General features: G+C 47.0%; 1 protein-coding gene and 1 non-coding gene across 2 annotated transcripts; one reads left to right on the forward strand and one right to left on the reverse strand.

The window, feature by feature from the left end:
* Positions 1-299525: 299525 nt before the first annotated feature.
* On the reverse strand, positions 299526-826124 carry POLD3 (DNA polymerase delta 3, accessory subunit). Its single transcript, XM_069640165.1, has 12 exons — positions 825843-826124; positions 797312-797367; positions 729734-729836; positions 678628-678667; positions 610840-610972; positions 513866-514118; positions 485150-485222; positions 456298-456505; positions 419350-419453; positions 346057-346148; positions 323980-324052; positions 299526-300344 (listed from the first exon to the last, which is right to left on the reverse strand). Exons 1-12 carry the CDS (start codon positions 825897-825899, stop codon positions 300151-300153), a joined length of 1386 nt encoding a protein of 461 aa, XP_069496266.1. The 5' UTR covers positions 825900-826124; the 3' UTR covers positions 299526-300150.
* Positions 826125-826587: 463 nt separating this feature from the next.
* LOC138529027 (small Cajal body-specific RNA 2) lies at positions 826588-826972 on the forward strand. Its single transcript, XR_011284388.1, has one exon. It is a non-coding gene; the product is annotated as a small Cajal body-specific RNA 2 (non-coding RNA).
* The last annotated feature ends 326461 nt before the right edge of the window (positions 826973-1153433 follow it).

Below are 1153433 nucleotides of genomic sequence, written 5' to 3' on the forward strand. Positions count from 1 at the left end.
CACAACCTTAACAATTATAAACTATATTAGTGTGGCTGCTCCTCCCCCCGTTCAGCTGTGCCCCCAGCACACGCTATCCAGCTTTTCAATATGTACACGTTAGTTTGCCTACGGCCCTTCCGCCTTGCCCACAGCTACAAATAAACTGAACGGTATGCGACCTGCGCTTTGCTCCAACAAACTACTTGATGTTTTAAACAAGACATCCTGGCATATGCCTTTTTTACAATTCTTCACTATTCATAATTTCATTGTGCAAAATAATGAATTATGCAACTATACCAATTGCCTGCACTATGCGCAACTCTCATCTAACAAGGTCCACCACCTTACTACACAACCCTCTGCTCTAATGCAGATGTGCCACCGCCCACTCGCTTCCTATCAGGTGAGGCGACCTAAGATCTAACACTACTACGGCCAGTCGCCCTCCACCTCTTGAGGTTGCACCCTATACACCATAAAAAATAATCCCTCCCTCTGCCTGCGCGTTCATGCATGGGTAATCTCACATATCCTTTTTTGGAGATTTTCAAGTTTTCTCGACCCGGGAGTCTCCCTTAAAGGCCAGAACCCTCTTCCAGGAGCAGGGGTTGTTCAGACCAGGCAGACCTTTACGAACTCAACATCTGCTGGGCCTCCTCGGTGTTGAGCTCTTGAGACCGGTCGGCACGTTGTCCCACACCCCTCCCCACACTCCTCCGCAAGTACGGCTGGAATCCCCACGTCTGGTTGGGAAGGCTGAACTCTCCCCACCAAACATGTTCTGTGTGTTGCCTCGAAACACACCAATAAAAATTACAAAAGAAATAAAAAAAGGAGTGTATTACAGGCAAAAAGTAACACACTTTATACTGGGCTCAGTTACAGCTGGGAAAGAGAAATTCAATCAGAATGCAGAACAGATCTGCATGAAATGCGCTGTCAAAGTTGTGCTCTAAGGTGAAAACTTTTATAATGGAACAAACTAATTAGCATCAAAACACATTGCAACAATAGGTCAACCCCCCCAAGTGAAGGTATTGCCGAAGCTATGTTATTCCCCTAAACTTTTGTCCATCCCAGGCCACTATACCAAAATCGTTAATGATCCTTCTAAATTAATTAAGGCAAAGATTTTGGCTCTTACTGATGAAGGTAACCATGCAGGGTTCCTTTCGACAAAAGAAACTGAATATATCAATTTCTCAGAAGAACGGATGCCCCTTTTTTATATTATGCCAAAAATACACAAAAAATATGAAAAACCCCCCTGGACGGCCAATAGTTTCAGGCTGTGGTTCGCTATTGGAGCCCATATCTAAATATATTGACTTCTTTATAAAACCTTTGGCCATGGCAACTCCCACATTCTTATTGGACTCACAGGATGTAATCAACCTTGTTGAACTAAGACCCTTTGATTCATCCGCACAAATATTGGTCTCCTTGGATATAGAGGCTCTATATACCAATATACCTCAAGATAGGGCCATTTTGAGTCTAAGGACAACTCTAGATAGGCGACTACCTCCACACTCTGTCCCAACAGAATTTTTGTGTGAAGCAGCCCAATTGGTTTAGAACAACAGTTTCTTTAAATTCAAGGAAGACTTCTTCCTGCAAAGCATGGGTAATGCCATGGGCTGTACCTTTGCTCCCAACTTGGCAATAATTTTTATGGTCCTACTCGAGGAAGAGAAAATCCTGCACATTTCCAATCCATAAAGGGCACAAGTCATAATATATTAATGATATATCGACGATATATTTATGATTTGGGAGGGATCGTTGGAATCACTGCCGTCATTTGTAGAATGGCTAAATGAAGTAGATGTGGACATTCACTTCACTTTTGAATATTCCACCTCGAGAATTGCCTTCTTGGATTTGTCTGTTTTCTCCGAAGGGGGTTGCCTCCATACGGAACTACACATAAAGGTAACAGAAAAAAAATACCACTCTAAAATATGAGAGCCAACATCCAGCCAGTCTCCTGCGGAATTTACCGTATGGCATGTTTTTGTGGCTTTGCCGCAACTGTACAGACATCAATAACTTTACTAAACATGCCTTGATCTTGGAGAAAAGACTTTTGGAGCGGGATACCCAACAAGGCTTATAAACCAATCCAGAAAAAGAGCTTGTTTTGCAAATCGAGAGGCATTATTGTTACCCAAAGCCCAGGCAAAGAAAAAAGAGGAATTAGTTTGCGTGTCAACCTTTTGCCAAGACAGTGAAGCCATTAAGGGCATTATATTAAAAAACTGGCGCATTTTAAATGCATCAGGAACTATGCTGCAAAAACCTCTTTTTGCATTCAAAAAGAGTAAGAATCTAAAACAACAAATTACTCGTGCCAGCAGAAGTTACCTGAAACCATCTAGTGTTCGGGATTTTCATCAAAATCCAGTTATCAGACATTTCCCATGGACCACTTGTGTAGCTTGCAAATTCTCAAATAAGACCACCTCTTTTTCATGCAAAATAAAAACTGGGACCTTTGTACTTTTACCACCTGCAAGAGCAAAAACGTAATTTATGCAATTGTGTGTCCTTGTAAAAAGATGTAGATAGGGAAAACCACTCGGAAGTAAGTACCCGTATCAATGAGCATCGCTCAAAGATAAAAACTCGTAACTTAAATGCCCCGATGGTGATCCATTATGTGGAGATGGGCCACAAAGCAGAACAAATGGAATGGTTTTGTGTGGAAAAGGTATTTGGCCAAAATTCGACACAGCTTCTAAAAAAATCTAGCTTACAAAGAAGAATTATGGATCTTTAATTTAAAGACATTGACTGAGGGGCTTAATACTTTGGAACCCTGGCATCCAGGTACCTAATACGGATAATACATTCTTGGGAGGCCCCATCATGGATAAATGTGGTAGACCATCATCATACATGATTGGGGTCCCCTCTTGCCAATGCACAAAAAAAGTTTTGTGGTTGAAAAAGTTGTTTGGCTGAGACATCTTGAACCTCCGCAAATGGGTTCTTGCCTATGCAATTCGTAAACTTAGTTAGGCTATACTAAACATGCTAGCAATGGTCAATTTTGAATACATCTCATATACCTCTTCCAAAAATCACAGGGGTACAAGCATGAATACATGCAGTCCTGCACCATCCACAACACAATTCATTTGTCTCAAACATGGGGGCTAATGAGCCCTCGCATACCGTTTTAGACTGTGCCCAGACGTTGGCTGCACCTTTCTCTTGGGCGGTTCATTTCCTGACCTGGTGCCTAGTGGTTTTGGCATGGTGCTGAGTCTTTTTCGCGGCTTGTTGTGGCCGTGCCGTTTTCTGTGGCCGTGCTGCTGGGGTTAGTTTAGACAATGCCGTGGAGTCCGTGCACGTGATTACGGTTAAGGCATAAGTTTCTCGTTCTAATCGAGTCGCAGATGGGTGGTGAATATACATCTGGGGTTTACGTGTTCCCCTAGACACGTTTTGGAATGTTTGGGAACTCCAGTGTTTCCCTATATTAGCACGGTATATATGCCGCACAGTCCTTTCACACTGTTTGTTACATGTTTAGGTCACGCATTCGCACAATCAGCTGCTTAACAGCTTGAGGACGTCCACGTGTTGGATATTTAAACGCTCCAACAGATCTGTCTGGGAAAGCTTGAGTGCGTGATTTGACCCGTGGATAGTTCCATCACATCGGCGGCCATAAGCTACAGGTAAGTTGGGTACACATTCATGCCTGAACACCGTGATTACCTCTATTTAGTTAGCCCAACTTTATTGGATGCATTTTTGTTGCCCATTTGGCACATGCAGCTATTTAGCAGATATGCTTCAAACACTGATTGTTCAGCTTTGATAAGTTCAACTGAGCATTATATTATTGTAATTCCCATTAGACTTTCCTTAGAGAAGAAACAACCTGACCCTAAGTAATGACACTTTAATTATGTCATGACTTTCTTTCTGTTAAACTTTTTTCTTTAAAACTTTGTTTCTTAAATTTGTTGTTCAACTCTTTCCGGCAGAGAGTACAATCATTTACTAGTTTCCTTTCTTTCTCCTCTCTGCCGAAATATGCCACATCCAGGCTCCATTCTTCCTGTAACTGCAGCATCTCCCTTTAATAACATCATGTGAGGTGTGTCACCAGCACCACCCACAGTACCATCGTGACCCGGTTTTCTGGGGTAAGATCATTGTTGGCCCTTGACATTCTTGATATTTTTGCTGATTTTCTGACTCTGATTTTGCAATCTCATATGCAAAATATCGGCTTTGACTCCTTGACAGAGGGTCTCTGATTCCCTCGTTCCATTTTATAACCTCTACAGATTGGAGCATCAAGAGCAGTTATCTGCCAAGCAGGATCTCTGATCTGAATGCTGCCAATCTTTATGACAGCTGTCTCAGTTCCTTACAAACACACACCACGGATTGACTCTAGTTGGTGGTACCAAGGTCAGTGTATGGGATTGTCTAAAAATTGTGTAGACTTCACATCTTGGGTTGCCACTCCGTGCATGGGTTGAGTTCATCTTTGTATCACAATTGGTCTGTTTCGAGTCTTGATCTATTCCCGCCTTGTCCAGGGACACTGATTTCCTTTTGTAGCACTCCCTACTTGACGCCTCTGTTTACCCCAGATATATATATTTGGGAGCAGGACAGTAGTAGACTTCTCTACTCCAAACTTTAGCACAGTGAAGTTATGCATTTGCTCTTTTCTTATTTTCTTCCTCTCCACTGTTCCTATATTTCTTTAGGGAAACATGTTTTTATACTTGTTTTGTTTTTAGAAAATATATTGTTATCTCCTGATGAAGACGTAACACAAACAACGTTAATACGTCGAAACCGGTAGAGAAATCCAGGATAAGGTCATTTGTGAAGATCTTCCATTCTTTGCCTATCCTAACTGCTGACCACCTACAAAAACCACTGTGGCCATGCTCTTTGTTTTACACAAAATATTTCTTGTATAATAATTGAATTGTTAATGAATTGTGATATTTGTTATGTGTTTTTATCTTGTACTTATTGATGTTGTGTACGAATGAATTGATGTATGCTGTATGGTTGTGGATAAATGTGTGAATTATTTAATAGTATGAATTTTATGGAACTATGATGTGTTTTTTAAAAATAAATCTCCTGCTATGTTAAATAATTGCTTGAGTGCAAATTAATTTGTGATTAAACTCACACAATAATAAATGTATTAGGTTTAATAAAACCCTTAATACGAGACTTTCAAATTGTATCCTCTGGATCTTCTTTCTGAGACTAGTTTTGATGCTAATACCCTCTTCCAGAGAGCGGGGTTTCCTGCGCCTTTCAGATATACATTCCCCTATGGCGGGATATACATTGTCCAGAAATGATTGGGTCCCGCAAGTCTTACCATACCACACTCGACCCCCGCTGTGACAGGACTATCCAACCCACAGTTCCCACATTATAGTGCCAAAGCATTGAGACATTAGAGACGACCAGCAGAACTTTATTCTTCTGCTGCCGGACATCTTCACAAGTTTTCCATGAGAGCGCAAACGATTATGACACCACATGAGCCTTGAACTGTTATCAAGTTATAGACTTAATGTGGAAGCCTAGGAACTCTTTGAGCCTCATCCGAGGCTGAGATGTGCTGAGGGGAGATTTGAAACCGCCATGGGGTATTTTGAAATTCACAGTAGATCAGTTTCAAGAACGAATATGTTGAATTATAAAATGGTTGCATAATTGTTTCCTTCCCTTGGCACCCATGAGCTTTGTTTCCTGACTTTGAATGTATCAAGAGCTGTTTATTTCTTTCCACACTAGCATGGGACTGTGTAGTTTGCAATGTGCTGTCAAATTAATAAAAGAGTGAAGTTATTTTCTAGTCAACATGCGCACCCAGGCCTGTTAGCACATACTTATCTGCAGCTTAAATGTTATTGTTTGGAAATTATTTAGTTATAACACAATCAAAAAGGGGCATTTTCCAGCTTGATGCATAACGCTATGCAGCCATCACTGCAGCCCCCTCCCCTTTAGTGAGCTATTCCTGCAGCTGATATGTTTGCGCATTTTCTCCGCACAGAACTTGCATCCCTAATACAGATCTGTGTTTGACAGGGAGAGCCTCCAGGTGGAGGTGGTGGTGGTGTAATTGGGGAAAGTGTCATAGGGTGGTTAACACCCAGGGGTGAATAGGTTATGTTCATTAATGGTATTTTGCAGTGGTACCTTTGCCTACACAGAAATATGACAGTTTTTTGCATGAGTCAGTGATGAATAGCAATGCAAGGGGGGCCTGGACCCCGAGAAACCCAGCGGATGTGCCTTTACCTCATTGGTAGGGCATGTATGTACCAGCTAACTTAGTTGATGTCAGCCATGAAACGTCAGGTGGGGTTGGAGGGGTGGATGCCTCAGAGATGGGTGCACTGACACAGGGAGTGCCAAAGTGGTATGATGTCCCAGAAGAGGAGGGTGCTGACACATCAATAGAGGGGAAGGTAATGGGAGTTGGTGGAGCAGGATGGATTTGACATGGATATTGGTGCTGGTGAGGGTCGTTATAGGGGACTGGGGTCCTGGCAGAGGTTGTGGGTCCTGTGTTTATGGGACATGGGGCAGGTGGACACACCGGGAGAAGTAGGGGATGAGTTTGGCAGAGGTGCTGCAGGGGTGGTGGTTTATGAAGCACATGGTAAGGGGTTGTAGACATGTGCCAAAATAGTTCATGTATGGAGTAGTAGGGTGCACTCTGGGGAGCAGGAGGGAGAGTGGGTGGATGGGCAGGGCTCCAACAAAGGTGGCCACAGATGACAGGCAAAGTGGCCCGGTCCGGCCCGGGGTGGTGGCAGGGCAGCAGAGACGGAGTGGGACACCATCATGGTTGGAGACAGAGGCGGGGCTATCATGTGGTATGGCCACACACACCATGTGTATCAGGTAGGAGCAGAGATGTATGTGGATTTCAGTGGGGGGGTGCAGTGGTAGAGGGTGCTAAAGGAGTCAGAAGGGGCATTGATTTTATGTATAGGAAGGGCATGATCTCTAGAGGGAGGAGCATAGCATTGAAAAGAGTTGCATGGTGGGGATGCAAAGTAGATGTAAGTGGCAGAGGTAGGGATGGTATTGGGGGAAGTGGGGAGAGGGAAATTAAGGTAAACAGGTACGGTGGCTGGGTAGCTGTTGATTTTTCCCACTGCAGCAGCACGTACATGGCAGTGGTGTGTAGAGTTGAGCAGGACCAGCAGCAATGGTGCAGAGAGACCCAGCATCAAGATGGCAGTCAGGTGAGACATTTTCATTACACATGATGCATGCGACTCAGGGGAACACATGCAATGGAGACATTATGCCAGGGGGAGCTTTTCAATATTAGGAATTCTGGCCATGTGACATGGACACATTTCATCCGACTTGACATGAGTCTGGATGCGTTTTGTGCACTTTATGTCAAGGAAGTGAATGAGGTGGCAGTGTACTTTTAATGTTATGGGGTAGTGTTTGTCAATACAAAAGATGCATTCTCAGGGTGTTGTCATGGGCAAACTGCATTAGCCCAATTGCACCACTGAAGACCATCAGGGATGTGGCTTTACTGTGTGTTCTCCACAGGGGTTGTAATTCATGTGAAGTAGGTTAGTACTACCTGGTTGTGTGTCCGGTCCCTGTGCATTTTTACCTGCTACGGGAATGGGTGGTGCCTGTGGATGAGGGCATAAGGCATCCTGTATCTCTACTGCTATGCAATTATGTATGGCAATATTATGCAGGACACAACATGCCACAATGATTTTACATACTACAGGGGATGCATATAGCAAACGCCACCTGAGTGATCATGGGAGCCGAGGCGTGACTTCAGCACTCTGATTGTGTGATAAAAAAAGTTACTGGTGGCTATGTGTGCTGCAATGTAGCATGCCTCGCCTGGGGTGGGTGGATTCCTGATCGGTGTTAACAGGAACTGGTGACAGCAGGTAGGCACTGTCCCCTGCAAAGGAGTAAATGATTATTGATAGAATTATTATTGAATATGCGTTTCACACGTCTCTCCCAACAGCCCATCGCTACCATCACCATTCATCGCCAACCACGCTGCTCACCAGCAACATCATGGATACCACATCACAGCAGCCTTAATGTACACCATATCACCACCGCAGCATCTATCACTACACGAAAACTGATGCTCGCCAATGTCCACTCATCAATCAACCATGCAGATGACATCGTTGATCTCATCAACACACGTGACTTTGGTGACATCTTCATTACTGAGACATGAATGACATCCACCTCCACCAATATACTAGATGTTCTCAATCACAACGGCTAAAGGTTTGTACGACAAGAACTTTTAAAGAAGGTCGGCGGAAGCATCACCATCATTCACAAGTCATCATGACCATGCCCCCAACTGGACGTCGCCACCATTGGCTCTTTCAAAGACCTATCTGCTCTCTCCAGCCGACACAGTCATTTTCACCCAATTTACATACCACTCAAGCCCCTCGCCTCCTTCATCAAAGAGTTCACAGACTTGGTCACCATCATATCAATCACGCATGCAAACATTATCATCCTTGGCAACTTCAACATCCCTGGCAATCCAGCAACCAATTCGATGGAGGAAGATCTCCCCTGCCTACTCAACACACTGAACCTCACATAGATTACAGAAGCCCAAACTCACTGGCAAGGTAATATTCTCAGCTTGATCATTACCGCCCTACCCACCCTGCATCACAGCTCTCCTATTCCACTCGACTGTCTGGACCATTGGGCAATCGTTTTGAGATTAGTCACACCACACCTCTCAAGAAAACCCATTGGAAACCAAGAAACCAAGCCTTCTGATCCTTCAGGAACTTCCCAGTGCAGACTCTCATGGAAGACCTCACCAACCTCCACCTCACATGGGCTGATCTACCTCTGATGAACCAGGACTGCAGCTCGCTTCTCCACAAACTCAACACCACCCTCACAAACCACATCAACCACCATGTCCCAGGGAAACGATGCACCCACAAGCCTAAACCTTCTGCACCCTGGTACACTCTAGAACTCAACAAAATGGCTGATTGAGCCAGCTTACATTTGGATGCATTGGCAGTTATGCTGGCTTTTCGGAGGGCTATCATAATAGTAAAGAGATAGAAAAGATAGTTTTAGCAAGTCTTACTATATATGACTATGTTGTCAATATAAGCCCCACAGAAATGTTACGCTCATCTGACTCCCACGGAGGCGCTGGCCTGGTTCGCGCTGCTGTGACCTCTTCTAAGGTGATGCGCAGGGTTCGGAAGACGGACTGGACCGGGCCCCCAAATCTGGCTTGTCTGGCTCGCAGAAGTATCCTTCTGTAGGCGAAAATAGGGGATTAACTGTCTGCGGGGTAATGCAATCGGCCTCCCACTTTCCCCTCTCACCCTCCTCGAAACCCTTCTGTGATTCCTCGTAGCGTCTCACCTTAGGGTCTGGAAGGACAAGCTCTCCATCCTGCTTCTGATGCAGGGGCGCGTTGGTATCCAGTTACTTCACTGGATTTTCGGATTGGTGAGAACCAAACTTGCTTGGCTTCCAGGTAAGTTTTTTGATAAGAGGTTCCCCTTGTGTCCATGCATTAATGTACTAATGCTAGTGTCTTTTTCCCCATAGGGGCCGAGGTACGGAATGCCGGGGAACAGGCACCGACCCGAGATGAGAGGTGAAATCCTTGTAGAAATCAGGTAAATCTTTAATGAGCGTCTTTTGGTAATGTCTTTTCATTTGCTCATTAACGCTGATGTCTCTTTTTCCCCTTAGGGGCCGGGGTCTGGAAATGCCAGGATGCGGCGCGGACCCAAAATGAAGAGGGAATGAATCAACAGGTAAGTCTTAACATGGAGATTTAGCTTTCCTTATTCCCTTCTCTCTCTCACCTTTTGTTCTGGTCTTTTTCTCCCTAGGCGCTGGGGCGTGACTGCGAATCCGGATGATCGCTGCTGAACATGGAGGCGCCCTGTAAAGGTGAGTGGAATGCGGCGCTGCAGCGATCGACGCGATGAGCTTTTAAAAAAAAGTTTTCCTTTTCAGAATTGTTGGCGAGATGTCTCCGGGATGCAGATTTAGCAGGTAAGGACTTTTCCTTCTTCTGTTCTCTTCTTCTCTTCCTTTGCAGGTGATCCAGGATGCTGGCAGGCGTGGCAGAAGTCAGGATGCAGGAGCAGACACGGTGAGCGTCCAGCTGCTAGATGCAGAACAACGCGAAGCACGTGTGGCTGTTCCGGTGGGGTTTAAATAGCCTTGGAAGAAGTTCCAGGTATGTATCCTTCCTCCAATTAGGTATGTATCCTTCCCCGACCATGCCCGGATGGTAAATTAGTCCCACAGGTAAAGTAGTTCCTTTCAGGCCTCAGGGAGGCCAGGATCCTGCAGCATGGTCTGCATCAGGTAAGTGCACCCAAGCACTCCCATAATGAGCTGGCGCCTATGGCGCCAGGACTGATGTCTTTTATGAGCCTGGCGCCATAGGCGCCAGGTCACTGTCCAAAGGGCCCCTATGTGGGGTTGCTGGGTCCTTCCTTGGGGACTGGATGTTCACTTTCGGGGACGCAGGGCTTGAACCGGCTCCCCGGGAGCGGGCATCATGACAGCACTCCCCCCCCCAAGGCCCCTCCCAAGGTTGTTCCCTCCGGGGGTTTTGGTTTGTCTGGGAAGAGTCAGTGAAATTTCCTGACTAATCGAGGTGCATGCACATGGTTGCTGGGTTCCCACGACCTCTCCTGAGGTCCGTACCCCTTCCAATCAATTAGGTAGAACAGTTTTGACCTAAACATTTTTGAGTCTAAAATGTTCTTCACTTCGAATTCGGGCTCCCCATCTATTAGAATAGGTTCTGAAGGTTTGAGTAGTCGGGTACCGGGTACCACTGGTTTCAGAAGTGACACATGAAAAACAGGGTGAATTCGCATACTAGCTGGTAAATCAAGTTTAACAGCCACTGGGTTAATTATTGCCGTAATAGAATAAGGTCCCAGATATTTTGGGTTAAAAGTTCGAGGCCCTTTGAGTGGTAAATGTCTGGTAGCTAACCACACTTGATCCCCAATCTGATACGGAGGTGCTTCACTCCGATGTAGATCAGCATTCTCCTTGTATTTTCTCTTGGCTTGTTGTAAATGCGTAGTTGCCTCTTTGAAGGCTTGGGTAATTGTAGAATGCAGATGTTCTACTGCAGGCATTCGGAGGTTCTGAGGTGAGTCAAGGTTTGAGGTTCGAGGATGATGCCCAAACAAAGTATAAAAAGGACTATGGCCAGTTCCAGAGTGTACCGAATTATTATATGCGTATTCGGCTATCCAAAGAATGTCTTTCCAGTTGCTTTCAGATTGCTGTAACATACACCGTAAGTACTGCTCAAGGGTCTGATTTGTCCTCTCGGTCTGACCATTGGTCTGAGGGTGGTGACTGGTTGATAATCTTACGTCGATCTGCGCCATTTGACAACATTTGCGCCAGAAGTGGGAAATGAATTGGCTTCCCCGGTCAGAGATTAGTATAAATGGGAATCCATGTAGCCGAACAATATTTTCGAGGAATTCTTTGGCTAGGACAGATGCTGAAGGTAAACCTTTCAAAGGAATAAAGTGGGCCAATTTGGAAAACAAATCCACAATTACCAGAATAGTATTGTACCCCGAACAAGGAGGCAGGTCCGTGATAAAATCCATTGATAGGGTGTGCCAGGGTGCTGGCGGTATGTCTAGAGGTTGAAGGAGACCGGCTGGTCTTTTCTTTTGACTTTTATTTCGGGCGCAAACACCACAGGACATCACAAAAGATTTAACATCTTTTCGCAAAGAGGGCCACCAAAATTGTCGTTTCACCTTTTCCTCTGTCTTGGCAATACCGGGGTGTCCCTCTATTAATGTATCATGATAACCGGAAATAACTAGTTTGTGTAATTCCTTATGTGGCAGGAATAAGCGTCCTTGGAAATAAGGTAAACCATTATCTATGGTAAAGTCTGATCCCTTTTGTATCCATTCCTGTAAGGTTGTAGGGTCCAGGAGTTGTTTCACTCTGGCTTGAATGTCTTCAAGCGTCTGTAACGAAATCATGGCTAGAATCCTCTGTTCGGGAATTATTGGTACTGGTTCTGAGTTTGTATCAGATTCTCCCATTCCAATTCGGGATAAGGCGTCTGCTTTGCCATTCTTGCAGCCAGGTCGATAGGTAATCACGAAATCAAATTCAGCGAAAAACAAAGCCCATCGGAGCTGGCGTGATGACTGAGCCTTGGCGGTTTTCAAATACTGTAAATTCCGGTGATCAGTGATCACTGTGATGGTATGTCGAGCGCCAAGCAGATAATGCCGCCAGGCTTTAAAAGCAGACTTAATGGCTAACAGTTCTTTGTCCGTGATTGCATAATTAACCTCGGGTGCCGAGAATTTTCTGGACCAAAATGCTACGGGATGCAGTTGGTTGGTTTCGGGATCTCTTTGGGACAGGACAGCTCCCATGGCTAGGCTGGATGCGTCAGTCTCGACGACATAAGGAAGATCTGGACGCGGGTGTTTCAATATAGGTGCGGAGGTAAACTTAGCTTTTAAATCCTGAAAGGCCTGCTCGGCTTCTTCAGACCATTCAAAACGTTTATTTTTCCTCAAGAGTGCAGTAATGGGTTGTACCACGCGTGAAAATTCCGGGATAAACCTGCGATAGAAATTGGCAAAGCCGAGCATGCTTTGAACCCCTTTTACAGAGCTAGGTGATGGCCATTTGAGGATGGCATCCACTTTTCTTGAGTCCATTCGGACTCCTTTGGGTGTCAGGATGAAACCTAGAAACTCGACTTCTGTGGTATGGAAAACACATTTCTCCAATTTAGCAAATAGTTTGTGTTGTCGCAGTTTTTCAAGTACTGCCCTGACGTGTTTTCTGTGATCAGATTCCGAAGAGGAGTACACCAGAATGTCATCGATATATACGACAACACAAACATCGATGAGTTCCCGAAGGACATCATTCATGAAGTATTGGAAGGCAGCCGCGCGTTACACAATCCGAAAGGCATCACCTGGTACTCGAATAATCCGTATTTAGTACGGAAGGCAGTTTTCCATTCATCGCCTTCTTTAACTCGTACCAGATAAGCCCCCCCGGAGATCTAACTTGGTGTATTTGCAAGCGTCCTTAACCTGGTCAAGGAGTTCAGGGATCAGAGGCAGAGGATAACGGTTTTTAACCGTTATCTGGTTCAATGCGCGGTAATCGATACACAAGTTCTAAGGTCGCCTTCTTTTTTGGGCACGAAGAACAAAGCCGAGGATGCCGGGGACTTTGACGGGCGAATAAAACCATTAGCTAGGTATTGATCCAAATATTGTCTCAAATGCAGATTCTCAGGTTGGGTAAGGGCATAAATCCTGCTACAAGGGGGTTGTGCTCCGGGCACCAGATCGATTTGGCAATCGTACGATCTGTGAGGAGGTAACGTGTTGGCCTGTTCCTTTTGGAAGACGTCCTGAAAGTCTTGGTATTCCAGAGGTAGTTGCATGGAGGCAGAGGTTACAGATGCTAGATTAATCTTCAGGTTTTCTGGGTAGCAGGTTTGTGTCCAATCCGGGAAGGTTATTCTCTTAGCTCGCCAATCAATTCGAGGATTATGTGTCTCTAACCAAGGGATTCCAAGAATAACCTGAAACTGTGGAGCCTTGATTACATCAAACACAACACCCTCCCGATGGCCGTCGGGACCAATAAGAGTCACCTCACTAGTGGAATGTGTTACCGGTCCAGAGGCAATTTCAGTTTCATCGACTGTGGTGATGACATCTTTGCTGGTTTTAGGACGGAGAGAGAGGTTAATCCTAGAGACCAATTCACGATCCACATAGTTTCCAATATCCCCACTATCGATGTATGCCTTTATTGCATGCAACCGCTTAGGCTGTCCTGGATCTACGAGAACCATTGGCACAATGAAATGCGAGGTCTGAGAGTTAGTTTTCAAGCTCGGCAAGCGGACCCCTACACTTGTCGGGCGGAGTCGTTTCCCGAAACAGAGTCTTCATGGTTTTTATCAGCGGCTCCTACCGCCTTTCGGGGCGGTTTTGCCGGGCAATCTCGTAGAAAGTGTCCAGAATTCCCACAATAAAAACATAATTTTAACTGCCGCCTCCTTTCACGTTCCTTTCGAGTTAAGGGTCCTTTAACCCCTCCAATTTGCATAGGCTCAGAGAAATCAACTCCCTTGGGATTAGCATGGGTCTTGACCAACACCCGGGTCTCAAACCTGGACCGATCTTCTTTTCTGTTTTGAAGTCTGTGATCCAATTGGACCACTAAGTCTATATACTCTGTGCATTCTTGGGGCGGATTTACAACTTGGGCCAACACATCTTTAAGTTCTCCGCGTAGGCCTCGATAAAACAACGTGACTCTTTTATCCTCTGGCCATCCCGTTTCCACAATTAGTCTATTAAAGGTTGCAATATAGGATAGGAGGTCCTGATTGCCCTGTCGCAGGGATAGAAGTTCGTCATCCAGAGCCTGCCCCTGAGAGTGTCGAGCAAATAAGCTTTCCATGCTTGCTTGAAACCTTTGAAAATCACAGAGAATCGGGTCATCTTGAGTAACCAGTGGAACTGACCAATCGGCAGCGCAGCCGCTGAGATATGACAATACAAAGGCTACCTTGGTCTGATCATTAGGGAAGGCCCCAGGTCTGCATAGGAAGTGCAAACGACACTGATTCATGAATACAGTGAATCGTTTGGGGTCCCCAGCAAAGCGTTCGGGTGCGGCCAGCGGCATGTTTCCAGGTAGATTAATCTGCACAGGGTTACTGGAAACCACAGGAGGGGGGTTCCCTCCGGGTAGAGGAGTTTGCCCAGCTTGCCCTTGCAAAAGCTGTCTGGCCAGGTCATCAGTTCTTTCCTTTGATATTATTAATTCCCTCCTGAGGGCATTAGTCTCTTGACGAGCGGAATGTACTTCGGCCCGTAATTCCCCCAGTAATTGGGCCAACTGAACAGTCTCAGAACTTTCCATAGCGCCTGGGTGGGAATTTGTAGGAAGGCTTTGCGTTCTGTTACGCTCACCTGACTCCCACGGAGGCGCTGGCCTGGTTCGCGCTGCTGTGACCTCTTCTAAGGTGATGCGCAGGGTTCGGAAGACGGACTGGACCGGGCCCCCAAATCTGGCTTGTCTGGCTCGCAGAAGTATCCTTCTGTAGGCGAAAATAGGGGATTAACTGTCTGCGGGGTAATGCAATCGGCCTCCCACTTTCCCCTCTCACCCTCCTCGAAACCCTTCTGTGATTCCTCGTAGCGTCTCACCTTAGGGTCTGGAAGGACGAGCTCTCCATCCTGCTTCTGATGCAGGGGCGCGTTAGTATCCAGTTACTTCACTGGATTTTCGGATTAGTGAGAACCAAACTTGCTTGGCTTCCAGGTAAGTTTTTTGATAAGAGGTTCCCCTTGTGTCCATGCATTAATGTACTAATGCTGCTGTCTTTTTCCCCATAGGGGCAGGGGTACGGAATGCCAGGGAACAGGCACCGACCCGAGATGAGAGGTGAAATCCTTGTAGAAATCAGGTAAGTCTTTAATGAGCGTCTTTTGGTAATGTCTTTTCATTCGCTCATTAACGCGGATGTCTCTTTTTCCCCTTAGGGGCCGGGGTCCGGAAATGCCAGGATGCGGCGCGGACCCGAAATGAAGAGGGAATGAATCAACAGGTAAGTCTTAACATGGAGATTTAGCTTTCCTTATTCCCTTCTCTCTCACCTTTTGTTCTGGTCTTTTTCTCCCTAGGCGCTGGGGCGTGACTGCGAATCCGGATGATCGCTGCTGAACATGGAGGCGCCCTGTAAAGGTGAGTGGAATGCGGCGCTGCAGCGATCGACGCGATGAGCTTTTAAAAAAAAGTTTTCCTTTTCAGAATTGTTGGCGAGATGTCTCCGGGATGCAGATTTAGCAGGTAAGGACTTTTCCTTCTTCTGTTCTCTTCTTCTCTTCCTTTGCAGGTGATCCAGGATGCTGGCAGGCGTGGCAGAAGTCAGGATGCAGGAGCAGACACGGTGAGCGTCCAGCTGCTAGATGCAGAACAACGCGAAGCACGTGTGGCTGTTCGGGTGGGGTTTAAATAGCCTTGGAAGAAGTTCCAGGTATGTATCCTTCTTCCAATTAGGTATGTATCCTTCCCCGACCACGCCCGGATGGTAAATTAGTCCCACAGGTAAAGTAGTTCCTTTCAGGCCTCAAGGAGGCCGGGATCCTGCAGCATGGTCTGCATCAGGTAAGTGCACCCAAGCACTCCCATAATGAGCCTGGCGCCTGATGTCTTTTATGAGCCTGGCGCCATAGGCTCCAGGACCCTGTCCAAAGGGCCCCTATATGGGGTTGCTGGGTCCTTCCTTGGGGACTGGATGTCCGCTTTTGGGGACGCAGGGCTTGAACCGGCTCCCCGGGAGCGGGCATCATGACAAGAAATCAGAGTAGGGCTGTAATATCCTGTCCATAAGCCATTTGAAAGTGTTGGGGCCCCATGTAAGCCAAAAGGGAAGAATTTGAACTGGAATAGTCCCAGGGGCATCAAGATAGTTGTCTTTTCCTTATCAGGTCCTTGTACTGGGACCTGCCAGTACCCCTTGGTTAAGTCTAGGGTTGATAGGAAGGTGGCATTTCCGAGTTTGTCAATCAATTCGTCAATGCGCTGCATGGGAGATGGCATTGACCTGTCGGAAGTCTATGCAAAATCTCCAGGAATTATCAGGTTTTGTGACCAATACTATAGGGGAGGACTAAAGGCTTGAAGAAGGTTTGATAATATTTGCCCATAGCATTTTGTTCACTTCCTCAACCACTATCGGTCTACGGGCTTCCAGGAGTCTATATGGTTTCAAATGGACCACTTTTCCCTTTGGAGTTCTGATATAATGATAAGTGCCTTGCACTCTGCCTGAATTCTCACAGAATACATCAGGCAATGTCATGACTAAATCTTAAGTCTTCTTGTTGTTGACTAGATAGCTCTTGGGGAATTATTTCAAAATTATCTATTTCCTCTGGTACCAAACAAGACAGTATTGTGGCTGTGGATGCATTTTCCTTCCATTCTTTTAAAAGATGTACATGATAGGGGTAGGTCTTTTGTTTCCTCTCAGGTTGGGCTATTTTATCGGTATATGTCCCTGTCCGCTCTGATATTTCATATGTCCAATGCCACTTTGAGACAAGTTTATTTTCAGAGGTAGGTAAGAGGACTAATACCTTTTGTCCTCTTGAAAAAGATCTTAAGTTTACCTTTTTGTCGTAGGTGGACTTTTGTTGTGCTTGGGCTTTTTCCATATTTATTTATTTTTTATTTATTACATTTGTTATACGCCCAGACCCGGGGGTATCACGGCGTAGTTACAGACAATGGAAAATGCAATCTTAGAATGAACATAGTGGTGTACAGGTATAACAATCAAAAAATGTACCATAATAGGAATCAAATATACAGTAATATACAAAGCAATCAAGTAAAATAGTTGATTGGAGAGGATTAGTGCACTGGTTCAGTTAGAACTTATTGAAGAGCCAGGTCTTCAAGAGGCTTTTGAATTTGGGGAATGAGGTTTCATTCATAATGTGGGTAGGTAGCGCATTCCAATGTCTGGGGGCCAATGTTTTGAAGCTGCTGCCCCCTGCTTTCTCTCTTTTATATCTGGGGGTTTCAAGGAGTGCGTTTTTGTTGGACCTGAGGAGTCTGGTGTGGGGCTTCATCATGACTGTGTTGTTGAGGTATTTGGGCGCTTTGTTAGCCCTGCATTTGTGGGTGATGCTCAGGGTTTTAAATAGAATTCTGGCTTGTATGGGGAGCCAGTGGTGGTCTCTTCTGGTGTTGGATATATGTTCAGATTTTTTGATGCCTAGAGCTGCTCTGAGGGCTTTGTTTTGCATAAGTTGAAGTTTAGCTATGTTGGCTTTGGAAGTGCCAAGGAATAGGATATTACAATAGTCTAGCTTAGACAGTATGAGTGCTCTGGCTAGAGTGACACAGTTGTTGGTGGAGAGGAATTTACGGCTGAGGGAGATGAGTTTAGAGGTGTAGGAAGTGGATGAGGCTAATGTGTTTACTTGTTTAGACATGGATAGTGTGGCATCTAGGTATACTCCGAGGGTCTTGACTTGTTTAAGAACGGGGATTATGGTTCCATCGATGGTGAATGATTTGAAGGCGGGCTCAAGGGTGTTGATTTTGCTGGAGGAGCCTAGTATGAGGAGTTCGGTTTTGTCGTCGTTGAGACAAAGGCTGTTGTTAGCCATCCAGTTTTGGATGAGTGAGTAGATTTGGTTGACCAGGAGGGAGTCTTGTTCATGGTTACCTGTGAGAGGAATGAGGATTTGGGTGTCATCGGCGAAGTTAGTATAGATGACACCCAGGGCATCCAGGGCTGCAAATAATAGCTTGGTGTAGGCGTTATACAGAGTGGGGGATAGGCAGGAGCCTTGTGGCACACCTGCAGGGACGGGCATTGGGTCTGCTGATTCTTTGCCGATGGATACTCTGGAAGTCCTGTCAGCCAAGAAGGATTTAATCCAATTGGTAGCGTTCTGAGCTAGGTTGAAGTTGTTTGCTAGAGTGTTACAGAGTTTGTCGTGGTCGACCAGATCGAAAGCCGCTGAGAGGTCCAAGAGCATCAGGAGGCAGAGTTTACCTGCTTCTCTGGTGGCATCCATTTGGATCTTTAGGTCAAGGAGGGCTGTCTCTGTGCTATGGTTGGGACGGAAGCCTGACTGTCGGTCTCCTAGTAGGTGATGTTGTTCCAAGTGGTTCTGAATTTGGCAGTAGGCTATTTTGTCGATTATTTTTAGGAGAAATGGGACCGTTGTAATAGGTCGGTAGTTAGTGGGTATTGTTGGGTCCAGGGTAGGTTTTTTTAGAAGTGGTGTCACCCAAGCTTTTTTGATGCTGGTGGGGACTGTGTTTGTGAGGAAGGAGGCGTTAATGAATTCAGTGATGATAGGTGTGAGCGTGGGGGCGCATAGTTTCACTAGATGGGATGGGAATTGGTCTTCCTTGCAGTTGGAGGCTTTGAGTTTCATTATAGTGTTGAGAACTTCTTTGTTGGTCACTGGTGAGAATTGGAATGGGGGACCAGTAGTGGCGTTAGAGATGGTCGTTGATATGGTGGGTGGGGTTTTATCAGCTAGGAGTGTTTTTTTACTATCGATTTTGTTTTGTAGTAAGAGGATTTTGGATGAGAGTGCGTTTTGAATGGTGGTGCACCAGTCTTTGCTAGCGTTTGAAGGTGCTAAGATTTGACAGGGGTTTTCGAGCTCTCTAAGAATGGTAAAGAGTTCTTTGCTATCTGAGGACGCGTTAGCAATGCGGAGGTTGAGGGCATTGGCTTTTTGAGTGATTATTGCTAATTTGTATGTTTTGTTGGCTTCAGCGAAGGCTGATGCGGAATCTGGGGTGTTGTTTTTCTTATGGAGGTGTTCAAGTGATCTTTTGGTGCGTCTTAAGGCTATAAGTTCTTCATTAAACCAAAAGCAGGAGCGTTTATCAGGTCTACGGGTTTTGGTGGTGATGGGTGCAAGTAGGTCGATAGTTTGGGTGAGGCATTGTTGGTATTGTTCTGCTAGATAGGAGGGGTTGTTGGTGCCTAGGACCATGTGGGCAAAGGAGGCACTCAGGGCTGGTATAAGTTTGTCGGAAGAGAGCTTTTTGATGTTTCTAGTCTCAAATGTTTCTGGTTTTTTAGGGGTGATGTGTTCGGTACTGGCATTGTCTATGGTGAAGTTAATTGCGTGGTGGTCTGACCAGTTGACTGGTAGGATGGAGTCAATGGTGACTAGAGAGTTGAGAGTGAGAAGCCAGTCTAAGGTTCTTCCTTTTGAGTGGGTGGGTTTATCTACCAATTGTATGAAGTTCATCTCTGACATGGCTGTATAAAATGTAGATGCTTCTGCGTCGAGGGGGTCATTGTAACCTAGGTTAAAGTCACCGAGGACTATGCATTTGGTTTTAGGCTTGATGAGGGGTGTGAGGAGTAGTGGGATGTCCAAGTCAGGGTGTGTGTTTTTGTTAGGGGATCTGTACACCACTAGTAGGTTGGTGGTGCTTTTGGGGTTGGAGGTATACTTGACTAGTAGGAGTTCATAACCTTGTATCTGTTCTATTGGGCATGCTCTGATATCCAGGGTGGTTTTGGCTATTATAGCAACTCCGCCTCCTTGGGTATTTGTCCTGTCTGTTCTCAGGATGCTGAATCCTGGGGGAATAGCAAGGGCTAGAAGTGGTCCTGCTGCTGGGTGAAGCCAGGTTTCAGTGACTACCAGCATATCAAGGTGTTGGTCTACAATGAGGTCGTGGATATCTATGGCATGGGCACCTAGTGAACGGGCATTGATGAGTGTGGTTTTGAGGGTGGAGGTAGGGGCAGGGGGTGGTGTGTTACCTTTGAGGGGGGGAGAGTCAGTGATTTTGTTGTTGGTTAGGTATTTGAGTGGTGCGTTGTGGAGTCTTTTGTGTTGGAAGTTAGTGGGCGTGGTGTTTTGTTTAGTCCGTGTATTGGGTGAGATGGTGAGTGAGTTAGCTCGTGGGGACATTTTGGTTCTAGACATGAGTCTATTGAGCCTTTCAGTGCCCAGGATGGGTGTGGTTGTGTCATTGATGCAGATGGGTATGGTGTGCATGTATGTAGGCGGGTTGGGACTAGGGCACGGGATGTCTGAGGTTGCTGTCTTCTTGATGGTGAAGGGCGTAGTGTGGGACTGAGGCGATGGTAAGGGGAAAGGGGGGAGTGTGGGGAGGAATGGGGTGGGGCAGGGGATGGGGAAGTGGCGTGGACAACCTGGTCTAACTAATCCATCGCCAACCTTGATGAAGTGTCCTCTGGTGCATGGTGTGACATTAGGGACTATACAAAAAGGGAACATGATGATGGTGAGGAGTGCTAGCATTATATTAGTGGGTGCTGGGTGGGTGGGGCTAGAGTTCAGTGAACTGTCTGGGCACCTGGATTGGGAGCAATAATCCAGCACAGGCAGGCAGTGCTCTAATGCAGGCACAGCGTCAGCATGGGTAGCTGTAGGGTGCAATTCTACCGAACGGGCAGTGGGTCGGCTAGATTTGATTATAGTAATCAGGGCGCAAGAGTAAGGGTCGCTAGCGGGGTGCAGAGGCAGTGGGTGACCTAAAATTGATGTTGGCAATCAGGCAGAGAAACATGGGTCACTGGCAGTATGCACAAGCAATGGGTCACACAGGTTCAATATTGGCAATCAGAACAGGGGAGCATAAGTTGCTCACAGGGTGCACAGTCAGTGGGGCACCTAGATTGGAGATTGGAGATTCAAGGCACAAGAAATAGCAGGGTGCACAGGCAGAAGGCAGCCTAGATTTGATTTTAGAAATTCAGGGCACAAAACATAGCAGGGTGCACAGGCAGAAAGGCAACCTAGATTCGATTTTAGTAATTCAGGGCACAAAACATAGCAGGGTGCACAGGCAGTTGCTAGCAGAATGCACGGGGGGGTGGATGAGTAGCCTACAAACGAATTTAGTTAGTATGGTGATGAGTTGCTTTGTATATGGTTGCAATGGTTCCATTCGGGGCCTTTGTGCGATTGGTGGGAAGTAAGCAGGGAATGTCACCTTAGAGAAACCGGGCTTTGGAGGTCCAGGGGGTCTGGCAGTCGGCAGTTCTGGCAGAAAACAGGCTGAGAACAGGTATCAGCCTTGTTCTCGTGGGCCTTTTTCGAGGAGGGCCGGCTGTGCCTGCCGGCAGCCAATCCGGCTGAAGAAGGGCAGGACAGCCAATGGGTAGCAGGCAGCAGCTAATGTGGGCCTGGCTAGGCTCTGAGGACTGCCGTGATCATGCAGGTGGCCATCTTGGAGTGTGAAGGTACCTCGTGTACCTTGATGGCCTCTGCAGTGATCGGGGCTTTCACTGAAGGGAAAAGCGGCCGTCGACGAAGGATTTACATCCACTGTTATCAGGGATGCATTAACAGAGCTGGATGGCGCTTCAGGGTGCCGGTGCAGGGGCTGGAGTAGCGCTTACCGCACTTCGTGGAAATTCCGCGGGAGTCAGCTGGGCTCCGTGTCGGCTGCTGAACTGCTCCTGCAGTGGCAGAGCCCGACGGAGGAGCTCCTGCTCCTGGGTGGCTTGTGGTCGGAAGGATCACGGGCTGAGAACAGGTATCAGCCTTGTTCTCGTGGGCCTTTTTCGAGGAGCCCCTCGAAAGGAGGAGGAGTCTATATGAGTATAGACTAGATTTCGAACAAGTTTCATATGCTCTCGCAATCTGGTAGCTGTTTGTGAGAGGGGAATAGGTGCCTCTTCTCATTCCTCGCAGGTCTCCCGGAAGCACACATTAAATTGGAGTGGAAAAGTAATTCTGTCCCCTCTTTTAGGCTTGTCTCATCATTATGCTGTGAAAGTGTGGGATTTTTATTCTGTTGTTAAATTGCTGCAGTTCCGTGGAATCGTGTGCTCTCGCAGATTTTGAGAGGAAATACACTTTTGCTAATCACTCAGTCAACCACACTAGAATCTCAGACACATGGGGGCTCATTATAAGGTTGCGGGGCCGTAACCTGCCGGTAATTCCAGTGGAATACTGGCAACCCTGCCTTACCGTCTCTACCGGGAGATATCAAAGTGATGGTAAGTACAATCGGGCTCCACGGGATGGATTTACTGAATCAGTGGCACTGTTAGTAACGGTGCCGGTGAGTCAGGCATCTGTTTGCTTGTAGGGGCCTCACCTACCGGCAGATCAGGCCTGCCGTGAGATCCGTGACCCCCACCAGCAAACTTGAAGTGTGCCGGTGCTGTAAAAATGCTGGAGCCGGAATTACTGGCATTTTTACCAGACTGACACACTTGTAATGAGGCCCATTGTGTTGAATTTGCACATGAGCAAAACCTGATTGAGCTGTAACATCACACCAAGGCCTCAAAATATATTATTGGACATTTACACATCTTTCATAACTCATCTGTAATAACAAATGACATCATTACAGAACCTTAATAACGCAAGAGAGATCAGAACCCGACAAGGGACAATGAGCTTGTAACAAGCGAGCTCATTGGCACTCACCAGGTCATTACCAACCCGACAAAGCCTTTGTCGGGCTGGTCGCAGCCGTGTCCTGGCCTCCATGGAAAGGGAGAAGGGACTACGTATAGTCCTTGCTCCCCATTATCTGGCTGCCATCATTTTTGTTATGGCTACCATGGAAAGGAAGACGGGACTACATAAAGTCCCTTTTCCCCGTCCCGTGGTGGCCACAGACAATAATATCAATTAGCCTCTTGCTTCGCTCAGGCCTGTAACTATAGGCCCTGAGGCATTACCTGAAGCAGTAATGCCACCTAGCTCGGGACTTATGGTTTGAGTAATTTATTACAGCTGAGTTGTGACATCACAATGCCTGCTGGTTGAACAAGCACAGAGCAGAATTCCAGCTGCCATTAGTTACTAGCTTTTTCAGATTCCTTCATGAAATACATTCCTTTGATAAGTTACCACTATTATTTGATAAGATTCTGTTTATAGTGGTATTTCTCTGGGCACTGCTGGAGTTTAGCATGGATGAGCAACAATCTATGTGCATGTTATCACTTATTTTAAAACCATAAAAAGGCTTATTAAAGCACTTGAATTTATTTTGCAACAACTTCCTGGATGCCTATTACTGTTTTCTTTTCATCAGAACAGATTCTGCATTGATTTGTGGATCACTATCAACTACTAGACGCTCTCATGCATTACGGTAAGCAAGAGATAAGTGGGGATGTCGGTGCAGCCATGTATTAAATTGAATAAATTACCCCCTACTGTACATAAAAAGGATGTTGCAAGTCACCTCGGAATTCATTTGACCTTATTAAGGAACTCTGCCTTTGACCTCATTCCTCCATTTGGTCACAGAACTCCTCTGTGACTTACAATATCCCTAGAACATGTCAGTGAGTGGGTCCGTTATCCTTTCTATAATATAGGCGCAGGTTATTTCAGGCCGAACTATAACGCACACTTTTTCATGCAGGGGCTGTGTTATCCCTGGGGTCAGGCCCACTCCCATTCTGGTGCTTGAGGGGTATCTATATATCATAATCGCAGTAATAGGTGGGGGTTCACAAGCTGTGCAGTGAAAGACTGACCTTTATTGAAGCAATTCAACAGTTTGGTAGGGTTGAGACTGAGTAGACTACACTGCATAGTTGGCCAATTAATGATTTTACCACATACACATCCTCTCCTCACAGCCTCAAATTGCTTCCATGATTTGGGCTACCTTCCCCCACCCAACTCAAACATGTGCCTTTGTTTTTTATAAAATCAAATTGTGGCTGTCACAGTGAGGCATACTAACAGAGTATACCTCTCATAAACACATATTAAGTGCAGTAACCTTAGGAAATCCATGCTGGTCATCAGTACTGCAAGGGATGAAGAGAAAGACAGTGGCATGTTAAGAGCTGATTATAGATTTTTATTTCCAGAAGAAACTAAGGGTTGGGGAAATCCTATCTGTCCATAATCCTAAGAGGGGGTTCCCTGCATCAACAAAAGTAAGGAACGTCTGTGTCAGGATGTTAAACAAAAGAGTGTCCTACGTCCTGTGTCCAGAAATCCTAAACTGACCCTTACACTCTAAAATCAATATAATGTGCACAAGGGGATTCTGGTAAGCTATGTATTTGTAGCTTTCTTCCAAAGTTTTCAACATAAGGTTTTGAGGTGTAGACCAGAAAAGAATATAAAAGTTCTGACATAGAAAGGGATCCTTCCTTTCCCTATGTTTTTTCTGTTAATTTCAATGTTTATTCAGCACCTCTGGATAAAGGTCAACAATTTTCCATACAAACAGGGGTCGGGGGTTTCTCCCCTGCATTTCGCTCTTGTCACAATATTTCACTTCTCAGTTTTAAGGGGGACAATGTTCCCCTTGAAGTTCTCCATTTCTTACACCTCTTGAGTTTTGGGCAAAATATTCATTTTCCATGGCTAAGTTTGCTTTTAGCAATCAGATCTTTACAGCAGGGGACTGAATCCTCTCTTCCAGTTCCTCCACTTGTTATGAGTCTTCCTTTGAGTTTCTTTTAAGCATGTAGCTCTTTGGTATGCTCACACTGTATCCTCTTTCTACCCGTGGTGTACTCTCCTGCCAGGGTATTTGTGACTTTTCTCTCTGGTCCTTAAAATGGGTATGAATCTTCCCTTTTATATTCACAATTTCTGGTTTTACATGTCTTCTCACTCATGGTTTACTCTCCTGCCAGGATATTACTGATAACCGGAGGGAATCCAAATTCTTCCCACGAGGGATCTGGTTCGTCTCTTGTAGATGATGATAGTTTAGTGCATATTACTTTGCTTCTCCTCCTACTTTGATTGTTGCTTGCTTACCTAGGTAATAAATAGCTTGGTTAGGGTGTCTTTCCCAGGGCGGAAACCATGTTTCCCCTCTTTCCCAGATGTAATGGGATTATTATCCTGCATGGGGGGGATAAGACACCTGGGGTCTTGGAAGTCTCCTATTCTTCTGTTTTTCATGGATAGGCAACTTCCCAAGAAGGTGGAAACCAGGAAGGGGTGGTTATCCAACCTGACAGGGGTTGGGTGAACGCATTCTAAGTAAGGGGCAGGGGTTGTTTGTGACACCATTTGCGGTTTCTCAGGTATTCTATTATTCCATTACTCCCAAGCTCTATAGGAACATCAGAGCTATAAGTGGACCTTGAGTCTTTATGCTCCAGGATTTCTATTTCCAATGGGGTGAAACCTTTCAGAGGTAATAGGGTATTGGAAGGTTCAGCATTTTTCCACAAGACCTTACCCGTGGTCTGATCATGCTCCACCTCCCCTTCTAAGAGATATCAAAAATGCTCTTGGGTTCCACACCCTTCATGTTGGATTCTTAAGGCAATCTCTCTTGTTTACCCCATGGGTTTTATTAGCGAGAGACTCTCATAAGGGCTCAAACATTAGGTATCCCACAACCTCGCCCCTTCTGACTTTAATTGAGGTTGGTAAAAACTTAAAAAGAGCAAATCTTAGTTTGCCACAACAAAAAAGGAGGGGTAATTATCTCTTTTCCTCCACGAGGCATAATGTAGATGGCCCAGCCGGTGGGGAAACACATCTGTAACCCTAACGATATTATGATCTTGTCTCTTTTCAGCACCAGATAAACTTGGGGACTAAAGAGAAGATAGGTATTTCCTTCCACTCTTTCTCTCACTGGATGAATGTCCTGGTAGTTTAATGGCTGAGTGAGGGGCTCATGGTTTCTCACCCAAATGGATTTTGCGGTCTTGACCCAATGAAGTGTGATTGATTTTAGTCATCTGCATTGCTCCATTCCTCTTCCTAGTCTCAGTGCTAAAACTGGGAAGGGAGGTAAATAGGGTGATCGGTTGGGAGAACCTGGAACTTTTTTCTCAACATCACAGTAAAGGTACATGGGTGTCATCTGAAATTATGGCTGCCAGGTTATTTTGGTGTAGTGTTTATCTACCTCTCTGGAGTTTGTCTTCCCCTATGTGGTCCGCCCGCAGATAGCCACCCCCAGGGTCAGAGTCAGGTACCTGCTGCCTTTCCCTGGCCATGTAAGGGAAGCTTCCCTACAGAGAATCGGTGAAGAGATTGCTAGACTTGTCACAGTACCCACTACAGAGAAAGCACAGGCTGACTATAAATGTTGATTTTAATTGATCATACACTCAGCTATTCATTTAGGGCATTTTTTTATTTTATTGGAAAGGACCTGTAACTCAGAGCATAATAGCTTTTTAAGTGGTCATTTTGGGTTCCAGTTCAAAGTGCAGTGTGCCTTTCTTTGTTCTGTTGTGCAGATGCAATAACCCTGTGCCATTAAACCATCTCCACTTTGCTTTATATATGATTTTGTCACAGACTGAAGCCACAAGTTGTGGCTGACCTTTATTCCCACAAGTATCAGTTTCACAAACTAAAGGAGGTGTCTGTCATGGTGGGCATCCACGTCCTTATGTTTAAGGCGGGGTTAGGGTGGGGGCAAGGAAAAGAAAGTGATGTGGGCCTCCTCTTTTGTTAGCGCGAGCTGTGCAGTTTTTTTGGTGACGTCAGATCAAGCCCGGCGGGCTCCATCTGTTGTGGGCATTGTTTGTGACATCTGCTGCAGGAAACGTCTACCTTCCAATTATCCGCCTGGGGGGTGGCAGCGAGAGGAAGTGCCTCCGTCAAGCACGTCACATCCCGCTTCATCCCGGACTGCGGCGGTGAATGCTGCAGCTGCACATGACATCTCTTGACTACCCGGAGCACAGTGAGTGCGCTTAAGGCATGTCAGTGTCAAGGAGAGCTAGGCCTGGTTTCCTTTCCGTTTTGCAATGTGCAACCCCAGGCCCGGGTGTTCATGGTTGGGCTGCCAGCAGTCCAGTTTGGGCTAGGATGCTGCTGCTGAAGGTGCTGTTTCCCTTGGGATTGTTTACATTCCTCTCGAATGGAAAAAAGAAAAGAAATCACTACACGCCAACGCCTGGTTCACTGAAGAACTGCACTCAATGCAATCCCACAAAAGAGCAGCTCTAAAAAGCTGGCAATCCAACCCATGCAACAGCACCAAAAATGAGTTCAATTTAATCTCCAAGCAATACAAAACAGCCATCACTGATGCTAAAGCCAAAGCATTCAACGCACGAATCTCTAATGCCAAATCGCACACTAAAGAGATTTTCACCATCTTCAACAAGCTCATCTCCCCTCCCAATACCCCAGATGAAATAATCAAAGATGAAGCGTGGTGCACCAGCATTCAATCGGCCATGCTACATAAAATTGACCTTCTCCATAAAAAAATCAAAGACCATTGCGAAGCACTACCTAAACAGACAGGTACCAAGCTTTCTAACACCTCACCCTCCTCATCGAAACCCACCATACCGGACTTCTCCTTCAGGGATGTCACTGAAACGGAGGTTATCAATCTACTAAAAAATCCCAAACCATCCCCCTGCAAAGGCGACATCTGCCCACCTAAACTAGTCAAAGACTGCGCAGATTGCTTTGCGCCGCTCTTTACAGCTTTCATCAATGCGTCTTTTAAAACAGGCATTATCCCTGCTAGCCTCAAAGAGGCATGGGTCCGGCCCCTCCTAAAAAGAAACACCCTCGACCCCCTACAACCCAACAACTACAGTTCAATAACCACAATGCCATTTCTCCTGGAATTACTGGACAAAGCCGCACACTGCCAAATCCAACACTTTCTGGAAACCCACTCCATCCTTGGAACAAGGCAATCAGGCTTCCGGAAAGGACACGGCACAGAAACAGCCCTGGTGGACCTAAAAAATCAGATCACCCAAATCATGGACAAGGGCAAGCCAGCTCTCTTGCTCCTCCTAGATCTCTCGGCCGCTTTCGATCTAGTTGATCACAAGACCCTCACCTCACACCTCACACACTCTGCCAACTTCTCCAAAGAATCAGCTCTATGGGTCACCCTCCTTCCTAAAGGGTGGAGCCATGAACGTCTTCTCGGACATCGCCAACGCCACTCTCACGACAATCCACTGCGGGGTCCCTCAAGGTTCATGCACTGCTCCCACTCTCTACAACCTGTTCACTAAAGCTCTTTTTGACAAACTCGACTCCTGCGGCATCACATACACGAACTACGCGGACGACACACAAGTACTTCTACCCCTCTCAGGCTCATACCACGACGACGCAAAGGCACTCCACTCGATCTACGCCATCATCCAGGCCTGGATGGCAGTAAACGGCCTCTGCCTAAATGGAAACAAGACAGAAATCATGATACTGGGTCAACAGAGCACCCTAGACAAACTGGACACACTGTACGCTAACTTTCGCCATTGACAACTCCATCATCCCCGTCTCCACAGCGGTAAAGACACTGGGGGTATAGATAGACTCCTCTCTATCTATGAACAGACAAGTCGGCGCCATCACCTCCTCATCTGCCCATACCACTAAACTCATAAACGCCATTAAGCCTTACCTCTCCAAACCCAACTGTCGCTCCTTAGCCACAGCAACCATTGGAGCCAAACTGGACTATTGCAATGCCCTCCTAGCGGGCACATCAACTAAAAACCCGAACAGACTCCAAGTCACACAGAACAATGCGCTCCGGGCCGCTCTCAGCATCCCAAGAAGAGAGCACATCTCCCATGCCAGACTGTCAGCCCAATGGCTCCCGGTTAAAGAACGTATCACACTCAAACTCCTCACCCTCACCCACAAATGCCTCTCTCTCTCCGCCCCGTCCTATCTATCTGAGACCATCTCCAAACCCTCCTCTGCCCGTCCCACCAGAACGCAATACACCAACCTACTCTGCATCCCACGCATCAAAAAAGCCAAAGCTGGTGGCTTAAGCTTCCCCTACATTGCCGCCAAGACCTGGAACGCTCTCCCTGCAGACATCAGGGCGGAAAACTCGCTCCCGATTTTCCATAGGAAATTGAAGACCTCTTTCCTAGCACAATAAGTGGACCCTGCGATTCCATGTAAATATTCTGCATTGCTACTGTACAAATACCATATTTCCCACTGTAAATATTTGTTATTCCTTGTTAACATTGCTTTATCTGTATTGTATTATCTGTAACCAAGACATGTCTGTAACAAGCGCCACGATGCCCCCGGGCTGGCGTGCGCTCTACAAATCCAAATAAATAATAAATACATAAGGTGACTAAGGGTGTCCTGCACCTGCTCACTAGGATTCAAGGCCTCCATAGTTACAAAGTGCCTTTTGGACAGTTTATGTGCAGACCAGCCCTCACAATATGCCCCACGAGGGCACGTGTCCTGCTCTGGCCCAAAAATGCACTGCCTGCAAAGGTGATGACCAGTTATGGGCAGTATGCAGAAACACCCCCACGACAGCAACCCAGGGGACGTCACTGAGGAGCAGCAGGCGGCACCCAAAACACTGCCCTGATGCAGGAAGCCCAGTGGTGAATACCGGAGATATTGCCTACTGGATGGCAAAGGTGGCAGGCAACAGTCTTGATGGTCATACACGTCCCCAGACAGAAGAGGACCCTACAGGCCAAGATGGAATGTACGGTATGTGGAAGTAAGATCTCATTCAGGGAGTGAATCCTCCTCCTCCTCCTCCTGCTCCTCTTCTTCCCCAGAGTATCAGCAGAAGAGAAGCTATGTATGAACTCGGGGCAACGAGATTGATTGATTTGTTTATTTATAGAGCGCTTTATGCCAAGGCGCTGTACAATGGAACAACTCATACAGTGAACAACAATAAACAAACAATGTGAGCAAAATTACATGATGAATCATTCGACAGTAAAACAGTGCAAAAAGCAGTTAACTGTGGAGAAGGGGAGGTAGAGAGGAAGTAGGATTGGCGAGGGGGAATAGAAAAGAAAAGAACAAGTGAGGATTAGGAAGGTGGGAGAATGGAGGGAGAGGGGATTAAGGAGTCAGAAGAGGGAGAGGGGGGATGAAGAGAGAATGGGAAGATCTTCAAGGAGGAGAGTGGAGGAGAAGGGATTTAAGGGATGTGCGAAATCAGGGGAAGGGTAGTGGAAGAGCGGATTGAGAGAGGGAGTGCGTTCCAGTGAAGAGGAGCAAGAAGTTGGAAGGAACGGAACCTGGAAGAAGCACAATGGGAAGGAGGTACAGTAAGGAGGAAACGGTCAGCAGAACGAAGAGGGCGTGAGGGGGAGTCGGAGGTGAGAAGTGAGGAGAGATAAGGAGGAGCGAGACCATATAAGGATTTAAAAACAAGGCAGAGAAAGCACAATTTTAACTGAGAGTGGAAAGGTAGCCAACGAAGGAGAGAGCGAGGAGGAGATGGAATCACGGGAGGTAAGGAGACAAAGGGTACGAACAGCAGAGTGGTAAATGGATTTGAGGGGGGTAAGCTGGGAGGCAGGAAGTCCAAAGAATAAAGGGGAGCAGTAAAATAGCCGGGAAAAGATGAGAGAGGAGATGAGGAGTTTGGTTGCATGGAAAGTGAGGGAGGGACGGATTTTGCAAATGTTGTATAGATGGAAGCGGCAGGAGTGAGAGGTAAGTGAAATGTGTTGTGAGAAGGAGAGAGAGGAGTCAAAAATAACACCCAGATTGATCACCAAGGAACACAGCCCCACACTGGTCCCTCAAGTAAATGACACCCCGACCGAATTCCTGGTTGACACCAGCACAACAGTGAACATCATGAGTGAGGAAGCATATAACCAGCTTCCACATCCACAAGGCAGAAACCATACATGGTGGACATATTCCCTTATGGATCCAACACACCATTGCCGAGCAAAGGAATGTTCATGACAGTCTGTGCCCACAAGTCACACACAGCCTGCATCCAGCTACATGTACTCTCCACTGAATCCAACAGGTGGTGCATCCTAAGTTTCTGTATAGGCATCGACATGGGCCTTTGTCCATATTTTGTACCACATGATGGCCCACAAATATCTGGCTCCGGATGGTGATGTTGTACAGGCATTCCACAACCTCTTCAAAGGACTTGGAAAACTACAGAATTGCAAAGTACGACTCCACATTGACCAAACGGTCAAGCCTGTGGCACAGCACTATCGTGGCATCCCCATTAATATCCAGAAGCAGGTGGAAGAGGAAATCAGGCGCCTACTGCATCTCAACATCAGTGAACCACCAGTTGGACCCACTCCTTGGGTCTCACTGATTGTACCCGTCCCGAAGAAAATGGGCTGAAGGGTCCATTTGCTTGTGTGTGTGGACAAGCACCATCCAAGTGTAGCCACACAGCGGGAACAACACCAGACCCATGGGCATAATCTACCTGCTCAATGGGGCAATCGTGTTCTCCAAGCTGGACCTCAAAAAGGACTACCACCAACTGGAGCTTGCCCCTGAGTAACGCTACATCACCACTTTTGTGACTCACATGGGACTACATCGCTACAAATGGCTAAACTTCAGAATATCATCTGCCGGAGAAATTATCCAGGAAGAGACCCACCAAGCAATCAAACATATCCGGAACTGTTTTAATTACAGCAATGACATTTTGGTATTTGGCAAAACCCCCCCAGGGACATGATGACACGCTTTACCAAGTATGTGTGGTGCTGGAAGCAGCTCAAGTGGCCATCAACAAGGACAAGTGTGAGTTCCGGAAATTTACACTGAAATTCTTCAAACACATTTTCTGAACAGGGCATGAGACCTGACCTGGACAAAGTTGTGGCCCTAAAAGGGAACCCACGTTCAATGAATGTGTCGGACCCGAGATCATTCTTGGGTCTCGCAAGCTTCTGCTCCTGATATCTAGAGTATTATAGCGCAGCGAGTGCCCCACTCCACAAGCTGACGAAAAACAACCAGGTGTTCATCTGGACCCCACAGTGCAAAAAACAGTTTTGAGACCATCCAAGCAAATATTGCATCTGCCACAGATATGGCATATTTCAGTGCATCCAAAGAAACTGAAGTCACTGTCGACACCAGCCCGGTGGCCCGTGGCACAGTGTTAGCCCAATATGACCCTGCACATGAAGCGGGTCGGGTCTTATGCCAGACGCAGCCCGACAACCACAGAACAGAAATACTCACAGGCTGAGAAGGAGAGTCAGGTGGTCCTCTGGGCCTGCAAGCATTTTCATCTTTTCCTATTTGGGAAGGCCTTCACCTTTGCCGTGGACCACCAGGCCCTCCTTACCATTTATGGGAACCCAAAATCCTGAATGCTACTGCGCATTACAAGATGAGGCCTCTGGCACCAAGACTATAAATTCACCTTGTGCCACAGACTGGGGAAGGATAAAACCCCAGCTATCTTTAGCGTAATCGAGCAGAGGTTCAACACCCTAAGCATTCCATTGCAGACACTTATCTGCACTACGTCATCCACCAGATGAAGCCATTTTCTGTGGCGTGGAAAACAGTCCAATAGGTATCAACGGCTGACGCCGTCCTTGCAACTATTGTACAGTGCATCGGCGTAGGAAGAATGACGTGTGCCAAGGACATGGCCAAATATGTTGACGCTGCATCTCAATACTACGTCAGAAACATGACGCTGGTAAAGGATGAGTTCACCGTCACTGAAGATCATGTCATGAAAGTGTGCAAGATTGTTCTACCCAAGTCGCTGCGCCAACTGGTCGTGGATCTGGCGCATGAGGGGCATCGTGGGGTAGTGTCTTCAAATAAGCTACTCCGCCAGAAGATATGGTCCCCCGGTCTAGATAAACTGGTTGAAGGAACTCTAAACAACTGTGTCATCTGCTCTGTAGCCAAACCCTCTACAGACGTCTCCATGGCCAGAGGGAATCTGGCAAGAGATGGTCGATTGATTTCTTTGGCCCACTCCTAGATGGTATGTATGCCCTGGCCGTGATGGATGAATGTTCGAAATTCCCAGAGGTGCAGATTGGATCATCTACAGCGGTGTAGGCCGTTATACCAGCCCTAGGCCGCATACTGATGGCAGACGGCATTCCGAAAGTCATTAAGTCTGACAACGGACCACCATTTGCCAGCCTGGACTTTGCCAATTCCGAACAAGATATGGGTTTCAACATCGAAAGATCACACCTCTCCTCTCTGGCCCCAAGCTAATGGCATGTTCAAGCGGTTCATGGGCAACATCAGGAGGGCCTTGCAAGTTGCCCATGTGTTCCATAAGCCTCATTAACAAGCAGTGCACCAACTCCTCAGCGACTACCGACATACACGTCACAGCACCACGGGCAAATGCCCTGCAGAGCTTATGTTTGGCCAGAGATTGAGGACTCGGCTGCCTCAAGGCCCGCTCGCTGGTGGGTCTGCATTTTCCGACCAAGAGATCAGGGAGAAGGACTTGAGAGAGAAAACGAAGATGAAAGCGGCAGCCGATACGAAAAGGGGTGCTGGAAAGAGTGTTTTGGAAGCAGGAGACAGAGTGGTGTTCATTTGGAAAATGTTCATTTTTTTCGTCCTCAAAAAATGGATGGGTAGTGCTTAGTAAATGCTTCAATAAGGCATTTTGAGATAGTTTGCCCGCCAATGCTTGAGAAATGCCTTTCATTTTGACTTCAAAAATAATATTCCTAGTAGCACAGCAACTTCAACGTCCTCTGAAATGCGGGAAAACGTAGCAACTTTACAGCAGGCAGGCTTGAAGACCAGTCATGTAAATATGAGTGGATATGCGGCTGAAACACCGCTGGGAAGCACACTTTACATTTGATGTTTACATTACCCCTGGATACAATTTAGCAAAAGGGCGATAACGTGATGTGCCCAGAAACGCACCATTATTGGCCAAGTGCCTTGGATTCGAACCCCGATCTCCAACATCTGAGGCATAGTGGGGGTGGGGATGTCTGTAAACTTTGGCTATCTAGATCTTTTGGACTGTAGCTTCATAGCCCTAGCCACTATAGCCAATGGCGAGGCATCATGGGAGTCGTAGTCCAAATCATGTGCAGATATGTATGTAGTTTGCAGACCCCTAATTCTAAGTGTATCAATTTCGTCATTATACCGCGTAACCCCACCTTCCCCTCCTCGTGCAGCTTTGCCTCTTGGTTTATCTGAAACTCGAACATAAAAAAAAAATCGTCAGCCACACATTTTGTTTGGGGGGGGGGGTACCAAAGTTTCTGAAGACCTCTTGTATTTGTGTGTAACCCCTCAACCCTGTATACATTTATATTCGGAGCTCTACGGTATTTTGCGCTGTATTGTGAGTAGTATATTTGTATATCTGCCCTCTTATCTACTAAGTAGGTTTAATGAAGGATCTTGTATACCTCACTTTGTGGCAGGCTCAATTCAACGTCTAAGCATTATTTAAGCATGTCCTCATCCCCCTCAAAGTCTGCTTTCCAGACACGTTTTTCAAAAAGCTCGGTGCTGCCATCTACTGACCTATTGATGAACCGTAAGAATTTCTGTTCATCTGCAGAAAAAATAGTCAGGTTTATAAGGCTAGAAACATAATCTGTCTCCAATACTCATTATTCCAGGAGCGAGAGTTGAGAAACTACAAAATTAATTTCGGAAATGTCTGTTTTTTCTTAGCTCATTAGAAAATTGATTTTTGTCACCATTATCACATGGAAAACGTTGCACAAAAATCCTTTTTCTCCACGCTGAAAGTGATGTAAATTTAATGTCATTTGCTTGTGCCCATTGCAAAGTGTTTTATAATGTGGATTAGGGCACATAGTAGACATATTAAATAGTATTCCTGGAAGATCCAGGCTTCTTCTGTAAATGTTCCTATAAAACTCGAATGCTCAAATAGTCTTGCTCGAACACCTCCAAAATCGTTGCATGATCCCCTCGTCCTTTTTTAAGGGGAGCCCGAGCAGACCAGTGGGTCCACTTGCAGGTTGTTTTGCGGTTCGAACACCTCTTCTCATCTAAAATTCGAGTTCAAGACTCGCATTCATTCTGCGTGGTTAGAGGAAGCTGGGCAGTGTGTTTTCAGCCTCGTCTCAAGCAAGTCACTGTGATTGGTCTTCTCCTCACAAAACACAATGTGGTTCACTGCCAATGCAGTTGTATGCCCCCTTTCCAAGCAAATTGGCGTCACTCTGTGTCAGAATGGCATCTGCACAGGTAGTCAATCTCAAGCATTATAGCTATTTGTAATTTTTTAAAATGTTTTTTATTGACATTCCTTTTATAAATGAAAACAAACTTTTTTGTCATTCTTTCCATGATTTACATATTGAGGTCCTCTTCGACGAGACAAAAGGTTCAAAATGAAATGAATTAAACAGTGGAAACAAGCGAAAATACAGAAACAGGTGGAAATATGCTAGGTCCGTCAACTACTTGTCTCACTTTATGTTGATGTTTGGTAAAATCGAATCCATGAAGTTAATGGTTGCACAAGTTAGTTGGGTGTTTATCCCTGAAATTAGGTAGCTCCACCAATCCTGCATATTTCCGTCTTTTGGCGTCAATCGTGCCAGATGCAAAGAGCGTTGGGCAACGATCTCTGGGCACTCCGTTATCAAATGTTTACTCGTTTCCACGTCTTTTGTGCAAAACCGGCAGATGTTACTCAATGTCGTTGGATCTTTTCTTTGCGTCAGAACCTCACGAGTTTTGTAGAGGTTTAGACGTAATCTTAGAAATTGATTTCTGTGGTGTCGAGATGAAAATTCCGCAAGGTATCTTGGCAGGTCTCAGAGCCTGTTTGATGACAATCCCAGGTCTATTGACGAAGTTAAAGCATTTAGTTTGTTCGTATTTGTTATCCAGTTCCATTGGTGGAACATTTCTTTCGCTACCTGCAGAGTCAACAGTAGCAGGCTCATGTTGATGTTGGCGTCAAGTAAAATTGCCTTCAGTTTTACTTCTCATTGATTTAATAAGCCTGCTGATGGGTCATTGCTTTTTTCGTCTAGGATCTAATAGGCTTTTTCTGATGGTAATAGACGCATTTTTCGAAGCGCAGAGAGTGACTTCCAAACCACTAGATTGTGTAGCGAATCTAGGCCCAATTCATATCTGATTGCGACCATTGATAGACACCGAGGTAATTTCAAGACTTTCCGGCAGAAAAACCCCTCGATTTGAGTCCAAAAGTCTGCATTTATATTCCACCCTGCCTCACTTCCAAATGTAACTGCAGGAGACACTTTTTGCATGTAAAATATTAATATAGGTTGCAGAGTGAATTTACCATATTTAGCATGCAGTTTCGCTCCTTGTTGTGCGAAAATCTTCATGCGGGATAGGGCGTCATTGGTCCAACTCCATTCTCTGATTGAGGTGTTGAACAACACTCCAAGGTAGCGAATTGCTTCGGTTTTCGTTAGAGCTTCATTATTGACTTTCCAATTGAACACTGACTTCTTTGCCTGCGTCTTTTGGCCAAAGGCAATGACTTTTGATTTCTTGACATTTATTGTCAGGTGGTTTTGAGTTAAGTAGACTTGTAAGGCTCTCAGGAGTCTTTGAAGGCCAATTTCGGTGGAATCAAGTAAGACTATGTCGTCAGCGTAGATTAACCAGCTTAGCTGTTTGCCATTCGCCTTCGGTGGAAATGACCTTGTTTGTGACAAACCTGCAGTAAGGTCTGAGATGAACAGTTTAAATAGTAATGCGGCTAACGGGCAGCCCTGTTTCACACCTTTTGTTGTTTCAATTTCATCTGTTAAATCTCCTTCCACGTTCGTGCGAACACGGATGGTGGTGTTCGAATGGAGTGCCATTAGGGGCAACAGTAATTGCGGTGGGCAACCCCAGGCCTTGAGTTTTTTCCATAACATTTGTCGGTTGACGGTGTCAAAGGCTTGTTTAAGGTCGACAAACACAAGAAACAACCTTTTCTTGTGATTCAGGGCGTCCAGCTTTACCAGGTTAAGGAGCAATAGGTTTAATTCCACTCCCACTCCTTTTGTGAAGCCAGTTTGCCTTTCGTCGATCAGTTTTGCTTCTTCGGCCCATCTTGCGAGCTTTTTTTGTAAAAATGTGGCAAATATTTTGCCCATTGTATCGAGCAACGCAATAGGACGGTAATTTACCGGGTCTTCGCGGTTTCCTTTTTTAAACACTGCAGATGTCCACGAAGCCGTAAGAATTGGTGTCGCTGCTATTTGATCAAATAGGGCTTTGATGAAATTTGCGCAATTTTTGCTTTGTGCTTTTAGCATTACATTTGATATGCCATCCGGGCCCGCCGCCCTTGAGTTCTTCAGTTTTCTAATCGCATTTTCGATGTCTTCGGCAGTTTCGGTAATGTTCCATTTGCTGCTTTCCAGCAGCGTTGGTCCAATAATGTCAGCATCCAGAGATGCTAATACAGACGTGTAATGTTTTACCCAACATGCTGCAGATACTCCGTTTGATAATGCGAACAGTTGTTTTAAATGGCCGTTGTTAATTAGTTCCCAGATGCTTTTGCTGTCTTTTTGTGTTATTAAACGCAGCATTTGTTCCGCTTGGTCTGGGTCTCGGATACAGTTAAATGATTTTAGCCAGTTTCGGTAACGTAATCGTCTCTTCACAATTAGTACGCTTGTGTTTGCATCAGCTAGTTTCTTTAACCGTCGAATGTCCTTTTTTAGTGACTTCTTGGCTTCAGATAGTTCCACACTGAAAGAAGGTTTGTTTTTTATCACTTTGATGTTGTGCCTGTTTGAACATGAGGAAAATTGCAGCAGCAGTGGCGCATAATTACTCTCATTGCCCAACTTGTTTTCACGAATAAAGTCAGCGGTCAGGATGTCAATCTGACGGCTGTTTATCTTTAGACGGTTTTGCGCACTGTTTATTGTTAAAGGTGTTTTGTATCTTGATTGGATGATTTCATTTTTATGCTCCCAGAATACCGTCAAGGCGTCGTGATCGCTCTTGGGCGATTTTGTTGTAGTCATCTTCGAGATGTAACCGTGTAGACTTTCAGACACCCAAATGTAATCTAAGGTTTTTCTTAGATGACCTCTATGCCAGGTGTCGGCAGCGGGGATATCACCCTTAGTGCAGCCCTTCAACATCGTGCAGTGGCGCAAACTTAGTTCGTTCTCCCATTTGTGACCACGATCTTCTGATTCAGAGAGGTTTTTGGACTGGTTCCCTGAAGTGCGTGTATTGTCTTGGTTGAACCAAGAATAATTCAGGTCCTCGCATATCAGGACGAAAGGGTCGTCAAACTGCAAAAAACTAGTATCAATTAGCGCCGTGATTGATGATAGGTACTCAGATTCTGAAATCATTGCTGGGTTCCAGTAAGTGTTTATTATCAGAAAGTGTATTTTCTTTTTAAATTGCACTTCACATGTGGATTCTAAAGTTATGGCTTGCATGAACAAGTTGGGGTTTGAAATGTTTATCACGGCCCATTCGAATGTGTTTTTTATTAACATAAGTAGCCCTGAAAAAGGTCGACCAAATAGATTTTTCCCAGCAGCATTTAGAACCGCGGAATATCCGTCACAGACAGGTAAATCACGGAGCCATGTTTCTTGCAGGCAAATTATTGGGCTTCTTAGATCCGCCGCTGATCCTGGTTGAAACAGATGTGTAAATACTCTTGTGTTCCATGAGGTTAACAGTTGGGTCACGCAATTTGACCCTTCGTTGTCCTAATCTCTCTTGTTCAGGTTGTTTGAGTTAAATGAAAACGATAGTTGCTCTCTGAGCTTGTTCTGCAGTTCGTCTTTTTTCGATTTGTTGGGGCCGGTGGTTTTGGAAGCGTTTGAGTTAATGTTTGGTGATAACTGATCTTCGCACGACGTTAAGTCAAAGCCAAAAAACAACAGGTCATCTTTGGCATCGAGCAGTGGTTTTGCTACAGGTCTTGATTTCATGTGAAGAGTGACCCAGTCGGTTCTACGTTCTGATTTATACTCTACGATTGCTATGTCGTCAGACGATATGTTTCGTAGTGCTGGGGCATAATGTAGTAGCTTCATTATGTTGGCGCGATTCAAATTTACATCATTTTTTTCCTCAAGGATATTTTCCAATTCCAATTTCCACCATCGTGATTTTAGAGGGCCAGTTCATTTGCTTTTTGGGTTAGACTTTTGCCGAGCATATTTCGTCAAGTGAGCTGAAGTTTGTTTCGGATTAAGCTTCAATGCAGGAGACTCTGCTGCTTTTGATATATTTTTTTTGTGGTTTTTGAATACTGGGCATTATTGGTCACCGACGACTGTCTTTCTTTTTGTTTATCCTTGGGTCTTGTGGATACCTGAGGCTTGAAAAGATGTTCTATTGGCTTCCGCATCGCATGGTCGGCTTTGAGATCTGGCCGGGACCGGGGACGTTTGTCGCCCAGACTGACGAAAGTCGCTGAGGAGTCATCGTGATCAATTGAGTAGGTGGAAAGGTCACACAGGTCGATTGAAGCACTTGAAGAGGGTACCTCTGAGACAATAGACTCTACTCGTTTGCGCTTAGCAGTTGAAATTGGTAAGCGGTCTAGTTCTTTAGTTGAAATGCATTTTTCTTTCGGTTTTTCCTGTCTGGGTTTCATGTCGCTTGTTTTGGCAACGTCAGGGCGTGGAGGGGTTGTCCGATTTCTTATACATTTTTTTGCGCCATTGGAACGTGACCTTTTCAATAGAGGTTCGTTTGTGCAAGTATTCGCCTTTTTGTTAACATTTTGTGTTCCTTTTTGGATTGATTTCTTTGCTTTTGCGACTTGTATTGATTTGGCAGGGCCAGAAAAGATGCCAAACGAGACATTTTGAATTGCTACTGCTCCTTTTGCAATTGTAGGTCGCAGCGGTGTCAGATCTTTCGCCTGATCGGCAACTGGTTTTTGAGTGTTATCTGAGATTTCTGTGTTGGAAGTGTCGGTTGCGCATCTCCGTTTGTAGATTGTGGTGACACCACTACTGTTGTGTTTGCCACAACTGATTGCATGATTGTTGATTTCAATTTTTTGTTCATTTTGTTGTTCAATTCCGTGGATTGCATTAGCGAGTCCTTTTTCACAGTGGCAGCCACTGATGAGGGGCCAGAATGTAACTGTTGGGACTCTGGACAGCAGTATGGGGCCGCAGTTTTTGAAGCTTTAGCGTTAACCGAAGTGTGCCTCATCCATTTTACTGCATCTAGAAGCCCATCCATTAAAGAGTCATTTTGACAGTGGTGACGTGCGGCGAGATCATTCAGCCGCTCTTGCCATCTTAATGTTTGTTCAGCCTCATGTATCAGTTGTGTCTGTAAGGACTCATTGACTACTTTGAATTTTTCCATCTTTGTTTTTATACATATGATGAGTGCCGTCTGATCTTTAAAGGACTCATGAAGAGATTCGTACATCTTTAGGAATGGAAGGAGAGCTGTCGAAGAGGCAGCTAAAACGTTATTATAAATTTGCATTGCAGCCGCAGAGGAGAGACTGGGTTTGGATTTTTTTCCTGAGCTTTCTTCCATGGATGAACGTGTGTTATTTAAAGTCTCCGACTGTAGGTCACTACAGGTGGATGAATTTTCTGTTGCGGCACAGATGGTCTCTTTTTGTAATTGTGCTAAGTTTGCGCGTGCATCCAGAGCTTTTGGCGTGCTAGCTTGTTTCTTTCTGGTTTGAGATAGATATAACTTCGAACTGGATGTTTGCAGTGAAGGAACTGCAGGATCGCACCCTGCTCTTCCAATATTGGGCATTGTACACAGATTGGATCTATTTTTTGGCGAGGTAAAAAGGCTGTCGTCTAGTCGCATCACGTTTCATGGTGTGTCATTTTTTTTGCTTGTATTTTGCTGTTTTTTGAGTTTTCGCAGAAAGGCTATGGGCTCCAGGTCACCAGTTGATGTGCTCGAAAGCCGGTGGGCTTCCGCAATCGGCTGGAGCAATAGGCACCTTTCCTCAGAGTTAATTTGAGGTTGCATAGATTCAGGGCTTGTAAGCGTCGGAGGAAGTGTGAGTTCAACTGTCTTGGTCGCCTGCCGCTTATCAACATCACCATCAGCTTCCAGTTTGTTATCAGTCTCAACTCTGGTGTTGAAAGGTATGTTTTGCAGTTCAGTTTCCTCGTCGCATTGAGAAGCTTCTATTAATTCTGCGTCGGTGAATTCAAATGGAGAGAAAAACTCATCGACGGTCTCAGTTGTTAATGACTGCTCAGTAAGTGTTTTTGCCAGAGGTGGAGATGCGGACAAAGGTGATCGGGAAATCAGGAGTAAGTCCTTTAAAGTTAGTAGACGCATTTGGAGGAAGAGTTTGGGGGAATGAGTGGCTTCTAGGCGGGCTGAGAGTATGGAAGCTTCCACAGGTTCCACTTGATGGTCGACCAGCCCATTTTCTGTCGAGGTTACCACAGTGGCGTCTGGCTTGTGAGCTTCATTAACGGGTTGCTCAGATGATAAGTCCAGTGTGGTAAGCAACGAGCTGGACATTTCCACCATTCCGGTCGATGCCGTAATCACGGCTATTTGCTCTCCTGCTGCTGCTAATGGTGGAGTTGTCTCGGTGACAGAGATTATGATTTCGGCAGTGTTATGCAATGCGAGGTTTGCCGTGACAGGTAGACGTGCAACTTGGGGGTCACAAGAAACAGTAGACAAGAGCATACTGCTCGGCCTGCTTACCTTTGGTTTCTTGAGTGTTGAAGGTGAGCCATCAGGCTTGAGGGCAGTCCAAGGGTTTTGCATCCTGCGCTGCTGAATAGTTTTGCGCCTTCGAACAGGGCCGCCATGGCTGAATTGAGCAGTCATTGTCTGCACAGTAGCAGTCAGCCTGACGGCCAATCGCGGACTGACTCTACTCACGACTCTGCGCGCGCTCTCCGCATGTTGCTGTGAACTTTTAAAGGGACGCCCACCACTTCAGTTCACTCTCTTAAAGCAGCAGTGCGAGAAAAGCGCAAGGCAATAAATAATACCTACAAATCCTTTGGAGACAAAGACGTTAGTGGACTGCCACTGACTGACTCCGCTTACGACTCACTGGTGTTAAATTCGAAAGTGATGTGTGGAGCGATTTGATGTGTGTGAACGTCCGGGATCAAAGGGACTAACCCTGCAGTCTCCCGCCGCTCAATGTTTGCATACACACAAAAAGACTGGATAGTACTGTGCTTTTCAAATACCGTCTTCTATGTCGACTCTGATGGATCGGGTGAAGCCTCAGCAGCCTCAGCTCACGAAGATCACCGTAGATCACTTCTCCTCACTTTTCGCTCCGCATTCGCCAGCCACAGAGCTTTTAGCTGGGGCACAGCCTTCTGGGAAATCTGCTTAAAGGGCCAGCAGATACCAGCGCTATTTCGCCGTAGATCACTTCTCCTCACTTTTCGCTATTTGTAATACCAATTTATACTGGTAACAAACTCAGACTCTGAAAGTGACCTCTGCTAATCAGGCCTCACTTTCTTGATATTCCATGGATGTGGTGTTCATGTCTTGAAATTATGGTCAGTAAAGTGGGCAGCTCGTAAGCCTGCTCTGTACATGTGCGCCAACAAGGGCCCTTGATTAAAAAAAAATAAAGCAAAAGTATAAAAATTGGGCAAGAGGACGTAAGGTAAAAGTGATCCAGCGTGATAGGGAGGCAATGCTCCGAGCAATAAACTCTAAATCGAGTGCCCAAATCTGGTCTTTTTTTAATATGGCCTCCAATTATTTGCCCCAACCATAAATGATAAATTCGATACAGGATGAAGATTGGAAATCTTATTTTGGTAAATTATTTGCTAGGCCACATGGTCAAGGCCCGGTGATGCAGACTCCCACCCAAGAATACAGAGGATTAGTATTTTATGAGGAGGATATATTGTATGAGATTAAGCACATCACTGGCCCCGGGACCAGATGGCCTGATTAACCTTATGTTGCAAACCCATCCTGAGTGATGGACGTCTATATCATTTCTAATCTTCTCACAGGTATTACATGGAAAAAAGATACCTTTATCATAGAAATACTCTGCAATAATTCCTAGCTTTAAAAAAGGGAGCTAGAAATAACCCGGCAAACTATCGCCCCATAGCTCTTTTGGAGCTCCTAAAAGATCTAATGAATTGGGCAATAAGGAATCTCCATTTTGATATATGTCAATCGTCAGGAATTGGGACAACATTACACTTATTAATATTGACATGTATAAAAAAATAAAAGTGGCACTATAAGGTCAACCCGCATATTTAGCCTTCATTGATTTTAAAATGACGTTCAATTCAATCCCTAGAGACTTTATTGTGGACCAAGATGAGAGAGGCGGATTGCCCAACTTATATCTTGAATTGAATTATTAAATTATACTCAGATAGCTTCATAAAAGTAAAGTTGACTGATGAAGGTTTATTTTCAGGGCCAATTCCCACCTATTGAGGCCTCAAACAAGGCTGCATCCTAGCAACAGCACATTTTATTTATTTTATGAAGGATTTGGGAGATTACTTAAGGAAAGTCTGCTTGTTTCCTCCTAAACTGTGAGCTGTACCAATATCTTCGCTATTATACGCTGAAGATCCAGTGCTTCTAAATAAAACTCGGATAGGAAACTTCGGGCTCTAGAGCACTATGCAGCGGAACATTGATTGGTTATTAATGTGCAAAAGTTGAAAATTGTAATGCTTGTACAAAAAAGAAACTTTTGGGAAACCTATATTTCGAGTGCAAGTAGGTAATCAGCATCTTCAAATAGAATATCGCTGCTTGGGTTTGAATATGAATACAAATAGTCATGAGACTCTTTATAAATTAGAACTCAGACGTAAGATGGAAACAATGGCAGCTGAAGCAAATATTATTCATAATAAATATGGGGCATTTTCATAGTTGTAATTCACTATCTGTAGGGAAAGTCTCACTCATATGGGTTTATAATCTACATTGTTGCTCCATAAATGAGAATAGTTGTAACTATGTATATAACGTGAACTTGGGGGGAGGTAAGTTGCCAAATGAGGATCTTAGGTGTATGAGTTGGGAGGGTAGACAGAGTGCCAGGTATGGGTTTTGTGTTGTGGGCTGGCGAGGCGGGAAGCCAGGTATGGGTCTTTTTCTGGGCCAACTCATGTTCAGCTCCGAGAGAGAAGCCAGACCCCTGGTTCAGCTATAGCTTGGCTCTACCAATGAATTCTCTAGCTTCGCCACCTCTTTTCATTGGTCCAAAACTAAACATGGGATTGGATTGGATGGGAGGAGATGTAGCCTGCTGTTAAATTGCAACTGGCACACAAGGACATCTGGGCACATATCAGCAGCTTCCCTATTTCACCAATTATATTACCCTGGTGAAATCAATTTCCTATGTTGGGTATGTGGGAGAGTTCCCTGGGGTCAGGGTCTCTGTGAAACCACAAACATAACACATAGAAGTTGCATAAAAGGGAAGTAATGCCAATAATGTATACTATATATGCTTGAGAATGTGTTTGGGGGGCGAGAAGTTGGTATGGAGTTAACCTGTTCTGGAATTTGGGGCTGCTGCATTGCAGGCTTGGACCACTGCACTATGCCATAGGCCAAAGAATTATACTTGCCTCCAAGCCAAAAGTTTCCAGTCCTCCCTAAAATCACAAAGCAATTCAGTCGGGGCTGCTAGACCACATTGCATTTTGGGGGTGCCCCTGCCTTGCACGTAGGGAGAAGGCTGCAAACTAGGAGCTCAATAAAGTCCCTTATCTTGCAAAGCTATTTAATTATTTAATGTGTAATACTCGTTCATGAAGATTGTGAACTTCTTTGAAATAAATATTTTTCTGATTTTGATTCTGACTCCCTTAGTTGTTTTGGAACGTCTGTTGGTGTGTCAACTCCATGTACAACACACATTGCACTAGCCATCAATTACACCCTACATTCCGACCACTACTCAGCCCTTAGCCGGTCTATTCCTCGCTCATGGCCAGCATGTGCATCTGTCAGACTCAACTAGGAGCCTTTAATTTGTTAGACAGGTTATGGATGAATTTCTGTGTCCAAATCTACTTTGGCTGCCATCTACCTCAGAAAGCAACGATGGGAATATCATAACTGACTCTTCACTCAGCGCCTGGTTCACATAGATATAGAAAATCAGGAGATGGCCCATGAGCATCTAAGATTGTACCCCTAATACCTGATAGACAAAGCACAAAACTGGTGATACCAGGAACATCCCAGAGATGGCCATTTGCCAATGTGATTTGCTCAAGGGAAACCTCTGAGAAGCTTCAGGCATCTCCCAGTGGCAGTGGATCTAGGAGCAGATCCATCAAGTAGTGACGCAGTCAGCAGTAGTGGCAGATATGTTTTTTATACTAGACTACCCAGTTCTAAAATGTACTATGTCCAATATATGTTCGAATAAAGTCTGTTCATACAAAATGTGAAAGTGTCCTCGCAGGCCATCCCCACCCCTCTGGTCCCACTGTGATGTTCCCTTTTGCCCCCCCCCCTCCCTTCTCGCACACTGGTGTTGCCCGTTTTTCTTGATTCTTCTACCCTGCTCTCCCTCCAGCCTACTTCTGCAAGAGTCTGTCTTGGTACATTCTGGTTTCACCATCACCGTCTTGTGGCCAATGCTGGATTTTACTTTTATGGACTTCATTGATTCACGGTGAGTCACCCTTTCGCAACTCTCATGCTGGACTTCCTTTGCACCTTGTACTCATGGTGGCCCTGAATCATGCTTTTCCCATCTTCATCTTGTATCCTGGCTTGCAACATTATTGTCATGATGCCTACCCCCGGGCATCAGAACCAAGGCCCCCAGCTCCGGGAGCAGGCATCCAGACATTTGTTTAAACCTCAGCAGCCCCGGCTAGGGGCTGTCTGGGTTAAGTCCTGGCGCCTCAGGCGCCAGGCTCATCATAGAAATCAGTCCTGGCGCCAGGCTCATCGACTTTACTTAACTGATGCAGACCATGCTGCAAAAGAGTCCAAGCCTACATGAGGCTTGGATGGGAACATTTTGTTACAGGGACTATTTTTTACTCGGGCGTGGCTCTAGGGAACTTCTTACTTGGAACTACTTTGGAGGCTATTTAAACCACACCCGAACAGCAGCACATGCTTCGCGTTATTCTGCATCCAGCAGCGTGACGCTCACCGTGCCTGCAGCCAGCATCCAGTCTTCTGCCACGTATGCGTGCCTGCAGCCAGCATCCAGTCTTCTGCCACGCCCGCCTCGAATCCGGAGCTCCTAGTATAAAGAAGAAGAAAAGGACAAGGTTAGAAAACAAACTTATTTCAAATTCCTCACCTAATTCCAGAACTGTTTCATCTCCGGACCTGGAAAGTACATTAGTCCTGCACGCGTCGCTTCGCCAGCCCAAGCACGGCGCCATACTCACCAGTTCTCACAGCATCTTTCGATCTGGCATTGTCTCCATCATTTCTTCGCCATACTCCGGCACCTAGGGGACACAAGAAAAAACAAGGTGAGCCAAGGGAATCAACAAATACAACCTCATACCACCATAGACTTACTACCGGCGGTATTATTCCATAACTCTCCACATTTTCATATGCCGCATCTGTAAAGATTGAGAAAAACAACACGTTAACGCATGCAATAGTTACCGGACAGAGTTGGGTAACACAGACTCTTACCTGAACGCCAGCAGCAGCTACGAGACCTTCTTCTCACAAACTCAGTTGCAATTTAAGGAGGGAAGGGGACAAGAGTGAACATCGGGCACATTGAACTCTTTGAACTTGATACTTACCAATCCCGCCAGGGGCTCCAGAGTCAATACTTACTGGAACTCTCCCAACGCCTTCAAACCAGTGAAGTAACTGGTATCTACGTGCCCCTGCAAGACACGCAGGATGGAGAGCTCATCTTTTACGAACATAAGGTGAGGTTACTAAGGGGATATCGGAGGTGATTAGTGGGGGAGAGCGAGAACAGTTGGGAGGCCATCACTAAAACCCACAGGTGGTTAACCCCTGTCTCCACTTGGAGGAAAATACTTCTTCGGGTCCAGCAGACAAGACTATGCGGGCCAGTCCAGACAGTCATATCTGCACTACGCATCACGTTGAAGGAGACCGCAGCTGTCCGGGTCCGATCGACACCCCTGTGGGGTCCAGGTGAGCGTAACAATTATGTGTTACGACTGACTTCTGCAATTGTATTCGCTCTCTTGCTTCTCCACTCTTTTTGACTGCTTACTCTGTTCTCTCCTCCTCTCCCTTTTCCTATCTCCTCCCCTTACTTTCTTCTGTGCACTTACTCTATCAGAATTGTCCCTGGACCTAGTATGATAGCAACCTCGTCTGTCTTCTCCCCCACTTCCCTTACTTATTTACACCCTCCCTCCAGCACTATCTGAAATGTTGTCAGGCCTAGTACGATAGTCGCTTGTTTTTTTCCTCCTCTCCCTTTCTGCACCCCTCTCCCTCACCTTTTGTTTTTCTCCGGCTCTACCAGAAATGTCGTCTGGCCTAGTACGGTAGTCACATGTCTGTTTCCATTTCCACCCCCACTCTCACCCTCCCTTCCTTATCTATGTCTTAGCTCTTGCACTATCTGAAATGTCGTCAGGCCGAGTACGATAGTTAATTTCACATCCTTACTGTTCATGGCCTGTAAGAATGTCATTGTATTTTCCCTTGTTCCCCCCCTTGCCTTGTAGCGCTTTGAAACACATTGTGTATAGGCGCTATATAAATAGACTGTGATATTAAATCTCCAGCTTTGCTACAGCTCTTGGCATTCAGAATCAGGTATCCAGGAGCAGGTGCAAATGTTTTAAGCAAAAATGCCCCATCCCAAGTTAATAGGCATAACCGAAGAGGGAGCCTTTCTTTAATACAGGCCAAGGCACTTAAAGACCCTGAATGGCCCAGGGCGATGGTAGGAATTTTTGCTAGGAGACCCCCTAACAAAGCCTCGAGTCTCTAAGGGCATGTGTCAATTTAAATAAAAAATGGGCAGTGACGAGATTGCGCCTCATGAAGTTAATATTTGCTGGCAGAAAAAAAGGATGGTGTCTATGAATGTGGGGATCTAAGTGGACCCCTTTTTCCATTTCCATGGCCTGTTGTGGGCGTGTTAATGGCTGGATGGGTGAGGTTGTGCTGTGCCGGAGTGCCCCGGGATAGCAGTATTGAGGACTTTGCTGAGTGGAGCAAAAGAGTAGAGGTATAGACCAAGATGTAGGCCTGCGGAGTAGTCCAGTTTGCGAAGCATAAAAGTAGAGGAAAGGTTTTAGTTTAGTGGTGTATTAGATGTGGAAATATTTTTCTAATGCTTTGGAGGTTGAGTCTGGCTGCAGTGGCTATGATGAACTGGTAGAGTTTCAGGTCACTGTCAAATAGATCCCTGAGTTTGCCAGCGATGGGTGAGAGGGTGAGGAGAGACATTGGAGAGGGGAGAGTGGGGTTGACATTGAGGTAGCAAAGGGGAAAGATAAATTCCATCACTGACCTTTTTAGCATGAGGCACCATAGAGCCATTGGAGGTGGATAAAAGGCAGTTGATGCATTCAAAGATTGTAGGGGAAGGAGAGGAAACGGAGGACCTCTCTAGGGTGAACAGAAGTGGGTATAGGTCTGATCCTTGAGAGATACCGACAAGAAGAGGTGCTGGAGTCCCAAGAGATGGAGAAGGAGCTGTCAGAGAGAAAGGAGGACACTCAGTCAAGTATGTTGTCCTTCAAGCCAAAGAGAACAAGAGTTTCAAGGAGGGAGGGATGGGTACACAGTGTGAAAATCAGCTGGAAGTTCTAATGGAATGAAAATAGAGATTTACCTCAAATATACCAACACTCCTTTTTTTTATAATTATTTATTCATATTTGTGAGATAGAAATTTCCATCTAAATGCTGGGAAGCAATAGTTGAGAGTTTGCAGGAGCCTTAAATAAGATGATTTTCAATATTTTTCAAAATGCCAGGTACTGGTCAATGCCACAAACATCCCGTTTGTGGGAATTCCAGGAACTGGCCTTCAGACGCGTGTCCCGCGGCTGTGGTCCATATGAAGTAAGTGATGTTCACCCTGGAAATGAAGCATGGAGCCAGGGTCTCTTCCTAGCTGTTACCATTTGGTTTACATTTTGCATGCACAATTCGCACAATTTGCTGGCTTCATGCACAATGCTACTTAGCCAACGCACTAATTGAAAAATGTCATGTACAGAATGTTGCACATTAGAAATGATGTGATTTTGATGGACAGATTGTACTAGATGTAACCTTATGACAGATTTACAGTGTTACGAAATTCATGTTCGTGCCATAAAGTTAAGTCATTTGCAACAGTGTCATGTTTATCTGTGAAATACATGGCCTTGGACATTTTCTTTCTTACATACGTTAGGAAACTAACTTCTATGCTGTTGAGTTGAATTGTAAGCATGGCATGAGCATCATGTTAATAAATATCATTATTTCTAGAGCCACGCCATTTTTACCTGACAGTTGTGCCACGGGGAGCAAAAACGTATTTTTCCTGGTGGAGGGGCTGTGATTTTTGCAAAAGCAGCTAAATAAAAAGGGACATTATATAATTGTATCAACATTGTAAACTCGCTCGTTTTTCACATGTTACAATGTTTATTTCTAATGATCATTTACAGTATATTTTGTAGTCACAAAGTATAGTATAAAGTAGCCCCCACTAGAAGTTATAAGGATTTGGCAAGTCACGAAGGAGCTCTGTGACCAAATAGTGGAAGGAGGCCCAAGGAACAGCAGGAGATATTCCATTCCTTAGAACACATGGCCATACACTCGTCCCTTCTAATACCTGGCCTCTTACTTAAAGTATGAAATCTTCCTGTTGCTGATAAAAATAATCAATGTAGAATCTGGTTAAAAAAAAAAAATATGCATCTTCTAATGTGTTGCAGAAAGGTAATTTCAACAGTTTAATAAAATGCATTTAAAAAAAAAGTTTCATGTGTGCTTTAACATAAAAGCCTTGTAGCGCCAGGCTGCCTTTTGGTGTTAGTTGCGTTGTCGCTCTGGATACGAAATGGATAACATAAGAATGTTACAGTTGTCTTACTGAGCAAAGCACTTTATCAAAAGCTAGTATAGCCATGTCACTAATTTTCTGATAGTTTATCAAGCTTTTAGTCAGGAACGTAGAACCAAAATTTGCAAAACCAAATTTCCCGACGACTGTCCGTACCAACCGTCCATGTTTATGGAAAAAATGATGAAAAAAGTTAAAAATGATATTTAAAAAAGGAGAAATTAAATGCAGAGGGCATGGATGGTGTTCGGGGGAAAAGATGGGAATGTGGCTGTGCCCCAGTAAGAAAAAAAATGAGAAAAGTACAAAAAAAGGAAAGCCAAACATTTTGCTAATTTTTCAGGGAGTTGGGGGGGAAAATGTGGGATTTGCACTTCTGACATCCAGGTTATCATTTCGAGATGGCCAATGTGATAAATTAGTATTGTACACTTTAGAAATACCCGTATGAGAAAGCAAAATGTGACAAACAGCATCTGTAATAGGAGCCTGTGGGTGTGGTCGCGCTATGCACACATGGCCCGCCCTGTGCGCTCTATAAAATATAAAGGGGAAGCGCACTGTGCTTGCAAAGGCTTTGTCCCTGCTCAACGAGAACTCCCACAAGTATGGAGGAAAGGGGGCAGGACGTAGGATTATAAGAGCCACTGCTACCAAAGGACCAATTTGTCAAACAAATATAATTGCAATACATTTCACGTTTGCTATAAACCTATAATAGTACACCTCTTTACCAAAATATGCCAAATATTCAGAACCAGAAATGAGAACAAGCCACTGATGCCACTTCAAGATCAGCAATGCCTTTCTTCCACAGATAGTCATTTAAATAATGCAAATAGCAGAAACTGCACCACATTACTCCATTTTCTTCTCCACAATCACAGCCCAATTTATTGGCCATGAACCGATGGTGAGGGCCTCTACGAAACACAGAAGTCACCTAAGACATAATAACGCCCAATTTTCAAAACTATAACAATATTGAATGGGCTAAAAACAAACATCAAATGAGATTTGCTGAAAATGGCATACCTGTCGCTCCATGCCCACTGTTAGTGTCTATATAGCAAAAGAAGGGAGCTTGCGGATACAAGGGCAATTCCAAATAAAAAATTGGATTTTGGCGCCATCTTCCATCATAGGTCTTTTTGGATAATTCAATTTTTTTGCGTGGTTTATTTGGCTTTTTCAACCACATCTCTGATAAGACGCGACACTTTACTATATTTAGTTCAATATACGTATACTTGCTACTTACATATGTCACCTTGACAGATTGGGCCTACCAAGCCATACCTTAATACAAATAGTCTCTACAGTAGTTGTTTGCACTATTCAAGCTGGTTCATGTGCTACAGAAATGTAAACCGTGATACAAAGTAAGCTGAAGGGTAGAATACAACATTGTATAGATGGTTAGAGCCTCGACTATACACTTTCTAATGTTAATTGAGAAAAGAGCATGCGTTTCTTTCTTTAGACAAAAAGTATCGAATAGAAGATATAATCAAAATTAGCACAATGGGTCATTGTCACCTCTTTCTCTTCCAATCAAGGTGCTTATTACACAATGTATAGCTCATGATATAAAGTATTTGGCAAACATGCTGACCCCTCCTCACAAACAGTTCACTGCCGTTAAAAGCATTTTGAACAATCTCCAGATACAGATTCTTGATTTAAAAATCATTCTTAAATTTTCCCACAAACAGCATGCTGCGTCTAGAAGCTGGCAATTGGCACGAGGGCTGCACCTAGGAAGCAGGAAGCCCAACCTCATTGGTCCATTTGAGCGTTATATCTGAATCAAGAAGCGGCTGATATTAGTTTAAATGCCTCACGTTTTTATATACTTTACTGCAGGAATAGGTTTGCAAAAATAAAATGAACACCAAATAAGTCTCAGGTGCATACTAATTCAAGAATACAGCACTTTCAAAGACAAATGTGTTAAATGTGATGATCTGTATTCATTGGTATGTCTCCACAATACTCACATTTTACACAACGCAGCCAGAAACCCAATTGGTGCTATTTGGTGCCCCCCCCTTCTCATGATGGGGGTACTATGAAACTGTACAAAAGCAGTGTAGTAGAGTAGGATGATACCCTATCTCATTAATTAACTTTCACCAGTCATTTTTGCCTATTGTTTTCTTTTTGTCTACACGTGATAATACATGTGCTAATAAACGTATATGATTTCTAAGGGATTGGGTAAATGACACTTTCCCAACCTTTCGTTTGGCTTCATCTTGGGTAATAACCTGGAAGCAGGTCAGTATGTAATCTGAAGTTTAAATAGAAGTTCTAACTCACTATTAAAGTATACAGGTTGTATGTGGTTTCACCTACGTATTTTCTATGGTATACAGGCCCTCATTACGACCCTGGCGGAAATCGAAAAACGATGGCGGAAATGCAATACCGCCATCGAATAGCGCTCGGTGCGATTATGACCCGTCACCGTAAAGTACGATGCCATTAGCGACACCGTAGTGAACGCCAACGCTAACTGCACCAAGTACGCTCACGCGCGCCATGCCAAACCGTAATTACCACCATGGCGCAACGGTACGCGAATTCTGACCCTAGCGGACATATACCTAACGCCATCAAGCATGGCGGAAAGTACCATTCCGCCATGGTGAGAAGTACGGCATCGCGAACCAACCGTAAAAGGCCCTACTGAGTGCCTGTACACCACTCCCTGGCCACATTGCACAACTCCTCGTAGGTGCAATGAAGTCACAATGCAACCAGTGAAATGTACAAGTCACCCATGCATGCCAACGAACAAATGAATCTAGGGGCTCCAAGTGCCTTGTGAGTGGCCATCCATATTTGCCATGGCACCATTGCCGTACTGATGCAGCACAGGCATGTGAAGGTTCAAGTCCAGCAACATGAACTGAAATATGAGAAACAAAAACAGGCCCCCCATCGCTTGACACCAGTGTAAGGCAACATTCAAAGCAGTATCCTGAGGGAGACTGCACCAGCCCTGTACTCCTGCCAGTAAACAAACCAACCATCAGCATAAGCATGTACCACACAAGTTGGCAGAGTGACTGAGCAGCCAGGCACATCTCAAGAGGGGCCAATGGGAGCTGCAGGGCACAGATGGCACGAATACAGAAGCCATTCCAATGGACATGACCTCAGTCTCCCTCCAAGAAACGCACGCAAACACAGGCACCTGTGACCAGCCATATTCTGATAATCACATCATTCCACCAATCCACCTGGCTGACCGGCATCTGTTACACAAAAGCTAATCCCCCGCCCCCGAGCATGACATCATTAAAACAGTCATAATGGCAGCCCCTATCCCTGACCTCACTGGGCTTCGTAGGCAAACGCGCCCAGTACAGTACCACGCAACTATACTCAGAAGCCGGAACCCAATGCAGATCTTCTCACAATACATCGCTCCACAAATAGGAATATGCTACATTACTTGCAAAGAATAACGCTACACGGTCAATATCAGAATCAAAATGTAATGCACAACAAAATCACCAAGCCCATACAGCTATTAGGTCATGAACTCCAAAATATATTTCATTATTGTGGGCTGCATCCGCAATAAATGACCAGCTTCTTCTTGTGTGACGCCCTGTTCCTTCATGGTACACAGGGGCTACATTCACGTTCAAAAAGGCAACATGGAAGCGCCTAGAACCGCAGGGCCGTCCCATTAGGTAGGCACTAGTCCAGCTGAAAGGTCGATATGTTGCTCCTAGCCACTAGTACTGCGTAAGGGCATGTGGCCCATTGGCGATCGTCCCATAAGATCGTAATGGTGCTCCACTGATTAATACGAAGCAGCAGGTGTCGGGAGTAAAAGCCATCTGCAGGAGTGGCATACAGATGGCAGCGGCAAAAGGGGAGGAGATACCTGTCACCCAAATGAAATGAAAAAGAATAGTATGGGCATCAGAACTTCATTTGAATTACTCACTTCAATGATCACACTAAATCCACAGCCATATGCATGCTAGCCCACTCAAAAGGATTATTCCCACCCAAAAATCACTTGCGAATCATAACTATGAAAATCGAGGTGAAAACACTATTACAAACGAGTGTTTGTGTGCATGCGTCTGTCAAAACAGAATCCATTAGATGGGATTAGTAACGTGCATAGACACAAGTGTTTGAAGGCGCGTCGAGACAGGGAGGGTTCAACAAGGGCAGATAGACGATGGTCCCACTATGGCAGCCCTGCATCACATAGCGCAGGGGAGGTGGATAGATTCCAAAAAGCCCTGTACATGGCAAACTCTCCATTAAATCATCTGTCCATGCATCCATACATCATTCCCTCATCCCGGAATGAAAACGCCTGATTATTTACTCACATAACATGTGAAATTTCCATTGAGTCTGTGCGTAATGCACTCTGCAAAATCCGCTGTGCTCCAGGCCGGAATTGCAGTGTTGTGAAGTAACATGTATTTGGGAACGTCCTGCCTTATCGTCCACTACGCTATTGCGCATCCCATACTATTCATATCAATCATTGCATTCTCGCCATGGCCCCTGTCCCAAGGACATTAAACAATAGAACGTTATATTTGCAGTCAGACCTGTGGGCGTCTCCTCGCCGCTAGCTGAAAACCGAAAGCGCTGTCCTTCGAATTCCTCATTTGCAACATCACGTCGAAAAGGCATCTGTGACCGCTTGAAATCACAAATTCATCCATGTAGTGCGGCAGTGTGTGAAAATGGCAACTGGCTTCACTCACAAATGGGACGCCCCGCCCGTCGGTGAACCTCGGTACAGTGCTCGCCCAAAGGGGATTGCAGCTGGCACAGGTGGAATGAATCACCACAGGTGGAGGCTATACAGCCTGAAAACACATAAATTGCACACCCAACCCCCTCCCACAACCACACCCACTCCAAAATGCTACCGGCAGGACTAGCGATGTTGGCCCTGGGGGACCTGATAGCACTGCAAGTACTCCAACTTCAAGAAGAAGACGAACACCAACTACTACAACAACCGGCCGCACAGAGGAGACGCAGGAGGGCAAGGCAGGGCCAGCAAGGCCCACCAGCACAGCCACTACCACCACGCAGGCAGCCCGCAATCCCACGCCTCCAAGCTCATCCGTTCAACCTCACTGCTGAGCAGATCCACACCCTCTACCGTTTGGACCGGGACACCATAACCGCCATTGTGGACATGACACAGGCTGACCTTGTCAGCATGATAGATAGCCCAACCGCCATCCCACCCCTACTGAAGGTGGTGTCTGTACTCCACTTCCTGGCCACAGGCACCTACCAGCACACAGTCAGACAGTTGCATGGCATTTCACAGCCACTGTTCTCACGGACACTATTGCAAGTGCTCGATGCCCTCCTGAAGCACGCAGACGACTACATCTCTCTACCACGCTCGGAGCAGGAAATTACGAACACAAAAGTGGGATTCCATGCACTTGGCGGCATACCAGGTTGCATTGGTGCCATCGACTGCACCCATGTGGAATTGGTCGTCCCACATGCCATGGAGGCCCAGTACCGCAACCGAAAACAATTTCATTCTCTTAATGTACAAATGGTGTGTGACTCCAACAGGATCATTACACATTGTTGTGCCCGATTTCCTGGATCAACCCATGATTCTATGGTCTTGAGGAACTCTACAATACCACGCTACATGGAGCGACACGCAGGGAACAGATCCTGGCTACTCGGTGAGTCTCATTTCATGCATGATAATGTGGGGTATGTGATGCGGCAATGACCTGGCAGGAAGGGGGGGGGGGTGCGTACGTAGCAATGTCATTCCACAAACATCTTTTATTGTCCACATACAGGTGATGCCGGGTATCCACTGAAGAGATGGCTCCTTACAACACTCCGGAACCCACAGAACCAGCATGAGGAGGACTACAACCATGCCCACTCACGTACCCGTGTAGTCATAGAACAGGCATTCGGCCTACTGAAGACTCGTTTCCGCTGCCTCAGCAGGTCTGGCGGGGCACTCCTGTACCGCCATGAGAAGGTTGCAAAGATGGTCATGGCATGTGTCATGCTACACAACATGTACGTACGTAGAAATGTGCCCATGCCCCCTGACGCAGAACTGCAAGCACCTGAAGATGGTCATGATGAGGGTGGGGATGTGGCAGCACCTCAAGGAGTCCGCGAGGCACAGGAGGGCCGTGACATTCGTCAGATTCTCATAGATTCATGCTTCTAGCACTCACGCCTGGTGGCTGATACATGGACACGGGACTTGTGGCACTGTGTGTGTCTGGAACATGCACAATATGGACTGTACGCCTATAAAGGCCTCGTACACAAAGATCAATGTCCACACATCTCATTGGATGATTGTGCAATGTTTATAGCATATGTGAAATTATGTTACACACCCCATCGACCCGCCACCCAAGTGAGCCCAACACCCCCCCTCCACCCTCCTACCTCCCCCCGAACACCAGTGTCCAATGATGCTCATTGTCAGTGGGCAGACGCTATTGCAAGCCCCCTCTCCGGGTATCAGGGGCACCCCTGCCTGTGGAGCGCAGGTTCCTCCCAGATCTACGTTGGGGGCTGCCCTGGACGGAACTTGCAACGGATGATGTCTCTGCCTGCTCACGTCCATGCATGTCCCTAAGGGTTTGTGAGAGCTCAGTGAGCACACGGCGCACAGCGGCAAGTTCAGCACATACGTCTTTGGACGTCGCATGCAGTTCCCCCCTCAGGCTCTCGGTGCTTCTCTCCATTTGGACTCTCAGGCTCTCTGTGCTTCTCTCCATTTGTGCCCTTAGTGTCTCTGTACTTCTCTCCATTTTTGCCCTAAGTGTCTCAGTTGATGTTTCTATGGCTGCCTTAGTACCCCCACATTCATCAGCATTGTCCTTGAGGAGCGTGGCCAGTTGCTGCTGTTGCACGATCACCTGGTCGAGGGACTGTTGCCTCTGCTGTGCCATGGCCATTTGCGGTGGTGTCACAGAGGGGCTGATCACCTCATGTTGCCTTGCCACAGGGCTTGTGGGGGATGGCCAGTCGTCGTCTTGTGGGTGCCCCTGCGTGGTATCCTCATGGTGTACGGGATGAAACAAACAGGGGGATTGAGACAGGTCATGGATGGATCCTACATCGACATCACCGTTTTCTGTGTCGGAGCATGCTGCCATTAATGCAGTGTCACCTATGGTGCTGCTGCCACCAGAAGCAGTGCCTTCTGTGGCATCCATTGGGGGGACCTGTGGTGGTGCTGTTGTGGGCATGCTGGCTGCTGGGGTGCCTGTTGAAGTCCCCTCCTGTGTGCTGCCACTTGATTTGTGCTGCTGCCATGTCTTGATCCGTGCAGCTGAGGTGGAGGGTCTTTGGCCGTTGGTCTTGGCCCTCTTTGCAGGTGTGCTGGTAGGGGTGTCCTGGAGCTCGTCGTTTGAATCGGACCCTGTGGTGGAGTAAAGGAGGGCGAGCGTTATTAATGGGTCTGTGGAAATTGGAATGGCAATGTATCACATGCATTGGGGTGGTACCCGAGGGTGATTTGGGTCAGGGCCTTGGAGGTGGTTTCATTTTTGTGTGGAATGAGGATGCAGTTGTTTTGCAGCCTGCAGTTAGGGTGTGCCTGCTGCACGTGTAGAGGGTGTTTTTAGGATTTTTAATTATTTATGTATTTAATGTGACTTTTAAAGTGCGCTATCAGGCCAATGTATGTGGACGTTCTCCTGGCCATGTGTTTCTGTTGCACTATGTGGACACATGGTACTTCACATGATTGGACATTGTGGATTTAGCATTGTTTTATTTGGGCCACCTACCTGATTCTTCGGATGTCTGCACTCCTTTCTCCATCCCTCCGACTCCCTCTATACTCTCCATTCCAATGGTGGAGGCACAGATTTCTTCCCAGGGGGTCAACTTGATGGGTGATTCCGATCCTCCCCCGGTAGCTGTGGCAATGTTACGGTTGGCGGATAGTATGCTCCGTACGCGTATCCGCAAGTCGTCCCATCGCTTTCTGCATTGCTGTGGGTTGCGGGGTGCGGTCCCCACCGCACTTACCCGCTGTGCCACCAGGGCCCATATGGCCTTCTTGTTCGCAAGTGCCGTCCTGGTCATTTGCGTCGAGAAGACGACGGCAGCATTCTCCTGGAGGGTCTCTGTGAGCACGGTGAGTTCCTCACGGGAGAAGTGGACCTGCCGCTTGCGGTCGCACGCTTTTTTCGCTACTTTTCCCATTTTTATTGCTTTCACTAGGGTGGATGACGGGTTGGGATGTGTCTCAGGGTAGTATTTTTAATGGTTGTGTGGGAATTCTGATTTTATAGGTGTACGGCGTGCTGTTTCCCGTTCCGGGCCCATGTTTTTACTTCCGTTTCCGTATATTTACGGTCACCGTACTTTCCGATTGCCGCTCATTATGGTGACCGCTATGATGGGTGGCGGAATTGCACCTAGGGCGCCGTACGACAGCGGTGAGGGGCGTTTTGGGGACATTTCCGCCATCGCGGACTTTGCACTTACGCCATGGCGTAGTGCTCGTGCCCGATGGGTCGGAATTAGCCGCACTTTACTCCGTCGTGCAATGGCGGAAACGCTATTTACGCTATGGCGGTCAGGTCAGTTACTTTCCGCCAGGGTCGTAATGAGGGCCACAGTTTGATAGAGTAAAATTGATTGTTAGGCGTGTATATATGTAGTCCTTTCTTAAAATGGGTGTTTCTCTATCCTCTACAATCACCTTCCTCACCACCCTGCCAACCCCCTTCCTCTTGTCTTGCCTCTGCATACCCCGTCCACTATCCTCTCCATATCTATATATCTACATACAAAATTTCGATAATTTTTACTCAACCAAATCTCTTATTATTAAAATGATGTAGGTGAAGCCACTAGAGTACATTCTATGTTACTCTTTGTAAAGTATAGTAAGAACAACCATTACAGGTAGAGTCAAAATGAAACATCTCTTGGGACGATCTCTTGTCACAAATGTGCTCCTTTCAACGCTGTGCCTATAGAAATTGGCATGGGTCTCCAAGAAGAGAACGACGGCGGGAACGGTATGAACAATATATATAGGCTATATAAAATAACTGGTGTATTTGTAAAGCGCATGTTCACCCCCAAAAAGGCATCTTGGTGCTAATAACAGATGTTTATTGTTACCCAAGGTAAAGGTACTCATTTGATCGAATGGAAGGCTGAGGGGACCTGCCAGGATTTTAACCTGTGACCATGAGGTCAAACATAGGCCTCTGTAGTGGATGCTTTAGTCCACTGAGCCACAGACCTTGTTATTTACAGGCCCAATATATGTCACTCCCAGTATGCACCCAGAAGGACACAAGAAAATAGATCGGAATGCACATATATCCTCGAAACTGCAAATTGTACATAATGCACAGATGTTCCAACACAACCTTTTAACAAGTGTCCTATGATATGATATATGATAGGTTATTCATAACGCGCTTAATACCCAGCGGGTTCTAAGCGCGGACCCGGGGATCGAACCTGTGGTGCTCCCTGTCGTCTTGCTTCCCAGGCGAGCACGTTGCCCGTGAGCAATCCTCCCGAGATACTATGGCCCTATTCAGAGGTGGAGGACGGGACTGCCTATCGTGAAAATGGAACTTGAAAATGAAAGTGACAGACATTTGTATATTTACTAGATTTACCCAAAAATTACTGTATTATGTTTTCTGTTCAGTTCTATTTTATCTTTTTGTTCGGGGAGGAGGGAAGGTATCTTTGAGGGGTTTAGTCTGTTGAAGATTATGCATGCTAGGGTCCGCGAGAGAAGCTTTCGATTTTCAATTAAAAGTTGAAAACAAAAAACATTAAACATCTCTGCACAAAAGGAAAATCATTTTCCTTTGTTTTGGATTTCAGTTTGCTCTATTAAATTGTTAACTGTTCCATTCAAAATATTATTATTGAAACAAACCTTCATAGAACATGACAGACTTTGATAGTTAGTGACAAAAGATTCTCCACCTCTGTTTCTAAAATTCATATCAAAAGGCTCTAAAAAAAAAAACGTGCTTGCCGATTACATTCCAAAAGCTGTAGCTACCATACATTATTTATCATATCCCATAGCATTCACATATAGTTTGCTGTGCTCACACTTTACAATTCCTTTCTTTCAAATGATACACAACCTTATCCCAAAGAAAGTAACAGAAATAAACAACGTAGTGGTATAAATAATGCAGTACCATACACTCACCCTCCTTTAGAGACATATATTGAAAATGTACAGTCAAAAGAACAAATGGAGGTCTCCTAGCAAAGTACAAATACCCCAACCACCAAAATAATTCCCACCTCTCCACCCACACCAAAAGCCAAATCCACACTTGGCCTCTGAAACAGTTGTATCGTGGGAGGGGGGCAACAAGCAATGCACACCACAAGTGAAGGCGGCATATCTACCAATGGCATTGTGGTACCAAAACGGCATTCCAAGAAACAACTGATCTGATTACAAATATCTTACAAGCCAAGGAACTCATTTATAGAATATAAATGAAGCTGCTTTTAGAAGCTATATCTGACAGCAAACTCAAATTAAAAAGAAAACTGCTCGTTCTCATCTTGTACAGAATGAAATCCTTAACAAAAAAAACTAGAATAAAATGTAGAAACATGCTCAATATCAATATTGGATCATGTCTGCAACTTTGTGAGTGTAATTGGTTTTATACTGACAATACCAAACATTTTTTCATCAAGAACCCTACTATCGGGAACAGAACATTCCAATTGCAATGGTTATTTATGGCCGAGGCTATGAAATAGTCAATGGAGCAATTATACACAAGAAGACGTTTTAATTCCAAGAACGTTTCCAACAGACATTCGCCACAATGCTCCCGTTCAGGGGAGTTGCTAGGTCTGGAAAAGACCCGGGGCTAAGCTGATGTCGGAACTGTTGGGACTGGGGGCTAGCTAATCTTTGGCTGTAGCTCCTGAGATTCTATCCGGGGCTACAACCAAAAGATCAGGGGCTATAGCCCCCTGAGCCCCCCCCTAGCAACGCCCCTGCTCCCGTTTAAGCGCCACATCTAGTGTACATGCAGTTCAGAGTCTACAGTCATTCAAATCATTGTCACTATTTTGGGACTATCTACAAAGGGACAAGACAAAAGTAAAATCAAAGCACTACAGAACATGTACCCTTGTCCAGTTTGCATCCACACTGGCTTAATTCACACTGTTAGGGCTGCATTTCCAAAGCAGTTTGAGAAAGAATTTCACCATATAAAGATGCTGGCAACGCACCACTCAAGGTACATTCTTGTTCACAAACTATTCAGTGTTTATATTCCACTCTAGAATTACTAAAATTAAACCAAAACGTGCTGATAGGCACAGCAGAATAAGTCCTTAGATAAATCAATGATACTCAAAACATGTACTTTGCTTCTGAAGACAAGTAAATCTTCCACTGCAAGGCAGGAGTTTCTAAGCAGTAACTTCCTTTGCAGTCAGTCAGTCAAAAGCCTTTATTCAACATTAATTCACTAGGGTGCCGCAACATAAATGCATCAATGATATTACATTAAAAACATAGAAATAATAATACAATGCAATTGGAGACAATAATAGCAGGCAATTATTCAAGCAAATAATCAACACACACTTAAAATCAGCATAATTACATGCCCTTTTCCTTTAAAACCAAACTCTACACACACATTACAACGCTGACAACAAACATTACAACGCCGACAACAATCCTCTTATCGCTAGTTGATTTTCAAAACAGAATGGCAAATGATGTATTGTGAATGCCATGCTAACAAAACATTGTTTCAAATACAGTTCCCCAAGTCGTTTTCACTCTGGGCAGATAAACATACATGTACTTCAGTTTCTAGCAAATTGGAACAATGCGGGCGTGTTCCTGGGTGTGAGGCTTCCCAGGAGTGTCTTCCATACTTTAATGGCAAAATACCAAACCTGAATTTCATGAAAAGTGATCGTGCATATTATGGTTGGATAAAATCTAGGTCTTCTTTGTACTGAAGCATATTCTTACAATCCCTGCATCTAAGCAACAGTGCAGATCGACCACGTTTGCTAAAAGTGCCAGTTTCTTCTTTGATGTGAAAGGCCTGCTTGGTTAACAACTTGAAATCAACATCTGTTGGAGCCAGAGCTAGCCAAAGCTCAGGGAAACCGATTACAATTAGCCAGCTCTTTAATATGTCTTCACCACAGCACCGAGGATGCACCATCTTGCGAGAGTTCATCCTTAATGAGTTCCGGGTATTTGGCTAAATAAAGGCTACTCTAGGAATGTATCCAGTGTAAAAGTGGATTAAGAGTAATCACCCAGTCGATCTGACATATCAATTTCCAGATGAAGTCGTAGGGAGGCACAGGACTTCTTCAGAAAAATGTTCTCCAAAGGTCACTGCCCCCGCAATTCTGAAGCATTGTACTCTACCAGCCTAGAATGGAGTTGATATACTTTCAGGGTAGGTGACACGGCCCCGTTTCCATGCTCTCTCTCAAGAACCTGGTAATTACTTTAGTGTATTTTCCCAAGTCTGAAAAAGGATTCCTCCAATTGCCAGAATCCATAAACGTAACCCCTAAATAGGCATATGTTTTCACTTGCTCAATAACCACTTCACCTATGGTTCCACAGAGTTTAGGCTGCTTTTTCCTAGTGGGTATGAAATCCATTTATTTCTTTTCGACTGGATTAATCTCCAACCCTTTATCTTTGCAAAATTCACAAAACAATGTCAGTTGCTTTTTCAGACCTACCAGAGTCACTCATAATAAAACAACATAATCTGAAAAACGCAGTAACGGTATTTTTCCAGCACCGAACATTGGAGCAACAGTTAGGCAATTAATAAAAAGGCAAAAGAGCATAGGTGCCAATAAACATCCTTAGCGTATACCTTTTTGTACCGGGAACAAACTAGTGACCTCAGCACCCAGGCACCATCTAATTGTGGCCAAATGTTTGTCATAAAGTGCGTAAAGTGCAGTGGCACAGGAATATTAATATGCTTCCAAGTTTCCCAGAGAACATCATAGTTCTTTGGACATAATAGTCTACTCATGAAAATTCAAACTGTTAATTTTTTTTTAATTTAATTTTTTTTTATTTGGTTAGTTCATTTCATTGAACCTTTCAAATTTTTACAACATAATCAAACATAATAACTTTTACATTTTACATTCTAATATTAAAATGTGTAATTTCGTCAATACAGTATATTGGCAATACCATAATAATAAATTTCATTTATACATTGCCTTTTCGGGAGCAATTACCAAACATTTACTTATCACAACATATCTACCTCCTATGTATAATATAGATTTCCATCTAGTTTAGATCTTTATATTTTTTTAGTGTACTTCTTAATTCGCAACTTCTTCTGTTTTAAACAATTCATTCAGGTATTGTACAATGGCAAATTGAACCATTAGCTTATTGGTCGAAAATAACCATTTCCATGCATCAGAATAGTTCATAGGCAATAATTCATGGGTGATTTTGAAAAAATGTTTTTTTTTTTCGTATATCATCAAGATTAGGACATTCAATTAGACAATGCTTTAGGGTTTCTTCTTGTGTTGGTACTTTGCACCATCTACAAAAATTTTCATTCTCTGGAATTTGCTTTCAAACTGTTAGCCGCAGAAGCCGAAAGGCCAGAGAGTGCTCAGATGACTCTTTAGACGTGGTTTGAACGAAGTCCTGAAAGACGAGCTAGCTAGAATACCCCGTCCTGCATCCTTTGCTACACTGGTAACTCTTGTCCTCCAAATAGACTATTGTTTACGAGAAAGGCATCAAGAATGCCACAGAATGCTTACTTCGAGGCCTGTTCCGTTGACTTCAATTTCTCCTCGAACCCCTCAGTAAATGGAAGCAGAAACTATTCAAATAGGAGCCGCCAGAGGCCATCTTTCAGAAGAAGAAAGAAAGAGACAACATTCCTCAGGACTTAGTATGTGGCGCAGTTAGAAAGACAATTTAGTTCGATCTGGTCGTCATGCTCCCCCATTCCGGTCGGGAAACACATTCTCCCAATCTAAAAAGAGAAACACGATTGAGGGGAAGTTACTTGTCCCATTGAAAGAAACAGACATCCTACCTTACACAATGGCCAAATATTGTTGATTTTGCTCCTCACCATTCATACCACCACCGGGGGGGTTCCTAGGGCACCTGCCCTAGTCAATTGTGGTTCTGTAGGACTGTTAATGGACAGTGGTGGGGGCCTACAAAACAGTAAACCCCCGGACACTAAAAGAAGTCATTCAAGCCATAGAGTGAATTGATGGTCGTCCTTTGTCTTCTGGGTCAGTTACTGAACCAACCCTGCCTAGAAAGATGTTCATTTGGAAACGCCACAAACAAGCTGTATTAAATCTCATTAAAGCGGCACATTGGGAATGCCCTGGCTTATATTACATAACCCATGTATCAGTTGGTCTGCGAGGACATTTTTTTTGGCAAACGGTACTGCGAGGACCACTATCTTAGTAAGCATGTCAGACCTGAAACGGTGCCTGCTCAGCATTCGATGGAAGAAAGTACTGTGCCCTTTTGGCTGATATCAACTGTGTACATACACAATACCCTGAATTTGTGAAAATCTTCACTGATTTGGGGGACTTTTTTTACTAGCCGAGCGTGCCCATTAATTTGATACTGGGGTCCATGGTACCTGTGACAAATCTCAAGGTGTTGTCACTTCGTTAGATGGGGGAGCCCCTTACCATGAGGCCAGGGAGGTGAGGCGAGGCTGCTACCTGATATAGCCCGTGGGGGTGTAGCTGAGCGGGAAGATCTCATGGGGAGGAAGGACCCCATTGAGAGTAGGGACCAGCTTTGGAGAACACAACATCCCTTTACCGTTCCCACCTTCCCTCAAAACCCATCCTTCTCCACATTACCTGAAACCCCCATGTATTGTTGTAATACATCCCAGATGATAACTACTTGGACGAGGAAGTGGCTGCGAGTAATTATGATTACCAACACGAACGACAGTACGTGCTTTAGCTTTTGCAAAGACCCGATTGGCCGGCTGTCCTTCAAGGCACAGAGGAAACTGCAGGATGCTGTCTTACTACTTGGTCTGGCGCGGAACAAGAGAGGCTTCAGGTATACAGAGGTCGGCCAGAGGGAGAAGAACATTGTGTCCCGGAGAGAACTGCACTTGCAGAAGGTTCACAGCACGGGAAGCAGACCAGTAACCGGAGATGTGAGAGTGCAGTGAGACGGATGCCAAACAGCAGAAGAAGCACACAGGTCGGCGAGCACGCCGGAAAGCCCAGGAAGCCACTAAAGCCCCTTAGAGACCTGCAAACAATCTGAGAGCGACGGCACAGACCCTACAGGAAGCAGGGTGGCTGATCCCAAGGTAGGGGAGATCCACAGGGGGCAGGAGGCTAGAGGCAAGATGTATGAGAAACCAAAGAGGCAGAATCATTACAGAGGAGGTTTGGGACGCATGGTAGGAAGATAAACACTGAACAGTGAGAAATACAAACTTTGCATATTTAATCGGCACCCAAAGACCTTGCCAGTAGAGTAAACCAAGACTGTGTTAAAAAAATGAAGAGAGCAGAGAGAACATACAGGTGAAGGGCGTCTGGGACCCACGCTAAGGAAAATAACCCCCAGCCAATAACAAAGAGGAATATAAACCTTAAACATGCAAGAGAGATTCAAAGACCTTGGCAGGAGAATGAACCAAGGCTGTGGCTTGAAGAGAGAGAGCTGGGAAGCTAACCAAGTGAAGAGGGTCTGAGACCCATGCGGGGACAAATACCACAAACCATAATACCAATGAATATGAAGCTTGCATATTCAAGGAACACAGAGATCTTGGCAGAAGAGTAAACCAAGGTTGTGGGTAACTGAGAAGGATGTGTACCCTTCTTGGCAGGAGAGTAGACCAAGGAGTGGGAACTGAGAAAAGGAGCCAAGCCCTTGAGTTTTGTGGAACTTCCACTTGTTTTCATATGCTGGAAAGACTCTTGGGAAAGAGAATCAACCCCTCGAGTCTTGTGGAACGTTTGCTGTATTTTCCTACACTTTTTGGAACTGTTTATGTTTGAGCTACAAGGTCGGGCTGCAGGTCGGCAGTCAAAAGACATTTACACCCTTGCACATTATATTGAGTTTAGCTTGTGAAGGATAGGTTAGGATTCAGACACAGGACGGCAAATTTTACTTTGGACATTATGATACAGAATATTTCATTAGCTAGTTTTGTTGAGGCTGGGAATCCCCTCTTAAAGATGGGCCTAGTTAGTTCCAATTTCCCCCATTTTTGCCAATCAACATGCCACCTTTGTGTCCGTCTCTTACACCTAGACAGTGATATACCATTTGGTAAGATGTTTTTATTACTGAGCTGGAAAAAAAGCTTTACGAGATTATTTGACCATCAACTTAAACCATGGCCTAATAACGGAATCTCAGTCACCTGGAGGAGCTTCCCTCTTATTTGTGCCAAAAAAAGGATACAATAGAGTTACGCCACAGCCTGGATTTCCATGGTTTAAATCAGATGACCATAAAGAACAAGTACCCTTTACTCCTTACACCAAATATATTGTAAGTGGCACTGGGGTTTCCATTGTCCCGTAATTAATTCTGCGTGGGGTTTATCATCTGATCAGAATGTGGAACACGTGAAAGAGATGCAACCTCGATTAATGAAGAACAAGCTATGCGTGAAGCTGGAGAAGTCGCTGTTGGATGTCTCCTCTGTTTACTACCTATGCTATACATTAACCAAATCTGGAATTAAGATGGAGATTGAAAGGTTAGTGCTATATTCGACTGGCCAACCCCTAAATAAATGAGACATTCAGCGCTTCCTGGGATTATCACATTTTTAATCGCAAGTTACTTTCTCATTATTCCAACAAGATACTACCCATGACAACTTTTGAGCAAGGGCGTGCCTTTCCAATGGTCTCATGAGGTCCATTCATCCTTTGAGTCCCTTCAGTGTGCCTTTATCTCTGTGCCTGTTCTTTATCAACCTGATACCCAAAAGCTCTTCATCAATGAAGCAGATGCATCTGAATGAGCCTTGAGAGCTGTCCATAAACAGATGTCTGGAGATGGTGACGAGCATCCTATCAGCTATTTTTCTTAAATATTCACAAACAGTGAGAGAAATTACTATGTATTATAAAAAGAACTATCCATCTATCAAGGCAGCTTGTTCTGAATGACAACATCTCCTGTTAGGAGCCAAGAACCTTTTGACAGTACAGATCATAGGAATCTGCAACATATACACATCTTTGAATGCAGGCACAACTGAGCATATTTCTTTGCTCCTTATGATATAATCATCACCTAAATTCCAGGGCCACAGAAGGTCATAGCCAATTCGTTTTCCAGAAAAACCGAGAGACCACTCCACGGATCGTCACTGCAAAATAAGGTGTTGCAAGGGAAAGAATTTCTATGTACTGTTACCACTTTTCTGTAAGAGGCTCAATCACATTCTACCGTGTTCTCAACAGACCCACAGTATATGATGCAAAAAGGCACTGTAAGAAAACACGATCACTTGATATTCAAGGGCAAGCAACGGGTTGTTCCCACAAAACCATTACAGCAGCACATTATGTTCTTGGGGCATGACAGTCTTCCTGCAGTTCATTGAAGAAAGGCAGCAACCTATGACCTAATACACAAAACATTTTTGTGGCAGACTATGCAGAAGGATATACAGACCTACGTCACCTCATGTACAGTTTGTACTCAAGCCAAGAGTCCCACGTCTTGTCCTTTGGGAATACTTTAACAACTACCTATACCATCTGCTCTGTGGCAGATCATCTCAACTTACTTTGTGGTTGATTTACCTCCCTCTAACGGATTTACAGTGATTATGTTCACCATTGACACCTTAACTAAGATGCCATATTTTTTATCATTGCATATGGTGCCCACTGCTCCAGAGATGACCCTTATATTCCTCTGTGATATCTTCCATCTTCACGGCATACCTTAAACTGTGATATCCGATCAGGGGTCTAAATATAATCCATATTTTGGGCGGCACTGTGTAGCACCTTATGTATAGATCATGCCATGCATCTGGATTTCATCCCCAGACGAATGGCCAGACAGAAGGCCTAAATCAAACTATGGAACAGTACTATGTTGTTTTTCTATGGCTTCAACTATGACCGGTCCATGTATTTGGCTATGGCGGAATTTGTATACAACTATTGGTCTGTGATTTGCAACTTAGATTGTCCCTTCAACTCCAGCATCCACAGAGGACAATATGATTTCCACCAGACAACATGAGCACAAGAATGCACTGCTTCCTCTGCAGGGTTCCCATACGACCACCAAAAAAATACACTGACCATCATCGGTCTGCCTCGGAGACTTTGTGTCATTATCCACAAAGTATCTTCCACATCATCTGGCCCCATCTAAATGGTCACCGCAATCTGTTGGGACTTTCTGGAATCTACATGCGATTAAACCTGCTGCCTTTCAGTACGTCTTCCTCCCACATGGCATCATATTCATCTGGTATTCCATGTTTCCCTGCTCATGAAGTATATTGATAGCCCATTCCCCAATCTGAGTCCACCTCCCTTGCTACCAAGAATCGTTGATGGATCCCTGAATATGAAGTTGCTTACATCTGTGACTCCAGCTATCATCATGATATGCTACAATATTTAGTACATTGGAAGGGACACAGAACAAGCAAGAGTACTTGGGAACACTTCTCCAACACTCATGCTCCAGAAATGCTCTGACACTTTAATCCGCTCCAAACCAGGAAGCCCAGTCCTGGAAAGGGGCATACCATCACTGATCACTCCTTGTGGCATCATTGGAAAGTCCTTTAATTACGGACACAGGCGTGTCTGATCTGAGAGGCTCCACCTCACAACGCTGAGTCCTTTTGCCAGCTTAATGTTTGTTTTTCCTTGTTCTGTGCTGGTCCTGTTTTCTTCCTTCCTCCTGACTGTTGTTCCTGCTCCTACCTCTTTTCTGCATTCACGCTCCCATTCCACCCTGGCCTTTCTGCAGGTTCGATCCATCCTCTGTCTCATTCTGTCATCCTGCACCACCTTCATCGTCTCAAATCATTCTCTGCTGGCTGTCTTCAACATTTGCTGCACTCTTACCAGGTCTTATCTCAGGTTTTGTCCGTCGTCTCAGGTTTTTGTTTCCCTGCTTTGGGACAATTCCTAAGTGGTTACCTGCATTCTCCTTGATACTGCTTGAGGGGAGACATGGTGGCTACTGACAGGGGTTGGCTGTACTTCTACAGTTCTCAAAGAGCACAATGAATACTGTAAGGACATAAATGTTGGCAATGATATAACAAAACACACAAATATATGAAGTGATACCACAAACTAGTCAACTTGAAAGTGCTGATCCTAAAAGTATGCATGACATACAAACTAATCAGCTCTCATACTACTGGACATATCAGCCGCCTCTGACACAGTTGGACACACAATGCTAACAAAGAAACTGGAGGAATGCAGCATTAAAAGCTCTTCAATGGAATGGCTGAAATCTTTCCTCACCAACCAAAACACCACACCTACCACCAGCGTGAATTAAACACTAAACATAACATCTGCAGTGTACCACAATGATTAAACCCCTCCCCACTTCTCTTCAACATCTACATGAACCCATAATGAAACTCATTCAAACCCATGTACTGATAGCCTACAACTATGCAGACAACACCCAACTCATCTTCAAGATAACATCCGACCAAGACCCTGACAACACCCTCAACAAATCCCTCACTGACAAACACTTGGATGACAAACAACAACCTCAAGCTAAATCCAACCAAAAGAGAAATAATGATCTCCCCTCTGGAAGACAAAACAACACAGGTACACCTTATCTGGCTACCGAGCATGGGAACCCAACCAACTGGAGAAATTGACAGTGCTAAAAAATCTGGGAATTCTCATGGACCAGACCCTCTCTTTGGAACCACAAATCAACGCTATTGCAGCAAAATGTTTCTACCTCCTGTGATTAGTACGAGGGATACTCTCTTACCGCAATTTCGCATGCAGAGTCCTTGTGAGCATCTGCTTGGTATTATAAAAAAAATAGACTACATAAATAGTTTCTATCTTGGAATGGCAGAACACTTCACAAAAAAACTACAATGCATCCAAAATAACGCAGGAAGACTACTCCTGAGACTAAATAGAAGATATCGCATCACACCGGCCCTGAGAAGTTTACATTGGCTGTCAGTAAAGAAACACATTAACTTCAAAGCCCTCTGCATTACCCATAAAACACTATACAGACAAGGAGCTGAATTCCTCCAAGCTAAAATCACCTGTTACCAACCGCAAGAGACTTACGATCAAGTGATGATCTACAAATAGAAACAAGACACTACAAGAAAAGGACATTCGGAGGAAATATCTTTTCCTATCGGATACCCAACCTGTGGAACTCGATACAAATGTAAATAAGAATAACGTAAAACCACTGACCATTCAGAAAATGACTAAATACATGGCTATACAACTCACTGAGATAAACAGACACACCCCCTAAAAAACACACTCCTGGACCAAAGCAAACATGGGACAATACAGTTTGGAAAACTGACAATAAAACTACTCAATGCCCAGAGATCACCAGAAGCCAACAAACCAGGCCCATCTTCTCTGTTCCACCCCCAACCCCAAAATCTCTCACGTAATACAGACGCCCAGAGGGCTAGTGGAACAACCCATCAAAATACTCAAACAACACACCCTTCTCTAACCTGCTACAAGCCCAATATCTGCAGACAAAAACTCCAGACACAAGACACCACCCTTCAAGACAAAAGCCCAGTTCACAAAGCACACTGAAAAAGCTCACACACACAGACGCCAGTTTCTCCTGGTTCTGCATGAATCGACAGATTAGCACAACCGCTGTCATATCCCTCTCTCTCTTACTAACCAGCCCTACCCACTTTTCTTACAGAGTCATGTCACCATGAAAATGGCAGCAGTGCATGCTCTAAATCAACATAACATGTATCACCACTTAATTAACTGCCAATTACATTCACAAGACATGGGAATACTTCCGAAATATACTAAATCCATCTAGAGGTTTCATGAGCAAAGGGGAAAATGGTAAAAGAGCAGTGTTTTACACTACTTTTTCCCCACAGGAAGCAGAGAAAGACACAATGAGGGACTTTTGCAAATAAGTGCATCATGGTATAGTTCTCTCAGAAGGTACTCTGAAGATTCAAGATCCATCAAAACATGGAGTTCATTTGCTAAGATCTGGCCCATAGATTCAAAACTGGCACTCATTTTGCCAACACTTGAGTAAATTATGTACTTTTAGTATTTCCAATATTTTGGTAAAATATGCTTCGCACAAAAGAAAACTGGTTTCCGGCGTCATGCTGAATTAGAAGGAACCCAGGTCCTCGGTCGAATGGGACGATTAACATGGCTTTGTATGGGATGCAAACCGAAATAAAGAAGTAATAGGACTGAACATTACAGGCAAGCTCACTCAATTCAGTGAATGTTTTCCATTACTTTCACCACCGCTTTATTGCCATGTTACACTTTATCTACAACAAAGAGTGCCCTCTGCTTGGAGAGTGTAACAATTCTGGGGATTACATCACTTCTCCCCAAGGGGGGGCCTTCCCTGTGAAACGAGGGAAGAGAGGCCGCTACCCAATATTCCCCCTATGGGTGGTAAAATGTGGGACGACCTCACAAGAAGAGACTCCACTTACGGGGATTATGACTCCTGTTCCATGGGGGAACTCCCTATTCCTCTTTCCCCTAAAACTAAAAGGCCCTTTAAACTTGTGGAGCTTAAAGCTGACAGCACTACTGTGTGCTATTGTGTTAGTCCTTCTCTTGGTTCTGTAAGGTCAGACACCCTTAAAATGGGCATTCAGTATAAACAGGATCTATACCAGGAAAGTATTGAGACGAAGAAGAACATGCAAGGAGTTATGCAGAATGCTCAGGTGAAAGATTGGGACGAGGCGTCTTTGAAGAGGAAAAAATGAGTACATCAGCAAGCTCGGTGACAGGCTATAGCACTTCGTTGGGGAGGTCCCAGCCTAACCAGATAAAAAGCAAATGAGGGGCGTGGCTTGGAGCGCCATCGATGTGGTCGCTCCTCTGAGGCCGCCCGTGGGATGTCCGCCGCCGCCGTCGAATTCGGGTGGTTCTAGGCGGGGTTTCGTGTCGCTAATGCCATCTACAGCGACCGGAACCGACATGGCATAACCTGGCTGAACATCGTCTTCGACCGTGGCGGCGTTCTACTAGAAATTTGAAGCTGAACTTCTCTCCCGTACCCGACGGACGAAACTAAGATGGCCGCCATACCGGGGCTCAGCAGCACGCTCCGCACCTGCCGGTAGCGGGACCTTGGGAGCCAGAAGAACCGGAGAGGGGGAGCGGTACCTAATATAGGAATCCCTGATTTCGGTTGGGCGGCCTGGATTCCTCCTGGGTTGCTACCGAGAGCAGGCCTCCACTCCTCCCCCCGCTTTGCAGATCAAGTCGGGACCACTGCGGCCATCTTGGATCAGCCCTGCCGAAGTCCTTCTCTCAGTTCCACCCTTCCTGGGGCGCCCCTGCCCACCCACTTATACCTGACCCGGAGCGGGAGCGGAGGCCTCCCGATTAGAACTGTTTGGCGTGAGCAACATGTCGAGACAAACGAAAGTGAGCAAAGGCACGGATATCTCCGCCATGTTTACGGCTACAGAGAAACCCAAGAAACAGGAACCTCCCAAATTGACCCCACAGAAGCAGCAAGAGGACAGGGGCGAGCTTGCCACTAAAGGAGACCTGATAGCCTTCATGGCGGACATCAAATCTGAGTTCCGCGCTTGCCTCTCGGAACTCGCCACCAAAGTTGACCAAACAGATCAGAGAGTCACAGAACTCGAGCAGAGGCTTGGAGAGATCGAAGATCATACCCAGGAGCACACCACCGCTATGGGGGAAATGCAAAAATCGATTGATTCCCTACATCACAAATGCGAGATTATGGAATTTAAACAGGAAGATCTCGAAAATAGGGCCCGGCGCAATAATCTCCGCATCCGGGGCATTCCATCCTCCGTCCCCGATAACAAGCTAGCGGACTACGTGGCAAATTTCCTCGAGGCTCTACTTCCAGATCTGGACAAATCCCAGCTCATATTGGACCGCACCCACAGGCTTCGCCAGCGCCGCGGGACAGATTCGGATCCCCTTCCAGACGTGATCACCAGGGTCCACTTCTTTACAACGAAAGAAGCGATATCAGCGATCAGCCGCCAAGATGAAGAGATCACTTTCCAGGGCACCCCTCTTCAAATTTACCAGGACCTTTCGCCACTTACGCTCCAGAAAAGAAGAGCACTTCGGCCTCTGACATTATTCCTCCAGGAGCAACAGATCCGTTACAGATGGCTGTTCCCGACAGCTCTTCAATTCACATATAAGGGCACCCTACGCCGAATCAGCCACCTGGAAGATGCGGAGAAAATCTTGCATCCGACCGCCCCACGGGACCTTTCAACGCCACTCTTAGAGGGGACTGAGAATCCTGGTCCGCCTCCCTCCCCAAAAGCTAAACGCACCCCTTGGTCGTCGATACAACGAAACAACAAGAAGTGATGAACGCGGATGCCTCCAAGGTCCCAGGCGCCGTCAACGAGCTAGCCGGGACACAGATATGCTTGTTTGAATTAGAACCCGCTACCTACTTGCCAACCTCTTTTAAGTACACGGCGGCGGCGGGGCACTCCCATGGCTCATACCCACCCCAAGGATACTTTCCATCTCCTGTTCCTTGGGAACCCACAGTATGGGACAATTGGCCCTGTTGGCCTTAGGTACGACCGTACTGACAAAGTCGGTCTGCCGCCCTGTTAAAGTTGCGATCCCCCGTTGGGATTTCGCGTTAAAACCTCAAGTGCAGAATGATTTTGTGAATGCTTCCATCAGTCATGGCAGTTGAACCTCCACCCCAGGACCACCCCCCCTAACGCAGGGAACGGAGAGTGAGCCTTCAGAGGACCTTCAGTCGCTTCGGATCCTCTCCCTGAATGTTAATGGCTTGAATTCCCCCAACAAGCGAAAGGCAATTCTATTAAAACTCCGCGACGAGGAGGCCGCGATTGCTATGCTGCAAGAGACCCATCTGTTGCCCGCTGATGTATCCCGCCTTCGGTCTCGGCTATTTCCGCTTCAATTCTTTGCCTCCGGCACAAACAAAAAAGGAGGCACGGCGATTCTCTTCAGGAAAGACTTGAACCCACAGATTCTGGAAACAAAGACATGCCCAGAAGGCCGGTTTATAGCGATCAAATGTCTCCTGAGGGGAGACTTGTACACCCTCGTTTCAGTATACGCTCCCAATTCTGGACAATCACATTTTTAGGACGCCTTGGGCACATCGCTCGCCAACTTCGTGGAGGGCCAAACGATCATCGGTGGGGACTTCAACGGGGTCCCTGACCCCACTAAAGACCGATCACACCCCCCGACCCCAGGCGACTTCGCACAAGCACTTAGCCTCCTCCGTCTCTTTAGGACCCTGGAGATAATAGACTCATGGCGGGTGTTTCACCCTGATGAAAAGGACTTCTCCTTTTATTCGTATGTCCACCGCACCTTCTCAAGGATTGACCTATTCCTGATTTCACCTCACACGTTCCCCTCAGTTAAGAAAGTCACTATCGGCACAAGAGCGATCTCCGATCACGCCCCAGTGCTCCTGGAACTTCGGGTTCAGAACCCTGACCCCACCACCCCGCGCAAATGGATGCTATACGACCCAATCCTCAACGACATGGCCACCAGAGACAAGATTGCAACGGAAATAAAGAACTTCTTTGCGGAAAACCCGGCCTCAGACACCTCATTAGCAAACAACTGGGACGCCATGAAGGCAGTAATCAGGGGCTCCTTGATAGCCCAGGGTGCGGCCTACCATCGAGATAGACGACGAATCCGGACGGCCCTGGAGCTTGAATTGAGAGAGGCCGAGGCGCTCCACAATGAGAAAGGCTGGTCCCCCAGAACACAACGGGCCATTTGCACGGCACGGAAAAGACTGGAAGCCCATTATGCGGAACAAACCGCCCAACTAATGGCGAAGGTCAAACAGTCATACTATGCGAAGGGCAACAAAGCAAACAGGTTCCTGGTGGCCAAGCTAGCCAAGCAGAGACGCAGCATTGCGATTATGGGCCTGCGAGACACCAACGGGGTCATACTATACTCAGAACCCGAGAAGCAACGCCTCGCGATTGAGCACATGGCCCAAATCATGAAGGCAACCCCACGAAACCCGGCACAACAGAAGGAATACCTTCGGCAGGCAGAGGTGCCCCAGCTTTCCGACGCAATGAGAGGTGATCTGGAGGAGCCCATCACGGGGGAGGAAACTGAGGATGCCATCAAATCTCTCAAAACACGGGCCCCTGGCCCGGATGGCTTCTCAACCAGGTTCTACAAGCTATTCAGGCCGCAACTGATCCCCCATCTCACCACCCTGTTCAACTCCTTCAGGGAAAGGGGGGCGGTGACCCCATCGATGCAGGAATCGACCACCATCCTCTTGCCCAAACCTGGAAAAGACCCAAGAAGCATAACCTCTTATAGACCCATCGCACTCTTGAACATAGATGCGAACATTTACTCGAAAATTTTGGCGACCCGCTTGAATCGCATCCTGCCGAACATCATTCATCCAGACCAGGCTGGGTTTATTCGGCACCGGACCGCAGGCGATAATATCCGGAGAACCCTGAATCTGGTGGACCTCGCCTCCCGGAACTCCCAAAAATTAATCCTGGTGGCCCTCGATGCAGCTAAGGCGTTTGACAGGGTGGACTGGACGTTTATGGAACACACTTTAGGGGCCTTCGGCTTCGGCCCGGCGTTCCGGAAGATGGTGCTGGCCAACTATGATCGACCTACAACAAGCCTGAGGATCAACGGCCACTTCTCGGCCCCAATCCCCTTGTCACGCGGGACTCGGCAGGGCTGTCCGTTGTCGCCCTTACTTTTTGCACTCACCATGGAGCCCTTCGCACAAAAAATTAGGCGGAATGACCAAATCAAGGGCATTTACTTACGATCTCAGAGGCCCCCTCATCGCTTGAACATGCGATTCGCGAAATCACCAGCTATGGCGAAGTTTCAGGCCTCACCATAAACTTTGATAAATCTTCCGCCTTGGGCATTGGCCTCACCCCAGCAGAGCGAGAACCGCTGACTAAGATGTGCCCGATAGTATGGGAAAGGAGCGCCATCCCCTATTTGGGGGTTTACATTCCGGCTGATCCAAAAGAGACGTACAAGTCCAATTTTCCCCGACTTTTCAAGGAACTGGAGGGCGACTTGAAGCGATGGGGGACCCAGGAGATTTCGCTGCTTGGACGCATCACGGCATGCAAGATGAACCTTCTCCCGAGATTTTTATATATATGCGCCTCACTGCCAGTGGCAATCCCCACGCCGATTCTCCGAGGGATCCAGAGAAAAATGCTGAACTTTATCTGGAGAGGTAAGAAAGCGAGAATCCCTCTCAGAACCATGTTGGGGAGTCCCAAACTGGGGGGACTAGGGGTTCCAGACCTTCAGGCCTACAGAGTGGCAGCCCAACTGGCCCGGGGTCCAGGCCTGGCAAAATACGACAGACCGCCCAAGATGGGTGGAGCTGGAACAGTCGCGGACCCCCCTGCCTCTGCGATTTCTGCCACACATCCCGCCCCCCCTCAGGGCCCATGGGGGAGAGCTTCTGCTTTCGACCAAACATACCCTTAGCACTTGGGACTGGGCGCTGAAACGGAAGGGAGTGCCAAGAGGATTGAGCCCACACTCCCCGGTCTTTCTCAACCCAATGTTCGCACCGGGCATGCATCCCCGCAATTCCCAAAATTGGACCAAAGGTGGGCTAGAAACCATAGACCAGCTGTATACAGGGGAGAAACCGCTCACTTTCGCCCAATGTAAGGAGAAGTTCCAACTTCGGGAACGTGACAGATTTACTTACATCCAACTACGCCACTGGTGCTCACACCCCCAAACCTTGCAAGCAGCGACCCGTCCTCCCACTGCCCTGGAACTTACCCTAGGAGACCTTCCGACTCGCGGCAGCGTATCCACCCTCTACAGACGCTTCTTAAGCAACTTCCTAACCACAAGAACCCGATGTATGGCCCAATGGGAAGCGGACCTGGGACACCCGATAGAGGATCAAACCTGGGTGGACATATGGACCCGAACACATACCGCTTCCACCTGCATCACCAACAGAGAATGCGCATACAAAATCATGCTGCGGTGGTATTATTCGCCCCTCAGACTCCACCATATGAACCCCCAGATAGACCACGCTTGCTGGAGAGGATGCGGCCTCCCTGGCTCTTTCTTCCATATGTGGTGGGACTGCCCGAAGATCCGATCATTCTGGAAAGCTTGTCTAGAGTCTATTTCGCTAATTACCGGAACAATGATTCCCTTGAAACCAGAACCGATCCTGTTAGGAGCTCCAATTCCCGGGATCTACCCGCGCTCCGGACTCAGAGCGAAACTATTGACTCACTGCCTACTGGCAGGAAAAACGGTGGTGGCCCGAACCTGGAAATCCCCGGAAGGCCCCCACATTGCCCAATGGTGGACCAAAGTATGGGACATTCTGATAGCGGAGAAGGTAACGGCAGCACGAGCGGGGATGCTACATCGCTTTCGGAACATCTGGGCCCCAGTCCTGGAATTCGACCAGCGCTTCCCCGCCCTGACCTATAAGCCCACCAGAGCCCTTTGGATCTTGACGAACCAGGAGAGCCCGGAGGAAGACTCATGACCGCTGAGGCTCCAGCCGGACCGCCCGGGCGGGAGGAGCCCGCTCGCAGAGCCTGTGGGACCTATAACCCAGGGAGGAGGATAGAGAGAGAAGACACAGGGGGGGTCTAAAGACTGGGGGTCAACTTGCTGAGATAACCTTTGCATATAATGTCTGTATGTATCATTCTGCCTTGATTTAAAATAAACAAAGTTAAAAAAAAAAAAAGCAAATGAGGACCGAGTAAAGAGAGTCACATGTGTGAAGCCTAGCTAACCCGGGAGGTTCAAACCGGGAGAGAAGTTGAGCCACTTCAGGAGCAACCCAGATGCTGGGCGGTCACCAGATGCAGACTACAAGAGTCCTTCAACGTTGCAGGGAGAGGAAACAGAGTTGGAAACTGGAATCCGTGAGTTCGTAGCATGATCTCAAGCAGTCCGTCAACTACGCTGACGCCGCTTGTCCAGAACGCCTGCAGACATACAGCAGGACCGAGGAGAGAGAAGAACAAAGCCGAAACAATCGTCCACTGTAACCACAGAAGCCCAACACCCTAGGAAGAACCGGTGACATGCTCCAACCAAGCTAAAGGTAACAAGAACTACAGGAGACCCAGTAGGTGAGTGGGGGCATATAAAGCAAGTCTCAGGAGTAATCTCCCTTGTCTCAGTGATGACACCGAAAGCAAGAGTTGTGAATCAGACCTCAGGAGTAATCTCCCTCATCTCAGTGACTGCATTAAGAGCCAGAATTGTAAAGCAAGCCTCAGGAGTGATCGCCCTTGTCTCGGTAAATGGCCTGAGAATAAGAACTGTGAATAAAGTCTTGAGAATCATCTCCCTTGTTGGAGTAAACCCACTGAGAATAAAAGTGGTGAAGAAAGCCTCGGGAGTGATCTCCCTTGTTCCCGTAATTGCATCAAGGATAAGAGCAGTGGGGAAGAAAGTCTTGGAAGGAATCCCTTTCATTTCAACAATTATAACAGTAACCAAAGTGAATATTATCTGGAGGATGTTAACCTTAATCTCAGAGAGGGTGGACAAGATTATGACAACCAAAGATAAAGAGTGTTATATAGTCAAGAGAGCCCTCAAAGTAGCCTGTATCGAACTGGAAGGGCTCATAAGAACTATTGTGAGAACCATATGAAACCAGGAGAAGGGAAACATTCTCCTGGAGTATATTTGTTGAATCAGAAGCTAAAGCTAACGGTTGCAAAGAACTGTCAAAAGAAGGGTAAACTTGTGGAGCTACGAGAAGGGAGTCATTCTCCTGGCATTTTCTCTTCAAGAAGAACAGAAAGAAAGACATTTGAACATTGACCCAGGGCTTATCCCTGAAGAACCAGGAGAAGGGAGTCATTCTCCTGGTACTCTTTTGTTTTCTTGTTGGGTTTAGTGGTAGGGCTAGAGTAGAGGAGAATTTTGGACAGAGGACGGACATTCATTTGGACTTTCACCCCGACTATGATCGCCTTATCTTTCCTTGGTTAGATAGGGACCTTCCTGTAGAAAAAGGGAAAGATAGGGGTGGTCTTCTTTAATTTTGAGAAATAAAATATTGAAATGCCACCTTTGTCTCAGACTGATCACTCCAGCATGCCACAGCATTTATTTCCTTGTTCGATTTTGTCTCCCTATTTTCCCCTTGAGCCTAGGAGTGTGGTCTTCAAACTGTGGGGCTGGACTTCTGCAACAGCCTCTTTCTAAATCGTCCTGCCTCTACTCTCCGTCCTCTACAACTTATCCAGAACAGGACTCAGACATGTCCTTGGCCTCAAGCCCAGGGATCATATCTCTCCAGCTCTGAAATCTCTCCATTAGCTCCCAGTGGCCGCAAGGATCAAGACCCTCTGCATTGTCCACAAGGCTTTCTAGGGCCTGGGATCGCACTACCTCCAACTCTCTCTTCCTAAACATCTCCTTTTTAGAGCTCTGTGCTTATCCACCTCCAACTCTCTGAGGGTCAAACGCTTTTCCAAGAAGAGTGTTGGGGGCAAATCTCTTTCTTCGACTGGGGCCTCCCTATGGAACAGCCCCCCTCCCGCTCTCAAACTTGAGCAGAACCATCTGCAGTTCCGGAAGCAACTCAAGAACTTCCTCTTTGTTTCCGCTTTCTCTCTTCCTTTTCCCTAGTGAGGTCCCGACTGCTGCATGCACTGGTCACTTGGCCACCTTCTAAACTTGGGCCCAGGCTCCTGCATGTCCAGTTGCACCTCGCACTGCCTCTTGGCTACCCCAGCACTTGTGGACTATATCTGCAACCCTACAGTCCCTTCTCTCTACACTTATGAGCCACCCGTTGGCTACACTTTTGAGTTACCTGCACTTCTCCCTCCCCCTCAGGACTTTGCCCCTTCCACTTCCCTGCACTTCCGCGTTCTGAATGACACACGGCCTAATAAGATCTTTGTTTTGTTCTCCATCTGTTTCCCCCTCCTTGTCTTATCGCGCCAAGAAACACGTGTGCAGGTGCATTATAAATGCCATAGTATCTTCATATGGTGATTTGGACTGACTGCCATTCTCTTTAACAAAGGGGCTGATTCAGAGGGGACTGGGTTGGTCTAGCTTCTACACAATGTACCTCCAGGAGGCTAGTTGGTTAAGGCAGGCTACCTTAGGCTCTGGGACACATCCTAGATGCAGTAATACTTTCCCTACGGAACAGTAAGACATGGGTGAACAGCCTTCGAGGGTCACAAACTGAACTTTTTTCGCACAGTGTGAACTCCATACTCAACACCACAGAATTCATCGAACACAAAACGTTCATGAACCTGCCTCATACACAGCAGAGAAATGATAGATGAACAGGAAGTATTCCTCGACATAGGGAGAACTGGGCATACGCGTGAAGATGGATTAAAGTGCAAGAACCCCTACCTTCAGGTAAATGCAATGCAGGAGACAAAGTAATGCCAAGGAGCCTCAGCAAATGAAGAGATTTCTAAGATGGAACCAATAATGGTGCAAATGTTTGAACAAATGTTCAAGACCCTTCTTGACATGGCTGATCACTGATGTATAAGAAAGTCTGGGTAAGTTCAGTTAGCCTCTCAGACTGGAGAAATCGTATGCCAGTGTTAAGACTCCCTTTACACAGAGGAGATTCCAGAGGATTGTAATACTGTACCAGGTCAGATGTACGTAGATATGCTGGACAATGCTCCCTTTTCCAAAAGGGAGACCGTTCCATGAACAAGGATATCCAGGATGCTAAATAACCTAAGGCAAACACTCAGCATTTCTAAATCGACGTGAGTTAAATCAGAGACGTCTTTTCTCTGCACACGTCCCAGCTAGGTGGAAACTACAGTCCCCAGCAGGATTGTAGTTGCCAGTCCCCTCTTCTATTGAAACCGGGTGCACACGCGCTGGCGCGCACAGTCTGCTGCAGTCTGTGTAAGGTGGTGATAGGAGTGTCCCGAGGTAAGCTAACCAGTATTGTTTCTGTCCTTCTCCTCCTTTCCACATGCCCAGGAGCATTTTGTGATTAACTGAAATACATCACAGCTCGCCTTCACTCCAGAACTACTCACTACCCATAAGACACGCAGAGATGGAGCCTTCGCATGAGGAAATGAGTTTTCAGGAAGGGTGAAGCCATTCGCAGCGGCCAAACAGCCTCCAAGCACAATCATATGTAAAAGAAAGTAAGGCCATAGAGGAGAGGCTCACACAACAATCAAACAGGGAGCCATGTCAGATAAAAGCCCGCAAACATGATACAGTAACCCTGAAAGTGGGCTTGCTGAACACACGTTCATTAAATAAACACGCACACAGCATTCATGATCTCATTACAGACAGGGACCTAGATCTCATGTGCATTACCAAAACATGGCTGAAGGACCCCATCGGCCCAGTAGCTATAAATGCAGTCCCCGAAGGATACACACTATACAATAAAAATAGAGAAAATGGACAGGGTGGAGGAGTAGCTGTAATAGCCAAGGAAGCTTTACATTTCTTCAAAGCCAACTTCGAATGCACAGGATGCAAGACCATCCAACTAAAGCTGACCCATACACCCAACGATTATCTAAACATCATTGTGGTATTTAGACCTCTTTCTTTAACTTCCGATTTGATAATGAAGTATCCTCGCAAATAGGCAAACTGGTTTCAGACAACTCATCCACCCATTAGTGGGGGACATGAACTGGTGGAGGGGGAACCCAGAAGACAAAGATGCCTTGGCCTTGGAAAGCACCATGAACAACATGGGCTTCCAAATAATAAATAATGAACCCACCACCCCGCAGGGAAAACAGCTGGACTGGATCTGCACAAATAACTTACAATCAGCACAGGTGAAAACAGAGCCTTGTATCTGGCCAGACCATTGTCTGGTTATTTTTGAGATACTACTAACCCCATCATATAAACAGCAAGAGAACCCGCATGAGAAAGTTTGGAGCAGAAACTTTAAGGATATTGGGTCAGAGCAATTGAAACCATGCTTACAGCAGATCCTTGAGTCCTTCACAGACAACGATGACTGCGAAAACATGTTACAGAAATACTCTATAAATATGCAGGCGATGGTAGATAAGTATGCCCCTTTGAAAAGTAAGTTAGTTAGAAAAAACAACAACAAATGCAAATGGTATAATGAGGATACCAACAAACTCAAACAAGTAAAACGCGCCAAGGAACGAACATGGAACCACGGAACCAAACTCAGGAAAACAGGGAGGACTGGAAACGCTCAGACCAAGCATATAGAAAGGCAGTTGAAGCAAAAACGAACTATTACAACAAAGAAATAGAGGCAGCTCCCAACTCGTCCAGTAAACTCTTCGAAATCCTCAAGGATATCGAAAAACCTAAGGTGCTCTTACCCCCATATAATCCATCCAAGGAAGATTGCGATAGGGTACAAGAAGCTTTTGCTGCTAAAATCTTAAAAGCTGGGAACAACATCATATTAGCCAGAGCTGCTATAAGTACTGAAACCCCCCCTAGAAGAAAACCTCACATTTAAATAGAGAGAGAGATTTGGTTTCTCAGTGGTCACAGAGGAGGAACTATGCCTAGTGATGTCCAAAATGAAGCCAACATCTTGCGCAGAAAATATCCTTCCCACCAAGATCATACTGGACCATAAAGAACTTTTTGCTCCCACTCTGACCAGGATAGTTAATGCATCCTTTACCGAGGGATCAGTCCCTAATGCTATAAAGAATGTTATGATAACCCCTCTAGTTAAGAAGGCAGGTCTGGATCCTCAGGACCCTAACAATTTACACCCCATCACTAATTCGAACTTTATTCTGAAAATCTTAGATAAAATAGCCACAAACCAGCTAAAAAAACACGTGGAAGTATCTGATATACTCCATGAACAGCAATCAGGCTTTCGGGCAGCACACAGCACAGAGTCAGCCATGTTGGATTTACAGACTCATATGCTGGAGCTGATAGAAAAAGGCAAACCCGAGTTACTTATGCTGCTGGATCTCAGCGCAGCATTCGACATGGTAGATCACCAGTTACTTCAATCTGGGTTTACCTACAGTATTTCGAATGACATTTTTTCTAATGCCATAAAGTCGAAAACATTTGGCCAAAAAAAAAAAATTGAATGTCTTTTTTTGTTTATTTTTTGTTCGAAATGGGGGGGGTTCCCCCCCAAAAGCACCCCTCTCAAAACCAAAAAAAACATGTAAATTAAATAAATAACACATTTTTAAAAAAAAATGTTCGCCCGAATGTTTGACATGGTCATTTTAAAAAATGCATTCGACATATTAACTGGATACCTTCAATCTGCACTGGACAAAATCGCTGGGTGTTCTCGAACAGCACTGACATGGCTAGCTTCCTTCATGAAGCACAGGAAGGCGAGAATACATTGGGGCGACAAATTCTCAGAGGCAGCCTCAATCATGTTCGGAGTCCCCCAGGGAGCCAGCCTGTCCCCAATACGTGTAACCTATACATGAGAAGCCTCTGTGACCTGCTGGAAAACATTTTTCACTAACTACGCCAATGACACGCAACTTATTTTTGAACTGACAGGAGACTATGTCACTGACAGCGCTAAAATAGAGGAGGTCTACAACATCATTGACATTTGGATGCAAAGACACTGGATGTGTATGCGGGTATTCGGATCCCGACAAGCTAGATCCAAATTTGAAACTCAATACAAAGCCTTCTGTATCAAAGAAGCCATCATACCAGTAACACCCCAAGTTAAATCATTGGGGATGATGGTTGAAGCGTCAGTAGGCCCCGAAGCACAGGTTAACTACCTGTATAAAAATAATGTGTACTATTTGTGCCTTCTAAGAGCCATCAGACCATTTATAAATGAGGCCAATACTACCACGATTGCGAGAGCAATTTTGTTGTGTCGGTTAGATTATGGAAATGCCTTGTTGCTGGGAGCCTCCAAGAGAGTTACAAAGGTGCCAAGTGATGCAAAATGATTCGGTCGGCATCATTAAGAAAATGAAATATAGAGACCACATAACAGCAGGAAGAAAGGAATTGCACTGGCTCAGAATAGAGGACAGAGTCAAGTTTAAAGCCTTGACAATAGTGCATAGATGCCTCTTTGGGGAGGAGCTGATCTATTTAAAAAAACAATTTTCACTGTACGTGCCTCAGAGATGTATAAGATCAGCAGACGTAGGTCTCCATAAATATACCGGATGCTAAACGGGCATCTGTACGTGGTAGATCTTTCCCGCTCAAGGCCGCAAACTATTGGAACAGGTTACCCGCTGCCCTGAGACAGGAAGAAAACTATCCTAGTTTCAGGAAAGCACTGAAAACGCTTTTATTCCAATAGTTCAAAGTATTCATGATCACTCTCAGGTTGGTCAGGACACTAAGAACTCGGAAAGGCATAAATCCGTGAATTTTGCACCATCGGTTTCTCCGCGGCCTGATGCCTGCGGGCTTACGGGGCGTTACAAGCCAACAGACACACATAGACAAAGACAGCTATATTCCTCAAGTGGTTACCCCAACAAAGAGCTGAAGGAAAGCATCCACTTGCAAAGAGTACTGATCAGAATAGGGGACAGACATGATACAGACCCCTTCCAATGTAGCCTTCACCATCCTTTAATGAGGAGATCCCTGGCAGGAGAGGCCCAGAATATGGACGGCCTGAACAGGATCCTGAATATAGAGGAGGGCAGGGGGGAGTAATACACATTCTGAAAAACATGAAGTGAGATATTGGCCTACACAAAACCACAAAAGAGCCAAGTGCATGGTCTACAGAGAATCACTACATGGTCTATAGAATTACCTCCAAAAACTAAGAGCAAGGTATGTGGAGAGATCTTCACAGCATCTCGGAATGATCTACCTACAGAAATACCTCTTTAGAGTCCAGGTCTGCAGAGAGACTTCCAGAAAATCATTAAATGACTTATGGAAAGACCTAGAGAGAGCATTTTTCAAATTTAGAATTATATTCCTTTGACGTATATACGAGTACATATATTTGTTGTCAGAGAAAGGGAAACAAAATATCTCAGTTTAACACTATCCCAAAAGGCTAGCCCTACATGCGGCTAGCTGTCCAAACATCTTGCTGATGGGGAAAACCGGAGAAAGTTGGACAGGGAGATGGAGAAAACCTAAATTGATTATAACAGTGTAACTTCACCCAGTAAATGCTTGATATAATCTACCATGTTCACTTCACCTCCCCATCTTCAAATAATAATTGCATTATTCCGGTTAGGGAGAAAGCAAAGTAAACTGCAAAACATCATACCAAATGCATGGCAATATTACATGCACTTAAAAACACCCCAATCTATGGCTCGTAAACATCAAAAACGTTATTCCAGATAGAGTGAATGACATGTTCTCTATTCAGAGATCTGACGTTCACTCTTTCCATGATTGCAAAGTTGCCCATCTCCAGCAGCCAGTCTTCTACTTGGAGACAACTTACCTGACTTCATTTGGGGCAGTATGACTTTCTTACTAGGGACCAAGCCCTTCTGCATCCGCAGTCTCCTACCTAAAGGCAATAACGTCAGGGAATCGGCTGTATCTGAGCATGTGCACATGCAGTATAAGTTCAGACTCAAATACCAAATTCATTATTTTGCAGCTGTCAGGCAATCCAGTATGTCTCTTGCTTCAGGGGAATTGGCCCCACCACCCCCAATTGCCCAAATTTCCAATGTGGAGACTCACTGACATTGATGCATGCTAGACATGTGGGGATGTGTATTTTCATTAATCAGACCATGAATATTCTCACCACGTGTGCTTTGGAAGGATAGGTTTGTTGTGAAAGTGTTCTGTGAGGGGTCAGAAATGGGAGGCGGACACAAAGTGATAGGGTTTTCAACATCAGACATCTTTATAAAAAGGAAAGTGTTGGATAAAGGCCTTTCTGTCCCTATCCTAAAGAGAGTTTCCCTACCTAGGAAACTAAAACTAAAGATCAGTCTGTGTCTCATCATCAAAATGATATACACTGTCCTTGTGTCCCAAACATACTAATCTGATCCTCACGCTAGAAATGAACAACTAAAGGTGAAAGGAAAGTGTCTCTGATGTAGGTTTGGTAAAAACCTTTCGAAAACAAGTAAATAAATCTAACAAAAACAATCCTTGGATTCAGAGGGTGGTTCCTTTCCCCTGGATATCTCAAGTAGGATGGCAAAAGTGTCTTTCCACATATTAGTTCCTGTAGGCTGGTGAAAGTGTCTCTTTCAAACAACAACTTCATAAGGATGGCAAAAATGTATTTTCCAAACAATTATTCTTTTAGGTTGGCAAAAATGTCTTTTAAAAAAAAGGCTTCCTACAGTGAACCTCCTAGTATACTCCCCTGCCAGGAAGCCTTTCGTAGGTTCATCAGATTGTAAATAAATAAATAATAAATATTTTAAAAAAAAAAAAAAAACGAGGTGTGAATAGTATTCTGCTCAGAATGACACTAGGCTTCAAGTTCAAGAGTAGACCAATTCTTCTCCCGGGGAAATAGCTTCCTGCTTATATAGAGGACAGGATGTTCTATACCATCATGACTCTGTAAAAGAACTGCGCCTAAGCCTGAATGCAAGGCATCTGTCTGCAGGATGAATTTCTAATTGAAGTCTGCAAGCTTCAACACAGGCTCACTGCACAAAATATGTTTTAATTTGTCAAAACATAATTGATCTTAAGGCGGCCATTTAGCTTTCTGAGGATCTGCATTTCTGAGTTTATCTGTGAGAGGAAAGATTATAGACGAGAAATTAGGAATAAACAGTCTATAATATCCAACTAACCCCAAAAAGGCTTTCAACTCTTTTTTTGTGTTTGGAGGAGGGGTTTCTTTCCCTGCTTGGACCATTTCAGTTTGGGGATGAACTAATCCATTGCCTAAAAAAATAAAAAAAGATATCTTACTGCAGATCTAGCAAGATGAAAATGAGGTGGACACAAAGTGGTATTGTTTTAAAATAAAGTTATAAAAAAGAAAAGGTTGGGTAATGGCCTCTCACTGTCCTTGTGTCTCAAACATACTAATCTGACCCTCACACTAGAAATGAACAACTAAAGGTGAAAGGAAAGTGTCTCTGGTGTAGGTTTGGTAAAAAGTGTTAAAAAAACAAGTAAATACATCTAACAAAAACAATCCTTGGATCACAGGGTGGTTCCCGTTCCCCTGGATATCTTAAGTAGGATGGCAAAAGTGTCTTTCCAAACAATTCCTTATGGGTGGCAAACATTTCTCTTTCAAACAACAACTTATTACGGAGAGCCTCCTGGTATACTCCCGTGCAAGGACGCCTTCAGTATATTCATCAGATCCCCTAGTATACTCTCCTGCCAGGTAACTGCCCAAATGTCTAATTCCTTTGTGTACTTCTAATGGATTACCTGTTGTACACCCCTGCCAGGAATCCCTTTCTGGGGCATACAGATCCCCTGGTATGCTTTTCTGCCAGGTATCTTCCTCCCCAAAGGATCACTGCCTCATGTGCTTCTTTCACCAGGGCTTTTTTTTAATGTTCTCACTTTCTTCCAGTATAGCACAGTTGTATTACTTTACTGTCTATACTTTCTTGGCTTGGGGTACTACATGTCCCATTTTCCCCACATTAATATCTCATATATGGAACTTGTTCAAGGTCTGGCTTTTAATTTCATCATTAGTATTCATTGGCTTGTGGCAATACTTGCTCCAACCTTCCCCATTTTGACATCTCATACACAAGGATTTCGGGAAATTGTGTCTTTGTATTCTACTTGGTCAGCATTCAAAATAAGTTCTTAATGGCTCTAATGCCTGTTGGTACGCCCCGGGGTCCCCAAACATCTCTGGGCAGACATATCAGTGTCTGGTAGCGTTCCGAACCTGTGACATGCCGCTGCAATTAAGATTTCACTCTGGGATAGCGCTTCCCGCTTTGCAGACCTTCTCTCAGCTCTCCTGCCAGCTCTGCATGCACCTGCCCGTGAGCATACTGCTTCTGGACACGACCGCGCTCTCTGTAGCTTTGCTGTTGCTGCCGGCTCCCCAGCAGTGCTCTCACAGTGCCTGCTGTGCCTTCTGTGACCTCACACTTCTGCTTGTGAGTGGCAGTCTGAAATCGCCTGCCTTGTACAGCACGGTCCATTCCTGTGCTGCTGCCTTCTCCCTCGGTTCTTCTTCCATCTTCTTGTGTTCTGCTTCTCGCCTTTCCTCCATTGCAGACACCATTTTTAAATGTCCCGCACACTTGGGTCTCATTACAACTAGGCTGCATGTCCAGCTTAGTGTTTCCTTTGGTCCACATTAACTCCTTCTTCCTCTTCCTTGTCTCGGTACTTGAGGCTTTATGGGAGTTGGAGTCCATAGGATCTATAAGACTTCCAAGATGATTTTCTTTAGGGTTTTTGGTTAGCAAAAAAACAGAAACATGAGAGGTTATGTATATACGAGGTGTGAATAGTATTCTGCTCAGAATGACAGTATGCAATCAGAATTCAAGGTGTCATAGGGTATTCTTCATAAGGGGAGAGAATACTGTCTCTCTCCTTAAGGGGTCATCACCTCCTCCACGCAGTTGTCCTCTCCCACATGGTCCCTCTCATAGTTTAGTTTAGTTTATTATTTATAGGGCGCGCCATACCCTGGGGCATCAGGGTGCACAAACAGGAATATGCTCAACTTAGTTACAGGTACATGGTAAGTAGGAACAGTACAGGGTCATCATACAATTTACAGTAGGCAGATATACACAAGGCCGGATCTAGGTCCAGAAACAAAGTTTTGCAGGTGCAGGTATTCTTGAGAGCAATATAAAAAAATAATATATACAGTAGTAATATACAGGCACCAGGAGCATTCCAGTGCAGGAAGAAAGAGGCGGATTTAAATAGCCCGGTATTGGGGTGCAAGTAGAACTTCAGGTTAGTTCGCCAGTGGATACAAGCAAGTCAAGCAAGTCAGGTAGTTAGGTGTCATTAGCTCTCAACCAATTGGTCAAGTTCTGGCTGAATTTCGCAAAGGGCTGGGGTTCTCTAATGCCATGGGGTAGTGAGTTCCACAGCTGCGCAGCCTTGACTGGGAAGCTGTGTCCTCCTATAGTAGTGAGTTTAAACTGCGGGACTTGTAGGCAGTTAGCGTTTGCTGCTCTTGTGGGTCTGGTCAAGGTTCTTAGATGTAGCCTGTCCTTGAGGTAGGGTGGTTCTTTGTTGTTGAGGCACTTGTGGGTAAGGGAGGCAATTTTTAGTTGAATTTTATCAGAAGTGGATAGCCATTTATATTCTCTTCTTACCGAAGATATATGCTCCTTTCTGTTAATCTTGAGAGCTGCTCTCAGGGCATTGTTCTGGAGGACCTGTTTTTTATGGATAGTCTGTTTATTAGCCCCAATGTATAGTCCATTACAATAATCCAATTTGGACAGTATAAGGGCTCTGGCCAGCGTGATGCAACTGTCTGTAGAAAGGAATTGTTTGCTGGCTCTGATGAGTTTGCATGTGTATGCAGTGGCTGAGGCTAGAGAGTTAACTTGTTTAGCAAAGTTCAAGGTGGCATCTAGGTAAGAACCTAGGGTGTTCACTTCTTTAGCTACTTTTATGTTATTCCCATGATGAAATTGGCGTAGTCAGGGCTAAGTTTGGATATGTATGTCGGGGTGCCTAGGATGATGAGCTCAGTTTTGTCATCGTTCAGGCATAAGCCGTGTGTGGCCATCCATGCCTGAACGATGCTGTAGATTTTATTCACTAAGGCCAGATCCTTGACGTAGTCGCCTGAAAGCAGAAGGAGGATCTGGGTATCGTCTGCGTAGTTTGTGTAGGCGATACCCAGATGATCCATTTCATCAAAGAGGGGCTTTGTGAATACATTGTAGAGGGTGGGTGACACACAAGATCCTTGAGGTACACCACATGTTATGGGAATCGGGTCTGCTGAGGCTGATCGAGAGAAGACTCTCATAGTTCGGTTACTCAAAAATGACTTGATCCATATTATGGCCTCTTTTGAGAAGTGGGCTGCAGAGTCTAGGTGGCTACATAAGACTGTATGGTCGACTAAATCAAATGCCACTGAGAGGTCTAACAGGAGGAGTAGGGCTGCTTGGCCATTGTCTCTGCATTGATCTATTTGGGCCTTAAGATCGATTAGGGCTGTCTCAGTCCCCTGCTGTGGGCGGAATCCGGATTGGCGGGTTCCGAGTAGGTGGTTAGATTCAAGGAAGTTTTGTATTTGCATGTATGCCACTTTGTCTAGAATTTTTAGAAGAAAGGGCACGGTCGTGATGGGCCTGAAGTTAGTGGGAATGGCCGGGTGAAGAGTTTGCTTTTTTAAAAGTGGCAGTACCCAAGACTCTTAAGTTATTCGGTACAGTGCCTGTGGTGAAGGATGAGTTGATGAGTTTAGTTATGAATGGCGATAGTTCTCTTGCAGCATCCTTAATCAGTTGGGCAGGCCATTGATCGCCTTTACAGTTGGACGGTTTAAATCCCAGGATAACTTTTTCTACCTCAATGGTCGATACCTTGGAGAAGCAGAAACGCGTTTGTTTGGGTTTTGGTGGTGGTGCTATAGTCTGCGGGATAGGAGGCGTTAGAGATGCTTTTTTGAGGGCAATTTTAGTTTGTAGGTTGGCTACTTTGTTGGTTAGGGCAGACTGTATGCTAGATCACCATTTTTCGTCCTTGGTACAGTTTTCTTGGGGAGCAATCAGTGTTTCCAGTTCTTTCAGAATGCTGAACAATTCTCTGACACTAGATTTAGATTGAGATATTCTGGTATTATACATTTCCTGTTTGGCTAGTAGGATGTCTTTCTTGTATTGGGATGATGCCTTGGCGAGGTTACGTTTATTTTCGGCTGAAGGAGAGAGTCTCCAAATAGTTTCAAGTTTTCTTTTAATTAGCCTGAGATTTTTTAGATGAGGAGTGAACCATGAGTTAAGATGTTTTTCGGTTTACTGTTTCGTAATTTGAGCGGAGCTATGTGGTCGAGGGCTGTATTAATAATTTCATTAAATTGTTCGACTAACACATTGGGATCCAGATTGACTGGGAACAAGTTCAGTTGCGGTAGTATAATGGGCAACAGTTTTTCCGCTCTCATAAGTTTTTTGTTCCTTGTGGGTATAGGAGGGGCAAGTGAGGACTGGGCTGTGGCCGAGTTCGTTGCTACTGTAAGTAATAGTAGATGGTGGTGAGTCCAGATCTGGGGTACAGTATCTGTGATGGTTACTTCACAGTTGTGTTCCGCTATCCAGTCAAGGATTCGACCTTTGTTATGAGTGGGAAGGTTAACTTTCTGGGAGAATCCCAGTTCTTTTAGGATCAGGGCAGTAGCTGTTGACTGGATATCCTTAATGTCATTGTAGCCTAGGTTGAAGTCCCCTAGCAATATTGTTTGGGAGGTGTTTTTTAAGTTGTTGGACAAGGTTGTGGAGAGATCCTCAGCGAAGGTTCCAATAGGACCTGGAGGTCTATAGATAAGGAAGAGGTTTAATGTTTGGGAGCTAGCAGTGGCAATTTTGACCGTGAGGCATTCACAGGATTTCACGGTGGGGGTTGTGGTAATTCTCATGTCTAGACTGATCCTAGCTATGATAGCTAGACCCCCACCTCGAGAGGTGTGTCTGTCTGCTCGTAAGATGGTATAATTGTCGGGAACTGCTAATGATAGGGCAGGGCCTGCCGCATCATGAAGCCATGATTCTGAGATAGCCAGGAAATCGAGGTTGTCTGCGAGAATGATATCTGAGATCTCTGTTGCATGTGCGACTAGAGACCTAGCGTTTATAAGCGCACCTTTGAGATGATGTTTGTGGCTTTCTGAGTTGGGGTGCGTGGTACTGAGTCTATCTATAGCGGTAGGTTTAGTGCGGTTTTGTGTGGGTCTTTTGGGATTGCATAATACCACCCCCAGGATCAGAATCAGGTAGCGGCTGCTGTCCACTGGCCATGTGGGAGGAGATCATCACTGGGACATCAGTGAAGCCTCCGCAGGATTCAACGCAGTTCATTGTTCCATATAGAGCTCATACAGATTAAAATTAATTTGTGAATGCTTTCATGCTCCAACTCTTGCCATCTTCTGTCTAAGTATGCATCCTATAATACGTCTACAATCTTTTCCTTGATTGTTGGATGGATGGGTTGGGAGTGGAGGTGTACTTCGAAGCCAAATAGTAAACTTTGCTCTGCCTCCAACACCCTGAGACAAGTAAAGTAAAAATGTCTCAGAACTGTGATCACACTTTCCGATTACACTTCTAAGCAAACTAACACAAACAATTCTACCTTAAAAGTGCCAAAGTCAATGTGATGGCATGCGTGCCTGGATAACAGTATGGAAGGCAACTTCATGAATATGTGTTTTCCCGTTACCTGGGGTAAAATAAATTAACATGTTCGCTAACTTCATTGTGTTGTTATATTGATGTTTACACGGGTAGGAATCCCATTGGAGCCTCCCCTATTGACTTCTTGGATTTGACTAGGTCTGATGTCACCCCACTTCACCCGAATGGCCGAAAAGCTTGTATTGTCCAGCCACAAACAATCTGTTTAGCATAAATAAAGATGTGGCACCACAACGTGATGACAGTAAGGGGGTGTTCCCCCTTCCATATATCTAAAGGATATTCTGGCATGAGCAGCACACTTTTGTTTTATGTGTGATCCAATACACATCAGCATTTCATTGAGACCCATCCTGGCCTCCTGCTCTGTGAGTGAAGCAGTAGAATAAACTGTACAGGGCAGAAAATGTACAGGGCAAGAACCATGGATCCACGATAGCTTGTGGCTGGAGTGAAGAGTCTCAGCAAGTTAAGCAAATGAACACTGAAAATCCTGTTGCATTGTTTACTCTTCTAATAACTGTCCTACATGAGAATTAAATGCAGATAAATATATTTTAAGGCACTAGAAAGCAAAACCTATTTCCAACTCTATAATGGGCCCCAACCAGCATGTTCTGGACATCTATTTTATTCCATTTCAGACCTAGTCTCTTTAGGGTTTAGTTGAAATTAGAATAAGCTGAAAACAACTTCCTGTTATGGAAGCCAATTGGAATTGGGCAGCACGTGTCTGCACAGACATGAGGTTGTAGTTATCTTAAAAGGTTGCTCTAAAGGACTATAGTCCAGACAAGGATACTAGATTTATTACAACACATTGACCAGGCCTTCTCTAGTGCCTGTCCTAAAAGTGTGGTTGGCTAAATTAGAGAAAGCATACATTGTCTACTCTTTTTAGGATACCCTAGCAGGGATAACCTCAATCTCTCCCCACAAGCTTTAACTTTTTTGCTTTAAGACCCCTTTTTACAAAGTAAATATTAAAACATCTCACAAGGAGAAAGATGGTACCATCCCGGTGGGAAATTGTTCCCAGTAGAATTATAAGGTGACATTTAGGATCCGACCATGGGATCCCCGTTTGCCTCAAACCCACTAAGACACATGCTGCCAAACTGCCTTCTCCATTAAAACACAGATGAAGAATATTTCTAGTGTTTGTGAACAGTCTTAATTTATGGCTTCAGGGCAACAGAATCTCAATGTATTAGCCACCTAGGGCCCTATCACGGACATGTTGTATTACCCAAGTGCAATTTTGCTACCGGTGCAAAAGGTATTGAAACAATACATTTTTGCTCTGGCTAAAATGACTCTGAACTGGTCCATGCTTTTTGTAATATTGGCTCTAGAAGGGTGCCTCTTTTGTTTCCTGTTTAGTTCTGACTTTTAAAGGCCATGTAGTCTTCCTTCTAGATAGTGTTGGGTGGAGGAGGATCATGTAAACATATCTGAATACAAATGGATTTTGTTTAGATTTTATTTTTTTACATTTTCAAATATCTAGGAACCTACATTTTGATTTTGCCATTGTCTTATTTTAAAATTCAAATTTTAATTTCTTAAAAATCGAAGGAAGAACAATCCTTCTCCATGTACATACCCAGGCATCTACATACGGCATGAACTGCTCCCGTTTACTGTGCTCTCCAATCCCATCACTCCAACTGTGCCTCGAGTAAGGCTTCAACCCCTTCCATTCACAGCACGCCACATATTCAGTCATTTGCATGGTGGAGATGAGGGGCGGAACGAAAGTTGCATTTCTGCCGCCTTCCTTCCTCTCGACCATACAAATGCTCCAGCATTTGCTCTGGCATCCATTTTTATGCCGGTGCAAATGCTGGAGATTCCTATGGTGCACACCTTCTTTATGCATCAACATAAAGCAGGCATACCCCCTATGGATCCATTGTACATGCTGCCATCCATGCTCGCATGGCATGGAGCGTGTACAATTACAATTAAACGCTGCCTAACATACTCGCATATCAGAAGGGGTTCATTTGTGATTGTCAAGACTGCTTAACATGCGGCCATGGTAAGCATTGTTCAAAATTAAAATGAAATGCTGAACGACATACAATCCTGTCGGGTAGCGTTTAATTGTAATTGTGAGCACCGCTTGCCATGCTAGCATGTCAAGCGGTGCTCACAAATAAAAGTAAACTATGCCTAGTAGGGAGCCGTCTGCATGTATGTCAACACATACCAGCTCCCCAATGCCATATTTCTAATTTGAACAAAATGAGCTCCTTGGAGTTCAGCTCCAAAAGCATGAAAACTGATTTTTCTTGTGCCAAAATCTGCATATTTTTGCACAACCTTTTTCATGGTAAAAATATCAACTGGGTGCAACTGAGTCGATGTTTCTTACTCTCAATTTGTGTGTAAAATAAATAAAATTGTGACCCACACACAAAGTGCATTTTCACGAATGTGTGTACCCCTATTTTTCCCTGATGGGCCCTTTCCTTTATTGGGAGGTGGGGGATGTTGTGGAGTCTCACGAAGCCCCTCTTTTCCCCCTTAACGCCCCGTTTTTTCGTGTTTTCATTGAAGTTATTGAATAGCATTTTGGACAATATGTAGCAAAGTATTCTTCATGGAACTAAGACACTCTCTTGCAACAGCGCCTCGATGCCCATAGGCTGCCAGTGCACTTTACAAATCCCAAAAATAAATAAATAAATAAATGTATCCTAAATCCCTATTCGTTATTGATGTATGCAATGCACAGCATCTCTAAATAAACAAGTCAGTTAAGGAAGTCACAAATGACAGGCAATCTTTCCCCCACTCCACCCCCCACCAACACTCCAACTGAGCTACAAAGGCCTTTAAAGCAATCAAACACAGCAACTAGCTCAGCATCCGGTTCCTGCCTTCCCCCTTGCACCCGCCGCTCCTCCATCTCCGATGGGTGTGCCACTGGAGGGCAAACAGATCAGCGTTGTACTGATGTGTACGTCCTAGCCTTCCGAATGTCCTACTCTGGCTAGGAACTGTGTGACTGTGAAAGTGCGAGTACACATCTCCATCAAGGCTGCTGAAGATTGGCGGGATGGGGGTGATGATATGGTACGACTTGGTCTTTGTACTGAGCCTTACATCGCGCACAAGCACATCTATAGACTGGGAGGAAGCAGCAGAATGCCTATCCCAGAGTGAGGGCAGTGAAGACCCTTTTCCACTATCGGGAATTCATCTCAAATCACTTAGCTGGGACTTAAAGGGTCGCCTGCAGCCACCAGCCTAGTTTGGTCACAACAAATCGTACATCACTGATCGCCTTGCTCAGTTCTTCATGTGATGCGTTGCCGCGTTTATTTGTTTATTCATTCGGCAATTAAAGCGTCTAGCCCTATTACGCCACAAGCATGGCTCTAAACGTCCTTTAAAGTCATTAAATCCCCTTAACTCATAACATCACCAACTTCAGCCAGCCTGTCACATTTTCCCCCAGAATATGTGGGAATCATTTGATATCAATGCATGAATTAATAGTCTTACAAACAGGCTCAGCGGAGGCCAAATATTAGGTATCCCAAGTCTGGGAGGTAATGGAAAATGCAGCCTGCCTTCAGTCAACCCATGAACGAATTCACTGAAAACTCTTGACATCAGACTCCTCGAAATAGCACACTATGTTAAAAGTTGTTTACTTCCAATCAAGCAATGAAAATGGACAGGCTTCTGCGTTTAGCATTTACATCCCATAAATCATATTAAATGGATCAAGCTCCCTGTATGGCACTTTCTGTAAGTATTTGCTAACTGCAAACTAATTGGAACCCCTTTACTTCTAAGGGTCTCATTAGGACCTCATAAGGGCGCACTTCAGACACAACGCACTTTCCCCCCAAGTTTTCATCCTGTACATTTATAACAAGGGTATGTGTAGGGTTAAACCTGGAATAAAAGCAACCCTGTAAAATGATATCAAACCATTAATATAGTATGCCAAGCGCATTGACCACACGGCCAGAGTTGAAATCCTTCCTCACTGACAGAACGGAAAGCACCTTCCTGCCTTTGGCTGTGCCCACAGTATAGTTTAACACATTAAGGGGCCACTAGCCATGGCCTTCATCCATGGTCAGTGGCCCCTCAATATGTTAAAATATACAGTGGGCCCTGCATATTATAACACATTAAGGGACAGAAGCCACAGCCATGTTCACTGTATATTTTCAAACACTAACAGACTCCCTAGCCATGGCACACTGTATATTTTACAACACTCATCAGCCAGTAGCCATGGCAATTCGGCCGCGACCACTGTATATTGTAACTCATTAAGGGGCCACCATCTTTGGCCTTCGGCGTGCCCACGGTATATTGTGCAACACTAACCAGACAATAGCCATGGCCTTAGGCCATAAACAGTGTCCACAGCATTGGCCATGGCCTAAACTATTTCGTTAATCAAAGCTTTTATTAGCTAAATCATAAATTATATTGTGTCTGATGCCATAACAGATGTAATCAATGCTGTCATATATCATGTAAACAGTGATGTCATTAGTGATGCAATAAATCATGTAATTAGTAATGTCACCAGTGATGTCATCATTGTGGTCATAGGCTGCGCAAAGTTAAGGTGGTTTTAGCTGAATTTCAGGGGTTTTGGTGTGTTAAGTTCTCAAGTGCTAGTTTATGACCTGTACTTTTTCACATTTACATCAAGCCACTTTGTGACATCTTGACAGACAACGGCATGAAGTCGACAAATTACGCAGATGCAGCCAAGTGCTACTGGAGATAGGAGGGACTTACAAGGCAGATTTAAACAACCTTTAGTCGATATACGGTATCATCAAGCAATGGATGTCAGGCAACTGGATGTACCTTAATAATAACAAGACAGAGGTGTTGATATTTGGTTCTCACCAATCTAGAACCAAGATCTCGCCGGAATATTCCACCTATCTGATAGAGGACTGTCTGATGCCAGCTCTTAAAAACGTAAAAACCCTGGTAATTATCCTGGAAGCATCACTGGGAGCAGAGAGTCAGGTTAATTACACCATTAAAAAAAATCCCATTACTACCTAAAATTATTGAGGCAAATAAGAACATTTCTCTCGGGAAGAAATTGCATCCCTCTTGCGTGAGCGACCATTAGCCACTCAGAACACTAGCCATTACACATAAATGCCTCTCACTAAACGCTCCCCCCTACCTAACCGAAAGAATCACCCTCTGCAAATCTTCTAGTCTTATTAGGTCCCACCTCTCCAACCAGATCTTCGTCCCATCATTCAAAAGATCCAAAGCGGGTGGCGCCAGCTTCCAATATCTAGCCCCTAAAAATTGGAACGCACTCCCCACAGCGCTAAGAAAAAAATCCCATTACTACCTAAAATTATTGAGGCAAATAAGAACATTTCTCTCGGGAAGAAATTGCATCCCTCTTGCGTGAGCGACCATTAGCCACTCAGAACACTAGCCATTACACATAAATGCCTCTCACTAAACGCTCCCCCCTACCTAACCGAAAGAATCACCCTCTGCAAATCTTCTAGTCTTATTAGGTCCCACCTCTCCAACCAGATCTTCGTCCCATCATTCAAAAGATCCAAAGCGGGTGGCGCCAGCTTCCAATATCTAGCCCCTAAAAATTGGAACGCACTCCCCACAGCGCTAAGAAATGGAAAATCTTATACTGTGTTCAGAAAAATGCTCAAAACTAAACTGTTGAACTAACTACACTGCACTTGCATTTGTACTTAAGCTGAACTCAGACCATGATCAACTAACTTTGCAAATACCCTGTAACATGCCTTTCACGTCTGCACCACCATGTAAGCAGACCTAGCACACTGCATATCCTGTATGTAACTAATCTCTGTAATCAACAAGCATTCTGTAATAAGCGCTATGATGCCTAGGGCCGTTCGGCGCTATACAAAATCAAATAATAAAATAAAATTCTTCCAAGAATCGTCTATTGTAATGCCTTGTTGGGAGGTGCCAACAAAAGTAGCATTCATAAACTACAAGTTCTTCAAAATGATTCAATTAGGGTTGTGAAAAATCTGCAACCTGAATTGCGGAAAGAGTTGTACTGGCTGCCTGTTGCAATTCAAATACAGTTTAAGTTACTCACTTTGGTACACAAGTGTGTACGTGGTTCTGGACCTCGCTATCTCTGAGAGACTGACAAAATATGAATTTAGCAGAATGTTAAGGTCTTCTACTCGGGTGCACTTTAACCAGATGAATCTTAGGAAACAGAAGATCTTTTACAACACTTCCCTAAACAGGTGAAGACACTTCTGTTTACATGAATATCTGCAGCCTATGTCTTTGCCGTCCTTTCTAAACCTGTCTTATGCTTCGTGTTTTGTCTTCTTGTGCGTCATGATGCCTGCGGGCTGCAGCGCAATATCAATAAATACATTATTGAGAATTGGTTAATGTGTTACACCTGCATCGATCTTCCTTAGTGGCATGTGCTGCTGTGAGCATAGATGCAGAGACCGCTTTTGACAGGGTCAGTTGGCCTTACTTACAGATAATTCTTTGTAGAATTGGTTGTGGAACTAATTTCCGGAGTCTTGTTGATGCATTCTAAGTGCAGAAGCTTGGGTGTCTATTGTGAGGAACAAGAAGGTGTCTCAACCGCTAGTTTCCGGGGGATCTCTCTCTCAGGTGGCCAGGGAACAGCAATCACCTTTGGATCCACACCCTGGGGGTGGGCCAGTGTGGGAGGATCACCTGGGTGAGGGGTCTTCAGGGATTGGGACACTGCATGGTGAGATGCAGTATCCCTCCCTCTGAAACACTTTCACTCCATCCTACCAGGTAGGATACGTGGGAACTTTACCCCCGCTCCTTGATATAATATGAAAGTCTATTTATATAGCGCCTATACACAATGTGTTTCAAAGCACTTCAAAGCAAGGGAGGGAACAAGGGAAAATACAATGGCATTCTTACAGGCCATGGACAGTAAGGATGTGAAATTATCTATCGTACTCGGCCTGACGACATTTCAGAGAGTGCAAGAGCTAAAACAGAGAAGGAAAGGAGGGGGAGAGTGGGAAGGAAATGGAAACAGACGGGCAACTACCGTACTAGGCCTGACGACATTTCTGGTAGAGCCGGAGAAAAACAAAAGGTGAGGGAGAGGGGTGCAGAAAGGGATGGGAGGAACAAACAAGCGACTATCATACTAAGCCTGATGACATTTCAGATAGTGCTGGAGGGGGGGATGGAAATAAGTAAGGGGAGGGGGGAGGTGAAAGACGAGGTTGCTATCATACTAGGTCCAAGGACAATTCTAATAGAGTAAGTGCATAGAAGAAAGGAGATAGGGAAAGGAGAGGAGGAGAGAACAGAGAGTAAGCACTCAAAAAGAGTGGAGGAGCAAGAGGGGAGAGCGAATACAATTGCAGAAGTCAGTAGTAACACAATGTTGCAAGCCAGGATACAAGATGAAGATGGGAACAGCATGATTCAGGGCCACCATGAGTACAAAATGCAAAGGAAGTACAGCATGCGAGTTGAGAAAGGGTAACGGACTGGGAATCAATGAAGTCCATAAAAGTCAAATCCAGCATTGGCCACAAGACGTTGATGGTGAAACCAGGATGTATCAGGACAGACTCCTGCAGAAGAAGGCTGGAGGGGGGTGGAGGGGCAACAGGGTAGAGGAATCAAGCAAAACAGGCAACACCTGTGTGCGAGAAGGGAGGGGGGCACAAGGAATTATCACAGAAGGACAAGAGGAGGTGGGGATGGCCTGTGGGGACAGAGGGCGTAAACACATGTTGGTGCATGCTTACCTACTGTCCGAGCAAGGGGGGGGGGTCGAGCCTTGGGTCTGAACAGGTCCAAACAGGAATTGCCTTTTTCTTCATCAGCCATTCGCTTCGGATGCCCGGGCGAGAGACACCCTTGATCTAAGAGTTTAGAGCAGGAAGGAAGAGGCAGGGCTAAGAAGGTGGATGATGCTTGCTAAGTGGGGAAAAGAGGTGGCAACCTGGAAGGTGCCAGGTGGGCGGGGCTTAGGCCAGGTGACCTAGATCCACTTGCACCTGCTCCCCATCGGCCTTTTTTGCAACGCTTCCCTTCACAAACACTTCCACGCAGACAGCCTGCCTCTGCGAGAAAACAGACTTACATGCGAGCAGTGTACCTGACATGTCCCACTACTATTGTCAGGCGAATTCAGGCAATTGCTGACAATCACTCACACCTGACTTCCATTAAACTTCCCCACACGGATAAAAGGTGGAGCACGAGAACACACTGACTGAGAGAAAGCTGTCACGACCCGTGACCCAGAACCACCCAGAACCACACTGGCAGGACTCAGGGTTCATTTGGGGCCCAAAGGGCCTTGCATCATCATCATAGACTCTCCTGGAGTCAGTCCTGGCGCCTTTGGCACCAGGCCCATGTTCAGATTGAGACTTTACCTTGAAGGGACTACTTTTCCTGTGAAGGCCTGCAGCCAACATGGAGGCACCCATACAGTCTAGTTCCTAGGAACCAGATTGTGCGGTGCAGTGTTTTAGGGTGTGGTAGCCTGGACTACTTTACAGAGGGCTACATAAACGGCACCCAAGCTACAGAACGTGCTTCACGTTATTCTGCAGCCAGCAGCGTGACGCTCATCGTGTTCAGAGACCAGCGGACCTGCAGAGGAGACAAAAGAACATCATTAGCAGTCTCTGCTTACCTGCAACTTTCCATCCGTCGTTTCCTGCTGCTCGCGGTCTTCCATCCAGTTGGCAGCATCATCAGGACACCACGCTCGCACCGGAACGAAGCACCTGGAGGGAGAGAGAAAGAAGGACAATGTTAAACAGGTTACTCACGGCATTCACGGCAGTAATCACAAAATCCTCACCTGGCTGGGCATTTCTTTGACTGGTTCCGCTCCGGAAATCTTCACACGCCCAGAAAGACCATCGCGACCTGAAAAGGAATAAAGAATACAAGTTAGCAAGAAAAGACATTACGGCGCCGCACTTCATGCTTACCCTACCATCCATCATACGCTCCTGCATCCATCATCCTGGCAGGAGCCTGATCCATGTAGCGCACCCACTGAACCTCTGTGCGCCTAAGGGGAAACAAACAAGAAAAGACATTATTAGCAAGAAAGGAAAGCAAGGACATTTAAAGACTGCTATAACCAGACTTACCTCCTTAAAGACACTTGAATGGGTTAGCACCAGTGAAGTTAACTCGGTCGCTTCAACCCGCAGAAGACTACGCGGCCCTGCACAGAAGGCAGGACGGAGAGCATGCCTGACATCATAACAAGGTGAGGAGTGGGCAATCAGGTCGAGTCCAGGGGGCTGGTGGGTGGAATCGAAGTCTGTTCCTAAGCCCAGTCCTCCTGTGTTTTCAGGCCCGACCGCCACAGAAGGCATCGTCCAGAATTGGGAATGTCCAGGGTGAATCCGGCAACCAGGGCATAAGGGCGTCCCCGTAGATACCAGGTGAGCGACACAAAAGCACATGAAGGAACAGCGGTTTTGAGTTGGCAGCTGAACGAGCGGTGAAAGACAGGGAACCAAGAAGGGATAGCAAGGAGGGAAATACCCCTGACCTTGCTAAGTGGGGAAAAAGAGCGGCAGCCTGGAAGGTGCCAGGTGGGCGGGGCTTAGGCCAGGTGACCTAGATCCACTTGCACCCGCTCCCCATCGCCCTTTTTTGCAGCCCTTCCCTTCCCAAACACTGCCACGCGGACAGCCTGCCTCTGCGAGAAAACAGACTTGCACCCGAGCAGTGTACCTGACATGCACCGCTACTATGGTCAGGCGAAGTCAGGCAATTGCTGACAATCACTCACACCTGACTTCCATTAAACTTCCCCACACGGATAAAAGGTGGAGCACGAGAACACACTCTGAGTGAGAGAAAGCACATGAAGGAACATCGGTTTCGAGTTGGCAGCTGAACAAGGGGTGAAAGATGGGGAACCAAGAAGGGATTGCAAGGAGGGAAATACCCCTAACCTTTTCAGCAAGAAACCGTTACTTTCCAGAAACATTCGAAGCAGAATGCATAAGGCCAGGAAACCAGACTGAAGAGTCCTGCGTTGTGTGTCGGAGATACCAAAGGCCCTCCCGCTTAACCAACCAAGGTGGGGATGAGCAGAAGCTGCTGGGGTATCATCCTTGACTCCAAGAACAAAGAAGCATTAGAGAGATCAACACAGCCGGTGAGTTGGGGAGACCGATGCAAAACCGGTCTGTCTTGAAGTCAAGGTTGCAAGCAGTAATATTGTTTAACGAGCGCTGGAACGAACATTGTTAAATACGTGTGATGCAAGACACGAGTAAAGCTAAACTGCTGATGAATATTTGAACTTAAGAAGGAAAGATACGATAACGGTAACAGAGTGGTCCGGCACAGCGAGTGTGCTCAATCGAAGGTCTCTGTAAGGTATCCCGCCAAGAGAAACTAAAGCCAAAAGACTGATGAAAATATTGTATGAAGTGAATAGAAGTGGTCCTGCAACAGTTTAAGCAAAACCTGTCGCAAAGTCAAAAGTCTTCGATTTTGATATCAAGAGGATCCCAGCCCGAATGAGGGAGATCCATGGTCTGGGCCCGAACGAGGGAGACCAAGAGTAAACATTGTGGTACAAAGAGGTCCAAGCATGAAGGAAGGAGGCCCGCGATAAATACTGGAAGCGAGAACTTGTGGATGTGCAGTTCCTAATAGAAATGGAACTTTAATATTTGTTTGTTATGACAGTAAGAGACTGTTTTTGGAAAAGAGAATTTGGCAGAAGGCCCTGATGTCTATGCTTTGAACTGTGTCCTTGTGGCAAAGAAGCCAGAGTGTGTGTGAAGCTCGAACATGCCGCCTTGCCCGTGCGGAAAATGTAGAGAAGGGAAGACAACGGTGTGAAGACGCTGTCTCCAGACTGATCAGGATTACTTCAAGCAGGTTTATTACAGCTTCTTTTGTTACAGTTACAGTTCCTCACATAAGACAAACTGGATAGTTACAAGGACATCAGCTAAGACAAACACCGGCTCCCATCACCCATGCAGGCCAAGCTGTAACTGCCTTCACCTAGAACTCTCACACCACAACACTCCACCACTCAATCATCAACATTCCACGTGACATCACTAGCTGCACATCATCAGACAGGCACAACACAACACATCTCCCTCCTTTATCCAAACACACCACACAGAGCATATTACATACAAGCACAACAAAACACACCTCACTCCTTTACCGAACAACAGTATACACACAGACACACACCACACACACAGACACCACCTCCACGAGGGCTAACCACCTTCAAAACAGCCAACCAAACAACCTACAGTCCGACGCCACCAAAACACATCTGCATCACCTTCCACCCGCCCCCGCCTCCAACAACTGCGGGGTCCAGGCTGCCCCCCTGGAATTCCAACGGGCCTCTAGACTGCCACTCTAGAGCACAATGGGCCTCAAATCCCTCCAAATGCCAACCACATCTTAACACCCTAAGATCACACAAGGCGAACAAAAACATCACTGCCACTCACAGATAATGGAACCTTGACTCATCACTGAGCACCCACAACCAGACACCGCTGTGAAAACCTACCGAACCTACCGGGAAAGCTGACCACACCCTCCCGGTCCTATCAACTAAAACTGGCAGACCAAACACGCCAGTAGCTCTGGTGACCACCTCACGGGAGTCAACATTGAACCCATAGTAACCAAAACGTAAACTATATACGGGTCCACAAACAACACCACAAGAAACATAGAAAACAATTTTCTCATCATCTCAGGACACAGCACCTCCATTCCAAAAGTTCATAACCAGGCGTCCCCAGCTACCCCTTTGCCACCAGCTACCCACTGTCCTCCATGATGATAAGGCTAACAAGCCTTAGAGAAGGTGCTACCCCCCCTTAAATCAACAACAGCGTTGTTCAACCTTTACCCAAAATGAGGTAAACTCCATAAACCAAACCTATCTCCAAACTTAAAAGAAAAACAATCTCCCGTACTGAAAGAGCATGGGCGCTACCCCGGTCTAGAACTACTTCATGCCAGTTTTAACAAATAAGGTGGATTCCATACCAGACCAATTACCTAACATGAGTACACAACTTCATCCCACATACAACATTGTCCAAACCACACCAAGCACGCATTACCCATGGATTAACTCACATGTCTAAAAAAAAAAAAACAACACGCATAATCCATGCTAACTGAGTTCAATCCGTTACCAGGCTCTCACTGACTCTCTCCCCATCCAGATACATAAATTGCATATTATATACAATATTATCCGAGTCAGATTGATAACATGCATTCCAAAACAATGAAATGCATTAACCATATTTTGCTTTAAATAAAGCAAACCACCAAAACCAAAACTTGAATGAACCTGAGGGTCCATAGCCATTACTAGGCTCCATCACAACCTAAATGTCCATAGCCATTTGGGCTCAAAAGAAACCCCTACCAGTCCATGTTGCTTCAAGCAACTCTGCTGCAAATCCTGAAAGAAAACGTTAGTTTTAGACATCGCATACAAACACATTCATATGTGCATGCTTTGCGCCAACACAGCAACACATTGTGCAAGCGGAAGTCCATGTGCCATGAGCAAGACACTCCAAACCTGAAAATCCTCAAAACAAATTATTTTTCTTTTCTTTGGACTCTAAAATATGCAAAGTGACATGCTGTAAAATCCTTCAATGCAATTAATTCTATCAGAAGCATACATGTAAGAGGATTCAATTCAACACTACAGCTAAGTCAATGCCTAGTCTGGGATACTGAATGGAAACCCTTATTGATATATCTTTATGTCCAGTTCATGCGTTCTGGATGACTACCCCTATATAACACCCCTCTCTTGGAATCCCCCTGACCCCACTGAGCCAAGAAGTAGTTCTGTTTTGCAAGTTAAAAGGTTTATTTGATAATTTAAACAAGAGATGTATATATCACACCTTATAATAAATTAATAATTGAATAGCACACTTAATCTGATATGATAAAGATTAACAACAGAGAATCTGGCACTAACACGCTTCTCTATAATCAATAAGGAGTTGACATGAAATGGATAAGGTAGCACACAGGTGAATAGGAACGAAAGTATAATGGGGTAGAGGATGATTTATGTAAGCTCAGATGGATGCAATATTCAATGAATGCAGTACAGAAAATACTCAATATGATTTCAACCAAACGATGTAATCACTTTTCTCTGGCAATCCCCTCCCCCCCCTTGATGCAAGGCAAGGAAATGGAAGGAAAACACACAGTTCTCAGAAATGCAATCAATGTAAATCAGTTCACCCCAGCAAGCTTACACTACAGAAGTTTGAAAACACAGGCCCAAATTGCTTTGATATGTGCTGGCAATGAATTGAAAAATATGCTAAAATACTTTTAATTCCCTTTCAGAGGTTCAGGGTGAGTGGTATCTAGTTAATATTAGTCCAGGCTCACACTAGCAATGAGGCCGGGATAGTTAACAGGTTAAACGAATTTCTGGCAAATGGAAGGCAAGCAGCAGCTGATTTTACATGTGGAGAAATTTGCAAATCGCGGCAAAATTCGCGGATGCGCCGAGCGCTATTACAGAGGAACCACAAGGACTATCTCTATCGTTTTGGGGTCCTAGGAAAGCCTAGGATCTCAGCTGCTTCAAAATGAAAGTTACTGCAAGTCTCTAGCACAAACGGTTGCGGAGATATGAACGATTGAATAAAGGTCGTTTTTCAGATTTGAAATTTTAAACGCACAATTTTTCAGCTTTAAAAATGATGGCAGGATAACACAATTGCTAAGCTGCAGTTCTACTTAGGTTAAAAATGGATTGAATTATATTATTTTAACTAAGAGATTGGATCTGCACAGTTTTACTATGTACTCACACTATATTCTTGAATTAAATGGGCCTCGTCACGGATCTGGTCAGGGTTTTAAACTGGACTCTGGTCTGGTCTGGTCTGGCCTCTGCACTTCACAGTGATCTGGGTCAGCTCTCTCTGCTGGTCTGGGTCTCTCTGGTCTGGATAGATTGAAGTCTCTAGTTTGGCTCTCTGGAGGTTTGATGGAGGTAAAGTATGGATTTTTCCGGCAGAGCGTCCCGCTGCAGATGGAATTGAAGGTCCCTATCTGTCCTGTCTGTCTGCTTTTATGTGTTTAGAATGTGGGTGTGTTCTAGCATCACTGACCCTACCTCTCTCTCAGCTTCTAATTGGTCAAACTTCCATTTATCATTTGATTGGGGAATGAACTGTGAGTCAGAGGGATGTCATTTTACAGCCTTGCAGATAGGACACTCCTCTGTCAGATTGCACACATTCTATATTTGATAATAAAAGACATATTTCACAGTTACACAGTTGCTTGAAATTACATATACATGGTGTGGCTGAATTTAGCCATGTCTCTGTCCAAATCTGCTGTTTCTAAGAGCTTGCATTCAGAAATGGCACATATTTCACTTTTTAACTGATTTTGCAATTTCTGACATTGACCCAACTTTACATACATGTGCGCAGGGAGTACGGACATTCACTGATGAAGTTTCAGATTTTTAACATGCATACATTTAGAGTTATCCCCACTTTTCCGCTAAAACCCCCCTGAACACGCCACCGGGTCGAAAAACCTCTTAGAATGTGGGCAGAAAAATCACAAGAATTATGGTATCATTTATAACATTTTCACATGTCCGCTCTATGAGTTATTCATCTTTTTAAAGTTATGTTCTGGCTCCAAAGGGGTGTGGTTTACCCTCAGCACAAGGTTGCATTTCTGGTTTTTCCAGTTCTGCCAAGCCAGCTTGCTCTCACAGGCAGTGCTCCTCCCCTTTCCTCAGGAGGAAGCCACTTTTTACGACCATTTACGACTCCTGCCAATAAAACATTTGCCTGAGCCAGGACAGGGCTTTGTTCACTTTCCTGCAGAGCACAGGTAATTCAATTATCAGATAGATGGCATATCCTTAGTGTGAGCAGCAAAAGGGCAGCTAGGCCTGGGAACACAGCTGTGACTCAAGTTTCACTCCTGATGGGGGTAGTTGCCAGGCAAATTGGAATCTCTTTAAGCTGTCATTTCTGTTCCCCAGTTTCTGCATTCAAATAAAACTAAACATTTTCACATATGCAGCTAGAAGGCTGATTCTAAGTTTAAAACTATGACATTTAAACAATTGCAACCTATGTGACACTCAAAAGTAGGTCACTCAGTCAATTTAAACATTTAGATTTTTTTTAGTGTCTTTCAGTCCAAATTTACGTAAACTGCTGCAATCCACAGCTCAGCCAGTCTTGTTATAAACCTTCAAGTCACTTCAGAATATCACTTTACATTGTATCCACCTCTCAGTAAGTCTTTCTTTAGCCTGCTTTGGGTTCATTCAGTTTTACACAAAAAGGTAAAATCTGGTGTGGTTTTAAAATGCCGGCTTTTGGATAGTGGTGAGTACTGGTACTGCACCCATTTTTGGGATTTAAGAAAATGGATTCCCAACAATTCTTCAGCATTGCCATTCCCAATGGTTTCAGACTACTGTGCGGGTAGTTCAATGGTGGTTTTAAAGCGTTTTGAAGCTAACCGGCGCTACTGTTTTTCCTTTGGCAACCAATTTCCCTCATGGCAACCCGGCCTTTCATTCTCGCACTGGTGGGTGGCAAGTGAGGCAACCATTTCGGTGTGCGCACAAACTGCGCAGCTTTCCTGGATTTCGGCGCACATGTGGGTTTTCCGCCATCTTGAATTTTCTAAGCCCACAGCACCAAATGTTGTGGCATGATAGCTTAAACGTGGGTCAGGACACCCAACAAGCCCCCCCACGCGACTGCACTTTGAATTTGAGTCGATGGGGAGTCGCGTGCCCAAGGGTTTTGACCCACGCACCGGTCTGTCCGCATAATCTTCTTCCTCTTCTGTAGATGGCATAGTTCAGCATCTTCTTCTCCATCCGGTACTGATCGATCGGTTCTCCTCGCCGGTCCTGATGGGAATATTGGGCGGTCCACTGGGCCCATTGGATCTTCGTTCCCGGTCTCCGTATCATCCTCCTTGGCCCGTCTTCAGGTTTTCTTTCTCCTAGGACGACAAAGGAAGAGCGGCAATACCTATCCATAGACATTTTTCCACCACTGTTGAGATAGTGGGGCAGCATATGCATTTCATCATAACAAAACATTACATTCTTATTTTGAAAAAAAAAAAAACAATATAACTAAGAGACAGTTTCATGCAAATCACAGTATTTTAGAGACTAGATGTGGTATGTTTTATGATTGGAACTGAATTAGTCTGAGACAGTACCCGCTAGGATTCCAGAGGATTCCTCCAGTTGTTGCAGAGTGTGCCTGGGATGGCAACACTTCAACTGGTTTAGGTGTACCCACTTGTCTTCCCCCGCTGCCAAAGGACCTTTGGGGATGTGGATTTTGTAGGCCACAGGGGAGATTTTCTCGATGATCTCAAAGGGTCCCTTCCATGTAGGCAAAAATTTGCGCTGCTTGGCCTGGTTCCTTTGGAAGTTGTATAGATAGACCCGGTCCCCCACCTGATATTCCTTCCTGGAAGTTTTCAGGTCATAGTGGGTCTTCATGCTATCAGCTGATCTTTCTAGATTCCGCTGAGCATAAGCAAAAGCATGTTGGAGGTGTTTCCTTAAATTCTCTACATACTCATGAGTAGTGGAGGCATTTATCAGTGTCTGCTCTTGGGTCCTATAGAGCAAATGCTGAGGAAGCACCATCTTGCGCCCAGTCATCAACTCAAATGGTGACATTTTGGTTGCAGATGAAGGGGTAGATCTGATAGCCATTAGGACCAGAGGTAATCGGATATCCCAACTTGGCCCAGAATCTGCCACAAACTTCTTTAATATGCTCACAATTGTCCGGTTATATCTCTCTACTGCCCCGGAAGAAGCTGGTCTATAAGCAATATGCAGCTTTCTCTTGACCCCCAGTATCTCCCACATCTTTGTCATTACTTCACTGGTGAAGTGGCTACCTCTGTCTGACTCAATCCTTTGAGGTAGACCAAAACGGGAAAAGATGTGGTTAATCATCAAGGCAGCTGCCGTTTCTGCCTTGCAGTTTGGGGCTGGGAGACATTCCACCCACTTGGTAAACAAGCATGTCACAGTCAACATGTACTTATTCCCCCTAGCCGAGCAAATCACAGGGCCTACAAAGTCGATTTGTAAATCTGACCATGGCAGTGTCATCCCCCTCTTTTGGAGAAGCGCACGGTGCGTGAGGGATGATGGCTGAAACTGTGCACACACAAGACACCCCTTCAAGTATTGGTCGAGGTCCTGCCCCATGTGTGGCCAGTATGCAACCTCTCTTAAGATTTCCAATGTTGTGTGAAACCCCCTATGACCGGCGGTGGCCGCATCATGGGCGTGACTTAACATCAGGCTTCGGAATGAGGTAGGAACCACCCACTGATCGTGGCCAGCTTTGGATTTCCTTACCAACAAACCGTCTTGGATCCGGAACATTTTTGGACATTTCATCAACACTCTTAGGTCCTCTTTCCCAATGTAATCGGTATCCGTCAGGGGAAAGTTCTCAGGGTCCTCAAGGTGCTGGTAAAATTTACCAATTATTGGATCCCCCTTCTGAGCAGTGATCAAATCAGCATCAGGGGTCTCCTTGCTCCATTGTGCAATTGAAAGGTCGTTGTGAGCATTTGTCTGGGACCTAGTGATGGCAGTGACCTGGATTTCCCCCAACAGGGACTCAATCTCAATTAGATCCCCTTGGATGGCCCCGGTTTTGGCCAGCTGATCAGCTAAGTCATTTCCAGTTTTGTCTGGTCCCTCTACTTTGGAATGACCCTTGATCTTTTTCCAATAGATGGTCATCCCCTTCGAGGTGACCAGATCATCAATGTTTTGGATCAACTTCCCATGTTTCAAGGGTTTGTTGTTAGCACATAACATGCCTCTGGTTTTCCAATTAACCAGGTGCTCCACGAACCCGTTCCGTACATAATCCGAATCTGTGATTATGACCAGTTCGTGGAGTTGATGCTGGACAGCAGTGAGGATGGCCTGATGCACAGCCATCAATTCTGCCACCTGACTACTTCGGGGACCAATTTTGTATCCAGCGGAGGGTTCTGGGGACTCATTCACCCATGCATTCCCTACGCCGGCCACCAGTTCTTTCTCCCCGTTGTTGTCAACATGGTAAGAGCATCCATCCACATAGACAGTGGGCATTCCCTCACACTTGTCCTCTTCAAAGACTTTGTGTGGGGAATTAAGGTATGCCTCCGTGTTGTCCTTTATTTTTAGACTTTCGTCCTCGAGACAGTTTTCTCTGGCACAATCATGCAAGTCAGCCAGACCTTGCGCGAGGGGACTCTTCTTGTTTTGGCCATATCTGACCTCCACAGGAAAGCCTTGCATTGACAGAATCCAGGAAGTAATTCGGGAATTACTCACATTTCCGGCCCGGATTCTGTCACTTTGGAGATATTGCAGAGGCTGGTGTGGAGTCTCCACTATGATGTGTTCCCCCTGGATAAACGGGCGGTAATTCTTCAATGCCCACACCGTTGCCAGGAGTGCCTTCTCACAATCGTTGAATTTTTCCTCCACAGGGGATAAAGTTTTGCTCGCATAGGAGATTACTTTATTGACCTTGTCATGCTTGTAATTAGTCAGTCCAAGGAGGCTCCTTAGTTCCCGCAGCGTTGTGGGGTCTTTCAGTTTCTGAAGTGCTTCCACTTTCTTTTCCTGGGGACAAAGACCCTGAGGAGTAATCTCATGCCCCAAGAAGTTAACACGGGTTTTACACCACTGTGCTTTCTGAAAGGAAAGTTTTGCTCCGGCGGCCCTCAACTGTGTCAGAACATAACGGATCTCCGCTATGTGTTCCTCAACAGTTGAGCTTTTGATGAGGACATCATCTACATAAGCCAGGTTACCCCTTGCACCCAAGTCGGGCATGGCCTTGTGTAGAAAAATGTTGAATTCATTGCCGGAGTTGAGGTATCCGAAGGGAGTCCGGGTCCATGTGTACTGCTGGCCCCCAAAGGTAAAAGCCAGCTTGTATTGGTCCTCCCTACTGACAGGCACAGTCCAGTATCCATTGGTCAGGTCTATTGCAGTGAATACCTGTGACCCCTGGATCTGGGCCAGCCCTTGGTCAATGTAGGGCAGAGGCCATCGGGAAGTATGGACCCGTTTGTTGAGCTCCCTAAGGTCGGCGCAGAGTCTCCACTGGCCGTTTGGCTTTAATATTCCCAGCACCGGATTATTGAAGGTGCTGTGGATGGGACGGATTATTCCCCGGGACTCAAGGTTCTTAATTATTTCGGTAAGGGACTCCATTGATGCGAGAGGCAAACGATATTGCTTCACAAACACAGGAGTCATGCCAGGGTCCGTGGGGATTGTTGTTGTGTGGATGTCAGTGCGACCACAGTCATATGAGTCTACCGCAAAGAGATCTTGGAAATCCAAGAAAACTTGTTTCAACTTTTGCTTTTGTTCCAGAGTCACACAGGCATCAGCTAGGTTGACTCTCTCTTCCACCATCTGCCTGAAGCCTGGAAAGACTTCTGGTTTGGCTATCTCCGCGGCCTCCTCCAGCTGGGTGGAGAAGTCCCTGGTCAGAGTGCTGATTTGGACCGGAGGCTTCAGGTGGGCAAGGCAGCCTTCATGAACCTGGAAAATCACCTCATCCCTCCTGAATTCACAAGTCACATCTTCCTTACCATAAGGGCAGGAAGTGTACACCAGGAAGTTCCCCCCATGCCGGGTAAAAATCCTGTCTGGTGTTGTATTGTCCTCACTGTCACTGTCAAAACAGTCCTTGGGGATGGGTCCTAACAGTTCATTTCTAAGATCAATGGAGAAATGTCGGTCATCAACCGCCATTCCAATAATGGTGCCTGCGGCTAGAGTAATACTCTTTAAGTCGCTGTTATCCACCTCTATTGGAATGGTGTCATGTTCTATGTTGACTAATGGTGTTGGGTTTACCCCCAACCCTTGCTGTTGGAGAGAAGCATTTAGATGTATGTAAGCATCAGGGTTTTTCAACTCTTGTCCTCTTTTAACTTTCACTTCCAGGGAGAATTGTCGGGTCCTTTCTGGGATGGTGACTTCCTCTTTAGTCTGAATTTCAACTGCATAAGGTAGCAATTGAGCTGACCTAAATGCTTTTTCTGGATCATCAAAGCCCATGGGATTATCTGCTAATCGGGACCAAGCTTTGAAGTTTATTAGGTCCAAACTAATGGCAAAGCGATTGAGAATGTCACTGCCTAAGTAAAAGGCGGCAGGGACGTCTCGCACGACCCAACAATTGTGGACTATGCTCTTGTTGCCAATGGAGATTTTGAGCATACACCTGCTTGGCAGGAGATGTTTGGAATTAGGTGCTTCCAGGTCCATTTCCCATTTGTCTGTCAGTTTGAAGGTGGGAATGGCTGGATCTTTTGGGAGTTGGCGAAACATGGCTTCGCTGATGAAGCTCTTACCGTTGTTCACACACACTCGAGCGAGAACAGAGTCCTTCCCATCATTTAACTGAACAGGGATGAACAACTGCTCTCCAATTTGCTGAATATCAGCCAGGCTCTGAGCTGATTTCACATCTTTCTGGACTATAGGAGTGGGAGTTTCTGATTGTGGATTAGTATAGAATTTCAGAGTGTTTCCTTCCAGCGTGGAATACCACTTTAGACTGGAAGGAAGGTTGATTTTCAGAAATAGAGAGGACCCCCCATCACCAGTCTGTTGTCCTACTGCTATTACTGTCACGTCTGGAATTTGGTTATTCTGGAAGTGAAATTCTACTTGGTCAGATTTTTGTTCAACCATGTGGCAGGTGCCGTTTAAACTAACATGGTTGACACTCTGTTTTAATTTTATGGGTCGGCTAGTCTGGGTCCAGAGGACCTTGTTTACGCAATCAATTAGGGGTGACAACCTTCTCAGGAGGTCATTCCCTAGTAAACAAGGGGTGCCCTCCGGGGTCACAACTATGACCGGGTGTCTCAACTTATGTCGCCCAATTTTAATGTCCAAGTCTGCAGTCCCCTCAACGGGAATTTCCTTCCCGTCAAAGTTCTGTAGTTGTCCAGGAAGAGAGGTGAGAGGAATTTAGTAATCCTCTCCCCTTCCTGCATTCAGTTCATCAAAGGCCCTTCTGGACAGAAGGGTAGCTTGAGATCCTGTGTCCACCAGTGCCGAGATTGTACCCTGCCCCTGTACTTGTACCGGGGCATAATATCTTCCCTCCTTCTCCTCAAGGGGGCACAGATAGTGTACATTTTTGGACAACTGGTGGGCTAACTTTCTGGTTTTGGACATTGCTAGCGAAGAGATTTGGGCAGAATTCTGTGGAGAGCCTTGGGAATCTGAAAGAAAAATTGGGCAACTGGAGATCAGAGCCATTGTGGGTTCCCCTGGTTCCGGTTCTGGGCCGCCCCCCCCTTTTTGGAGGCAGTCCCCAGGATGGGTTTGAACCAGGGGATTTTCTTGCGGTTGGTTCTGGGATGAGATGGTGGGCGGCGGTAGCTCAGTCTCCACATCTCCCCAGTCTGGATTTGCAACCCTAGGGACCCATTTTTCTTTGGGAGGAGTTCCCCCCTCTCTGAAGGAGAAGATCCTTTTCCCAGGATCCTCTGAGGATCCCTCTCCCTCAAATTGGAAGATCTGTACCTCCTCCTCAAATTGAGTCTGTTTGGGTCTTTTGTTTCTCCTACCCCCCCTCTGCTCCTTAGGAGGCAGACTTTCAGGGGCAAGAGATTTTGTTTCCGGTTCCTGGGTTTCCAGGGGCTGTTTACAAGTGAGGAAGGAAGCTTCCTCCAAGGCTTTACACCCCCCTTCCCTTTGTGCCTCCTCCCTGGGAACCGGTGAGTTATTGGGGTGCTGCCCCCGTCATTGTTCTGGAGCACCAGGTCCAGAGTTGGGTGCGTTCTGCGCCGGCAAGCCCATCTGAGGGTTCTGCTGAGCCCTCAGTATGTGACCCAGATCCCGCGCCATGTTTTGAACCTGGCGCTCTAACTGGGAAACCCGCTCAGGCTGATACGGGGCCCTGTTTTCTCCCCTGGGCTGATCCCGGGAAGGGTAGCTGTCCCTCCTCTGGTAATACCCCGGGTTGGGAAGATTTGGGTACCCCTCCACCCTTGGCCTCCCCTCTCCCGGATTCAGTGGTCTGGGCTCAGGGAATTGGGGAAAGAAGGATGGATGATTTTGGGGCTGAAAGTCGGGTGGATATCTGGGGAAAAAGTTCTGCCCAGGGTTTGGTAAATTTCTGCCCTCCTGTGGGAAGTTTGGAGGGAAGTTCCCTGGGTTAGGTGCTTGGCTGGATCCCCCCCCTTGGGCTGGAGGAGTCCACACATAACCCAGGATGGGTCGATTTCCCTTGTAACGGGGACTTACATAATCAGGAGAGCGAGGGACCTCATTTGTGGGGCTGCCTCCCTGGCTCCCTGTCTGTGACTGGCCCGAGGACCTTCTGGGCCTAGCATTATTAGGTGCAGGTAGGTTTTTAGGCCCCCCCATCTCCAAATCCAAAACGGGGGTGACCTTTACCTCTGCCACCTTGGCAGCAGCAGGGGTGCTGTTGGCTTTGGGGTTTTTCTGGGCATTACTTTTGCTATCTATCGGTTTCTGCACCTCATAGATCCGGGTAGCCTGTTCAATGACCCAGTCTAAAGATCTTTTCTCGTGAAAATCCCTCACGAGCTGGGTCATGATATATTTGGGCAAGGCATGGAAAAACGTATTTATAAATTCCCTGCTATCCGTGCGCACCCTTCTTGTGGTCTGTGCAAAAGCACGCTTTAACTCCTGCACAAATTCTTGTGGGGCCTGATCCTCCCCACATTGCAAATTGTTGGCTGCCTTGCGAGCCTCTTGAGGATTTCTGTGAACAGAAAAATGTTTCAAGATGGCCGCCTTATAGGTGGACCATCTTAAATGATTTTGGTCCTCCAGCCCCGCAAAGAAACTGGAGTATTCCGGGGAGAAGGTCCACTTTACATATTGAATACAGCTTTGGCTGTCCTTCAAATGGAAAGTCTCCATCATTTGTTCAAACAACTCTAAGTGCTCCCAAACAGAATACTTAGCGTTCTTATGGTAAGGCGTGATGACGCTCCTGATCGCCTTAATCTGCTTTAAAGGGTCCTTAAGCAAGGCCCTTTTTGGCCCTTTTGGTCCGGGTAACCCTAGTCCAATCGTCCTCGGACTCGGAGGCATTGCTCCCAGAGGTTCCCGTCTGTTCTTCCAGGTTTTCCCGGATTCTGCGAGCCTGGGAATGGCTGGCAGAATGTGGGGACCTGGTCTCCTGTGTCCTGCGCAGTTCAGAGGAGTCTTCAGATTCCTCCTTGCTGCCAGGATTTGATGGGTACCCCCTCCACTGACCTAACTGGGCAGAGGTTTTCAGGATGCCCTTAATGGGCTTACTCTCCTGGGGTTCCCCATTGAACTTTACTGTACTTGGGTGCCCATACCCGGATGCCCACCCCTCCATTCCTGAGTGGTACTGGCCTATGAGCCCCATACTCTTAGCTGGATAGTAATCTGCCATCCCTGTGGCCCTGTGCTCATGTGCGCCATGGGACATGGGGGTGGCAGAGTCCAGGGACTGAGAGGTATGAGGGCCTCTGGTACTAGGGCTCCTGAGGTTATGCTCCGGAGTTTCCCTTTCCCAGCGAACCTCATCTCTATCCGCCCCTGCTCCCTGTTGCAATGCAAGAGCCTGCATTTGTGCTTTCAGTTCCTCTGTTAAGGCCTTACTCGACTCTATCAGTCTCTCCTGCATCGCTACCTGTTGTTGGAGCCTATCATTGTGTTGGCAGAGAGCCTCATTCTCTCTCTGTGCTTCCTGATTGGTCCTGGAGTACTGGGCCAGTCTTTGCTGCAGGAGGGTTACCTCCTGGGCAATGTCCATATTGGCCTGCTCCTTTCTTGCTAGAGCATCCTCCACCCTCCTGGTGTGCTCTAACAAGTTCTGGTGTTCTTTTTGGAGGTCACCCAGTCCCTGGTGGGCCAGGTGATTTTCTTCCATTTTTCTTTTTAAATGGCAGACTTCCTGGCCTAAGGTATCCCTTTCCTGACTAAGAGCCTGCATCTGTGCCGCCAGGTCATCCCTTTGCCTTTGGAAGGCACCAGCATTCTGGCGCTCCTGATCAAACTCTGCCTGGGTATCCAGGTCTTTCAGAATTAGTTTGTTGCTCTCTGCCTTCACTCTCTCTAGGTGGCCTTGCAGGGTGACTACCTGCTCAGCACATACCCTGTTGAAGTCCAGTTGTTGCTCCAGCTTTTTCTGGCTTTGCAGTAGGGAGTCCAAACCTTCTTGGTGTTCCTTCTGCAAGGCCAGAAATCTGGTATCCTGTTCTGACTTTTCCTTTTGCAGCACATCCATATCCTCCTTTATTTTAGTGATGTACTGTCTGCTGTCATTTTCTGACTCCTGGCTCCTCTGCAGCCTCTGCTCAGAAGAGACCAGGTCAGATTGGACCTTCTCTAGCACCATCTGTTGCCTATTTGCCAGATTTTGGCTTTCAGCACATCTATCCTGCATGTCTCCCATATATAGGTACAGGTATGCTGCTATCCTGGCAATCTTATTGTGTTCCTCTTTGGCTTTAGGAGCCATATATAGTTCACTCAGGGCCACATGTAAGGGACCCTGATCTCTATATATATCTGACCCTGTTTCAGTGACCTGTTGTGTGATGGCCTGCAACCACACATCCTGGCCCTGTTCGGTCCATTCACCTCTCACAAATAGCTTATGCAAGAGGTGCTCTCTGGCTATTTTCATGTCTACTAAGGTCGTCATTCTAGAGATTGGTCTCTGTCCTGACTTACAGAAGTTTGTATTTTATTTTTGCAGAACAGAACTTTTCTTGGAGTGTCCCTTTTGAGGAATGCTTCACAGCGTAATGCAGCGTGGTGATCCGACCGGATGTATGTATCCCGTCAGTTAGCACACTGTATTAAGCTGCACAAGTGGTAAATCTAACCCAAACGTCCGGCTCGAGCCCCCAATTTGTAAGAGGATTCAATTCAACACTACAGCTAAGTCAATGCCTAGTCTGGGATACTGAATGGAAACCCTTATTGATATATCTTTATGTCCAGTTCATGCGTTCTGGATGACTACCCCTATATAACACCCCTCTCTTGGAATCCCCCTGACCCCACTGAGCCAAGAAGTAGTTCTGTTTTGCAAGTTAAAAGGTTTATTTGATAATTTAAACAAGAGATGTATATATCACACCTTATAATAAATTAATAATTGAATAGCACACTTAATCTGATATGATAAAGATTAACAACGGAGAATCTGGCACTAACACGCTTCTCTATAATCAATAAGGAGTTGACATGAAATGGATAAGGTAGCACACAGGTGAATAGGAACGAAAGTATAATGGGGTAGAGGATGATTTATGTAAGCTCAGATGGATGCAATATTCAATGAATGCAGTACAGAAAATACTCAATATGATTTCAACCAAACAATGTAATCACTTTTCTCTGGCAATCCCCTCCCCCCCTTGATGCAAGGCAAGGAAATGGAAGGAAAACATACAGTTCTCAGAAATGCAATCAATGTAAATCAGTTCACCCCAGCAAGCTTACACTACAGAAGTTTGAAAACACAGGCCCAAATTGCTTTGATATGTGCTGGCAATGAATTGAAAAATATGCTAAAATACTTTTAATTCCCTTTCAGAGGTTCAGGGTGAGTGGTATCTAGTTAATATTAGTCCAGGCTCACACTAGCAATGAGGCCGGGATAGTTAACAGGTTAAACGAATTTCTGGCAAATGGAAGGCAAGCAGCAGCTGATTTTACATGTGGAGAAATTTGCAAATCGCGGCAAGATTCGCGGATGCGCCGAGCGCTATTACAGAGGAACCACAAGGACTATCTCTATCGTTTTGGGGTCCTAGGAAAGCCTAGGATCTCAGCTTCAAAATGAAAGTTACTGCAAGTCTCTAGCACAAACGGTTGCGGAGATATGAACGATTGAATAAAGGTCGTTTTTCAGATTTGAAATTTTAAACGCACACTTTTTCAGCTTTAAAAATGATGGCAGGATAACACAATTGCTAAGCTGCAGTTCTACTTAGGTTAAAAATGGATTGAATTATATTATTTTAACTAAGAGATTGGATCTGCACAGTTTTACTATGTAATCACACTATATTCTTGAATTAAATGGGCCTCGTCACGGATCTGGTCAGGGTTTTAAACTGGACTCTGGTCTGGTCTGGTCTGGCCTCTGCACTTCACAGTGATCTGGGTCAGCTCTCTCTGCTGGTCTGGGTCTCTCTGGTCTGGATAGATTGAAGTCTCTAGTTTGGCTCTCTGGAGGTTTGATGGAGGTAAAGTATGGATTTTTCCGGCAGAGCGTCCCGCTGCAGATGGAATTGAAGGTCCCTATCTGTCCTGTCTGTCTGCTTTTATGTGTTTAGAATGTGGGTGTGTTCTAGCATCACTGACCCTACCTCTCTCTCAGCTTCTAATTGGTCAAACTTCCATTTATCATTTGATTGGGGAATGAACTGTGAGTCAGAGGGATGTCATTTTACAGCCTTGCAGATAAGACACTCCTCTGTCAGATTGCACACATTCTATATTTGATAATAAAAGACATATTTCACAGTTACACAGTTGCTTGAAATTACATATACATGGTGTGGCTGAATTTAGCCATGTCTCTGTCCAAATCAGCTGTTTCTAAGAGCTTGCATTCAGAAATGGCACATATTTCACTTTTTAACTGATTTTGCAATTTCTGACATTGACCCAACTTTACATACATGTGCGCAGGGAGTACGGACATTCACTGATGAAGTTTCAGATTTTTAACATGCATACATTTAGAGTTATCCCCACTTTTCCGCTAAAACCCCCCTGAACACGCCACCGGGTCGAAAAACCTCTTAGAATGTGGGCAGAAAAATCACAAGAATTATGGTATCATTTATAACATTTTCACATGTCCGCTCTATGAGTTATTCATCTTTTTAAAGTTATGTTCTGGCTCCAAAGGGGTGTGGTTTACCCTCAGCACAAGGTTGCATTTCTGGTTTTTCCAGTTCTGCCAAGCCAGCTTGCTCTCACAGGCAGTGCTCCTCCCCTTTCCTCAGGAGGAAGCCACTTTTTACGACCATTTACGACTCCTGCCAATAAAACATTTGCCTGAGCCAGGACAGGGCTTTGTTCACTTTCCTGCAGAGCACAGGTAATTCAATTATCAGATAGATGGCATATCCTTAGTGTGAGCAGCAAAAGGGCAGCTAGGCCTGGGAACACAGCTGTGACTCAAGTTTCACTCCTGATGGGGGTAGTTGCCAGGCAAATTGGAATCTCTTTAAGCTGTCATTTCTGTTCCCCAGTTTCTGCATTCAAATAAAACTAAACATTTTCACATATGCAGCTAGAAGGCTGATTCTAAGTTTAAAACTATGACATTTAAACAATTGCAACCTATGTGACACTCAAAAGTAGGTCACTCAGTCAATTTAAACATTTAGATTTTTTTTAGTGTCTTTCAGTCCAAATTTACTTAAACTGCTGCAATCCACAGCTCAGCCAGTCTTGTTATAAACCTTCAAGTCACTTCAGAATATCACTTTACATTGTATCCACCTCTCAGTAAGTCTTTCTTTAGCCTGCTTTGGGTTCATTCAGTTTTACACAAAAAGGTAAAATCTGGTGTGGTTTTAAAATGCCGGCTTTTGGGTAGTGGTGAGTACTGGTACTGCACCCATTTTTGGGATTTAAGAAAATGGATTCCCAACAATTCTAGGTTGCATTTGGCAATCAGCATTGCCATTCCCAATGGTTTCAGACTACTGTGCGGGTAGTCCAATGGTGGTTTTAAAGCGCTTTGAAGCTAACCGGCGCTACTGTTTTTCCTTTGGCAACCCATTTCCCTCATGGCAACCCGGCCTTTCATTCTCGCACTGGTGGGTGGCAAGTGAGGCAACCATTTCGGTGTGCGCACAAACTGCGCAGCTTTCCTGGATTTCGGCGCACATGTGGGTTTTCCGCCATCTTGAATTTTCTAAGCCCACAGCACCAAATGTTGTGGCATGATAGCTTAAACGTGGGTCAGGACACCCAACATACACTAATGCAATACTGTTAAATGTCCCATTATCCACGTGCTAGGGTGCTTGGCACTCCAAACCTACAATTCCTCAAAAGGTTAATTCTATCAAATGCATACACAAACGCACACCCCAAAAATGCACTGGTATCCACGTGCCAGGGGTGCCTGGCACTTCAAACCTGCAATTACTGAAGAGGTTATCCTAAGTACCACATATTATGCAAAACAAACCACGTAAACCGCAGTACACCCATACCTATACCTTTAGCCTAGGTCCTCAAATAGCACTGTTACTAAATAACAAATACCCTTGCTTAGACCATTGTAGGTCACACACTCAGTCTTGCAAAGTGCCTACGGGTTACAACACAAAAAGATAGTGTGGAACAGCACAGGAAAAATAAATATTCTATTTCCAATCCATGGTCCACTAAAGACAATAGTGTCCTATAAAAGTCACCTCCAACGTTGGCCGCTTGCAAAACGCCTCACTATTTGAAGCTGAGCGGCATCACCATATGCATGATCCTCCACATGTTGCCTTCTGCCTTGGCATAGCTTCAAACCCTGGCCGCTTACCAGACGCCTCACTATTAAAAGCGGAACAGCTTTTAATACCAGCCCCAGGCCACACTCCGCTGGGGCGAGCATACTGAAATTGCCAAGCCATGCGATCTGCGGCTTCCTGTGTCAGTCAAACCCACAGTGCATTTTGCCACCATAACATGAAAAACAAACATTACAGAGACGGCGGCGCTCTTAGTCAGACATATCACATTATCTAGCATTGATGCCAACTCTGACTTCACCGTCACTCTTTACCGCTTCACTTCAGAACCTCTTTAGAAACTGATTTCCTTCACCTCAGAACGTCTTTGTAACTTCCTGCATACGCTATCCCACGTTATGTGGTCCTTTTCTCAAATTTTCCTTCCATCCTTTATATCAGGATGCAATGTTTATATCGGACGAATTCCACTTGGCCATAGAATATTCCAGTAAGGTTTCGTCCTTGGCATTCCATACAACGCCAACTCCCACTTCAGGAAACTGACGTCACCATTCTTACGGCAGCAGCTGAGCACTTCAGAGCTCCAGCCTACCAACTGCCGTTGAATGGCCCATAATGAAACACCGGCAGCATAACATCCATTGCAGACCATACGTCTGCATCTCACATGTAAATTCCATCTGATATGTTACACTTTCCAACACACTCGTCGCTAGGTCTCCCTAGGGTCTCTTGTTATAGACACATCTTTCCATAATAGTTTATGAAAATCCCTTCCCTCTCCATCTTACGGCCTGCTTCGTACGACCAGTTTCTCCCTGTGGCTGCTGGGCACAACTTCTCTCTCCAGGCACCTTTCCCTTGCTTTGCCTAGCCGTTCATAGGTATAGCTTCCTCCTGCGTAGGGACAGGTTGGGTCCGACTTCCCATCAATATGCCTGGAACACTACCCTCTTCCCAGCAGCTAGTGGTGATCCCTCTGCCATGGGATAGCTGTTCCTGCCCCTGCGCCCTGGGTGATGGGACTTACTGTCTTTGGGGGCGGTGTTGTCCTTCTTGCTGACTATTTCCTCCTGCACCCCCCGCAGCAGTTGCTTTCCAGGTTAGTTTTGCTTTTCCAGTAGTTTCACCTTCTAAAGATCGCCTCGTCGCCAATGTAAAGACGCTGTCTCCAGACTGATCAGGATTACTTCAAGCAGGTTTATTACAGCTTCTTTTGTTACAGTTACAGTTCCTCACATAAGACAAACTGGATAGTTACAAGGACATCAGCTAAGACAAACACCGGCTCCCATCACCCAGGCAGGCCAAGCTGTAACTACCTTCACCTAGAACTCTCACACCACAACACTCCACCACTCAATCATCAACATTCCACGTGACATCACTAGCGGCACATCATCAGACAGGAACAACAACACACTGCTCAATCGTCCTGACATATTTCTTGAACACATTGCTTGGTTGCATACTTTATTGTCCCACACCCTTTTTGTATTTAGAAGTAATGATTGGCAATAGGTTTATTAGTTTAGGCCAGGGGTGCACAAATGATTTTGCTAGCGGGCCGAATGCACCTTACATGCTGCCTATAGTGGGCCGAAAAGTAAATGTGGGAGGGGCGGTAGGCGGTGTAGCAGGCGGGCGTGGCAGGAGGCTTGCTCAACCCCCATTTTGTATTAAACACATGGAAAAATAATACCTTTTTGCAGTGTACCGGTCTTTATTTGTATTTCAAACTTTAATATTGTACTATATTGGCAGTAGTAGACAAAGTAGGCAAATCATTCAGGAGGAAAACACTGTGCTCAAACATTTCACACATTCGGTGAGAAACATTGCAGCATTTCTCAGATGTCATTTTCTGGATCCCCGGTTCCAATGAAGAATGACTTTCCCACTTTTAGATAGCAAGCGAGCTGTCCCCTGGTTGAACTGGAGCTATAGATAGCAGGCCCGAAGACAGAAGGGGGCACAGGGGCTATCAAGATGTGCAACACACTTCCGACCCTACTGTGCAACATGATCACAGCAACCACGCACGTTTCACTGAGACGGTCCGTTAACGGGCACGTCTCGGTAAAATGACTGAAGAAAACAGCATTCCCAGCCCTGCTGAGGGGAGGAGGGTCCATTTCGGGGCCTGGGGACTGGCTAGGCCACAGTAACCACATTAACGCCTTTTTTGCAACTCAGGAACATATCCTTTTTGAACATTGGGGTTTTATTGCCTTTTCTCCCCCTGCCTCGTGTTGCTACCCTTCCTATTCTGTGTTCTTTCTAAAGGGGTGGGTCTTTGTAGTTTTTTTCTATTTAGTTATTACATATGGTCTGTTTAATTAAAGTATATATCTGCATGGACCCTAAATTGAACATTCCATTATTTTGGACTGCTATACTTTGCTGTTTAGGTTGGCTATGCTTCTGGGAGTATGGACTTCGTTAGGTCAGGTTTACACAAAAGGTAAAGGAGGTACATCTTTTAACTTTGCTTGTTTTAGCTTTAGGATTGGGTTTACGCTTGATGTGCGAGGGCTGAGTAGGTGCTTTAGCCCCCAAGCAGAAATGATGCCCCACAACCCCACCTCCACATCAAACACTATGCCGCTTGACCCCCACAGCAAATAATATGCACCCTGAACCCCACAGCAAATAATATGCTTCATGACCCGCACAGAAAACACTACGCAAAGCATACTGAAAACAAACAATATCAGCGGAAGATTTTAAGATAGAAATATGCCCCCAAACAAAATGCCATCTTCATGGCCCCCCACCCCCCAACTCAGCAGCCCCCAACCACTCTCACAAGATTGTGGTGCTCATTTGTTCATAATGTTATGATTTTCAAACTAATGCATGTTTGCTCATGGTCTTCTACTATAGGACTGGCATAGCAGAGTTACAGAGTACATCCATTGAGAAAGAATGGTCAGGCCACACTACTACTGTACAGCCACAAGTTTAAAATAATGGAGTCTAGTGTGTGTGTGAGAAAGAGAGAGAAAGAGAGAGTGCGTGTGTTCCCCTCTTTGACTCAGACTGGATTAATATGCATTATTTCACATGTGAAAAATCTCCCACCTCAGAATGTATAAACATATCTTACTGTTTCAAGCCAGTGTATGTAAATACATAGGGCCTCATTACACGGTAGGCGGCAAGGGTTTACCGGTACCAGTATTTTACCGGTGCCGGTAAATCCTTACCGCCTTACTACGAGGTCCCTTTGCGGGTTGGGGAATTTAACGCCTCCTTTTTGCAGGCGTTAAAAACCAACCCGCAAAGGGACCCAGGGAGCCAATTACGGTACCACAATTTGCAGTGCCGTAATTAGCGCCTTCCCCATTCCCATTATGCCCAATGGGGCAAAAATGGGAATGGGGAAGGGCAATGGTAGAAGGGGGAATTACCGCCCCGCCAACCTTGGAATGGGGCGGTAATTCCCCTTTCCACCAAGGTGGTGTCAGTATTTTACCGGCATGAACCATAGCGCCATGGTTCTCCGCCTACCGTGTAATGAGGCCCATAGGCTGCTCTGGGAGGCAGGTGCTACAGCCGGCTGCTGTTGGTTATCACAATGGCAAACAGTAACAGTTTCTCCTTTTATGCTTTGTTGATTCTATAAGAATGTACGTTATCACCGAGATATTAGCATTTTCAGATGGTAAATCAACCGGGTAAAAGCATTTGTGGTTACTCATAAAACCTTTGATAAAGAAGCAATCTTTTTTTGTTTTTACGGGGAGCATTAATCAACACCCAGAAACCAAATATTCAGTATCCCAGGGCTTGTTTAATGGCTGGAAAGAAAGACAGAAAAGAAAGGTGGACTTTTTGCTTCGCAAAATGTAAATCCTACCACGTCTAACAATATCATGGAACCCTGTGCACATGTTTTTGTTTAATTTTACTTCTTCGTTTCTAGGTTTCAAAATGAAAAAAGTATTGTTTCCTATGGCAGACCAGCCACAAAAGCAAAGAGCGACCTTTGGCAAAGTTTTGTTCTTCATATTGTTCGACACGAGTTTAATGAGAATAAAAACAACAACTAACCCTGCTTTCGCCCCGCCCCCTCACCGCCACACCCTGCTGCGCTGCCTGAACCGGTCCGTTCTTCCCCTTGGTTTGAAATATGCATTGGGTACACCCCGGGCACATTAGAAATAAATGAAGGAGGCGGCAGGTATACAGTGAAGGCAGCTCCTTGGACAACAGAAGGCCCCGAGATGCGCGAGCTCTGTCGCATGTGTGGACACCACGCGGCACTCGCAGATAAAGAAACCCTCTTGCAGGCCTTTTTCTTTGGAATAATTAGTGCGTAATCAAAGTGCACACAGTTCCTCACTGCGACCAGCACTCCGCCTCTGAGAGCGGACAGCAGTTGAGGCAGCTGTCCGATTCCTATTCAGCTTGCAAGAGCTGTACAGAAATCCACAGGCATAGCATGAGGGGTTGTGGTGAAAAGCAGTACAACGGTGCGTAATTAGACAACACTGGAAACACCCACGAAACAGACCTATCACTCCCTTGCCCAAGCAGGGACGAACTGCACAGCAGGCTGCCTGGCTGGCTGGAAGACGTGATCTTGAGGTGGCGTGCTGACGAGCTGACCTCTGCCACTGCGGCTGGCGTGTCAGGGCTGAAATGCCTTCTGGCAACAAGCCGTATTGGCCACGCCAGCCGTAGTTCTGGCCCCCTATTTGTGCAGCACACAAGTACTGCGTGACTCGTAAGAGCTACGTAGTGCATGTGCACTGAACCAATGCCAGCCTGGCAAGGGGCAATAAAGACTTTCCTAATGGAAGGCAGCCGTTGCTGCTTGCGGGCTGCCTTCCATTAGTAAAGTATTTCACCCTACCGGGCCGTATGATGTTCACACATGTTATCGGCCCTTTTATTTTGACAGAGACTCAACTAGGACTGTGTTATTTGATGGTCCTAGCTTGCTCCCATCCTTAGATTTAGGTTAGATAGGCGTTCAACCAACCCATTGAAGTTCAATAAACACCCTTGAACAGAGATCAATTGTGTCTGTCTTCACTGTTTGATACCATGCCTTCCTTACACTATAAATGGCTTCACAACCATTGTTTTTCCTATTCACAGGGGTAACAGACAGGGTTGCCCATTATCTCCACTAATATTTGATTTCGTTATCGAACCTCTGGCAATTTTGATTCAAAATAGTTTGAAGGAATAGTCTGTGGTGGTATTACCTCTAAAATTTTACTTTATGCAGATTTACTAATTTTGATATCTAATACTGAAAGGTCTTTTAAAATATTGGTGGATATAACTGGTAAATTTGAGCTGGTTTCTGAGTTTCGTGCTAATACTTCCAAAACAGAAGTCTTCCTTGTTAATCCTTGTTAATAGACATATGTTTGGGTCTTCAAAAATAAACGTGGTTTTGTGTATTTGAGAATCCGGATTAGTAGCAATGTTAAGATTCTAACACATAATGTTCATTATAAATTGACTGAAATTCGATCTATGTGTAAGAAGCGGGATAGAGTCAAGTTAACCATTTGGAGAAAAATAATGTGTGATAAAAACGACTTTCTTTCCAAAACGGTTATATGTTTTTAGTATGATGCCTGTTCCGATTTCTAACTGTGTATTTTCATAAATGTATAAAGTGTTTAATAGTTTTCTGTGGGGTGAAGGGAAAAAAACAGACATTATCTTGGATGTGTTGTAAAGTCCTTTAGAAAAAGGAGACTTTGGTTATCCTAAGACAAAATCATATCAGCAGGCATTTTCTCCCTCAAACATTTCCGCTTCGGTAAAACAACCCCAAATCTTGCTTGGTTTCGGCCAAAAAGACTGAATCCAAAAGACCTAACCAACCAAAAGTCCGAAAGAAGGCACCACCAAATGTTCGACCTTCAAAAAGGTTGACATTTGGTTGGGTAGGTCATTTGGATTCAGTCTAGGGCTGAGGGGGTGTCCCCCATGACTCCTGCTCACTATACTGCGAGTTAGGATTGCAAGGGTAACCCCTGCGGCTGTCCCAAAAAAATAAAAAACACAAAAACAAAAAAAAGGGCTGCCAGGGCTGCGCGGGTGTCCCTCGCAATCTCCTGCTCACTATACTGTAAGTGGCGGTTGCGGGGGTGTTCACCGCAGCTATCCCGCAGTCCCAAAAAAACAAAAAACACAAAAAAGGCTGCAGGGTTGTCCCCCGCAACTCCTGTTCACTAGTGAGCAGGGCCTGCGGGGACAACCCCACAGCTGACCCGGATAAAAAAGGAAAGGACCCTGCAGCGCCCGTTTCCGATCACAAACATTTCCGCTCCGGTAAAACAACCGCAAATCTATTTGCTTAGCTCACTTCATCTTTGGTTAAATGCGGATGCACATGAGACTCCAAAACTGTGTAAAAATAGAACAAGCATGTATTTTGCGGGTCATTTTGTCTTTCGCTCTATATATGGATAATAATTATGAAGTCGTAAAAACGGTGCCTGCAATTTCTCACATTATAAAGGAACAGAAGGTCAGCAATCCTTGTACGGGTACAACATACCTCTTATCGAATGAGTCATGCCTCTGGAAAAACCCAGCCTCAACCATAAACAATCGCACACTTTCTTGGCAAGGCTGGCAAAAGGTTGAAATCTGGTCCTGGAATCAAGTCCTGGATGGGACGAAATTGAGACACTTTGGTTTTAAATACAAGCTGAAAGACAAAGACCTCCGTCATTACAGGCAACACCAAGAAATGCTTGAGAATGCATTTACTACTTTAGGTGCGTGCCTTCACAATGTTCCAGACTGGTATAGATTATCCAAATGTACATATTTGTCTGCATCACTTATATACCAGTTTATTAATGTCATTGATATAAATGTGTTTTTTAAGGGGAAAACTATATGGGAATTGAATTTAGGCCTTGATATTTCTTATGATGATTGGTCTTGCATATGTGCTGGGCATTCTAGGTGAAAAATTGATTTGGATTTAAGAGATACGCAACAGAAGATAATTCATTCTTTGTACTGGTCATAATGAAAACGGTGGCATTGTAAACTGTTAGCAATGGATCTGTTTTGCTCATGTAAATCTGCGAGTGGTAAAACCAGTCATATGTTCTGGCATTGTCAGATGGTGCAGACTTATTGGGATGAGGTGTTGAAAACGATAGATGTGGTTTGGGGACTCCTTTCCAACATCTCCGATTTCTTGTCTTTTAGTGCTGATCCCTAGAACCCAGGGTTAACTACTCCTAAAAACAAGCCTTGGCAAAGCCAACAGTTTGGGCTTTTGTTTGTAGGCATGGGATAGGCATTTGCAAGGCACTACCATAATCTTATTACCTGGCAATAAGATGGCAACTGCTAGAACATTGTGTGATTACCTGGGCATAGGAGAGCAGTACCTATACAGAAACGAAAACTGTGGGCTTTGTCAATGCTTGTTTTGACCAGTACTCCAGTTCAACCAATAGATATAAATTAAGTGGCAGAAGGTACACTTGGTAATGACATATTTTACACCAGTGGCGCATTTAGAACTTTGCATTACACCAGTTGCACACATTTACAACTAAAATTAAACCATAATCTCTCAACAGACTGCTTAGAAATGCACAGGACGGGTAAGGTGTTCTGTTACATTTTAATAAAGCTAACAGTGATCTGTGTTTTGGGCGGGGAGGTAGAGGCTGGGAATGGTCACAGGTATTAGCAGCTTTATAGGCAGTCAAGGGGTTAGTAAATAACCAAAAAAACACAAGATGTGACCCTCCTCAAATGTTCTCCCTTCTACCTGTTCAGGGCCATCTTAAGCACTTTTGGGGCCCTGGGCACGGACATCTTTGGGGCCCCCCTCCACCAAACCAAAGGAATTAAGTGATCAAGAATATCTGCCCGCCCGCCTGCCGCAATCACAACCCATAGGTTGATCTGCTGCCTCACAGCATTAAAAATAAGGATGTTTACTCCCTTTAAGTCCCCTTACACTCTTAATTCTTGCTCTAATTAGACTGATAAACAAGTGCCATTTGAAGACCAACATTATCAGTCTACGAAGAGGTTACTTCTGTTCTAGCATAGATACAGGAGACTTTTTCTCAATAGAATCCAGGCAGGTATGCAGCCTGTAGTATTAATGCATGACTGTATGTAAAAGGTACATGTAACCCATAATAGGCAGATAACTCACATTTGCTGTCTCACAGAATGCAAACGTGCTCAAGCATGGATAGAGCAGACCAATTGGTAGAAAGGAGAAAGCTACACATACCATAGCATGGATAGTGGATGCAGATTAGAAGCTACCAGGATGGTGTCTGTATCCAGAAAGAGTGAGATTATAAGTGCAACATGGTTTTCAAATAGTGTTGCCGTTAGAGATCAAAAGAATAAAGTGCCTGTGGTGTGCAATATATCAATGCTCACTATTATAGTGGAAGCAACACTACAGCTAGTGAAACCATGAGAGAGGCTGTTTTGAAGATCATACCCTGAGAAGGAAATCTCTCTGAAGGGCTGACAATTTTGAAAGGTTTAGGGACTGGCAATTTCAAGAGGCTAGGCAATACACAAATAAATTAGATGCACAGCATGACACACACTGGTTAAGGGGTGAATCTCGGATGTGTGCCAACTCTGCAATTTCTGCATTTGAACACTTTCATTACCAGTTCTTACCATGAGCTAAAATAATCTAATTTTATAAAACTGACTTGGAAAGTGCACACAGCACATTACCAAACATGACCATTTTTTAAAACAAAATATTATAGAAGGGTGTAACACAGAATGATTCTAGCTTTGTTCTCTCCATCATCAAGAGACGTATATAAGTACCAGCATACCAATCAGCCTGATTTAACAGATTTAATCTGGGTTGGTCGTTTGGATTTTAAAGCTTTACATACTTCCAAAACAACGGCTTGTCAAATTGTCATTTATAAACGTGCAGAAAAACCTTAGGCTTTTAGAAAAATGCAACAGTTTTTTTGTGTCAAATGAGCAGAATTTAAAATATGCCTACCCGAGTCCTTCACCATCTGGTCCGCTCCCTTCTGTCTACCACCCCTTCCACTCAAATGGCCTACATAAGAAGAAAGATCAAGTAATGGGCTAAACAATGCAACCAGCCTGCAAGGAGGCAAACTTCACAGAAGACAGTACAGTAATGCACGAGATATAAGATGATTGATCAGGATCAGTGTATTGTCTGCTGGCAAAGCCAGGATACAAGCATGAATGCTTTGGTTCCAAATTCTGATACTTATTCATCTTTTGGACGAACACTTTATGCTAATCATTGCAGGTGATTGCCTAGGTTTTACAACACCCCCCATCTGAACAACCCAACTTCTAGACCTTCACCATAAGCTGTGCTGCAAGATCAAGTACATATGCAGGCAGGTTTATAAACTTCAAACATAGGAAAGGCTCAGCCAGCCTTACAGGAATGTGCTATTCTAATCTTGCATAGGAACACATATCACTGCATATCACACACTGAGCTCTGAGCTAACTTCTGAACCATTGTGGCACTCAATTTACCAGTATACATTTCAGATTTGGCTATTGCACATGATCAACATAATTCCCACAGGAAGGAAAGAATGCTACAGGAGTTGTGCCACAAGGAACACATGAACTATATATACCACAGTGAACACAGAAAGCATTACATGATTAATTGATCGAGCTAGAATGTACTTGCCAAAACAGACAGGCAATAGGTTTAGAGCCTCAGCACCATGCAATATAATATATTCTGATGTGTGCTATTTAAGTCTGGTGAACAAAGGAATCTTACTTCTTTAGATCAGGCAGCCTTGTGGGTCCCCCTCCAAGGTGGTGGCTCTGGGCAAGTGCCCCTTTTGCCCTCCCATAAAAACGTCTCTGTACCTGTACTCTTAATGCAATAGATGTAGCTTATAGGTGGTGCTTGGGAGCCACTAATAGCCAAAAATAAACGGGGGCTATTTTTAACCCAGCTAAGAAAAACTACTAATTGATAGATATCTGTAAGCAACGGATGAGGGTTGCAAAGTCCTAAAATTACACAATACCTTTATATGTTGCTCATTAGCCACGCTTACTTATCTTGAATATGTGTTCCACACCTGCCTCACAAGAGGACGGTATACTGACCAGTGTCATTTCATTATTGCACGCGGAAAATGCATAGGCGGTCTGGAAAGCTAGCAGGCAATCTGCAAATGAGACGGCCCTTTTCATAATTAAGCTCCATGCAAAAAGCAGTGTGCATCCATACACCTTTACTGCACCAGTTTCCTGAAATCTGCAGCCCATACTCTGCACTGCAACAGGACAAATTCAAAGGTCACATGCACATCCCTGAAACCTGTGGTGAACCAAAGTCATTGATGCCAGAGGTAGAATTTGAATATCTGTACCTCAGAATTAATATGCAATAATTAGTGCCTAATCAGTCTGATGGCAGGGTAATTTCGAAGAATAAGCCATACCCAACTGTGGCCGGCGACTGATGAGATCAAACAATTAATAAAGCCACACCAATTCGATATCATACCAATGTCAACTATGTGAGCCCAAATCTGTGATGACAAGGCAATGTACATTCATGGCTAACTTGGCCGTCTACATTGCTCCGAGTGAAACAGACAGGATACACCTTTGTTTGATTCTCTGGGGGGCGTTTAACAGCTTAATTCAGAATAAAAGCACTCTTACCAGACCAGGCATCCCTTGGAAATCCTGCTTCACAGGGACACTCGCATACGATGGTCAGCCTCATACGAGGGTACTGCACTACAGAAGTCAGCAGGCATGGGAAAGGAGCCAGAAAGGGAAAGGCAGACCTGAGAAGGGGTTACACCATCTTGTTTTTCTGTAGGGGCTCTTTCTCTTCCTACCCCCTCCATCTCTTGCAGGACAGTCATTCTGGCTAAGATGTATTAAGGCATGGGGGCACTTGTTATACAGCAGGCTTTCTTTTGTTCAATTCCAGTAACAATTTGCATTTATAATAAAAGGGGTCTTCCACAATTAATTTTGGACTTTGAAGAAGACAAGAAGAATTCATTGGACCTCTATCGGACTTCAATTCATTCCAAAGTCCTCCAACATCAAGGTGAAGATGGAAGGCATCCAAGGCAGAGGAGAGATCTGCCCTCCAAACCATCTCCTGGGTGCACAGCAGTTCACCCCTACTTCTCAAATGCCTGCCACTCCACCAGCTGCACTGGAACCAGGCTCACTGGAGGCGAAGGCACCCTGGCAGGTGTCAGGGAGATCAGAGCAAGGATGACCATCTTGTCCTGGAGCCCCTGGATTGGGACTCCCAGCATCCAAAATTTGAGAGCAGCTAGAATTCCGTTTGCACTGATATGAACAACATTTGAATCATGTGACCCGATTTTGATCGAAAAGGACCAGCAGTGCTGCCTTTGGCACGCGTACCTTCAAGCTGCATGCCTGCATTGTTAAACCAGCTCGACGTTGCTTCACCAACAGTAGTGCCGATTGGTGCATCGACTTGAACACTGGCTCAACCGTGGCGATGCCTTTAACTCTCCGCATCTTCGAGCACTGCATCAAAAAAACAAGACTCGACAAAACCAGAGTAACATTGACTCAAACGACTGGAATCCATTGCGCCAAACACCAACTCAACCCAGTGGTAACCCTCTGAAACCCATGCCAACCCTGAACCTGTTGGTCCCATCGAACCACATTGCCTTGAATAAGAACTCATATTGGTTAGAGCCTCATCTTGCAAACCAACTCACTGCATCTCAACTTAGGGGGTAATTACGAGTCCGGTGGTAGGGGGTTAATGGGGATGGCCCCGTTAACCCCCTACTGTCGGATTATGAGGTCTCCTCATGGGACCCGCTAAGGACGCCTGGTTCCCATTCGAGCCCTTGGCGGCTCGAATGGGGATGGGTTCCTGGAATGGGGAAATACCGGGCCCTCCAAGGTCGGAATGGCCCAGTATTTCCCCATTCCAGGAACCTGGACCTGGTACCCGGAATGGGGGTAGCCATGCTGCAAATAGCGGCATGGCTACCTCCAAGGTCGTAATGACCTCCTTAATCTGACCAAAAGGAAAGCACAAAGGAGAACAAATTACTTACCTCTCGGTAATGTTCTTTCTGATGGATTCTCCTCCCACGGATTCCTCGTCTATGATATCCCTATCCCAGCACACCTGTTCTCTTGAAACTTTTCAGCCACCAGGGGGTGTACCATCCCTCCGCGTTGATTCTGTCTGACGCCTCTATGCACCCCACGGCGGATTTGACATTGGGCCAGTATATATAGCGCAGCAGCTCCCCAGGACCTCAGTTCCACTTTTTCCCTAGCACCGAGAAACTGAGGGACCGTAGAACCGATGATGTACTAGCTTCCTGCAAGAGGGGCAGGTAGGGAGGCCGATGAGGAAGGCTGTGGAAGGATCATCCATCAGAAAGAACATAACTGAGAGGCATGGATTCCTCATCTGTGATAGACTCCCTAAGCAGTACGCAAATCTAGATGAGGGAGGAAGCAAGGACACCACCTAACCCAGAAATATCTAGCGGTCTGCCCTACCAAAACAGACATCCTGGCCTGCAAGGGAATCCAAGCAGTAATGCTTAGCGAACATGTGCAGAGATACCCACGTTGCCGCCTGGCAAATGTCTACGACAGGCACTCCTTTGGTCATATTAGCTCTGAGACCCTCTGGCACATTCTTCCCAGCCAGATTGTAGCATTCCGAGATGCAGAGAATGATCCACCTGGACAGGGTCTGTTGTTCACAGCCGTGCCAGCACGAGCACCAGAGTAATCAACGAAAATCTGGTCATCCTTTCTAGCCTCTCTAGTATGAGAGACATAGAACTTAAGTGCCTGTACCGGGCGCAGCCAATGGAATCATTCCTCTTCCTTCGAAGGTTGAGGCAGAAGAAAAAACAAAGGAAGATGGATCTTCTGTGAGAGATGGAAATCTGAGACCATCTTCACAAGAAAGGAGGATCTCACTCTCAATGTCACCTTCTCTTTGGGAAAAAACAGAGGTAAAACAGACAATGCCTGGAGAACCAGGAAAATCACTAATGATGCGAAATCTAATAAAACAGGAATGAAGGGGTACAACGGAAAGCCCATAAGAAATGTTAAAACTAAATTCAAATCCCAAGCCAGAACCACAAACTGGAGGGGAAGAAACAGATTAGACAAACCCCTCAAGGATTGCACGGCAGTGGGGATTGTGAAAAACAAGCCCTGTTCTGGGGACCTCTTGAACACAGAACCTGCGGAAAGGTAACCCTTCACAATGCCAATCTGCAGGCCTGCTTCTACCAAGCAAAGTAGAAGATCCAGCACAGAGGTCAGGATAAAGCGTCCAGATTCTTTTCCCAGCACCAAACAGAAAATGTACACCACCTGCAGGCATCAATGGATTTTGTAGCAGGCCTTCGAGGTGAAAGGAGCACATCCAAGACATTATCAGACAAATCCCATCCTTGTATCACAGCCTCTCAGTAGCTAGGCATGAAGGTTCATGTGGCTGAGGTTCAGTGGATGGAGGACCCACCCCTCTGATTGAGAGCAAATTCATGCTCCTCGGAAGGCACCAGGGAGGGCAGATGGACATGTCCAGCAACTCCATAGAACATGTTCTCTGGGCCCAGTCTGGGGAAATCGGGCTCATCGTGGTTTTGAACAGGCACAATCTCCTGAGGACCAGCGGAATGACACGGATTGGCAGGAGAGCAGAAAAGAGGTCGAAAGTCCACTCAACCATCATTGCATCCCCCTAAGCTCCCTGATGAGGTATTTCCCTGGAGCAGAAAAACTTGCACTTTCTGTTGGCACTGAAGTCCACTTGAGGAGTTCCCCAAAAAGAGATCTGTAGAACTTCCTAAAATAGCTCCCACTCATAGGAGGCCGAGGTCTGTCTGCTTAAGGCATCCACTGTGGCATTCTATCATCCAGCTCTTTACCGCCGCAGTTCGGCCAAGTACAAGTTTGCCGGAACACAGTTGCCAGAATTACCAGCACCGGTATCACCTCATCCGGAAATATCGCCAACAAAAACACTGTATGGCCCGGAAACCTGCGCTTGTAATATCGGAACAATGGTATCAATGGCACATTACAAGGTTGGATTTGCAGCTAATACTGTTTGATATTTGCCAGTAATACCGGCAAATTCAAGGCACAGAGAACACCTCAGAGCAGCTGCTAAATGGACACAGGTGAGGGAAATAAGGTCAGAGGTGCACCCAATGCACATAGGAAGAGTACAAAAGGGCCACACCTTCGACAAAAACACTTCTCACAACAACCATGCTGCCAGTCATTGACTCAAACATGGATTTGGAGGCGCTGCATGACAATCCACAGCTGCAGGGGCTGGAGTACCAGCAGAGTTAACAGGAGGCCGGGGAGAGAAGGAGGATGATGGGGTGCAAGTGGTGAGGCAGAGGTCGGGCAGTGAACCCTCAGCACAAGGGCCACACCATGGGCCCTCATTGACAGGCAGATACGAACATCACTCGGCCGGGACTACACACAGCATCACAGAGGACAAATAACCTGAATGTTGGGTGAGTACATGTAAAGTCCCATCTACCTTGTAGCATGAGTGACAGGAAAGGGAGTGGGCAAAAAGTATAACATGATTGGGGATGTATCAGTCACTGGAAGGGCCTATCCAACCCCAACAGGACAACCTCCTAAAATGGCAGTGAATGGCTTGACAAGGAAAACTAGGGGAATCAAAGGTACGTTCAGGGGTACCCCAAGAGCCTGGTGTCAAGCATGGAGATGACTGAAAGCAACAACTAAGAGCAAGCTCTACATACAGTCACAGGGAACAACACAACTACTGAGGGTCACTAGCCTGCCATCAGACCTGCCATGCACTGTGTTCACAAGTAATAACACACCAATATGGATGCCACACGGACCACCCTCACATGTGACCCAGACTCCCATCAGGTACCAATGGAAAGGCCCAGCCGACAACCCCAGGACATGGTACCCTCACAGTCAGATACCAAAATGCAATGTGTGCTGGCCATGCGCTGTGTGCAAGTACTACCATGTCAGACTGGACAACCCCTTGGTATTTCAATATGCATTCAAGGACTGACAATGTGAATTGGGAAATGCCTGCAAAGATTGACCATTGAGATGACCCGTGACAGGCAATACCACTGCTGGACATCATAAGTCACACTTACTCACTTGTAGGTGACTCTGGATACCAACTGCTTCTGTGGCTGATGATCCCTCTGAGGAATCCTGAGATGCTCCCAAAAGGGCCTGTGCATAGACCAGGGTGGCCATTGAGCAGACCTTCGGCCTCTTAAAGGCCCAAATCTGATGGCTACACTGGTCTGGGTGCACTGATTTACAGACAAGGTTGGACAGATAGTCCTGGCCTGTGTAATGTTGCGTTACATCTGCGTCAGGCTCAAGTCGGTAAAGCTCTAAACAGAGGATGGATTTGCCAACAGGAGCATGAGTTCCTAATTACTAGCAAACCTACTGTACCCAATTCTACATTTTACCTAAGATTCACAAGGCGTTAGTCAATCCTCCAGGCCGCCCGATTGTCTCGGGCATAGGTTCTATATTGGAGCCATTATCAAAACTGGCAGATCATTATTTGAAGCCCTTTGTCACGGGGATGTTTTCCTTTGTGCAGGACACAACTGAAGTCATCAATATTATTGAAGAAGTAAAACCCAACTTTTGATCAGCTTGGATATTGTTTCCCTCCACACCTGCATTGCACAGGAGGCTTCATTGACCATCTTAGAGGAAGTTCTGTTGTCCAAGAGAACTGAAGGTCTCACACCAAATAGCTTTGTTCTGTGGTGTGCTGAATTAGCTTTAACAGAGAACTATTTTGGTTTTAATGGGAAGCTTTTTCACCAAACACATGGGACAGCAATGGGGTCATAAATTGCACCATCGACCGCCAATCTCTATGTGGAAGCGTTTGAATTGCAAACCATATATAGCGCCTCCAATCCATTCTTTGCCAACATTAATTTATGGAGGTGCTATATAGATGACATACTGATCATTTGGGACAGTGATGAAATGTCTTTTCTATCATTCATGGAATGGATAAACCAACAGAATAGGTTCCTGAAGTTCACCTCGGTCCATAGTCTGTCAGAGGTGAACTTTTTAGACCATACAATTTGGGTAGACACTAGTAGGAACATCCTGCAGGTTAGACCCTTCCACAAGCCCACAGATCGTAATTCATTATTACTATTTGATAGTTGTCATCTGCGCCACAGTAGAGAGAACCTCGCATTTGGGCAATTTTTGCGCTTAAAACGTAATAGATCCCAGCGGCATACTTTTTGTACGGAAGCTGCAATTCTCAGTCAAAAGTTGAGAAACAGGAAATACACCAAAGTGATTGTCAAAAAAGTGCTGAAAAGATTGTTAAATAAAGGTATAGTGTTTGTAAGCACGTTCAACTCGCTTTCAGATTATCAAGAGGAACTGACACATTTTAATGGGAAGAGATTTCTGTCATGATCACTGCTTCCAAGGAGTCAGGAACAGCCCAACATCCTTGGAAGCAGGCCCCTAACCGTTATCTTAGGCACCAGCCGGTCCCCACTGGGACCTTTTGGACCTTGTCCTGGCGCCGGTGGCACCAGGCTCATCAAAGCCATCGGTCCCGGCACTGGAAGTGCCGGGCTCATAATATGTATGAAGATGCTTGGGTGGACTTACCTGCAGCAGACCATGCTGCTTACTTACCAGCCACATAGGAATCCTCTGTGAACAGGAACTACTTTCTTACCTGGGTGGGGCAAGCTCCACTCCCTGGATACAACACGGGAACTCTTCTGGAACTGGAACTCTTTTCTTACCTAGGCGGGGCCGTGGAGGAAGACGCCTCATCACTCCAAGGCTATTTAAACCACACCCGATTGAACAAACGTGCTTCGCGTTATTCTGCATCTGCGGCAGAACGCTCACCGAGTCTTTTCCAGCCTTTCTTCCTTCCGATCCTGAACCTGCAAGAACAATACTTACCACTCCTGTATCCAGTATTCAGCAGCACCTGCAAAGACAAGAAACAACAGGTTAGCACGGCAACCTTTACACGCAGGCTTTCCTCACCTGATCCATCGGCAGCGAACATTTCTTCACGCTGCACCTCCGCCTGTGAAGACAAAAGCATTGTTATTACTTACCGGCACTCCGCGAATTCCGGATTTCTTCAACGCTGCAACCCCAGCATCTGAAAGACAAACGAAGAGACATTAGACAGGTATTTACTCACTTCCATCACGCTCGCCACAATTGAACGCCTGCAAATACTCCGGCGTTTTCCAGCATCTCTTCAGCACGAACTCACAGCTGCAAGGGAAAAGAGACAGTTAGAGCGCTTGCATTTACTTACGCATTTCCAAGCGCTTCATTCCAAGGCTCTGGCTCCAACTTCGGCTCTCTTCACACCATCTCCTATCTCAAGAGCCCTGCAAGACAAATAGGAAAAAGCATTATACAGAGTCCTGTTCTATATTAACGTGCCCACGCACCTAAAGACTATAAGGACTAAAAAGGTGTCCGGAAACTCACCGCTCGTGCAGTTAACGACGGTAGCGATCCTCTGATGTCAAGAGGCCTATGTTTCACCAGTGAAGGAACTGGCAACGGCACCCTGCACCAGACGCAGATGGAGAGTCCAGCATTCACCTATCTAAGGTGAGCACGTTGACCTGGGGGCTCTACGGAGAAGCTAGGGAGAGAGAGAGAGAGAGAGGAACATTCAACAACCCAGATCATTAACCCCCATATTCTTTCACCTGCAGAAATCTCACTCTTCGAGTTCGACACACAGTGCGAAGAGGTTCGGCCCCAGAAGCAAATCGAGTCCTGCACATCACTTTTCGGGTCACAGACACCTTCCTGCCAAGACCAGCGCCTCCGTGGGAATCAGGTGAGCGTTACAATTTCCCCCAGAAACCTCCAATGTGTGCTTTCAAAAGTGGGGCTAACCTGAAAGACTTGCTATTTCAAAATGGCATCTTTAAAACAAAAAAGACAGAAAAGAGCATTACAGAAATGTGGGGGCTCCCAAAAGTTACCCTTGTGGCACGTGTGTGAACTCTTCCTTTACAAAAACATCTAAACAGATAGACTTGGGATTAAATAAACCATGGGTGCAGAAACAATTCACAAACTGCAATTCTAGCATGCAATATGGCGTCCCTGTAAGAAACTGTATTTAAGTATGACAGAAAGGAAGATGAGCATAGGAGTTGTCTATGTATATAGAACAAGGCTATCACAGCTCCTTTAGTGAATCATTTTATTTCCATGGACCACTCAAATGACTATTATGGGCACTTCTACTTCAGATCTCATTAACTCAGAATCCAGCAATGGATAAAAAAAGGTTGTTTGCTAAAGATCAATGGCTCATCTTTTTGTGCAATTCATTTGAAGTGGTTTTAAACGAAATGGTAGACTGGCGAAACTGCTGATCAGTGGTCTGAGTAATGACTGCCATTATACTATATTTTATAGTGTGAGTATATAAGCGCACTGTTGAGAAACAAACCTAACATATGGTTTATAATCGGACGCTGTGCACCGTCTGCATTTGATCATTACCAAATATGGTATAAATGGTAATTCCTTAATTTGGAGGAACACCTGTACAATTGGGTTTTCCTTACGTATCGGGCAGAAGTTGCTGTGGGCAGAATGTCGATTCATCCAAACTGAAGATGATCGCCAGCAACGGAGCATTATTTCAGTTAGAATACTAGCTTATCCCAATTCAAGATGGCCAGCAGGAGAACCACACTACTTGCGTGTAACCGAAAGAGGCAAAGGACTGAGCCTTTTTCTTTTTATAAATTGGAGTCCTAAATTGGCCGATGTTGCTGCCAAACAGACGTGATGCGAGGACTGGGGAATCTACGCTGTAATTTGAGACGACTGGCACAACAGTCGTGTTTGATGCCTAAAGGATATGGTATAAGAAACTGGATGCAAACCAGTTTTAATTTCATAACCGTGTGGAATAGTGCAGCGTGCAGCATCATGATACGTTAAGTTGAGCGAGTACTGTATGGTCTGCTTCGTCTTTCCAACACGCTAACAGTCAGTGAATTACGTTTTGTGTATGTAAAGCTGTATCCTAGTGATATTTACACCAAGCTGCCTGTTCTATTTGCTGTATTGCAGACACGACAGATCGAATCACAACACAGATACCGTTCGGGTAAGCGCACAACAGCTTGGCAGTAATAATATTAAGCAAACGGAATTAAGACAAACTATGCAAGTTGTCTTAAATAATATGGTGCGACCACAAGTAGAGTTTGCAACACCCATTGTGAGAGGGTATGTATAACTTGAGTAATATCCCTAACAGAGGTAAATAAGGATATAGACCTGAATACCTTACCGCTCCGATTTGTTAAGAAAGGCGTCTGTTTATACGACTTGGCGAAAGCCAAGTGTAGCGTTCTGCAGTGTATTGAGTAATTCGATGTTTTCCAGGCAGTTTGACTTAGTATTAACTAATGTCTTAATCTCTGAAATAGAAGGATATAGGGTACAACCTTCGCTTGATGTGACCTTGTGTGTTGGTTTTTCCACAGATCGCTGTCTACTATAGAGCCTCTTTAACCATACCGTGCACGATAGAATAAAATGTTTGCAACAGTAAGTCCCCTTTATGTTACGCTAGGTCCTTATAGAGTAATAATCACAGCATTAATAAAAGCTGCTTGTATGGTCTCTTCTTGTAGCTCTGAACAAAATAGCTGTAACCAAGAACTAAATTGGCATCCTGCTGTTCATGGAAGGAATTAAGCATGGAAGATTGTGCATACTTGTTCTAGAACGGTGGAACCACTGAAGAAGTTGTAGAAAATATGATACGAAAATATTAGAACGAAACATGTTAGGCTAGTATAATCACTGTAGTTTTCAAGAGTGTGAGAAAATCTATTTGATAGATTTAGGACCACCCAAGTGGGATGCCGTAAACACATACTAAGATATTGAGTAGCGAATAGCTTTATACTAATATCGCATTTCTCCCTGAACCAACAAGAGATAAGTACACTACAAGCCATAGGTTTATCTAGTATTTTTAGCTAGTTTTTGCTTTGTTTGCTTGTTTTATGTTATGTATCACTAAGACTCTGGGCCTCATTACGACCCAGGCGGTAATCTTCCGTCATTACCGCCATGGCGTAATGAGCGTTCACGCCGTGGGCCGATGGCGTAAAGAGCGCCACATTACGACCCATCGCGCACGAGCATTACGCCATGGCGGTAATGCAATTAACGCCATGGCGGAAAAGGCCCCTACCGGCATCGTAAAGCGAGCAATGCGCACTTCCGCCACCGTAAGTAGCAGCCACCGTAATTAGTGGCCACCGTAATTAGCGGTGGCCGTAAAAAGCAGGACCGGAAATAGCGTCATCGCGCCGGAACGGGAAACAGCACGTCGGCCATCTTTAAAAACACAATCCATTGCCATCCTACCGAACAACACCAGATCCAACCCTGACACCTGTCCCAACCAATCACCCACCCATCCAACTACCCAAAAATGCCTAAAGCTGTTAAGAAGGCATGTGACCGCCAGCGCCAGGAAAGATTCAGCCGGGAGGAACTCTGCATGCTTGCGGAGACCCTGCAAGACAACGCAGCTGTCGTTTTCTCCCCTGAAATGACCAGGACAGCGATAGGGAAAAAGAAGGCCATCTGGGCCCTGGTGGCCGAGCGCGTCAGCGCGGTGGGGACCGTACCCCGCACCCCACAGCAGTGCAGGAAACGCTGGGACGACCTCCGCATACGGGTCAGAGTGGTCATCTCTGCGAACCGCAACCTTGCAATGGGTACCGGTGGAGGGTCGGAATCCCCACTAAAACTCCAACCGTGGGAGGAGATTTGTGCAACCACAATTGGCATGGAAGCCATTGAAGGCGTCGGAGGGATGGATAGGGGAGCTCCGACATCAGGCGATGAAGGTAGGTGCCTCAAACAAGACATGCCATAGTCACTGCAGTCCATTCATGTGTAGCACAAGGTTGCCCTAGAGTGTAAATGCAACACATTTCCACACTGCCCATAGCCACATGCGAGCACCACCTTGTAAACACTGCTGGCACCCGCATACCTGCATCCACATTCCACACTAAAAGGAGACAACCTGCATGGCCCTGCCTGAAATCTGCCTCATCTACTGACCAGAATAATGTCTATCATTGTCATTCCAAAGTCCGCAGAACCATCAATAACGCCCTCCCTCCTTTGCTCCACCACAGGCACAGATTCACACCCCGAGGACCAGGACACCCCTGCGACGAAGAGAGCCAAGAAGGCCAATTATACCGTCCCCGCACCCTCGACCTCAGCTGCAGTGAGGCAGACCCCACAACAAGCAGGACCCACTGCAAGCATACCGGACGTCCCACCGGCAAGCACCCCTGTAGTCAGCAGGCCAGCAGCAGCTGCTCCACCTCTACCAAAATTGTCTGCCACAGAAGGCACCGGGTCAGCGGCCAGCAGCAACATGGGTGAGACAGCTGCAATAGCTGCATGTTCAGACTCAGACATTGAGCACGAAGTCAGAAGCCCCACTGACCTACTACATTCCCCCTGTTTGTCAGATGCCAGCCCCCATGAGGATCAGACACAGGGGCACACAGAGGTAGAGGAGTGGCCTTCTACCCCATGCCCAGTCCTCAGTCCACAGGAGGGGAGCAGCCCCTCCATCACACCACCAGCACTGGCCATGGGCCAGCAGGGGCAGCAGTCCCTCGAGGACATCACAGAACGGCAGCAACAACTGTCCACGATGCTGGCTGAGCATGCCGCCGAATGTGTGGGGGCTAGGGCAACCATTGAAAAGGCCACGGAGACCCTAAGGGCCGAAGTTGCGCAGAGCACTGCCACCCTGAGGGATGCCATGCAGGCCATGTCCAGGGACATCTGTGCTGAACTTGCCGGCTTGTGTCGTGCGCTCACTGAGCTCACCCACACCCTACAGGACGTGCATGCACGGGGGCAGGCAGGGACATCCTCCACTGCCAGTTCTGCACAGAGCAGCCCCGTCCGACGTTCCGGACGTAACCTGCGCTCCACAGCCAGGGGTGCCCCGGGGGCCGGGAGAGGGGGCTTGTAACAGCCTGTGCCCACTGTCACAGGCATCTGTTGACACCTACATGGGGTGTGTTGGGGTGTGCAGGGGGGAGGGGGTGTGTTGGGGTGTGCAGGGGGGAGGGGGGCCAGGGTGTGTTGGGGTGTGCAGGGGGGAGGGGGTGTGTTGGGGTGTGCAGGGGGGAGGGGGGAGGGGTTGTGTTGGGGTGTGCAGGGGGGAGGGGGGAAGGGGTGTGTTGGGGTGTGCAGGGGGGAGGAGGGAGGGGGTGTGTCACGACGTTTCATAGTTTAAATACACTTTTTTCTTTCCCAAAATGAAATGTGTGGACATTTTCATTGCGTATGTGTGCTTTATTGGTGTACAGTCCACAGTGTGCATGTCCCAGAGACACACAGTGCCCCAAGTGCAGTCTCCATGTGATTCACACCAGCCATGTGTGCTAGAAGCAGTGGTCGATGATACTTTGGCCTATTGCACGCCCCTCCTGTGCGTCGCCTCCTCCATGGGGTGCCGCCCCATCTGCACCCTCCTCATCCTCATCGTCAGGTGGTTGCAGTTCTGCGTCAGGGGGCAGGGGCACATTCCGTCTGACGCACATATTGTGTAGCATGACATGCCATGACGATCTTTGCCACCTTCTCATGGTGGTACAGGAGTGCCCCACCAGACCTGCTGAGGCTTCGGAACCGTGCCTTCAATAGGCCGAATGTCTGCTCTATGACCACACGAGTACGCGTATGTGCACGGTTGAAGTCCTCCTCGTGCTGGTTCTGCGGGTTACGGACTGGTGTAAGGAGCCACCTCTTCAGGGGATAGCCTGCATCACCTGTATGTAGGCGAGAATGTATGTGTCAGTCATGTCGTCTGATCAAGAACATGATGTGCCAACATGGCTTGCATCCAACTGTTACTTCGGCTCACTTCTACATGCACTAATTGATTCACACAATGCAACCAGTATATGCTCATGGCTCCCATGGCCTGTTTTGCATGCCATCACCCAATGTATGCAGAGGGGTTGAGTGCATTGTGAGTGCCCATCCTCTGTCTCCGTTCTCTGTGTTACTCACAGCCAGGTGGAGTATGCATCATTCCCCCCCTTTCAGCCAGGTGGAGTATGCATCATTCCCCCCCCCTATCAGCCAGGTGGAGTATGCATCATTCCCCCCCCCCCTATCAGCCAGGTGGAGTATGCATCATCCCCCACCCCTTTCAGCCAGGTGGAGTATGCATCGGTACGTCATTCACCTGCCCACTTCCATGACATTGGACTCACCGAGTAGCCAGGATCTTGGGCCTGCATGTCGCTCCATGTAGCGTGGTATTGTGGAGTTCCTCAGGACCATAGAATCATGCGTTGATCCGGGGAATCGGGCACAACAATGTGTGATGATCTTGTTGGAGTCACAGACCATTTGCACGTTGATTGAGTGGAACTGTTTCCGGTTGCGGTACGGTACCTCCATGGCACGTGGAACCACCAATTCCACATGGGTGCAGTCGATGGCACCAATGCAACCGGGTATGCTGGCTAGTGCATGGAAACCCACTTTGGTGTTTGCAATGTCCTGGGCAGTCCGTGGTAATGAGATGTGGTCGTCTGTGTGCTTGAGGAGGGCATCGAGCACTTGGATGAGTGTTCGTGAGAATAATGGTTGTGAAATGCCATGCAAGTGCCCCACTGTGTGCTGGTAGGTGCCTGTGGCCAGGAAGTGGAGTACAGACACTACCTTCAGTAGGGGGGGATGGCGGTTGGAGTTTCTATCATGTCTACGATGGCGGTGATGGTGTCCCGGTCCAAACGGTACAGGGTGTGGATCTGCTCAGCAGTGAGGTTGAATGGATTGGCTCTGATGCGTGGGATTGGGGGCTGCCTGCGTGGTGGCACTGGCTGTGCTGGTGGGGCTTGCTGGGCCTGCCTTGCCCTCCTTCTCCTCCTGCGTCTCCTCTGTGCTGCCTGTTGTTGTTGTTGCTGTTGTAGCACATGCATTGCTATCAGGTCCTCCAGCCCCAACATTACTAGTCGTATTGGTATCATTGTGGAGTGTGACTGGGTGTGGGAAGGGGTGGGGTGTGCTCTTTTTGTACTTCCTGAGTCTGTATTGCCTTTACCTGTGCTGTTTCTGTGCACCTGTGGCAGCTGCATTCACTTTACATGGCCCTTTATGGTTGGTTCGCGATGGCGTAATTAGCACCATGGCGGTAAGGTACTTAACGGGCTGGGTGATGGTGTTAGGTGCATGTCCGCTTGGGTCGGCATTTGCGTACCTTTCCGCCATGGCGCTAAGTACGGTGTGGCCGGTCGCGTGCACGCACCCTTAGCGCAGTTAGCGGCAGCGTTAACTACGATGCCGCTAATGGCATCGTAGTTAACGGTCACGGGTCATGATCGGACCTGGCGGAAAACGATGGCGGTAACGATGGCGGTAACAGGGTCGTAATGAGGCCCTCTATCTTTATATTGCACAGCACTTGACACTTTTTTCTTGAATATTTATAAAACGTATGATATTTGTATGTGTTTTATGTGTTTTTATGAATTATTGAAGAATACGAATAAAAATTAAAAACTTTAACATTAATGAATTTACAGGCACAGTTCTTTATTTGTTTGATGAACTGTGTATGATGTTCAAAGCTTATAAAGAGAAAACACATGGTGGTTGAGTTCTTTAGTCTTTGAATTGGTAACATTCTAATGGGGAATGAACTCAACAGCCTGTTACAAAATATTGGTTCCCCTTGTCTTTTCTTGGTTGAAGAGGTCAGGCTCAACATACTCCTGCCCCCAGATCTGGACATGTCTCCCCCAGAGGATGATGCAGATGCAGCACTGACTGGTTCCATGCCTGTGCACACAGAGTGTATGGAGGCTAGGGATGGGCACATGACCGGGAAGAACAGTTTGAGAACCTTTCTGAAGTTAACCATCCACTCTGCACAAACCTTGCGCCTTTGTTAATATCATGCACCATCACAGTACACACTCGCTTGAAAAAAAGACTGTCCAGTCATCACTTTAAGGGAAATGTTTTGTATTGAAACGTGAATAGTGGCAAACCCAAACAGCTGTAAGCGGATTCAATTCAACACTACAGCTAAGTCAATGCCTAGTCTAGGATGCTGAGGGAAACCCTTATTGATATATTTTTATGTCCAGTTTGTTTACTCTGGATGACAACCCTTATATAACACCCCTCTTAGAATCCCCCTGACCCCACTGAGCCAAGAAGTAGGTTTGTTTTGCAAATTAAAAGGTTTATTTGAAAATTAAACAATATATATCTATCACACTTTTATACTAAATTAATATTTGATAGCACACTTGTGAGGATGATAGTGATCAACAATGGATAATGTTACAGTGGTACACTCTTTTTGATGGCTTAGAAGTGATACAGAGAGGATAAAGTAGCTGCGAATGCTTTTATGGCTTCAAGGACAATGATGAATGAAAATGCAGTACAGGAAATAAACTTGATATGACTTCAACAAAAGACAATGTAATCATTTTCTTTGACAATTCACCCCCACTCCCCCTTTATGCAAGGTAAAGAGATGGAAGGAAAGCACACAGTTCTCAGGAATGCAATCAAATATAATTCAGTTCCCCCTAGCAAGCTTAGAGGAAAACAGCTAGGAGTTTTAAACACAGGCAATATACTTTGAGGTGGTATGCAAAGAAGTGAGAAATATGCTAAAATGATTTTAATTCTCTCTAGAGGTTCAGGGTGGGTGACAGCTACTTTGTATTAGTTCAGGATCAATTTAGCAATGCTCTATGAATGATTGTCAGGTTGCAAATGAATTTCAGCAAAGGAAAGCAAGGACCAATCTTTTTACACGTGGCTGAAATTAAGCAAAATGTCAAAATGCGGCAATTTAGTCGCGTGCGTCAAGCGCAATTACGGAGGCACTATAAGGAGTAGGAAGTCGGTTCTAGGTTCGGTTCTAGGTTCGTTGGAAAAACTACAATCTTAGCTTTAAGATTTAAATCTCGTTCATAGCACAAACGGTTCCGGAGATACGGCCGATTTAGTAAAGGTAGTTTTTCGGATTTGAAATTTTAAAGCTCAGAATGACAGATGACAGTTTTCAGTTTTAAAGATGACAGAATGACACGATTCTAGGAGGCAGTTCTAATAGGCTAAAATAGTTTGGATTACATTATTTTAAACTAAGATGATTGGTTTTGGCACAGTGCTAGCTGGGTACTCACACTAGATTTTGGACAGGAATGCGACTTCGTCACCGATCTGGTCAGGATTGGCTGGACTTCTGCTAGCGGTTCTTCACAGCGATCTGGTCTCTAGTTCTGTTATCGGTTCTGCTAGCGGTTCCGGATAGAGCGGTCTCTGGTTCTGTGGGTCTGGATCAAGTGGATTCTTAGCAAGCAGCAAACCGCACAGCCCGGCGGTTGAATAGTTTGCAAATGATTTTTGAGGCCTGCTGAAGAGAACTCAGCTTGTGGGTTAGCCTCTCTGCTACAAGTTCTGAAGTAAAGTTCTGGATCCCTGGAGTTCTGGATTTGAAGTCTGGAGTCTCCCGGCAAAGCGTCCCGCAAGAAAGTGGAAAGTGCATGTCTCTACCTGGGTTTCAATGTTCCTTTTATGTGTTTTGAAAATGGGTGTGTGCCTGGGCCTAGCTAAGCCTGCCCCTCTCAATTATCATTGGCCAAGCTTTCCTCTCTCCCTTGATTGGGGGAAGGATATGGAGTGTCAGAGTGATGCTGTAGGTTTTATGGTCAGAGGAACCTCCCCTTGTCAAATTGCACACAAATCTATTTCTGACCCAAATACATATTTATCTATGTACCATTTTTCTAATATTATAGGTCTAGTTAACATATTTTCTGTAGCACCAAACCATCCGATCCCTATCTTTGTACGATGTTGTGTCCACTTATGACAGAATTCTCCCCTTTTCATTCAGATAACGACCTCTAAACCTTTCCAGATTTTACACAAATGTGCACCAGGGATATGGGTTTCAGATGATAAAGTGTCAGATTTTTACCATGCATACATTTGGAGTAAACCTTTTTTTCCGCTACTACCCCCAAGAACATACCACAGGGTCCTAACACCTCTTAAAATGTGCACAGAAAAATCACAAGAATGATGATGTATTTATATAATTTTTACAAGTCCGCACTATGAATTATCCATCTTTTTAAAATCATGCTCTGGCCCCAAAGGGGTGTGGTTTTCCAAAGCATATGGTGGAATTTCTGGTTTATCCACTTCCCCCCAAGCTCAGCTTGCTCACAGATGCAGTGCCCCTCCCAGTTTCTCCCAAGAGGAAGCCATTTTACGACCCCCCCCAATATAACATTTGCCTGAGTCCAGGACAGGGCTTTGTTTAGTTTCCTGTAGTCCCCAGGTGCCACTCCCCTAATTCAATCAGAGAGGTGTCATCTCCTTTTGGCAGGGGTAGCAGGATGCAGCCAGGCCTGGGAACACAGCTGCTGAATTCCCTCTCCTGTCGGGGGTAGTTGTCAGGCTGAATCCAGTTTCATTAAGCCAGGCTTCGGCTAAATGTCAATTTTGTTCCCAGTTTTTATTCATTCAAATCAAACTTACAATTTTTGCACATGCAGCTAGAATGCTGATTCTAAGTTCAAAACTATGACATTTAACAGTTGCAACCTATGTTACACTCAAAAGTAGGTCACTCATTTATTTTAAACATTTCGATTTTAGTGGCTTTCTGTCCATTTAACGTAAGCTGCTGACATCCACAGCTCAGCCAGTTTTGTTATAAACATTGTTTTTGCACTCTTCATCTTTCCAGATTTTGTATGCACACAAGAATACATTCTGCCAAATGTCTGCTGGTGTTCATTGAGATTTTTGAATATCTTTTAATGTTTAAAATAGGCATTTTGAGCTTGCATTCAGGGAACCAAAGGTGATTTTAAAGCCAACCGGCACTGCTGTTTTTCCTTTGGCACACATTTCTCTCATGGCACTCCTGGCCCATCATGCTTGCACTGGTGGGTGGCAGGTCAGGGGACCACTTTGCTGTGTGCAAAACTGCACGGTTCTCTAGGATTCTGGCGCAAATGTGGGCTTTTCCGCCCTCTTGGATTTCCTGAGCCCATAGCACCAAATGTTGTAGCATAATAGTCCAAACGTGGGTCAGGAAACCCAACAAACCCCCCCCGCCCGACTGCCTTTGATTTCGAGTCGAGATGGAGTCGGGTGCAAAGGATGTTTTGATCCACGCGCTGGTATGTCCGCATCATCTTCTTCCAATTCCATAGATGGCACAATTCAGCATCTTTTCCTCCATCCGGTTGGATCAATCGGTTCTCCTCGCCTGTCCTGATGGGAATATTGGGCGGTACCCCGGGCCCCTCGGATCTTTGCTCCCGGTCTGCGGGTCGTTGTCCTTGGTCAGTCTCCGTGGTTTCATCTCTCCTAGGATGATAAAGCAAAAGCGGCAATACCTATTTGTAGACATTTCTCCACCCCTATTAATGGTGTGGCGAACAAATACATTTTATACATCCGGTTACATTTTTCAGTCTTGTTTTAAAAACAAGATAACAGGAAACATTTTCCTACCAGAATCATGATATTTTAGAGACTATCTGTGGGATATTTTAGGGTTGGAACTGAATTACTCTGGGGCGGCCCCCTCTGGGATTCCAGAGGATTCCTCCAGTTGTTGCAGAGTGTGACTGGGATGGCAACACTTTAGCTGATTAATATGGACCCATTTGTCTTCCCCTTCTGCCAGACTACCTTTGGGGATGCGGATCTTATACGCTACTGGGGAGACCTTGTCTATAATTTCAAACGGTCCCTTCCATGTAGGCAAACATTTTCGCTGTTTGGCCTGGTTCCTTTGGAAATTGTATAGATAGACCCGGTCTCCCACAGTATATTCCTTCCTGGTGGTCTTCAGGTCGTAGTGGGTTTTCATGCTATCAGCTGATCTTTCTAGATTCCGCTGAGCATAGGCAAAAGCATGCTGAAGGTGTTTCTTTAAATTCGCCACATACTCATGAGTTGTGGAGGCATTTATCAGTGTCTGCTCTTGGGTCCTGTAGAGCAAATGCTGGGGAAGCACCATCTTGCGTCCGGTCATCAACTCAAATGGTGACATTTTAGTTGCAGATGAAGGGGTAGATCTGATGGCCATTAGGACCAGAGGTAATCGGATATCCCAACTTGGCCCAGAATCTGCCACAAACATTTTTAATATGCTCACAATGGTTCGGTTGTATCTCTCTACTGCTCCAGAAGAAGCTGGCCGGTAAGCAATATGTAGCTTCCTTTTGACCCCCAGTATCGCTGGTGAAATGGCTACCTCTGTCTGACTCAATCCTTTGAGGTAGACCAAAACGGGAAAAGTTGTGGTTAATCATCAGGGCAGCTGCTGTTTCTGTCTTGCAGTTTGGGGCCGGGAGACATTCCACCCACTTGGTAAACAAGCATGTGACGGTCAACATGTACTTGTTTCCTCTAGACGAGCTAATTACAGGGCCTACGAAGTCGATTTCCAAATCTGACCATGACAGTGTCATTCCCCTCTTTTGGAGAGGCACCCAGTGTGTGAGGGATGTTGGCTGAAATTGTGCACACACCAGACACCCCTTCAAGTATTGGTTGAGATCCTGGCCCATATGTGGCCAGTATGCAATCTCTCTTAAGATTTCAAGTGTTGTATGAAACCCCCTATGACCGGCGGTGGCCGCATCATGGGCGTGACTTAACATCAGGCTTCTGAATGAGGTAGGAACCACCCACTGATCATGGCCAGCTTGGGATTTCCTTACCAACAAACCGTCTTGGATTCAGAACCTTTTTGGACATTTCATCAACACTCTTAGGTCCTCTTTCCCAATGTAATTGGTATCCATCAGGGGAAAGTTCTCAGGGTCCTCAATGTGTTGGTAAACCTTACCAATTATTGGGTCCCCCTTCTGAGCTGTAATCAAATCAGCATCGGGGGACTCCTTACTCCATTGTGCAGTTGAAAGATCATTGTGAGCATTTGTCTGGGACCTAGTGATAGCAGTGACCTGGATTTCCCCCAACAGGGACTCTATTTCTATTAGATCCCCTTGGATGGCACCGGTTTTGGCCAGCTGATCAGCTAAGTCATTTCCAGTTTTGTCTGGTCCCTCTACTTTGGAATGACCCTTGATCTTTTTCCAGTAGATGGTCATCCCATTCCAGGTGACCAGATCATCAATGTTTTGGATTAACTTCCCATGTTTCAAGGGTTTGTTATTAGCACATAACATGCCTCTGGTTTTCCAATTAACCAGGTGCTCCACGAACCCGTTCCGTACATAATCCGAATCTGTGATTATGACCAGTTTGTTGAGTTGATGTTGGACAGCAGTGAGGATGGCTTGATGCACAGCCATCAATTCTGCCACCTGACTACTTCGGGGACCGATTTTGTATCCAGCGGAGGGTTCTGGGGACTCATTCACCCATGCATTCCCTACGCCGGCCACGAGTTCTTTTTCCCCGTTGTTGTCAACATGGTAAGAGCATCCAGCCACAGACAGTGGGCATTCCCTCACACTTGTCTTCTTCAAAGACTTTGTGTGGGGAATTAAGGTATGCCTCCATGTGGTCCTTGATTTTTAGACTTTCGTCCTCGAGACAGTTTTCTCTGGCACAATCATGCAAGTCAGCCAGACCTTGCGCGAGGGGACTCTTCTTGTTTTGGCCATTTCTGACCTCCACAGGAAAGCCTTGCATCGACAGAATCCAGGAAGTAATTTCGGGAATTACTCACATTTCCGGCCCGGATTCTGTCACTTTGGAGATATTGCAGAGGCTGGTGTGGAGTCTCCACTATCATGTGTTCCCCCTGGATAAACCGGCGGTAATTCTTCAATGCCCACACCGTTGCCAGGAGTGCCTTCTCACAATCGTTGAATTTTTCCTCCACAGAGGATAAAGTTTTGCTCGCATAGGAGATTACTTTATTGACCATGTCATGCTTTTAGTATAACACTGCCATCAAGCACGTATTAGAGAACCCTGTCTCCAGGAAGAACTCCTTGTTTCTGACAGGGTAAGCTAGGCAGGGCGCTTGTGAGAGGCTTCTCTTGAGTTGTCTTACTGCCTCGGATTGTTCTGAACCCCATTCCCACTTGACCCCCCCTTCAATTGATGAATCAGGGGTCTAGTGATCTCTGCGTAGCCCTCAATTGAACTGTAATTAGACAGTCCAAGGAGGCTCCCTAGTTCCCGTAGAGTTGTGGGATCCTTAAGTTTCTGAAGTGCTTCCACTTTCTTTTCTTGGGGACAGAGACCCTGAGGAGTAATCTCATGCCCCAAGAAATTAACACGGGTTATACACCATTGTGCTTTCTGAAAGGAAAGTTTTGCTCCGGGGGCCCTCAACTGTGTCAGAACATAACGGATCTCCGCTATGTGTTCTTCCGCAGATGAACTTTTGATGAGGACATCATCTACATAAGCCAGGTTACCCCTCGCACCTAGGTCGGGCATGGCCTTATGTAGGAAAATGTTGAATTGCCGGAGTTGAGGTATCCGAAGGGAGTCCGGGTCCATGTGTACTGCTGGCCCCCAAAGGTAAAAGCCAGTTTGTATTGGTCCTCCCTACTGACAGGCACGGTCCAGTATCCATTGGTCAGGTCTATTGCAGTGAATACCTGTGACCCCTGGATCTGGGCCAGCCCTTGGTCAATGTAGGGCAGAGGCCATCGGGAAGTATGGACCCGTTTGTTGAGCACCCTAAGGTCAGCACATAGTCTCCACTGGCCGTTTGGCTTCAATATTCCCAGCACCGGATTATTGAAGGTGCTGTGTACTGGACGGATTATTCCCCGGGACTCAAGGTTCTTAATTATTTCAATAAGGCACTTCATGGATCCGAGAGGCAAACAATATTGCTTCACAAACACTGGAGTTATTCCAGAGTCTGTGGGAATTGTTGTTGTGTGGAGGTCGGTGCGACCACAGTCATATGAGTCTACCGCAAAGAGATCTTGGAAATCCAAGAAAACTTGTTTCAACTTTTGCTTCTGTTCCAGATTCACGCAGGCACCAGCTAGGTTGACTCTCTCTTCCACCATCTGCCTGAAGCCTGGAAAGACTTCTGGTTTAGCTATCTCAGCGGCCTCCTCCAGCTGGGTGGAGAAGTCCCTGGTCAGAGTGCTGATTTGGACTGGAGGCTTCAGGTGGGAAAGGCAGCCCTCATGGACCTGGAAAATCACCTCATCCCTCCTGAAGTCACAAGTCACATCTTCCTTACCATAAGGGCAAGAAGTGTACACACCAGGAAGTTCCCCCCATGGCGGGTGAAAATCCTGTCTGGTTTTGTATTGTCATCACTGTCACTGTCAAAACAGTCCTTGGGGATTTGTCCTAACAGTTGATTTCCTAAATCAACGGAGAAATGTCGGTCATCAACCGCCATTCTATTAATGGTAATACTCTAAGTCGCTGTTATCCACCTCTATTGGAATGGTGTCATGTTCTATGTTGACTAATGGTGTTGGGTTTACCCCTAACCCTTGCTGTTGGAGAGAAGCATTTAGATGAATATAAGCATCAGGGTTTTTCAATTTTTTGTCCTCTTTTAACTTTCACTTCCAGAACGAATTGTCGGGTCCTTTCTGGGATGGTGACCCTCTTTAACCTGAATTTCAACTGCATAAGGTAGCAATTGAGCTGATCTAAATGCTTTCTCTTGATCATCAAAGCCCATGGGATTTTGGTATTGTTGGTTCTGGGATAGAATGATGGGCGGCGACAGCTCAATCCCCACATCTACCCAGTCTGGATTGGAATCTCCTGGGACCCATTTTTCCTTGGGAGGAGTTCCCCCATCTCTGAAAGAGAAGATCCTTTCCCCAGGATCCTCTTGGGATCCCTCTCCCTCAAATTGGAAGACCTTTACCTCCTCCACAAAGTGGGTCTGTTTGGGTACTTTGTTTCTCCTACCCCCCCCCTCTGCTCCTTGGGAGGCAGACTTTCAGGGGCAGGAGATTTTGTTTCCGGTTCCTGGTTTTCCAGGGGCTGTTTACAAGTTGGGAAGGAAGCTTCCTCCAAGGCTTTACACCCCTCTTCCCCTTGTGCCTCCTCCCTGGGAACCGGTGGGTTATCGGGGTGCTGCCCCCGTCATTGTTCTGGAGCACCAGGTCCAGAGTTTGGGGCATTCTGCGGTGGCATGCTCATCTGACGGTTCTGTTGAGCCCTCAGTATGTGACCCAGATCCCGTGCCATATTTTGGACCTGGCGCTCAAGTTGGGAAACCCGCTCAGGTTGATACGGGGTTCTGTTTTCTCCCCTGGGCTGATCCCGGGAAGGGTAGCTATCCCTTCTCTGGTAATACCTCAGGTTGGGAAGATTTGGGTACCCCTCCACCCTTGGCCTCCCCTCTCCCGGATTAGGTTGTCTGGGCTCAGGGAATTGTGGAAAGAAGGATGGATGAGTTTGGGCTGGAAACTTTGTGGATACCTGGGGAAAAAGTTCGGCCCATGGTTTGTTGAATTTCTGCCCTCCTGTGGGAAGTTTGGAGGGAAGTTCTCTGGGTTAGGTGCTTGACTGGATCCCCTCGCCCCTTGGGCTGGAGGAGTCCACACATAACCCAGGATGGGTCGGTTTCCCTTGTAGCAGGGACTTACATAATCAGGGGAGCGAGGGACCCCATTTGTGGGACTACCTCCTCGACTTCCTGTCTGTGACAGGCCCGAGGGCCTTCTGGGCTGTGAATTATTTGGCGCAGGCAGGTTTTTAGGCCCCCCCCATCTCCAAATCTAAAACAGGGGCAACCTTTACCTCTGCCACCTTGGCAGCAGCAAGGGTGCTGTTGGTTTTGGGGTTTTTCTGCGCATTACTTTTATTTTCTATGGGCTTCTGCACCTCATAGATCCGGGTGGCTTGCTCAATGACCCAGTCTAAAGATCTTTCTCGTGAAAATCTCTCACGAGCTGGGTCATTATGTACTTGGGAAGGGCATGGAAAAATGTGTTGATGAATTCTCTGCTGTCCGTGAGCACCCCTTCTGGTGGTCTGCGCAAAGGCACGCTTCAATTCTTGCACAAATTCTTGTGGGGCCTGATCCGCCCCACATTGCAAATTGTAGGCTGCCTTGCGAGCCTCTTGGGGATTTCTATATACAGAAAAATGTTTCAAGATGGCCGCCCTATATGTGGACCATTTTGAATGGTTTTGGTCCTCCAGCCCCGCAAAGAAACTGGAGTATTCAGGGGAGAATGTCCATTTGACGTACTGGATGCAGCTACTGCTGTCCTTCAAATGGAAAGTCTCCATCATTTGCTCATAGAGCTCCAAGTTTTCCCAAACAGAATACTTGGCGTTCTTATGATAAGGCGTGATTACACTCCTGATTGCCTTAATCTGTTTTAAGGGGTCCTTAAGCAAGGCCCTTCTCACCTTGTTGGCCTTTTTGGTTCAGGTAACCCTGGTCAATTCATCCTCCGATTCAGAAGCACTGCTCCCAGAGGTGCCCGTCTGATTTTCTAGGTTTTCCCAGATTCTGCGAGCCTGGGAATAGCAGGCAGAATGTGGGGACCTGGTCTCCTGTGACGCTCAGAGGAGTCTTCAGATCCCTCCTTGCTACCAGGATTTCCTGGGTACCCCGCCACTGACCTAACTGGGCAGAGGTTTTTAGGATGCCCTTAGGGGGCCTAATTTCTTGGGGTTCCCCACTAAAGTGCACTGTACTTAGGTGCCCATACCCGGGTGCCCGCCCATCCATTCCTGGGTGATACTGGCCTACGAGCCCCATACTTTTGGCTGGATAGTAATCTGCCATTCCTGTGGCCCTGTGCTCATGGGCGCCAGGGGACATGGGGGTGGCAGAGTCCAGGGACTGAGAGAGATGAAGGCCTCTGGTACTAGGGCTTCTGATGTTATGCTCAGGTGTTTCCCTTTCCCAGCGAACTTCATCTCTGTCACCCCCTGCTCCCTGTTGCAATGCAAGAGCATGCGCTTTCAGTTCCTCAATTAAGGCCTTACTAGACTATCAGTCTCTCCTGCATGGCTACCTGTTGCTGGAGCCTATCATTGTGCTGACAGAGAGCCTCATCTTCTCTCTGTGCCTCCCGATTGGTCCTGGAGTACTGGGCCAGGCTCTGCTGCAGGAGGGTTACCTCCTGAGTCCCATCCCTACTGGCATGCTCCTTTCTTGCCAGAGCCTCCTCCACCCTCCTGGTGTGATCTAGCAAGCCCTGATGCTCTTTTTGGAGGTCACCCAGCCCCTGGAGGGCCAAGTGATTTTCTTCAATTTTTCTTTTTAAATGGCAGACTTCTTGACCAAGAGCCTGCATTTGTGACGCCAGGTCGTCCCTCTGCCTTTGAAAGGCACCAGCTTTCTGGCGTTCTTCATCTAACTCTGCCTGGGTATCCAGGTCTTTCAAAATCAATGTATTGCTTTCCTCTTTCTCTCTGTCTAGTTGGATTTGCAGGGTGGCTACCTGCTCTGTGCATGCCCTGTTGAAATTGATCTGTTGCTCCAGCTGTTTCTGGCTCTGCAGTAAGGAGTCCAAACTGTCTTGGTGCTCCTTCTGCAAAGCCAGAATTCTGGTATCCTGATCTGTCTTTTCCTGTTGCAGTATATCCATGTCCTCTTTTATTTTAATGATATACTGCCTACTATCATTTTTGGACTCCTGGTTCCTCTGCACAGAAGAGAACAGGTCAGATTGGGCCTTCTCTAATGCCAACAGTTGCCTACTTGCCAGATCTTGGCCTTCAGCACATTTGTCCTGCATGGCTCCCATGTATAGAAACAAATATGCCGCTATTCTAACCATCTTGTCGTGTTCATTTTTAGCTTTAGGAGCCATGTATAGTTCGCTCAGGGCCACATGTAAGGGACCCTGATCTCTCCAGATATCTAACCCACTTGCAGTGACCTGTTGTGTGATTACCTGCAACCACGCATCCTGGCCATGCTCAGTCCATTCACCTCTCACAAATAGCTTACGTAAGAAGTGCTCTCTGGCTATTTTGATGTCTACCAGTGTCGTCATTCTGGAATTTGAGTTACTTCCTGACTTACAGAAGTTTGCATTTTATTTTGCAAAACAGACCGTTTCCTTAGAGCGTTCCTTTGAGGAGTGCTTTCACAGTGTAAAACAGCGTGGTGATCTAACCGGATATGTGTATCCGCCAGTTGGCACACTGTATTAAGCTGCACAAGTGGTAAATCTAATCCAGAATCTCCGGCTACGAGCCCCCACTTTGTAAGCGGATTCAATTCAACACTACAGTCTGGGATGCTGAGGGGAAACCCTTATTGATATATTTTTATGTCGAGTTCGTTTACTCTGGATGACAACCCTTATATAACACCACTCTCTTAGAATCCCCCTGACCCCACTGAGCCAAGAAGTAGGTTTGTTTTGAAAATTAAAAGGTTTATTTGAAAATTAAACAATATATAACTATCACACTTTTATAGTAAATTAATATTTGATAGCACACTTGTGAGGATGATAGTGATCAACAATGGATAATGTTACAGTGGTACACTCTTTTTGATGGCTTAGAAGTGATAAAGAGAGGATAAAGTAGCTGAGAATGCTTTTATGGCTTCAAGGACAATGCAATGATGAATGAAAATGCAGTACAGGAAATAAACTTGATATGAGTTCAACAAAGACAATGTAATCACTTTTCTTTGACAATTCACCCTCCCCCCTTTATGCAAGGTAAAGAGATGGAAGGAAAGCACACAGTTCTCAGGAATGCAATCAAATATAATTCAGTTCCCCTGTAGCAAGCTTATAGGAAAACAGGTAGGAGTTTTAAACACAGGCAATATACTTTGATGTGGTATGCAAAGAAGTGAGAAATATGCTAAAATGATTTTAATTCCCTCTAGAGGTTTAGGGTGGGTGACAGCTGCGTTGTATTAGTTCAGGATCACTTTAGCAATGCTCTATGACAAATTTTGGCACTAGGAGTAGCAGGAAGTCGGTTCTAGGTTCGTTGGAAAGCCTAGAATCTTAGCTTTGAGATGAACGTTAAATCTCGTTCATAGCAAAAACGGTTCCGGAGATACGGCCGATTTAGTAAAGGTAGTTTTTCGGATTTGAAATTTTAAAGCTCAGAATGACAGATAACAGTTTTCAGTTTTAAAGATGACAGAATGACAATTCTAGGAGGCAGTTCTAATAGGCTAAAATAGTTTGGATTATATTATTTTAACCTAAGAGATTGGTTTTGGCAGAGTGCTAGCTGGGTACTCACACTAGATTTTGGACAGGAATGCGACATTGTCACCGATCGGGTCAGGATTGGCTGGACTTCTGCTAGCGGTTCTTCACAGCGATCTGGTCTCTGGTTCTGCTAGCGGTTCCGGATACAGCAGTCTCTGGTTCTGTGGGTCTGGATCAAGTGGATTCTTAGCAAGCAGCAAACCGCACAGCCCGGCGGTTGAATAGTTTGCAAATGATTTTTGAGGCCTGCTGAAGAGAACTCAGCTTGTGGGTTAGCCTCTCTGCTACAAGTTCTGAAGTAAAGTTCTGGATCCCTGGAGTTCTGGATTTGAAGTCTGGAGTCTCCCGGCAAAGCGTACCGCAAGAAAGTGGAAAGTGAATGTCTCTACCTGGGTTTCAATGTTCCTTTTATGTGTTTTGAAAATGGGTGTGTGTCTGGGCCTAGCTAAGCCTGCCCCTCTCACTTATCATTGGTCAAGCTTTCCTCTCACCCTTGATTGGGGGAAGGAAATGGAGTGTCAGAGTGCTGTTGTAGGTTTTATGGTCAGAGGAACCTTCCCTTGTCAAATTGCACACAAATCTATTTATGACCCAAATACATATTTATCTATGTACCATTTTACTAATATTATAGGTCCAGTTAACATATTTTCTGTAGCACCAAACCATCCGATCCCTGTCTTTGTACGATGTTGTGTCCACTTATGACAGAATTCTCCCCTTTTCATCCAGATAACGACCTCTAAAGCTTTCCAGATTTTACACAAATGTGCACCAGGGATATGGGTTTCAGATGATAAAGTGTCAGATTTTTAACATGCATACATTTGGAGTAACAACCTTTTTTTCCGCTACTATCCTCACGAACATTCCACAGGGTCCTAACACCTCTTAAAATGTGCACAGAAAAATCACAAGAATGATGATGTTATTTATATAATTTTTACAAGTCCGCACTATGAATTATCCATCTTTTTAAAATCATGCTCTGGCCCCAAAGGGGTGTGGTTTTCCAAAGCACATGGTGGAATTTCTGGTTTATCCACTTCCCCCAAGCTCAGCTTGCTCACAGATGCAGTGCCCCTCCCAGTTTCTCCCAAGAGGAAGCCATTTTACGACTGCCCCCCCCAATATAACATTTGCCTGAGTCCAGGACAGGGCTTTGTTTAGTTTCCTGTAGCCCCCAGGTGCCACTCCCCTAATTCAATCAGAGAGGTGTCATCTCCTTTTGGCAGGGGCAGCAGGATGCAGCCAGGCCTGGGAACACAGCTGCTGAATTCCCTCTCCTGTCGGGGGTAGTTGTCAGGCAGAATCGAGTTTCATTAAGCCCGGCTTCAGCTAAATGTCACTTTTGTTCTCAGTTTTTCTTCATTCAAATCAAACTCACAATTTTTGCACATGCAGCTAGAATGCTGATTCCAAGTTCAAAACTATGACATTTAACAGTTGCAACCTATGTTACACTCAAAAGTAGGTCACTCATTTATTTTAAACATTTCGATTTTAGTGGCTTTCTGTCCATTTAACTTAAGCTGCTGACATCCACAGCTCAGCCAGTTTTGTTATAAACATTGTTTTGGGCTCTTCATCTTTCCAGATTTTGTATGCACACAAGAATACATTCTGCCAAATGTCTGCTGGTGTTCATTGAGATTTTTGAATATCTTGTGATGTTTAAAATAGGCATTTTGAGCTTGCATTCAGGGAAACAAAAATGATTTTAAAGCCAACCGGCACTGCTGTTTTTCCTTTGGCACACATTTCACTCATGGCACTCCTGGCCCATCATGCTTGCACTGGTGGGTGGCAGGTCAGGGGACCACTTTGCTGTGCGCAAAACTGCACGGTTCTCTAGGATTCTGGTGCAAATGTGGGCTTTTCCGCCCTCTTGGATTTCCTGAGCCCACAGCACCAAATGTTGCAGCATAATAGTCCAAACGTGGGTCAGGACACCCAACACAGCCCCCTGCACTCCCCAAACACCCCCCTCTTCCCAAACATCCACCTCCCCTCCCTCTGCCCTCCCAAATCACCCAGTGATGCACCCTGCCAGTGTTCTATAGTTACATGTGGTACCTCTCGGCCATGGGGCTCTTTGCCCGCTCCTAAAATGACTGGAGTCGCTGGGAGCGGCGCTGTCTGGTTCCAGGTTGGGAACCGTCAGTGGTGACAGAGGATGGTGGGTCAGATCCCTGGCCCTGCATGTGCTGCAGGGTCAAGTGTATGGTATGGCTGATAGCCTCAGCTGTGGCGGAGGCCAACTCATTGTCCTCACACACCCTTTTGGCAAGGCAGATGAGGGCGGAAGTAGCAAGTCACTAGGGAGCTGGCAGTCCTGTGGCTCAACGCCTGCATGCACTCCGCAATTAGGCGCATCTCATTGAGCTAGTGGCGTACGATGACAGAGTTCAGACTGCCTGTCCTCAATGGCACGCATGCATGTCTCGGGAGGACAGCTTAGCGGCAACATGCTTGCCTTGGAAGCAAGACGACACAGAGCAACACAGGTTTGATCCCTGTGTCTATGACTAGAAACCTCTGGGTATTAAGCACGTTATAAATAACCTATCATATCATGTGTCTAGTGAATGTATTCTTGGCAGTGGCGGATGGCATTGTGGTGGGCCAGGGCTGTAATAGGTGGAGGGGTAGGACGTATCATAGTCATGCTCCTCGCCAGTGGTGTTGTCCCTGCCACCATGGACTGGCTGCTGTAGTGCCGGTGGTGATGTTGAGGGCACAGGGGGCACAGCAGCATGGGGTGCCGCCCAGACTGTGGCATTATCTGGCCTGCCATAGGTGGCTCTTGCCGCGGATATGTCTCCCTGCACTGACCACTGGTGTGGTGAGGGCAGCAGACACAGGCACCGCTGATGTGCCACTTACAGCTGATGGTGGGCCAAGTGTGTGCTCAAACATCTAGGCAGTGGGTATGCGGATTGCCTGTTTACATGGCAATGCGCCTTTTTTGTTTGTGAGCGCGGTGGGACAATTCATGTCATGGACTTCCTCGCCACCCATGGGTGCTTCTCATGTGTCAATGTGTGTGGCTGTACATTTTTGCTATGGTGCGTGTGTGTGTGTGTGTGCATTTGCTGTGACTGACATGTGTTGGGTCAGTTTATTAGCACATTAGGCGTTTCAGTGTTTGGGGATGCATGTATTTGGACACTTGGAGCGGGAGTTTGTTAAACGTACCACCTTTTCCTTGGGTCCTAGCCGTCCCAACCCCCTCAATGCCCACCATGTGCAGGTTGGAGTTGCAAGTCTCCTCCCAGGGCATGAGGTGGAGGAGTGACATCTTCTCTCCTCCTGTGGCAGCTGTCTTCCCTCCTGCGCTGGGAGATGAGGTTCCAGACCCTGAGGTGCAAATCCTCCCAGCATTTCCTGCAGTTCCTCTTTGTGCGGTGGACAGTCCCCATTGCCATCACCCTGTCCGCCACCTTTCTCTGCTGGCTGGTCTTCCATTGGGCAGCCCCAAAGAGTGCCTCCGAGTGCTGCACCACAGTGTCTGCAAGCACAGTCAGCTCCGCTGCCAAGACTTAAGGCTTTTTGGCACATTTCTGCTGATAATAGCAGCAGATTGATGCAGATACCAGTAATCATTTCGTTGCGCCGGTATTACAGTTTCTGGCAGGTGTGTGTGCACGTACCCAATGACTTGCAATTCACTGGTATTACCAGCAGTCACCCTGCCAGAGACGGTAATAACGGCACAACAGAATTACTGGCGTTAGACCAGCACAATCATAATGAGCCCCATTGTTCTTCAGAGCCCAGAACCAGAGTCTCATTGCTATTCTGCACAGAGGCAAGGCCCCCATGCAAATTTGCCTGTTGCGGTGGTGCATGGCCAATGTGTTGTCTGTCAGAAATGACACAGTCTTGCATTTTACAGAGGGAAGGAAAGCGACATAACCCTCCACTCCAGCAAGATGTGTTCCCGAAACTATGCGGGAGACCACAGTCTGTTAGGTGAGTGCCCCAACCAGTCAGAGATATGTCCGTGACCACCGTCACTTGGGACCAATAGTAAGGAACAAAATGCCTTTCAGCAAGGTGTCCCGGACGGCCCCCCATGCGAGAACCTGGGCCACCTGGTTTGAGACATGTAGAAGGTCCGACATGTGGCCCTCTAACTGCGACCATTGGCAATGGAGAAGCCACTGAAGCAATCTCATGTACAGCCTCGCCTCCGGCACCACTAGGATGCAGGAGGCCATGAGGCCCAGAAGGCGCAGGAAAGCTGAGGCATCAACTTGTTCCTGTGAGTAGAGGACATGGCCCATCTGAAAGATGTTCGCCACTCGATCCTTGGGCAGGAAAGCCCTGCCCAGGTGAGTATCCAAGACTGCCCTGATAAATCAGTGAGCCTGGGACAGCAGAACCAGATACCTTTTGAAGTTCAGGGAAAAGCGCAAACTGTGCATGTGCTGAGCAGATGCTCTGACACTAGCTCCGGTGAGTGAGCTCGGATGAGGCAGTCATCCATATAGGGGAGGACTTGGATGCCTTTCTTCCTGAGGCGAGCCGCTAACACCTTCAGTAGTTTGGTAAAATTAATGGGGTCCTACGAAAGACCGAACGGTAGGACCTTGAACTGGTAATGCTGGTGGCTTACTACGAACCTCATGTACTTCCAGTGCTTTAGATGAATCAGGGGTTCTGAAGATCCAGGGAAATCAACCAGTCCTGTAGATCGAGGGTTTGGAGGATCTGGGATAGAGTCAACATTTAGTATTTGTCCTTGAAATGTACAGATTCAAGAGCCTCGGATCTAAATAGGACACATGCCCCCGTCCTTCTTTGGAATTGGCAACCACTGCCTCATTCGAAACACAGCACTGGATATATTGCACATTTTGACTGAAGCTGGAATATCTCTAACAGGAGTCTATCCAGAGGCAAAGAGGCAATAGGAAGAGGATGGACCAGTGGGTGTTGGGCAAAGATGAGATAACCCTGGTGAAGACTTGTAAGGCCCAAGAGCAAGACATGAAGTGCCACCACTCCAAGCTGAACAGGGAAATGTATCCCCTCCACGTCCTGACTCGGGAGTGGCAATGGAAGTCTTCACAGAGTCTTTGCCCCTGTGGCAGACAAGAGCAAAAATGAGACAGGCACATGGCACAACTGCTGCTTGACTAAGGGCACCTTATATATCCCCATTATAAAATTCAAAACTCCCACTACCTCATCTCCTTCCAAAATACAAAGCTGGTGAGCTAACCATAACTCCTCTAACACCTATCCACCTGTCATGCCCACCAACCTGTACACTGTTTTGCCCCCAGAAGTCAGGCTTCCCTCTCGTTTACACACAAGGGACATTCTAAGAGCAAGGAGAATGGGTGTGGGGGCCGGTTGGATGCATGCATGGCGCACCTGGCATTTAGCGCAAGTTAGGGGCAGGGTTTGCAGCCAACTTCCCGATTCCAAAAAGATGCCCGACCATCGGGCCAAGGACATTACCAAAGGCTACCCATCTAGTTAATGGGAGTGGTTTCCTATATATACCACATCCGAAGTGGCAACAGACCACTATCAATCTGAACTATCTGTATACTTACTCCATCACACAGCTCCTCACGGCTCTCCCAGCAGTTCTGGTTCCTTTCTTCACTCAGCGCCAGCTTCATCCCTCACTGTAGCGCCAGCAGCTTCATCCCTCAGTTAGCTCGAAAAGACAAAACAATCAGTGCAGGAAAGCACACAACTCTTATAAAAACAACAAACAGCTGATACAATATACTTACCATGGAAAGCACATCGCGTGTATCACAGCAACGCGGCTCATCGTGCTCAACAAACAGCTGTGCAAGACATTCCACAGAGGCTCTACAGAGGCTCTACAACCACTCATCTTCCCGGTCAATTTCTAGGACTCTGTGTAACTCAACCACAGGACACAAGGCAGGTCCCTGAAGAACCCCCCCACGCCCGGGTCACCCTGTACAGAAACTGACCTTTCTGCCAAGGTCCCAGAACATTACCGAAGGAATCACGTGCAGCACACAGACCACAGCCATTCTGGGCCTGGAACCAGTGAGGTAACTGGGTTGCATGCGGAAGAATAGCGCCCCCACGACAGACGGCAGGACGGAGAACCCAGCATCACTTGTATAGAGGTGAGCCCAGCACCTATAGAGACTATGCTGAAGGGAGGTGGGTGGCTAAGGGGGATTTGGGGCCTGCAGAGAACTCAGTTGTTTCACTTCTACTCCCTTTTAGGAGCAGCCCTAGCGCCCCACGCCAGTAGTCCACAGCAGAGTTGGCCTTCCCCGAGGATCCAGACGCTCTGGCAGAAAACCAAGGTACACAGTAAGCGTTACACCACTTCACCTCTCGTCCTCCAAGACTCGACTTCTATACTCTTCCTTACCTCATCAACTGAACATTGCTCTCTGGAATACTCAGTGAGAAAGGACGTTAGTTGCATACAGACTGACTACTTTCACTCCAGCTCTCCTCCCCTAGACCTTCTTGCTATCACTGAAACCTGGATTTCTCCATCTGACACTGCCACTCGTGTCCATACGTGACTCCAAACTATCCTTCCTTCACTCTCGACGACTGACTGGCAGAGGTCGCAGCGTCAACACCTACTCTCTTCCCACCTCAATGCCTCACAAATCTCCAATGCCACATCTTCTGCTAACTTTTTTTGAATTGAACATCTGTACTATTGCTATGCCTCACATGGTTCACATCATCAAGACATCTATCGCCCTCCTGGTCCCACTGGACCATTCTTTGATGACCTTGGGCCACTCCTTGATTCTCTTTCCACTAAACATCACCTCATTCGCTTAGGTGACTTAAAGCTTTCCTCTCTAACCACTCCTCAGAAATCTGAACTTCAGTCTTTTCCTAGTGAGCACAATCTCCACTCTATCCATAACCTACATATGAAAACAAGTTACTCTTTGGATCTCATATTCATCTCCACCTCTCTCCGCCACTAATACTAGTGTCACACCATCCATATCTGATCACTGAATTGTTTCCAACACCATCTCCTTTCCACCTCCTGACTTTTCCTCATCACTTGCTTCATCCATTACTAAAAGGAAATGTAAACCTTCTGCCATCCTCCCCTTTCTCTATTACCTACAGATCTCATTATCTTTCACTCCCCATGCCTCTTCTACCAAGACTGCCTTCTCCAGCTTCCAATCCTTATTATATGACTCATTCTCCTCTCACTTTCCACTGCTTACTTTCACCCCCAAGTCTCAATATCCTCAGCCATGGGTAACCCCATTCATAAGCTCTCTCCACTCAGACATGCATTGGCTGCTGTGCAAATGGAGGTGCACCCGCTCGCATGAGGACCTGCAACGCTACCTTTCTGCCATGAACCCTCTTAGGTCGAATCTTGATAGACTGAAAATGTAATTATATCTAACCCTCATTGACTCACTCCACCATCCTGTCCAGCTACAGAGCACCCTAAACTCACTCCTCACTCGTACTAAGTCTATGACTATCAACTCCACTCCCACATCTTAATAGTTTGCTGCAAAACTTTCCAAAATTAGAGACTCTCTCCTGACCTTCCTCACACTCCATCCTCCTATTCGACCATCATCCTCTATCTCCTATTTTAGCCACACTAATACTGACAAAGTACTATCTCGAGTAATTTAGAGTAACTCCTCTTGTGCCTCATCAGCCCCTCTTGCTCCTCAGCTAGTAAATCCTATTGCCCCCTTAGTTACCTCTCACCATCTTGAACTCTTCAACCGGTCCTCAGACTCTGCTTGCTCTCCCTGTTTTCAAAACAGCCACAGTCATCCCTCTCCTAAAACAGAAAGGGGCAGAGCCAAACCTACCGGCTAAAATTTGCCCTGTGTGTCTCCTTCCGCACTACTCCAAAGCGCTTGAAAGGGTTGTGTTCAACCGTCTTACCAATTTCCTAGACATCCACAAGCTTCGAGACACCTAACTAGGAGGTTTCCGTACCCGTCAGTCCACGGAAACTGTTCGTATGAATGTATGCCTCTTCATCAGCTCTGCTAAGCACTCCAACATATTCTCTATCCTAATTCTCCTTGACTTGTCTGTGCCTTCGACATGGTCGATCACTTAGATATCCTTAATACTCTTTCTTTTTGGAATTCACGATCAAGACCTTGCCTGGATTGAATCCTACATTGCACCTTGTCAATTCACTCCTTTAACTATTGGTGTTCCACAAGGCTCTGTCTTGGAGCCACTCCTCTTTACACTCTACACCTCTGTGGGCAGTAATCTCCTTGTTTGGGTTCTTGTACCATCTCTTCATAGACAATACCCAAATCTTCTCTTTTCTGGACAGCTCCTCTGATCTCTATCAACATTTCCAACTGTCCCTTTGCCATTAAATATTGGATGGCTTCTCGCTCTCTGATGTTAAACTGCACCAAAACAGAGGTGCTCTTGTTCCCTGCCAAAAGCTCTCATCTCTTCCTCTGCTTATCCAATTCCCACCCGACACTCTCCCCTACTCTTCTTCAGCTAGAAACCTCGCCATCATCTACGACCCTTCTCGCACCTTTTCTACTTCCGTCTCCAAAACTGGAACATTAGCTCACCTCAACCTCCCAAATATTCAAAAAATCACGCACCTCCTTCCTTTCAACACAGCCAAGCATCTCTTAACCACTGTTGTCTTCTCTAAACTGGACTACTCTGCCAGCATCCTCTTTGGTCTCCCCAACTATACTTATCATCTTGATAAGATCATTAACTTCACTATCAGGACTCAGTTTGAACTCCCTCACTTCAAACCTACTTCCTCATACAATCACCAGGCTGAATGGCTGACTATACAAAACAGGGCCAGATTTAAATTTCGTCTCCTGGTTCACAAATCTATCCATGGTAAGGAACCACTGTATTTATCCTCCTCTATCCAACTCTATAAGCCTTCTTGTAATCTCTGCTCTGCCTCCTTGACTACCCTTGTGGCTCGTCGTCTTCCCTGTGCTTCCTCTCGCTTCGACTCTCACACTCTCTTCATGCACCACTTGCATACAATTCTGTGGAAATCCGAGAAACAGTCCACACGGATTTGTTCAAAACCAAACTAAAAGCCTACCTCCTCGCCTCCGCATTACCCTCTTAACCTACCTCTAATCTGCCTGCTAGCTAACATTTTTCCCTTGCCTCTAACCTGCCTCTGTCTCATTTCCTCAGTCTCCACACTAGCACTTCACCCATCATGGCCACATCCCAAACACAGCTGGCCGTACCACCATCCCAGACTTAAAAAGGTCCTATGTTCACTGTCCTTAATCTATGTATGTCCACTTACGTATTGTTCCTGGTGACTGTTCCATTTATACCCCTCCACAACCTGGTCAGAAGGTCCCTCAAACCCGCACCATTGTAAGTAGCTCACCATTCAAATCTGATTTCTTATCTATTGTACATTCTTCTGTGATCATTGTTCCTACTGTGCGTGTATATATCATGCAATACAGTCAGCTGTCAAGGTCAGACTGCAGCATCTGCCCTGCCACCCTGAATAAGGACACCAAAAAAGCTCTCTCACATCCCCTGCCATCAGACTCTCAGCAGCCCCTGACACCACCAACTAGAGAACAAAAAGTAAAATTGCCCAGGGAACAGGATGTGTTTACTGCCTTCAGGCCAAAACTACCATAGGCGAAAGCCTTCCTCCCCCCAGCATCCAACCTCAGGCTATCACAGTCAGGGGGTAAAGAGGGAAGGTTGGCAGTCGCAGCCTGAACCACAAAGCTCACAGGAGCGACATGACTGGCCAGGAAAGCTGTGTCAGAAAACAGCATACAGTGCTTCTTAGCCAGGTCCCGGTTAATGTAGGGACAGAAGCAGGCTTCTCTTAAATCTCCAACACTGGGGCCTCCACTGCCAGATTAAAGAGCAGCAAAGTCCCTCTTTGGGGCCCGACATTGCAAAGATTAGTTCAAATAAAACTTTCGGTTGGGAAGGGGCTGATAAGCAGTGTCTCAATAACCTTAGATATAACCTGATGGAAAGGAGCCAGAGGCTTCCACAAAATCGGCATGAGCTAAATGTCCGCCTCTGGAGAAGTGTCAAAACCGCTGTGCTTTATACACTGGAAACCAACTTGAATGGCTCCTCCCCCTCACCATAAAAATCCCTTACTTCCCTTGGACATAAGGGTTCCAGTGGCAAAGGGGTAGGATCTCCCTCCTCTGACAAGATTTCTCCCATCTTTGACATGTATACACCCGTAGGAAGTGGAGGTCACTCCTGAGGAGTTTTTGCGTCAATGGTACCAGTCTGGATCAGCCGCTTGACGCTAGAGGACAGAAGTCTGATGTACAGATGAGGCTCACGATCCCGAAGGGAAACCCGGTTACCTTATCCAAGGGTGGTGGGTGCCACCGAAGATGCTGGCGGTGGGTCCTTAGCAACAATGTCTAGCATCCACAGCCAAAAAGACTCCCATCCCTCCAGACTGATGTATTGAACGGGAAACCGTATATGTGCAGAGCTTTCTCAACAGAGTCGGCCCTGGAGTGGCAACCCTTTTATGAAGAAGAGTTGTGTCAAGAGAAACTGCTGGATGAGCAGGACCCCTACTGTCTTTCCTCTTCTTTTCAGGCCTCAAACTGGTCTTCCAACGTAAGTACCACGCACATGGACCTCGAACAAAGTCCTCTCATCATCCTTTCCCTTATGATAAAAGGTGAAGAGCTTTGCAACATGCTGCCAGAGAGCCTTAAGATGCATGGACTTCACAAACAGAGTTCTTGGGGTCATAGTTCTCCCCAAAACAATGTAAGCAAATCCTGTGGGGTTTGGAGACAGACATGTTGTCCGCACTCCATGCAGAGCGTTAAACTTGATGCCTTCATGAGGTTCAACATGATGCAGTAAATCCGAGTAGCAGTGTTCCTGAAGCAAACAGTGCACAGAAAAAAGGAAGGAACAAGTTGCTTGCCTGTAACTCTTGTTCTCCATAATTGGTATCTTTCATGGATCCACATGCTCACTGAATATTCCCTGTCGCCAGGCTGGGAATCCTCTGTAATATTAAAGCAGTTTTGCATTAAAGCTTAAAACTGCTTGTCACTGTTGTAGTCCATCAGTGTCACTTTGTGTAATACTGCACCACAGCCAATGACATAAGTGCTCCTTAGCTCCACCCCCCTCGTGGCCATCTTCAAATTTGGCAGCACACGTAATGTAGCAATAGGAACCAAGAAGAGCCAGAGAGGGGCAGGTCGGAGGGTCACATGTGGATCCATGAATGATACCAATGCTGGAGAACAGTAGTTACAGGTAAGTAACTTGTTCCTTTTCCAGCATTAGATCTTTCATGGATTTATATGTTCATTAAATACGAATATACAGCAGTACATATTCTCACCTGTTGGTTCTGAGTCTGTCAGGGAGCTCGCCTCAGTGCACTCTGGATCCGAGAAAGTGAAAGTAGTGTGTTTCTTTTCAGGCTTCTCTTGTCTTTTCTTTGAATTTGTAAGGAAGATCCCTACCCACCGCCACTCTTCCTTCTTAGATATATCAGATAGGATAGAAGTGGCGGCAAGGGAGGTGATTGATCCCGTGAAGGGAAAAGCCAACTAGGGCTAAAAAAAAACCCTTGGAAGATCTTGTATTAGAAAGATGGTGTCTGAAACACGGCGGATTCCGGAAGACTGGAAATGATGTAAGTCGACAGAATAACTATCTGTGGGACCAAGTTGTTTGTGTATGGAAGCAGGGGAAAGCTGAAGGACTTCATGGAAAATATTGCAAAAGGCAGGCGAGTAAGCATGGCTGGACGGAAATGTAAAAAAGGCAGAAACTGACAAACAGAAGGGGATTCGGAAGCATGAGGGAAGACAGAGCGAGGAACAGAAACTAGCTTCTTATCCAAAGAATCCAAAAAGCAAGAAAGCGGGTTGGAACGCAAGTTGCTGTGGCTTCAGTCAGTACACATACTGCTGATCGTGCCACCATCTTGGGAGAAAGCTAGAACGCTACTGTTGCATTTCTAAATAGCATGGTGGAGCATGCGGCTGCCATGTTTCCATCCCTTCCACAGTGACCATTCATGAGTTGTGACACATTCACAAGAAATGGGAGGCGGTACAGCTCTACAGAAGAAATTGAACTCACCTGTGGAACACTCGCCTCATGCAGATAGAGCACTGCCTGGCCGACCCGGACTCGACCGTGGAATCTCCGTTGAATATTACCATGTGAAGGTATGGATAGACCTCTATGTGGCTGCCCTGCAGATTTCCTGCAGGGGGCACCGGACAGGAAGGCCCTAGTAGAAGCCATGGCTCTTGTTGAATGTGCTCTTGGTCATCCTGGCAGGGGCATGTTGGCAAGTTGATGACAATGTGAGATGCACTCAGATAGCCATCTGGAAATGAAAGACTATGCTAGGGTTTTGCCTTTGCCCACAGGTCGAACGCCATAAATAGTTGTGATGACTGGCGAAATTCTCTGCGAGCTACATACAACTTGAGGGCATGTGCAACAGATTGTGCTAGGCTCGCTCCGCTGTAGGAGGAACACAGGTAGTAGTAGTGGTTCATTTAGGTGAAGGGCGGAGACAACCTTGGACTGGTGGAAAGTCAAGTATGGTGGTTTGCAGGATAATGCTTGCAATTCCCCTACTCATCTTGCTGAAGTAATAGCGACTAGAAATTATGTTTTCACCAGGAGTGGAATTTTAGCGTCGCACGATGTAGAGGCTCAAATAGAGGGCCCATTAATTTGGATTAATTGGAGCCGCTACGGGGGGTAGGTGAGGCCCAGAATAGTCTCTTGAGGAACTCCTTTATTAGCCTTTGTGATTGCAGAGAAGGTTGATCTGCGTTGCGTGTGTAGCAGGAAATGGCAGCGAGATGCACAAGTGCATCAGGCCCGCTTTAGCCAGAAATAGGAGGTATGGCAAGATTTGAGCGGGTGTAGCTGCTGGGATGGTTCCATCTGTGCTTATAACTTGACAGCATAGAGGATGCTCTAGCCTTCGCAAGAATTTGTTTGCATTCTGGAGGCAATGGTATATGCTGGAATTCTAGGGCTGCAGGAGCCAAGCCGTCAAGTTGAGGGCCGCTGGCTCGTGGTGCAGCACTGACCAAACGTCTCTGGAGAGTAGGTTGGGAAGAGGAGTCAGTTTGATGTACGGGTCCACCGACAAGTGGAGTAGGTCGGAGTGCCAAATTTGGCATGGCAATGCCAGAGCAACCAGAATCATTTTCCAGCTCTGAGTGTATTTAGAACTTGACAGATAGCAGAATTGGTGGAATGCCATAAAGGAACAGTCCATTCCATGGGAATGATAAGGCGAAAGGGAGCACCTTGTACGAGGTTGTTGCAGTGATTCCACCATTGAAGCACTTTGGAGAAAGATGGTGAGAGGAGAAGCCCATCGTACTAGGATCGCAACACTTGTTGCCAGCGGGCGTTGAAGAAGTCCTGAAGAGGCCCAATGTCTATCCTGCAGTTCGGGACCAAAGAAATGCATGAGGACATCATCCCTAGTAGAATGGAGTTGACCTTCTCCGAGGGATGGCAAGACATACTAAGGTGTTGAGGTCTGAACCTAGGAACAGTGAGCTCTGAGCAGGCTATATGCAAGATTTCGGAAAAATTGATGGGGAATCCCAGAGATGTTGGACACCAGATGATGTCCTCAGTGTGCTGTTTTGCTAGCTGTAAGGATGGAGCACACACCAGTAAATCCTCCAGGTAAGGGTAGACTTATAAGCCTGAGCACCTGAGGTGGGCTGCCACTGGAGCTAGGCATGACTTTAGCCCAAAGGGAAGCGCCTTGAATTGATAGTGCTTGCCGCGCATTATGAAGCTGTGGTGTATGCATCCTCCAAGTCCAGAGAGGAGAGGAAGTCGCCTTGTTCCAGCTGGTCTAGAATGTGTTGTAATGTGACCATGCAAATGGTATGGGCCATTAGGAACTTGTTGAGCTTCTCCGAGGTCAAATATGGGTCTCCATCCTCTGAACTTTCTCACTAGGAAGTATCTGTAGTACATGCCGGAGCCCTGTATGTGCACTGGGACGATTTCTATTGTCCGCTTTTTAGAAGGGCGTGAACCTCTTGCAAAAGGATCAGTGTTGTTCCTTTTTCCGTATGGGAGGAAAGGAAGAGCATTTTCCCCATGAATTTTAGGGTGTGACCCTGACAAATGAGGTTGAGCTCCCATTTGTTGGTGGTGATGTCTTCCCAAGGTGCGACAAAGTTGAACAACCAAACCCCTACTGAGGTGTGGAAACTGGGGTTCAGGTACTGGGGCGGCTCATGGTTGTTCAGTGGCAGCGTAGTGCATCTTCAAGAGCCCTAACCAATAGTTTCCCCTGTATGCCAGGGATCTTCCCTTTTTAACACTCCTGTGGGCCTGTGCGGGATGTTTGCAGGCGATAGGAGGAACTGGACTCCTTTAACATCCTTGGTGTCCCAGTACAAAAGAACTGGCAGTGCTGTTGCAGGGTTCCAAGAGAACAAACCGTGTCCGTCGTTATGGCATGCAGGGTTTCATCCACTTTCTTCCTAAAAAGGGTGACCCCATCAAAGGGTATATCGACGACCTTTGTTTGAACTTCTGGCAAGTTGATGGCCTTGAGCCATCCGTGTAGCTGTAGAACAGCTCTATTCCCCATCTGCCGAAAATCTGTATCTACGATGTCTAATGACACAGTGATGGCATGGTCTGAAGCAGCCTTACCTTCAATAACGTGAGAGGATCAACAATGAGTTTTCCACCTTGATGTTAGCTGTGGCCTTTTATATCACCCTCTTCCCTAAAGCATTGAGCTGCATCCCTTCCTTGTCAGGGGGCACTATGCAAGAAGAGGAAGGATTGGCAGACCGTTTCTGTGCTGCCAGTGAAACTGCAGAGTCTGGGCAGGGTTGAGTGCGCAGGCACTTTAGAGCTGAATCTGATACATTGAACTTTTTCTCAAGGCGGTCTCTCTTAAAAAGTGTTGAAAAGGGGTTCTTCATAACGAGAAGGCCATCTACCCAACTATCTTCCAACATGGGAATGGACACTACTGATTTTCTGGAGGCTTCCCTTCTCTGGAAAAGAAAAACTTCTTTCATTTGTTCCTCCGGTACAAGGTCGTTCTGGCTCCAAGTGTCATGAGGGCAGGAAACGAGCCAATTTCATCTGGAGGTGAATCTGTCCGCATTAGATCCGCTGGTTGAGCATGGACGGGGCCAAGGTCATCAAACCCATTGCTGGTATGAGTGTCTGGCAACTTATCAGTGAGATCGTCAGCTTTAGTGTCAGTATGGGTGCTGACCGGTGGAGGGAATTTTGGCTGAGGCCTAGATGGCCGAGGTGGGGCCAAACCCTCTCTTGAAGGGGATGTTGGGATGCATGTTCAGATCCCAGCCCCTCCTAAACGATTTTGATTTCACAAAGTGTACTAATACGTGAGAAATATACATAAGCGGGTACAGGGGAGAAGGGGGAGTCATGCAGGTATAGGTGAAAGGCACAGGGCATGCTTATTATAAGACCTTATACGACAAACAACTAACAAACTTCCTAGCATTGCATGCACACAACATACACAGAATGGATCTCACACATTATATTCAGAGGTAGGCCTGAATCCTCACAGGATGTGTTGGGCGCACAAAACGAGGCCTCGCGGTTGAATATTTCTCCCCCACCCCTGGCAAGGTAAAGAACACAAACACACATATAGATGCATCTTGTTAGAGCAACAGCAGGGGTCTTGAGCTGCCAAAACACAAGCAGAGATTTAGGACACTAGCGCTCCCCAGGAGAATGGCCATCCCATTTGAACTACCGTATGCCCGTGAGCAAAACTCCTAAATCCTTCCCTATTGAGACTGATCAATGGGACCTGCAGGAAACCCGGGCCTGCTACTTGGAAGGGGTAGCAGATAAGGGGGGGGGGGGGCGGGGAAGACAACAAAGTCTGTGATTTGTACCGGGGAGAGCAAAGGATGATGCCAACTCTTGGAAGATCTCGACAGTGAAGCATGATGGGGTTGCCTGCGTGTCTGGGATGAGAAAAGGGATGCTTTATCCACAAGGATTAGACTGACCTCCATGTTATCCGCTGAGCTCATGTTGCAGGCCAGGTGCACATCACGTGATTAGGTCTCAGGCCAGGTCAGTGTTTTCAGAAACATAACCAATCATTTTACAGTGACCCAAGGTGAAGAGATTGTTACCCACATGTGAAGACATTGGAGTCAGAGAAGACACGACCAATGAACCAGGTGTCTATACGTGATTATTAGCATGTAAATAAGTAGTAGCTAATGAGGGTGGGGGATGAACACTGTATACTGAACACGTCAGGAATGACGATTTTTGCAGTTATAACGTACTGTTTGCTTTGGAGAAGACAGAGAGCTCTGCGGCAGTGGACTTATCCATAGTTGTCCCTTTTCCTTTTTGTATACAAAATAAAGCTCTTGGTTTTCTCACAAAAGGGTGCACTGAGCCTTTTTCCCCTAGAGAGTGGTTCTTTTTTGGTCCGGTTGTCGAGAGGTTACTCTACAAATTGGTGATACCAGACTCCCATGCAAGGACAGAGGATTCTTGGCTGCACATCCGGAGGGGCCACAGCCACCTGCAGCTACCAGTCCCCTTGCACACACCTTGGAGAGATTTACAGGAGCTGTGTTACCAGAATTCCTATCTGTTCTTTCGAGCGGGGCACTGCCCCTGGATTGTGTAGGGCGTTGATTGGACCCCGTGGCAGAGGATTTTGGGTGAGCATGTGAATGTAAGTGCACCTTTTGCAGAGAAAAACAAGTGCGTTAAGGGAGGGGAGTGCGAGTGTTTGATGGTATGAGGAATGTTGTGATCACAGTGAGTTGGGAGCGAGTGGAAGGTGTCGAAGACCACATTGCATTGTATATAGGTTGGTTTGAGTATAATAGAGGATTGTGGTGTAACATGACGCTTTCCTATTTTACACAGTGCTGTATAATGAGGAAACAAGGACACAGAGACCCCGTAGATCTAGTGGGCCTGGGATCCCTCTGCCCAGTGTAAGGGGGCATGAGGACGAGAAGCAGTTGTGGTAGAGGCCCTTTGTGTACCTGAGATCTCCTCAGCCGATATATAGGGGGTGTTGGAACAAAAAAGTTGTTTATTTTATTGTGGTCAGTTTAATTGTGATGAGGAGAGGCGGAGGGAGGGCCCGATTTTGCAGTGTGGGAGAAGATTAGTAGGTGGTGTGAGGACGTGTGTAAGAGGAGTGCAAGTGGACAGGGGTGGCGCATTGGTTGAGGGGAATTGTAAGAAGAGGGAGGGGGCAATAGGGGAGAAGAGCTCTGCAGGTTCGGGCGTGGCCAACAGAAGCATTGTATAACGGTGACAGAGTTGCGGTTACAATTGAGCTGGTAACCCCGTTAGAGTATATGTGCAAAGCTCTTCCTTTGTATTGAGAAAAAATCCTTAAGTACTATAAAGAATGGCAAGTAGACGAAAGAAGGGATGTATAAATCATGGCCAGATCAGGGAACAAGTAATAAGGATATTTTGAGTCACATGTATACCTTTTTGGCAGCTAGGTACAGAGGGAAAAAGTTGAACAGGATGAAAGAATTGGAATTGTGGAAAATGCTGCAAGATTTGGAAGATGTCCCGGTCGATCCCCTTAAACTGGTTAATGAGCTGCCCAACACTTGTGTCCCGATCGTAACCATGCCTAGCGCCCAAATCCTGCAGCACTCCCTGCCCCAATATTCCCTGCAGCAACAGACCAGCCTCTTTCCCCGCTAAGGTGTTACCCCATCTGCGCTGCGTCAGGATACACAAATCCTACTAACGTCCATTTGCCTGCTACTGCAACCCCACCGGCCCAGTATCATAACCTCATCAACCCTATAGCAACTGCGAGAGCTGGAGCGCAAGAAGCAATAGATAGGAAATCACAGAAGGAGTTGGAAGAACTAGCCAGGTTGAGGTTAGATAGGAGAGTCGGGCAATGAGCACTTGTTGGCGCCGATAAATGGAGGGCGGGAGACATTTTGTTTCAAATAGACAGTACTGCTATTCAAGGATGTGCATATCGAACAGGAGAAGGATGACGGAAGGAGAAGGCAGGCAGATAGTTTGGTTTAGGTTAATGTTAAAGGATATTTGTACCGTGCACGATCACCACCAGAGTGGTCCCCTGGCGCTCTGGCAGATCTGAAACAAAGGGGGGTAGGTTAGGATTATGCGTGTTAGTAGGACAACGTTTGGAGAAGAGCAAGGGAGCTGAGAAGTACTGTTGGCAGCTTCAGTTCGGTTAACACCGTTCGCTGAGCATATTGGTGTGGTATTTGGTTCCGAGTGCACCGTGTGCTGTTGTGGATGGGTATCGACATGTTCGATGTCCCATGTTATTGGTAGGGAGTGCCCTTTCATTTGCCAAAGAAGATTTATCCCAGTTACCTGACAAATTGTGGATTAGTAACCCTCATGATGCAGGACTCCTGCAGACTGTTGCACCAATTTGTATACCATTGAAGCCAGGCACAGTGTTATCCAGAGTCAAACAGTACCCTCAGTACAGCTTAAGAGGAACATTATGACACCATTTGGGCCCTTTTACAGCGAGGCATCATAGTTCCATCCAATTCTCTATGCAATATGGCTATCCTGTGAAGAAATCAAAGGGGGCATGTTGGAGAATGATTCAAGATCACCACCAGAGTGGTCCCCTGGCGCTCTGGCAGATCTGAAACAAAGGGGGGTAGGTTAGGATTATGCGTGTTAGTAGGACAACGTTTGGAGAAGAGCAAGGGAGCTGAGAAGTACTGTTGGCAGCTTCAGTTCGGTTAACACCGTTCGCTGAGCATATTGGTGTGGTATTTGGTTCCGAGTGCGCCGTGTGCTGTTGTGTATGGGTAGTGACATGTTCGATGTCCCATGTTATTGGTAGGGAGTGCCCTTTCATTTGCCAAAGAAGATTTATCCCAGTTACCTGACAAATTGTGGATTAGTAAACCTCATGATGCAGGACTCCTGCAGACTGTTGCACCAATTTGTATACCATTGAAGCCAGGCACAGTGTTATCCAGAGTCAAACAGTACCCTCAGTACAGCTTAAGAGGAACATTATGACACCATTTGGGCCCTTTTACAGCGAGGCATCATAGTTCCATCCAATTCTCTATGCAATATGGCTATCCTGTGAAGAAATCAAAGGGGGCATGTTGGAGAATGATTCAAGATTTGCGCCCCCCTTAACAATGAAGTACAGGCAGAGTTTCCTGTGGTTCCCAATCCTGCCACGATATTGTGTAACATACCCACGACGGCCAAACACTTCACTGTTGTGGACATGAACGCTTTCTTCTGGGTTCCATTACATCTTGATTCTAAATATCTCACCTGGTTTACATTTGCCGGGCGGCGATTCCAACATACTAGGCTTCCATAAGGGTACTGTGAATCCCCCAGTATTTTTTAACAGGGTTCTGCACAAAGATGTGGGTAACATTCAAGTACCATCACTCATGACTTGTTGGTGTCTAGTGACACTTAGCAACAGTGTAGGGAAGATACCATTATATTATTGCAGTTGTTGGCCGACAAAGGCTACAAGGTGAACAGAGCGAAGTTGCAGTATTGCCATCAGGAGGTGTACTTAAGAAAATTGATTTCAGTCAAAGGGAAGAGAGTGACTCTAGAACACGCAGCAGCGGTGCGCTGCACGTTGCAGACAGTTACTGATAAGGACATGTACGCATTCCTTGGGTTGTGCAACTATTGCACGGCATGATATGACAGGTATGTTATGATAGGTTATTTATAACACGCTCAAGACCCAGAGGTTTCTAAGCGTAGACCCGGGGATCGAATCTGTGTTGCTCTGTGTCAATCTACTTCCAAGGCGAGCATGCTGGCCCTGAGCTAACCTCCTTAGACGAGGATTTGTGACTATTCATCATACAGTCAACCACTACTGCAGGCCCTTAAAGAAGCCCAACAAACAAAGAATACCCTTATTTGGACTGATGAGATGCATACCAATTTTCAGGAATTGAAAAATGTCATTTCTACTGCCCCGGTTTTAGCAACCCCTGATTATACTAAAGAGTTCTTCCTTTTCTCACATTCTGACGGCCAAATGATGGCAGTACTGACAAAACACAGCTCTATGTGCCACATACCTTGGCGTACTATAGTGATATGTTCGATTCTGTCATGCAAGAACAGTTCCCTTGTGAACAAGTGATAGCTGCAGCTACTTTTGCTATTGAGAAGTCAGCCACAATTGTCATGGGATGCTCAGTGATTCTATACATAGAACAAGCAGTGTTTGCGATTCTTGAAAGTTCTAAATCCACATTAACTACATAGAGGGCCTCGGGATATGAAGCTATTCAGTCCAGCCATCTATTCACATTGTTCGCTGTAAGACCGTGAACCCTTGCACCTTTTTGACAGAACCCATTACTGAAGATGACGTTCATGACTATCACATGTGAAGGTCCGGACAATGACATTTCCAAAGCACAAGCCTATACCCTAGATGACAAATAGGTGTTCTTTGTTGACGAGTCATCGACTATTGAACAGGAGACTGGCCAGTGACATACTGTGGCAGCAGTGATGCAATTGGTTGATGGAGAGTATGAGGTCTTTGCCCAAAGAAGGCTACCGGGACATTACTCTGCCCAGGCGGCAGAACCGATTGCTCTCATTTAAGCACCAGAGGAAGCACAGGGACGCCGAGTAACAATTTTTTCAGACTCTGCATATGCAATAACAACCGTACATTCAGGATTGTCGAGATGGATGAGAAGGGAGTTTTGGAGAGCTGATGGGTCCCCAGTACAGCATGCATCCTTCTTAGCCAGATTGATTCACGGTCCCTCGCAGGCAACACTAGCCGCAATCAAGTGTGCCACCCATACTAATGGCTGGGACTTAGTTTCTCTTGGCAACGAAGCAGCAGACAGCTGTAAAACTGGCTGTGTATTTACCAGTGCCAGATATCCCTGAACACCCAGCACTTGTTGGAATGCAATTGTAAACACAGGTTCCATATACTGTTTAATCCATTACTGAAGTTATTGAATTACAGGCTCAAGCACCCGAGTGAAAAGTTACTGTGGGAAAGGAGAGGGTGTGCATAGTGTCCTACAGACCTAGTATGGAGACAGGTTAGTACATGGAAAGTGGTTATGCCCCAATTATTGGCATTTGATCATTTGTACTACCCCTCACATGTGTCTAAGCAGCATATTGCTGCCGATACACAGAACTGCTATGGGCCAAACATTCAGGAGCGTCTAAATGTGTTTACATCTAACTGTATGGTTTGCCAGACATACACACTGAGCACACCCTAACAATATTGAGGGGTATACTGCCGCATTTAATTAGCCAGTTCTGAGATCTCCATATTGACTTTGCAGATATGGGAGAGCGTGCCACACCTTTCGCTATCTCAAAGTCATGGTATGTCCTTTCTCCCGTTGGATTGAGGCTGGTCCATGCACACTTCCTGATGCCAAGTCAGCAGCCACATTTGTAGTTGAGCACACTCTAGCACTCAAGGTAGAGGACTTCACCTTCTCTAAGACATCAGCATCCTATTGCTCATATGCAGAATTAACCTAAGAATTTTTGGAATTCTCCCTGAACAACACAGTCTTCCTATTTGATGAGATTCTACCGCCAAACCGAAGGAATTGTGATGGGGCTAACCTATGCACCATCACTAGCCAACCTCTTTATGAACAACTTTGAACAGGTTCATGCATTCACCAACAAAACCTTCAAGACATCTATACACAAGTGGTACAGATACATAGATGACGTTCTAATGATCTGGTCTGGAACAGAACAACAAATCATGGATTTCAAAGGATTCCTGAACACCAACAACTTCGGCATCAAGTTCACCGGAACACACAACGCACAAAAAATAGATTTTCTCGATCTCACCATCTCGATCAACCAAGGAAGAATCCAAACCAGCACCTACAGAAAACCAACGGAGGTTAACTCTGTACTCCACGCATCAAGCTGGCATTTGCAAAACAGTAATTGACAACATCCCGAAGGGCGAATTCATTAGAGCATGCAGGAACTACAACAACAACGTAGCTTTCACATCCGAATGCAAACTGCTACAGAATTGCTTCACACAAAGAGGATACAGCATGACTGCAATTACAACGGCAGTCAACAAAGCCAAACACATATTTTGGGAAACACTTCTAACCCCAAAAAAAGAGAGGATACTGTCAACAACAAAATAAGATATGTAACGGAATATCAACAGGATAGCCACAAAATCCAGAAAATCCTAGCAAAACATTGGCACCTCCTCAAGATTGATGAAGACATCAAACATGGATAGTGGAAAGACCCCTGATGAATTGTACTTTACTGAAACGTTAACATTGCATAAACTGTGCATCTGTCACATACACCCACACTCAGGACCGTGTCAGTCCTAAGTACATGAAAACAGAGGGAACCAGGAAAGACAATTGGCTAACAGTGGCCAAACCAACAGTTTTTTTCAAATGTGGAAATTGTTCCATGTGCAAGCATGCTCTAGACACAAAGACAATCACCTTTAGAGACAACCATCACCACAAGATCCTCGACTTTATCAATTGTAAATCTAAATATGTGATCTATGTAATTATCTGCACATGGAAGTTATTGTAGATTGGTAGCACCATCTGAGAATTGAGAACCAGGATACGGGAACATCTCGGATCGCTTAAATCACAGGACGCCAAATTCCCACTCGCACAACACTGGCAAGAGAAACATCAATGGGAACAAAAAGAGGACATCAGATTTGTAGGACTGAAAGTCATCAGAAAAGAACCAAGAGGAGGAGACAGAGAACTAAGAACGCGCCAGAGGGAGGCCAAGCTTATTTGTAAATACAGGAATGTACTGTTGGGACTTAACTCTGACTATGAACTTAATGTATTTCTATAAATGTTTGTAACAATACATTACTTGGCAAACGGGTCTCCTTGTCCGTACCCATCAGTGATAAAACCCAAACATTCAGACACCGGTTGGCCCAGCCCTCCACACGCCACACCGGCACACCCCAAGTGCATCTCTAGGACCTGCCACCTCCCCACCCTTAGACCCCAGGGCCTTTGAACCAGTCCCATGCAGCACCAACTGGACCCCACCCCAAAGGGGATGGGACTCACAGACCAACATATAGGCCTAACTGGTCTAAAGTTCCAAATACACTAACATGGGGTATCTGTCCCGTCTGCATCAGTAAGCTGCACACCATAACAGGCATTGGATTGGCTGAACACCCGTCTCACCAGGTCCTCAAACCCTACACCCCATCAGGGCACAGCAATGGCAGTATGATCATTGATCCGGCTACTTTTAACAACCCTCCACCCAAATGGCCTCCATCTTCTCCGACTTGCATAGAACATTGAGCCCATCAGCCCAAAGGAAGACACCACTTTCAAGGGTTCTGTCATGCTAATTGCCTCCTAAAAGCAACGCTGCTATGACCAACTGGTTCCGACAGGGCTGGCCCATCCGCTGTATCCCATGCAACAACAGATTACCATCTGTGTGTACACATGTCACCCGCCCACCTTGCTAGCAACCAATAGGCTGCCCTCGCCCATCAGCCAATCGGCAGCGTCCTCTCTTACATATTACTGAGAGACACTTACACACATGATCGCTAAACCTAGCAGATCACTGCGAGACCCTCAGAGTGCACAGAACCCAACCGGGCATGGGTAGGTCAACCAACCTTAGAGAGCTCCACCCGGTTACCCCTCTTAACTGCTAACCGCCTTTGGGACAACACACCAATACACGCTTCCACAAGCACTTGTACTTCCTCGCCCAAACACCTCGGGCACATTCCCTGCAAATCACTGCAACCCTTAGGCGCTCGCCACCCTAACCCTCACGGGCTAACCTGCCCCCACCCACGCCCTGACCGCCTGACCAAAAGGGCAACCCCACACACTATAAATGCAGCCCAGACAGCTGTATTAACCGAGTGTCACACTCGGCCGCACGTGAATCACACGTGCGGCCATTCTGGAGGAACAGAATGAGAACTCTCCACATTCTCTTCTATCCAGTACGGCACACATCCAAAGCGCTATGCTGGGAATTAATCTCGGCAACCCCGATTTTATCAGCCAAGGAGTATCACCATTGATATAAACGAATCATAGAACAATTAGGAGTTCCTACTGAAATAGCACACCAAGCCCAATGGGGAAGCACACACCTGACATGTTCACAGAGGAGGGCACGGACCTCATGATCCAAGGTTCAAACCATTAAATCTCCATCTCCTAGCAATACACCCTGGCCTCAACCATAAATAAACACTTAAACCATCAATCGTACACGTCATGACAAGCACACACACTTTCAATTTACATCGGTAGTAGAGACATAGATAGGACCCCAACAGAGTACACCGATCCCTCAAAGGCAATCAAATCCTTGGTAGCCCTCAACCCACTACCAGGTGCCAACTGCCATAGACACACCCACCCATCCGTGCATCACAGGTAACTGCGCACAGGGCCTGCCATGATAGGGAAGCCACCACACCAACAACCGAAGGGGACCCAACATCACGATAGCTGGACTCAGCTTCTTATGCATTCGCCACCACCAGTGTACTAGGATTCATGGGTACTTTGTGCATGTTCTGACCCAGCCACCCTCATGGGGGATATAAGCAATAATAAGCACGGCAATGAACTAGCGCCCCATCCCACTCAATCGCTCAACCTCGATTCTCATCCTCAGATGCTATCCAGCCGACCACCTGCAAAAACACCTAAACACAGACTCGCATGGCATATCCCAAAACATTCAACTGGTAAGCCTTTTCCATACCTACCAACTCCAGTTCTAACAGCCACAATATACAATCCACCAGATACTCATGGCAATTCTCTCCCTTCCTCCCCCTTCTTTTCCCAACACAAATTCCGGCTTGCCGTCTATGTTAAATGTATCGATCTGACTTTGATAAATGTAATCTCCAAATGACTTTCAGAACTACCATGACATTATACATGCAAATGAAAAACATGTAATGTAAACAACCTTGTCTCTTCAAACTATACGTCACTCATATGCATTAATCATGAAATTTGGCAATGAATTGTACTTTACTGAAATGTGAACATTGCATATACTGTGCATCTGTCACATACCCAATGTAAACTATTTTTCTACTGGTCTCGCCACTTGTATTACAACATGAAAACTAATGTCACTACATGTCACTATCACTCTGCACCACAACACCCACCTCACTTAAATGCACAGTCTTGAGAAAAACCATTGGTTGAAACACATGTTGGCACTTAAAAATCCTAAGCATGTAGCTTCATGACTTGCATTGTGAACAACGTTTGTGACCAAATGACAATAAAATTCAATATCTTCACAAAGCCTAAAAGGTGTCCAATATTACTGAAGAAGAAACAAATTGACAACGGGTCATCACCCGACCCAGCACCAAAATACAAAAGGGTTCCAATCTCAGCAACAAACATATACTCAGAACCTGGACGACAGGAACTCTGTCCTTTTGGTAACCCAAATACAGACAGCTGGAGATAACCAGTCCACCATAAATCAAGCATTAACACTGAGTCACAACCTAGCGCAGAGATCCACAGATCCTGCAAGCTCCAACCTCATTTCTTGAACATTTGTAGTTAGTTGTGTTTACCCGATGGGGAGTGTGCGAAACTGTTAAAAGTGATAATGGCATCCACGTCTTTAATGAGTTGTTTAAAGAAATTGCGGCTCTTTCAGTGATTAAACATAAGATGTGCTCCATTTACCATCCCCAGGTGAACAGAATTGTTGAAAGGATGAATGGCCTCTTAAAGGCTACACTATCTAAGCTGTGTGTTACATTTAAATAAAACTGGGTCCAATGCTTACCTTTGGCCTTTTTCAGTTTAAGAACTCAGCCCTGTAAGGACCACTGCCTCTCCCATCACAAGATTGTGATGGGAAGACATACGCACACCCCACTCTCCCCTGGTCGTAGCACATCTGATGCTTACAGGGTTGCATCAATTCTAGGGAATGAGTTAAAATGTTATTTGACAGAGTTAAAGTGTATAAAATGTTTTTCTTGGCAGATTGCACCACCACGAACGGAAGAGGACAACAGCGCTGCACCAGATTCTGCGAGCTCGGCACCACTCACGTTGCTTCCAGGAGAAAAGGTATATGTGAAAAACGTTGTCCGTAGGTGGAGTAAGCTGCACCATAACCGACCTTACATAGTAAGGTAAGCCACACCACCTGCGGTCAAGGTGAAGGCACTGTGGTATTGGGTACATCTTTCTGATGCCCGGAAGGTTCCCCATACATCACTTCCTATGAGTATATTTTCGGAGTGTTTTTCGTGAATACTGATACAAAGACTGAAACAAGATCTATGACCACGTCTTCATTGTTCTAGTTGGGTTTCTACACTTCTATTACTGAGCTGTTGATTCAATATATATATATATATATATATATAATATATTTATAGTATGGTATTAAAACCTTGTTCTTTTCTGTAACACCTTTTCAGTAATTGTGTTTTATTTAATGCAAAAATGACTTTTTGCATTGATAGTACATAATTTAATTGTTCTGCTCTCAGCACACAAGTTGTTTTTTCGGTCTCGGTATGCTACAGTTCTTATCTTGGATGTGGATTTATTTAGCATATTTTTGTATTTGTCATGCAAGTTTATATGGTTAGGCCATATAAAGGGGGTCGAGGGGCAGTGCAGGGCGGTGTGGAAATAGAGTTTTTCCGATGTCACAACACCTACTGATGATTTTATGACCACTGTAGTGAATGTTAAAAGAACACACAAGATACAGTATTATGACAATTGAAATTGCGGTTTAGAAGGAGATCTGATGATGAAAATGCGTATAAGCAGTACAAAGGTCTAGTTCTTGATACAATGTCTGATGTGCACCATCCAGAATTCAGCAACATGTGGTACAGCCACATGTGCTTGGTGGTGAAACAGAAGTATAACAGAAGCTATGTCTGCTCCCTCGTTCCAACGCGTCGGGGCACCCAAAAGGCTAGTACCCCAGGAAATGTCATACTTGGAAGCCCAGTGTTTGGTTCATCTGGCACTGTTTCGGTTTCACAGTCTGTTCCAGTGGCACAATGTACCAGTTGCACTAATGGACAAGGATGAAGAAAAAAAGAAGCAAAAGATGATATTACCCCTGGTTAGGGAGAATTCTCAGAAATGTGCTAATTCCCTTCTACCTAAGAGACCCCCAGCTCTTTTTGCTGGATTTTAGGACTTTAATTTCTAACCTGGAGGGAGTGAGACCTTTATTCCACTCTCTCATGTATTTTGCTGTGACTTGGACTCTGTTTCTTTTGACTTTGGAGTCTGGCAAACTCCATAGGCATCATCTTTAGATAGTGACACACAGCACCTTCAGTGCATTGACACAGGGAAGTCTCTTAGATTTCCCAAAGGTTTAAATACCTTCTCTTGGTGAAACTACTGTTTCCAAGAGCAGTGAAGTGAAATTCACTTTACTTACATTTTGTAACTTTCTAAACCCAGCCCACACTATCTTACAATAGAGTGCCGGAGGGGTTACTTTGTCTAGTTTCTCATGTATTTTGATGTTACTCTTTCCACAATTAATGGCTGGTGACAGTGATTTACTTTTTCTTACCATTGTAGGTTTTTACCGTGGGTTGCAGTTGCAGCTGCAGTAAGACACCCATGGGTGCCCATCTTGTCAAAATGGCCCTGCCATTTCTTGTTGCAAAGGTCCTTTCTTGAGATTTACTCTGCCAATCTCCAAAATCACAGAAAAATACATGAGAGTCAGAAAAAGGTCTCAATCCCTCCATGTTAGAAATGAAAAGTTCTAAAGTTCAGCAAAAACAGCTGGGGTCTCTAAGGTAGAAGGGAATTAGCACATTTCTGAGAATTCTCCCTAATACTTGCCCTCCCCAGAATAAGGGACTGGAGGATTTAATCCACTTCTGGATGAATCGCCTTACTCCAGTCGGTCATACTTTCTGGCGAGACCATCAGCATTTTGGTGATTACATCCTGACCTGTGTTCTTTGGTTAAATCAAACACCTGAAGGCTGATTGACCATCTTAACAATTTAGGATTCTCCCCCTTCATCTGCATTAACCATCTTGAGGGTTGGTGGTCCGTTTTAATTACAAAAGTAGATCCATACAAGTATGGTCTAAACTCTTCAAAGAGCACACAATGGAAAAAACATTCACGCTCGATGGTTGCCCACCGTGTTTCACGGTCATTCAGTTTCCTACTGATAAAGCAGATAGGGTGTTCCCTGCCTTTCTCATCCAGCTGACTGAGAACTGCACATATTCTGGTATTTGGAGCATCTGTTTGTAAAATAAAAGATTTGTTGTAGTCGGGAGCTCTCAAGATTGGAGCTTGACAAAGGGCTTTCTTAAGTCTTTCAAATGCTTTAGTGCACTCCTCATTCCACCTGACCTTTTTGGGGAATTTGGGCGAGGAGATCACATTCAAGGAAGAAGCTATGGTCCCATAGTTCTCAATGGAGTTCCTATAGTAACTTGTGAGACCTAAAAAGGCTCTCACTTGCGTTTGAGCAGTAGGGGTGGCCCAGTTTTGTACTTTGCGAGGCAATTGCATCATTTCCCCTCCTCCTACCTCATGTGCAAGGTAGACCACTTTACTCTGACCAATTTGACACTTGCTTGCCTTTATAGTCAGATGGGCCTGCTCAAGATCCTGCAATACATATCCTAGGTGGTCAAGATGCTCTTCCCAAGTGGGGCTGAACACTGCAATGTCATCCAAGTATGCTATGCAGAAGTCCCCCACCCCATTCAGAAAATTATTCATCATCCTTTGGAATGTAGCAGGTGCATTTATTTAGTCCAAAAGACATAACTTTAAACTGGTAGAGGCCTCCTTGGGTGGAAAATGCAGTTTTCTCCTTGGCATGGTCTGTCAGAGCCATTTGCCAATAGCCTGATGAAGGTCAAAAGGACTGAGGAACTTGGCTGAACCAAGTTTGTCCACCAAAGGTTCATCTGTCATAGGTAAAGGGAGGGCATTAGTCGTGGTGAGTGCATTAAGACCTCTATAGTCCACACATATCTCAACTCCTTGGATCCTGTCTTTGGTACTAGTAGGTACTGAAGGTGGCTCTATTACCCAGAGATCAAGCATCTTCTTTACCTCCTCCTATATGTGGGTTCTTACATAGTCGGACATTCTGTAACCCCTGCTTTTGACAGGGAGACAGTCGCCAGTGAGAATATCATGCTGGCTCCAAGGGGTGAAGCCTGGTGTCAGTGAAAACAGGGAGGCAAACTGATTCAACAGAACTTTGCACTCCTCCTGTTGTTGCAGATTCAGAACAGAGATTAACTCCTATTTTTCCATCTAAAGGCTGTCTCCTGAGAATGCCATGTAGAGGTTCACTCTCCTCCTCTTGATCAGAGGCTAAGAGCAAACCTCCCAGTTCTGGTCTGGCTACATATGTCTTTAGGCGGTTAGTGTGAAAGACCCTAGGGGCCTCCTTGGGATTGCCCAAGTACATTAAATAATTGACCTCTCCAAGTCTGCCCACAACCTTGAAGGGTCCAATCCATTTGTCCTGTAAGGCCATCTGCCTTGTAGGCACTAGAACTAGCTGGTCTTGAGTAAACACAACCGTTGGCCTTCTGGTCATGCAATGTTTAACCAGAGCCTGACCTGCTTTCAAGTTATCAGAAGCTTCTGTCATCATTTGTGTCATTCTCCTTTGGAGACCTAACACATAGTCAGTGACTCTCACTGGCTTGAGGGAAGGAGCACTCTCCATTCCTTCCTTGATTAGTGCCAATGGACCTCTAACCGGAAGACCATTAAGGGGCTGAAACCAACCCCTTCCTGAGGAACTTCTCTATAAGCACCTATCATGCTCTTCATAGTTCTATTAAACTTCTCCACCAATCCATTGGTTTGGGGGTGGTAGGCTGTTAACGTGTAGGTTACTCCACAGTTTTTCCACATGACGTAGGTAGTGGGACATAAAACTGGCCCCCCTGTGTGAGATAACCTCCTTAGGAAAACCTACCGTGTTAAAAATACCAAGGAGGGCCTTAGCCACTGCCTGGGCAGTAACAGTCCTCATAGATATGGCTTCAGGATACCTGGTAGCATGGTCTACCACAACCAATATAAATCGGTTGCCTGAAGATGTGGGAGGGTCTAGGGGACCAACAATGTCAATTCCTACCCTCTCAAAAGTAACTCCCACCACTGGGAGGGGCACCAAGTGCCACGTTATGATATATATGATATGGCATTCATAACACGCCTATACACAAATGTTTCAAAGCGCGACAAGGCAAGGGAGGGGGAGAACGCAGGGAAGACATACAACGATCTTACTAGGCCAGGTGACATTGAGATTGCGCAATTGCAGGGGGGGGGGAAGTGCAGGGTAGGGAGAGGGACAGTGCAATACATAAGATCAACAGTAAAAAATAAATAAAAACAGTCCCAGGAGGATAGCTCAGCGGCAGCGTGCTCGACTTGGAAACAAGACGACACAGAGCAACACAGGTTCGATCCCTGGGTCCGTGCTTAGAAACCTCTGGGTGTTAAGCGTGTTATAAATAACATATATCAGGTAAAAGTGTGTTACGCTCACCTGGCTCCTACAGGGGCGTCGATCTGAACTGGACAGCTGCGGTCTCCACCAATGTGACGCGTAGTGCCGAGATGACGGACTGGACTGGTCCACCTAGCTTCGTTTGATTGGCCCGTAGGAATATTCTTCTCCAAATGGAGAAAGGGAATTAACCACCCGTGTAGTTGAGTGTTAACCCCTCCTCCCACCCCCGCTGTTCTCCCCACTGGTCACCTTTGATGTCCTCTCTTATAGTCTCACCTGATGGTTTGGAAAGATGAGCTCTCCATCCTGCATTGAACGCAGGGGCGCTTAGATAACCAGTTGCTTCACTGGCTCGAAGGAATTGGTGAGTTCCAGAACAATATTGACTCTGAGATTTCCGGCAAGACGCCGTAAGTATGTAGTTCGTAAGAGTTCAAATGTCTGACTTTCACTCTTGTCCGATTCCTTGCAGGTTGCAGCTTGACCCTAGCGAAGAGTTCCTTGCGGCAACCGGTCATATTCAGGTAAGGATTTGTATTATCCAACACAGTTCGATAAAATAATGTCAGTATGTAACCTGTTGCTTTCTCCCTTATTTAGGCGCTGAGAGAAAGTATGAAGACTCGGGGAAGAATGCCTCCGGCGGTAAAATCAGATAAGTCTATTGTGGTGATGAGGTTTCCCCTTGTTTGTCCCTTTGTTTCACCTTGCTGTCCTTTTGTTTCCCCTTAGGGGCTGGGGTACGGCAAGGATGCAGTGGAAGCTGCGCCGACCCGTGAAGAGGAATAGTACCCCCGGTGGTAAATCAGGTAAGTCTATGGGGGGTAACTAATATTGCCTCTGTTTATTCCCTTGGCTCACCTTGCTGTTCTTGTGTTCCCCTTAGGTGCCGGAGTGCGGCGGGAACATGCAGAAGGATGCGGTGGAATGTGAAGATGCTGCGAAGGCCGGTGAGTTCAGCACGGCGCTGCAGCAGGCGAGGCGACGCGCATAAAATAACTTCTTTCTTCCAGCTCGAAGGCGCGGTGGATCAGGAATTCAGGTAAGGATCAAAGGTATTGCTCTTGTTCTAACCTTTTCTCCTTCTTTCTCCCTTTTTCTAGGCGCTCCAGACTCGAGGCGGGCGTGGCAGAAAACTGGATGCAGACTTGCAGGCACGGTGAGCGTTACGCTGCTGGATGCAGAATAACGCGAAGCGCGTGCTGCTCTTCGGGCGTGGTTTAAATAGCCTCCAAAGTAGTCCCAGGTAAATATTCCTCCCCAGCCCCACCCGAATAAAAAATAGTCCCTAGGTAAAGTAGTCCCTTTCAAGCCTCTGGTCTGCATCAGGTACGTTTGCAGCATGGTCTGCATCAGGTAAGTTTTAATCTATGAGCCTGGCACCTATGACGCCAGGACTGACTCTCCATATGAGTCTGGCGCCATAGACGCCAGGACTGTACCCAAATAGCCCCTAGTAGGGGTTGTTGGGCTTGCTTGGAATAACTTGATGCCTGCTTCCGGGGTTGCTGGACTTGGTCTGGGTACCCGGGGGTAGGCATCATGACCAGTGCGGCCAGCTAGTGGCAAGTGCAGGGGTAAGTGCAGATATCAAGTGTCAAGAGCTGGTGGGGACTGTGGGGATACAGAAACAGCCCCCAAGTGCAGGGGTTGCCTGGGAGGAAGTGCAGGTGTGCAACTGATGGGGGAGGGGATGTGGCCCCAAGAACAGAGGGTAGCCAGGTGACCAGTGCAGTTTCAGTCAGGAGTTCAGCAGGGGGGAGGAGAGAAAGCAGAAGCAAAGAGGAAGGTCTTCAGGTGCTTCTGGATCCGGAGATGGTTCTCCTCAAGTTTCAGGAAGGCAAGGAGGCTGTTCCAGAGGGAGGCCCCAGCAGAAGAAAGATCTACCACCAATTTGTTGCTTGGAGAAGTGACTGACCCTGAGAGAGTTGGAGGCGGATGAGCGAAGAGCTCGAGAAGGAAGGTATTTAGGAAGAGAGAGTTGGAGGTATTGAGGTCCCAGGCCCCAGAAGGCCTTGTGGACAATGCATAGGGTTTGGAACTTAATCCTCGCAGCCACTGGGAGCCAGTGCAGAAATTTCAGTCCTGGAGAGATACGATCCCTGGGCTTGAGGCCAAGGACAAGTCTCGCAGTCCTGTTCTGGATGAGTTACAGAGAGCAGAGGGTAGAAGCAGGCAGATTTTGAAAGAGGTTGTTGAAGTAGTCCAGCCTAGAGAGAACCAGAGCTATGGAGACGGTGAACTTCTGGGGGAAGGAGAGGAAAGGAAGAATACCTCTGAGGCAATGCAGCTGGTAGTGTGACTTCTTAGAGACGTCAGAGATGTAAGCAGAGAAGGAGAGAGTGGAGTCGAAGATGACCCAGCGGTTTTTAGCCCCACAGGTGGTAGAAGGAAGAGGGCCAAGAGAGACCAGCCAGAGAGCGACAGGAAAGGAGGGAGCAGGTGTGCCGATGAGGAGAATCTCATATTGGAGGCACACCACTCCTGGATAGCGAACAGTCAGAGATGAGAGAAGGAGAAGAGGTGGCAGAAGGGAGCCTGAAAATGAGCTAAGTGTCATCCGCATAGCACTGAAAGTTGGGGCAGAGAGCAGCAATGCGGTGGGCAAGAAGTGCCTGGTATTGGTTGAACAGCCAGGGGGAGAGGTTAGAATCCTGGGGAACACCACAAGTAGAGATAGAGGAGAGGAAGGACCCAAGTTGGACCTTGGAGGGTCGATAGGAGAGGAACGAAGTCAGCCAATCCAGGTCCCGATCAGTGATACCCAGGTTATCACGGACAGAGATGAGAGAAGGAGAAGAGGTGGCAGAAGGGCCTCCACTCTTGCTAGAAGTCTGACAAGTGTGTCAGCTTCTACAGAATTTATATATATCAGGCCACATCTTGGGCCAGTCGAAATACATAGAAATCCTTTCCTTGGTCTTCTTAAAGCTCAAGTGACCAGCAAAAGGGATCTCATGGGCTAACAAAGAAACTGAGCTCTCACCTCCTGAGACACTAAAAGTCTTCTGTAGTCCCCTCGGGTAGACTGAATAGGCTCAATATAAAGGTGGCCATCCTCCCCGTACAGCCTGTGCTTCCCTGGCTCTTGCCCATCCAGCTGGGAAGCTGCCTGTTGGCGAAGTCCTTCAAGAGTAGGGCACTTTCTTTGACCTCTGCTGAAATCTGCCTTAGAGGGTCCACCTTCTGCAAGCAAAGTCTGCAGCTCAGGATTGTCTTTAGGATCCAGATCTCCAACATAGGGAAGGGTTTCTTCCAGTTCTGTTTCACCAACAGCTGTATCACCATTCTCTGGCTGTTCCTCATCCTCAGCTGGGGGAGGGGCCACAGGTGTGGCCTTGGACTGTCCTCTCAGGGATGTCCTTTGAACAGGGGTGATACCTTTCTTACTTCCTGAGACCTTAGGTTTCCCCTTTGTCTCCTTCTTTGTCCTAGAAGTTGAAGGGTGTCCTTCTTGTGGACTAGAAGTTATAGGTTCTTCTGTAACTTCCTCTTGAGAGTCACCTAAGGTTGCCTCTCTGGCCAAAAACGTCTGCGTCTGCTTCCTTTTACTCGGAGGCCTGGGGGTGCTTGCCTGGGGGTGCTCCAAGAGTCTTTAAGTCATTACCCAACAGGACTCTCCCAGGCACCTCACTTTGTACACTGACAGGATCCTCACAGTCATATTGTTGCACGGGAGGCAAGCTGGTAGTCTAGGAATCATCTGGAGTTGGTCTTCTGAAAGTTTAGTGGGAGCCTTAGGTGCCTTAGCAAAATCCTCTGGCTTGAAAAAAGTTTCATCCTCTACAGTAAGGCTGGACTCAGTGTCTCTAATGGCAGGGTTCTCCCGGCCATTCACAAGTACACTGTCCTTGCAATATTTTTTGGTATTATCCGGAATAGAGTTATACACATCTACATTCTGCTGTTCCCACAGACCCAGGCATACTAAAGAACTGGCTGAGACTCCAATGGGGCCCCCAGCCAATACCTGAAAATTACCACCAGACATACATCCTCAGGGATAAAGGCTAAGGAGACAGTGTGGACCCCTCAAGGTTTACCCTTGTATCTGGGATCCCCTTTCACATGGTCAGTTGACCCACAAGCATAACAGTTACCAAATGTTTTCTGGAATGGAGGCTTCAGCTGACCTCCCTCTGGTTTAGCACCAGAGGTTTCAATAGACTGACCCTTCTTATGTTTGGGGCCTTCTTTTGGGTGGTTGGAATTTGAATTCTATTTCCATCTTTCTTGTGCTGCTTCCCCTCATCCTTTTTTGAATGGCCCTGTTGGCAACCCACAGTTAGCAGCCTTTGCTAACCTCTTGGGATCAATCTCCTTTGAATCAGCCAAGTGCTGTCTCAGCTCAGGAGAGCAGGCATCAAAAATAGATTCCAACAAAAACAGATTTCTCATTCCTTCAAAGGAGTTCACTCTGCAACCCTTAACCCAACCATCTAAGTTTTTCAAACATGCACACACCCAGGTAGCCCAAGGGGTACCATCTGTCTTTCAAAGGGTCCTAAACCTCTTAAAGTACTGGGAGGTTTTCCAATATCTGGCTATCAAAGCCAGCTTCACATTCTCATACTCCTGTCTTTCAAGTTCACCCACCTCCAGTACCGCATCAGTTGAAACCTGGGGAAGCCTCGAAAAAAGCCAAGGAATCAACGGATTTCCTGCGAGACCCTGAATCCCATGATTGTATTCAAAGGCACTCAACCAATCCAAAATATCAAGTTTCACATCATACATACTCACTGCTTCTTTAGGCAGGCGAAGCCTCTTGGGACTGGAAGGGAAACATTTTCAAAAGAATCTTTTCATTTCAAGAGCATGTTGCATTTCCAATTCCCTGAGTTTGATGTCCTGATGCTTGGCTTCAGCTTGCAACCTGTTAAATTTAAATTCCAGTCTCATTTTCTCATGAGACACATATTCTGGACTCAGTGGTGGACATTGTGGGGTCCCAGTGGACATAGGTTGAGGCAAAAGGGCCTGCCGAGGCAAAGAGGGTTTCTTTTCTGGGACTCCTCTCCCTCCTCTGACTCTTCTAAGACATTAGAGTTAGACTCTGAATTTTCATCCTCATTATCAATTTCCACATTTCCTTGGTTAGTAGGTGTGACAGGCCTACTACCCAAGCTTTGGTGATTCAACAACCTTGCAATCAATTCATTTAACAAGGAGATTCCTGATATTACACATTTCTTTCAGTTCTACTGTTAAAATGATCAGGGGTTCCTGACTGAAGTTATCCATATTAGGCATGTTAAAATTGCTGTTCTAGTGGAGCTTAGCCTTGTGAAGGTTTTTAGTTGAACAAAAGCAAATACTCAATGTAACAACTCTACAATAGATCCCGACCGCCTGCCACCAGTGATAGGCACGATTGTGTACAATACCTTGTGGGAGGCTGCACCAGCCTTGTCCTCTTGGCAATAGTTAACCATACTTGTGTAGTACATGGTTATACCAAAGGTTGGGTTAACTACTGCCAAGAGGACAAGGCTGGTGCAGTCTCACCCAGGGTATTGCACACAATCTTACCTAACACCCCTCAATGTAAGCCACGACCCATTCGAAAATCGGATGGAGTGTTTGTGTTAAACAAATGGGAAAAGACAGTGATGAGCTGTGCAGCAGGGGGGTTGGCAGGGTTAGGAGAAGAAGTGATATAGAATATCAATAAGAACTGTTTCACAATATGGGCCATATATGTTTCGAAATTGACATGGATTGAGACAAGTTCCAGTGAAGGTCCAAGCCGCGGAAGAATGCCTTTCGTTTTCAAAGGCATGGAACAATTCCTGTTGGCACAAATATCTAATGCAACAAAACACTTTTCATTCTAGATCTCGAAAGGGGAACAGCAGCCTGTTAGGAGTGTATTTCATGTAAATAGGTTTTGTTCACGTAGGTTTCATTGTATGTACTCACTATGTAAATAGTTACTGTGAAGGTATGTCCCAGCACATAGAACCTGGAACCTCTGAGTGGTTTAGAGTGGAGCAGAGGTTCCAGACAAGGTATTTAGCTGGATGGGTGAACCGGGAGATCGCTTCCAAGAACCCTTTTACTTTACAAATAAAGGTTTGGACTGTTATACCCTTTACGTGCCTCCATGGTTTATGTCCTTACGCCCCCTAATAACTGATGACGAGTTGCTCAAAGTGGCAGAGACCTCCAGTGATTTTGGATGCCTGGGAGACAATGCTGTGCTACTGAGACCCCGATTCTGAGCTTGTGAGGTAACATCGCCTTGTGTTGGTGGCCTGCTGATCGTTTCAGAGTGTGGCTCGTTGAGATCAGAGTTCTTTAAAGGCAAAGACTCTGGTGTAAGGTCAGAAGGGCAACAGAGGTGTGCTTGGCGCGAGGGCAGATACTGGCATTTCATAAATGCGCACAGGGCGTCCCCGGCATCCACCTTTATCGCATCCAGGCAACGCTGAACAGCATTTCATAATACTCTGAGCGCGTGCCCTGTGCTCTCCATTACCACATCCAGGCAACGCTGAATGTGACATTCTCTTGGTGCTAGAGATAGCACCCAGGAGCGTCGAAGAGCAAGCAGCCATTTTGGGTGGTTGTTTACATCCGTGGATTATTATTGACATTACCCTGCCACAAGCAGACTGCAATACGTTCCTAATAATACTTAGGGCTACTATAGCGCTCTCTCCTGAAGGCGATCAACATCAGTGCAACAGTGTCACAGATATTGGAGCAAGAGTGTTCAAGAAACATTGCTGTAGCTCAGAGCTGTACAGCACAGTCAAGAGAAATGAAAAGAAAAATAGAGTAATAAAGTGCTGAGAGAGAAGCAAGTTTACAGTTACTTGATGAATAATAATGATGAATCACTTGTGATATCAGCACACAAACCTCCACAGGTTTGCATCACATTGAGGGTGCCCATAATAATTATTCAGGACTTGACATAAATTGAGACCTGGTTATTTGTCGAGACAGGGGGCCAACATTACTTATTCTTCTGCTCAATTAACAGATCACCTTGCAATGGCAAATTTACCTGGGCGTGTATTTTTTCTACCATCTCCTGGTAAACACAAAGTGTGATGGGCAGATTGGAGAGATGGCTTCACCAAATATGTGTTGGCAGTGTTTGGCACCAATTATTCTAATGACAGGAAGGAGACATTACTATTCCATTGCCTTGGGTCGCCTGGCCAGGAGATCCTCAAGAAATTGTCTAAACCCGATTGCCTTGGAGAGGTGGGGCTCCATGAGAGGATTATAGCCAAGCTTTGCAAACATTATGAAGCGCAGGAAAATATTATACTTGCACGTGGTACCACTTTGCCACCAGGGAATAGAAAATGGGTGAATCCATTGAAGAATTTGTCACATTATTGTGTGGTTTAGCTGTAAACTGTCCGTTTACTCACTGCCAAGAAGAGCTTATCAGAGACAAATTAATGATCAAAAATCCATCAAGGACAAATTCAGAGAAGAAATGTGGAGAGAGCGCAACCCAACTCTGGGACGAGCAATTGAAATCGCAAAAAACATACAACCTACTGAGCTTTGCATTAAAGCACTACATTCAGAGAAGACGGGTGACAATCACAAAGCAAGCATGGATGAGGGCTAGATAAACAAAACGTCAAAGGCAGCTCAGACGCAATGGTCTGCAGCTGGAAAGAGAAATGACAAAAGTGAAGGAAGCATTTAGTGATGCAGTACCTCACAGCCATACAAATCCAGGACGTCATGGGGTCTAAGTTAAGTTCACACAGAGTAGGAAATGTTACAGAAGTGGCACCCATCTGGCTAATGACAAGGAGTGCATGGCACTGCATATAATTTGCCGAGTGTGTGGACATAAAAGGCATCTGGCCCGATGCTGCAAGAACTTTAGATCATTTGGACAAGTGAGGGAGGTTTACAAAGATGACTGATGAGTATGAGAGCATGGGAAGAGAAGTGATCTGTTCTGTACAAGCAGTTTCAGGGAAAGTGAAAAGGAGCAAGCCCTATGACATGGTTTCTATAAACTGAGTGCAGATATCCATGCCGATAGTCAGTGGTGCCGACTACACACTTGTGAGTTACAGGTGTGGAGGAATGAATTTAACTATTGCACGCTAGAAGAACCAGAGATTATGGCAAATGCGTATGGGGGTATCCCCATTGATACTGTGGGGCAGTTCACATTAACATTAAATGGGAGGAGAGCAATGAGAATGGTGTATGTAGCAAGAAAAGGAGGAGAATTATTGTCTTGGGATGACCAGGCGGAGCTGGCCATTAGCTTGGATCCGCGCCATCCAGAACAAGTGCTGACTGTTAAAAAATACAAGTGTGCAACAATGAAGTAGAGGTGTCAAAGTGGTTTCCTGAAGCGTTTGAGAAAAGACTAGGATGTCTCAAGGGCTTTGTACAATGCATAAGACTCAAGCAAGCGGCAATTCCAATTTGTTCAAAGTAAGTATGGTGCCTCTAGCCTTTCACAAAGAAGTAGAAGCAGAAATTTCAAGGGTGGCAAGGGAAGGAATTGTGGAGAAAGTGGAGGCCTCTGAATGGGTTAGCCTGATAGTTGTGGTAAGGAAGCCCAATGGATCAGTAAGACTGTGGTGACTTGAGGAACCTGAACAGTAACGTGGTGGCGGAAAAATACAAATTATCAAGGATAGATCTGTTGGCAGGTGTCACTCGAGCTCAGATATTTTCAATCCTGGATCTAAGAGCGACATAACACCAGATTGAACTTCATGAAGACTCCATGGATTTAACAGTCTTCATAACTTCCATTAGGCTGTTCAGGTGCAGAAAGAAGGATGCCATTTGGACTTGTCTCAGCGGAAAGCGTTTTCTAAATGTTATGCATAGGTTGTTGAGAAATGAAATGGGGGTATTACTCTATCAGGATGATGTGTTGAGACCTTGGAAAAACATAAGTGGCTGAGAACAGTGCTTGAAATTTTGAAAGAGGCAGACTTAACAATTGCAAGGGAGAAATGTACTTTCAGAGCAGACAAGGTGAATTACTTGGGCCATGAAATTTCAGTGCAAGGCATAAAACCCAAATAATATAGTGGAGGCAATCAAAGGAATGTCATGGCCAAGGAACAAGAATGATGTAGCATCCTTTTTAGGCCTAGTAGAGTTCTATAGTAACTTTATGGAACGGTTGGCAGATAAGACGAAATCATGAGAAGATTCACAAAAAAGGGGGTAGTTTTCATTTGGGATGAAAAGTGCATCAAAGATTTTGAAAAGGCCAAGCAATATATTGTTGATGTACCCATTTTATCTTGATTTGCAAAGGTATGGAAAACACTAATTTATGCAGATGCCAGTGATAGTGGCCTTAGGGCCGTTTTGATGCAAGAGTTGGAGGGTGTACTATTGACCATAGCATTAGCCTCTCGGATGCTGACGGAGGCAGAAAAATATTCTGCAGTGGAGAAAAGGTGTTGGCATGCTCAACAAGTTCAAAATATATGTGTGGGGCCAAGAATGTATAGTGAGACCAGATCACAAACCCCTCATTAGCACCTTCAACAAAGGTGGATTGAAGGTGTGTCGAGAAGAATTGGGTGAGCAGTCTACAGGGCTTACAATTTCAGATGGAGCATGTTCAAGGAAGGGAAAATGATATTGCTGATGCATTGGCCAAGTCTGCGGTGAGTCACTCTTTAGCAAGGGAGTGTGTTGATGAAGGTGGGGGAGGTTGCTGAGATTGTTCAGGTGCCGCAGAGCATCAAGCAAAAGGATAGGGATGCAGCATGTGCCAATGACAGTATTTAGCAGGCAGTTTTGGAATTGGTGCAGGCAAATTCACATGGTAGTGGTGATGAAAGAGTGAGTACAGGAGGATGAGAGATGAGTTATATGTGAGAGATTCATATTTGTGCAGAGGACATACTGGTTGTTCCTGAAGACATGAGGAAGGCAGTCATGGAGTTGGGCCACAGTGTCGTCCAGGCTTGGCGAGAACCAAGGCTTTGATAAGAGCAGACTTTTGGTGGCCGGGTGTACATAAGGAAGTGGAACGGATGGTAAAAGATTGTTCAGATTGTGTGGATGGTGACAAAGGGCTCAGGGTGTGCAAGCCACCCATGAAAGTGTGGGATTGTCCAAAAGGGCCAAAGGATGAGCTTGCCTTGGATTTGTTGGGTCCATTTAATATCAGGGGGGCCAAGGATACATATCTACTGGTTGTAATGGATTTGCTATTGAAATGGCCAGAAATGTGTGTTAAAAGAGGTGAATTCTAGCAGTATAATCAGGTTTCCGGAACCACTGTTTTGGTCAGAGGGTTTTCCTTGCTGATGGTTGTTGGACAATAGTCCTCAGTTAGCGAAGGAATTCAGAGAATTTTTGGAGAAATATGGTATTGAGCAGGGGACGATGGCTCTTTATCATCCCCAGGGAAATTGATGGGTACAAAGGTTTAATCACACTTTGATGGATGCCATTAGGATTGAAGTGGTAACTGGTGGGGATTGGATAAGAACTGTCATGGAAAGAACCTTTCAATATAAGCTGCCGCTACATGTGGTGACAGGACTGGCACATTTTGAGATTTTGCGAAGCAGGAAGCCCAATACATACTTGTTCCCGGGTTGGATGGGCAGGTCAAGGTGTGGGAATGTGGAGGTAGATATTGCGAGATTGTTGTTGAGTGGGAAGAATTGTTGCAAGAATGTGATAGAAGATCAGGTGATACAATCAAAGTGAAGTTTGTATTTGTATTTATTTTATTTGTATAGCGCACCGGGGGCATCTGGGTGCATTTCTTGAAAGATTACAGTTGCATATATTTACACAATGTTACAAATGCATTACATATACAGTTAAATATTTACAGACGCATTCCAAAGGTGCACAGCAAAGGTTCGTTAGGCATGAGCGAGGTTCTGGAACTAGGGCTAATGGTCCTGCGCTACAAGCCAGGTTTTGGCTTTGTTTCTGAAGGAATGGAAGGAGGATTACATTCTAAGTGTGCTAGGTAGAGAGCTCCAGAGCCTCGCGGCACGCACTGGGAAACTGCTGCCCCCAAGCCTTCTGAAGCTTGAACCTCGGTAACAAGAGGCAACGTGCTTGGTCCGCTCTGTGGGGGCGATCAGAAGTGTTGCGCATGAATAGATTAGACAGATAGTTTGGTGCCTGATTGGCAAGGAATTTATGCGTGAATAACAGTGATTTGAAGGAAGTTCTTTGGGTGACAGATAGCCAGTGCAAGCTGCATCTGGTATCCGAGATATGAGTTCTCGGAATATTCAGTGCTGCCCTAATGGCATTATTTTATGTTATTAGTAATTTGTTTATATTCCGTTGGCTAGTCGCTAGATAGAGCGCGCTGCAATAGTCGAGTTTCAAAAGGACAAGGGTTCTAGCCAAGGTAGTGCAATTGGCGGTGGTAAGAAAAGGTCGACAGGCGGTGATGAGTTTGCATGTGTATGCCGTAGAGGAGATTATGGCGTTAGTTTGTCTTGTTAAGGATAGGGTAGAATCTAGGAATATACCGAGAATTTTGGTATCATTGGATACCTTAATGGTGTTACCATCGATAATGAATGAGTCAAAGTCTGAATTTAATTTATTGATTCTTGGTTGAGACCCAAGGAGGAGTAGCTCTATCTTATCTTTAAGACAGATCCTGTGTTGTGTCAACCAGGCCTGAATGACCACATATATGTCGTTTAGTGCTTTGGGCGTCATCTACATAATTTGTGTAGATGACACCCAAATAGTCAAGAATGTCAAAGAGGGGCTTCGTAAACACATTGTAAAGTGTTGGTGATACGCAAGACCCTTGGGGGACCCCATACAGAACTGGTGATGGTTCAGCATAGGCCAACGGGGAAAAGACCCTCATTGATCTGTTCTCCAGGAAGGATCTAATCCAGGTGGTGGCTCGTCTGAGAAATGAGCTGCGGATTTAAGATGGTTGCAAAGTATTTGGTGATTGACCAAATCAAATGCCGTCGAGCAGGAGTAGGAGGAGGAGGAGGGCCAACTTGCCATTATCTTTTTAGACTTCAATTTGGGTTTTCAAATCAATCAAGGCCTAGGTACCATGGCTCGGTCTGAAGTCTGATTGTCTAAGGCAAAGGAGGTTGCCGGTCAAAGTGAGAAAAGGTAACTCCAGATTCCCAGAGCCCATGGAGGTGGTCAAAGAGATGGGCGTGTCAGTGTTGGTGGAGGAGTGTGGAGTAAGGAGAGTGGCTGTCATTCGCAGAGGGAGCAAAACTATTGTTTAGTGGAAAGAAGGGCGGTGTTAGGAATGCATGTCAAGTATTTCATGTATAGATTCTGTTAAGATATTTTATTGTATGCAATCAGTGTGTACATATTTACTGTGAATGTGTGTTCCAGCACATAGAACCTGGAACCTCTGAGCAGTCTGGAATGGAGCAGAGGTTCCAGGCAAGGCAGTTAGCTGGGAGGTTGCTGCCTGCTGCCAAGAACCCTATTTCTTTACAAATGAAGGTTTGGACTGTTATACCCTTTATGTGCCCCCGTTGTGTATGAACTTAACCTCCTAACGGAGCCCTACTGGATCTATACTGGTTGTGCGGCCAGCAGGCATTTCTGCACCTCCCACCATCCTGGCAAGGCACCTGTGCACTAACATCGCCACACTCAGCTATCCTTGTGATGCCTGAAGCTCATCTAACAACTGCATCCAAGCCTGGTATGCAGCAACAGAATCAAGTTCTGATCCAACCCCTGCAGACGAAGAGAAGGAAACGCTCACTGAACATCTGGAAGAAGAGGTCCAATTACTGGTCAGAAAATGAGTTCAAACTGCTCAAAGCAATTCCAGACGAATATTGCTTGTACACCAAGACACAAGTGTTCTTCACCTCCCTTCTGATGCTAGGAGTCCAGGCTGCAGCCAATGTCACATGGTTTCAAATAGTGCAGTGGGTGATGATCCAGGTGGCCAATGATACTGAACAAGGGCTGAACGCTATCAAGAACCAGCTGAGGGCAATCCAGTTAATGACGCTCCATACGTCCTGGAACTTCGGATGGCAATGGAGAGGGGCCTATGTAAAAAAATAGAACCGTCTTGCTGCACATACGTCCGCTCGAAAATGGGCCCCTGACACATATCATAGGGGCCCTGCATAAGTTGGAAGACCAGCATAGAAAGCGAGGCAAGGGTCCAGACTCAATATTGGTTCGCTACACTATTCTCATGGGTACAGACATGGCTTGAGCGGTGGCGAAAATATTGGTCCCGATAGTGGTGCTCCTGTTTGTGTTGGTTTTGTACGTGCCAAATGATGCTTTGATGCTGTGCTAAGACTATCCAAATCAGTGCAATGATGGTTATTGCCACATAAATGTTTATGGCGGCACCACCTGTCTACACATTGAATAATTATCAATTCTTATCATATGTATTTGTCACATATAAATCAGCAACAGTTCATAGAAAATGTTAATAGTCCAAGCCTGTTAGGTACATGAAAACTCATATCACTGTTTCACACACTACATGTTGGTATCATGACATATGAATGTATTATTCCATACATACATGCCAATGTGTGTGTCAATATACATCTGTTGCCCATGTGCCAACACGTGTTTCGACCTTGCAATAAGTCTTTATCAAGGCTGGGCCAATATATATATACATCTTAAGATTCACAATTGCCTATTTAAGGGTAGCATGGTATCACAAGTGAAGACAGACATACGAGCTATACTGTTCAAGGGTATTTATTGAGCGAAAGGGTCAGATAAACTCCTGACTGGTCCGATCTCTAAAAATGCAACCATGCTCTACCATCAAATAATAAATAAAACAGTCCTAGTTCTGTCAGTCAAAACAAAATGGCCCATACTAAATAAAGCTATTGACTGCCCTTATACTATTACAATAAATGGGTGCATGGGAAAAGGCGTCTGTAAAGGAATAACAGTGTTATGATATAAAAGATCAAGATCGCTGAGTCAGCTCTCCTCCCCACGTTGGAAAGCACAGGTTAAGGTGGTCCCCGTAGACATGGTGACAATCTGGCTAAGGTTCTCAAAACAAAGGCAGTTCAAAACGCGGATCGAGGCTTGCCTGGATTTCCAAGTCAAAGTCTTTTTCCAGCTCTCAAAACACAGTTCACCAAAAAGTTCAAGCTGGTCTCCCTCAATCGGGCTCGGACCTTTTGACGCAAAAGTTGCAGGAGCTCTGTTCCACAAGCTTAATTCAAGTCCGTTAGAGGTTCCCTTCCCCTAACTTATTCTACTTACGGTCTCAGACCTTTTCCTGATGTTTCAAATGTGTGTGGCTTTTACTAAAGACCTCTGCAGGACCACTTTGACTTCCCTTTCAATTCACACTCTCGTGTTATTTGCTCCAGTGTCTCTTGGTCTGGATAGTTCGATGTCATAAGCACAAGTTATCACTTCACTTTTATAGTTCATTCACTTTATCGACAAAAACATTTCACCTTTCAATGAGACTTTTGAATGGGCTACTTGCTTTCACCAGCCCACTCTGCTACTCAGTAGCGCTGGTTTCACAACTATTGGTTATTCAAAGTTCACCACGGGTCTGTCTTCCTGCGCGTCTCATCCACATGCGTACAGCCTTCAATTGTGCGATGTTTGCCACTTCATTCTTTGCTTAACACACACCAATCTTCCATATAGATCGGCAACTCACCGGCTCAGTTCATTCCTTTCTTGTCCTGTCCAGGGTCTCCCTCAGCCAGGCTTGGAACCCTCCCAAAGGTGAATTCATCCCTATGGGTAATCTTCATGGCTCTTGTTCTCCTCTGCATCATCCCAGTGGTTTCTGGAAAATATACTGGGAAGGAATTATAGGAGTCACAGTCTTTTCTAGGGATGGTGGAAGAAATTGTTAATTTGCTGTCAGAAAAAGAGGGACAATCACCTTGTTGTAAAAGACTGGGTAATATGTGTAATTCCCTTCTCCTTGTATAGCTCCCTCATGTCTTGGTACCGGTTGGAATTGGGGAGGAGGATAACAGGACAGGACTTACAACAACCTATCAAGATGGAGGAAGTGTCGGGTAGGGGTGCGTCATAAAGGGGGGATACCGCATCTCTCCCGAGGGCATTCCTTCAGCAGTCCCCAACGGACCCCCTGCCCAGGTCTATCCCAAAGATCTGGTTCAAAAGGCGATGGCCGTGCCCTGGCTACCTGAACAAAGAATCCCTGGGGTCTATACGTTTCTCACACCTATATATCAAAGACATTAAGATGGAAGAAACACTTCTGTAGAGAAATAGAAATTGACAAAACACAGGTCTGACGTCATCCTATAAGTACACACGTCATCCAATATGGCGGCCGCAAAATGTGAAGCAGCTGGCAGCGGCTCTCTGAAAGGAGCATCTAAAATGCAGCCTGACCCATGATCCCAACAAGAAAGGTAAGTATCTTTTAAAACAAACATCAGGAGTCCATAAGTATATGAGGCCAGTAGACTGTATCTTTGCATTGTGGGTTCCTATTCGTTTATCATTGAGGTTCCATACATGTACTACATATGTAATCAAAGGAAGACTGGTGAGCAGAGATTGTAACATAGCCAACATACAGGGTAACCAGCTCACTTCACCGGCACTACATATAAAATATACTTATCCACAGGATAAATACCACAATTCTCAATTCGAACCAAAAATAAAACGAGGGAAGATCTCAATCCTCCAAAGGTGGCCATTATCTTCACCAAGCCAGGAAGTGCACAGTTGCCATTTTTTAATAAGAGGACGATTATGGACACAAGAATAAATGAGCTTATTTTCCCAATCTTGCAGAGGTAAACAACCAGTAAATACTGGGCAATGAAAAATATCTCAACTATAAATAAAATGGAAACTGACTTACCTTAAAAAAGTTGAGAGCATTTTAAGATAGTTGCCGTTAGGAGAGCACTGTAATCAAGGTTCTCCTGCCCCCGGGAACAGCTTAAAAGTTTTTGCGACACTACATCCTCCCCAAGCGAGTGGAAACTGCAAAACACAGACCCTGATTAGTGGGTATTACAGCTGTAATTTTTCCAGGCGAGAGTGACTGCAGGATTCGTAAGAAAAAACCCAAGATGGACAATTCAGCTCCTGCGCACCATAACTCAGTGTGATTGGAACCGTGTGGAAGTGCAAAGGGTTGGAGCGGCGAAGGTGGCATACCGGTGGGGGAGGGGCGCCAAAGCAGCCCAGAGCTTACCACAGGCAGCGGGCGGGGCTCAAACTAAATGCTGTTGAGCTCCCGACCCAATTGTGGTGATCTTTTCGGCAGCCCGCAAGACGAGAGGGGAACGCTGAAGAAGTGAGGGGGCAGCCCTGCTTCGTCTCGGGGTGAAGGAGAGCAACAAAGGGATTCCCTCCAAGAAAGTGCATCCAAGACACAGCACTACACTGGGAAGACACCATACGTTGTGGTAAGTGGGGAAGCAAACAGGATACTCCCGAACGTGGGCTAGGTGTATGTAGAGAAAAAGAGGGGGCGGGGTGTGCTTCATGTCGGAGGGACTTGTCTCCTCAGCCCGAGGTTTGAACGGAGGGGCTCAAGGCTCAGCCCCGGGTGCTTGGAGTCCCTGGGAGTGGACCGGGGGTGTTTGCCAGCAAGGAAGTAACGTGGATGGAGAAAAGCAGCTTGGAGTTGTCAGGGCTCGATATTAAACAACGCTGAGGAGAACTGGACATTCCTTAAAACACATGGAGGTATGAGAGGGGGATCCATCCTACCCACAATTTCTGATATACTAGGGGTATGGAGCACTAAAGTTTGCAAGGGGACAAAGGGAGAAAATCCCCGGAAATCTTTCAGCTGTAACTGATTTGCAGACAGTGTAAATAAAAACAGGGTGACCCCAAGACTGGCATTTAAAAATCAAAATTTAGCACCCGCAACTACAAGGGGCAAAGAAGTTGAAGGAAAGTAATATCCCAAAGATGTGGAGGCAGGACGCGGGTACCCCTCCATGGGAAGAGCAAAGCCTGGAACAAACAGATTAGGAGGGACCCCAAAATACCTCTGGGCATGATCAAGCAGTAACCCAGGAAGTGTTTGAGCAATACTTTCATCAGTTTGGCGACAAGATGGCAGGGACGGTCCAGAGGAAAATGGACAAAGTGAGTGAAGACCTGGCATCAGCTCTACAAGATATAAAAAGAGACATGAACATGGAGGAAAGGGCAAATACAAATGAGAGCGCACTCCAAGAATTGGCTGAGGATGCAAGGAAAACATGACCTGGTTGAAAAAATGGCGAGTGCAACCTACAACTTGGAGCTACAGGTCGAGGCCCTGGAAAATGGGTCCCGGGATCTAACATTAGAATAAAGCAGCTGCCTGATGAAGTGCATGACAAAGAGCTTGAGATGATGGTGATTAAACAAATATTTGCAGACCTACTGGAAATGGTCTTGGCTGCTCTACATGACTACACTCAAAAAGAAAGAATGTCAGCAATATTAAGGAAAATGAAGCAGATATCTTACAACAGCGCATACATACAACTCTTTTAAGACCTGTCCCAAACAACTGTGGTCAAAAGAAAGAAAATGAGCCCAGTCCCAAGTGCTCTCTGGGAAAAAGATATCTGTCACCGATGGACATTGTATGGGAGGAAAGGTCTTTTAGGCCCCCTCCTCTCCATTTCTTACACGTCCATAGGTCCTCATCTAGAATTGACTTTATATGGTCACTGCGGTCCTTGTTGGGGCTGGTCTCTGATAAAGAGGTGGGGGCAACGGCATTGTCCGATCATGCGCCCATAACCCTGAGTCTCAAAAGGAAAGTCGGCCCCCTTGGGCTGTGGGAATGGAGATATCCCACATATATATTTAAAGATGAAAACCTGAGGGAGGAGATACGAGCCGAGATAGAGGACTTCTTTTGGGATAATAATCTTGGGGACACAAGCCAACAGATGAGGTGGGATGCATTTAAAGCGTCAGTTCGAGGGAAGATCATTGCTACTAAGGCCCACAGAGAGAGAGAGCAGACTCCTAGAAAAAGAATTGGAGGAGAAACTGAAACAAGTGATGGGCGGCACAGGAAAAAGCAGTGAAGTAAGGAAGGAATATAGGGCCATAAGGGGTCAACTGGAAATACTGCAAACTAAGGCAGCAGAGCGATCACTGCTCTACCTCAAGCAGAAATATTACATAAAAGCAGACAAAGCAGACCATCCCTTGGCCAGATTACTGAGAAAGGAAGAAAAATCTAGAACCATATTAAAAATCAAAATGGAAGGGGGGTCGGGGGAGATATATCCTGGGAATTTTCCAGTCACTATACTGAGATATACACATCTGGAAACCCCTCCTAACAGTCTCAACAAGATTACTTGGATAGGGGTGAGATGCACGTAATCACAGAACAGGAGAGACGGGCATTGGAACAAGACATTACAAAGGATGAGGTGCGTAGGGCCATAGCATAACTAACACTTAACAAATCCCCGGGACCAGATCGGTTAACCTCAGACTTTTACAAGACGTTCAGGTAAACTTTAATCTCTTATCTGGTTCCACTGTTGAACGACTTGGGGAGTGTGCGTGTTCACGACTATGGAAGAGGCAAAAGCAGTTTCACTGCCAAAACCACACAAAGAGTCGACCATATGCAGATCATATAGACCGATCGCATTAATATATATAGATGCGAAGATATACACAAAGATACTGGTGACCTGTCTAGACCAACTCCTCCCAAAACGCATTAGCACAGACCCTTCTGGGTAAGTGACAACACTTGAAGAATAACACACTTGATAGACAAAGTCAACAAGAAGAAAATTCCATCCCTTATTATTGCACTGGACGCTGAAAAAACATTTGACAGGGTTGACGGGCAGTTTTTGTTTCACACTATGGAGAAAATGGGCTTTCGGATGAAGTTTTTATCTATGATTAAAGCAAACTATCACAACCCATCGCTGCATCTGGAAATCAATGGCCACCAGTCAGGATCAATCCAGGTAACTGGGGGTACAAAGCAAGGCAGCCCTTTATCATCATTACTATATGCAATCCATCTGAAGCCACTATTGGCCTCTGTTAAAGCGACTGGGGATATAGCGGGAATTCCCTTTGGAGGAAGGGAACATAAGGAGGCCGGATTCGAGGATGACATGTTACTGGCACTCACAGAGCTGGGAAATTGCCTCAAAACAATTAACAGAGAGATGATGCATTTTGGCTCAGTGGCAGCTCTAAAAATAAATACACCTAAATCAGAGGTGCTGAACCTGACAATACCATTAGACAGGGTACCTGATATTAGGAATGCTCTTCCGTACAGGTGGGCGGGTAACTCCATAAAATATGTAGGAGTCAATATTACAAAAACGATCCAGATGTTCTTTTCAGCTAATTACCACCCTCCTCCCCCCACACTGCTAGAGGCCATCTAGACAAGGCTGAGTGACTGGGGGCCGTTAGCAATATCCTGGATAGGAAGGATTAATGTTCTGAAGATGGTTATTCTCGCACAGCTTCTATATTACTTCACAATGCTCCCTGCAAACGTGCCCAAATCCGTTTTTCGAGCTATCTAGAGACACACTGGGAGATTCGTATTGAAACATAAAAGACCCGGAATATCGAGGAGGATGATGACAATACCAAGGAACAGGGGTGGACTCGGAGGACCAGACTTTAGGGCTTACTTTCTGGCAGCACAAACCAGAGCGATCAAGTATGGGCTGAGGGATGACCAGGACAAGATTTGGAGAGTATGGATAAGGTGGTGGTAGGGGAACCCCTAGAAGAGGTGCTCTGGGAACCAAAGAGGGACAGGTCTTGCAACAGGTACTGTAGCAAAATATTGTCTCTGTTGGGATGCGGGGGGATTCATGGGATGACATGATAAAACAAGCAGGATTAACTACTTTCCCATCTCCGTTCACCCCAATATTTTATCATTTGCAATTTTACCCAGGGGAGAGTGAGACGGGGTTTGGCAAATGGCAAGAAGGCGGATGCCACAGGATAAAGGACATGTTCATGGGTGGCGAAATAAAATCCTCTAATCAGTGTAAAGCAGACTGGTGTGGGGGAGAGGTTTCGATACACCCAACTAAGACACTGGTTACTGAACCCGCCATTAAAGAAAGCAGCGACAAGAGATCTAACGCCCTTTGAGAAATGTCTTGCATCAGACCCAGGGGACAAGCATATAGTGGGGGCGATATATGCTCACACTAAGCAAGGTGAGGCTCTGGGGAATAGTCACTATATGGCAAACTGGAAAGACTCAGTAGGTCATCCGATCGAGGAGGCAATGTGGGTATAACTATGGGTGAATATTCCTAAGCTCATCAGGTCGGACCAAGTACAGGAGACATGGGTAAAGCAGATGCTTCAATGGCATCTTACACTGGTGAAGCTCCACACATTTTCCACTCAGTCCCTAAGACATGTTGGAGAGAATGTGGAATGGAGGGCACACAGAGCCAAGTCTGGTGGGAATGCCACATATTCAACCGTTCTGGGGGAAAATTCTGGAAACTATAGATTAAACCCTTGGGGTGAAGGAAAAGGGCAACAGAGGTCTCGCGATTCTGGGCCTTTGGAGGAACATTGTAAGAGTTGCCTTCTAAAGCACAAAGCTAAGTATATGGGATTCTAATGATGGCAGGAGCATTGGTGTTGGCACTAAAGTGGAAATCAAGATAACTGCCCACAAAACATAAATGGGTGGGAAAGGTGTGGTACTTTACGGCGCTAGAAGAACAAGTTACTTCTTACCTTGGAACGTTCTTTCGATGGGATGTTCCTCCGACATATTCCTCATCTTTGATAATTCGTCTCCAGCTTGCTGGCCTCGGAAATCTTTTCTCTGTAGAGGGCGCTGCGCGTCGACATCCGCCGAGTCGATGTCCCTCGACAGCCACCGTATCGGCGCCGACATCACCATGCCCATAAATAGCCACGCGCGGCGTCTATTGCTCAGTTCCGTTTTGTAGCATAAGTCATGCCTGAATTGGTTATTGACGTTGAAGGAGCGTAAGCTGCAACCACAAGGGAAGTATTACTGCGGGGATGGATGGGAGGGGCGATAAGGAATACGTCGGAGGAACATCCCACCGAAAGAACATTACAGGGTTAGAAGTAACTTGTTCTTCGAAGGGATTGTGTCCTCCGACGTATTCCTTATCTTTGATAGACTCCCATAGCAGTGGCATATAATTGGAGGTGGGAGTAATAATGTCATGTATCCCCTTTAGGAATGAACCGCATGTAATACGGCTTTTCCAAATCTGGTCTCTTGACTAGAGGAGGAATCCAGGTTGTAAAATTTTGTGAACGTATGTGCGGACGACCATGTGGCAGCCGCACATATGTCTCGGACCGGTAACCCTCTTTGGAGCGCCGAAGAGGCTGCGATACCCCTAGTTGAATGAGCCCTAAGATTTTGGGGTGGCTCTTTCCCTGCCAGTTTGTAACATTCCAGAATGGCCAAAATAATCCACCTGGAAATGGTCTGTTTTGTTATGGGTAGTCCCAACTTGTGACCTGAGTATCCTACAAACAGTTGGTCTGCTTGCCTAATCCTAGCAAGTCTGCTGATGTAAAAGCTCAGAACTCGCCTTGGGTCCGGCCTATGTAGCCTTTCTTCCTCTTTCCCCAAATGGGGAGGAGGGTAGAACGAAGCTAAGGTCATTGTCTGAGTAATATGAAATTCAGAAACCACCTTTGGGAGGAAATTAGGCTTCACCTGTAGGACAACTTTGTCCTTATGGAAAATTGTATGGGGGGAGTTTACAAGAGAGAGCTTGTAGCTCGCTCACCCTCCTAGCAGATGTTAGTGCTACCAATAAGACAGTTTTAAGCATGAGAAATCTCAGCGAACAAGAGTGGAGTGGTTCGAATGGAGTACCCATTAGGAAGTTTAAGACTAAATTTATGTCCCATAAGGGAACTTGGGATGGTCTTGGAGGATAAACATTAGTTAATTCCTTGAGAAATTTTATTACTAGAGGTAGTTTGAAATAAAAGTGCAGCGAGATAGCCTTTTACAGTGCCAACTTGAAGGCCTGAGTTTGCCAAGTAGAGTAGAAACGATAACACCGTTGGTGTACCACATGAAAAAGGGTCGATATTCCCTTCTCTACACCAGCTGCAAAATTTGTTCCAATGGCAGCGGTATAAAGACTTTGTTGCTGGCCTTCTGGCCGAAAGCAACACCTCCATGACGTCATCAGGGAAGTCCCAATCCTTGTACCTCACCCTTTCAGAAGCCAAGCGTGAAGGTTGAGGGTTCTGATGTCTGGATGGAGAACCTGACCTCCCTTCTGTGAGAGAAGATTCTCTTTGAGTGGAAGACGGATTGGAGGGCAGATGGACATATCTAGAAGGTCCGGGAACCACGTTCTCCTGGCCCAGTCCGGGGCAATTAGGATCATGGTTTTCAGGAATCTTCTCAACCTCCTGATCATTTGAGGAATAACAGGGACTAGTGGAAACGCGTAAAGGAGTGGGAACTCCCAGTCCACTACGAACGCGTCTCCTAGAGCTCCTCTCGGGGGAAATTCCCTTGAACAGAACAGATGGTGCTTCTGGCGAACAGATCCACCTGAGGGGTTCCCCAAAGGGCGAAGATCTCTTGAAGGACTTCCTGAGCTAGCTCCCACTCGCGTCCGCTGTCAAGTTCTTCTCTCCAACTAGGTGGACTGCCGATCGAGAGATTCCTTCCTGAATTGCCCAAAACCAGAGCTGCATTGCCTCTCTGCACAGTGGCAGTGACCCTACGCCTCCTCTTTTGTTGAGGTAGTGCATGGCCACCGTGTTGTCTGCCATTATCAGGACATTTCTCCCTTGTACTGATGGCAGGAAAGCTTTCAGCGCTAGTCTGATCGCTCTCAGCTCAATAGGTTGATGTGTAGTCTGGACTCCGATGGAGACCAACGACCGCTGATGGTCAAGTCGTTGGCATGGGCTCCCCACCCCGTGAGTGAGGCGTCTGTGACTACTGTTATCTCCGGCCATGGTTGCCAAAACAGTTCTCCTTTCAAGATGTTCTCTGGATAGGCCCACCATTGAAGGTCGCGGGCTACCTTGTCCGTAATCCGGAGGAGATCTGTCATTCTCCCTGAGAATTGCGACCACTGAGTTCTCAGTGCCCACTGAAGGGATCTCATTCTCAGGCGAGCCTCGGGAACAAGGAAGATGCAGGATGCCATGAGGCCTAGCAACCTCAAAAAGTCGAAGGCTGGGAGACGTTGGGCATTTTGGAACTTGTTGACCATCTGCAAAATATCTTGAGCCCTCACCTCTGGTGGCGAGGCTTTTCCCAGGGAAGTGTCCAGGACCGCTCCAATGAACTGAACTGGAGTGTCTGTGATGGTATCATCTGTGACTTCTTTAAATTGAGGGAGAAGCCCAGTTTGTGAAGGAAGTGGCAGACATAATCTAGCTGGATCTGAGCTTGTTCCGAAAATACAGCCCTGATCAGCCAATCGTCCAGGTAGGGGTAGACGTGGATCCCTTCCCTCCTTAGACTCGCAGCCACTACCGACATTAGCTTGGTGAAGACCCTTGGGGCGGAAGTCAGCCCAAATGGCAGAACTCGAAATTGATAATGAGAGTCGCCAATTGCGAACCTCAGGTATTTTCTGTGTTTGAGATGGATTGGCACATGGAAATAAGCATCCTGAAGGTCCAGAGATACCAGCCAGGCCTGGAGCTGGAGGGCCTGAAGGATCTGAGAGAGAGTTACCATCTTGAACTTGTCCTTCCTGAGGAACTTGTTCAATTCTTGTAAGTCCAGGATGGGTCTCAGTCCTCCGTCCTTCTTTGGTATGAGAAAGTAGGGGGGAGTACCAGCCCTTGTTCCTGTCCGCTACAGGTACCGGTTCTATGGCACCTTTCTCTAGCAGGTCTATAATTTCCTGCAAGAGGAGCGGATCTGGAACTTTTAGAGAGCTGTGCCCCGGTGGATGACTCTGAGGGATGTGTATAAAGGGTAGGCAGTAACCCTGGGCAACTGTCTCCAATGCCCAGGCATCTGACGTTCTAGCCTGCCATTCCGTCAAATGGTGAGTTAACCTGCCCCCTACAGGTGTTTTGTGTGGAAAGACCTCAGAGTGGTTTGGGGGCGGCTGATGCAGATGCCGAGGGTAAAGAGGCACCTGCTGCTGCTGCGGCTTTAGTACTTTTGACCCGTCCACCTCGGGTGGATCTCCTTTGGCCTCTTTGAGCCGGCTGTCCTCTGCCTTTCCCAAATGCGGAATAATAGCGAAAGGACTTTCCTCTTCCAAAGGTTCCTGAGGGGTGAAAAGGAGTTTGGCGGATTGCAGCTCCTAACGATTTTGCCGCTGCTTTAGATGTCTGCAACTTTTCCAGACTGTCATCAGCCTTTTTACCGAATAAAGAAGAACCGTCAAAGGGCATATTCAAAAGTCTGGCCTGTACATCTGGAGCAAAGCCAGACTTTCACAACCACGCATGCCTGCAGATTGTCGTACTTGCCACCATGGCCCTGCTGATACTGTCAGCGGAATCGATGCCAGTTTGAAGTGACTCGAACATGGCTTCTTTGCCATCTTTAATAATGTTAAGGAAGGCTTCCCTTTCCTCTCCTTCATGTATGCAGTCAGCCGCTGATGAAGCACACTCCCACAGTGTGTGACTGAACCTGGCGAGCGTACAGGTGGCGTTGATGGACTTCAACGCCGTACTACAAGCAGAAAATACTTTTTTTGCCATAGAATCGTACCTCTTGTCATCTCTATCCTGTGGGACAGTAGGGTAAGCGGACCTGCTGCTTGATGAAGTTGCCGCTTGGACCACCAGGCTCCCTGGTGTCGGGTGTTTTGATAAGTATTCAGGGTCAGCCGCAGCTACCTTATACTTGTCTGACAATCTTTTATTGACTGCAGGGATAACTTCAGGAGTTTCCCAATTAGATGAAATCTTTCTTTGTAAGGCTGCATGGAAGGGGACCACAGGATCCTCCTGTGGACCTTTGTCTAATATGTCTGTCAGGTGATCCTGTTGAAAACAGGCAAAGGTGCAGACCAACCCATAAATTCAATAATCCTTGCCATCAGGGTTCTATAGGGTGTTTCGGCATGTTCCCCTGGGTCTGGTTTAACAAATTCCACTTCTGGGGAAGTGTCCAGCCCACTTGCCTCATGTGATGACTCCTGTGGGTCTTTCAACCTTCTTTCCTCAGAGGTAAAATCCTCTGAAACAGGTAGTGTGGTCCTCTGCAACTCGAAGGATTCCTGGTCAGAATCCTCCCCTTCTTCATAAATTGAAGATTATCCGGGGTACTCTGACCTTGGACATGGTGTAAAACCCATTTCTAAAGCAGAAGGAGCCAAACTCGTCATTATTGGGCGAGAAAACGTTGATGTCTTCGACGCCGATGTAACAGGCTTCGAAGGCACCGAGAACGGCGTCGAGAAAACTGGAAGAGGCCTCGAAGAACTCGAGAGGATCGGGATCCTACTCGAGGATGTCGACGACGGTCTAGGCGTCGTGCCGGAGGCTCTTGGTATCACCGTTGGCTGTGAAGTAGCCGTGGTTTTCTCTTTCATCGGCGTCGATGTCGGCGTCGACGATGGCGTCGAGTCGATCGACCGGTGCGAAGAACCCTTCGACAACGGCGTTGATGGCGCCGATCCATGAGTCGAAGGGATCTTCGACGACGACGTCGAAGACGGTGCCTTCTTACCCGATGGCCTGTGACGCTCTCGGGTGGAATCTTTCGGGTGCAGCGACTTGCGGCGTTTCGTTTTGTTGGGTTTTTCACCCGGGGTATCACCCTCAGCTGTCTTCGAGGGGGTCAAGGCCGCTTTCTCGAAGACGCTTAGCATTTTCTTCATGAGTTCCTCCTCTCAGCCTGAGAGCTGTGTTTTGTGGGGCAGGAGACCCTTTCCGGGGAAACAGAAGATGGCGAGGAAGGGGATCTTCGACGTCTCTTCTTTGAGTGTCTTGATCTCGACGAATGGTGGGAGCTACTTCAAGATCTAGAATGGGAATGTTTGACGGCGAGGAGATGAATGCCTCGACTCAGCCGAAGAAACTTTTGAGGAGGTTTTGACTGACTTACCACTCTCGAGTTTCCCCTTGCACTCCTTCAAGGCTTTCGCCGTCATGGACATGCAGTCCTCACACTCCGAACAATGGTGCTCGGCTCCCAAGCACCACAAGCAGATCCTGTGTGGATCCATTATCGACATTTTTTTACTGCAGTCTCGACATTTTTTTAAGCCGGATCGCGGCGTTGTCGGTTCCGATGAAGAGGCCATCGAGAACGAGTTGGTATATTCGAGTAAATGTAGAAGGTTTATCTGACTGAACTGAGCAACGATATTCCGAGGCCCCATGAAGCGCGGAAAAACGGAACTGAGCAACGGACGCCGCACGTGGCTATTTATGGGCATGGTGACGTCGGCCCCGATACGGTGGCTGACGAGGGACATCGATTCGGCAGACGTCGACGCGCAGCGCCCTCTACAGAGAAAACATTTCCGAGGCCAGCAAGCTGGAGACGAATTATCAAAGATAAGGAATACGTCGGAGGACACAATCCCTTCGAATGTGTTTCCTACTATATACAAGGGGATCACCAAGGATTCCTGCAGACTGGGATCTAGTACTGAAGTTCCTACAGAAAGATGCTAGACAAGCTTGGTGCCCGAGGAGAATTAGTCTTTTGGGGCCGATTCAAACCTAATCAGGCATATAATTCTCTTGGGTTTATGACCATTGGGCCAAGAACGAAGGGGTCCCAGCGAGGGTACTAGGACGGAGTCTTCGAGGGAAATGTGGCAGTTCAACGGGTCAGGGGAAGGGTGAAATGATGGATCTCGGTTGGACAAGTGGGAGGGGGGAGAGGGGATGCAGGGAGGGGGGTAAAAAATGAAGTTATATGAAAACGGCAATAAAAAGTTACATAAAAAAACAAATAAAACAAGGTGAGAGCACAATTGCAAAGGGACAGTTCTAATTAGAGAAGGTGCTTTTATTAGGCACTAATGAACAATTCGGGTCACATATTTGCATGATGTGGCTGCACAGTGCTCACCCAGTGATTCGACACTCCCCTCTAATTTTAGCAATTCAACAGAATGCAAGGTAAAGAAAGGGGTACAAATATCAAGGTGTACCACATTCACCCCTACTTGCAGCAGCGCTATGGCATGTGTTTATGCCATCATGTTTACAGATATTAAATTAAGTTGGTGAAAGGGCAGAAACACCAGGAATACTTGTTATTATATAAATGTGTTATCTGGCCAGCTGGATTCCCCCCGCCCCCCACCTTAACCTGCGTTTGTCAATTTAGATTTCTCTACAGGAGTGTTTGTTCAATCTTGATGTGTTTGATATATAGGGAATTGTGAATCTTAAGATACATATGAATAGTGGCACAGCCTGGATAAAGACATATAGCACTGTCGCAACAAGTGTTAGCACATTGGCAACACAGGTAAATTGATATCAACATTTGCATGTATGTATGGAATACTACATTGATATATCATGATACCAACATGTATTGTGTAAAAAAGTGATACGAGTTTGCATGTACCTAACAGGCTTGGAATATTCCAATTTTCTATTAACTGTTTCGGATTTAAATGTGGCAAACGGCTGTTTAAATTTGAATACATATGATAAGAGTTTATAATTATTTAATGTGTGAAAGGCGGAGCTGCCGTAAACATTCATGTGGCAACAGCCTATTTTATGATTTCGACTCTTAGGGAATGTGTATGTATACTTGTATATCACACATATTATCAGTGATGCCCACCATATGAGATCATATTATAATAAAAGCTACACAATAAAGCTCATAATGATCTTGTCATATCAGACTATTCCTTGAAAAATAACAGACATGATTGATGATTATAACTTTTATTTGCGCTTGGGGCTAGGTGTATTAACACTTTATATCCCTACTGGCTTGAGGCTGACCAGGATACATCATCCCAAGAAGCAGATACACATAATTATGCCCATATCTGAGTGCAGGATCACGGACTGTAGCCTTAAAACCTTAATCAATGATGATGGTTACTATCGGGCGGAAAGAGCTCTCCCAGGTACAAAGATGGACAAGTTCATACGGAGGACCCAAATAAACAATGTTCGGTGAGACCTGAACCACCAATACATCCCCTGGGGACCGTGACTTCACCGCCACCAGACTCTGAGAACTACACAGAGCATTGAGTTGACTTAACAGGTGACGGAGGTTGCATTTATTTCAAGTTTGCTCTAGAAAAATATGCCTACGGTGGGGAAAGTTTATGCTATGTAGGGTCCCTAAGGATGAAGCGCAAAGGGAGAGAAGGAGAGGTTAGTTAATGGAGGATTAACTAAAGAGGGGGAATGTTGGATTGCATTTTCAGATCCCAGCCCCTCCCCCCCAAACTATTTTGATTGCGGAAAGTGTACTAATATGCTGGAAATATACATAAGCGGGTGCAGTGGGTAGGGGAAGACATGCAGGTATAGGTGAATGCACAGTGCATGCTTATTATAGGACTTTTATTATAAGAAGCAATAAACTGAATGCTAGGTGGATACATTGCATGCGCACAATATACATACAGAATGGAAAAAACTACAAATGGGTATTGCTGCTCACTCTGTGCCAAAACACGGTTGTCGTAGTAGTGTGCTAAGCTATCAGTAGTCTATGGGCTTTAGCCGCCCCAGGTACCATAAAGGTTACCCAAACCTTGACACGTTAAACATATATTAAATTGGGTACACTGGATCTGGCACTAGTCCTTTGACAAATAATATTTAGGCAGCTTGCCAAATTTCCTTTTGAAGAAAACAGTGATAAGCTGTGGTAATGCACGAATGCCTTTATTGTTGGTGGTGCCCCTTAAAGTTGACATGTTTCAACCTCATCTCAGGTCTTTTTCAAAACTGGGCACAAGAAGTACATCATATGAATCAAAACACATTTTTGCATCATGTGTTTCAAAAACACATTAAAGTCAAACGTAACAGAATTATTATGGACAAAGCTATCAAATTAAACATGCAATGAAAATTAGCATAAGCAGAAACCAACATAAAATGTAGCCAAGTAAACATGTGGGATTACCAAGGGTTGGATAAGGGAGGGATTTGCACGTGAAAGAAAAATATTTAAAAAAGAGGAGAGGGGGGAAAGAAACAGGGGGAAAGGGGAGAAAAAGAAACAGGTCAGTGAATTCAGCAGTAATTGTAAGGTTTGTCTGATACACCTAGCTAAATAATAGAGGGGCCCTTCGTTACAGGCCGTTTATTACATTAATGGTAAACTCACCAATGGGATCTCAAATGATTCCAATCAAAGCGTGTGCGTGCGAGTTAAATTACGTGGGGCGGAATCCCCAGGTTCTTGAAAGGTAAGTCCAACTTGATATGTAGTGAACCGAAATTGTACCGCCTCAGACGAGCAGATCTATGCTAGTATGTTTGTCAGGAGAGTTCTGGGTAATAAACAACACAGTGCAGAAATGTTGGCATGTTTATATATGAAACCAGTGATATTATGCAAATATTCTTGATTGCAGACTGCCGCAAACAACAAAAGTGAGACTTCATCGAACGTTGTTGTGCGCGTACCATTAGTGAAAATTGCTTTATGCGAAGCAACAAAGAATACACAGATCTCAAAGAAAAATACATCGGCATGTTGGAAATTAGTACTAAACAGTGCAAACTCTATTCGCAGAGGAGTCATTGTGTGCAAGCTGCCCTTAACTACTCACCAACTCGGCACTGCGAGCTGCTGTAGGCTCTTGCCGCAACGCGACACGAACGCGCTTCCTGGAGGAGGCGCGGCATCACCAGCACGTGACTTAATCACGTGACCTCAGGATCCTTCAAAGGCCAGACGCTACCGCCCTTGCAGCGTTAAGCCCTAGGGAGTAAAGCCCATCGGCTGTTGTGCGGCTGTTTGGCGCTGGGGGAGCTGCAACTGCCGCGAGGACAGACAATATCTTTCCATCTAAAGCGGAGACGGAAGTCTGCCTGAACTCACTGCCTCCGACAAACAAGTAAGACTTTCATCATATGATATGGCGGAGTTCGGCCTGCCGCAGTTCCCCGCACGTAGCTGTCATCCACTTGGCTACTGTTCCCTTGTTCTCTGACGCTCTCCGTGAAGTGCCGGGAGCGCTGGAAACCGTGATCAATACGATGACGGAGGGCCCACAGACTCGCCATAAATCATTGCTCTGTAGATGAAAAGCGTTGTTAAGTTTCCCAAAGGAGGTAAGCCCTACTCCCCCGGTGGAGTCAAAAGCACATAAAGATCTAATTGAGTTTGCCATTGAAAACGGCTTGGAGGTGGATACTTGTTTGGGCAAAGGCTTGGTGCCGTCACTAGCCGCTCTAGCCCAAACATCGTTGGGCCCACCCAGAATGATGAGAGACTGTTCTAGCAATACATGTAATCAAAGGGCAAGCCCCGACATCAGCACTGTGGAATTGGCTCGGGATTTTTCTCCTTCAGTGTATGTTGATGCGTGTGAAGTCGTGCAGACATCGCGATTCGAATTAACCGACTCTGATCTGATGGGAACCATCCTACCAATTGTCCTAACGCAGGAAATGGGGCGGTTCGAATCCCAGCTGTGTAACATTTACTCTGCTGAAAAGCCTGGAAAGGCCGACACCTCCCCGCTTCTTTTATCGCCAGTTGGAGGCGCGATTATTCGAGACGCTCCTGGCTCCACAAACGACAAACGAAAGGAACCAAATTGGAACATGGAACCTGGCGAGTGGGCGCTTCCAGATTTGCTTCAAGTATCAGTGCCAGTAATAGAGCAAAACTCTACTGATCTTTCTGTTCGTGAAGCTCGACTGACTGCTCGTTTGAAAGCAGACTTTTTAGCCACCTATGAACGTCTGAACGCCAGTTTTCTGAAAAATCACTCCACAAAGAAAAATAAGTCTCAAAACCAGAAAAAACGACGTTCTGCGAGCGAAAAAAACATCTTTACTGAAAGACCCGAAACTTTGTTGCTGTCCAGTTCAAACGATTCCGTCCATCAATCGTCATGTGAGAATTTTGAGCTATCTGGTACAGACGAAGTAGAAAAGAGCTGTAACGTGTATTCCACCTGCAGACGACTTGCTTAGAAAGAAAAACGCATCTTCCAGGATGGCAAAAACTGCCCAGGAGGCGACAAAAACTGATCAACCATCTAAAAGCTCTATGTCTACCGCGGCAGGAATCCAAATACACAACAACGTATTGGCCGCAACATCAATTGCATTACTTCCATTCATGAAGTTGTATGAATCTATACATGATGCAGTAACCTATCAAATGACCTTGCTGGCAGACATAAATGCAAAAATGAGAAGTCTAGAAAGTTTCTCGAAGGCAATTGATGCTAGATTGGATATTGAAGCTGAAAACCCCTCAAAATGGCAATCCAGACTAAGTGACTTAGCTCACCAGTCAAATAGTGACTATTCCGCACTAATGGACTCTGTAATTGAGTGTACAAAGTGGATGCGTCACAACACATCCACATTTATGAGCCCAGTTTGTGAGTATGTTCATGCTCCGCACTGTCAAATTAAATTGTCTAAGGATCAACCCTCGGAGGCCGGCCAGGTATTCCAGAAGCACCTGATGACCCTGGGTGGCCGTGCATGCAGTACCTCGGTGGGATGCTCAAATGTTAAAAAAGGAGCCCCTCTTGTGCAGGCTAAGCATGCAGTGGCGAGCTCTAAGAATGACTGTTTGCTGCCTGTTGGGGTCAACACTCACACTCTGCAGCAAGCACCTCCAGTGATTGTTGGAGATGGCGCTGCCCCGTCTGCCACGCTTGATGTGGTTATCCAAGCAGATAAAGTTGCAGAGGTACAAGAACAAATAAACTTAACGGAAAAACTTTCCTTTGGGATTTTCAAAACACCTACAGGGCTGGCGAAAGAGTGAAAAACAAACCCAGCAACAAAAGTCTTGTGGCACAAAAGGTACTCCAAATCTCATAACTCAGAAACAAGTAGCCAAACGTGCCCGTACATCTTGTAAGAAAAAATTCATTCGAAACTTATCAACTCCGCCGTCCCTTTCCCCATTTAAGCGGCCGGAGAAAGGATTGGACGGACAATTAAAACCTAAATCGGCTCTGGTGAAAAAGTTACCATCCCAGCCCAATGCCAAAAGAGCTAGAAAAGCTTCTAGTAGCGAGAATGAATCAAGTTCTGATGCATCATTGAAGTTATGTGAGTATTCAACATACTCTATAGACGACGATGACATCGTCGACAGTGTTGGCACTGTAGCAGTACCAAAGTCAATTGGCGAAAGACCTGGTAAAGAACTCATGAAGCGGCCGACCGAGTCAAATATGAATTCAACCAGCCCTGGCGTGCAAGTAACCACGAAAGTCGTAAGGGCTCCTTCCATATCGATTGCCACCAAAGAGAGCTTAGGGGTAAACGCGATTAAAGGAAGGACGGAAGCTCTCCCATTTCCCCTGTGGGGTAAATTAAATCCAAAACTAACAAGTGCACAAATTGAAAAACTTGATAACAAAGTAAACATGTCCAGCAAAAATCGATCTGACAATACACATAAAGGCATATGGAAATTCCAAATCAAAAATGCCCTGCCAGAACAGAAAGAGGTAAATTTAAATCGAAAGAACATTCTGAATCTGCTACAGTGTATCTCAACGCTGCGTGCAATAAAATCGGAAGACATAGCAGTTGTTGAATACATGTCTGAGGATTTTTCGGACTGGGTAAATTTACATCTACACTCTCGTGCCCTCAAGACGGCCATACTAGATGCCGCGGATGACCTCTTGTTCTTCGGCTTCGAAGTAATAGGTGTTGATGCTTGTGATGAGGTTAGTCCACATTTATCACCAGTGGAACAAACCGAAAAAGAAAAAAGAAGGAAAGTGGTGTGGGACCACATGAGCATTAAACACACACCCTGTACAAAAACTGCAAAACAACAGGACTATTAGCAAAGAGCGGACAGCAGAGAAGAAAATAACCAGCTGCTATCCTGGAACACTCGCGGCTTTAAACATCTGTTTGATGGAAAGTGGCAATTCCCGTTGGACTTGTCAATTATATGTTTACAGGAAACATGGCTGCGCGAGTGCCCTGGTTGTGATGGGTACACAGTCCTTCTGAATCCTGCTGGAAAAAACCTTTTCGGTCATCCCTTCGCTGGCCTGGTTACAATGATCAAGAATAATAATGATTGGACGATCATATCCTCGGTAAATCTGAACATGTTCGTACAAGTAACAAAGATTCAGATTAAACGATCTTCTCCATTCAGGAATCAAGTGTTATTGATTGTCAACATCTACTGGAATACTGCAATGATCTCGCAATCAAAGTTCATTGGAGCCGTACTGTCGGAGGTTGATAAGTGTCTTCTAGCAGATGAGGATCCGGAAATTATAATATGTGGTGATTTCAACTATGCCTGGTTAAATATGCCAACAACTAAATGCAATGAAGTTGGTATAATGATTAATGGTAAATTGCAGGATCGAGGTGTCAGATGGATAAAAGAAATGGCATTGAGAGAGTGCTCAATGCTGAACGGAGCAACCCGTGGTGATATTCCTCCTGGCTTTACTTGGAAACGTGGCGTGAGCAAAAAGACCCTTGATTACATTTGGGTGTCCAAAAATCTGTTAGCAACAGTCTCTTCATTTGAAACAAAACAGACTGACAAGAGTGACCATGATGCAATGTTGTTAAGCTGGGAAAAAGCAACAAAATCAGCCTCATTCAAGTATCTTGAGAGCGTAACAATAAATAACAGAGCGAACAGATTGCGCATGAGTGCACCTCAGTTGCTAATGTTGACAAACAACCTTGAGAAAGCGCCCTCAATAACTTCAAGGATTAATTATCCCTTGTTAATACACTACTTTAAAGGGAGGAATACAATCCATAAAGGGTTTGCAACTGAAGTAAAACATCCTTTCAATGCAACCATAAGTCAGGAAAAGAAAAAGCTACGGGATGATATAAGGCTCCTGAAAAAAGTCGATCCTGGAAGTGCTCCCACCAAAATAAAATCTAGACGCCAGAAATATCGTAACTGGATTAAATCCTTTAATTTTTTGCGAATACAGTCTCAAGCTGAACAGATGTTAAAACTGATTATTTTGAAGGACAGCAGACACATTTGGGAGATAATCAACACTGGTAGCTTGAATCACACCTATTCAATGGCGAATGGTGTGAACGGGGCCAGCTGGGTCGCTCACTTTTCCGCTGTCTTTGATGACTTCAATTGCATTGTGGTACCCTCGACATTAATAACCACTGCAAGATGGAATGTAGAAGATTCTGCAGAAGACATCGAATTGGCAATCACGAAGTTAAAGGCTTCTAGGGCTGCAGGCCCCGATGGTATCTCAAATGTGATGCTAAAATCCCATAAGACTATGGGCCAATATGATGAGATCTCTGTTTGAATGAATTTCGCATGAAAAAATCCTGCCGGTTTCATGGTTAAGAGCAGTGGTGGTTCCAATATTCAAAAGGGGCAATCGGGACGATCCTAACAACTATCGCCCGATTGCCCTTTTGGACACAATCGGTAAGGTCTTTGGTGCCTTTCTGCAAAAGCGGCTGTCTAATTGGGCAACTGAGATTGCCGTGAGCAATCCCAGGCAAACAGGATTTACCAAAGGAGTTGGAGTTGAATTAAATCTGGTCCTCCTAAACTGTTTAAAACTCGATGCCCTGAAGAGAAAGAAAATGCTGTACCTTGCATTTATAGACCTGAGCCAGGCATTTGACAGCATAAATCGTAACCTCCTATGGAAAAAACTAAATGACTGGAATTGCCCAAGTGACTTGCTGGAGCCCTTGATTGCCCTCCACTCAAATACGTCCTTTAGAGTAAGGTTAAATCAGCAGGGTGATTTGTCAGATGAAATAGCCACAAAAAGGGGTGTGAAGCAAGGTTGCCCGCTTGCTGCCCTACTTTTCAAACTCTTTATTTCAGACTTATCTCTGGCATTTAAAGATCAAAGGATTTTTCCGCCGTTAGAATATGGGCAACAAATAAGCTGGGTCATCTACGCTGACATCGTGCTCATGGACTCTACTCCAGTTGGACTTCAGAGACTGCTGAATGCGTTTCAAAACTATTGCCTGCAAAACGACTTACAAATCAACTCCAAAAAGTCGAAGTTAATAGTGATTGGACGTGGTTCTCAAGCACTTTCTCGTAAATTTTGCTGGCAAATAATGGATAAACGACTAGAGATATCGAATAGCATCAGATATCTAGGAGTGCAATTTAATAACTCTATTCGTGAGTGGGACTGGACACAAGACTTGGTGGCCCGTATGCAAATGTTTGCATTGCAAGGTGCCAAACTGCAAGCAGCATATGGCAAATTCTCTTTTAAGCCAATTATAATATTCTACCTGCAAAAAGTGACGCCTGCAATAACATTTGGGAGTGAATCTGGCTGGAATATCCCTCAGGTTTTGTGGAACAAACTGGAGGGAAATATCTGGCGAAAAGTTCTAAGGCTGCCAAAAACTTCTGCAATGGCAGCGATACGTTACGAGTTATGCATTGATTCACTCTACGGTACTGTCCTGTGGAAATCCATCTCCACCATGAGAAAAATGATGCTGGAACACACTTCTACACCATATGAAATTTTGCATACAGTTTCAGAGCATCGGACTGCTGGTTTGGTAAACAAGTGGAAAGCTAAGCTGGTGTGCATATTACACAATGCCGATGTTTCTCTCGAGACAGTAATCTTGCGACCGCAAGTGGCAAAAAAGAAATTGCGCCAACAAAATTGGATAGTAAATGAGGAGGCTAGAAACAAATTGGCTTCTTCCTTAGACCTTGGAAGCGCCTTGAATAGATTGGACATTTTGCCGAAGTACCTAGATAGATTCCCATCAAGCTATCACAGGAACATGTTCCTACGATTACGCCTCAATCTCTATAAAACCAAGGAGATCCTTGTACTGAGGCGTGAGATATCTGAACAGGACGCTCGATGTCGGTTCTGCAACCAAGCGACAGAATCATTACGGCACTTAATCACTGCCTGTGAGGCAATTGCTGTTCAGCGCAACCAGCATTTAGCCCACTTTGCTCCCTTATCTGGAAACATGGATGCTTGGTGGTGTTATTTGATTGGTGGCATCAACACTCAGTTAATTTGTGCAATCATAAACTTTTTGGACGCCTTGGACTTATCCAATTTGGAGGGCCTGGTCTGAGGGACGAGGATCCTTTTGGTTCTGTGATTGAGGTTGTTCTAGATACTAGGAGATTTGTAACCTGTAATTTAAAGTTGTCTTTCTTTTGTACAAACTGATGTTACATTAAAAATAAAAAATAAAAAAATAAAAATTAGTATACGGATGTTAATTTTATCCTTCTGTGAATGGCACCCAATATATACTACGCAGGCACAATTTAGTAGTTGTATCTAACGTTACTGTACACATATATTTTGTGGAAGTTCCCGTTCCTTAGCAACATAGCAAACAGTGCATGGAAAGCACGGGCCGGTTGCATCGGCGTGATCACAAGTTAATAAAGATACATGTAAGCACTCATTCTATGACAAGACAGGAGGCTCGCATTATGCTTTATCTTTCTCTAATTCTGCCAACTCAGCATTTAAAATGTCAACTTTAAACTTTAACTTTTCTGATTTAGTTTTCTTATACATGCTTAGGAAACAAATGTAAAAGTTACAAGTTTCTTTTTTTTTTCGAACCAAATCAACCAAGTCTCTGAACTACTAGTCCCATGATCCCGAGGTCCTTTGTAGTCCTGACCTCCTCTTCCCTACCAATCCGGGCATAGGTCATGGTATAAACTCTCTCCCCCTTCAGGTCCCTTCCTCTTTCTTTTTGCAGACTCACTAATATAAGTGTTTTCCTCAATACTATTCTTAGCTAGTTGTATAGTTTCGCTAATGTTTAGAGCATTATACTAGTGATGTCATTTTATATGAGAACATCCTGATTTAAATAAATCAAGGGTTGTGTTTTTACCAGTACTTTGATGCGTGCATAGTTTTCAGTCAGAGCGCGCGTTCTCTTCCGAGCTTCGGGTGATTGCCCGACACTCGGGAGGAGAGGCGGGGTGGAGCTGCGAGCAAAGCCGCTCGTCGCAGGCAGCCACCCCGCTCCCTGGTGGAAAACGGCCGTGTCGCCGAACGAACAGGGCACTAGGACCCGACAGGCGCGGACACCATAGGCGCGTAGTTAGCAGCCGGCTCGAGCCACGGCATTGGAGGGTTTTAAGACCCAGCAGCGATCTTCCCGGCATTCCCAGCGGCTCCCTCACGTTCGTTTTCGCAGCGCAATACCGCGAAACAGATTAGCGAGTGGTGCTGTTCACATTTCAGTAGATTTTGCCTTAAAAAAAAAAAAAAAAAAACAATCATTTGATAGTGGACATCTCAGGATCCACACGAGCACGCAGCTAGAGAAAGCTCAGAGTGTACTAAAACAAACTCTGATTAAGAGCCTCATTATAAGCTGACTCCCAAGCAGTTAGCTCTGCTAACACAGTGCTATGGCTCATTCATCTCACCCAGCGAACTCTCATTCCACCACACCCGAATGGAGTGAGCAGGAATGTGAAGAGGACCAAGCATGGCAAGAAGACGATTTGTCTCTGAGTTTTAAGAAGGTACTGGGTGATTCCCTCATACAAGCAGTCTCCCAAGGGGTGCAACCTTTGGCGCAAAGGTTGGAGATGCTTGAAGCAAGCATGGCTGAGCAACGAGAGCAGTTAGCAGCCAGGCAAAGACGGGCAGATAGCCCTGGGGAGGGAACGTTAGCTGGACACCCTCGTAAAAGGGTTGACAAGAAGGGGTGTAAAAAAGCCCGAGAGAGCCTAGACTCTTTGACCCCCGCGGGCGTGGATGGAAGGGACAACGCTGTTCCTCACAGTCAGAGCGACCCTGTCGCCAGATTAAAGGAAGCTTTCCTAGCTAAAATGGCCGAGGGCCATGATAGACCCCCTGCCTTAGGGGTGGACAATTCAAGGGATTACGAAGAAGGCTATGCCCCCGATGATGAAGGTGGCGAGGAGAAAGAAATGGTTGAACCCGTAGCACTAAGTGCCCACGAAGATGAAGACAATATCATCGACATGTTCGACCCGGAGGCTATTAGGCACCCTAAGTCATCCGAATGGGTGCCCTCGCCCAGAGTGGCGTTGTATATGTCCCAGCACATCAGAAAACCGCTGACAGAGAGGTCCGATCCCGTATGCGATCGGAGTGCCCGAGACCGGAGCTGCCAGGAAGATTAGCGGAGACACCCGATTTAGACCCAAAAATGGTCACCTTTGTTACAAAATCCGCTCAGGACATTAGGAAAGGCGTGGATTGTGCTTGGAAAGGTTGCCAAGGCAAGCTCTGGGATCTGGCAGGACCGCTTGCAAAAATTATGGATTTGGTAGAGAAAGCGAAGGACACGGGTTCTCCGGTGGATGTCCAAGCGCTAGGCAACTGGGCACAGAGAGCGGTATGCCTTCTAGGCAACGCCAACTGCGCGCTATCTTCGGAAAGGAGAAGAGGAGTTCTCTTGAAAATCGATAAGAAACTTAGCGACCTGGCCACATACGAAGCCGGCGAAGGCGCTAAAGGCCTTCTCTTTGGAGAAGCCTTCGCAAAGGAAATGTCCCAGTTTGTGGGTACATACACGGCCCTCGAACGAGCGCAGAGCTCCATAAGGAAAATGTTCCTGGGGCGTGTTTTGGCCGGGACGAGACGTTTTAGAGGTCGCTCGTCCGGTCGTTTCAACTATCAGAGAAGGCCTCAAGGCCCACGTGCCCAATATTGGGAGGGGCGTCAGCAAGACACCTTCTTCCCGGCAAGAGGAAGACATCCGAGAGGGCGCAGAGGAAGAGGCTCCTTCCGTCAACCCGGTGCCGCAGGCGGTGAGTACACTAAATATTCCTATCGGGGGGGGGGGGGGACTCTCCTCTTTCTAAAGCAATGGCAAGCTTTATCAAGCGATGCTTGGGTCTTACAAGCAGTAGCGGGGCTACATCTAGACTTCACAGATACCCCAGTGCAAGACAGGGAACCCTTTCCCATTCATATGGCGTCCGTCCCGTCATAAACCTGAAAGATCTGAACAGCTGGTTAGAGTACAAGCACTTCAAGATGGAGGGCATTCACCTCCTTCGAGATCTATTGCGTTCAGGGGATTGGTTAGCGCGCCTGGACCTCAAGGACGCGTATCTGACGATTCCGATAGCAACGGCCTTTCGGAAATATCTGAGATTCCGATGGGGAGAAGAGGTCTGGCGCTTCACATGTCTTCCATTCGAACTAGCGTCAGCTCCATGGGCCTTCACGAAAGTGATGAGGCCGGTAGCCGCTGCTATCAGAGAAAGAGGGGTACGGATGATCATCTACTTGGACGATATCCTAGTGATGGGATGCAACAAGGAGACTCTCACGAGAGACGTACGATGGATTTTCAATTTCCTATCCTCTCTAGGGTTCTTCGTGAATTTAGAGAAATCGCAATTGGCGCCGGTCCAAAGGCTGGAGTTTTTAGGCTTCACCGTAGATACAGCGAGGGCGATCTTAGAGCTCCCGAGCCGCAAAGTGAGGGCGATAAAGAAGGAGCTCTCAGTAGTGATAGCGAAGCAATCTATTTCTCTCCAAAATCTGGCCAGATTAGTGGGGCTGCTTGCAGCATCCATTCAAGCTATTTTCCCAGGTCCTCTGCATTATCGAGCTTTGCAGAGATTGAAGATAAAGCACCTCCACGGAGGCTTGAAGTACCATCAGATAGTGGATCTACATCAGGAGGCCATAGCGGAATTGCAATGGTGGCTGGAGAATATGGAAGCCTGGAACGGAAGGGCGATTTTCGGAGACGTGCCAGAGTTGACGATAGAGTCCGATACGAGCAGAGCAGGCTGGGGAGCCAGGTGCGCACAAGTTCAGACAGGGGGAAAATGGTCAGAGGAGGAATTGAATCTCCACATAAATTGTCTCGAGCTCCTAGCAGGCTCATTTTATTATTTTTATTATTATTCGCAGTTCAAGCATTTACGAAGGACAGAGTCAGATGTTGCGTACTGCTCAAGATGGACAACATCTCAGCAGTCCGTTACATCAACAAGATCCAAAAATGCTAGCGGAGTTAGCGAAGGATTTTTGGCATTATTGCCTGCAGCACAACGTTGCAGTCACAGCGGACTATCTTCCAGGGAGTCAGAACAGTATAGCAGACTGGAATTATCGATATCTTGTAGACTCCAGCGATTGGAGACTACACCCCCCCATTTTCAGTCGCCTACAAGAGATATGGGGACCCCTAGAAATAGACCTATTTGCCTCCAGGCTGAATTCGCAGACTCCACTACACTACGGTACTACAGCTGGAGGATAGACCCGGGTGCAGCGGGTACAGACGCCTTCCTGCAGCCATGGAGCTCTAGCCAAAGTCCGCAGAGACAAAGCAGAGCTGGTGATAGTGTTGCCTTGCTGGAGGACTCAAGCCTGGTTTCCAGTGGCGATGGAACTTTCTACAGATTTTCCAAGGATAGTTCCGAGCATGCGGCACCTGCTGCTCGATCCGACTGGTCAGACCCACCCACTGATAGAGGCGGGCTCTTTACAGCTCATGGCATGCAGGGTTTCAGGGAACGATGGAACTTGCCAGGCATTTCGGAACTCGCTGCAGACTGTATCCGAGATTCCTGGGCACCTTCCACCATTAGGAGCTATAACACAGCTTGGAACGGTTGGGCACGATGGTGTTCCCAGCACGGTTTGGATCCGATTTTTACAGCCCCTTTAGTGCACATCCTAAATTTCTTAGCTTCTAAGTTTCATGATAATTGCGCCTATAGAACTATAGGGGTGTACAGATCAGCAATTTCAGTGGGTCATGACAAGGTGGAGAGTAGGCCAGCAGGAGAACATCCAGCAGTACTGCGCCTCCTCAAAGGCATGAAATTACAAAGACCACCAGAACGCAAATATGCGGTTCTTTGGGACGTTAGAGATGTATTTCAGTTATTTCTGAGATGGCCTGAGAATGACGCCTTGTCCCGGTCACAATTGTCAGGCAAATTAGCCATGCTGTTGTGCCTGGTCGCTTGCCGGAGAATGTCAGATGCTAAAGCATTGGAGATTGATAGAAAGATATTTTACCCAGAAGGAGTAGCTTTTACTATAGTTAAAAGGACGAAGACTGACTCCAGAGTAATTTCCTATCCGTATTTTACAGGGAATAAAAAATTATGTGTAGCGCAAGGCATCAAAGATTACAAAGCAGTAACCGCACAGATTAGAGCATGCGGCGTAACACAATTGCTCATAGCGCGTAGAAAGCCCCATCATGCGGTAGCCACAGCGACCATTGCAAGGTGGGTGCGAGAAGTAATGCACTGGGCAGGAATAGATTTATCCTTATTTGGTGCACATTCAGCGAGAGGGGCGATGGCTTCTAGGGCATTCACAACAGGAGTGTCATTGCAAGATATTATGAAGTCTGCCGATTGGTCTTCCGAATCTACCTTTAAGACTTTCTATTTTAAGCCAGTATCTGATATTCCGAATAGAGTGATAAGCTTTGAACAAGCATAATGCAAGCCTCCTGTCTGGTCATAGAATAAAGATTGCCCACGCTAATAGCTCAGGAAAGTCTTCATTCTATTAAAGACAAGGAGGCGAGCATTATATCCCACCCAGACAGACGAGAGGAATGTTTAAAATTGATGATAAAATTTACATCTGAATGTTTCAAGATGATAATATGTGTAACATTTGAATGCATTCCCACCCTCATATGAATATTCTCTACTCTCGTAGGAGACGACCAGAAGACTTCGTGAGCTCGTGGATCGATGAGCGGCTCTCATACTATCAAGTTGTCCCCGTTGGACCGTTTGGAGGCGCCAGCCTCAGAGCAGGACAGTTCTGAGGATGCCAGTTGGACAGTTCAAGTGTTATGGAATAGTCTCTAAAGGCAAAGAAAGAGGAAGGGACCTGAAGGGGGAGAGAGTTTATACCATGACCTATGCCCGGATTGGTAGGGAAGAGGAGGTCAGGACTACAAAGGACCTCGGGATCATGGGAGTAGTAGTTCACAGAGACTTGGTTGATTTGGTTCGAAAAAATAAAAAAATTAAAAAAAAGAAACTTGTAACTTTTACATTTGTTTCCTAAGCATGTATAAGAAAACGAAATCAGAAAAGTTAAAGTTTAAAGTTGACCTTTTAAATGCTGAGTTGGCAGAATTGAAGAAAGATAAAGCATAATGCTCGCCTCCTTGTCTTTAATAGAATGAAGACTTTCCTGAGCTATTAGCGTGGGCAATCTTTATCAAGATGCCGGACACACTTACTGATGATGTGGTCCCTGTGCAACTGCGCGATCACTAGGCCTGATGGCATCCCGCGATCAACTTAGATAGCGGCCACTATTACGTTGGTCCTTAAAACAGTTCAGATTGATGTCTCCCCGCACATGCGTGGGCCGGCAGTGATCGTACCTCGTCATTTTAGGGAAGCCATATTGGCGGGAACCAAAAATAAATGCCCCACATGTCGCTATAAACCCTGACTGTGCGTAATTGGATAAAAAGTATGGTCAGAAAAAACAACACTTAAATACATAGATCAAGCGATGTTATCAACAGGTTAAATGCTAGCGTGTGCCCGATACTCATGTTTGAGTTTCAAAGAAGCACATGGTTGCTATAGAATTGGCCATTAGTGTAGCTGAAAGACACATTTGTTATGCGCTTCGACAGCAGTCATACAAGTCTATTTAAACGTCCAGTGAGGTGCTTGTTGTTAGCAGCTGTGCTTGATAGGTCATTGTTAAATCCTCAAAATATTTGAAAGGATATGGTTATAATCCGGGTTGCCTCTTGGGGTTCCATTCCTGTAGAAACACATGCTTGTCCAACAATGGGCTCACTCCTCTCTTTGGTTCCTGGAGTGATCTGTTAATATATTTGAGTGCAACAGGCAAGAAGTAATACACAGATATGAGTAACGCACGTCAGACAAATAAAATCATCACAAAAGAAGGAGTCACAAAAAGTATCCCATTTCAGGGTCCATATTCAGACCATTTAGGGTAGTTCGTATTTGGCAAATCATCCTCGACTCAGTCTGTCGTAGTTTTCTCTCCTTGTCCCCTCCTCGTTTGCCCAAGGACATTTTCCTGACACCAATAAATCTCAAGTTTTTCTTATTATCCAGTTGATGTGAGGTCTGCCAGTGTACCGCAAGAGGGAATTTGGAGTCCTGGCTGCCAATTGTCGATAAATGCTCCGGTATACAGAAACGTAGTGCACATTAGTGCTTCCAATATATATTTTGTGGCATATACATATGATGCCATAGATCACATATTTAGACCGACAGTTGATGTTATCCATGATCTTGGTGGTTATACCCTGTGGATCAATACATTGCTGAGTGGCAGTATATGCATATTTGCACATCGTGCATGTGCCACACTTGGAGAACCCCTGCCGGTGTGGTTGCAAACATGTCACGGGTTGGTCGTGTGAGCACTTGGTAAGAAAGTTGGACAGAGTTATTAAAGTGGGAGCTTGTGTATATATGACTTTGGAATATTATCTAGGTAGCTGGAGAAGTCCTTATCCAATAGCAATAAATGTCAATGCTTTCTAAGAATCTTGTACAGCAAATGGCTGTCCTTTGAATACTGTGTCAGAAAACAGGTATGATTGTGTAATGTGTTTGTAGTGGAGCATGATTTAGCAATCAACGTATTGGTTCTGTCTCTCCTAGAGGATATGTTTTGTGCTTGGTCTATGCACAGAGTTGTGTAGCCCCTTTCTTGAAATCTATTTGAGGAGTTCACATTCCTGTTGGTGCACAGCTGAAACTGAGCAATTTTGGCAGACTCTGATGAATTCACCCGTAGGGATGGTTTTGATAAAGGATTTGCGGTGACAGCTCGTTGCAAATAGTGTTGAGTTAACTTCTGTGGATTTTCTAAAAGGTGCGTGTCTTGAGGTCTGAGCCATCAATGTATATTGTTAGATCTAAGAAGTCAATTTTACTTGTGTTACTATTAGGTTGATACCATATTAATTACTGTTGAGATTGTCGAAGAAAGGTCATGAGGTCTTGGTCGGTTCCCTTCCATATCAAAGACATCATTAATATACCTCTACCATGTAATGGCATGGGAGATCGGGTCTGAATATGACAATGCATTACTTACCGTAAAAGCATTTCTGATGGTTGTATCTGCTTAGATTCACATGCTGTGCATAGTGCGACATCCAGTGGTCACTGCAGAGTATTGCATTTTGTTTTTCATAGTCGAAAAGGGGACGTCAACAAGGCGTGTCTGTAACACTATCCCTATAGTGAGGTGCAGTGTACCCACAATCCCTCATGCGTCGAGGTCCCTCTGTTTGTATTTTTTCTGCCCTGAGGGAGCCTTATAGATGTGAGTGAGTACAGAAATGAGAGCGATAAAAAGATGTCTATGTTCCTTACATCCGAGCGGGGAGGAAGGGTGGGGCATGTGAATCTTAGCAGATACAACCATCAGAAATGCTTTTACGGTAAGTAATGCATTGTCTTCTGATGTTTGTTAATCTGCTTAGAATCACATGCTGTGCATAGACTAGCGAGCAGCACCCGGAGTTGGAGGTGGGTTGTGAGAAGGAACAGTAGAGAAAAGGTGTCTTAATACTCTTTGTCCCACCTGTGAATCAGATCTAGAGTGGGCATCTAGACAGTAGTGTTTTGTAAAGGTGTGTACAGACCTCCAGGTTGCCGCTTTGCAAATGGACTCAAAAGGGACATTTGCAATGAATGCTATGGAAGCCCCAGTGCCTCGAGTAGAGTGTGCTCTTGGCTTGAAGGGTAGTCCTCTCTTAGCTAGAGTGTAACAGAGGTTGATGCATTGTACGATCCATCTAGATATAGTGGATTTTGAAACTGCATCTCCTTCTCTTCCTGCTGCCCCTGAGACAAAGAACTGATTAGTCTTTCTCAGTGGTCTAGGTCTTTCCATATAAAACATAACAGCCCTGCGCACATCCAGTGTATGCAGGCTTTTTTCTCCCAAGTTTGAAGGGTTTTGAAAAAACGTTGGTAGTTCTATAGATTGGTTCCCATGGAACTTAGAAATGAATTTAGGTGCAAACCTAGGGTGTGTGCATAGAACCACCTTATCTTTGTGAACTGTTACAAAGGGGTCTAGAATAGATAGCGCTTGTAGTTCACTTACTCTCCTGATGGAGGTGATAGCAATTAGAAAAGCAGTTTTAAGGGTGAGGTCCTTAAGAGTTGCTTTGTGCATGGGTTCGAAGGGTGAGCCCATAAGCCTGGTTAGTACCACATTTAGGTCCCATATGGGAGCCGGGTTAGCTATGGGAGGGAGTATTCTTTTAACTCCTTCCATGAAGGCCTTAATAACTGGGACTTTCCACCACAACACTTTAAGTTGAGAAGTGGTGTATGTGGAACGTGCAGCCAAATGAACCTTAATAGAATTAAACACTAATCCTGAGTCTAGTAGGTGAGTGAGGTAGAGAATAATTTGTGTGGGAGATCAGTCAACCGTGATGATGCTCTTATTTCTACACCATATGACGAATCTTTTCCACTTGCTAGAGTAACAGTGATGAGTGTTAGGCTTTCTAGCTTCCTTGAGAATGTCCATGCATCTCTGCGGGAGTTGTAAATGACCAAATTCTATGATCTCAGGAGCCATGCTGCTAAATTCATGGTCTGGGCATGGGTGTAGTGTCTTGCCCTTGTCCTGTGACAGCATGTTGTACGGGCAGGGTAGTTTCACCGGTGGAGACAGACAGCTCCATCAGGTGAGCGAACCATGGTTGCCGGGCCCACATAGGGGGCACTAGTATCATGGTGACTGGTTCCTGGTGCATCTTTTGCACTATCTTGTTGAGAAGGGGAGTCGGGGGGGGGGAAAGCGTAAACAAATTTCCCTGACCATGGTATCGCTAGACCATTCCCCATGGATTGGTTCTGGGGGTACCTGGAGGCGTAATCTTGGCATTGGGAGTTCTCCAGAGTTGCGAACAGATCTATTTCTGGGAATCCCCATTGTATGAAGACGTCAAAGACGATGTCTTCTTGTAACCGCCATTCGTACTCTGCGGGTAGAGGGAAGTCTCTGCTGAGTTCGTCTGCTAGCAGACTGAGTTCCCCTGGTACATGTTGTGACAACAGGAACATGTGTTTGAGAGCCCACTTCCAGATGTTATGGGACAGCTTGGACAGTCCTGGAGAGTGAGTGCCCCTTGCTTGTTCAGATAGTACATAGCTGTGGTGCTGTCTGTGAGGACCATCACTGTCTTCCCTTGCAAGTGTGCCTGAAAAGCCTTCAGTGCTTTGAAGACCGCTAACAGTTCCAGCAAGTTTATATGTTTGGATGCTACGCTCGGAGTCCAAACTCCGCGGGCAGTCTGATGGGATAGGTGAGCCCCCCATCCTGTGAGGGATGCGTCTGTTGTTAGAGTGGCCTCCACTGCGGGGGTGGCGATTGGTTTCCCTATGACAAGGTTTTCCTTCAACCACCACCGTAGCGAGAGAACCAAGGCCTGCGAGACCACCACTAGATCATCCCATTGTCCGCTGGCCTGACACCACTGGCTGTTGAGCCACTCTTGCATTGGACACATGCGCAGTTGCACGTGAGGTACCAAATATATACATGACAGCATCATTCCCAGCAAACGCATTGCTTTGCGCACTGTCACCTCTCGATCGGCCACATATTGAGGGATCTGAAACAGCATATTTTGGACCCTCTCGTTGGAGGGGAAGACGAGGCCGTCCTTTGTTCGAATTAGAGCCCCTAGGAATTGTTTGATTTGGCTGGGCTTTAGGCTGGACTTCTTCTCGTTGATGGAGAAGCCCAGTTGGAACAAAAGGTCTACCGTCTTTTGGGTATTTGAGAAGCAGGTCTCGTAAGAATCCCCTGTTATGAGCCAATCGTCGAGGTAAGGGTATACTGGGATGGACAACCTGCGCAGGTGGGCCGCTGCCACTGCCAGTACTTTCGTGAATACCCTCGGCGCTGATGCTATGCCGAAGGGGAGCACTCTGAACTGGTAGTGTTTGCCCTCCATCATGAACCTGAGGTATTTTCTGTGCGCTGGCAACATTAAAATATGAAAGTATGCATCTTTCATGTCCAGTGTTGTCATGTAATCCCCTTGCAATAACGGGGATTACTTCCTGTAATGTCACCATACGAAATTTGAGGTCTTACAAATTTGTTCGCTGGGCGCAGATCTAGTACAGGGCGTATAGTTAAATCCTTTTTGGGTACAAGGAAGTACACTGAATAAATACCTTCCGTTACCTATGATAGAGGCACGAACTCTATAGCTCCTTTTTCTAGTAGCTGGTCCACTTCTTGAAGAAGGATGGCGAGGTGTTCTGGTGACAGGCGTCGTCCCCTTGGGGGTCTGTACGTCGGGGAGCGGTTGAATTCTATACAGTAGCCGCAGGCTATGGTTGATAGTACCCATCGGTCTGATGTTATTCCCTCCCATGCTGGAAGAAAGGATGTTAGGCGGCCCCCGACCGGCAATGCATGGGAGGGGACCCAAATCTATGGGTCATTTGGTGTTGGTGGCTTGGGAACCTCTAGGGGTGGAACCCCAACCCCTTCCCTTGCCACAACGCTGTCCTCTCTGGGTGTATTGTCCACTGGTTCCTTGATTTGAGGACCAGTTGCCTGCAGAGTATTGCTGCTGCTGTTGATTTTGTTGCTGGCGTGGCCTCGAAAAAAGCGTCCGTTTCCATAACCTCGCTTGTTGGGAGGCCTTGAAATTTGATCTAGGGTCTTAATGGTGTCAAAATCCTTTTTTGCAGTCTCTAGTGCATCATCCACCGCCTTCCCAAAGAGGTTGGCATCCTCTATTGGTTTGTTAATGAGAGATGCTTGTGTTTCGGGTTTAAACCCTGAATTACATAGCCAGACATGACGTTTGAGGAGGATACCTTGGACTAGGGAACGGCCAGCCGTTTCTGCAGCATCTAGAGTATTCTTGATGCTGCTCTGGTTGACTAAGGTTCCCTCAGTAACCGTGGCCAGAAGCCGAGTTTTTAGGGGTTCAGGTACCTCCTCAATGTCCTTGCGTAGTTTGCTCCATTGGGATGATGTCGCCATGTAAGTAATGCGTCTTTGATAACCAACAACTCTGTCTTTGTTACTGTGTAGTTCCGCTCGTAGGGCGCCAGTTTACGAGAGAAAAACGCCACAGGATGTTCCACTCCAGTGTCAATGCATTCCTGAGAAAGGATGGCACCGATGGCTAAACTAGAAGCGTCCACTTCTACAATGTATGGCATGTCCGGATCAGGATGTTGTAGGACCGTAGCCGTGGTGAATGCCTCTAAGCAGATCGAATGCCTTCTGTGCCTCTTTTGTCCAATAAAATGCTTTCTTTGGACTTGTTAATGCCGTAAGGGGTGCCACCACTTTAGAGAAGGAGTGGATAAACAGTCTATAAAAGTTGGCAAAACAGGAATGATTGTGGGGATTTGATGGAATCGGGCACGGGCCAATCTAGTATGGCCTTAACTTTACAACGGCTCATTCTCACTCCCTGACTGGTAAAGTCATAACCCAGAAATTCCAGATCTTGGATGTGGAATACACACTTTTCAGCCTTCACAAAAAGATGGTTCTCTCTCAACCTCTGAAGGACTTTGTAGACATGTGTAATATGGTCTTCAATAGATGCTGAATAAATCAGTATGTCGTCTAGATAGAGGACTACGAAGTGATCCATGTAGTCACTAAAGATGTCGTTAATAAAATACTGGAAAGTCGAGGGGGCGTTGCACAGGCCAAAAGGCATGACGAGGTATTCGAAAAGACCATAACGGGTCTTAAAGGCGGACCTCCACTCGTCTTCCGTAATATGCACAAAGTGTATGCACCCCGTAAATCCAGTTTTGTGAAAACGACTGAAGCTGCCAGCTGATCCAATAGGACATTGATTAAGGGCAAAGGGTACTGATTCTTTACTGTTATTGCATTGAGGGCTCTGTAATCAATGCAGGGCCTCAAGTCCCCTTCTTTTTTGGGAACGAAAAATAAAGGAGAAGCCGCCGGAGATTCTGATGGACGTATAAAGTCAATTCGGAGGGCTTTGTCAATATACTCCTTCAGGACTGCATCCTCCCGTTGAGTGAGTGAATACATACGACCTGTTGGCGTCTTAGCACCAGCTACCAGTTCGATTGGACAATCATATTGTCTATGTGGTGGTAACAGTTCTGCTTTGCCTTTATCAAATACATTAGCAAAGCCGATATATATTCCTTTGGCACCGAAACACTGTTCGGAACAAGAGTTCCTATCCGAGGAACCCCGTCAAGAAAAGCCAAGACTGGTATGTGAACCACCTCTGATTCCTGGAAACATTTTTCGTTACAATTATCAGAAGGGTATTGGATGTGACCGGTGACCCAATCTATGACTGGATTGTGTAACTTAAGCCAAGATAGACCCAGTATCAATGGATACTGTGGTGCAGCGATCGCATCAAAAACCATGTTTTCAGTATGACCATCAGGTAGGGATACTTTGATGGGTATGGTTTCTTCCGTGACTAAACCGGGAGATAAAGCGGAACCATCCACAGTATTGACTAATTAAGGAACTGGTTTGGTTACCAGGGGTATACCAGATCGATTGGAAAAAGTAACATCAATGTAACGGTTAGATGCGCCAGAGTCTACCATAGCCCTGGTGTGCACAGTGTTGCCGTTGAAACTTAAAGACACTGTTACAGCTATGGAGGAGGTCAAATACAAGGTGGAGTCCGGTTTGGCACTCGACAGAGGGACCCCCACTATTGCCGAGCTTTGGCATTTCCCGTCTTTTTCACTGGCTTTTTGGGGCATGAAACCAGTAAATGTTCAGCAGAACCGCATTACACGCACAGATTGTTTTTGCGACGGTTTTCACGCTCAGCAACAGATAGACGACCACGTATAGCCCCAATTTGCATTGGTTCGGGTTCGCTAGCAGAGGCCTGCGATGTATCGGGACGACCAGGTGTTGTCAAGAAAGGTTTATTTTCCCCTCTTCTGGCCGATCTCCATGCATCAATTTGTAGAACAAGGTCTACCAATTCTCCGAACCCTGCAGGAACTACAAGAACTGTTGACAAGGCGTCTTAACTCCTCCGACAAGCCTTTGTAGAAAACTGCAGTTCTCTTGTCTTCTGGCCATTGCGTTTCTGCCGTCAGCTGATTGAATCGTGCGAGATACAAAAGCAAGGACTGATTACCTTGTTGCAAATTCAATAGTTCCAGATCTGTTGCCGGGGTTTACATATCGCATATCAAAGACTTTACTCATTGCTGATAACAGCTCATCACAATCGTATAACAAGGGGCTGTTGGACTCAAGTAAAGGGTTGGCCCAGGCTGCAGCAGTGCCCCCTAGATGTGAGAGAACAAAGGCTGCCTTTGTAGTCAAGTCTGGGAAGGAACCGGGTCTACACAGGAAGTGGAGGCTGTTATGTATGCGCACTCATTCCTCGCTAAACCACGGGCTCCTTTCCCTTTAAGGAAGGCGAAACCTGGTACCTGGAAATTGGCATGGCAACGCTGGCGTCCACTCTACTCCTCCCTCGGACCACGTCGAGTAGTGCGCCGGATTGTCACGTGAATTGCTTCCTTATTAGCACCTCCTCCTACTGGTTCGGTGCTTCTGATCACAGATTAGTGGCGTTTGGAATTCTGTTTACCCATATCTGGTTCTTGTTCTCCCCGTTCCTGTCCTTGTTACCCTGTTCTTTCCTCCACAGTGATTGATCACCTTGGCTCCTCGACGAGGACTGTTTATTGGATTGCCTTTTTCTTGTCTCCTTGCCTGGAATTGCCTCGTCTGGTTTCTTGATCTCGGATTGCTATTGGACCTCTCTTGCCTGCTCCATTGGATACCTCGTTTTCTTCAGGTCAGACCTCATCCTCTTCAGTATTTTGTTCTTGGGATTTCTGGAACTTTGAACTGTAGTAGTGGTACACGGACTAGAGACTTCCTGTGTGTACTAGCGTCCTTGTGCCGTCGGGTCAGGGTGTTATTAGGCGTCCTCGTGCCGTCGGGATAGTCTTGGACTGCTTCTGTGGATTGCTTGGATTCCGCCTGCGAATACTATCCTTCTCCTAGGACACAAACACCGGTAAGCGGTTAACCTTTTTCTGATAAGACTGGGTAGAAGGAGGGGGGTGGTCTATGTCTTATTGTTACTGGCAGTTGTTATTACAAAACCTTCCTTTTTGCATTGCATGGTATATCTTCGGTGTCACATTTTACAAATCTTGTGGTTGTGGTGTGTTGTTATCTCACCTATGCAGGTTTGGTCCCGAATTGCTGCTTGATACCCTTATCCAAGTCTCCTCGACATCCCGCATTTCAACCCGAGTTAAACCACGGAGACTCCAGGATTTCCATCGGCATCCATTCTTTTCTCCAATAGATCGCTCTGGTTCTTTCTAGTCAAAACCAGAGGGGTACATTGGGAAGAAGAATTCATCGGCTACACTACGAGGGCAAATCTGGTATCTGACAGAATCAGAAGCCTTAATGGATGCCAATGAAACATTGGCCACCATCTTGCAATTGGTGGCCGATCTCCGCAATGATATGACCGCTGCCCATACTGCTACGCAGCGGCGCATAGATGATTTGCAAGCAGGGTTGTCGCCTCGGGGGGCCGAGGCGGCTCCTTTTGCGGGTATTCCTGACGCAGCTCCTCTCCCATCTCAACAGGGCACGGGTCCTGTATATATGACGGCACAGTTCCCCTTGGCTCCTCCTGAACAGTTCCTTGGACTCCGGATTTATACGCCCTTCACGTTCACCTGCTGCCTCCCCATTATTTTTCGTTCCGAAGAAGGAGGGAGACCTTCGTCCTTGCATCGACTATCGGGCATTGAATGCAGTCACAATCAAGAACCAATATCCGATCCCTCTGATTTCGGTTTTACTGGATCAATTGGGCTCGGCCAAGGTGTTTACTAAACTGGACTTAAGGGGTGCATACAATCTTGTACGGATCCGCGAAGGCGACGAATGGAAAACTGCTTTCAAAACCAAGTATGGTCTCTTCGAGTATTGTGTTATGCCTTTTGGCCTGTGTAACGCTCCAGCTACCTTTCAGTTTTTCATCAATGAGGTATTCCATGACATGTTAGACCATTACGTTGTCATATACTTGGATGACATCTTGATCTATTCTCCTTCGATTGCCTCTCATGTCATTCATGTTTCCAACGTATTGCAACGATTGAGGGAAAATCGTCTATACGCCAAACTGGAGAAGTGCATGTTTCATGTCACTGAGGTGGAGTTTCTGGGCTATAGCATTACTAATCAGGGTGTGCAAATGAGCCGTTCCAAGGTCGCTGCTATTTTGGACTGGCCGCGTCCCAACACATTGAAAGCCTTGCAGTCTTTCCTTGGTTTCGCTAATTTTTATCGGCGATTTATTCAAGATTATTCTGCCCTAGCTTCTCCACTAACGGCTCTCACCAGCACGAAACATCCGTTTAAGTGGAATGCACAGGCACAAACCGCATTTGAAGCCCTGAAATCCGCTTTCACTTCCGCTCCTGTTCTTCAGCATCCAGATATGAACACACCATATGTTGTTGAAGCCGATGCCTCGGATATAGCCTTGGGCGCTGTTTTATCCCAACATTGTCCAGATACCAAGACTCTCCATCCAGTGGCTTATCACTCCAGAAAACTTACGCCCTATGAAAGAAATTACACTATCACGGAGCGTGAGTTATTGGCTGTCAGAGACGCATTCTTGGTATGGAGGCACCATCTGTTGGGTTCTCCCGAACCGGTACAAGTCTTTACGGATCACAGGAATCTCTTAGCCCTGCAGTCGGTGAAATGCACCACGGCTCGCCATGCTAGGTGGCATGAATTCTTTTCTATGTTCAATTTCACCATCACCTACCGTCCCGGTTCCTTGAATACTAAAGCAGATGCCCTTTCGCGGCTTCATGGACCTCCGACTCCCTCTAACCTTCACGGTTCTATGTTACTGCCTACTCAAGTAGTGTGTGGTTGCACGTTACGTCCTCCATTAAACTTGGCAATCAAGGACTGGGTGAATAACCATCCCTCCGAGTTGGCAAGCCTTGGTCTGGAGCTGGTTCATTCACTACCCTATAAACAGGGTAAGATATTTCTGCCAGATGTTGATACTCGGCGTACCGCCATGCAATGGTGTCATGATGCTGCTATAGCGGCCCATCCGGGGGTTGGTAAGACCTTGGACCTCTTGGGAAGGTGGTGCTGGTGGCCTTCTATGAACAAGGATGTGAGGGAATACATAGCTGTTTGTGCCGTTTGCGCCCAGTGCAAACATCAACGTGGTAAACCTGTGGGTCTACTACAACCCATGCCTATACCTGAAGCCCCGTGGAAGATGCTTTCCATGGATTTTGTCGTGGAGCTTCCTTTGGTGGAAGGTTACAACACTATCTGGGTAGTGATTGACTACTTTACCAAGATGGCTATGTTTGTACCGTGCCATGGTGTCCCTACTGCTCCGGTACTGGCGGATCTATTTCTGAAAAATGTGTATAAAAGGTTCGGCCTACCCACTATGATCATTACGGATCGGGGACCGCAGTTTACTTCTCGCTTTTGGAGGTCTTTGACCACAACCTTAGGTATCGATGGCAGATACTCCAGCGCCTATCACCCTCAAACAGATGGCCAAACAGAGAGGCTTAATGCCACCATGGAGCAGTACCTCCGTTGCCTCACTCTTCAACGTCAAGGTACCTGGGTCTCCGTATTGCAGTTAGTGGAATTTGCCTACAATAATTCCCTCCACTCCGCGACCCACATGTCCCCATTTTACGCTATGTATGGTCGACATCCACGGTCCTTGCCTCTTGATGCTGAGCCACCTTTGCACAATCCCGCTGCCTTAAATTGTTTTAAGAGACTCTCAGACACTCATGCCTTAGTAAAGAATCAACTGGTTCTGGCCCAGAAGCGTTCAAAGAAATATGCGGATGCACGACGCTCCTCGGCTCCTTTGTATACTCCTGGCATGAAGGTCTGGTTGTCTACGAAGAACCTACGATTGTCAGGTCGACGGACCTTGTTACCACGCTTTGTGGGTCCCTATAAGGTTCTGCAAGTCATAAATCCTGCAGTGCTCCGTCTAGCTCTCCCTCCTACCTGGAGGATACATCCGGTGTTTCATGTATCCTTGGTAAAACCTTGTCACCCATTGACCAAACTGCCTTTACACCCGTCTCCTGTCAGAGTACAGGGGTTCGACGAATACGAGGTGGCTGCTATCCTGGATACCAAAGTGTGCAGGGGACGGCGTTTGTACTTGGTCGATTGGAAGGGCTATGGTCCAGAGGACCGCACATGGGAACCAACTGAAAACATTCATGCCCCTGTCCTTATGGCCCGTTTCTGGTCCTCTCGGGGGGTGAGGTCCCCTTTGCGGGAGGATACTGTTATGTATGCGCACTCGTTCGTTTCCCTTTAAGGAAGGCGAAACCTGGTACCTGGAAATTGGCATGGCAACGCTGGCGTCCACTCTACTCCTCCCTCGGACCACATCGAGTAGTGCGCCGGATTGTCACGTGAATTGCTTCCTTATTAGCACCTCCTCCTACTGGTTCGGTGCTTCTGATCACAGATTAGTGGCGTTTGGAATTCTGTTTACCCATATCTGGTTCTTGTTCTCCCCGTTCCTGTCCTTGTTACCCTGTTCTTTCCTCCACAGTGATTGATTACCTTGGCTCCTCGACGCGGACTGTTTATTGGATTGCCTTTTTCTTGTCTCCTTGCCTGGAATTGCCTCGTTTGGTTTCTTGATCTCGGATTGCTATTGGACCTCTCTTGCCTGCTCCATTGGATACCTCGTTTTCTTCAGGTCAGACCTCATCCTCTTCAGTATTTTGTTCTTGGGATTTCTGGAACTTTGAACTGTAGTAGTGGTACACGGACTAGAGACTTCCTGTGTGTACTAGCGTCCTCGTGCCGTCGGGTCAGGGTGTTATTAGGCGTCCTCGTGCCGTCGGGATAGTCTTGGACTGCTTCTGTGGATTGCTTGGATTCCGCCTGCGAATACTATCCTTCTCCTAGGACACAAACACCGGTAAGCGGTTAACCTTTTTCTGATAAGACTGGGTAGAAGGAGGGGGGTGGTCTTTGTCTTATTGTTACTGGCAGTTGTTATTACAAAACCTTCCTTTTTGCATTGCATGGTATATCTTCGGTGTCACATTTTACAAATCTTGTGGTTGTGGTGTGTTGTTATCTCACCTATGCAGGTTTGGTCCCGAATTGCTGCTTGATACCCTTATCCAAGTCTCCTTGACATCCCGCATTTCAACCCGAGTTAAACCACGGAGACTCCAGGATTTCCATCGGCATCCATTCTTTTCTCCAATAGATCGCTCTGGTTCTTTCTAGTCAAAACCAGAGGGGTACATTGGGAAGAAGAATTCATCGGCTACACTACGAGGGCAAATCTGGTATCTGACAGAGGCGACACTGATTCACAAAAGTGCGGTAAGTTTTGGGGTCTCCCATGAACCTCTCTGGGGGAGCCAAAGGAAACTGAGTCGGCATCATTACCTGTGCTGATTCCCTTTGAGGCGCAATGAGACCGGAACCAGAGGCATCATGTTCTTGGTTTACCATCCCTTGAGGGGGAGTATGCATGGCGTCTTGTAATACGTCCATGCGATGACGCAACGTATCCTAGGCCGTAATCATTTCCTGTCTTAAATCCGCCACTAGCTGAGTGAGGACAGCCAAGGGGTCGGGACCCTCCATTTTATGGCTTCTGATTCTGTTATAATCAGACAATACCACTAGACCAATCAAAGGATACAGATAGCCATTTCAAAGGATACACTTGGAGTCGTCTCTGGAATTGGGATAGAGCGACGTCCGTCAATGTTAGAGCTTCCAACTAATGTCACTCTCTGACTGTTTGTAAATGACAGCCAAAGAGAGTAATCATTGGAAAGGGCGTGTAAAGAACAAACAACCAAACTGTGAAAAAGAAATAGGAATGACTTTAGAAACTAAACCACAATTAAGCAATTAGCTATTAGTCTTTCCAAGATACACTAACCTGTGATTAGGACAGTCACTGCTAGATTCCAAGATGATAATGGTATCCCAAGGAGCCACGACGGGGAAGGAAGTTAGTAAGGAAAAAAACCCAAACGGAACGAGGGCCACACTAGAGTCGGATTGGTGCACTCAGGGTAGTGTCCATAGAGTCGAGTGCACTTAGTTCTGTGTGGAAAACCAAGGTGTAGTGGGAAAATGGCGGTAAAGTTCCAGGTATTAGAATAGTAATGCCTTTGTAGGATTCGTGAGGAGAGGAGTCTGGGATGGCTGAATATCCTTAGTGGAATCCGAGTAGAAAGGAAAGCCCAGATTGGAAAGTCTAAACTAGGATTGCAGCAGACAATGGAACTTCCAACTTCTAAACTAGGTTTGTAGCAAACAATGGAACTTCCATTAATGAAAAAGAGCGCTCATAGCAAAAGGAATGGGAATGGCGGGAAGCCAAAGTCCACAAGGCTCAGGGTAGCTGATAATTAGCCCAGCAGGCTGCTCCGAGCGGAATGCGAACACCTGAACAATGAAAAAGAAGCACTGCAGGGGAAGGCGGTGTAGCGCGGGAGTATTGCAAGAAACAGAACTCCGAGCTCCGGAACGCAGGAACAAGAAACAATCAGAAGCAGCGCTCCTATGCACGCACCGGGTTAAATACACGTCACGTGACTACTCGCATAGTACGTGTAAACAGCATGGACACGGTATCACGTGTCAAGACGTCACATGACCAGCCAAGTGTAATGATGAAGGTAAGCTATTCGGTATTATGTAATACGCAAGCAGGCAGAAACGAACGCTGTTCCTTAATAAAAGCGTTTCCCAGGAAGCTTGCTAAATAGCATCCAGCCAGTGAAAAACGGCGTGGCAGTTCTCTGGGCCGTGTGGGCACGTTGTCTGCGTATATTCTGTGTGACAGTTGACGTGCTGGGTGTGACTGGACGGACTGGACAGACAGGCATGACACTGCCCCTCCGCCTCTTCCCTGAATTGTAATATTTGCAATAGGGGAAGCTGGAAACGAACATGCTTGGCAATGGCTCCTCTGTTGCCTTTCTTGTACCGCTTGATTTTATATATATTTTTTAGTCTTTTTTAGCTTGGGGAGCAGTACCAGATCGATTGTTACTAATAGTGGTAAGAGTGTCAGGTTCTGACTCGATATCGAAACTACCTGGGGATGAGGCTGGTGTACTTTCTCTGGATTAGTTTTCAATTGCTCTTTGTATTTATCTTGGGAGGCATATACACAATCCTCCCTGTAATACTAATCATTCCCCAAAAAAATGCTTGATTTCCTGAGTTTCACATCATTAAAGTCCTTGAGTATCTCATACATAGTATGGTAGTTCTTCTGTTTAGTGGTTTCCAAAACTTTCCTTTCTGAGATTTCTTTGACAATTTCAATATGGTCCTGTACTCTTAAGTGTTGTCTTGAAGCATGTTCTACTAGTAACCCCATAACTTTCGAGCTGGTATTGAGGTTATCCTCCCATTTCTCTGCTAAATCACTGTCATCAATGTTCTTGAAGTCTGGAAAGATTAGGAATGTTTTCATTCTGTAAACAGTTTTGCATTGTCACTTTTCCCCAGTATTTTTTCACTTCTTTTTTTTAGATTGTCTTTCAAGTTTGAGAAAGTGTTGTCCTTGACCAGTTTGAATGCTTGGTAGTTGGTTTAGCCTCATCACTGTACTCCTGCAGAGCATTGTCATTTCTTCACCCTTCATCCTTGTCCCAGCTGCTCATCCCCATCCTTACTATCAAAGTCTTCCCTGCCTTCATCTTCTACCTCCACTTCTTCTCAGTCCATTCTGTTCATTTCAGCCCTTCATCCTCCTCCTAATCATCCCATTCCCTCGGCCCAGTCATTTCATCCGTCTCCATGGCCCGGTCATTTCATCCTCCCAACTCTCATGGTCCATCCTCATCATGGTCCCTCAACCTCTTCCTGGATTATCCTCCATTGCTCATCCCAGTTCCCCATCCTTCCTCTTCCAAGTTCCTCATCCCAGCCTCAGGCCATTATGTTCCTCAACCAGTCAAAGTCCCTCCTCCCCTTCCTTTTCTCCCCATCTCTACTCTTCTTCTCCACCTCCCCTTCCTCGTCGCACACATTCACTCATCCTCTCTTTTCTCAACCCAGCCCCTCATCCTCCTCTACCTGGTCTCAGTCCTTCATGCCCAGTCAGTTGTCCTTTTCCCCCCTCTGACTAGTTCCTCCTCTCGGTCATCTGGTTGCCTGCTGAATTTAGTTTTCCTTCCCCTCTAGCCTAACTGCAACCTGCAACTTCCTACCCCTCGATATGCCCAACCGCCTTACATTCTCATCTTACTCACTCTCCTGCTTCCAATGCCTAACTTATAATAATTGTGCCTTTAAATCTTTGGCAAAATCAAATTTAGGTGCGTTTTCATACATTTGCATCCTTCATTTTGTACTGTATATGTGCTTTTTGCCAAGTTCGAATTTAGGTGTTTTCATACCTTTGCACCCTCCATTTCTGTACTGTATTAGCACTGTTTGGCAAAATCAAATCCAGGTGCGCTTTTTAAATAACTTCCTCCTCCATTTTGTGCTGCATTTGTACCTTTTGGGGATCTTAGAATCTAGGAGGGCTTTTTAATCTGTGCACTGTCTTCCTTTGGACACCACCTCACTTGGTGAGTTCCCATGAACTGTGTAGCTTCCCTGCATATGTCTCTCTCCCCCTCTACACCTATGGCACTCTCCATCTCTAACACCCTTGACATCCTTGCCCCTGCCATGATGATCCGCCTACAACCTGCCACCAAGATGAACAGCTGGTACGACTCTGATCTAGCATCTCTGAAACTCAAGTGCAGAGTTGCTGATTCTAAGTGGCAGACCATGGGCTCATCCTCTGACAAACTGCTGCCTGCTCCAAAGACAATATCACTTCTCTATCCGCTCCAATAAGCAGGCCAACATCCAAGCCTGCATCTCTGGAGCCACTAACGTGGCCAAACTGTTCAAAATCTTCAAGGAACTCGCCAATCCACTTGCAGTCTCCACCTCTCTTCCTCCATCCCAGGCTCTCTGTACTGCCTTGGCCGCCAACTTCACATCCAAAACTCAGCACATCCTGTCCTCACTCTCCTCCACTCCCACCTCTCCCAGGCCTGGTACTCCTGCCGCCCCACTCACTCTCCTCCCTCCTGCCCATAGCACCGGATCAGGTCTCTAAAGTGGACCGCTCTATGAAGGCTTCCTACAAACAGGTGCTCCCCAGCACCTCCAGAGCCATTAAGGATAACATCTGCTTTCTGGGCCCAGCTCTTGCTGACTTCTGTAACCACTCCATCGCCACTGGCTCTATCCCTCAAGCACTCCCTTGTGTAGCCGCTCTTAAAAAAGAAGTCTGCTGACCCCTACTGTCCAGCTAACGATCGCCCTATCTCTACTACCCCCTTTCTGGGTAAACTCTTGGAGAAATTGGCCCTCCCCCAACTGACCCTCCAGACTGATCTTGTGTGCTGCCTTCATGACCATCTATCTGGATTGCGGGCATCCAGAGGCACGGAAACTGTTCTCCTGATCACCAGTGAAACCATGCTTGCAAATCTCAGTGCCAACTCTCCTGCTGTTCTTATTATCCTCAATCACTCCTCTGCCTTTGACACTGTCAACTATTCCATCCTCATAATTAGCATGACTGACCAGGCACTGGACTGGCTGACATCTTTCCTCCCTAACCTTCCTTCCCAGCTGCATTTGGGCCCTTTCTCCTCCACCACCACCTGTGGTATCCCCCAGGGCTCTATCCTATCGCCATGGCTCTTCAATATCTATCTTGCCCCTCTTGCTCACCTGATCTCCTCCTCCTCTCCTCATTTCATGACAGACAGCTTTCCTTCAAACTTCCCTCTACCTCCCGTTCTACCTCCTCTCATCCCAGACTGTCTGTCCACCATTCAGGCATGGTGTGCAGCAAACAATCTATATCAATGCCAGTAAGAGAGATCCTCCTCACTGGGACACCTCTACCCATTTTTCCTCCTACCCTCTGCCCACCCTCTTTGGGCTCTCTACCCCCACCATCTTGAGGCCAAAACACTCAGGGTCATAATCGACTCCGCTCTATCCTTCACTCATCATATCATGGACCTCATCAAAAAGTCTCACTTTCACCTCCTTGGAGGCATTCTTCCTTTTCTCACCTTCCCCCAGAAGCTCAATGTCTCCACAGCTCTGGTTCTCTCCAGGCTGGGCTACTACAAAAGCCTCTTTCTCAATCTTCCTCTCTCCTTCCTTCGCCCCCTCTAGCTAATCCAAAATAGGGCTGCAAGACTTATCCTTGACCTCAAGCCCAGGGACCATATCTCTCCAGCCCTAGAATCTCTCCACTGGCACCCAGTGGCTGCAAGGATCAAATTAAAGACCCTCTGCATCATCCACAAGGCCTTCTGGGGCCTGGGACCACGCTACCTTCAATTTACTGTCCCTAAATAGTCCTCGATAGAGCCCAACTCTCCACTTATTCCAACTCTGACTGTCAAACGCTTCTCCAAACAGAGAGTGGTGGTAAGTCTCTCTCCTCGGCAGGTGCCTCCCTTTGGAACAGCCTCACTGCCCCTCTCAGACTTGAGCCGGTCCTACTGAAGTTCTGGAAACTGCTCCAAACTGCTCTTCTCTACCTCTTTGCATTTTATTTCCAATCACCCCACTGCCGCTGTGAACGCTGGCCCGATCCTCATGAACCTCACAGGATCTCGGGCCCTTCCTCCCAGTCAAGACCAGCACCCATCCCCCCCCCGCCCCATTGCACTACCCTGCGGGCCCCTGCCAGGTGGCTCCACATAACACCCTTGAGAGTCACCTTTAATAGCACTTCCCCTCCTGGGCCCTTCCATCCCCCTCCCCTGCACTTCTCTTCAATGCACTTGCACGGCCGAATGCTACAAGGCCTAGTAGTACGACGACTGTATAACTGTTGTTTTTTTGCAACTGTTATTATTTCCCCTGTTCCCTTCTCATTTAGACTTGTGGCACGTTGAAACCATTCTGTTGTATAAAGCCCCTTACAAATGCTAAATAAAATAAATATATCTCAGCCCCCCCCCCTTTGTGTCCCAGTCCTGCATTCTCTTCATTTCTTGCACGTTCTCAATGTCGCTGGGCCAAGTAAGATTGTTGTTTTTGTTCTCCCTTGTTCCCCTCCCTTGCCTCGTCGCGCTCTGAAACACTTGTGTATGAGCGCAATACAAATAAAATATCAATATTCCAGTTCTTTATCCTCCTTTTTTTCATCTAAGTAGTTAATCCGCCTTACTCTCCCCAATTCTTTATCCTTGTTGTAGTTCCGCATCCAAGTTCTTTATTTTCATTTTAGTTCCTCATCCCAAACCTAAATCTGCCTTGCCCTCAGCTTCCACCACCCAGTCATTCATCCTCCTATTGCCCCAGTCAGTAGCCTTCTTTCTTCCTCCTCCACTGTCATTTCAGACCCAACACCTCCTTGTCCTGGCCCCTCCTCCTCCTCTCCCTCGGTCAGTCCCCACTCCGCCTCCTGGGTCACAGTCCCACATCCTCCTCCTCCTCCTGCCTCCCAGTCCCACATCCTCCTCCTCCCGGGTCCCAGTGCTGGCACCTCCTCCACCTCCCGTGTCCCAGTGCCGCCTCCTCCACTTCCCGGGTCCCAGTCCCACATCCTCCTCCCGGGTCCCAGTCCCACATCCTCCTCCCGGGTCCCAGTCCAACCTCCTCCTCATCATCCACCTCCCGTGTGCCAGTCCAACCTCCTCCTCCACCTCCTGGGTCCCAGTCTCACATCCACCTCCCAGGTCCCAATTCAACATCCTCCTCCTCCCGGGGTCCCAGTCCCACCATCCTCCTCCTCCTCCTCCTCCCCCCCCCAGGTCCACCATCCACCATCCTCCACCTCCTCCTCGGTCTTGGTCACACCTCTGCCTCCTCCTCCTCCCGGGTCGCAGTCCCACCTCCTCCTCCTCCTCCTCCTCCTCCGCCTCCTCCTCCTCCTCGCAGTGTTACACTCACCTGATCACTGTGGGGGCGTTGGGGCACGGTTGGGGGTGTTGGGGCACGGTTGTAGCCCCCCCTGGACTGGACTCCCCTGGCTCGAGCTCCTCCCTCGACTGCGGTGGCGTGGGCTGCTCGGGTTGCTAGCTATACCCCCTGAGAGAAGGTAGAAGGCAATGAGAATGCTGCGGTGGAACTGCGATCCCCCTTGAACACTTCGTGCCAGAATGAGACGAGCATGCGTTTTCCCATATGACCTCACCTGTGGTTATGTAAGGATGAGCTCTCCGTCCTGCTTTCTCTCAGCAGGGGATCCGTAAGTAGACCAAGTTGCGTCACTGGTCCTTGTGCGTGGTGGTCCAGACCGGCGGCGACCAATCCTGCCTTGGAGGCAAGTTTTTGTAGCAATGATTATTGTTTGTATCCTTTTGTGGTGGTTTTTCCCAATGATTATTGTCCGTAACGTTGTAATGTCCTTTCTATTCCCCTTTATGTATGAAGATGGCCCGCAGAGACGCAGTGATGGAAGAGAGTTCAAAACGGAGCCAACAGGGATTTAGAAGACCCCACTAGAAAGGCGAGTTGGGTGTCCGGATGATGCGCAAGGTTAGTAGGTTGCGCGGCTAAGCATTAAAAGTTTATGCAGTTGCTAACCTAGTGTTTTCCATCTCCCTTGCAGGTTCGACCCGACGGTGCTTTACGGCGGAATCCATGAGGATGCTGAGCCAGAGGATGTCTCCGGTGAAGTTGGGTGTCCGGAACATGTAAGAATGCAAGGCGCTGCAAGATTTGGATCAGCAGAGACAGGTAAGGTGCGCGCGCTAGCCGTAGAGTTGTAATCGAGTAAGCAGTGCTTCGAGCGATGGCGTGGTTGGTCTCAGGTAAGATGCGCGCCGTTAGGGAGAATTCTCTGTATAGGCTAATTTCCCAAACCTAGTGAGTCCCCCAGCAGCTTTGCTGGATTTTTGGGGTTTATTTTTTCTCCTGCTAAGAGTGAGACTCTTTTTCTCCCACTCTTAGACATGATTTGAGATATCCTTTGACTTTGTAATGTGTTTTATGGGCTATGGGGTCTTTTACTCCATAGGGTTTCATGTGTTTTTGGTAAGTTTGTTACACAGCACCCTCAGTGCAGTAACAGGGGTGTCATAGTGACCCCCAAACATAGACTCCATACCCTGGGACTGACTACTGTCTCCCAGGGCATGTAAAGTCACCATTGACTTTACTAGTCTTAAATTGTGAACAGAACCAGTACAAACCATCATATTGTGGAAGTACTGGTAGGGGTAATTAGATTGCCCCTGGGTCTGTTTTTTGAGGGGGCACTGTGCAGTCCCCCCTCGTCGAGTTTCTGGCTGGTGGCAGTGGTTACCACACAAAATATTCCACCGGAATATTTCCTATGGGATTTTCCCATTCATTTTAAACGCACCACTTTTTTGGTGCAATGTTAAAGATACCGCCGGGTTATTTATTTAATATTTATTCTCCGGTTGGGTCTTTTTGCCAGGACTCGGTTTTAAAATGGCGTTTGTGTTCGCCTCTGTAACTCCAACCCAAGTCGAGCCCTTTGTTCCACTTTTGGCGGGCTTCTGCACAGAAGCCTCCAAAAGTGGTGCCACTCTGTCTGGGTCTACAGGATGTGTGGGGGGGGGGGGGGTTTAGGCACCCTGGACTGAGTTGCCTCGGCAACTCAAGTCGCACTCTTGTGTGATTGGCCCAGTGGTGAGCCGCCTGGCTCACCACTTAGCATGTTTGAGTGACAGCTAGGACTGATGAATGGGGGTTTTCTGCATAAAAGCAGGGCTTTGGGGACTGGAACTTCAGAAGTCGCCACAGGACCTAAAGAAATCAAAGAGGGAGAAGCTGAACCAACCTGCAACGACGACACCACCGGTGGAGCCCTGCTAAACCGCCTCACCACTTCCCGACGACAGAGAAGATCTTCATCCTGGAGAGTCTTCTTCCTTTTCGCCTTCCTGGATCGTCTCGTGGTCGAATCGCCCGTGCCAAGCACCCCGGCGGCCGGATAGTCACGCTTCACCACTAACGCAAATAAAAGGGTACTACCTTTTAACCAGGAAACTCTGCGGCTGGTTTCTTCCCTGGCAGTGCAACGACCTCCAGCTTTCCTCCACGTCGAGATCTTCTCTTCCCCTGGACGAAGCACCGACTTGCACTCGCTGCCAGGAACAACTGCCCCCGCTGGAGCTTTCGCACCATTTCAGGTACTGTGTCCCGCCTGGTCTCCCTTGCAACAGACTGTTCAAGGTGTCCAGTAAATCCTTGACTCTCTATCCTGGGGTGACCTGGGACCTGTTAACTAACTTTTTCTGAACTGATCCAACTCTTTTTGAACTATCTGCAAAGACTTTTAAAGTATAATTCAACTGTGTGATCTTGGACACATTCCGTCTTGCTCTCTCCAAGAGTGGGCCTGGCCTATGAACTTTCTTGCTCTACAGTAGACTCTGCCTTTCTTGACTTGCTGTGGTTCTTTTAAAAGTGTTGGCATTGTGTGCTTTTCTAATTCTGCCTTTTCCCTCCCTTTTTAACTAACTTATTGGAGTGCCATCTTAGGTTAAGCGCTCACCTCTGTCTGCAAATAAGTGGTGTTTTAACTAAGACTTGTTCAATAAGTAATCAGGGATGTATGTATATTGATAGTGACTGTGTTTTGAAATTGCTTGCCATATTAGTGTTAGTGTATTTTTATAAGTGTGTTTTTAAATAAATAATTATATACTTTTATACCAAAGCTCTGGTCAGTGTTTGCTTGTGCTACTGTATTTTGGTACCTAATGTGTATACTCTATATACTGCCCAACTTGAGAGAGGTCTGACTGCTCAGCCACAGCTACCAGGTAAATCTGGGTGGTACAGACTGCTACCAATTGGGTTTACTGCCAACACCTGTAGTCCTAAGCCTTTTGCAGAGCACACTTTCAGATGAGCCTGGCGCCAACGGCGCCAGGACTGGATCCATTGGGATCCTTTCAAATATAATGGCCCTTGACCAGTGGCCATGACACCCGGGTCCCAGTCCCACCTCCTCCTCCTAGGTCCCAGTCCCACCACCTACTCCTCCCGGGTCCCAGTCCCACATCCTCCTCCTCCCGGGTCCCAGTCCCACATCCTCCTCCTCCCAGGTCCCAGTCCCACATCCTCCTCCTCCCAGGTCCCAACACCACCACCTCCTCCTCCTCCTCCTCCTCCTCCTCATCCTAGGTCCCCAGTCCCACATTCTCCTCCTCCCGTGCCCCAGTCCCACATCCTCCTCCTTTCCGGGTCCCAGTCCCACATCCTAATCCTCCTCCTTTCCGGGTCCCAGTCCCACATCCTAATCCTCCTCCTTTCAGGTTCCCAGTCCCACATCCTCCTTTCCGGGTCCCAGTCCCACACCCTCCTTTCCAGGTCCCAGTCCCACACCCTCCTTTCCAGGTCCCAGTCCCACACCCTCCTTTCCAGGTCCCAGTCTCAGTCCCACGCCCTCCATTCCGGGTCCCAGCCCCACACCTTCCTTTCCGGGTCCCAGTCCCACATCCTCTTTTACAGGTCCCAATCCATCAAGCTCTTACTGGGTAGTAATCCCACTCCTTTCACTGGTTCCAGTCCCACATCCTCTTACCAGTCCCAGTCCCACATTAGGCAGCAAACCTGGGTTTGGCCATGTTGTGAGCAAAGCGGCCACTAATGGTCCACTGACCCACAATGGGTAAAACCTTATGGCGTGTAGCTTAAGGATATACCCAAAACATTGCATATGACTTCCGTTATAAAACTTTAGCATTAGAGATGGTGTAAGATATAGCACAACAACAAAAAAATGTCACTGAATTTCTGTTGGAAATGTATGGTGCCGGTTTAATGCACCAAAAAGCCAACGTACCTCTGAGCTACCTGTGTGCAGCCCACGAGCACACGGATGCTTTCACTGATGCCATCAGCTACAACTTCACTGAAGACATTTTGTTATTCATTAAATTAATTGGGTAGGAATACATGTGGTAAAACTGAGTTTTCAGTGGGCATAAAGGGTGCATTTTCATTTGCATTTGTTATTTTGGTGTAAAGACTTAAAGTAAGATAAGAAGTTGAAGAATGCACACACAAAGAAAGGACTGTGTTTTGTGTTACCATGGAGTGTGGGCATTCACAGAATCGTCCACCCACCCAACAGAACAAGCCTTGCAACACCACAGCGTCACCAAACTTGAACATATGGTGCTCCCCCCCGACCCCCATAACACTTTGGATGCAAATATTTGTTAGCGTCATTAAACCAATACTCGGTTTGGGGGGCTGAAGGGGGTCTAACCCTCACTGAAGATTACAGCAGGGAAACTATCCCTAGGAATGTCCCTATCCCCCCTGCCACCTCCCCCCACGCCCACAACAACCATCTAGCAGAACTACGGCAACACTCAGAGCTCAGTATACAAAATCAAATTACATTTCAAGATTAACACTCAAGGCAACAATCTTTCCAACGGAAAACAATGCATACCTAGCATTAACTACCCTACTGTAGTAACTCAAGGCTTCTGTCAGAAGTGGAGACAAACACCTTCCAGAGAACAGAAGAACCCCAGAAAGGCACTCGGTACATCTGCATCAGATAAGGCAATGCCATTATATTTAACCACTGGGAAACAGACACAAGCACAAAGTAAATGTCACCGACTGCTCAACAGAACCACAGACCAATTATGACAAAATACAGGTTCAGCGATCACAAGCTAGAGATCAAAAAAGGAAAACCGACAGATGTGGATAACAGAGGCTGAACCTAGGACCCAACCTGATATAACCTTGGCCTTCAAGAAGGAAATAAAGACATCCTTCTACACGCGAAGATGGATTTCCAAAATCCACAATGTGTATGTAAAGTTCTGGTAAGTAAAATCACTCAATCCCCCCCAACCAACCTAAGCCCCCTCCCCCCACCCCTGAGGTTCTAGATTCCGTTGGGCGTGTCACACAGTCTTCTGTGCTTGGTTCCATCAAGAGAGTCCCAGGCGTTACGGTACGGAGGTCACTTTTGGCACAGGGATTTAGCTTTGGTCTAGACTCCTTCCAGCAGCACACGCAAATGATTGATGAAAAGATAAAGACTTCTGCTAAGCAGGCCACTTTGTGACACCTCGGAGTGAAAAAGAAAGTTGACGCCATGATCAGGTGGCAACAGGCGATGTTCAAGGGATGAACAGAGGGACAGGCACAGCACAGCTGTTGATGTAAGAAGGCTGAAAATGCAGGAGCAGACGTCTTGTAGCACAAGTTGAAGATCCTCCAAGTTAAAGAATGCACTTGAACGGTGACTGCTTCAGCAAGGTAGCCCAAGGGTCAGTCCACTGGTTGTCCAGGGACACATCCGAAGCCTTAGAAGACCTAGTTCCTAAAAAGGGGTGGAGGATGGTTGTTCCTAACGGTCCAGGGGGGGTCAAAGCACTGACGAAGACCTTAATGAGATCAAGACAGAGAAACAGGGCTTCATCGGGACAGCACTGGAGTCCAAGCTATGTCAGCTGCAAGAATAGTCCACTGGTAGTCAGCAAGTCACTCTTCTTCATACGGTCTTGGCTCCAACAATGATCTGCTGAATGGCTGCAGCAGCCCTCCTTTTATCCAAGATTTCGGCTAGGAGCTCACCTATGCCCACCAATGGCAAGGATATGCACCATTCAAACTGGGCAAAGCTATTCTATCATGGATAGCCACTACCCACAACATCTGCCCAGCAACAGGCATTCAAGCACTGGGATGTGAACTCGGACCAGACAGTCCCAGGCCCCACATCCGGGCTCAAACACAAATCACCTTTTAGCCCTGGAAAGTAGCAGCTTCCCAGGGAAAGGACTTCCCATGTATGAAATTCCAGACCATAGTGGGCATGAAGAAGGGCAAAGAACAAGAAAAAAAACTTGCAGCACAGCCTTTTAGGGTGCTTGCCCTTCACAGTAAATGCAAAAGTGCACGAGTAAAAAGTATAAAACAAAGTACAAAAATATTTGCTGTCACAAGCGCATCCTAAGCATATTGTAAAGTAACCAAAAAGCCATTCTAGAACCAAATGATACAGTTTATCCTAACCGCACTTCACTTTAGGGTGATGTGTGCAACTGTAACAGTCTCAGAGTACTGATAGTCTTATGGACTGATCAGTTTCCCCATAAGAATGAGCAAAAGGCAAAGGAAGTAAACCAGAAAGCTTTACTTACCTCCAAAAAGACAGGTCAGAAGTCTGAACAAAGAAAAAAGAAAAGGTGTCCCCATAGAATTCAGTCTTATGGACTGATCAGTTTCCCCATAAGAATGAGCAAAAGGCAAAGGAAGTAAACCAGAAAGCTTTACTTACCTCCAAAAAGACAGGTCAGAAGTCTGAACAAAGAAAAAAGAAAAGGTGTCCCCATAGAATTCTATCAGAGAAAAGCAGCAAAAAGAAAATCTTTCCTAACACTATTTACCCAACAGTAGGAAATAGTAGGAAATCATGGCCCATGACCATAGATGGTTCTCCCACCAATCACCAACTTAAACTTGCAGAATATGGTACTTTTGTTAGTATTTAAGCTTTGTGGCTTGGCATTCTGTTGCCCGTTGTGTTATGAAAGCTCTTCAATAAATTAACTTACCTCTGATTCGCAACAGTGCCTTTACTTACTGGGATGCTTTTACACTGTGGCAGACAGCACACTGATAAACGGATGTAGTGCCTATGTAGCAAAGGGTGTAGAGTTATAAAACATTACCTTACATAAGAAACATGAAGAGTCGTTCCACTGGTGACCTACTACACGATTGCAGGGGAGTCCGGGTGTACTGGCGATGAATGTCCGGGCCTCTGGTCAGAGTGAGTGAAAGTGATCATGAAAAAGGTACCACAAACCAAATAAATTACAAACTTGTCAATTTTATTTCTGGAATTAAGAATGTTTATTTATAGCTTGCTTTAGATATGTCCAAGTAGTTGTCTCCTTAAAACAATCTAACACCTGTAATGAAAAAATAGGTTGCTATAGCTTAGTTTTAAGTGGGTGAACACACTGCATCCCATACGGTAGAGTCAAGGTCATGTGTGGCATAAGGGACCCTCAGCATTGGCATATGATTGGTTATTTCTTTAGAACGGACACTTTGTCGAAGTATGGGCTGGTTAGGGTGCTTAAACAAAAATACAAATACAACGGCAATTGATGAATATCTTTGTGAGAAGTTGTCTCTTGGGTCAGGTCAATGGGAGCTTCATCAGAGAAATCACTACAATGATGGCCCTTTCAGCTAGTAGCAGTAAGCGACACATGAAACCCATGATGACCTTTCTACAACGTAAAGCAAGTAGACTACAAATGAGAAATTCTGAAGAATAAAAACGTTGCTAAATTGAAAAGGTCTAGAAATGAGCTCACTTGCTTACACGGTAAGCAGACAACACGCTTTACGTTGCTCTCTTTCCGCGACTCGCACGCTCTTGTACTGGTGAAAGAGGAGAATCATTCCTGTGGAAGAGCACAGTAATCATTTCTTCTGGAAGAAGCCCATGATGGAGGCCTGCTTCACTCCCTTGCTGGGAGCGGCTGCTGCCTTCTTGGAAGCTTTCGATTCATGCTTCACAGCAGGCGCTGACTTTTTGGGTGCAGTGGGTAGTTTGGCCTTTGAAGATTCACTTTCGCTGTCCGTGCAGGACTCCGATTCGTACTTCTTCTCAGTCACTGAAAGCATAAAACAGATGTGGTCAATCGCTTCCCATCCACCATCAATACCAGATTTTAAAGAAGATGCTTGCCCGGCGTAACTGCTATCGAGCCTAGTTTACTGTGTACTGGATATTGGTGTGCGTCAAACTTCAGTAGTACCATCATTAAAACAACCGAAGATTTATGCACCATTCAATTAAAAACAAGTAAAGCAGATCATGATATGCATTACTATTGACAGAGAAACAAACCAATGCAGTTTTTATGCACTGTACATGAGTAATTAATTTTTAAAGTTGGTTCCAGAAGTTAGGGAATTACCGCTAGATATGGGACCATGGTGCCCATAGCACAAACTACAGGCTAGGAAGTCACCCAACTTGTCGGGGAATCGTGAATCCAAACTGTAACGTCAGATGCTTTCCCTAGCAAAATCATAACGCAACATAGCAATGGCGGTTCCGTCATCCCATTTAATGGTACAGATCATTTGTGAAGATGGGCCTAGTTTCTCATTCGTTAACGCAAGCCTATTTTTGATGAGGATGTGGCTGTACCAAGGACGACGTAGGGTATCCCACTCATTTTCCTCACCCTTCAATGGCCTTTCAGATTTTCTAGTTGAATTGAAAATATGCATTAACCTTTTGATGCTGTATCCTTTCAAAGCGACTTGCCTACAATTTGGATGGCTGGTATCAGTCATCCACATGGAGATCTAATCTACGCACTAGGGTAGGGAGGGGTCTGCTACCTTTGGCTCTCCAGATGTTTTGTACTACAACGCCCATCATCCCTACCCAACATAGTTAATGGCAAGGGATCGTGGGCCTTGTAGTACCAAACACTTAGAGAGCCAAAGGCAGCAGAACCCTGTGCTAAGGTGTCAAAGGGCCGAGGTCTCCTTTTTGAAACAAGCATTGCAAAAACAAATAAGGTAAAGGAGGCGGGAGACATTGAGAATAAAACACATGCACACCACTCAAAGCAAACTCATGTCTAGTGGTAGAGAGGAAATCAAACTTCCACACAGTGAAGGGCGTGCGTGCACCGGGGTGGAACTACAGGAATTTTGTGGCATGGACTGAGGGCAGTATGTTTGATGGTGGATGTGAGAGCAGAGTTTGGGGGCACAGGCAAGAAAAAGGAGGGATCCAGAGGGCGTGGGTGAGAGTGGAGGCGGGATGGGATGTGGGTGCCCCGAGATGCTGGATAAAAGACAGAATGCCAGGAAACAGTTGGGCAGTAGAAACAGATTCACATTTCGAAGCCATCATCCCCGAGTACTTTGAAAAGAGTTTGAAGAAAATAGGCCCTCCTGTTGCGCTTTTCAAAATGAGAGGTTTACACAAATGAAAGGTTTCAGAGAATAGTTGATTTTTTATTTGAAATTGCAGAGATTGACACTTCTAAATCAAAAAATTGAAAACATCAAAATTAAGAGTATTTATGTCAAGGTGAAATATAAGTCCTTAGTTGCTTTCACTAAGTTTTGATCCTTATGGGTTGAAAAAGTCCTTAGTTGGATTCACTAGGTCTTTTTGTAGGTTGAAATGGATCTTTATTAGTTGAAAGTTCTTAGTTAGATTTACTAGGTCTTTTCGGTTAAGAAAAAAAAATTCTATTGATGATTTATAATTCCAATTTAGGATTACGAATACAATTAGTTCTTAGATTGAAATATTTCCTTGAGATCTGGTGGTGTAGCGAACAAGTTTCTCACCTTGGAGGTGTATAAAGCAGCAGTTTCTCGTTGTAAAGTCCTTGGTTGGATTCACTAGCTCTTTTTGTAGGTTGAAATTGATCCTTATTAGTTAAAAGTCCTTAGATTCACTAGGTCTTTTGGGTTAAGAGAAAAAAGTTTTTTCTGTTGATTTATAATTCCAATTTCGGATTACGAATACAATTAGGTCTTCAATTGAAATATTTTCTTGAGATCTGGTGGTGTAGCAAACACGTTCCTCAACTTGGAGGTGTATAAAGCAGCAGTTCCTCATGATGTGCGTAGGGTAGCAGCAAAGATGATATGGGTGTTGATTGGGTAAAAAAAGAGGGGCACTAATGATAACAGAAAGATGGATATTACTTGAAGTAATAGTAGTTGGATGATGAGTATTGAGTGAATGGAGTTGTAGGTGAATTTTAACAGTGGTGGACTTTACAGGAAGTGACATAGCTCCTGGTCTGTGTTCAGACCGGTGTAGCAGGTGTCCATTAGACAGATCCAGCGCGCTTCCTGTTGTCTTCGTTTTTGATCCATATTGCCTCCTCTCGGGGCGGGTTTGAGTTTGTCTATGCCATAGAATTTAATTTGGTTGATCCGAGTTGGTAGATGTGATTCCAGGAAGTGGATGGCTATCGGCGATCTTGTGTCTTGATGGTGATTGCCCGGATATGTTCGCTGATTCTGATCTTAAGTTTTCCGATGGTACTTCCGATGTATAGTTTATTGCAAAGACAACTAATGAAGTATATGACGAATTTGCTGTTGCAATTGATAAACTGTTTGATAGTATAGATGGTGCCATTTGGTTTGATGATAGTTGTTCTTGCGTTGTCTGCATATTTGCACATGGAACATTGGCCGCATTTGTAACTTCCTTTGAGTGGTTTTTCTAGCCACATGGTCTGTGGATTAGGAATTCCAGTGGAGGTGTTAAGCTCAAAGTGCGATGGGCTTAATTCGTCTTTGAGGTTTTTGGCTTTGTTGAAAGTGATAGTAGGTTTCGCTTCCAATGCGGTCGTGAGATCGGAGTCTGATTTGAGAATGTTCCAATATTTGGTGAGGGTTTTCCGAATGATTGAGTTATTCGAACTATAGTTTGTGATTAAATTGATTTTCCGGATGGAGTTTGTTGTGGTGGAATTAGTTTTGGACTTTACTTGTAGCAGTGATTGTCTGGTCCTGGTTAAAGATTTCCGACAGCTGTTTTTAACAAGTTTGGTAGGATATCCTCTTGTGATAAATTTGTTCACTGTTGTTGCTTTTTGTGTGAAATCATCGATTTTAGTACAGTTCCTTTTAACTCTCAGAATTTTGCGAATAATTTGTTTGGGATGGCTGCATGAGGTATGAAGTATACTGTTGACAGCTGTTGGTTTGGTGTAGAGTGTTGTGCAGATGGTGTCGTTTTCAATGTCGAAGGTAATGTCCAGAAAATTGATGGTTGTTTGGCTGTGTTCCGTAGTTAGTTTGAGGTTGAGATAGTTGAAGTATTCCTTAAATGCTGATAGTCACCCGTTCCAAATCAGAAAGATATCATCGATGTATCTAGCCCAAAAAATGATATTGTTGAGGTGAGTAAATGATGGGTGTTGCCATGCGAATTCTATTTCAAAGTGGCCCATGTACAGATTTGCGTAGGGCGGGGCATATTTCGCACTCATGGCTGTGCCTTGTATCTGCCGGTAAAGAGTTTTATTGAAAATTGAGATATTGTTCTGTAATGTGAATTGTAATCATGTTGTTGTGATCATTGAAGGAAATGGAGCAGGTTTTCAGAAAGTACTCTGTGGTTGCGAGTCCTTTGTTATGCAAAATGCTGGTGTATAGTGATGTTACGTCCATGGTTATCAGCCAGTAGTCTTTGTTCCAGGGTATGTTGTCGTGAGTTGAATGATGTGGGTGGTGTCTCTGATGTATGATGCCAGTGAATTTGCCAATGGTTGAAGTTGATGGTCTATGAACTCTGAGATGTGTTCTTTGATGGATCCGTTGCCATTGATGATTGGCCTGCTTGGTGGTAAGTTGGTGAATTTTTTATGGATTTTGGGTAGAAAGTAGATGGTCGGGTTATAGGATGTGTTGTGATCATATACTGGTATTCTTCATTTAGTAGTTCTAGGTCTTTCCAGTGACTGCTCATGATTTGCCATCTTTCCCTTATTTTGGTGAACGGGTTGTCATTGATTATTTCATAGCAATTGCGGTCTCTTAAATGTGTTAAAGCCATATGTATGTAGTCATCAGTATTAAGTAGCACTATATTCCCACCTTTGTCTGATGATTTGATGGTAATATATTGATTGTTTTTGAGATTTTTTAGGGCTTGGGTTTGACAAGATGTGAGGTTGTTCCGGTGTTTAGATTCGCCATGTCTGGTGTCTTTGTTGTTGATATAGCTGTCTCTAAGTTCCTTTTGGACTACTTTACAGAAAGTATCGATGGCATTTTCTGGAGGTAAGATGGGTGTGAACTTGGATTTCTCTTTGAGTTTGGTCTCAGTTGCTAAGCCTGAAGAGATGTTTTGTCCATTGTATATTGTCATTATCCTCTGTGATGTTAATAAGATCCACTGTGTGTTCAATGTGTTTAACAGACAAGTCTGATGGTTCCAGTATTGTTTTAGAGGTACGTTTTCTAGTTTCCATGTTGGCAAAGAATTTTTTCAATTTTAATTTTCTGCAAAAGGTGTGAAGGTGGACTATTGTGCTGAAATAGTCGTAATTGTGATCTGTACAAAAGTTCAGTCCCTTGTTTAGTGCTTGGGTTAATGGTATTGATAGTTCTGCTCTTGAGAGATTGATGACTAGATCTTGCGTTGGCAAGAGCACGTTGTAATGCACATTTCACAAAGGGAAAATTGTGAGATAAGCAGATCGGGCTTCTGTCAACTGTCGAGGCAGTAGACCAGGGTTTTTTTCTCTAGCTTCACCATATTGCGTGATTCTGGGAAAAAACTCTGGGTCTTTGTGCCATCAACTGGGGTTGGTTAAGCACAATGCCCCAGTATTGAGCACTAAATTGAAGAACATCTATAATTAGACAACTAACCTACTAAATTATTTAAAACATTAAAATGAAGGATTAGGCTACAAAATGAAAAGCATTTTACATAGTGCGTCATGCCGGATTCCTCCCGCTTTTAAGCCTGTAATTTTACAGCTCAATCGGCCCGGTTCAGGATTAAAACCTGTAACCGCAGGTTGAGCACTGACATCTAAAGCAAGTGCTTAACTTACTAAACTATGTGATCGCCTGCAAAAGCAGATTTTACCACCCTACAAAGAGGGTGCAGTGGCAAGTGACTGTATAAATCGGAGGCATTGTAAGCACATATGGGTTCAAGCGTGCAGTCAGCAGGACTAAGTCTTCAAACATGGGACTTCAAATTACAGAAGCTTGATAAGGATTTCATAACTATAAAAGTATTTAATTTGATTTACTTATTTACCCATTGTGAGGGAGTTAAAACCGTTTAAAGTCCACCTATTTAGGACGTTATAAAACTATCACTTGGCCACTACAGAGCTCCAACATCTACTATAGGCCTGTACCACTAAAGGAAAGTAGCCAGGGGAGAGGGCTGTAGGAAGGCACATAGAACTTGTAACATACATATGGTCCAAAGAGACACGTATACACTCTAGGAGCTATGTAAACCTAATTGTTTATGTTATATATACACACAGGCAAAGAAGTCTTTAGAAAGGTAAGTACCATCACACAAACAGTATACAAACCCATACAATACTTCTGGTAGGTAAACCATAGTATAAAAGACTTAGAATAGCAGTAGGCAATTCAAGGTAATGTGACAAATCTAGCAACATGGTCACTGATTCTCCTACGTGACCAGAGAAAGGCAGAAGTTACCCGACACCGACGTAGGGGAGGGCAAAGTCCAGGGAGGCTAGAGTATTAGATGTGAATAACCTTTTAGTGGCAAATCCTAGCAAACACCCAAGTACTTAAACCACATTCCTTTATAGCTCACTGTGAACTAGATGTTTGATTCCCAGGCTTTTCTAACCAACAACATTATGCACCTCCTCCCCACTTTTCTAGTACTGAGACGAGAAAGAAGGATGGAGTAATGAGGATGACTAAACACGGCAAACTAACGCTGCATTCTAGTCGTTTGAAACTACTAAGTGAGACAGGGATATTTAAAATGCACACAGATAAGTGAGTATCTAGAGAGACAGAGCCCACTACTGCAGCTGACTTTCTGACGCTCTTTGGCACACCAGAGGCCGAGCGGAGTGCTGAACACAGCTTGGAAGCTGACAGACACGACGTGCAGTGAGGAGAAGACAGAAGTTTGCTGCATCCCGGTCATGGACAGCCAGAGCTGTCAGACACAGAGGGGAACCCAGTGTGAATGAAGCGGCTTAAGGAAAGCATTGGAGGTCAGCGGGCAAGATGCAGAAAGGATGGAGAATAGCAACGAACGCCAGAGACGCTGAAGGGGGATGGTGTTGGACGAGTGGCCATTTTGTCTGCTGCAGCGGCCATTTGGTAGGGCTGCATGCCATGTGCCTGTGTTGTGACGCTTGCCGTGCTGGGCCCAGCCTCTTCCTGGACTCTTGGCGGTGGAGGTTGAGGCCTATCCTGCACCTCAGGCCGGGGCCTGGCAGGCTGTATGCCCTCTACTGTGTCGCCGGTAGTGCTGCGTACAGGTGCCCCCTCAGACATTTGTCCGGTAGTAGGGAATAGCCCCTCAGGTGAAGACCCGGTAATAGACCCTTGCGGTCCCTCATCCACATCACTGGTAGGATCTCGCGACCCCTCGGCCTGGCGAGCCGTAGCTGAATCAGTCTCGGTACCTGTGCTGGTACTTGTGCCTGACCGGTCCCTCCCGCTTGGACGTTTCCTGAGGAATGAGTCACCCTCATGAAAACAGTGTCCCTACCTTGGGCCTTGACTTTTGTCTGACAAAGTCCTTCAAGTCCTCTGGAGGCGAACTTTCCAAGAGCTCTCTCCACCTAGCTAAGCTGTTCTTCAGAGCGCGCATTGTAAGCGCGTCACACGCAGAACATCCCTCCCAGCCGTGATCGGAGCCAAGGCAGCGGAGGCATAAGCGTGGGGGTTGGACGTAGGGAAGTAGCACTCGCAGGCTGTACACCTGCTGAAGCCCGATGACGTCGACATGCGCCAGGGAGGAGCGGTGTGCCAGAGGACAGAGTATCTGAATAAAAGACAAAAAGACAAAGATACTTTCCTGGGAAGAGCGTGTGGAATTACTCGGCCGAAGCCTAACCCAGGAGCGCTGGTGAAAGCGGTCCGTTCCAGTCGACGCGGAAAAGGACTGGCGCCAGTGGGTGGAGTCAGGGGAGCGCATGCTCCCAGGACCGCGCCCCTGCACGCCTCTAAATTTGAAAGGGTAAGAAGATTTCTTCTGGTGAAAAAGGTTCTCACGTCCCTAGTGAGGGACGCCCATAAAGTATGGAGGAAAGGGGTTGGGACATAGGAGTAAATTAAAATACATTAAAAACACAATATATAAGAGCAGTGGGGGAAGAGGAAAACAGGACGAACCGACTATGGCTTGTGTGTATACATAACGTGCAACTGAAGCAAGGTAGGGGGCAAGGGGACAGTGCTGTGGAGTCTGAGCTCATAGGTGAGCCTCAGATGAAGTGCGAGGAATGTTGAGTGCTACACGGCCTGGAGCCGCAAAGGGTTTAAGTGCGAGCCACCAGGGCGGTGGGTGTAAGTGAAAGTGCAGATAGACGGGAGCCGATTGGGTGCGGGAGGTCAGGGCCCCAAGGATGCATAAGGGCCCATGACACCAATCGCAACAACTGTGGGATAAGCAGGGGAGAGAAGAAGCAAAGGAGTAGGTAAAGTGTAGAGTCTTAAGGAGCTTCTGGAATTTAAGAAGATCCTGCTCAAGGCACAGAGGGAGGGGAAGGCTGTTCCATAGGAGGGAGCCAGCTGTGAAAAGTGAACGACCACATGTCCTCTGTTTAGCAAAACGCTTTACACACAGAATTCGAGCCAGAGGAGTGTAGTGGTCCAGAGGGGGAGTATTTAGTAAGATACAAAAAAGCAAAAACCTTAAAAATGAGCGTCAGTCCTTCCCTATTACCAGACCACGATGAAAATACCAAAACAAATTGGCTCAACCAACCAGCATCTGGCTTCAGAAAATGTGGATTTTGCACTATGTGCAAGCATGCTTTCACGGAAAGTACCATATTCATAGACAAAAATGGGATCAAAACATCAATCAAACAACAAATCAATTGTCGCTCTGAATATGTGGTTTATGCAATTCAACGCACATGCAAACTCATCTACATTGGAAGTACTATACGCGAATTAAGAACACGTATAAGAGAACATATTTCAGCAATAGGCAGTCAAGACAGCAACCTGCCCCTCTCTCAACACTGGCAAATGGCTCACCAAGTGGACAATAAAAAAGATATCAAATTCATAGGCCTGCAAAAAATTCAGAGGAACAAAAGAGGGGGCAATAAAGAACTACTCAGAAGAGCTGAAGCAAGATTAATCTGCCATTATCGATCAGTAGAATAGGGTTTGAATTCTGACAATGAAATGGCACATTTCCTCTAATGTACCGTCTGCCGTATACCATTTGTTTTTTGGGTTGCACTCCCATCTGTATTTTGCATTCTCATTCTGTGCTTTTCATACCATGTTAAACACAAATGCACATACACATTTTTTATCCAAATAGCGGGCTCTCAGAGCTATGTATCATTTTGGGATCATTTAACCATCGTGTACTTCCCCCATTCTCATTGAAACCTACACATTTTGGCCTACTCTCTCTTTCCTTCCCTGTTCATAGGCTCAATCTAAACTACACTAACCACAAAGCAATGCATGTGGTGGTACCAATTTCTATCAAGAATAAGTCAGAGAGCCACACTAAACACAATGGATCCATGTGGACTTCATGTGAAATATCAATTTTCAAAAAAGTATCATGGACATGACAAGCTCGAATACTTTTTGATTAGGTAAACGAGTATCGCTTTCTGTACTAACCCCCACCCCACATCTTCGATTGGGCACCTTTCCATTGAATATTACTGGCCGCACGCCTTTCACTTCCCAAAACATGGCCGCCACTAATAACACTAAGGAAGAACTTCTTATTTATACACACGGGCCCACGAAACAGAAGCGGACCACCCGATACACAGAGGACACTTTCTAATGAAGTAGGACATCAGTCTTTACCCACCCATATAGGGGGGAGGAGGGGGATTTCATAGACTCGTTTTCTCCGACCTTTCATACACGTGCTGCATAACGCTGCGCACTTGTTATTTCCTCTCTATATTTCGTATTACATACTGTGCTCGCATTTTATGAATCTGTGCCATCAGAACTAATGTAAATACAAGCCGCCAGCAGGAAACACTAATTATGCTCCTAACTACACCGCGGTTTACCTTGTTATCAAATCTAAGGTTTTTAAATTTAACCACGCTTTATGTGCGTGCGGCACTATATATATTTTTTGCAAGCGTACTAAATCAATATCAATTTAATAATTCGCTCAGCCACAGATTTTGCACACAGAATTAGTATGACTTAAAGGTCATGCCGCTAAGTGACCATACTTAAAGCATGGTTTAACTAATCACGGGGCTCCAGCCCAAGTCACTTTTTCTTCAAAGATTAGAGCACTTTATTTGCACCAGTGATGATATGTTAACTGAATGTTTTTGTTTTCATATTTTCAAGATTGACCAAATATGGGATTTTATTCATTTGCTTTAAATCTGTTTTGCTTTATTCATTCATGTAACATGTATATTTAGCCTGGATTTGAAAAAGGCAATGTAAATCCTGCCGAAACACGGGTCATCCACAAAGGCTACAACTCTAAAACATCCAATTAAAAGGAATCCAAAACAACTACCTCAAGATGTTTTAATCTCTTTATTTTACGGCGCATTGACATTTGTAAGCTCACCCAACCAATACTAAAGTTGAAGATAGTGTGGTACCCGGGTCCAGACCGCCTTATGGATGATGCAGAGGGATTTGAATTTAATCCGTGCAGCATCCTGGAGCCAGTGAAGACTCTTTAGTGCAGGAGAAATGCGGCCCCTGGGTTTAAGGCCAAGGATAAGTCTTGCTGCCCTATTCTGGATTAGGTAGAGGGGTCGCAGAGTGGAAGATGGTAGATACAGGAGGAGGCGATTGCAATAGGCAAGCCTAGAGACAACCAGGCCTCTGGGGGAAAGTGAGAAAAGGGAGAATTTCTTTGAGAAGGAAGAAATGAAAGTGGGACTTCTTGGCAATGTCCTGAGTGTGAAGGAGGAAGGAGAGAGGAGTCAAATATGATTCCAAAGTTTCTGGCTTCAGAAGAGGGCACAGGGGGAGAGCCCAAAGAGGAAGGCCAGAGTGAAGGGAAGGAGGAGGGAGCAGGGGTCCCAATGGGAAGGATCTCAGTTTTATAAGAGTTGAGGCCGTGATCATTGGCGGTCCACCAGGACTGGATGGCAGATAGGCAGTGAGGGCTGATGAAGGGTGCAAGAGGGTCGGAAGGGAGTTTGAAAAAGAGCTGTGTGTTGTCTGCATAACATTGGAAATTGGAAGAGAAGGAGATGAGGCGTGCAAGCAGAGCAAGGTAGATGTTGAAGAGCCAGGGGGAGAGGATAGAAACCTGGGGGACACCACAGGTCGAGAGGGAAGTAGGAGAGGAGAAAGTGCCCAGGACGACGAAGAGCGGTCAGTAAGGAAGGATGTCAGCCAGTCCAGTGCCCGTTCCGAGACACCAAGGGTATTGTGGAGCCTCTGTATTAGGATGGATTGGTTGACTGTGTCAAAGGCAGAGGAGAGATTGAGAAGGATAAGGACAGCTGGAGAGTTGGAGTCCAGAGATGCGAGCAGTTCTTCACGTGTGTTCAGAAGAGCAGTTTCTGTGCCTCTGGATGCTCGGAATCCAGATTGATGGTCGTGGACACCACCAACAAGTTCAGTGTGTGAGTTGAGTTGGGGCAAAACCAACTTCTCCAACAGTTTCGCCAGAAAGGGGGTATGGAAATAGGGCGGTAGTTGGCAGGGCAGGTGGGATCTGATGAAGGTTTTTCCAGGAGTGGGCGCACAAGGGAGTGCTTAAGGGAGGAGGGGAAAGATCCTGTGACGAAAGTGCAGAAATCAATGAGAGCAGGGGCAACTGCGCCAAGGTTATCCTTGATGGTCCTGGATGACCTGCTTAGAAGAGGCCTTCATGGAGCAGACAACTCTGGTAACTTCTTCAGGTGTGACAGGGGTGAAAGAGGAGAAGGAGGGGTACGGGGGATGGAAGTGAGGGGGTGTGGGACGGGTTGTGAGGGAGAGTGGCAAGGTTGGCGATGATGTCCTGGGTTTTGGAGGCAAAGTGTGAGGCCAGTGCATTGCAGAGGGTTTGGGTGGGAGAAGGGGAGGAGGAGACTGAGGAGGGATTGGCTAGTTCCCTGCAGATCTTGAAAAGTTCAGCCTTGTTATTGAATGTACCCGAAACCCATGTCTGAATGTGGGATATTTTCTTGGAATCGATGGAGTGTCTGTATTACCTTTGGATCAGGCGGCAGGCCAGTTTGTCAGAGGATGAGCCTGAGGTTCGCCACTTCCGTTCTGCTGCCCTGCACTTATGTTTCAGGGTCGCAAGTTTGGCATTGTACCAAGTGTTACGCTTAGAGATAGGTTTCAGGCAGATCCTCATGACTAGGGCAAGAATGTAAATCGTACTGCAGATGGAAAGGTGGAGGTTGCTGAGGGCAGACTCGGAGGTAGAGTCAGAGGTGGGAGGCTAATGGTTGGATGAAGGTGGAAGCAAAGGCAGCCACAGACACTCGTTTCATAGGGTGGATGTTAGCAAACGAGGTTGGTAGGACTTTTGGGGGTGGTCAGGGGGCCAAGGGGACTCAAGTGAGAGGAGGAGAGAATGGTCAGACCAGGAGAGAGGGGTGGCTAGTAGAGGGTTGGGGGGAGAGAGAGGTCAGAGTGTATGAAGGCATAGAGAGTGTGTCCAGCTGAGTGGGTTGGCCCAGAAGGGAGAATGCAGAGGGAAAGCGAGGTGCAGAGGTCAGTAAAGAGCATGGATGCAGAGCCCGGGGAGTCTAATTGGATGTTGAAGTCACCCAGTAGGAGGTGGTTGGATGTGGATAAGAGTAAGGAAGAGCAGAAGTCAGCCCATTCAGAGAGGAACAAGGTGGTGGTGCCTGGAGGCTGGTAAATGGTGGCAATGGTCAGGGTGGAAATGGGAGAGATGACCAACTTGAGAACCAGGCTATCAAAGGAAGATTAGAGCTGGGTAGGTAAGATGGAAGCAGGAACCCACTCAGGGAAGATTAAGGCAACCCCCCCCCCCCCGATCCCCTGACAGTGCAGTGAGGCCAAGGCTTGGAGATCATCTTGAAGCCTTCAGGGAGGAGGGATTCAAAAGTAGTGACTGACCTGGCATTGAACCATGTCTCGGTAAGAGCGAGAATGTCAAGGACAATGTCTTCAAGAAGGAGACAGATGTCAGCATAGTGTTTGTGGCTGAGCGGGCGTTAGTTGCCAGGTGGAGAAGGTCTGTTCCTTTGAAGGTTTTCTGAGGTGGTGTACAGGGGCATGGTACATCAGTCAGAGAGTAGAAGGCGGTGATGCAGGAGAAGGAAGGAAGGTAATGAGAGAAGGCAGGATCAGATCAAAGAGGAGGAGGTTGGGCTGTGGACCCTGAACCAGGATAGTGCCAGTGTGATAGACATTAATGAAGCTGCGAGAGGATGAGAAGCCGGCCAAGAGGACATCCCACTTGGTGCCACCGTTAATGGTAGAGCATGTGGAGGGAGAGAGAGTAGAGATGAGATGGGGGGGAAATCAGTGACGTCTCTAGAGGAAGTGCTGACATCGATGTCTGCGATGGGAAGTCCAGAGTTTGCACTCAAGATGTCTTTTTTGTGCTTTTTTCTACTGGACTTGGTGAGAGAGTGTCCTCCACTGTCCGATTACAAGGCACCTAAAATTGATAACACCAAAAGCAAACACCACACAGAAGGGCAGAGACAAAAGACGACAATACAGATTATGGCTTGTTAAAAAGCGCCTCTAAGCGCACAGATCGGCGGAGCTCCCACAAAAATCCTCATTCCCACAACTTTTCCCAACAAGTTTAAATGGTCTTAGCTGACAGCCCAATCTTCCACTCTGAGATCTGTCGTCTTCTATAGTTTTAGCATCATCTTCTTTGCACAAGTCAGAGCCCTATTGACCTATCACCAAACATACGTAGGCAGGGATACATAGCTGGGATTGAAGGTCGGAATTACACTAACCGGCAATGGAGGGTGAGCCATCACATTTAGTACCAGTGCTGTACACTCAAAGGTCTCCCTTACAGAATTCCACCAACCCAGGGTATTACCAGAACACATGACCTGTGATGCTGCCCATTCACAATATTAGCAAGCATCAGCCGCACAGTGACCAGCATTACAGGAAATCAATGCTGCCTTAATAAAACATTTTGCACGACTTGGTTTACGTCGTGGTCACACTTGCTTTTCCCCAGGCCACCACAGAAACTCCCACGCATTCTCTGGCATCACAGTCACAAAGTGTCCCTCACCCAAGTCACCCTCAGTGTTGCTTGGGCAGTTAGGTCCTTAGAATTGAGACTAGTTAATGTTTCCTAAGCATGTATAAGAAAACGAAATCAGAAAAGTTAAAGTTTAAAGTTGACCTTTTAAATGCTGAGTTGGCAGAATTGAAGAAAGATAAAGCATAATGCTCGCCTCCTTGTCTTTAATAGAATGAAGACTTTCCTGAGCTATTAGCGTGGGCAATCTTTATCAAGATGCCGGACACACTTACTGATGATGTGGTCCCTGTGCAACTGCGCGATCACTAGGCCTGATGGCATCCCGCGATCAACTTAGATAGCGGCCACTATTACGTTGGTCCTTAAAACAGTTCAGATTGATGTCTCCCCGCACATGCGTGGGCCGGCAGTGATCGTACCTCGTCATTTTAGGGAAGCCATATTGGCGGGAACCAAAAATAAATGCCCCACATGTCGCTATAAACCCTGACTGTGCGTAATTGGATAAAAAGTATGGTCAGAAAAAACAACACTTAAATACATAGATCAAGCGATGTTATCAACAGGTTAAATGCTAGCGTGTGCCCGATACTCATGTTTGAGTTTCAAAGAAGCACATGGTTGCTATAGAATTGGCCATTAGTGTAGCTGAAAGACACATTTGTTATGCGCTTCGACAGCAGTCATACAAGTCTATTTAAACGTCCAGTGAGGTGCTTGTTGTTAGCAGCTGTGCTTGATAGGTCATTGTTAAATCCTCAAAATATTTGAAAGGATATGGTTATAATCCGGGTTGCCTCTTGGGGTTCCATTCCTGTAGAAACACATGCTTGTCCAACAATGGGCTCACTCCTCTCTTTGGTTCCTGGAGTGATCTGTTAATATATTTGAGTGCAACAGGCAAGAAGTAATACACAGATATGAGTAACGCACGTCAGACAAATAAAATCATCACAAAAGAAGGAGTCACAAAAAGTATCCCATTTCAGGGTCCATATTCAGACCATTTAGGGTAGTTCGTATTTGGCAAATCATCCTCGACTCAGTCTGTCGTAGTTTTCTCTCCTTGTCCCCTCCTCGTTTGCCCAAGGACATTTTCCTGACACCAATAAATCTCAAGTTTTTCTTATTATCCAGTTGATGTGAGGTCTGCCAGTGTACCGCAAGAGGGAATTTGGAGTCCTGGCTGCCAATTGTCGATAAATGCTCCGGTATACAGAAACGTAGTGCACATTAGTGCTTCCAATATATATTTTGTGGCATATACATATGATGCCATAGATCACATATTTAGACCGACAGTTGATGTTATCCATGATCTTGGTGGTTATACCCTGTGGATCAATACATTGCTGAGTGGCAGTATATGCATATTTGCACATCGTGCATGTGCCACACTTGGAGAACCCCTGCCGGTGTGGTTGCAAACATGTCACGGGTTGGTCGTGTGAGCACTTGGTAAGAAAGTTGGACAGAGTTATTAAAGTGGGAGCTTGTGTATATATGACTTTGGAATATTATCTAGGTAGCTGGAGAAGTCCTTATCCAATAGCAATAAATGTCAATGCTTTCTAAGAATCTTGTACAGCAAATGGCTGTCCTTTGAATACTGTGTCAGAAAACAGGTATGATTGTGTAATGTGTTTGTAGTGGAGCATGATTTAGCAATCAACGTATTGGTTCTGTCTCTCCTAGAGGATATGTTTTGTGCTTGGTCTATGCACAGAGTTGTGTAGCCCCTTTCTTGAAATCTATTTGAGGAGTTCACATTCCTGTTGGTGCACAGCTGAAACTGAGCAATTTTGGCAGACTCTGATGAATTCACCCGTAGGGATGGTTTTGATAAAGGATTTGCGGTGACAGCTCGTTGCAAATAGTGTTGAGTTAACTTCTGTGGATTTTCTAAAAGGTGCGTGTCTTGAGGTCTGAGCCATCAATGTATATTGTTAGATCTAAGAAGTCAATTTTACTTGTGTTACTATTAGGTTGATACCATATTAATTACTGTTGAGATTGTCGAAGAAAGGTCATGAGGTCTTGGTCGGTTCCCTTCCATATCAAAGACATCATTAATATACCTCTACCATGTAATGGCATGGGAGATCGGGTCTGAATATGACAATGCATTACTTACCGTAAAAGCATTTCTGATGGTTGTATCTGCTTAGATTCACATGCTGTGCATAGTGCGACATCCAGTGGTCACTGCAGAGTATTGCATTTTGTTTTTCATAGTCGAAAAGGGGACGTCAACAAGGCGTGTCTGTAACACTATCCCTATAGTGAGGTGCAGTGTACCCACAATCCCTCATGCGTCGAGGTCCCTCTGTTTGTATTTTTTCTGCCCTGAGGGAGCCTTATAGATGTGAGTGAGTACAGAAATGAGAGCGATAAAAAGATGTCTATGTTCCTTACATCCGAGCGGGGAGGAAGGGTGGGGCATGTGAATCTTAGCAGATACAACCATCAGAAATGCTTTTACGGTAAGTAATGCATTGTCTTCTGATGTTTGTTAATCTGCTTAGAATCACATGCTGTGCATAGACTAGCGAGCAGCACCCGGAGTTGGAGGTGGGTTGTGAGAAGGAACAGTAGAGAAAAGGTGTCTTAATACTCTTTGTCCCACCTGTGAATCAGATCTAGAGTGGGCATCTAGACAGTAGTGTTTTGTAAAGGTGTGTACAGACCTCCAGGTTGCCGCTTTGCAAATGGACTCAAAAGGGACATTTGCAATGAATGCTATGGAAGCCCCAGTGCCTCGAGTAGAGTGTGCTCTTGGCTTGAAGGGTAGTCCTCTCTTAGCTAGAGTGTAACAGAGGTTGATGCATTGTACGATCCATCTAGATATAGTGGATTTTGAAACTGCATCTCCTTCTCTTCCTGCTGCCCCTGAGACAAAGAACTGATTAGTCTTTCTCAGTGGTCTAGGTCTTTCCATATAAAACATAACAGCCCTGCGCACATCCAGTGTATGCAGGCTTTTTTCTCCCAAGTTTGAAGGGTTTTGAAAAAACGTTGGTAGTTCTATAGATTGGTTCCCATGGAACTTAGAAATGAATTTAGGTGCAAACCTAGGGTGTGTGCATAGAACCACCTTATCTTTGTGAACTGTTACAAAGGGGTCTAGAATAGATAGCGCTTGTAGTTCACTTACTCTCCTGATGGAGGTGATAGCAATTAGAAAAGCAGTTTTAAGGGTGAGGTCCTTAAGAGTTGCTTTGTGCATGGGTTCGAAGGGTGAGCCCATAAGCCTGGTTAGTACCACATTTAGGTCCCATATGGGAGCCGGGTTAGCTATGGGAGGGAGTATTCTTTTAACTCCTTCCATGAAGGCCTTAATAACTGGGACTTTCCACCACAACACTTTAAGTTGAGAAGTGGTGTATGTGGAACGTGCAGCCAAATGAACCTTAATAGAATTAAACACTAATCCTGAGTCTAGTAGGTGAGTGAGGTAGAGAATAATTTGTGTGGGAGATCAGTCAACCGTGATGATGCTCTTATTTCTACACCATATGACGAATCTTTTCCACTTGCTAGAGTAACAGTGATGAGTGTTAGGCTTTCTAGCTTCCTTGAGAATGTCCATGCATCTCTGCGGGAGTTGTAAATGACCAAATTCTATGATCTCAGGAGCCATGCTGCTAAATTCATGGTCTGGGCATGGGTGTAGTGTCTTGCCCTTGTCCTGTGACAGCATGTTGTACGGGCAGGGTAGTTTCACCGGTGGAGACAGACAGCTCCATCAGGTGAGCGAACCATGGTTGCCGGGCCCACATAGGGGGCACTAGTATCATGGTGACTGGTTCCTGGTGCATCTTTTGCACTATCTTGTTGAGAAGGGGAGTCGGGGGGGGGGAAAGCGTAAACAAATTTCCCTGACCATGGTATCGCTAGACCATTCCCCATGGATTGGTTCTGGGGGTACCTGGAGGCGTAATCTTGGCATTGGGAGTTCTCCAGAGTTGCGAACAGATCTATTTCTGGGAATCCCCATTGTATGAAGACGTCAAAGACGATGTCTTCTTGTAACCGCCATTCGTACTCTGCGGGTAGAGGGAAGTCTCTGCTGAGTTCGTCTGCTAGCAGACTGAGTTCCCCTGGTACATGTTGTGACAACAGGAACATGTGTTTGAGAGCCCACTTCCAGATGTTATGGGACAGCTTGGACAGTCCTGGAGAGTGAGTGCCCCTTGCTTGTTCAGATAGTACATAGCTGTGGTGCTGTCTGTGAGGACCATCACTGTCTTCCCTTGCAAGTGTGCCTGAAAAGCCTTCAGTGCTTTGAAGACCGCTAACAGTTCCAGCAAGTTTATATGTTTGGATGCTACGCTCGGAGTCCAAACTCCGCGGGCAGTCTGATGGGATAGGTGAGCCCCCCATCCTGTGAGGGATGCGTCTGTTGTTAGAGTGGCCTCCACTGCGGGGGTGGCGATTGGTTTCCCTATGACAAGGTTTTCCTTCAACCACCACCGTAGCGAGAGAACCAAGGCCTGCGAGACCACCACTAGATCATCCCATTGTCCGCTGGCCTGACACCACTGGCTGTTGAGCCACTCTTGCATTGGACACATGCGCAGTTGCACGTGAGGTACCAAATATATACATGACAGCATCATTCCCAGCAAACGCATTGCTTTGCGCACTGTCACCTCTCGATCGGCCACATATTGAGGGATCTGAAACAGCATATTTTGGACCCTCTCGTTGGAGGGGAAGACGAGGCCGTCCTTTGTTCGAATTAGAGCCCCTAGGAATTGTTTGATTTGGCTGGGCTTTAGGCTGGACTTCTTCTCGTTGATGGAGAAGCCCAGTTGGAACAAAAGGTCTACCGTCTTTTGGGTATTTGAGAAGCAGGTCTCGTAAGAATCCCCTGTTATGAGCCAATCGTCGAGGTAAGGGTATACTGGGATGGACAACCTGCGCAGGTGGGCCGCTGCCACTGCCAGTACTTTCGTGAATACCCTCGGCGCTGATGCTATGCCGAAGGGGAGCACTCTGAACTGGTAGTGTTTGCCCTCCATCATGAACCTGAGGTATTTTCTGTGCGCTGGCAACATTAAAATATGAAAGTATGCATCTTTCATGTCCAGTGTTGTCATGTAATCCCCTTGCAATAACGGGGATTACTTCCTGTAATGTCACCATACGAAATTTGAGGTCTTACAAATTTGTTCGCTGGGCGCAGATCTAGTACAGGGCGTATAGTTAAATCCTTTTTGGGTACAAGGAAGTACACTGAATAAATACCTTCCGTTACCTATGATAGAGGCACGAACTCTATAGCTCCTTTTTCTAGTAGCTGGTCCACTTCTTGAAGAAGGATGGCGAGGTGTTCTGGTGACAGGCGTCGTCCCCTTGGGGGTCTGTACGTCGGGGAGCGGTTGAATTCTATACAGTAGCCGCAGGCTATGGTTGATAGTACCCATCGGTCTGATGTTATTCCCTCCCATGCTGGAAGAAAGGATGTTAGGCGGCCCCCGACCGGCAATGCATGGGAGGGGACCCAAATCTATGGGTCATTTGGTGTTGGTGGCTTGGGAACCTCTAGGGGTGGAACCCCAACCCCTTCCCTTGCCACAACGCTGTCCTCTCTGGGTGTATTGTCCACTGGTTCCTTGATTTGAGGACCAGTTGCCTGCAGAGTATTGCTGCTGCTGTTGATTTTGTTGCTGGCGTGGCCTCGAAAAAAGCGTCCGTTTCCATAACCTCGCTTGTTGGGAGGCCTTGAAATTTGATCTAGGGTCTTAATGGTGTCAAAATCCTTTTTTGCAGTCTCTAGTGCATCATCCACCGCCTTCCCAAAGAGGTTGGCATCCTCTATTGGTTTGTTAATGAGAGATGCTTGTGTTTCGGGTTTAAACCCTGAATTACATAGCCAGACATGACGTTTGAGGAGGATACCTTGGACTAGGGAACGGCCAGCCGTTTCTGCAGCATCTAGAGTATTCTTGATGCTGCTCTGGTTGACTAAGGTTCCCTCAGTAACCGTGGCCAGAAGCCGAGTTTTTAGGGGTTCAGGTACCTCCTCAATGTCCTTGCGTAGTTTGCTCCATTGGGATGATGTCGCCATGTAAGTAATGCGTCTTTGATAACCAACAACTCTGTCTTTGTTACTGTGTAGTTCCGCTCGTAGGGCGCCAGTTTACGAGAGAAAAACGCCACAGGATGTTCCACTCCAGTGTCAATGCATTCCTGAGAAAGGATGGCACCGATGGCTAAACTAGAAGCGTCCACTTCTACAATGTATGGCATGTCCGGATCAGGATGTTGTAGGACCGTAGCCGTGGTGAATGCCTCTAAGCAGATCGAATGCCTTCTGTGCCTCTTTTGTCCAATAAAATGCTTTCTTTGGACTTGTTAATGCCGTAAGGGGTGCCACCACTTTAGAGAAGGAGTGGATAAACAGTCTATAAAAGTTGGCAAAACAGGAATGATTGTGGGGATTTGATGGAATCGGGCACGGGCCAATCTAGTATGGCCTTAACTTTACAACGGCTCATTCTCACTCCCTGACTGGTAAAGTCATAACCCAGAAATTCCAGATCTTGGATGTGGAATACACACTTTTCAGCCTTCACAAAAAGATGGTTCTCTCTCAACCTCTGAAGGACTTTGTAGACATGTGTAATATGGTCTTCAATAGATGCTGAATAAATCAGTATGTCGTCTAGATAGAGGACTACGAAGTGATCCATGTAGTCACTAAAGATGTCGTTAATAAAATACTGGAAAGTCGAGGGGGCGTTGCACAGGCCAAAAGGCATGACGAGGTATTCGAAAAGACCATAACGGGTCTTAAAGGCGGACCTCCACTCGTCTTCCGTAATATGCACAAAGTGTATGCACCCCGTAAATCCAGTTTTGTGAAAACGACTGAAGCTGCCAGCTGATCCAATAGGACATTGATTAAGGGCAAAGGGTACTGATTCTTTACTGTTATTGCATTGTGGGCTCTGTAATCAATGCAGGGCCTCAAGTCCCCTTCTTTTTTGGGAACGAAAAATAAAGGAGAAGCCGCCGGAGATTCTGATGGACGTATAAAGTCAATTCGGAGGGCTTTGTCAATATACTCCTTCAGGACTGCATCCTCCCGTTGAGTGAGTGAATACATACGACCTGTTGGCGTCTTAGCACCAGCTACCAGTTCGATTGGACAATCATATTGTCTATGTGGTGGTAACAGTTCTGCTTTGCCTTTATCAAATACATTAGCAAAGCCGATATATATTCCTTTGGCACCGAAACACTGTTCGGAACAAGAGTTCCTATCCGAGGAACCCCGTCAAGAAAAGCCAAGACTGGTATGTGAACCACCTCTGATTCCTGGAAACATTTTTCGTTACAATTATCAGAAGGGTATTGGATGTGACCGGTGACCCAATCTATGACTGGATTGTGTAACTTAAGCCAAGATAGACCCAGTATCAATGGATACTGTGGTGCAGCGATCGCATCAAAAACCATGTTTTCAGTATGACCATCAGGTAGGGATACTTTGATGGGTATGGTTTCTTCCGTGACTAAACCGGGAGATAAAGCGGAACCATCCACAGTATTGACTAATTAAGGAACTGGTTTGGTTACCAGGGGTATACCAGATCGATTGGAAAAAGTAACATCAATGTAACGGTTAGATGCGCCAGAGTCTACCATAGCCCTGGTGTGCACAGTGTTGCCGTTGAAACTTAAAGACACTGTTACAGCTATGGAGGAGGTCAAATACAAGGTGGAGTCCGGTTTGGCACTCGACAGAGGGACCCCCACTATTGCCGAGCTTTGGCATTTCCCGTCTTTTTCACTGGCTTTTTGGGGCATGAAACCAGTAAATGTTCAGCAGAACCGCATTACACGCACAGATTGTTTTTGCGACGGTTTTCACGCTCAGCAACAGATAGACGACCACGTATAGCCCCAATTTGCATTGGTTCGGGTTCGCTAGCAGAGGCCTGCGATGTATCGGGACGACCAGGTGTTGTCAAGAAAGGTTTATTTTCCCCTCTTCTGGCCGATCTCCATGCATCAATTTGTAGAACAAGGTCTACCAATTCTCCGAACCCTGCAGGAACTACAAGAACTGTTGACAAGGCGTCTTAACTCCTCCGACAAGCCTTTGTAGAAAACTGCAGTTCTCTTGTCTTCTGGCCATTGCGTTTCTGCCGTCAGCTGATTGAATCGTGCGAGATACAAAAGCAAGGACTGATTACCTTGTTGCAAATTCAATAGTTCCAGATCTGTTGCCGGGGTTTACATATCGCATATCAAAGACTTTACTCATTGCTGATAACAGCTCATCACAATCGTATAACAAGGGGCTGTTGGACTCAAGTAAAGGGTTGGCCCAGGCTGCAGCAGTGCCCCCTAGATGTGAGAGAACAAAGGCTGCCTTTGTAGTCAAGTCTGGGAAGGAACCGGGTCTACACAGGAAGTGGAGGCTGTTATGTATGCGCACTCATTCCTCGCTAAACCACGGGCTCCTTTCCCTTTAAGGAAGGCGAAACCTGGTACCTGGAAATTGGCATGGCAACGCTGGCGTCCACTCTACTCCTCCCTCGGACCACGTCGAGTAGTGCGCCGGATTGTCACGTGAATTGCTTCCTTATTAGCACCTCCTCCTACTGGTTCGGTGCTTCTGATCACAGATTAGTGGCGTTTGGAATTCTGTTTACCCATATCTGGTTCTTGTTCTCCCCGTTCCTGTCCTTGTTACCCTGTTCTTTCCTCCACAGTGATTGATCACCTTGGCTCCTCGACGAGGACTGTTTATTGGATTGCCTTTTTCTTGTCTCCTTGCCTGGAATTGCCTCGTCTGGTTTCTTGATCTCGGATTGCTATTGGACCTCTCTTGCCTGCTCCATTGGATACCTCGTTTTCTTCAGGTCAGACCTCATCCTCTTCAGTATTTTGTTCTTGGGATTTCTGGAACTTTGAACTGTAGTAGTGGTACACGGACTAGAGACTTCCTGTGTGTACTAGCGTCCTTGTGCCGTCGGGTCAGGGTGTTATTAGGCGTCCTCGTGCCGTCGGGATAGTCTTGGACTGCTTCTGTGGATTGCTTGGATTCCGCCTGCGAATACTATCCTTCTCCTAGGACACAAACACCGGTAAGCGGTTAACCTTTTTCTGATAAGACTGGGTAGAAGGAGGGGGGTGGTCTATGTCTTATTGTTACTGGCAGTTGTTATTACAAAACCTTCCTTTTTGCATTGCATGGTATATCTTCGGTGTCACATTTTACAAATCTTGTGGTTGTGGTGTGTTGTTATCTCACCTATGCAGGTTTGGTCCCGAATTGCTGCTTGATACCCTTATCCAAGTCTCCTCGACATCCCGCATTTCAACCCGAGTTAAACCACGGAGACTCCAGGATTTCCATCGGCATCCATTCTTTTCTCCAATAGATCGCTCTGGTTCTTTCTAGTCAAAACCAGAGGGGTACATTGGGAAGAAGAATTCATCGGCTACACTACGAGGGCAAATCTGGTATCTGACAGAATCAGAAGCCTTAATGGATGCCAATGAAACATTGGCCACCATCTTGCAATTGGTGGCCGATCTCCGCAATGATATGACCGCTGCCCATACTGCTACGCAGCGGCGCATAGATGATTTGCAAGCAGGGTTGTCGCCTCGGGGGGCCGAGGCGGCTCCTTTTGCGGGTATTCCTGACGCAGCTCCTCTCCCATCTCAACAGGGCACGGGTCCTGTATATATGACGGCACAGTTCCCCTTGGCTCCTCCTGAACAGTTCCTTGGACTCCGGATTTATACGCCCTTCACGTTCACCTGCTGCCTCCCCATTATTTTTCGTTCCGAAGAAGGAGGGAGACCTTCGTCCTTGCATCGACTATCGGGCATTGAATGCAGTCACAATCAAGAACCAATATCCGATCCCTCTGATTTCGGTTTTACTGGATCAATTGGGCTCGGCCAAGGTGTTTACTAAACTGGACTTAAGGGGTGCATACAATCTTGTACGGATCCGCGAAGGCGACGAATGGAAAACTGCTTTCAAAACCAAGTATGGTCTCTTCGAGTATTGTGTTATGCCTTTTGGCCTGTGTAACGCTCCAGCTACCTTTCAGTTTTTCATCAATGAGGTATTCCATGACATGTTAGACCATTACGTTGTCATATACTTGGATGACATCTTGATCTATTCTCCTTCGATTGCCTCTCATGTCATTCATGTTTCCAACGTATTGCAACGATTGAGGGAAAATCGTCTATACGCCAAACTGGAGAAGTGCATGTTTCATGTCACTGAGGTGGAGTTTCTGGGCTATAGCATTACTAATCAGGGTGTGCAAATGAGCCGTTCCAAGGTCGCTGCTATTTTGGACTGGCCGCGTCCCAACACATTGAAAGCCTTGCAGTCTTTCCTTGGTTTCGCTAATTTTTATCGGCGATTTATTCAAGATTATTCTGCCCTAGCTTCTCCACTAACGGCTCTCACCAGCACGAAACATCCGTTTAAGTGGAATGCACAGGCACAAACCGCATTTGAAGCCCTGAAATCCGCTTTCACTTCCGCTCCTGTTCTTCAGCATCCAGATATGAACACACCATATGTTGTTGAAGCCGATGCCTCGGATATAGCCTTGGGCGCTGTTTTATCCCAACATTGTCCAGATACCAAGACTCTCCATCCAGTGGCTTATCACTCCAGAAAACTTACGCCCTATGAAAGAAATTACACTATCACGGAGCGTGAGTTATTGGCTGTCAGAGACGCATTCTTGGTATGGAGGCACCATCTGTTGGGTTCTCCCGAACCGGTACAAGTCTTTACGGATCACAGGAATCTCTTAGCCCTGCAGTCGGTGAAATGCACCACGGCTCGCCATGCTAGGTGGCATGAATTCTTTTCTATGTTCAATTTCACCATCACCTACCGTCCCGGTTCCTTGAATACTAAAGCAGATGCCCTTTCGCGGCTTCATGGACCTCCGACTCCCTCTAACCTTCACGGTTCTATGTTACTGCCTACTCAAGTAGTGTGTGGTTGCACGTTACGTCCTCCATTAAACTTGGCAATCAAGGACTGGGTGAATAACCATCCCTCCGAGTTGGCAAGCCTTGGTCTGGAGCTGGTTCATTCACTACCCTATAAACAGGGTAAGATATTTCTGCCAGATGTTGATACTCGGCGTACCGCCATGCAATGGTGTCATGATGCTGCTATAGCGGCCCATCCGGGGGTTGGTAAGACCTTGGACCTCTTGGGAAGGTGGTGCTGGTGGCCTTCTATGAACAAGGATGTGAGGGAATACATAGCTGTTTGTGCCGTTTGCGCCCAGTGCAAACATCAACGTGGTAAACCTGTGGGTCTACTACAACCCATGCCTATACCTGAAGCCCCGTGGAAGATGCTTTCCATGGATTTTGTCGTGGAGCTTCCTTTGGTGGAAGGTTACAACACTATCTGGGTAGTGATTGACTACTTTACCAAGATGGCTATGTTTGTACCGTGCCATGGTGTCCCTACTGCTCCGGTACTGGCGGATCTATTTCTGAAAAATGTGTATAAAAGGTTCGGCCTACCCACTATGATCATTACGGATCGGGGACCGCAGTTTACTTCTCGCTTTTGGAGGTCTTTGACCACAACCTTAGGTATCGATGGCAGATACTCCAGCGCCTATCACCCTCAAACAGATGGCCAAACAGAGAGGCTTAATGCCACCATGGAGCAGTACCTCCGTTGCCTCACTCTTCAACGTCAAGGTACCTGGGTCTCCGTATTGCAGTTAGTGGAATTTGCCTACAATAATTCCCTCCACTCCGCGACCCACATGTCCCCATTTTACGCTATGTATGGTCGACATCCACGGTCCTTGCCTCTTGATGCTGAGCCACCTTTGCACAATCCCGCTGCCTTAAATTGTTTTAAGAGACTCTCAGACACTCATGCCTTAGTAAAGAATCAACTGGTTCTGGCCCAGAAGCGTTCAAAGAAATATGCGGATGCACGACGCTCCTCGGCTCCTTTGTATACTCCTGGCATGAAGGTCTGGTTGTCTACGAAGAACCTACGATTGTCAGGTCGACGGACCTTGTTACCACGCTTTGTGGGTCCCTATAAGGTTCTGCAAGTCATAAATCCTGCAGTGCTCCGTCTAGCTCTCCCTCCTACCTGGAGGATACATCCGGTGTTTCATGTATCCTTGGTAAAACCTTGTCACCCATTGACCAAACTGCCTTTACACCCGTCTCCTGTCAGAGTACAGGGGTTCGACGAATACGAGGTGGCTGCTATCCTGGATACCAAAGTGTGCAGGGGACGGCGTTTGTACTTGGTCGATTGGAAGGGCTATGGTCCAGAGGACCGCACATGGGAACCAACTGAAAACATTCATGCCCCTGTCCTTATGGCCCGTTTCTGGTCCTCTCGGGGGGTGAGGTCCCCTTTGCGGGAGGATACTGTTATGTATGCGCACTCGTTCGTTTCCCTTTAAGGAAGGCGAAACCTGGTACCTGGAAATTGGCATGGCAACGCTGGCGTCCACTCTACTCCTCCCTCGGACCACATCGAGTAGTGCGCCGGATTGTCACGTGAATTGCTTCCTTATTAGCACCTCCTCCTACTGGTTCGGTGCTTCTGATCACAGATTAGTGGCGTTTGGAATTCTGTTTACCCATATCTGGTTCTTGTTCTCCCCGTTCCTGTCCTTGTTACCCTGTTCTTTCCTCCACAGTGATTGATTACCTTGGCTCCTCGACGCGGACTGTTTATTGGATTGCCTTTTTCTTGTCTCCTTGCCTGGAATTGCCTCGTTTGGTTTCTTGATCTCGGATTGCTATTGGACCTCTCTTGCCTGCTCCATTGGATACCTCGTTTTCTTCAGGTCAGACCTCATCCTCTTCAGTATTTTGTTCTTGGGATTTCTGGAACTTTGAACTGTAGTAGTGGTACACGGACTAGAGACTTCCTGTGTGTACTAGCGTCCTCGTGCCGTCGGGTCAGGGTGTTATTAGGCGTCCTCGTGCCGTCGGGATAGTCTTGGACTGCTTCTGTGGATTGCTTGGATTCCGCCTGCGAATACTATCCTTCTCCTAGGACACAAACACCGGTAAGCGGTTAACCTTTTTCTGATAAGACTGGGTAGAAGGAGGGGGGTGGTCTTTGTCTTATTGTTACTGGCAGTTGTTATTACAAAACCTTCCTTTTTGCATTGCATGGTATATCTTCGGTGTCACATTTTACAAATCTTGTGGTTGTGGTGTGTTGTTATCTCACCTATGCAGGTTTGGTCCCGAATTGCTGCTTGATACCCTTATCCAAGTCTCCTTGACATCCCGCATTTCAACCCGAGTTAAACCACGGAGACTCCAGGATTTCCATCGGCATCCATTCTTTTCTCCAATAGATCGCTCTGGTTCTTTCTAGTCAAAACCAGAGGGGTACATTGGGAAGAAGAATTCATCGGCTACACTACGAGGGCAAATCTGGTATCTGACAGAGGCGACACTGATTCACAAAAGTGCGGTAAGTTTTGGGGTCTCCCATGAACCTCTCTGGGGGAGCCAAAGGAAACTGAGTCGGCATCATTACCTGTGCTGATTCCCTTTGAGGCGCAATGAGACCGGAACCAGAGGCATCATGTTCTTGGTTTACCATCCCTTGAGGGGGAGTATGCATGGCGTCTTGTAATACGTCCATGCGATGACGCAACGTATCCTAGGCCGTAATCATTTCCTGTCTTAAATCCGCCACTAGCTGAGTGAGGACAGCCAAGGGGTCGGGACCCTCCATTTTATGGCTTCTGATTCTGTTATAATCAGACAATACCACTAGACCAATCAAAGGATACAGATAGCCATTTCAAAGGATACACTTGGAGTCGTCTCTGGAATTGGGATAGAGCGACGTCCGTCAATGTTAGAGCTTCCAACTAATGTCACTCTCTGACTGTTTGTAAATGACAGCCAAAGAGAGTAATCATTGGAAAGGGCGTGTAAAGAACAAACAACCAAACTGTGAAAAAGAAATAGGAATGACTTTAGAAACTAAACCACAATTAAGCAATTAGCTATTAGTCTTTCCAAGATACACTAACCTGTGATTAGGACAGTCACTGCTAGATTCCAAGATGATAATGGTATCCCAAGGAGCCACGACGGGGAAGGAAGTTAGTAAGGAAAAAAACCCAAACGGAACGAGGGCCACACTAGAGTCGGATTGGTGCACTCAGGGTAGTGTCCATAGAGTCGAGTGCACTTAGTTCTGTGTGGAAAACCAAGGTGTAGTGGGAAAATGGCGGTAAAGTTCCAGGTATTAGAATAGTAATGCCTTTGTAGGATTCGTGAGGAGAGGAGTCTGGGATGGCTGAATATCCTTAGTGGAATCCGAGTAGAAAGGAAAGCCCAGATTGGAAAGTCTAAACTAGGATTGCAGCAGACAATGGAACTTCCAACTTCTAAACTAGGTTTGTAGCAAACAATGGAACTTCCATTAATGAAAAAGAGCGCTCATAGCAAAAGGAATGGGAATGGCGGGAAGCCAAAGTCCACAAGGCTCAGGGTAGCTGATAATTAGCCCAGCAGGCTGCTCCGAGTGGAATGCGAACACCTGAACAATGAAAAAGAAGCACTGCAGGGGAAGGCGGTGTAGCGCGGGAGTATTGCAAGAAACAGAACTCCGAGCTCCGGAACGCAGGAACAAGAAACAATCAGAAGCAGCGCTCCTATGCACGCACCGGGTTAAATACACGTCACGTGACTACTCGCATAGTACGTGTAAACAGCATGGACACGGTATCACGTGTCAAGACGTCACATGACCAGCCAAGTGTAATGATGAAGGTAAGCTATTCGGTATTATGTAATACGCAAGCAGGCAGAAACGAACGCTGTTCCTTAATAAAAGCGTTTCCCAGGAAGCTTGCTAAATAGCATCCAGCCAGTGAAAAACGGCGTGGCAGTTCTCTGGGCCGTGTGGGCACGTTGTCTGCGTATATTCTGTGTGACAGTTGACGTGCTGGGTGTGACTGGACGGACTGGACAGACAGGCATGACACTGCCCCTCCGCCTCTTCCCTGAATTGTAATATTTGCAATAGGGGAAGCTGGAAACGAACATGCTTGGCAATGGCTCCTCTGTTGCCTTTCTTGTACCGCTTGATTTTATATATATTTTTTAGTCTTTTTTAGCTTGGGGAGCAGTACCAGATCGATTGTTACTAATAGTGGTAAGAGTGTCAGGTTCTGACTCGATATCGAAACTACCTGGGGATGAGGCTGGTGTACTTTCTCTGGATTAGTTTTCAATTGCTCTTTGTATTTATCTTGGGAGGCATATACACAATCCTCCCTGTAATACTAATCATTCCCCAAAAAAATGCTTGATTTCCTGAGTTTCACATCATTAAAGTCCTTGAGTATCTCATACATAGTATGGTAGTTCTTCTGTTTAGTGGTTTCCAAAACTTTCCTTTCTGAGATTTCTTTGACAATTTCAATATGGTCCTGTACTCTTAAGTGTTGTCTTGAAGCATGTTCTACTAGTAACCCCATAACTTTCGAGCTGGTATTGAGGTTATCCTCCCATTTCTCTGCTAAATCACTGTCATCAATGTTCTTGAAGTCTGGAAAGATTAGGAATGTTTTCATTCTGTAAACAGTTTTGCATTGTCACTTTTCCCCAGTATTTTTTCACTTCTTTTTTTTAGATTGTCTTTCAAGTTTGAGAAAGTGTTGTCCTTGACCAGTTTGAATGCTTGGTAGTTGGTTTAGCCTCATCACTGTACTCCTGCAGAGCATTGTCATTTCTTCACCCTTCATCCTTGTCCCAGCTGCTCATCCCCATCCTTACTATCAAAGTCTTCCCTGCCTTCATCTTCTACCTCCACTTCTTCTCAGTCCATTCTGTTCATTTCAGCCCTTCATCCTCCTCCTAATCATCCCATTCCCTCGGCCCAGTCATTTCATCCGTCTCCATGGCCCGGTCATTTCATCCTCCCAACTCTCATGGTCCATCCTCATCATGGTCCCTCAACCTCTTCCTGGATTATCCTCCATTGCTCATCCCAGTTCCCCATCCTTCCTCTTCCAAGTTCCTCATCCCAGCCTCAGGCCATTATGTTCCTCAACCAGTCAAAGTCCCTCCTCCCCTTCCTTTTCTCCCCATCTCTACTCTTCTTCTCCACCTCCCCTTCCTCGTCGCACACATTCACTCATCCTCTCTTTTCTCAACCCAGCCCCTCATCCTCCTCTACCTGGTCTCAGTCCTTCATGCCCAGTCAGTTGTCCTTTTCCCCCCTCTGACTAGTTCCTCCTCTCGGTCATCTGGTTGCCTGCTGAATTTAGTTTTCCTTCCCCTCTAGCCTAACTGCAACCTGCAACTTCCTACCCCTCGATATGCCCAACCGCCTTACATTCTCATCTTACTCACTCTCCTGCTTCCAATGCCTAACTTATAATAATTGTGCCTTTAAATCTTTGGCAAAATCAAATTTAGGTGCGTTTTCATACATTTGCATCCTTCATTTTGTACTGTATATGTGCTTTTTGCCAAGTTCGAATTTAGGTGTTTTCATACCTTTGCACCCTCCATTTCTGTACTGTATTAGCACTGTTTGGCAAAATCAAATCCAGGTGCGCTTTTTAAATAACTTCCTCCTCCATTTTGTGCTGCATTTGTACCTTTTGGGGATCTTAGAATCTAGGAGGGCTTTTTAATCTGTGCACTGTCTTCCTTTGGACACCACCTCACTTGGTGAGTTCCCATGAACTGTGTAGCTTCCCTGCATATGTCTCTCTCCCCCTCTACACCTATGGCACTCTCCATCTCTAACACCCTTGACATCCTTGCCCCTGCCATGATGATCCGCCTACAACCTGCCACCAAGATGAACAGCTGGTACGACTCTGATCTAGCATCTCTGAAACTCAAGTGCAGAGTTGCTGATTCTAAGTGGCAGACCATGGGCTCATCCTCTGACAAACTGCTGCCTGCTCCAAAGACAATATCACTTCTCTATCCGCTCCAATAAGCAGGCCAACATCCAAGCCTGCATCTCTGGAGCCACTAACGTGGCCAAACTGTTCAAAATCTTCAAGGAACTCGCCAATCCACTTGCAGTCTCCACCTCTCTTCCTCCATCCCAGGCTCTCTGTACTGCCTTGGCCGCCAACTTCACATCCAAAACTCAGCACATCCTGTCCTCACTCTCCTCCACTCCCACCTCTCCCAGGCCTGGTACTCCTGCCGCCCCACTCACTCTCCTCCCTCCTGCCCATAGCACCGGATCAGGTCTCTAAAGTGGACCGCTCTATGAAGGCTTCCTACAAACAGGTGCTCCCCAGCACCTCCAGAGCCATTAAGGATAACATCTGCTTTCTGGGCCCAGCTCTTGCTGACTTCTGTAACCACTCCATCGCCACTGGCTCTATCCCTCAAGCACTCCCTTGTGTAGCCGCTCTTAAAAAAGAAGTCTGCTGACCCCTACTGTCCAGCTAACGATCGCCCTATCTCTACTACCCCCTTTCTGGGTAAACTCTTGGAGAAATTGGCCCTCCCCCAACTGACCCTCCAGACTGATCTTGTGTGCTGCCTTCATGACCATCTATCTGGATTGCGGGCATCCAGAGGCACGGAAACTGTTCTCCTGATCACCAGTGAAACCATGCTTGCAAATCTCAGTGCCAACTCTCCTGCTGTTCTTATTATCCTCAATCACTCCTCTGCCTTTGACACTGTCAACTATTCCATCCTCATAATTAGCATGACTGACCAGGCACTGGACTGGCTGACATCTTTCCTCCCTAACCTTCCTTCCCAGCTGCATTTGGGCCCTTTCTCCTCCACCACCACCTGTGGTATCCCCCAGGGCTCTATCCTATCGCCATGGCTCTTCAATATCTATCTTGCCCCTCTTGCTCACCTGATCTCCTCCTCCTCTCCTCATTTCATGACAGACAGCTTTCCTTCAAACTTCCCTCTACCTCCCGTTCTACCTCCTCTCATCCCAGACTGTCTGTCCACCATTCAGGCATGGTGTGCAGCAAACAATCTATATCAATGCCAGTAAGAGAGATCCTCCTCACTGGGACACCTCTACCCATTTTTCCTCCTACCCTCTGCCCACCCTCTTTGGGCTCTCTACCCCCACCATCTTGAGGCCAAAACACTCAGGGTCATAATCGACTCCGCTCTATCCTTCACTCATCATATCATGGACCTCATCAAAAAGTCTCACTTTCACCTCCTTGGAGGCATTCTTCCTTTTCTCACCTTCCCCCAGAAGCTCAATGTCTCCACAGCTCTGGTTCTCTCCAGGCTGGGCTACTACAAAAGCCTCTTTCTCAATCTTCCTCTCTCCTTCCTTCGCCCCCTCTAGCTAATCCAAAATAGGGCTGCAAGACTTATCCTTGACCTCAAGCCCAGGGACCATATCTCTCCAGCCCTAGAATCTCTCCACTGGCACCCAGTGGCTGCAAGGATCAAATTAAAGACCCTCTGCATCATCCACAAGGCCTTCTGGGGCCTGGGACCACGCTACCTTCAATTTACTGTCCCTAAATAGTCCTCGATAGAGCCCAACTCTCCACTTATTCCAACTCTGACTGTCAAACGCTTCTCCAAACAGAGAGTGGTGGTAAGTCTCTCTCCTCGGCAGGTGCCTCCCTTTGGAACAGCCTCACTGCCCCTCTCAGACTTGAGCCGGTCCTACTGAAGTTCTGGAAACTGCTCCAAACTGCTCTTCTCTACCTCTTTGCATTTTATTTCCAATCACCCCACTGCCGCTGTGAACGCTGGCCCGATCCTCATGAACCTCACAGGATCTCGGGCCCTTCCTCCCAGTCAAGACCAGCACCCATCCCCCCCCCGCCCCATTGCACTACCCTGCGGGCCCCTGCCAGGTGGCTCCACATAACACCCTTGAGAGTCACCTTTAATAGCACTTCCCCTCCTGGGCCCTTCCATCCCCCTCCCCTGCACTTCTCTTCAATGCACTTGCACGGCCGAATGCTACAAGGCCTAGTAGTACGACGACTGTATAACTGTTGTTTTTTTGCAACTGTTATTATTTCCCCTGTTCCCTTCTCATTTAGACTTGTGGCACGTTGAAACCATTCTGTTGTATAAAGCCCCTTACAAATGCTAAATAAAATAAATATATCTCAGCCCCCCCCCCTTTGTGTCCCAGTCCTGCATTCTCTTCATTTCTTGCACGTTCTCAATGTCGCTGGGCCAAGTAAGATTGTTGTTTTTGTTCTCCCTTGTTCCCCTCCCTTGCCTCGTCGCGCTCTGAAACACTTGTGTATGAGCGCAATACAAATAAAATATCAATATTCCAGTTCTTTATCCTCCTTTTTTTCATCTAAGTAGTTAATCCGCCTTACTCTCCCCAATTCTTTATCCTTGTTGTAGTTCCGCATCCAAGTTCTTTATTTTCATTTTAGTTCCTCATCCCAAACCTAAATCTGCCTTGCCCTCAGCTTCCACCACCCAGTCATTCATCCTCCTATTGCCCCAGTCAGTAGCCTTCTTTCTTCCTCCTCCACTGTCATTTCAGACCCAACACCTCCTTGTCCTGGCCCCTCCTCCTCCTCTCCCTCGGTCAGTCCCCACTCCGCCTCCTGGGTCACAGTCCCACATCCTCCTCCTCCTCCTGCCTCCCAGTCCCACATCCTCCTCCTCCCGGGTCCCAGTGCTGGCACCTCCTCCACCTCCCGTGTCCCAGTGCCGCCTCCTCCACTTCCCGGGTCCCAGTCCCACATCCTCCTCCCGGGTCCCAGTCCCACATCCTCCTCCCGGGTCCCAGTCCAACCTCCTCCTCATCATCCACCTCCCGTGTGCCAGTCCAACCTCCTCCTCCACCTCCTGGGTCCCAGTCTCACATCCACCTCCCAGGTCCCAATTCAACATCCTCCTCCTCCCGGGGTCCCAGTCCCACCATCCTCCTCCTCCTCCTCCTCCCCCCCCCAGGTCCACCATCCACCATCCTCCACCTCCTCCTCGGTCTTGGTCACACCTCTGCCTCCTCCTCCTCCCGGGTCGCAGTCCCACCTCCTCCTCCTCCTCCTCCTCCTCCGCCTCCTCCTCCTCCTCGCAGTGTTACACTCACCTGATCACTGTGGGGGCGTTGGGGCACGGTTGGGGGTGTTGGGGCACGGTTGTAGCCCCCCCTGGACTGGACTCCCCTGGCTCGAGCTCCTCCCTCGACTGCGGTGGCGTGGGCTGCTCGGGTTGCTAGCTATACCCCCTGAGAGAAGGTAGAAGGCAATGAGAATGCTGCGGTGGAACTGCGATCCCCCTTGAACACTTCGTGCCAGAATGAGACGAGCATGCGTTTTCCCATATGACCTCACCTGTGGTTATGTAAGGATGAGCTCTCCGTCCTGCTTTCTCTCAGCAGGGGATCCGTAAGTAGACCAAGTTGCGTCACTGGTCCTTGTGCGTGGTGGTCCAGACCGGCGGCGACCAATCCTGCCTTGGAGGCAAGTTTTTGTAGCAATGATTATTGTTTGTATCCTTTTGTGGTGGTTTTTCCCAATGATTATTGTCCGTAACGTTGTAATGTCCTTTCTATTCCCCTTTATGTATGAAGATGGCCCGCAGAGACGCAGTGATGGAAGAGAGTTCAAAACGGAGCCAACAGGGATTTAGAAGACCCCACTAGAAAGGCGAGTTGGGTGTCCGGATGATGCGCAAGGTTAGTAGGTTGCGCGGCTAAGCATTAAAAGTTTATGCAGTTGCTAACCTAGTGTTTTCCATCTCCCTTGCAGGTTCGACCCGACGGTGCTTTACGGCGGAATCCATGAGGATGCTGAGCCAGAGGATGTCTCCGGTGAAGTTGGGTGTCCGGAACATGTAAGAATGCAAGGCGCTGCAAGATTTGGATCAGCAGAGACAGGTAAGGTGCGCGCGCTAGCCGTAGAGTTGTAATCGAGTAAGCAGTGCTTCGAGCGATGGCGTGGTTGGTCTCAGGTAAGATGCGCGCCGTTAGGGAGAATTCTCTGTATAGGCTAATTTCCCAAACCTAGTGAGTCCCCCAGCAGCTTTGCTGGATTTTTGGGGTTTATTTTTTCTCCTGCTAAGAGTGAGACTCTTTTTCTCCCACTCTTAGACATGATTTGAGATATCCTTTGACTTTGTAATGTGTTTTATGGGCTATGGGGTCTTTTACTCCATAGGGTTTCATGTGTTTTTGGTAAGTTTGTTACACAGCACCCTCAGTGCAGTAACAGGGGTGTCATAGTGACCCCCAAACATAGACTCCATACCCTGGGACTGACTACTGTCTCCCAGGGCATGTAAAGTCACCATTGACTTTACTAGTCTTAAATTGTGAACAGAACCAGTACAAACCATCATATTGTGGAAGTACTGGTAGGGGTAATTAGATTGCCCCTGGGTCTGTTTTTTGAGGGGGCACTGTGCAGTCCCCCCTCGTCGAGTTTCTGGCTGGTGGCAGTGGTTACCACACAAAATATTCCACCGGAATATTTCCTATGGGATTTTCCCATTCATTTTAAACGCACCACTTTTTTGGTGCAATGTTAAAGATACCGCCGGGTTATTTATTTAATATTTATTCTCCGGTTGGGTCTTTTTGCCAGGACTCGGTTTTAAAATGGCGTTTGTGTTCGCCTCTGTAACTCCAACCCAAGTCGAGCCCTTTGTTCCACTTTTGGCGGGCTTCTGCACAGAAGCCTCCAAAAGTGGTGCCACTCTGTCTGGGTCTACAGGATGTGTGGGGGGGGGGGGGGTTTAGGCACCCTGGACTGAGTTGCCTCGGCAACTCAAGTCGCACTCTTGTGTGATTGGCCCAGTGGTGAGCCGCCTGGCTCACCACTTAGCATGTTTGAGTGACAGCTAGGACTGATGAATGGGGGTTTTCTGCATAAAAGCAGGGCTTTGGGGACTGGAACTTCAGAAGTCGCCACAGGACCTAAAGAAATCAAAGAGGGAGAAGCTGAACCAACCTGCAACGACGACACCACCGGTGGAGCCCTGCTAAACCGCCTCACCACTTCCCGACGACAGAGAAGATCTTCATCCTGGAGAGTCTTCTTCCTTTTCGCCTTCCTGGATCGTCTCGTGGTCGAATCGCCCGTGCCAAGCACCCCGGCGGCCGGATAGTCACGCTTCACCACTAACGCAAATAAAAGGGTACTACCTTTTAACCAGGAAACTCTGCGGCTGGTTTCTTCCCTGGCAGTGCAACGACCTCCAGCTTTCCTCCACGTCGAGATCTTCTCTTCCCCTGGACGAAGCACCGACTTGCACTCGCTGCCAGGAACAACTGCCCCCGCTGGAGCTTTCGCACCATTTCAGGTACTGTGTCCCGCCTGGTCTCCCTTGCAACAGACTGTTCAAGGTGTCCAGTAAATCCTTGACTCTCTATCCTGGGGTGACCTGGGACCTGTTAACTAACTTTTTCTGAACTGATCCAACTCTTTTTGAACTATCTGCAAAGACTTTTAAAGTATAATTCAACTGTGTGATCTTGGACACATTCCGTCTTGCTCTCTCCAAGAGTGGGCCTGGCCTATGAACTTTCTTGCTCTACAGTAGACTCTGCCTTTCTTGACTTGCTGTGGTTCTTTTAAAAGTGTTGGCATTGTGTGCTTTTCTAATTCTGCCTTTTCCCTCCCTTTTTAACTAACTTATTGGAGTGCCATCTTAGGTTAAGCGCTCACCTCTGTCTGCAAATAAGTGGTGTTTTAACTAAGACTTGTTCAATAAGTAATCAGGGATGTATGTATATTGATAGTGACTGTGTTTTGAAATTGCTTGCCATATTAGTGTTAGTGTATTTTTATAAGTGTGTTTTTAAATAAATAATTATATACTTTTATACCAAAGCTCTGGTCAGTGTTTGCTTGTGCTACTGTATTTTGGTACCTAATGTGTATACTCTATATACTGCCCAACTTGAGAGAGGTCTGACTGCTCAGCCACAGCTACCAGGTAAATCTGGGTGGTACAGACTGCTACCAATTGGGTTTACTGCCAACACCTGTAGTCCTAAGCCTTTTGCAGAGCACACTTTCAGATGAGCCTGGCGCCAACGGCGCCAGGACTGGATCCATTGGGATCCTTTCAAATATAATGGCCCTTGACCAGTGGCCATGACACCCGGGTCCCAGTCCCACCTCCTCCTCCTAGGTCCCAGTCCCACCACCTACTCCTCCCGGGTCCCAGTCCCACATCCTCCTCCTCCCGGGTCCCAGTCCCACATCCTCCTCCTCCCAGGTCCCAGTCCCACATCCTCCTCCTCCCAGGTCCCAACACCACCACCTCCTCCTCCTCCTCCTCCTCCTCCTCATCCTAGGTCCCCAGTCCCACATTCTCCTCCTCCCGTGCCCCAGTCCCACATCCTCCTCCTTTCCGGGTCCCAGTCCCACATCCTAATCCTCCTCCTTTCCGGGTCCCAGTCCCACATCCTAATCCTCCTCCTTTCAGGTTCCCAGTCCCACATCCTCCTTTCCGGGTCCCAGTCCCACACCCTCCTTTCCAGGTCCCAGTCCCACACCCTCCTTTCCAGGTCCCAGTCCCACACCCTCCTTTCCAGGTCCCAGTCTCAGTCCCACGCCCTCCATTCCGGGTCCCAGCCCCACACCTTCCTTTCCGGGTCCCAGTCCCACATCCTCTTTTACAGGTCCCAATCCATCAAGCTCTTACTGGGTAGTAATCCCACTCCTTTCACTGGTTCCAGTCCCACATCCTCTTACCAGTCCCAGTCCCACATTAGGCAGCAAACCTGGGTTTGGCCATGTTGTGAGCAAAGCGGCCACTAATGGTCCACTGACCCACAATGGGTAAAACCTTATGGCGTGTAGCTTAAGGATATACCCAAAACATTGCATATGACTTCCGTTATAAAACTTTAGCATTAGAGATGGTGTAAGATATAGCACAACAACAAAAAAATGTCACTGAATTTCTGTTGGAAATGTATGGTGCCGGTTTAATGCACCAAAAAGCCAACGTACCTCTGAGCTACCTGTGTGCAGCCCACGAGCACACGGATGCTTTCACTGATGCCATCAGCTACAACTTCACTGAAGACATTTTGTTATTCATTAAATTAATTGGGTAGGAATACATGTGGTAAAACTGAGTTTTCAGTGGGCATAAAGGGTGCATTTTCATTTGCATTTGTTATTTTGGTGTAAAGACTTAAAGTAAGATAAGAAGTTGAAGAATGCACACACAAAGAAAGGACTGTGTTTTGTGTTACCATGGAGTGTGGGCATTCACAGAATCGTCCACCCACCCAACAGAACAAGCCTTGCAACACCACAGCGTCACCAAACTTGAACATATGGTGCTCCCCCCCGACCCCCATAACACTTTGGATGCAAATATTTGTTAGCGTCATTAAACCAATACTCGGTTTGGGGGGCTGAAGGGGGTCTAACCCTCACTGAAGATTACAGCAGGGAAACTATCCCTAGGAATGTCCCTATCCCCCCTGCCACCTCCCCCCACGCCCACAACAACCATCTAGCAGAACTACGGCAACACTCAGAGCTCAGTATACAAAATCAAATTACATTTCAAGATTAACACTCAAGGCAACAATCTTTCCAACGGAAAACAATGCATACCTAGCATTAACTACCCTACTGTAGTAACTCAAGGCTTCTGTCAGAAGTGGAGACAAACACCTTCCAGAGAACAGAAGAACCCCAGAAAGGCACTCGGTACATCTGCATCAGATAAGGCAATGCCATTATATTTAACCACTGGGAAACAGACACAAGCACAAAGTAAATGTCACCGACTGCTCAACAGAACCACAGACCAATTATGACAAAATACAGGTTCAGCGATCACAAGCTAGAGATCAAAAAAGGAAAACCGACAGATGTGGATAACAGAGGCTGAACCTAGGACCCAACCTGATATAACCTTGGCCTTCAAGAAGGAAATAAAGACATCCTTCTACACGCGAAGATGGATTTCCAAAATCCACAATGTGTATGTAAAGTTCTGGTAAGTAAAATCACTCAATCCCCCCCAACCAACCTAAGCCCCCTCCCCCCACCCCTGAGGTTCTAGATTCCGTTGGGCGTGTCACACAGTCTTCTGTGCTTGGTTCCATCAAGAGAGTCCCAGGCGTTACGGTACGGAGGTCACTTTTGGCACAGGGATTTAGCTTTGGTCTAGACTCCTTCCAGCAGCACACGCAAATGATTGATGAAAAGATAAAGACTTCTGCTAAGCAGGCCACTTTGTGACACCTCGGAGTGAAAAAGAAAGTTGACGCCATGATCAGGTGGCAACAGGCGATGTTCAAGGGATGAACAGAGGGACAGGCACAGCACAGCTGTTGATGTAAGAAGGCTGAAAATGCAGGAGCAGACGTCTTGTAGCACAAGTTGAAGATCCTCCAAGTTAAAGAATGCACTTGAACGGTGACTGCTTCAGCAAGGTAGCCCAAGGGTCAGTCCACTGGTTGTCCAGGGACACATCCGAAGCCTTAGAAGACCTAGTTCCTAAAAAGGGGTGGAGGATGGTTGTTCCTAACGGTCCAGGGGGGGTCAAAGCACTGACGAAGACCTTAATGAGATCAAGACAGAGAAACAGGGCTTCATCGGGACAGCACTGGAGTCCAAGCTATGTCAGCTGCAAGAATAGTCCACTGGTAGTCAGCAAGTCACTCTTCTTCATACGGTCTTGGCTCCAACAATGATCTGCTGAATGGCTGCAGCAGCCCTCCTTTTATCCAAGATTTCGGCTAGGAGCTCACCTATGCCCACCAATGGCAAGGATATGCACCATTCAAACTGGGCAAAGCTATTCTATCATGGATAGCCACTACCCACAACATCTGCCCAGCAACAGGCATTCAAGCACTGGGATGTGAACTCGGACCAGACAGTCCCAGGCCCCACATCCGGGCTCAAACACAAATCACCTTTTAGCCCTGGAAAGTAGCAGCTTCCCAGGGAAAGGACTTCCCATGTATGAAATTCCAGACCATAGTGGGCATGAAGAAGGGCAAAGAACAAGAAAAAAAACTTGCAGCACAGCCTTTTAGGGTGCTTGCCCTTCACAGTAAATGCAAAAGTGCACGAGTAAAAAGTATAAAACAAAGTACAAAAATATTTGCTGTCACAAGCGCATCCTAAGCATATTGTAAAGTAACCAAAAAGCCATTCTAGAACCAAATGATACAGTTTATCCTAACCGCACTTCACTTTAGGGTGATGTGTGCAACTGTAACAGTCTCAGAGTACTGATAGTCTTATGGACTGATCAGTTTCCCCATAAGAATGAGCAAAAGGCAAAGGAAGTAAACCAGAAAGCTTTACTTACCTCCAAAAAGACAGGTCAGAAGTCTGAACAAAGAAAAAAGAAAAGGTGTCCCCATAGAATTCAGTCTTATGGACTGATCAGTTTCCCCATAAGAATGAGCAAAAGGCAAAGGAAGTAAACCAGAAAGCTTTACTTACCTCCAAAAAGACAGGTCAGAAGTCTGAACAAAGAAAAAAGAAAAGGTGTCCCCATAGAATTCTATCAGAGAAAAGCAGCAAAAAGAAAATCTTTCCTAACACTATTTACCCAACAGTAGGAAATAGTAGGAAATCATGGCCCATGACCATAGATGGTTCTCCCACCAATCACCAACTTAAACTTGCAGAATATGGTACTTTTGTTAGTATTTAAGCTTTGTGGCTTGGCATTCTGTTGCCCGTTGTGTTATGAAAGCTCTTCAATAAATTAACTTACCTCTGATTCGCAACAGTGCCTTTACTTACTGGGATGCTTTTACACTGTGGCAGACAGCACACTGATAAACGGATGTAGTGCCTATGTAGCAAAGGGTGTAGAGTTATAAAACATTACCTTACATAAGAAACATGAAGAGTCGTTCCACTGGTGACCTACTACACGATTGCAGGGGAGTCCGGGTGTACTGGCGATGAATGTCCGGGCCTCTGGTCAGAGTGAGTGAAAGTGATCATGAAAAAGGTACCACAAACCAAATAAATTACAAACTTGTCAATTTTATTTCTGGAATTAAGAATGTTTATTTATAGCTTGCTTTAGATATGTCCAAGTAGTTGTCTCCTTAAAACAATCTAACACCTGTAATGAAAAAATAGGTTGCTATAGCTTAGTTTTAAGTGGGTGAACACACTGCATCCCATACGGTAGAGTCAAGGTCATGTGTGGCATAAGGGACCCTCAGCATTGGCATATGATTGGTTATTTCTTTAGAACGGACACTTTGTCGAAGTATGGGCTGGTTAGGGTGCTTAAACAAAAATACAAATACAACGGCAATTGATGAATATCTTTGTGAGAAGTTGTCTCTTGGGTCAGGTCAATGGGAGCTTCATCAGAGAAATCACTACAATGATGGCCCTTTCAGCTAGTAGCAGTAAGCGACACATGAAACCCATGATGACCTTTCTACAACGTAAAGCAAGTAGACTACAAATGAGAAATTCTGAAGAATAAAAACGTTGCTAAATTGAAAAGGTCTAGAAATGAGCTCACTTGCTTACACGGTAAGCAGACAACACGCTTTACGTTGCTCTCTTTCCGCGACTCGCACGCTCTTGTACTGGTGAAAGAGGAGAATCATTCCTGTGGAAGAGCACAGTAATCATTTCTTCTGGAAGAAGCCCATGATGGAGGCCTGCTTCACTCCCTTGCTGGGAGCGGCTGCTGCCTTCTTGGAAGCTTTCGATTCATGCTTCACAGCAGGCGCTGACTTTTTGGGTGCAGTGGGTAGTTTGGCCTTTGAAGATTCACTTTCGCTGTCCGTGCAGGACTCCGATTCGTACTTCTTCTCAGTCACTGAAAGCATAAAACAGATGTGGTCAATCGCTTCCCATCCACCATCAATACCAGATTTTAAAGAAGATGCTTGCCCGGCGTAACTGCTATCGAGCCTAGTTTACTGTGTACTGGATATTGGTGTGCGTCAAACTTCAGTAGTACCATCATTAAAACAACCGAAGATTTATGCACCATTCAATTAAAAACAAGTAAAGCAGATCATGATATGCATTACTATTGACAGAGAAACAAACCAATGCAGTTTTTATGCACTGTACATGAGTAATTAATTTTTAAAGTTGGTTCCAGAAGTTAGGGAATTACCGCTAGATATGGGACCATGGTGCCCATAGCACAAACTACAGGCTAGGAAGTCACCCAACTTGTCGGGGAATCGTGAATCCAAACTGTAACGTCAGATGCTTTCCCTAGCAAAATCATAACGCAACATAGCAATGGCGGTTCCGTCATCCCATTTAATGGTACAGATCATTTGTGAAGATGGGCCTAGTTTCTCATTCGTTAACGCAAGCCTATTTTTGATGAGGATGTGGCTGTACCAAGGACGACGTAGGGTATCCCACTCATTTTCCTCACCCTTCAATGGCCTTTCAGATTTTCTAGTTGAATTGAAAATATGCATTAACCTTTTGATGCTGTATCCTTTCAAAGCGACTTGCCTACAATTTGGATGGCTGGTATCAGTCATCCACATGGAGATCTAATCTACGCACTAGGGTAGGGAGGGGTCTGCTACCTTTGGCTCTCCAGATGTTTTGTACTACAACGCCCATCATCCCTACCCAACATAGTTAATGGCAAGGGATCGTGGGCCTTGTAGTACCAAACACTTAGAGAGCCAAAGGCAGCAGAACCCTGTGCTAAGGTGTCAAAGGGCCGAGGTCTCCTTTTTGAAACAAGCATTGCAAAAACAAATAAGGTAAAGGAGGCGGGAGACATTGAGAATAAAACACATGCACACCACTCAAAGCAAACTCATGTCTAGTGGTAGAGAGGAAATCAAACTTCCACACAGTGAAGGGCGTGCGTGCACCGGGGTGGAACTACAGGAATTTTGTGGCATGGACTGAGGGCAGTATGTTTGATGGTGGATGTGAGAGCAGAGTTTGGGGGCACAGGCAAGAAAAAGGAGGGATCCAGAGGGCGTGGGTGAGAGTGGAGGCGGGATGGGATGTGGGTGCCCCGAGATGCTGGATAAAAGACAGAATGCCAGGAAACAGTTGGGCAGTAGAAACAGATTCACATTTCGAAGCCATCATCCCCGAGTACTTTGAAAAGAGTTTGAAGAAAATAGGCCCTCCTGTTGCGCTTTTCAAAATGAGAGGTTTACACAAATGAAAGGTTTCAGAGAATAGTTGATTTTTTATTTGAAATTGCAGAGATTGACACTTCTAAATCAAAAAATTGAAAACATCAAAATTAAGAGTATTTATGTCAAGGTGAAATATAAGTCCTTAGTTGCTTTCACTAAGTTTTGATCCTTATGGGTTGAAAAAGTCCTTAGTTGGATTCACTAGGTCTTTTTGTAGGTTGAAATGGATCTTTATTAGTTGAAAGTTCTTAGTTAGATTTACTAGGTCTTTTCGGTTAAGAAAAAAAAATTCTATTGATGATTTATAATTCCAATTTAGGATTACGAATACAATTAGTTCTTAGATTGAAATATTTCCTTGAGATCTGGTGGTGTAGCGAACAAGTTTCTCACCTTGGAGGTGTATAAAGCAGCAGTTTCTCGTTGTAAAGTCCTTGGTTGGATTCACTAGCTCTTTTTGTAGGTTGAAATTGATCCTTATTAGTTAAAAGTCCTTAGATTCACTAGGTCTTTTGGGTTAAGAGAAAAAAGTTTTTTCTGTTGATTTATAATTCCAATTTCGGATTACGAATACAATTAGGTCTTCAATTGAAATATTTTCTTGAGATCTGGTGGTGTAGCAAACACGTTCCTCAACTTGGAGGTGTATAAAGCAGCAGTTCCTCATGATGTGCGTAGGGTAGCAGCAAAGATGATATGGGTGTTGATTGGGTAAAAAAAGAGGGGCACTAATGATAACAGAAAGATGGATATTACTTGAAGTAATAGTAGTTGGATGATGAGTATTGAGTGAATGGAGTTGTAGGTGAATTTTAACAGTGGTGGACTTTACAGGAAGTGACATAGCTCCTGGTCTGTGTTCAGACCGGTGTAGCAGGTGTCCATTAGACAGATCCAGCGCGCTTCCTGTTGTCTTCGTTTTTGATCCATATTGCCTCCTCTCGGGGCGGGTTTGAGTTTGTCTATGCCATAGAATTTAATTTGGTTGATCCGAGTTGGTAGATGTGATTCCAGGAAGTGGATGGCTATCGGCGATCTTGTGTCTTGATGGTGATTGCCCGGATATGTTCGCTGATTCTGATCTTAAGTTTTCCGATGGTACTTCCGATGTATAGTTTATTGCAAAGACAACTAATGAAGTATATGACGAATTTGCTGTTGCAATTGATAAACTGTTTGATAGTATAGATGGTGCCATTTGGTTTGATGATAGTTGTTCTTGCGTTGTCTGCATATTTGCACATGGAACATTGGCCGCATTTGTAACTTCCTTTGAGTGGTTTTTCTAGCCACATGGTCTGTGGATTAGGAATTCCAGTGGAGGTGTTAAGCTCAAAGTGCGATGGGCTTAATTCGTCTTTGAGGTTTTTGGCTTTGTTGAAAGTGATAGTAGGTTTCGCTTCCAATGCGGTCGTGAGATCGGAGTCTGATTTGAGAATGTTCCAATATTTGGTGAGGGTTTTCCGAATGATTGAGTTATTCGAACTATAGTTTGTGATTAAATTGATTTTCCGGATGGAGTTTGTTGTGGTGGAATTAGTTTTGGACTTTACTTGTAGCAGTGATTGTCTGGTCCTGGTTAAAGATTTCCGACAGCTGTTTTTAACAAGTTTGGTAGGATATCCTCTTGTGATAAATTTGTTCACTGTTGTTGCTTTTTGTGTGAAATCATCGATTTTAGTACAGTTCCTTTTAACTCTCAGAATTTTGCGAATAATTTGTTTGGGATGGCTGCATGAGGTATGAAGTATACTGTTGACAGCTGTTGGTTTGGTGTAGAGTGTTGTGCAGATGGTGTCGTTTTCAATGTCGAAGGTAATGTCCAGAAAATTGATGGTTGTTTGGCTGTGTTCCGTAGTTAGTTTGAGGTTGAGATAGTTGAAGTATTCCTTAAATGCTGATAGTCACCCGTTCCAAATCAGAAAGATATCATCGATGTATCTAGCCCAAAAAATGATATTGTTGAGGTGAGTAAATGATGGGTGTTGCCATGCGAATTCTATTTCAAAGTGGCCCATGTACAGATTTGCGTAGGGCGGGGCATATTTCGCACTCATGGCTGTGCCTTGTATCTGCCGGTAAAGAGTTTTATTGAAAATTGAGATATTGTTCTGTAATGTGAATTGTAATCATGTTGTTGTGATCATTGAAGGAAATGGAGCAGGTTTTCAGAAAGTACTCTGTGGTTGCGAGTCCTTTGTTATGCAAAATGCTGGTGTATAGTGATGTTACGTCCATGGTTATCAGCCAGTAGTCTTTGTTCCAGGGTATGTTGTCGTGAGTTGAATGATGTGGGTGGTGTCTCTGATGTATGATGCCAGTGAATTTGCCAATGGTTGAAGTTGATGGTCTATGAACTCTGAGATGTGTTCTTTGATGGATCCGTTGCCATTGATGATTGGCCTGCTTGGTGGTAAGTTGGTGAATTTTTTATGGATTTTGGGTAGAAAGTAGATGGTCGGGTTATAGGATGTGTTGTGATCATATACTGGTATTCTTCATTTAGTAGTTCTAGGTCTTTCCAGTGACTGCTCATGATTTGCCATCTTTCCCTTATTTTGGTGAACGGGTTGTCATTGATTATTTCATAGCAATTGCGGTCTCTTAAATGTGTTAAAGCCATATGTATGTAGTCATCAGTATTAAGTAGCACTATATTCCCACCTTTGTCTGATGATTTGATGGTAATATATTGATTGTTTTTGAGATTTTTTAGGGCTTGGGTTTGACAAGATGTGAGGTTGTTCCGGTGTTTAGATTCGCCATGTCTGGTGTCTTTGTTGTTGATATAGCTGTCTCTAAGTTCCTTTTGGACTACTTTACAGAAAGTATCGATGGCATTTTCTGGAGGTAAGATGGGTGTGAACTTGGATTTCTCTTTGAGTTTGGTCTCAGTTGCTAAGCCTGAAGAGATGTTTTGTCCATTGTATATTGTCATTATCCTCTGTGATGTTAATAAGATCCACTGTGTGTTCAATGTGTTTAACAGACAAGTCTGATGGTTCCAGTATTGTTTTAGAGGTACGTTTTCTAGTTTCCATGTTGGCAAAGAATTTTTTCAATTTTAATTTTCTGCAAAAGGTGTGAAGGTGGACTATTGTGCTGAAATAGTCGTAATTGTGATCTGTACAAAAGTTCAGTCCCTTGTTTAGTGCTTGGGTTAATGGTATTGATAGTTCTGCTCTTGAGAGATTGATGACTAGATCTTGCGTTGGCAAGAGCACGTTGTAATGCACATTTCACAAAGGGAAAATTGTGAGATAAGCAGATCGGGCTTCTGTCAACTGTCGAGGCAGTAGACCAGGGTTTTTTTCTCTAGCTTCACCATATTGCGTGATTCTGGGAAAAAACTCTGGGTCTTTGTGCCATCAACTGGGGTTGGTTAAGCACAATGCCCCAGTATTGAGCACTAAATTGAAGAACATCTATAATTAGACAACTAACCTACTAAATTATTTAAAACATTAAAATGAAGGATTAGGCTACAAAATGAAAAGCATTTTACATAGTGCGTCATGCCGGATTCCTCCCGCTTTTAAGCCTGTAATTTTACAGCTCAATCGGCCCGGTTCAGGATTAAAACCTGTAACCGCAGGTTGAGCACTGACATCTAAAGCAAGTGCTTAACTTACTAAACTATGTGATCGCCTGCAAAAGCAGATTTTACCACCCTACAAAGAGGGTGCAGTGGCAAGTGACTGTATAAATCGGAGGCATTGTAAGCACATATGGGTTCAAGCGTGCAGTCAGCAGGACTAAGTCTTCAAACATGGGACTTCAAATTACAGAAGCTTGATAAGGATTTCATAACTATAAAAGTATTTAATTTGATTTACTTATTTACCCATTGTGAGGGAGTTAAAACCGTTTAAAGTCCACCTATTTAGGACGTTATAAAACTATCACTTGGCCACTACAGAGCTCCAACATCTACTATAGGCCTGTACCACTAAAGGAAAGTAGCCAGGGGAGAGGGCTGTAGGAAGGCACATAGAACTTGTAACATACATATGGTCCAAAGAGACACGTATACACTCTAGGAGCTATGTAAACCTAATTGTTTATGTTATATATACACACAGGCAAAGAAGTCTTTAGAAAGGTAAGTACCATCACACAAACAGTATACAAACCCATACAATACTTCTGGTAGGTAAACCATAGTATAAAAGACTTAGAATAGCAGTAGGCAATTCAAGGTAATGTGACAAATCTAGCAACATGGTCACTGATTCTCCTACGTGACCAGAGAAAGGCAGAAGTTACCCGACACCGACGTAGGGGAGGGCAAAGTCCAGGGAGGCTAGAGTATTAGATGTGAATAACCTTTTAGTGGCAAATCCTAGCAAACACCCAAGTACTTAAACCACATTCCTTTATAGCTCACTGTGAACTAGATGTTTGATTCCCAGGCTTTTCTAACCAACAACATTATGCACCTCCTCCCCACTTTTCTAGTACTGAGACGAGAAAGAAGGATGGAGTAATGAGGATGACTAAACACGGCAAACTAACGCTGCATTCTAGTCGTTTGAAACTACTAAGTGAGACAGGGATATTTAAAATGCACACAGATAAGTGAGTATCTAGAGAGACAGAGCCCACTACTGCAGCTGACTTTCTGACGCTCTTTGGCACACCAGAGGCCGAGCGGAGTGCTGAACACAGCTTGGAAGCTGACAGACACGACGTGCAGTGAGGAGAAGACAGAAGTTTGCTGCATCCCGGTCATGGACAGCCAGAGCTGTCAGACACAGAGGGGAACCCAGTGTGAATGAAGCGGCTTAAGGAAAGCATTGGAGGTCAGCGGGCAAGATGCAGAAAGGATGGAGAATAGCAACGAACGCCAGAGACGCTGAAGGGGGATGGTGTTGGACGAGTGGCCATTTTGTCTGCTGCAGCGGCCATTTGGTAGGGCTGCATGCCATGTGCCTGTGTTGTGACGCTTGCCGTGCTGGGCCCAGCCTCTTCCTGGACTCTTGGCGGTGGAGGTTGAGGCCTATCCTGCACCTCAGGCCGGGGCCTGGCAGGCTGTATGCCCTCTACTGTGTCGCCGGTAGTGCTGCGTACAGGTGCCCCCTCAGACATTTGTCCGGTAGTAGGGAATAGCCCCTCAGGTGAAGACCCGGTAATAGACCCTTGCGGTCCCTCATCCACATCACTGGTAGGATCTCGCGACCCCTCGGCCTGGCGAGCCGTAGCTGAATCAGTCTCGGTACCTGTGCTGGTACTTGTGCCTGACCGGTCCCTCCCGCTTGGACGTTTCCTGAGGAATGAGTCACCCTCATGAAAACAGTGTCCCTACCTTGGGCCTTGACTTTTGTCTGACAAAGTCCTTCAAGTCCTCTGGAGGCGAACTTTCCAAGAGCTCTCTCCACCTAGCTAAGCTGTTCTTCAGAGCGCGCATTGTAAGCGCGTCACACGCAGAACATCCCTCCCAGCCGTGATCGGAGCCAAGGCAGCGGAGGCATAAGCGTGGGGGTTGGACGTAGGGAAGTAGCACTCGCAGGCTGTACACCTGCTGAAGCCCGATGACGTCGACATGCGCCAGGGAGGAGCGGTGTGCCAGAGGACAGAGTATCTGAATAAAAGACAAAAAGACAAAGATACTTTCCTGGGAAGAGCGTGTGGAATTACTCGGCCGAAGCCTAACCCAGGAGCGCTGGTGAAAGCGGTCCGTTCCAGTCGACGCGGAAAAGGACTGGCGCCAGTGGGTGGAGTCAGGGGAGCGCATGCTCCCAGGACCGCGCCCCTGCACGCCTCTAAATTTGAAAGGGTAAGAAGATTTCTTCTGGTGAAAAAGGTTCTCACGTCCCTAGTGAGGGACGCCCATAAAGTATGGAGGAAAGGGGTTGGGACATAGGAGTAAATTAAAATACATTAAAAACACAATATATAAGAGCAGTGGGGGAAGAGGAAAACAGGACGAACCGACTATGGCTTGTGTGTATACATAACGTGCAACTGAAGCAAGGTAGGGGGCAAGGGGACAGTGCTGTGGAGTCTGAGCTCATAGGTGAGCCTCAGATGAAGTGCGAGGAATGTTGAGTGCTACACGGCCTGGAGCCGCAAAGGGTTTAAGTGCGAGCCACCAGGGCGGTGGGTGTAAGTGAAAGTGCAGATAGACGGGAGCCGATTGGGTGCGGGAGGTCAGGGCCCCAAGGATGCATAAGGGCCCATGACACCAATCGCAACAACTGTGGGATAAGCAGGGGAGAGAAGAAGCAAAGGAGTAGGTAAAGTGTAGAGTCTTAAGGAGCTTCTGGAATTTAAGAAGATCCTGCTCAAGGCACAGAGGGAGGGGAAGGCTGTTCCATAGGAGGGAGCCAGCTGTGAAAAGTGAACGACCACATGTCCTCTGTTTAGCAAAACGCTTTACACACAGAATTCGAGCCAGAGGAGTGTAGTGGTCCAGAGGGGGAGTATTTAGTAAGATACAAAAAAGCAAAAACCTTAAAAATGAGCGTCAGTCCTTCCCTATTACCAGACCACGATGAAAATACCAAAACAAATTGGCTCAACCAACCAGCATCTGGCTTCAGAAAATGTGGATTTTGCACTATGTGCAAGCATGCTTTCACGGAAAGTACCATATTCATAGACAAAAATGGGATCAAAACATCAATCAAACAACAAATCAATTGTCGCTCTGAATATGTGGTTTATGCAATTCAACGCACATGCAAACTCATCTACATTGGAAGTACTATACGCGAATTAAGAACACGTATAAGAGAACATATTTCAGCAATAGGCAGTCAAGACAGCAACCTGCCCCTCTCTCAACACTGGCAAATGGCTCACCAAGTGGACAATAAAAAAGATATCAAATTCATAGGCCTGCAAAAAATTCAGAGGAACAAAAGAGGGGGCAATAAAGAACTACTCAGAAGAGCTGAAGCAAGATTAATCTGCCATTATCGATCAGTAGAATAGGGTTTGAATTCTGACAATGAAATGGCACATTTCCTCTAATGTACCGTCTGCCGTATACCATTTGTTTTTTGGGTTGCACTCCCATCTGTATTTTGCATTCTCATTCTGTGCTTTTCATACCATGTTAAACACAAATGCACATACACATTTTTTATCCAAATAGCGGGCTCTCAGAGCTATGTATCATTTTGGGATCATTTAACCATCGTGTACTTCCCCCATTCTCATTGAAACCTACACATTTTGGCCTACTCTCTCTTTCCTTCCCTGTTCATAGGCTCAATCTAAACTACACTAACCACAAAGCAATGCATGTGGTGGTACCAATTTCTATCAAGAATAAGTCAGAGAGCCACACTAAACACAATGGATCCATGTGGACTTCATGTGAAATATCAATTTTCAAAAAAGTATCATGGACATGACAAGCTCGAATACTTTTTGATTAGGTAAACGAGTATCGCTTTCTGTACTAACCCCCACCCCACATCTTCGATTGGGCACCTTTCCATTGAATATTACTGGCCGCACGCCTTTCACTTCCCAAAACATGGCCGCCACTAATAACACTAAGGAAGAACTTCTTATTTATACACACGGGCCCACGAAACAGAAGCGGACCACCCGATACACAGAGGACACTTTCTAATGAAGTAGGACATCAGTCTTTACCCACCCATATAGGGGGGAGGAGGGGGATTTCATAGACTCGTTTTCTCCGACCTTTCATACACGTGCTGCATAACGCTGCGCACTTGTTATTTCCTCTCTATATTTCGTATTACATACTGTGCTCGCATTTTATGAATCTGTGCCATCAGAACTAATGTAAATACAAGCCGCCAGCAGGAAACACTAATTATGCTCCTAACTACACCGCGGTTTACCTTGTTATCAAATCTAAGGTTTTTAAATTTAACCACGCTTTATGTGCGTGCGGCACTATATATATTTTTTGCAAGCGTACTAAATCAATATCAATTTAATAATTCGCTCAGCCACAGATTTTGCACACAGAATTAGTATGACTTAAAGGTCATGCCGCTAAGTGACCATACTTAAAGCATGGTTTAACTAATCACGGGGCTCCAGCCCAAGTCACTTTTTCTTCAAAGATTAGAGCACTTTATTTGCACCAGTGATGATATGTTAACTGAATGTTTTTGTTTTCATATTTTCAAGATTGACCAAATATGGGATTTTATTCATTTGCTTTAAATCTGTTTTGCTTTATTCATTCATGTAACATGTATATTTAGCCTGGATTTGAAAAAGGCAATGTAAATCCTGCCGAAACACGGGTCATCCACAAAGGCTACAACTCTAAAACATCCAATTAAAAGGAATCCAAAACAACTACCTCAAGATGTTTTAATCTCTTTATTTTACGGCGCATTGACATTTGTAAGCTCACCCAACCAATACTAAAGTTGAAGATAGTGTGGTACCCGGGTCCAGACCGCCTTATGGATGATGCAGAGGGATTTGAATTTAATCCGTGCAGCATCCTGGAGCCAGTGAAGACTCTTTAGTGCAGGAGAAATGCGGCCCCTGGGTTTAAGGCCAAGGATAAGTCTTGCTGCCCTATTCTGGATTAGGTAGAGGGGTCGCAGAGTGGAAGATGGTAGATACAGGAGGAGGCGATTGCAATAGGCAAGCCTAGAGACAACCAGGCCTCTGGGGGAAAGTGAGAAAAGGGAGAATTTCTTTGAGAAGGAAGAAATGAAAGTGGGACTTCTTGGCAATGTCCTGAGTGTGAAGGAGGAAGGAGAGAGGAGTCAAATATGATTCCAAAGTTTCTGGCTTCAGAAGAGGGCACAGGGGGAGAGCCCAAAGAGGAAGGCCAGAGTGAAGGGAAGGAGGAGGGAGCAGGGGTCCCAATGGGAAGGATCTCAGTTTTATAAGAGTTGAGGCCGTGATCATTGGCGGTCCACCAGGACTGGATGGCAGATAGGCAGTGAGGGCTGATGAAGGGTGCAAGAGGGTCGGAAGGGAGTTTGAAAAAGAGCTGTGTGTTGTCTGCATAACATTGGAAATTGGAAGAGAAGGAGATGAGGCGTGCAAGCAGAGCAAGGTAGATGTTGAAGAGCCAGGGGGAGAGGATAGAAACCTGGGGGACACCACAGGTCGAGAGGGAAGTAGGAGAGGAGAAAGTGCCCAGGACGACGAAGAGCGGTCAGTAAGGAAGGATGTCAGCCAGTCCAGTGCCCGTTCCGAGACACCAAGGGTATTGTGGAGCCTCTGTATTAGGATGGATTGGTTGACTGTGTCAAAGGCAGAGGAGAGATTGAGAAGGATAAGGACAGCTGGAGAGTTGGAGTCCAGAGATGCGAGCAGTTCTTCACGTGTGTTCAGAAGAGCAGTTTCTGTGCCTCTGGATGCTCGGAATCCAGATTGATGGTCGTGGACACCACCAACAAGTTCAGTGTGTGAGTTGAGTTGGGGCAAAACCAACTTCTCCAACAGTTTCGCCAGAAAGGGGGTATGGAAATAGGGCGGTAGTTGGCAGGGCAGGTGGGATCTGATGAAGGTTTTTCCAGGAGTGGGCGCACAAGGGAGTGCTTAAGGGAGGAGGGGAAAGATCCTGTGACGAAAGTGCAGAAATCAATGAGAGCAGGGGCAACTGCGCCAAGGTTATCCTTGATGGTCCTGGATGACCTGCTTAGAAGAGGCCTTCATGGAGCAGACAACTCTGGTAACTTCTTCAGGTGTGACAGGGGTGAAAGAGGAGAAGGAGGGGTACGGGGGATGGAAGTGAGGGGGTGTGGGACGGGTTGTGAGGGAGAGTGGCAAGGTTGGCGATGATGTCCTGGGTTTTGGAGGCAAAGTGTGAGGCCAGTGCATTGCAGAGGGTTTGGGTGGGAGAAGGGGAGGAGGAGACTGAGGAGGGATTGGCTAGTTCCCTGCAGATCTTGAAAAGTTCAGCCTTGTTATTGAATGTACCCGAAACCCATGTCTGAATGTGGGATATTTTCTTGGAATCGATGGAGTGTCTGTATTACCTTTGGATCAGGCGGCAGGCCAGTTTGTCAGAGGATGAGCCTGAGGTTCGCCACTTCCGTTCTGCTGCCCTGCACTTATGTTTCAGGGTCGCAAGTTTGGCATTGTACCAAGTGTTACGCTTAGAGATAGGTTTCAGGCAGATCCTCATGACTAGGGCAAGAATGTAAATCGTACTGCAGATGGAAAGGTGGAGGTTGCTGAGGGCAGACTCGGAGGTAGAGTCAGAGGTGGGAGGCTAATGGTTGGATGAAGGTGGAAGCAAAGGCAGCCACAGACACTCGTTTCATAGGGTGGATGTTAGCAAACGAGGTTGGTAGGACTTTTGGGGGTGGTCAGGGGGCCAAGGGGACTCAAGTGAGAGGAGGAGAGAATGGTCAGACCAGGAGAGAGGGGTGGCTAGTAGAGGGTTGGGGGGAGAGAGAGGTCAGAGTGTATGAAGGCATAGAGAGTGTGTCCAGCTGAGTGGGTTGGCCCAGAAGGGAGAATGCAGAGGGAAAGCGAGGTGCAGAGGTCAGTAAAGAGCATGGATGCAGAGCCCGGGGAGTCTAATTGGATGTTGAAGTCACCCAGTAGGAGGTGGTTGGATGTGGATAAGAGTAAGGAAGAGCAGAAGTCAGCCCATTCAGAGAGGAACAAGGTGGTGGTGCCTGGAGGCTGGTAAATGGTGGCAATGGTCAGGGTGGAAATGGGAGAGATGACCAACTTGAGAACCAGGCTATCAAAGGAAGATTAGAGCTGGGTAGGTAAGATGGAAGCAGGAACCCACTCAGGGAAGATTAAGGCAACCCCCCCCCCCCCGATCCCCTGACAGTGCAGTGAGGCCAAGGCTTGGAGATCATCTTGAAGCCTTCAGGGAGGAGGGATTCAAAAGTAGTGACTGACCTGGCATTGAACCATGTCTCGGTAAGAGCGAGAATGTCAAGGACAATGTCTTCAAGAAGGAGACAGATGTCAGCATAGTGTTTGTGGCTGAGCGGGCGTTAGTTGCCAGGTGGAGAAGGTCTGTTCCTTTGAAGGTTTTCTGAGGTGGTGTACAGGGGCATGGTACATCAGTCAGAGAGTAGAAGGCGGTGATGCAGGAGAAGGAAGGAAGGTAATGAGAGAAGGCAGGATCAGATCAAAGAGGAGGAGGTTGGGCTGTGGACCCTGAACCAGGATAGTGCCAGTGTGATAGACATTAATGAAGCTGCGAGAGGATGAGAAGCCGGCCAAGAGGACATCCCACTTGGTGCCACCGTTAATGGTAGAGCATGTGGAGGGAGAGAGAGTAGAGATGAGATGGGGGGGAAATCAGTGACGTCTCTAGAGGAAGTGCTGACATCGATGTCTGCGATGGGAAGTCCAGAGTTTGCACTCAAGATGTCTTTTTTGTGCTTTTTTCTACTGGACTTGGTGAGAGAGTGTCCTCCACTGTCCGATTACAAGGCACCTAAAATTGATAACACCAAAAGCAAACACCACACAGAAGGGCAGAGACAAAAGACGACAATACAGATTATGGCTTGTTAAAAAGCGCCTCTAAGCGCACAGATCGGCGGAGCTCCCACAAAAATCCTCATTCCCACAACTTTTCCCAACAAGTTTAAATGGTCTTAGCTGACAGCCCAATCTTCCACTCTGAGATCTGTCGTCTTCTATAGTTTTAGCATCATCTTCTTTGCACAAGTCAGAGCCCTATTGACCTATCACCAAACATACGTAGGCAGGGATACATAGCTGGGATTGAAGGTCGGAATTACACTAACCGGCAATGGAGGGTGAGCCATCACATTTAGTACCAGTGCTGTACACTCAAAGGTCTCCCTTACAGAATTCCACCAACCCAGGGTATTACCAGAACACATGACCTGTGATGCTGCCCATTCACAATATTAGCAAGCATCAGCCGCACAGTGACCAGCATTACAGGAAATCAATGCTGCCTTAATAAAACATTTTGCACGACTTGGTTTACGTCGTGGTCACACTTGCTTTTCCCCAGGCCACCACAGAAACTCCCACGCATTCTCTGGCATCACAGTCACAAAGTGTCCCTCACCCAAGTCACCCTCAGTGTTGCTTGGGCAGTTAGGTCCTTAGAATTGAGACTAGTTAATGTTGCCAAAGGATTGCTTAATCAGAATTTCTTTCTGATTTACTACCTTGGGGCCAGATTCAGAAAATGAAAGAAGTTAGAAATAAAACAAAACTTGTCAAAACAGTTTATAAATAACACACTAGTTAACACTTTGGCTCAGTTCCACTAAAGATAAATCGACTGGTCCTATGAAAAGCCTTAGACGATAGAGGAATCGTTAGTCCAGAAACTAAAACAAATCCCCATTAGTCTTGCCCTCTCCTATTGTTTTTCCTGTGTTGGGTGGTGTGTTTTAAATCAACTTTTTCAATTCTGTAAGAGGAAGAAAGGTTACTCGGTCCTGCAAAAGTGCATGTTCATATACTGCAAGTTCACATACTGCAATTTCTTAACTTTAGGGGAATGAAGATGGCCAACAAGAATGATGAGAAATAACGGCGTTTACCACAAGCAGCAGTCATGTTGCATTAATGGTGCTCAAAAATAGATTTTGCAGTGATAAGTAGTGCAAAGGAAACGGGAAAAAAATGGTTCACTGCCACCAGCCTGTTCAGTGCACATCACAAAGGTAACTGAGATGTTACTTGGAAGCCATCAAAATTAAATTGGGTTGTTATATTGCGCTTCAATCTGGAGCCCAGCCTCTAAGCACGGGCCAGGTTTTTAACCTGTGTAGCTCGGCGTGGTCCTGCTTTCAGGTCAAGCACGTTGCCCCTGAGCTACTCCCCCAACCATCGACTTGTGGAAAAGAAAAAAGGGACTCTAGTATTCAAAGCATCAGTGGTACTCCACTAAAGGTGGCTTGAGCAACAGTGTAAGATGAAAAACGATGGGAAACATTTCCCCAAATGTCCCCCTGTGAGTCTAGGGACTCGAGCCCACTTCGCAACACCCTCCCCTAAGAGTCAAGACAAGTGGCACCTCACCAGGAGACTCCCCCTTTGGGGGACAAGGACTCCCATTACTGGTAGTACTGCGAGAGGAGGTAGCAACGCAATGGGACGCAGACCCCGCGAGATAAAAACTTGCTAGGAGGCAGCAAGGAAACACTGAGAAGCCAGCGAGGCTGAGAAGGAACAACCCGAGTGGGGCTTACAAAGCCGAGAGCCTGAAGGATCAAGGCGGGGGCTAGGAGGCTTGAGATGTGGTGGTGGTGTGACCACAGGAGAATCGTGGTGGGCAGTAGGCCTATGAAAGAGCGAGCTGTTCGGCTCCCTGTTACTATACTGAGTCACTGGGTTGGACGAACGAAGAGTAGATGCAGAGGAAAGCGGAACTGCTATGTGGTGCAGAAACGAAGCAGACGCGAGGCCTGTAAGAAGTCCCCAGGAGTTTGCCGATAAAGAGGAAGGTAACAGAAAACTGGGGAGGCATGGGAAGAACCCGAACAAACATTTAAACTGGCTAACTCATCTCGATCATACTGAGAAAGCAGTGAGAGGAAGTTTGTTGAAATCGTACTTCTGAGAAAGAAAACGATACACTTCCCTGAAGGTGAGGCCAATGGAAATGTGAATTCCACACTTCCCTGAAGGTGAGGCCAATGGAAATGTGAATTCCTTAATAAACCTGAACTATATGAATGTAAGGAAATGTGAGAACGTAGCCTGAAAAAGAGGTAACAAAGTGAGAAAAGCATAACGTCAATATTCATTAATGTGAATGATCCGAATAAAAGAGAGATACTTGAAGGACTGAGTCATAAAGGGAATATATCTCTACCTTGCCAAGCAGAGAATCAATTTTGTAGCAAAAGCAGACGAATGAGAAGAAAGAATGAGAGAATACGAAGAGTGCAAGGCTTGAATAGCCTTGAGGATGAATCAACCTGAATCAAGTACACTTAGGACTAAGTGGGACGCAAGTGGGCCAGTTTGAGAAAATAACTATGAACTGATAAAAAGAGTGACCAAAGAATCTGGAAAGGTCATCTATTAAGAAGAGAAGTACAGAAAGCACCAAGCAGGAGAAGGGAGTAATTCACCTGCCCTTTTGTTTGGTTGTTTCAGTGATAGGGTCAGCCAGGTAGAGTTTGGACAGTGGACGTATTCATTTCGACATTGATAAAGACAACTGACGAGGACCTCAGTTATTGCTTAGGTAGGGAATCCCCCATAGCTATAGGGATAGCTAGGCCTTTATATTTATTATTTAATAAAACCTGAAGTAACAATGTCCTTGGAGAGTCTGCGCCCTCCTTCTGACCCTCCACAAGCCATAGGGGAAGAGACACTGTTGTAAACCATAGCCAAAGGGCTCCAAGAAATAAATGTTTATCAACAGTTACCTTGCTAAAACATTTCAGAGACAAATATACACATTGTCTACAGAAATAGTCAGCGTTGCAAGTACATTTACCATGAGCGAAATGCAAGATATGACTTTAAAAATGCATATCAAATCACAGCTAAGTGCAAAAACTATGAAACTTGGTTCAGAGGATGCATGAAACATGTCCACGGGCAGGCGAGTACCCCATAGTCCATTTCAGGAGAGTTACAGGTATGTTCATGGATCCAAAGAAATGGATGAGAAACATTAAACGACCAAATGGCAGCAAGTCTGCTCTACCACACAGGTGTGAATTCTGTGACTATCAAACTGAGGGAAGGCCAGAAGAGACCTCAAGTATGTATTCCAGAGACCAGACAATAGACTCAAGGAGTTTCAGAAAAGGAGGGCCCTGAATAGTAGTCTATAGGAAATACAGTAAAGGCTTGCCTCCCAGGAATCAATACAACACTCCAGGGTAAGCATCTTGAATAATCGGCAACCACAGTACACCAGCAAAGTTCTCATGTTGGTGGCTGCTGCAGAAACTGCACCAGCAACCCGAAACAACCCGGTGAGTAGACTGTTCTTTTTTCTAAGTGCAGTTATTTAATGATTTGGTTCCCCAGGACTTGCACCTAGAGCACAAAGGTCACAGCAAGACAGGAAAGTAACAAAGGCATTTCCGAGGACACTTACCTTCAAGGCAGGAGTGAAAAATCTGGTGCGAGGAAGAGTTCACGAAGAGGGAACCAGAGAAGACTGCCCCAAACAGCTATGCATAAAAGAAGGCAGCAACACAGAAGCAAGTTTTCATAGGACGGAGACAATGGCTGGTTGCAGCCTCGGATTTCCTAAGCTGAATATCTGGTCAGCAGTTGAGGAATCAATCACCTTCTTGATATCAGTAGCTACCCACAGCCAAACTGAGGATTCTGGCAGCAACATCGGGTGATGGAGGTAAACATCCAAGTTTTCCATCCTGGCAAGGACGACTCGACCCAACAGATGTGAGGAGACTGTGGAAGACTTCAGGGTAACCCAAAGTGGACCTGTAAATGCAAAAACCCATACCGGGATATGCCTAATCCACTGTAATTGGCCAGTATGGCCAGATAAACGGCAGGAATTGTGGTAAGATTCTCAAGCAAGTCGGCAGACCTTCCTCCTTGTCCCAGGACAGGAAACCAAGAGTGCAACAGGGACAAGTTAACACATACATACTATTGCACAAAGTGGCTGGCCAAAGACCAGCCAGCTAATCCATCCATCAACCAATCAAGCATGGGGCTGAGGAGCATATGAGTAGGCCAATACCACAGGAAGTTGGACTATACTGGCCTAAAGCAGTTAAGACTAATATGTAGGATTCCACTGCTCAAAGAAAGCCCACATAGCCAGAACAGGCATTTGTAGCCAACCTTGTAATCTCGACAAAGGAAAGCCCTGAAACACAAAAGGAACAAGTTACTTACCTGTAACTGTTGTTCTCCAACATGGATCCGGCATGGATTCACATACTCATGAATATTCCCCGTCGTCAGGCTGGGAATCCTCGGTAAAGAAAAAATCAGTATCAGTTTCGTTTCTGATCTGTCTTTCTTAGTAGTAACCAATCACTGATCTCTGGGTCATACTGCCCACAGCCAATGACTGTCCTCTCCCTAAGCCCCTCCCCTGGCAGCCATCCTCAGATTTGGTAACACGTAAAGTGGCAGTATGACCAAGTGAAGAGCCGCAGCGGGGAAGGAGGGAGGGTTCGCATTTGAGTCCATGCCAGACCCATGCTGGAGAACAGTTACAGGTAAGTAACTTGTTCCTTCTCCAGCATGGGGTCTGGCATGGATTCACATGCTCATGAATATAAGAATACATAGCAGTACACACATGCACAACCACGGGAGGTGGCAAAAGGCTCAACATTAAGCATTACATAAACTCAACATTAAGCAACTCTTACCTCCCCACCAGGCCCACCTTCAGACGAACAGGTTGCGCAGCACTGCTTGGCCGACTCTGGACTCCTCCCTGGAATCCCGGTCGACACAGTAGAATCTCGTGAAGGTGTGCGTCGACCTCCACGTAGCAGCCCTGCAAATGTCCAGCAGGGGCACACCAGACAAAAACGCCGTAGTAGCAGTGATCGCTCTGGTCGAATGGGCTCTCGGACAGCCGGGCAACTGTCTGTTTGCCAACCGGTGACAGTGCATGATGCAGCCGGAGAGCCATCTGGAAACGGAAGCCTTTGAGAGAGCCTTCCCCTGGTTCACAGGTCCAAAGTTCACAAACAGCTGTGATGTCTTCCGAAAACTCTTCGTTCGGTCCACGTAGAACTTAAGCGCTCTAGCTACATCCAGCGAGTGCAAAGTCCTCTCGGCCGGCGACGATGGCGACAGGGAGAAAACTGGTAACACCAAGGGCTCGTTAAGATGGAAGTCCGACGGCACCTTGGGCATGAAGGAGGGGTGCATCCTCAGCACCACACTCGTATTGTGAAAAGTCAAGTATGGGGGCTTGCAGGATAGGGCCTGAATCTCTCCCACATGTCGTGCGGAGGTGATGGCCACCAGGAACGCGGTCTTCCATGACAGGAACTTCAAAGGAGCTGAATGCAAAGGCTCGAATGGCGGCCCCATGAGCCTGGTCAGCACCACGTTGAGCTCCCACGCCGGGGCTGGAGTCTTCACCGGCGGGAACGATCGGAACAGTCCTTTCATAAATTCCTTCACCAGTCGATGAGACCACAAGGACGGCCGTCCTGTAGTTCTGGTGTATCGGGAGATCGCTGTCAGATGTATCTTGATGGAAGCGTGAGCTAGTCCAGCCTTGGCCAGCGACAATAGGTATGGTAGCACTTTAGGTGCCGTAATCCGTAGAGGGCCGATTTTCTGTGCACGGCACCAGACAGAGAACCTCTTCCACTTATGTCCGTAGCACTTAAGAGTTGAGGACGCCCTGGCCTTTGCAAGAACCTCTCTGCAGTCAGCCGGGATATCGTACCCTCCAAACTCTAGTGCTGCAGGAGCCAGGCCTGCAAGTTCAGCGACTCCGGGTCGTGATGAAGGATGGCGCCTCTTTCTCTGGAAAGAAGATCTGCGTCTGTCGGCAGCTTGACCGGTGGGGACGCTGACAAGTCTAGAAGGTCCGGGAACCAGATCTGCCTCAGCCACGCTCGTGCGACGAGGATCATCTTGCACCGGGACCTCTTGAGCTGGTTGATGAGTCGGAGCAGCAACGGCAACGGAGGAAACGCATTTAGGAAACAGGACGTCCCAGGGGAACGAGAAGGCATCGCCCATGCTCCTCGGCTGGGGAAACCTGCTGGCGAACCTCTGGCATTTGGAGTTTGTCGCCGTCGTGAACAGGTCGATCTGGGGTTTCACCCATCGCTGAAAGAGTCGATCCACTTGATCCTGGCGTAGTTCCCACTCGTGGCACGAGCGCAGCTCTCTGCTGAGTGAGTCGGCGATGGTGTTCTTTATCCCTTCCAGATGAGACGGCACCAGAAACATCCCTTGGGCAACTGCCCAGTGCCACAGATCCTGGGCTTCCTTGGATAGGGCAGGGGATCTGGTTCCGCCCTGCTTCCGAATGTAGAACATCGTGGTGGTGTTGTCGGTGAAGATCCTCACCGCCTTGCCCTTGAGCGACGGGAGAAAGGACCTGAGGGCCCAGAACACTGCACGGAGCTCCAGGATGTTGATGTGGAGCGGCTTCTCCTCCGGGAGCCAGAGCCCTCTCGCGCAAAGATCTCCGGTGTGCGCTCCCTACCCCTCCAGGGAGGCATCCGTCGTCACTGTTACCTGTTGGGCCGGGTCTGAAAGTTTGTCCCTGCCGCCAGATGAGCGTGGGTGCCCCACCACCAGATCGCTCGTCGGAAGGTCTCGTTGAGGGATCCTGTCATCGAAGCTGCCCGTTGCTTGGATCCAGCAGGCGTCGAACTACTGTACAGGGCGTATCCGAAGCCTGCACAGGCGCACAAGATCTATGCAAGAGGACATCATCCCGAGGAGGGACTTGATGGACCTCACCCTGGCCACGTCCGTGGCCAGCAGACTTCACCTTGCCCAGGGTGGCCTTTGTCCTTTCCTCCGAAGGCGAGGCCAGGCGCGCCACTGTGTCGAGCTTGGTTCCCAGAAACAGTGCGACTTGCGAGGGGACCAGGTGGGATTTCGGGAAGTTGACGGAGAACCCCAGGTCCGTGAGGAGCTGGACGGTCTTCGCGGTGTGTTCTACGGTGAGTTCCCTTGTCCCTGCACGGATGAGCCAATCGTCCAGGTAGGCGTAGACGTGGATCCCCTGCAGGCGCAGCCGCGCCGCCACTGGTGCGAGGCACTTGGTGAAAACCCTGGGTGCCGACTTCAATCCGAACGGAAGGACCTTGAACTGGTAGTGCCGTCCTTGGACCACGAACCTGAGGAACTTTCGGTGTCCTTTTAGAATGGGGATGTGGAAGTATGCATCCTCCAAATCCAGCGACGACAGGAAATTGCCCTCCTCCAGCTGACCATCCAGAACTTCTGTGCCTTGATGTACTTGTTCAGTCGTCGCAGGTCCAGGATGGGCCACCATCCTCCTGTCTTCTTTTTCAAGAGGAACTACCTTGAGTATACTCCGGAGCCTCTTCGGGACGAGCTCGATGGCACCTTTCTTGAGCATCGCCCTTACCTCCAGTAGTAGTTGAGGGATGTGGTTTTCCTTCCTGGCCATGGGAGGAATGCGGGGGGCACGTTTTTAGAAACTCAAGGGCGTGCCCCTGGGCCAGGGCATCCAGCACCCAACGGTCGGTGGAGATGGACTCCCACATGCTGACGAACTTCGCCAGCCAGCCTCCCACCGGGGGAGCTTTGGTGGGGGCCCGACGCCACGGTTGGTTCAGTCTTGCTTGGAGGACGCCTTGCCGCCTTGGCCTCCCTGGCGGCGACGACGAGATCCGCCCGACTTGCCTCGTCCCCTATAGGCTTCTTGCGATGAGGAGCGGGCCGCCTGGCGGTACGTAGAGGAGTCAGCGCCGAATCCCTTGGAGGCACCTTGCTTGCCTCCGGAGTTCCGAAAGGACAGCCGTCGTTGCTGGAGAACACCTAGGGCCCGAGCATGCTCTGTGTCCGCCTTGATGGCTTGGAGGGACTCATCCACTGTTTTCCAGAACAGGTTGTTCCCATCGAAGGGCATTTCCAACACCTTGGTTTGTACGTCCTGGCGGAAATCCGTTGCCTTGAGCCACCCATGCCATCTAGGGCAAACGCCGTTGCCTAGCTGGCGGAAACCAGTGTCGGCAATGTCCGTTGCCACCGTTATGGCGTGGTCCGACGCCACCTCACCTTCCTGCAAGATCTCCAGGGCCTCCGCCCTCTTGTCGTCCGGTAGGAAGTCCAACAGGAGGGCGATCTTGTACCACAACTCCCTGTCGTAGCGGGCCACGATCGCAAGGGCCTTAATCATTGTTGCCGACGACGAAATAACTCGTCGCCCTAGCGCATCCAGCTTCTTTCCTTCGCCGTCGGGCGGGGAAGTTGACGTTGAGGCCGATGCCCCCCCCACTTTCTTCTTGGCCGCAGCTGAGATGACCGAGTCAGGGGTTGGTTGCGCCCTAAGGCACAGGGGGGCCGCGTCGGGGACCCGGTACTTCTTCTCGTACTGATCCCTCTTAGCAGGCGTCAGACGGGTTCTTGAGAAGGGCGAGTCCCTCGTCCCAGATGTCATCCAGCAGAGGCACGGCGAGGACCGTCTACCTCTTGGCCTCCCGCCGTTGGTAAAGGAACCCCTCCTTCTCTTCGGGGCAGAGCTGGAACAGCTTGGATGCCCTGGCAATCATAGCGTGGAAGGACCCAATCTCGTCGGGCGGGGAGGCCCGAGTCAGAGGCGATGGGAGATACGTCCCGTCGTCACCACTGTCGTCGTCATCCGTGGCCATCGTGGCCGTGTCTGTTCCCAAGACAAGAGGCCCTCCAAGACTTCAATCAGCTCCTCCTCGGAGGTTGTGTCCGTATCCACGATGGCCACCACCCCCCCTCTTTTTCCGCCGGGGTCTTCACGGGGGTCTTCTCGATGGGCCTGAAAGAAGCTTCCCTCCGCGGTGGCAGGGAAACTCTAGGTCCCGAGATCGCCTCCACTGATGTAGCCTCCACAGGCTGCGTCAGGGCCAACGCAACTTCCTCGATAGAGGCCTTAGACGGGTGAATCAAGGCTTTCACCACCTTCTGTGGGCCTGTGGCCTTCACCTTGGGGGGGAGGGTCACCGCCTCGCTCCCCCTCGGCTGGATCCTTCGAGCCCGACCGGGGCCTCTCCAGAAGCTTCGCCGGGTTCTCGGCTTTCCTCTTCCCCGAGCCAGAGTGTTGGCTCGTGGTTCATGGCGCCGGAGAGGATGCGCTGTGCATGGCAGCCGAGGAGCCCGACCGTTGAGCGCTCCCGGTGTCTGCGGACTCGCGGTGCTTTGCCTTTTGATGGGCCTCTGTCGCGGGAGCGCCCTAACTGGACTTAGAAGACTGCTCGGACTTCTTCTGCTCACCTGACGGGCTCTTCCCTTCCAGCCAGTTGGAGAGGCGAAGATGTCGATCCTTCATGGTCCACTCCGACATGTTCCCCCAAAATGCACAGTGCTTCTCCACGTGCGTTTTGTCCTCATGAAGGCAGTAGAGGCATTTCGAATGCTCGTCCTCCTTGAACACATTCTGTAGCTGGCATCCAGGACAAACCCTGAACAGCTTTCCGGGCGTCGAGCTTCCTTTCTCCTGGGCCATGTACGTGTAGGCCTCAGAAACTTCTGGACTCCTCCAAGAAGCGTAACTCGACGAAAACTTCACCCTTGAGGGGCGTAGACAATCCGAACCGGGTCCCCGTTGATCGGATGGAGAAACGGTGGAGCTTGAGGCTCTGTTTAACCGAAAAATGAGAAAATCTCTTTGAAAAAAGCGCGAAAACGCAGCAAGCTCGAGAGCTAAAGCACGAGGACTCCCAACACTTGAACGTGCGGTAAAAATCTGAGGATGGCTGCCAGGGGAGGGGCTTAGGGAGAGGACAGTCATTGGCTGTGGCAGTATGACCCAGAGATCAGTGATTGGTTACTACTAAGAAAGACAGATCAGAAACGAAACCGATACTGATTTTTTCTTTACCGAGGATTCCCAGCCTGACGACGGGGAATATTCATGAACATGTGAATCCATGCCAGACCCCATGCTGGAGAACGGCTGGATACAATTTTATTTTTTTATTTTTAAAAAGTCTTTCCCCCAATGGCTACAAAAATGGTACACTGGAAACTCAATGCAGTAAAATATAGCTGCCATCAACATAGTCCCTAGAAACTGTGTTGTGTGATAAAATCATCCCTATGGCAAACATGGCATGCCTGAGACTAGAAGCCTTAGGGGCGAACCAATACCATATATTTTAAAGAAGGTAAAAAGGGATGTGTAGAAATCCCTCAGATCATATGGTGCTTTTACCTCCAGCAAAGGTAACTATTTGCACATAGAAACCCAAGATGCCTAAATACCTCTAAAACAAGTTGGAAGGAAGCCAAGGCTGAAATACAGAGAGGGTGGAAACTAGCAGTCCGTGGTCGGTTACAGTGAGAAACCCTTGGCTGAGACATGATCAGCAGCCAAGGCAGTGAAGAAGAATGACGCAGCCAAACTGCCACTAGTTTTACCCCTGGTCCTCATTGATGCCAGATCTCTAGAATTTGACACCAACCAGTCAAGCTACACACGAGGGAACTGGACACAAGACCAGTACCAGTGAGTTTTGGAAATACTAAAAAAGTGTGCCAACCCCACAAATATTGACATCACTGTGCTCCCCCGCCTCTCACACATTCAGTATTTATTACTCCTCACATATCCTTTTTCTGCTCGCCCAAATCGACCAGGACCAGATCCATAACTGCATTGCAGAGGGTGTTTAGTGTCAGTTTTAAGTGCCGACCGTTGATGTGTGCCTTCGCCAAGTACCTAAATAATTTCCATGAAACTAAATGAATCCCAAACAGCTGATTGCAAGTCTTACCACAGAAATGAATTTCACTTACCAATGCAACCTTCTTCATCCATAAACGTGTTCGACTTCAACACCCGTCTGCGTTTTCTCTTCTTCTCAGTATTCTGTACCCAGAATGCAAAATTCAAAGAAGAGGTTTTAAGACTTTAGGCTTACTTCATTTCAGGAGGAAACACCTGACAAAACTAGTATATGCACTCAAACTACTACAGGGATAATTTGGCACAGTACATGAGCATATTAACATGACATGTGAACACGTGGAGCAAGGTATCCTCAATGAAGAGTAACAAGTTACTGTCAATCACAGTTTTCAATCATGGGTCTCTTCATTATACTCACTACCATACCAATTATTCCCCTGGGACGATTAGACACTGAAACACTGTTATAAAGTATTAAAACATGAATCCTCAAATTTTGGGAGAAAGAAAAATAGAGGGTAGATTGATATGAGACTTGAGACTCTATTTCAAGCAGTGCCTGTTAGGACAGTTTTTCAAAAGTCCGACTAAGGGCTTCATAAAACGATTTCGCAGGCAGTACATAAATCCACTCTTAGTAGAAGGATGTACCACCTGAGAACATTTGGTAGTGTAGACAGAGCAGCCAGGCTTGTCTTAGAAAGGAAAGAGGGCTGTAGTTTGGTACAAATAAATTGTAGCATACATATGGTCCAAAGAAACAATGAAACGCTATGTATTGTAAAAATAAAGGGTTTATTTAAATACAAGTAGGCCAAGATAAATCTTGGGGAAGTAAGTACTATAACATCTCATATAAACAATTATAAAAAACCAACTGAATACTTTTTGGGTTACAACCCCAAGTATAACCTTATTTTTATCAAAATAAGCAGTCAAGGTGAGTCAAACCTACAACTCATTGAGACTGCCAGTCAGCTATTCTTGGGGAGTAAAACCACGTTATGTATACTTTTTGAATTCAATCAGAAATTCAAGTGTAGTAGACCCTGTCAGTCATGCAGGGACACTCAGTTATAATTATTCTTTTAGAACGTGCTTAATACCAGCGTGTGGTTTCTTAGCGCAGGATATGGATTCAAACTCGTGTTGAGCTGCGTTGTCTTGCTTCCAAGAAAAACGCGTTGCCCCCGTGCTATCTGTCCTGACCAAAATTACAGAAATCACTTAATAAACTAACGCAGTTACAAGTATACACCTTGCAACAGATATTACTTTGTAGAACACAGTTCAGGGCTAGTAAAGTAACTCATACTTTTTAGAGGAGCCTTAAGCTACTCAATGATCAGTATGAATACTCAACTATTTTAGAATGCACCAAGCAATTCAGGGAAAGCAATACCCACTTACAGTTTTAGAAATACACAATGTAATTCAAGGTAAGTAATGAACCTTATGACTATTTTAGAAATGCTCTAAAGCAGTTGCAGGGAAAGCATAACCCAGCGTTACAAGTTTAAAAGAGCAGCAGCTATTCAAGGTAAGTAAAGTACCTCGTAATTTTAAGCGGGGCTACAAGCAACTCAAAGACAAGTATTAACTCTAAGACTGTTTTAGATCTGTATAAAGCAGATCAAGGAAAGCAAAACCCAATGGTGCACTTTAAGAATGACAAATCTGTTATTCAAGATAGGTAAACCCTATTGGTAAGTTTTTACCCTCATTCAGTTCAGCACCAACAATTACTTTTTCAGGTGACTACTTAAATAGTAGTTGCTCGCGCCCACATGTGTTACAGAGAAATTACAGTAATGACAGCTCCACTGTTTAACTTGTAGTGGCTTGCACCGACACTTGTTATAGTAAAATGACTAATATACTTTTTAGAGGGGCAGGATATAACTCAAAGCTATGCATTACCTTTTAGACACGTAGTAACTTTTCTATTGCAGGGATACAGTTACCACACCAACTCATTTAAAAATAGGTACTTTTACACTTGTTATACTTTCAAGACAGAACCCTAATCTTATAAACGTTCTTCTCTAGTCTATACCACAAGTTTTCTCAGAGGCAGAAGAGGGACCCTAGTTGTCTAGGAGACAGCTGTAGGCAAGTCAGGATAGGGTTCAGTTACAGGAAAGTCAGAGTTCCATAGGAGATCTTAAGTATTCACTTTAGAATTAGTTGCAAGTGTTTTAGGAACTTAACAGAAGACTCCCTATATGCGTTCCAGCATTAGGTTTAGGCAAGTGTTATGGGCAAACTCCCAACCACACAAATCGCAAACTATGCCTCACAGGATTCACACAAGACAGAAAACCTTATTGGGTACTACCAATAGTACCCAAGCCAACACAGTACCTTAGGAGAAAAGAAGAGCTTCCGAGTGGATGCCTTCAGGAGGCAGCAGCACAAGACCCGTTCCCTGGATTCTTGGTCTTGTGACGAAAGAACTGGACACTTGATGGTAACTTGCAGCAGCAGTCAGAGGAGGCTTCCAGTAAAGGTTTCTTCATGGATTCTCGTGGCTCTGTGGATTCGGGACCCTTTTACAGGAGCCAGATGAAGAGCTAATATTGACGGTCGGATTCTCTTCACTCTTTTGGTCCGGGGCTCGTTGAGGGGTCATCAGGGATTCAAATCGTGTCTTTGGAGGTCCAGAAGGAGTCCACCAAAGTTTCAGACAGAATCGAACTTCTGTACACCATGCACGGCACATTGGCTCGAAGTCGCAGGGCATTGGGGGTGGCAGCCCAACCCGGTCGCAGCACATTGTGGGACGGCTCAAAATGCAGGTCTTCTTGAGACTAGTGGATCTCACCAGCCTCTGGGTAGGTGTCGTCGCATTCAGGACCCCAGGTCGATTGGAAGGAAGGGTTACATAAGGCTCCGGATACACAGCAGGATTTCTGTACGCTGGAAATGGTTACAACCGTTGTTTCTGCATCTTCCTCTTTGGATTTGGTTCCAGTGGTCGACTTGTCAGCAGCTTTCAGGATCCGAGTACTTATCTGGAATTACAGCACAACGTCTACAAACTCTCCCTGCAGTTTACAGAAAAGGCCAGTCTGGCTGTCCAATCAGGACAGTGAGCCCCCCCCCCATTGGAAACTGGTTCCTTTGAGGCAAGGTAGACGACAAAGGGCTGCATAGTTTTTGACTACTCTTTCGCTTCCTGCTTTCTCAGACACTCTGGTGCCTAGGCGTGGAATACAAAGGATTCCAGACAAAGACAAAACTTCAACCGAGGTTGTTCCCACCTAGAATTGCAGAAGACGACCTCAGAAACAACAGGCAAATGAGACATGGCAAAAAAAAAGAAGGCGCCCACCATTCTAGCAGAATGGTGGCCGTTATGTGCTTTACTGAGGTTGAATTAACAGCCTGCAAGTATAAATGACTAAAAGTCATATTGGGAAAACCACTGCCACCAGCCATTGAAGCAAACTTACAACTGTAACAAAAATGTTACAAAGTAAGAAAGCCCCAGCACTCCACATAAGGTGGGGTGTGCTGGCTCACTATATAAAATGGAAAGGGAAACAGTAGTTCACCTAAGTACATGAAAGAGAAATTAACATGGGAGCCCATAACGGCAACTCAGCCTTAGCACAAAAGTTGTACTAAAAAGTTCAACCATACACTATGGAGGGAAAAAAAGGTCACCCCAAAAAAAGAGTGACTAGGTGAGAGGGGGAAAAAGATTCCTCTTCACCTAAGGACAAGGTAAATTGTTACCTAGTCAAAACAAAAAGTTCTGCGGTTGACACAGGTCAGGAAGATTTATTAAAGTTATGAAAATCGTACCAAACAGCCACACAAGCAACACTTTGTAAATATATACAGTCCTATCATCAATGCGAGAAAGTTAATAATCCCCCCAATTCCTTGAAGGGAAAAACGGTATATCTATGAAAAAAGGGATGTTATGGTTATGTTGCGCTACTAAAAACCTATGAAATTCAGTAAAAAAAGTTAAAAGGACGTTATGGTTACAAGTAAAATCGAAAACCCCCTGAAATTCGCCAGTTATGGTAAGCTAAGCAACCATAACTCGAGCCACCATCATGCACTGCTAAGACTAACACCAAGGAAATCAAAGATGACATCACAAATATCATTGATGACATCACCATAACTTCCTTTTAACAACGTTTTTTTACTGAATTTCATAGGTTTTTAGTAGCGCAACTTAACCATGACGTCCCTTTAACAAAGATTTTTCAGTGAATTTCATCGGTTTTTATCAGTGCATGCTATTTTCCTACAACTTACTAATAGCATACTTACCCAATATAACAATATTTGTGTCCAATTTACAAACTTTCACCATAAACCTTTGCCATTTCCCACCTACTAGAATCATTTTTAACACTTCTATACACTTTTTGCAACTATTTCAACTAGTTTTGCATCCGAAGACGTCTACGAACATCTGAATTCATTCCAGACAGTGCCACATGAGCAAACGCTGGCGCGTGGCTTGATGACGTGTCTGAGAACCCGTCCGCATTTCACATTTCATACTCATCACCCCAAGTGCAATGTTGTGTTTTTTAATATGTTTTTACCGCAATGTCTGCGGACACCGGCCTATGTCCGCAAATCCAAGATGGCAGGCGCATCGAGAAAATGTGACGCACCTCACGCTTTTCACCATCCAATCAGCGGGCGAGTCTGATGTCCGCGGACACCACGTTGCCCTTTAAGCCAATCGGAATCCTGTCCGCAGAGCGGACATATATATCACTATTTTTTTTGCCTTACGTTTTGGTTGTTTAAAAGAAAACTACTGGATGGATTTACAACAAATTAACAAAAGCACGGTTTCGGGACCAAGCTGGCGCTCCTGCCACAAATTTGGTGAAAATCCATCCAGCGTTTTGGGCTGTAGGCGTGCGCAAAGTTTTTGGGGAAAAAAATAAATTTTGGGACCCCCCACCTATAACTTTGCCCCCCCCTTGACCGAACCTCAAACTTTTCAGAGTGGGCCACATACTTTTTATGCAAAGTTTGGTGAGGATTCGTGCAGGGGGAGCGAAGTTATAAGCCGTCCAAAAAGTGCTCTTCCTATGGGTTTAGAAACTTAACCATAACTACATGGACGCTACCGCAGTCCATGTAATGAATAAAACAAAGTCGTGTTTGTTTGTGGGTTTGTATGTGGCGTAGATCTTGGGGACATAACATGAACAGTGAGGTCTGGCATCATGAAATTTGCATGGAATATTCTTTATTTTATTGCCAAATTAATGCAACTATTTCTAGCTCGATAGGTCATCCTGTACACAAGATAATTAATTGTTTTTTCTGCATTACGTTTTGTGGTGTTCTGTGCACCATCTACAGGTCATTTGTCAAAAGTGCTCATCATCGGGCTGTCTCTGCTGAACTGGTCTTGCAGAGTTTTTGTTTTCCAATTTTGTTTTAGAAGAGAGCGAGTGTGTGTCTTTTTTTATTTCTTTTGCAATAAACTCTATAATTGTCAATTTCACTAATTGAACACCACATTTTTATTTACCTCTGAATTAAATTCTCACATGAATATCATATTTGTATACTTACTCTGATTATTTGCAGTGTGTGTTTAGCAGCGACAATGGCCGCCACTGCCAACAACACTGCAAATAATGAGAGTAAGCATACAAATATGATATTCATGTGAGAATTTAAATCGGAGATAAAAGAAAATTTGGTGTTGAATTAATTAGTGAAATTAACATGTATCCTGTTTTACCTTTGTGGCAAATAACAATATTTGTTAGTCTTTTTTGGTGGAAATCTTAATGTCTTTTCAAACAATTCTTCAGGCTTCGCCCCTTGTTGTCGGCTTCCCTCTGATAACCTTTTACAACACTGTTCATGTGCTCATTTCACCAAGCGGGACTCAGTTCCCTTAGCTTCGCAATCATCCGTCGGTCAAGGACATTCAACGGTACAAAGGATTTTACAAGACTCCTGTATGACCACTTTGACCTCTTTTCGCCTCTTCGCAAGGGCTTCTGGTTACAGTAGTTTCTGCCATTGGGTAATCACCCAGAGTTTCCTGCCTGAGCACCCACATGGTGCCGGATTCCTCTTTTGCTGGTCTTCCCCCTCTTTCATTAATAGTTTCTTTTAAACCTTTTCAAAGTTCAAATTAGCCGTTGGCTACTTTTAATTCAACACAGTTCAGTTTCTTATCGACTCTCCCTCGACTCATCGACTGACGAACCGCTTGGCTTTCTTTCTCCTTCGAGTCAAGGTTGGTACCACGGAGACCAGCGTCTATTCCCAGCTTGGTTATCAGCAGAGGAGGGTCTTGTGTACCGTAGACATCTGTTGCAACACACGCTGGTTATTGTTTGCGGTCTTATGATTCCTTCTGTAGAGGTTCACAGGCCTTGGTCGGAAAGGGCAAGGACGCTTCTCTCCTGGTCACCCCCTCGGTATACGCCGTCTTTCTCCTCAACTGCCGTGCTGAGTTAACTCATGTTGTGCGGTCTGCCTTGCTCGTCCTGTGCTTTTGTGCTCCACCTGTTATCCATGTGGGGAAGGGAAGGGGCCATCAGGTGTGTGCGATTCTGGTCAATTGCCTGACCTTTGTATTGGGACAGGTCAGGGAAACAGCTCAGTTGTTAGTCAGTTGTCTTTCGTGTTGTGCGAAACAGTTCGTGTGGGGGAAAAAGGGGGGGCAGTGTTTTGGAATATCCTACGTGGTAGAATGGGGAAAAGGTGTTGGAAGAAGGGGGATACAGCGTCTCACCCGTCGGTGTCCCACTCCCACAGAACCCCCCCATCCAGGTGATCCTCCCTCACTGGTCCACCCCCAGAACTGGATGCAATAGCAATGGCCGTGTCCTGGCCACCTGGAGGACAGAGCCCCCGGGGACTAGCTAGGGAGACATCTTCAGGTTTCTCACACATCCCATTCAGAGTCCTTCCTTTCATCACCAGACTGAGGAATCAGGAGACCGGGTCCATCGATGCTGCACAGGAAAGAATCCACCTACATTTGCTTCATCCAACCGAAGGTACTGTGGGGCTCAGGGTACAATTTACCTTAAGCCAAATAGTCGCTCCAGTTAGACTGGAGTGTGTTACAAGCTGTTTGGGTGTTCAGCCATACCTCTGGCCCAGGTTTAACAGGGTGTGCTCTTTAGGGAGTCATTTGCTGGGTCCCTATTCATTGTGTTATCTTGCTAAAGCATTTTAAGTGACTAACGTATCCTGAGGAAGGTTGACTTTTCTGCTGCTACATAAGACTTTTGTTCCACTCATACACTGACTTTGATTAACTCTTGAATAGTTAGGGAATGGACTGCCAAAGCATTAGAAGCCTTGAAAAGTGTTACTAGAAAGTAAATTGCTGCTATAGTGTTGAATAACCCTTCTTTTCCTTCCTACAGACCTTGTCTCTAGTGACTTTTAAAAATGAACAAATTGAACTGTAATTTTTCTGTAACAAATGCAGGAGTGCGGCACTGCAAGTTAAACAGTAGAACGGTCATTAGTGTCATTTTCTGTATCAATTTCAAGCGCAAGCAACTACTATTGAAGCGGTCACCCTTGAAAAGTATTGTTGATATTTCCGATGTGTATTGTTTAGTCTAAAAGAGCATTTACTTACCTGCCCTGCGTATATAAAATAAAACGTAGGACATGCATTACTTACCGTAATAGCATTTCTGATGATTGTATCTGCTTAGATTCACATGCTGTGCATATAGTCCGACATCTAGTGGTAACCGTGGAGTATTGCATCTTGTCTTTCGCGGATCGAAAGGGGACGTCGGCATAGGCGTGTCTAACAGTATCCCTAACGTGACGTGTAGAGTAACCAGAAATCCTCACGCATCGAGGTCCTTCCGATTGTATTTTTTCTGCTGTGAGGGAGCCTTATGACTATCGTGAGTGAGTACAGAAAAGAGAAAGTAGTAAGATGTCTATGTTCCTTCCATCCGAGCGGGGAGGAAGGGTGGGCGCATGTGAATCTAAGCAGATACAATCATCAGAAATGCTATTACGGTAAGTAATGCATGTCTTCTGATGCTTGTGAATCTGCTTAGAATCACATGGATACATAATTTACAATGTAAATAGACAGGACAGGAACGACGGGGTTGGGGGTTGCAATAAAAGACAAGTAAAAAAATTTCAAAGCCAATTTCTGTTGTAATGGGTGCGAATCCATTCACCTGAAACTAATTTTCGGCCATAACTACTGTTTCAACTTAGTGGTGGTCTACAGACCACCGGCTTTGGTCTCGGACTTTGGAAGTGAACTATGCTCTCAGCTAGCTACCCTGTGAACAAAGAATGCATCGACCATGGTAGTCGGTGATTTTAACTTCTGATGGGGCAATAAAAATGATAAGGGCGCTATTACCCTAGAAAAAAACCTCAATAATCTTGATTTCCTAGTCATTAATGACGAGGCGACCACCCCACAGGGGAACCAGCTGGATTGGCTGTGTGCTTTTAATACCCAGACCACGGATTGTAAAACCACGCCGTGTGTCTGGAGCAACCATCATTTGGTGTCATCAACTGTGACACTTCACACGCAAGCTCCACAACAGAATCCGCATGTTCAAGTGAGCAGCAGGAACTTTAAGAACTTGGGTAAAGAACAAATTCAGGTATGCCTCAAGAAAATCAGGTTATCCTTCCAGGAACAAGATAACTGCACTACACAGTTTTGCAAAGGTAGCGGGCGCCCCTCTCTCGAAAGAACAGACCTGATAACCTGTTCAGTGGTTATTAACCACTTGAGAGTTCGCAGCCACTGCTTTTACTCACTGTGCCTTTCACAGATGGGAAATATCCATTTGCATATCAGTCTTTGTCCTGCCCAGGGGCAGTCCAGCACCGAAATGCAATGGCAATCCCAACCTGAACGAGAGTACCACCAGCAACCCCATACACGTGTTTCACCCTTGTTGGGGATCATCAGTGAGGTGAAGCTGATGCCTCTCTAAGCACAGTGAGAGGGAGACCACGTCTGGTTGCCCCCAGGAGACCTAGGGTTACCAATCCCAGGTTCCTTGAAAAATAGTTTTGCAAAGGTAGCGGGCGCCCCTCTCTCGAAAGAACAGACCTGATAACCTGTTCAGTGGTTATTAACCACTTGAGAGTTCGCAGCCACTGCTTTTACTCACTGTGCCTTTCACAGATGGGAAATATCCATTTGCATATCAGTCTTTGTCCTGCCCAGGGGCAGTCCAGCACCGAAATGCAATGGCAATCCCAACCTGAACGAGAGTACCACCAGCAACCCCATACACGTGTTTCACCCTTGTTGGGGATCATCAGTGAGGTGAAGCTGATGCCTCTCTAAGCACAGTGAGAGGGAGACCACGTCTGGTTGCCCCCAGGAGACCTAGGGTTACCAATCCCAGGTTCCTTGAAAAATAGTTTTGCAAAGGTAGCGGGCGCCCCTCTCTCGAAAGAACAGACCTGATAACCTGTTCAGTGGTTATTAACCACTTGAGAGTTCGCAGCCACTGCTTTTACTCACTGTGCCTTTCACAGATGGGAAATATCCATTTGCATATCAGTCTTTGTCCTGCCCAGGGGCAGTCCAGCACCGAAATGCAATGGCAATCCCAACCTGAACGAGAGTACCACCAGCAACCCCATACACGTGTTTCACCCTTGTTGGGGATCATCAGTGAGGTGAAGCTGATGCCTCTCTAAGCACAGTGAGAGGGAGACCACGTCTGGTTGCCCCCAGGAGACCTAGGGTTACCAATCCCAGGTTCCTTGAAAAATAGTTTTGCAAAGGTAGCGGGCGCCCCTCTCTCGAAAGAACAGACCTGATAACCTGTTCAGTGGTTATTAACCACTTGAGAGTTCGCAGCCACTGCTTTTACTCACTGTGCCTTTCACAGATGGGAAATATCCATTTACATATCTCACTGTGCTTAGAGAGGCATCAGCTTCACCTCACTGATGATCCCCAACAAGGGTGAAACACGTGTATGGGGTTGCTGGTGGTACTCTCGTTCAGGTTGGAGTTGCCATTGCATTTCGGTGCTGGACTGCCCCTGGGCAGGACAAAGACTGATATGCAAATGGATATTTCCCATCTGTGAAAGGCACAGTGAGTAAAAGCAGTGGCTGCGAACTCTCAAGTGGTTAATAACCACTGAACAGGTTATCAGGCCTTGTTCTGTCGAGAGAGGGGCGCCCGCTACCTTTGCAAACTAAATTTCAAGGAACCTGGGATTGGTAACCCTAGGTCTACTGGGGGCAACCAGACGTGGTCTCCCTCTCACTGTGCTTAGAGAGGCATCAGCTTCACCTCACTGATGATCCCCAACAAGGGTGAAACACGTGTATGGGGTTGCTGGTGGTACTCTCGTTCAGGTTGGAGTTGCCATTGCATTTCGGTGCTGGACTGCCCCTGGGCAGGACAAAGACTGATATGCAAATGGATATTTCCCATCTGTGAAAGGCACAGTGAGTAAAAGCAGTGGCTGCGAACTCTCAAGTGGTTAATAACCACTGAACAGGTTATCAGGCCTTGTTCTGTCGAGAGAGGGGCGCCCGCTACCTTTGCAAACTAAATTTCAAGGAACCTGGGATTGGTAACCCTAGGTCTCCTGGGGGCAACCAGACGTGGTCTCCCTCTCACTGTGCTTAGAGAGGCATCAGCTTCACCTCACTGATGATCCCCAACAAGGGTGAAACACGTGTATGGGGTTGCTGGTGGTACTCTCGTTCAGGTTGGAGTTGCCATTGCATTTCGGTGCTGGACTGCCCCTGGGCAGGACAAAGACTGATATGCAAATGGATATTTCCCATCTGTGAAAGGCACAGTGAGTAAAAGCAGTGGCTGCGAACTCTCAAGTGGTTAATAACCACTGAACAGGTTATCAGGCCTTGTTCTGTTGAGAGAGGGGCGCCCGCTACCTTTGCAAACTAAATTTCAAGGAACCTGGGATTGGTAACCCTAGGTCTCCTGGGGGCAACCAGACGTGGTCTCCCTCTCACTGTGCTTAGAGAGGCATCAGCTTCACCTCACTGATGATCCCCAACAAGGGTGAAACACGTGTATGGGGTTGCTGGTGGTACTCTCGTTCAGGTTGGAGTTGCCATTGCATTTCGGTGCTGGACTGCCCCTGGGCAGGACAAAGACTGATATGCAAATGGATATTTCCCATCTGTGAAAGGCACAGTGAGTAAAAGCAGTGGCTGCGAACTCTCAAGTGGTTAATAACCACTGAACAGGTTATCAGGCCTTGTTCTGTCGAGAGAGGGGCGCCCGCTACCTTTGCAAACTAAATTTCAAGGAACCTGGGATTGGTAACCCTAGGTCTCCTGGGGGCAACCAGACGTGGTCTCCCTCTCACTGTGCTTAGAGAGGCATCAGCTTCACCTCACTGATGATCCCCAACAAGGGTGAAACACGTGTATGGGGTTGCTGGTGGTACTCTCGTTCAGGTTGGAGTTGCCATTGCATTTCGGTGCTGGACTGCCCCTGGGCAGGACAAAGACTGATATGCAAATGGATATTTCCCATCTGTGAAAGGCACAGTGAGTAAAAGCAGTGGCTGCGAACTCTCAAGTGGTTAATAACCACTGAACAGGTTATCAGGCCTTGTTCTGTCGAGAGAGGGGCGCCCGCTACCTTTGCAAACTTAACTGCACTACACTCCTAGAAAAATACACAACGTGTATAGCAGACATGGTAGAGCGCGAGGCTCCGCTGAAGACTCGGCTTGTTAGGAAAAATAATAACAACCAAAAATGGTTCTCGGCTGAGTTGGCAACTCTGAAAAGAGAGAAAAGGACCCTGGAAAGGAAGTGGCAAGGGGATAAAAGTGAGGAAAACAAAAACTACTGGAAACAAAAGGATAAAATATATAGAGATAGGATAAGGATGGACAAAAAGAATTTCTTCAATGAAGAAATTGAAAAAGCCGCTAACAAAACAAACAAACTTTTTAACAACCTGAAGAATATTGAAAAACCAGAAAACCTTACACCGCCTTTTCAACCGACTGAGGAGGACTGTAACCTGGTACTAAAGGCTTTCGCAGCCAAAAATATTCAAAGCTAGGTGCAACATAATGAAAGCCAGAGAAGCGGCACCGCGGTCAACTACACCAATGGAGGACATCTCCAGGCCGAGTGGGGCTCTCTTCACTTTTGAGAAAGTGTCGGAAGCCAAATTGCTAGAAGCTCTCTCTCAAATGAACCCCACACCGTGCGCAGAAAATATTCTGCCCTCTAGTATTATCCTGCAACACAAAGAACTCTTTGCCCCAATCCTACTAGAACTGGTTAATGCCTCTTTCAGGGAAGGCGTGGTTCCGAAGGATTTAAAAAAGGTTACCATCACCCCATTTATAAAGAAGGCGGGCTTAGACCCTAAAGACCCGGCCAATCTTCCTCCTATAACCAATTCAAACTTTGTACTCAAAGTTCTAGATAAATTAGCCACGCAACAACTGCAATTGTATGTGGAAGAACAAAATGCCCTCCACCAACGGCAATCGGGTTTTAGAGCATCCCACAGCACCGAAACGGCGATGTTAGATCTCCAAAAGCACATGCTGGGGATGATCGACGGCAACAAAATAGGGATGCTAATGCTGCTTGACTTGAGCGCAGCTTTTGATCTAGTCGATCACCAGCTTCTCATCAAAGCCCTTAAAGAAAACGCTGGTTGCTCAGAAGAAGCTATAAGGTGGCCGATTTCTTTTCTCTCAGACCGCCAGGCGTGGATTCACTGGGGTAATACTTTCTCCGACTCCTGCCCTATACTCTTCGGGGTCCCACAGGGGGCAAGCCTGTCCCCCATGCTCTTCAATATATACATGCGGGCACTGTGTAGCATCCTGGTCAAGGCCGGGGTGTTTTTTTACAAACTATGCAGACGACACACAGATCATTGTTGAGCGGAGTGGCAACCATGAGGAAGATAGTGCATCAATAGGGAAGATATATGGCATGACTGATGAATGGATGCAATCCAATTGGATGTGCCTAAATAACGCAAAAACTGAACTGATGACTTTCAGCTCAAATCGGCAGCTATCCAATTTAGGAGGCGAATATAAGTTTTTTAAGATAAAGGACGCCATTATAAAAGTTTCGGCACAGGTCAAAACGTTGGGAATGATGGTTAATGCAGAGGTTAATTCTGAAGCTCAGACCAATTATCTCATAAAAAAACACAGCCTACTACCTCAAGTTAATAAGAGCAGTAAAACCATTCCTGAATGAAACAAACCTGGCCACCATAGCCAGAGCCATCATTCTGTCCAGGCTGGACTACAGGAATGCTCCGATGATTGGTGCTACCGCGAAAGAACTGGCGAGATGCCAAGTGATTCAGAATGACGCGGTCAGACTGATCAAACATTTGAAAAGAGGGGACCATGTCACAGACCAGAGAAGGTCACTGCATTGGCTAAAAATGGGTGAGCGGATAAGTTTTAAATCTCTTACGCTCGTTCATAAGTGCATATATGGTAAGGCCCCAGGTTATTTAAAGAACTGTATAGTTCCATACGCGCCACAAAGAAGTCTGAGATCAATGGGTACAGGACTGCTGGTCATTCCCAAACACAGACGAAAATCAGGTCTGGGCAGAGCCTTTGTGGTACTGGCTCCTCAAATGTGGAACAGACTTCCTGAGACCTTGAGAATGGAGGAAAACCTCCTGGCCTTTAGGAAACGCCTTAAGACACTTATCTTTCAGTAGGAATCCTCAGACTTCCTCTCTCACAGCGTGTAAGGATGCCAAGGGTGCATCTTACACTTGGGTTAGGCTAGGCTGCGTTTGTGTTATGTTTACTGTGTGTTTTGTCCCAAAGCGCCCTGATGCCCGCAGGCTACCGGCGCTATACAAAACCAAAATACATACATACATACATACATGCTGTGCATAGACTAGCGATCAGTACCCGGAGTTGGAGGTGGGATGTGAGAAGGAACAGTAGTGAAAAAAGGTCTTAGTACTGCTTTTCCCACCTGAGAATCAGACCTAGAATGAATATCTAGGCAATAGTGTTTTGTAAAGGGGTGTACAGAACTCCAGGTTGCCGCTTTGCAAATGGACTTGAGAGGAACATTTGCAATGAATGCTATGGAAGCCCCAGTGCCGAGTAGAGTCAAGTGGCACAGCGAGTAGAGCGCTCGCTTTGACATCCGTGCAGATGCTAAGCAGGTTCGAATCCCGGCAGGGCCAAACTCAGCCTTTCATCCTTCCGAGGTCGATAAATGAGCACCACACACTGTGGGTAATAATAAGCAGCGCTCAGATACCTGAGGGTTCGTAGCACTATATAAGTGCCAAATTATTATTATTTATTTATTATTATTAGAGTGTGCTCTAGGCTTGAAGGGCAGTTCTCTCTTGGCAAGAGCATAGCAGAGTGTGATGCAGTTGACAATCCACTTTGAGATGGCTGATTTGGAGACAGGGTCGCATTCTCTACCAGCGGCCACTGAAACAAAACTGGTTTGTTTTCCTTAGTGGTTTAGTTTTTTCCAGATAGTACATGACTGCCCTGCGCACATCCAGTATGTGTAGGCTTCGATCTTCCACATTAGTGGGGTTCTGGAAGAATGTAGGCAGTTCTATAGAGTGGTTCACATGAAACTTTGAAATGAATTTGGGCGCAAACTGTGGGTGAGTTTGCAGAACCACCTTATCTCTGAATTGTGACAAAAGGGTCTAAAAATAGAGGGGTCCTGTGTTAGGCAGAAACCTGTGCAGTTCCCTCTGGGACCACTGCAAAAAATTTAAGACTACAGGTGTTTGGCAGTAAACCCACTTGGTAGCAGTCTGCACCACACAGATTCACTTGGTAGCTCTGGCTGAGCAGTCAGACTTCCCTCAAGAAGAGTTAGGCAGTATACAGAGTATTCACAATAGGTCAAAAGAACAAGGTAGAACAAGTAAACACTGGCCAGGGCTTGGTGTAAAAGAGATATAATTATTTATTTAAAACCACATCTAAAAAAACACACAGGCACTTATAGTAAGCAATTCAAAAACACAGTCACTAAAAGATGTACACTCCCTTAGAAGAATATTAGACAAGTCTTAAGTAAAGCCCCACTTATTTTCAGACAGCGGTGAGCGCTTAACGCAGATGGCACTGTAATAATTCATTTTAAAAGGGAGAGAAAAACAGAGAATAAATTGAAACAGGTCCCAACACTTTTACAAGAACACAACAAGAGAAGAAGGCAAAGTAAAACCGTGAAGTTAGAGTTCAGTAGGCTGGATCCACTTTAAGAGGATCATACAAAATGTGTCCAAGGTCACACGGTTGCAGTGCACAAAAGTCTTGAAAAGGTTCAAAAAGAGTTGGACCAAAGAAAGGGACCAGTTAGGAGGTCAAGGCGGCCAGCCCAGTCCAGAAGGTTAAGGGGTTATTATTACCTTGTAGCAATCTTTAGAAAGGGAGGCCTGGCAGACACGGTACCTTAAAGTGGTGAGAATACTCCAGCGGGGGCAGTTGTTCCTGGCAGCGGATGCAAGTCGGTGCTTCGTCCGGGGGAAGAGAGGATCTCGTCGGGGAGAAAGACAGGAGTCCGTTGCACTGCCAGGGAAGAAACCAGCCGCGGAGGTTCTCAGGTAAAAGGAGCGGTCCTTTGATTCACAGTCCAGTGGTAAGTGGCTATCCGGTTGCCGGGGTGCTTGGCACGGTCAATTCGACCGCAAGCCGGTCTGGGGTGCGAAGAGAAGAAGGTAAACTGGTTGTGCCCACCAGTCAGGGGAAGAAGCCTCTCCAGCCGGGAGATCTTCTCTGTCGTCGGGAAGTGGTGAGTCAGTTCCGCAGGGCTCCACCGGTGGTGTCGTCGTGGTAGGTCGGCTCAGCTTCTCCCTCGTCGGAGTCTCAGGTCCTGTGGCGACTTCTGAAGTTCCAGTCCCCAAAGCCCTGCTTTTATGCAGCCCACCCCCATTCACTCAGCCTAGCTGTCAATCAAACATGCTAAGTGGTGAGCAGGCCGGCTCACCACTTGGGCCAATCACACAAGAGTGCGACTTGAGTTACCATGGTAACTCAGTCCAGGGTGCCTAAACCCCCTCCCACACCCCCTGTGGTACCCAGACAGAGTGGCACCACTTTTGGAGGCTTCTGTGGAGAAGCCCGCCAAAAAGTGGAACAAAGGGCTCGACTTGGGTTGGAGTCACGGAAGAGAACACAAACGTCATTTTAGAATCGAGTCCTGGCAAAAAATACCAACCGGCGAATTAATATTAAATAAATAAACCGGGGGTATGTTCGAGGCTATGAGAATTAAATAATTAAAGTTGGTAGCCTCGAACAATGGGAAAATCCCATAGGGATATATTCGGGGTTGAATATAAAAAGTAGTATCCACTGCCACCAGCCAAAACTCGATCAGGGGGGACGGAGACATGCCCCCTCGACTAACAGACCCCGGGGCAATCGAATTGCCACAATATGATGGTTTGTACTGGTTTCTGTTAATAATTTGGGACTAGTAAAGCCAATGGTGACTTTACATGCCCTGGGAGACAGTAGTCAGTCCCAGGGTATGGAGTCTATGGTGGGGTGTCACTATGACACCCCTGTGTCACTGCACGGAGGGTGCTGTGTAACACACCTAGTAAAAACATATGAGACACTATGGAGTAAAGGACCCCATAGCCCATAAAACACATTAACAGTCAAAGGAACACCATAAATCATGTCCAAGAGTGGGAAAAAAAGAGTCTCACTCTTGGCAGGAGAAAAAAACAAACTCCAGAAATCCAGCAAAGCTGCTGGGGGACTCACTAGGTTAGGAAATTCAGCCTAAAGAGAGAATTCTCCCTAACAGCCTGTAGTTCACTCACTCTCCGTATAGAAGTGACGGCCACTAGGAAGGCGGTTATGTGAGTGCTTTGAGGCTTGCTTTGTGCATAGGTTCAAAGGGAGACCCCTAAGTCTGGTTAATACCACATTTAGGTCCCATCTGGGAGCAGGGTTGGACACCATTGGCTGGCCTGACACCATTGGCTGTTTAGCCGCTCTTGCATGGGGCGCAAACAGGCGTGAGCAACCAAGTAAATGCAGGACGCCATCATTCCTAACAGTCGCATGGCTTGGCGTACCGTCACCTCCCGACTGGCTACATACTTAGGGATCTGAAACAGCATGTTTTGAACCCTCTCGTTGGAGGGGAAGACGAGACTGCCTTCTGTCCGAATAACAGCCCCTAGAAACTGCTTGACCTGACTGGGGTTGAGGCTGGACTTCTTCTCGTTTATGGAGAAGCCCAGGCTGAATAGGAGGTTGACTGTCCTTTGAGTATTTTACAGGCATGTTTCGTAGGAGTCCCCTGTTATGAGCCAGTCGTCGAGGCAAGGATAAACTGGTATGGATTGTCTGCGCAGGTGAGCTGCTGCCACTGCCAGTACCTTTGTAAATCCCCTTGGGGCTGAGGCAATGCCAAAGGGAAGGACCTTGAACTGAGAGTGCTTGTCCTCCATCATCAACCTCAGGTATTTTCTGTGTGCCGGCAACATTAAAACATGAAAGTATGCATCTTTCATGTCCAATGTTGCCATGTAATCCCCCTTCATTAGAAGAGGAATTACTTTTTGCAGCGTCACCATACAAAACTTTTGGGGTTTGACAGACTTGTTCTCTGGGTGCAAGTCTACAACAGGGCGCATGGTCCGATCCTTTTTGGGAACAATGAAGTACACTGAATAAATACCCTTGTTTACCTGTACAACAGGTACGACTTCGATAGCACCCTTTTCTTGCAGGATCTTGACCTCTTGTAGCAAGATCAAGTGATGTTCCAGTGTGATGTGCCTGGATCTCTGAGGTCTGTATCGAGGAGCCCGGCTGAACTCTATACAATAACCATGGGTAACGGTCTTGTGCACCCACTGGTCTGACTTAATCCCCTGCCATGCATGTAGGAATGATGTTAAGCATCCCCTGACCGGGGAGGTATGGAAGGGGACCCGAATCCGAGAGTCATTTTTGACCAGAGGCCGGGGAGCCTCTCGGGGTGGCATTGCGACACCTTCCCTTTGAGAGACGTTGTCCTCTGGGAGGATACGTACTGGTGGTGGCAGATCCTTGTCCTGAGAACCAATTGTTCCCTGAACCATATTGATTATGTGGGGAACGTCGATAGGGTTGACCGCGAAAGGAGCGGCGAGAACTCCCCCCTCCCCTCTCTGTTGAAAAGATCTTTGAGTAATCTGATTCAAAGACTGAGTCTTGTGTCCCTTCTTGCGGGCTCTAGCACCTCGTCAACTGCCTTAACAGGTTGGAATCTTCCACAAGTTTGTTGATCAATGACGCTTGGGTCTCAGGTTTGAACTCGGAGTTCTTCAACCAGGAATGGCATTTTAACAGGGTACATTGTGCCAGGGTACGGCCAGTCGTTTCAGCAGCATCCAAGGTGTTCTTGAGGATGTTGTGATTGACTTGTTTACCCTCCAACACGATTGCCAGTAGGTGGGCGCACACTGGTTCAGAGACCTCCTGCAGTAGGTTCCATTGGACATCTGAATAGCTAGCCAAGAGTGTGGTATTATTGGCTACGCGTGTGGAGTATACAGCGGCAGTGGTGACCCGTTTCCCTAAAGAATACAATTTTTTACATTCCTTGTCTGGTAGCGACACGCTATTTTAGACAAGGGGACCCCTGCCCTCTTCTTCGTTGTCGTGACCACCAGAGAATCTGGGGTGCCATGGCCCCCAATATATAGGGGGTCAGTAGGGGAGAGTCAAAAAAGCTTTTCCACCCTTGGATTAACAGCTTTGGTTTGAGAGGGTGTCAAAAAGGAAGGGGCGATACGCCTTTTGATAGAATTAAGTAAAGGAATAGCTTGGCTAGCCGGAGGTTTTTCCGTTAAAATGTCCTCTACAAAATCTGAGTCTAGAGCCGCCTCCTGTGTAGCTATCTGGAAGTGCTGTGCTGCCTTCCTAAAAATGGCGTTAAACGCCTTCTCGTCGTCCACAGGAGAGGTCTGATGCAGAGGAGGAGACAACGGAGAGTCAAGGCCAATGGCATCTGGGTCCGGGGTATGGGTAGGGGACAGCCAAGGTGGGTTCTGATCCACTGGCTCTTCAGCTTCCCAATCTGGGGTGCGATCAGGATGATCCTCGAAGGGATCATCCCCCTGAGAGTAAGGGTCAACAGGAACCTCTTCTGGATCTGTGAGGTTGAAGACCTCCTCATGGAGAGGGTGTGATGTTCTCTGGTATTTAGTTATTGTAGGTATATCAGAAAGGGACCTCCTCACAAGGCCTTTTAGGAGTGAACCCCTCTGAAAAATCTACACATTTTTCTAACCTGTTCATACAACCCTCACATTTTTCTCGAGTCCAAAAGGCTCCTCTAGTGGATCCTGCAGCCTATCAGGTAGAGGTGTTTCACGGAGAGCATTAGACAAAGACTGGGGACTTTCTGAAAAGCCCTCCCACCCTTCTGGGTGCTCTGACGTGTCCTTCGACATATCTTTGGGCCCATCTCGTCCTTCTGGGCGCCCTGACCTGTCCTTCGACGTGTCTTTATGTTTAGCAGCCGCCGAGACAATCTTAGCGAGGCTCGCTAATGCTCAGCGTTACGGGGCGTTGCATAGGCTGGGAGGGAGGTTGCATCGTTGTCGCCAAGGGCCTCATCACTTTCGGCGGCTGTGAAGGCGGGGGAGCTACCCTCGTCCTGCGACATAGCATAGGCCGCCCACCGTTTCACACAACGCTCCTTTACAGTCTTAGGACGTAGAAGCTTACAGTGCCGACGGGACGCCTCGTTGTGATTAAGGAGGAGACGCTTATTGCACAGAGGGTGCTTGTCTTTCCAAGTAAATTTTCCCTTACAGGAAGGGCAAAATCGAAAGGGAGTCCTGTCCATAGCTCAGGTGTATGAAAGCGACGACAAAACCAAAAGCGACAAAGAGAGGGGAGAAGGAAAGACATTCTTGACAAGAATAGAAACCGCCAGACCTCACTCTCCCTACTGTGTAGGCCGGCCAGTCGAAGTCTGTTCTGTCTTCGGCGGCGGTTCAGCAATTGTCGAAGAGGGAACAAATATTATATAAAAGACCAAAGTTTGGGATTTTAACCAAATTTGCAATTTAGGTGAGAGCTCCGCATCAGGCAACCAGCTAGCTGAGCAGAAAAAAACTATTTTAGGGACATCAACGCGTGAGGATTTCTGGGTACACTACACGTCACGTTAGGGATAGTGTTATAGACACGCCTATGCCGACATCCCCTTTCAATACTCGAAAGACAATATGCAATACTCTGCGGTTACCACTAGATGTCGGTCTATATGCACAGCATGTGATTCTAAGCAGATTCACAAGCATCAGAATTGTTATTATAAATTTCAGTGTGTAAGGGTTTCTTTGAACTATTGTATTGACTGGGTTCATTGCACTTGCCGACAGCTCACATCCTCCTCGTAACCTCATAAGATGAGCCTGACTGCTCTGCCATTCTACCAGATCATATACTAAGAGTGGGGGGAACTATACTCCTCTAACAGCAGGACAGCCCTACTCACAAGGTTTGACGCTGCCTCCTATCTCGCGGGCCAAAGGTGCTGGAACGAAATTCTGCAAAAGGGTGCTTTGTTGGATAAGCTGGGATTCCCCAAAGTCTCGGATCAGAAGTTGAACCGGTGACGCTCCTGCAAGGCAACCGATGATTCAGCTGGACAGACCACTGGATGACCCAGGGGCCCTTCCGAACAGGCTTACTTGCAGGGTTACCAGGATACGTCAGGAGTGATTGTTCCTAACACTCCATGGGTTCGAAGCACCTTCACAGGTCTTCTGAGATCAAGCGCAAAGCAGGGCTCGACCGGGATTGCAGCGGGATTTAGCCCCCTTCAGTGAGTCTCGGGATCGTCCTTTGTTCTGCTCAGCTTTTCAGGATGCTTGGTTCCTTTGTCAGAGCCGTTTGGAATCACTGGCTTATCTGCTGGAATGAATGCATGACGCTTCCTCATATCCACAGTCAGGTGAGTGCTCCCACCCGGCCCACCAATGGGAAAATTTGGTCCATGCAGGCTCACCAGCAGTGGTCCAATCAGGGACCATTGAGGTTCTCGTGTACACCAGACACTCTGGCACATGTAGTGTGGATTGGGACCAGACAGTCCCAACCCACTTCCTGGGTACCTACACACGTTACCGCAGGGACCCGCAAAACAAGCAGCTTTCACATGCCCAAATAAGGATGTCCCAGCCCTGGAAGTGCAGGGGGAAGGTTAAAGGACACAATGGCCAAAGGGACAGACAAAAGACTTCATGGCACGGCAATGTTGGACACTAGCCACATTCATGGGCCAAACGTGGTAAACGCGGTATGACTTGGTAAAAAGTTACACAAACACAAGAAAAAGCTACTGCTGCCACCAGCATGTTCCGAGACACATGGTACAACCACCAAAAAATGCTTAGAGTGTGTTAAGAGCCGGAAAACACAATGGCCCCATTGCACGATACTGTAAGACAATGCATTACTTACCGTAAAAGCATTTCTGATGGTTGTATCTGCTTAGATTCACATGCTGTGCATAGGTCCGACATCCAGTGGTCACTGCGGAGTATTGCATTTTGTTTTTCGTAGTCGAAAAGGGGACGTCGACAAGGCGTGCCTGTAACACTATCCCTATAGTGACGTGCGTTGTACCCACAATCCCTCACGCGTCGAGGTCCCTCAGATTGTTTATAAAATTTCACCAACAAGAGGCAACAAAGTTGAAAGACTAAGAGAAACAAAACTTTCTCAGTACTGACATCCTGAAGGACGTGTCAGTTTCCCCTTAACAATGAACGGAAGACCACTGTAAAAGTCAGGTTAAGATACAAAAACAAATGCAAAAAGTTTGGGGGGGGGTCCATAAACTATGGATGAAAACTTGCTTTTAGAGAAATCTTTTCTAACAGTTACAAAATTATGTGGATAGCCAAACTCATCAGCCAAGCCAGAGCAGATTAAAGAATTAAACTCTGAGCAGTTACGACTTTCCCTAGAGTTAGAGCGAAAAAATATAGATTGGGACAGGTTCATGTTTTGGGTTCAGTATGGTGATTAGATGGAGGTAGAATGACTTCAGAAGTGCCAAAGGATGAGGAATTAAAAACCACCATCAATGATGCGTCACGTGTGATAAATCTCTGCCCAATGCCTTTCTCATCAAATGGAGTGAGCCCGACAACACAAGCCAGTAGCATGAGTTCTTACCGCAATAGGTTGGGACTCTGGTTCTACTTTCAGGGCTGGCTCAGGTGAAGGTGGCGGGGAAGGGGGTTGCTCTTCCTGGGCAGCAAGTGAAGCTGAAGGATCGACAAGACAGAAGGTTTGCATAAACGTTAAATAAATTACATTTATTGTCAGTACATTCATCAGACAATGTTTACATACCGCCAACTTGCCCTCCTTAATTCAATGAGAAAGAAAGTGCTGTAATGCACAGGTCAAATGGGCAGTCGCATCAAAAGAGCTGTCATCTAGAACAAACATAAGTGCTTTTGGTATTTGATTGGCAGTTCTGCTACTGGAAACCGTGGAAAGACAATTCAAGTTAGCACACATTTGGCTAACAGATTAATTATCAAGCAGATATTTCAGACACAAGTCAAACATCAAAAATGCCTTATGTATACAATGCTTCTTCTGAGCTGGCAGAACATGAAGATGGAATGGAGGATGGGGAGGCCTATTGACTTCTGAGCTGACGATGCTTCAGATTGGAAGGTGCAGCGGGTATACCAACCAACTATTACAGTGCCACTGGCTGGCATTTAGTCAAAGTAATGCAAGAAAAAGCACAAAGTTAATAGAAGAAAATACAAGCACTTCAACTGAGCACCAGTCTCATATCACACCGTGCAAACAAAGCAGACAAGCAAATCAGAGGGCAAGTCGTGCAAAGTGTTTCACCTACTCAAAGGGGCACTGGCACCTACAGTCTGGTCAGTGTTGTGAGCCAATGTTAAATGTCAGACAATGGGACTGGGACCAAACACTTGATCTGCTTCCTTCTGCTGGTATCTGTTCCGTCTCCTTGGCAAATCTGTCCCTGTCCAAGTCTTCCCCACCCAGGGCACGTTAAAAGAAACAAAAAGTCCCAAGGAGCGTGTTAAGCCCTGCCTCCCTTTTCCACACTGACCATCGCGGATGTTAGGGAGATTCATACATTTCATGCTTAATCCCCTCTCCTTGCAAGACCCCTCCAGCACTTATTGCTGGACTCCTGGACCTTTTTCTTGTTCAGAAAATGAGGGGAGTTTTTTTCTATTTGCTCTGATTATGCTCTATTCGTTGTATTTTTATTTATTTTTTATGCAGTCTTGAATTCTATTCCAAAGGCATCTGTATTACACTTTTGTAGCACACAGCACCCTATGTGCAGTATTGCTGGGAGCTCCCTTTGGGTTCTTCATTTTATATTCTTTTATTTTCATTGACAACTACTGTTCTCAAGGTTAGGAGGATACTTTTTACTCTTCATAGCTTTTCCTTTTGATAGATCAGCACACACCACCCTATGTGGAGTGCTGATGGGTAACTTAGTATCCCCTTTCTCTCTGCTCCTGTAACATTTCTGTTACAGTAACAGCCTTACAAGTATGGCTGGTGGCAGTGGACGAGTTTACCGATTTTGTTCTATTTTTGCTCACAGGCTGTTTTCAAAGCTGTGGTTATGAACATAGGAGTCACCTTTGTTCCAGCATAGTGACTTCTTTCTTTGTTCACCGTTTCTTGTGCCTTTTCTCCTAATTGAGCAGCCCTCCAGCCTCTTTCCTTAGCAGTTGGTGAGCAGGTGCAAGAGGATCTAGGTCACCTAGCCTAAGCCCTGGCTACCTATTTAGCCCTGCCTCTTACTTTCTGCTCTTAACTCTCAGATCAAAGGCATCTCTCGCCTCGGCGTCCAAACTGAAAGAAAGACGAAGAAAAGGGTAATTCCTGTTTGGACCTGTTCAGACCGGGAGGACACAGGGCCCGGACCCCTGCTCAGACAGCAGGTAAGCATGCGCTGACATGCATTTTCTCCCTCTGTCCCCACATGTCATCCCTACCATCACCAGGCAACGACAACCGCACCTCCTCTAAAGCATGGAATTCACAATGCAGCAACCTCACCCACATCATCCTCAAGAACAACACCCCCTCACCGGCCACAACACAGGGGTTGATTCTTGCCATTGTTCAGTCAGCTATCACCCATTCAGCAGACATCGGCAAACTCATCACTATACACGACCTTGATGCCATCTTCACCACAGAGACCTGGCTGACACCCACCTCCACCCAACATCCTAGACATTCTTTTCCACAACAGCATCCAACACAGAGACCGGCCAAACAAGACAGGCGGAGGCCTTGCAGTGATCCACAATACCTTGTAACCCTGCACCAGACTTGACGTTGACAACATTGGATCATTCGAAGTCCTCTCCTGCCACTTCCTGCTTTCCCAGATGGACGCAGTCACCTTTCATCTCATCTACAGACCACCCAAACCCAACACCACCTCCATCAGAGACTTCACTGACCTGGCCACCACCATGTCTCTCGCGCACGCCAACAACATCTTCCTAGGCGACTTCAACCTCCCAGTCAACAAGGCCACCAAACCGATGAAGGAAGCTCTCCTCAGCCTTCGACACCCTCAGCCTCACACAGCACACAAAAGACCCAACACACATGAAAGGCAACATCCTTGACTTAATCATCACTTCACTGCCTTCCCTCCACTACAGCTTTTCTCCTGCTTGACTGGTCTGACCACCTGGCTGTACCTTTCAAACTCCTGCACACCACCCTAGTCAAGCACTACCAGCAGAAACCCATCAGACAAACCTCCAGGTCCTTTAAGAACTTCCCGGTAGAAGTCCCCAGTCAACGCCACCCTCTCAGCCTCCATCGACCAACACGCGCCTCTGACACAACGCACCTGCAAACCGAAACCGTCAGCACGCTGGTACACGCAAGAACCCAACCTTAGAAAAAGAGTCATCAGGAAACAAGAGAACCTGGCGCTCCTCAAGGAACTCTGAGCAACCCTCCATTAATTCATCAACACAGCTAAGGCCTTCTATTATCATAATACTATAGCAGAAGCCGACAATAAAAGCAAAGCCCGCTTCAAAGCGGTCAAGCAATTCATCAACCCGCAACCCAACCCTGCCATGCATTGCCACAGGCCATTGAAAAATCCACTACCATCCACACCTTCTTCATCAACTAAATCAGCAAGATTCGCCATCACATAGATGCCAGCTCTGCATCCACAGACCAGCCTCACACCCCTCCTCGCAATATCTCCAAACACTGGGAAACACCGAGGACCTGGTAGAAACCCTGGCCTGCCTCAAAGCCACATCGTATACAGATGACATCCTTCCAGCTTCCAACCTCAAGACCCTCCCCACCGAAGCTCTCCTTCCCTTTATGGGGATCATCAACCGCTCCCTAACAAGGCACTTTCCCATGGACCCTAAAAACAGGACAAGTTCTCCCGCTACTAAAGAAACCCACTCTGGATCCCAACATCCTAGGTAACCATCGCCCCATCACCCATCTTCCCTTCCTAGGTAAGATCAACACATCAACACCAACAATCTCCTTCAAACCTACCAATCTGGATTCAGACCCCTATGCAGCACAGAGACAGCAACCATACAGGTGGTCGACGAATCTTTCATCATCCTGGACGATGGTTCTACTCGACCTCTCGGCCGCTTTCGACACAGTAAACCACCAGGCGCTTACTTACACCCTACATTGGCGCATGCGGATCAGCAACCTTGTCCTAAGCTCGTTCAAGACCTACCTCGCCAACCGCAAGCAGTTTGTTCAGATGGACTCCCCTAGTTCGAAAATGCTACCTGTCACCTGCGGAGTCTCACAGGGTTCCATCCTCTCCCCTGTGATCTTCAATCTATACATGGAGCCGCTGGAAGCCCTCCAAGCCACACACAACATCCACATCCACCAATATGACGACACAGCTATACCTCAAGATCGACTCCATCAAGGACATCATGGGCTCAAAACCTGCCTCTCGATGATCCAGTCTTGGATGTCCAGTGCATACTTGAAGCTCAACCCGTCCAATACCGAATTCCTACTCCTCACCAACAACACTGAACACCCAGACATGCAGACCTAGCGATCAACCATGAACTCTGAGGGCTTTATACACGAGCTCACCGCAGGTTCCACATCGACAAACACCTCTCCTCCAAGACACACATAGCTAAGAAAACTCAGACAGCTTGGTATCAGCTCTGCCTCCTGCGAAAGGTCAAGGCAGTCCTCCCTCCGGACAGCTTTAGATCCACTGTTCAAGCACTGGTCCTATCCCACCTGGATGGGGGCAATGCACTCCATGAAGGACTCCCATCATCCTCCTTTGTGCACCTGGGAATTGACCTACATGCAGCACATTCTTCATCTACGCAGATACGATCACATCCCCCCGGCCCTCATCAACCTTCACTGGCTCCCACTGCACGCCCAAATCACCTTCAAGTCTTGCAGCCACCCCAAGTCACCCAGCTACCTCGCTGAGAAACTCAGCATCTCAGGCAGACAGTGCAGCACCAGAAGTCACCTCTTCAAGGAGTCCCTCCTCAACACCTAGGTCATCACATCACCCCACATGCCACCTGACTGTACACGCCGTCCGCCCCTCTCCTCCTCTGTCCCCCACTGTATCCTACCCCCCACTGTATCCTACACCCCGCTGTATCCTACACCCCGCTGTATGTCTGTTCTGTGGTTACCACTGAAAAGCATTTTGTTATGCTTCTGTAATGTTGTACATCTCTGTAAAGTGCTCTGTTGCTTCTCAAGGCCAAGTCTGTGCTCAATAAAAATAATAATAATAATAATAATAATAATAATAATAATAAGTGTGGTTCTTCTTGCTTGATCCTTCATCTACCATTCTGGTGGGGGAGGTCCTGATTCTTCTGCGGGAAGCCTTTGTGTAGCCTGCAGAGGATCCAGTATGTCTGTGGACAGAAAGCATGTGAGGATCACGAAACTCTGCTATCTTTTGTCTTCTGGTGTGCCTGAAAGTAACCAAGTCCCACTGGGGGGGGGGGTCAGGGTGAGCTGGCTGTCCTGATTGGAAATCCACCCACCGCTTTCTGTAAACTGCAGAGAGTTTGCAGAGGGTGCGTGTGAAATCCAAATAAAAGGTGAGGTTCCAGAGGCAAAAGCCAAGTCAACCGATGGAACAGAAGATTCTAAGAAGACGACAACCAGAGATACCTGCAGCCCCTTCCAGTAACCACGGAGAGACCACTGCTGTCCGGACCCTGTTTTTGAATGGACAGAGGCACTCTGAAAAGGAGGACTCCTTCCCTTTGGCTGGTGGGACCAACTAGCCATAAGATTACCTGCAAAACGAGATATCCCCAAACATTCTGTGACCTTCAAGGGCTGCAAACCGCCAATACCTGCTCTTCTGTTGTGATCCATGTTAGCCTTACTTCTATACTGCATTTTACCTGCTCTGCTTGAAACTCGAATCTGGCTGTTGTGATCCATGTTAGCCTTACTTAAATACAGTGCAAAGTGTTTTGGGTAAAGTGTTCCGTGTTGGCGGAAGAAGCGAGTGAGCAGCTGCAGTTCCTGCCCTCCTGAGACCATTGTGCACGGCTCCTTTAACAACGCCTGGAGGCGTTGCTACATAAACTGGAGCCCAGCGTAGCGCTTGCGCAAGTGTTTTGAGCAAAGTGTTCCGTGTTCAGTGGACTGCTGGGAGGCTGAGACGAATGAGCATTGTCTGGTACGGTATCTGAACATTGCACTATTTGATCACTGTGATTGTTTGACTCTATTAGCCACCCACTCGCTCGAGGGAGTGACTGATGGCCACAGGCTTTAACTCCCTCGCCAGACGACACCACACTCCTAGCATTGCATTCGTTGCAGCGCTATAGCTCAAAAAGAACCAGGCAACATTGTGATAATGGTTAATTTTATCCTTGTTTGTTCTTTAAAAAAATGTTCAGTGGTACCACAAGGGATCCGACGCCCCGGAGATCTCCTTCCTAGAGTAGCCGCAGACTGAGCTGCAGCCGGGCGAGCAAGGAAGAGCTGACCTATTGAGTTCCCCCTTAGACTGGGCCGTAAGACCCAAGGTCCCACAGTTCATTAACTCCATTCCTGATTCCCCTGTGGCCCTTGCAGAAGTATTTAATAATCACATATAGAGCCCTACACTGTCAATAGACAATAATGGGTCGCTATTAAATATGTGCAATATATTGAAACGTAACTCTCTTGGACCTATGCCGAGTGTTATGACAATGTTAATGGGGTAATTTATCCAAAGCTACTGTGAAGAGGTTTTGACGAATTCCACCAGAAAGGACTCCCGCCTTTGTACTCCCAGCTCAACACCACACTTCCTAAAGTTGAAGTTCTATTTACCCTCTCCACGGACATGGCTGCGGTACAACATCACTTAACGCCAGATTTAGCTAAAGTGATTGAAACTCTTGTCTATCCTCCCAGAATCCACCACTCATGCGAAAGGTGACCTTAAAGGGACACAGCTTCTTGAGGGGTTTAATCCTGCCATGGCCAGTATACCTTTGAATCCCCCAAGAAGCACATTACAGATGGACCATGATGAGAAGCCTGCCTCTGTCAGATAAAATCAATGACCAGCAAACTGACTACACAGGCCCTCTTAAAATTACCAAGCAAGTCTCCTTAACTCATCCCACTGTCCCTTCGCTCAGCCATCGCCCTGGGGGTGGTGTCTCCACCATACCACAACAAAGAATAGTAACAAAGCCTCAGGGCGACGTCACTGTGAGGCGGGTAACCTTACGGGGTCCAATGGAGAAGTGGAACCAACGTTACCCTAAGGTGCCCCGGACTCCGGAGCAGGTACCTTATAGGGCTGATTTAAGAGGCTGAGCCCAGCCAACGGCGAGGCTCCCAATTTAGAAACCACGGTGATGGGTGGCTATCCTGTCGAGACAGTGGCTCCTGTTGGCCCCTATTGAGCTGGTCTTAAATGCAGGTCCGTGGCAGCTCCTGTCGACAGGACAGCCACCCATCCCATGGACCAGGACCCCATACACAATAGCCTTGATAAAGACCCACAGGTCGAAACACGTGTCGGCTGACAAACAAGGGATACATTTATCCCTAAATGTACTAAATGCATAACCAACTGAATGATAAAACTACTAAGCACTAGTACAAATAAAAGTGAAAACTGTATCGCAAGAACCACTGTGTTAGAAGCATTCTTTGAACTACCTAAGCAAAATAACCAGGAGAAAATCTCTTTCTACTCAACAAGTGGGGTGCTGGCTAAACCCTGACAGCTCCTGTGATCTTGCATCAATTGAACCCTATTAGTAACCTTGAAAAACAACAGAGCCTCTAGCTGATGAAATAAGAGCACACAACATTAAACACAGTGCGTCATCTGGGTGCTAATCAAATACCCCGCCTTACAGGATTCTGGAACTAGGAAGGGTTCACAAATTGGTGGCGACAAGAGGGTCACATATGGAGGAAGCCTTCAAACCAGGTTGTATGGAGGAAACCCATGCAGCGGACTCCAGATGCCCTTTGAGGCCAAGGGGCAGGAAAGTAGTACATGACCACAGGCAGAAACGCCTTTGGAAGAGCAGTGCAAGCAATGCGATGACTGGTGCACTGGTCCCATCTGGTCCATGCATAGGCAAATCTTGTGGTAGGTGCGGAAAACCAAACCATTTCACCAAGATGTGCCATGCCCAGTGGCTGATGTCACACAAGAGCTGTCCAATCCCTTCACTGCAACCTCAACGGTGAGTAGCTGTGGTGGACGATGACCAAGCTTCCGTCCTGTCTAGACCAGAGGGTTAAGACGACGTTGGACTATGTTCATTTGCGCAGTGAAGCGGATGCTCCAGGGAAGTACAGACAGCCTCACTGTTCAGTAACCATTCCATCAACTGTGATGCATCCTCAGACACAGGGGCTTGGTAAATGCCATGCCATCTGTCCAGTTTCGCAGGCTGAACTCACCCCCAGACCTGGCTAAACCTTGCATCCACATCTTTACATATGGCCAGTCATCACACCACTCCCGCTGGACTGTGCGTTCCACATCAGGGTGAAGCATGACAGGGTGTCAGTTCCCACCACTTTTTATGTCATACTCGCAGCGAAAAATACTCCTCAGCCTCTCCACTGCAGAAGACTTGGGACTTGTCCACCTTGCCTACCAAGTATACCAAAGGGATGTTGAGAAGCTGCTGGAAGAGTACAAAGACGTATCCCAAGGCGTGGCCTGAGTGAAAGGCCAGGAAGTTTGGCTATATGTTGAATCGCCTAAACCGCAAATTGCACTAAGCGACCCGAGGATTCCAATCCACCTGTAAAGGAAGTTGGAAAATGAACTCTGCAAGCTGAAGCATGGCGGCATCATCCAGAGGATGGAGAGACTTAAGCCATGGGTATCCCAGATTGTCATTGCAAACAAGCCCAACTGCCCGGAGGTGAGGATAGGAGTCTACGTGACCCTCCCCGAATGGCCCATCCGGCGTGAAAGCCATACCACCCATACTCTTGATGAAATCAGGCAGATTTGCAAGGGGCAAAGGTCTTCAACAGGTGCTGCAGCATGCTGACCATGAACGACATTCTTATCACACGTGGAGCTGTTCCGCTATAAGTGGCTCAGCTTCGGGATGTCCTCTGCTGCTGAGGTGTTTCAACACACCATCACAGGTGTGTTGGCAAGGATCCTCGGAGGCCTAAATGTAACACGGCTTCGGTGCAAGACCACATCAGCAGACTGTCCGCAGTGTATCAGCATCTGAAGCAACATGGGTTGACATTTAACAGGTGGAAATGTCACTTCATCGAACAAGAGGTGCACTTCTTTGGATTTGTGATTCATGAACACGGACCATAAACAGATCCTCTCAAAGATCAACGACACAAAAGAGGCGGCACCTCCCGCATCACCATCGGAGGTCTGCAGCGTTCTGGAATGGTCACCTTTTGTGGACACACTGTTCCCAATTTAGTGAGTCTGACAGAACCACCCGGGGTGTTAACTAAAAAGGGACCACGATTGGCAGAGGGGCCAAGCGAAACAGGAAGCTTTCTGCAACACGAAGGCTGTCCTCATTGCAGATATGAGGATGCCGTACTTTGACCCATCCAGAACTACCAAGCTGGTGGTGGATGCTAGCCCAGTTGGGCTGGGAGAAATACTGTCCAAGTGGATGCCCAGGGTGACAGATACCCTGTTGCCTATGCAAGTAAACCCCCTTTCCCGCCTTATGAGAGCAGGTACTTGCAGATTGGGAGGGAGGCCCAAGCGGTTTTATGAGGCTGCAAGCACTTCTAACTATACATTTGCAGTCACTCAGTAGCAGATTACACTCATCACAAGCACTTGGTCCCCATCGTTCAATGGTCTGTTCCCTGGCCTCCCATTCGACTGGAACAGTAGCTGTTGTAGCTCCAGGACTATAGGGTGACCCTGTGTTAGGAAAGATTTCTCTTCTGTCAACTTCCCCTCCATAGTTTCTATGGACCTCCAATCTTTTTGCTTAGTTTTTTAACTGGTTCTGGCTTTTTGAGGGAAGTAAAGCCTTCCGATTCCCTACCCCTGCCTTTTGCTCATTTTGTGGGGGGAAACTGATCAGTCCTTCAGACTATCAGTACTGGGAAACTAGGTTTCCCTTTGTCTTTTTACCTTTTGGTAACCTTTTGACCTTGCACACAGCATTTTACAATGCAGTGCAATAAGGATACTTTTGCATCACCCTAACCTTTTTAACACTTGCGATTTGTGTTACTTTAGATGTGCTTACAGACAAGGTGGTGGCAACAATTATATTTTTGATGAACAAAGGGACCTGGTTGGGTGGGCACCACTTTTCTTTGGAAATCGTTTTTTTCTATATCAGTTCCAGTTCTGGTTATGTGGTCCTGTTGCCAAAATACCACCCACTTGCACTGTGGGGTGTGTAAGTAATCAGGAGAATGGTTCTTAGGGTGGGAAGGACCTCTTGTGAATAGCTCAATTATTCTCATCTGTATGGTTCTGATCTTTCAATATTCACAAATTGCATTAAACAATAGTTTTTATATATAACTACTCTATTCCTTCATATGACCTCCGAAGAAACTTCGACAAGCAATTTCTGGAAAGAGCATTTATTACAAAGACACAGGCCGTTTTAAAAAGTCCAATGCATTTCGGTCCGAATGAACCTGTTCAGCGACCAAGTACTAGAACTTGGTCCCTGAAGATGATCATTAGGACAAAAATGTCCTGTGAAGTGTCCTGAAGAAGGCTGCACTAGTGATTCTTGCATTTCTCTATCGCAAAGGGTTACACTCGGCTCCTGGACCAGACTGAAAATCCGCGCACCCCCAGCTTCAGGGCACCTCTCACCAGAACAAACAGTGGGAAATCCAAACATCCAGTAACCCCCAGGTAACCCCCACTTAGCCCATCCAGTGATCTGGTAAAATCAGAGTAATGGGGGTAAGTAAACGCAACGCATTTGTATACCCCTGTCCTTCATAGGATAACATTAAGAACAAATGTCTTTTGGTCATCGAACTTGGGTAGTACCTTCTACTTACCTAGTCAATTTGTTGCATATCTTCTTTTGAACAATCACCAACTCAAGCAACTTTCCTGCCACAGATACATTCTGGGGAGAAGCATTGTGGCTCCTGTGACTTTTGGGCACAAGGCCCCCTTTTTCTTAGGGATTGGACTGCTGAAGTTAGGATATATCAATTGTGACTTGGTTCCAACTTTACTGTATCTCTTTACTTCTCTCCTTTACTGATTTAAGCCATTGAATGCATTTTAAGAACCTATGGTGTCTGTAGATATGTTTATTATTGAGTGTTGTGTGATATCACCTGCTTGTTTTATTTAGAATAAATACTGTATTTGTATCTCCACATTTACCTTAGTTGGGTTTTGGGTGAACTCTCCGTTCCCCTGTTCACTATAACTAGGGTGGTCTCCTATCTGTCTACCAGGTCAGATTCCAGAAATCGATCTTAACACATGGTTGTTCAGAGCGCGTGTGAATAACCCTGATGATTATTTGTCGAACCACCCTGTGCGACACTGGTGTGGATAAGGAATTTGTCAGGGACGTTGAAGGCTTAGTTGGAATGATCATGAGGTCTGTCATCCCCAAATCAATGTCCTTGCAGGATATCGTGAATGCCACATGTCGCCATGAAGGCCAGTGGAAATCATTTCTAGCAATAAACCAGCACAGAACGCCCAAATCTCAGGCGTTCCTCCATGGTCTGTGAAAGTTAAGGAGTGAACTGTCTTTTGGCCTGGAAGGGGTACTTTTGTGAGGCTCGCAGTTAGTTATTCCCATGGAACTTCAGGAATGGATTATAGAATTGGCGCACGTAGGACACCAAGGGGCCAGCAAGACGAAGGCCCGTCTTCACACAAAGCTTTGGTTCCCAGATCTCTAAGTGAAGGTTGTCACAGCTCTCATCGTTGATGTGTCTGGTGTCAGGCAGCCAAACCTATTGCAAAAGAACCCCCTATTGTTATGTAATGTTACTTTGCATTTATATAGCGCCTTATGTATCATTGGTATGATCTCAAGGCGCTGGTAGGTTGAACGCCCTCAGGAACTGTAGTTCAAGTCAGTAGAGAGCGAGAGAGTCATAAGGTGCATGGGTGCACTGGATATGTGCACAGCTGGTGTGGCACTTGCATGATAGCTGCTTCTTAGCAGTAGGTGTGGTGGCTGGGAGGTCAGGAATAGGTGTTCATTCTGGTGGGTTGATACCCAGACTGATTTCTGGCTTTGTTAGGCCTGAGGAGACGCATAGGCTAGCGGGTGTGCTGAGCCAGCTGTGTTTAATTAGGATGATGAGGAGTATGTGGCGGGTGTTAATATGAGAACATCTATACCGAATGTGTCCTAGTATCGCTGTGTTCTAGTTGAGTGGTCATGTATAGGAGAGAATTAGCGTGGTGAGGTGATATGGTGGTTTTCAGTAAGGTGCTTGAGATCGAACGCACATCTGAACCATTTATTCTATCTGTTTTATCCACTCTGTCCGTTCAATCAGCTTAGTCTGTTCATACACTTCGTCTGGTTCATCATTTAGTTCACTAATCTTTCCATTCATTCCATCCTTCAATCTTTCATCGCCATAGACTGCTCACTCCAGTCTGTTGAACCGTTTCATCCTTCGCATCTGTTTAGTGTCTTCCATCTGTTCTATCCTTTTTATTCATTCGATCTGTTCCATGGGTTTTACACACAGCATCAGTTACATCCACTGCGTCTATTCTATTCACTCCATCCGTTCAGTCCACACAATCCGTTCCGCCATCTCCATCCGTTTCGCCATCTCCATCCGTTCCATGCACTCCACCCGTCCCATGCACTCCACCCGTCCCATGCACTCCCTCCGTTTTATGCGTTACATCTACTCCATCCATTCCATCCACTCCATTTGTTCCCATCATTCCATGCACTCCATCCGTACCATGCACTCCACCCGTTCCATGCACGCCATCTGTTCCATGACGTCCATCCGCTGCAACTGTTCCGTCCGTTCCATTCGTTCCAATCATTCCATGCCCTCCATCCGTTCCATCCGCTGCAACTGTTCCGTCCATTCCATTCGTTCCATGCGCTCTATCCGTTCCATGCGCTCTATCCGTTCCATGCGCTGCAACCATTCCGTGCACTCTGTCCATTCCGTGCACTCTGTCCGTGCTATCTGTTCCATGCATTCTGTCCGTTCCGTCGAATCCGTCCGTTCCGTCCACTCTGTCCGTTCCATCCGCTCTATCCGTTCCATCTGGTCCCACGCACTCCATCCGGTCCCACGCACTCCATCCGGGCTACAAATCCATGGAAGTCTCTCAGCGTTGACTTTGGCACGAAGCAGAAATACCATCACTTAGTAGTCATGTTGGATGAGTACTCCAGGTATCCAGAGGTGAGGTTTGTTGGGCCTGCTGCAGCTAGAATAACTATTTGCTGCCCATGGAATCCCAGAGTCCATTATATCAGACAATGATCACTTTTTGAAGTTCTATGGGGTTGAACACTAGTGCATCATGCTCTGCTGGCTGCAGGCCGACAGATGTCGAACGCTTCATATGGATGCTCAACAAGGCGTTCAATTGCCTTTTACAAAGGCCAACCTCAGAGGGGCGTTCACCTTGTTCCTTATGGTGTATCGAACCGCCCCGCTTGCCACAACCGGGTTGCCCTGGTAGAGACTTTTCTGGGCAGGAAAGCCTGATCTTTGATCTCAGTCCATGGACTCAGGGGGCTTGCAAGGCATGACCCTGACTGGCTGTATAGTGCAGGAATTGGCGAACGCCAAAGGAACAAACAGAAGACATTGGAGGGACGTCACCATGGTGGTGGTGGACACAGTGCTGGTGATGTATTGCAGCCCCCAGCATAAGCTGTGCCTGCTTTATGAGACTACTCCTAGGACTGGCACCCAGAAACATGGCTCCATGGTGATGGCAGAAAAGGGTGGAGAGTCGCTGATGTGGAACGGCAGCTGGTTCCGCAGGTTCAAGCCAGACGTCTAATGAACTATCCAATAATGGAAAGGATGATATTCCAGCACCCGAGCCTTGCTTATTGCGAGGAGAGAGAGAGAAGGGAGAGAGTGTGCGAGGAGAGAGTGTGCGAGGAGAGAGAGTGTGAGGGGAGAGAGTGCGAGGGGAGAGAGTGCGAGAGAGTAAGAGTGAGACAGAAAGAAAGCCAGGGCGATCCAGGCCCGTCAACCGACGAGCAACTCAAATCAAGATAGCTGAGGATAGTGGGACCAAGGCCACGAGGTCAGTTTGAGGACTATGTGGTGGAGTGACTCAGTATTGCTATGTTGTTGGTCATTGGTTGTTTGTTTAATAAAAGGTTGACAGGGATGCTGTGACTCAGGACACCCCCTGTGATGGTGTATGCCCTATGCCACAATTAAAAGGGTAGGCCATGCCCTGGAATGGGTGGCCTCCCAGTGAACACTGGAAGCGCATGCGTTTGGTTATTTCAGGCGGCTCTGGGTCACCCGGAGACGACCTTGCATTATCCAAAATAAGAGAATGATGGAAGCTGACTCTTGTAAGAAAATGAGTTAATCCTGCCATCTAGTGTTCAAATCATGGATAGTCTCCCAGTTTGTAATCCAGTCCCTTAAATGACACAGTAAGCCTACAATGCCGTACTAGACCCTGCCAACACTTGCAATTGTTTTGATGTGCCATCATGTAAGATCAGCTGACTTATAAACGTGTCTACCTAGCAGAGAAATTATATGTAAATGTATAAACATACCAAAATACAGTATCACTTTGTTACAACAGGAATTGGTTAAATTACATACTTGCAGTAGTAAATATAACCCAACGGCGTGCGTTAGAGATTGGCACAGTCCTTAAGTATTTTTATATATATATATATATATATATGTATATATATATATTCAATGAAAAAACTTTGTTAAAGGGACGTTATGGTTAAGTTGCGCTACTAAAAACCTATGAAATTCAGTGAAAAAACTTTGTTAAAGGGACGTTATGGTAAAGTTGCGCTACTAAAAACCTATGAAATTCAGTGAAAAAACTTTGTTAAAGGGACGTTATGGTAAAGTTGCGCTACTAAAAACCTATGAAATTCAGTGAAAAAACGTTGTCAAAGGAACGTTATGGTTCCAAGTAAAACCGAAAAACCCTTGAAATTCGCCAGTTATGGTAAGCTAAGCAACCATAACTCGCGCCACCACTGTGCACTGCTAAGACTAACACCCAGGACATCAAAGATGACATCACAAATGTCATTGATGACATCACTGATGACATCACATGTGTATGTACTTTTCATGAAATATGTGTACAAGGGATTCTTATTATAATGTTGCGAAACAAGTGTCAAGGATCATTGCAATAAATATCATACCCTAATTAGTGCATTGAACGATGCATTGATATAAATAGCATTCTATTATGGGGTTCTATCTAGTATACTAAGCTACTGATACAGAAACATAACATGGTGTGCAGTGTACAAGATGAAGGTATAATATTCGTAATGTTAATATGTTGAATAATGAAATGATAATTGTTTTCTTAATAGATTTTTGTGTACTGTGAAATATGTAATACGTAGCTAATAAAACATTACTATAGACAAAACACAAAGACACAAGAACACATACCAATATGGGTATATACAGGGAAAGTGAAGTTAGCAAAAAAGCACAAGTAGTAGCAGAAACAATTCATAACTTAACTGATTATTTTCATGCAAATAAATGATTGCTCGGTTTCAAAGATGCCTTTCACCCTATGTATATGTATCACTTGATGTGATTGGACCCACAGGGAAAGTACAGCCATAAAAAAAAAAAACAACAGAACTATCAGAAAGTGCTCATAAGTCTATTGATTATCTTTATGCACAAAAAGGATTGCTGTCTTTCAAGCTTGTGTCTTCCCGTATGTATACGTTTCATAGGATGTGACTGGACTGTAACAGAATTACTGTAAGAACCTACTTGAAGGATACGTCTACAAATAAAATAAAATGTTTAGTTTCTAACTGTTACTGAAGAAAACCATGTGGCCTAGATATGTCAGCAAAAGAAAAAAGAGTGAGCCAGACATGTGATGTCATCAGTGATGTCATCAATGACATTTGTGATGTCATCTTTGATGTCCTGGGTGTTAGTCTTAGCAGTGCACGGTGGTGGCGCGAGTTATGGTTGCTTAGCTTACCATAACTGGCGAATTTCAAGGGTTTTTCGGTTTTACTTGGAACCATAACGTTCCTTTGACAAAGTTTTTTCACTGAATTTCATAGGTTTTTAGTAGCGCAATGTTGTGTTTTACCTATCCTTAATATGTGGCTATTCTCTGTATGTATGTGTGCCTGAGTCTGGAATGTTTGGTATGGAGTGTTCTGGTTGGAATGTTTGGATGCGAGTGCCTGTGTTCCTGGATTGCCAGTTGGAAACTTAAGCTTGGCACAGGGGGACCGGTGGATGCTTCTATCCTATGAACTTGTCCTGTATTATACCTGATGTACTTACCTGTGTTCCTGTGGACTTACTAAAGATACCTAAACCTAACAAGGCTCCTGAGGGGTTATTTATAACCCCAAACCCACAACTTAACATTGGCGACGAGGATGTTTGGAAACTGAAGGGAGCAGGAACAAAAAAGGAACAAGGAAAGGAGCAGTACAGACCAGGACTGTTAACAGGAAACAGAAAGTGGCAAGGAAGTTGCCCACCAGCAAGGAGCAGTAACCACAGAGGCATCCACCGGCCCCCCCCCCGGCCCCAAGGTAAGCGTGCTGTGCCTGCATGGATGAGTGAAAGGCTCAACTCAGTGACACTGCAGGACAGCGCTGCATGGCTGTCAGCGTAATTAAAATTGGCCTTTGAAGTGAGCAGCGGCCGATTGTGACAGCGTGTAAGGGGCCGGGGAAATATCGAGGATTAATGTGGCCAGCACATTATAACTTTGCATCAATAGCAGAGACTGCAACGTATATTAGCGGCAGTGATGCTGATGGCTTTACCTTTTGGAGCAGCTTTGGAGTGGCGTGTGAGGGTTCGCACTTTCTCGGCGTCTTTGAGGGATGCCTGCTTTGGCTGCACCGGCGACGGTTGGTGCGGGGAGCTCTGTACGGGTCGGTGTGCCCGATAGTAATGGTGATGTCATCAGAATGCTGGTGGTGTCGGCGAGGGTCCGCTGTGTTGGAACGTTGGAGAGAACGTTCCTGGAGTGCGCAGCAGCCTGCTTCGTGTCATGACGAAGTGTGCTGCATTGGAAAAAAGGACCTTCCAACGTGCCCGCAACGTGCAGTACTTCCGGGTCTGCGGCATCTGTTCATCTACGTAGCATGAAGGATCCATCAAGGAAATGGATTGCAACAAATACAAAATGTGTTACGGCGTCTATCGTATTTCTATGGTATGTTTATAACATTTGGATCAAAGTGCTCGTTTCGTGGCATCCGGAAAAACGTATTGTGCAAGTTTACAAGTGGATCAGCTGTGTTAGCTGCCAAAGCAGAAGAGTTTTTTTTGCACCTAATGCATACTAAACCATCTGAGACATTAGGTACTATGCTAACGTTTATTTTGCAGGATACGGCGGATTTGTTTTTTTTTCATCTAGTTGCATTGACATTACAATTGTACATGGCCTGTTATTTTCTTATGGTTGGAAGCAGCATGTCTCGAGCTCATGGAAATTATATTGAGTGATGCAAAGGTCATTATAAAAAAAAAATTTAAAAAAATGTCATGATTTCTGTATTGCAATGCTGGATATTGGTGGGTCAATGACAAAAGATTTCAACATTACATCTTGCAGTGAGAAGATGTGTTTACTTCAAATGTATTTTGTGGCAGTTGGTGATGTTGGTTATTATGCTATATGGCATTCTAAGGGCATATTGTGTTTGGGGATGCATTTCCCAGTGTTGAGATGCCTAAAGAGGTGGTGAGTTTTGCCAGTATTGGAGACGTTGTCTGGCGCTAATGGGTGCGTCCATGGGAAGTTCTGATGTCTTGGCTATGTGCTGAAATTCAAGAGATATGTACTGAAATTGAAAACCTAATGTGAGTTGTGTTTATGTTTTGCACTGTATTAACCAATTATTCTTCCACAGGAAAACAACCATAAGGACTTTGTAAGCTTTATTATTGGACTCAAGTGTGGTGCTTAACCCTTGTTTATCATATTAAATGCTCAATTTTCCTGACTGGTGTGTTTGAAGGAATGAGTCTGTGCAGTGATGTGAGCATGTAGTAGCTCAGGCATGGTGCCCGGAGCAGTTGTTAGTGTGAGTATTGGTTGCTCTATGGTGAGCATGGGATGCTCAATGCTGAGCATTCATTAGCTCAGGCATGGTGCCTGGAGTGGTGGAGTGGAGGAAATGCTATTGTGCTCATTTGGTGTGTCAAATGATGGAGTATCAAGAATACCGACACTTTGGTGTGTCAAATTGTGGGGGATGAGAAATCCCGACTGTGTGCTCAGCAGTCATTGGCGGTCTTCCTGGCTTCAGGTGGTCGTGCCGTATCTTGGGGGACTGGGTGTCCCGGCACTAAATGCCATTGTGGTGGTCTTCCTCGGATGAGGTGGTCGCGCCAGGTACCTGTTGTGGGGGCTGTTGGTCCCGTTGGGGAATTGCGACACTTTGTTGTGTCATAGATAGGGGGATAGTGAATCCCGACACTGTGGAGTGTCAAATGGTGGGGTATCAAGAATCCCGACACTTGGTGTCGAATATTTGTGCTCAGTGGTGGGCACAGTCCAGTTGGCATGTTTTGGTGTAATGCCAAGGCTTATGTGAGGGAGTTGACATGTTTTGGAGTGTTGCTATTGTATGTGCTCTCTGGTGAAGCATGTTATTTTCAAAGTAGTGTCCATGCTGCTTACCTAGTATTAAGTTGACATCTACTTAGGTCAAATACTGTGTTATATGAACGACATTGGTTTTGGTGCCAGGTGAGGGTGTTTTGAGGACACTCACAGTGGAGTGGAGATGAGTACGCTTTAGGCAGATAGTGGGGTTTATCCCTGTAGATTGTGTTAGCACAATTTGTAGTTGGTGAGTGATGATGCAGGGTTATTGTGTGATGTAGGTGGTAATGGTTGTGTATGAGATTGTGGGCTGGTTCCCTTGTAGCGAGTTCCATAATAGGCCTGTTATGGTTCTAATGATTGTTTTGGAAGTGGGTTAGCTAATTGGCAGATACTCTAAGGATTTGGTAGGGGATAGCTTTATGCTAGGAGCAGTTTGCTGGATGGATGTTTAGAAGGATCGTTTTTTATATACATACATGTTAGTAACACTGTTCCTTCTGTTTATTCCCTTGATTGCATGGTTATGTATGGGGGGAGATGTGTTGTGTTTTACCTATCCTTAATATGTGGCTATTCTCTGTATGTATGTGTGCCTGAGTCTGGAATGTTTGGTATGGAGTGTTCTGGTTGGAATGTTTGGATGCGAGTGCCTGTGTTCCTGGATTGCCAGTTGGAAACTTAAGCTTGGCACAGGGGGACCGGTGGATGCTTCTATCCTATGAACGTGTCCTGTATTATACCTGATGTACTTACCTGTGTTCCTGTGGACTTACTAAAGATACCTAAACCTAACAAGGCTCCTGAGTGGTTATTTATAACCCCAAACCCACAACTTAACACGCAACTTTACCATAACGTCCCTTTAACAAAGTTTTTTCATTGAATTTCATAGGTTTTTATTAGTGCAACTTAACCATAACGTCCCTGTAACATTTTTTTTTTACTAAATTTTAAAGGTTTTTATTAGTACAACGTGACCATAACATCCTTTTCAATAGATGAAGACCAGTAACATCTTATGTCCTCAAAGTGGGAATGCCGGGTGGTAAAAAAAACAAAAAGATTTTCCTTCCTACGCCGGGACGCCTGCAGCGTCTCGTGTAGGAAGGATAATCTTTTACCAAGATGGCCACCATGGAAAGGGAAGGCGGGGTGTATAAAGAACACAACGGCGCATGAGCGGGGTTGGGGGGCACAGGGGAGACACATGGGCATGAGCGGGGGGTGAGAGGGAACAGGGTACAAACGGGGCATGAGCAGGGGGTGGGGGGGGAAAGGAAGTAAACACAGGGCATGAGCGGAGGTGGGGGGAACACGAGAGAGACACGGGGCATGAGCTCGGGTGGGGAGGAACACGAGGGAGACACGGGGTATGAGCAGGGGGTGGGGAGGAACACGAGGGAGACACGGGGCATGAGCGGGGGGGAGGAAAGGAGAGAGACAAGGGGCATGAGCGGGGGGTTGGGGGGAACACGAGGGAGACACGGAGCATGAGCGGGGGGTAACACGAGGGAAACACGGGGCATGAGCGGGGGGTGGGGGAACACGAGGGAGACACGGGGCATGAGCGGGGGGGTGGGGGGCAACAGGAGACAGACACGGGGCATGAGCAGGGGGTGGGGCCAACAGGAGAGAGACACGGGGCATGAGCGGGGGGTGGGGAGAACAGGAGACAGACACGGAGCATGAGCGGGGGGTGGGGAGAACAGGAGACAGACACGGGGCATGAGCGGGGGGTGGGGAGAACAGGAGACAGACACGGGGCATTTGCGGGGGAGTCGGGGGCAACAGGAAAGAGACATGGGGCATTAGCGTGGGGTGGGGGGTACAGGAGAGAGACACGGGACGTGGGTGGGGGGAACAGGAGACAGACACGGGGGATGAGCGGGGGGTTGGGGGGAACAGGAGACAGACACGGGGGATGAGCGGGGGGTTGGGGGGTACAGGAGACAGACACGGGGGATGAGCGGGGGGTTGGGGGGTACAGGAGACAGACATGGGGCATGAGCGGGGGTGGGGGAACAACAGAGACAGACACGGGGCATGAGCGGGGGGTGGGGGGAACAGAAGACAGACACGGGGCATGAGCGGGGGAGTCGGGGGCAACAGGAAAGAGACACGGGGCATTAGCGTGGGGTGGGGGGGTACAGGAGACAGACACGGGGCATGAGCGGGGGTGGGGGGCAACAGGAGAGAGACACGGGACGTGGGTGGGGGGAACAGGAGACAGACACGGGGGATGAGCGGGGGGTTGGGGGGAACAGGAGACAGACACGGGGGATGAGCGGGGGGTTGGGGGGTACAGGAGACAGACACGGGGCATGAGCGGGGGGTGGGGGAACAGGAGACAGACATGGGGCATGAGCGGGGGTGGGGGAACAACAGAGACAGACACGGGGCATGAGCGGGGGGTGGGGGGAACAGAAGACAGACACGGGGCATGAGCGGGGGAGTCGGGGGCAACAGGAAAGAGACACGGGGCATTAGCGTGGGGTGGGGGGGTACAGGAGACAGACACGGGGCATGAGCGGGGGTGGGGGGCAACAGGAGAGAGACACGGGACGTGGGTGGGGGGAACAGGAGAGACACGGGGCATGAGTGGGGGGGCAACAGGAGACAAGACACGGGGGATGAGCGGGTGGTGGGGGGGTACAGGAGACAGACACGGGGCATGAGCGGGGGGTGGGGGGTACAGGAGACAGACACTGGGCATGAGCGGGGGGTGGGGGGCAACAGGAGAGAGACACGGGACATGAGCAGGGGGTGGGGGGCAACAGGAGAGACACGGGGCATGAGCGGGGGGTGGGGGGAACAGGAGACAGACACGGGGCATGAGCGGGGGGTGAGGGGAACAACAGACACGGGCATGAGCGGGGGGTGGGGGGGGACAACAGACACGGGCATGAGCGGGGGGTGGGGGGAACAGGAGAGACACAGGGCATAGGCGGGGGGTGGGGGGAACAAAAGAGACAGACACGGGGCATGAGCGGGGGGCAACAGGAGAGAGACACGGGGCATGAGCGGGGGGTGGGGGGCAACAGGAGACAGACACGGGGCATGAGCGGGGGGTGGGGGGCAACAGGAGACAGACACGGGGCATGAGCGGGGGGAACAGGAGACAGACACAGGGCATGAGCGGGGGGTGGGGGGTACAGGAGACAGACACGGGGCATGAGCGGGGGTGAGGGGCAACAGGAGACAGACACGGGGCATGAGCGGGGGGTGGGGGGCAACAGGAGACAGACACGGGGCATGAGCGGGGGTGGGGGGCAACAGGAGAGACACAGGGCATGAGCGGGGGGTGGGGGGCAACAGGAGACAGACACGGGGCATGAGCGGGGGGAACAGGAGACAGACACGGGGCATGAGCGGGGGGGTGGGGGGTACAGGAGACAGACACGGGGCATGAGCGGGGGTGAGGGGCAACAGGAGACAGACACGGGGCATGAGCGGGGGGTGGGGGGCAACAGGAGACAGACACGGGGCATGAGCGGGGGTGGGGGGCAACAGGAGAGACACGGGGCATGAGCAGGGGTGGGGGGCAACAGGAGAGACACGGGGCATGAGCGGGGCGGTGGGGGGCAACAGGAGACAGACACGGGGCATGAGCGGGGGGTGGGAGGAACAGGAAAAAGACGGGGCATGAGCAGGGGGTGGGGAGAACAGGAGACAAACACGGGGCATGAGCGGGGGGGTGGGGGGCAACAAGAGAGAGACACGGGGCATGAGCGTGTGGGGGGAACAGGAGACGGACACGGGGCATGAGCGGGTGGGGGGAACAGGAGACAGACACGGGGCATGAGCGGGAGGGGTGGGGGGCAACAGGAGATAGACACGGGGCATGAGCGGGGGTGGGGGGGAACAGGACACAGACATGGGGCATGAGCGGGGTGTGGAGAGAACAGGAGACAGACACGGGGCATGAGCGGGGGGAACAGAAGACAGACATGGGGCATGAGTGGGGGGTGGGGGAAGGGAGAGAGATACACGGGGCATGAGCGGGGGGTGGGGGAACAACAGAGAGACACGGGGCATGAGCGGGGGGGTGGAGGGCAACAGGAGACAGACACGGGGCATGAGCGGGGGTGGGGGGCAACAGGAGACAGACACGGGGCATGAGCGGGGGGTGGGGGGGAACAGGAGACAGACACAGGGCATAGGCGGGGGGTGGGGGAGAACAGGAGAGACACGGGACATGAGCAGGGGTGGGGGGAACAGGAGACAGACACGGGCATGAGCGGGGGGTGGGGAGAACAGACACGGGGCATGAGCGGGGCAGTGGGGGGCAACAGGAGACAGACACGGGGCATGAACGGGGGGTGGGAGGAACAGGAGACAGACACGGGGCATGAGTGGGGGGGTGGGGGGCAACAGGAGAGACACGAGGCATGAGCGGGGTGGGGGGAACAGGAGACAGACACGGGGCATGAGCGTGTGGGGGGAACAGGAGACAGACACGGGGCATGAGCGGGTGGGGGGAACAGGAGACAGACACGGGGCATGAGCGGGGGGTGGGGGGAACAGAAGACAGACATGGGGCATGAGCGGGGGGTGGGGGGAGGGAGAGAGATACACGGGGCATGAGCGGGGGTGGGTGGAGGGAGAGAGATACACGGGGCATGAGCGGGTGGGGGGGAACAGGAGACAGACACGGGGCATGAGCGTGTGGGGGGAACAGGAGACAGACACGGGGCATGAGCGGGTGGGGGGAACAGGAGACAGACACGGGGCATGAGCGGGTGGGGGGAACAGGAGACAGACACGGGGCATGAGCGGGGGGTGGGGGGAACAGAAGACAGACATGGGGCATGAGCGGGGGGTGGGGGGAGGGAGAGAGATACACGGGGCATGAGCGGGGGTGGGGGGAGGGAGAGAGATACACGGGGCATGAGCGGGGGGTGGGGGAACAACAGAGACAGACACGGGGCATGAGCGGGGGTGGGGGGCAACAGGAGACAGACACGGGGCATGAGCAGGGGTGTGGGGGGCAACAGGAGAGACACGGGACATGAGCGGGGGTGGGGGGGAACAGGAGACAGACACGGGGCATGAGCGAGGGGTGGGGGGAACAGGAGACAGACACGGGCATGAGCGGGGGGTGGGGAAAACAGACACGGGGCATGAGCAGGGGTGTGGGGGGCAACAGGAGAGACACGGGACATGAGCGGGGGTGGGGGGGAACAGGAGACAGACACGGGGCATGAGCGAGGGGTGGGGGGCAACAGGAGACAGACACGGGGCATGAGCGGGGGGTGGGAGGAACAGGAAAAAGACACGGGGCATGAGCAGGGGGTGGGGAGAACAGGAGACAAACACGGGGCATGAGCGGGGGGTGGGGGGCAACAAGAGAGACACGGGGCAGCGTGTGGGGGGGAACAGGAGACAGACACGGGGCATGAGCGGGAGGGGTGGGGGGCAACAGGAGATAGATGCGGGGGGTGGGGGTAACAGGACACAGACATGGGGCATGAGCAGGGGGAACAGAAGACAGACATGGGGCATGAGCGGGGGGTGGGGGAAGGGGAGAGAGACACACGGGGCATGAGCGGGGGTGGGGGGAGGGAGAGACACACGGGGCATGAGCGGGGGGTGGGGGGAGGGAGAGAGACACATGGGGCATGAGCGGGGGGTGGGTGGGAGGGAGAGAGACACACGGGGCATGAGCGGGGGGTGGGTGGGAGGGACACGGGGCATGAGCGGGGGGTGGGTGGGAGGGACACCGGGCATGAGCGGGGGGTGGGTGGGAGGGAGAGAGACGCACGCGGCATGAGCGGGGGGGTGGGAGAGACACACGGGGCATGAGCGGGGTTGCGCAGGAGGGGGAGAGACACACGGGGCATGAGCGGGGGTGCGCGGGAGGGTGAAAGACACAGGGCAAGAGCGGGGGTGGGCGGGAGGGTGAAAGACACGGGGCAAGAGCGGGGGTGGGCGGGAGGGTGAAAGACACGGGGCAAGAGCGGGGGTGGGCGGGAGGGTGAAAGACACGGGGCAAGAGCGGGGGTGGGCGGGAGGGTGAAAGACACGGGGCAAGAGCGGGGGTAAGGGGAGAGAGACGCACGCGGCATGAGCGGGGGGTGGGCGGGAGGGGGAGACACACAGGGCATGAGCGGGGGTGGGCAGGAGGGTGAAAGACACGGGGCAAGAGCGGGGGTGGGCGGGAGGGAGAAAGACACGGGGCAAGAGCGGGGGTGGGCGGCAGGGGGAAAGACAGGGCAAGAGCGGGGGTGGGAGGGAGGGGGAAAGACACAGGGCAAGAGCGGGGGTGGGAGGGAGGGGGAAAGACACAGGGCAAGAGCGGGGGTGGGAGGGAGGGGGAAAGACACAGGGCAAGAGCGGGGGTGGGAGGGAGGGGGAAAGACACAGGGCAAGAGCGGGGGTGGGAGGGAGGGGGAAAGACACAGGGCAAGAGCGGGGGTGGGAGGGAGGGGGAAAGACACGGGGCAAGAGCGGGGGTGGGCGGGAGGGAGAAAGACACGGGGCAAGAGCGGGGGTGGGCGGCAGGGGGAAAGACACAGGGCAAGAGCGGGGGTGGGAGGGAGGGGGAAAGACACAGGGCAAGAGCGGGGGTGGGAGGGAGGGGGAAAGTCAAGACACAGGGCAAGAGCGGGGGTGGGAGGGAGGGGGAAAGACACAGGGCAAGAGCGGGGGTGGGAGGGAGGGGGAAAGACACGGGGCAAGAGCGGGGGTGGGAGGGAGGGGGAGAGACACACGGGGCATGAGCGGGGGTGGGCAGGAGGGTGATAGACACGGTGCAAGAGCGGGGGTGGGCAGGAGGGTGATAGACACGATGCAAGAGCGGGGGTGGGCGGGAGGGGGAAAGAGACATGGGGCAAGAGCGGGGGTGGGCGGGAGATTGAAAGACACGGGGCAAGAGCGGGGGTAAGGGGAGAGAGACACACAGGGCATGAGCGGGGGGTGGGGGAGAGGGAGAGAGACGCACGCGGCATGATCGGGGGTGGCCGGGAGGGGGAGAGACACATGGGGCATGAGCGGGGGTGGGCAGGAGGGTGATAGACACGGGGCAAGAGCGGGGGTGGGTGGGAGATTGAAAGACACGGGGCAAGAGCGGGGGTGGGCGTGAGGGTGAAAGACACGGGGCAAGAGCGGGGGTGGGCGGGATGGTGAAAGACACGGGGCAAGAGCGGGGGTGGGCGGGAGGGAGAAAGACACGGGGCAAGTGCGGGGGTGGGCGGGAGGGAGAAAGACACGGGGCAAGAGCGGGGGTGGGCGGGAGGGAGAAAGACACGGGGCAAGAGCGGGGGTGGGCGGGAGGGAGAAAGACACAGGGCAAGAGCGGGGGTGGGAGGGAGGGGGAAGGACACAGGGAAAGAGCGGGGGTGGGAGGGAGGGGGAAGACACAGGGCAAGAGCGGGGGTGGGAGGGAGGGGGAAAGACACGGGGCAAGAGCGGGGGTGGGCAGGAGGGGGAGAGACACACGGGGCATGAGCGGGGGTGGGCAGGAGGGGGAGAGACACACGGTGCAAGAGCGGGGGTGGGCGGGAGGGGGAAAGAGACATGGGGCAAGAGCGGGGGTGGGCGGGAGGGGGAAAGAGACACGGGGCAAGAGCGGGGGTGGGCGGGAGGGGGAAGAGACATGGGGCAAGAGCGGGGGTGGGCGGGAGAGGGAAAGAGACACGGGGCAAGAGCGGGGGTGGGCGGGAGGGGGAAAGACACGGGGCAAGAGCGGGGGTGGGCGGGAGGGGGAAAGAGACACGGGGCAAGAGCGGAGGTGGGCGGGAGGGGGAAAGAGACACGGGGCAAGAGCGGGGGTGGGCGGGAGGGGGAAAGAGACACGGGCCAAGAGCGGGGGTGGGCAGGAGGGGGAAAGAGACACGGGCCAAGAGCGGGGGTGGGAAAGAGACACGGGCCAAGATCGGGGGTGGGCGGGAGGGGGAAAGAGACACGGGGCAAGAGCGGGGGTGGGAGGGAGGGGGAAAGAGACACGGGGCAAGAGCGGGGGTGGGCGGGAGGGGGAAAGAGACATGGGGCAAGAGCGGGGGTGGGCAAGACACATGGACATGAGCGGGGGGTGGGCGGGAGATAGGGAGAAAAGACACACGGACATGAGCCGGCGGTGGGCGGGAGGGAGAAAGACACACTGACATGAGCGGGGGGTGGGAGGAACAGGAGACAGACACAGGCATGAGCGGGGGTGGGGGACTTACTGTGCAGGCGGGATACAAAGCCTCTCATGCGAGGAACAAAGATGGCGGGCGTCTCTGAAGCCAGACGCACTGCACGCTTTCACGCATCCAATGAGAGAGCACGTCAGAGCGGAGCGAACAGGGAAGTGTGTCCGCAAAGCGAACACAGATATCACTAATTTTTTTCACTTACATTTTTGTCATTTTTTTTAAAAACTACTGGACGGATTTACACCAAATAAAGCAAAGCACGCTTTCGGGACCAAGCCGCCGCTCCTGCCACTAATTTGGTGTAAATCCGTCCAGCGGTTTGGGCTGTAGGTGTGAGCAAAGTTTTTTCCCATTATGTCTATGGGGAAAAAAAAAAGTTTTGGGACCCCCCCTATAACTTTTCCCCCCCTGGACGAATCCTCACCAAACTTTGCAAAAAAATTCAGAGTGACCCAAATACTTTTTTTGCAAAGTTTGGTGAGGATCCGTCCAGGGAGAGCGAAGTTATAAGCCGCCCAAAAAGTGCTCTTCCTATGGAAACAGCAACTTAACCATAACTACATGGCCACTACCGTGGCCATGTAATATATATATTTGAAAATCCGATAAACAGAGATATATGTATATCTCTGTTTATCGGATTTTCAAATATTCATAACCCCACCCTCCCATGTACAAACAATATCAAGGTTATCATTGAGTTCAAAGAATGTTCAGTATTTGCAAATTCTGCTGGCAGTAATGTTCCATAAATTCCCTATGTAGAAAATTTAAGATCATTGCCCATCCCATAGAAAATTTGGCTTGATCCCCTTGGATTGTGTATGTAATCCACTCCAAAGATACAAAGTTCCACATCTTATAGTACCAATCTTTTATATGTGAAGGATCCATAGACTTCCATTTCCGAGCTACTACTAGCAATGCAGCCAACTGAAGAAGGAACAAGTTACTTACCTGTAACTGTTGTTCTCCAGCATGGGTCTGGCATGGATTCACATGCTCATGAATATTCCTCGTCGTCAGGCTGGGAATCCTCGGTAAAGAAAAAACCAGTATCAGTTTCGTTTCTGATCTGTCTTTCGTAGTAATAACCAATCACTGGTCTCTGCGTCATACTGACCACAGCCAATGACTGCCCTCTACCTAAGCACCGCCTCTGGCAGCCATCTTCAGATTTGGAAGCACGTGAAGTGGCAGTATGACCAAGTGAAGAGCCGCAGAGGGGTAGGCGGGAGGATTCGCATGTGAATCCATGCCAGACCCATGCTGGAGAACAACAGTTACAGGTAAGTAACTTATTCCTTCTCCAGCATGGGGTCTGGCATGGATTCACATGCTCATGAATAAAGAATACATAGCAGTACACACATGCACAACCACGGGAGGTGGCAAAGGCTCAACATTAAGCATTACATCAAACTCAACATTAAGCATCTTACCTCCTCACCAGGCTCACCTCAGGCGAACAGGTTGCGCAGCACTGCTTGGCCGACCCTGGACTCCTCCCTGGAATCCCGATCGACGCAATAGAATTTCGTGAAGGTGTGCGTCGACCTCCACGTAGCAGCCCTGCATATGTCCAGCAGGGGCACACCAGAAAGGAACGCCGTGGTAGCTGCGATCGCTCTGGTGGAATGGGCTCTCGGACGGCCAGGCAGCGGTCGGTTTGCCAACCGATGACAGTACATGATACAGCCGGAGAGCCATCTGGAAATGGAAGCCTTCGAGAGAGCCTTCCCCTGATTGACAGGTCCAAAGTTCACAAAGAGTTGTGACGTCTTCCGAAAACACTTCGTGCGGTCCACGTAGAACTTCAGCGCTCTAGCCACATCCAGCGAGTGCAAAGTCCTCTCAGCCGGCGACGAAGGCGACGGGAAGAACACAGGCAACACCAAGGGTTCGTTGAGATGGAAGTCCGACGATACCTTGGGCATGAAGGAGGGGTGCGTCCTGAGCACTACCCTCGTGTCGTGAAAAGTCAAGTACGGGGCCTTGCAGGAAAGGTTCCTGGATCTCTCCCACCCGTCGTGCGGAGGTGATGGCCACAAGAAACGCTGTTTTCCACGACAGAAACTTCAACGGGGCCGAGTGCAGAGGCTCGAACGGAGGTCCCATGAGCTTGGTCAGCACCACGTTGAGCTCCCACGCCGGGGCCGGAGCCTTCACCGGCGGGAACGATCTGAACAGTCCCTTCATGAACTCTTTCACCAGACGATGAGACCACAAGGACGTCCGGCCCGTGGTTCTGTTGTATCGGGAGATCGCAGCAAGATGAATCTTGATGGACGCGTGTGCCAGTCCAGCTTTAGCCAGCGTCAGCAGGTACGGCAGTACCTGGGGAGCCGTAATCCGTAGAGGGTTAATCTTCTGTGCATGGCACCAGACAGAGAACCTCTTCCATTTGTGTCCGTAGCATTTAAGAGTCGAGGACGCCCTGGCCTTTGCAAGAACCGCTCTGCAGTCGGCCGGTATGACGTATCCTCCAAACTCTAGCGCTGCAGGAGCCAGGCCTGCAAGTTCAGCGATTTCGGGTCGTGGTGGAGGATGGCGCCTCCTAGATCCGCGTCCACCGGCAGCTTGATTGGCGGGGACGCTGACAAGTCCAGAAGGTCCGGGAACCATATCTGCCTCGGCCACGCAGGTGCGACGAGGCTCATCCTGCACCGTGACCTCTTGAGCTGGTTGACGAGCCGGATTAGCAGTGGCAAAGGAGGGAACGCGTAGAGGAACAGGCCCTCCCAGGGGAACGAGAAAGCATCGCCCATGCTCCTCGCCTGGGGAAACCTGCTGGCGAACCTCCGGCACTTGGAGTTTGTCGCCGTCGCGAACAGGTCGATCTGGGGTGTGCCCCACCGTCGGAAGAGGCGATCCACTAGATCCTGCCGTAGTTCCCACTCGTGGCACGAGCGCAGCTCCCTGCTGAGTGAGTCGGCGATGGTGTTTTTTATCCCTGCCAGATGAAACGGCACCAGAAACATCCTTTGGGCGACGGCCCAATGACACAGGTCCTGCGCCTCCTTGGACAGTGCTGGGGACCTGGTTCCGCCCTGTTTCCTGATGTAAAACATGGTGGTGGTGTTGTCGGTGAAGATCCTCACCACCTTGCCCTTGAGGGACGGAAGGAAGGACCTGAGGGCCCAGAACACTGCACGGAGCTCCAGGACGTTGATATGGAGGGACTTCTCCGTCGGGAGCCAAAGGCCTCTCGCGTGCAGATTTTCGGTGTGCGCTCCCCACCCTTCCAGGGAGGCATCCGTGGTCACTGTCTCCTGGTGGTCTGGGGTCTGGAAGTCCATGCCCGCCGTCAGATGTGCGCGGGTGCCCCACCACCGGACCGCTCGGCGGAAACTCTCGTCGAGTGTGATCCTCTCCTCGAAGCCGCCCGTCGTTTGGATCCAGCGCGCGTCCAGGAACTCCTGCAACGGGCGCATCCGGAGCCTGCACATGGGAATGAGGTAGATGCAAGAAGACATCATTCCGAGGAGGGACTTGATGGACCTCACCTTGGCTGCGTCGGAAACCAACATCCGCTGTACCTTGCCCAGGATGGACCTGGTCCTTTCCTCCGACGGGGAGGCCAGAAGGGACACTGTCGAGCTTCGCTCCCAGAAACAGTGCGTTTTGCGCGGGTACCAGGTGGGACTTGGCGTAGTTCACGGAGAATCCCAGGTCCGTGAGAAGTTGGACGGTCCTTGCCGTGTGCTCCACGGCGAGCTCCCTCGTCTTGGCTCGGATGAGCCAGTCGTCCAGGTAGGGGTAGACGTGGATCCCCTCGCGGCGCAGCTGCGCCGCCACCGGTGCAAGGCACTTGGTGAATACCCTGGGTGCCGACCGTAGTCCGAAGGGGAGGGCTTTGAACTGGTAGTGACGCCCTTGGACCACAAACCTGAGGAATTTTCGGTGCCCCTTTAGGATGGGAATATGGAAGTAGGCATCCTCCAAATCCAACGACGACAGGAAGTCTCCTTCCTCCAGCTGACCCAGGACGTGCTGGAGGGTGACCATCCGGAACTTCTGCGCCTTGATGAACTTGTTCAGACGTCGCAGGTCTAGGATGGGGCGCCATCCTCCCGTCTTCTTCTTCACGAGGAAGTATCTCGAGTAAACTCCGGAGCCCCGAAGCCTCTTTGGGACGAGTTCGATGGCGCCCTTCCTGAGCATCGCTTTTACCTCCAGGAGAAGCTGAGGGACGTGAAGCTCTTTCCTGGCCACGGGGGGGACGCGCGGGCACCTTCTTTGAAACTGGAGCGCGTGGCCCCGGGCTAAGGCGTCCAGCACCCAACGGTCGGTGGAGATGGACTCCCACACGCTGACGAAGCTCGCCAGCCGGCCTCCCACCGGGGTGCTTCGGTGGGGGCCCGACCCCACGGCCGGTTCAATCCTGTTTCGACGAGGCTTTGCCGCTTTGACCTCCTTGGCGACGACGGCGGGGTCCGCCAGACTTGCCTCGTCCTCTGTAGGCCTCCTGAGACGACGAGCGGGCCGCTTGACGGTAGGTGGAGAAACCGCCGCCGGAACCTTTGGAGGCACCCTTGCCTCCGCTGCTCCGAAAGGGCGTCCGTCGTTGCTGCAGAACCCCAAGGGCCCGGGCCGTCTCAGTGTCCGCTTTAATGGCCTGAAGGGAATCGTCCACTGTTTTCCCAAACAGGTTGTTCCCATCGAACGGCATGTCCAGGACTCTGGTCTGTACGTCTTGACGGAAGTCCGTAGCCTTGAGCCATCCACGCCGCCTAAGGCACACGCCGTTGCCCAACTGGCGAAACCCAGTGTCGGCGATGTCCGTCGCAATAGTGATGGCGTGGTCCGACGCCACCTCACCTTCCTGCAGGATCTCCAGGGCATCCGCCCTCTTGTCGTCCGGTAGGAAGTCCAGCAGGGGAGCCAGTTTGTACCATAGCTCCCTGTCGTAGCGGGCCACGATAGCCAAGGCGTTGGCCGCTTTAATCGTCGTCGCTGCAGATGAGATGACCCTGCGTCCCATAGCGTCCAATTTCTTTCCCTCGCCGTCCGGTGGGGAAGTCGATGTGGAGGCTGCACCCCCCCGCTTTCTTCCTGGCCGCCGCGGAGACGACGGAGTCCGGGGTAGGCTGCGCCCGGAGGCACAGGGGGGCCGCGTCCGGGACCCGGTACTTCTTCTCGTACCAGTCTCTTCTAGCTGGCGTCGTGGAAGGGTTCTTGAGGAGGGCGAGGCCCTCATCCCAAATGTCGTCCAGTAGAGGCACCGCGAGGACCGTCTTCCTCTTGGCCTCGCGCCGTTGATAAAGGAATCCTTCCTTTTTCTTCTCCTCAGGGCAGAGTTGGAAAAGCTCGGATGCCCTGGCGATCATGGAGTGGAACGATCCAATCTCGTCGGGCGGAGAAGCCCTGGTGGGAGGTGACGACGGTAGATCCTCGTCGTATACCTCGTCGTCCGTACCCGTCGCTGCCGTGTCAGTCCCCGTATCATCCCCTCGGGTGGACGGGGAGGAGGGCTGGACGGGGCGCGACGGCTGAAAAGGAGGTGGAGGGTGAATCCTTCTTTTCTTGGGCGGGGGAACACCAGAAGGTCCCGGTTCAGGATCCCCCGACGGGAGAGGTTCCTCCGTCGGCAACGGTAGTCTCGTCCTTATCTCTGAGCATAAGGACTGTATAGCCAACAAAATGGCCGCCAAGTTGTCTTGCGGCGCTGGCAGAGGGGAATCCGACGGGCGATCAGGGGCCCCGTCGGCACCCTCGACGATGTCGTTGTCACCTGCGTCGGGATCCATCCCGACGGGCCGGTCTTCTTCCACGCCAAGGCCGTGGCTTAAGACCTCGATCAGCTCTTCCTCCGAGGTTGAAGCCGAATCTACGACGACGCCCTGCCCCCCTTTTTTCTTCCCCACCGGGGATTTCACGGGGGTCCTATCGATGGGCACAAAAGAGGACTCCCTCCGAGGTGACAGGGAGACTCTGAGCCCCGAGGTCGCCACCACCGGTGTAGCCTCCACAGGCTGAGCCAGGGCCGCCGCGACAGTATCGATAGAGGGCTTGGCCGGATGGATTAAGGCCTTAACCACTCGCGGTGCTTGGCCTTGTGTTGGACCCCCGTCGCCGGGGCGTCCTCAAAGGTCTTAGAAGACCGCTCGGATTTCTTCCTCTTCTTCTCGCCTGACGGGCTCTTCCCTTCCAGCCAGTTGGCGAGACGTTGATGGCGGTCCTTCATGGTCCGCTCCGACATATTGCCGCAAAACGCACAGTCCTTCTCCACGTGCGTCTTGTCCTCATGTAAGCAGTAGAGACAAAAGGAGTGTTCGTCCTCCTTAAAGACGTTCTGCAGCTGGCATCCAGGGCAGATCCTGAACAGCTTTCCGGGCGTCGAGCTTCCCTTCTCCTGGGCCATGTCCGGGCCTGAGAAACTTCTGGAGTCCTCCAAAAGCGTAGCTCGACGAAATCTTCACCCTTGAGGGGCGCAGACGAATCCGACACGGGTCCCCGTTGATCGGATGGAGAGTCGGTGGAGCTTGAGGCTCTTTTGACCGAAAAAACGAAGTTTTTGAGAAAAAACGTGAAAAAAATAGCACTAACGCTCGAGAGCAATAGCACGAGGATCCCAACACATGAACGTGCGGTAAAAATCTGAAGATGGCTGCCAGAGGCGGTGCTTAGGTAGAGGGCAGTCATTGGCTGTGGTCAGTATGACGCAGAGACCAGTGATTGGTTATTACTACGAAAGACAGATCAGAAACGAAACTGATACTGGTTTTTTCTTTACCGAGGATTCCCAGCCTGACGACGGGGAATATTCATGAGCATGTGAATCCATGCCAGACCCCATGCTGGAGAATGAAGAATGCTTTCCTCTTGCATTTCGGCCACTGTTCATTGTCTTGTGGTGCCAATCCTAAAAGACTTTCCCCAAGGGGGCTGTCTTTCCTGAAAGCAAACATTATCTTCATATTTGCCTGCACCTCCTCCCAAAATTGAGCCAATTTAAGACACGACCACCACACGTGGAACCAATCCTATTTGCCCCCACAACCCCTCCAACAAGAGGCTGGAACCGATGTAGAGATATTATGTATTCGTTCGGTGTATAGTGCCGCTGATATATTAATTTAAACCAAATTTCCCCAATTTGTATAGACCTTGTCATTTTCGGAATATCTAACCATAAACAGGACCATGATTCGTCTGTAGGCACATATCCCAAGGTCTTTGCCCAGGCCAGTTGAAATGTGGGGACACTTGTCGGAGGTGCATCCACCAAGTGCTTGTATAATCTATAGATTAAGTGTTTATCCCCCGAACTAGAAGTTACAAACTGTTGAAAGGGTGTGAGTGGTCTTAACGATGCCGACCTGTTAGATGGGGCCATTAGCAAGTGGCGGATTTAAAAATATTGGAAGTGATGCCTCTCTTGGTAGGCCAACTCTTTGCATATCGCAAAGGATTTAATCTCTTGGTCTAAGAACATGTCTCAAAACTTTATACAACCCTCCCTTATCCATTCAGAGAAGGAACTAGCTGTGTTTCCTGGAGTGAATTGAGGGTTTGCAAACAAGGGGGTGAACGGGAAGGGAAATGATGTAAACCCATGCTGACGAACAGTCTGATCCCAAGTATCCTCCACTACCCTTGTAATTACACTGTGATGAATATTCTGGGGTCTGTCAGTTCTAGGTAACCATAGTTTCTCTCCGATTCTAGGACCCACTGTAGCTCTTTCCATTTGTCTCCACCTTTTATCTGTAGCCTCTCTAAACCAATCCTTAACACGCAACTGTGCCGTACAGTAGTATTCTCTAAAGTTTGGAAGACCTACCCCTCCTCTGTTTAATGGAAGCATTAGTGTTTTCAGTGCAACGAGTGGGGGTTTATTTTTCCATATATACTTAGACATTATTTTGTGCAACGTTCCAAAAAAAAAAAGGAAGCTGAAATTTGGATCAGAAGAGCCTGAAACAAGTATATCAACTTAGGTAGGATCACCATTTTAATCGAGTCAATCCACCCCAGCCACGATACCATTAAGGGGCTCCAGGATTGGATTATCTTTTGAATTTCATCTAATAGGGGGCGAAAATTGGCAGCAAATAATTCCCAGAGCGAATGTGTTATATTTACCCCCAAAATCCGGATTATCTGTGGCATCCATCGTAGCTTTGTCTTCGTCATTGCTACAGATAATTCACGTTGTTTAAGACCCAGATAAAAAATGTCAAACTTTGTAATATTAATTTGAAGCCCAGCCACCCTACCAAATTTTTCTAGTTGGACTAAGGCAGCAGGTATTGAAATGCTCGGGTTACAAATCGTGAGGCATATGCCATCAGCTTATGAGTCTCTCCCCGGAAGGAATACCTTCTATTTGTTCGGATTGTCGAAGCTGAGACAATAATTGTTCTAGATGCAATGCATATAAAAGCAGAGAAAGAGGACAGCCCCGTTTCGTACCCCTAACAAGAGAAATGCTTGGAGAAAGTTGACCATTGATAAGCAGTCTAGCAGAAGGGTACATATAATTGGCCTTAACCAGGGGCGTGGCTAACCGCCATGTAAGAAGGACGCATATTCGGCAAGCTCTGCATGATGTGCCCATAATAAGCTGCAATACTACGTTTTTGTGACTGCCCAAACAACTGAGAGCCGCCACAACTGCCGCAGGAGACACTGGGCAGCCTTATCCGGAGTCTGAAGATCCCGCGAGCTGTTCCCCGAGTGGGGCACCGTGTTACAGAGAGCTTGCAAGCCGGGTGGAAAATGGCACCCAGCGTATTTGAGATTGAAGCAGTGCTGCGCCCATCGACTTGGTCCATCGACCTGAGGTTGTGCAAGCCCGGACGAACTGAAGGGCGGCTGTGGGACCCCAGGCGCGGTCCGAGAGCTGTGAAAGACGAGAACACTACAGGGACCGGGCTGCGGAGGTGTGTGCGCCTGACGACGCCGGCTGGATCCGGAGGCCCGTCCCCCGGAGCAGCCGAGAAGACGGGACGGGAGGCAGAAGCGCCAAACTCCGGTCGCTGCGAGTGCTGCCTGAGGCGACGCGGGAGAACCCGGAAGCGGCAGGGAGGCTGCGAAGTGAACAGTGATCGCCCCCAGAGAAAAGAAGAGGAGGCAACGGCACTAAGGCGGGGGACCCGGACAGCAGAAGGCCCGTGGAGAGAAGCGGAGCAGGAGCCCAGAGCTCGCACACAAGGCTACCCAGCAAAATAAGGAGACGCAAGGTGAGGAGCCAGCGGGTAAGGGGTACCCAGCCGGTCTGCTGCAACCTTATACCCCGGGAACTGGGCTACCCTTCCACCCGCAGGCCCATGCCCACATGGAGGGAATAGACGCCTAGGCCCCAGGTGGAGCAGAGCCTGAAGCTGAGCGCAGAAGGCGCGCAAGACAGACAGGGAGCCACCGCTGGGGGCACGGACAGGCGGCGAGAGAGCAAACGCTGCACAGATTGGTGCTGGAGCAGACACTGCCAGTGCCACGGCGCTACACAAGCGGAGAGCCCGGTTGCAACCGGGCTCTGCCTCCACGGAAACAGGGGATTCCCCCAACACTCCATACGCGTGCCGCGGGCACCTGGGCACGAGAGAATAGCAGAGCCCAGACAGGGCAGTGCGCCAGGGCGCCAGCGGGGCCAGATGCCCTAATAAACAGTATAAACAGGAACGGGCGATTCACAAAGTCATTGCAAGCCCATGATGCTGCCCAACTTATCCCTGGGAGAACACAATTGACAATGCTCAACGCCCAAGAGTCACAAAGAATAGCCGCGCGGAGCCCACGGTGTGCGCACAGCAGCTGCGCTGCCCCTTGAAAGGGGCCCCTAAGGCACCCTGACGTCTATGGAAACAAGGCGAGTCACCACACACGATAGATACGCCAGACACGAGGTTGTATTCCCAAAGCTAGGGTTTATTGCAAAGCAAAAGTCTCAGTTGGCCAACTCGGTCTCACGCCCCGCAACGTGCATCTCTAGACCTCGAGGGACGCAAGAGAGTGAATTACGTACATCAGTTACATATATATAAAATGCATATAAAACAATCAGCTATGACATGTTTAACACCCCCCTTAATTGGTTTTCTTTGAACTTGGTGTGATGATGGACATCTTCGACTACTATGACACCTTCAAACATCTATTCTAGTAACAATTTGCAATTTGTGAGTGCGAAGGCATCTTTCAGTTGTTGAATAGAACACAGCGCTTCTGTTCTTGGAAGAGAGCTACATACAGGGGGGAAGAGTTGCATTCCGGACCTTGTTATCTATTAGGTGCTATTCGCGTCCTGGGAGCCGACACACTCTAGCGGGCTCAGCAAAAGGGGGCTGTAAGAAAAGCATAATTCAAGTCTTTAGCAGTATTATTCTAACATATTCTACCATATATCGAGACTGGCTGGCAGCTGTGAAATGATTAAATGCCCTGCAGCTCTACTTCAAGGCTACATTCGGGAGGGAGCCGGGCATTCTTCCTGGCGCTGCCTACGTTTGTGTTTCAGCGAACTCTTGTTATCCTCTCGGCCCTGCGGCCTTGTCCTTTTCACATACAGACAACAATGTTTTACAGTCAAGCAGTGTAAGCAGAAAATATACTGCGAAGCAATAGGAACAGAAACCAATGAGCAATGGTTAGAAAACAAAATGGCGATTCTTGTTACATCAAAATGGTCATTCATTGGCAAACTTGAAAACCTATATTCTGTCATATCGTGCACAAGACGGTTGGCCCACGGCCACCAAAATGCGTTTGTGATTACAAAGTAGAGGTATCCATTTTTCTAGACTGACAAACCCTCCTTTGGCTGTATACCAAACGTCTCATCTATTTATTGAAACCTTTAGTGATGATGAATCTAAAGTACTTATGTCTGAATTTTCCATGCTATCGTAGACATCATCGTCTTCATTAATGTCTATTGCCATCAACTCTTTCACTGCTCTCATCTCATTTGGGTCTGGGTCAGTTCGACCATGAGGTTGTTTTTTCTTTGTCATCATATGCATACATTCTTCCGTACATCCCTCAGTTACCTCAGCGCAAACTATGGGTAAACAATGTATACAACAACAGCACGTTAGGAATATTCCAAACACCACTACTAATATTGAGATCAACTTCCATCCCCAAGAACGTAGTATTCCCCAAAACCAAGATCCTATTCCCCAGCTCCCTTCTCCAGTAGGGAGTTCAGAGCGTAGGACGTGCATTTTTTTTATTGCTTCAAAGATCGTGGGGGAATATTCATCGACATAAACGCAACATGCTGATCCCACTATTTGGCAAATTCCCCCACGATCAACCAGGATCACAGAGAGCCATTCTATTTTGCAGCATCATTAACCCGATTCCTCTTTCTTCCAACGTCATGTTAAATAATATATCTGTTGTGTTTATTGTATTTCTTAGGATTCTGGACAGTTGCCTTATATTATAGGAGTTCACTATCTGTCCTTTTGACTCTAGTTCTGGATAATCTGACCATGGCTGCTGTTTCTAAAAGGAATACTCCTGGGAACAGTAGCCCTAGGTAACATGTACCTCCCCAGTTTCTGGGCAACCAAGGGTATGCTTTCTCTCCACAAATAAAATAAACTGGATCACCTACGTATACTGGTTCCATTTCCCATTTTAATACCACTGTATTCATACACCCAGCATATGTTCCGACTGAAAAAGAGCCTTTCTTTTTTTAGACAAAAAGGGACAGTTCTTGGGCTATAATTCACAGTGTAAAATGGGGGAATTGCATCTTTGTCCTTCTGTTCTTACACGAAACGTCATTACAGATGTTTTTTCTGGTGGGGACAATCCATCTCGTCTATTTTGTCGTCTTATCTTTCGTGTACTTTTCCTCGTGGGCTCTGGGGTCATTACTTGTGCTTTATGGAAAATGGAACAACCCACAGGCTTCATTATTATCTCCTCAAACTCATTCATGTTGGTTCTGTCTAATTGACCCGTATTACTCTCATTCCATTTCCCATAGAATATTGCACCTAAAGATGCACTACATGCAGAACTTAATGGTAATGGCTGCACATACCACCCTATTCCTTTCCCAGCATGCTGTGGTAAATGGGCACATAGCCAGCAATTTTTTTCTTCAGGATTGCATGTGTCATGTTCATGATCAACAGTAAAGTGTTATTTCCAAAACCTTTGTTTTTCTTCCAATGGGGGTAGGGTATAAGTGATCACCTGAACCGGGCTTTCAGTAGTGGATATATTAATTATTAGTAAAAACATTTCTAATGGGTGTATTGTTTCTACCCACCATAATATTAGGGCTGTCGATATTGGTGCTACCACGCTCATAAAGCACATTATTATTGTCAGTTCCAGCATACAATTTGTTTTACCATCCGTTTTTCTTAAGCTTACAGTCTTTATAATTGACTCATTCTCAGCGGTGGTGGTGCAGGAGGAGGCTGGAACCTGTCCCGGCATGTTTCTAGTCGTCCTTCTTTCTTATCACAGTTAGTTGTGGATATCTCTCTTCGTCGCGTTTGCTCTGATGTTAGTAAGTTCAATGGAATTGTCACAGTTCAGTTCTGCCTGTCCTTTTTAGCCTGGATTCGATTATTCGTTTTTTTAGGCGAGATCACTTGTCCTTTCTTATACTGGTCGAAGACCTTTGATCAGTTATCGTATCGCCTTAGTACCATGTGCGTCCAGCTTGTCCGCTCTGGTTCCGGACACATGTACTTTTTATGATCGCACCGAGGAGCCACGAGTCTTGAATTGTCGACTTGCACAATTCTCACGCTTCTCTTCACCTCTGGTTCCTTCTCCGTCCATGAGCTGAACCAGAGGTTTACATAAACACCAAAAAGAACTGCGGATCACTTTGTCTTCCGAGGCCGCAGGTTGTATCGCCTTGCTCATGGTATCGTATGATCCGTGAACAGTGCCGGTGCACTTGCAGATTCAGGCTCAAAGTCAGCCTGTGGCGCTACTGCAGGTGCTGGTGTGCGCCACGCTAATGATGCAGATCCGTTTTTGGGCATGTTGGCAAGTGCTGGTGGGCGCCAAAGGGATACACGATTTGTTTCTGCTGGTATTTGCAAGGCAGATTTCACGTCGGTCAGCAGTGATGTCGATTCTGCTGGGCAAAGTTGGGGCACTCTTTGCCCTTCCCCCTCTTTGGCAATCGTCTCAGGCTGTTTCGAGTTTCACTTCTCGTTTTGGCAGATTAGGTGGCTGCTTATTGGCAACAGTTTCTTTCGTTTCTGGGACCGCCGTCTCTTTCCGGTCATCAGTTTCAGGCAAGTCTTTCAGTGCAGTTGGAATCTTCTTGGCATGGATCCACGACTTCCTTCCATCCACCCGTATTGCCGTCTGCGTCGCCAAAAGTACTTGATAGGGCCCGCGCCACCTGGGTGCTAATGATGACTTTCTTTCAAAGTTCTTTAGCAGCACCCAGTCCCCTGGCTCCAGCGCGTGCCCCGGACCGGTGTATCTCACTGGTTAGGCCTCCTGCACCTGCTGATGAATCAAACGCAATTTCTGCATTAAAAGGCCACAATAAGTACTAAGCACAGGATGTTCTTTCTCACTAAGTCGTTTTGGCTGAGGTGCGCACCAAACATTTGCCGGCCTCCCCATTACGATCTCGTACGGGGAGAGCCCAGTTTTAGCCTGTACAGACGTACGCATGCATAATAGTGCTATCGGTAATGCATCCACCCAACTCAACTTGCTTCCCGCACAAATCTTGCTAATCTTTGATTTAAGAATCCTGTTGTGCCTCTCCACAAGACCGGCAGAACTCAGATGCCTTGAACTATGGAATCTCTTATCAATCTGAAGACCAGCACATATCTGTAATAACACTGCACCCACAAAATGTGGTCCATTATCAGACCATAGGACTCGGGACAAGCCAAATCTGGAAAAGTACTCCTTCAACATTACTTTTGCCGTGCTCATTGCTGTGCAGTCCTTCAAGGGATACGCCTCCACCCACTTTCTGAATGCACAGATCACCGCTAAGACGTATTTTAAGTTTTGGCACCTCTCCATCTCTATGAAATCAAAATGAATTACCTCAAATGGCATGGAGGACGAGCCAAAACTGCCTGTTGGAGTCACTGTTCCCTTCCCTACATTGTGTTGCAAACACGTGATACAGTTCTGCACCAACCTCTCTGCATTCTTTTTTATGTTTACATTCTGCCAAACTGTAGAAAGGTGCTGTATTATTTTCCTCGCACAGATGTGTGTAGGGCTGTGGGCCATTATGACCATTGCAGTCACGTACAAATTTGGCAACATCCAGTTTCTAGTTCCCTTGTCCACCCAACAACCCTCCAGATCCAACTCAGCAGATCCCTCTGCCCACCCCTGTATTTCATCGGCCGTAGCCTCGGCCTGCATTTCGCAACTCCATCTTCTATCATACAGGGTACTTTCTCTGTCCGAAACGTCATCATTTTGGTATTCAAATCAAAGGGCCATGTTGAATTCTGGCACCATGTGATGTCAGAAGCCCTCTCTCAGCCCAGAGTCGACCAAAATTATGAACCACTCCAAAAGCATACTGACTATCAGTATATATATATTCACATTCAAATTTTCAGAAATCTCACAGGCTCTGGTTAATGCTATTATTTCCGCGGCTTGTGCTGAATTATAGGGAATTCTTTTGCTTTCTACAACGCTCTCTAGGGTAGTGATAGCGTATGCAGCAGTTGTCGTGCCATCTGGTAATTTAAAACATGAGCCGTCACAAAATAACTCTCCATCTGGCTCTTTCTGTGGGATATCACTTAAATCAACTCTTCCCTTGGTTTCTTCCTCAGTGACCATTAAGCAATCGTGGGGGGGGGGGGGGTGATTCATTTTTCCCAATTTCTTTTATGGTTGGTGGCATTAATTCTGCAGGATTCAAAGCGCTACACCTCATAATTTGGATATGGGGCGCGAACAAGATAATCTCATATCTTGTCAATCTAGCAGAGGTGAGGTGTTGCGTCTGTGTCCGATTTAATAGAACGTCTATGGCACGTGGCACCATCAAAATTAAAGTGTGCCCCAATACCATCCCTTCGGTTTGTTTCACTGATGCAGCAGCCGCCGCGACAGATCGCAAACATCGTGGTAGTGCGCGCGCTACAGGGTCCAGCGCAGAAGAAAAATAGCCGCACGGCCTATTTCTTCCACCTTGTTCCTGTGTCAAAACCGCCAATGCACATCCTTCACTTTCACACACAAAAAGTCTAAAAATGTTCTCATAGTTCGGCGTACCCAAAACTGGAGCCGAAAACTGGAGCTGAGCATAATGCAGTTTTCATTCCATCAAATGCTTTCTGACATTCCTCATCCCACTGCAAAGGCATAAGCGCATCCTTTCTAGTTAAATTCACCAACGGTTTCACAATTAACGCAAAATTACCAATCCATTGTCGGCAATATGAAGCCATGCCTATTATGGCTCTGACTCCTTTTTGTGCCTTTGGAATAGGCATACAAGAAATACTTTCTATGCGTTCTGGCGTTAGTCTTCTCCCTCCTTTCGAAAGTAGGTAGCCCAAATAGGACACCTCCTTTCGATTATACTGACAATTTTTCAAACTAGCTTTATGGCCATGTGCCGCTAGGTGTGACAGTAGTAATACAGTGCTTTCTTTACAAATCTCCTCTGTGTCTGCAGCTAGCAATAGATTGTCTATGTATTGCAAGAGTACACAACCCACGGGTAATTCCAGCATGTCTAGCTGCTCTTTTAATGCTCTACTGTAAATACTTGGACTTTCCGTGTAACCTTGCGGAACCCGCGTAGTGTAAATGATCGTCCTCCTAATGTAAACGCGAACAAATATCTGCTGTGCTTGACCACTGGAATACTGAAGAATGCTTTTTTCAAATCTACTACACTAAAATATTCTGCTGAAACAGGTATCATTGTCAATATTGTAGTGACGTCTGGCACTAGAGGAAATTGTGGATCTACTACCTTATTCAATGCGCGTAGATCAATTATGAAGCGGTATGGTACCTCATTACCTCCTTTTTTATAAACCGGAAGAATCGGGCTGTTGCAAGTACTGCCTGTAATTTCCTCGATTACCCCTAATTTCACCAAATCTGTAACAATACTCTTCATCCTTTCTCACCTTCAGCCGAAATTTTGTATTGGGGTATTCACGGTAGGGTAACACCTTCTTTCAAAATGATCTTTACTGGCTCTATCTTTAAACATCCTACATCATTGTCATGCATTGCCCAGATACAGGTTGGTACTTTACTTAGTTCCCCTGGTAACGCTTCGGACATGAATTCTGACACAGGGGCATCTTGTGGCCATATCGTTAGAAACACTCTGTCTGCCGTGCAATGTATAACAGAACCTAGTTTTTTCAACAAGTTTAATCCCAACAAATTCTCCCCACAATTTTCTGTTAAAAGGAAAGGACAATGTTCAGTAAATGGTCCTATGGTAACTGGGACTGGTTTGGACACTGGGTTTATGACTGGTGTACCTGCGAACCCTCCGGAAATATTCTTTTGCCCCGACAGCGTTATATCCGGAACCAAGTGATGGTCTATTGAACACTTCTGTGCTCCTGTAGCTACAAGAAAGCGGTGCTCCTCATTCCCGACTCTCATTTCTACGTAGGGTCCTCTCTGATTCACGGGAATAGACACTGGTTCGGACCCCTGTCCTGGGCTGTCCTACTGGGGAAATAACACATCGTCCGATGTGTAATCATTACTATTACTGTAATACGTGTTTGGCTGTGTATCGAAAACATTCCCACTCTTCCCTCTATTTCCCCCACTCTGGTTTCCATATTGTTGATTTTGCTGTCCCTGACTCTGGTTTGGGGCATTTTGGTTTTGGCCTTGGTTTTGATTACCTCCGTTATTGTGATGCTGCTGCATACTATTCCTATTTAGTCCATTCGCTCCTGGGTGTCCTCTATGCTATCTCCTCTGACCAGACCCATTTCTATTCTGTAGATGCGGACATTGCGCTCGCCAATGTCCTTCCTCCTTACAATACGCACACTGATTCGGTCCCACTGTTCCCCCATGCATAATCGAATTACTCCTTCCTTGTGCGTTCCCTCGCCCTTTATTATGTCCTACTACTTGCTGCATTAATACTCGTGTCTTTAGATTTACCCTATCCCTCTCTTCTTTTTCTTTTCCTGCAGTCACTCTGCGCTCATAATATTGGGCCATATGTAATACTTCGCCCAACGTTTTTGCTTGCCATGCACTCTCTGATGTCATTATTAGATCCTGAATTGGAAGTTTTAACCCCCTCACATTTGTCAACACATAACCTCTTTCCTGCTTCCGAACCCACATCCTGCCCACTAAAATCTGTGAATACTTCTTCAAATCTATTAAAATAATCTGTAGCCAACTCATCCTTGCCTTGTACACATGCAGTCAATTTGTCCCATTGAATTCTTTTCTCTGGCACAATTGCTTTTAACTTCTGCACTATACGTGCTGGTAACGCCGCCAGGTTCGCTCCTGGTGTCCCTCCAACCGCTTTATTCCTGTCTTCTATTATCAAGTCCGCCCATGTGGCGCCAAAGGCTATTGGGTCATCTACCTTCCTTATTTGTTTCCATATGTCTGCTGGCAGGATCACCGGGAATATTAGGTCTATATCACCCATGGCAAGCAAGGATGATTGTAGGCAAAACTCTACTTCCTTGTAAAACCCTGCAGGATTCTTTCTTATATCAGGAATCGTCTGCTTTATGTTGTTCACCTCCTGTCTGGAAAAGGGGACATGCACATATTGGGCGGTGTAATGGGCTGGTGTCACCTGCGCCGCTGCACTGCCCACTGCGGGAACCTCCACTTTGGGCACAAAGGTAGGTGGTACCTCTCTCATTGGAAATGCCTCACTTACCGCCCCCCCCCCTTCTCTTAGATGTAACAATATTCCCAGATCCAATGATAGGGCTGTTTCTCCTGTCCCTCGCTCTAGTGCTCTTCTATATACTGCCATTATTTCGGGTGGGCTGGCCTTATCGTTTTTTATATCTTTGTCTAATAAATGTTCAACCATCGACTGAAGTGCTTTTCTTTTCATGGGCATGGAATACTCATCAAATATCTCGTGTATCTCCATTGTGGGAATACTAGGATCCGACATCCATCTAAGCGCTTCTCGTATACATACTTTTAACTTATCGCCCCTTTGTACTGACGACATTAAATGTCGTTGTTGTATATATGGCTCTACAGTTTCCTTCCTATTTCTCCCGATATCCCTAATCCTGTACCCAGGTGTAGCAAACATTTCGGCATAATCATTATCTAATTCATCTTTAAGCTCGAAAAGTCTATACACATGTTCTCTCACTTCTTCATCCCTCTCCCTACAGCGTGCTAATGCATTCAAATCTAACAATCGCTGAGGTGGTGATTTCCCAATTAGCTTTTTCCATTTCTCCACCAAATATTCACCCATGCATTCCAACACTACCTGTCTTTCGTTGCTTCTACGGAAGTCATATCAAAGCCACTGTTGCCGTCCCATCATTCCCGTCTATATACATCTCTGCCTGTTGCTGCAATTCCACCTTCCTTTCTTTGCTGATTGCACTGCGAGTTACCCTCGTGCATCCCCGTTGGTCAGTCCTGCCTCTTGCCCCCGTGGTTTCAACTTCAACCCCGGGAGGAACGGACGGTACCGAGTCTGTGCCTGAGGCGGGAGGTGCGGATGGGACAATGGGAACAGGGAGTGTCTGTTGTGGGCCTGATTGGCTAATAGGAAGTGTTACACGCGCGGTCTGTGGCTGCGGGAGGGCTTGAGCTACCGAGGGGGAGCTTGAGCTACGGGCGGGGTCTGGGCAATAGCTACTGACGTGTCTGGTCTTACTTCTGATCTAGGGACTTGTTTTGTGTGGGTCAATATATTTTGTATTAATTCATCTGCTATGTGTAATTCTCGTTGTGGGTATATCTTTTCTATAATTCAACTGGTCACGCCTACCTGCCCTTCTTAGACCCTCAGTCCACTCCTCCTCTTCTTTCTCTTCCGCTACTTCACCTTTCGATTTATGCCTGCGCGCATGCTTTGCTCTGCTTTTAAATCAGAGCATTGCTTCCTTTCTCCAGTCTTTAATAGTCTCAAATGCTGCAGGACACGCTTTCTTTCTTATCAAAACCCTTTCCAGGTTGTCTATCCTCGCTATCTCAAAACTACCATTAATCGGCCACTGATGGTCTTGCTGCTTTCTGGTTTGCCTATGCCAAGTCTCACAGAATATTATCACACCCACTCCATACTTCACATACATCTCATACGCCAGCGTTCCCCCAGGTGGTACAATTTGGCCATCTTCCAAAGATTGTCTACCACAGCGGAAAAACCCCGCTAAGGTGGACAATACCCCAGGCATGTTTCAACCTTCCCCCTGGTTAATCAACCTTACCTAGGGCGTTTGATTTTGCAAAGTCAACTCTCAACCAATATCAGGATACTTTGAATCGGGGAATGACTCACCTGATAAATCAAGTCGTCTGTATACCGACGCACCAAAGGACGTTGTGTCTGCGTTTCTTGGCTTCTGCCTCGTTTCTGGACCCTCGTCTCCTTGTTCCCTAGCCAGGCACGTCGATCAGGGATCAGATGTGTGCAGATCTGCAAAGGAATCTCTCATCACTTTTACAGGGCGCCCCGAACACCTCTTGATCCCGGCTCGATCGTCCCGTCCTCGCCGTTCTCTGCCTTACTCAATTACAACGTTATGCGATGGAACAAGTGGGGGAGGGTCCCTATTCAGGCGCCATCTTGAAAGGGGCTCCTAGGGGACCCTGACGTCTATGGAAACAAGGCGAGTCACCACACACGATAGATACGCCAGACACGAGGTTGTATTCCCAAAGCTAGGGTTTATTGCAAAGCAAAAGTCTCAGTTGGCCAACTCGGTCTCACGCCCCGTGACGTGCATCTCTAGACCTCGAGGGACGCAAGAGAGTGAATTACGTACATCAGTTACATATATACAAAATGCATATCAAACAATCAGCTATGACATGTTTAACACCCCCCTTTATTGGTTTTCTTTGAACTTGGTGTGATGATGGACATCTCCGACTACTATGACACCTTCAAACATCTATTCTAGTAACAATTTGCAATTTGTGAGTGCGAAGGCATCTTTCAGTTGTTGAATAGAACACAGCGCTTCTGTTCTTGGAAGCGAGCTACATACGGAGGGGAAGAGTTGCATTCCGGACCTTGCTATCTATTAGGTGCTATTCGCGTCCTGGGAGCCGACACACTCTAGCGGGCTCAGCAAAAGGGGGCTGTAAGAAAAGCATAATTCAAGCCTTTAGCGGTATTATTCTACCATATATCGAGACTGGCTGGCAGCTGTGAAATGATTAAATGTCCTGCAGCTCTACTTCAAGGCTACATTCGGGAGGGAGCCGGGCATTCTTCCTGGCGCTGCCTACGTTTGTGTTTCAGCGAACTCTTGTTATCCTCTCAGCCCTGCGGTTTTGTCCTTTTCACATACAGACAACAATGTTTTACAGTCGAGCAGTGTAAGCAGAAAATATACTGCGAAGCAATAGGAACAGAAAGCAATGAGCAATGGTTAGAAAACAAAATGGCGATTCTTGTTACATCAAAATGGTCGTTCATTGGCAAACTTGAAAACCTATATTCTGTCATATCGTGCATGAGACGGTTGGCCCACGGCCACCAAAATGCATTTGTGGTTACAAAGTAGAGGTATCCATTTTCATAGACTGACACTTGGTTGTGCAGCACCCCCAGTGAACGCGTAGCCCCATCAGAGAATTAACACATCCCCCAGCCCTTGGTGTAATGTCCTCAAAGTGGGCAAGAGCCAAACAAAACCAGACCAACATGGAGACCTATGCGGCTGGAGGACCAACGAGACCAGACACCAGCACCAAAGGCACGGTAACAGGGCTGCCCGAACCTCCTGAAACGGCGGGAGAACCAGGCAACTCGCAGATCCTAGAGGCCATCAAAATGCTCCAAACGACGATGGAGAGCAAAATTGATGCAGTGGCCATAGACCTGAACTTACTGCGGCAGGATGTCCGCACCATTGCTGGCAGAACCGAAGCGCTCGAAACCCTGGACCAAAACACAGCTTCTGAAAGATGTTGAACTGGCACAAAGAGTAAAACACCTGGAAGATAGGGCTGAAGAAGCTGAAAGGCGGGCGCGCCGATAAAATAACATCAGAATTTTAGGACTGCCAGAGGGCATCGAGGGAACCGACCCCACAAACTATGTAGAGAACATCTTAATGCAAGAAATTGGGGCTGAGAAACTCTCACAAGGCTTTACCATCGAGAGAGCGCACCGATCCCTCACCAAACGGCCGCCCCCAGGGGCCCCGCCTAGGTCAGTAATAGAAAAAGTGCTCAACTACAAAGACAGGGAGACAATTCTGGCCTTTTCAAGATCAGGAGGCCAGATACAAAGAGACTCTGCGAAGATAGCCATATATCCCGATTACACTTTTCAAGTCCAAATGAAGAGAGCACAATTCATCTACACCAAAGCAAGACTGAAAAAAGCAGGCCTGCGCTACATGCTCTTATACCCAGCAAGACTGAAAGTACTACACAACAATAAAGCGCATCTTTTTGACACACCGGCGGAAGCCAAAGAATGGATGGACGGGGAACAGATTCAAGACCTTGAAGTGAAAGAGTGTAAACCATGCTAAGCCACAACCAGGGTGATCACACGTAAGGCCAGCTACTGGGCATGGCACACACAAAATAGGCAGAACTCACATCCTAACGCAGCAAGAATGATTATCCTCAGGAGCCGTACGAGAGATGGACTGCTCCTAACGTGAAAGCAGCCGAAGCGGATTTCTTCTGCCCCCAGAAGTAATTTGGGTACACTTAACCCGCCCGTAGGTCACCAAGAGACCCCTACGTGGTCAAATGGAGCAGAAATGGGGTAGTCATATTGTTACAGGGGAGTTTAAAGTTTAGGGAGGGAATACGGGAGTTGGTATTTTAGTGGGGGAATTATACAGGGAACAGACAAGGCCACCCAGAGCTTCAAAAACCGGTGAAACGAAGAGGAACTACCAAAGGCGCCACTCTTGAGAACATTTGGGCACTCAAAACTCATGGCTGACAAGATCAGAATTATGACGTGGAATGTTAGGGGAATGAACAGCTATGTCAAACAACGCCGAATCCACACATTCATAAAACGGAGTAAGGTTGGAATCGCCTTGCTACAGGAGACTCATCTGGATGCACGTAAGCTAGCAGCACTAGCCAAAACCTGGAGGGACACTGATAGGCTCTACGTACTCCACTTACGCCAGAGGGGTCCTGATCTGGATCGCTCTAACCATCCCCCTTAAACTAATAAACTCAAAAACTCAAAAACAGATGAAGGCTGGATGGCCTTGGTACATGGCACTATAGAAGGAAAGGAAGTCTGCTTAATCAATACTTATGCCCCCAACCACAACGCCACAGTCTTCTTTCGCTCACTATACAGACGGCTTAGCCCATACAGAGATAGCACCCTTATATTGGGGGGGAGGCGGAAATCACAATTGCACCCTAGACCCCCGCAAAGACAGATCAGACAGCAAGCACACCCGCCCTTCCCTACCCGCCAAAATATTAATCGCACTGACACAACAGCTCAAGCTTAAAGACCTATGGAGGGAGCAACACCCTGAGAAACTAGAGTACTCCTTTTTCTCCCCTCCGCACGCTGTTCACACCAGATTAGACTATATATTTGTGAGTGAAGAGCAACAAGCCATGCTTGGTGACACACAATACCTGGCCAGAGCGTTGACAGACCATTCCCCATTAGCAACCACCTGGACGGTGTTCGCACCTAGACCCCCTGTGCCCACGTGGGGGCTTAGAAGCGAGGCCCTGCTAGACGCTGCCTTCTGCGAACAGATCAGGAAAAGCACACAGGACTTCTGGCAGATAAACGAGAATAGCGTGCAACGCATAGGCACAGCATGGGAGGCGTACAAAGTGGTCATGAGGGGAGAAATTATTGCAGCTATAGGGGGGAGCCCAGAGATCCATCGTAACCTCACTAGCACGCACCGAAAAGGAACTGGTAGAATTGGAAGCGAAGGCCAACTTGGACCCAGAACACATACAGAAAGAGGTTGAGCTCAGACAAGCCTGTTTAATGTACTGGGAAAAACTGGGAAAACTCAATTACACAAAATATATCGAAAGAAGCCATGCCCTAGGTGACAAACCAGGGAAGCTACTAGCTTGGCTCTATAAACGGGAAGCCCCCAGGACGCCCATCTGCCATGTCCGAAAGCCGGACGGTGCAGTAGTACACACAGACCGAAATGAACCCGGTGTTCGCTCGGTTTTACCAGGACCTTTATGCCAACCCCCCCGTCGCCCACAGACACCGAAATAGAAGACGTCCTAGACATTATCAAGCTACCCAAACTTGATGCACCAATGGCAGAGGCCCTGGACGAACCCATCACCCCGGAAGTGGTGATGGTCACCATCAGATCCCTGCCATCCGGAAAAGCCTCAGGAACCGATGGGATCCCTGGGGAGTTTTATAAAGCGTACGAGGACGTCCTGGCACCCCTCCTAGCCCAAGTGTTCAACGAAGCGTACAAAGTAGGCACCATCCCAGACACCATGAGAGAAGCCGTAATCATCCCACTAATAAAACCTGGCAAGAATGGAGAGGAGTGCGGTTCATACAGGCCCCTATCCATGTTAAACTCGGACAACAAGATCCTGACGGCACTACTGGCGAGAAGACTGCGTAAAGTGGTCCCTCTACTGATCCACCAAGATCAGACGGGCTATGTGCCTGGGCGAACCATTACTGAGAACCTGCACAGATTACATCACGTTATATACAGCACCAATAGCAGACCCGAGAAATGCACAGTGGCGTCTTTGGACGCCACTAATGCATTCGATTCAGTCAGGTGGAACTGGCTGTATGCCACCATGACCAAGATGGGAATAAGGCCGACCTTCTTAAAGTGGTCCAAACTCTCATACACCGACCCCACATCCAGGGTGCGTACAAACAATACATACTCTGACAAATGGCAACTCTACAGGGGCAGGCGGCAGGGATGCCCACTCTCCCCCATGCTATACATTATAGCCATCGAACCAATAGCGACATACCTAAGGCAGGAGTACGGGGATGGGGGCATAGAGATAGACGAAGTGACCCATCTGGTGTCCATGTACGCTGACGACACACTTCTATACCTAAACCCAGAACACATACTGCCATACATCCTGGAGACACTAGACGGGTTCCAAAGATGCACAGGGATCCAAATCAATCTCAAAAAATCATGCCTCCTTCCCCTAGCGGCTCTAAGCGAGGTCGGAGGAGAAAGTCTCCCCAATATGGCCTTTCAGTGGGAGACCACCTCCTTCAAATACTTAGGAATTGCCATCCACCGTGACCCCAAAACTGAACACACCTTGAACACGGTAAGAGCTAGAGAAAGCCTAGAAAAATCAATGGACTTCTGGGGTAAACTCCCGCTCTCAGTGGCAGGAAGGGCTGGGCTTCTTAAAATGGTGGCGCTGCCCCGACTCCTACATTATTTCACCAACATCCCATTCAACAGCACCCCGCAGTACTTCAAAGACTTAAATAAACTCTGCAGATGATTCCTCTGGCAGGGAGGAAGGCACAGAGTAGCACTAGAAGTGCTACAGAGACCCTACGACAAATGAGGCCTGAAAATCCCCCATTTTGAACTATATTATTTGGCAGGTCAATTGAAACATGTAGTGCAATGGATGGCGGACAAGACCACAACTGATACCCGACCCCTGCAACAGGCCATCTCCCATACGCTACTCAGGGACTTATTCTGGATCCCAGCAGGCGCAACACAAAACAGCCCATACTTGGTGAAACTGGGGATCCAGATCTGGAAACGAGCCTGCAAGACAGCGAAGATAATCGACCCATACTCCCCGCAGATCCCTATTGCAGCTATTATGACAAACAGACCTGGGGGACAAAGAGGCAAGAAACAAATGGGAACCCTGCGGAGTAGCTACACTGGGGGACCTGGTGTATGGCCAAGGAATCTTAACATTCGCTGAGCTACACGAGACCTATGACTGCCAACAGGGCAGTTCCTCCTCCACGGAGCGGTGCTATGAAGGTTTACGGACCGATGGCCAGAGGTTAAGAACCTAGAAACAGGGCACGAGATCATAGAGAACATGCCGAATGCAGCCCAGGGAGGACACGAAAACTCGAGGCTTTACGAAACATTGCTGGACAGCATAACCAAACAAGACCTTAAATGTAAAGCGAAATGGGAACATGAGCTGGGCCTGGAATTCGAGGATAAGGAATGGGAATCCATAACCCACTAACATAAAAAGGTCTCCAGGAACGCCCGATTGCAGCTTATACAGTTCTACATCAATAGAGTGTACCTTACACCAGAGGTGATCTCCAAGTTCAGCGGTGCAGGAGTTAAAGAATGTCCAAAACGCAATGAACCCCCGCGCGGGAATGCCACACATGTTTTGGGGATGCCGGATAATACAATCCTTTTGGTCACAGATTGCTGCAAAGGTGGCTGAGGCAGACATTGATCTAGATGTGCAAACACCAACGGCATGCATTCTGGGCAGATATAAAAAAAAAGCAAGAAAAACAAACCCCTAAACAAGCTCAAGGACTTGATGTACATTCTAGTGAAGAGACGCATTGCTATGGGTTGGAAAAGCCCCAAAAACCCAAGTGCAGTACTGTGTGGGAAGACCTTCGGAAGTGGGTGACGGCGGAATGTGTGGCGTGGAGAATGCACTGCGAGAACAGAAGGAACAAGTTACTTACCTGTAACTGTTGTTCTCCAGCATGGGTCTGGCATGGATTCACATGCTCATGAATATTCCCAGTCGTCAGGCTAGGAGTCCACAGTAAAGAAAAAATCAGTATCAGTTTCGTTTCTGATCCGTCTTTCTCAGTAGTAACCAATCACTGATCTCTGGGTCATACTGCCCCCTGCCAATGACTGCTCTCTCCCTAAGCCCCGCCTCTGGCAGCCATCCTCAGATTTGGTAGCACGCCAAGTGGCAGTATGACCAAGTGAAGACCCGCAGAGGGGTAGGTGGGAGGGTTCTCATGTGAATCCATGCCAGACCCATGCTGGAGAACAACAGTTACAGGTAAGTAACTTGTTCATTCTCCAGCATGGGGTCTGGCATGGATTCACATGCTCATGAATAAAAGAATATATAGAAGTATACACATGCACAACCACGGGAGGTGGCAACAGGATCAACATTAAGCAATACAACAACTCAACATTAAGCATCTCTTACCTCCTCACCAGGCTCACCTTAAGCGAACAGGTTACGCAGCACTGCTTGGCCGACCCTGGACTCCTCCCTGGAGTCCCGATCGACGCAGTATAATCTTGTGAAGGTGTGCGTCGACCTCCACGTAGCAGCCCTGCAGATGTCCAGCGGGGGCACACCAGACAGGAACTTCGTGGTAGCAGCGATCGCTCTGGTCGAATGGGCTCTCGGACGGCCGGGCAGCGGTCGGTTTGTCAACCGGTGACAATGCATGATGCAGCCGGAGAGCCATCTGGAAATGGAAGTCTTCGAGAGAGCCTTCCCTTTATTCACAGACCCAAAGTTCACAAACAGTTGTGACGTCTTCCGAAAACTCTTCGTGCGGTCCACATAGAACTTCAGCGCTCTAGCTACATCCAGCAAGTGCAAAGTCCTCTCGGCCTGCGTCGAAGGCGACGGGAAGAAAACTGGTAACACCAAGGGCTCGTTGAGGTGGAAGTGCAACGGCACCTTGGGCATGAAGGAGGGGTGCGTCCTGAGCACCACCCTCTTGTCATGAAAAGTCAAGTATGGAGGCTTGCAAGATAGGGCCTGCATCTCTCTCACTCGTCATGCAGAGGTGATGGCCACGAGGAACGCTGTCTTCCATGACAGGAACTTCAAAGGCGCCGAATGCATAGGCTCGAATGGGGCTCCCATGAGCCTGGTCAGCACCACATTAAGCTCCCACGTCGGGGCAGGGACCTTCACCGGCGGGAATGATGATAGTCCCTTCATAAATTCCTTTGCCAGGCGATGAGACCACAAGGACACCCGTCCCGTATTCCTGGTACATCGGGAGATGGCAGTCAGATGTATTTTTATGGAGGCGTGAGGCAGTCCAGCTTTGGCCAGCGACAGTAGGTACGGCAGCACTTGAGGGGCCGTAATCCGCAGAGGGTTAATCTTCTGTGCACGGCACCAGACAGAGAACCTCTTCCACTTATGACCATAACACTTGAGAGTCGAGGACGCCCTGGCCTTTGCAAGAACCTCTCTGAAATCAGCCGGGATATCGTACCCTCCAAACTCTAGTGCTGCAGGAGCCAGGCCTGCAAGTTCAGCAACTGTGGGTCGTGATGGAGAATGGCGCCTCCTTCTCTGGAGAGAAGATCCGCGTCCGCCGGCAGCTTGACTGGTGGGGACATTGACACGTCCAGAAGGTCCGGGAACCAGATCTGCCTCGGCCACGCCGGTGCGACGAGGATCATCCTGCACCTGGACTTCTTGAGCTGGTTGATGAGGCAGAGCAGCAACGGCAACGGGGGGGGGGTGGGGACGCGTATAGAAACAGGCCGACCCAAGGGAACGAGAAAGCATCGCCCATGCTCCTCGGCTGTCGGAACCTGCTGGCGAACCTCTGGCACTTGGAGTTCGTCGCTGTCGCGAACAGGTCGATCTGGGGTTTGCCCCATCGTTGGAAGAGTCGATCCACTTGGTCCTGGCGCAGTTACCACTCGTGGCACGAGCGCAGCTCCCTGCTGAGTGAGTCCGCAATGGTGTTTTTTATTCCTGCCAGGTGGAAGGGAACCAGAAACATCCCCTGGGCAACGGCCCAGTGCCACAGATCCTGGGCCTCCTTGGATAGGGCTGGGGATCTGGTGCCTCCTTGCTTCCGTATATAGAACATCGTGGTGGTGTTGTCGGTGAAGATCCTCACCACTTTGCCCTTGAGGGACGGAAGGAACGACTTGAGAGCCCAGAACACTGCTCGGAGCTCCAGAATGTTGATGTGGAGAGACCTCTCCTCCGGGAGCAAAGGCCTCTTGCGTGGAGGTCTCCGTTGTGGGCCCCCCAACCCTCCAGAGAGGCGTCCGTACTCACCGTCTCCTGAAACGCCGGGGTTTGAAAGTCCATGCCCGTCGTGAGGTGAGCCCGGGTGCCCCACAATAGGATCACCCGACGGAACTCCTCGTCGAGAGGGATCCTGTCCTCGAAGCAGCCCCTCGCCTGAAACCAGCGGGCGTCGAGGAACTCCTGTAGCAGATGCATCCGAAGTCTGCAAAGGGGCACAAGGTAGATGCATGAGGACATCATCCCGAGAAGGGACTTGATGGACCTCACCCTGGCCACGTCCATGGCTAACAGGCGCCGCACCTTGCCCAGGATGGTCTTGGTCCTCTCCTCTGAAGGGGAGGCCAATTGCTCCACTGTATCGAGCTTCGCCCCCAAAAACAGTGCTACTTGCGATGGAACCAGGTGGGATTTGGGGTAGTTGATGGCGAACCCCAGCTCTGTGAGCAACCGGACGGTCCTCGCCGTATGATCGACAGCGAGTTCCCTTGACCTTGCCCGGATTAGCTAGTCGTCCAGGTAGGGGTAGACGTGGATCCCCTGCATGCGCAGCCGCCCCGCCACTGGTGCCAGGAACTTGGTGAAAACCCGGGGTGCCGACTTTAATCCGAACGGTAGGGCTCTGAATTGGTAGTGGCGTCCCTGAACCACGAACCTGAGGAACTTCCTGTGCCTTTTTAGAATGGAAGTAAGCATCCTCCAGGTCCAACAACGATAGGAAGTCGCCCTCCTCCAGCTGTCCCAGCACGTGCTGGAGGGTGACCATCCTGAATTTCTGCGCCTTGATGTACTTGTTTAACCGACGCAGGTCCAGGATGGGGCGCCAACCGCCTGTCTTCTTTCTGACGAGGAAGTACCTTGAGTACACTCCGGAGCCCTCTGGGGACGAGCTTGATGGCACCTCGCCTTTACCTCCAACAGCAGTTGAGGGACGTGATTCTCCTTCCTGGCCACCGGAGGAATGCGAGGGCACTTCTTTTGGAATTCCAGCGAGTGCCCGTTGGCCAGGGTGTCCAACACCCAACGGTTGGTGGAGATGGACTCCCACACGCTGACAAACTTCGTCAGCCGGCCTCCCACCGGGGTGCTTCGGTGGGGGCCCGACAACCCGGCCGGGTCAGTCTTACTTGGAGGCGGCCTTGCCGCCTTGGCCTCATTGGCGACGGTGGCAGGAACCCCCTTGCTTGCCGCGACCTCTGTAGGGCTCCTGGGAAGAGAAGCGGGCCGCCTCCCAGAGCTTCCGGAGCTCTGAAAGGGCCGTCGCTGTTGAAGCACCCCCAGGGTCCGGGCTGTCTCCGAGTCGGTCTTGATGGCCTGTAGGGACTCATCCACCGCCTTACCAAAGAGGTTGTTGCCGTCGAACGGCATGTCCAACACTCTGGTCTGGACGTCCTGGCGAAAGTCTGTCGCCTTGAGCCATCCTCGTCGTCAGAGGCAAACTCTGTTGCCCAGTTGGCGAAATCCGGTATCGGCAATGTCCGTCGCCACCGTTATGGCGTGATCCGACGCCACCTCGCCCTCCTGCAGAATTTCTAGGGCCTCCGCCCTTTTGTCATCAGGCAGGAAATCTAGCAGGGGAGCTATCTTGAACCAGAGCTCCCTGTCGTAGCGGGCCACGATCGCTAAGGCATTGGCCGCCTTAGTCGTCGTCACCGCCGACGAGATGACTCGTCGTCCCATAGAGTCCAACTTCTTGCCCTCGCTGTCCGGCGGGGAAGTGGAAGATGAAGCTGCCGCACCCGCTGCCTTCTTCTTAGCCGCTGCCGAAACGACAGAGTCCGGCGTGGGCTGGGCCCTGAGGCACAAGGGGGCGGCATCGGGGACTCGGTACTTCTTCTCGTACCTGTCCCTCTTGGCGGGTGTCGTGGCAGGGTTCTTGAGGACAACAAGCCCCTTGTCCCAGATTTCATCGAGTAAAGGCACCGCGAGTACCGTCTTCCTCTTAGCCTCTCGTCGTGGTTATCATGGCGTGGAAAGAGCCAACCTCGTCAGCTGGGGATGCCTGCGGGGGGGGGGGTGACGACGACGGGATGTCCGCTGTGTCATCGCCGCCATCATCGTCCGTCCCTGTCGCCGTATCCATCGCTGTATCCTCTCCCGGCGAGGGGGATGAGGGGTCCACAGGCACGAAGGGCGGAGCGGGGTGGACTCTCCTCCGCTTGTTCGGAGGGCTTCCCGACGGGTCTGGTTCTGGCTCCTCCGTCGGGGTGCGTGGTAATCTCGTCCTTATCTCGATACATAAGGATTGGATTGCCAACAAAATGGCCTCCGAGCTATCTGGGGGTCGGGCAATGGCTGCAACGGACGGGATGGCCGCTCCACTGGGCCCTATTCGTCGTCGCTATCTTCGATCACGTCAGCAGGGACCGTCCCCTGGGATCGAACCTTCTCGAACCTCTCGTTGAGGTTTATGAACCTTTGTTGAGGCCTATGGACCTTTCGTTGAGGCCCTTCTCGGTCTCCACCAGTTCCTCCTCAGAGGCTGATTCCGAGTCTGTAATGGCCACTGCCCCCCCCCCCCCTATTTTTCAGCCAGGGGCTTCACGGGGGTCTTAGCGATGGGCTGGAAAGAGGATTCCCTTCGCGGCGGCAGGGATACTCTGGGCCCAAAGGCCGTTTCTACTGGCGTAGTCTCAGCCGGCTCCGCCAGGGTCGCAGCGACCACTTCAGTAGAGGCCTTAGCCGGGTGGATCAAAGCCCTCACCACCTTAGGTGCGTCCTGGGCCTTCACCTTGGGGGGGGGGGTCAGCGCCTCGCTCCCCCTTCTCAGACTTCCTCTTCCCCGAACCAGAGCGCTGGCTCGTGGTCGAACGAGCCGGGGAAGTAGCGCCCTGCTGGGCAACCGAAGAGCCCGACCTTTCGGCGCTCCCAGAGCCCGCGGACTCGCCGAGGCGCCCTCAAAGGACTTAGAAGCCCGCTCAGACTTCTTCTTCGCCTTCTCACTTGCTGTGCCCTTCTCCAGCCAGGTGGCGAGGCGAGAACGAAGATCTTGTTTGGTCCGTTCCGAAAGGTTCTTGCAGAACGCACGTCCTTCTCCACGTGCGTCTTGTCCCCATGGAGGCAGTAGAGACATTGCAAATGCTCGTCCTCCTTGAAAACGTTATATAATCTGCATCCAGGGCAGTTCCTGAACAGCTTGGATCCGGGCGTCGAGCTCCCCTTGTCCTGGGCCATGTCCGTTGAGGTAGGCCGCAGATCTTCCGGAATCCTCCAAGAAGTGTAAACTCGACGAAAACTTCACCCTTGAGGGGCGTAGAAGAATTCCGAAACGGGTCCCCATTATCGGAAGTAGAAACGGTGGAGCTTGAGGATCGATTAAACCGAAAAAATGAGCAATTCTCCTTAAAAAACGTGAAAACGCAGTAAAAAAACCCGAGGGCTAAACACAAGGACTCCCAACACTTGAGCGTGCGGTAAAAATCTGAGGATGGCTGCCAGAGGCGGGGCTTAGGGAGAGGGCAGTCATTGGCTGGGGGCAGTATGACCCAGAGATCAGTGATTGGTTACTACTAAGAAAGACAGATCAGAAACGAAACTGATACTTATTTTTTCTTAACCGAGGATTCCCAGCCCGACGACGGGGAATATTCATGAGCATGTGAATCCATGCCAGACCCCATGCTGGAGAAACTAGATACCAGGGAAGACTTACACCAATGGGTGGCGCTCACAGTGTCATTAATTAACCCAAGGGAGGAAGATGCTTACACAGACTAAGCAAGCAGCCTGTGATGGGTATCTGGTAAAGGCAGAACTGAAGGACAAACTGTGGTCTTGGGAGGGATAGGGGGTGGGGGGAAGAGAGGGGAGACACACGCGCTATCATAAATGACGCACTGATGATGTTAACAGTTTTGTTGATGTTTAAAACCCAATAAAATACATTAAAAAAAATAATAATAATGTGCCTTAATCATCGCTGAATATTTGGAACCAAATTCTATGGCTCGTAAGATGTTAAAACGGAAGGACCATTTCACACGGTCAAATGCTTTTTCGGCGTCTAATGACACCAATACCGCTGCATCGCCAGTTTTGGTCACCTTTTCAATTAAATGACAGATTCACTGTATATGGTCATGGGTTTGTTGCTCTTTTATAAATCCTGTCTGATCGGGATGGATAAGGCGAGGCATAAGGCCCTTAAATTGGTTTGCAAGAACTTTTGTATACAATTTTGCATCAATATTCATGAGTGCAATTGGATGGTATGACCCGCATTTAACTGGATCCTAACCAGGCTTTTGAATTCAAATTATTTTAGCATTTTCCATTGAAGCTATTTTATTCCCAATTCCCAATAAAGGAATTATATAAATCTGTTAATTTAGGGGCTAGGATTACACAAAACTTTTTTATAGAAGGAGGTAATATACCCATCTGGTCCAGGCACTTTTTGTTGGAAGGTTAGATATTACTGATAAGACTTCTTCTTGGGTAATATCCCTGTCTAAATGTACTCTATCTTCTTCCAAAATGTTATCCAGTTGAGTGGATTTTAAATCATTTTTTTTGTGCTACCTGGTCTGGGGAATCTGACTCAAAGTAGAATAAAATGCTCAGAAGTGGGCTTTGATGTTCTCGGTCACCGTTAACCCTTTTCCCCTGTATCTTCCACTTCTTGGATTATCTGGGACGCTGGTTTCTGTTTTAATTGTCTAGCTAACATTCTGTCTGCTTTATTTGCCTTAACATATATCCGCTGCTTTAAGTATAATAAGCTTCTTTCTGCCTGCTTAGTTTGTATTAAATCCAATTTACCTTTAGCTATGCGGTACCACCTGTGCAGACTCGGGGATATACCCCATTCCATTTTTTAAAGTGTATCCTTTACCTCAGACTCCAGCTCTATTTCCATTCTTCGCCTAAGCTTCCCCCTACGTGCCTGTATTGCGATAAGTTCCCCCCTAAAGGTCGCTTTAAACGCATCCCACACCACGTCTAAGCCAACGTCCCCTTTCAAATTGGAATACAATTATGCCACTATTTTCCTTGTATTTCTTCGCATATAGTAGGATCTGATATTAATTATTTCGGGAACTTCCAGCTCCAGATTGTGGGTGCCACTTCGGGAAAGTTAAGGTCCGCAGTCAAAGGTGAATGGTCAGAAATTGTAACTGTGTGGGTATCGAATTGCGTCACACTTCCTATGAGCTTAGTCGAAGCACAAAAATAATTTATTCGGGAAAAGAATTTGTGAACGTGGGAATATAATGTATACGCCCTTTCATCTCCTTTCAAGGCAGGCCACATGTCTTTGTCAGCTAGTCACATTTCTGTCTAAGAGCTAGTGATGGTGGAGGTCTAGCATACAAAGTATTGGAGCTTCTATCCTGTAATGGGTCCCATGCTATATTCAAATCCCCCATCACAATCATTTCTCCCTGGCCAAACTGTTCCAAACTGGATAGCGCCGACTTCAGAAAACCCTCCTGGCCTGTGTTTGAGGCATATATAGACACCAGAGTTAGAGTCATCGAGCCCATTTGCACTAAAATGTAAAGAAATCGGCCCTCTTTATCAGCTAACACCTTCAAGATGGAAACCAGTAATTTTGTCTTGAAAGCGATAAGTACTCCTGCTGTCTTCCCCTTTGCATTGGCTTGCCTTATTATCGGGTATTGGTGTAGCTTTAGCTTATGACAATCCTGATATTTAATGTGCGTCTCCTGCAAAGCTATAAGATCAGGCTGATTAATGTTTAGTAAGCGTTCTAATTTTCTCCTCTTTACTGGGGTATTAAGTCCTCTTATATTAAGTGTCTGACACCTGAATGCAAAGCCACTAAATCCCGACCTCTCCCCTTAACATGCTGCTCAACTCTTCTCACCTTCCCTTTGATCTTGCCACTGTGTACAAGGCCTTAAGCCCCCGGCCCAAACTTCTCCATTCAACCCCCAACCTATACCCTCCTCCCTGGTGCAGACCATCTTTGCTATTCTCTCATTGGACAATACAAAAAATAAAAACTGGAGTGAGGAAGTACGCACTTTTATTTCCCCCTTAGCTTCTGACATTGACCGAACACTCAACCCGAGATTATCTTTCTTTTTTTTATAAAATGTATTTATTTAATGGTCAAGTATTTAGCACAGTAGTACACAATTACATACTCTTGGTGTAAGGCAGATACATAGTTTGACAGCAACAGTTCTAGTTGCGGGCGAGACGCAATGGGAGACCCAACGCCGTCCATTTCTGAATTAGTCTCGCTTAGGTACAGTCTGAATGAAGCCCAAATGTCCTTAGGCCAGGATGTCGAGGATACAGTCAAAACCTATTTCTCTTCGCATTCTTGACATTAGGTTAGTTCATGCAACCAGTCCTCAAGGTCCAACAATTTAATATGCACTTTTTCGCGACAACACATGCAACATTAACTAATCTCTTTGTAGTCTCAGAGACCTTCCCAATAATTCATGCACTTTCACGTTCTTAATGTCACTGGGCCTGGTAAGATCGTTGTTTTTGTTCTCCCTTGTCCCCTCCCTTTGCTTGGGCACGCTCTGAAACACTGTACGAGCGCGATATAAATAAAACATCATATCCTCAAAGTATTTCAGTGGAGCAAGTGAAGATGGAATGTTCACTATGTCCTCTATAGCCTCAGCGACATCACTCCAAAATGATATGATGCGGGGGCATGACCAGTACATGTGAAGGAACAAGTTACTTACCTGTAACTGTTGTTCTCCAGCATGGGTCTGGCATGGATTCACATGCTCATGAATATTCCCCGTCGTCAGGCTGGGAATCCTCGGTAAGGAAAAAACCAGTATCAGTTTCGTTTCTGATCTGTCTTTCGTAGTAATAACCAATCACTGGTCTCTGCGTCATACTGACCACAGCCAATGACTGCCCTCTACCTAAGCACCGCCTCTGGCAGCCATCTTCAGATTTGGAAGCACGTGAAGTGGCAGTATGACCAAGTGAAGAGCCGCAGAGGGGTAGGCGGGAGGGTTCGCATGTGAATCCATGCCAGACCCATGCTGGAGAACAACAGTTACAGGTAAGTAACTTGTTCCTTCTCCAGCATGGGGTCTGGCATGGATTCACATGCTCATGAATAAAGAATACATAGCAGTACACACATGCACAACCACGGGAGGTGGCAAAGGCTCAACATTAAGCATCACATCAACTCAACATTAAGCATCTTACCTCCTCACCAGGCTCACCTCAGGCGAACAGGTTGCGCAGCACTGCTTGGCCGACCCTGGACTCCTCCCTGGAATCCCGGTCGACGCAGTAGAATTTCGTGAAGGTGTGCGTCGACCTCCACGTAGCAGCCCTGCATATGTCCAGCAGGGGCACACCAGATAGGAACGCCGTGGTAGCTGCGATCGCTCTGGTGGAATGGGCTCTCGGACGGCCAGGCAGCGGTCGGTTTGCCAACCGGTGACAGTACATGATACAGCCGGAGAGCCATCTGGAGATGGAAGCCTTCGAGAGAGCCTTCCCCTGATTGACAGGTCCAAAGTTCACAAAGAGTTGTGACGTCTTCCGAAAACCTTTCGTGCGGTCCACGTAGAACTTCAGCGCTCTAGCTACATCCAGCGAGTGCAAAGTCCTCTCAGCCGGCGACGAAGGCGACGGGAAGAACACAGGTAACACCAAGGGTTCGTTGAGATGAAAGTCCGACGGTACCTTGGGCATGAAGGAGGGGTGCGTCCTGAGCACTACCCTCGTGTCGTGGAAAGTCAAGTACGGGGCCTTGCAGGAAAGGGCCTGGATCTCTCCCACTCGTCGTGCGGAGGTGATGGCCACGAGAAAAGCTGTTTTCCACGATAGAAACTTCAACGGGGCCGAGTGCAGAGGCTCGAACGGAGGTCCCATGAGTTTGGTCAGCACCACGTTGAGCTCCCACGCCGGGGCCGGAGCCTTCACCGGCGGGAACGATCTGAACAGTCCCTTCATGAACTCTTTCACCAGACGATGAGACCACAAGGACGTCCGGCCCGTGGTTCTGGTGTATCGGGAGATCGCAGCAAGATGAATCTTGATGGACGCGTGTGCCAGACCAGCTTTGGCCAGCGTCAGCAGGTACGGCAGCACTTGGGGAGCCGTAATCCGTAGAGGGTTAATCTTCTGTGCGTGGCACCAGACAGAAAACCTCTTCCATTTGTGTCCGTAGCATTTAAGAGTCGAGGACGCCCTGGCCTTTGCAAGAACCTCTCTGCAATCGGCCGGTATGTCGTATCCTCCAAACTCTAGCGCTGCAGGAGCCAGGCCTGCAAGTTCAGCGACTTCGGGTCGTGGTGGAGGATGGCGCCTCCTTCCCTGGAGAGTAGATCCGCGTCCGCCGGCAGCTTGATTGGCGGGGACGCCGACAAGTCCAGAAGGTCCGGGAACCATATCTGCCTCGGCCACGCAGGTGCGACGAGGATCATCCTGCACCGTGACCTCTTGAGCTGGTTGACGAGCCGGATTAGTAGAGGCAAGGGAGGGAACGCGTAGAGGAACAGGCCCTCCCAGGGGAACGAGAAAGCATCGCCCATGCTCCTCGTCTGGGGAAACCTGCTGGCGAACCTCCGGCACTTGGTGTTCGTCGCCGTCGCGAACAGGTCGATCTGGGGTGTGCCCCACCGTCGGAAGAGGCGATCCACCAGATCCTGCCGTAGTTCCCACTCGTGGCACGAGCGCAGCTCCCTGCTGAGTGAGTCGGCGATGGTGTTTTTTATCCCTGCCAGATGAAACGGCACCAGAAGAATCCCTTGGGCGACGGCCCAATGCCACAGGTCCTGCGCCTCCTTGGACAGCGCTGGGGACCTGGTTCCGCCCTGTTTCCTGATGTAAAACATGGTGGTGGTGTTGTCGGTGAAGATCCTCACCACCTTGCCCTTGAGGGACGGAAGGAAGGACCTGAGGGCCCAAAACACTGCACGGAGCTCCAGGACGTTGATATGCAGGGACTTCTCCGTCGGGAGCCAGAGTCCCCTTGCGTGCAGATTTTCGGTGTGCGCTCCCCACCCTTCTAGGGAGGCATCCGTGGTCACAGTCACCTGGTGGGCTGGGGTCTGGAAGTCCATGCCCGCCGTCAGATGCGCGCGGGTGCCCCACCACCGTATCGCTCGTCGGAAACTCTCGTCGAGCTTGATCCTTTCCTCGAAGCTGCCCGTCGTCTGGATCCAGTGCGCATCCAGGAACTCTTGCAACGGGCGCATCCGGAGCCTGCACATGGGAATGAGGTAGATGCAGGAAGACATCATCCCGAGGAGGGACTTGATGGACCTCACCTTGGCCGCGTCGGCCACCAACATCCGTTGCACCTTGCCCAGGATGGTCCTGGTCCTCTCCTCCGACGGGGAGGCCAGAAGGGACACTGTGTCGAGCCTCGCTCCCAGAAACAGTGCGACTTGCGCGGGCACCAGGTGGGATTTGGCGTAGTTCACGGAGAATCCCAGGTCCGTGAGGAGTTGGACGGTCCTTGCCGTGTGGACCACGGCGAGCTCCCTCGTCTTGGCGCGGATGAGCCAGTCGTCCAGGTAGGGGTAGACGTGAATCCCCTCGCGGCGCAGCTGCGCCGCCACCGGTGCGAGGCACTTGGTGAAAACCCTGGGTGCCGACCGCAGTCCGAAGGGAAGGGCTTTGAACTGGTAATGACGCCCTTGGACCACGAATCTGAGGAATTTTCGGTGCCCCTTTAGGATGGGAATGTGGAAGTAGGCATCCTCCAAATCCAACGACGATAGGAAGTCTCCTTCCTCCAGCTGACCCAGGACGTGCTGGAGGGTGACCATCCGGAACTTCTGCGCCTTGATGAACTTGTTCAGGCGTCGCAGGTCCAGGATGGGGCGCCATCCTCCCGTCTTCTTCTTCACGAGGAAGTAACGCGAGTAGACTCCGGAGCCCCGAAGCCTCTTTGGGACGAGTTCGATGGCGCCCTTTCTGAGCATCGCCTTTACCTCCAGGAGAAGTTGAGGGACGTGAAGTTCTTTCCTGGCCACGGGGGGGACGCGCGGGCACCTTCTTTGAAACTCGAGCGCGTGGCCCCGGGCCAGGGCGTCCAGCACCCAACGGTCGGTGGAGATGGACTCCCACACGCTGACGAAGCCCGCCAGCCGGCCTCCCACCGGGGTGCTTCGGTGGGGGCCCGACCCCACGGCCGGTTCAATCCTGCTTGGACGCGGCCTTGCCGCCTTGGCCTCCTTGGCGACGACGGCGGGGTCCGCCAGACTTGCCTCGTCCTCTGTAGGCCTCTTGCGACGACGAGCGGGCCGCTTGACGGTAGGAAGCGAAACCGCCGCCGGAACCTTTGGAGGCGCCCTTGCCTCCGCCGCTCCGAAAGGGCGTCCGCCGTTGCTGCAGTACTCCAAGGGCCCGGGCCGTCTCAGTATCCGCCTTGATGGCCTGAAGGGAATCGTCCACTGTCTTCCCAAACAGGTTGTTCCCGTCGAAGGGCATGTCCAGGACCCTGGTCTGGACGTCCTGCCGAAAGTCCGTAGCCTTGAGCCATCCGCGACGTCGAAGGCAAACGCCGTTGCCCATCTGGCGGAACCCAGTGTCGGCGATGTCCGTCGCCACGGTGATGGCGTGGTCCGAGGCCACCTCACCTTCCTGCAGGATCTCAAGGGCCTCCGCCCTCTTGTCGTCCGGCAGAAAATCCAGCAGGGGAGCTATCTTGTACCAGAGTTCCCTGTCGTAGCGGGCCACGATAGCCAAGGCGTTGGCCGCTTTAATCGTCGTCGCCGCCGACGAGATGACTCTGCGTCCCATGGCATCCAATTTCTTTCCCTCGCCGTCCGGCGGGGAAGTCGACGTGGAGGCCGCACCCCCCCCCGCTTTCTTCCTGGCTGCCGCGGAGACGACGGAGTCCGGGGTAGGCTGCGCCCGGAGGCATAGGGGGGCCGAGTCCGGGACCCGGTACTTTTTCTCGTACCGGTCTCTTTTCGCTGGCGTCGTGGAAGGGTTCTTGAGGAGGGAAAGGCCCTCATCCCAAATGTCGTCCAACAGAGGCACTGCGAGGACCGTCTTCCTCTTGGTCTCGCGCCGTTGGTAAAGGAAGCCTTCCTTTTTCTTCTCCTCAGGGCAGAGTTGGAAAAGCTCGGATGCCCTGGCGATCATTGAGTGGAACGATCCAATCTCGTCGGGCGGAGAAGCCCTGGTGGGAGGCGACGACGGAAAATCCTCGTCGTATGCCTCGTCGTCCGTACCCGTCGCTGCCGTGTCAGTCCCCGTATCATCCCCTCGGGTGGACGGGGAGGAGGGCTGGACGGGGCGCGACGGTTGAAAAGGAGGCGGTGGATGAATCCTTCTTTTCTTGGTAGGGGGAACACCAGAAGGTCCCGGTTCTGGATCCCCCGACGGGAGAGGTTCCTCCGTCGGTAACGGTAGTCTCGTCCTCATCTCGGAGCATAAGGACTGTATAGCCAACAAAATGGCCGCTGAGTTGTCTTGCGGCGCTGGCAGAGGGGAATCCGACGGGCGAGCAGGGGCCCCGTCGGTATCCTCGACGATGTCGTCGTCGTCACCTGCGTCGGGGCCCATTCCGACGGGCTGGTCTTGTTCCACGCCTAGGCCGTGGCTTAAGACCTCGATCAGTTCCTCTTCTGAGGTTGAGGCCGAATCTACGACGACGCCCTGCCCCCCCTTCTTCCCCACGGAGGGTTTCACGGGGGTCCTATCGATGGGCACGAAAGAAGACTCCCTCCGAGGAGGCAGGGAGATTCTGGGCCCCGAGGCCGCCACCACTGGTGCAGCCTCCACAGGCTGGGCCAGGGCCGCCGCGACCGTTTCGATAGAGGGCTTGGTCGAATGGATCAAGGCCTTCACCACCTTAGGTGCGCTCACCGCCTTATCCTTGAGGGAGGGGGCACTGCCACGCTCCTCCTCTGCCTTAGAGCTCGACCGGGGTCTCTCCAGGAGCTTCGCCGGGTGCTCGGCCTTCCTCTTACCCGACCCAGAGCGTTGGCTCGTGGTTGATGGTGCCGGGGAGGGTGCGCCCTGCCTGGCGCCCGTAGAGCCCGACCGTTCGGCGCTCCCGGTGCCAGCGGACTCGCGGTGCTTGGCCTTATGTTGGGCCCCCGTCGCCGGGGCGCCCTCAAAGGTCTTAGAAGACCGCTCAGATTTCTTCTTCTTCTCGCCAGACGGGCTCTTACCCTCCAGCCAGCTGGCGAGACGTTGATGGCGGTCCTTCATGGTCCGTTCCGACATGTTGCCGCAAAACGCACAGTCCTTCTCCACGTGCGTCTTGTCCCCATGAAGGCAGTAAAGGCAGAAAGAGTGTTCGTCCTCCTTGAAGACGTTCTGCAGCTGGCATCCAGGGCAGGCCCTGAACAGCTTTCCGGGCGTCGAGCTTCCCTTCTCCTGGGCCATCTCCGAGACCGGGCCTGAGAAGCTTCTGGAGTCCTCCGAAGTGTAGCTCGACGAAATCTTCACCCTTGAGGGGCACAGATGAATCCGACACGGGTCCCCGTTGATCGGATGTAGGATCGGTGGAGCTTGAGGCTCTTTTGACCGAAAGAATCGAAGTTTTTGTGAAAAAGCGCGAAAAAATAGCACTAACGCTCGAGAGCAATAGCACGAGGATCCCAACACATGAACGTGCGGTAAAAATCTGAAGATGGCTGCCAGAGGCGGTGCTTAGGTAGAGGGCAGTCATTGGCTGTGGTCAGTAAGTTACTAGGGGAATCCAGACGTGGACCCCTTGCTCACTATTCTTAGAGAGGCACAGATCCACCCTACTGATGAGGTCCAACCAGACCGAAACACGTGTCTGGGGTTTCTGTTGGTACTCTTGTTCAGAGGAGAATTGCCTCGCATTTCGGTGCTGGACTGCCCCAGGGCAGGACAAAGACTGATATGTTTGGGATATTTCTTCTCTGTGAAAAGATAGTGAGCTAAAGACTCTGGGTAAGTCTCTCGTAACCAGGACTAATGTCTGGCAGAGAGACTCCCAGGACCCCCCTTGTTAAATCTGCATATTTAAGTAACTTTGGGTCTCACCCTAAGTTACTAGGGGAATCCAGACGTGGACCCCTTGCTCACTATTCTTAGAGAGGCACAGATCCACCCTACTGATGAGGTCCAACCAGACCGAAACACGTGTCTGGGGTTTCTGTTGGTACTCTTGTTCAGAGGAGAATTGCCTCGCATTTCGGTGCTGGACTGCCCCAGGGCAGGACAAAGACTGATATGTTTGGGATATTTCTTCTCTGTGAAAAGATAGTGAGCTAAAGACTCTGGGTAAGTCTCTCGTAACCAGGACTAATGTCTGGCAGAGAGACTCCCAGGACCCCCCTTGTTAAATCAGTATGACGCAGAGACCAGTGATTGGTTATTACTACGAAAGACAGATCAGAAACGAAACTGATACTGGTTTTTTCTTTACCGAGGATTCCCAGCCTGACGACGGGGAATATTCATGAGCATGTGAATCCATGCCAGACCCCATGCTGGAGAAAGGCACTTCAAGCATTCACCTGAACAATCCGGAGTGAACCTGGCCATTCTGGCAGGGGTGTAGTGTAATTGGTTCAGGACCTTAAATTGGATCAATCACAAACCAGCATTCAAGGACACTGACTTAATCAACTGACAATATTTGCTCCATTTGTCATCCCCTATTGCAGCACCCACCTGTTTTTCCCAGACTTCTTTAATGGTTTTGTCAGGGGGGAGGGGGGACACTCCACATTGTGTGTCATCATTTGACACCATGGCACAGTTATAAATCGACCCTCTGGGTACATGACCCCTTATTTTCATTTGCCCGGAGGGATCCCAAGTTTTCTGTAGCATCTTATCAAATGTGGGGGAAAATGCCCGGAAAGCACCATAATGGAGTCTCCCGCTTGTAAGGAACCACCACTCCAATCTTTCTGAAAATTCTGGTCCAAACATTAACGGTTGTGCTTACAGGGTCAAAGGTGCAAGAGTCATATCTCTCACTCAATATAACTGAGCGAACATCCACAGGGGATGCCCCATACCTCTCAAGGGGTAGGTGTAGAACTGTGCTCTCAGTGGCGTACCAGTATCTTGCGAACTGGGCCTGTGATGTTAGGTAATGTGGTTCAAAGTCTGGTGCAGCTAGGCATATTGTTCTGAATGTTTTTGCCAACTGATCCTTGCCACCCCGGGTAAACCAAACAAACGTGGAGGCCAAGGATTTCAGCTTAGAAATAAAGACTTGCCCTGGCCACAGGGGGACATTGCCAAAGAAGTACAGTAGCTTCGAGAGAACCACCATTTTTAATAGGGCTACCCGTCCATACAGTGAAATTGGGAGTCTGTATACAACGTTTGTCGGTTAACCAACACCATGATACCCAGGTATCTAAAATGGACTGGCGACCATTTGAACCCCCCTAAATTAGATGGCTGAATAGTGGTTGGCGTAATGGAAAGAATTCAGACTTAGCGTCATTTATTCTGCATCCTGAATAACGGGAGAATGTATGGATATCATCCATTATAGAGGCCAGGTTGCATTCCGGGTCCCGACCAATACAAGAGAGTATCATCCGCGTATAACGAGAACATCTGGGGGCGAGGGGGGGACGTGTATCATTATTCCTCTATGCCTATGTATCTTTCTAACCAGGGCCGCTATTGGTTCAACTGTGAGGGCAAACGGAGAGAAGGAGTAACCCTGTCTAGTGCCCCTCCTGAGGGAGAATAGTGTCGACAATGTTCGGTTTGTTAAGACTCTTGTCCCCGGTTTAGAATACAGCAGTCGAACGGAACCCAAAAAGTATGGGCCTACTCCAAACCGTTGCAATACAGAAAATAAATAGCTTGATGAAACAGAGTCAAAGGCCTTTTCGGCATCCAAGGCGGACACTACCGCTCTTACTTGTGGATTCACCTGTGCCATTACACCAAATAGGCGACGCAGGTTCAAAGTCGTAGATCTCGTAGGTATGAAGCCAGACTGGTCCGGATGCACCAGATGGGACATAGTCGGGAGGAGCCTTGTAGCAAGGAGTTTCTCTAATATCTCAGCATCTGTATTAATTAATGACAATGGTCTATAAGAGGCAACGTCACAGAGGGGGATTCTGTGTGGTTTGAGCAGTACTGCAATAATAGCCTCGCGCATTGATTGTGGGAGCACACCGTGGTCCATGGATTCCTCCCATACTTTCAACAGCCTGGGAGCAAGTTCCTGATGGAACTCCTTATAAAGTTCCATCCCCAGTCCATCCAACCCTGGGCCTTCCCTGAAGCCAAGGACTTTATGGCACCCACTATCTCGTCTAGTGTTACGGGTTGTTCGAGGGTGAGCCTAGTCTCAACCGAAAGTGTAGGAAGCTCTACTGACATCAAATATCAGGACAGCTCTGCCTCTGTGACCTCATCCCGATTAGAGTAAAAATTTGCAAATGTTTCATTTACATCCTTTTCACATGTTTTCACAGCGTTATCTGGACCTTGGATGCTAGTGATAGGGTTACGATAATTCTCTGTTTTCATCAGGTTAACTAATAATGTGCCAGCTTTAGCTCCCTCGCTGTCCCTCCGTGCCCTAGTGGGGATAGCCATATACAGAACCTCCCTATCAGCCACTTTGTGAAATTCACTCAGTAATTCCTGTATCCGTGCCAGAGTCTCCTCTCTGTGTTCTACTGTAGTTTTCCTGCTCTCTGAGTTGGTCTTCTACCTGGCCTAATTCTGATCTAATATTCTTCAGGGATCTAGAGATGTTCGCCATTATAATGCCCCATATCCACACTTTGTATGTCTCCCAAATAACTGAGTGGGAGCGGACCAAGCCTTCATTGATGCTGAAAAACCTGGTGATTTCAACATGTAGGGCGTCAGTCAGACTGGGATCTCTAAGGAGAGAGGAGGGCAACCTCCAACATGGAGTCTGTAGCGGGGAATGAATGATCTCCAGGGTCATAGAGACTGGAGAGTGGTCCGACAGGGTGCATGGGAGAATAGTACAATTCTGAACCATAGTGGTCATCTGGGGTGGGGGACAACAGCCAGATATAAGGGACTCGGCCATGGACAGAGGAGTAATATGTGAATTCCTTGCTTAGTGGGTTAAGTGTCCACCAGATATCCGTGAGGGGGAGATGTAGTAAGATTTGATGTAGTCTTTGCGCCGCCCTAGTAGCGACACATGGAGCAACCGAGGATCTACCGACTTCCATATTCAAAATTGTATTAATGTCTGGCCCCCCCCCCATATCAGCCAGGTCTCTTCTAGGGGAATCAACATTTCAGTAATGATGCGGTAGAACCCAGGATCATCCACATTAGGCCCATACGTATTGACCAATATGATCGAATGGTCAGCCATTGAATCCCATACTAGTACATAACGACACTGAGGGTCCACACCGGAAACCTAGCTAGGGGTGAATAAGAGTAAGGACCCCTCGTGCTTGTGTAGAATATTCAGTGCAATACCTCAATGGGCCCCAATTTTGTGCAAAGGATTCATTCGCCTTCCCCAAGGCGTGTATCTCCTGCAACATCAGTATCTTGGGCCCATGTCACGAATCATAAGAGCTGACTTTCCTAGCTTTAGCTGGATTAAGGCCACGGACATTCCAGGTCAACAATTTAAGGCACAACACTCTACCCTTGGGACCAGCAGCTACCATACTTGGTCAACTTTATGGATACATTTTTTACCTGTGCGCTAGTGACCATACGATTGCTTTCAACTTGACCATTACTTTCACAACTTTTAACTTTTCCAACCAACCTTTCCCCCTCCTCCATCTCCCTCCCCAACATTGTTAAAGCATTTCCTAGAATTCTAGCATCACGTCGTCCAATCTTCACCCATCGTGACGTACAGACTTTTCCCCCCCAAACATGAGCTTGGACTCGTACATACCCCTCTCCCAGAAAGCCTTGTGGACTGTAGGGAAGGCAAAATAGGTACCCTTCTACTGTGTGCTGTTTAACACAGATTGCCGCCAAATAACCCTTCACTGTACCAACATGAAGACCTAGCCTAGGTAGGGGAAAAAATAACCTGAAGATTAACAAGCCCAGATCCCTCCCCTCCAGTAGGCACCATAGGTCCTCCAGCGATAGCTGTAAATGGCTTGGTTAGCCTTTCTTTGTGTGGAGGGGAGAACCTCCAATACCACTTTGGAAAGTGCCAATCCCTGTAGATCAGCTTCTCAGCAAACAAGTATCAGCGTCCTAAGGCAGGCTGAGGATGCTGAGTCTTTGGTGAAATGCTTGCCCTCCAAACTATAAAAGAAGGGTAGCTCTCTTCGGAAGACATCAAGGAAAACAGGTGGTCATGTTGGGGAGATCTATGTGCCACATCCTCCAAGCCTTATCTGAGGCAATCGAGATTATGGTCTTGAATCTTGTAGCCTCCTGAGAACTTGAGGGATGACGTGAATCGATCAGAATACGCAAAGGAGTTTGCAGTCCCAGTTCACTAGGAATGCAACCCCCAGTCTCCCTTTAGGAGGAAAATTCCCTCGAGCAGACCCAGGAGCACTTCCTGTTGGTGCTGGAGGCAAACCGATCTACCCAATGTGTTCCCTAGGCGAGGAAGATTTCTGCAAGATCCACCAGAACAGTGCCCACTCGTGAGAAACCAAACCCTGCCTGCTTAGGGCATCCACAACCTTATTCTCCTTCTCGGCAAGATTGGCTGCCAACAGGACAATGTTACTGCCATGGGCCCAGAAACAAGGTCACACTGAGAATGAGGCAGCAACCTCTTCTCAAATGAGTATCTCGTTGCCAGAAGGTGGAGAAAGGCTAAAGGCAGCACATCATTGGAGTTTTGGAACCTTCTGACTACCTTGAAAATGTTGGCGACGCTGTGCTCAGGACTAATAGCCTTTCCGGATGAGCTGGAACCAATCGGAAGGGGTCACCCACGACTTCCTGAAATGTAGGGATATGGCAGGTGTGGTGAAGGTGGGAGACCACCTGCGCTGGAGAGTGAGCTTTGATAAGCCATTGCAGGTAGGGGAAAAAGTGCAACTTTTCCCTTCTGAAACTAGCCACCACTGCCACATACATCAATTTGGTGAATACCCTTGGGTCGGAGGTCAGACCGAATGGGTGGTACATTCATTTGGCAATGGGTGCCGCATATCATCAAACCCAAGTACCCTCTGCCTTGGATGGATGGGCACATAAAAATGGCCTGAAGGTCCATTGACATCAGCCAATCCTGGAAATCTAGGGCCTGAGGGATCTGCTTAAGGGTCACCATCTTGAACTTGTCCTTCCTGAAGAATTGGTTCAGGACACTCAAGTCCAAGATGGGATGCACAACTACATCCATTTTAGGTAACAGAAAATAAGAGGGTGGGGTTACCAACCTCTTCTTCCTCTTTCCATCACTTGAAACCGGCTCCATGGCTGCTTTCTCAAAAAAGGAAACTAGTCTCTGCCTAGAACGGATCCGGTGAAGGTAGACGCAGAGTTTAGTGTAGCAAGGGGACCTCAAAGAGGTTCTCAGGTGGTGGGTGAGAATGCAAAAAAGGCACTCTGAGACAAGCTTTTTTTGAGCTCACCGTCCACTGCCTCGATCGGTCTAGTCCCCAAGATTTCCTCCAATGGACATAAAATTGACCATTCTTCTGTGCACGATTGAAGAACAGTTGCTGAAGCGATGGCCTCTTGATAAAGGATGAGAACGCAGGCTGCTGTATCACTAACCCCCCCTGACTTTGCTTTCACCTTTTAGTCCTTACATTTTTCTAAAGACTTATCTGCTTTGGCTCCAAAAAGATGCACCCAATCAAAGGGCATATCCATAGGTGTTGCGTGTACGTGGGGTGCGAAAACTGGTGCCGTGCCCATTGCCCGGGCTGCACATCCTCAATGTCCAACTACTTGTAAGTACCTGGCTTTCTTCCATATGACACTTTTGTATTTAATCTGAAAACCTGGAAAGGACCATCAAAGAGGGTCAGTGACAAAACATACTTCTACAACTCTACATTAATTTATTTACTGGATTACCTTCGTCATCACTGCTCTCCGATACTGGCTTTTTTATTCTTCTCCTCTTCTTCTTTGTGGTTTTCTCATCGTCACTGTCGGACACGTCTGAACGTTTCACCTTACTGACCACAAAAAAGAAAAAGGTAAACGATAACAGCAATTTAATGGAATTAACAATTCTAATTGTTTGAAGACTGGCGTGTTAGACTTTTGTTCAGACATACCACTCGTTTACTCTCCCCAGCCCCCACAGAATCCCCAACATGTCAAGTTACATGAAAAAATCAAGCGGGTTATGTGTACCCAACTATATGGGGGTCCCTTACACCTTAAATGACACGAAAATCTGCTTTCAAAGAAAATCCTCAAATGCATATACCTACAGGGGTCGAAATTGGGACTTTGTGGAGCAGAAGCTATAAGAAGCCCCTGGATTTTAGGGGTTTCCTCCAACAAGGAGCTCAGGCTCCCGTTTCCTCGAACTGTGGAGTTGGAGCTATTCAAATTTCATGAATTAGTTCTCAGGATGATGAACCTTTAATGAAGGGCAACTTAAAAAGAAACGAGTGCATAAGTAGACTGAGAAAAAGTATAGCAATTTAACATTGAGATGCACACGCCAGAATAGACCAAAATGAATTGCTTGAAAGTGGGATTTGGTTTTCTTTCCCAAACTGTGACATGCACACAAATATTCATTCACACACAGTAAACCTCTTTTCCGGTTGATTCTTCTGCCTCTTGCCATTCATTTCTCTCATTTCCATTTACATTGCTTTCCTGTCAGTTCTCTGGTCATGCTACCTCTCGTTTAGTCATTAGTTATGTTTTCTGGTATATCTATAATTCTGCCACTACTTATGTCTCTGTTACTGCATCAATCATAGTTGCAGTGTTATCTCTGTGGCCATCTTTTCTGTGATGTCACCTTGCGGACTCTTCTTTCTCTCTCGGCCGCTCCAGTGAGGAGCTAATACACAGTCTGCAACATATCTAACTTTCATACGAGATGCAAACTGTAGCCCATCATGCTTTGAATGTCTTCTAAAGGTTTCCTAATACACCTTCCATAGAAATTCCCAAACAGAATGAATATCAGATAGTAGGATTGTAGGGCACCAGTCACCAAGAGGCAAAGTAGCTCCCGATACCTAGTGGGGTCAAGCTAACCAGGCTCTCCTAGGCTATAGCCAGGAGCTACAATTTCCAACCATGACCTATAAAATAAACGAAGAAAGCCTCAACCCTCCTCTTAGGAGTATTTCCCATGTGTACGGTCTAGTGGGAGAGAACTGCCTTTAAAGTTAGCATCAAACTGTTGCTGAGCACCATATGAGGGGGGATTCTTTCACAGACTTCAACAGTGAAACTACCTCCCTTAAGGGTGTTGCCTGCCCTAGGCCCTCATTACGTCGTTGCATCTGAGGTGGCTGCAACTCTAGGTTGCGGTGCGGCTTGACGCTCCTAGGACGTTCCCAGGACCTTAGCGGGTCCTTTACTCTAACTTTTTCCCTCCAGCACAATGTGAGCCGGAGCTGCTGGAGCTTGATAGCTGTTCCGCTTGATGCACATTGTGATCCGAAGGCATAGTACCTTCTTTCGCCCTTGATGTCTAGGTACAGGGTGTACATATTGTGCAAGGTGCCCCTGGGGAAACTGAGAAGCTGGTCCGCGTATTACACAGCGTGGCTTGTAGCTAACTGGGTAAGAACCCACGTCTTTCTATGCTTTTTCACTTTTGTTTTCAAGCTGTATTTACGAATTAAACTGGTGATAGCCGTGAGGTGCGGCTTCCACGCTGTTAGTACTTCGATACCCTCCGCATATCCATATGAAGGACAGTAACAAGGTGTCTGCCTGGTAGCCAGGCTGTAAACAAATCCACATCTGAGCCGAGGGAGACTCTCGTGGTCTGGTCTTGGCTCTGCAGCCGTCTCACCATTGTGAAACAGGGACAGCGTGTCCGAGGTCCTTGCCTTAAGCTCCCAAAGGAGACACCGGGTTGCTGGAGTTACTTCCTCTATGGGCAGGGATCTCAAAGCACAAAATTCCACCTGCAATATCCTTAATATGGACCTGGCCGGTTTTCTCCCAATTATTGAAAAGACAGCACCTTCCACCCCAGAGCGCTCATTGGGTAAGGGCATGATTGACCCCGCTGGGTCAGCTTTCTCACCAACAGTGACTACCCTAATGGGAGGGATAAAGAAATATGCCATGTGTGACCCTGACCTTATAACATCCTCACCTTTAACACTAGCAAGGGCCTTAAGAGATCAACTACCCAATCAGATGACACTACCTCTACTCAGTTTCTACATCTAAAAAGAGAGCATCTTGAAAGAACTCAGCAGTGTCACAATCTACAGAATCTGTGCTCTTATGGACACTCTGAACGAGTTTGTGGCGGTCATATGTCCGCATAAAGTCAGCATTAGAATACAGACGGTTATACAATCCCCCACAGTCGAGTTGAAACAGCCAAAAAAAGAAAAATCGGAGAATGGCTACTAAGCCAATATACGAGTGGCGAGTATGGATCAAGCTTCCCAAACTAACCTCATTAGAGGTTCTCCACATATACCAGCCAGGACACTGACAATCATTAAGGAACAGGCCAATCACCCCAGCATTGCCCCTAAGGGGCTAGCTGAGGACACCCATCTGTAATTTCAGTACTGGATCATAACCAAGAGAAGAAACAAAAGACACAAGCTACAGAAAGCAATGCTGCTCCTAAGCAAATTCTCATGCGGAATGTGCGATAAAAAAACAAAAACAAATGCTTTGCATCAAGGACATCAGCACGCATGCGTTTATCAGGGACCAATGCAATTTTATCATCTCAAACATTTTCCGAAAGTAACTGCAAAAGAGACCAGAGAAACTTTACGTAATAAAGTCCTAGCATGGCTGTGTCAACAAACAGGACCTGCCACTGTTAGACTTTCTGATCTTAAAGTTATTTGTCGAATTGACTTGAGTGAGTGGTGTTCCACACCTAATAGTGATAGGGTGCGGGTCTAGCTCGCTCCCTCACTATTTTGACTTGTGCAACTACTTCCCGAGAGGGGATACCAATTGTAAACTAATTATTTAAGTGCACTGGTAGTGGAAAATTATTAAGTCATCCTCTAGCTCCACTATGTACATGTTCATATTATGGGCCGATTTTCTTTTTCACCTAGTGGGACTACATTGGTTTTTTAGGTTGTACTTTATTATGCTTTGTGTTTCATGTTATTTGTTGTTTGTATTATTGTCTGTTCTGTTATGCGCCTTCATGCCCATGGGTCTATTGTGTGCTATATAAATAAATAAAAAAATAAAAAATGTCTCATTCCTTTGGCAAACTGTTCCCGCTTTCCACATATTCCATCCATTAGAGAGAGCGAGAAAGACAGAGCGAGAGAGAAAGAGCGCGAACGAGAGAGATAGCGAGAAAGAGAGCACATAATTTAAAAAAAACGCTTAAGGGAACAATTTAGTAGAACAAAGTAGAATAGCAGTAATGGTCAGAATACGAAAGCTAGCCTTTTATAGGGATCTGAGATTTTATCTTTAGGACTTGTCATAAACGCAGAAAGGCATTTTAAGAAAGAACATGCTTTTTCAGTGCATCAAAGCACACTCTAATGTTACTTCTCTGATTCAAACGGAAAATCACTTTCTTGAAAATGTAACTTGTCTCGTGTCCCTTTTCTCTTGAAATCAGAAGTGTTACATTTTGATAAACAACTAGCAAAGTTACCCATTCTGCAAACAATCTTTGTAGACAGACATAACACTCATCAATTGTTGAAAATCAATGACCCTGTAGGTTGCTGTTCTGATTCGCTGATCGCTTGATGCGCATTGCACCCCCAAGTAAAACTGCACTGAGAATGGGCGCGTGTGGCAGGTGGCTGGCTGACCTACCCCGGAGCAGACGTTGAGGGGTGGGTGAGAGTTGGTGTGTTGCTGCATACTGGGACCTTCTGTGCTCATTGCCCCAACCAGTTGCCTCACCCTGGCGTGGTGCAGTTCGTTGCGGTGCAAATATCTCGGAAGCCGTGCATCATGGGGGCTTGAAATGTACTTTGAGGTCGTATAGGGACCTCTGTTTTATTCCTCGTGTCGGGACCGGCCCTTCTACGACCACATTGATGTTTCGCCAATTTCAGGCAACTGTCTCATGTGTGAAGGTGATGAAATCCGGGTAAAGGGGTAGGGTGTCCGTAGCCAGTCATGTCCGGAGGGTCCTAACAGGTAACTATGCAAAGTTTGGTGCAGTTCGGTGAAACGGAGTAGAATTGTGTAAGGAACATCGCTTTGCCACAAACCCAGCCACTCACACATTTTCACTTTTATGAATATAGAATTCAGGAAAAGCAGACAAAAAGAAAAGACTAATCATCTTGGTTTAAATTCTGCTTTTCTTGGGGACATTTGTAAACAATTGAGTTTGGTGCTAATGGCAGGTGCCGTGAGGCTCGAAGAAGCCATCGTGGACATTACAGGAGTTCAAAGGAAGACCATCCCTAATCCTTTTATCCATTGTTAAGACAGAATTTAATATTTGGGAATTCTGTAGGAAACTTACGGACCACTTAACTTATTGCATTGCCCCCTCTAACCACCCCACCCCTGCTCCCTTTTGGATCACTGGTCTATTTTGTAGGTCAGAGGGACTGCAGTGGAAGACCCTCTACCACTGCAACCAGTTTTGTCTCATTGAGAGTATATGTCACTGGGATGCTGTTGGAGACGTTTTTATACAGAGGTCGGACAAGGGCTGCCAAAACACTTTGCTTAAAGGCAGAGTGACAGATCCAACCAAAAAGGTAGCCAACCCCCTTTAAAGATGGGAAGGGAGGCAGAGCAGTCAGGCTTAACCTCAGGGGGGAAGAGAGCTGGTAGGGATGATCAGTTAACCAAAGAAAACACCCAAAACTGGTATTCTGAAAAACCACACTTTATTAAAGTATTTAATTTCTAACCAGATAGATGTTTTATAAGCACTTGTGGCACCTATAACAAAATGGGTTTTAATGTTTTTATTTTGCAATATATAGTATAACAACTAGCCAAATATCCAATAGTAAAACACCTATAACAAAATGAAACCAGTATACATATACAAAACGGTAAATGTCACTGAAGCTAGTTTTGACCCAAACTGCTAACATGTGAGGCCACGATCTGGTGATAGGTCCTATAGACATAGTCTAAAGTGGGTTGTGGCGCGACAAGGGAACATAGACATAGAGAAACATACCATTTACAGTCACGTTCAGTACCGTATCTTGCCACACAAATAAGGCGCACAGTATTCATGCCCCTCTAGTACAGAACAAGGATGATTCAAATGCATACCACACAGTGAAAATAGAGGGGAGGGGAAGGGTATACACAATAAAACACAAAAGCAAAGATCACGTTATACTTGCAGTACTTGCCACAAGGATGAGTGAAAGCAGCGATATAACTGTAACAATTGACACTTTCATCAGAAACATTACTGCGATAGGCTGCTTTCATCAAGAAATGCAGGAAGACTGTGTGTAAGGTAAGGGTGTGTGTGGTTTGGGGGGGTGAGGTGGAGAGAGAGAGCACACGAGAGTTAGAGTGAGGAATGTGTGTGTGGGGGAAGAGAGTGCGTGAGAGAGCGGATGTGCTTCTGAGGGGAAGGGACACAGCGAGGAGAGAGACAGGAGGTTGCAGGGTGTAGGGTGTAGGGAGGGGGGAAAAAAAACCTGCAGTGCAAAATCGAACTCAGTGAACTGGGCTTTGATCAAAACTGCCTGTAGGGAAACATAGATCCCACATAACACCAAGGCAATTCAATGGCAGGAATGTAAGGTAAGTACTTCACCAACTAAGTCAAAAGGAAAGGTTTGAAATTACTATCTTTCAATCAATTTAACTCTGATTAAAAGTTGGAACAGTGCATTCCTTAGCGCCAAAGAGGTAGAATGAAATAGCTGCTCCCATAATGTATCCCAGGGAGAACGTCTTTTACACATTTTCCAAAACAAATGCCAGGTTTATTTCCTAGGGATTCATATGACATAATCAAGTGCTTTATGGTTTTCAACTTCTGCCATAATAAGGGCATGACATACCATCACACTCAACCTTTCTCCACAGATAACAATTCTCTCTCGTGGATAACAGATTCAGCCGGAACCACCACTTTTCACTCCAAATTACCAAGTTAATGTACCGAGATGGGGTGCCAGATCCCCTAGCCTCCTACGAGTACTTAGCAAGTCAGGAAATCTTTTGTATTGCCCCAAGTTGTAGTAGGTTTTGCGCCAGTCACTCCTCCAAAGATATTTTTTGAAGGCAACTACATCCTGCATAACCAAATATTAGTCGAAATCTCACATCTCAAGCTGGGAAGTACATTCCTTTTCATATTCACTGCTGGATTTCAACTATCCCGCTTTGAACACCTCATACAAGGAGGCATGGGGGCGATTTAGTGTTACTTTCCCAAAAAATCCTTCCAAACCAGTGAAGTTTCAGTCAAACCGACAGTGGTGGTGGTGGTGGATCTCCAGAATGTAAGTAATTCTTTTTTATTTTTTATTTTATTGGTTTCAACTCAAACCTTTAAAATATTACACAACAAAACAAAACAACATTTAACATTTACATCTTAGTAATGCCCCTGATGCCTTCTTCCCTTCTGCACCTTCCAATGTTAACAGGGGACCACTCCCCAAAGTGATTTTCCCACTATGCAGTCGGCCCAGGTTTACTTTTTGGTCAATGACTATGGATCAGTTTTGTTTATCATCTCCTAGATTACTGCTAAAAATGAGGTCAGGGGCAGAATTAGTTTCCGATCCATCCCGTTCCACAGATTCTGCCACCACTCCTCTGCACTCACTGATTGATGGTTTCCATACCACGGACCCAAGTGAATGGACCTTTCATTTTTTTAGAGAGGGGCAGAATAACAAGATGTTTATGGGATTCCCGCTCCTTGCAACAGATGCGGCAGGTAAAGTTTGGGTCGGTAACTCCTACTCGAAGCCTGATGCGGTATTTCGTTTTGTATGCATTCAACCTGAATAACATGAATAGCCTGCATGCTTTTGAATTTGGGAAGCGATTCATGTATGGTTGCAATACATTGTAGCTTCTCGCTTCCGCGGGGGCATCTTTCATAGCGCTAGCGAGCAGGCGCTCGCTACCTGTGTTGATCCAATCGGCGCGCGAATGTAAGTAATAAAAAGAGCCACTTTCCCCTCAGTTTTAAAACTGGTAACACCTATCATGCCTTCTATGTAATGATGTAATGCAGGACTTTAAAAACGCAGAGAAAATCAGGAGCACCAGCTAAAATTCTAGACTTTGGACCTAAACTCCAGGGACCAAGAAAAAAAACACTGCCCAGGTAAGTAAGTGATAGCGTTTAAGAGAAGTTAAGTTTCTTATGCAATACAGGAAAAAGTCAGTAGACCGGTCTACAGTGGTGTTAAAACAAAGTCAGGCGAGTTCCATTTCTCCTCAGACCCTAGCAGAAATGGTCCCAGTAAGGGGATGATGGTACAGGCGATCCAAGGTGCCCCGGAGAAACCAATGAGGTGGGATGTTGGTGTTCTCACAACCTTTCATGCTATAGCAGCATCCAGCAGCAAGGCTGGAGGCCCTAGTGGCAAATGGTAGGAAACAGCACTACAACCGTCCAGGACAACGGTCCGAAAATTGAAGGCCTAGTTGAAGCAGAAAAGGAGCACCCGAAGAACAAGGAAGGCTCAGGAAGAACGCCTAAGCAGCTGAAAATCCAGCCTGGTCCTCCCAGTCCCTGGTGTGCTTTATAAGCACCCAATTAGTACCCTAGGGTGCTCTTTTTGAGAAACCATTGGGGGGGCTAATGATTAGTTTAAGGTCTACTGTCTGCTATTTCATTTTAGGGGCTTCCTTTGTTCAGAGAAACCACACGGCATGTCTAAAATGGCCATTGTGCTCTTCTGCAGTTGCTTTCACTTGTGTAAACCAGTTCCTGTCCCTGGGAAGGCCATACCACATCCTGTGGGGCTGGTCTAGGGTGAGCAGTGAATTAGGGGAAAACCAGAATGGCTGGCCGCCTAACCCTTTGTTTTTAGCACCCAAGTGTGATTGGCGGGATGGCTAAGGCCAGCACTGTATCAGGGAATTAGGCGAGGCTCTCTGCTTACACTCAATTTCCACAAAATTTTCATGTAAGGCATCTGCTGGAGAATTCCTGTCATTTTTCCCTGGTGTTACATTCAAAGAAACAGATCTGCAGATAATAACTTAACACTGTCCTGGGCCGATATCGAATTGGGTTTTTTGATTTCGGGTCGCCCTTTGCCTCCTCGATCCTACTGCTGGCTCTACTCAAGTGCTGCTGGGACCGTGCCCAGGCCATTTTATGCTCAGCTTTTGGCTTAGCCACTGTGCTCATCCCACTCTGGTAGTTGTGTAGAATGGAGTTCAGGATCCCCCCCCCCCACCACCACCTCCCTCGCTCGCTCCCTGCCTCTGCAACCCCCCCCTGATCCCTCCCATCCATTGACCACCCCTCAACACTCCCTCTCCCTTTCCTTACTGGACATTTATGTATTTTTTAAAATCATGCCTTCTACTTCTAAAAATGTGAAGGACTGATTGCAATGTAACCTTTACTTGCATCTATTCTTCCCAGAAATTAAATGAACTGGTGCAATCAGACTAAGGGCCCGATTCATGGAATATTTGCCCGGTTCAAAGTGACTTTGCACTGCCGACACAAACCCTGATTCATGGAACCGTGCAAAGTGTATTTTTGCGTTGCTAAGTCCGGGCAAAGTCATTTTGTACTGCAAAAATGACTATGCGCTGCCTTTGCACATCAAAAATACACTTTGCACAGTTCCATAAATCAGGATTTAAATGTATTTGTCTTGGCTGCCACCATCTGCTTTTTAGAAATACTCCCTCGACTCCCCAATCTAGGCCCCACATTTACTGTGCAACATACATTTGTATTTTACTAATATGATGCCCTAGAGCTCTAGACATAGATTGACTTTCTTAGTGTCGGCAAACGGGGTCCCATTTGACTATTATAACTGTGTATTCTAACATGACTGGCTCCCTTTTCTTCCCAGCTCATATTTCTATATGCATTTTGTATGCAAAGGCAGTCTTTGTACAACCCCCTTTTGAGGGCTGTACAACTACTAAACCTAGGGTGGGGCAAAAGTAGCCAGCCAAAAAGAAAGCCAAATGTCTCTTAACGTTGGATAGTTTGGCAGAGTGATCATTAACTCTCAGGAAGGTGTAGCAGGCCGACACAAAGATAAAATTAGTCCACACACTTGTCCATAGAAAAATACAGCACGTTCATCTACTGCAAAATATACACATTTATTAGGCGACATATGTAAAATGATCAGTCCAAATAAGTACACGGCACATAACAGAAACAAAATAAATAAAATAAAATAGAAAATACTGTGTATTTTTAAAATAAATGTCTTGACGTCTGGTTTTTCAATCATGCCTCGAGGTGCACCAGTACAGGGTCAAAACAAAAGTCGGTCTCCGGATGTCACCTTCAACTGATGTTCTCCACCTACATGATTGAATACCATCCAGAACTGGATGTCTCTGTTTTGCCTTCAACAACTGTCAAGGCGTTATTTTATACCACCCTCTGCCGAGTGCCCTACAAACATTAATCCAAATGGCAGGCTAACACACCTGAGAAAGGGAACCCAAACCTCTCGAGGTGGGTAACATGGACAGAGCAACAAGGCTCAACTTTCAGGTAGGGGTAAAAAGTCACCACAAAAGGTACTATTAGTCCACATACATATCCCTAGAAAATACACCACACTTATATATTGAAAAAGTATATACATTATTGATTAAAAAGATACCAATTAGACAGGTCTATAAAAGGACTTTCCTTAACGCACTGTCCACAACCAGATGTAGACACCCAACTATATGCTATAACGGGGTGGGGAGACAAAAGGACCCATAAAGCCAAACAAGCACGTAAGCCCCCTATGGGCCTCTACAATTCTGTACAGCGTCCTAAAAACACAACCCAATCCTGGCATATGTGGAAGGCCCTAGAGACCTGGTGGTCGGCACCTAAAACAGAGGTCCGGTATGTGAGAAACAGGAAAAATAAACAATTTTAACAGGCTGCTCGGGACGATAACTTGAGCTGCCAGGCCGTTAACCCCAGTTCCAGCCCTTGGAACGGGGTCGTAACGCCATTAGCAACCCGAGTTGCCGCTTTGGTAACATGAGGTTCTAAAAAAAAAAAAAATAATAAATTAAAAAAAAGGATTTTCCTTCATTGAACGTTTACCAAGACGGCCTCCATGGAAAGGGGGCGCAGGGCTCCATACAGAGCCCTTCTTCTCTTTCCATGGCAGCCTGCCGTAGGAAAGGGGAATGAGCAGGTGTGGCAGCAGCACTCGCTGCCGCCAAAATAAGCTAATTGGGGTGGGGTTTACAGGGACGGAGGGTGTGGGGGGTGGGGGGAGATCGCAGCGGGGGAGCCGGCCGTCAGGCGGCATGGAACGCAGGCTTGTCCCGGCAGTTCAAGCCTGCCTTCCTAGCCATCTGAATGGCTGACTCCCCCCACCCGGGTGCCAATTAAAATGAATGCATATGCTCACTGGTTTAATACATCAAAGCATTAAAGGGTAGGAAACAATTTTAAGCTAAAGCCAAATTCTTTGATGAGTTATTAGAACATTTTAGTAACAGGTACCTTTGTCATAAATTTCAGGGAAAAATATTTACAGAGTTACAAAGATTAGCCACCATGTTAAAAATACAGTCCAAATAGAGAAACGCAAAGAGGGACTTTAAAAATGTGTTTAAAAAGTACCAACATTATAATACTGGTCCCAGAGCGCACTGAACCTCAGCCATCTGGGAAAAATGTCTAGGGGCTGGTAAGAACCCTAATTTCAATTTTACAGAGTTCCAGAGCAGACTCCAAGGTTCCATTGGTAGAAATGAAATTCGAGTCAATGGCCAACAACATTAGTGGAGGTAAGCCTGATCTATCCCACAGCTGTGTATTCTGCGGCAAGCAACTCCAGGGAAGGTCAGAGAAGACCCAAAGAAGTGCTCCAGACGTCAACGGACAAAGAGCCCCAGAGGAAGATGCAGAAGGACCCCCAATAGAAGTCCATTGGAAATGTGATAAAGACTCACCTCCAAAGAATCTCTACCAGGGATAAGAGGCGAGTAGCACAAACAATTGCCTGCCTCAAGAACCAAAAAGGAAGGTACTCATACCGGCAATTTCAGCAAAAACAGCTCCAGCAGCAAGAAACAAACCCGTTGTAAACTGCTCCTTTTCACAGGTGCGGTTTCCAGGATTCAGTAACCAGAGATTTGCACTGTGCGCCAGCGACGATCCCAGTGACCCAGGAAAGGAACCAAGGCTCTTCCCACAGTTTCAACCTTCAAGTCAAAAGTCGAAAACTCAGTTAGAAGAACTCCCGAAAGACATGCAAACCTGCAAAGTCTGCTCCCGGTTTATCGGGTATCAAAAGATGAAGACCGCACAGCAGTAAACTATTTCAGGAGAGGGAATTTACGTAGGGCAAACGGGCAAACCTCCGGCCTGTCTGTACTACTTGTGAGGAGCCAGGAATGAGAAGCGGACACTGTAACGCTCACCTGATTCTCGCAGAGGCGCCGGTCTTGACTGGGCGACTACCGTATCTTCAAAGGTGATGTGTAGCACCCGGTTGGCTCTTTGGGCTGGACCTCTGTGCACTGTATGCCTGACGTGTAGAGTAAGATGTCTTAGGTAAGTGAATGCCGAGCTCTCCATCTGCCTCGGGGCAGGGTGCTGTAACCAGTTTCTTCACTGGATAGGTAGTGCAGGCCTCTTGACTTCAGAGGACTGCTGTCCGTCGTTTACTGCACGAACGGTAAGTTTCGAGTCATTCAAATGTCTTTAAAGTCTTTAGTAATGATGTCTCTTGTTTTGCAGGGTTCCGGCGATGGCGGATGACGGGCTGAAGTGAGTTGAAGATGGAGCCCGTGTGATGAATAGAAGCGCCTGGAAGCACGTAAGTAAGCGCTTGTTGCCTGCTTCACTATGCGCTCTAACTGTCTTTTTATTTTGCAGGTACGAGTTCGGAGCGGCTGCAGGGTGCCGGAATACCCACTGGATTAGATGTGGAAAGGAGTAATGGAACGTGAGTATTAAAGTTCCCCAATGTCTTTAAACGCACCTTGTTTTGTCTTTCAGATGCGGGATGCAGCGCCGAAGGCCTCCGGAGCGTGCGAAGAGTTGGTAAACTTTTGTCTTTCAGATGCCGGAATGCAGTGTGAAGACCTCCGGAGCGCACGAAGAGTAGGTAAGCCTTTGCCTTTCAGATGCCGGAATGCTAACCTGTTCTTTCTTGTCTTTATAGGTGTTTCTGAAGACTGGATTCAGGATGGTAAGCCTTTGCCTTTCAGATGCCGGAATGCTAACCTGTTCTTTCTTGTCTTTATAGGTGTTGCTGAAGACTGGATTCAGGATGGTAAGCCTTTTTCCTTAGGCCCAGGACCGGATGCAGAAGACACGATGAGCGTTCTGCTGCAGAGGTTGCAGAATAACGCAAAGCAAGATTCATCCACCGGGTGTGGTTTAAATAGCCTCCTGTAGTGCTTAGGTGTCTCCTTCCACAGCCACGCCTAAGTAAGAAAAGAGTTCCTGGTAAGAAAAGAGTTCCTGCCTTCCAGAACAGTTCCAGTGTTCTGAATCTAGGGAGTGGCTCCAGCCCCACCCAACAGGAAAAGTAGTTCCAAACAGAAGAGGATCAGAGGCTCAACTGGCAGGCAAGTAAGCAGCATGGTCTGCTGAAGGTAAGTCCACCCAAGCATTATGAGCCCGGCGCTTCCAGCGCTGGGACTGGGCATATTTATGAGCCTGGTGCCACTGGCGCCAGGACTGGGTCCAAAAGGTCCCAATTGGGACTGGTTGGCACTCGGAACCTGGGTTATGGATCTGCTTCCAAGGGAGTTGGGAAAACCCTGACCTTTTGGAAGCAGAGATCATGACAGACACAGAGGAATCATGGATTTGGCCATAAACCTTCATTGAAAGAAAAAAAAGGGAAGTGGACAATGCCGCACTATCCCTATTCTAGGAGGTATTTCCCTGCCTACAGCAAACCTAAGAGTTTGTCCAATGTCAAAATGTTCAAAGCAATAAAGCCCTGTGTTTGAGTGTACAAATGTTCAAAAAGGAAAGGTGCAACTTCAACACAAAGGTTCCAGAGGATAACTCCCTTGTCCTGGATTTCTCTCCACTGAACTTTACACTTTTAAGAATATGAGTTTTCCTGGATTTTGTTTTGGTCAGCAATACAACTTGTATGCAAAACAACTTGGCTGTTAGTCTTAATTTTGGTAGGATACCTGGTACACTCTCCTGCCAGGTTTCTTCTCTAATGTAATTTCAACAGTCTTTGACTATACCTGATGTAACCTTATCAGGATTCCCTCATGTGATTTACTTTACACACTGTCCAACTTGAATTTGCCTAGTATACTCTCCTGCCAGAGCTTTCTCATATGCTTCATTCGATACACTTGCAAATTGGAATCTGCCTGGTATACTCTCCTGCTAGGACTTTCTCATATGTTTCGCTGCGCACACTTGCAAACTTGACAACATTTTGTATTCATTCCATTATGTCTGTTTAGGAAATATGGAGTCTCCAATTCTCTCGTATGCTTTTATTTGCCTTTGATAGGGTTGTCGACATGCCCCAGTGTTCTAGCTTCCCTTGGGTGGACTCATCGGCTCCCTTTAGCATGCGTCTGTTCTCCCGCTGTAAGCATCTAGCGGCTCTTCGGCGTCCCATTCTTTCTTCCCGGATTCACTGCCTCTGCTTTGTGGCTCCTGCTTGTTAGGTACGATTTTCATATTTGTGATAAATCCTCCTGGCATGTGTGAACCCCAGAACACTTTGCTAGCACTTGGTGATTATTTTCCATTGTCCCTAGGTGAAAGGGAATCTTTCCCCCCCCCTCTCACCCAGTCTTTTACTATTTGTATAGGTGACATTTTTATGTCTCTGCATAGTGTGTGATTGAAGTTATTTTCCTATGACTTTGGGCTGACTGTAAAGTACTATGGCAGCCCACAGCATTTAAAATGCAGTGGCTTCCTTTTAATTTTTCTTTTATGTAGTTGTGTGAACTAGTGTTCGCTACGGGTAAAGTGGGATTTCCATCCCCTTTTTCATGTTTTATAGTGAACCAACACACCCCAACTTATGTCGATTGCTGGAGATGCACTGTGTCCCCTTTCTCACTTACTTGGTAACACCTATGTTACAATTGTAAGTTAACTTGAATGGCTGGTGGCAGAGAAACTACTTTTATGACTTTTGGCCATTATTACTCACAGGCTGTCAAATCAGCCACAGAAATGTACAGGAGGGTTACCATTCTGTTAGAGTGGTGGGCTCCTTTTCCGCCATTTTTAAGTATGATTGTTGTTTCTTGATTCTTCTTCTGTCGTCCAGGGCGGGAAAGACCCTGGTTGTAATGTTGTCTTCGGCGGGAATCCTTTGGATTCTCCGCCATCGCTCCAGAGTGTCTGTGAAGGCAGGAAGCGAGGGAGCAGTCCAAAACTCTGCAGCCCTTCGTCTTCCAGCTTGCCTGAAAGGGACCAGTTCCCACTGAGGGGCTGGCTGTCCTGATTGGACAGCCAGCCGACCCCTTCTGTGAACTGCAGGGAGAGTTTGTAGATATGAGTGATTCCTAATAAATAGTACGGTCCTGAAAGCTGCTGACAAGTTGACCACTGGAAACGAATCCGAAGAGAAGATGAAGAGTAACGACGACTGTAACCATTTTCAGTGACCGGACGGTCTGCTGTGTAACCAGAGCCTGATGTTACCGTTTCAATCGAACTGGGAGTCCTAAATGAGTCGGCTGGTGAGTTCCAGTAGTCTTCAAGACCTGCAAAACGAGCAATCCCTCGACATGCTGTGACCTTTGTGAGGGGTCACAAATGTGAGGTGGTCAACACTTGGATGATTTCTCAAAATACACCATTTTATTAAATTCTAAATGTTATCAAACGCCTCACTATCCCTACTCCAACAAGAATTTCCCGGAATATCAAAACTAAAGGAAAACACTCAAACACAGGATATCTGGCCCTCACACTTAAACACCAAATACATAAAGAAATATATGGCAATTGCTAGCAATATTCACAGTCGTTCGAACTGTCCTTCCTCAGGTTTCAAGGTAAATTGAACTCCAATGATCAATAAAAAGAAACAAGGAAATCTGTGTTTGTACCTAAATTCAGTTCTTGGTTCCTTTAATGTTAAGATAAAGTTCTGTAAACCAAAGTTCAAACAACAGAAAAGCTTTTCTTGGTGAAATGAAGACTTTCCACTTCCGCAAAATGGCATCAATGTCATTCCCAGCCAAGATGCGTTCTGACATTTTCCAGTTGTCCAAGAAGAAATACCACAGTTCTTTGTTAGGGATAAAGTAAACAACTTCTAATAAAGTTAATGAAACCCAGTTCTTGGTTAGCACCTGGTACGTATTTCTTTATAAGATTAAGAGTCAAGGTTTGTATCTTTGTCAGGGTGACTACACAGCATGTCTACTTTCACCTTAGAAACTCTCAGCTTTGAGTAACTTCTGCAAGAGTTCACCATGTGGGTCTACTCCTCTGCCTCATAGTATTCCACCTTCAATTGTGCTACTGACGTATCAAATCTACTGACAACCAAATACACCACCACAGCTTCAGTACTTTGTGACTTTAAACAGTGTTCAGTTATGACAAGATTCACTTTCTGGCACTTCAACACCTTCAAATAAGCTAGGCACTCTTCCTCTGAATATTCCCTTTCCAGAGGGGCAGCCTCTTTGCCACACTTGTCTGTCTGCAACACTGACAACACAAAATCGCCTTTAGGACACACTTCTCTCTTCTTCCTATTGGTCTTGGCAATGTAGGTTGCATCAACCTCAAAGAACAATTACAAGTAGCAAATTGCCCTTCCCCCAATCTTGACTTTATCCCTCAGTATTTTGTTAGCCAGGATAATTACCCAGAAGCTTTGTTGCCACTCTCTTGGCTTCAGGTAATGCTTGTACACATTTGGCTCGGGTAATGCTGGTGTTCTATTTGGCTCACAGCCATGTTTAAAAGATTATTTGGCTCTGGGAAAGGCCGATTTCAAACTTAATTGGGGAAACACTCTGTTCGCTCTTGGCTTGGGCAAAGTTTGCTCTTTCCATCTTGTAATGACATCAAACACTTAACATCTACTGTTAAAATAATTTGACTGCTTCAGTAAAGTTTCCGAGGTCACTCTTCCTGGAATATTTATTAGGCACATACAACCACTTCTTTATGTGTTTTTATAAGATTTAACTTCAACAATAGAGTTTCACTGCGTTTTTTCCTCATGCCAGTGAAAGAGAACGCAAATGCTATAATTCAAGTGTTCCATTGCCAAATAATCAACGATCAGTTTAGCATCACTTTTGCTCCTAGTTGAGCAGTTATTTCTGGTTACTGTTGCCAGCAGTGCTCGCGCAAGGAACCAAAACGCTGCGTCAGACTCACTGCCTTCTGCATTCCTTCCTTGGTGGGCTGCAGAACTTCTACGACTTTTGGCTTCAGACTTTGGACCCACAACCTTCCTCGCTGAGGGCGTCTCCGGCCCGTCCATGCAATTAAGGAGCCCCTCCCACTCCTAAGACCCACGGCCTCACAGCAACTTCGGCCCACGGTCTCCGACACGCTTCCTACTGCACAATCTCTGCAATAAGGTTCACATGGGGAAAAGCAGTCTTCCTTCACGCCTTCTGCTGCACAACGTCTGCACATCTGAGTTTGGGGAAACCAGACCCACAGGACAAGTAGGTGAAATCTTCTGTATTAGGGTCCTGGCGTCCCTTTGGTTCTCCCACTTCTGCCTGGATTGCCAACACTGCCTTCTTCCTTCTTCTTTTACTACTGCTGCATGCACTCCAGCCACAGTTGCAGCTCCTACTAATGACCTGCTCCTGAGGGGACCTTTTAAGCCTCTGAACTTCCCCTCAGGTTTGGGTCATCAGGCCTAATTGCCAGACGACTGCTGCAGCACTGCTCTTCAGCGTTCTTCCTCGTCCCAGTACTTGGGATTATGGGACTTATTTTTATGGGTGGGGATGGATCATCAAAACACATTGGTAAAGAGGAAGACAGTTTATTTAAGGCTGCATTATTAGATTCCCTTCCGTAATACCTTTGGGAGTAAAGGTTGTATGTCAACTGTTCCCATAGCCACAGATTTTATATGTGGTTCAGATACATCATAACGACAATAGACAATGACATTCTTTGGCAACTTTAAAAGGTTCTCCCTTTTAAAGCATAAATACTGAATCTCCTCACCACCCTGGCTCTTGTCGCCTCCCAGGTGATCCTCCCGCAGTATACCACCACCAAGGTCTGGATCAAGAAGCATCTGCCTTTCCCTGGCCACCTGGGAGGAGGCTTTAGGCTGGGTTTTAGTTAGGGATCCGTAGGATTCATCACACCTTGCTGAGGACCTCAAGCCTGAGTGCAGTGCAACGTCTTCCAAAGTCTGATTCCGTCCGAAACTTTGGTGGACTCCTGCTGGACCTCCAGAGACACGATTCGAATCCTTGAAGTCCCTCACCAGAGTGCAGGACCAGATTAGTGAAGAGAATCCGACTGACAATAGTCGTTCTTCATCAGATACCTGTAAAAGGGCACCAAATCTGCGGAGCCACTAGAAGCCACAAAGAATCCTTTGTTGGAAACCTCTCCTGTAGGATGCTGCTGCCAGTTTCCCTTCAGTGTCCATTTCTTCAGTCTGCAGACCCAGGACCTGTGCTGCTACTTCAGGAAGAGGAAGATGACCATCTCCAAGCTCTTCTTCTTTGTTGAGGTACTGTGTTAGCTTGGGAAATGCTTACCTCAAGTCTCGTTAATGTTAAAAGGTATGTGTATCGCGCACAGTCACCAAGGAAATTGGTCCCCAGGCGGATCGGTAAATAAGAAGGCGGGGATGGGTTAGTCTGGTGAAGAGGGAATAGCAAAGTGAGAAAAGTGGTCTGCTGTTGACAGCATCGGTTCGGTTTTCACCGTGCGCTGAGCTTTGGTGTGAATATCGGACCGATGCAAGACCTTGTGTGCTGTTGATACGGTTGATGTGTTGTGTGTTGTCTGTTGCGGTGTAGTGTAGTGTAGTGTGTGGTGAAGTGCGTGCGGTTTGCTGAGCGAGAAGATGGTTGTGTGGAATTTCGTGTGAGTTAGGTATGCACCCTAAAAGCTTAGGGTCAGTGGGTTATATGTCTCTTAGCCCTCATCATTCTTGTTCCAAGTATCTGGTTGTACTATAGGTAGGCATATTTTTCACTTTTTCTTTCCTGTCCGTCTGATTGTTATAAGTGATGGCATGGCACGCTCCCAGCTGTGTTGTTTGAACTTAGTGTAATAGGAAGGGCGTGTCTGGTCCCCCACTCTGGTATTGGTGTTGTAAATTAGCAATCACCCACTCCCTAGCCATCTATTTTCTGTCGGTGGTCCACTGTTGCCTGCGTGTAGTTTGTAAAGCCAAGGTGTTATTGATATATAATCCTTGCCCTTCCATCCTGATTATCTGTGATCTTTCCTTGGTATCGTTCTATCATATCCATCTCTCTGATGGTAAGTTGATATGCCGTATATTGTTCTTCCTTAACTTCCGTTTATGGGTGATAGCTTAGGGGGAATGGGAGGATGGATTTCTTATCTCAGTATTGTTTCAGCTGTATACATCCCCCAGTAGGCGTTAGTTATGGGGTGAAGAGCCAGCAAATGTGTGAATCCTGTGTGGATGAGTGGGTTATTCATGTGATGGGGAGCTTGCCCATACCATTCACCCAGGCCTAATGCTGGAACGCATATAGGGAGCCTTTTGTGAAGTCCCTAACCACTTTTCAACTAACTCTAAAATGACACTTGTCTGAAGAGATATTCTCTGGAACTCTGACTTTCCTGCAACTGAACCCTATCCTGACCTGCCTACAGCTGGCTCCTTGACCACTGGGGTCCCTCTTCTGAACCAATAAACCTCATGCTCAAGAATTAGGGAAGGACTTTGACGATAAGGCTTTGGTGTTGAAAATTATAACAAGTGTTGAAAGTACCTACTTCAAAAGGAGTTGTTGAGTAACTTTGGTTCTTGTACAGAATAAATTCAGAAGTGAACTGGAGTTAATACTGTTGCGCAAATTTGATGTGGTAACCCTGTGGGGCACTACACCAGCCTTGTCCTCTTGGTATTAGGTAACCCACCTATTGGTATAGGTCTGTACTACACAGGTTGGTAGAGTGACTGAGCAGCCAGACTTCTCAATAGAGGTAAATGTGAGCTGTAGCATAGAAATCAACAAATAAGTATTCAAATAACACTTCCACTCAAAGTTTTCTAATAAACTAATTATTTAAACGGTCTGTTTTAAATAAACATTCTTTAAAAAGGGCAATGTGCAACAATAAGAATACACTTCAAAATACTTTCTCAGAATCAAGGCAAGCAAATAAACACTCTTTAGAGATGCTTCATACACACTTCCTACATGCTGAGGTGACTTCACTAACTAGGACAGTATTGGCATTTATATATCCCTTTTGTACTTTGTATAATTCTGAGGTTGGTAAAGAGGAAAGGTTAAGGGAAGGAAAAAAGTTAACAGGTTCTCAGAGCATGTGAGCACTTTGAAATCTCCCAATGAAGTCTAGATAAAAACCTTTCCCGGCAAATATTAGTTTGAAACCAATGTATCACCTATGAGGGACAGTAAGAATCAAAGTCAATAGGTTAGAAGAGTCTGCAGGGACAGCCAAAGTCAATTTGGACAAAGTCTATGAAGCTGAGGCACTTCGTAGATAGCAAACAGTATTGCACAAAGTTAGAGAGTTGTTGTAGAAAATCACTGTTGGGCCACAAGCTGTTAAACTTGTGAAAGTTAGAGCTGAGCACAACTCTAGAAAAAGCAGCTACTGCAAGTCTCAACTGAGAAAAGCAATCTACAGACAAAGAGGGAAGGACCCCTGAGTCATAACAGTACTTTAGGTTAGAAGAAGAGGAACCTGTGTTCCTGGGCCTCAGTCATGGGGACAAGAGGAAGGACGCCTGGAGAACACGTGCACAGCAGTTGGGAGGTCGGCAGCAGCTACGGGCTCTTTTCACTTCAGCAGCGGTTTCAGCAACCGGCAAATAGCACCAACGCAGATCTTGGCCACTGGTTGGGCTTCCTTCACTCCTTCAGTCCAGCACTCAGGTGAGGTGACTCGAGCTTGGGTCGTCCTGCTTCAGGAGGGTCCTCAGGATCTTCCTGGAGCTTCGGTCCGGCTTAAAGACATTGCACTAGACTACGGATTTCTGGAACTCTGGCACTCGGTTCCAGCAGCAGCAAAGAAGTACAGCCAGTTGTGGAAGGTCCTCCAGCAAAGTTCGTCTCGGGGTTAGTTGGAACCACTAACCGAAGGGAAGAAGTCGTCCTATCCGGAGCTTCTGCACAGCAGCAGGTTGTCACCGGACAGTTCAAGGTTCCAGGAGAATGCAGCAAGCTTCTCTTCACGATTCCGTTGTCAGATGTTCTTCCAGTGGTCGACTCGGTCTTCAGTCCAAGAAGCCTCGCCTTTTTTGCAGGTTTTTCCCATTCACGCACAGCCTAGCTGTCACTCACACAGAAGGGTGGCTGTCCTGCAATGACAGCCAGCCAGCCAATCAGGACTGGGTGCATTCAGGTAACGAAGGAGAGAGAAGTTTCAGGCACCGCCCTCACTTCCTGCACTGCCAAACACACTGGAGCCAGGAGGCGGGTTTCAGTACTGAAGCCCGCCAAAGGCAAAACAAACAAAAAGATTAAACCTGGTTTGGCACGCAGAGTGCAATCCAAAAAAGACCCCACGAACAAGAAATGGCGCAAAAAAGGAGACCGTGGCCATTTTGAGAGCATGGTCACCCATGGGTGCTATACTGCAGCTGAGGATTCAGTAGATAAAGCACAATGGTAGGAAAATTAAACCACTGCCATCAGCCATTAAATGTAGTGAGGGTAACAAACAATGTTACATGAGTAAGTAGAAAAAGGGGCTTCTAAGTCACCCGCCAGCACTTCACATAAGATGGTGTGTGCTGGACCTACATAGGAAAAAAGGTAAGTAAAGTCAATTTCACTTTTTTTTAATTTTTTTATTTGGTTGGTTGATAAAAATCAACCTTTCAAATATATATCAAACTTTCATACATCATAATTTCATTTCAGTTATTTACATCTCATAATACAAATTAATGTCTGTCTTTAACTATATCAACAGGTATCTTTATAATTCATGTGCATTTGTGGGATATATCGCATTCACAAACTGAACAATTGGCAATTTTGGGCTATTAAAAATAAGTTGACAAATTTCTTTTTGTTCCATTTCACAATTATTAGCAATTCGTTTCTTAAAAAAGGTTTTTTGAATACTATTTAACATTGGGCACACTAAAATGCAATGTTCCAATGTCTCGCTTTGCGATATATCCAAATAAAAACGACAATAAATCATTTCTTTTGGAATCAACCTTCTTCTGGCCAACACTTCCCTTGTGGGCCATAGATTTAGTCGAAAACGCAAATACGGATTACTTAAGTGCGCCGCGGGACATTTTCTCAAAAAGTCAGCCATTTCTCAATATTTCTTATGTCCAAACAATTGTGCATCAAAGTCTTTATATCGCAAACAACTATTTCGATTCTCGATCCAGTCAAGTTGGTATATTTTCTCCTTAGATCGTGCAGGATTTTGTATGAGCAACTCGAGAGTGACCGAAGCATCGGCCATCGCATCAATAGTACATTTGCACCACAGTTTAGTGAATTCATATTTTCGAGCAAGTAGATGTTGTGCCAGAATACCCAAAGTGTTACATGTATGCAACTCCATTATAGATTTTCTTAGTAGTACACACATTTTCCACACAGTTTGTGAATATAAGGATAAAAGTCCTAATTCAAATCTAATGATTGGGAGGGGAGTTGAGTTTGGGAGGTGGAGCAATTGTCTCCAGAATCGTGCTTCAAGTTCATCACACCACTTACGTTGTTTTGGGCTCGATGCTTCCACACCATAAGTCATAATGGGAACCACTTTTTGTAAATAAAATTGCATAATATGCTCCAGTGAAAATGTCCCATATTTGCCTCCAAATACTTCGCCTGGGAAATGAGTATATGTAATTTGCCTAACATCTCAAGCTCAAAGACATCATTAGACATACATTCTGTTATCGTTATGCCCAAATACTTCTATTGTTGCACTTTTACTAGATCCGAGTTCTGCAACTTCCAATCAAATGATCTTACTTTCGTTCTAGCTTTCGCTTTGCACACCATGATTTGATTTTTTTTCTGTGTTAATCACTAAGTTATTTGCACTTACATATCGGACAAGTTCATTCAACAATTTTTGAAGTCCCACGAGGTCTGTGACATAAGCACAAGATCATCTGCATATAGCAGAATTTCTTGAGCACCTATTTTTGGGGAATCACACAACACCTTTCTCAATGCTAGACCCAAATCAAACAGAAACAGATTGAATATTGTGGACGCCAAAATACATCCCTGTTTCAGTCCACGATTTGTGGCAACAGAGGATGATAATTTACCTGCTAAGGTTAATCTTACTTGAATTGATGTATTTGTATGCAATGACATAATTATTGCAAGTAATGATGGGGGGCATTTGTACCTCTGTCATTTTTGATAGAGTAGAGTGCGATCAATAGAATCAAACGCACCTCAAAAACCGATGAAGGCTAAATATAACGTCTGATTATGTTTTGCGTATTTAGATCTTATGTTTAATATGGTCAAATTGGTAATGGTGCCCAGGCCTGCAATGAACCCAGATTGAAAAGGATCTTGAAGCTGCACTTTGCAGGTCCACTCGTTAAGTTCTTTCAATATTATCCTCGAAAAGGTCTTACCAGGAGCATCCAGTAGTGCTATAGGCCTATAGCTACTTGGTGAGCCCCGGTTGACTTTTTTTTTATAAAATGGGACGAGAATGGAATGCTTCCAAGTGTCAGGTAAGGTTTAGGATTGGTTTATTATTGTAAAGCTATTGTACAGTATATTGGCCCACAGCTCGGGATGGCTCTTCAAGGTTCGATTGGATAGGCCATCAGGGCCACATGCTCCAGACTGACTAGCTTTTTTAATATAAAGGCGGATATCCTCTACGTCGAAGTTGAGAAAAAAAACTTTTGGGAGCATCTAATGATTGAAGACTCACAGAATTTTGGGGTAGGGCATATATGGTCTCAAAATATTGAGTCCATTTTAATTCAGTGGCACTGTTTGCCTGTAAAATGGGTTGAGAACCTTGTGTCACTTGATTCATAATTGACCAACTTTTGGCAATATTTTTAGTTTGCAAGGCACATAACATTCCTGCTCCATCTCTTTGATATAATTCAGCCCGCCTTGCTTTTACCCAATTCTTGTATTTGATTCTGATGTTTGCCAATATATGCGCTCCATTAGCTACAGGTTGGTTAAGGGCTGCGCGCTGGTCTGTACAGAGATTTTCTTGTTTTTACTTCTAGATTAAATGCATGCAACTTTGGCCCTATTATTCTGTTTCTTGACATCTTAGGTATGGCATTTTGAAAATGTTGCATCATATCTGCATATACAATATCCTTTGTACGTTCTCCCATTCCCATTTTTCGCATTTCAACATCTAGATGCTTGTTAAAATCGGCTAGTGACTTCTCAGACCATCATAATCTATTAACACCTGCATTCAATGTTAATGCAACTTGTTGATACTTTGGTCTCCCCTTTACATTTGTTTTCGTGGATTCCAATTGCACAATTAATTGGTCATGATCACTTGCACAAGTTTCCATTACACAGAAATCAGATATTGCATAGTAGAGCTCCATATTGACATAGATGTAATTAATAGTGGAGGCAGACAGGCCTCTTCGCCATGTTGGACGGAGGGGGGAATATCTGATTTGAATGGTCCATTTAGTCTATATAGATGAACAAGTTACTTACCAACTGTAACGTTCTTTCGATTGGATGTTCCTCCCACGTAGTCCTCATCTTAGATATATCCTTACCTTTAGGTTTCGCCTCGGAAATGTTTCTCTCTCCAGCAGGGGGCGCTCCACTCGAGGCTGCGGCATCGTTGCCCCTCGGCGGCATCCGTCGAGCACCGACGTCATACCCCGTATCAGAGCCTCGAGCGCGCCCATTGCCTTCAGTTTTTTCGTATATTATCGTCCATGGATTTTGATAATCAATGACATGCCTCTTTTGACCCAAGCCCTAAAAGAGTTTAGAGTGTAATTCACGTAAACTGTACTGTGGGGTTAGGATGGGAGGGTCGATGAGGAATACGTGGGAGGAACATCCAATCGAAAGAACGTTACAGTTGGTAAATAAATTGTTCTTGAATGGATTGTGTCCTCCCACGTATTCCTCATCTTAGATAGACTCCCAAATCAGTTTTGTATTGGAGGTGGGAGTACAGTATCTTTTTTTAATCGTGTACAGAATGTAGTACAGATTTCGCAAACAGACCTCCTTGAGAAGAAGTCGAGTCCAATGCATAATGTTTTATAAAGGTGTGCATAGATGACCATGTGGCTGCTGCACAAATATCTTGAACAGGGACACCCCTTTTTAGTGCTGTTGAAGTTGCCGTGCCCCTGGTCGAATAAGCTCTCAGTACCTCAGGTGGTTCTTTTCCCGCCAATCTGTAGCATTCTGTTATGGCTAAAATTATCCATCTGGATAATGTTTTAGTTACCGGAAGGCCCAGTTTACGTCCAGTGTATCCCACGAAAAGTTGATCACACTGACAAATGTTTTCCAATCTTGAGATGTAAAAACTAAGCTCTCCTGGGATCTAGTCTATGAAGTTGCTCCTCTTCCTTGCTTCCATGAGGAGGAGGGTAAAACGTAGGTAAAGTTATTTTCTGTGACAGATGAAAATCCGAAACAATCTTTGGCATAAAGAAGGTTTAACCCTTAGAACTACTTTGTCCTTATAAAAGATGGTGTGAGGAGGACCGCTCGAAAGCGCCTGCAACTCACTTACGCTGCGGGCTGATGTCAATGCTACAAGGAGTATTGTTTTCAACGTAAGGAGCCTTAGTGGACAAGAATGTAAAGGCTCAAATGGAACACATGTGAGAAATTTTAGAACCGAGTTTAGATCCCACACTGAAACCTGGAAAGGTATTGGGGGGAAAAACATTATTTAAACCTTTTAGGAATTGAATTATCAAGGGTATTTTAAAGTAAGATTCTTCTTCGGAAGAGAACTTAAAGATGGATAGCGCTGCTAAGTATCCCTTTATCGTCGCAGTCTGGAGCCCCAGATTGGCTAAATGTAACAGAAAAGATAAAATTGTGGGGATATTACATTGAAATGGGTCCACATTCTTTTCTCAGCACTAGCTACTAAATTTGTTCCAACGACACCGATACAGAGATTTGGTTGCTGGCCTTCTAGCCGAAAGCAAAATCTCCATCACGTCATCCGGAAAATCCCAATCCTTGTATCGCAGCCTTTCAGAAGCCATGCGTGAAGGTTGAGTGTGTTGACCTCCGGATGGAGAACATGACCTTCCTGTCGCGAGAGAAGATCCTCTCTTCTTGGAAGACGTATTGGAGGGCAGATGGACATGTCGAGAAGGTCCGGGTACCACGTTCTCCTGGCCCAATCCAGGGCAATTAGGATCATGGTTTTCCCGAACTTCCTCAACCTCCCGATTACTTGAGGGATCACAGGGATTGGAGGAAACGCAGACAGAAGTGGAAACTCCCATTCCACCACAAACGCGTCTCCTAGAGCTCCTCTCGGGGGAAATTCCCTTGAGCAGTACAGTTCGCACTTCTGGTTGGCCCCGGTCGCGAACAGATCCACTTGAGGGGTTCCCCAAAGGGCGAAGATCTCTTGAATGACTTTCTGAGCTATCTCCCACTCGTGAGAGACTGTGCTCTGCCTGCTCAGAGCGTCCGCTGTTGTGTTTTGCTCTCCGGCTAGATGAATTGCCGATAGAGAGATCCCTTCTTGTATTGCCCAGAACCAGAGTTGAATCGCCTCTCTGCACAATGGTAGTGACCCCACTCCTCTCTTGTTGAGGTAGTACATGGCCACTGTGTTCTCCATTATCAGAACATTCTTTCCCCGTACAGAGGGCAGGAAGGCCTTCAGCGCTAGTCTGATTGCCCTCAACTCCAAAAGATTGATGTGTAGTTTGGACTCCGATGGAGACCAACGTCCGCTGATTGTCAGATCGTTGATATGGACTCCCCACCCCTTAAGTGAGGCGTCCGTCGCTACTGTTATCTCCGGCCATGGCTGCCAAAAAGATTCTCCTCTGAGGATAAGATGTCTGCAAGCCCACCATTTTAGATCCTGTGCTACTTGGGCTGGGACCTGCAGCAGATCTGACTTTTACCCTGAGAATTGGGACCATTGAGTTCTGAGAGCCCATTGAAGAGATCTCATTCTCAATCTGGCTTCTGGCACCAGAAAAAAGCAGGATGCCATCAGACCGAGCAACCTGAGAAAATCGAAGGCCGGAAGATGCTGGGCATTCTGGAATTTTGTTACCATCTGCAGAATGTGGTGAGCTCTCTCTTCGGGAGGTGAGGCTTTGCCTGAACAGGTACCCAAGACTGCTCCTATAAATTGGAGCTTGTGATGGTATCATGTTTGACTTTTTTAAATTCAGAGAAAAACCTAGTTTGTGAAGGAAGTGACAAGTCTTGGACAGGTGATCCAAGGCTTGTTCTGGAGAACGTGCTCTGATCATCCAATCGTCCAGATAGGGGTAGACATGAATCCCCCCTCACCCGAGACTCGCTGTCACCACTGCCATCAACTTGGTGAAAACTCTTGGGGCGGAGGTCAACCCGAATGGCAGAACTCGAAACCGATAGTGAAAATTGCCAATCGCAAACCTCAGGTACTTTCAGTGCTGGAGATGGATTGGCACATGAAAGTAAGCATCCTGAAGGACCAATGATACTAACCAGTCCTGGAGTTGGAGAGCCTGAAAGATCTGAGAAAGTGTGACCATCTTGAATTTGTCCTTCCGTAGGAACTTGTTCAAGTTTCTCATGTCCAAGATGGGTCTCAGTCCTCCGTCTTTCTTTGGAATAAGGAAGTATGGGAAATACCAATCCTTGTTCCTCTCCGCTACAGGTACATGTTCTATTGCACCTTTCTGTAGCAGGGTTAAAACTTCCTGCAACAGGAGCGGATCCGGATGTTTGGCAGAGTTGTATTCTGGAGGATGATTGAGGTTTCTTTAGAAAAGGAAGGCAGTAACCCTGGGATACTGTTTCCAGTGCCCAAGCATCTGAAGTAATGCCCCGCCATTCTTGTAGATGTGAGATTCTGCCTCCCACCGGGGTCTTGTGGGTCAAAACCTCAGAGTGGTTTTGCGGCAGCTGCAGCAGCGGCTAAGGGTACAGATGCCGTTGCTGGGGCTGATCTAGCACCTTTTCCTCGCTCCGAGGACATTTTCTTTGACCTCTCTGATTGGCCTGCCCTCTTCCAATTGAGAAATACCGAAAAGGACGACCCCTCCAGGAAGATGAGCCTGTGTAGGGGTGTTGCTGAGGTTGTCTTATAGCGGCACAGAGATTTTGCCGCAGCTTTGGAGGTCTAGCTTCTCCAAACTTTCATCTGCCTTGCTACCGAACAACCTCGAGCCATCAAAGGGCATATTAAGAAGTCTGGATTGCACATCAGGAGCAAACCCAGACTTTCTTAGCCACGCAAATCTACGTAGCACTGGGCTAGTCGCCATGGACCTGCTGATACTGTCAGCTGTGTCCAATTCTGATTGAAGGCATTCTCCCGAAGCCTCCTTTACATCTCTTATAATAGCTAGAAAGCCATCACGTTCTTCATCTTCTGGGATGTGTTCAGCTGCCGCCGACATGCAGTCCCACAGGGTATATGTGAACCTTGCCAAGGTACAGGTTACATTAGTAGACTTCAAAGCCCTACTGCCAGATGTGAAGGTTTTCCTAGACCATGCATCCACCTTTTTATTGTCCCTATCTGGAGGGATTGTAGGGTATGCCGCATTCTTTGTGGAAGTGGCCGCCTGTACTACCAAACTTTCCGGAGTTGGGTGTTTGCTGAGGTATTCCGGATCAGATGTACAAGGTCTATATTTTGCCACAAACTTTCTATTTACTGCCCCTATGGCTTGAGGATGTTCCCATGCAGTACTAACCCTTCTTTGTAAGGCAATATGAAATGGTAGAATGGGGTCTTGTTGGGGTGTTCCAGATAATATATCCGTCATGTCATCATCATGACAGACTGGTGAACTCCTACCCCACCCCATAAATTCTGTAACTCTGCTCATGAGTTTTCTATAACTCGTATCAACCGGTTCTGATGGGTCTGGTTTGTCAAATTCATACTCTGGAGAAGTATCCAGGCCACTTGCTGTTTGCAAACATTCTTGCAGATCTTGAATTCTTGATTGAGGATTAAGTAACTCCTCTGGGACAGATCTTGTGCCAAATTTAACACCAGCAGAGGTTACTTCCTCCTCTTCTGATGAATCTCCCTCATAGATGGATGACATGGTCCTGAAAAAAAATCATGTTGACTCACAGGTTGAAAAACCTTTTCAGGCATTACAGGTCTTTCCTTCGTTAAAGGTTTGGGCGTCGATGAAAACGTCGATGGCGCCGAAGTTTTAATCACTTCCTTCGACATCGAAGGAACTTTCGACGACCTCGATGTAATCGTCGAGGGAGCCATGGAAACCGTCGAAGGAGCTTTCGTGGTTTTTTCGAGCGCGAGATCGACAGTTTCCTTTGAGGGAGTTGTCAACTCGAGGAGCTTTGAAGTCTTCGACGACGTCGATATCGACTTCGATGGCGTATGATCTTTCGACGCCATTTTATTTCCCTCTGCCTTCGATTTATGCACCGAAGGATATGACTTACGAGGTGATCGAGAAGAGTCTCTCGATGACGCTCTCGGCGTCTTTATCAGCCTTTCTTGTTTTGGACCTTCCTTTGTCACTTTTCTTGTGAGCAGGAGCATGGTCTTCTTTAGCTATTTTTGAGGGGGTCTGGGCCGCGTTCTCAAAATTATTTAGCATGGAAACTCGAAAAGCTTCCCATTTTCTCGGAGAGTCATGTTTAGATAGACACGTGATATCCTCTTCCGAAGATGTGAAAGAGGATGAGGGAGATCGATGCCGTCTCTTCTTAGCCTTCTTAGAAGACTTCCTCGATCTACTTCTCGAATGATGATTTTTATGATATGACTTCGAAGACTCGTCCGAGTCTCTCTTTTTGAAAGTGGACTTTGAAAAACCCTCCCCCATCGCCAGTTTACCTCTATGCTCTTTTAGGGCTTTGTGGGTCATCGACTGGCACGAACCACAGTCTTCCGTACGGTGGTTGGGACCGAGGCACCATAGACAGTTTTTATGTGGATCCGTCAGAGACATCTTTCCACATTTTAGGCATTTTCTAAAGCCTGTCTTCGGTGTGGAAGGGTTCGAAGACGACGACATAGCTTTTTCTCACAAAATACTGAAGCGCCGTTTCACTCGATCCGAAGCAAAACTAACGGAAAAACGGAACTGAAGCCAACAGGCACGCTCGAGGCTCTTATACGGGGGATGTCGTCGGTGCTCGACGGATGCCGCCGAGTGACATCGACGCTGCAGCCTCGAGTGGAGCGCCCTCTGCTGGAGAGAGACATTTCTTTCCGAGGCGAAACCTAAAGGTAAGGATATATCTAAGATGAGGAATACGTGGGAGGACAAAATCCATTCGAAAGTGATTTTTGACAAAACATTGCCACTTAGCCAATCTACTGTTTTTTGTTGAGTTTTCCTCAACGAAGCAGTCCAAATTAAGATCTACGGCAATAAGTACTTGCGAAACTATGGTGTCCATGATGGTCATTTTTAATAGTTCACCCAAATCTTTCAAAAAACAGCTATCGGATTCCAGTACACGTTTATCAGTGCATAGGTGGTATTGTATATTTTAACTTTTATTAGTTGCATATACTTATTAGGGGTTTCACTTTATTATTATTGGTGTGCCGCCAATGACCTCTGCCTTAATGCCAGTAAGACTGAGATTCTCCTCATCGGCACACCGGCTCCCACCTTTCCTGTTGCTCTCTGGCCAGCCTCTCTTGGCCCTCTTCCTGCTCCCACCGGCAAGGCTAAAAACCTCAGGGTCATCTTCGACTCCAAACGCTCCTTCACTCCTCACATCTCGGACTTCTCTAAGAAATCACACTAACAGCTGCACCTCCTCAGAGGTATTCTTCCTTTCCTCTCCTTCCCCCAGAAGCTCACTGTCACCAGAGCTCTGGTTTTCTCTAGGCTGGACTATTGCAACAGCCTCTTTCTAAATCTGCCTGCCTCTACTCTCCGCCCTCTGCAACTCATCCAGAGCAGGACTGCAAGACTTGTCCTTGGCATCAAGCCCAGGGATCGTATCTCTCCAGGACTGAAATCTCTGCATGGGCTCCAAGTGGCTGCGAGGATTAAGTTCAAAAACCCTTTGCATTGTCCACAAGGCCTTAAGGGGACTGGGGCCTCAATTCCTTCAACTCTCTCTTCCTAAATATCTTCCTCTGCGAGCTCTTCGCTCATCCACCTCCAACTTCCTCAGGGTCAGTCGCTTCTCCAAACAACGTGTTGGTGGTAGATCTCTTTCTTTGGCTGGGGCCTCCCTCTGGAACAGCCTCCCTGAAACTTGAGGAGAACCATCTCTGGTTCCGGAAGCACCTCAAAACATTTCTCTTTACTTCTGCTTTTTCTCCTCCTCTCCCCTGCTGACCTCCTGGCTGAAGCTGCAACTGCACTAGTTACCTGGCCACCCTCTGATCTCAGGCCCAAGGCCCTCCCCCGCCAGTCACACACACCAGCACTGTCTGCCTGGCAACCCCCTAACTTGGAGACTGTTACTGCAACCCTACAGTCCCACTACCAGCACTTGACACCTGATGCCTGCACTTAACTCTGCACTTGCCACCTGCTGGCCGTTACTTTTACTTATCGTTATTATTATATTCCCATGTACTGCACTGTCCCTTCCCCCTGCCCCAGCAGTTTCCTCCTTCCCATGCACTTGCGCGATCTGAATGATACCTGGCCTAGTAGGATCTGTGTCTGTCCTCCCTTTGTTCACACTCCCTTGCCTCGTTGCGCATTGAAACACTTCTGCATAGGCGCGTTATAAATGCCATATCATATCATTGGGAACTGTAGTTCACCCAAGAAAAGGTATTTAAACCTTAAGAGAAATCCAAAGGAATTATCTGTGACACTGCACTGAAGGTGCTGTGCGTCACCATACAAATGTAGATGCCTGTGGAGTTTGTCCGACTCCAAAAACAAAGAAAACAGAGTCCAAATCAGATAAAACATACATGAGAGAATGAGAAAAGGGTCTCACTCACTCCAGGGTAGAAATGAAAAGTCCTAAAGTCCAGCAAAAGAGCTGGGGGTCTCTAAGGTTGAAGGGAATTCACACATAAATGAGAATTCTCCCTAAAAAATACTAACCTTTAAATTGCGTGTTGCTCCTTTAAAAAGTATTGACGTTATCTTACTAGCTTTGAATTGTGTCTTACATTCTAAAAAGTAACATTATTGGTAGAGTTTTATCATTTCTAAAGCAAACGAGTATACAAACTGACCAATAGAATTTACCCACCTTGAAATACATGGTTCCTCATTACGAGTTTGGAGGCAGCCATGCCCTTATTAAAGGCATGGCTGCCTCCAAACTCGGGTCCGGGTTCCCTGAATGGAAAAATACCGGCCATTCCAACCTTGGAGGGCCCAGTATTTCCCCATCCAGGGAACCCGGACCCGGTACATCCCCATTCGAGCCCCCATAGGGCTCAATGGGAATGGGGAGCATGCCAACAACTGGCCCGTTAATGATGTGCCCGTTGTTAGCATGCTGGGCCGCTCAAGGGACCCGCAAAGGACGTCTGGTAAAACCAGGCGTCCAGAGCATGTCCCGCGAGCAGACCTCGTAATAGGGCGGTAAGGGGTTAACGGCGCCGGCACCTTTACCGGCGCCGTTAACCCTTTACCGCCCTCCTCGTAATGAGGCCCATTGTCTTTCTAAATGTGTGTTAATGGGGGTTGCTTTCCCTGATCTGCTTTAGTGCATTTCTAAAACAGTCTTGGAGTTAATACGTCTTTGAGTTGCTTGTAGCCCCTCTTAAAAAGTATATGGGTCCTACCTTGAAGAGCTATGCCATTCTTAAAGTGTATAATTGGGTTATGTTTTCCCTCAACTGCTTTATTTCTAAAATAGTTAAGAGTTCTTACTTACCTTAGAAGTGTATTCTACAACTTCTGAAAAGTATACTGGGTATAACTAGCTATTAGATAGCGGATAGGTATGTACCAATAGGTTATTTACTTACCTTGAATAACTTTGCTCTTCTGAAACTGTAATTGGGTTTTGCTTTCCCTGAATTGCTTTAGTGCGTTCTAAAATAGTTGACTGGTGTTCATACTTATCCTTGAGTAGATTAAGGCGCCTCCAGAAAGTAAATGAGTTACTTTACTAACTCTGACCTGTGTTCTTAAAAGTCATTAGTGATAACTGAATACATTCCAAGTCAAAGACAAGTTACATGTTCCAGGACACCCTTGTAACAACTGTTGGTCTAATCAAGTGATTCTGTAACTGTATAACACTGAGTTAGAACCAATAGGGGCTACTACCCTTGAATTACTTATTGTAAGCTAAACGTTAACTAACCTGGTCTTATTCCCCAAGAATAGCAGATTTCGATCCTGAATGTATAACCATAGGTTTGACTCACCCTGACTTGCTTAATGCTCCTCTAAATAAGGTTATATTTTGGGTTGTATACCCATAAGTATTGAGTGGGTTTTCTAATTGTGTTTATAACTTATGTGAATAGTAGTTGCATCCCCAAGATTTATATTTGCCTACTGTATTTAAAACTAGCAGTACCCACCCGGCGTTGTCCAGGTCTGTAGCTGACATGCACGTGGGGGTCTGCTTATAACCTTGTGCATAACTTCCTATTTTTGAAAAATCACAAAATCGTCAATCTCCCGAAAGCACATATACTGATAGAACAGGGCCGGAATCCCGCTCCAGCCCTGTGCAGGGCGCAAGGGTGGGGTTGATCAAATGTCACCATCGCCAGTACACCCCAGACTGGTATGCCGACCGCGGGACAAAACTTCAGTCCCAACTGTTGTTGGGCAAGCCAAAGGTTCTTACAGTGAAAATACTTGCATATGTGGGACATTGCTTCTTGAAAATTCTCTGTGCACTGTTGGTGTCTTTACATCGATTGGACTTTATTCATGTTTTACAGAACCAAATTGTGTTGCTTTTTGCATAATTTTGGACAGAAAGTACTACAAATTGAGTATTTGAAAACAATTCTTAGTCGGCGAACACCCCCTCACCGAATCTCCCTTGGTAGTTTGTGCTCACTCACTACTCAGTCGCTCATGCTCATTAACGGGGATCATTTACCCTCCCATTGAAAAGATTCACCAGCTGCCACGAGAGGGACAACAGATGGACGCACACTCGGACATCTATAGCTAAAGAAATAGAGGGGTGGAGAAGCCTCAGCATTCTTTCGGACACCAGCAGCGATCAGAGTCAGGCAGATGATCCTGGTGGGATGCAGTGGTACACAGCCCAGAAAATGGTTCCAGTGTGGAGGGCTCGACCGAGAAGATGTGTGGGGTCAGTCCAGACTGGACATACAACGGCAGAAAACCTGCACCAGCATATGTCCAAGCCACTACGCTTTGCAAGTTTTGCCAATTGATCGTTTTAAAAATGACAGCAATGATGGGAAGCGCTGGAAAACTCAGCAGGCCGACAGATCTGCCAGGTCAGAGTTACAGGAACAAATCAGGAAAAGAGAAGCAAGGGCAGGACAAAGCCTAAATACCTTTGCACAAAGGGGCTGGCCAAAGCCCAGCCATCCAATCGTTGAAGGGGGTTGGGGCAAAGGGTCATGTGATCAACCATTCTGGTTGGTCACTGGAAATGCCACTTAGCAACGATCACCCTCACAGGAAGTGGGAGGGAAGAGCCCAGGGTCCTAGACTGGCCTAAACCAGTTGGGACCAATATGGAGGCTGCCATTTAGGACACAGAGAACCCATATGGTCAGAACCGCCCTTGTGTGCCTATCTCATGATCACCTTGAACAAAAGAAACCCTCAGACATGAAATGGCAAAGTAGGATTTTGAATACTCCGTTGGCACTCCAATGGCTACCAAAAAGGCACATTGGGTTACCAATGTGGTAAAATGTCTTGCACCCCTGGCAAAGGCAAAACTAAAGTAACTGCCACCAATCTACTCCCTAAAACCAGTGTAGGGTGATTGAAACAACATAAGACACAAATGTGGAGCCTGAGAGGCAACCCTGGGACTGGGCGCCTTAAGGCCAACCCAATACCATATCCCTTAAGCAAGGTATAAAGGGTCGTAATGGCAGGGAGACTTCAGGAAAGTATTTCTGGTCACCAAAAGAAGTCATCAATCCAACAAACACGAGGGGAAAACAGCAAAAAGTTAAGCGGCCCCAAAATGTGGTTCTAGAATCCCCAAAATATGAATTCTGACCTAACAATAACACTAATAAAACTTGAGTTTCATTTGGTTTCTTCTTTGTTCTCTGCTGCACAGGAGTACAGTGCACCACTCTACTCCTGGTATCAACTCATAATCTGTTCTCTTGTGTGCTCTCTAGGCTTTAGTCTGAACTTGAATCTAACTTTAAAACTGCTATTTCTCATTTCTCCGAACCCAGTTTTTTTCCAGTTCCCATCATCAGAAAATAAAGCCCTTTTCCTCCCTCGTCTTCTGTACCACCCTCCAGGCCCATTCTATCTCAGAAAGATGGCATCAATACAGTCTTCTCAGGCCCACCAGCCTTATCCCTGTCTCTGCTCAAGACGTTGCTACAATCCACTTGATAACCGACAAATCAATTCAAACACATCACCCATATTTTACATTCTTTCCACTAGCTCCTAATCCGCTAAAGCACTTTTAAGATATTCTGGTCACTTACAGGACTGATTCTTGACCAGACAGCCTATGCAGTGCCAAATCAGCACATTTTGGGAGAGGCGAGGCTCACTCGGATCACTGACATTGTAATACCTGGGACATGCAGGTTTCTCTGCCTGGGCTTTCTGTTGGGGTGAAATGACTTGCCTTCTTACATCTGTTTACTTCCTACTATACTGGCTTTCCAGAAGGCCCTTAAAAGCTAGTCTTATTTCATTTCACTTCCCTTCCTCCTAAATTAATTTAGCTTCTTTTTTTATCATTAATTAAATGTCCCTGCTGTAATCATTTAGTTAACTGTACAAAACAGACAAATATAAACACTTCTTAATAATAATATAAATTTTATAAATACATTTCATAAATAAACATGCTCAAAGACTACAAATCACATAAAACACAATGCTTGCCTGTACACATTTTAAAAAATCCCCCTTTTTTGTGTGCATTGGTTTAATAATTTAAACGTTTACATAACAATTACATACTTTACAAAACATTGTATTTAAAAAGAAAAATTACTACCTCCATTTCATTAATTCATAACCTTTAAAACTACCAACAAACTCTTCACACGCAATTGAGATTTTTCAAATGTAACAAACATTTACACATCCTCGTCTTATTTAATTAGACCAATAAAACCTTAAAACCTCGATTACGTGCGTAACCAACTTCCCCTCAAAATGTGTTTGCCACAAATGCCCACCTCCCAACATGTTTCTATACATCATTTCTCCCATAAACCTGACATGGGTATCCTACAAAGCGGAGCATTCAACCATCACATGCTTAAGAGTTCATTATTACCATAGTGGCATCCAGCAGAGGGATAAAGCCATCTTATTCCTAATGTTCAGGATTTCTCGTCTCCAGCAAATTCAGCCTGAATCTCAACCTGTCCTCTAAGTTTAGAGTTAGCATTTATCCAAATATTTTGTCAAGGGGCCTCATTTTCTATGTTCTTGTCCAGTTCTCCAATAAGTTTGCATTTATTTAATGGAGAGCAGGTGGCAACCCAGTCAGATTCCCACAGATGACGTTTGACAATATGCATAATCACCGCCAATTCTCCTAAAATCAAATGACACTTGCAGATCCAATTCCCAAGATATTCATAACCATTTTTAGACAATGGGCCTCATTACATGGTAGGCGGTAAGGGATTACCGGCACCAGTAAGGGCACCGGTGCCGGTAATCCCTTCCCGCCCTACTACGAGGACGCTTAGCAGGTCCCTTCCCTAACGCCTGGTTTTCCCATGCGTTATGGAAGGGACCCGTTGAGGGACTTCAGAGCCAATAACGGGCCCGCTAGTAGCAGGCCCGTTATTAGCTCCATCCCCATTGAGCCTTATGGGGGCTCAAATAGGAATGGGGAATGGTTCCTGGAATGGGGACTTAGCGGGTCCTCCAAGGTCGGAATGACCCGGTAAATCCCTATTCCGGGAACACGGACCCAGAATGCGGTAAGGGGGTAGCCATGGCTAACAGCGCCATGGCTACTGCCAACCGTGTAATGATTCCCCTATTGCATTATTAACCTCTTACAATACCTCTCGGCACTCTAAAACCGCATGTAAACACTAAAAGAAAAACAAATACACCCCAATGCTACATGGATAAAAAGAAGACTAAAAAGTATAAAAAGTGCAAGGCAGTAATTTCAGATTTTCTGTAGTCTCCCAATCCACCATAAGTCTTTCAAGTGAAAAGCACTGTTAATTCAGCTTGCTACTTCTCCAAAATATATCTCAGTAAAAATGAAAATGTAACTATTGAAGACATTACAATGAGAGGTTGTCAGAATCACTACCTTTTCTTGCCCTTCTTTTGCTGTACCTCTGAATTGGTTTTGGAGGCAGGTTGTGTTTCAACAGGTTTTTCCACAGGTTCCTCCTCAGGCTTCTCCACAGATTTTTCCGCAGTCATGGCCACCTCAGTTTCTGGTTCTGGAATAATTGGCTGAGCAGCTGGTTTCTCTTCCTTTACCATTTGTTCCAGCTCTGAGCTGGCTTTTTTCTCTGAGAATAGATATAAAAATTGTGTTTTTCGGTGGCCGTGTAGAACAAGCAGCACTCTACATCTATGCTTGAGCATTTCTGTTTCAATATGAACTACTAGTCAACTGTTACAAGAAAACACAATTTAAGCCAGAAAATAGGAATTTAATGTAAAGCAGTATAAACGAAATAGTCATTTTACCATTCACGTTCTCTGGCTTTAATCGATCTGAAAAATTGTCATGAGCTGGGCTTGCTCGGATTACTAAATGGAAATGTAGTATTATTGCCCCATGCTTTGCTAACAGAGATGAGGAAAATCTCACATAATCTTAGGTTGTGGCACACAACCCCTGGCCTAGAGGGCAACATCTCCTTAGCCTCCTGCCTCCTTTCTTAGTTGGAATCTGGTCTTTGTTGCAAATGTTTCCAGGCCCTCTCCTCTTCTCCTCATGGAAGAGTACCATTTTGGGAAGTTCTGCTTATACGTCCTCCTAAACTTTCTTCCACCTTTTGGCCTTTTAGGACGTCTGAATTCTTTTGGGGCTAGAGGGATTTCTACTGAAGTCATCCGGCCACTGCAATCCTTCTACCAGGTCGTCCTATAGTAGACCACAGAGCCCCTATGACAGGAGTGCTTTTTGGGGACACCCCATTTTGGCCGTAGGGTGATTAGAACACCCATTACATGTGAAAGATACCAAAAGTATTAAGAACTGTCAGGGGGCAATCTCCCCACAAGTCAGAATATAAAAAGTCCTCAAAGTACCAGCATTAAGAGGAAGAGTTGATAAAGCCTTACATCTGTTTGCAAATCCTAGGAAGGAAGTACAGAGACATCTAAAGAATTGTACGAAGGACTATCCAGGAACAGTCTACAAAACAGTTCCAAATAAACCAGGAGAAGGGAGCTATTCTTCTGGTCTGAGAGTATTTGGTAAATCAGACCCTACTGCAAGAGATTGCTGTTAAGCCAGCCTAACACTTGATTATTTCACCAGGAGAAGGGAGTCATTCTCCTGGTGGTTTTGATAAGAAGTTCATTGAACCCTTTTTGGTTTATTTCTTTGTGGTAGGGATAGAGAACTTGGTTTGGACAGAGGACAGCGTTAGGTAAGAATTAGTGCAGTCCAACTGATGTGGGACTACACAAGACGCATCTCTTGTATTAGTTAACCCACCTTTTAATATAGGCCTGTAGTACACAAGTTGGTAGTGTGACAGAGCAGCCTGACTTATTTTAAGAGAGGTCACGTGAGCTGTAGAGCTGAACAATGAAATAAGCAAATACAGGTATCCAAGTAAACACTTGAAGTTATACAATAAATTAATACACAACAGTTTTTAAAGCATTCTTTAAAAGGCAGTAATTAGCTGCAACATTAAACTGAAGTTAGGATTAAATTCAAAAAGTGAACACTAAAGCAGGTGAGTAATTAATTCATATGTTACACATGTTACAGTCATTTGAGGTCACTATAACATGTATATGTGTATCACCTATGCAGTATTTATTTATTTAAAGGAAGGAAAGGTTAGTGTTAGATCAGAAGAGACTGATAGTTATAAGAACAGTTAGATTCTCCCAAAGGGATGCAGACAGTCTATTATCCTAGCATTAAAGTGTTCAACATTTACAAATTGTAAGGGAACAAGCACTGCCAAAGCCAAAATGTTCAGAAGGATGCCTTTAGGGAGCCAGGACAGCCAAAGTCAATGGGCAAAGCCAAAGGTCTAATGCTCTTCTTCTTAGAAGAATGCTCTTAAATAGTCTGTGTTCAAAAGAGAAGAGAAAATCGCAGTAACTCAAGAGGAGTCCCTTTAGAAAGCACAAGCTGTAAGGCCAGTGCAGGTAAATTGAGGTGAACTTGGTGTAGGGTTAAATCGCACTCCCAAAGATAGGAAGCATCCCAAATGGCAAAAGGATAATGCACCTCAAGCCCTGGAGTACCTTTGAAATGAAGAAGTTATTCCAGCGGGATGCTTTCAGGATGCAATGCAGTAGACCATTGTTCCTGGTCCTTGGTTGTGGTGACAAAAGGGAGGATGTCTGGCGGGCTCCTGCGGCAGAACTCGAGAGGGAGACTCGGCAGCAATGGATTTCCACCGATTGAGCGGCTATTTGTGGTTTTGGTGCCTTTTTCTCAGCGCCAAAGAAGAACGTAAAGCTCTGGTTAGATGTTCCTTGATCCCTCAGACCTGGACTCTGGTGAGAGGATTCTGGACGCTGATTTCTTGCTTCTGTAGCGTCCTCTGGATGCCCACGAAGATATGCCAAATTCAGACTTCGGAAGACAATGCACTCAAAGGTGGTCGAAGTACCCTGGGTATTGGGATTCTGCAGCCTTGGAAATTCACAGCAAGTCGGAGGTTGCGCCAAAATAGAGTTTGCATTGAGGTTAGTTGGTCCCAACAGCCTAAGGGAGGAAGTCGTTCTTTATGGGTCTTCCCTGTCGATTAGAAAACTGGATCAGCACAGCTGCAGGGCTTCACCGGGCACTTCGCGGTCCAGGAGGCTACTGCTGGTGTATTCTCTCGTCTTCTGCTTCGGATGTTGTCCTCCACTGGTTGACTGCTCTTAGTCCCAAAAACCTTGCTTTTTATTCAAGTTCCCATTCATTCACAGCTATAGGCTGTCAATCGCACAGAAGGGTTACTGTCCTACAGGACAGCCGCCCATTGGATCTGGTTTCAGTCAGGCACATCTAGAGACAAAGGACAGGGAAGTTTCAGGACCCAACTTCACTTCTTGCCTTTCCAGACACACTGGAGCCTGGGCGGGCTTCAGGGCTAAAGCACGCCAAATGCAAATCACACAAAGGACTCAAACCTGATGCAAACAACAGAATAAAACCCCAGATGAAACCAACAAGAAATGGCGAAAAAAGACGACAGGGGCCATTTTGTGAGGTATCAGACTGCAGATACAGGTCAGTAGGTAGTAAAAAAAGAAACCACTGCTACCAGCCATTCAAGTGAGTTAGTGTAACAACATGTTACATGAGGAATGAGTTAAAGGAGTTACTATGTAACCCCCCCAGCACTCCATAGGGTGATGTGTGCTTGACCCATAAAGTAAAGTTAAGTAAGACAGGTGTCATCTTACTATTCTTTGGCACAGTAGTTCACCCAAGGGGTTAAGGGAAGGGTATGTGACGGGAAGGGAAGGGTATGTGACGATTCACAGGTTCTCGTCACTTCTCCCCAGAGGGGAACCCTTCCCTATGAGGCTAGGGAGGTGAGGCAGCTACCCAATAGTCCTGCTAGGGGTGGGAAAAAAGCAGAAGGACCTCCTAGGGAGAGACTCCTCTCATGGGGATAAGGACTCTTGTCCTGTGAAAGACCTCCCTAAACCCTAGTACCCAGAAGTCATGGCCCCATTGACTCCTCCTCCCTCCCAACCTGACCATATTACTGTATTCTATTGTGAATTATCTACTATCTCACCTGTAAGATCAGATAGGACTGAGATGAGGAAGGACCAAAGAAACAGAGAAACACCGTAGAAGAAATTACCAAAGTACTGTGACGAGGTGGCCACCAGCAGGCATGAAGATAACAAACAATGACGTACGCTGGGGTGGTCCCAGCAATATAAAGGAGACTGAAGGATGACTAGGTGTTCAGAAGCAGGAAGAGCAGCGAGGGAAGCTGGAGTCTGTTCTGCAGGGCTCAGTAAATTTAAACCTGCGCTGCCCAAAGTACCGATAGTCAGTCTCGGAAGATGACGAAAAAGGAACACGCGAGCCGGAGTAAACCAGAATTGTGGCAGAAGCAGGAAGAATCCAACGTGACCTCCCATGAGGTGGACCGGTGGTCCTTAAAGCACAGTAAGACCACTGCAGGCATGGCTTAGTGGAGCCGCACAGTTGAAAGAGGAGGATAACGGGAATATGCACAAAGCATGTGCCAAACCAATAGCAACCCCGGGAAGAACTAGTAGCACTCCCCAGTGAAGATGCAGGTAACGGGAGTTGCGGGTGGGGTCTAGGGAGCCTGTAAAGTCAATTATTCCTCAGAAGTGATCTCCGTCATCCTAGTGCTAATATTCAAGGAAATTAGTCACGAAAGTCAAAAGGGTAGTCTCCCGAAATACAGGAGTAGTCGGCAAAGTAAAAGAAATTGTCAGAAGTGACCTCCTTCGTCATGGTGGGGATACGAAAAAACCCTATATTTCCAGAGAGCTTCAGGCGTTAACTCCCTCTTCCCAGTGGCAAACCCAACGTTAGGACAATTTTCCTAAAGTCCATCTAAAGGCTTCATAGAACCATACAAATAGACAATACAGAACTTATATAAGGCTGTACCACCTGAAAATATTTGGTAGCATTGACAGAGCAGCCAGGATTATTTTAGGAGGGAGAGAGAGGGCTGTAGGCAAGTACAAATAAATTGTAGCATACATATGGTCCAAAGAAACACTAATACACTATGTATTGTCAAAATTATGGTTTATTATAAATACATGTAGGTAAAGATACATCTTTGGAAATGTAAACACAGTCATAAAAACCAACTCAATACTTATGGTATCCACACCAAAGTATGACCTTATTTAGAATAGCATTCAGCAAGTCAAGGTGAGTCAAACCTAAAGTTGCACATTCAGAATGGCAATATGCTATTCTTGGTAAGTAAAACCAGATTAGTTATACTTTTAGAATACAGTTAAGTAGTTCAAGCGCAGCAGAACCTATTGGTCCTAACTTAGTGTTATTCGGTTCCAAGAATCATCTGGTTAGACCAACACTGTTACAAGTATATATCTTGCAACATATGTAACTTGCTTAGGAATAGATACAGTTACACCACTACTACTTTGTAGAACAAAATTCAGAGATAGTAAAATAAATCATACTTTTCATAGGGGCAATCAGCTACTCATGCAAACAATTCAAAATAAGCATAACCCAATGTTAACGTTTTAGAAGAGCAGTAGCTATTCCAGGTCAGTATAAGCTATTGGTATATAAACTATTACACTATTTCTAATACAGGAATAGACAGTTTAACCAATGATACTTTTCAGAAGGGCAGGATACAATTCTAAATTAAGTAAGAACTCTAACAGACTTAAGTACGGCAATCAGCAGTTCACGGTAAGTAAGGACCCAATTTACCTTTCAGAGGGGCAGTATACAACTAAGATAAGTAACAACTGTAAGATTATTTTCGAAATGCACTAAAGCAGATTAGGGGAAGCAAAAGCCAATGGTACACTTTTAGAAGAGCAGCAGCTTTTCAAGCTGAGTAAATCCTATTGGAATGCTTTTACACTCATTCAGTTTAGAAATTATAAAACACTACCAACTCAGTTACTTTTTAGGAGAGTGAAACACTATTTCAAAGTAGGTTTAGAGGGGCAACAAGCAACTCAAAAGGTAAGTAATAACTTCATGACACTTAACTTATTCCGTTCATGAATCAAAGTTACACAACAGATTTACAAGCAAGTGCTGGGACAGTTTTTCTGAAGTCCAACTAAGGGCTTAGTAAAACCATTCAACTGAGGCAGTACAAGATTTCACTCTTAGTATAATGCTGTACCACCTGAGTATATGGGAGCGTACACAGAGCAGCCAGGCTTATCTTAGGAGGGAGAGAGCGCTGTAGAATCAGTACAAAGAAATTGTAATACAAATGGTCCAAAGAAACACCGACACAGGGCCTCATTACGACCCAGGCGGAAAACCATGGTGCTAATAGCACCATGGTCCAATGCCGGTAACTTACCGACTCTGCCATGGAGAAAGGGGGAATTACCACCCCATTACAAGGTTGGCGGAGCAGTAATTCCCCCTTCCTCCATGGCCCTTCCCCATTTTTGCCCCATAGGGCTCAATGGGAATGCGAAAGGCGCCAAGTACGGTACCGCAAATTGCGGTACCGTACTTAGCACCAAGGTCCCTTTGCGGGTCCCTACTTTAACGGCTGGTGTAGATCAGCCGTTAAGGTCGGGTCCCGCAAAGGGACCTCGTAATCAGGCGCTAATGGGGTTAACAGCGCTGCAGCCTTTTACAGCGCCGTTAACCCATTAGCGCCAGGGTTGTAATGAGGCCCTCTATGTATTGTAAATATAAACGGTTTATTTAAATACAAGTAGGCCCAGATAAATCTTGGGGGAAATAAGTACTACCACAGATCATATTAACACATTATTAACACTATGCTTTAAAGTACACAGACCAAGCATAGACCTTATTTAGAAAACTAACAGTAGTCTATGTAAGTCAAATCTTTACACAAGTATTCAGCATAGTTCACACCTATTCTTGTGAAGTAAAAACCATTAGTTACTTTTAGATTACTTTCTGTAATACAAGGTAGTAGACCCTAGCAGCTGTACCATGACGCTCTGCAAGAAATCACTTAGTAAATGTATTTATTGTTTGCTTGTTAGGCGCTTATACAATACAAATATACTGTCTCTAAGTGTCCACAGGGCAGGTAGGGAGGGATGGAAATACATTTCAACAGAATATTGAGAGGGGAAGAGGGGGGGACAAACCTATGCCTTGTGAGTATTCAGAACGTGCAAGTGCAGAAAGGAAGAGCGAAAGGGGCTAAGTGCTGGGGAGTCCAAGCTCGTGGGTGAGCCCTGGATGAAGTGCTAGGAATATTGAGTGCTACATGCCCTGGGCCGCAGGAGGTGTAAGTGTGAGTCTCCAGAGCGGAGGGTGTGCAGATGCAAGTTCTGTGGAAGACAGGAGCTGGGAAGAATTGGTGTGGGAGGTCAAAACCCTGAAGATGCATAAGGGCCAAGGACACAGATTCAGCAACTGTGGGATTAGCAGAGCAGAGGAGGAGGGAAGGAGGAGAAAAAGAGGAAAGTCTTAAGGAGCTTCCGGAATTTGAGAAGATCCTGCTCAAGGTGCAGGGGGAGCGGGAGGCTATCCCAAGGAGGGAGCCCGCAGAGGAAAGTGAGCGCCCCCTGTCCTCTGTTTAGCAAAATACTTTACACACAAAGAGTTGGTGCGAGAGGAGCAAAGTGGGAGAGTATTTGGTGAGATAAGGTTGAAGACAGTGTGGTCCCCGGACCCAGACAGCCTTGTGGATGATGCAGAGGGATTTCAATGTAATCCGTGCAGCAACCAGGAGCCAGTGACAAATTTTTAGTGCAGGAGAGATGCAGCCTCTGGGCTTAAGTCCAAGGATACGTCTCACTGCCCTATTCTGGATAAACTGGAAGGGTCGCAGCAGCAAGAAGGAAGATTCAGGAGAAGGATGTTGCCGTAGTCAAGTCTAGAGAGGTCCAGGGCTTGAGTCACATTGAGCCTCTGAGGGAAAGTGAGAAAAGTTACAATTCCTTTGAGAACGAAGAGCCGATAGTTGGACCTCTTGGCAATGTCCGGAGTGTGAGGGAGGAAAGAAAGAGGAGTCGAAGATGAAGGTTTCTGGCTTCAGCTGAAGGCACAGGAGGAGAGCCCAAGGAAGAAAGCCAGAGGGAAGGGAAGAAGGAGGGAGCAGAAGTCCCAATGGGAAGGATCTCAGTTTTATAGGCGTTGAGGCAGAGATCATTGGCGGCGCACCAGGGCTGGATGGCAGATGGGCAGTAAGGGATATGGAGGGCGCAAAGGGTCAGCAGGGAGTCTAAAGAATAGCTGTGTGTCTGCTTAACACTGGAAGTTGGAGGAGAAAGAGGAGATGAGACGTGCAAGGAGAGCAAGGTAGATGTTAAAGAGCCCGGGGGAGAGTATAGAGCCCTTAGGGACACCACAGGTGGAGATGGAAGTAGGAGAGGAGAAGGGGCCCAGGATGACTTGAGAAGAGCGATTAGTAAGGAAAGAGGACAGCCAATCCAGTGCCCGTCCCGTGATCCCAAGTGTATTTTGGAGCCTTTGTCTGAGGATGGAATGGTTAACTGTGTCAAATGCAGAGGAGAGATCGAGGAGGATAAGGACAGCTGGGGAGTTGGAGTCCAGGGAAGCGAGCATGTCTTCATGGGTGTTCAGAAGAGCAGTTTCCGTGCCTCTGGATGCTCGGAATCCAGATGCCGACCATTCAACCCTAATCGACTGTCTAAAAGAAGTCTTCAACTGGATGGATGCCAACAACCTGAAAATCAACCCAGGAAAGACAGAAATCAGGATCATATCCAAAGACCAAGAGAACGAAACCACCATCCCGTAGCCTACGGAAATGGGAAACGCACCAACACCATTGAAGGTAGTAAAAAATCTGGGAGTCCTAATGGACACCACCATAACCCTAGAACCACAAATAAATGCAACAGTGAAGAAGGGAATAGTTTCTTACCTGTAACTCCATTTCTCCAGCATTGGTATCTTTCATGGATTCACATGCTTAGAATATTCCCCGTCGTCAGACTGGGAACCCTCGGTACACATATATAGCCTTTTCCTATAGGAAAACTTCCGACACTTTTGTGTCCTATCTACGTCCTTTTAGGACCTGCCTATGCACGCTTCGTAGGCCGTCCCAGTATAAGAGGCCCGCCCCCGCGGCTCCCCTTCAGATTTCGGCCCCTCCAAAGTAGGCAGGGTTAAACTTATCAAATACATTGCATTCCGGGGAGGTTGGCGGGCGCATGTGAATCCATGAAAGATACTAATGCTGGAGAAATGGAGTTACAGGTAAGAAACTATTCCCTTCTCCAGCATTGGATCTTTCATGGATTCACATGCTTAGAATAGATTGTATAGCAGTAACACTTGAGATGGCGGTGAGAATGTAATGTAATACCCTCACCATACTACCCAATGCATATATACAGTAGGAATAAGTTAACTCATATAACCTTACCCACATAAAGTATACTGTCATTAAAAAAGTAGAAAAACAGATTCTCCACAGCGTGGAGCTCACCTCATTGAAACAGATGGCGCAGGACAGCTCTTCCCATCTGTACCTCGTCCGCGTGCTGCCTTTCCAGGCAGTAATGGCGTGTAAACGTGTGTGGGACAGACCATGCCGCCGCCTGGCAGATGTCTGTCAGAGGAATTCCTGCCCATAGAGCCGCGGAGGAGGCTGTCGATCTCGTGGAATGAGCTCTAGGGCGTCTTTGTAGAGGTCTCCCAGCCTTGGAGTGACTAAAAGTAATTGCCGAGGAGACCCAACGAGCCAGGCCTTGCTTGGAGATTGCCCTTCCTCTCGTCGACGGACCGTAGGCAATGAACAACTGTCTGGTAGTTCTGACATCTTGCGTCCTTTGACGTCCAGAGTATGAAGGGCTTTTTCCGCCGTCGACGACGGGGACGCAAAGAACGTAGGAAGGACCAGGGTCGAGTGCTTGTGATAGACTGTCGGTACTTTCGGGATGAAAGTAGGGTTAGTTGATAAAATTACTTTGTCCTTAAAGAATCTCATATATGGAGGATCTATGACCAATGCCTGTAATTCCGACATTCTTCTAGCCGATGTAATGGCAATTAGGAAAGCCAGTTTCCAAGATAGGAACTGCATGGATGAAGAGGACATTGGCTCAAATGGAGGATTCATTAAGGCAGCCAACACCACATTTAAACTCCACGACGGTGGGAACCGTTTCGTAGGGGGGAAAGTTCTAAAGAGACCCCTCATGAAATGTTTCACCAGTCTGTCACTGAATAATGGTGAAGACTGTCTCCTCCTCGTAAACCTTGAAATGGCCGCAGAGTGCACTTTGATGGATGACGATGACAGCCCACTCTCAGCTAGGTGAAGAAGATACGGAAGAATTTGTTCAGGGGTTACTTCTAAAGGCTGAATTTCGTGCTGTGTTTGACACCACGTACAGAACCTTCGCCATTTGCTTATGTATGATTTGTTAGTTGAAGGGGCCCTAGCCGCCTGCAGAATTCTCCGGCAATCCGACGAGACTTTCAAGCTGCCAAACTCTGAAAAGTCAGGAGCCATGCTGTTAAGTTGAGGCTGTCCGGATTGTGGTGCCACACCGTTCCCTTGTCCCTGGACAGTAGGTTCGGCACTTTCTGGAGAGTTATAGGCTGTTCCAACGACAGATGTAGGAGGTCGGAAAACCATGGTTGTCTCAGCCAATACGGTGCCACTAGAATGACCCGGCATTTGTACCTGCGAATCCCCTGGATTGTCCTCCGTATAAGGGGGAACGGAGGGAAAGCATACAGGAATTTGTCCGTCCAAGGAAACGAGAACGCTTCCCCCAGGGATCCATTTTGAGGCCATCTGCTCGCGAACTGTTCGCATTTCCTGTTTTCTTTCGTTGCGAAGAGGTCGATTGAGGGGGTCCCCCACCTTTCGAAGATTATTTGTAGCTGACCGGTGTCCAGCTCCCACTCGTGTATTTGAGCCATTGTCCTGCTCAGGGAATCCGCTTGCACATTCCTCACACCCGGGAGATGGTAAGCCACTAAGGATTTGTTGTGTTTCAACGCCCAGTGCCAGATCTTTTGAGCTTCCGCCGACAGGGTCCTGGATCTGGTGCCGCCTTGCTTTATCAAGTAGAACATGGCTGTCGTGTTGTCTGTCAGCACTCTTACTTTTGATCCTTTGATATGTTGAAGGAATGATTTCAAGGCCCATCTCACTGCCCTCAGTTCCAGCACGTTGATGTGTAGGAGCGATTCGGTCGAAGACCATCTGCCCTGGGTTTGATGATCGTTCATGTGTGCTCCCCAGCCCGTCAGGGAGGCGTCCGTGATGATGGTGTTCTGAAATTCCGGCTCTTGTAGAGGGACTCCTCTGTCCAGGTTGTGAAAGATTTTCCACCATTGGAGGGATCTGATGACACCCTCTTCGTCGACGGTTATCCTGTCCGACCACCGGCCCGTGGCCTGCTTCCATCTGTCTGACAGGAATTCCTGTAGAGGCCTCATGAACAATCGGCAGTTTGCCACTAGGTGGATGCACGAAGCCATGGAACCCAGGATTGCCACATATTTTCTCACGGAAAATGTGCCCCGTAGGCGAAGTTGGCTCGTCAGTTGTTCGATCTTCAATATTCTGTCTAGGGACGGTTTCACTATTCCCGAGTGGGTTTCGAATTGAGCTCCCAAGAACTTCAAGCTCTTTGAGGGCTTTAGAGAAGACTTTCCGAAGTTCACTGCGAACCCCAGTCGTTGCAGAAGTTGTAAGGTGGCATGTACGCTGTCGTTGGTCGACGCTGGGGAGGATCCCCTCACAAGCCAGTCGTCGAGGTACGGGTATACATGATGCCCTCCCTTTCGCAGCCAGGCTGCCACCGGTGCCAAATATTTTGTAAACGTTTTTGGGGAGGACTTTAGACCAAATGGGAGCACTGCAAATTGGTAGTGTGTCTGACCTACCACGAACCTCAGAAACCTCCTGTGTTTTTGACACACAGGAATGTGGAAGTACGCGTCCTGTTGATCTAGTGACGCCAAATAATCGTCCCTTTGCACAGATCTGATCACCTCCTGCAGTGTAAGCATTTTGAATTTTTGACTCTGTAGGGTCTTGTTGAGGTCTCGCAGGTCGAGAATAGGGCGCCATTTTCCGTTTGGCTTCTTTACCACAAAACACCGTGAGTATACCCCTAGGCCTTTCTGCAATGCAGGGACTAATTCGATGGCGCCTTTCTGTAGCATGAGTGTTACTTCCTGCCTCAAGATGTTTAGATGTGGCTGGGATAGGTGTATTGGTGGACATTTTGGAGGTTTGCATTTGAATAGTAGGGAATGCCCGTACCTCACAGTGTCCAAAACCCACTGATCTGTTGTGATGGTCTCCCATTCCTCGATGCAGCTTGACACTCTTCCTCCCAGAACAGCACGCTTCCCGTCATTGCTGGTCTTTCTGTTTGCTCGTCGACGACGAATAAGTTGGTCGTCTCTTGGAAGACTGGAAGTTTCTGCGCCGGCTTGAGGTCTGCGAGGCGCGTCTATATCCTTGGGAAGGATACGCTGATCTACCAAAAGATCTATCCCTGGTTGCCGAGAATCTTGCGTTTCCAGATGCTCCTCTAAAGGGACGAAAAGAACGAAAGGGCTTACCACTCTGGAGAGAACCCAACGAGCGTGCTGTATCTGAGTCCTCCTTCATGCCCTTCAAGGCCTCGTCCACCTTTTCTCCGAAAAGAAGATCACCTTCAAATGGCATGTCCAAAACTTTATACTGTACTTCGGGTCTGAAGTTGGTGCACTTAAGCCAAGCCTGGCGTCTTAGAACAACTCCGTTATTTATTTGTTTAAAACCCGAATCTGCCAGGTCCACCGCTATGTTAATAGCGTGATTCGATGCCTCTTCACCTTCTCGAACCAGGGACATCGCCGTTCTTCTATGTTCTTCCGGGAGGTGGTCCAGGATAGGTGCCAGTCTGTGCCACATCTCCCTGTCATATCTGGCCACAATCGCCAGGGAGTTAGCTGCTTTCACCGTTGAGGCCCCCACAGAAAGAACCTTCTTACCAAACACGTCTTGGCGCCTTGCCTCATTATCTGGTGGGGTAGAGCATTTATGTTGGGCCTTTGCTTTTCTCGTCGCCGCCGACGACACCACCGAGTCCGGAGTAGGTTGAGCCGAAAGACACTTCGGTGTAGAGTCTGGTGCTTTAAATTTCTTTTCAATGCGGCCTTTGACAGCCGGCTCAGAAAATGGGTGACGCATGGTTTGGACACCTTCTTTCCAGACATGGTCTGAAATGGGTATCGAGAATATTGAGCGTCTACTCTTGCCCATATTGTCAAACAGAAAACAGTCCTTTTTCTCCTCCTGTTGGACCAGGCCAAACTCCTTACACGCTTTTTCCATCATAGAATGAAAGGAACCTATATCGTCCGGTGGTGACAGGTGAGTGGGACTCTTTGGTGTTTCCATTTCCACATCCGACACCCAGAATGGATCCCTAGATGGAGAGAGGGATATATCTGAAGCTGACCCGTGGTCAGATAGGGAGTCCGAAAGCTCACCTTCCTCCTGGACTGCTGGAGTAGTTGGAACCCCGATCGATTTGGTCGGGCGGTGTGAAGGGCCGGGCTCGTCGACGGGGGGTGTCAACGGTACAGGTGGAAGCCTTTCGTCCAGCGATTTCAGGAGCGAGTGTAAGGAGGACAGTACCTCCATGGACAGGGTCGCCTGAGAGCTTGGAGGTTGGGTAAACACCTGAGAGCAGGTTGCTCCTGATGGAAACCTGGGTCGTAGACCGAGGTCCTCCGGGCTCACAATTCTGAAGCAGTCGTCTTCTTTCGAGGCAATTGACGCTGCCTGTTCCTGTAGCAATGTGTCAGGCAACCCCATATCAAATACCTCCGGTCTCCAGGCCAGAACTTCCGTCGACGAGAACATCGTCGCCGAGGTCGTCGCTGGGTTGATGACGGGTGAAATCGACTGCGTCAGCGGCAGTGAAGACACCGACTGGTTCGTCGTCGTCGACGTTGGGCCTGCAGGTGGTTTAGGCGGTCCCGCCTTCACAGCGCTCTCCCTGCGTTTATCCGAATCTCTACTCGTGGCTGATCTGTGTTGATCTGTGTTGATCGCCCGAGGAGGATTTAGGCATCTCCTTTCCTTTCTTCGACGAAGTGGACGAAGATGTCTTTCTTGCAGAGTCTTTAGAAGAGTCCCTAGAAGAGTGACTTCGTGGAACGTCCTTTTCCACAGGTCGTGACTTCTTAGCCGGGGGTTCCGACGAGGTTGAGCGTCGCGGGGCTCCTGATGGTTTCGCCGAGGCCACACTACGCACCGAGCCCACCTCTGACTGAGGGTACGCTCCCGCACCGTCATTTAACCAGGATACCAGCCGGCGGTTTCGATCCTTCAGGGTTTTCTGGGAAAAACCTTTACATATTTCACACTGGTCTGCCGAGTGGTGAGGATGGAGGCAATAAATACAGTCTAAATGGCCGTCCCCCTCATAAACCTTCTTCAATCCACACGTGGCACACGGGCGAAAAAGAGGTTTACCCGACATTCCGATAAAATTAACAAACTCACAGGAGTTTTGACAATTCGAAAAATCTAGCAGTAGAGACTACGCGAGGAGATCCCACTATCTTTGGAGACGGTTGAAATCTGAAGGGGAGCCGCGGGGGCGGGCCTCTTATACTGGTACGGCCTACGGAGCGTGCGTAGGCAGGTCCTAAAAGGACGTAGATAGGACACAAAAGTGTCGGAAGTTTTCCTATAGGAAAAGGCTATATATGTGTACCGAGGGTTCCCAGTCTGACGACGGGGAATATTCTAAGCATGTGAATCCATGAAAGATCCAATGCTGGAGAAATGCTTTTTCCTCCTCCACACGGCAAGAAGAATTCTACCTTTCCTCTCGTTCACACACAAAAAACTAACTATTTTCGCCCTAATCATGTCAAAAATCGACTATGCAAACAGCCTCTACCTCGGAATACCAGAATACCTCCTGAAGAAACTGCAACGGATCTAAAATGCAGCAGCAAGACTAGTCCTCAAACTATCCAGAAGAGACCATACCACTCCAGCCCTAAAAACACTACACTGGCTCCCAGTAAAACATTGCATCACCTTCAAAACAATGTGCATTACGCACAGGGCAATCAGCGGACAAGGTGCAAAATTCCTACAAAAGAAAATAACAGTCTACAAACCAACGAGAACCCTCCAATCAAGCAACGACATCTGCCTGGAACTCAAACCATACCTTAAGAAAAAACTTGGAGGCACCTCCTTCCACCAATTAGCCGCAAAAACCTGGAACAACATCCCAAAAGAAATAAACACTGAAGATCACCTAAAATTCAGGAAATCACTAAAAACCTGGCTCTTCAACACCATAGACTAAAAAACTGAAAACCGAAACAGGAAAAAGGATGACTAAACTGGAAAGGACACTGACAACCCCGAACCGACAGGGAAGCTCCCACGGCACCTGGACGGGTGACACCGGATAGACTGGAACACAGGCGACACGCAAGGAGACGGAGTCAAATACCCCAGCCAACCCCACTAACACTTTCGCCCGCCCCTTAGTTACCGCCAGGTACCACAGGGTTGTGCAATTGTCGAGATATTGGCAATCACCACATTACCTGAGATGTTGACATTGGCAGGTGCACTGGCCACAGGAGTATGAAAGGAGGACAGGAGGGGCTATGATAAAGCATGATAGAGGTGGGGGCCAGAGGAGTAAGGAACCTTGTATGCCAGACGAACCCAGATCAGGACAGAGGCGCATCATGGGAGACTACGCAAGCCGAGCACCTCAATTCAGAACAGAGATGCAAACTAACCAACCCCACTAACAATTTCCCCTTATGCATACTCCTCTCAAACTCCAAACCAAACACAACCAAAACCTACAGCACAACAAACCGCACAAACTTCACTACATTGCAACAACAAAACAAAAATCACAGACCAACAGCACATCACTGCTCTCTTGCACTTTTCCTGCTTCCTCCCCCTAACTCAACCTCCCCTCCTCTTTCAGAGCCGCCACAGCGCCAGGGGACCACTCCAGTGGTGATAGTGCACGGTACAAATGTCCTTTAACATTGATGGTCGTGGAGGCCTACAACAAGTTCAGTGTGAGAGTTAAGTTGGTGCAAGGCCAGCGGGCAAGGCCAGCTTCTCAAGTAGCTTCCCCAGGAAGGGGGCGATAGCTGGCAGGGCAGTTAGGGTCAGAGGATATTTTTTCCAGAGTGGGCACACAAGGGAGTGCTTGAGGGGAGATGGGCAAGATCCAGTGATAAAGGAGTGATTGCAGAAATCAGCGAGAGCAGGGGCAAGAGACGCAATGTTATCCCTGAGGGTCCTGGATGAGCAGGGGGAGACCTGCTTAGAAGAGGCCTTCATGGTGCGGACAACTCTGGTAACTTCTTCAGGTGTGACAGGAGAGAAGAGTAAAAGGAGGAAGGAAGGGGTGTTTGGGAGGCTGAAGTTGTGAGGGAGAGTAGAAATGGTGGTCAGAATGTCCTGGATTTTGGTGGCAAAGTATGAGAGCAGTGCATTGCAGAGGACCTGGGAAGGAGGAGACTGCGGAGGGGTTGGCTAGTTCCTGCAGATTTTGAAAAGTTCAGCCGTGTTATTGGATGCGCCGGAGACCCCTGCCTGAATGTGGGCTCACATCTTTGCACGGATGGCTAGTCTGTATTGCCTTGGAGCAGGCGGCAGGCCAGTTAGTCAGAAGAGGAGCCTGAGGTTTGCCACTTCTGTTCAGCTGCCCTGCACTTTTGTTTCAGGCCTGCAAGTTCGGTGTCGTACCAAGTGTTATGCTTTGAGGCAGGTTTCAGACGGATTCTCATGACTAGGGCAAGAATGTATTTGTATTTGTATTTTGCATTTATTGTTATTATATAGCGCTTTAATCCAAAGCGCTTAGTATTGGTGATGGAAAGAGGAGGTTGCGCAGGGCAGAGTCCGAGGTAGTATCAGAGGTTGGAGGTTGAGAGGAAGGGGGGGGGGGGGAGTGGAGGTGGAGGCAAAGGCAGCCACAGTCACTTGTTTCATCGGGCGGGTATTAGTGAATGCGGTTGGTGCGACTTGTGGGGGTTGGGAGGTAGTCAAGGGGGCCACGAGAGGAGAGAGTGGTCTGACCAGGACAGAGGTGACTAGATGGGGGAGAGACCGAGGTTAGAGTGTATGAGGGCATCCAGAGTGTCCAGCTGTGTGGGTTGGCCCAGAAGGGAGAATTGAGAGGGAAAGCAAGGAGCAGAGGTCAGTGAATAGAGTGGATGCAGAGCCAGGGGAGTCCAGTTGAATGTTGAAATCACCCAAGAGAAGGTTAGAGGTGGAAAAAAGTAAAGAAGAGCAAACGTCAGCCCATTCAGAGAGGAATAGGGAGGTGGCGCCTGGAGGCTGGTAGATGGTAGCAATGGCCAGGGTGGAGGTGGAAGAGGTGACCAACTTGCAAACCAGTCTTTCAGAACAGGAATAGGTCTGGGTAGGTAACATGGAGGCAGGAACCCACTCAGGGAAGATTAAGGCAACCCCCCGCCAGTGCAGTGAGGTCGAGGCTTGGAGATGATCTTGAAGTAGTCAGGAAGGAGGGAGTCAAAGGCAGTGACTGAGCTGCCTTGAACCAAGTCTTGGTAAGCTCAAGAATGTCGAGGTCAATGTCTTCAAGAAGGAGATCGATGTCAGAGGAGTGTTTGTTGGCTGAGCGGGCGTTAAGAGTCGCTAGGTGGAGGCAGTCAGTGCTTTTGAAGGTTTTCTGAGGTGGGGTACAGGGGCGTGGTACACCATTCAGCAGAGGAAGAGAGAGAGAGAAGAAGGAGATGCACGCGAAGGAAAGAAGTTAATGAGAGAAGGCAAGATGCGGTCAAAGAGAAGGAGTTTGGGTTGGGGACCCTGAACTAGAATGGTGCCAGTGTGATATACATTAACGTAGCAACAAGAGGATGCAAAACCAGCCAAGAGGACTTCCCACTTAGTGCCACCATTAATAGAGGAGTGGGAGGGAGGGAGAGGGAGTGGAGATGAGATGGGGAGTCCAGAGATCAGGAGAGGGGACAGAGAAAAGGATATCAGTGAAAACCTCTCTAGAGGAAGCACGGACAGGTTACATGTCTTCATTGAAAAATGTTTCAGTGAAAGATGTTTCTTCGAGAAAAAAAAAATGTATTGAAACATTTTTCACCTAATGTATATTAATGATACCTTTACCTGAAAATCTGTACATTTAATTTGCCGAATTTCTTTTTTTTATTTCCATTTTCTGCCCTTTAAAAAACCCCAAACATTCAAAAATATATATTTGTTTTAATTGGAGCGTTCCCCCCCAAACCTCTGTTTTCCAAATGTAACCCTTTACCCCACCCAAACATACATGCATATATTTTAGATAAGAAAATAATTCACTGAAAGATCTTTTTTCGATGAAAAAAGGTTTTCAATGAAACATTTTTCAATGAAAAGACTGTATACCGCAAGAACATAGGAGTCTGCAATGGAAAGTCCAGGGTTTGCACTCAGGATATCTTTTTTTGTACTTTTTCCTGCCGGACTTGGAGAGAGAAGGATGACAAGTGATAGTGTAGCAGTTAGAGAATATGGCGGAGATGGAGAGAGCCATAGAAGGGCAGAGGTTTTAGCGAAAGAAAGAGAGGAGTGGCATCACTGCACAGTTCTGGTTGAACTCACTAGGGGGCCTAGTAGATGGAGTGTAAGAGAATACGTGAAACACAGCAGGAATAGAATTACATTAGAAGAGTGGCACAGATATGTAACTATGCACATAGAATTGATTTTAAGAATGGGGGCAGCAAACTTTGCAAATGGTGCAGAGGAAATGCAAAACACCTAAATTAAATTTTTAAATCAACTGGATAATATACTTTTCTGAATAGTGGAACACTTATTCTAGGAACAGTAAAAACCTATAACTACGTTTCAGGATGACAGTTATTCTAGGGGAGTTGGACCTTGCAGTGTAATATTCAATTACAGTTGCTTTTCCGTTCACAGACTAGGGGAAGCAATAACTTGTTAACTTATTTTTGGATGGCACACAGCTATTCAAGGTAAATAAAACCTCTATATACTTTTGTAAGGAGCTATAAGCAACCTAAAAGGTAAGTATAACCTAGGCAGACATATTCTGGACAGGCTAACAGCAAGTCAGGGAAAGCAAGACCCAATTGGGGACACTCATACAATTATCCTAACAGGAATAATAAAGTGAAACCAGCAGCATTACTTTTGGGAAGAAGGGACCCCAATTCACAGGTGAGTAAGTTAACCTTCCATCTACGTTCTATTAGAATGGTGAGATAGTTTAAGGACAGTAAGACTTTGAGAATACTTATTTAAGAAGGCAGACAGCTTATTCAAGGTAAGTAAAGCCCATATATACTTTTCAGAATGGTAGAACAGATCTAAGGTAAGGAATAACTTTTTTTTTTTAACTATTCACTCTGGGAGTTTAATGTTACCAACTAACTCTTTTTCAAGTAAGTACACTTTTCAACACTTGTTCTACTTTTCAAGGCAGACCCTTTAAATTATCTAGTCCTTCCCAATTCTAGTACACGAGTTCTCTCAGTGGGAGAAGAGGGACCCTAGTGGTCTATGAGCCATCTGTAGGCAGGGTTGGATATGGCTCAGTTGCAGGCAAAGTTCAGAGTTCCAGAGAAAGACAGTTCAAAATAAGCATTTTACTTTACAGGGACTTCGGAGAAGACACTTTAGGAGGATTCCAGAAGTGGCCTGGGTGAACTGGACGAGAGACCTCCCAATCACAGAAAACATCCCAAAACTACAGAGGAATCACAAGAGACTTAAGGTAAGTAAATACCCATGCGAGCGCAGTACCTCAGCACAGAAGAAGATTTTGCAGCAGGAGGACCTCAGGATCTGCAGAAGAATCACAGGGAAGGCTCTAGGCAAGGTTTTCCTTGCGGCTAGATGTGGCTATGAGGATTTGGCACCTTTTTGAGGAGCACAGAAGACAGAATATCGTCAGTTGGATAAGTGTCGTTTGCAAAGTTCAGCACTCTGGTGAGGGGACGTTTCGTACTCGATTCACATCTCTGGAGGTCTAGCAGGATGCCCATAAATTTCAGCAAGATTCGAAACACTGTGCACCCCACAATGGTCAAAGTCCCAGGGTATTGGGGTATTACAGTATTGCAGCCCAGCAAGGTCGCAGCATGTTGTGGGATGCCTCAAAATGCAGGTCTTCTTGAGCCTAGTGGGTCTCACCAGGATCTGGGTCAGGGCCATCATTTTCAGAGTCCCCAGGTCGATTGGAAGGAAGGGTAACTGCAGGCTCCAGTTACACAGCAGGCTCTCTGGTCGCTGGTAATTGTTTCAGCCGCAAATTCTTCATCTTTCTCTACGGTTTTGGTTCCAATGATCGACTACCTCTTTAGCTTCCATGATCAGACTTTTATGCAGGAACCCAGCCAATCAAAACAGCCATGCAACATTCAAACCTGAGGGGGATGGCAAACCTTTCAGGACAGCTAGCCGCCCAGTTTGAACTGGATTCTCACAGGCAGGCTGGAAGACAAAGTGCTGCAGATTTTTGGACTCCTCCCTCGCTTCCTGCCTTCACAGACACTGGGGAGTCCGCAGGACTCCCACCGAAGATGGAAATCACACCAAGGAATTCCCCACCCTGGAGGTCGGGGGAAGGAACAAGAACGGAAAAGGAACATTGAAATGTAAAAAAAAAAAAAGAAGACCGGGCCGTTTTGGTCAAATGAGCACCCATGGGTGTCTTTCCGTGGCTGTGTAAACAGCCCATGGTAAAGGTGCACCGAATTAATACAAAGGTTCAGTAGGTAAGTTTAAAGGTAAGTTTGTCTTTTGTTACATTTAAAATGAGAAAGGGGTTCAGTATCTCCCTAGCATTCCACATAAGGTGGGGGGTACTGGTCTCGGCTAATAAAAATGTAAAAGGGATCCAAAGATCCTTTCTACCCTTGGGAACTGTAGTTCTCACAAGGTTAGCCAGAGAAAGTTAAAAGGTGAGCCCCTAGGGCAACTGAGCAACAATAGGCACTTACTGTCAAAAAGTTGTCAGAGAGGATAACTTTAAGACACTATGGAGAGTCTTAAAAATAGCACCCATAAAAAGAGTAAACGATTCTGTGAGTGTGAAAAACAGGTTCCCACACAGAGGTATAAGGAAAAAGAATCCACCAGTAAAAGCAAAAGGTTCTGGGGTTAATACAGGTCAGGGAGATTTATATTTACTATGAAAATCTTACTAACAAAGTACTTTCAACACTTGCTAGAACTTCAAGACAGAAGCCTTATCTTTTAAAGTCCTTTCCTATTCTAGGACATGGGTTTTCTCAGAGGCAGAAGAAGGACACTAGTGGTCTAGCAGTAGACAGGTCAGGATATGGTTCAGATGCAAGAAAGTCAGAGTTCCAGAGAATATCTCTTCAAATGAATTGGTATCAGCTTCAGAGTGCGTGAAAATTGTTAAGGGACTTCTCAGAAGGCTCCTTATATGCGTTCCAGCATAAGGCCTGGGCGAATGGTATGGGCAAACTCGCAAACACTCGAATCACCCACTCAGCCTCACAGGATCGACACAAGACTTAAGGTAAGAATTACCCAAGCCAACATAGTACCTCAGCAAAGAAGAAGAGCTTGGAGATGGTCATCTTCCCAAGGCAGCAGCACAGGACCCGGTCCCTGGATTCTTGGTCGGGTAACTGAAGTAACGGATGCTGGATGGGAACTAGGCAACAGCAGTCGACAGGCGAGGCTGCCAACAAAAGTTTCTTCAAGGCTTTTAACGGCTCTGCAGATTTTACAGATACATGCTGAGGAGTCGTCTTCGGGACCCCCAGTTCACTTGGAAGGAAGGGTTAAAACAGGCTCTGTTACACAGCAGGCTCTCCAATCGCTGGAATCAGTTACAGCCTTTTTTTCTTATCTTCCTCTTCAGATTTGGTTGCAGTGGCCGACTTGTCAGCAGCTTCCTGAATCAGACTATTTACCAGGAACCCAAGCACAACTTCTGCAAACTCGCCCTGCAGTTTACAGAAAGGGGCGGCTGGCTGTCCAATCAAGACAGCCAGCTCCCCAGTAGGAACTGGTTCCTTTCAGGCACACTGGAAGACAAAAGGCTGCAGAGTTTTGGCAGGAAACGCAAAGGGTTCCAGCAAAAGACAAAATTTCAACCAGAACCTCCACCGCCTAGGGCGGCAAAGGAAGACCTAAGAAACAACAAGCACACTCATAATGGCGAAAAAAGAAGGAAGCCACCATTCTAGCAAATGGTGACCCTCCTATGCATTACCGTGGCTGATTTGACAGCCTGCAAGTAATATTAACTAAAAATTCATCAAAGTATATACACTGCCACCAGCCACAATGGCTAGCTTGCTATTGTAACAACAATGTTATTAGGTCAGTGAGAAAGGGGAATACTATGCATCTCCCCAGCACTCCACAGAAGGTGGACGGCAATCCCACTTTATCCTTGGGAACAGTAGTTCTATAGTTCACCCAGCTGTGTGCTGCCATAGTAAAATGCAGTCCGACGACACGCTATAGCAAACTATAAATCCATACATACATTATGGAGAGACATAAAAAGGTCACCCATAAAAAGAGTAAAAGACAGGATGAAAGGGGAAAAAGATTTCCACCCAACCAAAGAGAAGGAAAAATAATCACAAAGTCCAGCAAAATGTTCTAGGGTTGACACAGGTGAGGAAGATTTATCACATAACTGAAAATCTTAGCTAACACACAACACATGGGAACGATAGCAAAAGTGCCAAGAACTGTCAGGGAGCAATCTCCCCAAAGGTCAGGATATAAAAAGTCCTGACAAAGTACACACATTAGGAAGAAGAGTTGATAAAGCCTTAACTCTGTTGCTTGCAAGTCCTTGGGAAGTAGTAAAGAGACCTCGAAAGGATTGTACAAAGGACTATCCAGGGACAGCCTACAAAACAGTTCCAAATAGATCAGGAGCAGGGAGTCATTCCCCAGGTCTAAGAGTATTTAGTCAATCAAACCCTATTGCAAGAGACTGCTGCAAGTCAGCCTAAGACTGGATTGTTTCACCACGGGAAGGGAGCCATTCTCCTGGTAGCTTTGATAAGAAGTTAATTGAAACCTTTTTTTGTTTATTTCTTAGTGGTAGGAATAGAGTAGTTGGTTTGAACAGAGAACAGTATACTGGTTTTTGACTTGCATCCTGATTAGCACTAGAGTTATTTTGTGTTGAGGTACGGAAGACCCCTCTAGAAATAGGGAAATGCAGGTTCTTTTATTTATTTGATTAAAAGTCTACAGCCAAATTGATGCCACTTAGTCAGCCTCCATGATCCCTGTTAGGGAGATGTATCATTGTTATGCTTCATCCCCTCTCCTGGTGAGACTCCCAGCACCTTTTGCTGGACTTCTGGACCTTCTTCTAAAAACCTGAATGAGTGGAGCCTTTTCCCACTCATTCATTCTTATGGGCTCTGTCTTTGTGAAACTCTATTCTTTGTACCTATCCTATGGAGTCTATTTTTCTCCATAACTCTTAAAGGCATCTGTGTTTTACTATTGCAGCACACAGCTCCTTGTGGGAAGTTTTGCTTGGGACCCTAGGGGTCCTCCTTTGAGATTAATTTTCATTATCTTAGAGAAACTACAGTCTTCTAAAACAGGATAGTCTGAGATTGGCACACACCACCTTATGTGGAGTGCCAAAGGGATACCTAGTATCCCCCTTCTCTCTGCTCGTGTGACTGTTCAGTCACAGACAATCTCCTAGTTATGGCTGCTAGCAGTTGACCGGTTCTACCAACTACTGTGTAATCTTTCTACAGCAGGCTATGTCCATAGCCCCCGTAGTGCACAATACCAAGTAACAACTTCAGGCCTCCCATCTTTTTTCGCCATTACTAGCGGGGGGGGAGGTCCCTGTCTAGGCTGAGTGTCTGGGCAGGCAGGAAGTGGGGGAGGAGTTTTCCACCCACCCCTGTCCTTTGTCTGCCAGAGTGCCTGAATGGACCAGCTCCCACTGTCCTGATTGGACAGCCAAATGCCCCTTTCTGTAAACTGCTGAGGAAGAGTGCAGAGGAGTGAGTGCTGGAACAGAATAAACGGTGAGGCTCCCGGAGTGAAAAACAAGTCAGCCACTTGAGACTGAAGTGATCGAAGAAGACTACCAGAGATGCCTGCAGACCCTTTGCAATACCGTGAAGCGACCACTGCTGTCCTGGCCCCGTTTTCTGTGCGACAGAGGAAACTCCAAAGAGGACGACTCCTTCCCTTTGACTGGTGGGAACAACCAGTCCCAAGACTAACTTTGATCTGAGCCATCTCCCGAGGTCCTGTGAGTTTGCAGAGCTGCAGAACCCCAATACAAGGAGACCTGCTGCCCACTTCGAGTGCATTGTCGTGGAAAGGCCAAATTCTTCCAAGTCTTGCAGAGCCCTCGAGGACACTCCATAGATCCAATCTAACTCGTCCAGACCCCTGATCAGAGCGTGGGTCTTGGTATAGGGAAATCTGTGCACCTCGGAACTGCACCGGCTCTGTCGGGCTGATGCCATCATCTTCTCTTTCCGCTGAAAATAGTGGACTCTGGACAGAACATCGGCCCGCAGATTACAGCGCTGTTGCATGGAGGAATAGACTCGGTGTGTCCCGTCAAGTTCTAGGAGATTCCGGAAAAACAAATCTTGCACATATTCGGCAAGGTCCTGGTCCAGGATGTCACACGGTATGCCCTGTATCCTGATATTGTTTCTGTGTAACCTATTTTCTAGGTCCTTCTGTTTTGTCAATATTGTTTCCAACTGTTCTTCTATGCCCAACACCCTGTTACTGAGCTCCGCTTAACCATGAGCCTGTTCGCACATAGTATTTTCAACCTCGTTGACTCGTGATTCTAAGCCCATTTTATGAGGATTAAGCTCTGCAACAGTCTTGACCATAGCTTTCTTAGTCGCCTTGATCTCCATTGTTAGATCCTGCTTCAGTGTAGAGAACATTTCCATAAGGTCCTCTTTAGTAAATGAAGATGGGGCGTTCGAGTTGGCCACACAAGGAAGCAGCAAATTAATCTCCACCGAGTCTCTTTGGCGTACCTTTCTTTTTCCTGCATGCCCACTAGTGATTTAATATCTCCTGCCTTAGGTTTTGCTCCTGCCTTGGCCATCCTCTTCAATTATGTCCCTGGGTATCTCGTGTTTCTATTGTCCCAGCTGTGCCTGGGTCTATAGTATCAACTCAGGGGACAGTAGACGAGATTCAGTGATGTTAGCAGGGTGCCCCAGGCTAATGCTTGCTCAGGGGCCCATGCTCACGATGTGCAAGCTACTTCAAAGCCTACAAAATGAGCCTCTGGACCTGAGGATCAATTAGTTAGCCAGGAAAAACAATTCAGGGAGTGCAAGCTACTGTCACCAGCCGGCCCAGGATCATCATAATGCCATCTCTTCCCTCAGCACCACCACAGTGAAGGTCCATAGATTGTAAGTCTGGCATGATCTTTCAGAGCACTGCAAGCCTCGTTTGCCTTGGAGCGGTAACAGACAGACCTGCACCTCTCTGTGTCACGACAGGTTATGGTGGGGGGGGGGGGGGGGTGGCAGAGTCAGTATGAAATATACCCGCTCTGGGCTGCATTCAACGGACCTGCTCTGTCAGCCAGTCCGTTGCTGTGCACACACGTTGCCCTCTATGGAGGCCGCCCTGCGCTCCCTCTCCCACACTCGCCCTCGGGAGATGCAGGGCCGACATGCTGCTCTACCTGTCTCCCGATAGGCCGCTTGGGAGAAGGCCGGGGCTCCGCTGCGCTCCCCGAGCCGAGGCACACCAAGATGGGCAGGAGCACGCTCCCAACCCCTCACCGCATCAGTCTCTGCCTCGAAAGGGCGCCAAGCGTTAGGGTCCTCCGGGGCATGGGCCGCTCCAGGGCCTCACCACCATGAACCCACAGACCCAGTAGCCGCCAGGATCCACCGCCAGCAATCTTGTTCCCTCAACCAGCACCGCTGGCCACCACACCGAAGCCAGCCTCTGGGTCCAAGGTGCGTCGGCGCCGCTCACATTAATGCAGCATCCCCCATGTTTTCTCCGGGTCCAGAGTCGGCTCGGGACCCGCACTCGTTCTGGTGGATGCACTGACTGCAGATCTTCAATTCTGCCAGCGGTAGGTTCGCCAACACCAGGGGAGATGCGCCGCACAACGGGGGGGATTTATTTCATGAATAAAGCAGCATTTAGGGTTTTTTGGAGGGTCACACAACAGAGCCTACAGCAAGCACACCCACCACAGGTGTCGCCTGCACACATTCACTATTAAGATGTATACATCCACCTTGGGGTGCTAAAGGGCGCTAACACTTTACTTTTCCCACAGTTAGATCATATATAAAAGCATTAATTGTAGCAAAGCAAGTTAATAAAACAAAGGAAAATAATAAAAACAATTTAAAAAAGTAAGAAAAAACACAAAAACACAGCCATAGAAAAATATGTCCTTTAATTATAAATGTCCTTCGCTACTAAAGGAGATGAAGTCTAGTGCCCTAAAAGTCACAGGCTGCTAAATTAGCCCTTTGCAGAGGGATTACAATATTTTAAAGCAGGCAGAAAAAATGTGAGAAAAGCTGACATGTAGGTCATGTAGTGAAGAACAAAAATCTCTCCTAATACCACCATTTTATGAGAAACCAAGGATGATCCTTGGCCAGGACACCACTAATGCGGCCAGGTAAGGGAGAGGTAGGGTTAGACTTAGCACCCATTCACGTTGAGGAGGGGGGCATGTCCAGATGTCACTGGAACAGCGGTAGCTTTCAATGCCATTACATCAAGTATCCTGTACACAAGCAAACAAGCACCGTCAATGTAGACAGTTTGTGTTTTTGTTTGGATATGGGATAGGTATTTACCAGGCACTGCTGTAATGGTATTGACTATTTAATGGTAGCAGCAGCAAAATTGTGCATATAATAGCAGAACCTCGCAATTGCCTCTCTAATATCTATTGTGACAAATCCCAGGTATTCGTCCCTTCTCCCCAAGGGAAAGCTCCCGCACCCACCTGTGAGGCTAGGGAGGTGAGCCTGCCCCACAAAACCCTCACCTAGGGGTCGAAGCAAGTGGAACCTCACTGAGAGAGACTCCCCTTTGGGAGCAAGGACTCCCGTCCTTGTGAGGAACTCCCTACAAATACAAAGTTAATTGCACACATGGGACCGACTACCAGGTAAGCCTCAGAATGTGCTATGCTTACCTCTGGCTGAAGGCAATGCAAGACGGAACCTAATGGCACCAGAAAAGGAAGAAGTCTCTTTAATGCGAGACGCATATATAACTGTGCTGAGGAGGAAGAGAAAGGAGGAGAAGCCTAATCCGCAGGGGAAACCCCCGGACATCATTACGCCGGTGGGAGGCAGATCAGAACTTAGTCAAGGAGCCCGTGACTTCTGGTGAGAGAGACCACGTGAGGAGATGTCGGAGAACCAGTGCAGGCAGAGGCGAGAAAAGTCTTGAGTCTACAGAGAGACGAGCCAGCAACACAGGGGTGGCGTGACCACCAGCTGTAAGTGGCGGAATGACACCCTAGGAACTGCCCATACAGGAAGCGACCATCCAAACCTGTATTAGTTCATACACATTATTACAAATTTTAACATTCTCCTCATAGTTACCAGATAACGGGATGAAACATTGTGTGTAATCAGCAATGCCTTTCTCTTCCATCAAATTAAAAGGGGCACTGTAAAAATATTATATAGGGAGGGATAAAGACATGGCCCTTGGGAAACGCCAAACTGCAACAGTGCCAGTACTCCCTCAGCTACCTCACTGGACATCCTGCAAAGTTTGTTGCGTTGGAAGGACCAAATCCAAGACGCAACTTTATCTGAAAACGCAGCAATTTCTTTCAACCGGGTGATTAATAATAGGAGGTCCACGCGGTCGAATGCCATATTTCCTTTTGACTTAGACAACGGATGAGCACCTTTAGTTTCTTTAGCTAGGTAGGGTATTCCCTTAGTTATGGGGAAAGTTAGGCCTTCTACTTATAATTTCATTAAAGAACCTGAACCATGTCTTTCCGAGTGTCCGACTCCTTCTTCCGACCCACCACACTATACACATGCCAAAACCGTTGGCTTTGATAATGCATGTTTTGAACAGGTCTTCGAGCGAAGGACAAGCATACTGCTGCTGAAGGCCGACTTGCTGAAGACATTGATATTATACAAAATGCACATTCAGAGCTCCAGTTAAACCAATATCGTTCAGAAGACTGCTTTATAATAACAATGGCAGGCACTTCAAGCACAGCGTTGGATGTTAATGCTTGTTAAAGCTAGTTCAAAGAGATCCTAGGAGGATGCGTTTTGGGCTGGAATGGGCAGGACGAGGGTGCAAATGGCCATTGGGTTTACCATGGCCATAGGAAGTTAATGGGTGGACAAATAACCAAACACCTACAAGCTGGGTCCCTCCTCATTACCCATCTTCCCATGGTGTACTCTAATAAAATAGTTGCAGCCTATATGTGGCGCTTTAGTGCCACCCAATGGCCAAATCTAAAATGGGACACCCACACCCCTACTAAAAAAGATTTTGAATAGGAATCTAAATGTAAACATGGAGATGAGCCAACGGATTAAGTTATGGGAGTCAAAGTACCAAAAAGGTGCAATACAAATGATGTTTAACTGGCATCATAAGCCAGAAAAACTAAAACAAAAAGGGTTCTTGTATCTTTCGAAAACTACTAGATACAGTGTGAAGAGATAGGGAATTTGGTAGAGATGTCCACAGTTAGAACCTCTTTTACAAAGAAAACACAAGTACAAGTGGGATAACATATCCCGAATACCTCAAAAGCTACATTGCAGAGATTGAATGACCCCTCAATGCAGCCAGTGCATATTTGTACAAAATAGCAACATTGCTCTCAAACAGTAGGGAGGGCCAAGGATGAGAGGAAACGGCACTACAAATTGTAGAGGAGTGCAGTTTGAAGGTGTGCGATCTAAAAGGAGCATGGCTGCCCAATTTACCAAGTAAAGGGTGTCACAATCCTGCATCTCCAGATTTAGGCACTGGTCCTCAGCTACAATTCAATTCACCTATACTTTGTGTATTCAGAAAACAGTGTGTCTGGATAGGATATCAGGCCAAAGGGAAAACTGATCTGACAGCGCTTGTCTTATGAACCCTTTGCTAGCTGTAGCTTGAAGCCAGCAAGCTTAGTGACTCCAAATCACCCCAGAAAACATCCCATCTCTTTAATTCCGAAGACAATTAATATTCTAGAGCACACTGGTAGAGAAGGCTTGCTACAGTACAATAATACAAAATCAATGCAATACGTACTCATGGAAGCTTTACCAAAGAAGTTATTCACTGCATTGGCCTTGGCTGTTGATTTGCTGCTTGCTGCAGATGCCTGCATGTGTTCACAGAAACATGTGGTAAGAGACCATAAAACATACATATTGCTATATATACATACATATATATATACATACATATATACTGTTAGCATCACTATTAAAATATCTATTATGAAACGCATCCTAAATAACTTGCTGGAGAAACATTAAAAGTCAATAACTTACAACAACCGATAGATCATGCATGATGTAAAAAAGCACCATTTCTACCAGTCACACCATGCAAGAGCATTATGATAGTCCAACAAGGCTGCAACTAAACTTCATTTTATTAAACAGAAAGATTGCTAAATGCACAATTTAGAGCACAGAGACCCCACCCTTGGACTTGCGAGTAATAAGCGCACGCTAAGGTGGTTATATACTGTCTAGTGCACCTCCCGCCCCTGTGGGATTTGAATAGGGATTGAATGCACTGCCAAACTAAGAGCATGTGTGCACGGACTAGTGTTAGGGAGTTGTACACAAGTTACTGTCTGGGACAGAAGTTATGAAAATCTCCCCTTGGGTGAATAGGGTAACACTACTTAGGTTTCACCTGGACCAAACAAGGGTTTGGTAGATGGCGAGCAGCCAGGCTTAATCTAAGGAGGGAGGAGGGAGATAGTGGGGTACAAAGAACTCAGAGCATACACTTAGTCCAAGAAAACACGAATACACTTAGAAGTTATATAAAAAATAGGCACCAATTATATACACTAAAGCAGAGGTGATAATTCACAAGTCAAGTAAGTACTTTAAAACAGTATAATAATATAAGATCACTTTGTAATATTATTTAGATAGTAAACAGTTGTAGTAACTTTAGAATAGCATTGGTAGTAACGAATTTAGTAAAAGCATCTGAAACAAATGAACTGTTCCAAACGTGTATAACTTTTTATAACTTTATTCCAGCATGTATTTATGAGTCCAACCCTATCTTATGTGAGTCTCTCAGTGGTCAGCTGGGTCACCAGTGGCCAGAGGTGAAGCAGGAAAGGCGGGAAAGCGGGGTAAAAGGTTCAGTGGGGCAGTATCATCGTTATGCTTCATCCCCTCTCCTAGTGAGACCCCCCAGCACCATTTGCTGAACCACCTTTTTCTTTCAATCCTGAATGAGTGGAGACTTTATCCACTCATTCATTCTTGTGGGCTCTTGTGGGCTCTGTCTTTTGGAACTCTATTCTTTGTATTCTACCTATACTATGGAGTCCGTCTGCTCCATAGCTCTTAAAGGTAAAGGCATCTGTGTTTTACTAATGCAGCACAGTGGTATGGGCAGTGTTGCTGGGGACCCTTGGGGTCCTCCTTTAAGATTCTTTTTCTATATCCTTGAGTAAGTAAAGTTCTGAAGGATAGAGGGATACTTGGCATCCCTCCCAAAACTCTATACTGAGAGATTGCCGCACACCACCTTCAGTGGAGTGCCAAAAGGATACCTAGTATCACCCTTCTCTCTACTCCTGTGACGTTTTAGTCACATAGATAATCTCCTCGTTATGGCTGGTGGCAGTGGACGTGTTCTACCAACTATTGTGCAATTATTATACCACAAGCTATGTCCATAGCCTTGGTAATGCACAATAGGGGCACCGAAGTATCAATTTGGGGCCTTCCCTTCTTTTTTCGCCATTATTAGCGTGGTTGTCCTTTGTTAGCCCATCTTCTACCATTCTGGTGGAGTGGGTGGGGTCAGTGTGTGTGTTTTGCCTTTGGCGGGAACTCTTGGGTATCCCTGCTCAGGCTCAAGAGTGGCTTGGCAGGCAGGAGGTGGGGGAGCAGTTTTCCAACCCATGTCCTTTGCCAGAGTGTCTGAATAGGACCAGCCCCCACAGGGGGTCTGGCTGTCCTAATTGGACAGCCAAACATCCCTTTCTGTTAAATGCTGAGAGAGATTGCAGAGGAGTGTGTGCTGGAACTGCATAAAAGGTGAGGCTTCTGGAATGAAAAGCAAGTCAACCACTGGAAGCTGAAGTAACCGAAGAAGACGACGGCCAGAGACTCCTGCAGACTCTTTGCAACACTGAAGCGACCACTGCTGTTCTGAACCTGTTTTCTGTGTGACAGAGGAGCTCTGAAGTGGACGAATCCTTGCCTTTGGCTGGTGGGAACGACCAGTCCCAAGACAAACTTTGAATTGAGCCATCTCCCTAGGTTCTAGGAGCTTCCAGAGCTGGGGAACCCCAATACCAGAAGACCTGCTGCCCATTTTGAGTGCATCGTCATGGAAAGGCTGAATCCGTCCAAATCTTTGCTAAAACCGTAAGGACACTCCGATCCAACTCGCCCAGACCCCCTCATCAGAATGTGGGACTGCAGGAAGGGGTGAATATTGACCGGACGATCTGTGTCTTTTGTTGGTGTTGCAGAAAAGACACCAGAACCACAGAGGTCGTGCCCTAGGTCCTCCCTCAAAACTGCTGCTGAGAGATCCATTGTCCTGCCTTCAGTCACCAGACCAAGGAATCCGGAGGTCGAGTCCAGAGCTGCAACCTCACAGAGCATCCAGCACAAACATTTTTTCTTCTAATCTAAGGTACTGTGGGGAAAAAGGTCTTGCTTACATGATTCCACAAAGTGGCTCCAGAGCGTTGGATTGCACCTAGACGGGTCCCCCTCTTACCTCTGACTAAAGCCGCTACTTGTGTCCCTTCGAGTCCTTTAACAGGTATCCCTTATTAGTGGTTAACTCGCTGCTTCTATAACACTAGAGACAAAGAAATCCTCAGGAACTCTTTGTATTCTGCTGCTTGTCAAGACTTTGAGCCCTCTCTGGTAGTTCGGAGAGGGCTCAAAGTCTTGACAAGCAGCAGAAGACTAGGGTTGCATTTTTGGACTTAAAAGACTTGTTGCAGGGAGAAACCCTCTCTAGAACCTTGAACCAAGCTAATGTTACACTAACTATTTTGCTCCCTTAAAGTGACTTTACTATATGTGTTTGCAGAGTAAATGTGTTACCGTATGAACTGTTAAACGCAGGTGCCCGTAATAACCGATAATACAATAACATTGTCTTTTCCCTTTCGAACGTTGCTACAAATGTAACCGCGACCAAACACAAAAGTGAAAGTGTCCTAATATTCCGAAGTATTCCAGTGTAAACGTCTGAAGTATTAAAGTGATTCTGGGGTGCGAGATATAGCTATCTGAACTGTTAGAACGATATATAATGTTTACGCTTCATTCCCTCTCTTAGTTAGACCCCCAGCATTTCTTGCTGGATTTATGGCCCTTTTTCTTTCGATCCTGATTGAGTGAAGCCTTTTTGCACTTTTGTGCTTTGACTTTTGGAACTCAGATCTCCGTGTTTCACCTTTACTATGAAGTTTGCTTTCCTCCATATCTCTCTAAAGCAGTGGTCTTCAAACATTTTTGGCCTCGGCCCCCTGAGCAAAAGCTGGGCAGGCCGCCCCCCCAAAAAATGCCAAAAGGACAGTATGCACAAATGGCTATGAACTATTGCACGCCGTCACCACACCCTACTGTCAGTATAGTCCCTGGGCTCCCCCAACTTCTCCCATCACGGTCACTGGGATCCCTCATCCCACTCCTACCCAGTCCCTGGGATCTCCCCACCATTATCCCAGTGCTCTTGCCCATCCTGCTCCCACCACAGTCCCTGGGCTCCCTTCATCCCCGTTCCCAGCACAGTTGGGAGGGCCGGTAAGAGCTGGCAAATTTTTAAGTGGAGGGGCATAAATGTTTCCCATAAAAATGCCATAACGACCGAGCACAGCGAGGGAGCCCGAACAAATCAAACAGAATTATTTTTAAATAATGGGTTAAAATGTTGCATTTTAGGCCCTACTTTTAAAGCCCGGTCAAGCATTTTAGCCGGTCAAGTGGCACAGCACGTTGAGCGCTCGCTTTGACATCCGTGCAGAGCTTGCTAATGCAGGGTCGAATCCCGGGAGGGCCAAACTCAGCCTTTCATCCTTCCGAGGTCGATAAATGAGCACCACACACCGTGGGTAACAATAAGCAGCGCTCAGATACCTGAGGTTTCGTAGCGCTATATATTATAAAAAGAAATGGGTAAAAAGCCGAACAGTTTGCAATTGGCACTGGGGTGCCAAGGGAGAAAGCATGGTATTTTTGATGGGACATCTATGATATATATCCAGTAAAAAAAATATCATCCCTGTCCCCGGGGCTCCACAGCGCCTCAGAAGAAGAACAGATTTTGGCAGGTGGTTAGGCGGGTTGGGCAACCAAGGCATTTTTAAAATGCCTTTGTTGTACAACCCTCCTTCAGCCCTCTACCCCCCCACTTGCCAAACTCAGCTCAACAGACCAAAACAAACACACACACATTCACACAGCAATCACTGCATCATTCAAACGAGCACCCATCGCCATACAATCACTCATAACACAAGCATACATGCATCCATACACATATTTAAATAGAAAATAAATGAACACACGCACCTTCTGCAGGGGCCTGCGTGTGGGTGCTGAAATGCCCCGCTCTAGGTTGCTCTGTCCGTATATGCGAGGAGGCGCAGGAGCTCCCGCTCGCACATGGATTGCCCCAGCCAGCATTTCCAATGTGCTATGCAAGGCTGGCGAAGCAAAATGCCCCCAGCCTTACATAGCTCAGTGAGCATGTGCGGCTGGGGAAATGACCTGTCATAGGGAAACAGTTCAGCAAAGCCCAGGAGCACTCCCTCAGCTGGAAAAAGCAGCTGAGGGAGTGCTCAGTGTTTCACTGGGCTGGCTCCTCAGCTCCTCCATAATGGGTGAAGGGGTCACTGGGTGGACGCCCCCGCCCATTATGGATGAGCCACAAGGCTTGGACTGGCATATAGGGCAATGCCCGTAGCAAAAATGCTAGTGTATGCCAGTCAAAATGGGCCACTTTTTTGGCCAATGTGGGCCAGTCTGATGAGTTACTTCACTATGCAGCTAGTAGTTTTGACCATTGTTGCTTGATAAATATTCTTTAAATATCACAATTTGCTTACATTTTAACACTTTTTCATTGGTGCCTGAGACAGTTTTATGGTCCAGTCCGACCACGTGAGCTGCCTCAGAGCCATTTCCTCCAAACAAACAAAAAAAAGAATTAAAAAAAAAACTTTATTTTTATTATTTTTTACTTTTCATGCTGGGCTATCACGAACCCCCCTTGCCCCCAACGCCCCAGCCCCTGGGAGGGGTGCGCGCCCGACAGTTTGAAGACCTCTGCTCTAAAGGCGTCTGTGTTCAACTTTTGCAGCACACAGTTCCTTATGTGCAGTGTTGCTGGGAACCCTTTGGGTTCTCCTTTGAGATTCTCTCTTTTTCATTACTAACTATAGTTCTGAAGGATAGAGGGATACTTTGTATCCTTTCTAAAACGTTATACTAAAAGTTTAGCACACACCACCTTATGTGGAGTGCTAAGGGGACACCTAGTATCCCCCTTCTCTCAGCTCCTGTGACTTGTTAGTCACACAGACAACCCTATAAATATGGCTGGTGGCAGTGGACGTGTTCTACCAACTATTGTGCTATTTTTTTACTGCAGACTGTATTCACAGTCTCGGTAATGCACAATATAGTCACCCATGTACTAACATGGTGGCTTCTTTCTTTTTTCACCATTTGTACCGTGTTTGTTCTTTGTTAGCCCTTCTTCTACCATACTGGGACAGGGAGGTCTGTGTGTGCGTTTTTGCCTTTGACCGGAACCCTTTGGTGTCCTCGGCCTAGGCTCCAGTGTGGCTGGGCAGGCAAGAAGTGGGGGAGGAGGGTTTCACTGCGCTGCCGAGTGCATGACTGGAACCAGTTCCCACTGGGGGACTGGCTGTCCAGACTGGACAGCCACCCGCCCCTTTCTGTAAATTGCTGAGAGATTGCAGAGGAGTGTGTGGTAAAACTGAGCATAGGGTGAGGTTCCCGAGGTGAAAAGCAAGTCGACCATTGGAAACTTTAGTAACCGTAACTGAAGATGGCCAGAGACACCTGCAGATACTTTGCATCACTGAAGCTACCACTGCTGTCCTGACCCCGTTTTCCACTCGACGGAGGATCTCCGAAGTGGACGACTCCTTCCCTTTAGGTGGTGGGACCAACCAGCCCTGAGACGAACTGCAGTTTGAGCCATCTCCCAAGGTACTGTGTCTTTCCAGAGCTGCAGATCGCGAATACGAGGAGACCTCCGGCCCATTTGCAGTGCAACGTCTTTGAGAGGCCGAATCCGTCCCAGTCTTTGCTGAGCTCCAGGTGACCCTCCAGAAACATGATCCAACTCATCTACATCCTCCCCCTCCCCCACCAGAGTGCAGGACTCAAGAATCGAAGATTGACTGGGCGAATGTCGTCCTGTTTGTGCTGAGAAAAAAGGCGTCAAAACCTCAGACTGACCGGGGAGACCAAAGAAATCCATGCCAAAGGATCTCTCGAGAGTGCTGCCGAGACATCCCATTCAGAGTCCTTCCCTTTGTCACCAGACCGAGGAATCAGGAGACTGGGTCTGTCGCTGCTGCAGAGAGGAGAATCCAGCTACGAACATTTGTTCCAACTTAAAGTACTGTGGGGTGAAAGGTATAACTTACCTTGAACCAAGAAGTTGCTCCAGAGTGACTGGAGTGCGTGAAGGAGGTGTCCATTGTACCTCTTAAAGTATTCACAGCATCTAAAGCTTATATCTTTAAACACTTTCTTGTTATCAACAGCTACAGCAAGAACAGTTAAGTCTACTATCGAACACAAGCAACCGCAACTATCAATTTAAGAGAAGTGCAATAACAGAAAATTCCGATAGATTTGTTCACGTTGATGTTGTCACTGTTGTGTGTTTTTTTAGAATATGACACTGCTCCTGAAGAAATTCTATGAATAACTATAAGAACTGAAACATGTTGAGTTTTACCATCTAGCATTAACACTAGAATGACGATCTAACAACCCTAATAGAGGTCCCGTGTTAAGTGTGAGACAATTACTGCTTCCCACACTCATCACAGAACCACACCTATATCATTAAGATGAAAGCCAATAATTGTTCTGGCAATAATTAAAGTGTCACAACAAAGTTGTTTGTCTTTTAAACAATATACAATCGTTTTATGCTAAGTACAAGGGATCACCCTATTACTTTTTTAAGCCACAATGTGTTTTTTCATGAATATAAAATTAAAATTTGATTGAATTATATGTTGTACAGTCTTAATTTAATGTTCGACTGTAAGCTGTTGATATACTGACTAACTACCTCCCCTGTCTCACAATATAACACCCCCGATAAAAGGTAGAGTTACTACACAAGTAGTATGAATTGGGTTTCCCTCTTTATAGTATTTTAGCCATTTAATGGACCATCTATCTTCAGAGATGTGCTGGCCTTTAGGGACCTTAGGGCAGTTCTTATGGCGTTATTTTGGAGGGTTTGGAGTTTGTTAATGTTGTGATTGCTGGTGCCCAAGTAGAGTGTGTTACAGTAATCCAATTTAGACAAGATTAACCAACTCTTTTCCTTCCTAAAAGACTTTATGTGGTTTTGCTAACTAAATACAACTAGCGTGTATCTTTGTCTTAACGCAAGGCACAGTCCTACCAATAATACGGTAGAACTGTCATTAGTGTCAAACTAACAAATGTACCGCAAGAAACTACCACTGAAGCAGTGGCCTTTGAAAAGTGTGTTCAAGTATTCCTAAGATTGTTGTTTAATTGAACTAAGTATTTTATTACCTTTCTTGTTTAAATATAAATCAATTATATATTTTAATATAGCATTTTAAGTGTAAGTGTTTCTTTGAGCTATTGTATTTACTGGGTTCAGTGTACTTCCCTACAGCTCACATCTTCCTACTATGATAAGCTGACTGCTCTGCCACTCGACCAAGGTTCCTTGATTAGTAAACACTTATACGAAGAGTTGGGGACCTGCATACCAACGGGATAGTTTTATGAAGTCATACCTCAAGTGGACTTTTGGAAACCCCCTAACACTGGTGTTACAGCTGGTGGGATTGAGTAGAATGGTCACATTGACTCCTGGTTGTACCTTTGTCCAAAGAATCCATCCACAAGGCTAGTTATTATACTGTGAACTACTAAATAATTGTAACAAATGGAAAACTATAAGACAGAGGCTCCTATTAATCTAACTGTTGAAGAACTGAAAGATGTGTAGAGAAAAATGATGTGGTACTAAAGGAAAGAAAGCTGAATTAATCCAAACTTTGTTGGATCACCAAACTACTGTGAGTAGGCTCGTAATCCCTACTCCCAGAATTAATATATCTAAAGTTAAACTCTCACTCCTTCCATCTTCCAAGAAGTGAGGAAGATGGGGAAGAGGATGTGAATACGTTTGTTGATCCACCTCCAAACCTCCTAACCTCTCAGTTACAAATACCCATGTCTAACATGTCAGCAGAGTGGATTCTAGAGCTAGGAAAAATGAAAATGCAGTACGAGTACAGAAAACTGGAGGTACAGTCTGAAATGCAAGAAAAATAATCAGGAAGGAAGTGCAACCCCGCCACAGAAGGAGATGAAGCATGAGTGGGATATGAAAATGTTGTCTCTTGACTCCCCTTCTGTTTCAGAGTCTTCTTTGCCAGACACCTCCAGGTTCAGGAAGCCTCATCTCCCAAAGGATTTGGTGAGTGTGTATGATGCTGAAACTGATATTCTGGATTGGTTAGGAACATTTGAATTTACATGTAAAATACAAGTTATAGTGAGAGTGAGCTTGTTCCATGGGTTATCTCTAGGCTCCCCCAGAGTGGGTTTGATGGAGTTAAGTGATGCAGAAAGACAAGATTACCAGTTGGTAAAGACTACTCATTGGCAGGTTTGGGAAGACCCCTACCCAATACCTGAAATGTTTTAGGGGCCACATGAAGAAAGATGGAAGCTTGTGGGCCACTTGGGTGTGTGAATGCCTTAAACACTAGAGTGGTGGATTAATGGCTACAAGCACTTATGATGGCGTGAGATTTCTTTTTATGCTAAAAAGCATGTTTGGTGCCTGTTCCACAAAGCTGAGACAGCACCTTGCGGACTAGTTTGCAAGAAGCTAGCACTAGTTGCTGATCTATGGGTGGCCAACAGGGCTACTCAAGGATTCTGGGGCTCCTCACAAGAAAGAGGATGGGAAGAAGCATAAGAAAGATCATTCCGAAAATCCCCCACCAACAGAGGGCCGCAAACAGAACATGGGTAAATATCTGTTAGGGAGCTCCTTTGCTGGACTAAGGGCTTTTTAACTTTTACTCCTTAGTGAGTGGACCTTTGTCTCACTCATGTGTTTTCCTGACTATGATTTTCTATGTTCCTTACTTTTTGGTAAATTCCATAGGCATCTGCTTTTGCATTGTGACACAGAGCACCTTTTGTGCAGTGCCACTGAGTCCCTTGGACTTCTCTTAATGTGCAACTACATTTTATTGGGTGAAATACTGTTCCCAAGAATATTAAGATGACCCCTGTCTTACTTACCTTTACTGGGTCCATCACACACCACCATATGTGGAGTGCTGGAGGGTTACATAGTAACTCCTTTAACCGATTCCTCATGTAACATTTTGTTACACTAACTCCCTTGAATGGCTGGTGGCAGTGGTTTCTTTTTTACTACCTGGTGACATGTATCTGCAGCAACCAAGGGTGACCATTTTTCACAAAATGGCCCCAGTCTTCTTTTTTTGCCATTTCTTGTTAGTTTGTTCTGGGCTTTTACTTTGTTTGCATCAGGTTTGAGTCCTATGTGTGTTTTGCCTTTGACGAGTTTCAGCCCTGAAGCCCGCCAAGGCTCCAGTGTGTCCCAAAACAACTTCCCTGTCCTTTGTCTCTAGGTGTGCCTGAGTGAATCCAGTTCCAATTGGCCAGCTGGCTGTCCTAGAGGACAGCCACCCTGCCATGTGATTGACAACCTAGAGCTGTGAATTAATGGGAACTTGTATAAAAAGCAAGGTTTTTGGGACTAAGAGGAGTGTGGACCACTGGGGGACAACATCCGAAGCAGAAGACGCCAGCAGCACCCTCCTGGACTGTGAAGTGCCCAGTGAAGCCCTGCAGCTGTGCTGACACTGTTTTCGAATCGACAGGGAAGATCCATAAATGACAACTTCCTCCATTAGGCTGGTAGGACCAACTAGACTCAAAATAAACTATTTTGACGCAACCTCCGACTTGCTGTGACTTTCCAAGGCTGCAGAATCCCAATACCCGGGGTACCTAGACCACCTGCGAGTGCATCGTCTTCTGAAGTGCAAATCCGGGAAAATCTTCGTGGGCATCCAGGGAACCCTACAGAAGCAAGAAATCTCCATCCAGAGTCCCCTCACCAGAATCTAGGACTGAGCGATCAAGGAACTTCTAACCAGAGCTGTTTGTCGTTCTTTGGCGCTGAGAAAAAGGTGCCAAAACCACAAAGCTGCTGAATCCACAGAATTCCATTGCTGCTGAGTCCCTCTCTTGAGTGCTGCCACAGGAGCCCACCAGACGTCCTCCCTTTCGTAACCACGACCAAGGACCAGGAACAAGGGACTGCTACATTGCATGCAGCTGGAACAACTTTATTTCAAAAGGTACTGTGGGGTTTGGGGTACATTATCCTTTTGCCATTTGGGGTGCTTCCCATCTTTGGGAGTGCGATTTAACCCTACACTAAGTTGACCTCAACTAATCCTGTACTGGCCTTACAGCTTGTGCTTTCCAAAGGGGACTCCTCTCGAGTTGCTATGATGTCTCTTTGTAACACCGACTATTTAAGAGCGTTTTTTCTAAGAAGAGGAGCATCAGAACCTTGACTTTGCACATTGACTTTGGCTGTCCTGGCTACCTAAAGGCCTCCTTCTGAACCTATTGGCTTTGACAGTTCTTGTTCCCTTACAGGTTTTAAATGTTGAGCACTTTAATGGTGGGATAATAGACTGCCTGCATCCCTTTGGGAGAACCTAACTGTTCTTATAACCCATCAGCCTGTTCTGATCTAACCCTAACTTTTCCTTCCTTAAACAACTCAATACTGCAAAGGTGATACAAATATAAATGTTATACTAACCTCAAAGGACGTCATCTCCAGGTGCTGGAACATGTGTAAAATATGAATGAATTACTCACCTACTTTATTGCTCACTTTTTTAATTGAATCCTAACTTTGGATTAATGTTACAACTAATTACTGCTTTTTAAAGAATGCTGTAAATATCATGTATAAATAAATAATAATCTAACTTTAACTGTGTAAGTGTTTACTTGGATACCTGTATTTACCAATTTCATTTTACAGCTCTACAGCTCACATGACCCCTCTTAAGATAAGCCTTGCTGCTCAGTCACACTACCAACTTGTGTAGTACAGGCCTATATTAAAAAGGTGGGTTACCTAATATCAAGAGAAGTCTTGTGTAGTCCCACACCAGGTTTGACTGCACTAATTCTTACCTAATAATATCCCCTTAAACAACAGTATAGGGCTAGTGAAACCTCTGGGCCCAAACCAGAGGGAGGTAAACAGAAACCCCCATTCCAAAAGACACTTGGGAAATGTGTGGTTTGTGGGTCTGGTGACCATGTGAAAGGAGATCCCAGATGTAAGGGTAAACCTCAGGGATCCCATCTGTCGCCTTAGCCTTCACACATGATGTATATGCACATATGGCAGGTGCTAGCTTTCACACTCCAGCTGAAGAACCCATTGGCGTTCAAACTAGGTTTCTTTATTATCTCTGGGACGGGGGGGGGGGGACAACAGAACATCGAGGTCGATAATTCCATTTCTGATAATACTGAAGAGTATTGCATAGACAGTGTGCTTGTTAATGGTCAGGACACCCCTTCCATTAGAGACACTGGGGCCAGTATAACTGGAGGCCCAGTCCAATTGTGTCAGGTGCAGATTATTGAGAATCACAGCACAGATGGGCACCGGTGTAGGCATGACAAGCACTGGAAGGGAGAACAAGGGCCCGGGCCAAGAGGCGGTGCCACCTGGAATCTCCGGTATTATTCTGCGGTTTACAGCATTTTCCGGGTGGGCCTCACATGGCTCCCAGACTACAGTTAAGTGCTTGTGCCTGTTAGGGAGAATTCTCATTTCTGTGCTAATTCCTTTCAACCTTAGAAACCCCCACATCTTTTGTTGGACTTTTAATTTTTATCCTGGAGTGAGTGAGACCATTTTCTCACTCTCTCATGTATTTTGATCTGATTTGGACTCTAGGTTTTCTTTGTTTTTGGAGTCTGACAAACTCCATAGGCATCTGCTTTTTGTATTGTGACACACACCACCAACAGGGCAGTGTCACAGAGAAGTCCTTTGGATTTATCACAAGGTTTAAATACCTTTTCTTGGGTAAACTACTGTTCCCAAGAACAGTAAAGTGAAATTGACTTTACTTACCTTTTTCCTTTGTAGGTCCAGCACACCCCATCTTATGTGTAGTGCTGGGGGGGTGGGGGGGTTACTTAGTAACCCCTTTCCCTACTTTCTCTTGTTAAATTTTTATGTTACTGCATTTAATGGCTGGTGGCAGTGAATACATTTTCCTACCATTGTGCATTTTTACCGCAGGCTGAATCCTCAGCTGCAGTATAGCACCCATGGGTGACCATTGTGTCAAAATGACCCTGGTCGTCTTTTTTTGCCATTTCTTGTTTGTGAAGTCTTTCTTGGGTTCTACTCTGCGCGCCAAACCAGGTCTAACCCTTTTGTTAATTTTGCCTTTGGCGGGCTTCAGTACTGAAACCCGCCTCTGGCTCCAGTGTGTCTGGCAGGGCAGAAAGCGAGGGAGGAGCCCGAAACTCCCTGTCCTTAGTCTCCTTGGTTATCCTGAATGCACCCAGTGCTGATTGGCTGGCTGGCTGTCCTTGCAGGACAGCCACCCTGCTGTGCGAGTGACAGCTAGGCTGTGCATGAATGGGAGAAACTGCACATGCATAGAAGGCAAGGTTTCTTGGACAGAAGGCAGAGTCGACCACTGGACGAAACATCTGATGAAGGAATCATGAAGAGAAGCTTGCCGCATCCTCCTGGACCGTTGAACTGCCCGGTGAAGCCCTGCTGCAGTGTTGAAGCTCCAATTCCGAATCAACTAGAGAAGCCCCGGAACGGACAACTTATTCCCTTGGGTTGGTGGGACCAACTAAACCCAAGATGAACTTTGCTGGAAGACCTTCCCCAACTGGCTGTACTTCTTTGCTGCTGCTGGAACAGAGTGCCAGGGGTCGAGAAATCCGTAGTAGAGCGCATCGTCTTTAAGCCGGACCTGAGCTCCAGGAAGATCCAGAGGACCCTCCCAAAACAGGATGACGCAAGCTTGAGTAACCTCACCAGAGTGCTGGACTCAAGGAGTGAAGGAAGCCCATCCAGTATCCAGGATCCGCGGTGGTGCCATTTGCCGGTAGCTGAAACGGCGAAGTGCTGCTGATTTGGAAAAAGCCCATTGCTGCCGCTGACCTTCGAACTGCAGTGCAGGAGTCCTCCAGACGTCCTCCCTCTTGTCCCCATGACTGAGGCCCAGGAACCCAGGATCTGCAACACTGCAACCAGAACAGAAGCCTCTTCCTCTTCTAACCTAAGGTACTATTCTGACTAAGGGATACTTACCTCTTGTCTGTAGCTTGCATTGCAGTAGCTGCTTTTTGCAGAGCTGATCTCAGCTCTACCCCTCACAAGCCTCACAGATTGTGGCCCAACAGTGATTTTAAACAAACTCTCTAACTTTGTGCAAGACTTTTGTGCTATCTAAAGAAGTGCCTCAGCTCCATAGACATTGTTCAAATTGACTTTGGCTGTCCAGGCTCCCTGCAGACTCTTCTAACATATTGACTTTGGTTCCAACGGACATCCCTCATAGTTGGTACATTGGTTTAACTTGTATTGCTGGGAAAGGTTTAATCTAGACTTCATTGGGTGAGTTAAAAAGTGCTCACATGCTCTGAAAATCTGTTAACATTTTTTCCTTCCATTAACCTTTCCTCTTTTCCAACCTCAGAATTTTACAAAGTACAAAAAAAGAAACATAAATGCCAATACTGTCCTAGTTAGTTGTCACCTCAGGGTGTAGGAAGTGTGTATGAAGCATCTCTAAAGAGTATCAACTTGCTTGACTTGGTTCTGAGAAAGTATGTTGGATTGTATTTTTATAGTTGCACATTGCCCTTTTTTAAAGAATGCTTATTTAAAACTGACCGTTAAATAAATAATTACTTTACTAGAAAACCTGGAGTGCAAGTGTTATTTGGATACTTGTATTTGTGGATTTCAATGTTACAGCACTTCAGCTCACATTTACCCCTTTTGAGATAGGTCTGGCTGCTCAGTCACTCTACCAACTTGTGTAGTGCAGACCTGTGCCAATAGGTGGGCTACCAATAACAAGAGGACAAGGTTGTTGTAGTCCCCCACAGGGTTACTACGGTACATCAAACCTTGCCCAACAGCGCTACATTTACTCAATGTATTCTTTTGGTCCCACGTTCGCTTATCGCACGTGTGGCAACTGCTACACGTAGTAGATTCATATGTTTTATTTTAATTTTTCACTGACGAACACATTACAATTACAACAATTTGTGAACAGCATAGTGTATTGCATATCATAACGAGGCAATCAGTAGTTCGGGGAACAGATTGAGGCACGTGGGGTTGTTCAGGGGTCATAATTGCTCCGCTGGGTCAGAGTTTAAAGGTTCTGTGTTCAGGTAGCGCCACAGCGGGGCCCATAGGTCTTTAGGATGACTCATAGGTGTTATTCCCCTTGTGTAATTTTCTTCACATTCGTATACCTCGACCAGGTTTCGAAACCATGCGTGAATTGCCTTCCAGTGCCTGAGAATATTCTGTTTGGCCACTGCGGCTGCCACTGAGAAGAGTCTACGTATCTTGATGGGGGTCTTTCCAATATCCCCCAGGAGGTATTTTATGGGAGTGGCCGGTATTTGGATTTCAAGGATCTTGCTGAGGTTAGAGGCCACTTCTTCCCAGAACTTCCTTATAGATGGACATTCCCAGTACATATGTAAGGAGTTGGCTTCTGGATGATTGCATTTGGGGCACAAAGATTGTTTTGAGCAGTCGAATCTGCTGATTTTCCCCAGGGTGATTTAGTTATTTATTTATATTTATATAGCGTACAAGCAGCCCACGGGCATCGAGGCGCTGTTACTTGCAAAAAACGTTAAAATTACTGTGGATTGATACTTGAATCCGTGCGCTATTCCCCAACCTATTAGCAAAAGTTCAACATCAGCAACAGGAGTCTCGCAATCTGAGAACCTCCACATGGGTTCACACTGTAGTGAAAATAAATCAAATATTGCGATACTTTCTCCGCGCTTGATACTAAGATTCACAAACTACTTGTTTACACTATACAAATCCATATGCAAAAAACGTAGTTACACAGGTACAGGCATAGTGGCGGTCGTTGATACATTATGAATACTACAGAACATCATGCTGGTGTTGAGGCATTGCAGTTGGTCATAGTGTTACAACTTATGCACTGGGTCATGTGGTGAGTATTCATGATAATGTGCGGGGCCTTATGTGAAGAGGATAGTTTTCATAGCTTTGCGGAAGGTGGTGAGGGAGGCTTCGCCTCGGAACGTGGGGGGTAGAGCGTTCCAGTGAATGGGTGCGAGATAGGGGAAGCTGGCTCCGCCCGCTCTGGCTTTTTTTACTAGTGGCACAGAGAGCATGTTGGTATATGGTGATCTAGTTGACCTGGTAGTGGAGACGGGGTGGATCCTTTTTGAGAGGTAGGCAGGAGCGGTGAGGTGAATGCACTTGTGGGTCAGTGTCAGAGCTTTAAAGACAATTCTGATGTGCAGGTGGTTCAGTATTTTGAATTGGACCAGACTAAAGTTGGCATTAAGGGATATGGTTTTGGTATATTGGCAATATCTAGTCCATTGTGTGTCTTCGATCGTTACATCCAGGTCCCTTTCCCATCAGGATTTAATTGAGTTCTGTGAAGGGGTATGGGCCTGGACAGTTCTGGAAATCTTAGAAATATTTCCTCCGAACCCATCTTGGCCCATGATATCTAGTATGAATGGATGGGGGGTTGGTTCTGTGGGGAACGAAGGCCATCTATGTTTGAGCACTGCTTTTAGGCGGAGGTACTGCAGAGATACTGTGAGGCCCTGGCCGAATCTCCTGTCAGCTTCCTCCAGGTTTAAAAATTCCTTATCTGGGCACAAGTCTCCCAGTGTCAGGTTTTTCCCGGGGGTCCCAGTTCTTTTGCATCATGGTGTTCAGAGTGGGGGTGACGCCTGAGTAGTGCCATAGTGGGGGGGGGGTTGGGGGGGGAGTAGTAGAGGCAGTAAGGATTTGTGCAACCCACCCTGCGATATAGTGCCACCCAAGCCCTAGCCGTGCAGGTCACCGGATCAATCCCACCTATATTTCCGTGACCCTTGGTGTATATCATGGACCGTATGTCCACAGGGGCAGCGGCAAACTTCTCTGCCTGTATGTGGGCGAACGCTTCCATGTCATGGAAACCAATATTTGGCAAAGTGGGCCTGTGCCGCGTAATAGTATAAGGTGATGTCCAGTGCAGCCAACCCGCCTAAGTCGTGGCTCTCACTTAATTTGGCCCAGTTCTGTCTGATCGTTCCACCGCCCCATACAAAATTGTAGGTCAATCTTTGGAGTTTCTCGAAGAATTGTTTACCCGGCCATATAGGGATATTACTAAATAGGTATAGTAATTTAGGAACCACTACCATCTTAAGTAGTGCAGTACGGCCATATAATGATATTGGGAGCCTATTCCAAAGGATACATTTGGTCTCTAGTTGTGTAATGTCCCTGTCAGTAGCTATCACTATGCCTAGGTAACGGGTTGTATTGGGTGACCATCGAAATTGTGCCGTGGCGTCCGATTTCGTGGCATTCAGTGTCAAGGGGATAATTTCGAACTTTGTTTGGTTGATTTTATAGCCCGAAAATATGGCGAACTTCGATATGTCTTGCATAACCGGTGCCAAATTATTTTCTGGGTCTGTTGGGTACAAGAGGGTATCATCTGCGTATAGCGAGATGAGTTGGGGAGAGCCCCGGATCTGAATACCCCTATTTGAATGCTTGTGGCGTAGATGTGCTGCCATGCCTTCTATCGTAACGGCAAAGATTAAAGGGGACAGGGGGCATGCCTGACGTGTACCTCTCTTTAGAGTGAAGGCGGGGGACAGTGTGGTTAGCCTTATTTTAGCTCTGGGATTGTTATACAATAGCTGAATAAAGCTTTGGAAGCCTGGCCCAAACCCCATTTGGTTAAGTATGGCGTACATATATCTCCATGACACGGAGTCAAACGCTTTTTCAGCGTCGAGTGATATTGCCACAGCTGCAGCCTCGGGGTCTAGTTGTGATATTATCGCGAAGAGTCTTCGCAGGTTAAGGACGTGGATCTTGTAGGTATAAATCCTGATCGGGATGTATCAATTTACTCATCTGTGGGAGTAGTCTATTCGCCATGACTTCGCATATATATTAACGAGAGGGGGTCGATGCGATTTAGGGTCCTGTTGTGGTTTGTGTGGTTTAAGCAGCACGGTTATGACGGCTTCCCGCATGGATTCCAGGAGGGTGCCATTTCGATAGGGATTCTTCCCATAGCTCTAGCCGTTTAGGGGATAGTTAAGCTGAGTAGCTTTTATACAATTCCACTGGAAGGCCATCTGGGCCTGGGGCTTTCCCAGTTGTCAAGTCTTTTATTGCCTGGCTGATTTGTTCCAGCGTTAGGGGGGGTTTCCAGTGTTTCCCTCTCCGCCGGTTCTAACCTGGGAAGGGGAATTGAGGACACGTATTGTTCCGATACTTGGTCGACATTCTTGTACAGATCGGAGTAGAAGTCCAGGAAGCCTTTGTTGATCTCATCAGCCTCTGTGCGGATTGACCCGTCCGACCCCATGATGGACGCGATTGGCCTGATCCCATTTTCGGGCTTAATTAGGTTTTCCATTGTCCTACAGGCTTTGTTTGCCTCTCTGCATCGTCTGGCTATGGTTGGCTGTGCGTTTCCCTCTCCGTATCGTCTGGCTATGGTTGGCTGTGTGATATATTTCACTTCCCGTTCAGCCAGATCTCTGAATTTCTCCAGCTGTTCCTGCAGTGGGTTAAGGGTATTGTTGCCTGGAGTGTGTGCATGTGCGTTTTCCAAGGTTCAAAGGGTGACCTCTGATTGGTTTAGTTCCTTCCTAATAGCTTTTAGCGTGCCCACTGTTCTCGTTAGGAGGTGCCCCCATGTCCAGGACCTTAAATGTTTCCCATACCGTGGCCTTAGAGGCAACAGTGCCCTCGTTGTTTGCAAAGAATTCGATAATGTCCACTCTCAGAGGTTCTACAATTGTTTCGTCACGTAGTAGGGCTGGTGGCATATGCCATATTCATGGCGATAGTAGCTCGATCATTTGTACTTCGAGCAGAACCGGTGAATGATCAGAAAAGGTGCGTGGATGGATGGACCAACTGCCCACCCGTGGGATCAGTTCCAGTGAGATTAGCCAATAGTTTATACGTGAACTGGAGGAGTGGAACATGAACTCCTCCAGGGTAGGACGGAGTTCCCTCCACACATCCAACAGTGGTATTTTCAGCCATGCCCAGTAGTATCACTGGGGCGGCCTTGGACTGCGGTCTAGGGATTCTGGTTGACCTGTCCTTCCGGAGATCTAAAATTGTATTGAAATCTATACGCCATATAATTTTGGCATCACCTGGGGGCGATATTTGTGACATATGTAGGTAAAACTCTGGGGTGTCGATGTTCGGGCCATATGTGTTTATTAGGGTTACCTCCTGATTCTTCAGCATGCCCCATAGAATCTCGTATCTCCCTTCGGTGTCTGTTGACGATCTAGTTAGTTGGAAGCATGTGCAGTGATAGATAGCGGTTAGTACTCCCCTGGATTGCGAGGAGTATACTGTGCCTATTCTCAGGGGACCCCAATCATGGGCAAAAGATTCCACAACCTTTCCTGTGGCGTGCGTCTCTTGTAAGCAGAGGATGTCAATTTTGTGCCTCCTGGCGTAGGCCAGTATTTTTCTGGCTTTGATGGGGTTTGCTAATCCTCGGACATTCCAGAATAGGAGATTTATCCTTTTCGCCAGTCCAGATGTTGCCATGTACGATTCAAAGGTGGTTGCTTTTTATGCCTGTTCTAGATCTTATGTGTGCTGTTCCCTGTCCAGCCTTCAGTTTTTCCCACTTCTTCCCACTTACCCTGCCCCCTTCCCATCCCACCCTCACTATCCCTCCAACTGGACGGTGTATCCCCTTGAACCAACTTAACAGTCAGAGGCTTTGTGTGGCCATGTTTGTTAACTTTAGAACATGCCGCTCGTGGGAGCCTTAACCTCACATTTTTTGGGTGGAGATTCCTGTGTACCGGTTTATTGACCATTAGGGATGTAACGGTATTACGGTATACCGTTAAAGATACCGTGAACCACTTAATTGAACAATAATAACCATCACATTGTTTATACCGGTATACCGTTCATACCGTTAAGTGTGCTTTTCAATCTGATTTGGAAAGGCTGCAGTAAGCAAGTGCTGCGCAGTCTTGGTCTTGCACCGTTGGATGTGCCGTCTGCCAAGTAGTTTCAGTTGGAGCAGTTTTTAATGCCATTCCATAAACCACACGTGCCTGACACAAAATCAATATGTTAGCAATAGGAAGAATAAATACAGTGCCAAGAAGGAAAAGGGTTTACTTTGGGTTGGCGGCTTTGGGGTTTATATATTTATAATGGATAATGTTTTCTAAACATATGACAATGGGGGATTTCCCTGATTCTATCATTGAATTTACATATAATAAGTCACACTGAAAAGTTTACTCATCTCTGAGGGTATTCCCTGCTGCCATACCAAAGGGTAACATGTCCGTGATTACTGAACACCTTTTGGCCCGCAAGTAAACTAAAGGCTGTAACGTAAAGAGAGAGTGCGTGTGTGTGTGTGTGTGTGTGTGTGTATGCGCACAAGCGTATACTACCATCAGGCTCCAATGATCTGTGGCATGCAGGTTATCAAGATGGCAACATGTTCATCTTCACCAGTAGCCAGTGGGGGAGCTAAAAGCCTAAAGGACCACTTAAGAAAAGCTATTCAGTTTGCTTTGCCAGTCGCAGCAGGGCTGCCCCCCCACCTCCTCTCCACATGTGTGTTTGTGCTTGGTGGAAGCACGGGGTGGCATTACATTGGAAAGTATGTTGAAAAGCCCAATTCTGACACTGGGTGCCTGGTTTTGTTTGTGATGATAAATTTGACAATTTATGACCTTTTAGAAAATATTTGTTAAGATTAGTTAACTCCACCTGCTATACCGCGATAACCATGATATACCGTCATTTGGCAATAAGGTTATTGTACCATCATAAAACTAATACCGTGACACCCCTACTGACCATCATCCATTGTTCGGAGCTTATGGGACATTTTGCTTGATATAGGCCATGGCCTCTTCAGTCGAAGAAGTGGGCCCTGTCTGCATGTTGCAGTCGATGTTTTGCCAGGAACAGCATAGCATACAGTATCTTCTTATCCCTTAGTGTTTTTTTGACTTGATCAAATGTGCGTCTGGCCGCTTGGACACTGGAAAAATCTGGGTACATATGGATTTGGTTGGAGTCATAAGACAAGGACCCTTTTTCACGCGACAAACGGAGGACCAAATCCCTATCTCGATAATTGAGCAGGCGGGCAATTATCCTGCGTGTAGGTGTGCCTGGCTTGGGTGGTGGGGCTAGTGATCTGTGCGCCCTTTCCACAAGGAACTACTGTGAGAACTGGGCTTCTGGGAACAGTGAGCGGCGGACTTCTTCCAGGAAAAATGTCATCAGTACATTCATGGTTCTTTCTGCCATACCCACCACCCTGATATTATTGCGCCGCGATCTGGATTCGAGGTAGTCACATTTATCTTGTTTTACCTTTAGGTTTGGATCGCCTCTATTGCTTTGCTATGCATAGCCGACGTATCTTCCAGAGTGTTCATTCTTTCTTCAGCCTCCGAGACCCTGGTGTTCACTTTTCGGATGTCTTCTCTGATGGAGGCAATATTATTACTGAGGTCGTCTAGTTTGCTGTTAACTGCTGTGAATCCCGCTTGGAGGGCAGTCGTATACAGGTCCATGTTTGTTTCAGTTTGGGTAGGGTTGATGGGTCTCTGGGAGTCCTCCCAGTTAGCTGCAGTGGTGTAGGCGTCCATAGGGCCCTTCTTGTTGCCCCTGTGTCCCCTTGTCATGTCCCCTATGGCTGGTCGGCGTATTCTGTGCATGCTGAAGGTGTGACGCCATCTTCTGTGCTTTTAGGCCGGGTTAATTAGATAGGGGTGGTGTTGCGGAGCTTTGCTGTGGATCTTTTGATCGGCAGAGTGCAGTAAGCGGTCTGCCCAATTCTCTGGGAAATTGCAGCTGGTATTACGTGAGAGTAGTGTCTCTGACGCTTTCTATTAATGACCCTGCCTGCCGTGCTTCTGGCAGAGTCTGCAAACTGCCCATATCATATTGTCGCTGTTATTTCCTTGCTGCCCTGTAACAGCATCTTCGTGGTGTACCACCAAGTCCCCCCCTTGCATGTGCAGGACCGGGCCGTTGACAGGGCCTTAATTAAGCGTTTTTGTTGTAGCCTGAGCTCCTGAGCCTATATGACTGAATTTAGCATCAGCGCCCCCGGTGGTCTTGGTAATGTGGTCACCCAAGCAGTCCGTACTATCAGTGATTTGGCTGCAGTTCTCGTTCTGCGGGGGACGGTTATAGACTGCCAGTTTTCGGTCTGTGCGCCCGGGAATCAGGGAAGCATATGGCGCCGAGTTCAAATTTTGTTGGGTCGCTGTACGGGAAGACCGCAGGGTTGTTCCCGCTAGTGTAATGAGAGGGGAGGACAGTCCACAGTGTATGACCGCGGAGTCTCTGGAGGCTCTTGCCAGTTCACGGGCTCCGGTGGTGTTCGGGCGCCCACCTTGCAAGCAGCTGCGTTCACCTACCTTGTGAGGCCGGGCACCGCTGGGTCCTGCACACTTCGCTTCCCTGCGCCGTCGGCCCCAGTGCACGGGAGTGTGTTCCTGGATTGCCGTCTTTGCAAGCATGTCTGGGTCAGTTGGGCCGTAGGTCCCGCTGCCTGCCAGAGTCCCGGGCTGTGCTCCGATGAACGGAGGTTTTGCGCGCGAAGCGCTCTGATGGTGGCTGGTCGCTTTACCTGCTTTGGCCCCGTCGCGGGTGAATCGAGCTGCGGTTATCTTTCAAAATTGCTCCGCTGATGCCCAAACGTGATGATCTGTCTCCTTCTGAACGCAGATATTAAAGTAACTCTGCAGGATATTTTAGATTGAATTTGTCAGGATACGGAGCTCTCACTCTAGGCGGCCATCTTTGTTGGCGCACAACAGCGCCCCCCGATTCATATGGTTTATTTAGTTTCTAACTTACGAACTTGCACATTTCTTGGGACTCAGTTATTGACAGTGCATGAAGGAACGTGTGGTGTCAAACCCAAATCAGTGTGTGTGAAGTCAAGACACGTTAACAAGCCAGTGCGGCAAATTTAGGGGAAAGACTTGTTTGCTTGCAACATGTTATTTTTGTATTGGTTTATTATTTATATTGCGCACCAAACCCTGAGGTAACTGGGCGCTTGAAAAACTTAATGGTTACATACAGATAAGGCAGGCATATTACAATCCAGTGAAGAGACAGCGGGAGGGGGGGGGACCCTGGTTACAGGTGGGTCAGTAGAAGATCATATACAGTAGTATGGCAAACAAAAGATGAGCAGAAGCATAAATAGACAATGGTCAGTTAGAATGGTGGAGGCATCTTAGTGATGAGACTTGTTGCTCAGCCAAGTTTTTATACTGGCTTTAAAGGTGAGGAAGGAGGGTTCCTGTCTTAGAGGGATTTGGCAGCTTGAACCAGGAAGCTGGCTCCTCCGGCTGTTTTTAGATTGAATCTTGGTACCACCAGGTTGTCACCGTGAGATGATCTGGTGGTGCGTGTGGGTTGGTGTATACAAATTGTGTCCGCCAGGTTTTTCGGGACCGAGTTTGTAAGGCATTTGTGTGTGATGGCCAGGGTGCATAATGGGATTCTGTCCCGGATGGGTACCCAGTTGGCGTTCTGTCTGTAAGAGGAAATATGCCAAGATCTGGGAAGGCCGAGTGCTGCTCTCAGAGAGTTATTTTGGCGTACCTAGTGTTTATTCAGGTTGTGTTCAGATGAACCCAGGAATAATGTGTTGCAGTAATCGAGTTTAGATAGCGCAAGTGCTCTAGCCAACGTTAGGCAACTGCTTGTGGATAATTAGCTTTACAACTGTAGATCAGTTTATTGGTATAGGCCGTGGAGGAAGCTACACTGTTTACACATGTAGAGTCAAGGTAGACCCCCAGTGTTTTTATCTCTCTAGAGACGTTGATAATATTACCATCAACGACGAAAGGAAGAGTATCTAGTGTCGAGTTTATTCAGGCGTACCTGATTACCCACGATCATCAACTCCGTCTTGTCGTCATTGAGGCAAAGACTATTGGTGGCCATCCAGGCTTGGATTTTGAGATAGATGTTTAGCAGTTTGGAATCATGGTCGTAACAGCCCGTAAGGGGAATGAGGACTTGGGTGTCATCTGCGTAGTTAGTGTAGATGACACCCAAATTGTCCAGGTGGTCGAAGAGTAGCTTTGTAAATATATTGTAAAGTGTGGGTGACACACAAGATCCCGGAGGGACGCCAGAGAGTATCGGTGTGGGGTCTGCTAAAGCTGACGGGGAGAAGACTCTGGCGGTCCCATTTGATAAGAAGGATTTAACCCAGTCAGATGAATTAGTGTGAAGGTGTTTGGTGAGAATTTGGTGGTCGACGAGGTCGAAGGCAGCGGATAAGTCAAGGAGTAGGAGAATTGCTAACTTACCATTGTCCTTTTCCTCGTCCATTTGGATCTTTATATCAAGGAGGGCTGTCTCAGTTCCATGTCTGGGTCTGAAAACAAGTCCAAGGAGTTAATTCTCCTCTAGATGCTTCTGAATTTGCAGATAAGCCACACAATCCAGAATTTTTAGAAGGAACGGGACGGTGGTGATGGGCCTATTGGTGGTGTGGACATTTGGGTCAAGGTTGTTTTTTTTTTATTTGTTTTTTTTTTTTAGTAGAAGCATAACCCAGGCTTCCTTGAGGTTGCTGGGCACTTGATTGGAGGCGAATGAGGAATTTATCAGCATGGTGATTGCTAAGATGGATTTCTGAACTCTGACCTGGTGGGCAGAGTTTCAGAAGGCCAGCCTTGTTTCTTGGAACAGGATAACCTCTGGACAAGCCAGACCAATCAAGGTAGCTTTGGCAGGTGGTCAAGACTAAGTCTCAGGAGGGGTGAGGGTGACTGAAAGACCTCAATGAGCACACAGAGTAAGGACACTTAGAAATTACTCCCAGACAGGTGTTATATCAAAAATATAGACACATTTATTATAAGGCCTTTGTAACCCAGACCATAGCAAAAGAATCACAGTAACAATCAGTAAACCAACACAACACTATCAATACAATGTATATACACAACATTTTGGGGTCTAAAAGGTTAAATGCACGAAATATGTCTACAACCCAGAGGGGAAAGAAACAGGCAGTGCAGGTAGTCTTTAGGCCCCTTCGACATCAATAATACACCCAACTAAGAGGCAGTCCAAGCCCTAAGAAGAGGGGAGCCTTGTGCTCAATAGGACATGCAGTGCAAGTGCACGCGGTTGTTCCAATGGGCAAAACGGGGTCTCTTCAGGGGTCTCTAGCAGCTCAGGAAGGTGGATGAGATGATGAAGAATAAGTTCCCACTATTCAGGGAGGACCTCCACTTGAAGGCAGAGGCAGTTCCAGAGTGCGGGATGGAGTCGCTAGTTCGCATTAGTAGTGGAAAGGAGAGGGACCCTCAGGGGCCACTTGTGTGTAAAAAGGGGCCCTGGCGCTAGGGGTCACCGGTTAGTATTGGAAGTACTCACCGGTCCCAGGCGCACTCGGACCCAAACTTCGCCAGTTCAGTCCACTTCGCTTGCGGGTTTGAGCCAGACAAAAAGGACGTCTCTGCGGCTTTCAGTTCCTGAGATACAGCAATGATTCCCAAACGGGACAGTGGCGATTTCTCCGCTCCTGGTGGATGAATCAACCCAGTTTCACTGCAGCAGGCTTCAGGGGCAAGAGGGTCACAAATGCAGCGCACCTGCAAGGGTCGTTGCCGCGGCAGGGCAACACGGTAACAGCATATGCACCGGTCCTGGCGCACTAGTCTCATTTCAGACCTGGGAATGCCAAGTGTACGAAATTCGGTGTGAGGGTGCTGTAGACACAGAGCTAGAAGAATACTAGGTTTCGAGGACCTCCTCGAAACGACGGCGGTGACAGAGCAGAGCAACTGGGTAAGCTGTTCAGCCCACTGGTTGGCCCAGGGACACTTCCGAGAAAGCTTACTTGCAGGCTTTGGTGAAGGTGCCAAGAATAGTTGGTCCCACTATTCTAATGGGTCGAAGCGTCTTAGCAGACCTTCTAGGAATGTCAGAGGCAGAGGGGTCCCACGGGACGACAGCGGGCTCAGGGTGCCAAACCTTCCAGCGGGTCACCAGCGGTTCCTCGACTCAGCTTCGTAGTTTCAGGATACTTGGATCCTATCGTTCGTTCAGTGAGAACTCCAGAGATCGACCTGGTATGGGTGTTTTTGGCCTCCTCTTATCCAAAGTTCCCTTCGCGCCAAAACTAAGAGGACCCAATGGGGTTCTGCTCACAAACACACACTCCATACGTGGACCAATCACGGACCACGGTGGTCCCAGTCATTCATGGCACTCCAGACTCTCTGGCACCCAGCATGTGTATTGGACTCAGACGTTCCAGCCCACATCCTGGAGGCACACACACAAGGCATGCAGAAGCCCGCAAAAGCATTGCGTTTCCCAGGAAAATGCATGACCAAATATGGACGGACCCGGGTCGACTCGACCTGGGGAAGGTGAAGGGGCAAGATGGCCAAAGGACAGGACAAAGAACCTCGTGGCATGGCCATTTTGGAGCCAGGCCACATATTCGTACCAAACGCGGTTAATGCGGTTAACATGGCAGAAAAGGGTTAACAATAATGCAAAAAAGATAGCTGCAACCAGCCCTGTCCATGACACATCTCACAAAAAGTCCATCAGGAGTATCTAGGGCCTTTGGAAGATGACTACAGACCCAAGTACACTGTACTGGAAGGTACATTGTGTACTTGTTACATGTTGTAGAAAAGTTGCAACATTGGAAAAGGAATAAGGGAAACAAAGTCTCCCAGTACTGACTGTCTTAAGGGCATGTCAGTTTCCCAATAAAAAGTGAGCGAAAACCCAGAGAGTGCAGCTGAAGGCTGTGCTTCTCTGCAAAGTCAGTCTATGGTGTCTAAACAGCAGCACAAAGTTTGGGGGTGTACACAAGGAGGGAAAATTACATACAATTATGAAATCTTTCCTAACAGTGATGAAGGGGGTTAGGTCTTTGGCGCCTTCTTTAATCACGGAGGCCGGGCAAATATCCCCTTGACAATGAGAAGGTTTCACGCTTTTTATGATGTCTTCAACTTCCTTTGAGGTAACTTGTGAAAAGGTGAAAGGAGTGCATGGATGAGGGGTTTTCACTGGGTCAAGGGCGAGGCTTGCCTTTTTAGCATTGATCTTATTTTGGAGTAAAGTGATTTTGTCTACGAGTGCTTGCTGGATTTTAGTGCACCACTCTGCGTCTTTATTGCAGTCTTGTGTGGGTGGGTGGAGCAGGGGATTCGAGCTCTTTTAGGATGCTGAAGAGTTCCTTAGTACTGAATTTTGCATAAGGGATTCTAGAGTTGTAGGTTTTTTTTTTGGCAGAGAGGATAGCCGCTTTGTAGATGGCACAAGCTGACATAAATGCAGTTTTGTTGAAGATGGACGGGGATTTACGCCAGGTGGATTCAGCGGATCTTTTTGTGTTTCTCAGACTCTTTAGTTCGGGGGTGAACAATTTATTAAGGTGAGCCAAAGGTTTGGCCTCCTGCGTTTAAGAGGGGCCACAATATCAAGTGCAGATTTAAGAGTGTTATTGTAGAGGTCTACCAAGTTGGGCGCGTCGAGGTTACTGAATTTAGTCTCGTTGAGGATGTCGCTGATGAGAGGCTGGAGGCTGTCAATGGTTATTTTGCTACTGTTTCTGGATAGCGAGGGGGGTGCTAAGGTGGCTTTGGCTGGAGAGGATCCAGGGATGGAGAATAGGATAAGATGTTGGTCTGATCAGGCTACGGGTTCATTTTGGATAATGGAGATGGAGCAGTTAAGGTAAGATACCCAGTCCAGTGTTCTGCCTTCGGAATGGGTGGGTGTTGCGATTCTGTGTATAAAGCCCAAATTAGAGATGGAGTTGTCCACGGCTAGGGCATGATGGTCATTAGGGTCTTGGAGGCCGAGGTTCAGACCTCTTAAGAGGCTAGTTTGGGATCCAAGTTTGGTATGGGTGGAGAGGAGGTTCAGGATGTCCTTCTCAAAGGAGGGAGAGGGGCCGGTAGATAAGATGCAAGAGTATTGTTTGGGTGGGTGCGAGAGTTAGTTTCACTGATAGGAGTTCTGCAGAAGGTAAGCTAGCAAGGTGAATGGCTCCGAGGGCTAGTTGGGTTTTGGCAATGAAGGCCACTCCTCCGCCTTTGCCTGATGTTCTATCTGCCCTGATAATGGTATAGCCTTCAGGTAGGGCTAGAGAGAGTGCAGGTCCTGTTGCCTGATGAAGCCAGGTTTCTGTAACAGCCAGGAAGTCTAGGCTGTTTGTGATAATAAGGTTGGCGATCTCAGAGGAATGGCCAACAAGGGAGCGAGCATTGATAAGGGCTCCTTTAATATTGGAAGGAGGTGGTTTGGTGTTAGGTCATTTTCGGGGTCGCGTTATGTGGGGTGGAAGTACAGTTTTGGGGAAGAGGATGAGTTGTGCCGCTACTGGTATTGAGGTGAAGTTATGTGTTTGTTTCGTCTTTCCATGCCACGCTTTGCCCGTCAGGCCATGAGTGATGCGACTTACATGGGTCGATTCTCCAGTTGTATGTTCCATTACACTTGCTATGTCCATTTAATGTTGGTTCAGTTCACCATCATGTGCTAAACATGTTTGTGTTATTAGATCAGCTGTTGGTTGTTCAAGTTGGAGAGTGAATGAATGTTAATCTATGAATACATTTTTATGATTCCAAGAGAAGGTTCAGAAGGAGAGTGATTGTGCCAGTTCATGTTTCATGCAGGTTAGACAACAAATAGGTGAGGTCAGGTTAGAGGGATATGTATTACATGGTATTACGGTACTCCTTTTCCTAACTTCCCCCTACCCATCCAATTTCGTTACAATAACCCTCTTTCCAGTTTCCCCAACTCCCCCTTCCTATCCATAATCTCTCTCTAATACCTCTCCCCTTACCCCCTCATTGGCTGCCACGTGGTTACCTGTACCTTTAACATAAGGGACCCGTGCCAACCACAGTCGATCCCATTCGGCTTCTGTGGTTCAGGAGAGGATGTCAATGCTCTCCCCCTTATGGTCTTGACAGCTATACGTAAAGCCACTCAATTAGTTGGAAAGTTCATAAATGGGAATGAGAAATAGATCTGTATAGAAAAAATGTTGACTGTCTGAAGAGTAAAGAGAGTAGTGCTAGATAAACATATAGGACTTACTGGTGATTCTTTCACATCAGGCTTGGAATTATTGCTGGTGGTTTGCGGCTTTGAGCTTGGTTTTGCACCAAACATGCCCATAATTCCTTTTGGAGTTTTGGAAGTGGCCTTGGAAGAAGGAGGTGGACCATGTCCATTGGCTATCGGCACACTGGATGTCTGCTGCTCGCTCGACTCCTGGGACCCCGTCTGTGACCTGGAAATTTCAGAAGGTGCCCTGCGGACTACAAAGTCACACTGGATGGCGCTAAACCTGTGGGAAAAATAATCTTGATTTAAAGAAACTTCAAAATAAATGGCAGCCTTAGCCAGGAAAAGTACACAAACAGTGCTCAAGAAAGACTAAATGGGATCGACATCTAAACATTTCAATGCTATACAGGAGCATGTGAATGATGAGGAACTTCAAACTAAATTCACAACTGGTGCTATAAAAATGAAACCTACAGCTTCCAAGAGAATGCTCTACGACAAATAAAACTAGGGCAGCTTAGCTTCCTTGAAGAGATGACATTTACTTTTTTTAAATTTTATTTTTTAAACAAATGCCAATAATATTGCCCGGCAGGAATCTAAGAAGGGCTAGAAAGAGAAAACTTGAAAGCAAGCATCTGATACCATGTTCCTCGACCTCTAGTTGAATGCCATCACAGTGACTAGGGGACCAGAACTATGACAGGGCGTGAGGCTGCCTCTTGCAAGTCTGGATGCAGTCCCATGCCATGTCATCATGATCACAAGTATCTGCACTAGAAGATTAACCGTTTACAGTGGGCCAAAGCTGTTTTAGTTAGTTGCCCCAGTGATCAGGTATTATGACTGTTTGAACTAAAGGCACCACTAACAGGAACCAGAATTGGGGCACAGCACATTGGTATTGGCGTTGGGGCGAAGACTACCTGCCATTTTCAGCGTATTTGAATTAGGCCACAATGCATATCAGGGGCAAGATGGGACCCCTTTGCTTGGGACTAGAGCACATCTTCAGAGGTTTGGGCCAGGAAGTCAGTGATTACACAGTGAAGCAATGGCCACCAGTTAACAGGAGAGAGATCACTCAGACTGAAAGTACTGGGGTTTCTAAATGTTAACCGTTTCGGGAGATGAACAAAATCATGGAACCTCGTGAACTCTGGAACTGAACTGTTCTTTCCAGCAAACAGACAATTTTATGATCCAAAAGAAAGAAATGGAACAAGTTACTTACCTGTAACTGTTGTTCTCCAGCATGGGTCTGGCATGGATTCACATGCTCATGAATATTCCCCGTCGTCAGGCTGGGAATCCACAGTAAAGAAAAAAAATCAGTATCAGTTTCCTTTCTGATCGGTCTTTCTTAGTAGTAACCAATCACTGATCTCTGGGTCATACTGCCCCCAGCCAATGACTGCCCTCTCCCTAAGCCCCGCCTCTGGCAGCCATCCTCAGATTTGGTAGCACGCAAAGTGGCAGTATGACCAAGTGAAGAGTCGCAGAGGTGTAGGCGGGATGGTTTGCATGTGAATCCATGCCAGACCCATGCTGGAGAACAACAGTTACAGGTAAGTAACTTGTTCCTTCTCCAGCATGGGGTCTGGCATGGATTCACATGCTCATGAATAAAAGAATACATAGCAGTACACACATGCACAACCACAGGAGGTGGCAAAGGCTCAACATTAAGCATAACATCCAAAACTCAACATTAAGCAATTCTTACCTCCACACCAGGCTCACCTTAGGCGAACAGGTTGCGCAGCACTGCTTGGCCGACCCTGGACTCCTCCTTGGAGTCCCGATCGACGCAGTAGAATCTTGTGATGGTGTGTGTCGACCTCCACGTAGCAGCCCTGCAGATGTCCAGGGGCACACCAGACAGGAACGCCGTGGTAGCAGCGATTGCTCTGGTCGAATGGGCTCTCGGACGGCCAGGCAGCGGTGCCAACCGGTGACAGTGCACAATGCAGCCGGAGAGCCATCTGGAAATGGAAGTCTTTGAGAGAGCCTTCCCTTGATTCACAGACCCAAAGTTCACAAACAGCTGTGACGTCTTCCGAAAACTCTTCGTGCGGTCCACGTAGAACTTCAGCACTCTAGCTACATCCAGCGAGTGCAAAGTCCTCTCGGCCGGCGCCGAAGGCGACGGGAAGAAAACTGGTAACACCAAGGGCTCGTTGAGGTGGAAGTCCGACGGCACCTTGGGCATGAAGGAGGGGTGCGTCCTCAGCACCACCCTCGTGTCATGAAAAGTCAAGTATGGAGGCTTGCAAGATAGGGCCTGGATCTCTCCCACTTGTCGTGCGGAGGTGATGGCCACGAGGAACGCTGTCTTCCATGACAGGAACTTCAAAGGCGCCGAATGCATAGGCTCTAATGGTACGCCCCCAAGAGCCTGGTCAGCACCCCATTAAGCTCCCACGCCGGGGCAGGAGCCTTCACCGGCGGGAACGATCAGAATTGTCCCTTCATAAATTCCTTCACCAGGCGATGAGACCACAAGGACACCCGTCCCGTAGTCCTGGTATATCGGGAGATGGCAGCCAGATGTATTTTGATGGAGGCGTGAGCCAGTCCAGCTTTGGCCAGCGACAGTAGGTACGGCAGTACTTGAGGGGCCGTAATCCGCAGAGGATTAATCTTCTGTGCACGGCACCAGACAGAGAACCTCTTCCACTTATGACCGTAACACTTGAGAGTTGAGGACGCCCTGGCTTTTGCAAGAACCTCTCTGCAGTCAGCCGGGATATCGTACCCTCCAAACTCTAGTGCTGCAGGAGCCAGGCCTGCAAGTTCAGCGACTCCGGGTCGTGATGAAGAATGGAACCTCCTTCTCTGGAGAGAAGATCCGCGTCCGCCGGCAGCTTGACTGGTGGGGACGTTGACAAGTCCAGAAGGTCCGGGAACCAGATCTGCCTCGGCCACGCCGGTGCGACGAGGATCATTCTGCACCTGAACTTTTTGAGCTGGTTGATGAGACAGAGCAGCAACGGCAACGGAGGGAACGCGTATAGAAACAGGCCGTCCCAAGGGAACGAGAAAGCATCGGCCATGCTCCTCGGCTGCGGGAACCTGCTGGTGAACCTCTGGCACTTGGAGTTCGTCGCCGTCGCGAAAAGGTCGATCCGGGGTTTGCCCCATCGTCGAAAGAGCCGATCCACCTGGTCCTGACCTAGTTCCCACTCCCTGCTGAGTGAGTCGGCGATGGTGTTTTTTATTCCTGCCAAGTGGCAGGGAACCAGAAACATCCCCTGGGCGACGGCCCAGTGCCACAGATCCTGGGCCTCCTTGGATAGGGCTGGGGATCTGGTGCCTCCCTGCTTCCGTATGTAGAACATCGTGGTGGTGTTGTCGGTGAAGATCCTCACCACTTTGTCCTTGAGGGACGGAAGGAACCAATTGAGCGCCCAGAACACTGCTCGGAGCTCCAGAATGTTGATGTGGAGAGCCAAAGGCCTCTTGAGTGGAGATCTCCGGTGTGGGCCCCCCCCAACCCTCCAGCAAGGCATCCGTCGTCACCGTCTCCTGAAAGTCTGTGCCTGTAGTGCGGTGCGCACGGGTACCCCACAATAGAATCGCCAGACGGAACTCCTCGTCGAGATGGATCCTGTGTTCGAAGCAGCCCGTCGCCTGAAAGCAGCGGGCGTCGAGGAACTCCTGTAGCGGACGCATCCAAAGTCTACAAAGGGGTACGCATGAGGACATCATCCCGAGGAGGGATTTGATGGACCTCACCCTACCACGTCCGTGGCTAGCAGGCACCGCCTCTTGCCCAGAATGGCCTTCGTCCTCTCCTCCGACGGGGAGGCCAATTGCCAAACTGTATCGAGCTTCGCTCCCAGAAACAGTGCTACTTGCGACGGAACCAGGTGGGATTTGGGGTAGTTGATGGCAAATCCCAGTTCCGTGAGCAGCCGGAAGGTCCTCGCTGTGTGTTCGACGGCGAGTTCTCTTGTCCTTGCCCGGATTAGCCAGTCGTCCAGGTAGGGGTAGACGTGGATCCCCTGCAGGCGCAGCCGCGCCGCCACTGGTGCCAGGCACTTAGTGAATACCCTGGGTGCCGACTTCAATCCGAACGGCAGGGCTCTGAATTGGTAGTGGTGTCCCTGAACCATGAACCTGAGAAACTTTGTGTCATTTTAGAATGGGGATGTGGAAGTAAGCATCCTCCAGGTCCAACAACGATAGGAAGTCGCCCTCCTCCAGCTGTCCCAGCACGTGCTGGAGGGTGACCATCCTGAATTTCTGCACCTTGATGTACTTGTTTAACCGACGCAGGTCCAGGATGGGGCGCCAACCGCCTGTCTTCTTTCTGACGAGGAAGTACCTTGAGTACACTCCGGAGCCCCGGAGCCTCCTGGGGACGAGCTCGATGGCACCTTTCTTGAGCATCACCCTTACCTCCAACAGCAGTTGAGGGACGTGATTCTCCTTCCTGGCCACGGGAGGAATGCAAGGACACTTCTTTTGGAATTCCAGTGAGTGCCCTTTGGCCAGGGTGTCCAGCACCCAACGGTCAGTGGAGATGGACTCCCACACGCTGACGAACTTCGTCAGCCGGCCTCCCACCGGGGTGCTTCGGTGGGGGCCCGACACCACGGCCGGTTCAGTCTTGCTTGGAGGAGGCCTTGTCGCCTTGGCCTCCTTGACGACGACGGCGAGATCCCCCTTGCTTGCTGCGACCTCTGTAGGCCTCCAGGGACGAGGAGCGGGCAGCCTGGCGGTAAGTAGAAGAGCCACCGCTGGATCCCTTGGAAGCACCCTGTCTGCCTCCGTAGCTCCGAAAGGGCCGTCGTCGTTGAAGTACCCCTAGGGCCGGGGTCGTCTCCGAGTCGGTCTTGATGGCCTGGAGCGACTCGTCCACAGTCTTTCCAAAAAGGTTGTTGCCGTCGAACAGCATATCCAATACTCTGGTCTGGACGTCGTCTTGAGCCATCCTCGTCGTCAGAGGCAAACCCCATTGCCCAGTTGGCGATATTCGTTATCGGCAATGTCCGTTGCCACCGTTATGGCGTGATCCGACGCCACCTCTCCTTCCTGCAGAATTTGTAAGGCCTCCGCCCTCTTGTCGTCCGGAAGGAAGTCTAGCAGGGGAGCTATCTTGAACCAAAGCTCCCTGTCGTAGCGGGCCTCGATCGCTAAGGCATTGGCCGCCTTAATCATCGTCGCCGCCGACGAGATGACTCATCGTCCCATGGAGTCCAACTTCTTGCCCTGGCTGTCCGGCGGGGAAGTGGAAGTTGAAGCCGCCGCACCCGCTGCTTTCTTCTTGGCCGCTGCCGAGACGAAAGAGTCCGGTGTGGGCTGGGCCCTGAGGCACAAGGGGGCGGCATCGGGGACTCGGTACTTCTTCTCGTACCTGTCCCTCTTGGCGGGTGTCGTGGAAGGGTTCTTGAGGATAGCCAGCCCCTCGTCCAAGATGTCGTCAGCGCCTCGCTCCCCCTCGGGTCCCTTTGAGATCGACCGGGGCCACTCCAGCAGCTTACCCGGGTTCTCGGACTTCCTCTTCCCCGAACCAGAGCGCTGGCTCGTGATTGAACGTGCCGGGGAAGTCGCACCCTGCCTCCCCCAGAAGCTCACTGTCTCCAGAGCTCTGGTCATCTCTAGGCTGGACTATTGCAACAGCCTCTTTCTAAATCTTCCTGCCTCTACTCTTTGACCTTTACAACTTATCCAGAACAGGACTGCAAGACCTGTCCTTGGCCTCAAGCCCAGGGATCCCATCTCTCCAGCTCTGAAATCTCTTCACTGGGTCCCCGTGGCTGCAAGGATCAAGTTCAAGACCCTCTGCATCGTCAACAAGGCTTTCTGGGGGCTGGGACCGCTCTACCTCCAACTTTCTCTTCTAAAACATCTTCCTTCTCATGATCTCCGCTCAGCCACATTCAACTCGGAGGGCCAGATGCTTCTCCAAGCAGAGAGTTGGGGGCAGATCCATCTCCTCAGCTGGGGCCTCCCTATGGAACAGCCTCCCTGCCTCTCTCAAACTTGAGCAGAACCACCTCCGCTTCCAGAAGCAACTCAAGACATTCCTCTTCGCTTCCTCTATCTCGCTGTAGTGTGCTGCCAAAGCCTCTGTGCATCCCAGCACCCTCTGATAGGTGAAAGACTGCCCCCGACTGCTTCTGTGTGTGTTCCAATCCAGTAGTCCATTCCCCTCTCCGTCTCCCCTTCCTCCCACCTCCCAACCCTCCCAGCACCTCCCATTGGCCCGTAGGCCCTGCTCACACCACCTGCAGTGGTCTGTGACCCCATTGCTGCTCGATTCCTGCGTGGTCCTCGCACACACGATAGTGTGCGGCCAGAGCTCAGACTTCCTCTTGGAGCCTCTCTGCATCCCGGCACCCTCTGATAGGTGGAAGACTGACCCCGACCGCTTGTGTGTGTTTGTGTGTCATATATTTATTTATTTTTGTTTTGTTTTTCTGACTTCAATCCCGTCGTCCATTCCCCTCTGCCCTCTCCCCTTCCTCCTACCTCCCAGCACCTCCCATTGGTCCGTTGAGCTCTCTTAGGGAGCCCATCCTGGGTAGCCCACTGCCCGGCAGCCCCCTCTGGCTAAGGGCCTCAAGGCAAAGGGCAGCTCCAACTGAGGCGGCTCCAGCCAGCGTCTCCAGGTGTCCGCAGGGGAAGCCAGTGGCCAGCCGTCAACCAGCAGCGACTAAGGCCAGTAGGAGTGGCCCAGATTAGAGTGAGGTTCAAAACCTACCCTGCAAACTGACCATATGGCATACTCCCAAACTTAGGTGCGTTTTCTCCTGTTTCTTAAAATTGCATTGTGAATGGTTTTCAAATTGCATTGTGACCCTAGGCCTTTTTCCCACTATTCAGGACTCTCAAACTTGCGTGCGTTTTTCTCCCGTTTTAAAATTGCAGTGTGAAATTAGTGCCATTCTGTGGCTTTGCCTCCCAGCAAACGTACTCTTCTAGTGAACCTTTCTATCACTATCTAAGCACTTGTTTTGTCCTATTTTCTACTTGTCTCGTCTCTCTGTCTTGTCTGCTGCACCCTGCCCTTTGTCCTTCCCTAGTGTTCTTAACCTACCCCTTCCCACTCCCTTCCTCTTCTCTGCCCGCCTACTCTATGGTGCCATCTGTCTCTCCTATCTTTTCTAACTGCTTCTCTATTGACTATCCTGCTCTCCTCACTAAATCTGGTAAGTAGTTGTTTAAAAAGGACATCCTGGTCTCCAACCCAGGCCTCCCTATCGCTGACACCTATACCAGTGCCTCCTCCAGGCAAACCTTCACCGACATCCTCCTTGTCGTTCCCTTGCCAGATCTATGGACTCTATATATGGTCTCTGTGCTCTCTCCCTTCTCTTTCTCTCCCATTAATGGTGGCACCCGGTGGGAAGCCCTCCTGACCTCCTTCCACTCATCTAAGGTCATCATTAATCTTAACTTGAACATTACTGTCTTGGTCCAAGGCCCTCAAGCCAACCTTCTCCTCTTTGATAGACGCTTCCCGCACCTCATCAATTTCTTTTCTTCTCCTGCTGTCCCCGCTCTCCCCTCCACGGCTTCTTTGCCTCCCCCGGCTGTCTCCTCCTTGGCTACCTTGCCCTCTCCTTCCTTTTCTGCCCCCCCCTCGGGCTGATTCTACACCTCTGCAGGTCGTACCTCTGATTTGTACCCCTCCCCGGAAGTCTTTCCAGGACGGCAACCTTCTCCTTATTGCCACCCTAAACTCTCACTCTGCTGTCAAACACTCCTCTGACATCTGCTACCTCTTGGAAGAACTTGACCTCGATGTCCTCGGTCTCACCGAGACATGGCTCACAGCCAGCAATTTCACAAGCTTTGATACTCTCCTCCCTGATGGCTACAAGATCCTCTCCACGGCCAGGTCCAACCATTCTGGTGGGGTGTAGCCTTGATCTTTCCTGAGTGGATTCCTGCCTCTGTCATTCCTACGCAGGCCTACTCCTCTTTTGAATGCCTTGTCTGCAGGCTCTCTCTCTCACCTGGCCATTCCCTTACTGTGGCTACCATCTATCGACTACCTGGTTAGATCCCCCCTTCCTCCCTGAGTGGGCGGACCTCTCCTCTTCCCTCCTGGTCGCAACCACTCAACTCCTCCTTCTTGGAGACTTCAACATCTACCTGGATGCTTCCTGTCCTTCCACTGGACTCTTTCGTGACCTTTGCGACTTTCTCTCATTCTCTATTCTCCCCTCTGGCCCGACTCACTCTGCAGGGCACACACTGGATGTTCTGATCTCTTCAGACCTTCCCCTTTCTTCCCCCCTAACCACTCCACTCTCCTGGAGTGACCACTTTCTCCTTTCCTCCCATCTCACCCTCTCTACCCCTCAGGCCAAGCCAACCCCAGCACTACCACCTACCTGCTCGGTTATCCGACCCAATGAAGCGTGTGTCAGTTGAGGCTTTCGCCGCCACTTTCACCCCCCCCTCCATCCCCCTTGGCTGACTCGCACCCTGACAGACCTTTCCTTGCTTCACTCTGCTATAACTGATACTCTGGATGTTCTTGCCCCTGTCATGAGGATCCGCTTGAAGCCCAAAGGCAAGTGCAACTCCTGGTACGACTTAGATCTCGTCACCCTTAAAGGCAATTGCAGGGTGGCTGAGAGGAAATGGCGCACTTCTTGACAAACTGACCTGCCGCTTGCTCCAAAGGCAATAGCAGCTCTCTGTCCACACCAAGAAGAGAGCCCACATCCAAGCCTGCATCTCCGAGGCATCTAACAACTCGGCCGAACTCTTTCAAATCTGCAAGGAGCTGGCCAATCCTGCTGCAGTCTCTACCTCTCCTGTCCCCTCCCAGGCCCTCTGCACGGCCCTGGCTTCTCATTTCATCTCTAAAACTCAGGACATCCTGTCCTCTCTCTCTTCCTCTCCTCCTCCGTCTACTCCCTGCTCTTCCTCTGGCCCTTCTTGGGCCACCTCTCCTCCCTCTTCTGCCTTTCCCCTTTTCTCCTCTGTCGAGGTTACTAGACAAGTCCGATCTACGAAAGACTCGTCAAAACAGGTTCACCCCTGCCCCTCCAAAATCATCAAGGACCACACTGACACCCTGGCACCTGCTCTGGCTGATTTCTGCAACCACTCTTTCGCTACTGGAGTCTTCCGCACCCCCATGAAGCACTCCCTTGTGCACCCTCTTCTTAAGAAAGCCTCTGCCGACCCTTCCTGCCTGGCTAACTATCGTCCATTCTCCATCACTCCTTTCTTGGGCAAACTCCTGGAAAAACTGGCCATCTCCCAGCTTAATCTTCACTCTGAATCTGTTGGCTGTCTCCATGAACATCAGTCTGGCTTCAGAGCTGCCAGACGCACGGAAACTGCTCTCCTGAACATCCATGAAGACCTGCTCTCCAACCTCGATTCCGACACCCCCTGTGTCCTCATCTTACTCGATCTCTCTTCTGCCTTTGAAATGGTCAACCTTGCCATCCTGCTCAACCGTCTCCGTGATAACCTTAGTATCACCGATCAGGCCCTGGCTTGGCTGACCTTCCTCTCCTATCGACCCTCCCAGGTCCAACGTGGGTCCTTCCTCTCCTCTATCTCTTTCTCTACCTGTGGTGTTCCCCAGGGGTCTAACCTCTCTGCCTGGCTGTTCAACCAATGCCTGGCACTTCTTGGCCACCGCATAGCCACTCTCTCCCCCAACTTTCAGGCTATGTGGATGACACTCAGCTCATTTTCAAGATCCCTTCAGCCACCTCTCTTCTCTCATCTCTGACTGTCTGTCCGCCATCCAGGAGTGGTGTGCTGCCAATGATCTCTGCCTTAATGCCAGAAAGGCTGAGATTATCCTCATCACAACACCTGCTCCCTCCTTTACTGTCACTCTATGGCTGGCCTCGCTTGGCCCTCTTCCAGCTCCCACCTGTGAGGCTAAAAACATTGTTGTCATCTTCGACTCCACACTTTCCTTCTCTCCTCACATCTCTGACGTCTCTAAGATGTCACACTACCAGCTGCACCTCCTCAGAGGTATTCTTCCTTTCCTCTCCTTCCCCCATAAGCTCACTGTCTCCAGAGCTCTGGTTCTCTCTAGGCTGGACAACTGCAAAAGCCTCTTTCTGCCTGCCTTTACTCTCCGCCCCCTGCAACTCATCCAGAACAGGACTGCAAGACTTGTCCTTGGCATCAAGCCCAGGGATCGTATCTCTCCAGGACTGAAATCCCTGCACTGGGTCCCAGTGGTGGCGAGGATTAAGTCCAAAACCGTCTGCATTGTCCACAAGGCCTTCTGGGGCCTGGGATCTCAATACCTTCAACTCTCTCTTCCTAAATATCTTCCTCCTCGAGCTCTTCGCTCATCCGCCTCCAACTCCCTCAGGGTTAGTCGCTTCTCCAAGCAGCGAGTTGGTGGTAGATCTCTTTCTTCTGAAGGGGCCTCCCTCTGGAACAGCCTCCCTGCCTCTCTGAAACTTGAAAAGAACCATCTCCGGTTCCGTAAGCACCACACCACTTCCTCTTTGCTTCTGCTTTCTCTCCTCCTCTCCCCTGCTGATCTCCTGGATGAATCTGAAACGGCACTGGTTACCTGGCCACCCTCTGACCTCGGCCCAGGTCCCTCCCCGTCAGTTGCACACCTACACTGCTCCCCTGGCAACCCTGCACTCGGGGACTGTTTCTGTATCCCTACAGCCCCTACTAGCACTTCACAAGTGATGCATGCACTTACCCTTGCACTTTCCACCTGCTGGCTGCACTTTTTATTTATTGTCTTTATTTATTTTACTGTCATCCTATGTACTGCACTGCCCCTCCCCTTTCCCCCTGCACTTTCCTCTCCTGACCTCCCCTGCACTTGCACGATCTCAATGTCACCTGGCTTAGTAGGATCGCTGTCTGTCTTCCCTCTGTTACCTCTCCCTTGCCTCGTTGCGCTTATAGTTGCTCGACACCCTCCATGAAGGCTTTAACTACTGGCACTTTCCGCCACAAAATCTTGCTTTGAGATGTGGTGTAAGCAGAGAGCGCCGCTAGGTGTACTTTGAGTGAGTTAAAGACTAATCCTGAGTCTAGTATATATATACAAGGTAGTTGACTATGTTAGATGGTGAACAGCCAGTTGGATTGAGAGACTGTTATACACCATAACAGAAATCGCTTCCATTTGGTAGCAGTGTCGTGTGTTAGGTTTATGTGCGTCTAAGGTTTTCCATGCACCTTAGGTCTAGGTTCAGGTGACCACATTCTATGACGTCAGGAGCCAAGCTGCTAAGTTCAATGTCTGAGGCCATGGGTGTAGTGTTGTCCCTTGATTGAGTTAACAGATTGTTTGGACAAGGTAGTTTCATGGGAGGACACAGGGACATCATCTGAAAGTGGCAGAACCATGATTGCCGTGCCCACATAGGAGCAATTAGGATCAGTGTTACTTGTTCCCGGTGTTTCGGGACCACCACTGTAGCGATTGAACCAGGAGTTGCGAAAACACCACTAGATCGTCCCACAACCCGCTTGCTTGCAACCATTGCTTCACTAACCACTCTTGCATTGGATGCATGCGCAGTCTGGCGTGTGCCACCAGGCAGATGCAGGAAACCATCATTCCTAGCAGGCACGTAGCCTTTTGTACTGTCACTTGACGACCGGCTACATACTGAGGTGTTTGGAACAGCATGTTTTAGACCCTCTCGTTGGAGGGGGAAGACTAGACTGTTTTGATTAGTGCCCCTAGGAACTGTTTTACTTGGTTGGGCACTAGACTTATTTTCGTTTATGGAGAAGCCTAATTGGAACAACAGGTTGATTTGTCCATTGTGTGTTTTGTGGACACCTTTGAGGTGTGTCTCCAGTAATTAGCCAGTCATCCAAGTAAGGGTACACTGGAATGGACTGCCTTCACAAGTGGACGGCCACCACTGCTAGGAACTTTGTAAACACTGTGGCTGTTATGTTATGTAGATTTGTAAAGTGCAGCTTATGCCAAAGGCATCTTGGCGCTAGGGGTAGCAGGTGAGAAAGAAGATTCTTAGCGTACTAGAAGAGAAGAGTCTTCAAAGCACGTCTGAAGGCCAGATGATTAGCAGTAGCACGGAGAGCCAAAGGGAGTTGGTTCCATGCTTTGGCTGCGGCCACCGAGAAGGCATGGTCTCCAGTTCGAGGCCGTTTGACGCAAGGAACCAGAAGGAGTAGGCCCGGTGAACAAGGCACATAGATTTAAATAAAATCCGTTGTTCAATGGGGAGCCAGTGTAACTGTTGCAGGTGGGGGGCCATATGCGAGCGTTCTGGCGGGTGCAATATTGCACGAGCAGCAGTATTTTGGAGCATTTGGATCCGATTGAGTAGGTAGTGTGGTTGGCCGAAGTACAGCAAGTTACAATAATCCACTGTACTAAGAAACAGTGCTCCAACCACTGGGGCATGAAAATGGCCGGGATGAAAGGGAGAACTGTTTTCAAAGTCTGCAGTTTGAAATGGCCGGCTTTGCAGATAGTGCACACTTGCTCAGTCATCAGAGAAGATGGGAACTTCACTCCCAGATTTCTCAACGTAAGAGAAGGGAGAGGGGAAGGGGCCAAGAGACGTGGGCCAGATGTCCGGAGTCCAGTAGTTAAGGGGGGTGTTAGTCCCTACAACCAGGACTTCTGTTTTACTGCCATTAAGCTTGAGAGAGTTGGTAGCCATCCACGCACCTAAATCTTCAAGACAGTTCCTAAAACGGGCTGCAGTGTCGGACCGAGAGAGATCCAGTCGTACCAAAATCTGCGCGTCATCTGCGTAGGAATAAAATCGAAAACCGTGAGATAGAATGAGAAGGAGCTGATGCAATGATAAATAGTAGCACCTTGAATTGGTAGTGCTTTCCCACAATTTTAATCTTAGGTATTTTCTGTGTGCTGGCAACACTGAAATATGAAATTATGCATCTTTCATGACCAATATTGCCATGTAAACCCCCTGTTTTAGTAGTAGGACGACTTCTTGCAACGTTGTTATCCTGAATTCTTTAGGATTTGGCATACATGTTCGCAGGGCACAGGTCCAGCACTGGGCACATTGCTAGATCTTTCTTTGGAACAAGAAAGTACATTGATACACTGAATAAATATCTTGATATTACTCCAGAAATGGCACCAGTCCATATCTCCTTTTTGAAGCAATGTTTAGATTTCTTCTTGGAGTATATGAAAATGTTCCGAGGACATTTTCCTCGTATGAGGTGGATGGTGGTGTGTTAAAGGTGTTAATTCAGCGCCAGAGAGAGAGAGAGAGACGCACCTGTTTGTTTATAGCACGTGCCAGACCCGAAGGTATCCCGGCGCGTGTGCAAGAATACTTTAAGCTTACAGGTTACAGTTACACATTCCAAGTAGATACAGGATACATTGACAACAGGATAATGATTGCCCTACAAGTTTGTACAAGAGTTATATACAGAGTTATACACAGGTATTTGTACACACAGGTGTATACACAGTATACATTGGCAGTCAAAAAGCAAGGTGGAGTAAGCGGGGGAGATGAGCATGTAAGTATGCGTTCAGCTACAGGTTAACAGATGGGTAAGACGTAGGTAGTCCTGGTGTCGGTCAGTTATAGGTCATTTTCTTTGAGCCATTTAATACAGTTAAGTCTGAAGTGTGGATAGGATTGGTCAGACCTTAAAGAGGATGGGAGGGAGTTACACAACTGGGCTGCTTTGATAGGGAAGCTGTTGCCTGCGGCTGTGCTCAGTTTAAATGGAGGCACAACTAGTAGGTTGTGGTTGGTATATCAATCTCTGGTAGGGCTAAATCATTAATTCTTTTGAATGTTAGTGATACTGTTTTGAGTTTAATTTTGTCCGCTGTAGAGAGCCAATTAGATTGTCTTCTGACATCTGAGATATGCTCTCTTCTTGGGATTCCTAAGGCGGCTCTGAGGGCATTGTTCTGCAAGGTTTGGATTTTTTGCAGCGTGTGTTTATTAGACCCTATATATAATGCGTTACAGTAGTCCAATTTGGATAATACCAGAGCTCTTGATAGGGTGAGGCAGCTGGTAGCGGACAGGTATGGTTTTGCTGCTCTAATCAATTTACAGGTGTATGTGGTGCTAGAGGCCATTGCACTCACCTGCTTTGTTAGAGAGAGGCAAGAGTCGAGGTAAAAAACCTAATGTTTTTACCTCTTTAGCTACTTTATAGATGGCAACACCATTAACAAATGATGAATAGTCATCGTATTCCCCAGTATGATGAGTTCCGTTTTGTCATCATTCAGGCATAGACCATGACGGGCCATCCATGCCTGGATGATGAGGTATATCTTATTCACCAAGGCCAAATCCTGTTCATAATCCCCCGAAAGTGGAATGAGAATCTGAGTGTCATCTGCATAGTTAGTGTAGGTGACACCCAGAAGGTGTAGATCATCAACAGGGGCTTCGTGAAAATGGTATACATGGTAGGAGAGACGCATGAGCCCTGGGGAACGCCACATGTGTTAGGTACTGGGTCAGCCGCTGCCGAGGTAGAGAAGACCCTCATAGTTCTGCCACTTAAGAATGACTTGAGCCATGCAATGGCATGTGTGGAGAAGTGGGCTGCAGATTCCAGGTGGGTACAGAGCACATCATGATCTACCAAGTCAAATGCAGCTGAGAGATCCAGTAGGAGGAGTAAGGCTGTTTTTCCCAGATTTCGCAGCTCATCGACCTAGGTTTTGAGATCGATAAGCGCGGTTTCGGGACCGTGCTGAGGCCTAAAGCCTGATTGTCTGGTACCTAATAGTTGATGCAGCTCCAAGTATTTTTGGATCCGTAAGTAAGCCACTCTGTCTAGTATGTTTAACAGAAATGGTACCGTTATAATTGGCCTGTAGTTAGTCGGGATGGACGGGTCCAAAGTTAGCTTTTTAAGGAGTGGGAGGACCCATGATTGTTTGAGGTTGTCTGGTATTGTGCCTGATGCAAAGGATGCATTAATGAGTTTAGAAATAAATGGGGATAGGTCTCTGGCCGCATCTTTTATCAGTTGGGCTGGGCATATGTCGCCTCGACAATTGGAAGGTTTGATCGAAAGTATTATCTTTTCAATCTCTAAAATAGTTACTTTGGTGAAGTTGAATTTTGTTCTGGTTTGGTAGAAGTAGGTGGTTTACCTCTTTGATTGGTTGAAGGAGGAATATTTTGTTTCTTTTTCTCAATTGTAGTTTGGAGTGTAGCTATTTTGTCGTTAAGCTCTTTTTGGATGTTGGAGCACCACGTTTTATTTTTGTCGCAGTTGTCGGGAGCAGGGATAGGGTTTTCCAGTTCCTTTAGTATAATGAATAGCTCTTTGGTTCCAGATTTAGCCTGCAGTATTCCGTTGTTAAAGTTCTCTTTTTTAGCTCTCCTCGTTTCTTTCTTGTAAATCTTAGAGGCGTTGACGAGAGCTGCTTTATTAGTCTCAGATGGAGTTAGTCGCCAGGTGGATTCACATTTGCGTTTTTCAATCCTTAGGGATTTGAGGTGAGGGGTAAACCAGGTGTTTAAGTGTGCTCTGGGCTTACTTTTTCTCATTTTGAAAGGGGCGATAGTATCCAAGGCTATGGCCATGGTTGAGTTGAATTCATTCACTAGAGCTGAGGGGTTTAGTGATTCAGGTAGGGAGTTTAGAGTTGGGAGGATAAGTGGTAGCAGTTTGTCCGTGGTTATGTTTTTTTTGTTTCTGGTTGGTAAGGGGGGAGCCAATATATTTTCCTTAGGTTGGGTAGTGCTTTCATTTATGAAGAAGGTTATTAGCGCATGATCTGTCCAGATTTGTGGGCTGACATCTGTAATCATTCTATTACAGTTGTGGTTGGCTACCCAGTCGAGTGTTCGGCCTTTTTCGTAGGTAGGTTGTGAAATTCTTTGGGTGAATCCTAGTTCTGAGATGACATTGGCGCTATTGGTCGCTTGGAAATCTTTATGGTCGTTGAAACCTAAGTTCATGTCTCCCAGGAGGATGGCTTGCGATGAGTTTTTTTAGATTATTTGAGAGGCTCATAGAGATGTCCTCCTCAAAAGTTCCAATGGAACCTGGTGGCCTATAGATGAGGTGTATATTGATAGATTGAGAGGATGATGTTAAGAGTTTAGCGGTTAAGGATTCGCAGGATTTGGTGTTTGAAGGCGTTTCTATTTTTATGGTGAGATTATTTTTAGCGATGATGGCTAAGCCACCTCCTCGAGAGTTGGTTCGATCTTCTCTGAGAATGTTGTAATTGGGGGACAAGGCAAGCATCAGCGCGGGCCCTGCAGCTTGGTGAAGCCAGGTTTCCGTTATGGCTAGGAGGTCACCTATTTGGATGAGATCGGCAATTTCGGTGGCATGTGCTATTAATGACCTAGCATTAATAAGGGCACCCTTCAGAGGGGTGTTTAGTTTAGGTGTCGCAGGGGTGGCACGACTTTTCTTTTTGGTTGGCCTATTGCTTGATTTGCAGTGATTGTTAATGGGACTGTTAAAGTGGGAATCTCTTTTGGTGGGGGAGGTGTTTAGTTTGGTGGCATTGAGTTCGAAGTCTCTTCTATTACTAGGTTTGGTGAATAGTCTGGCTGGAGGTTCATAGATTTTAGGTAGTCTTGATCGTAATTTGGCATTTCTGCTTAAGGTGTCACACGGGATGTTTGTTAGAAAGTGGTAGGGGATAGGTAACTTTATAGACTGAGGGTCAGTGTCTGGGGTGATGGTTGTTCGACGCTCATCAGAGTTCGATGTTACAGTGGGCAACAATTGTGGACCAGAGAGTGGTCAGAGATGAGGGTGGAGATCATTCTATCCTAAGGATGCTTATCTATTATCTGGTGGGGGGCCACAGTGATGTCTAGGTAATCACTAATAGGTAATGGAGCTCATGGTTTCTAGCATTGTAGTAGTAACAGTCGTAGTAGTGGAGAGCAGAGTAATTTATCTCAGGTTAGGCCAGGAGCATAGGCTGGTACCAAGGTTTACTACATAATGAGAGCAGCTCAGCGATTGGCAGTAGGCTGTTCTCAGTGGGTGCATAAGTCTAGTAGTTGGTTATGGCAGATAGGCATGCTCGCAGTAGCTAACATTAGCATTAGGCAATCTTGTAGGTCTGCGAAGCTAAACAGTGGGCTCTGTCAGATGGGCATACAGTAGGCAAAGTGGGCTAGTACATGGTATGCAGCTCAGGGCAGGCAGAGTAAGCTAGTACACAATAGGCAGCTCAGGGCAGGCAAAGTAGGCCAGTACACAATAGGCAGCTCAAGGCAGGCAAAGTAGGCTAGTACATGGTATGTAGCTTTGGGCAGGCAAAGTAGGCCAGTCTGTGTCGGAGGCGGCCTCTGAGGAGAATACGTGAACGGAAGAGGTGCGGCTTGACGCGGTCCGACGAACTGGTGGGTCCTTTCCTCGAACCTCGAGCCCGTGATGCCAGCAGCCAGCAGCCCGTCTCGTTTGAGTGTGCGAGCGAGCCTGTGCTGGGCGGAGGCGGAGAGCAACGGCGGAGAACAACGCCGGGAGAAGGCCTGGAGAAAGCGAGGGAGAGGGACTGAGAGAGGGAGAGGCCCCACTTGCAGGATATCAGGATATCAGGTGAGAGGTGAAAAGTGAGAGCCGCATCGCGACGCGCCGTGCCGTGTACCGGGTTGCTCCGGAATTGTGCCTAATATCCCACACCACGGCACGGCGGCGAGCGAAGCTATCGGCGGTGCCTAACTCTCGCGGCCCTTCTGCACCACTACCCCAATTGGGGCCCCCCCTCTATACATATAAGGGGCCATTAAAAAGAGGTGGTGTGGCACCTCCAGCACCTCCCCGGAGACTGAAGGGGGCAGACGGCAGTTTCCTCACCTGACTAACCTCTCCCCTTGATAGAAGGAGGGGTTGGTGTCAGAGGTGACAGGGAGGCACCTACAAGTGGTGCAGAGGCATCCAGCATAATCCTACCCTACCCTGAGCTGTACCGGGGAAAAGGGGGAACCCTCTATCCATACTTAGGGACTGAGGGCCCGCCTAAGAGACGGGCGCTATAGCCCTCGGGTCGATTGGCAAAGGGGGGTCTACAAGTTAAGCGGAAAAGCAACTTTGCCCCCCCACGTGGACCAAGGGGACTCACCACACCACGCAAACACCGGACCTTTCTATCTTTAATCTGGAAAGCAAAGAACTACAACACAGCTATGCAGCGGGGCAGAAGAGCCCCCAATTCAATATACAATTTACGTAAAAATAAGTGCCCATCCATGAAGGAATCCAAAGAGTGTCCTAAGAAAGGGGGAAAACCCAAAAAGAATGCTAAAAATGCTCTACCTGTGACGCAAGGGGCTATAACCGAATTCTTCCCGGTGAATCCTCCCCCGGCCATTAATTCAACAGTAATTGAGGACTCGACAGCACCGACACACAACGATGGCATCTCTTTAAACACCTCCAATTTTGATGACATAGATAACAATTCTCTTTTGGATCTATGCCTGACCATACAGAAAGGGATGCAGACTCAAACTCTGATGAAGCCAAACAGTGGCATAATCCCCACCAAAGACCTTAGCATGAATAATCTTACAGGGAAACATCGTTCGCCGGAAAGGAGCCGACGATTATCGGCATCTCCTAACTTAGTATTGACATCGATGGAGGACGATCCAGATAACTTAACGGCCGACAACATCGACCTTCACCCTAGTCCATCAAAGATAATTGAGCTCCAATCATCGGTGGCGGCCCTGCAATTTGCACTCAAGATACTGCTACAGATGTCAGGACGCATTTTGGCCAACACCAATGCTATCACTACAGCCTTAGGCCCCAAAGGACTCCCACGAGAAGAGGCTGAAATGAATCTTTCAGCTGCATTATTCACAGTAGACGTGATTAATGAACATGACGTGGAGATGGAAGAAAACGAGGGGCCAAATGTATCCAATAATAACAGCATAATTGAGATACCTCTAGAAGAGGGGGAGGAACGGGAGAAGGAATATAGCCCGCAGCCGCCCCTTACACGCAAACAGCGCAGACTGGAAAAAAAGGCACTGAAGAATATGCCAGTTGTCATAGGTATCCAATCTCCCATATTGGATTCGAAATCAGCACCGGAGACACGGTCGAAAAAGGCTAGGAAAAGAATGGTGAGAGCAGCCCAACGGGCGGCTAGGGCTAAGGGTCCCCTGTCAGATTGGGTGATACCTGAAGAGAAGGCTACTGTAGCGGACGAGAATGACATACCTGTGCTGTGTGAAGAGCCTGACCAGGAAACCAGCATTTATACACAGCCGGAGTATGTGCTTGAGACACAGGCGTCAGGGGAACCCGGGGAGCCACCATCATTAGAGCCGAAGAATGCAGCGAACGACACAGCTTCTAATCGCATTTGCTTCATCAAGAACCTATATCCTAGTGGCAAAAACCCCTGGTTAGCACGCTCTGAGTTGCTTGCTAGACTATACCACATACCCCAACTGCGTGTTTTAAAATTCGAGGACTTTCTTTTCATTGAACCACTTGGCTGCCCAAATTCCAACGTCTCGGCCATACATTGTACCTTTCCAACTACGACGCAGTTAATCAGGAATCACAAAGAGGACATGTTAGCAGTGGACATTGAGATTGATGTGGACCCCATGAAGAAGGACCTCTCATCAAAACCAGAAGACATTATGCCCGCAGTGCCGGCTGAGACTGTACCTAAAATGGGGGAGGGGGATAACCTTGCATTGGCTGAAATACAGCAAGCCTTGAAATCGCTGCTAGAACATATCCCTCAAATGTTAAAGAACCACTGATGTTTTTCATTACTCTCTTGGAACTGTAGAGGCTTCTCTCATCTTCTGAGATCTGAGGGTTCGGCTGACCTACTGTCACAACATAGCTGTATCTGTCTCCAAGAGACATGGTCTCTCGACCCTTTGTTACTTGACGGCTTTGTTATATATCAAGCGGGGGCCAAACGTGGCAGTACGGGCCGTCCCTATGGGGGGCTTCTAACTGGGGTAATGAATGTGTTTACATCTCGTAAGATACAGTGTAAAGCCGAGGAGCAGCTCTTGGCAGTAGAAGTTGAACTATACGACGAAAGAGGGCTGGGAAGATATCTAGTAATCAACCTTTATAACCCCCCAGGAGAATTGAGGCGTGACTCGCTGCAGGAGGCGATCCAGGACCTGTTGTCTTCCTGGTGGTTGAGAGATGGAAATGTGGCCGTGATGATCATGGGCGACTTTAACTGCCACATGATTGATGAAACATCCATACCCCTAACCCTGACCTTAACACCAGGTGTGAAATGACTCATGGAAAGAGAGAAGTTGAAGGGCTAGGTTGGCTACAATTGTTCGGAGCTTGGGACATGGCTATGATCAACGGTCGTACCAGGGGAGACCGACCGGGGAAACACACTTGGTCTAACGGTATCTCTTTTAGCACGTTAGACTATATATTCATGTGCCCCGAGCTACAGACAAGAGTTTCTGATATGACTGTAAAGTACAACGAATGGAGCGACCATGCATCGCTACATTGCACTCTATGTATCCCTATTCCCTCATCAGTACCTCCTAATATAGGCAGTATTCAAACCAACTGTGCAGGTTCCAGAATTGTATGGTCCGAGAGAAATATAAGCTCCGCTACGGAAGCACTTAAATGTACGGCCATTCCAGATTTTCACGAGTTTGAAGACATGTCAATTAATGAGATCGAGGACTGGATACTCAAATTCTCAGGCTAGCACGCTACGGCCAATAAGGGTCATATGCTAAAGATAGGGGGGTACATACCCCCGTTCAACAGGGAAATTAGGGACGCTAAGAGAGGCCTCAGAGCGGCTATCCGAGGCCTGAAACCGATGAACTTACCAGGAGCCCTATACCGGGAGAAATTAAAGATAATCAAAAATAGATATAGAGCAGACATCAAATATATCAAGAGCTCTGAAAAAAACAGCAGGTATCAGAAGCTAGTACAAACGATCTGCACTAGAAATTCTCGCAGCATTTGGTCGCTCCTAAATGAGAACAGAGAGAAGGCCAAAGCCCCCTTGGTGAACCCAATAAGTAAGGAGGCATGGGAAAAGTTTCTATTAGATCGGAACTCAGGAGGGATAGAAAACATGAGTAGCGCTATGGTGAAGGCTCCTTTGCCGATGCCCTTTGACATCTCTGTAGAAGCAATAATGAAGAAAATAGTGGCCCTCAAATCCTCCAGAGCCCCTGGACCCAATGGACTAGCCAATGTAGTGATTAAGAGCCATCCTCTATTTTGGGCCGACTTGTTTGCGCTACTTTTCAATAAAATATTAGAGCAGGGGGCAATCCCCAGATCATGGCAAACGGCCATTCTTGTCCCGGTATTCAAAAAAGGTAGCCGTTTGGATCCTAATAATTATAGGCTATTATCCATGTTAGACATCTCTGGTAAGTTATTTGCCTCGTTGCTACTTAGTGAGCTGCAAAAATGGGTGGATAATTCAAAAATACTCAGTAGATTCCAATGCGGGTTTAGGCGGGACTTCTCCACCGCACATAACCTCTTGGTCATGGATAAACTGCGTACACGGGCACTTAGTAAGGGACAGCCCCCATTGTTCGCCCTATACATTGACTTCAAGGCCGCATTTGACTCGATCCCCCGAGGGAGACTATGGGCCAAGCTAGAAAAATTGGGATGCCCGATGGGTCTGCTATATTACCTAAAATTACTCCATCACAACACCACTGCATGCCTTAGATTAAACCAGGAAGGACACTTGACTCCAAAGGTGACACAAGACAGTGGGGTAAAGCAGGGATGCGTCACTGCACCCCTTATTTACAATCTGTATGTGTACGACATCCCGGCAGCCCTGGCTGAGGTCAACAATTGTCCACCTAAAGTCGGGGAAGCACCTTGCACAGTACTTGCATACGCGGACGATCTGGTTATCTTTGATAACACCATAGGTGGCTTAAGACGTTCTGCTACTTCTCTCTGGGACTACGCCAGAATTAATGGCCTAGTGATTAACCTGGATAAGACAAAAGTACTAAGATTCACGAGGAAAAGAACAACTCGCGTGAATCTGATGGTACATGGTAACCTTATACCTTACGCTCCATCCTACCGCTACTTAGGAGTTGACATTGAGCCCCTAGGCGACTATGGACTTTGTAGACAGGGGCGAATCACAAGAGCAATGCAAGTCACCTCACTTATATCTGCCTTCACAAATGAGCAGGGTGGCTTCACTCTATGGGGGACGCGTCATCTCTACATTCAAGTGTTTGCACCCATGATCGTGTATGGACTTGAATCACTGCTTACTATGGATCTAGGGTGGTTACAAGTGCTGGAGGGTAAGTTCTGGAGACGAATCTTGGGACTACCTCCGGGGACACCGATGGCACTGATTAGATTAGAGCTGGGCCTTCCCTCCCTCAAGGCTATGGTCATGAGGAAAAGAGCTGGTTTCCACCTCAAGATAAGTGACTCTAGCAACCCCTTACTATCTGTGATCCACCAGGAGGTGATCAAAAAATATTCCACCTCTTCCTTCAACAAAAATATGGTTGAATTTTTGACTGAGATTGGTTGGATACACAGAGAGACTATGGTCACAAAAGAAACTATACATGCATTAGGTAATAAAATAGACAGATGGGACTGGCTAGAGAATTTTGCGCACATAAGTAAACTTGAGACATATCATTTTGTCAAATATCGGCTGTATAATTATATGAAACCTCAAGCTTACTTTTCTCTCTTCCCCTCCAGGAAACTCAGACGCTTCATCATTCTGTTTAGATTAGAACAATTACCTACTTTGTATATCAGAGGGGCTTGGGAGAAAATCCCGATGGACAAGCGTATATGTCGTCTCTGTAAATCCCCAGACTGTCTTGAGACTGCTAGACACCTCCTCACGGGATGTCAGACGCTGAGAGATACTATCCTCCGCCATCTGGGCGATTTTGTACACGACTGTGTAACAATACATGATATGTCTTTCTGGATTTATTGCACCAATACCAGCAATACGCACTTATTTATTGCACTCTATAACATTTGGCAACAAGTAGAACTTGGCCTTAAGGGAAGGGCGGAATCTACCCAAGATTGAGGAGCACAGGAAAATACTCAGAGACCCTCTATGGAGAGAGAAATTAGCTTCCCATGTAGTATATGCAATGATTTTTCTCAAGTTAGAGTTTTTTTAATGTCGGTATGTATATATGATTATATTTGTTTTTTAGGTTTATGTACATTTTATATTGAGCACAACGTTATGTAGCTTGCAACATGTAAAATTGTATGTGTAAAGTCTGAATTTATTTTCATACTAGATCACATTAAAGAATTAATTAAAAGTAGGCCAGTACACAATATGCAGCTCAGGGCAGGCAAAGTGGGCTAGTACATGGTATGTAGCTTTGGGCAGGCAAAGTAGGCCAGTACACAATATGCAGCTTAGGGCAGACAAGGTAGGCCAGTACACAATATGCAGCTCAGGGCAGGCAGGTAGGCCAGTACACAATATGCAGCTCAGGGCAGGCAAGGTAGGCCAGTACACAATATGCAGCTCAGGGCAGGCAAGGTAGGGAGGCAGGTACACAATAGGCAGCTCAGGGCAGGCAGGTAGGCCAGTACACAATGTGCAGCTCAGGGCAGGCAAGGTAGGACAGTACACAATGTGCAGCTCAAGGCAGGCAAGGTAGGCCAGTACACAATAGGCAGCTAAGGGCTGGCAGGTAGGCCAGTACACAATATGCAGCTCAGAGCAGGCAGGTAGACCAGTACACAATATGCAGCTCAGGGCAGGCAAGGTAGGGAGGCAGGTACACAATAGGCAGCTCAGGGCAGGCAGGTAGGCCAGTACACAATGTGCAGCTCAGGGCAGGCAAGGTAGGGCAGTACAAAATATGCAGCTCAAGGCAGGCAAGGTAGGCCAGTACACAATAGGCAGCTAAGGGCTGGCAGGTAGGCCAGTACACAATATGCAGCTCAGAGCAGGCAGGTAGACCAGTACACAATATGCAGCTCAGGACAGGCAAAGTAGGCCAGTACAAAATATGCAGCTCATGGCAGGCAAGGTAGGCCAGTACAAAATATGCAGCTCATGGCAGGCAAGGTAGGCAGGTACACAATAGGCAGCTCATGGCAGGTAGGTAGGCCAGTACACAATAGGCAGCTCAGAGCAGGCAAGGTAGGCAGGTACACAGTATGCAGCTCAGGGCAGGCAGGTAAGCCAGTACACATTATGCAGCTCAGGGCAGGCAGGTAGGCCAGTACACAATAAGCAGCTCAGGGCAGGCAGGGCGGCCAGTACACAATATGCAGCTCAGGGTGGGCAAGGTAGGCAGGTACACAATAGGCAGCTCAGGGCAGGCAGGTCGGCCAGTACACAATATGCAGCTCAGGGTGGGCAAGGTAGGCAGGTACACAATAGGCAGCTCAGGGCAGGCAGGTAGGCCAGTACACAATATGCAGCTCATGGCTGGCAAGGTAGGCAGGTACACAATAGGCAGCTCAGGGTAGGCAGGTAGGCCAGTACACAATATGCAGCTCAGGGCAGGCAGGTAGGCCAGTACGCAATAAGCAGCTCAGGGCAGGCAGGTCGGCCAGTACACAATATGCAGCTCAGGGCAGGCAGGTCGGCCAGTACACAATATGCAGCTCAGGGTGGGCAAGGTAGGCAGGTACACAATAGGCAGCTCAGGGCAGGCAGGTAGGCCAGTACACAATATGCAGCTCAGGGTGGGCAAGGTAGGCAGGTACACAATAGGCAGCTCAGGGCAGGCAGGTAGGCCAGTACACAATATGCAGCTCATGGCTGGCAAGGTAGGCAGGTACACAATAGGCAGCTCAGGGCAGGCAGGTCGGCCAGTACACAATATGCAGCTCAGGGTGGGCAAGGTAGGCAGGTACACAATAGGCAGCTCAGGGCAGGCAGGTAGGCCAGTACACAATATGCAGCTCATGGCTGGCAAGGTAGGCAGGTACACAATAGGCAGCTCAGGGTAGGCAGGTAGGCCAGTACACAATGTGCAGCTCAGGGCAGGCAAGGTAGGACAGTACACAATGTGCAGCTCAGGGCAGGCAAGGTAGGGCAGTACAAAATATGCAGCTCAAGGCAGGCAAGGTAGGCCAGTACACAATAGGCAGCTAAGGGCTGGCAGGTAGGCCAGTACACAATATGCAGCTCAGAGCAGGCAGGTAGACCAGTACACAATATGCAGCTCAGGACAGGCAAAGTAGGCCAGTACAAAATATGCAGCTCATGGCAGGCAAGGTAGGCCAGTACAAAATATGCAGCTCATGGCAGGCAAGGTAGGCAGGTACACAATAGGCAGCTCATGGCAGGTAGGTAGGCCAGTACACAATAGGCAGCTCAGAGCAGGCAAGGTAGGCAGGTACACAGTATGCAGCTCAGGGCAGGCAGGTAAGCCAGTACACATTATGCAGCTCAGGGCAGGCAGGTAGGCCAGTACACAATAAGCAGCTCAGGGCAGGCAGGGCGGCCAGTACACAATATGCAGCTCAGGGTGGGCAAGGTAGGCAGGTACACAATAGGCAGCTCAGGGCAGGCAGGTAGGCCAGTACACAATATGCAGCTCAGGGCAGGCAGGTAGGCCAGTACACAATAGGCAGCTCAGGGCAGGCACGGTAGGCAGGTACACAGTATGCAGCTCAGGGCAGGCAGGTAGGCCAGTACGCAATAAGCAGCTCAGGGCAGGCAGGTCGGCCAGTACACAATATGCAGCTCAGGGCAGGCAGGTCGGCCAGTACACAATATGCAGCTCAGGGTGGGCAAGGTAGGCAGGTACACAATAGGCAGCTCAGGGCAGGCAGGTAGGCCAGTACACAATATGCAGCTCATGGCTGGCAAGGTAGGCAGGTACACAATAGGCAGCTCAGGGTAGGCAGGTAGGCCAGTACACAATATGCAGCTCAGGGCAGGCAGGTAGGCCAGTACACAATATGCAGCTCAGGGCAGGCAGGTACACAATAGGCAGCTCAGGGCAAGCAGGTAGGCAGGTACACAATAGGCAGCTCAGGGCAAGCAGGTAGGCCAGTACACAATATGCAGCTCAGTGCGGGCAAGGTAGGCCAATACATGGTATGTAGCTTAGGGCAGGCAAGGTGGGATAATGCACAATGGGTACAGGTTAACAAGTCTGCATTGCACTGCTGTAGTGCATGGTGTCAGGTAGAGAGTATAGTATGAGCAAAGCAAGGGAATTCATAATACAAAGAATGCTATTATGAACATTGAGCTATGGCAAAGTCAGAGGTAGCATCTAAGTCATTTCACTGTAGTGAGTATTGGTTGTTTCTTACCCAGTTACACAACATCATGTGAGGGCTGGTGGAGAATGGGCAGGGTTTCAAGCCCTGGCCTCTGCAGCCTCGAGACAGGCTCGAGAAAGGCACTGATCCTTTGTGTGAAGATCCTTGGTGGGAGGGCCAGCTTCGCCTGCCGGCTCACTATTGGCCGTGAAAAGGGGTGGCAAACCAATCGGATTGTGTTGTGCTGGTGACTAGGAGGAGGAGGTTTTCAGCAGAAGGGTCAGATGTCCTCAGTGTTGAAACCGACGGCCATTTTTGAAAGGGAACACCTCGTGTGTTCTAACGGCGACTCGGCTGTAGTTGGGGCAATTCTTGTTTTTAATTGCATAAATGTATACAAAAAGCAATTTCAGCAGCTCCGGTGCTCAAATGGGTAAATAACACGCGGTTTCACGTGAGGCTACGAACTGCGAGAGTAAAGAAGGGGGATGGTGCGGGCAGCTACATGGGAAATTACCCAGGTACCAAGCCACAGATGCCAGAACAGTAGGAGGTAATTATGTATTCGATGTACACACAGTCCAAAGGCTACTGCCATAGAATTAGCTAAAAAAGGGGAAGGGTAAAAACAGTGACATTATAAACAGGTGTAGTGGGATATCCCTTGGGCGGGCTGGACCTGGGAAACCTCAGTTTGAAACACGTGACCAGTACGAAAGGGATCTACAAGAAGCGGGGTGGGGCTTAAGCTACTCATTACAAGAAAAGCAACATAACTTGAACAAGGTGATGTAATTACAGGGTAGTCAGCCGAACCAGCCGCCTAGGCGGCAGTGGGAGAGGGACACTGGATGGAGTGGTGTTCCTGGGAGAACCAATCAGACTCTGAAGTATCACCCACAGAGTTTTTTCGAAGGTCAGCATCCAAAAGGTATCGTGTGGATGTCCCCTTTCCCACCAGCTGCAGGGTGTCTCTTGTTCCGTTCTCAATAGTGCAGACCAATGGCAGTGTATTAAAGTTCTGGCAGTCAGCACAAATGTTACTTCAGTAATAAGTTGTTGTGGGGTGTGAATAAATGTGGTACCACATGGGGAGGCATTGTAATGGGAAACTGTTAAACTCTTTGCTTCAATTACGCTTCACGAATCAATGAGGTGATGTCCGCGAACCAATAAAATCCCTGGGAAACATGGAAAAGGTGAATTCTCCAACTTACGAGTGTTTCAATGGATTTCCGACCATTGTATAAAACCTACTGTTCGTATTCCATTCAGCCTTTAGATCTTTGTTCTGTTTTATTTGTGCTCACTCTGCTGTAATAAACAGTGTTGCTTTTTGCCCGATGTTTGCTCTACTTTTTGAGTACGTGGTTTTTATCATGCTCTAATTGGTGAACCCCTAAATACAGAGGCATGGTGTTTCCACGAACTCTATGGAGTATCCTATGGCCACAGTGTCGAGTACTCAGCGGCCTCAAGTTATTCCCTCTGACTGCTGGGGAAAAAAGTCTTTGGCGACCCCCGATTGGGGATGCATGGCAGGAAATGTGAGCTAGCCCGTCATTTGGTGGCAGGGGTTGTTGAGCCTCTAGAGGCTGCAACTCTGCCTCACCCTTTTCCATGGCGAAACCCCCTCTGTTGGTTTTGGTAAGAGGTACACTGACCCTGGGGGCTGTAGAAGGAGGTACCAGATGTTCCTGAATCGGATTGGTTCGATCTGTTGAAACCTTGTGCACGAAAGGTTCGGCGAGTATCAACTACTACTCTTTGTACAAAAGGCTTGTTTGAAATTTGGTCCAGTGTCTTGATGGTTTCACGTTCCTTTTTAGTAGTTTCTAGCTGTTCATCCACAGCCTTACCAAAAAGGACCGCCTCTTCAATGGGCATAATAATGAGGGCTGCCTGCGTTTCTGGTATAATGCCCCAGTCTCTGAGTCAGGAGTGTCTTTTGAGGAGTGTTCCTTCTGCAATAACCATTCCTGATAAGTCAGCAGAGTCTAGGACATTCTTGAGAATATTTTGTGACACTTGCTTACCCTCTGTAGTGACTTTAAGCAAGTGTGACCATGTAGGCTCCGGCACGGAGTCTAGGTTTTTGATGACCTTATCCCACGGAGTGCTGTTGTAGCTGGTGAGCACCGCATTGTTTGCTATTCTGGTCATAAATGCACCAGAGGTGGGGATATGCTTGCCCAATGTGCAAAGCCATTTACATTCTTTATTAGGGAGCGCCTCTGAGGTGGAGAGTGGAACACCAGCTCTCTTCCAGGTGGTAGTAACTACCAGTAATCTGGCTTTGCATGTCCTCGGATATAGAGAGGGACGATGCTGATGGTTTAAAGATCTTTTCCACCCTTGGGTTCACTGCACTGGTGAGTGAGGGAGTCGACAGAGATGGAGAGACCCTCTTCTTGATGGACTTAAGTAGGGGAATAGCCTGACTGATCGGTTTCTTCTCAGTGAGAAGGTCTTCTACGAAATGTGTCCCTTCAGGGGCTGTTTCCTCTGTTTGTATGCCGAATTGATGAGCTGTTTTTTTCAGCAAATCATTATATAGTAGTTGGTCAGCTACGAGTAAGGTATGACCACTCTTGACTGCTGTGGCATCAGTTGGATGTATAATAGTGACATTCGCGTCATCTTGGTCCTGTAGGTAATTGTCATCAGGATCCTGAACAGGATCATCTTGATCCAGACCTGCTTGATTGGACTGGACATCTCCATTTTGAGAACCCTGCGAGGCGTCAATGGACGTGATGGTAGGGTTAGGAGTGGGTGGTGAAGAGCGCTGGGTCGAAATAGGTCCTCTGGGTTCACAAGTGATCCACATTTTTCTTGTCTGATGGGGAACTGGTGCATACAATCAACAAAGGATGACACCTTATCCACGGTCTCCTCAAATCTTCAGACCAAGTACCAGTTCTTGGTTTTTCTGCCAATGGGAACACTGCTACTTTTGAGGTATCTATAGGGCTCTCCTCTCTTGGACATTTTTCATGTAAGCATCAAGAAAGCAGTGAACCTGCTTCTTCAGAGTCTTCAGAGGCACTTGGCATCTTTTTTTTTTTTAAATGAACATGTTTTTTGTGGTGGTTTTCCGATGACCGATCTTTTTGTTTTTTTTAGGCTGTTTTGGCATCTTCTCCTCAAAAGGTGTTTATGCACGCCAATTGGAACCACAGCAGGTTTTTGCCGGTGGATCGGTAGGTCAGGATGCACCTACCGCCAGCGTGCAGACTTCCTTCAACTGTTTCTCTGAAGAACGGCCCTTGGTTATGTGCTTAGGTGTAGGCATGTGTGCGCTGTCGTCGCCAGAGGCCTTCCTCTTAGCAGTGCTCTGCGACTGCCGTTCCAGGCTGGGGAGCCAGAGGGTTCCCTAGTTATGTCTTCGAGCGCCGAATCGGAGCCTTTGCTGCCCTTGACTTACATCTTTTGTTTTCGGAACTCGAAAAGGGACGTCGACAGGGCCAGTAATACTATCCCTAGTGTGACGTCCACTGTACCCATGGTTCTTCGCGTGTCGAGGTCCCTCAGATTGTTTCGTTTCTGACATGAGGTAGCATGAGTAGCGATGTAATAAAGCAGATAAGATTAGATAAAGCCTGAAAACATCCATGTACATTCTAATCCACACGGGAGGAAGGGTGGTGCAAGGAAGGCATGGTATCAAGAATAGACAGACACAAGTGATCACAGTTCAAGGGTGTTTATTTAACTGTATAGGTAGGTTGGAAAAACGCCTAATCTAAATCTAAGATGGGAGCAAGCTACGACCATCAAATAATAATAAGGCAGTCCTAGTGGTGTAGTGTCAAATAAAAGGGCCTATACTAAGAAAAACCTATTGCTGATCCTTACGCTAAATACAGAAAAAGAGAGTGGGATAGTGTTTAAAAGAACAAAAGAAGTGTTCATAAATAAAAAGTCAGAATGTGGTAACCGTGGGTCTCACTTCCCCACATTTTGAGCACAGGAAAAGGTGTGACTCCTGAGCACAATACACTCTCAAGCTTTCCCAGCACAAGACCACAGTTCCGCTTCACGTATCAGGACCTTCGGTGGTGAAGTCTCTTTTCTACAAAAAGTCTCTTGCCTCCAAAAACCTGATGGGTTCTGTTCCAAATGTCCGTTGGGTAATGACTTCACCCCTAGGTCCCGCTTTTCCGGGCGCAGACCCCTGACAAATCTCAGCCTCCCTCCGTCGGGTTCACTATGGCTTTTCAGAACAATCTCACTTGTGACATTCACGAGTCAATGTCTTTTTAAACAGTTCACTGTGGACACCCCTCTGCCGGGTTCACTTTCGTCAACACACTGTTCATTGTGACTTCAGCCTTCGCCTCGTTCTATCGGCATCCCTCCGTCTGGTTCACTCTTGCCAATTCTTTCCTTTCACACAATTCTTTCTCTGGAATTCACTGCAGGATTCACCTCCCTTAGCTTTCCTATTGCGTGTGCGTCAAAGCCTTTCGACTATACTAGGGGTTTTACTAGACCCCTGTATGACCACTTTGATCTTTTCCTTGCAGCTCTCCTAGGGCCTCCTGCTATCGGTAGTTCAAACGGGATTAACTAGAGAGTGAGCACAAACGTGCTGCCGGACCCCTCTGCAGCTGGCTTTCCCTCAAAGTTCACAGTTATTTGTCCTTTTCTTGATTCGCCACTTTGTGAATTTCATTCATTCAACACAGTTCGGTTTCTTATCGGTTCTCCCCTCGACTCACCGGCTGTGATGAACTGCTTGGCTTACTTCTATCTAGAATCAAGGACGGCACCACAGTGACAGGTGTCTCTCTATCCGACTGATCAGCATTGGCATGCTCCGTGTACCGTTGACATCTGCTGCAACACAATCTGGCTATTGTTCGTGGGCTTATGTTTCCTTCTATGGAGACTCTGCAAGTCTGGGTCGGAAAAGGCAAGGTCGCTTCTCTCCTTGTCGCCCCTTTGGTTCTCACCACTTTTCTCTTCCTCTTGAAATGCTGTGATGAATAGCTCTCTTGTTGTGCGGTCTGCCTTGCTCGTCCTGTGCTCTCGTGCGCCACCTTTTATCCCTGTGGGGAAGGGAAAGGGCTGTCAGGTGTGTGCGCGATTCTAGTCAATTGCCTGACCCTTGTATTGGGAGAGGTCAGGTAAATGGCTCTGGTGTTAGTCCGTTGTCTTTCATGGTGTGGCAAGTGTTTGTGTGGAAAGCGGGAGGGACCAGTGTTTCGGAATAAGCTACATGGTAGGATGGGGAAAAGGTGTTGGAAGAAGGGGGATACCGTGTCTCCCCCCGCCCCCAATCCAGGTGATACTCCCTCACTGGTCCACCCCCAGGAACTGGATCCAATAGCGATGGCTGTGTCCTGGCCACCTGGATGACAGATCCTCGGGGACTAGCTGGGGAGACCCCTTCATGTTTCTCACAGTGAGCGCATGTGAATCTAAGCAGATACAAGCATCAGATATACGATTAAGGTGAGTAATGTATCCTTGTGGATCTGCTTAGATCGGATGCTATGCATACTAGCGAGCAGTGTCTGGATAAGGTGCTGGGTTGCGAGAAGGTACAGCAGCAAATACATGTTTTAGCACCCATTGTCCCACCTGTGAATCTGCTTTAGAAAGTGTGTGTTAGGGAGAATTTTCATTTTAGTGCTTAATTCCTCCCACCTTAGAGACCCCCAGCTCTCTTGCTGGATTTAGGACTTTTTAATTGTAAGTGTGAGACCCTTTTCTCATGCCCTCATGTGTTTTGACCTGATTTGGATTATGTGTTTCCTCTGTTTTTGGAGTCTGACAAACTCCATAGGCATCTTTTTGTATGGTGACACACAGCACCTTCAGTGCAGTGTCACAGATAAATCCTTTTAGATTTCTCTTAAAGTTTAAATACCTTTTCTTGGGTGAACTACAGTTCCCAAGCATAGTTAAGTGAAATTGACTTTACTTACTTACCTTTTCTCTTTGTATGTACGGCACACACCATCTTATGTGGAGTGCTGGGGGTTACTTAGTAGCCCCTTACACTACATTATCATGTACCATTTTTATGTTACCCTCACTACTTTAAATGGATAGTGGCATTGGTTTAATTTTCCTACCATTGTGCTTTCCTACCGCAGGTCGAATCCTCAGCTGCAGTACAGCAGCCATGGCTGACCATTTCTGTCAAAATGGCCCTGGCCTTTTTCCGCCATTTTCTGTTTGTGAGGTCTTACTTGGGTCTTACTCTGCGTTGAACCAGGTTGGAGCCCTTTGTTTCTTTTGCCTTTGGCGGGTTTCAGCCCTGAAGCCTGCCTCTGACTCTAGTGTGCCTGGAAAGGCACGATTGGGGGCGGGGGGATCCTGAAACCTCTGTCCTTTGTTTTTAGGAATGCCTGAATGTAACCAGTCCTGATTGGCTGGCTGGCTGTCCAGGACAGCCACCCTGCTGTGTGATTGACAGCCTCAGCTGTGCATGAATGGGAGAAAACTGCTTAAAAAGGCGAGAGTTTCGGGACTAGAGGCAGAGTCGACCACTGGGAGAAACACCCGACCAAGAAACCGTGAACAAAGCTTGGTGCATCCTCCTGGACTTTTGAACTGCCCGGTAAAGCCCGGCTGCTGTGCTGAAACTCCTTTTTCGAATCAACAAGAGAAGCTCCAGAAGGGATGACTTCTTCCCTTGGGTTAGTGGGACCAACTAACCCAGAGACAAACTATACTGGACCATCTTCCACCGACTGGCTGTACTTCTTTGCTGCTGCAGGAACCGAGTGGCAGGGGTTGAGAAATCCGTAGAGTGCAAAGTCTGAAATCCAGCCAGAAGCTCCAGGAGTCTCCTAAGAAACCTCCAGAAGCAGGTCGACCAGAGCTTGGGTTCCCTCACCAGAGTGCAGGACCCAAGGAGTGAAGGAAGCCCAACCGGTATCCAAGATCTGCAGTGGTGCTGTTTACTAAGCTCTGAAACCGCGAAGTGCCACTGATCCGAAAAGAGCCCTTAGCTGCCAACGACCTCCAAATTGTGGCAGCAGGAGCTCTCCAGATGTCCTACCTCTTGTCCCCACGAATGGACAGAATCCAGCTGGACCACTGTTCTTCAAACCAGAGGTACTGTTTAGACTTGGGGTACTTACCTCATTGTCTTTTTGGCTGTGCTCTTCGTTGAGATTTGCATTGGTGGCTTTTGAGAGTTGATTCCAGCTCTCCTTTCACAGGCTTTACATCTTCTGACCCTACAAGTAATTTCTACAAAACTAACTTTGTGCAAGACTTTTCTATCTAAGAAGTGCCTCAGCTCCATCGACTGTACTCCAATTGGAACTGGCCAACTTGACCGAAATCTTTTTACCGTATGGCCTAGTTGACCGAATTTAGGCTGTATGAAATGATCATACAAACAAAAATTCGGTCAACTAGGCCATACGGTTCCATGGAACTGACGCCGCAGGGTCAGATGGAAAGCAGACACTGAAAGGTAAATGGGAGTGGGGATATATTGGGGGGGGAGTTGAAGGGGGCATGGATTGGGTTCTCGGCAAAATTGACTGCGGGCAATAGTGCTGCGAACAATTATGCCACAGTCAAATCATACCAATCCCTCAAATTGACTTTGGCTGTCCTGGATCCCTGCAGACTCTTCTAGTCCATTGACTTTGATATTTCAGTTCCTCACAGGTGGTAACTTGTTTAAGACTTATTGCTGGGAAAGGCTTGTCTAGACTTAATTGGAAGATTTAAGTATACTCACATGCCCTGAGAACCTGTTGAACCTTTCCTTTCTGCAACCTCAGAATCTGCAAAGTATAACTATTGATATATAAATGCCATTACTGTCCTTGTGAATGAAGTCACCTCCGGGTGTAGGAACTGTGTATGAAGCATAGCCAAAGAGTATCCACTAACTTGTGCCGATTCTGAAAAGTATCTGAAAGTATATTTGATTGCTACATACATTGCCCTTTTTAAAGAATGCTCATTTAAAAATTGATGTTAAATAAATAACTATTTATAACTGAAACCTTGAGTGCAAGTGTTACTTGGTTACTTGTAAATATGAATTTCATTGCTACAGCTCTACAGATCACATTTACCCTTCTTGAGATAGGCCCGGCTGCACAGTCACACTACTAACTTGTGTAGTACAGACCTTTACCAAAGGGTGGGCTACCTAATACCAAGCAGTTAAGTGTTGTGTAGTCTCACAGTGTTACTACACAAATTCTTACCCAACAGTGTGTCAATGCACTAGTGCTGAGTAAAGGTATGTATAGAGCTCCATGAAGCGGCTTTGCAGATGGCGTCCAGCGGGACGTTTGCAATAAAGGCCAAAGTAGCGCCTGTACCTCTGGTAGAGTGAGCTCTTGGTGTGAAAGGCAGATTTTTGTTTGATAGAGAGTAGCAGAGCTGTATGCATTTCACTATCCATCTGGAGATGTCTATTTGTTGTTTTTTATTTTAAACGTGATCACCTTCCTTGCTAGGTGCTATGGAGACACACAGTTGGTCTGTTTTTCATAGCAGTTTTGTTTTGTTTACATAGTAAAGAACCGCCCTCAGCTGAACTTGAAGTGTTTTGAAAGAAAGCGGGTAGTTCAATGGACTGGTTGACATAGCACTTGGATATGAACTTAGGTGAAAACCTAGGGTGTGTTCCAAGTACCAACTTGTCTTTGAGATAGCAAAGAAAGGGTCTTGCACCGACGAAGCTTGTAGTTAACTGACTCTTCTTATGGAGGCGATGATCACCAGAAAAGCCATATTATAGGTTAGGTTTTTAAGGCTGGATTTGTGCATAGGCTCAAAGGGGGGACCTATGAGCTTCTCAAGTACCGCACTCAGATCCCACCCTGGAGGTGGGTTTGAAATGGTGGGGAGGGGGTAAAGCCTTTTTACTCCTTACATGAATGCTTTAATGAATGGGTCTGTCCACCAGTGTCAGTCCAGAAAAGTAGACACCCCTCAAACATGAGGCAATGTACTTAGTTGGCCGAAGACCAACCGTCTCATGCGTTTAGTATTAGAAATATGTAGCCATAAGCTTGACTAAAGTGCGGCCATTTTGAGGTGACTGAAATCGCCATTTTGTTTTCTCTAACGTTTACCTTTTGCTTTTTGTTAAAACTGCTTTGCCGAAATCTTATTCTGCTCCACTAGTGCATAACGCAAGGCCGCGAGAGACTTGTTGAAACATAACACAGCAACCCAGACAGAAATGCCCGGTCTTCTCCCTCACAAGTCCTTGGAAGTAAGCAGCAAGGCATTTTAATCAGTACACAGCTGCCAGCTAGTCTCGTTAATACAGTAGAAATGTTAGAAGCAAACATTAAATGGCTTGAATTATGCTCTTCTTTGCGGCCCCCCTTTCCTGAGCCCTGAAGAGCCCCGGAGAGCAAGTGGACCCCCCCAGTACACGAATAGAAAGTAGGAGATAGCGAGGCCTGGAATGCGTCTCTCCCCTTCACGCAGCTTGCTTGCAGGGAACAGAAGCAGTGTGTTCTTATAACAAAGAATTGTGTCTGCAGGCTTATGAAATTGCAAACTGTTGCTAAATAAATGTCTGAAGGTGTCATACTCATCACAATTATCAATTTATTTATTTATTACATTTATATAGCACGCAGGCAGCCCAGGGGCATTGTGGCGCTGTTACTTGTAGGGGAACTTAGTTACAGGTACAGGTTGTGCCATGGGTTACAGTAAGGCAAGATCCTGTGTTAAGCGATAAGGAGTATCATACACCATAATACATCATACACCATAGTACATCATACATGTTAGTCATGAAGGTTTAAACATGTGGGGTTGGTTAGGTGAACAAGGTAGTTTTCATGGCTTTGCGGAAGGCAATTAATGAGGGCTCAGCTCGCAGAGAGGTGGGAAGGGTGTTCCAATGTAAAGCAGCAAGGTAGGGGAAGCTGGCACCACCTGCTCTAGCTCTTTTTAACCTGGGTACGGAGAGCATATTGGCATAGGGTGTCCTGGTAGGTCTTGTGGAGGCGGCCAGGTGGATTCTCTGGGATAGGTACGCTGGGGCTGAGAGGTGGATGCATTTGTGGGTGATGCTTAACGCTTTGAATAAAATCCTTTCCTTTATGGGGAGCCAGTGGGACGCTTTTCTTGCAGCAGTGATGTGCCCTCTCTTGGCAATGCCTTGTGCAGCACGCAGGGCGCTGTTCTGGATTACTTGCAGCTTCTCGAGGTTTTTGTTAGATGTCCCTAGAAAGAGAACATTACAGTAGTCTAGCGGGGAACCAGTTATGGCTCTGGCTATGTTGGTGCAAGTGAGGAGTTTTGCATGGTAAGCCGCAGAGGAGGCGATTGCATTTACTTGTCTGGTCATGGACAAGTTGGAGTCAAGATAGACCCCTAGTGTTTTTACTGTGTCCAGTACTGGAATTCTGATTGAGTTAATGGTAAATCATCGTCATCGTGTCCAGTTTAAAGGAAATACATTATGGGCTGTTGTACGATTCTCACTCTCTTCGTCGCGGGGCATGGGACCCAGTTGGCCAACTGAGACTTTTTGCTTTGCAATAAACCCCAGCTTTTGGGAATACAACCTCGTGTCTGGCGTATCAGTTCTTGTGTGGCGATTGTGCCTTGTTTCCATATGCGAGGGTCCCTCGGGGGCCCCTTCAAGATGGCGCCCGAACAGGGACCCTCCCCCACTTGTTCCATCGTGTACGTTGTAAAATAAGGAAGGCGGAGAGAACGGCAAGGACGGGACGATCGAGCCGGGATCAAGATCAAGAGGTGTTCGGGGCGCCCCTGTCAAAGTGATGAGACTCCTTTGCAGATCTGCACACAACTGATCCCTGATCGACGTGCCCGGCCAGAGAACAAGGAGGTGAGGGTCCCGAAACGAGGCAGAGTGAGCCAAGATACGCAGACACAACGTCATTGGTTGCGTCAGTATACGGACAAATTGCGTCTTGAGAGACGACTTGACAGATCAGGTGAGTCGTGCCCTGATTCAAAGTAATCCTGATATTGGTTGAGAGTTGATTTCGCAAAATCAAACGCCCAGTGTAAGGTTGATTAGCCAAGGGTAAGGTTAAAACATGCCTGGGGTATTGTCCACTTTAGCGGGATTTTTCCGCTGCGGTAGACAATATTTGGAAACTGGCCAAGTCGCGCCACCCGTGGGGTCGCTGGCGTATGAGATGTATGTGAAATACGGTGTAGGGGCGATAATGTTTTGTAAGACTTGGCATAGGCAAACTAGAAAAGAGGAAGATCTCCAGTGGCCGAATCATGGGAGTTTTGAGATTACGAGAATAGATAACTTGGAGAAGGTGTTGATGAAAAAGAAAACATGCCCTGCAGCATTTGATATCCTTAGGGACTGGAGGAGGGAAGCTATGCTTCGTTGGAGAAGTAGAGAGAAACATGCGCGCAGGCATAAGCCGAAAGCAGAGAGAGTGAAAGAAAAAGAGGAGGAGGAGTGGAATGATAGTTTGACAAAGTCAAATAGACGCGATCAGTTGAGTATAGAAAAAATATACCCACAACGAGAGTTGCATTCATCAGATGAATTAATAAACAAAATATTGACTTACACAAAGCGAGGCCCAAGGGGAGAGACTAAAAAGACCACGTCAGTGACTATTGCTCAGCCCCCTCCAGTTGCTCAGCCCCTCCCTACTGAACAAATCCTAGCACCCCTTGTAATCCCAGCACAGCCAAAGACCGCACAAGCAGCACCTCCCATTAGCCAGCCAATGCCGCAACAGTCACTTCCCGTTCCCGTTGTCCCATCCGCACCTCCCTCCCTTGAGATTGTTTCTGTCCCATCTGCCCCTCCAATAGTTGAACTTGAACTCATTGAAACGAGAGAGGGGACCGGACAAAGTGGATGCGCAAGAGGGACCCGTAGTGCGATCAGCAAGGAGAAAACGAGGGTTGCAAGAACAGGCAGAGATGTATATAAACGGGAATGATGAAACGTCAACGCTAGCTTTGATGTACGATTTCAGGAGGAGCAATGAAAGACAGGTATTGTTGGAATGCATGGGGGGAATATTTGACGGCGAGATGGAAACAGTTAATTGGAAGGCTACCGCCACAACAGTTGTTGGATTTTCATGCATTAGCACATTGTAGAGAGAGATGAAGAAATAAGGGAGCATGTAGACCGACTTTTTGAATTTAAGAATGAACTTGATGATGAATATGCTGAAATGTTTGCCACACTGGGGTATAGGAGTAAAGATATTAGGAGAGATAGGAAGGAAGTGGCGGTGCCATATATACAGCGGCTATTTTTTCCGCCGTCAAGACAGCCAAGTGATAAACTAAAAGTATGTATACAAGAGGCTTTAAAATGGATTTCAGATGCTAGTATCCCCACAATGGAAATACATGAGATATTTGATGAATACCCCTTTCCAATGAAAAGAAAAGCACTGCAGACAATGGTTGAATATTTGATAGACAAAGATATAGATGAGAAGATAGCTAGCCCCCCTGAAATGATGGCAGTGTACAAAAGAGCATTAGAACGTGGAACGGGAGAAACAGCCTTATCACTTGATTTGGGAATATTATTGCATGGGAGAGAAGGGGGAGGAACAGTGAGTGTGGTATTTCCCATGAGAGAAGTCCCACCTACTTTCGTGCCTAAGGTAGAGATTCCTGCAGCAGGCAATCAACCAGCGCGAGTAACGGAAGCCCATTATACAGCCCAATAGGTATAACATAAAACAGACGATTCCCGAAATAGGAAAGAATCCGGCGGGATTCTATAAGGAAATAGAGTCCTATTTAAGATCGTCCATGTTCACTATGGGTGATATAGATCTAATATTACCAGTAGTTCTGCCAGCAGACATATGGAAGCAAATAAGAAAAGTGGATGATGAAACGGCCTATGGCGCCACTTGGGCAAATTTAGTAGTGGAGGATAAGAATAGAGAAGCGGGGGGAAAACCGGGGGCAAATATGGCGGCGTTACCAGCACGGATAATACAAAGATTGAAAGAAATTGTTCCGGAAAAAATAATTCAATGGGACAAAATGAATGCATGCGTTCAGGGAAAGGATGAGTTAGTTACAGCTTATTTTAATAGATTTGAGGAAGTATTCACAGATTTTAGTGGACAGGATGTAAGCACAGAAGCGGGAAAAAGACTATTTGTCGATAAGTATGTGAGAGGGTTAGATGGTGGTCCTGCCTAGGCTCCTGCACTACTTCGGGAACATACCATACCTGATACCTAAGAAGTTCTTCACTAAACTGAACAGTGTGTGCAGAGATTTCCTGTGGCATGGCACGCGGAACAGAGTAGCGCTATGGAAGCTACAGAACTTTTATGAAAAAGGGGGGATAAAATTGCCTAACTATGAGGTTTATTATGTAGCGAGCCAACTACAGTATGTTGCCAAATGGCTCCCGGATGAAGAGACCTCTGAATCCAGGCTGTTTGGACAAGATTGTGCACCATTTTATTTGAAAGAGGTGATGTGGGTACCCAAGGCAGAAATGGAAGGGCGCCCCAAGATGATGTTATTGGGGTGGAAGATGTGGCGTAGGGCATGCCAGATGATGGAGAACCCGTCCCCATGCTCTCTGCAGGTACCACTGGTCGCATTAACAGGTGTAGATAAACAGCTAAGGATGATAATGAGAAACCACTGGGAACCTGTTGGGTTGGCGACAATGGGAGACATTTGGCGGAAGGGATCTATCATTACCTTTGAGGGGCTGCGGGAAGAAACCGGGTTGCACGCGGGCCAGTACATTACACATCATAGAATGGTGCTAAGAGTTAAGAGAACATGGCCCGAAACTGTGCTGGAGGAAGAACCAGATGCCACTATAGATATGATGTACGACATAGCGGAAGGGGGCCGTAAGATATCTAGAATATATGAGATGTTGAAAGTGGGAAAGGAAGGCACACAGCTGAGACTAGATTGGGAAACTGAAGTGGGAGCTCTGATTGAGGACGCGATGTGGGAACGGGCTCAGTGGTATCACAAGAAGGTATTTAGGAATGTGAGATTGAAACAGATACAACTGTATATTACGCACAGGGCATATATGACGCCCCAGAGGATATCGAGGTTTGAGAATACGGGACGGCAGGCATGCCCCAAGTGTGATGAGGAGAAGAACGCGGGCATGGTGCATGTGTTCTGGTCATGCCCGGTCATTGAACGCTTCTGGAGAGAAATGGAGCGGAAATTGGCAGAGAAGGGGGTCAAGATTGTAGTGGACACAGTGTGGGCCTGTCTGTTGGGGGGGTTCCCAAGATCACAGAAGCTCAGGCATGTGAATAAACTGAGGGATTTGGCATATGTGCTTGCAAAGAGGAGAATTGCCATGGGGTGGAAGACATGCCATAGACCGCGAGTGGAGGTGTGATGGAAAGATTTGCAGAAATGGGCGGAGGCAGAAACCATGGTATGGCAAGACATGAGCAATGCTGGGGGGGAAGAGGAGACAGAGTCCCTGATGGCCTGGAAATCATTAATAGCAGAACTATTTGGGTCAATACAAGACCCAGCAGAACCCATGGAAGGAGAGACCTTACCACATGATGCAGTAATGGAATGTGCAAAGTAATAGGCTCGAAATGGGGGGTGGGATAAGGGAAGCAGTGGCCAGAAGTTAGCAATATGCAATGGAACTGTTGATATATGCACTGCCTGTTTGGTTGAAATTAATAAAAATGTTTAAAAAAAAAAAGTATGTGAGAGGGTTAATACTACCAATTCAAAACCTAATAATGACATCAGAAAGTGCATGGCAAGCAAAAACGTTGAGCGAAGTATTACTTATGGCCCATTATTATGAGAACAGAGTGAACACAGAATACGAACTTGTCCTTTTTGCGCCAGACATCACAATTATGAGGTGTAGCACTTTGAATCCTGCAGAATTAATGCCACAGCCCACGGAAGAACTTGGTGAGAATGAATCACCTCCCCATGATTGCTTAATGGTTACTGAGGAAGAGACAAAGGGAAGAATTGATTTAAGAGATACCCCATAAAAATAGCCAGATGGAGAACTGTTTTGTGACGGCTCCTGTTTTAAATTACCTGATGGCACATCAATTGCTGCCTATGCTATCACTACACTGCAAAGTATTGTAGAAACGAAAAGAATCCCCTACAACTCCGCCCAAGCGGTGGAGATAATAGCTTTGACAAAAGCCTGTGAGATTTCTGAAAATCTGAGTGTAAACATATATACTGACAGCCTATACCCCTTTGGCGTTGTTCACAATTTCGGCCGACTTTGGGCTGAAAGGGGTTTCTTGACATCACATGGACCTAGGATTCAACATGGCCCTTTGATTGTACGATTACTGTCTGCACTTACGTGTCCGAAGCGCCCAGCAATAGTGAAATGCGAGGCGCATAAAAAGGTAACATGCAAAGTGGGAGAAGGAAACGCATTTGCAGACAGGATTGCGAAGCAAACTGCCACCGATCTGAATACCAAAATGATGTCAGTACAGTCTGAGGAAGTGCCCTGCATGATAGAAAATGGAATTGCTACTGTCAAAGAGATGCAGGCAGAAGCCATTGCTGACGAAATACAAGGGTGGGCTGAGGGCTCTGCTGAATTAGATCTAGAAGGTTGCTGGGTGGACAAGAGAAGTAAAAATTGGATGCTGCCCAACTCCTATGTAACTGCAATGGTCACGATGGCCCACTCACATTTGTGCCAGAAAGATAGTTCAGCATCTAGCTACAGTATGGGAGAACACACACAAAGAAAAACGCTGAGAGGCTGGTTCAGAATTGTATCACGTGCCTACAACACAATGTGGGGAAGGGAACGGTGACTCCAAAAGGCAGTTTCGGCCCTCCCTCTATGCCGTTTGAGGAAATCCATTTTGATTTCATAGAGATGGAGGGATGCCAAAACTTGAAGTATGTCTTAGTGGTTATATGTGCATTCAGTAAGTGGGTGGAAGCATATCCATTAAAAGACTGCACCGCGATGAGCACTGCAAAAGAAATGTTGAAAGAGTACTTCTCCCGTTTTGGTCTGCCCCGTGTCATATGGTCAGATAATGGTCCGCATTTTGTGGGCGCAGTGATATTACAGATTTGCGCAGGTCTCCAGATTGACAAGAGATTCCATTGTTCTAGATACCCCATGAGTGCCGGTCTTATTGAACGTCACAACGGCATTTTGAAGGCCAAAATAAGTAAAACTTGTGTAGGACACAAGTTAAGCTGGGTAGACGCATTACCACTAGCGTTACTGTGCATGTGCACATCTGTGCAGGCAAGAAATGGGCTCTCCCCATCTGAAATAGTGATGGGGAGACTGGCGATACACTGATACACTGGTCCGGGGCACGCACTAAAACCCGGCGACTGGGTGCTGATCAAGAACTTTGAGAGGAAAACATCGCTTGCACCAAGGTGGCGCGGACCCTTTCAGATCCTCTTAACCACGCAGACCGCAATCCGTGTAGACGGAAGGAAAGCGTGGATACACTCAACGCATGCTAAAAAGGTCCCATCACTGTCCGAAAAACTGCCTGATCGAGACGACCGGAAAGAGACAGTTCCAGAAACGAAAGAAACTGTTGCCAGTTCTTTGCCACAAAACTCATCTGGTCCTGAAATTAAGCCTGAAAAGAGGAAGGGCAAAGAGTGCCCCAAAGTTGTCCAGCAGAACCTACATCATTGCTGGCTGACAGAAAACATGTACCACTTTGGCGCCCACCATCTTTTATTGTGCCGCAGCCCGAAACGAAATCTGCATCATCACTTTGGCACCCACCATCATCTGTCGTTGTGCCACAGGATGACTCCGAGCTTGAGTCTGGAAGTGCGTCCGCACTATTCATTGATCACACAATACCAGGAGCAAGGCGGTATAATCTGCGGAACCGAAAGAAGGAGTGATCAAATCTTCATTTCTTTTGATCTTTTGTTGCCTCTGTTTCCTATCATGGATGAAGTAGGAACCGGAGGCCTAGAGGAGAGCGGCACGAGGGTTGTGCAAATCGGACAGCCCAAAAGCGAGGCTCCTCGGTGCTAAAAAAATCCATATGCAGATTACCCCTCCCGGACAAGAGGGGCTCACATGGTACGAAGACAATTGATAACTGCTCTGGAGATCTTTGAGCAATGTGCAGATGCACAAGAGATCTTGCCCAACGTATAGCAATCCAGGCTGCTAAGAATTGGCAGAATAGACGGTTGACAATTACCGAACCTATTGACATTCGAACGAGTGCAACGACAAGAGATATTCACAGCGAACATTGTTGAAGAAGAAGAGTGAGAGAAAAATGCCGGAACCAGCTTTTGACCCCTCCTGCACCACTGCTGATAATGAGTTAAATGTAGAGAGTGGAAGGTTACACAAAAAGAACTACCGGAAAAATTGTATGCTGATCTTAACAATAGCCATGTGCATAATGAGTATATTAGCCCCAATAATGACCGTATTGGTATTATGGTATTTGGAAGAAATACACCCCTTAGAAATACTCTTGCCTGTAGAAAACATCTCCACTACTGAAAGCCCGGTCCATATGATTACTTACACTTGTCCCCAATGTAAGAAAGACACAGGGAAGGTTATGGAAAATAACACACTAATGCTAATAATGAATAACGACCCACTCCATATTAAGAAAGAATAATTGCTGGGTATGCGCCCACTTGCCACAGCATGGTGGTAAGGGAATTGGTTGGTATGTGCAGCCCCTGCCATTGAGCTCTGCATGTTACGCGTCCCTGAGTGCATTACATCATGGGAAATGGAACGAAAGTGAATCTGGTCAATTAGATAGAACAAATATGAATGAATTTGAAGAAATCATTATGAAACCCGTAGGTTGTTCTATATTTCACAAAGCACGGCCGATCACACCAGTAGTGATGCCACAAGACAGATTATTTGTGCCTTATAAATCATCTGTAATCACGTTTCATATGAACCCAGAAGAAAATAAAGATACAGTGCCCCCCTCCTATACAGTAAATTACAGTCCACGCTCTGTCCCTTTTTGCCTGAGAAAGAAGGGTTCCTATTCAGTGGAGACATTCACTAGATGTTTGAATATAGCATTCCTTGATAAGGAGGTAGAGCCAGTTTATGTAGGTGATCCTGTTTATTTTATATGTGGAGAAAAAGCGTATCCCTGGTTAACTAGAAACTGGGGAGGTACTCGTTACTTGGGATTTTTGTTCCCAAGGGTATTCCTTTCAAGAACAGCAGATATAGCCAAACTGGCCAGATCAAGACCACGGCGGAATGAGGAAGGAGGTTTAATCGTAGAGGACATAGCAAAATCATTCATACCATTTTGGGGCCAAGCAATAAACTCGTATAATATAAGACAATTGTCCAGAATACTAGAGAAACGATAAATGGGACAACAGATATATTATGCAATATGACATCAGAGGAAAAAGGAATTAGATTAATGACACTTCAAAATAGAATGGCTCTTGATGTAATCCTTGTTGATCGTGGCGGAGTTTGCAAAATCGTGGGGTCAGCGTGTTGCGTATTTGTAAGCGATTCCTCCCCTACGATTTTCGAAGCGATAAGAAAGTTAGACGTTTTAAACTCTGACCTTCACCCCCCTGAAGGGAGTTGGGAATTAAACATAAGCTCCTGGTTTTGGAAATTATTAGAGATCCTAGTAGCAGTGCTAGGAATATTCATGACATGTTGTTGCATACACTGCTTGCCCATAATATGTACTGAAATAAGCGAGGAGTGTGTACAGATGGTAGAAAGAAAGAGCACTACTAAATCAAGTACTCATGGCAATGATGAATTAAAGACAGTAAAAGAATTCATGTCCATCAATATTGATGACAATGAGGAGGAGACGAGTAGTGTACGAGATTCAGAATCAGATACTTGGTCGGAAGAGGATGCAATGTACGGATGAGGCGTTTGGCATACAGCCAAAAGGAGGGTTTGTCAGTCCAGAAAAGTAGACACCCCTCAAACACGAGGCAATCAAACACGAGGCAATGTACTTAGTTGGCCGAAGACCAACTGCCTCATGCATTTAGTATTAGAAATATGTAGCCATAAGCTTGACTAAAGTGCGGCCATTTTGAGGTGACTGAAATCGCCATTTTGTTTTCTCTAACATTTGCCTTTTGCTTTCTGTTAAAACTGCTTTGCTGAAATCTTATTCTGCTCCACTAGTGCATAACGCAAGGCTGCGAGAGACTTGTTGAAACATAACACAGCAACCCAGACAGAAATGCCCGGTCTCCTCCCTCACAAGTCCTTGGAAGTAAGCAGCAAGGCATTTTAATCAGTACACAGGTGCCAGCTAGTCTCGTTAATACAGTAGAAATGTTAGAAGCGAACATTAAATGGCTTGAATTAAGCTCTTCTTTACGGCCCCCCTTTCCTGAGCCCTGAAGAGCCCCAGAGAGCAAGTTGACCCCCCAGTGCACGAATAGAAACTAGGAGATAGCGAGGCCTGGAATGCGTCTCTCCCCTGCACGCAGCTTGCTTGCAGAGAACAGAAGCAGTGTGTTCTTATAACAAAAAATTGTGTCTGCAGGCTTATGAAATTGCAAACTGTTGCTAAATAGATGTCTGAAGGTGTCATGGTAACACAGTTGGCCAACTGAGACTATTTGCTTTGCAATAAACCCGAGCTTTTGGGAATACAACCTCGTGTCTGGCGTATCAGTTCGTGTGTGGTGATTGTGCCTTGTTTCCATACGTGAGGGTCCCTCAGGGGCCTCTTCACCAGGACACCTTGCTTTGAGAACTGGTGTACGAGGATAGAACCGCTATGTGCACCTTGATGGAGTTGAATACTAGACCAAAGTCTAGTAAACGGAGCATGTAATCAAGAATGTGTCATGGAGTACATTTGATTGGGTTTACATTTTTTGACTGCCACCATATTACAAATCTTTTCCATTTGTTAAAGTAACAGTATCTGGTGTTAGGTTTACACACCTCCTTGAGAAGAACAAGTTACTTTCTTACCTGGTAACGTTCTTTCGATGGGATGGTCCGACGACGTATTCCATATCTATGACATGTAATCACCACAGCTGTGCTGCTTCGGAAACTTTTTTCGGCGTCTGCGCCGTCGTCGAGGGCCTCCTCCGACGTCCGACGTCATCCGATGTGATAAGTAGGACGCACGACGCCCGTAGCCTCAGTTGTAGTTTTTTCCCCCCGAACGTGTGACACTAGTCAACTGCCAGTCAGACACAAAGCCTTGCGGAACGTAAGCTGCAATCGCAAAAGAAATTCTGCAGCGGGGAAGGCAGGGCGGGAGCGATATGGAATACGTCGTCGGACCATCCCATCGAAAGAACGTTACCAGGTAAGAAAGTAACTTGTTCTTCGAGGGGATTGGGTCCTCCGACGTATTCCATATCTATGACAGACTCCCAAAGCAGTACCAGAGCAAGGAGGAGGGAAAGAATTTAGAATCAAAATTTAGAATAGCCAATCAAATAGCAGAGCAAAGGACCGCCTTGCCAAAGGCCAGATCCTGTGCTCGGATGGAATCGAGGGAATAGTGACGTACAAATGTATGTACTGAAGCCCAGGTGGCTGCATCACAGATGTTGCGAATAGGAACACCCCTCTGCAGGGCAGTAGACGCAGCCATACCCCTGGTAGAATGGGCCCGCAAGCCAGCCGGTGGGTCCTTACCCGCCAAGCGGTAGCACTCCGAGATGGCCAAAATAATCCAGCGAGACAAAGTCTGTTTCGTCACAGCTTGCCCCAAACGCTTTCCAGCGTAACCAATAAAGAGTTGATCGTCCACTCTGACCCGGGACATGCGTGAAACATAAAAGCTTAAAGCTCTCCTAGGATCAAGCCTATGGAGCCTCTCCTCTTCCTTACCAGGATGCGGAGGAGGATAGAATGCCGGAAGAACAACCTTCTGGGCCAAATGAAATTCCGTCACTACCTTCGGAAGAAAAGAAGGACGAACTCTAAGGACAACCCTGTCCTTGTGAAATACAGTGAAGGGAGGCTTAACTGAAAGTGCCTGTAACTCACTCACTCTGCGAGCGGAAGTAACCGCAACTAAAAACACAGTTTTCAGAGTTAACAGCCTCAAAGGGCAAGAATGTAAAGGCTCAAACGGAGCACCCATAAGAAACTTAAGAACAAGGTTTAAATCCCAACCGGGCACCAGGAAAGGTGACGGAGGGAACACATTAGTGAGCCCTTTCAGAAACTGTGAAATCAAAGGGATTTTAAAGTAAGAACACTCTTCAGACGAGCGCTTAAAGATGGACAGCGCCGCCAGGTAACCTTTAACGGTACCCACTTGCAAGCCCCTGTGGGCCAAAGAAAGTAAAAAGGACAGAACCATGGGGATGTCACATGCAAAAGGATCCACATTCTGAACTCTGCACCAGTCGCAGAACTTACGCCAACGGCAACGGTACAGAGACTTTGTTGCTGGCCTTCGGGCCGAAAGCAACACCTCCATCACGTCCTCAGGGAGGTCCCAATCCTTATACCTCAACCTTTCAGAAGCCAAGCGTGAAGGTTGAGGGATCTGACCTCTGGATGGAGAACCTGACGCCCCTCCCGTGAGAGCAGATCGTCTCGGTAGGGAAGACGACGTGGAGGGCAGATGGATAAGTCGAGAAGGTCCGGGTACCACGTCCTCCGAGCCCACGCCGGGGGCAATGAGGATCATCCGGGAACCGAACTTCCGTAACCTCCGCAGCACTTGCGGGATGACGGGGACTGGAGGAAACGCGTACAGCAGCAGGAATGACCACCCCACCACGAACGCGTCTCCTAAGGCTCCTTTTGGAGGAAATTCCCGCGAGCAAAACCTTTCGCACTTCCGGTTGACACTGGAGGCGAAGAGATCCACTTGAGGGGTCCCCCAAAGGGTGAAGATCTCCAGGAGAATCTCCTGAGGCACCTCCCACTCGTGAGAGATTGCGCTCTGCCTGCTCAGAGCGTCCGCCGTCACGTTTTCGTCTCCGGCCAGATGAACTGCCGAGATCGAAACTTCCTGCTGGATGGCCCAGAACTCGAGCTGCATCGCCTCCCTGCACAGAGGAAGTGACCCTGCCCCCCCCTTTTTGTTGAGGTAGTGCATGGCCACTGTATTGTCCGTCAGGATCAGGACACTCTTTCCACGCACAGTCGGCAGAAAAGTCTTCAGGGCTAGCCTGATGGCCCTCAGCTCCGACCGCTGACTGTCAGCCCGTTGGCATGAGCTCCCCATCCCGTGAGGGATGCATCCGTCACGATAGTCACCTCTGGCCAGGGAAGCCAAAATGGAGCCCCCTTCATCAAGTTGCCTTCGACGGCCCACCACAGGAGATCCTGGGCGACCGAGGGCAGCACCTGAACCGGGTCCGACATCCTGCCGGAGGACTGCGACCATTGCGTCTTGAGTGCCCACTGCAAAGATCTCATCCGCAGGCGAGCCTCTGGCACCAGAAGAATGCAGGATGCCATGAGGCCGAGCAACCTCAAGAACTCGAACGCAGGGAGCGTCTGGGCATGCTGAAACTTGTGCACCATCTGCTGAATGTGAAGAGCCCTCACCTGGGGAGGAAAACACTGCCCCAGGGAAGTGTCGAGCACTGCTCCGATGTACTGGAGCCGCTGTGTTGGCGTCAAATGGGACTTCTTTAAATTGAGGGAGAAGCCCAGCCTGTGAAGGGAGCGGCAGGCGACAGACAGATGATCCAAGACTTGCTCGGGAGAGCTCCCCCTGATCAACCAATCGTCCAGGTAGGGGTAGACGTGAATCCCCCCTTGCCTGAGATGCGCTGCCACTACCACCATGAGCTTGGTGAAAACCCTTGGGGCGGAGGTCAAACCGAACGGCAGGCCCCGAAACTGAAAGTGCGAGTCGCCAACCGCGAACCTCAGGTACTTCTTGTGCTTGGGATGGATCGGCACATGGAAGTAAGCATCCTTGAGGTCGAGTGACACCAACCAGTCCTGAAGCTGAAGGGCCTGGAGGACCTGAGAGAGAGTAACCATCTTGAACTTGTCCTTCCTGAGGAGATTGTTCAAACCGCGCAAGTCCATGATGGGTCTCAATCCCCCGTCTTTCTTCGAAATCAAAAAATAAGGGGAATACCATTGTGAGAAGAGGCCCGAAGTGGAGGGGGTGCCGGGAGGGGTAGCGGGACTCCGCGGGATCGCGGCAATGGGCCGCAAGACAGAAAACGCAGCCCCGTCCCACCCGTTCTCCCCGGGACTCTACAGGATCGCGGCAACGGGCCGCGACATGAAAGGAGCGGCCCCCTCCCGCCCAGCCTTACCTGAACCCGCCAAGGGTAACGCCGCGGCTTGCAGCCCGGGAGACGGGTTGGTGACGGCGAACCCGCGGGAAACACGGGCAGTCACGGAGAGCCGGCCCACACGGCCGGCCGAGCGTCTCTCCCCACCAGGAAGGGAGAGACGGCTTGCTCGGCGGGGCGGTCCGCTCTGGAACGGCCACAGAAACAAACACACATGGCGAGAGGGAGAGACTTCAAAAGGGGGGAGGGACTCACGGGATGGAGTTGCCTGGGAGCGGGACTCTTCTGGCAGGCAGCAGAATCAGCCACTCTGGGAAACCACGGCAGCCTTTAAAGGAGGCGGGACATGGCAATACCAGCCAATGAGAAGTCTGATTGACAGGGAAGCTTTCCATTGGGGGGGAAGCAAGTCACTCACATCATATAAAAGCCCGGGAACTAATCCAGCGTTTGTTGTTGATTTTCCTAGTCATACGAAGAGGACGAGGAGAGAAGGAACAACTGGTGGGCCTATCCGGACAACAAGGAGACTTAGGAGGGCTTAAATCCTGTACCTGGAAGACTGCCTAAGAGTGGAGTAACTCTCAAGGAGTTCATGGACTATATTTTCATTAGTTTAAAATCACATGAATAAAGTATAATTTCAGCAACCCAAACCTGGTCCGGGTCTTGATTTCTACATTGGCGACGAAGGTGGGATCAGCGACAACGCGATGGAGACCCTAATTAAAACCCTGACGGATGGCCAACAGCAGTTGCAGCAATTAATACAGCTGCAAACACAACAGGCAGTGGCTGATCGCCAGGCGATCCAGCGAGCCATCCAGTTACAGGGCACCCTACAGACCACGGCCCAGGACAAACAACATGAGAACATTATCAGGCTCACAGATGCAGTAACCAGCACGAGGAACCAACCCATGGTGCCGTCCACCCTGCTCCAGAAGTATAAGGAGGGAGAGGATCCAGCCTTTTTCTTCACAAGTTTTGAGAGGATTGCAAGAAATGCGCAATGGCCGCCTGAACGCTGGGGACAGTATGAGGCTCCCTTGTTATCTGGGGTAATGCAGGGTGCATATCAGGCTGTGAACCCCAATGGTAACACTCCATATGGGGAAATTAAAGCAGCTGTACTGGACCGTCTAGGCCTGGATGAGGAGGCCTATCGCCTTCAGCTAAGGGACACCAAGTTAAGAAACGGGGAGAGTCCCAGGCAGTTATATTACCGCATTAAAGATCTGACGGAGAAGTGGATGCAATCCCCTACACCAGCCAACCAACCCCTCCTAGATAAAATAATCCTGGAACAGTTCATAGAAGCCTTGCCGAGCCCAATGCAAAGATGGGTTAGGCAACACCACAGGCCTACATTGGCGGAAGCCGTGGACATTGCATCGGCTTATCAAAAAGCCGGGTACAGTCGCTTCCCCTCAACAAGTATACCAGGAAGGATGACGTCGCCGAACTTTGAACATCAGATACAAAAAGGCCCAAAAGTGGCACACACCAGATGGAGGCAACCGGAGGAGGTCTCCAGGAAACTAGAAGAAAGGAAGACTGGATACGAGGAGAGACAGCCACCCATAATCCCGGGAGTTCGACAAACCCAGTGCTTTGAGTGTGGTGAATGGGGTCACATTGCCCGGTTTTGCCCCAGAAGGAAGACCACAGAACCTATGGAAATTGGCTACATGAAGCCACACCCGGAAGTACGTAACCCTGGTCCATACATCGTGGATATAAGAGTGGATGGACGACCGACCTGGGCGCTGTTGGATAGCGGAAGTCGACAAACAGCCATATCTCCCACCGTGAGTAATAACCCTAATTTACCTAACCTTTCTATACCGATAAAGTGTATACATGGGGACATTAAAACATACCCGATGAGAGAGGTACAGATAGAGGTGAACTATGAAACCACTCAATTAAAGGCTGCCATCCTTCCTACACTACCCACCCCAGTGGTCCTGGGAACTGACCTACCCCACTTTAGTAAAGCACTGGATGAAGAAAGAGCGAAGAGCAACAGGACCTCGAACATAGGTGACTCTAAAAACCCCCCCGGACATAAAAGACGGAATAGACTAGAGTGGTGCCAAGCCAGTTACATGACCCGACCCATTAATTGGCAACCCGAGGATCATGAGGACTCCCTGAGGGGGGAAACCCTAACTGATCCCACCCTTCGGGTAGCCCGTGAGAGAGCGGCCAATGAGAAAGATCCAGACGTAACAAAAGGACCTGGCTTCCTGTTCCGTCATGGACTATTGTACAGAAAATATAAGGCGGACGATGGGACTGTAAAGGAACAATTGATATTACCAAAACCCCATAGAATGGTCATAATGCAACTGGCACACAACCACCCCTGCGGCGGACATATGGCCTCCCTGAAAACGCAGCAGAACATACTGAGACGGTTCTACTGGCCAGGCATATACGGTGAAGTATCCCAGTTCTGTAAGGCGTGTCCCACTTGCCAGCTAACAAGTGGCGTCTTACCAGCAAAAGCCCCTTTGCAGAAAATGCCCCTTATTAACGTTCCTTTCCAGCGGATAGGCATGGACATCGTTGGACCAATAGAACCCGCATCCCGTGGATACAAGTATCTACTAGTCATTGTTGACTATGCTACGCGGTATCCAGAGGCTTTTCCCTTGAAGGGAACATCAGCCCGACAACTATGCGACCAGCTCATTCCCTTCTTCGCAAGAGTGGGCTTACCCTCGGAAGTTATCACAGACCAAGGGACCAATTTTATGTCCACCTTACTTCGGCAGGTATGCGAAAGACTGCAGATACATCAGTTACGCACCTCGGTATACCATCCCCAGACCGATGGCCTTGTCGAAAGGTACAACAAAACGATCAAGAAAATTATACGGAGAGTGACCGGGTCCGATGGGAAGAACTGGGACCGCATATTGCCCTTGGTCTTGATGGTATTACGCGACACCCCACAGTCGTCTACCGGTTTTTCTCCATTCGAGCTCCTTTTCGGAAGACAACCCCAAACCATCTTGGACCTTGTAAAAGAAGAATGGGAGACTTCGGATGAGATCTCTTTAACAGAGTACACCGAAGAGTTGAAGGAACATTTGACAGCACTCCGCTCGATGGCCGAGACGAATCTGGGACACACAGACAAACCAGGAGAAAAACTATAACAAAGGAAGTCGGATGAGAACTTTCAGAATGGGAGACCAAGTACTAATCCTACTACCCACCAGTACTAACAAGCTATTGGCCAGATGGAGAGGTCCTTATGAAGTTAAGGAGGTACTCAGCGCTGGAAGACTGCCTAAGAGTAGAGTAACTCTCAAGGAGTTCATGGACTATATTTTCATTAGTTTAAAATCACATGAATAAAGTATAATTTCAGCAACCCAAACCTGGTCCGGGTCTTGATTTCTACAACCATCCCTTGTTCCTCTCCGCTACAGGCACCAGTTCTATGGCGCCTTTCTCCAGCAGGGCTTGAATTTCCTGCGCAAGGAGCGGATCCGGACTCAGCAAAGAGAGGTTCCCCGGTGGATTGTCGCGAGGCCTGTGCCGAAAGGGAAGACAGTAGCCGTGGGTTATGATCTCCAGAACCCACACATCTGAAGTAATGGCTTGCCACTCTACAAGATGCTGCGCCAGCCTTCCCCCAACCGGCGAACCATGGGACATGGCCTCACGACTGAGTGGGAGCGGCTGCGGCGTTACCTGAGGGCAAACAGGCAACTGCCCGAGCGGCCTTGGCACCACGGGTACCCTGTCGTCCACCTCTGGTACCCCTGCGGTGGCCTCTTTGACTGCCAGCTCATCTCGCTTAACTGAAGGATGAGTAATAGCGAAAGGAACCACCCCTCCACTGCTGTCCCCTAGGACGAAAAGGCGGAGGTTGGCGAACTGCAGCGCCCAACGACTTCGCTGTAGCTTTTGAGGTCTGCAACCTCTCAAGGCTCTCGTCAGCCTTGCTGCCAAAAAGGTGTTCACCGTCAAAGGGCATGTTGAGGAGCCGGGACTGCACATCAGGAGCAAACCCCGACTTCTGCAACCACGCAAACCTGCGTATCACGGTGCTTGCCGCCATGGACTTACTGACGCATTCAGCTAAATCCAAACCCGACTGAACGGACTCACACATGGCATCCTTACCATCCTGGACCATAGCAAGGAAACCATCCCGTTCGTCCCCTTCGGGAATATGTTCAGCCGCTAACGCAACACAGTTCCACAGAGTGTGTGTGAAACGAGACAAGGCACAAATGGAGTTGGCCGCCTGAAGCGCCATACCACCAGAAGAAAACACTTTCTTCGCCCAGCCATCAAAACGTTTGTCGTCCCTATCAGGAGGGATGGTAGGGTACGACGCCTGCTTTGCCGGGGCCGTGGCCGCCTGCACCACCAAACTCTCCGGAGTGGGGTGCCTGGTCAAGTAGCAGGGGTCGCTACTGGCTGGACGGTATTTTCGCGACAAGGATCTGCCCACCGCCGGGAGACTCTCCGGAGCAGTCCAAGCCGCCGCCACCCTTTTCTGTAAAGCCATATGGAACGGCAGTACCGGGTCAGTTGGGGGACCAACATCAAGGATGTCTGTCAGATCATCCTGCACAAACTCCCCTGGGGGAGCAGACCATCCCAAGTACTCAGAAACCCTAGCCATAAGGCGCTGGTACGAGGAATCGGCATGAGAGCCAGGCTCAGGCCTACAAAACTCCACCTCCGGAGAGGTGTCCAGTCCACTGGCATCATGCAGTGACTGTCTCAAATCGTCAAACTGACTATGGCCCGAGACAATTTCATCTGGAACGGACTAGGAACCAGGCCATCAGAATCCTCATCCGCCTCTGAAATATAGTCCAGGTGGCGAAAAGAAGGCACCCGAGAGTGCTTGCTCTTAACCAGAGCCTTCCTAGGTGGTGCTCCCGTGCCACGGGGTACCTCCGACACGAAAGGCGTCGATGGCGTCGAGCGAATCGGCGCCGGCGTCGAGAGAACCGGCATCGGCGCCGAGAGGATCGGCGCCGAGGAAATCGGCGTCGACGTCAGACGCAGCGCCTCCAGCATCGGCGGCGTCGACACAGCCCTCGAGGCCGGAGCCCCGAGCGTGTCCCTCGACGACCCGAGCGTCGACGGCTTCGACGACTTCCTCGAAGCCGGAGCCTCGAGAAAGCCTGTCGACGCCCTCGACGCCTCAGACGTCGATGTCTTCCTCGAAGACCTCACAGGTGCACACGGTCTCGAACGCGTCGAGGACCGGGACCTGGAACGGGTACGGCGAGAACGAGTCTCCTTGTCCGAACGGGACCTCTCCCGTGACTCGTGCCGACCACTCCTGCGAGCGGTGTCTCTCGACCTCTCACGACCGACCCCACTCGGGGGCGCGGACGGCTTAGTACCCTGCGACTCAAGAATCGCCAGCATTTTCTTCCCGAAGGAAGCCCATTCCTCCGGCGTCGCACGGCTGGTGGGGTAAGCGACGTGCCGGGCAGAGTCCTCCGAGGAGGACCCGGAAGACGACCGGTGACGGCGCTTCCGAGAACGCCTCGAAGAGGCCGAGGAGTGGCGAGACCGACTCCTAGAAGGAGACCCACGAGACTTCCGATGATGACGCGGAGAGTCACCCCTCGAATCATCCGTCGAAAGCCCCGCAGACTTCGACTTCCTGGGCTTGGACACCCGACCTACCGACAACTTCTTCTTAGGTTCGCCTAAGGCTTTGGACATGAGCGACTGGCAGTCGATACAGTCATCCGTGTCGTTAGCCTCCCCGAGGCACCAGAGGCAGGCGTCGTGCGAGTCCGTCACCGACATCTTGGACCCACACTCCCCGCACTTCTTGAAACCCGGACGCGGGGTCGAAGACGAAGTAGAAGACATCTTCACACGAAGGATTTACACAAAACGAACAGGTTTGAAGAACCGAGAAGAACAGAACTCCAAAGAGTCGAGGCGTGAACCGAGAATCACGAAGCAACACGTTCGCGGAAAAAACGGAACTGAGGCTACGGGCGTCGTGCGTCCTACTTATCACATCGGATGACGTCGGATGTCGGAGGAGGCCCTCGACGACGGCGCATCGACGTCATCGACGCAGGACGCAGACGCCGAAAAAAGTTTCCGAAGCAGCACAGCTGTGGTGATTACATGTCATAGATATGGAATACGTCGGAGGACCCAATCCCCTCGAATTTCAATACACCTTTGAGGTAGTTGTAGGTGACCAAATTCTATGAGTTCAGGAGCCAAGCTGCCAGGTTCATAGATTGAGGGTATGGGTGCAAAGTTGTTCCCCCCGTGTAGGGTGAGCATGTTGAAAGGGCATCGGAGTTTGATTGGATTAAACATCACCAGGTGGCGCAGAAGCGGAAACCAAGGTTGTCTTGCCACATAGGAGCAACCAGGATTAGAGTTACCTGTTCCTGGTGCATCTTGTTCACTATCCTGCTGAGTAGCGGTGTTGGGGGAAAGGCGTAGGCAAATTTCCATGACCAGCTCATCCACAGGGCGTTCCCCTTGGATCCGGGTTGGGGAAACCTGGGAGGTGAAGTCTGGGCATTGTGTGTTTAGGCTTGTGGCGAACAGGTCTAACGGATGATAGCCCCAGTGGGAAAAGAGATCGTCTGAATTTTTTCTGCTGAGCTGCCACTTGTGCTTTTCGGGTAGGGGATATCTGCTTATTGAGTCAGTCAGAGAATTGAGTTCCCCTGGAATGTGTTTTGCGACACTGGGAACATGTTTCGCTTGAGTGCCCACTTCCAAATTGTTTGGGCTATCCTGGACAGACTTGGAGAGTGTGTGCCTCCCTGCTTGTTTATGTGAGGACTTGTACTGTTTGGCCTGATAGATGCACTTGAAAAGCTTGCAGGGCTTTGAAGCACTGCTAGTAGCTCTAAGAGGTTTATGTGATTTTGGGCTGTGATATGGGTACACAGGCAATGCGCTGTTTGGTGAAGGTAATGGGCTCCCCATCCGGTGAGTGATGCGTCTGTTGTGACAATCGCTTGCACTGTGGGGTTGTGAAAAGGTTTTCCCTTCAACAGATTTTCCTTTGTCCACCAGCGTAGTGCTTGAACTAGGGTTAGCAAAACAACCACTAGATCGTCCTACTGACCGCTTGCCTGAGACCACTGTTTTGCTAACCACTCTTGCATTGGGCGCATGCGCAACTGAGCGTGTGGAATTGGGTAAATGCATGAAGCCATCATCCTGAGCAAACGCATTGCTTTGCGTATGCTTATTTGTCGACAGGCTAGATACAGAGGTATTTGCAGCAGTACGTTTTGCACTCTTGTTTGACGAGAAGACTAGTCCCTCTTCTGTCTTTATGATAGCTCCTAAGAACTGTTTTGTTTTGCGTAGAACAAGACTTGATTTTTTTTTCATTGAGAATCCCAATAGGAACAGCAGGAACAGCAGACCGATTGTTCTTTGGGTATTTTGCTTTCAAATTTGGGGCGGGGGGGGAATTCCCCTGTTAATGTTATGCTCACCTGGTCTCTGCGGAGGCGTTGGGGCACAGTTGCAACCCTCCCTGGAAGTAGATCACCCTCTTCAGGTTTCGTCCCCTGCGAATCAGCTGTGGGCGGCGACAATCAGTGGCACTGCTCCTCTGTGGATATGGGGAAACGCGAGTGCGCTGATAGGGTATCTCCCTAACCTTTCGACCCAAGGTGCGATTTCAGTGGGCACGTACCGGCCCATAAGGCTCACCTGGTAAATGTGAATGATGAGCTCTCCGTCCTGCTGCTTCTGGCAGGGGCGCTTGTTAATGGAATAGAGTTCCTTCACTGATTCCTGAGTATTAGTTCAGTCCTGCTGCGACTAAGCCCCTCTTTCTGCTTTCTTGCAATGTCTCTTGTCTTTTCCCCTTTTTCCGCTTTCTCCCAACGCCGCCTTACTGCAGCGGTGGAGGCGCGGAACGTGGCTGAGCCGAAGACGGATGCGAACGCAATGTCCGTTAGCAGGTGAATGATGGCTTTTGTAAGGCGCAAGGTTAAATGGCAGTGCACCTTTAACGAATGTCTGTTATGCGTCTAACCTTGTCTTTTGACTTTCTGTTGCAGATTCTCTAGTTCGGTTGATGCGCGTCGTGCCGCGGTGCCCAGATGATGCTGTCTGCTTTCCGAAAGGCTTACAGGTGAGTCGCAGTGTCAGGAAGATGACTGCGCTCCAAGATGTTTGCAGGTGAGCCGCAGTGCCAGAAGGAAGCGTTCAGGTGAGAGCAGAATCCGCCGGATGGCGAGTACGATTGTGGATGGCAGGATCTCTTCAGGTAAGTTGAATCCCAGGCGACGGTGAGCTTTACGCTGCACGGAGGTGCAGAATAACGCGAAGCGTGTGCCTTGGGGTTGAGCTGGCTTTTATAGCCGAGCTCTTAAGGCCACGCCCCCTTGGCAAGGTTCTGCATGCCACACCCTTCCACTCCTAGAAGTTAGAAGATGCATATGCAATCCATTAGCAGCCACACCCAAGAATACACTGGGAGCTGCTTAATGGATGGAATGTTCAAGGTTAATGCATCCTGCTTAATGGATGGAATGTTCAAGGTTAATGCATCTGAAGTGCTATGTCCATAATAAAAGCTTCTTGGTGTTAAATGGATGTTCTTGTTTACTTTTGTTCATGTGCCTGGTGCCAAAGGCGCCAGGACAGTGTCCACCCAGGTCTCCTGTGCATGCGACCCCTGCATGCCTGTGCCCATGACTTCATGACCATGACAGTTATTAGCCAGTCGTCCAGATAAGGGTACACTGGGATTGCTTCTCTGATTTGGTGCGCTGCCACTACCGCTAATACCAACACCCTTGGAGCGGAGGTTATGCCGAAGGTTTTAGCACCTTGAATTGGAAGTGTTGATACGCCATCTTGAAGCGCAGGAATCTTCTGTGCACTGGGAACATTGAAATATGAAAGTATACATCTTTCATGTCCAAGGTTGCCATGTAGTGCCCGTGTTTTAACAGTGGGATTACTTCCTGTAGCGTTGTCATGAGGAATTTCTGGGGCTTGACATAGGTGTTTGCAGGGCGCAGGTCCAGGACAGGGCACATTGTTAGTTCTTTCATTTGTACAACAAAGTACATTGAATAAATACCCTTGTTTACCTGGTTTGCCGGAACGATTTCTATGGCGTCCTTTAGTAGCAGTGCCTTGACCTCTTCTAGCAGGATGCATTCTTCCTGTGTAGTTTGTCTTGGCGGGTGGTTGTCTGGTGTTTGTATTGGCTCTTTGCAATACCCCCCATCAAGGTGGAAAGTACCCACTTGTCCGACGTGATCCCCTCCCATGCCTGGGTAAAGTGAGAAATACGACCTTCTGGAGAGGCATGGGAGGGGACCTGTAGCGGGTGGTCATTGCTAAGGGGTGGTGGAGCCCCTGCTTGAGGAGGAGCAGTTTCCCCTACTTCTGGCGTCTATTTGAACCTCCTCACTGCACAAAGGGTTTGTTAGTCAGTTGCCCCATGGATTTGAGGGTGTCATATTCCTCCTTTGCACTTTTCACTAAGTCCTCGACCACTTTGCCAAATAACGTGTTGGGCTTTATGGGCATGTTTAAAAGGGTAGCCTGGGTCTCCAATTTGAAACCCGATTGACAAAGCCATGCATGGCATTTGATGAGGGTACCTTCTGCCACAATTCGCCCCGCATTGCCTGCTGCGACAAAATTATTTTTAAGAATGCAGCTTGCTACTTGTCTCCCTTCAGCAATAGTCTGTACGAGCTGCGTCTTTAGGGGTTCTGGAATCAAGTCTATTTGTTGTGCGACCTCGTCACACTTGTAGCAATTATAGCTGGATAATAGCGTAGTGAAGTTAGCTATTCTCACGACAGGCAGCCGAGGAAGCTACTTTCCTGCCCAGGGTGCATCTTCTTGCTCTGCTTGTCAGGAGGGGCTTCAGCAGAGGCTAAAGGTGTTCCTGCTCTCTTCCTTGTGGTGGTGACTAATAGAGAGTTTGGATTTAGCTGCCCCCCTAATGTACAATGGGTCTGAAGGGGCTGGTCTAAAAATGGTATCAATGCGTCGGGTGACTGCCCTTGTCAGGTTGGGGGTAAGTAGAGAAGGCTGGACGATCCATCAGTAGATCCGAAGCCGCTGGGGAAACGAAGGAGGCTGGCCGCGAGAAACTAACAGGAGAGGCGTAGGAACGTGTGGGGAACAACTGGCAGCAGTTCGGAAGAAAATCGGATGAGAATTGACAGAGGAAGCAGTTTAAGAAGCAGACAGGCCGGCAAACAAAATGGCGGGCGCGACCGGATGAACCTGCGGAGGGACACTACCGCCGAGATATGGGCCACAACTGCACGAAGGAGAGGGCGAACCTGCTGATTTCATCCAGCAATCTAGCACGGCACCCAATGGCAGTCGAGGACGGCGGAGAGGAGCAAGTCAGGAACGCGGACAGACCGGAGGTCCGCGCAGCTAAGTGAGCATCAGGAGGGAGCTGGCGACGGAGCAGGAAGCCTGGGAATGGGCCGGAGACCCCTGCAGAGGCAGCTAAGGGAATCGGCGGAGCATCCAGACGACCCCACGCGGAACAGCTGAGAGGCCGAGAAGAGGATGAGATGGGTGAGGCGCTGCACTCATGGTATGATGTCTCTGAAGGGGGCCATACTGCATCCAGGCTCTACGAACAATTGCAGGAAATTAACAACAGGAAGGTATTACAAGTACGAGGGAAATGGGAAGAGGAGCTCCAAAGACCCTTTACAGATGAGGAATGGCACGAAGCACTCAGATACCCCAAGAAGGTGTCCAGGAAGAATGACGAGAATGGGAGGTGACCAAGTCCGGAGTTGCCCACGCTGCGCAGAGGAGTCGGCGGATATGGTACACATGTTTTGGTCATGCCCGACGTTAACGCAGTTCTGGGACAAGGTCAAAGAGAGGGCACAGAAGGGAGGCATTCAGATGCAGGTGTGGTCGGCAACCTCCTAACTGCTCGAACTATTTCCAAGGGGAGAAAAGTAGAGAACGCATGTTGCAAAAATGAAGGACCTGATGACGATACTGGCAAAATGCTGCATAGCAATGGTGTGGAACACGAGCAGGGGACCGTCGCTGGAGGGGTGGTGGGCGGATCTGAACAAATGGGCAATAGCCGAGACAACAGTCTGGACAAGGGCGATGCAGAGGGGAGATGACAACAGTGGGGCCAAATTACTAGCATGGAACACACTCGTCCAGGAGTTACTTGGAAGCGACGAAAGGGACGTTGAGAGTGAAAGAGGTGACCGGGCCGAGAGCTAGGGGACAAGGGAGAGCTCTGGGCAGATGAACCATGAGAAGTCGAGGGGAGAGAAGCAGGCCTACTCGAATCAGGGCGGAAACACAGGACGGCGCCAGAAGAGGGGCATGGTGGCAAAGGCTGCCCCGCAGTGAACTGAAAGGTTAAGCATAACAAGAACTCTAAGGAAATACCAGTAGAAGAGGGGGGAGGGCTGTTGGGTATGTAGTTAGTTGTAAGTTGTAATGTTTTGTTTTGTGTTAAAAAAAACTAAAATGCTAATATAAATTGTTTTACATTTTTTTTTTAAAAAGTAGAGAAGGCTAAATATGCCTGAAGACTGAAGCAGTGGGATGAACTGTGCTGCATATCTCTCATCCCCAAGGATGTCCTCTACAAATTCTTTATCGCCTTGAGCTTCCTGGGCATCTACCTTAAAGTGTTCTGCAGCCTTTAAGAGACGGTCATTGTACTGCAGCTAGTTGTCCACCAAAGAATTCGCCACTAGTTGGTCGGTATGGTCTGGGGATTGGATGATGTAGGCCTCATCATCGTCATACTATTGATCTATGTCCCCTTGGTCTTCAGGGTCTGTAAATGAGCCAGGGTCTTGGGTGCCGTGAGTGTCGCAATAATATGTGTCCTGAGCCATGTCTTGATATGACGAGGTATTAGTTTGTGTTTTGTCCAGGCAGGCTCTTTTGGCGTTGGGCTGGTTGCTAGCTGCTTCGCCTTGAGGGGGCCCCTGAAGGTTGGGGAGTTGATCAAAGAAATTTACAAAACTAGACATTCTCCTCATGACTCTATCAAACTGTTTGGGGGTCCATTGTGAGGAGCTAGGCAACAATGAAGGAATAGGTGTAGGCAGAGGCTCTGGAGGAGGGCGCGGTTTATGATGCATTGCCCCTGAAAGGGTGTCCTATGGGTAGAATAATCCCTACTCTTTGAACCTTGTGATTTTGAGGCTTGGGGCGTTGAAGATTTGGAGTTTTTCGAGATCTACCTTGAACAGGGTGTCAGAGACTTGTTTTGTAATTCGATCACAAATTATTTAGCTTTTTGCAGGGGGCATCGACACATCTTTCGACGCACGGTCAGCGGAATCCGAAGACTTTCCAGATTTGGTTGTGGTGTCAGAAACAGGGATTGTTCGGACCTTCTCTTCGACGAGGTGGTTGACTGTCGGCCGTGGGAGATGTGCTTGGTGAGGCGTGTAGTGGAGGTGCTTGAGCCGATGGGTGTTGTCTCCGTAGCAGAACCGCCGGGCTGCCTGTTGGAGGCGGGGGCTCGCACGCGTGAATCCATCGGGTCCAGATTACCCTTAGCTTCACTTAGGACGCGGACATCGCTGGAGGCTTCCTCAGCGTCCATGGTGGCCTCGGCCTGCATGGCGTGGTGGGCCCAGCATTTAGTCTTTCGGAACCTTTAAAGTTTTTGGCCTAAACAGTTTGCAGGACTTGCACTGTTTTTCTGCGTGGTCCCTAGGGAGGCAAAGTTAACACACTTGGTGTGAATCCTTCCAGGGAAAATTCTTGTTAGAGAAAGGACAGATATTAAAAGGAATATTTACCATAGTGTGTAAAGATTGCAGACTGGCAGAATACAAGGAAGTATAGGGGAAGATGCATTTACTAAGTGAGGTGGCATATGAACCTACCCCCACTCTCCCTACTGTATTGGGCCGAGGCCCGTTGTTGCCTAGGTAGGCCGCAGACAAAGTTTGTCGAGACTGGAGTCATTGTCATTGAGTGGTCTTGTCCTCAAAAGCCGTCGCCGGAGATCTTCCATTGTACGGTCATTGAAAGGACAGAAAGAAAGTCTAACTAAACTTTTTTTAAGTAATGGCGTCAGCCAGAAAAAGGAACACCGCGATATGCGTCACACTACGATGGCGGAAAAAAAACAATCCGAGGGACCTCGACTCGTGAAGGACCATGGGTACAGTGGACGTCACACTAGGCATAGTATTACTGGCACGCCCTGTCGTCATCCCTTTTTGAGTTTAAAAAACAAAAAATGTAATACTCCACGGCTACCACTGAAATGTGAAAGTAAGAACGTCCATTTGAGCCAAGTCACACATTCCACAACGCCACCTAGTTCCCATCGCTGATGACTTTGGAACAATAATGTAGCTTTACAGACCTGCAGCGAGGGCCATAACGGGCGTTATGGGCCCTGAAGACCGAGTTAATCGCCCGAGCGAAGCAAGGGCCTTTATCGAGGTATGAGGGACCATAACGCTTGGTACAGTCCGAGCTGCAGGTCTATAAAGCTATTAGAACACCCTCACTGTTTAATTAAAGTTGAATCAATGAGACATGGAAGTACAAAAAAATTGCAAAACGGTAAATAAATGTTGCAGACATTTTTTTTTATAGAGTGGTGTAAGGTGTTAGGGTGGGAGGAGTATCATACTAAAGTGGAATCATGTGAAGGTATGCCTGCCCCCTGCTCTAATTAAGTTAACTTTAGGTGTGCTTTATCCCCCCCACTACACAAATGATAGGCATCAGTTACTCCACACAAACATGCAAGTTAATAAACTTCTACAAGCTCCACATGTACATACATTCACTTTCATTTACTTACCTTTCTGTGCCCTTTTCCTCCATTGCCATTTTCATGGTCCACTGAACGTCCACCAATGTCTGCAACGTTTCCACTCATTTCGTTGCTAAATATCAACTTTTCCATTTGTTCCACATTACGCTGCAGTGCAGCTCATGTCAGCCCCTTTTTTCATTTCAAACGCTGCAAAAGCGTTTCCTTTGCTTTCATTTTCCTTCCTTCATGCCCGGACACATTGGTCTTGCAACGTGTATTTCGGAACAGAAAGTTAACTCTTTCCGTTCCGGAATACACACGGCGACCAACGCGTCCCCTTTCCAGGCATTCCAAACTTAACTGCGGGCTGTAATCAATCTGCGGGCTATACCAGTGCGTATAGCCCGCAGATTGACCAATCAGCATTGCAAAACAACCGCTAGGTTATTCTAATAACGATTTAACATTACTAGGGTATTCTACCAGGTCCTATGCAGAGCAGCTAATCTTATCCAATCTCGAGCTAGAGAACATTTAGTGACTGCATTCTGGGGCAACACTGTGCTACATAAAAAGTCTTAAAATCTACATACTGAATTCTAGAATGGCCACTGAAGGAGTAGCAGCTTAAGAGAGCAGCTCCTGTCCTCCACCCTGTCAACCATTGGTTTACCTGTGCTGGATGATAATGTTGGGCAAAAAAAAAAAAAAAACAGGATTGAGACTGCCGAGAACCCTTTTTCTAAAAAACCTAAGTTGAATGATGACTCAGATGAAGAAACACTGAGTATTAGAGATGTTTTTAAGTTGTTGAAGCAGGTGGCTAGTGATGTTGGAGATGTTAAGGCAACCCTGAATGATTTATCTGGAAAGGTTACTAACCTGGAAAACCGCATGACTACCGTGGAAGGGAGAACTACTTGTTTGGAGCGAGAAGCTACGGCAGTTACAGAGTATATCAAGAACTGCAGGAAGAAATGAAAAAAACTCCAGACGAGAAATATGACCTTGTAAATACAGGCAAAAAGCAATAATATTCGTTTGATTGGTGTTCCTGAGAAGCCTGACTTTGATCTAACTGCTTTGGTGATAGATATTTTACAGCAATGCCTGCATGCTTGTGGATTGCAGAAAAATGACTTTGATGTGGTATTCAAAGCCAGAAAATTAGAGGCTGGAAAGTCAAGGCAAATTATCATCTCATTTGGGAAGGCATCCATTAAGGAGACTGTTTTGCATACTGCACGTCAGTTGGGATCTATTTCATGGCAGGGAGACTTAATACATTTCTATCCGGACTATCCAAAAGAAGTAGCCACCAAGAGGAAAGCTTTTGGAGACGCAAAACCTTTGGCCAAGGATCGAGGGATCAAAGCCACACTTTCAAAGCCGGCGACTTTGAAACTACTTTTGCCTGAAGGAGTTAAACTTACGGATACCCCTGAGCAGGCTTGTGCATGGCTTGAGACGTATCCTGCCACTAATCCCATATCCTAAGTTTGCTCAACTACATACATTATGCTTTTAACTTGCTTGTTATTTCCCCAATACATTTTTATTAACAGTATTCAAATTGAACATGTTCAACAGAATTCCCTTCCTCCCGCACCCCCTCGGCGCCCCCCGGTCCGGAGCAGTTCACGCAAGTCTTTGGCGTTAGTGTAGGGTTGGGTCGATTAGTTGTTAGTCCTCCCACTTGGGTTGGTGAGACCCTTAGTTCTGTGTCTTTTACAAGTCTTCATCTTCCTGGTTAGGAATGATGCCCAGGAGGGACATGGCTTTAGGACACAATGCCCAGTGTGCGCCGTCTTTAAGATATCTCAGTAACGTAGCTCATTCTGTGTTGAATTTGGAGTGGTTTCCTTGTAGCGAGCATGTTAGCCATTCCACGGCGAGAAGGGACCACATTTTTGCAATCCCTACGTGGTCACAGGGAGGTTGTGCATTTTTCCATTTGCGTGCTATTACCAGAGTTGCTGCCATCATCATTATGATGCAGAGCTTCCGGTGTGCTTTGGTCTGTATGTCCCCCAGGATTACGTTCAATCCTATCATGGCTAACCCCTCGTTTCCTCTGCATTATACCCCCAGCACCTGCTTAATCGCTGTGTGAATGGTCCCCCAGTAGTGGTCTAGTTTTGGGCAGCTCCACCATACATGAGCCCAGGTGCCGGTTTGTCTGCATTTCCTCCAGCACTGTTGTGACAACTTCGGGTATATTTTATGGAGTCTGGCCGGGGTTAAATGCCACTGCACCATTAGCTTCATCCAGATCTCTGTTTTTTAATGACCTTGCCAGTTTTGGAATCTGCTTAGAGTTTTGCCCATTTGGTCATATCAATTGTAGATTCTGTGTCGGTCTCCCATTTCCCGATGTATATTCTGTTCGGGGACTCCTCCCCCTCTTTAATAAGGTTGTACACATTCGCTACCACCCTCCTCTCTCCTGCGTCAGTGTTTAAATATTTCTCGAAGGGCGTGAGGTCCAGGGTCAACGCATATTTCATGGCCGGGTGTGTCAGCCAATGTCTCAGCTGGGCGTAGGGGAATCTTTGATTTTCCCCCAGGTTAAAGTCTGCTTTACACTCTTCAAAGGTTTTGATATGGGTCCTGGTGAACATGTCCATTACTCTATGGCACCCCCCCTAGCTGCCACACCTGGAACATGGTTGTCTTGAAGCTCGGGCTGAACTGAGGATTGTCAAAGAGTGTGGTGTATGGAGAAGGTAAGGAGGTGATCTGCACCCTTTTCACTGCTGAGTCCCATGCCTTACTCACTATTTCTGTAATTAGGCTGGCATGCATTTGCGCTGGTCTGTCCACCCTTGGCTTCCACAGGATTTCCTCCAATGGGGCTCCCGCGACATCCAAATGTCTCCATATTTTCCCTCCATTATCTATTTGCCAATCTCTAATGACACTTATTTGGGCAGCGAGGTAGTATGCCCTGAAATCTGGTGCCGCGAGGCCTCTCGTTACTCTAGCCACTATTTTCGGGAATTTATTATTCCAGAGGAACTTGTCTGTTGCTTTTTGGAGGTCTTTAAAGAAGCGGGCTGGTATATGGACCGGGAGGGGTGTGAAGTGGTAGAGGGTTTGTGGCAGGACCACCATCTTTAGTACGTTGACGCGACCCAGCAAGGATATCGCTAGCGGTCCCCAATCTATCCGTTTTGTTTTAAGTTTCTCCAGAAGGGGTGGGTAGTTGGTTTGATAAAGATCATTCACAGATTTGGTCAGCTTTACCCCTAGATAAGTAATGGACTTGTCTACCGATCTGTATTGTAAGACTATTGTGAGGCTTTGTTCTCCTAGCTGGGAGAGTGTGAGGTTGAGTATTTCAGACTTGTTTATGTTTATTTTTAATCCTGCTACGGACCCGAAGAGGCTCAGCTCTGTATGAACTGCCCCCAGAGAGGTGTCAGGCTGGGTTATTGACAGTATCATGTCGTCCGCGAAGGTGGTGATTTTGTGATCGGCGCCCCCAAATGGTATCCCTGCTAAGTTTTCCCTTATGGCCGCCAGGAATGGTTCCAAGTGGACGGCATATAAGATGGGGGAAAGTGGGCAGCCCTGTTTTGTGCCTCTTTCAGCTTGGATCGGGTCAGAGATGTGCCCGTTGATCGCGAGCCGGAGGAGAGGGTGCTGGTAGTTAGCTTGGACTCTCCTTTAGAACCGCGGGCTGAATCCCATCTTTGTCATAGTTGCGAAGAGGAATCCCCACTCCACTCGATCGAAGGCCTTCTCGGCGTCCACCGCCAGGAGAAGAGCGGGGATTCCTATTTTCGATTAGGTGGGTTATTCTTCTTATGTTATCATCCGTTTGTCTTCCCTTAACAAAGCCGGATTAGTCCGTGTGGACTAATCTGGGTAGAATCGCCTCGAGTCTGGTAGCTAATATTTAGGTATGAATTTTCACATCCACATTTATCAAGGCGATGGGGCGGCATGACCCGCACTCAGTCAGATCTTTACCTATGTTCGGGAATATTACTTTGGCCTCTTCCATGGTTTTCGGTGGTGTTTGGGATTGCTCTACGTGGTTGAAGAGGTTCGTGAGGTGTGGGATTAGGACTTCCTTACGTAGTTTGTAAAACTCTGCTACGTAACCGTCAGGGCCCAGGGATTTCTTGACTTGCCAGGGAGTTCATAGCTAGCCTAATCTTGTGATTTCCCCTTCCAAGGTTTCCCTTTCCTCTACTGTTAAGCCGTGTAGGACTATCTCCCTTAGGTAAGCTGCCTGGGATTCTATGGACGGGGAGTCTGAGCTATACAACTTGGAGTAGAATTTCATGAATTACCTTGTTATATCTTCTGTTTTAGTGGTCGTCTGATCACCCTGTTGCTTAATTTTCAAAATAGTTCTGTCCCTTTCCTCAACATTTTGGCTAGCAGACGGTCAGATTTGTTGACTTCAGCGTAGAATTTCTGTGTAAGGCGCAGCAGGTTGCGCTCCGCCGCCCTGGTTTGTATAGTGTCAAGCTGCCCTCGTATAGCCCTGTATTCTCTTTTGATAGCGGGTGTCTGTTGCGAACCCATTTTGTTCAGTACCTCTTAATTTTGCTTCTCACCCGGGCTTCCACCAGCCTCAGTTCCCTTGCGCGTCTTGCTTTTATGGCTATGATCTTGCCTCAGAGTGTAGCTTTGGGAGCGTCCCAGCAGGTCTGCCAGGTAGTATCCCCAATTTTGTTGGCCTCGGCAAATCTTTCAATTTCCTCCGTCACCTTGCATGTTAATGTAATGTCTCTGAAGAGCTGGATTGGATATCTCCATTTCCAGAGCCCTGGTGAGACCCTATTCCTTTTTAGTTCTAGGGTCATCAGTGTGTGATCAGAAAGGGTGATGGCTCCCAGTGTTATGTAGGTGGCCTTACCCATCAGTGAGCTGGACAGCCAAATCTAATCGATCCTAGAGTGCGATCTGTGGGCACGAGAGTAAAGAGGTGTATCCTTCCCGGTCTCCCTTCATTTGCCTCCATGTGTCCACCAGGGCCAGGTCTTGTATTTTCTTTTTAAGGTCCCCCAATAGTACCGGCGGGCCCCAAGGTTTTGTGCTCCTATCCTTAGTGGGTCCCAGGCAATATTAAAGTCTCCCGTCAAAATGATGGGGGATTTCGCGAACTTCTCTAGACGAGTGAGTGCTTTCTGTATATATGGGACATGGGCCGGGTTTGGTGCGTAAAGGGTCTCTACCGTTTAGGCCTCTCTCCTTCCCTCTAGTGCTACCGCGAGGTATCTGCCCTCGTCGTCCTTATCGATTGCCTTAACCAACAGGTCGAGCCCGTCTCTCAGTGCTTGAGTACCCCCCCCTTTTTTTTTTGTGTGGCTTGGAACATTCTCCCGTAGCCCCAGACTTGGACCCTGTGGGTGTCCAGCGACTGTATGTGGGTCTCTTGCATCGTGACTATGTGTGGGTCCTCTCTTTTGAGGTATCTCTCCACTTTTTTCCTTTTAAGTGGGGTGTTAAGCCCCTTAATGTTTAGCGATAGAATCTTTAGGTGGTCTGGTCGTGTAACGCTCACCTGACTCCCACTGAGGCGCTGATCTGGTCTGGGTCGCTGTGGCCTCTTCTAGGGTGATGCGCAGAACTCGGAAGACCGACTGGACAGGACCCCCGAATCTTGCTTGTCTAATCCGCAGGAGAATCCTTCTGCAGATGGAGAAAGGGGGTTAGCTATCTACGGAGTGACGCTTTGGCTTCCCACCTCTCAGGTCACTCTCCGTTGGCCACCTCCTACAATTCCCCCCGCTAAGCCTCACCTTAGGTTTTGAAAGGATGAACTCTTCATCCTGCTTCTGGTGCAGGGGTGGCGTGTATATCCAGTTACTTCACTGGTTAGCTGGAAACGTGAGGTTCAAGTTCACCTGACTTTCCAGGCAAGTGCCGTGAGTATGTAGTTCGTAAAAGTTCAAGAAAATGATCTCCCTTTCATCTGTCTTCTAAATCTGAAGTCCGTTCCTTATTACAGAAACTGCTGGAGTTTTAGGAGTGAAGAATGGAATCGCCGGAAATAACTCAGGTGGATAAGAGGTAAGATGATTCCTTGAAAATGTCTTTTAAATACATCCAGTAATGCTTTGTCTTTTTTCCCCTTAGGGGCCGGGGTACGGTAACTGCCCAAGAAGCAGCGCCGACCCGAGATGCTGACAGGACCCGCCTAGTACAGGCAGGTAAGTATTAAAGATGGAACCCAGGTTTCATCATAACGATCCTGCTGCTCACCTTTTGTCTTTCTTCTTCCCCTAGGTGCAGGTATGCGGTGGACCATGCAGAGGGTCGCGATGAAGAATGAAGATGTTTCGTGGACAGGTGAGTGAGCGCGGCGCTGCAACGAGCGACGCAAAGCTTTTAAAATAAACTCTTCTTCTTCAGGTAGCCGGCGTGACGACTCCGGACACATGTAAGCAACTGGCAATGTTCTTGTTCTCACCTTCTCTCTTCTCTCCTCTCCTTCTAGGTGTTCCAGGATCTAATCGGGCGTGGCTGGAGCTGGGATGCAGGAGCTGACACGGTGAGCGTCCAGCTGCTAGGAGCAGAACAACGCGAAGCGTGAGCTGCTGTCTGGGCGTGGCTTAAATAGCCTCCAAAGGAGTTCCAGGTATGTATCCTTCCCCAACCAGGTATGTATCCTTCCCTGACAACGCCCGAGTGGCAAAATAGTCCCACAGGTAAAGTAGTCCCATTCAGGCCTCAAGGAGGCCTGGATGTTGCAGCATGGTCTGCATCAGGTAAGTTTACACAAAATCACTCTTTACATAAGTTCACTTGTTATGAGCCTGGCGCCTATGGCGCCAGGACTGATGTCCAATATGAGCGCTGGACCTCCCCCCGAGAACATGATGTCTGCTTCCGGGGACGCTGGATCCGATCTGGCTCCTTGGGGGTAGGCATCATGACAGGTCGTCCCATGATCGGTCCCTTTTAGGGTTTGTTGTCTGGGCGAGCGGGTCTGGGTTTCCCTGTTGTGTCCTCTCCTTTCCCCCCTGCTTCCCTACGGGGCCAACCTCTTCCCCTACTTGCACCATCCCGTTCTGTCTGCTCCCCCCCCACCTCCCTCAACCCTCCTGTCCCCCCTTCCCCTTGCTGGGTGGGTCCAGCTGGCGCTCAGCCCCCCTCGTTTTGTGTTCACAAGAGCTAGACCCTAGTAGCTGCCCAGCTTACCCCCCACGCTGGATCTCCCCTTCCCATTCCAATGAGCCACACCCCCCCCTTCCTCCCGCTAGTGTAACTGGTCTCAACTGGTGTTGGTCATGCGAGCACGTGGCTTGTCACATTGTGTGCCCTCCCCCGGGGTGCCATAGTTCTAGAGACTGTGCCCTTGCGTTCAGATCATTTATCTTTTTCCTCTAAACGTTCCTGTTGGCTATTGTCTGCCTCAGGGAGCAGCGGTTTGGGGGGTGGGGTGGATGTTTCCCCCTTTCTTTGATCATCTGGTCTCCACCGTTGTCCATTCCCAGGTCTTCCGGGCAGCAGCTTGGCAGGATGGTGAGGTGCTTAGCGGTCGGTTGTCGTCTTTGAGCCAAAGTATAGCAGCCCCTTGATTGCACGTTGTTACTTTGTGGTGTTTCCTCTGCCAGGTGAAGCTCAGCGCGAATGGATGTAGCCACCTATAGCACACTTGTTTATCTCTCAGATGAGCCAATACCTGAGCCATACGCCTTCTTCTGGTTAGGGTAGTCTGAGATAGTTCTTGGTACAAATGGCTTTCAGCACCATTGTATGTGATTTGATTTGCCTTTCTGGGCTTTTCTAGTATTTGTTCTTTAAGGGTGTAGCTCTGGAACGCCACCAAGAATGCCCCCGGTTCCTGACGTTTCTGGCCCACTCTGTGTATTCTGTCGAACTGGATCTCCGTGCTCTGTTCTGCCTCCAGCAGGTCTCCAAAGATGGATCGCATGGTTTGGGTCAGTTCTTGATCCTGTATAACCTCGGGCAAGCATTTGATCCTTATGTTGGAACGTCTGGATCTGTTTTCCAAATCTACGGCCCTCAACTCGAGATTGTGGGTTGCCACTGCTAGGGTCTCCAGCGGGACATCTGCTTTCTGTGCGTCTGTTAGTTTTTGTATTGCCCTTTCGTTGGTCTTCTCTTAAGGTGTCCATCTGCTTTTGTCCTGCATCACTAATTTTCTCTACTATTTCTCCTAGCAGGGTTTTGAGCAAAGAGTGGGTCACAGGCCTTTCCTGATCCTCCCGCCTGCTGTCCATGCCAGATTCAGCAACCCAGTCGTTCAGGTTCTGTGTCCCCATGCTGTCTGTTTCTCTGGCCCAAATCTGCAACGGTGTTCCTTCCTGTGCCTTCTTTGCTATTTTGGGGGGTATTGGCGTGTAATTGTTCCTGTTTCTGGACATCTCGGCGGTGGGCGCTCCACGGGTGGACCCTGCAATGGACCGTCTGGTGGTGATAAGCTCCCTGATCGTGTCAGTTTGTGGACTGTGATGTTTAGGGGGCCCCCATTCTCCTAAAAGTTGCGCTCTTAGGGGGCCTCTTTCCGTGTTCCCGCTGGGGGCCAGACCGCCCCCCCTTCCTGTAGCTTCCCACTGTTCTCCTGGGGCCAAAGGGCGTTGGTTGTGGCTCTTACCGGCGTCCTCATTGGAAGGCCTTCCAGGGACCCTATTCGAGGGTGTGGAGGCAGACTCACAGATGTCGGGGTACAGTTTGTTTGGTTTCTGGATGGGTCATCTCCTTCTCAGCTAGCTTTCAGACTTGTGGTGCAGTGGGCCCGTCTTCTGATGAGGGAAAGGGGGATCTCCGTTGGAAGCAGAGCTCTCCTGAACTCGCTGGGGATGAATCAGCCCCAGGACCCCAGGTAATAAGTGGTTGCACCTCCCCTTCCCGGCCGCAAAGCCTGACTGCGGTTGGTGGAGTCTGTAGGGGATGCGGGGGTCATCCGCTGATGGAGGTTCCCAGCACCGCTATCCGTGTCCTGGGAGTCCCAGGGGCTAGGGCTGCTGGCCGGTGCGGGCCTGTCCCGGGGTTTCCGGGCTGTGGGAGCGGACGATGGTCGTGCAGGGGTGGGGGGGAGTCAGAGGGCCTGGTTTGCTTCCAGTGCCTCGTGAGTGTTCCCCCACCAAGATGGGGTGCCCCTCCCTGCTGAACACTTGGGTCCCCCCCTCCAAGCTTACTTGGGGTGCCGGGAATCCTGCTATGCTTGCTGGCCAGTCCTCTCTGTTCCTGTAGTGGTCCGCCTCAGGCCCGGCTACTCTGGCGGGAGGCGCGCCCAGCGCAGATTCGTTTTGTCGAACTTTGGGTGCGCCCCTCCCTCCCCCGGGCCGCACCTTCCCTGGTGTTATAGGAGGGTTATAGATTTCCCCAGAAATCTTGGTCGGGCGCGGCCCCGCTGTTGATCGCCTGCTGGGCCCCATCGATTGTTGTGGGGTGTGCGGAAGGTTGCTGGTGCACTCCAGTGCTCCCGCTGCCTGTGTGGGTCCTCACGAAGCTGTCGCCTTGTGCTGTTAGCAGCCTCCGTCCCCGGGTGAATTAAAGTCCTCCTTTATGCTGGAGGGCGCTAAGGGCGCATGAGGCCCCGCTATGATTGAAGGTGGCCTTGTGCTGGTCCCCGCGGAGTGCCCCCGGGCTCCTCCTGGAGATGGGCAGTGAGATTGTGCTGTGTCTGACCCCGGGGAGTGCGGTCTTCAGGCAGGCATGATGCAAGTCTCTGCTCTCCAGGGGGCCATGATCCGGAGTGGGTCCTCTCCGCTCCGGTTGGTGTCTTGTGCGGAGGTAGAGGCAGGCAGGGGGCCCTCATGCCTGTTGGATTTGCTAGCGCTGTGCGGTCCCCTGCCCTCTGACTGCGCTAGTCTTCTGCGTGGCGGCTGGGTCCCGGGCCCGCTGATCTCCACAGGGTCAGTCTCGGTTCCGGGCGGTGCTTGTAGGTGGGAGGAGGACTTCTGTCGTCCTTGTGGTGCTCTGGGAGTTGCGCTGCGAGGCGAAGGTCCGATACTGCGTGTCGTTGGTCTCACTGCGGGGGAGCGGCACGGATGCCACGCGATGTCCACAAAGCTCCGTAATTGGTGCGCATGTTGGGAATCAGTATCTGCGGGGCCGGCGCTGCGTTCGCCCCCTTCTCTCCACATCCTCCAGCAGTAATTGCTTGGCAATGTGTCCTGGGAAGGGCTAGTTCACTGCTTTCGTGTGCGCCATCACTGCTTCTCTGTGGGAGCTTGGGGGTCATGCTGCTCACCCGAGCAAGGCCATCTTGGAATCCAACTTGCTTGTATTTTATGTCCATATTTGGATTTTGAGCGTGCGATGTGCGTATGCGTTACTGTTGTTTTTCATTACGAGGTTGATTTCATTGTTGTGCATGGCAGGTGTTTGGTAGAGGAAAGGACCTATTGGGCTGTGACATGCCTCTGAGGCTGTGTCCTCGCCGTCTTGACGTTGGCTGCGGTGTGTATGATGGTGCCCTGGCGGATTTTGTGACAAATGGCGGCACGTGCATTGCTGGTGTCTGGAAGTGCTGTGTTTGCCTTTCATGGCCACCGCTCCTACGATCAGTGAACATGAGTGATCTCCGTTACATATAGGGAGACGGCGATGAGTAATGTGGTTCCCTTTGCAAAGAATGCTTGACTTTGACGAGGCGTATTTGTGTTTGTGGGATGGCGGCACTGGAACATGTATATTCCCGCTTTACATGCATTAAAGAGGGGCCCTAATATGGACTTTTACAAAAATGAAAGTGAAACTGTTTTTGTCATGGGAATTCTTTCGGTGCAATTGTTTGGCTGTTACATGCATTGTCAACTCTTCACTCGTTAGTGTAGTTATGAGCACTAAGGTCTTATCTGGATGGCCTTTGATGTGATGTGCAGTGCCCCATTAGCCCCGGCCTTTCAGGTCTTCATTCTACATAATACAGCAACTTGAATTGACCGCAACAATATATATATATATTTGAACTGCAAACGCTTTTTTAATTAGATTCTACCATTAATGAAACGTTGAAATTCAATACTGGTGTATTCCTGTGCATGCAGCATATTGATAATACACGTCCCAATCGATTGTGTCCTGTGCACAGAATTACAGAGAGACTTGCATGGTGATGGGGGCACGATATAATGTTTAACGTTGAGTGTCTGAGGGATGGTATTTCTGGGTGGTTCTGAATGGGACAAGAGTAAGCTTGTGAGGCAATCGTGTAATCTCTCTGATGTGGAATCGTATGCATTTTCAGAATGTAATATGGTTTTTAGATAATGAGAGTGCGCACGGATCGGATGGCTACCTGTACAATCTGACTCAGCTTCAGCATTTGGTGAAATTTTTTAAACTGGGTCATATGTCCACCTATGGGGCTGATGGATTGGTCATGGCATTTGGCAGATTTGTATTTGGGGTTTGAGTGACAAGGAATTTATTTGGTCAGATTATAGGGTGATATGATCCCTGCTGTCCAGGTATTGATATTCCACACTCTTATGCTTCTTGGTGGTAAGCATGCCGGTATTACCTAGAGCGTTAGCTGGCCTAGTGCCTTTTTTGCAAGCCTATGTTGTTGGATTTTTTAAGGGGTTTGTTGTTGCCTGAAAGGAGCAACCCCTCTTCTCAAATGATGGTTTACGATGTATAGATGGGTATACTTGAGGGGTTGGATGTTTTTATGATGGCTACTTGAGTTTAGTATTAATGATAGCTGGGGTTATCAGTGATGGGTGGGAGACGGGGTTTGGGTAGCTTTAAGTGCTTAATTTACATTACTTCACTTGTGGTTACTGTGTTCTGACACGGCGCTACATCTGAACAATGGGCCATCTGTTGCAACTACTACGAGATTTATCTGGTCTCTCATGCCCCGTTTGGGTGTGTGTTTCTTGCTTTATCTTTTCCTTTCTCTTTTCGCCTTTCTCTTTCACTCCTTTCTATTTGACTATGTCTTCCATTTGTCTTATTTTGTAATGTGCAACATGAATTCTAGATCTCTCAACCATCTTAGCATGGTATCGTGGAATATGAATGGTCTAAACAATATTGTAAAACGAACCAAAGTGCTGAATCATTTGAAATCTATGCCTTGTGACATTGCGTTTCCTCAAGAGACACACCTTGATGATAATGAAGCTGAGAAACTCAGAAGGGGGTGGGTTGGACAAACTTTTTTTTTTCAACACACTCCACCAGCAAGAGAGGTGTCTCAATACTTTTCAAGAAGAACTTACCTTAACAGTCCTGGACAGCAAAATAGATAAGGAAGGGAGAATGGTTTGTGTTACTATCAAGGTACAAAACAGTATATTGCTACTAAGTAATGTATATGCGCCAAACACAGATGATCCTCTATTTTTTCACATGCTTGCACAAATTATCCAGAACTGCAAGGTCGACTCAATCGTGTTGGCTGGCGGCTTTAACCTGGTAATGGACCAATCTATTGACCGGTCGAATGGTGATTGCTCCCGGAATCCCCCAAAAAGCAGGAGGTCTCTAGAGAATTTGGTTACTAAATTGCATTTGGCAGATATATGGCGTCTGGAGCACCATCAGAGAGAGACTACTGCTTCCATTCCAAGTGCCATGATACTTTTCACGCATTGATTTTTTCCCAGACTTCAGTAATGCCGAGTTGCTTCGATTCTAAAAAAGGTCTCATTAAGATCTCAGAACATGCACCTGTGTCGTTATCCCTATCCCTTCAGTATACTTTGATGAAGTCTGCGAGATGGAGACTGAACTCAAACATTTTGCTGGATGAGCAAACTAAAGGGGCGATTGTGGAAGAGATTGATGAGTTCATTCAAAACAACAGGACAGAGAACGTTACAGTTTCTACAATTTGGGAGGCGTTGAAATGTTTTATCAGAGGTGTACTGATGTCAAAAACTGGCAGATTCAAAAAGATGAGAGAAAAAAAGTTGGAGATGTTCTCTGCGGAAGCCAAGCGCTTGGAAAAACAATCTGTCATGAACCTTGATGAAGGGCTTAAAACGAAAGTGAGGGAAACAAAATATGAACTGAACAAAATAATGTTAGATCAGATTGATTACGCTTTATTCAGATAGATAATTAACTACTTTGAGAATGGAGAGAAGGCCGGTAGGCTTCTTGCTCACAGGCTGAAGGTGTCAGAGAGTGATCGTATCGTCACTGCAATCCGAAAAACAGATGGGGTGGGCTAAAGATGCAACAAAAGGGAATCAATACAATATTCCATCATTTTTATGAATGCCTGTACAAATCGGAATTGAATTTTGGTTTGAACGCTATAGAATCTTTCCTAGACTCCATTGAACTTTCTTGTCTAACCAATGAACAAACAACGAGCCTCGAAGGTCACATACAACTTGAAGATGTTTGTTGGGCCATTTCATCGCTTAGTATAGGCAAGTCACCTGGCATCGATGGGCTGCCTGCGGAATTCTACAGGATGTTGCCTGACAGCACCCTACAGCTACAATGTGATGTGTATAATGCATCTTTTCATACTGGTTCCCTGCCAGATACTATGCGGCATGTCTTGATAACTGTTACCAAAAAAGGTCAGATCACCTACTAGGTGTGCTAATTGCAGGCCGATCATCTTAATTAATACGGATTGTAAGATCCTGGCTAAAGTGTTAGCTAGAAGGCTGGAACCAGTGATCCCTTCATTAATCCATGGTGATCAGGGGTGTCCACTTTCCCCATTGTTATTAATTTTGTCAATGGAACCGTTGGCTGTTTTGCTGCGATCTGATGCCAATTTCCTCGCAATAATTGAGGAGGATCACAAGAATAAAATCTGGCTTTACGTGGATGACCTGCTAGTGGCTTTACGTGATCCGTCACTTGGCATCCCTTATCTAATGCAATATATTCAGCGCTTTTCTGCTGTGTCCGGTTTTAAGGTAAACTGGGGCAAGTCCGAAATTCTCCCAATCAATAACTTGTGTATGCGGTTTACGTGTAATCAGATCCAGTTCACTTGGTGTCAAGACAGAACTGAGTACTTGGTTATCTGGATTGGGCCGGAGGTGGTGAAGTTACCGAAAATTAACTTTTAAATGATCTTGCCGAAACTTCAGTCAGACTTTGATAGATGGGGTCTCATGAAACTGTCGACATGGGGGAAAAATCAATTGCATTAAAATGAACCTAGCGCCACGTGTGAATTACCTCCTTTCGATGCTTCCAATCAAAGCGCCAAAGCATTTCTTCAAAGAGATTGACGGGATTATGCAGAAATGTATATGGGATGGCAAACCACCAAGACTTGCGTTATGGAAAATGCAGCTTCCCCAAAAATGTGGCGGAATGAAATCTACTTCACTTTTCTGAATATCATCTGGCATTCATGGTTAGACATCTGTGTAAAGTTATTGACACGGATGGAGAGCCAATGGTTGACATCATAAGGGAAAGTAATGCGTCGTCTCAATTAGCTCCCAAGGCCTTATTGTCTACAGTGACACAGCATTGAAGTGGGCAAAATCTGCTGACCGCTTTTATGATGGAATGCTGGTGCTGCCTATCTAAGTGTATTGGAACCATTCCGTTCCTGTTCCCGAATGCTTCAATCTGGCTCAATCCAGCATTGCAATTGCTAAGGAAAGTACTAGTTTGGCCGGCGTGGTTCCTAGCAGGAGTAAGGAACATAAAAGATCTGGTCAAAGGTGATGCGTGGATCCCGTTTGCAAAGCTTTGCCGCACTTTTGATTTAAGTGACGGCACCTATGCGTAGTATAGAAATCTGAAGAACATCATCTCCACAAATAGACCCCACACAATTGGCCAATCAGGGCTAAGCTTGGTCGGCTTTAGAGACTTGCAAAAGTGCAGTTCACCCTGCAGCAACTATGTACAGGATTCTACAAACATGCCGTAAGGGGACTACAGAGGCTGTGTATGTTTGGGCCAATGAACTGGTGGAGTTGATTGATCAAGGTTGCTGGCCAAGATGCTGTGGTAATGTGCGATTTAGGAGCATGGACTGGGGCTTAAGAGGGTCACAAACTAAACTTCTGTTCAGAGCTTATTGGACGCCGGTGCGTCTGTTTAAAAGACTCCTGCTGGACAATGATCTGTGTTGGAAATGCAGGCAAGCAAGAGGCACTCTTAGTCATCAGGTCTGGTTCTGTCCAAAGACTAAAGCATTCTGGGAAGGAGTTTGTGAAAGATTAGGCTTGGTCTTATGCTGTACCATTCCGATGGTTGCGTCTGTTTTAGTATTGGGAGATGTGTCATTGTTAGAGGATATTTACTTCAGAAAAAGACTAGGCCTGTATGATTGCAAAAAGGATGATTTTGAGGGCTTGGAAATAGTCTGCCTCTTTTTGCATCGACGACTGGGTAGAAGAATTACTTGCCACCTACACCTACGAAAAAGCAATTTATAAACTGAACGGAGATTCTGAAAAATGTATGGACATTTGGGGGGACTTATGTATACGGTTAAAGTACCTTGACTGACGCCATGTAATGGCCAGTTTTGTCATAATTTATTGTTCTTTTCAAATGTATACTGATTAGCTCCTGTGTCCATATAGGCCATGCAAATGTCATGTTAGAATAGGTTTTAGGAATATTCATGAGTTGTACTGTCATATGATAATTTTAAATACCCTTTTGTTTCTTCTTTTTCTCCTTTTCTAGTCCGGTTTCCTTTCTTTCTTTTCCTGTTCTTTCTTCTCATCCTTGCTTTGTTGTGTTCAGTTTTGATGTTCAATTCTATGACCTCATTTGTGATTTTATATTGATTATTTGACATTGATTGTTTTATGGACTTTGTGTGAAAATAAAAAAATATTGAATCCAAAATCTACATACTGAGAATTCTCTACCGGGATTAAAAGGAGGGATAGGATTTTCCAATGGGCACACAATTGGAGTGAGACTAAACCCAAAACATATCGGACAGCTGCCCCTGGAAAACTCATAGGTATGTTTAATATCAGTTTCTAGATTCTTCCCTCCAATACCGGAAAATATTCCAAAAGAGCACATGGGTCGGTCTCAATTCCAGAAAATAATTTCGGTATGACTTTAGTTTCATAACATCTGATCACTGGTTTAAGGGAGAACCTGCCAAACTTTATATTGATAATTTTTATTGGACTGATCAGTTTATCCATAATTTCATTCAGCCCGAGTATACTGCTCTTCAAAGAGGATATTGCAAATACCGCGAAAACCAGTGAATCTACGCACCAAATCATTGAATTACCTATACTCCACTTAAGTGTACATTTGTTAGTGCTATTAGAAAATCGAATTACTTTTTATTTTGAGGTATTAACTATAAGTGAATGATCCCCCAAAGGCATTGATTAGACGCTGCAAGACCAGATTTTACTTGCATCAAACCAAAAGAAATCATCCGCATAGGGAAGCCATGATATTATACTGAACAGTTAATAGAGGGAAGCAGGTCTAATAGCATTATGCATTGTGATCTTCATAGCACACTGCCATGGGTATATGTAAAAGTAAGATTTTCCTTCTAGGTTTGCCACAGTGTTACTGCACATGCATAACCAAGTTAAAACAAGTTGACATCTGAATTATTTTTCAAGATACCATTGGCGAGTTTCAGAATGAGTGGCAAAATTAGGGGCTGAAACGGAGAGAAGTAAAAGAAATTTAAAAAAGGAATCTGCTTTTTTGAGACAGAGTGGGGAATCAAAGTCCCACTATTAAGAGCCACACTGAGAAACCGCCCTCTGCTTGGCTTCTAAAAACTGCAAGGTAGACGATAGTGACTTGTAAGGGTGCAGAAGTAAGGCTCCGACACAATAGCGGGTTGTTTTGGATAATGACTTTATTAAATAAGAAAGGGGTGGAAAAAAAGCATCTCTATCCCTAATGCCAAGAGGGGTTGCCCTGCCTCAGAGGAAACTAGTGAAACTGTAAGTAAGTCCGAAACTAAAAATAAGTGTCACTGTCGTGTCCCATAATCTCAGTCCATAACACCACCGATCCAAGATAACTGTGCAAGGATTGTCTTTCCCTAAAGTAAAAGAGTGTTCTTGAGACTTTCAAATCAACAGAAAAGTTCCCAGTTTAACTGGTTTATAAAGTGATGCAAAATAACGTAAGCAAATATAGGATGCTAGGGTTATGCGCTTTTCCCCTAGACTGTTTATCTTTAGTCACTGCACAATTCAAGAGGACCTGTTTCTTAGCTTCACAGTTCTTATTTCCTACCAGCTTGGCACAATCCGCTACCAAGCGTATAATTCCTTTCATCAGTTCCAGGGTTGTTATTGATCCTCTTGTTCTCAGTCTCTCATATGGGCGAGAGTCTCAGACTTGCAAAAATGGCATGGCTCCCTCTCCCACCAAGGAAATCGGTTCTCATGAATTGTCTCTCTTCTCATTCACAGGGTCCCAGACACCGGGTTTTTCTTTTTTTTCCTTTTAAATGTGTGTTTATTCAAGTTTTCAGTGCACAAATCAATCATTTTGCGATATAGTCAGTCACAGGCTGCAGTATACAGTCAACAAAAGGATACATCTGTTACCCCCATTTGAAGGTTCCCTCCCACCAAATGCCAAACAATGCACCTCTCCCAACCCCCCACTTACAACGGCCACCCAGCAGCACAGTTTCCATATACTGTTGTTCTCCGTTCAGGGAGTGGGGGCTTCAAGTCTTGCAGGAATGGAGCTTGTTCAACATCTGACCCCAATCCACTACCACCCCTTCCTCTGAGCCAGGGTCCGAGTTTTTCTCAAAGTCTCCAGCTCTGCTAGACCCCATCTTCGAATGTCCTCCATCCATTGCATCAAGGTTGGACCCTGAGGTGGGTCCCAGACCCCCTTGCCTTTAAACTTCAGTTTCTCATATGAGTGCGAGTCCCAGAAAAAGGTGTTACATCTACTTGTTCACTATCCTGCCAAGTATACAACTCGTTCAGGGTCCCAGACCCTCTATTTCAAGTCTGCATTCTTCCACTTGCTTCCCAAGACCTCCTGGAGCCCAAATACCGGCTTTCTCTACAGATTACCATGGTTCCCAGGCAGCTGCGTCCCTCTGCGAGGTTCCGGTAGTGTTCAGCCTTTACACGTGATCTGCAGCATGTTACTTCTTCCGTGCCCATCACCGAGTTTTGGGACGTCTGGAGGAGACAGCAACCGGGTAGTCTCCTGCTGGCAGACCACACTTGGGTTCTCCTCCTTCCAACGTGGCTTCCCCTGCAGCTTGTGTCTGCTTCTTTGCTGCACGACTCCCGCTGTCCCTTCTCAAAGGAATCCTCTATTGTTTCTCAGCCTCAGCTGATCTTGACCTTCTTCGTACCTCCTGCGTGGGATTGACGTACTGTTCTGGGCCAATTACCGTCATCGAGAAGCTAGACCGTTTGTTTTGCTGGTCACGAGTGCTCCATGGACTGCGGCCCTCTTCTTCGTCCCAGTACTAGCTTAAAGTTATTTGCATGATATTTTGGATTTTCTGGTTTTTCAAAGTTATTGTGTAGGCTACGTGAACCGACTTGACAATAAAACATATTGTTTCCATCCAGAAAGGGAAAAGGAGGATTAAGAGATGGAGGATTTGGAGGTATTGAAGCGGGGCGATACTGCTCTCTCTGGTGATGACCATCCCCAATCCCACAGGAGGATTCCTTCCCCCCCATGTGATTCTCCCTCGTGCACCATCCCCAGAGGGGCTATTGTACTGTGCACGCACCGCCGTGGCCCCAAGGGAAAGGTCTCCTCCCAGGGAAGAATTGATGAAATTCTCAGATTCGCCACAGACTGTTTACCTAAAATGTTAGCAATCTGCCTTAAACATATCTGGCCCAATGCAACCCCCGGAGTGGGAGGCAGAGTGACTGTGCAGGAGCAGTCTTTCTACCATTGTTTTTGTGTTTGCGGCGTGCCGTCATAGACCTTTCTGTCGGCGGAGTGGGAGGCAAAGTGACTGTGCAGGAGCCAGTCTTTCTACCAGTGTTTTTGTGTTTGTGGCATGCATTCAAAGACCTTCCTGCCGGCGAAGCCGGAGAGGGAGGCAGAGTGACTGTGTGACCGGGTGACCGGTGCACAGCTACCATAGAGGTTGCCCGCTTACTCCATCTGATCAACAACTTGATTGTGACTGATAAAAATGGAAGAGGAGCCCCCTGGTAATCTGCCGGGGGAGTCTAAACCCGTTGCCGAACAAGCATCAGCGACCAACGTTCTGGCCGACCAGAGGCCAGAGAAAGCAGCAGCGCCTGCCAGAGCGATAGCAATCACACACTGCAAGTCCCTGGAGCAACAGGTCTCCCGTCCGATGGATCAAACAGGGCGAGTGGCAGCAGGACTGAAGGACCGGTCTGGCAGTACAGAGGTGAGGCACAAAATTGACAATGTGAGTACAGCATTGCCTGTGATATCTGTGCCACACCCCCACACCCTTTTGCGTGGATGTGAAAATTGGCCCCAGCACAGCAGGCTGTATGTAGAGCCTGGCAGTGAGAGCTAGGAACGGGGAGGGAGGGTGACTTCTCCAGTGTCTACAACCTGTGCTTTGATCGCCTTGGTGGTCGCGGACTCTGAAAATAGCCCTGTGAACTATATATCCGAGGAGAGGGCAGAGGGGGTGATTCAATCTGCTGAGGACTCTCTCAAAACACACAAGCCTCTGATGGTTGTAAAACCTGCTAGCACACTGACCAGCACTCCGGCTGTTGTAGCATGGCTAAACCATCTGCCTAAGGCTGCTGGCAAGCTAGCTACTGACTCAGCTAGTGACTTTTCAGGTGATCTACCCCCTATGAAAATTAGCAAGGCAGGGCAGATCTCTTTACCGGCTGCCCGGATCACAGGAGATGTGGTGATAGAGCGGCCACATGGCAAGATGGAACATGAGAGATGGGATGAACGCCCAGTGAGCAATCTGCCCCTCAACGGGGTCCCGAGTGGCAAGTCCACTACTTCCTAATTGGATACTGTTTGACGGAAGCACCCCAGCTTCACAAACCATCTGGAGAAAAAAAAACAGTTGGAAGCCGTGGGGCTTGACCCACAACTCCACTCGTGACCATAGCACTTTTACATACAGAAAGTGCTTGAACTCTGGACAAAGTATATGGCAAATAAGACGAGGATGATGGAGGAAATTCCTGACTACTTGCTATTACAAAGCAGCCTAGGAGTTAAACGAGGAGATCTATTACAGTCTCAGGTCCTGTTGGTTCCTAATCACTGAAAAGAAGATGAAAGACTTGAACATAGAGCCTCCAGTTCCCAGGACCTGAACTACTTGCCGAAGAGAGCCAGCCTGCAGCTAAACTCTACGTCACATGGACAGAATGAATCATCTTCATCTAACACAAACTCCCATGTTGGAACAACTAGAGGCAGTTTCCAGGGCCTGTTTAAAAGAGCTAGATTAGAGCTGGTCGAATCCTTGTGGGAGGAGGAAAGAGCGATCCTAAATCAACCTTCCACTCAAACAGAGGGAGCTGAAAAACTATTGGGTCAAATGGAGGAAATAACCGACTGTTCTACCTATGCCCAAACAGATTTATCGAAAACAGGGATTCCACGAGAGGGTGAAAGAAACTGTCCCTGAGAGTTGGACTTTAAAGTACCAAGGCCAACCATGGCAACTGCACCCAAGGATCAATCAAAGACTGGGATGAGATCTGATGAGGATCCTAACAGACCGGATCACGATATTTGACCCATCTCTCCCCTTAAATTTTCATCTTCAAAAGGAATCACAAGATGAAGAAACCCTTAATAAAGAGTCTCAGCGGGGGAAATTCGAAAGTGAAAAAAGAAAACAGGAGGGGCGATACCACAGGCTGAACCCTTCTTGTCAAGAGGGGCTATTACTCGAGAGGATAGAGTCTACAGATGATGGATTAATAATGAATAGGGCAAACGTGGTTCGACCGTTTCATCAAAATCCTCACCCTCACACATAAATGCATCAATCTCGCCGCACCTTCCTACTTATCAGAAACCATAACCAAGAACTCCTCCGTCCGTCCCAAAAGAAGCAACCATGCGAACCAACTCCGCATACCCACCATAAAAAGAGCCAAAGCCGGCGGCATTGGCTTCCCTCACATAGCACTTAAGCTTTGGAACGCCCTCCCCAACTCACTCCGAGCAGAACCATCCTTGTACTCTCAAAACCACACTATTCACATAACCCTTTACATCTGGCGCACTCTAGCTTCCCTTGAACTTTAAGCTGCACTGTACACAACCGGTTTGTAATGCTATTTCTATGTAACCTAAATGTGCTCCTAAAATGCAAATTACCATGTTACCACCAAGCTTTCCTCTGTAATCAGCAATGTTGTCATTTCTGCAACAGTGCCACAATGCCCTAGGGCTGCTGTGCGCTTTAAAAATACGAATAAATAAATCATGTTCCAAGTCTGCGACTTCTTACTTCGGATGATTTGATCACAGTTGAATTTTTAGACGAACTTCGCACAGACAGAGTAGCTCTCTATCCATCAACCCCCTTGATTAGCCAGCTCTTAGTAGAAGAAGCATCTCGTTTGAGACCACTGGGCTTAGACTTGATGGAGTTTAATCACCCACGAAGACATCCACGTCTGGTAACCCCAAACCAAAGGACGCCAGTTAGCCAGGCTCGCTCTAAAGGGCGCGATCATGGGTAGGTCAACAGAAGAGAGCCATTCAAGACCCGGAGTGGGAAATCAAGACTGAAATCCTCGAGATCGAGAAGTACGTCCCGTGAGCGGCACAGACGGAGAGATGCACCCCGAGACCGAAATGACAAGGATCTAGCCCACTATAGATCGAGGCATCCGGGGGCCTCGAGGTCTGATTTAAGAAGAGAGAATCATAAGACCAATTCAAGGGACCATAAAGAAACTAACTCAAGAGATCATAAAGGATCCGATGAAAATTGGAAGTGGCTTGTGGGCCTCTTGGCTGATAAAATAAATATGCCATAACTGAATCTGAAGTCAGAGGAGACCCCAGTGATGTTGGCCAGCTGGAACACAAGGGGTTTTGTTCATCTATTTTAGGGGGGCGATTCATCAATTGGCAACCATAATATCATATGTCTCCAAGAGACATGGTTAAGAGAAGATCCAAAATTTGAGGGCTACGACTGACGGCTTCAAAAGAACAATCTTGAATGGCAGTACAAAGGGAGATATTCCGGGAAAGGCGACGAGAACCTTTTTCCAAACAGAGCCAGATCCTGGATTATATCTGTACTTCTACAAAAATAGCAAGGGATGTCAGTTATACAGAATGAATCAAGCGACCATAATTTGTTAAGCATGACCTGGTATTCTGTCCGTCACGAACGGTGCAGTGACATGTATAAAATGTTGGAATTAACTCCAGGCAGAAACCGACTTCGAATTCCGCCCAACAAGATCACCCAATTTACACGGAACCTGGATGAGTGGACAACCAGCTTGAAATTAAAAAGTGGAGAGGCGAGAGTCGACTATACTGGTCTACTCAACGCATTTGAAATAAAAAAACGCAAGGTCACTCGACAGGTTTTCGAACATCACCACGTATATGACCAGACCGTTGCAGCCAGAAAAAATATCCTACATCAGAAAATTGGGCAGTTAAAAAGAGATCGACCAGATGATAGCAGTGAGCAAATTCGGAAACTGAAGCAACAGCACAGAAACTGGCTGAAACTGTACAAGAAAACAATCCTCATAAATGACGCCGATGATATGTTGGAGAAAAAATTAAGACCCGTTCGGTCAATATTAAAATCGGCAAGAAGGACCTCAGGAAGCATATCTGATGAACTCCATACATGTGACAACGTGGACAGATTACTTCAAAAAGTTCTCAGATAATGAGACCTTGGAATCCTTAGTAGGGGAGCAGACTGGCCAAAAGTGGGAGGGACTCAAATTGGCCCCCGATTCTACTACGGAGAGCATTAAGAAATTAAGCAGCTTGCGTGCTCCGGGGCCGGATGGGTTGACAAACAAGATACTAAGAGAAAAGCCCACTCAATGGGAGGGAATTATTGTCTGTTTTGTTCTTCCACATTGCAGAGACCAGAAGAATACCTCTGTCATGGAAGAAATCAATAATTGTGCCCATATTTAAAAAAGGTTTGAGGTCTGATACAGCCAACTATCGACCGATATCGCTTCTGGATGTGGCTGGCAAATGATTTGCCACCCTTCTGCTAAAAAATCGAGCTCACTGGGCAACAACATCTGCCCATAGGGACAACTGGCAATCCGGATTTGTGAAGGGAATAGGGACAACATTGAACATTTTCATCATCAACATCCTTGAAGCAAGGGCCGAGAAAAATAGAACCTAAAGGCTATACCTGGCCTTTGTGGATCTAATTCAGGCGTTTGATACTATCAAGCGCCCTGCTCTTTGGTCCAAAATGGAGCGATGGGGCTGCCCTGGTAGCATCATGGATCCCATCAAAGATTTCTATACAGAGACAACGCTACAGGTAAGATTCAAGTCTATGGGCGCGCTCTCGAGCCCTATACCCACAACTAAGGGCTTGAAACAAGGATGCCTGCTTGCACCGGAATTGTTTATTTTTTTATTTTGGATGTTGATCAGGCCTTTGTGGGTATTAGATGTTTCCTCCCTAAGCTGGGAACAGACTAGGTTGGGTGGCTCTTGTTCGCTGATGACATCGTCTTGGCCAACCAAACGCCAGTAGGCCTGCAGAGCAACTTGATGTGCTGTATATATACATGTCATTTAACGGGCTGCAGATTAATCCATCAAAGACAAGGATCATGACATTTGGCAACTCACTGAATAGGATCGGAAATAGAGCACAGACATGGCACCTGCAAGGGGAAAGGATACAGGAGGTTAAATCATTAACATACTTGGGTGTTTGTTTAAACACAAGCGCCTGTGATGCCCCCAGAATTAGACTATTGAGAAACAAAACAAAGAATCTAGCAGCTCAAGGACGGATCATCCTGAAAAGGGTTTGTGGTTTCTCTACGATTCCGTTAGTTTCTACAGGATGAAAGTGACCCCTATATTGATATACGGCGCTGAGGCCTCTCTGTCCTGCGACATCAAGATCTGGCAGACAATTGAAGGCCTATTTCGGAAAAAGGTGCTGGGCCTGCCAAAGAGTGAACCGATACAGGCTGTTAGGATGGAGCTGGGGCAGATCTCATTGAAAGCCATTGTCATTTGGAAAACCCTTCAACTACTAACAAAACGTCTGGAAGAAAATCCAAGGGGTGGCTACAAGACTCTACAAAAATCCCTAATAACAAAGTCTGAGCACTCTACGTGAATGGGAAAGGGTTTGCAGTTTCAGTATGGCCCTGGACGAGATTGGAGAATCTGTCACCACAATGATGCAAAATCCAGACAAGGTAAAGATGAAACTATACAGGCGGAATTGGATCCAGACGCACGACAAAAGGGAGACTTTAAAATTGTATGGAAAATCCTGGGGTGAGGAAAAAAAGTTGAATTGTCTGCCAAAGTATCTGCAGTTTTTCCCGAACTGGTTCCTTAGAATGCAATTTCTAAGACTCCGACTTAATCTGTTCCCGACTAGGGAAATTTTGAGACCATGGAAGCAGGGAGATGGTTTACTGGTCTGCCGGTTGTGTAAAGAATTTAACTCAATTGAAACCCTCTACCATATGGTCATGCTATGTCCGGCCCTATCAGACTTAAGGATATCCTTGATGTCCCAATCAATCAAGAAATACGGCCACAGATCAAAGGAGGAATGGTTGAACATGTTACTATCAGGAAAGCGGGTCTCAATCACTCTGGCTTTCGTGAAGCTGGAACACGCTATTTTTAAGAAAATAGAAACCTCTACACCGTAACCAACAAACGTGAACATTAGGTGGGAAAGACTTATGTGATCTGCATTCCTTTTTCTTTTTGGGGATTACGTAAAACGGTGTGGGGGGATTCAGGTTTTACAGATTGGGTGATTTGACTTAAAGGTTTGTTTAAATGCCAATAAAAAAATTAAAATAAAAAAAAGAATGCAACGCCTAAATAAGAGGTTTTGTCAGTTCTCTTTTTTAATAAAGTCTGGGAAAATATCGTCTTTCCTCCCATTCCCAACACTTTGGTTTTATTACCATTAAATTGGTATGTTACAATTGTGCATACTACAGTCGCAACTGTCAGTAGGACTGGAATGCCTAAGGAGTGGCACTGGTAGCTCAATAACTAATTGCAGATAAATATGTAGGCTGCCAAGTAATTGAAAAGCCTTGTTCCGGTTTGCCATTAGACGAAGAAGAGAAGCCATACACGTTACCCACCTCATAGGGCCTAGAGCCATGCCTGGGGCTCGGGAGTCATCAAGTGTGAAGTGTCTCCTGCAACCTGGCCCATTTCTTAACATCAAAGCAGTAATGGGTTAAAGTTGCACCCTGTAAGCCATACAGACTTTGGCTGGCTCACTCAACTCACGAGTGGCAGCCCAATAGATTGGTCAATCTGTTTCAAAGAAGAAAACACAACTAAATATTGCAGTAGAGTGCTTGGCCAAAATGGTATAGTAGGCGACTGAGTTCGGTCATGTGCTTCTATCAAAAACTGGCCAGTAGAGTATCAGAGTCGGGATACAGACTATATGACAATGCATTACTTACCGTAAAAGCATTTCTGATGGTTGTATCTGCTTAGATTCACATGCTCTGCATAGTCCGACATCCAGTGGTCACTGCAGAGTATTGCATTTTGTTTTTCGTAGTCGAAAAGGGGACGTCGACAATGCGTGTCTGTAACACTATCCCTACAGTGACCTGCAGTGTACCCACAATCCCTCACGCGTCAAGGTCCCTCTGTTTGTATTTTTTCTGCCCTGAGGGAGCCTATTAGACATGAGTGAGTATAGAAAAGAGAGATATAGAAGAAAGTCTATGTTCCTTCCATCCGAGCGGGGAGGAAAGGTGGGCGCATGTGAATCTAAGCAGATACAACCATCAGAAATGCTTTTACGGTAAGTAATGCATTGTCTTCTGATGTTTGTTAATCTGCTTAGAATCACATGCTGTGCATAGACTAGCGAGCAGTACCCAGAGTTGGAGGTGGGTTGTGAGAGGGAACGGTAGAGAAAAGATGTCTTAATACTGCTTGTCCCACCTGGGAATCAGATCTAGAGTGGGCATCTAGACAGTAGTGTTTTGTAAAGGTGTGAATAGAACTCCAGGTTGCCGCTTTGCAAATGGACTCAAGAGGGACATTTGCAATGAAAGCTATGGGAGCCCCGGTGCCACGAGTGGAGTGTGCTCTTGGCCTGAAGGGTAGTTCTCTCTTAGCAAGAATGTAACAGAGTGATGCATTGTACAATCCATCTAGAAATAGTGGATTTCGAAACTGCATCTCCTTATCTTCCTGCTGCCACCGAGACAAAGAACTGATTAGTCTTTCTCATTCTCAATGGTCTAGTTCTTTCCATATAAAACATCACTGCTCTGCGAACATCCAGTGTATGCAGGCTCTTCTCACCTAAGTTGAAAGGATTTTGAAAGAACGTTGGTAGTTCTATTGACTGGTTGACATGGAATTTAGAGATACATTTTGGTGCAAACCTAGGATGTGTGCGTAGAACCACCTTATCTTTGTGAACTGTACCAAAGGGGTCTAGTACAGAGAGCACTTGTAGTTCACTTACTCTCCTAATGGAGATGATAGCTATTAGAAAAGCAGTCGTAAGAGTGAGGTCTTTAAGTGTTGCTTTGTGCATGGTTTCAAAGGGAGACACCATGAGCCTGGTTAGTACCACATTTAGGTCCCATCCAGGAGCAGGGTTAGCTATGGGAGGGTGTATCCTCTTCACTCCTTCCATAAAGGCTTTAATAACTGGGACTTTCCACCATGACACTTTAAGTTGGGAAGTGGTGTATGCGGAAAGTGCAGCTAAATGGACTTTAATAGAGTTAAACACCAAGCCTGAGTCTAGTAGGTGAGTCAGGTACAGAACAATTTGTGTGGGAGAGCAGTCAACCGGGTTGATGCTCCTTCCCCTACACCAGATGACAAATCTTTTCCATTTGCTAGAATAACAGTGACGAGTGTTAGGCTTTCTAGCCTCCCTGAGAATGTCCATGCATCTCTGCGGGAGTTGTAAATGTCCAAATTCTATGATCTCAGGAGCCAGGCTGCTAAATTCATGGTCTGAGGGCATGGATGTAGTGTCCTGCCCTTGTCCTGTGACAGCATGTTGTACGGGCAGGGAAGTTTCACTGCAGGGGATAGGGACATCTCCATCAAGTGAGCGAATCAAGGTTGTCTGGCCCACATAGGGGCCACCAGTATCATGCTAACTTGTTCCTGGTGCATCTTGTGCACTATCTTGTTGCGAAGGGGAGTCGGGGGGGAAAAGCGTAAACAAATTTCCCTGACCATGGTATCGATAGGCCGTTCCCCTTGGATTGGTTCTGGGGGTACCTGGAAGTGTAATCTTGGCATTGTGAGTTCTCCAGAGTTGCGAACAGGTCTATTTCTGGGAATCCCCATTGTGTGAAGACGAAGACGATGTCTTCGTGTAACCGCCATTCGTACTCTGAGGGCAGAGGGAAGTCTCTGCTGAGTTCGTCTGCTAGCAGATTGAGTTCCCCTGGTACACGTTGTGACAGTAGGAACATGTGTTTGAGAGCCCACTTCCAGATGTTCTGGGACAGCTTGGACAGTTATGGAGAGTGAGTGCCCACCTGCTTGTTGAGGTAGTACATGGCTGTGGTGCTGTCCGTGAGGACCATCACTGTCTTCCCTTTTCGGTGTGCCTGGAAGGCTTTCAGTGCCTTGAACACAGCTAGTAGCTCCAGTAAGTTTATGTGCTTGGGTGCTACGACGGAGTCCAGACTCCGTGAGCAGTCTGATGGGATAGGTGAGTCCCCCATCCTGTGAGGGATGCGTCTGTGGTCAGAGTGGCTTCCACTGCGGGGGTGGCGAATGTTTTCCCTATTACCAGGTTTTCCTTAGACCACCACCGTAGCGAGAGAAGCAAGGCCTGCAAGACCACCACTAGATCGTCCCATTGTCCGCTGGCCTGACACCACTGGCTGTTGAGCCACTCTTGCATTGGGCGCATGCGCAGGCGCGCGTGAGGTACCAAATAAATACATGACGCCGTCATTCCTAGTAAGCGCATTGCTTTGCGTACCGTCACCTCTCGACCGGCCACATATTGAGGGATCTGAAACAGCATGTTTTGGACCCTCTAGTTGGAGGGGAAGACGAGGCCGTCCTTTGTTCGAATTAGAGCCCATAGGAATTGTTTGATCTGGCTGGGGTCTAAGCTGGACTTCTTCTCGTTGATGGAGAAGCCCAGTTGAAACAAAAGGTCTACAGTCTTTTGGGTATTTGCGAAGCATGTTTCATAAGAATCCCCCGTTATGAGCCAATCGTCGAGGTAAGGGTATACTGGGATGGACAACCTGCGCAGGTGGGCCGCTGCTACTGCCAGTACTTTCGTGAATACTCTTGGCGCGGATGCTATGCCGAAGGGCAGCACTCTGAACTGGTAGTGTTTGCCCTCTATCATGAACCTGAGGTATTTCCTGTGCGCTGGCAACATTAAAATATGAAAGTATGCATCTTTCATGTCCAGTGTTGTCATGTAATCTCCCTGAGAAAGCAGGAGGATTACCTCCTGTAGAGTCACCATACGAAACTTTTGAGGTTTGACAAATTTGTTCCCAGGGCGTAAATCTAGTACAGGGCGCATGGTTAAGTCCTTTTTGGGTACAAGGAAGTACACTGAATAAATACCTTCCGTTACCTGGGATAGAGGCACGACCTCTATGGCTCCTTTTTCTAGTAGTTGGTCCACTTCTTGAAGAAGGATGGTGAGGTGTTCCGGTGACAAGCGCCGTCCCCTCGGGGGTCTGTACGTAGGAGATCTGTTGAACTCTTATACAATAGCCACGGGCTATGGTTGATAGTACCCAGCGGTCTGATGTTATTGTCATGCAACGAATTCCTACCTGGCGTCTGTGGCCTCGATTTTGATTACGCACTTCCTAATTCCTGTCACGTGATTCACGTCACGTCCACTTGACGGTCTAGTCTTTCTCTGTTTAGCGAACGTGGCATTATTTAAGCCACACCCTATCTTCCTTCTGTGCGTTGCAACCCTTCCGGTCAGCTTTGCCTTTTTGTGCTGCCGCTGTTTGCTGTATGCTGTGTTCTGCTCCGCTGAGCTTTCCTCTCTTTACTCCTCCTCATCCTTTCTGGTTCCGTTTCTCGGAACCGTTCTCTCTTTATTTTTCTTCTTATACTTTGGTTCATTAACCATTCTGTTTTGCTTGCCATTTTTTCCGTTTTACTTGTTGTGGGAGTTATTGCATTTTCTACACTTCCTGTTTCCTGTTATTCGTTCCTCGCTTTCTATTACTGAGTATTGCTGATTTCCGTTGATTTCAACTGCTACAACCTCCATCAGGATTCCCACCTGCCGTTGTGATTTCCTGGGGTTTTTGCCTTCACTTGGCTTTTTTCCCCTTTCCGGTCTCTCCCGGGAGGGGGTCACGGTCAGGGCGTTCCCATCGTTCTCACTGTGGCTTCTTCTCGTGGGAGATATCCGCCACAAAGAAAAAAAGAAAAGGACTACAGAGCGCATCGAACTTTCAGATCTATTGAAGAGGACTCTGATTCAACAGGTGAGGAGGTTGAAGAGGCAAGCGGGAATATTGACATCGAGATTGTTGACAGTTATACCCTCCCATGCTGGAAGAAATGATGTTAACCGGCCCCCGACCGGCGTAGCATGGGAGGGGACCCGAGTCATTTGGTGTTGGTGGCTTGGGAACCTCTAGCGGTGGGACCCCGACCTCTTCCCTTGCCACGACGTTTTCCTCTTTGGTTATATTGTCCACTGGTGCCTTAGTTAGAGGACCAGTTACCTGCAGAATATTGCTGCTGCTGTTGTTGCTGCTGCTGGCGTTGGCCTAAAAAAAAACGCTTATTGCCATAACCACGTTTGTTGGGAGGCCTTGAAATTTGATGTAGTGTCTTGATAGTGTCAAATTCTTTCTTTGCGGTTTCTAAAGCCTCATCCACCACTCTACCAAAGAGGTTTACATCTTCTATAGGTTTGTTAATAAGAGATGCTTGCGTCTCAGGTTTAAAGCCTGAATTACGTAGCCATACATGGCGTTTCAGTAGGATTCCTTGTACTAGGGAACGCCCGGCTGTTTCTGCAGCATCCAGGGTATTCTTGATGATGCTTTGGTTGACTAAAGTCCCTTCAGTCACCGTGGCTAGAAGGCGAGTACGTAGGGGTTCCGGTACCTCCACAATGTCCTTACGTAGTTTGCTCCATTGTGCATCTGCGTAACTTGCCAGCAAGGAGTTATTGTTGGCAATTCTTGCGGAAAAGGCAGCTGAGGATGTAATCCTCTTTCTTAGGGAATATAATTTTTTACCCTCTTTATCTGGTGGTACCTCGCTAGTTGACAGCAGCACCCCTGCACTCTTCCTGGTATTTGTTACCACTAAGGAGTCTGGTACAGAGTGGCCCCTGATGTAGAAAGGGTCCAATGGAGAAGGACTACATTTTTCTATCCTAGGGTTGACCCCTCTGATCAACGCAGGAGTGGATAGTGAAGGGATAATTCTCCTCCTTACTGGGCGAGGAGGGGAATGGTTTAGCTCACAGGGGGTTTCTCCTTAATGATTTTTTCGACAAAGTCGATGTCAGGAGAAGTTTCCCCGGTTTCGATCTCAAAATGCGCTGCTGCCTTACGTAGAAGTGCATTAAAGGTGGGTTGATCATCTATAGGCGATGTATTCCTAATAGGCGAGTCTTTTCGAGGGGACAGGTTTATGGCTTCAGGGTCTGAAAACACTGACGGGGACTGCCAGGGCTGTGAGGCCCCTTCCACTGGGTCTTCTCCGAAGCCCCTATCACCTACATCAGGGTTGTCTTCAAAACCTTCCTCCTGTAGGTTTTCATCTCCCTCATTGCCTAGGAATTCATCATCCTCCTGAAAGTGGGTGTCTTCTTCAGTGAGGTCATATAAATCTACATTTTCTTGGGGTGGATCAAACAGCCTGGGGTACTTGGGCCTGGGATCCTAGAGGTCCCTCTCTTGATCTCTAAGGTGTTGGAAGGTTCTGAGTCTCCATAAACCTGTCCATACAGAACTGGAGTCTCTCTAGGGTTTCGTGAGGTACTCCGGAACGGTCAGGGGGAGGAAAGGGAGGGCCTTCCGTTAGGAAACGCTTTGACCTATCCCATAACGTCGAAGAGAGGTCTATTTCGCCTTCAGAAAAGCCTTCCGGTAGGCTAGGAGTCCCTCTCGACGGAGCGGGAGGTTCCTGCCTTCCTTCTGGTCTTTTCGGCGTCTCCCGGGCCTTATGAGCGGTAACAGACGTATCTTTCGTCGTCCGTCTTAGGCTATTGGTGGAAATGATCCTTGCCAGGCTCTCGACAACTAAGCTGTCTGTCGAGGGTACCTTTGGCGTCGCCGTTACAGGCGTCACTTGCTCTACGCCGACGGGCGCTCTCTGGCGGTGCGCGTCTGCCGGTTTAGTTGTAGCGCCCTTATCAGGGGTTAGCCCAGTCGCTGGTTGCATATGCGGATGCGAGGGGGGCTTCAGACTCTTACGGTCTGAGGAGGCCACCAGTAGGATCTGCGTCTCCATTGGCTCTAATGCCCTCTTCGTCGAGGAAGAGCCATGGGTTATGTGTTTATGGGAGTGTTTTCTGTGTGCGTCTTTGTCGCCTGGGTGTTCATCCCCATAAGCAGGGCGTGAGCCGTGCTTGTCTGGGCCGTGCACAGACGACGAGGAGCGTGAACGCTCCTTAGAGAGGTCTACGACTTCCGAAACGGACATCGTGTTGTCACATTCCTCGTCACTTTCGGCGGCGGCGGGTGATGAGTCAGACCTAGACATGGCGTAGGCCGCCCACCTTTTGACCCTACAGTCTTTTAAAGTCTTCGGCTTAAGTAGCTGACAGGCCGCACAGCCGTCTTCTTTGTGGTCGAGAGGCAAGCAACGGTTACACCGTTTATGCTTGTCTTTCCAGGTAAACTTGCCCTTACAACGCGGGCAAAACCTAAAGGGTGTCCTCTCCATAGCTGAGGAACAGATCGCATGTGACAACAACCCCGAGGGAAAAGGAGGGGAAAGGGAAAGGCATTCTCAAAGAGAAACAATAATGCCCCACGACCCCACTCTCCCTACTGTATTTGGCCGTCGAGGCCAGGCCACGTGTTCGGCAAACGCCAAACAACCTCTTCCGTCGAAGGCACCGCCGTCGGAGATCTTGATCGGCGGTGAACAGCTTCGCAGCTACGACGACGAAGGAGGGGTGAAGAATGAATAAATAAGGGTGACCAAAGGTCAAGTAAAGTTTTTGCAATGTCTCTCGAGGAGCTCCGCGTATAGGCCACCAATATCTGGGCGGAAAAAAACGATCTGAGGGACCTCGACGCGTGAGGGATTGTGGGTACCCTGCACGTCACTATAGGGATAGTGTTACAGATGCGCCTTGTCGACGTCCCCTTTTCGACTACGAAAAACAAAATGCAATACTCCGCAGTGACCACTGGATGTCGGACTATGCACAGTGTCAGAATCCAGTTGCCCACGTCGTGTAGCCGAAGAGTTCTTCCTCCCGATGGAACCCTCTGGCCCCAGGAACGGACAGCCAGAGCGATCAATCAGAGGAAAGAACGGATACCTGATGAGACCCAGAGGACGCAGGAGTTGTAATGTAGAAGTCCGGGTGGTACGAGTAGCCGAGGACAGGCGTTGGATCTGTAAGTGAGGAGTTAACACAATACAGATAATATAACAACCGCCCTTCTGACCAAACCCGAACACAACAGAAAGAATGCAATACGTTGATCCCAATTCTGATAACAACCCCTAGGCTTACCGTTACTCCGGGGAGAACCAGATGGAACCAGGAAGAGAAGAACTCCGAAGTCCACAATGCAGAATACCAGCAAAGCTCAACCACCTATCCCGCCGGCACGAGGACGCCTAATACACACTAGATAGTGTGCATCACAAGGAAACCCCAGGTTGGAAGTTCATAAGTTCCAAGTTCAATAATCCAAAAGTTCAAGAGTTCCAAGGTCAACAATCCAAAGTTCAAGAAAAGTTCCAAAGTTCCTCAAAATACCCAGATGCAGTCCAGATGATTGATGATCCAGAAGATAACCGAAGAGCAACCAAAACCAATGGGCGAAGGCTAGGAAATCCGTGAGCGGTCCGAGGTCGAAGAATGATGCGGGCAGCAAACAAGAACAAGGCAGTCCAAAATCCAAAGCCAGGTAAGCGGTCCGGGTCGAGGCAACGAGGTAATCAGAAATGCTGGAGGGAAGGGGAAGGGAAAGGGACAGAACCGGGATGATAAGGAAAACTGGATACAAGGTACAAGATACGAGGCGCCACCAATTCTCAATCAGAAGCACCGATCTGGAGTGTAGGCGGAGACTATAAAGGTGAGGTCACATGACAGCGTTCCGCGGCTTCCAGCGTCGACCGTGGGAAACGCTGAGAGGACGCCAGCGTTGCCATGCCAACTTCCAAGCCCCTGGTTGTAGTGTTCTTAAAGGGCTATGCATCCGTTTCTTGACACTGCTTACACGCCGGTACATGACACACAGCATGTGATTCTAAGCAGATTAACAAACATCAGAAATGTATTTATTAAGTGCATTTAATTGCACGATTCACATCCTTTCGCACTAGATGCTGTTAAGATATGTACACATACACAGAATAAAGACGTTAAATAAAACTGTAAAAACAGTATAAAAATCCTGTAATACATAAGCTCCATTTACAGACTATATTGTGAGTGGCCATCAAACACATGAGGGATGCTAGCAGTTAAGATCACAAGGCAGCAACTGATGATTTTCTGAGCACTCTTGACAGAATCAGCTGTAGAGAAGCTGGAAGTGCTAATGTTACAGAGCAAAATCTAACATATTTAGCAATTGCACACAACAGTCAGAGGTTCTCAATGTACCGGTTTTAATAGAGAGCTAGATGTTGTACTCACTTGCTGCAGATATCAAGGTTTGCTTTGATGATGTCATAATCTGTGCTGAAGAGTGGCCCGCTGTCTTTCAGGACAGCCTTTTGTATGCTATAGACATGTACACTGCTGACCACTGCTAGCTTGGATTTCACAGCTGCAAGAAAATGCAGATCATGGTTCAGATTTTAAATAAAGTTACAAAATTCAAAGACCACAATGTCCTGGCCAACACCATTTTGGCAGGCAATTTAGAAGCAAGACCATAAAGCAGCTTTACGAGAGAGGGCGAAGTTGGAAGATTATTTTACAAATGACAACACTGAGTTTGGAAAGCAGACCGTTATCTCAGTATTTCATCCCTGTGAGATGGATAGGTGCATAAAGTGCTTAGCAATAGATAATTCTTAAATTTAGTAAGCAATTGATGAGTACCATTTAAGTGTTGCTATTATCGTTAATAATAAAAAAGAACTGGTATCGATCACCTTGTGCCAGAATTGCTAATTGGGAGCATCAGGGGTCATCTAGGCAACGTTTCTGACATTTGTATACCCTAACAAAATGTATTGAGGTGTAACACCTACTTTTGGCACCTTCAGTTCATGCGAGTTGTTTACACCGGTGGAATGGGCAGCTATTTCCCTATAAATCTTTTACAAAACAAAGACATTTTCTATAATACTGCTTGATGGGATGACTGGCTACATGCAAAAATACATCTTTACATTTACAGAAAATACTTGCTACAATTTATGTTTGGATTTTTAAAAAAATGAATTTGTTTAAAATTAAAATGCATGTGCCAAACAATATGCAAGCTGTGAATGGAAAAAAACATATCTGCTGCTTCAGAGGTTGAGGGTGCACTGCTATGCCTGGACTGATTATTGGGGCATGCTGCCTCCTCGCCAGTGAAGTTTTCTCATCTGAGCAGCTGAGCGCAAGTGGCAGGCTTCGAGCACACCCTCTGAAACTCACCTGCGGCCTGCTCCAAAGGCAATACAGACTCTGAATCTGCTCAAAGAAGAGGGCCTATATATCCAAGCACGCATTTCTACGGCATCCAACAACAGGATTTAACTTTTCAAATTCTTCAAGGAACTAACCAACACTATTGCAGTCTCCACTTTTCCTCTGCATTCCCTGGCCCTCTGTACTTCTGGCCTGTCACTTCATTTCTAAAACTCATGACATCTTGTCCTCACTCTCCTCTACTCCACTCCCTTCTCCCTCGCCCACTCTCTGGTCTCCCCTGGCCGCCCTCCTCTCGTCTCCCCTCCTAGTCTCCTCTTTCTCCCAATGAGGTTTCTAGACAAATCCGCACTATGAAAGTCTGATCCAAACAGGTGCTCCCCAGCTCCTCTAGAACTATCAAGGACACCATTGTCTCCCTTGATCCAGCCTTGGCCGATTTCTGCAATCACTCCTTTGCCACTGGATCTTTCACATCACTTGAGCACTCTCGTGTGCACCCTCTACTCAAAAAGCCTTCTGCCAACCCATCCTGTCTTGCAAACTACCACCCTATCCCCATGAACCCCTTCCTGGGCAAACCCCTGGAGAAGGTGGCAATCTCCCAGCATATCCAACACACTGAATCTGTTGGTTGTCTCCACAACCACTAGTCTGGCTACAGAGCTGCCATAGGCACGGAAACTGCTCTCCTGAACACCCCTGAAGGCTTGCCCTATAATCTCGATAACAGCTCTCCTTCCGTTATCATCGTTTTTGACCTTTCCTCTGTATTTGATACAGTCAATCAGGCCACCCTGATAAATTGGCCCGCGATACCCTTGGCATCACAGGCCTGGCTCTGGACTGCTTGATCTCCTTCCTCTCTGACCGACCGACCTCAGGTTCACCTGGGCCCTTTTCTCTCCGCCATCTCACTCTCCACCTTTGGAGTCCCTCAGGGCTCTATCCTCTCCCCTTGGCTTTTCAACATCTACCTGGCTCCTCTAGCCCATTTGATCTCTACCTTCTATCCTCACTTCCAGTGTTATGCGGATGACGCGCAGCTCTCCTTCAAGCTTCCCTCCTTTGCCTGCTCCTCTTTCTCTCATTCCTGGCTGGCTGTCTGCTATTCAGACATGGTGCACTGCTCACGATCTCTGCCTTAATGACAGTAAGACAGAGATCCTTCTCATTGGGACCCCAGTTCCCTCTTTCCCGCCCACACTCTGGCCGCTCTGCATGGGCCCCCTCCCCTCACCCTTCTGTGAGGCTAAAAACCTTGGTGTCATCTTATCCTCACATCACAGACCTTGCCAAGAAGGCCCACTTTCAGCTGCACCTCCTCAGAGGCATTCTCCCTTTCCTCACCTTCCACCAGAAACTCAAATGTCTCCAGAGATCTGGTGCTCTCCAGGCTGGAATACTGCAACAGCACTTCCCTCACGATGCCCAACTCCTCCATTCGCCCCTTCAATTAATCCAGAACAGGACTGTGAGAACTATCCTTGGCCTCAAGGCCAGGGACTGCCTATATCCAGCCCCAAAATCTCTCCACTGGCTCCTGGTTGCTGCAAGGATCAAGTTCCAAGACCCTCTGCCTCATCCACAAGGCTTTCTGGGGCCTGATACCCCGCTACACCCAACTCGCTCTCCCTAAATACCTCCCCGCTAGAGCCCTTCGGTCATCTAGCTCCAACTCTCTGCTGATCAGACACTTTACCAAGCAGAGAGGGGGGGTAGATCTCTCTCCTCCGCAGGTGCCTCCCTCTGGAACGGCCTCCCTGCCCCTCTCAGACTTGAGCCGGATCTCCTTAAGTTTCAGAAGCTTCGCAAGACCTTCCCTTTCTCTTCTTCCTTGCCTCTCTCCCTCCTCTGCCAATGTCACTGTCTGCCTCCTGACTGGCTGCCTGGTTCCTTCAGAGTTTTAGAGGGCACCAGGTCCCCCTAGTCCAGTCTCCCCTGCCCCTCCCCCTCAACCTGCACTTGCCCTTCCGGGCCCCTCCCTCTGCACTAGCCTGCCTGGGCCTGCACCCTTGTAGCCCTTCCAGCCCCTTACCCTGCACTTAGCTTGTGGACCTCCCTTACACTGCCTTCCCCTGGCTCAGTCCACCAGGTCTCCCCTGGCACTCACATTTGCGCACAGGACCTTCCACCCTCAACGGCACATTCCCACCTCCCCCACACCCCCTCACCCCTCTCCCCTGCATTTCTCTTTAATGCACTTGCATGATTCGAATGTCACAAGGCCTAGTAGGATCATTTTTGTTTGTGCTCACTGTTTCATTACCCTCTCGTTTGTCTTGTTGCGCTTCAAACCACATTGTGTATAGGCCCATTATAAATACCCAATAATAACATTTCCGTTCACGAGCAGTCTCTTCATGTAGCGCACTGGCAGGTAGGCCTGACTTATAAAGCTACAGGAGACTTTATGAATGGAGTGATTCATCAATGCAGGACATCCGTTCAAAGGACATCAGCTACTGCAACCTGGAAGAAAGCGTGACCCTGGAGATGTTGTGGTCAGGTGGTCAATGTGACCATTCCACTTCTGGGCCAAATTGGGGAGAGTTGAGGAATTCAGAAAATATTTTTATTTTGAGCATTGAAAAAACAGAACATATGCAAGATTTTGGTGACTGAATTCTTTTTAATCTACCTGCTCTACGTAGCCTAAAGAACCTATCATATGCAGTTGCCCGTTGGGACTCGCGCTAGTCCTCTCCTCGCTGGGTGTCAATGGTGGTTTGCATGGAGACTCACACAATGTGTCTGGCTCATGCGACGCAAGAATCATGCTCTGTACACTACACGGCATGAGTCACGTGTTCACCCAGGTACGCGGGTGACGTTGGCACGCCACCGCGACTAGCGTTGGCATTCAGACAGGAAATATAGCTACCCTGTGAAGCAGTGTTAGGTAAGATTTTCATTGCAGTGATAAATCTTCCTAAACTGTGTCAACCCCAGGACTATTGCTGGAATTTATGATTATTTTTCCCTTATTCCGAGATGAGTGGGAATCTTGATCTCCTCTCACCTAGCCTTTTACTCCTTTTATGCCTCTCCATAGTGTGTGATTGGAGTTCTAGTTTCCTATAACTTTTGGACTTAGGCTGGGTTGCTCCTTTGGGCTTCCCTTTTAAATTATCTTATTAATTCTTAGGTGAACTACTGTTCCCAATAAGTAAAGTGGGATTCACATCCCCTTCACATTTATTTTAAGTGAGTCCCTTTATGTGGAGTGCTGGGGGATACCATGTATCCCCTTGCTTACTTACCTGGTAACATTTTCTTTACAATTACAAGTTAACTTGAATGGCTGGCGGCAGTTGGAGAACCCCGATGGGATTTCCCACAGGAACCTGGTCTGGGACCCTTCTCATGTGTCCGGGAAAAAGCAGGCACTCTGTCTGATCCCGACCCTGGGGGTGGTGTACTGTGGAGGATCACATGGGGGTGGGGAAGAAAATCAGGCCAGGGACACTGGGGGAACCCCTTTTTAACTTTCCCCATAGCCCCTCCCTTCTGATGGCCTTTTGCCAAGTAGAAGATGTGGAAAAAACAAATTTCCTTAAAATTAACAACATGTCCCAGAATCCCTCAGGGACTAACAAAGAAGAGGGCTGACAAGGCATGCAGAAGGAAAGGAGAGGCAAGTAGGCCTTTACAGTCTTTACCAGGGTCAGGCAATTAACATTAAGGGCCTGCACCTGAAGTCGATTGCCCCACCCGAGAGGCATAAAAGTCTGCAACAGGAAGGAGCTAGAGCAGGAGCCGGAAGGCTGGCAGTAGTAGCAGAAGGAAAAACGTAGCAGGCGGGCATTATGATCACGTAAGGGACGGAGGGACGAGAGGAGAGCAGATTTCACCTGCAGGTTCCAAGTTGCTCCTCTGTTCACAAACCCTGTCTCCCTGTGGCTGCACTGGAAGAGACTTGGAGAAATTAATGGTTTCCCCAGGTGCGCCTAATAGCTGGGACTGCAAAGCTGAGGTTGTGCAGATTCGAGGCCCGTGTCCAAAAGCAAGCTGAGGGAAATAGGAGAGAAGGAGACTCTCTGTGGTCGAGGCCGGATCGGAGACACCTAGGCTGCAGAGGGGTGTGGGTCCCAAGAGTGCCTAGAGCCGTAGTAGCAGGAAGAAAAGTCAGGAAGTGGCAGCTGTCTGCAACCCCGTCGTTTTGGAGGCTGTGAGTGAAGCTCCATACTCCAATTCACTGGAAACTCCTTGCTGGTAACTGTAACCAGCTCAATTAAGACTTGCGTAGAAGTGAGAGTAAATAAAAGTTGTTCTGTGCTGTGGGAAGTCTTTACAACAAAGGAAATGTATCATGCGCACGCTTAACACAAGTCAAAGTGCTTGTGTATAAGAAAAACCTTTTATTTTTTCTTTCGCAGAGTGGTTGCGGGTCTCCAATTAAGAGGGAGCACGCTGCTTGTAATCACTTCAATTGTAGCAGCTGACTTTCCAGAGTTGTGCCAAGAATACTTAAATCAAAGAAAGGTTGCATACGAATGAAAGGGATTCCTGATCTACGTTAAAGCAGCATTCTGTGTGAATGAAAAGGGAACGAAAGTCTTTACAGTTCTTTGAAGTGGAATTCTCCATCAAAGAGTGGTCGTGTGTACCTAATTCTGTTTCCCTTTGAAACCTGAATCGTGTAACATCCAGAACAAGTACATTGCAATTGTAGAAGTTGCTGAGATCACAAGAAGAGCAAGCAATACCCAAGCCAGTAGGAAAAATACTTTCTAAAGTGAAACCAGCCCTTAAAGATCTAACCACCTATATTTTGAAGTTGTCCACGTTGTTACGAATCCAGTGTCTGATACAAGTGTGACAAGGTTATCCAAGGCTGGGAGAGCAGCAATACAGATTTTGGGTAACTGCTTGAACCAAGAAGGTGTGCATAAAGCTGGGGAAGGGAGCTGGGTGCTTGTTAAACAAACTTCTCAACAATCAAAGGCTGACCGGCCCCCGCAGGGGGCGCTAGAGGGACAGCCTACATAGTGGGCTGTCCCCTCTGGCCACCCCCTTCCGGGGGTTGGTCTAGCCTCCACTCTTCCTCCTCCGTTTGGCAGAAGAGGCGTCCCCCTCAACCTGGCTTCCGGTCTGGTGCCTGGGGGACGCTTATAAGGCGGGAGCTGCAGGCAATCAGTCTCTTTGCCCAGCAGCTCCCGCCGTGTCAGTTGATCCCGATTCGTCGTGTGCGTTGTGAGCATCAGTCATTGCACAAGGAGTAGGTAAGTATCTGGGGGCGGGGGAAGAGTCTGCTCGCTGGCCGCCACGTCAGCTGGAGCAGACCCAATATATGCTTTTTGTGAACGGGTGCCAGCACTTGGGACCCATGCTGTTTTCTGTTTGTGTGGCCTCAAGGAGTTTAGAGTTTTCCTGTTTTCTTGTATACGTTGGTCTTAGTACGATTGCGTAAATGTCTCGGTACACTTGAACAGCGATTGAGGTATTTGTATGTGTGGCCGCCATGCCACGTGGTGGATTGATTCAATGTTTTCTCAAGTAACCCTCCAACTTCAAAAAATCAGTAAGCATTGTGGAAAATCATTACCAGTTGTACGGATTAATGCAATTAAACGCAGCATGTTTTCTCGCATTGGATGGCCGCCGCGCCACGTTTTGTGTAAATCGAGTATTTCGCAGAATGGTTTTTGACAAGTTTGATGGCCACCGCACAAACGTTCGTTGGTTTCAATTGAATGCAGCGTGTGTTTCACAATTGGGATGACCACTGCGCAACGTTCGGTTGGTTTCAAGGTAATACAGCGTGTTTTCAGCGGTTCTGATGGCCGCTGCGCGACGGGCAGGGGGGGGTTCAATTTAAGGCAGCATGTGTTGTTCAAATTGGATGGCAGCCGCGCCACACTAAGTTTATTTCGAGTATATGCTGCTTGTATTTTTCTAATTTAATGGCTGCCGTGCCACGTTCTGTTTATTCAAGTTAATGGCCGCCGCGCCACGTTCTGTGTATTTCTGTTACATGCAGCATGCTTTGCTTTAGTTTGATGGCCGCCACGCCATGCCTGTAACGGTTGGTTTGTTTTAAATTGTGAACGGAGGATAGCACCGGTGCAACGCGCTGGGCCGCGAAGCAACTGAGGTTCGAATCCCGGATCCGCGCTAGAAAACAAACTCTGGTATTTGACGCGTGATGATAAACCCTTCTTGGTTTGTTTTAAATTAAGGCAGCGCGTTTTTTCGAAATCGATTGGCCGCCGCGCCACCAGCATGTTTTCTCGAATTTTAGGGCCGAAGCGCCACGTGTAGTTATTTTCAGTAGAGGGAGCATGTTTTTTCTCAGATTTGATGGCCGCATTGCCACGCGTGCAACGTTCGGTTTGTTTGCATTTAATCGCAGCATGTGTTTTTGTCACAGGCGATTGGCCTCCGCGCCACGCTTAGTGAAATTCGAATGTTTGGCAGCATGGGTTTATTTCCAAATGGGACAGTCGCCATACAAAGTTGAGGATGTCATCGCCACCAGTGGCGCAAGCAGTGTGGGCCGGGTCTCGGAAAGAGGGAGACCGAATTTCTAACAGGTTATATAGTGCAGTGGTGAAGAGTCTTGGCCTGCAAACCTGAGGACATTGGTTTGATCCCTCCAATGCCAGGAATCCCCTGTGCGTGTTTTTGAAAAGGCAGCATGTTTTTCTCTGATTTGATGGCCGCCGCGCCATGTATAATGAATACTCAAGTAATGGCGTCATGTTTTATCTGTGTTGGCCACCGCGCCACGCTTCATTGAAATCAAGTATGGGCAGCATTTTTTCTCAGATTTGATGAACGCTGCACCAGGTGTAGTAATTTCAAGTATGGGCAGCATGTTTTAAAAAATTTAAGGGCAGCCGCGCCACATTTAGGCTAACTTTAACAGCATTGGCAGCTGGGCGCTGCGCAGGAAGTGGCCAGTCCCCAACAAAGCAAAAAATGCAATTAAAGTGGGTTCAATTGTTAGGAATGATGCAGGGGCAAACAAATGCATGATGAGATAATCAATTAGTTTATAACATTATTTTTTTGCATACAGGTCTGGCCAAGAATCAAGCTGTTAGTCAGAGATTTAAGCTTTTTCAGGGGGGAAAAAGAAGAGGGGTAAGGTAAAGGCCAAATGTTTTCCCGTTATGTGTAGTTTTTGGGAACAGGCGTTAAACAAGCGTATTTTCACGGTCCAGCACTGCACAGTACAACACCTAGGTTATTAATTGTACACCTTTCCCATCTTTAGTTTAGGATGTCTGTGGTGGACTCACAGCCCTGTTCCACACAATTGATGAAGTGCCCAACACCCCAGGTTCAAGCGAGGAGGAGGACGAAGGGGCGATCTGGGCCTTATTCCAAGAAAGGATGCACAGTGAAGGGAAGGGCTGGGCTAAGAAGGTTCTGAAAGGCAACCAGCCAGGCCCCCCCCCCCTTGGTGGTTGATGTCCAGATCTGCCCACCGCCCATGGTAGACACCCCTCCCCCGAGTGCGATTACACTGAAGCCCTTACCCGCTAAGAGGAAGCGTCAACAAAAGGGTAAGAGAGCGACAGAGGTGTTGCAGGTTGTGCCACCACCACAAGTTCCCAGCGAACTGGCTCAAGTGGGGCATGGATCTACAGCATTACAGTCCATTACAATGCCGGGTCCAACAGGAGTTAACCACATGCCAACGGTGCCCATAGCACCAGCCCTGTCACAAGTTCCAATTGCAAATCCAGCCATGGTGTCCCCAGTAGGGTATAATGAAAGGTTTGGTATGATTTTAGAGGAAATGTTGTTAATGATCAGGGGAGGTGGGGCTCTATCCGCAGGGACGGTCACCCAGCCCATGGCAAGGAGCGTTTGGGAAGGTCCCAAGGCAAACACGCACCACCCACACCCACCCCCCCCCCCTGCCTCACCACTGGTGCCAGGCAGCAGTACTTCAGTGGCTCCTCTTGCCTCGCCCTCATCGGCTTCAGGAACAGATCAGCCAGTAACGGTTGCCCCCTTGTTATCTGGCAGGTCATCTTTGGCCTGGCACATCCCCCATGATATAAAAGAACTGATATGGGCCAGGAAGAATTTCGTTATATTTAGCCTTTTGGCAGTAGAAGATGCTGGCCCCAACGTAAATGAGTGCTAAGTAAAACAATAAAAGGCACCGGAAGTATCATCCAGAGGAGAACATCGCTAACTGGGAAAAAGCGTTCGCTATAATGTCAGTAATAGTGATGGAAAAGAATCCGGAGCACGGCCCTGGTTTGATAAAATACAGGGAAACAATTGTTGGGGAGGCAAAGCAGTATGGCTCCACAAGGTGGATCGATTATGACAGGAAATTTAGGCACATGATGGAACATTCCCCCACTATGACATGGGACCAGAACGAGATGGACGGGTGGGTCACTTACATGGGAGGTAAGCAAAGGACCAGTATTTCCTGGGGGGGGATCTGTACAAGGGTGGAAAAAAGAATCGGTATGGTAAGAAAAATCAATGGGGAAGGGGTCGCCCCTTTCACAACGCCCCTCGGGAACGGGGGTGCCAGGATTCAGGGGCAGCACGCTCGAATGCAAACGGAACGCAGGAAGACAAAGACAGGTAACAACGCTTGCCGGTTTTTCAACAAATGATGATATGAGTTATGATTTATGATATGGCATTTGTAACGCGCCTATACACAAGTGTTTCAAGGCGCGACGAGGCAGGTAGGGGGGGAACAAGGGGAGACGGACAACGATCCTACTAGGCCAGGTGTTATTCAGATCGCGCAAGTGCATGGGTAGGGGGGGACGGGAAAAGTGCAAGGGGGAAAGGGAGAGGGGAAAGTGCAGTACAGGGTTAGTAATGAACAAGATAAATAATAAGGGCCAGCTGGTGGCAAGTGCAAGATAAGTGCAGACAAGTGCTGGGAAGGGGGGCTGTAGGGACACAGACACTCCCGCAGTGCAGGGGTTGCCAGGAAGGCAGTGCAGGGGAGAGTGGCTGGGCCAAGGACCGAGATTGGTGAGTGGCCCAGTTGCTGATTCAGTACAGTTTCAGTGATTTAGCAGGGGAGAGGGAGAGAGAAAGCAGAAGCAAAGAGGAAGGTTTTGAGGTGCTTCCGGAACCGGAGATGGTTCTCCTCACGTTTCAGGGAGGCAGGAAGGCTGTTCCAGAGGGAGGCCCCTGCTGCGGAGAGAGATCTCCCCCCAACTCGTTGCTTGGAGAAGCGGCTGACCCTGAGGGAGTTGGAGGCGGAAGAGCGAAGTGCTCGAGAAGGAAGATATTTAGGAAGGGAGAGTTGAAGGTAATTTGGCCCCAGAAGGCCTTGTGGACAATGCAGAGGGTTTTGCACCTGGGTACCCAAGTGTGGGTACAATCACGAGTGTGAGAAGTGTGGGGGGAGCCATCCGCTTGTCAAGTGCATCAAGCGGAAAGGTGCCTCTGGGGGCAGGTGGTAGCGCAAAGGACAATAAGTGCCCTGGCACCCTACTGCCACCCCCCCAGTAACTTTGGTAGCAAAAAAGAGCATGGATTTAAAGGAGAAAAGTCCCTCCCCAGTCAATTTACACGTTTTAGTGGAACACCTGAATCATTACCCCAGAAGGCGGGAGAGGAGTTGCTATTTCAAGGAAGGATTTGTTATTCCTTACGAGGGACCTCTGACCTGCCGCTTAGCGAAGAACTTACCTTAGGCGATGGATCTGCTAGGGGAGGTGGATAAGAAGATTAGCAAGGAGCGAATATTGGGCAGAATTTCTGGACCTTTTGAGGCCCCCCCCTCCCCCAACTTCATTGTGTCACCCCTAGACATAGTTCCCAAAAAAGAACCGGGTAAGTTCAGGCTCATTCACCATCTTTCCCTTTCCAAAAGGGGAGTCGGTGAATGACTGGTTGAGTCCGGAACTATGCTCGGTGCATTATGCATCCTTTGATTAGGCCATGGTAGTGGTGGCCAACATGGACAAGGGGGCTTTGCTGGCCAAAGTGGACATAGAGTCTGCATTCCACTTACTACCGGTGAATCCAGCCAGTTTTCACCTGCTGGGTTTTCAGTGGTGAGGTGGTTTTTATGTTGACAAGTGTATGTCCATGGGTTGCTAGGTGTCTTGTTCGTTTTTTTAAACATTCAGCACGTTTCGGCAATGGGCTGCGTGCAGATTGGAGCCACGTGGGGCAATGGTGCATTATTTGGATGACTTTCTATTCTCAGGCAGGGACGGGTCCGGTGACTGTGCACTTGCAGTGTCTGCTTTCCAGCATTAGATGGAAGAGATGGGGTTCCTCTAGCTCCAGGGAAGACAGAGGGACCATGTAGGGTCCTAATGTTCCTTGGCATTGAAATAGATACTGTTGAGGGGACGTGTAGGTTACCTGATGAGAAAGTAAAAGGATTGAAGGCAGAGATTGCGAGTAATCTATTAAAAGGCAGGACCAATGCAGCAACTCCTGGGGAAGCTTAATTTCGCTGCCAAAGTTATCCCGGCTGGCAGGGTCTTTGCTCGCAAGCTAGCTAGGGCAACTGCAGGCGTAGTGCAAAAAGAACACCATATTAGATTAAGCGCTGCCTTAAAGGCCGACTTCGGGATGTGGTACAAATTTCTAGACAGTTTCAATGGGGTTCAGATCTGGCGAACCCCTTGGGAGACCAGCGTCGAGCTACAGATGTTTTCAGACGCTGCAGGGAGCGAAGGTTTCGGAGTGATTTTTAGGGCCCGAGTGGTGTGCCACAGCAGTGGCACAAGAAAGGCAGGACAAGGAACATAATGGTGTTGGAGATGTTTCCCATCGTGGTTGCATTATTGTTGTGGCCAAAAGTGCTAGCCAACAAAAGAGTGCGCTTTTGGTCGGATGACGAGGCTGTGGTCCAGGCCATTAACCTACAGTCAGCATCTTGCCCAGCTATGTTGAGCTTACTCCGAAAATTGGTGGAAATATTTCTGTATAACAATATTGAATTTAGAGCTCGACATGTGCCTGGCACAGCAAATATTGCTGCTGACGCTCTTTCTCGCTTTCAGTGGTCCAAGTTTCGGAAAGCCCACCCGGTGGCCAGGCTGGAAGGAGAGCAGTTCAGGAAGGAGTGGTAGCAGCTGGTGGCGTGGACAGGGCGCTCTGTGAGTTGAGTGAGTGTTCGCTTACGCCCGGAGTCCGGTTTAGATATCAGCAGAGTTATGGTAAGTTCAAAAACGTAATCGCTTGTCTGCATGGTGTCAATCAGACTGCTGAGGAACAGGTACGCGCGTTTGTGGTTTGGGCACACAAAGAAGGCAAGTTTAAAAGCTGGGCTGCATCACATCTAGCAGCTGTACCCTTCCACTTTAAACTGGAGGGAAAAAGTGATCCTACAAAAGGGTTTTTGGTGCGCACCGCTCTGAAAGGTTGGGCCCGTTCAGAGCTCAAAACTAAGTATGTGCGCAAGCCCATTGACTTCAGGCTACTAGTAAAGTTGTTAGATGCACTATCAAGCGTATGCTTCAATGAGTATGAAATATCACTATTCAGGGTAGCATTCGCATGGGCTTTTTTTGGAGCACTTAGGATTAGTGTACTTGTTTCTGCATCCAAGAATGACACATCGGGGAAGGCCATTGTGTTGGGAGATGCATCTCTGTTCTGCAGGGATACGGGAGAGGGGGTCACAATCCAGTTGAGAAGAAGTAAAACAGACCAGCGGGGAAAAGGTTTTAGCATAGTATTGCATGGGGCCCCCCCTCAAGGAGTGTTGCCCCGTTCACCTGCTCAAGCTCTTCCTACATTTCAGACCATTGAGAGCTGGCCCCCTACTAACCCACGCCGACGGCTACCCCCTTTCTGTTTTTCAATTCCGCAAGGTGCTGGCTATGTCTTTGGGGGTCTTGGGCATCCAAGGGGAAGGCTGGTCCTCTCACAGCTTTAGAATTGGGGCGGCTACCACAGCCTTCCAGCAAGGCATGTCTCCCCGGGCTATCATGAAGCTGGGTAGGTGGGAATCGGGCCGTTATCGGCTCTATGTACGCTTGTGGTCTCGTGCAGAAGGGATGTGGCCTAGCAGTTCGGGCTGGACTGCCCCTTTTGGCCAAGCCTGATTTGCATATGGTCTTTCCCTTCTGTAATGGCTTGGCAGGCGAAGAACGGTGGTCTGGAGGGTTGCCCAGAGCATTGCCAGTGGTTAAGATTTAGTCTAAACCTTCCAGCCATCACCTCTTTGTTTTTGCTATGTCACCCCGAGTGGGACGGGTATGCCCAGACGTGGGTCCCGTGCCTGCTGGGCCTAGAGACCCAAGCTACTCCTCACTGATGAGCCCCAACAAGGGCGAAACATGTTTGGGGATGCTTGTGGTCTCGTGCAGAAGGGATGTGGCCTAGCAGTTCGGGCTGGACTGCCCCTTTTGGGGTGGGGCCAAGCCTGATTTGCATATGGTCTTTCCCTTCTGTAATGGCTTGGCAGGCGAAGAACGGTGGTCTGGAGGGTTGCCCAGAGCATTGCCAGTGGTTAAGATTTAGTCTAAACCTTCCAGCCATCACCTCTTTGTTTTTGCTATGTCACCCCGAGTGGGACGGGTATGCCCAGACGTGGGTCCCGTGCCTGCTGGGCCTAGAGACCCAAGCTACTCCTCACTGATGAGCCCCAACAAGGGCGAAACATGTTTGGGGATGCTTGTGGTCTCGTGCAGAAGGGATGTGGCCTAGCAGTTCGGGCTGGACTGCCCCTTTTGGGGTGGGGCCAAGCCTGATTTGCATATGGTCTTTCTCTTCTGTAATGGCTTGGCAGGCGAAGAACGGTGGTCTGGAGGGTTGCCCAGAGCATTGCCAGTGGTTAAGATTTAGTCTAAACCTTCCAGCCATCACCTCTTTGTTTTTGCTACGCCCGCAGCCCAGCGCATTCTCGGAAGAATTTTAGAGGCCCACTTCTCACTGGTCCGGGTGCAAGGCGGCTGGGCCGGGCGATCTGCGGTTTTTGACCGACTTATAAGATGCACATTTTTTTTCCCCACAGATGATGCAGCGAGGCTGATCGGCCACTCATTTGTGACGCGGGCGGAAAAAAGGGCTAGGCAATGGACAATCGGCCACAATCTAGGATTCAATGGTACTCTGTGCGTATGGTTGGGCACACCTGGAATGAGGTGGCACTCTTTGCTGCCCACCATTCACTGGCAAATCCGGTGGCGGCGGGCACCAACGATGATGTCGATTCATTTGGGGGGCAACGATTTGGCCAAGTTGGGTCGGGGACGCTTGCTGGCCCAGATACAAGTTGCTTTGGGCATAATGGCACACGAGTTACCAGGCACCGAAATTTTCTGGTCAGAGATAGTGCAAAGACAGGTTTGAAGGGACGCCATTTCCGTGGCTGGCATGGAAAAATCCAGGAAGCGCCTCAACAGAAGTGTGGAAAAATTCACTAAGGCAGAGGGCCTGTGGTATCTAGGGCATTCCTGCATGAGCTCCCTGCCTTCCCATTTCCATGCAGATGGGGTCCACCTATCTGACAAAGGCAATGACGTTTTCTTGACTGCTATACTGGGGACACTAAGAAGGGCCGGTTGCAGATAATCTTAGGGTGATTATGGTTTTATAGTTATGTTTTTATTATGATGATTATGGTCCTAAGGTTTGGGGGCATTGATGGCAGCGTAAGCCACCACCAAAGCGTGGCGGAGTATCGGGGCGGTCCTAGCCAATGAGGGACTTCACGCTGCAGCTTCGGCGGCAGCGGCTCGGGATTGGCCGGGCTCGTGCCAATCCCTCGACGGGCACTGACTTCCCTTCCTTAGGGCTCTAGGCCAACAACCTCCTGGTCAGTGCCCCCGAGTGTCCGGCTGGTAGCAACCAGTGTTAGCAGGTAGTAACCAGAGGTTTGTCAGTTTTTGCCGGTGGCAAATAGGATGACATGGTTCACCCGTAACCTGACTGTAATGATTATGTGACTGGGACCGTCCCAAGTTTTGTGTCTTGCTCCTAATAAACTGTGACCGTGTACTTTCCAAAAGAACCTTACAAAGTTGTCTGTATTATTTACTCTTATGTCATTACTCTAGCCAAAGGAGGTGGGGGTGTCCAATGGGGATCTCCCCGCTATGTAAAGCTGAGACTGTTCAAGCTGAAAGAAAGAGAGAAGCAGTTTAGAAGCCAAGGAGGATTCTAGTAGTAGCTGTAAAACCGACCAGGAAAAAAGGCTGCCCCTTTTGTATGGCATAGGAAGGAAGAGTGCCTTGCCTACCTTTTGAAGGTTGAAGATTCTTGTCTTTAAGTTGCCTAATGAATCTTCAAAGTACCAAGTAGCAACAGAGCTACAGAACTGTAGTTGTCTATAATATAATCAGAAACAGAATATTGAAGGTGGTTGAAGCAGTAGCACACTGAAGCGAAGGAGCCTGCTTTCACAGTGCCATTAGCAGAAGGATGTTGCCAAGAGAAAAGTAACTCCCTTAGAAGAAGCATCCTGACAAGTTATACCTAAGACGCTGCAGAGGCTATAAAAAGACCAGTTGGTGTAGAAGAAGTGGTACTTTTAATTGAACTTTGGTCAAGTCTATCCTGGAAGGAGGTCATCCGGGATTACCATTGGTGCCGTTTTCTTTGTGGACATTGGAAAGGGAACTTTTCAACTAACGGAGAAAGAACCGTTACCAGTGGATTTTTGTTTGGGTGAACTTTTATTTTCTTTTGGAACTTTCAAGAACTGGTTCAAGACTTTTCATGCAAGAGACTGACTTTGGACATTCCTGGGAAAGGGATCTACCCAGGACAAGTAGAAGTTATCCAAGTCATTGGTTATTTGGTAATCATTTATTTAGGTTTATGGTTTACTTTGAATGTTTTGTGGTTTAGTATGAGGGCCAGTTTTGTGTATGCTAGGATATTTCCCTTAAAACCTAGACTAGGTAAGGAACTCCCTCATAGAGTAGGCTAAGTTAAGTTTTCTCTCATTAAAAAAAGAAAAATACAAGCAGTTGTCTGCATCGTATTACTGACCTCTCATACAGTGCCATTACTTGTATGCCTTTTAGTCATTATTACTCGCAGGCTGTCAAATCAGCCACAGTAACGCACAGGAGGGCCTAGAATGGTGGGTTCCTTCTTTTTGCGCCATTTCTCGTTTGCTTGTTGTTTCTGAAGTTTTCTTCTGCCATTCTAGGTGGTAACGACCTCGGTAGAAGTTTTGTCTTCGGCAAAAATCCTTTGTTTTTCCTGCAGAGGGTGTCTGAGAAGGCAGGAAGAAATGGAGGACAGCCAACCGCCCCTTTCTGTAAACTGAAGGTGGAGTTTGCAGAAGTTGTGCTGTAGTTCCTGATAAAGCAAAAACAAAGAGGTGATGGCTGGAAGGTTTAGAATTAATCTTAACCACTGGCATTGCTCTGGGCACCCTCCAGACCATCGTTCTTCGCCTGCCAAGCCATTACAGAAGGGGAGAGACCATGTGCAAATCAGGCTTGGTCCCACCCCAAAAGGAGCAGTCCAGCCAGAACTGCTAGGTCACATCCCTTCTGCACGAGACCACAAGCATCCCCAAACATGTTTCGGCCTTGTTGGGCCTCATCAGTGAGGAGAAGCTTGGGTCTTTAGGCCCAGCAGGCACTGATAAATACTCCAAACCTGGAAGCTGCTGCCAAGGTCGACCACTGGAACCAAACCTGAAGAAGATGAAGAAAAGAACGCTGTAGCAATTTCCAGTGAACGGAGAGCCTGCTGTGTACCCGCAGCCGGATAGAACCCTTCTTTCCAAATGACTTGGGTGGGGGAGGAGGGGGGAGTCCTGAATGCAGCGACTCCTACCCAGAGGCTGGTGATATCCACTAGTCCCAAGACCACCTGCAAAACGAGCCATCCCTCGACGTACTGTGACCCTGCAAACCACCAATACCCAGGGACCTCGAGCCAGCGTGCGGTGCATGGTCTTCCCAAGTCCGAATCCAGTTGAAACTTTGGTGGACTCCTGCTGGATCTCCAGAAAACGATTTGAATCCTTGAAGTGCCCTTACCAGCTTGCCGGACCAGATTAGTGAAGAGAATCCGACCAGCGATATTCATTCTTCATCTGGCTCCTGTTAAAAGGCGCCAAATCCACAGAGCCGCAAGTATCCAAGAATAATGCTTTGCTGGAAGCCTCCTCTGGCGACTGCTACTGCAAGTCCCCATCCAGTGTCCATTTCTTCAGTCTCCAGACCAAGAATCCTTGGACTGTGTTCTGTGCTGCTGCATCGTGAAGGAATCCACCCATAAGCTCTTTTCTCCTAAGGTACTGTGTTGGCTTGGGTAATACTTAACTTAAGTCGTGTGCGAATTCTGTGAGGCTGAGTGGGTGATTTGCGATTTGTGTGGTTGGGAGTTTGCCCATAACATTCGCCCATGCCCAGGCCCAATGCTGGAACGCATGTAGGGAGCCTTCTTTGATGTCCCTGAACACTTTAAACTAACTCTAATGCCAATACTTACTTGTTGAAGAAAATATCCCCAGGAACTCTGACCGGCCTACAGCTGGCTCCTAGACCCCACTAGGGTCCCTCTTCTGCCTCTGGGAAAACTCATGCTATAGACTAGGGAAGGACTACACAAAGGTAAGGCTTCGTCTTGAAAACTATAACAAGTGTAAAAGTACTTCCTTGTAAATGAGTTGGTGTTAACTGTATCTCTAAAATAGAATAAGTCACAAAGTGTAACAAAAATTATTACTTACCTTGAAGTTGCTGGTTGCTCCTTTAAAAAGTATATAAGTTACTTTGAATAGTGTCCCACTCTTCTTAAAAGTAATTATGTTGGTACTGTTTTATTATTTTGCTTTCCCTGATTTGCTTAGTGCATTTCTAAAACAGTCTTGGAGTAAAGACATGTCTTGCAGTTGCTTGAAGCCTCTCTGAAATGTACACAGGTCCGTACTTAACTTGAAATGCTGATTGTTTTTCTTAAAGGTCTGCTAGAGTTCTTATAACTTAGAATTGTATAATAAACTTCAGAAAATCATTGGTCCAACTATCACTTGCTGGATTAGTAATAGTGTAAACGTTATGTACCAATAGTTTATACTGACCTTGAATGGCTGCTGATCCTCTAACCTTTAACACTAATGTGTGCTTTCCCAGAATTGCCCTAGGGCACTTCTAAAATAGTTTCACTGTGTGTATACTTATCCTTGAGACTCTTTAGGCCTGTAGGTAGTATACAAGTTAAATTACTCCCTTAAAACTGTGTTCTAAAAAGTAACATTGGTGTGTATCCATTCTTGATAGAAGAAAGTTATACATGTTGCAAGACAGACTTGTAACAGTGTTGGTCTAATAGACAGGGTAATTCATAGAATTTCGCACAAAAGTGGCGCACAGTGTCCCCATGCGATACACTGCGCCAGCCGCGTGCGATAAAATCCATTTCATCGCACAGCGTATTCATGGATTTCAGCCTCCAAAACCAGCCGTGGCGCAGCGACCCTGCAGCAGCGCCAGTTACGCCCCCAAGAACGCCCTTGCGCAAGGAAAAGCCATCAAAATTCCCAATTCATCGCAAAGGGCTGCGCTAACCCTGGACCAGTTCACAGGGCTGCCAAACAGCAAACGCCAAGCGGGGAACGTGTATTTCAGTGGTTTGCGGGAAGTTTCACACGCGATTGTCCTGGGTACGTGTACATCAGGGGTGCGCGTGAAGTAACACACGCGATTCCATCAGGGCACGTGTATTCCAGGGGTGCGCAGGAAGTATCACACGCAAAATCAGCAGGGTACGTGTATTTCAGGGGTGCGCGGGAAGTATCACACGCGATTCCATCAGGGCACGTGTATTTCAGGGGTGCGCGGGAAGTATCACACGCGATTCCATCAGGGCACGTGTATTTCAGGGGTGCGCGGGAAGTATCACACGCGATTCCATCAGGGCACGTGTATTTCAGGGGTGCGCGGTGAGCACTACACGTGAATTGGCCGTGTGGGTCCTCCCAGGTGTTCCCTCTACACCCTCCACGGCCCCTGCAGCCAGCCCACACCACAGGGGACTACCCTGCACCCCTGCTCATGTCCCGCACTACTGATCAACAACGCATGTCTCCCTGCACCCCCACCCCCCAGCACTGTGGGGCACCCTCCACCAGGCCCACAGTCATGTCTCCCAGCACCCCCACCCCCCAGCATCCAGGGTCACCATCCACCAGGCCCCCACTCCTTTCTACCACCCCCCTCACCCCCCAGCATTGCGATTCGCCTGTGTACGTGTATATCAGGGTTGCGCGTGTAGTCTGACACGCGAATTCATCAGGGTACGTGTATTATGGGTCCGCGTGAACTTCCACACGCGATATCAGCATGGTATGTGTATTACGGGGTGCGCGGGAAGTTCCACACGCGATTGCCCTGGGCACGTGTATTTCGGGGTGCGCGGGAGGTTCCACACGCGATTGTCCGTGGTGCGTGTATTTCGGGTTGCGCGTGAAGTTTCACACGCAATTTCAGCAGGGTACGTGTATTCCAAGGTGCAAGGGAAATTCCACACGGGTGCCGGGCAGTCCTATACGTGAATTGGCCGTGTGGGTCCTGCAGGAGGCCCACACCACAGGGGACTACCCTGCACATGTCCCGCAGGCAGCCCATCCTCCATGCCCATGCCCCCCAGCCAACCCACATGTCACCTTGCACTACTGCCCACCAACGCATGTCCCCCTGCACCCACACCCCCCAGCATCCAGGGGCACCCTCCACCAGCCCCCCACTCATGTCCCCCTGCACCCCCACCCCCCAGCACTGTGAGCCACCCTCCACCAGGCCCCTACTCATGTCCCCCTGCTCCTCCACCCCCCAGCACTGTGGGGCACCCTCCACCAGGCCCCCACTCATGTCCCCCTGCACCCCCACCCCCCAGCACTGTGGGGCACCCTCCACCAGGCCCCCACTCATGTCCAACTCATATCCCCCTGCACCCCCGCCCCCCAGCACTGTGGGGCACCCTCCACCAAGCCCCCACTCATGTCCAACTCATGTCCCCCTGCACCCCCGCCCCCCAGCACTGTGGGGCACCCTCCACCAGACCTCCACTCATGTCCCCCTGAACCCCCACCCCCCCAGCACTGTGGGGCACCCTCCACCAGGCCCCCACTCCTGTCCCCCTGCTCCCCCACCCCCCTGCATCCAGGGGCACCCTCCACCAGGCCCCCACTCCTGTCCCCCTGCACCTCCACCCCCCTGCATCCAGGGGCACCTTCCACCAGGCCCCCACTCCTGTCCCCCTGCACCCCACCCCCCCTGCATCCAGGGGCACCCTCCACCAGGCCCCCACTCATGTCCCCATCCACCCCCACCCCCCTGCATCCAGGGGCACCCTCCACCAGGCCCCCACTCATGTCCCCCTGCACCCCCACCCCCAGCACTGTGGGGCACCCTCCACCAGGCCCCCGCTCATGTCCAACTCATGTCCCCATGCACCCCCACCAGTCAGGGGTACCTGCCAGCAGGCCATCACACATGTCCCCCAGCCAACATGTCATCACAATCTAGATCCCTGGGCCTAATGGGCAGCCTCCAAATGCCAAACACCCACCCGAGTATTGCATCCACCCACTTAGAAATGGCAATTACATGATACAACCCCAATGGCAAGTTTGTAAATGAACACATGTCCCTCACATACACAGAATGGTTGTCAGTGAATGTCAAAACCCATATCATGATATGCATGAAACCAAGGAGATGATACTACACATTGAAGTTTGAAGAAAAAATATGTATTAAAAGCAACATAAATTGAATCAAAAATAAACAAACGAAAATGGGAATTAAAAAAAAGAAAGCAGCATGTCCGTAATATAATGTAAAACCACAAATCATAATCCAAAGGAAAGGTGTCCAAAGTCACAGTTCACAAAAGTAAATCCAATGGAAAATTAAAATCGAAAACCATTGCTCCATGGGTAAATCATTAAAAAAAAAACATTGAAAATCCAACAGTCAACTATATACAGATAAACAATCCAGGGTCCATGATCCCAACAGAAGAAATGAAACCTATCTAATAACACTACCTAATAAAATAAACTAAATACAAAAATGTGGCCCATTGTCCAAAAGGTCCCAAAAAAATGCAAAACCAAAGGAAACCTAACACTAACTACAGAACTATTTACAAGGGCAGCGGGCCAGTCCGACGGCTCACTTCGGGATGTTCCGGGCAAGGGCATCATCAATGTCCCGGAGGCGGTCCTCCTCCATGGCCCCGAGGGTCCGCAGGGCCGTCGACATGTTCACCTCCAACTCCCTGCGGATTACCTGGAGGCACTCGGCCCGCCTCAGGGCCCTCCGCATGGAGTTCTCCACCCTGACCATCGTGAGCCGTGCCTCTTCCCCCCGCTGCCGCTCCGCATCTATGGCGTGGCCCAACCGCTGCCACACGGAAGACACTTCCCGTCCTGGGTCCTCCTGCCCTCCGGCCGATGCCTGCCCCACCGATGTCAAAGGCCCCGAGCCATCATGGCTCCCACCTCGTTGCTGCTGCTGCTGTGCCTGTGCCCGTGCCCTGGCTCCTGCTGCCTGCACATCCTCCACCGGCTGGGGTGCAGTAGTTGATGTGGCCACCCCTGCTGGACGTCCGACTCCCGACTGTGGCAGGGATGCCTCCTCCACCAGCCTGGCCGCACTGTCAGAGGCAGCTCCAAAGGGCATCCAGGTGACTAATGGGTGGGAAGATGGCACGGAGGACGACTGCCGCATAGAGGGTTCAGTTGAGGAGGGGGTCTGAGCAAGCCCCATCAAACGGAGGAATCCGGCCTGGGTGACCTGTCCCAGTAGGCCGACGCGGTCAACGAGCCATTCGAGATGACGTGCAGTCGCCTCATGAAAAGACTGCAGGTCACCTCGCATGGCCCGTTGACGCAACGCCACACCAGTCAGGACAGACTCAACCCGGACCCTGATAGCCACGTCCGCAGGCAGAGGAAGGCCAGTTGTCGTGAGCTCATCCCCTGCCTGAAAACGGGTCTGGACGTAGGCATCCCAGCAGGTGCAAGATGATGCAGTGACAGGATCAGGGACAGGATTGCACACAGGCACCTCCGCGGCGGCCTGTACTGCCTCCTGTCCCTGGTCCTGCACTGCACCACTAGCACCAGTGGAATCCCCACCTCCAGACCCCGTCTCTGTTGCTTGCACGGCCTCCTCCTCCACCAAACCCCCCACCAACCTGGATGACTCCGTGCCATCTTCCCCCGTTGGGCCCTGTGGGGTTCCAGCTGCGCCTTCTGCTGCCGAGGAGTCCAACTCCGACCTCCGCCTCTTGGACCTCCCCCCGGCAGCTGCGGCCTGGGACGTGGCACCGGACTCCTCACTCCCCAACGTTATCACAACCTGGGAGGGGAGCCGGGCCTTGCGTCTCCGGCTGGCGGTGCGATCCCCGCCGCTGTGCTCCACAGCACCTTCTCCGCCCTCTTCATCAGTTGACGCTGCAGACAGGGAGAAATAAAACACAGGCATCAGGGCACTGTACAATGGACACACACACATGACAGTTGTACATGAGTGGCATTGGCAAACCTCAGACATGGCATCACAATCGCCAACACACGTCATTTCAACTTGCACACATGAGCCATACCACAGCCATATCGCAACTGCCAGCACCATCCATACACATACAACAGCATGAGCAGGCAAAGGTGAGCCAGACATCACATGCAACACAGGGAGTGCACTACACATGTACACACACCACCACACTTGCATGCATGTGTACACCTCTGCCAACTGTTGCAGTGTTCAGAAACACGTGTCTGGGGTTTCTGTTGGTACTCTTGTTCAGAGGAGAATTGCCTAGCATTTCGGTGCTGGACTGCCCCAGGGCAGGACAAAGACTGATATGTTTGGGATATTTCTTCTCTGTGAAAGATAGTGAGCTAAAGACTCTGGGTAAGTCTCTTGTAACCAGGACTAATGTCTGGCAGAGGGACTCCCAGGACCCCCCTTGTTAATTTGCATATTTACGTAACTTTGGGTCTCACCCTAAGTTACTAGGGGAATCCAGACGTGGACCCCTTGCTCACTATTCTTAGAGAGGCACAGATCCACCCTACTGATGAGGTCCAACCAGACCGAAACACGTGTCTGGGGTTTCTGTTGGTACTCTTGTTCAGAGGAGAATTGCCTAGCATTTCGGTGCTGGACTGCCCCAGGGCAGGACAAAGACTGATATGTTTGGGATATTTCTTCTCTGTGAAAGATAGTGAGCTAAAGACTCTGGGTAAGTCTCTTGTAACCAGGACTAATGTCTGGCAGAGGGACTCCCAGGACCCCCCTTGTTAATTTGCATATTTACGTAACTTTGGGTCTCACCCTAAGTTACTAGGGGAATCCAGACGTGGACCCCTTGCTCACTATTCTTAGAGAGGCACAGATCCACCCTACTGATGAGGTCCAACCAGACCGAAACACGTGTCTGGGGTTTCTGTTGGTACTCTTGTTCAGAGGAGAATTGCCTAGCATTTCGGTGCTGGACTGCCCCAGGGCAGGACAAAGACTGATATGTTTGGGATATTTCTTCTCTGTGAAAGATAGTGAGCTAAAGACTCTGGGTAAGTCTCTTGTAACCAGGACTAATGTCTGGCAGAGGGACTCCCAGGACCCCCCTTGTTAATTTGCATATTTACGTAACTTTGGGTCTCACCCTAAGTTACTAGGGGAATCCAGACGTGGACCCCTTGCTCACTATTCTTAGAGAGGCACAGATCCACCCTACTGATGAGGTCCAACCAGACCGAAACACGTGTCTGGGGTTTCTGTTGGTACTCTTGTTCAGAGGAGAATTGCCTAGCATTTCGGTGCTGGACTGCCCCAGGGCAGGACAAAGACTGATATGTTTGGGATATTTCTTCTCTGTGAAAGATAGTGAGCTAAAGACTCTGGGTAAGTCTCTTGTAACCAGGACTAATGTCTGGCAGAGTGTAACGCTCACCTGATTCTCGCAGAGGCGCCGGTCTTGACTGGGCGACTACCGTATCTTCAAAGGTGATGTGTAGCACCCGGTTGGCTCTTTGGGCTGGACCTCTGTGCACTGTATGCCTGACGTGTAGAGTAAGATGTCTGCAGATAGAAAATATGGGGTTAATGAACTGGGGTTATTGGGGTGTCCCTATCTCTTTCCTCTTCTCCTCTCCTGTAGACCCCCAAAGGTTAACGCTCTCACCTTAGGTAAGTGAATGCCGAGCTCTCCATCTGCCTCGGGGCAGGGTGCTGTAACCAGTTTCTTCACTGGATAGGTAGCGCAGGCCTCTTGACTTCAGAGGACTGCTGTCCGTCGTTTACTGCACGAACGGTAAGTTTCGAGTCATTCAAATGTCTTTAAAGTCTTTAGTAATGATGTCTCTTGTTTTGCAGGGTTCCGGCGATGGCGGATGACGGGCTGAAGTGAGTTGAAGATGGAGCCCGTGTGATGAATAGAAGCGCCTGGAAGCACGTAAGTAAGCGCTTGTTGCCTGCTTCACTATGCGCTCTAACTGTCTTTTTATTTTGCAGGTACGAGTTCGGAGCGGCTGCAGGGTGCCGGAATACCCACTGGATTAGATGTGGAAAGGAGTAATGGCACGTGAGTATTAAAGTTCCCCAATGTCTTTAAACGCACCTTGTTTTGTCTTTCAGATGCGGGATGCAGCGCAGAAGGCCTCCAGAGCGTGCGAAGAGTTGGTAAACTTTTGTCTTTGAGATGCCGGAATGCAGTGTGAAGACCTCCGGAGCGCACGAAGAGTAGGTAAGCCTTTGCCTTTCAGATGCCGGAATGCTAACCTGTTCTTTCTTGTCTTTATAGGTGTTGCTGAAGACTGGATTCAGGATGGTAAGCCTTTGCCTTTCAGATGCCGGAATGCTAACCTGTTCTTTCTTGTCTTTATAGGTGTTGCTGAAGACTGGATTCAGGATGGTAAGCCTTTTTCCTTAGGCCCAGGACCGGATGCAGAAGACACGATGAGCGTTCTGCTGCAGAGGTTGCAGAATACCGCAAAGCAAGATTCATCCACCGGGTGTGGTTTAAATAGCCTCCTGTAGTGCTTAGGTTTCTCCTTCCACAGCCACGCCTAAGTAAGAAAAGAGTTCCTGGTAAAAAAAGAGTTCCTGCCTTCCAGAAGAGTTCCAGTGTTCTGAATCTAGGGAGTGGCTCCAGCCCCACCCAACAGGAAAAGTAGTTCCAAACAGAAGAGGATCAGAGGCTCAACTGGCAGGCAAGTAAGCAGCATGGTCTGCTGAAGGTAAGTCCACCCAAGCATTATGAGCCCGGCGCTTCCAGCGCTGGGACTGGGCATATTTATGAGCCTGGTGCCACTGGCGCCAGGACTGGGTCCAAAAGGTCCCAATTGGGACTGGTTGGCACTCGGAACCTGGGTTATGGATCTGCTTCCAAGGGAGTTGGGAAAACCCTGACCTTTTGGAAGCAGAGATCATGTCACAGAGGGACTCCCAGGACCCCCCCTTGTTAATTTGCATATTTACGTAACTTTGGGTCTCACCCTTAGTTACTAGGGGAATCCAGACGTGGACCCCTTGATCACTATTCTTAGAGAGGCACAGATCCACCCTACTGATGAGGTCCAACCAGACCGAAACACGTGTCTGGGGTTTCTGTTGGTACTCTTGTTCAGAGGAGAATTGCCTAGCATTTCGGTGCTGGACTGCCCCAGGGCAGGACAAAGACTGATATGTTTGGGATATTTCTTCTCTGTGAAAGATAGTGAGCTAAAGACTCTGGGTAAGTCTCTTGTAACCAGGACTAATGTCTGGCAGAGGGACTCCCAGGACCCCCCTTGTTCATTTGCATATTTACGTAACTTTGGGTCTCACCCTAAGTTACTAGGGGAATCCAGACGTGGACCCCTTGCTCACTATTCTTAGAGAGGCACAGATCCACCCTACTGATGAGGTCCAACCAGACCGAAACACGTGTCTGGGGTTGCTGTTGGTACTCAGGTTCAGAGGAGAATTGCCTAGCATTTCGGTGCTGGACTGCCCCAGGGCAGGACAAAGACTGATATGTTTGGGATATTTCTTCTCTGTGAAAGATAGTGAGCTAAAGTCTCTGGGTAAGTCTCTTGTAACCAGGACTAATGTCTGGCAGAGGGACTCCCCTTGTTAATTTGCAGTGTTCAGATCGGCATCCATGTCACATCTGCCAATCAGGCTTCCACATCCCGCTGTCACATGCATCCATGTTGCATCACTGTTGCACCCTTGTCAAATACACACACATGCACATGTACACAGTGCTGATACATGCAGCTGAAAACATCCATGTGTGATATCACGAACATGCCTACTTACATACACATTCATCCAAACATGTGTGCCCACACAAATGCATTTGGCATGCAAGCCTACACACACAAGCACCATCAATGTCTCACACATGACAGCCCTCGCATGTGTTAGCCTCACGGCCCTGTACACCCCCACCCATACTCGGCCCCATACAAACACATGTGCAACCTGCACACTACTGGCACATCACCACATGCACAGCTTACAATCATGATGCATGTACACTTACCGCTCGACTCCAGACGGGTCTGCCTCTCAAGGACCTGGACGTGGAGCGCTGGGGATATGCGTTTCAGGACCCTCATCTGATCGTCCGACAAGTGGCCCCGGCGCCCCTTAGCATCCGCTGCCTTCAAGAGGCGCCGGGCCTTGTTGAGGGTCCTGGACCTGAAGTCCTCCCAGCGCTTCTTGACATGTTGGAAGTCGCGGACTGCCACCCCCTCCGCGTTGATGGCAGTCACGATGTCCGTCCAGATCCGAGTCCGTCCTTCCTTGTCGGCGTGCAAACTTCCGAAGAGGGTATCATACTGCCCCAGGACTTGCTCCACCAGGACACCAACTTCGGTGGCAGTGAAGCTGGTGCCCCTCTGCCTCTCTGGCCGGGGGTTGTCAGTGGTGCCAGATGTTGCAGTGCCCGACATGACAACCCCAGAGGCAGGAGTGGGTGGGCAACTGGGTCCTGGGGCTGGGCTGTGGAGCTATGGAATCCCAGTCGGGAGTCTTCGGTTCCAGCAGGGGTGGTCACAGCAACAGCACCCCTGGCTGATGTGCAGGCAGCAGATGGCAGGGCACGTGGGCAGCAGGCAATCAGGCAGCAGCAGGTGGCAGGTGGGAGCGTGCTCGGGGCTCTGGGGGGCAGTAATTCGGCCTTCTGGGCAGGAGCGTGTGCTTACGCGTGGCCAGCTTGATACAGAGTGATTTGGCACGTGAAAACCCAGCACGTCTGCGTGTAATTCGAGGAACGGGCCTTAGCGCGTAAGCGCGTCAGCACACGTACGCGAATTCATTGGCCCAAAGGCCACCAGCGCGTATGCACGTCTGTGACGTGCGTGCACGGGCGTTTCCCTGTACACGGGTGCATGTTACACGTCCAATGACTGCACGTCAGAGTGTCAACTCGTGTAATTGGAGGATGGGGCCTTAGTGCGTACACGCGGAAGTGACACTGGATGTGTGGGCATGTTTAAAAGGTACGTGTAGAACGCCATTTCCTTGTACGTGCTTTTCGTGGAGAGCGAGTGGGTGAAATCTGTACTTCTTGTCGGTTCACACGCGAATTACTTCACGGCGTTCCAAGTTCGTACTCCCTGTTACCTCTGACAGCTTTTTGTCTTCTTGTCTTTTTCCTGGGCCTGTTTCCTCAAACAGCGTTCACTTCTCCTGTTGTCCTGTCTCCTCAGACAGCGTACAATTCTTCTTTTGGCGGGGGTGTTGCCAAGGCGCACACGCGTGTATTTTTCACGCGTTTTTTCCTGGCAGACGGTGAGTCGCGCAGCTATTTGACATCTGTGCTTGCCCCGTGTGTTGCCTACCCTTTCAGAGGTCAGTCTAGGCTGTGAATGACACGCATACGTTCATTTTTGTGTTTCTGGGTGCCACAGCGTAGTGCAGGTTTTTTTTCCACGCACGTGGTCTAGGAGGGGTTGCGTGCACATTATCTCCCTTTCTCGGGGTGCCTGTGTGTTGCGTGACCCGTCATCTTCCCCCAGGGGTCACATACAGCCTTGCTAGAGCACTAGGGTACGAATTCCATCTAGTACCCTACCCCTTTGACCCCCAATTGCCCAGGACAATAGTTTACTGCAACTCCCATACGCACAACAACATCAGTGCCATGGTTGGGAGGCATGATGGGGTTCCGAATTGGCGTCATCATGTGTGTGCTCAGAGGGTAGGCACTGTCCCCTGGGGAGGTGGTGATGGGGATCATTAGTGGGGTATTGGCATTACTCTGTATCTGTCATGCATGCGTGTGCTTTGGCATTTCTACTCACCAAGCAGCCATGCATCGCCATGCCGCCCAGCTTCCATGTCCCGGTTTAGGGTTGACATCCTGTAAATGAAGCTATCGTGGGTGGACCCTGGATAGTTGGCATATACGGAGGTGATGATTCCCTTGGCATCACATACTACCTGGACGTTGATGGAATGCCAGTGCTTGCGGTTTCTATAGATGTGCTCAGATGCCCTGGGGGGGACGTAGAGCCACATGGGTGCAATCAAAGGCACCTAGCACTTTGGGAAATTGTGCCACCCTGTAGAAATCCTGACTGACAGCCTGCCTTTCTGCAGGTGTTCTGGGCAGGTATATATGCCTGCGGACTGATGGGCGTGCAGTGATGATGGCCAACACCTGGTGTAGGCACCGTGACTGCGTGGCCTGTGACACCCCCCCCCCCCCACTATGGCACTTGTCCGCTGAAATGATCCGGTAGCCAAGAAGTGCAGTACATTGAGGACCTTCTCCAGGGGGCTGAGTGCTTGGGAGCACAGGGTGGGTGATGAGAGGTCATCCTCCCACTCACTGACCAGGTCGAGTAATGTGTGGTGGAAACCTGTACCTCCCATACACCTGGTCATCAGGCATACCAAATAGGCTGCCTCCTCCTCCTCCTCCTCCTCCTCCTCCTCTTTGTTGTTTGCCCACTCTTTTATGCTGCGCGGGACGTGCGCCTGCTTCATGCTGGCATACGTGTTTCAGGATTGCACCTTTTATTTTTTGGCACGTTGTAGGCGACAGTGTAAATCTTCCCGCCCACCCCAGGAATACACGCAACACGCTTTCCCAGGCCCAGTCGCGAGTAAATATTCCCGCCCACCCCTGGAATACACGTACCCCACTCTCACAGGCCCAGTCGCGTGTGGAACTTCCCGCGCACCCCAAAATACACGTACCCTGCTGGTATCGCGTGTGAGACTACCCGCGCACCCCTGGAATACACGTACCCAGGCAAATCGCACGGCTGGGGTGTGGGGGTGCAGGGAGACAGGAGTGGGGGCCTGGTGGAGGGTGCCCCACAGTGCTGGGGGGTGGGGGTGCAGGGAGACAGGAGTGGGGGCCTGGTGGAGGGTGCCCCACAGTGCTGGGGGTGGGGGTCCAGGGGGACAGGAGTGGGGGCCTGGTGGAGGGTGCCCCTGGATGCAGGGGGGTGGGGGTGCAGGGGGACAGGAGTGGGGGCCTGGTGGAGGGTGCCCCTGGATGCAGGGGGGTGGGGGTGCAGGGGGACAGGAGTGGGGGCCTGGTGGAGGGTGCCCCTGGATGCAGGGGGGTGGGGGTGCAGGGGGACAGGAGTGGGGGCCTGGTGGAGGGTGCCCCTGAATGCAGGGGGGTGGGGGTGCAGGGGGACAGGAGTGGGGGCCTGGTGGAGGGTGCCCTACAGTGCAGGGAGGTGGGGGTGCAGGGGGACATGAGTGGGGGCTTGGTGGAGGGTTCCCCTGGATGCAGGGGGTGGGAGTGCAGGGGGACAGGAGTGGGGGCCTGGTGGAGGGTGCCCCTGGATGCAGGGGGGTGGGGGTGCAGGGGGACAGGAGTGGGGGCCTGGTGGAGGGGGACAGGAGTGGGGGCCTGGTGGAGGGTGCCCCTGGATGCAGGGGGGTGGGGGTGCAGGGGGACAGGAGTGGTGGCCTGGTGGAGGGTGCCCTACAGTGCTGGGGGGTGGGGGTGCAGGGGGACATGAGTGGGGGCCTGGTGGAGGGTGCCCTTGGATGCAGGGGGGTGGGGGTGCAGGGGGACAGGAGTGGGGGCCTGTGGAGGGTGCCCCTGGATGCAGGGGGTGGGGTGCAGGGGGACAGGAGTGGGGGCCTGGTGGAGGGTGCCCCTGGATGCAGGGGGTGGGGGTACAGGGGGACAGGAGTGGTGGCCTGGTGGAGGGTGCCCCTGGATGCAGGGGGTGTGGGTGCAGGGGGACAGGAGTGGGGGCCTGGTGGAGGGTGCCCTACAGTGCTGGCGGGTGGGGGTGCAGGGGGACATGAGTGGGGGCCTGGTGGAGGGTGCCCCACAGTGCTGGGGGGTGGGGGTGCAGGGGGACAGGAGTGGGGGCCTGGTGGAGGGTGCCCCTGGATGCAGGGGGGGTGGGGGTGCAGGGGGACAGGAGTGGTGGCCTGGTGGAGGGTGCCCTACAGTGCTGGGGGGTGGGGGTGCTGGGAGACAGGAGTGGGGGCCTGGTGGAGGGTGCCCTACAGTGCTGGGGGTGCAGGGGGACAGGAGTGGGGGCCTGGTGGAGGGTGCCCCTGGATGCAGGGGGGTGGGGGTGCAGGGGGACAGGAGTGGGGGCCTGGTGGAGGGTGCCCTACAGTGCTGGGGAGGTGGGGGTGCAGGGGGACATGAGTGGCGGCCTGGTGGAGGGTGCCCTACAGTGCTGGGGGATGGGGGTGCAGGGGGACATGAGGGGGGGGCCTGGTGGAGGGTGCCCCTGGATGCAGGGGGGTGGGGGTGCAGGGGGACATGAGTGGGGGCCTGGTGGAGGGTGCCCCTGGATGCAGGGGGGTGGGGGTGCAGGGGGACAGGAGTGGGGGCCTGGTGGAGGGTGCCCCTGGATGCGGGGGGTGGGGGTGCAGGGGGACAGGAGTGGGGGCCTGGTGGAGGGTGCCCTACAGTGCTGGCGGGTGGGGGTGCAGGGGGACATGAGTGGGGGCCTGGTGGAGGGTGCCCCACAGTGCTGGGGGGTGGGGGTGCAGGGGGACAGGAGTGGGGGCCTGGTGGAGGGTGCCCCTGGATGCAGGGGGGGTGGGGGTGCAGGGGGACAGGAGTGGTGGCCTGGTGGAGGGTGCCCTACAGTGCTGGGGGGTGGGGGTGCTGGGAGACAGGAGTGGGGGCCTGGTGGAGGGTGCCCTACAGTGCTGGGGGTGCAGGGGGACAGGAGTGGGGGCCTGGTGGAGGGTGCCCCTGGATGCAGGGGGGTGGGGGTGCAGGGGGACAGGAGTGGGGGCCTGGTGGAGGGTGCCCCTGGATGCGGGGGGTGGGGGTGCAGGGTGACAGGGGTGGGGCCTGTGGAGGGTGCCCTACAGTGCTGGGGGCTGGGGGTGCAGGGGGACATGAGTGGGGGCCTGGTGGAGGATGCCCCACAGTGCTTGGGGGTGGGGGTGCAGGGGGACATGAGTGGGGGCCTGGTGGAGGGTGCCCCTGGATGCAGGGGGGTGGGGGTGCAGGGGGACAGGAGTGGTGGCCTGGTGGAGGGTGCCCTTCAGTGCTGGGGGTGGGGGTGCTGGGAGACAAGCGTTGGTGGGCAGTAGTGCAAGGTGACATGTGGGTTGGCGGGGGGGGTATGGCCATGGTGGATGGGCTGCCTGCGGGACATCTGCAAGGGTGCAGGGTAGTCCCCTGTGGTGTGGACCGCCTGCAAGGGCCGTGGAGGTTGTAGAGGGAACAGCTGGGAGGACCCACACAGCCAATTCACGTGTGGGACACCCCGGCACCCCCGAAATACACGTAGGCTGCTGGATTCGCATGTGGAATTTTCCGCGCACACCGAAATACACGTACCCTGCAAATTTGCGTGTGAAACTTCCCGCGCACCCCGGAATACACGTGCCCAGGCCAATCGCGTGTGGAACTTCCGGCGAACCCCGTAATACACGCACACGCCATTTTTCACACAGCGGGTGTCCGTGTTTGTCGGTACCCCTTTGCACCTCATTTGTCCTAGAGGGCCACTGTATGGATCATTCATCATAGCTGTATATGGGTGCTTTTTGTTAGCGCACATTTTGGCGCACATTTATTTCAGGCGCAGGGACGCTACCGCCTGCTTTCTTGTGGCGTACTTGTTTGGCCCTGTGCGCGTCTTTGCCCGTGCGCTGGTTTGCCCTATTCGATTCCATGAATACGAGTTGTAGGCGAGCGTGTGGGCGTTCCGCGCACTTGCCTCCTGTACTTCCCCCGTGACGCCCATCTTTTCACGCGTTGTTCCCCATTCCGAGTGTTACGCCCCACGTTCCGCCTACTTTTGTGATGTGCGCCGCGCTATGTGCGATTTCGCAGCGGCCATGGCGCACGCCGTTGGATGACCTGTGCGCCAGTCAGCGCACATCCAATATTTTTCTCGCGCACGGACTTCCATGAATCGATATGTGCTGGTTTCCCTGTGATTTTCCCAGTTGCACTGCGATTTTCGCACTTTTACTGCGAATCGCACGTTTTGGCACCTCTGCGCGGGAATTTTCGGCGCACATTAATTCCATGAATCGGCCTGTAAATGTGTCTAAACAGAATAACACAGTATATTGGAGGCAATAGGACCTGCTACCCTTGATTCGCTGAATGTAATCGTAAAGTATATGTAACCTGGTTTTACTCGCCAAGAATAGCTTAATGCCATTCTGAATGTGTTATAGGTTTGACTCACCTGGACTGCTGGTTGTAATCTAAATAAGGTTATACCTTGGTTTGTAAACCATAGGTATTGAGTTGGTTTTTTATAATTGTGTTCATATGATATGTTCTAGTACCAACTTTTTTTTTTCTTTATTTGGTTGGCTGAGAATATCAACCTCACAAATCAAAGTTAATGCATGTTAAAATTATTTTGAAAAATCTAAACAATGATAATTCTCTTTTACAATATATCAGAACAATTCTTCCAAAATGTTAACCAACAGGTATATAAGATGTAGACAGATGAGCTTCAGAGAAAAAGAAAAAAAAATTGTAACCAACACCTCAGAATATTGTACAATTTGCAATACAAATAAAGGGCAACAATTGAAACTTCATGACATTGTGTTAAGCACTTGATGAATCAAGGCATGCCCATGACAGTGCAACCCTTTTAAGGCGAGGACAATAGGTGCAAAGCTACTAAGATTATCCCGTGACAATTTATCATTCAATTATGATGAAAAAATGTCATCAAGGAAATGAACTATATACATTTTTATTTTTTTATTTTTATTTGTGTTTAATCAGAATGATTTTTTACAAAAACAGTTGTATGCAAAAACAATTTCTTCAAGGAAACGTCTTTCAAAGAAAAGTCTTTAGATAACTAGCAAGCCAGCTTTGGGGGTCCTGTAGAAGTAGGACAGAGTTTACATGTTTCAAAATGTTGAAGGTTGGCAGCTGCCATCGTGTTCTGCCCTCCCCTATTAGCTTAGCCCAGCAGTTATCTTGGTCACTTAGTGCAAACTCGCTTAGAATGTCCGACAAATACGATGTTCTTAGTCCTCTAGTACTGGAACATTCTAAGATCAAATGGAGGATTGTTACTGGTTGATCAGTACAAAAACGGCATTCTTTTGTTGATGATAAACCTCCAATAGTTAGAATTTCATTTGTTTGTAAGAGGTTTAATCTCGCTCTCAAAATCAGGTCTCGTGCCAGTCTAGATGGAAACTTTTTGATAAAGGGCTGTACTTCATTTACTTTCCTGGTATTTGGTGGGAGGTGTTGGATTAATTTGTTGTTTGAAGCGGTTTCTTTAGTCCTTATCCAATCCAGTTCTTTCAATTTTTTCTGGATTTTTGTTGGATTTATGAACAGTGTTTCTTCATCACTTTCCACTGATGCTAAAGTGTCACAGTTGAGAGTAAACCAAGCGTTTAGCATTTTGTTAGTGCCACTTTCAATTTCTCTCAGTATCAGATTGTGTATTGACTGGTCCTCTGACATTCTACATTTCCGAAATGAACTATAGCTATTTTTATGGCAAGTCTAGAATTGGAGAAGATTAGCTGCCATATGGTTCTGCAATCTAAGGATCGGTAAATGCAAATGACATTTTTAAAGTATAATTGTTGCTTATTTGACAGAGCTGGGCAATCTACAATCAGATGCTGTAGTGTTTCCTGTTGCAAATTATCAGCACAGATCCGACAGAAGTTCTGGTCGCTTGGAATCTGACCCCTTTTTGCCAGCACGGCAGTGGTTGGCCATAGGTTATGCCTAAAGCGAAGATATTTATTACGTATATAGGGGACGGGGCACTTTACTAGATAATCTGCCATGCTGCGAAATATTTTATGGCCGAAAGGAGCCCCGTTGAAATCTTGGTAAGAATCACATTTGGACCGGTTACTTATCCAGTTAAATTCAAAATGTTTATTCTTCGTTCAAACAGGATTGTGCAGAAGATTATGATTAAGGTTATGGAGGCATCTGATAGTGCATCCAATACATAAGTCCGCCACTTGCTAGGGAAATTATGGTCAGATTCCAAGAGATAGTAGGCAACGACACATGATGTTTGCGCTAAGACCTAGAAGACATTTGCGTAATAGTGCAGACATTTTCCATAAAACATGAGCGTGTAAAGAGAGAGAGCCCTGTTCATAACGTATGATTGGGAGAGGCGAGCAGTTCGAAGTTTTAGTACTCCAGAATCTCGCCTCGAGGAGATCCCAAAGCTTTTGTGGCCGCAGGAGCCTAGCTTCAATCCCATACAAAAGAATTGGTATGACTTTCTGTTGGAAAAACATCATTACATGGTTTGCAGGAAAATGTGCCTTATTTATACATCAAAATCTTTGCCTGTGAGATCAATGTTGATAGTTTTAGGTCTAGGGTCTGTTCAAAGGTAGTATCTGACATCGAGTTGGTAAAAGGCACCCCAAGATATTTATACTGCGTGACTATCTTGACTTCAGCATGCTGTAATGACCACTTGTATTTAGGAAAAGTTGTTTTTGTCGTGGTGCCATAACAAAACTATTTGCGGCTTGTCTGCATTTATGAGCAGGTTGTTATCATGAACATACTTGTCCAGACCATCAAGAAGATTTTGTAATCCTTTAGGGGTCTGGGATAATAAGACGAGGTTGTCCGCATAAAGAAGTCATGTTATGCGTTGAAGGCCTAGTTTTGGAGCATCTGACAAGATGGCTGTGAAGGTTTCGCCCATATCAAGAATAAACACGTTAAACAGAATGGAGGCCAAAATACATCCCTGTTTCAGGTCTCGTTCGGTCGAAAAACATGAAGACAAGAGCCCCTCCAAGGAAAGTCTCACCTGCATTGTTGTATTTGTGTGCAGCAGTTTGATTAGAGTGAGAAGCGAACCAGGGCATTTGTAGCGGGAACGTTTCTCAAACAGCAGAAGGCGATCAATGGAATCGAATGCCACTCGGAAATCCACAAAGGCTAGATATAGTCGTTGTTTCAGAGTGGCATAAAATGACTTAATCATGTTTAGTGCACTAAGATTGAGTGAGGTCCCTAAACCAGCCACAAATCCAGATTGAAAGGGGTCTCTCATATTCGTGTCTAGGGACCACTTATTTAAGTCCCGTAGGATTATTCGAGAAAAATGTTTCCCGGGGGCGTCCAAGAGTTATATTGGACGTTAGCTGGAGGGTTTACATCGGTCACTTTTTTGTAGATAGGAAGAACCAGCGAATGCTTCCATGATTGAGGCACTTGCTGGGTGGCGTTTACATGATTAAAGATGTTATACAACACATCAGCCCAGATTTCTGGATGTTGTTTGAAATTATGATTAGAAAGACGGGCCCGGAGCCCGCAAGCTGCTCGCTTTGTGGATGTAAAATAGAACATCTTGCTTGTCAAACGTTAAATGAAATCGCGGGTCATCTATGACATAAAATGAGTACATTTGTGCGTCTGGAGGAGCATACAGCTGGGAGTAATAGGAAATCTATGCGTGTTCCGTGACTCCTTGAGATTGTAAGGCTATCTGGGGCCCTGCAGATGTTTGATTAATGGCTGACCCTATTTCAGCTGTATTTTTAGTTTGCAGTACACTCAGCATTTTTGCTCCATCAAGTTGATATAAGAGAGATTTTTGACTACAGAGCCAGTTTTTATATCTGGTTTTTAATTGAGTCAAAACAGCTCGTCATCGGTCAATTTAAGGGCTTCACGCTTTTGAAGTCGATATAGGGTTTTCCGTTCTCTATGGTCTGGGTTATATACATGCAATTTTGGAGCAGTTTTCGATTGTTGGCGCAAATTGGATTGGGAAAGCTGGATCAGATCACAATATATAATTTCTTGGCCTGATTCGCCGCTGATGTTCTTATGGATTTCTGATGCTAGATGGTTGCTGAAGTGAATCAGAGAAGTCTCTGACCAGCGAAGTTGATTACAACTGGGATTGACTGTTAGGTGACGCTTATTAAAATTCTGAGGACAGAATGTAGACAAGTTTTCTGCAATCCATGTAATTTGGAGCATGTTATGGTCCCTCCGATCAGTTGGCAGGACCCGAAAGTCGGTAACTTGGATTGCAAGAGTAAAGTAAAAAAAAAAAATCAATGGTTGCTAGACTCTTGCCACGTTGGCTTCGGTGGTATATCGGCCTTAAAAGAGCCGTTGAGCATTTGAAGATTTTGGGTTTTGACAAAGTGATGCCATTTGGACAATCGTCCCACAAAATGGGAAGAGTTTGTTCTTAGACAATGCAAGTTCAGATCCCCGCAATTATTTTTGAGACGTTGGGGTCCAAGGATATGCGTTCCATCTGGTCATTAAGATCTTTGAGGAATCGTTCGTCGGAAATCCCCATAGGATTCCAATAGATATTCACCAACGCATAAGGCGTCTCATAAAGATGAAGTTTTATCATCTGAATGAAGGCATTTGGAGAAGCCCAAGGCGCGGTGGAGATGTGAGGTCATTTATTTACAGCAATTAGTAATCCTGAGGTCCGGCGGCCTCGCGTAGCTTTAAAGGCTAAACTCAAATGTACATCATGATTATCCCAAATAGGAACCGATGTAAGCCACGTCTCCTGATGGAAGATCACATCGTGGTTATTAATCTCAAGAGAGCAATTATTTAGCAAATGTTTGAATCCCCTACAATTCCAGCTCAGCAACGAGACTGAACTAGATGGATGGTCCTGGTCTAGTTAGCGCTGGGTTTCGAAGCATTTGCAAACACATTGTGGTGCCAACTGCGCGGAAGAATTTTGACATGGTTTGGGTTCTGGGATTTGGGCGGATTGTAACAAAGAATTGTTAGGCCCAGGGCTCGCATTGGTGGTAAGAGAGGAGCCAGCCAGTAAGATAAAGCCCAAGGAATAAAGTTGGGATTTGGCTAACCATATGGTGTTTTGTACCAGTCGAGATTTCATCCAAATCTCAACTTTCTTGCTTAAATTCAACCAGTTCGATGTCGGAAGAGGCAATATCCTCTAGTGCTGGAACATCAGAGAAAATATCCATAATAGATTGCCGGTTCAGATCGTACTGGGTGAAAGGCAACGATCTGCAAGACAGCACCAAAGAGAAAGGGGCTGGGCGTTTGGTAAAACAAGTAGGCTGGGTTTTTGACAAGGAAGGAATGGGGCCGGGGGGATCTGGTGGATTTTACCACTGAAGGATTTCGTATGGCCTGGTTGTTCTTTAGGGCAGAGTCAATCAGGGCTAATATCTCAGGAGTAAGAGATGCTAAGGTGGGTGGGCTTTCGTGTGTTTGGAGAGCCAAGTCATGTATAAGGGATGACTTCTGCATATGCACAAGTGAATATTGCTTGTGCTTGAAGCAGTCTCCCCTTTATTTGCAATACAAGGATCAAAGCTCACCCGAGGGGTGCTAGTGGGATGGCATGGATTATCACTTTGTGAATTAACAAGCTCACCCTTGTTTGTGTTAGAGGCACATTAACTCACCCGAGGGATGAGGACTTGTTGGACAAGAGAAGCCTCTGACTCTTTAGGAACTAAAGGTGGAGAGATGTATTTTTGTGATGGCTGCGCAGCCATGTATGTATCGACTGCTTTCCGTATTTCTTGTCTATAGAATTAATTTGAGCATTGAAGAGGTCTTTTGTTGGATGCTTGGACCTCCGTTGGGATAATAACCTCGAGATAATTGAGAATCTTCCACATCGACGGATTCAGCTGTGACAGCGTCAACTAATTGATCAAGTGGAGCATAAGGAGGGATGTGCGGGTTGGGTTTGGAAATTATTTGCATTTTCTTATCACGAGCTAGATGAACATACTTCTGTGTGACAGCCTTCAAAGCTGTAGATAGGACTCTTAGGTTGATTGATGGTTTTGAGGAATTGCTTGGCTTTAGTCGAAGAAATTTTAACAGTTTTTAGATTTTTCGATCTGGGTTGCAAATCAGAAAGGGGCTTAAAAGCTTCAGCCAGAGGTTTGTTAGCTTGAAAAATTGTGTAGGCAGGCTTGCCCTTGGGAATGGAAACTACTAAAGGAGAGTTAGTATTAAGAGTGGGTGTGCAACATCAATATTTGGCATATTAACAGATCCGTCATGAATAACATCAACAAAGTGAGGAAGCCTAGAAATCAAGCTGCGAGATGCTTGGGAATCCATTGATGTAACATCACAATTTACATCAGGCACACATATGGTGGTTTGACAAGATACCGATGACATGCAAGTGACTGACCGAGAAGAGGCAACGTGGTCTCGTGTCCCATGACTTTGGGGGATGCAAAAATTGTTTTGCCAAGTTAAGATCCGATCCAGCTGAGCACACTGAAGTGTCAATTTTGTGTCCAACGTGTCAAAAAGTCTGGTTATCGAGTGTATGGCCAAATTCATAGCATTTAGTGTGATTTCCAACAATTTAGATGAAGAATCTGATTGTCTTGGGGACTGAAGATGCAGGGAAGATTCACGCGGTTTGCGGGGAGTTGGAGCTGCATAAGAAACCGCCAAGGCAGAGTTTGGATGACATGAATCAAGAAAAAGACTGGTGACCTAGAGAGGTTATGAAAAGAGTCATGGACAGAGAAACACGAGCCATTCAACTCTAAATCAATCACAGCCATGTCAATTGGCCCTGGAGGGTTTGGATTAGAGTCAACTGTTAGGCAGAAACCTGTGCAGTTCCCTTGGGGAACACTGCAAAAGATTTAAGACTACAGGTATAGCAGTAAACCCCTTTGGTAGCAGTCCGCACCACCCAGATTTACCTGGTAGCTGTGGCTGAGCAGTCAGACTTCTCTCAAGAAGAGTTAGGCAGTATGCAAAGTATACACAATAGGTACCAAAACACAATAGTACAAGCAAACACTGACCAGAGCTTGGTTTCAGAAGAATATAGTTATTTATTTAAAAACACACATAAGTAAAAAAACACTCTAGCAAAGAATAGGGTAAAAAACACTTCAACACAGTTATAATGAAAGTAGATTCAATCCTTTCTCCTATCTAGACAACTCTAGGTTAACACCACTTAATTAAAACAGAGGTGAGTGCTTAACGTTAGATGACACTCTAGTAGTTTCCAAGAAAGGGAGAGAAAAAGCAGAAATGGGTTAAACACACCACTCTAAGGTCCAGAACACTTGCAATAGGCTCAAAGAAGCACAAAGTCACAGGTGAGCAAAAGTCACTAGGCAGGGCCCACTCTTAGAGTAGCCGGAGCGAAAATGTGCCCAAGATCACACTGTTAGTTAGAGATTCAAAGTCTTGCAAAGAGTCAAAAAGAGTTTAGAGTGGCTCAGAAAGTTTAGCCAAAGTGTCCCAGGCACTCCCAGGTTCGAAAGCCGGGGACTAAATCTACCCCGTACAGTCGGTGGCAAGGGAAGCCAGGCGGAACACAGTACCTTAAGCGGAAAGGATCCTCCAGCGGGGGCAGTTGTTCCAGGCAGCGACAGCAAGGCTCGACGTCGGTCAGGGGAGAAGAATATCTCGCTGAAGAGCAGAAGAGAAAGGTCGTAGCACTGCCCGGGAAGAAACCAGCCGCGGAGTCCTCCGGTTAAAGGGTTGGTACCGACTTTCGCGGTATGGGGGTAAAGTGTGGTATTCCGGATGCCGGGGTGCTTGGCACAGGCAAGGCGGCCACGAGATACCTCAAAGAACGGAAAGAAGGCGAAAACTGGTTGTCCCCACCAGTCAAGGGAAGGAGCCACTCCGTTAAGAGTTCTCCTCGGTCATCGGGAAAAAGTGGTGAGACGGTTCAGCAGGGCTCCACCGGGTGGTGTCGTCGAAGCAGGTCGGCTCAGCTCTTCCCTCGTCGGATTCTTGGTCCTGTGGCGACTTCTGAAGTCCCAGTCCCCAAAGCCCTGCTTTTATGCAGCAAGCCCCCATTCACCCAGCCTAGCTGTCACTCAAACATGCTAAGTGGTGAGCCGGGCGGCTCACCACTTGGGCCAATCAGGACGGAGTGCGACTTGAGTTACCAAGGTAACTCAGTCCAGGGTGCCTAAATCCCCCTCCACCCCTCCTAAGTATCCCAGACAGAGTGGCACCACTTTGGAGGGCTTCTGTGGAGAAGCCCGCCAAAAGTGGAACAAAGGGCTCCACTTTGGGTCAGAGTTACAGAGGCGAACACCAACGCCATTTTAGAATCAAGTTTTGGCAAAAAGTCCCAACCGGAGTTATAAAAATAAATATATAAACCGGCGGTATGTTTAAGGCTACCGTAAATAAATAATTAAATGTGTTAGCCTAAAACAATGGGAAATCCCATAGGGAAATATTCGCGGTCGAATATAAAAAGTAGTTTCCACTGCCACCAGCCAAAACTCGATCAGGGGGGACGGAGACGTGCCCCCTCGACTAACAGACCCTGGGGCAATCGAATTGCCCCAGCCAGTACGTCCACAATATGATGGTTTGTACTGGTTCTGTTCAGGATTCAAGACTAGCAAAGTCTTTGGTGACTTTACATGCCCTGGGAGACAGTAGTCAGTCCCAGGGTATGGAGTCTATGTTGGGGAGTCCCTAGGACACCCCTGGGTCACGGCACAGAGGGTGCTGTGTGACCCACATCACAAAAATACATGAGGCCCTATGGAGTAAAAGACCCCATAGCCCATTCAACACAAGGTTTAACCAAGAAAACACACTTCAACATGTCCAAGAGTGAGGGTAAAAGAGTCTCACTCTTGGCAGGAGAAAAAAATTAAACCCCAGAAATCCAGCAAAGCTGCTGGGGGACTCACTAGGTAGGGAACTTCAGCCTAAACAGAGAATTCTCCCTAACACTCGCCCCCCCCAGACTAAGGGACAGGAGGATTTAATCCACTCCTGGATGAACCTCATACCTCTAGTCGATGATATACATCCTAGAGAGTCCATCAGCATTTTGATGGTGACACCCTGACCTGTGCTCAATGGTGAAATCAAACCCTTGCAGGCAGATTGACCATCTCAATAGTTTTGGATTTTCCCCTTTCATTTGCATTAACCATCTCAAGGGTTGGTGGTCAGTCTGAATAACAAAAGTAGAACCATACAAGTATGGCCTAAACTTCTTCAGTGCCCACACAATAGCAAAGCATTCTCTTTCGATAGTTGCCCACCTTGTCTCAGGATCCTTCAGTTTCCTACTGATGAAGCAAATGGGGTGCTCCCTACCCTTCTCATCCAGTTGGCTTAGAACTGCACCTATACCTACATTGGAAGCATCAGTTTGTACAATGAAAGGTTGGTGGTAGTCAGGAGCTCTCAATACTGGAGCTTGGCAAAGAGCTCTCTTCAGTTTTTCAAAGGCCTGATTGCACTCCTCATTCCATTTTACCTTTTTAGGGAATTTGGGAGAGGAGATTACATTCAGTGGAGAAGCTATGGTCCCATAGTTCTCAATGAAATTCCTGTAATATCCAGTGAGGCCTAGAAAAGCTCTCACTTGGGTTTGAGTAGTTGGTGTTGTCCAATTTTGCACAGCTTCAATCTTGCTGGGCAAAGGCCTTATTTCTCCACCTCCTACCTCATGTCCAAGGTAGACCACTTTACTTTGACCAATCTGGCACTTACTGGCTTTGATTGTCAAATGGGCCTGTTCCAGAGCCTGCAACACATGTCCTAGGTGGTTCACATGTTCTTCCCAGGAGTGGCTGAAGACTGCAATGTCATCCAAGTATGCCATGCAGAAATCTTCCATCCCAGCCAGAACTTGGTTCACCATCCTTTGGAATGTGGCAGGTGCATTTTTTAGTCCAAAAGGCATGACCTTAAACTGGTACAAGCCAACTGGGGTCGAAAATGCAGTTTTCTCCTTGGCATGGTCTGTCAGGGCTATTTGCCAATAGCCTGACGTCAGGTCAAATGTGCTGAGGTACTTGGCTGCACCAAGTTTATCCACCAACTCATCTGTCCTGGGCAAAGGGTGGGCATCAGTCTTGGTGACTGCATTTAGAGCTCTATAGTCCACACAGAATCTCAAGTCTTTGGATCCTGCCTTTGGTACTAACACAACTGGGCTAGACCATGGACTAGTAGAGGGCTCTATTACCCCGAGATCAAGCATCTTCTTGACCTCTCCTTTGATGTGGGCTCTGATATGTTCTGACATTCTGTATCCTCTGCTTTTGACTGGCAGACAGTCACCAGTGAGTATCTCATGCTGGCCCCAAGGGGTCAAGCCTGGTGACAGTGAGAACAGGGAGGCAAACTGATTTAACATAGATTTGCACTCCTCTTGTTGCTCAGGTGTCAGGTCTGAAGAGAGATTGACTCCTTCAACTTTTTCATCTAAAGGTACACCTCTGAGGAGATCAGGGAGAGATTCACTCTCTTCCTCCTCTGCAGCTGAAGCTAGAAGCAAGGCTCCTACATCAGGTCTGGAGATGTATGCTTTTAGTCGGTTGGTGTGGAAGACTCTAGGAGCTTCCCTGGGTCTGCCCAGATCCACCAGATAGTTGACCTCTCCAAGTTTTCCCACAACCTTGAAGGGTCCCATCCATTTGTCTTGCAAGGCCCTCTGCCTTGTTGGGAGCATAACTAGAACTAGCTGGTCTTGAGTAAACTCAACCATGTTAGCCTTCTGGTCGTGCCAATGTTTGACCAGGGCTTGACCAGCTTTCAAGTTGTCACTTGCTTCTGCCATCATGTGTGACATTCTCCTCCGGAGACCTATCACATAGTCAGTCACTCTGACTGGCTTGAGGGGAGGAGCACCTTCCAACCCCTCCTTAATCAGGGCCAATGGACCTCTGACTGGATGGCCATAGAGAAGCTCAAAGGGAGAATAACCTACTCCCTCCTGAGGGACTTCTCTATAAGCAAAGAGAAGGCATGGCAGTAGAAGGTCCCACTTTTTCTTAAGGGGTTCTTCTAAAGCACCTATCATGCTCTTCATGGTTCTGTTAAACCTTTCAACCAACCCGTTTGTCTGAGGGTGGTAGGCGGTTGAGAACTTGTAGGTAACTCCACAGGTTTTCCACATGGCCTTCATGTAGTGGGACATAAAGTTTGACCCCCTGTCAGAGATTACCTCCTTAGGAAACCCAACCCTGGTAAAAATACCAAGGAGGGCCTTAGCCACAGCCGGAGCTGTAACAGTCCTCATAGGAATGGCCTCAGGGTATCTAGTAGCATGGTCTACTACAACAAGGATAAACCTGTTGCCTGAGGAGGTTGGAGGATCAAGGGGACCAACAATGTCAATCCCTACCCTCTCAAATGGGACTCCCACAACTGGGAGAGGCACTAAAGGTGCCACATTCTTGGAACCAACCTTACCAGAAGTCTGGCAGGTATGGCAGCTCTTACAATATCTATCTACTTCAGCCCCCATCTTTGGCCAATAAAAGTAGAGTGAGAGCCTTTCCTTGGTCTTCTTGAAACTCAAGTGGCCAGCCAAAGGTATCTCATGGGCTAGTTGTAAGAACTGTTGTCTGTTTTCTTGTGGGACTACAAGGCGTTTGTAGTCTCCAGGTTCAGACTCAGTGGGTTCACTGTAGAAGAGGCCATCTTCCCAGTGCAACCTATACTTCCCAGGCTCTTGCCCATCAGCTTGAGAAGCTGCCTGGTGGCGGAGACCTTCCAGAGTTGGACATTCTCTTTGCCCCTTACGAAAAGCTGCCCTGCTAGGCCCACCTTCTGCCAGTAAAGACTGCAGCTCAGGATGGTCCTCAGGGTCCAAATCTCCAATAAGGTTGGGGCCTCCTTCTAGCTCTTCCTCAGAGTCTAGCTCAACCACACAGGGTTGTACCTCCCTCTCAGCCTCAGCTGGAGGGGGAGTTACAGGTGTAACTTTGGACAACCTAGGGGAAGTCCTTGTTGGAAGCACTGGAGTGCTTGCTGCTGGCTTTTTCCTAGGAGTCTTGGGTTGCCCCTTTGCTCCTGATCTGGTAGTTACTGCAGTAAGTTGCTCCAGTGGTAGAGGAGTGATTTCTGTCATCATCTCCTGAGATAACCCTCTCAGGGTTTTCTCCCTTGCAGGTTTTGTGAGTTCCTGGAACCTTTTGCTAGGAGGTCTGGGGGTATGAGATACAACTCCAAGAGCTTTGAGGTCATTACCCAACAGAACCCTACCTGGCACTTCACATTGTACACTGACAGGTATTTTTACAGCCATATCATTACATTGGATGAGAACTGGTAACTGGGGACACATCTGCACAGGCCCACCAGCTAACTTGGTGAGGCATTTGGGTGCCTTAGCAACATCCTCTGCCTTGAAAAATGATTCATCCACCACAGTTATGCTGGCTCCAGTGTCCCTAATGGCAGGAGTCTCCTGACCATTCACCTGGACACTGTCCTTATAATACTCTTTAGTATTATCTGGGATAGAGTTATAGACATCTAAATTCTGTTGCTCCCACAACCCCAGAGAGACTAAAGAAACACTAGCTGAGACTCCAGTGGGTTCATCAGCTAGTAATAGAAAGTTTCCACTTGCCATATGTACTTCCTCTTCTGGAGCGAAGGCTAAGGAGGCAAGCTGGACCCCTGAAGGTTTACCCTTACATCTGGGATCTCCTTTCACATGGTCAGTAGCCTTACAAACAAAGCATGAGCCAAAGGCTCGCTGGAATGGAGGCTTGTTCTGACCTCCTTCTGGTCTGGGACCAGAAGGTACACTAGCCTGATTTGGTTTCCCTTGTGGCTTACCCTTATAGTTTTGTTTGGGGCCCTCTTTGGAATTTGTAGTATTAGAATTCTCTTTAGAGTCCTTTTTAGACTGTTTCTCCCCATCCTTCTTCTGAGTTACCCCAGAATCCTTGTGAGTGGCCCTGTTGGCAACCCACAAGTCAGCAGCCTTAGCTAGTTTCCGGGAATCTAATTCCCTGGAATCAGCCAAGTGTTGTCTGAGCTCAGGAGAGCAGGCATCATAAATAGTCTCCAACATAAACAAATTCTTCATACCTTCATAAGTGTTCACCTTGTAACCCTTAATCCATCCCTCTAAGTTTTTCAAACATTCATTCACCCAGGTAGCCCAAGGGGTACCATCATGCTTTTTGAGGTTCCTAAACCTCTTAAGATACTGGGAAGGGGTCTTCCCAAACCTAGCTATCAAAGCTAGTTTCACACATTCATAGTCCTTCCTATCCTCCTCCCCCATCTCCATTACTACATCAGTTGCAACAGGGGGAAGCCTAGAGAACAACCAGGTGAGTAAGTCATTTCCTGTGATGTTCTGGAGCCCATGATTATATTCAAACAGAGACAACCAATCCAACACATCCAACTTAGGCTCATACATACCAACCAATTCTTTAGGCATCCGGGGTCTTTTAGGACTGGAACTTCTAGAGGAGCCAGAGAGAGAAACATTCTCAACAGATAATTTCTTCATTTCTAAGTCATACTTGAGCTCCATTTCCCTTAGCCTTAGTTCTTTGTCAGTTTGAGCATTAAGTTTCTTATACTCCAATTCTAGCTTCATTTTCTCCAGTTCAAAGTACTGAGGACTAAATGTGGGACCTGGTAAAGGTCCAGTAGGCACAGCAGGTAGAGCAGGCAGAGGCCTAGGGGGGACAGTTACAACAGCCTCACCCTCCTCTTCTGACTCTTCCTCAGAAACATCAACATTTTGCTCCATGTTAACTTCAACACTGTCATCTACAGTTGCTGGAGTGGTAGGTTCCTCTGAACCATCACCCAGACTTTGGTTAGCTAACAATCTTTCAATCAGCTCCATTTTCTTGCCCTTAGTCAGGAGATCCTTATGTTTACAGAGCACTCTTAAACAATCAGCAGTTTTGGCTGCAAGGGACTCTTGACTATAGCTTTCTATAACTGACATGTTAGAGGTTTTACTTTTTCAGTGCTAAGCTTTGTGGTTAGTTGCACTAAGGTATCTAAAGCACAATAAAATGTATACTCAATACAAATCCCACCGCTGTACACCAGTGTTAGGCAGAAACCTGTGCAGTTCCCTTGGGGAACACTGCAAAAGATTTAAGACTACAGGTATAGCAGTAAACCCCTTTGGTAGCAGTCCGCACCACCCAGATTTACCTGGTAGCTGTGGCTGAGCAGTCAGACTTCTCTCAAGAAGAGTTAGGCAGTATGCAAAGTATACACAATAGGTACCAAAACACAATAGTACAAGCAAACACTGACCAGAGCTTGGTTTCAGAAGAATATAGTTATTTATTTAAAAACACACATAAGTAAAAAAACACTCTAGCAAAGAATAGGGTAAAAAACACTTCAACACAGTTATAATGAAAGTAGATTCAATCCTTTCTCCTATCTAGACAACTCTAGGTTAACACCACTTAATTAAAACAGAGGTGAGTGCTTAACGTTAGATGACACTCTAGTAGTTTCCAAGAAAGGGAGAGAAAAAGCAGAAATGGGTTAAACACACCACTCTAAGGTCCAGAACACTTGCAATAGGCTCAAAGAAGCACAAAGTCACAGGTGAGCAAAAGTCACTAGGCAGGGCCCACTCTTAGAGTAGCCGGAGCGAAAATGTGCCCAAGATCACACTGTTAGTTAGAGATTCAAAGTCTTGCAAAGAGTCAAAAAGAGTTTAGAGTGGCTCAGAAAGTTTAGCCAAAGTGTCCCAGGCACTCCCAGGTTCGAAAGCCGGGGACTAAATCTACCCCGTACAGTCGGTGGCAAGGGAAGCCAGGCGGAACACAGTACCTTAAGCGGAAAGGATCCTCCAGCGGGGGCAGTTGTTCCAGGCAGCGACAGCAAGGCTCGACGTCGGTCAGGGGAGAAGAATATCTCGCTGAAGAGCAGAAGAGAAAGGTCGTAGCACTGCCCGGGAAGAAACCAGCCGCGGAGTCCTCCGGTTAAAGGGTTGGTACCGACTTTCGCGGTATGGGGGTAAAGTGTGGTATTCCGGATGCCGGGGTGCTTGGCACAGGCAAGGCGGCCACGAGATACCTCAAAGAACGGAAAGAAGGCGAAAACTGGTTGTCCCCACCAGTCAAGGGAAGGAGCCACTCCGTTAAGAGTTCTCCTCGGTCATCGGGAAAAAGTGGTGAGACGGTTCAGCAGGGCTCCACCGGGTGGTGTCGTCGAAGCAGGTCGGCTCAGCTCTTCCCTCGTCGGATTCTTGGTCCTGTGGCGACTTCTGAAGTCCCAGTCCCCAAAGCCCTGCTTTTATGCAGCAAGCCCCCATTCACCCAGCCTAGCTGTCACTCAAACATGCTAAGTGGTGAGCCGGGCGGCTCACCACTTGGGCCAATCAGGACGGAGTGCGACTTGAGTTACCAAGGTAACTCAGTCCAGGGTGCCTAAATCCCCCTCCACCCCTCCTAAGTATCCCAGACAGAGTGGCACCACTTTGGAGGGCTTCTGTGGAGAAGCCCGCCAAAAGTGGAACAAAGGGCTCCACTTTGGGTCAGAGTTACAGAGGCGAACACCAACGCCATTTTAGAATCAAGTTTTGGCAAAAAGTCCCAACCGGAGTTATAAAAATAAATATATAAACCGGCGGTATGTTTAAGGCTACCGTAAATAAATAATTAAATGTGTTAGCCTAAAACAATGGGAAATCCCATAGGGAAATATTCGCGGTCGAATATAAAAAGTAGTTTCCACTGCCACCAGCCAAAACTCGATCAGGGGGGACGGAGACGTGCCCCCTCGACTAACAGACCCTGGGGCAATCGAATTGCCCCAGCCAGTACGTCCACAATATGATGGTTTGTACTGGTTCTGTTCAGGATTCAAGACTAGCAAAGTCTTTGGTGACTTTACATGCCCTGGGAGACAGTAGTCAGTCCCAGGGTATGGAGTCTATGTTGGGGAGTCCCTAGGACACCCCTGGGTCACGGCACAGAGGGTGCTGTGTGACCCACATCACAAAAATACATGAGGCCCTATGGAGTAAAAGACCCCATAGCCCATTCAACACAAGGTTTAACCAAGAAAACACACTTCAACATGTCCAAGAGTGAGGGTAAAAGAGTCTCACTCTTGGCAGGAGAAAAAAATTAAACCCCAGAAATCCAGCAAAGCTGCTGGGGGACTCACTAGGTAGGGAACTTCAGCCTAAACAGAGAATTCTCCCTAACATCAACAGATTGAGTCGAAGCAGTGAGAGCATTGTTCAAAAGAGCACCATCAGTGATAGAACTATTACGATTATGAAAAGGTTGAACAGCGTTCGGCAGCAAGGGCTTTTCCATTGAACAAGCAGACATGAGGCAGCGAGTTGTGGCATGAGATCACAGGTGTAAGGGGTCTTATCACTTGCAGGCTGTATGTCTGAACAGTGGAATGGGAGCCACATTTACGCTTTGCGAATGACTCAGACTCACTGGAGCAAGAAGGGACAGGCCCGATGCTTAAGTCCGAATCCTCATAAAAGGATCGAAATGTCAATGTTCGAAATTGCTTTGCGCGAGGAAAGCATTCTTTTTTTGTGGAGCGGATCAGCGGCGTTGAACAGGATTGTGTCGCAACCTTCCGTTTATCAAAAACAGGTGATTTCAATTGCGCATTAGAAAAGATAAGGGCTGGAGGAGGCATGCCAGTCGTCAAGGTGAATACACCCAGTTGCATGACTCATACCAAAATGGAGAGGTTTGAGGCTAGAAGTTAGACAAACACTCACCTGGAGCAAAGTAGGTCTGCTACTGATACTAGGGCCCCCGATTCTAAGAGCGAGAGCACCACCACGGAAGAGCCACCCGACTGCAACAGCACAACAAGCGCGGCAAAGCAGCCAAGCGGGTACTTCCGGGTACTTCGCTTGGGTGCGCGCTCAAGCTGCCTTTTATGGTGGTTCAGGCAAGGAGGTGGGGCTCCTGTAGTAAAAGAGCTAGAACGCTCTTGTTAGCGCCTAAATAAAAGAAAGTAAAAATTTTGTACAAAGTACTTCCAATTGAGTTGAAGGCCTGACAACATCCAAAAGGTTTGTGTCTGTACCGTTGAGCAGGAAGAACAGATCCAAAGTCCAGTGGAAGAGTCAGAGAGTGCGGCCAAGCGGATAATTCCGGGTACTAGTGCTTACTACCCCAAGATTTATCTTGGCCTACTTGTATTTAAATAAACCCTTTATTTTAACAATACATAGTGTTTCTTTGGACCATATGAATGCTACAATTTCTTTGCACCAAGCTACAGCCCTCTCTCCCTCCTAACATAAGCCTGGCTGCTCCATTTACGCTACCAAATGTTCTCAGGTGGTACAGCCTTATACTAAGAGTGGAGTTTTGTACTGCCTCAGATATGGTTTTATGAAGCCCTTAGTTGGACTTTAGAAATACTGCCCCCAACACGGACTACTTGCAAACAAACCCTCAATTATGTCGAACACGGACGTGCTTTGGTATTCTGTTTGATGCGAGTTGATTGGTCCCTCTTTTCTGACATTTTCGAGGTTTGTTTGTTCTTCTTTAGACAACGGACTGCTAATTCTGACCACCAGAGTTGCTCCTGATGAGAGCTTGCACCGGTCCATGATTTTCTTTTTATTTATTTATATTCTCTCACACTCTCGGAACAAGAATGCCAAATAACTGCACCGAACTTTCAAAAACAAAGATATCCCAAAGCTATCTTAGAAAGAGCATACATGAAAGCGCAATGTCTGGGCCGGGATTCGCTATTATCTACTAATATAATACAGATTTGGAGAGAAATAGTGAAACCAGACTTATTCTAACTTATGGAGCCCACTCTAAAATTATATGCTAAATTCTCCATTGTCATTGGCATGTGTTACAATTGGATATAGCATTATCTCCGTCCCTTGGAGAAAAAGTGAATATAACCTTCAGGAAATCACAGTTTCTTAAAGACTCATTGGTCTCCAGTTTTATGTCCCCCCCACAACAAAGATCCCCAGTGTTGATCTTTGGTTAAATGCAAGATCTACTGGTTTCTATACTTGTACAAAATGCAAGGCCCTAAACAAAACAAGCTACAAACATCCCATATTAGACCATATGGTTGAATTAAAGAAAAAAATGTTATGTAACAGAGTTTGTAGTGTATGCTCTAATATGTCCATGTGCTCTATGGTATATTTGAAGTACTATTGGTAAATTGACATTAAGAATCTTGCAGCACAGGAGAGCGATCAAAAATAGAAAGTCTGAGATTATTTGGACTACATCATATCAAGGAAAACATGCGAGGTGGCAATCGTGAACTTGAACTGGGACAGATGAGACTATATTTATTTTAGTTCTCGAAACCAACAAACAAAAAGACATAATCTGAATGAAGAGCTTTATATGTTTTTAGGAACCTGAATTACGAACGAGAAACAATATGCATGTCTCCTTCTCCTCTGGTTTTGACCCATTCTCTTTTTCACTGACCCTTTTTTCTCTGGCCCTTTTTTCTCTCTTATTTTGATATTTTTCTTTTTGTCACACCCACTAGTATTTACATAAGAAAAATATATATAAAAATATAATATGGAAAATAGAAGCAACCAATATCTGATGGTTTTGATTTTAATAATTTCAAGCCAAGATATATTCTTAGTGTAGTTTATTTATGTAGAAGAGTCAATGTTTGAGATCACAGTCTCTGTCTTCCCTTTATTTTTTCCCATTCTTACTTTTTTTCAATGTTAATGTTTTTCGTTTCAGTTAATGCAGAGCATTGTGCAATCCATTAACAAAATAAGCATTGCTTTATATACCTTGGTCAGATAAGATCAAGCACTATGCACTTTATTTAAATGCTGCTTTAAATACTATGCACTTTTTTGAAAACAAGGTATTCAAAGCACTATGCACTTTATTTAAATGCTGCTATAAATATAATGCACTTTATCGAAACAATGTTTTCAAACAAGTGTAATGCACTACAATTTTGGAAATTCATCTGCTAGAATCTTTTTAAGTATTTCTGTACTTTTGTAAATTTGGTGGAAATCCGTCCAGTAGTTTTTTTTTTAAAATGACCTAAAAGTAGGTCCCAAAAAATGTGTGATATATATGGCCGCTCTGCGGACAGAACACTGATTCGCTTAGAAGGCAAAGTGGTGTCCGCGGACATCAGACACGCCCACTGATGAAACCGTGAAGTGCATCACATGTTTGGAAACGCCCGCCATCTTGGATTCGGGGAAAGCGACCGGTGTCCGCGTACATCGCGGTAAAAACATATTAACAAACACAACATTGCACTTGTCAAACTTATCAAATAATCCCCGGGAAGGTGATGTGTGATGAGGGTTACATGTGATATGGCTGCAAGAAGCAAAAAAACTGGTGTTTTTCACCACGAAAGACCGCAAACAGTTCGGATGTTCGCAGACAGTCCTGAGCAGTTTGCGGACACCTCAGCATTACAGGGTTTGTGAAAAGCAGTTCTTGGATGGCTTATAACTTTGACGCCACTTAATGAAACTGCATGAAACTTCCGAATGAGTTTGCAAAGTTTTTGGGATTCTGTCAAGAAGGGGCAAAATTAAGGGGGGGACATAATGTAAAGGCTTATAAATGAGGTGCCATTTGACGAATATACACTTACTTTGACAAACTGATAATAGATCTAGATATACATGTTTTGGCAAGGTTTATTGGGATTTTGTCAATAGGGGGCAAAATTAGAGGGGGGGGTCCCAAAATATTGTAAAGGCTTATAAATGTGGTGCCATTTGACAAATTTACTCAAAGGTTTGCAAAAAGATTATAGATCTAGATATAAATGTTTTCGTAAAGTCAGAATGGATTTTGTCAAGTGGGGGCTACGTTATACGACTATTGTATGTGCACACATTTGACACTTTTGAAAAAATTAAACGTGGGTGGATTAACAGCAAACTTGCGTAAGGAACATTGGCAAGGACCTGAAAGCATGGTTTTGAAAATGTGCCCGTGTCTTATTTTTTGACAGGTGTCATAATGTAGGTACAAAAAAATAGTGCTATACCTTTGGTGACTGAGGTGTAGCCTGTGGCCATGGGCAGTGGCCCGATTGTCCGGGTCATGGAATAAGGTCATGATCCGGACAATCAGGCTACTGGCCATGAACACGAGGGACAACACATGGGGTTAAAGTGGCCATTTACACCTGGGACTGGCTTTGTGGTAAAGTTATTCAAAATTGGGATAGGTTTGAAAGGGAAGAAAAATGTGCTTGTGGTAATAGGGTCATAGGGTTCTCTTTTCGCCTTCTGCAGGCTGCCATGGAAAGCGAAGAGGCGCCCTGTACGGAACCCCGCCTTCCCTTTCCATGGTGGCCATCTTGGAAAAGGATTTTACTTCCTAAACTCGGATTCCGAGGCGTCCCGTTGAAGGAAGAAAAATCCTTTTTTTCGCACCCCTTGTTCCCGCTTTGGGAACCTAGGCTGCCAATGGCCTTCATCCCCCCATTGCAGGGGCTGGAATGGGGGTATAATGGTCCAGAGACCTCGTTATCCACCCTCGCTTCGCTTGGGCTGATTAACTTGGGCTGCCAGGCCGGTATCCACCGTTCCAGTCCCTGGAACGGGGGATAAACGCCACAATATTTCCATTAGCATAACGCAAAATGCAAATGGAAATGTTGAAAAGTCTTATTGAGTCGATGTACTTTACTGAGAAATATAAAGTAGATGGTGTCTATATTTTTATTTTTTTAGTTCTATTTTTTAACTGTGAAAGGTGGTTCCTAAAGGAACATTTTTTTTTTGTTGGCAGGAGAGCTTAGAACGAAAGGTGGGGAGGGAAATGAGGGAAGAGGCACCAAACACTAATATGGAGGAGCAGGTGGACAGGGGAAAATGTTGCGCGTGTGTTTTTTCTAAGGTAGGAGTCAGTGATTCTCATGCTCCTTGATTACAGCAGTGCTGGTGTCTCTTGGGGAGGAGGGATGGCATTAGCGGATTCCATTTTAAGATTAATAGCAGTTTTGCTAAAAGTATGTACTGTGTACTAGATTGTCAATGGATGAGTAGGAATAGGTGTTGGAGCTGCGCAAGGCAAGTTTTGAAGTTGAAAGTTCCTAGATCAGTAGAAAATGCAGTTCCGAACTGTCCGCGAAGTATGGATTTTATCGTGAAGTGCAGACGGGTTCTCGGACACGTCATCATGCCATGAGCCAGCGTATGGTCATGTGGCACTGTCCGCAAGTTTCACAATGAAGTCAGATGTTCGTAGACGTCTACGGATGCAAAACTAGTTGAAATTGTTGCAAAAAGTGTATAGAAGTGTTAAAAATGATTCTAGAAGGTGGGAAATGGCAAAGTTTTAAGGTGACACTATGTAAAATGGACAAAAAGATATTGCTATATTGGGTAAGTATGATATTAGTAAATTGTAGGAAAATAGCATGCACTGGTAAAAACCCATGAAATTCAATGAACAAACGTTGTTAAAAGGGACGTTATAGTTAAGTTGCACTAATAAAAACCTATGAAATTCAACTTTGTTAAAAAGGTGTTATGGTTACAAGTAAAACCGAAAACTACCCTGAAATTTGTCAGTTATGGTAAGCTAAGCAACCATAACTCGCGCCACCACCGTAACACCCATGACATCAAAGATGACATAACAAATATGATTGATGACATCACTGATGACATCACATGTCTAGCCCCTTCTTTTTTTGTTCACTGACATATCTAGGCCAGGTGACAGTCAAAAACTTAAAATTCAAAAGGTATTTCATTTGTAGACGTTGCTATTCTCACATGTTCTTGCAGTACATTCCTTAGAATTCAATCGCATCTTATGATACACATACATAGGGGAAGAAGCAGGCCTGAAACACAGCAATCATTTCTATGCGTAAAAATAATCATATTGGTTATACACAGTGGCTCATGATACTGCCTCTCGTTTACTCTCCCTGTATAAGCCCCATATTTGTATACATTGTGGTCTCTTAATGTTGTGTGTAGTAGTACAAGTATGTAGTAAGTGATGCATTATTACCTACTTAGTATATGTTTCACAGTACGCAAAAGTGTGATACAGAAGCATTCACCGTGTTACATTCACCGTTTTACTATCCAACATTGGAAAATTAGAAATATTACATCTCTATGGCGTATGCTGCAGCCAATGCCTATGTTTCTGTATGAGTAGGTTCCTGTACTAGAAACAACCCTGCAATGGAATGTTCTTTGGAGCAATATGTTGAATAATCAAGTATGTAGTTCATCATACATCTCCAGATGACCCCTGACACTTTTTTGCCAACATTACATCCACAACCCCTTGTAGGGACTTCTAAGAAAAATAAATACACATGTGATGTCATCGGTGATGTCATGGGTGTTATTCTTAGCAGTGCACAGGGGTGGCGCGAGTTATGGTTGCTTAGCTTAAACATAACTGGTGAATTTCAGGGGTATTTCGGTTTTACTTGTAACGATAACGTCCCTTTAACTACGTTTTTTCATTGAATATATATATATATATATATATTACACAGACACGGTAGTGGCTGTGTAGTTATGGTTAAGATGCCGTTTCCGTAGGAAGAGCACTTTTTGGGCGGCTTATAACTTCGCTCCGCCTGGACGAATCCTCACCAAACCTTGCAAAAAAAGTATATGGGCCACTCTGAAATTTTTTGCAGAGTTTGGTGAGGTTTGGTCCAGGGGGAGCAGTTATAGGGGGGGTCCCAAAACTTCTGTTTGTCCCATAGACATAATGGGAAAACAACTTTGCTCATGCCTACAGCCCAAACCGCTGGATGGATTTTCACCAAATTTGCCGCATGAGCAGCGCCTTGGTTCCGAAAGCGTGCTTTTGTAAATTTGGTGAAAATCCGTCCAGTACTTTTTAAAAAAATGACCAAAATGTAAGACACAAAAATTAGTGATATCTCTGTCCGCTCCGCAAACACACTTCCCTGTTCGCTCCGCGGACAGGACACGGATTGGCCAAGTGGTTTGCGTGATGTCCGCGGACATGTGAAGTGCTCTCCGATTGGCTGGGGTGCAGCGTGAAGTACGTCAGATTTTTAGAGACACCCGCTATCTTGGATTCTCATCAAGTGTCCGCGGACATCGCAGCAAACTTAACGAAAAACACAACATTACACTCAGCACACTTATCAAATAATGTTTGGGTAGGTGAGGGGTGATGAGGATGGGATGGAATATGGCTGCCAGAAGCAAAAAAACGTGTGACCTAAAAAACATTCGAACAAGAAGAAAGCACATAGCGGCGTACACCACGCTCACGCAGTAAAGCGCACGCGCACAACTACTTTACCCGCTCTTGACATATACTGCGCCTTTCTAAACACGAACACACTTTATTTCTCAAACTCGCACGTGCTCCTCATCTGAACACGCGTTGAAAAAAACCACGCAGAAATGATGGCTGAGCATAGGAGTTAACGTAAAACACGTAGCCGTGAAGACCGCGCACACGCCCTGTAGAAAACACGTAGCTACAAAGACTGCACACAGGCGCTGTAGATAACACGTAGCTTCAAAGACCACACACACGCGTTGCAGAAAACACATAGTTGCGAACACTGCACACATGCGATGTAGATAACACATAGCAGCGAAGACTACGCACACGCACTGTAGATAACACGTAGCTGCGAAGACCATGCACACGCGCTGTAAATAACACGTAGCTGAGAAGACTACGCACACGCGTTGAAGAAAAACACGCAGAAATTAGATGAATCCGAGCTCACACGCGCCTCATCTGAACACGCACGCACGCTGTAGAAAACACATAGCTGCGAAGAGCGCGCACGCATGTTGTGAAGTGAACAGGGGCCCTGTATAGAACCCCGCCTTCCCTTTCCATGATGGCCATCTTGTTAAAGCATTTTCCTTACTACACCGGGATGCCGCAGGCATACCGGTTTGGAAAGAAAAATCTTTTTTAGCACCCCGGGTTCCTGCTTTGGGAACCTAGGGTGCTAATGGTCTTCAACTTAACCATAACGTCCTTTTAAATGGATGAACTAATAAAAACCTATGAAATTCAGTAAAAAAACTTTGTTAAAGGGACGTTATGGTTAATTAGCACTACTAAACACCTGTGAAATTCAGTAAAAAAAACTTTAAGGGGACGTTATGGTTACAAGTAAAATCGAAAAACCCCTGAAATTCGCCAGTTAAGGTAAGCTAAGCAACCATAACTCGCGCCACCACCGTGCACTGCGAAGACTAACACCCAGGACATCAAAGATGACATCACAAATATCATTGATGACATCACTGATGACATCACATGTCTGGCTCCTTTTTTGGGGTGGGTGGGTGTGCGTGTATATATATATATATATATATATATATATATATATATATATATATATATATATATATATATATAGCAGATTCCACAAGCCTCAGAAATATATATATAGAGAGAGACATAAGAAATTAACAGCTCTAGACATAATAAAAGGACTGGTGCCTTCAAAAACACGCTGTCGGCCATGTTGCAATGCGTTAACTTAAGTGAGTCATTCATGCGAGTGCTGAATACAAAAAGTGTGGTTCTGATGAAACTTTCACCTCGGAAAGCCCAAGGCATTCACAGATGATGAATAGTTGAGATGTTGTGTAGGTAGCAAAGAGCCCAAACTAAATACCAATGAGACCGCAGGCCGGATGTGTGTCAGTGCACACTCCTGCAGGAAAACACTGCAGAATGCAAAAGGCAATAGTATAGCCTTGACACGAGGTGGCAAAATACTAATCTAATCAGATCAGAACTCACAAGCCCAAAACACCAAATGATTTGACAATATGTTACGCTTCTAGGCATTATCCATCAGTGGGAGTTGTAGCTAAGTGCATAGTGATATACTAAACACTATGGTTAAGGGTCTATGCTCGGACATCCCATACATGTCTAAGGTGCCTAATGCTGTGCAAAAACATGTATCGAGATAAAATGATAAGGCAAAGCCATAATAGGTCACAAATACACTCAATAGCATATCATGAAATTAGTTAAATGCTTGTGCTCTCAAGATCAATTCAGGGCTAAAGTGCATAGTACAGTACAACTAGAGATGCAACAAAAAAAAAGTAAATACCATGTGGAAAACTTTAAAGTGCATAATCCTGTGCAACATTGAGCAGCATAATAAATTGCTAATGCAAAAGCATCAATACTCAAATGGCACATCATGATAAATATGAAGACAATAATAGCTAATGCTCTTAAGGTGCATGCAGATCTAAAGTGGATAGCGCTGTACAACTAAAGACATAATAGTAAAACGGCGATGCAGAGATCCATAATATATCACAATAAGGGTTCAGTAAGTACTGGTATAAAGTGCATTATATTGTGCAACATCGAGCAAGATACTAGTGCTAATGCGGAGCCATAAACAGTCAAATTAATATTTAACATATCAAATCCTACTGTGTATCTAAAGCAGTATCATTGGCTAAGAACTCATGCTGTCTCAAGACCTCCCATAGCATCTGGCAAGGGCGCAGTGTGTCAGCCCTTAACTTTCTATGGCATATGTGGACATGGCGTCTCTATGACTGCATGAAATGCACTCCCAAATGTATGTACATACACAATTTATCTGTACACATTCCCAGCTGAAATTAATGATGTTCATTCTTTCTTCATTGCTTGGCCTGGTGGTCCTGATCGCCCTTCCATCTGAACCAGAGATTCCCTTGTAGTGTCGCTATTGGGAAGGTCTGTTTCATAGAGAAGGTCATCCTGAAGTGAGGAAACCCTTATTTGGGTTAGTGTCTGAATAAAGAAGGGAGCCGCAAGCTCTGACGGATAATGGATCCTCATATTTCCCATTATACAATTTGAGAAACTGCTATTGTGCTCTCCAGTGCTTCAGATAAAACATTTTGAAGTTGGGAGTAAAACTATTAATGAGAACTAGGTCTACTGCTGAGGGCAGATGGCCTTGCCCAGAAGGGCTACGTACAGTCATGATCACAACAGTTTTTCACTGTATCAAATAACGCCAGCCTAATAGCTCTCAGCTCCAACCAATTTATGTGGAGTCTCGACTCTATTACGGAGCACAACCTGCTCACTGTACGCTCATTCAGGACTGGGCCCCTACCCTTCAGGGAGGCACCTTTAACCACAGTCGCCTCCGGCCACGGTTGCCAAAAAGGTTCTCCCGCCAACAAATTCTCTGTGCCCTCTCACAGCAGGAGGGCCTGTGCGAACCGGTTCGAGACATGAAGTCCATCCTGCTGCCCGAGAACTGTTACCATTGAAATCCGAGGGCCCACTGACGTGAACTCCTCAGTCAGGCCTCTGGCACAATTTCGTGACCAACTGCTGAATGTGCTAAACCCGGACCTCAGGAGGGAAAGCTGTTCTCATAAGTCCAAGACCGCTCCAATGATCTGGAGAGTCTGAGGGTGTCACCAGGGACTTATTGAAGTTCAGGGCGAAGCTCAGTTTGTGCAAGAAGATGCAGGTGTGGCTGAGATGATCCTGGTTATGTCCCAGGGAGGGGGCTCTGATCAGCCAATCATCCAGTAGAGGAAGAGGGGATCCCCCTCTGCCCCCCCATCTTTACACTAGCTGACACTACCAGGAGCAACTTGGCCAAGAACCTTGGGGTAGAGGTGAGCCCAAAAGGTAGAACCTGTAATGGATAGTGGGGACCTCCGATCATACCATAGATAATTATTGTGCTTGGAATGGCGAAGAACATGAAAATAAGCATCCTGAGGTTGAGTGATTGAGCAATAGGCTATTGGGCATTTATACAAAACAGTCAAATTGGTTTATAGTATCAACGGAAGGGCAAATGCAGTTTCACAAGCAACATGGATTTTTAAGTCCAGTGAGTGCCGTTATAAATTACAGCGGACCAGACTCTCTCTCGCAGTCTGTATGTGCGGTAGGGGGCAGTAGCCCGTAGTATAGGCGGTCGGGAGTGCCGATACCAGTTCCTGGCGGTGTACGCCATTGATGGTTGCACTGTAAACATGCAACAGGGAAGCAGGCTAGCAGCCGCAGGCAGAGCACGATGGGTTGCGCAGTGTGGGTATAGGCTCACAAATCGGTTCAGGGTTGACGAAATTACAGTGGGCAATTTAGGTTGAAGCATGTCAGATATGGTAGGAGTGCGGATTCATGAGCAGGTGTGTTGCTTACCGCACAGTCCGTGTAGACAGTCGTAGGAGCAAGGAGAATTTGGGCAGAGTTTCCAGCCCTGGCCTCTGGTAAACTCTGGTCTGGCTCGGTCATGTAGCCTCTCTGGTCTGCCTTCCTTGGAGGCCGGCTCACGCCTGCCGGTGCCTCCTGATTGGCTGTATTGCCACAGCAGGCCAATCAGGTGTCGCACTGGTCTCCAGGAGATACGATTCGAAAATCAAAATAAAGCGGCCATTTTGGAAAGGCAAGTCCTTCACACACTTGAAATGGTGGCAGAATGTGTGTGCAAAAGAGGATTTCCCACGGCATCAGTAGTGGATCAGAGCGGCCGGGCTGGGTAACGGGGGGCCAAAGAAAGCGCAATTTTGCAATTAGCAGCGGGAAGTGAATTCGATAGGTGCAGATGCCGCCGAAGCCCCAGGGCTTACCTCATATGCCCACAGATGAGAGGAGCTCCTGCTCCGAGTCCAAATATTTATGCACTGTTTTTTTCTATAGTTTTACATTTTTATCTCAGAGGGCTGCATGGAGAGGAAGAACTAGTTATGTTGGTGGCCCTTGACTAAAGTGTCTGTTAGATCAGATTTGGTTACTTCCTTTATAGGATGGGTTACTTCCCTTAGGAAATGGCCCCATGCTAAGTAAGATTTTCATAGTCATGATAAATCTTCCTGACCTGGGTCAACCCCAGAACATTTTGCTTTTACTGGTGGATTATTTTTCCTTATACTCCGAGTACTCTTTTTATGGATGTCATTTTTAAGACTCTCCATAGTGTCTTTTAAAGGTTATCCTCTTTGACAACTTTTTGGCAATAAGTGCCTATTGTTGCTGGGTTGCACTAGGGGCTCCCCTTTTAACTTTCTCTGGCTAACCTTGTAAAAACTACAGTTTCCAAGGGTAGAAAGGATATTTGGATCCCTTTTACATTTTATGAAGACTAGACCACTAATGGGATGCACACTTGAGGCACATTGATGTAATTTTAAGAATGAATTACTTCCATCAGATTCTCACTAAGTTACATAGTAAGCAGCCGCAACCTGCCATTTCATCAGTGTGCCTTCTTCCTTCAAGTCAGAACATCTCTCTCTAACAACAGTACCCCAATGTTCCATTCCAGAATGGAATGTGTTATGCTGTACACTCCATGGGCTATAAACATTCAAGGTTAGAATTCTTAATAACATTTACACATGTCTGTAATGGGAGAACTTTTACATATGTACACATTTGCACCCCCCCCCCCCATCTTATGAGGAGTGCTGGGGAGAAAGTGAGTATCCCCTTTCTAATTTTAAAAGTAACATTTATGTTACAGGACAAACCTACCTTTAATGACTGATGGCAGTGAACCTTTTTATTAATTCAGTGCACCTTTACATTGGGCTGTTTCCACAGCCAGAGTAAAGGAACCCATGGGTGCTCCTTTTACAAAACTGGCCCCAGTCTTTTTTTGCCATTTTACCATTCTCTGTCCTTTCTTGTTCCTTCTCCTAACATCCAGGGTGGGAAATTCATTTATGTTAACTTTATCTTCGGCGGGAATCCTGTGGATTCCCCGCCCAAGCTCCAGAGTGTCTGAAGGCAGGAAGCGAGGGAGGAGTCCTAAACTCTGGAGCCCTTCGTCTTCCAGCCTGACTGAGAATCCAGTTCAAACTGGAAGGCTTGCTGTCCTGAAAGGACTGGCAACCCCTCCCCCCACCCCAAGTTTGAATGTTGCAAGACTGTATGATTGGCTGGCTCCTGCATAAAAGTCTGATCCTGGAATATGAAGAGTTAATCGACCACTGGAACTAAAACCAAAGAGGAAGATCAAGAAAATGCAGCCAAGACGATTTCCAGTGACCAGAGCCAGCTGTGCCCTTCCTTACAATCGACCCTGGGACTACGAAAACGATGACTCGGACCCAGAGCCTGGTGAGACCCACTAGACTCAAGACGACCTGCATTTTGATCCTTCCCACGCCATGCTGCAACCTTGTGTGGCGCCAATACCCCAGTACCCTGGGACCTCGAGCCATCTGGCTGTGCACGGTCTTCCGAATTCCGAATCTCACTGAAACTTCATGGCCATCTTGCTGGATCTCCACAGGCACGATTCAGGTCTGAAAAGCCCCCTCACCAGAGTGGTGGACCATACAAACAACGAGAATCCGACCGTCGATATTCAGTCTTCTTCTGTGCTCCTGAAAAGGCACCAAATCCACAGAGCTGCATCCAGACGTGGGGAAACTCTTGCATGGAGCCTTGCCCTGTGAACCCTGCTGCAAATGTCCTTCCAAAGTCCTGTTTTCCGTCTTCTTGAGAAAGGAATCCATCCTCCAGGTTTCTAGCTGCAGATCCATTTAGTCTTCCTGCTGCAACTCTTCTGTGCTGAGGTACTGTGTTGGTTGGGGTATTTTACCTACCTTAAGCCTTTGTGATTTCTGTATAGCTTTGGGGCGTTTTCTTTTATCGGGAGGCCACTCATCCAGTTCACCCAGGCCCACTGCAGAATCCTCCTAGGGTGTCTCTCCGAAGACCCTGGACCCTCGTGAAATACTTACTTGTTTGAACAGTCTTCCTCTGGGACTCAGACCTTGCCAGCAATTGAACCCTATCTCACCCTGCCTACAGCTGGCACACTTAGAGTACTATGGTGCCTCTACTGCCTCGGCGTGATCTCATGAGATAGAATAAGGGAAGGACTGGATAAGAAAAGGGTTCTGCCTTGAAAAGAATAACAAGTGTGTAAAAATTACTTACTTGTAAAAGAAGTTGGTTGGTAACTAACTCTGAGAGTGCACAGTTACAAAAGTTCTCACTTACCTTGAATGTGTGTTGCACTATTCTGAAAAGTGTACATATAAAGTTAATGTACTCACCTATGAATTGGTTGTGCCTATTCCCCAAAAGCAATGCTGTTGGTCTCACTTTACTATTCCTGTTAGGATAAATGCATGAGTGTCCCAAATTGGGTACTGCTTCACCTGATTTGCTGTTAGTCTGTCCAGAATAAGTCTGCCTAAGGTTATACTTACCTTTAAGTTGCTTATAGCCCCTTTAAAAGGTATATATGTTTTACTTACCTTGTGTTGGCTGTGTGCCATCCTAAAACAAGTTAAAGAACTATTGCTTACCTCAATCTGTGTTGCACTGATCCTAAAAAGTAACTGTAATAGAACATTACAACATTAGGTCTTACCTGCCTAGAATAGCTGTGTGCCATTCCTGGAAAGTGTTCCTTTAGGTGTAGCTGACCTTGGTTTGCCTGAAGCATCCAAAAGAAGTGTAAAGAGTTCTTGTTTATATGATACGGTATTATATGGCATTTATTACGTGCCTTCAAACAAGTGTTTCCACTGAGCTGAATAGCAACTGTAATTGTATATTACACCAAAAAGGTCTTACTCGCCTAGTATAACTGTGTTATCACAAAAGTAGTAGAGGTATATACAGTTCCTTGAACCGGTGTCCCACTATTCAGAAAAGTATATTTGCAACTGGATGAGTGGCCTCCCAATCACAGAAAACACCCCAAAGCTATACAGAACTCACAAAGGCTTAAGGTAGGTAAAATACCCCAGCCAACGCAGTCCCTCAGCAGAGAAGAAGAGTTGCAGCAGGAATACGTCAGGATATGCAGCCTAAATCCCAGTCGATGGATTCCTAGGTCAAGAAAACGGAAGACAGGACTCCGATTCTCGTTGTTTGCAAGGTCCAGCACTCTGGTGAGGGGACTTTTCAGACCTGAATCATGCCTCTGGAGACCCAGCAGGATGCCCACGAAGTTTCAGCGAGATTCAGAATATTGTGCAACGCCAGATGGCACGAGGTCCCAAGGTATTGGGGTATTGCAGCCCTGCAAGGTCACAGCACGGCACGAGATAGCTCAAAATGCAGGTCTTCATGAGTCTAGTGGGTCTCACCAGGCTCTGGGTCGGGGTTGTTGTTTTCAGAGTCCCCAGGTCGATTGGAAGGAAGAGCTACAGCAGGCTCTCCGGTTGCTAGAAATCGCCTCGGTTTCGGTTTCTTCATCCTCCTCGTCGTTTTGGTTCCAGTGGTCTAATACCTCTTCAGCTTTCAGGATCGGACTTTTATGCAGGAACCCAGCCAATCAAACAGCCTTGCAACATTCAAACTTGGGGGTTGGCAGACCTTTCAGGACGGCCAGCATTCCAGTTGGAACTGGATTCTCACAGCCAGGCTGGAAGACAAAGGGCTGCAAAGTTTTGGACTTCTCCCTCGCTTCCTGCTATCACAGACTCTCTGGAGCCTGGGCGGGGAATCCACAGGATTCCCGCCGAAGATAAAAATCACACAAAGGAATTTCTCTCCCTGGATGTCTGGCGAAGGGTTGAGAAAGGACAAGGAACACTGAAATGTTACATTCATAATGAGAAAGGGGATACTCAGTATCTCCCCAGCACTCCTGTGTATAGGAGCGTTATAAATTCCATATCATATCTCTCCTATAAGGTGGGGAGTGCTGGTCTCACCTAATAAAATGTAAAAGGGATCCAAATATCCTTTCTAACCTTGGGAACTGTAGTTCTCACAAGGTTAGCCATAGAAAGTTAAAAGGGGAGCCCCTAGGGCAATCCAGCAACAATAGGCACGTATTGCCAAAAAGTTGTCAAAGAGCATAACTTTTAAAAGACACTATGGAGGGTTTTAAAATCGACACTCAAAGAGAGTAAAAGACTGAGTGTGGAAAAAGGTTCCCACTCACTGAGGTATAGGGAAAAATAATCTACCAGTCCATCAAAAATGTTCTGGGGCTGACACTCGTCAGGGAGATGCATCATTAATATGAAAATCTTACCTAACAGTAGGAGAGGAGATCTTTTTGCCCCGTTAGCCGCATACATGGCCAACCCCTACCATTCTTTTGTTGAGTCCTATGTGCGCATTATGGCAAAGGCTTTCACCAAAACACTAAACTAGTGGAACATATTTCTGTAAACAAATAAATACAAAATATTAGGCATACATTTGAATAACTCTGAGGGGCGTAGCGAATAGAAACAGCCGGTGACATTAGCAAATAAGTCTGAGCGACCCAATACAGACCTCAGAACTTGTGATTATGCTATTAGCACCCCGGAATTACACCTTTGGGTGCCAATTGGAATGTATTTCTTTGGAACAACGGTTATAGCGAGCGCACAAACCATTGTTTCAAAGAAATACTAACCTAACATGGCGGTCATGCAAATGAAAGCAAAGCCCTGATTTGAACCTCTTTCCCATTTCCATGGCGGCCAGACAGTGTTGCAGCGCCGCAACCCCTTCAAGTAAGTAGTAGGTGAGGAGAAAGAAGTGTGGGGGGCAGAGTTGAGGGAGGGAAAAAGGCAGGTTGTAAGTAGCCGTCAGCTTGCTCGGAATGCAGGCTAATGCTGCGAGGTTCAACCCACATTCCAAGACACCCGACTGACTATTAAACCCACCTCGGGTGGTAAGAAAACTTTTAAAAATAACCACACAGCTTTGACAAGTGACTATGTGCCTCAGCAGGGTTATGTTACCAATTACTGTGCTGGTGGGCGTTGGGTATACGACAAATTAACCGAATTTAAAAGTCTGACCCCACCAAAATACCTAAAACAAATACCACGAAAAGTCTGAACTTTTTGTGGTGTGAGTTTAGGTGTTTCGGTGGGGTCGGACTTGGGGCTGGGGTATTGCCCCTGCAAGTGGGGTGTTGCGGGGGACAACCCTGCCAAATGAAAAGAAAAAAAGGCCGGGGCTGCGGGGATGTCCCGCGCAACACCCCGCTCAATATACTTTACAGTAGTATAAACCCCTGCACCTTTCGGGAAAAAAAATGAAAAAAGAAAAAAAAGGACCCTACGGCGCCGGATCACGGAAGTGAAAGGGAACTGGAGCTGCAGGGACACAGCACGTCTTCGAAGGTAAGTAGGGTGGGGGTATGTTGGCGGTGGGGGGGTGTTGAGGGAGTTGGTGGGGGGGGTTGAAGGGTGTGGGGGTATGTAGTGGTGTGCAGAGTATGTTCGCATGGGAAATGTACAAACCTTTTGAGGTGCGTACATTTCTCATGCAAACTTTTCCGTGATGGAAAAAAAAAAAATCACACAGATCCGTTATCTGGTTCGGAGGCCAATAAAGGGGCAATCTAAATAGGGCCTGACTTGTTGAAAAACTGCTGCTTTAAAATAATTTGCTGCAAGGGCACATAGTTTAGTATGAAGGGCTGGGGGGGAGCGAACGAGTGGTCTGAGCGGCAAGGTGTACAGGGGCATTTTGATAGGGGTTGGTGGGTGCAGCCAGAGAAAATGCACATGCTAGGTGCATTCATATACAAGTAGGGCTGTCTGAGTGCAGGCTAAGGTGTGTGCACATGTACATGGAGGTGTGTATGCACGTAGGGTTGGGCTGGCGCGTATGTAGAACTGTGTGTGCAGAGGTTTGAGCAATGCTTTTATGTGCAAAGGTGGGGCTGTGTGCATGCAGCGTTTGGACACATCTATGCAGGTGTTCACACTCACACCTGCAACATCGCATCTGCACACATACGCGTCTGTGCAAGTGCACGCAGTTGCGTGAGCATGCGCAGACACACTGCATACATATACCCACCACCCCGGACATGCACCTGCCATCCACTAGCACACCCTCCATGTGCTAAGCCCGTTGGCATGTGCTCACAAACTTGCACACACCCATCCACATGCACACACGCACACGCGGTAGAGGGAAAACAAGAGAGCATTAGACATTTTATGTTCAGTTATATTATCTACTGTGTGGTGAACCTAATGCGGCCCTGTGTTTACTTTTATGTAGCTGAACAATGTTAGGCTTCCCGTCATCAATCTAGGCTCTATGTCCTTTGATCGTCCGCACTTTTACAACAGATCATTCAAATGACCTCTACCGCCCCCCTAACCCCTACTCAAATTGGGTGACACTGGATATTTTCAATGAGCAATTGTATATTGGTAAACCTCTGGTGGGCAACAAATGCAACTACGTTTCCCCAAAATCCAATCACTCCACCTTCACTTCTTTCAGACTACCTCTAGCTCTTACCCTCCCTGTTTTTTTTCTTTTGAGTTGGGTCCCCCTGAACCTCTCTTTCCCTAGCCCCCTTCTCCTTACCCAGTCTCCCCTTATCCACTACTCCTACGTTTTCCACTCCTGTCCCTACACCTTCTTCCCCCCTCAGTCTCAAACCTCTATGACTTCCCCCTGCCTTTGCCCTACAGTCTTCACCCACCCCCACCCACTGCTCTCTGCTAGTCAGGGCCCCCCCTAAAACAACCTTTCCAAAGCCTGCACACCCCAGGTGTACTTACACCGCTCACAAGCTTTCCCTAACATTTCCCTTTCCTGCATTCCTCTCTCCAGCCCCTTCGCCCCCAAACCTCTCCAGTCCCAGCCACCACTTCACTTTACATGTTGAGGTTCCCCCTCTAAGACAATAAATGGGCAGTCAGGTGGAGAGCTTGACCATATTTAAAGGTCGGCCACTCAATCTGGTCAACTATTTACTGATGACCAAATATTCCCTACTATACGCAATTTGGAAGTCGACCACAAAACTCTGTTCCATCTCTCTTTTCTTGTTGCTTTGAAGCAGATGCGGTCGAGATTCATTCTGAACCGGCTGTCATTAGAAGTCAATTTAAGTACTCATTTCGGGGAAAATTCTCATTTACATAAAGTCTTTTGACATTCACCAAAATGCTGCCAATGATTACGTCAATGTTTTAAAAGAAAGATTATGCATCATACCACTTCTGTAATACAAATAACAGTGTATAAGTAACAAAAACCTTTCCTGAAATAATTTTGAGCCACGTAAGTGTATCATATTGTTTCTTACCTTTAAATTCAATAGACATACGCAAGATTATCGTAAAGGCTTCAGGGTGGCTCGAATTATTTCCCGGACAACCCTTCCTCTGAGTCTCTAATAAAAATGCCTATTGAAGTAAATAAAACCCAGGGCAGCCTCTCTAGTTAAAACCAATGCAAGTATATGTCGGCAGCCACCAGGAAACCAACTAATTACGTATATCACATGGCACCTGAAGGGCTGCATGTCTTAAGTACATTCTTCCCATCTGAACCATACCCCAGATCTGTGATGTGGGAGAGCCAAGCGATCTACAGTAGATGGGGGTGATGGAGTTAATACAGTCCAAACTATGAGCAAAATCAGAAGAAAATCAAGAGACAATCTTTTACTGCTTAGAGTCCACCGAATTTCGCATAGTTGTAAAGGGAAAAGTGATTCTGTAAGTGTTGAGGGTATAGAAATGGACTACATGCATTCAATCAGGGGTCACGCATCAGTGACAGGTTTCTTTCCCCATTTCACCCTGCAGCAGTAAACTGAGAATGGGGCTCTCAAATAGGCCTTTGGGGACACTAGAATTAGCTTGGAGTGGGGGTCGGGGGGGGGGAGAGACATACCTGTATCCAATAGGGGCTGTCCCTCACAACTTTGACCCAACCCCGGCCACACATCAGGGATGTGCAACAAAATTATATTACACCTGCCTCTTGTGATCTCATTTCTTAATTATCCAACATTCAAATTGGGGAGAATGGCATAATATTACAGGTCCCATAAGTAGCTTACCTTCCAACTTTTCCTCCTTGACTACCGCAACTTTGTGGAACTGCAAGAAAACGATGTTACAGATTTAGAACCCACGAAATTAGGGCCTACTGAGAACGAACCAATGTTTTCATTAGGAGCGCACCGCATTGGGAGCGCACCCACACCTCATAAAACAGGAGACCTATTTTTTAATAAGGTTTCTTGTTATTGGGAGTGCTCTGCAAATACTGTGAACCTGTGCAGAACCGTGAATTTCAGCAGATGTAAGGCATCTTAAAATGGACGTGAAAGAGCAGTAAAGAAAGTAAATGCCAAGAACATTGATTAAATAAAATGCATAAAGCGGAGAAGCAGAAGAAAATATTGAAACATAAATGAAAAGAAATAAAATGCATTTGCCAGCAAGGGAACTATCAGAAGCCCTCACGAAACATATGCATGGAGCGAAATACAAGAGCTGTAGGGGAGGAGGGAAATTAAAATAAAACAAATCCCATAATGAACTAAATTCAATGAGTTGAAAATAAGTCTGAAAAGTAGACATGAAAGTAGAATCAATTTAGTATATTTTTTTATATAAGAAAGCACAAAAAGCATGATAATTACCAGCACAATCATGAGGCAGGTAGAAACTAAAAGGTTTGTGAAGGAATGAAGAAACATGCCTGTGACAGATTACCATCTAACGGGAGTATAAAAGTTCAGTTCTATTTTAATTTGTATTAAATAAAATGATGCAGTAATTCTGTTTCTGAAAGGGGAGTCTGATCATCAGACCCCCACCCCTTCGATAAAGCTATTCAGTTGCACAGGGAAGGTTCAGAGTGTTAGGTAAGAATTGATGTAGTAACACTGAGACTGCACAACACTTATCTGCTTGGCATTAGGTAACCCACCTTTTGGTATAGGTCTGTACTATACAAGTTGGTAGTGTGATTGAGCAGCCAGGCCTATCCCAAGGGGGGTAAACGTGAGCTGTAGAGCTTTAGAAATGAAATTTGCAAATACGAGTAACCAAGTAACACTTCACTCAAGGTTTCAGTTATAAATAGTTATTTATTTAACATCAATTTTTAAATAAGCATTCTTTAAAAAGGGCAAGATGGGTACCAATCAAATATACTTTAAAATACTTTTCCAGAATCAGCACAAGTTAGTGGATACTCTTTAGAGATGCGTTTTACACACTTCCTACACCCAGAGGTGACTTCATACACAAGGACAGTAATGGCATTTACATTTCACTAGTTATACTTTGCAGATTCTGAGGTTGCAGAAAGAAGGGTTAACAGAAGGAAAAAAAGGTCAAACAGGTTCTCAGGGCATGAGAGTATACTTAAATCTTCCAATGAAGTCTAGACAAGCCTTTCCCAACAAAAACAGTCGAAAACAAGTTACCACCTATCAGGGACACAAATATCAAAGTCAATGGACTAGTAGAGCCTGCAGGGAGTCAGGACAGCCAAAGTCAATTGGGGCACAGTCTATGGAGCAGAGTCACTTCTTAGATAAAAAATAAAAAAAGTCTTGCAAAGTTAGAGAGCTTTGTAGAAATCACTTGTAGGGTCACACGCTGTTACACTTGTGGAAAGCAGAGTTGGAATCAACTCCAACAAAAGTAGCCAATGCAAGTCTCAAGTGAGAAGAGCACAGCTAAAGACACTGAGGTAAGTACCCCAAGTCTAAAAAGTACCTCTGATTTGAAGAAGAGTGGTCTAGCTGGATTCTGTCGTGTTGCAGCGATGCAGTTCCTGTGTTCTTGAGCCTCAGTCGTGGGGACAAGAGGGAGGACGTCTGGAGGACTCCTGCGGCAGCAATTTGGAGGTTGTCGGCAGCTACGGCCTCTTCTCGATCAGCAGCACTTTGCGGTTTCAGCACACGGTAAACAGCACCACTGCAGATCTCTGATCCCGGTTGGGATTCCTTCACCCCTTGAGTCCTGCACTCTGCTGAGGGGACTCAAGCTCTGGTCGTCCTGCTTCCGGAGGGTGTAAAGGCTGGAGGGGGTATCTGTATTCCCGCTCTATGTGGCAGAGGAGAAGCACAGAGGACCCCAGCCAAGATTCTCTATTTGGTCAAATGTGGGCGAGCAATCAAGGCCTAGCTCTCAGGAGGTGATGCGGGCTGGATCTGAAGTACAGTTTAGTCCCCAAGCACCCACAAAGGAATGTCCACACACTATGCTAGTTATAACAAAGTTCTTTATATAAATAAGGCTTTGATTATGTACACATACAATAACACACTTTGTACTCCGGCAATTCTAAAATGATAAATATATACAGTCTTGATGCGGTACCACAATTACTCTTGATTCCATTAAAATGCATGACCTGTAGACAGTTTCAAATGGCATGCAAATCCATTAATAAAGTGAACCAACAATAGACTTGAGGAGGAAAGCAAGTTGGTTAAACAATTGGCAGAATACTGGGCCCCAACTCCTAGGCACCATTCTGTATGAGGATTCCCCCCCCACCTGGGCAACCTGTAAATAAATATTCAATATAAGCCCAGTCCATATATTGATTCGCTAGGAGTCTTATTTCCTTCTAAATGGTTCTACCACCCCAGTGTACCTGGAATAGCAGAGTTCGAAGTCGGGTCGTCGACAGATCCTTCTTGAGCGGCTCCCTTTAACCCTTTAAGGCAGGAGCCACGGATCGTGGAGATCCCACGCAGAAAAGGGTCAACGGTGGCGAGGCAGCAGCTTTGGTCTTGGCGGTGCTCGTCGACGATCGGTCGTGGACGTCCTGCGAAGAGGAGGCGTGTGGTGCACCTCAGCGACGATAGTTCGTTGCCGCAAAGAGTCAATGAAGAACTTTGGCCCAGCAAGGGCGTCAGGTCGTCGGCATATCTGTGGTCTTCAGATGGCGGGAAACCCACCGGCAGATTTTCATCGGTGCGTCAGCGGCCTCGACTTTCTCCGGCGGGACAAAGCAGTCGACGGTGCTGGCAAGAGATTCCTAGGATTCAAAGTGTCTTAATCAACGGGAGCGTTGCGGCTCCGGTCGTCAGCGGCTCCACGTCAAGAGGTCCCCGCTTCTGGGCAACACAGCTTCAATGGGCCTCCAGCGGTTATAACCTGTAAACCCTGGTTGAAGCCGGGGGACGGCTGTCCGGTGCTTCTCTTCATTCTCCTCGGCGGTCCCAGTCTCCGGTTGAGTCTTCCGTAGGCTGGCTCCCAGAGGGCTTCGGCAAAGGTTAGCAGTGCAAGATGGTCCCTCGTAGCTCAGGAAGAGGTCTCCGAGCCAGGTCCTCTCTTGGGTCAGTTTCTGGAAGGCACAGCAGCTTTCAGATTGCGTTGAAGGGAAACAGCGGTTCACCTTCTTCTTCCGTCTCAGCTTCAAGACTAAGCATCAAGTATCAACTTCAGCTTCTGAACAATTTCTAGCAGTGAGAGGTCCTCAGATGAACAAGTTACTTACCAACTGGTTACGTTCTTTCGACTGGAACATCCTCCAATGTATTCCACATCTTTGACATGTAATGTTCACAGTTGTGCTACCTCGGAACTTTTTTGGCAGAGGGCGTCCTGCGGCGAGTCGATGTCCCTCGAAGGCCTCCGTCGAGGGCGACGTCACCGGATGTTATAAATGGGACGCACAGCGCCTGTAGCCTCAGTTTATGTTTTTTCCTCCATAACGTGTGACCTGCTCATACCCAATGCCTGCTTGACTGCACATAGCCTTGAAGGAGTGCATACTGCAATAGCATAGGAAATTCTCCAGAGGTGCAAGTTGGGAGGGCGATGAGTAATACGTTGGAGGAACATCCAGTCGAAAGAACGTTACCAGTTGGTAAGTAACTTGTTCTTCAAATGGATTGTGTCCTCCAACGTATTCATCTTTGACAGACTCCCAAAGCAGTACCAGAAATCAGATTGCAGAATAAAGGACCGCTTTACCAAAGGCCATATCTTGACCATGGAGCGTATCCAGGGAGTAATGTTTGACAAAGGTGTGGATAGAAGCCCATGTAGCTGCGTCACAAATATTCCCAATAGGAACTCCCCGTTGCAGGACAGTGGAAGTAGTCACTGCCGTAGTGGAGTGAACTTGCAAACCCTCTGGAGGGTCCTTGCCCGCCAATCGGTAACATTCAGTAATGGTGAGAATAATCCACCTGGACAAGGTCTGTTTGATAACAGCTTGGCCCAATTGGTGTCCAGTGTATCCCACAGAGCTGGTCGTCCACTCTGATCCTGGACATCCTAGAAATATAAAAGCTCAGAGCTCTCCTAGGGTCCAACCTATGGAGTCGCTCCTCTTCCTTACCAGGATGAGGAGGAGGATAGAAAGCAGGAAGTACCACTTTCTGGCTTAAATGAAATTCAGACACCACCTTAGGTGGAAAGGATGGACGTACCCTCAGTACAACCCTATCCTTGTGGAACACAGCAAAGGGTGGCTTAGATGAAAGTGCCTGAAATTCACTCACTCTGCGAGCGGATGTAACCGCAACCAAGAAAACAGTTGTGAAAGACAACAGTCAGAGGACAAGAGCGCAAAGGTTCAAACTGAGCACCCATCAGGAATTTCAAGAGCAAATTAAAATCCCAAACCGGCACCTGAAACGGGGACGGAGGGAACACATTAGTGAGCCCTTTAAGAAATTGGGAAATCAAGGGAATCTTAAAATAAGAACATTCTTCAGACGAGCGCTTGAAGATAGACAACGCCGCCAGGTAACCCTTAATGGTACCTACTTGAAAAGCCCTTTTAGGCAAAGAAAGCAAGAAAGACAGAACCATGGGAATGGAACACTGAAAAGGATCGACATTGTGTCCTCTGCACCAGTCGCAAAACATACGCCAACGGTACAGGGATTTGGTTGCCGGCCGCCTGGCCGAAAGCAACACCTCCATCACGTCATCCGGGAGGTCCCAATCCTTATATCTCAACCTTTCAGAAACCAAGCGCGATGGTTAAGAGTCTTGACCTCTGGATGGAGAATCCAACCCCCCCTTGCGCAAGAGAAGATCCTCTCGGTAGGGAAGACGGCGTGGAGGACAGATGGACATCTCTAGAAGGTCCAGGTACCACGCTCTCCTGGTCCAATCCGAAGCAATGAGGATCATGTGGGATCCGAACCTCCGCAACCTCCTTAGTACATGAGGAATGACGGGGACCGGAGGAAAGGCATACAGAAGTGGGAATGACCAATCCACGACGAATGCGTCCCCCAAGGCTCCTCTCTTCTCTGAGGAAATTCCCTTGAGCAGAATCTCTCACTTCCGGTTGGCACTGGTCGCGAACAGATCCACTTGTGGGGTTCCCCAAAGGGCGAAGACTCCAGAAGGACTTCCTGAGCCAACTCCCACTCGTGAGAGTTCATGCTCTGCCTGCTCAGAGCATCCGTCACCGCATTCTCCGCTCCGGCCAGATGAACTGCTGAGAGTGAAATTCCTTGCTGGATTTCCCAGAACCAGAGCTGCATTGCCACTCTGCACAACGGGAGTGACCCTACCACCCCTTTTTTGTTGACGTAATGCATGGCCACTGTGTTGTCCGTCATGATCAGGAAACTCTTCCCCCACACAGGCGGCAGAAAAGCCTTCAGGGCCAGCCTGATGGCTCTCGGCTCCAACAGGATGATGTGGAGGTCTGACTCCGACAGAGACCAACGACCGCTGGCGGTCAGATCGTCGGCATGAGCTCCCCATTCTGTGAGGGAAGCGTCCGTCACCACTGTGACCTCCGGCCATGGTTGCCAAAATGGCTCCCTCTTCATCAGATTCCCTTCGCTGGCCCACCACAGAAGATCCTGCGAGACCGAGAGTGGAACCTGAACAGGATCCGACCTCTTGCCTGAGAATTGGGACCACTGCATCTTGAGGACCCATTCCAAGGATCTCATCCGCAGTCGGTCCTCTGGCACCAGAAATATGCAGGATGCCATGAGGCCGAGCAACCTTAAGAATACGAAAGCCGGAAGACTCTGGGCATGTTGAAATTTGCCCAACATCTGTAAAATGTGATGAGTCCTCACCTTGGGAGGTGAACACTTCCCCAAGGATGTGTCCAACACAGCCCTGATGTACTCGAGCTGTTGAGAAGGTGTCAGATGTGACTTCTTGAAATTGAGGGAGAAGCCCAGCTTGTGGAGGGGAAGGCAGGTGAGACTGAGATGAGCCAGAGCTTGCTCGGGAGAACGTGCCCTGATCAGCCAGTCATCCAGGTAGGGGTAGACTTGAATCTCCCCTGCCTGAGATACGCTGCCACCACCACTATTAGCTTGGTAAAGACCCTCGGGCAGAAGTCAATCCGAATGGCAGGACCCGAAACTGAAAGTGCGAGCTGCCAACCCGCAAACCTCAGGTACTTTCTGTGCTTTGGATGAATCGGCACATGAAAGTAAGCATCCTGTAGGTCCAGAGACACCAACCAATCTTGAAGTCGAAGGACCTGAGAAAGAGTAAGCATCTTGAATTTATCCTTCCGGAGGAACTTGTTCAACCAACCCAAGTCCAAGATGGGCCTCAGTCCCCCTGTCTTTCTTTGGAATCAAAAAATATGGGGAATACCATCCCTTTTTCCTCTCGGCTACAAGCACTAGTTCTATAGCGCCTTTCTCCAGCAGGGTTAAGATTTCCTGCACATGGAACGGATCCCGAAGCTTCAAAAAGAGACTCCCCAGTGGATTGTCGTGAGGCCGTGTGAGGAAGGGCAGGCAGTGCAGTGGGCTATTGTCTCCAGAACCCACGCATCCAAAGTAATAGCTCGCCATTCTACGAGATGTTGAGACAGCCTGCCCCCAACCGGCGAACAATGGAACATGGCCTCATAGTTGTTTTGGAGCGGCTGTCGCAGCGCCTGAAGGCAAAGAGGCTGCTGCCTGAGCAGCTTTGGCACCTCTATTTCCCTGACCACCACGGGTACTTCTACGTTGGCCACTTTGATTGCTGGCTCCTCTCGTCCTACCAAAAGAAGAATAGTATCAAAAAGGAACCGCCCCTCCACTGTTGTCCCCTATGACGAAAAGGCAGAAGTTCGCACTGCTGCACTCGAAGACTTAGCAGCAGCTTTGGAGGTCAGCAACCTCTCAAGGCTCTCGTGAGCCTTGCTGCCAAGCAAATGAAAGCCATTAAAGGGCATGTTCAGAAGACGGGCCTGTACATCTGGAGCAAAACCCGACTTCCGCAGTCACACAAACCTGCGTATAATGGTGCTCGCGGTTTATAGTCATAATGTCGAAAAAAAAATGTCGAAAATAATAATGTCGACATCCTATACTTATAATGCAAAAAGTCATTTTTTCGAAAAAAAAATGTCGACTTTTTTTTGTTGACATTATGACTATAAACCCTTAAAACTATCAACACCTCACCCAACACCCCCCTGCCACCCCCCCACACCCCCCAACCACCCTTTCACCCCTCATACTCAACACATACCAATTATTTATTTATTTATTTATTCAATAAATAACCTAAAAAAGGATCATTTACTATGGGGGGGGTCCCCCCCCAACCCCCCCTCACCCAACACCCCCCTGCCACCCCCCCACACCCCCCCAACCACCCTTTCACCCCTCATACTCAACACATAACAATTATATATTTATTTATTTAGTCAATAATTAAATAAATAAACATAGTATTTACTATGGGGGGGTCCCCCCCCAACCCCCCCTCACCCAACACCCCCCTGCCACCCCCCCCCACACCCCCCCAACCACCCCTCATACTCAACACATCATATATATATATATTTATTTATTTATTCATACAATAAATTAAATTTCGAAAAAATATAGAAAAATGTCGACATTTTTGTTTGTCGACATTATTGTTTTTCGACATTAATTTGTCGACATTTTGACTGTCGACATTATTGATGTCGACATTATGACTGCACACCGGTGCTCGCAGCCATGGACCGGCTAATACTATCGCTGTGTTCAAACCAGACTGAAGGGATTCACACATGGCGTCCTTGCCATCCTGTACGAGAGTAAGGAACCCATCCCTTTCTCCCCACCCCCACCGGGAATATGCTCAGCCGCTAGAGAGACGCAATTCCACAGAGTGTGTGAAAATGTTGCCAAGGCACAAGTGGAGTTGGCTGACTTCAGCGCCATACTCTTCCCCCCGCCACCCCCCGCTCCCTCTGAAAACACCTTGTGTGCCCAACCATCGAAGCGCTTGTCGTCCCTATCAGGAGGGATGGTAGGGTACGCCGCCTGCCTCGAGGTGGCCGTAGCCACCTAAACCACCAAACTCTCGGGAGTGGGGTGAGTGGATAGGTAGCTGGGGTCGCTACTGGAAGGGCGGTATTTTTTAGTTAACGACTTGTTAACCGCCTGAAGAGACTCTGGGGTCTGCCAAGCAGCAGTCACCCTTTTTTGCAAGGTTAAATGAAAAGGTAACACCGGGTCACTGGACGGACCTTGATCCAAAATATCGGTCAAGTCATCCTGAACAAATGCATCTGGAGGACTAGACCAACCAAATCCTCAGTAACCCTAGCCATCAGTCTCGGATAGGAGGACTCTGCATGAGCCCCAGGCCAGGCCTGCCAAACTCCACCTCCGGAGATGTGTCCTAGCCACTGGCATCATGGAGTGATTGGCGCAACTCTTCCAACTGACTGTCCCCAGAAAAGACAGGAGCCACATCAGGCTCAAATTCCAAATCAGACCTCTTCTCATCCTCATAGATATCATCCAGAGGAAGGGAAAAACTCCTGCCTAGGGACAGAAGTGGGTGTGGATTCCTTAACAGGCTTTGCAGACTTGGATGTAGCCTTCCTTGGAGGATCCACAGTACAAGGGACCTCCATCGGCAAATTCCGGCCAAAAAACCCCGAAGGCATCCAGATTTCTGCAGTTTCGCCAGGGACGAAGACCGAGACCTGGACCTAGCACGTCTCTGGCAATCAACATGAACCTTGTCCGAACAGGTCTGCAACGGTTCCCGATGAGTATCGCGCCGAGGACCCGGGCCCGAAGGCGCGCAAGCATCGGACCTAGACCGTTACTTGACGGCTTCTTCCGAAGGCGCGGACAGAACTGTGCCCTGGGATTGAAAAATCACCAGCATCTGCTCCCTGAAGACCGCCCACTCCTCCGGAGTCGAGGACTGTGGGACAATCCACCTTCTTCGCAATGCCATCATCAACGAGGACAGGGAAGGCGACCGGTGACACCGCTTTGGGGACTGCCGAGACGAGGAGGAGTGGCAGGACCCACTCTGGGATCGAGATCCCCGGGACTCCTGACGAGGAGAGTCATCCCTCGAATCATCGGTGGACATCCCTTTAGTAGATTTTTGGGGCTTACTGGGTTTAAGTACCACGACCTACCTGTAACATCCCCTTACGCTCCCGCAAGGTCTTAGCAGTCAGCGACTGGAATTTCAAACAGTCGTCAGTGTCATGACTCTCGCCCAGACACCACAAACAAATGCTATGCAGGTCTGTAATCGACATCTTAGACTTACAGTCCCGGCAAGTCTTAAAGCCAGACCGCTGAGTCGGAGCGGTAGATGAAGACATATTCACGAAGAATACACAAGGCGTGCCGAGTTCTCGAAGCAAACACGTTTGCAGAAAAAAATGAACTGAGGCTACGGCGCTGTGCTTCCTATTTATAACATCCTCTTCACCGGGCAATTCAACGGTCCAGGAGGATGCAGCAAGCTTTGTTCACGGTTACTTCGTCGGGTGTTTCTCCCAGTGGTCGACTCTTACTAGTCCCAAAACCCATGCCTTTTAAGCAGGTTTCTACCATTCAGGCACAGCATAGGCTGTCACTGAAAGGACAGCCAGCCAATCAGGACTGGTTGCATTCATGCACTCCTAGAGACAAAGGACAGGGGAGTTTTGGGCGCCTCCCTCACATCCTGCCTTTCCAGACACACTGGAGCCAGAGGCAGGTTTCAGGACTGAAGCCTGCCAAAGGCAAAACTAACAAAGGGCTCACACCTGGTCAGCACGCAGAGAAAGACCTCACAAACAGAAAATAGCAACAAAAAAAAAAAAATAAAAAAAAAAACGGCCCATTTTGACAATACTGCAGCTGAGGATTCAATCTGCGGTAGAAAGGCACAAGTATGAAAATTATCCTGTATTTCTGCAGAGCAGTAGTCAGTTTGTGACGACACCCACACACAATAACCTTACCTGAACCACACACTCTGCCCGGCTCTCTCCACCCCCACCCCTCTCCCCTAAGCCCAGATCTACCTGCCTTAGCTGGTTGCAGCCCTGACTGCCCTCTATGCTTCCTACTCTGCTGGCAACATGGCTCTTTTTCTATGATCTGTCTGCACTTTACCCTGCATTGCCCCATGTCCTGCATTGCCCAGATCACGCCAGCCTGCAACTTGTCTGGCTGCAACCCTGCCACCATATTATGCTTAAAGGTTCCTTCAGAGCTAGCTTCCTCCTACAGTGTCCATGTAACATTCATTCCGCAGTACCACTGGGATGGGAGAAGGGTGTGCGTGTATAATATATTCATTCATTCATTCATTTTCTAATTTGTATAGAGACTTTCACCATAATTATGGTCCCAACACGCTGGTGGTTGAACGTCCCCGGAGGGTCCAAAGTATGGGAAAATTAGGAGGTGCTATTATACATGTGTGCATTTCAGCCATTAAAGTTATGAGAGGGTGGCCAAGACCCTGCTACTCTCCCATGCCTAAATGGCATGAGGATGGGCAGAAAGGAGGTATACTAGGAGCTAAGCAAGAGGGGGGTGTAAGTGGATAGAAAGGTAGCTTCATTGTTATGGCAGAGGTGTTGTGCAATAGTGTATGTGTTATATGTGAGCGCGAATGTGTGTGGGGATGAGGCCGTGCCTTCGGCTAAGTTTCGAAGGTGCGTAGTGCGAAAGGAATACACGAGTTAGCTGCACATTCGACATGGTCTACCCTCTGGATTCCATCTAGGTAGAAATAGCAGTGCTTAGTTTCACAAACAATATAAGTGCAACAAATACCCAGCAAAGGGGTGCCGAAGGGAACTTTAGATTGGGTTTTGTTGTGCTTCCCCATGCTGATCCAGGCCTGCGAGCACCCAGAGACTTGATAAGGGCTGTCTCGGTTCATTTCACACACCGCAAACCACCTTAGACTCAATTTCATCAGGGTGGAGCTCCCCAGTGGTGCCTGCAGTTGCCAGCCTCTCAATCCAGATTTTAATTTCTCTCAACAGGAAGCTTCTTACATTAGTTCACAAATTAGGCCCCCGGCTGGTCCCTCGCTCTGAAAACCTCATCCTCTGCAGCCCACAGCCAAGTGAGCTGCTGCAGCTTCCGACCTTCACTCGACTCAGCCGGAGAGCACCCGCCTGCCAGCAACAGGTGATGAATGCCTGCAGCATCGGGATCGAGGACCAGGGGCTCCCCTACCTCTACTTTGCTCTGCTCCTGTGGGCTATTCTTCCCGCCCTGGGATGGTCACACGATTCTCCAGGCCACTCTCCTCCACGCGGGCAGTCTCCTTTTAACGTCAGAGAGCCCTCACTGGGTGGGTGCGCAACCGGCAGGCCCACACACCAGTACCATGAGAGGGCCAGTAGATCTCCCACTACAACCCGCTGTGCCACAGGCCCCCACCCCTCCATAGGACCTTCCCAGCCTCACTCACCAGCCACAGACTCCGTTCACGGCGGGCCACAGCTTCCGCCAGCTCTGACCACGAGCCTCTTCCAAACGGGCCAGGCTGGTTTTGCGTAGATCGCAGTGTTCATCCAAGAAAGGGTCCGGACTTCCACCACTCGCCACCACGCCGGTGGGCCGGTCACAGGCCAGGTGCCTCGCACTCCAGGCTGGCTCTGGCCCAGGCCGCGCCAAGTGAGTCTGCTGCCTATGATGCAATCTACTCCGCTGCGTGTCCTCGGTCGCGGGGACACGCGCCACACTGCTTCCGCTACGGGGCTCGGCAGGGATGCTCAGTGCGACCTCTCACTGCAACAGGACGCCCAGACCCCACCACCTCCTCTGCTCCAGGCCTCGCCCCCAGACCGCACCAATACCGGCCCTTCCTCTACGCACAGTGCAGGGCCGCCCAGATAATCGACTCCAGGTGGTTTTAGGCACAGTAGCAGCTACAATTAAGGGTATGAAACTCTATGGCGGAGGATTATGTCCGCATTTATGGCCGGTTAACGGGAGCTCAAAGAAGAGCAGCCATCTTGGCCGAGCGCTCAAGTGCCCCCGATGTACAAAGTGTTTTACTTGTCTACATAACTTTAATTATTAAAAAGGCAACTGTTCTGCTCCATATTCGGCTCCAGCCGAATACTTGTCCAACTATTTGGTATAAGACTTTTCGGTACACCTCCGACACACCATAGAAGATCCTGAGCGACCTGAACAAGGTCTGTCATTCTGCCAGAGAATTGAGACCTCTGGGATCTGAGAGCCCACTGAAGGGATCTCATTCTCATTCTGGCACAAGAAAAATGCAGGATACCAAGATGCAGACCAACCTTAGGAAGTCGAAGGCCAGGAGATGTTGGGCCTCTGAGATTTTCAGACCATCTACGAAAGATCCTGAGCCCACAACTCGGGTGGCAAGGCTTTTCCAGAGGCTGAATCCAGGAAGCTTCTGTGAAGTTGTCTAAGTGGGAATTCTTGAAGTTCAGGGAAAAGCCTAGCTCGTGGAAGATGTGACAGGTGCGACTGAGATGACGGGCTGTTCTGGAGAAACAGCCCTGATTAACCAGTAGGTAGGGGTAGATGTGTATATCCTCCCTCCTTAGACTTGCTGCCATCACTGCCATAAGCTTGGTGAAGACCCTTGGGGCTGTGGGGAGCCAGAATGGCAGAACCCAAAATTGGTACCGAGAACCGGCAACTGCGAATCTCAGGTACTTCCTGTGCTTGAGATGGATGGGCACATGAAACTAAGCATCCTGAAGGTCCAATGACAGCAGCCAGTCCTGGAGTTGAATGGCCTGAAGGATCTGAGAAAGACTTGTTCTTCCTGAGGAACTTGTTCAAGCATCTCAAGTCCAAGATGGGTCGCACTGCTCCGTCCTTCTTGGGGATAAGGAAATAGGGAGAGTACCAACCCTGGTTTCTCTCCGCTGCAGGTACCAGTTCTATTGCACCTTTTTCCAACAGGATTAGAATTTCCTGTTGGAGGAAAGGATCTGGATCTAAAGAAGAATGGGCTTTTGGGGGCAATCAGGCTTTTGGGGGCAATCAGGTTTTTGGGGGCAATCAGGGGGTTTAATTATGAAAGGGAGGCAACAACCGTAGGCTACCGTCTGTAGCACCCATGCAGCCAAAGTTATGCTCTGCCAACTCCGGAGATGTTGAGACAGTCTGCTTCCTACCATCGAATTCTGGGTGAGAGTCAAAAGGGATTTTTCCACTCCAGCTGCAGCTGAGGGCAATTCAGCAGTTGATGCACGGGGGCTTTTACCTCATCTGCCTCTGGCTCCACGAGGTGCCCTTCGCTGACCCCTTTGAGGGAACTGTCCTCTTCCCCTTGAGATGAAAGAATATAAGTGAAAAGGGCGTCCTCACCACCCTTGTCCTGATGATTGTACAGGTTGCTTTATTGCCACCCCTAAAGATTTAGCTGCAGCTTTTGACGCTTACAGTTTTTCTAAACTACCATCAGCTTTTTCACCAAAAACTGTTCCATCGAAGGGCAGGTCTAGCAAACGTGCCTGGACATCTGGCGTGAATCCTGACCTCCTGAGGAATGCCATGCATCTTATTACCGCACTGGCAGCCATTGCCCTACTCACAGAATCAACCGTATCTAGACTTGGCTGCAATTATATATTTATTTTATTTATTGTTCACTTGTTAGGCGCTTATACAGGAAGCAAATTTGGTTTCAAAGCACCCACAGGGCAACATGGACAGATAGACAAAGTAATTACAACAATGTTAAATAATGAAATACAACCAAATAAGAAGAGAGACGATGGGGAGGGGAAGACAAACCTACTATGCCTTGTGAGTGTTCAGAACGTGAAGAGGGGAGAGGGGTATGGGATAGGTGCTGTGGTGCTCATGGAGAGCAGCAGGTGAAGTGCTATGAAGAAAGGTAAGTGCAAATGTCAGTGGTGGAGGGTGAGCCAAGGCAAGTGCAAAGGATAGACAGCAGCTGGGATGTTAAGATGTGGTAGGTCAGGGCCGCGAGAATGCATAAAAGCCCTGCACACCAGTCATGCTACTGTGCGATTAGCAGGGGAGAGTAGGAGGGAAGGAAGAGGTAAAGGGGAAGGGATTGAGACTTTTCCGGTACTTAAGGAGGTCCTGCTCAAGACGAAGAGGGAGGGGGAGGCTGTTCCAAAGGGAGCCCGCTGAGGAAAGCTATCAACCACCTGCTCTCCTTTTAGCATACTGCTTCACATGCAAGGAGTTGGTGCCAGAGGAATGCAGGAGTCGAGAAGGGGAGTTTTTGGTCAGAAAGAGTTGCAGATAGAGTGGCCCCCGGCCTCAGACAGCCTTTTGGATGATGCAGAGGGATTTGAATTGAATCCGTGCTGCGATCGGGCAGAGGAGATGCAGTCCCTGGTTTGAGGCCAAAAATAAGTCTTGCTGCCCTATTCTGGATTAGCTGGAGGTGTCGCAGAGTAGACGATGTAAGATTAAGGAGGAGGCTATTGCAATAGTCAAGCCTAGAGAGAACCAGAGCCCGGGTAACATTGAGTCTCTGGGGGAAGGTGAGGAAAGGTAGAAGTCCTTTCAGAAGGAAAAACTGATAGTGGGATTTCTTGGCAATGTCCTGAGTATGAGGGAGGAAGGAGAGCAAGGAGTCGAAGAGGACTGAGGTTTCTGGCTTCCGAATAGGGAAACGGGGGAGAGCCCATGGAAGAAGACCAGAGTGAAGGGAAGAAGTCGGGTGCCGGGGTCCCAATAGGGAGGATCTCTGTTTTGCTGGCGTTAAGGCAAAGATCATTAGAGTACACCAGGCCTGGATGGCTCAGAGGGAGTCAGGGATGAAGGAGGGTGCAAGGGTGTCTGTAGGAAGATTGAAGAAGAGTTGTGTGTCGTCCGCATAGCACTGGAGGTTGGGGGAGAAGGAGGAAATGAGGCGTGCCAGCAGAGTAAGATAAATGTTAGAGAGCCAAGGCGAAAGAATGGAGCCCTGGGGCACACCACAGGTGGGGGAAAAGATGGTACCCAGTATGACTTTGGAAGAGCGATCAGTTAGGAAGGAGGTAAGCCAGTCCAGTGCTCGCTCTGAGATACCAAGGGTATCATGGAGCCTTTTAATGAGGATGGAGTGGTTCACTGTGTCAAATGCAGAAGAGAGATCAAGGAGGATGAGTACAGCAGGGGCGAGCAGTTCTCATGGGTGTTCGGAAGAGCAGTTTCTGTTCCTCTGGCTGCTCGGAATCCAGACTGAAGGTTGTGAAGACCGCCAACAAGTTCAGTGTGGGAGTTAAGTTGGGGGAGGGCCAACTTCTGAAGCAGTGTCCCCCGAAACGGGGTGATGGAGATGGGGTGATAGTTGGCCAGGCAGGAAGGGTCTGCTGACTTTTTTTTTTTTAAGGAGGGTGCACACGAGGGAGTGCTTGAGGGAGGATGGAAAAGAACCAGTAGTAAAGGAGTGGTTACAAAGATCAGCAAGAGCAGGGGTGAGAGAGGAAATGTTGTTCTTGATGGTTCTGGATTAGCAAGGTGCAACCTGTTTGGAATAGACCTTCATGGAGTTGACAACCCTGGTGACTTCTTCTGGAGAGATAGAGGCGAAGGAGGAAGGTGGAGGGTGAGTGGTCAGGGGAAGCAAGGGGGAGGGATGGGTTGGAAGAGTGCGTGGCAAGGCTGTTCAAGTATGTCCTGGGTTTTGGAGGTGAAGTGAGTGGAGAGTGCATTGCAAAGGGCCTGGGAAGGAGTAGGGGCAGAGGATACTGAAGACGGGTTGGCAAATTCCATGCAGATTTTGAAGAGTTCAGCAGTGTTGTTGGACGCGCCAGATACTTTTGCCTGAATGTGGGCCTTTTTTGTGCATGGATAGTCTCTAATGCCTTTGAAGCAGGCGGCAGGCCAGTTTGTCAGAGGGTGAACCTGAAGTTTTCCACTTCTGTTCTGCAGCCCTAAACTTACGTTTTTTGTCTGCAAGTTCAGAGTCGTACCAGGTGTTATGCTTGGAGGCAGGTTTCAGGCAGATCCTCATGACTGGGGCAAGGATGTCAAGGGTGTTGGTAATGGAAAGAAAGAGGTTGCTCGCTGAGAGCAGATTCAAAAGGTAGAGTCTGAGTTAGGTGGGCAAGGGGGAATGAAGGTGGAAGTGAAGGCAGCAGCTACAATTTGTTTCATCAGACGGATGTTTGTGAACGAGGTTGGCAGGGCTTTTGGAGGAGTTGTCACAGGGCCATAGGGACCCAGGAGGGAGGAGAGAAGAGAGAGTTCAGCCCAAGTGTAATAAACACTGTCTGGATGGGGACACGGCACAGCGTTCTGGCAGCACTTTACCGGTCTCCTTCCTGTAACATGGTGGATTTCAGTACTGCAGGCGGCGGTCTAGTGTTGCAAGCAGCGACCAACCTATCCATGGCCATGCCCCCCTACGCACGCTACGCTTATCATGAGACGGCGACGGCAGTTCAGCGCGTTGCTACTCTCCACAGAGCCCAGCTACGCTTCCTATCTGCAAAGGAATCCCTTCATCGCTCCAGAATCCTTCCGCCTGCCCGACATGGCGGAGACGTCTCCTTTGACCACAAACGCTCACTGAGTGGGCAAAAGCTTCAGTTCGTCTCTCGTAGCTATTTACTCCGACCCACGTTCGGAGCGGAGCTCTTCTCACCATCTTTCTCCGAGGGTAAGATTCCTCACGAATATCTTTAGGAAGTCAGTCCAGCTCCCTCTTCTACCTGGTTCATACTTTTCTGCTTTTTTCACAGCTTTCTGGTCAGTTCCTACTAACATCCTGGGTCTAAGATCGGGGGCCACACCTTTCCTCTTTCAGTGCTTATCTTTGGCTAGTTTTGGGTAAGCCCCCCATTTCTTCTTTCTTATACTCCATTGATTAATTAATGAATGCGTTGTGGGTTAACCTTGAATGTCCTCTTATATTGTTACCCATTTCCAGTAGTCCTTACTGACTGCACGAAGATCATTTATTACCTTGAGAAGTAACATCCATCTCATCCGGATCATCCCTGGGGAGCAGCTATCTGGACACCTCGAACCCCAGCAGCTCTTCTCAGCACAGGGTTTTTTCCCCTACGGGGGTTTTCCCTGGAGGGCTCACGCCTGGCCTGGACTTTTTCGTTCCGGCCAGCGGAGGGACTTCTAGGTATTTCCTCATTCTCGTCATAGCCTCAGGGAAAGGATTCAGGTAGGTGTTTCCTATGTTTGTTCTAGCCGTGCTAAAATATTAGTGTGATAGTTAGTACAGTTAGCAACGCCCAAAGAAAGAAAAAGTATTTTGACACGGCTTGGACATATCTGGGTGACACCTAGAGGAGGATGGATCAGCAAATCCAGCAGCTTATAGCTGCAGTACAGGCATTAACTTCAGAAGTTCAGACCCTCAAGCAGGAAAATGCTGCGCTGTTACAGAATCAGCAGCAGGCAGCCCAACAAGCTGCCCAGCAACAAGTTGCGCAACAGCAGGCGGTACAGCAGGCTGCAAGTGGGAGGATCCCTCAGTGTTCGGAGGTTCCTCCTGGGGCTCTACCAGGAGGACAGTTTGATGGAAACCCTCATCGGGTAAAGGAGTTTCTCGATGCCTGTACCGTACAGTTTGCTTTCAAACATGCTTATTTTCATAATGATAGGGACAGGGTTGGTTATATGATTTCTCAAATGTCAGGACCAGCCCTAGCTTGGGCCACCCCATTGGTAACTTCCAATAATCAAATTCTTGACTCCTATACGGCATTCAGTAACAGCATCCGAACCATGTTCGCTAGGCAGGAAATTAGGGTGGCCTCTCAGGAACATTTGCTAGACATTAAGCAAGGGAACCAAGACATACTAACCTATATCACCCGGTTTAAACAGATGGCTAGCGAGACAACGTGGTCAGACGATGCTCAGGTTACAATCTTCCGTAGAGGTCTGTCCGAGGAGCTAAAAGATGAGGTCTCCAGGGTACCTTGCCCATCATCCTTGGCAGAATTAGTAGCATTGGTTATGCAGTTGGATTATAGAATCCGAGAACGGAACAATGAAAGACGAAGAGGCAGAGTCATGCGCCAGTTTCCTTCTCAGTCCTCATCGGCCACTAGCAAATCCAGTTCTGACGAACCTATGCAATTAGGAACCACTACCCCTCGAGGTCCTTTGTCCACAGAGGAGCGTACTCGGAGAAGAACCAATAACTTGTGCATGTATTGCGGAGCACATACTCATGTGGTTCAAGATTGTCCCGTCGCTCCCCCTAGAAGGTCGGGAAACACCAGCGCCCGGCCGTAGGAGGAACCACGGTTCGGGAACCCTCTCTAGTTTCAGGTTCCTCACATAATATGCAATATTCACTTTGTCTCGATTCTTCTCTGACTTATATGTTGGTTCTAAGAGTAACTTTAAGATTCGGTGACCATTTCCTTCCCGAGATCTCAGCATTGGTGGACAGTGGAGCCGCTGGTAATTTTATTGACGACCAATGGGCCAGGCAAAAGAACATACCTCGTTCGGCAAAACCCAAAGCTATTCCTGTCGAGAGTGTGGACGGGAGTCCTTTAATTTCCGGCCCAATTATGAGCCAGACGAATCCTTTGTCTATGTCAATATCCACTCATCATGAAATCATAACTCTGGACATAATCCGTGCCGCCCACTATCCCATTATATTAGGGTTGCGTTGGTTAAGAAAACATAACCCTTTCATTAATTGGACGGCAGGATCCCTTTTCTTAGGGTCCGAGTTTTGTGTGAGTCATTGTATTGGTAATCCAGGGAAGAACAAAGAAGCTCCTAAATTCTCAGTCTTAGAGAGTCCAAGGATTAAGATTGTCAGCTACATTTCGGGTTTACCGAAGGACTATCAGAATTATGCTGACGTCTTTTCAACCTCAGAATATACGCAACTACCACCTCATTGTCGCGATGATTGTGCCATTGAGCTGGTTCCAGCACAACCTCTCCCATTTGGAAGAATGTATATTCTCTCTAACACCGAGAAAGAAGTACTACGAGAATATTTAAACACTCATTTAAAGAACGGGTTGATTACTGAGTCTACATCCCCGGCGGCGGCATCGTTATTCTTTATTCCAAAGAAAAATTCTTCAGAGCTCAGACCCTGTATTGACTACCGGGGCCTTAACAAGATCACCATTCCGGACAAATATCCAATGCCCCTAATTCCTGATATATTAGAAGCCGTCCAAGGGGCCAAGATATACACCAAACTTGATTTGAAAGGGGCTTATCATTTAATCTGAATTAGACAAGGGGACGAATGGAAAACTGCTTTCAGGACTCCATTTGGACACTATCAATATCAGGTGAGGCCCTTTGGTCTTTCGAACACCCCGGCAGTTTTTCAGAGGTTCATGGACCATCTCTTCTCCGACCTTCTCCTTCATTCTGTTATCGTCTATCTTGACGATATTTTGGTTTTTTCAGACAATCTTCCAGATCACAAATCCCAGGTCCAGGAAGTCCTTAGCAGACTACACTGGAATCATTTATACTGCAATATGGAGAAATGCATGTTCCATCAACCACAGGTGACATATCTGGGGTACATATTGTCGGCTCAAGGTATTTCGATGGATCCGGAGAAGGTTTCGGCCGTCAAAGATTGGCCAGTACCCACAAACTGTAAGGATATCCAAAGATTCGTGGGATTTTCTAATTTCTACAGGCGGTTTATTCCAAATTTCTCCTCCCTTACACAACCCATGACTAATTTACTAAAGAAAGCAGTTCAATTTGTCTGGACCAAGTCTATTCAAGATTCTTTTGAGGAATTAAAGAATCGGTTTACCACCGCTCCTATACTGAAGACTCCTGATCAAAATCAGGGTTTCATCATTGAGACTGATGCTTCCCAACATGCTCTAGGAGCAGTCTTGCTACAACAAGACGATCAGGGCCAAGAACGACCTATCGCATATTTGTCTAAAACACTTTCCCCTTCCGAATGGAACCATACTGTCTTGGAAAAGGAACTTCTGGCTATCAAAAGAGCGTTCGAAGAATGGATGCATTTATTATTAGGGGCCGTCATTCCAGTGGAAGTTAGAACAGACCACCACAACCTGCGTATTTTACAATATGCTCAAACATGCAACAGCAGACAGGCTCGATGGGCTCACTTTTTCTCCCCTTTCCGGATCTCCTTCTCATTTATTCCTGGGAAGTACAATTTGCAAGCGGATGCCCTGTCTAGAAAGGACCCTACTCCCTCGAGCCTCTTTCGATCAGAACCCATCTTTTCTTGCTCCACGTTGAAGGTAAACAAACCCTTCGAGTTTGTGTAACGTCTGGAACAACAATCTGGACCGGCAGTGTTGAAGAAACTTTCCCCGGCCCACCAGAAGACGCTGACCCGAAAGGAGGGTTGCTATTTCCATGGTCTTCAGGTTTACGTACCAACCAAGGTTCTACGGAAGGAAGTGTTGAAGTGGTGTCATGATTCCAAAACTTCGGGTCACCGAGGACGCATTACCACCCGAGAATTGATCTCCCGTTATTTCTGATGGCCAACGATAAGAAGGGATGTGCAATAATATGTCGATTCTTGTCCTACTTGTCTTCAGACTAAGAGTCCCCGTCAACATCCGGTAGGGACTTTAGTAAAGATGCCTTTACCCACAAGACTATTGCAAATTATCTCCACTGATTTTGTGGTAGATCTACCTCCCTCGGGAGGTCATTCGGCCATTATGGTAACCATTGACACTTTTACTAAGATGGCACATTTCGAGCCACTAAAGGGACTTCCGTCCGCAGCTCAAATGGCCCGGAAGTTTATTGACAAAATATTTTCCAGGCATGGATTACCAGAAGTCATCATCTCTGATCGAGGGTCACAATACACATCAAAATATTGGAAGCAGATTTGTAAGATTTTAGGAATCACACGAGCTTTAAGTTCGGGGTAACATCCCCAAACCAACGGCCAGACTGAAAGGCTCAACCAGACCTTGGAAGGCTATTTGAGAAACTACATCTCAGCTGCTCATGATAATTGGTCAGAGTTATTACCACTAGCAGAATTTGCATACAATAATTCTTACCATTCCTCACTCAAAACCTCACCATTTTTCTGTTCATATGGATCCCATCCGACCGCATTCCCCAAGAACAAACACTCGGATGTCAAGTTCCCTGATGTTGAACAGCTGATGGTACAGATTCACGATGGTCATCTCGCTGCCTCAAAAGCCCTCACGGAGTCTCAAGAAAGAGTGAAGAAGTTCGCTGATCGCCTCCGGACCCCATCTCCGGTTATCAAAGCCGGTGACTGGGTTTGGTTGTCCTCTCGTTTTCTCCCCAGACATCTTCGGCCCTCAAAGCTTTCACCGAGATTTCTGGGTCCATTTCGTGTGGTGGCAGCAAGAGGTCCAGCCGCCTTCATACTAAAACTCCCAAGGACCTGGTCCAGAATTCATCCTGTGTTCCATGTCTCCCAATTAAAACCGGACCTCCGGAGCACATTTCATCCTAATATTTCGGTACGTCCTCCCCCTTTACTAGGGTACTCAGGTTCGGAATATGAGGTATCAGGAATTTGTGACTACAGATTTCATCATGGGAGATTACAGTATCTGGTTGATTGGAAAGGGTACTCCCCTTCGGACCGAACTTGGGAATCAGAAAGGGCTGTTCATGCCCCCAAACTTGTGCGTTCTTTTCATTTAAAACATCCTAACAAACCAGGGGGCGGTACCCTTAGGAGGGGGCATACTGTAATAAACACTGTCTGGATGGGGGCGCAGCGATCTGGCAGCACTTTACCGGTCTCCTTCCTGTAACATGGTGGATTTCAGTACTGCAGGCGGCGGTCTAGTGTTGCAAGCAGCGACCAACCTATCCATGGCCATGCCCCCCTACGCACGCTACGCTTATCATGAGACGGCGACGGCAGCTCAGCGCGTTGCTACTCTCCACAGAGCCCAGCTACGCTTCCTATCTGCAAAGGAATCCCTTCATCGCTCCAGAATCCTTCCGCCTGCCCGACATGGCGGAGACGTCTCCTTTGACCACAAACGCTCACTGAGCGGGCAAAAGCTTCAGTTCGTCTCTCGTAGCCATTTACTCCGACCCACGTTCGGAGCGGAGCTCTTCTCATCATCTTTCTCCGAGGGTAAGATTCCTCACGAATATCTTTAGGAAGTCAGTCCAGCTCCCTCTTCTACCTGGTTCATACTTTTCTGCTTTTTTCACAGCTTTCTGGTCAGTTCCTACTAACATCCCGGGTCTAAGATCGGGGGCCACACCTTTCCTCTTTCAGTGCTTATCTTTGGCTAGTTTTGGGTAAGCCCCCCATTTCTTCTTTCTTATACTCCATTGATTAATTAATGAATGCGTTGTGGGTTAACCTTGAATGTCCTCTTATATTGTTGCCCATTTCCAGTAGTCCTTACTGACTGCACGAAGATCATTTATTATCTTGAGAAGTAACATCCATCTCATCCGGATCATCCCCGGGGAGCTGCTATCTGGACACCTCGAACCCCAGCAGCTCTTCTCGGCACAGGGTTTTTTCCCCTATGGGGGTTTTCCCTGGAGGGCTCACCCCTGGCCTGGACTTTTTCGTTCCGGCCAGCGGAGGGACTTCTAGGTATTTCCTCATTCTCGTCATAGCCTCAGGGAAAGGATTCAGGTAGGTGTTTCCTATGTTTGTTCTAGCCGTGCTAAAATATTAGTGTGATAGTTATTACACCAAGAGAGAGGGGTGACCAGAGGAGATGAGAGAGGGAGGTTGGAATGGATGATGGCGTCCAGCATGTGTTCGGCAGAGTGGCTTGGACGATAAGGAAGAATGGAAAGGGATAAGGAGGTGCAGAGGTCAATGAAGAGGGTGGATGCTGTGCACGGGGAGTCTAAATGGATTTTGAAGTCACCATGGAGTAGCAGGTTGGACGTGGTGGAGTGTAAGGAGGAACTGAAATCAGCCCACTCAGAGAAACAGGAAGCGCCTGGAGGCCGATAAATGTTAGCAATGGTCAGAGTGGAGGAGGGAGAGATGACCAATTTGCATACTAGGCTCTCAAAGGACAAATAACAGACGAGTGGGTAGGATGGTAGAAGGAATCCACTCTGGGAAGATTAAGGCAACCCCACCGCCAGCACAGTAAGGTAGAGGCGATCTTAAAGCCATCAGGTAAGAGCGAGTCAAAGGAAGTGACTGAACTTGTGTTGAACCAAGTCTCCGTGAGTGCGAGTATGTCAAGGTCAGTGTCTTCAAGGATAAGGCAAATGTCAGCAGAGTGTTTGTTGGCTGAGCGTGCTTTGAGGTTCTCCAGGTGGAGACGGTTGCTGGCTTTGAAAGTTTGAGGTTGAGTACAGGGGCGTGGTACTTCAGTCAGAGGTGGCAGAGCAGCGGGGGATCTAGGGGCAGAGGCAGGAGAAGGAAGTTGATGAGAGACAGCAGGTTCCAGTCAAAGTGAAGGTTGGCCCCAGGGCCTTGAACCAGGAGTGTGCCCATGAAGTAGACATTAATGCAGCAGCGAGATGAGAAAAAGCCTGCCAGGAGGACTTCCCACTTGGCACCGCCATTAATGGTAGTGGAAGAATAAGGGGAGAGAGTAAAGATGAGAAGACCATAGGTCTGGAGATGGGACAAAGAAAAGGATGTCAGTGACGATTTCTCTGGAGGATGCACTTACAAAGGTGTCTGCAATTGGGAGGCCAGGGGTTGCAGCAAGGATGTCTGATTTTTTCCATCCAGATTTTGTGAGAGAGGGTGGATAGGTGATAGTGTAGCAGTTGGAGTAGATTGGAGAGATGGAAAGTGCCATCTCAGAGCAAGAGGAAGGAAGCGAGAGGGAGGGGGTGCTGCAGAGCACAGTTCTGGCCTTAACTCACAGGTGGCCAGGTCGATGTTAAAAGTAACAGTCACAAAGTAATGCAGGATGTGAGCACACCTAAATTCGATTTTTAAACCAACAGACACAACAATGCAGGATGTGAGCTTGGGGGGGGAAGCCCACCTAAATTTGATTACTTAAGACATAAATATTGCAGCACAGCAGTACAGAAGTGGAAGCAGTGGAAGTGAGAGCTCAGGAAGGGAGGACAATATAAGAGATTTTTTTTTACCATGAAGTACAGGGAAGGATCGCCAGCTCAGATAGATCAGTGAGAATGTCAGGAGTGGTACAGACACAGAGCCAAGGAAGGATGAGGCAGGCAAACGGAGCAAGCAGTCAGCACTCACGTAATAGCAGAAGGGGCAATGCCATAGTCCAAAGGAGCGTGGGTGTATCATGACGCCTTCTTTGCCTGTAATATGTTACGGGGGCTCGCAAAGCCCAGCCAGGCCCGGACAGGAGCCTTAGGAGTTGGGCCTTTGGATGGGGAGCTGGCGTTCGCCTGCCGGCTTTCCTATTGGTTGTTATGAAAGCACTATCAGCCAATCAAGAGAGCATCAGGCTGATGCAGGCCTAAGTGAAAACATAACGGCCATTTTGAAAGGGGGTGCCGTTAATCATAAGTGCGCAAATAAATGTAAACAGACACTGCATGCACAGTGCCTCCACAACTGCAGGTCAATCTGGAGAAATCTCGCAGTATCTCACACAAAAGCGCACCTTCAAAAAGCACAATGAAGTGGCCACCCGCTCCCCTGCAAAGCCCACCTGCAGATCCTGTTGTCACTGTGTACCCTGAGCCTCATGGTGGTGGGGGAGGCTCTAGGAGGTCCGGCGAAGAGTGCATGTGTTGCGGTCCGCGCTGAAAAAGGATCAAATCAGGGCATCTTGTCCATACTGAATCAGGTTTAAAAAAAACCTCTCTCTCTCTCCTCTCCTTATAGTATGTGATCTGCTACTAGGGCAGGGTGTGTATACTTCGCCAGGGCACTTTTGGCATTGGCAGATTTCAGCACCTTGCTGCCTGCGTTATATTCTCTTTCCTAAAGCATTCACTTTCCTATCATCTTGGTCAGCAGGAGTGGATGGATAAGCTGATGCTTTATAAGATGCTTTTGCAGACTGAACCACCAGGCTCTCTAGTGTTGGATGCCTATTCAGGAAGGGAGGATCTATATAAGCTGTTCTGTATTTCTTTGTCGGCAGCTTATTAACTGGAGGAACAGAATCTGGCTTCAACCAATTCTCCATAACCCTCACTCTCAAAGTGGTGTGAAATGGTAAAGCTGCTTCTTTTACTGGACCACTGTCTAATATATCAGTAAACTTTCTCCACAATCATAGCTGGTTTTGACCACCCAAGAGAACCTGAGACTTTACTTATTACTGATCTGTAGGATGGGCCTGAATATCCAGCCACGTCTGAGTTCCCAAAGTCAGTTTCTGGAGAGGTCTCCCAGCTGCTGGTTTCTATTAGGGTCTCTACAAGATTTTGCATTTTTGATTCCTGATAAATCAGCTCCTCTGAAACATTAGGTGTTCCAAATTCATACCCAAAAGGAGCTCTGTCTTCCTCCTCCTCAAATATGGACTCCATAGACCTAAAGAAATCTGGTCTAGGCAAAGGAGTATAAGATTTTGTCTTGTCCGTCGAGGTTTTTAAAGGTTTCGAAGGCACTAAATGTCCCGATGGCATCGAAGGCGCAGAGGGCCTCGACGACTTCAAGGAAGTGGTCAGTGAATGTCTCGGCCGCTTCAACCTTATTGCATGCCTCGATGACTCAGGTGAACTACTCAGCGGCTTCAACAGCTTTGGAGAAAGCCTCAGGACCGGAGTTGAGGGTCCTGAACCCTTTTCCTTTGAGCAGGAAGATGGTGGTTTCATCTTATGTGTCGATGAAGATTCCTTCGACTTGTGTCGAGGAGCCCCTCTTCCCGGGATCTTAGGCGCGCAGGAAGGAGACACATCCGACTCCCTGCTGGTCTTCTTAGACGCAAAGGGGTGGCTTGACTCCCAAGAGGAGCACTCGGAGGAGCCGGACTCTGGAAAATTCGAGCATTTATAGGAGGAAATATTCCCATTGGGAGAAGATATTATCTGGGGAGGAGGAAGAAGTCGGCAAGGATCTACGGCGTCGCTTCTATCCTTTTTTTTGACATGAAAAGCGTTGTGATCTCGATCTGGAGCATCTCTGGGGTTTGGGGTGATTTTTCTCGGGGTGACACATTTGTTGAGTCAGAGGACGATTTTCTTTTGAACGGGGCAATGGAGGGGGATTTGGAAGAGGGCTCACCTGCTTCAAGTTTCCCCTTACTTTCCCACAGGCCTTGACCGCCATAGACTGGCACGAGAAACAGTAGTCCACATTGTGCCTTATCCTCCAGACACCACAGACAGACTTGGTGCGGGTCTGTAATGGACATTTCAGCCCTACAGTCAGTGCACCGCTTAAATCCGGTCTTCAGTGTGGAGGACATGTCAAAGATGTTGAATCAAATTAATTCTTGAAGGCAAACGTAATTGAAATTTCGGTGAGGCGATTGCTCCGAAGCACGCTAGCATGTGGAAAAAACGGAACTGAGATAACGTCACCGTCGAGGGTCATGATTCGACACTACACGACGCTCAACCCTATAAAAAAAAATTACAAAGCAAGCTGCAAGTAGACTTGGATATATCAAAGATGAGGAATACGTGAGAGGACAATCCATTCTAAAAAGTTATTTTCGATATCTGCATCCCATGCCAGTTACAAGGACAAAACAGGGAAACGCCCCAGATAATATCATTGGTTAAAAGGGAACCATCCTTTTTACAAAAAGACTTGGCAAAAGTACTTTGTGAATAACGTACTAGCAGCCCCTATGATGTAGGATTATTTAAAGGGATTGGTGCAGTGAAAATAAAATTGAATAAAGGAACAATTTTGCCCAGAGTAAAACAGTACCCAATGTCTAGTGATGCAGACGAAGGAATCTATTAAACTAGTGTTGCTGCACTTGGGGATGATCGCCCCATATGGGAGACAGCCACCCAAGGCAAGGAACATTGCCCCCCAACTATCCTGGAGCTTCACTGGCCTGCGTTACTGCTTCTCCCTCTGGGAAAGTACCCTGCAGGGGCTCCCTGGGAGTACCGCTGTGCTTGGGGATGGTCGTCCCACATGGGAGATGGTGCCCAAGACCGGGGACATCACCCCCCACCAATCCCCCGACCATCCTGGTGCTCTGGCTGGGCTGTGTTACAGAATTTCCCTCAAGGAACGGATGGGGACCCTGACGGGGCTCCCTGGGAGTGCTGCTGTGCCTGGGGACGGTACACTCACATGGGAGATGGATGCCCAAAGCCGGGGACATCACCTCCAACCGCCCCGGAGTTCTGGCTGGGCTGCGTTACAGAATTTCCCTCCGGGAAAGGATGGGGAGCCTACCAGTGCTCCCTGGGACTGCCGCTGTGCTTGGGGACAAAAGGCTTCAAAAGGAAGAAGAGAAAGACTACTAACGTAACACACAGCAGTCGTGAGTCCAGTGAGAGTCCAGTCTCTTCCAGTCCCCCTAGGAGCTGGTTGCAGTGTTGGAGTGCTAAACTGCTGGAGGAGAAACGCTGTGGAATTGAGCTTTACAGCTTTAAAAGACTCTGAAAATAGACTGCTACCGCCTATATTTAACACCATGGGGCGTGTAGCGCCGGCGAGATTCCGGTCTCTCCCAGTCCCTCCTGAGTCACGACCGTCTATGGGGAGTGATGGCTGATCTCGCTGATGCACTAAGTAGTGTTGACTTGCGTCCAAACACCCGTCTGAAACTACACCAGAAGAACGTCTTACTGCACCCACAACTGAGTGATGCGAGTGATGCAGGCGTAGCGTGTGCTGCACCTAACAAAGTAAACGCGCCAAATGTAAACAGTATCGATGAAAGCCGTAAACCGCAAGCAGATATACTCACTCTGAACACGCTGAACTTAGAACTGACAGACGCTGAACTGCTCGAGGCAGAGACACTGTTCTCTGCGCTCGCCTACGGAAAGTCAGCAGTCGTGTCAGAAGCTGTGAGTGTGCCTGGGGAGTCCTTGACGGCCGAGATTACTCCCGCCTTTAACTGCAATGCATTCCAAATGCTAGTAAAGTCGGTACAGAGGGGTAAACAGACCGTCAGTGAAATGACAGAACTGGACCCAGATTCATTGACACAGCAGAACGAACAGGTGAAAGTGAACAATCACTTGCATACGAACTTGCTTACAAACGCACAATGCTCAGCTGAGCAAAACGACTCCGTATATACAATGTGCCAGACGCAACATCAGCAGTGTGGGCTCAGCGGGAACTTCAATCTAAACAGAAATCATCTGTGTGCACTGCGCCCCAAAACCAAGTGGCTCCTCAGACTTTAACTCCGAGGCAAGGCGACACTGAATATGAGATGGAATGTTCTCATGGGATGAAGTCACCAATATGCGATTTAACAATAAATCCGTCAGCCAGTCAAATGTCAACGCCAGTACTGACCCAAAACAAAAAGGAGCCGCGGTAAAAGCTTAACTGTCTCTTGCAGACGAATTCAAAGGGCATGAATTTCGAACCAACTTTATAAAAAGTATGAAAATAGGCGGGTGGCAAACAACTAAAAATCATGCTCAAAATGGTCACATGGAGAGGAAGGTAGCGCACTGCAACATCCAGACAGTGGAAGACATTGAGCTAAGTGCAAGGGCGAACCCTTCTAATGGAAACCATGCGCCCGAGGCGCGGCATGAAGACACTCAAACGGCCTCAGAAATAAATCTGGAGAAACAAGTGCCAGCAGCCGGCGCTGACAATGACCGGCCTGGATGCCCAAACATAAACCAATGTCGCCTAGACAATGGGCATGAGGAAGAGTACGACTTGTATAGACCAGTGGGCTGTTTAAACCAGCTGAACAAGACGAATAACTCAGCAAACCAACCGAGCAGAGACAACAAGCCAACGAATTAACAATCTTTCAAGAGCAGCAGGCATACAAATTCACCACAATATAATGGCTGCAATGACTATCTCAATGTCCCCATTCACCAAATTGTATGAGATATTTAACGAAAGCATGAATGATAATGCCACCCTGCTTGCTACAATACATTCAAAACTAATATACTTGAAGGCCTTTACTACGAAAGTACAGGCGAGACAAAATCTTGAAGCCGAATCTTTTGCGATGTGGCAAAGGCGACTGTGTGACTTAGCAAGTGGAGAACAAGGGGGAAAAGCCACAATGATGTCAGCTCTACTAGAAACAAAGTGGATGAAAGTAAATGGGTCACAAGCCTTTTTTATGAAATTTAACACCACCACGGCCTCGAGTAACAACGACTGAGAAGCAAGGAGGTAAAGGTCAGGCTTATGCAAAAACAAGGACAACCGCTGCATTAAGCACCACAGTGACAATACGAGACATCGACACCTTCTAGCTGGGAGGGCACAGAAGCCGAATCAGACTTTAAAGGTCCGGATATAATTGATGACCTCTCATTCTGTATTTAAGAGAACAAGGACGCCGCTGAAAGAACGACCACGCAACATCAAAAACAACATCTGCATGAAAGGCGAAGTAAGAACCAGGAAGAACAGGTGCCTTGCACACAAGAAAGAGCAAAGGGGAAAAAAAAGACATCCAACAGAAACTAAAGTGTCATCTCCATTCATAACTCTATCATAAAAACAAAGAAACATAAAATGTATGGTGAATTAATAATAATAATAATTTGTCATTTATATAGCGCTACGAACCCTGAGGTATCTGAGCGCTGCTTATTATTACCCACGGTGTGTGGTGCTCATTTATCGACCTCGGAAGGATGAAAGGCTGAGTTTGGCCCTGCCGGGATTCGAACCTGCGTTAGCAGCCTCTGCACGGATGTCAAAGCGGGCGCTCTACTCGCTGTGCCACTTGACCGGCTGGTGCGTAAGCCCCTGGAGTGTAATCGAAAGCAAAACCATTAGAGTCGAATCCAAAGAGCCCAGGCGCTCGCTTCGATGGAAGATTGGCCTATCAGACCTCGGACATGACTAAGGAGCTTAAGGGGAAAAGACTTGGTCCAATGGGCTACAGTGGTCAACAATTGACTACATCTAGATTTCAAGAAACTACCTACACAAAATAACATGTTACTCCAGCAAAACAGTGACCACAACTTGCAGAGGATGACTTGGAACTCCAGACGTGGTATAGAGAAAGTTACCTCTCTGCATCTGTTAACAATAAATCAAGGAGAGAACCGACTAAGAATCTGGAAAAAAAGATAACCGCACTAACAAACAAGTATCTCTACCTGATACACAGCAGAACGACAGACCCGTCATACGACCAACTCCTGGCGACTTACCGAGTGGTGCAAACAGGCCTGAAACAACTTCTGCTAAAGCCCAAACATCAATACAGTAGAGCTGTGGTCGGAAAGAGTCTTCGACGTGATTTAAGAAACTTCGAAAGATCACACAGGGCTCACCGAAATCGAGCTAAAGCATTCAGTGAAAAATAGGAAACGAGCAATGTGACCAGGAACAAGGGGAAGCAATGCTGGGAGCTATGAGTAACTCGACATCAAGAGATATGTGGACCATCAACAGCATCACGCTGAAACAGAGTCGACTAAGTAGTGGAGTGATTGAAGTAAGATGAGTAAAACATTACTCGAGAGTATTTGCTACCAATGAGTTCAAGTCGAAACGCCCAGGGGGCGATTCGTCAAAGAACCGGGATCTGGAAACCTTGAGTGCGAGATTGAAAGGATAAGGAAATTAAAGGACTTGTCAGCAGCTGGGCCAGATGATCTAACAAATCAAATATTAAAATCAGATCCTGAGGCGTGGGCAGGATTCATAGCGGCATTACTCGATAACAGCAAGCCATATGGAAAAATACCAACCTCATGGATGGCTGCAATCATTGTCCCAATTATTAAAAAAAGGACTGAGAGAAGAACCAGCTAACTATAGACCGATAATTGGGAAAATCTTTGCTTCCAGCCTGCTTAGAAAGATTTAACACGATGGGCGGAAAGTGCTAAGGTAACTGACAAACTGGGTTCACGAAAGGCACAGAGACCGACCTTAACCCGTTTATCCTGTCGTTATTAAAACTAGATGCCATAAAATAAAAAGGCAAACTGTTTCTAGCGTTTATTGACCTGAACCAAGCTTTTGACGGGGTAAACAGGCAGAAAATGTGGGTAAAATTACGGAAATGGAAGTGCCCTGAAGAGCTGCTAGTTGCGATTGAAGCACTCCATGAAAACACGACTATGCATGTATGGCTAAACAACGAGGGAGCCTTATCAACACCAATTGACAGAAAAGAGGAGTCAAGCAGGGCGCCCATTAGCCGCTACATTGTTCAAAACATACCTAGGCGACTTACCTGAAACATTAAAACATGCTAAGCACTTTCCGCCCAAGTTAAACAATCAAGCTATATCAGTTGTTGTGGTTTATGCCGACGATTTGATTCTAATGGACCAAACAGATCGGAGTACAACATTCACTTAACAAACTGCAAGAATATATGCAACATAAGGATTTAGTCATAAACATCGAAAAATGGGCCTCGTTACAAGTTTGCCGGTCCGGGAACTACGGTGCTGGTAAGCTTGCCGGTACCGTAGTTCCCAGACCAGCAAACTACGAGTTGTGCTTGCGGGTGCCTTTTTGCCCGCCAGGTCGGACCTGGCGGGCAGTGTGGCACCCGCGAGCACAGCATGCTGCATGCACCGGCACCATTCACGAATCGTGCCGGTGCATGCGGCTTCCCCATTCCCATTGAGCCCTATGGGGCTCAATGGGAATGGGGAAGAATTTTTTCCAGCACCCTGGAATGGGCAAATACCGGGTCTGCCGGAGTTGTAATACCCCGGTAATTGCCCATTCCAGGGCGCCGGAAATAAAATGACTCTGGCGGCAGGCTGTCCGCCAGGGTCGTAATGAGGCCCAATGTCTCTTGGGAACAGACATGGGAAGAAGGCAAAGTCGTTCAAGTGGAAAATTGGTCAAGAGCAACTACAAACAGTGGACTCAATACGTTATCTGGGAATCCGATTCAACACATCAATTGAAGAAAAGTGCTGGTGAGTGGAGCTTCAGCAAAAAGGTAAAAATGCTGTCTGCACAGGGGTCCATTTTACATTCACGATATGGGAAATTCTCAATGACGCCGCTGTGCACTTTTTACCTGCAAAAGGCTGTACCCACTCTCATATATGGAGGGGAGGCTGTCTTGAACTTGTCCTGGAACATCTGGACTACACTAGAAGGCAAGTTCTGGAAAACAACATTGAGGCTCCCAAAATGTCTCCCCATGGCAGCGATTAGAGGCGACATAGGGATGCAATCACTATATGCAACTATAGTATGGAAAGCACTGGGGCGGTTAAGGAAAATCTTGGTTGACGACCCAGCAATCACATATAGCTTTCTAAAGCAAAAGGGACTAGACTGAAACGCTGAATACTTGGAAAGAAAAATTCAAGAAACATCTAGAACACTTGGATTCGTCCCTGGTAGCCCCGATTGCAAACCCAGGTGGAGTTAAAGAGAAACTGAGAAGAGCTGATTGGATTAATACTCTTGACAAAAGAGCGCAACACAAATCCTTGCAGAATGCAGCTCAAGATCACTGAATGAGAGACACAATACCGGAGTACCTACAAATATTTACCAGTAGGTACAATCGAGACCAACTTTTGCGCATAAGGTTAACTATCTATCAGACAAACGAATACCTACACCCGACGGGGAAAAGAGATCAAAGGAATTTGCAGGTTCTGCAACACACAAGGAAATCTTGAATCAGTCAAGCATATACTAACATTATATGCGGCTGTGACAGAAGACAGAACTTTGTTCCTGGCAAGGCAAAACACGTTAAGGAGGCCAGCTCATTAACTGCAGAGGATTGGTGGCAAATTTTCCTTGGTGGAGCAAAACGGCACTAGTATGTGTAGGAATTAACTTCTTAGACAAAATAATGAGGGAGGTAACAATGAGTGGCAACAGAGATGGTGGACTCGACTCAAATGGGCAGGCAACATAAGGGATCCTTCAGAAGGCCATCTTGTATAAATCTATCTGTAACACTTTTTGGCATAGGAATACGCGCTTGCCCATTTTGGACTATTATGGGTGATTTAATGAAGGAGGAATGACGTTTTAAATGCGTAAAACGTTTGTAAAACTAAATCACAATAAAAAAATAAAAACTTTGAAAAAATCGCCTACCTCTCACAAAACTGATGGTAACCTTAAAAAATGGTTTTTTTTTGTTTCCACTAACCTGTTCTTGAAAGCCTGGAAAATAGTTACTTCAGAAAAGCAAACCATTTGTTCCTAGCTCTTACAAGGAAAAAGAAACACAGGCTTCTTTGTACATCATTTTATTGGCATCTTCTGAAAAAACACAGTTTCACTCCTTGCTATTATTTTCTCACCCGCCGCACCTACCTTGCCCCACCTACAGCAAACTAGGCTTCCTTGGTGGTGCTATGACCGCCTACATGTGCAGAGAAAAGGGGCCAACTCTGGCCCAGATATCACATGTAACAAAAAAGTTACAAGGGATTGAATGGCGATATACCGAAATCACCAAAAAAGGGCTCGGAACTGGGAGGGAAAACCACTGGCAGTTAAGGGGTACTGCATACAGGCAAGAGTGCTTAACCTTAGGACCTACAATTCATCTGTTAATTTGTCAGTGTATGATGAAAGACTTGCAGATTTTATGTACAGACCACTGAATGAAGCGACCAAGTAAAAAGCGCGAACAGTGAAGGTATGAGCTGATCAGTTTACATTTACATTTATATATTTATACTGCGCAACAAGAATCATGGAGGCATAGGGCGCTAACTGAAGGCTAGATGATCCAAGAAAGCCACATTTAGACAGACCAGTGGGCCACAAAAAGCAGAACATTTTTCAGAGCACATAGTTATACAGAAATGTTTAAGTTTCCTTTGGAACATGTCTAGTGAGTTTGTTTCTCTCAGGTCGGGTGGAATGGCGTTCCATGCTCTTGGTGCTGCAGCAAAAAAGGCGCTTTTACTGACCTGGGTAAGCTTAGATCCCAGCACCACCAAAAGGTTGGTGTTGTTGGATCCAAGTGCTCTCAGCACCGGTTTCCTTTTTAATGTTTCTGCTATGTACTGTGAATTAGATCCAGCTAGACATTTATACCCCGACCAGAAGACTACTGTAGTAGTCGATTTTGGTGCAGACAATGGCCCTGGCTACTATCTCAGCTTTTTTTCCTTAAGGTAGGGACGAATTTTGAATAATAGCCGTACATAGTATGCTTTTGACACCAGTCTATTGACTTGGGCCCACATATTTAAACTTTGGTACAAGTAGACCCGGACGGTTTTAACTCCGTTTGATGGCAACTTTACCGCCTGCCACCTGAAAGTGTGAGTATTCTGGGCCCAGCTTTTGTACTCCAATGTTTGTATCCACCACCATCAATTATGTTTTTCAGGCTAAACGGTTTTTTAGCATTCACTCTTGGATCAGCCCATATACTTTGTTAATTGTATCTGTATCCTCTTTGCGTTTTCCTGATAAGGGAATGACGCACTGCGCATCATCAGCATAATTGGCAAACCGGATTCCCCCATCATCTAGCTGTTGGAACAGAGGAATAGTGAAAATATTACATAAAGATGGTGAGAGGCAAGACTCCTGAGGGACTCCGTACTTAAGGTAGACTGGGCTGGCTTCTGCAATGTTACGACAAACCCTGATTAATCTGTTATCCAAGAAGATTTCACCCACGCTGCCGCACTGTCAGTAAAGTCTGCCATTTCCTTAACTCTCTCGATCAGTAGTGAGTGATCTACCAAATCAAAAAGCAACAGACAAGTCTAGCAGCATAAGGAGTACTATTTGTCCCTTATCAATGGTTTGCAGCAGGCTGGATTTTAGATCCAATAAAGCGGTTTCCATACCATATCCTGCTCTGAAACAAGATCTCCATTTATTGAGACTGTTGTGGGATGATATGATACGATGTGGCATTTCTAAAGCGCCTGTACACAAGTGTTCCAAGGCGCGACAAGACAAGGAGGGGGGAAAAAAAGAGGACAAAATAACTATCTTACTAGGCCTTGTGTCATTCAGATTGTGCAAGTGCAGGGAAGGGTAGAAGTGCCAGGGCAGAGGGGAAGGGGGAAGTGCAGTTAACTCAAGTGCAGCCAGCGGGTGGCTCATAAGTGCAGAGAGAAGGCACTGTAGGATTGCAGATACAGACACTTAAGTCCCGGGGAGCCCGGAGGCAGTGCGAGATCAACTGGACATGCAGGAGCCTCGGCCAGAGTTCAGAGGGTGAGCAGTGCGCGAGCAGTCAGGTGCATCAGCAGGGAAGAGTAAGAGAGAAAGCGGAAGCGAAAAGGAAGGTCTTGAGTTGCTTCCGGAACCAGAGATGGTTCTGCTCACGTTTGAGAGAGGCAGGGAAGCTGTTCCAGAGGGAGGCCCCAGCCGAGAAGATAGTGAGTTGGGGGCAGATCTGCTTGGAGAAGCATCTGACCCACAGAGAGTTGGAGATGGATGAGCAAAGAGCTTGATAACGAAGATGTTTTGGAAAAGAATGTTGGAGGTGGAGCGGTCCCAGGCCCCAGAAAGCCTTGTGGACGATGCAGAGGGTCTTGAAGTTTATACTTGCAGCCACGGGGAGCCAGTGAAGAGATTTCAGAGCTGGAGAGATACGATCCCTGGGCTTGAGGCCAAGGACAAGTCTTGCAGGCCTGTTCTGGATAAGTTGTAAAGGTCGAAGAGTAGAGGCAGGCAGATTTAGAAAGAGGCTGTTGCAATAGTCCAGCCTAGAGAGGACCGTAGCTCTAGAGACAGTGAGCTTCTGGGGAAAGTGAGAAAAGGAAGAATACCTCGGAGGAGGTGCAGCTAATAGTTTGGCTTCCTAGAGATGTGAGGAGAGAAGGAGAGGGTGGAGTTGAAGATGACACCAAGGTTCTTAGCCTCACAAGAAGGAGCAGGAAGAGGGCCCAGAGTGGGAGAGAGAAAGAAAGAAAGAAAGAAAGAAAAAGAGAAAAAGAGAAAGAGAGAGAAAGAGAGAAAGAAAAAAAGGGAGAGAAAAAGAGAGAGAAAGAGAGAGAAAGAGAGAGAAAGAGAGAGAAAGAGAGAGAAAGAGAGGGAAAGAGAGGGAAAGAGAGGGAAAGAGAGGGAAAGAGAGGGAAAGAGAGGGAAAGAGAGGGAAAGAGAGGGAAAGAGAGGGAAAGAGAAAAAGAGAAAAAGAGAAAAAGAGAAAAAGAGAAAAAGAGAAAAAGAGAAAAAGAGAAAAAGAGAAAGAGAAAAAGAGAAAAAGAGAAAAAGAAAAAAAGAGAAAAAGAGAAAGAGAGAAAAAGAGAGAAAAAGAGAGAAAAAGAGAGAAAAAGAGAGAAAAAGAGAGAAAGAAAAAGAGAGAGAGAGAGAGAGCAAAAGAGAGAGAGACCCAAAGAGGGGGATCTCAGTCTTACTGGCATTACGGCAGAGATCATTGGCGGCAAACCATTCCTGAAACAGTCTGGTATGAGAGAAGAAGCAGAGGTGCCTGAGGGTAGCCTGAAAGAGCATCATCCAGATAAGATTGAAAATTGGAGCAGAAAGTAGCAATGCAGTGGGCAAGAGGTGCAGGTAGTGGTTGAAGAGCCAGGGAGAGAGGTTATACCCCTGGGGAACACCACAAGTAGAGAGAGATGGAAGAGAGGAAAGAACCCAGTTGGACCTGAGAGAGTCGGTCGGTGAGACAGGAGGTCAACCAGGCCAGGGCCTGATCAGTAATAACAAGGTTGTTGTGGAGGCGATTGAGCAGGATGGCATGGTTGACTGTGTCAAAAGCAGAGGATAGATCGAGGAGAATGAGTACAGAAGGGAGATTAGAGTCAAGATTGGAGAGCAAGTCTTCAAAGGTGATCAGGAGAACAGTTTCTGTGCTTCTGGCAGCTTTGAAGCCAGACTGGTGGTCATGGGGGCAACCAACAGATTCAGTATGTAGATTAAGCTGGGAGATGACCAGCTTTTCCAAGAGTTTGCCCAGGAAAGAAGTGATGGAGATCGGGCGATAGTTAGCCGGAGAGGAAGGATCGGCCGAGGGCTTCTTTAGAAGGGGGTGCACAAGAGAGTGCTTAAGTGGGAGGGGTAAGTTCCAGTGGCAAAGGAGTGATTGCAGAAGTGGGCTTAGGCTGGAGCAAGGGTGTCGATGTGGTCCTTGATGGTTCTGGATGAGCAGGGGAGAACCTGCTTTGACAAGATTTTCATAGATCGGACTGGTTTAGAAACATCGTCAGGGGTGAACAGGGGAAAGGAGAAGGAGAGGCGGCCTCAGACAGGCCAGGAGTGGTGGAGGAGGAGGAACAGGAGGTAGAGGAAGAGAGGGTGGACCGATGTCCTGAGTTCTAGTAGTGAAATGAGACACCAAGGACGTGCAGAGGGCCTGGGAGGGAACAGGAAAGGTAGAGACTGAAGCAGGATTGGCCAGCTCCTTGCAGATTTTTAAAGGTTTGACGAGTTGTTAGATGCTGCAGAGATGCAGGCTTGGATGTAGGCTCTCTTCTTATAGAGGACAGAGTCTGTACTGCCTTTGGAGGAGTCGGCAGGCCAGTTTGTCAGGGGGTGCACCTGATGCCCTCCACTTTCTCTCCGCCGCCCTACACTTGCGTTTAAGGACGGTGAGGTTGGAATCGTACCAAGAGTTGCACTTGTATTTGGATAGCGAGAGAGAGAAAAACACTTAGGTTGCGAAAGAGTCCTGAAGAAGGGCTGGTAGCATCCAGGTGGATGTTCAAGTCTCTTAGGAAGAGAAGTTGAGAGGTAGAGGCAAAGAGCGAGGAGGAGAGCTCAGCCCACTCAGAGAGTAAGAGGGGGACCTGGCCAGACGGCCTGTAGATAATGGCCTCAGTGAGAGAGTCCAGGAGAGATAGAGAGCCTGCAGACCAGGCAAAGGAGGAGTAGTGCTGCATTTGAATGATAGAAGCAGGGATTCACTCCGCGAAAATCAAGGGTACACCCCCACTGGGAAGGTTGGGAGAGGATCTTGTAGCCATTGGGAAGGATTGTCGAAACTAGTGAGCGAAGTCCCGGTAAGACAGAGTACATCCAAATCAAGCTCTTCCAGGAGACGGCAGATGTCAGAGGAGTGTTTGACAGCTGAACGAGAATTGAGAGCAACGATGTGGAGCAGATTGCCACAAATGAAGGCGTTCCGGGAGGGGGTGCAGCCAGAAGTACAACCTGTGGAAGTGTTGGAGGTGCTCGAGGATGGGCAGAGGAGGAAGGAAGGTAGATTGTGGTCGGAGCATAGAACTCACAGCAACACCCTAAGCCCCCTGAATCCCCACACCATCTAAGGAGCCCAGACTCAAGAATTCTCAGATCAGCCCTGTTGGGACTTGTGCCTGCATATTGCGGTGCGCTTTAGCCACTTTGGGAATTTAAAAAGCACTGTGTGTTATGTGAAATTCTTACTATCATTTTTACCAGAGGCTGCATGGGTACATCTTGGTCAAATTGCAGCTGGCCGCTCATTTGGCCTTTTCCACGCCTCAAGGGGTCCCCCATTCTAAGATGGCCAACACATCTTTATTTCAACAGTGTCTCACCTGCAAGGCCTCTGAAACACTTGTGTACAAGCGCAATACAAATAAAATATCATATCATACAGTCCTGTTAATTGGCCAGGCTGTGCCCCCTTAAAGCCAATCAGGCTGCTGGCAGGCAAAGCCGGCCCCTAACTAAGGCCCTCTACTAAGGCCCTCTACTAAGGCCCTCTACTAAGGCCCTCTACTAAGGCCCTCTACTAAGGCCCTCTACAATCTCTATAAACTATCTCAGAAGGCACCTCTTCTCTTTTTTGTTTCCAAGCACCAGGCCATAACATCACTTCCTTCCTGGACTTCCACTTTCATTGCCTACACCCCTGTACTGTTTGCTGCTATACCTGTTGCCCAAAAATATAGTTGGCTCACATGCTGCATTGGTTTTGCTGCTGCTTCCAAAAATAGTTATTAGGTTGTTCACATCCTGCTTGTCATGGGATTGTCCTGACTGGTTACCCCCTCTGCCTGGTCTGTCATCAGTTATCTGTTCCCTTACCCTCGTCATGTCCCATTGTTTCATCCCTATCCTGTTGGGTCTCCCTGTGCGCTTGCTCCATCCTTCCTACCTCCTCCCACGTACCTCAACTGCTCTGCCTGGTTGAGTGTACCACACTCTGTGCCCTTCACTATGGCACTTTCCATCTCCCCCATCTAAGTGCTTCTCCATCTCCTATCCTTCACCTCTCACCAGGTCTGGCAGGAAGAAACTTAAGGACATACTGGTCTCCAACCCATGCCTTCCGATCGCTGACACCTACGTCAGTGCTTCCGCCAGAGAGACTCTCTCCGACATCCTCTTGGTCGTTCCTTCGCCTGACGTATGGACTCTCCATATGGCCGCTTTACACTCTCCTTACTCTTCCTCACACACAAATGGTGGCACAAGCTGGGAGGCCCTTCTGGCCTCCTTTTCCACCTCCAGGGCAATCGTAAATGACTATCGAAATGGTACCATCCTGGTACTAGGGCCTAAACACAACCTGGCCTCCTTTTCCACCTCCAGGGCAATCGTAAATGACTATCGAAATGGTACCATCCTGGTACTAGGGCCTAAACACAACTTTCCTCTTTCCTCCTCACTGGCTCCCTTGTCAGTTACTTATATGACTGTCCAAAATCCCTTACCAACTATGCCAACTTTGGCTTCCTTGCCCCCTACCAACCTCACCACCTCCCTCACAACCCCCCCTTGTCACTTTCAACTGTACAGGCTCCCTTGCCTACTCATTACACTGACAACCTTGGCAGCCTCTTCCACCCTGCTGCCCTGGCCACCCACTGCTGCTACATCTGGAGCCCTCTTGCCTCCTGTGACACCTCCCATGCTGGCTCCCTTGCCATCTTCCACTATCCTGGCTCCCTTGTCTGCACCCTCCTCACTGACACCCTTGTCATCCCTGCCTCCTCCTACCTCTCAGGCACGCTTTCCGCTTACAGGGGAGACCTCTGCCCCCTGCAGCCCCTCACGTAAGTCTTTCAAAAGTGGCAACCTGCTCCATGTTGCCACACTAAACTCTCGGTCTGCCGCCAAGCACTCCTCCGACATCTGCCACATCCTTAAACTCCTGGATCTTGAAGTTCTTGCTCTTACTGAGACATGGTTTAAGGACAACTGTCACAAGTTTTGACACACTTCTCCCTGAAGGCTACAAGGTCCTCAACATGCCCAGGCCCACGAGGTCAGGAGGTGGAGTAGCCTTGATCTTTCCTGGGATCCCTGTTTCCATTATTCCCACTCAGGCCTACTCCTCCTTTGAAAGCCTGGTCTGCAGGCTCCCTCTCTCTCTCTCCCCCCTTTCGCCTCTCTTACTCTTGCCACCTTTCATCGGCCGCCGGGACAGTACACCCTCTTCCTCTCGGAATGGGCTGACCTGGCCTCTTCTCTTCTCGCCTCTCCTCCTCTTCCCAACTCCTCCTGCTGGGGGATCTTAACATCCATCTTGACTCTCCGGGCTCCTCAGGACCTGTACGTAATCTGTGTGAGTCCCTTTCTCTTTCCCTCCTACCCTCTGGTCCAGCGCACACTGCTGCCCACACCTTGAATGCGCTCATCTTCACAGACATCCCACTCTCTATTCCTCTCACTACCTCACTCATGGACTGATCACTTCTCAATTGAAGCACTCTTCTCCTATAGCAATGGCACACCCTACACCACCTCCTGCTTTCAAGGTTATCCGACCCATGAAAAGTGTGTCAGTGGCTGCCTTTGCCTCCACCTACTCTCCTACTCCTGCTGTTGACTCCCACCCTGATGCAGCCCTCTCTAATCTTCACCGTTCCATCTCCAACACTCTCGACATTCTTGCCCCTGTCATGATGGTCCAACTGAAGCCTGCCAAAAAGTGCAACTCTTGGTACGAGTCAGATCTGACTTCCCTTGAACACAACTGCAGAGCAGCGGAACAGAATGGGGATATTCAGGTGCACCCTCTGACAAACTGGCCTGCCGCCTTCTTCCAAGGCAATGCAGACTCTGCATCCACTCCAAGAAAAGAGTATACATTCAATCTCTGCGGCAGGCCAAACATTTTAAAGTCTGTAAGGAGCTGGCCAATCCTACTGCAGCCGCATCCTCTGCTGCACCCACCCAGGCCCTTTTGTTGCTCGGCCTTGGCCGCCCATTCCACCACCAAAACACAGGACTTCCTGGCCCCCCCTCCTGCACCAACATCTCTTGAGCCCCCTTTGGCAGCCTCCACCCCTTGCCCTCTGCTTTCCTCCCTCTCCCCTGTCACACCTGATGAAGTCTCTATACTAGTCAGATCTTTGAAAGTGTAGCCTCACCTGGTCTCTGCGGAGGCATTGGGGCACGGTTGCAGCCCTCCCTGGTGTTAGATCTCCCCCTTCTGGTTTCGTCCCCTGCCGATCAGCTATGGGTGGCGACAATTGGCTCTGCTCCTGCGTGGATATGGAAAACGTGAATGCGCTGTAGAGGTAGAGGACTGTGTTATCTCCCAACCCCTTTGACCCAAGGTGCGATTTCTGTGGGCACGTACCGGCCCATAAGGCTCACCTGATTAATGTGAACGATGAGCTCTCCATCCTGCTACTTCTGGCAGGGGCGCTTGTTGGTGGAATCCAGTTCCTTCACTGATTCCTGAGTATTAGTCCAGTCCGGCTACGAATAAGTTCCTCTTTCTGCTTTTCTCTCAATGGGCCTCATTACGACCTTGGCGGAGGACCATGGCGCTATTGGCACCATGGTCCATGGCGCTAAGTTGCCAACGCCGCAATGGTGGATGGCGGACTTACCGCCCCATTCCGACCTTGGCGGGGCGGTAAGTCCCCAATCCCCATTTACCCTTCCCCATTCCCATTTTTGCCCCATAGGGCATAATGGGAGTGGGGAAGGCGTTAATTACGCCACCGTAAATTACGGTGGCGTAATTAACATCAAGGTCCCTTAGCGCCATGGATTTTAACACCTGCTAAAAGCAGGTGTTAAATCCGCCATGGCGCTAAGGGATCTCGTACTCAGGCGGTAAGGGTCGGCGCTGTTTACGCTGGCGTAAACCCCTTACCGCCTGGGTCGTAATGAGGCCCAATGTCTTTGTCTTTTCCCCTTTCTGCTTTCTTTCAATGTCTTTGTCTTTTCCCTCTCAATGTCTTGATGTTATTGCTCTCAATTCGGTTGCCTTGCACTGAATAACGTTTCTCTGTTTTCTCCCAAATAGGTGGAAATGCGGCCTACAACGGCTGTGGAGGCGCTGAACGTGGCTGAGCGGAAGATGGATGCAACCGCGATGTCCAGCAGCAGGTGAGTGATGGATTTAGGGAAGGCGCAAGGTTTTAATGGCAGCGAGCCCTTAACGTAATGTCTGTTAAGTGTCTAAGCTTGTCTTTTGCCTTTTCTTTGCAGGTGCTGGGAGTTCGGATGGAGTGCGTCGTGCCGCGGTGCCTGAATGATGCTGTTTGCCTTCCGGGATGTTTGCCGGTGAGCCACGTTGTCAGGAAGAAGATGTCTGCGCCCCGAGATGTTTGAGGGTGAGCTGCAGCACCAGGAGGAAGCGTGCAGGTAAGAGCAGGATTCTCCAGTAACAAGCACGGGTGAAGATGGCAGGATAACTCCAGGTAAGATGAAATCCCACACGACGGCGAGCGTTACGCTGCACGGAGGTGCAGAATAACGCGAAGCGTGTGCCTTGGTGGTGGGCTGGCTTTTATAGATGACCTCTTAAGGCCACACCCCCTAACAAGTTCTGCATGCCACACCCTGCCACTCCTAGAAATTAGAAGATGCACGTGCAGATGGAGACCACACCCAGACTAGTTACACAAGAGAGTTCTTGAGAGTATTCTTGCTCATATTAAAAAAAGAGTTCCTGTTTATTCCAAGCACTTCTGGCCATAATGGAAATGTCCTGTTAAATCCTTCCATGAGTCTGGCGCAAGAGGCGCCAGGACTGTGTCCAACCAGGCCCCCCATGCATAAATGTCCCAAAGGGACGTGTGTGACCGATGATGCTCCCTTCTCCCTCCACTTGATGGTACCACTCTTGTGACACTGGGCACGTGGCCATGACAGAAAGCCTCTTCCAAACAGGTGGACGGACCCCTGCCCTGCCAAAACCATCAAGGACAATATTGATACTCTCGCTCCAGCCTTGGCCAACCTCTGCAACCTCTTGCCACTGGAGCTTTCCCCTCTCCTCTCAAGCACTCTTGTGCACCCTCTGCTCAAAAAAACTCCCCCGACCCGTCCATTCCATTCTGGCAAACTATCGCCCGATCTCCATCACCCCCCTTCTGGGAAAACTCCTGGAGAAGCTGGCCATCACCCAACTTACCCACCACACTGAATCTGTTGGTTGTCTCCATGACCATTAGTGTGGCTTTAGAGCATCCCGAGGCACTGAAACTGCTCTTCTGAACACCCGTGAAGATCTGCTCTCAAATCTTGACTAACTCTGCCTCTATCCTCATTCTTCTTGACCTCTCTTCCGCTTTCGATACAGTAAATCACAACATCCTGATCACCAGTCTCTGTGATACCCTGGGCATCAAGATCAGGGCCTGGCGTGGCTCGCTTCCTTTCTCTCTGACCGGCCCTCCCAGGTGGAACTTGGGTCCTTTCTCTCCTCTATCACTCTTTTTACTTGTGGTGTCCCCCAGGGATCGAACTTGTCCCCCTGGTTCTTCAATATCTACATGGCCCCCATTGGTCCACAGGATCTCTACTTTTACCTCCAACTTCAGTGTTATGAGGATGGCACGCAGCTCTCCTTCAGGCTACCCTCCTCCTCGTCGCTCATCCCTGACTGTCTACCCGCAATTCAGTTCTGGTGTGCGGCCAACAATCTCTGCCTGAATGCCAGTGAGAAAGATTGTCATCATCGGGACCCCTGCTCCTGTTTTCCCACTTTCACATTGGCCAGCCTCCGTTGGCCCTGCACCCTCATCTACCAATGAGTCAAAAAATCTTGGGGTTGACTCCACTCTCTCCTTCTTTTCGCACATCTCAAACATCTCCAAAAAGTCCCACTACCAACTGCACCTCCTCAGAGGTATTCTACCTTTTCTCACTTTCCCCCTAGCGGCTCACTACCTCGAGAGCCCTGGTTCTCTCTAGGCTTGACTATTGCAACAGCCTCTTTCTCAACCTTCCACCTTCTACTCTCCGTCCTCTACAACTCAACCAGAACAGCGAGACTTCTGCTTGGCCTCAAGCCCAGGGACTGCATCTCTCTGGCGCTGAAATCCCTCCACTGTCTCCCCGTAGCCGCAAGGATCAAGTTCAAGACCCTCTGCATAATCCACAAGGCTTTATGGGGCCAGGGCCCGCACTATTTACAATGCTCTCTTCCTAAATACTCTCCCTCTAGAGTCTTCTGCTCGCCGTCCTCCAACTCTGCGGGTGAGCCCCCTCAAACCTGCTAACCTCCATATTTACTGCACCCTCCTTCCTCCTCCCTAAATCCATTCAGTTTTTTGCTGACTGGTTGCCTGGTCCTCCTCCAGAACCATACAGGTCCCCCACCCCCGCCAGTCTTTCCACTTGCCTCCGGGCCACTGCACTATGCTCAGCATTACTGCACTTTCAGCTTACGCTCCATGAACGAGGCAACCTCTCTGCACTTAACCCAGGGCCATGTTGGACTGGATGCGGTTGTTCCCCCAACCCCCTCTTCCTCGCAGCTCCGTCTGTACGCATGCATTACCTAAATGTATTGAGTACGTTTGTCTGTCCTGTCCCCCCACCCCTATCTTTTTCTGTCCCCCCATCCCTAGCTGGGTCAAAACTGTTAACACTTCATGCATTTGCAGTAGGAGAACTGCCATCAGGCCTTGTATGCTAGTTTTTCTGTTTAGATCATTCGGAAACTTCAAGGCCTAAGAACAATTACTATATTCTCTTGTCCTCTTGTTCCCTTCGCGCCTTGAATCGCTTTGAAGCACTCCACCTGTATAAAAATAAAAAATTACAATGCAGGGTAGTCAGAGAGGGAGAAGCGAGTGCCAGAGGAGGGCCAGAGGAGGGAGGCAACAGAGTGGCCAGAGAAGCAGCAGGGAGTTCTGAAGAGGTGGCAGAGGAAGGAGGCCGCAGAGGATCCAGAGAGGGGTAAGAAGGGAAAGCAGGAAAGGAAGTTGATAAGGCACGGGATGCGTCTATCAAAGAAGAGGATATTGGCCCGAGGGCTCTGGTCCAAGACAGTGCCATTTAAGTAGACATTAATGATGGTCTTAGAGGAGTGGAAGGGTGGCAGGAGGGCCTCCCACCAGGGGCCACCATTAATGGGAGAAGAGGAAAAAGAGAACAGAGACCATATGGGGGATCCATAGGCCTGGAGGAGCAACAACAAAGAGTATGTCGGTAAGGGTCTGTATGGAGGAAGCACTGGTATAGGTATCAGCGATAGGGAGGCCTGGGTTGGAGACCAGGATGTCCCTTTTGAGCTTCTTCCTGCCAGACCTTGTGAGAGGGATAGGATAATCGATAGAAAGGCAGTTAGAAAAGGTAGGTGAGACAGAGCACCATAGGGGGTGCAGGGAGTGAAGAGGGGAGCCCAGGCAGGGGAGCGGGACGGTATGTCACGAAGGGGGACGGGGGGAATCCGAGGGAGGCACAAGTAGGGACACGAATGGGAGGGGGACACAACAACAATGGACCTACAAATCAGATGCAGTACAGAACCATCAGGACGAAAAAAGCACAACAGGGAACCTAGAAGTAGGGAATGCAGATATAGTACAGAACCAAGGCAAAGCACAAAGCACAACAGGGAACCTAGAACTAAAGAATGCAGATGCAATACAGGACCAAAAGCAAAACACAGAGGTCAGCAGGGAACCTAGAGGTGAAGAATGCAGGCAATTGCAATGTGATGCCACAAAACGTGGATAGCAAAATATCAAGAACAGTAGAGAGCAAACACAAAGTCAATACAGTCAAAAAGGCACAGAACACAACAGGAACCTAGAAGAAGAATGCAGACAATGCAAAGTAATGCCAGAAAAACAGTGGCACACGAGAGTGTCAGAATAGTACACAATAGATCAAAAAGAAGGGCTGAGATGTGAGAGGGAGGAAGTGAAAACGCACGAGGGGGACGGATCAGGATGCAGAGACCTACGATCGGAGGGAGCGCATGTGGCCAAGTTGCACGTGCCAAGATGTGGGCTAAGTATTTCAGCACAGCACAATACAACACACACAGATTTGACTTTCCCAAAAGGGGGAAAAAAAGACTAGGTTTTTGAGCACAGCACAATTCAACACACTCAGATGTTCAAGGTTCTGCTTATATGCCACCCCATCTAGTATTTTAAGTAGAACTGTGGCATTATTAATCAGTCTGTAGTTGGTTGGTATAAGGGTATCGGGCCCAGATATCTTTTTAGAAGCAGTGATATCCATACGCTTTTCAATTAATCTGGCACATGATTTTCTGTGAAGGATGTATTCACAAACCTGGTAAGTTAATTAGAAAATCTGCTGCACGCCGCTTGCAATGGTATATTATATATACACACATACTGCTCCAGGTAAGATTTTTGAAGTGGTATGTTTTAATCCTATTTTTTGGGGAGTAAAATAAGTAAGTCTCATGCCAAATGGGAGAATTTTATAAACAAGCAAACATATTTTAATTGCAAAAGAGAAATGTTTCTATAATAAAGTTCGGACCTAGTTATTTATACCCAGATAGAGGTTTAACTTCTCAGATGGGACAGAAATAGTTTCGTCCTGCGGCTCTATGTGTACTATTGGTCCAAACATATCCATGGAGCTGTGTGGGTGAAAGCCAGGTGGTGGGGGACTCAAATGTGTCCGTTTCGTATTTTATTGTTGGGAGTATTTTTACTCACTATTTTGGGAGCGTTTGTCTATTCCTAGGGAATATAAATGACCCACACACCCCATACGTGAAGGTCCTGGCCTCTCCCCAAACTGGACATTGAGAAAAATGTGATTAAAAATGAAAAAAAGTTATTAAAAGAAAGGGAAAAAACTCAACTCCCATTCTTTTTCACCATAGCGATGTGCATCGATTGAATACTAGTAGTACGTGAACCTGGGCAAAATCCGTTGCCGGGGGTTTCTTTTGCTGGTTTGGGGTAGACGTTTGATTTACCCAAAACCAGCAAATGAAACATCTGTAGGGACTACCGTACTACCTTGTGCTATTTAATAATGCAGTAACAATTCCTGCACCCTGGTAAGCAAAACCTAACAACATCTGCCACGAGCTATTTCACACACACTTGTGGAGAGATAGTATTACCCTGGTACCAAAATGTAGCCATATGGGCTATTAGGGCAGCACATCACAAAAATAAGGTATTGTAGTGGCAGGGGGGCATCAGCAGAAGTCCCCCTGGCCACAAAAGTAAAACAAACTAGGGAAGACAGCAGAAACAAAGCAAAACGTCTAGGTCCATAGAGTGCCTGCCAAAAAAGGAATTATGTACCAGCACTAGCAGACAAAAAAGTGCTACACTTTTCTACGGTCATCACTCGTTTGCACACATCTGAGAAAGGAGTGCACATAAAAAGACCAGTGCACAAGGTCAAGAGGGAACAATGTATGCAATATGGGAAGGTAATCCTGGCCAATTCGTTTGGACAACTGCTTTAAAAACGCACTTGCCATTAAATTAACAGGCGTTTTTACCATTCAACTTTCATACTTTGGAGGATAATCTTGAGGATGCAACTCCAGCAGATTGCCTTGCTTGCATCAGCATTTGTTTAGTATACACAGGGTGGAAGTTCTGGTAGACAGTTAGCTACTGAGTAAAGAACTGATCCGTACATGAATATGCCATGTGTGAATAGGTCCGGCATCAGCCATGAGGTGAAGGGTAAATGGAATAGTGCTAACTCCTGGGCGTCTCTCTAACAGATGAGTGTGCTCTAGCTTCTTAATAAGTGTTTATAAGGTGTCGTGCCTAACGCAGAAACAGGGAGATGGGATGGGAAATTGACATAAGTACTGATGCGTTTTATGTTGCAGCTTTGCGCAGCACGAGAAGAAGTTTAGCACTATGTATATTGAAGGCTGGCCGCGAGCGTTAGACAGAGCAAACTTAGGTTTCTCCAAGATGTTGGAAATATCCCTGATGTCAAGATATCAAAGCCATGTACATTTGTTGATGCACTGAACAGGACTGATGCAATTAAAGGCAAAGCGTTTGGCATCTGGAACTCAAAGATGGATAAGGAGGTTATGGATACTATGATGGCAGGAGGACGGAATACAACATTCCCCTACACTTACACTGTCAGCAGGCTTCTGAAGTTCATCAGGAACATGGGGTAGAACCTGCCAGAGAAGCTAGAGCGCATAAAGGACATTGTGCAGAACCCAGCTGAATACTTCCTGCAAAGGTTTCCATATCTGACCCTACATGTCTAGGAGACGATTCGATGCTCAACTGAACATAGAGACTTACAAAATGGCTTTGGCTTTTCTCTAGAGATATGAGCAATAACCGCAAGAACATCTGCTCTTATTTAGTTCCTCAGTGTTTCACAAAAGATCTGGGAAAGATAAATATTTTATGTAAGGGCTTGCTGTTCACCAATGTAGGTCGCATATGCCTTGCAACCCAGATCTACAATTCTTGTTAGGTTCTTGCGTAGGTATAGATGAGGGATGTGGCATGGGATTATGTGATATAGAAAATGTGATTGAATACGTAGGTGATTTACGCTTTTTTGAGTATTACATCTGAATCAAGGAGGCTACTGCTGGTCATGAAATGTCTTTGTATGGTGCTGAGAGCCCAAGAGGCATTGAGGGCTATTAAAATTTCAGTCCCTTAAAAAATGGTAGTTGATACACTTAAACATTTGTTGCACCTGCGCCCACAGTGTTGCATCATGTATCCAACACCGACTTGGTGAGGTTAGAGGTCCTAGCATCTTGAACAGAGTCAATAGTTGTCGGACAATCACAGAATTCACATTTGAGGGAAAAATGGCCATGACATTGATCACTTTATTGGGGTTCTCAGAACTTTAACCAGGTTTCAGGGTAAGGATGGCTTTGCACACGCTAAGTTTGCAATGCACAGACATCCAAAGAGAATGATGGATATAGGATACCAATCATTCAGCTGTGTTTAATGCATTTTTTATGCAATCTAATTTCCTAAAAACAATAATTTTTGTTGATAATGTAAACAATAAACTATCACAACTCTCAGTAAAAAAAAAAAAAGAAATTAAAAAAAAAAAAAAAAAAAACAGATGATTGCTCTATGTGACCCGACTGACAGGGGGTGAACTTTAGGGAAAGAGACCGCCACCAAATGCTCCAGATAAGTGTTTTACTGCTTATTTTTTTAAGTTGGGAGTATTTTATAAGTGAGTAAAACTATAAAACAGAAATGTTTTTGTAACAAAGATTTCTTTGCACCCTGCTATTTGTGCACATTCAAAGACAGACGTTTACTCCTTCAGAATGTATTAATTGAACTGTGAGGGTGAAAGCCGTTAAGATACCTCAGCGAGTTGAGCGCTTGCTACTGCAATCTGTGTGTGATCTGCACGTCGCATATTCGAATCCCAGCAAGGTAAACGCAGCCTTTCATCCTTCTGTGATCGATAAAATACTTGTATACAAATTGTACTATATGAAGCAATTTGGATAAAAAGCGTTCTACGAATAACACGCTATTATTAAAGCAGGTTAACAAGCACCATATAGGTTTCCTATTTTTCGTTGGGAGTATTTTTACTCCCCATTTTTTTATTTTGGGAGAGTCCCCACAAATCGTTGTGGGGAATAAAAGTGGCTGATGAATCACAACGCTGCAGCTAAAGAGTGGAAATGTGTGCAGTAGCGCTAGCAGGGGAACCTCAACAGCACCCACAGATCAGTACAAAGGGTACAAAGGGGTTGTGTAGCAATCTGTGTGATCACTGTAAGGCTAAGGTGTGGTCTACAGACAAAACGGTATGTATAGGAGGTTAATGGTAGCAGTGGGACATTTTTTGTTAAGTGGCCAGGTTGCAAGTTTAAATCTAGCCCAAAACAATTGTGGATTATGTTCAAATCAAACAGGGGATTGACGAGGAGAAAGGCGAATATCCTTTTCGCATATGTCCACTCCCCAAATGACACATTAAACTGTAAAACAAGGAGCACTCAAAGACAGTGTCAATTACAAGTTGCCATGGCTCAGGAAAGGACTTCTGGCATCCCCTAACCCTGTAGAGTTGATTGGTGCGCTTGCATTTCTGTGAATTGTGAGCTTGGATTGTGCAAATGCAAAATGTAATATTTGATATAGCCGAACTATTGTCAGAGAGTTACCAATCGTGTAAACTCTTCAACACGTGTTAATGTAAAAAGAAGAAGAAACAACTTTGAAAAATGAAAAAAAATGAACAAGAATGGAGTAGAAATTGTAGATAGTGCTGATTAAACCTGGATTAACATAATACATATCTGTAATGAGTAACTGATATGGAGATATGAGTAGAGAGATGGGGAGACAAAACAGGGAAACAGACAGCTAACATACCAGATACAGAAGGGAGCGAGGTGGAGGGGGGGAAGATGGGTATAACAGATTATTGCATAAAACTGATTCTTCTATTACAGTGATAATTAAAAACAAGCATTTTTATATAAATATAATCATTCGATTAGTAAAGTAAGCATAGGAATGTATATTCAGGAGCCATGAGCAGTTGCATTGAAACAGTTGAGATAACGTGAAATAGTACCATTTAGCGTTGTATTTAGGGATTGTATTAAGATTTTTAGCCATGCACATTTCCAATTTGTGAGTTTGACATAAAGCATTCCACCATGCTCTGGTAGAGAGCAATTACTCATTACAGATATGTATTATGTTAATCCAGGTTTAATCAGCACTATCTACAATTTCTACTCCATTCTTGTTCAACTTAATGCATCAAATTTTATATATCTTCAATACGGTTATACCCTTCCTTGTTAAAAATTGTTATCTCTGTTCATTCTTTATGTTTACCATATCTACTCAAAGTCTGTAATGTGCCAACACATGTAATAATATCTGTATCTTGAACAATAAAAATTATTAAAATAAAAAAAAAAAAAAGAAAAATGAAAAAAAAGGAACTATAAAACCTGAAGAGGCGAGGGAAAACACTTACAGAGTATCCATTCTGAAGGTGTTTGCCAGTTACCAAGTAGGTGACATGTAGCTGAGCTCCAGCGTTGTCCTTTCGCTTCCTTTCCACATAGTCATACAGCATTCTGTGGGGACAATAAATGGCACAGTTTACTGAGAGGGCAAAGGAAAATATGTATATCTATTTTGCCACTGGCAGACAAGCAATCACTAGGGTGACCCAACTGAACATCACATAGCATTCTTCATTAAATTAAGTGCATTTAAAAGGCGGTAATAAATTTACATTCTGTAATGCTAAAATGATGCCCCGAAAAACATTTACATAAGGTAGATCGTGCTGCAGAGCGGGATTTCTGAGATGACTCCGCTTCCATCTGCACAGCACAAACAAAAACCTGCAGCGGAGGAAGCCTTTAAATTCAGGGCTGTTAGGCAGAATGCCCAAGTCCATACAGCCCCTGTATTCCAGGGTGATGTAGAAATTCAATAACAAGAAGGGTTGAGTGTGAAATCACATGTGGGAAACGATCACCCTCACGTCACTAGTGCATCAGGTAATCCCCAACATAAAAGGACTGAATCCCATGTATATCCAGTATGGTGCAAAATCCTTAATTTCTCAACAATATGATTAAGCAACTCTGATGGCACTTCAAACTGAGTCGCCCTCCGTGAGTGCCTTGACTGATCAAAGCATCAAAAGCGGCCACTACTACTCCAAAACTAATTTCCACGAACGGAAGCCGTCTTTGTTGTACAAGTCAACTCCAAAGAAGATCCATCCTGCCTGCTTCCAGTATTCATCTGTTAAGCATTAGCCATCCTTGCTGTAAGGGAGATTTGTTTATATGTATGCCGAATCGCCTCTTCCTGTTGGACCACCAGCACTTTTTGCTGGACTTCTGGATTTTTTTTGTCTGTTCTCCCAAATGAGGGGAACCCATTTTTACCCCTCATTCATTCTTGATCCGACTATGGGAACCGTTGTTCATTATGTTTTTACTTTATTTTATGGAGTCTTGCGTGCCTCCATATTTTCAAAGGCATCTGTAATTTACTTATGCAGAAAGTAGCACCTTTTGTGCAGTGTTGTTGGGAGCCCTTTGGGCTTTCCTTTTTATATGCTTTTATTTTCCTGGTGAAAACTACCGTTCCCAAGGATAGTGGGATACTTTTTATCCTTCTTACCTTTTCTTTTGTGGGATAAGCACACACCACCCTATATGGAGTGCTGAGGCGTTACATAGTATCCCCTTTCTCACTACTCCTGTAACATTTCTGTTACAGTAACAAGCATACCTCAATGGCTGGTGGCAATGGACATGTTCTACTGACGTTTTGACATTTGGGTTGTTTGTCCTTTCTTGGTCCTTCTGCGGTGCTGGGTGGGGGGTACTGGTTTGAATGTCTTTGGCGGGTATCCTTTGAGAATTCCACCGAGGCTTCAGTGAATCCGATTATAATAGATTTCATTTTATATGTAATTTTCCCCTCGAGTTGTGTAACCACCCCCCCCCCCCCAACTTTTTGCTGTTGTCTAAACACCTTAGTCTGACTTTGCCAGGGGAGCACAGCCTTCTGCTGCACTCCTCTGGGCTTTCACACACTTTTTTATAGGGAAACTGACATGCCCTTAAGACAGTCAGTACTGGGAGACTGTTTCCCTTAGTCCTTTTCCAATGTTGCAACTTTTCTGCAACATGTAACAAGTGCACAATGTACCTTACTGTACAGTGCACTTGGGTCCCCTAGTCATTTCCGAAGACCCTAGATGCTGTCTTAGGACTTTTTAGAAGATGTGCATATGTGCTATGGACAGGGCTTGTGGCAGCTTATCTTTTCATGTAATTTTAACCCTTTCCTGCCATTTAAACAATGATTAACGGGTTTGGCACGAATAGGTGGCCTGGCTCCAAAAATGGCCCTGCCACGAGGTTCTTTGTCCTGTCCTCTGGCCATCTTGCCCTTGCCCTTTTGCCTTCCCTAGGTCGAGCCGACCCAGGTCAGTTATTTGGTCATGCAGTTTCCCGCGAAACGCCAAGCTTTCGCAGGCTTCTGCATGCCTTGTGTGTGAGACTCCAGGATGTGGGCTGGGGTGTCTATCCCCAATACACATCCTGGGTGCCAGAGAGTCTGGAGTGCTGTGAATGCCTGGGACCACCACGGTCCATGATTGGTCCACGTATGGAGTGTGCGTTTGTGAGCAAATCTCCCATTGGGTCCTCTTCGTTTTGGCGCAAGGGAGGATAAGAGGAGGCCCCAAACACCCATACCATGTCGATCTCTGGAATTCTCACTGAACAAAGGATAAGATCCAAGTATCCTGAAACTAAGAAGCCGAGTCGAGGAACCGCTGGAAGGTTTGGCACCCTGAGCCCGCTGTCGTCCCGCGGGACCCCTCTGCCTCTGGTCGTTTTAGAAGATCTGCGAAGACGCTCGACCCATTAGAATAGTGGGACCAACTATTCTCGGCACCTTCAACAAAACCTGCAAGTAAGCCTTCTCGGAAGTGTCCCTGGCCAACCATTGGGCTGACCAGCTTACACAGCACCTTTGCTCGGTCTCCGCCGTCATTTCGAGGAGACCCTCAAAACTTGGTATACTGCTAGCTGTGTGTCCACGGCACCCTCAGACTGAATTTCGTACACTTGGCTTTCCCAGGTCTGAAGTGAGACGAGTGCGCCAGGACCGGAGTAAATGCAGTTACTGTGCTGCCCAGCCGCCCCTCTTGCCCCCGAAGCCTGCTGCAGTGAAACTGGCCTGATCCATCCATCAGGAGTGGAGAAATCGCCACTGTCCTGTTTGGGAATCATTGCTGTATCTACGGAACTGAAAGCCGCAGAGACATCCTTTTTGTCGCATTTGAACCTGCAACTGCAGTGGACTCGACTGGCGACGTTGGTCCTGAGTGCACCTGGGACCGGTGAGTAACCCTAGCCAGTGGCCCCTAGCGCCTCCATCCATTTTTACGCACAAGTGGCCCTTGGGGGTCCCTCTCCTTTCCACTGCTAGTGCGAACTAGCGAACTATTCCCGAACCTTGGAATCACCTCTGCCTTCAAGTGGAGGCCCTCCTCGAATAGTGGGAATCTATTCTTCCTCACCTCACCCACCTTCCTGAACTGCTAGAGACCCCTGAAGAGACCCCGTTTTGCCCATTGGAACAACCGCGTGCGCCTGCACTGCATGTACTATTGAGCATAAGGCTCCTCTCTTCTTAGGGCTTGGACTGCCTCTTAGGTGTGTGTTTGATGTTGAAGGGGACTAAAGACTATCTGCAATGCCTAATTGCCTTCCCCTCTAGGTTGTGAACATATTTCGTGCCTTTAACCCTTTCTCCAGCATGGGGTCTGGCATGGATTCACATGCTCATGAATATTCCCCGTCGTCAGGCTGGGAATCCTCGGTAAAGAAAAAACCAGTATCAGTTTCGTTTCTGATCTGTCTTTCGTAGTAATAACCAATCACTGGTCTCTGCGTCATACTGACCACAGCCAATGACTGCCCTCTACCTAAGCACCGCCTCTGGCAGCCATCTTCAGATTTTTACCGCACGTTCATGTGTTGGGATCCTCGTGCTATTGCTCTCGAGCGTTAGTGCTATTTTTTCGCGCTTTTTCACAAAAACTTCGATTCTTTCGGTCAAAAGAGCCTCAAGCTCCACCGATCCTACATCCGATCAACGGGGACCCGTGTCGGATTCATCTGTGCCCCTCAAGGGTGAAGATTTCGTCGAGCTACACTTCGGAGGACTCCAGAAGCTTCTCAGGCCCGGTCTCGGAGATGGCCCAGGAGAAGGGAAGCTCGACGCCCGGAAAGCTGTTCAGGGCCTGCCCTGGATGCCAGCTGCAGAACGTCTTCAAGGAGGACGAACACTCTTTCTGCCTTTACTGCCTTCATGGGGACAAGACGCACGTGGAGAAGGACTGTGCGTTTTGCGGCAACATGTCGGAACGGACCATGAAGGACCGCCATCAACGTCTCGCCAGCTGGCTGGAGGGTAAGAGCCCGTCTGGCGAGAAGAAGAAGAAATCTGAGCGGTCTTCTAAGACCTTTGAGGGCGCCCCGGCGACGGGGGCCCAACATAAGGCCAAGCACCGCGAGTCCGCTGGCACCGGGAGCGCCGAACGGTCGGGCTCTACGGGCGCCAGGCAGGGCGCACCCTCCCCGGCGCCATCAACCACGAGCCAACGCTCTGGGTCGGGTAAGAGGAAGGCCGAGCACCCGGCGAAGCTCCTGGAGAGACCCCGGTCGAGCTCTAAGGCAGAGGAGGAGCGTGGCAGTGCCCCCTCCCTCAAGGATAAGGCGGTGAGCGCACCTAAGGTGGTGAAGGCCTTGATCCATTCGACCAAGCCCTCTATCGAAACGGTCGCGGCGGCCCTGGCCCAGCCTGTGGAGGCTGCGCCAGTGGTGGCGGCCTCGGGGCCCAGAATCTCCCTGCCTCCTCGGAGGGAGTCTTCTTTCGTGCCCATCGATAGGACCCCCGTGAAACCCTCCGTGGGGAAGAAGGGGGGGCAGGGCGTCGTCGTAGATTCGGCCTCAACCTCAGAAGAGGAACTGATCGAGGTCTTAAGCCACGGCCTAGGCGTGGAACAAGACCAGCCCGTCGGAATGGGCCCCGACGCAGGTGACGACGACGACATCGTCGAGGATACCGACGGGGCCCCTGCTCGCCCGTCGGATTCCCCTCTGCCAGCGCCGCAAGACAACTCAGCGGCCATTTTGTTGGCTATACAGTCCTTATGCTCCGAGATAAGGACGAGACTACCGTTACCGACGGGGGAACCTCTCCCGTCGGGGGATCCAGAACCGGGACCTTCTGGTGTTCCCCCTACCAAGAAAAGAAGGATCCATCCACCGCCTCCTTTTCAACCGTCGCGCCCCGTCCAGCCCTCCTCCCCGTCCACCCGAGGGGATGATACGGGGACTGACACGGCAGCGACGGGTACGGACGACGAGGCATACGACGAGGATTTTCCGTCGTCGCCTCCCACCAGGGCTTCTCCGCCCGACGAGATTGGATCGTTCCACTCAATGATCGCCAGGGCATCCGAGCTTTTCCAACTCTGCCCTGAGGAGAAGAAAAAGGAAGGCTTCCTTTACCAACGGCGCGAGACCAAGAGGAAGACGGTCCTCGCAGTGCCTCTGTTGGACGACATTTGGGATGAGGGCCTTTCCCTCCTCAAGAACCCTTCCACGACGCCAGCGAAAAGAGACCGGTACGAGAAAAAGTACCGGGTCCCGGACTCGGCCCCCCTATGCCTCCGGGCGCAGCCTACCCCGGACTCCGTCGTCTCCGCGGCAGCCAGGAAGAAAGCGGGGGGGGGTGCGGCCTCCACGTCGACTTCCCCGCCGGACGGCGAGGGAAAGAAATTGGATGCCATGGGACGCAGAGTCATCACGTCGGCGGCGACGACGATTAAAGCGGCCAACGCCTTGGCTATCGTGGCCCGCTACGACAGGGAACTCTGGTACAAGATAGCTCCCCTGCTGGATTTTCTGCCGGACGACAAGAGGGCGGAGGCCCTTGAGATCCTGCAGGAAGGTGAGGTGGCCTCGGACCACGCCATCACCGTGGCGACGGACATCGCCGACACTGGGTTCCGCCAGATGGGCAACGGCGTTTGCCTTCGACGTCGCGGATGGCTCAAGGCTACGGACTTTCGGCAGGACGTCCAGACCAGGGTCCTGGACATGCCCTTCGACGGGAACAACCTGTTTGGGAAGACAGTGGACGATTCCCTTCAGGCCATCAAGGCGGATACTGAGACGGCCCGGGCCCTTGGAGTACTGCAGCAACGGCGGACGCCCTTTCGGAGCGGCGGAGGCAAGGGCGCCTCCAAAGGTTCCGGCGGCGGTTTCGCTTCCTACCGTCAAGCGGCCCGCTCGTCGTCGCAAGAGGCCTACAGAGGACGAGGCAAGTCTGGCGGCCCCCGCCGTCGTCGCCAAGGAGGCCAAGGCGGCAAGGCCGCGTCCAAGCAGGATTGAACCGGCCGTGGGGTCGGGCCCCCACCGAAGCACCCCGGTGGGAGGCCGGCTGGCGGGCTTCGTCAGCGTGTGGGAGTCCATCTCCACCGACCGTTGGGTGCTGGACGCCCTGGCCCGGGGCCACGCGCTCGAGTTTCAAAGAAGGTGCCCGCGCGTCCCCCCCGTGGCCAGGAAAGAACTTCACGTCCCTCAACTTCTCCTGGAGGTAAAGGCGATGCTCAGAAAGGGCGCCATCGAACTCGTCCCAAAGAGGCTTCGGGGCTCCGGAGTCTACTCGCGTTACTTCCTCGTGAAGAAGAAGACGGGAGGATGGCGCCCCATCCTGGACCTGCGACGCCTGAACAAGTTCATCAAGGCGCAGAAGTTCCGGATGGTCACCCTCCAGCACGTCCTGGGTCAGCTGGAGGAAGGAGACTTCCTATCGTCGTTGGATTTGGAGGATGCCTACTTCCACATTCCCATCCTAAAGGGGCACCGAAAATTCCTCAGATTCGTGGTCCAAGGGCGTCATTACCAGTTCAAAGCCCTTCCCTTCGGACTGCGGTCGGCACCCAGGGTTTTCACCAAGTGCCTCGCACCGGTGGCGGCGCAGCTGCGCCGCGAGGGGATTCACGTCTACCCCTACCTGGACGACTGGCTCATCCGCGCCAAGACGAGGGAGCTCGCCGTGGTCCACACGGCAAGGACCGTCCAACTCCTCACGGACCTGGGATTCTCCGTGAACTACGCCAAATCCCACCTGGTGCCCGCGCAAGTCGCACTGTTTCTGGGAGCGAGGCTCGACACAGTGTCCCTTCTGGCCTCCCCGTCGGAGGAGAGGACCAGGACCATCTTGGGCAAGGTGCAACGGATGTTGGTGGCCGACGCGGCCAAGGTGAGGTCCATCAAGTCCCTCCTCGGGATGATGTCTTCCTGCATCTACCTCATTCCCATGTGCAGGCTCCGGATGCGCCCGTTGCAAGAGTTCCTGGATGCGCGCTGGATCCAGACGACGGGCAGCTTCGAGGAAAGGATCAAGCTCGACGAGAGTTTCCGACGAGCGATACGGTGGTGGGGCACCCGCGCGCATCTGACGGCGGGCATGGACTTCCAGACCCCAGCCCACCAGGTGACTGTGACCACGGATGCCTCCCTAGAAGGGTGGGGAGCGCACACCGAAAATCTGCACGCAAGGGGACTTTGGCTCCCGACGGAGAAGTCCCTGCATATCAACGTCCTGGAGCTCCGTGCAGTGTTTTGGGCCCTCAGGTCCTTCCTTCCGTCCCTCAAGGGCAAGGTGGTGAGGATCTTCACCGACAACACCACCACCATGTTTTACATCAGGAAACAGGGCGGAACCAGGTCCCCAGCGCTGTCCAAGGAGGCGCAGGACCTGTGGCATTGGGCCGTCGCCCAAGGGATTCTTCTGGTGCCGTTTCATCTGGCAGGGATAAAAAACACCATCGCCGACTCACTCAGCAGGGAGCTGCGCTCGTGCCACGAGTGGGAACTACGGCAGGATCTGGGGGATCGCCTCTTCCGACGGTGGGGCACACCCCAGATCGACCTGTTCGCGACGGCGACGAACACCAAGTGCCGGAGGTTCGCCAGCAGGTTTCCCCAGACGAGGAGCATGGGCGATGCTTTCTCGTTCCCCTGGGAGGGCCTGTTCCTCTACGCGTTCCCTCCCTTGCCTCTGCTAATCCGGCTCGTCAACCAGCTCAAGAGGTCACGGTGCAGGATGATCCTCGTCGCACCTGCGTGGCCGAGGCAGATATGGTTCCCGGACCTTCTGGACTTGTCGGCGTCCCCGCCAATCAAGCTGCCGGCGGACGCGGATCTACTCTCCAGGGAAGGAGGCGCCATCCTCCACCACGACCCGAAGTCGCTGAACTTGCAGGCCTGGCTCCTGCAGCGTTAGAGTTTGGAGGATACGACATACCGGCCGATTGCAGAGAGGTTCTTGCAAAGGCCAGGGCGTCCTCGACTCTTAAATGCTACGGACACAAATGGAAGAGGTTCTCTGTCTGGTGCCACGCACAGAAGATTAACCCTCTACGGATTACGGCTCCCCAAGTGCTGCCGTACCTGCTGACGCTGGCCAAAGCTGGTCTGGCACACGCGTCCATCAAGATTCATCTTGCTGCGATCTCCCGATACACCAGAACCACGGGCCGGACGTCCTTGTGGTCTCATCGTCTGGTGAAAGAGTTCATGAAGGGACTGTTCAGATCGTTCCCGCCGGTGAAGGCTCCGGCCCCGGCGTGGGAGCTCAACGTGGTACTGACCAAACTCATGGGACCTCCGTTCGAGCCTCTGCACTCGGCCCCGTTGAAGTTTCTATCGTGGAAAACAGCTTTTCTCGTGGCCATCACCTCCGCACGACGAGTGGGAGAGATCCAGGCCCTTTCTTGCAAGGCCCCGTACTTGACTTTCCACGACACGAGGGTAGTGCTCAGGACGCACCCCTCCTTCATGCCCAAGGTACCGTCGGACTTTCATCTCAACGAACCCTTGGTGTTACCTGTGTTCTTCCCGTCGCCTTCGTCGCCGGCTGAGAGGACTTTGCACTCGCTGGATGTAGCTAGAGCGCTGAAGTTCTACGTGGACCGCACGAAAGGTTTTCGGAAGACGTCACAACTCTTTGTGAACTTTGGACCTGTCAATCAGGGGAAGGCTCTCTCGAAGGCTTCCATCTCCAGATGGCTCTCCGGCTGTATCATGTACTGTCACCGGTTGGCAAACCGACCGCTGCCTGGCCGTCCGAGAGCCCATTCCACCAGAGCGATCGCAGCTACCACGGCGTTCCTATCTGGTGTGCCCCTGCTGGACATATGCAGGGCTGCTACGTGGAGGTCGACGCACACCTTCACGAAATTCTACTGCGTCGACCGGGATTCCAGGGAGGAGTCCAGGGTCGGCCAAGCAGTGCTGCGCAACCTGTTCGCCTGAGGTGAGCCTGGTGAGGAGGTAAGATGCTTAATGTTGAGTTGATGTGATGCTTAATGTTGAGCCTTTGCCACCTCCCGTGGTTGTGCATGTGTGTACTGCTATGTATTCTTTATTCATGAGCATGTGAATCCATGCCAGACCCCATGCTGGAGAAGGAACAAGTTACTTACCTGTAACTGTTGTTCTCCAGCATGGGTCTGGCATGGATTCACATGCGAACCCTCCCGCCTACCCCTCTGCGGCTCTTCACTTGGTCATACTGCCACTTCACGTGCTTCCAAATCTGAAGATGGCTGCCAGAGGCGGTGCTTAGGTAGAGGGCAGTCATTGGCTGTGGTCAGTATGACGCAGAGACCAGTGATTGGTTATTACTACGAAAGACAGATCAGAAACGAAACTGATACTGGTTTTTTCTTTACCGAGGATTCCCAGCCTGACGACGGGGAATATTCATGAGCATGTGAATCCATGCCAGACCCATGCTGGAGAACAACAGTTACAGGTAAGTAACTTGTTCCTTAGACCCCAGTGGTCTTGTGTATATCTTGTATTAATTGTGTTGGTTTCATAGTATTGCTGTGATTCTTTTACTGTGTGTTGAGTTACAAAGGCCTTGTAATAAATGTGTTTATATTTTTGATATATACACCTGTCTGGGAGTAATTTGTAAGTGTCCTTGCTCTGTGTGCTCATTCAGTCACCCTCACCCCTCCTGAGATTTAGTCTTGACCGCAGACCATAGCTACCTCGATTGGTCTGGCTTGTCCAGAGGTTACCCTGTTCCAAGAAACTAGGCTGGCCTTTTGAACATCTGCCCACCAGGTCAGAGTACAGAAATCCGTGTTAACAAATTGGTGTACAGCAGTGGGATGGGACTGAAGCTATCCAGTGTTCCACACTAGTGAAGGCATTTCGAGTTATTCCTACCCAGGACACATAGTGAATTGTTGTAGCATAACTGAAAAAGGCCATAGACCTATCTAACAGAATGGAAACAAGTACCTTGTTAATCTTAAATGCTTCTAAATCTGAAATATTAAGAAAGATGTATGCTGAGATGGCTTTACCTGCACAAAAATGGAAAGGAGTCAAAGAATCATGGAATGGCAAGAGGCACAACTTGGTGCCATAGCTCCTGAGGAAAGTGCAGAAGGTGGTGAGGCTGCTCTCACTGGCAGAACTGACAAGTCTGTCACTGCACTTATCCATGAGACCCATAAGGATTTAGATTATGTGATGTCCAAGGTTTCCTCTGTCAGTGCTGATGCTGAGGCCATGCTTGAATTCAAGATACAAGAACTGCTGTTTAGGCAGGAGGAGCTTGAATTTAACATGGCCAAATTGAAGATAGAGCAGGCAGAAAAACAGAAGTTCAGGGATTATCAGTTGGAACTGGCAAACCTTCTAGTTTCAAATGGATCTAAGGGTCCTGGACATGGGTCTGGGTCCTCCTCTCATCCAAGGTTTCCTAAAGATTTGCTCAGTGTGTATGATGAAAAGAATGGCATTATGGACTGGCTGAATGCTTTTGAGTATGCATGTGAAGTTCAACAGGTTGACAATGCTGATAAAATTGCATGGTTACTTAGACTGCCCCCATTCTGGCTGCAGTTTCATTATGGAAATGTCAAAGGCAAGAGAGCAGATTTTGCAATGTTGAAGCAAACTCTCATCTTAAAGTTTGGAAAGACTCCTGCACAATACTTGAAAAGATTCAGAGAGTACAAAAAGAAAGAAGGAAGTACTTGGGTGTCTTATGTAACTGAGTCCTTAAAGAACTTTACTGGCTGGGTTAAAGGATATAAGGTCTCCATCTTTGAGGGTATGATACGTCTTGTCATGCTTGAACATATTTTTGCATCTTGTTCCCCTAAGCCTAAGCAGCATTTGGCAGATTCAAAGGAGTTAGATCATAAGAAGCTAGCCAGGGCAGCAGATGTGTGGGTGTCACAGAGTGTCCCACAAGGACACGACTCATCCTGGTAAGCAGGAGGAGGGGAAAAGCCCAAAGATAAAGAGGGTGGGGGATCTGATAAAACTTCCTCCCAAAAAGGCCACAAAAAGGGGTAAGTCACAAGAAAACTCACAGGGTAGTGGAGGTTATCCTCCAAAACAGAACTCAGGTTACAGTAAGCCTCCCTATGTCCACAGACCCAGTGGATCTTGTGTGGCTTGTGGAGCAAGTGACCATGTGAAGGGGGATCCCAGATGTAAGGTCAACACCCTGGGGGTCCACTCTGCTAATCTGGCTTTCTCCTTCTATGAGGAAGAAGAGATTACAGGAGCATCCTTCTCCTCAGATTCCTTCCCCAGTGGGATAGACTCTGAAGTAGTTTTAGTTTCCCTGGGTTCCTGGGAGCCTAAAGTCTCAGAGGCTCATGCTAGAATTCCAGGTAACACCAAGCACTACTTTAAAGGCAGTGTGCTGATCAATGGAGTTGACTGCTCTTAGGGATAGTGGGTGTAGTCTAACTGTAGTGGACTCTACCCTGGTAGACCCTGCGGAAGTTGCCAGAGCTCCTCTGATGCCCACTAAGTTGGCTCAAGGCCCACCTCTCCAGTTCCCAGTTATACCTGTAAATCATACTTTAAATGGTACATTAGTCAGGATTCCAGTGAGCATTCAGAGAGATGTCCCAGGAAAGGTCTTGCTGGGACATGATCTCGGAGCTTTAGGGCTTGTGGGAGATACAGCAGAAAGACCATGAACAAGGTCTCAAACAAGGGCAGCACTGGCTAAAACCACTGCAGTGCCCAAGCCAAAGGGGAAACCAAGGCTAAAGGAGTCAGAAAAAAACAGAAGAGGGGAAAGAGAATATTCCCCCTAACTCACCTACCACTGAGGTGGAGGTAGTTGGTCAAACACCAGAACCTGACGAGGTAGAGGTGTTGCAAGTAGTATCTGATCCAAATGACCATCTTGAACTAAAAGACTTATTAGTAGAAGGTGGTCCTGACAGAGAAGAATTCAGTAAAAGCCAAATTGAGTGCCCATCTCTGGAAGGCCTAAGGAGACAGGTCTGTGCCCAGCTTGAGGGTGAACCTCCTGGGACGCATAGGATTTATTGGGAAGGTGGCTCCTGTACAGTGAGCCTACAGAGTCTATAGAAGGAGACCATAGGAGGTTGATGGTTCACCTTGCTGTAAGACACTTCCTCCTGCAGCTGGCACATGAAGTGCCCCTTGTTGGTCACCTTGGAATCAAGAGAACCAAGCGTTATCCATGCACTTATACTGGCCCAAGATGGGGGTGCAAGTAGAAAGTCACTGCAGGAGTTGTGCCACTTGCCAGTTATCTGGTCAGAGTGGCTCAACAATCAAAGCTCGACTGGTACCACTCCCCGTTGTGGGTGTACCATTTGAGAGGGTAGGGATTGACATAGTTGGTCTCCTTGACCCCCAAACATCCTCCGGCAATAGGTTTATCCTGGTGCTGGTCGGCCATGCAACCAGGTATCCTGAGGGCATCCCATTAAAAACGGACTGCTTTTGAAAGCTTTACTTGGCATATTTACTAGGGTTGGCTTCCCTAAAGAAGTTGTGTCTGATAGGGACAGCAGTTTTATGTCCAAGTATATGCAGGCCATGTGGAAGGAATGTGGCATCACCTATAAGATTTCATCCGCCTATCACCCACATACCAATGGTCTGGTTGAAAGGTTTAACAGAACCTTAAAAAGCATGATTGGGGCTCTGCAAGAACCCCAAAGAAGAAAATGTGATCTTCTGTTACCAGGCTTCAGCCCCTTTGAGCTTCTGTTTGGTCCCCCTGTAAGGGGACCCTTGGCCATAGTCAAGGAGGGATGTGAGATGCCCACTCCCCCTATTACTACCAACGTAGTGGACTATATGCTAGGGCTCAGAAAAAAGGATGGTACTCCTGATGGGTCTGGCTAGTGAAAAACTGAAGGCAGGGCAAGCACTGGTGAAACATTGGTATGACCAGAAGGCTTCCCTCATCACTTCACACCTGGTCAGCAAGTCCTGATCATGAATCCTAGAAGGCCTAGAGCTTTGCAGGACAAATGGTCAGGCCCTTACACAGTGGTGGAGTCACTGGGTGAGATCAACTATTTAGTGGACCTTGAAGGGGCTGGTCAGGCTCCAAAAGTGTTCCATGCGAATAGACGAAAGAGTTGAAATAGCTGCACTGCTGCTGGCTTCAGATGTTGAGGAGGAGTCAGAACCTCTGCCTGACCTGTTCCAAAGCAGTCCTTCAGATAGATCCATTGAGGGTGTCCAAGAGACCTCCCACCTGACTTCTGATCAACAAGCAGAGGTGAAAAGTGTTGTGAAGTTGCTTATTAAGAGTAGTGCTGCATGGTAAGCATGAAATGGAATGCTATGTTAATCTGGTTCACTTTGCTCTGGTGATGTCATAGAACCAGCCTGCAAGTCTTTATGTTGTTCTCAATGTTCTATATTTGGCAGTTGGTGTCTCTGGACTGAAGCAGAAGGGTCCTCAGTTGTGGGGGGTCTTTTCATCCTGTTACTTAAATAAACAACCTATATGAAGACTTACCCGAGTCCCATTTGTCTTCATAACAATGGCGACGAGGATGGGATGACAGGAGACCTCCCACAACCTGTCTCCAGCGCGTAAGTCGCTCTGCTTCCTTTAGCGTTGTAGTGACCTCCGAGGGAGTGAAGACCCGCCGTGCCCTCTCCTGTTGTCCGGTGCTCTGGGCTGCCCGGTTTATCTGGCAGTGCAGGAGCGGGCCCTTGAACAAGATAATCGGACGGACGTCGTTGCCTCCAGCGCGAGTTCCTGCCGCCTACACTCAAGTAAGTGCCGCGCGCGTTGCCCCGCCAGTGCTGACAGAGGCCTGCCGCGCAGTCCCATCGATCCTAGTACCCTTCCGGGCCGGACGAGGCCGTTCCCTAGGCCGTATATTCCGGGGGGAAAAGTGCGCGGGCCCCAGCAGCACTGTCTCGCTTCGAGGCACAGAAGCGTGAAGGAGTAGTTCACCCGTGTGAGGCGAGGAGGCTCACAGTGACTGTGAGCGGCAACGATACTGCGTTTTGGACTTTCATACCCGCACAACGCACGCCGAGTTGGTTGACAGGCATGCAGTGGGCAGGACACAGTTGAGAGTAATACCGTATTGATGGCAAAGCGCGCACGGCACAAAAAAAAAAAAAAAAAAAAAACACACGGCCCAGGGGTCACACATGAGCAGTGCAACCTACCGTATGGACAAGTGTAGGTTCGACATGCAGAAGAAACTGATGGTGGTTCATTGATACACGGTGACATTGTTTTTTCGGTGCATTTTTTTTTTGTTGCAAAACTAGGAGCTGCACTTTTAGGATTTTATTGTGCACCTATTGCAACTATACGAGAGTGGAGAGCCGGCCAAGAGTCTTTCACACAGCCAAGAGTTGTTCATTGAAACAGTCTACTGTTCCAGCTAGGAGAATTGCTCAGCAGCATGGCAGGTTTACCGGGCATCGCAGGTCCACCAATTTTCATGCCAATTCCAGGACCTGTTAAAATTTTATGGGCCCAATTGCGCAAGGGGTTCTTGCACTATTTGAGAGCAGCTGGGGGAACATCTTACTCAAGTGAGAGAAAATTAGCTTTGTTACTGCATTTCTTGGGGTATGAGGGTCAGAGAGTATACGAGACGCTCCCACAACCCCATGGTGATGGCTCTGGAGATGACATGAACGAATTTGACGTGGCTTTGATGAAGTTGGATAAGCACTTCAACCCCAAGACCAGCACTATATTGGATCGTTATAACTTTCGCATGCGTGTGCAGGCATCTGGAGAATCGGTGGAAGAATATGTAACGGCGTTGAGACATCTTGCCTTGTCTTGCAAATTTCAAGATAAATTTGATGAACACATACGTGATCAGTTTATGACACATTGCAGGGCAAACAAAATTCGAGAGGAAATATGGCTGAGAGATGAGCCAAATTTAGATGAAGTGTTGGACATTGCAAGAAGAGTAGAACATTCCTTAGCGTGTGTAGCCAAGTTATCTAAAAATGAGAGATCCAAAGGAGAACAAATCTGAAGTCTTAAGTGTGACTGATGGGAAGCCAAAGAAAAAGTCCAGGAATCGGCAGTCAAGTCGTGGAGTTGTGGAGGAGAAAAGAGGTCAAGAGACAGTGCAGAAGACGGAGAAGAAGGATGAAAGACTTTGTTTCCGTTGTGCTAGCAACACACATTTTGCATCATCTGTTGTATGCCCGGGTCGCAGGGCTACATGTGCTAGGTGTAAAAGGAAGGGGCATTATGCGAACTGCTGTAAAAACTTTCAATTTGGACAGAGCAATCAAAGGAAAGTCTTATATGTGAATGAAGAAGAAGATGGAAGATCGTCTGAGGAGGAAATGTCTATTCCATTGCAGAATGTTGTTATTAACACTGTTAATGTTGTGTCGGAGAGTGAAAACATGGATGATTGTGAGCGTCCGTATGCATTAGTTAAAGTGAATGGCCATGAGATATCCATGATGGCAGATTCTGGGTCTAAAATTACCAAAGTGCCTAAAAATGTATTTGAGAAGGACATGCAAGGAGAAGTGTCCGGCCTATCTAAACCCGATATAAATCTAGGTGGTTATAATCAAGATAAGATTGACTTGTTGGGGTATGTCTGGTGCGAGTTTGAGTTCAAGGGACGTAAATGTAATGGCAAGGTTTACATAACAAAAAGGGGTCAGAGCTTATTAGGATGGAGGGAGCAGAAAAATCTTGCCATCAGGCTAGATCCCAACAAAGACGAGCAGGTTTTTCAGGTGTCCGGACCATGTGTAGGGTCATGCAAATATGTAAAAGAGCACAGAGGCGTGTTCAATGGAAACATGGTGAAAGTGAAAGGTTTTATACACCAAATCGTATTAAAGCGAAATAGTACACCCGTGGCTGCTAAGCTCAGGCCAGTGCCCTTGCCCTTAAGGGAAGGGGTCAAGAAGGAGTTGATGAATTTGTTACAGTCGGGTGTAATTGAGAAGGCAGGTGGTGTTGAATGGGTGTCCCCGGTAGTCGTCGTTAAAAAGAGTTCAGGGGATCTAAGATTGTGCATAGACATGCGTGAACTCAACAAATGCGTCATGGTTGATAGGCACCCGTTGCCTAACGTGTGAAATGTTGACCATGGTTGGGCGGGGGAAATTCTTTTCAAAATTGGATATGGCCTCAGCTTATCACCAGATTGAGTTGGAGGAGGGATGTAGAAAATGTACTGCTTTCATCACTCACAAGGGAGTTTTTCAGTTTAGAAGGATGCCTTTTGGATTGGCATCGGCCTTGTCGGTTTTTCAAAAAGTGATGGATCGGTTGCTCAGATGTGTGAAGGGGGTGTTTTGTTTCCAAGATGATGTTTTGGTATGTGGGGAAACGCTGGAAAAACATGACAAAAGATTGCTCGAGGTGTTGAGAATCTTTGAGGAGAGAGGAATCACGTTGAGGCAGGAAAAGTGTAAATTTGCGGTTTCCAAAGTTGATTACTTAGGCCATGAAGTTTCACATGAAGGGGTGAAACCCAAGGAGAGCATTGTAAATTCGATAAAGGTGATTGAGAAGCCAACCAATAAAAGTGAACTGCGTTCATTTTTGGGCATGACGGAATTCTATCAAAAGTTTGTCATGAATTATGCATCCAAGGTGTTGGAAATACGGAAGATTCTAAAAAAAGGGTGCTGAGTTTATATGGAACAAAAAGTGTGATATGGAGTTTGCAAGGATCAAACAAGAGATTGATATGGCCCGGCCATTGGGATGTTTTGACACGAGGAGATGTTCCATTATCACAGTAGATGCCAGCGATGGTGGTCTGGGTGCAGTACTTTCGCAGAAACAGGATGATGGTTCAGAAGAAGTGATAGCACATGCATCACGTGGGTTGAAAGGTGCAGAGTTGAGGTATTCCGTGCTCGAGAAGGAAGCTTTAGCATGTTATTGGGCAGTTGAGAGGTTCAGGAATTTTGTGCGGGGTATGGAATTTATTTTACGCACGGATCATAAGCCCTTAAAGGTTATTTTCGAAAGTAAAGGTTTGGATAAGGTGTCACGCAGGGTAGCCGGGTGGGTTACCAGGATGCAAGCGCACACATTTTCTATGGAGGTCATTCCCGGGAAGGAGAACATGTTAGCAGACAATCTTTCAAGGGTGAGAGTTGCAACCCAGGAAGGGTTAATTGAGGAGATGGAAATGGAAATGGTGTTTGTGAACACTGAAGGAATTGTGTCTAAGGAAGAGTGGTTGGCGGAGATTAGAATGGACGAAATAATTAGCAAGGTAATTACTTATATATTGACATCCGTTTGGCCCAACAAATCTGAATTGGTCGAGGAGGAAAGACCTTATTGGGAGGTTAGGGATGAATTGTCTGTTAATGATGGTGCTGTTCAGGTGGGAGAGAGCAGTTGCTCCGGCAGGTATACGGAAAAGGATCATTGACCTAGCTCATAGTGGTCATATTGGTATTACCAAAACCAAGGGGGTTTTGAGATCGGATTATTGGTGGCCGGGATTTGACAGAGGTTGAGAATCGCCTGGCAGAATGTCATTTTTGCATCAAGAGTGGGTAGGGGGTGGAGGCTAGAAAACAACCTCTTATTGATGTAGGTGTTCCAACCAAGGTTTGGAGTGAAATAGCAATGGACATTTTAGGTCCGGTTGAGCTAGGCTATGGACGAGGAAAGTATGTGGTTCTGGTGGTTGATTTATTTTCCAGGTGGGTAGAATTCAAGGTTGTCCGTGAAATATCAGGAGAAAACATGGTGAAGGTGTTGCAGGAAATTTTTGCAAGTGAAGGTATACCTGAAAGTGTTCTCACGGATAATGGAACTCAATTCGTGGGAGGTGTATTTCCTGCATATTTAAAGAAGTGTGGAGTAGCCCATAAGAGGGCAGCATTATACCATCCTGAAACTAACAGAATGGTAGAAAGGTTAAATAGGTGTGTGATGGAGAGCGTGCGCATGGGTGAACAGTGTGGTTTAGACAAGTTGGTGACCATTCAAAACAGAATGTGGGCTTTGCGCATGGCACCTCACACAACTACTGGATTGTGTCCTTTTGAACTAATGAGGGGTCGAAAACCGTCCTCTTATAGCATGTCCTCCATGGTTAGGGAGGAGCAGAGATTCGGATGTGGTTATTGATCAAGTGAGGAATGTCTTCAAGAAAAAGAAGAGTGAGTGGGTCATGCGGGAAAACAAGGAGAGGAAGAAAGGAATTGCATGTGGAACGAGGTGACTGGGTAAGGATAAAAAAGGGTGTGGTAAAGAGGAAGGGAGAGCCATTATACTCTGATCTAGTTAGGGTAGTTGCAGTTATGAAGGGTGCAGTGCGAGTAGATGGTGGTCAGGTTTGGAACAAAAGTAGAGTTGCCAGTGCGAAGAGAGGTCAGAGGTGAGGAGAGTCAGAGGTGAGGAGATGTGGTAACGCAAATGAGTTTTTGTATACACACACATCTTTAAGAAAATGAGTTTTTGTATACACATACATCTTTAAAAAAAAAAGGGGAGATGTGTTGTGAAGTTGCTTATTAAGAGTAGTGCTGCATGGTAAGCATGAAATGGAATGCTATGTTAATCTGGTTCACTTTGCTCTGGTGATGTCATAGAACCAGCCTGCAAGTCTTTATGTTGTTCTCAATGTTCTATATTTGGCAGTTGGTGTCTCAGGACTGAAGCAGAAGGGTCCTCAGTTGTGGGGGGTCTTTTCATCCTGTTACTTAAATAAACAACCTATATGAAGACTTACCTGAGTCCCATTCGTCTTCATAACAAAAAGTTTGCTTAGGCAGTTTTCCACCTGGTTTTCATAGACCCCTGGTTTGACACCTTGGTGCAAACATGACATTAACACAGGAGACGGTGTACCTACCAAAAGTAGGGGATACAGAATATCAAAGTAATGTCTTACATTAAGACAGAGGTCAACAAAATGTTGGATCTTGGGGCGATTGAACCCTCTAGTAGTCCTTGGTCCAGCCCAGTGGTATTGGTTCCAAAATCAGGTACTTCTGAATAGAGGTTATGTGTGGATTACAGAGCTCTGCATGCCGTCACCAAGACAGGTGCACACCCCTTGCCTAGAACAGATGAGCTGGTGGATAATTTGGGTGCCTCCAAATACCTCAGCACATTTGACCTCACTGCAGCCTATTGGCAAATAGCTCTTGCAGAACATGCCAAGGAGAAGACAGCTTTCTCAACACCAGAGGGTCTTTACCAGTTCAGGGTAATACCTTTTGGGTTGAAGAATGCACCTGCCACTTTCCAGAGGCTTGAGAATCATGTGTTGAATGGGTTGGATGAATTCTGTCTTGCATATCTGGATATATAGCAGTTTTCAGTGCCACCTGGGAAGACCATGTGAAACACCTTAGGATTGTGTTACAGGCTCTTCAGATGGCCCACTTGACCATAAAGGCCGGTAAGTGCCAGATTGGACAAGGATCAGTGGTCTACCCTGGACATGAAGCAGGTGGAGGGAGGATACAGCCTCTACCCAGTAAAGTACAAGCAGTACAAGACTGGCCTACCCCAACTACTCAGACCCAACTGAGAGCCTTTTTAGGACTCACTGGGTACTACAGAAATGTCATGGCAGACTATGGCACTATAGCTGCCCCTCTGCCTGCTCTCACGCCTGCTCTCACGACTCCAAAAAAACCCAAGAAGGTAACTTGGTCTGAAGAGTGTGAGAAGACCTTCAAAAGGCTTAAAAGACTCCTTGTGCCAGGCCCCTGTTCTCAGGGCGCCTGATTACCAAAGACCTTTTATTGTGCAGACAGATGACTGACACTGGGATAGGAGCTGTACTTTCACAAGTAGATGAGAAGGTTAAGGAACACCCTATTGGCTTCATTAGTCGCCAGTTTAAGGACCGAGAGTTCAGATGGTCCACAGCAGAGAAAGAAAGTTTCTCTGTTGTGTGGGCCCTAAGGAAGCCGGGGCCCTACCTCTATGGGACCCACTTCACTGTGCAAACTGACCATAAGCCCTTAAATTGGCTAATGAACATGAAGGAAGAGAATCCAAAGTTGCTCAGGTAGTCCATAAGTCTGCAAGGCTTCGACTTCACTATTGAGCATAGGCCAGGTGTCCAACATAGCAATGCTGATGGGTTGTCCAGAATGTTTAACTGGCCTGAACCTGTGACTCATCCAGGGGTGGATTAGTTCCCCCTGTCCTTAGGTCTGGGAGGGGCGAGTGTTAGGAAATATTTCATTTTATATGTAGTTTTCCCTCCAGTTCTGTAACCCCACCCACCTTTTTGCTGCTGTCTAAACACCTTAATCTGACTTTGCCAGGGGAGCACAGCCTTCTGCTGCACTCCTCTGGGCTTTCGTCCACTTTTTATAGGGACACTGACATGCCCTTAAGACAGTCAGTACTGGGAGACTTTGTTTCCCTTTGTCCTTTTCCAATGTTGCAACCTTTCTGCAACATGTAACAAGTGCACAATGTACCTTACTGTACAGTGCACTTGGGTCCCCATGTCATTTCCAAAGACCCTAGATACTCCCTTTGGACTTTTTAGGAGATCTGCAGACGTGTCATGGACAGGGCTGGTGGCAGCTTATCTTTTCATGTAATGTTAACCCTTTCCTGCCATTTAAACCACGATTACCGCGTCTGGCGCGAATAGGTGGCCTGGCTCCAAAATGGCCATGCCCCAAGGTGCTTTGTCCTGTCCTTTGTATTTGTATTTATTTTATTTGTATTGCGCGCCTTGGCCCGGGGCATCTGGGCGCATGTTTTGCGGACAGTTACAAGTTGCAGCGATATATACATTATACATTTTACAAATTACATTATACAGTTTCAATATATATATTTTACACATATTTACAAGACGTTAAGAGCAGTGCATAGAGGAGAGTACAGTTTAGACCGTCTAGAGTATAAGCAGTCTATAACCGTGTAGAGACAGATCACGGGTGAGAGGGCTAGTAGCTGTGTAGATTAGAGTGAGGATGTGGCTTGGGTATCCCGTTCATGAAGCCACTATTTGGTTTTGTGTTTGAATGAGTGGAAGTGTGGAACATTTCTGAGTGTATTGGGTAAGGAGTTCCAGAGCCTAGCCGCAAGTACTGGGAAGCTTGAGCCTCCTGCAGTCTGTAGCTTGAAGCTAGGAATAGCCAGTGTGTGGGCCTGAGCAGATCTCAGGGGTCTGGATGCTGTATGTTGTATAAAGCGCGTGGATAAGTAGGCAGGAGCTGCATTGTTCTGGGCCTTGTGAGTTAGAACGAGTGCTTTGAGGAATATGCGGTGGGTGATGGGAAGCCAATGCAGGTTGCGTCTAGTGTTGGAGATGTGAGAGCGCCTGGGAACGTTGAGAGCTGCCCTTATGGCATTGTTCTGAGTGAACTGGAGTTTGTCAAGGTTTCTTTGAGTTGTCCCTAGGTAGAGGGCTTTGCAATAATCGATTTTCAACATGATGAGGGTTCTTGCAAGGATCAAGCAGTTGCCCGTTGTCAAAAAGGGACAACATGCTGTGATCAGTTTGCAAGTATAAGATGACGCTAAGACTACTGCGCTGGTTTGTGTATTGAGGGACAGAGTCTAGGTAGATTCCAAGTGTTTTAGTGACGTTGGAGACTTTGATATCGTTCCCGTCGATAAAGGATTTGTATTTGGGGTCAAGTTTGGTGAGTTTGGAGTGAGAGCCTAGGATGAGTAACACAGTTTTTTCGTTATTGAGGCAAAGCCCATGATGTGCCATCCACGCCTGGATGACAGTGTAGACTGCATCGAGTGCTTTGGCATTGGTTACATAGTCGCCAGTGATAGGGATGAGTATCTGGGTGTCGTCCGCCTAGTTAGTGTAAGAGACACCCAGATGAATATCAAAGAGCGGTTTAGTAAACACGTTGTAAAGTGTGGGAGATACAAGATCCTTGTGGGACTCCACACGGGACATGTGCTGGGTCAGCTGCGGCTAGGGAAGAGAAGATCCTCATGGTTCCATTTGCCAAGAATGAGCTGATCCAAGATGTGGCTGCGTCGGAGAAGTGAGCAGCAATCTTAAGGTGGTGGCAAAGGATTTGACGATCCACCAAATCAAAGGCTGCTGAGAGATCAAGGAGGAGCAGGGGCGCCTGTTTGCCCTGGTCTTTCAGGTCTTCGATTTGGGTTTTTAAATCAATCAAGGCTGTCTCAGTGCCGTCTCTGGGGTGGAAACCAGATTGTCTAAGCCCAAGTAGATTGTTGGTTTCCAGGTAATCCTGTATTTGGAGATAGGCTGCTCGGTCCAGAATTTTGAGAAGGTAAGGCACAGTGTTGATGGGCCTGTAGTTGGAGGTTACTGGGATCAAGATTAGGCTTTTTGATTAACAGGATGACCCAGGCATCCTTGAGGTTGTTAGGTACAGTGCCTGATTTGAATGAATGAGGTGATGAATGGGGCGAGATCATGTGCAGCTTCCTGTATGACTGGTGCAGGGCAAGCGTCACCTTGACAATTGGAAGGTTTGAGCTTCAAGATAATATTTGACGTCCTTAATGGTAAGGGGTGTGAAGCTAAAAGGTTTGAAGGCGTGTTTAGGTGAGGTGGTTTTGTATGACGGGGGTTACCCGTTGAGTCAGAAAGGTGGCTTTTTTTGGTATTCATTTTGTCTCGGAGCCGGGCAATTTTGTCTAACAGTGCCTTTTGAATGTTGGAGCACCACTCAGTGTCAGGGGTACACGTATCAAGTGGGGCAACTGGAGACTAGTTCCTTGAGGATCTTGAATAGTTCCTTGGTGTTAGATTGGGCTTGTAAGATCCTTTTAATGTAGACTTCTTTTTGCAGCTAGGATGGCTTCTTTGTAGGAGAGGGAAGCTGAGATGGTTATTTTTGTTGACTAGAGAGAGTGAGCTTTTCCAGTGAGCTTCGGCTTTTCTCTTTTCTTTACGCAGGTCGCCTAGGTGAGGGGTGAACCAGGAATTAAGGTGGAGGCGAGGTTTTTGTTTGCGCAGTATGAGTGGGCAATGGCGTTGAGCTTTTAACATGGCGCGGTTGTAGGTGTCTACTAGAACTGTGGGGTCCGAGCAGGTGGAGGACGCCGTGTTCAGTAGAGGGAGGATAAGCGGGAGTAGCTTCTCAGCTGTAATATCCTTCTTGTTGCGAGTGTAAGTAGGAGGGGCAAGGTTAGGTTGATCTGTGGGTGGACTGGAGTCGATGGAGAATAATATTTTGTGGTGATCAGACCAGGCGCATGGGGACACAGAGGTTACGTTAAGCGAACAGTTCATGTCTGAGACCCAGTCAAGGATGCAACCCTTGATATGGGTGGGCTCTTTAATATGATGGGTAAGGCCGAAGTCGGCCAGTACACTTGCTAGGTCAGTGGCTTTGGGATCATTCGAGTCTAGATAGCCTAAATTGAGGTCACCAAGTAGAATGATTCGGGAGTTAGGCTTGGTGCTAGTAGCTAGAATGGATGAGATGTCCTCCACGAATGAAGATGTAGGGCCAGGGGGCCTGTAAGGTGCACAGTGGCATTGTGATTCAGTGAGATCGGCAGTTTAATCGAGAGTAGTTCCGCAGATGGCAGCTGCAGGCTGTTGACAGCTCTGAGGTTGAGCAAACTCTTAAATATGAATGCTAATCCTCCTCCCTTAGTTTGATTGGTGTCCCTGTCGCACCCGATAATGGTGTAGCTGTCGGGGATAGCCAAGGTCAAGGCAGGGCCAGAGGTCACATGCAGCCAAGTTTCCGTGATTGCAAGAAAGTCAAGGTTTTCCGTGATGATGAAATCTGCAATATCCAGGGCATGCGCAGGGATGGAGCGTGCGTTGATGAGCGCACTTTTGAGTTTAGTGGCAGTGCTGGAATTATGAGCAGGATGGGCCAAGTCAATTTTAGGAGCCGAAAGGGCCAGAGCTTTGCTATCGCTCGAGTAGGGGCTTTTGTCAATGGAGGGGTTGTTCAGGTGGTAGGACCTGTGATGGCATCTAGAGGCTAATCTTAGGTTTCTAACTGGAGGTGGCACATGGTTGACTGGATGGGTTTGGTGACGTCGGTGTGTTGCGGTGAGGCAGTGGGTGACTATTGGCAATGGTATGTGCCTGCGATAGAGAGGAATGAGACCTCACAGCAGGATTCAGAATGCCTGTATCGGGCACAGTATGTAGACTGTCTGGCGTAGCTATGTTGTTGAGTATTGTAGATTGGAGGTGTGGTAGGAGGCGCAGGCGCGTGCCGAGCCTGGAGTTTCTGGTGGGAGTGGGGCATGGTTGATTAGGTGTGGGTTTGGTGGCAAAATGTAATAGCCAGAGAGCCGGCGCGTTTAGGTAATGGTTGGGACCAGAGCGAGAGGCAGTACGTGCAGTGTAGTTGTACAGCCGGTTGTGGAGGAGGGCAAGTTGTGATGCTGGGCGATGTTGGGTATGAGCGGTGACCGGGTTAGGGCCTGATGGGTGAGCAGTAGAAGCGTGGTGAGATATAGTGTGAGCAGGTGAGCGTGCTTTGCTGTATTAGCTTATGAGGGTAGGTAGTGTAGGTAAGTACCAGGGTTACAATGCATTTTTAGAGGCTATGTCAGTGTTAGAGAGATGCAGAGGTATACCTGGAGCAGTCGACCTAGACAATGGAATGATATGGTAGCCAAAGAGTGCAGTAAGGTAGGCTGGCTAGCAGGGTACCAATTTATGCATAGAGTGGCAACCAGAAGTGGCACAACGAATGGGCTATGCAGGGTACACTTCAAAACTGGCTCGGTGCTAAGACAAGAGGCATAGAGTGGCAGCCCATAGAGGTGCAGGGAATGGGCTATGCAGGGTACACTTCAAAACTGGCACGGTGCTAAGACAACATGCATAGAGTGGCAACCCATAGAGGTGCAAGCAATGGGCTATGCAGGGTACACTTCAGATAGTAGAGGCACAGTGAATAGGCTATGCAAGGTACACTTCAGATAGTAGAGGCACAATGAATAGGCTATGCAAGGTACACTTCAGATAGTAGAGGCACTATGAGTGGGCTATGCAGGGTGCATTAAAATAATTTGGCATGGGACATATACACAGCAGGCAAAGGAATCAGCCTGTAAAACGCGATGAAGGATGGCTTTAGAAGAGTACAGGATGCGCTGTTAGGCAGAGAATGCAATCGGTAACAGCTGCCGCAAGTAGCAGCAGCGGATAGCGTATGCAAGGGCAATGTGCGTATGAGGAAAGTACAATGAATGGAACTGCCCGCATGGAGAGTTGGAGCGTGCGTGTGACTATCGTGGGGATGTCTGGGAATAGACAGATAACTGGGCGCCGGAGAGCCGCATTAAAGTTAGTGCAGGAGTGCGCTGGTGTCTAAAGCAAGAATAACAGGGGTTCCAGAAAAGTACATGAAAATTGGAATTACCGCAATGAGAAATGTGTAGGGGTCCGGGCTGACGGCTGGGAAGGCTGGGACAGGCTCGAGACAGGGGTTGAATGCCTTTGTGTCTCGGCCTTCGTGTAGAGGGCCAGCTCTCGCCTGCCGACTCTGATTGGGTGCAAATAAGGCGGGCAGCAGCCAATCGGATGCCGCGCTGCTGGCACTAAGGCACTCTCCAGGCTGAAGATGATCACGATCGTCGGCAGGCGGCCATCTTTGAATAGGGTTCCCTCAGGTGGGCAAAACAGGTGCTGGAAGGGCTACTAGACGAAAATCGAATCTGGGCAGTGCAAAGAAGTAGAAATCACGGCGATTCTGTGAGTCTCAGGGTGAACACACATCTACTGGCACAAGAGGTGAAGAGGGGCCATCCGGATTACCTCACAACGGGATGTTGCCTGCCCCATCTGCTAGTCTGCTCCTGCAGTACTAGGGAAGGTAGCTCCTGCTCCTTCACGGGTCGCAAGTGGGGTCGCATAGTGCCCCTTTGCTTTCCCCAGGTCGAGCCGACCCGGGTCAGTCCTAATTTGGTCATGCAGTTTCCCACGAAATGCCAAGCTTTCACAGGCTTCTGCATGCCTTGTGTGTGTGCCTCCAGGATGTGGGCTGGGGTGTCTTTCCCCAATACACATCCTGGATGCCAGAGAGTCTGGAGTGCTGTGAATGCGTGGGACCACCGTGGTCCATGATTGGTCCACGTACGGAGTGTGTTTGTGAGCAGATCTCCCACTGGCGCGAGGCAGACTCTGGATAACAGGCCCCAAACACCCATACCATGTCGATCTCTGGAGTTCTCACTATACGTAGGATAGGATCCAAGTATCCTGAAACTAAGAAGCTGAGTCGAGGAATCGCTGGTGACCCACTGGAAAGTTTGGCACCCTGAGACCGCTGTCGTCCCGTGGGACCCCTCTGCCTCTGGTCGTCCTAGAAGGTCTGCGAAGACGCTTCGATCCATTAAAATATTGGGACCAACTATTCTCGGAACATTCAACAAAACCTGCAAGTAAGCCTTCTCAGAAGTGTCCCTGGGCCAACCAGTGGGCTGACCAGCTTACACAGGACCTTTTGCTCTGTCTCCGCCGCCGTTTCAAGGAGATCCTCGAAACTTTGTATACTGCTAGCTGTGTCCACGGCACCCTCACACCGAATTTCATACACTTGCCGTTCCCAGGTCTGAAGTGAGACGAGTGCGCCAAGACCGGAGTAAACACGGTTACCGTGTTACCCAGCCGCGGCAACGATCTTTGCAGGTGCGCTGCATTTGTGACCCTCTTGCCTCTGAAGCCTGCTGCAGTGAAACTGGCCTGATCCATCCATTAGGAGCTGAGAAATCGCCACTGTCCCATTTGGTAATCATCGCTGTATCTTCGGAACTGAAAGCTGCTGAGACGTCCTTTTCGTCACATTTGAACATGCAACCGCAGTGGACTCGACTGGCGAAGTTTGGTCTGGAGTGCGCCTGGGGTCGTTGAGTAACCCTAACCAATGGCAGCTAGCGCCTCCATCCATTTTTAAGCACGAGTGGCCCCTGGGGTCCCTCTCCTTTCCACTGCTAGTGAGAACTAGAAAACTATTCCCGAACTTTGGAATCACCTCTGCCTTCAAGTGGAGGCCCTCCTCAAATAGTGGGAATCTTCCGTACAAAAATCTAAACTTTCCTCTTCATCTAACCCACTGTATATTGTCTCTGTTAAAAGCCTGTATGCAAAACCGCTAATGTTCTTCTGCCTGTAGGTATTCTGTATGTAACAAGCACCACAATGCCTCTGGGCTGCTGTGCGCTTTACAAATTCGAATAAATAAATCTATTCTTCATCGCCTCACCCACCTTCAAGAGCTGCTAGAGACCCCTGAAGAGACCCCGTTTTGCCCATTGGAACAACCGTGTGCGCCTGCACTGCATGTACTATTGAGCACTGCATGTCTCTTCTTAGGGCTTGGACTGCCTCATAGGTGTGTGTTTGATGTTGAAGGGGCCTAAAGACTATCTGCACTGCCTATTTTCCTTCCCCTCTAGGTTGTGAACAGATTATGTGCCTTTAACCCTTTAGACTCCAGTTGGCTTGTATAGATCTTGTATGGATTGTGTTGCGTTGGTTTGATAGCATTGCTGTGATTCTTTTACTGTGTGTTGAGTTACAAAGGCCTTGTAATAAATGTGTTTATATTTTTGATATATACACCTGTCTGGGAGTAATTTGTAAGTGTCCTTGCTCTGTGTGCTCATTGACGTCCTTCAGTCACCCTCACCCCTCCTGAGACCTAGTCTTGACCGCAGACCATAGCTACCTTGATTGGTCTGGCTTGTCCAGAGGTTACCCTGTTCCAAGAAACTAGGCTGGCCTTCTGAATATCTGCCCACAAGGTCAGAGTTCAGAAATCTAACAGGGGAGGGATCTGAAACTTCGCTGTTCTTTGTCTCCTGGGATGCCTGCCTGAAACCAGTGCCAACTGGAGGCTGGTTGTCCCAAAAGGACAGCCAGACCCCAATGTTTCAACACAGCATGACAGTGGATTGGCTGGGTTCCTGGATAAAAGGTGAGGATGCTGAGGCTAAAGACAAGTCGACCACTCGAACAGAAGAACTGAACAAAGACTACCATGGACCCAAAACTTTGGTGCACTCCTTCCGGACCTGCAGAGGCAAAATGCCCCTTCTCAAAGTCCCCTCACCAGAGTGCAGGACCGAGCAAGCAAGGTTAATCGTCGGACGAGAACCTTTTTTCACTGGTGTCTGTGAGAAAGGTGTCAAAACGACAGAGCTGTGTTGGAGCACGAAGAATCCTTTGCTGGGAGTCCCTTCTCACGACTGCTGATGTAACATCCCTTCAAGAGTCCCTTTCGTCACCATGACCATGGCTGCAGCATCGCAAAGGCATCAGACTTCATTCTCTTCAAAGCTCCTCAGGTACTGTGGGACTCGTGGTAATACTTACCTGGAGTTAATCTGTCGCTCATTGACTGCTGATTCTGGTGTTTGCCCATACACGTTCGCTCAGGACCAACACATAACGGGGTCCCTCAACTCTTTTTGACCAACAAAAGCTTGATACTTATACCGAAGAATCCTCTGGAACTTTGACTTTTCTTTAACTGTGCCTTACCTGCTTTCCCTCCAATCTGACTTTGAAGAACTCATACCTAGATAGGGATGGACTGCTGAAGCCTTAAGGCCTCTGAAAAGAAAATAGAAGTCTTGAAAAGTACTGACCTGCAATTGTTGGTGTTGTAAATTTTATTCCTACAACAGAATATTTTGAGTTATATAACTGTGGTTTTACTTCCTTTTAACTGTGTTCATTAACCTTATAGGTTTTACCATACGGTTTATTCACCTGAAGTATTGCATTGGTTTTTGGTAGGACAGTTAGTCCTACCAAGACTTCATGAAAACCATATCTGAGGCAGTACATAAGCTCCACTCTTAGTATAAGGCTTTACCACCCGAGAATGTGGTAGCATGGACAGAGCAGCCAGGCTTTTCATAGGAGGGAGAGAGGGCTGTCGCTTGGTACAAAGAAACTGTAGCATACACATGGTCCAAAGAAACACAAACATTATGGGGGTCATTCGGAGGTTGAAGGTAAGGGAAAAACGATGCCGGTATCGTTTACCGCTACGGGCTATTCTGACCAACCAGACCGCTATTTACGGTACCGTAAAGTACGATGCAGTAAATAGCTGTCTTGGGTCGCGCACGCGACACGCCATGCCGATATTAGCGGCATGGCATAAACCGGAGCTGATCACAAGTAATGCGCACATGTAAATAAAGGCCTCTTTAAGCCCGTAAAGTACCTTACCAGCATGGAGTACATACAGGCATCTCAGAGAAAGTGTTAAGAACCCTGAGCAGTGGTTCCCAGAGCCACAGGTGCACACAATCAGCACAGGTGTAGGCAATCGAGTCTGCCACAGCAGAAAAGGATCACACCCACACACCACACCCCCTCCCACACCAAGATGATACCAATAGTGGTAGCATTACTGAAGCAGGAGGCCCTGCTTGCAAGGCCTCAACTACAATAACACCAACAACACCAGGCCCCACCACAGAGGAGACACAGGAGGAGAAGGAAGGTGAGACAGGACCAGCATGCACCACCAGTGCAGCCACCGTTACCACCCCGGCAGCCCCCAATCCCTCAACCTAACCCCTGAGCAGATCCACACCCTGTACCAGCTTGACTGTGACACCATCACCACCATAGTCGACATAGTGAGCATCATAGAAATACGCACCGCCATCCCCTCTCAACTGAAGGTGGTGTCTGTGCTCCACTTCCATGCCACAGGCACCTATCAGCACACAGTGGGGCACATGCATGGCATATCACAAACGTTAATTTCACGGACACTGAACCAAGTGCTGGATCACCTCCTCAAGCACACAAGGGACTGCAAATCCCTACCATGGACTACCCAGGAGATATACGATACAAAAGTTGCCTCCCATGCACTGGCAGGCATGCCAAATTGCATAGGTGCCCTTGACTGCACCCACATGGAGTTGGCGGTCCCGCATGGCATCAGGTGGCGTATCGCAACCTCAAGCAATACCACTCTACCAACGTGCAGACGGTATGCGACGCAAGCAAGATCATCACACATGGGTGGGGCCGACATCCAGGATCAACTCATGACTCAATGGTCCTGCTGAACTCCACGCTACCTCGCTACATGGAGCAACATGCAGGACGACGTGCCTGGCTGCTTGGTGAGTTGCCCGACTGTGCCATGGCAGTGCATCGGTGTCATGAGGTGGGCGCCTGCATACTCAAACCGGGTGGAAATGTTGACGCCAGTGCACGATGTGCACCCCACCAAACACTGTGCCATAGAGCCAGTGTAACGGCACATGACTACAGAATCCCACATTGATGAAGTAAGGGCCACACCCAACACTACATGACCAACAGGTGACATGGCCACATCCCACAACACATGCACCACTCATCGGCAGCCCTCACACACCGTAAGGGCATGTAGGAAAACACACTGCATATGCACTAAGTGGCTGCCTCCAGCATATCACCACACCGGAGAGTCATCCCTGGGAGTGGACTGAACTGAGGCCAGCAGGGATACCACACCGCATCACTGGTTCGGCACACCCATAGGAGTGCTGGAAGTCACCATAGTACGGATCAGTACAGTATGATGAATATGCTACTGACTACAGCCAACACACCCAACTACGGAATCTCACAGTACACAGCACTTCAAGGATCTTACCCCATGACTGCTGCATGCATAAACTATGCTTGTTCTACAAGATGTGCTCCCAGGCGGACATTTGTTTTTCCGGGTTCTGCTCCCCCAGACCTTCTGTCTTCCCAACGACAGTTTGCCTTGACAAGACACCCTTGCAGGTAATCCTTCACGTACCTTCCATGTCCCCTAGGGCAGGACAACACCTATCACTTTAGATTAGGTCTGCTGCTTTTCCTTTTTTCTCCAATATAGGCATATTTCTGTCCCAAATCTCAGCCGATGCTTCAGACCTATGACAAGAATCTATGAACCTCACGACTATCCCGGAAACTGCAGGGATTCAATATAAATACCTATTCTCATGTGTTCTACAGAGACACACCTTACCATAACAATAACCTTCCAGAATTACTCTCATTTGATCGAAGCCTTGGCGGTGAGTGCCTGTTTTACCATGTCCGGTCTCCCCCTCTCTCTCTCCTCTCTCTCCTTTCTCCTCTCCCTTCTCCTCCCCCTCTCCTTCCCCCCCTTGTGTGCCGCCGGACCGACAGATCTGTACGGAGACCCTTGCACTGCACTACCGAAGGGGACCCAATACCATTATCTTGTTATGTTTTCAAGAGAGGTTGGTCCATCAGCATTGTCTGAGGACTCCCGACCTTTATAAACATTTAGACTTGGTAACGTGAGACACAAGGCAGACAAGACTAATGTCTTTTGCTCTGCCCATATTCTAGCATGATACTCTAGCCTGCATGCGGATTTTTGATGTATAAGTCGTTACCCTCCACTTGTCCCTACAACTCTGTATAACACTTTTACATCCTGTTCTTTTCTCTTCATTTTACTGACTCTCCTCCTTTTTTCACAATTACAGGGTCCTGCTATTTATTGCCCTGATGAAGGCGGAGTATTCTCTCCAGAGACGCAGATCATTATTCTTTTGAAGTCTGTACCGCCGAAACGCATTGTTAACCAGAGGGGATACAAGATCACAATACTGTGTCATCTAGGATCTTTTCTCATTTGCAACCACCAACCGAAGGACAAGGATACTTTTTCCACAAAGCTCCTTTCATGTCAATCTGTCTCCTTACTTCATCCCCCTGATGCGTAGGCAGACCCAATCCCAATATATAATAACCTTTTGATTTTGGGATACAAAAATAACTAATTCATTTGTTTTATTATGATTGCACAACAATAAGGGGCATTTGTTTTCCTTATGATCAACTATTAAGAACACAGTTTATCAGTAACAAAATTGTCTTTTCAATTCTATATTTTTACTTGTTAAGACTTTATGTGTAATCTAAAAAGTGACGAAGAACAAATTTATGTTAATGTTCCCCACGAAGTGTTCTCATTTTTCTACACCAAATAATTGTATGTACCATTTATATCACTGATTTTTTTTTATGTTTGTACATGTTAGATTTCACCATGTATGTTATTCTTGGTTTTTTTGACATAAAGCTTTTACTTTGCATTTTCCATAATGCTTATGCCTCATTTGTGAAGGAATGACTTCTACCGCATGCAATATGTATAAATTACACTAGTTATACAGGTTTTGGACCAGATAAGCAATTATAACTCATTTATACCTTACACGGGCCAACCTTCTGATACACCAGGACTAACCAGGACTTTGTTTTGTTGTAATCTACAGATGATTTTTGACCCCCCTGGTGTGTCACTCCTGGGTCAGACCACTGCTGCTACATGGTGGCACTCTTTTTTGTATATATACTATTTTGACAACCTAGGTTTTTTAGTGGTCGAGATCCCCAACACTCTCGAGTTTTGGGATATCAATTATTTACTTAGAGTAAGCCACGCATAGACCTCCCGATAGACAAACATCTCTTTACTTCTTTCTTTGTTCTGTCTACCCCTAAATCATTTTTTCTCTCTCCTCCCCGATCGGTTCCCGCTTTGCTTGGGCTCTGTCACCTGCATGTGTCCGTAGGCTCTCGGGGGGACAGGGGGAGAGGGGAGAGGAGTGAGAGAGGAGGAGGGGGGTGTTGGATATGGCCGAAAATGCAACATTAAGTTATTCCGAGGAAGAAACCATTGAACTGACCCAAGGTCCTACCTTCTTTGATCCCCCGGATTCCAATCAGCCATCCACCTCATCCAGCACCTCAGACGATCTATTAAAACTCAAAAAGAAAACTTTCCGCACTGAATTACACGGCCATTTCCTTAGGGAATATTTGAAAAATAACATCATACCGAATGGTTTGATAGTACGGAACGAACCAAGATTATTCCTAGAAGATAAGGAATATACCACGAGTTTCAGTCAGATTGCTACCAAGTGCAGTCGCGATCTTATGGTGTTAACTATCACTACTGCTCAACGGATCAGTACCAACTTACAAAGAACTCTAGACACAGAAATAACGAAATTTAAGAATAATACTCTACTCATTGAAATAGAGGCTCAACTTGCTAACATCAACAAGCAATTTGAACAGTTTAAGGTCAACACACTGACCAAAAAAACTAATAAATTGAATAAAGACATCAAAGATTTCAAGATTGAAATTATCTACCCATATACGGCAGAAGGGTATATTGATTCTCTTAGAAAGCAAGGAGGAGGATCTCAGCCCCCACCAGGAGGGAGAAGAGGCAGAGTCACCTTTTCGGGCTCTAGTAGCTCTGGTTCCTCCAGTGGAAGCTCACATCAGAACTTCCCACCCTTTCAACCATATAACCTTGGTCCACCTCAATATCCGGGCCCATATCCACCACCTTTCCCTTTTTTAGGCAGAGGAGGACAAGGAGGAGGATGGGGTCCCCCACCTTGGAACACACCGTACCAAGGAATACGGAGACGACCGAGAAGGCGTCGACGGTAGACCAAACTCTTGACACCAACCAATTACCAATCTATAATCTGGGCAACTTCCATCTAACTACGTGTCAAACTTCCCTTCTTACTAAAGGCCTTTCTTTTGTGCCGACCAATGATACTGATTGGTATAAAACAGAAATAGAGATCCGCCAGTTTTTTCGGAAATTAAGACTCCGGGTTTTCTTCCAGGACCACATTGAACAAGAATTAGATCCGGACACAGGTCTACATCCTCAGTCATCATTCACACCTACAGATAGCCAAACACCGGATGACCTTCTAACATTCGAGAAATGCGTCCTGAAAGACATTAGACAGTTGAAGAAGAAGAAACACTCCAACACAATCTAACTAAGGGTGAGAAAAAAGCCCTAAAAGATCTATCCAAGAACAGGGAGATGATTATTAAACCTGCAGACAAAGGTGGCGGTATCGTTCTCATGACAACTGAGCAATATACCAATATGATCATGACCCTATTAAATGATGGTACTAGTTATCGTCCACTTAAGAAGGACCCGTCTGGAGACATGAAAATTGAAATCTCTGAAATGATTTCCTTTGCCCAAGACAGGAAATGGATAACTGAAAAAGAAGCCAAGTTCCTTACCACATCATCTAACCGTACACCATGTCTTTATGCTCTCCCCAAAATTCATAAAAATTCCCAAAATCCACCGGGGAGACCCATCGTCTCAGGGTGCGGTTCCATTTTGGAACCTCTGGGGCAGTTCATCGATTATTTTCTCAAACCACTGAGCAACAAGACCAGATCATACCTGAGAGATACTATGCACACTATCCAGGTTTTTGAAAACCTACCATTCACCGGCTCACAACAACTTCTGGTGACTATGGATATTAAGGCTCTATACACGTCCATACCCCAAGACGCAGCCATTGATTGCATATATGAACATCTAACCAGGGAAAATGCGGAACCAGGATCCTACCATGTACCACCAGAGTTCATTATTGAATTATTAACTTTTGCCCTGAATAAGAACGTTTTCACTTTCGACAATCAGTTTTTCCTCCAGACAAAAGGCACGGCAATGGGTGCAACCTTTGCACCAAGCCTAGCCATTTTATTTATGGCTACTTTTGAGGACCAGTACGTCTTTAACCGGATCAACCAATGGGAAGCTAATATCTCCCACTGGCACCGATATATTGACGACATTATCTTTATCTGGACAGAGGATGCTATATTACTCCAACAGTTCTTGACATGGCTCAATACCTGCAACAGCAACATACAATTTACTATGGAGTATAGCACCACTAAAATACACTTCCTGGACCTTGAAATTTCAAGTTTCAACAATAAACTCACCTGCAATCTCTTCAGGAAACCCACTGACCGCAACACACTTCTGCACTACCAGAGCGATCACCCGCTTCATATCAAACAGAATCTTCCATACGGACAGTTCCTGCGAATTAGAAGGAACTGCACCCATTTGGAGGACTTCTATACCAATGCCGAAACACTCGGCACTAGGTTACACTCACGTGGCTACCCCAAAAGATTGATCAATGTTGCCACCAAGAGAGCCAGATTCACAAATAGAGAGTCTTTTAACACCAAGACCAGAACGAAACACACCCGAAAATGAAAGACTTACATGTGTAATTACCCACGGGCCAAATACTTTTGACTTTAAGAAAGTCATTAGAAAATATTGGCCCATTGTTAGACTACAATTAGTCGATGAACCCATACCCAGATTCGCCTTTAAAAGAGCGAAAAACATCAGGGAGTATGTGGTTCACTCATCCTTTACCAAAACCGTACCATGAACAGGTCTTTGGAACTTACGCAAAGTGACTGGACACTATCCCTGTGGGTCATGCACAGTATGTAAATTCACCAGAAAACTACGAACATTCATGATTGGCACCAGACAATGGGTCCTGAATAATCTGACCAACTGCAAGACTAATCAAGCAATATATTGCATCGAATGCCCTTGTGGGCTTCGATATGTGGGACAAACCACACGGAGCGTAGGTACCCGAATCTCTGAGCATCGCTCGAGAATCCGGTGCAAGAATACCATTTCTCCACTAGTCTCTCATTTTTTGGACAACCACCACACACCCGATGACATTCTTTGGTGGGTTTTAGACCGGATAAACTCTGGTCAGAACATACAGACAAGATTATTGGAACTTGAAAAGAGATGGATCTACAGATTGGAATCCTTGGAACACGGACTCAACGAACAATCTCCTTTTTAATATTTAATATTCCATTTCCCTGTCTACTTTTTAATATTAGACACCCCAGGCCAAACCACAGCTTCGTATTAATTCCAATCACCTTTTGAGATGCACTGTCTCACTCTGCTTTTCCCTCCCCCCCTCCCCCCTCCCTCTTCCCCCCCCCTCACCCCCCCTATCCCAACCCTAACCCCTACACTTCTCCCCCCCCCCGCTTGCATCTCCTTTGACTCTCACACTCAACAGGTACCTTTTTCGGGCAGGCACCCAGTGTATTAAAACCTTTTCCCTCTGACGCTACACTCATCTGAGTAGAACTAACCCATGCGTCCACGTCACGCATTCCCTTCAACTCCTAAACTTGGATTCCCAGGCACAGACATTTGTCCTCCGTGTGCGCACAGGGACACACGGAACACTTATGCCGTTTCCCCCCCGTTTTTCAGTTCGGCACCCCGCCAAACGGGACAAACAGGTCTTTCAGACCACACTATACAACAGTTCTCTAGCCACAGCGGCTCTCTACCCTCTCTACTCACGCCTCTCACAGGCCCAGGTTCTCTGCACACGGGCAAAGAATCCTTCTCTGCTGCGCATGGAGCCTGCACACAACTGGAACAAACATTCAATCACTTGTTTCCCGGGCTGCAAGCAATTTTGACAACCAGCGCCGGCACAGCCACACGACACTCCTCCCGACCTCCGACCTTACCATTGGTCCGACACAGTGCACACACCCTTCGTTATTCGACCAGGCTTGGCTTCCCATTGGATATCTTATTTCATGGAGGCTTTTTCCCCTCCCCGTCGAAGCCTGACGCACAGTCCGGTTGCCCAGACAACCACAACCTAGCCTCTACTTCCCAGCCACAGCCTGCATTCGAGCTGCCGCCGCCCACGAGGCTTGACGTGCAGGAACGACTCTGCCAACCCCAACTTCATGTCAATTCCACCAGACCTGACACATCCTGTTTACCAAGCACAGGTAACAACGTGGGCCCTATTACGCTTTTTCCACTTTCGGCCCCATTTATTCAAAAAGTTTTGATATCTCATTTCCTCCTTTGGTTCATTGTCTCGTCCTCCAACACAGCCACGCGCCAAGGGATCACCACTTCAAGACGCACCGCGAGAGGGTGCTCCCAGGCGGACATTTGTTTTTCCGGGTTCTGCTCCCCCAGACCTTCTGTCTTCCCAACGACAGTTTGCCTTGACAAGACACCCTTGCAGGTAATCCTTCACGTACCTTCCATGTCCCCTAGGGCAGGACAACACCTATCACTTTAGATTAGGTCTGATGCTTTTCCTTTTTTCTCCAATATAGGCATATTTCTGTCCCAAATCTCAGCCGATCCTTCAGACCTATGACAAGAATCTATGAACCTCACGAATATCCCGGAAACTGCAGGGATTCAATATAAATACCTATTCTCATGTGTTCTACAGAGACACACCTTACCATAACAATAACCTTCCAGAATTACTCTCATTTGATCGAAGCCTTGGCGGTGAGTGCCTGTTTTACCATGTCCGGTCTCCCCCTCTCTCTCTCCTCTCTCTCTTTTCTCCTCTCCCTTCTCCTCCCCCTCTCCTTCCCCCCCTTGTGTGCCGCCGGACCGACAGATCTGTACGGAGACCCTTGCACTGCACTACCGAAGGGGACCCAATACCATTATCTTGTTATGTTTTCAAGAGAGGTTGGTCCATCAGCATTGTCTGAGGACTCCCGACCTTTATAAACATTTAGACTTGGTAACGTGAGACACAAGGCAGACAAGACTAATGTCTTTTGCTCTGCCCATATTCTAGCATGATACTCTAGCCTGCATGCGGATTTTTGATGTATAAAGTTGTTACCCTCCACTTGTCCCTACAACTCTGTATAACACTTTTACATCCTGTTCTTTTCTCTTCAATTTACTGGCTCTCCTCCTTTTTTCACAATTACAGGGTCCTGCTATTTATTGCCCTGATGAAGGCGGAGTATTCTCTCCAGAGACGCAGATCATTATTCTTTTGAAGTCTGTACCGCCGAAACGCATTGTTAACCAGAGGGGATACAAGATCCATCACAATACTGTGTCATCTAGGATCTTTTCTCATTTGCAACCACCAACCGAAGGACAAGGATACTTTTTCCACAAAGCTCCTTTCATGTCAATCTGTCTCCTTACTTCATCCTCCTGATGCGTAGGCAGACCCAATCCCAATATATAATAAACCTTTTGATTTTGGGATACAAAAATAACTAATTCATTTGTTTTATTATAATTGCACAACAATAAGGGGCATTTGTTTTCCTTATGATCAACTAGTAAGAACACAGTTTATCAGTAACAAAATTGTCTTTTCAATTCTATATTTTTACTTGTTAAGACTTTATGTGTAATCTAAAAAGTGACGAAGAACAAATTTATGTTAATGTTCCCCACGAAGTGTTCTCATTTTTCTACACCAAATAATTGTATGTACCATTTATATCACTGATTTTTTTTTATGTTTGTACATGTTAGATTTCACCATGTATGTTATTCTTGGTTTTTTTGACATAAAGCTTTTACTTTGCATTTTCCATAATGCTTATGCCTCATTTGTGAAGGAATGACTTCTACTTCTACCGCATGCAATATGTATAAATTACACTAGTTATACAGGTTTTGGACCAGATAAGCAATTATAATTCATTTATACCTTACACGGGCCAACCTTCTGATACACCAGGACTTTGTTTTGTTGTAATCTACAGATGATTTTTGACCCCCCTGGTGTGTCACTCCTGGGTCAGACCACTGCTGCTACATGGTGGCACTCTTTTTTGTATATATACTACAAGATGTTCGTGCCATAGTCCATCTCGAAGATGCTACCCCCTACATCATTCCATTGCACAGGACAAATAGCGGGGCCAGGAATGGGGTCAATGCATCCATGGACATGTGCGTATGGGCAGAAATGACCTGCTGCCATGTAAGACTAGTTCAGTTGTCCACCATGAAAGTCCAAACACCTACCTTCATTCCCTACACATGCAGGTGATGGCGGCTGTCCCTTCACGCCGTGGCTCAGGACCCCTGTCGGAAACCCACAGAACAGGCCCGAGGAGGCCTACAATATTGCCCATACCCGTGCACGTGTGGTGATTAAGCAGGCACTTGGCCTGTTGAAGGCACGCATAAGTTGCCTCCGCCGGTCGGGTGGGGCACCCATCTACTGCAGTGAGAAGGTGTCCAAGCCCCCCATGACATGTGTAATGTTGCACAATATGTGCATCCCTTGGAATGTGCCCCTGTCCCCCGACATGGGACTGCTACCACCAGATGATGATGAAGGGTAGGAGGAAGGGGCAGGACAGCATAATGGTGCCGATGCACAGGAGGGACATGCCATGTGGCAAACATTGATTGGACATTACAACCGAAACACAAGTCAGCAGAGGGTGTCATGACATGGGGACATAGGGCACTGGGTGTGGGGATACATGTACACCATGCACTGTCAGATATCAGAATACACATGCTCAATGTTGAATGTCCACACAGGTTTACCTTTGCAACACAAACGGTGTATTGAAATTGTACGTGCATAAGTGTATAACAAACCCTCCATCACCCCCCCCACTCCCCCCAACTCCCCAACACACCCTCACCCCCCTGCCCCCCCCCCCATCTCCCCAACAGTAGTCCCATGGTGTCCATCTAGGCCACATGTGGCAGGTATGCAAGTTACTCCGCGCTCCCGGGGCCCGGGGGAGCCATGTCCCGGCGGCGCTGGGAACTGAGTGAACGACGCAGTGGGCTCGTCTGGGTTGAGTGACTGGTCGAGGGGGTGTCCTCATGCTGAGCCGGCTGAGAAGGACGCGCAGTCTCAAGGGCATCGGCAATGCGTCAGAGGACTTCACATAGGCGGTTGGTGCTGTCCGTCACCATCTGCCGCATTGCCCTTAGCTCCTCCCGCCACTCCTCCCTGCCCTGGCGATTGTCTTGCATCACCTCGGTGATGAGGGCAGTGAGCTGCGCTGCACGCTACGCATCAGCTGATGGGGTGTCGTGCCTGCAGGGGATTGGGCTTCCATGACCTGACAGGGCTTCGGCTGGGGGACTGGGCACAGGATTGGCCTGTTCCTGTGCTTCTCCACGGGCACATCGGCCAGGTGTGTCCGAGTCGGTGCATGACACCTGTGGGTAGTTGCTGGGCTCTGGGGTGTGGACGATTGGGTATGAGTCCTCCTCTGCCGCTCCACAGATGGACAAGGGCCTATCCACGGTTTCCAGGGGGGGCCGTGGCTGACACCTCCCCAGCGATGCTGGACTCCTCGGACCTTGAGGTGGACAATGTACCTGCCGCCAATGCAGGGAGGGGTGGGGGTGGTGCACCCTCCATGGGCCTTGCAGGAGCCGGTGTAGGTGTGTCCTTCCTGGCTGGGATGCGGTGGACCCTGCCTTTGCCCCTGGAGGTGGTGGGACAGCTGGTCTGGTGGTCCTCTCCGTCATGCTCACTGCCTGTGGTGGTAGAAGAGAGGGACAGGACGGCATGAGTGATGATTTCAGATGCAACTTACATTCATGGCTACATTCACATATTCAGTCATTTGGGGTTTATGGGCATTTGGGTATGCAACAGCACTACATTCTATTTATGGGTGTGATATGTATGCAGGTGTCGTTGCCACTCATCCTGGCCAGGTATTATGCAGTCTGACTCGCACACCGGCCACACCAGCTGCACAGTGTGCATCATGGGATGTGCCAGTTCGTGCAGTGTGTGTGATGTGCGTTATGCCCTTGCACTTGGAACTTGCTTGGGTCGCAGTTGGTGAGGCATGATTTTAATGGGGGGCACCAAGCCGAGATTCCTTGGCCGGGCCTTGGGAGTGTATATCACAGAATTGGCATTGGCAGTGTTGACTTTGGACACTCACCTCCATCAGCGGACGACCGTGCCCCACACTCCATGTTGCCGACGCATTCTATTGATTCCTGTCCGATCAGGCCGGCACACGTCTCCTCCCATGGCATCAGTTTCATGGGGGGACTTGGGGCCCCCTCTAGTCTCGTGGGCCTAGCTGCGGTTGGCAGAGAGGATGCTCTGAACCCTCAGCCGCAGGTCGTCCCACTGCTTGCGGCAGTCGGGGGGTGGTGCCGACTGTGCTCACCCTCTGGGCTACTAGTGCCCAGATGTTGTTCTTCCGGAGCACCGGCTCTCTGCGCATGTCCTCACTGAACACGATGTCAGCGTGCTCCTCAAGGGTGTCAACCATGATCTGCAATACGTCCGGGCTGAATCGCTCCTTGCGGAGCTGGTCTGCTGTCTTTTTGGGTGCTTTTGGCATTCCTGCAGAATCTGATGGCCTTTTCCAGGGTTCAAAATGCTCCCAAGGGTGCTGCCTGTTGAGGATGACAATGGATTGTGTTTTTAAAGATGGGCGCCGCGCTCCTTCCCGTTCCTGTGCGATGACGATATTTCCGGTTCCGTTGTTTAACGGTGGCCATAATTTACGGCCACCGTTATTTACGGACATCGCTGTTTCCACTTTGTTCTATGGCGGTATTGTTAAGTACGGTGCACTTCATGCCGGTAAGGGCTTTTTCGGGCCCTTTTGCAGCATGGCGCTAGGTACTTTACTGGCATGGCGCAAAGTTCGTGCCCGCGAAGTCGTAATAGGCCGCAATTAGCAGCCTGTTACCAGATCGGACACGTTGTTTGCTCCATGCCAGTAAAGCCCGGTACTTACCTCCAACCTCGGAATGACCCCCTATGTATTGTAAAAAATAAACTGGAAAGAGAGTGGGGTTTTTGTTAGCCAAAATTAGGCTAATTTCCTGCCGACGCGTGGAGATAACGCACTCTTTTCAGGAGGAATTTAACCCTTTGAATGCCCCGCTCTTCAGATTTGAACCCATATATCTATTGAAACCTAGCCTCATTTTGCCCTGATTTGAGAAAGACACTGGTGTGTTGAAACACGTGTAATCTGACAGGGCACCGTTTGTTTTCATTCACTATTTTCCTTTTTTATGTGACTTCAAACACTAAGAAGGATTACTGTTCACCGATCAAGTGTGGCACAGTTCTTTTGTGTGTGCGGCCAATTGTTTTACATTGTAAAAAATAAAGGGTTTGGGATTCCAAGATGGCCGCCGGCACTGAGTAGCTGTGCCAACGGCGCTCCCCGGACCCGGCCGTAGGGAAGGTGCCCACCACTCCCTCGACGGACCTGTGCGGGCACTGCTTGGACCCCCCACGAACCTCGGGGGGAGTCGGAGATAGTTGGCGGCGGGTGAGAGGCGGAACTGTCACAGCGGGCGGGAGTGTACCGCCGCGTCTGGCGAGCGGAGGAGGAGCTGCTGGGGCGGCCGCCGCGGGCCCATCAGTCTGAGGCGCGCTGTTGTTGGAGCCTGGGGGAGGCCGCACCGCGTTGTGTGGAGTCATCGTGGGCCCGTACTCGCGGGAGGCGCGGCCGGGGGGCTGACCTGTGGAGGAGCATTGCAGCCTGGCTGGGGCTCTTCTCGCTCTCGCCCTCGTCGCCGGCGCTCCCCAGAGAGAGAAAGACCGGAGAGCGGAGGCAGCCGGGAGAGATCGAATCCGGTGGAGTCCTGAAGGAGGAGAGCCCGGAGGCGGTGGCGGGGAGGGGGGGCACTCCTGCCCGGCTCCTACTGAAGGGAGTGCCCTCTGAGAGGAGGACACAATCAGCCGCCAGGTGAGAGCCCCGGGGAGGCGTCTGGAGGTGGCGTGCCCCTGAAGTGTTGGGCGAGGGGACGTGAGGCGGTTGCCCTGCCTGGATCCACGGGCGAACGTGGGACCTGCTCCACGCTACCCCAGGGGGTGGAAGAAGGGCCCAGAGGACGTCGCCCGCCCTTGGGGCCTGGCGGGGTGCGGGAGGGCCCGCAAGTTGTCATTGGAAGTGCGCCCAGCGCGGGGGGGAAGGAGGAGTATCTCACCCCCCCAATGTAGAGTGGCACCTCGGTGCAGACCCAGGAGAGTGGATTAAGCGGATCCCCCAGCAACCGGGGGTTGAGGTGTGGCTGCGTGAGTGATCCTGGGGTCAGCGTTTGTCCTTGGTTAAAGGCCCGGGAGGGTGCCGGGCAAGAATCTGAGCTGCCCACCCGGAGGAGATTTTTTCGGCATGACCACAAGGCCCAAGGGCAGAAGGGGAAGACAATCGCAGACCTCTGGAGACAGCACCGGTACTCTACACGCCATGTGGTCGGCACAAAGCCTGAAGGAGGGGTCTGGGTCCGCGGGGGGAGCAGCAAGCGAAGACACCGCTCCGGGGCAGGCAGAGGACTTGGCAAATATGCCCAAGAGGGAGTTCCTCGGAGAACTACATTCCCTGCAGGCAAATCTGACTAAGACTTTTCAAGAGCAATTTCAGTTGTTGCGCACAGACTTGAGCGAAGCTGTGGGGGAGTTAAGGCAGGAGATGCGTCAACTGGGGGAGAGGACTGACATCCTGGAAAAAAGATCTCCAAGAGGCGGATAGAGAGAACGCGGCAAATAGTGAAGCTATAGAGAGGCTGGATGTCGCCACCAGGAATCTTGAACTTCAAGTGCAAGACCTGGAAAACAGGTCTCGCAGGGTCAACATTCGGGTCAAAATGCTGCCTGCATCGGTGTCAGATAAATCTTTGAAGGCGGTGATCCAGGGAATTTTTGCTGACATATTGGGCACGGGTGGCCCGGAAACGGTGGAGCTAGATCGAGTGCACAGAACCGGTCGACTGATCAAAGGCCAGGCGGCGAAACCAAGGGATGTCCTAGCAGCTTTTGCTCGATATGCCCAGAAGGAAGCGGTTCTCAGAGAGGCGAGACTACGAGAGCCAATTATGTTTGAGGGTCAGAGGATCGCTCTCTTTCAAGATTTGGCGAACAGCACTCTCTTAAAGAGGCGTCTGATGGGACCGGTGGTAAAGGTCCTCAATGAGAGATCGATTCGCTACAGGTGGACCTTCCCCTTTGGCTTGCTCTTTGACTGGGAGGGGTCCCAGAGACGAATTACATCCCTCCAGGAAGGAGCCGCTTTGCTTCACATCGAGTTGGAGGATTTCCCTCCGGGTGCGGGAATTCCGGGCACGAGTGGCCGCTCCGGACCGAGACCCTGGGACTGGACGACGGTCCGAGAAAGGAGGAGGAGAGGCACCAGGGGGGGCACACGGCCGAGGGAGGGAGCTCCTGGTGATATAAGCAGTGCTTCTCCTTTGCAGCCTTGATTTGACCTATGATGAGAGGGGTGGTGGGCCTCTATAGGGTGTCTTAGCGCATGGGGTCGTAGGGGGCGCAACCATGTTGGAAGCAGAAAGGGCGAAGATGCCCGAGCTTGGGGGGAGGATAGGGCGGGAAGGTATTAACCTTCAGGGGGGAGAGGGGGTGGGTGGGGTAGTTTTTCAGGTGGGTTGGGGGGGCGGCAACGAGCAAAAGATACACGACAAGGGGGATATGACCTCCCCTGCTTTAAGCGATTTTTCTCTACTGAGGGCTCCCTTAGGTGGCTAACGCATAATGTTCGGGGGTTGAATACCCCCCTCAAAAGGAAAAAGTTGGAGCACTTCACACAAAAGGAGAAGCCAGATATTATGGGGCTCCAGGAGACGCATCTACTTCACAGGGATCCGGGCAGGGTGAGACTGCGGGGCTTTGATCAGATTTTGCATGCCTCGAGCCATTGCAAAGCTAGGGGGGTAGCCCTGGCAATTAGGAATACAGTAGACTTCAAACTCGAGGGAGTGCTTAGAAACAAGGATGGGAGGTATATCATAGCTAAAGGGAAGTGTCAAGGGGTCCCTCTGACAATAGCGGTGGTATACGCTCCCAACTCGGGTCAGGATCCCTTTTTGCGGCGGGTCTTGGAGTTGCTGGAAGAGTTCTCGTGGGGTCATATTGTTCTTCTTGGGGATCTCAACATTGCCTGGGATAAGGGAAAGGATAGAACAGGAGGTAGCAGGGAGGGTGGAGGAGCTATAATGTCAACTGATTTGAAGGAAAGGGTCGGTAGGCTGGGGTTACGTGATGCTTGGAGGGAGGTCAGAGGTGATGAGGAGGGCCATACTTTCTTGTCGGGCGTCCATGGTTCGCAATCTAGAATTGACTATATATGGGTTTCGGCTGCATTAGTTGGAGCGATTCGGGAAGTCTGCACGGGGCCGATAGGGATTGCGGACCATAAAATAGTCTCCTTAGTGATGGATGTGGGTGAGAGAAGAAAGGGGATCTGGGGTTGGAAACTCCCTGCGTCCATCTTGAGGGATCCGGTAATCAGGAAAGATATTGAAGAGAAGATTAAGCTCTTTTTTGACACCAACAAGAGGGAGGATACTGGGGAAGACGTGCAGTGGGATGCCTTTAAGGCCACTCTTAGGGGAGAATTAATAGCCCTATCGGCCTACCGGGTGAAACAACTGCAAATGTTGGAATCGCAGTTAGGAGCTGAAGTGGAGGCGGCTAGGAAGGCGGCTGGGGACACTCCCTCTCACAGAGCAATGCGGGAATATAGGAAGGCTGTTGGGCAGCTGGAACTTCTGCGCACTAAGGCGGCGGAAGGGGCCCTGCTGTCAGTGCGTAAACAGTATTACGCAAAGGCAAATAAATCGGGCGCCCTGCTGGCGCGATTACTGAGAGGTAAAAGGGCGAGAAATGCGATTACAGCATTAAGGTTGCCAGCGGGGGAGCAGGTCTCGGACCAGGAAGGGGTCCAGGAAGCTTTTGCCGAGTTCTATGAGTCGCTCTATGCCACCCAGCATCCCCCAAGTGAGAAACAGGAGGACTTCCTCCAGAAGATCCACTTAAGGGAAATTAGCAGTGTGGTACGTGAAGTCCTCAATCGAGAAATTGAAGAAGACGAGGTGCGGGGGTGATAAGAGCCCTGCCGCCAGGTAAGGCCCCAGGCCCGGACGGTTATACGGCCGCCTTTTATAAACTGTTCAGTGTGCAATTAACCCCACACCTCACCTCGTTATTTAACTCATTTCGCCTCTCGGGCCGAATCACGCCCTCCATGGAGGAGGCCAAAGTCACCCTAATCTTGAAGCCCAATAAAAACCCGGAAGACAGAGCTTCATATCGCCCTATAGCGCTGATTAATCTAGATGCTAAGATCTTCACCAAGATCTTGGCCAATAGGCTTGACTCCATCCTCCCGGACCTGATACACCCAGATCAAGCTGGGTTTATCAAGGGCAGACAAACCGCGGACAACATTCGTCGGGTGGCCCATGTAGTCGAGAAAGTCCAGAAAACGCACCCCCCCGCAGTCCTGGTAGCTCTGGACGCGGAGAAGGCTTTTGAACGCGTTGAGTGGTCCTTCCTTTTTCAGACAATGGAAAAAAATGGGGTTTGGTGGGGACTTTTTGACGTTGGTCAAGGCTAAATATCAAGCGCCCTCCATCAGAGTAATGGTGAACGGGAGTGCCTCTAGGAAAATATCTCTGCAGAGGGGGACAAAACAGGGTTGTCCCCTTTCCCCAATACTATTTGTGCTCTATTTTGAGCCACTCCTCCAGGCCATTCGGGAGGCAAGGGATATCCAGGGGATCCCATTCGGAGGGGAGCAGCATAGGGTAGCAGCCTGAAAATTAATGCCAACAAATCCGAGGTCCTGAACTTAACGCTCGGACCAGCGGAAAGGGAGAATCTGCGGGCGGCTACTGGCTTTCTGTGGAGCCCGGGAGGGATTCGTTACCTAGGGGTGAGAATTACGGCTACCCTGGCTGGATGGTTTCGGGCTAATTTCCCTCCGCTTCTTAAGGCTATTAAGAGGGATTTTCTGAAGTGGAGAGAGTTGAGGGTATCATGGTTGGGACGGATAGCCGCGGTTAAAATGGTTACACTTCCTCGGATCTTGTACCTATTCCAGGCTGTCCCGCTGCCTGTGCCGGCAAGCTATTTCAAGGAGCTGGAAACCCTGACCAAGGAATTCATTTGGGAAGGCAAAAGGCCTAGGGTGGGAATCCAAATTATGATGGCATCGAAGAGTGAGGGAGGTCTAGCATTGCCGAATTTTAGACGCTATTACGAGGCATCCCAGCTGCAAATTATTAGGGAATGGTTGAAGGGGGAGGAAGGAACACGGGACAAATTGTGGGTGAGGATGGATAGGGCTGTAGTGCACCGAAACCTAGCAGAAGTAATGTGGCTCCCGAAACAACACAGACCGGGTCATCTTTACGAGAGCACCATCACCAAACTGATGGCAGACACTTGGGATAGGCTAGTAAAATTGGAAGGGATTACCACATTCCCGTCTCCCTTCACCCCCATATTCGGCAACGGGGACTTTTCCCCGGGAGTGGAGAAAGGAGCCTTTGCGAATTGGCAGGAAGGGGGCTGTCGGAAATTGTGCGATATGTTTTCTGGAGGGGAAGTGTTATCGTTTAACGACTGTAAGAAGTACTTTGCAGTGCAAGAAAGAGAGAGGTTGAGGTATGCTCAGATCCGCCATTGGGTTCTCTACCCAGGGATCAGGAAAGCGGCGACAAGGGATCTGACGCCCTTTGAAAGACTCCTGCTCACGAATGACGGGGCGAGAGGCCTCATCTCCAACATCTATAAGACTCTGGCTGGCTCTAATGAGGGGGTCCAATGGGCATACATGCGAGAGTGGGAGGGGGCTCTCGGACGCCGGATCTGCCCGACGGACTGGGGGAAGTTGTGGAGGAGAATCCCTAAACTGGCCAGGGCGCCCCAACTACATGAGACGTGGTATAAGATCATGTTTAGGTGGCATTATACCCCTGTCCGGCTTAATAGATTTTTTCCTACTGTGTCGAGGTTGTGCTGGAGGGGTTGCGGGATGGCGGGCTCCGCAGAGCACATTTGGTGGGACTGCCCCAAGCTAAAATCGTTCTGGGGGGAGGTGAGGGAGGCACAGGGACTGGCCTTTGGGCTGAGGGATGGGAGGACTCCAGCGCACATTCTCTTGGGGGGCCTGGTGGATTCTGAGGCAGGTGAACCTAAAGGGAGGAGAAAAAGCTATTGTTATTACGACTCTTGCCGCTATGCAGCCAATAGCCCAGAGATGGAAAGGCTCTGAAGTTCCTAAGATACAGGACTGGTTCCAAAAACTGTGGGAGATAGTGGCTCTGGAATGGGCGACTTATGCCATGGACAACAAGGCCCAGAGCTTTGCGGCAGACTGGGGGGGGAACTACTGCAGGTTCTTAATGACGATTATGAGGTGATGTGGTGCCCACAGCGACTGAGGCTTCTGGATTTGCAATGACTGTTTTCTTCTTCTTCTTCTTCTTCTTCTTCTTCTTCTTCTTCTAAAATGGTCGATGGGTGAAGGGGACTAACTTGTTGCCGAGAGGGGGGACATGGGGAGGGGGTGGGGGGAGGGGATTGTTTGCTTGTTATTTTGTGAAAATCAATAAAAAGAGTTTACAAAAAAAAAAAATAAAGGGTTTATTTAAATAAAAGAAGACTAAGATAAATCTTGGTTAAGTAATTATTATAACATCATATAAACACAATCATAAAAACCAACTATATACCTATGGTCTTATTTAGGGAGCCAGAAGCAAGTCAAGGGGAGTCAAACTTACAACACATTTAGAATGGCAGTCGGCTATCCTTCGGGAGTAAAACCAGGTTATTAATACTTTTAGAATGCAATCAGTAATTCAAGGGTAGTTGACACTGTCAGTCATGCAGTGACACTCTTATGAAATCACATAATAAACCAACCCTGTTACAAGTATACTCCTCGCAACATTACTTTTTAGAACTCAGTTCAGAGCTAGTAAAATCAACTCATACTTTCTGGAGGGTCCTCAAGCTACTCAATGAGAAGTATGAACACTCAGTAGCTATTTTAGAATGCAATAAGCAAATCAGGGAAAGCAAAACCCAATTACACTTAAGACACAATGTATTTAAAGGTAAGTAATTGACCTATTGGTACAAAACTATCCGCTACCTAACAGCTAGTTGTACCCGGTATACCTTTAAGAAGTGTATAATACAGTTTCTAAGCTAAGCAAGAACTTTATGAAACTATTTTATAATAGCACCAAAGCAAATCAGGGAAGCACAACCCAGGGTTACAAGTTTAGAAGAGCAGCAGCTATTCAAGGTGAGCAAGGCCAATATACTTTAAAGAGGGGCTACAAGCAACTCAAAGAAGAGTATTAACTCAAATACTGTTTTAGTTCTATATAAAGCAGACCAGGGAAAGCAAACCCAGCAACACCCAATTATACTCTAAGAATTACAAGGTTATTCAAGGCAGGTAAACCCTATTGGTAAGCTTTTACACTCATTCAGTTAAGGAATGATCGAACAGTACCAAATCTTATTACTGTTTAGAAGGTGGGAAACGCCATACAACTTTAAAGTTATCAATTTATATACTTTTCAGAGGGGCACAATGCAACTCAAAAGGTAAGCATAAACTTAATGACACTTTGCGTAACTTCTATCACAGCGATATAGTTACCAAACCAACTTCTTTAGCAAGTAAGTACTTTTACACTTGTTATACTTTCAAGGCAGAATCCTTTTCTTATCCAGCCCTTCCCTAGTCTATTGCACGAGATCCTCTCAGAGGCAGAAGAGGGACCCAAAGTATATCTTCTTAAACAAGTTAGTAGCAGCTTCACAGTTAGTTAAAGTATTCCCGGGACTTCACAGAAGGCTCCCTATATGCGTTCCAGCATTAGGCCTGGGCAAGTGGTATGGCAGGCAAACTCCCAACCACACAAATCGCCCACTCATGCTCACAGGATGCACACCAGACTATTACCCAAGCCCACACAGTATGTTAGAAGAAAAGAGCTTCAGAGTGGATGCCTTCAGAAGGCAGCAGCACAGGACCCGGTCCCTGGATTCTTGGTCTGGAGACCAAGACACTGGATGGGAACTTGCGGAAGCAGTCGTCAGAGGAGGCTTACAGCAAAGGTTTCTTCCGGCTTTGTTGATTTGGCGACTTTTTACAGCAGCCTGATGCATAACGAATATCGCAGGTCAGATTTTCTTCACTCTCGGGCCTGCACTATGGCGAGGGGACTTCAGGGATTCGAATCGTGTCTCTGGAAGTCCAGGAGAAGTCCACCAAAGTTTCAGCTGTATTCAGACTTCGGAAGACCATGCACTGCACTTAGGCTTAAGGTCCCAGGGTAATGGGTAACTGAGGATTTCTTATTGAATGTGCCAGTGCTTTGTCAGGACTTTTTAACTGCACGTTAAAAGGCTGTGAATTCTTTAAAAACAGCCGATTCTGCATCAGCGTGCAGGACTCGTAGTGTGCACTGAAAAATCTATTTGCATATTTGCCTCGTAGTGGAACAGCGAGAGAAAGCACTCACGATCACATCTCATCAGACCTTTTCATTACTAGCAGAGCTTACTCTGCATTGGGGACTACAAGTCACAGATACCCCAGCCCGGCATATCAAGAAATGTCAGGCGCTTCTGGACCAAGCCGGTCTTTGCCGCTCCTCGCCGTCATCAGCGTTTTCGGCGGCCCAAACCTTTCTTTCGATCCTCAGGTAATTACTTCCTCCGATTTAACCCAAGTCGATTTAGTGCATATTTGCACTTACCTTAAACATGGGTTACCTCCTCGCTCCGCACTCTCCTTTTGTTCCCCCTTCCATGCACTTCTGCCCCTCTACCATGCACTTGCGCGTTCTCAATGTCACTGGGCCTAGTACGATCGTTGTTTTTTTGTTCTCCCCTGTTCCCCTTCCCTTGCCTTGTTGCACTCTGAAACACTTGTGTATGAGCGCGATAGAAATAAAATATCAATATCTAGAGGGAGAATCCTTGACCATGGCAGTACTAAGAGCAAATCAGATTGCATTAATCAACAGACTGAATCATTCTAAATTGGACTATGGTAGCATGAATCTTAACGCTAGTCTGATACAGGGAAACCTCCAATGCAGAGAAGACGAGAAAGGTCAGCCAGAACCAAGCACTCTTAAAACTAGGAAATACCTCAGTATTGACAAAAATATCTAAACTAAACCCCCAAAGTAACACAGACTCCACTTTTTTTTGTTTAGATACTTCAGCCGTTGGTTGGCTTATGGTCCTTTCAAGGGCGCTTCTATTGTGCCAATGATATATATTGTGTTGGTTCTGCACTCCAAGTAACTTTGTTGTGGCTGAAACAATAATATCTAGTAGTTTTTCATACAATGTCACTTGTTGTTTGTGCGAATCCTGCACTAAAAAATCTTTCTGTAGACTCTCAGTTTGTTACTTCATATATAATGTTATTCTTTATGTATTTAATTCTCATATTCCAATTATGTGCTTAAAGACACTTATCTCCCAACACGCGTTTCACCCCAGCTAATAGCCGTGGTTCTTCAGGAGAGATTTCTGTACAAAATCAATAAACAAAATCATAATTATATCTCAAAGAGTTAATTAACAAACTTAACCCTTCATTAATTTTCAGAAAATTGCCATTTCACACATGATTAATGACATAAGCTCTTGTACAACCCATTTCACATAATATTAATGTATTCACATGTGCTCTTAAATCATCTCATTGTACGAAAAATTAAAGAAGAGGACTCCATTATGTTGAATAAAGTAATCTGGTTAACTCACCCTATTTTTTGTGTGATTCACTTTTAGAAAGTTTACTTTATATTTCTTATTTTCAAAAATCAAAGTGGATTTCTTTTTTGTATCCAGATAAGTGCGTCTGAAAAGAATTTCAGAAGAATTGGTTATTTTGCTAGTGTCATAGCAAAATGGTAATTGTATTAACAATGCGCTAACTATTTACTGAGTAGAGAGTTTAAGTATTTAAAGTTTTCTCTCCTTACTACTTCTTGGCCAAATTATAATATTCATAAAAGTAAAGAAACTAAATAGAATGCAATAAAAGGTTACCTCAATCCACATGATTCCCGCAGGTTCGATTGCCTGTCCTCACAAGGATCCGCGATAGTTTGTGGTTAATTTAGTTTCGTTTTTATAGTTTATTTTGTCGCGTGATGACGTCATCGCATGCACGTGCCGCAATGACGTCAACACGCTTCAGAAAAACGTGCTTGAGGCCATCTTTGCAGCCATCTAATCGACGGCAAAGCTTAATATGCTGTAACTCATGTTTCATTGCGACTTTTTTCACGCTGCTCTTGTCAACCTGCTCTAAATTGTGTGCTTCTACAGTCAAGAACATTTTATTTGCTACAAATCTATGTTTTTTTAAATAAATGTTATAATGTTTCTGTGCTCAGTTTAATTTAGTTGTTTATGAGTCCTAATTCAAATAATACACGAACGAACAAAAGAATACATATAATCATACAAATGATACAAAACATTAATTGAAAAAGGGTTCAATTCATTATTTGCTCAAAACTAATAGAGTCATAAACTTAAAATGTGTATGATTAATATTTATGCAGTTCTTGTGTCTGTCCTTTAATATTATCTCTGTACTTCAATGGAGATCTTCTTTACAGCCAATAGGCCATCTCATGATCTGTGTTTAAACCTGTAACACATGTGTCCAAAATACAAATCCATTTTGATTCCCGTTTTCGTAATAAAAGTTCTCTATCACCACTTCTTTCTGGTAGGGCGATTTTTTCCATGCCCAGAACTTTAATGTCCTTGATGTTTTCCAGATTGTGCTATTTTGCAAAATGAACAGCCATTGGGTATCTTATATCTTGATTGCTCTCAAGTGTTCCATAATCCAAATTCTCATCTCTCTTATTGTGCTGCCCACATATTTCTTCCCACAAACACATTATTGCATAGATGACAAATTTGCTTCTACAGTTGATGAATTGCCTGATTTTTTGTGTTTTGCCAGTTGGTAGATTGACTTGTTTCGTTCCATGTGACATATGAGCGCAAATTGTACAATTTCCACATTTATGTGATCCTGTTGGTGCTGGCAGTTTAACAAATTCACTGAGATTACTTGTTTTGATATTTTTAAGGTGGCTTGGACTTAATCTTTGTTTCAATGTGGGTGCTTTTCTATATACCACTGTTGGATTTTCTTCTAGATATTCTTGCAGGGTTGTATCAGTTTGTAGAATATTCCAATGTTTCTTTAGTATTTTTTTCACAATATGTATTTCACTGCTGTATGTGGTGATAAAGTGTGTTTTTTCACATTTTTTGTTGTTTTTCTGTGTATTAGTCAATAGGTTTGATCTTGGAATTTTTTCTGCTTTCTTAATAGCTTGATTCAAAGTGTCTTTTATATCCTCTTGGGATGAATGTCTCCTTCAAATCCATTAGGTGTACTTTGTACCTCTTTTTTTCACTACAATTTTGTTTAATTCTTAACATCTCTCCATATGGGATGATTTTAACGATGTGTTCCACGTGGTTGCTTTGTGCATGTAATTATTCACTGCCGTAGGTTTAATATAAAGATCGTTAGAATTTTTTCTCCATCTGTGTATAATTTTAGATCTAAGAATTCAATTGTTGTAGCACTGACTTTCTCTGTAAATTTGATATTGTAATTGTTGTAATTGAGATACATAATGTAATTGTCTAGTTCAATCTTATTACCACTCCATATCATAAGTACAACATCAATGTATCTTCCCCCAATATATCACATTGTTGTCGCTGAATGCTTTGCGTTGCCATGCATGATTTAACTCAAAATGCCCCATAAATAGATTGGCATATGAGGGTGCAAATCTGGCACCCATAGCCGTACCTTGCTCCTGTTTGTATATTGTCTGGTTGAACATAAAGATGTTATTCCTTAAGACAAAGTTGAGCATCTCCAAAATCACTTTTTTTGCTGAAGGAATGAAATAGACCTTGTTTTCAAAAAAAAATTTGACTGTTTCTAATCCTTTGATATGTTGTATGCTAGTGTATAAAGACACTACATCAAGGGTCACAAATAGAAAGTTGGGTTCCCACAGTATAAGTACATGTTTAGTATCTCTCAAGAATGAGGCAAGTCCTGTTGTGAGAGGTTGTCATGTAAGATGAAAGTCAATGTATTGTGATATCCTATGTATTTTGGGCAAAAAGTAAATAATAGACATTACTGGTTTGGCTATGTCCATATAGTTGGATTCTTCTTCTGTTAGTAAGCCCATTTCCTCCCAGTTTTTGACCATATGATGCCATTCTGCTTGTAAATCCTTAATTGGATTAGTTTTGAGTATTGTGTAGCAATTTGTGTCCCTTAGTTGTTTAGTACCTTCCGCCACATAATCTGTTCTTTGCCGGAGTACTATGTTCCCTCCTTTATCGGCTGATTTTATTACTATTTGTTGGTTCTTGGATAGTTGATCTAAGGCCTCTCTTTCTGTCTTAGTAAGATTGTGTTTGAGTTTGGAGGTTTTATTCTTCAAATAGATCTTACGTAAATCTTGGCCGACTGCCTTCTGAAAGATGTCAATGACATTGTTTTCCATCAGGTTTGGGATGGATTTAGATTTCGGTTTCAAATAAGTTTCTTATGTCTGAAAACAATTGTTTTGTTCTTCCATTAGGTTTTCTAGAGAAAAGTTTGCTTCGGTCAAATTCATGATATTAACTGTTCCTTTCCGCTAAATCCACGGTATGGGGTGAGATCTCTGAATGTATGCATTTTTGGTTTCATTGGGATTTCAGCAAAATATTTTCTCAATTTTAATTTCCTGCAAAATTTGAACAAATCCACTTGTGTATGGAAGTAATCTGTTTTATTGGTTGGGCTAAAATGTAGTCCTCTATTGAGTGCTGTCTGTAATGTTTTGTCCACCTGTTCTGATAGGTTGAGGGTCAAAGTCACTGGTTCAGTCTGGTTTCCTTGTTTTTTTGATCTTGTTAGCATGCCTCCTTGTCCTGAACCTTGATTTGTTTGTACCTCCTCTCTTCCCCCTCTTGTTTTTGCAAAATTGGTTGAAATATTTCCTGCGGGATTGGGATTTGATTTCATTTTGGAAGGATTGTTTTGTTGCGTATAAAGTCTTGTTGTTTGCTTGTATCTGTGGAATTCTTCTAAAAAAAGAGGGATCCTGTATGCTTTTAGAAGTACTTGGTATTGAAGTTGTTTCTCTATCGGATTCACTGTTGGTTGCTGTGTCTGATGATTGGGTAGGTGTATCTACATTCGTTGTTACAGAGGTCTTGTTTAAACCTTGTTTGATTCTTAATATCATATTTCCGTTGATATGTGTATACTCTTCCAATTTTATAGTCTATTTCATCCCTGATGAAAGCTTTTTGTTTTTTCATTTTTATTTCCCCTGTAAATCTGTTTAGATATTCATCTAGGATTTGATAATTTTTGAACGTTAGTTCCGGAAGGTTCCATTTTTCAATGGCTAGTTTTAAATCCGTTACTTCCTTTAAAGCTTTCTTGTGAACAAGTGCTGCTTGGTTAATAATTCTAATCATCATTTCCCTTGAGGTTTTCGTTAATAGCATTTGCCAATTTTCTAATGCCTCTGTGTCCGCTTCTTCAAACAATGGGAATATACAAATTCGGAGGCCTCGAGGTACCCTTCCTACCTCCATATACATTTTTAATGTTTTAATTTCTCACCACTTGGATAACTCCTTTTTCGAAGCTGCTTCTAATTTTTCTAATACATTTCTTAGCGAGGTGGATGTCTGAGATGCTACATCCCCTATTGTTTGTCTATGTCTCAAGAACAACTCCTCAGCTTCTGCAAAAAACTAACACAGACTCCTCTACACTGAAACATCCGACTGGCACAACCTTAGAAATTGATCTCTTAAATACTAGGTCATTGAACAATCTTGAATTAATAATCATGACAGGATTATAGAGAAAAGAATTGCCGATTTAGGTCTTACTGAAACATGGATACAAGACACCAGCCGCCATGCTATTAATATGGCTGTGCAACCCGGATATTCCAGTCTCTATAAAAACAGGGAATCTGGAACAGGAGGGGGCGTAGCAATAATAGCAAGAGCGGCTCTAGCCCCGCTTTCTGCCCCTATTTCATGCTAAGTTTGCGAGATACTACTGGAAAAAAATGACTCCCAATATGCATCAATATCATCCTAATCTACAGACCACCTAATATAATGCCCAACTTTGAGGAGCAAATAATGCATGTCCTGAGCCCTCTGGAAGGCACAAACAGGGCAACACTCCTCCTAGGTGACTTTTACCAATGGAAAGTAGATAAAATAGACAAAGAGGCCATACAACTAGAAAGGTACCTAAACAAGGGACAATACATAGTCATCAACAACATTCAACAAACGACAAAAAAAATAAAAAAATTATAAATAAATGAAATAAAATCACATTCTTGACTGGGTACATACTAGAAACCTAACCGTTCGAGCAGACCAAACTCTACCATGCATTTGGTTGCATCACTATTCTATAGAATGGGATCTCCAATTACCTAATGAACATAAACAACTCCGCCAAACCGGTCTATAGCAGGAGACTCAGCTGAGCTCTCACCCTACCTCAATACCATCATGAGGGAAACATCCGATGATGACTCAGTGGATCATCTCTTCAAAAAATATCATGAATGTTTTGCTAAACTAGTTGCTAGGGATGCACCACTAAAAAAACTGATTGGTCTGTGAAAACTCTGACCACCAAAAGTGGTTCAACTGTGAATTGGGAGATCTATCTGTATAAAACACTGATCTGAAATCACCATGGATGCTTGGAAACAAGCTGACAAGATTTATAGAAATAAAATGGCAGAGTAAGAAGATCTTTTACAACAAAGAAATTGAATAAGCATCAAATAGTACAAGAAAAATTTGAAATTGTAAAATCATTGGAGAAACCCAATGCCCTCCATGTACCCTTCGTGCCTACCACAGAAGATACTATAACAGTTCAGGCTGCATTTGAAGAGAAAATCATCAATTCACGTACTAGAAATCAAAGATAAATTGCAGCATAAGGCTACACCAGGCAATGCCACATGCCAGAAAGAACACCAAATGTCTAGTCAGTCACGCTCTACCTTTTCATTCTCTAGAATAGAGATATGCGACATGGAAGATATACTCCAATCTATGAGACCCACAGCATGTTGCGAGAACATTATTCCTTCCAAAATCATAATAAACCATCAGGAAATTTTCTCACCTTATCTCACCAGGTTTCTTTAATGCATCCTTCCGGGAAGGAAGGGTCCCTAAGGGCATTAAGACTGTAGCAATCACTCCTATACAAAAAAAGCCCAAACTTGACCCTAAAGACCAGACTAACCTTAGACCCATCACTAACTGCAATGTCCTTCTTAAAATACTAGACAAAGCAGCGTACACATAATATCAATCATTTATTGAAGCAGAAAACATCTTACATGTCAAACAATCGGGCTTCAGGCCAAACTACAGCACAGATACTGCTCTCATAGATCTTCAGTCTCACGTGCTACAAAGCATTGAGGAAGGTGAGGTGGGTATTCTGACCCTGTTGCATTTGACCTGATGGACCGCAGCATTCTGAAAGAGACTCTGGGCCACTCAGGTCAATGTTCGGATCAGGGGGTAGAATGATTCCTCTCATTTTTATTGGATAAGGAAACAAGAATCCAATGGGGCGATGCATGATCTCCCAAGTCCCCCTTATGGTGTGGCGTCCCACAGGGGGCAAGCCTCTCCATTACTTTTCAATCTATATGTCAGGCCTCTGTCTGCTTCTGGATGACCTTGGGGGGTTTTTCACGAATTACGCAGACGACACACAGTTAGTCATTGAAATTACAGGAGCATACCATAAAGATGAAACATTATCAACGACATTCCACCTCAGAGACTTGGATGTCAACCAACTGGCCATGCATAAATGGGGAAAAAAAGGAATTAATGATCTTCGGTTCAACAGCCTCACGCGCCAATCTAGACACTGAATACTCTAAATTCCAAATTGGCGCAAACTGCACACCTGTCCTTGATAAAGTGAAGACATTGGGAATCCAACTAGAGGCCACTCTGGTCTCTGATGCACAGGTTATCCAGACCATAAAAAGTTGTAACTACTTCCTCCATCTCTTGAGAAACAATTCGCCCTTATGTATTACAGAATACCGCAGCAACCATCATCCCAGCTACAGTACTATCCAAATTGGATTACTGTAATTCCTTGCCGATTGGTGCCTCAAGCACAAACATGGATAAGTGCCAGGTGATACAAAACAACACTGTGCGGATCATGAACAAACTCGCAAAACGCCAAGAATTTAAACTGGTTATCTGTACAAGACAGAATCCATTTCAAAATTGGATCAATTGTCCATAAACGCGTATATGGAACTGCTTCACTATACCTAAAAAACCTGATACCCCAGTATCTACCCACCAGAGCACTGCATTCAGCAGGGAAAACACGGATAACATGCCCAAGATATAAATGAGAAAAAAATCTTTTACTGTCAAGGCAGCCAAATTCGGGAACCTCATGCCCACTACTCTGACGGAGGACAGTAATTTGCAAACTTTAAAGAAAGCCCTGAAAACTCATCTATTTAAATAATTCTTCTGCCCATCCTGTTTTGCTCCCCTCTCTGCCCGGAATCTTTTTTAAATGAAATGTCTGTTTTTGTTACAGCTCCCCGATGCCTGCGGCGCTCTATAAATATATAAATAAATAGGCGGTCTGCAGCCCAACAGGGTCGCAGCACGTGGTGGGATGGCTCAAAATGCAGCTTTTCCTGAGACTAGTGGATCTCACCAGCCTCTGGGTAGGAGTCGTCGCATTCGGGACCCCCAGGTCAATTGGAAGGAAGGGTCGCATCAGGCTCTGGTTACACAGCAGGCTCTCTGGTCGCTGGAAATCACTACAGATGTATTTTCTTCATCTTCCTGTTCGGTTTCAGCTCCAGTGGTTGACTTGTCAGTAGCTTCCAGGTTTGGAGTATTTATCAGGAACTACAGCACAGCTTCTGCAATCTCTCCCTGAAGTTTACAGCAAGGGGTGCTCTGGCTTTCCAATAAAGACAGCCAGCCTCCCCCCAACCCCCACTGGGACTTGGTCCTTTTCAGGCAAGGTGAAAGACAAAAAGGGCTGCAGCGTTTTGGACTCCTCCCTCGCTTCCTGCATTCTCAGACACTCTGGAGCCTAGGCGGGTAATACAGAGGATTCCTGTTGAAGACAAAACTTCCACGGAGCTGTAGCAAGACGGAATCCAGCTGGACCACTTTTATTCTAACCTAACCAGAGGTACTGTTTGGGCTTGGGGGTACTTACCTTCTTGCCTTAAGTCGTGCTGTCTCACTTGAGATTTGCACCTGCTTAACTTGGAGTTGTTTTGAACTCCCTTTGCACAGGTTTAATAGCTTGTGTGCCTACAGTGATTTTCTGAACTATCTGACTTTTGTGAAAGACATTTATCCAAGAAGTGCATCACAACTATTGACTTTGTCCAAATGACTTTGGCTGCCATAGCTCCCTAAAGGCACCTTTCTGAATCAAATAACCTTGTCAGTGCTTGTCCATCCTAGGTTGACATGTGTTGAACATTTTTTCTGCTGGGAAAGGCTTACCTAGACTTCATTGGAGGATTCCAAATGTTCCCACACTTTAAGTAAATGTTCTAACGTTCTATTTTTCACGAACTCTTCCTTTCTGAAACTCAAAGTCTAAAGAGTATATTGGCGCTATATATTAATGCAATACTATCCTTGTTATCGAAGTAACTTCAGGGTGTAGGAGAAAAGTATTGGAATCTCCAAAGAGTATTCACCAGCTTTATTGATTTTGGAAAGTAATTCCAAAGTTTGCTTGACTGTTACAAACAATTGCCTTTTTAAAGAATGCTTTACTACCACTGATGTTAAATAAATAACTATGTATAACTGAAACCTTGAGTATAAGTGTTACTTGTATTGACCAATTTCATCTGTACAGCTCTACAGCTCACATTTACCCCTCTTGAAATAGGCCTGGCTGCTCAGTCACACTACCAACTTGTGTAGTACAGACCTATACCAAAAGGTGGGTTACCGAATACCAAACAGACATCGCCACAAACAACCGAACAGGTTCAACGAACCGAGAAAGAAAACAGTAACTCCAACGAGTCGAGGCGTACCGAGAATTCACGGAGCAAACACGTTCGCGGAAAACACGGAACCGAGGCTATGGGCTAAGTCTTGTGTAGTCTCACACAGTGTGACTGCACCAATTCTTACTGCCACCAGCCATTCATGTATACTTGCAAATTTAACAGAAATGCTACAGGTAAGTAAGAAAGGGGATACATTGTATCCCCCCAGCACTCCACATAAGGTGGGGTGTGCTGGCTGACAATATAAAATGTAAAGGGGATGAAAATCCCTCTTTGCCCCCTGGGAACAGTAGTTCACCCAAGTACATTAAAGAGAAAGCCCAAAGAGGCAACCCAGCCTAAGCCCAAAAGTTGTAGGAAACTATACTAACTCCAATCATAAAATCTTACCTAAGTTTTTTATTGCGTTTATTAGTTTTGAAATAGTACTTACCTATCTGAAGATTTATCTTTGCCTTGTGTATATAAAACCAATAACTATATTTTATTGTGTAAGTGTTTCTTAGGGCCCATGTATATTCCAAGTATATTCTTTGTACTTACTTACATCTCACATCTCCCTCCTAAAATATGCCAGGCTGCTCTGCCATACTACCAATACCTTGAGTGGTGCAGGTATATGCTAGAAGTTGGAGCTCTGTATACTAAGGGGATAGTTTTTATAAAGTCCTACCATAAGTGGACTTTGGAAAAACTCCCCAACACTTGCCACCCCAAGAATCAGCGTAACCACACAAGCTACCTCCATCTACTACAGAAAGAAATATAATACCAAAGAAAGTGCCTCTCGCTATCCAAGAATCCATCTAACCAACAAGAGTCTCATGTGACGTGCCTCTAGATCTTGCTAATTTATGGTTATGTATTAGCATTTGTGTACATGCATAGTTTGTGTACTATATACCGAAAGGGAAACAGACTTACAAAGGAGGAGGAGGAGTAAAATATGGAGTGTACCATACTTTACAAACATTGCTTCTTTTTGACCAATCCTTAGGCAGTCGATGCTTTTAGCACCAATGCAAAGACACGGAACTGAGACTAACAAATGACACAAGAAACAAACAAGAACCACAATATTTAACACAAAAACCCTTCTAAAGAAGACGAGTCCGGGTTACTACCCTCACAATCCATCTAACCAACTACCACTGTTACCATGTGGTAGAATATTAACCAATCAGACTGGTTTTGACTTTCGTGTCACGCAAATGAAGAGGCTTTTAGGACATGAAACCCATCAACAGAAAGTGAAATGCATTAATAAAGAAAATTTCTGAAGACAACTATATTATGAAGAATGCACCAACTTTAAAAATAAGTTTACAAAATGCTGACAAAACTGATGCAAATATTTTATTCCACAAGATTGTTAAAATACAAAGTCACAAATACTTTCTGCAAACAATTCTCCGATATTCACTTTCCAGTCTGTGAAACCAATCATCAAGGAAGACATTCCAATGCCACAAAATGCAGAAATGGGGAGACATGGTCACCCCAAGAAGCTGACAGGCATGTTTACACAACACTTGCAACTCCATCCCAAAACTCTGAATAATAAGCATTTGTAGCGATCTTGCCATTTTCAATAATTAGCAATTGTATTGCTCGCACAAAAGTAGCAGGTGTTATTACCCAATTCATGGCACGTAATGCATAGGCCACCGAAGGCAGAGTTGGAAATACCTGTTTTCGAACCTGCGACCTGGAAGCTATCCGAGATCCCAGCTCTAAAAGCTTAACCAAAGAGCCATTAGGCTGTTTACATGCTCTACTTTTCTCGTTAACCACTGTCCTGTCACTTCTGAGAGTGTCAGCGGCATTCATTGACCCTTTTCAGCGATCATTCGCCAACTCTCTTGGACAACAGAGACATCAATGCAGCTGCAGAAAGGATCAGCGACATTCATATACCTATTGGCAGACCATGGCTACAAATCCTGACCAATTGGGCACTTATAATTTGGCAATCCCCATGAAAACATTCCTTTTTCTGAGCTCAACCAACTTAAATGTTACAAATTCTACAACAAACAAGACAGCAATTTTTACAAGACAACTTCGGCTGTTACATGTTAAGACACATCCTCAGATGATCCACAGCAACAACAAAAAAATCCCCAAATCATAAAAAAGGAACATCTTGGATTGCCTCCTTCCAGGAAGGCAGAGTAATGAAAGTACTCTCTGAGAACGCCAGTGCCACTCCTGCTCTAATCAGTTGTGGCATCCCTCAAGGCTCATGCGTCTGACGCTCTACAATATATTCACAAGACCTCTTTTCGACCTCATGGACACACTTGGCATGACATACACTAACTATGCTGATGCTACGCAAATACTTCTACCCCTCTCAGGCAACTATGCAAACGACGCTGAGACCCTGAGTTCAGTCTATGCAACTGTCCAAACTTGGATGGCAAAACATGGTCTTTGTCTCAACGACGAAAAGACTGAGCTTCTTATCAGCCCATCAACTGTACTAAACTAAAAGAACTCGACCCAAACTACCTAGCCTTTGACTTGACGGAACAAGGATTCCGGTCTCACCAGTGGTAAAGACTCGTGGGGTCTACCTGGATGCAACCCTCTCCTTGTCCGTCAAGTCAATGCCATTGCCTCGTCAGCGGCTTACACTACTAAATTGATGAATGCCGCCAGACCCTTCGTCTCCACAGACAGCGGTCTTAACAATTGCGCGCACAGTAGTCCGCGCCAGACTTGACTACTGCACTGTGCTCTTTGCTGGCATATCTGCACACAATATTCAAAAACTTCAGACCATCCAAAACAAAGCTTTGCGTGCAGCCTTGAATATTCAAAAAACAGAACACATCTCAGCGGTGCGAAAAGCAGTGCACTGGCTCCCCATTTGAGAGAGAATCACCTTCAAAACCCTCACGATCACACACAGATGCATCTTGAAAGTGGCCCCACCCTACCTGGTCATCATAGTTGCCAAGACTCAATCATCCGGACCCACCAGAACACCCTACACCCACAGACTAGCGCAACCCAAGTTCAAACGAATCAAAGCGGGATGGGCTAGCTTCCCAGTCATCGCAGCAAAACGGTGGAACTCCCTCCCACTTGCTCTCAGGGCGGAGGAATCTTACTGGCCTTTCCGGAAAGCCCATTAACGCCTGGTTGTTTGCCTAAATCAGCCACACCAATCACCTTCACTGAGTATGTGACCAATTAACTCTTGGGGACCCGATGCTTGGCATACTCAGACTTTAACCCTTCATGCTATGTATACGCGGACTGTAAATATCTATGTGGCCTCATGGCCAATTGCCTAGATTCCTGTGGGTTTGTGTGCACTTTACACATGAAAAAATAAATAAATAGCTTGCCTCATAAACATGCATAATAGAGCACAAGCTCAAATTAATGAATTAGTGTGTTATTCTAAACACAGCCAACTTATTTGCAGATAAGTAAATTGTGGGTACATGGAAACAAAGATCTTCCTAGCATTACATAATTGGGGGGACAGGATATATCTAATGTCTGAAGTTCTGTAGCCGACATGTTCGTCACTAGATGCACATCTCTACGATAAAGAATGCCACAATTGTATTCATTCTAAATGCAGCCATTAGAAAGGTGGCAGCTGCGTTATATTTTATATACGAGGTAAAAACCAGATGTAGGGATGCAGAGAAGGAGGAGTAAGGGGGTAACCAAATTTAAAAAATAATTTGGTCTAAAGCAGGACATACCAGAAGGACTATGAAATAAGTGTTAAATGACTTGCCCCCAGAAGAGCCCTGAATGCTTTACATTAGTCACAGAAATGGAACTGGTTTGGTGCATAATTATGGTGGTCCTGCCTACAAAGAAAGAAACTGCCCGGGAATTAACCTGGCAACCTCATGGAAAGCCCTCAAAATGAACTAACGGCAAATGGGATCAAGTTTTAGTTTGGCAGAACCCCCACTTTTTACTACATGTGGTAACGCTCTGTACTTTTTTGCTGGCTTTGGGGCTTTGTTTTCCTCCGAGTTATGATTAATCCCAAAGCCTGACTGAGAGTGATTGTTATGTGCTCTGCCTGAAGAGTCCTTATCCCCCGCATCCATCACACCCACAGGGCCTCATTACAACTCAGGCGTTAAGGGTTAACGCCGTCGTTAACCCTTAACGCCTGATTCCGATTTTAACGGCTGCTTTTAGCAGCCGTTAAAATCCATGGCACTAAACCGCCTTGGTGCTAATTACGCCACCGTAATTTACGGTGGCGTAATTAACGCCTTCCCCACTCCCATTATGCCCTATGGGGCAAAAATGGGAATGGGGAAGGGTGAAATGGGGATTTACCGCCCCACTCACCTTGGAATGGGGCGGTAAATCCGCCATCCACCATGGTGTAAACATAGTTTACACCATGGTGGTAAAGTTGGCGCACTTACCGCCTGGGTCGTAATGACCCCCACAGTGTCCCAGAGAAGGCAGCCCTGCTTGGTTAGTCATGTGGAAAGGTTGGTGGTGGCTTCTTTGCAGCATCTGGCATTTCCATTGAAATAGTTTACAAAGAAATTAATTCCATCAAACGTTTTGCAATGAAACGTTTACCATCAAATGTATGTTTGTGTGGATTTAAGGGTTACATTTTTTTCGGGTGGGTTTGTAATGGTATAAAACAGGGCGTTTGGGGGGTGAACCCCTTAAAAAAATTTTTACAAAAAATGCATCCGATGGTAAAGATTTCGATGGAAAACTTTCAATGCATTTTATTTTCGATGCAAACTTTGATGAAAATACCATAAACCATCTTTGCCGGTGTAAAATCGTTCAACTGGGCGCTATCCATTGAACCGGACTGTGTCCTTTTTCAAAAAACCACCCCCACCCTCCAACTCTCCTTTCACCAAAACGGGGGTAGACTTTGTTTGCATTACTACTGCTAGCCCCTCTTTGTGAGTGTAAGAGGAACGTGCCATCTTGGGCCATTGGATGTCTGTATCCCACGACTGGGGGTTGTAATCAGCCTGAAACCAGTTCTGACTGGCATATGCAGATCTCCATCTGGGAACGTGTCGATTCATTTCTTTGTGTGAAAGACCTTTCCAAAATGTATGGGTGTGCTTAAAGAAATGATCTGTCATTTAGCTGATCATCTCTCGTTGAAGGATTCTTGGTGTGTGTCACAGGGGATATAAGCAGAGCTCCTTTATCTGGTCTACTGCTAAAACGCTGTACCTGCACCCTGGAAGGCCTGCTGCTTGAGGAAGGACTAGCATCCGTTGATGCTCTGAAGTATTCCACAGTGAAGCTCTGTCTCTTTAGGATCACCAGAAGGAATCAACAGTGGTGCGCCTTGCCGCCAATTTGGTGGGACAACTAGATCAGAGCTCCTCCTCGAAAGCCTGGTCTCCCTGAAGCGGAGGGGCTGTGCCGAACAAATCAGAGACCCTTCTTCCCAGGACATCATGCAAGCATCAAGGATCAATCTCCCCATCTGGGATGTGGCAAGGTGCTGCCTTGGTTTCTGCAACTTCTCCTCCAAACTCACATTCCAGTCCTTCATCTTTGGATGGCTCCTCTACAGTGCGTCTCTACAAGCAAATAATCAATATTCATGCTTTCTTGGGGTCTTCTCAAACTGACCCCATACATCGAAGTTGAACCATGCACCCGAGGATGGATGGGAACCCTGCATTGGGAATTTCCACGGACCACAGCAGCTTTGCCTTTCCGCTTCTCTGGCTCTGACCCATTGAACTGGGCATTAACAAATTATGAATAATCGTTCTTCCCCCAATGGTCGTGGGGTCCTCCCTGCACCGGTATGCGCCACTGGAACTTACAGTGGTCACCAAACAAGCACAGCTACTTCCTCTGGAAACTGCCTGCAGAAGATCGGCTTATTAAGTCCTAGGGTACTGTTCTACCGACTCTCAAACGCTGCTAGCAAGTCTTTTCTTTTTTAAAATATTCATCCCTGGGCTCCTTCATCAAGGGCCTTCTGTGGGACCTGCCCAACCAGGATTTCAAGTTTCTTGGTAGGGATGTAACGGTATAACGGTATACCGTTAAAGATACCGTGAACCACTTAATTGAACAATAATAACCGTCACATTGTTTATACCGTTATACCGTTCATACCGTTAAGTGTGCTTTTCAACCTGATTTGGAAAGGCTGCAGTAAGCAATTGCTGCGCAGTCTTGGTTTTGCACTGTTGGATGTGCCGTCTGCCAAGTAGTTTCAGTTGGAGCAGTTTTTAATGCCATTCCATAAACCACACGTGCCTTACACAAAATCAATATGTTAGCAATAGGAAGAATAGATACAGTGCCAAGAAGGAAAAGGGTTTACTTTGGGGTGGCGGCTTTGGGGTTTATATATTTATAATGGATAATGTTCTCTAAACATATGGCAATGGGGGATTTCGCCGGTTCTATCATTGAATTTACATATAATAAGTCACACTGCGAAATTCACTCATCTCTGTGGGTATTCCCTGCTGCCATACCAAAGGGTAACATGTCAGTGATTACTGAACACCTTTTGGCCTGCAAGTAAACTAAAGGCTGTAACGTAAAGAGAGAGTGCGTGTGTGTGTGTGTGTGTGTGTGTGTATGCGCACAAGCGTATACTACCATCGCCCTCCATTGATCTGTGGCATGCAGGTTATCAAGATGGCAACATGTTCATCTTCACCAGTAGCCAGTGGGGGAGCAAAAAGCCTAAATGACCACTTAAGAAAAGCTATTCAGTTTGGTTTGCCAGTTGCAGCAGGCCTCCACCCCACCCACTCCTCTCCACACGTGTGTTTGTGTTTGGTGGAAGCAAGGCATTTCAGTGGAAAGTATGTTGAAAAGCCCAATTCTGGCCCTGGGTGCCTGGTTTTGTTTGTGATGATACATCTGTCAATTTATGACCTTTTAGAAAATATTTGTTAAGATTAGTTAACTCCACCTGCTATACCGCGATAACCATGATATACCGTCATTTGGCAAGAAGGTTATCGTACCGTCATAAAACGAATACCGTGACACCCCTATTTCTTGGGGACATTTTCGAACCAAAAACTGCCCCAAACTCGCACCACTGGTCTCCCTTGGTCTCTCAAACTCAACTGGTGAACATACCTGGTATTGCATTCTCCCCTTCTAGGAAATATTCTGCATATGAACTCTAAAAAGCTCTTCTGAAACTGTAAAAAATAAAAATAATAATAATATGACACCATCAGGTAAGTAGAAACACAGTGTACTTACCTGTAAGTGTCATGATTTTTTTCTTTGCCTTGTCTCAAAGACTGTATTTGTATACAAATTATAGTGTGCCAACATTTGGTTCAAATGAAAAATGTGTACTGTACCGGTTAACAAAACCACTCCACCTCCTGAGAGCTAAGCCTGGGGTGCTCTGTCACAACTACCACTTAAAGAGTCTGGCAAGCTTGAGGGAATCATTAGTAGTAAATACTTAAGTCAGAAAGATACACCTAAAAACCCTGACTACACAGCTTCAGGAAAAACCTTCCTAACAGCGATGAAAGCTCAGCTTTTCAATAAATATGGATTTCACTGTAGCCGTACATATGTTAGAATTAGATCAAAAGAATGGTAGATGTATTCGTACAGTCGAACATGTAGAACAAATCTACCATTCAGTGCCATTATAGTGAACAAGGGGAGCAGGGGTGTGCCCGCACCCGATAGAATAGGAGAGGGAAAAAAAAGCTGATGCGCCTGTTCCCGAACACGTAAGTGAAGGGAACCGCCGTTGCAGAAGGATGGAGGCGTCGGCGGCACACAACGAAGTGTGCCAACATCAGGTAAGTAAGGGGGCGGGCTGGGGATTGTTATTTGACCCAGGAGCATCATTATGAATTCGGCATTGCCACATTCAGCAATTTGGAATTTGAAATGTTGAGCTTTGGTCAAATTATGGATAACCAGATTTCACAGCATTAAGAATATGTATTGATGTTACAGCTGATACAAGTCACTGAAAGACCTAATCAACAAAAACAAGTATGAATTTGGTCAATGATTAATCAATAGGTATATAGTGCAAATAAACCCAACCAACCAAATGGAAAAAAAAGAAGTATTGGGCTACTTACTGTTTAGCTTGGTTCACATGAACGCCAAGGGTAAGGCTGAGCCATTTGTAGGTAACCTGAAACCGAAATACAGAACAGATTTTAGATGGATAGATACAGACCGACTACTATGCATATCTTTCACCTAAAACACTCTTAAATTCAGTTAACACAAAACCAGCATAGACCAAAAACATTAAATGTGGCTAGATAGACGCCAAAACAGTCCAAACAGCCAAGGTATAGCCCATTGACAAAACTATCGGTTAGGCATGAATCAAATAGTTGTTTTTCAAAAAACACTAAAACCAGATTTGGAGGCATGGAATTGACAGGGCTGACAACAGAGGTCAATCCTAAAATCCCGTAACCAATATGCCTATATTTAGGCAATATAACCCGAGGAGGGGGCATTGCCAGTAGGGTAATGCCCAAGGGGGCCCTCGTAAGAAGCCTGAGCGCAGCAAGGGCTTTACCTCCAAGGGTTATATATTGCTATTAGTATATCGGCACGTCATACCGGGGTACTACTAGCAGTTTTTCTCAAGTTGAGAAACGACGCTGCAACCATTTATTGACGTGAGAAAAAAAAAAAAAGTACAACAAAAAAAAATGTTGGCTGCCAGGGATCGGGGAGAAGGGACTACACGTTGTCCCTTATCCCTTTCCATTGCGGCCATTAAAATGAATGTTAAAAAAAAAAGTAAACAAACAAAATGCCAGCCATGGAAGGGGCTAAGGGATTACATGTAGTCCGTTCTCCCTTTCCATGGCAGCCACTCGCCAAAAGAACTCAGACACGGCAGTGCTAGCCTTGTCAGGCAGGTACAAGCTCATTTTTACAAGCACATTGACCCTCGTCGGGTACTAACTCAAAATATTAATAATGTGTTTAAAAGTAGTATCATGGAGAACACAGGAGCACATAATACAGTAATTGTCCAAGATCACAAGGCTGCATTGCAAGGCAATCACTTCAACTCCAAGTGCTTTACTCTTCATGTGTTGTAGGTAAGGCAGCTTCAGAAACATTATGTGGAGATCTCTGGACAGCAACAAAGCAGTAGGGGCTTTTCGGAAAGCACCCTTGAGCGCTTTTCATGAGTCCGACATAACATGTATATCTTTGTATACAGTGCGAAACCTAACCCATTGTTCCTTCTGACCTTTTTCCCCCACATATAAAAATATAGGTGGTGCTCCAGGCCTACACAGGATGTGGCACCGACAAACCCCCACAGAAACTAACTCAATGGTGCCTTCAATGTATTTCAATAGGACATTTGAAGCTGCTGCCTTGATTGGGGAAAGTGGTTTTGCCCCACCATTCCACACTCGCACCAGTTCCTGGCATAAACAAGCATTGACAAAGACAATAGGTTGGGCTTTTGTGTATGCATGGTAAATGTACTTGCCAGGCACTGCTTTAGTGGTAATAACTGGCCGTTGAGGGTAGCAGGTGCAAAATTGTGCAAGTACCTGGGAATTTAATAGCAGTGCCTGCAAATGTCGAATACCTATACACAAGCAGAAACTGTTGGCTTTGAATGCTTATTTTTAACAGAACTTAATTGAAGGACACACATAGTTAGTACTTATAAATGGAGTGGCTGAAGGAAGACCTGGTTAAGATATTTTTATTGCGTCAGTAGCATGTTTACAGATCCGATTAAGTCATTAACTCTCAGAAGACTGCTTTGAAAACCCACCTGCAGGCACTTTGAGCGCAACGTTTGATGGTAAGGCTTGATTAAAGGAAGCTCAAAGAATTCCCATGAGGTGGTGTTTTGGGCGGGGAAGTGCATGGAGCTGGGTGGGAATGCCCATAGGGAGAGTGGGCAAATGTATTATTCTTTTTTGGAGAAATTTCAGCAGTGCTTCCTCCGCTCCCCACCCCCTCCCAGAGTCTTGTACGGTTTTAGGAGTCGAAAGGTGGTGGATATATTAATTTCTCGCGTCTGAGAAATTGCCATCTGGCAAAAAGGTGTAGAATCCCTGGCTTTTTTTATTTGTATTAAATTAATAAAATAATGCAGGTAATTCCATCTCTGAAAGGGAAATCTGCTGATCAGATTCCCTTTTCATAATCACCATGCCAAACGCATAGTGTGTACCTGTTTCCTGCTACATCAGTATCCTGATTTGCAGCGCCTGCTTTACCAGTGGCACAGAGCAGGATCAGAGGATAAAAGTGCTCATTTGACAGCTGCAGTGACATCCAAGTCTCTGCAGTGCAGGGGCTGTATTGAAGACATGCACTCCCCCGGTACCAAAACCTTAGAATTACGAGGGTATTGTTCTGGTGGCAGATACATCTTTAAATAGAAGCCATACCTACTCGAGTTATAGTATGGTGAATGATACTTATAAATAAGTATAACAGCCACAGCATTCTGATATCACATACGTCTGCCATTTGAGCCCAGCTCAGCTGTGAAGGGATTGTGTGTATTCTTCCCAGACAAGACTGTCCTTGCCACTGCTGGCAGGACTGTAGCCAGGGGTTGGGGTGTGGGGAGAGTGGATGCTGGGGGGGAGGGGGTTGCCTCCCTTTGTTCTTTTTGTGAGGGCAGGTAATGCTCTCCCTAGTGAGTCAGCCACTCCATGGGAAGCTGGTCAATGAGCAGGAATAAAAGGGAACACCCATTCACAAAACGATTGGCCTCACACCAGGGTACTGCATATCTAAAGGCCATTGATTCAAATGAGAAGAGAAGGGGCAGATTAGTGCAGACAGTGGGATCTCTTAGCTGAAGGAAGGTTCCCCCATCTTGTTTCTCTCTGCCTCCATCTTTCCTTCCGGTCCTCTTCACTTCCTGTAGCACAAAACACTTGGCTGGGATGACAGAGGGCAACCTACTCTTGAAGGTCAGTGGGCACCACTACTCTTTGTTGATTCAAATTTTGCTTTAGAGTTCTGAATAGTACTTGGTTCACACTAGACCTCGCAAGCACCAAGAGAGACTAGTGGCATCAATTATTTCCTGGCAGGAATCTTCATCATGCAAGTATATATTCCAATGTTTCCTTATGATTTTTTGCAATTTGTGAATCTATATGCAATATCTGGTCATGTAAATTAGATCAGGTTGTTTTTTTCTTAGAAGATAGGGACATCTTTCGGCATGACAACCTTTCCTGTGCTATCCTGTCGCCAGAGCAAGTCAAGTCAGGGGACAAAGAACACCCCCGCATTTTCCACAGATCTTTTTCAGTATCTGATGCTTCTCCCTGCAATTCAATTATCTGCAATATTGGGGTTGTATTTGCATTACTGTTATTTGGCAATGCATCTTTCTCTTTGCTCCTTTAACACTGCTATTATCGGTATGTTTTTTAGCGGTACATTTTCTTTTTTTTACCAGGGAACAGCACATGTGACCCCTGGGCAAACGGGTTAGCTCTGGGGGAACCGGAGCGAACAAATTACTCATGTTTTTTTTTAATAATTATTCTTTATTTCAGATGCGCTGCTTCTTTTGCTGCTCTGTCTGCACTTCCTTTTCATCGTGAGATAAAATCTTGCACTCATGTATGGGCTTTATACTTGATTAATGCCAACTCTACTGGGAGCAGTAACATTTCTAGTAGTTTACAAAGTAATCCTGCATGCTGAACGGAAGTGCCATCACTCTTTTTAAATCCTCTCCTTTCCCATCGTGCTAACCCTAAGTGCACAGAGGAAGTGATATAGGCTGAATCGGTGAAGATGCTCACTGCTTGGCCCTTTGATAGGTTTAGTGCTTCAATCAAGGCCACCAGCTTTGCTGCATCTGCAGAGTAATGGTTTGGTAGTCGTGTCTGTGAGTGCACTATCAACTCCACCCCTTTGTGTACTCCTAGTCTATGTCCCATCACTGCGCAACCTTGAATACCTCTGGCCCGGTGGTCTGATCAATGCTGGAACTTCCATCAATGAAAATCATGTCCCCACCTTCGATCACTTCTTCCTTAACTAGGGGGTTACCTTCACTCCTGTCTATGCATGCTATATTGTCCCCTTCCTCTATTTTCTCTGCAATTAATTCTGCTGGGTTTATGGATCTGCATCTCATCACTTCTATTGCTGGGTTGGTTAGTTTTACCTCATAAACTGAGGATCTCTGAATGGTCAGTGTTGATTTTGTTTTCTCCAGTATTGCAAAGAATGCATGCTGCACGTACAAAACCGCTGGGCACCCCATAGTTCTTGTGGAAGCCTGCTCAATAGCAAATGCAGCAGCAGCAAGTTCCTGCTCACATGGGAAATGTCCCTGCATTACTGCATCCAGTGACCCACTGTAATATGCAAGTGCTTTGTGTCCCTGTCCCTTCTTCGGTGTCAGTAGTGCTGTCATTACTTTTCCATCGGAATGTGAGAACAGGTGAAGTTGTTCTTTGTAATTGGGAGTTGCTAACACTGGTGTGTGTGCTAACTTATGTTTCAGCTCATCGAAGCTTTCACCCATTTCAGCTGTCCATTTTATGTGAGTTTTGTTTTTCTGTGCTTCTTTTAGTGCTTGCAACAATGGCCTTGTGTACGTGGAGTAATCAAAAACCCATGCTCTGCAATAGTTACACAAGCCCAAGAACTGCTGCATCTTTTACTGTTTTTGGTTGTGGAGTTTTGTGTATGGCCTCACTTTCTGGTGTCATTTTTCTTCCGTCTGCTGTCACATCTGACCGAAGTACACTACCTCTTTTTGACAGTATTGTAATTTCTCCCTGTCCGCTTTGTATCCTTTGTCTGTGTTACGCTCACCTGGTATCCACGGGGACGCCACTCACTTGCGGGGACTCTGGTACCCTTCTCAGCGGCTCCCTGGTATTATAAGCAGGGACGTTCTGCCTGGAAAACAGGTGGGCAATGTTCAATACTGGGCAACTGGGGTGAGAGCCTCCCAACACCCGGTATGCCCGCAGCCCCCTCCCCGGACCTTTCCTCACCTTGTTATCTGTTTTGGCGTGCTCTCTGTCCTGCCTTCTTGGCAGGGGCGCGTTGTCCTTGTGGGGGTGAGCGATCTAGTTACTTCACTGATGCTCCCCTTAAAGTCTTTCAGGTAGGTCTTATTACTGGTATACTGTAAGCCTTTCTTGCACTAATGTCTTTTCTCTCTCCTTAGATGCGTGAAAGTTTGCGGTGGGCCGTGGGCTGAGTTTGGAATCGCCGGCAGGTGATGGTGTTTGAGAGCACCTTGATGCAGTAAGTAGGCGCTTGTGCGCGGCGCTAAGATGCCTTGCCTTTTCTAATAATGTCTTTTCTCTCTCCTCAGCTGCACGGGAGTTCGTGGTGGGAGGTTTGTTGAATTCGGGATCACCGCCGGGTGATTATGGTGAGAACGCCTTGAGGCGGTAGGTAAGCGATATGTGCAGCGCTCAAACGCCTTTCCTTTGCTAACCTGTTTGTCCTTTGTTCCCGTAGGTTGCAGCGCTCACCAGAGCAAGAAGTTCCAAGGCGGTGCTGGCCGACGGGCAACTCGAGAGGTAAGCCGCCGGTGCAATTGTAAAAGTCTAATGTCTGTTTTTCCTCCTTTTGCAGGTCCGACGATTCGGGAGGCTCGCTGTTCCTTGGATGTTGTTTGCAGGAGCAGAGGGTGTGGTGCATGGATGTTTTCACAGGGCTCCCAGGATCTATCTTGGTGTCCTAACCCTTTCCAATCGACTAGGTAATATAATCGTCCCCTCGAATACTTGGAATCCAAGATGCTTCTGACTTCGAATTCTGGTTCTCCGTCAATGAGTATGGGTTTTGGTGGTGTCCCAACCCGTGTACCGGGTTGCATTGGTTTTAATAGGGACACGTGAAATACTGGATGAATCTGTAGATTAGGTGGTAAGTCCAGTTTGACGGCTGCTGGATTGATGATTGTTTTGACGGTGTAAGTCCCTAAGTACCTGGGTTGGAAAGTCTGGGTTCCTTTGATGGGTACAAACCTGACAGCCAGCCAAACCTTGTCTCCCACCTGATAGTCTGGTGCCTTTTTCCGGTGTTTGTCGGCAAATTGCTTTCGTTTTTCTTTGGCGAAAAGATGTTCTTTGGCCTTTTTTGAAAGCCTGGGTGATGTTGGTGTAAAGCGTTTTAACTGCTGGCATCTCCAAATTGGTTAGGATTTCTAGTTCTGAGGTACGCAGGTGTCTACCATAGATGGTGTAAAAGGGGGTTTGTCCGGTACTGGAATGCAGGGAATTGTTATATGCGTATTCGGCTATCCATAACAAATCTTTCCAGTCTCTCAGTTCATGGTGTAACATGCACCGTAGGTATTGTTCGAGGGTCTGGTTGGTCCTCTCGGTCTAACCGTCAGTTTGGGGGTGATGGCTCGTGGATAGCCTGATGTCAATTTGCACCATTGCACAACATTTTTTCCAGAAGTTGGAGATGAATTGACTACCTCGATCGGAGATCAGGACTGATGGGAAGCCATGTAGTTTTACAATACCATCCAGGAACACTTTGGCCAGAGTGGGTGCGTCAGGGAGGCCTTTGAGTGGAAAAAAGTGTGCCATTTTGAGAACAAGTCCACGACTACCAGGACGGTGTTAAATCCATGACTGGGAGGTAGGTCAGTGATAAAATCGAGGGAGAGAGTGTGCCAGGGAGTGGGAGGAATGTCTAAAGGTTGCAGAAGACCGGATGGTTTTTGTTTTTGCGACTTGTTTTGCGCACAAACTCCGCAGGACTGAACATACTGGATGACATCTTGATGCCAGGCTGGCCACCAGAAGTTTTGTTTTACTTTGGCTAAAGTCTTGGTGATTCCAGGGTACCCCTCGATCAGAGAATCATGATAACTAGCAACAATTTGTTGTTGTGAATCTTTGGTGGGGATATACAATCGATCCTTAAAAAAGGGAAAATGATCTTTAATAGAATATTGCTCCCCTCGAGTTTGCCATGCGAAGTAGGTATCTGGGTTCATGGTTCGTTGAATCTTATCCCTCAGCTCGACTTGGGTTAAGGCCGTAGTGAGTCCCAAGAGTTTGTCTTCCGGTAGGATGGGGACTGGGTCCGGGGGCATATATACCAAATCATCCGTGCCAGTACGAGAAAGTGCATCAGCTTTTCCATTCCTGACCCCTGGTCGAAAAGTGATGACATAATAGTATTCGGCGAAGAAAAGGGCCCACCGCAATTGGTGTGAAGACTGGGCTTTAGCTGTCTTAAGGTATAGCAGTTTTCGATGGTCTGTAATAACCGTAATGGTATGCCTGGCCCCCAAGAGGTAGTGCCGCCAGGCCTTAAAGGTGGATTTGATTGCCAAGAGTTCTTTGTCTGTGATGGCATAATTCATTTCCGGGGGAGAGAATTTCTTTGACCAAAAGGCTACTGGATGTAGCTGGCCCATTACTGGATCTCTTTGCGAGAGGACAGCCCCCATCGCTCTGCTGGAAGCGTCTGTTTCTACGATATAGGGGAGATCGAGGCGAGGATGTCGCAGGATTGGTGCAGAGGCGAACCTTCTCTTGAGTTCCTGAAAAGCCTCCTCTGCTTCTTCGGTCCAGGCAAATTTCTTATTATTTTTTCTTAACAATACTGTGATCGGGTGTACGACCTGTGAGAAGTCTGGTATGAACCGGCGATAGAAGTTTGCAAAGCCCAGCATGCTCTGTACCCCTTTAACTGACGTTGGTGAGGGCCATTTCAAAATGGCGTCCGCTTTATGCAGATCCATTCTGATGCCTCCTGGAGTAAGGATAAAACCCAAAAACTCAACTTCGGTGACGTGAAAAAAAGCACTTTTCCAGCTTGGCATACAAACGATGTTTTCGGAGCTTGGAAAGGACCGAACGGACGTGCTTGATGTGCTCTTGCTTTGAAGTTGAGTACACTAAGATGTCATATATGTACACAAGGGCGCAGACATCGATTAACTCTCTCAATACGTCATTCATAAAATACTGAAACGCTGCAGGAGCGTTGCATAACCCAAAGGGCATGACTTGATATTCGAACAAACCATATTTGGTGCTGAAAGCAGTCTTCCATTCGTCTCCGCTTCTGACCCGCACCAGGTGGTACCCTCCTCGAAGGTCTAGTTTGGTGTAAATTTGCACATCTTTGACCTGGTCCAGCATTTCTGGGATGAGCGGCAAGGGGTAACTGTTCTTTACATTGATCTGGTTTAATGCGCGGTAGTCAATACAAGTTCTTAGGTCCCCTTCCTTTTTCGGTACGAAGAACAAGGCACTGGCTGCAGGGGACTTGGATGGGCGGATAAATCCATTTGCGAGGTACTGGTCTAAATAAGCCTTCAGATGAAGGTTTTCGGGTTCCGCGAGAGCATAGATTCTACCGCAAGGCACTTGCGCACCTGGAACAAGGTCGATTTGGCAATCATAGGGTCTGTGCGGGGGCAGCAGGTTTGCTTGATCCTTCTGGAATACATCCTGGAAGTCTTGGTATTCCTCAGGTAGGGTACTTGTCACTCCCAAAGTTACCACTTCTGGATTCGGAGAGGCACTGAAAGCAAGTTTCTGTTCTTGGTAATAACAGGCTGGGGAGCAGTTATCGGGAAAGGTTAATTTTCTTGCTCGCCACTCAATCAAAGGGTTGTGAGCTACTAACCATGGCATCCCTAGTATGATCCGAAATTGTGGAGCCTTGATGAGATTGAACGAAATAAGTTCTCGATGCCCACCCTGGCACAGCAAGGTTATCTCGGCTGTGCGCCGGGTTACGGGTCCGGAAGCGATTTCTGTCCCATCCACCGTGGTTACCTTATCTGTAGTTGGCTTGGTACACAGGGGAAGCCCCATCTCTGCAGCTAAGTCCTGATCTATATAATTCCCAACTGCTCCGCTGTCAACGTATGCTTCAATGGTATGCATTCTTAAGGATCGTTGGTTATTAATTAGGATCACTGGAATTGCAAAGTGTGAGGTCGGTGGCTCTTTTCCCTCACTCGACAAACTGACCTCTACATTTGCCGAGCTGGGCAGTTTCCCGACTGACCCTCCTTCTCTTCATCTTTTTCTGTGGCTCCAACGGTCTTCCTAGGAGGCTTCACTGGGCAGTCCTTCAGGAAATGCCCTGACTTTCCACAGTACAGACATAGTTGTTGTTGTCTTCTTTTATCTCGCTCTTGTTTTGTTAGTGGGGGCCGTACTCCTCCGATTTGCATGGGCTCCGTAGTAGTGTCTTGCACTCGGGTTACATTGTCTCTAGGCCGAACGTACACTGGCCGAGGGTCCATTTTAGAACAGTCTGCTTTTCGGTCTTGCAACCGGTGGTCCAGTTGCACAACCAAGTCTATGAATTCAGAACAATCTCGGGGAGGATTAACCATTTGAGCTACAACGTCTTTTAATTCACCGCGTAAGCCCCGGTGAAACAGCGTGGTTTTTGTTTTCAGGCCACCTGGCTTCAGCAACCAACCGGTTGAAGTAGCGATGTAGGTTAACAAATCCTGATTCCCCTGTCGGAGGGAAAGGAGTTCATTGTCCACAGCTTGTTCTCGGGTATGGCGGGCAAAGAGTTTTTCCATTTCCCTCTGAAAGTCTCCAAAGTTATATAATAAAGGGTCATCATTGGACACTAATGGTACCGACCAATCTGCGGCGCTGCCACTTAGGTATGATAAAACAAAGGCTACCCGGGCTTGGTCATTTGGGAATGTTCCCAGCCTGCAAAGAAAATGAAGGAGGCACTGGTTCAGGAGAGCTGCGTATTTTCGTGGATCACCAGCAAACCTCTCCGGTGGTGCCAAAGGAACTGTACCTGGTAACACAACTTGTACCGGGGTCAAGGCAGTGGAAGGCATGCTAGGGTTTTGCATCAGTGGGTTGTTCCCAGGTAGAGGTGTCTGACCCGCTTGTGATTGCAAGACTTGCCTACTGATATCTTCGGTACGCTCTTTAGTCACCAATAAGTCTCTCCGGAGAGCGTTAGTCTCCTGTCTGACAGAGTGAACCTCGGCATGAAGCTCTCCCAACAATTGAGCCAATTGGTCTAATTCTGATGATTCCATGGTGCCCAGGTGGATTGGTTTATGAGGCTTCGCGTTCTGTTACGCTCACCTGGTATCCACGGGGACGCCACTCACTTGCGGGGACTCTGGTACCCTTCTCAGCTGCTCCCTGGTATTATCAGCAGGGAAGTTCTGCCTGGAAAACAGGAGGGCAATGTTCAATACTGGGCAACTGGGGTGAGAGCCTCCCAACACCCGGTTTGCCCGCAGCCCCCTCCCCGGACCTTTCCTCACCTTGTTATCTGTTTTGGCGTGCTCTCCGTCCTGCCTTCTTGGCAGGGGCGCGTTGTCCTTGTGGGGGTGAGCGATCTAGTTACTTCACTGATGCTTCCCTTAAAGTCTTTCAGGTAGGTCTTATTACTGGTATACTGTAAGCCTTTCTTGCACTAATGTCTTTTCTCCCTCCTTAGATGCGCGAACGTTTGCGGTGGGCCGTGGGCTGAGTTTGGAATCGCTGGCAGGTGATGATGGTGTTTGAGAGCGCCTTGATGCAGTAAGTAGGCGCTTGTGCGCGGTGCTAAGATGCCTTGCCTTTTCTAATAATGTCTTTTCTCTCTCCTCAGCTGCACGGGAGTTCGTGGTGGGACGTTTGTTGAATTCGGGATGGGTGATTATGGTGAGAGCGCCTTGAGGCGGTAGGTAAACGCTATGCGCAGCGTTCAAATGCCTTGCCTTTGCTAGCCTGTTTGTCCTTTGTTTCCGTAGGTTGCGGCGCTCACCAGAGCAAGAAGTTCCAAGGCGGTGCTGGCCGATGGGCAATTCGAGAGGCAATTGTAAAAGTCTAATGTCTTGTTTTTCCTCCTTTTGCAGGTCCGACGATTCGGAAGGCTCGCTGTTCCTTGGATCTTGTTTGCAGGAGCAGAGGGCAGCTAGCGGTGGAATCACAGATAAGCTGCTGCGAATAACGATGTTCCTTTGTCTTTCAGGTGCGGTTCTTTCCTGGTTCGCAGATGCTGCTTGACACGATGAGCGTCACGCTGCAGGACTGCAGAGTAACGCGAAGCGTGTTCTCTAAATCGGGCGTGGTTTAAATAGCCTCAGGAAAAGTAGTCCAGGTAAAGTAGTCCCTCGGCTACCACACCCAAAACACTATACCGCATAGCTTGGTTCCAAGGAACCAAGCTATGTGGATGCCTCCATGTTGACTGGCATCAAGTAAGGTAGTTCCCAAGCACAGTCCTCATTAAGTATGAGCCTGGCGCCAAAGGCGCCAGAACTGGCCCCAAGAGGGCCGGGGCAAAGGATGCTTCAGCTTGGTGGGGGCCCGAGTCGGGACCCCTCCTGGTTTATGGGCCTGCCTGGGGGGTTTAAGAGGTGGGTCTTGACAGCCTGCCAGCAAAGTCAGGAGTGTCACCAAGTCCCTTCTACACTGCTCTTCTGTTAGGCTGCACACCAATAGGTCATCAAAGTGCTGTATTTCTGTGCTTTTAACCTGCAAACTGCTCAAGTCCATTTGAATTACTCTGTTGAAAATGCTTGGCCCCTCGAAGAACACAAGGCATTCTTGCATGTTCGAGTTGGATCTGGCGATAGTCTGAATGTTGTGCAATGGAGAAGGCGGCGTTTTTTAAGTAAACTACAGTGAAATAGTGCGCCTCTGAGGGAATGCTCAGAATGAAAGATCGCATGTTGGGGACCAAAGGATACTCTACCTCAATAATATGGTGCAGAGGACGTAAGTTCTGTATAAAGCATCACGCGCCTCCATTTGCTTTCTTAATCGGGTAGATCAATGTGTTGCAGGGTGATGAACTCACCTGTATTATGCCTTGCTGCCATAGGGCATGCAGTGTTTCGTTCGTATATGCCCTCATTTGCTTCCCGTGAAAGTGAGTACTGCTTTACTCGTGGCAATAGTGCTCCTTCCCTAAGTTTTATACTGCCCCAGCACCTTCAAGTATTCCTACATCCTGGGGGTCCTGTTGTCCATAAGCTTTTGGGCACCTTTTCCAAATCTTCCAGCAAATATTGAGCTTTCTTTGTCATCTGGGGCACTGCGCTTTCTTTTATGTGTACTGGACAAGGCATGCTCAGCTCGAACACTACCTCTCCTTTCTCATTTGCTTTTGTTGCAAACAACTCTGTATCACTTACTCCTTTCAATATCAGTGTGGGATCAATACATGATATTGGATCGCCATTCAATGTTGTCCTCATCAGTAGCAACCATTATAATCATGTCTTTCCATACTACTACTTCCTCCAGGTACAGAAAAGTGTGTGTGCCTGAACTAACTGAGGAGGGACACTGGGACCTGAACAATAATTAGTTGGACAGTCAGAACACCTTTCCTTCAATCCCTGGCAACCATCCCAACACGTGTACACAGTACAAAAACACCTCCATGTGTGGGGGTATCCCTTGCATTGTGCTGTGTGCATAGTATGCCTGAATCAGTGACGCCACCCATGCTGGATACATTCCGGGTGTGGTGCACACCATCCCTTTCTCTGAAAATGAAATTGTGGCAATCAATTTGCCGAGTAGTTCCCACCCCAGAATAGTGATAGGTGTGTCTTTTGAATACATCAAGGTGCTACGATATGCTGTGTCCCTATTGTCAGTGGTAAATCTGTCACAGCAACTTTGAAAATTGTCCTCAAAAAGCCTTGTGTGTCCAAACGTTTGTTAGATAATGGAACTCCTTCCTTGATGCATGATCTGGTTGCCCCAGTATTGTTATTGTTATTTTGCATTTATATAGCGCCTTATATACCATTGGTATCGTCTGAAGGCGCTGGTAGGTTGAACGCCCTTGGGAACCGAAGTTCAGATCAGTAGAGGGAGTAGAGAGAGTCAAAGGTGCGTGTGGGCACCATGTATGTGTGCAGCTTGTGCGGTATTCGTGTAATAGCTGCTTCTTAGCGGTAGGTGTGGTGGTTGAGGGGTCAGGAGTATGTGTTCGTTCTGGCAGGATTTATCCAGACCGGATGTGGCTGCGTTAGGCCTGAGGAGAACGCCTGGCTGGGGGTGTGTAGCCAGCAGTGTTTACATAGAGTGATGTGGAGTATGTGACGGATGTTGGTATGAGAACAGTTATACCGAATGGTGTCATAGTATCTCTGTGTTCTAGTTGAGTGGTGGTGTAAAGGAGAGAGTAAGCATATGGTGGGTTATATGGTCATTCAAATGTTTTCTAAAATGTTCTAAAGAGGCTATTGGGAACACTTCTAAATTCTACTTTCTCAGAGAGGCTATTGGGGACACTTCTAAATTCAACTTTCGCAAAGAGGCTATTGGGCACACTTCTAAAGTCAGTTTTCACAAAAGGCTATTGGGGACACTTCTAGGTTCAACTTTTCACAGAGGCTATTGGGCACATTCTAAATTCGACTTTTCACAGAGGCTATTGAGGACACTTCTAAATTCAACTTTCACAGGGGCTATTGGGCAACTTGGCTATTGGGCACACTTCTAAATGCAACCTTCTCAGAGAGGCTATTGGGCACACTTCTAAATTCAACTTTTCACAGAGGCTATTGGGCACACTTCTAAATTCAGCTTCCCACAGAGGCTAGTGGGCACACTTCTAAATTCAACTTTTCACAGAGGCTATTGAGGACACTTCTAAATTCTACTTTCACAAAAGGCTATTGGGGACACTTCTAGGTTCAACTTTAACAGAGAGGCTATTGGGCAAACTTCTAAATTCGACTTTTCACAGAGGCTATTGAGGACACTTCTAAATTCAGTTTTCACAAAAGGCTATTGGGGACACTTCTAGGTTCAACTTTAACAGAGAGGCTATTGGGCACACTTCTAAATTCGACTTTTCACAGAGGCTATTGAGGACACTTCTAACATGCTAACGATCCCATTTCTATCTAGATGCGACGCAAGCTAGGGTTTAGAATTCTAAGTGTGGTGCATCTTAAGAATAACATTTCTATCTAGATGCGACGCAAGCTAGAGTTAAGAATCCTGAGTGAGGCACATGCTAACAATCACATTTCTATCTAGATGCGACGCAAGCTAGGGTTCAGAATTCTAAGTGTGGTGCATGTTAAGAATACCAATTTTTATCTAGATGCGGTGCAAGCTAAAGTTCAGTTCCCTTCACGTGTGGCACTAGCTAAAATTGGCAAGTAAGTTCATGTGCATCGTAAGGCAGTATTTACAATCCATTTACAGTGGTCGCAAGTCTTCCTAGGTATGTCTTGATTTAAGTCTATGGCAGTCTATGCGATGGAAGGTAAGGTAGAGTGACAGGGGCTTTCTGGAGTAGAGTGATTGCTCTACACCCCACCCATGCCATACTCACAGTTTTGTTGGTGTCTGGCTTCCTTTGCTTCCCCTGCGGACACCTGCAGACACGTCCTGGAGCCGCCAATGTAGGAGCCGCCCTTTGCCCCGGGCCCTTAGCCGCAAGGGCTGGCGGGCAGGGGGCTGCCCTGGAAGGGTCAGTCAAAAGAGGCCAGCAAACCAATCAGTCCACGGGGGACGGCTGGGGGCGGGAGGAGAGGGGAAGCAGGGACACGGGGCGGACAACGCTGCGGGCAGGGCCCGGGGGGCTCAAGCACCAAAACAAAGCCCAGATCACAAGGCCCAAGAGGGTCGGGCTCCCACCCACGCTCACCTGAACACGCCCGGATGGAAAACTAATCTATAAGAAAGAAAAATCCCCTCTGTCCTATCTGAACTACTACCTCAGTTTCCTCCTCTGGGTCTTCAGTTACTGCTAGAACAGGACACACTTGCACTCCGTGGGCACCCCTATTGGGAAAATGTGTTCACGGATGACGTAAATGGATTACCGCCCCCCCCCCCCCATTGTCACTCTGTGTATTGGGGTACAGTATGCACTCCCAGTATTGTTACCCCTTCTGATATCTGTGTCTATGCTGGCGCCTGAAGTACGCTCACTGTACCTGGAGTTCCTGCCTTTTCCCCACCATGTACCTGCACTTGTGCTTGGGTGGGCACACTGTGGGCCCGATCCATAAAATCGTGCACAGAAAAGGCGCAAGGGCCACGTGCCGAGAAGGAGTCTGCGCGAGCCGTGGTGCAGAGAAATCTTTGCGCAGCACGTGCATTCATGAATTCCCAGAGGCATCAGTAGCTGTCGCGCAAGTAACAGCAAGCTGCATGAGTAACACCCCCAACACGCCCACACGCACAGTAAAAAGCAAGTGAAATGTCTAACAGCGCAAGCCTCCACTACCCCCCAGCTAAATCATGGGGAAACACCCCGCTATCCCCGTGCGCACCCCATAGAAAATGAATGCCCTACCACGCAAAGCCAGCCCCAACACCAGCGTAATCGCCCCACAACACCTCGCAATCCCTGGGTGCTCCCCAGCCAAATTGTGCGTCTGCACCTTGCAATCCACGACATGCAGCCCCCTCCAGACGGGACTCCCTATCCCCCCCATCACCTGTGACGCCACCCTGCAGGCAGCCCCCTCAAGATGGGATACTGCAGCCCCTCCCCCATCACCGTGACCCCACCCTGCAGGCATCCCCCTCAAGATGGGATACCGCAGCCCCCCCCACCACCCGTGGTCCCACCCTGCAGGCAGACCCATCCACATGGGATACCCCAGCCCCCATCACCCGTGACCCACCCTGCAGGTAGCCCCCTCAAGATGGGATACTGCAACCCCCCCACCCCCCATTACCGTGACCCCACCCTGCAGGCATCCCCCTCAAGATGGGATACCGCAGCCCCCCCTCAATCACCCGTGGTCCCACCCTGCAGGCAGACCCATCCACATGGGATACCCCAGCCCCCGTCACCCGTGACCCACCCTGCAAGTAGCCCCCTCCACATGGGATACCCCAGCCCCATCACCCGTTAACCCACCCTGCAGGCAGCCCCCTTCACATGGGAAACCCCCACCACAACCCCATCACCCGTGACCCCACCCTGCAGGCAGCCCCCTCCACATGGGATACCCCCACCCAAACACCCGTGACCCCACCCTGCAGGCAGTCCCCTCCAGACGGGACATCACCTGCATGATGTGCCCTGACATAGTGAGACATCCATCGATTGTGTGCAGTGCACCTTGACTGCCGTGTTGTGACACCAGCCACAATATCCACCGGAATATGTATCCTGGAAAAAGAAATGAATGCATTCACCCGGGCCATCCACACAAAGGCCCAACGAAGAAACCTGAACAGGCCAAGCACTGATGGTAGAAAGACCTGCGCTGCTAACTTCCATAGAAACTCTCTTTGTTCTATAACTTTTGCGAATACTTGTTATCCCAAGAAGGAATGCACCCTGCAAGGCTGCAAGACAGCACCAGGCGCCTCACCATGCATGTTTATCACAGCCAGGTAGAAAGCAGACCTCCAACCTCCACCCAGTACACCAGGAGTTACGACATACAAGATCCCTAAATTCCACAATAGCAGTGACCCAGACCACAGACTGTAAACTCAGTGGTCATAAAAGATCTAAAACACAGCCATTCCACCCTATTTCATAATGACATACTTTGTAATACTAGGTACAGGGGGAATAAATAAGCATGGGTGAAAACCTTGCGTGCGAATAGTGCTATATAGAATGAGAGAAGAATGTGTGGGTCAGCATGATTTTAAGCCTCCCCCTGTACCAGTCCTAGAGCTTCCCAGGTGCCTGCCATAATGATAGAATAGCATTGTCTTACAATAGTAACTAATGAGGAACGTGACCTTCATTCCCTGGAGACGATGAGCCCAACTAACCCCACGTGATGGAAGACGGACGGGTGGGGCTGGGACCAATAGCAGCCTGCTATCCCCTATGGAACAGGCCGCCCGTCAATAGGGTCTCGCCAACCAGCCACATGGGTTTTTACTGTATATGTGACATCAGTAGTGACAATGCGTTTCCTTATAACCTTCTGCTTGTATTATTTTTCGGCAGAACGTTCTCAAGCAGCAGAATTCTTTGCTGGCCTAGCTACTTTTTGGTGCGATTAAAACTTCTTATCCTTGCAAGAATCTATCTGCCTTTTTTCCCTAGCGGGTTGTATTTTTTCTGGCGTGAGCGCTCAGGGGCGTGCCTTCATTTGGTGACCCCGACGTGATCCCAGCGCCTCCGTACCTGCAGAGGTGTCCAGGTGCCTCTCCGGAAGGGCTGCACCCACCTACAGCGACCAGTCCCAAAAATGCATATACCCGAGTGGCCGTACAGGAGCAGGCTTTGCAGAATTCCTGTCTGCTCTTTGGAGCGGGCGTGGCTTGGCTCAGAGGAGAGATGCAGGCCGCTGTTGTTGGAACCCCTTGACGGAGGGGGTTCAGGTGAACGCACGCACGTGAGTATAGCCTTGTAAGAGATCACAAGTAGGGGATAGCTGTATGGGAAAGTGCGAACACACAGATTGAAATTGGGAGTGTGACATGTATGTGGCTTGTTTTGTTTTTATTCATTTTTTTAAGGAGAATATTAAGGAAAGGAAGACGGAATGGTAGGGAGCCTCCCCGACTGAGGGGAGAAGGTGGCACCACTGATACTGTTTAACAGAGGGGGAAAAAAGGAAATATATAGGAGCCCCGTATAATTAAAGGGCTCAGGAATAGTAGTGGTTGTTATTTTAGCTTGTTTTATTGTTTTTATCATGTAGGGTGGAGGCCCAGGAGGGGCATTGTGTGATTTGTGGGGTGTGTGTAGGGTGTGGTTTGTGTGAGGCGGGAGACTGAAAACAAAAGAAGAGGGGGAGGAAAGGAAAAGATTTTTCGCCGTTTTTTGATTATGGGAGGGGGGAATCAAATGTCTTTTTTGACAACCTATCAAACTTTGTGTAGCTCATTGTAGCTCATTAGCACAGGCGTAGCAACAGCAAGGGCGCGACAAACACGATTATGGGAGGAGAAATGCCCACAGAATACATGTGCAAGGCCCTGACATCGTACCGTGACAGAATTGAAAAATATCAAACAGTGGGTGACGGAGACATGGGGAGCGGGGATGCCCCGCTCGTGGCCAGCGCAGGGCTCCTATGACAGAAGTATTATGGAATATATGTCTGTATTTTTTACAGCAAAGTACAAAGAAAAACTACAGAACAGGAGGGAAATATTGAAACTCTGGAAGATGTTTGAGGATAGAGAGGAGCGCAACGGAGTAGGAGGGGCGCGCTGCGAAAGAAAAAGCGCAGGTTAAGTGAGGATGGGAAGACGTTGACAGGACACAAGGGAATATATCCCTTAGCAGCCCGCCCGCAGTGGGATACACAAACCCAACTTGCGTGTCAACACCAGCGACAGCCCCCACCATCCCCATATATATACCCACCGGATGTCGCAGCGCACACAGACATCAATACAAGATCTAGAGGCAGCAGTGGCATTGACGCGCAAAGAACTAAACAGACTGCGGGCTGCGCAAAACGTGACAGGCAGACAAACCCGCAGAGCAGGGGACAGATGAGTAGAAGTCAGGATATTTTTTTTTCAGGATAGACAGCGCACCCATAAACACTGTTCACAGAGTGTGATAGTGAAATGGAAAGCTTAGGGTATGAGAGGGTTGGTTCTCGTAGGGGACAGAGGAAGATTAATGGAGTATGATCGACAAGGCTGAGGGTGAGGAGGCAGAGCAAGCACCTTAAGGTACCCCTAGATTAGAGAGCTTATGGGACGGCAGATTGAGAGAGAGGTTTGGCCAGATGGTGGAAGCAAGGAAAAGGGGAAGTGCAAAGAAGGGTGACTGAAGTAAGGTAAAAATGCAAATGCCACTAATAGACAAAAGGCACTGGGAGACCGCACTATGTGCCATGGGCACAGATGGACAGAAACAACTTAATAAAAGCGTTTCCAGCCCTTACGTGGGTGCAAGGAAAAGGATCTATGCATTCAAAAACCTAACGGCAGGAGTACCCTTAGCAGTAGGAGATATCAAAAGCTTATTGGTAGCCACTATCGGATATCAGGCTGCTGATGTGTGGGTGAAGGTGTGGTATCCAGGAGTAACTTTGAGCAACGATGCACACGATGGTGCATCCTTTAATAAGATTTGCGCAAAAAGATGGTATGCGCTGCAGAGAGTTTTCCCAGACACCCCCGACTTGCATTATATTATGCAATGTACCATGGGCGATGATCAAGATGCTGCTCAATTAATTCTTGAAGTGCAAAAGATGTGGAGAGTTGAAAAGGGTAACCCATGGATCAATCAATACCCTTTTTCTATTTTATTGTCAAACCAGGCCTACCCAAAGAAGTGCAAAAGGCACTAGACACAATTGTGGGGATAGAGGCGAAGAGGTGGCCTGAAATACTGAGCATAATAGAACACCACTGTAGAAAAATAAAAGAACATGAAAAGGAAATGCCTCAGAAACGACCGGCAGAGGAAGCGAAACAAGTACAAAACAAATAACGCCAGCAAAGACAGAAGTGGAAGGATACACACCCAATTTCGTAAACGCTAGAATAGCAGCAATGTTGCCAGAAGGAGGACAAGGAAAGTGGGGCACAAATACACAATACCCTGGCCCACAGTGGCAAGGAGGATAACAGCGATGAAGAGGTGGGTTCAGAGGACCGAGCGGAGGGGGATTTGAAGGAATAGGCCCATCACAATGTTGGAACTGTGGAAAGTGTGGGCATTTCTCAAGAGAGTGCAGGAGCAGGCAAGGGACGGGATACAGTAATGGACAACAGAACTATAGTGTGCCACCCCAAGGGGCCCCTAAAGGGCAGACTCCCAGAATGACCTCAATACCCTATGAGACACACCAACCTTACAGTCAGCTGCCCCCGCAAATACCAGACCCTCCCACACAGCGGCACCCCCAGCAGGTGATACACTAGTACATGCCTCACAATAACTCCCAACAGAGAGAAAACATGAACCCCTTTAACAGAGCGCCTAGTGGCATAGTAGCTCGATGCCAAAGCGCAACAGTGGTCGGAGGAAACACATTTTCGTTCCAGGGACAAATACATACCCTGATTAGGACAGCACACAGAGAGCACTTGCGTGTCCGGTCCTGTCAATGAACCTCAAATCAGGAGAGGAACCATTGATGGGGGCAGAGATGGGAAATAAGCAGTTGATCTTTATGGTGGATTCGGGCGCTGAGAAATCATGCATCAGTGAAGGTGACTTCCCGTTATCTGGCAAAACTCTCGACACGCAGGGATTCTCTGGGGCTATTTCGACGGTTCCATACACCAAGGATTTGGATGTAAAAGGTGGGAGACAAGATCGTGCATTCCCCTATTGTAGTCTGAGAGCTCTCCTGTCAACTTGCTTAGCAGGGATCTGCTTAGCAGATTGAACATGACAATCTCATTTACTGACAACAGCATTGTCTGTGCCACACCAGGAATGTGTGCAATAAGGGCAATGCTCCCAATACACACACTTAAACGTGACGTATTGGCAAGGGGAATACCCATTGACCCAAACCATCTACAGGATAACAGTGCTTGTGGAAGCAGTGCCGCAAATTGCCAAAGCCAGCTGGAGGGTGCCAACAGATTTCATTTTCCGCCCTGTAGTGTCCCCAGAACTGGTGGCAGGTACAATACTGCCCCTTAACTTGCATGGGTTAATAGTGTCTGTGAGGAGAGTGTTTGTCCTCGGAACAGACAGAGAAGGGTGTCAGTGGTGTACTATATTGTGTATCAATCCCACCGTACCCCTCAAGGGAGTGACAGATGCAGAATTTTTCAATGGCGGGGAGATAATACTAGAAATGTGCATCCCCTGCGAGATCATGGTGCAGTACAGATGCGTGCAGTGCCCCCTAATGGCCGTTGTCGCACAACCTCCCTTCATCCAAGCCAACTTACAGTATCAGCACAATTGTGGACAACTAACCTACACGACGTAGGGCTACTAAAGGAAGCAACACCAGTACGAATTACACTTAAGATTTGCGCAGTACTACCCAGAGTAAAATAGCACCCATTATCAAGGGAGGCAGAAGAGGGAATAAAAGACACGATACAGGCTCTACTACACCAAGGGATAATAGTGCCCTCAACCTTACCATGCAATACTGCCATATACCGTATCAACAAAGCAACAGGGGGCAATTGGAGAATGATCCAGGATCTCTGCCCCTTAAATGACATAGTACAGAAATAATTTCCTGAAGTTCCGAACCCTGCCACCATCTTGTGTAGCATCCCTAAAAATGGCAACCCACTTCACAGTGGTCGATTTAAAGAACGCCTTCTTTTCGATACCCTTGCACCCTGACTGCCAGTTCCTCATTTCCTTTATACATGGCGGCAAGCGCCACAAGCACACCCGTATGCCCAAGGGTATTGCGAGAGCACAAGCATATTCAACAGAATATTACACAAAGACAAGGCAACATCCATGTGCCCAGCACGGTCTTCCAGTATGTGGACCACTTACTAGTTTGCTGTGATAATGAGCAGAATTGTAGTAAATACTTGATTACCCTGCTACAACTCTTGGCCCGCAATGGATACAAGGTTGACAAGGCCAAACTCCAATAATGCCAACTTGAGGTGCACTACTTAGGACAGCTAATATCAGCAAACGGCAAAAGAATACAAGACAGGGCAGCATCTGTGCACGCCACACCCAAACCGGTTACCGTGAAAGACATGCAAAAATTCCTGGGGTTGCGTAATTATTGCAGAGCACTAATTCTGGACTACGCAGCATAAAAGAGACCGCTTCTACAGGGTCTCAAGGAAGCACAGAAAGGGAACCACAAATTAAAATGGACAGCTAACATGGTACAAAATGTTAATGATATGAAAGAAGTGTATTCCACAGCCCCAGTTCTCGCCACCCCAGATTACACACAAGAATTCTACATATTCTTGCACTCAAAACCGCTGTGCTAACACAGAAAAGCTCAATGGGCTACAAGCCATAGGCCAACTACAGCGGTACACTAGATTCAGTTATACATGGGCAGATCACATCTGCACTAGCTCTCGCTGCAGCTGCCTTCATCATTGAAAAAAACTCCACAATTGTAATGGGTTGCTCAGTGACATTGTACGTGGAGCATTCAGTATTTGCGGTCTTAGAAAGATCGAAATCTACCCTGACAACCCAGAGAGCATCAGCATATGAGATGTTATCTCAAGCCCAAATATTCATGTAGCGCGATGCAAAACAGTGAATCCAGCCACATTCCCAACGGAAGTGTGCACAAATGAGGACTTGCAATGACACGACTGTGCCACACATACAAGGGTGAAGTAGTGCGTCTCAAAGTGGGAGAATATGAGACTTTAGTGATGAAGATATTACCCAGGCACTACTCCGCACAGGTGGCAGATCTTGTGGTGCTCATCGAGGCACTACACACATCACAAGGGTGCCACGTGACCATTTATTCAGACTCGGCATACGTCACTACAAGAATGCATGCCGGGTTATCACAATGAAAAAGGAGAGGGTTACCCAGAACAGACGTTTCCCCAGTACAGCATGCTGATATGATATGCCATTTATAAGGCGCCTATACACAAGTGTTTCAAGGCACGGCAAGGGAGGGGGAACTGAGGGAAGACAGCGATCCAACTAGGCCAAGTGTCATTCAGATTGCGGAGGTGCACTAATTTCCGCACTGTCACAACTTTCTGTGGCAGCGGCCATTAAGTGCACCGCCCACACTGGTAACACTTACGAATATTAGGAAACGATGTGGCGGATGCTGCGGCTATAATGGCGGCCTACCTGCCCCAGTAATTTCAGAATACGTCATAACTAATCGACATCATACACAGGGCTGCACATCATACAACTAATTGAACTACAGAGGAAAGCACCAAATGAGGAAAAAGAACTATGGCCTAAGAGAGGGTGTAAACACACAGACCTACTCTGGAGACAAGAATGGCTCTTGGCAATAGCATTCGACCAGTTACACCACCCATCCCACAGCTCCAAACAGCACATTGCGGCAGACATACAGGAAGATTGGTTCATACCAAATCTTAAGGAGCATCTCGATTATACACTGCACCACCTGTCAAACGTTTAGCACTGGCATGACACTCCGGACAATACGAGGAACCATGCCTCGCCCCATTGAGCCGTTCCGCGAGTTACACAGAGTACGCAGACATGGGAGAAAGATGCAATGGTTCATGATACCTAATTGATGTAGTGTGCCCCTTCTCACAGTGGGTTGAAGCTGGACCTTGTGCACATCCGGATGCCAAATGCGCTGCTATATTTTTAGTGCGCAAGGTTTTCCCTCAGTGGGGCGTGTGCGATGTACAAGGTCTGACAACAGCACCCACTTCTTCAATGAACTCTTCAACAAAAAACAAAAAAATCACAGCACTACTTGGCATTAAACACTTTGCGCTCAATTTATCACCCACAAGCAAACAGCGCTGTTGAGAGAATAAACAGCCTTCTTAAAAGCAAGCTCTCCAAGCTCTGCACCACCTTAAAGAAAAACTGGGTGCACTTCTTGCCCATGGCCCTGTTCAGTTTGCGCACTCAACCAATTAAAGATAATCACCTCTCACCCCACAAAACAGTAACTTGCAGGAGTATGCTCACACCCATCTCCCCAGTAAGGAGGGCATCAGATGCCCATAGAGCTGCAGCGGCTCTTGGTGAAGAATTCAAACTGTACTTAACAAACCTCAGACGTGTGATCAAATATGTCGCCCGCAGATCGAACCTCCCTGCCTAGGCGATACACAAAGCACTGCAGAGCACCCTACCACAGACACCACACCCGCCCAACCGCTGTTGCCAGGTGACCTGATATATGTTAAAAGCTTTGTGCGCAAATGGAACGTTTCCCACCCCTTTCGAGGTAAATGTGAAGGGGCTTTGATATTGGATTCACCTCTGATGTTCATAGGGCACCTCTGAATACTTCACCAGCACCCTAACGTAAACGCCAATATACCTCAAAAGAAACTACCTCAGAAGTAATAACATGACATGTCTCAAACTTCTCCACCAAAGCCTGTCAATGGATCACCTCCTTTCTCCAAGAAAGGTCCATGAAAGTCTTTTCTGACTCAGCATCCGCCTCTCCTAGCTTCATCACGTGCAGTGTTTCTCAGGGCTCCTGCATCGCGCTCACGCTTTACAACCTCTTCACAAGGCCCCTGTTCAGCATCCTTGACTCCCTTGGCATCTTGTATACCAACTATGCGGATGACACACAGGTCCTTATCCCACTCACTGGCGACTACCTAGCAGATACCAAAACCCTCACCATCATATACTCTACCATCCAATCTTGGATGGCAGAGAACTGGCTCTGCCTCAAAAGTGAAACAACTGAACTCCTCCTCATAGGGTCACCCTCCACACTGGGCAACCTTGGAGATCAGTACGCCTCCTTCACCATTGATAACATTCCCATCAAGGTCTCCAACCACATGAAGACACTCTGAGTCTACTTGGACTCCGACTTGTCCATGGACAGACAGGTCAATGCTATCGCCGCCTCCTTAGCCTACTACTCTAAAGTCCTCAACGCCGCTAGGCCCTTCCTGTCCCGCCATAACTGCCTCACCATCGCTAGGGCAATTATTGGGTCAAGGCTAGACTACTGCAATGCCCTTCTCGTTGGGACCTCCAACAAAAACATTGTCAAATTGCAGCTAGTCCAAAACAACGCTTTGAGGGCAGCTACAAGTATCGCTAGAAGAGACCATATCTCCGAAATCAGAAGGCAGGTACACTGGCTCCCAGTCAAAGAGAGAATTGTCTTCAAAACACTCGCCATCACCCACAAAAGCCTTCATGAACTTGCCCCTCCCTACCTTACACACAGAATTACCAAGCACATGGCCACAAGACCCTTAAGATTGTGCTATGCCAACACGATTGTCACGCCCATAACGCGTAAGGTGCGCGCTGGTGGCTACAGCTTCCCCACTCTAGCAGCCATGCATTGGAACACACTGCCACCTCACCTCAGACTGATTGAGTCACACCTAGTCTTTCGGAAGGATATCAAAACCAGGCTCTTTGTTTAAATGACCTCTCCCTTAATTTTGAACCTGTACACGTCATCTCCTGTACCCTGCTTGCCACTGTTTACCTATAAGACTCTGATCACCTGTTTGTAACTCACAAGTCCTTTCATCTTCTGTAATAGCGCCTGGATGCCTTTTGGCTGGAAGTGCGCTTGACAAATGCAAATAAATAAATAAATAATAAACATACATTGCTGCTAAAAGCATAAGCACTTTTAAGTAAAAGAAATGCTCACTCTCTCTCGCCCCCACACCTCCCCACCCCCGTTTTGTTTCCTCTACAGGAGTGCACAAAAAGAAACCCTTGACATCAAATGATTCCTTGTATATTAAAAAAGTAGACAGATACACTGTTCAATTATAGTTATATTCTTAGACTTGTGGGGTACACTTTACTGCTATTTTATTTACTATAATGATGTTTATGTTAGGACTTTATTGGGGTACTTCTTTAATCTGGGCAAACCATCTAAAAGAGGGCGGGGGGACATGAGGGAAGTGAACTGCTAAACACAACCAGTAAGGCTACCATACATATGTATAACATTTCTCAAACTAGTAAGAACAGTGCCAATAATAACAGCGTTAGCACGGAAGGAAATATACCTGGCCGAATTGTGTGCATGAGTAAAATGTTAGAAATTGTATTGCCTGCAATTAAGAACCTTTTTTGTAGCACAAATATTAGTAATAGTAACAATGTGAGCACTATTACACTAACAAAGAGATATATTTCATGGCATGATAGAATGAAGAGGCATGCGTGTAGGCCCACATATAATGCATACCATGGCCTAGATGCTATTGAAGTTATTCGATATCCCGAGCACTCTAATAACTGGTATAGAGACAGGAGTACGGTGGGCGTACAAACAAATAGTAGCTGTTTTGTATGTTCACTGATACCGCACGCATTAGGGGCACCCAAGCTTTTATTGCCACAGGAAGTTATCCATAGTAAATAGGGATAATTCCCCAGGATTATAGAAGCACAATGCCTGGTTCATCTTGCGCTATGTAGAATAAAAGGCACCCGCCACAGCGTACGACTAGTGTAGTGCCAAAGCAGTGCCTAATAGTGCAATGATGATGGTTTCTAAAGTACTTCATAATACAAAAGAAACAGAAATGCAAACTGACCATACCATCCCCCGAATTATCCCTATTTACTATGGAGATGAAGTAGATTGCTTATACCACACCATCATTGTCCCACCACCTGACCCTGAAAATTATAAAGAGGTTTGGGTAGATCTAGCTGGAGATCGGGATGTATCTACAGGACATGCACCCCTCAAATATGTGCAAGCAGGAGAAAGCCTGCGGGATGTATGTAGGGCATGGATGCTGATAAAGGGAACACCACCATATAAAGCTGCAGTAAGGAGGGAAAATGAAAGCAAATATGCAGAAGATTTTGTTACTGTAGAAGTTGGGAAGGAAATTAACCTCTCCCACCCCCATAGGCGTTTTAGAGTGAGGTGAGACCCATAGATACACTTGCGATGTACCAGGGGGAGGGCAGCATCCTAAGAAATCCTGCACTAACACAATATTATACAGATGTATAGACCTTGTGCGCGCATATAAGTAAGCGCCATCTGTTGTAGTAATGGTAGAAACAGTCGGCCCGCGTGGCCGTGCGGTAAACACAGGCCCAACAAGCACTGATAGTAGAAAGACCTGCGCTGCTAACTCCCATAAAAACCTCTCTTTGTTCTATAACTGTTTGCGAATACTTGTTATCCCAAGAAGGAATGCGCCCTGCAAGGCCGCAGGACAGCACCATGCGCCTCACCATGCACGTTTATCACAGCCAGGCAGAAAAGCAGACCTCCAACCCCCACCTAGCCCACCAGGAGTTACAACACCCACAACTGCCCCAGTACAAAACCACCAAATTCCACGATAGTGGGTGACCCCAGACCATATACACAGTGGTCATGAAAGATCTGAAATAACACGGCCATTCCACCCTGTTACATAATGACAGACTTTGTAATATGAGGTACAGGGAGGAATACATTATAGTCCAAAGCGTGGGTGCGGATAGAGTGTTCTGGAATGAGAGAAATGTGTGGGTCAGCATGATCTTAAGCCTCCCCCTTGCCATTCCTAGAGGTTCCCAGGTGCCTACCTTCCGCGCACTGGTCACCCTCTGAACCCGGGGATGTTCAGTTGCCCTTGCACTACCTCCGGGCTCCCCAGCACTTAAGGGTGTGTATCTGCAACCCTACAGTCACTCCTCCCTGCACTTATGAGCCACCCGCTGGGTGCACTTCTGAGTTAACTGCACTTTGCCCTTTGCCTTCCCTGCACTTGGAACGAGCTGAATGACACAAGGCCTAATAAGATCATTATTTTGCCCTCGCTTTGTTTTCCCCTCCTTGTCTTGTTGCTCACAAACACTTGTGACGTTTTTTAAAGGTGTGTTAAAAATGCCACATTATATCATAGCATCTTACAATAGTAACTAATGAGGAACGTGACCCTTCATTCCCTGGAGACAATGAGCCCAGCTGACCCCACGTGATGGAAGACGGACGGACAGGGCTGGGACCAATAGCAGCCTGGTATCCCCTATGGAACAGGCCGCCCATGTATAGGGTCTCGCCAACCAGCCACACAGGTTCTTACTGTATATGTGACATCAGTAGTGACGATGCGTTTCCTGATAACCTTGTGGTTGTATTATTTTTCAGCAGAACATTCTCGAGCAGCAGAGTTCTTTGCTGGCCTACCTACTTTTTGGCGTGATTAAAACTGGTTATCCTTGCAGAATCTCTTCGCCTTTTTTTCCCTAGCAGGTTGTATATGTTCCGGCGTGAGCGTTCAGGGGCGTGTCTTCATTAGGCACACAGCAACAGGTGTCACCGCAAAAAAAATAAAAAACACTGATTCATAAGGGCACTTCAGTACTTCTGGCCTGCACGCATCAACACCTCAGCAGCCACATCGTCTCCCCATCTAGCTCACCAACACCCCAACCCCAGTCCCTTTGTTGTGGCATTTGTTTTATTCGTATTTATATAGCGCACAACAGCCCAAGGACATTGTGGCACTTGTTACAGTACAATGCTTAGTTACAGAGTAATGAGGCATGCATTTGTTACATAATGAGCAGTTTGAAGGTGTGCTTCTTTGCATGTATGACTAACAGAAATGTCACATTACATCAGAGGGTAGAACTGGCATGCAACACCTTAAAAGCATGTATGTCATCTACATAAAATCAGTGCTTAATCTGTGAGGTGAGCTCAGGCACATATTGTCTCAGACTCACTTCAATTATGAAGTGGTGATTGTGCATCCATGAACCACAATGAACAGGTGCAAGCTGTAGTGTAACCCCAAATATGTGGACATTGTATGGTGGAGGCAGTTGTTGGGAGTGGGGGGGGGTGGGGGGGCGCCCACCCATGTCCCAGGAGTGGTAGAAAATATTTGGGACCTGGCACTTGTTTTTACAAATTATTCCCTGCACACAGTAACGTACTCGTGTGACTCCTGGAAATTTTAAATCAATGTTATTTCGAATACGGAAATTCATAGGCCCACACTTGGAATAGGAAAACTACAATTTCCAGGAGTCACGCGTTGAAAAGCGGGAGTGCCTGAATGTGGTCACATGACAGCTACGCAAATACGGCGCTTTAGACTACGACTGCCTCCTACTGGTAGCAAATGTAAACCCGCCAGCAACGCTCACTATTTTGTTTTGGTCCGTCACGTATTCGTCTATGTTCTCAAGATAAAGCTCGTCCATGTTGGCGGACACGCGCGCTCCGCTTCACGTTCGGTACCACGGCCACTTATTTCTCCATCCAAGGTCTCACACTTCCATCAGACAAACCCGCGACTGGCGGGCGGAAACCGTAACTCTAACGTCACACGGGTGAGAGGTTATCCCCATGGGCAACGCGACGCCCAAGTGTACGGCGGCCCGGCGCGTAATCCACGCTAAATCTAAACAAGTACGCGACTGTGAAGTGATCCCGTTACAACATGGCCGCCTAAGTAACCGTTCACGAACTACAGAGGAAGGACTACGATCTCCACCTACCGCTTTGCGTGGTACTAATAAAAATAGGTTACTGTGCAATTCATAGCAGCCAGCTTAGTATACAGACATATTTAAATAGTTTTCTTAGTGAAAATTCGAATAACTTTTTTTTGTAGGCTAAAATTAAATATTATTTACAAATCAAGTATACGGAAACAATCCAATATTGCACATTGGGGATCTTTGCTATAGTTAAAGAAAAAAATACAGTAAGGGATATCTTTAATTATTTGAAATGCAATGTTTTATCATCTTGAGCAGACTAGATGATCTAAAGCAAGTAGCAATGACGTTAAAATGGCCGCCTACTTCAAAATCACGTTTAAAGTGGTATATCTTCCCAGAATGCAACGGATCACAAACGTATATAAATAAGCGGCACCGCTTCCGTTTTCACCAGAGCGAGCAGGAGAGAGTGCGTGTGTGCGAGGTTGAGTAATGGCTGTCTGGTGTATTGTGCGTCGTTTGATTTAATTCGTGTGCTTGCTTTGTGTGTGTGTGGTCTCCTGCTCGCTCGGCCTATCTTTTTTACACATTGATCTTATTTGACTGACCCGGGGTTCTCCGCTCCTGGCCCCGGGCTGGAATGAGAAGTCTTCCCCTCAGTCGCTAGCCCGTGACAGGGCCTTGTGCGCCGAGGCACCGAGTTTCAGGCGGCGGAACCCGTCCTCCGGGGCTCAGAGATGATGATTTCGATCAGATATACTAGGCTGGGTGTGCGTGGCTCCGGCCTAAGCACTGTACCCGCCCGTGAGTATCCAGCGATCCTGATCTGAGCCCCGCGCAGGAGTGGCCCGCTTGGGGCGGTGGTCGGTTGGGGGGTGACGTGGAAGGCGTAGAGGCAAGTCGTGCGCCGTGGCTTGGTTTTTGTGGGCATCGGGGCGTTTACACGGGTTTACGTGGCATCTGGTCCAACCTCATGCTGACTTATCCCGCTCTTCCAGTCCTGGCAGCCAACGCCGTCCTCATTCTTTCTCCACCAATCGCCTTTGCAAACCTTTCTTTGTGGTGGCGCCCGTCTTCTCTAGTCGGTAACCACTGCAAGGTTCAGTCCCTTAACTTGTCGGGTTACACTCGTTTAACCGGTAAGCCAGTATAGCGATAAGGCGCACTTTTTTTGTTTGGCAAATTGTCCCCATCGTAAAAAAAAAATCACTTGTTTACGTTCTAGTATACATTAGTATTGTACTGTGGCGGGTGCAAAATACACTTTTATTTAATAACGTTAGTTCCAAAGGAGCGTTTCACACATAAAGCCATATTTTATAAGGAAAGCGCTCATTTCACACATGGCAAATCTTTTTAACCATCCCGATTTCCCTTCTAACTAGTTTTTTTTTTTTTTAAATATTTCTGCGCCACGTTTTTGAATATTTTCATTGGACACTTTCAAACTGAAGGTGAGCCCTGCCGTCGCGAATTCCAGTTGGATCAGAAATCCGCGCTTAAGGATCTTTGGCGGTCATTCGGGGAGAAATTGGCACTCTTCTAAAAATACTTGTTTTCTTCAGGTTCTTGGCAGACCAGCTAATTCGGTTACCACAAGGTTTCACTATTCCCCCCTGCAGTTCGCAGTCGCTTGAGTATTCCCGTCGAAGCAGACCTGTAAAATTAGATGGTTATGACCACTGGCATTATTAATCTCTAAATTCCTAACCAAACTATTGAAGGAGCTAATGCAATAGAAATAATCAAGCGTAGCATGTTTATCGCCACTGTGCGAAGTATAACCTCCAGGCGCATTCCCTCGAGTTCGCCCATTTAGCATAAAGCGATTACATTTGTTCATTACTTTAGATCAGTCTACCCTGCCTATTGGTACGGCCCTGGGGCAATTCACTTTTTGCCAGCACTCAGCTAGTAGAGTCCAACACATTGACATTATAATATGCATTCAGATCACCGGCTATTATTGAAAAGGTCTTATTGGAATACCACTTAACAAAGATATTAACGATACTTGAACCCCCTCAGTAGGTCAATTGATTGATGGCTGCACCAGTCAAAGTAATGGATAGTAAATTCATCGGTCCGCTCCCAACGCGTAGCTCAAACTTCTGCTGCAGACACTTTCTGACTGCAAAAAATGAAATTTTTGGGAGTCGTACAGCAGACAAAACGATTTTTGCAGTCACTACTGTGCCGTAATCTGCCTAGCACATTGTTATACTTGTCGGTCCGATCATTCTGCAGTAGTCAATAGTGTCAAGTGTCTATAAATGGCCTTTGTCATGAGTGCTGTACCAGGTGAGAAATTGGTCCCTAAATTCTCTTCCAGTCTTTATTTTCTGTGGATATTGGCCATAGCTGTCACCTTGCCTATCCATCTGTCCTCCACTAAGCGGCACTGAGAAAATGGCACCTCTTCCACCCCATCTACTGATAGTGATTAAATGAATCACTACTTGCTGAACTCGGCATGTTTTTAATGGAACCTGCTTTGCGCCTTATTTTTTATTTTTTTCACACGGGCTGCTTTTTATTGGGGTTTATTGATTCACTACTGCAAGATGTCTTGCCATTTATAGCACTTGAGTGTTCAGTCTTGGCAAAGCCTTCTACGTTTTTAAAGAGACTGGATCTGAATGTCCCTTTCTACATTTCAGTGAATAGTAGACGCGCTGCTGTTTCGTGCACCGCATCTAACAATCGTGAGCATAACTTGTGGTTAATCACCTGTCGGAAGGTGGATGTTACACTGATGTGCCAAGCTGCAGCACAGCTTCCTTCCACTTAAACCTCTTAAAGTAATGTATGAAAATACTGAACCACATGGAATTTACTTAAACTGTAATGTAGGTATGACAAAAAGAGGAGCAGCCTACAAAAAATGAAGGCGCTGATGCCTGACAGCCATTTAACAGGCCAGTTAAAGACAATAGCAAAACCATGGTATCTTCAAGATCAATCCCTAGCCACCAGTGATCCATTTAAGAAAAGGAAATGTTTTTGTAATATTTATTTGCACCTATTTATACATGCACTTTAAACGATACAAGTTTAGTTCTTCAGATCTGGCTGCTATAATAGTTTCTTCCTGTGATGGTATGTTGATTACTGTTGAAAAACATCAATGGAGCTGTGCGAGTGAAAGCACGACCACCATTTTCTACGTGTCTCCTATTTGCTGTTGGGCACTTCTTACTCCTTATTTGTACAGTGTCTGATACGCACCTTATACGTATCGTTTCTAGCCACCGTAAGCTTTTCAGACTCATTGGAAGTCTTTAATAAACATAAGTTGCAGTTCATAAATCGCACATCATTAATTTCTCTTGCCAATATCTCTGGGCTTGGGCTGCACAAAGCCGGAGAAAGGGGTACTCGGGGACCTACTGGGAGACATCAGGGCCCCTCCACCACCCCAGATCCTGCATGTCCATGGTTTCCTGCAGGATTCGAAACTGAGGGGAGCTATTTCGCTCACGCTTGTAGCCTACAAGAACCTGGTTAGCTTGACGCAAACAGCTACCAGGAGCTACTCTCGTCTCCCCAGGGCAACTGATGCCGAACAAATAAACCTATGTGAATGTATCTGTTTCAGACAATTTATAAATGCACATGAGTATGCAGCTATACAATGTTTGCATCTTATGTGGAACTTGGGTTTGCAGAGCGCTATACACTACCTCCTTGTTCCCGGTTGGTAGTCACTGGTGAATGCTGGGTACCCAGGAGCTGCTTTTAGCTCCTTGTACAATCTTCATTTCTGCTCTGAAACCGTCCATTACCTCACAAGGGCTGCCTCTGTTTATCTTTTGGTTAGTGCATTGTCTTCCATCTCATACCAGGTGGTCTCAAATACACATGCACCTACTTCAATCTCATTCCTTAGCTCTGTGTTTGCCCATTTATTGGATTGCACCAATTAAAAGGGGGGAAAGGAGGACGGCAGTTAAACAAACGGTTCCATGACTCATATCTGCAATCGAATGTATGCATGTCCCCCAGACGCCCCTTTTTACAAATGTATTTAAAAACAGGGCATCCCCTGTACCACCTGCTTTCTACTCCTTTTCATCTGATTTTGGTTGATCACAACCAATTAAGTCACAGGTGTCAATTCCTGTGCATCCATGTAAATATACAATATACCACTCAAACTGTAGGTATTTCCTAGGGTACGACGTCCTTTCATACGGGATAAGGGTTTTTTTTAGGGGGAGGGGTTACAAAAATATATGTATGGGGTGTGGGTGTTTGAGATTGATACAAAATTAAAGGGGATGAGGGGCATCAAATAAAAATGTGAGTTTTTTCGTGATTTACGCAGAAAAAACCCACAATGTCATCCCGCAATGAAATGACATGGAATCTTTCTTAGAAGGTATGATGACTATAACAGTGAGATTGTGATCCTAGTGTGATGCACAAAAGTGAACCTCAATCCTGAGGCTTGCAATATCAAACATTGACATTGCGTTATGTGCAATAATATGCAACATTATTTAACTTTCCAACCTAAAACGAACATGGGGCATATAAAACGTGTTTACGGACTGCGTCAATGCTGTGCCTGCATATACAATATGGAAAAACACAAGTCTTACTTTTGATGCCAAATGTTGGGTCTTTTAACTAACCATCAATTCAGTTGCTGCTGAATTTTAGTGCCCCAATGGAAAAGCTTTGTGCCTGCTTCCTGTATTTTCACAAATTTAAATTGTACGATGAGTAAAGTTGTGTATCGGTGACAGTCACGGAATGCCATCTGCAAGGATGTAAATGCCTTACGTTTTCTTTTAATTTTAGTAATTGAAGCAGGTAATTCTGTTCCTGAAAGGGAGGCCTGCTAAGCATTGGCCCACCTTGTTAATGCTCCATGTAAAAATCCTAGTGCACGCATGTCTTTGCTGAGAGAGTCTACTAGCACCCTCAACTCTGTGTTGGAAGTGGAGTAGATTCAAAGGCCAAATTTGCATTCCTGACAACTGCTGAAACAAATACTTCTAACAGGCAGATTTGGCGTTTTAATAGTCTACACTTGATTCAAAACATAATTGCGTCCCTTAGCCTGGTGGCACTTTTTAAGCAATGTCTTGTTATTCCTGCACTTGCGCGATCTGAATGACGCAAGGCCCAATAAGATCGTTTTGTCCTCCCTTTGTTTCCCCTTCTTGTCTTGTCATGCCTACAACTCTTGTGTACAGGTGTTATAAATGTCATATCATGACATGGCGACTACTAGGATCTGTTATTTTTTTTAAATTTATTGTGAATTGTTTTCAATCAAAACGTACACAAAGCATATTACAAAAGCACAACATATAGATCATTGCAGTTAAGGCGAACACAACAAATGCACGTTTGTACAAATCCACAACACCATCCATTGAAAATCGTTCAAACAATGGAAAGGCAACATGAATGTTCAATATCTACACAATGTCTCCTATCATTCTTCGTTCTTTTTCAGGAAATAAAACGCCAGAAAATGAGTGTTTGCCAAAGTCAAAGCTAACTGAGTCCCTTTTAAAATGTGAGCCCTAAAATTAGAATTAGAGATGCTGCCCATATTGACAAAATCCCCTCTTTTGCAAGTTAGGGCCCTTAAAAGGCAGATGACCCAACGTTTCCAGTGTACTTGCACCACATAATGAACATCCAATATAGTATGGTGACGGGGACAATTCTGGGAGCTGTAGCCAAACCAGTTCAAGGTAGCACTGCAAGTGGTCTAGGACAAGTCTCGAGATGGTGTGCTTGTAAAGGGTCCTTAATTGGCACAACAGTCAAGGAACACACTTTGACAAACGGGTATAAAAATACTTCTTTACTTATGGCCAAATAACACAATGACAAGTGACTACTAACATATTATATCACACAACACTAATAAGATACATATACACAATCACTGGAGTAGGGCGAAATACATATCAAACCCCTGAAAAGGAAGGTACAGATTAGTATAAGCATTCCAAGTCCACAGTTAACATCCTAGCCTCAGAAGTCCATCCTTAAGATATGTTCAGCAAAGTTCATTATAGTTTTGTGAATCTGGAAAAAATGAAGGTAGGGTCTCTGGTCCATTGAACAGTTCCACGTGTTAGGGGACATGTTAATATAAATAAACATGTCCCCAACTTTCGAGTGCTTGTGTGAACAACCAATGGCAAAGCCAATGTAATACAAACGTTTAAAAGTTACCAAAACGTTTAAAAGGGAGTTAGGGGTTCAGGTAAGTATCACTACAACTCGCCCCTCATTCTCAAATTCTTCATGATACTTGACAGGTCTGATGAAGCGGATCTGAGGTTGCTTTTCCTGCCATCATCCTCCGCCCTTGATCCCCAGGGGTTGCAGGTTTGAGCACTCCGCCGGGTAGCGATTAATGCTGGTGCAAGGTCTTCCAGCAAAAGAAATCGATGCAGGGCCCATCTCAGGACAGGACTGGATGCAGGCAAGCAATTTCAGACGACGGCAACGCAAAGGGATTCACTTGCCACGGTCAGACTTCTCCGATCTCGGGTCCTATTGATGCTAGGACCACGAAATGTCACATAGGTTAGTCTTATTGCAAAAGCTGAAGATTCCCCGGGTTCCACGCCTCAACTTGGAATGGCAAGGTCTGCAGCATGGTAGCCATATTCAGAGCTGGTCACCCACTGGGCGGTCCATGGGCACTTCAAAGGCTCTTTAGGACTCTGAGCTGACATCGAGAGTGAATGTTTCCTCCACTCCAAGGGTTGCAGCTCCTTTGCAGAACTGCTAAGATCACCTACAAGACAGGGCTCTTCCGGAGAATGTACCTTTTTTTGATTTGGGGCGAGGGGTTGCCCCCAAATCCGTTTCCCACCCCAACCCGTTCCCAAAAATATTCACCCGTTTACTCCACCCCTAAATGCATTCTCCATAAAATTGTTTGTTATAAATATTCGATATATGTTCTTTATAAAATATTTGCTATAAAGACTACATACCTGCTCTTCCAGGACAGCAGCAGAGGTTGGTCACCAGCCTTCCAACGGGTCCCCGGTCTCCTTGCAGCGGACAGTCTTTTTGGCTCCTTCGGTTTCTTCCAGGATTTCGCTAGAGTGGGTTCAGGGGTCCTCTTCTTATCCCAAAAGCCAGGTAAGAGCTGAAACTCGACAGATGTGGCCCACACCCCCCACCCCCAGCAGTGGAGCAATCGGGACCACTGGCAGCAAAACGCATGCATACCACGCAGACATACTGGCACCAGTTGGTGGATTGAGACCACACAGTCCCACCCCACTTCCTGCTCGCAAACACCCATAGGTCTCCAGTAGCCCGCCATAAGCCTCTGCTTTCCCAGGCACTGTAAATCCATAAAAGGATTTTCCTTGCCCCAGAGGCCAGGAAGAAGGGCAACACACTAGATGGCCAAGGGACAAGCGAAAAACTTCATGGCACGGCCATGTTTGACCACTAGCCATAGTTAGCCAAACACGGTAAACGCAGTAAGGCTAAAACGAAATGCACCAAAAAATAGTAAAAGGGAACTGCTGCCACCAGCTTGTCCATTTAGCATACCTAGAGTAACCAGAAATCTTCTCAATGTTTGTCTACAATGATAAACAGTTACCACAAGTGATAAGTTACTAAAAGTAGTAACAAGAATAAGGAAAACAATGTTTCCCAGTACTGACAGCCTGAAGGACATGTCAGTTTCACCATGACCGATGAGAAAAAGCCAGTGTAGTGAAGCTTAAGGCTTCACTGCACTGCAAAAAGAGTAGGTTGGAATCAAAAATAAAAGCAAAAAGTTTGGGGGTCCACAGAAATTAAAGGAAAGGTGCTGTAAAGAGAAATCTTTCCTAACACTCGCCCTTCCCAGACCTGGGACCAGGGGAACTAATCCACCCCTGGATGGGTACTTTGTTCCAGTTGGTTATCCCAGTTTGCCCATCAGCATTGCTAAATTTGGTATCTGGCTTAAGCCCAATAGTGAAGTTCAAGGTATGTAGACCCATGAACCACCTGAGCCACTTTGGATTCTCTTCCTTAATATCCACCAACCACTTCAAAGGCTTAGGGTGAGCATACACAGTGAAGCGAGTCCTATAGCGGTATCGCTAACTCAAACCTGTGTAACCAATGAGCCACATTGTCTCCAATAGCACTGCCATCCTCGATGTTGACTCGCCCAGGATCAGCGTGCCTCACATCGACTCAATGGCAGTTCAACTACAAGGAAAGCGCAGTGAAGCCCAGTTTGATGCTGTCGTACCACCCAAGACAAAGAGTATAAGGTGCTGTCAAGAGGTCATGTCCCCCCCGGTCCACTTGCTGTGAAAATAGTGACTTTTAAGCACCCTTTTCAGTCCTTTTCTTGAAAGACGTACCCTTTCAACAGGGACATTGGTACAATTTCTTTACTGAACTAGAAGTCAGACACCCTGTGGACACTTCTATATTATTTTAATGAAATCTGTCCCTGTCTCTAGGGATTTCCCTATCGAACTAAAGGTGATTGTCGGGAAGTCCAAAGTCAATGTCCTCAGTCCAAACCTAACTCTAACTGACCCTAAAATTAATATGAACAACGAATGTAGGTTCTAATCGACACCTATTGATCAATATATACAATCCTCCAGTTGGTATGGGTACAGACGATATATTTGATTAAGTAGATACCACCATCACTTCATGGGCTAATGGTACTGACTTAATTTTATACTGCTGGGAGGTTACCTAAATGCCGGTGTGGGGGAATTCTCAATTAGTGCTAAGTACCAGTATTGCACAAGAGAGCTCCTTGATGTTGAAAAAAGCAAATGCTAGCGGTCTAAAATTGCAGCATTTATTACAGGAATGGGAGCTTGTTATAATCAATGAGGGTTCTCGAAGTGACTGTCCCGGTAAACCTACTTGGAACATGGCTATGATTAGTGCCACTTTGGATTATATGTGTGGTAACAGCCCTTTACTTGAACAGGCGAGGGACTTTGGTGTACATTTGAATCCTCACAGTTATCACTCTTTACTCGCCCATGATTTATGTTTGCAAGTCATGAACTCAGGAAAATAGGGGCCCATGGATTATGACTCCAAATTGTCTTAACTGGTCCTACGGTAATGCCTGTAAATCTTGTCGCACATTGCGATATTCTTTGGAAGATGATATCGCTATTTTGTGTTGGGCAAATGCAGATGAATTAGAAGACTGGCTCTCCAGGTTAGCTTACAGTGCTGGTATGAAAAGGGTTAACCCATTGGTGACATCTGATAAGGGAATCGGGAGCCACTTTGATGTAGAGCAGTGGTATTCCAACTGTGGGTCGCGACCCCCTAGGGGTCCGCGGGTGCATCCCAGGGGGGCCCTGAGAGCTCAGCATGAAAAAAGTTTTTTTTTTTTATTTTTTTTTTTTGATTGGAAGAAATGGGCAGGGGTGGCCCACATGGGCGGGCTGAAGCATGAAACTGTCTCAGGCAACAATGAAAAAGTGGCCCACAGTTGTAAATGGATATTCATTCCTTTAGTCACAGACTGGGCCTCATTACTACTATGGCGGACCAGTAACAACGGTGCTGGTAAGCTACCGGCACCGTTGCTACCGTTCCGCCATAGTAAGAGTTGTGCTTGTGGGTGCTTGACGGCCCCCGCCAGGTCTGACCTCAGCTCGTCGGATGCACCGGCACCGTTATTAACGGTGCCGGTGCATCCGAGCTCCCCCTTCCCATTTGAGCCATATGGGGCTCAAATGGGAATGGGGATCTACCGGCACCTTCGAAAGGGCAATTATCATGTCCGCCTAACTCGGCATGACCTAGTAATTGCCCATTCGCGGGTGCCAGACCCGGATGCAACTCCAGTGGCAGCCGTGCCGGTTTTACCGGCACAGCTACCGCCAGAGTAGTTATGAAGCCCACTGTTTCAATAGTACCCAAAGGGGTGCTTTGTGTTAAAATGTAAGTAAATTGTGATATATTCAGCAACAATGGTCAACATTACTAACTGCATAGTGGCCCCTCACCCATTATGGAGGAGCTAAGGAGCCAGCCCAGTGAAACGGTGAGCACTCCCTCAGCTGCTTTATCCAGCTAATGGAGTGCTCCTGGGCTGGCTGAACTGTCAAAGGGAAACACTGTTTCCCTTTGACAGTTCAGTTTAGTTCCCCAGCCGCACATGCTCACTGAGCCATGCAAGTGCTGGGGCGTTTTGCTTCGCCAGCATTGCATAGCTCATTGGAAATGCTGGCTGGGGCACTGCATGTCTGTATGTCCGAGGGGGAGCTCCTGCGCCTTCCCGCACATACGGAGAGAGCAGCTGGAGCAGCACCCACACACAGGCCAATGCAGAAGGTACGTTTATGTTCATTGTTTTTATTTAAACATGTGTATGGATGCTCATGTGAATGATAGTGATTGCTGTATGAATGTGCAGCGCCTTGCATATACACATAATCATGTTCATTGTGTTAGGACCAGTGGGGCCCAGGGGACAGGGATGGTATCTTTTTACCGGACATCTATCATTCAAAACCCTCTGCCTTGTCCACAAGGCTTTCTGGGGCCTCGGTCCAAAATACCTTCAGCTATTCCTCCGCAAATACCTCCCCTCTCGAGCTCTTCACTCCTCTACCTCCAACTCCCTCAGGGTCAGTCGTTTATCAAAGAAACGAGCTGGGGGTAGATCTCCGTCTTCGGCTGGGGCCTCCCTCTGGAACAGCGCCCTGCCACTCTAAAACTTGAGGAGAACCATCTTTCTTCCTGCACTTATCAGACCTACCCTATCTGCTGCCTTAAACGTAGCACTTGCAAATTGCTGGCTGCACTACCACTGTTTGTTGCCTTTATTAGTTATTTATTGTTATTTATCTGTTTCTCCTCTGCTTCGCACTTTCCACTTCTCCCCCCTTCCATGCACTTTTCCCCTCACACTTGTGCGTTCTCAATGTCACTGGGCCTAGTAAGATCGCTGTTTTATTCTCCTCTGTTCCCCTCCCTTGCCTTGTCACGCTCTGAAACACTTGTGTACGAGCGCGATAGAAATAAAATATCAATGCCTGCCCCCTGGACTCCCAGCAACAATTGCAAACTGTTTGGCTATTTACCCATTTTTTGTTAAAAGTATGCTCTACAATGCAACATTTTAACCTATTATTTAAAAAAAAATTCACAGGGGGAAACCCCCCCGAACCTCCCCTTAATGCCCCTCCACTTATAAAAGATTCACCAGCCGCCACTGGCCCTCAGACTGTGTTGGGAACGGGATGGGGGAACCGAGGGACTATGGTGGGAGCACAATGGGCGGGAACCATGGGATAGTGATGGGAGCAGAGTGGGGAGAGCCCTGGGTGTGTGATGGGGTGGGGAGAGACCAGCGACTGGGTAGGAGTGGGATGAGGGAGCCCAGCGACTTTGATGGGAGCAGGTGACGGCGCGCAATATATACTGTCCATTTGGCATTTCTGGGGGGTCCCGACCTGCCCAAATTTTGCTCAGGGGGGCCCTGGCCAAAAAAGTTTGAAGACCACTGATGTAGAGATTATGCTGGCAAAGCGTCAACTACGAAGGGATCTGCACAAAACTAAGAATTATGCCCTCACTACAATTGCATTACAAACTGAACGTAAACCTAACCAGTGCCACAACTGGTTGAAGAGACAAACATGTATGGGGTTGAATGTAAACTGGCAGCGAATGATTGGGGTTCTAGCATGAGGGAATATGGCATCCATGTGGTGGATTTTGGAATTGGCCCAGGGTTCAGGCAAATCTGAGACCTTAAATCCCATTGCTGCCCACTCTTGAAGGCAAAATGTTTGACTCAGGATGCAAGACTGTGGAATTTAGGAGCATAATGTCCTTCTGACCTTTGAAGTATAATCAAAACAGCCTAAATATGCTCATAAGTAAATTGGAGCACTCAAGAACGCCAGGCACTAATGACCTCTCGGCGGTAGTTTTAAAACAAGATCCTCAATTATGGGCCAGGCTATTATGAATTCTGGTCGGAAAAGCATGTCGGTCTTGTTGCATTCATGCCTCATGGAAGTGGTCCTTGATTGTGCTGGTCTTTAAAGCCGGCGACCAGCTACTTCCAGAGATTTGCCGGCTATTATCCCTTTTAGAGATAACTGGGAAAGCTTTTGCTTCCTGTGTCCTAGCACAGCTTCAGACATGGGCTGCTGATCACAATGTGCTTCATCCGCTGCAGGCAGGGGTTCATCCTGGTTCTTGCACCACCCACAACATCAGATTGTTAGACACCCTAATTTTTTGTGCTACAAAATGTGGCCATTCATTATATATTAGATTAGTAGACTTCCGTGCAGTGTCTGACCAGGTCGACCGCGCGCTATTATGGACGAAACTAAAATTGATGGGGGTGTCTGCATTGGTTTCTGGAGATTCTAATAGCATTACATTCCAACGCATCCACCCAGATACAGTTGAAAGATCAGGGGTTGCTATCAAAAGCAATGCAGGTAAACAAGAGGTTAGGCAGGGCTGTATGTTAGCAACCCTCCTGTATAACCAGTAAACTGCCGATTTACCTGCATGCTTAGCAAAAAGGGCAAAATGCTCACCTAGAATAGATCTTATTCTGGTCTCTGCTATAATATGATATGGCATTTATAATGCGCCTATACACAAGTGTTTCAAAGCACAATGAGGCAAGGGAGGGGGAACAGAGGGAAGACATAGACAATGATCTTACTAGGCCAGGTATCATTGAGATTGTGCAGGGGACAAGTGCAGGGGGGGAGAGGGCAGGGGACAATGCAGTGCATGGGATCGACAATAAAAACAAATAGAATATATAACAGCAATAAATAAAAGTGTGGCCAGCTGGTGGCAAGTCCAGGGGTAAGTGCAGACGACCTATGCTTTATGCAGACGACCTGGTTATGATGGAAAGGGTATTTTCGGGTATGAAGGCTGTTTGTTTATTTATTTATAGCGCGCGCCAGACCCGAGGGTATCTGGGCGCGTGTTCAAGAATACTTTAAGCTTACATATTACGGGAACTGGGCTTGCATGCTTTAGCGAATGGTTTATCAGTAAATTTGTCAAAGACTCGAGTGATGTTGGTGTCAGCTAAGAAAGTAAATAAACAGGTCATGAACACAGTACTGGGGACTATTGAATATCCCGATTCATATAAGTGCCTGGGGCTGGAATTGTCTAATAAACCTCGCTATGGAGAGATAATAGAGGCCAAGATAAGAAAAGCCAACCAAATTATGCTGTTGGAGCGCATTTTTGCTTATCAACATGCTGGCTTTTCTTTGGGAGGCATCCTTACACTGTATATGCAGTAGTTCTGTCCCTCTGTGCTGTATGGTTTGGCTCTAAAAGACATGAAATGGCAGAATACTTGGTGCTGTGTTTTGAGTCTTCCATGCTCCACCCCCCATTGAATATAGTCGGCTAGAGCTGGGCCTTATGTCCTTGAGACAATGTTATTAAAGCGTAGATGGGACTTTTATCTCATAGCCATATCGAGCCCTGTATGTCCCCTGTTAAAGATGGGGGAGAGCTACACATTTGGGATGCTTAGGGACTCCCAGAACCCCTTTGTTGTCCCAATGGAGGAGCTGTGGCAGCTATAAATGGATCTCCTGATTTGGACCGATGTAAACAGTTTAGCAAACTAAAAAGTGCATTTGGAAGAAGGTTAACTAGATGGGATTGGGGGGATAATCACGAACACCTGTACGGGTTGCATAACTATTCTCAGGTGGCTATGGTTGTGCAGAAGTGCAGGAAGCCCCAATTGTATTTATTGAGATGTCTCGACCCACAGGTCTGCACATTTTGCCTCCAAATGCGTACCAATCAGTTATCAGTTAGGTCGGTTCGAGGTGCGCAATGGGGTATACCCCCAGAGGGCAGATTCGGCAGAATCTGCCGGATACAGTCTAACAAGGAAACGGTAAAGCACTTGTTCACTGAATGCCCTAAATTAGTATCACTATACATGACACACTTTGGTAAACTGAGCCACAGCTACGGGTCAATAAAGTCTACGAAATTCTGGTCTTATTGCATGAACACAGTCAGTAACAACACATGTAGCACTTTATAGAATCTGGGTAACTATACCATAAAAAGAGAACTGATGAATACACTTGAATATTTTTAACCTCAGATTTTTAGTTTTGGATTAAGATTGTTACCTTGTATCGAGATGTTTGTATGTAATATTTGCAATATTTGTATTTATATATGTTTTTATGGTAATGTTTTAGAATAGTATCCCTAGAATGGTAATTTCAATTGCAAATTGTCATAAGAATGCTTTGTGAGAAATTGTGTAAAGTTCCTGATGGAATTAAATCACAAATAAATAAATGTAGACCAAAAGAATGTCTCTCACCTTCTAGTCATTTTCCATTTTTATCCTTCTCTCTTGCGGCTTTCTCTTTGGGCTTATCTTGATCTAGATATTTCTTCAATATACATGTCTCTGTTTTGAAATATATTTTTTATACTACACTCCACTGAAAATATCTTGTGGGTATTGAAAGGAACTCATGGTGGTAACAGTAAAGACAGACGTGATCACGGTTCAAGGGTGTTTATTAAACTGTATAGGTAGGTTGGAAAAACACCTAAACTAAACCTAAATCTAAAATGCGAGCAAGCTACGACCATCAAATAATAAGAAGCCAGTCCTATTGGCGTCTTGTCAAATAAAAGAGCCTATATTAAAAAAAAAACTATTGGCAATCCTTACAACTAAATACAGAAAGAGTGTGGGATAGTGTCCACAAGAAAGAAAGAAGTGTTCACAAATGATAAGTCAGAATGTTCTAGCCAGGGGCCTCCCTTACCCATGTTTTGAGCACAGGACAAGGCAGGAGTCCTGAGCACAGCACACTCTCCAGCTTTCCCAGCACGAGACTGCAGTTCTGTTCTCAGGTATCAGGATCTTCTGTGGTTAAGTCTCTTGCATCCGAGGACCTGATGTGTTCAAAATAATAAAACAAAAAGTTATTTTCCGTTTGTATGTTGGGTGATGGCTTTTCACCCCTGGATCCCCCTCTTCCGGGCTCAGACCCTCTCGAATAGCAGCCTCCCTCTGTCAGGTTCACTACAGCTTTTATTCACAAGATGTCATCTATTTCATCACATTGGTTGATGGATTTCACCTCTGGGTCCCCCTCTTCCGGGCTCAGACCCCTCTCGAATGTCAGCCTCCTTCCGTCGTGTTCACTACAGCTTTTATTCCAAATGATTTCTCCTTTCGCATTCACAAGTCTTAATGTCTTTTTAAACAATCCACCCTGAACATCCCTCCGTTGGGTTCACTCTGGCCAACCACACAGTTCCTTCTCCTTTCTCACTATGCAGGATTTGTCTCCCTTAGCTTCCCAATTACGTTCCGGTCAAAGACTTCTGACTGTACTGGGAGTTTTGCTAGACCCCTGTACCTACAAGCAGCTGGGACATCGATTGGCTCATCAATGGCCCCAGCATATGCCAATCTATTTATGCATCATCTTAAAACAATCAATATCTTGAATAATGAGCAATGGTCCGAGAAAATAGTCGTTTGGAAAAGGTATATAGATAACGTTTTTGTGATTTGGAGAGGCAACCGAGCGGAGTTGGACAAATTCCTAAAATGTATCAATTCTATCCATAGAAGGATTGGATTCGCAATGGAAGTGGGTGCACCACTACTACATTTCTTGGATGTGGAACTTGAAAACAAGAATGGCACTATAGTAATTAACATCTATCATAAAAAACAGATGTCAACAACGCATTACATTACCTAATTCATCATCCATAACACTTGAAAGACAATCTACCCTATAGCCAATGTTTAAGGTTGAAGAGGGTGATTGCCACTGAAACTGTATTGGAAACTGAAAATGAGAAATTGACCAACAAATACATGGATAGAGGCTATCCCAAACCAATAATTGATCAAGCAAGAGTGAAAGCAAGGAATTTGGAAAGAACAGACTTATTAGTATCTAAAAACAGACCAAATGGAATACCATTCCTCTTTGCACTGAGATACGCAGGACAAAGTCACCATGTGACAAGGCTAATAATAAAGAACTGGCGGATTATAGAACTAGACCCACAATTACAAAAACTGTTTCCTAAACCACCATTGATAGCCTATAAAAGAGGACGGAACCTAAATGACCAAATGGTGAAGGCTGAAAGACAACCAAAAGAAAAGCAAATTACACTAAGTACAAAGAAAACAGCTCATCCATGTTTGAGTTTTAATAATTGCAACAATGTGATAAAAGGAAGCTATGTAAGACATCCTAAAAAGGGTAACAAAATTAGACTCAAGGACTTTGCAACATGTGACACCAAATCTACCTCCTTACCTCTCTCCCCCCTCACTCACCTTTCTGGCTCTACTCTCAATCTCATCTTTACCTCATCATTTACTGCTTCTCCTATCTCCTCCCTACCCAATTATCTCTCCGACCACTCCGTACTCTCTGTATCCCTCTCTCCCTCTCCTCCCCTCCCCCCATCCACCACCCCCTTTTACCAACGTGATCTACGCAAATTTGACCTCCCTCTCTTCCTTGCTTCCTGCTCCTCTTCCCCTCTTCCCCCATTTCTCCTCTCTCTCGGCCAACAACACATCTTCTACCCTAACCACTGCCCTCTCTTCTACTCTTGATCTTCACCCCCTCTCCTTTCCGCCCCTCCCGCAAACCTGCCCAACCTTGGCTTTCTTCCCAACTCACCTTCATGTGTCGCCTCATCAGACGCCTAGAACGACACTGGTTAAAAAACCCCTCCCCATCAATCTTCCTACTACTCCTATCATACCCTCTACGACAGCTGTATTCACTCTGCCAAGCGTTCCTACTTCTCTGACTTACTCCACTCCCAATCCTCCCACCCCTGCCGAATTTTCCAAACCCTAACTCGTCTTCTCTCTCTCCCCCTACCACTGATCACTCCATTGCCTCTCCTCTCTCTGCCTCTGCTTTTCTTTTCTGATAAAGTTCTCAACCTTCGCCAAGACATTCTCGACTCCCCTTCCTACTCTCCCCACTAAACCCCCACCCTCCCGCCCTTCACCATGTCCTCCTTTGCCACAGTCACCCTCTCCGAAGTGTACCTTCTTTTTATCTAAAACTCACCCTACTGCCTCTCCTTCAGACCCCATCCCCACTTCCCTCATTCCTAAAATCTACCCCCTCCTCATTCCATACCTCACATTCTTTTTCAACTCCTGTCTATCCACTTCTACCTTTCCTTCTTCATTCAAGCATGCCACTATCATCCCTATACTGAAAAAGCCATCTGCCAATCCCCACCTTGTCTCCAACGTTTGCCCCATTTTCCTCTTGCCCTTTCTATCTAAATCCCTCGAATGTATTGTCTATTCTCAACTCTCCTCCTTCGTTTCTACCCACTCTCAACCCCCCCTACTCAATCTGGCTTCCGCCCTCTCCACTCTACAGAAACGGCGCTCACCTCTGTCCTCAACTCACTCCTATCTGCCCGCTACTCAAAGCACTCCTCTATCCTCATTCTCCTTGATCTCTCAGCTGCCTTTGATCATCCTCGACTCCTTAACACCCTCTCTTCCTTTGGCTTCAGAAACTCTGTCCTCAATTGTCTCGCCTCCTACCTATCCAACCGCACCTTTTCAGTCTCCTGGGGAGGTTGTACCTCTCCTACCTATCCTCTCAACCACGGTGTCCCCCAAGGTTCTGTCCTCGGCCCCGTTCTCTTCTCACTCTACACTTCCTTCCTAGCTCCGACCATCTCCTGTTTCAGTATATCTCACCATTTATACGCTGATGATACTCAGCTATTCCTCTCCTTTTCTTCCTTCTCCCCCGACATCCATCTCAAGCTCTCCTCCTGTCTTTCCGCTGTCAAATCCTGGATGTCCTCCCACTTTCTGACCCTCAATGCCGACAAAACTGAAGTCCTTTTCTTCCCAGCTAACACTCTCCCCCCTCCCACCCTCTCCTCCTCCTCTTCCCCCTTTTCCTCTACCCAACTCCCCTTTTCCCCCCATTCCCGCAATCTTGGCCTTCACATCGAATCCAACCTCTCCCTCTCCCACCACATCTCCCTCACCTCCCGCTCTTGCCACCTCCACCTCTATAACATTCATAAAGTCCGTCCCTTCCTCGCCTTCCATGCTACTAAACTCCTCATTTCCTCCCTCATGTTCTCTAGACTCTTCTACTGCTCCTCCCTACTCTTTGGTCTCCCTGTGATGGGTCTTAATTTCAAAGGGCTAAAATACTCATAAATGTCGGGGGAGCAATTACCTTAGTACCATATTATTGGGAATGTTTACATATTAAACAGGAAGGAGCTTCTTAGGTCCTTTTCTTTAATAAGTATGGGCTTGTGTGTTCGTTGCTAGGATACAACGGATGGAGAAAAAGAACAAGACGTCTGTTACCAGAGGGCGTATTGAAAGCAAGGATTTACAGAAATGTTTCGCGACATTGCGCAAGTTATAAAAAGTTAAATGTTGAAGAGTTACACGATCGCCATCCAACAGACGTCCGTCTGATCTGATTTTTTTTGATTGAGGCAGGAAAGGTTGTGAAGCAGAGCCCGCGAGAAACGGATCGTGTACCAGTTCAAAGGGCCGCGCAGCTGTTGCTCTGTACGTAGAAAGCAGGAGAGAGGCAGAGCCATACAGCTGATCCTGTCACTTTCCGTCAGCTGTAGCGGAAGCCCGGAACTGTCAGCTGTTCGCGTCCGTATCCTCGGATGCTGTGACGCCAGAGAAGAAGACGCGACAAAGAGGAGGGGCCACACAGCTCAAAACTGTCTACCAGACTGAAGTAAGCTCCCGTAAGAAGCATGTCAGCTGTAGCGGATGCGTATGTTTGCCGATCAATGTACAACAGAGTCTGATATTGAAATGGAAACAAGGGGGCGGGGTCCCGGCACGAATACAATACAAGTAGAGGTTTATGAAGGAGAGAGTGACAATTAGCCTCAAAACAATGCCGAAATGAGGGTTGTTAGCAATAGATGAGGCTATTTCTATAAAAAGAGCCAAGATTTAAAGAAACTCAAAGAAACAGGAGAAAGAACAGTTGCTGACCCGGGGATTGACAGGAGTGATAAAATGAACTGAAAAGAGACTATACTTCATTCAAACAACTCCAGAAGAGACCTCACCTTCTTGTTCTCTCAGAGAGACATTGTTTGCTTCATTATAAAAACGAACTTTGTGCCAGTTGTGGATAAGTCAAGAAGATCTTTGGTTTACAAAGTTGTTACCACTGAACAGTCCAAACAGCCTAGAGCAATGGTCTTCAAACTTTTTTGGCCTGGGCCCCCCCTGAGCAAAGTTTGGGCAGGCCGCCCCCCCCCAAAAGTGCCCGATGGACAGTATGTAGAAATTGCTATGAACTTTTGCGTGCCGTCACTGCACCCTACTCGCAGTACAGACCCTGGGCACTCCCCACCCTACTGCCACCACTATTCCAGTGCTGCCACCCATCCTGCTCCCAACACAGTCCCATAACACAAGCATACACACATCCAGACACATTTAAATAAAAAATAAATTACCATAAACGTACCTTCTGCAGGGGCCTGCGTGTGGTTGCTAAAATGCCCCGCTCCAGGTTGCTCTGCCCGTATGTGCGAGGAGGTGCAGGAGCACCCCCTCGCACATACATACATGCAGTGCCCCAGCCAGCATTTCCAATGAGCTATGCAAGGCTGGCGGAGCAAAACACCCCCAGCGTTGCATGGCTCAGTGATCATGTGCGGCTGGAGAAATGAACTGTCAAAGGCAAACAGTGTTTCCCTTTGACAGTTCAGCCAGCCCAGGAGCACTCCCTCAGCTGGAAAAAGCAGCCGAGGGAGTGCTCAGTGTTTCACTGGGCTGGCTCCTCGGCTCCTCCATAATGGGGGAGGTGGCCAGTGGGTGGACGCCCCCTCACCCATTATGGATGAGCCGACAGGCTTGGACTGGCCTATAGGGCAATAGGGTGATGACCGTACCAAAAATGCAAAATGCTAGTGTAGGCCAGTCAAAATGGGCCACTTTTTTGGCCAATGTGGGCCAGTTTGAGGAATTACTTCACTATGCAGCTAGTAGTTTTGACCATTGTTGCTGAATAAATATTCTTTAAATAGCACAATTTGTTTACATTTGAACAAAAAAAAAACCTTGGGTACTATTCAAACAGTGTGTGACTAAAGGACTGAATATCCATTTGCAACTGCTCGGCATTTTTTTCATTGGTGCCTAAGACCGTTTTATGGTCCAGTCTGACCGTGTGAGCTGCCCCTTCCCATTTCCTCCAATTTAAAAAATAGAAAATAAAAAAAAGCTTTTTCAAATTTTATTTTTTACATTTTATGCTGGTCTCTGGGGCCCCCCGTGGGATGCGGCCGTGCCCCCCTGGGCGGTGCGCCCCACAGTTTGAAGACCTCTGGCCTAGAGAGAAGACCTTGGCACTCTACAGTATCCTTTGTTGTGCTTATTTATTTATTATTTTTATTCTTCTTTCTCCGAAACATTAAAGAAAGAGTTGTTGGAAAGTTAAATTGGTGGTCTCTGTCTCTCTAAATCCCACATCAAACCATAACAGTCCCCTCCTCCCATTTCTCCCCTCTCAAATCTATCTACCACTCCGCTATCCGCGTGCTCTGTCTTCTCTCTCCTCATGATCACATCTCCTCTTCTCTCGCCTCCCTAAGCTGGCTCTCCTTCCACTCCCTTCTGAAATTCAACTTCCTCTGCATTGTCTTTAAATTCCTCTATGGTCTCGCCCCACCTTACCTTTCCTCTCTCCTCACCTTCCACTCTCCCCCCGTCCACTTCGTTCTGCTGATCTCTTCCTTCTCACCTCTCCTCCCCTGCCCTGCGCCCCATCCCGTCTCAGATCTTTTCAACTTTTCGCCTCTTTCCACTGGAACCGTCTTCCCCTCCCCATAAGCTCCATCTCCTCCTACACCTCCTTCCGCACTTCTCTCAAGTCTTACCTCCTCCAATCTCCATCATAATACCTGAGCTATCTCTTTCACGTTGGTCCTACTCCGCTTCCTACATTTTTACTACCTCCGCCACCTCTCGTTCCAGCCATGTAATACCTTACTGTTCATGTAAATTGCTCTAAGTACTGTTTTCTGATACTTGTTTCATTGTTACTATGCTTGTTATGTATTCTTCTGTTCGCATGTAAAGCGCTTTGGATTTAAGCGCTATATAAATCCCAATAAAATACAAACGCAAATACAAATCGTTGATATATGGTCTGAGCTGCCCACGTGGTATCTACGTCGGCCAAACCACCAGGAAAGCAAAAGAAAGGTGGAATGAACATAAAAGTGCTATCAGAACTAACAATGCAAAATCCCCAGTCGCGAGACACTTCAACTCAAACAGACACACAATTGCACAACTTAAGTGATCCTACTGGAGGTAGTGAAGAAAGCATCCAGGGGAGGAAACCATGAAAAGCGGATGGACCAGAGAGAGTTTTACTGGATTGAGATGTTGGACAGCCTTACACCTGACGGGATGAATGTAGATTTCAGCCTAGGCCCTTTTATTTGAAAATAGCCCTAAGTTGATGAGGATTGAAACTGAAACTGAAATTGAATTGTCCTAAATGAAATTGATATTTAATTGTCCAAAACACAATGGTCACGAGCACCCTTAGTCACAAGGATATAATAAACAACAATATACAAGAAACCCATTGACAGAGTAGATAACAGGCGAATGACTATATGGTACATCAAAGAAAATGTATTTGTGGTGAAACAATAGCAAATTGTGACATATGATGAAGGCGTTTGCATTGCTACTGAGAGGGAGTATTTGTACTACGGTCTTCCTGCACCTTAAAGGCTGCATTTACCTTGTTAGCAGCACTGCGAGCGCTGCTCTTCCTGCATTCTCTGCTTCCTGGAGGGGGCGGAGCCAAACGCTGACACGTGACGGATCACGTGACTCCCCTACAAGCACAAATTGCCAGCACAAGCGCCCGTGAGGCGTTTGCATTGCTACTGAGAGGGAGTGTTTGTACTACGGTCTTCCTGCACCTTAAAGGCTGCATTTACCTTGTTAGCAGCACTGCGAGCGCTGCTCTTCCTGCATTCTCTGCTTCCTGGAGGGGGCGGAGCCAAATGCTGACACGTGACGGATCACGTGACTCCCCTACAAGCACAAATTGCCGGCACAAGCACCCTTGCGGCGTTAAGCCCTGGAGGCTGTAAGGGCTGGAGCTTTCTGTTTTGCTGTTAGGCTGTGACCTGCGCTTGTGCCTGTGCAACGGCCTTGTGAGTAACCTAGACTGCGGTTGTATGCTGGCTCTACACTTGCTTCAATCTCAACCTGTACTTAGGGTAAGGGGGGAGAGTCGGACTCTGGCAGCTTCTTAAGCGGTCGGGCGTTCCTTACCCTGAGACTGGGTGCTTCTACAGTTGTTCGCTGATTTCTGTGACTTTTACTCAGTCTTTGACTTTTTAACGTAATTTTCAAAGGACATGCCTTATGATACATTTCTCATCTATTCCCCTGATTTTAGTAAAGCATTCATATTATTCTCTGTTGCATTATAAATTGTACTTGGGGTAGTCTTTGTTGTATTTTAGCTATCCTTTTTACTCAGTGCATTTTTATAATTACTACTTGTTGTTTCTTAGGTTTTAAAACCTGTGATTCTCAATCTCTCTGATACCTATTCTAATATTAGGTTTATAAGCTCTTGTATTTAACCACTCACTGAGCTATTTTATTGTCTCCCCGTTAGGTACCTGCTTTTCATTCCTTCAGGCTCTTTCTCTTTTTGGATGACACGCAAGCGACTCAGGAGCCAGGCCACTATGGAGGCTTCTTTTGATTCTACCTTTCCTGTGGTGGTGCTTCTTTCTCCTGCTTTGATAGACCCTATCCCTCCTACAAACTCTATCCCTACTCCTTTGGGTAAGCCACAAACACTAGCTGAGAGCTTCTTGGACTCTCCTCTTCAAAAAAGTGTGGCCCAAGCCCAAATCCACTCACAAGATAGGTCTGCTGTATTTCATTCGATGGGTATTATCCCACGTACCCCATTCAATAATAGTTGCATTTTCATTGGAAATCAAGATATTCCCACAAATGCACAGGAAGAACGACTGGCAGCTACTATAGCTCTGAATCTGGAGGTAGCTGGAACTCGATCCAGGGCAAGGGCGGGTATTGATCACCCGAATAATAGCACGGTGAACACTACACACCCAGCCCCCGCCCAATTACATCCTAGGCTGCCTCTGCCTCCTCCAATGTTGGATGCCCCCTGTGGGAATTCTATAGAACTTTCTCATTTGTCTAAGGAGGCCATTGACTTACAACCTCCCGCCCAAGAGGGTTGCAGGAACAATGGTGTTTCTTCTGACAATCCAATATTGGAGGTAACCTCCTCAGGTGGGGAGGCTAATCATACCTCCTCTATTCATGTTAATCTTTCTGCCATCTCTGTAGCTACTGCTCTTACTTTGACAGAGAAACCCATTGTCTTCAAAACCCCACTCACAAAATCAAAATCTTTACTTCATACACCCAAAACTAATTCTAGTATGGGGGCCCACGGTAAACCTATTCAAGGGAAAAAAATCTCCAATTTCTTTGGAAAAAGGACTGCCACTAGTACCCTTATTAAACCTCCGCACTCAGTTTTAACAGTGGCTACCTTTGATCAGACCCATCTGGCGAATGTAGCAAAGAAATTGGAGACTGAAGATCTTGCAGATAATGATATTGATGATATTGGCATTATAGCATGTGCAGATAAGGCAATAGCTGAGAGTGATTTGGAACCTAACCCCACTAATATAAATAATGTAACCCAGCAAACCTGCGATGCTTCCTACATGGGTTCTCCATCTGAACTCACTAATTTTATCGACGAGTACACAGAGAAGCAAAATTGGCTCAGAGAAAGGGTCCTACTCCCAGATATACAAAAGGATCGTGCCAGTGAGTCTATTATGCACAATACCCTTAAAGAGGCGGATGACAGAATAAAATTAACTCAACCCTTACTCTCGGCACTGAATATGGTTCTTAGCTCCTTTGTGACTCTGTATGATAACATTTGGTCAGAGGTTAGATCTCATTCTCTCCTACTCTCTGAAATCTATTCTAGGCTAGAAGGACTAGACAGATTTGAAGAGTTGGTTAAAATTATTAAGGAAGATAATCCCTCTATAATAAAACAGTGCCCAGACTCTCTTCCTCCTAGCCACCCTAGTATGGAAGGGCCTCTGGTTCAAAAAGCCCTTAATGTGGAAAATGTCATGATCACTGCTTCCAAGGAGCCAGGACCAGCCCAACGTCCTTGGAAGCAGGCTCCTAACCCTAATTCCTAGGCACCAGCCGGTCCCCACGGGGACCTTTTGGACCTTGTCCTGGCGCCGGTGGCACCAGGCTCATCAAAATCATTGGTCCCGGCACTGGAAGCGCCGGGCTCATAATATGTGTGCAGATGTTTGGGTGGACTTACCTGCAGCAGACCATGCTGCTTACTTACCAGCCTCTTAGAAGTCCTCTGTGAACAGGAACTACTTTCTTACCTGGGTGGGGCAGCTCCATTCCCTGGATTCAGCATGGGGAAAGCTTCTAGAACTGGAACTCTTTTCTTACCTAGGCGGGGCCGTGGAGGAAGATGCCTCATCACTCCAAGGCTATTTAAACCACACCCGATAGAAGAAACGTGCTTCGCGTTATTCTGCATCTGCAGCAGAACGCTCACCGAGTCTGTTCCAGCCTTTCTTCTTTCGATCCTGAATCTGCAAGAATCATACTCACCATTCCTGTATCCAGTCGACAGCAGCACCTGCAGAGACAAGAAACAGCAGGTTAGCAAGGCAGTCTTAACTCGCAGTGCTTACTCACCTGATCCATCGGCTGCGGTCATTTCGGCACGCTGTATTTTCGCCTGTGAAGACAAAAGCATTGTCATTACTTACCGACACCCGTGAACTCTGGAATTCTTCACGCTGCATCGCCGCCTGCGGAGATAAAAGCATTGCATTACTCACGGGCATTCCGCGGACTCCGGCGCTGCAAACAAACTTCTGAAAGACAAAAGAAGAGACATTAGTCAGGTATTTACTTACGCTCATCGCGCTCTTCACAATAGAACGTCTGCAAATACTCCGGTGCCTCTTCAACCCGAACTACGCTGCAAGGGAAAAGACAGCTAGAGCGCTTGCATTTACTCACGCATTTCCAGGCGCTTTATTTCATCTTCCACAAGAGTCCTGCAAGCAAAAGGGGGAAAAGCATCATACGAAGTCCTGCCTTGCACCTAAAGACTCTAAAGACTATAAAGACTAAAAAGGTGTCTGGAAACTCACCGCTCGTGCTGTTAACGACGGTAACGGTCCTCTGAGTCCAAGAGGCCTATGTTTCACCAGTGAGGGAACTGGCAACAGCGCCCTGCATCAGACGCAGATGGAGAGTCCAGCATTCACCTATCTAAGGTGAGCACGTTGACCAGGGGGCTCTACGGAGAAGCTGGGGAGTGAGAGGAAGAGATGCTTTACACAACCCAGACCATTAACCCCTATATTCTTTCACCTGCAGAAACCTCACCCTACGAGTTTGTCACACAGTGCGAAGAGGTTCGACCCCGGAAGCCCATCGAGTCCTGCACATCACCTTTCGAGTCACAGACACCTTCCTGCCACGACCTGCGCCTCCGTGGGAATCAGGTGAGGGTTACAGAACGCGAAGCCCACCGCAAAACTCCTACCCAGGCGCAATGGAAACCTCAGACAGTGATCACTTAGCCCAGTTGCTCGGGGAATTAAGAGCAGAAGTACATGCAGCTCGTCAGGAAACAAGCTCTCTAAGAAGAGAACTAATACTTTCCAAGGAGCGAACAGAGGACCTCGCTAGGCAATTGCTACAAACGCAGGCAGGACAGACACCTCTGCCCGCTCCAGGAGGAAGTTATCCTTCTGCACCATCTGTAAATCCAGTGCAAATCAATCTACCTTGTAATGTGCCCTTGGCTCCGCCCGAACGTTTTTCTGGTGACCCAAAGAAATATGCAGTGTTCATCAACCAGTGCCGCTTACATTTCTTATGTCGACCAGCTGCATTCCCAACAGATCAGACCAAAGTGGCTTTCGTGCTTTCTTATCTCAGTGGCAGCGCCGCAGATTGGTCGATCCCTTTAGTCACCCAGGATGATCCGGTTCTATATGATTTCCAGGCCTTCCAGTCCAGTATGGAGAAACTGTTTGCAAGACATGCACAGGGGCAGGCCTTGGACAATGAACTTCTTTCATTACGACAGGGTAATCAAGACCTCTTAACCTATATAGCCTTATTCAACAGACTCATAGTGGAAACTCAATGGCCCGAGGACAAGAGAATAACGCTTTTCTACAGAGGCCTGCGTGGAGAGCTCAAGGATGTGTTAGCTCAAGTTGTGAATCCTCCACAAGAATGTTCAGACTATATTGACTTGGTCGTCCAATTGGACCACAGATTACAGAACAGGAAGGCTGATCGCTCTAAATTTGATACCCGAGTGTTTTCTAAACCACAGACTCCTACTAAGGGAGCGGACACAGTGGAACCCATGCAAATAGGGGGGATGAAAGGTCCTTTAAGCCAAAAGGAGCGGGAAAGAAGAAGACAGCTGCAATTATGCCTCTATTGCGGGAACTCAGGGCACTTTCTTCGAGACTGTCCAGTGAAACCAGCTAAGAAGGCTGTAGGAGCCGCAGACACCAGTGCCACAAGTTCTGAGCAGGGAAACGACCTAGCCCGGCAAGTGTAGAGGTCCTCTTGCCGAGCGTTAAGATCTGTCCCGTGACCTCGCATTTCGTGGTGCCCATGGTCCTCATTAGTCCAGCACGTCCAGATCGTTTGCATGCAATTGAAGCTTACATTGACAGCGGGGCAATCGGCAATTATGTGACTGTGAAGTGGCATCAAGGATGAATCTACCCCTTGTCCCTAAGGCAGTAAAGGACGTCATTACTACAGTGGATGGCACGGAGATAGCCTCCGGACCAGTAACGCATGCCACTCAAGAAGTGACGCTAGTAAGCCAAGATGGACACCGGGAGAAAATTGTGTTCGATGTGATCAAGGCCCCTCAGTTCCAGATCGTTCTGGGAATCCCTTGGTTAGAGAAACACAATCCTTAGATCGACTGGCGAGCAAAGACGGTTCAGTTTCCAGAATGTTTTACCACTTGTTATCCTCGGCCTGAAGTTTCAGTGGCGGCAATTTCTTCTGAGGTTCCTACATTACCTTCCGACTACCAGGAATTCCAAGATGTCTTTCGAAAGGATCAAGCTAACACCCTGCCTCCTCATAGGTCTTACGACTGTCAAATAGACTTGATACCCGGAACAACTCCTCCTTGCAGTAGGATTTATGCCCTCACCGAGCCAGAGAATCTTCACCTCAGACAATATCTGGACCAATACCTAGCTAACGGGTTTATCCGTCCTTCCAAGTCTCCAGCTTCCTCGGCTTTGTTCTTCGTTCCGAAAAAGGAAGGAGACCTTAGAACTTGTATAGATTATCGCGCCCTGAATCAAATCACCGTTAAAAACAGATACCCGTTACCTTTGATCCCTGAACTCCTGGACCAAGTCAAAGAAGCATGTATATATACAAAGTTAGATCTCAGAGGAGCCTACCACTTGGTACGAGTAAAAGAAGGCGATGAATGGAAGACGGCCTTCCGCACCAAGTATGGGTTATTCGAATATCAAGTGATGGCCTTTGGACTTTGTAACGCTCCTGCCGCTTTCCAGTATTTTATGAACGATGTCCTTAGAGAAATCATAGACGTGTGTGTTGTTGTCTACATTGATGACATCCTTGTCTATTCATCATCTGAAGAGGAACATCAGAGACACGTTAAAAAGGTTCTCGAGAGACTGCGGCAACATAACCTCTTTGCCAAGCTTGAAAAATGCGTTTTCAACGTAACTGAAGTTGAGTTCCTGGGATTCATATTGTCACCTAAGGGGGTTCATATGGATTCGAAGAAGGTCGATGCAATCATCAAGTGGCCATCACCAACCTCGGTAAAAGGAGTTCAAAGCATGTTAGGTTTCGCAAACTTTTACCGCAGATTCATTCCTGAATTCTCCCGGATAGTCCAGCCCATCACCGCTCTGTCAAAAAAGAACAAACGTTTTGAATGGTCTACTGAAGCAGAACAAGCTTTTCAGGACTTAAAAGCAAAATTCATTTCTGCACCTGTTCTGAAACATCCTCGCCCAGAACTCCCCTACATCGTGGAAACGGATGCTTCTAGTCTTGCTATGGGGGCAGTTTTATCACAAAGAGATCCAGTCACACACCAATTACATCCTGTAGCCTTTTGGTCCCGCAAATTCTCGGCTCCCGAGATCAACTATTCCATTACAGACAAGGAACTTTTAGCTATCAGATCGGCCTTTAAAGCCTGGCGACATTATCTTTTGGGAGCCAGACACACAGTCACCGTAATGACTGATCACCGCAATCTACAATACCTGAAGACGGCCAAAGCTCAATCTTCCAGACAGCTTCGCTGGGCTCTGTTTCTGGCTGAGTTTGACTTTATAATCACTTATCGACCCGGCAGTAAAAACGGAAAAGCAGATGCCCTCTCTCGGATGGGAGTAGATGAACATTTGTCCAATCCAGAACCAATACCCATAATCCCAGAACAAAGGATTTTGGGGTTAGTCAGCACTCAATCCTTTGAAGACATCAAGACTGCAGTCAAGGCACTCCTAACTCCGGCCGATTTTCAGGACTGGCAATTAAAGGGAAAAGAATTCTCAGTGGATCAAGACCTACCATATTTCCAAGGACGATTGTACTTGCCCTGTGAGAAAATACAAAAACAAGTAATCTCTGCTTATCACGACTCTCTGATGGAGGGTCTCCCTGGCATTACCAAAACCATGGAAAAGATCAAAAGACATTTCTAGTGGCCATCATGGAAGAAGGATATTAGAGACTTTGTAATCTCCTGCGGTGTGTGTGCCCAGAATAAAAGTCAGAAGGAGAAACCAGCCGGCCTTTTACACCCTCTGGATATTCCCCTGTCCATGGCATACCCTGTCCATGGATTTCATCACGGACTTACCTCCATGCTCAGGGTATAATACCATTTTAGTAGTCGTGGATCTATTCTCCAAGATGGCTCATTTCATTCCCCTGAAGGGCCTACCTTCGGCTTCGGTATTGCCCCGAGAATTCTTAGAAAACATCATTCGGTTACACGGTTTTCCCTCGGTTTTAATCTCCGATAGGGGAAGTCAATTCATCTCCCACTTTTGGCGAAGTTGCTGTCGTCTAGCCCAAATTGATGTAAGACTTTCAACCAGTCACCATCCCCAAACTGACGGACAAACCGAGAGGACTAATCAGACTCTAGAGCAATATCTGCGTTGCATGCTCCAACAAACTGAAAACCCTTGGAAGGATATTCTGTGGATCGCTGAATACGCTTACAACAATTCGACTCATTCTGGAACCGGGAAGACTCCCTTCTTCCTATTATACGGACATCATCCTAAAACCTCTAATTTGGATCCTCCCCAAGAATTCGAAACACCAGCTGTGGATCATTTACACTCTGAAATTACCCGTACTTTTAAGGAAGCCACTGCCCATCTGCAAAGAGCTAAAGCTCAAGTCAAAAAAGGAGCAGATCGACACCGTAAAGAGGCCCCTCACTACGCAGTAGGAGACCAGGTCTGGTTATCCACTAAGCACCTGCCTCTAAAAGGATCCCGCACCTTCAACCCGAGATATCTTAGACCCTACACCATCTCTACCATAATTAATCCGGTGGCAGTCAAATTGGAATTGCCTACGCATATGAAAATACATCCAGTATTCCATGTCTCCTTATTAAAACCAGTACAACCAGAAACTCGATTGACTGAACTCCCAGAACCCGTTTTGGTAGACGGAGAACTCGAATTCGAAGTAAAGAACATCCTAGACTCCAAAATCTCCAGATCTAAATTATACTATCTGGTCGATTGGAAAGGATACGGTCCCCAGGAAAGGTCTTGGGAACCCTCAGAATATGTCCACGCACCTCGTCTGGTCAAGAGATTCCATCTGAATCACCCCGACAAGCCAAAACCCCCGGAGAAGACACGCTTAGGAGGGGCCTTGAGGGGGGGTACTGTCATGATCACTGCTTCCAAGGAGCCAGGACCAGCCCAACGTCCTTGGAAGCAGGCCCCTAACCCTAATCCTAGGCACCAGCCGGTCCCCACGGGGACCTTTTGGACCTTGTCCTGGCGCCGGTGGCACCAGGCTCATCAAAATCATCGGTCCCGGCACTGGAAGCGCCGGGCTCATAATATGTGTGCAGATGTTTGGGTGGACTTACCTGCAGCAGACCATGCTGCTTACTTACCAGCCTCTTAGAAGTCCTCTGTGAACAGGAACTACTTTCTTACCTGGGTGGGGCAGCTCCATTCCCTGGATTCAGCATGGGGAAAGCTTCTAGAACTGGAACTCTTTTCTTACCTAGGCGGGGCCGTGGAGGAAGACGCCTCATCACTCCAAAGCTATTTAAACCACACCCGATAGAAGAAACGTGCTTCGCGTTATTCTGCATCTGCAGCAGAACGCTCACCGAGTCTGTTCCAGCCTTTCTTCTTTCGATCCTGAATCTGCAAGAATCATACTCACCATTCCTGTATCCAGTCAACAGCAGCACCTGCAGAGACAAGAAACAGCAGGTTAGCAAGGCAGTCTTAACTCGCAGTGCTTACTCACCTGATCCATCGGCTGCGGTCATTTCGGCACGCTGTATTTTCGCCTGTGAAGACAAAAGCATTGTCATTACTTACCGACACCCGTGAACTCTGGAATTCTTCACGCTGCATCGCCGCCTGCGGAGATAAAAGCATTGCATTACTCACGGGCATTCCGCGGACTCCGGCGCTGCAAACAAACTTCTGAAAGACAAAAGAAGAGACATTAGTCAGGTATTTACTTACGCTCATCGCGCTCTTCACAATAGAACGTCTGCAAATACTCCGGTGCCTCTTCAACCCGAACTACGCTGCAAGGGAAAAGACAGCTAGAGCGCTTGCATTTACTCACGCATTTCCAGGCGCTTTATTTCATCTTCCACAAGAGTCCTGCAAGCAAAAGGGGGAAAAGCATCATACGAAGTCCTGCCTTGCACCTAAAGACTCTAAAGACTATAAAGACTAAAAAGGTGTCTGGAAACTCACCGCTCGTGCTGTTAACGACGGTAACGGTCCTCTGAGTCCAAGAGGCCTATGTTTCACCAGTGAGGGAACTGGCAACAGCGCCCTGCATCAGACGCAGATGGAGAGTCCAGCATTCACCTATCTAAGGTGAGCACGTTGACCAGGGGGCTCTACGGAGAAGCTGGGGAGTGAGAGGAAGAGAGGCTTTACACAACCCAGACCATTAACCCCTATATTCTTTCACCTGCAGAAACCTCACCCTACGAGTTCGTCACACAGTGCGAAGAGGTTCGACCCCGGAAGCCCATCGAGTCCTGCACATCACCTTTCGAGTCACAGACACCTTCCTGCCACGACCTGCGCCTCCGTGGGAATCAGGTGAGCGTTACAGAAAAGGATAGTATTCCGGGGGACGTTCTCGATATGGTCCCAGCTGTTATGGTTATCCCCTGTCCGGACAGGGGTACTGGTGTACAATCTTCTCAGATTCCCCCCATGAATACTGAGGGCTTTTCAGTGGACCCTGCCCCGGATGCAAAACTCTTTGCCTCCCCCATAAAAGTGATTACTAATCCTTTAGAGGAAAAAGTACAAGAGGGGTCGACTCCTAAGTTCCCTGGTTCTACTTCTCAGGGACTCTCCTGTGGTTGAATCACATAAAAGTAACATTGTTGCCCCCTCTCCTGTTTCTCCATCTGATCATCCATTGGAGAAGCCGTTTGACCTTGCTAATCTCACAAAAGAAACGGTACCCCTAAAGGGCTTTGCTCAAATAGGTAACAAAAAATATAATCAACAAAGAAAAGTAAAAATCAGAAGAATTTGAAAAAAATTAACTCTCTTTCTAACAAATTCTTAAAAAACGTGTTTTTGGCATGTGCCCCTCTGTGTGCTATAACTCCAACCCCTCTGAAGGGGGCTAAGTATCTGGTGGAAACAATGGTAACTGATACCGCTATTTCTAACGCACCCGCTACTTCCGTCGGATCATCTGCTTTACCTTCTATTTTAGCTGTCTCTAGTCAATCCGAAGCTTTGGCAGTGAGTTCCATGCCAAAGGATAATATTCCCCCAGGGGTGGTGGACAATATAATGCGGGTGGAGGAAACCCACACTATATGCCATCCAAAAATAATCTTAAATCAACCGCAGCCTTTAAATAACATTGCTCCAGCCACTTTGAATACACAAACCGTATGTAACTCGTTGTCACTTGATTCGGACGTAGATCCTTCAACTACTACTTGCAGCTTTACAACTGGTTTAAATTTTATCCACCCCGAGCCTAATACCATCCCGGCAACAGCCAATCTTGTTAACCTTGACATGGTGAAACAACTATTTCAGGATCTTGTTAGCACAAATTCACTTACTGGGGTTGATGTTAATTCGACTTTAGGCTTATCTCAGGATAGGGCCCCTATAACAACTCTCTCCTCTGCAAATGGTCACTCATTTTGCCATTCTGATGGTCATCTGACCAATACAGATTTTAAAATGGGGGAGCGTGGTGTGGGATTTAGACCATTGGAAGGTCTATATGTTCCCAACTTTCTTAATTCTGCTCACTCAAAGCCCCCAAGTGGAGGTTCTATCAATGGCTTTGCAGGTGTTTCCATTGGGCCTGAAACCTTCCCAAAATAGGAATTCTCTCAATTTGTATGAATGATTTCCTGTGGGACCTCGTGTAACCCAAAATAGGACTATATTAAGGGGTGCAAGGGGTACTGATTTGGAAGTTGACTCTTTAAGTCCGTTTACAAAAAGCATTACTGACTCACTACCTCAACCTGCTGAGGCTAAAGATCCTATGGAAATTCTGCAGCTTACTAGTCTATGGGGCCAAGACATGCCTATCTATCTCAATCGTGGAAATATTAAAAAAATGTTTCACCAACTTCCCTCACTCTCACTTATTTCTAGTTACGATATGGAAAGGATTTATTTTCCTACTCAAGGACGTGTAGACATGAACAGTATTATTTTTAAATCTAGAGTGGTACTAGAACTAATTATGGGTCAAAAGGAAGGTCTAATGCAGCTTGGCTTTGAAGTAAACTTGATACAATCTAATCAGCATCCCGGAAAAAATGATGGGTGTGAAGACTATAGGGGAAACCTTACCATGGTTTGTCACCCGGAAAGACCTGCACAACACCAACGGAGGCAATTTACGCCCAGATTCAATGGTAAAGCTAGAAACTGGGCCCAGGTCACTTCAGGTTTGTGGCAATGAGCCCTTTTTTAAGTGCTCCGGTACTCTTACTAATGTTAAGGTCCTGAATAAATTCACTTTTCTTTCCTGGAATTCCAGGGGCAATTCTCACCTTTTCACGAATATTGATACAGTGCTTATGATTACTGCCTCAGATTGCTTTTTTTTACAGGAAACCTGGTTACTCTCACCTCCTGTTGTTGATGGATTTGATATCCATTCCCAAGATGCTAAATATAGCTCAGGAGGGAGAGCCTCTTGGGGTCATCTTATTGGATTTAGAGCTTCTCTTGGCTTTAGGAATAGGGTCATTGCAGACACGCCATTTGGTACTTTGGCTATGGAGGCCACCTCCCTCGATCAATTGATTAATCTCCTCCTGATTAATGTATATTGGCACAAAGGCATGATTGCCCTTCAGCCTTTTTTGGAACGTTTAACGGATATGGTACTTACATGGAGATCCTTATATCCCAGGGGGAAATTGATCCTGGCTGGTGATTTTAACTCTGATTGTTCTATCTCGTCCGAGGCCAACTATGATGATCTGGGTTTGGCTCTGGAGGCTGACAATCGGCAAGGCCAGAAATATGTATGGGGCAGACTTTGGAATCTTGCCTTGGACTCGGTTGGCTTAATATGTCTCAACGGGTCTTATGATGCTACTCTCCCTCTCTGCCCCACATGGTCTATCAACGTCTACTATAGAATATTTCTACGTAGACCATTCTCTCTTTCCTCTCTCGTCTGAGGTCAAGGTCTCTTTTAACCCATGGAGTGACCATGGTTCATTGCTGGTTACATTCTCTTCTCCTTTTCCCATGAAGTTTCTCCCGGCAGGGGGGCCTCGCCACCTTAATACTGTGGGACAAGGGACAGGAGTACGTTGGTCACCTGACAATATTAATCTCCTCAACTGTAAACTGATTTCCTCGTTTAACCACACTTCTTTCTCTTGGCAACAAGCAGTATTTAATACCCTTTACTTTGATAGCTTTCTTAATGCTCTTCATAGTAGTATTTCTGGTTCACTAAGGAAGGGTATCCCTAGAAAGTCCCATGCCCATAGGTTTGACCAGGAGTTGGCCACTGAAAAGGCCCACACTGGGAAACTTATTAGAGAGGTCTGTGTCCTAGATATTGACTGTGATAACAAAAAAACAAAGATTAGAGCCATCCGTCAAAAATATAAAAATAATTGCAAATCACGAAAATCTAGTTTTCTACAAAATGACGTGGAGCATATGGTTAGAGTCCTAGTCAAAAGAGATCTCAGGGCATTTTGGGCTATTTTTTCAGGCCAGGTTGACGTGGCGGTGGTCGACCAGTTGAATGCCATCCCTGAGGCGCAATGGGTTGAGCACTATACCAAACATTTTTATACGGGGAGAGAAGGGCTACAACTCTGTACAAAGCCGGAGTATGATCTTAATGATACTTGGAAGCCTGACATTGACTATGAGACAATATTTGGTCTTATTGTCAAATCTAAGAAATCTAGGGCCCTTGGCCCTAATGGCTTAACAAATAATACATTTAAAGCAGAACCTGAAATTTGGGCTAAACTCCTCTGTGTGCTATTCCAGGATGTAGTTAACTCTGGTAATGTTCCAACTAGTTGGCAGACCACCCACATTGTCCCCATCTTTAAGAGAGGTTTACAAACAGTGGTCGAGAATTATAGACCAAGCTCTCTCATCGATGCTGACTGTAAGCTCTTTGCCGCCATGCTTCTCTCCCACCTTAATGTTTGGATCAAGGAAAATCATATTCTCCCAAAGCAACAAACAGGCTTCAGGGTCGGCCACTCAACCAATCTCAACAGACTTATCCTAACTGCCCTACAAAGTTCAACATGGCGAAAATATGGTGGTTCTCTCTATGTTGCTTCAATCGACCTACCTAATGCATTTGATTTAGTAATTAGGTCGAGACTCTGGGAAAAACTAAGTGGGGCATTCCGGCAGGTCTTCTCTCTCTAATCATGGGTATGTTCATATTAGGATTGATCCTAAAGGAACCCTTTCTAGGAGGATAAGGACTCGTATTGGGGTCAGACAAGGTTGCTCGTTAGCTCCATGCCTTTTTACCCTCTACTTGGCAGATGTAGGGGAATTTCTTGAAAATACTGGAATGGTAAATGCAAAATTGGGGGATCTCAGGCTCTCGTGGTTGGCTTACGGCGACGATTTTCTTCTCTTCGATCACACTAAAGTCGGCTTACAGAGGTTTATCTGCAAATTTGAAGAATATGCTTTTCTTAACGGGTTAAAAACCAACCCAAGTAAAACCCGAACAATGGTCTTCTCTAGGGGGAGAAAAGGTAACAAAAAACTGTGGAAAATTGGTGGTGAAAATATCATCAGAGCACACAAAATTGTCTATTTGGGATTTCTTATTCTGGCACAACCATCAGCCATTGAATTAAGATGTTCCCTTAGACATAAAATATTCCTGCTTATTTCCCAATCTATTAAGTTGGACAACAAATATGGAATGTTTTCCTTCAAACCTGTAGTGGATTTCTTCAAGGGAAAGGTGATTCCAAAACTAATATACGGAATGGAACTGCATTATCTAGTTCTTTTGACCTTCTGGGACACCCTTGAGGGTATCTACTGGAGAAAAGTTATGAAACTGCCTAATTGTGTTCCAATAGTGGCCATTAGGTACGGAATGGGCTTAGTCTCTTTGCAAGCTAGAATTTTATGGAGAGTCCTTACACTTTTTGCTGCCCTGCTCTCTCCTAAACAGGATACCCTCTATGTTGATGTGGGCAAGATGTTCTCCTCGTGGGGATCACTAGACAAAAATACATATCTCTCGAGATTTAGTGACCTCTGCGATAAGACTCTATCAGATCTTGTCACTGATAGGGATATCCTGCTTACTAACCCAAATAAAGTCAAAGAATGTCTTTTCACTTGCGACTGGACAAATTGCATGCTTATCCATCTCTTGGTGATTTGCAACTTGACCATAAGAAAAGAGGATGCTTGTCTTTTATTTTGACTCAATTCCCTAACTGCTACTACCGCTCACTTCTCCTTAAACTTAGATGGAATCTCCTACCTAATAAAGAAGGCCTTTACAGAAGGAAGGAGATTAGTGACTCGGAACTTTCATGTTGAATCTACACGCCATCTTTTTTTAGAGTGTGTTGCTCTGAAAGGTCTTAGGGATATTTACTTAGGTAGATTCAACACCCTGGGACTATTAGGGGCAGAAAATGTTATTTGGTCCCAGTCTCTTTCAATTTCCAAAATTAAAGATGGGCTTGCTGTGGCGGGTTTTATCAAATCTCTTGACCTGTATCCCCCTTCTATTTGATCAATCTGTATGATGAACTTTATCTGTCTATACCATCGATCTTTTCATGTATGCATACAAAAATCTGGTATTTGAATTGATACTTTTGTAAATATCTGCCTATATCTAAAGGGAAAATTCTCTTTTTAACTACTAAAAATTGCACTGAATTTTTAAAAAAATTGATTTATTCTATGCTCTCAAAATGGACAGAAAAAGCATATGTGGATCTACACGTGTTTTTCTTTTAACATATCTGTAATGAACTGAAATCAATTTGCAATGTAATAGTAACGTAATAGTAATGTATGTCTCTTTTTACTGATTTTGTAAAGGTTTCTTTTGTAAACCATACACAATAAAAAAAAATTAAAAAAAGGCGAAATATGTTAATCGCTACAAGAACAGTTATGATGCGCAGAACCCAACAATGTTATAACGTCCAATGCTGCACTAAATGTGTATACATGTTTATCTTGAATAACAAGGATTAGATTGTGAGCATAACATGGGGATGGTGAATACAAGGATGATGCTCAAAAATTGTAACTATAACAACATCTGTAAACCAATGAAGCGAGAATGGGATTTTCCCCATCTGCCCCTTAGATAACTCAAAAAATAAATGATTTGGCACATGAAAGTGAATGCAGGCCAACTATGAGGGAATATAAATGTCACTGGATAAGTTATAGGTTTCCTAACATTGACCCGAACGATAGAAAGTATAACACTTTCAATTAAGCTTCACTGCAAAACAATCCAAACTTTTTCTAAAAAAACACCATACCTACGTCATGTTGTGGCATAGGTAAACACTCGTGACGTCATCACGTTACCAACGTGATGATGCGTACATAAATAGAGCGGCCATTTTGGATCTCGCTCGTCTTTCACGGCATTATCGCAGCCAAATCCACACGGCTAGGATTACACACAGAAGGTAAGCATAGACAGAATTGAAGAAGGGCAATATTTATTAATATATAATATATATTAAGATGGCTATATCTATAATTATATACCTGGGTTGGATTACAGGATACCATCAGGATCAACAACAGGACACTGGGGCTAAGCAGATAGAAAACAGGCATTACAACCTGACAAGATGTGTCTCCCTACTTCAATATAAGGTAAGACAGGACACCAAATCATGATTCATAAGTAATACCAAGGATGTGAAATCAAAGAGTGACATAATCCTTACCTATACTTTATAGGGGGGGCATGCCTACTGATGCCATGTGAGTACCCCAGAATGAGGAAAGCGGAATTCTAATAAAAAGGAGCTGATAGCTGCAACATGATTAACTTAGAAAGAGGAATGTGGAACCTACTGTGCGAAGAGAATACCCAAGTACCAACTAGAAAGAGGTATAACCACAGCCCTTTCCCTCTATTTCTAATCTTTTATTTGTAGTTGGCTCTTGAATATGTAGTCAATCCTCCTTTTTAAGAATACCTTGCATATTTTTATTCCTGCAGGTGGATACAGATCCAACTGGGACATATATCCAGAATACACTATAAAATACAGCGCCTTAAATGTGATAGAAACCTATACAGTTTGGAGCATCATCCAGGTGATTACTCAATCCCAAAACTTAATATGACAGATGCATTGAATCTTTGAAACCACATATGAACATAATAACTGAAATATTACTTTTTGATTTAATTATCTGTAGAAAGGAAAGAAGTACAAAAGAGGAACTAGCAGCTCCTGAAGAAGGGAATAATTCCCGAAACGCGTCGAGCAAAATAGAGATATTACCTAAATATGGAATATTGACTATGAGTAGAACAATGATGATTATTGTCATCAATTTAGACAAATCTCTAATTTGAAGACAGATTTTTTTTGGAGAATTTTTTTACATGTTGTCACTGAAATATTATTGTTGTTGAAAAATCATGTTCGAAAATCTTGTTTGAATTTTATAAAAATACACACTGTACAAGCAACGTGATATGAATTAAGAATCTTTATTGAATTGTACAAATATTTGGTTGTATTTCTGCAACACACATCGGTTGTGCGAAGGACGGGAGTGTTCCACAAGACTGTGGACATCTACTGTTGTTCTACTGTTGTATACCACCTAGTGTAGGGGTTGGTTTGTCTCCCTTGCACCCCCCTAACGTTCTTGAATTTATTTCAAAATATTATAACTAAATAGGTGTGCTCCGAGCTACTTGAGTATTTAGACCCCTGTATGACCACTTTGACCTTTTAGTTGCGGCTCTCCTACGGCCTTCTGGTATCGGTAGTCTCAACAATAGGGGAATCAACCAGAGTCTATCCAGTGAGCACCCACATGGTGCCGGACCCCCATGCAGCTGGTTTTCCCCTTAATTTGCTATTCGCAACTTTCTTTCAACATAGTTTGGTTTATCGGTCCTCGCTTCGACTCACGGGCTGTTATGAACCACTTGGCTCTTCTTGTCTCTGGATTCAAGGACGATACCACAAAAGCAAGCGTCTCTTCCTGCCCTTATCATCAGTGTAGGAGGGCTCTGTGTACCATTTACATCTGCTGCAACACACGCTGGCTATTGTTCGCGGTCTACGGATTCCTTTCACGGAGGCTTCGTGGGTCGGGGTCGAAAAGGGCAGGGTCACTTTTCTCCTTGTCGCCCCTTCGGTTCTCGCTGCTTTTCTCCTCCTCTTGAACTGCCACCGTGGGATAGCTGTCTCGTCGTGCGGTTTGCCTTGCTCGTAGTGTGCTCTCATGTTCCACCTTTTATCCCTCTGGGAAAAGGAAAGCGCCATCAGGTGTGTGTTGTTATTATTAATTGCCTGACTCTGCCTGACCCTTGAGTTGGGACATTTCAGGTAAACGGCTCTGTTGTTAATCCATTGTTTTTCACGGTATGGTAAAGTGTTCATGTTGGAAAAAGGGGGGGGTGTAGATTTTCTAAATATCCCGCTGGGAAGGATGAGGACAAGTATCATAAGAAAGTATATCTCTCGCCCTAGGGTTTGTGGTGAGCCCAGAAGGGTGGGTTTTGTAGGGTTTGTGAAATTCGACCAGGAGTTTGGAAATGATAATCAGAGGGAGGGGGGAGAAGAATGACTGGGAGTACTTGCGGAGGTAACCGGAAAATAGGCACTCTGGGAAATGTAGTTACCCACAATAACGTTGTTCAGGTTCCTAATTGGTTTCACAGACAAGGAGGGGTTATTGAATTTTGATAAGGGAGAATGGCTGTGGGAAAAGGGGTTTAATTTGAAATAGCCTATAAAGGCCTCAAGGACTTCGTCCTCCTCCCTGGTGTAATACCGCGTCCCACCTAAGGCATTTCGCCAAGCATATCTCCAGGTTACCCTACCCAGGTGATCCTCCCTCACTCGTCCACCCCCAGAGTTGGGATCTGAGAGCGCTAACCCTTCCCTGGCCACCTGAATAAGGGATTCTCGAGGTCTGCTTGGGAGGATACACGTTTCTTACATTATATCCAGAATCTCTTGTAGCTCCTTCCAACTGTTCTTGGCTACTGGTTTCTCAACAAGGTTATACTTATAACAGTTCACCTTGAGATATGTTCTCACACTTTTCCCATTTATTTTAGGTCTCTCACGTTCTTGATATCCAACCTTTCTGAAGTCTGTTATGGCTTTATCAGAATAAGGGATCCCCCACTCCTGGGGTTTCTCCTGGGATTCCTTTTCTGTTTTTTTGGTCCATTTTGAAGTCTTAATTTGCAACAGTTATTACACTTTCTTAGGGAGTGTGCGTCCCATTCTTCAACAGCTATTTCTGTTGGCTTTTCCTGCTTTTCCCAGGGCATTCATTTCCACTTTGTCTCAGTTTCAAATTCAGCCTTATTCATCACGTTCTTTACTCTTTCCTCATATGTCCAGTGATGTTGCTGTACGAATGTCGCCCTTATGGCTTTCACAAGCTTCTCTGTTCATAACACATTGTCTCAGTGGCCTCCCGATTCTCCTGTTCACCCCAGTACCTTTGTTTGTGATGGGTGACCGCGCAGGGAACGACACTCACATTGATTAGCATCTTTCAATATTTCAGTAACAAGTAATCTTAAAGATGTATATTGGCCTGTGCCAAGGTTAGTGGTGGTGATGCAGGAAGGCACAAAGGATGTCCCATGAGGATTTATATGTGGGCGCTCAAGCCATTCTTTGTTTACTGTGCCTATCGTGTTCATAAGGGCCAGTGAGAGCGCATCTGGTTACTTAAGTTTATTTTCCACACATATCTTTGACACTTTTCTCTTGAGGATGCTGTTCTGGTGTTCTTCACTATGCCCTCCTGCTCACTGGGGTTGACAGGGGTAGTAAAGCTTCTTCTGAATTTGCAATGCTCCACAGAGTTATTGGATTACTTGTCCTGTAAAGTGTTTCCTCTGATCACTGGTCATGGTTACAGGGGCCCAATATATTGATGTGAAATCATTTTGGAGCACTTTTGTAGCAGCTATCATGTCATCTATTCTACAAGGCTAAGCTTCTATTGATACTGAAAGTATGTCTACTATTTCAAACTTGAACTCTAGGACGCAGCACTTCATTGTTTGTCTAGAATCAACTTCAAGATTAAATAGAGACCTCATAGAAGGGGGACACTCCAGTGCTTACTCACTTTTCCCAATATTATACTGTTGACAAGCAAGGCACTGCCCACAATGCATCTGCACAACAGTGTGGCATAATGGCACACACCAGTCCCTTTTGACAGCAGGCACCATTCTACCTTTTGTGACATGTGCAATCCCCATGAAGCACGCAGGAAATGTAAGGTAAGGGTACCTGTGCCCTTCGCGTACAAGGGTGCGTGGGTGGGGGAAAAAAGCAACCCGTGGCATTCCAGGATTGCATTTCAATTTTAGGTGCACTCATATTGTAGCAAGATCCTTAAGGGATTAAATGGTGGCTGGTATTTATGTCCATTTTGTAGAAATATATTCCTCAGTTGGGAGGAGGAAAGAGCCACCCCTTTTACTATAGAGTTGACTAGGACATTACCTTTAGTAATCCAGTAATAAATGGTTTGATGAGCCATTCACTTTACAACAATTTCCTAGACAACGTAAGCGCATCAAGAAGGGTGGAAACGTATATTGCATTCCCATTATGTTGTAGGGGATTGTATGGCATACGCACCAACTAATGTACCTTCATTCGAAGAACAGAGATGTCAGTTTAAATCCAATAACACAAGTACAAATGGTGAAAGTATTCCCCCACAATGTGCCTGTAATATGAGAACAAGTAGCGTGCCAGTTTGTAAGGGTGTACAAAAAGTGGGAAATAGACTACAAAAACAAACAGTAGAAATATATACAAGAAATAGGTGACTTAAATGATAGCATTAAACTAAGGGTGCAGGTGTTTCAAACTAAAGAGGAATACAAAACTACATTACTAGGCACCACTGAAGGGAGTGTTTGGGGTCAGGTTGGGAGGATGGGGAAGAGGGAAGATGGGTGCTCCATCTTGAGCAAGTTAGTGAAGTTTAAGTTGAGCTTTGAAGAGATCCACAGTTGGGCTGGCATTGAATGTGATGGTCAGCGAGGTTGAGTGCAGAGGATGCGCAGAAGGAACAGGATGATGAGTAGAGTGATGAATCCTGCGGAGTTGTCACTGATCCCCAGCCTAAGATCACCTCCTATTTGGCTAGGGGAAGGCAGCCACTACCTGATCCTGACCCTGGTGGCGGCACTATGGGGTAGGATGCTATGGAAGGAGATGGCTCTCAGGGAGAAGTGGTGACTCCCAGTGTTCTGCTTTCTGTGAAGATGAATATCCTGTAATCCCCAAATACCTGATGGCATGATGTCAATTTGCAAGTCCCTCCTATGTTAAAACGCAAAGAACCTTATATGAATTACCTACTAAACAGAATAAGCTTTCCACCACATTTGACATCCCTTGATTAGAATGGTTTTGTCCTGGGTAAGAGTCCTGAACATGATATCATTGCACATAATGTTCACATAACATCTAACAAACTCGAGTCCAACAAGCATTTCAAACAATATGGACTTCACCTCCTATAACACATATGGTACTGAGACGAAGAAGAGAAGAGAGAAGTCGATGTGGAACATGAACAACCTTAAGCTAAATACACAGGCTAGTGGTTTGAATGATCATCAGCTGTGTTGGAGATTTAAAAATGGTGCATCTCTTTGTGAACAATTTAGAAGGAGAGGAGGAGGTGCTTGTAGTCAGAAGGAAGGAGAGGGAAAGGAGAGCTGCAGAAGACACAGAGCGGGAGACAAACTCAGAGTCAGAACTCGACAACCCCCCGAGCTGGAGCAGGAGCTCTAAGCCACTGCAGGAGCAGTGACCTACCTCTACACCTTGTGCAGGATCGTACAAAGGTATGTCACTTACAGCCTGGCAGGCATTTCTGGGTTACTCTTAGCGCGTTAGGCGCAGTAACCATTTTCATCTGAATCTTAGGGTTTAACCATCATAATTCAAACGCTCGTGTTTGTTACTCTCAGCATTTACTGCAAAGTGGTGGCTGTCCCTCTGACACAGCCACCCCCTCACAAACGCCATTAGAAGACACGAGGCTGAAACCATTCCAAGATGGCCGCCCGTGCCCTCTGAAGCATCCCCTCCTTGGTGCCTCCTCACCACCTGACCAGAGACGCCGGTCGATTGGCTCCTCCACCCTTCATCTCCCCCATCATCAGTCGCCGGGAGGCGCAAGCCGGCCCTTCCTGGTAAGGCCCTGAGGGAAAGGCCAACAACTGTGCTGAGCTGACAGAGCCCAGGGCAATACCCCCTGCTCGCATTTTATGAGGTTGTGAATAATCCATATGTGCCTTACTTGGTCAACCTGCACCTTTTTACCTTTTCCACTCAATCAGCTCACTTTATTACCCTTCCGGCATCTGCCATGTGTTCCAGTCATTGTATGGGACGTTTAGGTTGCTTAATCATTCGCAACAGTGCACCACAGTGCGCCACCCACTTATCGGACCTATGTACTCTACATCTTGGTGGACATCTTTACTATGGCCTCTCTTCATAGGCAAATCACACTGATGTGTTCGCTGTTAATACATTTGAATCTGTGCCTCTCTGCATTTTTAATCTAGTGCCTTTTTGGCTCCCTTCTGCTAAATCGAATCTAGGTATCTCTGGATTATGTATTTGAATTTGTGCCTCTCTGCATTTTTAATCTAGTGCCTTTTTGGCTCCCTTCTGCTAATATCAAATCTAGGCTTTTAGGTATCTCGACCCTAATACACTGCCACCGTGGTTACTGTTCCCTTACCTTCTGTGCACGCCACTGCATCTACCGTGGTCACTGTCATTGATGTTCTACATTGTGTACATTCACATAACAAGGGTTTCAAAAGCCGTAAAGACTAAATTTGAAAATTTATGAAATGATTTTAAATGGTATCCAGCAGGATATCCTACTTATTCCAACTTAGAACAACCCAAGGTCACCATAAGAAGCATAGAGCAACATCATTTTACACAAAGAAAAACGTATTTTCTTTCTGACTTATTTATTTCACAAAAAAGAGAGAGTGTGTTTAACAAATACATAAAATTCATTGCTTTCAACAAAGACATACAATTATAATTTGAGCAAAATCTAAGTGCAATTACGGTTTAAGCAAAATCTAAGTGCATTTTATGAAAGTCCGCCAATTGGTCTAGGCAAAATATAAATGCACTTGTAAGCAATATACAGGTCTGCCAACGTCCACTTTTCACTTGGTATATGAAGAGAAAAGAAAGAAAAAGGTCTCAAAGAGAATAAATCAATAAGCAATTGGGAACAGAATTTAAGTTCCATTCGACATTGAGACCGTTAGGACGTTTCGGCGGGCCACCTGTGAGGCCACTGGTGTTGGAAAACCGCCTTCCTCGGGGCAAAGTGAGTAGTGAAATTCCCCTAAATGAATGAGGGGGAAAACTTCAAAGGCAGGAGGTCAAGACGTCAAACAAGACCCTGGTGCAGAGCATGAGCAGGAGTGACTGAAGCAGGACACTGAGTCTCTAAAAGATGTTATGTGCTCTTCTGCAATTATCGCGTACGGATCTTAAATTAATAGAACCCGATGATCATGAACATTCTTCAGAGTGGAGGAAATGATACCCTGTGATGAAGCAACGTTGGTATCAAAATGGATGTTGCGGTAACGAATACCAATAGTTTGAGAATGAATCAAACGTAGCTCACGGTGTCAGTGAGGATCTGACAACAGATACCAGCGTTGCTTCATCACAGGGTATCATTTCCTCCACTCTGAAGAATGTTCATGATCATCGGGTTCTATTAATTTAAGATCCGTACGCGATAATTGCAGAAGAGCACATAACATCTTTTAGAGACTCAGTGTCCTGCTTCAGTCACTCCTGCTCATGCTCTGCACCAGGGTCTTGTTTGACGTCTTGACCTCCTGCCTTTGAAGTTTTCCCCCTCATTCATTTAGGGGAATTTCACTACTCACTTTGCCCCGAGGAAGGAGGTTTTCCAACACCAGTGGCCTCACAGGTGGCCCGCCGAAACGTCCTAACGGTCTCAATGTCGAATGGAACTTAAATTCTGTTCCCAATTGCTTATTGATTTATTCTCTTTGAGACCTTTTTCTTTCTTTTCTCTTCATATACCAAGTGAAAAGTGGACGTTGGCAGACCTGTATATTGCTTACAAGTGCATTTATATTTTGCCTAGACCAATTGGCGGACTTTCATAAAATGCACTTAGATTTTGCTTAAACCGTAATTGCACTTAGATTTTGCTCAAATTATAATTGTATGTCTTTGTTGAAAGCAATGAATTTTATGTATTTGTTAAACACACTCTCTCTTTTTTGTGAAATAAATAAGTCAGAAAGAAAATACGTTTTTCTTTGTGTAAAATGATGTTGCTCTATGCTTCTTATGGTGACCTTGGGTTGTTCTAAGTTGGAATAAGTAGGATATCCTGCTGGATACCATTTAAAATCATTTCATAAATTTTCAAATTTAGTCTTTACGGCTTTTGAAACCCTTGTTATGTGAATATTGGTGACCCCATCATTAGCTGTACCACGTTTGGGTCAGTCCCCATTTTGTGTAACTACATTGTGTACATGCCATTGTGAGTAATTTCCTATGACAGCACCTCTACCTCAACTACCCTGTATATATCTGGTAGGCATCTGTCTTTTAAGACTGCATTAGGCCACTATGCCCTCCACCCTCACTATCCTATTTGCAAGAATACTGCCCACCCTACTCTACCTCACACAGCACACCGGTGGGACTGTACTCAACTACACCACCGCCTCCCCCCGTCACCCCAACCTTCACAACATCACAACTATGCCCTCCATCACACACCACACCAACCCCTACCTTAACAACCCAGCCTTATGGCTCCATCATTTTGCTTCCAGACCCTCACCAAACATACCATGCTCCGTCACTGTGAGAAATGCCAGACTTGGCTCGCGACTCACGCACGCCTCCCATCACATTGTGCATCTTAACAAACAGCCTCTGACCTCCACCTCGTCCACACACATGCAAAACCCATCATCACCACACACCAACCTCCCTACCACTAGCAACATTAAGGGTGCGCTAATCAATGTCAGATTACTTACGGCACACGCCCTAGAAGTGGCTGACATTATCCTAACTCTCGACCTCGACTTCATGGCGATCACTGAAACTTGGCTCCATGCAGCCTCTGGCCTTCTACTCTCCCTTGCCATCCCTCCAGGTTACAATATTATCAGACACGATCGTAACTCTAACCAGTCCAAAGGTGGTGGCATTGCCATTATCCATAAAAACGCTCTAAACTTCCACCTCTCCTCTGTGCATCACTTTTCCTCTATGGAAGCACTGACTGCCAAACTAGCCATCACCCCTAACCACTCCATCTCCTTCCATCTACTTTACCGGTCACCTGGGCCGCTATCCACCTTTGCTGAGGACCTCTCTAACATCCTCACTCATAACACCAAAACCAAATCCCAAGCCTCGATATTAGGGGACTTTAACCTTGGCCTCACTGATCCCAATGACACTGCTGCCACTACCATTGATAATATGCTTATGAATGCAGGATTCATACAGCTTATCAACCAACCTACTCACGCCAAGGGCAGAACTCTTGACTGGCTAGCCTCCCACAATTGTCCCATCCATATCATCTCTAACCAACAGTATGCTTGGACCGACCACAGTTTAATTACGTTTAACATTCAGTCCAAACCTGCCATCCCCTCTCCTATCATTGCACCAGCTACTGCCACTCGCAATAAACGTGACATTACCTGCGACAGACTCCTCCCCCTCCTCCTTCCTGCTCTCAATGTCCAGGCTAGTTCTTGCTCCGACCCCACGTCTATGGTCGACACCATCAAACTCGCTATGCAAAAAGCCTTAGACATTATCGCCCCATCCAAACTGAGAAAACCCAAACCTCAAGCTCACTTGAACTCTTGGTTCACTCCCCAGCTCAGAACCCTGCGCAAAGAAAAAGAATTGCGGAATCACATTGGAAAAGCAACCAGTCCGCAGCCAACAAATCGTGCCTCCTCCTGGCCACCCTTAACTACAAGGAAGCCATATTCCAGGCAAAAAAAGACACCTAAAATAAACGTATCGTGCAAGCCAAATCTAACACCAAAGAATTGTTTAGAATCCTAAAAGAACTTGAAACTCCTGTCACTGCACCAGATACTTGCATCAAAGATAGCACTTGGTGCACCAAAATCCAAGAGGCTCTCCTTGGCAAGATTGCCTCTCTCCAAATCAAAATCAACAACAAACAAACGAGCCTACAATCCAACCCACAACCCAACCCTATCCCCGCCTTAAACCACTCCATCCCTGGTTCTCGGACTCCTTTTAGCTTCTCTCCACTTTCCATTTCCGAAGTAGAAAAGATCATCGCCAGCCTTAAACCGTCCAATTACCAAGTTGACCTCTGCCCGGCGCCCATTATTAAGGAAGCAGCTCACAACCTAGTGCCATTCATTGCTACGTTCATCAACTCTTCCTTTAGCTCAGGGATTGTACCCGACAATCTAAAGGATGCGTGGGTCATCCCCCTATTGAAAAAACCTACCCTGGACGCTAGCATACCCACAAATTACAGGCCAATCACCACGGTCCCGTTTTTACTAAAAATCCTCGACCGTGCAGCATATCTACAAATCCAAGATTACATTGAATCTAACAAACCTTTGGGATTTAGGCAATCTGGGTTTCGGCCACGTCACAGCACCGAAACTGCCCTCATAGATTTAAAAACACAGATTGAAGATCTAAAAGACAAAGGCAAACTTGCTCTCTTACTCCTCTTGGACCACTCGGCGGCTTTTGATCTCGTCAATCACGAAATTCTTTGCCACCACCTTAAATCAGCTGCACACTTCTCCGATAAAGCTACAACCTGGATTCGTTCTTTCTTAGACAATAGATCAATGCGCGTGTTCTCCTTACTAGCAGCCGCCCCACCTCCACCTGTCTCCTGTGGCGTACCACAAGGATCTTGTGTGTCACCCACGTTGTATAATGTGTTCACCAAACCCCTTTTCGATATCTTGGACTATCTGGGTGTCACTTACACCAACTACGTCGACGACACCCAGATAGTAATCCCTATCTCAGGCGACTACTCTGCTGACTCCCTCGCTATCAATGTTATCTACCAGGTCATCCAAGCGTGGATGGCACAACACAGACTCTGCCTTAATGATGAAAAGACAGAGCTCCTTATCCTTGGTTCACCACAAAAACTCTCCAAACTCGACCCTGCGTTTAAGTCCTTCACCATCGATGGGAATACTAGCCCTACCGCCAAGGACACACAAACCTTAGGGATTTACATTGACTCGACTCTATCCCTGACCAGACAAACTAACTCAGTCTCATCCGCAGCGGCATATACCTGTAAGCTTATTACAGCCTGTCGCCCTTTTCTCTCTGCAACCAACTGTGTTACCCTGGCGAGGACTCTTGTATTATCTAAGATTGATTACTGCAATGCACTGTACCTAGGCACCAATCGTTGCAACCTAAACAAGCTGCAAACTGTCCAAAACAATGCAATTAAAGCTGCCCTCAACACTCCCAGGCGCCAACACATATCAGACACTAGACGCAACATTAACTGGCTCTCCATCCCACACCGAATCTCCCTGAAAACCCTGGCTCTTACCCACAAATGCCTTCATAACCAAGCTCCTTCTTACCTGGCCTACCGATTTGCCCTCCATAACTCCATTAGACCCCGCAGAATGGCTCATTCAAACTGCCTTGTTGTTCCACGTTTCAATCTCCAAAGATCAGGTGGAGCCAGCTTCCCTATTATGGCAGCTAAATTATGGAACACGCTTCCCAATGAGCTTAGAGCAGAACCCTCCTTCTTGAAATTCAAACACCTCACTAAAACTTGGCTTGCCGCCCAAGACATCTAGCTCCGGGTTCTTTGCTCAATTTGTACATAGCCGTACCCTTGTATATACAATCTGCTTGTCCTATCATTGCTATTTTTATACCAGTATATTTTGTATTATTTCATGTAAACTCTTGTAATTACTGCTCTGTCTGTTTTTCTTATGCTGTAACCAAGTGATGCGCCCGGTTGCCCCTGGGCCTGGTGCACTATACAAATAAATATAATACAAATACAAATACAGAAGCAAAGTCACAGCAGCAAGCCGTGTTGAGGGAAAAGGATGCTCACAGGCATCCACCTGGAGGGGTCGCATACCGGAAGAGAAAGTCTCTGGTGAAAGTCAGATGCTGCAGGACCGGACAAGATGCAGTCTTGTGAAACGGCAAAGGTTCCATTGTCGGAGGAGAGGCGGACGCAGGAACCAAGAGACACTCTGTGCAGCTGGTGAAGCCTGTCCGGTGAACGATCTTCATTGCAGCAGCAAATTACACCAGTAAACGCACAAAGGGAATTGCGGACCCCGGGACGTAGTGTAAAGTTGACGAACACTTGGGGAGGTGATTTAAACACTGACCAAGTAGAAAAGGAGGCCAAAAAGGGTATGATTCTCCTTACATGAGATGTCAGTTTGGAGAAACCTGGAACTCGCATTTCCACCAGCCAAGAGACATTAAACAGAAGATAGAAGGGTAAAAAGGGTGCATTTCTCCTCACATGAGATGTCAGTTTAAGGAAACCTGGAACTCTCGTTGCCCAGAAACATTAAAGAACCCATATAAGCCAGGAAACATTAAAGAAGTGATAGAAGGGCAACTATTGTACAATTCTCCTCATATGAGATGTTGGTGTGGAGAAACGTGGAACAAATATTACCACAAATAGAGACATTAAAGAAGTAATGAAAGGGCAAATATTGTACAATTCCCCTTACATGAGATGTTGGTTTGGGGACCACTGGAACAAGCATTGCCAAAGTTAAAAAGGAACTAAGAAGGAAGTTGACAGACATTGAACAAACCTCCATATGTGGGACTCCAATAAGAGGGAAATTGTAACACGTGATACCTGGAGTCCACTAAGTGTAAACTGTGAGGAAGTGCAACTGGGTTGTGCTTTAAACGAAAGTGAACATTGTGGAGAAGGATAGACATCAGGTAGCAAACCCTTTTTGGAAGGAGATACTTGGCTGGAGATTACACCAGGGTATCTACAAGAGTCAAAAGGGGTGAATTCTTGGCAGGAGAGTAAACAAGGAAAGGGACAGTTGTGTGAAGTAGAAACAAGTTCTGACAGGAGAAAAAAACAGGAAAGAAACAGTTGTATGAAAGAGAAAACATCGTTATCATAAGCAGTGTTTTGGAAAGAGACATTTGCTTTACATCCTGACAAAAACATTGCACAAAAGAGACATTTGTTTTGCCATTCTTACAAAAATATTCTAAGAAACACTCGTTTTGACATCACGAGAAAAGCCTTCTATGAAAGAAACACTTGTTTCAACATCTTGAGAAGAGTATTCTGTGAAAGAGATATTTGCTGTTTTCCGTCCGGAGAAAACTATTCTGTGGAAAAAAACGTTTGTTACATACATCTTGGGAAAAGCATTTCATGAAAGAAACATGTGCTTTGCCAGATTGAGAAGATACTATAGACAAGATTATATCATCTTGAACAAGTGTTCAATGGAAGACACATTGGCTTTGCTAATTTAAGGAAGGTGTTGGATGAAAGAAACATTTTTTTAATTGACTTGAATGGAGCATTATTGGAGCTAAACACTTTCACAAGTCTTTCTGAATTGGAATTGAATAGAACATTGTTGGAACAAAACACTTTCACAAGTCTCCCTGCATTGATTCAGGGGAAGGAAATCAAACCCTGGACAAAAGGATTACTTTGTTGGAATTATATTTTTGATCTTGTACACATTTTTGTTGAACTAGAAATAGATACATCTACCTTACATATTTTGGTTGTATATGTTAGTGTGAGGGTGTGACAAGGCCTGCTTGCAGGCTGTGTCATGGAAGGGGGGGTCCACCAGAAACATTCCCTAGTGGTCGCCCGAGTGTTTACAGATCCCCCTTCTCTCCCCACCTTACATATGATGATGGCAAACACTGACGGGGGAAAGCCGCAGCGGGAAGCAGCAGAGGGAAGCCACCACGCAGCAGCAATTCATAATTTGGCGCATCAGATAGCCAGCAGCCAAACACCGGCCACGCGGGAGAGGGCAGCAGCAAAGTCATCAAGGATCTACACACCATTTAGAAAAGGAGGCCTTATTAATGAGGCTCCCACCTGCTTACCAGAGACATTAAGATTGAAACGCTCATCAGAAGACCTTATAACACAGAGAGTCGAGTTCCTCAGAAACTCTTTCACTTCCAGAAAAGAGGGTAGGGATTACAAGCCCTTTTTGAAGCCTCCCTAAACCCTCCCCATGCCACACCCCCTTGAGCCAGGTAAGTGATTCAACAGACTGAGTAGCCAATCCTGGGAGGGGGTGGTGCATTTAAAGAGGTATTGGTGAGTGTGCAAGTGTGGGTTAGTTGGGTGAGGACGGGCGGTGGAGAAGAACATCCAAGAGACCAGAGGAGGTGAAAGCAGTGCAGAAACTACTGGTGAGAGGGTGTCTGTGGAGTGTGTAAAAGAGAGAGAAGAGTGGGAGTAGGAGAGTGAGAGTAGGCGTAGTGGAGTGGAGCAGAAGTAGTGGTAGAGTTAGTAGTAGTAGTTGGGGTAAAGATAGAAGGTGGCGGGATTAGTAAGAGAAGGACAGAACTGGTAGAGCGATAGTAATAGAGGGATGAGCAGGGTACCAAATCCCTTGAGGACAGTGGTAGTAGAGAGGTGGCAGAGTAAGGAGAGTATGAGAGGTAGAGCGTGAACGGAGGCACAACAGAAGGTGGTGGAGTAGAGTGAGAGGGAGGAGGGATAAGGAGGGACAGAGGTATAGAAGAAATTGTAGATACAAGTGGTAATAGGAATAGGAGTGAGAAATGAAATAAGATTGAAGGGTGGAGGTAGGAAGGCAGAGTGCCTGTTTGGAGGGGCAGTGACGTGGTGGGAGGAGAAGAGCATAAAAGACCAGTATAGTGAAGGGTCATGAGCAAGAGGGAGTGAAAAAAGTGAGAGTAATGCTGGGCGGCAGTAGGCACCATTCCCCATTTCCTGAGACTACTAAGCAGGGATAGGAGAGGGAAAGCTACACGTTCCCTAGGGAGTCAGCCAACGTCTTAGGGTAAACACCTGAAGTGTAAAGAAGTGAAATACAGATTGGGGCTAGCGATCGGTGAGTTACTAACAACCTGGTAGGCAGGGGGCATGGCTAGCAGCCCTGGAGTAGGCAGCAGATCTCTGTAGCTCTCGCCGTATCTAACATTGATAAGTTTATAAAGTAAAAAATAGCGAATGCCTAAGCCAGAGAATACAACACTCCAGCATCAGAAGGTGGCCGGAATTCATTGAGAAGGCTGCCGACCAGGAACGGAGACAAAACGGCCAGAAAGCAGCCTGGCACGGTGTGGCAGTAACATAGGTAAGATGGTGGCGCCTGCCAGATGAGTCTTATCGGAGCGCCAAGAGAAACGGAGAGCGGGTGCCGGAGCGGGTACTCTCCCTCAGCAGATCAGGGGGCTCTTCCTCAGCCAGCTGATTGAACAGGAGGCACGCAGAGGGTGCGCTGGAGGTGCCGACGTGCCGACGTGCCAAGGAGAGGAACAGCAACTCCGGGGAGAAACTGCGGAGAAGCAGAAACTGCTAGAAGTGATGGAGCACAGCACTCCCACCCCCAGGAGCAGCTGACAGCCCGGGGTGCCTGGCCTTGAGAGAGGAGCGGGCCAACAGGAATCCAAATGAGGAGCGGAGGCGCTGCAGCCACAATGGTGAGTGGCCCATGGGAACCCACAAGCAGCACACGCCCAGGCCAGCAAAGCGGCTCGGAGGATCTGGCTGCTGTGCCCACACCAGAGCTGCAGCATGGAAGGGGAGAGCAGCACTTTGGGCCCTGCACTGCAAAGCCCAACTCTGGAAGTTGCATAAAGCAGGAACACTTGACACTGAGCGGGAGCGGCAGCCTGGGGGCCGGTGAGAACATATAGGAGACAGAGGAGGAGCACAGAGCCCCTAGCCCCACAGCAATGAAGACAGGCAACCGATAGCCAGGAGAAGCCTGGATCCGTAAGAAAGGCAAGCCAACAGGAGTATTGCTAGGGAGCGGGCACCTTGGATGCAGTGGCGGGCTACCCCTGGGGACTCAGATGCTGTTCACGCCCAGCACAACAGAACAGTATAAGTGGACTGGCTGCAGCACCCGCCCCGGAGTGGGTGGTGAGAATGGCTCTGTGAGCCCAGCATAGCGTTGAGAAGGGGCCAGGTGAACCCATCCTTTGAGACCCAGCCTGAAGTATACACAATGAAACCACAGCAGAGGTAAGCCCTGTCCAGGCCGAGGAGACCCACCCCGGGCAAGCCCACCACCGAGATAGAAGCAATGAGAAAGGGAAGTGCCTGAGGAGTGGAGGCAGCCGTCGGACCGCTGACCCCATAGTGGACCCCAGTGGCCACTCCCGCACCTACCGGGATCCTCCGGGTTGGGGGATGCTCCCCGGCTACCCAACACATGCCAGATTGTTTTGAACAAGACAGGTGAGGAGCTTGCTCAGCAGTGAGGATGATAAATAGGGAGCAGTCATAGAGGGTCAGGCTGGCAATCGGTGGGAGAAGGAGTGGAGTGGTAAGCTGATGTAGCAAGGATCAGTGACCGCACCGGGGAGGCAACAAGACCAGTGGGGAGAGCCGTGAAGAAGGGCAACCACAAGAGGCTGACGGGACGCCTGGCCAGATATCCCCAGCCCTGACACTGAGTGGGACATGGCAAGGGCACGCCCAGTGCAAAGGGACTGCAGTAGCGCAGGCAGCATACCCCCCCCCCATAGGACTTTCGCACACAGGTTGACTGAGCAAAGGGCATAACATCCATCCCGGATTCCTGGCACCCATTGAGGTAATGGGTACAAGAGTGGGCTGCACTCATGTCGGAGAAGCAGCACAGGGGCAAGTCTAAGCAGACTAAGATGGAGGCATTTACCCGCAAAGGGGAAGGGGTAGCCAGTCCCAACACGAGAGCACATCGGTGCATCCAGAAGGGAAGACAGACGAGAACCAAATTCTAAAGGCCATAGACACACTCCAAGTGACCCTGGAAAGGGGGATAGAAAAAGTCTGAATAGATGTGGGGCTACTGAGGCAAGATGTCAGGGGATTAGCAGAGAGAGTACAGTCAGTGGAAGCGCAAGCGAAGGAGAATAATCAAGGAATGGTGGCAACTCAGTCAGAAGTCTGAGAACTGAAAATGAAGCTAACTGTATTGGAGAGCCCGGCGCATTAATATTTGAATACTGGGCCTGCCTGAGGGACATAAGGAAGTGTCATGGTCATGAAATCAGGGGCACAGGCATGCAGGGGTCGCATGCACAGGAGACCTGGGTGGACACTGTCCTGGCACCTTTGGCGCCAGGCTCATGAACAAAAGTTAACAAGAACATCCATTTAACACCAAAAAGCTTTTATTATGGACATAGCACTTCAGATGCATTAACCTTGAACATTCCATCCATTAAGCAGGATGCATTAACCTTGAACATTCCATCCATTAAGCAGCCCCAGGTGTATTCTTGGGTGTGGCTGCTAGTGGATTGCCTTCGCACGTGCTCACTCTCTAGGAGTGGCAGGGTGTGGCTGGTAAGTCGGCCCTAATGGGCGTGCCCACGATCTCAGCTATATAAGCTGCCCCGATCCTCAAGACAGACGCTTCGCGTTATTCTGCACTTGCAAGCAGCGTAAAGCTCACCATCGCCTGAGGTCAGACTTACCTTTGAAGATCCTGCTTCCTGGACATCCTGCTTCCTGCCAGCATACTTACCAACTGGGGGAAGCTGTTCTTACCTGTACTTCTCTTCAGCGAACCAAGTATTCACCTGTACACTTTCCAGAGCCGAAATCTTCATCTTGGCACCACAGCAGCGCCTGCAAGGAAAAACAGAAGACAAGGTTAGACATCGAAAAAAAAAGTCAGTTTAAGGTTGCTCTTCACCATACTTCTTCTCTTAAACCATCACTTACCTGCTGTCGAACATTGCGGTAGCATCCATCTTCCATCCGGCTGCGTCTCGTGTCTCACAGCTGCATTTAGGGCGCATTTCCATCTAAGGGAAGAAAACAGAAGAGAGACATTATTGCGGGCATAAATAGGAGCAACATATAAAGACATGAAACAGAACGAACAGCATCACAAGAGGTCAAGAAAGACTTACCAATCATAAGGAGAAGCATAGTCGCAGCTGGACTGGACTAATCCTTATCAGGGATCAGTGAAGGAACTAGATCCCATGTGACGCGCCCCTGCCAGAAGTAGCAGGACGGACAGCTTATCTTCCATAATTCACAGGTGAGCTTAATGGGCCGGCGTATGCTCACAGAAACCATACTTTGGGGTGAAGGGTTCGAGAGGTACAACAATCACAGATTGATGCACTCACACACTTTCATCTCCACGCAGGAGCCGTATCACCACATACCACCGCTCACAGCTTTTCTACTGAGGGAGAGGTCTGAAGGGGGTGATTCAAGTTCAGGGAGGGCTGCAACCATGCCCCAACGCCTGCGCAAAGACCAGGTGAGCATAACAGAACACGAAGCCTCTAATTATCTCTACCTGGGCGTTATGGAAACTTCTGAAACAAATCAGTTAGTCCTCTTACTAGGGGAATTACGGGCTGAAGTACATGCTTCAAGACAGGAAACCAATGCATTACGGAGTGATCTTATTGTAACTCGAGAAAGAACTGACGAATTGGAAAGACAAATGCTACAAGCACAAGCAGGACAGGTTCCACTGCCTTCAGTGAGCCATTCTTCCACACACCACAACAATCAACACCGGTTCAGGTGGTTCTTCCAGGAGCAGTGCCTCTAGCCCCTCCCGAATGCTTCATCGGCGACCCAAACAAGTTTGCTATATTTATGAACCAATGTCGCCTTCATTTCTTGTGCAATCCAGGAGCCTTTCCTAATGACCAAGCCAAAGTGGCGTTTGTACTCTCGTATTTATGAGGTAGTTCAGCAGACTGGTCTATACCTTTGGTAAATCAAGATGACCCTTTACTCTGGAACTTTGGGAATTTCCAACATGAGATGGAGAAATTGTTTGCACGTCATACTCCAGGACAAGCTCTGGACAACGAGTTGTTGTCACTCAGACAAGGGAGTCAACGGGGGTCATTACGAGTTTGGAGGCAGCCATGGCGCTACTAGCGCCATGGCTGCTAGTGGGACCTGCTAAGGGACCTCAGAATGCGGCGTTAGGGGGTTAATGGCACCAGCATCCTTACCGGTGCCGTTAACCCCCTACTGCCATATTCGTAATGACCCCCAAGATCTATTAACCTATATTGCAACCTTCAATCGTCTTATAGCCCAGACCAACTGGCCAGAAGAGAAGAGGACTACACTTTTTTACCAAGGGTTATGTGGAGAATTTAAGGATGTGTTGGCGCAAGTGGTGAATCTCCCTGAGAGGTGTGCGGACTACATAGACCTGACGGAGCAACTCGATCATAGGTTGCAGAATCGGAAAATGGATCGAGCTAGATCAGAGGAATGGTCAGTTTACGTACAACCTCGTGAGAATCAGACTAAACCACATGAACAGTCTGAGCCAATGCAAATTGGTGGATTACAAAGTCCCCTTACCAAAGCAGAAAGGGAAAAAAAGAAGACAACAACAGCTTTGCTTTTATTGTGGACAAGCAGGTCACTTCCTTCGTGATTGCCCGGTAAAACCACCCAAGAAAACGGTTGGGGCAACACACAAAACTGTTGAAGAAGAAGAACAGAACTCATGAAACGCCAATGCCCGGCAAGTGTTGGGGTCTGCTTGTCGAGCATGAAAAAAGAATCCGTACAGATCTAACATCTAGTCCTTCCAGTGCTTTTGGTGAATCACAAGCAACTATCAAAAATACATGCCTTGGCGGCATATATTGATTGTGGAGCTGTGGGTAACTACATTGACCAAGATTTGGCTCTCTGAATAGGCCTTCCTCTCCGACAGAAGCAGAAATCCGAAAACGTCACTGCTGTGGATGGTTCTCAGCTATCATCCGGCCCGGTGACACAATACACAGAGAAAGTCAAGCTTCTGTGTCAGGACAGGCATCAAGAGGACATTACTTTTGATCTCATCGGTGCTCCTGAGTTCCAGATGATATTGGGAATGCCCTGGCTGGAGACCCACAATCCTAGGATCGACTGGAGAAAACGAGTTCTGACATTTCCTCATGATTGTGCCGACACATGTTACAAAAAAGATGACGATGAGGGTTGTTTTGCTCCCAAGGATTGCGCACACAACCAAAAATTCAAGTGCTCAATTGGGCGTAGTTTAATGCAATTCAAACAGCAGCCTACACGTGTTTCGAGCAAAAGCTCTTCTTCCAAGGCTGAGGAGGCTTGGCACTAGTTCTTTATATATGGTAGATAGATATCCAGTAAATTTTCAATTGCGGCTCCGCTATATAAACGCATGTGCGTATTCAAACGTAGCGGCGTTTCCACCCGACTGATGAGATAGAGCCTGTCACCAATCTGAAATCAAAGAAAGGAATCGTGTTGGGCCTCATCCGCTCCTTACCGCTTGAACACCAAGATTACCAGGATGACTTCAAAAAAGAGCATGCCAATGTTCTGCCCCTGCACAGACCCTACGATTGTCAAATAGATCTTGTACCCGGAGCCCAGATCCCCTGCAGCCAAATTTATGCTCTGACAGAACAGGAAAATCAGCATCTTAGAACTTACCTTGATCAGTACCTGGCGAACGGTTTCGTTCACCCGTCCAAGTCACCTGCCTCCTCGCCCTTATTCTTCATGCCTAAAAAGGAGCTGGGCTTAAGAACTTGCATCAACTATAGAGCCATCAATCAGATCACAGTAAAAAATCGATATCCTTAACCACATATACCAAAGCTCCTGGACCAAGTGAAACATGCTCAAATCTACACAAAACTGGATTTAAGAGGAGGATACCATCTTATAAGAGTAAAAGAGGGAGACAAGTGGAAAACGGCCTTCCGCACGAAGTAAGGCCTCTTTGAATACCAGGTCATGCCCTTCGGGCTATGCAATGCCCCCACAGCGTTCCAATTTCTTATGAATGATGTACTCCGTGAACTACTGGACGTTTGCACTCTTGTTTACATTGACGACATTCTTATCTACTCAAATTCCATGGAATAACATGTAGGCCATGTCTGGGCAGTCTAAGAGAAGCTTCGACAACACCAATTGTATGCCAAGTTAGAACATTTTTTTTCCATGTAACCGAGATCGAGTTTCTCGGTTTCATGCTCACACCACAAGGCGTACATATGGATACAAGAAAGGTGGATGCAATCCTCCAATGGCCCTCACCAACATCCACGAAAGGAGTGCAAACCATGCTCGGATTCGCCAGCTTTTACTGTCGGTTTATACCTGGGTTTTCACAAATTGTACATCCAATTACCTCCTTGTTAAAGAAAAAATCAAAGGTTCCATTGGTCGACAGAAGCTGAAGAAGCCTTCCAGAGGTTGAAACTAGCATTCACTACAGCACCAGTCCTTTGACACCCACGACCAGACCTACCTTACATAGTTGAAACAGATGCTTCAAAAATAGCCATGGGAGCAGTATTGTCACAACGAGACCTTGAAACAGAACAACTACACCCTGTCGCATTCTGGTCCTGCAAATTTTCAGCCCCTGAGTTGAACTACTCAATCACAGATAAGGAATTACTGGCGATTAAAGCAGCATTCAAGGACTGGAGACATTACCTTCTTGGGGCGAGACATACGGTCACTGTCATCACGGACCACCGTAACTTGCAATACTTGAAAACCACCAAAGCACAATCCTCGCGTAAACTTCATTGGGCTCTCTTTTTCACGGAATACGATTTTATTATCACTTATAGACCTGTATTACGCAATGGAAAAGCGGACGCTCTATCATGCATGAGTGAAGAAAAAGAGACTTTTAAAGCATACAACCCCGTGGCCATAATTCCTGAGGAAAGGGTTCAAACCAGAATAGCTGCCACCACGTTTGTGGATGACCAAAGAACCAGTTTGCAATCCCCAATGGATCAATCAACACAACAGGAATGGCTGTTAAAAGGTGACCAGTACACCATCAAGGACAATCTACCGTATTTCCAAGGACGATTATATGTCCAAGACCAAGAACTGCAAAAGGAAATCATCACAAATAATTACCATGATTCATTAGTGGAAGGGCACCCAGGAATAGCCAAAACTCAGGCTAAGGTAAAATAAAACTAATGGTGGCCAACCTGGCGAAAAGACATTGCCCAATTTATTGAAACCTGCAGTGTCTGTGCACAACACAAGTCTCAGAAACAGAACCCCGCTGGCTTAATACATTCCCTAACAGTACCGCCAGCACCATGGCATACCCTGTCAATGGACTTCATCACGGATCTTCCACCCTGCAATGGATACAACACCATATTAGTCGTCGTGGATTTATTCTCCAAAATGGTCCATTTCATCCCTCTGAATGGACTCCCAACTGCGTCAACTCTCGCTTCTGTGTTCCTAGAGCAAATTGTTCGATCGCATGGATTTCCATCAGTATTAGTATCTGATTGCGGAACTCAATTTGTTTCTGCCTTTTGGAGAAAGTGTTGAACGATTGCCAAAATTGATCTCCCGTTATCCACAAGCCATCACCCTCAAACTGATGGGCAAACTGAACGAACCAACCAAACTTTAGAGCAATATCTCAGGTGTATGTTGCAACAGTCCGAGGATTGTTGGAAAAATATACTCTGGATAGCTGAATATGCATACAACAACTCAATTCACACAAGCACAGGGCAAACTCCATTCTACACTGTGCACGGAAGACATCCGAGGACATCAGTGTTTGATCCACGTGATACCCTGGAAATACCAGCCATAAAAAAACTTTAAGTTATTGGACTGTAAGTGTGATGATGAGGGTCGGCTGATGGTGGTGCATGGGCTATTGGAACAGAGAGAAATTTGTATAATCAACACGTATGCGCCCAACCATGACACAGCCGCCTTCTTCAGGTCACTGGGCACCCGTCTAGCACCATATAGAGGAGCATTGTGGTTGGGGGGAATTTAATTGTGCCCTGACCTGACAAGACAGGTCAGATGGGAGAAGAAGGAGGAGGAGGGCTCTGGCCACTAAAGTGCTGGTGGACCTGATGCGGGAACTGAAACTGCAGGAAGTTTGGAGGGAGCTGCATAGGGATGGGAGAGGCTATTCCTATTATTCAAGCCCACACGGAGTATACACGCGCATAGACTTTATGCTCACTGGTACTGAAGCGCTAGGGGAATTTGTGGCAGCGGAATACAAAGCAAGGATCCTTTTGGGTCATGCTAGGGTCCTTTTGGACCACGCACCACAGAATACGGCAATCAGAGCCCCCATCCCGATGTGGCAATTGAGGGTGGAGGCGCTACTGGACAAGCACTTCAGGGAACACCTGGGGGGAAGATAGAGGAATTCTTTACGATTAACGTGGGCAGTGTGAGCAGCGTGTGCACTCTGTGGGAATCGTTTAAAGTAGTGATGAGAGGGGAGGCAATTGGAAAGGCCAGAGGGATACGGAGGAAGCTACTGAGCACCACATCGAGAGTAAAAGAGCAGATAGAAGCAGGGATGAAGGGTGAAGGGCTACAGGGAGACAAGGGGGCAGGACACATTGAGTTGCGGCAGGAATGTATAGCTGCCTGGGAGAGGCTGGGCAAGCATGATTGTAGTAAATATGTGGAAAGACTCCATGAGGGAGTAGACAAACCTGGGAAACTGTTAGCTTGGTTATGCAGGGCAGAAGAGAGCAGGCAAATGATCAGTGCCATGAAAAACGTATTCAGTCTGGAATGGAGAGCCCAGGGGGAGATCAACATAGTTTTAAAAAGGTTCTACCAGAGCCTGTATGAGGCAAAAGAGATGGACGTGCAGTGGACATTGAGGAGGCGTGGGAGAAATGGAGCTGCCCCATTTGGGACAAGAGCTGGCAGAAATGTTGGATGCGCCGCCTCTCACAGAAGAACTACGAGAGACCATAAGCGCATTACCCATGGGTGAAACACCAGGAGTGGATGTGTTCCCGGCAGTATTTTACAGGGAATATGCAGTGGAACTCACGCCCCACTTCCTGCAAATGCTGAAGGAGGCCTATTAAGGGGTTTTATGTCCAGCAAGCTTACGGGAGTCAGTGATAATACCTATATTGACGCCAGGGAACCCCCAGCTAGAATGTGGGTCGTACAGGCAACTCTCAATGATAAATCAGGACTGTAAAATACTGGAGGCACTGTTGGCGGCCAGATTGAAGAGAGGGATTGGCATGTTGGTGCACACGGACCAAGCAGGTTATGTCCCAGTAGGAGTACCTGCGCTGATTGCACCACATCATGGAACAAACGAAGGGGGAGGATGCAGAGTAAATGGTTGCCTCCCTAGACGAGATAAAAACGTTTGACTCGGTTTGGTCGGATTGGCTACACGCAGCACTGCATTGCTTTGGAGTCGGCCCGCTCTTTGCGTGATGGGTGCAGCTGTTATATACCCAACCATTGGCCAGAGTTAAGACAGGAAAGCATGTGTCTGAAGCGTGGTAACTGGGAAAGTGCACCAAACAGGGGTGGAAGCTTTCTCCTACGCTGTTCATCTGGGCACTCGAGCCGCTTACAGTCTCTTAGAAGGGACTACAGGAAAGCGGGCATCCCGGTCGGAGGATATGCATGTGGTCTGGCTTTATGTGGATGATATGCTGCTGTATGAAAAGTACCCTGACAAGAACCTGCCGCATATGTTGGCCATGCTAGATAACTTTGCAAGGCTATTGGGAATTACCATTAGCAAAGAGAAATCGAGCTTGCTCCCACTGGCAGGCCTGGCCAGGGTAGAGCCTAGGCGGCTGCCGAAACTGGGGCTGCGATGGATGGTGAACAACTTCAGATATGAGGGGGTGAATATATACCATGAACCAGAGAGGGAACATGAGGCAAATATGTTGAAAGTGCTTCATGGGGTTGAGAAGTCAGTGGTTTTTTGGCAGAGACTCCCTCTGTCTGTAATGGGCCAGGTGGCGATCCTCAAAATGGTGGTGTTGCGGCGTCTATTGTACCGTTTCGTAAATGTTCCCTACGAGATACCTAGAGAGTTCTTCCACAAATTGGACTCCACAGTGAGGGGGTTTGTTTGGGGTGGCAAGAGGTGCAGAATTTCACTAGATGCGCTGCACAGAGACTATAAAGATGGCAGGGTCAGGGCACCACACTTTGAGGTATGCTACCTAGCCAGGCAGCTTCAATTTGTCGTAGAGTGGCTGGCGGATGATGAGTCACTAGACTCAAAATGGCTGGGGAAGGGGGCCAAGCCATTTTACTTAAAGGAAGCGCTCTGGGGCAGGCACTGTGGCATAGAATATGGAAGCTGGTGGGACAATGGGACCCGTATTCTGACAACATACCCTTAGCTGCAATCCGAGGCGGGTCACAGGGGTAGGTGCACACCATCAGACAACATTGGGAACCACATGGGATACTTACGTTGGGGTCCTGACTCATGAGGGTGTGCTGAGGATCCTACCTGACGTGGCAGTATGGTATCTCGGAAGGGCAGTTTCTCACATATCATAGGGTGTCCAATATGGTAAGGCGCAGGTGGCCATCAGTAAGGACGGGAATTACTGCAGACGACATGCTAGACACAATATATGATCTGTCGGAAGGGGGCCATGTCATCTCCAGGCTCTATGAACTGATGATCGAAACATTGAGCAAACCAGGGCTCCGCACAAGGGTCAAATGGGAACGGGATGTTGGGCACGCCATTACTGATGGGGAATGGGCTAGAGTGCTGGTATACACCAGGAAAGTGTCGAGAAATGCCAAATTTAAGTTGACACAGCTGCAAGTTACACATAGAGCATATATGACATTGTATGCTATTTCATTATTTCAGAGAGCGGTGCAGCAGAAATGCCCGAGGTGCGCAAATTATAAAGCGGACATACTGCATATGTTCTGGTCGTGCCCAGTAGTGGTCGGATTCTGGTAGGTCATTGATGATAAAGTCTGGATAGCGGGGATAGACATGCATGAGTGGCAGCTGGAACAGGCTTATTAGGACTGTTTAAAGGGAAGCAGGTCTGGGAGTCCTATGGCCAGAATGAAAGATCTTATTTGCATCCTGGCCAAACGCTGGATCGCCATTGGCATGAAAATTGATGGAGGGGCCCCGGGTGGAGGCATGGTTGGAAGACCTGAAGAAATGGCCACAGCAGAGACGTGGTGTGGTACAGGGCGGCTCCTCGAGGTTAGAATGAGGTTAGTGATGCCATTGCTGGGTGGAATGCTCTTGTCCTACAAATGTTTGCACAATCATATGACCTTCCCCCATGAAGCTAGGTTGTAGCAGACTGAGCATGCAAGCCAGCGGGAACTAACGGGGGTGGCAAACAGATGGGAGCAGGGATATAGAGGGAGGGTGGGTGGGCTAAAGCGGGAAGTGTGCTTAGTTCAAAGTTTGTTTTTTCTGTTCGGGTTAGGGCGCAGGCGGGGGAATGCAGGGCATGAGATGGCCAGGGGAAGGGCCTGCCACCGGGAAGTATATAGCAGGTGTGAGTACCTGCAGGGTATTGATTATTAGAACAAATGGGCAGTGATCCTACGATGTGTATGTGTGACAACCTTTTACCTTGACAGTCTGAGCAGTCTGTTGTTGGTTGTATTATAGAAATGTCAATAAAAACTAGGAGGTGGGACCCAGGGCCAGAGAAGATGAGAGAGGACAGGGCCAGCCCTTGCGCCAACCCCAAAGGACCCAGAAAGCCAAGGAACTTGAGATCGCCAGCCATTCTGACCATTTATTTTGTAAGAAGCACCCTTGGACTTTTCGTTAAGACTCAGCATGATTCTTTGGGATTGGACCCCCTGTCACATGTGGTGTCAGCGGTGGGATCATGTCTCTGATACAGGGGTCAGATCCAACCTACAACAGCATGAAGATAGTGCGTCTTACCGGGATCGCCCGGCTCCCCACTAAGGTTACTCGATAGGCAGCCGGAGCGGCATATATGCTGATGAGGAAGTGACCATCACAGCACAGGGGAGAGCTGGAATACGTACAAGTCTAAAAGTGGGGCTGCCACAAGGGACATATGGTCGACTTGCATCGAAGTGTGGCCTTACAGTGAAGCGGGCCCTAAATGTTGGTACCAGGGTTGTCGATGGGGATTATCACGGTGAACTGAAGGTGGTACTCTTTGATATGGGAACCACTCCAACAACTAATCTCCCTGGACATCTCGTGGCACAACTAATTTGTGAGAAAATCCGTATTCCAGAAATCAAAGGAGTGAAAATATTAGAGGAAATGACAGAGATGATGCTGGATTTAACGAGATGACGGAGGCCCAACAGGGAAGAGACATACCACCCAGAGTACCCGGTCCATCATCTATCGAATTCACAGAGGCCCAACGGACCGATCTTCTCCTCGAGCAAGCCTGCAGAAATCTAGTATCAGAAGCCAACAGTCGAACACAGCTACTTTATTGAGTGTAGAGGGCTGCTGTATCGAGTGGATGTGAGCCCGAAGGGCGAAGGGACAACATATTACCAACTGGTGGTGCCTACATTATTCCTGAAGGCCATCCTAGAACTTGTGCATTCAAATCTGACAGTGAGACACTTGGGGCTGGAGAAAACCCTGAAGACCCGTCTTACACGGTTCTATTAGCCCAGTGTTTATGCAGAGGTGAAGCAGTTTTAGTGCTGCCTGCCCAGTTTGCCAGAAGACATCCCCCGCAGACGTGTCACAAGCAGCGCCACAACCACTCCCCATCATTGAGGTATCCTTCTTCTGAATTGGGATGGACATCATGGGACCTCTGGAACCTTCAAACGCTGGAATAAATATATTCTTTTAATCCTGGATTATGCCACAAGGTATTCTGAGGCATTCCCTTTTCAAAGTAACACCAGTAAAGCCATCCTAAAAGTCTTAATAACATTTTTTACCTGGGTGGGATTCCCCACTGAAATTCTCACAGACCAGGGGACGAGTTTCATGTTGACATTGATGGACGAAATGAAATGCAAATACTGATGAAAATTAAGACGCTCCGCTCTGCTATCTACCACCCCCAGACAGCTGGCCTTTTTGAATGATCCAACCAAACACTGAAGTGCATGTTGAGACGGCTGGTTGCTTAGGTTGGCCAGAATTGGGATGACCTTGTTCCCTGGGCTCTCTTAGTTATTTGGAAAACACTGCAATCCTCCACAGGGTTCTCACCTTTCAAACTGGTCTATGGTCGTAACTCCAGAGACGTGCTGGACATCATGAGGGAAGAATGGGAAGAACCATGCAACCAACAGATCAGCAACAATCCTATGGTTCAAAACACACACCAATATGTGGACAAAGTGAGGAAGCTGGTACGAACAAATCTGCAGGGAGCTCAATCTCACTAAGATAAGGCTTATAATAAAGGGGCCAAATGCGTACCTTCTAGCCTGGTGATAAGGGGATGGTACTACTGCCCACAACACACAATAAGCTACTGGCATGTTGGCACAGACCATATGTAATCACTGAGGCTGTATCCAAACTGACATACAGGGTTCAAGAAGCGGACTGCTGATGACCCAATCAGCTGTTTCATATCAATAAATTAAAAGAATGGAAGGATAACAGTACCCCCTCAGCTACTGGTGCTCTACGCCAATAACACCATAGAAAGTCCTCCTCCTATACAAGTCCATGACTTAGAGATACCCAGAGTACTCACCATCTCTGTGCACCAGCAGTTGACCCTATTGTTGAATGAATATTTCGGATGTGTTCTCCACTAAACCGGGTAGAGTTGGAGGTGTGGTTCACCACATAGAGACTCTCCCAGGTCGCGTCATAAGCCTGAAACCGTACAGACTGCCAGAGGCAAGGAAAATGCTGGCTTGAGGGGAGCTAAAGAAGATGGTAGACCTGGTAGTAATTGAAAGATCACACAGCAAATGGTCCTTTTCTATAGAGATGGTTCCAAAACCTGACCAAATATGGTGCTTCTGTATTGACCTCCATAGGCTAATTGAGATATACAAATTTGATGCATACCCAATGCCTTAAATTGACAAGCTGGTGGAAACCCTGGGCCAGGCCAAATATCCCCATGCTGGACACTATTCATGGTCTGATCATCTAAAACACCAGAGGGATGTGTGGGAGCAGCTTTGCAAGGCCAACCTTACAGCTAACCCCTCTAAGTGCCATTTGGCTCGTTCCTCTGAAATATTTAGGTTTCCAAGTGGGGAATGGGCAGGTCCTTCCCCAAAGAGCCAAAATAGAAGCCATCCAGCGTGCACCCCAGACGATCAATAAGCGAGATATACAAGCCTTTCTGGGACTCATAGGGTACTACTGAAGATTGATTGCAATTATTTCTGAAAAGACGGCACCCATTACAGATAAATCAACCAAGGACCAACCAAGTCTTGTCTGCTGGGATCAAACTGCTCTAAAAGCTTGGAATGAGCTGAAGGAAGCCCTCTGCAAAGACTCCATCCTTGTGATGCTAAATTTTGATCAGGAATATATATTGCAAACAGACGCTTCCACTTTAGTACTGGGAGTAGTGCTCTCCCAACTTCAGGAAGGTTAAAAGCGACTCATCAGGTTTATCAGCAGGAAATTATTTCCTGTGAAAAGAATTATCCCAACATAGAGCTAGAGTGTCTTGCAATCAAATGGGTGGTCTCAAGTCTACGCTATTAACTAGCAGGGCGGCAATTCAAACTTGTTACCGACCCTGCTCCATTGGTATGGATGTCGAGAAACAAAGACACTAATGCTCTTGTCCTCAGATGGTTCCTAGCCCTAAAACCCTATTCTTTATGAGTAGAACATAGGAACAGCTCAGGCAGCTAATGTAGACGTCCTCTCTCGATACCCACATCCAGCTGGAACACAGGGAGAGGAACCCAGGGAAGACAGCCTACAAGAAAGGGTGGAGGTATGTGACAAGGCCTGCTTACATGTCATGCCATAGAAGAGGGGCCACCTCAACATTCCCTGGTGCTTGCATAAAAGTGTGTAAAGATCCCCTCTGTAAGGAACTCATGGTGGCAATGGCAAAACAGACACAAGTGATCACAGTTCAAGGGTGTTCATTAAACAGTAAAGTGGGTGAGATAAACGCCTAATCTAAACCTAAATCTAAGATGGGAGCAAGCTACGACCATCAAATCATAAGAATAACGTCCAAGTGGAGTCTAGTCAAATGAAAAGGCCCTATACTAAAGAAACCTATTGCTAATCCTTACTGCTATGCTACAAAAGAGTGCGGGATAATGTTCACAAGAATAGAAAGAAGTATCCACAAAATGATAAGTTAGGATGTTATGGCCGGGTCTCCCTTTACCCTCATTTTTAGCATGGGACAAGGCGGGACTCTTGAGCACAGCACAATCCCAGGCTTCTCTGGCACAAGCTTACAGTTCCGTTTCTCTATATCAAGGCCTTCTGTGCACAAGTCTCTTCTCATACAAAGTCTCTTCTTTGGAGGGCCTGATATGCCAAAACAACAAAAAACCAACAAAACAAAAGTTCCTTCTGGTAACTTTCACGTTGGTTGATAACTCTTCACCCTAGGATCCCCACTTTACCTATGATGATGATGGCGAGCATTAACGGGTGAAAGCCGCAGTGGGAAGCAGCAGAGGGAAGCCACCATGCAACTGCAATTCATACGCAGAAAACAGCCAGAAGCCTAACACCGGCCACACGAGAGAGGGGTGCAGCAAAGTCTCCAGAGATCTACATGCCATTCAGAAAAAGAGGCCTTATTAATAAGGCTCCCACCAGCTTACCAGAGACATTAAGATTGAAAGGCCCATCAGAAGGCCTTACAACACAGGGACTCCAGTTCCTCAGAAACTCTTTCACTTTCTTTGCCAGAAATGCTTCCAGAAACAAAGGCGGGGCTAACAAACCCTTTTGAAGCCTCTCTAAGCCCTCCCCCTCTCACGTCCCCTGGAGCCAGGTAAGTGATTGGACAGGATGAGTAGCCAATCCTGGGCGGGTGGGGTGTTTAAGGAGGTGTGTGTGATTGTGCAAGTGGGGGTTAGTTGGGTGAGGACAGGCGGTGGGGAAGGACGTCCAAGAGACCAGAGGAGGCAAAAGCAGAAAGCAGTGTAGAAAATATTGGTGAGAAGGGGTCTGAGAGTGTTTGTGTGAGAGAGAGAGAAGAGTGGGTGTAGGAGAGTAAGAGTAGGAGTAGTGCTGTAGTTAGTAGTAGTAGTTGGCAAATGAGATAGAAGGCGGCAGGAGTAGTAAGAGAAGGACAGAACTGGTACAGTAGTAGACAGTAACAGAGGAGTGAGCAGGGCACCATATCCCTTGAGGAGGACAGTGTTAGAGAGGTGGTGGTAGTAACAGAGTAAGGAGAGTAGGAGAGGTAGAGCAGGACGGGAGGCACAACAGGAGGCTGTGGAGTAGAGTGAGAGGGAGAAGGAGGTACAGAGGTATAGAACAATTGTGGATACAAGTGGTTATATCAATAGGTGTGAGAAAGGAAGTAAGATTGAAGGGTGGAGGTAGAAAGGCAGAGTGAGTGTCTGGAGGGACAGTGACGTGGTGGGAGGAGAATAGTTTAAAGGACCAGTATAGCGAAGGGCCAGGAGCAACAGGGTCTGAAAGAAGCAAGAGTGTAGCTGGGTGAGAGAAGGCACCATTGCCCATTTCTGGAGACTACTAAGCGGGGATAATAGAGGGAAAACTAGAAGTTCCCTAGGGAGTCAGGTCGCCAATGTCTTAGGGTAAACACCTGAGGTGTAGAGAAGTGAAAGACGGATCGGGGTTACTGAGTGTTGCGCTACTAACAGCCCGGTAGGGACGTCTGGGGTTGGGAGGTGGGACCCAGGAAAGATGAGAGAGGAAAGGTCCAGCCCTACCACTAACCCCAAAAGACCCAGGAAGCCAAGGAACCTGGGTTCACCAGCCATTCTGACCATTCCCTTTGTAATAAACAGCCTCAGAATTTTCATCAAGACTCAGCTTGATTCTTTGGGATGGGATCCCGCTGTCACAGTGGGTCAGATATATTTGGACACAAGGTCAATTTGCTTTAGCTTTAGTTTGCCATTGGAAGCTGAGAAAAAGATGCTTTCCATGTTTTAAGAAGTCAGTGTGAGGCAGCCATCCAGTGACAAATTGATTACAGTGAGTCAGAGTGATTTGAAAATTAATCTTTGAGATCAGTTCGTACTTAGTAAGTCCAGAGGTTAACAGTTTTTTTGTTTTGTGTTGTAAGGCAGTAACAGTGTGTGGTACTGCAGCAGTCAGAGGCAAGCCCAAGACTAAGCATGGTGATAATTGTACTGCCAAAGTAGCAGATGCTACCAATCTCTAAAAGGGAGAGAATGCAATGTGTGACGAGTCAGAGGTTAGGAAAGGGAATCCCACACCCATACCCAACCAAGGCAGTTCCTAAGAATTCCCAAACCGCCCTCTAACTCAAAGCCTCAAATTCTATATGGTTATATGTTCTGCTGTAATATGACACCAGTTACAGGGAGTAGTACTACTGTGACGAGGAGGCTGTGCATGGATGCCAGAAAACAACCAGCAAAGCACCTGTAATATTCTAGTTGTTATGACATCACTAAAAACACTCAACCAATAAAAAGGGTAGAAGGAAGAAACCCTTTTTTTGAACAGTGGCAGTAGTAGAACGAAGTTGAAAACAGAAGAAGTAGAGAAATCAAATGTAGTAGAAGTTTTCAAAGGGGAGGTGAAACTGCAGGCCCCCATTACCGAACAAAGAGCGAAACCAACAGGCAACTACAACATGGAGTCCCGACAAGAGTCCTTGATCCCCAGCGTTCATGTGTTGTAACTGACATGGCAAACAGTAGACTAGGAAATTACAGAGCAGCGGGAATGCATAGAGATGAAGTATTAAAGATAAGCTTGTCGTCTCCCTTGGAGGAAGAGCGGTGCTGACTGAATGCATGCACCGTCCGCCTGCAGCATCAGAGATATCCTCGCAGAGAGCGGGGAAATCAGTCTCCAAATCTTGAAGTGTCGCACACACAGGACGTGAACCGATGTTGGCTATCTTCTGGGCTGGGATGCATAAAAGATGAGCATATCCTCTGCTGACCCCAACCGCAACAGTCAACCCGTCTGAAGCATCGAAGGGAAGCCTCAGAGGAGAAAGCTTTTACCAGCTAATGTTGGCTGTGCCACACGCAACGAGGAGAGCAACGTTACTGGTAGCTCTACTGTGGCAAACAGGTGGGCTGGGATGCAAGTCACATCACAGAACTGCACAAGCAGGTGCTGCATGGGCAGAGTGGATTTAGCCTGTTTCAATTAGTATATTAACAGGTCAGCTGGGGTTGGATGGAACCCCAAGAGAAAACATTCCCACTAAACCCCTTCGACTTGAATAACTAAAAAGGTGACAACCAGGTAGTGTTGTGCGGGGGAGACATTTCATAGGCTGAGGCATTGATCATTGTTATAACTCTTCCTCGTCTCAGTGGTTTAGAGCTGTGGAAGAGAATAACATTTGACAGGCTATTGGATGAACTGTCAAATTGAGGCTACAAAAAGAGGGAACCAATGACCAGATATACACCTAACAGCCTGAAGTGAACCAGAAAAGGGGGTATTTCCTTGGCCCCAAGATACTGAAATAAAAACCTCAAGTTTATTGAAGTGGAAATTGCTTCTTGATTATATTAAGTTGGATCATTATTGGTGGAACATTTCTTTAAAGGAGCATCTTGACATTATTATTGGGACTCTTAGTTACCTATTGGAACTGTGTGCAAACAAGCTGAGGAAGTCTTCCGGAAAGCAGCTAAAAGACACTTTTCCCCATTATAATATGTGTTTTAGTATTCAGAGCATGAGGGTCAGAATGGGTTTTGGACACAGAATGGTGAAAATTAATTTTGACACTGGAAGGACTCATTTGTTTTTTGTTCAGGCAGAAAAAATCCTCATAGAGTTATAGCTAGTGAGGCATTTTTCCAACCACTTTTATTATTTGCATAAAACGGTTTGGACAACCAAACACCCTTGAGTCTGTCTACTTAACTCCGACCCCTCACGAATGGCAGCAGGATCTGCACAGTGCCGTAAACAGCTAATGCTGTTTGTCACCGGCTTTGTGTAAGTATAGCTAAAGCAAACCCATCCCGTTCCGCACAGAAAAGTGTGAAAGGCTTTGCATTATCTGGTAGGGCCAGCATAGGAGAAGTAGAGGTTGCATTTTATAGTTGTGCCTGTTTTTTCTGCTTTTGGAGACAACTAAAGATTCAGGTATACACAAAAAGGAGAGACTCTGCAATTATTTCACAATTACAGTTTACCCTAATATCAATTGTAGCCAATATTGGGTAATTCCTAGTAAAGATCACTTCTGGGTGTTAAGGGGGTCTCAAAATCCCAAATACACCCAGAGGAATTAGAGTCAGTCCAAACGAAATCTCAATGACGGAGTAGACAAAGTGCAATCCAGCTTTATTATCATCAAAACAAAGCCAGGACTACATACAAGCATTCAAAACTAATCCCTCTCAACATGTTTATAAAACACAATTGCTTAAATACTACAAATGTGTCATCAATGATGTCATAACATAATCTCAGTTTACAAAACGTACCGGGATATGTTAGTGGATTTGGTAATATATAGATTCCATAGGGGTTAAACATTTAATTGGGTTACAAGTATCTGATGTCTGACCTGGAACCACCCCTATATTGATAAAGGTAAAAAATACATAATCTCTACGACAAGTGGTTGGTTGGCATACTACTTAATGGGCAGCATGACAATAGGGATTTTGATAGGTTGGCTCTCTGGTAGCCAACCTTGGACACTTGACAGGTCGTCACGTTATGGGCCAGACGTAAAGTAGGGGAGAGAGGCCCATGGACGGTTTTTTCTTCTGTTAAAAAGTTACCACCCCACATTCTTGTAACAATGCAATGTACACACTTGCTTTAGTTACTTCTTTATAAGTTTACTTCCAGCTCTTATGTTACAAGTTAACAAGACTAGGACATCAGGAATAGGACATACTCACCGGCACCCATCACCCAGGGAGGGAGGGACCAACTGACTACAAACAGAACATTCAGCATAGCATTCTCTCACTCATCCATCAACATTCCACTAGACACTCACAAGACATCACCAAACACATGACTGCTACAGCAAACTCAGACAAGCACTTCACAACACATCTCCTTCCTTACCAAAGCACCTACACAAATGACAAGCACTTTGCACACAGTCACATCACAACACATCCAGCGTCAGATAGCACAAAAATGCTCCTATAGCCATGCAATCCCAAAACTTCCCCTACACTTATCCAAATCACCATCACTAACATGACAAATCACCTTCCGTCTGTTCCTGCCACGAACAAACTCTAGACTCACACTCTAGACACATACTAGCCCAGATACAAGGGTAAGACTCCCCTACAAACCAAACACCCACTAAAAATAACTTTTATCCTTCCGCCCGCCCCCGCCACAGGCTAGCCTCCAGGCTGGCACCCTGAAGCGCAACTTGCCATCCTGGCGCAATGCTAGACATCCAGGATGACAACAAAATCACCATAGCTAGAAAGAGAGAACTCTTAGAAACGCTGAAACCACTACCAAGAAATATCGCCATCTGTGCCTGCATCACAACCAAACACACTGATACATAAATGGACTAAGCCAATCGAGCACACCCAACCACACCAAGATATACAGATCCTTCAACAAACTTGAAGATGCTGGCCATCCATCTCCAAGACCACCTACAATGCATGGGGTTGACCTAAAAACTCAACTCAATAGCAGTATTAACAAGTCCCATAATCAAACCCTGACCTCATAACACAATGGCCAGGATTAACGAATAACACACAAAGAAAACAACTCACCGACCAACTCTTCATCTGGGACAGATTATTTCCTTTTCACCATTTATAGGCATCCCTAAACATAACCACCTGTCCCTTACAACAGATAAGAGTCGACTTATACTACAGTGCACTACCACCTCTCCTAATCTCACCAACCATACAACTCTCATTATACCTAGTGCACATCACACATACCACTCTCTCACACACCTGACAGGGGCGCTACCCCCAGAACTCATTGGTTACTTACCCAGAGTCGCTACCTCCATATCCCAAAAATCCCAACCACAATTAAACCTAAAACTAATGTAGGAGGCACTTCCACCTAGCAACAATTGTACCGCAAAAACGAGGCGCTACCTCCTGTTTCCTTTACAGAGCGCTACCTCCATAACCCAGTGGTACCAACCACACATAAACCTAAAATTGCCATAGGAAGCCCTACCACCTAGCAACACTTGTACAGCAAAACGTAGACAACTTCCTCCTGTTAACTTCAATAGAGGCGCTACCTCCTTAATATCAATGATGCATAGCACACATATGTCCCTCACATATGCTATAAAAGGCACTACCACCCAGCATCACTAAACCACCATAGCGGAGGTGCTACCTCCCAAATGTTCCTAAGTCCCAAACTAATAGCCACATCTTGCACGCAAACTCTCCTCACCCGCACCTTGATGCAAAACACACACCCACCCACAGGCGCGTACCCATCCACACCAACTACGTAATGCTTGCGCACGCATATCCCATGCATGTGACATAGATAGGGACTGTTATTCACCAACATCCTTCTTAAACTAAATGCATAAAATGCGCATCTTCTGCAACCTTCAATATTTTAAAATGTGTCTTCATTTCCAGGACAGTACATTTCTTGTCTATGGTCTAAACGAGAGCTCAAAGGCTCAAAGTCCACGTTGTTGATAAATTACTCAACACCTGAAAATCCTCAAAAAGGTTACACTAACGCATGCCACACATATAAACCCTTGCCACATCACCTCACATGCTCCACTTTTAGGACAACAACCCAAAGCATGAACAATTTTAACCATCAGCTCAAAGACATTTAACTATAAAGCCTTGAAATGGTTAAACCTCAACATTACCTAACAGTCCATTTACCTGCAAAGCCTCGAAATGGTTATACTTTACATGTCATGTTTTAACCAAACATACTTCCTTATTTTCACCCTGTCTCATGCAAAAATGCATTTAAATAAACATCTATGTCAATATAGTCACCCATTCCAAACTGCATTGTTCAAAAATAACATGCATAATATAACTCTTGTCCCATAAGAGTAAATAGTTCTAGCAAGGATTATCAAGACATAATGCACAGTACTGGACACGTTATGCTGTGTCTGCATCCTTACAGGGCTACGGCAAGGTTTCTCCCTCCATAAGGGCCTCTCCCTGCTCATTCTCAAAAGCGATTCCATATTTGTCCTAAAGCCCTTCATAGCTGTCCGCTACTTGACGCCTCGCTAGCCGAGGCGGAGCGGCATTCTTTGGTGCAGCTGCGACTGCCTTCCCAACTTGAGAAGGCAGAGCAGCAGTTTCTGCAACAACGCTTCCTCTTCCGGATGTCGGCATGTGACAGCGTCACAATGCGTGCCTACCACGCGAGAGTCTGGATTATTCGCTCATCTCACTCCTGTCATACATATCTTCAACTGTGGACCATGGCGCTGCAGAACACTGGAAACACACAAAGTTCCGATGCTTCGCCAAATCTCCCTGATGAATGGCAGACGTCGTCACTGTCAAACAGGTAACCAAAGGCTAAAGAGCTCCACACTGCCGGATGACCAACGGTGGGTTTGGCCACTGTGTTTTTCAAAGAATGCGCACTACTTCACACCTGGTCCAATGACGCTCTTAATCAGTTTGAACCTTCAGTAAATACATCCGGGCAGGCCTATTCAACATTTTCTTCATGCAGCATGTTTATAAACATACTCATTATGTCCAGGAGCAGCCTTTTCACATGGACCATTTTTTTTTATTATTCCTGGTGTCCCATGACCCTGCACTCCCAAGCACTATGGGCTGCTATTTACTGGGCTATCCAAATAAGTACTGACATACCGATTTATCCGGATAAGTACAGGAACACAGATCTTAAATGGACCGCTTCCCACTTATGTCCCTAGACATCTTCCAACTTCTAATGTCCGAGGACCACTTCCAACTTCACTAGTCCATGACCTAGCACTCCCAATAACATATGGGCTGCTGATCTTATCTATTATAGTCCATACATCCTCCTCCCTTATCCGCGCTGGGTGATGGGGTTTCTTACTTGGGGGTGGTGTAGTCATCGATTGCTATCTCGTCCTGATGTCTCCTGCACCCCCCGCAGCAGTCCTCTTCAGTCTGTATGCCAGTCTTTCCAGGTTTCCTTGCACCAGGGTTCTTCCTTTGGAAATCCTCGACGCCAATGTAACGATGCAATGTCCACACTTGCTTTAGTTACTTCTTTATAAGTTTACTTCCAGCTCTTAGGTTACAAGTTAACAAGACTAGGACATCAGGAAAAGGACATACTCACCGGCACCCATCACCGAGGGAGGGAGGGACCAACTGACTACAAACAGAACACTCAGCATAGCATTCTCTCACTCATCCATCAACATTCCACTTGACACTCACAAGACATCACCAAACACATGACAGTTACAGCAAACTCAGACAAGCACTTCACAACAATTCTCATGTCATGAGACGGGGCAATCCCTTTGTACTTGACCCTGTGTGGTACCTTGCATCTATGTGTGCGTTTTAGGGAATACTGCAGTTGTCTTATATATGCTAGCTTCTAATGAATAGTCTGTGTTCCTCAATTATGGGTCACTTGCAGAAAGACTTTGTATGAAATTGAATTACCTCCTATTTATTGAGGTTTTAGCTAATATTAATGGTGTGTCCATTTTTCTGTTGCCACCAGGGACACGCTTGAGGTATTCCTCCTGGAATCTTTTGGCTTGCTGTATTACTGCACCTGGCTAACAAAGACTGGTTGTATTCTTATAAAACCTTAATTAATCTGGGAGTATACTGCTTGTGTCTTGGGAATTGGTATTTTGTCATTTGTTCCGCCATTCCAATAATCCGTTATTTCACTCTAACCTTGGCACTAGTTGCCAGCTACTGTCTGAGCTCTGCAAGGATGTGTATTTCTGTGGATTCAGCCTTTTGAGTTTTCCGGAGGTCATTAGGTCTTTGCTCATTCAAAAACATGCTGTGGCTTCTATTTTTAAGAAGATGTCTGCCCAGTTACACTCCTGTTTCTGTGTTAGCGTACTATATTCGTGTTTTGTTCATGTTTCATTCATCTTACACATTGGTCATGTTAGTGTTCTTCATGTCTGTGGATGCTATGCTAGTGTTCTTCATGTCTAAATGCATATGTTACCTATTCATGATGTGGAGTGCATGTTTGTTTCATGTCTAATGCATGTGCTGTTACAGTTACAGTGTTAGTTTGAATGGTTTTGCCATCTCCAGCTCACATTGCCCCATGTCCTGCTGTACCTGCAGGGGAAAAGGGCGGAACGGATGTCTCAGTGAGTAACATCTCTCATCCTTATCGTGTTGGTGCAGCAGAGGGCCAACGCTATGGATGACATAATCATCTGCCTTTCAAAATGGGTTATATTAGTAGGTCTGGGGATTTTTTTATGATAGCTGCTACACAGTTGTCTGTCAAATGCTGGGTGCCTGCAGATGTTTCATGACTTATTTAGTGTAATGTTTGACTTCTCTGTAGATTTTGTTTGGAAGATGTGTGTCCTTTCATAGCCAAAGCATTTAGCACCAATGTGTAATTTTTGCATGCCTCATAAGAGGGTGATGATAGGAGTGAATCCTCTATGTACAGAACAAGCACATATTTCCTTGGGAATACTATGAGACAACACAGCTAAGGTTAGAATAGGGACAGGGGAGACATATAACAGGCACTTTCCTGTAGAAAAGGGTGTGAGACAGGGCTGTGTGTTGCCCCCCTCTTCTTTATCTCTTTTAACAGAAATTGTCGATCATTGAGCTGTCGAGCATGTGGGCACCTCATGGCTTGCGGGCGACGGGGTCAGTATCCTTATGTTTGCCAATGATACAGTACTAGTTTCCAGCACCCCTAGTGGGCTGAAGATAATAACCGATCAGTTTGTGGACCTCTGTGACAAGAAGGGACTGATGGTAATATGGGGAAAACCAAGTCAATGCATTGTGGGGAAAAAAAATGAAAAGATATACAGACTCAACTATCTCAATAATAGGAACAAAGGTGGAGGAGGTCAAGACGTTTAATTAGTTAGCCCACCGTCTGGCCAGCAACAGTAAATTGGGCAAGCATGTGGATAAAGCTCATCTTGGTCTAGTACAAAAATGTGCTGCAATTGGGATCTTTTCCAAGTAGTAGGGGAACAATGTGTTAAGTCCTGCTAAGCAACTGTATAGATCACAAGCAGTTGAGGCTACAGTCTATGGTGCAGGATTATGGGGCCATTGTAATGTTGACCGTTTAATCACAAATGAAAATGCATTCTTAAAACGTGTTTTTATGCTCCCGTTATATTTGTCCATTTGAAGCTGGTTTTAAAAGGCTTAGGCCCACAGCTAAAGATTAAACCTCTATTGTATTGGACTAAAATCTGGCATAATGAGGGCTTTGGCTGTTATGGAGAAGCCCTCAGGGACTTAATAAGTTGTGTAGGTGCATATAACCTTCGTTGGCTGACTTATGTCAAAAGTGCACTTCACTCACTGATCCTGGGTAGCCTATGGTCAGAACCCTTGGATATGCTGGCGAATGCCACGAAGCCTGTCAAGGAGGAACATTGGGGTCATGCATCCTGTTGCCAATTGACAGACTGTCTATCACTGGTGGCAGGCTGGAATTTCCTATTGAGCAAAACAGTGTGGGGTCAGGAAAAATATCTCCCAGACACTGAGCCCCCATTTGCCCGCTCTCTTTATATGCAATTCAGAATCAATAGTCTTCCATTGGCTCCTGTCACCAGTGTTTGGGACAAGACAGGAGATGTATGATGTCCTTTTTGTCCTGATGTTACCGAATCAGTACAGCACTTTATGTTTATTTGTCCAGGTTAATCACAAATCCGGAAAGGAAATCTTAAATTGTGTTTAAAAAATCATGGAGTTCGTACTATATGTCTGCTACTGAAATGTTAATGAGGAACTTCTCTTTCCCCGATGTTGTGTAAGCTATACTGAACGATCTAATTGGAGCATGGAGAAGGAGGAGTTTTAAATTCATGCGCTTTAACTTGTGTATTGCTCATTTGCACTGTGCGGAACCTGGATAAAGTAGGTTATGCATTTCTTATATTAAGTGTGTGCGCTGATTTTAGAAATGGTTGAATTCGTTTTTATCATGTTGAACTTGAACTATTAGGTCTACGTCTTTATAAAGAATTTTGGGGAAAAGGGTGGAGGGTTCAGTGTACCCTTTCGAAAGCCTTGTCCATGTGTATTGCAGAGAATGGTATGAAAAGTCAAATAAATATTGACAGTTTGGATGGATCGGTGTAGAGAAGGCAGCAGACCATTGGTCTAGTGAGACAGGACAGGTATGGTATTGAGAGAGACAGATAACAGTGTCTAAAACCTTTATTCCCATTAGACCTCTCAGGGTTCCCTTCCCCAAGTCTAGGCCCCTCTTCACTAAGCTCAAAAATGTCTTTAGTGGGCCTCTTAGGGTTCCTTTCCTCAGGCATAGGCCCCTCTTTAAAAAAAACAGCAATGTCTCGTGTACAGTTCTTGTTAGGCCTCTCGGGTTCCTTTCCCCAAGTTAAGGCCTCTCTTCACAAGGTTCACCAATGTCTCTTGTGGGCCTCTTGGGGTTCCCTTGCACAGGTGCAGGCCCCTTTAGTCTTCAAATAAAGTTCTCCTTGTCAGGATGTACCTTTCACTGTACAGTTCTCACATTAGGGTAGTATCAGAGACTTTTGAAAATGCCGGGCTCTTTGCTCCCCCCAAGGCGCTGAGCTCTAACCCCTATCTTTATTCGCTGTACCTTTCTTCTGGCACCTTTTTCCTTCTGTGCCTCTTTCATTCTGTTCTTTTCCACTCCACTGTGCCTCCTGTACACCTTCTTTTCTATTGTGCACACAAACACCCTCTTTTCATCTTGCTGTGCCTCTTGCACACTCCTCTTGTCTTTATCGTGCCCCCGACATACTCTGCTCCTTTGGTTGTTCATCCTTGCACCTTCCTTTCTCTTTGTCGTGCCTCTTGCACTTTCCCTTTTCAACCTGAGGGTTGCTTGCACCCTCTTGTCCTGCTTTTGGGTCGCTTGCACCCTCTCTTAGCTTTCTCTTGCTTTTACTTTCACTTTTCCAGTCTGTCGGGTCACTCGCACCCTCTTTCATGTTTCAGGTCGCTTGCACCCTCTCTCCTTTTTCCGGTCGCTTGCACCCTCTTTCCTGTTTCGTGTTGCTTTCACGCTCTCTTTTTCCTTATACTCTTTAAAGTTCACTTTTCTCCTATCTCTCTTTACTTCCACGCTGTTGGCGCATCTTGCTCTCCACTCTCTTTACTTTCTCTCTTGCTTTCTGCTTCCTTTATCTTCGTGCCGCTTGTAAATCTTGTCTGTTTCCATTCTCGCTCCAGCCATCCGCAAGCTCCCGAGTTTCTCTCTGCACTTTCACAAAACTCACCGGGAAGCACAACGCTGGTGAGCAATGTCCTCAGGATACACTTGGTTGAGGTCAGGGTCTCGCCACCTGCCTCTCAGATACCCTTGGGACAGGAACATGTCCCAAGGGAACGAGCATCTCTCTGGACTCGGCCAGCAGGTCCCAGTGTGCCACACTCTGGCTCTCTGGAGACGCGGCTCCTTAGCCACGCTGCAGCCCCCCAAACTCACTGGGCCAGCGTCTGGGCATGCTGCGCACCTCCTGACTCTCTAGATGTCTCTTCATGCAGCTTTATGCACCTTGGCTCCTCTGGTTCAGTCAGCACCCCCAGCTCACTGAATGCTTCGGGCAGAACGACACCTTTTACACTGGTGTAGAGTCAAGGTGAGTCAGGTGTGAATAGCCAGAATAAAGTGCCTGACCCTGCCTGGCTCTATTAAGGGGACAGCCTAGTGGTAGGTTGTAGCGGGCCCTGTCCTGCCTCTTGATGCTTTTCCTATGGGTAATCCTCATTTTTCTTGGCTGTATCTTCTTTGTCTCAGTACTTGTTGAAAATGGGGAGGTGGAGATGAAATGTGACTGTAGATTAGATTTATTTAGTGAAACATTAGTAGGTGACTGATAGGGGTTATAGGAAAGTCCTCTAGCCTTGGTTTTATTTAAAGTGATAGCTTTCCCTCTCAGTAGGTCACTCTGAACCCCTAACATACTGGCATACAAGCCTGTGACTTGATAGTATTCCCTGTGGTCTAGAGTAGTGCTAGGTGAATGTATACTTCCCTTAAAACCATGTATTTGTCTTAGTGTACCTTTTTTCTCACTTAGTTTTCTATAATAAAGTCCTTTCTTGTCCACTCGTGGATCGGGGTTAATGAGACCTGTATCAGGGAAAATGGAACCAACATATCCCATAAAAGCTTCCGGGACTCACTTACCGTCCCGTTGGGATACTGTGTCTCGCCTTTGACGCTCTCCCCGCAGTTCTCAAGGACCCCCTGCCCAGGTGATCCTCCCTTGCTTGTCTGCCCCCAAGATTAGGATCTAAGAGCGATGGCTGTGCCCTGGCCACCTGAGAAAAGGATCCCTGATCCCTGATCCTTGTGAGAACGACCTGTGAAAAAGCAGAGGGTGTTTCACTGCCTAAACCCCAGGGATCCCTTACTCAGGTGGCCAGGGCACGGCCATCACCTTTATTTATGTATTTATTTCACTTATTACACGCCCAGACCCTGGGGTAGCAAAGCGGGGTTACAGACAGTTTTGGCATTAGTCACACAAATATGCAGATTATACAATACACTCATGAACATAATATGCATAATTTACAGGTTACGACTGGTAGGCTTCCATTCCATAGGTTATCAGTGTGAAAAGCTAGTATTGGTTAAATAACCAAGTTTTTAGCAGTTTCTTAAAGCCTGGGAAAGAAGGCTAATTTTTTATATTGAGGGGGAGGGTGTTCCAATGTTTAGGTGCTAGTACACAGAAACTGCTGCCGCCCGCCCTAGTGGTTTTGAAACGGGGAGGCACTAATAGTAAGTTGTTGGTGAATCTTACTCCCTGATTCATGGAATTATTTGCGCTTAAAATGCACATTTGCGCGCCATTCTGCCCGAAAATCCCTGTTTGAGCAATGGGGATTTTCAGGAAGAATGGCGCGCAAATATGCCTTTTACGCGCAAATAATTCCATGAATCAGGGGCTTAGTGTTCTTGAGGACTCTTTTATCTGTAAGGCATTGTAAAGGTAGATTGGGGCTTTTTTGGCTAGACATTTGTGGGCGATGCAGAGTGTTTTAAAAATAATTCTGGCTTTAATGGGAAGCCAGTGGGCGTCCTTCCTTGTCTTAGAGATGTGATCAAACTTTTTTTTATTTAAGGAGTGTGTGGAGGCGCACTCTGTGTTATATACTTTCTTATTAGAATATGATCAATTCCTATAGTTCTTAAGTGGATTTTCAAGGTGCTCCCAGCTAGTGGAGTGCTACCCCCACTCTAACAAATGTGAATAGAAATGGTACAACGAAAACCTTGTTGTACAAACTGAGGCACAACATAAGGCAAAACAAATTTTTCTCCGGGTTTATTGTGCAATTACCAAAAACCTAGTGGTTCATCATTCAATTGGTGCATGTTAATTCATATTAAACATCTTTATAGTCGTAAAAGACATTTATTTTCATGTAATCATTAATGTTTCATAGATCCAAGTTATACATCATAAACAAAAATATTATTGACTCATATATATTTTTTGACAATACATATTTCTTTCACATATTTTACTCATGTGTTACAAACTGTTAATTGTTCACGTGATCCAATAATCTTGGTAGGTTTCCAAATTTAGTTGCCTATCTTCTAAACTATGCGTTTCGGGCAATTAATGCCCTTCTTCAGGTTTTAAAGAGTATTGGATTCTTTTCTGTAAAACATAAATTGAAATATATTCAAATTATTTTAATTTGTATTCTTTTTTTAAAAACTAAGAATTACACTTTTACTAGCTCAAAACTAATGAACTAACCTTTAGAATTCGTATCAAGTGATAAGCTTGCTGCCCAGACAGGGTACATTTCCAAAGCTGTAATAAAAAATGAAATGTGTGTCACCATTAAGTGATCGTCAGTGAATGGGGCGGTGGTGTGCAGAGGGAACAGTCGCTATGGCAAGCACTGGGTCCCCCTGCTCATCACCTGATTTATACGAGTCTCAAAAGCGATACATATTTTACAGAATTGCATTTTTAACTCACCACTGTTAAAGTAGTTGAGTCTGTGTGTCACTGCCACTGTCTCATATGTTGTTTACATATCGGGAAACCCTGAAAAAAGCATCAGGGGTAGATCTTAGAAAACGTAGTGGATGCGGTTATCAAAGATTCTAATGACTATTCACCTTTTCACATGTTTCCTACCTTGATCGTGTGTGCGCGGTTGCTTGCTTGCTAGATAACCAGAAGTTGCTAAATGTCGGGCTTTTTCGAACGGCTTTTAATGCGTCCTTCCCAATTTCTACTTCTCTCGTAAATCTATAATAATGAGTTTTGGATTAGTATTAAGCTAAAAATGCCCCGTAGTGCGCGGAGCTTTATTTTTATCACATTGAACCCTTCTTCAGTGTCGTTAGCCATTTGGATGAGCTCCCATTTGGGGTTCGTTCGTGCTTGCAGTTCCGGGACAAGGAGTGAGGCGAAAAATGTCTCTGCTGATGAAAAGAGCTTGTATTTCTGCGGGATCTCAGCAAGGAGCTTCGATGATTCGGATGAGATGTATTTGGAGGATCTTTTACTTTGTGTCAATCTTCTCTTTAGTTCATATTCTGACAATAGTTCATACGCTGGAGCTTCTGTTATCATTAGTTGGGGCGCTGTCGATGGTTCAAGCAATTGCCCTGCTGCCGATATGCCAGCCGATTGCCCTGCTGACCCTTGGATATGGCTCTCTGGTTTGGGCTGAGTGGAGGGTGACTAGAGCACAAGTTCCTTTCCACGATGCGGGGAGGTGCAGGTAGGCTTGTTTGCCGCAAATCCAGTACATATCCATTAGTGCAGCGGTGCATTTCTTCATGTCAGGTATGATTACCGTCTTGTTACATTTCCTTGTCTGCCCCATGTTCACTCTTCCTTCCCCATGGAAACACAGTTCATGTGGCACTTCTTTCTGTATTTTGATAGGTTTTTCTAATGCTGTGACCCACGTTAGCTTTGTGACATGTTGCGACCAGATGGGGTCACATACCTCCTTTATCCATTGGAAAGTGTCATTGGATAGGCCTCGAAGTGCTTCTGCTTTGCATTCGATAGTTTCTTCGTGCCACTTATTTTCTGCATATCTTGTCCCCTTAATGACAAGAAATGGTTCCTTAAGGCAAATTACTCCATGGCATCTGCTTGTGCACGTTCTCTCATTCTCCAGTTTTTTCAATGTGACGGTGTGTGCTTGGAACATGCTCTTTATTCTGCACAAAACCAGATGAATTAAACATTGGGCCTCCGACAAGGGCACTTCCTGCGGTACTAACATTTTTGGTGTTCCTGATGCATGCGGAATGAGTGAACAGACATTGCAGCTTTCATTTGTTGCTTGCTTCGCTGTAGCACTCATGTCGGAATAACATTTATTTGATTGATCTGGGTGGCAGGGATCTTCTATTTCGTCTAACCCAGGTCACGATAAATGTCGTATCTTTTCCCTCCCGCCCCCCTTTTTCTCCTCCTTCTCCCTTCCTTGTCATTGTTTTTCACCTTTTTGTAATGTATTGGAAACATTCCAGCCTAGGTTGTATCATTGTTATTCAATATGACATGTGCATCTTCATCAGTAGCAGCAATGTGGCATGAGTTAGGGTGTGTGGTTGTCTGTGAATGTGTACTGGTGTTAGTTAATTCATTTGGCCAATAATAATCTCCATCGTATTCGTTATATTCATAAACATCACTCATATTTATGTTCAGACGTAACAATGATACACTTGTTGGTCCTACAGTGGCGTGTTCCGAAGGTTGCATCACATCTGTATCGTTAATGTTAATCTCATGTGACTCTTTCCACATAGTCTTTACCCCAGTCAATATCAAGTGCGACCCTTCTCGTATCATATTAGCCCCGCTCCCCCCCTTGTGCATGTCATTAACCAAAGACAGAAGGGTATAATACCAAGCCATAAAAAACAACATTACTGACAACAAAACTGCAGCACATTTTAAACACATTCAACATTACTGAACCTATTAGCCCTAATGGCGTCCCTATCACTATCTAGCATTAATTGGTTCTCCGCGATTGTGGTTTGTTGGGCCATTTGTCACCTGGAGGGGCGATATGAATTCGTTAAGTCACTACAATAAATACATGCATTTACATTTATTCTTCAACTTCACATTTAATCATCATGTTTAGTCATGTTTGCTCGTTTTCTCTATTACACATTTTCTTTTACTATGGAGAGGAGGAGAGTGAAAGAGTGATGGAGAAAAGCGTGGAACAATAATCGAAAGGAGAGAGAGAGAGAGAGAGAGAGAGAGAGAGAGAGAGAGAGAGAGAGAGAGAGAGAGAGAGAGAGAGAGAGAGAGAGAGAGAGAGAGAGAGAGAGAGAGAGAGAGAGAGAGAGAGAGAGAGAGAGAGAGAGAGAGAGAGAGAGAGGATATCGAACAACCAAAAAGGAAAAAAAAAGGAAAAATGGAAAAGGAAGTAGGAGATACGTCGTGCAGAACAAGATGCATTTCATAACTTTTATCTCTGCATGTTCTCTCTACCGACAATTTTGTTATCCCTTTTCAACCTCATTTATGGTACCAGTGGCACCATCTTGCTCCTCCTAGGGGATTGTACTATCGCATGCCCTCCTCAGATCTGATAAGTGCACCCAATACTTCAATCCCTTCACCTTCACTGCAGTGGGTGTACTATAGATGACCTCATAAGGGCCATGAAACCTAGGTGAATTCCACCTCCTTACAAAGCTGCGGACGTACACTTGTGCTCCTGGCATCAGTGGCCCGCTTGGACTGTCTGTGGCTGGTGTGGTAGTATCAGTCGCCACATTTTCAGTAAAAGGCGGTGCTATTTGTCGCGCTATGCTGCGTACTGCGCGTGTCAACTGGGTTAGGTATTCCTTGAGCTCTTCCCCCAGCACTGTGGCAGCCCTGTGCTCACCCGATGCTCTTCTAATCAGGGATACTGGCGTGCATATTCGCCTCCCAGTTACGATTTCGTGGGGGCTCAAATGGTGGTCTTTACATGGTTGCGTCCTGAGTTGGAACAGTCCTAGGGGCAAGCAATACACCCAGTTCTTCTTCAGTGTATTACACAACTTGGATAACTTACTCTTTAGCAATCCATTGATCTTTTCTACCATTCCATTCGCCATCGGATGATAAATTGAGCATAGTTTGTGTTTTACCTCCAAGAGTGATGTCACTTCCTTAAAGAGGTCATTCACGAAGTGCGTACCGTTGTCTGATCTTATCACATCGCATATTCCCCATCGGGAAAACACTGTAACGCTCACCTGATTCCCACGGAGGCGCCGGTCTTGGCAGGATGGTGTCTGTGACTCGAAAAGTGAAGTGCAGGACTCGATTGGCTTCCGGGGCTGAGCCTCTTCGCACTGTGTGTCTAACTCGAAGAGTGAGATATCTGCAGGTGAAAGAATATGGGGTTAATGATCTGGGGTTGTCGGGTATCTCTCTCCCTTTCCCTTCCTCGCTTTTCCGTGGAGCCCCAAGGTCAACGTGCTCACCTTAGATAGGTGAATGCTGGACTCTCCATCTGCGTCTGGTGCAGGGTGCCGTTGCCAGTTCCTTCACTGGGTGAAACGTACTCCTCTTGACCTCAGAGGATTGCTACCGTCGTTAACTGCACGAACGGTGAGTTTCCGGACACCTTTTAAGTCCTTACAGTCTTTAGGTGCGTGGGCACGTTAATGTGGAACAGGGCTCTGTATAATGCTTTTTCTATTTGTCTTGCAGGGCTCTTGAGGTAGAAGATGGTGTGAAGAAAGCCGAAGTTCGAGCTAGAGTCTTGGAATGACGCGCTTGGAAATGCGTAAGTAAATGCCGGTTGCCTGCTTTTCAAAAGCTCTCTAACTGTCTCTTTTCCCTTGCAGTTGTGAGTTCGGGTGTTGAAGAGACGCTGGAAACGCCGGAGTATTTGCAGGCGCCCTATTGTGGCGGGCGCGATGGCGCGTAAGTAAAATACCTGTCTAATGTCTCTTCTTTTGTCTTTCAGGTGCAGGATTGCAGCGTTGAAGAAAACCGGAATTCGCGGAGTGCCGGTAAGTAATTCCACACAGGAATAACTATGCTTTTGTCTTCACAGGCGGAGGAGCAGCGTGAAGAGATAGTAGCTGCCGATGGATCAGGTGAGGAAAGCGCTGCGCGTGAAGGTTGCCGTGCTAACCTGTTGTTTCTTGTCTTTGCAGGTGCTACTGAAGGCTGGATACAGGAATGGTAAGCATTTGTTCTTGCAGGTTCAGGATCGGAAAGAAGAAAACTGGAACAGACAAGGTGAGCGTTCTGCTGCAGATGCAGAATAACGCGAAGCACGTTTCATCAATCGGGTGTGGTTTAAATAGCCTTGGAGTGATGAGGCGTCTTCCTCCACGGCCTCGCCTAGGTAAGAAAAGAGTTGCTGTTCCAGAAGAGTTCCAGTGTTGTATCCAGGGAGTGGAGCTTGCCCCACCCAGGTAAGAAAGTAGTCCCGGCTCACAGAGGATTCCTATGTGGCTGGTAAGTAAGCAGCATGGTCTGCTGCAGGTAAGTCCACCCAAGCATCTTCATACAAATTATGAGCCCGGCGCTTCCAGTGCCGGGACCAGTGACTTTGATGAGCCTGGTGCCACCGGCGCCAGGACAAGGTCCAAAAGGTCCCAGTGGGGACCGGCTGGTGCCTAGGATGAAGGTTAGGGGCCTGCTTCCAAGGACGTTGGGCTGGTCCTAGCTCCTTGGAAGCAGTGATCATGACAAACACTTCCCGAACAAGGAACTTTGCTGCACACTTCGCGTCTGGGTGGGGACATGGGCCTGCTTCCACCCATCTCGAAAAGGGGCACACCACCACAATTAAATATCTTGCTCCACTACACCGCTCTCCCATATCAGCATAGTCTATATGGAGCTCTCTAAATGGTCCTGTTGGTCGGGGCAGGGTACTGCACAGTGTTCTCAATGTTATTCCTGAATTATATGTTTGGCATGTTATGCATTCTATGATGAATTTTGACAGGTGCTCTTGTAAATTGGGGACGAACCAATGTTCCTGTATGTCTGCGGCAATGAGTTGTTTTGCTACATGGCCGGGGAAATGCAGCTGTTGAAATGCTATTTCTAGTAATTGAAAGGGCATTACTACCTTTTCTGTTGTCTCCTGCTCCAAATGAGGTCTGTGGCTGATTGTTCACATCCCCGTTTGCTCCACAATTCTTGCTCCTCCTGTGGTGCTCTTCTTTGTAACTCTATTATCTGCGCTATTGGTGTATTACTGTAGGCTTCTTCTAGTGAGTCTGTAATGGTTGCCTTTACAACACATTCGAGTGTTGGTGTTACATTGAAATACAAGGCCTCCTTCGCCGTTGCGTCGGCTGCCGCGTTTCCCAATGAGATTGCATCTGTGTTGTTGGTATGGGCTTGGCATTTCACCACTGCCACTACCGATGGTACTGCTAATGCATCTATTAACTCATTCAACAATGTTGCATGCTGGACTGGAGAACCATCTGCCCTCCTGAATCCCTGTCTACGCCACCATGACAACCCTGAGTGGACTGTGGTAGTTGCATATGCTGAGTCTGAGTATATTGCCACTGCACATCCCTTAGCTGTGTGCAGTGCTTCGATCAGCGCAGTTAGTTCGGCTGCCTGTGCAGAGTAATGGGATAGGAGGCGCTTTTGCACAATCGTCTCATAGTCATCTTCCTCCATGCGCACTACCACCATCCCTACGTGTTTTTCCCCTGTTTCGGGGTTTATTGATGCTGACCCATCTATGAAATATATTTCTCCCTCCTTTAGGGCATTTTCACTTGCTTTTGGGATGTCATCACCTTCCCCCTCATATGTGGCACAATCGTGCTCCTGTATGTCCTCTGTCGTGCATGGCTCTGTGATGAATGTTGCCTGGTTTACTGTTTTGCACCTTACAACGTGTACGTTGGGGCTCAAAATTATTATTTCATATGCTGTTGCTCTCTGTGTTGTTAGTGTTGATTTTGATCGCTCAAGAATGGCGAATAGGGAATGCTCCGCATATAGCGTTACTGAACATCCCATGACAATGATGGCTCTCTTTTCAATCGTGAAGGCCGCAGCTGCGAAAGCATGTTCGCACGCGAAATGGCCTTGCATTACTGGGTCTAGTGTCTGTCGTGATAAGCTGCTAGGCGCTTGCAGTAACCTGCATTTGCACTAACCCAATGAGCTATCTTGTGTGTACTAGAGCCTATTCGAAGCGTGGAGGAAAATGCTTACATCAACCAGGACTCTCGAACTGGGTGAGCCTGCATGCTTGCAAGGGGTTAATTGCAAAGGCCTTTTCTGAAGACATAAAACATCTAGCACAAGAGGCTCTGTGCAGCCCTTGGGAGTCAGGCATAGCTTTGCTCGTCTTCGCTCTGCGAGTCAGGTGCACTGATAAGGCAAGAATGCAAAACACAGTGCCCGAAGCCTGGGAGCCAAGGCTGGCTGTTTCCAGTCTTGTAACTTTCCAAGCAAAAAACATGTTTACTGCCAGGAGGGGAGAGCCTAGAAGCTTCTCGAAGAGCTGACACGTCATGATGATTGACGTGCAGCTCCTAATAAGAGAACTATACTTGGACCAGGGAGGGGGGACTCATCCTGGACTGTTGGAAAGACGCGCGCATCAAGGACAGTGCCTGGACGACCAGCTGTGCGCTATCAGGGCCGAGGCTCCTAACATCACATCCCCGCTCTGGTGTAGGACTGTGGGGGCTTGGCCAGTCCTCCCCTCCTCTGCTGAGGAGTGCCGGGCACCTGTAGCGGCGAGGGTCCTGGGTGTGATCAGATCGTACCTTCATCTACATTTCATTAGGAGCGTAAGACCAAATAACTGCATATTCATCTGTGATTGATAATTGGCATTATATAGCTTGCACTCTCTATTTCCACATTATTATAAATTGCTGCTTAGTTTTCATTAGTCATTGTAGATAATAAATGCAAGCATCATATTCTGTGTGATTGGCTTTTTTCCAGACTGAGTTCATCGTGCTTCTTAAACCTTATTTGTGTGGGAAGGTAATTAGGAGTGATTTACTTTGCACAAAGGGCTGGATCCCAGGGAGGTGCGGGTACTGTTTATCACTACATTTGGCGCTGTGAGCAGGGTTTACGAGCACGATGCCCTTCTGGAAAAAACATGCAAAAGATGAATGCAATGGGGAAGATAGTGCACTCTGTCACATTCCAGGATGGCCGGCATCAAATGCTTGGTCGGGTGTGGCAGATATTTTGCATCGGTACTCGGCACCGAGGGCATGGGACATGCTTGAAAATGATGTTTCCCCGGCGGTAATTAGTAAGTGCTTGGAGAGTTTACCGCTTGAGAAATGCAGAAAGGAGCTAAAGGCAGCAGGGAACATAGGCTGGTTATTCCTGCAGGCGCTCAGAAAGGTGCATGAGAATGAATTGCTTAAAGATGCTCAGATTCGTAAATTAACAGACGAGATATCCCTGCTCCAAGAGCAACAAATTATTATGAGAGAGACCCTTGAATCGTCCGTTAAACGGGCTGATCAGATGGAGGACAGGTGTGCCTCTTTAGCTGTGCGTGTAGCCACGCACAAGCACAGACAGCGGCGGGGCAATCCGTCAAAGATAAGGATTCGCGCGCTAATTAGGAAAGATAACTGGGACCCAAATTTATGGTCGGGTGAAGTCAGTGATAGTGAAACTGAGCAAGCACATGACTGGAATGAGTCTGTTGAAATTAGACTTGCTGAATTAAATTGGTCTGATGAAGAGGAGCTGGAATGTGCTCCAAAGAAATGTGTTTATCCAGCACGGCCGTTAATCACTAACAAATCAAAAGGCCAAGCTGGCGGTGCAAATATTCAAAATACAAGGATTGTCCGTGATTATACACAGACAGAGCTTTTAGAGATTACTAAGTTATTTAGACAGAAGCTAGGTGAAGCACTTTTGACTTGGTTCCTTCGCATCTGGGACACGGGTGCCGATAGTATCTTCTTAACCCCAGAGGAACTGTTAAAGATGGGTTCACTCACTACTAATGTGATGTTGGGACAGATAGTGCGCGGTGCGCCCGGACAGCAAGGTTCTCATTCCTTGTTTAATTGGCTTCAGACTGCCCTAATGAATCTGTATGGGAGTCCAATGGATATGGAAGAGAGTTGGGGCTGTTGGCAGTCACTAACTGAAGCAACAAATCAGTTTAGAGAGATAGGTTTGCAGTGTGCACTGTACAGTGCAAATTTTGCAGGGCCTGACATGGAGTTGTTTACAGCTGGCATGCACGCACGTTTGTTAAGAAATGCACCGAGTCACATGAAGGGCTCATTGCTTTCATTGCTGGGTCCAGCGCAGGGCAAAGCCATTGGTGAAGTGGCACTTCTGTTAGGGCAACTAGAAGGGCTGGATGTATGCAAAGCAGCGCGTCTAGTGGCTGCAAACAATGATTCAGAAAAAAAGCGTGGTAAAAATGTAAAGTCTAAAGAGAAAGCTGATACTGTTGAGATCACACGCAAACAAATGTGGATGGACCTGCTAAAAGCAGGAATTCCAAGGGAAGAGATAGATGGTAAACCCACATCTGAGCTGCTGGAGAAATGGAAAACAATTAAAAGACAGGGACGGGAAAAAACTAAGCCCTCTGCACGCTCTGAAGAGGAGGTGTTAAAGCCCAAAGTGCGAGCAAAAGGTTACCCTGATTTGGCAAAGAACAAGTGGGAGGTCCCAGACCCCATTTTTGATTGAAGGGCTGGCTCTGTCTTTGAGGTACGGTTAATAAAGAGAACTAGTCCCAGAGACAGACGCCCTTTTGTGCCACTTACCTTGTACTTGGATGAGAAAGTAAAACATGTTTTGGCTCTATTAGACACAGGAGCTGAGGTAACCATTCTGAATGGCAATCCCAGTAAATTGTCTGGTCCCAGAGTTTTGGTCAATGGTTATGGGGGAGCAGAAACTGTTGCAAAAGCCTTTAATGTAAAAATGTCAATTGGCGAGGGATTGCCTTTCACAGCAAATGTTTTGATTGCAGATATACCGGAGTACATCCTTGGCATGGATGTGTTGTTGGGCAAAAGAGTGACTACAGATTTAGGCGAATTTGTTTTTGGCAATTGAAAAATCCATGTGAGAGTTATTAACCCCGTTGTGGTTGGACATGCCAAATGGTCCCCTTGCATTTACCTCCTCCTGCTGACCCAGTGTGTGTGAAACAGTACCGGTTGCCAGGAGGACATAAAAAGATTGGTGAAACTATTGAGTCATTGGTGAAAGCTGGCATAATGAGGCCGGCAGTCAGTCCATTCAACTCGCCGATCCGGCCTGTCCGCCGCCCGGATGGGGCATGGCGTCTGACAATTGATTACCGCATTTTGAACAAGAAGGTGCCGCCCTTAGCAGCGGTGGTGCCAGACATCATCACCCTGATTGAAAACCTTACAAGAGAAGTGGGTGAATGGCATGTGGTCCTTGACCTGGCCAATGCATTTTTCTCCATTGATATTGACACTGAATCACAAGACCAATTTGCTATCACTTGGGGAGACAGACAATTTACCTTTACTAAATTGCCCCAGGGGTATGTGCATAGTCCCACTCTGTGTCATGGATTGATTGCCAGAGACTTAAAGATGGTGCAATTGGATAATGTATTTATTGCTCATTACATTGATGACATCATGCTGACCAGTGTTGAGAAAGAACATGTAGAAAATGCTGCTGAAAAGTTGATCACACACATGCAAAATCGGGGGTGGGCCATAAATCCCAAAAAGGTACAGGGGCCTGCTCAAGAGGTGAAATTTCTAGGTGCAATCTGGTCTGGGTCAGTTAAGAAAATTCCCGACCCGGTAATTGATATGGTTCAGCAGATGGCTCCACCAGCAGATAAAAAGGAGGCACAAAGATTCATTGGGTTAATGGGGTTTTGGAGAAATCACATACCTCATTTAAGCCTGATACTGAAACCCATTTACAAAGTCACCAGAAAGAAACATGCCTTTACATGGGGCCTAGAGCAACAGACTTCCTTCCAACAGGCTAAAGACGCATTGCAAAATTACATCACGCTGGGGCCCCTGACAAAAACTGATCCTTTTGAATTGGAAATTCTTGTCTACAATGACGTGGCTGTGTGGAGCTTGTGGCAAAAGCAAGGACATAAAAGAGTGCCACAGGGGTTCTGGTCAAGGAAACTCACAGATCCTATGACAAGATACACTCCGTTTGAGAAACAAGTTGCTGCAGTGTACTGGGCTCTAGTTGAAACTGAAAGAATCACAGGCGAGCAGCCAGTGACAATTTGCACAGATATTCCAATCATGGGCTGGGTGCGTGACACTGCTGCAAATGGGAAAAGTGGCAGAGCACAAGACGCCACTCATGTCAAGTGGAAATGGTATTTACAGCAACGTGCGAAAGCTGGCCGCACAGGGGTTTCCAGACTGCAAGAACAAATGCTGGAGGCGGTAGATCTGGAAGCGATGCCTGAACCAAACACCCCTGTGGCGTTGCCAGAATCTCCCTTCAAAGTCGCACCCGCCTATGATACATTGACAGAAGAAGAACAAAAGTCTGCATGGTTCACGGACGGCACGGCAAAGTATGATAAAGGGCAAAGACACTGGCAAGCTGTCGCATTCCAGCCCCATCGAGAAACACTGCTAATGAGAGAAGGTATGGGAGGATCAAGTCAGTATGCTGAACTGCAAGCAGTGGCCTCCGTGATTGAACAGGTGAAGGAAACAGAGACTGCATACATATACACAGATAGTTGGGCCACATATCAAGGCCTGACACATTGGGCACCGGCATGGAGAAGAGATGGTTGGCAGATCAAGAACACGCCGATCTGGGGAGGGCCAGACATCTGGGAAGAGATGTGGTGCAAAGGTGAGAGGTGCAAAATCTGCATTGGGCATGTCGATGCACACATGCCCCCTGACACCTCACTGGCTGCCCTGTTCAACAATGAAGTGGACCAAATGGCAAAGATTTGCCCAGTGACAACACCGCAAGAAGCTGAGGTGCTGCAAGGGATGGCGGATTGGGCACACCAAACCTCAGGGCATCTAGGGCAAACAGGAACTTATCAATGGGCAAAAAAGAGACAATTGTCCATTACCATGGATCAAGCCAGACAAGCTGCCTCCCAATGTTCCGTGTTCAGTGAAGTGAAGCACTACCCTCTGGAGAGGAAGCCTCAAGGCCCTTTGAGAAGAGGTGAAAAAGCTGCTAGCGTATGGCAAGTTGACTACATTGGCCCATTACCGCCCGAAAATGGAAAGCATTATGTGTTGACCATGGTAGACACATACTCTGGACTGTTATTAGCTTATCCAGCCACCCATGCAGATCAACGGGCTACCTTGCAAGGCATGGAATACCTCATCAGACACTATGGCATCCCAGATGAAATCCAATCAGACCAAGGCAGCCATTTTGCTGGACACAATGTGCAAGACTGGGCACTAGAGCAAGGCATAAAGTGGACACTGCACATCAGCCGATACCCAGAATCCTCTGCTCTGGTGGAATGTAGCAATGGGCTGCTCAAGCAACAAATAAAGAAGCTGACTAAGACTCACACTCTCAAGGGGTGGTCCAAACATCTGGCACATGCACTGTTTGAACTGAACAATCGTCCACTGGGAAATCGCCAGACACCCTTTGTGAGACTGACAAGTGAGAAAGTGGAATCTACAAAGACTCTAGTTGTGTGGAAAACCGACAAAGAAGCTAAGCTGCCTGTGCAAGCCACTGCAGGCAGCATTGGACTTCATCTATCTACCTGTGAAGATGATGTTATACCGGCGGGGCAAACCAAATCCATCTCGCTGGGTATTGGCATCAAATTGCCAGCTGGCACTTATGGACGCATTGCTGCACGATCCAGCCTGGCAAAACAAGGCATTGGCATATTAGGAGGTGTGATTGATCCTGATTATAGAGGGACTGTTTCGGTACTTTTACATAATGCTGGTGCATCTGCAGTACCATTAACCAAATATGACCGAATTGCACAATTGATTTGTGAACAAGCAGTTGTCCCCCTAGTAGTAGAAAGCAAGCAATCTCCAGACACTACATTGAGGGGGGAAGGAGGCTTCGGTAGCACAGGAAAAAAGGTGTGGGTGCACCATCCTAACAAAAAGCCTGAGGCTGGGGAAGTGCTAAGTCAAGGTGTTGGAAGTACTTATGTTGTACTTTTGCATAATTCTGATGTGCCTGTTTATATTCCCGCTACTAGGCTCACACCACGAACGTAGAGCAGTGTGAAGGGGATGGGACTTGCCTTGCTGTGGGTGCTCCTGGCCTGCCAAACCAACGCTTTCTCTGTAAAGAGTGGGTTATTGCAAGACACTACATGGACTCTGAGAATCGCGTGCACTACACCTGATGCTCCAGTCCTGCGTGATAACTACAACCGCACCGTAACCTGTGAGAAAAGCGTTACAAATGAGTATCCACATGGAACTGCAAGAGTTCTAGATTGGCACATTGTCGGACACCTTTTATCACTAACTCATATGACTGGCGCCTACGAGATCTTAGGTCCGAAAGTTTCAGTGAATGGATCAAATAATCTGTTTGATGTTTCATGTTTCTTTTGCCCCAAGAACTGCAATGAGTGTACTCGCCAAGATTTTTTGGACTATAACTTAACCAAATGCCTTTTATACAATTGTACGTTGAAACAGCCTCTACCAGATGGTAGTATGGTGTTTGTATCAAAAACCAATATTGTACATGGTAGGCATCCCACTTGGAGGATGGTGTTTTTCAAATCACATAAAGTGGAGACAGTCAGCATGCTAGATTTTCCAGTAGTAAGACAACATTTAAATTGCAGACATGTGATGCACGCTTCCATTATTTCAGAGGTACACTTAGACATAGACTTGTCACGGGGCAATGTCTCCTTAGTACTACCAAGCTGCTATAAATGGAGTCAATTTCTATGGCCCATCACCAAATTGCGCGTAGCTAGGGGTTTAGATTCATTGATTGCGGGTGCAGCGGGAGTGGGAACGGGGGCTTTAAATGCTTTTGACATAGAAACTGTGTGCAACAAGTTAGCCACTATGGGTTCTGATGCCAGCGGCGCTATAAAACTTCTGGCTCAGTGGGGCCCATTGATAAGTCCTACCCTGCGCAACACTGCTACAAGTATTGGCAACCATTGGAAGTGGCAGAATTTCAGCTATGAAGACATTTTCTCTGCCATAGGGCAGATCAACAAAACTGCTAAAGACACACGATATATTTTATGGCAAACTTTGCTAAATCAGCAGGTGTTGGCTTTCCGCTCCGAATGGGGGCGACTATCTTCAACCCACTGGCACACAGAGCTACAGTTACCAGCAAACATATGGATTAAGCCGCTTGCTTTTGATTGCATGAATAACACCTGCCATGCGTTAATGCAAGTTAGTAGGACCGCTTATGCTCTAGAAATATGATGCCCTTTTATAGTATTGCCTATGAAAATCAATGGTTCCTGGTGGGTTCCGCAAATACGAGGGGAATGGTTAGACAGCCAAAACTACACCATCCACAGTCACACCTGCATGCCCTGGGATCAGGGGTGGGTGTGTCCCCTAACTGGGAGGGTTCCGGACCCATGCATACATCCCGTAGCAGGGGAGTGCACCTGGATGCAATACCACATAAATGGGACTGACATCTTTCAAATAGATCAGCATACAGCTTGCGCAGTTACTAATCATTCCTTGCTTATTAACAATTATAGGTTATTAGGGAATCCTCAAGTATTTTGCGTAGATCAAGTTGTGACTATCCTAGACATTGTTACTCATACCCTATATTCTTTAACCCAGTGGTCTCACACTACTCTGCATGCTGAGCTCACGCATTTGCTTAACTGGACTCTATCCTATGGAGTGATTACTGCCCGGCTTCAAGCTATTAGACAGTTTGCTCAAACTGCTTGGAAAGATTTCCAGACGCTAGCTACCTCAGCTATTTCTGCAGAGTACAAGCTAATAATAGACAGAAACCAATTAATCAAAACTGCTGACCATCTGCAATCTGTTACTACTCACCACTGGTGGGATATATTCACTGGATGGTCTCCCTCCTCCACTGAGCTGCTTAATATAATACTGCACCCATTGCTGTGGTTGCTGATTTCCCTAATATTCATACTTATCGTCTTCATTGGGCTCTTGCGCAGAATGTCTTTCCTTTATACTAGAATGACTGCGCTAGAGAAACGCTTAATTGGCCTACAGCACACTGTGCATGCTTCCAGATCATGGAACTGAGTCAGCATTTTCAGGCCTCACTTCGAAAGGGGTAGAATGTCGTGATAAGCTGCTAGGCGCTTGCAGTAACCTGCATTTGCAATAACCCACTGAGCTATCTTGTGTGTACTAGAGCCTATTCGAAGCGTGGAGGAAAATGCTGACATCAACCAGGACTCTCGAACTGGGTGAGCTTGCATGCTTGCAAGGGGTTAATTGCAAAGGCCTTTTCTGAAGACATAAAACATCTAGCACAAGAGGCTCTGTGCAGCCCTTGGGAGTCAGGCATAGCTTTGCTCGTCTTCGCTCTGCGAGTCAGGTGCACTGATAAGGCAAGAATGCAAAACACAGTGCCCGAAGCCTGGGAGCCAAGGCTGGCTGTTTCCAGTCTTGTAACTTTCCAAGCAAAAAACATGTTTACTGCCAGGAGGGGAGAGCCTAGAAGCTTCTCGAAGAGCTGACACGTCATGATGATTGACGTGCAGCTCCTAATAAGAGAACTATACTTGGACCAGGGAGGGGGGACTCATCCTGGACTGTTGGAAAGACGCGCGCATCAAGGACAGTGCCTGGACGACCAGCTGTGCGCGATCAGGGCCGAGGCTCCTAACATCACATCCCCGCTCTGGTGTAGGACTGTGGGGCTTGGCCAGTCCTCCCCTCCTCTGCTGAGGAGTGCCGGGCACCTGTAGCGGCGAGGGTCCTGGGTGTGATCAGATCGTACCTTCATCTACATTTCATTAGGAGCGTAAGACCAAATAATTGCATATTCATCTGTGATTGATAATTGGCATTATATAGCTTGCACTCTCTATTTCCACATTATTATAAATTGCTGCTTAGTTTTCATTAGTCATTGTAGATAATAAATGCAAGCATCATATTCTGTGTGATTGGCTTTTTTCCAGACTGAGTTCATCGTGCTTCTTAAACCTTATTTGTGTGGGAAGGTAATTAGGAGTGATTTACTTTGCACAAAGGGCTGGATCCCAGGGAGGTGCGGGTACTGTTTATCACTACAGTGTCCCACTGTAATAAGCCAATGGTTTGTGATTTAAAGATGTTTTTCGTGTAGGTACTGCCATCATCAGTGTTCCATTACAGTGTGAGAACAAGAAAAAATCCCTCTCATAATCTGGGTTCCATAGGACTGGGGCATCAGCAATGAGGTCCTTTAGTTTAAAATACTGTGTCATCATTTCATGTGTCCATTTTATTGCGCCTCTATGTTTCTGTGCTTCTTTTAACGCTTGTGTTAAGGGACGTGTGTATGCTGCGTAATCAAGGATCCAGGCTCGGCAATAGTTACAAATGCCAAGAAACTTTTGCATGTCTTTCACAGTTTTTGGGATTATTATGTTGCGTATAGCAGCTGCTCTGTCTGGGAGTATCCGCTTTGCATCTTTTGATATTAACTGTCCGAGGTATACAACCTCGGCAAGGCAATACTGCAATTTTTCTTTGTCCACCTTGTACCCCTTGGTAGCTAGCACATTCAGTAGTGCTATCGAGTCTTCTCTGCACTTTTCTTCTGTATGGCTGGAGACGAGTAAATGATCTACGTATTGAATAATGGTGCTCTCTACATCTATGTTTCCAATGTCTTCACGTAGTACCCTGTTAAAAATGCTGGGGCTCTCGCAATACCCTTGTGGGAGTCTGCGATGTTAATACCTGTTGTTCCCTAATGTGAACGCTGTCAGGTATTGGGATCCTGGGTCGAGTGGTATGGAGAAGAAAGCATTCTTCAAATCAATTACAGTAAAACATGTTGATTCTTTCGGTACGCTGCACAGTATTGATGCCGGGTTAGGCACTAATGGGAACTCTTTTTGAATGATGTCATTGAGTGGGCGGAGATCTTGGGTCATCCTCCACGCCCCTCCTTTTGCTTTTTTGATCGGGAAAATTGCCGTATTACACGGGGAGTTTGATCGCACTGAGAACCCCTGTGTCTCCAAATTCCTACCTGAGAGTGGAAACCGCCCTTCCATAAGACATGACTTCTCTGCTCCTGAGTCTACTATAAAGATAAACTGCTTATTTCCTATCTCTGCCCCCACTAGTGGTTCCTCTTTTGCACGTAGGGTGGTGTATAGGACTGGGCACGCAAGTGTTCCCTGTGGGCTGTCCTAATCTGAATGTCTTTCTTGCCCTGGCACTGAAAGATATTGTCTCCAACCACTGTCACGCCCGTTTGTGGCTGTTGTAAAACAATTATTGTTTGCGTTTCCTACTGCGTTTTGTCTTGCCATAGGTTGTGGCAGTGGTTGCTGTCCTTGCTGCATTTGAGGTTTGTTGTAGTACTGGTCCTGCTGTTTCCCTCCTCCCATCGGTATCCAATAGTGGCTACCTGGGTGTGGGCACCCCCAGCCTTGTTCGTTATCTATGGGCTGTTGCCCTTGGAAATACCCTGAAGGCCGCATTCTACAATCTCTGGAATAGTGTCCCCATCTCCCACGATTCCAGCATGACCCTTGTGGTCCGCCTCTCATTCCTTGACCACCAAATCCTCTATTCGCCATACCTCCAAACCCCCCTCTCTGGCCACGGTACCCACCTCTTCCTCTTGATGGTCTTTCTTGCCACTGTTGTCCGCCGTATTGCTCTTCTCCGTTCCACGGTCCTTGTCCTCCTGTTGCCCGCAGTGCCGCTATTGTTACTGGTCTGTTTCCCGCTCCTTCATCCCCCTCGTTTTCTCTATCTGTGGCTACGCTGGCGTTGATGGCAGCGACCTTCACTAATTTGTTCTGTACCAGCTTCGCTTCGTCTGCCAGCCTTTTTTGTACTATCTCCTTTTCTCTTTCTTTGATCCTGCTGCAGTGGTGCACAATTATACTCTGTATTTCAGGCCAGCCCTTGGCTTCTATCCCAGCTATTTTGTCCAAGGCCTTCGGTACCTCCTTTGTGAGCCCCTTTTTGATGATAAAATAGAACAAGGCGGTGGACTGGTTCCACGCTGTGCCAGTTTCGCTTCTCCATAAATCCTACACCCGCAGTATGAATTGCGTAGGATCCTCGTTCTCCTCTATTGTACACTGCATCACTAAATGTAAATCTGGAATATCTGGAAACGTGCGCCGCAATGCATCCAACACTTGTGCTCGAACGTTATTGAACGCCGACCCATCGTGGCGGTCACAACTCATCGTTACCCCGGGGAATCTGGCCTTTTCCCACACTGCGTCTGCTTGGTCACCAATTGCTGACACTAATAAACTTTTCACATCCCCTATTGCTAGTGGGACTCCTGCCGTGTTTTTCTCAAAGGCGTGTATCCATTTCCCAGCCCCTCCCGATAGTGGGGGGAGGACCTTCAGAAAGTTGTTTTTATCCATTTGAGCCCATGGAATGTAGTGTGGCCTACCTGCTCCTTTATGTATCAATGGCATTTGTAACTTGTGTTTCTTTCCTACCTTACTTACCGCACCTTTCTTTATTTTACTTACCATCATATTCCCCCCTCGCTGTCTTAATCTACCCTGCCACAGTGGTGGCGATGGTGTATCTGGGTAACAGCGGTTTGGCAGTGGGGCCCCGGCCTCGGCAGCTACCTCTTCATATTCGTATAAGACACTCCATACCTCTTCTATTTCTGATTCTTGCTCATTGTTTTCTTCACGTCCTTCTCCTTTCTCTCTTTCTGGGGTGGGCGGGCGTATAATCCTCACAGATTTGTTATTTCGATGAAACAGGAACTCCCCTGACTGCCACTCTTTCTCTCGCCCTTGTGGTATGCATGTTCCTTGTGATGATATTGATCGTGCTGGCTCTGAGATTGCTTGCGCCACTTCCCCAGCTGTGCTTAATGTTGGCGTTAGATCTGCCATGGATAACGGTGGCACCTCTCCTCACCCTGGCAGCATTTGACCTCGATCGCACAATTCCTTTAGCCGCGTTATTTCCATCTGTGCATGCGGTAGCTGGCAGTCTAATTCTCCAGTTAAGTGTGCCAAATTCACGGGGGGTGCACCTGTTGGACCATACAAACCTCCTTTATCATAGGGCGGCGGTGCCGTGGCGACTGCTCTGGTTGAGGGTGTGGGGGTGGGACATGCTGGTGTGTACAGGGGCTTGCTGTATCCTACTGCTGGCCTTGACATTAAAGGATATATTTTCGTTGTATCGCCTTCAGCTGTAGTGGTTGTGCACTCGCCCTTTGGTGTTCCGCTTACCTCTTCCTGCGTTTTCTGGTTTTTGTTCGTTCTTTCTTTACCTACCTCTGCTGTAGGCGTAACTTCTTTAAACATTCGCGACAAGTCTAGTACTTCTGTTCTATTCTGTAGCTGTTTCCCCTTATACCTTGCCAACAAATGTGTGGACACTAAATCTAAGACCCTTTTATCAAATGACCCACCTTCTGGCCAAATTGGCGTCACACTGTCTCCTTTTATCTCCGTCAACCACTGATCGTGGTATTTTTGTTTCTTCTCACTGTATAACGGAAGGTGCTGACAACTATGAGCTAGTGAGTGGTGTTCTTCCCCCCCATGACAATATTTTTTTTTCCTTTGTCTGTACTTGCCCTTCAGTCTCTCTTTCCCTCTAATCACTTCTCCACTTGCCTTTCTTTCCTTCTAGCTGGATAATATACCACAAATCTTCTCAATTACTTGTAGTTTGTATGCACATATATGTATCAATATATATATAAATCAATTTTCAATGTTACCCTTCTAATTGTTGCATGTTCAAATTCAACAGTTCATTTTTGCATATTTTGCCACTTTACCCACAAATCAATCAAAGTACTTGGATATTCTTGACAAAAATGGACAGAACACAAAAGACATATAACACATATCATGCACATGTACTACCTGTGCGCTTTTTCTTCCCGTCTGTTCTTTTTATCACCCCTTCCCCGTTTCGCCTACTCTTCTAATTCACTCCCCACCTCTTACACCCTCTTCCTCTTTTCCAAGAATTCTTTTGTACCCAGAAAAAGAATGTTCTAAATAACTACTCCGAGTCTACTCAATATACGAGACTCCTACTATTTTCTCTGTATCTTCACTTATTTATTCTGCACTGGACGAAACAATGCTACGCGGCACTGCCTTCTACCCCGTTCGGGCTAGGATACCACTTCTCTTTTTCTCTTCACTTCTCACAAAAACCTAATGGCCATATAAAGGACAGATCAGAAAAGCCTCATCATCACTCACACAGGCCCTACTCTTCCCTATAACCCATTACCACCTGTCCCCCCTATTTTCCCCTTACCTTTCCTTAGTAACCTTTGCAACTGGCACTCACATGTTCAGTCAGGTGACTCGAGGGTCACCGCTCCCAGTCCGACCCCAGTCAGGTCAGCACCCCAGCCAAGCCGTGTCCCGCCTCGGTGAGCAGCTTTTCAGTCGGGTATTCGTCAACCAGGAATCCCTGACCCTTCTTAGTAGTGCGCACAGGCTGGTCGGCCGCGGAGGCGATGGTTTTGCTGGGGGGGGCATCCCGGATCTCACCGCACGGCGCCGGCCTCGAGGCACCTCTCCGATCAGGTCGCAGGTGGTCACCAAATTTTTGTGCCCTCCCTGATTTACACGTGTAAAATGAATAAAACAGACACTCCCTGGACAGGGAATAAGGCACAAAGAGCAGGCTGCGTGTTACGCTCACCTGGCTTCCACAGAGGTGGCGATCTGGACTGGACTGCTGCGGTCTCCACCAATGTGACGTGTAGGGCTGAGATGACGGACTGGACTGGCCCACCTAGCTTCGTTTGCTTGGCCCGTAGGAATATTCTTCTGCAAGTGGAGAAAGGGAATTAACCACCCGTGGAGTTGAGCGTAAATCCCCCCACCCCGCTGTTCTCCCCACTGATCACCTTGGATGTTCCCTCTTATAGTCTCACCTGATGATTTGAAAAGATGAGCTCTCCATCCTGCATTGAGCGCAGGGGCGCGTAGATAACCAGTTGCTTCACTGGCTCGAAGGAATTGGTGAGTTCCAGGACAATATTGACTCCGATATTCCTGGCAAGACTCCGTAAGTATGTAGTTCGTAAGAGTTCAAATGCCTAACTTTCACTCTTGTCCGATTCCTTGCAAGTTACAGCGCTTGACCCCACTGAAGAGTTCCTCGTGGCAACCGGTAATGTTCTGGTAAGGATTTGTATTATCCAACACAGTTCGATAAAATAATGTCCATATGTAACCTGTTGCTTTCTCCCTAATTCAGGCGCTGAGAGAAAGTATGAAGTCTCGGGGAATAATGCCCCTGGCGGTAAAATCAGGTAAGTCTTTTGTGGTGAGGAGGGTTCCCCTTGTTAGTCCCTGGTTTCACCTTGCTGTCCTTTTGTTTCCCCTTAGAGGCCGGGGTTCGGCTAGGATGCAGTGGAAGCTGCGCTGACCCGTGAAGAAGAATAGTACCCCCGGTGGTAAAATCAGGTAAGTCTATGGGGGGTATTCCTCTGTGTATTCCCTTGGCTCACCTTGCTGTTCCTGTCTTCTCCTTAGGTGCCGGAGTGCGGCGGTAACATGCAGGAGGATGCGGTGAAATGTGAAGATGCTGCGAAGGCCGGTGAGTTCAGCGCGGCGCTGCAGCAGGCGAGGCGACGCGCATAAAATAACTTCTTTCTTCCAGCTCGAAGGCACGATGGATCAGGAATTCAGGTAAGGATCAAAGGTATTGCTCTTGTTCTAACCTTTTCTCCTTCGTTCTCCCTTATTCTAGGAGCTCCAAACTCGAGGCGGGCGTGGCAGAAGACTGGATGCAGACTTGCAGGCACGGTTAGCTTTACGCTGCTGGATGCAGAATAACGCGAAGCATGTGCTGTTCTTCGGGCGTGGTTTAAATAGCCTCCAAAGTAGTCCCAAGTAATTATTCTTCCCGAGCCCCACCCGAGTAAAAAATAGTTCCTAGGTAAAATAGTCCCTTCCAAGCCTCATTTGGCTTGGAGCTCTGCAGCATGGTCTGCACCAGGTAAGCTTGCTGCATGGTCTGCATCAGGTAAGTTCTACTCTATCAGCCTGGGGCCTATGGCGCCAGGACTGACTCTCCATATGAGCCTGGCGCCATAGGCGCCAGGACCGCACCCAAACACCCCCTAACAGGGGCTTATGGGCTTGCTCAAAACAACTTGATGCCTGCTTCTGGGGTTGCTGGACCTGGTCTGGTTCCCCGGGGGTAGGCATCATGACATCAATGAATTATTTTTCGATTGTATAACCCTCAAAGGAAATCTATTTATGGGCACAGGGAACTGTGCTATATTGCGCATTTTCAATAGCATTATTCTCAAGCACTGTAGAGTAGTCATGCCAAGAATTCTTTGTTCGGAAATTATAGGTACTGGTTCTGGGTTCACTTCTGCCTCTCCCATCCCTATTCGGGATAAGGCGTCTGCTTTACCATTCTTACAACCTGGTCGATAGGTTATTACGAAATCAAACTCGGCAAAGAACAATGCCCATCGGAGTTGACGTGACGATTGGGCCTTGGCTGTCTTTAAATACTGTAAGTTCCAGTGATCGGTGATCACAGTAATGGTATGCCTGGCACCGAGAAGATAGTGCCGCCAAGCCTTAAGGCGGATTTAATGGCTAATAACTCCTTGACGGTAACCGCATAGTTTAACTCGGGTGCCGAGAACTTTCTGGACCAAAATGCTACTGGATGAAGCTGGCCAGTTTCAGGGTCCTTTTGAGACAGGACAGCTCCCATGGCTAAATTGGATGCATCGGTTTCCACTATGTATGGAAGTTCAGGGCGCGAGTGCTTTAATACAGGTGCAGACGTGAATTTCGCTTTCAGCTCTTGGAAGGCTATTTCAGCTTCTTCAGTCCACATAAAGCGTTTATTTTTTCGCAAGAGTGCTGTGATGGGATGTACAACATGTGAAAAATCTGGGATGAATCTGCGGTAGAAATTGGCAAAGCCGAGCATGCTTTGTACTCCTTTAACTGAACTTGGTGATGGCCACTTAAGGATTGCGTCCACCTTTCGTGAGTCCATGAGGACTCCCTTTGGGGTCAGGATGAACCCAAGGAATTCAACTTCTGTGGCATGAAAAACGCATTTTTCCAGTTTTGCATATAGTTTGTGCTGGCGCAATTTCTCAAGGACTGCTCGGATGTGCTTCACATGGTCAGATTCTGAAGAGGAGTATACTAGAATATCATCGATATATATGACAACACAAACGTCAATGAGTTCACGAAGGACATCGTTCATGAAGTATTGGAAGGCTGCTGGTGCATTGCACAACCCGAAAGGCATCACCTGGTATTTGAATAACCCATACTTAGTGCGGAAAGCAGTCTTCCATTCGTCGCCTTCTTTTACACGTACCAGACGGTATGCCCCTCGGAGATCTAATTTATTTGTATTTGTATTTTTGTATTTGTTTATTTATAACGCGCAAACCCACAGGCCCAGGGGCATCAGGGCGCAATTTGTACAAGGTTGCAAGAAAGGAACATACAGGGATATAAATTACAATAAAAGTGTGTCAAAACAGCAAAAAACAAACTTAATAATTACAAATATTACACAGGGTACAGTATCCCTAGGCTCAGCAGAGGAAGTATCCCTGAGGTAGTTGGGAGGGTAATTTAGTGTATATACAAGCGTCCTTCACTTGGTCTAGAAGTTCAGGGATCAGAGGCAATGGGTATCGGTTCTTAACAGTTATCTGGTTCAATGCGCGGTAGTCTATGCACGTTCTGAGGTCACCTTCCTTTTTGGGTACGAAGAACAAAGCTGAAGATGCAGGGGACTTCGATGGGCGTATAAAGCCATTGGCAAGGTACTGGTCTAAGTATTGTCGTAGGTGAAGGTTCTCAGGTTCTATAAGGGCATAGATCCTGCTACAAGGGGGTTGTGCACCGGGTATGAGATTGATTTGACAATCGTATGATCTGTGAGGAGGTAAGGTGTTTGCCTGTTCCTTTTCGAAGACATCCTGGAATTCTTGGTATTCTGGAGGTAGTTGCATGACTGCTGTGGTTACTGTGGACAGGCCTGCATTCTGATTTTTCTTTGGGTAACAGGTTTGTGCACAATCCGGGAAGGTTATTCTCTTCTCTCGCCAATCAATACACGGATTATGTGTTTCCAACCAAGGTATCCCCAGAATTATTTGGAACTGAGGGGCTTTGATTAGATCAAACACAATAGTCTCTCGATGCCCATCCTGACCCAATAGTGTCATCTCTGCGGTGGAGTGAGTTACAGGCCCAGAGGCAATTTCAGTTCCATCGACTGTGGTGATGACATCTGAGGTGGTTTTTCGGCAGAGAGGTAGACTCATCCTGGAAGCCAATTCATAGTCCACATAGTTTCCTATGGCCCCGCTATCAATGTATGCCCTTACTGCGTGCATACGCGATGGCTGCCCTGGATCTACGAGGACCATTGGTATGATGAAATGTGAGGTCTGAGTATCCTTCTTCAAGCTCGGCAAGCGGACCTCTACGCTTGTCGGGCGTGGTCGTTTCCCGAGTCTGACTCCATATGGCTTTTATCAGCAGCCCCTACCACCTTCTTGGGTGGTTTTACAGGGCAATCCTGTAGAAAATGTCCAGAAGTTCCACAATATAGACACAATTGCATTTGCCATCTCCTTTCTCTTTCCTTCTGAGTTAGGGGTCCTTTAACCCCTCCGATTTGCATGGGTTCTGAAGCATCTGCTCCTTTGGGGTTAGCGTGGCTTTTGACCAACACCCTATTCTCAAACTTGGCTCGATCAGCCTTTCTGTTCTGAAGTCTGTGATCTAACTGGACCACTAAGTCTATATATTCAGCGCAGTCTTGAGGTGGGTTCACGACTTGAGGCAAGACATCCTTGAGTTCTCCTTGAAGCCCTCGATGAAATAACGTGATTCGTTTTACCTCAGACCATCCAGTTTCCACTATTAACCTATTAAAGGTCGCGATGTAGGATAGAAGGTCCTGGTTACCCTGTCGTAGGGACAAAAGTTCGTTATCCAGGGCCTGTCCTTGGGAGTGCCGGGCAAATAGTCTTTCCATGCTAGTTTGAAAGCCCTGAAAGTCCCAAAGAATTGGGTCATCCTGAGTAGTGGAATTGACCAATCAGCTGCACTACCACTGAGATATGACAATACAAAGGCTACCTTGGCTTGATCACTTGGGAAGGCTCCAGGTCTGCATAAAAAGTGCAAGCGGCATTGGTTCATAAACACAGCGAATCTTTTGGGATCTCCGGCAAAGCATTCGGGTGGGGCTAATGGAATATGTCCTGGTAGGTTTATTTGCACAGGGTTACTCGATAACACAGGAGTTTGATTTCCCCCGGAACCAGGTAGGGGTGCTTGTCCAGCCTGGCTTTGCAATAGTTGCCTTGCAAGATCATCAGTTCGCTCCTTTGACAAAATCAGTTCTCTCCTAAGAGCATTGGTTTCTTGACGGGCGGAATGCACTTCAGCCCTCAGTTCCCCTAGTAATTGGGCCAATTGGTCAGTCTCTGAGGTATCCATAACGCCCGGGTGGGAATTTGTGGGTAGGCTTCGCATTCTGTTACGCTCACCTGGCTCCCACAGAGGCGTCGATCTGGACTGGACTGCTGCGGTCTCCACCAATGTGACGTGTAGGGCCGAGATGACGGACTGGACTGGCCCACCTAGCTTTGTTTGCTTGGCCCGTAGGAATATTCTTCTGTAAGTGGAGAAAGGGAATTAACCACCCGTGGAGTTAAGCGTAAATCCCCCCACCCCGCTGTTCGCCCCTCTGAACACCTTGGATGTTCCCTCTTATAGTCTCACCTGATGATTTGAAAAGATGAGCTCTCCATCCTGCATTGAGCGCAGGGGCGCGTAGATAACCAGTTGCTTCACTGGCTCGAAGGAATTGGTGAGTTCCAGGACAATATTGACTCCGATATTCCTGGCAAGACTCCGTAAGTATGTAGTTTGTAAGAGTTCAAATGCCTGACTTTCACTGCTGTCCGATTCCTTGCAGGTTCCAGCGCTTGACCCCACTGAAGAGTTCAGTGGCAACCGCTAATGTTCTGGTAAGGATTTGTATTATCCAACACAGTTCGATAAAATAATGTCCATATGTAACCTGTTGCTTTCTCCCTAATTCAGGCGCTGAGAGAAAGTATGAAGTCTCGGGGAATAATGCCTCTGGCGGTAAAATCAGGTAAGTCTTTTGTGGTGAGGAGGGTTCCCCTTGTTAGTCCCTTGTTTCACCTTGCTGTCCTTTTGTTTCCCCTTAGGGGCCGGGGTTCGGCTAGGATGCAGTGGAAGCTGCGCTGACCCGTGAAGAAGAATAGTACCCCCGGTGGTAAAATCAGGTAAGTCTATGGGGGGTATTCCTCTGTGTATTCCCTTGGCTCACCTTGCTGTTCTTGTCTTCTCCTTAGGTGCCGGAGTGCGGCGGTAACATGCAGGAGGATTCGGTGAAATGTGAAGATGCTGCGAAGGCCGGTGAGTTCAGCGCAGCGCTGCAGCAGGCGAGGCGACACGCATAAAATAACTTCTTTCTTCCAGCTCGAAGGCGCGATGGATCAGGAATTCAGGTAAGGATCAAAGGTATTGCTCTTGTTCTAACCTTTTCTCCTTCGTTCTCCCTTATTCTAGGAGCTCCAAACTCGAGGCGGGCGTGGCAGAAGACTGGATGCAGACTTGCAGGCACGGTGAGCGTTACGCTGCTGGATGCATAATAACGCGAAGCGTGTGCTGCTCTTCGGGCGTGGTTTAAATAGCCTCCAAAGTAGTCCCAGGTAAGTATTCTTCCTCAGCCCCACCCGAGTAAAAAATAGTCCCGAGGTAAAATAGTCCCTTCCAAGCCTTATTTGGCTTGGAGCTCTGCAGCATGGTCTGCACCAGGTAAGCTTGCAGCATGGTCTGCATCAGGTAAGTTCTACTCTATGAGCCTGGCGCCTATGGCGCCAGGACTGACTCTCCATATGAGCCTGGCGCCAAAGGCACCAGGACCGCACCCAAACAGCCCCTAACAGGGGCTTTTGGGCTTGCTCAAAACAACTTGATGCCTGCTGCCGGGGCTGCTGGACCTGGTCTGGTTCCCCAGGGGTAGGCATCATGACACTGCGAGAGTCCAAGGAAAAGTTTATCTAGATCTCTGAGAACGCTCTGACCACATCAAGGTTACACCACATTATATAAGCACATTGTCATATCTAACATATGATGCTACGTTGGACCCAGATTGGTCAGCCAGGGTGGTGTCTTAGGTGTGGGCATCATCTCTTCCTCTGGGTTGGTTGCTTGGTTGGCGGGAGGATTGACGTCAGACATCTGTGCTCCGGTTGGGTAAAGGTCAGGTCGCTGTGAAACACGGTGGTCACTGTCTAAGCTTAGAAAATACATTCTAAATAATGCATGCACTAAATAATGGTTGATCAAAAAGACACTCAATAGTTTATCATGTCACTATACAAATCACACAGGTATCTATATCATCTGTAACATTTGGGTTATACAGATCACAGGTTTACGGGTCTTGACCACTATAATACTCTCATTGAACTGTGGGGTTAGTCTCACAAGAATCTCACGTATGTGGAATTTTTAGTATTAGGCACGACATACTGCAGCACGGGTCTAATGTTAGTTGGGGCTCTGTTGGGTGGGCTTCATAGCATGGTCAGCGGTCTGGCACATGAAAGGAATATCTTGCAGGGACACAGGTTTAGAATGGCAATAAGTTTCAACTGGCGAGGGTAAGAGGGCAAGGACACTTTTGTGGAGATGGACGAGCTATGTGCTTGGCTCATGTTGGTTCACATGCAGGACAGTGATCTCAGAGGAAAAGAGATGTGTTACATTTATTATTTGTTGCAAGCATCTCCGGCTTCTTTTTTATTTTTTTTATTTTTATCGGTTTATTACAAACCTTTAAAATGTTTACAAACAACAAACAACACTGGATTTCATCAAGAGAGAAGTGTCCGTTAACAATCGCTTGACAGTCCCTTAGCAATCGCTTAGCGATACCCCTCCAAGATCGCCGACAACAATACAAGACTTTGTCACCCTTGAACATCAACCGACAGTACGTTCAGTCGATTTTCAATCAACATCAGAAATCGGGTTAATGGTAATATCAGCTTCCTGTCACATCCTTGAAACATCTCCGGGTTCAGCGTGAGAATGGAACTGCAGAGTTTTCCAGTCAGAGTGGGAGCGAGGGTGGGGGCCATGTGCTCCGAACTGCTGCGGCGGGGAAAGGGAGAGAGGCATTTTGTAATATCGCAGTGAGCCCTGGTCACCAAGATGGAGTCGAAAGGGGGTACAAAAAATGGATGCCCCGTGTCCTGCTAAGTGGTCCCATCTACGCGAATGTAACCCAAAGTTAACATTGTATAAGGTCGAGGGGCGTACCCACCACTGGAGGCACTTGGTCTGAGTTTTGTACTGAGAAGTGATGGCAGAGAGGGGCCCATTGGCCCCTTGCTCCCACAAATGGTCTACGAGGTCGAAAGCAACAGAGAGGTCTAAAAGCAGGAGCATGCAGAGTTTCCCTGAATCTCTGGTGGTGTCCATTTGGATTTTGAGATGCAGTAGGGCTGTTTCCGTGCTGTGATTAGGCCTAACGCCTGATTGTCTTGTTCCAAGGAGCTGGTTCTGCTCAGGTGTGTTTGGATTTGAGTGTATGTTATTTTATCAATGAGTTTGAGTAAAAATGGGACAGTGGTTATTGGACGGTAATTAGTCGGTATTGTGGGGTCTAGAGTAGGTTTATTTAGAAGTGGTGTAACCCATGCTTCTTTAATACTGGCAGGGACTGTGTTAGTATTGAAGGAGGAATTCACAAAGTTGGTGATAGTGGGGGTGACTGTGGAGGCACATGCTTTGACTAATTTAGCTGGGACACTGTCTCCTTTACAGTGGGATGCTTTAAGCTTGGAAATAGTGTTATACACTGATTCTTGGGTGACTGAGGCAAAGTGGAAAAGGGAGGTGGTGTTATCGTTAGGGGTGGGAGTGGTATTGGAGGTTAATGTATTTTTGTCTGCTAAAAGCAGACTTTTGGTAGCTATTTTATTTTGTAGCAAAGAGATTTTGGCGCAAGTGCATCGTGTATGGTTGTGCACCATTTGTTACTGGAGTTAGTGGTGGTCGTGATGGGTGTGGGATTTTCCAATTCCCTAAGGATAGAGAAGAGTTCTTTTGAGTCTGAGGATGCATTACTGATACACATGTTGAAGGAGTTAGCTTTGTGGGATGTAATGGCTGTTTTATAGATTTTGTTGGCATTCTTGAAGGCTTTGGCAGAGTCAATGGTAGGACACTTGTTGTGAATGTGCTCAAGGGAGCATTTAGTTCTTCTTAGGGAAGCTAGTTCTTCATTGAACCAGAAATTAGTCTTTTTGTTGGCGCGTCTAGATTTGGTTGTGTTGGGGGCTATTTCGTCAATAGCGAGGGTAAGGCATTTATGGTAGTAGTCGGCAATGATGTTAGGATCGTTACTAGTGATAGCTTTGGTTTCTAGTGTTTTGTTAAGGATGGGAGTAAAATGGTATACAGTGAGCTTTCGTGGGTTTCTAGCTTCGAAGGTATCCATTACTACGGCTTTGGGAGGACAGGGTTGGTCACTCATGAGTGTGAATTCTATGCAGTAGTGGTCTGTCCAGTTAAGGGGGGGTGATTGAGTCTATGGTGAGCCTGGTGTTAAGTGTGAGGATCCAATCCAGGGTTCTGCCTTTGATATGCGTGGGGGCATTTATCAATTGGATAAAATTCATGTCTTTGAGTGCTGAGTGAAGGACTGCCGCTTTAGGGTCTTGGACGTCATTGAAACCTAAAGTAAGGTCAAAGAGGATAATACATTTTGTGGTAGGTTTAATGATAGGTGCAAGAAGTCGGTGGCTGTCTGTTTCTGGGTGACTATTAGAACTAGGTGTTCTATAAATCACCACAATATTGATTGTGGTATTCTCATTCATAGCAAATTTACCTAGCAGTAGTTCATACCCTGCAATATCGTCAATGGAACTTGATCTGATTTGTAGTTTGCTCTTTGCTATAATGGCTTCACCACCTCCTGTAGATATGGTTCTGTCGGCTATGAGGATGGTATATTTGGGTGGGATAGCCAAGGCTAGCAGTGGTCCTGAAGCTTGGTGGAGCCAGGATTCAGTGATTACTAGTAGGTCAAGGTTTTGTTCAATGATTAGGTTGTGGATCTCAATAGTGTGAGCTCCTAGAGATTGGGCGTTGATGAGGGCACTTTTGAAGCTAGTGACTGGCTTAGGATCAGCTACAGAAATGGGTCTGTGGATCTGAGGATGAGAGGCAATGGGTGCTCTGTTAGAAGAGGTCGGGGTCATAGCTGAGTTGTACTTTTTATTTTGCCCAAAATCAATGGATTTTGGTGATTTTGGTGTTGTGGGGATGGGGGTAGAGCTACGATGGATAAGTTTGGTACATGATCTTAGACGGGGAATCCTATCATTGCCTTTGATGGGATAAGTTTTGATGCCTATCATGCTCTGGAATGTGAGTGGGAGGTCAGCTCTGGGGTCTGTTGGTGAGGGCTTTCTGCCTGAAAACGTGGTGATGATGCTAGGAGAATGGGCATGATTGAGGCTATTAGGGAATGGTGAGGTGGGTGGAAGAAAGGGCGTTGGACAGGGAATAGGGTAAGGTCTAGGGCAGGCCATTCTTGTGAGGTAGTTGCTGAAAGCATGGAAATGGTTGCCTGTACACGGTGTACTATCTAGGACAAGGCAAAAAGGGAACATGGTGAGAAAAAGGCAGCCAAGCATGGCTGTTTAGGTGTTAGAAGGGTGTTCGGAGCTCGATATGGTGGGTGTTGGACTCGATACAGGGTATAATAGCAGATTTTCAAGGTGCAATCCCACTTAAATGCAAAATGCTAACACAGCACAAAAATGGCAAGTGGAATGAATACAATGTGCAATCCTAACTAGATGCAAGATGCTAACACAGCGCAAAAATGGCAAGTGGAATGAATACAAAGTACAATTTTAACTAGATGCAAGATGCTAACACAGCGCAAAAATGGCAAGTGGAATGAATACAGGGTGCAATCCTAACTAATTGGAGAGATGCTCACACAATACAAGAAGCCAAGTGGTGTGAGTAAAGGGTGCAATCCCAACTGAGTACAGAAAGCTAATACTGCACAAAATGGTTGGTGGGCTGAATACAGAATGCAGTCCCAACTAGTTGCGGAGATGCTAACACAATACAGAAAATGGCAAGTGGGTTGGATGCTAGATGCTGTCCACTAAATACAGAAAAAATGCTGTTGCAGCACAAACTGAGGGTGAGCTAAATATGCAGTGTGGTAGGGCACGGTATGGTCTGATGATCTATACAATGTGGCGTAGTCCCACAGGTGCAAGGAAGCGCAGATGAGACATCGCTGCCGCCGCTTTAGAATTCGAATCACACAGGAGAGAGGATGTGTAGCAGCAGATGGGTGTACTCATAACGCTAGGTCTGAGTGTAGGCCGGAGAGGGCGGCACTAGGTAAGATCGCGGTCTGGGTGCGAGGGTTAGCTGGTACAGACAGACTAGAAAATAGGGGATGGATTGTACGAGGTCTGGCGGTGACAAGACGATAGTACTCACGTGTAATTTTGTAAATAATCAAATTGTCAAAATGCCAGAAGATCAATTGTAGGCGGCGTAGGGTGTCAGGGATGCATCGGAAGTTGATCGGAGATAATGGCTCGCCCGTTTCGCCCAGTGGTGAACAGGGGCAAACAGGGCCTTCTGCAGGACTTCTGCAAGGCCGGCATTTCCGCATACCGGCGGAACTCGTAATATTAGAAGGAGTTTGTTGCTAAGGAACGGGCGAAGCCAGCCTCGTTGTGGTGCCACTTCGCGCCGGATATCTTGGGAAGGCAATCAGATGCACGATTCCCCTAGCTGGGGTCGGACTGGATCCAGACCATGGGGGTGGAGAAGTGCGTGAGGATCACCTGAATGTGGGGTCCTCAGGAAGTGGGGGAGGAGTGCCCGATGGTGAGACATGGTATCCTCCTTTCCAAATACCCCAGTCCCATCCTATTCTATAGGATATTCCAACTTCCCAGATCCCCCCTTTCCTACACAAACACTGAGCCGAGGAAGAGGAGGTCAGAGGCTGAAAGGAGTAGCACGCATTTAATACATTGGACATGTCCCACTAATAAGATCAGCCAGGGTCAGGCACTTGACCTTAATTACAAACACCTGGTACCTATTAGCTCTCCCTACATGGTTGAAAGGAGGAACACTGAGATACACACACTCTAAGCAAGGCGATGCACGAGAAGGAGCAGTTCTTCCAGGGCGACAGTGAACCAGGTGGAGCAGAGAGACAGGCCGAGGGATGGAACCACAGTACGGAGAAACCTTTGACACCCCAGCGATAGATCGTTACCTCCAAAGGGCTTTGAAGGTTGTGCAAGGAAGCCCAGCCAGAGAGAAGAGACAAACCTCTTTTGTGTTTCAAGGATACAAGCCACCCTCCCCGGGGAATAGCAGAGTTGGGGAGGTTCAGCGGCAGTTGTGGTATCATCCTTGACTTCAGGATCAAAGTCGCGAAAGACGGAAATGAATTAACACATCCAGTGAGTTGATGAAAGCAATGAAAGTCCGGTATGTGTTAAATGAAACTTGACGGCAACAGTATCCGACGAATGAAGGTTGCGTGTGTGCGGAAAAGACGCAAGATAAAGAAAAGCATTGTAAAGAACTGTAAATTAAAGATACAAAGTAACAGAGTGGTCCGGCGAAAGAAGATTGCCCAATCGAAAGTTTCTTTCAAATGTCTGATGCCGTAGAAGCGGCGTGAAGAGATAGAAACTGAGATACAAGATTTGAACTCTTGATCGGTTTTATCCCAGCAGAGGAAAACCTGGATGTGAGAGATGTCTTTGAACTGTTAGGTGTGATTCCGGCAGAGGGAAACCTGGATGTGAGAGATATATTTGAACTTTGAAATAAATAAGGGCTGTGTTCGATTACATTTACCAAGAGGCCTTGGGGTGGGAAAGAAAAACTGACGTTTGGGGAAAGAAGGTCGAAGAGGTCATGCAGAGGTAATAGCAAAATTCTTGCAGTTTCGAAAGTCTGCAACAGCGGAAGGAAAGTGAAAGGAGGCTTGAGCCCAACAGAGGGAAGCCTATGCAGGTGTGATTGAAGCTTGGGGAAGGGAACCCCCCCAAATTGTGATCGAAAGGTTTGAGCCCGGTAGAGGGAAACCTGTACTGAATTGCGGTAACCAGAAGGAAACAAACTTTTGTTGAACTGTTTTACAAGAGAAAAGGGGACCTGGGCTGGAGTGAGAGAAAGCCGAGAGGTTCAGCCGATAAATGAGTGACTCTTTGTGGAAGGCTAAGTGTTTCCTGGTGCACAAAATGAACTGCATCCTTGTGTCTGAAGCCAGAGTGTGTCATAAGGTCCAAGTGTGCCACCTTAACCCGTGCTACAAAATGTGGGGGAAGGCAGTTCACTCAGCCATACTGATATTTCTTTTGAACATTGATTTTCCTTTTTGCATTACACATTCCCGTTACACAATTATTGTATTAGAAAGAGGGCAGGTATTAGGTTTATTAGTATAGGCCATTTTATTTTGACTAAGGACTGACTAGGACTGTAGTTTCTTTTAGTTTGATGGTCGAGAATACTCCCATTTTAACAATCTTAGTTATAGTGCAGGATAGGAGTTTTACAACCCCATTTAAACCATCATTAAGTGCAGTGTCTGCTTGTCATACCATGCCTCCCCTCACAGCCCTCAGGTCCCTCAGTCTACAATAGTGAAACATGTTGTTATGGGCAGAATGCAGGGGGAAAAAGCAGCAGGATTAAGGATTATTGTGAAAGTGGGCATTACTACAGAACTCCCACCACATAAATCTGGCAAGAATTGAGCAGTGGGGACAATAATTCCATGTTGTGATCAGGAATTCAAAACAGTTGCTATTCCTCCTGCTTCTGGATGTAATGGGTACAGTGGGACACTCACTAGGGACTTACTTATAGTCATGTGCGCTTTAGGTTTGGTGTGCAAACTACTTTGTTGTCATGTGGAGATCACTGGCATTCCTTGCTAAAGTTTGCATTTGCTGAGGTAGAAGGGGTAAATATCCCATTTGCAGAGTCACACACACAGTTACTTTGGTTTCAAAGGGGATGTCCAGAAAAGCTCCATCCAGTAAACAGTAGATGGCACATTTTAGTTTATACAGAATATCTTGCCCTACTAAATGTAGGGGAGAGACTGGCATGCTTGTCAGCAATGGGACCCAGGGAAACAAATAGTATTCACAAAGTTCAAAAGAGATTAATCTGAAATGCCAACAGTTTTAAGAAGAATAAAAGTAAGATGTGCAGTGGTGAAGTCCTCCACTCTGAAGGCAGATTTGCTAGCTCCTCTGTCTGCAAGACATATTACAGTTTCCGCTCTATCACTGCACAAACTGCCCTTTTTGGTCTATTGGAATTAATCGATTCTTGACAAGGTTGCCCTCTCCAAGGGAGTTAGAGGGAATGGGATTTGTTGGGGAAAATGGAGGTGCACTCTGGTTGGGTGTAGTGCATTAGGGAATTTGGTGCAGAATTCGGCTGGAGCCGGTAAAGGCACTAAAACATCAAACGACCCTCCTGTTTACAATAATAACATGCACTGCTGCTGTTAGATATTACAGAGAAACATTAATATTACCTGTCCTATGACCCCTCCCTACCCAGGCAGCTGTGTAACTGTAATACCATAAGCTTTGCTTCTGTACTCTCCGATTTGTGCTTTTGACATACTACAAAGTTGTTACCTACTATTACTAATTCTGCCAGTGGTTTTGTCTGCCAGCCAACAGAAAAACTTTCACTGTTGCTGTATTTTCGTTTGCATCCTTTGAAGGAAAACAGCTGCAATCACGGCTCTTGCAGTGTCTAAAAGCTTATTGATGTCAGAAGGTTGTCAAATGTCACTTTCAACGTGTCTATAAAGTCAGCAGGTGATTCCCTTTGTTATTTTTGCAATTGTGAATTCGTGCCTGTCTATTCTTTGGGGGCTCACCTCTGGGATTATATTATTAAATTGTTTCTTGCCGTGTTTAACTGATCAATTATGCCCCAGTGTGCTGCTGTCCAGTTGCTGCATTCACTCAGGCATTGGCAAGATTACTCTCATAAGCTGGTTCAGGCTATAACACTGTTTCACTGTATCTTCCCATGTTAACTGCTCCGGATCTTCTTTTATGTTTTGGAAATCTTTACCCACATTTCTAAGCTCCCCTGGAGTCTGCGGGGCATGTACAGTTACCAAATTAGCACCATTGCCTCAGAGGGGCTTAGAGCGTTGGTGGCATGGGACCATACTGTTTTCTGCTTTTGGTGGTGGATGGTGTTGCGTAGTGACTACCTAGTGTTGCGCATGCGCGGCCGGGCACAAGGCTTGCGCATGCGCATTTGTAATAAAGACGGTCTCCCGGCAGTTGCGGCTGGGGACCTGAGCAACACACAAGCGTCTCGTGTGTTCTCTGCAGCGTGTGTGGATGCCTGCGTGTGAGTGCGGGTGTGGGCCCTGGGCAGCCCACACCATATAACAGATGGGACGAAGCATGGTGTTCTGATGGCTGATGTCTCTTCTCTCCCCCTAACCTTTGGTAATATGTGGGAGGACGTGAGTGCAATTGCAGTATTTGGCAATGACTGTGCGGGGGGCCCGCAGGAGCAGAGCAGGCTGTTGGGGCAAAGTGGCTTGCTGGGGCATTTGAGTGGAGCATAGAGAGTCCATGATATCTTCCACTGTTTGCTACCCATTTGTTTCTTCAACTAACTGGGGACAAAGCAAAGTAGACAACGGAGCAAAAGAGGTAATTTGTTCTCAATGTTGTGGTGCAAATTGCTGGATTTCTTTTTTTACATTTCCTGTTGGAATCTTTTGAGTTTTTCATTTGGGATGCAGCAGGTCTCTTGGATGCTTACTCACACCAGTCAGTCTACGCTCCCCATTGGTCTTAATTAGTATTTCCTTTCTTAGTTTCAAGCACTCTTTTTAAATGCATTTTTATTTCTTTATGAAAGGGCCCTTAAAGTGGGAATTGTGTATGGCGACCTCACACGTAATGGAATTCCATTCAATTACACATACATTCTGTTCAACTGTCACTGTCACTATGCATCTGCATACACACATGAAATCAATCACCCTTGTGATATCCTGTAAAGAGTCGATGCACTGGCGTAAAGCACCGTGAGCTGTGGTCATGTCGCTTCGGAGGTCTGCAACCATTTGCATGAGGTTGGTGAGAGTCTCAGATGCTTCCATGGCTTCTGATTCTGTCTAGTACTCACCCAGTAGCCCCTTTGACTTTCCGAACCAGATCCTTCAGGCTAGGTAATAGAAGATAGACCCGGCCCGTCCTGGCCGGGGTCTCTTCCTCACTCGGAAATGAGGGAGATCTTCCTTTAGATACTTTTTAAACAGCAAAGGGGAGTAACAGAACAAAGGGACAAATCAAATGAAAGAGTGGGAGAACCACACCGCTGTAACCCAGGCTGAAAGAAAAATGAAGAGGATTAGAACCGAACGTAAAACACAGCACAAAATTGAGCACCTTAGTGGAACGATGGAGATACACTAGATTTAATCTAATATGCTATGGCCCTGGGCACAGTGCTTCTCCGTGGAGTACAACTAGATAAGACTTCTAGGTTCAGTCCACCTTATAGAAGAAAATGGGAAACAGAAAAGAAATATATACCAGTCACTACGTGTCCCTGCAACCTACACCTCTTAGCCCCCCAAAAACAGGAGCTTACCAAGTTTGTGTAGAGAGAGGCAGTCCAAAAGGAAGTTCAACTACCAGATGTAATGGGAAGGAAGGTTAGTATGGGAACAACCCCAAACGGAACGAGGGATGCACTAGATCTGGGTTTGTGCACTAACGTGTCTGCAGAGCGTCCTGTTCGTGTGCACAGATGAAAACAAATCCGGTTTGAACTTCTTTATTGGTGATGGTAGTAGAAGTGAATTATCAAGGTGGAACTCGCAGGAGAAGAGGGATAGGCAGGAGGTACGTATTAGCAGGAATGGTCCCTGCGCCACAGTCTGGAAGTCTCTGATGTTAAGTAGAACCCAGAGTGTGAGTACACCGAGGAACGATCAGGGACGCGTTGAGAAAGGTACGGAGCAATGTAACAGACGTCCATGAAACAAGCAATCCAAGCGACAGGCCGGGGTCTAGTAACGCGCAGGCATCAACAGAGCAGAATCGTCAGACAAAGAGTTATCAGAAATTGGAAAGCCGCAGTCGGATCTTGATGAAAACAAACAAGTGAATTCAGCGTACTTGATTTCAATCAGAAGAAGTATGCTGGAAAAGAAGGCTGGCTTTATACTGAACATTGCCTACCACCAATGGGAACAAGGCACGTGATAGGCTCACATGACCACAGTGCACGCAGCGTTACTTGGAACGCAATGTGTTCAGGTAGGGGCTTACAAAGAACGTTTCCATGGCAGCAACCAACGCTGATAGAACGGCGAAGCCACATATCGATAGGGAGGGAAATCCTGGTGTTTCTTTGTGTGCCATGGATGTCTGTTGGAAGTCGATTCACGGCCCTTCCGGGTTCGGGTTGTGACAGTATCCACCCCCATAGGGGCAGCCACCCCTTGGAGGTGTGGAAGCACCACAGCAAAACAAGAGCGTGGATATTGGAAAGGGGTTCCGAGGTCCTGTCCTCAGGGCCGTATCCTTTCCAATCCACCAGATAATATGGGGAACTAGCTCTGTATTGCATGTCTAGGATGTCTGCTACTATTCTTCGGTACCGTTTACCACCACCGGAGCTTGTTGAGATGGAAGACGTGTGGGAGGCTAACATGGTTTAATCAAGGAACCATGAAAAACCGGATGTAACCGCCAATAGGTAGGTAGATCCAGCCGCAATGCGACCGGATTGATCATGGCAACAATGGTATATGAAAACAAAGAATACAATTGAATAGGTCCAAGGACACTATGCTCAAACAAAACTCCCAAATCTTGTCGACCTCTGCATGTATAAAGAAGGAATCACTCTTCAATACTCTATTAGTGAGACAAATCTCATTTTTTTATATTAGAGTTGTGTAAATCAAACTATAAATGGACAATTAAGAAATATGACATAAAAAGGTATTTAATCAGAAATACAGACAGCAATATTTACAACACACAGCACCAAACATTTTTTGGGACAACAGCTAAATTGTGTGTGTACAACAAACTCAACCTTTGTTGTGGTTTGCCACGAAATTCACATATTACAGTGTACAAATTTAAATCGACATTATAAAATCACATAGAAATGTTAGAAACACAAAATCGTTTTCCTTTTGTTAACAGCATCAATGTGCTACAGTTTAGGGTAGTAGTGTGTCTACACCAAGGTGTTTCAGCCGTTTCTAGGTGGGCTTGATGTGCCTCATCTTTTACACGGCTTTCATCAGGACGGGGTTCTGTGCAGTATGACGTCTGTGCTGCAGGGGAAGGGAGACTATAGTCAGGGAGGTATCTGAGCATAGGTTATTTTAACTGATTAAATCACATGCTGTGTTATTAGTAAATATCAAAAGCACACAGCTTACCGATGGGTTAATTAATTTCACAGGCACTGTTTTTGAGATCGGCTAGCCCCAAGGGCTGGTCTCTGTGTAATCCTGTTACAAAAAAACAGAAAACGGGGGTAGTTGTGGAATGACTAATCGTATCCCCCTAATGTTATCTCCAAAGAACATGGAGGCACATAAATGGATCGTAAATATAAAAGATCTTACCTTTCACTGGAGGTATCTGTGTCAATTCAGCCTGATCCAATTGGGTATCTTCTAAGGGCCCCGCACGGCAAAACTAAAGGTAAAAAAGGCATTCAATGAAGGTTAGCAAGGAAAATTAAACTTCCCCACAAAACAAAGGGAAAGGAGTATGCCACGGGCACAGGCGCAGGTAGTTGCGGAATGACTAATCGTATCCCCCTAATGTTATCTCCAAAGAACACGGAGGCACATAAATGGATCGTAAATATAAAAGATCTTACCTTTCACTGGAGGTATCTGTGTCAATTCAGCCTGATCCAATTGGGTATCTTTTAAGGGCCCCGCACAGCAAAACAAAAGGTAAAAAAGGCATTCAATGAAGGTTAGCAAGGAAAATTAAACTTCCCCACAAAACAAAGGGAAAGGAGTATGCCGCGGGCGCAGGCTGTGCAGCCTTACCTGTAGCGGCTGCAATGTTGACAGACCATCTGCCGCGGTAGCGTGCAATGACTCCTCTGACTGCTGAGTCACAGTGGAGTCTGCGGGGGCCTAGCTGCAAAGCGTTAGTAACACTGTTGCTAGGTCCCCGCAGGCATTTATACGGCGGCCATATTTGGAATGAAACTCGAGCCATCCGGTGGAGAAAGCGGTGGAAAAAGCTCAATCCAGGGGGCAAAAAAACAAATAAAGCTATTTATGGTGTGCTCCATACATATGTGCATCCAAAAATATAATTTAGGGACTGTTGTTGACAGATAGTTGTCATGGCAACCGGACGCGTTGTTTTACAGCAAAAAAAAGGGGGGGGAATTATTAGTATCGTAATCTATGCTCTAACAAATTCTCAAGATCAGATATTGGACCCAAAATGTATGATTCCTCGCTGGTGCCATATTCGTTTCTAAGCGTCACACAAAACATTTTTTTATACATGGTGGCAGTTCCTTCTATACAGACAATTCGGATGTAAATGTATCTCATGGGTTAGAGGAGCAAGAATGTGCGCAGTTATACAGATGAAATCAAGTAGCTAAGTATGTGTGAGCATCAATGAACATTGAGAATATCAGACCATCTGAAAAAAAGTGACGTCACTCAGACATATCAAAGATGATTATTACATCATACAAAATAGATGGTATGGCATAGCCTACAAGGTTAACAGAGAGCATTCAGTTGTTATTAAGGGCATTTCTCTACATATAGGACCCAATATGGTTCCACGTAGCTGATAAAGTACAAATGAAATGGTCTAACATCGCCTGTGTAATAACACGTGCAATACTTTTCTATACACATAATCAGAAAACCAATTGGGTTGCTTTCACATAGCTAGTATGGTGGGGTTGTTTGCATTCCAAACGATAGTGAACGCAGACATATGCATACTAGCTTAACAATTGCTGCTTTAACATCATGCCGCCGAAGTAGTATGGCCTTGCCTGTATAGTTAAATGTTGGTAATAACGTTCACCACTATTTCAGTGAAATCAGTCTGTTAGCTCCACAAAGTGGATACGATAAGGACATCTGTGTGCCGAACTTGGTGAACCAAGTTTGTATACAAAATAAATCAACAAGTGCTGTTAGAGGAAAGACTTCCACTCAACTGAAATGTTCAACCCAGCCTGTACAGTGTTGAGTTTATGGACCCAACGTTTTTCTAATTGTGTTAGTGTTTTATTCAAATCACCAACACGCTTAGCTGGTTTTACCTTTTGGAGAACAAACCATCTCAGGTCAGTGTCACTATGGTTCTTACTGGTGAAATGGTCTACTAGGGGCTTATCTGCTACCTTGTTCCTGATACAGGAACGATGTTCTGAAATGCGCATTTTGATAGCACATATGGTTTTCCCCACATAGATGAGATTACAGGGGCATTGGATTACATATATGACACCCTTGGTTTTACAATTGGTAAAATCCTTCATTGTCCATTTCACTTGATCGTGTTCAAAAGATTTCTTTTGTAAAGTCAAAGGGCATGCCACACAATGACCACATTTATGGTGCCCAATTATCGGAGGTAAATCCCATAGTGTGTTTGGTACTTGTTGAGGTGGCTCTATAAACGTGTGTACTAGAGCATCCCTTAGATTTCTGTTCTTTTTGAAAGCGAAACACGGCACATTGTGCAAAGTGCCCGGGTGTTTTACAAGGTGGCAGTTCTTCTTAATGGTTTTCTGGATCAATTGGCTTAGGGGTCCAAAGGTGGTGACACACACTAGTCTCCCCAGATCTTTCTTGGGTTTGTTTTCTAGGCAGATTCCTCTTGGTGTATGTCTGGCCCTCTTTTTGGCTTGGCTGATAGCTTTTCAAGGATAGCCTCTCTCCGTTAATCGTTTGGCCAATCCCTCTGCATGTTGGTGGAATTTGTCCAGATCTGTGCAGTTTCTTCGTATACGCAGAAACTGTCCATAGGGTAAATTGTACTTTAACCCCATCGGGTGATAACTTTGAAAGTGCAATAGACTGTTGCGGTCGGTCTGTTTTCGAAATAGCTCAGTCTTGAGTCGATCACCTGTCTTATAGATGTGGAGATCCAAGAAGTCTATTTGATGGTGGTCCTTATGTATTGTGAACTTGATGTGCGTATTCCTTGAATTAATCCAGCTGTGGAAATTTTGTAGTTCAAGAGGTGTCCCTTGCCATACGATGATGACATCATCAATATACCGCTTCCACAATGAAATGTTTTCCAAGAAAGGATTTTCTGACGTGAATACATTGTTCTTTTCGTAGCTGGACATATATAAATTCGCAATGTCTGGGGCAAAGGTGGCCCCCATACTCACACCCTTAGTTTGCTTGTAGATCTGGTTCTGAAACAGGAAGACATTTTCCGACATGGCCAGTCTTGTACACTCAAGGATGAAATTAGTTGGAGTGGAGTCTCGGTCTTCTCTGGTTTTCAGGATGTCTTGTATGGCTTCTAGCCCTTCTTGTTGCTGTATCGATGTATATAGTGCCTCTACATCCATTGTTACGAAGAGGCTGTCGGAGGTGAGGGTAATGTCATCAAGTAAATTTATTGTATTCGTTGTATCCTTTAAGTAAGATGGGATTCTGATTACAAAAGGTTTTAAAAAATGATCGGTGTAGAGGGATAAGGGTTCCAGAAGGGATTCGCATGCCGATACTATATCAGCTTCCTGTCACATCCTTGAAACATCTCCGGGTTCAGCGTGAGAATGGAACTGCAGAGTTTTCCAGTCAGAGTGGGAGCGAGGGTGGGGGCCATGTGCTCCGAACTGCTGCGGCGGGGAAAGGGAGAGAGGCATTTTGTAATATCGCAGTGAGCCCTGGTCACCAAGATGGAGTCGAAAGGGGGTACAAAAAATGGATGCCCCGTGTCCTGCTAAGTGGTCCCATCTACGCGAATGTAACCCAAAGTTAACATTGTATAAGGGCGAGGGGCGTACCCACCACTGGAGGCACTTGGTCTGAGTTTTGTACTGAGAAGTGATGGCAGAGAGGGGCCCATTGGCCCCTTGCTCCCACAAATGGTCTACGAGGTCGAAAGCAACAGAGAGGTCTAAAAGCAGGAGCATGCAGAGTTTCCCTGAATCTCTGGTGGTGTCCATTTGGATTTTGAGATGCAGTAGGGCTGTTTCCGTGCTGTGATTAGGCCTAACGCCTGATTGTCTTGTTCCAAGGAGCTGGTTCTGCTCAGGTGTGTTTGGATTTGAGTGTATGTTATTTTATCAATGAGTTTGAGTAAAAATGGGACAGTGGTTATTGGACGGTAATTAGTCGGTATTGTGGGGTCTAGAGTAGGTTTATTTAGAAGTGGTGTAACCCATGCTTCTTTAATACTGGCAGGGACTGTGTTAGTATTGAAGGAGGAATTCACAAAGTTGGTGATAGTGGGGGTGACTGTGGAGGCACATGCTTTGACTAATTTAGCTGGGACACTGTCTCCTTTACAGTGGGATGCTTTAAGCTTGGAAATAGTGTTATACACTGATTCTTGGGTGACTGAGGCAAAGTGGAAAAGGGAGGTGGTGTTATCGTTAGGGGTGGGAGTGGTATTGGAGGTTAATGTATTTTTGTCTGCTAAAAGCAGACTTTTGGTAGCTATTTTATTTTGTAGCAAAGAGATTTTGGCGCAAGTGCATCGTGTATGGTTGTGCACCATTTGTTACTGGAGTTAGTGGTGGTCGTGATGGGTGTGGGATTTTCCAATTCCCTAAGGATAGAGAAGAGTTCTTTTGAGTCTGAGGATGCATTACTGATACACATGTTGAAGGAGTTAGCTTTGTGGGATTTAATGGCTGTTTTATAGATTTTGTTGGCATTCTTGAAGGCTTTGGCAGAGTCAATGGTAGGACACTTGTTGTGAATGTGCTCAAGGGAGCATTTAGTTCTTCTTAGGGAAGCTAGTTCTTCATTGAACCAGAAATTAGTCTTTTTGTTGGCGCGTCTAGATTTGGTTGTGTTGGGGGCTATTTCGTCAATAGCGAGGGTAAGGCATTTATGGTAGTAGTCGGCAATGATGTTAGGATCGTTACTAGTGATAGCTTTGGTTTCTAGTGTTTTGTTAAGGATGGGAGTAAAATGGTATACAGTGAGCTTTCGTGGGTTTCTAGCTTCGAAGGTATCCATTACTATGGCTTTGGGAGGACAGGGTTGGTCACTCATGAGTGTGAATTCTATGCAGTAGTGGTCTGTCCAGTTAAGGGGGGGTGATTGAGTCTATGGTGAGCCTGGTGTTAAGTGTGAGGATCCAATCCAGGGTTCTGCCTTTGATATGCGTGGGGGCATTTATCAATTGGATAAAATTCATGTCTTTGAGTGCTGAGTGAAGGACTGCCGCTTTAGGGTCTTGGACGTCATTGAAACCTAAAGTAAGGTCAAAGAGGATAATACATTTTGTGGTAGGTTTAATGATAGGTGCAAGAAGTCGGTGGCTGTCTGTTTCTGGGTGACTATTAGAACTAGGTGTTCTATAAATCACCACAATATTGATTGTGGTATTCTCATTCATAGCAAATTTACCTAGCAGTAGTTCATACCCTGCAATATCGTCAATGGAACTTGATCTGATTTGTAGTTTGCTCTTTGCTATAATGGCTTCACCACCTCCTGTAGAGGTGAGGGTAATGTCATCAAGTAAATTTATTGTATTCGTTGTATCCTTTAAGTAAGATGGGATTCTGATTACAAAAGGTTTTAAAAAATGATCGGTGTAGAGGGATAAGGGTTCCAGAAGGGATTCGCATGCCGATACTATCGGTCTGCCCAGTGGTTTTTCTGAGTTTTTATGCATCTTTGGAAGAATATAAAAGGCTGGGATGCGTGGATTGGTTTTGTTTAAGAACATCTTTTCCTCCTCACATATCCAACCTTGTGTGAGCGCATGTTGTGTGAGGCTTGCAATTTCTTCTTGAAGGTTCTTCGTGGGATTTTGATCCAAGGGTAAGTATGCTTCCCGATCACTCAACAGTCGCAGACACTCTGTGTTGTAATCAGAGGTGTCCCAGACAACTATTCCGCCCCCTTTGTCCGCGTGCTTGATTGTTATTGATCTGTCAGTTTCCAAGCTTCTCATAGCGGTCCTTTCTTCTCTATCTAGGTTATCCATATAGAAGTTGTCCTTTTTAAAGCCAGCCATTATGGTCTTAGTAACCACCTTCTCAAAAGTTATGATCTCACCAGAAGTAGAGCATGGTGGAGGATAGAAATTAGATTTTTCTTTTAAACCTGTGGTGTTTTCCGGCTTGTTCCGTGGTTGTTGTTGTTCGGCCTCTCTACATGAAGGTAAGTATATTTCAAAGAAATGTTTCAAACGTACATTCCTGAAGAATTTCCGTAACTCAAACTCGATTTCGAAAGGTCGTGCCCTTTGGGCAGGGATGAAGGACAGACCCTTTCCGAGGAGCCTTAATTCTGGTGGAGTCATCACACGGGTAGTGAAGGCGAGCGTCCCCAGATAGCACGACCCTCCCCGCAATGAGAGGCAAGAATGGACTCTCCCACGAATGGGAATAAGGCTAGGGCCAAGTGCGGGTGAGCTTGAGGGAGGCTTTATCTAAGTCAAAATAGGGCATGCAAAGAACTCTGCAAATGCAAACTCCGAGAGCGCTCTGTCTGACAATAGCAAAAACATGTGTTTTTATTTACAAAAAGCGTCATAGGCACCTACACACTATAGGGGGCATATGTACATGGGGATTGGGTGGCGTCGACTAACTATATGTGCAGCCGTGATGTGTCTCTCCGTGGTTGGTGGACACCGCCGGGTGCCAACGTGGGGTGGGTGGGTCAGCTGGGCTCATCCGGGATGCGCTGTCCGGTCAGGCGTGGTCAGTGTCATTGATTGACGTCTTTCTTGGCTTCCTGCCCTGAGGGCCAGGCACACCCCATTCATTCAATGCTGCAATGTCAGTTGTCCTGTAAATCCTACAATAGGTTATTCTACAGGTTAATATAACACAGGAGGAATGTGCATTAGGTGGGGTACTTTGGGGACGCATCAATACAGGGTTGCTGTTATCCTGTTGACTAGGTATCATAGGCAACTGGGTCGGGTCTCAGGGCATGGGTTAAGCTGTCCAGGCTTTGGGTCTCGTTAAAAGTCATGACGGATGCCTTTATGCAATGTTGGTGCAATATTAGGTATCTTCTTTTACAAGCGACATTAATCTGGGGTGAGCTGATGGGTCGTGGGACCTATGAGGGGGCACCTCTGGCCTCTAGTTATGGCCGGATTTTGCTGCTGGGCTGTAAATAATTCAGGTGGCTGTTCTCGGCTATGTGAGCTGCGGGGGAATTATGAATGCCTGAAACGGCCCCAGCCGAATTAGGGGAGGTGAGGCGGTGTTGCTCGGGCCTTTGCTTTCTCTGGCAGGCTTCAATGGGAAGGGAGGAGATGTGGCCTTGGATATGCCCACAATGATAGTCTTCTAGCAAGCTGCAAACTGTAAAACGAAGGGATTCGCATAACATAAACTGGCTAAGGGGCACACATCTATAGCATTTACAGCAGTATATATTCATTTCAGAATTCGTTAACTATATCTGCAACTCCATTAGTCACTATAGGGTAAGTATTTGCAATATTAGCAGTTTTAGCATCACACTGTAAACATGATACGCGAGGTACCATTAGGGTTGGTGGAGCACGCAGGAGCAACAGACCAACACGGCTGACAGCAGTAATACACATTAAACCTGTACATTTGCACTTGATGGCATTCTATGTATCTTGTTTACATGAGCTCACAATACTGTCGCACTTGTGTTCCTTTGTACTCTAGCAGCATCAGGGTAGTCATGGCATAAGCATTTGGTATCACTCACTTTACATTACCCCTAGAGAAGCACATAGTAGGAGGCTAGGGGCCCTGAGTGTGTGCGCATACTGAGGGGGTTTGAGTATTATGGCCATGTGGTCGCACAATGACACATTCTTCGGTTTGTACAGGGTTTGTAGATTTTTAACACGGAAGTCGTGCACGAGGGATATAATTGGAATGCAATATATGCATATGTGTATATATGTATTGAGCAGTTTCTTGGTGTGGGGTTAAGGCTTTTGTTTCATCGAGGACGATTTAAAGTTATTTTCCAAGCCAGCCCCGCTGCCCGGGTCACGCTGAGGATAATGATGCACTGCGGAAGGTGAAAGATAGAGTGTTTGCTCTAACACTAGCTCATGTCCGACATGTCGTGGGAACGGGCTTTCAGCAGACCTGCCAGGGAGCGGAGGCAACGGGGTAGACGAGGACTCTCTAAAGGTGGGGGCCGTGCTGCAGCGCACAAGGAGTCATGTCTTAAGATGGCTTTCTGGTTCTCAAAATGGTTTCCTGGGCCTAGCTTAATACAGTATGTGTAGTCGATGTGTCGGCCAGGGGTCCACCCACCACCTGGGCCCTGGTGGCAGAGGGGCCCCTGATGAGTCATGGACATCACAAGGAGGGGACTGCAGGGGAGGGTGGGTCTCTTTGACCTGTCCTCCCATACATTTCCCCCCTTTCGTTACTTAAGTAACGAATACCGTAATTCCCCCAACCGCTCACATTCTTTTTCATCAGCCACAGCCTCATCCCACGCCGGGGTACCCTTTATTGTCATCCAAGCTCTGCACACCCCCCTCAGGCTTTCCCCCCTTCTAGCATATTCGTCTAGGGTACAAGTTAGATACATACAATCCCTATCTCCCTCCAAGTCTACCCACACCTTCTCACACCATTCCAGTTCCTGGGGCTCTCTAATTGTTGTGTGCCATAATCTATCTACTATATCCCCATTGCGGTATACCGGTACTATCTGGTATTTAGGCCCCGGCTCTTCACCTGTTTGCACTTGAGCTTCCTGCATAGCTTGCACTGTTGTGCCTCGAGCATTGCCCATTGTCACCATCATCAATGTACCATTTGGTACTGCGCCTGCACAGCATTGAAGGCCCATCTGACACACACAACAAATTAGAAGTAAAAACACTACTGTTGGCATTAGTAGTTTAACAGTCAATCCCAGCCATGATGGGACCCAGGAGACGAGGTTATCGAACCACGTGCTTGCTTCTGTCCCGCCTTCTGTTTTCATTCTTTCTCCTAGGTTGTGCACTGCTGCGATCACGTGGGACAATGTAACATTATCAGCGTCTTCAGAAGGTACGAAAGTGCAACATGCACTTCCAATTTTTCGCCAAACACCTCCGTCCATTGCTGTTAATAGGTCCAGGACATACCTATTTTGCATTGTCATTAGCCGCAGGGCTCTCAATTCTACCTTGATCACGTTGAAACCTTCCTCCGTATCGTTTTCCAAAAGGATCAGCTCCCAGCGTGTTATTTGGAGCCACTTAGCATTTGCCCGTGCCTGGATGCTTAGAATGAGTGATGCGAAGAATGTCTCTGCAGAGCTAAACAATCGATATCTGTCTGGGATCTGTGCCAATAGCTCTGAAGATGCCTTGGATATGTAGTTAGATGATCGTCTGTTTCGGGACAGCATTTCCTCCTTCTTGCCAGAGGACAAAACATACATCTACGGTTCTTCTGTCGGTTGGGCCTTATTTTCACATGGGGCATCTTGCCCCTTCCTGCCCCCGCTGATGTGGCTTTCTGGTATCACCATTAGCGCTGAATGTAGAGTGGCCAATGAGCAACTGCCGCTCCATGATTGCGGGAGATGCAAGTATGCCTGGCGGCCACACACCCAGTAGGTGTCCATGAGTGCTGCTGTCCCCTTCCTCATGTCTGGGATGGTGAGAGTCCTGCTGCAGTCTTTGTTTACCCCCATTGCGGTCTTTCCTTCCCCCTGGAAGCATAATTCATAAGTTATTTCTTTCTGCAGTTTGAATGGTTTTTCAATGGCAGTCACCCACGTTAACTTTGAGATGTGCTCTTTCCAGATGGGTGTACATGTTCTCTCGATCCACTGCATTTTTTCCGGTGACACTCCCCGCAGCGCCTCTGCTTTGCATGTAACTTCTTCGTCTTTCCATCGGTTGTCTGTGAATAATGTCCCTTTTATTACAAAAAATGGTTCTTTCAGACATATTACTCCTTCCACTTTCGGGTAGCATGTTTTCTCGTTCTGCAGCATGCTAAAAGTTATTTCGTGTGCCTGAAAGGTGTTCTTAATTCTGCACAGCGTAAGATGAAGGAGACATTGGGCATTTATCAGAGGCAATTCCTTTGGTATCAACACCTTGGGTGTTCCTGAGGCATGGGGGATAAGAGAGCAGACAAAGCCACTTTCATGTGTTGTTTGTTTAGCAGTCGCGCTCATGTCTGCATTCCATTTATTAGTCTGGTGAGGGTGTCTTGGGTCTTCCATCTGATCTAAACCCAGACCGTAATATTCGTCATATTTCCTACTTCCCACCTCCCTTTTCCTCCTATTATTTCTAAGATATCTCGCGGCTTCATGGGCGATCTGTGCTCTATACCCCCCTTTTCCCACATCCCCCTCTGTACATTTATCATACAGAGATTTCTGCCATCCTTTTGTTCTCTTCAGTTGTTCTATGAAGTAAGGTACTAGCTGCTGTAGGGGTGGTTACTTGTGTGGGCGGGGTAGTGGGGCTATTATAAAGCCACGATATGACAGAAGGGTTGTGGTCATTTAGAGTGAGGGCATTGTAGTTAGAGATATTTGGAAGGGTATTTATGCTAGCATTTATTTCAGCACTGCTTTCCTTGGAATGGTTGGTTCTTTTGGGCGGTTTCGTATTATACCCCCACACAAGTTGGTGTCCGTTCCATACCAAAAAATCACCTTCTTTTGCATTTTCAGTTGTTATATTTTCACTTGCAATATTACTTCTGTTCCCCCTCCCCCCTCATTCATCTCGACAGAGATGAATGCTATGAACCAATATGTGCTTATACCAAACAGTATCACAAAAAATAATACGATACACACAGTCAATCCACATTCATATGAATATCTACAACTTTCTATTATAGCATTTCTATATCTCGTTATTCTATTGCTCTCCGTTGCGGGCTGCCCTTTTGTTGCCATGGTTGTTCCTATTTGAAACATAAAAGTGCATTAAGTATATACATGTAAACATTTTCATTTTGTTCAGTCGCCACCATAGAATTATAATGTGAGATAGAGAGAGAGAGAGGGGATGGGTGCAGAGAGAACAGGAGAGAGAGAGAGAGACATATTCTTATTCATATTTGATCACTTTATTCCATTTTTCATTTCAACCATTAATGTTATTCATTTACTTCTTTCTCGTACCTGTAAGTCAAATTTTTTGTTAGCATATTCACATACCTGATACATTTCTTTTTAGTTGCACTTTTTTCGTTCAATGTTTCATTTGTTATCATTTGCTGTTGTCTGCGCCTCCTCATCCACTTCCTCCTGAACATTATTGTATGCCCTTCGTACGTCTGTTAAATGTATCCAGTACCTCAGCCCTTTAACCTTGACTGCTGTGGGAGTACAAAAAACTACCTGGTATGGGCCATGGAATCTTGGGGCACTCCATCTGCGCACAAAGCATCTAACATAAATGAAATCCCCTGGCATTAATTGTCCTTGGGGGCCCTGTTCCACAAATGACACAGTTTGGTTTCCCTCTTCTCTTGTAAATGGCGATGACAATTGTCTTGAGATTGCACGTGCTGCTCTAGTCAATTTTCTCAGATAATCAGTGAATTCATCTCCTAATATCGTGGCGCTTCTGTGTGCATCTGAATGTCTACGCAGCGGGGAATGTGCTGTATGCATTCTTCTCCCCGTCACAATCTTGTGAGGGGACAAGTGGTGGTCCTTACTTGGCTGGTTCCTTAGTGCGAATAGTGCAAGGGGTAAAAAATACACCCAGTTATTTTTGAGTGAGAAGCATAGTTTGGACAATCTTCCTTTTAATAGGCCGTTGATCTTCTAGACAACGCCATTACTTTGAGGGTGATAAATCGAGCAAAGCTTGTGTTTGATCCCCAATAATGCAGTAACTTCCTTGAACAGTTCATTCACAAAATGAGTGCCATTGTCTGAGCGAATCACGTCGCAAATTCCCCAGCGCGGGAATACTTCTCTCACTAGGAACTTTACTGCGCACTTAGCATCTGGACGTGCAATTGGACCAGCCTCAACCCATCTTGAAAATGGACATACAACTACTACAACTACTATCATGTAGCGTGCCCCATTACACCTTTCCCCCATGTCTGCGTAGTTAATATGTAGTTCCCAGAAGGGCCCTGTTGGCTTTGGAATTGTCCCTCTGAGTGTCCGTAATGTCATCCCAGAATTGTATATATGACACGTTGTGCACTCCATTGCTAACCTTGATATATGTTCCTGGAGCCCTGGCACAAACCAATCTTCCTGTATCTCTGCTGCTATGTGTTGTTTGGCATTGTGTGCTGGAAAGTGCAATTGCTGGAACGCTATCTCCATCAATTTAATGGGCATCACCACTTTACCTGTGTTATTTTGGCGCCATAGTAAATCTGTTGCCGACTGGCTGCAACCCCTTTTTTCCCACAATGCCTTTTCTTCATTACTTGCTTCTTCCTGTAACTCTAGTATTTGTGATATGGGCATGGCATTGTACCCTTCTGGTAACTCCTCACTTGCTTCTTGCTGTAACATGTACTCACCTGTTATTTCCTTTTGGAAATATGACGTCTCCTTGGCGGCAGCGTCCACTTCCGCGTTTTCCCAAAGATACAATATCTGTATTGGACGTATGTGCTTGGCACTTGACAATGGCCACCATTGTAGGCTATTCAAGGGCCTCAATTAATTCCTGTAACAACTCGGCATGTTGTACTGGGGTCTCATCCGCCCTGTGAAACCCCCTCCGTCCCCACCGGGCCAGACGACCGTGTACCGTTGTAGTTATGTATGCGGAATCTGTGTATATTGTGACTGTGCATCCCTTGGCTGCATGTAAGGCTTAAATTAGGGCAACAAGCTCTGCTGCTTGTGCGGAAAAGTGTGATGGTAGGCGATATTGTACTAGCACTTCGTACTCACCTTCCTCTAGTCTCACCACCGCCATTCCTACATGTTTTTCACCTGTATCCATGTCAATTGATGCTGATCCATCTACAAAGTACACTTCTCCTTCTGTTAGGGCATTTTCACTTACCACCGGGCCCTCACCCTCTTCTCCTGTGTATGTTGCACAATCGTGTTTTTGCATGTCTTCTATTGTACACGGCTCTGTGATAAATGTCGCTGGATTTACTGTTCTACACCTCACTATGTGAATGTTGCCGCTGGATAATATTATCTCGTACGCTGTTGCTCGCTGTGTTGTTAGTGTGCTTTTTGATCTTTCCAGTATCGCAAAAAGGGAGTGTTCCACATATAATGTAACAGAGCATCCCATTACTATTGTGGCACTTTTCTCAATGGCGAACACGGAGGCAGCAAGAGATTGTTCGCACGCAAAGTGTCCCTGCATAACTGTGTCTAGTGTGCCACTGTAGTAAGCCAATGGCTTGTGTCCCATGGATGTCTTTTGTGTCAGAACAGCTGTCATTAGTGTTCCCTTGCAGTGAGAAAACAGGTAAAATCCACGCTCATAGTCTGGGTTGGCGAGCACTGGAGCGCTTGAAATTAGTTGTTTGAGTGACGCAAATGAGTCACTCATCTCTTTTGACCATTTTATTTCTTTATTCTCCCGCTGGGCCTCTTTGAGTGCTTGTAATAAAGGTCTTGTGTATTCTGCGTAGTCTAGTATCCATGCTCTGCAATAGTTGCACATTCCTAAAAGCTTCTTCATTTCTTTTACCATTTTTGGCTCTTTTACTGCTGTGATTGCTTCTACTCTTTCGGGTATTATCTTTTTGCCATCCTTTGATATCAGCTGGCCCAGGTATAATACTTCTTGTTGGCAGTATTGCAGTTTCCCTTTATCCACTTTGTACCCCTTGTGGGCTAACAGTGTTAGAAGTGTAACTGAGTCCTTCCTGCACTCTTCCTCATTCTGTGCGCATATGAGCAAGTCATCCACGTACTGAATGATTGTACTCTCAGCTGTCAAATTTCCCAAGTCTTCATGGAGGATACGATTGAATATACTGGGGCTCTCACAGTAGCCCTGTGGTAACCTGCAATGCTCATATCTTCCCCCCCTAGTGTAAATGCTGTCAAGTATCTGCTCTCTTCTGCCAGGGGAATGGAGAAAAATGCATTTTTCAAATCCACTACTGTGAAGTTTGATGCGTTCTTTGGGATACTGAAAAGTATTGATGCAGGGTTCGGGACTAGGGGAGACTCTTTTTGTATGACGTCATTTAGTGGGCGTAGGTCCTGGATCATCCTCCATGCCCCTCTCTTTGCTTTTTTGATCGGGTAAATTCAAGTATTACATGGGGAATTTGAGGGTACTATTATTCCCTGGGCCAATAAGGCACTTATCGTTTCTTTTATCCCTTCCTCAGCTTCACGGGACAATGGGTACTGTTTGACTCGGGGCAGGATTGCTCCTGGTTTTAGTTTTATCGTGACTGGGGTAACTCCGTGCAACAACCCTACATCATGGGGACCTGTAGCCCACAAGTTGCTTGGCACTAATTTCATGTCATCATCAAAGAACGAAGGTGGTGCTCCCACCACAGCCATTAACTGTACAGGCACTTGTCTCGTGTGTATCAAGATATCACATGCTATTGCAATTTCCATTATTATTTCTCCATCACTTTCTGAGTCTGAGAAGAGATCCTTATCTGATAAATCACATAAGGGAATGTCAGCATTGATGCACAACACAGTGCGCCATTCACACCCGTCTATGTACATACCAATTACTGCAATTCTTTTGGCTGATATCTGTACTGCGTGCAAATCCAGAGATATCACTGACCCCCGGTGTAATGTCTGTACGTACTATTGGGCGGAAGATGAATTCTGCTGGTACCCTCCATTCTAACCTTTATAGCTCAGGTTCTACTCGTGCTAAAGTTGTCAACCCTTCAATGAACACACTTTCATCTACCGGCATGCCACGTATCTCTGGTGCTGTTGCTCGCGCATGTACCACTAGCATTACACGCAGCGGGCATATTCCTGGAGTTGAGCAAACTATCCCTCTTTCTGTGAAGGATATAGTCATATTGAGCTTGCTGAGAAGGTCCCTTCCGGGCAAGTTTATTGGGGAATGTTCGTAATACAGTAGGGGTGTCCTCACTGTCTTACCCCCCCACGGTCACATCCAACTCTTCTGTGTAAGGAACTTCGATGACAGCCCCAGAGAACCCCTGCGTCTCCAACCTACGGTTAGAAAGCGGAAACCGACCCTCACGTATGCATGACTTTTCGGCTCCCGAATCCAGCATAAATATGAACTGCTTGTCTCCTATCTGCGCCCCCACTAATGGTTCCTCCGCTGCATTGTAGGTGGCAGATAGGATGGGACACGCAAGTGTTCCCTGTGGACTGTCCTATGCTGGCTGCCTCATTGTTCCCCCTGACTAAAAACATTGCCTGACACAACCGCCACACCGCTATAAGGGCTGGGGTAGGTGCCCCGTTCGCAACTGTGGCGAAGGGGTTTCCTGGTGTGTAGTGCATGGATTCGTCGTTCTGTGGGTGATCCTGTGTTCTGCTGTGTTGGACGTGTCTTTGGTCCACATACCCTTGCTCCTCTGGCCTCTGTTGTCTTCCCATTGAGAGGCCATATGGGCTCCCTGGGTGGGGGTTACCGTATTGCTCCACATCCTGAAAACCGTTGTTTGGTCTGTTTCTACATTCTCGTGAGAAGATCCCCCGCCTCCCGCAATTCCAGCAGCTCTCTTGTGCACCTCTGGGGTCTTGCCCTTCATATCCTCCATTACCACCGTACCCCTGCCCCCCTCCTCTGCGACCCCTGTACCCACCTCGTCCCACGCGAGGGGCCCAATCCTGCCACTGCGGACCTCCATACTGTTCCTGTCCGTTCCACTGTGGTTGTCCCGCTCCTGCCCAATTTGCTGCCATCCTCCCCTGTATTGCTACTAGCCCCTCCTCCTCCTCGTCTCCCTCCCTGCTATGTGGGAGCGCCGCTACTGCTGCAGCGACCTTCACCCGTTTCGTTTGTACTAACTTGGCTTCATCTGCCAATCTTTTTTGTGCTATTTCTTTTTCTCGTTCCTTTATTCGTTTGCAGTGGTGTAGTATTATACTCTGTATTTCGGGCCACCCCTTCGCTTCGATTCCTGCAATTTTGTCAAGTGCTTTTTGTACCTCTTTTGGCAATCCTCTCTTGATTATGAAATAAAATTATGATGTTGATTGGTACCAGGGCGTGCCCGTTTCCCCTCTCCACATCTCCTGTACCCGAAAAATGTAATCTATAGCATCCTCCCCCTCGTTCATTGTGCATTGCATAACCGACTGTAAGTCTGGTGTGTCTGGAAAGGTTTCTCTTAATGCGTCCCACACTCGTGCTCGTACTGTGTTAAAGGAAGCACCATCATGACGGTCACAATCTAATGTTATCCCCGGAAAACCGGCTTTTATCCACACTCTATCTGCTTGGTCCCCAACCGCTGATACTAGTAGGCTTTTTACATCCCCTACCGCCAGTGGGACCCCCGCTGTGTGTTTCTCGAATGCATATATCCACTTACTTGCCCCTCCGGACAGTGGTGGTAATAGTTTTAACAGATTGGCCTTATCCATTTGAGCCCAGGGTATGTAGTTTGGTCTCCCTCCTCCCCTGTGTATCAATGGGAGTTGTAACTTCCCCTTTGTTGCTTTGCTTGTACTCACCTTCGTTCCCTTCCTTCCTAGCGGGCCATTCTCCCTAGCCTGTTTATTATTCGCCCAGTCCATTCCTCATCCATTGTTCTCCCCAGATGTGTGCTATCCATTCTCCCACTCTCTCCTCCCATTGCCACACTTAATCTCCCACCTTCTTCTTCATCGTCTTCCACATCACACCACAAGTCCTCTCTTCCACCTGTAACCAAAAGCTCCTCATCTGCACAATCACTTGCCCCGTCTATTTCTATTATTCGCGTAGGCTCCTCTTGTATTCTGAACAATATTTCCCCCTTCTTCCATCCTTCCTCAATCGTCCTGTCATGGTTTTGTGCCCTTGGTGTTTCCTCTAATCGGGCAGCATTTGTCCCACTTTGTTCACAGATATTTTTAATTCTAGGTAGTTCATCTCTTGCTAATGAGAGCCTTGAATCTAAATCCTCTTTTAACTTCTCTATATCTACTGTGGGTGTACATATCTGTCCACGCTGTCTATGACCCTCGTATGGCGGGGGTGCAGTCGGGCCATGTGTTGTTGTAGCTTGAGTTGGGGGCACATATGTGGGGTCACTATACCCTTCTGCGGGCACGGGTTTTTTAAGTATAGGGTACAACCGTGTCACTTCACCTGGGTTTTCTTCCTCAGTCAGTTCTTTATCGCCTTTGGGTATCAGTAACGGGTTGTCTGTGGTGGATAGCAAATTGGTAATCGGCTCTGTCTTTTTGATGGGAGGCACCTCTTCAAACAATTGCCAGAGATCTAATATCTCCCTCCTATTGTGGAACTGTTTCCCCTTATATTTCATGAAAAGGCATGTAGCCACCATGTCTAGAACGTTTTTATCAAAAGATCCTCCTTCGGGCCATATTTGGGGCAGACCTTCTCCCTTTAACTCGGTGACCCACTGATCGTGGTATTTTCTAATGCGTTCAGCATATCCAGGTAAACTCTTACAGATATGGGCCAGGGGTGTCTCTGCCCCCATTGTATGCGTTTGGCTTGTGTAACACTATATATATATATATATATATATAAATATATATATATATATGTTTTTAAAACCTTGTACTTCTTTGACACCTTGGCAATAAGGGAGGGTGTGGTTGTATAGCTTGTACTAAAAATAACTTAGGGGGCACATACAAGAGCAAACCACCGATATTCCCTACACAAATATTCAAAAGAAACAGCTTAATTCATTGGGCTTACCACCTTATGATGTTTCCTGGTCACACTTACCATGACCACACCATGATCATACACATTTTACAATTTACTAAAATCATCATAACATGGCTCTATTTCAACACATATAATGCATATACAATGACAGTCAATAGCCTATTGAAAGTTAACCTTTAATCTCTTTCTTCCCTCCCTTGTTTCACCCAGTCTTTTGATATGAGGTCCCCCCTTCTCGTGCAAATCTCTTTTTGTCTTTTACTCAATATTGACCTATTTTCATTTATAGACCCAGAAAGAATGAAAGAAAAGCGTTTACTAATATATTCACTGTGTCTCCCTTTTCTACTAGACACCTTTATCTTATTCTCCACTTGTTCATATTTTCCCAGTACTATTCAAGATAGCACCATGCGGCGTCGCCTTCTACCCCCTTGCAGGCCAAGGTTCCCGTCTCTTTATCTCTTTTCACCTTTTGATCCTAATGGCCATATGCAAAGAAAAAGGAAAGAAAGTATAGTATTGATTCTAGTGATCCCCACCGTGTCCCCTTTTTAAATGACCTCGTTTTTTTTTTTAAAATCCTGCTCCCTTCCCCTACTCCCTGTATCCCTTATGACCACTCGCACTTAATACTCACGTGCCCGTCTTGAACCGAGAGTCTCCGAACTGGGTTCGTCTAGGCGGTGCTGCCTCACGCTCAACGTCCAGCCCCAGCTCCGGCGAGCGGTACTCAAAGGGGATTTTTTGAAATGGGATCCCTTACCCTTTCTCTAATACGTGCGCACTTCTGAGCGTACCAGTCGCCGTAGGTGGGTAGCTTTCCGGAGCAGGCGTACCGTGCGTCTCCCCTTTCGACCGGAGATTTTCGTGCCAGAGGGGACAGAAAGGACGTACCAGGAGATGTGATCACGCAATCGGGGTCACCACTGAAGGCGAGCGTCCCCAGATAGCACGACCCTCCCCGCAATGAGAGGCAAGAATGGACTCTCCCACGAATGGGAATAAGGCTAGGACCAAGTGCGGGTGAGCTTAAGGGAGGCTTTATATAAGTCAAAATAGGGCATGCAAAGAACTCTGCAAACTCCGAGAGCACTCTGTGTGACAATAGCAAAGACAGGTGTTTTTATTTACAAAAAGCGTCATAGGCACCTACACACTATAGGGGGCACATGTAAATGGTGATTGAATGGCATCGACTAACTATATGTGCAGCCGTGATGCGTCTCTCTGTGGTTGGTGGACACCGCCGGGTGCCAACGTGGGGTGGGCGGGTCAGCTGGGCTCATCCGGGAGGCGCTGTCCGGTCAGGCGTGGTCAGTGTCATTGATGGACGTCTTTCTTGGCTTTCTGCCCTAAGGGCCAGGCACACCCCATTCATTCAATGCTGCAATGTCAGTTGTCCTGTAAATCCTACAATAGGTTATTCTATAGGTTAATATACCACAGGAGGAATGTGCATTAGGTGGGGTACTTTGGCAATACATCAATGTGGGGTTGCTGTTATCCTGTGACTAGGTATCATAGGCCACGGGGTCGGGTCTCAGGGCATGGGGTAAGCTGTCCAGGCTTTGGGTCTCGTTAGAAGTCATGACGGATGCCTTTATACAATGTTGGTGCAATATTAGGTGTCTTCTTTCACAAGCGTCATTAATCTGGGGTGAGCTGATGGGTCGTGGGACCTATGAGGGGGCACCTCTGGCCTCTGGTTATGGCCGGATTTTGCTGCTGGGCTGTAAATAATTCAGATGGCTTTTCGCGGCTATGTGAGCTGCGGGGGAATCATGAATGCCTGAAACGGCTCCAGCCGAATTGGGGGAGGTGAGGCGGTGTCGCTCGGGCCTTTGCTTTCTCTGGCAGGCTTCAATGGGAAGGGAGGAGAGGTGGCCTTGGATATGCCCACAATGATAGTCTTCTAGCAAGCTGCAAACTGTAAAACGAAGGGATTCGCATAACATAAACTGGCTAAGGGGTCACACATCTATAGCATTTATAGCAGTATATATTCATTTCAGAATTCGTTAACTATATCTGCAACTCCATTAGTCACTATAGGGTAAGTATTTGCAATATTAGCAGTTTTAGCATCACACTGTAAACATGATACGCGAGGTACCATTAGGGTTGGTGGAGCACGCAGGAGCAACAGACCAACACGGCTGACAGCAGTAATACACATTAAACCTGTACATTTGCACTTGATGGCATTCTATGTATCTTGTTTACATGAGCTCACAATACTGTCGCACTTGTGTTCCTTTGTACTCTAGCAGCATCAGGGTAGTCATGGCATAAGCATTTGGTATCACTCACTTTACATTACCCCTACAGAAGCACATAGTAGGAGGCTAGGGGCCCTGAGTGTGTGCGCATACTGAGGGGGTTTGAGTATTATGGCCATGTGGTCGCACAATGACACATTCTTCGGTTCGTACAGGGTTTGTAGATTTTTAACACGGAAGTCGTGCACGAGGGATATCATTGGAATGCAATATATGCATGTGTGTATATATGTATTGAGCAGTTTCTTTTGTGGAGTTAAGGCTTTTGTTTCATCGAGGACGATTTACAGTTATTTTCCAAGCCAGCCCCGCTGCCCGGGTCACGCTGAGGATAATGATGCACTGCGGAAGGTGAAAGATACAGTGTTTGCTCTAACACTAGCTCATGTCCGACTTGTCGTGGGAACGGGCTTTCAGCGGACCTGCCAGGGAGCGGAGGCAACAGGGTAGACGAGGACTCTCTAAAGGTGGGGGCCGTGCTGCAGCGCACAAGGAGTCATGTCTTAAGATGGCTTTCTGGTTCTCAAAATGGTTTCCTGGGCCTAGCTTAATACAGTATGTGCAGTCGATGTTTCGGCCAGGGGTCCACCCACCACCTGGGCCCTGGTGGCAGAGGGGCCCCTGATGAGTCATGGACATCACAAGGAGGGGACTGCAGGGGAGGGAGGGTCTCTTTGACCTGTCCTCCCATACAGTAGATAGGACGAAGACTGGTATACCTGGTTCGGTCCTTGGTTCTGATACCATTGACGCATTCTCATTCGTTGTCCTGATGGTGCAGGGTGTCTCCTGGGTCTTCCTCTTTGTCCGCCCCTGGGAAAAAAAGGTTGTGGTAATTGTTGCCCAGTTGTTCCCGGTAGACTTGATATACTTCCACTTCCACTTGAGGAGGTCCCTGCGAAATTGACTGATCTATTTCTCCGGTTGAAGTTTTGGCTTGCTTGTAGATCTGTATAATATGTGGGTCTTAGGAAAGGATAGGTTCTCTCCTCTGAATAGTTGGCCAAGTCTTTTTTGAACTTATCTACCTTTCTGTCCAATGTCAGATTCTTGAACTTGGTGATCTCTAACTCCAGTTTATCTAACTTGTCCTTGGCGTCCTGGATGGACTTATCTTCGAGAAACTTTTTCTCCAGGTCCAGTAATTCTGCGCCTTGCTTGTCACATTCCTCTTTGGCCCTATCTATGACTAGAATCAGCCAATCACGGCTGCACTTATTGCCCACCCCACTGAAGTTTCACGTGAACTTCGGGTTATCCGTAAAAACCCTGGGGATGTTCCGTACCTGCAGACCTTCAGGTATTATGCCGGCCCTCAAGTACTCGAGCATAAACTTGTCATGTAGTTCTGTTCAAATTATTCTTTTTTTCTTCTGATTGAGTATCTCTAATTGGTCCTCTGTCAAACCTCTCGTGATTACACCCTCCTCGTTACGTAGCGTGGAGGTGGTCCCTAGAAGTTGTTTAAAATAGTCATTGGTATACAAGACTACATTAACCTTATCCATGAATGAAAAATTGAAAAAGCTTACTATAACTGAATTTAGACCCTGTAAGGGGTCGGAGTGTTGCCCACAGCCACGGGCTGTACAAAATAGATTAAAAAAATTGGGCTCCTGGTTTGCAGCCTATTCTACCCAGGAGGGTTAACTAGAAAACAAAGACTACAATTGAATAGGTCCAAGGACACTATGCTCAAACAAAACTCCCAAATCTTGTCGACCTCTGCATGTATAAAGAAGGAATCATTCTTCCATACTCTATTAGTGAGACAAATCTCATTTTTTTATATTAGAGTTGTGTAAATCAAACTATAAATGGACAATTAAGAAATATGACATCAAAAGGTATTTAACCAGAAATACAAACAGCAATATTTGGGATGTTGTTGCACCGTGCCATCGTAAAGGATAACTTCAAAGCATTGAAAGCATGGAAAGCAGTGTGGGCTTCCTCGTTCCAGCAGAACTGAATCTTGGAACTGGTTAACGAGGTCAGAAGGGCCGTCAGGGCAGAATAGGAGTGGATGAAACATTGGTAAAAGTTGGCGAAACCCCAAAAAAAGACTGTAGACTCTTGACAGATGTGGGAACCGGCCACCTTCGTGAAGTAGTCCACCACCACCCATATGGTGTCACACCCCCGGACCAAAGGGAGATCCACAATGAAGTCCAGTTCAGAATTGCCTTGACCTTGTGTGCTCATACAAATGCCTTTGTCGGTCAGACTGTACCCCAGACATTCAACTTCAGAGGAGTTAAATATGAACTTTTCTGCTTTAGCGTGAAGGTGGTTTTCTCTTATGCTGAAGAATGGAACACACATGTTTAAGATGCTGTTCGTAGCTGGATGAAAAGATTAGTATATCATCTAGGTGTGTCACCACATACTGATCTAGCATGTCACTGAACACATCATTCATGAAAAACTGGAACGTGGCTGGGGAGTTGCAGACACCAACTGGCATGACTAAGTATTCAAATAACCCATGACAGGTCTTAAATGCTGTTTTCTTTTCATCCCCTTCTCTCATCCGTACTAGATTGTAGGCACCCCTGAGGTCTAACTTTGTAAATATGGTCAAAGAGCCCAATTGATCGAGTAACACAGAAATCAGAGGGAGGGGATACTGGTTTTTCACCGTAATGGCATTTAGTGCCCTGTAATCGAATGAAGGTCTCAGGTCCCCTTCTTTCTTGGTGACGAAAAACAGGGGTGAAGCTGCAGGGGACCTGGAAGGCCTGATAAACCCAGTGTGAAGGGCTTTGTCAATGTATTCCTTCAAGACCTGGTCTTCCTGTAGAGTAAGAGAATGTATGCGACCTGAGGGTATTTTGGCACCCGGGAGTAGGTCAATAGGACAGTCATAAGGGCGCTGGGGGGGCAATTGGTCGGCCACACCTTTGTCGAGCACATCTAAGTAGTCATGGTATGTCTCTGGTATAGTAGAGACAGTCTCTGATGTGATGGACCCGATCAGAGGAGCCGAATGCAGCAGAGGTTGACAGGGTGTACCCCGGGCAATCTCATGCGACTGAAACAGTGCACCTCACAGTATGGAGAAGGAATCTGTACTTCTCGAGAGCTTCAGTTAATGACCCGGTTATGTTGTTGTAATCATGGTTTGTTCCGTAACTAAACCAGACACTAGTGCAGTGCCAACAACAGCTTTAACCATTTCAGGTGAAGTTTTGGACACAATAGGAATCCCGGCATCTCTGGCGAAGGTTAGATCCATATAATTACCTGCGGCCCCAGAATCCAAGACAGCATAGGTATGCAACGGGGTACAAGAGGGAGACGAGACACAAAATGGAGGCGAACCTCAGAATCAGGAGAGTCCAATGAAGGAGCTGGGGGAGAAGGTGGCAGAGGGCAGCCTGAAAATGAGTTGAGTGTCATCAGCGTAGCACTGGAAATTTGAGCAGAAAGTGGCAATGCAGTGGGTGAGAGTTGCCAGGTATTAGTTGAAAAGCCAGGGAGAGAGGTTAGACCCCTGGGGGACACCACAGGTAGAGAGGAAGATAGATAAAAGGAAGGACCCAAGTTGGACCTGGGAGGGTCGATCTGAGAGGAAAGAGGTCAGCCAGACCAGAGCCTGATCAATGATACCCAGGTTTTCACGGAGACGGTTGAGCAGGATGGTATGGTTGACCGTGTCGAAGGCAGAAGAGAGATCGAGGAGGATGAGGACAGAGGGAATGTTAGAGTCAAGGTTGGAGAGCAGATCTTCACGGATGTTCAGGAGAGTAGTTTCCGTGCTTCTGGCAGCTCTGAAGCCAGACTGGGGATCATGGAGACAGCCAACAGAATTGGAATGAAGGTTAAGCTGAGAGATGGCCAACTTTTCCAGGAGTTTGCCAAGAAAGGGAGTAATGGGAATTGGGCGATAGTTAGCTGGACAAGAAGGATCAGCTGTGGGTTTCTTGAGAAGAGGATGCACAAAGGAGTGCTTCAGAGGGGAGGGGAAGGATCCCGAGGCAAAGGAGTGGTTGCAAAAATCAGCAAGGGCCAGAGCGAGGGTGTCAATGTGGTCCTTGATGGTTTTAGAGGAACAGGGAGGAGCCTGTTTTGATGAGGCTTTCATAGATTGGACTTGTCTAGCGACCTCGTCAGGGGAGAAAGGACGAGAAGGTGGTGGGGGGGTGGCTAGAGGAGGGTCAGCAAGCACAGATGGGCAGAGGAGATGAGGGGTGTGGGTGGAGAGGAAGGACAGGATGTCCTGTTTTTTTTAAATGAAGTGAGAGGCAAGGACATTGCAAAGAGCCTGGGAGACAACAGGAGGGGTAGAGACTGCAGCAGGGTTGGCCAGCTCCTTGAAGATTTTAAAGAGTTCGGCCGGGTTGTTAGATGCCGCAGAGGCACAAGCTTGAATATGGACTCTCTTCTTGGTGAGGACAGAGAGTCGGTATTGCCTTTGTAGCAGACGACAGGCCAGTTTGTCAGAGGATGAACAGGAAGTCCTCCATTTCCTCTCAGCCGCCCTACACTTACGTTTAAGTGTAGCTAGGTCGGAGTCATACCAGGAATTGCACTTGGCTTTGGACTTCAAACGGATCCTCATGACAGGGGCAAGAGCATCAAGCGTATCAGAAATTGAAGAGTAGAGCAGAGACAGGGCTGTGTCAGGATGTGAGACAGCCAAAGGTGGAAGGGGGGGAGAAAGTAGCGGCAAAAGCCTCAACTGACACGTTTCATGGGCCGGATGTCCGAGAGGTAGGTGGCAGTGTTGGGGTAGGGTTGGCTTGGGGGGAAGAGAGGGAGAGATGAGAGGGGAGGAGAGGGGGAGGTCAGAGGATATCAAGACATCGAGTGTGTTGCAGAGTGAGTCGGGCCAGAGGGGAGCATGGACAGGGAGAGGGAGTCGCAGGGGTCACGGAAGGGTACAGAGGAGGAGCAAGGAAAGTCTAAATGTATATTGAGGTCACCGAGGAGGAGGAGTTGAGTGGTAGAGGCCAAGAGGGAGGAGGAGAGTACTGCCCACTCAGAGAGAAATTAGATGATTTGACCAGGAGGCCGGTAGATGGTAACCACAGTAAGAGAATGGGTAGGCGAGAGAGAAAGCCTACAGACAAGCCATTCAAAAGAGGAGTAGGTCTGAGTGGGAATGATAGAGGCAGGAATCCACTCAGGAAAGATCAGGGCTACCCCCCCCCCCCACCGGACCGGGAGGATCTGGGTGCTGAGAGGATCTTGTAGCCAACAGGGAGGAGAGTGTCAAAGCTGGCCGTGAACCATGTCTCAGTAAGACCAAGGACATCAAGGTCTAGTTCTTCAAGGAGGTGGCAGATGTCAGAGGAGTGTTTGACAGCATAGCGAGAGTTGAGAGTGGCAATATGAAGAAGGTTGCCAGCCTTAAAGACCTTCCGGGGAGGGGAACAGATCAGAGGTACGCCCTGCGGAGGAGAAAGAGCCCTAGGAGGGGCGGAGGAGGAGAGAGAGGGCAAGGTAGCCAAGGCGGGAGAGGAGGGGACAGCAGGAGATGAGAGGAAATTGATTAGGCAAGGGAAGTGCCTATCAAAGAGGAGGAGATTGGCCTGAGGGCCTTGGACCATGACAGTGCAATTTAGGTAGACATTAATGATGACTTTAGAGGAGTCGAAGGAAGCCATGAGAACTTCCCAGCGAGTGCCACCATTAATGGGAGAGGAGGAGATAGGGCAGAGCACAGAGACCATATGAGGAGTCCATAGATCTGGCGAAGGAACGACAAAGAGGATGTCAGTGAGGATCTGTCTGGCAGAATCATTGGAGTAGGTGTCGGCGATAGGAAGACCAGGGTTAGTGTCACGACCCGTGACCCAGAACCCCACTGGCATGGTCACATGCCAGGTAGGGTTAGGACTCAGGGTTCATTTGGGGCCCCAAGGGCCTTAAATTATCATCATAGACACTCCTGGAGTCAGTCCTGGCATCTTTGGCGCCAGGCTCATGTTCAGAATGGGACTTTACCTTGAAGGGACTACTTTTTCTGTGAAGGCCTGCGGCCAACATGGAGGCACCCACACCGTCTAGTTCCTGAGAACCAGACTGTGTGGTGCAGTGTTTTAGGGTGTGGTAGCCCGGACTACTTTACCTGGACTACTTTACAGGGGGGCTCTATAAACCTCACCCAAGCTACAGAATGTGCTTCGCGTTATTCTGCAGCCAGCAGCGTGACACTCATCGTGTTCAGAGACCAGCACTCGGCGATCCTGGAATAGCGGACCTGCAGAGGAGACAAAAGAACATCATTAGCAGTCTCTGCTTACCTGCAGCTTTCCATCCATCGATTCCTGCTGCTCGCGGTCTTCCATCCAGTTGGCAGCATCATCAGGACACTACGCACACACCGGAACGAAGCACCTGGAGGGAGAGAGAAAGAAGGACATCGTTAAACAGGTTACTCATGGCATTCAGAGCAGTAATCACAAATCCTCACCTGGCTGGGCATTTCTTGGCTGGTTCCGCTCCGGAAATCTTCACACGCCCAGAAAGACCATTGCGACTTGAAAAGGAATAAAGAATAAAGGTTAGCAAGAAAAGACATTAGCGCACCGCACTTCGCGCTTAACCTACCATCCATCATACGCTCCTGGGCCCATAATCCTGGCAGGAGCCTGATCCAAGCAGCGCACCCACCGAACCTCCGTACACCAAAGGGGAAACAAACAAGAAAAGACATTAATAGCAAGAAAGGAAAGCAAAGACATTTAAAGACTGCTATAACCAGACTTACCTCCTTAAAGACACTTGAATGGGTTAGCACCAGTGAAGCTAACTCGGTCGCTTCAACCCGCAGAAAACTATGCGCCCCTGCACAGAAGGCAGGACGGAGAGCACGCCAGACATCATAACAAGGTGAGGAGGGGGCCATCAGGTCGAGTCCAAGGGGCTGGTGGGAGGAAACGAAATCTGTTCCTAAGTCCAGTCCTCCTGTGTTTTCAGGCCCGCCATAGAAGACATCGTCCCGAATTGGGAACGTTCAGGGTGAATCCAGCAACCAGGGCATAAGGGCGTCCCGTGGATACCAGGTGAGCGGAACAGTTAGAGGCCAAGATATCCTTTTTGAACTTCTCCCTACCAGACTTAGTGAGAAGGGAAGGATAGTCAATGGAGAAGCAGTTGGAAAAGATAGGAGAAACAGAAAGCGCCATTGGGGTGGAAGCGAGGAGAGGATGGAGATACTGGGGGGGCTAAGGCAGGTAGGTGTGGGACAAAAGAGAGTGGTGAGGTCACTCGGCTGGCAAGTTACAGAGAAGAAACAGTATACAAGCAAAATACAGAGAATTTCGCAATGGGCAGCAAGATTTGACTTTTTAGCACAAAGCAAAAACAGCAAGATTTGACTTTTTAGCACAAAGAAAAACAGCAAGATTTGACATTTTAGCACAAAGCAAAAACAGCAAGATTTGACTTTTTAGCACAAAGCAACAACAGCAAGATTTGACTTTTTAGAACAAAGCAAAAACAGAAATATTTTACTTTTTAAAACAAAGCAAAAACAGCAAGATTTGACTTTTTAGAACAAAGCAAAAACGGCAAACTAACATGCAGACAAAAACAAGCATGTACCCAGTGGTCACCCAGGGCATGGAACACCCCACCGCTTCACATCCACACTGAATCCTCCATCATCACACTGAGCCTCAAAACACACCTGTTTCCCTACATGTAATCCATCCTCTCCACCTCCCCTACTACCACTGGTCTATACTAATCTTCCTAGTCTAACATGAACCCACTTTGTACCTTTCCAGGCCTCATCACAAGTCTGGTGGTAACCCTTAAAAGTGGGGGTAACAGAATTAGCGGCACCAATACCGCTCCACCGGATCATGAGCCGGGGTAAATATTGCCAATCTACTAATACCGCCAAAAACACAGCGCAGTTACCTCCAGCTTCTAGCTAGAGGTAAATGAACACAGGTACCTGAAATGAAGCCACAGATGATCCCAATCCACTCCAGAGTGCTACATAAGGGACACCCCTACTCCAAACACTGTTTCTAACACCATACTGCCACTAGACACTGGCCCTCATTACGACCCTGGCGGAAATCGAAAAACGATGGCGGAAATGCAATACCGCCATCGAATAGCGCTCGGTGCGACTATGACCCGTCACCGCAAAGTACGAAGCCATTAGCGACACCGTAGTGAACGCCAACGCTAACTGCACCAAGCGCGCGCGCGCCATGCCAAACCGCAAACACCACCATGGTGCAACGGTACGCCAATTCCGACCCTAGCGGACATGTACCTAACGCCATCAGGCATGGCGGAATGTACCATTCCGCCATGGCGAGAAGTACGGCATCGCGAATCAACCGTAAACGGCCCCACTGAGTGCCTGTACACCGCTCCCTGCCCACAAAGTACAACTCCCTGTAGGTGCAATGAAGTCACAATGCAACCATTGAAATGTACAAAGCACCCATGCATGCCAACGAACAAAAGCAACACAAGAGGGGCCAATGGGAGCTGCAGGTCACAGATGGCACGAATACAGAAGCCATCCCAATGGACATGACCACAGTCCCCCACCAAGAAACGCACGCAAACACAGGCACCTGTGCCCAGCAACATTCCGAAAATCACATCATTCCACCAGTCCACCTGGCTGACCGGCATCTGTTACACAAAACCCAATCCCCCGCCCCTGAGCATGACAACATTCACACTGTCATATAGGCAGCCCCCATCCCTGACCTCACGGGCTCAGTAGGCAAACGCGCCCAGTACAGTACCACGCAACTAAACCCCGAAGCTGGAACCCAATGCAGATCTCCTCACAATACATCGCCCCCCAAATAGGCATATGCCACATCACTTGCAAAGAAAAACGCTACACGGGCCAAATCAGAATAGCAATTTATGCACATCAAAGACACCAAGGCCATACAGCCATCAGGCCATGAACTCCAAAACACTAATCACCATTGTGGGCTGCATCCGCAAGAAATGACCAGCCACTACTTGTGTGTCGCCCTGTACCCCCATGGTACACAGAGCCACATTCACGTACGAAAAGGCAACATGGAAGCGCACAGAACCGCAGGGCTGTCCCAATGGGGAGGCACTAGTCCAGCTGAAAGGCCGAAATGTTGCTCCGAGACACCAGTACTGCGTAAGGGCATGTGGGCCATTGGCGATCGTCCCATAAGATCGTAATGCTGCTCCACCGATTAACACGAAGCAGCAGGTGTCGGGAGTAAAATCCATCTGCAGGAGTGGCATACAGATGGCAGTGGCAAAAGGGGAGGAGATACCTGTCAACCAGAAGAAAAGAAAAAGAACAGAATGGCCATCAGAACTACAATCGAACAACTCACTTCAATGATCACACGAAATCCACAGCCATATGCATGCTAGCCCACTCAAAAGGATCATCACCACCCCAAAACCACTTGCGACTCATAACCATCTATATCGAGGTGCAAACACCATCACTAACGAGTGTACCTGTGCATGCGTCTGTCAAAACAGAATCCATCAGATGGGAATGTCAACGTGCATGGACACAAGTGTCTGAGGGCGCCTCGAGACAGGGAGGGCTCAACAAGGCCAGATAGACGATGGTCCCACTATGGCAGGCCTGCATCACATAGCGTAGGGGAGGCGGATAGATCCCAAGAAGCCCTGTACATGGCAAACTCTGTATCAAATCACCTGCCCATGCATCCATTCATCATTCCCTCATCCCGGGATCAAAACGCCTGAATAATTACTCACATGACATTAGAAACATCCATTGAGTCTGTGCGTTATGCAGCCTGCAAAATCCACAGTGCCCCAGCCCGTATTTCCAGTGTTGTGAAGTAACATGTATTTTGGAACGGCCGGCCTCATCGCCCACGTAGCTAATGCGCATCCCAAACTATTCATATCAATCATTGCTCCCTCGCCATGGGCCCTGTCACAAGGACATTGAACAATAGAACGTTATATTTGCAGTCAGACCTGTGGGCATCTCCTCGCCGCCAGCTGATAACCGAAAGCGCCGCCCTTCGAATTCCTCATTTGCAACATCACGTCGAAAAGGCATCTGTGGCCGTTTGAAATCCCTAATTATTCCATCGAGTGCGGCTGTGTGTGAAAATGGCAACTGCCTTCACCCACGAATGGGACGCCCCGCCCGTCGTTGCAACTCGGTACAGTGATGCATGAGGGCCCACCGTTACTCGAGTACTACGTTCCACTGACCCTTCACAAGTCTGTTCGCGACTGCACAGATGGAATGGGAAACAATGGGACCATAGCCGAATGAACATAACAACCAATCCAACACGCCCATCGGGTACAAATACATGATAGCAATAGCAAGATACCATTCCCCGATTTGCAGCGTTGTGCGCGTGACGTGCTCGGCCAAAGGGGAGAGCAGTTTGCACAGGTGGAATGAATCACCACAGGTGGAGGCCATACAGCCTGAAAACACATGAATTGCACAGCCAGTCTCCTCCCACAACCACACCGAAATGCTACCGGCAGGACTCGCGATGTTGGCCCTGGGGGACCTGATAGCGCTGCAAGTGCTCCAACTCCAAGAGGAAGACGAACACCAACTACAACCGGCCGCACGGAGGAGACGCAGGAGGAGGAGGAGGGCAAGGCAGGGCCAGCAAGGCCCACCAGCACAGCCACTACCACCACGCAGGCAGCCCGCAATCCCACGCCTCCGAGCACATCCGTTCAACCTCACTGATGAGCAGATCCACACCCTCTACCGTTTGGACCGGGACACCATAGCCGCCATTGTGGACATGACACAGGCTGACCTTGTCAGCATGATAGATAGCCCAACCACCATCCCACCCCTACTGAAGGTGGTGTCTGTACTCCACTTCCTGGCCACAGGCACCTACCAGCACACAGTCGGACAGTTGCATGGCATTTCTCAGCCACTGTTCTCACGGACACTATTGCAAGTGCTCGATGCCCTCCTGCAGCACGCAGACGACTACATCTGCCTACCACGCTCGGAGCAGGAAATTACAAACACGAAAGTGGGATTCCATGCACTTGGCGGCATACCGGGTTGCATTGGTGCCATCGACTGCACCCATGTGGAATTGGTCGTCCCACATGCCATGGAGGCCCAGTACCGCAACCGAAAACAATTTAATTCCCTGAATGTACAAATGGTGTGTGACTCCAACAGGATCATTACACATTGTTGTGCCCGATTCCCTGGATCAACCCATGATTCTATGGTCTTGAGGAACTCTACAATACCACGCTACATGGAGCGACACGCAGGGAACAGATCCTGGCTACTCGGTGAGTCTCATTACATGCATGATGATGTGGGGTATGTGAATTGGCAATGACCTGGCAGGAAGGGGGGGGGGTGTGCGTACGTATCAATGGCATTCCACATCATACGTTTCTCGTCCACATACAGGTGATGCTGGATATCCACTGAAGAGATGGCTCCTCACACCAGTCCGGAACCCACGGGACCAGCATGAGGAGGACTACAACCATGCCCACTCACGTACCCGTGTAGTCATAGAACAGGCATTCGGCCTACTGAAGGGCCGTTTCCGCTGCCTCAGCAGGTCTGGCGGGGCACTCCTGTACCGCCATGAGAAGGTTGCAAAGATGGTGATGGCATGTGTCATGCTCCACAACATGTGCGTACGTAGAAATGTGCCCATGCCCCCTGACGCAGAACTGCAAGCACCTGATGATGGTCATGATGAGGGTGGGGATGTGGCAGCACCTCATGGAGTCTGCGAGGCACCGGAGGCCCGTGACATTCGTCAGCATCTCATTGATGTATGCTTCTAGCACTCACGCCTGGTGGCTGATACATGGACACGGGACTCGTGGCACTGCGTGTGTCTGGGACATGCACAATATGGACTGTACGCCTATGATGGCCTAGTACACAAAGATCAATGTCCACACATCTCATTGGTTGATCGTGCACTTTTTATGGCATATGTGATGTCATGTTGAACACCCTATCGACCCGCCACCCAAGTGAGCCCAACACACCCCCTCCACCCCCCTACCTCCCTCCCGAACACCAGTGTCCAAAGATGCTCATTGTCAGTGGGCTGTCGCTATTGCAGGCCCCCTCTGCGGGCATCAGGGGCACCCCTGCCTGTGGAGCGCAGGTTCCTTCCAGATCTACGTTGGGGGCTGCCCTGGACGGAGCTTGCAACGGATGATGTGTCTGCCTGCTCACGTCCATGCATGTCCCTAAGGGTTTGCGAGAGCTCAGTGAGCACACGGCGCACTGCGGCAAGTTCGGCACATACGTCCTTGGCCGTCGCATGCAGTTCCCCCCTGAGGCTCTCGGTGCTTCTCTCCATTTGGACTCTCAGGCTCTCGGTGCTACTCTCGATTTGTGCCCTAAGTGTCTCAGTTGATGTTTCTATGTCTGCCTTAGTGCCCCCACATTCATCAGCATGGTCCTTGAGGAGCGTGGCCAGTTGCTGCTGTTGTTCGATCAACTGGTCGAGGGACTGTTGCCTCTGCTGGGCCAAGGCCATTTGCGGGGGTGTCACAGAGGGGCTGTTGTCCTCATGTTGCATTGCCACAGGGCTTGTGGGGGATGTCCAGTCGTCGTCTTGTAGGTGCCCCTGCGTGGTATCCTCATGTTGTACGGGATGGGACAGACAGGGGGATTGGGACAGGTCATGGATGGATCTGACTTCGGCATCCCCGTTTTCTGTGTCGGAGCATGCTGCCATCAATGGGGTGTCACCTATGGTGCTGCTGCCACCGGAGGCAGTGCCTTCTGTGGCATCCATTGGGGGGACCTGTGGTGGTGGTGTCGTGGGCATGCTGGCTGCTGGGGTGCCTGTTGATGTTCCCTCCTCTGTGCTGCCACCTGATTTGTGCTGCTGCCGTGTCTTGATGCGTGCAGCTGAGGTGGAGGGTCTCTGGCCGTTGGTCTTGGCCCTCTTTGCAGGTGTGCTGGTAGGGGTGTCCTGTAGCTCGTCGTTTGGATCGGACCCTGTGGTGGAGTAGAGGAGGGCGAGGGTTATTGGTGGGTCTGTGGGAATTGGAATTGCATTGTGTCACATGCATTGGGGTGGTACCTGAGGGTGATTTGGGCCGGGCCCTTGGAGGTGCTTTGATTTGTGTGTGGAGTGAGGGTGCAGTTGTTTGGCAGCCTGCAGTTAGGGTGTGCCTGCTGCACGTGTAGTGCGTGTATTAGGGGTTTTTAATTATTTATGTATTTATTGTGGGTTTTAACGTGCGCTATCAGGCCGATGTGTGTGGACGTTCTCCTGGACATGTGTTTCTGTTGCACTATGTGGACGCATGGTACTTCACATGGATGGACTGTGTGGATTTGGCATAGTTTTTCCTGGCCCACCTACCTGTATCTTCGGATGTCTGCACTCCTTTCTCCATCCCTCCGACTCCCTCTATGCTCTCCATTCCGATGGTGGAGGCACAGATTTCTTCCCAGGGGGTCAACTTGATGGGTGATTCAGGACCTCCCCCGGTGGCTGTGGCAATGTTGCGGTTGGCAGAGAGTATGCTGCGGACGCGTATCCGCAGGTCGTCCCATCGCTTGCGGCATTGCTGTGGGGTGCGGGGTGCGGTCCCCACCGCACTTACCCGCTGTGCCACCAGGGCCCATATGGCCTTCTTGTTTGCAAGTGCCGTCCTGGTCATTTGCGTGGAGAAGACGACGGCAGCATTTTCCTGGAGGGTCTCTGTTAGCACGGTGAGTTCCTCACGGGAGAAGTGGACCTGCCGCTTGCGGTCGCACGCTTTCTTCGCTACTTTTCCCATTTTTCTTGGTTTCGCTAGGGTGGTTGACGGGTTGGGGTGTGTTTTAGGGTAGTGATTTTAGTGGTTGTGTGGTTTTAGTGTATTTATAGGTGTACGCCGGGATGTTTCCCGTTCCGGGCCCATGTTTTAACTTCCGTTTCCGTATATTTCCGGCCACCGTACTTTCCGGTAGGCGCACACTGCGGTGACCGCTAAGAGGGGTGGCGGTATTGTACCTGGGGCGCCGTACGGCGGCGGTGTGGGCCGTTTTGGGGTCATTTCCGCCATCGCGGACTTTGCACTTCCGCCATGCCGTGGTGCTCGTGCCCGATGGGTCGGAATGGGCCGCACTTTGCTCCTTCGTGCAATGGCGGAAACGCTATTTACGCTGTGGCGCTCCGGTCAGTCGCTTTCCGCCAGGGTCGTAATGAGGGCCACTGTGAGTTGGGACAGGGAGCAGCTCATGCTGTGGCTGAAAGTAGAGAGGCAGGACAACCAGGCCAGGGCATAGGGAGCACAGGGTGTGGGGGGGGGGGGTTGGATGGGAAGGAGGAGGAGAGCCAAGGCAAGGTGTGCACTGATCCCCAGGGTGATCAACTGGCTGTCGGCGAGGGTCCAGGGTCATGCTGCGGCTGGGCCCTCACCGACAGCCAGTTGGTCACTCTGTACTGCCTCAAAAGGGAGACCATAATAGAGCTGCTCACGACGATAGAGGAAGACATAGGGAATAAGGATGAACTTCCGGACAGCTGCCCCCCACTGCTGAAACTAGTGTCTGCCCTACAATTCCTCAGAACTGGAACCTTCCAGCACTCAGTGGTCATGATGCACGGCATGGTACAGCCCACATTCTGCACAGTGTTGGGCCAGGTGCTTGAAGCCCCCCTGCGGAAAGTGCAACGCCACTTTTCACTGCCTACTATCCCAGACCAGGTCAATGCCATGAAGGCACAGTTATGTGCTGTTTCCCAAATGCCATATGTGATTGCTGCCTTGGACTGTACCCATGTTGCACTGGTGCCCCCCCAGGCCCACAAAGCAGTGTACCGTAACTGCAAGCACTACCACTCCCTGAATGTGCAGGTGACCTACGACCCCAACCTGTACATCACCCGCTGCTGTGCCCGCTACCCTGATTCCACCCACAATGTCATGGTCCTACGGAACAGCACACTGCTAGGATACATGGAGAGTCACAGATGACAACGGACCTGGATAGCGGGTGAGTAGAAAAGCCAGCACACCTGGGGGGATGCAAATAACTACACAAAAGATGGCATGACAAGCAAATGGGAATTCCGTACTTGACCACCTCCCACACCAATGTCACAGTACAGGACAGGGAGCATGCACATGACAGACTTACTTGCATGGAGGAGCTGATGTACACATACAGTAGCAAATATAAACACCAACATGCCTACAGGTACCACAATGCAGCATGCACTTACCAAAGCAATGTTGGCAAATGGCCACATTGCCTCACACAAGAACAACCCTGCCAGTACCACAGCCATGCACCCATGTGCGGCCAGCCCACAATGCACACCCGTGGGCACCATACTCGCAGGAATGGCCCATGAGGAACCCAGCATGCCACATACAGGGTGTAAATACATTGCCACATGACAGCCACCATGTCCGCTGTACATGTCACTGACATACACCTTATGTAACATATGCTGCAAGGGAACAGGGTTCATGTGAAGCACAAATAATGCATGGCACGAGAGACACTGCATGCACAGACATAGAATAGACACATGCCGTGAAATGAAAACGAGCGTGCCTTTGGCCTCCTGAAGGCACATTTCCGCTGCCTCGACCGTACCGGTGGAGCCCTAATGTACACTCCAGAGAAAGTGGGCAAAAGTGTGGTTGTGTGTGCCATGCTGCACAATATCTGCCTGAAGAGAAATCTTCTGCTACCCCTGGAGTGGACATGCCACCCCCAGAGGATGAGGATGCAGTGCCTGTGGCAGAGGCAAATGCACGCATTGCCAGAGATGACGTGAGGGATGGGAGAATTGCATCCCAGGGACTGTAAACAATTTATTTTGACACGTTCACATGGCACAAGCCATGCATGACTGTATGAAACCGACTAAATCAATAAACACAACAATGACACAATCAGGAATGTCCTCACATTGATGAAGTTCACCCATGTTTATTGAATGAGGTGCCCCAACTATCCCCCCTCCCAGCACACTATCCCAACCCCCGCCACCACCAACTCCCCAGCACACTATCCCCTTGCCCCCTCCCTCCACCAACTCACCAGCAGGGCCAATCATGCCAATCAGTGTCTTAGAGTCCCTTACAGCCGTGGCCTCTTCCCCCCTGCCATCCTCCGGTGAGTTTCCTGCCATCCCCCGGTGAGTTTGGGTGCAGAAGGTGCTGTGACTGCCGCCTCGGCATGCCCTGCTGGGACCCATCTGTGGGAGTGGTTGAAATGCAAGCAACGGAACTTGTCCCCAGGTTTTGTTGGCGTTGCACCTCTGTTCTCTGCCGGAATGCCTCTGCCAGTGCAGAGACACCATCAATCATCTCTCTGTAACGCTCACCTGATTCCCACGGAGGCGCCGGTCTTGGCGGGATGGTGTCTGTGACTCGAAAAGTGAAGTGCAGGACTCGATTGGCTTCCCGGGGCTGAGCCTCTTCGCACTGTGTGTCTAACTCGAAGAGTGAGATATCTGCAGGTGAAAGAATATGGGGTTAATGATCTGGGGTTGTCGGGTAACTCTCTCCCTTTCCCTTCCTCGCTTTTCCGTGGAGCCCCAAGGTCAACGTGCTCACCTTAGATAGGTGAAAGCTGGACTCTCCATCTGCGTCTGGTGCAGGGTGCCGTTGCCAGTTCCTTCACTGGGTGAAACGTAGGCCTCTTGACATCAGAGGATTGCTACCGTCGTTAACTGCACGAACAGTGAGTTTCCGGACACCTTTTAAGTCCTTACAGTCTTTAGGTGGGTGGGCACGTTAATGTGGAACAGGGCTCTGTATAATGCTTTTTCTATTTGTCTTGCAGGGCTCTTGAGGTAGAAGATGGTGTGAAGAAAGCCGAAGTTCGATCCAGAGTCTTGAAATGAAGCGCTTGGAAATGCGTAAGTAAATGCCGGTTGCCTGCTTTTCAAAAGCTCTCTAACTGTCTCTTTTCCCTTGCAGTTGCGAGTTCGGGTGTTGAAGAGACGCTGGAAACGCCGGAGTATTTGCAGGCGCCCTATTGTGGCGGGCGCGATGGCGCGTAAGTAAAATACCTGTCTAATGTCTCTTCTTTTGTCTTTCAGGTGCAGGATTGCAGCGTTGAAGAAAACCGGAATTCACGGAGTGCCGGTAAGTAATTCCACACAGGAATAACTATGCTTTTGTCTTCACAGGCGGAGGAGCAGCGTGAAGAGATGGTAGCTGCCGATGGATCAGGTGAGGAAAGCGCTGCGCGTGAAGGTTGCCGTGCTAACCTGTTGTTTCTTGTCTTTGCAGGTGCTACTGAATGCTGGATACAGGAATGGTAAGTGTTTGTTCTTGCAGGTTCAGGGTCGGAAAGAAGAAAACTGGAACAGACACGGTGAGCGTTCTGCTGCAGATGCAGAATAACGCGAAGCACATTTCATCAATCGGGTGTGGTTTAAATAGCCTTGGAGTGATGAGGCGTCTTCCTCCACGGCCTCGCCTAGGTAAGAAAAGAGTTCCTGTTCCAGAAGAGTTCCAGTGTTGTATCCAGGGAGTGGAGCTTGCCCCACCCAGGTAAGAAAGTAGTCCCGGCTCACAGAGGATTCCTATGTGGCTGGTAAGTAAGCAGCATGGTCTGCTGCAGGTAAGTCCACCCAAGCATCTTCATACAAATTATGAGCCCGGCGCTTCCAGTGACGGGACCAGTGACTTTGATGTGCCTGGTGCCACCGGCGCCAGGACAAGGTCCAAAAGGTCCCAGTGGGGACCGGCTGGTGCCTAGGATGAAGGTTAGGGGCCTGCTTCCAAGGACGTTGGGCTGGTCCTAGCTCCTTGGAAGCAGTGATCATGACAGCACCCCCTCCCTCAAGGCCCCTCCTAAGCGTGTCTTCTCTGGGGGTTTTGGCTTGTCGGGGTGATTCAGATGGAATTTCTTGACCAGACGAGGTGCGTGGACATGTTCTGAGGGTTCCCAAGACCTTTCCTGGGGGCCGTATCCTTTCCAATCAACCAGGTAATATAATTTAGATTTGGAGATTTTGGAGTCTAGGATGTTCTTTACTTCGAACTCAAGTTCTCCATCCACTAGAACAGGTTCTGGGAGTTCGGTCAATCGGGTTTCTGGTTGTACTGGTTTTAGTAAGGAGACATGGAATACTGGATGTATTTTCATATGCGAAGGCAATTCCAATTTGACAGCCACCGGATTAATTATGGCAGAGATGAGATAGGGTCCTAAGTATCTCGGGATGAAGGTGCGGGGTCCTTTTAGAGGCAGGTGCTTAGTGGATAACCAGACCTGATCTCCCACTGCGTAGTGAGGGGCCTCTTTACGGTGTTGATCCGCTCCTTTCTTGTATAGGGCTTTAGCTCTTTGCAGATGGGCAGTGGCTTCTTTAAAAGTACGAGTGATCACCGAGTGCAAGTGATCCACAGCAGGTGTTTCGAATTCTTGGGGAGGATCCAGGTTAGAGGTCCTAGGATGGTTTCCGTATAATAGGAAGAAGGGAGTCTTCCCGGTTCCATAATGGGTCGAATTGTTATAAGCGTATTCAGCGATCCAAAGGATATCCTTCCAAGGGTTTTCAGTTTGTTGGAGCATGCAACGTAAATATTGCTCCAGAGTTTGATTTGTCCTCTCGGTTTGTCCGTCAGTTTGGGGATGGTGACTGGTTGAAAGTCTCACATCAATTTGGGCTAAGCGGCAGCAACTTCGCCAAAAGTGGGAGATGAATTGACTTCCCCTATCGGAGACCAAAACCGAGGGAAAACCGTGTAACCGAACGATGTTTTCTAAGAATTCTCGGGTTAATACTGAAGCTGAAGGTAGGCCCTTCAGGGGAATGAAGTGAGCCATCTTGGAGAATAGATCCATGACTACTAAAATGGTATTATACCCTGAGCATGGAGGTAAGTCTGTGATGAAATCCATGGACAGGGTATGCCATGGACAGGGAGGGATGTCCAGTGGGTGTAAGAGGCCGGCTGGTTTCTCCTTCTGACTTTTATTCTGAGCACACCGCAGGAGATTACAAAGTCTCTAATATCCTTCTTCCATGATGGCCACCAGAAATGTCTTTTGACCTTTTCCATGGTTTTGGTAATGCCAGGGTGACCCTCCATTAATGAGTCGTGATAACAGGAGATTACCTGTTTTTGTATTTTCTCACAGGGCAAGTACAATCGTCCTCGGAAATATGGTAGGTCTTGGTCCACTGAGAAATCCTTCCCCTTGAATTGCCAGTCCTGTAATTCTGCTGGAGTTAGGAGTGATTTGACTGTAGTCTCGATGTCTTCAAAGGATTGAGCGCTGACCAAGCCCAAAATCCTTTGTTCTGGGATTATGGGTATTGGTTCAGGATTGGTCAAGTGTTCATCTGTTCCCATCCGGGAGAGGGCATCTGCTTTTCCGTTTTTACTGCCTGGTCGATAAGTAATTATAAAGTCAAACTCAGCCAAAAACAGAGCCCAGCGGAGCTGCCTGGAAGACTGAGCTTTGGACGTCTTCAGATATTGTAAGTTGCGGTGATCTGTCATTACGGTGACTGTGTGTCTGGCTCCCAAAAGATAATGCCACCAGGCTTTAAAGGCTGATCTGATAGCTAAAAGTTCCTTGTCTGTAATTGAATAGTTGATCTCGGGAGCCGAGAATTTGCGGGACCAAAAGGCTACAGGATGTAATTGGTGTGTGACCGGATCTCTTTGTGATAAAACTGCCCCCATAGCAAGACTAGAAGCATCTGTTTCTACGATGTAGGGGAGTTCTGGGCGAGGGTGTTTTAGAACAGGTGCAGAGATGAATTTAGCTTTTAAGTCCTGAAAAGCTTGTTCCGCCTCGGTAGACCACTCAAAACGTTTGTTTTTCTTTAATAGAGCGGTGATGGGCTGGACTATTCGAGAGAATTCAGGAATGAACCTGCGGTAAAAGTTAGCGAAGCCTAACATGCGTTGAACTCCTTTTACAGAGGTTGGTGAAGGCCACTTGATGATTGCATCGACTTTCTTTGAATCCATATGTACTCCGTTTGGTGACAATATGAATCCCAGGAACTCAACTACAGTTACGTTGAAAACGCATTTTTCAAGCTTAGCAAAAAGGTTATGTTGACGTAATCTCTCGAGGACCTCTTTAACGTGTTTCTGATGTTCCTCTTCAGATGATGAATAGACGAGGATGTCATCAATGTAGACAACAACACACACATCTATGAGTTCTCTAAGGACATCATTCATAAAATACTGGAAGGCGGCAGGAGCGTTGCATAGTCCAAAGGGCATAACTTGATATTCAAACAGCCCATACTTGGTGCGGAAGGCTGTCTTCCATTCATCGCCCTCTTTTATTCGTACCAAGTGGTAGGCTCCTCTGAGATCCAAGTTTGTATATATACATGCGTCTTTGACTTGGTCCAGGAGTTCAGGGATCAAAGGTAACGGGTATCTGTTTTTAACAGTGATTTGATTCAGGGCGCGGTAATCTATACAAGTCCTAAGGTCTCCTTCCTTTTTCGGAACAAAGAACAAAGCCGAGGAAGCTGGAGATTTTGAAGGACGGATAAATCTGTTAGCTAGGTATTGGTCCAGATATTGTCTGAGGTGAAGATTCTCTGGCTCGGTGAGGTCATAAATCCTACTGCAAGGAGGAGTTGTTCCGGGTATCAGATCTATTTGACAGTCGTAAGACCTATGAGGAGGCAGGGTGTTAGCTTGGTCCTTCCGAAAGACGTCTTGGAATTCCTGGTATTCGGGAGGTAGTTTGGGAACCTCAGAAGAGATTGCCGCCAGTGAAACATCAGGCCGAGGATAACAAGTGGAGATACATTCTGGAAACTGAACCGTCTTTGCTCGCCAATCGATCTGAGGATTGTGCTTCTCTAACCAAGGAATTCCCAGAATGATCTGGAACTGAGGGGCCCTAATCACATCGAACACGATTTTCTCCCGGTGTTCCTCTTGGCTCACTAACGTCACTTCTTGGGTTGCGTGAGTTACTGGTCCGGAGGCTATCTCCGTGCCATCCACTGTAGTAATGACGTCTTTTACTGCCTTAGGGACAAGAGGTAGATTCATCCTTGATACCATTTCACGGTCCACATAATTACCGATTGCTCCACTGTCGATGTAAGCTTCAATTGCATGCAAACGATCCGGACGTTCAGGGCTAATGAGGACCATAGGCACCACGAAATGCGAGGTCATGGAACAGATTTTAACGCTCGGCAAGAGGACCTCTACACTTGTCGGGCTAGGTAGTTTCCCTGCTCAGAATTTGTGGTACAGGTATCTGCGGCTCCTACAGCCTTCTTAGCTGGTTTCACCGGACAGTCTCGAAGAAAGTGCCCCGAGTTTCCGCAATAGAGGCATAATTGCAGCTGTCTTCTCCTTTCTCGCTCTTTTTGGGTTAAAGGTCCTTTCATGCCCCCTATTTGCATGGGTTCCACGGTGTCAGCTCCCCTAGTAGAGGTCTGCGGTTTAGAAAACACTCGGGTATCAAATTTGGAACGATCAGCCTTTCTGTTCTGTAATCTGTGGTCCAATTGAACAACTAAGTCAATATAGTCTGAGCATTCTTGTGGAGGATTCACAACTTGAGCTAACACATCCTTGAGCTCTCCACGCAGGCCTCTGTAGAAAAGCGTTATTCTTTTATCCTCAGGCCATTGAGTTTCCACTATAAGTCTGTTGAATGAGGCAATGTAAGTCAAGAGGTCTTGATTACCCTGTCGTAACGAAAGGAGTTCATTGTCCAAGGCCTGCCCTTGTGCATGTCTTGCGAACAGTTTCTCCATGCTGGACTGGAAGGCCTGGAAATCATGAAGAACCGGATCATCCTGAGTGACTAAAGGGATCGACCAATCTGCGGCACTGCCACTGAGATAAGAAAGCACAAAAGCCACCTTGGCCTGATCTGTTGGGAAGGCAGCTGGTCTACATAAGAAGTGTAGGCGGGACTGGTTAATGAACACTGCAAATCTCTTTGGGTCACCAGAAAAGCGTTCGGGCGGAGCCAAGGGCACATTACCGGGTAGATTGATTTGCACTGGATTTGAGGAGGATGCTGAAAGATAATTTCCTCCTGGAGCGGGCAAAGGTGTTTGTCCTGCCTGCGTTTGTAGCAATTGCCTAGCGAGGTCCTCTGTTCGCTCCTTGGATATTATCAGCTCTTCTTAGAGCATTTGTTTCCTGACGAGCTGCATGTACTTCTGCTCTTAGTTCCCCAAGCAACTGGGCCAATTGATCAGTATCCGAGGTTTCCATTGCGCATGGGTAGGAGTTTTGCGTGGGCTTTGCGTTCTGTAACGCTCACCTGATTCCCACGGAGGCGCCGGTCTTGGCAGGATGGTGTCTGTGACTCGAAAAGTGAAGTGCAGGACTCGATTGGCTTCCGGGGCTGAGCCTCTTCGCACTGTGTGTCTAACTCGAAGAGTGAGATATCTGCAGGTGAAAGAATATGGGGTTAATGATCTGGGGTTGTCGGGTATCTCTCTCCCTTTCCCTTCCTCGCTTTTCCGTGGAGCCCCAAGGTCAACGTGCTCACCTTAGATAGGTGAATGCTGGACTCTCCATCTGCGTCTGGTGCAGGGTGCCGTTGCCAGTTCCTTCACTGGGTGAAACGTAGGCCTCTTGACATCAGAGGATTGCTACCGTCGTTAACTGCACGAACGGTGAGTTTCCGGACACCTTTTAAGTCCTTACAGTCTTTAGGTGCGTGGGCACGTTAATGTGGAACAGGGCTCTCTATAATGCTTTTTCTATTTGTCTTGCAGGGCTCTTGAGGTAGAAGATGGTGTCAAGAAAGCCGAAGTTCGAGCCAGAGTCTTGGAATGAAGCGCTTGGAAATGCGTAAGTAAATGCCGGTTGCCTGCTTTTCAAAAGCTCTCTATCTGTCTCTTTTCCCTTGCAGTTGTGAGTTCGGGTGTTGAAGAGACGCTGGAAACGCCGTAGTATTTGCAGGCGCCCTATTGTGGCGGGCGCGATGGCGCGTAAGTAAAATACCTGTCTAATGTCTCTTCTTTTGTCTTTCAGGTGCAGGATTGCAGCGTTGAAGAAAACCGGAATTTGCGGAGTGCCGGTAAGTAATTCCACACAGGAATAACTATGCTTTTCTCTTCACAGGAGGATGAGCAGCGTGAAGAGATGGTAGCTGCCGATGGATCAGGTGAGGAAAGCGCTGCGCGTGAAGGTTGCCGTGCTAACCTGTTGTTTCTTGTCTTTGCAGGTGCTACTGAATGCTGGATACAGGAATGGTAAGTGTTTGTTCTTGCAGGTTCAGGATCGGAAAGAAGAAAACTGGAACAGACACGGTGAGCGTTCTGCTGCAGATGCAGAATAACGCGAAGCACGTTTCATCAATCGGGTGTGGTTTAAATAGCCTTGGAGTGATGAGGTGTCTTCCTCCACGGCCTCGCCTAGGTAAGAAAAGAGTTCCTGTTCCAGAAGAGTTCCAGTGTTGTATCCAGGGAGTGGAGCTTGCCCCACCCAGGTAAGAAAGTAGTCCCGGCTCACAGAGGATTCCTATGTGGCTGGTAAGTAAGCAGCATGGTCTGCTGCAGGTAAGTCCACCCAAGCATCTTCATACTAATTATGAGCCCGGCGCTTCCAGTGCCGGGACCAGTGACTTTGATGAGCCTGGTGCCACCGGCGCCAGGACAAGGTCCAAAAGGTCCCAGTGGGGACCGGCTGGTGCCTAGGATGAAGGTTAGGGGCCTGCTTCCAAGGACGTTGGGATGGTCCTAGCTCCTTGGAAGCAGTGATCATGACACTCCCTGAGCCTCTAGGCATACAGTGTCAGGGTGGCCATACTGGCAGTTGTCTTGGCCCTGTTCCACGCAATGGCCCGCACAATTCTGTGGGTGGCCCCTTGAAGGCTGTCCCTTATGGCCTGCTGGTGTTTGGAGTGCTTGTGGCCAATTGCCCTGTCTCTGCTCCATCTCCTCAAGCCTCCGCAACAGTGTGCTGCGTGTTGGTGTGTGCTGTGTGGTAGGGGGGCTGTGCACTGGCCCTGGGCTGTAATTAGGGGAGCCATTAGAGAGTGTGTCAACATCCGGCTCTGTGGACACTGGCGGCGTGGATGACTCTCCGGGGTCTGTGGACACTGGCAGCATGGAAGGCTCTCGGGGGTCTGTGGACCTTCGGCAGGTGGTGACACTGGGCTGGTGTCCCCCTGTAACTCCACTGTCACCCTGCCAGCAGGTGTAGCTTCGGTGTCTGACCCTCCAGCTGTGCGAGTCGGTGCAGTGTGCCTTGCACTGCTCCTGGTGGCTTGTGGTGTGGAAGTTAGCTTGGCCCTGCTGTGTTGCAGTGTTACACGGCAGGACAACCGCCCTGGTGTAGCCTGACTGGGCCTTTGCAGGGTGGTGGTGGTGTTAGACCTTGAGGGCCTGCATTCGCCGCTCCCAGATGGGCCTGCAACCTCCTCCTCCGATGCCTCTGGCGATGTGTGGGTGCCTGTAGCGGACATAGGAAATATTGTCAGGTATGACTCCCCCACGTGTGTTGTCATTCGAGACACATTTTCTGTGGTACAGGGTGGTACCCCACACATATGGGCAAATAGGTATGGTTGGTCAGGGGGGATTGCATGTGGGCCCAGCATCAAGGGGTTGCTTGTAGCAGTGAGTATGTGACACATGACCAGTTGGTCTTTGACCTGTGTGTGGGCAGGGCAGGGTGTCCATGCTGGTGCGGCTGACATATGGCGTACATGCTCCCCGGGTGGCACTCAAATGGTGGGGGTTGGGGTGGAGGCTTAGTCCATAGCACTGGCATGGCTCTATGGGGCACTGATGTGCAGCCAGCAAGGCTGCACTGTGATGCACAGTGATTGGCAGGTAGAGCACATGTCATGCCAACATGGGGCAGGCTAACTGGGCCCGAAACATACCGGCGTGATTGCTGCACTGTATTGTGGTCGCTCACGCACCTCAATCCCGCTGGCACAAGGTGCGCCAATACGGGTGTGGTGTGCATGGCATTTGGTATGGTCACTTGCCACCCCTTCCCATTGCTGTGACGCTCAGGGGTGCCCTTGGTGCCCTGCCCTGTGACTGCTGTGGATGGTGGCTGATGTGCCACCCCGTCACTCCACCCTGTTGGCATGCCCATCTTCTGTGTTTTCTGACATGTGTCCCTGTCCACCTGGGCATTTCATGCTGGACTGTCATTCGTGCATGCCCTTGTGTTGGGGAGGGAGCTGACTCACCGCCTGCCTGCTGGCTGCTGAAACCTGCCTCAGCATTGCCGACTCCCTCAATTCCTTCTATGTCCAGCACTGTACTGCACTTTTCCTCCCAGGCGGTGAGGACCAGTGGCTCCACAGTGCCTCCTCCAGTCACCAGGGACTCCTTCAGGTCGTTCCACTGCTTGCTTCAGAACTCTCCATCTGGGGTACACTTGCCACTGCTGTCACCTTCTGGCTGATAGAATGCCAGAGGGCTATCCTGCGCTGTCCAGTGCTCTTCCGCTGCCGACTGCCATATAATATAATATGATAAGTCATTTATAACGCGCCTGTACACAAGTGTTTCTAGGCGTATACAGTTCCTCACAGTGGGCAATGACCTGATCTTTGAGGACCACCAGCTCCCCCTCACTAAATTTTGGTTTGAGCATACAATGTTCTGCAACCTTACCTCTGATCCTCTCCTGGGACATTCTGTATTCTTTCCAGGACTGGATGGCTGCAGGAAGTGATGTCATCACAGGAAGTGATGTCATTTGACCCCACCCCAAAGTGATATCGCGGGAAGTGATGGAACACAACCTTTCACCCGTTGACAAAACAGGAAGTGGCATCACATAGCATTGTACACTACGAAAAATATGGTTACAATATCACTATAATGTGATGTACATTTCATACAAGAATGAATCGCCATATGTATCGCTAAGATCAGTGTGTATAGGCCCATATTACCAAATTACTGTGAATGCAAGCAGACGTCCATGACCAAATGATAATGATGTGTTATTATATAGCACTTACGCTTAAACGCTTTACATAGAAGAAATATACACCCAATATCACCCAACCTGTGTTGGTAGCCATTTATCGACCTCAGAAGGATAAAAGGCTGAGTTGAGGCATTTAAGAACAGACTAAATCAGTGACTCACCCCCTGAAGTGTGCCTGAAATAAACCTTTAATGAGTCTAGCAATTATTATTATAGAATTCCAGAAAGACACATTTTTGGCATTCCTATTTTTTCTTATTTAGGGTCAGTGCTGAAAGTGTTAGGTTATACTTGTGGCCTTCCTGTTCTTATTTTTCTTCTTTTTTAAGGGGCCTTAACAAGAAAGCCAGCCACCACAGAATTAAAGAACACATGGTGCTGGCCACAGGCCAGGAGATTCCTTTTTTTTTTTTTAGAGGTCGCAAGGGAGACCACAGAGGTCACAAGGGAGAACTCAGAGGTCGCACTTGCGACCTCTGGTGACCCCCAAATGACGTCCCTGCCCGAGTGACCTCCCTACCCAGTGCCTACTGGACCTGGGAGAGACAGGAAGGAAGCCAAGGTGAGTAGAGGAAATGCAGGCTGTGCTTCAACCAGTGTCGGGCTGTATCACAGTATCACTTGCCCACCAGCACCAGTCTCTGCCCCTCAGCTGTTCCCAGCCGCATCATCGCTCACTCTGCTACACCTTGAAGAATGATCGATGGAAGATTGTTATATCCGCCTTGCGTCCCGCTACGCAGTGACGCAAGGCGTTCACAATAAAAGCCCCGCCCCTGCTCCACGCAAGCAGTTCCGGGGCAGGACATCAAAGCATGTGTGTCTGTGAATTCCCTGCTCCGACTGGAGCTGCGCAGCGGGGCCTTGCTGCCCAAGGCCTTCATCTCCATTCTCCCGCCGACGCCTCGGTCAGGAGTTTGGAACACAACAGAAGATTTTGAATCATTCATAACTACTGGCAGTGCTCTGGGTAAACCTCCAATTTTTCAGTCTGCCATTACAAAAGGGAAAAACATTTTTTTTTATTAAGACCTGGTCCTCCCCTAAAAAGTCCAGCCCAAACCTCTAACTGACATCCCTTGTGTACTGTCCTGTTTCTGTTGTTTTGTTGGGAAAGGAGAGCCCGTCTCCTTTCTATTATTATGGTGGGCTGAAGCCCATGTGTTTGAAATGGGAGGGGTTGCCGCCTGAGCATCCGTTTGTGCCTAAGTAAGAAGTAACAGCTCGACACTCCGGCTCCTCGCTTTATTGAATCCCTTCTTCTTTATGCTAGAAGGTAATCATGGTACATGTGTCAGAGCTCAACAATGGAGACGAGGTGATCCCCCAGAGTGCTCTGCATCAACCATGGGGGCCCGACGTCCGTGTTGATACCGACACCTGCCACGCCAGTCACCCTGCCATAGGGGCTTGCTTGCATGCACGCCTTGCTGTGCTACGCAGCTGCTATGTCATGCATGCAACCACACCATGCACCCCAAATACTCCAGACACCACATACACACCTATCCCTGTCTCTCCTGTGCCAGTCCAGCAGCGGCATGTCAGTGGAGGTTGCCGCTTTCTCCCTTTGAGAGGGGGGGTACCATCACACCATTCCCGGTGTTTGTGGCGGCTGTGGCCGCGTTTGCAAGGCTCGGTTGCCTTGGAAGCTGGGGGAGGTGCTCCGTGCGCATCGACCTGATCAGCTGCTACGACGGGCTGGTCAGGTGACGCGGCTCCGGTCACGTGCTTGCTTGTTGTCCCAATCACGTGATCGCTTTGCTGTATGATAAAGGAAGTCTGATCCTACCCTTCCTTGCTTATCAGCTGTTCTAACAGACTGCTATGCGCCTCCACATTTTGATACTTGTTTGAACCCGGACCTTGCTCATGCTCTTAGATCTTCTTTCTCTCACCCTTCGGCTACGACGACCCGGCTGCATCGGATCTTTGCAAACGTTCTAAGGGCTGCCTGCACGCCCCTTTTGCTACGACGACCCGGCTGCTTCTACTTTACTCACTCTTGGATCTTTGCAAACGTTCTAAGGACTGTCTGGACGCCCCTTTTTGCTATGACGACTCGGCTACATAGCAAGTGACTATGAACTCGCTCAGATTACTTGGGCTACCTTTCAGGCATTTTTTACCTCAGCTTCTGCCTGGGTATATTCTGTTTCTCCAGCCTTTACACCCTTGGGCCTCTGCTGCTGTCCTGCAACCGCTGGATACGGCACTCATAACTCCTGGTACCTTTGTCATCGGGGTGGGGCCTCCATCTATTGGGAAGCCCAGGCAGTTCAACCCCTCCTCAGCTACTCCTTAGGTAGGTGTTCATTAAATCCTGACCTATCTAGTTGTTTGATAGTCTTATGCTTGTCACTTTATCACTATTTTTCCTTACAGCTACCTGGGGCTCCAGCACTTCCGTTCCAGCCACCTGTGGCCCCAATAACCGGTCAGCAAGTGTTTTATCTCTCTCTGACTGGTGCTTGGGGACGAGGGTATTCATAGTCTACGTGGATACCGAATCACGACATGCTACCATTGATGAACCTTGCCCTGCATCGGAGACCACACGGGCCCCCCACAAGGCCGATGAGCCTCAAGAACGCATGATAAAAGCACTGCCACGGAGGAAATCATTAGAGCGTGTGCCGGCAGCGACAACACGTGCTGCTCCATGCAGGCCTAATTTCCTGCTACAAGCACTGCCACAGAGAAATACCAGGCTACGCATTCAACTAACGACAGCCTCAAAGTAAGAGACTAATTAGTGCACACAGCCAGCGCCATTGCCACGGTCGCCTACACGTGCAATCCAAGCATTTTCTTCATAATTACAAGCTGCAACATACATGCTGCACGGAACCCAAAGCGCCTCAATATCCTAGTTTATCCAGCCACCTGCAACATGGTCATCCATAGAGACAGTTTGCTTCAAAGCACAAGGTGAGCTTTTAACTTTCTGAAGCCCCAATATCATGTCAGGAAACGAGGCAGACAGCAGCTCACAAAGCCCCCAATCCAGCTCCACTTCACATAATCCCACATTCAGGGAAGAAGGAAATCATGACTCATTACAGCTGCAGACCATTCCATATTTTGACATTTCAGACACCAGTAGCCTGGTGCCCAAGTGGGCCAGGTGGATTAAAGAGCTACACATATATATATTGATGTGTCCGGGAAGTATGCTGTTTGAGGGGAATTTTAATGCATTCACTCTGCCCGGTGGTAACAGATGTTGTATTTGAGATGCCAGAAAACACCACATATACATTTCAAGGCCTAATTCACTCGCTAAATAATTATTTTGCACTGCTAAGAAATGTAGACTACGAGAGACATATTTTCCACATAACCACCCAGGATAAAGGCAAAAATATGGAAAATTTTGTAATGAGATTGCGAAAACGTGCAAAATATTGCTACTTTGACTGATACTCGACAGAAGAAGCACTCAAATCGCAAGCTATTGCGGGATGTGAGTCCCCTGAATTCAGAAAGAAACTGCTTCAAAACAGTAGAACCTTGGAAGAAATTCTACAGCTAGCTGTTAGGAAAGATTTCATAATTGTATGTAATTTTCCCTCCATGTGCCAACCCCCAAACCTTTTGCTGCTGTTTAGACACCATTGACTGACCTTGCCAGAGAAACACAGCCTGCACCTGAACTCCTCTGAACTCCTCTGGGCTTTCGCTCACTTTTTATGGGGAAACTGACATGCCCTTAAGACAGTTAGTACTGGGAGACTTTGTTTCCCTTAGTCCTTTCCTCATGTTGCAGCTTTTGTGCAACATATAACAAGTGTGCAATGTATCTTACCATACAACACACTTGGGTCTCTAGTCATTTCCAAAAGCCCTAGAAACTCTTGCTGGACTTTTTATGAACTGTGGAGATGTGTCATGGACAGGACTGCTGGCAGCTATCTTTTCGCATTACTTTTAACCCTTTCCTGCCATGTTAAATGCGTTAACCGCGTTTGGCACAAATAGGTGGCCTGGCTCCAAAATGGACATGCCACGAGGTTCTTTGTCCTGTTCTTTGGCCATCTTTCCCTTTCACCTTCCCCAGGTCGAGACGACCCGGTTCAGTCCCTATTTGGTCATGCACTTTCCCACGAATCCCAATGCTTTCGCAGGCTTTTGCATGCCTTGTGTGTGTGCCTCCAGGATGTGGGCTGGGATGCCTGATCCCAATACACATCCTGGGTGCCAGAGAGTCTGGAATGCCCTGAATGCCTGGGAGCACCGTGGTCCGTGATTGGTCCACGTATGGAGTGCGTGTTTGTGAGCAGATCTCACATTGGGTCCTCTCCGTTTTGGCACGAAGGGAACTTTGGATAAGAGGAGGCTGACAATACCACTACCATGTTGATCTCTTGAGTTCACACCGAACAAAGGATAGGAGCCAAGTATCCTGCAACACGAAGACAAGTCGAGGAACCGCTGGTGACCCGCTGGAAGGTTTGGCACCCTGAGCCCACTGTCGTCACGTGGGACCCCTCTGCATCTGGTCGTCCTAGAAGGTCTGCGAAGACGCTTCGACCCATTGGAATAGTGGGACCAACTATTCTCGGCACCTTCATCAAACCCTGCAAGTAAGCTTTCTTGGAAGTGTCCCTGGGCCAACCAGTAGGATGACCAGCTTACCCAGTTGCTTTGCTCTGTCACCCCCACTGTTTCGAGGAGGCCCTCGAAACGTGGTATACTGCTATCTCTGTGTCCACGGCACCCTCACACCGAATTTCGTACACTTGGCATTCCCAGGTCTGAAGTGAGACGAGTGCGTCAGGACCGGAGTAAACACGGTTACTGTGTTGCCCTGCCGCAGCAACGACCTGTGCAAGTTCGCTGCATTTGTGACCCTCTTGCCCCTGAAGCCTGCTGCAGTGAATCATTGCTGTATGTTAGGAACTGAAAGGTGCTGAGACGTCCTTTTTGCAGCATTCAAACCTGCCAGCGAAGTGGACGGTACTGGTGAAGTTTGGGTCTGCCTGCATCGGGTACCAGTGAGTAATGCGTACCCAACTGGTGGCCCCTAGCGCAGGAGCCCATTTTTACGCACAAGTGGCCCCTGAGGGCCGCTTTCCTTTCCACAGCTATTGCGAAATAGCGACTCCTTCCCGCACTCTCAAACTGTCTCTACCCTCAAGTGGAGGTTCTTCTTGAATAGTGGGAACTTGTTCTGCATCATCTCATCCACCTTCCTGAGCTGCTAGAGACCCTGGAAGAGACCCTATCCTGCCCATTGGCACAAGCGCATGCATGCACTATTGAGCACAAGGCTCCTCTCGTCGTAGAGCTTGGACTGCCTCTTAGTTAGGTGTATTATTGATGTGGAACTGGGTCTAAAGATTACCTGCACTTCCTGTTTTCTTCCCCTCTAGTTTGTCAACATATTTCGTGTGTTTAACCCTTTAGACCCCATTGGTCTTATATATATATATATTGTATTGAGTGTTATGTATTGGTTTATTTAGTGTTACTGTGATTCTTTGATATGGTCTATTTACAAAGGTCTTGTAATAAATGTTTCTATATTTTTAATATAACACCTGTCTGGAGTTATTTGTAAGTGTCCTTGCTTTGTATGCTCATTGAGGTCCTTCAGTCACCCTCACCCCTCCCGAGACTTAGTCTTGACCGCCTGCCATAGCTACCCTGATTGGCCTGGCTTGTCCAGAGGTTACCCTGTTCCAAGAAACTAGGCTGGCCTTCTGAACCTCTGCTCCTCCAGGACAGATTTCAGAAATCCTTCTTAACACTAGCGAGAATGGATTCCGCTCTGTCCCAGTAAACAGTCACTCATCAATAGTAAAATAATGCAATCTGCAGCGCCAGCAATTTTGCGCCCAATTTGCACACCGGAGAATATTGCAGCATGGAGTAAAAGAAAAGTGCTACAGATGTGGATACAAGTTCCCACATGTCGGCCCGTGTCCGGCCTTAGGTCATCACTGTGACAAATGTGGGGGTGAGAACTAATTCCAATCAGTCTGCAAGAACATTAGATTCTTCCAGTCAACTGAAACCAGCAGAGATGCCAGGAAACAAGATGGCCGTCACGCCAGGTGGGAAAGTCCACGACCCAACACGTGGCAATCTCCTACGACCCGCAGACGCTGTTCACCCACGGGGAATCACGAGAATCATCACGCAGAGATAGACGCAGTGAATACAGAAGAGACAACTCCAGTTGACACAGGAGCAGACAGGACTCACAGAGCCGACCACCACAACAGAAAATCCGGTACCTAGAAGTGTCCCCACAACATCGCCGTGACTCGAACTCCTCCTTGTCGAGCGGAGACAGAAAAAGAGGGTATGTTCATGCCATTGGAAATGACACAGCTGCCGAATATAGTCCGACATTATTGCTACAGACAAATGGACAGAGCCGCAAATTCCTTATTGATACCGGAGCCATGGTAAACATCATTAACATATTAACAAGGACACATACAAGTCCTTGATCAAAAAGAAGGAGTTAAACAAACACGACACTGAAATATACTCATATGGCTCAAACAAACCCCTCAACTGCCAAGGCATGTTTACGGCCACGTGCCAATATAAAGACAAAAGCTTAGAAGTTAAAATGTATGTCATAAAAGGAGAAGTACCAGGGGGAAGCATACTCAGCTTTCGGTCAGCTATTTAAATGGGCCTTATATATATAATGTACCATATCATGTCTGCATACACCTCCAGCCCAAAGGAGATGATACAGAAAATGTTCCTGGCATTGTTCAAAGGACTGGGAAACTCAAGGATAATCAAATCAAGCTCCACATAAACACACAGATACAACCGGCAGCCCAACACTACAGGGGCCAAAAAAGAGAACAGTACCAGCCTCCGTATCTGTGTAGATATGAGGCCTCCCAATGTAGCAATAGAAAGCGAACGGCATCTAGCGCCCCGGGTCACGGAATGATGCATCTATAACATGGGGCAAAGGTATTCTCCAAACTTGATTTGAATAAGGGTTATCATCAACTAGAATTGCACCTGTCCTCCAGGTACATCACCACTTTCTCCAAACAGTTGGGACTTTTCAGGTACAAAAGACTTCGTTTTGGAGTATGATCAGCAGCCGAGATATTTCAAAACGAAATCCATCAGGTCATCAAGCGCATCCCAAATTGCTTAAATTACATCAATGACATTCTGATATTTGGCACCACGCAGGAAGCCCATGATGACACACTAAGAAGAGGGAGTATGGCACTTGAGGACACCCATTTAACATTGAATGCTGACAAATGTGAGCTCAGCAAATCGACTCTAAAATTCTTCGGTCACATATTTTCAAGCAACGGCCTACAACCAGACCCAGAAAAAGTGCAAGCATTAGTGGAAGCCCCTACCCCCATTTCCGTGTCTGCAGCCAGGTCATTTCTAGGAATGGTGAGTTATTGTAGAAGATACATTCAGGACTTTGCGTCGGTGAGTACGCCACTCCAGTTACTCACAGGAAAAGGGCAATAATTCTACTGGTCTGACACATGCGAAGAAGCTTTTCAGGAAATCGAGAAACGCATTGCCTCTGCATTCTGCATGGCATATTATGATCCGGACCTCAACACAGAAGTGACAGTTGATGCAAGCCCTGTCGGCATAGGGGCAATTCTAGCCCAAACAAAACCAGGAGCCTTGCCTGACGCACAGAGACTCATAGGAGTGTACGCAAGTCGCAGCCTCACCGCAACGGAGTGTGCATACTCCCAACCGGAGAAGGAGAGCCTGGCAGTTGTGTGGGCATGGGAACACTACCATCTGTTTCTATACGAGTGCCCATTCACCATCATCACTGACCAACAGGCCCTCACCAACATATATGGCAAGCCAACAGCAAAGATGTCACCAGGTATTGCAAGGTGCGAGCTGAGGCTGCAAGAATACTCATTCAAAATCATACACCATCCGGGGAAAGACAACAACCCGGATGACTTCTTATCCAGATACCCACTCCAGCTCATGAATTTATTTATTTTATTTTTTTGCATTTGTCAAGCGCACTGCAGCCCTTAGGCATTGAGGTGCTATGAGAAGGCTTAGGGAGGCTTGATTCAGGGTTACAAGAATGTGGCCCAAGCAGAGACTTGAAAACAGAGACTTGTTACGGTTAACAGCGGACATTTTCAAGACAGTTAGGCAAGAAAGCAGTACATTGTCAAAATCATGTTACAGTATACATAGCAAAGGTTGTTTGGACAAAGAGTCTAGTTTTGATGGCCTTCCTGAAGGTTGCATGGGAGTCAATCCCCCTGATGGAGGGGGGAACGGAGGTCCACAGCATGGCTGCCATGTTAGGGAAGCTTGTACTGCCCGCTTTTACTCTGCGGGTGGAAGGTACAAGGATTCTGTTGGTATAGGCAGCTCTGCTGGGCCTAATAGGAGTGTGCAAGCTGATTCTTTGAGCTAGGTAGGGTGGAGCACGACCGTGCAGGCACTTGTGCACCAGGCCAAGTGTTTTGAATGTAATTCTCTCCTTGACGGGGAGCCAATGGACCTTCCTCCTGACTTCAGAGATGTGGCCACGTCTTAAGATGCCGGTTGCGGCAACAAGGGCATTATTCTGAGCTAGTTGTAATTTGGTCATGTTTTTCTGGGAGGTGCCTACCAAGAGGGCATTGCAGTAGTCCAACCTCGACCAAATTATTGCCCTGGCTATGGTGAGGCAGTTTGGTTGGGAAAGGTAAGGTCTGGCTGCATTGAGGAGTTTAGAATGGTACGCTGCAGAGGATGCAATTGCGTTGACCTGTCTATTCATGGATAGGTCAGGTTCAATGTAAACACCCAACGTCTTCATGACTTTGGAAACAGCGATAGGGATGTTATCAACTGTGAAGGATTGGTATTGTTCATCTAGTTTCCTCAAGGTGGAGGGGGCCCCAATCAGCAGGAGTTCTGTTTTCTCGCTTTTGAGGCAAAGCCAGTTTTTGGCCATCCATGATTGGATTGTGGCGTAAATGGTATTGAGAGTTTTGAGGTCAAATATATAGTCACCAGAGAGGGGGATCAGCACCTGGGTATCATCAGCATAATTAGTGTATGAGATGCCCAGTGCATCAAGAATTTTGAATAGTGGTCTAGTGAATACATTATAGAGTGTGGGAGCTATGCACGATCCCTGTGGGACCCCACACTTGATGAGGCTGGGGTTGGCGCATGAGGATTATGAGAAAACCTTCATGACTCTGTCCTGCAGGAAGGAGGTTATCCAGGCACAGGCCCTCGGGGAGAAGTTGGCTGTGGTGGAGAGGTGATGGCAGAGGGCCTTGTGGTCCACCAAGTCAAAGGCAGCGGAGAGGTCGAGGAGTAGGAGCAGCGCAGGTGTACCTGCGTCTCTTAGGTCGTCCATTTGATTTTTTAGGTCGAGCAGAGCTATTTCCGTGCCATGTCTTGGCCGGAAACCGGACTGCCGAAGACCTAGGAGGTGATTGTCTTCGATACATTTTTGGACTTGCAGGTAAGCTGCTTTGTCAAGAAGTTTGAGCAGGAAGGGCACCGTAATAATGGGCCTGTAGTTTCCAGGGGTTGAAGGGTCGAGAGAGGGTTTTTTCAGGAGTGGTCTGACCCAAGCTTCTTTGAGTCCAGTTGGAACGTGTCCAGCCTGGAAGAGGATGAGTTAATGAATGCTGTGATGAGGGGGACCAGCGGAATGATCTGTGCTGGGCAGGCGTCGCCCTTGAAGTTGGAAGGTTTAATGGAGTTAAGGAGGGCAGTGACTTCAAGTTCGCTCATGTCTTTGAAGTCGAACCTGGGTGTGGGGGTGGAGGGGGCTTCAACCCTAGTGGTGCTGTTACTGTTGTCAAGAAGGTTGGACAGGGCATTTTGTTGTGCTAGGATTTTGGTGTGAAGGGCTTCCAATTTGTCTAGCATGGCATTTTGAATTTTGTTACACCAAATGTCATCTTTTAGGATAGTCGGGGGAGGGGGAGGAGGAGTGGGAGACTCCAGTTCTCGGAAGATAGCAAATATTTCCCTAGTTCCTGACTTGGCGCCTTCAATCCTGGTGTTATAGGAGAAGGCTTTAGCCTGAATGATGGCTCTTTTGTAGTCTTTGGAGACAGCCTTAAAAACAGCTTTGGTAGTATCGTTTGAGCGGTTTTTCCAGTTAGCTAGAGCAGCCCTTTTCTTGGATCGAAGCATTAAGAGCTCCTCAGTGAACCAGGCGTTAGAGTGCTTAACTTTCTTAGCCTTTTTGAGGGTGAGCGGGGCTACTGCATCTACTGCTGAAGTGACGACTTGATTGAAGGTGGATGCTAGGACTTCCGGGTCATTAGGGAACGGGTGTTTAAGCGCAGGAACCACGAGGTAAGGGGCGATGTTTGCCATAGTGAGTTTACGTGAACTTCTCGCGAGAGCAGCTGGGAGTGGGATAGTTGATTTCAGAGGCCCCTTAGAGGAGAGGTCGAATTTGATGCAGTGTTGGTCCGACCATGGGATGGGTGCGATGTCGGAGATCAGGAGTGAGCAGTTGTGGTGTGACACCCAATCAAGGGTGCGACCTTTGGCGTGTGTGGGCTGCGAGATCATGTGGGTGAACCCAAGGGTGGATAGGGCTTTCTGCAGGGCCATGGCATTGGTGTCCCTAGGGTCATTTAGGCCAAGATTGAGGTCGCCTACGAGCAGAATTTGTGACGAGTTTTTGAGGTTGTCAGAGAGTGCATGGGTGATGGCGTCATGGAAATCTGAAGCCAGGCCTGGCGGGCGATAGACGACATGGAGCCTGATGGTATGGTTGGGCGTGAGCTGTAGTTTGAGGCGGAGGTAGTCTGAGGTGTGACTCATCTGACCTCCGATCTGTATGAGGGCAAGCATTTCCCTGGCGATAACAGCTACTCCTCCACCCCTTTGGTCTACCCGATCTTCTCTGAAAATGGTGTAGCCGGAAGGGATGGCAAAGGATAGGGAAGGGCCAGAGGAATCTTTAAGCCAAGTCTCAGATAGAAACAGCAGATCAAGGTTGTCCATGGTGATGAAATCATGTACATCCAAGGCGTGAGGTGGCAGGGAGCGTACATTGATCAGAGCACATTTAACTGGAATGTCATTGCTAGGGGGCATGGTGCTAGGCAAGGCAGTGGGCAACACTGGGTGAGGTACAGCAGGCATGAATACAGGCAATGACACAGTATTAGGCAAGGCAGTGGGCAACACTAGGTGAGGTACAGCAGGCATGAATACAGGCAATGACACAGTATTAGGCAAGGCAGTGGGCTTGGTAGGCAGCAAACGCCCTAGGCACGCTTGTACGATTGGGCAGAGAGTGCATGATGAGAGACCGTCCATTAAAGCAAACCAGTACATAAACTATCTGATAAGCAATGCGCTCCCCAAATCCATCACAAGAGCCCAACTGATAGAGGGTCTGAGTAAAAACCACCTGCTCCAGAAGATACAGGAATGCCTGAAGTCCGGTCAGTGGCACGTCAAAACCAACCATGGACAACCGTTGGATGAAGAGAGACATTTCCACACATTCAGACTCATACAACACCCATTATCCATGTCCCCAGAAGGACTCTTGCTGAAGGAGAAAAGGATCTTCATCCCAGCAAGCCTGCAGGAGCAAGTGCTTACACTCGCACATTCTGCGCACAGAGCAATCGTCTCAACAAAATGACAACTCATAACCAAAGTGTGGTTCCCACAAATGTACGAAAGGCTAGGCAAATGCATCGCCTGTAAGGCAGTCACCCCACGCACCTTTCCCGAGCCTCTTAAAATGTCAACAATGCCTCTGCAAGTATGGGACGAAGTTGCCATTGACATGTTATGCCCTTCAGCCAATGTCAAGTATGTACTTGTAATCATCGATGAAATGTCCAGATTCCCAGAGGTGCACCTGATCCACTCCACGCTGTCCGGTCATTTGGTCGACAGAAAATTGGTCGACAGACAAATGGTCAACGCAATTTGGTCGAAAGACAAATGGTCGAATTATTTTTTTTATTTTTATATATTTTTCAGGTTTTCGTTTAGGAAAAAAAAGGGTTTTTAAGCAAACAAAAGGGGGTTGGTGGGGACCCCCCCACCCCAAAAAAAAAATGTGAAATACAAAAAAAAAATAATTCCACCATTTGTCTTTCGACCAAATTGCGTCGACCATTTGTCCTGTCGACCTTTTGTTTTCCGACCAAATGACCAGTAACCCCACTCCACTAGTGCCCAGGTGGTGATACCGGCATTAGACAAAACTTTTGCAGATTACGGAATTCCGTCCATAGTAAAATCGGCCAATGCCCCCCCCCCTTTAGCAGACATGTTTTCACCATATTCGCATAACATCTTGGCTTCCAACATTGCAAGATAATGCCATTATGGCCCCAGGCCAAGGGAACCGTGGAGAGATTCATGGGAAACCGAAAGCGCAACCTTCAGGTATGCTCGCTCACCAAAGTCTCATTTACGCAAGCAATATGCACTTTGTTGAGGGACTACAGAAACACACTGCATAGCTCAACAGGTACATGTCCATCAGCGTTAATGTTTGGGCGAGTGGTAAAACCCACTCTGCCACACAATCCACATGCTTCTCTCCCCATCCCTTATGCTGATGCCGCAAGGACAAAGGACAAAGAGAGCAAAGCCAAGATGAAGGAGTGTGCCGATCTGCGAAGAAAAGCAAAACCCTGCCGCTTCCAAATAGGAGACCAGGTACTGGTGAAACAGACTCAAGATGTCAAAGACGTCCCTGCTTTCAAACCTGAACCAATGACCGTGACTCATGTACAAGGGTCAATGATAACCGTGGCCTGTCCAGTGGGCACCATGACTAGAAACTCGTCATTCTTTCGAACCTTTGAAGGTGACAGATGCCAGGAAAGCAGTGACCCCACTGCGGGAGAGGACTCCTCTGACTTAGTCTCCGAGTACATAGAAGAAGACATGGACGCAGATGATAGCGCCAGTGACTGCACTACAAATGACATTCCCTGTGCATGCAGCCCAGTGGTTTAAGTGGGGTAAGAAATTGAGGGGGGGCCCTCGTTTGGGGGCGTGGCATCCGCTGTGGGCATGGCCTAAAAGTGCACAAACCTAGGGTGCGCAAACAAATATATAAATGTAGTAGAGCATTTATATATTTGTATGCGTACTAATATGGTTTGTGTATTTTTCAAGCCTTCTTTTATAAACATAGCAATGTTACATATTTCTATGTTTATAAAAGGTGGCTTGAAAGTGTACAAACCATAGTAAGTTACGCACACTTGTGTGCGTACCTTACTATGGTTTGTGTACTTTTCAAGCCACCTTTTATAAACATAGACATTTGTAACATATTTCTATGTTCATAAAAGACGGCTTGAAACGTACAAGCTCATCTTTTATAAAGCGTTGAGGACAGACAAAACCCAAGGTGGTTTTGTCCGTCCACAAAGCTTTATAAAAAATGCCTTGAATTGTGTACGTTTCAAGCCGTCTGTTATAAACGTAGAAATATTTCTACGTTTATAAAAGATGGCTTGAAATGTACACATTTCAAGGCATCTTTTATAAAGATTTGCCAAAGGAGACAGTCACCTCGGGCTCAGTGATCACTGCTCTGAGCAGAGATCGCAGAGCCCGAGGCGTCTTTCACCCTCTGGGAACCCGCGGGCTCCGTGATATAATCTACATATTAGATCATGGAGCCTGCAGGTTCACAGAGGGTCAGTGACCTGGCGAGGGCAAACAAAGGAACTGTAACTTCCCTGATGACCCCTCAGATGGGGGGTCATCAGGGAAGTTACAGTGACTGACAGAAGTGCCAGCCAGCCTCAGCGATGCTGTGGCTGGCTGGCACCTCTGTCCACTTGCCTAACGTTACACTGGCGGGCACATCTCCCGTCGCGGCTGCGGCCGTGACGGGATAATGCGTCCTGCCATGGCGTGGTGGGACGGGGGCCCCGGCAGGGCCCCGGCTCAGCCCCACTTTTTGGAGACTGGCGGGGCCCGGCCCCGGCAGGCCCCGGCCCACTTAAAGCACTGATGCAGCCCCTCTCGGTGAGTGGTTCGCAAGCCTTCATGGTGGATCGAAGAAATTAACTAACCTCCCCTGTTTCATAATAAGCAAGGGGGAGATGTAATGTCCTGTTTCTATTGTTTTGTTGGGAAAGGAGAGCCCGTCTCCGTTCTATTGTTATGGTGGGCTGAAGCCCACGTGTTTCAAAATGGGTGGGTTTGCTGCCTGAGCATCAGTTTGCACCTAAGTAATAAAGAAGTAACAGCTCGACACTCCGGCTCCTCGCTTTATTGAATCCCTTCTTCTTTATGCTAGAAGGTAATCATGGTACATGTGTCAGAGCTCAACTCCTTGTACATGAGTGCACAATCCACCCCGGGTATGTTTCTAGGTCATTGGGCGTCGTCAGTGAGTTGTTGCTGTGAACTCTATGTGCAGAAACCCACGTATGGCATGTCCGGTTCTTTGAGTATCACACTGATGGAAGACATTTGCTTGTTGTTTGTGAGGAATCGTGCTGCACCTCACTGATAATGCCCAACAAGGCTGAAACATGTCTGTGATAAAGGTATTTCTGTGTAGAGGGCTCTGGTCTAGCATTCAAGGCTGAGGTGCTGCCATTGATTGCAGGGACCAAGACAGAGTTGGATATACCAAACCGCTCCCACCTATCTCTCTGAGAAAGTCCACCCCATCTTTACATCTAGAACTACTAGAACTCCCTATAGGGGCATGCTCACAGTGCCAAAATGGCGCCAGCTTCCCCTACCTAGCAGCTACACAATGGAACACGTTGCCACCCACACTTCGAGGTGAAATCTCCCACCTAGCTTTCAGAAAAGCTGTCAAAACACTACTCTTCACGTAACCATGCCACACCACAGCTACCTAACCGACACCTGCCTGAATGCATAATGTAATGTACCGTTTCACCTAAATGCATACTCAATGTAAGCTTCACCTAAATGCATAATGTACTGTACTGTTCCTGTAACTAAGTGTAACTACAAGTAACAGCGCCGCAATGCCTGGGGGCTGCCTTGTGCGCTATACAAATGTAAAAATAAATAAATAAATAAATATGGCTGGTAAACTTATGTAATGGCATAGACTGGGTAAATACGTGCTGGAATTCCAACCACTAGCCTCAGGACGATCCCATCGCTGATGAGTGTCAACAACACACATGTTGGACTAAATGTCCCCTCAACCCTTTGGCGTGTGTTGTTTTGAATTGATATTGGCTGCTGTTCGCTGAAACTCTGCATCACTGCTTTGACTGTTTAACGTTACCCAAGGGGGCCGCCAGATGGCAGTAGAATGCCACGAAAAGGGCTTGTGCTGTGTTTATCATCACAGCAATTGAGTTAATAATCATCTCTTTAATAATTTCAGAGCCCAGACCAAGCAACTGCATGCGCACGCGTGCACATGCACAGACCTAATCTACAACACCCCACCCCTCCCACATTTTACCTGAACCCACAAACGAAGGGAAAGGAAAACGGAGAAGAAAGGTCAAGAGAAGAGAAAAAAACAAAAAACACAACCAAGACAAAAGGAAGGAAAATCTGCAAAAACAGGAGAAACAAATCAAACACCTAAAATAACTAAAACAAAGAGAACCCCCCGAACATGGGCACACCAGCTAAGGTAACACTCGCAAACATAATCTTCCAGCCTCCTAGGCGGCCTACAGGCCCTGGCGGAAACGCGTGACACGCGCACTTCACATTCTGCAATATCCACACAACCAGGCCTTTAAGTGGGGTAAGAAATCGAGGGTGGGGGCTCATTTGGGGGTGTGGCTTGTGGGATGGGCGTGGCCTAAACATATGTAACATATTTCTATGTTAATAAAAGATGGCTTGCAAATTACACAAACCATAGTAAGGTATGCAAACAAATATATAAATGCATGCCCCTGGACTGTCCTGGTAAAACCCGGACATCTGGTCACCCTAATGCATGCAAGCATTTAAATATTTGTATGCTTAGTATAGTTTGTGTACTATGCAAGCCATCTTTTATTAACATAGAAATATTTTACATATTTCGATGTTTATAAAAGATGGCTTGAAAAGTACACAAACCATAGTAAGGTACGCACACAAATATATAACGTTTATATATTTGTGCGCATAATTTATGGTTTGTGTACTTTCCAAGCCATCTTTTTTAAACATAGAAATATATGTTATGTTTATAAAAGATGGCTTGAAAAGTACACAATTCAATCCATCTTTTCATAAAGCTTTGACAACGGACACAGTCCGAGGCGTCTTTGTCCATTGGCTAAGCTTTATAAAAGATGGCTTGAATTGTGTACTTTTCAAGCCATCTTTTATAAACACAGAAATATGGAATTGAGTCCCCAGGTTTGCAGAGGGTCAAAGACGCCGTGATGACCTGGGGAAACAAAAGGACACTAACTTCCTTCCTCCTGTGACCCCTCGCTCAAAGGTTCACAGGAGCAAGTTGCACTGACTAACAGAAATGCCAGCCAGCCACAGGTGTGGCTGTCTGGTACTTATGTCAACTTGCATGACTCCAAAATGGTGGGCGCATCAGACCGTCGCGGCTGCGGCCATGGTGCGATCATGTGTCCGGCCAATGTTCTGGTGGGACCAGGGGCCCCAGCAGGGCCCTGGCTCAGCCCCACTTTGTGGAGACTTCTGGGGCATGGCCCCGGCCCACCTAAAGCACTGCACACAACCACCACTCATGCCCCCAACAACACGTGCCAAACCGCCGTGCCCCTCACTCACCTCCTGGATCACCACACCCAACAAAGGCTAACTCACACCCCCATCCCATTCTCTTCCCCCTCCCCCTTTACCCTGCTGGGCGTCACACAATGCCCCAGACACATCCTGCACAGCAATCCTCCTTTTTCTCCACACGGTTCCATCGCTCAACTTGACATAACCACTCCCCACACCAATCACCTCCTTAGAAGGAAGAAAAACAGACAGCCTCTTCCTCATGAACTGTGGACTTTTAGCCCTCACCATATCTCCCACCTGGACAGCACACACCTTGCACCCTACATTTTCCCTTATCGCTGCAGCAATCTGTTTCTTCTTGGCCAAAGCAACAACAACTTCCAAATGCTCCTTGGATCGTATGCCTCCACCCAACCATCTGGGCTTGAGCCTCCCACTGACCTTCCTTCCCCTCATGGCCTCAGACAGGGCATAGTTAGTCATTCTGTTGGGTGTTTCCCTATGCAGAATGCTATGGCATCCGTCAAAACAACTCGCCAGTCCAACCCGTTAACTAAAGACAACTAGCTCACCTTCTCCACTAACCCATTCTCTCTGGGATTATAGAACATCGTCTTGTGATGCTACATCCCCCCAAAATCAAATAGCATACCATTATCCGTGACAATACTCTCTGGCGTACCCTCCCTGCCCAAAGCCTCTCTGGGGAAATTCAGTAGTACCTGACCACACCGCCGCAATCTCTATCCACATTGACATATAATTAATCCTATCACCCTCCCCCAACACATCAAAAGGCCCCATTATGTCCAGTACAACTTTACTGCACACCTTATCCGGAATCGCCACTGGATGGACCGGCTGTGCCCTGGTCACCTGACTCTTATCACTCACCGCACACGGAACACAGTCCCTGACTATCCTCTCCACATCACAGTCCATCACAGGACACCAATTTCTCTCAGCCTTTTCTTCGTCAAAGTGCATCCTAAATGCCCCTCATGGGCTAAAGGTACCAGCCTTCAAAGCACTATAGTCGGGGGCCCCAACCTATCAACCTCCAGTCACTCCCCCGGCACTGTCCGACAGTTCATTTGCAACCAATGCATACCTCTTGTTCACTTCCTGGTCCATCACAGAAGGCCACCCTTCTCTCAAACCCCTCCTAATCGCCTCCAATACCAGATCTTCTGCAATCTCTTTCGTCCACTCCTCTTTGTCAATTCCTGTCATGATGCATGTAATTTACACCCATATCTCACTCTTCAAATACACCTCCCCCTCACCTTACCCCAGTAGTCGAGACAATCCACGACTGTAATCCTCTGGCCAGGAGCATTCTCCACTATATAGTCCAGCAGTCCCATCAGCCAACGCGCAATTGTTTGTTTGTTTATTATTTATAATGCGCACAGGACCCAGAGATATCACGGCGCAGCAGTTACAGGATAGTGTGAAGCATAATTACAGGGCTAAATTGTAAAACATAAATTACATAACAAAATACAAAAAGTGCGATCACAAAAAGTGCGATCACCAAGTATGAGAGCAGTCTTGCTGGGAGCTCTTGAAGCGAAAGCCAAGGATTGTGTGTCCCGTTGTCGAGCCCCGCCTATCATGTGGATCCACCACCTGAGGACTTGTTGACTGTTTGTGATTGGAGGAAGCTGGTAGGCTTTTGTCTGGGCACGCCTCTGCCAGCGTTCAAACTACTGTTTGAACTATTGTATCCACAAGGTTTTTGCCGCCCAAAATCTGATTCCCTGTTTGTATTATTTTTTCTTTCTCCCCAGTGAACTTTTGCCCCTCCTCCCGTCCAGCCTGCATTACAAAATACACGGACACGCGCGACTGCACGCGCGCGATTGCAAAAGCGAGATCGCCAAGTGTGAGAGCTGTCTTGCTGTCTAGCGGGAGAGCGGGGTGTGGGGTACATAGATTATCTACAAGTGGTGAGTTTGCTTAGCAGTTTCTTACAAGTGCTACAGTTTAGAGAACATAATTCTCAGTATTTAAAATCGTATTATCTACCACCCGAGTAGTCTGCAATGTATAAATTAACAACTGGCATGCCGGGCCTGAATCATGATGTATTTAATACAAATGTAGTCATTTGTAAGAAATGAATATTGAATGCTCAAGCTAAAGGGAAATAATTAGCTAGAATACAGCGCAGCGTCACGTTGTCTACTGATATTAGAACATCCTATTCCAGTGGTGGCAACAGAGTGGCTGGAATCACATTAAATATGCGAACCCCTTTGGAGGTACCCGATGCAGCTATTATTAATAACGAGCCAAATGTAGATATGAGCGTACCTACGTGCTCGACAGGAGTCCCGTCGAGTGGCGAGGAACGTTCTCAGGCGCCCGGCGAGGTTACGGACAGGACCCTAGAATCAGCATTCAAAACAGGTAATTTATGTCCGTCACTGTTGAATGCGCCGCATAGTGTCAATTCCCACAATTCTTCTCCCAAAGCGCCCGCTGTTTGTACAGTTCAAGTCCAACATCAGTTAAGAGAGGCGTACCACAACTTGACAACAGCGGGCGAAATTGATGAAGATACCATGAGTTTTATGAACAGCAGTATAACATTATGTCAGAGCTCGGAGGAGGTACAGTACATTTGTTCTAACTCAGGTGACCTGATTCAATTTGAAGTTGATCCAAATATAGGTCTCTCGTGTGTCACCAGTTGAGAACAGGTCCGAAGCCATAAATCTCAGACAGCCTGATTTATCAGGCTCTCCCGCCCTTTTTGACAAATCCTTTTCTAGTGAACCAAACAGATCATTATCTTTCGTGGCTCCGACCCATAGAAGAACAACATTCAATGCACCTAACACAAATCACCCCTGTCACGCAGGTGATCAAATGGTGATCAAATGGTAAATAATATGGTACCAAATCGAACATCCTACTGTCATGACGCGTACGCCATGGAAACTGTGGAGACAATGGAAGAAGCGCTGACCCGTTCCACAGGTAGCTGTCTAGTCTTTGCACGCACACACACACGACGGAACGTGTTTAAGTAAGCGTTGAACAATGGCACTGATGCGTTGCAACCCTGTTTTCCCCTACGGGTCTATACGTTCTGTTTCTTCCTACTTTCGGTCTGCCAAATCTTCCTTGCTCCCTGTATCTGCCGTTGTCCTTTTTCCTTCTGCAGCCCGCTTTGTGTCGGGCTCCGGTTGCTCCGAGCCTCCCTCTTCCTTCGACTCGGGAGTTTCTATTCCTGCTTACCTCTCCTTCCTCCGGGGCCTCGCCTGCCATCTGCCGTGAGGCGCCCGGCTCTCATTCCGCTCCATGATCTGAAGGCATTTCTCTGCTGTGTTCCGTTCCGGAGTACTCCATTCTGCCTGCTCCTATTTTTCCTTGTCAGATCTTGCACCATCTGCTTCCTGAAGAGCATTCTGGGAGCTGGAGTTTGTTCGACAAGCAACATCTTCAAGCCTTCCTCCCAAGGTATCAACAGTGCGGTCAACATCTCAGAACTCCAGGGTTTTTCAGCCAAGCTTTTCCCTGGTTTTGGGGGCAGGCTCCCTTGAGTGTCCATTTGCCTGGCAGGTAGCTAGTTGGCAAAGTGGCCTCCAGTGGAGCTCGTCCTAAACTCACAAAAAAAGACAAGAAACTGCTTGGAGAGAAAGAAGAGCAATATCCTCGGAGAGTTCCACTGAAGAATCCAATACAGGTGAGGAGGAGGAGGAGGGGGCAATTGAGGGCATTGATCAAGTTGGAATTTCATCATTTATTGAGAGTTTGCAATGCCCAAAGATGGCTAGCTTAGAACAGTATCAAGAACTGGTCAATGCCATACAAGGGATTACCGCAGAGCTTCAAACTATGAAGGCTGAAAATACCGCTCTTAAAGCTGACAATGCTGCCATGAGGCAACAGATAACTCAAAGAGAAGATGTTCGGGGCGATCTTCCACCTATGACGTTACCCTGTGGAAAGTATTAAGGTAACCCCAAACGAATAAAAGAATTCCTAAACGCATGTAGGGTTTACTTTACTTTCCGCTCTAAGATGTATGAGTCAGACCGGGCAAAGGTTGGCTTCCTCATCTCGAATCTTGGGGGTAATGCTCTGGCATGGGCTAGCCCGCTGGTTACGGATTCGGATCCAGTTTTGAATGACTACAATACTTTTGTGCAACGATTTCGCGAAAGGTTCGAAAGATCAGAGGCGTTATACACATCCTATGAAAACATCTTGGACATCAAGCAGGGACCTTCTGATGTACAAACTTACGCCTCGAACTTCCAGAGGATTGCTCTAGACTCCGCAAGACAAAGGCTCTTCAGAAGAGGATTACATGAAGACTTAAAAGACGAACTCACCCGGGTGGCCAGGCCTTCTTCTTTCCAAGAACTGGTAGCCCTAGCTCTTCAGATAGAATACCGGATTTCTGAACGACGAGCAGAAAGAAGGAAATTCAAACCGAGCATGCTGCAGACTTCTTCCTCCTACCCGCCTGTTACTACTGAGAGGTCTCTTCCTCAAACCGAAGAACCGATGCAAATAGGCACAGCCAGAGGTCCTCTGACTGCTGCAGAAAGAAAGAGGCGAAAAGACTTGAGTTTGTGTATGTACTGCAGCTCTGAGAAGCATCTTCTAAGAGATTGTCCTGAGGTGCCACCCAGGAGGTCGGGAAACAAAAGACCCCGACCTTGATCAGGGACATGGAATGGGCTTCACTGGCTAATCCCTGTGTTACGAATCCACCCTTAGCTATGGATCCATCACATCAGCTAATGGTCCTTAAGATCGTTCTGGCTAATCCCTGTGTTACGAATCCACCCTTAGCTATGGATCCATCACATCAGCTAATGGTCCTTAAGATCGTTCTGGAATGGACACCAACCCAAGCTGTAGAATGCCTAGCCATGCTAGACTGCGGAGCTGCTGGGAACTTTATGGTCGATCAATGGGCTAGAGAACACGCTATTCCCAGAAGAGAAAAGCTACAACCAATACCCGTGGAAAGCGTGGATGGCACCCCACTATCTTCAGGTCCCATCCGACAAGAAACTAAGGAAGTCACTGTGAAGATAAAGACTCATCATGAAACACTCGTATTTGATCTGATAGAGGCAGCCCACTTCCCTATTATCCTGGGTATCCCCTGGTTAAGAAAACACAATCCAGGATCAGACCTTTGTTTTCAGTCCTGCCTGTCTGAAGAAAGACAACAAGATCATCAACGTAGTACAGTGCCGGCAAGAAGTATCAACACCATTCCTGTAGCGTATCAAGAATTTGTCGACGTCTTTATGGACACCCGACCTAGGACATTACCACCACACCGGGCTGAAGATTGCAAGATTGATCTCATTCCAGATGCAGTGGTTCCGTTAGGACGAATGTACCCTTTGTCCCTTCCGGAAAAGGAAGCTCTAAAGGAATACCTAGCTATTAACCTACAGAACGGTTTGATACAAGAATCAACTTCTTCAGCTGGCGCGTCATTGTTCTTTATTCCTAAAAAAGGAACTAAGGAACTCAGACCTTGTATTGACTTTAGAGGTCTGAACAGTCAAACAATTAGAGACAGATACCCTATGCCCTTGATAAAGGAGATCATGGAAGCAGTGCAAGGGGCTAAATGGTTCACCAAACTAGACCTTAGAGGGGCATACCATCTCTTACAAATAAAACGAGGGGACGAATGGAAAACCGCCTTTTTATACTCCCTTAAGACATTATGAGTACAAGGTGATGCCCTTTGGGTTAGTTAATGCTCCAGCCCAGTTTCAAAGATTCATGGATAAGGTGTTCAGTGATCTTTTGTTCAAAACTACAGTGGTGTATTTGGATGACATCTTGATTTATTCAACAACCATAGAACAACATAGTATTCATGTAAGGGAGGTGCTCCAAAGACTCCGCAACCACCATTTGCTTGCCAAACCCGAAAAATGTCTTTTTGAAGTTTCTACGGTTCCTTATTTGGACTTTATTCTGTCAGAAAATCGGATAGAAATGGACCCTAACAAGACAACTGCCATCAACAATTGGCCTGTTCCCAATTCTGTAAAAGACATTCAGAAGTTTTTGGGTCTGGCAAATTTTTATCAGAAGTTCATTACCGGTTTCTCCAACATAGTCCTACCCATTACGGCTTTGTTGAAAAAAGGAACGAGATTCAACTAGACATCTGAAGCAGATCTTGCCTTTCTCCAGCTCAAACAAGCCTTCACTTCTGCACCCATCCTCAGACAACCGGATCAAGCTATGCCCTTTATTGTTGAAACAGACGCCTCACAAGGGGCGATTGGGGCAGCGGTTCTACAACGGAAGGAAGACCAACTCGAACATCCCATAGCCTATTATTCTAGGACACTCACATCCAGTGAAAAGAACTATTCGGTGATCGAAAATGAACTGTTGGCAATCAAACAAGCTTGCGAGGAGTGGCGACACCTGTTGCAAGGGGCTAGATACCCGTTTCAAGTTCGGACCGATCACAGGAATCTCAGTATACTTCAGCAGATGGAATGCAGCAACTCACGTCATGCCCGCTGGGCTTATTATTTTTCCCAATTGGATCTCACTTATCTGCCAGGGAAAGAGAACCACTTAGCGGATGCCCTCTCCTGCAGCTATGGAGAAGAATCTGGGAAATATACGGACCAGGAATACCTGTTAAGTGGGAAGAAATTCATCTGAACCATTAATAGCTTTTTACAACAGGTATTAGAAGCTCAAAAGTCCATGTCCAATGTCCAAATCCCTTTGCAGCTTTTTACAACAGGTATTAGAAGCTCAAAAGTCCATGTCCAATGTCCAAATCCCTTTGCTGATTCACAAGGGGGAATACCTATTTAAGGGAGATCTCCTATACTTGCCAACCCAAGCTCTACAGACCCAAGCTATTTCGTGGTGTCATGATCTCCCCATGGCTGGACACAAGGGTCGTGCAGCTACTTTGGATCTATTGAGAAGAAACCTTTGGTGGCCTACAATTACTAAAGACGCTGTGGAATACGTCTCTTCCTATCCCATATGTGCGCAGAACAAGTACAGTACAGCGAAGCCTTTTGGCCTCCTCCAACAAGAGAAACTCCCTGCGGGACCCTGGCAACGTCTATCCATGGATTTTATTGTGGAACTACCAAAAACAGAAGGATGTACAGCAATCATGGTAGTTGTAGACTCTTTCAGTAAGCTAGCTCATTTTGCCCCCCTCAAAGGCACACCATCTGCCACAACCACAGCAGACATATTCCTGAAAGAGATTGTTCGATTGCATGGATTGCCATACTCAATTGTGTCTGATAGAGGAACACAGTTCACCTCCAAGTTTTGGACTACTTTGTGCAAACAATTACAGATACAGAGGGTGTTATCATCGGGGTTTTACCCAGAGACTAATGGACAAACCGAACTCTTGAACAGTATCTGAGATGTTACTGCAACCAAACACAGAACAATTGGTATCATCTCTTATCGGTGGCAGAATTTTCATACAATAACACCAAACATTCTGCCATCGGGATGAGTCTGTTTAAGTGTACCTACGGGTACGAACCTCGACATATACCATTCTCCGCCTCTCAGTCCACCAATGTACCTACAATTGATCAACTGTTGGACACCCTGAAACAAACCCATAAAATGGCTCAAGAAACCTTATTAGCCAATCGCCAGACATATAAGAGGTGGGCTGACAAGAACAGAAGGCCAAATCCTACTTGGAAAATCGGCGATAAGGTCTGGCTGTCCACCAGATACTTGCCCAGGAGAGGACATCCAGGTAAATTCACTCCTAGATATATCAGGCCCTTTACCATAGAACAACAGATCAATCCGGTGGCCTTTAGGTTAAACCTACCACACTCCCTACAAAGGATACACCCAGTATTCCATGCCTCACTTCTGAAGGACTACAAACCAGATCCTTTTTCAAGATCGATCAAAAGAAAGAATCTAAGTTTGAATGACACCCAAGAAATTGAGGTATCCCGCATCTTGGATTCTCGATACAAGCACGGAGTGCTTCAATACCTCATACTATGGAAGGGTTACCCTGGGACGGAAAGATCATGGAAACCAGCCAAGAACCTCCATGCATCCAGACTCCTTCGTCTATTCCATCAACACCATCCAGGAAAACCTGGTGGGGGACCTTGGCGAAGGGGTTATACTGTCATGACGTGCACGCCATGGAAACTGTGGAGACAATGGAAGAAGGGCTGACCCGGTTCCGCAGGTAGCAGTCTAGACTTTGCATGCACACACGCACGACGGAACGCGTTTAAGTAAGCGTTGAACAATGGCGCTGATGCGTTGCAACCCTGTTTTCCCCTACGGGTCTATACGCTGTGTTTCTTCCTACTTTCGGTCTGCCGAATCTTCCTTGCTCCCTGTTTCTGCCATTATCCTTATTCCTTCTGTAGCCCGCTTTGTGTCAGGCTCCCGTTGCTCCGAGCCTCCCTCTTCCTTCGGCTCGGCGGGGGAGTTTCTATTCCTGCTTACCTCTCCTTCCTCCGGGGCCTCACCTGCCATCTGCCGTGAGGCGTCCGGCTCTCATTCCGCTCCTTGATATGAAGGCATTTCTCTGCTGTGTTCCGTTCCGGAGTACTCCATTCTGCCTGCTCCTATTTTTCCTTGTCAGAGCTTTCACCATCTGCTTCCTGAAGAGCATTCTGGGAGCTGGAGTTCATTCTACAAGCAACATCTTCAAGCCTTCCTCCCAAGGTATCAACAGTGCGGTCAACATCCCAGCACTCCAGGGTTTTTCAGCCAAGCTTTTCCCTGGTTTTGGGGGCAGGCTCCCTGAGGGTCCTTTTGCCTGGCAGGTAGCTAGTTGGCAAAGTGGCCTCCAGTGGAGCTCGTCCTAAACTCACAAAAAAAAGACAAGAAACTGCTTGGAGAGAAAGAAGAGCAATATCCTCGGAGAGCTCCACTGAAGAATCCAATACAGGTGAGGAGGAGGAGGAGGAGGGGGCAATTGAGGGCATTGATCAAGTTGGAACTTCATCATTTCATGAGACCTACCCAGAAGTGTTAGCACTGAATAACACTTTAGGAGCCATGAGCACAGCGCTCCTCTCCTTAGCAAAATTGCACGAAAGTCTAGATGAGAAGATAGCAAAACAACATGACTTGCTCATTACATTAACATCACAAGTAAAAAACCAAGCCAGTATGATCCAAACTCGAAAACAAGAGACGGACGAACAGGGGGTCGCGAATATAAAGCCAATCGAAGTTTGTCTTGGCCAAAATGTGACAACAATAGAAGGGAAACATTTATCACCTAACGTGCCGAGCACAAGAACAACGCTCTCTCATCAATCTCGCAAAGAGAAAGATAAACCTCTTGATCTGGGCATAAATGACACAGCAGCAGTGACATCTAGACAGGAAGTCACTGTGGCAAATAAAACAGGAGAAACTACTTCCATACAATTAGTATGTGCTGGGGGGGAGGGGAGTGAAAATGCAGAAAATCAAAAAAATCCATTTAACATTTTCACGGGTGCAAAGAAGAAGCAATCTAAGTCAAGCCAAGGCATTAGTGTAATCAAAGACCAAGGCATGTCGTCTAAAAACCCAAAATATAGGAAACAAAACTCTACCAGGCCTAGGAAATGTGTGCGAATCATCACAACAGCTGCCAAGAACAAAATGATTGACAGAGGCATTGTTCAGGGTCTAAACATTCTACCGCCGACTCCATATAAACCGTTAGATGATTTGGCAGCTCTATCGAAAACCATGAACAGAGAGCAAATAACAATCCTACTTTCACAGCAGTCAGTTGTAGTTGATGTACCTGCTGCCACTCTGGTTCCGGTCATACAGGGAGACCAGATAAATAAATCAAATCCAATCATTACAAGAATTGAGAGAGGAGATACGAACCTCCATAGAACAATACAAAAAGGCAAACCAAGCAGCATGGAATACAAGATCAACCTTGCAAAATCCATTGGAGATAGCGTCTCTTTCCTCCTCGCAGCCCAACGTGCCCCACATCAGCCATCTCTTAAGAGGTCCCGGCTTGGAGGAAGGGGGGGCAACCCACAAATAATGAATCAAGGGGTTATCAACAAGTGACCAACAGATTTATTTCATCAATAAAACCCACTGGTAAAAGCAATAATACAACATACGATAAGAAATGGGAATCATACAAAAATCATCATATTTTAACGATTAAATGCAGACCTCAACCCCATCAAAGCTATGACCTAAATCGCACAAGTATTTTAAACATCTGTGCAGAAATTCCAGCTTTACAGGACATAACATCAGCAGATCAGGACATAGCGAAAATGTACATTCAATCTGGAGTTGTATTCAACATCCTTTGGCAAGCAAGAACAGCGTTCTTTAATTTAGGCTTTATCCTGGATCAAGAAGTGATAACAAGAAATGAAAAAATGTCAGTCCAAAATACTCCAAGAACACGCGTATATGGGCAAGACATGAATAAATTGAACAGGATTACTCAACATCAAGCCGGACCACAATGGCAACCCCAGGGGAGAATGGCCACTTCATAATGTCAAAATTCTAGTGACAAGATAAGCCTGGTCTCCTGGAACACACGTGGGCATAGGCATTTTATCAACACCAAAAATGACCTCCTACAAGAGTATAATATAATTGTGTTCCAGGAGACATGGCTCCTTGATATCCCCATTTGGGATTTGTATAACATATACACGGTCCCTGCGATACGACAAAGCCAAGGGAGTCCCATGGCAGGCCTCCTTAGGGCCTTCAAAAAAGACAAACACTTCCAAGTCAAGCCCTATACAAACATCTCGCCTTACTTTCAAGTTGCTAAGGTGCAATAGTAATAATAAACATATATTGGGCTAGACAACATCCCTCAATCGATGATTTTTTCAGACACTTATGCCATATATAGGACGAAATAACCGTAGACTGTTCTATAAACCATACACTCATAATGGGTGATTTGAATATGCATATCCTGCCGACAAAACAAGATAACAGACCCATAGAAGTGCATAGATGGACTTGCATCATGGGGGAAAGAGGATTGTCTATGCTGAACACACTTCTCCATGATCACTTCACATTGCCATTTACGTGGCAAAGCAGTAGTCAAAAAGCAGTTCTGGATTATATATATGCCGACACAGCGCTTAGAAGTCAAATCACTTCATGGGAAAAATTAAGTCCTCAAATCTTAGTGACCATTGCCAAATAAGCATATGTTAGAATTGGCCAGTGCTAAAAAGGGAGCACACAATAAACCACAACGTGTCTGGTTTACTGGTGAATAATGCAAAAAATCGCATAAGATGATCGATTGATAAACTCTACCGATTCAAAGAAATACTTGGACATCAGTCTAAATATCCCAAAGCAAGTAAGCCAACGAGTTATGTAGAGGCGATGCAAGTATTTAAAACAGGAAAGTCTCACATGTATCCAATCAACTACACACATTGTCATAGCTTTGACGAAGCAGTGAAAACAAGAAAAGTGGCTTTACGCAAAAGCATACAGGAGTTAAAACATGCACCCACTCATATTAAGCAAACAAGAACCAAGCAGTTAACTCAAAGTTATAAAAATTGGTTAAAGGAGAGACAACATCTCCAATATCAAAAGGATGGGGAGGACATGCTGAGGCAAATAGTTATGAAATCATCAGGTGGCATATGGGCACTGCTCAACAATCATACACGCCAAAATCAAGCTATATCTCAAATTAATCCCATACCAGAAGCAGTTTGGCAGTCCCATTACAAAGAAATATATAAATCCCCATTTCCTGAATTACACATGAAGATCAACATCACAGAACAAGCTCACAACATCTTATTTGATGTAATGGATATACAGCATTGTATTTCAAAATTGAGTCGGTCTAGGGCAACTGGCCTGGATGGGCTTCACAACATCATGCTGAAAGAAAATCCAGAGGCCTGGGCGCAGATCTTATATATAATTTTCACAGATATCATGACTACGGGGACCATTCCAGCTTCATGGCGGAAGTCTACATAGTACCTCTGTTTAAGAAAGGTAATCGAGCAGACCCCTTAGCGTACAGGCCGATAGCCCCCCTTGATTGTCTCAGAAAGATCTTTGCAAGGATGATATTAACAGAATTCAACAAATGGTTGGACAGTAACCATCTCAAAGATCCATACCAAACAGGCTTCATACCTGGGTTAGGTACTGCAATCAACTTGCTAACCCTCAACTCGATCATACAGCAAGAGAGAGAGCGTAAGCAAGTGTTATACGTAGCCTTTGTTGATTTCAGATCAGCTTTTGATCTTGTTCCAAGAGAAGTCCTATATAAGAAACAAATAGAGCGCCAGTGTCCCTGGCATGTATTGAAGTGGATAATGGATCTACATACGGCCACCACAATCCAAATACGTCTTAGGAATGATGGTCTATTATCCTCTTCAATTCAAACAGAGCGTGGAGTAAAACAGGGCTGCCTTCTGGCCTCTGCTCTTTTTAATTTCTACATCTCGGATGTGAATATGTCTTTTGCTAACATACATACTGATGTCCCGAAATTACAAGGCACACCAATTTACTGGCTCTTATATGCTGATGACATGATTCTCATGTCTAAGACCTCGAGTGGCTTAAAGAATGCCTTGAAGGCCTTAGAAAACTTTGCAGTAAAAAACTTTATCAGCATAAATACTGACAAAACCCAGGTGATACAGTTCGGCACAGCAAAGCAGAGAACTATAAAACACAATTGGCAGATCCAAAACGCGAATATATCCACTGTTAATTCCTCCATATATTTAGGTGTTTGTATGAACAACCATATTGGGGACCTGCCATACAAAGAGTACATTAAGACAAAATGTTTAACAGCTTATTCGCAAATGAGAATTATCAAATCCAAATCTGGCAAGTTCTCCGTTGCTCCTTTGATTGTTTATTATAGACAGAAATTTGTGCCCACAGTTCTTTATGGAGCCGAAACTAAAAAGACATGTCAAAAGTATGAGTACTGGACAAAAATCGAGAGTGCCTACTGGAAGAAAGCTCTTTCACTTCCAATGTCAGAATCAACGTGCATCATAAGGCATGAGTTGGGACTTACATCATTGTACGCAATCTATAAATGGCAACTGTGCAATTTATACAGGAAATGTGAAATGGCTGGAAACACCAACAGTGTTTTGCATATGATTTCCAAACATGTCGAAAATGGCCAAGATCATTTCATGTCCACATGGCGAGCCACAGTCCGAAAAATGTTGCTCGATGCTGGAATTAGTCTAATATTGTTGATTGAAAATCCGGTCAAGGCTAAAAAAAAAGCTATGGTTATCTGATTGGATTCAAACCAGAGAGAATTGTATGAAACTATCAAAATTTGTTAAGAACCCATTCATACTCAAATCACTGGGGGTGACCGAATCATATTTCATGCTCGCTCCAAGTCCCATACATCCAGCAGATTTTGTACGGTTTAGATTGGACATATGGCCAACAAGGGACATCGGCCCTCATTACAAGTCAGGCGGTGGACCATGGTGCTGTTAGCACCATGGTCCTTGCCGGATTCCGCCATGGTGGATGGCGGAATTACCGCCCCATTCCAAGGTGAGTGGGGCGGTAATTCCCCATTCACCATTTGCCCTTCCCCATTCCCATTTTTGCCCCATAGGGCATAATGGGGATGGGGAAGGCGCTAATTACGGCACCGTAAATTACGGTGCCGTAATTAGCACCAAGGTCGCTTAGCGCCTTGGACTTTAACGCCTGCTAAAAGCACATGCACAGACCTAATCTACAACAGCCCGCCACCTCTCCCCTGACCCCCCACCGCCCATTTTACTGAACCCACAAACAACAGAAAGGAAAACGGAGAAGAAAGGTCAAGAGAAAAAAACAAAGAAGACAACCAAGACAAAAGGAAGGAAAATCTGCAAAAACAGGAGAAACAAATCAAACACCTAAAATAACTAAAACAAAGAGAACCCCCGAACATGGGCACACCAGCTAAGGTAACAGTCGCAAACATAATCTTCCAGCCTCCTAGGCGGCCTACAGGCCCTGGTGGAAACGCGTGACACGCGCACTTCACATTCTGCAATATCCACACAACCAGGCCTTTAAGTGGGGTAAGAAATCGAGGATGGGCGCTCATTTGGGGGCGTGGCTTGTGGGATGGGCGTGGCCTAAACATATGTAACATATTTCTATGTTAATAAAAGATGGCTTGCATAGTACACAAACCATAGTAAGGTATGCAAAACCAATATATAAATGCATGCCCCCGGACTGTCCCGGGAAAACCCGGACGTCTGGTCACCCTAATGCATGCAAGCATTTAAATATTTGTATCCGTACCTTAGTATGGTTTGTGTACTATGCAAGCCATTCTTTATTAACATAGAAATATGTTGCATAATTCGATGTTTATAAAAGATGGCTTGAAAAGTACACACACCATAGTAAGGTACGCACACAAATATATAACGTTTATATATTTGTGTGCATAACTTATGGTTTGCGTACTTTTCAAGCCATCTTTTTTAAACATAGAAATATATGTTATGTTTATTAAAGATGGCTTGAAAAGTACACAATTCAATCCATCTTTTATAAATCTTTGACAATGGACACAGTCCGAGGCGTCTTTGTCTGTCGGCTAAGCTTTATAAAAGATGGCTTGAATTGTGTACTTTTAAAGCCATCTTTTATAAACACAGAAATATGGAACTGAGTCCCCAGGTTCGCAGAGGGTCAAAGACGGCTCGATGACCTGGGGAAACAAAAGGACACCAACTTCCTCCTGTGACCCCTCGCACGAGGGTTCACAGGAGCAAGTTACACTGACTGACAGAAATGCCAGCCAGCCACTGCTGTGGCTGGCTGGCACTTTTGTCAGCTTGCATGATTCAAAAATGGCTGGTGCATCAGACCACTGCGGCCATGGTGGGATCATGTGTCCGGCCAATGTTCTGGTGGGACCAGGGGCCCCAGCAGGGCCCTGGCTCAGCCCCACTTTTTGGAGACTGCTGGGGCATGGCCCCGGCCCACCTAAAGCACTGCACACAACCACCACTCATGCCCCCAACAACACGTGCCAAACCGCCGTGCCCCTCACTCACCTCCTGGATCACTGCACCCAACAAAGGCTAACTCACACCCCCATCCCATTCTCTTCCCCCTCCCCTTTACCCTGCTGGGCGTCACACAATGCCCCAGACACATCCTGCACAGCAATCCTCCTTTTGCTCCACACGGTTCCCTCGCTCAACATAACCACTCCCCACACCAATCACCTCCTTAGAAGGAAGAAAAACAGACAACCCCTTCCTCATGAACCGTGGACATTTAACCCTCACAATATCACCCACCTGGACAGCACACTCCTTGCACCCTGCATTTTCCCCTATCGCTGCAGCAATCTGTTTCTTCTTGGCCAAAGCAACAACAACTTCCAAATGCTCCTTGGATCGTATGCCTCCACCCAACCATCTGGGCTTGAGCCTCCCACTGACCTTCCTACCCCTCATGGCCTCAGACAGGGCATAGTTAGTCATTCTGTTGGGTGTTTCCCTATGCAGAATGCTATGGCATCCGTCAAAACAACTCGCCAGTCCAACCCGTTAACTAAAGACAACTAGATCACCTTCTCCACTAACCCATTCTCTCTGGGATTATAGAACATCGTCTTGTGATGCTACATCCCCCCAAAATCAAATAGCACACCATTATCCGTGACAATAGTCTCTGGCGTACCCTCCCTGCCCAAAGCCTCTCTGGGGAAATTCAGTAGTACCTGACCACACCGCTGCAATCTCTATCCACATTGACATATAATTAATCCTATCACCCTCCCCCAACACATCAAAAGGCCCCATTATGTCCAGTACAACTTTACTGCACACCTTATCCGGAATCGCCACTGGATGGACCGGCTGTGCCCTGGTCACCTGACTCTTATCACTCACCGCACACGGAACACAGTCCCTGACTATCCTCTCCACATCACAGTCCATCACAGGACACCAATTTCTCTCAGCCTTTTCTTCGTCAAAGTGCGTCCCAAATGCCCCTCATGGGCTAAAGGTACCAGCCTTCAAAGCACTATAGTCGGGGGCCCCAACCTATCAACCTCCAGTCACTCCCCCGGCGCTGTCCGACAGTTCATTTGCAACCAATGCATACCTCTTGTTCACTTCCCGGTCCTTCACAGAAGCCCACCCTTCTCTCAAACCCCTCCTAATCTCCTCCAATACCAGATCTTCTGCAATCTCTTTCGTCCACTCCTCTTTGTCTATTCCTGGCATGATGCATGCAATTTACACCCACATCTCACTCTTCAAATACACCTCCCCCTCACCTTACCCCAGTAGTCGAGACAATCCACGACTGTATTCCTCTGGCCAAGAGCATACTCCACTATATAGTCCAGCAGTCCCATCAGCCGACGCGCAATTCTTTGTTTGTTTATTATTTATAATGCGCACAGGACCCAGAGGTATCATGGCGCAGCAGTTACAGGATAGCGTGAAGCTTAATTACAGGGGTAAGTTGTAAAACATAAATTACATAACAAAATACATTTACATAAAATACAGGCATTATATACAAAGTTGTAGTTGTCCTCAGGGGGTAGCATATCATAAATCTTAGGTGTGAGATACATTTCTTTCAATAGCAGGGGTTGCAGTATTGACAATATTTACAACTGTTGTATGCTAAGGCAACAGATAGGGTCGCAAGATTATTAAATACAGTTGAGCAATTCTGGACGAAGCCGACCCAAACCCCTTGGTAGTGAGCACATGCACAAACGGCTTGTGAACTGTCCACACCACATAGGGCAAACCACATAGAAGCGTTCGAAAATGTCCCGATGCCCAGTACACCTCAAGTGCCTCCTTCTCAATGACAGAGTACCTGGTCTCTGGGTCACGCAAAACCCTAGATGCAAATGCTACTGGCCTGTATTCCCCATCCTTCAATTGCGCCAAGACAGCCCCACACCTACCATACTTGCGTCTTCAGCCAAACCAATGTTGGACTTCGCATCAAACGTTCACAACGAAGAAGCCTCATCCACACTCCTCCTCACTGTTTCGAACTCCCCTTGACACTCCATTCAAACCTCAAATGCTTCTTAAGTGGGTGTGGTGCGCTGTTGCGCGGCACGTGAAATGGCCGCGTCCTGAGAGTGCTCCGACTGAGGCTCAGATATATGGCCATGCATTTAGTATTTTAATCCCACTGCCGAAATACTGCGTTGGAACCTCTGCAGCACAAGGAGATGCCACCATGGTCCATCGAGACCCTGTAATCACCAAGAAACATCGCTGCGATGACCCGCCCATCCCCCACCAACGACGGGCTCTTCACAGGCAGCCCAGGCCCGCTGCAAAGACTCGGCTGGTCTCCACCCCTATGCGCACCACTGCTCCATCTCCAGCCTGGCGGCCTGAACCCTCACGGAGAGCACACCATCAGCTCTGCGGCCCCCGGGTCGGGCCGGAACAACGCAGACCGTTGCCCTCCACCCTCGGTCTGCAGAACATTGCTGGCTCGGCCGCCACCCCTCAAGCGAGGCACCTGGACCCGGCTGCTACGCCCAAAGTTGACCCGACCTTGCCAAAGGCCCCGGGGGGCTCCACCGACGACCCACCTCCTGCTTACCCCAGCCTGAACGCCATCTGGAGGGACAACACAGTACTCCCCAAGACGGAGGGAGAGGACAAGTGAATGAACATCGTTGCTGGCAACACGCGGCCCTGGGGGGACGGCAGGAGAGATGACATCAGACGATTTGGAGCCCGGTCCCTGCTTATGATCCAGCCCTCACTGCAGTGAATTAACGGTGGGGGACCCTGCAGAGGGGGCCAGTAGGAAGTTGCACTGCAAGCAGCACAACACTCAGCGGTCTTCCATCAGCCGCTGCACGGTGAGTCGGGGGTCTGGCTGGGGGGAACCCAAGTACACCACCCCCCTGACCTGGAACCCAGGGGACCCACTCCTCCCTGATCGGGAACCCCCCGTCAACCTGGCCCTAGTGGCCAAGAAAGCCAGCCCCCCACGGGGCACATAACATTTGGTAAGGACCAACATATAACTGGATCCATCTTGGTTGGACATTCCCAGCCGTTGTCCCCCCAAATATACCATGATCTGCAGCACTCCAATACAGATGGAGTTACCGGGTGAGCCACGGGGCACATAACATTTGGTAAGGACCCACATATAACTGGATCCATCCTGGTTGGACATTCCCAGCCGTTGTCCCCCCAAATATACCATGATCTGCAGCACTCCAATACAGATGGAGTTACCGGGTGAGCTCGCACTTCACCCTTCTCCCCCTTGGAGGCTGATCCCAGCAACACCATCCTCTCACCACCACTCGCGGGGGCCTGGGAGGGGGGAAGCCACGTACACAACCCCCCCCCGGCCCAGCTCCCTAGGGGACCTGCTCCACAAGGACTGGAAGCTCCTGGCCAAATCGGCCATAGGGATCAAGAGAGCCAGGCAACGCTGGGAAGGGGCCCATACCTAATGATCCTCTCAAAACAGGACTCTTCTCGGTCAAGTACCCCTAGTATTCACCTCCTAAACACACCGCAACCCGCAGCAAATCAATACCGAAGGAGTTGATGGGCGGGCTCCCATCGCACACCTCTCCTCTTGGTGGTAGATCCAAGCAACATCACCCTCCCGCCAACAATCACACCACAGTTAATCCATGAACGCCATAGCAGAGGTGCGGGCGAAGTGAATTCGCCTTCACCGTCCATCTGGCCTGGTCATAAGGAGCCCTACTGAACAGCTAGAGAACATCACAGAGTCTGGGATCACTCTGGCCACTCACATAGCCCCTCAGATCCTCAAACTACGGCCACAGCAGCCCTACTAATGCACGCAGAGCACCAGTGGCACTTCGACTCGTCACCCTGGGCCCCACAGGAGCTGCACTCCATCCTACCGTCTAGACCCTGCGGCAATCGTTGGAGATCTCACGTCATCACACCACCGAACAGCAGTGACTCTCGGTGACCCCGATCCTCACCGAACCTCGCTGCTCCCCAGGAAATCAACGAACACCCCACAGGAACTAGTGGTTCATAAATTAACTCACCTGTGGAGGAACGCTGAGGATGGGCAACCAAAAGAAACAGTCTAGAATGGACCAGTTTGCAAGAACAGACAGTGAAGCATCCCTGCAGGAGGATGCCCCTGGCCCCTCCCAGCTGGACAGATCAGCCCTTAACCAAACAATGTTAGCATTAAAGAGCAGCACAGACAAGCTGGGCACCAAAATTGACGCGCTAACCTGCTAAATTGACGTCTCTGCGGTTCAAATGGACAAATTGTGTGGCAGGATGTCAGAGGCAGAACACTGAATCGGGGACGGGGAGGATAAAATTGCAGAACTCCAACGTGAGGTTGCTTCACTACAACAAACGGTCCAAAAAGTTGAGGCTAAGAATGATGATCTCGAAGGAAGATTGAGGAGAAATAATATAAGAATCACAGGGGTCGCCGAGTCCACCCAAATAGACAATTTGGAACAGTTTGTGGAAAAACTATTTAAAGAAGTCCTTGACAACCCCCCAGTCATGAATCTGTTCATGGTGGAACCGGCCCACCGCTCTCTGGCAGTCAGACCACCCCCGGGTGCCCCTTAGAGGGCCATAATTGCCCGCATCTTCAACTATCGAGACCGCGATATTCTGCTGCAGGCGGCGAGGGAAAGAAAGACTCAGAGGTGGTGCTCGGCAACTATACGACTATTCCAGGACTTCAGCCAACAGGTATAGGATCAGTGGAAGCCCTTTCAAACCACAAAAAACATCCTGAAGAGAAAAGACATTCGCTATTCAATGATGTTCCCCGCCAAACCCAGGATTGTGCACGAGGGAAAAACATTGTTCTTCACACCCCCAGAGGCCGCTGAGCGATTCACCTCGGAAATCCTGGACCCGGGGTCCCCCTCTTGATCCCTGTGGGCCGGGAGATAGGGGACTTGGTATTTTCCATGAGCACAGTACATGTATGGGTACCTCTATGGAGCCCCTCTGGGGCTCCACAAATCCACTGATGAAGCAGCAAACAAGTATGGAACTCTAATTTTGTATGAACAATGTGGTAACAAGCCTTTTGCCAAACTGGATGCATGACGGCCACCGGCACCCCCCCCCAGTGACAATGCAACTTGTTTGGGTGTGATGGGTAAAGTTAAGGGTGAGGGGGGCAGGTTGAATTGGCGAGTAGGTTGGTGTTTTTGGCATGTGTGAGGGTGAGGAGGGAGTTCACGTTGTTATACAAAGTTTAAAGGGGAGGGGTGGGCAGGCTACTTCTTCCAGGTCCATAAAGACCTATGGACACTTAGTACTAGCCAAGCAACTTATACATTATCCAGAACCTGGAACACAGTATAAACATCCTCCAGACCCTAACCGCAGTCTCGACATAACGTGACACACCCTCAAGGGGTAGACACTTCCTCTAGTACGGACATCACCCGGGTCACCTGGAACATTCGGGGGTGCACCAATGGGAAAAAGACACGCTTGATATCAAATTACGCCAGAAATCACAGCGTGAATGTCCTTTGCTTTCAGGAGACCCACCTGGGGAATGGGCACAAACTCCCTAGTCTTGCAGGTTGGGGGGTCCATAGGCATGGTTCGTCCTACACCACCCACTCCCGGGGAGATGCGATATATATACACCAAACTATTACGCTCACCTGGTCTCTGCATAGGCGTTGGCGCACGGTTGTAGCCCTCCCAGGAGTTAGATCACCCCCGTCCGGTTTTTCCCTCTGCGGATAAGCTGTGAGCGGCAGCAATTGGTGACACTGCTCCTGCGTGGACATGAGAAAACGTGAGTGCTCTGATCGGTGACTATTGTGCCTCTCAAACCCTTCTACCCAAGGTGCGATTTCTGTTAATTATTGATGGTAAGCTCTCCGTCCTGCTACTTCTGGCAGGGGCGCTTGTCGATGGGATCTAGTTCCTTCACTGATCCCTGGTAAGTAATAGTCCAGTCCGGCTGCGACTATGCTTCTCCTCTTGTCTCTTTCCCTTTCCGTTTTCTCTTTGCCTCTTCTCGTTTTCTGTCTTGGTATTATTGCTCTCAATATTGCTGTTAATTCCTGAATAATGTTTTCTCTTCTGTTTTCTTCCCAATCGATGCAAATGCGTCTCAAAAACAGCTGTGGGGGAGCAGAACGCGGCCAGGAAGAAGATGGTTGAAACCATAATGTCCGACAACAGGTGAGTGATGGTTTAAGGCAAAGCGTGAGGTTCAGTGGTAGCGTGACCTTAAACTGAATGTCTTTGAAGTGTCTAACCTTGCCTTTCATTTTTACTTGCTGGTGCTGCTGTCGCTGACGAAGTCGCGTCGTGTTGCCGTGCCAAGATGAAGATTTCAGCGTCCCAGAAGATTTGAAGATGAACCGCAGTGTCAAGAACCTTTCTGGAAGATTTGGAGAATAATTTCAGGATCAACGAAGACGCGCACAGGTGAGAGCAGGTTCCCCAGTTGGTAAGTATGAAAGCAGGAAGCAAGATTTCCAAAGGTAAGTTTAAACCCAGGCGGCGGTGAGCATTATGCTGCATGGACGTGCAGAATAACGCGAAGCGTCTGCGTCAGGGATCGGAGCAGCTTATATAGCTGTGATTGTGGGCACGCCCACTAGGCCTGGCTTGCCTGCCACACCCTGCCACTCCTAGTGAGTCAGCACGTGCAAGGCAACCCAATAGCAGCAGCAGCCACACCCAAGAGTACACGTGGTCCTGCTTTAGTGATGGAAGTTACCATGTTAAATGCACCTTGCACCCAAAATGAGGTGCTATGTCCAAAATAAAAGCATTCTTGTCCCAAATAAATGTTCTTGCTTATTGTTATTCATGATCCTTGTGCCAAAGGCACCAAGACTGTGTCCATCCGGGGACCCCTGTATATGTGGCCCTTTAATGTTTGTGTTCTTGGCCCGATGACCATGACAGCACTCACCCTCAAGGCCCCTCTCAAGGGTGGTCCTCCTCCCGGTCCTGGTTTGGTGGGATTATTGCAATGGAACTGCCTGATTAAACGTGGAGCAGGGATGTGTTCACTGGGTTCCCATGTTCGGTCTTGAGGTCCGTAAACTTTCCAGTCTATAAGGTAATACAATTTGGACCGAACCACCTTGGAGTCCAGGATGGATTTAACTGGGTTCCCATGTTCGGTCTTGAGGTCCGTAAACTTTCGAGTCTATAAGGTAATACAATTTGGACCGAACCACCTTGGAGTCCAGGATGGATTTAACTTCATACTCCGGTTCCCCATCGAGTAATTCGGGCTCTGGTAGAGGGCTTATCCGTGTATTTGGTTTCATTGGTTTGAGGATAGAGACATGACATACTGGGTGAATCTTCATGTGCGATGGTAACTCTTATTTCATGGCGGCAGGATTGATTATTGCTTTGATAGTACAGGTGTCCAAATATCTGGGGCGGAAGGCCCTTGGTCCTTTCAACGGTATGTATCTGGATGCTAACCAGACTTTATCCCCAATCTGGTAATCAAAGCTTCTTTTCGGTGCCGATCAGCAAACAGTTTTTGTCTTTCTTTGGCCTTAGTCAAATGTTCTGTCGCTTCCTCAAGAACCTGAGTGATGGTGTTATGCAAGGTTTTTATTGCTGGCATTTCCAAAGTATCGAGTGGATCAAATACTGATGTCCGTGGATGTCTTCCGTGCACAGTATAGAATGGAGTTTGCCCAGTACTCGTGTGAACAGAGTTGTTGTATGCATACTCGGCTACCCAGAGTATGTTTTTCCAGGAGTCCTCGGAGTGCTGTAACATACACCTTAAATACTTGTCTAACGTCTGATTAGTTTGTTTGGTTTGCCCATCCGTTTGGGGGTGATGGATTGTGGACAACCAGATGTCAATTTTTGCCATTGTACAACACCTTCTCCAAAAGGCGGAAACAAATTGAGTTCCACGTTCCGATATTAATATTGATGGAAATCCATGCAATCGGACAATTTGTTCTAAAAACATAGTAACGAGAGTCGATGCAGTTGGGAGTCCCTTCAGAGGGATGAAATGGGCCATTTTGGAGAATAAACCCACAATGACTAAGATGGTGTTGTAACCATTGCAGGGAGGATGATCTGTGATAAAGTCAATTGACAGAGTATGGCAAGGTGCTAGTGGTACCATCAAGGGACGTAGTAAGCCAGCAGGGTTTTGTTTCTGAGAATTGTGTTATGCGCAGACACCACAGGTTGCAATAAACTGGGCAATATCTTTTCTCCAAGTTGGCCACCAGAAATGTTGCTTTATCTTAGCCTGAGTTTTGGCTATTCCTGGATGTCCTTCCACTAATGAATCATGATAGTTTGTGATAATTTGATTTTGCAGTTTCTTGTCCTGGATATATAAGCGTCCTTGAAAATATGGTAGAGTGTTTTCGATGGTGTACCAGTCTCCCTTTAAAAGCCCTTCCTCTTGTGTTGACTGATTAATCTGGGATTGCAAACTGGTTTTTAAGTCATCTACACATGTGGTGGCAGCGATCTTGGTTTGGATTCGTTCTTCGGGAATGATGGCCACAGGATCTGATGTTGTAAAAGCCCCTTTTTCTGCACTCATGCGTGATAGTGCGTCTGCCTTTCCATTCCGTACTCCAGGTCTAAAGGTGATAGTAAAGTTGTATTCTGCGAAAAAGAGAGCCCAATGAAGTTGATGCGAAGATTGTGCTTTGGCGGTCTTCAAGTATTGTAAGTTACGGTGGCCCGTGATGACAGTGACCATGTGTCTTGCCCGCGGAAGATAATGTCTCCATGCCTTAAATGCTCCTTTAATCGCCAGTAATTCCTTATTATTGATTGCGTAGTTCAATTCGGGGGCAGAGAATTTGCGGGACCAGAATGCGACGTGATGTAACTGTCCTGTTTCTGGGTCCCGTTGGGACAAAACCGCTCCCATTGCTACGTTTGAAGCATCTGTTCCAACCACGTATGGCAGGTCTGGTCGAGGGTGTTGAACTTGTGCTGTGGTAAATGCTAGTTTCACCTTCCGAAAGGCTTCTTTAGCTTCTGTGGACAAATGGAATTTCTTGTTCTTTCTCAGCAGGCAAGTAATTGGGTGTACAATTTGTGAGACCGCTGGTATAAATCGACGATAGAAATTAGCGAATCCGAGCACACTTTGTACTCCTTTCGTGGATGTTGGTGAAGGCCATTGGAGAATTGCGTCCACCTTTCGCATGTCCATATGTACGCCCTGCGGTTTGAGCATGAAACCAAGAAATTCGACCTCGGTTACATGGAAGAAACATTTTTCCAGCTTGGCATACAACTGGTGTTGTTGAAGCTTCTCTGTAACTGCCCGGACATGACCAACATGTTCTTCTTTGGAATTTGAGTAGATGAGAATGTCACCTATGTAGACAAGTGCGCAAACGTCCAATAGTTCACGGAGTACTCCATTCATAAAGAATTGGAGTCTTCCACTCATCTCCTTTTTTGACTCTCACAAGATGGTAGGCCACTTGTAAATCCAGCTTTGTGTAAATCTGAGCGTGTTTCACCTGATCTAGGAGTTCTGGTATAAGTGGTAAGGGGTATCGTTTTTTTACTGTGATCTGATTGATTGCTTTTGTTACTCACCGGAATGGGGAGTGTGTAAAACAGACCAGACCTCTTGTGCTGGAGAGTTGCTTGAAGGAGCTCGGGTTCGAGCCTCCACCCGAGCCTCCTCTCTGTGAGGGAATGAACTCTTTAAACTGATATTTCCACCTGCTGAACTATACAGACAAGGGGACCAATCAATCAAAAGAGCGGGAAGAACACACCGCCACAGACCCAGCTGTAAAGAAAAGACAAGAGATGAATATTCTGTCAGAGTCAACCCTGGTTTTCCCCAAGACTATTACCCTTAAATAGAGTACCTGAGTGAGTTCCCCTTAAGCCATAAAAAAGGAGCTGGAGCAACCTATAAAGCAGAAGAGGCTTTAGATACTAGCTAAATGTGAAACTGCCCAACATTGGTAATCAAGGAAATATACTTTACCACTGGTGGAAGTAAGAGTAGTGTAAAGAATCCTGGGCAACAACGAAAGTATAAAATAAAAAAAAAAGGAAGGTTAGTAGGGTAGCTATCCCCGGACGGAACGAGGGTCGCACTGGTTTCGGGATGGTGCACCACAGCAGAGCGTTCCAAAATGCACTTTAGAAATGAAGCAATGTTATCCAAAGATGAGGTAACAGTTCAATGAAGACAGGATTCCAAATGAAGAATTGTTCTTACCAGTGTTATTCTCCAGGAGAAAGGAAGCACTTTAATGAAGGATTTCAAGAGTCCGTGGTCAAAAGTTATGTATTCAAACAGGAAGTAAATCACAATCCAGGAGTCCAGGAGCAGGCGAAAGGTCTGGTACACGGGCGGTCTGCAAACACAACAAAATCACAATCCAGGAGTCCAGGCAGCAGGCAAGAGGTCTGGTACACAGACGGTCAGCAAACAAAACCAAAGTAGAATCAAGAAGTAGAAGTCTGTGTGCAGGCAAGGTTGGTACACGGAAAAAAACAGGAGACTTCCGGAATTAAGGTACAGAAGGAGCACTTCAGAAAATGCCGGTTGTAACTATAAACAGAAGCAGCGTTCTGAAAACTGCTGTGGTTTAAATACAACAAGGAGGCGTGACATATTCGAAAATGAGGATCCCGTACTAACGCCGGGAACTACAATCCTTGACAGGTTTTCTGGGAAATGTAGTTTGTTGCAGCTATTCTCCACGGCAGCTGCCAGCGTGAGAAAAAAGGTGCATGACGGCGCCGTAGCCCCTTATGAAGAGCAACCACATTCTTGTCCCTCTTTCTGGCCTTGCATGGAGCTCCCCAACTGTCCTTATTAACACGGGAGACTGAAGAGGCACGGAGCAGACCCCGGGGAGTGTGATGCGGCGAAGGTCGAGGTATAACAGCATCCACCCCCAAAGGCGGCGCAGACCCCCTCCGAGCATGGAAACGGCGTAAGAGTGCAGGAGAATGTATGTTGCACAATGGCTCCCAGGATCTGTCTTCGGGACCGTACCCTTTCCAATCAACCAGATAAAAGGGGCGCCCGCTGCGGAGACGAAAGTCCAGAATCTCTGCCACTTCATACTCATCACCCCTGTCCACCTGAACCGGAGGGGGGGCGATCGGGCAGCCCCTTATGAAGAGCAACCACTTTCTTGTCCCTCTTTCTGGCCTTGCATGGAGCTGCCCAACTGTCCTTATTAACATGGGAGACTGAAGAGGCACGGGGCAGACCCCGGGGAGTGTGATGCGGCGAAGGTCGAGGTATAACAGCTTTATAGTCAATACAGGTTCTTAAATCCCCCTTCATTTTAGGCACAAAGAAGAGGGACGATGAAGCAGGGGACTTGGATGGACGGATAAAACCCTTTGCCAGATACTGTTCCAGGTAAGTTCTAAGATGTTGGTTTTTCTGCTCTGTTAGAGCGTAAATCCGGCTGCAGGGAATCTGGGCTCCAGGTACGAGGTCTATTTGGCAATCGTAGGGTCTGTGCGGGGGCAAAACATTGGCTTGCTCTTTTTGGAAAACATCCTGGTAATCCAGGTATTCAAGTTGCAAAGAGCCAGTGAGGCCCAGCACGATTCCTTTCTTTGGTTTCAGGTTGACAACGTCTTTGTTGTAACATGTGTCGGCACAATCTTGAGGTAAGGTCAGAACTCGTTTTCGCCAGTCGATCCCAGGAAGATGGGTCTCCAGCCAAGGCATTCCCAATATAATTGGGTCTGAGGAGCACCGATGAGATCGAAGGTAATGTCCTCTTGATGCTCGTCCTGCAACAGAAGCTTGACTTTCTCAGTGTATTGTGTCACCGAGCCGGATGATAGCTGAGAACCATTCACTGCAGTGACATTTTCGATTTCTGCTTTTTTTGGAGAGGAAGGCCTTTTCGGATAGCCAGATCTTGGTCAAAGTAGTACCTACAGTTCCACTGTCAATGTACGCCTGCAAAGCATGTATCTTTGACGGTTGCTTGTGATTCACCAAAAGTACCGGAAGGACTAGATGGGAGGTCTGTACGGATTCCTTTTTCTAACTCGACAAGTGAACCCCTACGCTTGCCGGGCGTTGGAGTTTCCTGAGTCCTGTACTTCTTCTTCGTTGTTTTTGTCTCTTGCTCTAACTATTTTCTTGGGTGGTTTTACCTGGCGTTCACGGAGAAAGTGACCTGCTTTACCACAATATAAGCACAGCTGTTGCTGCCTTCTTTTCTCTCTTTCCACCTTAGTCAGAAGACTCCATAAACTACCGATTTGCATTGGTTCCGACTGTTCGTGTGGTTTGGTCTGGTTCTCACAGGGTCGCACATAAACTGACCTTCCCTCTGTTCTGGCTCGATCCATTTTCCTATTCTGCAACCTATGATCGAGTTGCACTGTCAGGTCTATGTAGTCCGCACACCCCTCAGGTGGGTTCACAACTTGAGCCAACACATCTTTAAATTCTCCACATAACCCTCGATAAAAGACTGTAGTTCTCTTTTCTTCTGGCCAGTTGGTCTGGGCTATAAGACGATTGAAGGTTTTAATGTAGGTTAATAGATCTTGATTCCTCTGTCTGAGTGACAACAATTCATTGTCCACAGCTTGCCCTTGAGTATGTCGGGCAAACAATTTCTCCATCTCATGCTGAAAATCCCCAAAGTTTCGAAGCAAAGGATCATCTTGAGTGACCAATGGTATTGACCAGTCCGCCACATTGCTTCCTAGATATGAGAGTACGAATGCAACTTTGGCTTGATCGTTAGGAAAGGCTCCTGGTCTGCAAAAGAAATTAAGGCGACATTGGTTCATGAATATGGCAAACTTGTTTGGATCACCGATGAAGCATTCGGGTGGGGCTAAAGGCACTGCTCCTGGAGGGACCACCTGAACCGGTGTTGATTGCTGTGGTGTGGAAGAATGGGCTATCCCCGGCAAGGGAACCTGCCCTGTTTATGCCTGTAGCATCTGTCTTGCCAAGTCGTTGGTTCTTTCTCTAGTTACAATAAGATCCATCCATCCCACTGGTTTCCTGCCTTGAAGCATGTACTTCAGCCCATAATTCCCCTAGTATCTGGGCCAATTGGTCTGTCTCTGAAGTTTCCATAACGCCCAGGCAGAGAGTCGTAGAGGCTTTGCGTTCTGTTACGCTCACCTGGTCTCTGCGGAGGCGTTGGGGCATGGTTGCAGCCCTCCCAGGAGTTAGACCACCCCCGTCCGGTCTTTTCCTCTGCGGATAAGCTGTGAGCGGCAGCAATTGGTGACACTGCTCCTGCGTGCATATGAGAAAACGTGAGTGCACTAATCTGTAACTATTGTGCCTCTCAAACCCTTCTACCCAAAGTGCGATTTATGTGGGCATGTACCGGTCCATAGGGCTCACCTGTTCATTATTGATGGTAAGCTTGCCGTCCTGCTACTTCTGGCAGAGGCGCTTGTCGATGGGATCTAGTCCCTTCACTGATCCCTGGTAAGTAATAGTCCAGTCTAGCTGTGACTATGCTTCTCCTCTTGTCTCTTTCCCTTTCCGTTTTCTCTTTTCCTCTTCTCGTTTTCTGTCTTGTTATTATTGCTCTCAATATTGCTGTTAATTCCTGAATAACGTTTTCCCTTCTCTTTTCTTCCCAATAGTTAGAAATGCGTCTCAAAAGCAGCTGTGGGGGCGCGCAATGCGGCCAGGAAGAAGATGGTTGAAACCGCAATGTCCGAAAACAGGTGAGTGATGGTTTAAGGCAAAGCGCGAGGTTCGGTGGTAGCGCAACCTTAAACTGAATGTCTTTAAAGTGTCTAACCTTGCGTTCTGGAAGATTTGGAGAAGAATATCAGGATCAACGAAGACGGTTGGTAAGTATGAAAGCAGGAAGCAGGATTTCCAAAGGTAAATTTAATCCTAGGCGGCGGTGAGCGTTAGGCTGCATGGAAGTGCAGAATAACGCAAAGCGTCTGCCTCAGGGATCGGAACAGCTTATATAGCTGTGATCGTGGGCACACCCACTAGGCCTGGCTTGCCTGCCACACCCTGCCACTTCTAGTGAGTCAGCATGTGCAAGGCAACCCAATAGCAGCAGCAGCCACACCTAAGAGTACATGTGGGGCTGCTTTAGTGATGGAAGTTCCCATGTTAAATGCACCTTGCACCCAAAATTAGGTGTTATGCCCAAAATAAAAGCATCTTGTCCCAAATAAATGTTCTTGCTTATTGTTATTCATGAGCCTGGCGCCAAAGGCGCCAGGACTGTGTCCATCCAAGGCCCCTGTGTATGTGGCCCTTTAATGTTTGCGTTCTTGGCCCAATGACCGTACACTGGAATTTAAACTACACAACCTAATATGGGATTAGGAGGGATGTTTTCTCCTGGTGGCGGGGGAAATAGCTGGGTGGTCAGTTCTCTTAATAAATATATATGGCCCTAACTATGACTGCCCGGAATTTTTCCAGAAGTGCTCCAAACATCTACAGGATTTTCGTGGGGTATGAAGTGGTGTGGGCGGGGGACTTCAATATCGCCTTATCAGACAACACTCACCAAGCAGCCCAAAAATGGGCATCCATAGTGACAGATTACTCCCTGGTTGACATATGGCACCTCCACCATCCACTAGGCCGTGAATTCACGTTCTATTCGAACGTCCATGGGAGTTCCTCCGGGATTGACTACATTCATATGTCCCCAGAACTGGCCTGAGTGTCCCACGATGTGCAGATTCTACCCCGAACTCTGTCTGATCACTCCCCAGTTCTGGCACGGTTCACAAATCTGCCCCCCCCCCGCCCAGACAGCTCAGGCAGAGATTTAGAGCCTGCGCACTTGAGGACATTCGCCAGGCCATAACTGAATTCTTCCATCTAAATGCGGTAGTATGGGAAACATTTAAAGTCTTTATCCAGGGCTGGTGTATCTCCCAGGAAGGGGGTGTACTAAAATGTATTCGCAGAGCCCTCTCATCTAAGGAGAAAGATTTTTTTTAAACGGAGTCCAGACAAGCCCAGCAGGACTCTCAAGAAATCCAGGCACGCCTCAAGGCCATGAGACAAGAGCTCTGCCTACTGATGATCAGTGAGGAAAGGCTTTAAGGTGACCCAATAGCGGCTGCTAGATATGGAGAGGGGGACCATCCCAGTAGGACTCTAGCATGGGACATCAGGCAAGAGCGACACTTAGAGCCCATAATAGAAAACGAAACACCCGAGGGAGATTCCGTCAGGGATACTGTGAGAATAAATGAAGCGTTCCAACAATATTATGAGAAGCGCTACGCTACACAGAGCACCGCAGGGCATGACGATATAGAATAGCCATGGGTTAGCTAGACCCGGAGGTTGGAACGAGGATGAATGACCACCCCCACGGACAAGGAATTCCTTAAAGTAATTCACTCTCTGCCCAATGGCAAAGCCCCTAGGACTGACGGCATTACCGCAGAATTATATAAGGCCTTCCCGACCCTACTCATCCCTCATTTACAAAGCATGTTCGAAACAGCCAGCCAGCCAGCCCTGAGTCCACCAGAACAGCCCTAGTGACAGTCCTGCTTAAGCCAGATAAGGACCCAAGGAAATGCTCATCATGCAGGCCCCTATCCCTGGTGAATACAGATAATAAGATTCTAGTGAAGCTCTTGGCGGACAGGCTTATGCCCCACATGCCGCTCAACACAAAACAATCTGCAAAGACTGTTTACCCTGATGCACAACGTGAACCCCAAGATCCCAATAGCAGTGGCGGCGTTGGATGCCGAAAAGGCATTTGACTCAGTCAAATGGCCATTCTTGTTTGAGGTCCTTCGTAGACCGGGCATGGTTACCACTTTTCTCCAGTGGGTATGTCTGTTATACAAGGCTCCACGTGCCCTGGTGTACACCAATGGAAGGCTATCTGAACCTATCTATCCTTCCTGAGGCACCAGACAGGGCTGCCCCTTCTCCCCTATTTTGTTTGCCCTGAAAATTCAGCCAGTGGTGTGCACCCTGGGGGAATACCACAACCACAGAGGGGTTACACTTCATTCACACACATCCATAGTCTCACTGTACACGGACGATATGTTGATATATACGTCAAATACCACCGGGCCAACCTGAATCCGATAATGGAGGAGAACTCCAGATTCGAAACCCTGTCAGGCCTGCATGACATCAGAGACGCCTTTGCTTGGTGCCTTCTGGGAATCCGGTATACAGGCATCTGCGTGTCCACCTCACTGATCAGGTTATACGAGGAGAATTACATTGCAGCTGTGCAATACTTGGAACACAGGGAGGGCACGTGGGTACGCCTCCCCATCTCCCAAATCGGCTCGGATCTCACTCTCCAAGATGGTGGTCCTGCCAAATTTTTTTGTATGTCTTTAACAATGTCCAGGTCTGGCCACCCGTGAGCTTTTGGAGCCGTTTGAAGAGTATGATGATCAACTTGATATGAGCAGGGAAGCAACCCTGCATCTCGCTAAAAACGCTAAGTCGTCCGTGCCTCCAGGGAGGCCTGGATGTTCCCGACCTTTTTTTATATTACTTGATCACTCAGGTGCAATACGCCATCTGGTGGTGGTCTCCCACCGGAGAACTCCCCCACACATGACTGGAGAGAGTACTTACCCGACCTGATGATCTCAGAGGCCTATTATGGGCCACGAAAGGAAGTCATACAAGGTCGGAGAAGTACAGCCACTGGATTTCACCCTCAGAGCGTGGAACCGCTTGGCGAAATGGGCTGGTCTCGGACAGTGGTACTCCCCCTCCATGGCCATATATCACGTGCAAGCTATTCCACTTACACACAAAGCTATATTTGTACAACACTTCAAGAACCTACAGATGAACACAATTGGAGACATTGCCCCGGAGGGCAGGTTCATAGCATGGGACAACCTTAAATCCAGGGGAGAATGGACATCCATCACCTAATTCTTGTATTTCCAGCTCCGGGAGGTGTTGCGGGCTAAGTGGCCGGACTTTCTTAATGCCCCCCTGCATCTCCTTTAATGGTATACACCACTACCACTACATCCGCCAGGATCCTGGTCTCTACCCTATACAGCATGGCCCGGTTGGTCAGACCCCCTCCCGCGAGCTTACATAGAGGTAAATGGGAGGATAACATGGGGTACACATTGTCTGATGACCAATGGAGCTATATTCATGCTCAGACTAGGTCCATTGTCATAAATAACAGATTCTGCTTGATTCATTTCAAATTTCTACATGAGATATACTATTCTCCACTCACTCTGCATAATCTCTTCCCAATCAGACCCTCGAATTGTAAGAGATGCCACCAGTCACCTGCAGACTTTTACCACGTCGCCTGGCTATGCCCCCAAGTTCAGTTATTATGGTTGAAAATCGCTGATGCCATGTCATCTATGACTGATGCCCGCATACCACTCTCCCCCGAAATCTAGCTACTGGCCCTAACTGAAACTGGCACCCAGAGTGAGAAACGCCTAGTGGGCATGGCATCCGCGGCAGCCAGATCACTTATTGCACAAACATGAGGATCAAATAGAGCTCCTACATTTCAACACTGGCTTAACCTTATGTCTAGATGCGAACAGAGGGAAACACAGTAAAATATGACACATCCACCCAACAGCAAACTCCAAGACTCCTGTGCCCCCTTCAGGGGCTATATGGCTGGGGACGCAGGACTCGGCTCCGACTCCAGTATACCGGAGGCCAATGGTAATACCCAAGGAGCACCCCCCCCCCCCCACAAGGGCGGCACCCCTTGGGGCGGCCTAGAATTGGAAGGGCTGAACCTCTTAAGAATCTAAGAGGGGGGAAACGACTGGAGTTGCTCTCCTGTGATCGACGCTCTACCGACGACGGCGCTAAGAACTGTATGAAGGTTGCTATAACAGTGTGCTGAAGGAGGGTTTAAGTAAGCAATGGAAGAGGGGGGTTTGCCGGGGGTTATAGCCCCCAGTTGGGGTTAATGTGTATTGTTTGATATGCAAAACTTAATTTAAAAAGCTGTTTAAAAAAATGCTTCTTAAGCAACTCCCTCGTATGGACAGTCTTTTCCGCATAAACCGGGGAGACATTCGCATTTCAAATTTAGCCATCTGTAAGAAAGACCTTAGCTGCTCCTTAGCCCGTTAGTCCCTAAACAGTTCAATAAGGCTGCATCCTTTTGATCCGTGTAACTTACCCCACCCACGGACCTGATGTAAACTTTGAAGGAATTGAGCCACAATTCCCATGGTATGGCTGGATCCCCAGGATCGTGCAAGTAGGAAGGGGAGGCCTGCATGCATGCTCTGCATGTTGTAATTGTAATTGTCATTTGTACTGCGCCTTTTACCATTATTATAGTCTCAACATGCTTGTGATGGGAATGCCCTTGGGAACCAAAGTCCAGATATGAGAACAATTCTCAATGGCTTAGAATGTGTGTGTGCATTTGGCCACGATTAGGGATTAGATGGCTAGGCTCCAGTAAGCAACCCAAGAGGTCAAACATGTGGGTGGGTGCTGCAGGAGGTCCCAAGTGTGTGGGAGTGCAAGATACTCATGTGTCCAGCTAGACCGAATTTGCCATAGGTTGTCACTGTATCACAATAGCAGAGTTGTTGAAGCAAGTCTGATGTAAATAGGCTTAAAAACGTTAGATGTCCAGCTGGACCGAATTTGTCATAGGTCATGGCTGCATTCTAAGGTGTGAGGATGGATAGCCGGGCCTGCGGCAGATGTCCGCCGAAGTAGTGCTTTATACTTACCTAGAGCTCACATGGAGCATGTATTTGATGTCGCTGTGTCATTATTTTTTATTTATTTATTTATTTATTTATTAGCATTTATAAAGCACGCATTAGCTCTGAGGCATCGTGGCGCTGTTACAAGGATGATGGCTAGTTACACAAAAAGCATACTTAGTTAAAGGAAACACAATGGCAAGCAGATAGGAGAAAACAAGTTGAGAGGAGGTAGGGGGGTAGGGGAGGAAAAAAGGGAAAGAGTTAGTTGAACAGTGTAGTTTTGAGGGTTTTGCGGAAGGCTGTGAGGGAGGTTTCAGCTCTGCGTGCATTGGTTAGGGAATTGCATAGTTTAGGTGCTATATGAGGAAAGCCGATACCTCCTGCATTTGCTCTTTTGATGGGCGGTATGCGTTGGTGGTTGGCATAATGGCTTCTTCTTGGACGCAGGGAGGTGTTCCTAGTGATAGTTTCAGACAGGTGGGGGGGCAGTGAGGCTGAGGCACTTGTGTGTCAGGGTGAGGGATTTAAAGCTGATCCTCTCTTTAACTGGGAGCCAGTGGGCGGCCCGCCTAGCCTGTGTGAAGTGATCTCTCTTAGGGATACTAAGGGCTGCTCAGAGCGCGTTGTTTTGGACAACCTGGAGCCTGTTTAGGTTTTTGGCTGAGGTACCTGCAAGGAGAGCATTGCAATAGTCCAGTTTAGCTCCAATGGTGGCTCGTGCGATGGAAAGGCAGTATTGACTAGTTAGAAAAGGTTTTATTGCATTTATAAGTTTAGTGGTGTGGGCGGATGAGGAGGCAATGGCACTGACCTGCCGCATCATTGAGAGGGTGGAGTCAAGGTAGACCCCAAGAGTCTTAACAGAGGAGGAGACAGGGATGATGGTGTTGTCTATGGTAAAGTTGCCATATTTTTGGTCGGTTTGGGCAGTATTTCTTTGGGGCCTAGGAGGATAATCTCTGTTTTGTCTCAGATTAAGCAGAGTCCATTAGCTGCCATCCAGGCTTGGATGGTGGTGTAAATTTGAAGGAGGGCTGCTGCGTCTTGATCATGGGAACCAGTGAGAGGGAGGAGAACTTGCGTATCATCGGCATAGTTTGTGTAAGCTATGCCGAGTGAGTCAAAGTTTATCAAAAAAAAGGTTTAGTAAACAGGTTGTAAAGGGTGTGTGCAGTGCAAGATCCCTGGGGAACTCTGCATTGGATGGTATTTGGAGCTGCATTAGCCTGGTCGGAATAAACCATCCTGGCTTGACCCTCTAGGAAGGATGTTATCCAAGATGAGGGCTCGGTGGAGAATCAGGCTGTGTTTTAGAGGTGGGAGGTAATGATGTTGTGATCAACAAGATCAAACGCAGTGGAGAGATCCAGGAGAAGTAAGAGAGCAGGGTTTGCCCTTGCCCATTATCTGTGTGATTAGGTTTTTCAGATCTAAGAGGGCGGTTTCGGTGCCATGTTCTTTGCGGGAACCTGATTGCCTTTTGCCTAGGATGATGTTGGATTCCAGTTAATGTTGGATCTGGCAGTGGGCTGCTTTATCTAGGATCTTGAGGAGGAAAGGAACAGTGGTGATGGGCCAGTAGTTGTTAGGGCATGAGGGATCTACGGAGGTTTATTTTATAAGAGAGCAGACCCACACTTCTTTTAGGCTGGGTCGTACAGTTTCTTTGGAGAAGGATGCATTAATGAAGGCCGCGATGATAGGTATCAGTGCGTCGGCGCATTCTTTAACAATGCCCGGGGTGGTCAGATGTCTCCTTTGCATGTGGAGTGTTTGAGGTGCTGGAGGAGATCTGAGACGTTGATTTTGTGACGTCTCTGAAGGCGAAGTGAAGGGTGGACTGATTATGAGGCGGGATGGGCATGGGTTGCTGGTCTGGTTTGGGTAGTGCTTCACGTTGTGCTTGAATTTTGTCTTGGAGAAGTTTGACTTTGCTAAGGAGGGCTGCCTGAATGCTGGAGCACCACGCTTCATCTTTAATGATCTCGTCAGGACTTGTGGAGGGTGTGATGAGACCTTTGAAGATTGAGAACATTTCCTTGGAGTTGACTGATGAGATGCGTAGGTTGAAGGATTCAGATTTAGCTTTGAATATAGCTTTTTTGCGTAGCATGGAGAGTTTTTAAAATTCTTCCAGAGTGCAGTCATTAGGCGTGGATTGCCATTTGGTTAAGGTCAGATCGTCTGTGGGGGAAAAACCCAGCTACCCTTGTTGAGTCTTCTATACACTGTGGAGAGGCTACCCTCAAGGCTTTAAGCCAAGTCAATAGACTAGCTGCCGTAGTACATCTTCCAGGCATCACAGACATGCTACTACAGAGTCTAGGAAATAGGATTCACTAGCGCCATAGACATGCTACCTTTATAGTCCTAGTAATATGTTCCAGGTTCTGTAAACGCTACCAACTGCCAACTACTAACTGCGATATCAGGATACCATGGCTAATTTAGGATTTCTAAGTGCAATGGAAGGGTTACCACCATAGATCTTTGAGTGTAAAGGGAGCAGCCTAACATTAAAGGCACAGCACAAGTGTTCACTCCCAGGTCAATCTAGTGCATCACACTGGAGACCTTCAGAATCCTCTAAATAATACTGGTCTTATAAGTGCAGTACAAGTGATAGCATTGACAGTTATTCAACCCACTGTTTATGTATGTGCTTCCCAAGTTGCTAGCCTTCAAAGTTTTTCAGGTACTAACAAGTACTAGACGTACCTACATTTCTACTAAGTGCACTGCATGTGCTAAACCCCACAAATTGCCTCCAAGTGTCATCACAAGCTTATCTTCATAGTTATTCTAGGAGTGGTAACTGCGCTGACCATCATACGATTCTGAGCGCAAAGTATTGCTGACCTACAAATAACGTCAGAGTGTAATACACGTGCTAGTCTTCAGATATTCAAGTGGAGGGCATGTAATACTTACACAGCTTGCTCCAAGTGCAACACACATGAGGATGTACATGTGCAGTCTTCTAAAAGTGCGTTATCATTCCTACCCTCACAATCTATTTAATTGTGACATTTCCTACACCAAGATCCATCCCTAGTAATCCATCTAAGTGCAAAACATTTCCCAACTCCAACGATCCAGATGAGTGCAATACATTTCCTACCCCCAAAATCCATCTAAGTGCAATACCTTTCCTACCCCCAGAAATCCATCTAAGTGCAACACAAAGAACAAGATAAAGAGCCAAAGACAAACATGGAGGGGCTAGGAGGGGGAAAGAACAGAAGAAAGGGCAGAAAACGATTATGGAGGGACTGAGAGAGGGAGAAGAACAGATGAAGGGCAGAAAACGAACATGGAGGGGCTAAGAGGGGGCAAAGAACAGATAAAAGGGCATAAATCAAGCTCTTAAAAGAGATGGATGAATAAAAGTGGAGTCTGCATGGGCCAGAGGTGACGGCATAGCTAAAAAGCTAAAAGAAAAAAATCAGAACTGTATAATAATAGGGAGAGGGGCTGGAGAAGAGGTATGTGAGGAGATTTAAACAAGTTATTAAATACAATGACTATAGTAGCACTTTCCTCCATTCTTATGGGTCATTCTGTCAGATGGGACCACTGAGTCTGTAGAACACCAACATTTTCATGTGAAGCCAAAGGCATGAGCGTCTCTGCCCCATGCTCTGCTTCACCCCTAAGTCCTTTTCCAAGCAGCACGGTCAGTCCCTGACTGATGGGCAAGTTGTGTTTAGAGGGGGTAGTTGGCCAGGTTTTGGGGTGGTCAGGAAGGGTCCCCATGATTACGTGGAGTTCATGTTGCGTGCACCGTATTAATGCCTGGGGGTGGCAGCGAACAGGGCGCAATGTTGTAAATACATTGTGCCGAGTGTAGTTAACTATGGATGGGATATGTTACTTTTTAGTGTTAGTGTTGTTTTATTTAGAGTGAACATATGTTAGAGTTGCACGCACGTAGAAAGATACAATGTTGTAAGGAAGGCATGGCATCAACAGTAAGATCATAGTTCAAGGGTGTTTATTAAACTTTAAAAAGGGTATGATAAACGCCTATCTAAACCTAAATCTACAGATGGGAGCAAGCTCTGGCCATGAAATAATAATAACACAGTCCTAGTGGTGCCTTGTCAAAGAAAAAGGGCCTATACTAAAAAAAAACTATTGTCAATCCTTAACTCTAAATACAAATAGTGTGGGAAATCATGTTATGGAAAAAGAAAGAAGTGTTCAAAATTATCTATCAGGTTTTCAGGCCATTGGCCTCACTTCCCCATGTTTTCAGCATGGGCTAAGGCGGTTCACTCGAGTGTAGCACAGTCTCTGGCTTCTTTATCACGAGGTAACAGTTCAATCATCAGCATCAGGGCCTTCGGAGCGTAAGTCTCCATGCTTCGGAAAGTCTCTTCACTCAAAGGGCCTGATGCAATCAAATAAACCACAAGTTCTATTCCTCTTCAGAATTTCACAGGTATTCACATCAGGTGAGTCACTCTCCACCGCAGATCCCCCTCAGCCAGGCTCAAATCCTTTTAGCATCAAGTTCTGCACAGACTTCCTTCTTCCGGGCTCGAGCCTGTCTTTCACCTTTCACTTTATCACACAATGTTCATATGTTATTCTTTTTCAGGTGACTCACGGTTTAACCGGGATTCTCCTCAGATCTGTTCAACACAATTAGTCTCCCTCAGCCGGGCTCGGACAAATGTCGATTTTACATCAAGTATCAAAGACTGTAGAATGTGCACAGGGTTTGGCTTGACCCGTTGCAGGACCACTTCGATTTCACAATTCTCTTTATTTCAATGGTTGCACCTTTTGGTTGGATACCTAACAGAGACTTTCGAATGAGCCCCCACGTGATGCCGGACCACTCTGTCTAATGTATCATATCTTAGCTTCAAAGTTCATTCACTCATCTGTTGTTTTAATAATCTTCTTCATACAATGTTGTTACTTGCAACCTTGGTTTCCACACACACCGGTCTTGTATCAGTCTCCCCAACTCACTGGCTGTGCTGACTTTACTGGTGCTGCTTGTAGGAGCCAAGGACAGTAACACAGCGGCACAAACCTATCCCTGCCTTGACCATCGATGCGGGAGAGCCCCAGGTACCTCCGGCACACAATGCAGGATTGTTCAGCTTTAATTCCAGGTCTTACCTTTCCTATTCTCGAAGGCTCATGAAAGATGCTGGGCCTCATTACGAGTTCGGCGGTAACCGAGCCGGAAAAACCGGCAGATTACAGCCGGACTCGTATTACCATGGCGCCTCTGTGATTCCCGGAATTACCGGGGCATTACGACCCCGCTGACCTGGGAATTCCGGAGGCAGAATTCTGTAAGTCCCCATTCCCATGGAGTCCCATAGGATAATAAAAAATATATTTTCCTATAGTAATAATTAAAAAAAAAAGTCTCCCCAAAGTACATGAGTAATTTGTTGGCTCCATGGGAATGGGGAAGTGGAAACACCGGCTGCATGTCCGCCTGCAGGCGGGTGGTGTTAAACCCGCCAGGTCAGACCTGGCGGGAGTGACACCTCCCGCCTGCAGGACTCTTAATCAGCCGGTCCGGAAAGAATGGTGGTGGCGGATTTACCACCACCGTTCTTTCCAGACCGGCTGACTCGTAATGAGGCCCGCTGTCTTTTGGGGAAAAGATCAAGGGTACTTCCTCCTTGTAATCCTCTTCTGTCTTGCCATCTTCCGTCTCGTATTAAACTGCCACCTTGGAACTGCTGCTTCCTTGTGTGCTTTGCCTCGCGCAGAGTGTTCTTTCGTGCTCCACCTTTTATCTGTGTGGGGAAGTGTGATGAATTCAGGTGTGTGTAATTATCAGTAATTATCTGACCCTACCTGACCATTGTATTGGGACATGTCAGGTACACGGCTCGATGTTAGTCCGTTTTCACTAACACAGTGAGTTGTCTGTGGAAAAGTGTTTGTGTCGGAAAAGGGGATGGGGGTCTGAGTCCCTATGTATCCTACCTGGTAGGATGGGGTAAAGGTATTACAGGGAAGGGGATACCACGTCTTTCCATCCGGTGTCCCACTTCCACTCCCCGAAAACCCCACATCCAGGTGATCCTCCCACACTGGTCCACCCCCAGGAACTGGATCCAAAAGTGATGGCCGTGTCCTGGCCAACTGGATGACAGATCCCCGGGGACACCTTCAGGTTTCTCACAATGTAAAAGTAACAAATGTAACATGAGCACGATCTACACGGGTTGCTCAAAAGAACATAGAAACCAAGGGACAGAAATGGTTTCAATGCACATATGGAGTGAGGCCTGTCCTGAGATCCTACGGTAAAGAAGGAATAACAGTTATAAAATACTGTGAAGAATCATACAGATCCCTAACTACACCCCTACCTAAAGTCTACTGCCAAGTGGCCAGGGAAAGACAGACACTTCCTGATCCTGACCTTGGGGATGGTGTTCTGCATGAGGATCACCTGGGGTGACAAGGTCCAGGGTGGTTAGGAGATCCCATGGTATCAGACACGGGATGCCATGCAGTATTTGTCCTTTAAAAGGGAGAACCTTTTAAAGTTACCAGAACAGATAGTGGCTTATTGTCATTATAATGTATCTAAACCATATTAAGATCTGTGACTCTGGGCCCAAATAATGGGCACAAATACCTTAAAACCTGAACAGACCGTAACAACAGACAGACCATAAATTTGATTTAGGATTTATAATGCGCATATCCTTAGGAAACCAAGAAGAAGCCTGCATCTAGGCCCAGATCTTAAATGTGAGTGACTGCTTAAAACATTGCCAGAGAAATAAGAAAAGAATTACTGAAAGAGATATGCCTTCAATTCTTTTAAAACAAGGATAATAGAACATAAATTCTGTAACTCAGCTGGTAGTGTATTCCATTGGGCCGGCCCACTAACGGAGAAACATCGGTCACCCCTGGAAACAAAATGAGAGGGAGGGACAACCAACACATTTTTACCAGCTGAGTGAAGTGCATCAGACGGATGATAGGGTCTGATTTTAGAGACCATGTAGCAGTGCCACACCTTGCATACATTTGTGTATGAGGCACAATAATCTAAAATCAAACCGCTTCCGTACAGGCAACCAATGCAGCTTCCTCCGAAACTCAGAGATTGGTATTTCTTTTGGTAGACTGAAAACAAGTCTAATGGCGGCATTCTGCGCCACCTGGAGCCGATGTTACTGGTTGGCTCTCTGGGGCTCCTATAAGAAGGACACCACAGTAATCAATTCTGGAACGCACCATGGCTCCCACAATCACTACATGATTGGGTTCTGAGACAAACGGCAAGATGGTTTTTAGAAGCCTGAGTGATAGAAAACGCATCTAATGACTTCCGAGACATGAGCATTACAATCCAAGGAGGCCTGCCGTATACAACCTAAGTTTTTCACCTTACATGAAAAGGAGGTGGCAGCGTCAAACATGGATGGACAGGAAGTGATCGCATGGAAGTTTCTTAATTAATTTTTTGGACCGAACACCATGACTTTGGTCTTGGATAGATTGAGTTAGAGCTTGCTATCAAGCATCCCATTTTTTATGGTGTTAGCACAGGCTAAAACATGTTGTGTGGCGTCCGGTGCAGATTTTATTCGGACATACATTTGTGTGTCATCCGCATAGCAATGATAGTTCAAACCAAACTTGGCAAAAATGTTCATCAAAGGCCTGAGGTAGACATTAAACAATATCGGGGACAGAGATGACCCCTGAGGTGCTCGACACAACACAGGAAGATTATCGGAGCAGCAACTGCCAAGTTTAACTACTTGAGTCAGATCCTTTAAGAAAGAGGAGAACCACTTCAACGCGGCATCCAAGACCTGGGCAAACTCTCAAAGTCTGTTCAGCAATTGGCCGAAGTCGACCATATCAAAGGCCGCTGATAGATCGAGCATGACCAGCATGCTCATATGTCCTTTGTCAGCAACCCTGAGGATGTCGTACCACACAGCCACCAGAGCTGTCTTGGTCCCATGACCAGGTCTAAACCCGGACTGGAAGTCATCAAGAATGGACATTTCTTCCAGATAGCTTTGCAGCTATGTGGTAACAACTTTTTCCAGGATCTTGGATGGCCAGGGTAAGTCGCCAATTGGACGGTACTTTGCAAGAACTTGATGGTCCAATGTAGGTTTCTTCAGTAATGGTGTGAGGTAAGCTTTTTTAAGGTCTTGAGATACATGTCCCTGTTGTAATGCTGCATTCACAAAATCGGTCACAATGCATGTTTCACTACCAGATAGGCTGGAATGGGGTCAAAATCATGATTCGTTGGTTTAAGTTTACGAATCAAAATTTCAATATCATCTGATTTTACAGTTGAAAAGGAAAAACCAAGAAATAGAGGAATGGGAGTTGTTAGAATAGCCTGATTCTGGTCAGAAAGTGGAGAGTTTGCTATTTGTAGGTCAATATTTGAGCGACTAGAGTTTACCTTCCAAAAAAAAAAGTATTAAACTCATTTGACAGAGTAATAGAGGGAGGTCAACTGAATGAGGCACATTCAGGTAGTGTTAACTTCCTGATTATGGCAAATAGTTCCTTAGGTCGATTCTTTGAGGAATCAATTTGTCCTTGAAGAAACTGTGACTCTGCCCATATTATTCCATGTTTATGGGCTGCCAATGGCAATTTGGCATTTTGGCAGTCAATGATGTCTTTGGTTTTCAACCAAGTTTTCTCTATCCTACAATACTTTTGTTTTAAAGCTTTCAGAGAATTCACAAACCAGGGATTGTTTTTACTCTTGACTTGTTTTTTTGCTTTCCAAGGCGCTCTTGCATTACAACAATTCTTAGAAAAGTCATATTGGTTTGATAATTAATATCACTATCGTCATTCATAGAAAAAGATGTTAATTCTGCCGTTAGTTTGAGATCTGTAATGGCATCAAGATTTCTCTTGCTACTTCAGGATAAAAATCCTCCTTACTCCCAAAGGTGTAATGGAAAGGAATTTAAAAACGTTACTCTAAATAAACTGTCTTCCGCTGTAAGAACACATTTTAATGGTTTATCCTTAAATGATTCTAAGGGAAATGCATCTACCCTTAAAACCCAGAAGTTATTGAAATAAACTAACTTTGTTGCTGGGGACTCAAGTCCCATAATCCCATAAGTACTGGGACAAGGAAGAGGGCTGAAGAGTCATGCTGTAGTAGTAGTCAAGCAATTAAGTCCAATAGCCAACACCTGAAGTTGCAGGGATTGGAAACGTGGATGCTCTGATGGAGTGATTGAACTGTTCTGTGTTGTAAGTCCATATATATTTTTTATTACCTAGTTTGTTATTTTAGAGGTGTGAGGTGGCATCCTACCTGGCACACCCACTGTGGGGGTTGTCTTAATACCCCTTAGTTTGCTTATCTGGTTGGCTGGAGCCCTCACCTAAAGGTGGGGTAGTATCTTATAGTAAATTTAACAGTATATACATTACTATGGAATACCCTTGGCAGTCCTTGTGGTGTATTGGCTGTGCAGGCGGAAGCCTCGCCTCTGTCTTCTTGGTTAGTTGAAGTACTGTAGGGGAAACCTCCTGTAGTCAGGAAAAGATGGTCGTGTTTTCGAGAAGTCTGTACTAGTGAAAAGAGAGCGAGAAGTGAGAGCAGCGGTGCTGTAGTAGAAAACATTGCCCCGCTCCTATGCTTGAGTGGTGGGGAAATCTCTGAGATATTGCCTGGCGGAGTGCTTAGTTTAATAAGATGCCTCTTCTGTGTATGAGTGAGTAGAAGAATTAAAGCAAATAGTGAAGTGAGGTAATTGCGGTATAGACAAGGAATGAGCGTGAAGTGCGACTAAGGAATTCGGTGTGGGTAAAAAGGGAGTTGGAGTATGGAGACTCTGTTGAATCATTTGTGCCAGGTGTTGCCCGGCTATAAGGCGAACATTTTAAAGTATCATAGAGAATGGTTGCAGGAAAGTAAGGGAACAATGATACATTCCTGGCCTGTTGAGGGAACCTATGATACAGGGATACTGGAGAATGTGCATAACTTCTTGACTATGAAGCATAAGGGCTCATAATGAGAGAAGTAGCTAAATGTTTTAGAGCTGTGGCACATGTATGAGAAAGGCGGGGAGGGGCATTGTGTTAAAATCATGGAAAAGGGGCCAAAAAAGGAGGGTGCAGGGGTTCCTTCTGCACTGCACCCATATGGGTGCTATTTATTGCCTGCAGAGAGGTATACAGACCCTGGGTTCTTACCTCAATTTTTTTCCAGCGGCTACTCCAGTGGCTACGAGACGGACACAGGTAGTGCCTCATCCGCTGGGATTTTTTAGAAATTGGGATCTTGAAGAAAGTGGAAAAATAGCTCTTTCAGTGATTAGGGTTGCAGAGAGATTATGAATGGAGAGCGGGGAGGGAGCAACTCCCTCGACTTCTAGATTAGCAGATAGATTAAAGGTGGAAGAACAAGAGAGAGTGAAACCGGCAGCTAGTACCGCGGATAGATGATTGAAAATGAGGAAGAAGGAGGATGTCAGGTCTTTTACTGCTACGATACAGGATAGGCTGTGAGAAGTGATGGTAACACAAGAGCGGGAAAAAATGAAGGAAGCACTAAGGCTAGTGGAGAAAAAGGTGGTGTTGGTACAGCGGCAAAGAGATGAAGAGCAAGAGGAAGGGAGAAGACAGGTAAAGGATATAGATGAAAGACGGTAGAGACATGGGCCGGTTCTTGTGAGGCTTGATAAATCAGTTATCAGAAAGGTCGAGGTGTACATGGAGGATGAGGACATTCCCACAGGTGCAGGGGCTGAGCCGGGTGGACAGAAGATGGCACCCTATGGTAGTGTTGAGTATACTTCTGTGCCTGTAGAAGGTCAGGAGATGGGCTATGTCAGACAGGCATGGTATCAAGCGAGACACAGACTCAAAGGTAACCGTTTCACCACCTTCATTTAATAAAGTTCAGGGGTTGGTGTACTACCTAACTGGCCCTAACTCTATAGGGATTGTTCCCTCAACTGGTGTTTCTAAGGGCTGTCGATGTCTGAAAGTCCAACACTAAAATCTGTCTATGCCTGAACCTATGCTTGTCCTTACGCTTTGAATAAATGTGATAGGAAGTCTCCTTAAATAAATATAGTGCTTAAAAAAAAGGAAATATAAACCACAGCTGGTTTCAGGTAGTCTTACGAATAGGTGTAGTTCTACCAATTCAAAATGGTTCAACTCACAAGGGTTACCCTTGGAACCTTCGGCGTAGGGCTCTTACAGTTATTCATTCGAGTTTGCAATGTCTCTGGGTCTTTTGGGGTTCCCTTCCCCAAGCTTCCATCTTTCTAGTTCCAAACAAAAAGACACAGTTCCTGTTAGGCTTCTCAGGGTTCCCTTCCCCAAGTATGGGCCTCTTCACAAAGTTCAGCTATCTCTTTAGTGGGCCTCTTAGCATTCCCTTCCCCAAGCCTACGCCCATCTTTATGAGGTTCAACACAAAAAAAAATATAACACCATTCTTGTTTGGCTTCTCAGGGTCCCCTTCCCCAAGTTTATGGCTCTCTGTTTCCAGAATAAGTATTCAGCTGTATTAGGCCACTCAGCGTTCCCTTCCCCAAGCTTAGGCCCCTCTAGTTTCAAACACAAGTTCAGTTTATCAGGATGATATGATAAGTCATTTATCCTATATCTGGCAGACATAGTCAAAGCATTTATAAATCTTGGTTCCCATCCGGTAAAGCTAGGCTCATCATCAGTTGGATGGTTAGCCTATGCTGACAACCTTATTTTGCTCGACTATGCGCCAGCTGGCCTTCAGAGGATGTTGGATGCCTTGGCGACATACTCCAATGAAAATGGCATTAAAATAAACGTCGATAAAAGCAAAATAATGGTTTTCCTGGCAAAATCCATCTCGAAAAAGCATGTTTGGACCATGAATAACACTCCCCTAGAACAAGTACATAGCTATAAGTATTTGGGAATTGTACTTGACAACAAGCTATCTTGGGAAAAACCCTGGTTAGTAACAAAAACCAAGTGTTTGATCTCTGTCAATACGGTTAGCGCATTTATTGGGAGAAATGTTGGCTACTCAGCTCAGGCCATACTGCTAATGTATACGGCAAAAATACATCCCATGCTCCTATAGTCCATCGAGATATGGGGCCACAAATACATCACTCGGCTAAAAATATTTGAGGCGTTATTACTACGGAAATTAATGCGTCGGTGGAGTATCTGTACTTGGAATTTGAAATTAAATGTATTCAGACCGAATCCATAAGTAGATCTGTTATGAGCTATGAAAACCTGACTAAGTTAAGGAATAATACCAATATAGTATCACACATTTGTGCTTTTGCAACCATTGACAAAAATTCAGAAATGGGAACACTTGGTATACTAAAATGTATGCATGAGAAATGGTTACTGGACGACATACAGCCTAATATGGCACCATCGCCTGCCATTGTAAAACAGCAGCTTTGAACAAAACTGGCAAGCTACTGCAGAGAATCCCATATTGTTAAAGTAGTCACACTTACTTATAGTGGCCCCTTTTGTCAGTATTATCTGAATCGTAAATCCGTACCTGAATACATCAAGGCATACCAGAGCCCAATGACATTTCGTTATTACTTATTAATGAAGTTCAACAATACAGTAGTGCTCGAAACACAAGGAGCCCATTTGGGCCTGGGTCGTAATAACAGGAAATGCGCCTGTGTGGTTGTGATGCAATAGAGTCTCTTTTTCATATAATGACGGTATGTGAAAGCCTTCAAGGGTTACGACTAACATTTTTGAAATCATACAATAATTTAGTGAATGGTAGTAATATGATTGTCGGCACCCAAACGCGACTAAACAAACTGCACCAAAATTACACATCCTTCAATATTGATGGTAACTGGATCAAGGTTGCGAAGGATATAAAAACCTTGGGAGTTTATTTTGATGCCACCCTATCTCTAAAGAAACAAGTTAACGCTGTTGCATCCTCCATAGCCTATACTAATGAACTAATCTACACCTGTTAACCCTTTCGGTCTACTAATAGCTGCCTAACTCTATCCAGAGCTCTAGCCTTATCTAAGATTGACTATTACAATACAGTCTTCTTAGATTCATCTGACCGGATCCTCAACAGGTTGCAGGTCCTGCAAAATAATTCCCTCAGAGCTGCCCTCAACATTCCAAGATGCAGCCATATTTCCTCCTTCAGATGGTAAGCCAACTGGCTCTCAGTCCGTGAACGGATCACTCTCTGTACTTTGGCAATAACCCATACATGCCTCTCGAATGGTGCTCAGAAATACCTTTCGGACAAATTCAGCATACACCTACCTTCTCGGCCCATTAGATCGTCCTTTACCTAATGCCTCGCAGTTCCAAGATTTAACCTAAAAACTGCAGAGGGGGCTAGATTCCCAGTCCAATCTTGGAACTCGTTGCCTCTCACTATCAGGCTAGAACCTTCCTTCCCTGCCTCTCACTATCAGGTTAGAACCTTCCTTCACTGCCTTCAAATCCAGAGTAAAAAACTGGCTTACGGACAAGCCCATAAGATGAGGCCCATCACACCTTGTCTGTCTTCTTGCTCCCACGTGTAAATAGCTGACCCTTAGACTTTTCTGTAACTTCTGATCTCATTGTTTAGCTGCTTTGACTGACTTACCTGTATATATGGTATGTAATTTGGCATAGTTATATTTGCTTCTACCTAAATTGCTTTTATTAGACCTAACTGTAACCAAAGGTCTGTACATTTGCCTGTAACACTAAGTTTTCCAGCGCCCAGTTACCTCAGGTTTCGGTGCGCGATACAAATATAAACAAATACAAATATAACAATGTTATGGGAAATGTTTATGGACGGCAATGATTGCAATCCTATTTATTTTGTGGTGTCTTACTACCTGCGAGTTGTTGACATTTTTAATGAATTGTATTCAGTATTTTAACTAATGTACAGCTCTATCAATTGTAGAATTGTGTGAGTTTATTCTGTTGATTTAATGATATTGATGTAATGATTGTATGGAATTATATGTATGTATTATGTATGTGTTTTTGTTGTATATACAAATCCGAAAGGCTAACTAGTTTATTAAATAAATAAATAAGTTAAGTCATTTATAACGCACCTGTACACAAGTGTTTCTTGCCCCGACAAGACAAGTTAGGGAAGACAGAGGGAGGACAAAACAAACGATCTTACTAGGCCGTGTGTCATTCTGATTGTGCAAGTGCAGGACGCAAAGTGCAGGGGAGAGCGAGAGGGGAAGTGCCAGGGAGAGGGAAGGGGGAAGTGCAATCAGGGCAAGCAGTGCTCTGAGTAAGTGCAGCCAGGGCAGCGTGGCTCTGGGTAAGTGAAAGAATGCAGGGGGCTGTTGGGTTTCAGATAAAGCCCCTAGTGCGCGGTAAACCTGAAGGCAGTGCAGGGGCTACTGGTCAAGGGGGGCTGGTACCTGTGAAACTCTGAGGTTAGCCAGGCAGCCAGTCAGTGCAGTGTACAGGTTGTTCAGCAGGGGATAGTGAGTGAGAAAGCAGAAGCGAAGAGGAAGGCCTTGAGCTGCTTCCGGAACTTCAGGTAGTCCGGCTCAAGTTTGGGAGGGGCAGGGAGGCCATTCCAGACGGAGGCACCTGCAGAGGAGAGAGATATACCCCTCCCTCTCACTGCCTGGTGAAGCGCCTGACCCTCAGAGAGTGTTTAGGAAGAGAGATTTGGATGTAGTGCTGGCCTTCGGCCACAGAAAGCCTTATCGACGATTCAGAGGGTCTTGAACTTGATACTTGCAGCCACCGGGAGCCAGTTTAGAGATTTCAGGGCTGGAGAGATACAGTCCCTGGGCTTGAGGCCAAGGACAATTCTCGCAGTCCTGTTCTGGATTAGTTGCAGAGGGCAGAGAGTGGAGGAAGGCATATTGAGAAAGAGGCTGTTGCAGTAGTCTGCGCAGCGAGAACCAGGGCTCTGGAGACAGCAAGGCTCTGGGGGAAAGTGAGGCAAGGAAGAGTATCTCTGAGGAGGTGCAGCTGGTAGTGGGCCTTCTTGGCAAGGTCTGTGATATGAGAGGAGAAGGAGAGAGTGGAGTCGAAGATGACACCAAGGTTTCTAGCCTCCCAGGAAGGCGACGGAAGAGGGCCCAAGGAGGGCGACCAGAGTGAGAGAGGGCAAGCCGGAGCAGGTGTCCCAATGAGGTGGATCTAAGTCTTACTGGCATTAAGGCACAGATCGTTGGAGGCGCACCACTCCTGAATCGTAGATATGCAGTCAGGAATGAGCGACAGAGGATAGGAGACTGAGGGTAGCCAGAAGGAGAGCTCAGTTTCATCCACATAACATTGAAAGTTAGAGGAGAAGGTAGAGATAAGGTGGGCCAAATGGGGCTAAGTAGACATTGAAGAGCCAAGGTGAGAGGTTAGAGCACTGGGAAAACCACAAGTGGAGAGAGAGGTGGTGGAGAGAAAGGACCCATGTTGGATCTCGAAGCGTCACTCCAAGAGGAAGGTGGTCAAGCAAGCCAGGGTCTCACAGAGATGATTGATCAGGATGGCATGATTGACTGTGTCGAAAGCATAGGAAAGATCCAGGAGAATGAGGACAGATGGAATGGTAGAATCGAGATTAGTGAGCAGATCTTCACGGGTGTACAGGAGAGCAGTTTCCATGCCCCTGGCTGCTCTGAAGCTAGACTGATGGTCATGGAGATAACCAACAGATTTTGTGTGGAGAGTAAGCTGAGAGATGGCCATCCTTTCCAGGAGTTTTCCCAGGAAAGGAGTGATAGAGATCAGACTGTAGTTTGCCAGAGATGAAGGATCGGTAGAAGGCTTTTTCAGAAGGGATTGCACAAGGGAGTGCTTGAGGGGAGAGGGGAGAGTTCCAGTGGCAAAAGAGTGATTGCAGAAGTCGGCCAAGGCTGGATTGAGGGTGTCAATGTGGTTGTCATGATGCCTGCCCCCGGAAGACCAGACCAGGCCCAGCAGCCCCGGAAGCAGGCATCATGCCACTTGGAGCATGCCCAAAAGCCCCAGTTAGGAGCTGTTTGGGTACAGTCCTGGCGCCAATGGCGCTAGGCTCATAAAGATAAAATCAGTCCTGGCGCCATGGGCGCCAGGCTCATTATTGATAACTTACCTGAAGCAGACCATGCTGCATACTCACCTGAGGCAGACCATGCTGCATGAAGACTCAAGCCAAATGAGGCTTAGGGGGGACTATTTTACTGAAGGGACTATTTTGTTACTTGGGTGGGGCTGTGGAAGAATACTTACCTGGAACTTCTTCCAAGGCTATTTAAACCACGCCCGGACAGCCACACGTGCTTCGCGTTACTCTGCTTGCTGCAGCGTAACGCTCACCGTGTTTTCAGCAGCTCCAGTCTTCAGCCACGCCCGCTTCAGTCCTGGGACTCCTGAAACAAGAAGAAAATAAGGATAAAGGTTAGAACAGGAGTCTGCCTTTGATCCCAGAACTACTAGACCAGGTGAAGGACGCTTGCATATACACGAAACTAGACCTTCGGGTGGCATATCATCTGGTACGTGTCAAAGAGGGTGACGAATGAAAGACTGCTTTTCGCACCAAGTACGGACTATTTGAGTACCAGGTGATGCCCTTCAGACTATGCAATGCACCAGCAGCCTTCCAGTTCTTCATGAACGATGTCCTCCGAGAGCTTATCGACGTTTGTGTGGTCGTTTACATCGACGACATCTTAGTATACTCTTTATCAGAATCTGAGCATGTAAAACACGTCCGAGCAGTCCTAGAGAAGTTACACCAGCATAAATTATATGCTAAACTGGAAAAATGCATCTTCCACACTACGGAAGTGACGTTCCTTGGATTTATTCTGACCACGAGAGGAATCCGGATGGATACACGAAAAGTGGATGCCATTCTTAATTGGCCTTCGCCAAGTTCAATCAAAGGAGTTCAAAGCATGCTTGGCTTTGCCAATTTCTACCGCAGGTTTATCCCGGACTTCTCGCACATTGTACATCCCATCACAACGCTATTGCGAAAAAACAAACGCTTTGTGTGGACAGAGGAAGCTGAGAACGCCTTCCAGGAGTTAAAAGCTAAATTCACATCTGCTCCCATATTAAGACACCCGCGCCACAAGCTTCCCTACATAGTGGAAACAGATGCATCCAGTTCAGCCATGGGAGCAGTCCTTTCCCAAAAGGATCCCGAAACTAACCAGCTTCACCCAGTGGCGTTTTGGTCAAGAAAATTTTCAGCCCCCGAATTAAACTATGCCATAACCGACAAGGAGCCGCTGGCCATCAAGTCCGCCTTCAAGGCTTGGCGGCACTATCTACTGGGTGCCAGACATACCATCGCGGTCATCACCGATCACCGCAATTTACAATACCTAAAGACAGCCAAAGCCCAATCTTCGCGCCAACTCCGTTGGGCATTGTTCTTCGCCGAGTTTGATTTTGTAATAACCCATTGACCAGGTTGTAAGAATGGTAAAGCAGACGCCTTGTCCCGGATTGGAATGGGAGAAGCAGAAATAACTTTAGAACCCGTACCCATAATTCCGGAACAGAGAATCCTTGGCCTGACATCCATACAGACACTGGAGAACATTCAAAACAAGATCCACCAACTCTTTGATTCCGTTGCCCTACAGGACTGGGCAAAGAAAGGTCCAGAGTACTCTGTCATCAATGATTTACCTTATTACCAAGGCCGGCTATTTTTACCGCAAAAGGAACTACAGGAACTTGTCATTTCCCATTACCATGACACCTTAATAGAAGGGCATCCGGGTATTGCAAAAACCGAAGCTAAAATTAGGAAGCAATTTTGGTGGCCTACCTGGCGAAAGGATGTCAAGTCATTTGTCATGTCTTGTGGCATTTGCCCACAAAATAAAGGGCAAAAGAAAAAACCTGCTGGATTATTGCAACCATTAGACATACCACCTACCCCTTGGCATACCTTGTCATTAGACTACATCACGGATTTACCCCCGTACCAAGGTTACAATACCATTCTAGTTATTGTAGATCTTTTTTCTAAAATGGCCCACTTCATTCCTTTAAAAGGGATACCTTCAGCTTCAATCCTGGCCAAGGAATTCCTTGAAAATGTTGTCCGCCTGCATGGCTTTCCTTCAGTGTTAATTTCAGATTGGGGCAGTCAATTCATTTCACATTTTTGGAGGAAATGCTGCCAACTGGCACAAATTGATGTTAGGCTTTCGACCAGTCACCACCCTCAGACCGACGGTCAAACGGAGAGGACCAACCAGACTCTTGAACAGTACCTCCGTTGTATGCTACACCAGTCTGCGGGGAATTGGAAAGACATGCTGTGGATCGCAGAGTATGTGTACAATAATTCCGTACACTCAGGAACTGGACAAAGTCCTTTTTTTACCAACTATGGGCACCATCCTCGAACCTCGGATTTGGACTCACCCCAGCATTTAGAGATGCCCGCAGTGGACCATCTCCACGCTGTTATTACACAAGCCTTTAAAGAAGCAACCATCCATTTGCAAAAGGCTAAGGAAAAATACAAAAAGGATGCGGATCAGCACAGAAGTGAAGCTCCTCAATACCAAATAGGTGACCAAGTATGGTTAGCCACTAAGCACTTACCACTCAAGGGGACTCGGACCTTTAACCCCAGGTATTTGAGACCTTTTTCTGTCAAGGCAATTATTAACCCAGTAGCCGTCAAGTTGGACCTACCTTCTCATATGCGAATCCATCCCGTTTTCCACGTGTCTCTTTTGAAGCCAGTGCAACCAGGAACAAGGCTAACCACTCCACCTGAACCTATCCTCATAGACGGGGAGCCCGAGTTCGAAGTCAAGAATATTTTGGACTCAAAAAGAGTGAGATCAAAACTCTTTTACCTAATTGACTGGAAAGGTTATGGTCCACAGGAAAGGTCTTGGGAACCTAGTGACCACGTGCATGCACCTCGTTTAGTGAAGAGGTTCCATCGGGAATTTCCAGACAAACCACGGCCAAGGGGGAGAACGACTTTAGGAGGGACCTTGAGGGGGAGTGCTGTCATGATGCCTGCCCCCGGAAGACCAGACCAGGCCCAGCAGCCCCGGAAGCAGGCATCATGCCACTTGGAGCATGCCCAAAAGCCCCAGTTAGGGGCTGTTTGGGTACAGTCCTGGCGCCTGTGGCGCCAGGCTCATAAAGATAAAATCAGTCCTGGCGCCGTGGGCGCCAAGCTCATTATTGATAACTTACCTGAAGCAGACCATGCTGCATACTCACCTGAGGCAGACCATGCTGCATGAAGACTCAAGCCAAGTGAGGCTTTGGAGGGACTATTTTACTGAAGGGACTATTTTGTTACTTGGGTGGGGCTGTGGAAGAATACTTACCTGGAACTTCTTCCAAGGCTATTTAAACCACGCCCGGATAGCCACACGTGCTTCGCGTTATTCTGCTTGCTGCAGCGTAACGCTCACCGTGTTTTCAGCAGCTCCAGTCTTCAGCCACGCCCGCTTCAGTCCTGGGACTCCTCAAACAAGAAGAAAAGAAGGATAAAGGTTAGAACAGGAGTTTTAACTTTAATCCTTACCTGAATCCTGATCCATCTCGCCACGGAGTTGAAAGACAAAAGTCTTTGAAGCATTGCTTCGCATTCCTACGGCGCCGCGCTGAACTCACCTGCTGGCGGTACTTCAGCATTCCATCACGCTCTCTCCATCTCGCGGCCGCCCTCCGACACCTAAGGAGACAAAGACAGCAAGGTGAGCAAGGGGAGAAAGCAAAGACAATACAAGTTACCCCCCACAAAACTTACCTGATTTACCACGGGGGTCTCACCTCATCTCGGGTCGGCGCAGTCAACTCTGCTTCATCGCCGTACCCCGGCCCCTAAGGGGAAAAACACAATAGACTTACCTGAATCTTACCGAGTGCCATTTGGAAATCTTCGAGTGGATTAATCGGCAACCTGCAAGGAATCGGACAGAGTGAAGAGCAGACATTTGAACTCTTATGAACAATTGGACTTTAGAGTCAATACTGGAACTCACCAATTCCTCTACGCCAGTGAAGTAACTGGTCATCAACGCGCCCCTGCGGTCGACGCAGGATGGAGAGCTGATCCTTCCAAACCATCAGGTGAGACTAAGGAGGGGGCATCAAGAGTGATCAGTGGGAAGACAGCGGGAGTGGGGAAGGTGGGTTGTCACTCAATTCCACGGGAGGTTAATTCCTCTTCTCCTTTGCAGAAGAATATTCTTGCGAGCCAGACAAACTAGGCTGAGCGGTCCAGTCCAGTCAGTCATCTCGGTGCAACCCGTCATGCTGGTGGAAATAACAGCGGCCCAGTTCCGGTCGACGCCCCCGTGGGAACCAGGTGTGCGTAACAGTGGTCCTTGATGGTTCTGGAGGAGCAGGAGAGAGCCTGCTTAGACAACACTTTCATAGATCAGACTTGTTTAGAAACCTCGTCAGGAGTGGTCGAGGAGAAAGAGGAGAAAGGAGGAGGAGAGGGAGAGGCGGCCAGAGGGGGGGCAAGAGAGGTAGAGCATAGCTCTCAACTCACACGCTTTTGGCGGGTGTCACCCGCCTTGTAAACAGCTGACTCACCCGCCAAGCCGCCTGCACGCCCACTTGTTTCAATGGGCCTCTCACCCGCCAAAAATAAAATCGGGTGTTTTCACCCGCCTTTGCGACATAAATGGTTGAGAGCTATGGTAGAGGGAGAAGAAGAGGAGAAAGAGGACAGGATTTCCTGAGTTTTAGTGGTGAAGTGGGAAGTCAGAGCCGTGCAGAGGGCGTGGGAGGGAACAGGAGAGGTGGAGACTGCCGAAGGATTGGCCAGCTCCTTGCTTGGCCGTGTTATTAGAAGCCGCAGCAATGCGGGCTTGGGTGTAGGCTCTCTTCTTGGTCAGGACAGATAGTCTGCATTGCCTTTGGAGCAGTCGGCAGGCCAGTTTGTCAGAGGATGCATCCAATGCCCTCCACTTCCTCTCAGCTACCCTAGGTAGTGAGATCAGAGTCGTACCAAGAGTTGCACTTGGTGATAGGCTTCAGACGGATTTGCATGACAGGGGGCAAGGACATGTTGGAGATAGAAAGATGCAGGTTGGAGAGGGAGTGTGAGTCATCCGCAGGTATAGAAGGAGCAGAGAAAGTAGCGGCTAAGGCCTCCACTGATACACACTTCATGGGCCAAATGACCAAGAAGATAGGTGGCATTGCTGGAGTCAGCTTCTTCTTGGGGACAGAGAGCTTTAGGTGAGAGGAGAGCAGTAAGTGGTCAGTCCAAGAGAGAGGAGTGATGAGAGGATTCCGGAGAGGGATGTCTGAGGAGATGAGCATATCCAAGGTGTGTCCAGCAGAGTGTGCTGGACCAGAGTGCACAATGGAAAGAGAGAGAGTGTTTTAGAGGTTGCTGAAGAGACCCGAGAAGGGATTAGAAGCATCCAGATGCTGAGGTCTCAGAGGAGAAGTTGAGAGGTAGAGGCAAGAAGAGAAGAAGAAGGGTCAGCCAACTCTGAGAGAAAGGGGGTGACCTGGCCAGGTGGCCTGTAGATGGTGGCCACAGTCAGAGAGAGTCCAGGAGAGATAGAGAGCCTACAGAACAGGCATTCAAAGGAGGTGTAAGCCTGTGTAGGAATGACAGAAGCAGGGATCCAGTACAGAAAGATCAGAGGTACTCCACCTCCGAGATGGTTGGTTCTGGGTTCAGAGAGGATCTTGTAGCCATCATGGAGGAGTGAGTTGAAACTTGTGACAGAGCTGGCTGTGAACCATGTCTCTGTGAGAGCCAGGATATCCAGGTCAAGTTATTCAAGGAGGTGGCAGATGTCAGAGGAGTGTTTGACAGCAGAGCGAGAATTGAGAGTAGTGACATGGAGTAGGTTGCCACATTTGAATGTCTTCCGTGGTGGGGTACAAGCTTGAGGTACACCCTGTGGAGGTGGTAGGGGGGCCAGAGAGTGGGCAGTGGAGGCAGAAGGGGATGACAAAGTAGCCAGAGAGAAAGGAGAGGGTTCAAGAGAAGTGGCAGAAAAGGAGGTGGCAGAGGAGCCAGAGAGGAGGTGATAGTAGTAGCAGGAGAAGGAAGGAAGTTGATAAGATGCGGGGGACGTCTATCAAAAAGGAGGATACTGAGCTGAGGGCCCAAGAGCAAGATGGTGCCTTTTAGATATACATTAATGATGGTCTTGGAGGAGTGGAAAGAGACCAAGAGGATCACCCATCGAGTCCTACCATTAATGGGAGAGGAGGAAAAAGGAGGGAGAACCAAAACAATATGAGGGGTCCCTAGGTCTGGAGAGGGAACAACAAAGAGGATGTTGGTTTGGGTCTGTCTGGAGGAAGCACTGATGTGGGCATAAGCAGTCGGGAGGCCTGGTTTGGATACCGGGATGTCCCTCTGGAATGTCTTCCTTCTTGACTTAGTGAGAGAGATAGGATAGGAGATAGAGTAGCAGATAGAGAAGATAGGGGAGACGGAAAGCACCATAGAGGGTGCAAGGAGGATGTGGAATTAGGAGGGAGAGAAGAGATTGGAGGGATGCGCAGCCCAATGACCGCACAGCACAGGATGCGCAGAGGGGGGGAGGGGGCACAGAGGTGCGGATAGGTACACTCAGCAGTACAAGGAACTCCCAGCAGAGGGTGTTCTAGAGAGTGGGAGGGAGCCTAATGATACACAGCTTGTAGTAGAACAGTTACCACAGAGCAAAACACCCAGATTCAACTTTTCTAAAAAGAGGGAGAAAGGCCTCGTTTTTTAACACAGCAGTAATGAAAAACACCTGATTCAACTTTCCTAAAAAGGGGGAGAAAGGCTTCTTTTTTTTTAACACAGCAGCAAAGCAAAACACCCCAGTTCAACTTTCCTAAAAAGAGGGAGAAAGGCCTAGTTTCTTTTTTTTTTATTCTTTATTTTCCAACATTTATATCCCCTACCGTAGGTAAAAACCCACCCCACCCATGCTAAATAATAGAAACATTTTTTTCAAGAAGAAACCCATCCCTCCACCCCCCGGCAGCCAGCAAGCAACCAATCTGTCTTTCTGCATGGCATATGGCTTCTCTCTGCATTAAGTACAGTTTGCGGGTTAGGAACACCATTCCCTTCTCTATGCTAGCTTACTGGGAAACGTTCCTGTCTGCAGGCTTCGTTGAGGCCGGGCTGTATTTTTTCTGAAACCAACTACCTTATAGCTCCCTTGTTGGCTGCACATCATGTAGTATCCCCATTAAATTCTCCATCTCGTATATTTACCTTGTTTTTTTAGAGCCCATTGCCTCTCGGAGGGTAACCTGGGATTCTTCCACCCTATGGCAATACATGCCCTCGACGCCAGGAGCAGAAAATGGGCCATATGTAGCAGACGTTTCCATTTACCATCTCTCACTTCCACCCCAAACAGTGCCAACAAGGGTTCCATGTGTCTTTCAACCCCTTCTAGGCCAAGATCCTCCTTCCAAAACCTGCTCACCTCCGGGCACCCCACTACACATGCTGCCGTTGTCCACGAACATCGCAGTAAAAACATATTAAAAAATACAACATTGCACTTGTCAAACTTATCAAACAATCTCTGGGGAGGTGAGGGGTGATGAGGATGGGATGGGATATGGCCGTAAGAAGCCAGAAAACTGGTGTTTTTCATCCCCGAAGTCTGCAAACAGTCCGGATGTTCGGGTACAGTCCTGTGATGTTCGCGAACATTTCAAATGTTCGGGGACATCTATGCCTATTTCTGCATTACAGGAGTGGTGAAAAGCAGTTTATAGATGGCTTATAACTTCGGCGCCACTCATTTGGAATTGTGTTCTAGACCTGATTCTTAATGGTTCCGGAAAGTGTGGAGCTGTTTTGTCAAGAGGGAACAAAATTAGAGGGGGGGGTACCAAAATATTGTAAAGGCTTAAAATGTGGTGCCATTTGATGAATCTACACAAGGTTTACAAAAAGAGTTTAGAGATAGATATAAATGTTTTTGTAAAGTTTGGTGGGATTTTGTCAAGAGGGGGCTAAATTAGAGAGGGGTCTGAACATTTTTAGATGGCTTATAACTTTGTTTCCATTTCACGAATGTGGACAAAGGTTTTCAGAAAGATTACAGACCCAACCTTGAATGTTTGTCTAAAGTCTGAATGGATTTTGTCAATTGGGGGCTAAGCTGTATGACTATTGTATGTACATACATTTTGACACTTTTGAAAAAATAAAACATGGGCGGATTTCCAGCAAACTCATGTAAGGAGCATTGGCAAGGACCTTAAAGCATGGTTTCGCAAATTTGCCCGTGTTTTATGTTTTGAGAAGTGTCATAAAGTAGGTATGAAAAATAGTGATATACCTTTGGTGACTGAGGTATAGTCTGTGACCATGGGCAGTGGCCAGATTGTCCGGGTCATGGCATGAGGTCAGGACCCGGACAATCTGACTACTGGCCATGAACACGAGGGATGACAAATGGGGTTATAGTGGCCATGTCCACCTGGGACCGGCTATGTAGTAAAGCTATTCGAAAGTGGGATAGGTTTGAAAGGGAAACAAAATGTGCTTGTCGTAATATGGTCATAGGGTTCTCTCTTTGCCTTCTGCAGGCTGCCATTGAAAGGGAAAAGGGGCTCTGTACGGACCCCGCCTTCCCTTTCCATGATGGCCATCCTTTTTATAGCACCCCGGGTTCCGGCTTTGGGAACCCGGAGTGCTAATGGCCTTCATCCGCCATTGCAGGGGCTGGAACAGGGTATAACGGTCCAGAGCCCTCGTTATCCGCCCTCACTTCGCTTGGGCCGATGACTTGGGTTGCCGGGCCGTTATCCCCCGTTCCAGTTCCTGGAACATGGGATGAAGGCCAGATTATTTCCATTAACATAACACAAAATGCTAATGGAAATGTTGGAAAATCTTATTGAGTCTACGTACTTTACTGAGAAATGTAAAGTAGATGGAGTCTATAAGATTGTTTTTGAGTTTTATTTTTTCACTCTGAAAGATGGTTCCTAAAGGAACCTTTCTTTTGTTGTTTTTTTATGTATTGTTTTTTTTTTTGCAGGAGAGGCTACAACGTAAGGTGGGGAGGGACATGAGGGAATAGACACCAAGCACTAATATGGAGGGGCAGGTGGACAAGGGAAGATGTTGCGCCTGTGTCACTTCTGAGGTAATGGGCAGTGTTTCTCATGCTCCCTAATTACAGCCTCAAAAGCACTTCGAAAATTGCTTTCCCCTGCAGAGTGGTGTGTTGCAATATATACAGAGGACTGTTGCCTTCGAAAGATATGGATCAACAGCCTCTTGTATTGCTTGCAAGGTAGCTGGTGGGATTCTGTGTCCCACAGAAGTAGGCTGTGTGGGTACAGTATTGGCTGAGGAAGATGCGGTGGAGGAAGACAGCCTACTACTTGCTAAGGAAGGAAAAAACTTTCTCAGAGCATTGCAGTGGTTGGATTTGTTGTGGCGGTGCATGGAGGTGGTCCCATAGGAATACTGTCCAGGTAGTCTGCGACTTCAGTGAATTTCACTTTGGTAGCTTTAGCCTTTGGTACATTCCCAACAGTGGTAAATAACTGCCACACCCATGATTCTCTCTGGGTGCCAGAGGTAGGCACTTCCTCTACCTCATCTTCTTGGTCCTCTTCCTTGTCTTTGGAAGTACTGTGCTTTTTTTTGTGTAGGTCCTCCAGCTGGTGGTGGTGGTGGTGGCTCTTGGGGAGGAGGGATAGCAATAGCTGATGCCCTTTTTAAGATAAATAGCAGTTTTGCTAATATTCTTCCAAGTATGTGTTTTGTAGTAGATTGTTAATGGATAATGAGTAAGAATACGTGTAGGAGGTGTGCAAGGCTACATTTTGAGCTTCAATGTTCCTAGATCAGTAGAAAATGCAGTCCTCGAAGCACGGACCCGATCGCGATGGGCTGACATGTTTGTGGAATCGTCATCATGCCGCATGCGAGTGCATGGTCACATGGCACTGTCCGGAAGGTCCGCAATAATGTCAGACGTTCGTGGACATCAACGGTTGCAAAAAAAGTGGAAACATTCGCAAAAGGTGTATAGAAGTGTTAAAAATGATGCTAGAAGGTGGGAAATGGCAGAGTTTTAAGGTGGAACTTTGTAAATTGGACAAAACGTTTTCTATATTGGGGTAAGTATGATAGTAGTAAGTTCTAGGAAAATAGCCTGCACTGGTAAAAACTCATGATATTCACTGAAAAAACTGTTTTAAAGGGCCGTTATGGTTAAGTTGCTCTAATAAAAACCTATGAAATTCAATGAAAAAACTTTGTTAAATGGACATTATGGTTACAAGTAAAACCGAAAAACCTCAGAAATTCTCCACCACTGTGCATAGCTAAGACTAACACCCAGGACATCAAATATTACATCACAAATGTAATTGATGACATCACATGTGAATTTAATTTTGTTGAAAAATCCCTACAGGAGGTTGTGTTTATAATGTTGGTAACAAGATGTCAGGGGTGATCAGGAGACCTATCATGAACTACCTAATATCTTAAAGAATGTACTCATCTAAACAACATTGTATTGGAGTGTTTTATGTTAATACAGGAACCTAATCATACATAAACATAGGCAATGGCTGCAGCATGCACCATGGAAGTACAATATTTATAATCTTGTAATTTTGGATAGTAAAATAATGAATGCTACCATATCAGAGTAATGTTAAAAATGTAATAACTAGCTAACAATTCAAGACTTACTACACACTTGTGCTAGTACAAACAATACATATGAAGACCCACAATGCATACAAATCAGAGGCACATCCAGGGAAACTAAAGTAACCAAGAAAGAAACAGCATCATCAGAAAATGTTAATAACATTAAAGTTTATTCTATATGTATACAAATGAATTGTGTGTTTGGGGCCTGCTTATTGCCCCATGTATGTGCACCATGAGCTGAGTCCAAACCCTAAGGAAAGTACTTTAAGAACAGGTTAACGTTTAGATATATAGCACCTTTTGAATTTTAATATTCTGACAGTGAACAAAACCACCTTGCCAGATATGTGAACAAAAACTAGTGGGCCAGATATGTGATGTCCTCAGTGAATATCATAAATTACATTTGTGATGTCATCTTTGATGTCCTGGGTGTTAGTCTTAGCAGTGCACGGTGGTGGCACGAGTTATGGTTGCTTAGCTTACCATAACTGATGAATTTCTGAGGTTTTTCGGTTCGACTTTTAACCATAATGTTCCTTTAACAAAGTTTTATATATAAATATATATATATATATATATATATATATATATATATATATATGTATCTATATAACTAAAAAAAAACTTTGTTAAGGGGACGTTATGGTTAAGTTGCACTACTAAAAACCTGTGAAATTCCCTAAAAAAAACTTTATAACCATGACATTACGGTTCGAGGTAAAACCGAAAAACCCCTGAAATTCGCCAGTTATGGTAGCCTAAGCAAGCATAACTGCCTGCACCACTGTGCACTGCAAACACTAATACCAGCTAAGCAACCATAACTCGCACCATCACCGTGCACTGCTAAGACTCACACCCAGGACATCAAAGATGACTTCACAAATATCATTGATGACATCACTGATGACATCACATATCTGGGCCACTTGTTTTTATTTATCGACATAAATAGGCCAGGTGGGCTTATTTACTAACAGTCAGAAACTTAACTTTCAAAAGGTATTACATTTATAGATATTACTGTTCTCACATGTTCTTACACTACTTTCCTTAGAATTTAATCACATCTTATGATGTACATATACTGGGGAAGAAGCAGGCCTGCAACACAGCCATCATTTTTCTACGTCAATACAATCATGTAGATTATACACAGTTGCTTACGATACTGCCTCTTGTTTGCTTACTTTACTCTCCATATATAAGCCCCATATGTGTATGCATTTTAGTATATTTATGTTTTGTGTGTATTAGTAGAAATGTGTAGCAAGTGATGCATTATTAGCTACTTAGTACATGTTTCACAGTACGGAAAAGTGGTATGCAGAGGCATTCACCGTTTTATTATATAACTTTGGAAAATTACAAATGTAGCTCTTCTGTGGTGTATGCTGCAGCCAATATCTACCTTTATACATCTATAATATAGCAATAGCCGCCCTATAGTTAAGGTTTGTCGAACTCCCATAGGAATCCCTTAAAGTTCTACTGTTAATATCCTTTGATTCGAGTAACGATTTGACCAAAATTCCAAAAGTGATTGGGGCTCACAGGCCGCCCCCCCAGACCACAAAGTTTCGTAAAGATGTTAAATAATAAGAAAGTTATTAAGAAAACAAAGATAAAAAATTCCAAAGTTGCGGCCTACTTCCCATTAATTTTTCCCTAGACAAAGAAGGTCAATTTTTGCCAAAGCGCACAGCCCAAACTGCTGGATGGATTTGGACCAGGTACAAAACAACTTGGGCTTGAAGCGTTAACTTGCGATTCATGCTTGGTTTGGGGTTATTCTGTGCAGTAGTTATTTAAATAATTGACGGAGAAGGGTGTGCCCCATCTCAAAAATAGATAGCTATATCTCATGGATTTACCCAAACCTGGGTGTTTTTAGAAATGGAACAGCTGCCATCTTGTTTTTCTTTCGATGTGAGAGATATTCGAGGTTATAGCCAAGGATATGGGAAAATGAAACACAGGAAAAAAGCCATTTGCAGGTCAAAAAATGCAAATGCCATCAGGTTATAGGTGGGGTGGGTAGTGACTAGAGGGCACCAAGTGAAATTCGGGAGTTGGAGGGGGTCTAGGGACTGAATTTGCAACACATCGCTTTCTGTAGCCCCGGCCATAGTCGCGAATAGCTGACATCTCAAAGCAAACTGCGTCATAGAAACAGCATGTGTTGTGGTGGGAAAGGGAGAGGGCAGGGGAGGTGAGGAGGCCATCCAGGGAGTGGGGGGCACTTGGTGAGGGCCGAAAAGCATTTTTTTTAACTATATTTGCGGCTATATTCCAGGCCATAAAGGACTATAGATAGCCGAGGGAACGTGTAGTTCAGTACACGTGAATACAGATTTTGTTTTAAAAAAATATTTTTACAGCTGTAGTGACGTCAGGGGTAAAAAATCACAGGATTGCCATCCAAGCCTTCCATCCATGCAGTAACCAGGACAGACCTTGCTTAGTTTCAAAGTGAGGAAGGGATCAGCCCCCTAGGCCATGTTGCCTGATAAATGAGCCAAAGTTACAAGACCACTTAGAGAAATGGGCCAGCCCTTTCCTTGCTTTGAAGCTAAGCAGGGTCAGTCCCGCTTTGAAGCTAAGCAGGGTCAATCCCGGTTACTGAATGGATGGGCAGCCACATTTTTTATTTTTTTATTTTGTATTGGCTTTATATGGTTCTACAATATAGAAAACTGTTTAGCCATTTAATACAATAAAACATAAAGATCCTTTCAATCCAGTCCATTGTCACTCTTCGTTGCATCGACTTGTGCTATTTCAGTTCATTTTTTGATACTCTTGTTTAAACAAAAACTTTCAGTAGTAATTTCACTAGCGCCAAGGTAAGTGGGATTTGATTCCCCCATAAAAATTCTTGCCAGCAGTCTTCCATTGATCTTGAACCATATTTCTTGGTTATTTCTGTCATCGGACTCAGTCTTGTGTCCTTCATAGCCAGGCAGAATTATGCCAAGTGTTTGTATGATTCTAGAGATTCCTCTTTCTTGCATAATCTGCAGGCTCCCGCATCTGTGCTATTTCTCCTTCGACTCAGTATCTCTCTGGTCGGGAATAGGTTCAATCTGAATCTTATTAATTGATGCCTGTAGTACCAGTTGGGGAATAACTCAAGGTATTTGGGTAGTGAGTTCAGCTTTCTTACTTCTTGAAAAGGTTTCCCGTAAAGTTTCAAAGACTGTCTTTCCTCTTGAGTTGAAATCCAGTCTTGCATATACAATTTATTTTTACTTTATCTGGTTTCTCGCACAATTTTAGATCAGATTCACCAAAATCAGATATAATCACCTGGCAGATCTGTTTCTATTCTGACAATGTCAAATCATTGTCATTTGGCAGTGCTTCCATGAAACCGCTAGGTGACCTGTCTTAGTTTCGTCCATACATTTTCTGTACAAAGAGAGGGACTTCCAGGGCACTATCATCTTCATTGCTGTTAAGCCTAGTTCCATTTGGATGCTTGGATTGTAGTGCTCCTTGGTAGACAGAGCACTCTCTTCCAAAAAATCCCTTCAATCTTTGACCAGTTTTCAGCCTGAAATGTGAACAAGGTTTCCACTCCGTACGTTAGGATCGGCAAGACCTTTAGACGATAGACTGAGGTTAGAGGAGACATAGAAAAAACGCAAAATCTTTTCAACAGTAGCCAACCTTGGCTTGCCAGGTTTTTAGCCTTTGATTTCAATAAATCCAATCTGGGGATATCCCTTCTGTTTGTATTCAGGCATACTTCCAGGTATGTAAATGTCTTTACCGCAGGGATGTTATTTCTTGAAAGGACATGACACTTGATGGATTGTTCTTAAGGCCCTTTGTCTCCACATATTTGTGTAACGCCTCTAGTTGTCGCTGTAGTCCCACTGGTGGTTTTACTTGTTAAATCGTGCTACTGTCAGTCTTTTTTTTCACTCAGAGACCATTCCTCACTTTGAAGCTAAGCAGGGTTGGTCCCGGTTACTGCATGGATGGGAGACAGTCCACAGTCTGGTGCTGTTTGTTTTCTTTGTCGTACATTTCTCATAACAAATTAGGAAAACACATGGCATCTGATTTTTTTAAAAAACTGTGATACTGTCAGGCCTTGAAAGTATTGCACTCAGAGACAATTTTTGTTGCCTATTGCTGAATTGCATTCTGGTATTTGTAGTCTGCCAGCCATGGGGGTTGGTGGGTAATGGCACAATTGTACACTTGTTGCCTAACACAGTTCAATAAGGATTTATATATTTGAGTGATACTATGGAATGTGTACTTTTCAAGTTAACTTTATAAAGCAGAGTATTGTTGAAAGCCAGACATGAGGGTGAGCAGGGGCAATGATGAGAGGGCAAGTAAGTCATGAGTATTTGCCCACAATGTGGCAAGAGGGTTTGTAATCCTGCACACTGGTGCAGTTATTATCCCCTGATTGTGGCTGATTTTCAGGGCACAAATAAAGGACACACGTGGGAGAAAAGCATAACTTTTTTTCAGAGTGCGGACGGAACACATGTTTTTTTTTTAGGTTGGCACGCTTGCTCAAGTATTTGGCTACCAGGATTTTACTCAGGTTGTCATGTTCCCAGTGCAGACGCTTACCCACAAGACCACAGGCCTTTGTTTTGTATTGGGATTTTGTTTACCAGGGAATATTTCATGACAGATTGCTGGGTTTAAAATGTGAGCAACTTTTATACTTTGCCAGCATATTTATCTGAACATTTCCTCTCTCAGGTTATTTTTCTGGTGTTTTTCACTTTATTAAAAAAAAGTACAATGCTATTCAAATGAACTACATTTGTATGTTTCACATTAAGATATATGTTCACCCACTGTGTGTATATTCATGGGTGCTAGCTTTTGATTTTCGCTATGGGTGCAGAAAGTATCTCGGCATACGTTATTCTTTCAGCCGGTCATTTTTTTCCCATTTCCGTGCTGCTTTAATGTGATTAGTTGGGGTTGTGCGATGTATCACAACAGTCACCAAGAGACCAGCCATAAAACAGGGGCTTGAACATACTGCTTAACCGGAGTGTGTGGTCCAAGACAAATCATTTGATCTCACTGCGCATTGCCTAAAAACATTGAGAGTTCTCAAAGCCTGTAATATTTTATTCATAACAATACCACTGTCAAAACAGGATAAAATCATTTTTTGATTGATGAATGTCTTTGACCGATGGGTTGCAAGTGTTTTAAAAGAGTGGCCGTGCCCACTGGCCAGTGGTTTAGTAGTGTTCGGCCATGCCCACCAGCCATGGCCAAAGGCTATGGCTGGTGGTCTTGTAGCATTTTAAAATGGACAGAAAACCATGTTAGACCATGTTAGTAGTCTGGAAGCGTTCTAAGAATCTATGGAATAACAAAACCATTGAATAATTGCAGGGATGTTAAGGTGAGCAATGCATTGTAACAAAACCTTTGAAATTCAAGGAAAAACCTTAGTTGCAGGGAGGTTAAGGTGAGAACTTAACACAACAAAATCCCTGAAATCCAGCTAAAGCCACTTTAACTTTGTGCCCCCTGTTGTGCAGCCTATGACCTCAATGAAGACATCATTGTTCAGGCATTCCTCATACCGCTACACTATCCCAGCAGACCATGTGCAATTACACTCAAGATTAAAGGATAGGTCAGTTGTTACTAAGTAATTAATTATGTTATATGTGAATGTTTCATTGTACCATGATGTCACAATTTACCAGAGACCAATCCCCAGAAAAGGCGGACTTCGAATATAATCTGAACATGGTCGTGAAGATTGTTGATGACCAATGAGATGAATTTGCAAAAGATGTAACTTCTTTGTAAATGTTTTGTCCAAACTTGTTTGAGGGGTCGGTAGTAATAAAATATCTGGCAGTGATTTAGGTGTTGCCAAAATGTATACAAATGTAACAATTGATGTATTTCGTTGAAACTTGGGTTGGTTTGGTTCCACAGGTCTATCCAACTGCTCCCCGGAAACTTTGTACAATAAACCTTGCTTTATGTACAAAACATTGCACTCGTTCCTCAAGTGGTGGACCCTGGTTTGGGCTGAGTTCATTAGGGGTCTGCCCCTAAACAGGCGTATGGAAGCAATGGTACTCTGAGTTAAGAATACAGTAGTCACTACGTTGATTAACTTTCGAACTCCCAAGTCTCGTCCCCATTCCTCCATACTTTGGAGATTCCAAGCACTGAATAACATTTAGTAATGATGGTCCTACTAACATAAATTAGGCAAATTGAGCATAAAACCATGTGCTCACATCCATACAATCATGTCTGCAGAAGGGGTAGCCCAAGTTGCAACCCTGGCTATTGTGTCCCAGGGAACATGCCTTTGATAAGTGAAGCAGCTTTGGCTCTCACAATATGGGCATGGAGACCTTAAGGATGGGACAAAACCTGGATCAAGTAACTTCCCAGTTATATATGACAAGACACTTCAAAATAATGTTCTAGGAGGTGTGAGGGGTCAAAAATGCAAGACGGACACAAAGGTATAGTTTTATCATTGTTTGCAATTTTATTAAATTAAAAGGGTGAGATAAATGCCTACCTTTTCCTATCCTAACAAGAGTATCCCTACCTAGCAAACTAAAACTAAAGAAAGATGACCTAATATCTAATAGTTTCTGACCCTCACACTAATACAAGGAATAGTCTGCTAACTTCAGTTCAACAAATCAATGCAAAGGTTCAAACTGAGATTCTTCTAAAAATACTCCTTGTGACCAGGGTTGGACTCTCATACCCTGGATCAATACAGGAGTTACTTTAAACAAGTTATGATTCAACAAAAATCTGTTCAGTTCAACATAAAAAGTATTTTACATCTGTTGCGTCTTTCCACTTGATAAAACAAATTGCTTCTCTAAAAACACTTGTTCTAAAACCAAAGCAATTATTCTCTTCCACAATCACTGTCTTGATAAGGCAAATGTTTCTTTGACAAAATAACAGTTCATAAACCAATGAAATAATTTTCTCCACAAATGTCTTTCTCAGATTTAAAAGTAAATCTCAGCACACCACAATAAATCTTCCAATGAAATGCTTTTGTCAGGTTAGCACACCCACAACCATTGGTGCTGCAACAGTTTGTCAAAAGAACATAGCTCTTAATGTCTCTTCCTCAACACCTTTTTAGCACAACCACATTTCTTTCAATCAACTGTTTCTCTCCCGGTCTACCCGCCTGCAAGGACTAACTCTAAAAGTTCCCTTGCCTGGTTCACTCTCCTGCCTGCAAGAAAACTCCTACCTCTACAGTTGTTTTCTTTAGTAGCAATACGGGTTACGGTTACAGTTTTCCCCATGTTGATGTCTCATAAATGGAAAATTGCACCCTTCCTGTAAGTTCACTTTTTAGATAGCCACTTGGCTGTTGGCAATGTGGGTTACAGGTCCCAATTTGACTTCTCATAAATGAGAAATTGCATCCTTTTTGCAAATTCACTTCTTTCAGGTAGCCTTTTGGCTGATGCCAATGTGGGTTACAGGTTTTCCCAACTTGACTTCTAATAAATGGGAAAAGGCGCCCTTCTTGCAAATGTACTTCTTTCAGATAACCTCTTGGCTTTTGGCAATGCGGGTTACAGGTTCCCCAATTTGACTTCTTATAAATGGGAAATTCCACCCATCTTGCAAATTCACCTCTTTCAGATAGCCGTTTGGATGTTGGCAATGTGGGTTACAGGTTTCCCCAATTTGGCTTCTCAGCAATGGGAAATGGAGCCCTTTTCGCCTCCTTATATTTTGCCAATAAGGGGTATTAGTTAGGCATTCACTTCTCTGTCCTCACCTCCCCCTCCTTCTGTTATTCCGCTCTCAGACTCTCCATGACTTATTCAATGGAGCCGAAAAACATGGCCCTTCTGAGGTTCACCGGGTACTGTTGGTGGCTTCACTGTCCTTCTTGGGTATTGGGCGGTGCAGCAGCTCTACTCTGCAGTGTTTCAGCGCCTCTGGGACCTCTATGGTTCTAGTGCCATCTGTGTCTCTCTCTCTGGGGGCCTTGGCTGATTAACTCCCTGCAACCATGGCTCACCTGATATCCCCATTTCCTTGTGGACACCCTCTTTGCTGTTTCCTCGCTCTCTTGTACACCAGCTGTTCCGCATATGTTCAGGTCCAAGCTGTAGGCTGGGAGAGCAGAGTCTCTCCTGCTCCTTCTGCTTCCACTTCCTACTTCCCAGAGCTGTGTTTCAACTACTGTTTTAAAGGTCCTTCTCAGGGGCCTTAGATCCAAGCAACTAGACTGCATATTCTTTTCAATGGCATTTCCGATCCTCATTGACTCCTGGTTCTTCTTCCTCATCCCAGTACCTCAGGCATTATGGATATTGGAATGTGACTTTGCATTAGGACTAAAACTGCCACACAAGAAAGAATCCTGACTATTAGAGGATATCACATTAGATTTAGGAACTGCCAAGGGATGCAAATGATTTTTTATGGGCAACCTTTCACAGATGCTTCCTTGGGTTTCCTCATAAGAGGAACATGTGCAATGACAGCAGGCCATCAGATACTTGGGGAATTACAGAGCATTCATACTCACAAGAGAATGAATACTATGTCTCTCCCAACTGAGTCACCACTTTCCCCTTACAGCCTTCTCTTCCCATGTGATCCTCCCGCATGACACCACCCCCAAGGTTAGGATCAGGTAGAAGCTGCCTTCCCCATGCCACATGGGAGGAGATCGTAGGCTGGGGTTTGGTGATGACTCTGCAGGATTCATTAAAGAGGTCTATGAAGCCTTTTCTACAGTTTCCAAACGTGTTAAAGAGCAGACTAGAGGCTGTTAACTCTGGTCATGCCCAAATATCATATTGGGGCTCTTTTTGCATCCAGAGTGGAGAACCCTATCCACCTTAGACAGGGTATGGAAGAAAACGAATAATATGAAAGCCTAATGTAACTTTGGATAACTCTGGGTAAGACTGGTGAGTGGGAAGACCATCTACCACCTTGTTTCTTGAATATTCTTGAATATTCGGAATTGATTCCTCTGCCAAAAGATGAAACCTACTAAGCCCATTGAAATTAATAATCTGATATTTGTATACTTGCCTTAATGATGGAGAAGATGAAACCAGAATTATTCTCTTTTTACATAACATGCTTCTATAATGTTATAGTTTTGAATATTGTCCCTTTGGGTTATTATGTGATTTGTGTACTTTTCAAGTCAGTTATACAAAGCATTGCATTATTTTAGTTCATGAAAGTCAAACATTCACCAATAATTGCACCTTGCTCTATGATATGGAAACAATGTGTCAAGTGCAGAAATTGCAGATTGGCTCAAATCCCAGCTCCTCCACCTAACCAACAGGTGTGGTCCTGGGCCACTCATTTCATCTTGTGGTGCCTTACCTGTCAATATACCCATTCTCTAAAAATGTAAAATTATCAGTCCTTAAGCGTTATTAGTTCTCAGGGTATGCACTTAAAGAAACTCTCCCTCATGTTTTAACAAGCTATAGTGTTGCTTCATGTCTAATAATAGTGGCATTGATATGTTGCACACCACGTTAATTTGTATCTTCGCTGACTAATATTAGTTCCACTTAAAAATAATCTCATCTCAGTATATGTTTGCATGCATGCACCTTTCGAGGAGCTTCTCATTTATATCCACTATCTATTCTGTGAGTACCATTGCTTCCAATATGTCCCCATGCTTGAGCACTTTTACATTCTGAGTCGTAGTCTATGCTGGGGTGTGTGTTACTTCTACATGCAGCTACTGATCTGTGTCCTGTGACTACACCCTCCTCATGGCTATTTTTAAAATGTTTACTGTACTCTTGTCATGGACTAATGTTGCCTTTGAAATGCCACTTTATTATTCTGATTACTGCAAGTTTGAAGAGGACTGGATGGGAGTACCCATGCATATTTTTATTGATGCTGGGCAGAACTTCAAGCTATGGGTTGCATCGCATTGATGGGAATTAGGGGTGGGGAGCATGACCAGAGATTCATTTCTTTAGTTGTGTGGGGTGGGGGCAGGTGGAGGACGGAGGACCCAAAAAGCATCTATCTGTGCCCCAGGCCCTAAAATGACTTAAAATGTCCCTGCCTTACTCCAACTTGCCATCTATCCTTTGGCGGATTAATTTTCTCAAAAGAATTAGAGCAAATAAAATAGCAAATAAAATTCAAGCAGTTCTTTCTTGAGCATTAGATCTACTAGCCATAACTAATTTTCAATAATAAGAAATGCCTGTATACAACGTGATTGTATCAATGAACCAGAACCAAATGCTGTTTTAAAATGTTCACAAATATATATCATTATCTACTGAAACTGTGTACTGTGTCCCTTTAATTTGTGTAATTTGTTAAAGGGGAAGTTCTCTTAGAAATGTTAATGTTAATAGGGCATGTATTTTTTAGCATATTTCGGCAGATCGATCCGAAAAAGAAATTCTATGGGCCTCATTACACGGAATGCGGTAAGGGTTTACCGGTACCGTTAAGGGCACCAGTACCAGTAAACCCTTACCGCCTTACTACGAGGGCCCTTTGCGGGACCTGACCTCAACGGCTGGTTTTACCAGCCGTTAAGGAACGGGCCCGCAAAGGGACCTTGGTGCTAATTACGGTACCGCAATTTGCGGTACCGTAATTAGCTCCTTCCCCATTCCCATTGAGCCCTATGGGGCAAAAATGGGAATGGGGAAGTGCCTTGGTGAATGGGGAATTACCGCCCCCGCTCACCTTGGAGTAGGGCAGTAAATCCGCCATCCACCAAGGCGGACACGGTAAAATACCAGCGGCAACCATGGCGCTAATAGCGCCATGGTTACCGCATACCATGTAATGAAGCCCTATGAGTCTTAACTTCGATTTTCTCGCATTTACACATGCGAAACTCTTGCGTTGGAAGTCACCATCTTGCATCTGAGTATCGGCAGTAAATCATAAGGCCCGCCCCTAAAGCTGACATCGTTAGCAGCTTACGCCCCTTGTCACACCACCAGGAAACGTCTCATGTTTCCCATCCACAAATCAACCAAGGCTGATTCTGCTTAGCTTCATGGAGCAGATGGGTCGCGCCCATCCAGGATGGAAAACCACATATGATTAGTGATTTCTCCTAGCGCCCTGAATGCTACTAATCATTTGCCGACCCTGCCCAGTGAAGCTAAGCAGGATTACCCACAGTGAACTTCCCCTTTAGGTGGCCAACAGCCTGATAACTATAGAATATTTGGTTGTGGCTCAGGAGGTTCCAATAGATTTATTGTACTCAAGTATGGTAAATGTGTACACACTGATTTGAAGCCGTACAGTGATGCCATCTCACTGCATCAAAAATTGATCTGTGCATGCGTGGTAATTCATGGGGGTGAGCCACTTGAGTAAAATTAGCATAGATAATGGTTAATCCCCCTCACTAACATGAGAGGGGATTTAGATTCTATTAAAGACAAGGAGATGAGTATTATGCATAACAATCTTTACTATCTGACACCGCAGCAGTGAAAAACATTTACACAAAACAAGTTTATATAACTTAAAAGTGAAAACAGTTTTTTAATCATACTAAAGGGAAGAATCCCTCCTGCTGAGGCGGACGGGCCAATTACTGCGGTGAAATGGGGGAAAGCACCTTGCTTTACTGTTGTTGCCAGGCGCACGCAGACAAAGCACGTCTGAGTTGAGATAGCTTCCCAAGAGAAAGGGTAGAGCTGCAGCTTAATAGACGCTGCCGAGTTGGCTCGCGTGCCTCAAGTCCGAGGCCTTGAACAAAGCGTTTGGTGACAGAAGGCCAGGCCTCTGTGCGAGCGCAACCATTGCACGGGTGAATAAATGAACACAGCGGTCTCCTACGCACTATATTTCTATGACAAGACAGGAGGCGAGCATTATGCTTCATCTTCTTTTATTACTACTCCTCAGCAGTTCAACAACATATATAAAACCATGGAAAGTACTCAACAAACTTTTCCATTTTTTTTTTTCTTTTTTTTTTTCAACTACAACCCCCATGAGTCCCTGTAGTCCGTGCTCATTCCACCAGTCCTGATCTCCTTCCTGTACTTAGACTCCTCCTCTTCTTTTACTGCTCTTCAAGCAGATAAGTACCTTTTCTCCACTCTCTGTAAGACTGGGGTAAAATGCCTGTGTGAGAGTGGGTGATTACTGGCAAATGAGTTGAGACACGACTGGAGTATATAAGAGATTGTTGTTTATGCAAAGGAACCGAAAAAAAAAAAAAAAAAAATTTTTTGTAAAGGAATAGTTTATTGATAGCTCGCATAGGCGAGTTTCTTCGTGGGGAGCGCGCGTATACGCGGGCAGCCGAGTCAGGAAAGTTAGAGGTTCAGTTAGAGCCGGTTCGCGAGGCGGACGGCCCCGTGTCGCATACCCGACACCGCAGGGGCTCAGTCAGGCCTCGCGAACTACGCGGCGGAGGCCGCGGGACACGCGCGAGCCGGCCCCCACCCTCGGGTAGGAGGAGCCGGCGCTCGCGAATTATACGAGGCCGCCAGACGGCTCTCGCAGGGGTAGCACCCACCCGCGGGTGGGCGGAGCTACCGCAGGAGGAGCGCGAAGAGCGACGCTCCCATAGCAGCCCCCACCCGCGGAGGGGAGGAGCCTATCAAGGACGTGCCGCGCAGTACATTCTGCGACGGCTACGAACCCAGCGACCACACGGCGTGGAAGACGCCGATAGTTGATGAGATTCCCCTGAACAAGGGAAGCGCCAGGACATAGAGAGCAGATCGCTCGAGAGCTCCGTGCCTCAGAAGGCAACTCACGGCAGCTCACGTGTTTGAAAGAGAGAATACCTCTCAAGAGCCACTGAGCTGTGGACAAGCAAGGTGCAGCCACAAGAAAAAAAAAAAAAAAAACATAGGAGATTACAAGTAGGTGACCCTACTGTCTCCATACCATCACGAGGGAGCAGTGGGCGTGCTAAGACACCTGATCCAGGTAATTTGGCACACAGCACTGTCATAAAAAAAAATAAAAAAAAAAAAAAAAAAATTTCAGAATTTGAGTGGAGCGAGGAGGAGCAGTCACATGACCTCGCTGCCAGCTTCAAAAAAGTGCTAGGGAGCTCCCTCATTGATGCAGTGGCGGAGGGCGTCAGGCCCCTTCAAGAAAGGCTGGAGACGTTGGAAGCTATGCTTTCGCAGCCTGAGGACAGCACCACGGACCGCAAGCGCACGCCCACAGATCCCTTGATAGAGGGACACAAGGGGAGTAAGTTAGCCCTTAAGAGGAAAACCTCTGTCGACCCCCGGGGCTCTTGGGACGGGGCAGAAGATGAGGCCCCAGAGGTGCCTGATGCGTTCGCAAAGCTGAAGGAAGCTTATCTGCGACGACAGGCGGTGCCAGACCTCATGACCCCCTCTCCAGGGGAGGACAATACTGGAGATGACCCAGGCTCGGAGGATGAGCAGGGAGAGGATCAGACCTCGCAAGGAGACGAGGAGACCGAGGAAGACTGGGTCCAGCCCAGTGGGGGCAAGAGAGCTCGGAAAGAGAAACACTTGACTGATAATCAAGAGGATATGTTTGACCCGGACAGCATCAGGAATCCAAGGTCCACCGAGTGGCAGCCATCCCCCCGAGTAGCTCAGTACATGGCGGCTAGGCTGCGCAAGCCATTAGACAAGGAAGTGAGACAACGGCTGCGTGCAGAGTGTCCGAGACCGGACCTCCCGGGCAAGGTAGCAGAGGCTCCCGAACTCGACCCGAAAATGCTGACCTTCGTGTCAAAGACGAATAAGGATCCCCGCAAAGGGATCGATAGATCCTGGAAAAGCTGCCAGGAGAAGGTCTTAGACCTGTCAGGGCCACTGGCAAAGATAATGGACCTCGCAGAGAGGTCCAGGGACACTGGGGAAGCAGTGGACCCGGAGGCTCTCGCCGGATGGGCGCAGAGAGCAGTCTGTCTGCTCGGAAATGCAAATTGCGCCATAGCCTCGGAGAGGAGAAAGGGGCTACTACTCAAGATTGATTCAAAACTCAGCGATCTATCATCGTATGAAGCGGGAGAAGGGGCTCAAGGCCTTCTATTCGGAGAGACCTTTGGGAAGGAGATGGGCCGATTCGTCGGAACATACGCCTCCCTGGAGAAGGCCCAAGCATCAATCCGCAAAATCTTTCCGAGTAGAGTTTTTGGAGGGACCGGCCGCGGTCGGGGTCGCGCAGCCGGTCGCAGTCGAGGAGGAAGAAGACCCCATAATCCCAGAGCACAATACTGGGAGAACAAGAGCCAGGATACCTTCTTCCCGTCCAGAGGAAGATTCCCGAGAAGTCGCGGATTTAGAGGTTCAGGCCGAGGCCAAGGATTTACGCCAGGTGAGAGCGATTCAGTATCCCCCAGTAGGTGGGAGAACGCGCATGTTTTTAGAAAATTGGCGCAGGATTTCAAGCGATTCCTGGATATTGCAGACCGTCAGAGGGCTGCAGCTAGATTTCATAGAAACCCCAATTCAGCGGCACAGGCCACAGGGCCAGAGACTAGCGCAAGCGGAACAAGCATGGCTAGACGGCGAGATCGCGCAGCTAGCGCTCAAACAGGCGATAGAGAGATGCGCGAGGGAGCCCAAATTCGTAAGCAATATGTTCCTAGTGCACAGAAAAGAGAAGGTGCGTCCAGTTATAAATCTCAAGGAGCTGAACGGATGGATCGTATACCGCCACTTCAAGATGGAGGGCATACATCAGCTCAGAGACTCCCTAAGAGAAGGAGACTGGCTGACGCGTTTAGATCTGAAGGATGCTTATCTCACGGTTCCGGTACTCGAGGAGTACAGACCTTACTTAGCTTTCCGCTGGCACAAACAGTTCTGGCAATTCAAGACGATGCCGTTCGGACTGGCTTCGGCTCCTTGGGCATTTACAAAGCTAATGAAACCCGTAGCAGCGGCGATCAGAGAGAAGGGCGTCAGGCTGATCATCTATTTAGACGACCTCCTGCCGCTAGCAGAAAATCGGGAGGTGCTGCTATATCAGACGAGATGGGTACAGGACCTTCTGATATCGCTAGGATTCCTAGTGAATATGGAGAAATCGGATACCACGCCAGAGCAGAGATTAGACTTCCTAGGTTTTGTGCTAGACACAAAGAAAGCGACCCTAGAGCTGCCAGCGCGGAAGATGAGAGACATAAAGAGAGAGATCAGAATATGCCTAGAGAAAAGGCTAATATCCCTCAGGACATTGGCGAGGATAGTCGGGCTATTAGCAGCATCCATTCAGGCCATATTCCCTGGGCCTCTGCACTACCGAGCACTGCAGAGGCTGAAGATAAGACATCTTCAACAGGGTCTGAAATATCACCAACAGGTACCTCTAGATCAAGACTCCATTATGGAGCTAGAGTGGTGGTTAAAGAATATGGACGCCTGGAATGGGCGTGCCATATTCGGAGACAAGCCAGATCTGATCATAGAGTCAGACGCCAGCCGGCAGGGCTGGGGAGCAAGATGTGGGAGCCTACAGACCGGAGGCAAGTGGAGCGAAGAGGAGCTCCAGCTTCACATAAACTGTCTGGAACTCCTAGCGGGATCGTTCGCGATCAAGGCTTTCACGAGAGGGAGAGTGAAGTCTTGTGTGCTGCTGAAGATGGACAACATCTCGGCAGTAAGGTACATAAACCACTTAGGCGGCACGAGGTCCAGGATGCTGGCGGAGTTAGCGAAAGACTTATGGCACTTTTGCCTTCAGTCAGAGACGTCAGTAACGGCAGAGTATCTGCCGGGTTCACTGAATGTAGTAGCGGATTGGAACTCCCGTTACCTGACGGATTCCAGCGATTGGAGACTGGATCCAGAGGTATTTCGGAGGCTGGACAGGAAGTGGGGTCCGTTGCATACGGACCTGTTCGCCTCCCGGCTCAACGCGCAGACGAGCTTATATTACAGCTGGAGGCTAGATCCGGGAGCTCTAGGGACGGATGCATTTCTGCAAGAGTGGACAGGAGGTCCACATTACGCTTTTCCCCCCTTCGCGATGCTGAGCAGAGTTCTAGCGAAGTGTCGGAGGGAGAGAGCAGAACTAGTATTAGTAGCACCCTTGTGGAAGTCTCAAGTGTGGTTCCCGACGTTAATGGAGCTAGCAGCAGACATTCCCAAAGTCCTTCCCGAAGGAGAGCGACTGCTCACGGACCCAGTTGGGTCGTGTCATCCTCTGAGAGTGAGAGGGACACTCCCGTTAGTCGCGTGCAGGATATCAGGAGACGCTGGGCTCTGCCAGGAATTTCGGAGCAGGCTGCGCAGTTTATCGCTGAATCCTGGGCTCCTTCCACTAGGAGGAGCTACGACGCTGCTTGGGCAAAATGGACGAGTTGGTGCAAGAACAGAAGTGTTCATCCCGTTTCAGCACCTGTAGTGGAGATCCTAAATTTTCTAGCACAGCTATTGCAGAACGGGAAAGCTTTCCGTACGATAGGAGTGTACAGGTCGGCCATATCAGCGGGACATATGTCAATTGAGGGAGTACCGGCAGGGGAGCATCCCGCGGTAGTGAGGCTCATCAGAGGAGCGAGATTTAGAGCGCCACCAGAGCCTAAGTATAGTACTACATGGGACGTGGCGACAGTGCTGCGAGTACTATCGGACTGGCCAGCAGATAGATACCTTTCTCTCAAACAGCTATCAGGTAAATTAGCTATGTTATTGTGTCTGATCTCATGTAAACGAGTATCAGACGTTAAGGCATTAGAGATTAACAGACGAGTCTTTGGACCGGAGGGAGTTACATTCTCCATAGTCAGGAGGACTAAGACAGGCACCTTCGCAGTCCACTACCCTTATTTTCCGGACAATTCGAAATGGTGCGTAGCTCGATGTATTAAAGAGTATGAGAGCAGAACAGCAGAGAACAGAGCAGCTAGCACTACTCAGTTGTTAATAGCGCGTAGGAAACCTTACCACGCTGTGGCATCGGCCACCATAGCCAGATGGGTCAAAGAGATCATGTGCGCAGCAGGTGTGAATGTGAACACGTATGGAGCGCATTCGGTAAGAGGGGCGATGGCTTCGTCAGCCGCGAGAGCAGGAGTGCCTTTGAGTGAAATAATGAGAGCAGCGGATTGGGCGAGCGATCGTACATTTAAAGAGTTTTACTTCAAGCCAGCAGAGGGTTTGGCTGGTACAGTATTGGGGAAGCTTTGAACAAGCATAATGCTCGCCTCCTGTCTTGTCATAGAATGTAGATTACCCCTGCTATCTGCGCAGGGAGTATTAATTCTATTAAAGACTAAGGAGGCGAGCATTAAATTCCCGCCCGATTGATGTACTGTGTAAATTGTTGAGAAATTTATATGCGAGAGTACAGTACATACGCACCACCCTAAGATTTATTATTGTGTCTTCATAGGAGAAGAGCAGAAGAATAACTGAAGACAGGGTTGTAGAAGAGACCATCAGGAAGCCGGGAGCGCACCGGCAGTTGAGTTAAAGTCAGGAAGATTCTTCGCACCGTTGACGAGGATCAGTTAATGGACAGGAGTGAATATCAGAGCGAGTAAAAGCAGAGGAGGAGTCTAAGTACAGGAAGGAGATCAGGACTGGTGGAATGAGCACGGACTACAGGGACTCATGGGGGTTGTAGTTGAAAAAAAAAAAAAAAAAAAAATGGAAAAGTTTGTTGAGTACTTTCCATGGTTTTATATATGTTGTTGAACTGCTGAGGAGTAGTAATAAAAGAAGATGAAGCATAATGCTCGCCTCCTTAGTCTTTAATAGAATTAATACTCCCTGCGCAGATAGCAGGGGTAATCTACATTATACAAAGCAACCTGACAGGACTGAGGGATAAAGACAGAGCCTCGGCTGACTACTGGCACGCGCTTTCTCTGGAAAGCACCCCGGATAGTAACCAAGGGAACAGAGACTAGCAAACAAAGGCTACTTTGTAATAAGATAGAAAGAACGTTAGCTTTATAACGGCTGTAGACACCAACTAGCAGGGGAGTTGCTAGGGCTGGAAAAGACCCAGGGCTAAGCTGATGTCGGAACTGTCAGGACTGGGGGCTAGCTAGTCTTTTGGCTGCAGCTCCTGAGATTCTATCCGGGGCTACAACCAAAAGATAAGGGGGTATAGCCCCATAAGCCCCCCCCCCTAGCAACGCCCCTGCCAACTAGCAACAAAGTACATGACTGAAAGGAATGCACTTAGCTTGTGGCATCAGCACCAAAGAAAGAGGCTATGTTCTTAGAGAAAAGAACTTATATGGAAGAGGGTCTCTGCCTATTGGTTGTTAGCAGGGCACGGCCTGTCCTTCATCTTGGTTTAGGATTCTTCCCTTCAGTATGATTGAAATACTGTTTTCAGTTTTAAGTTAAAGAAACGTGTTTTGTGTACACGTTTTTCCTTTGCTGCTGTGGTGTCAGATAGTAAAGATTGTTTTGCATAATATGAAGCCACCTGTCTTGACATAGAATAGAAGTACAAAATCTCACAGTTGGTCACGATAATAACCGCAGCTGTGCCACAAGATTCAAGGGCTGGGAAAACAAATGAAAGCGTTTACTTGATTAAGGAAATGGCATGTGGCGTGGCAAGCGTTCAGACATAATGCCTGTGACGCAGATGAGTGAGAGGATGATGACAATCCTCGCTCCCTCATGGTCCCAACAATTGCATGTTGCTCATTTAGAGGCCAGTTTGCTTGGTCGCACATGTACTGGTTTGCATCCTTTTCCGACTGCTGTTTACATTGTGCTGTAGCATTTCCTGCACCGAAGAATGCTGTTGGCACAGGCTTCCAGCTCAGTTTACGGAAGCAATGCTCTTTCTTAAAAACGTCCTTCTTCTGCTGAAGAAAGAAAGCAGGGGAAAACAGCCTTTGGACATCTTTTTTTCCCCATCCTCCCTCCCACGCAGTTTGCTTCCTGTTATGAGCCTGCTACGTCAACGATTTCCGAGCTTGGCAAATATTTTAGGCCCGCTGCTCTGCAGCTGTGTTTTCTTCCGGGTTCGGCCCTTGCCTGTTGTGTCTTACAGATTAGCTTGCTGATGTCAGAAGCACGGTTGTTTACGGGCATTTTATTATCACTAAACCTTGGATTTTGTTTTTTACTACTGGTCATAATATTGCTAATCACAATAGTGCACAGGGTCAGGGACTGTGATTTACTAAGCACACCAAGGCAGGATGCAGGGCTATGCAATTTTAAGGCTATACTACCCAAATTAGTACAGTTTTGTTAATTTTGTGTGTCCTACAGAAGTACCTTTTTGCCTTTCAAATATGACTTTCTGGCCTTCAAAATATGTTCAGTTCCGTAATAGCAAAAATAGAATTTATTTGCGTTCGAAGTGAAGGTCAGTTCATCTCTTTGCATTTTTTCAGTAGGCGCTCAGTATGGTCGCGCACACACCAAACCTCATAAGGGTCAATTATTTTTCGACCTTGACGTACAGGGAATAGAGACAGAAAGAATGTAGGGAGTCACAGTTTTTGAAACATTCCCTTTGATAACTTATGCTTGAAAAAGGTTTGTGGGGCACATGAAATATCAGTTCCCGTGGAAGGCTTCTAGCAAAGAACTACTGTGGGATATCGTGGGTGTTAGTCTTAACAGTGCACGATGGTGGTGCGAGTTATGGTTGCTTATCGGACATAAAAGAAAGGGGCTAAAGATGTGATGGCTTCAGGGATGGCATCAATGACATGTGTTGTGGCATCTTTTATGTTTGGGGTGGTAGTGGTAGTTGTGGAGAGTGTTGATGGGAAAAATGGGTGATTAGCCTACCATAACTCCCGAATTTCAGAGGTTTTTAGATTTTACTTGTAATCATAACGTCCTTTTGTACAAAGTTTTTGTGCAGAATGGCATAGGTTTTTAATAGGGCAACTTAACCATAACGTCCCTTTAACAAAGTTTTTTTTGTAGTATATATATATATATATATATATATATATATATATATTCAATGAAAAAACTTTGTTAAAGGGACGTTATGGTTAAGTTGAGCTACTAAAAACCTATGAAATTCAGTAAAAAACACATTGTTAAAAGGACGTTATGGTTACACGTAAAATGGAAAAAACCCTGAAATTCGCCAGTTATGGTAAGCTAAGCAACCACAACTTGCACCACCACATGCACTGCTAAGACTAGCACCCAGGACATCAAAGATGACATCACAAATATCATTGATGACATCACTGATGACATCACATGTCTAGCCCCTTCTTTTTTGTTCACTGCATATCTAGGCCAGGTAGTTTTATCTACTGACAGTCAGAAACCTAATATTCAAAAGGTATTACATTTATAGATGTTGCAATTCTCACATGTTCTTACACTACTTTCCTTAGAATTTAATCGCATCTTATGATGTACATATACTGGGGAAGAAGCAGGCCCGAAACACAGCAATCATTTTTGTGCGTGAATATAATCATGTAGATTATACACAGTTGCTAATGATACTGCCTCTTGTTTGCTTACTTTACTCTCCATATATAAGCCCCATATTTGTATGCATTGTAGTCTATTTATGTTTTGTGTGTATTAGTAGAAATATGTAGCAATTGATGCATTATTAGCTACTTAGTACATCTTTCACAGTAGGGAAAAGTCTGATACAGAAACATTCACCGTTTTATTATATAGCTTTGGAAAATTACAAATATTGCACCTCTATGGTGTATGCTGCAGCCAATACCTGCATTTCTGTATGAGTAGGTTCCTGTACTAGAAAGAACACTGCAATGGAATGTTCTTTAGGACACTATATTGCGTAATGAAGTACGTAGTTTATTACACATCTCACAATAGTCCCTGATACTTTTTTGCCAACATTGCATTCACAAACCCTTGTATGAAAAGTAAATGCACATGTGATGTCATCAGTGATGTCATCAATGATATTTGTGATGTCAACTTTGATGGCCTGGGTGTTAGTCTTAGCTGTGCAAGGTGGTGGCGCGAGTTATGGTTGCTTAGCTTACCATAACTGGTGAATTTCAGGGGTTTTTCGATTTTACTTGTAACCATAATGTCCCTTTAACAAAGTTTTTTCATTGAATTTCATAGGTTTTTATTAGTGCAACTTAACCATAACATTCCTTTAACAAAGTGTTTTCATTGAATTTCAAAGATTGTTATTAGTGCAACTTAACCATCACGCCACCTTAACAAAGTTTTTTCATTGAATTTCATAGGTATTTACCAGTGCGTGCTATTTTCCTACAACTTACTAATATCATACTTACCCAATATAGCAATATTTGTGTCCAATTTACAAAGTGGCACCTTAAAACTCTGCCATTTTCCACCTTCTAGAATCATTTTTAACTCTTCTATACAATTTTTGCAACTATTTAAACTAGTTTTGCATCCAGGGACGACTACGAACATCTGACTTCATTGCGGACTTTCCGGACAGTGCCACATGACCATACGTTGGTGCACGGCATGATGACGTGTCCGAGAACCTGTCCGCATTTCGTGATAAGATCCATGCTTCGCGGAAAGTTCGGAACTGCATTTTCTACTGATCTAGGAACTTTCAAATTCAAAATTTCCCTTCCACAGCTCCAACACCTATTCCTACTCATTATCCATTAACAATCTAGTACACAGTAAATACTTTTAGAAAAACTACTATTTATCTTAAAATGGCATCAGCTGTTGCCATCCCTCCTCCCCAAGAGCCACCACCCATGCTTTAATCAAGGAGCATGAGAAACACTGCTCCCTACCTTAGAAATAACACACGCTCAACATTTTCCCCTGTCTACCTACCCCTCCATATTAATGTTTGGTGCCTCTTCCCTCATTTCGTCCCCACATTTCGTTCTTAGCTCTCCTGCCAAGAAAAAAATACATCCAAAAACAACTAAAGAAATGTTCCTTTTGGAACCACCTTTCACAGTTGAAAAATAGAACTAAAAAAAGAACATATAGACTCCATCTTCTTTATATTTCTCAGTAAAGTACATAGACTCAATAAGATTTTCCAACATTTTCATTTGCTTTTTGTGTTATATTAATGGGAATATTGTGGCGTTCATCCTCCGTTCCAGGGCAGGAACGGTGGATACCGGCTCGGCAGCCCAAGTTATCAGCCCAAGCGAAGCAAGGGTGGATAATGTGGTCTCTGGACCCTTATCCCCCCATTCCAGCCCCTGTAAAGGGGGATGAAGGCCATTAGCAGCCTAGGTTCCAAATGAGGGAACCCGAGGTGCTGAAAAAAGGATGCGTAGGAAGGAAAATCCTTTTCCATGATGGCCACCATCGAAAGGGAAGGCGGGATTTCATACAGGACCCCTCTTCGCTTTGCATGGAAGCCTGTTTCCAAGATGGCCACCATGGAAAGGGAAGGCGGGGTTCCACACAGGGCCCCTCTTTGCTTTCCATGGAAGCCTTTAGAAGGTGAAAAGAGAACCATATGACCTTATTACCACAAGCACATTTTTCTTCCCTTTCAAATCTATCCCAATTTCGAATAACTTCACCACAAAGCCAGTCCCAGGTGGACATGGCCACTTTAACCCCATATGTTGTCCCTCATGGTCATGGCCAGTAGCCAGATTGTCAGGATCATGACCTTATTCCATGACCTGGACAATCCGGCTACTGCCCATGGCCACAGGCTACACCTCAGTCACCAAAGATATATCACTATTTTTGTACCTACATTATGACACTTGTCAAAAAATAAAACACGGGCACATTTGCAAAACCATGCTTTCAGGTCCTTGCCAATGCTCCTTACACAAGTTTGCTGGAAATCCACCAATGTTTTATTTTTTCAAAAGTGTCAAATGTATGCACATACAATCGTCATATAACCTAGCCCCCACTTGACAAAATCCATTCAGACTTTACAAAACATTTATATCTAGATCTATAATCTTTTTGCAAACCTTTGTATAGATTTGTCAAATGGCACCACATTTATAAGCCTTTACAATATTTTGGGACCCCCCTCTAATTCTGCTCCCTCTTGACAAAATCCTACCAAACTTTGCAAAAACATTTATATCTAGATCTATTATCAGTTTTCCAAATTAAGTGTAGATTCGACAAATGGCACTTATAAGCCTTTACATCATTTTGGGACCCCCCTCTAGTTTTGCCCCCTCTTGACAGAATCCCACCAAACTTTGCAAACTCATTCGGGATCAGGTCAGGAAGATAATTGCAAAATGTGTTGCATTTTCATAAAGTAGCGCCAAAGTTATAAGCCATCCAAAAACTGGCCCCAAACATCTGAAGTGTCCCCGAACTTCTCAGCATGTGAGCATCCGAACTGTTCGCGGACTTTCACGGAAAAATCTGTTTTTCCCGCGATGTCCGTGAATCCAAAATGGCGGGTGTTTCCAAAAATCTGACGCACCACACGCTTCACGCCAACCAATCGGCGAACACGTTGTGTGTCCGCGGACATGACACAAGTCTATTAGCCAATCGGTGGCCTGCCTTACATTTTGGTCATTTAAAAAAACTGCTGGATGGATTTATACCAAATTAACAAAGGCACGCTTTCAGGACCAAGCCGCCGCTCCTGCCATAAATTTGATGAAAATCCATTGAGCGGTTTGGGCTGTCAGCGTGAGAAAATTATGTCAATGGGAAAAAAATACATTTTGGGATCCCCCTATAACTTTGCCCCCCCCGGAACCAAACCTCACCAAAATTCAGAGTGGGCCATATACTTTTATTGCAAAGTTTGGTGAGGATTCGTCCAAGGGGAGCAAAGTTATAAGCCGCCCAAAAAGTGCTCTTCTTATCGGATTAGCAACTTAACCCTAACTACATGGCTACTACCGCAGGCTATGTAATATATATATATAGTACATGGCCTGCGGTTGAGGCCATGTAGTTAGGGTTTTGTTGCTCAACTCATAGGAAGAGCACTTTTTGGGCGGCTTATAACTTCGCTCCACCTCGACAAATCCTCACCAATATTTGCATAAAAAGTATATGGCCCACTCTGAATTTTGTCTGCCAGGTTTGGTGAGGTTTCGTCAAGGGGGGAAAAAGTTGTAGGGGGGGCCCAAAAGTGAGTTTTTTTCCATAGACATAATGGGAAAAAACTTTGCTCACGCCTACAGCCCAAACCGCTGGATGGATTTTCACCACAAATTGCGGCAGGAGCGGCGGCTTGGTCCCGCTTTTGTCAATTTGGTGTAAATCCGTCCAGTCATTTTTTTTAAAATGGCCAAAAAGTAAGTAAAAAAAATGTGTGTGATCTGTGTCCAGGAAAACTCATTTCACTGTTTGGTCCACGGTTCGGACTCTGATTGGCTTAAAAGGCAACGTGGTGCCCGTGGACATTGGATGCGCCCCACTGATTGGATGGTGAAAAGCGTGAAGTGCGGCAGATTTTTGGAATCCACCGCCATCTTGGATTCGCGGTCAACAGCCGGTGTCCACGGACATCACGGGAAAACCATATTAAAAAACACAACATTGCACTTGTCAAACTTATCAAATAATCAATGGGCAGGTGACTAGTGATGAGGATGGGATGGGATATGGCTGCAAGAAGCAAAAAAACTGGTGTTTTGCGCCGTAGAAGTCTGCGAACAGTCCTGTGAGGTTCGCAAAAACACCTCTGCATTACAGGATTGGTGAAAAGCAGTTCTTGGATGGATGGCTTATAACTTTGGCGCCACTTAATGAAACTGCATGCATTTTGCAATTATATCCGTAACCTGATCCTGAATGAGTTTGTAAAGATTGGTGGGATTCTGTCAAGAGGGGTAAAAATTAGAGGGAGGGTCCCAAAATATTGTAAAGGCTTATAAATCAGGTGCCATTTGACAAACCTAGACTTAAGTTGGCAAAATGATTATAGATCTAGATATAAATGTTTTCCCAAGGTTTGGCGGGATTCTGTCAATAGGGGCAAAATTAGAGGGGGGGTCCAAAAATATTTTAAAGTCTTATACATGTGGTGCCATTTGACGATTCTTCACAAACATTTGCAAAACTATTTTGGATTTAGATATAAATGGTTTTGCAAAGTTTGGTGGGATTTTCTCAATAGGGGGCGAAATTAGAGGGGTGTCTCAACATTTTTAGATGGCTTATAACTTTGTTACCATTTGACAAATGTGGACGAAGGTTTTCAGAATGATTACAGCACAACCTTCAATGTTTGTGTAAAGACTGAATGGATTTTGTCAAGTGGGGGCTAAGTTGTATGACTATTGTATGTACATACATTTTGACACTTTTGAAAAAATAAAACATGGGCGTATTTTCAGCAAACTCATGTAAGGAGCCTTGGCAAGGACCTTAAAGCTTAGTTTTGCAAATGTGCCCGAGTTTTATTTTCTTACAAGTGTCATAATGTAGGTACAAAAAATAGTGATATACCTTTGGCGACTGAGGTATAGCCTGTGGCTATGGGCAGTGTCCAGATTGTCCAGGTCATGGTATAAGGTCATGACGCAGATAATCTGGCTACTGGCCATGAACACGAAGGACAAAAAATTGTGTTAAATTGGCTATGTACACCTGGGACCGACTATGACATTTTTGATGTCATCTTTGATGTCCTGAGTGTTAGTCTTAGCAGCCACAGTGGTGGCGCGAGTTATGGTTGCTTAGTTTACCATAACTGGCGAATTTATGGGGGTTTTCTGTTTTACTTTTAAACATAACCTCCCTTTAACAACGTTTTTTCATTGAATTTCATAGGTTTTTATTAGTGCAATTTAACCATAATGTCCCTTTAACAAAGTTTTTTCATTGAATATATATTTATATAAACATTGTGCTCATACTTGGAACTGAGCTCATCTAGAAGCCTAGGATATCTTATAGGGGCGAATCCTCGTCAGAGACTGAGTCACAACAGGCAGGGTCTCCGGTTCAGTTTGGCTCTCCGACAAGCAGCAGTTATTGCAGCAGGCAGCTTGGGCAGGGCTGGGGCCTATGTCAGCCAAAGCAGACTCTATCAATAATTGTATATCCTTCTTGTAAGGCCCAAGGGCGTTCCGGCCGAAGCAGAAAGGAGTAAAGAGCACACAGGGGGAAGAGCGAGCCAGCAAGCGCAAGACCCATAAGGCTGTCAAAACCATGACCTTCACCCCATATTCCCCTCCCAAATGCCAGAAAAGACGCTGCTGCTCCTCCAAGAGAATGCCGAAGTCCAAGCATCGCGCATGGAACAAGGAGGTACTCTCTAGCCTAGAGGACGATCAACAGAGGACAGAATCCAGTAATGCCCCTGGCTACACCAGCAATGAAGAGTTGGTGGTCTCAGTCAGCTCAGTGGCTAGCTCGCAGAGGCGGGAGAGACCCAGTAAGCATAAAAGGGATAAGAGCCCAGAAGAACAGTCAGAAGGGGAATTCGACCCGGGCCTGCTTGTCCATCCCAGATCCTCGGAATCGGAGTCTCCGGCCAAGGTGGCAGCCTATCTAACCATATGCCTTAGAACAGCGCTTAGCAAAGAGGCATACAGCAAACTGAAAGCTGAGTGCCCCAGGCGTCTTCTACCAGACAAGGACGAAGACATCCCTGTAATAGACACTGAGATGCTAATCTTTGTGATGACATACGCTAAAGCTATCCGCAAAGGGATTGACAGGTCTTGGACCACCTGCCAGGATAAGCTCCTGCATGCTATAGGTCCTCTAGGGAAGATTGTGAAGTTAGCGGAAGAGGCTAAGGATAAGAATGCAGAAGATAGACCCACACATAATGGATGGATGGGCCAGCGAACGGCCTGTCTCATCGGCAATACAAACGATGCCATTGCAGTGGAGAGGCATAGATTGATCCTGTTTACAATTGACCCAATGCTGGTGGAGGTGGCCTCATCGAGGATGCCTTCTTCAAGGAAATGTCTAAGATTGTTCACATGTTCTCGGAACACAAGGCACAAGCATCCCTCAAGAAGGTCTTTGCGCTGAGAATTTTTGGGCAAGCCGGCAAAGGACGAGGCCGCTAAGCTGGCAGAAGAGGCAGCCATAGGCCTTGCCACACAGGATGCTGGCATTAGCAAGAGTCCAGGAAACCCAATCCTTTCTTCCCCACATGGGGGAGAGGCAGAGGCCGCAGATGGACAGGCAGAGGCGATAATTCAGCGCCCTCTCCAGGTGAGCGGCACGCTCATGTAGGAAACGCAAGTGTTTTCTTCCCCGCTGTAGGTGGCAGATGAGCCATGGGCTTAGAGAAGTGGAAAAAGATCACTGGGGACACTTGGGTCCTGGAAGCAGTGCAGGGGTTTCAGCTGGAGTTTTCCGAAGAACCCAAACACGTCAGTCCATCCAGATACTAGTTCTCTCGGAACAAAACCGAGTTCTGATGAGAGACGAGATCGCAAAGCTTCTATGAAAAGGGGCTATCAGTCAAGTCATGGATGAGGCAGACAGGTTTGGAAGCAACCTCTTCTTAGTGAAAAGGAAGGAGAAGGTCGGGCCAGTGATAAACCTCAGAGCCCTCAACGCTTTCCTGTTTTACAGAAATTTCAAGATGGAAGGCATCCACCTTTTACGGGATATCCTACAGGAGGGAGACTCACCACCACATATATACCTCAGAGCCACCTATCTGGCAGTCCCCATTTAGGAACCTGACAACACTTCCTTCAATTCAACTGGGAAGGTCGGAGATGGCAGTTCGGACTGTCCTCAGCTCCCTGATGCTTCACCAAGGTGTTAAAACCAGGGGTCACGGAATTGCACCAGTGAGGAATGAGCCTTATCATTTACTGTGATGACATTTGTCTCATGATGCAGCACACCAATCTCCTGAGACAGCAGGCAGCAGTGGCGATGGGGCTATTGGAAGATCTGGGGTTCATAGTGAACTCAGAGAAAACCAAGATCAACCCTGCCCAGAGAATGGAATTCCTAGGCTTCATAATAGACTTGGTAGAGGGGGCCCTGAGTCTGCCCTTGAAGAAAGTCACCGACATCAAGAAAGACATCAGGTCAGTCCTGGACAAGGACCAAGTGTCTCAAGCGAGGATAGTGGGGAGGATTGCATCCTCCATTCAAGTGATTTTTTCCGGGGCCCCTCCACTACTGGGCGCTTCAACGGATAGAAAATTCAGCACCTCCGGGAGGGGCTCTCGTACAAACAGATAGAGCCTCCATCGCAAGAGGCAAGGACAGGGCTACACTGATGGTTCCAACATATGGAGGCCTGCAACGGGAAGGCCATATTTGGTTCTCTCGCAGACCTGGTGATAGACTCAGATGCCAGCTGCAGAGACTGGGGAGCACGCTGCAGGGCAGTCACGACCGGGGGTCGCTGGTCCACCGGAGAGAGCCGGTTACATATCAACTGCCTGGAGCTCCTAATGTGTTCCTTTGCGATGGGGAGTCTGACTCAGGACAGAGTACAGTGCTGCTTTCTGCTAAAGATGGACTATGTGTCAGCCATCCGGTACATCAACCAACTGCGTAGCACGAGGTCCAGACTATTAGCGGGAGCTGCCCAAGGATTTCTGGCACCCCTGCCTGAGCAAGAAACTCAGCATCACAGCGCTGGTGGAACATGTGTCCAAGATATCATGAGAGCCGCAGACTGGTCAAATGAGTCGACTTTCAAAACCTTTTTTTTAAACCGGTGGAGAAGGTAGGCTCGTTGGTGGTAAGTAAGCTTTAAACAAGCATAATACGAGCCTCCGGGTCTTGACACTGAATTCAGATTTTCCAAACCAACGTTTAAGAAAGTCATAATTCTATTAAAGACACAGAGACAATGCATTATCCCACCCATGCATTCGCTTTCGGATACAGAGGGCAGGCGTAAGCTAAGCCAAGCATTCGGTGAATCAGAGGGGCAAACAACAAAGCTGACTGATAGGGCGCAGAAGCGACTAAGTTTGCGATTGCCCGTCCGTTGCTTTACTTAGTGTCGGTTATGTATGTCCTCTCCAGGTGCAGATGCTAAGCCGACAGGCTGTTGAAAACCCGGTTTTGAATCTGGTAGGGGCATATGGCAGAGGCCAGAGGGGTGCCATGTTGCGTGCTAACAGTTATGATAGTTCTGGTTGAGGGGCGTTGGCCTCTTAGTTCTGCAGGAATTCAGTGACAGCAGCATCAGAAAGGGGAGAATCAGGAAGGGGGTATGGAGTTTATCGAGGGTACCGGGCCCTGATTGGTGGGCAGTGTCACATAAGTTTCATTACCAAAGAGACTGTCTTCCTGGGAGTCTTAGTACTTTGATGTTTTTCACATGAATTAAACTTGTGCTTTGCTGATCAAGGTGTGAATAAAGAGTGAAGCGTACTACTTTGCATCTGTGTCTTTAATAGAATTATGACTTTCTTACACGTTAGTTTGGAAAATCTGAATTATCTTGTTCTTACAACAATGGATGTTTGTTTGTTTGTTTGTTTGTTTATATATTTATTTATTTTATTTATATAGCGCGCCTGACCCAGGGGTATCTGGGGGCTCATGGTGAAGATAACGGTTGCAGGATACAGATTATGCAGTCATAATACATCAGACATATGATACATACAAGGGCTTATGAAGCGAATGATACATACAGAAGCATACATTACGAAGTAGGAGATTAAGTTAATGCAGTTAATGCTACAGATCGAGCATAAATTGTATTCATACAAGAGAGAGTAGGAACATAAATAGGCAGACTGAGGTCATGGTGGATAATGTTAGTTCTTGTTGAGTAGTCAGGTGATGGAGTGACTTCTGAATTTTTCCAAAGTTTGAATGGATACGATATCCTGTGGGAGTGGGTTCCATGATTGGGCGGCAAGAACCGGGAAGCTGGATCCGCCTACTCTTTTAAGGTTATATCTGTGTACCACTAGGCAGGAGGTGTTGGTAGATCTTGTGGTCCGGGCTGTTGATTTCAAGGTAAATTTGTCGGTGAGATAGGGTGAGGCTCAGTGATTCAGTGGTTGCAGTAGTCCATTTTGGACTGTATGAGTGCTCTGGCCAGTGTGAGGCAGCTATTAAGTGACAATAGGCGTCTACATGCCCTGATCAGCTTGCCAGTGTAGGCTGTGGCCGAGGCAGTCATGTTTACCTGTTTGGTTAGTTTAGATATGGCATCAAGATAAAAACCTAAGGTTTTTACATCTTTGGCAATGGGTATGTTATTCCCATCTATGTAGATACTGGCGTAGTTAGGACTGAGTTTCAGTAAGTAGTTAGGTAAGCCGACTAGGAGCATCTCCATCTTATCATAATTCAGGCAGAGGCAGCGAGTGGCCAACCATGCCTGAATGATGGTGTAGACTTTGCTGATTCGAAATACATCTGTGTCATAGGTGCCTGATAGGGGTAGGAGTATCTGGGTGTCATCTGCATAATTAGAGTAGGTGACACCCAGACGGTCCAGTTTGTCGAATAAGGGCTTTGTGGAGATATTGTACAAAGTAGGCGAGACACATGAGCCTTGTGGGACGCCACAGGTGATGGGAATCGGATCGGCCGCTGCTGTGGGTGAGAAGACACGCATAGTCCTGTTAGCGAGGAAAGATTGAATCCACGTGACAGCGAAGTGAGCTGCCGATGACAGGTGGTCACATAGTATTTTGTGGTCAACCAGATCAAAGACTGCCAATAAGTCTATGAGAAGTAGGATGGCCACTCTACCTTTGTCTTTTAGTCCGTCGATCTGGCTTTTGAGGTCAACAAGGGCAGTTTCAGTTCCATATTGGGGTCTGAAGCCAGATTGACATGTTCCTAGTAGTTTGTTTGTCTCAAGATAGTCTTGGATTTGCAAATATGCAACCCTAATTAGGATTTTGAATAAAAAAGGGACTATTGTGATCGGTCTATGGTTTGTGGGTATACACGGATCTGGTGTCTGTTTCTTAAGTAATGGAAGAACCCAAGATTGCTTCAGGTTACTTTGAACTGAGTTGCTGGCGAATGAGGAGTGTATTAATTTGGTAATAAAAGGGGCCAGATCTCTGGCCGCATCTTTTATGATCTGAGCTGGGCAGCTGTCTCCTTTACAATTGGATGGTTTCAGTGAGGCTATGATTTTTTCGACCTCCGATATAGCTACATTAGTGAATTTGAAGCCTGAATTATGGTACGTGGAAGCGGACATAGTCGGACTGGTTTCATTATAGGAGGTTAGTTGTTGCCGTTTGTCAGCTATTTTGGTCTGGAGCCCCATTATTTTGTTGGTGAGAGCATTTTGGATGCTGGTGCACCAAGGTTTATCCTTAATGCAGGTGTCTGTGGGTGGGTTGGTGTTTTCCAACTCTCTTAAGATATTGAATAATTCTTTAGAGCTAGAGCCTGCTTGGTTTATTCTGTCGTTGAAGGTTTCCTTTTTGGTCCAGATAATCTCGTTTTTGTAAGTGGCTGTGATGTTTGCTAGGTTGGTTTTGTTCTCTGATGAAGGGGTATTTTTCCAAAGTGTTTCGAGCTTCCTTTTTTCTGTACGTAGTAGTTTAAGTTCAGGGGTGTACCAGGAGTTCAGATGTTCTCTTGGTTTGCCTCTGCGATTTTTAGAGGAGCAATTGTGTCTATGGCTTTGGCCATGGATTCGTTGTAAGTGTCTACCAACAAATTCAGGTCATTCGTGGCGGGTAGTGCATTAAGTATGGGGATTACTAAAGGGATGATAGCCTCAGCTGTGTTTCTGGTAAGACAAGGTGGAGCAACTGGGGACTTTTTCAACTCTAGGTTGTTGATGTTGATTTCGAAGGAGAGGAGGTGATGATCAGACCACATAAGGGGTGATGTGTCCTTTAAGGTAATGTTGCAGTTGAGGTCTGCTATCCAATTGAGTATCCTACCTTTCTCATGGGTAGGTTGGGTGCTTTTTTGTGAGAAGCCGTGTTCTAACATGGCGTTGGCTAGGGAGGTGGCAGGTAGGGCTTTGGGGTCATTAAAGCCAAGGTTAAAGTCACCTAGGATAATATTTTGCGCCGTAGGTTTGGTGTTATCAGCCACTAGCGATGTGATGTCTTCTTGATGTTGATCACTGAATAATCTGGAGTAGTTAAAGGACAAAACCATGATCCTCAGACTAAGGGACAGGTATGACGTGTTCCTCCACCCTAACAAATTAACTTTTTTCAACCACTGTTGACACTGCTGGGAACTAACAAAATCTTTAAACATAATGTGACCATTTCGCCCAGGAAGGGTTTGCAGGTGGTAATAATAACCTGATTGTGGTTTTCCATGGGAAATCAGGCGAGGGGGGACCTGTGCTGACTTTGGGGTGTACGAAATGTGCTACACAGGCAGGAACCAGGGCAAGGGCCCAATTGTGGAAATGAAAAATGCACCATATTCACAGAGTCACCTGTGTCCGATGGGAGATCGTGTGGGGAATGCTTCCATCATGGATACTGTCATGGGGGATGCAGGCATGGTAGGAACCTGCCATGTGGGATGTTGCAATGTTGTTAGCAGGTGCAGTACAGACAGGTCTGCAGAGCTGCAACGGCAGGGGATTATATTGCTGTGACTGTACGTATGACGTTCAAAAGTGTGGGGGCGAGCACAGTCTGATGAGTGTAGTAACTAACTACTCTTTGACGGTGCCAGGGTGGGAAACAATAATCGTTCCGCCTTAGGTTCTTTCTGGACAAAGCAATGAATGGGTGGTGCGTGTAGGAGCCCTGTGTTTCACCCAATTGCTTAATCGCTGCAGCAAGATTAAATGCCTGCTTTGAATAGTGTCTTTTAAGAGATGCAGAGTGTTTCATATTGCTTCTGGTTGCACAGTTCATTGTACAAGTACTTCATCCATGAGTATGGGGGGGAGGTAGTTCTGTAGGTGATGGGTTCTTTGGTAAGCCCCGAAGAGGTCGCCATCAGCACTAGAAACACTCTCCTATAGCCGGCTGCAATAAACTTCTGGCAACTACCATACTTCCTGCCCCACAGCTACATCCTAGCGTTTGTTGGCAGGGTGTTAAGGTGCCTGCTAAATTTCACGCTCAGAGGTGTTGTCCATACCCATATTCGGCCATACCTCCTTTTAATACTTTTTCCAGATAACAGTTCCCCCACTGCTAGAGGCCGCAGAGATGGTTGGAGGTAAAGAAGGCAAACATATATGGGCTCATACTGAATATTGCATGTTTTTTCACATATACTGGCTGATTTCTTTGGAGAAAATGTCCTCCAAAAAAGGTCTTCCCACAAGCAGTAATATGGCATTCCCAATGGAGTCCAATGGGATTCCAAAACGTAGAATAAAAGAAAGATCTGCATGACTCTGAATCATGCTGACCCTTCCTGTTAACGCATGCTTACCAGATCAGACAACAAGAAGCAGGTTTGGCAGTACTGACAAACTTGCCATGGGGCCCAAAGTGCCTTAATTACATGGATAAGGTTAGAGTGACAAGTCCTCTGAAGCAAACACCAGCACAATATTTGTATATTTTTATATATGTGATGAACTGGGTGTCCTGACCCCATCCCAGAGTCCTCCACTGCCGCTCAAATAGTCAGAACGTTGGGTTAGTTAAGATTTGGATCCTTGGATCTGCAACGCCTGTTTCATCTCACGGCAGAATTGAACCTGTCGTTAGAAGGAGTGGTAGAAGTAGCTTGCCATTCGCCCAGTACGCAGTGGGAACTTATAAACCAGATCTGTTGCATTTCGATCCATATAAATCCAGGACACGATCACTCATCATAATGTTGATTGCATGGCCATCGCACATGGTTAAAGGATTTCTTGGGCACTGCCATTACATCCACACTTCTCTCAAACTTGAGCAGAACCACCTCCGGTTCCTTAACATTTCTTTTCGATTTGTCTTCCTCTCCCCTGCTGATGCACCTAACTGTTCTGCGGACTGATCACCGTGAGCTTATGGCCCTTAATAGGTAGCATGTCATGCAGTAGATGGGATGCAGAATAACTCTTTACTGCAAATAATCAAACCAACTCAGAAAGATGGCAAAGTCGTTTTACTGTTTTACTATCAATTGTCTAAAACAGGGAGTTACACCTGACATCAACGGATGTCGCACAGTATTATCCCTCAAAGCATTTAATAAAAAGGTACACTTTTATAGTAAAAACTCGTCATATGTGACATCATACTACGTGGCAAATAAGTGAAACCTTCAGGGGGTTGTGGTTGGCTACAAAGGATCGCACAGTATTATCTCTTCAAGCATTTCATGAAAAAGTACAGTCTTATAGTAAAAACTCATCATACGTGACACCATACTACATGGCAAATAAGTAAAACTTAAGGGGGCTTATGGTTGGCTAAAAAAGATTCATCTAAATATACTTTCTGTTCGGGATCGGGTTGTGATTGGGTCTCTACAGTCAGGTGGACAACTCATGCTCTCCCCTAGTGCAAGTCATCTTCAACATTTATTAAGTACACAATCTATCATTTGCTTTCAAACTTAAAGGCCCTTTGTTATATGGACTTCTACATTTGGTTGGCACTGGAACATTTGACTCACTAATAGCACGTAAGCTCATACCCCAGGTCTCATGAGGTGGACTGGACCATGTCTCCCCACCCAATTATGTTTGTTTTGTTTGTTTTATTTATAGCGCGACAGACCTGAAGGTATTAGGGTGCAGAAAAAGGCAGGAGAATTCTCAGCTTGGTTACAGTGCTGTACATATATGTACACAATAGGAAGGTACATGGGTATGTGCAAAAGTCGACAAAAATGGAAAATAATATACAGGTGGAGATAATATACAAAAATAATATACAGGTGGAGATAATATACAACATTGGAGACATGCTATAATGTACACAGCAATGGCTGACTATGTACAATGTAGGTTGGTCATGGAGGTCCTTTGGTGGATCATTATAGGTTAGTGGTCATTTTCTTTAAACCAATTAATGATGTTCCGTCGGAAGTTAGGGTAGGTTTGGTTTGTTCTTAGGGCGGGCGGTAGGGAATTCCACAGCTGGGCTAATTAGCCCAACATCTCTCATCACCCATGCCTTCTGCCATGCAGATTGCCTTTGAACTTGGCCTTGCAATGTATTCTCATCTCTGGGAATATATGGGAGTGTGAGCATGCACTATCTTAGTTTTAGAGCTGCATGCCCAACTTCTATTTCCATCCATAGCCCACGTGACAGGAGACCGCAATTCGGCCCATTTTCCATTATTTAAATGTCTTATATGAATAGCACTTGGAACTCATCGTGTTCCTTCTTGAACTTTAACAAGCTTCTTACATTCACTATTCTTTAAGGATAGATAACCAGTTCTTGGCAGCTCCAGCCGTGACACTAGGCCAGTCATTCCTTATCGAGTCTTCCACGATTCCAGCTGGTTCTGTGCTGCGACACAGCTTCAGCCTTTCTCCACAGGTTTTGCACTTACTAAAGTTGTGACACTGAAGTCCAGCTTCTATATAATGGCGGCAAAGCCTGCAGTCTATTCACTGTATAGCTAGCTTCTATGATCACTTAATCTACTTGCGTTGCTGCATCTGTACAGTCATTAAACGGCTTGCATTTTCTGCAGTGCTCTTCACACGTGCAATCTTCATTTTGAAAATTAAAGTTTACTCAACTCTTTACTTTGTTATCAGTTTCTTATAAGGTTCATACACTCTCTCCTTCAGCCAGTCTTCTTAGTGTGTTACCCTTGTCTCTTGTGATGTCACCAACTTCTCTTTCTTTCATTCTTTATATTCCTTTGGGGATCTCCTCCATGTGATTGTCATCTCTTCGGGGATAATTCAGATAGGGTTTTCTTTATGGATACCTCTTCTCAAAGACTCTCAGCGGAATAGTCACGGTCACTGGTGTTAAGTATGACACGATTTCTGGCATCCAGTATATAGGTGTGAAGGGGGCGGGACTTCCTGCAGGGGCGCTTGGCTGCTCCTCTACAACCTGGTCACCCTCTGAACTCGGGCCCAGGCTCCTCCATGTCCAGTTGCCCTTGCACTTCCTCCAGGCTCCCCAGCACTTAAGGGTCTTTATCTGTAACCATACAGTCCCTTCTCTCTGCACATATGTGCCACGGCTTGCTGCCCTTGTGAGTTAACTGCACTTCCCCCTTCCGCTCCCCCCTGGCACTTCTCCACTTCCCTCTTCTTCGCACTTGCGTGATCTGAATGACACAAGGCCTAATAAGATAGTTATTTTGTCCTCTCTTGTTTCCCATCCTTGTCTTGTCGTACTTAGAAACACTTGTGTACAGGCGTGTTATAAATGCCACATCATATCATTTCATATCACTTCCAGATGTGTATGTTATGCTAACCGTGCATAGAAAAAATAAAATAGGAGGAGGAGTTGTCCTCATTTTTTGAGATTCTATAACCTCTAAAGCCGACTCCCATATTGATATCCCAGACTGTGAAGTTTTAGGTTTCAACGTCTCTTCTCCTGCATGGCTTAGTGTTAAGCTCCTAGTGATCTATTGGTCTCCTCACACTAGCATTACCCTCACCATGCTGCTGGACTTTATTTTGTTGGGATATTTCAATATAGAATTTTGCAATCTCAATGATGCGACAGACGTTTTTCTGAGTACTTCTCACAAAGAGTTGGATTTCTGTTCCTTGTCTACACAGTGTACATATATCAAAGGCCACACGTTAGATTGTGTAATACATACAACTTTAAGACCAACAAATATCATGCACTACCAGTTGACTAGTCAGATCACACGCTGGTTCTTTTTCAACTGGCATTTCCCTACGTCAGCCCCCTCAACTGTAACAGTACTGTCTTTATTTCCCACAGAAGCAATAAGGATTTATCCACCAGTAACCTCAGTGCTGGGCTAAATAAACCTGACACTGAAGTTAAAGAAAAGACTACTCCAGAAGCTATAGCCAATAGGTATCAGGACAGTCTATCTCAAATTAAGAACCAACTGGCTCTGCTTTTAACAAAAGAAGTCAAAACTAAAACAAATTGTTTACAGCTAACCTGTCATGGAAAGAAAGTTGCATAAATTAGAATGTAAACAGGCAAGAAACCCACACAAATGTCTCATTCTCAGAACAGAGAGGCAAAAATACAAATCTGTTCTCATGGAATCCAAAAAACATTTCTTTTTGCAGCAGGTTTACTCTACAGCTAATTCAGCCAGAGCATTATTCAAGCTCCTAGAAACCCAAAAGAACTCTAACACTAACTTGAATGCTGAAATGTAGACCCCTACCCAGTGCAATAAATATCAGTCTTATTTCTTTAACAACATTCTCAAAATCAGAAAATGCCTCTCGAGAAATCTCAAGATGTGACTGCTGCTCATATATACTCTTCCATCAGCCTCGGATCAGTCACAGGGCCTACTTTCGACTTTAACCCTGTCCACCCAGAGGATATTGAATTGATCATTCCAACCCTCCACCCTACCAACTGTGCAGGAGATCTTTGTCCGTCTGGCACCATTAAAAATTACATTGATCTAATCTGTCCCACAATCTCCAAATTTGTTAATGCGTTATTCCAAGACCGAATCATCCTGGATAGCATAGCATTCTTTGCTGAAGAAAGCCAAACTAGGCCCAATGGACTGTGAAAATTACTGTCCAATTTACAACATCCCTTTTCTGCCGAAATTTCTCAATAAAGCTGCTACTATCCATCCCCAAGTCCCCTGATGCTTCTCGACCTGTCAGCTGCCTTTGACTCCTTGGACCACACCATTGTTCTACAGCGATTGTGCAACATAAGGGATGTTTCCGATAAGAACGCCTCATGGATTGCTTCTTTTCTTAACAACAAAATGTTGCCGGTATAATTGGTCTTTTCGGCATCTGACCCAGTTGCAGTAGAATTTGGAGTCCCACAGCGGAGCCTATGGCTGTCTGATTTTATTCAGTCTTTATCTTAAATGGCTCTATGATACCTTGCTAGATCTTGGTGGAATTTCTGATTTATGTGGATGATACCCAGATTATCTTCAGATTGGAACGTTACCCCCAGTCCAACTGCAGCAGAATTCGTCATGTATTTCAAAGCATCGAGTCATGCATGATTGAATACTGACTGGGATTGAATGAAGACAGAGATGCTTATTAGCTCTCCCTCTTCTCACACCAAAGTACTGGAGCTTTGTCCACCTTAGCAGGTCACAAAATTAAACCTTTAGGGGCTGTTGAGACCCTTGGGTCTTCTTTGATTCAGAACTCTATGTCACCCCAGGTAGCTCACACATTGTGCTCAACTAATTTCCAACTAATATTACTCAGGTGGATAAGAACTTTATTGTCAAAATCACTTTGTGCCACGGTTGCTATTGCGATTTTGGGCACTAGATTGGATTCCTATGATGATACCTATGGAGGTGACACTGAATCCTCATATTGTTATGAACCTCTTAAAACATGCACCTTACAGCACTCCACTGGTTTCTCATTAAAGCCAGAATCTCATTCAAACTACTTAGTATTGCACATAAGGCCTTGTATGGCAAAGCCATACACTACATTAAAAAAACACTTAAAATGCCAAATTTCCTGTTATCCACTGAGGACCCCTCACACATATACTATGTTGGGTCCACGCTTCCGCAGGACCAAAGCATATGGCAAGTCAGGCATTGTTATGTCCACCAAACTCTTGAACAGCCTACCATTTGACCTGGGCAACACTGAAGACATCTCACTTTTCTAAAACGCACTATAACTTTTCCGTTCTGATGTGCAATATCCTCTGGTAATCTTTTTCCCTATTTCCTTACCCACTGTGGAACTGTCTCCCTTTGTCACGCCCATCTGTGCTGGACAAAGGCAGGAGTAGGCCTTCGTATTCACCTGTGTGCACCTGTGTGTGACTTTCCATCACTGCAGCGTTTCCTGTGCAGCTTTTGGCATGGCCGCCTTTGGGGTCAGGTTCACATGATCTAGGATGAGATTTACCCAACCAGAGACGTTTTGCTTAGATGATTCTCAGAATGGAACCTTCCTTTCAGTTTTAGAGACGAGCCTAGAACTACAGGCACTGATTCCATCACCCACCTTGACCAAAATAAAGTATTTGAAACACCTTTTTGTGTCTTTTGTTCTGTGTGATCTTCCACATAGAAAATACATAGAAAAACATAATCAAATATAGCGCACTAAGGAAATATGACAAGTAGAATTATTTAGCTGACCGATAGACTAGAATGTCATGCTTATTCATTTTTCATAAATTCTGACTTGATTTGAGTTATCTTTAAATTTGTTGTAGCTATTTAAGGTAGCGATTGGTTGTAGCTATTTAATAATTTCAAGAGCAATTTAGAAGATTTAGACTTCATGAGTGAGTTTTGGGGTCTTTTTCTGCAGCGTCATTGGGAGCACTAATATTAATCCTGTATAGGAACTTACCATCATTGATGAATGGTACCTTGTTTTTCTCTGGGGAAATCCACCTCTTTTGGCCTATCAGGGACATTCTCTGTCACAACTCTCTCCCTTGGAAGGTAGGGAATGTGCTTCCCAGTGCTGGTCTATCCACAAAGTTAAGATGTGTGAGGGGTCAGAAATGTGAGGCGGACAACGTTGTGAAGGTTTTTCAAAATACACCATTTTATTATCTTAAAATGTTGGATGAACGCCTCACTATTCCTAACCTTATGAGGTTAGGAATAGTGAGGCCTAAAATAAACTAAAGGAAACAATGTAACAAAGAATATATGTCCCTCACACTTATACATACAATAATTTAACATGGTAATGCATGGCAGTTCAAAGGCAGTTCATAAGTTCATAATATGACAACAATCTCTCCTCATAATCTGGGTGAATTCCCCTTCATCGGATTCAAGCAGGTTTTTGCTCCACAGTTCCAAAAAGAAAAAAGGAAATCCTGGTTTGAAAAAAAGATATTGTAACTCCAACTTGATAACAGAAAGTTCCAACACTCCAGTGATTCAACAAACAAAGTTTTCTTTCTCTTCCTCTTACAATAGTAAGATTCTAGATTATCTTCTTCAGATAAACAAAAATATTTCCTAAGTTCGACAGTAGCAATATAAATTGTCTTTGTCAAAATGCTTTGCCACAACCTATTATTTCTGAAGATATATAACACATCTGCAGCAGTTTTATACAGCTTTCATCAGCAATAAAAGTCTGTCAGAATAACTTTTTAACACCACTTCGCAGCACTTAATCAACTTCTACCTGGTTTACATCCGTGCCAGGCCTGTTTCTTCGATCAGACCTGGTTTACTCCCATGCCAGGCCTACTACTTCAATCACACCGGGTTTACTCCCATGCCATGCCTACTACTTTAAAGATTTGCTGATCAGGTATGCTACCTTGCCCGAACAGTAATTCACTCAAGAAAACCAAGCACCTCTATGGTTAAGATTAGCTTACAACAGCTTTGCAGTGTCCATTACTTTCTAACCTCATACTTTTAGCAATGCTTCAGGGAAAGAAAGATTCACATTGCTGCTCCTTAGTACTCTTTTGCACTTTCCAAAACCTCTGAAGGTTATGCTCCTCTCCTTCTGAACAACTGTCCTCAGAAGGGTAGCCTTCTTGCCACTCTCGCTTCTCTTTAGTACTCTTTGGTATTTCCCAAACCCTCTGCAGGTTATGCTCCACTCCTTCTGAACAACCTTTCTCAGAGGGTAGCATTCTTGCTGCTCCTGCTTCCCCACTGTGTTATCAACCAAACACTGACATGGATGTGATGTGGTTTTATTCTGCTTCTTCCTTAGCTTTGGCAATGTGAGTTTATACCAGATTTTGTTACTTGCTACTTCAAAGATGGGCAATAAGCTTTACAACCTTTGGTATTGTCATTAGTCCCCTCCTATCTTTGGCAATATCTGTTGGTTTTAAGTTGCCAGGATTTTGCTTTATGTTGGCTTGGGTAATGGTTGTCTGCATTATGTTTTAAAGGTTTTCCCCCATCTTTTTGCTCGATTCCCAATAAATTCTTATGCTTAAAGACACAGGGCCTCATTACAACCCAGGCGGTAGGGGGTTAAAGGCACCGGTAGCGCTGCTGGCACCATTAAACCCCTACCGCCTCATTACGAGGTCTGCTTGCGGGTCCCGCTAAGGACGCCTGGTAAAACCAGGTAAAACTAGGTGTCCTTAGTGGGTCCCGCGAGCAGACCAGGATGCTAACAACAGGCCTGTCATTAACGGGCCCGTTGTTAGCATCCTGCCCATTCCCATTGAGCCCTATGGGGGCTCAAATGGGAATGGGGATGTACCGGGTCCGGGTTCCTTGAATGGGGAAATACCCGGCCCGCCAAGGTCGGAATGGCCCAGTATTTCCCCATTCAAGGAACCCGGACCCGGTACCCGGTACCCGGTATGGGGGTAGCCATGCCGCTAAAAGCGGTATGGCTACCTCCATACTTGTAATGAGGCCCACAGTAATCATTTGGCTTAGGAAAATACTGTTTTTTCTGGTTTCTGATAGTTTGGTATTCAAAATTGCCTTTGACTTTACTTTCACTCACACACAAGTGTTTTCTACTCTGCAAATTCCTGTATCGAGCATGCAAGCGGTCTCAGAGCTCTTCCGGATCACTATCAGCTGGTGAACTCACCAGGTAAGACATGCATGTCCGATTCCTTCGCTGCTCACAGGTACTCTGCTCCAGTGGCTCCTCGCGACCTGGCAATCTGCTGCTTTTGGTTCGTCGCTGTCCTTGCCACTTGCAGAAGGAGCTTCATTTGCTCCGGAGGCTCTCTGGTGCTCGCCGGCCACCGGAGACAACCTTGTGGGAAGGAAAGCTTTCCATGCTTTCGCTCCCCGCTGCACAGCCTCTGCAAAACAGGTCTTCATAGGGAAAGCTTCCCTCTTTAATGATTCCTGCTGCACTCCTTCTGCAATGAAGGCTTCTGGAGGAAAAGACCCTCTCAGGAGTGGCTACTGTTCTCTGCTCAACAGTGGTCTCAGCGTCGTCTTCCTCCACAGCATCAGGAACCTCAATCAAGATTAGGAGGCCAAAAGGAATGAAATACAGTAAATTAACTTTCCAGCATGGTGCCGTCTGTTTTTTTTAGCAAAGTTGGCACAATACAAGAGAAAAGATGGGGAGGACTGGCAGGGGCTGTGGGGTGAGGGACAGGGAGACAATTAGGACGACAAGACTGCAATACCCAAAGCCTTGCTCCCCTTGCGTTGTTGCCAAACAGCAGGATTCAGTTAAAACTTGTAGCTGCGTAGCTATTTTGTATGTGAACCGTGCCCGCTAATCCCCCCACATATAATGATGAATCCCCCCACATATAATGTGGAAGACAGCTGTGTTGATGATTTGTTGCAACATTGTTTTTTTGTGGTATCAAATAGGACATTAGAGATTTGTTTGGTTTTGTGTGTTGATAGGGTAGCATTGAGAATGGTTTGGAGGTAAGAAAAGCATTGTTAATGGGATTTGAAGAGAAAAAGAGCAAGAGCATTAATGTGCTGTTGGCAGCTTTGGTTTGAAAAAATGGGTTATTGTGTGGTTGGCTAAGATTTTGTTTGGGGTTTGTATGAAGTGATAAGGTAGGGTGCATTTACATAAAATGTCTTTGGTTGATTCGTATTCATGTTTGTAAAGGAGCCTTATACAAGTGAAGGGATTACAGTTGGCATTTTTGTTGTACATTTGAGGGCCAAATTGAACAAGGGATGGGGAGGAACCACAATGCCCTGATAGAACAGTGTCGGTGAACACGCAAGGGTGAGATGGGGTTGACTGGAATATTGAAACGATTTGTGTATTAAATTGTTATAACACCGTTTGTTTCTTAAATGTAATGTCTAAATGAAAAAAAAAATGAACAAAGTATTTAACAAATTGTTTTGTGTTGTACATTTTGTAATGTTATAGTGATTTATATTTTTGTTTTTTAATAAAAGCACCCTATTTTTAAGTAGAAAGGGGGGGGCTGCCTGCCAAGCTGTATCTTGGCTGGCAGCTAGTTCTGTTAGCAGAAACTGCACTCGAAAGGGAGGGAGTGGGGATTTGTTCATGGCTTGTTGACAGACAGGGAGAGCTCACAGAGCTACATTGCTGAAAAAGGGGAGGGGTTGAGACTGAGTGTGGAACAGTGAAAAAAGCTCAATGGGTATAAGGGGGCACTATGCATTTGAGCTAAAATAACATTAAAACAGGGGACATGTTTATGGAGTATGTTTGGCCAAAAGAAGTGTAAAATAATGAGAGTAACCAATCTATTTGTATCATGTTATCCAGATAACACGATGTTGGTCCAGAAGAAAACAAAGAGTAAATACATTAGTTAGGTTAACAAAGTGATTTATTTTGCATATTTGCGAGCATTTGTGGAATGTCTCCACTTCCTCAGGCAGACAGGAAATGAAGCAATTGGAACATAACACAGCATTATGGCTTATTTAGCCCCTCCTGCAGACACCCCGTTATCTGTGCCTGTTTGTAATTGATTTGTAGTTTTGTTCAGAGAAGCATGTATTGGATGTTCAACTCCCACACGCACTGTGATCTTTAGAGTTTAAATGGTATTTTGTGTTACGAGGGGCAGACTAGGGACAAGGGTCCTGACAAATCATGGGAAGCTTTTTAGTTGGGGCATTTTGAGGGCAGATAAGGCTGGGTTGGAGATTTTGGCAATGATTCATTATCTCTGAGATGCTGATGTAGGGCCAGTTGAATGTCTGTGGACAACTTTGAAAGAATACTGGGTAGTGTTTGTATTTTTGCGGGTGGAGAAAGTGAAAGTTTGTTAGTAGGAATAGTGACTTATGGAATTGCGATGTTTGTTTAATTTTTGGTCTGTTGTGAGTATTTTGAAATAAGACATGAATAAACCACTGTATTTGAGAAGACACACGCAGAGACCCAAATTGACACACAGGGAGAAGCTTTTCCATGTAGTAAATATGTTGAGTAACACTGAAATGTAATGTGAAGGAAATTCTTTTTGTTTTAGTTGGCAGGTATTGATTGTTAATGTGGATGCAAGAAGAGGGAAATGATGGGGAGAGCAGATCTTTAGTTTTTGTTATTGGTGTCATCCTGGGCACAAGGTATGTCCATGGGAGAAATTGATTTGGGAGGCACGCATCAAAAGTGAAATTATTTGGAGGTATTGGCGGTAGTGTGGAATGAGTGGGGTGGCTAATTCGAATGAGAAATTTGAAAATGTCAGTGGCGCTGAGGTGGCATTTTGGAAAGGCTTGTATTTTATAGTTGTTTTTTTAACAAATTATATAGCAGTTGGCGTAGGTATATTTGTTTATAACACGTATAACATGTATATTACGGCTGTAGAATGAAAGGATCTCTTTTGCTAATGGTGTAATCTTGGGCACAAAGTGGGTGCATGAGAGGAATAGATTGGGTAGATATGGGATTTTGGAGTAGAGAATGAAGTAACAAGTCAGTTTATGTTTGACATATATTTGGTGAGTATAGATTTGTTGAATAATCGGTTTTAGATTTTTACATTTTTTGTATAGCACTTTAAAACAAAATATTGTACATTTTAGCAGAGTGTTTCCTTTTTTTAGACTGGCTGTATTAGTAGAGAGAATATCAGGAATTGTTATAATGGTACCAATTGAAGAGTTTATCAACCAAGCAGACAAGGCACATATATATCAGAAAGGCTCACTACACAGATAGAGAGAGATACCTGATGAAGGAAGGGAAACCATTTTTGGAGTTCAGGTACATTGTTGGACAATAATTTAAAAAAGCGGAGGTGCCTTACACAATGCTTTTTAACACACACAATGGCACAGCAACAACTGGAAGAGCTCTTGGATGTCCCAGCACATTTGAGCACAAGTATTAGAGCAACATGGACCAAATAGAAGCAAATGTTTTTATATTGAAAGTAAGACAGAAAGGAAATGCAGGAGGAAAAGTGGTGCTTGGAAAGGAGAGAGGGATGGAACAGGAATGTCCTTGGTTTTTAATATATACTAAGCAAGGGCCTCACTGAGAATGTACAGGCAGAGTTATGAAAGGCGGTAGGGATAGAGCTGAAACCATGGCTCGAAATACAGACGCATATAGTACATTTTTGTAGAATTGCAACAGGAGAAGGAAAGAAAGTAAGTAGGAAAGAGAGAGAGAGAAAGAGAGAGAGAGAGAGAGAGAGAGAGAGAGAGAGAGAGAGAGAGAGAGAGAGAAAGCAAAATGAGGGCAACAGAAATTAGCAAAGCTTGTAGAGGAAGGGGCTGTTAGCAACAGTATGAGCAAGGATGCCAATAGACAGGACCAATGGGATATAATACAGGGAGAACATGCATGGCGGGTGGAACACTCACAAAGAGGTAGGGGAAAATGAATTTGGGTATACATGTGGAGAAGAATTTCATGCAAGGAGACCAAGATGTGGTGGATACAATGTTGGACATGCAGAACTAGAGGGGTGCCACCTCATAGATTTGTCACCTAATTGCCACGTCACAGATACAACCAAGGAGAATATGGAGTCAGAACGCACCAGTGGAAAAACTGCAGAATTGGTGACACTGGGTTTCAATCCCTCCAATCATACACTTGTCAAACAACGAATTGGGGATTTTTTTCAAAAGTGCTTTTGAGTTTTGTCCCTGCTAAAAAAGTGGAGGCATTGGAATTAGCGATTGAACTAATCAGATTACAATATTTTTTCTGAGACAGTGATTAGGCTAGAAAGCAAAGCATCACTGGGTTCAGACCCCCCCATACATTCATACCCCCCACATCAGCCATGAGCCTGGAAAAATTAGCTTTTGAAAATAAAATCCCAAAGTCCTCAGAGGCATTGCTGAGGCGAAACAATTCTGCATGAGATAATCTCACTAGTGGGGAAAGAAAGACTATGGAAAATCTGCATAACAACAGGGAGTTTATCATCAAACCTGCAGATAAGGGTGGGGGTATAGTGCTCTGGTACGGGGAGCAATACAGGGCAGAAGCACTGTGCCTTCTGGACAACCCTGCACATTACCAAAAGTTGGACACTGATCCCACAGAGAGATTATGTGAAGGGATCCTCAGCCTTACAGCATTCACAGAAAATGAAGACTGGATTGATTTGGATGAACAAGCTTTACTTATTAAACCCCACCCAGTCACTCCAGCCTTCTATATTCTTCTGAAGGTGCATTCAAATTTGACATCATTTTAGGGATGTCCTATTATCGCAGCAATAGGTTCCATTCTTGAGCCACTTTCCATGTATGTGGATTTTCTCCTGAAATCGTTGGTTCTTAAAATGCGATCATACATTGGGGACGGTGAGGTATCTGAGGGCGTCCTCACTTCTTTCCCCAACATATCCTCCTCCAAGGTGTCCAGGGAGGAGGCTGTCGCTTTCGGATCCTGACCCTGGGGGTGGATATGCAAGGGAGGATCACCTGGGTGGAAGGGACTCCGGGAGTGGGGATGAGGCACCCTTGGGTGAGACTTGGTATCCCCCATTTCCCTTTTCTAATGAATCTAACATTCCCCAGGTTTATGTAGGTAATTACCAGTCCCTTGCCCATCTTTTGGCTAAATCATCTCACAGCAAACACCAGTCAGGTACTAGGACGAGGAAGAGGCCCAGTAGAGCGATACATCCTCTCTTTATTGATTCTTACATACATGAACACCACTTTGGTACGATGAAGATGCAACAAAGACTGACAACAGACAAGAGAACTAAACCCTATGCAGTCTAGTTGCTGAGGACCTAATCAAGCTGGCAGGATATTTAAAGTCCAGTACTGGAAGAAGGAGAGAGATGTGAACGAGAGAGCAGCAGTTTGTAAATGAAGCCCGAGAAGTCCAGAGAAACCTGAGAGGGATGCAGAGCAAGAGCAGCAGAAAGCAAGGTGAAAAGCAGGGCGGTGTGAGAAATCTCTGCAGAGGAAAGCTGGTGCTTCCCTCTGAACCAGAGAAGCATCTGGAGAAGCCAAGTGAGAGCGGAAGGAGCACCTATGAACAAACCGCAGCAGAGAAGGGGCTGGTGGAGTCACAGAGGCAGTGAGGTGCATTGGATATTCCGGTGGGACAGAGAGAACCTGTCTAGGAAGCCTTGGGAGGTCCGGCAGGATAGGGAATGCTTCCCGGAGACACAACCAGTGCTGCAGCCCCACACCATACGGCGGAAACAGCAAGCGACACCAGTGAGTCTGCCAAGGAGCACTGGGAGCCCCAGGGCTTAGCGACACATGTTTCAGTGCAAAATTTGCAATATATGATAAGCAAAGAAAAGAACAAAACTATATTAAGTGAACTGCCTTACATAAGCCAATTTGGGGAATATTCAGAATAAATACAACAGTGAATTCATGAATTGTGATAAAACCAACGGAAACATTGATACCAGTGAAGTGAATTGGTTAAGAACTGACATGAAGAGTAATGCTAACAAACAAAGCCAAACAAGCAAGCATAAGTGAATGATTGTGATGAACATTATCAAGATGCAAACACGCATTGCCAAGAGTCAAGCAAGCATTGCTAATAGTCAAGAAGGTGATATTGCATATTACTGAAAGCAATGAATGGTTGAGAAACAAAAACCTGTAAGCAGGTTTGAGAAACCTGTAAGCAGGTTTGAGAAACCTGGAAAAAGGGTGCCAGATGCTTTGGTTAAGAGACCTGAAACAGTTAATAAGTTTCCTAGCAGGAGAGTGTACTGGGAAGGTTATGATGACTGGTGCAACAGAACTATAACAATAACCAAGTTTCCTAGCAGGAGAGTGTACCGTAAAACCTATCTTGGTTTTTGCAAGTGAAAGCTACTAAACATTTGAATGGTGTTGAAACAAGCGATAATATAGCTTCAAGGGCACTTGAAAGGATAACAAGTCATGCCTCACTGTAAAGCTGGAACTGTGGCAAGATAATGACAAAGCAGATACAAGTAAGGTGTGTCGTTTGTGTGACCTGTAATGGGTGGAACGTGTGGTCCGAAATCTGTGCTTGGGCCGAGTACACCCACCTAAGGAAATGCCACTTTGTGATTGAATCTATGTGTACTGAAACTGAGGCACTGAACTGTATGATATTGGTTGTTTTGGAACATTGAAAGACTTGAAAGCTCAGGGAAGGGATCCCCTCTTTTTTAACATAATCTATTTGCACCTTGGGGAAGGGAAATCCCATTTCGGCCCAAAAGCTGGCAGAAGCTCTGAACTTTTATTTTGAACACTCCTCATTTGATGCTGACATCCCTACACATTGGGCCTCATGATGAGTCTGGCAGCAGCCGTGCTGGTAAAAACGGCACGGCTGCTGCCAGAGTAATTTTCTTTTCAGCGCCCGGCAATGTGTACTTACCGGGGCATTACAGCCCCGGCGGTCCCTGTAATTGGCCATTGCTGGGTGTTGCAAATAATTACTCCCCATTCCCATTTGAGTCCCATTGGACTCAATGGGAATGGGGAGGCCGGATGCACCGTCACTATTACTGAATGGTGCCGGTGCATCCGACAAGGTCTGCGAGCCGGTGCGTTCCACCCGCCAGGTCAGACCTAGTGGGTGGAAAAGCACCCTCCCACAGAATTCGTAGTTTGCCGGTCTGGAAACAACGATACCGCCAAGCTTACCGGTACCATTGTTTCCAGACTGGCAACCTCGTAATGACCCCTACTGTATACAATTAGATGTGAGGGCAAGAATATGTCTTGCAAACCGACAGACATTTGCTTTGGACTTCGTGACACAGACTATCATTAGTTTTATTTATGTAGGGAAATCCCACCTCAGCATAGGGCCAAATAGGCCTTTTCCCAATCCCCCGGCTTAGTTAATGTTACAATGAAGGTTCAGGGGACAGCATGGTAAGTCCTTAAGTTACTTTATTAAGTTGCACGCACATAAGATACAGGTAGGCCATCAGGTACAGAAGGTAGTAGGATCTTCAGTTTTACTGGGAGAGCCCACTGCCTCCCACCACCCAGGCCTCATATCACTCCAACTCTCCCAGGGGGGAACCCTCTCTCAAGGCATAACATTCTGGGGACCTGCATCAGCACAGTCTGATCATTCCATGACATCACACCCACAAAGTGGAGTATGGCACAGACAAGCCAGAGAGCAGGAAAGCAGGATACAACACACCACCTTCCATTAGACTACCTACAAGGCAAACACTGCAAACACCAAGCAAACCGGTGAGCAAAGAGAGAAACACACACAACACACCTTCTCCCCCAACCAACAAGCAGGAACAATCTGCACAAGACAGCACGCAGGAAGAACATGAGGGGGAATCACAGGTGCAACACAACCTCACTCTCCTTCCTACAAATCACAAAAACATCGAACTACTGTAAGCACAGATGACCAAAAGGCAGATGTAACACCGAACAAGACATACTGGAACTAAACATGCTAGAGCAGAACATTCCTATCAGCACACAAGTGAAACAGAAATCTACTACTCTGTCACCATCACAGTGGCCTGGGGGGTGACAAACCTAACAAGAGCCCTCCAGACTGTCAACATCCTGCGTTCAGAGCTGCTGGCCAGGCAACTAAGAACCAAACTGCTATAACACTGCACACTACTGAAAACCAGGTGAGAAGGTGAAACCTGTCACCGGGCTTACCAAGCACAGTGCTCAACCACAAAGGGATGCAATGGGCTGAGCTGCTGACCAGCACAAGATACTGCAAGAAAATCAATACATGAGGGGGGGTCAGTAATCTACATCGCTAACGCTGACCATGGGCATGTACCACACGTCCGATCCCCCTCAACTCACAGGTGCCAGCAAATGCTTCCATTACCATCGAAAGCAACCGTGGACCACACGTCCGAACCCTACCAAATAACACTGGCACTAAAACAGATCACACTGTCCACCTCAGAGAACATCTCCATACCCATGGGAGACAACCGTGGACAACATGTCTGTAAACTCAACACACTTTTTTCTTTGCAGTGTCCTCCTGAAACTTTCCAAAACATAAACACTTCGCCGTGGGGCCTTACAGTGTATTCCCTGACACATGCTTACACCACAATTGACTTAGCACTTACAGGGTCCTCCCTTACACATGCCTACTCCACAATTGGCTTTTCAGTGTTTCGTGAAACTTTCCAAAACACTAACACTTTCATGTGGGGGCTTGTAGCGTCCTCCTTGATGCTTGCCCCATGAGGCCTTATTATATCCTCGCTGACGCATGCCCACACACACTAAGCCAAAATATATTGTGGCCTCACTGCCAAAACACCGATACAATGTCTGAGAGGCCTTACACCGTCCTTCCTGACACATGCCTCGTGAGGCCTTACTGCGTCCTCTTGACGCACGACTGCTTGCTGACATTAATTACTCTATATCGTCACAACATGTACCATCTCCACATGCCTGCCGTGTTAATGTCCGACTACTAACATTAGCAAGTAACTCATATTTGGCTTTCATCTCTGACATGTCCACAACCCAACTCAATTCCCTAACTTAGCTCCTATTCCTAGTATATGAATACTTGATGTCACCTGATTACCTTGATGGCAATATATGAATTTACAGAGTGGAGCACCCTGCCAAGTAAGCAGAAGGGAGAGGTGTTACTGCTGTGGGGGGTGCAGTTAAAGAGCTTTGAATAAGGAGAAGGGGGTGGCCCACTGCCCCCCATGGGAGAGGTGTCCCACCGCCAAGGGCGTGAAGACTCTGCCAGGGGAAATAGACTATTACTGCCCCTCCACTCTAGGAGAAGAAGGACAGGCAGGTTTCTCTTGTCTGCCAGGATCAAGTGTTTCCCTGCACCCACAGCACCCCCAATAGAGCCAGACATTACCTAGGGGAAGGAGTAAGAGTGATGGAAGATGGAGTTTACCTTACCTGTGATCTGTTACACTCCCTCAAGAAACCGTGAGTGACTGAGAAAGTGAAGATACCTCCCTGGAAGAAGTGAAGGAGAAGGGAGAAGGAGAATGCAGGTGGAAAAGAAGGAGAGTGAGGTCCCTCCATCTGAACTACTGTGTAATTGCACCAAAAGAAGTAAGTCCTCTGCACAGAGTGTCTCTCCATGACTATCTGTGGAGACCAGGAGAAAATGAACTGCAGAGAAGGCAAACTATCTGTAGAGAGACTTTGGCACAAGCAGAAAGCGTTTCAGCCACCTACCGGCATCTAAGTATTGGCAGGGTAGTGACTGCTGAATGTTGCAGACATGTTGCTGACTGAGGGGTCCTGGGAGCCTGTTTGTTGGTCGTCGAGACGGTTGGTCGTTGGGAGATTGATATTGATATTTTATTTCTATTGAGCTCGTACACAAGTGTTTCAGAGTGCGACAAGGCAAGGGAGGGGGACAGGGGAGAACAAAACAGCGATCTTACTAGGCCCAGTGTCATTGAGAACGCGCAAGTGCATGTGAGAGGGGGAGGGGAAAAGTGCATGCAAGGGAGGAGAAGTAGAAAGTGCGAAGCAGAGGAGAAACAGATAAATAACAATAAATAAATAATAAAGGCAACAAACAGTGGTAGTGCAGCCAGCAATTTGCAAGTGCTAGGTTTAAGGCAGCAGACAGGGTAGGTCTGATAAGTGCAGGAAGAAAAAGGGGGGTGGGCTGTATGGGTACAGATACAGACCCTAGTGCAAAGGGTGTCCTGGAGGCAGTGCGGGAGGGTGAGCAGGTACCTGGGCCCGGAGGACAGAAGGTGGCCGGGTGCACGGTGCCAAGAGAGAACAATCAGCAGGGGAGAGGGGGAGCGAAAGCCGAAGAAAAGTGGAAGGTCTTGAGGTGCTTCCGGAACCAGAGATGGTTCTCCTCAAGTTTTAGAGTGGCAGGGAGGCTGTTCAAGAGGGAGGCCCCAGCCAAAGACAGAGATCTACCCCCAGCTCGTTTCTTTGAAAAACGACTGACCCTGAGGGAGTTGGAGGTAGAGGAGTGAAGAGCTTGAGAGGGGAGGTATTTCCGGAGGGGTATTGCATGGTATTTTGGACTCAGGCCCCAGAAAGCCTTGTGAACAATGCAGAGGGTTTTTAATTTAACCCTTGCATCCACTGGGAGCCAATGGAGAGATACGATCCCAGGGCTTGAGGCCAAGGACAAGTCTTGCAGTCCTGTTCTGGATTAGTTGCAGAGGGCAGAGAGTAGAGGCAGGAAGATTTAGAAAGAGGCTGTGACAATAGTCCAAGTTAGAGAGAACCAGAGCTTGGGATACCATGAGCGGGAAGGAGAGGAAAGGCAGAGTACCTCTGAGGAGGTGCAGTAGGAAATTTGACTTTTTAGAGACCTCAGAGAGGTGGGCGGAGAAGGAAAGGGTGGAGTCAAAGATGGCCCTGAGGTTATTAGTCTCTAAGGTGGGGGTAGGAGGAGGGTTAAGGGAGGACGGCCAGAGAGTGAGGGGAAAGGATGTTGAAGGTGTGCCGATGAGGAGGATCTCCGTCTTGCTGGCATTCAGACAAAGATCATTGGCGGCACACCAAACTTGAATGGCAGTTAGGCAATCAGAGATGAGAGAGGGAGAGGAGGTGGCAGAGGGCAGCCTAAAAATATTTGAGTGTCGTCAGCGTAGCACTTGAACAGAAAGTGGCAATGCAGTGGGCGAGAGCTGCCAGGTATTGTTTGAAAAGCCAGGGCAAGAGGTTAGATCCCTGGGGAACACCACAGGTAGAGAGGAAGATAGATGAAAGAAAGAACCCAAGTTGGACCTGGGAGGGTCGATCTGAGAGGAAAGAGGTCGGCCAGGCCAGAGCCTAGTCAGTGATACCCAGGTTTTCATGGAGACGGTTGAGCAGGATGGTATGGTTGACCGTGTCGAAGGCAGAAGAGAGATCCAGGAGGATGAGGACAGAGGGTATGTTAGAGTCAAGGTTGGAGGTCAGATCTTCACGGAAGTTCAGGAGAGCAGTTTCCATGCTTCTGGCAGCTCTGAAGCCAGACTGCTGGCCAAGAAGGATCAGCTGTGGGTTTCTTGAGATCCTCTCCCTCCTGCATCCCGCTGCCTTCTGGTGATGTGCAGGTGTCAGTGATGTTGGAATCCTGCCGGGGTTCTGATTCTTGGTGTGCACAACGCAGCGCCAGTCCTAAAGATGCCTCTGGCAGGTTCATTGTAAATGACCCGCCTGCCCACATAAGCGTGATGACGTCACGTTATACTGCCGGTTCACCTTTTACAGATCAGGATTTCTGAGGTTTTCGAGGGAGTGAGCATCGATCGGAGCTGTCCCATAAACCTGTTGGCTTCGAGCGATCAAGTACTGTTATGGGTGAACGTGATGTGTGCGTGAATGATTAGCAGAACGAAATGCAAACTTTATATTTTGCAGATGAAATAGTCTTCTCTTTTTGAATGCGAACACTGTGGGTTGCCGACGATAGAGAATATTTATTTATAGCATCAACCATGTTCCTAGGATTTTCAATCAGCATTATAGCTGCAAGGAGGCAGCAAAGACTTTTAGCCAAACTTCCCTGCCAAAAGTGAGAGCGATTTTATTTTGTGAAGCTAAAACTGCATGGAGGCAGTGCAGGATTCGAAGTGCTTGGTTTATAAATGGAATATTTTACGTCTACCCATCTTTGTTTAGTAATTTCAGCTGTAGGCTGCATATCCATGCAGCAATGGTGATTTTGTGTGTCACAGCTGCAAGGAGACAGCATGGTAGGTCCTTAAGTTACTTTATTAAGTTGCATGCACATAAAATATGGGTAAAACCTCAGGTACAGGAGAAGGTAGCAGGATCTTCAGTTTTACTGGGAGAGCACACTGGCTCCCACCACCCAGGGCTCATCTTACTCCAACTCTCCCTGGGCGGAACCAACTCTCAAGGCATAACATTCTGGGGACCTGCATCAGCACAGCCTGAGCATTCCATGGCATCACACCCACACAGTGGAGTATGGCACAGACAAGTCAGAGAGCAGGAAAGCAGGATACAACAGTTAATAAAGGTTTGTAGTCCAAATTCTATTGAGTTGTCTGTGTCTCCTTCGTGATGCCTTCACAGGACACAGCAGATATGATCAACATCATTGCGTACATCAACGTGGAGCAAACCAATGTATTTGTCACTTTAGAAGAGGAAGTGTTCTATACGAGTATCCCGCAAATGGCAAGCCTTTTGGTCCTCAAGAGTTACTTAGACACCAGAGAGAATATTAGATAAGGTACTCACTGAATTTATTCTTGAATGTGCCCATTTTGCATTAACTGAGAACTTCTTTCTTTTTTAAAACAGTCGGTACAAACAAGTACAAGGGACAGCATGGGGGCAAACTTTGCCCCTGATATTGGTAATCTCTACATCGATCATTTTGAACAGCAATACATTTACTGTGAACAAAACCTCTACATAGCAGCCAATGCATGCTGGTATAGGTATAGTGACAACATTGTGTTGATATGGAGAGACTCACAGGCTAAGCTTGAAGATTTCCTGGCATGGCTGAGATGCCAAGATCCACACTTACGCTTCAGCATGTCCATTGATGATCAAACCATTCCATTCCTTGATCTCCGACTGTTAAAGGCTGAAAGTGGTGCTATTCATACATCCTTGTATTGTAAAGAAACAGATACAAACTCTTTATTGGACTTCATGAGTTTTCACCTAAAAGCTCTCAGGGAAAATTTGCCATACAGACAATTCATTAGAATTAAACGTAATTGTTCTACAGGTGAAGAATTTAACAAAAACGCTTCAATTCTCCAAGTAAGACTAGAAACTCAGGGGTATCCATCACACAATTAAAGTAGCCAAAAGAAGAGTCAAACATCTCAAAAGAACGTTAAGAGGGACAGATGTGTCAGTAACCAAATGGCATGTGACACGACTTACAACACTACAAGTAACTATATGTGAAAAGAGATCTTCAAACAATGGCAAATATTGAAGAAAGAGAACTTTAACCCTCAAAAAACCAAGGTTTGCTTTTAAACGGCCACCAAACATCAGGCAGAGGTTAGTCCACATTTTGCGAGACAACCACCAGTGGACCCCTCTATTACCAATGCTTGGGGTCTTCCACCAGGGAGGGACATTTACGCTGTGGGAACTATGCTGTCTGTTTGGTTACAAAAAATCTGAAATACATCAATCTGAAGGGCATGGAGTGGCAACTTTGAGACCACACCAATTGTAAAACTAAATGGGCAGTGTACGGAATTCAATGTCCTTGTTCCCTTCTACATATAGGTAAGACATTACGTGAGATCCGTCAAAGGCTCTGCGAGCACCGTTCTTGTATTAGAAACAAGATGCCAGGCAAACCATTGGTCCACCATTTTATCGAAAAGAATCCCAAACACTCTGACCTTTTCTGGTTCATCATTCAGGTGGTAAAAGAGGGGGCAATAGGTATATATACCTCACCTGCATTGAGCAGAAGTGGATCAGGCGCTTTTACGTACATCGAGTGGTCCACATTGATGTTTTAATATATCAAATACACACAGGTGGAGACTTGGCAGCTGGTCCGATGTGGGTATATATGAGCGTTTAATAGCTGCATTGTCATGCTTCTGCATCTCTGCCTCTGGGTGGCACTGTCTTCAGACCCGCAGGGTGTTTTCTGCCATCTTCAGAAAAACCCCTAAATCATTATTCAACGTTTCCTTTCCGAAATCTGTATTTCCGGAAACAAGGACTTCAATTCCCATAATTCACCTTGTGGCAGTTCTAATTTCCTGGTTATTCCTATGCATCAGAGTTAGAACCACAATACCCAGAAGCCCTAGAGATCAGTGCTACTTGTACCTTCCCAGGACCAGAGAGGGAGGATTGATTGATATTTTATTTCTATTGCGCTCGTACACAAGTGTTTCAGAGCGGGACAAGGCAAGGGAGGGGAACAGGGGAGAACAAAACAGCGATCTTACTAGGCCCAGTGACATTGAGAACGCGCAAGTGCATGGGAGAGAGGGAGGGGAAAAGTGCATAGAAGGGGGGAGAGGTGGAAAGTGCGAAGCAGAGGAGAAACAGATAAATAACAATAAATAAATAAGAAAGGCAACAAACTGTGGTAGTGCAGCCAGCAATTTGCAAGTGCCAGGTTTAAGGCAGCAGACAGGGTAGGTCTGATAAGTGCAGGAAGAAAAATGGGGGGCTGTATGGGTACAGATACAGACCCCAGTGCAAGGGGTGGCCCGGAGGCAGTGCGGGAGGGTGGAAGGATGAGCAGGTACCTGGGCCCAAAAGACAGAGGGTGGCCAGGTGCACGGTGCCAACAGAGAACAGATCAGCAGGGGAGAGGGGGAGCGAAGGCAGAAGAAAAGAGGAAGGTCTTGAGGTGCTTCCGGAACCGGAGATGGTTCTCCTCAAGTGTTAGAGTGGCAGGGAGGCTGTTCCAGAGGTAGGCCCCAGCCGAAGACAGAGATCTACCCCCAGCTCATTTCTTAGAAAAACGAAGAGCTCGAGAGGGGAGGTATTTGCGGAGGGATAGCTGAAGGTATTTTGGACCCAGGCCCCAGAAAGCCTTGTGGACAATGCAGAGCGTTTTGAATTTAATCCTTGCATCCACTCGGTGCCAGTGGAGAGATTTCAGAGCTGGAGAGGTACGATCCCAGGGCTTGAGGCCAAGGACAAGTCTCGCAGTCCTGTTCTGGATTAGTTGCAGAGGGCAGAGAGTAGAGGCAGGTATATTTAGAAAGAGGCTGTTACAATAGTCCAAGCTAGAGAGAACCAGAGCTTGAGATACCATGAGCTTCTGGGGGAAGGAGAGGAAAGGCAGAGTACCTCTGAGGAGGTGCAGTCGGAAATTTGACTTTTTAGAGACCTCAGAGATGTGGGCGGAGAAGGAAAGGGTGGAGTCAAAGATGACCCCGAGGTTCTTAGCCTCGCAGGTGGGGGTAGGAGGAGGGCCAAGGGAGGCTGGCCAGAGAGTGAGGGGAAAGGATGGTGAAGGTGTGCCGATGAGGAGGATCTCCGTCTTGCTGGCATTCAGACAAAGATCATTGGCGGCACACCAATCTTGAATGGCAGTTAGGCAATCAGAGATGAGAGAGGGAGAGGAGGTGGCAGAGGGCAGCTTGAAAATTAGTTGAATGTCGTCAGCGTAGCACTGGAAATTTGAGCAGAAAATGGCAATGCAGTGGGCGAGAGTTGCCAGGTATTGGTTGAAAAGCCAGTGCGAGAGGTTAGACCCCTGGGGAACACCACAGGTAGAGAGGAAGATAGATGAAAGGAAGGACCCAAGTTGGACCTGGGAGGGTCGATCTGAGAGGAAAGAGGTCAGCCAGGCCAGAGCCTTATCAGTGATACCCAGGTTTTAATGGAGACGGTTGAGCAGGATGGTATGGTTAACCGTGCCGAAGGCAGAAGAGAGATCGAGGAGGGTGAGGACAGATGGAATGTTAGAGTCAAGGTTGGTGAGCAGATCTTCATGGATGTTTAGGAGAGCAGTTTCCGTGCTTCTGGCAGCTCTGAAGCCAGACTGGTGGTCATGGAGACAGCCAACAGAATTGGAATGAAGGTTAAGCTGAGAGATGGCCAACTTTTCCAGGAGTTTGCCAAGAAAGGGAGTCATGGAAATTGGGCGATAGTTAGCTGGACAAGAAGGATCAGGTGTGGGTTTCTTGAGAAGAGGATGCACAAAGGAGTGCTTCAGAGGGGAGGGGAAGGATCCAGAGGCAAAGGAGTGGTTGCAAAAATCAGCAAGGGCCGGAGCGAGGGTGTCAATGTGGTCCTTGATGGTTTTAGAGGAACAGGGATGAACCTGTTTTGAAGAGGCTTTCATAGATCGTCTTGTCTAGCAACCTCGTCAGGGGTGAAAAGAGGAAAGGACGAGAAGGATGGTGGGAGGGTGGCTAAAGGAGGGTCAGCAAGCACAGATGGAGAGGGAAGAGGAGGAGTGTGGTTGGAGAGGGTGGACAGGATGTCCTGGGTTTTTGAAATGAAGTGAGAGGCAACGGCATTGCAAAGAGCCTGGGAGGCAACAGGAGAGGTAGAGACTGTAGCAGGGTTGTCTAGCACCCTGCAGATTTTAACGAGTTCGGCCGAGTTGTTAGATGCTGCAGAGACACGAGCTTGAATGTGGACTCTCTTCTTGGTGAGGAGAGAGAGTCGGTATTGCCTTTGTAGCAGGCGACAGGCCAGTTTGTCAGAGGATGAACAGGAAGTCCTCTATTTCCTCTCAGCTGCCCTACACTTACGTTTAAGTGTAGCTAGGTCAGAGTCATACCAGGAATTGCACTTGGCTTTGGACTTCAAACAGATCCTCATGACAGGGGCAAGAGCATCAAGCGTATCAGAAATTGAAGAGTAGAGCAGAAACAGGGCTGTATCAGGATGAGAGACAGCCAAAGGTGGAGGGGGAGAGAAAGTGGCGGCAAAAGCCTCAACTGACACACGCTTCATGGGCCGGATGTCCGAGAAGGTAGGTGGCAGTGTTGGGGTAGGCTTGGCTTGGGGGGCACAGAGGGAGAGATGAGATGAGAGGAGGGAGTGATCACTCCAGGAGAGAGGAGTGGTGAGAGGGATGGAGAGGGGGAGGTCAGACGAGATCAAGACATCGAGTGTGTGCCCTGCAGAGTGTGTCGGGCCAGAGGGGAGGATGGACAGGGAGAGGGAGTCGCAGAGGTCACGGAAGAGTACAGAAGAGGAGCAAGGAGAGTCTAAATGTATATTTAGGTCACTGAGGAGGAGGAGTTGAGTGGTAGAGGCCAGGAGGGAGGAGGAGAGGTCTGCCCACTCAGAGAGAAATGAGGTGATTTGACCAGGAGGCCGGTAGATGGTAACCACAATAAGAGAATGGGTAGGTGAGAGAGAAAGCCTACAGACAAGGCATTCAAAAGAGAAGTAGGTCTGAGTGGGAATGTTAGAGGCAGGAATCCACTCAGGAAAGATCCGGGAGGATCTGGGTGCTGAGAGGATCTTGTAGCCATCAGGGAGGAGAGTGTCAAAGCTCGTGACTGAGCTGGCCGTGAACCATTACTCAGTAAGTCCAAGGACATCAAGGTCTAGTTCTTCAAGGAGGTGGCAGATGTCAGATGAGTGTTTGATGGCAGAGCGAGAGTTGAGAGTGGCAATATGAAGGTTGCCAGCCTTAAAGACCTTCCGGGGAGGGGTACAGATCAGAGGTACGCCCTGTGGAGGAGAAAGAGCCCTCAGAGGGGCAGAGGAGGAGGAGAGTGAGGGAAAGGTAGCCAAGGGAGGAGAGGAGTGGACAGCAGGAGGAGGCAGATTACCTTCAGGTGTGCTGCTCCAGGTGCTGCTAATTAGCCTCCTTCAGCACATGGCAGGGCAGTATTTAAGCAGCTGCCTGCAGGAGCATAGGTCTCTTGCATTGAGTTTGCTTCTAGCCCTTTTTGCCTTGAATCACGATTATCTCCTGTTTCCTGTTGCTGTCAGATCCTGCTCCTGTTCCAGTGCCTTGTGCTCCCTGCCTTGCAGCCTGCTACTCTCCTCTGCCTTCTGCAATGCTCCTCTGGGATACCTGCCTTGCAGCCTGCTACTCTCCTCTGCCTTCTGCCTTGGTCCTCTTGGCTCTCTGCCTTGCAGCCTGCTACTCTCCTCCACCTTCTGCAATGCTCCTCTGGGATCCCTGCCTTGCAGCCTGCTACTCTCCTCTGCCTTCTGCCCTGCTCCTCTGAGCTTCCTGCATTTCAGCCTTGCTATTCTGCTGCAGTCATTGTTCCCTGTCTGCAGTCCCTTGCTCTCTACCGCCTATTATCTGGCTGCCTGCCTGCTGTTCCTTCTTCCTTTCCTTCAGTCTGTTTTTCCTGGCTTTAGCTTCAAAGTTCCAGTCCTGCGTTTCCTTGTATCTGTCTTCTGTACAGCCCTCACTGTCCCACTTCAGAGTTACAGATTCCTTGTATTCTGTCTTCAGTCCTGCCCTGGTTATTCCAGTCCAGAGTTACAGTTCCCGGTTACCGCTCTGCAGTTCCAGTCTCCTGTATTATTGCAAATTGATTCTTTTCTACTTGCTTTTCCCCTTCGATCCTTGCTTTCTTCCCTGCCTATTTTTCCCTAGATATTTATGTTACTGTTCTTGTCCTCACGTGTGCTTCTGTTATTCCTTTGTTCAGAGTTTGGCTGCTGGGATTCCCAGCAGGCAATCTCTGCCCCTTCCCTTGTCTTGTTTTACTTGTAGTCTATAGTGAATTAAATGTAACAGTGTGTTGCGTTCTGTTCCCTCAGAGGGCATCCGCTGTAGGTTCCGGCTGGACCCATACCGGCTTGTCTTGTGTAAGTACACTCCTTGTTGTGCCATAGGGTCCAGACACAGAAGCCAATCCTGCTTCCCCTTTCCATGGGCTTGCAAGGAGTGGTGCCTGCAAAAGTAACTTACACAGAGGCATTGAGCTTCCCTTATATCTACGGGCAGTCTCTAGTCCAACCTGTGTATACACCCCTAGTGGGATCCCTCATTGTTTGTCCAGTGTATGGTTCCCATCATTTTTTATTCACCATTGAGGTCTGTCCTATCTTCCTGTTCCGTCGTTCTGAATTACCTTGCCTATTTTTCATTCTTGTTTAGCTTCCTGCTGTATACGCTTACCTGCCCCCTTGCATCAGCACAGTCACCCAAAATCTTCCCGGGTTCCCTGCGCAATTTATGACATGCACTCATCATTTTCGTGGAAGATATTGATGAAGACACTTGCAGTCGTTCAAGCTTCTTTTAGTGGGCTGTAAAAAAGAAAAATGCAATAGAGATGCAAAAGGTTGTCTGCCAATATCTGTAATATTTTTGTATAAATGGTTAGTTATGCGCTTGTGGTTTGACGTAAGTGCACCTCTTAGGCCAAGATGGCTGCTATATTTTACACTGCTTGGACATAGGGCAGACATTGACACTCAGCAAGCTGGAGTGTTTCATAGGAAGTATGCTGGCGCCCATAACTCAAAAATGATTGGGCCGTTATTTCAGTAATAAACGTACTCCCGGCAGTCTGATCTGGAAAGGCAAGGTTTGACTATGAGAAAAGGTAATAAATACAATAAATGCCAATAAGCCTTTTGGGTGGTTCGTCCCGCGTGGACAGGCTTTGAATGGCTGTTTGGGTAGATATACAACAGAGGCCACGATGGCTGTCGATTTTGAATAGTCACCCATATGAAGTACTCATGGGTAATTCAAGATGGCTGCCGTTAGTTATCCATTGCGAAACCGAGCAGGCAACGTGCATGCAGCTGAGATCCGGCTCTCCAAGTGAGTAGACGCTGACATGCTTGTGTGTATTGTGATATTGAACGGCACACACATAGTTGCACTCGTGTGTAACACAATTTCTGGTGCCCAAATTTCTCACGCAGCTAATTTGCAAGCAACATGACATGGTTTTAATAGCTTGACGACTGCTGTTCTCCAGTTCTCGCAGTAGGAATGTTTGTGCCTCTCTCACTTTTTTAAGCTGGATCTAAAACGCTCTGCAAAGGTTATGCAGTACGCGCGGGCTACAATGTGAAGGGGATGATCCTTTTACATCTGGACACCGAACCAGGGTTTTGCGGGTGTAATTTGTAGTCTAGTCAGACGACCTGAGGTAATATTTTCTAATTTTCCCACAGAAAGGAAGTTGGAGCACACAAACACTTAGAAGGGGCCCAGAGACGTGATGCCATGGGACCTCAGCACTGATGGGGATTAATGCTCTGTCAGTATGTGGGCAGGTATGTGTGTCGTTGGGTTCCCTTGGCACTAACAGCTCAGTAACCTGCTGAGAATAAGTATTCACATGTGAAATGCAATTAGAGCGGGAGTAGACGCGTTGTATTAGCTTTTGTCATCTGATGTGAGGAAGTAGATATTAGAACACTTTGTAGGATTTATGCCCATGAGATGAATAATTGAGAAACATCCTTGATATATTCGTATTTGAAAAGAAAGAAATGAGGATCAGTAGCATAAATATGTTTGCAGGTGCAGGCAACCATAAAGAAACTACGGCCAGCCCTCTGTCTGATCGAATGAGAAGAAGCCCAGCGCTAGTTCTGGAACACCAAACAAGGTCAGTCCTATACTTTGGTGATACACTGTGCACTAGTCCTATTTGTTGGGAGATAGCATTCACATTAAATAGTCTCATTGTTTTTATCCACAGATTTTGTGTGGTGTGACAGTCTCCTAATTGCTAGAAGTGCACACACTTGACTCTTCTCCATTAAACATCTGTGTCCTGAGGAAGGCCATGTCATTGATCCAGGGGGCACTTTGGATGAGTGGGCTCCAGTTTATAGGGCCGAAACACCATGTGTCGACACAAGACGTGTTGAACCTATTTAGCATATTTGTAACTGTAGCTATGTATTCACCCATGTTACCTATCTCAAACCAGTATCTAGTTGGTTTTTCTGTAAGCACTTTGATGCACTTGCACCGTTTTGGTACTGTTTTGCATAGTTTGCACATTGTCTTGTAATGTTGATAGAGTCAATAAATGAAATATGATCATGGCATATGATCATTGTGTCAATTAGACAATGTAAAAATTAAGTTTTGACAAATATGCAAAAATGTAGCTGTGTTCATACTGTATGTACACGACAGAGTGTGCCACCTGATTAATCAGTACTAAAATAATGTTATAGACTGTGGTGTACATTAGAGCGAAAAAGGGGCTGGGTGTCCTACTCAAGTTAGTTTGTTGTATTACGGCCAGAAAGGGGGGGCAGCACATCCCGCACCTACGTATCCCCCTCCACAATATTAGACACTTTTCCTGTAATGCAAGCATAGCTCCAAATTCAGCAACAGCAACCAAATACCTTGCAGACACAACATAAGAGGGCATGAAGAGTGAGCACATGCCACATTCAGATTGCATTTGGATCGGTTCAAAATGTACAGAGGAGGGGATAAAGGGAATACAATAGCACACCATACAAAATTCAATTGCTAGACCCAGAAATGAGGGGCTGTGAGGTTTGTGGACACAGAGGGGATGTGCAAGTTCCACTTGTGACATTTATTGGAGGGAAAACGGTACAGGTAAGTACAGGTAAAGTAATGAGGTGTAGAGATATATTTTGGTTTTAGATTAATAGCATTTTTTTAAAACACATTTTAGCAGGCTTCTAAGTGAAGTATTTTATGTTTGGCTTGGCCATATGGCATTCCAGAGGAATTATGCTCACTGCATGCAGAACATAAAGGAGACCTATGGATAAAAGGTGTAGTAACTTTTTTAATGCTGTTTTCATGTTGAAGTATTGAATGTAAATGTGTTTAATAAGAAGAAAAAGGTATTGTGTATTGGTTGTTTTAGGAAAGGGACAGCCTATTATTATAGTTAGGGATAAGTTATAGGCAAACACATGTAAACATGTTTTACAACTGCATGCACGCAAACAAGTTCAGTGGTAAGTGACAGGTACTGTGATTATGATGAGCACATGTGATGCTTTGGTATTGTTTGATGGGTGCGAGTCCCAGACTCGCATATCCTACCGCTTTGGGTGGTTTACCTGTTGTACTCTCCTGCTAGGTACTGTGACTATGATGATCACCCTTGATGCCTCTGAAGTCCAAATCGTTGTTGCCCTGGGGTCGCAGACACTGTATGTGGAGCCTTTCCGTGTTTGCAAATTTTTGTCCCACTGGCTTCTCCCTTTGCCGCTCGCGTACCTTTTTCACTTGTCTGCGGCGGTGTCGGGGCTCTTCAGGCGCTGGATGTCAGCCGTGTGGTTTCCCCGTTGTTTTTAGATTGCCTTCCATCTGCGGCAGCTCTGCTTCACAGGCTAAACAGTCTCCCAGTTTGCTGGGAGTTTCTTTCCCGGCTTCTCCTTCATGTCCGTTCGTCACCGGACCGTCTCTGGACTCGCTTTCCCTTCCCGCAACATCTGAGCCATTCTCCTTCTCTAACTTCCTTGAACTTTGCGGTTCCTCCAGGGAGGGCTGTTCGAAACGCCTCTCTGTCATTTCCTTTTAAAGAACCCATTGTAATTAATTATCCACATTGACTAGACTGTGTGTGTGGTTTCTTTGTAATATTCCTCATCACTCTGCGCATCTTCCTTGTCGCAGTATCCTCACTGCTATGTTTCAGTGAGGTACTGATGTTCTTCCTCGTCTCAGCTTTTCTACATGATTCACATGGGTAGTCCCTACTCTTCCTCACCCCAGTACTTGTTAAGGAGGTGGACGTGTCTACCATACACAGGTACATGGAAGTCTAGGGGCCTACTGGATCCCCTATAGTGTAAGAGGGTGAGGGAGGTTGTGAAGGGGTCAGTAAATGCATCATTCTCCCTAAGGTGTCATCCCTCTGTCCATAAGGGGTTTCCCTCCCTATGTGATCCTCCCATGGTGCACCACACCCAGGGGGATTACTGGGCTGTGGCTGCACGGCCTTAGCCCCATGAGAAGGGTCTCCCCTATGGGAGAAGGGACATCATCCAAGGATTCGTCCCAGTGTGTGCGGTGTGAGCATTGCGAGTGGTGTGTCTGTGCTGTGTCTGGTACGTATGACAGTAGTAGATGTAGTGACATCACTGTTTGAGGAAAACATAAAAAAAGCCCTTTTGTAATATTATGCAGACACGCGGTTTAATTTGCGGTTTCTGCAGATTTTCAATAGATGGCACATTGTCACTGTACAATCAAAGTACAGTACCTTCAATGATATTCGGGCTTGTAACCTACCCGGTCATGAACTTATTATTTCTGAAAATAGAAGGAAACTTCATTTTAGGTTTGCATACCTGTATTCCTATGGAGCACACTGCTGTGGAATTGGGTATCATCTCGATAGCTACACTAACACACCATAGGCGCAGCATTTTGTGCATACAAATATGAACTTCATTAAATGACAGATTATTAGGCCTTTTGAGATGCGCTTTTTGCAACAAAACTGACTCTACAAGTAAATACTACCTAATTGTTTACCTTTCTTAGTGCAAACATATTGATTGGGCACCTGACTGGAGTTTACCCACATTATTGTTAATCCAGCAAATTGAAAAAAAAAGGCTAGGCTCTGGGACTGGAGGAATACAATTGACTATATATCTAAACAGAGGTCTTATCAAGATCATAGTTTCATTATATATCTAAACAGATATAAAGATCATACTTTTGAAATTCTCCCCACTGAAAGGCACCAACAATACCTGCCATTATATCCCTCTTCAAACGTGCAGAGATGTGTAACGCACCTCCAATGTAATGCATTGCCCTCCATATTAATGATGGGATTAATGATGGGTACTAGACTGAATATCCCTCCGAAGGATAGGCTATGCAGATTTTGCAAGGATAGAAGCTGTCTGGAAAGTACACACGATATATCTGGTAGCCCGTTGTTGTGGGTTTCACGATGCATACACTAAATTCTTAGTTTGTTTTGTTGCTGTTACTAGAATGTTGCATGGTGATATGTTTTGCATTGTATGTTATCGGGAAGATCTACCTCATTGATAATTGCAAATATGCAACCGTTCAATTATATTTTACTGCTAATTGAATTTAACCATGTCATTTATTTGCTTACATTTCACGAATTTTATTATGCATGTATTTATGTTTATTTTTGTATGAAACCTCTGTGTGGAAAGCTAAGAAATTAACTGTAGCAAGTAATAATAAATAAATATAAATTACAAGACATTTGATGCCCAATCAACAAGCATTTTCTCTGGCAACAAAAAGAGCTCAAAGAGCTCAGTGACTGCCCTTTCACACCTACACAAGCAACACGTATTTTCCCTGACCACTGAAGGATTGTGCATTGTTCCGCCTCCAAATAATTCTGTGATATCCTTCTCCTCACTGTAACAAGAAATGTTGCATGCATTTATGTCATGCACGGTGCTCATTGGGGTTCTCCCCTCCCTAGTATTCAAATGGCATGCTCAGGGAAAGCCAGTGAATTCAAACTCCCTTTGCCTACCAAGAATTGTAAGACTTTTTCTCTACAGTTTAAGTATTTTCTATGGCCTCAAAAAGATGGCACAGTCATTTACAGCCACTGAAAGAATACCTCTTCATCCAAACAATGAAGACACGTTTTCTGTGCTAGCAACAAGCATTTTCACTGGCCACAATAGTAGGCCAAACTCAATTAGAGCTACCGAATGCACTCTCCTACCTTCAGTGGTGGAAATGGAAAAAAATTGGTGGGGGATCCTACAAGCGCCGGGGTGGGGCGGAGTTTGGGGGAGTGGTGCCCGAGGAGGCGGGGTTAAGGGAGCGGAGCTGGCAGTTGACCTCCGATCAAAGGAAATGTTCAAAATAATACTTTAAAACAGCGCTATTTCTTCCATGCTGCTTCTTTTCCAAACTATATATCAATTCCACTTTAAACCACTTCCATGGCACTGGTGATGAGTTACTTCACTATGCGGATAATGGTTTTGGCCAGTGTTGCTGAGTGAATATTCTTTAACATGAGCAATTTGCATCCCATGTTATTAAATAAAAACTCCCCCTTGCGTACTATTCAAACAGGGTGATTTCTGTTCGCCATAAGCAACGTTTTCTTTTACTTGAACCACACCCAGCACAGCTCCTGCAGCTCCCCTCTGAAAGCAGTTGGGTGGCTGCATCGTGTGTGATGTTAATAGGGGTATTTATTTATGCAATGTTTGTCGGATACAGGTATCCGCAAACATTGCATAAATAAATAAATAATCCGAGTCCATGTATCCGACAAACATTGCATAAATAAATAATCCAGGTTGTACCTGAGGACCGAGTCTTGCATCGGGTCACCAGAGGAAGTTACAGTTTGCTTGTGGGTGCTTTTCTATTTTTTGCCCCAGCCCAGAGCAGGGGTTTGGGGCAGCTGACTCTGGCCAGATCCTGAGATCCGGCTACATATCTGGTGCCAGATCTCGGATCCGGTGAGAGCCGGCCCAATGACCAGCGCTGCCTACCTTCAGAAAAATGTAAGGCTTTTTCTACACAAGCGTATAGTACAGAATGAGTACTCCTAGCTGTCACCTATCACTCAGTTTTAACAAACTGATAAGAATTGTGAAGGACATACAACAAATATTCGATATATTGTCTGGATAGCGTGGCCCCGGAAGCCTGGGGCACAAAAGGCCACGCACAAGAGAGCACCATGCTGTGCCCCGGGCTTCCGGGGCTGCACTGTCCAGTCAGCACAAGCAGGAGAGAAGCAGGGTGCCGGAGGCCGGAACGCGCAGCCGGTAAGTGGGGGAGGGTTTGGAAGGAGGGGACGGAGGGTGCAGCGTAGCAGCTGGCGGTTCAGGGGGTTCCCGACAGGGAAAGGGAGAGGACCCGCACACATTAGGTTGCACCTGGGGAATGCAGCCTTTTTTGCTGCAATTACAAGTTCAACCGTTTGTGCGCGGCCCGTAGACATAGAACCAAATATTCAGAAGGGTTGAAGAACCAGTGATAGAAGTGTACCAAAAAATAAGTGGAACTGTGACTCTGACGGGGGACAAAGTAGGAAGGAAGGTCGAAATGTGGAACACATTTTTCAAGGGTTGCAGTCATGCCGGTTGGCAACCTATTGAGTTGAAACAGACTTCAGATTAGCTGTAACTGATCCGATGGTAAAACTGAGTAGTGTGCTTTAACTTCACAAAGAACAGTACCAGAATGGTGAAAATGGTGGCAAAAAGTAGTGGAGCTGTTAACAGTAAAAAATAAAAATAGTGGAACACTGATCCCGACGGTTCCCGCTTACTTTGACAACTGCGAAGAACTAAATTACATTTTTAATTAATCCACTTGACTGCATATAAGCAAACCAACAATATATCAGAGTCTCTGACCAGAAGCACATTTCCAATGGATCAACAGAAAATTAAACCTGGAACGTACCCACGCATTAGGAGATGTAAAACCTGCCAAAAAATCTGCACTGAATCTGGTTTAACAAGACCACAGAATAAAAAAAACACAGATTCAAGCGATTCGCAGCTGCACCCCATCAATGCAAGAAACATCTGGTGAAACGTGCCAGGAACTGTGCAAAAACATAGCCTACACAGACATACCATCTCGATCCCTGAAGCAAAAACACTTGTAGGACATCACTTCACTCAAGATGGACACACACTAAAGGACCTTGTGACAAGTCAACTTGCGGGGTACCAGCAGTCATGGGGTGAACATCAGTTTCTAAACATTCAATCAGCCCCACACCGATAATACATGAGAAGGGATCCAAACAAATCAGAATAACAACCAAATGATAAACCTCCTTGTTCAATTTAGGTAATGAGGACGAAACGGCAGGATTATCTCCCAAAGGTTGTGGATTGTTGGTTAGTTGCAACACAGTGAAAATAGAATTACTACCCAATGATAAAAGGAGTGTCCAGTCAAGGTTGTATACACTTACCTCATTATTATCACAGCAGTCTAACAACACTACGAAATACAACCCACTCTGTAAAGGACTGCCAAGGACAGACAGTTTCAAAGAAGGAAAAGGGATGCACTCTGGATACTGACAGGAGGGTAGTCAGTATGGTTAGTAACCACAAAAGTTTGTTATGGTTTCTAAGATTTAGCACAAAGGTGTAAAAACGCCTTATGAACACTCAAAGTCTGCAGATGCAAATTGCTACCTTTAATGTCTGGCTGGAAATAGAAAGATTTTTGAATATTTTTATTTGAATTCATTTGATATTATGATATTGACTTTTGAGGAGGACACTGTTTTCTGTGTTATATCAATTTTATCAATTTGTTAGGAATATTAAGTCTAAGTTTAAGTTTAAGTGTAAATCAAATTTTAATTAGGTAGATAAGTAGAAATATGAGATTGAATGTTTTGTTGTTGTTTTGTTTCATGTATATTCTATTTTCTAAGCAGTATTGTTTTATTTTGTAACTTATCAATATGTGTAAAGTTTAAATATAAACTATAACACATTATTAATAAAATAATAATGAGTAAAAGGGTCTTAAACTGTCTCTAGGGGCCTTCTGGGAAGGGCCAAGGAGACAGAACCACAATGTACCTTTTGCTGTTGGTGTTCTTGGTGCTCGATAGGGTCGAGTCAGCTTCAGGGCGCTTTGCAGGCTTCTGAGACAGAGTTTGAGATTGGAGTCAGCTGCGAGTATCAGGCGGCAAAACGGTTCAGTGAACGTAGCTGGACCAACGGATGCAGGCTGGCCTACACAGTGGCTCGGGGTCAGGAATCGTTGTCTCAGTGCTGATCGGCAGTTCTGAAGCACTGATCGAGACATCTTGAATGTCTTTAAGTGGCGCGGCTTAACAACGTTCAGCGCGGCCATCAATTGCGAATCGAGAACCTCGACTGGCTCGAAAATGTGCTTTAAGGCAGACATCGGTAGATGATCGTTGAGGAACTTCTCCCAGCTTCTTCAATGGGCTTGTTCTTCCTTTAAGGTGGACGGCCATTGCTGTGGAGTGTGTTGCAGGCAGCTGCCTTGCCCTTGGTTGTAGGTAAAGAGATCATCTGGCTCTCTCTCCCGGGAGCTTGCTGGAGAGTCTAGCATGGCTCACTGTGTGCTGGCTGGGTACCGGTTCTGGGGCGACTGGAGGACCTGAGTTCTTTTCTCCCTCTGTTCCCTGGGAGAGCTTTAGTGGAGGGATATTGTTTCCCTCTTTGGATATCCTGGCCTTCCTTCATTGGCGGAAGATGTAAGGCAGACTGTACTTTCAGCTAGGGTCCAGGGTTGAGTTCTTCTTTCTTACTACTTGTGTAGTCTTTAGATGATCTACCAAAAGTGGGGCACCAGCCCTGTTTTAAAGCCAAATGGGCCACAGTGATTGGTGTAGACTAAGCCTGCCTTAGTGAACCAATCCTGGGGTCCCTACCAACAATGTTCTATATGCTTGAGATCTTAACCAGAGTCCTTTGCAACAGGAAAAGGTAAAGGCTGAAACAGGAACCAGGGGTGTACCAGAACCAATATGGCAGAAGCTTTCTCTCAACAGAAAGAGCTCTGGGCTCACTCCTTTGTGTTACAAGATCCCACCCATCTTCCTGTCTGCTGTGATCAAAGAGTCTCTCTGGTTAATCGATCTCAGCGTGGTTCCTGATTAAAGTGGCAGGTCTCCCTTGAAATGGTGAGAGACCAGACTCTCTGGCTTCAGCAAACCACATTCTGGTATCTTATGAATGAGGTCCCCCTAGCAGGGATGGCCTACTGCAATAAAAGACACAGGCATGTCATTTCACTTGTCATTGATACTGAGGGAGGGAGCTGGCTTCAGGTTGACAAAGTTACATGTGAACATTTGTTGGGTTTCCCATCTCGTGTGTTATCCACTGCAGTCAGTTTGAAGTACCATCTGTTGATATGTTAATCACTGCCACCAGCTGCAGTGCCTAACAAAAGAGCAGGGCAGTTCCATTGAGCCTTTGTCAGTGAATCGGGCTGTCCACGGCAGGGAAAGGTTTTGTCTTCCCCCTTCTAGGGTGACATTGTGCCCTCCTCTGCTGTCACATGTTGCTGTGTATCTTCATAACCAATCACTGCTCGCCGGCAGGTGAGCGCTGGCTCTCGTAACAAGGCACAAGGAAAAAGGCTCCTGTCCCGAGCCTGTCAGAGCCGATAGGATTGGTGGAACATTTCCCAACCCACTTAATCCCCATTCTCTGAGTAATACCCATCCACATATCTTCCCCGAGTGTGTATGCACTGCCATAATCCACCGCTGTGCTACACGCAGCATCCGCTTCACTGGTGCTTATAGCCCTTGCCCGCCACCACGGCAATCATTTATTTTGATCTCCTGATCTGCCAACACCAGGATCCCTTGCACGTTGATGCGGCAGCCCCTATTACCCAACTCGCTTTCTGATGTTATGCTGCTGAATTGTGCGCCGCCTCGGCATCTCTTATCAATTGAGTGTATGTTCAATTAAATCCACTATCTGCTACATGCCGCTTTCGGCATCATTCAAGAACTGACTAGCTGCACGGATGACTTGCTTTGTCACTGTGAGCCGCATCCTCGGCACCTTTCCTAATAACTGCCTTGCCATATTACTACTGCAACTTCGCGGTACACTGCAGCCTGTCTCGCCTCTATGCAGACTCCTTCTTTTCACGTAGGTGCACCTAAAGGCACCACCCTTGCTCTTATATGAGTGCTCGATCCCCACTAATGTCTTTTATGCTCCCTGAGCCAATACCCAACTGTGCAGGCCTGCCCACGATTGTATACACTACTGCTCTTTATGAACGTCTGCTTTAGCTGCACCAACTGCCTCACGCGCCTGTGTACAGCCACACTCACTGTTGGCTCTGAACTGTTCTGTACCTCTTTTAGTGGCAAACACTTGGCACTGTTTTTGTTCTAATGCTTTACACTGTTATTATCTGCTAATATTGCTCGCCACTATACTGTTTATTATCAGTTGAATGATTTGGCAATGTCCTTATTTTGTTAGCAAAGGCTTGACACTGCTTCGTTCTAAATTGCATTATACTGCTATTTTCTGCTAATATTGATCGCCACTATACTGTTTATTATTAGTTGAATGATTTTACTCACCCATGAGGAAATGCCCACCGGTACACCCTTTCCTGGAGTCTGTGCCTCCTATTACCTGTTGCTCTGATTGTTGTTTCATATTAACATTAACCTCTACATAAGAACATCGACTTTGTCACAATGCCAGAGCCCTATTCCACCTAATTGCTTCATCATCCTGCAAATGTCTAATGAAAGTATTACTCTCCAGACACGTACACATAACGTTCCTGTAATGTGGGTATGACATCGCGCTATTATAGCCTCTAAATTTCCACCCGGCAACAACCCTCCACGTACTAACGTTGCTAGCCTTTAGTGCACCCTCGATTGCCTCCAATGTTCGTGACTCTCTAGTACATTATCAGCCTCCACCACCAGACGGTGCCTTTGTGACAGCACTGGCGCCCCAGTAGCCAGCTAATAACCCTACTCGTGTTAACTATGCACTTACCAACCATCTACACCGTTTCTGCTGAGGGCTATCCTAAACTTAGCTAGCCTTTCAAACATTATCATGACCAATACTCCACCTCTCACAACAACTAACCTGTCTGTGACCTTCCACAATAATTGCCCCATTCAAACCAAACCGGATACCAGACCATGTAGTCTCCTCCAGAGAAACCTTAAACATTGTGCCATACTTCCCAAAATGTTCGAACCCACCGCCAAATCCCTTAGCCTTTGTTCAACCAATAACAATAGAACCTTGAGAGAACCTCTGTCATACACTAACAACCCTCGCCTCAAAGTCCACAATACTAAAATTCTAACACACAGCCCCCACACTACTCTGTACCATAACCCCATCCTGAAGCATCATCACAACACCCAGATTTCACCAGCAGATACTACTCAGGCTAGCATAAGAGGAGCCCTCATAAATGCCTGCTCCATTGTAGCCCATGCCACGGAAATAGCTGACCTACTCCAAAATGAGAACAGGGAATTACCGCCATTGCAGAATCCTGGCTTCACCCAGCAGCAGGCCCAGCAGTCATGCTAGCTATCCCAGAGGACTACACACTTCTCAGAATAGATCGCACCAAATCCCGAGGCGGAGGCCTCGCCATAATTGCTAAATCCAGGCTAGCTCTGAGACTCGCCCCGTTCAAAACTTTGACTCCTGCGAATCCCTTACAGCCAAGCTCCCGATCTCCAACTCCCAAATCCTGACTATCCACCTTATTTATAGACCCCCTGACCCCTTAGGATCCTTTGAAGAAGACCTAACCAATATCCTATCAGACAAAAAAACAGACCTAAAAAACTACTAAAAAACAGACCTTGCACCCAGCCATCCCTACTAAATACAGGCCTATCACAACCGTTCCCTTCCTGTTAAAACTTCTTGACAGAGTTGCTTACTTGCAAATTCAGCATTACCTAGAGTCTAACCAATTACTTGGATTGCGTCAGTCTGGCTTCCGGCCTCAGCATGGTACAGAAACGGCCCTTGTTGATCTTAAAAGCCAGATTGACGAAATTAAAGATAAGCGTAAGGCTGCCATCATACTCCTTTTAGATATCTCAGCCGCCTTCGACCTGGTTGACCATAAGATACTCTGCAATCACCTCTCCTCTGCCGCCCACTTCTCCCCCTCTGCTGTCGCGTGGATACAGTCCTTCCTGGCCAATAGAACCATGAGAGTCTTCTCTCCGGTGGCAGCAGCAGACCCTATACCCATTACCTGCGGTGTCCCACAAGGTTCATGTGTTTCACCGACCTTATACAATATTTTCACAAAGCCCCTCTTTGATAAACTGGACCGTCTGGGTGTCACCTACACAAACTACACGGATGACACCCAGATCCTCCTCACTATCTCGGACAACTACAAAACTGATGTAACCAGGATCAATGAAATCTTCTCCGTCATTCAGGCATGGATGGCCACACATGGCCTCTGCCTGAATGACGAGAAGACTGAACTGCTCATTGTTGGTTCACCCAACAACCTACAAAAACTAAGTCCCAACTACTCCAACATCATAATCGATGGTAACACTATCCCGGTTGCCAAAAATGTAAAAACACTTGGGTTCTACCTCGATACTAATACCAACCTCGCCAACCAAGTCAACTCGACCGATTCAGCCACTGCCTATACAGGAAAACTAATTAGAACTTGTAGACCATTTCTTTCCCCTAACAGTTGCCTCACACTAGCTAGAGCTCTTATACAATCTAAGTTAGACTACTGTAATAGCATCTACCTAGGTGCCAATCAAGCGATAATGAGCAAACTCCAAGTCCTTCAAAATAATGCGCTACGGGCAGCGGTAAACATTCCCAGGCGTGAGCACATTTCTTCCACTAGAACCTCAAGCAAATGGCTCACCATCCAACATAAAATCGATCTAAAAACCCTCTGCCTTACCTATAAAGCCCTCAACCAGTTAGCCCCTCCCTACCTTACTAACAAATTCACTCTGAAATCTTCCCCTAGAACTACGAGATCTTCCAATACCCTATGTCTCACAGTACCTAAATTTACCTCTAAAAGAGCCGGAGGTTCGAGCTTCACTGTCCTCGCCTCCCAACTCTGGAACACCCTGCCACTGAATATTAAGTCGTCCAAACCCTTCCAATCGTTCAGAAAGCTTGCCATTATGTGGCTTCTGACTAAAAGTCAACCTTCAAGTTAGACCTCAGCTACAAATTGTACATATTGCACATGTCTCATTTCTGTCATTATTGGTTGCTATTACCGCTAATGCCTGTATATTCTGTATATATGTATATGTATATATATTATGTATATTTGTTGTTCTACTACTACTATTGATTATTACCATGTACTGTGCCTTGTAACTTGTACTAAGCGCACTTATACTCCCGGGTCCGGAGCGCTATAGAAATATAATAAACAAACAAACAAACAACCTAAAAAACACCTCATAATGCCTTCTCTTAGGGGATTTCAATTTAGGACTCCACCACCCTTCAGACCAAAATGCTACACATTTTAACGACTCCCTGGCCGATTTAGGCTTCACATAAAAAGTGTCGGGCATGACCCACCCTAAAGGTAGGACTCTTGACTGGATTGCGGTTTATAACTGCCAGACCTCTATCAGCTCCTTAACACCAAAGCCTTGGTCCGATCACCATCTGATCTCTTTCGCGGTAGAGGCGCCAACCCCCGCACCCAACGCCAATAGCATAGCACCCGCTATTCCCACCAGAAATAAACGTAATATCACTACCGATAAACTGTCTCCCCTGATCCTCCCCACTTAGAACTCACTCCCAGACCAGACAGACCCTATAACTCTGGTAGAGGAATACAACAAGATAATGGGCCTCATTACAAGTACTCCGGTCCGGAATTAATACTGCCGGTAAAACCATACTGGCACCGTTTCCATGTCCGCGCAATCATGACCCGCGGCCCCGGTAATAGCACCACCCTAAACCGCCACCGCGGAAATAGGGTTCCCGTTAAGTCCGTCTGCACGGAAACCCCTCCGTTACCATCAACACGAAACACCGTGAGCATCACAACTAGCGCGGACACGGAAATACCGGCAAAAAAATGGCATAAATACCGTGATCACGGTGGCAGAACCGCCGCCACCGCGAACATGGCGTTATACACTGCCTGCTGAACTGAATCAGGGCACAGGTGCACCAAATCAGCCCAGCTGGACCTAGCAGGCCACTGGGAGCCTACAAAAGGGCCACACCCAGCCCAACACAACACAGAACCATGCAGGCAGCAGGTCTAGTAGCACTGGGACTGGGCCTACTCAACCAACAGGCAGCACTGCACATGGTGGCAGTAATGGCGCAGAGGAGGAGGCATAGGCGGAGGAGGCGCAGGCGGCAACCAGCCAACCCTGCAGCTATGGCAAACCCCATTTCCCAGCCAGCCCGACCCCGCCGCCAGCCACCAATACCACGCATCAGGGCCTCACCCTGGAACCTCACCCCAGGACAGATCCACACCCTATACCGGCTGGACCGCGCAACAATCCTGCACATCACCGCCATGATTGTGGACAACATCAGCAGCCTAATTGACACCCCCACCGCCATCCCCCCCCTCTTGAAGGTTGTCTCAGTTCTGCATTTCCTTGGCACTGGCACCTATCAACACACGGTTGGTGAGCTGCACGGCATATCACAACCGTGTTTCTCAAAAATCCTGGTACAGGTACTGGATGCCCTGTTGCGCCATGTGTCGGAACACATAGCCCTACCCCGCACCCTCCCTGAGGTCATTGCCACCAAGTTGGCCTTCCATGCCATAGCAGGCATGCCAAATTGCATAGGCGCAGTTGACTGCACCCACGTCGAGCTGACAGTACCACATGCAATTGAGGCGGTGTTCCGCAATAGGAAACAGTATCACTCTTTGAATGTCCAGATGGTTTGTGATGCCATGCAACTGATTACACACTGCTGCGCACGTTTCCCAGGCTCATCACATGACTCAATGGTACTGCGGAATTCCACGTTGCCACGGTACATGGAACGCTATGCCGGACAAAGCACATGGCTATTGGGTGAGTACAGCTGACGATGCTACAACCCTGTCGGAGTGGTGTGTGTGTGTCCAGGCCAATGAGCATTGTGAGTGTGCCGCTGTGACCGCACATGCATCACCCCCCTTCCATCTACCAAATACACAGCGGATGCCAAACATCATGAAGGAAGACATGACAGGGCACCACAATGTGCCCGTGCACACGCTGCCACAGCCGATCCCGTCACTGTCCCATGAACCCTGTGCCACTGCAGACACCCACCCTCAATTGAAACACTGCCCCAAAAAGCATGAGAGGCGTGTAAATGAGACGACGTGTATTTACTACTTCCGTACAGTGGAGTCACTCTGCCATGTGTGGACAGCACTGCACCATGACATGCACACAATCAAATGTCACCCGCAGGGCACAGTAAACATGCAAGTTAATGTGTAGGCCCATATGCAGTCAGCGACATACCTCGTGATGCCCAAGACATACCTCCATACACTGCATGGTACATATGCATGAATGAATGATGATACACGAATGCACAGCAGCAGATGAGGACATGATGCCACAAACACTGACATGTTCCCCCATCTACATCCCATGTAGGTGATGCGGGATATGCACTCACGCCATGGATGATGACACCTGTATGGAGACCAAGGAACAGGCATGAAGAGGCATACAATAGGGCACATATCCGCACACGTGGAATGATTGAGAGGACATTTGGACTGCTGAAGGCCCGTTTCCGCTGTCTGAGCAGATCTGGCAGATCACTGCTGTACAGCCCAGTGAAGACGGGTAAAATCACGCTCGTATGTGCCATGCTGCACAATATATGCCTGCGCAGGAACATCCCAATGCCACCAGACGCAGATGAGGAAGATGGGGATGGGGATGGAGATGGGGATGGGGATGGGGATGGGGATGGGGATGGGGATGGGGATGGGGATGGAGATGGAGATGGGGATGGGATGGCACCGCCTCCCTCTGGGGGTCCACATGATGGCCAGAGAGCACGGGATGCCCTGATTCGCATTTACTTTTGAGTCACAGCACATTCACAGAAATGCACAAACATGGTGACGACAATGAATTAATAGTTGCACTGCAAAATAAATGATCAATGTCCACACATGTATGTCTTGATTTGAAATGGTGATGTATTGATGTGATAACAACAGGGAAGAAGGTGCATTGGTTAGGGAAGCTGTACACCCGGGGCCACCCACCACCCAAACGTGCCCACCCCCACCCAGAGCCCATTGTCCAAACCCCCAAAACTACCTACCCCACCACCCAAACGTGCCCACCCCCACCCAGAGCCCATTGTCCAAACCCCCAAAACTACCTACCCCACCACCCAAACGTGCCCACCCCTCTCACACCCTTGTAGTCCACATGTGTCCTGCACTGCCCCACACACATGCCATCACTTCCGTGTGCGCTTCTGTGCCTGTGCAACCTTGCCCGAAGGACCCGTTAGCCTACTCGAGCGCCTCCTTGGACTGGCAGTAGTGGAGCTGGATGGGGTGGTAGTGTTTGATGGGCCAGAATCTGGGATTGAGGGCATCCGTGCCAGATTTGCCTGTTGGCCAACCAACATGGCCTCTACAAGCCTGGAGGTGTGGACGTTGCCCTCCCGCACATGGCGTGCAAGGGTCACTATGGTGCTCGCAAAGCGTCCAATGGACCTCGACAGGCGACGCACTGAGGCGCTGTAGCTCTCCCTCTGCAGCCTGGATTCCTCTAGCTGCCTCTCCACCAGCTGGGTGAGGGTAGCCTGCTGGTCCTCCATCCGCTGCATGCGGGCATTCAGTTCGGCCATGGATGGGGTGGGCGACCTCATGGGACTCCCCAGTGAAGTGGGGCTGAACCCCAGCTCATGGAAGGAGCCCAGGTCTTCCAATGTGGGCATCTCCACCTGTGGCCCCGTTTCCGAGTGCTCTTGCGGGGCACTGTTATCACTGCAGGCCGCCCCCTCTGCAGTGCTGCTGCCTTCGGTGTTGTGTTGGGTGTCCATGATAGGTTCCCGTGGCACCTGTCTAGACTCAGCCAGTGTGGAGACCGTGGGGATGTCGGTGGTGGTGGTGTGCCGCACATCTGTAGTGGCTGGTAATGTGGCCAGAGGTGCAGAACTGCCGGCAGCATCCTCCTGTGTGGTGGCGGTGGCTAGTGTACTTGCCGATGCAGATTGGCTGGCCTGTTGTGCAGTATCACTGTCACTTGAAACGGCTGTGGGGACACAAAGGGCATGCAATTAGTGTTGTTGTGGTGGCAGATGGGTGCATCACATGCGTCATTAAGATTGTACATTGAATAGTGTTTGTCACATGCATCTGATTGCTGGTGTCTGCATTCAGTGATATTGGTTGCCATACGGATCATGATGGGTCCTTTGGCCCACACATGCACTGCCTGGGGGGGAGTTGTTAATGGGTCCTTTGGCCCACACATGCACTGCCTGGGGGGGGGTTGTTAATGGGTCCTTTGGCCCACACATGCACTGCCTGGGGGGGGGTGTTGTTAATGGGTCCTTTGGCCCACACACGCACTGCCTGGGGGGGGGTTGTTAATGGGTCCTTTGGCCCACACATGCACTGCCTGGGGGGGGGGTTGTTAATGGGTCCTTTGGCCCACGCACGCACTGCCTGGGGGGGGGTTGTTAATGGGTCCTTTGGCCCAGTACTCACAACTGCATATTTACATGTGGCATTCATGTTTGGGCACTTACCGGCATCTGCAGGTGGGCTCGCTCCTGCCTCAGCCTGCCCGATCCCATGGATTCCCTCTAGGTGGAGGACGCTGCTGCAACGCTCCTCCCATGCTTGCAGCCTCAGTGGGGAAGGGGGTCCTCCGCCTGTCCCACTGCTGCGTTGGCGGTGCGTGGAAATGAGGTTGCGTACCCTCAGCCTCAGGTGGTCCCAATGCTTGTGGCAGTCCTTCACGCTCCTCACTGCCACGCCCACGGCGGTGCACTTGCGTGCAGCTTCGGCCCACACCTCCTTCCTCCGCTGCTGTGTGGCACGCCGTTGGTCGGCGCTGAACAGCATCTCAGCATTGTCCACAATGTGCTCCACCAAGACGGTTAGCTCCGCCTCGCTGAAGCGCTGTTTGCGCTGCCTCTGAGCAGGAATCCTGGCAGACATGCTGGTGGTCCCTTTTGGCTTCTCAGAGTTAGGATTGTGCATGTGCTGGCTCTGGATGGCAATGGATTGTGCTTTTATATGATGGCCGCCTCTCTGTTTCCTGTTTTGGCGATCATGGTATTTCCGGTTCCGTGGTGGCGGAGGCGGAAACGGGTTTTGCGCCACTTGTGGCTTCGTTATTTCCATTTCCGCGGGGTTTTCTGTGACGGCGGTAACAACGTTTCCGAGTCCGTGTGGTGCGCACGACCGACAGCGTGTAATCGGACGGTTTTTCCGCAACCTTGCGGACACGGAAACGTTTTTACCGCCGTCACGGATTTTGCACGGTCCCGGACTGGCAGGTTGTAATGAGGCCCAATGACTTCATCCTTAGACATTATAGCACCCCTAAAACTTAGAAAGAGTAAACCTAAAAAACATGTGAACACCTGGTTCACACCTCATCTGAAAGCCATCAGACTAGAAAAACGGAAAAGTGAACAAATCTGGAGACTTGATCCTTCTGTCTCTAACAAAAACAACCTTAGCAAAATAGCCACCCTCTATAAAAAAAAGAAATCATTCTTGCCAAACAATCTTCCTTTAACCTACATATCACTCAAGCCAACTCAAGCACCAAAGAACTGTTCACTATCCTTAAAGAGTTAGAAACGCCCATCCTTACCCTCGACACTTGCCTCAAGGACAAGTTATGGTGCACCAACATTCAGAGCGCCCTTTCCAACAAGGTCACTACTCTCCAAACCAAAATCAACAACAAAAAAGAAACTCTCCACCTTGCCCCCAAACCCAACAACCCCCCTGTGCTACGGCCCTCGCCTCACCTTAATCAACCCCCACCCCGCTTTCATTTTAATCAAGTATCTATCCTAAAGGTGGAAAAAGTCATCCTCTCGCTTAAGCCCTCTAATTGCCACGGCGACCCTTGTCCAGCCCAAATTATAAAGGATGCCGCACGCGATCTCTCTCCATTCATTTCCAAACTCATCAACACCTCCTTCTCCACCGGCACCATTCCCAATAACTTGAAACAATCCTGGGTCCTCCCACTCCTGAAAAAGCAATCTCTTGACGCCTCCATTCCAACTAACTACCTCCCCATCACCACAGTCCCTTTCTTGCTTAAAATTCTTGATAAGGTGGCTTACCTTCAAATTCAACAATATTTGGAATGTATTCACCTTCAGACCCCTACGCAGGACAGAAACCGCATTGATCGACCTCAAGGCACAAATTCACACGCTGAGACAATGGAGAGGTAGCATTACTGCTCTTACTTGACCTCTCAGCAGCGTTCGTCTTAGTGGACCATGAAATCCTATGTAACCACGTGGACTCTGCTGCCCACTTTTCTCAGGAAGCGATTGGATGGATCGATCCAATCCTTCCTTGACAATAGGACCATGTGCGTCTTCTCCCCATCTGTGGCCGCTGACCCCATACCCATCACCTGGGTTCCTGTGTTTCACCAACCTTGTACAACATCTTCACAAAGCCCCTTTTTGACGATCTAGATGGCCTGGGTATCACCTACACTAACTATGCTGATGATACCCATATCCTCATCCCGCTGACAGGAGATTACTGCAAGGATTTGGCCTTTGTAAATAGAGTGTACCTCATCATCCAGGCATGGATGGCCTCGCACGGTCTGTGCCTGAATGATGATAAAACAGGACATCTCATCCTTGGCACCCCTGCAACTCTTAACAAACTAGGTCATAACTGCTCCAACTTCTGAATAGATGACAATATTATCACCGTAGCCAAGGAAGTAAAAACCCTTGGATTCTACCTATATTCTACACTGATGTTTAAAAAACAAGTCAACGCCATTTCCTCGTCAACGGACTACACCTGCAAACTAATCAGAGCAGCTAAACCTTTCCTTTCTTCTAATAACTGCATCACCTTAGCGAGAGCCCTAATTTTGTCCAAACTGGACTATTGTAACGCCCTATACTTAGGGTGTAACAAATACATTACTAACAAGATCCGGATTTTACAAAACAATGCCTTGAGAGCATCCCTAAGCATTCCCAAAAAAGCCCACATCTCCGACATAAGAAGAGCTAACAACTGGCTATCTACGAAAGACAAGATCCTCCTCAAAGAAGCTTCCTTGACACATAAATGTCTCCACTCTGCCGCACCACACTACCTCATAGCGAGATTTACAAGACAATCCTCCAACCGCCCCACTAGAACTGCTAATGCTAACCTCCTAATGGTACCCAGATTTAAACGCACTAAGACTGGTGGCATCAGCTTTCCGGTTAAAGCTGCTCAATACTGGAATTCCCCCCCCCTCTCCTGAGGGAAGATGCACCCTTCCTCCGCTTCAGGTCCAACCGCACCCGTTGGATCAAGGAGAATGACTGTTAAGATATCCCCGTATGCTATCACCATTTGTACATACCATGCAAATGTGTAAATTGTGCGTTGTGTATCTATCTAGACTTGTTACCCACTTACTTGCTCCTCATTTTATACTGTCCTGTCTGCTCATCACCATTTACTTATTGTATAAATGTATATTCCTATATTACTGTATAAATGTATATTCCTATACAGCATCATAACCTAAACCGAACTATCTTCTTGCTGCTTATTGCACCCTGATACCCCTGGGTCTGGCGCGCATTACAAATATTAAAACAAACAAACAAACATACCAACTAAATATGACAAGGCAGACTGTGCCTGTAGGCTGTGTCCATGCCAGAGTGCACAGGTATATGCTTTTGTTGTGGTGTGAGCATAGGAAACTCTGTGGATTAGCCTCACACATTTTTCAGAGGTCGGTTTACCATCATTGCATTTATTCTAAAGTTTCAAAAAAGCCCAGGCGAGCCCATGCCGACCACGCGGATTGTCGAATACCTCACATGCCCCCCAGCCTCAACATGTGAACCACCACCCTACTGAGGGTCTGGTTCATCATCAAGGCTAAAGTACAGGCTTAGGCCATCATCCTTTCCATGCTAGAAGCATGGCTTGCGCTGAATGTCCATATCTAATCCCTGTAGGGATATGGCCCAGCGCGAAAGCTCAGGGTTCTCCTCTTGCATGGCCAATAACCATCTAGGAGGCTGGTGGTCTGTTTGGTCTCTGAAGTGAGACCCAAAGGTGTAGGGTTTCAACTTCTTTACTGCCCAAACGACAGAATAAGCTTATTTTTCCATGATAGCCCAGTTCCTTTCCCTTTTCGTTGATCACCTGCTAATGTAGGTGACAGCTTGCTCTACTTCTTGAGAGTTCGCCTGCGCTAACACTGCTCCAATCCCAAAATCACAGGCGCCTGTCTGGATAATGAACTCTTGACCATAGTCTGGCACTTTCAAAACTAGGCCCTGCACAATCTATACTGCAAATCCTGAAATGAGGTTTGACAGACGGGGGTCCGAGTGACCTTTTTTGGCATCTTTTTTGAACTTACATCATTCTGGCGCATGGCAATGGTCCCATACCCCTTGATGAACGACTGGTAGTACTCGATGAGACCTACGAAGGCTCTCACCTGTGTCTGTGTGGTGGGGATGTCGCAATCCTTCGCAGCCTGTACTTTGGCTTAAAGAGGTTGTTTCTTCCCTCCACCGACCAGGAGGCCTAAGCAAGTCCCTGTGCCCTGTGCTATCTGACACTTCGTGTTCAATTGTGCAGGAGGTCTTGGAGGGGATCAGCCTCCTTCTCAGTCTCTCCATCTGTCAACTAAGGCCATCCCAGCTGTAATGGGGTTTTAGCCGGTTGACGTGAAAGACCCTGCACATCTGTTTAGGTGCTTTCACGTCAATGAGATAATTTACCTCATTTACCTTTTCAAGCACACCGTAAGGCCCAGTCCACTTGTCCTGAAGGGCATGGGGTTTGACAGGTTCCATAATCCACACCCACTGGCCTGGAGAATAAACTGTCATTATGTCCTTCTGGTCATGCCAGTAGTTCATCAGCTCCTGAATGGCATTTTGATTTTGGGTTGACTGCTCCATGTACTTTGTCATTCTAGACCAAAGGCCAAGTACATAGTCAACCACATCTTGAATGGGGGATAAGGGGTTGCCCTCCCATCCTTCTCTCACTAGACTGAGGGGACCTCATACAGGGTGTCCAAACAGAAGCTCAAAGGGGCTAAACCCAACTCTGCTCTGTGGCACCTCTGTGTAGGTGAACAGTAGGCTTGGCAGGAGAATAACCTATTTTCTGCTTAGATACTCTTCTAAGCCACCTATAATGCCTATCAGGGTCTTGTTGAACCGCTCAACAAGCCTGTTTGTTTCCGTATAGACGGCGGTGGAGAACCGGTAGATGACTCATATATGCTGCAATGAAGTTTGTTCCCTTGTCAGAAATTACTTCCCTGGGGAATCCAACAATCCTCTGGCTCGGGAGGATAGCTCAGGGGCAATGTGCTCAGCTTGGAAGCAAGATGACATGGAGAAACACAGGTACGATCCCCGGGTCCGTGCTTAGAAACCTCTGGGTATCAAGCATGTTATAAATAACCTATCATATCATAACATGGGAGAATATCCCAATCAGAGCCTTTCCAAGCACACAGGATTTGATGGTCCTCAGAAGGACAGCCTCAGGGTTCTTGGTGGCGTGGTCTACCACCACTAAGATGTTTCTGGTCCCTGTCCATGCCTATTCTCTTGAAAGTTCGCCCAGAGCCAGCAGTAGTGACAAAAATGGCCACACAATGAAACACTTGTGTATGAGCGCGATACAAATAAAATATCATATCAATCCCATTTCAAGCTTCTACCTCTGTCTCAGCTAATTACTATTTTAGATTTCCAATTCTCCTGCATCTATACATATTCTACCTCATCCTCAACTAAAGCCTGTAGGCACAATACCAAAAGCTTTGTGGGTGGGTAGGTAGGTGAGTGAGTGTGTGAGTCGAGGTCTAAGAGTGTGGATGGCTGGGCAACTTGGTGGACAGACATGTATAATGTGTAGGTGGGAGGATGGATGGGTGAGTGAAGTGGTGAGGGCCCTAATGGATGCTGGAGTGTTGATCATTTGATGAGTATGTCAATGGTTGAGCTTATAAGCTACTGGAGACATGACCCAAGAAACTGAAGGGGAATGCACGTTAGGATGAAAGTCAGTATTACATAATGAATACGGTTCATTTACTCAAAGAGTTGGTGTAGCCTTCGGTCACACTTAACTCTTACCAATATGCAACAAAAAAGTGTTCTTTCGGCTTGTGGATTCCTATACTGTGCAACGTCTACCTGCTCCAGTCCGTAGCACAAGATGCAATAGACCAACCAGAGAGCAGTACCTGATGCAACGGGCCAATTAGAAGCAGCATGCTATGCTTCACTGATAGGCTGAGTGATCGAAATGCGGATCAGTCATACACATAATCGGTGTACCAGACACGTCATATCTCAAATAGAGGCGAATACACCCCCCAAACAAATTACAAGGTGCAATAAAGTCTGGATTACCTCCACATCACCTACACACTGGTTTGCCATACTTGTAATGAGGGACTAAATGTTTCTGCTGCACATGCATTAACTAGACTGTTAATGCTCTGATTACCTGATGGTAATCTTCATTACTCCAAGTCCTACACTTCC

The sequence above is a fragment of the Ambystoma mexicanum genome, chromosome 7q, assembly GCF_040938575.1.
Source record: "Ambystoma mexicanum isolate Mex_15411 chromosome 7q, UKY_AmexF1_1, whole genome shotgun sequence".
NCBI classification, from domain to species: Eukaryota; Metazoa; Chordata; class Amphibia; order Caudata; family Ambystomatidae; genus Ambystoma; species Ambystoma mexicanum.

Bases quoted from the DNA above. Each gene is read 5' to 3' on its own strand.
- POLD3 (XM_069640165.1), bottom strand. From the start codon at position 825,899: ATGGACGAGCTTTATCTTGAGAACATAGACGAATACGTGACGGACCAA. The intron at 485,223-513,865 runs GTAAGTCCTATA...GAACACATGCAG, and splicing joins CTGATGTGAAAGAATCACCA to GCATCTGCAGCAAGCAGCAA. The intron at 300,345-323,979 runs GTAAGTGAAATT...TTATGCTTTCAG, and splicing joins GGATGAAGAAGGTTGCATTG to TGACTGAGAAGAAGTACGAA.